We start from the raw sequence: 1,023,051 nt of genomic DNA, 5'->3' as shown, positions 1-1,023,051 counted from the left end.
AGGATGCCGAATTAACGTACTTGGCAACGCTGTTAAATAAGACGAGTGTTCCTGCCGCTTTCGGTCGGTGATCCGAGAAATTTCCTTCGACCTTGACGCCATCTTTCGGAGTACCGTCAAGGAATCGCGATCGACAGACGCCTTCGTGGTTACTTCCGGAATTGTTTGTTTTCCTCCCGATGAAACAACGTCACCGTTCGTACGAATCGTCCTTGGTGGTACACTCGAGCGAAATTGCCATTCCGAAGGGTCCTCGTCAGGGTCGAAGCATCGATCGATCTCTGTGTACGGTTTATTTACACCTTGACTGGCTCCGCGATCCATCGAAATGAGCTTTTTGGAAAATTCTTCTCGTTAAAACGGAATTTCGTCCAGGATGGGGGACGTTCCCTTCGGATCTTCGATGCAGATATCGCACGGTGAAATATCGGTGTGGGTTAAGGGAGAATCTGAACGTGGACAGTGGGGAGGAATTTTTGTTCGCTGCGCGAACACCGACCGAAACGTCTGACCTGGTACGATACGTAACTCCTGCCGGGTCTGATCTCTTTCCTCGTCTGTATCGCTCCACAAGGGGAACGTGCTCGAACGTGGACAGCACGTCGAGTAATTCCTGGCTAATCTTTCTTTCTTCCTTTTTTTTCTTTCTGCAATGGGCGAGCGTCGCTGACGAAACACGGTAAACGATCACGGGGAATAAATCCTTGGCAGGAGCACAGACAGCTTTCTAAGGAATAAGAGACACTTTGGTGGGTCTAATCCGAGAGAATGCCGAATTAACGTAATCGGTGTTGGTCACGAGCTGGATTCGTAACGCACAGCTTGGATCGAGACACAAGAGTCGTTACTAAGAGTCGAGCTAGTGGTTGTCGATCTAGGACGATTTTGAATCGTATTTTACGATCGCTATAACAGCGATTTTATTGGGTTGTTCGAAAAATCATTTCCTTTTTTTTTTTTAGTGAAAATGAAACACGATTTTTTTAGAGTGTATAAACATTTCATTACATTCGATGTTCTCCATTTTGGAAAACGAAATGACTTTCCGAACAATCTAATAGAAACCTAATATAAAGTCCAATCTTCGGAGTTTGTCAAAGTTCATCCAAACGAATCAAAATTTGCTAAAAATGTAAAACTGTATACTCGATGAAAGAATTGAAAGTAACTTTTTATAAGAGGGTATCACCCTGCCCCCCTTTGTTGGTTGTGCCACAGTGCAGCTTAAATTTAAACAATGCTCCTAATTGTAGTAGCATTACCGAGGTAAAATGTTGTCAAAGGTCGGTGAGTCGGTGCCCCGGGTCGTCCAAGGGAAGTGAGGAATATCTAAAGGCTGAATAGGTTAACATACCGCGCGAGCGTATCTCGAGGAGCTGATAGGTATCCCTTTCGTCGATTATGCTCGAGGGCGGAAGGGACGATTGGAACGTAACGCGATATGGAATTAGAGCCAATGATTGCACGTCGCGCAGGAGCGTCCGAGAACAGTTGCCCACGAAGGATGTACCTCGCACGATAAAAGATGAGAATGTACTGTGAAGAACTGGAAAGATGTCAGATGGATTAAAAGGGGTGTATCGTGTATTACGTAAGAGCAATACGAACAGCGAGCAATTTATACTTGTAATCAATCGCAGGCCTTCGAATGCAATTTCTTCCAGAGGTCATTTTCTCAACTGCGAACAGTACTGTCGAGTGCTGGAAAAACGTCACTCAAATCAAAGGTGAACATGTGCTACGCGTAAGAGGATCGTGGACAGCATCGAGCAATTTATACTTGTAATCAATCAGAGGCCTTTGAATGCAATTTTTTCCAGAGGTCATTTTCTCAACTACGAACAGTACTGTCAAGAGCTGGAAAAACGTCATTCGAATCAAGGGTGAACACGTGCCACGCGTAAGAGGATCCTGGACAGCATCGAGTAATTTATACTTGTAATCAATCGCAGGTCATTGAATGCAATTTCTTCCAGAGGTCATTTTCTCAACTGCAAACAATACTATTGAGTGCTGGAAAAACGTCATTCGAATCAAGGGTGAACACGTGCCACGCGTAAGAGAATCGTGGACAGCGAGCAATTTATACTTGTAATCAATCACAGGTTTTTGAATGCAATTTCTTCCAGAGGTAATTTTCTCAACTGCGAACAGTACTATCGAGTGCTGGGAAGACGTCACTCAAATCAAAGGTGAACGTGCTACGCGTAAGAGGATCGTGGACAGCATCGAGCAATTTTTACCTAGTTGAAAACCTTCGAAGCGATTCCTTCCATCTTCTCGACTGCGCACAGTACTCTCGGCAGTATCGTAAAGACGTCACCTGGATCGAGAAGAACGCGCTACGTGTAAGAGGATCGCGGAGATCAGCATCGAGCAATTGTCGCTTACCTGCAGCCCCTCGAAGCGATCTCCACCGGAGGTAATCTTCTCGACTGCGCGCACTACGATCGGGAGCTGAAAAGACGTCACCCGGATCAAGGGGAACGTGCTGCGCGTAAAAGGATCGCGGACATCGTCGAGCAATTCTTGCTCGCTTCCGGAGGTCATTTTCTCAACTGCGCGCAGTACACACGGGTGCTGGAAAGACGTCGCCCGGATCAAGGAAAATTGTGGACAACGTCGAGAAGTATTTCGACCGTTTTTCAAAAGAAAGAAATATTACCTTTCGTAGGTAATTTCTTCGATCGCGCGCGCTACTACGGAGAGCTGAGAAAAATCTCATTCGACTTCGCCCGATTCTTCGACAGTGTGTTTATTCGTACACACGATATCGCAATTCCTGCCAAAAGACGTCTTCCCAGCTTCTCGCAGTATACCTACCTACTAGGTACCAGTACTTCCCCTAGGTTCGAGGAAAACGGAAGGAACAACACCGGTGGAACAATCCGGTTGAGAACGAAGCGAGATTTGAACGTTTTCCCGACCGCGCTCCCGGCGAGGTCGTGTTATTTCGCAACCGGGATCGACTCGACGCGTTCGACTTCTCCGCGATACGTTCCCTCGCGGCTAACGAAAATACTCGAAACACCGAGAGGGGGGTGGTGGCGGTGAGAGGGTAGTGGTAGTGGTCTACGTGCGTTCGATCGGGGAATATTTGATCCAGGTCCCGTCTATTCCGGGCCGCGAACGAACCGTGTCCCCGGAATCGGTTTCGTAGCCGATATCTTCTCACGGGACCCGATATAACCCGCGTAACCGGGTCCGTGGCTTCCATCCATCGATCGCCGATTGAATCATTAAAAAAGGTTCATCGAGGATCGTTCCGCTCGGTGTCCCGCTCGGTGCGCGACGAATCGAAGGCCCTCGCGACGCGATGTCGTCCCGCGGATCGATTCGAGGATGACTGAAAAGTTACGAACGGAGTGGAAGAGGGGGGTCTGAAATTTCCTCAAGGCCGCGAGAAGCCAATTACCTCGTCAACGTCCAACAGGACAACCCCGCGTGCACCTACCCGACGAGGAACCGGAGGGGGGTTGGCTTCGACTTTTAAGAGGATGCACCGCGTAACATATCCGCCCTGAACGACGTCCACCGTAAATAAATCCCGCTAGTTTGGAATCGAAGGATTTGTCGTGGATTCCGTGCGAGCGACCCACAGGGCGAACGCCGTTACGCGAGTCTCTCCGCTCGAAGAACGAAAACGGTGAAGAGACGCAGACGTGAGAGAGAGGGAGAGAGAGGGAAGAATTGTTCCATTCCTTTCGTCCCGGTCTAGCAGCCAGGTCGGGTGTTCGCGTTGACCGGGATCCCCCGACCGCCTCGGTCCCCCCACAGGGGGGGAGTTAGCCGAAACGATTGTTTCGAATTTTATACCGTCCCTCGCGGGGCTGGTGGTCGGTCTCTCGCTATATCAGCATCCCCGAGGACTATACCTGCCGATGATGCGACATTAAAGACACAGGGCGCATGTACCGTGTTAGGTATCCAGAGCGAGCACGTTTCCTCGCGCACGGATCTACGCATACGCGCGAAGGCGTATCCTACACCAAGGACGTTTCTCGTTGCGTTCTCTCTTTCGCTCTCTGTCCCTGTCTGCCTCGCTCACCGGTGATCTCACGGGTCGAGTAGTGTTGCCGCGCGCGCGCGCCCGCGCGCATGTCCATGGACGAAGGGAAATTTTCGCGAATCGATAATTCGCGAGCAGCTGCAGCAGCGGCGACGAGTTAGTCACGCGGACGGCTAGCCTATTTGATTGTTACTCGGTCAAACCGCGTTGGTAACCCCCCTAAGGTGACCCTCGCTCGCTTTTACCGCTCCTTTTGCTTCTTCTTCTTCTACGCGAGCCCAACCGTGCCCGGGACCTCACGCGTAACGCGTTTCATCGCCCGTACACCGACCACCGTACGATTCTCGCGTACGAAATGGCCGATTGTGCCGAGTTCACGCGATTCGTGCGAAACGAGATCTGCCATCGGGACGGGGGGCGTCGTTCAACGCTCGATCCACGAGACGACCGTGCGGGAACGACGCGTTCGTATTTACGTTACGCGGGACCTCTCGCGGCGAAATGGCAAATCGTGCTCGAGATTCGAGCAGGTGTCCGACTTTAAAACGGGGAACAGGGTAACGCCGATACGAGGACGGGAGACCGCCGCTTCGGTTCGAAATATGATGTTCATCGGGGGGCCACGTGACTGACACATAGCAACGATCGATGAAATTATAGATTTCTCCAACGAACTCCTAACCTCTACGATAACCCGCTTTCAACGCCATTTTACCCTTTTCGGAGATGTCTAATTTCATCTTTCACAACCCTCGTTGTACCTGTAGAGTATATATATACAATTTTACTTAAAAAAAAATATATATATAATTTTACTTAAAAATATATATATACAATTTTACTTAAAAAAAATATATATATATACATATACAATTTTACTTAAAAAAAAAAAAAATATATATATATACAATTTTATTTAAAAAAATATATATATATACTTCAATTGTTTACTTTACACGTTGCTCTTTCGGAGAGTATACAATTTTACTTGAAAAAACTTATATTAAATTTATATACAATTTTACTAAAATAAAAAATATTGAATTGTACGGAAAGTCATTTCGTTTTCCAAAATGGAGAATATATAATTTAATAAAATATTTATACACTTTAAAAAAATCCTGTTTCATTTTCACCAAAAAAAAAACGTAATAACTTTCCGAATAACCTAATATATATCTGTGTTTTTTTTCAGTAAAATTGTAGACTCTCCGAAAGAGGAACGTGCAAAGCAAACAATTGAAAAAATTGTTTTCAAATTCGCTCAGTGTTAAAAGGTATCTCCTTCCGCCGTACTAATTTTGTTTATTCCGTTGGACAATATCTCCGAAGTTTACCGAGTTGATTCCGTCGGAATGGAATCTCCAGGTGTACGAAGGAAAAAGCGTGTCCTTATTGACGAACGTATAACTCTGGTAATTTATAGCTCGGTGTCTCGGTCCTGGATCACGATGGCCATTCTCCCGAGACGATCTTTCTCGCCGTCCTACTTCGACTCTTCGTTTCAGGGACTCTCGGCCGCACCGTGTAACCTGGAATCCAGCGTGAAGTGTTTACTTTTGCGGTTCGCTGTAAAACATTTTAATCGCAGTGGTCTCCGTTGTCTCCGCCGCAGTCGTTATTGGTCCCTCGCAGCGTTCGACTCCGCTTTCGTAGCTCGCGCGTTAATTTCAGCGAACTGTGACGCTTGCCACCTCGAACCGTGCCGCTCCAGGTAGTCGAGATTCGGTAACCCGTTTTATCGGCCAGGATTCGCGTCCTCGTTTACCAATCGCGACGACACTATTTTCCAGAACTTTCGCAACCTTCGATCCTGCGGAGGTATGCAATCGTGGACGTACTTGTTCCACGAGGAGGCTCGAAACAGCTCCTAAGAACGACACTGTCGGCATGTTGCCAGTGTCGCAATCTACGTACGCCTTTACACCTTCGGCGAGAAGGTTCCGAACTCCGGCGAAATCCTGACCGTAGGACATGAAAAATTTAAACGATCGAACCGCGCTCGAACGGTTTATTTTCGTCGCGGAGAACCGTGAAAATCTTTTAACCTTTGCGTCAACGGGCTCCGGGTCCGTTTTGACCCATGCAATATTCACGCAACGAAACAACAGCCGTTTGACCTGCTTTCGTGCTCCTCGTAGCCATTGAAATTAACAAACGAAGAATTTACAAATCCGACGACGCGAGACTTCGATCGTAATCCACGTGTGTTCGAACGCGAATGATATTCAGTTTTGGGTCGAAACGGACCCGGAGCCGTAACGACGGTCGAAACGACGATGGCGATAAATCGTACGATTGATTCGGTACGGTGACTCATTTATTTCAACGTTTCCTGTATTTTTACATTTCAGGGGTTGTGTGATAATTTTCCATCTCGAGCCACGAAATTTTTCGGTATTAGAAGAATTACGGTAAATTAGACCGCACGACCGAGTGTCGCTTCTCGAGTGAAAAGGGTTAAGAGCGAAACGCGTACATTTCCCGTAGCGTGTTGAGATGCACGAGGCGTGTACTCGATTGAATTCGTAGTACGCATACGCTCGGTACTGCTCGCACGGTCGCAGCGACGTAGATAACACGAACGGGGAAAATCGCTAAGGACATAACTCGCGTGAAACCAAGTGTAACGTAAAAATAAACGGTTCCGTTTGCGCGCGTGACTCGCGCGATATCTCAAAATTAGGTCACGCGCGTACCAGTTTGTTTTTCTACGTACGCAATTCGTTACTTCGAACGCCGTATACACCGTAACGCTGTCGAACGCGACCGAAAATTTCGTTCGCACAAATCGACGAGTCGATCGTGACAAAATGCATGGAATTCCTTTCAACGTAATGTCTATGGACAGTTACTGTGTTGTCCAATCGCGTCGCTACGTTTACAGCACTCTTCGGTAAGATCTTACATAACGAACATTAATTGTTACGCGTTCATTGAAAATACTTGTTTTTAACGCATCGAGTGTTACGCAACGGTTATTTTCCTTTTTGATTATACGGAAGCGGTTACAACAACAAAACGGTAGCAAACTGCATCGCGTCGAAGACGCATCTCGCGAGAACGCGAACTTGATTAAAATTCAACCGCGAGCTATAATGTGACTTCGTAGTTTGTTTCGTCTGCACGTGCTTGAATATCAACGTATATGTACATATATGTTTTAGATGAAGCACGAGTATGCATTATTTAGTCACAGCTTTGTTTCTACTGCGCACAACGTTCTAGATACAATATTGCTTATCGGTATCGAGTCATATCGCTTCTCTAACAATGAGCTACGGTCCGTTGTTTGCGAAAAGACAGTACGCCATTCTTTTGCTTCGTTTAGATTGCGATTAACTTGCTTACGAAGAGATTATCGTTCGCGGAATGATTTATGGAAAAGTTGACAAGAAGCAGACATACCGAGTCGCATTATTCTCCATTGATTACACGACGCGCGCAAAATTCTCTAGCACCCTCTTCGTTTTCTCATCGATAAGTATGTAACGCAGGGAATGACCGCGTCGTAATTATTCGAATATCACAAAACAAGGGCATACGTATATACACTGCTTCGAGCCAATCCGTATTTACGACACTTTTTAAAATATAACCTATGCTCCGTATACGAGACTCTTGATCGGCACTAACGACATAACACCAACGAGAAATCAACCGATACGCACTCGATCAATCCCCGCTAATCGTATCTGTAACCTCTTATCGTTAAAACTTTCCTCTCTTTCAATCGTCTTCATTTTTCTCATCCCTTTAATGTCATTGAACGTAAAGTTCACATTTTACGATCGAAGGTCAAATGCCTTTATGTATGTAAACGCCGAGTGAAAAGTCTTTCTTTCGTGATTCTGCACGTGGTTGCGTTAATATTTAATCGCAACGTTAACGGCACATACTAGTGCTTAATTGCGTACGCGTGTCGAGCATCGCATGTATCTGCGAGTGAAAAAAAACTATTCGCTCGATGACAAAGACTCAAAACATAACCTATCGTAACTGCTGAGCCCAAAACCTAACCTATCGTAATTGCAAGCGCTGTCTTGGCTGGCGATTTTCCGCACGCGCCGAATACAATACGTATGTGTATGTATATGTATATATATACATATATATATGTATGTATGTATGTATGATGTGTATGTACGTATTTGCAATTAGTTGCATACGTGTCGCAACTCGAAGCCAACTCGGCGAGCATCGATGTGCCTGATTCGGTGGCCCGCTTCTAAATAAGCCGCGACTAGATGGCGTGAAGGAACGTTGAATAAGAATGTGTGAGTAAGAGAAGAGATCTAGAGGATGAGTAAGAAAGATCCTCCAACAGAGGTGGAGGAAAAAATCGGGGTTGCTGCGATAGCGAAGGTGGAGAGGACGAGGCTGCTCTGAAGGTTGGAGAGGCCAAACTCTACGAGGAGCGAGGCACGATCTTTCCTCGACATCGCGGCCGTCTCTGAGCGATTTTTTCACACAACAAGGAGACGAATTCAAACGGCATTGTGCCGTCACGTGCGGCCACTCTCGCTCTCTCTCAACGGAACGCCGTTAGAACCTCTTTCCTCTATGCAACCGCAGAACTTTCTTACTTTGCCCCCTTTTCCAACCCTCTACCTCCCGCTACCCCTTCCACAGCTCTTACTCTCTTCAGGCCAAGCTAATCGCTAGAGAATCCCGCTTTTTTTTTTGCCACCTCACCGATACGGATAATTCGTGCCAAGAATTCATTTCACGGTCGTTCGATTATGTACACCTTTCCCATCAGCAAATTCGATTATTCCAAAAGAACACTACTGAAGGTAGATTTGTAAACCACGAAGAAACGCGTTCTTTTTTAATCACCGATGGAAAACATCGTTGATTCGATTCGATAGAAAATTCTTTGTGATGATTGTTGAAAAATCAATATATTTATCTTCGAACCATGGTCGAGTAACACTCCTTTCTTTACAAAGCAAAGTTCGGAAGTTCGCTTCTCGACGGTATACTATTCTTTTGTCGTTCTGTTAACGAATAAAGTAATGATTAAAAAATACAGTTTTTCGTATAAAAAATAGAAACTTGGAAATGTAATTAAAGCGATGCGAGATATACGAAATAATTCACGATTAAAGTATCGCTTCCTGTTGTCAATGCAAACTGTTTCCATTTTACTTAAATAGCTAAATATGGGAATAATAATTTATGTCACCGAATCAATGTCAACAATTTGAAAACGTGGCTTTGTACGTGTGAAATTGTTCTCTTTATCTAACTTTTCTCGCCTCAGTACATATGATTCTAAAGTTCTTTCGAGTTTAATCGTTTTTCCATTAATTTTACTCCGAAATTGGGATACAAACCTATCATAACCGCACCGCCAAGGATATCAGAAGCATGTAAAATACAAAATATAAATATTTTTTATTTTTATTTAGACAATACACCTAACGTTAAACAATAAGATAATAGCAAGTCTAATCTTTTGATCCAAACATCATAGCAATCAAGTAAAAATTAAATCCTCGATACTGTACAATATACATAACAAAGTCTCTCATACCGACTATTTACATAGTTTTCGATCAAGCAATAGCACAGTGAAACGCCATTCCCTAATTCGCATAAACTCAATTCGTCACTACTGTCTTTATTGCACACACGTAATACGTTCCGCATTCGAAAGCATATAGTCTACAGTTCCAGATATATGTTCGCAATTAGGAAATGATTGTAAACACTAATTTGAACTATATATATAAATGTACAGAATTTGTACAGAAAAAAAGCAATGTTTCGTTATATGAAACACGATAATGTTATTTCTTATTACTTAGTTAGATCAAGATTTGATAACGACGGCAATTTGAGAAAGTATTTCTGGAGCTTCATTATATTTCTTTGTAAAATTGTTTATTAGCATTACACTTCGCGACACTTAAGTCTAAAAATTCAACTTGATTAATGTATCATCTGACATTGAAAATATTAATTATTACAAGTTCTTAGCTTTTTTGCTAAATCTTATACATCCTGTACTAAAACAAATTCTAGTTTTTGGTCTTTAAAGTTATATATATATATATATATATTACTATATATATATACATATATATATAGTAACAAATAATATTTATAAATTCATATCACGGACTATATCGCCAAGGTATATTTTACGTCATTTGCTATATATCACCAGTGATCGTCATTTAGCCTTAATGGAATAGCTGAAAAATATTCAATTATTCGAAAATATCTACTCCTACAATTAAAGAAAAAAAAATATTTAACTAAATAAAGGAGGTAAATGTATACAAATCGATAGTTATGCACAAACATAAAATAGGTAGGCCATAGAACTATAAATACAAAATTGAGTAATATAATATTTCTAAAATATTCTTGTAATTTCAAAAGCATTTTACCATGGAATCTTTCGCTGTTTACCATTTGAAACATTAGATTACTCAGATATACGCCTAAAAAATAATTTGCAGTCTTAACTACCGAGTAATTATTTTCATATGTCTAAAGCAACTTTTAATCAAAAGAAAGCTGATAGGGTAACAATAATTCTTAGAATTAGGAAAATGGCAAACCATTCTCAATTATATAATTTCATTTGATTTTATACAAAACACGAGATATGAAAAAAAGAGCGACAAATGTTAGATGAAGAGTTAGATTTATATCAACTTTTTAACATTTGTGACAAAACGTATGCTCGACACTTCACTTGTCCAAATAAAAAAATTAAATCTTTAAAATCTTAAAAATGCTCTTCTGTTTCGCGATTGTAGATTTCTAACATTCCTCTGTCAATCTCGAAATACCATGTAAGAGTGTCTCAATCTTATCTGAGATAAACAATGAACATCCTATTAAGGATAATAAACTTTGAACCTACGAGAATCATGCGCAGAATTATCGTGTCTTTCGGAATCCACTGTATGCGTTACTTCGTAGTTTCACTTTCGGTAGATCCACCTGAATTCGATGCTTGTAAATTCGATACGATCTGTGTATTACAACCTGTAGTAATGTAAATGACAGGCGCTGTAAATTCTTAAGATCCTGTATGTAAATTCTCCGTAGGCGGTTTAGTGCTGCTTGCAGTATGTTCCACCTCCGGTAATTCGCCTAATATTAAACCGTTATAATTACTTACTATTTCTTTAATTTTTTTCTTTTATGAGCTCTTAATCCCTTCTTTGACAATCACGATAATTACTCAACAAATTGTTCAGAAATCAATAAACTAATATATAGTTCACATAGTATAAAAATAATTTTATTTCTCAGTGGATAAATCAATACCTTTTATATATACGATTTCATTCAATATTTGCAAATTCTACCGGCTTTCTAAACTCCTGATCTCACTTCAATCAGCTATAACTCGACACCAGAAATGCTAAAACTGCGTTACTTATACATAATAAACTTTTATTGTGATAAAAAAATCAGTTTTGGTCCAACTATATAGCAGTGAAAGGGTTAAAAACCATAATAAAAGTTTCATACCATTGATGCTATGAGTATCCGACACTACAAAAGCTGATCCACCAGATGGTTCTCCAGCACTCATACTATCCTCGTAAAAACAAATTAAAAGAGATTCTTCGGAATCGGAACTACTACCAGAAAATTCATCCAGATTATTCACCCCTCGTAATCTTATAGCACGCCTAATAGGGTTTTCCCACTGTTCCGTAAACGTCCCACCCTGAGTACCTAACAAAATACTTATTTTTGTTTTCAGAGGACACAATTTAGTCTGTAAAAATACTCATTTTTCATACCTTCGTGACTGTCACGAATTAGAGGTGTTTCATCGGCATCTGAATCACTATCGTCGGTAATAACTTGTTCGTCTGCTGCAAAAACTTTTCGTTTACAAACAGGGCAAACCCTACGATTTTTTGTCAGCCAAGGGTCAATACATTTTGTGTGATAAGCTGAAACAAATTAATGTATTATAATTCACAGAATCAGTACACAATGTATATGCTTTATAATCATGGCACAAATTTTTTATTTCTTTTTGTATTATCACGAGTATATACTAACCATGCGCACACGGTAGAACTCTTAATTTTTCACCTTCAATATAATCGTCTAAACAAATAGCACACGTTTCATATGGATCACCTTTTGTATATTTGTGCGTAGGAATAGTTTTCAAACTTGAGTTGGGTAACATATGCCTTCGTTGCCTTCTTCGATCCTTAATACATCTAACAATCTACAATTCAGAAATTAAGTGTCACAAATACAGATGCTTGCTAAAAATACAATAATTTCAATATTGTTTTAATATTTTATTATTTTCCCTCACCATGAAGGTAACCATGACTAGAAAGCATAACCCAACAACAATAGCAAATGGCAAAAGTAAATTTGCAATATTGTACGGTGTATCATCATTAATGAGTACAAAGCACCGCTTGTTATATAAATAATTTTCTTTAAGAATTTGTCCTGTATTTTCACTGACAAATACAGATGGTATTAATATCCCTAAAGGATGTTCTGCTGTCATTGGTTCTATAACAAAATACATACACATGCATATATAAATATACATTTCTTTTTATCCATTATTTTGTGCTTAGTAAAATGACTCAAACAATTAAAACATAACGAAAAGAACTATCCTAGATATATTTAACACTATTGAGAATTTAATTTGTTATTGTTGCACTATCATAATAAAGATATTTACCTAATTCATTATCATTCACATTATGTATAATTGCAGCATCGTATCCAGCTTTTTGTGCCATTCGAACTTTTAACTCAAAGGTACAATTACAGCGAGCTATTAAAACTATCCAATTACCAATGTAATTGGTAATATTTGGAGGAGCCTGTATATCACGGCATGCTGTAGGTGGGTCTGCATATACCACCATACCCTAATAAAATAAGATTATCATATTTTATTAGGTATATTCTCATTCAAATATAAATTATCTTAAATATTTACTCATATATTTTAAGAAAAAATGGAAACTGGTGTCATTATATTACAATATTTAGAAAATTAAATAATATATAAATTAGTTTATTATGTGACATATGTACTTTATAATATAAATTCACCCCTGACCCTTTTATCATGAATTTTACTTTTTTCTAACAATATAAAGTAAAGCACTACACTATACAATAAAGTAAACACTACATATAGTCAATTGTACAATATAACATAATTAAACATTAAATACCTTAATCCCTTCAGATTGTATCATACCACCAAATCTGGCAGGCATATCTCTAAATTCTTCTTCAATCTGGTGTCTGGCTGTTGCAGAAAATACCAAAATATCTGCCCTGTTGCAGACAACACAGACAACAAGGAACATAAGCCATAATTGAAGCTGATGATTTATGCAACACTGTCTCATTTTTTAAAATATCAGAACTATACACCGTCCAGTCAACTTTAATATTCCATTAAAATTTTCCTTGAATAACTCATTATATGTTACATTCAGTTTAAAAATACTGATGTATCCATTACTAGAAATAGGATAATGCTGTCCTGTAAAAGAAAATATGATGCATGTACTTATAACCCAATTTAATTTTTTGTAGAAAAGTCATAGTCAATGTTGTAATTGTTATTAGTTGCGACAATATTTACTAAAGAACATTACCGTCAACATCAATTTAAAAAGTTTTACAACTAAAGTATGGCTTTCTAAATTGTACAATAATTTTCACAACTATTATTATTCGTTATTACATACTTGTCGACACAAGTAGAAAAATTTGCCAAAACTAAGGATATCACCATATTCAAAGAAATCGAAATTTATTCGTTCAATTTCAATGTTTCCAACATAATAGGTCTGATAGTTTCACCGAGTGAAAGAAGTATAACCTGTGTGGCAATTTTCGATTCATTCTAAGTATGTAAATAAATCTAATCAAGGCATGTAGTACATAAAATATGACAGCGTAAAAATGTTATCCTTAATGTCTACCAGAAACTATAAAAACACTACATTAATTAGTTGCTCGATAAATGATCTATAAGTAGAAGAAACAGATATCGTACCTAAGTCAGTAATTAAAAAAAAAACTGTAACACAATGTACGAAGTTTGACACATTGACCGACGAATAAACAATAATGGGCTTCTTGATGTACATCAACGTGAGAAAAAGTGACGTGCACACACATGTAAACGTACATGCAATACGCACACATCAGGTACGATGAACAAGAGAAATCCGTGTAAATTTAACCCTAAATATGTTCTTATCAGCTGTATTATCCGACCCAAGGCCATACAGAACTTCTGTACATACTGGTATTTGTTTTTTTTTTCATCCAGAAAAATACATTGTGTATGACACGCAATGAACATTCAGCGTCGTAATACATATATGCATGTATGCACACATCACATACACACATACGTACTTGAGGTATATCAGTGGTGTCCAAAGAGCTGCACACCATTTATCCGTAGCATATCATTTGTACTCCGTTCCTCTGCTTCTTCAAATTTGAGGTTATGAGAATGCCTCGGAACAACGTGGAGACTAATCTCGCTAATAAAGGCGAAAAATTCGTTCAACGACGCAAGATCGACCGCGACGTTGATTACACTGACGAGTGAAGTTCACGAGGAAATGTCAAAGAGTCACAACCGTACAAGTGGTCCATTCATAAATACAGACACAAAAGCGATCCAACACTCGTATGTAATACGAGAACGATTAACACTTCCCTGATTGAAAAGAAATTTTTTGTAATTTATCATTGAAGTCACGTGGATGTCATACATACATACTTTTTCCTTTATATTCTCGCGGAACTACCTGACAGAGCTATGCCGGATGTGCTTAGTCTTGCGGTATCAGCGCTAAATTTAAATTTAATTAAATGTCAACTTATAGAGCATCGATTTTCATGTTATAGAAACTTTTGGCGCTACTGTATCTACATAGATTCTTAAACATGGAAAATATGACAACTTTATGTTAATAATATGATTAGATTTAATCGTTTTTGCAAATCTAGATCAAGATGTTCAATACTTTTAGGTGGAGTAAAAAATTTTATTTGGTTTATTAAACAAATTGAGTATACATAATAGTTTTTATAAAAAGTATATTTAAAGTACACATGATGCAACCATAACTGTTTACATAGGACTAAAAATTTAATATACCCAAACATTTTTTGGATTATCACAGATAAAATTGGTTCTATAATATAAGAACAGAAAAGGAGAAGCGTATTTCATTTTCAAAGTTCGTAGAATGTATCTTTTATGGTTTCATTTTCTTACGCGAGCTTTGATTACTTATTAGGAGTAGAATTTTTTATGATACAATAGGTGAATATTACATGTGTGTATTCATCACAGGCATAAAGAAGATTATTTACGAAGTATACACTTCAATAGTGTAATATACATGCACAATACAGAATTAAGTCGATATGATTCTCAGTAAAGTCAATAAGGAATAGAAGTTACAACTAATGCAATTGTTCATACATATTTTGAGAGTAATTAATCGAATTTACACAATAATATATTGTACATGCAGAGATTGGTGTATGTCACTATACATAATTATAGTTTTTCATAATATTAACATTATTACCACCTATAATTATTAACATTTGATGAAACTATTAAGCATTGACCAAGTAAGAAAAGATAATTAAAAAAAAAAAGAAAATTCAATCCCACTGTAAATGGAAATTGAATTACATCATTTGTAGTTGAAGGCACTCATTAGCAATATCGCTTATAGTGAGCCAAATTACAAATGTACACTGAGCAAAACTTCTCTCTGTAAAATCTTATTAATTTACTATAATCTTACTATTTAGATCTTTCTGCAAGAAAACCTTTCATTAAAGTACTGTACTTTGCTTATAATAGTATTCTTCTGAATTCGATCAAATCAATTAATGTGTAAGTTAATATTTTTGACGAATGGTCTTCTAACTCTTAACCCAGTTAATTTTGCATTTCTTTCTTCTTTCTGAAAAATATATATTCTATCCGTTATTGTACTGTCGAAATATGTAAACCATTAAACTCCATGAATAGACAAGTACCTTCTTGTTTTTTCAAGTTTACTCTGATGTACTTCTAAGAGCGGTTTTTCGCGCTTTCTATTTTTTCCACCTTCAATTTCGCGAGTTTCTTTGGACAACTCTGTAATCGATGTTTTAAAATTATAAAATGCTTCCTCTTCCTAAAATGCCAAAGCATTTATAACTTTATTTGTCATTTTTAACAATCACAGGTAAAACGAAGAAAATTTATATCGCGCTTACCCGTTGCCTCTATTTTTCAGTTTTCTTTGCAAGAACAACTGTCCAGCATGACCTATTAAATATATCTGAGCCTGACCTAACGATACATTCATATAAACTCTCGTATGGAAATTGTATTTCAAGTGTTTCCCAAAATGATCGAACGATCTCAATTTATACGGTTCAGTTTGTAGCTTCAATCGCGAGAGAGGAGCTTGCATTTCTTGCAAGATTTGTTGGTATTTGTTATTTTGATATCTATCATACCTATTTCTACTATCAGATCGTTTTTAAGACTTATGTTTACAATGCTTGCCCCTATCCTTGTTTTGCATTTCGAAGATAAAATAGAATTTTTTTAATCTGTATTGACATCCGTTACGCTTTTGTAGAATTTGTTCTCTTCGCGTCTCGAGCTACTGAACTCGTGAATATATTTTGAATATTTTTCAGCATATTTTAGATCTGTATTATCTATGTCTTGCACTTTAGAAAATCCATGATTTCTTCTACTGCGTCATGCTTAGTTTTTTTTCCTATCTCTACATTGTCATAGTTAAATTTATATTCTGACTTTGATTTGGATCGTTACCCGAGTTATACTTCTGAGTGGACATTATTTTTGCAGGTGGCTTCAAAACAAAATAGTCCCGAGTGTCCTGACTCTCGGAATCCGAATTTATTGTTGTCATGATTTAGTAACTTGCTGAAAATATTACAAATTTAATTTTTGATAGAGATAAATTGTAATATATACATAGCAATACTTTGTTAGATATAACGTATTTAGCGTTTAATTTTAAGTGCTAATTCTTCTAGTATGAGAATACTTATATAGAATCTTAAAAATGTTGCACTGTGTTTAATTAAAGTATTTTAAGATGCTAAGGCATTAAACAATACCTATGAAAAATTGTTAGTCGCAAGTTGACTAAATAACTTTATTTAAGACACAGCTGTAAGAAACTGTTTATATAACAGAATTAAAATATGACTAAAAAGGATGCAATAACTACTCTATGCACTTGTTTGTTTCCTTTGGCTGTGCTTCATTCTTTACACTTTCTACTATTCTTTCGATTTGGCTGTAATCTAGCTCTGATTTCGAAAACGAATTTGTCTGTGGACTTGTTTGCAACATTTTCATTATTTTTGATCCACTATATTTAACAGATTTTACAAGTCCAGCAGTAACAATTCCCTTCAGACTTTGCGTGATATTAGATCTCCATACAATTTGTTTCAAACATTCTTCCCGTATCACACCACCTTCTGGATCATATTCATATGCATGCTGACACTCCTCAGTATCCTTTAATCTTGCACCCTGTGACCATGCTCCGATAAGTTTAATCTGTGGTGTTGTAGGAAACTGATTGAAACAATGCATTTTTGACACCAGACTTGTATCTTGATGACACATGACATTTATTTGATCTAACTTTGAAATATCACAAAAATTTTCAAAATTTTGCATAATCATACTGTATAATTGTTTAAATTGTGTCAGTTGAGTCAAAAATATATTATTCACTTTATCTTTATTTTCACTGAAAATCATTTGAAAATCGCCATTACAGGATAAACCAGTTATAGTTTTATAAAACTCGGTTTCTGTAAAGTGCTGTGGAAACAATAAGAATGCTGCATGTACGGTTGAATGTAAATTTTGTATTAAAGCTGTAGGTAGTTGGGACTGTTCACTTGGTTCCATCAATACTTTCATAGGCTTATGCAACCTTCCTGTTAAATACAAGTCATTCCAGTCTGAGTCTTCTATCCGCGAAAATTCCGGAATTACTCCATTGAAAATATATTCTTCTGCTACTTTAATCAACGTATTATAGTACATTTTAAAGCCCCAATTTTCTTGCATATTAATAACTGTTCTATGTCCATGAAACTTCAATGGCTGAGCATAATGCTTAGGATTAAGATCTGAATTTTCTGAACACCATTGATTTGCATTACAAACAACAAAAATAGGATCTAACATATTATTGGATTGGTTGTTTAACTGTTTAAATACAGCAGATCCATTTATGAAGCAAAACATCATATTCCTTGGAAAACTTTTCAGTACCCCTTTTAGTTGATGGATTTCTAAGACAGTTTTAGTCTAACTGTATATTGCAGCAAAAGTGTTAGAAACAACAACAAAAATTTCTTACCATTGATGGTATGAGTATCCGACACCACAAAAGCAGTTCCATTTGGTGGTTCTTCAGCACCCATATTGTCTTCATCAAAACAAATTAAAAGGGATTCTTCAGAACCAGAACTACTACCCGAATTATCCACAAACTGTGTACTTCCTAATCTTATAACATGCCTAATAGAATTCTCTCTCTGTTCCATAAGCGTTCCATCTTGAGTGCCTAACAGAATATTTATTTCTGCTTTCATAGGACACACTTTCGTGTGTGAAAATACGCGTTTTTCATACCTTCATGACCATCACGAATTAGAGGTGTTTCAACGGTATCCGAATCACTTTCGTCAGTAACAATTTGTTCTTCTGCTGCAAAAACTTTTCGTTTACAAACAGGACAAACCCTACGATTTTTTGTCAGCCAAGGATCAATACATTTTGTGTGATAAGCTGAAACAAATTAATGTATTACAATCCACAAAATCAATGCCACAAAGAATATGCTTTATAATTATGACATAAATTTTTAATTTCTTTTTATATTGTTGCTAGTATATACTAACCATGTGCACATGGTAAAATCCTTAATTTTTCACTTTCAATATAATCATCTAAACAAATAGCACACGTTTCATACGGATCACCTTTTATATATTTATGCGTAGGAATAGTTTTCAAACTTGAGTTGGGTAACATATGCCTTCGTTGCCTTCTTCTGTCCTTGATACATCTAACAATCTACAATTCAGGAATTAAGTGTCTCAAATACAGATGCTTGCTAAAAACATAATAATTTCAATGTTATTTCAATATTTTATTATTTGACCTCACCATGAAAATAACCATGACTAGAAAGCATAACCCAACAACAATAGCAAATGGCAAAAGTAAATGTTTAATATTGTATGGTGTATCATCATTAATGAGTACAAAATACAACTTGTCGTATAAATACTTTTCTTTAATAATTTGTCCGGTGATTTCACTGACAAATACACACGGTATTAATATCCCTACAGGATGTTCTGCTATAATTGGTTCTATAACAAAATACATATACATTAGGGTGGTCCTTAGGTATAGATGGTCAAAAATTTTTTTTGAACTTTTTATTCATCAATCTCCCTGAATGTTTTTAATATAGGAAAAAATATTAGCTTGATCAGATACAGGGAAATGTATGAAATATTATGAAGTTTAGCATGTGCAACTACATAAGAACAAGTCTGTTCAATGCTTCAAATGACATAAAAGATTTTAGTTTTTGAATCTAATGGTATGGAAACAACCTTTCAAAACCCACTTAAACAAGGGTTGAAATTTTTATTCTAAATTTCAGTTATTTAATATTCTAGCATACTTATAATATATACAAAAATAGTCCTGTAAAATATTAGTTTGATCAGACAACAGAAAAACATACTATTCAAAACTGAAATTTATTATTTACAATTTCTGACGTGGTGCAAATCTGCACACTTAATTCTACTTGTAAAACTTCAAACGTCTGCAGAATATTTTCCTACTATTCAGTCAAGCTCATGTTTTACAACAATTATTTCTGTATATATTGGAAGCATTCTAAAAGGTCAAATGAAAGATATTCAGAAAGAAAATTTTAATTATCTATAATTTAGGAACACTTTAATACGATTTGGTCAAATGGCTGCAAAAACTATTGTAATTAAATGTGCACTTTGTCTGAATGGGTATTGAAAGGTCATCTTCATACCAATAGATTTAAAAAATAAAATTGATGCTATATAAGTGGACAAATTTTTTACACCATTTGAGACAAAGGATGGACTTTTTAACTTTTTATATAAATTTATGTGTTAAACTTCTTAGTATTTCTAGTACTGATTCCCATTATATGACTGAGCTAATATTTTACAAGACGCATTTTACCATATATATTGAAATCATTTTGGGACGGTTGACGAAAAAAAATTTGAGGGTCAATGATAAGGAACACCCTAATACATATATAAATATACATATATAAATTTATATTTATGCATTATTCTGTTCTTTGTAAGGTAACTCAAAAAATTAAAACATAATTAAAGTAACTATTGTAGATGTTTTTAATAATGGTGAGAATTAAATTTGTTATTGTTGCATACTTTTATAATAAAAATATTTACCTAATTTATTACTGTTCACATTATGTATAATCGCAGCATCGTATCCAGCTTTTTGTGCCATTCGAACCTTTATCTCAAAGGTACAGTTACAGCGAGCAATTAAAGCTACCCAATTACCATTGTAATTGGTGATATTTGGAGGACCCTGCATTTCATGGCACGCTGTAGGTGGATCTGCATATACCACCATACCCTAATAAAATAAGCTTAATGTATATTTTTATTCAAATACATAATGTTTATAAAATACATCTGTATTTTTTTTTAAGAAAAAATTGAAACTGATATCATTATATTGCACTATTTACTTAGAAAATAAATGAGATCACATAAATTAGTGTATTAAGTAACATATATATTTCATGATATAAATTTTCGCTGACCCTTCTAAGAGGAATTCTATTTTTTCTAACATCTATATGCTAAGTAAAGCCATACTTATAAAAATTATAAAAGCAAATGAGCTTATTAAATACTACATATAATAAATTATACCATGCAATATAATTAAACAATAAATACCTTAATCCCTTCAGATTGTATCATGCCACCAAATCTGGCAGGCATATCTCTAAATACTTCTTCAATTTGATGTCTTGCTGTTGCAGAAAATACAAAAATATCTGCTCTATTACAAACAACACAAACAAGAAGGATCATAAGCCGAAGCTGGAGATGATGACACTGTCTCATTTTTTAAGATATTAGAATGATACACTGTCTTGTCAACTTTAATATTCCATTAAAAATTTTCTTAAATGACTTCTTATACTATATTCAATGAAAAGATACTAATGTATTCATTGATAAGAATAAGTTAATGCTATCCTGTAAAAGAAAATATTATGCATTCTAGTGTCATTGTGCATTCAATGTGTAAATAAATTTAGGTAAGGAATGTGATGTATAAATCGTTACAGCATACAAATTTTATTATGCTATAAAACAATATAAAAACACTACATTACTTAACTGCTTTATAAACAGAAGGTACTGATATTGTTTTTAAGTAATTGGAAAAAGATTGTAACTAAATATACGAATTTGACACATTATTTAACGAATAAACAATAATGGATTTCTTGATGTTATTAATTACATAAAAAAAATAACGTGCACACACACATATTAGCGGCATATATATACGCGTACATCAAGTATGGCAAACAAGAGAAATTCGTGCAAATTTAACTCTGAATATCTTCTTATTAGTTCTATTTTGTACTATATTACCCGATGCAATTGCATACATAATTTCTATACGTACTGGTACTTTTCTTTTTTTATCATCCAGAAAAAGATGTGCACGACTCGTAGAGGACGTTCAGCGTCGTAATGCAAACCTACATGACTCACATGCATGTAATTTTTTAAGTAAATCAACAGTGTTCGACACCATTTATTCGTCGTATGTTATTTGCACTTCCTTTCCTCTGCTTTTTCAGATTTGAGGTTATGAAAATGCTTGGAACAACGTGGTTACTAATCTCACAAACAAAAACATAGAACTCATTCAATGATGCAAAATTGACTAAGACGTTGATAAAACTGGCGAATATTGTTTACGAGGAAATGGTAGAGATTCACCAACGTACAAGGGTGTTCAATTCATAAATGCAGACACGAAAACGACCCAACACTCGTATGTAACACGACTTCTCTGATTGAAAAGGAATTTTTTACAACTTATCACCGAAGTCACGCGGATATCATACACACATACATTTTTCTTTATATTCTCGCGGAATTATCTGACAGAGCTATGCCGGAGGTGCTTATTTCTGCGGTATTAGCGCTAAATTTAAATTCAATTAAATGTCAGCTTATAAAACATCGATTTTCATGCGTAGAACTTTATAGTACCTACACAAGTATTGACTCCGTCGATTTAAACTTTTGGCGCCACTGTATCTAAATTCTCAAAGATGCCAAATACGACAAAATACTTTATGCTGACATAATTAGGTTTAATCTTTTTTTGCGAATGTATATCAAGATGTTCAATATTTTTAGGTGGAGTAAAAAACTTTATTTGGTTCATTAAACAAATTGAATGTACATAATAGTTTTCATAAAAAGTATATTTAAAGTACACGTGGTGCAATCATAACTGTTTACACTGGACTAAAAATTTAATACATCCAAACATTTTTTTTATTATCACAGATAAGTTGATTCTGTGATACAAGAACAGAAAAGGAGAAGCGTATTTCGTTTTCAAAGTTCGTAGAATGTATGTCTTTTATGGTTTCATTTTCCTACTTATGTGAGGTTTGATTACTTACTGGATTACAGTGTTTTATGATACAATAGGTGAATATTACACGTATATATACATCACAGGCATGAAGAACGATCATTTACGAAGTATACAGTTCAATAGTGTAATGTACATACACAATACAGATTTAAATCGATATGGTTTCTCAGTAAAGACAATAAAAAAAAAAGTTATGTAAAACGCAGCTGTTCATACATATTTTGAGAGTAATTAATCGAATTTACACCATAATGCACTCTATATACATATACATATACATATACATATACATATACATATACATATACATATACATATATATATTGTGGAAATTGGTGTTTTCGAAAGGATGGTGTTTCATAATATTAATGTTAATACCACCTATAATTATGAACAATCAATAAAACCATTAAGCATTGAACAAGTGGAAAAAATTAATTTAAAAAAAAAAGAGAATTCGATTTCGTTGTAAATGAAAATCGAATTACCTCATTTGTAGTTGAAGGCACTCATTAGCAATATCGCTTACAGTGAGCCAAATTACAAATGTACACTGCGCAAAACTTATTATTTTCGTAAAATCTTACTAATTTACTATAATCGTACTAAATCTTTCCATGAGAAAACCTTTCGTCAAGATATTGTGCTTTGCTTATAATAGCATTCTTCTGAGTTTGATCAAACCGATTAATCTGTAAATCAATATCCCTGTCGAATGGTCTTCTAACTGTTTGCCCAGCTAATTTTGCTTCTTTCTCTTCTTTCTGAAATGTATATTCTATTCATTATTAATCTGTTAAATTATCTAAACCATGACTTCGTCAATACACAAATACCTTCTTTCTCTTTTCAAGTTTGCTCTGATGTACTTCTAAGAGTGATTTCTCGCGCTTTCTACTTTTCCCACCTTCAATTTCGTGAGTTTCTTTAGACGGCTCTCTAGTCGATGTTTTAAAATTATAAAACGCTTCCTCTTCCTAAAATGCCAAAGCATTTATAACTTTATTTGTAATTTTTAACAATCACAGGCAAAACAAAGAAAATTTATATCACGCTTACCCGTTGCCTCTGTTTTTCAGCTTTCTTTGCTGGAGTATCTGTCCAGCATGATCTATCGGACATATCTGGGCCTGTTCTAACGCGAAACTTTCGTGTTGTTAGTCCTAGATTACTGACCTGTGCTGGAGGTAATTCTGTCATCCATTCTTCTCGCTGATTTAAAGTACTATCGTCCTAAAATCATTTAGCATTATATTTTGTTTTTCAAATTGTTGGAAGTTGAAAAGAGAAATTGCCTAACACCCCAATCAGGTGTACAAATTAAAATTCATTTTACCTCGTCCTTTTGTTCATTTTTAATTTGTTGTGCTCTTTGCTCCAATTGTTTATACACATTGCTAGTTCTTAATGCTGGATGATCGGCAGGTAACGGGCCGATTGCGTCTTCGTTTTCAGACTCTGCTCGTTCTATTTCGTCATTATCAAAGGATTTTATGACATTTGAAAGAATGGGGCCTATGATTTTTGTTTTTGTTTCGTTACTGCATGTTTGTTCTAATAAATGGGGTGGTAACGCTGGACCAAAAATCATATCTGAATCTGCGTCGGAATCTTCTTGACTTAAATCATTTTGATCATTGTGACTTGTCCCATCAATGTCAAATCTTTCAGTTACATTTTGCGTATTATTCTCTGGCAAACAAGGTCCTATGAAATTTGTAGTTTTTACTGATTTTATGTTACTGGAAGAATCAGCTATTAATGGCGATGGTAAAATCAGTCCATACGTAGAGTATTCTTCAACAGCAGAAATTTCAGTTGCTTTTGGAGAATCGCAATTACTAAGACGCAAGGAAGGTTTTTCAATAGAACTAAAATTTTCTTCCTTACTATTTAAATCAACCGTCTTTTCTCTTGATTCGGGTTTGCATCTTTCGTCAACAATATTTATACCATCTTCCGTTATTTCCGTCAATATAGGTGATGCGATACCTAATGCGGAATCTGAAATGGCACCAGGATTATTATTACTGGAACCAGACGATATATCATTCTTCCTTGCATTTACCTTAGGCGAGCCTTCCGAGTGTTCGCTTTCTATCGCTTGCTTTTTCGTTGAATTTTCATACTCGTCGTTCGAATTTCTTTTTTTCGTCTTTGTCTTATGGTGCCTCGAAAATGAACACCTATTTCCTATATCTGAACCATCCGACAAATTTTCATCTGTCTCTGATAAAACATCAAATTCAGATAAGTCTAATTCTTTGTACTCTTGACTCTCTGTTGACAAATCTCTTTTTGTTAGTAATTCACTGTCAGTACGACCTTGTTCTGCATTTTTAGGTGAGGAAGGTTCTTGTAAGTGTTGATCTACATCTTCTTTTATTAACGCTCTTTTATGCGAATTGTGTCTTTCAAGTTCTCCTCGAAGTCTGCCATGATCCGATGATCTTGGTTTATGCGACTGGTAGCTTCTATCACGACTTCTATCGCGAGAGTGACGCTTGTATTTCTCGTGAGATTTGTTCCTATATTTGTCATTTTGGGATCTATCTTCCTCGTTTCTACTATGAGATCGTTCTTGAGACCTGTGTTTACGATGCTCGCCCCGATCCTGATCTCTGTATCGTTTTGTATCCCTTGTTTTACGTTTCGAGGATAAAGCAGAATTTTTTGAATCTATACTGACATCTCTTGCACTTCTGTAGTCTTTACTCTCTTCGCGTCTCGAACCTCTCGACTCATGAGTATGTTTTGAATATTTTGCAGCATGTTTGAGATCCCTATTATCTACGTCTTGCTCTTTAGAAGATCTATGTTCTCTTCTACTGCCGTCGTGCTTAGATTTTTCTTTTCTATCTTTATACTCTACGTCGTCATAACTAGATTTACATTCTGACTTTGACCTCAATTGTTTCCCTAGTTTTGCTTCTGGGTGAACGTTATCTTTGCGGGTAGCTTCAAAACGAAATCGTCGCCCGTCGTCGCTGTCCTGACTCTCGGAATCAGAATCCATTGTTGTCATGATTTAGTTACTCGCTGAAAGTATCACAAATTTAATTTTTGATAGAGATAAATTGTAGCATACACATAACAATATTTTGTAAGACATAACGTATATAGCGATGTTTAATTTTAAGTGCTAATCTTTCTAGTCTGCCAAATAAGTAATAGTTATAAACAATCTTAAGAATATTGCATTGTGTTTTGTTAAAGTATTTTAAAACATCAAGGCATTAAATAATACCTAAGAAAAACAGTCACAATTTGACTAAATAACTTTATTTAGAACACAGCACTATGAAACATTGTACATATGACAGAATTAAGGTATGATTAAAAGGGATGTAATAACTACTCTATGCGCTTGTTTGTTTCCTTTGACTGTGCTTCGTTTTTTACACTTTCTATTGTTCTTTTCATTTGACCGTGCTCTAGCTCTAATTTCGGAAATGAATTTGTCTGTGGACTTGTTTGTAACATCTTCATTATTTTTGATCCGCTATATTTAACAGATTTCATAAGTCCAGCAGTAAAAATTCCCTTCAGACTTTGCGTAATACTAGATCTCCATACAATTTGTTTCAAGCATTCTTCCAGTATCTCGCCACATTCAGGATCATATGCAATTGCACGCAGACAATCCTCTGTATCCTTTGATCTTGGACCCTGTGACCATGCTCTGACAAGTTTAATCTGTGGTGTTCTAGGTAGTTGATTCAAATGATGTATTTTTGTCTCCGGATTTGTATCTTGATGGCAAGTGACACTTGTTTCATCTGACTTTGGAACATCCACATAATTTTCAAAATGTTGCAAAATCGGAGTGTACAATTGTTTAAATTGTGCCAGTTGAGCCAAAACAATATTGCTAATTTTATCTTTATTTTCGCCAAAAGTCATCCGAAAATCACCATTATAGGATAAACTAGTTATAGTTTTGTAAAATTCAATTTCTGTAAAATGTTGTGGAAGTAATAATAATGCTGCATGTACGGCTGAATGTAAATTTTGTACCAAAGCTGTAGGCAGTTGAGATTGTTCACTTGGTTCCACTAATACTTTCACTGGCTTGTGCAACCTTCCTGCTAAATATAAATCGTTCCAATCTAATAAGTCTTCTATTAACGAAACTTCTGAAATCACTCCATATTTGATGGTATATCCTCCTGCCATTTTAACCAATGTATTATAATATATTTTAGAGCCCCAATTGTCTTGCACATTAGCAATTACTCTGTGTCCAAGAATCCTCAATGGCTGAGCATAATGCTTAGGATTAAGTTCTAAATTTTCTGCGTGCCATTGATTTGCATTACGAACAACAAAAATAAGATCCATCATATTGTTGGACTGGTTGTTTAATTGCTTGAATGCACCAGATCCATATGCAAAGCAAAACTTCATACTCTTCGGAAAACTTTTCAATATTCCTTTTAGCTGGTAGATTTCTATAAACTTCTCCATCATGGTGAAATATTAATAGTACAAGCAAAATCTTCCCCCAAGGAAAACTTGATACCTTTAATTCTGCATAATACTTCTTTACCGTCAAAAACTTCAAATAATTGTTTAGGTAATATCTTGTAATAAATCTTGTCTGATCATCAAAGGATTGTCTTTTTGTTCTTACGTAGATCTAATTAGGGTACAGTTGATTTTATATTTTGTCCGATTAAATATTATGGATAGATTGAAAAATCAGAAAAGTATAGTATTTGAAAAATATAATAAAGAAGCGGCACCTGACACGAGACAAATATTTTCCGCCTGATATCTTCCAACAGCTTTGGCAAGGATGGTCACAAATTTCTGGATATTTATAATCAACTGCACCCTTTATTAACCGAGATCCATTCCATCTAACCTAGAAATGCTTTTCGTGAATTGTGTAATCGTTACACATACTTACTTAAAATCGATGCAGTATTCTATACCGAAGATTTAATTAATTACACAGCGACACGAATGATAATCTTTAATTTACAATGAACAAGAATGAACCAACGTCAAATTGTACAATATCGTATCATGTATCGAACTCAGGAACGCATGATCACTTGAAGTAATCCGCTTCATATGGAACAATAACAAGGACCGCGAATTTTCTGTTTCGTAGTTTCGTAGAATTTGATCTGTCAATGGAGCACAGTAAATTAAATTTTTTCAACCGAACATTTAATTGTGTTTTTAAAATTATTTTTATAATTGTTTCATATAAATACCATGAATAAATATATAATTTCAAATCGCTTCTTTTCAAGAATATCTCGTTAAATCACTGTATCCAACAGTGATTTTACAACTTTATGATTAGATCCTAGTGTATTTTTCAGTACACCAGTCTGGTGCAGTGTGATACTAACTCTTATATGTATAGTTTACACCGTACTGATTTTTGATACGTGGACTAAAATGGTGCACACTAAGCATTTAATTCGACTGCGTTTACAACGAACAACGGTACGTTTACATTAAACGATCAAGTTATTATAAACTATGATACAAATAAAGTATATAAATGTATAACGTCTTATGTGCTTGACATAATCCTCTACAAATTTGCCTTTCTTTGCAAGATATCATTTTATGATTTATATTTTATTCAATTCGTATCAGCTATGTAATTGTTATGAAACACGAACGAATGCACCTAACCTTAATTTAACTGTCTTTAAAATACACGAATGTTGCAGTACTGCAAAGACGAGTAATACGCATATTTTGATTCAATATACTTTTTCAGACATATCTAGACGTATCGAACTAACTGGTACTAAAGTACTAATTTTGTACGCCATTATTTACACCAAGCGTTTGATAAGGATCAAGTAGTTGGTATGCGTATTAAACGCTCGGTGTAAACTGTCTCTACAAATTTATAGTATAGTTTACCTCACAAAGTCTATTTTGAAAGTGTATCGTGTAGATCTGCTTACAGATGAATGTGTGTATTTATATACGTATAAGTTTGACAGGCTGAATAATATACATACGATTGAACATAATCGCGGAGAAATGCATATCATGACTTTAAACTAAAATTTTTTTTTCGAACATCTGTGTTACTTAAGGAGGTACACTGATAGTATCATAACAAAAAGATTCAGTTTCGTGTTGATTAGATATTGTATAAAGATTCCGAGTGATATTCTTCACGAGGTATCGCGTGGACTTCAATTAACGGTTTTATATACGTTTCGTAAATTACAAACGAACAGAACAATTAAATATTATGGAGGTTGACGAAAACAATGCAGCGGCTCCAACGGAGACACCAATGGAAGTCGATGATGATAATTCTGAAAAAAATCCTACCACATCAACGAATCCTCCCAGTACTGTCAAAGTGATGGCATCCTCGGGCACTGTTGGATCTGTTTCTATCAGTCTCCATCCACTTGTTATAATGAACGTCAGTGAACACTGGACTAGGCTTCGTGCTCAAGAAGGAACAGACCAATTAGGTATATTTTTAAATTGTTTTCAATTTTTTTTCCACAGTGCGTATATTTTATTAATTTATTTAAACTGTTAAAATACATTCCAGTATATGGAGCACTAATTGGTAAACAAAAGGGACGTAATATTGAAATTATGAATTCCTTTGAACTAATGTTTACATGTATCGGAGATGATGTTATAATTGACAGAGATTATTACAACACTAAAGAAGAACAGTTTAAACAAGTTTTTAGTGAAATGGACTTTTTGGGATGGTATACGACAGGCAACATGCCCAATGAAAGGGATATTAGAGTACACAAACAACTTTGCGAAATCAATGAAAGTCCTGTGTTATTGAAACTTGATCCAAGACCAAAAACTACTGATGTATGTACTTATGCTTAATGTTTTCTAATACTTACATTTTAATGAAACTTCATTATTCTTTATAGCAATTACCCGTTTCTATGTATGAATCAGTGATTGATTTGGTTAATGGAGAAGCTACAATGTTATTTGTTCTATTAACTTATACATTGGCAACAGAGGAAGCTGAAAGAATTGGCGTTGATCATGTAGCAAGAATGTGCAGTAATGATCAAGGGGAGAGTTCATTGGGTAATATTATGCATGTTTATTTGTTTTCCAATGCCTAAAGTAATAAAAAGATAAACTAATTTTAATCTAACAATGTACAGTTGCTGAGCACTTAACTGCACAGCACAGTGCTATAAAAATGTTGCATTCAAGAGTAAAATTGGTTCTCAAATATGTACAAGCAGTACAAAGTGGGGAATTAAAAGGAAACCATGAAGTTTTAAGAGCAGCTTGTTCTTTAGGTCACAGATTACCAGTTTTAAATAATCCCCAATTCAAAGCTGATTTTTATAACGTGAGTATGCACAGTGCACTTTTTAAAGTAATAATTTACTTACACGTTTAATGTATTAAATTATTAACTTTTTCAGCAATGCAATGACTTTAGTTTGATGACCTACCTTGGTATCATAACAAAAGGTTGCAATAATATGAATCAGTTTGTTAACAAATTTAATATTTTGTACGATAAACAAGGTGTGGGTCGCCGTTTGCGAAGTCTTTTTTTGTAATGAATGAATAGAACCCATTGCTTTTTTTAGAACCCGTCTTTTTTTCTCCTTAAATTATGGTAAATACTCTCGGAATTTGAAGAATTCAGAGCACTAAAGTTAATTGGTGAGTAAATTTAACGCTCTAACAGATATTGTACTTCTGACAAAATAAAAGTAAAAAATCGATTACATTATTGTACTAGTTGACATCTAATTGAAAAAGATCTTAAAATCTGTTACTTGAACAGATAAGGATATCAAATTCTATTTCCATGATATAAATTTATTGATACGTGCTTTGTATTTATACTTTTCCCAGTACACAACATACATATAAAGAATTTTGAAACACGTTATACATAATATTGCTCAAAACAAAACGTACACTGAGAGTATACAAGTTGTAGATACAGATACACTTACACGTTTTCGTAGTGGAAGACGTCTTATAGTCGATACGTTTTTTCTTGTAAACTCTTATACTTTCAGAGGCCACGTTACTTTCTCCTTATACATTTCATTTTTATTATTTACATAATTTGTTTTGTATAAATTATACTTGATATAAAAAAGCGGCCTATAAAATACGACTAAAAATCTTTTTCTAAAAATCTATTCAGTTATTACATATGCTTTGACCCGACATATATAACGACTTATAAGTATTATACTGTACAAAATATAGTGTAATATATTGTGCCTCATTACTTATTGCAGGTAACTGTATCAAGTTACGTATCTTATATAAACGTAAATCAGAATTGACTCTTTGTGTGGCTAATCTATTAAACCTGTATAAATTCCATTGTGACGAAAGTGACAACGTTTCACCAGGAAATCATAATACAGTTATTCGCGATATTTCGCTACAACTGTATCAACGTCTTCTTTGTTTGACTTCACTCGTATAACATATTTGCTAAAAAGTATTGAAATTTCAACTTCTATTTTAATGTATTCTTTTGTACACTGAATTGTGCGGCTTTGTTTGATATTGCATTGATATGAAACATTCAAACCACAGAGATCGATGTTTCTAGATTGACTCGTACAAATCTTCAAAAACTAAAGGTTTCTGTAACTGTTACCCTTCTCTCATTGAGACATTTATTATAGTCAACCTTTATAGTAGATTTTGCTCTCACCAATTGTAAAAGAGGCGCAACCATTTGTTTTGCTTCTTTGGTAATCATTTTATGTATTCAATAAGCTGTCTTCAATCATGGTAGCGAGTACATCTACCAAAACAGACAGCATTGAGTCGGGCTAAGGACTTGGTTTATCCATACCAATTATTTCCTCGAATAAAGTATTTCTTCCTTCTATTCTTTCTTCAATTGTTTGTAAGGCAAATCGTAATGTTGCCGCGGCTAAATCGCCGACCGACCAATGCCTATCCATGAGAACTCTACTCACAGTATCTAACTGAAAAATCATTTCAAAGTAAATAAAATATATTTCTCTATTTTATATATTGTGGATGTTACAAACTTGAAGTTTCCCATATCTAAATAATTAGTATGGTGTTAGATATTACACTACCTTAGATAAGCTTGGATTTCCTGCAGTGTAATACATTAATTTTGGTACACCTGCTAAAGAAGCGGCAAGCCACTGAATAACAAGCTTCAATTGGGGATCTCCTTTTAGTCGGGATCCACATCCCCAATTACCAGTAGCAACAGGTAATAATCCACCTGCCTGAGGACTACTGTCTCTTGGTATCTAAAAAGTTGTGTTAGTAAATTTGAAGTAACCTAATTATAATGATTTTGTCTCGTACGATGCAAAATAGTTACGATTGAAAATACATTTTAGTAACTATATAAAATTGGCTAATTTGGAGCAACGTTATTGTGGAAAGTATGGAAAGTTATATTAACACAAGTTAAAAATCGATTATAAAGTGTACAAGTAGAAGACATCAGATAGAATGAGAGACAAATCATTAGTCATTAGAGGTACGACTAAAATACCTTAAATTAGAAGCATATATGTTTGTTATCCATCATGCAATGAGTCGTTAATATGTAAAAAATCATCAATCTTTAATGCTTTTACCAGAAAGCTGGAACAGTTAAGCTTTAAGAGTACTTAACAAGCAACGGCTCTGGCGAGTAATTTGTGGTATCGGTTCATGCATTACATTTACGGAACAGAGTTTACATATGTGTAAGACAAGTTTGCTCACGTTAAATGTAACATGCGATTCGAATTCTTGCGCAAGGTTTTCCATTACAGTTCCAGATGCGCTTAAAGAAACAGGATTAGATAGATACACGGTAGTTTCGTCATCGACCAATGTTTGAAAAACTTCGGATGTAAATGTTACCGTCCTAAGTTTTCTACGTTGGATATCCTTTACCTCTTTCGATATCGTATGATTATTTAAAGCGTCTTCGTAATATTCTACGCCTTCAGACTCAGAGACCTGCGTATCGTAATGATCTGATGAGACTTGGCTATGTATAAAAGATTATCTGGGGGAGCATTAGTTTTTAGTTTGTCTCTCATTCTTCGTTGATACAATAATTGTGAAAAATAAAAAATTGATAATCAATCTATGTGCTTTCGATCTATTATAATATTATTCTTTTTCTTTTCTTGCAACGCTATTATTCCAATCAGATAATTTCAATTAATAAAAAAGAAAAAAAAAAGCAACTTGTTTCTTACTGATTGCTGTCTCCTATTTTTCTGACGGGCTAGCTCTAAACTCAAACTTCTCACGGCCAAAGCTAACTTATGCCTTTGATTTGCGTCGACAGAATCAATAAGCGGTTGAGGTTCGCCCTCTTGAACTGGAACACCAGCAAATGATTCACTGAGGGCTCTCTTTAACAATGAGCCCGCGAATCGAACTACTGCCCTGTCTCTTGCATCTAATTCACGAGATTCGTCCGCCGCTATGGGATCTTCCAACCATTTCGCTAGTTGCTCGTAAACTTCTTCGAGCTCCGAACAAAAATCTGCATGTACGAAGATAAGTCCAATTCATTTATATATAGAAACTAACGAAACATGTTATCTATAATGATGTTCCGTAACACTTGCCAGAATTGTATTCGGTACTGAAACTGTATTTACTACTAGCGCTTGTATCCCTTCTTTGAAGCGTAGATTGATTCTGCCGAAATCTACCTAGCCATTTTTGTTCAGCCTCCAACGATTCTTTCAAAAACTCTTCGTCCACGGTTTCGTCTCGTAGAACGAAACCTCTCGAACCTCCTCTCTTTACCCTACAAATAATCCACGCGGAGACACTCGTAATCGCAGAAACTTGTAAACGTTAAATTTCACAATATTTACGTGAGCTTTCTTACTTAATGTCTTGATCGTAAACATGACTTCCGGACACGCTAATGCCTACCGCGTAGCTACTCTCACCGGACGATGTATTTGACGAAGTAGCTCCGGTAGCTGTACTCTCCCGTTTCAAAGCATCCCTTAGACGTTGAGCAAAATTCCCTCTTCTCTCCGGGGTATCCAATTGACCGCTGTAGCGTTTACTGAATTTCTGTTCTTCTTCTTCTACAAATTACAACGTGTAACAGCATCACGGTTTCAGAACAGTTTGTAAAACTGTCGAGAGTGTCGCCTACCGGGATCTTCGTCAATGATATCTTTCGCGCTATGAAAGCTATCCGTGCTCTGACTGTTACAGCTACTGTAAACCGACATCTGACCGAGCGATTTTCGCGTAACCGGTAAAACTTCGCCGCTCGATCCGAGAACGATAAACCGGCTCCTTCTATTGGTACAACTTGCGTCCTTGCACATCTTATGAGGACTCGGTGGTCTCACAGATTTACCGTTTGGCCTGGTACGAACTTCGGTTAAAATATCGTACTTACTCTGTTCGTTCAACTTTGATTTCCCTGAAACGAAAAACAGAATCGATAACAATTTCTCACGACGTTTAATTACGTTCGGTCGAATTTTTGCTGCACCTTCTTTGCTCATGGACAAAGCTTTGTCTTCGCCTTCCGTCTCCGGAGGAGTGCTGCTGAAGCTCTCCCCGATTGGTGATAATCTACGCGAACTTACTGCTCCGTCTGGATCTAATTCCGATTTGACAGGATCGGTGGGACTGTTCGGGACGCGTCTTTGCCGAAATCCCAGCAGCGATTTGTTCATCTCCCGAAGTATATTGTCCTCCTCGAATTGCGACAGGGGCAACCTCGAGTAATCCTCGGGGTCGATGCAGCACACTGTCACCTGCGACGTGTCGAAGAGAGTATTGTATCCGAATCGAGAACACGTTAAACAGAGACCAAACAGAGTCGAGATGAACGATGAACTCCATTTACTCACAACGTTCGGCCTCGGTAGACCCTCGAACGTCGCTCTGTTGCGTGGATCGTTTATTCTAGATACGTGTCGAACTCCTTCGACGATTAATACCTCGTTGTCCTCCAGAGACTCGACCGATAGTATCGCCGCGAGCATTTCGGGATGCGTTGCTATCTGAAGACAACAAACAAATTACTATAATTTTTCGTTGCCCGTTCGGTCGCGTCACGGTGCACCCTTCGATGTTCGGATTAGCATTTCTTTTCATCTCGTGTCCACTACGGACTGTACTCGGATCGAAGTTACGTTTCGCACGCGGTTTCAACTATTTACATGTACAGTTTCTTGCGTAACATCACCGTCAAGCACGCCGCCGCCAAACTTCGCGCTCGCGAAGCAAACGCGCAATACTTTTGTTTCAGGCTCGATTCGCTCTAGACGGCCCTCGTGGCGTATCATCAACGGACAGAGGGGAACGTTGCTTTCCAACCAGTCCTCGATGGTCAGCCATTGTTTCGATGTCATCACCTGAAAATCATGGAGGAACGTTAGAAACGGGAGGATCTTCAACGCGTGTGGAGTAACTTTGCGCAACACACCTGTCTGGAGATCACCAGCTTCCCGTCCAGCGCGTTCTCCGTTTCGAGATAATCGTAGTAGTGAAATATACTCTTCAGTTTCGCTTTCTGTCCGTTGCTAGAAACAACCAAGTGTTCGTAACGTAATTTCTCTGTTCGTTTGTTTCGTTAAGCATCTTCAACGTTTGAAGATTACCGCTACTCGTTAACCGTTCGGTCTGATTCTCCTTACTTGTGAAGATGCTTGAAGAAATTCGTGAAATTGAAGTCACGCAAGGTCGGATGAGTTTTCGCGGTTCTCTTTGGATACGTGGAGAAGAACGCGTTCGCGATCAAAGACGAAGCGAAGGCGTAGCTGTATTCGACGCAGTCACCTACGGCATAGGGTACAATATCGTCTTCCTCGGTGTCGTATTAAGTGGTTACGCCAGGGTGACCGGCTGAAAAATAAAAGTAGCCTTTGGAAATTCTCTTTGAAGACGGGTATGTAATTTTATCAAATGTTCATCTATTAGCTAAACCTACGTATACCGGCTACAAATCTACTTCGTTTTATCGAACAACTTTTATTTGCGACCAAGTTGTGGTCGTGCGGAGCCCCTTGGGAAGCTAGATGGGAAAGGTGGTTTGTTCATCGATCGCATCATTGTTCGTCTATTTTTTCGTGAAATGACAATTTAGTCGGTATTATTTTCTAAAGACACTCCAAAATTCAAGGAACGGTGAAGAATTGAACGAAGACCGATTTAATTGTTTATCGCATCAAACTTGCTCTTTAATAATTTTTTTTACGGTCGAAGAAATAACAAATAATTCTGTGCTAATTCCTGTTGTGAAACTAACGTTTTTCTATTTTAAACGATTGGATATATTTTCCGCCAGTCGATCGGGTCTTTCTCAAGGCGCTCTACGCGATTGGCTGTAACTTTTGCAGAGATAAAAATTTTTAAATAAAATCCAATAGATTTGTAACTTAGCATATGTAGTTTTAAGTGATGGACAAACATTCGACAAACTCACATACCCGTCTTCAAAGAAAATTCCCAAAAGCTGCTTTACTTTTCAGCCCGCCACCCTGGCGTAATCCCACGAGGCAAAGCAACAGAGGCTCGTAATCGCGGTCAGTTCTGTCCATTCTGTACAAGCGGAGAATCAGTTCAAATCACCTTGCTGCTGAAGGCTGAAGTGCAAGCCTTGCGGTGGTTTGCAAGACCTCAGAGCTTTTGCTCTTTCCACCATCCGCGGTATCGTCTTAGCGAGGACCTGCTCACGTTCCGCTGAGTCGAGATCATTGTCGAGAAACGTCGCCAATCCGGAGAACAACTCAGGATCTTGCACGTCCTCTTCGGGATCGAGGCTTATGCTGAAAGAAATCGACACGTCTTGAGCGTACACCGTCAAAACCAAGAACACGTACAAAACACGTAAATTACACGGGAGACATATGATATACAGTGCTGGACGAAAGTATTGGCACAGCATCATTGTTCTGATACAAGTGCTTATAACTATGAAACAAATTGATAAAAAGGAGAAATTTTTTAATACATTTATTTATTTATTATTCTAGATTATTATTTAACAGAAACAGTAATATAAATAAAGTGATATGCGAAATAATAACAAAAACATATTTATTGAGCGTTTTAAGCGTGGACAAAAGTATTGGCACAAATGATTGAAAGTACTTAGAAATTAAAAATTAATATTTGGTTGGCCCTCCATTCCTCATGATAACTTCCTTCAATCGTTTTGGCATTGAAGTTACCAATTTTTTTGTAAAATCCGGCTCTATATTGTTCCATTCTTGTAAAATAATAGCTTTTAATTGGTTTTTGTTTGTTATATTATATTTTCTAATTCTTTTTTCTAATTCATTCCAAACATGTTCGATGGGATTCATGTCTGGACTCTGGGGTGGGGTATTTAACGTGTGTGCGGTATTGTAAACGATCCATTGTCGTACAATATAGGCAGTATGTTTTGGATCATGGTCTTGTTGAAAATAAAAATCACGCGGGAGATTTAATTTATTAGCACTTTTAAATAAGTTTTCCTTTAATATATTTAAATATACATATTTGTCCATAATCTCATCTATGAATACTAATTCGCCAACCCCAGACGCTGCAATGGAACCCCATACCATGACTCCACCTCCTCCATGTTTCACAGTGGCTTGTAAATGTTGTGGATCCATTTCCGTATTTGGCTTTCTCCAAACTAATACTCTGCCATCTGATTTAAATATATTAAATTTACTTTCATCTGAAAATAATACGTTATTCCAGAATGTGGGATCCTTTTTTATAAATTCTTTTGCAAATTCTTTTCTCATCTTCCGATTCTTCTTGGATATGTATGGTTTCCTTCTTGCGACACACGCAGAATATCCCGCATCTTTTAACACTCTCAGTATAGTTTTCGAACTTACTTCTTTTTGATTTTCTTCATTTAACTTTGCTCTAAGTTGCGATGAGTTTAATTTACAATTTATTTTCACTTCCTTTACAATTTTCCGTTTTTCTCTAACTGTTAACTTTGAGGGACGTCCACTTCGATTCCTACTTTTGAAATCTGATTGATTCTCAAATCGTTTTACGACACTTCTAATAGTGAATCGACTTCTATTAACACTTTTTGCTATTTCACTATAAGATTTTCGCATTTTGTGCAAATTTAATATTATTTTTCTCTCTTCACTTGTAGTTTCTTTCCCTCTTCTTGACATTGTTGCTTGTTATATTTCCTATGTTGCTAATCGACTGAACTTAAGGATGACTGTTAGAAAAAATGACTATCAGGGAATCCCCTACCTATACCATCAAGTAACAATCGGATTTTTTTCCGAGAGATACAACTACACTAAATTTTGTATAATGTGCCAATACTTTTGTCCACGCTTAAAACGCTCAATAAATATGTTTTTGTTATTATTTCGCATATCACTTTATTTATATTACTGTTTCTGTTAAATAATAATCTAGAATAATAAATAAATAAATGTATTAAAAAATTTCTCCTTTTTATCAATTTGTTTCATAGTTATAAGCACTTGTATCAGAACAATGATGCTGTGCCAATACTTTCGTCCAGCACTGTATATACATATATATATAAAATGTGGGTGATTGTTGTAAACAGGTGTGACGCATTGGGGTACATCGTTTACGGATACTTAGAAATACTTTTGATCGGATACCTTTTCAATATGCACTGTTCCTCGTATCTTTTTAACAGCATGTAGCAGAAAAATTGAGTTCGTTAATATCTCCGCGAGGGAAAAGTATTAGTCTGGTTTTAAATTGAAATACGCATTAGTATGTGGAACGATGATCAGTCGGAGCTTGAATATCGTGGGTAGAAGACATATGTTGTAATATATTCTGTGAACTCTCCGAGGTACACGGTACATGGTGTTCGAGAGACGGTTTGAAACATTGCGGATCTATAGTACCGACTAAACCGAACAAAAAATGCTCGGTCAATATAGATCCGGCGATCAATGCTTTCGCGGTAAACAATTTTCTATTTTAATGGTGCTAGTTATCTTATTTGCGTTTGTTCGTTGCTCACGGTAGGAATACCGAGATTTATCGAATTAATATTCTCACCGATAGTATGTTTATGGACATTGATCAACGAGTTGAGCGAGTAAATCCTGTAAATATTTATACACGAAAGCCGTACGATAAGATAATCTAGGTTCCCTGTTTTCCTACGATGAGTAATGAGTAGATGCGGATAGATAACTCGCAATACATTATTGTCGTAGATAAAAGCTGTTTACTCTGAAAGGATTGATCCGCGGGCCTGTGTTGTTTAAGAAGCATTTTTCGTTCGGTGTAACGAGTACTACGAGCACGCAAAGTTTTGAACCGCTTTTCGAAGTCATTCTGCATAAAGCGATAACCTCGTAAAGCGTACAGCATCGAATGCGTTTCTCGGCACTCGTTGCAAAACCGCGCAGGCGCAAAATGTCTGCCCACCCCCACTCTTTGTTGTGCCCAGGCCTCAATGCGTAGCGTCTAACGAGTGCATAGAAAACGGCCACGGGCCTTGGGACTTTTCGCGCCTCGTTGGTTGCACGAGTTCGCTATATCTCTTCTATCCGCAACAGGCACGTCGTTAAGTAAATTATTGTTCGGTCGCACTTACTTGCACATGTCGTGCAGTCGTTGCATCGCTTCCAAGAGCTCCTCAGAATTTCTAGAGGTGGCTGCCCGATCCAGTTGTTTCACCACGGCTGGCCACCATGGCAGATCACAGGGTAGCATCACCAGAGCCATTCTGATCGCCGATCTAAGGATCGAAGAAACCCGGGTACGATCCAATCGTTCGTTCGCGTGTTCGGGAGAATGTAAATGAATAATTAATAAAAATCAGACGAGGCGAACCGATTGTCCTTCGAGCGTGTACCGTGTTTCTATTTTCGTACGTCCTTTGTTCGTATCGAATTATATAGATTTACGCGCGAACGAAACACAAGTTATTCGAGATGTTTAGCATCAATGGCATAAATACCGGTGCGCCTCGCGTTACACGCAAGAAAATAGATCGTCAGTCGGCGAACCGAATTTCAGATGGGAAATCTTCCTTGGCCCACGATCAGTTTCACCGAAGCGATCTATATACACACTGTGCGTAAACCACCGTAGGTGGGACAAGCGTGTACGCCAGCCAACAGCTGGACACTTGTTGTACGAATCGTGTACCAACCACGATCACGATTATACATAGTTCAGCCCAAACGTGCTGCGGTGCGTGAAATGAAATTGTTCGTCATACTTTTTCGATATATTCGAAATATATAGTTTTATTTAATCGATTGTTTGCTTTGGCGTTCCTTTTGTTTTCCATAGTTTGTGTTACAAAATTCGATAATTTAAACAAATAATCAACTATTTGGTAAATTATTCCCCTTTAGACGAATGTTCTATTTTTAATCATTGTAATTTTAATTATCTCGCCTGTGCCTTAATCCATAGGTGTACGTTATCTGCGAGCATATGCTTCCGAACCGAGCGCAAGTAGTGCAAGTTTAAAACAGGCGCGGGAGGTCTAATGATTCGTCGACAAGGGCGTACCTTTACGCGCGAATTGTCGTGTAAAAATAGCTATTCCATAGTTATGATCGTGAAACTGGGTCTCACGGGCTGTGTAGCTCGGCACCCTTTGTCCCTTGTATAAAAATGTTGTATTGTTCGAGAAGTCTCGAAGATTTTCTCAATTCGTAGCCCAAAGAACCTCTCACAAGCGATTATTTTCTTTTGCAGTTGCTTTAGACGATCCGAGAGAAAAATTTCCCACCGATAATCTTTTCCAGTATTATTCTTTCATCGGTGTTTGAACTAATAAAAAAAACTAACGAAACTATTTTGTTATTTGAAAATATCGTTATTCGAAGAAAGAATTGAAAAATTCCATTCAACTCGTTGTGAAACGATCGCATGTAATAGACCCACAATATGTTCTTTTCGATTTCTATTTTAAATAACGTCCGTCTAGGTCTGGACAAATGTCCGATGAAGGGGTGAACGAATGAATCTGTGGTGCCCACGCGGGTCTCGAAACTGCTCTTGCGCCTGGCAGAAGGGGTTGTCTGGTCTGGTTAGTAACCTCTCGACACGAGGAGAGTATAATTAGTTTCTCTCTAACGAGCCGGCTAGAAAACTATATAGCCTGCGAAAGTTATTGTAGGTAGATAAAGGGAAGCGTCGCACGCGAGGCACGGCCACGGCCCCTCTAAACTAGAATTTACATAATCACCTATTTCGCTCGATACACGTTGTCGATCAGCTGACGTGATCGAAGCGTGAACGAAGAAGTCACATCTTAAAGTGTGCCATTGCGTCAACGAACACGCCGCACATCGTTCGCGGATCACTTGTATAATTTTAGCTTAGTCTTCGAAACGTAGAAAACACCGGCATAGAGACGAATTCGATGGCGATCTCTTTCTCTAATCTTACGACGATTATCGACAGTAATGTTTGCGATCGTTTGGTACGATATGGTTAGAACGTTTGATCACGGTAAGCTTGACGCGCGCGAAGTTGTCGAATTGATCGGCACACGATGTTGAGAGGAAGAACCGAATATACATTCGCGAGTAGGTGGCACAAAGCGGCGAAATGTACCACCGTTAACTACTATCGTCGTCGCGCGCACCCGATCGCTGGCTTTCCCTTTACTTTGTCTACGAGCCGCAACCCGCGGTTGGCGTTGTACGCGCTATTTATAGAGCGGCGCCGGCGCCCTGCCAAACCCTATATAGAATTTTTGACAGCGAGCTTGTCTGTAACTCTCTGTTGAATATGACGACTCTTCGTGGTAACCGTTAACGCTTTTACAGAAAAGACCGATACACGGTTCATGTTCGCTTATACGTTGTTATCGAGACGACGATAGTACATCCCCGATATCCGTGAAACAGCTTTCTACTTTCAATCGATCATAGATATAAAAGTATTCTGTTTTATCGACCGTTAGAAAAGAAAATCAATTGTGACGCTCAAACAAGATGAAAGATAAATGTTGCAAGATACAATTTTAGCGGACTTTTGTCTTATTTTATTTGACGGTATAATTGCTTGGCAGAAATAACCGTGGAGATAGAAGGAACTTTAATCGCATTCATCTTTATCTTGCATCGGGTCTTCATTTGCAGTATTTTTTTAAATTAATAGATTCTATAGAATTTTAAATGATATATGGGAACGAGTTTCCTGCGCTTACTACTTTCGTTTACCGACTTTGGTAGTTTGATTCAATATAATTCTTAGAATCATTGTTGTTAAACGAAGAGGTCGCTCCAAACTGCTGATATTTGACAAAGTCGGTATTTCAGATCGTGAATACTTTCGCTGGTATAAGAAAGAATTCAAAAGTATGCTGTTCGACATAAGCTTTTAGTGCAAACTGCGAAATAAATTTAAAATCGTTTCACTAGTTGTAAATACATTGTTTTTAGTATTGTTACCTGCTGAAACTAGGACCCAAGGTACATATTTATACGCGTTTGTGAAACTCTGATAAAGTCTTATTGACTTCGAAGGATGTCCAGTGGTATTGGGAAATGTTCTAGCTAATGGAAATTCGTTTAAAGATACAAATTCATTTATACAATACATCGTAATCTAATAATAAATTATAAATACATGCTTGCATATTACAACTATAGATACAAAGGATGACATGCGGTAAGGAAGTATCGTTTGTCGCGCGCGCTTCACGTAAAGCCGCGTTCCCGCGTCTGCGACGTGAGACCACACGCGACATCTGTCGAGTGCAGCTTGAACGTGGTTCTGCGCATTGCGCACTGCGCACACAGGAACGTGGCTTAATACTCCGGCCCGTTTCTCCATTTATCACTTTCCCATACGGCACTGGCACAGAACGTTCACGTGCGAATTTGCGTTTCTCTTGGTTATGGTTGATCCGCGAACTGTCGACAAAATCGTTGTACGTTGAATCAACGGCTGCTTTAATAATATTAATAACGACATCCGGTAGAGGATTAAAGATAAATAATCACTGTCGATTCAACGTACAAGAACAGCAGACGTGCGCGCAGACATTTCGTCGATATTTAAATTTCAATCGACCGGTTGGGCGTTCAATCGAGGATCGAACGCATCATAGATCGTTGGTAGGATGGTCGATAGCGACGTAAACGGTTGTCCTTGATAAGTGGCGCGGCACGAACGAGCGACGACTCAGCGCCTCTTTTGGGCGCCGAGCACGGATCTCGTCTATGAAATAACCAAGTGAAGTAAATCGAGGTGAAGGGTCCCGCAACGCGGCTAACGGTACATTATACTCATCGGAATTCATGGTACGGTCCATTCGTACCGCGACTGCACGTCCATCCTGTTTGTCGGTACAATTCCGACAGCGAGCTTCCAGAGTCCGGTTCCGAGAAGCATAAACGGGCCAGTGGCGTGTCCCGCGTGGTGACTCGAACAAGAGAACGAGAACGATCTTTCCTCTGTTGTTCCATATTCCCACCTCGACGAGAATCATGATTCACAGCATTTACCGTTGTGGGATTATCTTTTACGTAATTATAAATATTAAATAATCGTCGCCTTGTGAAGTATTCTCGGAGAAGGATAACGCGCGCACCATGTGGGTACGTTCCGCAAAGAATTAAGAAAACATGACGCGCATCGATTGGTGCGTTCCGTAAAGAATTATTCGAGAAACCTATGGACGCGCACCATGCGGAGCATTCCGCAAAAAATCACTAAGAAAAAAATAATACGCGCAACATATGATGCGTTCAGATACGACGCGCATTGTGACGCGTTCCGCAATAGCTCAAGATGTTACAGTTGCGCCATACGGTGTGTTCCGCAGTTACGGGACGAACGATGAGACCGGAGTACCTGATTCGAACCTGTACACACTAACGATGGGACTATTCTTTTTCTCGATGCTTAATACTCGAGAATGAGCGTGCTGTAAATGTGAACGGTCAATAACGAAAGCCATCAAAGGGAGGACGAATAGAATAACGAAGACTGGAACGATTGTGCAAGCGACAGAGGAATCGTAGAACGTATTAACGTTTCCAGCTGGGCTTGCAGTCCGGTCGATGCGAATGATATAACTTTACGACGCCTCTGAAAAGAATAACTCGCCCGATGCTTCCCGTGGCACGCTGTTACGAGGCGGCCTCTACCACCTGCTCGAAACCGGCTCGCGAGGCAGGTCTAGCGAACTCGATCGAATTCCGAGACCGGATTCCACGAAACGACCGACGTTTCTCCGATACAGTACGTTTTTTTTACGCTGCAATAACATCTTCCCGGTTCTTTTCGGCACTACCGGCTCGAACAAACGAGAGAACGACGATGGACGTACGCGTCGCAGTCCGGACCGTAATGCGCGCCAAATCGGTCAATTTCTTTTTCTCTCTCTCTCTCTCTCTCTCTCTTTCACACACACTCGAAACGGTAGCTTTCGCGCTGCAAAATTGAACAGCACATGGATCAACGAATTTCGATCCAACGAACATGCAACATCGCGCGGGGTTACAGATCGTGGCTAACCAGTTCCCTGGATGGTAGGCGTCATTGTCGAGACGTTGAATACAGCGATGCCCGGATAACCGAAATCAAATCAGGTCCTCCGCGTTTCAATTATTCGATGAAGAACAATTTCCTACTCGCAACTAAAAAGCGACGAGGCACGTGTCCACAGGAACGACTCGTTGTCGATATGAGAGAAAATTCGAATTTTTTTTTCGTTGTACCCTCGCGGGAGTATCGTCAACGATTCGGCGAGATTCTCCCGATGAGAACGAGCCCAAACACGACCCAATTCGGACCGCATCGTATTGCACGATTTTCGAAAATTTTTTGAAAAATTTTCAATCGCGTGTAATCAAAAGTGGTCGGAAGTGGGTCGTGTTTGGACTCGTTTTCATCGGGTGGATCTCGCCGATTCGTCGAGAATGTCCACGCGGCGATAGGACGATAAATAAAAACACTTCTGAACGAAATTCAATGGGAACAGTTTCGGGTGCACGACGATTGCTGCAGTCTCGTTGCATCGACACCCGTTCCTCGGGAGATGTTTTTTTTTTCAGGCAAAGACCGTGCCGGGACAAGCTTGGGAAGTCGAGATCGGTCCAAGGTAAAAGCGGCTCCACCTTCCGTTCGCGGTAAGGAAAGCAAACGATCTCGCGAGAAGAAAAAATCGTCCATTTTCTCGATCTCTCCCGAGAAATCATTTCGTAGCGACTTGAACACTGGTCTCTCTCGACGGTCGTCGGGCTGGCTCCGTCAAAGAGGTTACTAGGTCCCGCGGCGAGGTTGTCCCGTGCTCTCGGGGGTTCACCTTCCAACGATTCGTCGCGTGGACGCGGCTATCGAGCGATCCTGTTTGCCTTTACGCTCGATATGCTCGCCGGCACGAGTTCGATGAACGTTTAAAAGCTCGGCACGGCCGGTGGGTCCGACGAGGCGCTTGCCGAATTCCTTGGCTTGCAAACGCAACCGCTCTCGACCAGAACGTAATCTTGACCGGTCAAGGTCACCGGGCCGAGCGGAATCACCAGAAACAGATACGGCACGTACGTCTGTGTGCACTCTCCGTGGACCACGTCGCACTCTTTCGATCTGAAACAACGTGGAAACAACGAAACAATGTCTTTGTATACGTCGAGTCTTCCTCTTGAATATCGATACGATCGAAAAGAAATGGAAATTTTTCATTTTCGAGCAATAGCAACGAATCGCTGACGTTGAGAAATAATTGTATCTTTGTCAAACAATGTCTTTGTATCTATCGAGTCTTCCCCTTATGTATTAATACAATCGAAAAGAAATGGAAATTTTTCATTTTCGAGTAATGGCAACGGATCGGTGACGTTGAGAAATAATTGTATCTTTGTCAAACAATATCTTTGTATCCATCGAGTCTTTCCCTTATGTATCAATACGATCGAAAAGAAATGGAAATTTTTTATTTTCGAGCAATAGCAACGGATCGATGACATTGAGAAATAATTGCATCTTTCTTTTCGTGTCCACGAAATTGCGTACGAATAATCGAGGGAAAATTTTACGATTTTCGCGTTACCCCCACCAATGAACCTTACTTGGTGAATTTATTTAGAGATATTTCTTTTTCGTAGATACTTCGCCAAAATTCGTGGTACGAATAAAGTCGGGAAGATTCTACGGCTCCAGATGCGACGATGATACGAAATAAGAGAATTGCACGGGAAACTTCGATCTTGAGAAAAATGCATTTGAAAATCGTTTCACCGCGCACGCGCTTAAGCGATGACTAGCGATACTAATTCCGCTGCAGGTGTGTAAAGCGTCTTCCACACACCTCGAGAACGCATTAGTAGGTAATTATTGATGTCTGCGGTGAAATCCGTAACGCCAGTCACCGTTTAGGCGCAGGCGCACTAGATCGATTTTCAAATGCATTTTTCTTGGTAACGAGGCCTCCGATACAATTTTCTTATTCTTTATTTTTGTCTTATTTCAAGTCATAGAATCTTCTCGACATCATTCATATCACAAAATTTTGGTCCACGATGGATATATACAGTTATGTGCACGTATACCAGATTTATTTTCAAATGTACTCTTCACGTAAACGAAGCCTCTATACAATTTTGTTATTATTTATTTTTGTCTTATTTCAAGTTATAAAATCTCTTCTATATTATTTATACCACGAAATTTTGGTCCAGGATGTATATACATATAGTTAGGCTTAGTATATACATATAGATACACTTATTATATAAGATTTATTTTCAAATGTATTTTTCACGCAAACAAAGCCTCTAATGCAATTTTCTTATTTTTTATTTTCGTTTTATTTCGAGCCATAGAATCTTTCTCATTTTATCTTCGGCACGAATTTTGGTCCACGGTGTATATTTGACCTACGTGTTATACGTTTCGTCTTAACAATACGACAATAATGTCGTTTCGATCGCGGAATAATCGCGACGCGCATCGTGCCTCGATAATCGCGCGCTCAAAACTGTGGCCCGAAAAACCGCTCAAATGTAGGCTCGTCCCCACGGTCACGAACGCGTTTGTAGACCCGTTCGTCCCACTGTGCCAGATTCGAATCGACGCGACCACCCGCTGGATAGGCCTCGATGAATTTCGAATTTGTATCGCGTCGCTCGTGTTCACGGATCACGACTCAACGTGCTAAGAAAGTAACAGTGGATAGGGATCGAAACTTGCGTGTCTCGATGCGCGAGCGAGTTTCGAAACGGCGATGTTAACCTATTTATGCCTTACGTTACACATACTACAGTCCCCACTTTAAAACATATTCGCATCTATTAATAGAAAATTTTCTTTCGTAGAAAGTACCGCGCTTATATGTACAGGGTGTCTTAAGTGATTAAGTAATCATTTATATTTTCTAAATTATAGTTTCGTTCCACGTTATTATTGAACTTTAATCAAATTTATTATTTTAGCTATTACTTAAACGACAGTTGGTGAAGATTCTAAGAAATTATGTATTCGTAAGTTTAATTAAATCTGGATTAGGTCAATTGTTTATATTTTGAAGGTGATAATTTTTTTCCGTATTATTATCGAACTTTAACCAAATTTATTATTTTAGCTATGACTTAAACGACAGTTGGTGGAGATTCTAAGAAATTATGTATTCGTAAGTTTCATTGGATCTGGGTTAGGTCAATTGTTTATATTTTGAAGATGATAGTTTCCTTCCATATTATTATCGAACTTTAACCAAATTTATTATTTTAGCTATTACTTAAACAACAGTTGGTGAAGATTCTAAGAAATTATATATTCGTAACTTTAATTACTTACTCGCAGACCTCGAACACGACCTGTTGCAACAGATCGGGAAATTTTTGCACAATCGTCACCGGTTGGCCACTGGTTAAACTGACCCCGTACATAGGCGCGGTGGTGTTGTACCTCGTTTTGCATAATCTGGCCGGCGAACCACAGGTTTCTCCCGGGGTAAATGCTCGTCCTGCGAACAAAAGTATCGTTCCCTGTATGTAGGCAATTTTCCGGCATATGTATCGGGAGGAGACGCTGTTACACAGGGTGGTCGCGTTTGAAACGATTCACATCGAAAGTCTTCGATAAATCGAACCAATAACGAATATTTTCAATATTTATTACAATTTATTAGAATTTATTTTCGTGGAGGTCGTTTGAAGGTCAACGTACGGTATCGTAGAATTCTTGTATATTTCGTTACTAATGAAAAAGTAATTTATTTTATTAATAAAAAAGAATCTTGAAAAATTATCGACTCGTTTTTTCGTAACGTCAAAATTGACTGAAATATTCAGGATCCTCGCGATAATTGGAGCACCGTGTATATATCTTTCCAGACAAGCCACACTTCCGTCTAGGCTAATATGCTAATTTTTCCTTCACTCTCCATTGTAATTATTTTCTACTTGCACCGAAGGATGTCCGTTGGTCGAAACGAATGAATAATAAATAAATCCTAACAGTACCGATGACCTGAAAGCTGACACGCGCCGAGTTTTCATCCAGATAAAATGCTCGGAATAGCGAATAAATCGGCTCTCGTTCCGTTATTTCTACGATAGAAAATTACGATCCGAATTCTACAGTCAAATTATTTCTCGAGTTGATCGAGAGCTGAACCGAGTAACTGTTCGATCGAACGAACACCAGTGAGCGAATCCCTGTACGGCAGGCGTGTCGAACACGAGGCTTCACGGGACGTACACTTGACCTTTTTATAATGAGTATTATTATTTACTCGGAGGCGCTGATCTATCAATCGACCGCGAGGAAAATTGAATCGTCGCGGTTCAGCGTACAAGTACGGTAAAAGCTTACTTAAAGTACAATTCTCGACACAGAAAGTATTCTTCGAGATATTTTTCATTCGATGTATTTACGTTCTGTGCTTGTTTCAGTGGAAATTTTTTACTTTTCAACCCTACGACCAAAACGGTATCTCTACTGCCCTCTATATGGTAGCAAGATGTGAAAATAAAATTCACACGTCTGCTGTGTATAATTATCATTCGTTATTCCACTGAAAAATCGGTGTCTAAAATATTTTTAACTGGTGAAACATCAACTGCCCTCTATATGGTAGCAAGATCTGAAAATAAAATTCACACGTATGCTGTGTATAATTTTCATTCATTATTCCACTAAAAAATCGGTCTCTAAAATATTTTTGACTGGTGAAACATCAACTGCCCGCTACACGGTAGCAAGATCTCAAAATGAGATTATTGGCATACATCCTACGTATCCCATTCGTGTTCTTCGTTTCGAATAAAATTCAGTCGATTCTTGGCCCCCGGAAGAGCGCTCGCAAAAAATGACGCAACGTTTCAGGGACGCTCGGATAAAGATCGTTCGTGTGTTCCAAGACCAACATCTTGGAAAGAATAATTCCGAGCACGAACGAGGAGAATCGGGTGACTCGTTCGCGAGATCGGCGCCCTTTCTTCGGAATTCCGTCGGCTCGTGTGTTCGAAACGACGAGTGGGTCGCCGGCGGGTCCCGTTATGAGCAGAACGGAGCGATAACTGTATTGGCCGGATAACACGGTGCCTTATTACCATTCCCCTGCATCAACGGAGCCATTATACAAAGGACGGGGCGAATCGATGCCGGTGTGATCGGGAAATTGATTTTTCCGCGGATAACGAACACACTGGGTAGTCGCGAAACATCGTAGACAGCGTCCCTAATCGGACAAGGAACACGCGCGGCGGGTGTTGTGGTCGTTTCGAACCAGGTTTTCGTGTCATAAGGACAGCCGGCGTGATTCAAGGCTGCGAGGTGCCGGTACATCGCGTAACCGGTTGTTCCGATTTTTGTAGATTTTCGAGCGCGTCGTGCGTGAACGCGCTCGCGAACGAATAACTCGTGCGAATCGGCCGGGCACCGTTCTGTTCGCGAATCGGCATTGAAATCCTCGAGGAGGAACCCCTCGCGATGTTTTACGGAACGAGTGGATCTCACGGGTAGCGATGGGTACGATACCGAATCGATACTAATATGTAAAGTATCAATTAGTATTGAATAGTGTTAAACACGTATCGAGTGGAAACTGTACCCTTCGATGCTTCTGTAAATGTAGCGAGACATATTTTATACTTTGCAGGTAGCGATGGTTACGATACCAGTTTGTAAATTATAAATTAGTATCGAATAGTGTTAAACGTGTATCGAACGGAAATTGTAGTATTCGATGCTTCTGTAAAAGTAGCGAGACATATTTTATACTTTGACGGTAGCGATGGTTACGATACCAGTTTGTAAATTATCAATTAGTATCGAATAGTGTTAAACACGTATCGAGTGGAAACTGTAGCATTCGATACTTCTGTAAAGACAGCGAGACATATTTGTTACTTTGACGATAGCGATGGTTACGATACCAGTTTGTAAATTATCAATTAGTATCGAATAGTGTTAAACGCGTATCTAGTGGAAACTGAAGCATTCGATGCTTTTGTAAAAGTAGCGAGACACATTTGATACTTTGCAGGTAGCGATGGTTACGATACCAGTTTGTAAAGTATCAATTAGTATCGAATAGTGTTAAACACGTATCGAGTGGAAACTGAAGCATTCGATGCTTCTGTAAAAGTAGCGAAACACATTTTATACTTTGACGGTAGCGATGGTTACGATACCAGTCTATAAATTATTACCTAGTATCTAATAGGGTTTAACGCGTATCAAACGGAATCTGTGCCCCTTTGATATTTTTGCGAAAGTATCGGAACGCAGTCGATACTCTTTAGGTAGCGATAGGAACGATACAAGTAACGGCCCAATGACGAGGATCGTGTCAAATCTTCGTGCGATTATCGTAAGAATCGAGAAACGACGCTATTATCTGGATATTCAACGAGAAGAGATCACATTGTGTTACTATCTTCTCTACCTTTTCCATTTACACAAAAAATCTCCATAAATAAATAAAAGAACGTGTCAATCCTTTCGAATAAGTATCGACACTGCTCGTGCGGAAGATATTTTCACCCGTTGAGCTTCCACGTTCGTCGAACGCCTATAGGCGTTCACCGCACGCGACTCACTGCTCGATTTCCAACGATCCGATTAAACGTTCCTCTGCGTTAACCGTGTACGTAAACGCGGAAGAAACGAACGCGATACGTAATTTTTAAATCGAGGGAAGCATAACGGAAGAAAGTGTACGATGGGGGAGATCACGAGGTCGGTTACTTAACACGAGTATAACGTGCACGTTATCTTCGTCGTTAAATACATCGTACACCATCTAGCGCTCCACGCCGGCACGAAGCGTGATAATTTTCGTTTTTCCATTCGAGTCGGTGAAGCTTCATTGAGATCGGCGCGTAACACTTCGCGCGGTTCCCTCGTTAACGTTGAAGCAACGGTATCGCCGTGAAACATTCGCACGGGCTGCGAATCCGCGGGAAACTACTTTTTTATGCGTGCACGGATTCTCGGGGAAGGTTCGCGCGGGAAACGGCGCGGCGCGCGCAGCGGCGGCTGCTGAATGTGTTTGCATATTACCGGGCACGGTACAATAACCTCGTAAAGCGCCCGTGAACGCTCATCGTTCCGATAATACCGCGCCGGGAGCGACCGTGATAATTATGAATTAATGGACGCCTCGTCGCGGGCGTCCGCGTGTTGAAGATTCTGCTCGGGCCGTGGCAGCGGTACGCGGGACAAATAAATTACGGTGGTTCGACGAGGATGTAGGTTATGGCCGGTTGGTAATTATTCGCGATTCCGGCAACCGGCTCGACCACTGTTGCGTCGCTATACAACAGGGACAAGTTCGTCTTCCGCGTGTTTCCAGGCGAGCCGCGATCGCGATCGACTATTCCCTGGCCAAAATAGGAGAACGTCGCGACGGTTTAGAAACCGCGAGGATTCCACAAAAAGAACCGTTATCGTTGTTTATTCGTATCCACGGTGTTCGAGTATTTCACGTACGCGTGCAACGGATGGTCACGTTGCTACCGTGAGGAGAATAAATAGGTCAACGATGTTATCACAGCACCGAGTATGTACATTTATCCGTATGTTCGTCGTTGTACTTTCGCGAGTGTTCTCAACGAATCGGGGAGGTTCTCCCGATGAAAATGAGTACAAACACGACTCGGTTCGGATTATTTTTGATCGCGCGCAAAAAAAAATAATTCGAAAATCGTTCGAATTTGTCGTTATTGAAAATTGTCCGAACGGGGCCGTGTTTGGGCTCGTTTTCATCGGGAGAGTCTCGCGGATACAACGACGATACATTCGCGAAGATACGAAGGAGGGTGTAGAAGATGAAAATCGATACCCCGCTTTGACGGTCCCAATTTTGTCGCTCGAAAGCGGGATTATTGTACATAGAAATCCAAGATCGTTTTCTTATTAGTGTTTACGAAACTAAAGCCGTGGATTAAGCCAAGGTTGAGTTAAATTCTCTTATTAGATCCTGCGAGCAGTACATTGTATCCAAATACTTCGTCACGCGCGTGACAAAGTATTTAGGTAGAAAAAGGGACTTTGTTGCTCGTTAGAAATGTTTTCACGAGAAACTTACCGGTTCGAGAGTTCTCCGCGATCGAGTAGCCCCCGTGAACGGCCTTGTAATTGTACAGAAGCGCGTGGCTCGTCAGTTGGGGATCGATTGTTCGTGGCTGATGAGACCTCGCTGTTCGGCTGCCCGCCCACAGGTTCTTGTAACTCCTCGATATCGCGGCTCTACGACAGTCGATTCGTTTATCGTAACTATATCCTGAACGAATCAGAGAGAGAGAGAGAAAGAGAGATAGATAGATAGATAGATAGATAGATAGATAGATAGATAGATAGATAGATAGATAGATAGATAGATAGATAGATAGATAGATAGATAGATAGATAGATAGATAGATAGATAGATAGATAGATAGATAGATAGATAGATATATAGATAGATAGATAGATAGAGAGAGAGAGAGAAACGACCCTCTCAAATTTCAGCGTACACCCTTGCAAAGAGTACACTTACGACGGATATTGCATGTTATTTGGACCTATGCAGTCCGCTGGGTCGGTGAGTGCATCGCCCCACACGTACTTCAAGCCCAGACCGCTTCCCTCGCATTTTTTGGCTCCGTACACGTGGCCGCACGTCGTGATAACGAGAATCAGGCCGAGGTACCTGGACATCTGAAATTACAACGGAAACACCCGAATGAAGTAAAAAAATTCGGACGTCGGTTCGCTCCATTTTTCGATTTTCTAACCCGTTTGAAAGTACCCCAAGTGAACCGTTACTTTTTTTCTATCAATTATGAATACGTTGTAGAAGATAACTGTAGCGGTATTTAGGATACATAAATACCAAAGAACGTAATTCACAAAGACTTCTTTTAATCGGTTAAGATCGAACTATGTACAGTACACACATGGAAAGATTACATCTGGAGTTACGACTGGTTATATTTCTTCAAGAATCTATTTTTCGTTACTTTTTTCTATCAATTATGAATATGTTGTAGAAGATAACTGTAACGATATTTAAGATACATAAATACCAAAGAACGTAATTCATAATAGATCGGACTATGTACAGTATGCGCGCGGAAAGATTGCATCCGGAGTTACGACCGGTCCAATTTCTTCAGTAATTATTTCAAGCACAAAAAGAATGATCGTATACACATCCAGTACAATTCCTAGGTGGCTCCTGCAACGAATAGGATTCGTCATCGTTCCAGACGCAATTTTCTCACGCGCGTACTGTAGAACTGCATTATGCAAGAGAGCTATCCACGGGAAGCTGCTGTACGCGGAAATGTACGTGTACGTAAATATTAAATATCGAGGCGGGGATTACAATGTAGAGGCTGTTCTAAAATAACGAAAGCCGAGAGATCGACGTAGTTTCTTTCGAATATTGCGTGAACGTGGACCGAATACACCGCGACTGGGACAACCTGTACACCGTGAAAGGATCGTTTGCACGTATCGGGGGAGCCCCTTCGAAGATGCGTATTAATGAGAAACTAATTACGCCTGGGAGCACGAGCGCCGTGGTCTCATGAATAAAACAATCGCATCTGGTTACGGACTGGGATCACGGTTACGAGGGAACACGTTGTCGCAGTGACGGTGGAAGGTGCCAGTGAGCGCGCGTGGTCTTGGAACTCGAGAGTTCGCACGAGGTCAAGAGCAAAAGTAAATGACACCTGGGCTGTGTGACTCGCCGCGTAAAAATTCACCGATCTATTTTTACTACCTCGTGCGCGCCGGCCTCAGAAAAACTAGCCCGTGACCACCGTGAGCGCGTAGGCGAGCTTCGACTTCCGATTGGCGGGACACGGTCGAGCGCGCAAGTACTCTATGAATATTAAACGTACGAGAACAAAGAAAAATCTCACTCTACGTTCTCGATTGATTTTTTCGCGTAAATTTACATACTTTCCACTCGTGCGCTTCCATCGATTCGGTGACACACTTTACACTGAAAAATCGTATTTTACGTAACACCGAATTCGAGGATTGCGGAAAAATTTGGTCGTAGAGAAGTATTCCGGTAAATAAATTTTAATGAAAGTGTGAGAAATTTTACAAATTTTATTTCAATTTGTAGAATTTTCCAAATCTTAGTTGGAGGATTGCGAAAAAATTTGGTCGTCGAGAAGTAACTGAGTAAATTAATTTTACGAAACGTAGTAGAACTTTGCAAATTTAATTTTAATTTGTAACATTTTACAAATTTAAATTCGACGGTTGCGCAACAGTTTGAACGTCGAGAAGTACCCGAATAAATAAATTCTACAAAATGTAGTAAAATTTTGCAAATTTAATTTTAATTAAAAAATTTGGTCGTCGAGAAGTAACCGAATAAATAAATTTGACAAAACGTAGTAAAATTTTGCAAATTTAATTTCAATTAAAAAATTTGGTCGTCGAGAAGTAACCGAATAAATAAATTTTACAAAACGTAGTAAAATTTTGCAAATTTAATTTTAATTAAAAAATTTGGTCGTCTAGAAGTACCCGAATAAATAAATTTTTCAAATCTTACTTCAGGAATTACCCAAAAATTTGGTCATCGAGAAGTACCTGAGTAAATAAATTTTATAAAATTTTCCAAATATTAATTCTAAGGTTATGTAAAAATTTTCTCGTCGAGAAGTACCTGAGTAAATAAATTTTATACAATTTTCCAAATCTTAATTCTAGGGTTACGTAAAAATTCGGTGGTCGAGAAGTGCCCGAGTAAATAAATTGTACATAAATTGTAACAAAGCGGGGTAAAATGTTTCAAATTCGAGGGTCACGCGAAAAATTCGTTCGCGGACAATCCCCCGAGTAAATAAATTGTACAAAGCGCGGTTGTACAAAAGATCGTTCGAAAGCACTCGTTTCTCGGCTCGTGTCCCGTTTCTCCGGCGCGGTTCTAGAATTGCACGCTTCCAGTGTTTCCATCGGAATTTTCAAGGTTACTTATTTTCGGTAACGATACTCGGAACACCGAGCCGTGGAACCGTGTGCGAAACACCGAGAGTTCTACTCGAACGATCGACCACGAGTCCACCGTTATCGTTTCCTTCGGCCCGCGAGTTCACGTAGGTTCCGTTTCACGGAACGCTGACACGCAGGCATCTCCCCGACACGTCGCGGAGAACCGAGCGAGTAAGCATCCTTTTTTTTTCCCTTTCGTGCCACCCGAGGTATGAAGAGGCGCCGTGGCGAGGCGCGAGAGTGACGGTGCCCCGAACGCGATCGAAGACGTTAATTAGCCGCGGCGTAATCGATATCGATACCCATTTATAGAGTTCGGGGTTTCTAGGTTGCCGGAGCCCGCTGGAACTTCCGTTACGCGCGTTCGTCGTTCGATCGGACACGAGTGAAAGCAACGCGACCAACCGCTCCGATGTCTTCCAATACGTGAATTTTTACCAGGGAATATCGTTTCTGGCCTCGGCTGGAAACAGGTGGAAGGGAATCGACGTCGATGGAAAATCGCGACCTACGACGAAGACGATGAATCGCGCGTGGGAAAAGGAAAGGAAGGAAATCGTTAATGGACGGCACTCAAGACTGGTCATTGGCCGTGGCCGGTGTCGCGTATCCGTTTCTTCAGGAAGTCTTCACCGCTGTTCTCGGCGTTGATTCTCGTTACCGATCCGTCGGAAACGATTTATTTCGTTTCGTTCGTTCGCGGACGAGAATCATCGCGAGGAAGAAATTTAGATCGCAGCAACGAATATATATCAGGTTGTTCGGAAAGTCGTTTTGCTTTTTTGGTGTGAATGAAACACGATTTTTTTAGAGGGTACAAACATTTTATTCAATTATATATTCTCCATTTTGGAAAACGAAACGACTCTCCGAACAACCGGATGCAATGAATAGATGTTCGAACGATGGCGGGAGAGGCCACGCGTGGGTCCGTACTGACCCGTGATTGGACCTCGCGCGAACATTAATAAGAATTCTATTACTTTATCGTGCCTTTTTTAATTCCTAAGGAATGCTGTATAAACGTTATACGTGTAAAAGTAAAAATTATATATATGTGTGAATGTTAAAGTCTCTCTGGGTCCGAAAAGACCCGAGTGTGGTAAAACGAAGGTTAACCTTCAAATGCACCTGATTGCGGAGTTACGTGTATTTTTCATTTATATACTAGTTTGGCGAGAATAATTTTACCGCTTGGTTGAAAATAAAAAAGTAGAATGCGATACCCTCGGTCGGTTATTCGCGATGTTGCTCTTTTCTTTCAAATACGACTAACCTTCAATCTGATAAACCTTACTGACTACTGAATCTGTTGCTTACCTACTGTTTCGTTTCTATATATTTTTCTCTATCTTGATTCACTTCCCCAATCGATATCCAACTCGTTGGATATAATAGGTAAAACAATTTTCAATTTTATTTGACTTAACTTTTCAACAAAACCTTGCATTCATGAGTTATACATAGATGACGATGTGGGTCAGTAACTTGTATAATTTTGCATTATATTTCACCTTTGAACGTATATACTTAAAATTTTGACTACCAAAGTGTTATTACCAGTTACTAAACAAATAATAAGAATAATAATATATAAAAATCGAACGTAGTGACGAACAAGAATTCGCTTAATATTTATCACCGAGCGACGAATCCTCACCGCTGTAATTACATACTTTGATAATGGAATTGCGCGTAAAATTCGCGAAAATTGAACTGTAATTTCATACATTGTAAAATGAAACACAAACCACCGTAAAAAGAAAGAGGCTACGAATTGTTAGGAACATTGTATCGGAGTACACCTTGACCTCAACGTTGGACCGTTCTCCGTCGCGCGATTCGCCTTTTCCAGTCTCCTTTCGCCGTGATTTTCGCACGCGAGTCACGCCGCGTCGGCGCGAACGCGTTTAGAGCGAGACGGACACGACACGGCGTGTAATTGCCGGTAGATATCGATCGCACAATAAAGACGTACGGATAAATATCTACGGGGCATCCTGCGTCTCCCGAGCGATTGCATAACGGCGATCTGGAGGCGAACAGCGGACGAGTAGACGAGATCCAGCGTGCGTGTGAGAATCGCTTGAACTTGACGAGATCGAGGTGAGCCTGTACACAGGGGCCTCGTGAGTAATTACAGGATCGGTATGAACGATTGTTTCGCGACTTCTCACGTCGCTGGAGAGTGCTCCGTTTCCCAAGCAGCCGTGCCAACGAGTACTGTTAATATGCTAACGAACACGACACGCTGAAACAATTAACAGGATACCTTTGACGCGGGGGCAATGCTTTCCTAACTGGAGCTGCGAAAAAGCTTCTTCAAGGACGAAACTGGTGGAACGCGTGGAACTTGGGTTTTCGGTGAGAGAGAGAGAGAGAGAGACGGAGCAACGGCAAGTGAGTGTCGCATTATGTGCACGCGTATAGTAGACGAGCTATTGATGGAAGTTTCTAGGGAGCGAATAGATGTTAGCCTTTTGATGTTACGTATGTGTATGGATGTCTAATGGTTGGTACGTATGTGTGCTATGGATGCATAAACGTGTTTGTACAAAGTAATGTTAAATAGAGTTAAGTAAAATTATGTAAAGTTATGTAAAGTTAAGTAAAGTTAAGAAAAGTAAACTAAACTAAAGTAAAGTGAAGTAAAGTTAAGTAAAGTTAAGTAAAGTTAAGTAAAGTTAAGTAAAGTTAAGTAAAGTTAAGTAAAATTAAGTAAAATTAAGTAAAGTTAAGTAAAGTTAAGTAAAGTTAAGTAAAGTTAAGTAAAGTTAAGTAAAGTTAAGTAAAGTTAAGTAAAGTTAAGTAAAGTTAAGTAAAGTTAAGTAAAATTAAGAAAAATTAAGTGAAGTAAAGTAATGTAAAATAAAGAAAAGTAGAGTAATGTAAAATAAAGTAAAGTAAAGTAATGCAAAATAAAGTGAAGTAAAGTAATGTAAAATAAAGAAAAGTAGAGTAATGTAAAATAAAGTGAAGTAAAGTAATGTAAAATAAAGAAAAGTAAAGTAATGTAAAATAAAGCAAAGTAAAGTAATGTAAAATAAAGTAAAGTAAAGTAATATAAACTAAAGTAAAGTAATGTAAAATAAAGTTAACTAAAATAATGTAAAATAATGCAAAGTAAAGTAAATTATTCACAAAGATGTGACACAAACAGTACAGTGTCCCACGCATACACAACACATTCGTTGAAAGCGTGAATCAGATCAGGGAGATGCTATGACTCGAAATGAAACAAAAATAAAAAACATAAAAATTGCATCGTAGGCTAGATTTTCCAGAAAAAAAATATATAAAGATCGATCTACTACGCGCGTGCCTAATCGATGACTGGCGTTACTGATTTAATTACGGACGGTCATTGAGATTGTTTTTTGTACAGGATACATGTAGGATACACGTCAGGCGCTGTTCACTATCGATACTTATCTATTAACGGTGGATGGAAGATACTTGTACGTCTACAATGGAATTCGTAACGTACTAGGTCGATTTTCGGGTATATTTTCCCCGAAGACGAAGTCTCCGATACAATTTTCTTATTTTTATCTTATTTCAAGCCACATATCCTCCTTGATTTTATTCGTGCCCTTGACCCATGGTGTACACGTACCTAATCGTCATATTTTTAATTATTCACCGTACGAATCGCTCACGACGGAACTTTCGAGATACGATTAAAAGTAGAACGAGGTGCTGTTCGGGCATAATTTCATTGGATAAACCGTCGCCAATCCAGTGGCTGGAATGACGATTCCGTTGCATCTGAGCGGTAAAAAATCGCGCGCGCATGCGGGAGAATACTGTAATCCTCTATAGAGAATTATCCCCGCGTGGTAGACATTTACGAAATTCATTTCTGCCTCCGAGGTAGGCTCAACGAACCGTAAGAAACTGGTAGAAAGAACTCGAGAAAAAAGTGTATTTCCGGAAGTCGAGGAGCGGATTCCACTGTGGACCATGAACGAGTCGCGGCGGCCGATTCTAACGGTAAAGATGAATCGTCCAAAACGTTCTTTCCTCTCGCGGCGGTCGCTCTTTATCGGTCGTACGTTTATTCATCCTTGTCCCCGATAACGGTACAGCCATTTCGGTGCTTCGTTTCATGAATAAATTATTCTAACTGTCAGCGCCTTCTACGGAATTCCTTTCGCTCGGACATTACCTCCGGAGTGATTTCCTCGTCGAAGACACGTCAACGACTTTTCCACCCACGATCCAGTGCCGGTCAAGGGCGAACGTTGCCGAATATTAACCCTTTCGAAGTCTAGTACCCGTCCCGTGCGGGATTTCGGGAGTCCGATTCACCGAGCACACTCGGCGAACGCGCGCGGGGCGTTCACCGCACGCGGTGGACCGAACGAGCGACAATATAAACGTAAAACGCAAAAACCGTTGAATTGTACGTTTATAATCGCAATACCGAACCAACGAAGTTGAGAAGACTTTTCTCAGAAGCTGTTGCGAGCAATATAATTTTAACGATCACAAAACCTAAGAACGAACGATATCGTTCGGTGAACGAGGGGAACAAACGGAAACGATCGGAACGTAATTTCGCGTCGGGTATACCCGTAAAGCCAGTCCAAGCGGGATACCTGAACGTTTTGCCCTGGATAATAACCCTTCGAAGAATCTCACCGACTATGCCCCTCGAACTTGGTTACGATCATTTTTTAAATGCTTCGCTTCACCCTCGGTACACGTTCGAAAGCTTACCAATCAACGATCACGATTTTATCGACTTCGAAGTTTTGGTACGTGCAACTTATCGCGTCGACGCACGTGGGCGCTCGTTCGTCGACGGTTGCAAATTTCACGATAATTACTTTCTGCGTCGGACGAGCGCGACTGGAATTTTTAATTGCTGAGCCAACCGCTTGGGACGCGGGGGAGTTTATTTTCGTTTAAATCTCCCGATTCCGGCGCATACATAATTTATTCCACAATAGAAAGAGACCAAGTTAGAGAATATAATTTCGTAAACGATCGAACGTTACTTCCCCCACCCTTTGAGCTTTACGGCGTTGCCGTAAGTTGTTACAGAGACGCGCTTTTGTAAGACTCACCGTCACTCACCGTGAGGAAGATCGACTCTAACACTGGCGCGTCTGAAACCTTTTCTCGGCCGGTTCGACGATGCTGCGATCGACTACGCGTTGCATTAATCGATCGAAAGGTTCGGTGAGTTGAGAGGAACAGGATCAAAATCGAGGGCACACGAGTCTCTTAAACACTGTTCATGTCACTACACCGGATGTCGTGGGGTCGAACACCTCCTCCGTCCTCACAGGTGGATGTCCAGAGGTTGACTGTAGAATCGTAAGTAACCGCTCTCTGTGCTCCGTAGGAGGCGGGGAGGAGGAGGGGATGGGACGAGGAATATCGGCCCCTATTCCGCCACGAAATCGTTTTTTCTCTTGTTGGAGAAAAAGTCAAACGAAAGAGGGTAACCACGGAACGTCCCTCCCTCCTCTTTTTTCCCCTCCGAAGTTTCGACGCCTTTGCTCGAATCCAGACCGTTGGACACCTTTTTCACTGAAAATGTTACAATTTCAAAAATAGAATATGGTACGCAGATTGCTATTAATAAAGTAGGATTTAACGACACGGAGAGGAAGAGGGATGGTTGAAAGAATAAGACCACCGTTAGGATTATATTATCTTTATACTTGTTCTTCAGTGATATCGTACAAAGTGAAGATATCGTATGTATTATTTTAAAATTAACGACGAAGGAATATAACAGATTTTTCACTTCGTGTTAACGAAATTACTCGCATCGGAGGCTATTATTTACTTATTACTTTTTTTTTTTTTAAATACAGAGTTATGTGCGACCAACTCTAAAAACAGATTGTTTCGTGTGTCGAATGCGGCGCGTACACATTCTTTCACGCAGTCACTTGTAATTCGAATTTAAATGTCGATTCGATAAATTCAACGGTTTTCGAATATGGAACTAATCAAAAGTCGCTGAATTTCTGGAACCGTAGTAACAATTACAAATAGTCAAGACGTTTCTTTCATACCGAGACCAAGCACCGAATATCGAGAATATATTTGTAGAAAAGCTTTCCACAACGGACCCAACGACTGAAAATAATAATTAATTTAGCGATATACTTTTTGCGAGCTTCAATGATTACAGGTTTGAAAGATATCCGTTAAACTTCCTATTCATTTTAGGAACGTATTGATTTTACGAAGTATGTCACATATTGCAATAAACAACGTTCATTTAGTTTATAATACAAGTAGCCATTCGATATTGAAGTAGCTTTCGCAAGTTATACTTCTCGTATTAAAATAAGTGATAGTGTGCTAGACTTTTGACGTAGACATGAAAAACGCAGTCTTACAGACACTAAATGTTAAAGCAATCGTGATCGTCACTTAATGGAAAACTGTCGGACTACATATGCAACGAGTAACCAATAAGAACGAAGATCGATTTTGACGTATGCAATTTCACGTTAATTGAATGGAAAGTACATCAACGTGATGTCCTGAAACATCGTAACAGATTGCTTATCCCACCAAGGAAAGCTTGTGGGATCATGATCATTTCTATATTTTACTTAACTAAAATATCGGCTAATATTAAAACATTTACATATACATTTTACACTCGCTTACTTAGTCGTCAAACTTAATGGAATTGACGCTAGTATCTATTTGACCGCCGCGGTAGCTACCACGTTTTTTCTTCGTCTTTTCGTGACGAAACGACTTTCCTCTCGTATGTTTCAGGTCTTGATTCGCTTTCTCTCCCCAAGAGCCACGTGCGCCTCTCTGTTGAAAAAAATTATACCTTAACTTACCACACTAACGATTCTTTAGATATCTCGACTACTCTAAGCCAATTTTACCCCCTCACCTTTATACATATTCTTATCATCAATCGTCAAACGTAATTTTTTTGTTTTGTGGGGGCGCGCTATCAAAAGATTTATTTCTCTCAAAACCGCCTCTGCCGCCTCTGAATCCTCCCCGACCACCACCCCTTTCTCCATCTTTGTTACCCCATGACTTTCTAAATCCGTCCGATTTACCTCCCTCGTTATCGTTTCCAGCCCATGATCTTCTATTGTCAAACCCTCCTCTACCACGACCACCTCTATCTCCACCGCGACCACCTCTATCACCGAAACCACGACCACCCCTGAACCCACCACGACCACCTCTATCGCCAAAACCACGACCACCTCTATCACCGAAACCGCGACCGCCCCTAAAACCTCCACGACCACCTCTATCGCCACCAAATCCACCCCTTCCTCCATGTCTCTTAAAACCACCCTCTTCTTGATCGTCCTCCTAGAACAAAAGAGAAACTCAGGTCAACCGCCGTTTTCTACAAAATGTATTGTACACGAATAACTTTTCGGATCGTGTCTCCTAAAGAAACGTTCACGAGAAAAGGGTCGGTGAATGCACGGAAACACGGTCTCAAGCTTTTTATGAAACGGCGAGTGACCTGTGCTTCTTGGATGTTTCCAAGCATTTACCTTTGCTTCAAAAGAATTGTTAGCCAATTTGGGATCCAATTCTACTTGCTCGTCTCTTACACGACGGAACGGAGTATTGTTTTGCTGTTGAACACAGTAAAATTTAATAAATGGAAATATTTTTTCTTTTCTGAGCAGATGAATTGTATCGAACAAGATATACCTTTTCACCATTGAAGCTGTTGCTCGCCTTCACAAAGTTCCCGTAATTGTTTTTATGGATTTTCACGGGCTTCTCTTCGTTTTCCTCCTCCTCACCTTGTTGTTCTATTTCTTTGTGTTTCCTTTTTTCAGCTTTGCCTGGCGTTTTTTGTTGGGATGGTTTCTTCTCTTCCTCGGAGTCGCTTTCCTCCGAATCAGAATCTTTTTTAGCTGCTACCGACTTAGCGGGAGTTTTAACAATTGGTGTTGCTTTTGGCTTTTCATCCTCTGACGAGTCCGATTCAGAATCTTCACTGGATGATTTTTTCTTGGTGTTTGCCTTTGTGAGTGCTTTCCCAGGTGTAAGTGCAGCTGCTTTGGTTGGCTTTTCATCTTCAGAATCATCAGAGTCTTCGGAACTAGAGGATGTTTCTTTTTTTGCTACTGGTTTTGCAACTGTTGATTTTGCTACAGGTTTTGCAGCTGGTTTCTCATCTTCGTCAGAATCATCGGAATCGTCACTGGAAGATGCTGCCTTTTTAACTTCGACAGGTTTAGCTGGTGTGACTAATTTAGCAGAAGTAGATTTTGTAGCCGGAGTTTCATCTTCGCTACTATCGTCGCTCGAAGACTCTTCCTTCTTAGCAGGAGCTTTTTTTGTAACTGCTGGTGTCAAAGGAGCAGACTTTTTAGCCGGGGGTGCACCTTCTTCGCTACTATCGTCGCTGGAAGAAGATTCTTCCTTCTTCGTAGGAATTTTTTTTGCTACTGCTGGTGTTGGAGGAGCAGATTTTTTCTTTGGAATTTCCTCGCTACTTTCCTCGCTGGACGATGATTCCTCCTTTGCAACGGTTTGCTTTGCTACTGTAGCTTTACCTTGTTTTCCAGGTTTTACAGTTTCCTTCTTTTGTTTAACAGATTTTTCTAATTTTTTCTTATCCGGAACAGCTTTTGGAGTTTGTTTCGCGGTAAGTATCTTTTTCGAAGTATCGTCGCTAGAAGATTCTTCCGAAGAGTCATTGGAATCTTCGCTTGTTTCCTTTTTCATTGCTGGTGCTTTCACAGCAGATGCAGCAAGTATTGGTTTTTTCAGTATCGGTTTCACTGGACTTTCATCCGCGCTACTGTCGTCGCTCGAAGATTGTTTTTTACTAGGCGTAACTTTTGCTTGAGGCTTTGCAACTGCTTTTGCATTTACTTTATTAGTTACACTTGCTTTAGGTGGATCTTCATTATCTGAATCGGAATCATCATCGTCCGAAGATTCCTGTTTTTTAGATGCTTGAGTTACTTTAGGCATAGATGTTGCTTTTGGTTGTACTTTTGGTGCCTCTTCCTCTTCTTCCGAAGAACTATCATCATCCGAGCTTTCTTTTTTCTTTACAGGCGGTGCTTTAGACGGTGTTCTAACATTAGGCTTGACCTTTGCTGCTACTTTTGGTGTTGGTTTTTCATCCTCGCTCGAAGTATCTTCGGAAGATTCCTGTTGCTTAGCATTCATCACAGCATTGACCGGAGTTTTTCCATTTACTTGCGGAACTTTATTCGGTGTTTCATCTTCGCTCTCTGAACTTGATTCTGAACTACTGTCCTTAACTTGCGCTTTTATATTCAATTTCTTGGGAGAAGTTTTTTGAAAATATTGAAGCACTTCTTGTATCGTTGGCGCTCCTTTCGGTAGCGCGGGCTGAAAAAAAATAAACGAACGTGAACGAAGCTCCTACTACTTTTACCAATAATTTGATATTTATCGATTCAAGGAATCTACCGGCAAATTAATATTAATCTACAGTCGCAAAAGAAATGAAAAATCGTGGCAGACAAGTTTTATTTCAAGAGAAATACGAGATATAAGATAATGAAAATATTTCGCCCACGTGGTATAACGGAATGGCGGCACTTCTTGCGCCGCATGGGCATCGGCAACACGAAAATCGATCATCAAGTGTATGTGTGTAAAATCTGTCCATAATCTTACCGCCTTTGTTTTCTTCTGAAAAACCTTTGCCAAGGACGCGTCTTTTTTTAATAAATATTCGTACACAAGAGCAGAAACACTCAGTTCTTCAACGGATGCCATGATGGACGCGTGTACAACGATATTGGAAATTGGCCACAATTGGATGAACGACACCTCTAAACTGCTCGCCCTCATGCGACAGCGCTGCGATCGGGCACAAGTCGCATAGAACTTAGATGGCTCACTCATCTACAGTTACATATTTGTTACTTGTGGAACACTCAGTTGCAAAACAATTTTAAGCGAGTCCCATATTTAAATGCATTTTATTTGCACAAGCATATATTTAAAAATTTGTGTCGATCCGTTGATAGATACTTAGTATAACGTTCACATTTACGACACAAAATTTTCAGCACGATTTTATTTACACTCTATGAATTCTTGTCAAGCGTTCATTTGTTCTATGCACTTTCGAAAAGTCGATGAAAACTGTCAAAGTACTTTGTGATTGGTGAAATATCGGTCAGTGGGCAGTGCATTGGACGTTTTAAAAATGATAAACTGGCGTCTGTTATAATCCATGAAGTGTAACATTTTTCTATGAAAATTTAGTTTGTTTAATCGTGTTTCGGAGTAATCGTTTGTAAATAATGACGGAGACGCAACAGAAAGCGAAATGTATCACACTGAAAGGTTCGGCAGCGTTAGTCAAGGAATATCTTCGTAAGTTCATTGATCATTTAGTATTTTATTCTAACGTATTTACAACGGTTGGTTGGTACCTTAGTGGGAATCATTTTTCCACGGATTGTTTTTCTGTTTCAGTTTATGGCGTGAACAGTATTTTATATCAAAGAGGTATTTATCCACCAGAAACGTTCGAACCTGTCGAACATTTTGGCTTGTTCGTTTTAATGTCGACCGATGCAAAGATTAAGGGATTCTTGGATACGGTGCTCGGTCAAATTCAAGAATGGCTCGTTCAGCGAAAAGTACAAAAAATAACGCTTGTTATAACAAATGTGAATACAAAAGAAGTTTTAGAAAAGTGGGATTTCAAGGTCGATTACGAAGGTCAAACCTCTAATGGATTGAACGACAGTACAAATAAGGCTTTACCAGATGTAGGATCAAAAGACACAAAGATTATACAAAAGGAGATTCGAGAAGTAATACGTCAGATAACAGGTGAGCTTCTATGCTCCAAATTTAGTATTCTTTTTGTTATATCTTTCTAGCCTGTAGAAAATTATTAAAATTATAAAAATTTTGTTTCGCTTTTTTGTGTTTTAGGTACAGTGAGTTTTCTTCCATTATTAGATTGTTTATGTTCGTTCGATATTTTGACTTATACTGCACCTGACTGTGGTATACCAAAGGAATGGGATGAAACGCAACCCGTTTTCATTGCCAATAGTCAAGAAGTACAGTTAAGATCATTTTCAACTTCTATTCATAAGATGGAGACCATAGTTAGCTATAAAAACATTTAGAATTGCGACAATTTGCGAATTTACGGTTGCTGAATTGTACATATGAAGCATATGTTAATTCCAACATTCTTAGCAATATTTAACGTTAAGGCTGTTATTTAAGTTTTACTGTGAAAATCGTCACGCCATATCGGTGAACATACTATTTTTAAGAATTTGCATGTATCGATATTATTATTGTCTGAGAAGAATTTTATAAGAATATATTTTTTGATATTACATCGATAGTTATTGTATAGGGAAGCCTGTGATTCCAATAGTTCTCTTCTAATAGCTCTCTTCCAATAGCTCTCTTCCAATAGTTCTGTTCCAAGAGTATTCTCCTATTAGTTCTGACAAATCCAACAATTCCGGTGCAGTATTTTTCATTTTCTTTGCGTACATTGCTTCCCAATCCTGTTATTCCACCTACTTAAGTGTCGTTAGGAAAGTGAAGAACAAACCAGAATCTTGGCAGATTTTATTAAAACATAATTGACTATTACACTTAACACAGGAATTATATTATTTTACTTGGCAAAGCATGAGAGATACGACTAGAATAAAATATTCTTCGTGTTCGACGCAACGTCATATACCAAAATCGCAAGTAACGTCGTTAGCATTACATAAACGTTCTCATGTGTGTGTACGTGTGCGTGTATATGTATGTATGTATCTATGTATGTAAGTATGTATGTATGCGTGTACGGTCGCTCCAAATTTCACGAATAACTCGCACGTATCTCTTCCACGATGTCGGTGCACACGGTAATGACGCGAATCACGAAACAAACATGAATCCCGATATTGAAACGTAGAATCGAAATGAAAGAATTCTCGCGAAGGAGCACGTACACGTCGACTATAGGCAATCTCTTTAATGTATATAAGTAGTAACTCGCGACGGATTCGAGGTATCCATTCGGTGCGCGGTCTGAAACGAAAACTCGATACAAATCTCGGCGCCCTTACGTAACCTATTTTCGTCGTTTTTTCTTTCATTCAATTTCTTTTCTTTTCTTTTTTTTCTCTTTTTTTCGTTTTATGCTCGCGCTCTCGAATAAATTGGTACTGGTCGTGATTTCTCATCCCCGGCACCTATTGTACCCCGTTATCGTTCTCGAACGGTTAATCGAAGACCATTTGTGTTAGGAAACATCAAAAAGCGGCTTATGCTTTCGTTACGTTACAACTGCCAGCGTTCGTTCAACCCCGTACGACAATTTTCGCTATTAAGTTCCAGTTAACGTACTTCGTGCTGCTAGAGTTTAGCCATTACGATCCACAAGTGCACCTCGTTTCGCTATTAAGACTATTTCGTCGAACCTGCAATCGTTCACGCGTCGTACGAAAACGAATCGTTCGGTCGGCCCTCTCTTTTTCTCTCTGTCTCTTTCTCGCAGTGTCTCGAACTAACATTTACTCGACTTTCGTGAACAAGGCAAACTTGCTTCCGCGGTGTCGTCGCACCGACATTGTCCGAGGCCGGACGCCATACGTTCGTAATAATCTTTAACGCTGTACGCAAGCTGTACGCTCTTAAATCTCGCCTAGACTATTAGATTTGCGTCGGTTTTTTTTTCATTTTTTTTTTTTCCGTTTGGTTAGTTTACACACTGCAAAAGCTGCTGGAAATACGTTGAAGTTTATAAACACTACTAATCCCGGCTGGTCCGCCATGGGCTGTCCTCGTGAGACGTTTTCTCATCTTGGAGGTGCGGGAGGGTAGGGAGAAGGGACAATTATCAAATATATCAAACGATCGTATACACCATCGTTCGAGAGTCACGGACTCAGGTATGCGGAACATCGTATCCTCGATACGTAGTAACGAGCGATATCTCGGATATTCCGAACGGTGGCGTATTCGTTGTCGGGGGACAGGGTTGGTACAATGGTCGTTGAAAATGGAAAGTTTCTCCGGATGGTTGGTACGCGTGGATTTTCGTCGAGAAAGAAACATCATCCTCTTCGTCGCGACGAGTGGACCCAGAACACCGCGGACCAGTACGAGCGTCGTGTCGCTATTAACATTACGCGATAGTTCTCTCGAGTATCGTAAAAACGCGTCTCCTAGTAAAAACATTGAAAAATAAATAACGCGAAATAATATACAATATTTTACAGTAGCGCTTCGTAGTCGTTTCGTCCGCGTGTGCGGTGAATTCGCGCGGTTCGGTCGATGCACGACGAAACGAAAGACAATTGGTCGCGTTTTACATCCGCTTCGATCCTGGCCGTAATGGAGTCGACGTTTACGGCGACGATCAACGAATCGTCCGTTTAATTAACTATTGTTCTTTTATTACTAGTCATTCCGCGGGCCTGTTCGCGAGCTCGAAAAATATCGACGCGATCTCTCCGCAAGCCCTCGCTGGGACTGCTCGACACGCTATGCACCTCAAGTTCCTCGTTTATACACCTCTACTTAAGTTTTACCTTCAACTAATCTCTATACTTCGATAATCGATTTATGATCGTTTATGCGTAAAATACCATAAAATACATTCCTCTTTTGTTCGTTATGACCAGACTCCTTCGTCCCGTTCGAACATCGAGGACGAGCTACGACTTCTTCGTCTCTTTGTTTTTTCTATCTCCGTTTATCGAGCGTTGTCTTTTGTTCGTTTGCGCGTACACGACGGAATCTCGACAAGTGCAACCTGGACGAGCGCCACCTCGATGGATCAATTGGAACCTCGTCGAACGCACCGCGTCGATAATACACGGGAGGAGATCGGTCGGTAATCGGTGCGGTCGGTAACAAGGTAGCAGTGGACAGTGGAGGTGTTACCGTGCGAGTTCCTCGTTCGTCGTACCGCGTCGATAATTGGAGAGGAGATTGCCGTAGCAACCGGTGAAGTCGAAAGTGGTAACGGGGTAACAGTGTGGACAGCGGAGCTGCGAGTTTTCTTGTGCGTTCGGTGACGTCTATGGTTGCACTCGAGTCTCGATACTCGCGTTTACAAGTTTTCCTGTGATCGTCGATCGAGTTCCTGCGTAGTTTCGCGCGAGTTACGAAGTAACGAAGGGGTTTTCCTCGTTGAAAGACCAAAACGTGTTACGAGCTGCGCGACATCGGTTTCGGGACGTCGGGCAATATCCTCGTCGCGCGAACGGGACGTCGAGTCATCGATGACTCACGATGACTTTCATACAAATCGTTCGATAGGTACGAACGACGCGAAATAAATTCGTAACGGAAAAGCACGGCGGCACTAGTAAGCTTGCACGGACATCATACGCTACCACGATTTCCTTCTCGTTTTGGAAAAGTCTCTTTTTTTTTTTCTTTTTTCTGGCGCGTCGCTAGAGTGGCGCTTCCTCTTCTCGCGCGGGAGAAACGCTGGGAACACTCTTTTCGCTCGTTCGTTCGGCAACTATCTGTACGTGATCGTTTGTAACACTACGAAATGTAAAAAGTTGGCGCGCGTGCGCGCGCGCGCGCCGATCACTCGAAACGCGAGGCCCGTACGCTACATACGGGGTGTGACGGAACGAAAGTTCAATCTTTTCGTTGAAAACAATTTCGCCAGTTGTTCTCCCCACTCTTTTTTTTTTTAAAGAAACATCTTCTTCAAATTGGTGCAAAGTGTCCCGAAACGAACCAAATGTTTTACGTTCGGAGAAATGTAAAGTAAAATGTGTAAACATTTTTCTTTTTTTTTAAGAAACACCTTCTTCGACCCTTATGGATGCAAAGTCTCCCGAAATAAACCAAATATTGTACGTTTTAAGAAATGTAAGGTAAAAAGTAAAAAACAGTTTTGTCTTTTTTAAGAAACACTTTCTTCAACCCCTATAGATGCAAAGTGTTCCGAAACGAACCAAATATTTCACATTCTGAAAAATATAAAATAAAATGTCTAAAAATTTTATTTTTATGAAACACCTTCGACCCGTATAGATGCAAATTGTCCCGAAACGAACGAAATATTTCACATCTTAAGAAATGTAAGTTAAAATGTATAAACACAGGCTTTTGAGTGTACAACTACGAAAGAAACAATATTTACCCGAATTGGTATAAAAGACAATAAGAATTCTACCAACCGAGATTTTACATCAATTACATCGAAGACTTCTCGTACACCTTGTACATTCCATCCGAACGAAATTCTCTTGAAATATTCCCCCAAAAAAATTTACGAAATTTCTCGAAATATTTTCCGTTCCTCTATCTCTCGACGAATCGAGTTTTGAAAAACAGTGGTATTTCGTTCACACCCGGCACGTAGTCCGCCATCGAGTATCGTCGCAAAGATTGCTACTTCCGTCGAAGAAGTCGGTCCGTGACTTCCGGGGGTGTAAAAGTTAGCAGCTCTCTTAACGAGAGTAACTCGTTGATCGCCGCCCTCGCCTTGATTATCGACGCGCGTTGTTTTCCACCCTCGGTGTTTCCTTCTTCTCGACCACCTTTCTCTCTTTCTTTCTCTTCATTGCTTTTCTTTTCTTTTTTTTTTGCTCCCGTCGTCGATCGTTTCCACCGAGCCAATCGAGGTCGACATTACGATTCGGGCGGTTGGTTGCGCGCGAAAGTGTAATTACACGAGATTCTTACGGCGCTGTTCGCCGCGAGGCTTCGTTAATTAAAGTACCGGCCGATTTCACCAGACTCGGGCGTAATAACGCGATCCGGGAGTCGCGAAACGACTTCGTCGAACAATTTCCACCCGGGTCCCTTACGAGCTTGCCCATCGGGAAGACGTACGACACGGTTTCGTCGCTTCGACGTTTCAATCGATCGGGCGCACGACACGCTCGCCACACGATTGGGGACACAGGGTATAAATTTGTACAAGAGCGTCCTGGACGCGTATGAACGCGTGTTACGAGGAATCCTCGCTAGGATAGGACCGAGCAACGTCTTCTTCCCGTTACGGTACCACCTGGTTGGTCCTCGAGGCGTCGGTCGTGTCGGTTCGAAGTAGCGCTGGGATCGAGTATCAATATGCGAGGAGATATCGGTTCGGTTCGTTTTTTATAATCTTTCGTTACGATGGGTGTTTATAGTCAATCTCCGCGAGACGATATCGGTAAATGATTAGATATCAGGGATGCCAGCTTTTCTGCTATCGTGCAACGATTGACTGGAGTTGTTCTTGTTTCAGTCAGTTGCACGAAAGTGAGTCAGAGCTGTAGCGGGAAACCTTAAGCAGTTGTTATATATAGTCATTCTTCAGGAGACATCACTTACGTGCGACTATGGTCACTCGTTACGAAATAGTACTTACATGCGATTATAGTCACTCGTTATATAATACCATTTACGTGTGATTATGGTCACTCGTCCTGAGACACGAGTTAGATACAACGGGCGATTATAGTCACTAGTCACGAGACATCAGTTAAATACAACGAGTGACTATAGTCACTCGTCATAAAATATCATTTACATATGATTGTAGTTACTCGTTACGAGACATCAGTTAGAAGTCAATGAGCGACTATAACCACTAGTCATGAGACATCAGTTAGATGTCAACGGGTGACTATAACCACTAGTCACGAGACATCAATTAGATGTCAACGGGCGATTATAACCACTAGTCACGAGACACCAGTTAGATACAACGGGCGACTATAGTCACTCGTCACGAGACACCAGTTAAATACAACGAACGACTATAGGCACGAGACATCGCTTACAACGGGCGATTATAGTCGTTCGTCACGTGACACCGCTTACATACGACAGGAACCTATAGTTGTATTCCATGAGACACTGCTTATACACGACAAACGACTATAGTCACTCGTCACGAAGCACCAGTTACATACAACGGGCGATTGTAGTCGCTCGTCACGAAACATCACTTTCAACGGGCAATTATAGTCGCTTGTCATGACACATAACTTACAACGGGCGATTATAGTTGCTCGTCACGAAACATCACTTACAATGGGCGATTATGATCGCTCATCACGAAACATCACTTACAATGGGCGATTATAGTCGCTCATCACGAAACGTCACTTACAACGAGTGCTTATAGTCGCTCGTCACGAGATATCACTTATAATGGACGATTATAGGCGCTCATCACGAGACATCACTTATAATGAACGATTATAGTCGTTCATCACGAGACATCACTTACAACGAGCGATTATAGTCACTCATCACGAGACATCACTTATAACGGGCGATTACAGTCGCTCGTCACGAGACATCGCTCCCAACGGTCGATTATAGTCGCTTATCACGAGACGCCACTTACAGACAACTGTTGTTCCCCATGAAACACCGTTTACACACAACGAACGACTATAGTAGCTTGCCACGGTCCACCGTAGATTTCTTTCGAACTTACAATTTTTCGACGTTCAACCAAAGTAGACGTACTAACCCTCGCCGTACCACTGGGTCTTTTCGGACCCAAAGAGACTTTCGCTCTTATTATACTGTTTTATTATACCGTCAGCACAACTTTTCTTAGAAATTAAGAAACCTCAAAATAACAGAATTTTTATACGAAATATTTGTGCGAGCAAGGTCAAATTATTCGGTCTCCTTCGTGATCTCCTAAATCGCTGGTATTGCGAGGGTTAAAAAATTATAAATATCTTGCTTCGGTGAAAAGTTCTTCTTTTTCAAAAATCATCGCGAAAGAACCTTTTTTTTAAACGTAGGATGCAAATCTAAACATTGAGGGCTGTCCGTGCGTAGTGTGTACGCTTTTAGAGTGACGCCGGGAGCGTTCTAACGAAGAGAACCTAGCGAAAGGGTTAACCCATGTAGTCTAAACTACGAGTTGTATCCAAAAGTATTTCTGCGAGTCAATGTTGTAGTTGTGGATCTTTGATAATTTTAGATTTGCATTTATACGTATCGAGCGAATACCTGAAGGTTCAATGGGTTAAGAATCAGGATTGTCAAGTGGCCTGTTCAATCTGTTTTTACGAACTGTATAATGTATTTTATCTGGTCACAGTGGTGTGTATTTTGGACAACTTGTAGTACTGGGTGAACATTCTTATGAACGTTGTTCGGTATAAAAGAGGGTAGACTAGTTATAGATTAATTATAGATAAATTGTAGACAAGTTATAGACAAATTGTAGACAAATCATAGACATATTGTGGACAAATTATAGACAAATTGTAGACAAGTTATAGAAAAATTATAGACAAATTGTAGACAAATTGTAGGCAAATTATAGACAAATTATACATACCGTACAATGTTCTTTACCAGTACAAAACAATGTTTTCAAAATACACACTTTCGTCAAATCACACTTCGTGAGATATTCCACCGTATCGAGACAAACCAGACAGTACACACTCGTGTCGATCGAATGGAACATTAGGTAACTTCAACTTCAATTGTACTTTCTCTCGAGTCTCGATTTCCTCGAAAAAGTTATTCCTTTCAAGGTAACTTGAAACTTTCGTACGAAAGGTTCCAGATACATTCTGTAAAATTCAAGATCGAAAATTGTCTCAAGGTTTCACCTACTTGGTTTTTCCCTATCGAATATAAAATCTTCGTACGAAAGGTTCCAGATACATTTTGTAAAATTCAAGGTCGAAAATTGTCTCAAGGTTTCCCCTACTCCGGTTTTCCTTTACCACGGATTACAGAATCTTCGTACGAAAGGTTTCAAAAACATTCTGTAAAATTCAAGGTCGAAACTTGTCTCAAGGTTTCCCCTACTTGGTTTCCCTCTACCATTGATTACAAAACCGACAAGTATCTCGAGGTACGCTCGATCCCATCGCTACTGAGTCGCAAGACTCGCAAAACCTCTACTAGGCCACGAAACGAAGACGCTGAATAGGAATGGTGTGCTTTCGACAGCGAATTTGTAGCCCCGACGAACAGTGGTGGTTGGGGAGGGGCGTGGGTCGGGTGGGCGGGGTGGGTGGGTCGGGTGGGTGGGCGTTCGATGAAAGGCTCTCGAAACTGTCCGATTCCAGGGCAGTCCGTCGCAATTACGCCCCCGCCTCGAAGACATCCGTCGCCACGTAGGGACACTCCGTTGATCCCGGAAATCCTATTACAAGACCCTGGGATCGCTCGTCGCGTGTCCTTCTTTCCGCGATCCCGTAAAACGGGATCGTCGCGTCCATGTGGCTGTTGTAACGATCCGCACGTGCTCGTCGAGTATGGTTTACGACGCCACCGGCCCTCCCCCCACTCCTATAGTCTCCGCCCCTCTCTCGTGTCACGTCGCTTCGGGAGAACGATCGTACGAATTCGCGAGCAATTTCTCGAGGTGGATCGACGCGAAGGGAAAAGAAAAAATTCAAGACAAAAAGATCCACCGAACGGGCTTATCAAAGATTCTCGAAAGAGTCACGTGTCTTTTAATTAGGGGGGGGGGGAGAGGTGGGTGGTATCTTTTTTCTTCGTTCGCGATACACTCAATCCCGGTGAAATACGATTTTGATTCCCCCGATACGCGCGAACGAACCACCACCCCACTCCTGTCCCCTGGGCGGAGAATTAAACCCGCGGTGGGTGGGGAGGGGAGGGCCGGGAGAGAAACAACACACCCTCCGTGAAATGCAGTTTACACACGCGGGACTTAAATTCGATTTGGCCGCGATATTTTTCCTCGCGCCGGTAGCTAGCGCGCGGTAACGTTTATCGTGTGTCCCGACATTTTCCGACCGGGACGCCTGACGGAGAGTTGGGGGGGGGTGAGGAGGGAGGGGATGGGACGGGCGGTTGTGCAGCGAGAGAAAACGAAGAGAAGGCGGCTCGAGGGGAGGAGTGGGCGTTGGGGTGGGGGGTTGGGCCGAAAAAGGGGAGGTTTTTTTTGCTTTCTCTCTTTTTTTCCTTTCTCTCTCTCTCTCTCTCTCTCTCACTCTCACTCTTTCTTTCTCTCTGTCGCTTCTCGTTGTTTTCGAACGTCGAATTCAACCGCTGCGAGCCCTTTCTCGTTCGTGTAGCGCGCTGTTTTCATTCGATGGCGTCGCCTCGTTCTCGCCGTTTCTCCCCTCCCCCTCCTCTGCTGGTCCCCGGTCGTCCGTGTGCTCGATGTACTCCAGGACGACGTCGAAACCGCTCGACGGTGTTCTGAAACGAGAGAAAAAGAGGATGGTTCGCGATCGATTAAAACGAACAGTTCCCTTCGACCGTGTTACGCTCGTCGTGCGGGAGACTCCGCTGCGATTTAACTTTTCGGAGGATACCGGGTCAAGAAATGGTTCTCATCTTTGTGATACCTCGATATCCACGGATATTTTTCAACTACGACATTGTAAACGTAAAACTACGACAAAGTAAACGTGACGCGAAAAGAGGTAGAAATTAAAGCATGTCACAAAGTTTTGACGAGGATTTTATTTGGACGGAAATAATCGGTCGGTGGTGTCAGAGTCGTTTTTTTTTAAACTAATTTGGATTTTGGAACGAAGTTAGAGACTGTACTTGGTCCTACGAGACGAGTAAGGAAGAGCAAAACGTTGAGTAGAATACTTGGGATAGATTATAATGGAGTAAGAGGTCTTGTTCTTGCTCGTGCATGGATCACATGTATTTGGTTACGTTTGCTGACTCGTCTCGTTGAGTTGGATCGAGTACAGATGGTGACCAAGAATGGGTTCTTCGAGCTGGCTCTGGGAAAGATTTCTTATCCTCTTATTAAGATTTGGTCTTTCGAATCTGATCTAACCAAGATTTGGATCTTCAAAGTGGCTCTGACCAAGATTTGGACTTTTAAGCTGACTCTGATCAAGATTTGGTTCTGATGAAGATTTGGATCTTCAAAGTGGCTCTGACCAAGATTTGGACTTTTAAAGTGACTCTGATCACCTTAGAGGCTTGAAGAATCATATTTTGGTTAGAGCCACCTTGAAGATTCACCTAAGATTTGGATCTTCAAGGTAGCTCTGACCAAGATTTGGACCTTCAAGGTGGCTCTGACCAAGATATGGACCTTCAAGATGGTCCTGACCAAGATTCGGACCTTCAAAATGGCTTTGATCAAGATTTGAATCTTCAAGTTTGCTCTGACTAAGATTTAATTCTTCGAGCTAGCTCTAACCAAAATCTGATTCTTCAAACCTACTTTATCCAAGATTTGAACCTTCGAACCTGATCTGACCAAGATCTGATTCTTCAAACCTGCTCCAACCAAGATTTGATTCTTCAAGCCTGGTCCAACCAAGACTTGATACTTCAAACCTTCTCTAATCAAAATCTGATTCTTCAAATCTACTTTATCCAAGATTTGAACCTTCAAACCTGATCTGACTAAGATCTGATTCTTCAAACCTGCTCCAACCAAGATTTGATTCTTCAAACCTGCTCCAACCAAGATTTGATTCTTCGAACCTGCTCTAATCAAAATCTGATTCTTCGAGCCCGCTCTAATCAAGATTTCATCCTTTGACCCTAATCTGACCAAAATTCGGCCCTTCGACTCGGATTTGACGCGAAACAACCAAAGGGCGCCCCTATTGCGAGGAATAGCCACGAGTAGACGAGGTAAAGATGGATCTGGAAGAGAGAAGAGGTCTGAGACGAACAAATGAACGTGGAAGATACCAAGGGGACCAAGATCCCCTCGAACTCCATGGAACAAAGGAGACGCGAAAGCAACGACCGTCCCGAAACAACACCACAGAAGAGAGTAGAAAGTTTCGAGGGACGTCACAGAAGAAGCTTCGAGCATTACCGATCCCGTCTTCCGGTTTTGAAAGGGGATACCACCGGAGTACTCGTTGCGGTAAATGAATCAACGCCACGAACCGTGGTACTTGTTTTAACTGTTGAATATTTGATTGACCCGTAGACTCGCGCGAGATCACCAGCGACATCGCTAATTCGTCTCTCAGGTTGAATTTTCTTTGTCAACGATGGTAGAGCACTTTCGCAACATCTTTCGACGGTATTGTACCAACCGTTGGGCAATGTTTCTCTTGTACGTTTTCAAAGGAAACGAAACAGGGTGCAACGATTAATTAACCTTTCAACGACGAGTGGGTCGTTATGCCAACTGTGGTGTCGACTAGGATCCAAAGAAGCGACTCGTGTAGCAGTGATCGTGCAGTAGGGTTTTAAGTTTCGGTATACAAATTAATACGAGCACACATATAATTAAAATGTAAACATTTATATACTCTAGAGTCTATAAGAGTCTAGAGACTATAGAGTGTAAATATTTATATACTCTGAAAAAATCGTGTTTCAATTTCACCAAAAGAAACGAAATGAATTTTTGGGACAACCCAATATATCAGAGGCAAATTAACTCTTTGACGATGATTGGAGATTACAGACGTTTGGATGAAGGTCATTTTTGCAGGAACTTTTCTCAAAGGAATTTTTAAATTTCTTCTATGTTTGGCAAGTATCCAAAAATATTGTAAGATAAATTTAATTCTTTCAAATTTTATTTAAAGCCTCACTTAGCTGTTAGGTGAACTGGTGTCGTAGCTGTAGGTGTCTGTACAGTGCCTTTTGACTCGAGAGCAGACTCTCAGTCGCCATTTAATTAACTGTACTTTTTCTACTTCGGGTAAATTTCGTGGTTTGGGAATCAAATTGGGATCTGAACCTTTGGAAAAGATAAACGAATGCACCTACGTGAAATATTAAAATAGAAATGTTGCGTTCTAGAGCATACGATTCGAAGGATTTAAACAAATAAGCTTCGATTGCAAAGAGTTCAACGTTTCCAAATGCATTTGTACCAGGGTTTGCGTACGACTTGTTGATTAAACGAGCGAACGAAGTCGGTTAATGGAACCTCCGCGACCAATGATAATTTCCACCCATTTTTACGTCGACGAGGTTATCTAGTGGAAATTCACGGTTTCGACCAATTACGTCACGTGAGTAATGTTTTTGCGCGGCAATCGGTGTCAGTCCTTTCTTGCGTGTCCCACTACTCGCATCCTACAAATTCTGCAATCTCGACCACCATTTTCCAGCACCTGCCAACGCTGTGATTCTTTTTTTCCAAAATTTTCGAAAAAAACGTGTCAACGGATACGTTGGTTGAGTTCTCTGGTAATTTACAATTGAAACGTGGTGGTTGTAAAAAGAAGAACGAAACAGGAGTCTCGTACGATTCAATATTCAACGATAATAATAATAATAACAACGAGGATAATAATGTGGGAGAAGTAACAAATTACTGGAAACAATCGTGCACGAAATATCTGGATATACCGTATTGTTCGCTTATTTATCGTCAAATATACAGAAGAACGTATTGTATTATTATTTGTGTCGATTGCACAGATTATTTACATCGAGTTCTAATTTTTAAAATCGCTGATAAAGCGACTGGTGTATCGAGTATCGTGTGTACAGTTTAACAATATTAAGTTGAAAACGTGGAAATCGACGAGGTGATTTACAAGAGGAGAATCTGGAGAAGTCAACAACCAATTATCCAGTTTCTTGATAAGTTTACCTTTCGTCCACGAAAAGAAGGCAGACGAGTGTTTATAACTCCTCTACGCTGGCTCTCGTAACATTGTAATGCTTCCTCGCTACTGGCTGCTGTCGAGTTTCGTCATCGTCACGAAGATCGTCAGCCAATAGCGAGGCACGACCGTGACACTAGGAGGAGCTAGTGAACTGTAACTGGAGTGGGGATGAGAACACTCGTCTACCTTCTCCAGGACGGATGGTACTAGGTTGTTCGGAAAGTCATTTCGTTTTTTTTTGTGAAAACGATTTTTTTAGAGTGTATAAACATTTTATCAAATTATACATTCTCCATTTTGGAAAATAATTTTCACGAAATTTTTTTGGTGAAAATGAAACACGATACTTTAGAGTGTATAAACATTTTATTAAATTATATATTCTCCATTCTGGAAAACGATTTTCACGAAATTTTTTTGGTGAAAATGAAACACGATACTTTAGAGTGTATAAACATTTTATTAAATTATATATTCTCCATTTTGGAAAACGATTTTCACGAAGTTTCTCTAGTGAAAATGAAACACGATTTTTTTAGAGCATATAAACATTTTATTAAATTATATATTTTCCATTTTGGAAAACGAAATGACTTTCCGAACAATCCGATAGATCCCCTGGTAAACATTTGGGTGGTAACACGAGCCGCTAAACCGAATCAAAGTATAAAAACGTGGTTACCTGGTCAGAACGATCCTCAAGACGGACATTGGCGGCGTCGACGAGACGGGATCCTCTGTGTTCTCGAGGGCGTATCTCAACCGGAAATGCGCTCTCCGTGGCGAGCGTTCAAGGGAACTAGTTGACGTTGTCGGGCTGTCGACGGTCCAGGACGCAGGACGCGCGTGGATGAAGTTGGTCGGCGAATCGCTTCATCTCCCGGGGCTCTCCTGTGGGCAGGAAGTGGCCGTCGAAATTATTCGTGGGCCGCGAAAGGTACTTATAGGGCGATGCCTTTGCTCCCCCGGACTTTCCGGTCTAATTAGCCCGGATCCATTAAGTTTATCCGAGGGGCATCGGGGTCGCCAAGTTCCCCAGGGAACCGACGCCCGTAGGAGGAAAGTTCGGTCAACGGGCAGGAGAGATAACTCCTGGACTAAGTAGCGAATGATTAAGCCGGAACACCCGTAGATCGTATGCTTCCACCGCAGCCATTCCGATCCACGCCCCTGAGTAACAATTAGCTCGTTCCGGCGGGTACACCGTGTTCGAGAGTCCTCGATTCAAGGCCGAAGACCGAGAAATCTCCTCGACAATAACGATAATTACTAACGACGGTTCTTGCATCGGAATGGTAAAAGTTCCCTCGGTGTACAGGATCGATCCGAACGTTTCAACACGTCGAATGCCAATGGTGGTCACCGGTGATACCACGAACTTACAAAGTACTTTTAAAGTGTTTACAAGGAGTATTGTTCACATTTTCGAGCGTGTTTGATTCCTGTTCAAATTTGTAGCAAAGGTACGCTTAATTTTGTAAATGTACACGAGGAACTTTTTACGCGATAAGATTCCCGTATTTGCGGTTTTTTTAATATTTTTCACGGATACGAAGATTCTAGACTTGTGCAATCTGACTGTTCGGTATCCATATGAAGGAATCCTTGTTGGAGATTGGTCGGAGCAAGAGTTCAGTCTCCTCGTTCCTCTGTCGTTCAGTTTGCAGGGACTTAGCAACTCACGATAGTAGCTACACTACGCCAATGGTTGCAGGTTGCAACTCGCGAAAGTCGCCTTACGTTGTCGGCCGTGCAGGTACCGGTGTTCCTTTTTGAGAGATGTTTGCATCAACATGTATTTCCCCTTATTGTTACGTTTCAAATTCAACATGAATTTAACGTTTTATTGTCGCTTTTGGCTGCATAACAAATAACAAAATTCGATTCGCGATGCAGGATTGTGGTTCTCAGATATTTGACAACTCACGATCGTTCCACAGTCCTTCTTGTCATATCGATTGTTACATAAATACGTACTTCTCTCGTTAACACCATCAAATTTTCAACTGCATCCGTATTATAGTTTATACTTTCGAATTAACCGGGCGAAGATTCGATCACACAAGTACCGTTAAATCTACCACGAATTTAGGAAAACATAACGTTACATCCAGCGGAGAAGAAACGTCAGGTATTTAATTAAAAGTGTTTCGTGCGCGATTGGAACGTGAACACGTTGGCACGGAATGATGTAGCACATCAGCGGGATTCGATTCACTGTTACGTCCACAGATCCGGGTTGTAGCTGGACTGCAAACAAGCGGAATCGGTAATAGATGCGTCCCGACAAATTTGTTTTTGCCCGTACGGGGAAGGGCCGATAATGGTCTTTGCTTCTAATTAGCACGGGCCATTAGGTTTATCTATGACCGTTAAAGTCACCGAGTTTCGTTCTTGCTCCAGCTGGCGACGAAACGACTTCGGGGCTTACCGACGTGTTCTCGCGCAATTATCGAGCCCGCAATGACTCCCCCCAACCCCTCATCAACCTACCCCCTCCCCTCCCCCATCGTATTAATGCACGATCGTCGCTGCAATGGACGACGATTAAAAAATAATTCCCAAGGGGGAGAGGGTGCGCGCGGATAAAATGGGAAATTAAATTTTTTATTCGTCGTCCAGCTTTTTCGAGGGACCGTTCGTTACGATTTGTCCCGGTGTAATTGATTTCCATCGTCAAAGGCACGTGACGCGTTGTAGAACGAGTCTTTGCCCACCATTAGCGTAGAAACTTTCTTTCACCAGTTGCGGTCCCCCAGACTCGCTTCGAGACGATTTTAATTGTCGTTGATCCCACGATCATTTTTCACACCGGGATTCACCAGGTGCTCACTGCGACCTAACGAGTTTCTCCTAACACTTTGGTAACCCTAATACACGATAGTCAGCACTTGCGCCCGTCTTCGGATTTGTAAGTTGCCGGTGTCCTGTAGCCGGGGTGAGTATCGGCTTTTGAGACCGTACTAAGTTAGCCGGGTTACCGCGGCTTGAATAGTTCGCAAGTCCATTATAGCGGCGTTAAGGGCGCGTATCTTGCACACGTTGTACCAAGAGCTTTTGTGAGTGTAAATCTTCGCACACTTGCATGGGCGTAGTCGATGGGGGAGGTGATGGGGGCGGTGGAAAATGCGGACGAACGATTGACCCTTTTCGACGCGAATTAATTATTTCAGTTGGAACAAATGTCGGTGGTTGTTGTTCATGCAAATTGTATCGAGGACTGATTGGTGGAACGGTAGTGGGAAATCGTGTGGAAAATATACGAAATTCAGGATTGCAACAAAGTGTGTAGACACATTTTTCAACATTTATCCAAACGAAACACGGTTAGTAAAATCTAAGTTTTCGTTTGGGCGTCACTGGAAAGTTTCATAGATACTCGACAAAGTTGTGCGAATAAAAAACATGTTGAGACATTATAAGATTAAGTAAAGAACTTCTCAAGTGTTTCACGTGGGTAAATGTTTCCAGGTTTGGAGTTCAACGAAGAGACTCTGTCCAAATTAATTTGACCGAAAGAAAATTTGAACTTTTGCAAACGTTACTGCTTTAGTTCGTACCAATTGTACGAACATTCGATGGAAAAAAAAACAATACTAGTAAATATTGAAAAAGAAACCGAAGAAACTCGAAATTCTAGAAAATGTTACCGATACACCTGTTCGCGTTTATGGAAGTAAAACGCGCTTGGTGAAATCCAAGTCGGCGATATCCCGTTTTTACTTGGGCTTCGGGGTAGCGTAAAGTTCGATAGTTGGTGTACAAAGTCGTGGAAATAAAGAAAAAGAAACACCGAGCTCGCGATATCGATGCAACGTGAACTGGTTCCCCGCTCGCAACTCGAGGGTGCGGAGTAGCGACGCCTATGCGTTACGAGATTAACTCGAGAACTTTTGAATTTCACTGGGTGGGTCAGAGTTTCCAGGTCCGGGGTTCGTTAGGATTTTCCACCGATTAAATTAGTCGCGGTGCCCGCGCGCAAACATTCGAAATCCGCGTACCGGAAACGGGGAATCGCGAGCTGCGATTTCTCCCGACGATCGTTGCCGGTACTTCCCGTACGCGTAGGTTAACACACTGGCTCCCCGCGTTTCGGCGGAGGTTCGCTTCCCTCTCAGGTAGCGGGACTTTTTTTCTTCTTACTTTCCTTTTTTTTTTTTCTCGTCGGTGCAGAGGTTGCAGCGAGTTAGCAAAGAGCTCCGGTGCGGATATCGCGGAGCTCATATCCCAGGGCACTCTTTTCCCGACGTTTCCCCGCCCTTTTCCACCTTTTTTCACCGGGCGTTCCTTCTCGCGAAACGACCATTTCTCCGCGTTCCCCTGCGATACGCCGCTATCTAAGGACTCCAGGGAGACCCGGCCAAGTATTACACCGGGTTTCGGCGTTTATTAATCTAGAAATTACTTCTACGAAGTCGCGGGAACGTGACGGAGCGATTCGTTGGAAAAAAATAAGAAAAATGAAGAAGAAGAAGAAGGAAAGAAAGAAAGAAAGAAGGGAAGAGAAAAGGAGAGAACAGTTACGCTTTTCGAACATCGAAAACGAAACTCTCCTTTCAGTGTGCCTACGCCACTGCGCTCCGCCTCCTTACTCACGCGGAGCTGAACGATCGCGCTTTCTGCATTCCGAGAAATATGGCGGAGATTCCGGGTGGAAATACGAGCTTCATCAACGTTGTAATTAGTTCCCTGGAAAACAGCAGTTCGGGAATTTTTCCACGGCGTCGAGAGGAATCGACCGAGTCTGGAAACTGTAATCCTTTCCCTGATGTAATTATCACTCGTGCTCCGCGTTGCCCGCACCGCGCGATTTCCTCTGTTCCTCGATATACGCCGCTCGGAATTAAAGTTAGAACTTCTCGAACAATGGTCGAATATTCGAGTGTTCGGGTGCTGTGAATTAACTTCGAATATTTGAGTACTCGAGTACTCGAGAGAATATTTAAGTATTTGAGTGATCCGATACGCTGGTGATCTACCTCTGATCGAATACGTATTCGAATATTTAAGTAGTCGAATACCTCTGATCGAATACGTATTCGAATATTTAAGTATTCGAATACCTCTGATCGAATATGTATTTGAATATTTAAATATTCGAGTGTTGCAAATGATCCTTGAATATTTAAATATTCGAGTATTGCAAATGATCCTTGAATATTTAAATATTCGAGTATTGCAAATGATCCTTGAATATTTAAATATTCGAGTATTGCAAATGATCCTTGAATATTTAAGTATTCGAGTACCTCTGATCGAATATGTATTTGAATACTTAAATATTAGAGTACTAGAATATTTAAGTATTTGAATACCTCTGATCAAATATATATTTGAATATTTAAATATTCGAGTATTGTAAATGATCCTTGAATATTTAAGTATTCGAGTACCTCGGATCGAATATATATTTGAATATATAAATATTCGAGTATTGCGAATGATTTTCGAATATTTAAGTATTCGAGTACCGTTGATCAAATATGTATTTGATATTTAAGTACTCGAGTACTGTTGGCCGAACATGTATTCGAATGTTTGCCTGTTTGAGTACCGTAAATCGAGTATGTATTCAGTATTCGAATAATGGAGTACGATCAGATTTAATTACCAATAAAGTAGTTCGTTCATTTAACAGCACAACACATGGACTAATATTATTGTCTTTCTTTCGATTACGTCTTTGAAAAGGAAAATTTCTTCTAATGGTTCTCAATGAATCTCGAATCGTACCGGTACGATTGTCTTGTTGATTTGAACTTTCTAACGAAGCTTGAAAATACTCTATAGCAATCCTAGTTAAAGCTACTAATTAAGACTACATTGCTCGATTACAATCGGTTAAATTAGTTAGACAAATTACGTCAGACCTAATTATTTTATATTACTGTATCGAGCAAGACTTGTATAATTTACATTTATCATATCAGTTGGCGTCTATATTTATCGATAACAAAAAAATCATCGAGATACGATTTTCCAGTACCGATCGACGACTAGTCTTTGTTCGTTTTCACGGAATGTCATTTGGTATGTCGATGTCGATGTCGTATTGTAGGCAAACAATGTCAACGCGTGGATCGTTTCTGGCCCCGTTGTTGTGCTGTTAAGCGAGCGACAAGCTCAAGACTGTGACACTTACCTTTGAGAATCGACGGTGTGGCCAGGTGCTCGTCGTTGGCTCGGAACGAGGCAACGGCGACGAAACAGAAGACAAAGGGGGAGTAGAAACAGGCGCGGGAAACGCTGGACGAAAATGGAAAACGGAGAAGGTGAGCCACGGGCCTCTTCGCTGCGAAAGTTTGGATTGGTCGGGAAACGCTGCGTAGAGAAGTGGAGAGCCCAAGGAGAACGGAGAAGACGAGGACGCGTATGTAGGAACCTGAACGGGTATTGGGAAGGGACGTGGGTGAGACTACAACAAAACAAAACACGATGAATGTCCCGATGTGCAAGCTGCAAGCACAACAATGATCGAGAACATCGATGGTTAGTCTTTGCTGCCTTGTGACGCGAATCACCTGGACAGGGGGCCTGGACAACGCTTTGGTAGATCCTAGAATTGAGTTTGACAATTCTGATCCATGACGACTGTCATTTGGACGCAATACTAAATTGAAAATATAATGTGTATGTACTGTCTGTTGGTGAGAAGATGTCCAATGAGTGTTTGCAATCTTTTTAGTTTCCAACAGGGGGCATTATTGTAGGCATTCTTGCTACTGGCTTGTTCATCTTCGTTAGCTGTCTGATAGTAGCTCATTTTTTGAAAATGTCGATCTTTGTCATCGTCTTTGGCCAATTGTTAGCAGAAGGTTCACTCTAGTTTGTAGTCTGCCAATTACTTTTATTATTATAAGCATTGTTGGTAGTCAGAAGACTAGTGTTTATATCTACACTTTAGTTCAAAGTCTACTTTGTTCACAAGTCCACTTTATCTTCGTCAGCTGTCGATGGTAGTTCTTTTTTTGAAAATGTCGATCTTCGTCATCGTCTTTGGCCAATTGTCAGTAGAAGGTTCACTCTAGTTTGTAGTTTGCCAATTACCTTTATTATTATAAGCATTGTTGGTAGTCAGAAGACTAGTGTTTATACCTTCACTTTAGTTCAAAGTCAACTAGCTTCCCCACCATCGTGCACATTGATGAGGGAACTAGTTTAATGACGAAATTTGATAGTGGCCAATAAAAACTTGCGATGGTAGAGGGAGCTAGTAGACTGTGAATTGTAATGAGCATGTAAACACTCGTTAGACTTTTTCTCGCGAACGAGCAGTACACAATCGGAGCAACTAACGTTACTACCTTTCCCACAACAACTCAAATAAATCCAAAGTCCGATCCAAGCATCTCAGGGTCATTCGTAAATGTAAAATGAAAAATTCTCTCACCGTGTTAATATTTACCGCGTTACGACGGCGCTCTATCCAGGTATTTAATCACGTGTTAGTAGACGACATTAAACAATCTTAATTAAAATCGAATGATAGTCCTTCGTGTGTGTCGTCAATGGTAAACTTACCTTGACAGTGCCGCTAGATGCGCTAGAAGCGGGCGAGCGTCACGTCCTCGGCGAACGAAGAGAACTTATCCATATCTTGGGTGAGCGTGAAGAAGGGAAAAGAAATTTCCATTAGTCCTCGAAACGTTCTCGATATCGAGGCTTGGGTCTCGGTGATGCGTCGATTCGTTTAACCAGTTCTCTAGGAGAGACCACGCCTGGGTCCGAATAGACTCGTAACCACGCACAAATATTTCAAACTCTATTGTTCTCAATTTTTTTATCCTTATCTTCATTATCTTCTCTATTTATCCTACATTTCTCGATCTACGAGTAGGCAGTCTGCACTGACACTGTACGCGAGCGTTGAGAACGTCTCTCCGGGTCCGAGAAGACCCACGCGCGTCACCACGGAGGATCCAACGGATCGATGGTAGGTATCACCGAGACCCGAGCGACTCCACGCGCTGAGAATTCGGCCGTGAAAGCGTTTAGAAGACGATGACTCGGCCTCGTACTACACCAGCGGTCGTCTCACGTGCTCTTCGGGGCTCTTGGTCGACCCTCGAGAGGATACGGCACGAGAGCCAGCGCACGGGGTCGAGAAACGGTCATAGTTCTATTTCCGTGGCTCGTGAATCATTCCCGCTTCACCTATCTCTCCTAACGCCGGGTATAACGCCCGTTATACGGGCCCGCTGAAAGATGGCGCGTCCCTGATAAAGTTCCTCCGAGGACGATTTCATACGGAGCCAGACCTAACCCACGACGACGAAACTTTCGCGACGAGAAAGAAGAACGTTCCAGTGGGGCTTCCAGGGCTTCCCCAACGACTCCAACTGCACCGTGTGTTCTTATTCCGGGAGGCTTGGGACCACCTAGACCGTTCACCATGGAAACTTTTCCAAGTCCTCCTTGGTCCACCGGAAACGTAACGATCTGTATTTTCGAGGTCGAAATTCGAGCGTGTTCCGGTCACCGACAAACGACACTCGATGGAAACTCAACTTGGACAATCGTCGCTAAACGGCCCTGTTCACGGGACCACTAACTCGATAAATTCCTACGCGGTGGAGTTGCAACGACTCTTGGGAGACCCTTTAACGATACGCTTCGTTCTCAGGAAGCAGCCGTTCAAATTTAGAGATTCCTCGCGGTGGTTGCGCGACAAAAGCGACGAGACCGGTTCCGCTAGGTATTTTATCGTCGAAGTATGGTAACCGGGTCGTAAGGTGAGCTCGTTCCGTTCATTTATCCAGCTCGATTTTTCTTCAAGCTTTGATTGTGCGTTAAATATTCATTCCTACGAGGGTAAAATAATTAAAAAGTATCAATTGCGAGTTTTCCAGCCGTGGTTAATACCTTGTGTAAATTATGAGAGGATCCTGGGTATTTGAACGTTTAAGGGGGTGTCAGGTCGGGAAGTAAGGTCATCTTTGTAATTTATTTATGGGCTCGATACTCGGTTTCGTATTCTAATTCGGTGATGTTATAAATATTCATTCATGGAGGAGTGAAATAATGAAATAGTATTAATTGCGAGGTCACCAAGCCTGGGATGATACGACTTATTGGCTCTTGTAAGTTATGGAAGGGTCTCGACGAATTCCGATCGGGAATTTTATCGCTCGAGGGGGTAGAGGTGTCTGATCGGAATGCGAGGTCATCTCTATGGAAGAAATACTTTGAGTAGTATCAGTCGTGAGCTCACTTTCGAAATGAGCTTCTGTAGTACGATTTAGAAATTTTGGAAAATTATGGGAGGGGCTCACCGATTTCCATTTAGAATGTTGTTGCTCAAGGGGTTAGAGATGTCAGGTCATTTCTGCAGAAGAAATACTTTAAGTAGTATCAGCTGAGAGCTCACTTTTGAAATGAGCTTCTGTAGTAAGATTTAAAAATTTTGGAAAATTATTGGAGGGACTCAACGAGTTCCATTCGAAATTTTATCGTTCAAGGGAAGTAAGGTCATCTTTGTGAGAAAGAAAGTACTTTAAATAGTATCACTCGTAAGTTCCAAAGTGAATTCTTATAATGTAAACCATCGATTTTTGAAAATTACGAGAGTGGTCCACCAAGTTCTAATTTGAAATTTTATTACCCAAGAAGATGTTAATCCGGAAAGTAAAGTCATTTTTGCGAGAAAAATACTTTAAAAAGTTGACTTACAAAGTGAACGTTTATAACATGATCTATCGATTTGTAATTTATAATTTCACCGACTTCGAATTTGGAACTTTATTATTCACAGTGATAGCAAGTAAGGTCACCTTTGCGGAAGAAACTACTTTAAAAAGCTCACTTCCCAAACTAGCTTCTCGAGCTCGCTTCTATAATACTGTGACGGTTCCTACCAAAGTGGTACGTATATTCGCCACCAGAGGGAAACCGACGGCTGACTGTTTCCCACAAGTTCTCATACCACCTCCGATCTGTATATATACGACTTTCATCGATCTCCTAATATAAGGCAGGGCCTGCTGGAATTTCTCACTAAAGAAGTAACCTTATCCTATTTTTCACCCACTCACACTTCCTCCAATACCCTGTAGAAGCAGTTACAATATAATAAATAAAAAAAAATCTCACAAAGTTCCAATTCAAAGTTTGATCCTCCAAGGGAGTCCCAGCTCACAAAATAAGCTCATCTTGGTCTCACACCAACTTGGAGCACACTAATTTAGAACTTTCATTCTTCAAAGTGGTACCAAGTAAGGTCACCTAAGTGAAAGAAACTACTTCAAAAAGAGCTCACTTCCCAAGTTTGTTTCTATAATATTGTGGCAGCACCTCCCATACTCACCACCAGAGGGAAACCCAACCATTGACACTTTCCCACAAGTTCTCATACCACCTCCGATTGGTATATATACAACCTTTACCGATCTCCCAATGTTCTGAGGTATAAGACAGGGTCTGCTAGAAAAAATTCCTCACTGAAGAAGGGATAACCTTATCCAATTTTCACCCACTCACACTTTCTCCAACACCCTCTAGAATCCCAGTCACAATATACCCAAATCGACTGTCATAAATTACGAGAGGTCCACAAAGTTTCCATTTCAAAATTCGATCCTCAGAACGAGATATCCCAGCTCGCAAAATAAAGCTCATCTGGGTGAAAATACTTGGACCACTACCAATCCAACAATTCTCACTTCCCAAGGGCGCTTTTTCCGTGATGCAACTTATATATTACCAACCCTTGAAAATTATGCGCGTTTCCCTCTCAGTGAACCCGTAGGTCCCAGGGAGAGTAAGTTTTGAGAAACACTGGTTCCACCGATCGCGTCGTAACCCACAGAGGCGCGCGCGTTCCCGATCGTTAGAAAGTAAGCACGATCCCCGTAATCCCGACGCGACAATCTATTAACCTCGTTGGCGCCGGCCCGTTGATAGTTAAGCGCGATTCGCGCATGGTACAGGATTAAGCTCGGCCCGGTTCGCGGATTAAGCGATTTCAATTAACCAAAAATTACGCAGCGGTGCGGCGAGTGTAGGGGTGGGGTGGGGGTATGGTACACTACACCGCGGATATCCCACGTGTACACGTGGGGTCAACCTGAACGAGCGAGGATCCACACCAAGATCCAAGATCTCGCGGGAAATGGATCCCGTGGAGAGGTGGTTCTCGATCGGGGGCCGTAACACGCGGCGGTATTCGAGTGTATAACGAGACGATAGCACCGGGCCACGGTAATACGTATCAGACTACATTTCACGGTTGATCGAGGCTCGACTCGCCGCCATAGACAATTTCCCAAAGGGTTCCAGAGCGATATAATGGGGGGTGGTGGCCAAGGTATATACCGCGGCTACGTAACTCTATCGCATTATCGCTGACCCTGCCTGGCGGTAGACTAGTGTAGACGCCGGTTGGGGCTCTCTCTGTTCTCTCGGGGCGGTGAATTCGTCAATGGCTCTGTCGATGCCTCGAAATCCACGGGTGGTGGTGGTGGTGGTGGTAATCGGGGTTCTCTCCTGGCTACTTGGCGTTCGAAGGGTCAATTTTCAGATTGTACTTCGCGGCACGTACGCCGATCGTGCCACTTCGCCGATCCCTCCGGTTCACCCTTCTTTGGCCCAGCCGGAGATATATCCACCGTTGTGGGCCACCGTGTATCTCAACGGGGCTTGAAAGGGCCCTCTCCAAATGGACACCATTGAAAGGTACGGCCACGAATCTCGTTTAGATCGTTTCGTTGGTCTTCCAGGCTCGTGCTCCTTTAGATGTTCCGCAGTTGCTACGAAAGTTTCACCGTACGAGATGAAAGCGTTACTTTCACGGTTTCTATCGGTGGAATTTATTTGTCGGAACAGTTTGTTCGGATTATCCTCGAGGTTAATCTTACTTCGGTTGCGGTGTCGGCGATGGGTGGCCCGTGGATCCGCTCGAATTGCGATTTACGCGATGGTGTATCTAATTTGGCGATGTTACCGACTGGGACCTAGAACCGATCAGAGATTGGGGGTGGTGGTAAATGGTTCAACACGTGTTTCGACGTTTCGACTAAGGTTAGAGGGGTCGATCGAGTGGAAGGAACCTTGGTAATTGGGGTATAAAAAAACGTGGTTGAACGTTCTCGACAAGTTTATCGGGGTTATAAAATTATATAACATGGCAGTATTGTTAAGATCGACGTCGCGGGTCTAACTTGGGCAGAATTTATGTTAGTTCGTAGGGAGCGATTCAAATGGAAGAAAACGTAAGCCAGTTGTGTCTCGACAACCGATGTAAATAGCAATGTTCGAATTGGCTAGGTTTATCAGCGTGGAAAATCTTTGTTTACGATCTGTCTTAATTGTACTTTCAGCTTTGGAGGAGTCACGAAGGAAACCTAACCCTGACCTATAATTACACTTGGACGATCGATCTAAATAGAAATGTCCCAATTAACCATATTTGTCAACGTGAAAAATCTTTGTTCACTATCTCCTAATGCACTCTCTGCTTAGGAAAACACTAATCTGTCATGAAGAACACCTAACCCAGACCTACAGTTACATTTGAACGATCTGAATAAAAATGTTGATTTAAATAGAAATGTCCCAATTAACCATATTTGTCAACGTGAAAAATCTTTGTTCACTATCTCCTAATACACTCTCTGCTTAGGAAAACACTAATCTGTCATGAAGAACACCTAACCCAGATCTATAATTACACTTGGGCGAACGATCTAAATAGAAATGTTCCAATTAACCAAATTTGTCAACGCGAAGAATTCTTCGTCCACAACCTTCTAGTGTACTGTCTACTTCAGAGAACACTGATTTGTCATAAAGAACACCTAACCCAGACCTACAGTTACATTTGAACGATCTGAATGAAAATGTTCCAATTAACCACGTTTGTCAACCTGAAAAATTCTTCGTCCACAACCTCCAAGTGTACTGTCTACTTTGGAGAACACTGTTCAGAACACTGTCTCGCTGACATTATCAAGGATGTCGCGACAACAAAGACGTTTCAGCACCGATCAGGACCTGAAAGTGTCCGGAGCGTCTCGGTCGTTATAGTTTTGATGAGGCGTCGTAATGCGGATTCATCGTTGATGAAAGCGTCGAGACGAACGTCACTGGATGTCCTCGAGCCGCGATCACCCACCCCAAAACCCCTGGCCTCCTTATATCTGCGCGGCGGTCCCTCTTAGGACATATGTCCTTATACCGGCTACGCGAGCTTTAATGAAAGCCATAAAGCGCTCCGAGAGATCGTGCTTGCGGCGGTATGGCCAAGCTATACTGGTTTCCGCGATGGGATATGCGGTTCGTAGTTGGAGGCTTCAAGGTCGAGTACACCCTCCGTGGAAAGGCCCATTAACAATTGAACCGACGACCCGGATAACGGACCCGGACTCGACGAGAGTATCGCCCTCGATGTCCATGAATCGCGCACTCGTTGACCGACGAGTTAGGTTTAGATTACGTTTGCGTCGGGTTCACGCTTGCCCCGCTGGAAAATTGGTGCCACGATAGCTTTGGCTGAGATACGCACATCGATAACGCGTCTGTATCTTTTATCATTCTATACAGTGTGTCCCGTATCACGAAGACGATACGAAATACCAGCATACAACCCTGTTCAAATATTACAGGACTGTTGAAATTATTTTAACAAAGTTTGATTCTAGGACTAGTGAAATTATTTTGACAAATTTTGATTTCAGAACTAGTGAAATTATTTTAAGAAATTTTGATTCTGGGACTACTGCAATTATTTTAAGAAATTTTCATTCTAGGACTATTGCAATTATTTTAAGAAATTTTGATTCTAGGACTATTGCAATTAAATTAAGAAATTTTCATTCTAGGACTATTGAAATTATTTTAATAGTTTGATTATAAGACTATTGAAATTATATTACCAAATTTTGATTTCAAAACTAGTGAAATTATTTTAACAAATTTTGATTCTAGGACTATTGTAATTAAATTAAGAAATTTGGATTCTAGGACTATTCTAATTATTTTAATAGTTTGATTATAGGACTATTGACATTATTTTAACAAATTTTCATTCTAGGACTATTGAAATTATTTTAACAAATTTTGATTCCAGAACTACTGAAATTATTTTAATAAATTTTCATTATATAAATATCGAAGATATTTTGTTCTGCCCTTGTGTGTACGTCGGCACATATCATTAATACGAGCTGAGTGCAAAAGAAATATTTAGTCCTTCAAATGTTTCAAATAATGAGAAACGTATTTGAATCTTTGAAAAGAAGAATGTCCAGTAATGAACAAAATTGTGGAACATTTAAGAAGTCGAATGGAACAGTATTGATCCAGAAGAAACTAATCTCTACGTTGGTAAAATTAGCGAAGACGACAATGGAAATACACGGAGGATATACAGACAAAAAAGAAGAATCAAGATCCAATTATTCTATGGAAATTATTGCACATATTCTTCCAAGACTTATTTTTGAAAACAATGAAGACGTCGATAGATAATCGACCATTTCGTGGGATATTCACGAATTTAAACGCTCGCCAGGACACCGAGTTGAACACTGCGCAGTTGCGGAACTCCGATTTGTTCTTTTTCTTCGTCGACGCGCGTTGCGGACGACAGCTTTTCGAGTGTCAAAAGCACGCAATTCGATCGAACGGGGGACCCCCAACAGAATGGGGAAATATCACGCGGGCAAGGTTTTTGGGGGACGTGTTTACTCCGCGTTCGTAGAAATAATGCATCTCGAGATTGATTTTGTCGCGACGCTTCGGTGGCGAAATCCGAGGGGCTGGATCGACGAGGGACATCGGGAAGAAAAGAACCCACCAGTGGGTAGGTACACCATAGGTCAGGAAGATTTTGTAGTTAGAAATAACTTGAAAATATGGAATAATAAAATTGCATCGAATGCTCCGTTTTCGAGAAAAATGCATCTGAGGATAATTGGATATGAATGCACCGTGGATAAAAATTGGTGGTGCAAGTGGGATCAAGAAGATTTTATGGTTCGAAATAAGTCGAAAATATAAAACAATAAAATTTCATCGAATTTTAAAAAAAATGCATCTGAGGATCAATTTAGCATAGGTGCATTTAATTGAATATGTATGCACCGTAGATCAAAATTGGTAGTGCGAATAGAGTCAAGGAGATTTTATGATTCGAAATAAGTCGAAAATATAAAACAATAAAATTTCATCGAATTTTAAAAAAAATGCATCTGAGGATCAATTTAGCATAGGTGCATTTAACTGGATATATATGCACTGTGGATAAAAATTGGTGGTGCAAGTGGGATCAAGAAGATTTTATGGTTCGAAATAAGTTGAAAATATAGAACAACAAAATTGTATCGAATGCTCTATTTTCGAGAAAAATGCATCTGAAGATCAATTTAACATAGGTGCATCTAATTGGATATATATGCACTGTGGATCAAAATTGGTGGTGCAAGTGGGATCAAGAAGATTTTATGGTTCGAAATAAGTTGAAAATATAGAACAACAAAATTGTATCGAATGCTCTATTTTCGAGAAAAATGCATCTGAAGATCAATTTAACATAGGTGCATTTAACTGGATATATATGCACTGTGGATCAAAATTGGTTGTACGAATGGAGTGAAGGAGATTTTATGGTTCGAATTAAGTCGAAAATACAGAACAATAAAATTTCATCGAATTTCGAAAAAAATGCATCTGAAAATTAATATAGTATAGGTGCATCTAACTGGGTATGTATGCACCCTGGATCAAAATTGGTGGTGCAAATGAGATCAAGAAGATTTTATGGTTCGAAATAAGTCGAAAATGTAGAACAATAAAATTTCATCGAATTTCGAAAAAAATGCATCTGAAAATCAATTTAACATAGGTGCATCTAACTGTATATGTATGCACCGTGGATCAAAATTGGCGGTGCGAATTGTACGAAACACCAGTTATCGATTAGACGCACACATAGTTCGGCCTTCAAGTGCATCACCGCGTGCACTACTGAAGTGCAATACATCGAAAATGGTGTCTTCGGTGTAATTTCGTTATTTTCGTCCTATTTCGAGCCATAGAATCTCACTGACCCCATTTGTACCACGAACGTTGTCTCACGGTGCACTGTATGCAGTCGGTTGCATCCATACTAGATAAATTCTCAAATATATTTTCTCGAAAGTCTTATTTCGAGCCATAAAATCTCACCGACCCCATTCGCATCATGAATTTTTATCCACGTTGTACAGTATACAGTCAGTCACATCCATAACGGATAAATATTCAAATGCATATTTCTCAAAAGTCTTATTTCGAGTCATAGAATCCCACTGACCCCATTCGTACCACGAATGCTGGCTCACGGTGCACTGTATGCACTCGGTTACATCCATACTAGATAAATTTTCAAATGTATTTTCCTGAAAGTCTTATTTCGAGCCATAGAACCTCACCGTTCCCATTTCTACCATCAATTTTTATCCACGGTGTCCCGTATACAGTCGGTTACATCCATACTAGATAAATTTTCAAATCCATTTTTCACAAACGTCTTATTACGAGTCATAGAATCCCTCTGACCACATTCGTACCACGAATGTTGGCTCACGGTGCACTGTTGTATGCAGTCGGTTACATCCGTGCTAGATAAATTTTCAAATGCATTTCTCTCGAAAGTCTTATTTAGTCATTGAACCACACCCGTCCCATTTCTACCATCAATTTTTATCCACGGTGTACCGTACACAGTCGGTTACATTTATACTAGATAAATTTTCAAACGCATTTCCTCGAAAGTCTTATTTAGAGTGATCGAACATCACCGATCCCGTTCGTATGACGAATTTTGATCCACGGTGTATCTCGCGTTGAATTATTCGCGAAAATACCGTTCAACGTAATCGAACCGCGTACCCTCGAACGTATTAATTTCGATTTAATTGTCCCGTAGCATCGCGATCGGTTGATACGCGATCCCGTCCCGCGTCCGCAATCACCGAGTTATCGTTTGTTTCATCGTGTTCCCCCCACACGCTGTCAATGGGGGTGTGCAGGGGGAACACCCCTCTTCATACATTTTAATTTAGTGACCCACCATCGCGTCGCGTTTTAATTCGTTCCTTTTGTTCCGCGACCGGATCCATCATCGCTCCCTGTTCTCTATACCTGAACCGACGCGCACATTGTTGTAACCGCCCTTTGACCGTTTCGTTAAGCGAAGTGCACCGGGCGACAATTTATTCGAATTCCCGGGGCCCCCGCTCCCCCTACAATGGATAACACTTCTGCACGAACGTTTCTCTATTTAACCTGTTCGGAACTTTACGCGGACAGTTCTTCCTCTTTGTCTCTATCTCTCTTACCGGTCTGTGAAAGTTATTTATTCCGTGTTAATTTTTTACAGAGGTACGTTTTAAGTAGTAGAATATTTTTTGTGATTGTTAGTAAGCGGTAGAATATTTTTGCGATTGTTAGTTAGTAATAGAATATTTTTTGTAATTGTTAGTAAGCAGTAGAATATTTGTCTAATTATCAGTAAACAGTAGTATATTTTTGTGATTATTAATAAGCAGAAAAATACTTTTGTAATTGTTAGTAAACAGTAGAATACTTTTGTGATTATTAGTGAGCAGTAGAATATTTTTTGTAATTATTAGTAAGTAGTAGAATATTTTTGTGATTATTAGTAAGCAATAGAATATTTTTTGTAATTATTAGTAAGCAGTAGAATATTTTTGTAATTGTTAGTAAGCAGTAGAATATTGTTTTAATTACTAGTAAGCAATAGAATAGTTTTTTAATGATTAGTAAACAGTAGAATATTTTTCTAATTATCAGTAAACAGTAGTATATTTTTGTGATTATTAATAAGCAGAAAAATACTTTTGTAATTGTTAGTAAGCAGTAGAATACTTTTGTGATTATTAGTGAGCAGTAGAATATTTTTTGTAATTATTAGCAAGCAGTAGAATATTTTTTCTAATTATTAGTAAGCAGTAGAATATTTTTCTAATCATCAGTAAGTAGTAGAATACTTTTGTAATTATTAGTAAGCATTAGAATATTTTTCTAATTATCAGTAAGTAGCAGAATACTTTTCTAATTATTAGTAAGCAGTAGAATATTTTTCTAATTATCAGTAAGTAGCAGAATACTTTTGTAATTATTAGTAAGCAGTATAATATTTTTCTAATTATCAGTAAGTAGTAGAATATTTTTCGAATCATCAGTAAGCAGTAGAATATTTTTCTAATTATCAATAAGCAGTAGAATATTTTTCTAATTATCAATAAGCAGTAGAATATTTTTCTAATTATCAATAAGCAGTAGAATATTTTTCTAATTATCAGTAAACAGTAGAATATTTTTCTAATTATCAATAAGCAGTAGAATATTTTTCTAATTATCAGTAAACAGTAGAATATTTTTCTAATTATTAATAAGCAATATAATATTCATGCGAATAAAAAAATACTTAAACAAAAGTCAACGATATCCATTTTATAGAAGTCTTTGCAGATCTCTGTTAATAATTTATAATAATCCTAAAAAACAGACTTGAATGTCACTCGAGTCGAAAAATGATTGCCTCGAAAAAGTACGTTACCCCGATAGGAAAATTACTGTTTCGAAATAGTACGTTACCGAATTATGATCCCCTACTATGGCGTAAACGTACGTGGATATCTCGAACGGGTTAACGCCAGTCGTGTGAATTTTTACTGGTGGCACATGGGCACGTACCGGTCCGTTACGGTTCGATCCTTTGATCGAATTCAACGCCACGAACGACAGAACCGTAAGGACGTACGCTCGTTTAGTTTTGGAGAGAGATCGTAGACTGTGTTGTATATCGAACGAGTACCGAGCATTCCTCCTGTTCGCTTTGCAACCTTTATTCACGCGTGGGTGTTCACGGCCATCTGTTCTACCGGGGATGACAAGAAAAATTACTAGAACGTTGGTGACCCGGCGACTTGGTAACTTCTTGTTGCACATGGATCCTGAATCCGTTGTACCGTTACTCCACGGATAAATTATTATTCACCTACACGTTTGTGCTCCGAACGTTGCAATTTGCGATTGCAACAAAACAATCTACGCGCGTTGCAACCGTTGGTCCCCTCTAGCTGTGTATCAGCGATACGGAAGATCCCGGTGCGGGGAAACGAGAAACAACTATGCCCTCGGTTGCGGGCATAGACATTTCGTATCGATGACACAAACGTTCGGAAAATCGAGGCCAAGACAGTCCACGTTCGGTCGCGATCGTGTTAGCGGGGACGGGACCGATCGTATTCTCTAGGAACGATCCTATGTATAAAACGGGAATCGATGTTACTGCACGGCGATAAATATAAAATACGTTCTTTAGCGATCCGCCCCAGGGCTTAAAGCCGCTCCGTTAGAGCTCGTCGAGAGGCCTGTAGAAAAATTTATCGAAACAATTCGACGCCGTGACACTCGGGGGCCACGTTTGTTGCCGCTCTGGAAGTGTCTATTCGACGCGCGAACGTTTGAAAAATCGAATTGTTCGGATCGAGGAGCTCTCGCGCACGAAGATATCGCGGCGAGCCCGAGGATGGAGGGAACCTTCCATTTCACCGAAGCGTATACGTATTCCCAGGGAAACGACACCGCGTAAAACACGAATCGATGGCCCAGCGGTAAATATAAAATCCCGCGTCGATCTTACATATTCCAGGGAATTATTACCGGTACACCACGAATGAACCGCGAGGACGCGGCGATCGTGGGGAAACGTGCCTCGAGAGTGCGCGCCAAATGTATTGGCCGGTCGGGGTCACTCGCCTACCGATCGTCTCACGGTCGACGGAGTCGATTCTACTCCTTTCGCTCGACTTTGATCTTCGATTCCTGGACAAATCACGGATTTCGAATCGATTACGTCCGTTCTGAACTTTTAGGGAACTTTTCCAAGTTACACCTTTTATACTTACGAGTTGAAGGTGTACAATTAACGTTGGTGATAATGCAGAATTTTAGAATGTTTTTAATTAAACGATTCGCAGGGAAACGACACGGCGTAAAACACGAATCGATGGCTCAGCGGTAAATATAAAATTCCGCATCGATCTTACATATTCCAGGGAATTATTACCGGTACACGACGAACGAACCGCGAGGACGCGGCTCTCGTTTCGCGGCGATCGTGGGGAAACGTGCCTCGAAAGTGCGCGCCAAATGTATTGGCCGGTCGGGGGCACTCCCCTACCGATCGTCTCACGGTCGACGGAGTCGATTCTACTCCTTTCGCTCGACTTTGATCTTCGATTCCTAGACAAATCACGGTTTTTGAGTCGATTACGTCCGTTCTGAACTTTTAGAGAACTTTTCCAAGTACCACCTTTCGTACTTACGAGTTGAAGGTTTACGGTACGATTAACGTCGGTGGTAATTGCAGAATTATAGAATTTTTTTATTTAAACGACTTGGGCAGAGTTGTACCAGCATAGTTAGTAAGTTCATCGAGGATTTTTTTTTCAAAAAAATTTGAAAAATCGTGAAACCAGGGCACACTCACGACGTTCCCCTAGGAAGACCTTTCTCAGCGTTACCTTCTATCCTAACTCGTTTATGTTACCTAACATTATATTAAAAAATAGCGACGATCCACTTTGTTACTTTGTCAAGGTTCACTCTCGAAAAATTTCAAAAAAATATGATCGCAAAATTGAGGGGGTACTCGCGACGTTCCGAGAGTGGGGTAGATCCAAACCCCCCCTGAGGAGGGGGCACAGTCCGAGAATGGAAATGTATCGTCGGGATTCCGTCGAGACGTCGACGGTATCGTCGCAGCCGGGTGAACGACCGGCCCTCATAACGCTTCGGTTCGTCGTCGAACGGTCGCATAACCGGCTATAGCTACGGCCGGATTTTCACGCGGGGACGTCGCTCGTAAAAGCCGGCGCCGCGGCCGTAGCGAGCGTCGCCTCTCTCGCATAATCCTGCGGCCGTGCCGCTCCCGCCCACGCTTTACGACCGCTTCACCTCCGCACCGGAATGACATAATGCAAAACGAACCAAGATTTACATCCCATTTGCCTTGCTTTCCGCGATTGTGAGCGGGTGCGCGCGCAAGCGCAAGCGCACTCGTTTGTACTCTTCCTATTCGTATCTCGGATTTTCTGCCACCTATCCCCCTTTGATCGATGTCCTTCAAATTATTTCGTTTCGGGGTTCGTTCCCCCCACCCCTCTGCGCCCTCCTCGTTGTGAGCGCGCGCGCGCAATTATTGCCACCCACCTTCTGGCGAGCGTCGCGTTTTTCCGCAATGACGGCGCGTTTTTTTCTCTCTCTCTCCCTGTCCCTCCACCCTTTGGATACTTGTTGCTTCTTTTTTCGTCGTTTTGCGCGCCTAATTGCTCTTTAACAATCTCTCTCTCTCTCTCTCTCACTCTTTTGTGCGTTCGCTGTGTCTCTGCCTCTGTCTGTATATGTCTATGTCTATGTCTCTGTCTCTGTCTGTGTCTCTATCTTTGTTCTGTTTCTGTTTTTATTTCTGTCTGTCTCTATCACTCTTTTTCTATCTCTGTCTCTGTCTCTGTCACTGTCCTGTCACTGTGTCTCTTTCTGTCTCTGTCTCTGTCACTGTTTCTATTTCTGTTTCTGCCTCTATCTCTGTCTCTGTCTCCCTCTGTCTCTGTTTCTGTTTCTGTCTCTATCTCTGTCTCTGTCTCCTTCTGTCTCTGTTTCTGTCTTTATCTCTGTCTTTGTCTCTGTCACTGTCACTGTTTTTATTTCTGTTTCTGTTTTTGTCTCTATGTCTGTGTCTGTTTCTGTCTCTGTCTCTGTCTCTGTCACTGTTTCTCTTTCTATTTCTCTTTCTGTTTCTGTTTTTGTTTCTGTCTCTGTCTCTGTCCCTGCCTCCGTCTCTCCGACTTTTAACATATTCGCGGCAAAGTTCGTTGCCCCCTCTCCTCGTTTTCAGGCACGGTCTTATCGATGCGCGCGGGCCCAGAACAAAGGGCGTCCCGGTGTGCCCTTCACGTCCCGTCATCGAAGCGCCGATCGCGATGTAACGGTCTCCTGCACCGGCGCCGATCCGCGCCGCGCCGGATGACGACGAAATGCAAAACGCGGCGAAGATTTGCATCCCAACCGGGCCTCGCTTTCCGCGGCGGTGGCCACTACAGCCGCGAAACGACTGTCCTCCGTTCGATTATGCGAACGTCCGCGTCGTCACGGGCGGCGTGCACAACGCGCGGCATAATTTCACGGCTCCGCACGCGATGCACGCCCGTACTCGCGCGGGAACAAGCCACCGACAAATTCCGCCCGGCCAGGCGAGAACGGTTTTCAAGTTTTTTTCCTTCTCTTTTTTTTTCGTCATACGTTAATCGTTTAAAATTTGATAGTCGTCTCGGCTAAATTTCAGTGACCTCGCCATTTCCCCCACTCCTATTCGGTGTCTCGAGCCGAGCGTAATCCGATACTGTGAACAAAGACGCTGAATAAATATATCAAGATCGAGCGAGAAGTAAAACAACGCGTCAAGCAGCGACGATACAGTTCGAGCATTTCAAAGAAACGCCGCACGCGTTAATTTAAAAATTTTAATTTCTACATTTTTCACTTTATATTTGTAGCAATGATATAGACACATCGGCGTGGTTCTCCCGGTTGGAATGAGTCCAAACACGGCACAAATCGGTGAAATTTTGCCACTGTTTTCTTATTTTTGGTATTTGAAATATTCAAATTCATTGTAAGTACAGTTTATCCAAGATACGTCGTGTTTGGACTCGTTTCAATCGGGAGAACCTCGCGGATCCATCGACACCGTTATTGTAAAGATAAAGTGGAAAAATGAAAAATGGTAATTTTTGTAACGATTCATCGTAGCGCGGCGTTTCTTTGAAACGCACGAGCTCGACCGTCCCCACTCCTCGCACTATTTCTTTCTCGCTTACCTTCGCTACGATTATTCTCTTTCTTCGTCGAGGGTCTCGAGGCTCGAGCTCGTGACAGTTCCTGGAATAAAATCGCTACCTGCTCCGTAATAATTTCAACGCCAACCCCTGATTTACTTAAATTTTGTCACGTTGTTCGTATAAACAGTTCGAGACAGCAGACAGGAAACTATGACAAATAACAATGGAAAATACGTAGTTTGAGTACGCGAGCACGAGTTGTTTTCAAACAATGAATCTGCAGAAGACGTACGCTAGGAAACTTACGTAATAATATCCCCCCTCGTGAAAGAGAATCATTCTCGTTAATTTCTTTCAAATAATTCCAGAAATTCTTTCGCTCGATTAAAGTTGACAATTCCCGGAGCAAAAAAGCATTTATTAAATTTTTTCAGGGGACATACCGCCTCGGTTAAAATCCCTCGAATTGAAATTTTTTCGACTCGATCGCGGTTAAACTCTCGTTTAAAATGTTCAGGTCGAACGATTTTAACGGGGCAATATGTCCACCGAAAAAATTCAATAAACGATTCTAAAGAGGAATTTTAAAACGGAAAAAGAATTTCTTCGGTACGTACTCTCTGTAAAAACAATTATTCGAATTGCGCGGGAAATATTTTTCTTTTTTCTTTTTCTTTTCCACCCCCGACGAAAGTGGATAATCGAACGGTATATTTTGGTATTCCCGGCAAGTATATTTCGTGTCGTTTTCGTTATAAGTGCTCTCGCGGTACGTGGGTACGTATATGCTCTCGTCACCAGAATTCGCAAATATGGATTGGGTTTTCGCTAAATCCTATTGTTTGCCCGATTCGCATCGATCTCTAGATATAGGCCGCGGCTATTTGCATATCGTTTTTTCATTCGATTCGCGGGCCCGCTCCAATCAATCACTGTAATCGTTTAACGTTGATTCGAACGGCAAACAGTTCCCCGCTTCGTGTTTGAAAAATCTCCGCCGCGCGTAATCGTCGCGTACAATTTTCAGCTCGGCGACAAAATCAGCGGACTGTTCCTCTTTCGTTGCCCAATCTGCTCGCTATTAATAGGGTCTCCCCTCGATAGCACGCGCGACAGACTGGAATCAAGAAAACGTTCGTGGACCCTTCAAGGTCTCTCTATCTTTAAAAGAATCGGTTCCTCTTCGTCCTTCCGCGTCTTGTTCTCGCCGTGATCTCGTCTCTGAGCAACGCGCACCTGTTCCCCGGGACGAAAAATTAGTCGTTTATTTGTCCCGATTATTTTTAACGGAAGGTCGTGAGTCTCGACGATAAAATACCGCTCTACGAATCCGCGTCAACACTCACCACGATACTGTAGCACGGTGGATCGGTGTCGAATTCCAACGTTGAAATTTTTAACGTTAGAACTATCACTTACCGCTAACTTGAAGTCTCGTGGGAGGGCACAGGGACAAAGGGGGGGTTGAACCGTTCCTCCCCACCCTAGTCGCACGTATGTTAGCCACGCACTGTGCCATAGTAGTAGGAATAGTTTTTAATTGCGTGCCTATCTTTAGGTAAATATAAAACTGGAAGAGTATAAATTACTGTGGTTTCGTTTATGCTTATATTTAATGTACAAAATATCTATTTTACCTCATAAGAGTTATTTAATATAAGAAAAAATATTATGTAATATTAACAGCTTTTTCTGACATTTCTAAGCTTTCTAATATTATGTAATACTAACAGTTTTTCTGCCATTTTTAATAGTTTTCTAATATTATGTAATACTAACAGTTTTTCTGTAGGTGGAGTAATAAAGATAATTTTGAAGTGCAATTAATTTTCTTTAATGGATGCAAATATTTTGTATGACACGATTTAATTTAATTCTAGTCAGTTTCCACAAAAGAGTATTAAGCCATGTTTCTCAGAAGAACAATGTTCCAAAGGTATTAAAATTCAACATTTGGATGTAAGAAATACGGGACGAACAGAATGACAACTATACAAAAATTAAGTTTTTTGTGCGTGTGAGAATAGATGTAACCCTTCCACTTTGCTCGCATTCCTGTCACGGGTCTTCAAGTCAGCGATAAAGAATACCAAAGGGTTCAATTCAACTTGTTTCGTTCTTTTTAAAATTACTCAATTACTAAGATGTCTTTGCTTACAATATTCGTGTAAAATTATCAAAATAGACAACAAACGGTACTCGTAATTTAATTTACCTTTTCCTCGTCTAACTTCGAAGATACGTCTACGATCCGATACAAATAGCAACACGTTTACTGTCTAGTGTTGAAAAACGTCAAAATATTTTAAAACAATCACATTTTGTAACGAGATTCCGGAAATACGGGGAGTAAGAAATCTAGGAAGCGTAATCAATCTTGCCTAGCTTAAATGTTCGCCGGGGATTGTTAATTAAAAGCACCCCTGAGGAAAGTCCGTTATATTTTGTACAACTTATCATCGGATCGAGGCGGATCGTAAATATTCCTGGACGTTGATAAAAAGGAAAGAGAGATCGTGTTTTAGATTGAAAATGACGGCCGCCAAGACGTTCCTGTTAGTTTTCAGCGGGAGAGATTCCGAGTGGAAAACAATCGCTTCGATCAGAGAAGAAGAAATCCGATTGCAACGTTTATCGCTCCGGGAAAATATCGTTTCGTGGTCCGTAGTGTTCGCTTAGCCGGGCAAAAATATTTACCTAGCCCGACCCCCGGGGATTTTTGAAGCTCGAATTAAAATTGGCCGCATCCACCGGTATGTTTTCACAAACGTGTTATTATCAATCGTATTTTTCTAAGCCGGTACGATTCACGGATATCGATGCCCCACCCACACCTTCTTCGCCCCACCTCTCTCCCCCACCCCTCTCCCCCACCCGAATGAATTATTAGTTGCGCGGCAGGTCGCGTCAATTCCATTCGCTGCGCGCGCGGGCCCCATCGAGTGCGAAATTTCTATCGACTGACGAATTTTTCAAACCGTGAATCGTTCCGCGCGATCCTCCTCCCCCCCATCCCTCCTTCCACCCTAGTCGTGACCGGCTGTTCGAACAAATAGTCGGAAATTTTTACGATTTTCCCGACCGCGTGACTCTCGGTGACGACCGAGAAGAATTCGAAACGACGGTATCGACTCGAACGAGAAAACCAGACATTTTTCGAGCGTATTCCCTTTAACGATCTCCCTACCCCCGCATTTCATATATATTTTTTTTTTTCCATTTTTAATCCACGCGCCGAATCGAACGTATACACAGGCGAGAATTTCGATTACGCCGGAATTACTCTCGGTGAGCCATCGACTGGCTTTAATTTACCCGAATATTTTAACGAGTATATTTTTTTTTATTTATTCCCGACGCGAAAGACACCGGATAACCGAATCGAATGTTCGCGCGAATTTTGTCCACGGACCGATGCGACTGGAGTTTTCGATAAGGTTGATAATTACCGCGATGTCCATCGTTCGCTCGTGACGGTAATAGAACCGATTCGTTTTGTCCAAGGATCGATAAAATTTCTATTTTCTCCTTTTTTGAAATTTTCTATCCATGTTTATTCATCTATCGATGAAATTTTCGAACGAGGCGCTACCGCGATCGGAAGAGTTTGAGAAACACTGGATTATGGGACACGGTGTGTTTCCAGCGCACCGTGGGATCGCGTGTCCCTTTCAACGAGCTTTCCACCGAACGAATTACTCGCTCGATGCATGGTAATCGTACAACGTGTATCTGTACCGCGACTCATCGAGTTCTCGCAGTTCCAGGAATTTTTCCCCCGGTTTTTACCAGGAAAGCATCGTTACTCGGTGGCCAATCCTGCACGGTTGTATGGTTCTCACGTGCTTCGTACGACGACGGTGTTAACGCAAATATGGCCGATGCTACGAATGGCAAGGTGCAACGTTACCAGTTAGCGAACAAACTTCGCGCGAGCTCGTACTCTGAAACGACGCGTACGAAGTTCACTTTCGATGCGGAATTAACTTTTAGTAATCGCCGTTGCGGATTATACCGGCACGTGTAATCCACTTTCGGTCTGTTAGGCTTCGAGAGCCTCGATCGGGTAAAGTTTTTAGTGGGTTCGTTTACGTTCGAACTTGTCCACCTTTATTGCCGAGAACGCAACAATTAGGTTTTACAATGAGGAAAAAAAATATGCACAAAAAAGTAACAAACCTCGTCGAACAGTTTAGTCATCGTGTTTGGGAAACAACGAATTGTTTCTAAGTACCTAACCTAAATCTAACTTTATAAACTATAAATACTTTTAACCGAGAATTGATCTTTCTCAAATCCGAAGGAAACGTATGCGATAAACGATTGCTTGATCCATAAATTAGTAACAGATTTTAAATTTTAAAGATAGCAGTGCGGAGTTAATTCATGATTCCTCGTCGCGCGCAAGTTGGTTATTCTCGTCTGCGTTGGACGTTCGGGAGACTCGAACTGCTCCGTCGCGAGGTCAGCGGTGTAATGACACTGCGCACCTCTGTCGCGCAGCTCGTCGTAGCGTACGCGTCCGTGACGCAGTCGCAAAGGGGAGGGCTGTCGAGCTGGGCCATATTCCCTTAACTTTACACGAATATTTCTAACCTTGCGTATTACAATAGTGCACGGTTAAATTTAACCAAACTTTGTTCGATAAACTTTACACGAACCATCCCGATTGTTCTCTACAGTTCGGTATCTCGAGTTTTGACATCTCATCAAATAAGAACAGAGAGTACATAGCTAATTTACTACCTACACCGAGTCACTAATAAAATTAGTCCGATCTGTGCCGCGCTTGGGCTCATTTTAATCGAAAGAATCGCAACAATCCACCGGTACTGTCTTCATAAAAGAAACTGTACTTTTCTTTGTTACGCAACATTTTTTTCGGTAATACTCTCGATTAATTTTCACTAAGTCACTCTCTGTCCACGAGAAGAAGGTAAACAAATCTTTCCATCCACGCTCTAGTTTAGTATCTCCCCTACCGTTACACGTATTGTCGCTATTGGTCGCTATCGATCTACGCCGTCAGCCTCAGCCAATAGCGACGACGCGTGCGCTAGGTGGGGGGACTAGCGAATCAGAGAGTGCATCTAGACACTCGTTAACCTTTTTCTCGCCAGCGAACAGTACATTTCTCGCGAAAGTCGAAAAGATGTTTCTTTCTCTGCGCTGTGCGTTCTCACCGTGCACGGGAGCTGTCCTCGAACTCACAAATCTCAACTTCGGGTAAACATAGGTTTTCAAAATGGCGTCTGGATCAAAGTCGCGGGCTTTTACGCCGAATGAAAAATCGAATGGAAAAGTATCCATACGCGATACGACGCGGTTGACGTGATATCTTCTTTCTCTCCACTGTACGTTCTCATCGTGTACAGGGCTGCCCTTGAACTCACCAATCTCAACTTTGCGTAAACACAGGCTTCCAAAATGGCGTCTGGATCAAAGTCGCGGACTTTTACGTCGAATGAAAAATCGAAGGGGAAAGTATCTGTACGCGATACGACGCGGTTGACGTGATATCTTCTTTCTCTCCACTGTACGTCCTCACCGTGCACGAGGGCTGTCCTTGAACTCACAAATCTCAACTTTGCGTAAACATAGGCTTCCAAAATGGCGTCTGGATCAAAGTGGCGGACTTTTACGTCGAATGAAAAATCGAAGGGGAAAGTATCTGTACGCGATACGACGCGGTTGACGATATCATCGGCGACGAAGAGACGTCGCGCGAGTCGAGGAACGCTCGGACCTAATTTGACGGGCAGACGAGATCGCACAATGGAAAGCGGCACGAGCCGACAGGCAATCGGAGTCTCGGTCGCGGTTAATACGACAAGACTAATGAGAGGGACACGTCGTCGTCGGGATGCGCATTCGAGTTCCGTTTCGGATACGATCGCTCGAATCCGCCTCTAATTAAGGCGTTAATGAAGAGCCTCGGGGGGTGAGGCCGATCGTTCTCCTCTTTCAGCCTCTCCCTTCGTGACTTTTCTGCCTGGCGAGCCAAGCCCAGCCCTCGGTGGGAATCCCGGGTTTCGAGAAGGGTGGCCGATTGTCGAGCCGAGAATTAATCCTACGCGCGCGATGAACGATGGCTGGAAAGCACGCCTATGCACGCGCGTCCGCTATTGTGCGCCGCCCGCCGGCTTGCCCGTTAATTAAATCATACCTAAATAGGGACCTTTGTTTTCCCTACGCGAAATTTCCACGGATAAACCGGCCGCGACACAGTTTGACGCTTCGTGCACGAAACAGACCAGGCGTGGGCGTTTCCACAGGAGTTTCGGGGAGCGTACCGGGCGCGGAAAATTTCACGCTATCGGGAGGGATGAAACGAAAAAAAAAAAAAAAAAAAAAATGAAAAAAAAAGAACGCGGAATATATCTGTGGCCCTTTAACGCTTCGGTGTAATCACTGGCCAACGATTCGCGCGGACGTTTCGCGCTCCGAGCCCGTTGAAATATCGAAGAAAATAACTTTTTCGCCCGAAATTATCGGTTTACGAAATGAAACGGCTTTTTGCGTTCGCGAGGAAATAATAAATTGTATTGTCCGCGAGAAGATTTTCTGGAAATTTTCCATTCGGTTCTAGTTCTCTCCGATTAATTTTTTGGACGTTTCTAAAATTTATACCAATCTTGTGATATTCTCTAGGACAATTTCTTTTTGAAATTTACTCGACAATCTCATCTATTTTGTATTTAGTCATATTTTGAACGCATACTTTGTTCAGAAGTAATGGAACACCTATGGAAAGTGAATATCAAAAATTTGATATTCTATGTTATGGAAGATGTGTTATGTTACAGTTCTAACGAAAATAAAATTTCGATTCTCTTGAAATTTCTTCGAATTGTTAACAACAAATAAAAAATATCACATTGAAAAATCCCATTATGGTCGAAAAAGATAGCTTCAGTGAAAACTGTATTTTCCTCGAAACAGTTTCCCTTGTTTCTTTTCAAAAAGCACAGGGTGTCCTAATACAGAATTATTAAAAACAGTATAAAAAATACCACAGTATGAAAAATCCCATTATGGTCGAAAATACACCTACAGTAAGAAAATACACCTACGTAGTTTCCTCGAAACCTTTTCCCCTTTTTCTTTTGCGAAAAACACAGAGTGTCCTAATACAGAATTATTAAAAACAATATAAAAAATACCACAATGAAAAATTCCATTATAGTCGAAAATACACCTACAGTAAGAAAATACACCTACGTAGTTTCCTCGAAACCTTTTCCCCTTTTTCTTTTGCAAAAAACACCGAGTATTCTAATACTTGCAGAATTGTTAAAAACAATATAAAAAATACCACAATGAAAAATTCCATTATAGTCGAAAATACACCTACAGTAAGAAAATACCCTTACGCAGTTTCCTCGAAACCTTTTCCCTTTTTTCTTTTGCGAAAAACACAGAGTGTCCTAATACTTGCAGAATTGTTAAAAACAATATAAAAAATACCACAATGAAAAATACCATTATGGTCGGAAATACACCTACATAGTTTCCTCGAAATCGTTTCCCCTCTTTCTTTTAAAAAAGAAACACAGTGTCCCGATACTTACGGACACGTTGTTTACCGTGCCTAATATTTATCTTCGTGTAAGATAAATAATATCCGAAGATCTCCACGTGGAGAGTAATGGTCGTTTGGTTCCCCTTGGGTTCTACCACGTGGTGTTCGATTCCTCGAAGGGTAGGAAAAAATGGTTTCGCTCGCGCGACCCTCTCGAGCTGGGGACTCTCCGCGCGTGGACGCGCTCGCTCGCTCACTCGCTCGCTCGCTCGCTCGTCGGTGCGCGTGGTGCACACGCGGGCGTTTTTCGACGCTCTTAATCGTCGATTCGTCGACCGACGGGACACCGTTAAATTTCGATTATCGAGCAAGGGCCTCGGGGGAGGCGGAAGGGCGACAGAGCCAACGAGGAGAGCAATCAATTCCCTTTTACCGATTTACCGCGACAATGCAGCCACCCCTTTGCAGTCCACCCTCATCCCCTTTATCTTTCACCCTTTTCTGTGTTCGTTCGCGGGAACGAAAAGGGGTGGGGGTGGGTGGGTGTGGAGGATGGACGCGAGTCGCGCATTGAAAATTCTCTGTGATTCGACGCAATTCATTAGTCCATCGGGTTGGTCGCGTATTTATGCAGGCCACCAAGTCGTTACCGGTTGTGATTTCAGTTTGCGCACCCGTCGGGCTAATGCGCGCGCGAATCCTCTCGCGTTAGAAGCACCCGCGTGTTCACGTCCGCGGAATAACCGCGATAAACGCTCGAAAACTTGCTCTTCGTATATATTTCGATGCCTCGAAATGTATTTTCCAAGTTTCCATTGGAAATTCACCGGGGAAAATTTGCGTTCAGAAACGTTCTCGAGAGGCGTTGCGCAAGAAATACGCTTCTGAGCTTCGTTTAACGGGAGCTCGAGAATTGGGAATAAATTCGACTCGGTTTGGGCGAAATGAAAAAAAAAAAAAGAAAATGCTCGGTGTTACGGTGCAGTGATGGAAAAATTCGTTGAAATAGCGAAACGATCAAGGAAGAACAGCGCTATTCAGTTTAATAGCTAAGATAGTTCTGTTCGGTGAAATTCTAAGAAGTTTTAAAGAAGTTGTGAACTCCAACACGCGCCACCAGAGGGATACTGACCACTGATCGTTTCCCGCAAGTTCTCGTACCGGTGTCGATTGGTATATATACGATCCTTTAACGATTACCCAATGTCCTAGCGTATGACGCAAGGCCTGCTAGAATGTGTTATTAATGAGTCCATTAGCAGGCCCGGGATGAAGGGCTCTCTTTACATTTCCCTATTTTCATTCGCTTACTCTTTCTCTCATCATCACATCTTCTAGAAGCAGCCACAATATCTTAACAAAACAGCTGAAGTCTTTTAGTATATTTGACTCGATCATCATCTCACGAGTCAGAGACTTGTGATGTTCGCGTTTGGTTCATATTCGATTCCATAAGAAACATTCGTGATGTTTACATTTGATTCTTGCAGTCACATTCGTGATGTTCACATTCGATTCCTGGAGTCGCGTTCGTGATGTTCACATTCGATTCCTGCAGTCACATTCGTGATGTTCACATTCGATTCTTGGAGTCACATTCGTGATGTTCATATTGGATACCTGGAGTCACATTCGTGATGTTCATATTCGATTCCAGGAGTCATATTCGTGATGTTCGTATTTGGTTCACATTCAATTCCAGGAGTCACATTCGTGATGTTCGTGTTTAGTCTCTATTCGATGCCATCAGCTTCGTGATGTTCACGTTTGGTTCACATTCGATTCTAGGAGTCACATTCGTGATGTCTGCGTTTGGTCCATATTCCATTCCAGGAGTCATATTTGTGATGTTCGTATTTGGTTCACATTCAATTCCAGGAGTCACATTCGTGATGTTCATATTCGATTCCAGGAGTCATACTATATTCGTGATGTCTGCGTTTGGTTCACATTCGATTCCAGGAGTCACATTCGTGATATTCGTGTTTAGTCTAGTCTCTATTTGATGCCATCAGCTTCGTGATGTTCGTGTTTAGTTCACACTCGATTCCAGGAGTCACATTCGTGATGTCTGCGTTTGATCCACATTCAATTCCAAGAGTTACATTCACGATGTTCGTTTGCATTCGATGCCATCAGCTTCGCGACGTTCTTGTTTCGTTCACACTCTATTCCAGGAGTCACAATCGTGACGTTCGCGTTTGGTTCACATTCAATTCCAGGAGTCAGGTTCGTGATGTCCGCATTGTGATGTCCACCGTTTGGTTCACGTTCGATTCCACTCGTCAAAGTGTACGACAAAAGGTTAATATTACGTAAGAACGACGCGACTCGAATCGCGCGATCCCCCGGTGTTCGTCCCCGTGATTGGAAATAATGACGCGATTTCTTTCGGATTCTCCTCTCTGTGCTCGTGTTATCCATGAAGCGGGGGAAGGGCGAGAAAGGACGAGACAAAAATATCTCCGGAATATTTGGAATCCAATTTAAAGAGGAGCTGTCGGTTCCGTTCGGTATTGCGAGAAGAAATCCCCCGCTGTTTCTCCAATAAAGCCGAACTTCGTTTCCCCGAGCGGCGAGCAGCTTTTCGCAATCTTTCTGTCGTTGCTCGCAGGGCCGCTCGTATTGTACGATCGTCGGTTCTATCGAGGACAGTTTCTCCTTCTCAAGACTGGACACAATGCCGGGTTAGTCCCCGGACCGCGTTGTCTCTGCCCTCACGGATTTTAAGCCGTGATTTCCGCGCGCGACAAATCGCTACCGGTTATCCCCGAGAATTTCCAGACGAGGAGATTGCGTATTGGAAAAATTTTTATTCCCGGAATTTCACCAGATTGTTTGGGAAACTCCTTATCGCGACTGGAGTAAATTCACCGCGCGGGAAACTGGATTTTCTCCTCTCTTCTTGTACCGGGTCTCGACCGGTACGGATTGGCTAACATCCACGGTGGCCATTCCACGCGACGCATGATCGATCGGGACATTTGCTCTCGTGGACGAGGGTACGTTCCTGGACACGGAATTTGTGTTTTTGGTAGCCGAGCACCAACTTCGCTGTAATTACGTCACGGTCGGACTTTGATCACCCTCTTTGCAAGCGATTCGTACCGTTACGATGCACTGCTACGAATTCCTTCGCTTCTGATAACATCTCGAGTCGTAACATGGGCTGTACTTTCGTGTCACGATTCGTAGTATTTTTGTACGGAATGCGTTTCGATCCAAGGAGGCTATACAAATGTTTCTTTTCTTTTTAATGACATGAAAAATGGTAACTGTTTGAAAGTAACATTCGCACAATTTATTACCATCTATCGTATACATAAGTTTCTTGCAAGTATTGCCCTTTTCTCTCACAGTCTGTCAGTTCTTTGTCACTCGAATAATTTTCGAAACGTTGCTTTATTCTTTTACACAATTGCAAGTAACTAAATACAAATACTATCCTCATATTTGATTATAATTTTCTCTACGATTCAAAATTGCTATACAAATCTTCTCGAGACTTTAAAAAACAAACTCTCTGACTTCTGCACAGTACTATCTATGCAGAGAAGATTCTTGCAAATAAAGTTCTCTTCTTTTATTATCTATTAATCCTTCGTCATTCAAATTTTCGAGACGTTATTCTTTCACACACTTGCAAGTAATTATTTACAAATACTATCCTCATAATTGATTATAATTTTCTCTACGATTCCTTCTTATCGTACATCCCCCAAAATTGCGATACAACTCTTCTCGAGACATTAAAAAACAATCTCTCTGACTTCTGAATAGTACTATCTACAAAGAGAAGTTTCTTGCAAATAAAGCTCTCTTCGTTCATTATCTGTCAATCTTTCGTCATTCAAATTTTCGAGATTCTTTCACACACTTGCAAGTAATTATTTACAAATACTACCCTCATGATTGATGACCCTCGATCAATTTTCTCTACGATAAAAAATTGTGAAACAACCATTCTCGAGACCTTAAAGAACAAACTCTCTGACTTCCAGTACTGTCTATCCTACAGACAAGTTTCTCGCGAACATAGTTCTACCTTTCTCGCTGTCTGTCCGTCCTTCGTCACTCGAATTTTCTTGTTTTCCGGTAAAGTTCTTCCCAACATCGACCCGGATCCGCTAGCCGTCATCTTCGACGTTTACCACCTCGTTTGGGGCTCTCCGAAGATCCCCCAAATTAGAAGCGTCGGAGGGGCTGGAGCACGTCCGCGCGTCAAAACGTGATCGCGTACGTCGGACACGGTGGCTCGAAATCACGTACCATCGGGAGCTTTGTAGCTGGCTGCGAGCGAACGTCAGCGCGGACGTCCCACGGGACGGATGTTCGGGACGTTGACGCATGAATTTTGGCCTTCCCGCGACCCTTGCCTAGCCTCGCCTCGCCGACAAATAAAGTTAGCCCGTCTACCACCCCCTCGAGTTCGACGTTCGTTTCGTTCCGTGATTTTAGGCGTAGGGACGAGGACAGTCCCAGAAGTAACTGACCCAAGAAGGAAAAGACGAAATATTTGGGAAAAAATGTTTTTGTTTCTCAATATAGTTTCCTTTTAGATTGATACACTTTTCCCAACGATGAACGTCTTGGTGAAACGTCTGGCGTGCAAGTAACTGCGAGAGTGGTCCCAAAAGTAACTGGCCCAAGAAAGAAAAGACGAAAAATTTGGGAAAAAATATCTTTGTTTCTCAAAATATTCTTCTGTTAGATTGATACATTTTTCCCAATGATGTACCTCTTGGCGAAACGTGTGGCGTGCAAGTAACTGCGAGAGTGGTCCCAAAAGTAACTGGCCCAAGAAAGAAAAGACGAAAAATTTGGGAAAAAATATCTTTGTTTGTCAAAATATTCTTCTGTTAGATTGATACACTTTTCCCAACGATGAACGTCTTGGTGAAACGTCTGGCGTGCAAGTAACTGCGAGAGTGGTCCCAAAAGTAACTGGCCCAAGAAAGAAAAGACGAAAAATTTGGAAAAAAATATCTTTGTTTCTCTACGTTCAATAGCTTCGATACCTCGTTTATAGTGAAAACAAGCTCTGCGAAATCCCCATCATCCACAGACTCCATCTCTTCATTGTTAACAAATCTTTTACCATCGAGTTATTTTTTCAAATTTGGAAATAGAAAACAATCCAAGGGGTCTAAATCTAACTTATAGAGTGCACGAGGAAGTAATTCGAACTTTCACTCATTGATTTTGACCATCGTGACAACGAATGCGTGAACTGCTGCATCCTTTTGATGAAACAAAGCCCTTTTTCGCCAAATGCTGTCGTTTCTTCTCGATTTCATCGCTCAAAAGCTGCAACAAGTTCGCACGATACTCGTCGTTGAATATTTTTCCTTTCTGAAGATAATCAAAGAAAATTATCCCACTCGAATCCCAGAAAACTGACGCCATGATCTTGCCTGCCGATGGATCTGCCTTCGCCTTCTTCGAATCCACTTCTCCCCTTTCTGTCCATTGTTTCGACCGTTTATTCGTCTCAGGTGTGAATCAACGGATCAAAATTACATCCACGGTTACAAATCGACGCAGAAACTCAACTTTTTCGCTTCAAAACCTCGCCAAACACTCGTTCGAAACATCCTCACGACGCTGTTTTTGTTCCATTGTGAGTCATCGCAGCACCCATCTTGCCCTCAGCTCTCTCGTGTCAAAATTTTCAGTCAATACGCGATGTACAGCACTTTTAGATACGCCTACCGTGTCCGCAGCTCGTGAACTTTCGGTCGACGTTTATCCAATACCATTTTGTGGACTTTTGTCACCATTTCGGGCGTCTTGACAGCTCGTACGACCTCGTTTGAACCCTGCCATCCAATATTTTACTGTTGCAAACGAAGGAGCAGACTCCCACAGAGTAGAAGCTTTTGATACTACTAGCTTTTGATATTATTTGGAGCAATGTCTTTCGAACGAAAGTACCGTGTCGTGTAACGATAAACAATTTTCTCCATGTTTACATCCACGTTTACCAATTCACTGAGAACTTTCACCATTGACTACCAAACAAATACCAAACAACGTAACGTCATCAATCTTCAAACTTAAGCTTTGTGAGGTTGGTACTTTCTCCCTTAGTAATTTCGAACGAAAGTACCGTGTCGTGTAACGATAAACAATTTTCTCCATGTTTACATCCATGTTTACCAATTCACTGAGAACTTTCACCATTGACGACTCTCAAACAAATATCAAACAACGTAACGTCATCAATCTTCAAACTTAAGCTTTGTGAGGTCGGTACTTTCTCCCTTAGTAATTTCGAAAGAAAGTACCGTGTCGCGTAACAATAAACAATTTTCTCCATGTTTACATCCATGTTTACCAATTCACTGAGAACTTTCACCATTGACGACTGTCAAACAAATATCAAACAACGTAAAGTCGTCAGTCTTCAAACTTAAGTTTTGTAAGGCCTCTACTTTCTTCCTTAGTAATTCTTTTCAAATAACTATGGTCGTTTATAACTTAGGTCGGTTACTTCTGGGACTATCTTTATAATTCAGGGGAAAAATTGAACTGGTTCCGGGGGGTGGGGGGCAACGTTGGCTCCAGAGGAACGATACCTAGCCCCCTATTCCGTGGACGATAATTAACGAGCATTCTTCGCGTTCCTCCATTTTCCGCGATGCAGGTCGTAGCTTCCATATCGGGCTCGTCGGTTCGTTATTTTGACGGATCTTTTCTCGATAATTAGCGCCGCGATTAATCACGGAGAAACGGACCATTCGTAAAAAATTTCATTTCGGTCCAGTGTCGGGGGAGATTCTTCCGGAATTATTTATTCCGAGATGGTAAAGTTAAGATCGAACGAATCGCGAATAATTATCTTAAAGAAATGACCAGCTCTTGCAAATCGAGGCTCAGAAGTTACTAGATGGGAAATATTTAGTAACTTTTGCATTGGGGAGACTTATCGAGTTCCCCTGGTATTCTTCCAGGGGGGTTCAATATTGTTTGGGTCATTGGGAATATTTATATTAATATTTGGGAATTATTTATTCCGAGATGGTGAAGTCAAGATCGAACGAATCGCGAATAATTATCTTAATGAAATGACCAGCTCTTGCAAATCGAGGCTCAGGAGTTACTAGATGGGAAATATTTAGTAACTTCTGCATTGGGGAGACTTATCGAGTTCCCCTGGTATTCTTCCAAGGGGGTTCAATATTGTTTGGGTCATTGGGAATATTTATATTAATATTTGGGAATTATTTATTCCGAGATGGTGAAGTCAAGATCGAACGAATCGCGAATAATTATCTTAATGAAATGACCAGCTCTTGCAAATCGAGGCTCAGAAGTTACTAGATGGGAAATATTTAGTAACTTTTGCATTGGGGGGACTTATCGAGTTCCCCTGGTATTCTTCCAGGGGGGTTCAATATTGTTTGGGTCATTGGGAATATTTTATTTGTAGGAAAGAAGAGGTTCTAGGGTATTTTTTAGAGGGAAATATTTTTGAAAGCTAGGGGAATTTAGAAATTATGTAGGAAGATCGTGCTTCATTAGGGAAGTGGTTATTTCTTTGTATAGAAGATTATGATAATTTATGATAAAGTTACATTTTCGATTCTTTTCTCAAATTTTCGTGTTGCTTATTTCTTCGTGTAAAAATTCACTGTGATGTATAAAAATACGGTAATGTAAGTGTACGGTGATCATCTTTTGGACCATTTTTTCTATAAAAAATTACGCACGTCAGTAACAGTTATTAAACAATGGGACCGTAAATTACGATAATCGTCCTTCGGATCTTTGTTTCAAATTTTGTTTGCCCCCTATCTATTTCTTCGCCTAGAAAAATCACTATAACCTATAAAAATACAATAATCTATGTTAGAAAATCATTTACTGTACCATTATTTTTGTAAAAAATTACAGTGATCCATAAAACCAATGTATTCTAAATTACGATAATCTTCTCCCACATCTTTGTCAAAATTTTAAATCCATTACTCGTTTCATCGTAAAAAAAAAATCACCATAACCTATAAAAATACAATAATCTGAGTTACGATAATCATCTACCGGACCATTATTCCCGCAAAAAATTACAATAATCCATAAAACCAAAGTACCCTAAATTACAATAATCTTCTCCCACATCTTTGTCAAAATTTTAAACTCGTTTTATCGTAAAGAAAAATCACTCTAACCTATAAAACTACAATAATCTAACTTACGATAATCATCCACCTTACCATTATTTCTTCAAAAAATTACAATAATCCATAAACCCGGTGTGCTCTAAATTACGATAATCTCCTCCCAAATTTTCCGGAATTTACCCCCACTCGGGGTTTCCTCGCGCAGAAGAAAAAAAAAAAAGAAAAAAATGACGCTAATCTACAGCAGGGAATTTGGAAATACCAGAAAGAAACGCGATTATTTATGGGCGGTTGTGATATACCGTTAGGAAGCCGAATGAATTTCCACTGTAGGGCAGCGGTCGCGTAAGGAGCAATTTCTCTTTCGGGTACATGCATAGGACAGGTTTAATACAGCGCGGCTGCACCGGCGTCGGTGTTCGTACGTTTTATTTCGCAGCGTTTTTCACGAAAATCGGCACCGCGAGCACCACCGAACCCCCGTCAGCGTCGCCGAGGTAACGCGCGAAAAATAAGGCGCGTCAGGAATAAAGCGGACGATAAAAATCGCATGCCGGCGAAAATAAAAGGCAACCGCGGAGCCAATCTACCGCGGGACCGATTTTTCGCGAGGAAAATTTCTAGCCGCGTGTACACGGCCGTGCGCGCGCACGCCTCACCCCACTTCGAGCGGGTAGCGTGCAATTTTTGACTCGCGTTTCTATCGCGTTGTCGAGAAATTAATGTCGTTTCTCAAACACGCTCGCTTGTATTGTAACTGCGGCTTCGTTTGGGAAATATTTTCCACGGTTACGCGTTGTGCGCGCGATTGCGGCGGAAAGACAATCGAGGCGTGTTATTCTTTGGGAAAATTCGAAAAGTGTGGTATCGTTATTGTTACTGAGTGGTGGGGATGGGAAATAAATTAAAAATGTAAAGTGGGGGGAAGAATTTAGGGGAATTCGATGTATCGATGAAACGGAATTAAAAGAAATTGTTTGGAGAGGTAGAATGAAAAGAAATTGTTTGAAGAGGTACGAATGAATAGAAATTATTCTTAAGTTTGAGGTTTACGATTCACAAGAGGCGGTGTAATTGATTTAGAATTCGATTTTGTTGTTGTATTTTTTGTATTTTACTATAGTGGAGGGTATGAGAGAAGTGTTATTTATTTTTTAAGGTTACTTTTTTAAGATGGTCGTCGATTTAAGAATTGTTGAAAATTATCACTTTGTTGTGTGTACAAGGTGACGAGCTGGTTTTTTTAGAAATTAAGAAACATATTGAGGTTATCTTTTTTTTTTAATTAAATGATTCAAGTGGTGTGTGCAATGCAATCAATTCAATGATTCGTTTGGTGTGCAAGAAATTTTAGGAGACGAGCGATAGAGACAGAAGAAGGAATTATTCGCTATGATTGTTTAACTATGTATAATAAAAGAAAACAATGGTCAACGTGAATGTTACCCAATTTGGTAAAAGCTCTCCAAATAATAAAAAATGTTTACCACCTTCCGTTTGAAAAATTCTAGGACCCTCTTTTTCTCCTTTATTAGTTGCTATCCTCAAAATTTGTTATTCATAAATAAAATCAGTTCCCCTGTATAATTAAAAAAAAAAGATAAAATCGATGTCGATTTGAACGTTTGTTAAACGTAGCTTGTAACGTTTTGTACGAGTCATCTAGTATAATTCACAACTATAGAATGGTAAAATTGGTACAACGAAGTCAAGCCAGTTAAGTAAAAAAATACACGTGTGTCCCAAAAATATTCAAAACCATTTTTTTTTCCAAAATCTCACACGAATATATTCCATTTAAAATTTACCAATTATGCTTGTAACATTTTATACTAAATTCGGTATAATTCACAACCATAGAATGGTAAAATTGGTAAAACGAATTCAAGCCAGTCAATTAAAGAAATACAAGTGTGCCATAAAAATATTCAAAACCATTTTCTTTTTCCAAAATTTTGCACGAATATATTCCATTTAAAATTTATCAATTATGCTTGTAATATTTTATACGAATTATTCGGTATAATTCACAACCATAGAATGGTAAGATTGGTACAACGAATTCAAGCCAGTCAATTAAATAAATACACGTGTGCCCCAAAAATATTCAAAACCATTTTCTTTTTTCAAAATTTTGCACGAATATATTCCATTTCAAATTTACGAATTATGTTTGTGACATTTTATGTTAAATTCGGTATAATTCACAACCATAGAATGATAAGATTGGTACAACGAATTCAAGCCAGTCAAGTAAATAAATACACGTGTGCTCCAAAAATATTCAAAACCATTTTTTCCCTCAAAATCTTACACGAATATATTCCATTTAAAATGTTCAAATGACCTTTATACGAATTATTCGGTATAATTCACAACCAATGGTAAAATTGGTAAAACAAATTAAAGCCAGTCAATTAAATAAATACACGTGTGCCCCGAAAATATTTTTCTCTCCCTCCAAAATCTCGCACGAATATATTCCATTTAAAATGATCTTTCCTCGCAAAGCGACCACACCGATTACATCACCGACACCTTGTGCATCGATTGCACAAACGTCGATTATCGAAGAAACTGGACCGTCTCCCATCGAAGAAAACCCAATGATCTCCGATTCCATTTACCGAGTCAATTTACAGCAATTGATAACCGATTATTCGATTAATTTTTTCCCCATCGGCTTTCGTATCGACACTTTTCACCCGACAAGTGATATTGTTATCCCAGATGAATTAATACCCAGCTATCCGTTTACCCGCGTCTTTGTGATCACGTACGGTTCGAATCGGTGAACAGTAACGACGTTTCTGTAACGACGATCTGTTCGGTTTCCACCGACGTGGAAATGACGTGTTCGACGCGACGCGATTACTCGCACGATGGTTCTTCTAACCGAGTTTGCATTAAATATAAACCGGGCCGCGTCTGCCGCGGGTACTCGATTATATTTCACGAGGGGTAACCCAGTAACTCGTTTCTATTTTCGAGCGGCTGCCAGCCCGGCGTTGTACATTAATTTATCGTTCGTTGGCCCGGCCAACTTATCCACGAATTATCGCACTTTTAAATGTATTTTCACGGAGTAACAGGTTGGCCCGAGCCGGCTCGGCGTCGACCACGCGGAAACTTTCCGTTGGCTCGGTTCAAACCTGGAAAACGCCAACTTCCATCTCTGGTACCACCTCGCCCCTCGCCGTACTCCTCTCAAACATCGCTGTCCTCGGAAACGCGACAATCGTTCGCGATTCTCCGTACACAATGAGTTCTCAAACGATGGTCATGGATCCTCGTGTTGCTTTCGAGGCGAGAAATTAGATATAGGGGATTTTCCCGGATCGAGAAATTTGAAACTTCGGGGATGGTTAGGGATTTTTTGGTTTGGAAAAATAGTTCGCGATTCTCCGTACACAATGAGTTCTCAAACGATGGTCATGGATCCTCGTGTTGCTTTCGAGGCGAGAAATTAAATCGAGGGGATTCCCCCGGATCGAGAAATTTGAAACTTTGGGGATGATTAGGGATTTTTTTGGTTTGGAAAAATAGTACGCGTTAATTTGAAATTATCTGTACTTGTTTGTGTGCTTGTGAAGATCGTTCTTCGAGTCGAGAAATGGGCGATAGTTGAGGAATTTTTTTATAGGAAAGTGGACGATCTATCTGAAATTATCTGTAATTATTTGTGTGCTCGCGAAGATGGTTCTTCGAGTCGAGAAATTGGTAATAATTAGGAATTTTATTTTAGAGCAGTGCAAGATGGATCTTCGACTCCAGAAATAAGCAGTAATTAGCAATTTTTTCATAAAAAAGTAGATGATTTATTAATCTAAAATTATCTGTCCTTATTAGTGTACTCGCGAAGATAGTTCTTCGACTCCAGAAATAGACAATAATTAGAAATTTTTTTCATAGAAAAGTAGATGATGTATTGATCTAAAATTATCTGTCCTTATTAGTGTATTGTTAAAGATAGTTCTTCGAGTGGAAAAATGGGCAATAATTACGAATTTTTTTATAGAAAAGTGGATGATGTATTAATCTAAAATTATCTGTCCTTATTAGTGTACTCGCGAAGATAGTTCTTCGACTCCAGAAATAGACAATAATTAGAAATTTTTTTCATAGAAAAGTAGATGATGTATTGATCTAAAATTATCTGTCCTTATTAGTGTATTGTTAAAGATAGTTCTTCGAGTGGAAAAATGGGCAATAATTACGAATTTTTTTATAGAAAAGTGGATGATGTATTAATCTAAAATTATCTGTTCTTATTAGTGTACTGACAAAGATAGTTCTTCGAGTGGAGAAATGGGCAATAATTAAAGATTTTTTTCATAAAAAAGTAGATGATGTATTAATCTAAAATTATCTGTCCTTATTAGTGTACTGTCAAAGATAGTTCTTCAAGTCGATAAATGAGCAATAATTAGGAATTTTATTTTAGAACTCTGTACTGTGTATTAATCTAAAATTATCTGTCCTTATTAGTGTACTGACAAAGATAGTTCTTCGAGTGGAGAAATGGGCAATAATTAAAGATTTTTTTCATAAAAAAGTAGATGATGTATTAATCTAAAATTATCTGTCCTTATTAGTGTACTGTCAAAGATAGTTCTTCAAGTCGATAAATGAGCAATAATTAGGAATTTTATTTTAGAACTCTGTACTGTGTATTAATCTAAAATTATCTGTCCTTATTAGTGTACTGACAAAGATAGTTCTTCGAGTGGAGAAATGGGCAATAATTAAAGATTTTTTTCATAAAAAAGTAGATGATGTATTAATCTAAAATTATCTGTCCTTATTAGTGTACTGTCAAAGATAGTTCTTCAAGTCGATAAATGAGCAATAATTAGGAATTTTATTTTAGAACTCTGTACTGTGTATTAATCTAAAATTATCTGTCCTTATTAGTGTACTGACAAAGATAGTGCTTCGAGTGGAGAAATGGGCAATAATTAGGAATTTGTTCACAGAAAAGTAGACGATATATTAATCTGAAATTATCTGTCCTTATTAGTATACTAACGAAGATAATTCTTCAAGTGGATAAATGAGCAATAAGTAGAAATTTTTTCACAGAAAAGTAGACGATATATTAATCTGAAATTATGTGTCCTTATTAGTATACTGACAAAGGTATTCCCCCAGGCTGAGAAATGGGCAATCGTTAGAATTTTTGTTTTGGAAAACATCCCGATATATTAATCTACAATTATTTGCGCTCGTTAGGATGCTCTCAAAGGCATAAATTTCTTTCTCGTAATTTCGTCCATAACCATAACCGGAATTAACCCTTTGCACTCGAAGCTTTTCTGCTACCAGAAACTAGCACCTCGTTGAAATCCTTCGAATCGTGTAATTAATTTCAAACGGAGCATTTTCATTTCAACACTTCATACACATATATTTCCATCTTACAAGAAACGAGTAATTGAATTTTAATATCAATTCCAAACCACGATGGTTTTCCCAATTGGAGAAACTACACCGAATTAAATGGCGATCGAGGATCGCCTCTCAATTGAAAAGGGCTAACAATATCCCCATAAAAACACCCATCAGAACCATAGACGAAATACACAAGTAAATTATCATTCAATCCCAAATACAATTTCCCTCAAAATCGAACAAATTTCCAAATTCCAAAATCGACAAACTTACCAAAAAAAAAAGTATCAATATTTACGATTCTTAATTCCCTGAATTTTCACTCCACATTACAAATCTGTACTTTGGGGTCCCTTAACATCAAAAGACACCAAGTGTCTTTCGAAACGTCCAACAACGCTTTGTTAACTTAAAAAAAAAAGGCATCGATGTTTACTGTTGGAATACAACGACATTGAACCATGCAGTACTTGAGAAGTCAAGGAATGGTGGATGAGCTCGATACCGGCTTTCCAATTTTTCCATTGACGTGACGACGTGATCGTTACAATCAATTCAGTTGTTCATAACCATACTCCGCTGCACGACTGTAATATATTTATCTAAAAATAAACGTCCTATTTACATTTTCTCTTGTGCTAAACGATTCCATAATCCCACATTTACCATTCTTAATTCCCCGAATTTTCACTCCACATCGCAAATCTGTACTTTCGAGTCCCTTAAGATCAAAAGACACCAAGTGTCTTTCGATACGTCCAACGACGCTTCGTTAACTCCAAAAAAAAACATCGATCTTCCAAAGAAAGACACGAGTGAGCTCCGAGGAATCGATCGTGCGATCGATGCCTCGAGTTTCGTGTAATCTCGCGCGTTTCACGAGCGGAACTCGTTCCTCGAAACGGATACAGACATTTTCCAGCGAATTATTTCGCTACCTTCGACTCGGTTTCCCTCCACCGATCGTAGTCCTCGGTGTTCTTTGACGATTACGGAACGAAGCGGCGTCGTTCTCGTTCGCGTTGTTCTCCGGTCCCCCGTCTCCTCCCACGTCCCCCTCGCTGGAAACGCGAGGAGGAAGCTATTTCCACGAGTAGACGAGTGACTCGTCTCGAAACGACTCGCTGGAACGCAATAAGGGACCGAACGTTCCGCGGTGCCCCTTGTCTGGCTATGAAAATTTCTTATTGGCTTTCTTCGAGGATTCTTTCGTCGCCAAAGTCTATGAACTTTCCGCGAGGAGGGTCCCCGCCTCGCCGCGAGATTCAGTGTCGCTCGGTCGGGAAAGTTTCGGTCCCGCGGTTCGATCGAACGTAAATGGAAATAACGAAAAAGAGAAAAAAAAAATAAGAAATTAATACACCTACCTGCTCGCGAGAAATATCGAGCGAAATATACATCCGTCCCGGGTGTATCTCGTCCGGTGTCCAAGTGAACGTGAACTCGAGTCGAAAGAGTGTATTGAGTTGATCTGCTACGAGAACTCCGATTGGAGATTTTGATTTTCGGTGAATGAACGATGGTAAATGGAAATTTTACGAGCAATTGGCTAAATGACAAAATTTGTAACAATTTGTTGCGTTGTGTCCGGTGAAGGAAAAATTTCGTGGATTTTTGTGAAATAAATGATCGGTGTACTTTTAACGAAGATTGTATCAACGATTGTAGGTTTGAAGGGAATTTTGAATCGTTACGCGTGTCGAATTGCAAACTTTCGAGTTAGAAATTCGAGTATCTCAAGCTGGAAGATTTTTTTGAAAATTTTACTCTATAGTTTAGACTAATTTTTAGATCGGTAAATATGCACGAGTCTCGTTATTGTTCTCTCAAGTAGACCGAAGTTCACGGTGAAACGATCGTGACGAGAACGCAGAAAATAAAAAAAAAAAGAAAAAAAGAAAAAAAAAAGAGAAAAATCGAATAAGAAAAATAAGTAAGAGTATTAAAGGGGTGAACATAAGGTTAAAAACAAAGGCGTTTGCCGAGATGGAGATGTCGTTTAATCGTAAATCAATAAAATTAATGAATTAAATAAATAAATTAAAAATGTTTATACACATATTTATATATATAATATATATATATATAATATAATATAAAACATAAATAGGGTCCCGAGACTGCTGGAGTATCAGCGCGTATCCCACACGCCCCATCCCTTTTCGATCGTTTGCGATCGCAGCTACCTTAAGTCTCCGCTCTAGCTAACCTAACGCGTTATACATTATCATATTTTACATAACATCGTTTTTTGCCTAGTGGGTCTCTCGCTCTCTCTCTCTCTTTCTCTCTCTTTCTCTCTCTCTCTCTATCGACTGTTCGCCGCTCGAGTGGCCAATGTTTTTCTTTTCCTTTTCTTTTTTTTTCTCCCCTCGTTTCCCTCGGTGTTATTTTTACACCGTGTGTTCGTCCGTACGGGCCTCTTATCAATCGTTCTTGGAAAATTTCGGGTCGGGGGACAGCCAGCCGACGTACTCCGCGAAAAAGAGGGTCGTGGAACGCGAGCCGAGACGGCACGACGACGAACGATAATTTCGCCGCGGCGACGAGCGAGTTACGATACACTTATTTCGGCACCGCGCGACTCACGATCGATTCGCTCTCTCGGCCGCGCGGCGAACGTACACGGCGTTCTCGAATTGTCTCCGGGCGTAAAAATACGAAGAAGCGTCGTAACATCGCTCGGGTCTCGTCGTACGGCGTCGTCGTTAGGCCCCGGCTCGCCGCGACAGACGTCCCCTCTTTTCCACGAGCCTACTACCCCCTCCACCGCTCCAACCTAGCCACCGCTGCCGCGCTCCGACGGTGTGGCCCACATTTCCCAACAACGACCGACAAAAGACCCGATACCCCTCCCCTTGGCGCGCAACAACGCGACTACGACGACGAAACGTCATTCCCTTTCCATTCACGACGAAAGGGAACTTTTCACCGAGACACGAATAGCGATGGGTATCCTCCGCGAAATTATCTCGAATCCACCTCCAACGTTGCGCGTGGACTCTTGAAGGAATTTTAGATTCCTCGGTGTAGCCCTCGTGGGGCCACGAGTACGCCGCGTTTCGAGATGGTTCGAAACCCTTGTGGAAAGGTTCTCGAAGCACTTCGACCTCTGGAGGTGGTCTCATATCCCCATCGCTGGAAACGTTTGTACACGAAAAATGCCTTTTTCGCGGCTTTCAGACCGTCCCTGTCGTGTGTTTTTGGGTGTGCTTGTGTTTTTAGGGTGTATGTGTCTGTGTATGTGTGTGTACGTGTGTTTTGTGTAGGCGTATCGACCTAAACGATCTCCCGAGTGTTTCGACTACTCTCACGACGTCCTTCATCGAGACCCTGGGCTCTTTGGTATTGTTCTCTCGTGGAGACTCCGAAAAGTGCGACCTCCGAACGCCCTTCTGCCTGCTGCTTCTTCGTCTTTCGTTTCGTTTGTTTGTTTTTTCTTTTTTTCAGGTTTTTCTTTTTTCGGTTTTTTTTTTTCGTTTATCGTTTATCATCGGCGGCTCGCGATCTCTCGAGGTCAGGCACCACTTCTTGAATCACGAGCGTCGCTCGAATGGCTTCTACTGGCCTCCCCGATATGAAACTGAAGGGGATCGGGCTTGAGGCTAGAATCTGCCGTAACTATTTTTCTTGCACACATACACGCACGCACGCACGCACGCACGCACACGCGTACACGCTATTGTTCATTCTCGCTGTTTTCCTTTCGCGCGTCAAGATACAAGCGTACGCACTCACGTATCGTTCGGTCGCGAAAAGAAGGCACAATTTGTTTACAGCGACGCTCCGCCCACAGTCCGTTGCCACTCCTACGATCGCGAGCGAGAAGCGCCATTGGCCGAAGGCGGCGACCGCAGCGACACCAAGTGAGAGAGAGCACTGCGTCATTGGCGTAGCCTTCCGATCGAATGCTAGCTATTGAGAAACATAACGATTTCGTTCCTGTTTAAATACTATCGCTGATTCGATAAGTTTCTCGTAATGAAAAAATAAATACAATTTAATACTCGTGATAATCATTATTATTTTGAGAATTGTTTACAGCCAAAAGAACTAATTTGTATTCATTGAAAATAATATAACTTTGTTTATACTCATTTCTATATAATTACAATTTACACAAAAACAAATCATATTAAAATTAAAACAATCGTAACCTTTACATTTTCTTACATCACAAATTCCTCGAGGAGCTACTGTCGTCCGAATCGGTTGAATTATAGGAAACCGATGCAGCTGACTTTACAATTTCAGTATCGCTTCTTTCATTCAGTTTTAAATTTATTATAAAACAAGCTCCAATAATTGGGATACACGATGCAGAAAATGCGACTGTTTGGTTTGGAACGACTCGAAGTTGCGTCCCTGAGAAACAGTTCCTCGGAAAATTTGTTATGTAAAAAAACAAAAATTGTACTTGTTTTAATACTAACATGATTTGCTTTTGTGTAAATTGTAATCATATAGAGTTTATCACGCTAGAAATGAGTATAAGCGAATTTATATTATTTTCAATAAATACAAATTTGTATTTCGTTATAAATAATTTTCAAACTATTATTGATTATTACGCACATTGAATTGTATTCATTTTTTCAATACGACTTATCGAATCAGCATAAGCAAATTCTTCTGTTCACGAATACTTTACGCTTTGTTGGAAGTCTACGCCAATGCACCTTGCTAGTCTTCGACCAATGGCGCTTCTCGCTCGCACTCGTAGGAGTGGCAACGGACTATGGGGCGGAGCGTCGATGTAAACACGCTGCGCCTTCTTTTCGTAAACGAGCGTTGCACACACGCGCGCGGCCACGCATTCGTTTCTCGCGAATAAAATTTCTATAGAGACGCGAGGCACGTGTCGTAACGCGACATTTTCTAAAAGAGGAAGTAACCGGTAGCAGTCATAGAAGAGGTGGAGAATTAGACGTCGAAGAAGAACAAATAGAGGGGACGTGTCGAGGTGGAAGAGATAGTACGAAGAGAAATAAAGAAGGTACGAATGCCCGGTACCAAAACTGAGTTGGAACCTGGTCCTACAATACGGAGGACTCGTTCTAATGCCCGACAACAACGGTTACCCCGACGATCCTGCGCGAGAAGATTCTCTTCCGTTTTTTTTTCCCCCTCCCCATTATAATCTCTTTTTTTCCCCTACTCTTCATCCCCGTTCGAAGTATCCGTGTCGTTATTCACTGCGTTCCGTTTCGCAGGTCTCACACGTTCGATCCATAGATCGATGTACGTATCGCCTCCTCGTTCTTTTTCTTGGTCGCGCGTTGGCCCTCTCACGACTTCTCTTCTCGTGGGCTTCGAGAGGCTGTTTCGACCGACTGTACCGCGCGCACCCCTTCGTTTCGAACGTTAGAAAGGGATGCACCCGGAATGGAAGGGCCCCGCGCGATTATCGCTAGCAGTAGTACGAGGTCGAGAGTCCCAGCTTGCAGGAAAATGGCGCCCTACGCCGGTTGTACACACTTCCAGTGCTGATTACGTCCTTCGTCTCGCACCGTTGACCCGTGAAGCCCTCCGCGCATCTGCAACGAGAAAACAGTATTTATTTAGAAATCATTCGTAATTTCTTTCTCTTTGAGAACATTTTTAATTTTTACCCCGTTTCTTTATCATTGCGTATTTGTTTATTTTTTGTTTCTTCGATACGTATTGAAGCTTCTACTTCGACTGTTTACATTATACAGGGTGGGTTATTTGATACTAGAATTGCTGACAGTGAACGTATTACTATTTGTAAGTATATTAAACCATATATGTATTTTCGAAGTTGGATGAGGAAAGGGCAAATACACTGTTAATAATTGAGTAATTTTAAAAAGAAGTTCGAAACGAGTCAATTTGACGCGTTTGGTAGTTCTACCGTTAAATCTGTATTTCCATCGGAGCATTGTTTTCCGTGCGAGGTTAGGTTAACTCTTGTACGTATATTTACCTCTGTCTATTTTTTACCAGCGTGAAAAAAGCGACGCAAGTGGCCCCTATTTGGATCGGTCGTCTCTCGAGCGAGAAGCCGAGCGAGTCGCGCTAAAGTTTCCGCGATTCTCCGCTGAATTTCGTTGGCGCGAGCGAGACGAGCAGGGAAAGAGGGAGGGGAGGGGGGAGGAGGAGATCCCGAGGAGCTGAGACAGGCACGATGCGTCCAAGACGTTTCTTTGGAAAAATAATGTTATGCCGACGTCGTCGTATTTATAGCACGGTTAACTAACCGCGACGAGACGTACGAATGCTGCTGGGTAGACGTGTCGTTCGCGGCACTCGTGCGTTCGCGTAGCTCATTGGGAGAGGGGAGGGGCGGAGAGCGGCGGGGAGTGGCGGTGAGCGGAGGGGGCGGGGAGAGCGGCTCGGTGGACCGTCGGCGCAGAATCAGAAGCGTCTGTCGCGTCGCTAAACGATTTTCCGCGCGTTCTTCCCGCAATTGCGTTTCTTCCCGCCTAATGAACACGTCGGTGGGACCGTAAGCGCGACGTTCGCTGCTACTTTCGGTCACTTGACACGACGTATTATCGCGGGGCGTTCCGAACACGATGGAAATAAAAATACACCGCGCCGTAATATATTAGCGACTAACGCCTTTTATTCTTTAAAAATACACGCGCTCGGGTACGCGCGCACAAACACCCGCGTATCCACGTTTCGCGACGACCGCGTCCGACACGGTCAATATTTAGGTTCGAGGTTTCGGTCTCGTAACGATATTTTTAACCGTTTTTATTCTCACGCGTATACGAATTTTGTAAATCGCCCGCGATAGTTACGGAATCTACTCCACCGGGTTACGAAATAATTCCACGCATAGCGTGCAATAATTACGGAATCTATTCTACCGGTTTATGGGATAATTCTATACTGAGCGTGTAATAATTGCGGAATCTAAACCACCGTTTTACGGAATAATTCTATACATCGCGCGCAATTGCGTAATCTGTTCAACCGTTTTGCCGGAATAATTCTACACATCGCGCGCAACAATTACAGAATCTACTTCGACGCGTTTAAGTTATCAATTTGAAAAAAAAAAAGAAAAAGAAGTTTCTCTTTCCCCTTGTGTATTCTCTTTCCGGTATCAATCCTAGACACACGCGACGATCGTCGCCGTTTCCGTTCTCGTGCCCCGAGGACAACAAATTACACCGATCGTGGATCCCGAAACGCCTACGCTCTTGTGGGTAGACACGCGAGCACCTTCGTTGGTCCGCGATAAAGCATATTTTCGTCGCCGACGAATACGGCGCGTCTGACCCAGGAAGGGGAGGGGGTGGGGGCGTCGCGTTTTTATTTTCGCGAAATCGCGCGCATAGGTAACGTCTACCCTACCAGAAAACCTACCAGAAGCGTCTACTGCGTTCTCGAGTGGGGAATGGTGGGGGAACGGGGAACCCCGAGCGTCCCGACTGTGAACGGGAAGCTCTCTTCGAGAGTTCGTCCGTGCGCGTTTAAAGCGTATTAAAAGAACTTTCGTTGGACACGTGTGAGTGGTGGAGAGGTGGTGGGGGGTCGTTAACGGCGAGTAAACACCAGCGGGAGAGCCCGAGCCGCGTTATTTATCCCCCTGCGGGCCGGAGAAGCCCGCGGGATGCGCGTTTCGCGAGCAAATATCGTCGACGGTCCCCGCAAATTTTTACGACGCGGAGCGTCGTCTTCGACCACCCCCTTTGGAACTCTCTCTTTCTCTATATATATATAATATATATATGTATATATATATATTTCTTTCTCTCTTTCTCTCTCTCTCTCTCTCTCTCTATATATATATATATATATAATATATATATTTCTTTCTCTCTCTCTCTCTATTTTTCTTTCTCTCTCTCTTCTTCCCTCCCTCTATATATATTTCTCTGTCTCTCTCTCTCTTTCTCCCTCCCTCTATATTTCTCTCTCTCTCTCTCTCTCTCTCTCTGTTCCTCCTTCCCTCTCTAGATATATTTCTCTCTCTTCCTCTCTCTTCCTCTCTCTCTCTCTCTCTCTCTCTCTCTCTCGCTCGCTCTCTTTCTCCCTCCCTCTATATATATATTTCTCTCTCTTCCTCTCTCCCTCTATATTTCTCTCTCTCTCTCTCTCTCTCTCTCTCTCTCTCTCGCTCTCTCTCTCTCTCTTAATTTCTCTCTTTCCCTCTCTCTTAATTTCTCTCTCTCCCTCTCTATTTCTCTCTCTCCCTCTCTATTTTTCTCTCTCTCCCCCTCTATTTTTCTCTCTCTCCCCCTCTATTTCTCTCTCTCTCTCTCTCTCTCTCTCTCTCTTTGTCTGTCTCTTTCTCTCTGTCTCTCTCTCGGTCTATTTCTTTCTTTCCGTACCTCCCGACTGGCGTCTCGGTCGCTCGACGACCGTTTTCACTCTTCCCCACCGAAACGGCGTTTCGAAGCGGCACCCTCGCGGATTTACGAGGACCACGCACTAAATATACCGCGGCCGTACGATTTACCGTTGGACAAACCTGAAACAGCGCCCGGAGATAGTACAATTTACTGTACCATTCACTTGAACCCATTAACGCTCGCCCCGGTAACTTCGCCCGGCCACCGCGTAATTGGCTTTCCATTGAGATTTATCGTAATCATGCGTGTTTACCGGGGGGCACGAGAACACTTTAAACGGGGAACCGACGGATAAATTTCCGTAGAATTTTTCCCGCTTGGAAATTCTACGGTATCGATGTATTACTACTCTGCCGGCTTCGCTAATTTTTCAACGACGTATCGGGAAATTTCAACGCGGGAAATTAATCGGGAAATTTCGTCCGTTCCCGCGTCGCGTTTACGTTGGATTTTAAAATGGCCGGTTGGTAGCGAAATCCACGGAATAATTCGGGGATACGAGCCAACGCGGTGTTAATTAATATTTTCGACCAGCGGACGTATCGGGTGTTGGTGTAAACAAAAATGTTTTCCACGAGACACGGTCACCTGACAGTCGTTAAAATCTGATTTTCCCCGGGCTGACAGGTTTTACGGGAACACGGCCGGGCGTTAAAGCTCGCGATAGCGAACGTTCTGCAACGCTTCGTTGCGCGGTGCGTAGTACCGGGAATACGCGTTGGAATATGTACACAACGATTTCTGGACCCGTAAAAGGAACAGTGAATTAAAGTCGGTCGTTAATCCGTGCGTCGTAAACGTCCAGGAACGCGGACCTCGCGGGAGCCGATTGTTCGCGAGCAAATCGCGTGCTCGTCGCTGATATCGGCTGGTTGCGTCCATGGTCGACCAGGAGTACGCAATTAGTATAGGTAGAATTAATACGTTGGTATAATGATATGAAAATATTTTTCTATTTTTATTTCGAGCAAGATTACTGGAAAGTATACCAAACGGCATCAGTACAACGATCAATATTTGAATTTCCATATAAATTTTTTATTCCAGCACTTATTTAATTCCTGAAATTTCTAAATCGAAAATTTTGTCGTGCAAATATTTTTGTATTTTTATTCCAATCAAGATTACTGGAAAATACACCAAACGGAATCAATGCAACGGTCAATATTTGAATTTTCGTATAAATTTTTTATTCCAGCAATTAATTAATTTCTGAATCGTTTAAATGATCGCAAATTTTGTCATGCAAATATTTTTGTATTTTTATTTCGATCAAGATTACTGGAAAGTATACCAAACGGTATCAGTACAACGATTAATATTTGAATTTCCATATAAACTTTTTATTCCAGCACTTATTTAATTCCTGAAATTTCTAAATCGAAAATTTTGCCGCGCAAATATTTTTGTACTTTTATTCCAATCAAGATTACTGGAAAATACACCAAACGGAATCAGTACAACAATCAATATTTGAATTCCCGTACAAACTTTTTATTCCAGCAATTGCTTAATTCGTGAAATTTGTAAACGATCGAAAATTTCACTGCAATGTATAAATACACCCACATTCAAATTGTATTATCCCGCAGACTTCGTTTTGTACAATAACAAATTGACGTTGTCGGGATCGTTGGAGTTTTGTAAGCGATGAATAATAAATTAGACTTTTAGCTGTGTAATTGGTCACACTTGGTTGTCGAAGTGGACTCTCTCTCTTGGTGGTGTACAAACTGAATCGCAGAACGAATGCAGAACGGGAAGAATATGTGTGGAACGCTGAATGAATGTTGACTGAATAATGAACACTGAATAATGACAAAATGATGCAGACTGAATGAATAACGAACACAGAACGATGGTCACGGAAAACTGAACACACAATACTATTCTCGCTTGCAATACTATTTGTTCGCTTTTATTCTCGACTTTAAACACATCACGTTTTCTCCAAAATGTTATTTTCAACTCTAGAATCGATGTTACGACTCATCGATGCAACTGCCCAATTATCATGTCCTCTTTCGTCGAATCGAAAGACGAGGTACGTCCAACGGGTGTACCTCTCATTTATTTTTAACTTCCAACGACTCCGAATCGTTAATTTTCACGAAATGTTGTTTCAACTACGGGATTGATGCAAATTCTGTCGATACAACGGCTCGAGTTCCGGTGCTGGGGCAAGTCTAATATGCATTTCCCTTCTTTTATTCCCAATCGCGAGTGGAAGACCGAATGTAAAACGTCGATGGACTTCTCTGATGATTCGAAACGGTACGATCGTTAGAAAAATAAAATGACTAACATAATAGCTCCATTTCTTATGAAATAATAAAACTTACTAAGCAACTTATTATATATGTGGTATAATTTACTCAATTATGAATAAATTATTTTTCGATAGCTTACTTTCGATAGTCATTACTTTGACGATAGCTAGATATTAGCAAATAACAGTATAATTTACTAGGTTGTTCGATAAGTTTTGTCGTTTTTTTCACTGTAAAAGAATACTATGACACTTCAACTTTGAACAATTGTAATACACGAACGAATCGACAGATATACGTGAAACTTTATACATGTTCATTGAACAGTAGTACCATCTTTAGAAAAATAAAACGACTAAAATAATAGCTCCATTTCTTATCGAACAATAAAACTTACTAAGCAATTTATTATATATGTGGTATAATTTACTCAATTATGAATAATTAATACTTTGACAATAGCTAGATAATAGTAAATATGGTGACTATGATACAATTGTTTACAAAGTTTCGTGAGTCTTGGCTCAACACTTCTCAGTTCAACACTGTCTGGTTCAAGATTCTCTGGTTCAACATTCTCTGGTTCAACATTCTCTGGTTCATTATTTACTTGTTCAACATTATCTGGTTCAACATTCTCTGGTTCATTATTCACTTGTTCAACATTATCTGGTTCAACATTCTGTGGTTCAACATTCTCTGGTTCAACATTTCTCGATTCAACATTCTCTGGTTCAACATTTTTTGGTTCAATATTTTCTGGTTTAACATTCTCTGGTTCAACACTGGCTTTTCTCTCGAAAAAATGAAAGCACGTTGCTCGTCAAATTTCATTGGGTCTGCTCCGACCCAGTCGACCCCTACTTTCTCTTAAAGCTACGTTTTCTTGAACCTATGCTATACTAAAACTACAATACTACATATCTTTCTTAAAAACTACCACCGTGAGCAAATTCACCGAGTTTGCAACTAGAAACCATTATCTTCACACCACATGTCACGACACCTAGAATTGCTAAACGTGTGAAATATTATAAAACAACTAAACCTAAGAAATATTTTCATCAAATATTACAAGATGGAATATTAACAAGTCTCATTGTGCAACCTACACGGAATTCTTTCAATCTTTCATTTTTCCTAATCTATTGGATAGTTCGGAAAGTAATTTCGTTTTCCAAAATGGAGAATAAATAATTCAACAAAATATTTATACACTCTAAAAAAAATCGTCTTTCATTTCCACCAAAAAAAAAAAACTAAATGACTTTTCGAACAACCTAATACCACACTCTGTAAGAGTCAATGCGTTCTGAACGGTGCGTATGGGACGAACCTGTGACAACTCGCAGGACAAGGTGGCGAACGTTGAATCTCCAAAGAAACGAAGAAAAATGAATTTCGAAACGATGAAAAAGTGAAAAGAAACGAAAGCATCGATCGTATCGTATCGTATCGTGAATGTAAACGTTGTAATTGTTAACGTAAAGTTAAAAAACAATTTCCTTGCGTTCTATGATTCCTTTTCGATCACCTCTCCAAATAGTTGAATGACCAAACTCGCGTAACGATCTCGATACTTACGTTTCTTACCCCACGCAAAGTAAATTTCCCTGGCGACGAAATCATGGTGGAAGGGGGATCGTTAGCTCGTTACTTCCAAGCAGAAGTTAAGGAGGGGGTGTGGTCGAAGAAAGGGTTCAACGGATCGATTTTGGGGCCACTTTCGTCCCTTCCGCGATCGATCGATTTCGTCCACGGGTCCGTCCATTGTTTTCGCGTCTTTGACAACGTCCCTCGCGTTCGTTTTTCCCCCACCCTCCCTCCCCCCCTGCCCGTCTTCTACTTTTGACGGTCGACATCGAAACCCTTTTCCGCGACGGAACCACGGGGTTCGCGAAACTGTCAAACTTTCGACGAATAAAAAGTTCGCAGCGGCGAGCATCAAAGCGGACCTCTTCTCCGCGGGACTCAATCGCTTTAAGGGCGTCCTTTATTACGGGGAAAATTGCTCGCGAAGTTTCGCGAAAGTCGTTCAACTTTTGTTTCTTTCCATCGACAGGAGGGGGTGGAGGGTAGCGGTTGGTGCAACGAGGCATAAAGTCGCGGAACTTTTCCCCCTGGGGGTAATTAGCGACGAGGAAGACGTTACAGGTATCGAAGAAATCGCGGGGATGTCTCGACCTCTGTTAATCGGTCTCGAGATTTCATTATCGACGGTAATTGGTCGAGGAGAGGGGCGTGGTTTCGTTGCGATATCGACTCCTTTTCAACCGTTCTTGCGGGGCGAATTAACAGTTCCGTTAATTACCAACGAGAGATCCTTGGGACGTTTTGTCGCTAACCGTTGGTACTAGGTTGTTCAATAAGTTTTTTTTTTTTTATTGCAAAGAAATATTGTGACGTTTCAACTTTGAACGACTGTAAATGTACGAATGAGTATATTTACATGTTGTATATGTAGACGTTTATGTGTTGATAAATCTACATGGAACTTTACACATGTTCATCGAACAGTGGTACCATCTTTAGAAGAACGAAACGACCAACCTAGTAGGTTTGTTTTTTATGGAGAAAACTTACTGAGCAATCTATTATAGCGAAGTGAGACGAGCGATGACTTTTATCGAGGTGGGTCTTTGAAAGATCTTGTAGCTTTCGTATTGTGTTGGTCGTTATTGTAGAATTTTTCTTTTAATATGAATCACATTAGCGACAAACCTGTTAAAATCATCGTGGTTACTTATTTTATCGTGACGTACATATTTGCCATTTACAGTTCAGAACAATTCACTCTTGTCGTTGTATACTCTGTTTATAACTGTCCCAGGCAGATCACGGTATCAAAGATTCACTCTCGCTCATTAGGACGCAGAAGTAAATGAAAGGAAAGACGAGTGTACGATAAACGAAGATTGTATGGATTTTACCGAAGGTTTTCAATCACTTGTTCTACGATTTAAGTTTCGATAATACGTGTCGTAATTAATTGTCGGTCACGACTCTCACATCCCTACTGAAAGCTAAATTTTCTTTTCGAAGAGGTTATGAAAAGGATTTCTTTCTATTATTTCGAAGAAAATATATTTGAACGAATGTGGGCAAGATTCATCCATGGTTCTTATTTTTGGCTCGATTTTCGTATTCGTTTTATATGGTATTGTAGCCGAAGGGGGTAATTATATAGCAAAAATCATTTTACTCGATTTCTTTCCTTTTTGTCTCAATCGATCGAGATTAGTAACACAACAATTGTTCTTACACGATTTAGTAACAAAACAATACATAAAAATTGCAACCTGGACGCTTTCCAACAATTATAAAATAATATCGAAAAAATATGTACTGTATTCCCGAGGTTCTTATGATTGCCTCCATTTTCTTATTCCACTCACACGATATTATATTATAATTATATAGCAAAAATTATTTTACTCAATTTCTTTCCATTTTGTCTCAACCGATCGAGATTAATAACAAAACAATACATAAAAATTGCAACCTGGACGCTTTCCAACATTTATAAAATGATATAAAAAAAACATATATATATATTGAATTCCTCGAGATTCTTATGTTTGCCTCCATTTTCTTATTCGACTCACACAATACTATATTATAATTATATAGCAAAAATCATTTTCCAACATTTATAAAATAATATATTTTATATATATATATATATTGGATTCCCCGAGGGACCTCGCCCTGTTGCGATAAGGGTTAACGGCGCGAAACCGGGGCGTGGGTGAGAAAGCACAAAAAAAAAGACAAGACGTCGCTTTTGAGAAACTCTCGGCCGTCCGTGCAACGGCGGAGAAGGAAAAAGGAACGAGCCGTCGGGTAACAGTCGGAAGTTTGCATTTTCGGGTAGCGAGGCGTCGGTCGGCCGCCGCTTGGAAAAGTCTTAGCCACGGTTCGCAGGGGGTTGGGGGTCGTCGCAGCCGTGGCGGGCCGGCAGCTTCGTGTATTACGATCGCGCAAAATTAAAAGTACCTTTTTATGCACGCCGGTAGTGTACAGCAGGCCCTGGTCGGAAGGTCGATGCTGTACCCAACAGTGTACCTCTCTGTGTGCGTGTGTGTGTTTGTGTATTTGTGTTGTGTGTGCGCGCGCGTGGCGAGAAACAGGAAGGGATGAAAGAGACGCGCAGGTCGGTGGTTTTCCTCGGGTATTAATTCCCGTATATGCCGCGAGTGAGCCTCGGTCTGTAACTACACCAGGAGCGTACGTACCCACCTCCTCCACCCCACCCCACCCCCTCACCACCGCCAACTCTGCTACCCGTCGTGCAACCGGGACGCGCGGTTCGAAAGAAACTTTTTTTGCGGTTTACTTAATTTAATAACGCTCCCACGGAACGCAATTTCAAAGATAACACTTTAAAGGGGCGGAGGCGCATCGGGCGTGCCCCCTCTTCGGCCCTTTACGTTCCGCTTCGCGATCCTCGTATCCGCCCCCCTCCCCCTCCTCTTCTTCCTGTGGCACTCTGTCCCTCCCCCCTACTTCCATCTTTTTTCTCTTCTTTTTCTCTCTTTTTTTTCTTTTTTTGTTTTCATCACTTTCCGTCTCGCTTCGTACCCTCGCCATCACCCCCCGCGTTTCTGTTTCTCTTTTGAAATATCCGTCGAGCGCGTGCGCATGCGCGTAGATCCCCCCACTCCGGCTCTCGTGTACCGAACGCGCGTAGAACGAGCCTCGGCTGTAACGTAGCCGTACTTTATTTCGAAACACTCTGTCGGCAGGGCGCGGGGGGCTATCTCTGCCCCCCGCGACTCCCTCACGACCCCTCCGCGTCCTCGATAGCTTCTCGCGAGCGAAACTGGGTTACTTAACTTGGTCGTATGGCGGCTGCGTCCATCGAAGCGTGGATGTTGTCCCTCACCCTTCTGCGTACCAACCGGGGGCTCGAGACAGAAGCGCCCTCTACAATCTTCGTCTTCTTCTCCCCCTCTTTAGACGAGCTGTTCACCCCCCAACGCTATTCTACAGTATCCAGTTGCAAATCGGCGTGTGTAAATATTGGGTTATTCAGAAAGTTATTTCGTTTTTTTTTTTTTTTTGGTGAAAATGAAACACGATTTTTTCAGAGTGTGCAAACATTTTGTTAAATTATATATTCTCCATTTTTGCTAATGAAATGACTTTCAGAACAACCTAATAGAAAGGTAGAAACCATCTTTCTATAAAGTCCAATCTTTGGAGTTTGTCAAAGTTCATCCAAACGAATGAAAATTTGCTAAAAATGTAAAACTGTATTCGATGAAAGAATTGAAAGAAACTTTTTATAAGAGGGTACCACCTTGCCCCCTTTCGTTGGTTGTGCCACAGTGCGGCTTAAATTTAAATAATACTCCTAAAAATTGAACAAGTGTTTCTTTGAAAATGTCGCTTTTAAATGTAAACATTTAATTTCTTAATGTACTATCGGGTTGTTCGGAAAGTCATTTCGTTTGTTTTTTCAGTGAACATGAAACACGATTTATTAACATTTTATTAAATTACATATTCTCCATTTTGGAAAACGAAATTACTTTCCAAACAACCCAATATAACGTCCGTGCTCGCGATACGGTTGTCGCGTTGCAAAACAACCACTGCCTCTCGATAACGATCCATGAAGGGTAGTTCCTCTATAAACACCCCCCTCCCCTCCTCGATTGGGAATTTTAATGGTTATTTTCAAAGCTGTTACTACGACGATTCGACGTCTCCCTATCCACTGATGGAACATTTTTCAGGTTCGTGGATAGAAATAAGAGACATTCGTTTTCATCCCCCAATAGAGAGAACTCAAGTTCACCCCTTTCGTGCTTAACGAGACAGGTGTGCAGATCGAGTACGATGTTAGAAATTTTCCACCGGCTCGTATTACCGCGCGTTGTTTCAACTCCCCCCTCCTGTTCCGGTAATTCGGTCTTCTTGTGAAAATATTTACTAATTTTTTCAAACGAGTGCTCCATTGCTCGGGACGGAAAATAACACGGTGGATCAGGTCGAAGAGGTAGAGCACGAAGGCTCTTATAAATAAGCTACCAGAGGTGAAAGATCCACCGTTTTATATTTAGCCCATCTGACTTCGCAAACAGGGGTGAAACGCGAGGGCGGTTCAAATATGAACGAGAATTTTCGCGGTACGACGGCAAATATCGGCGCGTGTTTGCCATTTCGTCGACACGAACGTGTACGAAAGTTTGCGGACACCGTGTAGGAAAATAACCCGGTTTCGTCGGTTCGCAGAGATATTCGTCCGATAAATTAGAAAAAACAGTGTCCCTCGTTTGTGTTTTGGTACGCGGTGGATCGACCGGTTCCCGTTAACGACGAATCCGATCTACACGGTGTTCCAAAGCGTGTGGTACGATCCGGGGTAAGTGGATCGTCCAACGATTTAATATAAATCTAATTGCAGGAGCGTTCATTGGGAGAATAACGCGCGAGAGAGCGCGGGATGCATTGTGTTTCTCTTGCAGTTGTCCCGCAAAACATATCGAGAAAATAAACGTTGCAGGACCCGCACGTGGCGTTTCGCGAACAAATTAATTCGGGACGGTGGAATATATCGGACCGGTTGATTGCCTTGCTCTGCACCGATTCTTGAAGGTTTACTCGAGAGTGGTCGTAGAACCGTCTCACGAAATTCGTCCGTTTCGCTTAATTAAACGCCCCGCTAATTAATTAGAGAAAGATCGGGCCTGTTCGACGGGTACCCACCACCGTGAGGACACCGACGCGGATCGTAAGTCGGCGCTCGTAAAATGTTCACCCTCGGCTTTATGCGCCCACTGGCCTTATTTCTCGCCAAGCCCGCTTTTATTCGCGAACACGTCCGGAATTTTTCCGTCCGAGTCGTCTTACTGGATGTACACTCGGTTACAGAAATTTCTGTCATATCGGGAGAAGAACGACCAGCTCGACACGCTATCCCCTCTCCGCAGTGGTCTGGGTCTCGCGAGGCGCACGGTGAGGCCCTTGGCTGCGCGACGTGGCTGCGCGGAGTCATTGCGTCGCCGACCGCGGGACAGAGCGGATCGAACGGCGTGGCGCACCTAACACGAACGCTACTGACTACGAATCGCAGAAAACACTCCGAGTAACAATGTTTCACCGATAGATTGTGCGAAATATTCACTTTAATAACCTGATTGGTGTAAAATAATATTCATTACGTATGTTTTCGATACGTGTAATCTACAAGCAAGTATAACTTGTACGTGTGATTGCATTTAAATGAGATACACGAAATATTGGCTACGTATACTTTCATTTACGAATCGCAACGAAATATACGCAACGAGTAGATTAAACTCTACGTTTATAATTTATTTTACGTTTGACACTCGATGCAAGTAGATTATTTCGGTTTACATTGGTTGTTTCGGGAGACACGAACCGCTCCGTCGCGCGGTCAGCGGTGTAATGCTAGCGCGCATCTGTGTCGCGCAGCCGAGGCACGTGACCGAGGCGCGAGAAAGAGAGGGGGTAGCGACTGGATCGAGTAGCGCCAAATTGGCCATATTCCCCTAACGTGGCACGAATGTCTGTTACCGTGCGTCCATGCCCGATTTACTCGAACTAAGCTTCCCCATCGGTTCTACGCCCCGATGGAGAGTCCGTTCTGCCGAAACGTTGTCCTCCCTCGGTAGTCAGTTATCATTCGGAGCGTAAATCTCGCTTAACGGTCACCCTCCATGTTTAATTAATCGATTTTCCAATTAATTAAAGAACGCTCGACAAACTCGTGGAGGGAAGATCGGGCTCGTTAGACGGGACAAGTGGCCGATTCGTACGATCCTCGATCGTAAAATCATCCGAATTCCGAGTCCCTACCCTTGTTCCACTATTGGCAAAAACGGTCCCTCGAGCGTTTTCCATTATCTCTCGGGGACTGATCCTCGGGATAGAAACCAAATGCACCCTTGCTCGTTGTCCAAGCCTCATTTATTCGAGAACGACGTCAGTCTCGAGACGAGAAGACTCGCCAAGAACATCCGCGAGGTACTCCCCACCAATTTAATCGAAACTTGGCAAGCCTGTGTTGCGTCGAGGTATAAGGGTTAGGTATCTTTTTTAACGGCGGTGGTTCAAGTCGAAGGGTCGAAACAACCCTCGAAAGTTGAACGTTCCCCTCCCCCGATGCTGTCTCTTTCGGTTGAGTTCCAGCAAATACCAACAAATTCGAGCTTTCGCCTGGATTGGACCCGGCCGTTGAGGCGGGAGAGGGTTGGGCTACCCAAACTTCCGGGTGCCGAGGTTGCACGGTAGAGATACTCTGTCTGCATCCGGTCGTTTTCCCACTGCCCAGTGATAGCAGGCAACGACACGACGATGGAAAATGATCGAGGGTGAACAGCGCTATCCGACGTCCCAATTTCCCAGACGGTAACCTGTCCCGCCAGCTGGCACCCTTTGGGACATCAGGGTTTTCCCTCGTGACCCGGCACTTCACCCTCTCTCTCTCTCTCTTTCTCTATCTATCTATCTCTCTATCTCTCTTTCTCTCTCCTCTCTCCTCGTTTCCACACCTTCGTCCGACCTCACCATCCTGACCCTCTGTACACCACGTCCGAGGGTTATGGTTCGGCATAAATCTACTTATAACGGCTGGCAACTATTCGTCGACGCTCGACTATTTCACGAGCTCCTTCGTGACATAAACGCGTGGCGTAAATCGTTGGCTCTTCGGCGAACAGGGATTGGATACTTACCCCTGGTGTTCCTCTATACGGGTAACGTATCTCTGGTCCCGGTCGTTTCATCGTGGTCCTCGTTTTCAAGCCGCTTCTCACGAAAGCGGGGTCACGTGGCGGTTTTCGATTAGGGGCTCTTCGTCGGGCACAATACAGACATCGGATCCAAGGAACGTGGTTAATGTAATGATAATTGAGGACCACGGTGTCACGGTATTACTCTCGAGACATCGGTATTCCGAATTTTGGGGACGGTGGGGTCGGTGGGGGGAGGGGGTAGTAGCCTTAGGGCAGCTGTCGACCGGGGGAAACTTCGCGCTAATTACTTGGACTCCGATTAACCCCGCGATCGCAATATATCATTGGGGAGAAGGGTGGTCCGGTGAAAGACACCGGATTAAGGGTAACGAATCGATCCTGCCCGTTCCTGTCGTTTATCAAATCGAGAACCGACTCGCCTCTGCCAGCTTCGTTTGTTTTTCGAGGTCTGGCGAACGATTAGATACTGTCCGGGGCTTCCGGATGTAAGCCTCGGTGTCCTTTCGGGACGATCGTTACGAAACGTTCTGCCATAATTGCAGACAGGCTTGTCGGTGGTCCGAAGATGCATTGACGTTGGTACGGACCACTCTCCGATAATGAGCGTTTGAACGCGTTACGAGATGCTTTATCAGTCAGCACCTTGCTCGACTTCTCCCGGCTGCCCTGTTACGTTTTCTTCTTGTTTTACGCGCGTATTCTCGTTTCCACGAAACAAGTTGGAGGTTAGGTTTCAAAGCTACGATTTGGATCTAGGTTTCACGTCTGGGTTAGGTCTTTTACCGTTTTCTTTCGTTTCGTATTCGTATTTTCGTTTCCATGGAGCAACTTAGAGGTTAGGTTTCTACCCTTTAATTTGAATCTAGAATTGATGTTGGGTCTAGGTTACATCTTACACTGGTTTCTTTTATTTTGTGTACGTATTTTCGTTTCCATGGAGCAACTTAGAGGTTAGGTTTCTATCCTTTAATTTGGATCCAGATTTGATGTTGGGTCTAGGTTACATGTTACACTGGTTTCTTTTATTTTGGTACGTATTTTCGTTTCCATGAAGCAACTTAGAGATTAGGTTTCTTTTCTTTAATTTGGATTTGATGTTGTGTGTAGGTTACATCTTACACTGTTTTATTTTTTGGTTTGTGTACGTATTTTCGTTTCCATGAAACAATTTAAATGTTAGGTTTCTACCCTTTGATTTGGATTCAGATTTGATGTTGGATCTAGGTTAGACCTTATACTATTTTTTTTCTCTTTTGTGTACGTATTTTCGTTTCCATGAAGCAACTTAGAGGTTAGGTTTCTACCCTTCGATTTGGATCCAGATTTGATATTGGGTCTAGGTTAGATCTCACACTGCTTTCTTTTGTTTTGTATTCGTATTTTCGTTTCCATTCACCATCTTAAAGGTTAGGTTTCACGGTCTTCTTTCGCTCCGAATACACAATTTCGTTTCCACGAAACAATTTGTAACTTTCAAACCTTCAACTCGGATTCAGATTTGATGCTAGTTCTAGGTTAGATCCAATACTGTTTTCTTTTGCTTTATATTTCGTATTTTCGTCTTCACGAAACAATTTGGAGGTTAGCTCGCGATCTTTCGACTTGTATTCAAATACGATGTCTAAATCGTATCTTACACTTTTCTACTCTACTTTAAGTTACTTTGAGGTTAGGTATAAAACCTCTTCCGTCAATTTACGTATCGAGGTCATGTTTGCGCAATCACAAGCACACCATCGCACACCATCCCACACCATCGCACACGAAACAAACGAGACATTATTAAACGAGCGTTCCGTTAATTATTTTGATCAATTCGGAACTTTCGGATAAAGAATCGTTACAACAATAATAATGCTTATCCATCGAAAGAGGTCGCACTACGTGCCGAACGACCTAATGAATCGTCATCGATTCGTGGTCGGTCGCTCGGTGCACGCGAACGCCCGTAATTATTACCGATACTTTAATCGGGGCATCGATGACGCGAATTATCGAGGGCAACCGTGCGTCGCGAGGCTCGCGCGCACCAGGATTCGTCCAGCCGTAAAAACGAGGGGCCGGAGGCTGCGTTTGTTTACAATTTCGTAATATTTATATTTGACGAGGTGAGTGACGAAACGGTAGGCCGTGCCAGGAAATCGATGACGATGAAATTAATTACTCCGAATAGGTTGGCGGTGACTGATCGAAACCCGGCTGGAAAATCTGCATTGAAAAATCGGCGCCGCGCGCTACATAGAAAAGCACTTCGATCCGATTGGTCGGCGAGACGACTCGTTTGATTAAGTTTCCGTTTATTACCCGCGGACTAGTCTCATTATTATTGACCTAACCCAGACCTAATCCATATTTAATCCAAACCTAATCCAGACCTAACCTACGAACGAGTCTCGTTATTATTCGGTTCACCCCGGATCGATGATCGTGTGACGAGACTTTCGTCGCTTGAAGAAAATTTTCAGAAATCGTGCCTCGACCTCACTCGAAATTATTGTTTGTTTCTGAAACTTTCTTCTGCAAGGAAATAACGAGCATTAACGCTAACCGTAGTACAGATTTCGAACCGAGGAAAATAAGTGCGACAGATTTCAACCTGGAAACAGAACTGAACTAGTTTATTTGAAATCAGTTTTGGATTTGACTACATCTTTGAGGTTATTCTTTTTGGAGTCACGTCAAAGGTAAGATTTATACCGACGATTCAGAGACAATTCCAGACCAGAAGAATAATATCCAACGCGTCGTTGATGAAGTTGATCCGAGTTCGTTCGAAAACCTCGTGAGAAATTTTGGCAAAAGATCGAAGGCCGGTAAGAAAAAACCGAGCCGGCCATTCGGAAGATATTTTATCCCGTTATTGACTCCCGAGTGTGCACTTTCGAATGAAAAAAAAATAATCAAAATCACCCGAACCGTTTGAGTTTCATTCGAAAAGTAAATCGACCGGTGAGAATTGGGACGCTCTCCACTTCTCCGTAGTTCGAACAAGACAAAGTTCGCTTCGCGGAGACCTCGTTTCGAGGTCTCCGTAACGCGATATTAAAATCGCAGTTGAAGGCGAGTCCTCGCCCGCATTTCGCGCGTAAACTGTCCACGTGATGTTTCGTTTCGTTCGAATGGACGAGAAACGAACGACCGAGTCCCCTCTGTCCCCGCGATTATTGGGCTTGCGGGCGAGTGCCGGGGCGCGAACTCTGTGACCATTTCGCTGCAAGGTTTTAACAGGGGGCGATTAACCCTCCGAACCGTGGACTTTTTTCCCGCCTTTTTCGCTTTAACTCACCCGTACGTGCCCGAACTGTTCCCATTGTCTTCGAATTTATGGCGCCCGGATACGTACGGGGTGGCGCGGAATTACCGCTTCGAACTCTCCTCGAGAGTTGTTTTTTTCTTTTTTTTTTATTTTTATTTTTCAAGATCGTTACGTACAACGACACACTGCGTGCGATACGCGATACTTGTTGCGCGCTTTGGACGCAGGATTGAAGTCCACGCGAGAAGACAGCGCGATGTTTACGAAAACGGAACGGATGAAAACGTACGAGCGCTTTGGGTCGCTTGTTCGACAAGTTGGTACCGTTGTGTAGTAAAATTATACAGAATACGAATTAGAAATTAATGAAGATTGTTAATTATATCGTAATTTTAGGGTGGGTTTAGGTTTAGGAAATTGTAGCTTAATCACGTGGTATCGTAATTTTAGGGTGGCTTTAGGTTTAGGAAACGGTGGCTTCGAGATTGGGTTTAACGAGCAACGAGAGAGGGTAGTGAGAAAGTAGGGGTCTCAGCAGACCCAATGAAATCGAAGTGGATGAGGGCCTTAATTTTGGGTAGAAGCAGTGAAGTGTCGTAGAAAGTTGTGTCAAAGTCACTTTATTTACTGTTATTCAGCTATTGTCAAAGTATTAATTAGTAAAAAGTAACTTAATAAATTAGATCATGATTATTAGGGCATATGTGCAAGGCTATTGGGACTATGTGAACTATCGCGATTAATAATTTCACTTTTGACTGAATATTGTACGATTTACGATATTTGTAACAGCGATAAAAAGATAATTAGTAAGAAAAGGATTTGAAGATGCTTTGGACAACAAATAGATAAATTTAATTTTTAACGTTATGTGTTCGTTTACAATTATGGTGAACGTTTTACACGGTTCAAATGGATAGTTCAGCATATATTTTTGGGACATTGTAATCATTTTTTTATATAATGATCGCTCTCAAGAAATAAATATAATTTTCACATTGAAACAACAAAAGTACACAACTGTGGGTCATCTATAAATTTAATGTTCTCTAATTTTCGTCCCGGAGGTTAGAAACTTCCACGAGAAATTAATTTGAATTCGGTCAAAAAAATACCAGTCCCCAAAGTGCGCCAAAAAAACAAAATTTTATTTTCGAAACTATCGATCCGAATTACACTTTTTAAAAATTTTTATCAACGACCATCGACCTTTTGGGATCAATTGTCTCTCAACAGTCATTTTTATAACGCGAAAATTCTAATTTTGCTAATTTTGCGCCTAAATTGGCGTTAAAATTGGAGAAAACTGTTAAAACAAAATAAAATAGTTTCCTCCGTGAAACGTGTAATTCCTGGCGCGGTTATTTCACAATTAATATCTTGACGAGCTGTTAAATCGCATTCTGTTTCAGGTAACCGAGCAATGTGACGTGTTATATCGTTTCGATGATGTCCAAGCGAAATTGGCAGGTGTCACAGTCGTTCGAACGTTGCCATTTGTAATTCTGAAACAATTACAACGACCACGAAATATCAATTTAAACAAGGTGGCTGGCTGGAATGGTCGTTTTCGTGTTCGAAAACGCCCCCACGCGAATAAATTTTCTCTTCGCTTCGAGTGTCCTTTCGTTCACCTATTCTTCGGGTTAAGGACGTTACCTGAACTAAACGTTTGCTCGAAATGGAAATATCGACTCTTGCTCGCGTTCTTATCGAGCATGACAATTTAAAGACACTTCACTCTTCGTGAAACTTTCCTAAGATGCGTTACTGTCTCCTCTAAGTCCGTGAGTGTATTTTCCAAGATGGCGCGTTACTTGTGCAGCGATCACTGTAACTGGAAGGTGTCACCATCGGTGTACGAAAGTTCTTCGTGAAGTGTTATTGGAATTTTTTACGAAACGTGGTTGTGTTATAGTTGTCGTGTGAAATTAGAAAGAAGAACACAAAATGGAGATTTATTCGAAACGGAATCTCGACACAGTCACCGATTGGGAAATAGTAAACATGAAAAACAACTCGATGTCTATCCAGTAGAGTTGGTGAGTTATTATTATATAGTCTCTGTGTTTATTTCATTTTATCATCCGAGGATAAAATTCTTATTTTATCGTCCAGAGTCTCTACGAACGCGTACAAGTTTAAGATCGATGAAACGATTAAAAAAGTGGAACAGTTTATATCGAAAAGAAAAGATCGGACGTTGTAGAGTGTAGTTCAAGTATTACAAATGAAAGTAATTACGCAATGAAAAGATAAGAAAACTCCTTGGTACAGTTACAGCAAGGAGTTGAATCTGGCACCATTCGAAAGAAAACGCATAATGCACGATATCGTATTTCCATGCAATGGTCCGCACGGTATCATTATCTGCTTTGAAATATTGTTCTTATTTTTCATACCAGTTTCTTATCAACGTCTTCTGGTGTATACCTCTCCGATAATAAATAATTTCTACGTACGCAATACGACGTACACGCCTCCGCAAATCGCGTAACGAAGAACGTTAATATTCATTGCGGGACACTTGATATTGATTCGTGCGTTATTTACCTCTGAATTTTGTACATTTTGTACACCGAAGTGTCTCACGTTTACCGTGGTAAAACAAACAAATAAACAAACCAATAAATTCCGCACACAATCGGCCGGTAACGAAAAAATTCCCATCTCTACCGATTTTTCCAAAATCGTATTTCAATCGAAAATTCAGCGATAAAATAACCACGGGAGCATTGTGTTACTTTTTATTTACAAAAAGGAAGCTTCGAAGAATCGAGTCTTATCAAAGGTAACTATTTTTTAATTATCCCTCTGGATAATTAAATTATGGAAAATTGAATTATTTTAACTAAAAAAAAAGGAAGTTTTAATCCATTCGAGGTGCAACGATCCGTAAGATGCATTTCGACTGCATCTGGCGAACATTATACGTGAAAGTGTTGGTAATAAGCAAAATCCGTACGCGTGGTAAATCCGTCGACGGTTTCCGCCACCGATGGAGGATGCGCGATTTTTTTTTATTTTTTTTTTTCTCGCGCCGATTACCATTTATCGGCACATCTCGAGAGCCGGTTCGCTGGCGCGGAGGCGTGCTTGCGACGGACAGCTCTATTTCCTTAAGCGACGGTTCGAGGTAGTTACGGGGTGGAAATGTCACGCAGCCCCTGGCGGGGGTGGTTCTAGCCGATCCCCGGCTCAACTTCCGCCTGTACGTGTGTTGGCCACATATGTCACCGAAACTAACTTTTCCAACCCTTCTCCGCTCGGCTATACAGCTTTGCTTACCCATTTTGGCTCGCGCTAGAACCCGTCACCGATCCCTCTTCGGGTCAACATTTCCACCAAAGTTATCCACTCCGTTTCGTATTATTGATAAAAGGGAGAGAAAGAGAGAGAGAGAGAGAGAGAGAGAGAGAGAGAGAGAGAGAAAGAGAGAGACGGTTGTCACCGCGAAACCCTAATTGTCGACGTGTAGTTGAAAATGTTCGTTTCCAGTGACAAGAATTTTTAAGTACACTCGGTAGTTTAGGTAAAGTATTGGGTTGTTCGGGAAGTCATTTCGTTTTCCAATTAATGGAGAATGTATAATTTAATGAAAGGTTTATACACTAAAAAAATTGTGTTTCATATTCAACGGAAGAAAACGAAATTATTTTTCGAAATACCCGGTATAACGAACATGCACGCGACTTGTGAAGCATCGAACGACTCGTTCGAAGATTATCTATCACTGGATGACACCAGCTGAAGTTTGCCCTTGTCATATATCAAAAGTAACTTATAGTCAAGGAATGACAGTACCTGGATGACATCGGTTGAACTTTGCCTTAATACTCGTTATCATCTACCGTAACCCAAGGCAATCGAATAAGATAAGACTGTATGTAGACCCACGTGCGTATAAATTGAGAGTCTAAGTCTAACCTATAAATTGAATAGTTTTGTTTTTTTACTAAGGTTCGACGAAGTGTTAAAGTCGAGTAGATTCATGTGACAATAGAATCTTTTCTTAATTGAAAATATTCGCCTCTTTAGTGATACTTGGTTGGAATTATTTGCAAATAAATCGAAGAATCTAACCTATAAACTGAATAGTTGTGCCTCTTGTTGAATTTTCTTTTTACTATGGTTCGACGAAGTGTTAAAGTCGAGTAGATTCACGTGACAACAGAATCATTTCTTAGTTGATAATATTCATCTCTTTAACGATTCTTAGTTGAAATTATTTGCGAATAAATCGAAGAATCTAACCTATAAACTGAATAGTTCTTACTATCACCTATCGTAACCCAAAGCTATCCAATAGGATAAGACTATATGTAGACCCACGTGCGAATAAACTGGAGAGTCTAAGTCTAACCTATAAATCGAATAGTTTTGTCTCTTGTTGAATTTTTTTTTACTATGGTTCGACGAAGTGTTAAAGTCGAGTAGATTCATGTGACAACAGAATCTTTTCTTAGTTGATAATATTCATCTCTTTAGTCATTCTTAGTTGGAATTATTTGGGAATAAATCGAAGAATCTAACCTATAAACTGAATAGTTGTGCCTGTTTTTAAATTTTCTTTCACTACGGTTCGACGAAATGTTAAAGTCGATTCACGTGACAACAGAACACGTGACATCTTTATTTAGTTGAAAAGATTCATCTCTTTAATGATTCTCAGTTGGAATTATTTGCGAATAAATCGAAGAATCTAACCTATAAACTGAATAGTTGTGCCTGTTGTTGAATTTCTTTTTACTACGGTTCGACAAAGTGTTAAAGTCGAGTAGATTCACGCGACAACGGAATCTTTTCTTAGTTGAAAAGATTCGTCTCTTTAATGATTCTTAGTTGGAATTATTTTCGTTTCAAATATTTATTTTACCAAGTGACGCGTAAAAGTCCCGTCACATTGGCGTCGACTGCGTCGAAAGTATCGACTAACTATCCGGGGCTGGGGCGAATCGACGAAAGTTTCGTTGTAGGGCGCTGGAGAGCTAGCCGATATCCACTGGGTAACTCCGAAAACTGGAACGAGATCCACCCCTCGAGGAATGGACACCGGGGAGAAATCGAATCTCTGCGATTGGGGACTATTTTTTTACAAGAACGAATACTCGACGTCTGCGTGCAAAAACGCGAAGTTACGTTCACTGAAAACGTAATTTGTATTGTACTTTGTATGATACTGTGTACTTTTTGTAAAGATTCCCAGCCGGGTTTTAACCCTTTATGGTCGAAAGGCGTTTCTCGGTCGCCGTGGAATTCGGGCAGTAATTCGTGTCCCGTGTACAGCACTGTGGAAAACAATGTTGTGGCAAACTTTGCGTGTTACAAAATGTAAAAATATACACACGGAATATCGAAGTAAAACATTACGTTAAAAGTTACGTGTAATTTTTGCTCGGAGAAATTTCAACGAGAGCAAAGTGTATCTATATACGCGGTGTGACTAGAGGAAGCGATTCAGAAAAGGGAATTTCTTCCGAAACAAGTGCAGTATGCACCTGCACCGAAGGAAAGAAAAACACAAATTATCGATATTTCCGCTGTATCAATTTTTTTTTCAGATTACATCATGTCATGGTTTCTAGGGTCACCCTGTATATCGGGTGAACGATTATATTGACCAGGCGACGATGGTCGCGCGAAGAGTTCCATCGAGCTGGTACTTGGTGGTACGCGCGCGAGGAACCAATCACGTGATTCTTTGTTCGCTTGGATTACCATTTAATAACTAATCTGATTGTTGTTTTCTTCCGGGCGTACGATATCGATTGGCGGGAATCTCTTTCCAATCTGTTTTAGATTTGCAACGGATGCATAATTCATAACTGGGTGGATGGTTGGGGGAGGGGGTGGTTGGGTAGGCGAGGTGGGAGACTTGTTATTCAAAGCCAATCGGGGACACGCGGCTGTCGAGGGAGGGGGAGCCACGACCAGGGGAGGGGATGAGCACAGTCGAGCACATCGGTACGGTTTAATACTTCGGCAGCTTGTCCGTGATAATTCAATCGCGCGTGTTGGCCCGTAGTCTTAATGTTTACGCCACTGCGTAACATCTGCGGAACGTATTAATCAGCGGGACCATTAGTTAGCGCGCCGAGCGCGAGACGCGCGAACAATCCGTAGTGATTCACCTTAATTAATTAAGTTGCCGCTCGACGAGGCGAAACGACTCGAGGCGTTTTGCCTTTCCCGCTTGGAATCCGCTTCGCAGCCATCGTGACCGCCTCCGTTTTCCATCGGCCGTTTTTGCGGGGAATTTCTTCCCGCGCCCCGCGGGAGTTTCGAAAGCAATCGTCGCTGCTGACGACGAATAAATCGTCCAGGATTAGGGGAGGGTCTGAGACTTACTTAAACGACGTCATGGAAAAAATGATTACCTGAAAGTTGGTCCGAGTGACCATTTGCATCGGTAGCTGAACAAATAGAATAAGAGTACTAGGTAATAGGACGATGGTTAAGTTTCTTTGAACGATATCGAATGATAATAAAGGTAGATCCTGGACTTCAGGTTGTCAAAGACCTCGTGAAAACCTGCAAGTTGGCCCGAGTGAACATTTACATCGGTGACTGAATAAATAGAATAAGAGTACTAGGTAATAGTTCGATGGTTAAGTTTCTTTAAACGATATCGAATGACGATAAAGGTAGACCCTGGACCTCAGGTTGTCCAAGACCTCGTGAGACCTGAAAGTTGGCCCGAGTGAACATTTGCATCGGTGGCTCAACAAATAAAATAAGAGTACTACGTTAAGTTTCTTTGAACGATATCGAATGGCAATAAAGGTAGACCCTGGACCTCAAGTTGTCCAAGACCTCGTGAGATTTTTAGGTTTCTCCAACTCCCAATTAAGCGACACCATTGAAAAATTTACAATTGGTCTGGGTGAATATGTCTACATCGATAGCTCAACAAGTAGGATAAGAGCCTTGTATCGCAGTTCGACGATAAATAATCCTTTTATAAGGTATCAAATGACACTAGCTATATCTAGACCAATGTTGCACAAGTCAGGTCTCACGAGCGTTTTAGGATTCTCTCCTCTTACCGTGAAACTACGTGCAAGTACGAATACAGAGTTTCGAAAGCAGTCATCTAGGTTTAGATGGGTGTGAAACGCCATTGAAAAAATAATCCCTCGATAATTGTCTGTATATGTAATGTTCCGTTTGTAGCGCGGGTTTAGAAGCTTCTGTGCGTTATCGCATTGATCAAGAGATCACGAACAGAGTTTTTGATTCCCCAGTAGCCGTCTCTAGTCTCCAGCAATTGAAAGGAAGTTTATTCTTGGACAGCTTTTGCTAGTGGAGTTTCACACAGTTCCGTCAGGGATAAGATACGGTACAATTGTCAGTAGGTAGATCTGTGCTCAACGTGTCGAACAAGAGCCCTGTACAACGGTTCGATGTCTCAATCCTTGTAAACGTATCAAATGACACCAGCTGGCTGTAGATCCAGACCAGTGTTGTTCAAGTCAGATCTCACGAGCCTTTTAGGGTTCTCCCACTTCCCGCGTGAACTCGACACTACACATACGACGTAAGCAGCGTCTGGGAGTTTCTTTGACAACGTAGGTATGCCGTCTAGAGAAGGAGAACGGTTGGATGAGAAGCAGATGGGCGAGGGGCCCCTAGCTCGGTCTAGACGATAGGCTACTCACCCGGTCTCATCCCCACCAATCGTTCCTTCGTGCTCAGGCTACTACCTCAGGAATCTCATTAAACTTGTTGAGCTGTACTTCGTCCACCAACACGACCACGACGCGATGTTTAGACAACTGATCGCCTGACGACTGGTCATGCCAGTTGCCCCAGGACGGTCGCTTATTAGTCACTTGGGAGCCGTGGCATGTTTTGAGCGGTGTGGGACCAACATCAGTGACAACGCAATAAGCAAAGGCGAATTGCGATCCATCTATTCACGGTGAAATTCGCAAACATTGTTTGTTGCTATAAATAAAGTATGAAATATTATCCCGTGCACTGATTATGCCCACGGACAGTTTTCTCGGATGGTGACGTACAGGTCGGAGAACGACCTAATTGCTCGATGATCGTGGCCAAAATTTACGATGGAACTTGTTTTTAATTTTTTGACGTCGCGCGGCTTCGTGTCCCGCGCGTTAATAAATCCTCATCCGAACGGACGGCCGAAATATAAATACCGTGCGTCCTGTTCGATCGAACTTCCAAATCTATTCGTACCGCGTCGAGGAGGAACCGAGGCGGACAGGCGAAACGCGGTTACGTGAATCTCTTTCGCGAGATTTATGACCCAGGGTTTGAAATTTAGTTATTCATACATATATCCGTATGTACGGGACACGATCTGTAATAGAGGAAACTCGGATAATTTTACCGTAGCGGGAGATGTTTGTTCTTGTTTTTGAAATGTTAGAATAGTCACGTGTATCTCTTTCAACGTTTCAACGAGACAAGGTTCGCTCGACCCTATCGTTACATTCTTATCCTTCATTTCCTTTTTATTGCTCGAATTAGTCAGTTAGGTTATGTATAATTATAATAGGTTGCGATAATAGGTTCAAATACGGTGGTACAGATGTATATGCAAGTTCTAGCGCATGTAATGCGAGGCTCGCTCGCTGTTGCTCTGTCTCTCTCTCTCTCTCTCTCTTGGTGGATCCCTTTCACTTTCCCCAACACGTGACACACTCGAGGCTTAGCTTGTGATAAAAATCTGTACCTATTCCGTTTCTAAACGAATCAGTGATCCGAATATTGTAAAATAGTTACGTATCTCTTTTAATGTTTGAACAAGACAAAGTTCGCTCGAATCTATCGTTAGATTGTTATCCTTCATTTCCTTTTTATTGCCCAAATCAGTCAATTAGGTTACATTTAATTATACTAGATTGTGATAATAGGTTCAATTACGTGGCACAGACGTATATGCAAGTTGTAGCGCATGTAATGCGAGGCTCGCTCACTGTTCCTCTGTCTCTCTCTCTCTCTCTTTCAGCGGATCCCTTTCACTTTCCCCAACACGCGACACGCTCGAGGCTCAGCTCGTGATAAAACTCCGTACCTAATCCGTTTCTGAGCGAATCGGTGATTCCAATATCGTTTCTTGAAAGCGAGGGTCACCGTAGTCAAAACATACGAGAATGTTTTCATCGAGAAACGAAGCTCAGGGCGAATCAATATCGACGAACAGAGAGATCGAGCGTAGAATTCTCCTTTCGGTCGAGCGCGTGTTGGATTGGAAAACATCAGAAGGGGCGGAGGGGGCACGAGGGAATCGTAAACACGAGGTTGGAGGATACGAGGAGGAGCGAGTCAATTTTTTGGCGCGACAGAGAGTAACGCAAATCGGAAAAGGGGGGATGTCGACGGTCGAACTAGAAATAGAGACCTTCCGACCTCTTTGCACCCGGGGGCAGTCCGAGACGCGTATATATTTGCGCGAAACTCGCGATGCGCAATTTATGGTCGAATTACCACCGACTATCGGGGACAGTTGCGCGTTGGTCGGGGCAAAAAGGATCGAGAGCCAGACGAAACAAATCTGGCGGACCTAATAAAAGGCGGAACGGCCGGATATTCTATCGCGTCGCCCCACCCCCTCTACCCCCACTCCTCGGCCAATTCCCCTTGAGCGAATGAAAGCGATTTCGAGCTCATGGATATGGCGTTTTCCTTTCGCGTTGCCTTTTCGAAACGCCGAAATGAAATCTGATAAAGGAAAAGTCGAGCCGGTCTCCCGTCGGCCATCGCGCTAAAAGCATACGAATATTATTTTTCGATTCAATTTGCTTAATAATATCTCGTGCACGCGACACCGCGGGAACAAAGTTGTAATCGCAATACACGCGTACTCGGTTCGTTTCCTCGTAGACGAGAAATAAATCTCGTCGTTCTCAGTTTTCGTTTATATGGTAAAATGTTGATACGATGACGTACACTCGATATGGGAATATTTCCGTATAGATCGATGCAAAGGATAGATAAAAATGACGTACATTGGTAGAAATATATATCTTTGCGAGTTTTCGAGCATTTAAAAAATTAGGTGTTCGCGTTTCTATTGCAGATCTCTTATTAAATCGTTAAGCAAACATAATCCGAGCGATTATTATTTAACGCGAAGTATTTGGGAGTTTTATTTATTTTAGAAAACTTTTTCTAACGAAAGTTCCGGAATAATATTGAGTTATTCGGAAAGTCATTTCGTTTTTTTTTGGTGAAAATCAAACACGATTTTTTTAAAGTATATAAACATTTTATCAAATTAGATATTTTCCATTTTGGAAAACGAAATAACTTTCCGAACAACCCAATAATTTCCACGGAACGTTTATTATGAAAATTCTAAGATATCCGTTCGACCAGGGCAGGTTTTAAGAAACTTCTTCAACTAAAAGTTCCTCCCCTCCCCCCATAAAAGTACCCGCTACGGAAACCTTCTCTCGAACGAGAATTGCAACTTCGACTAGAATAATTAAAAAGAAAAAAAAAAAAATGAATCTTTCTTCCCGTTCTACATTGACCGCGACTGATTCTTCTGTTCGAAAGAATCGCTTCGAATGTACGTACACCGAATACAAATAACGGGGAGTTCGCGTGGACGCTTTAACGAGGTGTTAAGTTCTTTTGACAGATAAGCGAGTGTACACGTGAAAGCATCATCAAGCTGAAAACGGTGGAACGGAGAGCTCGCGTAATTCGACACGGATACGATCTACCCCGGGAGACACTGTTCACGTTGTAGGGTGGGGTGGGGGTGGGGGTGGGTTGGGGTGCTTTTAAACTTCATCAGGTGTAAATCTACCTTTGGTGTCCGGCACGCCAGCGTAAATCAAGCGCGAAGAAAGCGATCGCTCGACGATAATCCGACGGATTGGTAACGTTCGGTCATTGGCCATATTTTTCAGCCGGAACAAAGACCAGCGAATAACGGAAGCGGGGTTGTTCGGGGCTGGTTGAAAGCTTTCGACGAGAACGTTTCATTTTTTTCAAACTTTTCGAGACGTTTCGCGCGCAAGCCCCGATTAATCGGGAAATCGTCGTTCGAACTCGGACGAGAAAACGGAAAGTTTTAATACGAGATTGAAATTTATAATTGCGTATCGTCAACAAAGTGGAGATAGAAAAGGGAGGGGGTGGGGGTTTTGGTGGACAATCGGAGTACATCTGTCTGAGAAATTCACGATAATGGAATATCGCGCCGTGTCGCGAGAAAGAGAAAAAAAAAAAAATGCGCACAAAGGGCCACGAGGCGCGTTAACGCGTCGCTCCGATTCCCGAGCTTTGGATTTATTAAAATTCGCACGGAACACCGAGCCGTGATGTCGCGTTGATGATATCCACGATATTAATAAAAGTTCGCGAAGCGTGGGGAAACGGTGACGGGACCAGGGGAACGGATTCGATGAAAATAGGCTAGTAAATATTAACGACGAATAATGGTCTTCGTTGACAGCTTGTCGACTCTTTAAAGAGAAAATGGTCGATTTAGGGTCGATGTTCGTATTTCGATCGGTGTGTGTATTGGAACGAAGATACTCGAATATTTACAACGTTTGGGGACGATTATGATAAGATTGGGCCACGCGAAGGGACAAGTGTATTTTGTCACTGGATTGGGTAATTTTGTGTGACGATTTTTTCGAGGGTAACGACATCCAATCGAGGACAAATTATTTTCAATTAAGCTTTTAATTCGAATAAGAGGGTTTCGAATAACCTAGAGGAGTTTGATTTCATACTCGAGGTATATTAATATTTGAAAACTTGTCGAGACAGATGTGCAACGTTCAGTTCCTATTTCTGTACCTGTTGGTTTCCATGATGGACATATTAACATAAAAAGGTTGTTCAAATTGGGCAGTCTTTAAGTTTATTCCTGGGGTATCGATATTCAAAACTTTTCGACGTGAAACGTTATAAGTTTCTATTTCCGTGGTTGTTACTTTCGCGATTCTTTGTAATAAAAAATTTTTCAAAATTAGATTTTGATCTGGCTTATGGGTGATCTTTGAGTTCATTTAAGTTTGAAGATTTATCGACAAATGGAAATGTAATGAGTTTCCATATCCGTGGTTGTGATGTTAGTGACTCTTTATTGCAAAAAATTTTTCAAAATGAAATTTTGATCTCCCTCAAAGGTGATCTTTGAATTTATTTATGAGGTATTCGAAATGTTTTTCAAAGTAGAAATGAAATAAGTTTCTAATTCTGTGGTTGTTGCTTTAGTGACTCTCTATTGCAAACAATTTTTCAAAATGATATTTTGATCTCTCTCAAAGTGATCTTTAAATTTATTTATGAGGTATTCGAAATGTTTTGCAAAATAGAAATATAATAAGCTTCTATTTCCATGCTTGTTACTCGTTAATATGTACACTTTATCACGAAAAAATTTTTCAAAATGAAATTTTGATCTCCCTCAAAGGTGATCTTCGAGTTTATTTCTAAACAATTCGAAATATTTTTCAAAATAGAAATATAATAAGTTTCTATTTCCGTGGTTGTGACTTTTGTGATTCTCTATCGCAAAAAATTTTTCAAAATGAAATTTTGATCTCCCTCAAAGGTGATCGAGTTTATTTATGAGGTATTCGAAAGGTTTTGCAAAATAGAAATGAAATAAGTTTCTAATTCTGTGGTTGTTGCTTTGGTGACTTTCTATCGCAAAAAATTTTTCAAAATAAAATTTTGATCTCCCTCAAAGGTGATTTTCAAGTTTATTTCTGAGCTATTCGAAATATTTCTCAAAATAGAAATATAATAAGTTTCTATTTCCGTGGATGTGACTTTCGTGACTGTCTATCGCAAAAAATTGTTCAAACTGAAATTTTGATCTCCCTCAAAGGTGATCTTTAAATTTATTTATGAGGTATTCGAAATGTTTTGCAAAATAGAAATATAATAAGTTTCTATTTCCATGCTTGTTACTCATCAATGTGTACGCTTTATCTCAAAAAATTGTTCAAAATGAAATTTTGATCTCCCTAAAAGGTGATCCTAAAGTTTATTTCCGGGCAACTCGAAACGTTTCTCAAAATAGAAACGTAATAAGTTTCTATTTTCGTGCCTATTGGTTCCATTAATGAACCCTTTATCGCGATTCATCGGAATAAGATTTCGATCGATCCCGAAGGTGACCTTTGAGTTTATTCCGGGGTCGGTTTTTTTAAAAAAAATCACCCCGAGGAATGGAAATGCAACAAGTTCGGTTTCTATTTTCGTTTCTGTGTCTATTGTTCACGATACTGGACGGCTCGGTCGTATCAATGGAGAGCCCAGAATAGGTGAAAGAGCGAGGTCGTGAGTCGGCAACGGGACCGAGAAAAATAGAATCGGTTCTCCTTCGTCTCCCGTGGCCCGAGGACTCCGCCATGGGGCCAGGTGTATCTTTTTGCCGGTGCGATGAGATTTTTGGCTCACGATCAAAACTCGAATGTTTTGGCTAGCCGTGGCCACGGTACCGTCTTGTCTGCCGCGCTTCTGCGCCGCGAGAAAAAAAGCTTGATCCGAGCTTCCGCGCGAGCGACGAACAGAGAGGCCAAGTTTTATTTTGTCTTCGCCAAGACACCCAGGGACGTAACACCGGCGAACGACGCCACGCGTCGAGCCTCTGCTCCAGTTTCGTCGTTTCGCGAAGTCCACTACGCGACGTTCAGTTTTCTGTAAATTACTCTGGACGTCATCTTGAATCTTTCACACGAGATTTACCAGTCAAAAGGATTGATTTCAATTGTTTTACAAAGAAATTTAATTTATATTTCGTAGCATATTTTAGAATAACTTTGTGATATTTTCTATTGAACGGAAAATTTTGGGGAAAGAGGTACTTGTGAAATTGATTGTACACGTAATTTCTTATTTTATGTATAGTTAATCTCAAGTTTCTTGTTATATATATAATTAATCTCAAGTCTTTTATTATACACATAATCAATCTCAAGTCTCTTGTTATATGTACATAATTAATCTCAAGTCTCTTATTATACATATATTTAATTTCAAGTCTGTTATTGTACATGTAATCAATCTCAAGTCTCTTATTATACATATAACTAATTTCACAAGTTCCTATTTTTTTTCTAATCATTAATTTTCTTGAGACACATACAAGGAACACCGTAATATACACTTAATATACTGACATTTATCGATAATTTTAGTGTTAATTTCTCCGTGTCATTGTGCAATTTATTCTCCCCCCATTTCTGCAAAAAATTAGAATTTTTCGTACATTGAATAGAATGTCTCGACATTCAAATTCAATCGACGAGAATTTTCGAATATTGTCCATCGTACGAACGCAAATATCTATGGCGTTCGAGAGTCGAACCGAGGTGTTTCGATAGAATCCTCAATGTCTTAAATACTTGAAGAATTGTGACCTTTGTCTCTCGATAAGAACTATTGTAGTGATAGAACAGAGGTCGAATATTTTTTCTCTGTGCGTCTACCAAGTCTCGTTCAAATTGGCGCGAAATAGGTCACGTGGTACCTTTGTCGAAAGCATTCTTTCTAACTGCGTACAGTACTTTGATCGCAACCTATTCTCTACGTCGTGTGACGATTATGGTCCCTCTATATTCATATATTTTGTGCACAATGTATATTTGTGGAATTGTTTAACACTAGAATTACCAAAGGCGTAAATTTGATTCGTTTCAAAATTCTTTTTAAAATTACCCAATTATTAACAGTGTCTTTACCTATAATATTCATGGACAATTATCAAAATAAATAAGTAATGGTACTCGTAAATTAATTTGCCCTTTCTAACTTCGAAGATACGTATATAGTCTGACAGAAGGAATAGATTCACCATCGGTAATTTAGTATTAAATCTTTAGTTTTCAGCAAATATTTTCCTGGCAAATACTTTTGGAGAAGGTTGTTCTCAAATTAGCAACAAACTTTCTCCCTTTCTCTCTATTTTCCAGATCTTCTCTAGACTCAAACCCTCCAAGATCATCGAATCGCGTTTCAGATTATACTCGCTTTGAAGATCATCACACCGCTCGATTCGGAACGTTTGTTCTAGTGTTAAATCTGTATTCGTTAGCAAATATTTCTGAGGATTCTCAAATTAACAACAAACTTTCTCCTTTCTCTCTCATGTTTTCCAAATCTTCTTCAGATACAAACCCTTCTTGTTCCAGATTATACCCGCTTTGAAGATCATCCCACTGCTCGATTCGAAACCTTTGTTCCAGTGTTAAATCTGTATTCTACAGCAAATATTTTGGATTCTCAAATTAGCAACAAACTTTCTTCCTTTCTCTCTCATGTTTCCTAAATATTCCTTAGATACAAACCCTCCTTGTTCCAGATTATACCCGCTTTGAAGATCTTCCCACCGTTTGATTCAAAACCTTCGTTCTAGTGTTAAATCTATATTCTACAGCAAATATTTTGGATATTTTTATATTTGGATTCTCAAATTAGCAACAAACTTTCTCCCTTTTTCTCATGTTTCCTAAATCTTCCTTAGATACAAACCCTCCTTGTTCTAGATTATACCCGCTTTGAAGATATTCCCCTTGCTCGATTCGAAACCTTCATCCTAGTGTTAAATCTGTATTTTTCCGCAAATATTTGTATATAGAGGACGTAATTCTCAAATTAGCAACAAACTTTCTCCCTTTCTCTCAAGTTTCCTAAATCTTCCTTAGCAATAAACCCTCCTTATTCCAGATTATACCCGCTTTGAAGATATTCCTATTGCTCGATTCGAAACCTTCGCTCGATTCGAACTTCATTCTAGTGTTAAATCTATATTCTACAGCAAATATTTTGGATATTTTTATATTTCGGATTCTCAAATTAGCAACAAACTTTCTCCCTTCCTCTCATATTTCCTAAATCTTCCTTAGATACAAACCCTCTTTGTTCCAGATTATACCCGCTTTGAAGATATTCCCACAGTCCTATTCAGAATCTTCATTCTAGTGTTCTACACCAAATATTTTGGATTCTGAAATTAGCAACAAATTTTCTTCCTTTCTCTCATATTTCCTAAATCTTCCTTAGATACAAACCCTCCTTATTCCAGATTATACTCGCTTTGAAGATATTCCCTGCACTCGATTCGGAACCTTTATCGCGACTAAATTGAGACAGAATCGTTCGAGTACACCTTCGATCGAAATAAAACTCATCCGGGGATACGTGGAGGGGGTCAGCGAGAGAACGATACAGAAAGACACACACAGAAAACGAGAGAGAGAGAGAAAGAGACAAGCACGAAAAGCTAAAACGCACGTCGTCGTCGTCTTCCTCGTAGGAGGCGTCTCGTCGAGACAGACGAGACACTTTATTCGTGTATTTTCTCGAGAGGAGCAAATCCTTCGGCGTAGTTTTGACACCGTGAACGGCACTGTCTCGTCTAGCGTGCTCGCGCGTCCGGAAAAAGCAGCTCCGCGAGGAAAGATTTCGCACGAAAGCAGAAACGTCGAGGCGAGGCGACGCGACGCTGAAACGGTGGAGAAGGAGGGGAGAGGGCCCGGGTACGAGGGGAGAGGGAGGGGCCTCTATTTTGTCTTCGCGCGGAGACACGTTCAGACAGGGGCGTAACTCCCCTTCGTTGTCGTCGTCGTCGTCGTCTTCGTCGTCGTCTTCGTCGTCCTCCTCTTTCCTCTCCACGCCGCGCGATCGTCGTCTCGACGTATATTTTTGTCGCCAGTTTCGGCTGCGCGAAACGCGCGAGCACACCGATTTACCGGAGTTTTACGCGTCAAAACGCGTTATCGTATTGGTCGCACGTTCCCGTCGTGGCGACGCCGGGCGTCACGACGCTCCGCAAGCGATTTCAACGCGAGCCCGCGAGTTTCCACAAAGCCGATTCCTCGAAAGGTGAAAGGGTTGCGTGTCCTCGACACGCGTCGGAATTTTCAACCGATGTCGTTGGAAATTTCCTCCCTCTTTCCCTCTTTTATGTCACGAGCTTTCCCCCACCCCCTACACTCCCCTCTCCCGCCCATTGCACGCTCTCCTCGTCCTCGACGAGAATTCGACTAAGTGGCTACGGTACGAGGGAACGTTGCACGTTCTCGGCGACGTTTTCGATTTCTTTTCCCATCCGTTCCGTTTCCATTCGATTCGATTCCAGGAACGACGACGAACAACGCTTAGTTGGATCGTTCCCTGCCTGTTATGAAAAGCTCGTTACGGGAGAAACGCTTAATCCTTCGCTGGCTGGACGGGGAGGCTTCCGGCGTTTCGAAGACCGAGCGAGACTCGGCTTCGGGGATTTTTGCGCGGAGCGCGTTTCGTCCACGATAAATATAAATTAATTTCTTTTCGAGAGATCGTAAAATGTAGCAACGTACGTATCAAGAAATATCGACGACGTGGTGAGACGTCGAGAATCGATCCGACGATTGTCTGTTGCGTCGGGTTGCTCGGTTTCTCGTTCGAGAGAAGCTCTTGCAGCGGGTACTTTTATTGGGGTAGGGGTGGAACTTTTAGCTGAAGAAGTTTCTTAAAACCTGCCCCGGTCGAACGGATATCTTAGAATTTTTGTAATAAATGTTCCGTGGAAATTATTGGGTTGTTCGGAAAGTTATTTCGTTTCTCAAAATGGAAAATATCTAATTTGATAAAATGTTTGTACACTCTTAAAAAATCGTGTTTCATTTTCATCAAAAAAAAATACGAAATTACTTTCCGAACAACTCAATGGTTTGGTTTAGTTTGTCGCGTTAAGGCGTGTATACAGGGTGGGGACGTTCGAAAAATGAAAAATAGTATCGTGGGTAAACAATTGGAGGGGAATGTGTAACGATAGCGTTATTGAATTTCTTAGAATTTGTTTGTTTTTTTTTATTCTATACAAGTATTTTTTTTGGTAAAAATATGATCTTGGAAGAATAACAATGTCACGGTTACACGTGTTCCTTCAAACGATGCAACTTTTTTTAGTCGAATTGAAGAATTTTTTTTACACAATTAAATGTAACGGAGAGATTTAAGTGTTCTTATTCGAATGGTATATTCTGTGTGCAGTCTCGTTGCCAATTGTAGTAGATGTACAGTACGCACGCGAGAAGATTGCATCTGAAACTCATGGCGGGTACTCAAGAGCCATCTACTCGGATCTCTACACATTTTTATCATGCACGAGATGGTCCCTGAACGAACAGGACACTTCTTACCACCAGATGCAATCTTCTCGCGCGCGTACTGTACATAGACTCGAGAATATTCGAAACACTCTCCTCTCGAAGGATCGTTGATATTAATCGAGGAAAAAACGAAGATCGACATTGACCAATAGGATAATGGTGAACCAAAGATATTTATTTAAACGCTTGATTAACCTTCTTTTCGCGAACGAACAGTACATTTGTCAAATTTATCAAAATTCGTTTAAATCGTGAATCGTTCGGTATCCAAACAACTACGATTCGTAGAAACGGTTTCGCCCTGTATAATTTCATAATTTCGTTCCCGTATAACGCAGATGGCTTGAAACCGAAAAGGTTGCGAAATAAGAATAAAAACTTGGCCGTAACGACCTATGCAATCACTGCATTATTCGGTGGCGAAGTTGCTGGCTGGGGTGAACTAAACGCTACACGCAAGCTCGTTTGCCCGGTGTTTCTGGATGTTCTCCGATCCCCGACTCCGTACTTTAATCAAGTCCGAGAAAGAGTTAAAAATCACCGGCAGACACGAGACATCCGTAACGCAACAACAAACGGGCGGATTTTTCTCTCGGCGGTGCTAACGGCCGCTGGAACGTTAATATCGACATGAAGGGGAGCAGAGAGAGAGAGAGAGAGAGGGAGAGAAATTGAGAAAGAGAAATAGAAAGAGAGAGAAGTGGAAAGCAGAGAAATGAAGAGAGATAGAGAGAGTAATGGGAAGACGGAGAAATGAAGAGAAAGAAATGGAAGAAGAGAGTTATGGAGAGAGAGAAATGGAGAAAGAGAAAGAGAGAGAAGTAGAAAGCAGAGAAATGAAGAGAGATAGAGAGAGTAATGTAAAGACAGAGAGATGAAGAGAGAGAAATGGAAAAAGAAAGTTATGGAGAGAGAGAAATGGAAAAAGAGAGATATGGTGAGAGAAAGAGAAATGGAAAGACAGAGAAATGAAGAGAGAGAAATGGAAAAAGAGAGTTATGGAGAGAGAGAAATGGAAAAAGAGAGTTATGGAGAGAGAGAAATGAAAAAGGAGAGTTATGCAGAGAGAGAAATGGAAAGACAAAGAAATGAAGAGAGAGAAATGGAAAGTCAGAGAAATGAAGAGAGAGAAATGGAGAAAGAGAAAGAGAAAGAGGGAGAAGTAGAAAGCAGAGAAATGAAGAGAGATAGAGAGAGTAATGGAAAGGCAGAGAAATGAAAAGAGAGAAATGGAAAAAGAGAGTTATGGAGATAGAGAAATGGAAAAAGAGAGATATGGAGAGAGAGAGAGAGAGAGAAATGGAAAAAGAGAGATATGGTGAAAGAGAGAGAAATGGAAAAAGAGAGATATGATGAGAGAGAGAGAAATGGAAAAAGAAAGTTATGGAGAGAGATAGAGAAATGGAAAAGGAGAGTTATGCAGAGAGAGAAATGGGAAGACGAAGAAATGAAGAGAGAGAAATGGAAAGACAGAGAAATGGAGAGAAAGAAAGAAAAATAGAAAGACAGAGACTGGAGAGAGAGAGAGAGAAATAGAAAAGCAGAGGAATGGAAAAAGAGAGATATGAAGAGAAAGAAAGAGAGAGAAATGGAAAGAGAGTGAAACAGAGAGAGAAAGAGAGAGAGAGAGAAATGTAGAGGAAGGGAGGTTGGCGTGATTCGCAGGAATTTTTTAAAAGTCAACGACGTCGCGACGGCCCGCCAGAGCGAGCGAGACGAGGGGTTGGGACGGCGGGAGGAGAGGAGGGGAGCGGGGGTCGTAAAAATTTCTGCGTTTTAATGTGCGAGCACCGGGCCGGTTAATGAAGACTGTAACCTGAATGCAAATAGCTGACCGACAACTGTTTAGCAATGTATATGGATGAGTATGGAAGTTTGCTTTGCCCGGCATGAATATGGAGATGATAGTTTAATTATATGTCACGAGTTCGCGTGTTGTTCGGCTATTCGGGACCGTAAAGGGAGGGACTCGCAATTCGGACGCTCGCGGCGCGTCGCGTCGAGTCGCGTCGCGTTCTACTTTTATTAATTTCGTCCCGTTGAACGGCTCGACGATTAACGGAAAATATCGGCCGGTGACGATGGAACGCGGAACGAATTCGCGACGACAAAGGGTACGTGGTCCGGAATCCCAAAAAGCTCCTCGCCAGAAGTTGTTTTTCCGAATCGTCGCAGAAGCTGCATTCTCGAATACCTCGAATCGCGTTCGTTCGCCGAAGCTTCGCACTCGGGTGCTGGGAATGTACGAGGGAACGTTACGGGAAGAGAGATCGCCTGTTTAAAATTTTTATTCACCGATTAAAGAACCAATTTCGAGAGAATTCTTCTTTTCGCGATACTTGTATCTTTATCTTTGTCTACCGTATCAACCCATTTTACTGTCTACAGATTAAAGAGCGAGGAGAAAATTTTCCTTTTTCGTGGGTTCTTAATCATATTTTATTTTAGTCTATTACGTTAACCCTTTGCGCTATTTACTGGTTAAAGAATCTATTTGAAGAGAATTTTTCTTTTCGCGCGTATACCTAGTTATATTTTCTCTTCTTTAAATTAAATTAACCCTTTTTACTATCTAACCGTTAAAGAGTGTGTAGAAAAATTCTCTTTTCGTGTGTTCTTAATTATATTTTATTTTAGTGTATTATGTTAACCCTTTGCACTATTTACCATTTAAAGAGAATTTTTCTTTTCGCGCGCACACCTAGTTATATTTTCTCTTCTTTAAATTAAATTAACCCTTTCTACTATTTAACGGTTAAAGAGTGTGTAGAAAAAGTTTCTTCCCGTGCGTTCTTAATCATATTTTATTTTACCTTATTACGTTAACCCTTTGCGCTATTTTCCAGTTAAAGAATCTGTTCAAAAAGAATTCTTCTTTTCGCGCGCGTACCGAGTCATACTTTCTCTTCTTTAAATTAAATTAACCCTTTCCACAATCCAACGGTAAAAGAACGGCAAGGAAAATATTTTTTCCGCGCATTTTTAATCATACCTTACCTTAGTCTATCACGTTAACTTTTTCCACTATTTACCGTTTAAAGAGTCTATTAAAAAAAAAGCGTTTCTTTTCGCTCCTACTTATATTTTATCTTCGTCGGTTAACTCGGAAGTCAACCGTGGACAAATTAGCGAGGTTCTCTCGTGGAAAATAAGTCCATCGCGGTCGACCTTGCCACGATTTTTAATTGCACACCGCGTAACAGTTCCCCCCCCCCCCCAGAAACGATTCGAATTACGTATAATTAAAAACCGCTCCGGGTCCCGGTGTTTCCCCGTGTAACGCGCGCAATGGAACGCTCCGTCGGTCCTCGCGAAGCTTTTAGCGAGGTTAAGGTGTCGGTGGTGGGGGGCCTCGTTAAGAATCGTCGAGATAATCCCGGTGTCCCTTTGAAAGGGATACCAGCGCTGCTAATGTTCTCCTCCGTATTTGCGCATGCCGGCCCCTGGGCTAAATAAATCATTATCAGAGAGCGGAGCGGCGCTGGTTGAATAATACAGTGTGCGCCGCGACCGGGCGGACGGGTGGATTTTAGGTGGCTTAGCGGCGTAACGGAGCGCGCGAGCGCCAGGGAGGACGGTGGCGGTGGTTTTCGTGGATTAATTGTCCATTCATAAGCCACCCTTTGGACCCAGGAACCCCGCCTTTACGTGGAGCTCGCGGCGTAAAGATCGTGAAGACTCGGCCCCGGCTAGCGAGGGCCTCGAAACGCTTCCGGTACCACCGAGCGTCGAAGTATCGAGGTCGACTCGAAAACAACAAAGAAACGATCAGCTAATCACATCGAAGAATTCGAACCGGACGCACGAATCTCGAATCGAATCTCGAGCAATTTCAACCGGCCGTTACGATCCATTGAATAAATAACGATACGATGGATTATTTATTCCCTGGTAACGAGAATGACCCGAGTTATGGATGATAAATATTGCAACGATGTTTCGAAGTAATACTTGAGTCCGGCCGGAGGAAACCGGATGGAAACGCCGGGAAGAGCGATGTTCGGGTTGGGTATCTCTCCCAGTGGGAGAGATACTTTAACCAGGATTATCGCTGTTAATAAAAACCTGACGGGTGAAAGCTTTCGTATATACTGTCCCGTGACTGTTCCGGTTACGTATTCTCGATCGTTTATTTCGAAGACGAGTGTTTTAATGCTCAATTACGAGTCGCGGTAATTGGAAAGTTGACCGGACCGAGTTCCCCGAGAGCTGTCTCGAATCTCTGTTTTCCAAACCTCGGAAGTTTCCTCCGTTCGTCGCGACCGTCTACCAAGATTTTCGGCGAGCGAACTTTTGCACGGGTAAATTACTCGTGAACAAGGTGGACCGAATGCCCGTCGCTACCCTCGACCCGGACGTACCGTGGACCAGCCCTCAGGATGAATTATTAGGTTGCGCGGAGTACCCTGCAGTCCCGGCCACCGGCCGTTTAAGCTTTCACGAGGGACTCGATTCACGTTTAACGAGGTTCGTCCTCAAACGGGGCACAAAGAAACGCGTCTCCGCCCGGTCAGCCGTTCCGATTCCGCTCAAAAGCGATCGAGTTTTTCGCGTGGATGTTGCCTCACCGGCACGGTGTAATTCCCCGCTTTCGTGCGACAATTCTTTTTACACGGGATTCAACCGTATATGCTTATTCAGCGCGAGCTGGAGACCCGCGCTCGAGCGATTCCGGGCGAGTGCGACGAGGTAATTGAGGTTAGAACAGCATTTTTTAACGGCACCTCGACTGTTACACGTGCACGTAATTATGTTTTCCTTTTACGCTCGTGTCTGTCCACGCGCGCGGAACAAAAACATTTAATAATATTTAATACGCCGCCGGGAGGAAATTTCATCTTTCAGCGACGATTTAAATCCCTACGTAGCACTTAAAATTTTCGTAAGAACGTTATCAACGGTTCGGCGATGATCTTACGATGAGAATGAGCCCAAACACGACCCTGTTTCGACGATTTTTTAATTGTGCGTGTTGCAAAAAATTTTGAAAAAATTCTCGACCACGTGCAATTAAAGTTACTTCGGAAACGGTTCCGCGCACGATTCCAAATATTTTCCGAATACACTCAACCACACGCAATTAAAGACAGTTCGAATGAAGCGCTCCACGCGGCTCGGAACATTTTCGAAAAACTTTCAAACATTTGTAATTAAAGTCGGTTCGAACGAGGTTACGTACGGACTGGTTATCTCTGGGAATATTTCATCGGTCTATTTATAAAACACTCGCGAAGATACAACGGAAATAAATTTTATTACGCACGAACAGGTCGACGTATCGCGTGCTTGTAATGCGAGACTCGCTCGCTGTTACTCTTTCTCTCTTGCTCTCGGTGCACGAGACTCGCAGTACTTGCAAAACGCGCGTCGCGTACGGTGAAACGGAATATTTGTTCTCGTGAATCACTCGTCGAGTCGATCGGGTTCCGAAGATTATATTCCGAAGGAGGGGGGTGCGTTTAATGCTCAAAGTATCCGTAGGTACTCGGTCGGGGGCAGGGGAGGGGGAAACCGTTTCGAAAGCTAAATCAGAATTTCCGCAGCTTTACGAATCCGTCGTCTTTGTTCCACTGCGACGATAAACTCGCCTTCCCCGCGGCGGTAATATTTTTTATATCTGGGACGTAAGAGAAATTTATGCCAGCTCGGGAAGCACGAAAGCTCGATTCCCCGACGAACCTCGGTGCGTTTCGTCGAGTTGGTGGTGGTGGTGGGGGTTGGGGGTGGGGGTTGGTTCTCGTGGCCGCGGGACTTCGCGGACCGTGTCACGAGAATAATATTTATACGTTCGATGCGTGGCGGCGATAGCAATGAAAACCATTCGTAGGGATGTTCGAGCGCGTTCCTACCGGCGCATGAATATAAAATTTTCATAATTATCGCGTCGGGTAGCTTTACAAGCCCCCGGTGCTTACTCAGCGTCTCTATTATTGTTATTATCGCCATTATTATTTTTCATACGGTCTCCCCGACCAGAAGGGACGGATGGAGGACATTAACGTTTCCAATAACGAGAGGGAAAATTATTTTAACGACGAAGGCTCGGATAATTGGTCCACGTCGCCGACGAGGGATACCATCGGTACTTTGTACTCGGGAGGCGATTATCGCTCGCCGTTCAATTCAACGAAATTTTTTCTAACTTGGGAAACATTTCGTGGCTTCGCGTGGAAGATACTACGTTTCGTGAAAGGATATTTCCACTGTCTCGAGGCAACGATGACACTGGATAAGTCGAAAGGGTACGGGAGATGATATCGTGGGGATAGTTCCACGGTGACCTTGAGAAGCCAATTTATTCCGTCCCTGACACACTCTCACCGATTCGTCGATGAACGCATCGCGCGTGGAAGTTTGTCCCAGACTTTGTAAGCCCCGAATAACCTCCATGAAACTTTGCACTTGGGAGTCGATTTCCACCCTTCCACGAATACAACGTATTTTCTAATTCGGAACTTATTTCATGCTTCGAGGTACAAATATTACGTTTTGTTTTCTCGAGGCAACGATGACGCCAGATAAGTCAAATGGGTATGAGAGATGGTATCGTGGAAGTAGTACCTCGGTGACCTTGAAAAGCCAATTTATTCCGTCTCTTTCACACTCTCACCGATTCCTCGATAAATGCATCGCGCGTGGAAACTTGTTTACGATTGTTTAATCCCTAGAGACAATTACTACGTTGAAAATACTAGTTTTAGTCTAATTCGACGCAATTTTTTCTAATTTAAGAAATATTCCATCACTAGAGATATAAAATGTTATATTTTACTCTCTCAAGGCTACGATAAAATTAAATAAATAAAAAATATATGATCAGATGGTATAGTGGGGATAGCTTCTGGGTGACCTTGAGAGGTTAATTTATTCTCCCTTAACATATTCTCAGCAATTCGTCGATGAATAGATGGCGCATGAAAACTTGTCCGTTTAATCTCCAGAGACAATTACCACTTAGAAAATACTAGCTTTAGTCTAATTCAATGCAATTTTGTCTGAGTAAGAAATATTCCATCACCAGAGATACAAAATGTTAAATTTTATTTTTTCAAGAATACGATAAAACTAGATAAGTCAAAAATGTACGTTCAGATAGTATAGTGGGGATAGCTTCTCGGTGACCTTGAGAGGCCAATTTATTCTCCCTTAACATACTCCTAGCGATTCATCGATGAATACATCGCGTGTGGAAACTTGTTTGTGATCGTTTAATTCCAAGAGTCAATTACAACTTTAAAAATACTAGCTTTAGTCTAATTCGACGCAATTTTTTCTAATTTAAGAAATATTCTATTACTAGAAATACAAAATGTTAAATTTTACTCTCTCAAGAATATGATAAAACTAGATAAGTAAAAAATATACGATCAGATGGTACAGTGGGGGATAGCTTCTCGATGACCTTGAAAGGCCAATTTATTCTCCCCTAACATCAACCAACAACCAATCACCACTTTGCAAATACTCGTTTTTAGTCTAACTCAATGCAATTTTGTCTAAGTAAGAAATATTCCCTCACCAGAGACACAAACTATTAAATATTACTGTCTCAAGGATACGATAAAACGATCAGATGGTACAGTAGGTTATAGCTTCTGTGTGACCTTGAACGACCAATTTATTCACCCCTAACACCCTCTCACCGATTTGTCGATGAATACATCGCGGGTGGAAACTAGTTTGCGATCGTTTAATTCCAAGAGCAAATTACCACTTTGCAAATACTCGTTTTTTAGTCTAATTCAATGCAATTTTGTTTAAGTAAGAAATATTCCCTCATCAGAGATACAAACTATTAAATTTTACTGTTTCAAGGATACGATAAAACGATCAGATGATACAGTAGGTTATAGCTTCTGTGTGACCTTGAACGACCAATTTATTCCTCCCTAACCTCCTCTCACCGATTCGTCGATGAACACATCGCGGGTGGAAGCTTGCCCGCGACCATGTAACCTCCTAACAACCCTGAAACTTCTTCTTCCCGAAAACGGTTCGCCTCCTGTTTCACGCGGCGGGTTATTCGGTAGGGAAATACCTGGTCTGCCACGATCACCTAAAGCAGGGAAAATACGAGGTGCGCGGCAGCAATTTTCGCCAGGAGTACCGCGGAAACCGCTAGCTTATTGTCTATTCGGGTGCACTCAGTGCCGACTAAATTCAACGTGTCGCCCGCAGACGGTTTACAGCCCGAGGGAACGATCGGGCGTCCGCATTCCGCGTCGGAGACGCCTCGCCCCGCGACACCGCGAGACCGCGTCGCTTCCCGGGGAACCGCGGAACGCGTCGCTAAGGCCGACAGGGGAACACGCTTAACGCGCGAACGCCGAGCCGGCTCGTAGCCGAGGTCCCTCCGCGTTCGTAATCGAGTGCTCGCGAGAAACGCCTCGGAAACGCCTGGTTTCGGGAGCCATACCGACGCCGCCAACCCTTTCAAGCCCCCCACTCCTATTTACAATGCAACGCCTCCCCGTAATTTAGCCGAGGAGAACGGTACACCGGGCCGATAAACGCGCCACCGAATTGCCTTGCTACCGGCTGACAAATACAACGCTTCAGCGTAACGTAGACGCGACCGGTTTACGAACCGACCGGGACCGTTACACCATGCGCGGTACAATCGCGAAGCGGTTACGGGGCTCGTATCGAGGGCGCGGAACACGGCCCGCGCGACGATTGCGCGTGCACGATTAACCCTTTCGTAATTTAACCAAGTGCGACGCACGAAGAGATGTGTCCTATCGCTTGGATCGCGTGTTTTGGGGTACCCGCGATTGGGATGAGATTTGGAGGACAAGTTGAGAATTGAGATAAAGGTTCAAGGAGGAATTTAGAACTGATCTGTGGGTGAGGTGAAATTTTAAGGAAATGTCGCGAATGGATGTAAAGTTTGAAGGAGGAATTCAGGTCTAACCTGTGAGTATGATGAAATCTTAAGAAAAGTCTCGAATGGATATAAAGTTTAAAGGAAGAATCTGGATGTAATCTGGACCTAACTCGGGAGTAAGATGAAATTTTAAGGAAAGTCTTGAATGGAAATAAAGTTTGAAGGAGGAACCTGGATCTAATTCAGACCTAACCTGCGATTAAAATGAAATTTTAATGAAAAGTCTCGAATGGAAATAAAGTTTTAAGGAGGGATTTAGACCTAGCCTGGACCTAACCCGCGAGTAGAATGGCATCTTAAAGAAAAGTCTCGAATGGAAATAAAGTTTGAAGGAGGAACTCAGACCTAACCTGCGATTAAGATGAAACTTTAATTGAAAGTCTCGAATGAAAGTAAAGTTTGAAGGAAGAATAATGAAGTTCATTCGATTCGACGATGCTCGAGTATTCAAGTAGTATTCGGAAAGTCGAGTATTCGAATATTCGAGTACTCGAGTAGTGTTTGGAAAATTGAGCATTCGAATATTCGAGTACTCGAGTAGTGTTTGGAAAACTGAGCATTCGAATATTCGAGTGCTCGAGTAGTGTTTGGAAAATTGAGCATTCGAATATTCGAGTGCTCGAGTAGTGTTTGGAAAATCGAGTATTCGAATATTCGACTACTCGAGTATTATTTGGAAAATCGAGTATTCGAATACTTGATCGTTTGAGAGGAATTTGGAAAGTCGAATATTCGAATACTTGATCGTTTGAGGGGAATTTGGAAAGTCGAGTATTCGAATACTTGATTGTATGAGGGGCATTTGAAAAGTCGAGTATTCGAATATTCGAGTATTCAAGTACTATTTGGAAAACGAGTATTCGAATACTCGAGTATTTGAGGGGTATCGGAAAAGTGAAATATGCGAGTACTCGAGTATTCGAGTGGTATTGGAAATTAGTATTTGATTAGTACTTGAGAAGTACAGTATTCGAATAGCCAACTATTTGAATGGTATTCGAATTATATACAAGAAGAAACTGTACCAGCGAACAAGCAAAAATTAGACAACGTTCGTATTCTCCTTCCTCGTGGTACCGTTATAAATATTTCTTCCAACACGAGGATTGATCTCTCTTATCCTCTATGGTGCCTTCAACGCACTTTGCGAATACTCGTGCAAATTTAATAAGGCGTACGAGGCAGGTGGATAGGTAGATAGATCATTTATTACATGCCCCGGTACAATGCTTCTAAGATCACTAAGCTGCTATACAGAAGTAGCGTTGTTAAAACAGACTTCGAGTCCCGAGCTCTCAGAGCCGCAACGATTCGAGCCGTAAACGTTGGAACCCTTCAGACTCGAACCTCGAGCTGTAAAAGCTAGCGGTCTTAACGCTGCTGCTTTTAAGCTCGGCGGCTCGAGTCGTCCGAACTGATTTATTTATTCTTATTCCTTTATTCTTCCTCCAACGTATCGCGGTACGAATACGAGAAAGATTTCAATCGAAACCGAAACGCGAATTTATTAAATAGCCTTGAAAAAAAATTCCAAACAACCCTCGAATTTCAGTCTCGAAACCGAGAGAAACGATTCAAGCTTTGTACGATGAAAGCTTTGAAGTCTTCACGTTCGAGCCTCGAAGCTACGAAGACTCGAGCTTTATGCACCCCTAATGCAGTGCACGCGGTTGAGCAGAATACAGACTCTATTAAACGTGTTAAATTCCGTGGTGGTCACCGGTGACCGACACCAAGAATTCATTTCAAGTATTCACAAGGAACGAACCTTAATACTTGTCAATTTTCAAGTAACCTCTACTAGCTTTAAAACATCAAATTAATTAACAAACCGTCGAATATTTCCATTTTTGCTACAATTTGTTATCGCGTTTACAGTGTTACGGTTGGGACGATTCTCGAGGACATCTTTAAGCGCGAAAAGAACAATCGTGGCAGCGTCGTGTGAAAATACGAGACTTCTCTGACGCAGAGAATGGGAAAGAAGTACACTTGTGGAATTAAACGCAAAAAGTTCGCGAACGCAACACGTGTACAAGAGAGGAAATGTTTGGATCGTGACTGGCGCGGTTCCCGGTGTAGGAAATGACCTTGACAGGTAATCGTTCGGAAGGTATTCGGAGAAATATGGGCAGGTACGAGGGTAACGAATGGCGATCGCATTCCGGAAGTTCGAACTATGCCGAACTACTCCGGGACCGATCGACGATCAGCTACGAGCGTTTCTGGGCGCGGTTTGAATGTTAAATGTCCCGGTGCCTAGTCGAGCAACGTTACATCTTGCGGTCGTCAAGGAATTCAATTGCACGTGACCGATATCCGTTGGTACAGGATGGTTTGAAAATTGGTTCGAAGCCCGCCACACTACTTTTAAATCCCTTTCTAACATTCGAAGTCGCATAGAAAAGCTCTCGAGCGATCACAATGGAGGAAAAATAATTTTTAGTACGTAAATCGCGTTCTCGGGGTAATAATAACTTTTTCGTGTTTCGTAAATTATTGGCTTGTTTGGAGAGTCGTTTCGTTTTCCAAAATGGAGAATATGTAATTTAACAAAATGTTTATACATGTTAAAAAAATCGTGTTTCATTTTTACCAGAAAAATGAAATCACTTTCCGAACAATTCAATATTTCACTTTTGAACGTATATACTTAAGATTTTGACTACTTTGGCGGCGCTAATATAATGTTTAAGATAGGAGGTAAGAACGGAATATATATAAGGAAGTGGGGATAAGCGTTTCATCCCGGGCCTGCTAGTGGACTCGTCAGTAAGGCATCCTAGCAGGCCCTGCCTTATACGCCGGGACATTGGAAGATCGGTAAGAGGTCGTATATATAGCGATCGGAGCAGGTACGGGAACTTGCGGGAAACGGTTGGTGGTGAGTTTCCCTCTGGTGGCAAGCGTGGGTAGTGCCGCCACATAACCCCCTTGCCAGTGGTAAACGATACTTTGAAGTTCCGTCCTGATGTCCCAGTGGCGTAGGTATTTGTTCCGTAGTTCGGTTTGGCACAACAGGCACAGGAGGAGGTTGTCCAGAGCGGTGGAAGAGAAGAATGCTTCTTTTTCGTAGTAAGGCCCAGCTGCTGTCGATTGCGGAATACGCGTGGCGAGCATCGTTTGCTCAAGCCGCGTTTTCGCTTGTTGTCCGACGTTGATGCGTGCGCGTACCAGTATTTATGAAACGCATCGGTGTGGTCGGTGAATAATGTCGACAAGCTGCCTGCTGTCCTCCTGGGGTTGATCCTGATGGTTAGCCGGGAGTATAGCGTTCGTGTCGTCGCTGGCAGGTCGAGGAGTCAACCCTCGGAGAGGGGGATTTACGAAAAATCGGCCTTTACACGTTGCGTTCCTTCCATCGTCTTGTGCTGCACCTGTACTGCTGCTGTGCTGTTGTCCAGAAGGTTGCGTGTTGCTAGACGGGGTCACCACTTTGGCGGCGCTAAATTAAAGTATGTGAGGAAGGAGTAAACGGAAATATAAGGAAGTGGGGATAAGCGTTTCATCCCGGGCCTGCTAGTGGACTCGTCAGTAAGGCATCCTAGCAGGCCCTGCCTTATACGCCGGGACATTGGAAGATCGGTAAGAGGTCGTATATATAGCGATCGGAGCAGGTACGGGAACTTGCGGGAAACGGTTGGTGGTGAGTTTCCCTCTGGTGGCAAGCGTGGGTAGTGCCGCCACACTACCAAAGAGTTATTAAGAATTAATGAACAAATAACAATAATATATAATTATAATGACTTTTCGAACAAGCTAATAAAATAATATCGTTAATACACAGTAGCGGACGAATGTATTTGGATGCATGTTTTTGATATTTGAAATTTGTATTACTAGTAGATTCTAATCGAAAGATAATTTTTGCAATAATATACAGAAACGCGCGATAAAAATATTCCTCGAAAAGATTAGCCAATTTAATAAGTTTGAAGGAAGAATAATGAAGTTAATTCGATTCGACAATGCTTGAGTATTCGAGTAGTATTTGGAAAGTCGAGTATTCGAATATTCGAGTACTCGAGTAGTGTTTGGAAAATTGAGTAATCGAATATTCGAGTACTCGAGTACTATTTGGAAAATCGAGTATTCGAATAGTTGATTGTTTGAGGGAAATTTGGAAAGTCGAGTATTCGAATATTCAAATACGCGAGTAATGTATGAAAAGTCGAGTATTCGAACACTCGAGTATTTGAGGGGTATCGAAAAAGTGAAATATCCGAGTACTCGAGTATTCGAGTAGTATTGGAAAATAGTATCATTTTCATTTTACAAATGCATACATCTTACGCGTAGTTCGTTTCTATTATCACGTACGTTACAAATGCACGAAATACGCGAACTGGTTTTATTTGTTTACAAGATACAAAATCCTGATCAATGATAAAATCGAACGAACCTTTCTCAAAAATTTTCATGAAATATACCCGGTGGCGTTCTTCTGGTATCTCCAGTGTACGTTATACGCGCGTTGATTGCCGCGTGTGCGCGCGCATCGTGCAATATACGAAGACTGGTCGAAACTACAGTTCGGTTAATTTGATTCAATTCGATGGGTTTACACGGACAGGTGAATTTTTGATCGATGTTGATACGCTACCTCGGTCGAACTATCGTTATTGTTCGCGTGGGCCCGTTTCGACGATTTCTATGGCGTTTCGCAGCGCTTGAAAAATTAAAGACGGAATCGATAAAAGAATTCGAGGTTAGGTTCGGAGCGGAGCCAGTACCGCTCGAACAAATGAATACTTTACGGAATAATGATATTCGAGGATTACGTGGAGGAATTGAATTTGAATAATGCGAATGTTGCAAAAAATAATAAAAAATTCAATTCCTTGGGAATACGAAACTAACGATCCCGTACCATCGCGTACTCGAATAATGGTAATCACCGTTTCGTTGCTTGTTTCCATCGCGTTCGTGCGATCGTCTCGGGTGATTATTTTTCATTTAGAGGGAGACCCCGTAATTTTCAACGTTCTTACCGGCTCTTTGCTCGCCACGCGTGCAGAATCCGTGGCAAAGGAAACGTGGAGCTTCCCGGTGGCGGATGCCAAAGCTTTTCCATCGGTTTTAATTTAACGCCTACGCGAAGTTCAAACGAGAACTTCAATTCGAACGTATAGGTAGGAGTATTTTGCCCCTGACGATAAGCGGAATTTCAAGTTCCATTAAGGTGTCCGCGATGGAGCTCTCTTCTCTCTCTCTCTATCTATCTATCTATCTCTCTCTTTCCCTTATCGTTCTTGAAATACTTTTTAATAACGTTCCACTCGACAACTCAGCCCCGAAGGCTCGCGCATTTTGAGGAATTTCCACGATGCCGGGACGAACACCGAAAGACACTTTATGAACCGTCGGATTAACGTAATGCGAAACAACAGCGAGCCGTTAGACGCGTTGACGCTCTCGTCACTGTTGCGTCCCGTGGAAAAATCCAGTATAATTAACGAAAACGCGCGTTACCAGGACGTGTTCATCGAGTGTCCGGACAGATTTGCGTCGTTCAGGGGTTCCTCTTTCCCACCTTTGAGCGTTCAAGTGCATTCCGCCCGTTTCGGTGGTCGACCCCAACATTGCCACAACCTGCATATTCCGCATCGCTAGAAACTAGGAGAAAGGTTCCTAGAGCCGAGTTTGCGCTAGAATCAACGAAACATTGATTCACTAACTTAATTATGTTGAAGTTAGTTACGTTCTTGACTAATAAGAGGGACTAGAATGGAAATGACTCGACCTGTCCCTCTTTGATTTGAATATGCTTTTGTAGGGTGGTAGAGTATAAGACATTGTTAAGGTGTGTGGAGTATTGGACCTCAATATTGCCACAACGTAAACTTTCAACCTAACGTAATTCTAGGGTTAAATTCATGGTAGAATTAACGAAATATTGAATCACAAACTTAATTAGTCTTTGACTAATAAGAGGGACTAACAAGGAAATGAGTCGACCTGTCCCTCTTTGATTTGAATATGCTTTTGCAGGATGGTAGAGTATAAGACATTGTTAGGGTATGTGGAGTATTGGGTGTAGATACTCGATAATTTTTGAGATAAGAGTAATGGAAGTTGCTTGACCCCAACATTGTCATAATGTGCATATTCCACATCACCAGAAACTAGGAGAAAGGCTTCTAGGGCTGAGTTTGTACTACAATTAACGAAACATTGATTCACAAATTTAATTGTTCGTTCCTGACTATTAAGAGGGACTAACAAGGAAATAACTCGACCTGTCCTTCTTTGATTTGACCATGCTTTTGTAGGATGGTAGAGTATAAGACATTGTTAGGGTATGTGGAGTATTGGGTGTAGATACTCGATAATTTTTGAGATAAGAGTAATGGAAGTTGGTTGACCCCAACATTGTCACAACGTAAACTCTCAACCTAACCTAAATCTAGGAGAAAGGTCTCTAGGGTTAAATTCGTGGTACAATTAACGAAACATCGAATTACAGATTTAGTCATTTATCCTTGACTAATAAGAGGGACTAGAATGGAAATAACTCGAACTGTCCTTCTTTGATTTGACCACGCTTTTGCAAAATGGTAGAATATAAGACATTCTTAGGGTGTGTGGAATATTAGGCGTAGATACTTGATAGTTATTGAGATATGAGTAATCGAAGTTGGACGACCCCAATATTGCCCCAATGTGTACTTTCAACCTAACCTAAATCTAGGAGAAAGGCTTCTAGGGTTAAATTCGTGGTACAATGAACGAAACATTGAATCACAGATTTAGTAATTTATCCTTGACTAATAAGAGAAATTTACAAGGAAATGAATCTACCTGTCCCTCTTCGATTTGAACACGCTTTTGCAAAATGGTAGAGTAAGACATTGTTAGGGTATGTGGAGTATTAGGCGTAGATACTCGATCATTTTTGAGATACGAGTAATCATTGGGTTACACGACACGCGTACGGACTTATCGTTGGGATCATTGGGCGTAAAAATAAGGTCGAGTAATTATTCCGCGAACTGTATCGTTCCAAGTTGGAAAATCCGCTGAAACTCGTGTTGAAAGTAACGAAAAACATACACTCTCGTTCGTATGATATTAAATAATGACATCTGGCAGGCTACATCCGAAAGGTGTTCTTCCGTTCGCGGAAGATAAATGGTACATTTGCGGGTGAAAGAGAAAAATGATACAGCCGGCAGCTTCTGTACAAGTTACATCGTTATTTCGATTTCATTGTTCGTATATTTACAAATACCGAATGTTTACAATCGATGCTCTTTAGATCGCAACAGTGATTTGTTTTTTACCATTCTGTAAATGAACGTTAAAATCGAGAAGGGAACAGGTTGGATCCTCACTGTTGCGCGAATACAATTTAACGTAAATCAATGTTTTTTCCAGTTACCTCGAAGCGTAACATAAATTAGTAACATTACATTTTTCACTTTATCTTTACAATAATTGTTTCAACACATTGGCGAGGTTCTCCCGATAAAAACGAGTCTAAACACGCCACAAATTGGAGAGATTTGCCTACCAATTGATTATTATCACTCCCCGTGTAATTAATTCACTACGAATAAAGTTTATCCGATTTGCCTCGTGTTTGGACTCGTTTCAATCGGGAGAAGCCCACGAATCGATTGGTGACCTTACTGTAAGAATAAAATGCAAAAATGAAAATTCGAATTCTCAAAATCGAACGATTCGTCCTAGCAGGCGCGACGTTCCCTCAAATCAGTCATCCCACGCTCCAAGTGCTATTATTTCATTCTCGTTCAAATTTAAACGATCGATAACTCGACTAACCGAAACATTTGAAAGCTTCTTTGTTTAAGAAACGCTAAAAATTCGCGAGAATGCTGTTTCGTGCGTCGAGCTTACTCGTTAGACCGGTGACCCGAAAACAGGGTGACTCGGTAGGCTGAATCTCGATTCGACGTAGCTGGTGTGTTCCGTTCGTCGATCAGGGAATTCGTTCGCGAAAGAAATCTCGTCGATCGTCTCGATTGTCCCCGAGAGTGGTCGGTGTGCGTGCATGTATCATCGTCTACTATGCACGAGTAATCCGTGTCGCGGATATTCGCGTCGTTGGAGCGTGTCAAAGATTCGCGTGGGTGTATACCGCGCGGCGTGTCGCGGGTCGGGCAACATTTTCATATAAAAGCCTCGCGCTTCCCGTTAAAATAATGAGCGTCCAAAAAGGACCGAGTTCGCATCCGTCGGCTGGAGAGAGCTTGGTTGGCGAGTTCTCGCCCGACAGAGGCGGCTACCGTGTGTGCGAGCTTTTGTGCGTGCGCGACGAGTTCGCGTATATGGGCCAGGGTTATGCGGAAGCATCTCCGCGAAGAGAGAGAGAGAGAGAGAGAGAGAGAGAGAGAGAGAGAGAGAGAGAGAGAGAGAGAGAGAGAGAGAGAGAGAGAGAGAGAGGGGAGAAAAAAGCGGCTCGAGAGGTCGCCCGGCGCGAGAAGCACCGGGGATATTAGAGGGTGAACTTTATTCTTCCTTTTTCCCCAGCCTCTTTTCGCTCCTTCGCGTCCTTCCTTCCTTCCTTCCGGGCCGGGAACTCCTGGCAGAAGGGGAACGCTGCTCGTTCCGCTTTAATATTCCGCTTTTTATCTGCGTTATCTGGCGCGAGCGGCGTTATCGTCGCGCGTCAGCTTTTCGCCCCGTCGAATTGCCGCGTTCTTCGTCCACGGAATCGTGTCCCGAGTTCTCAGAACGCGGACGAAAATTTTAATCGCTTTCGAGTACAGGAGGATTGTTTCATTGTTTGTAGAATCTTTGAAAACGGAGCAACTTTTGTTTAAAATAGTTTTTGATATGTTTTTTAGTTTAAGAGTTGTGGCAATGCTTCGGTTATTGATAGAACGTATCTTCGCCCCGGAATCGTGTCCCGAGTTCTCAGAACGCGGACGAAAATTTTAATCGCTTTCGAGTACAGGAGGATTGTTTCATTGTTTGTAGAATCTTTGAAAACGGGGCAACTTTTGTCTCTAATAGTTTTCAATATCTTTTGTAGTGTAAGAGTTACAGCAATACCTCGGTTATTGATAAAACGTATTTTTGCCCCGGTATCATGTTCCTCGTGCCCAGAACGCAGATGAAAATTTTAATCGCTTTCGAATACATGATAATATTTTCCTTGTTTGTAGAATCTTTGGAAACGGAGCAACTTTTGTTTCGAACAATTTTCAATATTTTTTGTAGTTTAAGAGTTATAGTGATGCCTCCGTTATTGATAGAACGTATCTTCACCCCGGAATCATGTTACTCGTTCCCAGTGCGCGGATGGAAATTTTGAACGCTTTCGAATTTGGGAGAACATTTTCCTTGTTTGTAAAATCTTTGAAAACGGAGCAACTTTTGTTTAAAATAGTTTTCAATATCTTTTTTAGTTTAAGAGTTATAGCAATGCCTCGGTTAGTGATAAAACGTATTTTTGCCCAGAAATTACGTTCCCCGTTTCAAGCGCGCGGATGGAAATTCGAATCGCTTTCGAATTTGGCAGAATTTTCTTCGAATTGATTTCGAATTTGGGAGAAATCTTTCCAGTTTATAGAATCTTTGAAAACGGGGCAACTTTTGTCTCTAATAGTTTTCAATATCTTTTGTAGTTTAAGAGTTACAGCAATACCTCGGTTATTGATAAAAAGTATTCTTGCTCAGAAATTACGTTCCTCGTTTCAAATTGCGCGGATGGAAATTTTAATAGTTTTCAAATTTGGGAGAAATCTTTCTAGTTTATAGAATCTTTCAAAACGGAGCAACTTTTATTCCAAACTATTTTCAATATCTTTTGTAGCTAAAGAGTAATACTAATACCTCGGTTAACGATAGAACGTATCTTCACCCCGGAATCATGTTCCCCGTTCCCATCGCTCGACTGGAAATTCAAATCACTGTCAAATTCAAGAAAAATAGTCCTACTTCAAAAACACAGCAACATTCGCTGCAAACAGTTTCCAATATTTTGTGCAGTTTAAGATCCACAGCAAGATCACGATCATCGTTGCGACATCCGCGAGACAAGATTCTCTCCCCATTCCTCGCATACCTTTAATCGACCATGTTCGATCATTAAGCGAGGCACTGCCGTAGCTCTCCCCTCCAAAGTCAACAAGTCCCCTGAACATTGTTCTCGGATCGAAACGTTGAACATTTCCCATAGATTACGCCAAAAAACTTTCATCAAGAGCCACGCTGCGCCTCGATATTCCTCAAAAATCGCATCGTCGATTGATTTCGTTTCCAAGATTCATACCGAGCTTTTTCGTCGGGTCAAACTGTCGCTTCCGGTCTCCCGTCTATCGCTTCTCGTCTTACGGCCTACGGGAGAAAGAGTGATCGCGCGTCCTCGAGCGGATCGAAGGTCCCCGACACGGAAAGAAGTCTTACCCTTTCCTATACCACCTACCCCCTCCACCATCCCGATGGCACCCCGGATAACCGAATATCCGACCCTAGCGTGGCAAATGGCTCGCCCGGAATCACAGGTTGCACAGGTGGAGTCGGGAATTGAACGGATGGAAGGACGCGGGATGAAGTGTCTCGAGCGGCGAGATTTACGAGCGTTCCGCCCGCGCGAGCGTGTGCGCGCACGCGCACCAGCACGAGCGCACGAGCGCACCAACTCGCCGAGTTCTCTGGTAGCCGAGAGCTTTGCATTCACCGTGTATTTTGGTGAAGTGCCGCGAGGTTGCAAGAGGGATCGCCCGGTGATTGGAAGGGGGTGGTTTAGGGGTGGGTAGAGGGGTTTGGGGTAGAGTTGGGACCCAGCTGCGATAAACTGGATGCTCGATTCGCGTCGCGACACCGATTCGTGTACGGATCCACCCGCTCGGTGGAGGTTTCGTCGCGCGACCCTGTCAACTGGGTCATCCGAGCCACGTATTTCGTAGCCTTTTTCCAAGGTGGGTTGGGATCGTGTCTCGATCGCTACGAGATCCCAGCGATCTCGGTCGGTTTTCGGATACTCGCGTTCGTCTCGCTGCTTATCCCCCCTCCGCCCCTCCCACCTCGCCCCGCTTCTTAGTTCGCCCGGGCAACGTCTTTTCTACGCGATTCCGCGCCAGGTTATAGCGAGTTTATCGGGATCACGGCTCGCGGGGAAAGGATATTTATTCCACGAAAAGACGAGTCACTGGAAATCCATAAATCGCGGATTTCCGGAAGATACGGGAGGTGATTTATTATGAACAACGGGGAAGAAATAGTTCCAAACGCGCTCCCCCCACCTCTCACCAGGGGAAAGTAGGATTCGTTTCCGCGGCCATTTATTAGCGCCGCGAACCGAGTAACGATGAACCTCGGCGTATCGGGTCCGAGCAATTCGGTGCTGGCTTATCTATCGGCGGCGATACGTGTCGGACGACGTTGGGAATTCTTATCGTCGGATATTGTTTAACCTCGTGTGGTCGCAAGTTTCTGGGATATGTCCCGTCCCGTTTGACGATACTGCTTGCGCGGGATGACCGCCGGACGGTTGGTGAAATTTAAGCGTCGGTTCGAGTGGCAGCGGACCGACGAAACTGGGAATTTGAATGTTTGAGTATTCGAATACCAATGTTGAAATATTTTGAGTACTCGAATACCAATGTTGAAATACTTTGAGTACTCGAATACCAATGCTGAGACACTTTGAGTAATTGAATACCAATGTTGAAACACTTTGAGTAATTGAATACCAATGTTGAAATATAATACTTTGAGTACTTGAATACTAATGTTGAAACACTGAGTAATCGAATACCAATGTTGAAATACCTTGACTACTCGAATACCAATGTTGAAACACTTTGAGTGCTCGAATACCAATGTTGAAACACTTTGAGTAATCGAATATCATTGTTGAAATACTTTGAGTAATTGAGTATCAATGTTGAAACACTTTGAGTAATCGAATACCAATGTTGGAACACTTTGGGTACTCGAATACCAATGCTGAAATACTTTGAGTAATCGAATACCAATGTTGAAATACTTTGAGTAATCGAATACCAATGTTGAAATAGTTTGAGTACTCGAATACCAATGTTGAAATACTTTGAGTACTCGAATAACATTGTTCGAATATTTGAGTTGGTACTAGAATACCGTTATTCGAATACTACTCGAATTCTTGAGCATTCGAATACTATTCTTCGAATATTTTAGTATTCGATTAACATTCTTTGAATAAGGAAGTATTCGAATTTTATTCTCCGAATATTTTAGTATTCGAATGCTATTCTTTGAATATTTTAGTATTCGAATACTATTCTTCAAATATTTTAGTATTCGATTAGCGTTCTTTGAATAAGTAAGTATGCGAATAGCATTCCTCGAATCAAGAAGTATTTTAACAGCATTCTTCGAATAAAGAAGTATTTGAATAGCATTCTTTAAATAAGGAAGTATTCGAATAACATTCTTCGAGTATTTTAGTATTCGAATAGCATTCTTCGAGTATTTTAGTATTCGAATAGCATTCTTCGAGTATTTTCGTATTCGAGTAGCATTCTTCGAATATTTTAGTATTCGAATAGCATTTTCCAAACAAAGAAGTGTTCCAAACTGCTCGAGTACCCGAATACTATTCGAACAGTCAAGAATTTCAGCAACTGTGGTTGACTATTCAAATACAGAGAACCTCGCCAACTGGTCCCGGATGAACGTTCCAAGAAAACGTGTTCCAACGATACTCGTCTTGTCTACCTCTCTTTGTTTTACGAGTTGGAGCACACGGATTAAACTTCGGAGCTTGCACGAAGCGCAGCTATTTAAACTTTCATCGATATTAGAAGAACACACCCTCTTCCGTGTTAATAGTCTTCCCTCAGCAACGCGATCGAGAGAGTCGATCCAGAACCCGGATTGTTCCCAATTGGTCGCGATTCGGTTCCAAAGGATTGAACGGGGCCAGAATATTGCTTTTATCTCTTTGGTAAACACTTGCGCACTCGTTACACGACGTATCCAAATTAACATTGTCGGCGATTGTCGTTTCCTTATCGAAAGCAATTCACTCCTCGAGGTTGGAAATGCCCGTACAATACCATTCGCGCGATACCCTTCGGGGTCGCTCGGAACCATAACTCGGGCAGGACACGCGACTCGACAATGCCCTCGCGAACGCTCATTTGTCCATTGTCCATTCTTCTGCTTCCCCTTGTTCCTTTTTTCCTCTCAACCCTTGTTCCTCCGGGGACGACCTGATTCCTCGATAAAGCCAATAAACCCTCGTCAACCGGTGGCAGTGCGGTGTTCGTCGGGGTCCGCCCGTAGACCGCAACGTTTCCCTTTGCTCTTCGACCTCTTTCCATCCCAGCCACCCTTTTCCAAGCCCTCCCGAGGGTCACCTTTATCCGTGGATCGGCTCGTCCCCCGAATTTATTTAACGAGTGGCTAATCAACGTCAAAGTGCACCGACAAAAAGACCACCGTTGTCGAGACTTTTTTTTCTTTTTTTTTTCTATCTTCCACGGTATCGTCTCGGTCAGCTCGTTTTCAGCTCTAGCCGGCGTTCGACGGATAAAAATTGTAACATTGTTTTAAACGCGAGTTTTCGCACCGCGGGAGACGCCACGCTCGGTTCACCGCGCGTAATCTTCGACGATAATGACCGTACATCCGCTGTGTTTATTTTTCCGCGAAAATTTTCTACTGTGTTTTTTCCTCGGTATGCACGATACTACAATAACAATAATTCAGAATTTTTCCTTCCAACCGGTGTAATAGTCCCGGGACTATTGGCTCGGAATTTATCTGGCTTTTGATCTTTGTTACTGTTATTATTAATCCGGCGACGGTGTGCTGAGGAAAACGTAACATGGTAAGTGTGGTGGAGCGTTGCACACACTTGCTAGTGTTTTTAAGTCGCGTGTCCACGGTTTTCGAGAAATTAAAAAAAAAAAAATGTTTCCAGAGTGGGGTATTTAATGAAAAAAATATTTAAGGATAATTGTTTAATTTGTACGTGGTAGGTATTGAGGATTAGGAGCACGGATAGTGCTCGATAAGAAAACTTTTAACTTGAATACTTAATTGATACTTTTAAAATTGATGAGGTGTAACGTACAGCGTGGCTTTGAGCAAAGATACAAAATGTGAGAAAAAGTATCGAGCGAAGTAAACGTAAGAGAGATACTAGGGGACTTTTTTTTAAATATCGGTTTTCCAAAATGGAGAGTGTGTAATTTAATGAAATGTTTGTACACTCTAAAAAAATCGTGTTTTATATTCACCGAAAAAAAAAAAACGAGAAATGACTTTTCGAAGGATTCGATAATATCGTAATACGAAAAATGAAAGACAGTGCGAGTAAGTTTCAATTAGTTGAACACGATGATAGAACTTGACAGGAATGGGTACGTGTTCCGTGAGGGTGAACGTGGTACGATCGTCGCTTGAACTCCGTGTTTCTCGAGCGCTAATGGGAATCAGGCATTTCTGTTTCACGAGGAGGATGAAACGAAAACCGGACGTGGAAACGAAGGAACGTACGTCGCGTCGTTGAAATAATACCGACGACGCGTGCACGTTAGAATTAACGACTCGAGCTTTGACGGAAACATTGTGCCGATGAGTTTGCTTTGATATCGGTGAACTTTTCTCCCAACGGTTCTCTGTGATTTTTAAGCATGGTTGACGAATGGAGCAACGCGACGCGAGCTCACGTTTCATCGAACGAATGGGGCTGGGACTGCTTCGCGAATTCTTCTGTGTTTGGGGATTGGAATGGTTCGACGATTCAAATATTACACGAATGTAATTCGAATATCGTTAGAGTACTATTAGAGTACTCGACTATTCGAATGTAGTTCGAGTACTACTCGAGTACTTGACTATTCGATTACTCGAGTATTCGAATATTTTGGGAAGTCAACGAGTAGCTGTGTATTTATAGTACTCGAATATTTTGGGAATTCAACGAGTATCTGTGTACTCATAGTATTCGAATATTTTGGGAATTTAACGAATATCTGTGTACTCATAGTTTTCGAATATTTTGGGAATTCAACAAGTATCGGTGTACTCATAGTATTCGAATATTTTGGGAATTCAACGAGTACTGTGCACTCATAGTATTCGAATATTTTGGGAATTCAAGAAGTATCTGTGTATTCATAGTGTTCGAATATTTTGTGCACTCGACAAGTATCTGAATACTCATAGTGTTCGAATATTTTGTGCACACAAGTATCTGAATACTCATAGTGTTCGAATATTTTGTGCGCTCAACAAGTATCTGTGTATTCATAGTGTTCGAATATTTTGTGCACTCAACAAGTATCTGTGTACTCACAGTGTTCGAATACTTTGTGTATTCGACAAGTATCCGTGTACTCATAGTATTCGAATATTTTTCTGCACTCAACAAGTATCTTAATATTCGTGGTATTCGAATACTAAGATCCGAGTGATAAATCAAGTTCAAGTTCCACGTTATACTTTAAAGATTTTCTTGTCGTAAGCAGCTTATTTGTGAAACCACTGTGCTTTCAGCTGTAAAAGGGACTCTTTCAGCGGAAGAAGAGAGTGCAGGAATATTTAAACAGTATTTCGTTAGTTCTTCCACCGGAAAATTTATCGTCGTTGGAAAACTCGCGTCGCGTTACACGGTCGGAATAGAAATATTCGAAGTTTATTCACGGCGTTCGAATACCAATAAAATATTCCAATATTAAATTCGAATAGTTCCAGATCTCGGGGACTAATTTCACGAGATGAGCGACCGATCGTGGCTAGTGGAACTTTTTCAATTAAACTCGGAAGCGTTCGATTCGCAATGGGACACGATGGTCGAGAAATTTAATTTTCGTAAGAAGTCGTAAAATCGAAATAACAGGGGACGGTGGTGAATTTTTGGACGAAGCTGCGACGAATCCTGGACCGGGAGGAGTGTAAAACGCGCTAGCTGGACGTAAAAACTGCACTCTGACCGGCGTTGAAAGGAATTTTTTATGAAATCCGTTGAGAAACGAAGGAAGCGATTCGACCGTGTTTGCCCGTTGGTTTTTTTCGCTCTGCACCCCGAGGGAATCGGTAGCGCAGCCAGAAATCTAGCAAGGTGGGTGCAACGAAAAAGCTTAAGAAACATTGGATGTTTGAATGGAACTGCAAGGCGAAAATACACAAAATTACAAGTCGTATATTTTTTCGAGTGTTTTTGGTTCATAATGATAAGTAATATTTGGATGTACTACTTGAAGCAATGGTTGGAATTTCAATCGATTGATAGTAATTCTACGATCGAAATCTCGTTCGATCGAAATCTAATCTTACCACCGAAATCTCGTTCGATCGAATTCTATGACCGAAATCTCGATCGATCGAATCTACGACTGAAATCTCGTTCGATCGAATTCTATGACCGAAATTTCGTTCGATCGAATCCTAGGACCGAAATCTCGTTCGATCGAATCCTACGATTGAAATCTCGTTCTATAGAATTCTATGACCGAAATCTCGTTCAATCGAATTCTACGACCGAAATCTCGTTCGATCGAATCCTACGATTGAAATCTCGTTCTATAGAATTCTATGACCGAAATCTAATCCTACGACTGAAATCTCGTTCGATCGAATTCTACGACCGAAATCTCGATCGATCGAATCCTATAATCGAAATCTCGTTCGACCGAATCCTACGATCGAAATCTTGATCGATCGAATCCTATAATCGAAATCTCGTTCGACCGAATCCTACGATCGAAATTTCGTTCGATCGAATCCTATGTTCGAAATCTCGTTCGATCGAATCCTATGACCGAAATCTCGTTCGATCGAATTCTACGACTGAAATCTCGTTCGATCGAATTGTATGACCGAAATTTCGTTCAAACGAAATCTAAGACCGAAATTTTGTTCGATCGAAATTTAATCCTACGATCGAAATTTCGTTCGATCGAAATCTAATCCTATGACCGAAATCTCGATCGATCGAATCCTATGATCGAAATCTCGTTCGATCGAATTCTATAACCGAAATTTTGTTCGATGGAAATCTAATCCTACAACTGAAATCTCGTTCGATCGATGATACTTCCGAAAAAGAAGCACCCCGAAAGATATACCCGAAATTCGAACACGATGCGAGGAACGCGTAGATCAAGAACACGCGATGTAAACGATAAATAACTGAAACTGCAAACGTCGGTGGTGCGCGATCTAATTCCTGCCACGGACAAACTGTTTGATTAGCGGAAGTCCGGCGTCCCGGAGGTGAACGCCTTGCGTATCCTCTCTTTCTCTTCCACACGGGAACACCTGAACAAAAAGCTAGAACGAGCAAACGAGCAAGAGAGAGAGAGAGATTTCGACAAATAAAAAAGATAAAACGATATGCACGAGGAGCAGCCAGAGAGGGAATAAAATGTAAGAGAAACGATCGGGTAAGGTGTTCCGTTTAATGGATGGCGGAAAAAGGACAACGGAAAGGGGTCGAAAGGGACAGAGGGAGAACCGAGAAAGACGAAGGATAAGTGGTCGAGAGGTCAGCGAGAGTCGGCGTCTACGGCGATCTCTACGAAATCGGCAACAAACATCCCGCGAAACCTCCTCTAACCTCTTCCAATCTCGTCTGCAGACTCGACCTCCGGTGTAGGTGTTAGTCGAAAAGAGGGCAACAAGAAGTAAACTCAATTTCGGCTGGCTGGTGTATCTCTGTCCCGTGGATCGTGAGAGGGGTTGGCGGGAAGACGCGCCGCGAAGCGATTCGCAGTCGTTTGTTTCAATATATTCGACCGCTATCGTGGCGCCCGATCGCAGCCAACTGGTATCGACGTAGCTGAAATTGTGAGCGTCGGAACGTGACCGATCTTCCACGCGATTATCCGTCACGCGTGTACCGAGACTTTCTTTTTTTCCAACCGTTGGATCCTTCTTCGGTGGCTTTGTTTTTTCTTGGAGGGTTTAACTCCTTGGTGTAGTTTCACCGAGTGGGGTCATTTGTAATCTGTTGCGTCATGGGATAATACCGTGATGAGGTATTTACCTCGTATTATACCTAGAGATAATACCTCTAATCGAAACCACTGGATGTTTACTCGTGGACCTGACTCGGACCTAATCCTTTAGAGTCTTATCTGTGGGGTACTTTGAAATCTATCGTACGTATGAGTAAACAATGTGCAGGATTCACGAGAAAGGGTACGGTATGAATTCAGTGACTACTCAAGGAATACCTAATCGAATCTAGATGTTTACTCGTGGACCTGACTCGGACCTAACCCTTTAGAGTCTTATTTGTGGGGCACTTTGAAATCTATCGTATACATAACATGAGTGAACAATCTGAAGGATTCATGAGAAAGGGTGCCATATGAATTCAGTGACTACTCAAGGAATACCTAATTGAATACACTAGATGTTTACTCGTGAACCTAACTCACTCGACTCTTATCTGTGGGGCACTTTGAAATCTATCGTACACACGAGTGAACAATGTGCAGGATTCATGAGAAAGGATATGATATGAATTCAGTGACTACTCAAGGAATACCTAATCGAATCCACTACATATTTACTCGTAGAGTCATTTGAAATCGTATCAGAGGACAATTTTGTGATGAGAGATAACCTCTAATCGAAAATCTAATCGAACTCATTAGATTCTTATTTGTGGGGCGCTTTGAAATCTATCATACACACAACACGAGTGAACAGTATGCAGGATTCACGAGAAAGGGTACAACATGGATTCAGTGACTACTCAAGGAATACCTAACATTTTAAAACGAGTATGAAGCTCAGTATTAAGACACGAGACACCTCTGCCATTTTCTTCAACTATTCGCAATTCGGAAACTAAGGTACCCAAGATGCACATTCACAGGACGTTTTCTATCTAGTTTGAAATCTCTCGTATCCCAATTTACCCCCCATGACGAGGGATTATATTTGATCGAACATATACTCTAACCCATTAGATTTTTACTTGTGGGGCACTTCTATCGTACACACACCACGAGTGAGTTCTATCTAGTTTGAAATCTCTCGTATCACGGGACAATCCCACAACGAGGAATTATTTTTGATCGAACATATACTCTAACCCACTAGATTCTTACTCGTGGGGCACTTCGAAATCTATCGTACACACACCACGAGTGAACAATGTACAGATTTCTTGACAAAGGGTGCAACATGGATTGGGTGACTACCCAAGGAATACCCAATATTTTAAAACGAGTACGAAGCTCAGTGTTAAGACACGAGGCACCTCGAACATTTTCTTCAACTATTCGCAACCCGGAAACTAAGGTCCCCAAGATCTCGGGGACTCGACATTTAGTGGACTCGATTAAGTATTCCTTGAGTAGTCACTGAATTCATATGGTACCCTTTCTCGTGAATCCTGCACATTGTTCGTGGATCTAACTCAGATCTAACCTTCTAGACTCTTATCTGTAGGACACTTTGAAATCTATCGTACGCACGAGTGAACAATGTGCAGGATTACTTAATCGACATTTCTTAAGGACATGTTCACAAGATGTTTTTTATCCACTTTAACCCGTAGATTCACTATTATACCCCTCCGAAGTACTGACACCACCCTGTACAGTGTTCAGCGATAGATAAACCCTCTATTCCGTTTTTCGTAATATCCAAGCTCGTGGTCTCGGCGAACGTCACAGGAAATATGTATGCTCACCTGCATGCTGGTTCACCGACGGTCTCGAAGAACAGGCAGGTACCACCGTTCATGCAGAAGTCTCCCGCTATCGGGCATGGCTGCTCCTGCCTCGGCCACGCCGCCGTCGCTGCAACAAACCAGAGGAAAAACATTCGTCAGCGTGTTCGTTGGGAACGTTATGCGCATAATTACACCGTACGACCCTTCTTCGTTTTTTTCTCTCCCTCCCCACCCTCCGGCACGGGTTCCCTCGACTTTCGAACACAGCCCTCTGTATCCTCCCACCGGCACGGTGTCGGATAGCTTTGTTCACCGTGCATAGGAAATGATATTCGCGAACCGTGCATTTTCATTTCAATCGGGTTTCTCTGGGCGCGGATTAGTCTTTGATATGCAAATAGGGAACTGCTGCTAAGGAGGGAACCGTCCCCCATCCTCCTATCCACGGTTCAACCGCTCTCTCCCGGAACTGGTCGGATTTACGAAAAGCTGAAAACCCTGTTCCCTCTTGGAAGCTTTCGTTGCTTCGTTCTCGTTTTTCCGGCTCGTATTCCCCGATTTACGATTCTTTTCAGGGTTCTTGCGATTTTAACGAGGACATCGGGGGATCGAACGACGACGTAGGGAAATAAACGGGCTGGTCGCGAATAATTTCAACATCGAGATCGACCCGCACGCCCCGGTGAACTCGCGAGGCATCGTGTAAATTTTACCGCGCGTACGCGTTACTCCGTACGCTGTAATTCCTCACTGTCGCCCGCCACTGTTCGAGCAGTAACGCATTATGAACCGTGGGCCACTATCTCGCGCCAGGCTGCGTCGTAAACATCGATTAATCATTTCGCGATGCGCATCTGCTTGGAGAAGCGTTCTAATGTTCCGCACGGAATTTTGTACGCACCAGCCGCGGAGTAGGCGCTCGGTATCGCGGTCAGGTGTTCGCGAGCCGGATGAGAAACTTTCAGGTGTACCGGGGCTAGCCCTGCGTCTTGACGAAACGTCTGGCGCGCAAGTAGCACTTCTCGAGGGCTCCAGGAGTACCTGACCTAACTAAGAAAGCACGAAAAATTTGGGGAAAAATATCTTTGTTTCTTTACGTAGCCTTCTGTTAGATTGATACACTTTTCACAATGATGTATGCCTTGGTAAAATACCTGGCATGTAAGTAGCACTTCTGGGTGGATCCAGAAGTACCTGACCTAACTAAGAAAGCACGAAAAATTTGGGGAAAAATATCTTTGTTTCTTTACGTAGCCTTCTGTTAGATTGATACACTTTTCACAATGATGTACGCCTTGGTGAAATACCTGGCATGTAAGCAATACTTCTGGGTGGTCCCAGAAGTACCTGACCTAACTAAGAAAGCACGAAAAATTTGGGAAAAAGTGTCTTTGTTTCTTTACGTAGCCTTCTGTTAGATTGATACACTTTTCACAATGATGTATGCCTTGGTGAAACACCTGGCATGAAAGTAGCACTTCTGGGTGGTTACAGAAGTACCTGACTTAACAAAAAAAGCATACAAAATTTGGGACAAAATATCTTTGTTTCTTGACATAGGCTTCTTTTTAAATTGATACACTTTTCACAATGATGTACGCCTTGGTGAAATACCTGGTATGTAAGTAGCACTTCTGGGTGGTTCCAGAAGTACCTGACCTAACTAAGAAAGCACGAAAAATTTGGGGAAAAATATCTTTGTTTCTTTACGTAGTATTCTTTTAGATCGATATACTTTTCACAATTATGTACGCCTTGGTGAAATACCTGACATGTAAGCAGCACTTCTGGGTGGTTCCAGAAGTACCTGACCTAACAAAGAAAGTACGAAACATTTGGGGAAAAATATCATTGTTTCTTAATGTAGTCTTCTTTTAGATTGATACACTTTTCACAATGATGTATGCCTTGGTGAAACACCTGGCATGTAAGTAGCACTTCTGGGTGCTTCTAGAAGTACCTGACCTAACAAAGAAAGCACGAAAAATTTGGGAAAAAATATCTTTGTTTCTTTACATAGTCTTCTTTTTAAATCGATACACTTTTCACAATGATGTATGCCTTGATGAAATACCTGGCATGTAAGCAATACTTCTGGGTGGATCCAGAAGTACCTGACCTAACAAAAAAGGCATGCAAAATTTGGGACAAAATATCTTTGTATTTCAACATAGCCTCCTTTTAGATTGATACACTTTTTACAACGATGTACGCCTTGGTGAAACACCTGGCATGTAAGTAGTACTTCTGGGTGGTTCCAGAAGTACCTGACCTAACAAAGAAAGCACAAAAAATTTGGGGAAAAATATCTTTGTTTCTTAATATAGTCTTCTTTTAGATCGATACACTTTTCACAATGATGTTCAATAGCTTCGATACCTTGTTTTTATTATAGTGAACACGTGTTCTTTGCAACGATGATAAATTTTCTTACCAACGACTCGGTACCACGTGCAAGAGTGAGTTTATGAGAATACGATGAGGAATATTGGTTTAGGTGGTAACTTCGTGCTGAGATTGATCTTTCGTAAATATAATGATTTTTGCTTTGGGCGTAAGAGGATTAGAATTTATGTAACGTAAATATAATGATGTTTACTTTGAGCGTAAGAGGATTAGAATTTATATAACGTAACCGTTGTTTATTTTCGGTAGACCGTGCATCGATGGCACGGTTGGGAGGAACCTTCGAGATAGTCCCTATAGACGAATTAATTACTCAATAGTTGTATACGGAGTGATTTATAAATGTTCATTCTTCCATAATATAGCGCTATGTATACCTGGCGTTCCATTTAAAAAACATTGAAACCTTTGAGATCTACTGTTCAATGGAGTACTGTTCAATAAGTTTTATCGAACGACGGTACTGTTCAATACGTTTTTAGTACTGTTCAATGTAGTACTGTTCAATAAGTTATTAGTACTGTTCAATATAGTATTGTTCAATAAATTTTATCGAACAACAGTACTGTTCAATATAGTACTGTTCAATGTAATACTGTTCAATAAGTTTTATCGAACGATAGTACTGTTCAATAAGTTATTAGTACTGTTCAATCTAGTACTGTTCAATAAGTTTTATTGAACGACAGTACTGTTCAATCTAGTACTGTTCAATAAGTTTTATTGAACGACAGTACTGTTCAATAAGTTTTATTAAACGACAGTACTGTTCAATAAGTTTTATTGAACGACAGTACTGTTCAATCTAGTACTGTTCAATAAGTTTTATTGAACGACAGTACTGTTCAATCTAGTACTGTTCAATGTAATACTGTTCAATAAGTTTTATCGAACGGCAGTACTGTTCAATGTAGTACTATTCAATAAGTTTTATTGAACGACAGTACTGTTCAATAAGTTTTATCGAACGACAGTACTGTTCAGTGTATTAATATTCAATGTAGTACTGTTCAATAAGTTTTATCGAACGACAGTACTGTTCAATATATTACTATTCAATGTAGTACTGTTCAATGTATTACTATTCAATGTAGTACTGTTCAATGTATTACTATTCAATGTAGTATTGTTCAATGTATTACTATTCAATGTAGTACTGTTCAATGTATTACCATTCAATGTAGTACTGTTCAATGTATTACCATTCAATGTAGTACTGTTCAATGTATTACTATTCAATGTAGTACTGTTCAATGTATTACTATTCAATGTAGTACTGTTCGATAAGTTTTATCGAACGACAGTACCGTTCAATGTAGTACTGCTCAATAACTTTCAACGACAAAACTCATCGAACAACCTATTCCATTTCAACGTACGAACAAGATCCACCAGTGGTTCTCACGCTCGGCCCGAATACCTCGAGTACCACAATATTGTAGCGAAAAGAGTAAAGTAGAATTCCGTCCCCGTGTTCCCAGGAATGCGAGCAGCCCCTCAGCTCGGTGCATCTTTGCTAGGTACGAGGGTCCGCCATTTTTATCCAAAGCGAACGCGAGACAACGACGAATCCCTGGGAGAGGATTCGCGGACAGACTGACAGAACTCGCAGAGCCGCGGAAACGATGCACTCGGCGGGCGCGTGGAATGTATTAAAAATCGTATAACGAGTTTGAAAGCGACTCGGACGAGCCGACCGCTCGGAGTAATAGAGGAGCGGAGCGGAACGCCGCCGTAGAGTGCGTTCGCGCTCGCGCGATGAGCTCGCGAGCGCGTACACCATTATTACAGTCGGATTAGTACTCGACCATTCGGTCGGGGTTGGTATTACTGTGCGCGGCTCCAACTTCGAAAAGCTCTCGAGCAGCTTGTACGCTCGGCTTTATCCCTCGCTTTTTCAACCCCCTCCCCCTCCCCACGACCCTCGTCTCTCTCTCCTTTCGCCGGTTCGCCTCCTCCGTCCGGAGCGTTTCTTCTCGTTAAGTCTCTAACGAGTTGAAGACATTTCGCGGCGAGTAGCGAAATCTTCTCTTTCGTTCCCGTCTTCGCGTTCCATCGAGAACGAAATGGAAACTGGACGGTGGGTGAAATCAGAGGTGGATGAGTATCGGAGAATTTTAATTTCTCAGCGAACGTGTCCAGATTTTCGGAACGTTCCGCGAAGATGGTCCGGGGAATCGCGTCGAGAAGAGTTTCGTTACGATCGCTGGGATCCGGAGGGATAATTGCCGGAGGCTCTGCTCCGAGTACGCTCGTACGGTAATTGGTGGATAACTGGTGGGAAAATCGGGATCGGAGTGGTTAGAAAAGTAAGGTGAATTCCGGGGGTAAGGGGTGGGGAAGAGAGGTGGAGTGGTATTGGTACGACAGGTATGAAGTTTATTTGACTGTTGGTGTACCAAGTATAAAGGATATTTAACTATTGGTGTTAGAGATATAAGGTATACCTAATTGATATTGGTATAACAGGTCTGAGGTACACTTAATTATTGGTATATCAAGTTTAAGGTACACTTAATTATTGGTATATCAAGTTTAAGGTACACTTAATTATTGGTATATCAAGTTTAAGGTACACTTAATTATTGGTATATCAAGTTTAAGGTACACTTAATTATTGGTATATCAAGTTTAAGGTACACTTAATTATTGGTATATCAAAGGATACTTAACCATTGGTATATCAGGTACAAAGGATACTTAACTATTGGTATATCAGGTACAAAGGATATTTAACCATTGGTATATCAGGTACAAAGGATACTTAACTATTGGTATATCAGGTACAAAGGATACTTAACTGTTGGTGTTACAGAGATAAGGTACACCTAATTATTGATGTACTAGGTATAAGGGATACTTCACTATTGGTATAACAGGTGCAAGATATACCTAATTATTGGTGTACTAGATCTAAGGTATACTTAGGTATTGGTATACCAAGTCTAAAGTACACTTAATTATTGGTATATCAGGTACAAAGGATACTTAACTAGTGGTATGTCAGGTACAAAGGATATTTAACCATTGGTATATCAGGTACAAAGGATACTTAACTATTGGTATATCAGGTACAAAAGATACTTAACTGTTGGTGTTAGAGATATAAGGTACACCTAATTATTGATATACTAGGTATAAAGGATACTTTACTATTGGTATAACAGGTGTAAGATATACCTAATTATTGGTATACTAGATGTAAGGTATACTTAACTATTGGTATACCAAGTCTAAGGTACACTTAATTATTGGTATATCAGGTACAAAGGATACTTAACTAGTGTCACATCAAGTACAAAGGATACGTAACTATTGGCATATCAGGTATAAAGGGTACTTAACTAGTGTCACATCAAGTACAAAGGATACTTAACTATTGGCATATCAGGTACAAAGGATACTTAACTATTGGCATATCAGGTACAAAGGATACTTAACTATTGGTATATCAGGTACAAAGGATACTTAACTGTTGGTGTTAGAGATATAAGGTACACCTAATTATTGATATACTAGGTATAAAGGATACTTTACTATTGGTATAACAGGTGTAAGATATACCTAATTATTGATATACTAGATCTAAGGTATACTTAACTATTGGTATACCTAGTTTAAGGTACACTTAATTATTGGTATACCATGCCTAAGGTACACTCAACTATTGTTATACCAGGTATAAAGAATACTTAAACACGTTATAATTCGAACCACACCTACCTATTCGACAAGTAACAGTAACCTTCTCCTATTGTTTATCAAACGAGCAAACATACTCCAAATTCTATCTCATTTAGTCTCGTTTCAACCGGAAAGACTTTACAGGTACCCTGATAAAAGTTTCCTTAAAAAAAAAAAAAGCAGAAATAAGAAAAGTTCCATCGTTAGCGTTTTCTCGTCGATATTCGAGTTCGGATCGGGTCACATCGTTCGGTCGTTGATCCTCGCGATGCATCAAGGGGAGTCCCCCATGGTGGTGGGGGACGGACAACAGGTAGATCGTTTCTTGCAGTTATCTAACTTCTGCTGCATTTGTATTCGAAAAGTAGACCAACCGATCCGTCGTACCGATAAAAATAATGCAACGTCTGTGAGCAAGTTTTAATCGAAGAAAATCTTATTTCGTCGGATCGATAATACACTCTATATAAAAAGAAAATAGTCAAAGTCGTCGACAATGCTGACGATATAATTGCATCTTCGACGAAGTTCGTCGGTGTCGAGCTGGACGTCGATCTTGTTTCGTACTTCTAATTATAACATCGTGCTTCAAATGTATCGAATAACGTACCATTTTTGTACACTTTGTGTTCTTTTTACTAGTGAGAAATTCAACGAGAAAGATTTCATCGTGCGATCAACGTTAGACGTATGTATCACACTTGTGATAGATTTTTCGCTCTAATTAATTATTCTTTGAACAATCATTTTCAATTCCACATTCTCCAAGGGAGGAACCGTTTATTCAACAATCATCTTCGCCAGAAATATGTACCACACTTGTGATATATTTTTCGCTCTAATTTAATTATTCTTTCAACAATCTCTTTCAATTCGACGTTCTCCAAGGTCGTCGTTCACATCAAGACATATTACTGTATACACATTTCTTCGAACTTTATATTCTTATATATACAATAACTATACTACTAGATACGCGAGATCCCTGCATATTATAATAAACTAGATATTATAATCTGAACTTTACAACATACCACATTTGTAATAAATTTTTCCCTTTCATTAATTATTCTTTCAACAATCACTTCCAATTCCACGTTCTCCAAGGGAGGAACCGTTTATTCAACAATCATCTTTGTCAGACATATATACCACACTTGTGATACATTTTTCGCTCTCGTTAATTATTCTTTGAACAATCATTTTCAATTTCACGTTCTCCAAGGGAGGAACCGTTTATTCAACAATCATCTTCGTCAGACATATATACCACACTTGTGATACATTTTTCGCTCTAATTAATTATTTTTTCAACAATCACTTTCAATTCCACGTTCTCCAAGGAAGAAACCGTTCGTTCAACAATCATCTTCGCACGATTAACGCTAGATGTATATACCACACTTGTGATACATTTTTCGCTCTAATTAATTATTTTTTCAACAATCACTTTCAATTCCACGTTCTCCAAGGAAGAAACCGTTCACTCGACGATCATCTTCGATCTCTGCGCGAAAATACACCCCTTCCCTTTGTCTCTCGTTACGAAATCATCCACGTTCTTTTCCACATCTTGGATCGGGCGGAATCGACGCCCCTCGAATCTCTCCGTAATCGAGGACTCACGTTGTTGCTCCCTTTGTTTCTCGAAACGCGTCTGGGAATCGCGAAACTTTGATCTCGTTCCCGCGAGGACTTCTTTCGCCGCGCTTGGTAACACGGCGCGGTAATATCGCGGAACGCGAAACTTCCACCGCGCGAAACATGGTTAACAACAGACGGAAAGAAGACGGTGGGCGCCGAGGGGTGGTCGATTGGGTGATGTTGAAAGTTTAGATGAGGGCGAGAATCGAGTTTGAATCGCGGCTCGTACCGATTCGGCCCCCGAGAACGCTCGCGGCCGCGTTCGAATTCGTTTCTCCAGCTTAGAGTTTTCCCGCGTACGGGATTCAATGAGAAACTGGCGCCGTTGGAAGAACTCGCAGCTGTGTTCCGGAAGTCGGTAGACGCTTATCGGGCCACGTGTCGCGAGTTAGTTTCTTTTTTTTTCCGAAATATCCGCCCCGGTTTGGACGTCCTTCGATTTCAATATCGCTCGCTCGTTCGACGCGCGAAATCTGCTCGCGACGACCTGTTTCGAGATCGTATCTCACCGGTGTGGATTCCATGTGCGCGAACGAATCGAAAACGTGGAACGAAAGTTTCGCGTACGAGGCACCGTTTTCGAGTGAACTCGATTCGTGCACGCGACTACTTCGGGGACGCGAGTGTCTGACCATTGCTCGACGATTCCACTTGCGTCGGTGTTCAAGGGAAACGACCAGAGCAGAAGGATGTTTACTGTGTTTTGTTTTTGAAAGAAACTTAAGAAAGAAATATTAAGAAAGGGAGAATAACTAATAATTAATAATAAGAGAAGAATAATTAATAATTAATATCTGTGTTATAATCTTGTACGTAGAAACTTTTTGTATTTGTGGAAGAAATTTAAGGGAAGATTGAAAGAATATTTGTAATTTTTTCAAGGGTGTGTGTAATTAATAATTGATAATAAGAGAAGAATAATTAATAATAAGAGCAGAATAATTAATAATAAGTGTTTGTGTTATAATTTTGTACGTAGAAACTTTTTGTATTTGTGAAAGAAATTTAAGTGAATATTGAAAGAATGTTTGTAATTTTTTCAAGGGTTTGTGGACACGTCTACTGTTAGGTTAGGTCTGGGTTAGGTCTCGGTTAGGTCTGGGTTTCTTTTGAAAGAAACTTAAGAAAGGAATACTAAGAAAGAGAGAGTAAGTAATAATTAATTATAAGAGTAGGATAATTGATAATAAGTATTTGTGTTATAATCTTGTACGTAGAAACTTTTTGTATTTGTGAAAGAAATTTAAAGGAACATTGAAAAAATATTTGTAATTTTTTCAAGGGTTTGTGTAACTAATAATTAATAATAAGAAAAGAATAATTAATAATAAGTATTTGTGTTATAATCTTGTACGTGAAAACTTTTCGTATTTATGAAAGAAATTTAAAGGAACATTGAAAGAATATTTGTAATTTTTTCAAGGGTGTGTATACACGTCTACTGTTAGGTTACGTGTAAATTTATATTTCTTGAGAGAAATTTAAGGGAACCTTAAAGAAAAGAATAATTAATATTTGTCATTTTTTCAAGGGTATGTCACACGTCCACTTTTAGGTCATGTATAAACTTCTTGCAATTTTGAAAGAAATTCAAAGGAATGTCGAAGAAGAGAATAATAAATATTGCTAATTTTTTAAACGATATATTATCACATACAACTAATCGAGTTACGCTTAACATTTTCACCACAACGAGTTTTCGAACGCGAAAATATCGAAATATTGCTACGGTAATTGTACAGATAAGTTACGTTCGACCATGGTTGTGAACAGATCCTAAGTTTTAACCGATGACAATAGTCCCCGATAAGATATGGCGAGCGTGCAATAACGGGAGACTGTAGTCACTAACAGGATACAGCGAACGTACCATGATGGATGACTATTGTCACCGGTTGGATACAACGCTCGATGATGGGTGACTAGAGTCACGGTTACTATCAAAAGGGTCGATAAACTCTACGAAAAGACCTCACAGTTGATAGAGTTCCGTATCGAAATAAATAATACCTCCCAAATTGTTTCCCAACCCAGATGCAAGTAGAAGTAACCGGTAAAAGGCAGACACGAGTCGGACTCGATCGCGCGGGAAATTTAAAAATTTACTTCCTCGAAAACGAACGCTCGGCGGAGAAAAATTTTACCAAGCGTATTTTATTCATTTTTTCATCAGGAATGGTTCTATGGGTGGTTCACCGTTTCCTACCCCCATCCCCCAATCTGTACAAATTCACCGTGGGTACAAATTCACCCTGTGCCCAGAAGAGCGAAATTAAATGCTTCTCGGGGACTAAATACGAACATACGGTTGTGTTCTGGTCTTTCGGTTGCGTTCCATCGGCGCGAATGGTATTGTTTGGTTAGCGACGAGCCATCGCCTGTAAAGCGTTCTCGACGACAAACAGTTTTAACGTCGGTTGCTTTTGACGCGCAGTAACGTTGTTTGGACACCATTATCTCTGTCGATGTAACATCAATCGGTGTCGCGGGTGCGTTTAGATAGTGCCGGCCAGTTGTTTCGCGATTCTCCGGCGCTGATACGTCGCGCTTTTTCGACGTGTTTACGGTTTTACGCCTGGCTGTTCTCTTTTTTTTCTGTTTTTTTTTCTTTTTTTTTTTTGACATCGATGTCGGCTTTTTGAAAGCCCGCTGCGTATTTCACCCGGACCTTTTTTTTCGCTCTGCCGTGCCCGACTATTTTTTATGAATTCGAAACGATGATCTCGATCGTTTCGGTTACGAGGAATCCGATCGATCGGAGGTATCGACGTTGAAAAGTACGCGTTAGTTACGTGTACGTGTTAGCAATGCTCAACGACGACTTATTTCGACTGTTGGGTACCTCGATACGATACTCGAGATAAGTATGGTTGTCAGTGAATACTGCGAGTAGCTGGAAAGATGTCAGTTGGATCGAGGGAAGGTATTGGATTGTTATTGTTATTTCGTTTTCTAAAATGGAGAGTATATTATTTAATAAAATGTTTATACACTCTAAGAAAATCGTGTTTCATTTTCACCAAGAAGAAACGAAATGACTTTCCAAACAATCTAATAGTATCATGTGTGAGGGGAATATGGACAAAATCGAGCAATTTTTGTTTAATTCTTAGTCTTTAAAGGTTTACTGAAAATGTCTGACCTAACACGATTAGCATCTCCTTTAAAGGTCGACTGAAATGTCTGATCTAACACGATTTACATCTCCTTAAAAGTTGACTAAAATGTCTGACCTAATACGATTCACATCTCCTTTAAAGATTGACTGAAATGTCTGACCCAATACGATTCGCATCTCCTGCCAGCTGACATCTTCCCAGCTCCTCATAGTACATCTTGGTAATACGAGAATTTGTTTCAACAGCTGTTCGATAGCTCGAGAGAACGTTTGGAATACGTATCGGTACGAACGAGTATGTCATTGGATCGCTGTACACAGATGTGCCGCGCTAACTGACCACTCATGCGCGCGCTAATTAAGTCGAACGCTCATGGACTTTTTTCCCGCTGTGCTCGTATTTCAGCCACGAGAGGCAAGTTTCTCGTTCTTCGAGCGTGCTCCGAAAATTGTAACGAACACTCGAGCCGCCTCGCGCAGAAGCCGTCCAAGCGACGAAACTTTTAATCCGCTTCGGTCGCGGTACAGCCGGAACCGCGAGACGTCGCTGGGGAAAAATTTTGGAGGTTAAATTATGGGATCCCGTTCGCTAAACGTGGGCCAGATTATATTTCGTCGGATGCGTCGATGTTGCTCGACGAGGGAAGAAAAATAAAGTAGTATTGTTGAAGTTGTTCGAGCATTTAGATACTCGAGTAGTTCAATACTTAAGTAATCGAGTACTTGAGTAGTTCACTACTCGAATACTCGAATATATGAGTATTTGTATATTCGAGTATTCGAATATTTGGATAGTCGAAATAGTCAGGACTCGAATATTCGAGTAATCGAGTGCTTGAGTTGTAAAGTACTCGAATACTCGAATATATGAGTATTTAGATACTCGAGTATTCGAATATATGAGTATTTCGATACTCGAGTATTCGAATACTTGAATAGTCGAAGTATTGAGAACTCGAATATTCGAGTAATCGAGTACTTGAGTAGTAAAGTACTGGAATACTCGAATATATGAGTATTTTGATACTTGAGTATTCGAATATTTGGATAGTCGAAATACTGAGAACTCGAATATTCGAGTAATCGAGTACTTGAGTGGTAAAGTACTCGAACACTCGAATATATGAGTAATTCGATACTCGAGTATTCAAATATTTGGATAGTCCAAATACTGAGAACTCGAATATTCGAGTAATCGAATACTTGAGTAGTAAAGTACTCGATTATGTGAGTATTTTGATACGCGAGTATTCGAATACTTGGATAGTCGAAATATTGAGAACTCGAATATTCGAGTAATCCAGTACTTGAGTAGTACAGTACTCGACTATTCGATCAATCGAGTACTTGAGTAATAGAGTACTCTCCAATTCGAATATTACCATTCAAACACGAAAGTCATCCTCCATCCGCGGTGTTTGAATAATTCCTATACTCTTAATACGTTTAAATGTTGCATCTCCTCGCGAACCAGGTAGTCGGAAAATTATTTGGCCCCGTGAAGTATTAACCGTTAGCGCTATTTTTTCATAACTTCCTCTGGCCGCGACGAAACCGCCGGTCCATCGCAGATTGAAATCTTCGACCTCAAAGGGAAATTATTTCTCTCGTTTCGTCGAGTAACATCGACGTCGGTCCGACACGGAGCTGAATCGCAGCACTCTAGGCTCGGGCGATTCATTAAAAGATAACGACGAAGCGGAGAAGAAACTTTCCTAACACCCGGCCCTGTTGTTTTTACGGAAAACACACAGGCACTCGAAAGCTATCCGCCTCGATCCACCGTAATATTAATATTCCAGGTTGCACGAAGATTCGTTCCCGTCCACTTCATCTGGTATTGCGGGCCCGGTTGGTTAATTTCAGGTGCCCCGGGCCGCGGTTGCGATTCGACGATATTAAAACTTCAACGCGAATCCTCAATTAAGGGGAGTTATATTTTTACTTTCGGTGAAACGCGAGGCGTGCCCACGCGATTCCGGGGAGCGTCCCGGCGAGCGCGGCGAATGAAACGCCGGAAGACGAGAGGCGCGGGCTTTCAGCCGACGCTAATTCGCATCGACAGCGTTCGAAAATAGGCGCGGACCCGGACCCGCGTGCGCAATTAACTCGGATATAATTGCCCTAATATATCTGTTCGCGAGCTTCCGCGGCACGGTCGCCCCGTACCGGCGTCTCGCCTCGTTCGGCTCGGTTGGTACGTTTGCCTTTCCAAATGCCGCGTTTCAATCGCTCGCTGACTTCGCTGGGAGTTTATATAAGGCGTACCACTGGTGCCTGATACGCGTGTTACCAGCGATGGGACCGAACCAATAAAGTGGTTCACGACCACCGATATTTATCAGTTCTCCGTGTGTCGTGCGGAGTTGCGAGTAGACCCGAAACTGGTTGAATAATCATTCGAATATTTTATGAGAATACTGTGAACTTCCAATATCCAAGTATTTGAGTAGCGTTATTCGAATACTTGAGTAGTCGAGTAGCATTGTCCGAATACTTGAGTAGTCGAGTAGCATTGCTCGAATACTTGAGCATTTGAGTAGCATTGTTCGAATACTTGAGTATTCGAGTAATGTTATTCGAATACTAGAGTTTTCGAGTAGAATTATTGAAATACTTGAGCATTCGAGTAGCATTGTTCGAATACTTGAGCATTCGAGTAGCACTGTTCGAATACTTGAGCATTCGAGTAGCATTATTCGAATACTTGAACAGCGTTATTCAAATACTTTATCATTCGAGTGGAATTATTCGAATACTAGAGTTTTCGAGTAGCATTATTGGAATACTTGAGCATTCGAGTAGCATTGTTCGAATACATAAACATTTGAGTATCATTATTCGAATACTTGACTTTTCAAGTAGCGATATTCGAATACTTGAGCATTCGAGTAAAATTATTGGAATACTAGAGAAGTCGAGTAGTATTATTCTAATACTTGAGCATTCGACTATCATTATTCGAATACTTGAGTATTCGAGTAGCGTTATTCAAATACTTGATCATTCGAGTATCATTATTCGAATACCTGATTATTCGAGTAGCGTTATTCGAACACTTGAGCATTCAAGTATTATTATTCAAGTATTCAAGTACTCAAATATCATAGTTGAATATTAGAATGCTCGAATACAGTATTCGAATAGTATTATTCATACAAGTATCGAATATTTGAACTATTCGAATAATTCAAGCACCGATACTACATTCAAATATTGTACTCAGTTGTAAGTAGATCACCGGGCGAATACTCTAGCCACTTTTTCTTCCACTGAAAGTATCGTTCGATCGAAAAATATCATATTCACCAAAATGGAAACTTAAATAATGTACGAATACCGCTACTCCACGACTCGTGGTGTCCACGATGAATTCCCGGCTGCCATAAGAACCGGGATCGCGAAAGTCTCGTACACCTTACTTGATTAGCTCGTGTCTCGGTGTCAGGGATGTTTCGTCGTCCGAGAAGAACTCGGTTCGCGATTCCTCGCGCACTCGACTCCTTTGTTCGTTCTCGATGATCTTTTCGCCCTTTGTATTTCGACGGCGTTCGACTAATACGAGTCACGGTGCTCGCGTAAGTGGATTTAAAACCGGGCGTTTCGCGCGTTACACGGTCCGAGGAGGGATAAAATGATTCCGGGGTTACGTGACCGCGCCGGTGTCCTTTGAGGAGCTCGCGAAAAAACGTCGTCGCAGCCATCCGGAGGGACGAAGAGAGGAAGAAGGTTAGAGAGAGAGAGAGAGAGAGAGAGAGAGAGAGAGAGAGAGAGAGAGAGAGAGAGAGAGAAGTAAGATAAAAATCCGGACACGAGGGCCGCGCGGAATCTTCGCGCTCGACCACGTCTGGAAGAATGAAATTGTAAAGTTTCAAAGGACCCTCGGAGCTTTAAGCACCGTAGACGGTTCTCCACGTGTGCTTTACCGAGCGAAATTCCCTACCACGTTGGCCTGCAGTTTTTCTCCCACGGACTCGGCCACTTCTACCACTCCCGCAACGACCACCCCTCACCACCGTTCACAACTACCCCCGCGGATAGCCCAGTACGTTCTTTTCCTTTGTTGGAGCAGATTCCTTCCCGCCGCCTAGAAAAAGTAAATTGAATAGATCTCGCGAACCTTGCGAAAGGAAGTCTCGCGAAGAAGGGTAACCGATGGGGAGGATAGGAGGGGGGCAGGGGTGTGGAAACAGAGAAAAACAGACAAGTCGAGAGCACGTCGTTCTTGTTGTCGACGTGTCGACTTCGAGAGTCGAGTTTTATGAGACGTCTTCGAGACGTGCTGAACCGAGAACGAAATTAACTTTACATCAACGTGTCTGTTGGCGATCGAGAAACTGGCGGTGTGCAACTAGCGATTCGAACGAGTGATTTTTTAACTCGAGAACGAGACGTGTTCGTTTTCTATCGTGCGTTGGTCGCAAAAGGGAACCGTGGTTAGCGATAGGTTGAGGTTTGGTTCAGAAACGACACCTCGGTTGCACAACATTTCTTCGCAAACTTTAGCTTTCACCCAGTATCTTGCGGTTCGTGGTAAATGAATATTTATTTCTGCATGTATAATGCCGCAGCTTTTGTGCAGCAAAGACGTTGAACAACGTAAATAAATAAAAGTAAATACTGGGGGAAATTTCCGTCGAGAGAACAACACTTTGGTAAACTTCTAACTGGAAATTTCGAGCTAAAGTTGCTGTACTGGATGTTTTTTATTGTGTATGTTTTGATGATATTGTAGCTACAATTTTTGAGAAATAGATTCTTTAAATCGTTTCTAGCGAGATTTCGTGAGTTGAATTTATTTACAACGGATGGTTGTTCAATTTTAAATTTTAATTTCACTTTCGTAACGATTCGATTCGGTGATAATAAGTTTTTACTAATTATTCAAATGGTGCAAATATTTCGATTCTTTGCTATATGAATAATGATGGTCGAATATTTAAATATTCGAATATTCGAACATGGAATTCCAGTATTCAAATATTCGAATATTCGAACATGGAATTCCAGTGCTCAAATATTCGAATACTAGAGTTTTCGAGTAGCATCATTGGAATACTTGAGCATTCGATTAGTATTATTCGAATACTTGTGCATTATATTATCATTATTCGAATACTTGAGTATTCGAGTAGAATTATTCGAATACATGAGCATTCGAGTATCATTATTCGAGTATTCAAGTATTCAAATATCATAGTTGAATATTAGAATGCTCGAATATAATATTCGAACATGGAATTCGAGTACTCAAATATTGAACATTTGAATATAGAATTCGAGTACTCAAATATTCGAATATGAAGTATAGAATTCGAGTACATAAATATTCGAATATGGAATATAGAATTCGAGTACTCAAATATTCGAATATGGAATATAGAATTTGAGCACTCAAATATTCGAATATGGAATTCGAGTATTCAAATATTCGAATATGGAATTCGAGTATTCAAATATTCGAATATGGAATTCGAGTATTCAAATATTCGAATATGGAATATAGAATTCGAGTACTCAAATATTCGAATATGGAATATAGAATTCGAGTACTCAAATATTCGAATATGGAATATAGAATTCGAGTACTCAAATATTCGAATATGGAATATAGAATTCGAGTACTCAAATATTCGAATATGGAATATAGAATTCGAGTACTCAAATATTCGAATATGGAATATAGAATTCGAGTACTCAAATATTCGAATATGGAATTCAAGTACTGAACTATTCGAATATGGTATTCAAGTACTGAACTATTCGAATATGGAATTCAAGTACTCAACTATTTGAATATAGAATTATTCTCTACTAATTATAATATTACCGAGTAGGACTCAAAGAGAACACGCTCATAAATGTATCGAAACACACGCTACTACAAGATTACATCGTCCTTTAATTTCGTTAAACTTTTACGGGAGACGTATCGCGCGTCCCGCGAAGCGAACTTGCGGGTAAGACCATCGTTCGTCCAGGACGTCGCGCGCGAGTCTTTTCAAGGCCCGTGCACTCTCTCTCTCTCTCTCTCTCTCTCTCTCTCTCTCTCTCTCTCTCTATCTCTCTCTCTCTCTCTCTCTCTCTCTCTGGGGGTGGAACGGGCACCCTCGCAAAGAGGATTTTCACTGGAAAGAGTAACGACCAAGAGTTTCGACAGGAGAACTTTCCATCAAGGAGAACAACCGGGCCGAGCGCCAGCCTGGCCCCTCGATGCACCCCGTCCGCTTTTCTCCGCGTTTCATAATTCCACGACTCGGAATTTTTATCTGCTATTTAACTTCTCGCGTTTTTCATTCAACTGGCCGCCCACTCGTGCTCCGGGTGTCCCAGTTTAAAATCAAGTCTGCGACAAAAGGATCGCTTGGTTTTAAAACACCGTCGAGTTCTTCGACTTTGTATTCTTAGCTAATTTCAAGGACATAATTGAGCTACTAGATTTTCACTCCTTATGGAGCAAAAGTAATATTACCAATGAACTCTGAACGATAACTTCGTTAGAAGTAACTGATCGAGATACCAACACGAAGTATCGATTTTATTCATTTTCTAATTTTCTACAGATATCGTTCCCACAGATTGAACACTGAGAAGTCTTTGGAGAAAACAATATTAGCTTCAAAAATTAAATTTTTTAGCAGGAAGTAAAAATATATTCAACTTTCGATTATTTACAAGATTCGACATATTTTACTAAAATTACAATAACCTAAATAAGAAAAAAAATACTCTCAATTATAACATTTACCTTGTTTTCATCAAAGACACTCCCCTTCTATTTTTCAATCGAACAATTATTCGATATTATTTCAATCCTAATTTTCAAAATTCAACAAATACAGTATTCCAGTAAGTTCTTTAAAACTGTCTATCCTTCGTCCTCGATTATTGCAAATCACCTCTAAACTTTCGATAATGTTGATACCAAATGGTGCTTTTGGTATATAGAATTCGAGTATTCAAATATTTGAATATGAAATATAGAAATCGAGTATTCAAATATTTGAATATGAAATATAGAAATCGAGTATTCAAATATTTGAATATGAAATATAGAAATCGAGTATTCAAATATTTGAATATGGAATTCGAGTATTCAAATATTCGAATATGAAATATAGAAATCGAGTATTCAAATATTTGAATATGAAATATAGAAATCGAGTATTCAAATATTTGAATATGAAATATAGAAATCGAGTATTCAAATATTTGAATATGAAATATAGAAATCGAGTATTCAAATATTTGAATATGAAATATAGAAATCGAGTATTCAAATATTTGAATATGAAATATAGAAATCGAGTATTCAAATATTTGAATATGGAATTCGAGTATTCAAATATTCGAATATGAAATACAGAAATCGAGTATTCAAATATTTGAATATGAAATATAGAAATCGAGTATTCAAATATTTGAATATGGAATTCGAGTATTCAAATATTCGAATATGAAATATAGAAATCGAGTATTCAAATATTTGAATATGGAATTCGAGTATTCAAATATTCGAATATGAAATATAGAAATCGAGTATTCAAATATTTGAATATGGAATTCGAGTATTCAAATATTCGAATATGAAATATAGTATTCGAGAATATGAAGTATAGTATTCCTAATTACCAAATTGGTACCATCAGGTATTTTCTTTACACCCGTATTCAAGTTTTACCACAAATACAAGTTAGCTGTTAACCCGTTCGCCCCGTGTGACCCTCCGTGCACGAATATCGCCCGGAGTGGAATTTTCGAGGACACTTTGGTTTATAAGAGACCCGGTAAAGACGCGCGCGGCGCCCCATAAAATGGGTCGCGTCTGCCCGATATGAAATTCGCGAACGATCGGCGCAATACTCGCGCGAATGTCCCGTGAGCTTCCTGGGTGGGGATGGACCGACCGTCCCAACGAACGATTCGGTTTAGATTATTTTCCAGACGTCCTCCGCGCGCGCATTCAATCGTATCGTGCAGGGGAGCACGATTCAATAAGGCCGCGATATTGCTGACCCCGGTTAACATTCTCGTCGATTCTCCGTACGGAATTTCGAATTCACCGTGCGTCGCGTTATCACCGTCCCGTTTCCACCATTCCCTGTACCATTCGCGAGATTTCAACCCTTTGACTGTTCACGGTTTCGATGCACCCGAAACGTACACCGTGTGCGGGAAATCTTTTCGCCCATTGAGCGTACGTACATTTCGAACGCCCATGGGCGTTTACCGCACAGGATCTATAGACTGAGAGTCTGTAGATTAAAAGGGTCAAAGGTTGGATAATAATGAATGTTTGACAGTGTCGTCGCATCGAGAAATGTTTGATACATTTTTCTCTTTTCCTTTGTACAATTGTTTCTTCTTATTTCAAAAGGGTAGATTTTAATAAATATGGAGCAGCGACGTGTTTCTTTTCTTCCTCATCGAAGATCTTCGGATAATACGTGCATAGAACGAATAAATATTTCTTCGATAAAATGAATATATTCGTTTTCTTGATATACGTGTAGATAAATATGCAAAGTTCGATAAAGCTATTATCGATAGGGCTCGGTGAAAAAAATTCGTAAAGAAACGTCTTTTCGTAGGGTTTCGGGGTGGAACAGCATCGTTGAGTCTCGGTTTTTGCACGGAACGGAGCTCGCGATTTACACCTTCGTAGGAGGGAGATTAAAGGGTGTAGGTCGGCGAGACCGAACCCTCTAAGAGGGGCATAAAATTGTTCCAGGATACGTCCGCCCCCTTTTCTTTCAACCGAAACGCGTTTCCCCGGTCCGGATATCGTATTTCTTCCACTTTCGACGCGTCGATCCACCATGAATTTTTATTCACCCGTTCCCCGTATCGTCGTCCCCTCGTCTCACCACCGTTACCGAGCATATCGACAGTTCGCGAGATTCAAACCGAGTCCGCACCTTCCTCTTTGTTAGCTTCGATGGAGCTCGCGGGCGTTGGTTACACCGACGAATAAAGTCTCCGTAAACAATACAATATTTATTCCAACTGGGGACGAAACGAATGTAAAACGCAAATAGAAAGGGTAATAGAAAAGGTACAGTTTGGATAATTCTGTTGTTGATGCGAGAAATTTTAATTATTCTTTCTCAAATTCTTCACGTGCGTTTAGTTTCTTATAATTTTTTCTTGTAATTGGATTCGTCCTCGAAGAATGATCGAGGACTATAATTTCTGATGGAAGGATGATTGGATTAAGGTCTAATCTAGGGTGCAAGACCCCAAGACTCTACAAGTGTACTTAGTGATGAAAAAGACACTTTCATGGCTATAAGGTAACCTCTAGAATTTTCAATCCCTCCCACAATGTCAATCTTTGGGACACCTACTCGTGGTGACCTGGTAAACAATACAATATTTATTTGAACAGGGACAAAACGAATAAAACAAATGTAAAACACAAATAGAAAGGGTACAATTTGTACAATTCTCTTAACGTGAGAATGTTTTGCGTAGAAGTTTAATTGCTAATGTGTAGAAGGTCCTAGACCCTAGACCAGTTCACCAAAAGAACATTTTCTTGCCAATATAAATCTTCCACCCTCTCCTTAAAAACACTGACTATCGCAACCTCGACCGTAAAATACCCTAATTATTCTCCTAAATACCCTACTCTCCGCTCTCCTCTTCCAAATTCATCCATCAGTTCAAGTATACCCGCAGGAAAGATTCCTGTTGCGTTACCATTGCGGTTATCCAGTGATCATTAATGCACCGGGCCGAGACGTGTAATTCGATGCAAGCGGGTCTCACGCGGAGTCCCTTCTGCATCAACCGTTCTCCTTTGTTTCGCGGGACACCTGGCCCAGCATTCGAATTTCCGCGGAAATCCGCGCGGACGTCGGAGCTGGCGTTGATATGCGGGCAGCACCGTGATAACGGGACATCGTCTGGTTGGCGGTCAGGTCCTGACTATGGGCGGACGTTGGCCGCCCAACCGGCCGAACGGGAATATTCCTCTGGCTGGCAGCCCGCACGATCCCGCCGCTTCCGTTTTTCTCATTCTTCGCGCGCAAACAAAGCGCGCCTCCGCACCGTCGGCCTGCTCGGGACGGTTGTTTGTCTTTCATTAGCTTCACCCCCTCCACCCCAACCCCCACCCAACCTCTAGCCCTCCTCTGGATAAAGATAATGCGTCCGAGTTAATTCACTCCGACAGTGTGTTGTCGGCGGCTGGGAAGCGGCAGGCATGTCCTCTCGGCACGAATCGATTCGCAATTTTCGTTATCGTGTTCACGGTATCTGTCGTGCGGGAACGTTGCGATTTGGATGACAAGTTCGAATGAGGGCGAGTCTCTATCGTCGATCAGAACTGTGCACGCACGGATCGGTGATTTTCGTCCATGTGGGGTGGCCGGGTCGCCGACAGCTTTCGTTCATTTCCGAGGAACGAGTAATAGGGTTTGAAGTGCGACGATTAATTTTATTCGAACACCGGGGAGTGGAGGTTGTCGAGCGTGGAGCGTGTGCGAGAATGTTTCGTTGGTAAGACAGAGTGTCTGTTTTATCGACGAACGTCACTGTTTTATCGACGAACGTCGCTATTTTATCGACGATGGGCTCTGTTGTATCGATAAAGTGCTCTGTTTTATCGTTCGTACGTTCTGTTTTATCGATGGGATACTCTGTTTTACCAACGTGTCCCCTTGTCTGAATTCCAGAATTCGGATTGCTTGTAGGTTGTACTTTCGAGTACTGTGTTCGTATTCTGAGTGGCGAAGTGACGAAAGTAGTGGACTTAAGGTACTTTGAAGGTTTGTCGTTACTATATATTAGAGGGAATAAGGTTCTTTATTAATACTATTATGGATATCCAATCTCTGTGTTATTTATCAATCCAGGTATCGAGGTATTCGTCTCAGTGACTCCATATCTTCTTCGATCGATAGTTTTAATTTTCCAGGAGGTAGGAATTTTTGTACTCTTTTTTTACATTTTCCCAAAACTAGTTTCAAATATTCCACCAAGAAATCACACCTAAAACTCACGACGGTTCATCGATTCTCGACAGAGGCATCGAGTACGCGTTAGCTTATAATCTCCGTGATTCGACGATCCTTATCTATAAATGATATCACTCCCTAGCGTACCGTTACCGAAGGGCCACGTAACAGTGCACATCCCGAGCACGCGAGACCCTTAAATTCCATCCTCCGGCGATTGTAAGTGTGTTTTCTCTCGGCTCGTTTTTGCTGCCGGAGTCTAATACAATTTCACCGTGGAACCCGAACCCGGATGTCCTCGACGGTGGAGAGGATCCTCGATTCACCCCCGTTTCGAGATAACCGAGCCGAAAGAACGGAAAGAAACAAAGGATCCGACGGGCAAACGTATCTGGCTAATCTCGTGAAAGCCGACTGGGCGCCGAAAGAAGGCGAAATCGAGCCGACGTAGGAACACTAGGGGGGGTGGAGGGGTTGGACGGCGGGCCCGGTGCTCCCTTCCGGGACGCCACGATGTCTACGAAGAGACAACGCAGAAGCAGACGCGTTCCAGATTACGTTTCTCCCTGCAGAGTAGGAAAGGTCTTTTGATGCAGCCCGTCCCTCCACCCCACCCCGCGCCCGTTCCTTTTTTTTTTTTTGGTTCTCGACACACATCCCAGGCGTCGTTAACAATGTATTCGTCGACTGCCAGGACCGACGCGAACAACTTACACGCCGCAATCAGCGTGAGTCTAACTTCAACGAAGGGTCCCGGTGCTGAAAGGAAGCACGCGGCTGAGTTCTGTGCGCACCTCGCTACACCGAAAATCGTGTGGAAAGGAGACCGGGTGGGGGAACGAGAGGACACGGGTAGGAGGGGCGTGGGGGGTCCCCATCTCCCGGAAAAACTGCGAGGCGAAACAAGGACGGGGCCGGGCTGTCCTTAAGCGCACAATCGCGTGCCTCCCTCCGCTGCCCTTCTACGCGGGCACGGGCGCTTGCTTGCTTGCTTGCTTGCTTGCTTGCTCGCTCGCTCGCTCGCTCGCTCGTGCATTCATCGGGCGAAATGTCGTTTCTCATCGCGTCGTTACATCGTTGAATGAATTCCGCGAAAGAATCTGTGCGGCACGGCAGCCGGGCCCCATTGTTTCCGGGGCTCTTTGAAACCAGCTGCGCGGCACGATTTTCGTCCCGTTTCTTATTCTCTCGGCTCCCTTTTCTCGCCCCGCCCTGCACAACCCTCCTCCTGTCCCTCACACCCCCGCTTCTCGTCTCTTTATCTTTGACCGTGTTTCCTACGGCGCGTAGGTCCGACGAGACTACCACCCGCGTTCGGTTGTCGACTCGAGCGGAATTCACTGAACAGCAATTCGTCTCGATTACCCCTTTTATACGTTTCGTAGAGTGGGGTAGATTTTTTGGGGTCATGCAGCAGTAGGATCGCTGTTCATTAGGTGCGAGGTGGGAGTTGCACGGTGAGTGGGGTCTTGGGACAGGGAATTGACACTCTTCAAGTGGAACAGTCTCGTGAAGAGGTCGAGCTGTATTTTCTTCGGTTGCACGGTGAGGAAGAGTGGTAACGGAGATCACGTGTTGTTCACGAATCGGATCCGAAGCTCGGATTACGCGCATTTTTGTTATTGGCCGATGTGGTCGCGTGTACGAGTCTAGCGGGTGACGAATGTCACGGAGGAATATCGAGCGATGAGTGGAACGCATTGGCGTAGACGCGGAATATTATCAGCGGAATATAATGTAGATAGATTTTGTGTAATAGTAAGTCTTGTCAAGACTAAGTATCGCAATCAAGTATTACAGATTTTAGAGTGATGAGTAGAACGCATTGGCGTAGACTGGGAATATTATTAGCGGAATATAATCTAGATAGATTTTGTGTAATAATAATTTCTGTCAAGACTAAGTAATGCAATTGAGTATTATAGTTTTCGGAGCGATAAGCGGAATGCATTGGCGTAGACTCGGAATATTATCAGCGGAATATAATCGCGATAGATTTTGCGTAATAATAATTTCTGTCAAGACTAAGTATTGCATTCAAGTATTATAGTTTTCGGAGCGATGAGTGGAATGCATTGGCGTAGACTCGGAATATTATCGGCGGAATATAATCGTGATAGATTTTGCGTAATAATAATTTCTGTCAAGACTAAGTATTGCAATTAAGTATTCCAGTTCTCGCAGCGATGAGTGGAACGCATTGGCGTAGACTCGGAATATTATCAGTGAAATATAATTGCCATAGATTTTGCGTAATAATAATTTCTGTCAAGACTAAGTAATGCAATTAAGTATTCCAGTTTTCGGAGCGATAAGTGGAACGCATTGGCGTGGACTTAGAATATTATCAGTGGAATATAATTGCAATAGATTTTGCGTAATAATAATTTCTGTCAAGACTAAGTAATGCAATTAAGTATTCCAGTTTTCGGAGCGATAAGTGGAATGCATTGGCGTAGACTCGGAATATTATCGGCGGAATATAATCGTGATAGATTTTGCGTAATAATAATTTCTGTCAAGACTAAGTATTGCAATTAAGTATTCCAGTTCTCGCAGCGATGAGTGGAACGCATTGGCGTAGACTCGGAATATTATCAGTGGAATATCATCTAGATAGATTTTGTGTAATAATAATTCTTGTCAAGACTAAGTACTGCAAATAAGTATTCAAGTTTCCATGCACTGATAGTTTTATCTGCTGTTTTAATAACTTTCCCGCTATACTGTATCGTGGATGTACAATTCCTTGGAAACTGTGGAAAGGTGCTCTATCAATGCTATAAGTGTTATACATTTCTTCAGATCTGTACCAAACCTACCCTTAACTTTATGAATATACACAAGAAATTTTGTCACGCGATAAGCTCTTCGTATCCACGGTTTGGTATATTATATACCGATACGGAGATTCTACGCCTATGCGTTGCGACCGCCCAGTACCTAAATAGAGGATCCCTGGTGGAAAGTGGGCGGAGCAAAGACCTAGTTCTCTCGCCTCTCTGTTCTTCGGATCTTAAGGACATGGTAACTCAGGATCTCTGCATAGTAAACGCACTACGCCAATGGCTACCCCCGTAAGTTACGAAAGTGGCATTACGTTGTCGGTCGCGTTAAGTGTTGGCGTTCCTCTCCGAAAGATGTTCGTAATGTGTCGTGACCGCGTATTTCCCCGTATTTTTACGTTTCAAATTCAACGCGAATCTAACGTTAAATTCTCGCTGCCACGATTCCGCACGATGCTCTCGGCAGCAAGGAAAAGAACGGAATTCGATTTGCGCTACCGTCGAACAACATTTCCCGTCTCGTGCCCCCCTCCCCCCTCACTCTCACCCTTTAGCAGCGTCCTCTTTCGCGCTCCTGTCGACTGCCTAGCCCTCTCTCCCGTTTTTCGTTCCATTTCGGTGTCTATTTTCGCGGACCGCGCCTCGCAACTTATTAATCCGAGAAATCTCGCTCGCTAGTCTGCTCTTTCGTTTGTGAATTTTTCCCCAACCCGGGGGAGAAAATGGATTAACCCTCGGGTGGTGAGCCAGGGGTCGTTTACGACCCGGGATTTGGAACATAATTGGATTCAGAATTTAATTTAACACGCGCCCGAAAATACGCGACTCTCCTACAGGTCAGAAATTACCCGAACTCATCGAAGCTGGTTTAGGACGAGAGTACCACGAACCAGAGCTTCTTATATCAGTTGTGCTTCCTGTTATTTCGCGAGTAATATCCCTGTAGACTTCGTGGACGAATTTAATTTAAAGAATGAACCGTACACTACCACTGGCCCAAGATATCAAATCAACCGATTGAAAAAACAGAGGAAACTTCTTCGTAGATTAATAATTATACAAAACACCACTTTTAATTCTTGAAATTTCCTCTACGTGGTGATTCTATATCAATAATCTCGAATTATATCGCGTCGACTACCTAAAAATCGTGTGTACCATCGTGTTAGATTCTGTTTCTCGTGCATCGAATTAAGAGAAACGACGAAGTATTCTTTACGAGGAAATTGCAAGTGTTCACCGATTTTCAGTTCGCTTCGATCGAGAGGGAAAAATAGCCGATGGTCCCTCGATTAACGTATCCGAAATACGAAAACGTATCACGCGAACGTAACGAAGACGGTTCGGAACGTTGGGCTTTATTTTCCCGCGTATCGTTTCGCGCGAGCTCGCGTTTCTCGATTAATCACCCGTGCATCCGACGTTTCGGAAGTCTGATCGGGCTGATCGAGTGGATCCAATCGCGTTCCCGGCGACAGCGGACCGCGAGCATTGAATCAACAGCTCGTTTGCTTTATTGAATTCCGACAATATTGCGGGGCACACGGTGATAGATCGCCGGAACGGCACGCGGCCACGGAAAGTGGAACTAATGGCTACTCTCGAATTAATAGGGAACGCATTAGATTGTGTAACCCGCCGCGGTATAGACGTCCAACGGAAGTGATTAAAATTGATCCTGCAATCAATCCATGAACAGCACCTACGGGCGCGAGACGGCTCTTCAATCGTGTTCCGCGCGTCCCGAACGGGTGGGTCATCGTTTCAACCGTGCAGAAAACGTTTCATCGTCATCGACGCGCGTCCACCTGGCTAATGACTTTCGCTTCCGCGGTTAATAATGGGACCAACGTCACGCTCTTTTGCCCGCGTTTACATTCCCCGCCACGATTCGCTGGATTTCTTGAATAGCGCCCTCGAAAGCTTCGACCGCGGCCAACTTTCACATTATTCTACCACGAAACGAAGTCTTCTTTGGGAATTAATTCCGGGGGAACGAACGGAACTACGGACTTTTCCTTTCGCGTGACGTTCTATCGTACCTTCAAGTGAAAGAATAATTTCTCTCTGGTTTTACATGTATATGTATGTATACGTGTATGTATATGTGTGTTACGATTGGAGCTGTACGAGATCGATCGAAACTTCATTTCGAGGAAGTCGGTTTTGCAGCGATTCGAGCTGTCGAGATAACGATATCGAAATTTTCTGGTGGATAATTTTTTTAGGAATTTGTGAAAAAAGAATTAGGATACTATTGTTCAAATAGCGAGTATAAAACGGTTGAGTGTCTTTTTCATGATTGTTTACTTTTTTCTCGGATTGTAAATGTTTCGAAAGAGGATATTTTTGAAGGAACGGTGTAGAAAAAGAAATGTATTTTTTCCCAATACCACGTCTAGATTCGCATTGTATGTAACGTGTCGATTTTAGTCGTGAAATTCTAGCTGCGTAACTCCAGGTGCAATCTTTTCGCTTACGTATTATACATATATCGATGCATGAATATGTTTTGTCTCCTCTTCGACTCTGTGACACAATCAAAGCGGTATTCGACTGTTAAAGAAGAAGTTCGATCGTTGGAAGGTCCACAAAGGTACTCACTATGACCTTAAATCCGCGTCAATCGTCGTTTCGATTTTGTCGAAACCGATAGTATTGAGAAATTCGGTTATTTCTCACTGTTCCATTAATTGTGATCAAATTCTCGCCTTAGAACTCCAGATGCAATCTTCTCGCGTACGTATTATACATACATCGATACATGAATATATTTCGTCTCCTCCTCGACTCTATGATACTATCAAAGGGGTATTCTACTGTCAAAAAAGAAGTTCGATCACTGGAAAGTTTACGAAGGTACCCACGGTTGTTTCACGCTGTTTCATTCACCGTGATCAAATTCTCACCAGATGCAATTTTCTCGCATACGTATTATACATACATCGCTCCATGAATATCTGTCGTCGCCTCCTCGACTCTGCGATACAATCAAAGCAGTATTCCACTGTCAAAAAAGAAGTTAGATCGTTGGAAGGTCCACGAAGGTACCCACTATGACCTTAAATCCGCGTCAATCGTCGTTTCGATTTCGTCGAGAACCGATAGTATTGAGAAATTCGGTTGTTTCTCACTGTTCCATTCATCGTGATCAAATTCCCGCTTTGGAACTCCAGATGCAATCTTCTCGCATACGTATTATACGTACATCGCTCCATGAATATCTGTCGTCTCCTCCTCGACTCTGCGATACAATCAAAACGGTATTCGACTGTCGAAAAAGAAGTTCGATCCTGAGAAGGTCCGCGCAGATACCCACAGTGACGCCTTAAATCCGTGTCAATCGTCGTTTCGATTTCGTCGAGAACCGATAGCGTCGAGAAAATCGTTTGGCTGATAGCGTGTATCGTGTTTCGCGCGACGAATGTCGTAGCCCCGAGGGCAATTCCAGCATGCGACGAGCTCGCATGACGTAACGATCGGGGCCGGAAAGTGTGTGCAGTTGCGCAAGATCCCCGCCGCGCGGGTTTCTATCTTTCGCGTGGATTGCCTCGACGGTAGACGCCTGGTGCGCGAGGCAAAAGGAAGATTGCACCCCCAGGTGCCGTCCGGGGTTACTGCAGGGAAATGCACTTCTCTGCATCTAACCGGGCACTCAGCCGTGCGTACCATCTTCCGTGTACCTTTCTACGTACGACCGTTCGCGATCAAAGTTCCCGCGAATGTCTTTTCCCTCGTAGAGCCGCTTTAGAATTCCGCCACGCTTTGTGAAACGGGGTGTATTCGGGACGACGTTGCCGGAGGTAGATTTCTTGTTTAGATAACCTGGCCTGTTTACGGACCAATACGGGGGACGACGGTTGCGAAAAACACCGGCCTCTTTGCGGTTCACGTACTCTAGTACCCGTCGATCAATCGTCTTGCAAGTCGAGCCCGGGGTACTCTGGCTAGAAAATTCTAACCCGCTTGGTCTAGCGCTGTTTCATATCGCGATATCGATGAGTCATTTTCAATCTGTGTATTTACTTTTTGGTAGGGATTATACAGGCTGGTGGGATACTAGCAATGGGAACTGCATGTTGCAAGTTGAGTCTAGAGTACTATCGTTGGAAAATTGTAACGCACTTGGTCCAGGGGTACTTGATATCACCTTGTTCACTAGTGACTTTTATTCGATCTCTTTATCTTTCGATACGGATGACAGTTATCGATAAGACACTAGCAATGACATCTGCGTGTTGCAAGTTGAGTGTAGAGTACTTTGGCTAGAGAATTGTAAAGCACTTGGTCTAGCACTATTTGATATCACCCTATTGACTAGTAACATTTAATCCAATCTCTTTATCTTTCGATACGGATGACAGTCGCTGATAAGACACTAGCAATGACACCTGCGTGTTGCAAGTTGAGTCTAGAGTACTTTAGCTAGAAAATAGTAACGCACTTGGTCTAGTGGTACATGATATCACCCTGTCGATGAATCTTTTTTAATCTATGCTTTTACTTTTTGATAGGGATGACACAGGCTAGTAGGACACTATTAATGACACCTACATGTTGTTTAGAGTACTTTGGCCAGAAAACAGTAACGCACTTGGTCTAGTGGTACATGATATCACTCTATCAATGACTCATTTTTAATCGATCACTTTACTTTTTGATATGCCTAACTAAAGCTGATAGGACATTAGCAATGACACCTACATGTTGCAAGTTGAGTCTAGAATACTTTAGCTAGAAAATAGTAACGAACTTGGTCTAGTGATACATGATATTACCCTATTGATAAATCATTTGTAATCTTTGTTCTTACTTTTTGATAGGGATGACACAGGCTAGTAGGACACTAGCAATGACACCTACATATTGTATAGAGTACTTTGGCTAGAAAATAGTAACGCACTTGGTCTAGTGGCACTTGATATCACCCTATTGACTAGTAACTTTTATTCAACCTCTTTACTTTTCGATACGGATGACACTCCTTGATTGGACACTAGCAATGACTCCTACATATTGCAAGTTGAGTCTAGAGTACTCTGGCTAGAAAATTGTATCGCACTTGGTCTTGATATCACCCTATCGACCAGTAACTTCTTTTCGATCTCTTTATCTTTCTACACGAATAACACAAGCTGATAGGACACTAGCAATGACACTTGCATATTGCAAGTTGAGTCTAGAGTAGTCTGGCTAGAAACTTGTAAAGCACTTGGTCTAGCACTATTTGATATCACCCTACTGACTAGTAGTTTTTAATCGATCTTTTTTAGCTTTTTAATCAATTTACTTTTTGATACGGATGCCACAGGACTAATAGGACACTAGCAATGTCACTTACATATCGCAAGTTCAATCCAAAATACTCTGGCTAGAAAATCGTAATACACTCGATCCATCGATACTCGACATCACCCTATCGATGGGTTATTTTTACTCGATTTCTTCACCTCTCGAGCAGCGTCACCCTTTCCGCGAGCCAGCATCGGGCAAACTTTCGACGGTACCGCATCGAAGTGGACAGTCGAACGCGTTTCTGAAGTATTGATCGTGCCGCCTGCTTTAAATAACGCCGAGCGTTGTTCGTCGTAACGCGTCGAACGTCCGCGCGTAATTCAGTAATGCGTTTTTTGTCGGTCACGTGTACGGCGATAATAAACCGAGTGTCGTGTCGTTCGTCGGTCATTATTCTTCGACGGCGAAGACTTGCCGGCTCTGGAGGCGGGCCGTTTCCTCGCCGATCGAAAAATCGAGATAAACCTGACAGTTTAATCAAACATTATGTTTTCATTCCGCACTCCCGCGGCGTAACCCCGTGTACGCGTGAGCGCTCCCGCTCCCGCGCACGCGCACGCGCACACGCCTCTGATTGCATGACCGTAATTTATCTTAAATGCTCGCTCGTGACGAGTAACACCGCGCGAACCGTGCCCGCCATTTGTTACCATTATCCCGTTTACCGGGGCGAAAGGGAAAAGAACATCGCATTTTTCTTCCTTCCTCGTGTATTTATTTGCCCTTTTCTCTCCACCAAACAAATTTCGAACGACGTCCACTGTTCTCGACCTTTTGTATTTCCCGCGTACCGTATCGTTTTCGTATAGGGTGTCATCGTATTGTTTCTACGAAATAATTAGAACCCGATGACCAATGGACAGTTGTAAATTAATGGACGGTGGGTTCGAGAAGTGATTGTTGTATATAGGGATAACCAATGGACAGATTGTAAATTAATGGACGGTGGGTTTGAGAAGTGATTATTTTATATAGAGATAACCAATGGACAGATTGTAAATTAAGGGACGGTAGGTTTGAGAAGTGATTATTTTTAATAGGAGACATTTTTTGTTCAATATTCAATGTTGCATAAATCTTTTGTTACTTTTTCAGGTGTCATCGTATTGTTTGTGCGAAATAATTAGAACCTGATAACTAATGGACAGTTGTAAATTAATGCACGGTAGGTTTGAGAAGTGATTATTTTTAATAGAAGACATTTTTTGTTCAATATTCAATGTTGCATAATTCTTTTGTTACTTTTTCAGGTGTCATCGTATTGTTTGTACGAAATAATTAGAACTCGATAACCAATGGACAGATTGTAAATTAATGGACGGTAGGTTTGAGAAGTGATTATTTTTAATAGGAGACATTTTTTGTTCAATATTCAATGTTGCATAATTCTTTTGTTACTTTCTAAGGTGTCTTCTTCGAATCATACTTGCACGTATTCTAATTTGTATTGGATTCAATTCGGTTATACGTGTGCAGTTATATGTACTGTACGCACGCGAGAAGATTGCATTTGGAGGTACAGCGGGTTCTCTACGTTCAGGCGCCATCTATTTGATCGCAGAAAATATATCTCTCCGGACGTGTTCTTGAAACAGCCCTTGAATCACTTGGACCGTAACTACAGATGCAATTTCCTCTCGACTAATTTTTCGAAGAATTCTACTTCTCTCTGCAATTTCTTCTCGTTATTATTATTCGTCCATATCGTTATTAAACTATCTAGAACGACAGATGACTCTTCCACGTAGAAGAAATCATTTGACTCAAACTTCAATCCCGTATAATTTTATCCAATCTCCAAATGACACTTTCGTAACACAATTGCATCACACACCGAATGCAATAACTGCATTCCAGCTTGTACCGCGCGTAAATCGTCGTCTACGATTTTAGGAATTATACTTTTCAAACAATTTCAAAAGCGACAAAATAATAACCGTCCACAGGTCTACCAATCTACCTCCCGCACTTTTATTCCTCCCCCACCCAAAAGACTACACTCTGCGACATTGAAAAAAAAGTTAAAGAAACACCGGGTAATAGAATCGAAGAATAAAGTCGAAGAATTCACCGATCGATTTCACCGTGGTTCTCGTCCGCGTGACGAAAGTACCGCGACGATCGAATCGCGGTGTGTAACAAATGAACCGTCCGAAATCACGTCCCGGGTTATTCCTCGGGAATATCGGATGTTGATCAATGATACGCGCGCTCGCAATTATTTTAGAGGCGATACGGTCGAAAATTGAATCGCGGGGGCCGAAAATAAAATTTTCACAGGCAATACCGTGTACACGGGGGCGCAACGCCCGGAAACGAAAGGAATCGCCGTTAATAAACGCTCATCGATATTCACCGGGCGCATTTTTCCGCAATTATTGCAGCCTCCGATGTATCCCGACGCTCGATTCAACGCCGTTGAATATTAAATATTCTGACCGTGCGCCACGGGCGCCACCGTCGAGTGGGGACGGGTTGGGGTGGGGGGATTGTTGGGTGGGTGGGAGTTTCGCATAAACACCGGTAATTAGTTTTCCACGGAAAACGATTTCATCGCGTTTCGGCCGACGCCCGTCGCCCGAATTTCCCACGAGCGTGAATTAACGGCCGGCCTACGGAAACGCTTCCAACAGCTTTCCGCGGCGGTGGCTTTTCACCGTGAAACGCGATTCGCTGGCCGGGAATGTTTGTCGGGCGGAATGCCTTCCTTGAAAGGACCCTTCTTCCTCGGGTTTTAGCTCGTTCCGGATGGAAAATTAGCGTCGACGGTGATGGTTTTTCATTAACGAAGCCATCGCGGACCCGTACCATTGCTCTCCACCGCGGTCCTACTCTGCCAACGGGACGGGGGGAGCGCGAGAAAACGTTGAATTTCATCGAGAGAAATCGACTTTGTGTACACCGCGGCACGGTGAACTCGTCCACTTTGATTACTTTTCAACGGGTGAGTTCGGTACGCGAATTCTCGGGGCTAGAGGATCGCCGCGGTTTCGGTGCTTCGACGTCTTGGTGAAGTTCCGGTCACCGGGGAAAATTCGGGAAAGTTTCCTGGTTTTGTAACTTCGTTGAAACCAGGCGACGTTGATAATCTTCTTTTTTGTTTTTTTTTTTTTAATGAAAATTTCTACTTCAACGTATCGCGGGGTAGCCAAATGATTTGGGAAACTTGGAAGGTTGGTTTTTCCGAGATGTCGTTTGGATGTACTCGATGATAGGAGAATGTATAATTTTTTCGAAGAAAAAGAAGATTTGGACTACCGAGACCTCTTTTGGGAAGTTTCTACGAAGCTTTGAATATTTTGTTGGTATTAGAAGAACGATTATTTTAATGGCATATGTTTTTTTTGGTTAATTTTAAATTGATATTGTTTACTGTGGATGTACTCGATGATAGGAGAACGCATAATTTTTTCAAAAACAAAAAACCACCGAGACCACTATCGGGAAGTTTCTACGAAGCTTTGAATATTTTGTCGGTATTAAAAGAAGGATTATTTTAATGCCACATTTTTTTTTTGTTAATTTTAAATTGACATTGTTTACTGTGGATGTACTCGATAATAGAAGAATGCATAATTTTTTCAAAGAGAAAAAAATGTTTCCACCACCAAGACCACTTTCGAAAAGTTTCTACGAAGCTTTGAATATATTTTCGGTATTAGAAGAACGGTTATTTTAATGGCACAACTTTTTTTTTGGTTAATTTTAAATTGATATCGTTTACTGTGGATGTACTCGATGATAGGAGAACGCATAAGTTTTTCAAAAACAAAAAACCACCGAGACCATTTTCGAAAAGTTTCTTAGGAGCTTTGAATATATTTTCGGTATTAGAAGAACGATTATTTTAATGGCACAATTTTTTTCTTAGTTAATTCTAAATTGATATTATTTACTGTGGATGTACTCAATAATAGAACGCATAATTTTTTCAAAGAGAAAAAACCACCGAGACCGCTTTCGAAAAGTTTCTACGAAGCTTTGAATATTTTGTCAATATTAGAAGAACGATTATTTTAATAGCACAATTTTTTTTTGTTAATTTTAAATTGATATTCTTTACTGTGGATGTACTCGATAATAGGAGAACGCATAATTTTTCCAAAGAGAAAAAACCACCGAGACCTCTTTCGAAAAGTTTTTACGAAGCTTTGAATATATTGTTGGTATTAGAAGAACGATTATTTTAATGTCACATTTTTTTTTTGGTTAATTTTAAATAATGTTGAGTCTCGGTGTGGTTACAAGTTACATGGAGGTAATTTTTGCCTCGTTTCTGGTAACTCGTCATCATAGTGACGAATATTATTTCATTATTTTTAAACGAATAGAGCCTCGTTGCAGCTCAGAGTTAAGAAACAATCGTCGATATCGAGGATAGTGATTTGCAGCCAGTGGAACGAGTCAGTCGCTGGTGCGGCAGATTAACGACCACGATAGTTTCCGGGTGGCGCAAGATCGATGGCCCACTCCCGTCCATCAAATCAGGAGGAAAAAAGGGGCGGAAAAAAAATGTCCGGAAAATGAAAAAGATCGAGTCCGGGGGAAAGGCCATAATGTTCAGCTACGCGCGACACGCGTCTACCGTTGTCCGGTTTTTTTTCTCCTCGGGCTTGCGCTACTCGATGTTTTCGCCCGTTTTGCGCACCGTGTCGCAAAAAATGGCTGCACGAAAGCGTCGCGTCGATTCGATCGCTGATAAGATTTCCGGTGGACGTCGAAAACCGGTGTGGCGTGACGCGAGCGAGGACGTCGCGTGCAAACCGGTCGCCACGATCGGCTTGAAATTAAAAGAACATCGGATTACCAACCGCAACTGTGTCCACGGTCTATTCTTTTTCAATTCTCGGACGAAGAACGAGCACGGAGCTTACCAATGTATGGAGCTTCAATTTCGTATCACGGTTCGCGAGTGGCGCTGCGGTTCATCTGCGTTTTTATTAAATGCGTACAGTACACTTTTGCGTTCGATGTCAGAGATTTCGTTTCTGATTGAAATTTGTTGCACTTTGTGTGAAAATGTAGGTGATTTGAGTTATCATTTTGTTGCTTTTGAAATTGTTTAAAAAGTGTGATTCTTAAATTTGACAATTTAAAAAATTTTAACAAGTAACGAGCATAGAGCTTACCAATATATGGAGCTTCAATTTCGTACCACGGTTCGCGAGTGGCGCTGCGGTTCATCTGCGTTTTTATTAAATGCGTACAGTACACTTTTGCGTTCGATGTCAGGGATTTCGTTTATGATTGAAATTTGTTGCACTTTGTGTGAAAATGTAGGTGATTTGAGTCATCATTTTGTTGCTTTCGAAATTGTTTCGAAACTGTTTGTTTCTGTATAAATTCAACTGTAATACAGTTGTTTGTTGCTGTATAAATTCTTAAATTTGACAATTTAAAAATTTGTAACAAGTAACGAGCATAGAGCTTACTAATACATGGAGCTTCAATTTCGTACCACGGTTCGCGAGTGGCGCTGCGGTTCATCTGCGTTTTTATTAAATGCGTACAGTACACTTTTGCGTTCGATGTCAGGGATTTCGTTTCTGATTGAAATTTGTTGCACTTTGTGTGAAAATGTAGGTGATTTGAGTTATCATTTTGTTGCTTTTGAAATTGATTAAAAAGTATGATTCTTAAATTTGGCAGTTTAACAAATTTTAACAAGTAACGAGCATAGAGCTTACTAATACATGGAGCTTCAATTTCGTACCACGGTACGCGAGTGGCGCTGCGGTTCATCTGCGTTTTTATTAAATGCGTACAGTACACTTTTGCATTCGATGTCAGGGATTTCGTTCGGTTTGAAATATGTTACACTTCGTGTGAAAGTACGGGTGATTTGATTCATTCAAAGTTGAAAGTTATTGCAACTTCGACGAGCAACCAGCATGTAGATTGCCAACGTTCAGAATTTTTATTTCAATTCGCGGTTCTTGAGCGACACTGCGGTTCACCTGCATTTTTTTAAAATTGACACAATATATTTTCGTACCCGATGTCAGAGATCTCGTTCAAATTGAAATACGTCCGCTGTCCATGTGAAACTACGAGGAGCTTAAGTCATTATTTCGTCTATTTCGAAACAGTTGAAAAAAAAACACAATACCTCTATTCGATCGCCATCGATGTTTCCTAAAACTGTCTCCACGGAAGAATGTTTTATCCCCGCGACTATCGAACGTTCGAATTTAAATTTAGTTCTATTTTAATTACAAAGGTCAACGACACTTATTTCTCATTTAAAGTCACATTCGTGTGGTAAAAATATTTTTCAATATCAAAAATATGAAAAATATTTTTACTCGACGAACTTGTCTCTCGGTTCGGGTTTGAAACAATTTTTCGAACAAATTATTTTCAATATTTCGTGCCCTTCCCCCTTCGATCGAGTTTTTTTTCATCCGCGAGAGCTAAAAAATTGTGGTCCTGGCAGATCGTCAAGTGGCGCAGTGTTCGGCAATTGAAGTACTCGGTCGGTAGATTCGAAAGATCTATTCAGGGACACGTCGAGGAGTCTTCGATGCATTGTGGTCGTGTGCTCGTAGAAGGAGAGCTCGAAGAAGCGAAGAGTGAAGAAAAACTTGTGCATTGTGTCGCGTATATCGGGACCGAGGATATTTCCATCCCGTATAATTTGCACTCGAGAAGATTTACAACCGAAGTTTCCGAAGAGTCTCGCTTTTCGGTGGGACTAATAAAGACCGTGGTCCCCGAAACGATGTTTTTTGCACTAGCGTGAAACCATCGGTCCGGAACACGGCCACGTTGTGAAAAATTCGCGTTTCGGTGTTACCCGTGTCCGCGCGGACGATAAATAAGCGAACCGGGGCGACGCTTGTTCTTCTTCGGTGCTCGTTAAAAACGAGAGCACCCTTGATAATTAAACTGTTGCTTCGCGCGCGAAGCTAATTAGCAACGCGGTACAAATGAAGCCAAACAAAAAGGGGAGCCGCCTTCGAGAATGACCGATACCAGTCGTCCTCACGGTCAGGCGTCCCGGACTCGCGTCACTCTCTTTGTTTATTCATTAAGCAAACAATAATTTTCCGCTGCTGAAGAGAAGTATGTCTTTTCGTTTCCTGTCGACCCGAATGGTTGCGAAACGAGGCTATTCTTTTGATACGAAATGCGACACTTTGACCGAAATACCTCTGCGAGTTAAATAATTATAGCGTTAGATTTTAGCGCGTAAACAAAGGAAGCGTAGACGTGGTGTCTATTTCCGAGTGTCGAGAGATATCTCGTGTATAGCGAAATGAATTTTGAGGCCTCTATTCAGGAGATATTTCGTATATAGCAAACTTGGGTTGTGAGATATCTTGTATATAGCAAGTTCGGGTCACGAGATATCTTGTATATAGCAAACCTGAACTATAAGATATCTTGTATATAGCAAACCTGAACTATAAGATATCTTGTATATAGCAAATCTGAATTATAAGATATCTTGTATATAGCAAACCTGAACTATAACATATCTTGTATATAGCAAACCTGAACTATAACATATCTTGTATATAGCAAACCTGAACTATAAGATATCTTGTATATAGCAAACCTGAACTATAAGATATCTTGTATATAGCAAATCTGAACTATAAGATATCTTGTATATAGCACACCTGAACTATAAGATATCTTGTATATAGCAAACCTGAACTATAAGATATCTTGTATATAGCAAATCTGAACTATAAGATATCTTGTATACAGTAAACTCGTGTCACGAGATATCTCGTATATAGCAAACATGAGCTATAGGACATCTCGTATATAACAAACCTGAGCTATAGGATATCTCGTATATAGCAAACCTGAGCTATAAGATATCTTGTACATAACAAACCTGAGCTATAAGATATCTCGTATATAGCAAACCTGAGCTATAAAATACCTCGTATATAGCAAACCTGAGCTATGAGATACCTCGTATATAGCAAATTTAAGCTATGGGATGTCTCGTATATAGCAAACTCGAGTCACGAGACATTTCGTACATAATAAACTACACGTTGAAGTCTGGTCACGAGATATGTCGCCTGCATGCATTATTGCATGCGCGTATCGACGGCTCTCTAAATTAAGAATGATTCGATTTGTTTAACAATTTGCCAGTGTAACAGACAGCCAGCTCCGTGATAACCAATGAAAAATAAATCGCGAAAAAATACCCATCGAAACGCCGAAACAGAAAAGAATCTGGTCTTGTGTATAAATCATCGTTCATTAATTTTATCATTTCATAAAGAATGGAAGATCAGCGTTATAATTTCCGAAGAAATAATTTTTATATTCAGAAAATTCCAATTCTAAAAAAGTAGAAAAATCAGAAATTTCCAAATATCCGAAATATTAATCTGCTCGTAGGATCGGAGTTTATTTTTTATTCGATTTTATACGAATTTCGAAGGAGTGACTCTTCATCGAACAACGATTCCGGGCCATTGTGTGGCTTCATTACCGGAGAGGTGGTGGAAAATGCGAATTGCTCGCATAGAACGAGCGGAGGATACTTTTCAGACAACACTTTCGTTGCATATGCATTCGACCAATTTGCATTCGACGGGCATCGTGGCCGCGAGGACAAGTGTTTCAAGCGGCGCGAAAGGAGCGGAAAACTGACTTTAAACGGCAGCTTTTGAGAGGTTATGATCCCTGTTATTGCTGTTCCCGCTCGATATAAACCGACATCGGTCACTGTTGCGCGTGCGAGCAATGAATAAATCAAGCATCGTGTCGAGAGAATCAAACTTACTTAACGTACACCCGAGCACCATCGAAGAGTTGAATTATTCTACTCACCTACAATCTCTAGACACGTTGCTTTCTCTGATGATCGACTATTTTACCATTCGAATCTTTTTATGGAGAAAAGTGTCCCATGTACAAGTACGTCCACGAGAAGATTGCATTTAATGTTAGGGGGGGTTCTCTTCGTACAGGGGCCACTTTGGATTTTTTACAAACGAGGAATAATTGTTTTTTAAATTTTTCATAGGAAGAAGTCTAAGAGTGTTAAATCCTGATCGAGGTAGTCACGATACAGGACCACCTTGTCCACTTTTCAATTTATTTGAAAATTTTTTTCTAAAATCCTATGTATACTTAATCTATTATATAATAAAAACATAATAGTTGGAATAAGTATTCTACATTTCGACGAAAGCTACCTCAATAATAAAAAATCCGTTAAATCCTGATAGAGGTAGCCACGATATAGGACCACCTTGTCCACTTTTCAATTTATTTGAAAATTTTTTTCTAAAATCCTACGTGTACTTAACTCATAATAAAAATAGTGGAAATAAATATTCTACATTTTTATTTGTCCACGTTTCAATTTATTTGAAAATTTTTTTCTAAAATCCTACGTGTACTTAACCCATAATAAAAATAGTGGGAATAAATATTCTACATTTTGACAAGAGCTACCTCAATAATTAAAAATTCGTTAAATCCTAATCGAGGTAGCCACGATACAGGACCACCTTGTCCACTTTTCAATTTATTTGAAAATTTTTTTCTAAAATCCTACGTGTACTTAACCCATAATAAAAATAGTGGAAATAAATATTCTACATTCAAAAAATCCATTAAATCCTGATCGAGGTAGCCACGATACAGGACCACCTTGTCCACTTTTCAATTCATTTGAAAATTTTTTTTCAAAATCCTACTTGTACTTAACCTATAATAAAAACATAATATTTGCAATAAATATTCCAAATTTTGACTAGAGCTACTTCAATCATAAAAACTTAATACTACCTCTGGCGTAAAAAATATTGCTCCTTTCCTCCAAGAGTCACCATAAAAAAAACAATTCTTTATCAGTATTTATGTTCAATTTTGAGAAACCAGTTTCCAATATTTCATTCGACACACATTGCACACGTGCTAGTATTTTCTTCGCGCGAAGATCAACCTAGGTGGTCCCCTGGACGAATAAGACTCGTCTGTAACTCCGCGTGCAATTTTCTCACGCGCGTACTATAGAGACACGCGCACGCAGACGGATTTATACGGTGTAGGCGTCGCGCATGTAAGCAGTTCACGGCAATTATTACTTGCAGTACTCGCGGCTGTTAGCTCCAAGTTTGACGAAGTTTGTATCATGTGGATCCAAAACCTGGATACTGGCAGTCGGGCGTAGGGTCGCGTAGGGCTCGTTGAGACGGAGGGTCGCAACGGGAGTTGTGTTTCGCCCCCGCGATGGAGTTTCTAGGCATTGCGCAACATTCTCGTAACCTTACTCTAGCCCGTGTATAGCGACAGAGTTGGCGCGGTAGTCGTGCATAATATTATTTCTGCGTTTCGAGGAGCAGCTTCGAGGCAACGGGGCCACGAAATCGACGGTATGTTTAATTTATACGGGCACGCGAACTTGGAACGCGTAAATTCGATCCGTGTACTATGATTGAAAAATTTCTCAAACTTCATTTAATTGCACAGACTGATTGGAAAAGGAACAGTTTGATTTGGTGCAATGTAACGATACAACCACTTTGTAGAAAAATTCAATCGCTGAATGTAGGTAGAAAAATTGTCGATATTTGAACTGCTGTGACTTTGTGAAAAAAAATGTGTATATTAATGTGTCTAAGCTCGTTCGAAAGGGAAAAGTTTCTATTTTTTCGTGTATGCATTGAATTGTCTCGATGACGTTTTTGCACTGGGTTACGGGGCGAGAAAGTGAAGATTATTTTCGAAGAAAGGTTTCCCAATTTGAACAATTTTACAGGCATGGACAAGTGTTTTTCGTAATTTGTTTCGCAATACGTTCGAAGAGGCGAGTCTCCTCTTTGCAACGAGCTATTAAAAGTTGGTGTGCGATGTTTCTTCACCGATTTATCGCACTTTGAATGGAAAGTGTGCCGCTGGCATTGGCGTAACTCAAGGTACACCACGAGGAGGATGCACGGTCGAACTTGTACTTTGTGCGCGCTTGTTTTGCGCGAGTTTAATGTAAGTTTAGTGCGCGGAGAAAGGAATGAGAATAATAGCGAGAGAGTTATAGAGATTAGAGGGAAATACTTGTGAGAAACTAGAGAGCGTAGGGTGTAAAATATAGTTTTGTTATATACATATAGAAATTGTTTAACGAGTTTCTCGCTCGTACGTGTCTGTACATATATCCTCTCTACATTGTCACTGATATTTAAAGATTAGAGTCGCTCGATCAAAATTCGTGTTTATCGAAAATATTGGGTTCGGAAAGTCATTTCATTTTTTTTTTTTTTAAATTAAACACAATTTTTCTAGAGCTTATAAACATTATTTCATTAAATTATATATTCTCCATTTTGGAAAACAAAATCACTTCCCGAACAACCCAATATTTTCGATAAACACGAATTTTGATCAAGCGACTCTGATCTTTAAATATCAGTAACAATATAGAGAGGCTATATGGGTTAAAATCTCTAAATATTGGGTGGTTCGGAAAGTCATTTCGTTTTTTTTTTTTTAAGTGAAACGCGATTTTCCTAGTGCTTATAAACATTATTTTGTTAAATTATATATTCTCCATCTTGGAAAACGAAATCACTTCCCGAACGACCCAATATTTAATTGTCGCGCTCGCTCACCGGGGGACAAGGTGTCGAGATACTAATTCACATCCAAACATCGGTTGGGTCGTGTTTCTTTTTCACGCACGCCACTAAATGTTACGCTGCACCCCGAAAAGTTCGCTCCGGCGAGCGTGTATAATGCGTCGCCCGGTCTGGCGAGTAGTATAAGCAAGTAGTACGAGTGACGTATACTCAGCCAGAGTGCGCCGCTCCGCTCCACCGAGGCTGGTTGTTTATCCAGCTTGCTGTCGTGACGACGGGCCTCGCAAAATCGCGAGACAGTCGCGGAGTTTCCACGGGGGTGCGTTCCCTTCCTCGAAACAATGTCGCGAACGCTGCGGGTGCAACCACCCCCCCGAGAGTTTATTCGCAACGGATGCGCGACGAATATTTTGTTCTGCGTCGCCACTCGTTTTCTTAATATACACACAAGTGTGTGTGCGCGCGCACCTACCGTGCGCAATCTGAATTTTAAAGGTAACATTAATAGGCGCTAGACGAGGGTTCGTCAACGAGGGTTGTAAATACGTGGCTGGGTTGCGACGATGGGGTGTTTATTTTTTTTCAAGATTTCTAAGATCGTGCATGAGAGAGTAAAAAATTATTCGTTGTTTCGTTAAACTGAAATAATGGTTTAACGACGCTTGTGTGTTGATAACACTGAACAGTGTTGTTTAATATCGAAGCGATTGAAACTGTAGCTGGAACTGTTCAATGTTTGTCTAGTTAAATATTGGAACACTTTGGTGATTCAAACATTTCGACGAATATAAATCGAATACCATTCCAATACATCCAAATACTGTTCGAATACTATTAGAATTCTCGAGTATTCGAGTACTATTCGAGTACTATTAGAATTCTCAAATATTCGAGTACTATTCGAATACTATTCGAATTCTCGAGTATTTGAGTACTATTCGAATACTATTAGAACTCTCGAGTATGCAAGTACTATTCGAATACTATTAAAATTCTCGAGTATTCGAGTACTATTCAAATTCTCGGGTATTTAAAGATCATTCGAATACTCTACTATTCAAGTACTCGGGTATTCGAACATTATTCGACTACTCATCAATTCGAGTATTCGAGTACTATTCGAATACTATTCGAATTCTCGAATATTTGAGTACTATTCCAATACTATTAGAACTCTCGAGTATGCAAGTACTATTCGAATACTATTAAAATTCTCCAGTATTCGAGTACTATTCAAATTCTCGGGTATTTAAAGACCATTGGAATACTCTACTATTCAAGTACTCGGGTATTCGAACATTATTCGACTACTCGCCAATTCGAGTATTCCTGTATTCAAGTACTATTCAAATTCTCGGGTATTCAAAGATCATTCGTATACTCCACTATTCAAGTACTCGGGTATTCGAACATCATTCGACTACTCGCCAATTCGAGTATTCGAGAACTATTCGAATACTATTCAAATTCTAGAGTATTCAAAGACCATTCGTATACTCCACTATTCAAGTACTCGGTTATTCGAACATTATTCGACTACTCACCAATTCGAGTATTCGAGTATTCGAGTTCTATTCGAATACTATTCGAATTCTCAAGTATTCAAAGACCATTCGTATACTCCACTATTCAAGTACTCGGATATTCGAACATTATTCGACTACTGTCCCACTCGAGTATTCCAATATTCGAATATTATTCCCGACTAAAGATACTATACTCCGATACCCGAAATTTCGAATACTCCGATACAAATACTGCAAGCCGAATCGCTCGAGGGTTGCGTGTAGCGCGCTCCCCGTCTCCGGGGATAGTCCTTGAATTATTACGGAAAAAGTTTCGCGATGTCGTGTCTCTGACGGAGGCCTCCCGGTACAGGTGGAAGTTGATCAAATCCTGTTGAAACCCTAGCCTAGCCGGAGGTAGCTTCGAAGAGTTATAAAACGTTTCTCGTTGGAACAGGGTTCCTCCGTCCATCAGCATCCCTACTTTAAGGACCTTACCTTGTCCTCCGCCCCGTGAACAACGAACTCGGGTGCGTTTCTCGTCGTAAACCGGGTCATAGCGAAATCCTAACGGATTCAGAAACTGCTTCTCTTGAAACCGTCAAAAAGACTCGCGGAGACGCGGAAAAAAAGGCTCCTAAAAGGATCGTAAGTCAGGAACGGGGGAGGACGTCAGGCAGCGAAACGCTTTCCGGTTGGCTGTAATCCGAGACGAACGTACCAGTCGGCCGGTCCGCCTTTAATTAATTCCGTCAGAACTGCGAGCTCTCTGTGCCCATGATACGGGCCGGGCGCATTTCGAAGAAACAATGCCTGGAAAGGCAACATCGTCCCCCTCCCCTCCCCTCCTCTTTCGTGGCAGCCGCGAGGCTCAACGATGCAACGAAGAACGGCTTACCTTCCGCTCGTAATTGCCGCTATTTCGTCATTCCGTCGCCCTTCGCTCGGCTCCTCCTAATTGTCTCTGTTTCTCGTCTCTTCGCCTTCGAGAGCATTAAACAGGACTTTGGGCGGCTCCTTCCGCGTCCTCTTCATCTCCGATTCTCGGTGTGTTATCGTTATCCGGTTGATCAATGCTCCGGGATGCTTTGAGAACAAGTGGCTCGGTTTACGCTACGCTCGGTGTACACAATGCTGTTTTAGAGGACGTCGCCCGTACCGTGTTGTTGTTTTCTATACGTTTCTTAAGGGCTCCGGGGTGGAAAGTATCAGCTAACTTTATCCGGGATAGAGTGCAGCCGTGCCTCAATGGCAATTGATGCGTCGTAAAGCCACGCGCAGCGGGAAGGGGATGATAAATTAGGTACGAGTTTCATCAAGACGAGCAACTGGTACATTTCCCGCTTCCATATACGTATCTAGATCCACCGGGAATTGTCTACCGTGTTTTTATACGCTCCGGGACAATTGTTTTTATGTACGTTCGCGCACGTGCGGGTTGCCGATACTTTTTCGAGAACAGTACTCAAAATTGTCGCCGGGGTTCGTATTGTTTCAGCAGAGCGAATGTGCAAATAGTTTCTCGCTCGAATAATAATATTCCAAGTTCGTGCGTGGTATTCGAGTACTCGAGCGTTCGAAGTTTATTCGCAGTATTTGAATACTCGATCATTCGAAGTTTGTTCACAGTATTTGAGTATTCAAGTATTCAAAGTTTATTCACAGTATTCGAGTACTCAAGCATTCAAAGCTTATTCGCAATATTCGAATACTCAAGAATTCGAACTTTATTCATAGCATTCGCATATCCAATCATTCAAAGTTTATTCGTAGTATTCGAGCACTCGATGATTCGAAGTTCATTCGCAATGTTCGAGTACCCAAGAATTTGAATTTTATTCCTAGCATTCTCATATTCAGTCGTTCAAAGTTTATTCGCAGTATTCTAGTATTCGATCTTCAAAGTTTATTCACAGTATTCGAATACTTAAGAATTCGAATTTTATTCGTAGCATTCGCATATTCAGTCGTTCAAAGTTTATTCATAGTATTCGAGCAATCGATCATTCAAATTTTATTCGCAGTGTTTGAGTACTCGAGCATTCAAAGTTTATTCACAATATTCGACTACTCAAGAATTCGAACTTTATTTGTAGCTCGTATATTCGTTCAAGATTCAGTCGTTCAAAGTTTATTCACAGTATTCTAATATTCGATCTTCAAAGTTTATTCACAGTGTTCGAATACTCAAGAATTCGAATTTTATTCCTAGCATTCGCATATTCAGTTGTTCAAAGTTTATTCATAGTATTCGAGCACTCGATTATTCAAATCTTATTCGCAGTATTCGAGTACTCAAGCATTCAAAGTTTATTCACAATATTCGAATACTCAAGAATTCGAATTCTATTCCTAGCATTCGCATATCCAATCATTCAAAGTTTATTCATAGTATTCGAGCACTCGATCGTTCAAATCTTATTCGCAGTATCTGAGTACTCGATCATTCAAAATTCATTCGCAATATCCAAGTACTCAACAATTCAAACTTCATTCGTAGCATTCATATATTCAAAATCCTTCGAAGTTGTACTCCCAGCATTCGAATCGGTGCACATTACTTGAATATTAAATTATTCGAACAGTCCCACTTGAAACCGAGCATCCCTCGTCGCGTGGTTGAATCTCGGCCACGGGCGCGGAACGATGTTTGTTTTCGAGCGGAATCGACTTGAAAGGGCTGAAACGCGCGGTAGAAAGGGGCCGAGGATTCGTCGGATCGAGAAACCGTCCTTTGTCCGCGGTGCTCGAAAGAGCGGGCTTTTCGTCACCGATTCGATGGTCGTCGACGCGGTGAGCCGCACGCACTGTCGAATGAATTGCCGGCCCAGTGTCTCAGTTTTTACAATTTCGTGCTTTCCGTTCCGCGTACTCTGAAAAGGAACTCCTTTCCACAAGCTCTCGACGACACCGTCCCCCCTACCCGTCCCCGCTCTGCCAGGTGTTTGACCGCTCGAGAATTTCCTCCGTGTAACTTGAGCACGAAATCTCAACGTTGGCGCCGACTCGCGAGAAACAGTGTTCCCGCTTCTGTGAATCTTCCCGTTTATAGAAGGGTGTTTTACCCCGCCCCTCGCGGCTCGAGGATCTCGCCAAGTGTCGAAAAACGTGTCTGTTCGCGTGTTGGGTACCAGCTTGAAAATTTATGAATTCACACCGTCGATCTTGACAAATCTCTCCGATAATTTCAATCGAGAACGATCGTCTATTTCTCGCGATCGAATTCAATCGAAAAATTCCACGTTCAAAGTCACCGTTATATTTTGGTGCGAGCTGGATGGTCGAAATCGTCGATCGATACGCGATGAGGAACGTAAGTGTGTAAAATGGTCGATCCCGGGTGAAAATATGGATCGAAAATGGGGAATGAAATCGTTTCGCGCGGTGCTTCGTTTCCCGGGAGAAACGATTTCGAAGGTGCATCGGATACGCGATCGCGTATAAGCGGTTCGTTACTACGTTGTTTCCATCCGGGATAGAGTTTCGAAATTATTATCATCGAGTGTTTGTGTTACGCGCGTGCCGAACCGTGTTGTAACCAGAGATACGTAAGAGGCGATAAAAATATTACGAAACCTGGCCACGATTATAAAATGATACACGAAGGTACCGTGTTCTTCTCTGTTGTTCGTCGATCTTATCCTTTATAAATATACATATATTCCGCGGGATGTGTATTGTTCACCGGTCGGTCGAAAGCTGGATCGATGTTAAATTTATTCTTTAGAAAAATCTCGACGCGTATTCTTGCAACACGTGTTAGTTTCTGACCACGAATATTCACGTTTACTAGCTCCAATAACGCTCGCGTATCGTTTGCACACAAGATACTGAATCCTTTTGTAGCCTCTACCGAGATTCTCACACTTTTCCAGCTGAAAGCTCTCAGAGACTCGAGACACTCTCTTCCGCGCCGGGAAATGCACTGTACTCTGTGTATTAAAATGAATTTCACGAACCACATCGCCGTTGATGCAAATAACCACCACGACTCGTTAGATGTTCCCTTTCTTGCAATGTTTTCTTCAAGAAAATTCTGCAACGTTTAAGTTCGTATCGCCACCTCGTGAAAAATATTTGTACACCAATGGATCGTTCATGCCAGTTAACGCGTTGAATACCATGATGGACACTGGTAATCGATACTCGAATATTACGACTTGTCTTTATAGGGTTTACAAGGAACGAACCTTAATATTTGTGAAATTTTAAGTAACGATACTGTTGTTAGCAATGCTATGAAACTTAGTACGAGGAGAAACTATCGAATAGCTTTGTGTTATAGTTGTAACAATTGTCGAGAATATTCTTAAATATGGAAATCTGGTTAATAAACTATTACAATTCCTGTCTTCGAAATAATCAAGTTCACGTGATGAAAATACTATCATCGATCGTTCAAAAACACCAATCGTGAGTGGAATTTTATATTTTTCGAAACAAAGTTTCGTGATGGGGGAATATTACCTTTTCGAGAACATTTTTATATATGGGAAATTGGTAGCTAATATCTTTCAAATAATTAATTTCACGCGACGAGAATACTATCATCGATCGTCCAAAAGCACCAATCGTGAGTAGTGAACCAAGGAACAGAATTGGAGGAATATTATTGCACCCTCTCGATGCATAATTTCGTTCCAGAACCACCCCAATTACACTAATTAACAAAAATACTATTATAGATCGTTCGAAAACACCAATCGTGAATAGTAAGCCAAGAAATAGAATTTTGCATTCTCTAAAACAAAGTCTCAGGATGGAAGAATATTATCACACCCTTTCGATGCATATTTTCGTTCCAGAGTCACCTCAATTACAAAGAACATTCTCCTTACACTTAAATAAAGAAAAGTAGCAGTTAAAATCTTCCAAATAATCAATTTCACGTGACAAAAATACTATCATCGATCGTTCAAAGACACCAATCGTGAGTAGAAAATCGAGGAATGGAATTTTACATTCTTCGAAGCAAAGTTTCAAGATGGAGAAATATTATCTTTTCGAGAACATTTTTAGATATGGAAAACTGGTAGCTAATATCTTTCAAATAATTAATTTCACGCGACGAGAATACTATCATAGATCGTTCGAAAATACCAATTTGAGTTTGACTCGAGAATTCAAAGTTTATTCACAATATTCAAATACTCAAGAATTCGAACTTTATTCACATCATTCGTCAATTCAAAATTCCATTCAATCGTGAATAGTGAACCAAGAAATAGAATATTGCATTTACCAAAAGAAAGTCTCGATTCGAAGGCATATTGTTCCAATCCTTTCGATGTGAATTCAAAAATTTCGCTGCTACGTAAAATAAAACAAAAAAATAAAAAAAAAAAGGAAAGAGCATCGTTCGAGGGACAACGAGAATTGATATTCACCCTGAATATTAATAACAGGGGACAGAACGACGCTCGCGTTGTCGCGTCGTCGCGACGAACGTGTACCTCGCGTCGTTACCGATGTTCATTACGCGGGTGAGTTTCCCGGGGCCCGTGGTATCCATAATTTCATTGATCCCTACGCGCCGCGCTGGCAGAAACACGGCTACGGCGTAAGTCAGCTCCTTCGCGGGGCAAACGACGCGGAAACGCGGGTTATTGTATCAAGTTACGCCTCCGTGGCCGTAAAGCGCGCCGTTGCGACTGCAACTGCAATTGTTAGAACGTAGCGCGGCGGCGAGGAGCACACTCAGCCGGGCGGGAGGGACCACGAACATTCGGGACCGTAGTAAAAGTTTGTGGTAAATGTTATTGCAGTCTGGCCGTGCGGTACGCCCTTTCGAGTAACACTAGGCTTATAAACATTACCACAATCTGTTACCGCAATCGAGCGCTAACCATGGGGGAACAGAAGTCACGGTCGTCGAGGTCGAGAAACGCTCGAGGTACCGTACGTACGTGGAAATAAAATGGAGACGGTGCGCCGCGCGACTGTTCGCGATGGGCTCGTTTCCATCCTGGAAATTTCCCCCCTAGCTTTCGAAAATAGGGAAATCGGTCCCACGAATCGATCCCCGTAGGGGGAGAGAACGTTAACCTCCATTTTACTCACGGTGGAATTTTGTACGCGGACTTTCGGTGTCTACGATAACGATAACAATAAGATGGTACGCGCGACGAAAATTTTCGCTAGAACGAGAGGAGGACGAGAGAAGGGAAGAGAGAAAATTAGGTAGGTAGGTGAAGGGAGAGTGTATTATTTTACGCAGCAGCGAAATTTTTGAATTCACATCGAAAGTGTCGGAACAATACTCCTACGTTTCGAGACTTTGTTTCGGAGAAGGCAAAATTCTATTTCTTGGTTCACTATTCGCGATTGGTGTTTTCGAACGATCTATGATAGTTTATTTTTGTTAAGTAGGGTAATTGGGGTGGTTCTGGAACGAAAGTATGCATCGAAAGGGTGTGGTAATATCCCACCATGCTGAGGTTTACAACGTAAAGTTGTGCGACAATTTTGGAAATGATATTAGTAACCTTCTCGTTTAAAAAATACAAATTTAGACATATGAAATGTTACATTGGGGCAATGTTTTAGGTAAAATGTTATATCGGTAGATAGTATCGGGTAAGTATTCTTCGTAATGTCTACTCCGAGTATATGATACTCGAATACGATACTCGAATACGATACTCGAATACGATACTCGAATACGATACTCGAATACGATACTCGAGTACGATACTCGAATACTATACTCAAATACGATACTCGAATACGATACTCGAATACGGTACTCGAATACGATACTCGAATACGATACTCGAATACTATACTCGAATACGATACTCGAATACGATACTCGAATACGATACTCGAATACTATACTCGAATACGATACTCGAATACGATACTCGAGTACCATACTCGAATACGATACTCGAATACGATTGTCGAGTTTCCGCAAGTATCGTTTTCGAATTATTACTTTACTCTCTTCTGTTTCCAGAGAATGCGGTGTACGCGTTTCGGGAACAGACCCAAGGACTGTATGGCAACGTGTCATCCGTGAGTAGAAAATTACTATCGCGAGCGTTGGCGCGCAAATACCATTTTCACCTATCGTATCTCACGGTTTGCATCCACGTTTCTTTCGTGGAACGATCGACGCATCGGGGCGACAACGAACGCGAACGCGGAGTATTTCCGCGTAAAGCGGGACATCGGTCCATCGTTTCGGGATTTACGAGCCGGCCGAATGGACACGCGTGTGTACCGAAACGAGCAGCCAACCCGCCATCAGCAGTTCGGAGCTATATGAAACCCTGACGTGGCTGCCAGGGTTGTAATTGTCGCCCTTTGTCCGTCATACGAGCTCGCTGCCCCCACGGTGGCGGCGTACCGCAAGCTTTCCGGTCCTCGTTGGAATCGGCGGATTGCACCGGAATTATCGTACCGGGGTGTGTAATCCTTGGTTTATTATCCGCCGATTACTTAGGTCCTTGATTATTTTGCTCGTCGATCGCGCGATCCGCGATATTCGCGGTATTCGGGTACCGAGTTTCGAAGTCGCAAATCTGGTGACGGTGTGTCGATTGACTGGGAATTTAGCGTACGTTTGAAGGGGAGGATGGATTCGATGGGGCATGATAGGATAGTAGAATTCGTACGTTGAAACGGTATTAAAAACGGGATTCGAATGGTGCATATCTTGGGAGTGTATCGACTATTACACGAACGTTAAGCTTTGTATCTTTGGGAGGAAGGGTGGTTTCGATGTAGATAGGTGGGGAGAGACATTGTGGATCGCATGTTTGATAAAAGATGATAGTCGGAGAGCATTCGAATATTCAAATATTCGAGGAACATTCTCAGAATTTGAATACTCAAACACATTCTCAGAATTTGAGTATTCAAATGATTCGAAGATCATTCTCAGCATTCAAATATTCAAATATCCGAAGATCATTCTCAGATTTTGAGTATTCAAAGATCATTCTCAACATTCAAATGTTCAAATATTCGAAGATCATCCTCACCATTCAAATATTCGAAGATCATTCTCAGTATTCGAATATTTAAATATTCGAAGACCATTTGGAAGATTCGAATATTCATAAAGTATTCAAAGACCATTTGGAAGATTCGAATATTCATAAAGTATTCGAAGACTATTCTCAGCATTTGAATATTCATAAAGTATTTGAAGACCATTTGGAACATACAAATATTTATAAAGTATTCAAAGACCATTCGAGTACTGAAGTATTCAAAGACAATTCGAGTACTGAAGTATTCAAAGACAATTCGAGTACTGAAGTATTCAAAGACCATTTGAGTACTGAAGTATTCAAAGACTATTCGAGTACTGAAGTATTCAAAGACCATTCGAGTACTAAATTATTCGAATCCCAGTCTCTACTCCAAAGTACTCTGTAAGGTACTCTGTAGGGTACTCCGAGCACGAATATTCGAATATAATTCATTCCACTAGAGTACTCAAGTATTAGAAGATCATTCGTAGCTTTCAAATACCTACAACACGTTCGAATAATCCCAGCCCTAATATCAACAAATCCTTAAGAACACATCGCAAGTCGTAAAAAGCACAACGTGTTCGAGGACCTATTAAACTGACATCGAATCAAACTGAAATTAACCGCTTGAAACCAATAGGCGTATCTCGAGTCGTTATCACCGATTACATCGTCCCATCTCCTACGTTCCAACCTCGCGAAAAGCTTCTCCGCACTGTCACGAGCGCACTGTGATCACCACCGATCATCTCGCGCGTCGAATCGCGTTCCAGCGCTCGTCGAAGCATCCTCCACGCATTGGTCGCGACGCGGACAAGTTTCTTCGAAAGTCAGCGTACACCTGTCTCGAAGTTGTCGCGGTAACCGTCGGACGATCTCTCTCCACGCCCCTTTGTTCCCCCTCCCTAGAGCGCTCGAGCTACCGTTCTCGAGTATTCCATCGTTTAAGCGGTTCTTTGTGGCCTGGGTGGGGAGTGAAGGGACTCGTCGAGTTCGTCGAGCCGCTGAGGAGCGGTTTCCCGCTGCGCTCGGTATTTTCCCGGGAATCGAGAGGAATTCCCTCGCCCCGTCCAGCGTGGCAATTCCTTCGAACAGGTCTCGTATCGCGGTCGAAATTGCACCGGTGGGTGAGTTACGTGTGTTCGTAACGGGTTACGAGGAACGAGTTTTCGCCGCGGGAGCGCAGTCAGCGAACCGTGGACGGGGCTGGCGAGAAACGTGCGCCCCGCGTTTTTCCCCGTTTAACTGTTTCTCGTCGTAGCAGCCCCTCTCTACCCCGTGGCGTAAACACGGAGCGAAAACCGTCTACCGAATGTTGCGGGGTATTATGAAAACCCGTAAACCAGTCCAAGTCTAGCATAGAACCGATCGATAAGCGACCGAACGTGAACCGTTTCGAACGTTTATACAAGCTCGTGACCGCATCCTAGCGCGAGACACTCGCTCGTAAAAGGCGGTGAACCGATCAACGCTGCCTCCCTCTCTATGGAACGAGGATCTCATCCTGGATGTCCTGTGGTAAAATTTTCGTGGGGAAAGCGTACGCCACGGGGATCTCGGACACTAGCCTCGACCAGGAGGAGCTTCTATTTGCATAAACTCCGGAAGGTCAGGAGTATTAACCCTCCGCGTGATTCGACGCGTAACTTGTTACCGTTAGGGTAGAGTCCGTTAGGGTAGGGAAGACATTCGAACGATTTGTTTGTTTAACGATTTTGTTACTGTGAGATTCTGCCACGAGGTTCCGGGGAACATGGTTCGGGATGAAGAAGCAGACTCGAGCGGAATAGAAATATCGAGGTGAAGCTTAAAGACCCGGTCCAAATACCTGGGCTATAAATTATATCGAGGCGGCCATCATGGCTGAAACTGCTTGATACGAAGTTGGGGAATAACGAGAGATCTCCACCGAAATTATACTGCCCTTAGCATCTGGTACCCGGGTGGGAATGTGGTTTGCTCGTTAGGGTGGATTCGATAATTTTAGATCCAAATGGCGGGCAGGGAGAGGGGTGGTGATTCTTTGTCGTGATTTTGAGTCCGGATTTGTTCAGTTGGCGTCAGAAGGGTTAGGTCGGGTAGAGTTTTTTTTTGAAGTTCTCAAAGTATCTCTGGGTTTCCTGGAGTGGTTGAAATTGTTGGGAGTGTTCACTGAAGTGTCTCGATGAAGACGATTGATCGCCAGATGCATTCTTTTGGCGCACGAACTGTACATTGTTAACTGTCAAATGCATTCTTTCCGCGAGTGAATAGTGAATTATCAAACGTCAGATGTATACATTCGTAACATGAACATTATTAACATTCAGTTGCATTCTTTCCACGTGCAGACTGTACATTCTTAACTTCCAAATCCATTTATTCGACGCACGAATTGTACATTTTTAACCTTCGGATGCATTCTTTGGACATGTCAACTATATGTTACAAACCCCCCAGGTGCATTCTTTTGGCGCACGAACTGTACATTGTTAACTCCCAAATGCATTTTTTCCACGCGTGAACAGTGAATTATTAATCGTCACATGTATTCCTTTGGCACAAGAACATTATTAACATCCAGCTGCATTCTTTCGACGTGCAAACTGTACATTCTTAATCTCCAAATCCATTTATTCGATGCACAAACTGTACTTTTACTATTTTTAACCTTCAGATGCATTCTTTCGATATGCAACCTATTCTTTACGATCCCCCCAGATGCGTTCTTTCGGCAAGCGAACTATACCCAGTCCCACTATCATTACAATCGTATCACAGACCACTATTACGCTCAAAAATAGCCAATTGTCGACCGTCGAATCGTCAATTCTTTGTTATTCACTATGCATTCCCGTAACTTATTTTCCATTGCGCAATAGAACATTCCCTCACGAACAGTACATTGTTAACATCCAGCTGCAATCTTTCCACGTGAAAACTGTACATGTTTAACCTTTGTCTGCATTCTTTCGACGCACAACCTATACGTTACGATCCCCCCAGATGCATTCTTTCGGTATGCCAACCATACCCGCTCCCACTTAACATCTAACTGCATTCTTTCCACATGAAAACTGTACATGTTTAACCTTCGGATGCATTCTTTCGACGTACAACCTATACGTTACGATCCCCCCAGATGCATTCTTTCGGTATGCCAACCATACCCGCTCCCACTTAACATCTAACTGCATTCTTTCCACATGAAAACTGTACATGTTTAACCTTCGGATGCATTCTTTCGACGTACAACCTATACGTTACGATCCCTCCAGATGCATTCTTTCGGTATGCCAACTATACCCACTCCCACTTAACATCCAACTGCATTCTTTCTACGTGAAAACTGTACATGTTTAACCTTCGGATGCATTCTTTCGACGCGCAACCTATACGTTACGATCCCCCCAGATGCGTTCTTTCGATGCACAACCTATACGTTACGATCCCCCCAGATGCGTTCTTTCGACGCACAACCTATACGTTACGATCCCCCCAGATGCATTCTTTCGACATGCCAACTATACCCACTCCCATTTAACATCCAACTGCATTCTTTCCACGTGAAAACTGTACATTTTTAACCTTCGGATGCATTCTTTACCTTACGATCCCCCCAGATGCGTTCTTTCGACGTTCCCACTATACCCGCTCCCGCTACCCGTCGCGATCGCGTCACAGGCCACCGTTACCCTCAAAAAATGGCCCATTGTCGGCCATTATACCGTCGGTTCTTTGTCACACGGAACGAATTCCCGTAGCTTATTCTCCATCGCGCAATAAAACTTTCCCTCGCGCCTAAAAAATGCCCCGTGCATTCACCGCGCGCTTTCGAACGCCCGTATCGAAAAAAACTGATTTTCCCGCGGACAATGGGGTCTCGTCGAGATGTCGCAGGTGGCGAGTTCGGGTCCCGTGACGCGTGCAACGCGCTCCCGCTGTTTTTTTCACGGCTGGCGGGCGACGATTCCGCGGTGACCGCGCGCACCATCGGAGTTATGACAACACACGGCGACCGCGGGGTGGGGAGAGGACACGATCGGAGAGGAGCCTCCCGATGTGTATCGGCAGGTGTTCGTCGACCGATCGATCGCCGGAAATCCAGCAGGCGCGGCCGTGGCAGTATCGCTATTTTTCGTTTCGAAAATCTCTCTCTTTCTCTCTCTCTCTTTCTGTTTCTTTCTCTTTCTCTCTTATTCTCTCATTCTCTCTTTCAGTTTCTTTCTCTTTCTCTCTTATTCTCTCATTCTCTCTTTCTGTTTCTTTCTCTTTCTCTCTTATTCTCTCATTCTCTCTCTCTGTTTCTTTCTCTTTCTCTCTTATTCTCTCATTCTCATTCGGTTTCTCTGTATCGTCGATCGACACACCGGCTAACGAAACGCGTTTGCGACGGTCCTCGAGCCGTATACCGAATTCCCTTTGAAAATCGAAACGCCCGAGCGTTCTGCTTGCACCTCGATACTCTCACGCGAAATCATTCTCCCTGAATATACACGAGTCCGGTGCGCGAGCATGCTCGCGCTCGCGCGCAAACGAGCGGGCCGAGATCGACGGAAAAATAAATTATGACGCTGCGTGGGAAATATCGAACGGGGGTGGCATGAATATTTACGGTGGTTCGGGTTTTCCACGATGGAAGACGAGTTCGAGCGATCGATCGGATCCATTGATACACACCGATCGATCGAATGTACAAATTATTTGCAAATCGTGCTGGCCGACGTCGAGGGCTACGGGTACCATCGGTGTCGATGCCGCGACGTTGGAAATATTTTATGGAATTTTTACGCCGGGACCGCTATCGATTCGTAGCGCAACGGGTTGTCCAATGGGACGAATCTATACCTGGCAGTTCGTTTTTAATAATTTTAAGAAGACAAGGTCTCGAGAAGTCCCGCGATCTTTATTAATTTCGTAACTCGTTGCTTTGAGATTGTTTTTTTTATTGTACATTTATTCCATGGAAAGAACGATCAAGTATTTTTCCACGGTATCTTGGAATTTTATTCTTGGATACTTTTTTATTAACGATATTACCGAAGTTGTGGCATAAAGTGAATTTTTATTATCGTCGAAGAAGATTTCTGTTTGTTTTGTATTTTTTAGTTTGACATTTTTATTGGAACGTGGGGAAAGAAGATTATGTACATTATTATTATTATTCGAACCGTCGATTGTTGTTATCGTTCTCTTGATATTTGATCCGGGCACCTTTCACACGAATAATAAATGCATTCCTCGCAAAGGGTTTCGTTTCCGCGTAAAATGGCTTCGAATATTCAACGAGCCCGCTCGTGTTTATCTCGGTTTGACGTACTTGGCTTGGAACAGGTAAACTCCTGTTCGTGTTGGTATTTATAAACACGTTCGCGTTTCATCCGTCCTGTTCCTGTGTCACCAAGAATTCGTGTATCGTTAATTAGAAGAGCACGGATGCGTTATTCAACATCGGGGTCAATATTACCCTAATTGGAAGAATAAAGGACTTGGACAGCCGAGAATTCGTTTAATTTTCTCGACCAAGTTCGTTTCATAAACACCCGGGCACGGGTGAAAATCTACCGATCTCTATCCAGGTATCATTAATTAATGCAAACGGAACAACGGCGATTATTTTGTAATATGTTACGTTTATGTACAACGCAGAGTTACAGAAAAATGTTAGTAGAACGAAATCAATTACTCGAGTTGATTATCCATCGTATATAAATTATTGAAATGCTTGTTTTTTTTTATCGTGCACTTAATTTTCGAAGAAGAATCGCATATGGTACAATTCGTTTGAAAGATTTCGTTTCGTCTCCGCGCGAGTATTCTCGTACTCGGAGTTCAACGCGGGCTCTTGGAAACTTTCGACCAATCAACGTCGATGTGTTTCGCGTAGTAGCGCGGGAACTTGTAACAAACTGGAGCAATATAAGCGAGAAAGGACTTACTCGTTTCCGGAATTCTCGTATCGTGAGCGACTAGAAGCTGGGCCGCGAGCGTGGCCCGGTGTCCGGAAGTACTCTCAGCTACGCACTCGTATCTCCCACTGTCCTCAGGCTTCGCGGAGGATATCACCACTTTCGATCTCCGCCTGAAAAACAGATAACGTCTACGTTGAATCGTCTACAATCTTCCGTCACCGAAGAACGAAACGCAACAGTATTATCCTGATCCTTTCGCTTAGGAATGTGTCGCGTGATAATTAAAAATTTGATACAAAAAATGTCGATCTCCAACTAATTTGTTGAACTCGTTTGCGAACTCTGTTATTTTCTTTTGTATTACATTTTAATTGTGGTATCGTCGGTTATAGATTCGTGGGGATTTAATCACGGATTAAGACTGATCTGTCTCTTATGTGTCGATACAATTTTTATATCTGTTCTTGTCCTGAGTGTCCTGCGTTATGTAAAGAGTGCTTTATTATGGGAACGGAAAGAGTCTCATGAGTTGTTATGGGAACGTATGCAAAAGGAATTTCGGTTATCAGCGGTCTGTCGTATGGAGTATCATGCGTTGTTATGGGAACGTGTGCAAAAGGAACGTTATCGGTTTTTTTGGTAGGGTTACGAATGATTTCTACAGGTATTTAAATTTCCACGTGACTGGAAGTTTCGAAGCGTGTCTCAAAGTTCCAGCGAGCGCCAGAATCGAGAGGCCACGCATTCCACGCGCAAAATTGAATCGAAAACGTGCAATAACGTTTCACCGTACGTACGGGGCATTATTGGCGAGAAAATCGATCTCGAAAATGGATGGCGCGCGCGCACGTTCCACGAGTTTCGACTCGTTCTCATTGGCCCTCCACTTGCGTTCCCGTACACTTAATTACGATAAAATAATATTTATCGTCGCAAATTATACCGTGAGATCCGCTGAAACGAATTTCGGGAAAAACGAGCGCGCGCTCTCGGAAATAAATGTTCTCGATAACCAAGTATTTTACAGATAAAATTATATTCTTTGGTTTTCTTCTTTTTTATTTATTTCTGCGGGTAGAATCATCACCGTATTGGTCATAGTAGTTACAAGACACCTTGTACAGCGATGGAGTTACCGATTTAATAATCCGATTTTTGGATGCAATTATTTGGTATTCAGTGACGTACAATAATGTTACAGATTCACTCTCGAAAAATTCAATTTTTGCGTTAATAGTAACCTCTAGAAATATCAGAAAAGATAATTCGCATCGAATTCGAGTTTTCGTTACATTTGCACAGTTCGTTTTCTTTAGAATTATTCGCGACGGTGTAGAAAATTTCTCAAGTGCCCCCCTTTCGTCGAATATGGATATTTCGTGCCCCGAGGGGTCGAGGAGGGCTCGTTCCTGGCGCCAAATAATTACACTCGTAGGGTAATCTCGATCGATGCCAAAGATTGGATTACTTCGTTTATTATCTTTTCGATAGGTACACGGTTCTCGAGGCGGTCTCGATTCGTGTACCCTCGTCTGGTCCCGGGAGAAGATTCCGTAAAGTTCGGGGCAAACAGGAAGTTTTGCCCGCGCTTCCGGAGAACCGAGTACCCCTTCCCGAGCCGTGAGCCTTCCGCGCTGGTTTAGAACGACCTGAAATTTCTGGACTTCTATCCGCGGATAGAGTGTGCACCGGGGGCTTCGTAGGGGGGCAGGGTGGGGCGGGTACGACGGGGTAGAAACTCGTTTTTCCGTATGAAGAAGCCAGGAACTTCTGTAGGAGCTCTCCGAAGTTGCTCTCGAGACGGCGGGAAATTTAATAACTTTACGAACGCCCGTGGATTACCGACGTTGAAATTCCGGCGTAACGCAAATATCGATGGCGATCGATGCGACCATTTCGCGCGCTCGACCTTTATTTTATCTCGAGCGTCTACGCGAGACGTACACGAGACGTTTTGCAAACTTCGGGATTGGAGGACCGTTTCGCTGGAAGTTCACGTCGAATGGGGAAAGGGTGAGGGAAAGGGTCATAGTACCGGACGAAGGGGGTCACTGACTCAGCTCGAAGGGGTACGCCGGTAAGTTTGGATAGAAATATTAATTTTCTTTGAATTTTGTCGAAGCAGTGATAGGTGAAGGTGTTTGGTGAATTTTATTGGAAAATTTTGGAAAGGGAGAATATTCAAGGGGGTCCAACTCATCGGTGCCCTTCTTGAGAGGGTACTATAATTTAGATACAGAATTTAGTTCGTATTCTGTTGAAGTATTGTCTTGAGAACATGTTTGGTGAATTTTATTGGAAAATTTGAGAAAGGGGGAATATTCAAGGGGGTCCAACCCACCGGTGCCCCTCTTAAGGGGGTAGTATAGTACAATATACAAAATTTGGTTCGAATTTCGTCGAAGAACTGCTTCGAGAACATGTTTGGTGAATTTTATTAGAAAATTTAAGAAAGGGAAAATATTCAAGGGGGTCGAACCCACCGGTGCCCTCTTAAGGGGGTACTATAGTTTAGATACTGAATTTGGTTTGAATTTTGCCAAAGCAGTGATAAGTGAAAGTGTATGATGAATTTTATTAGAAAATTTGAGAAAGGGCAAATATTCAAGGCGGTTGAATTCCCTTAAGATTGGATTGTGCTCCCCTTAAGAGGGTATTATAATTTAGATACAGAATTTAGTTCGCATTCTGTTGAAGTATTGTCTTGAGAACATGTTTGGTGAATTTTATTGGAAAATTTGAAAAAGGGAGAATATTCAAGGGGGTCGAACCCACCGGTGCCCCCCTTAAGGGGGCACTATAGTACAAAATACAGAATTTGGTTCGAATTTCGTCGAAGCATTACCTTTAGAACATGTTGGATGAATTTTATTGGAAAATTTGAGAAAGGGAGAATATTTAAGGGGGTACAACCCACCGATGCCCCTCTTAAGGGGGTATTATAGTACAATATACAGAATTTGGTTCGAATTTTGTCGAAACACTGCATAGAGAACGTGTCCAGTGAATTTTATTAGAAAATTTGAGAAAGGGAGAATATTCAAGGGGGTCGAACCCACCGGTGCCCCTCTTAAGGAGGTACTATAATTTAGATACTGAATTTGGTTTGAATTTTGTTAAAGCAGTGATAAGTGAAAGTATCTGGTGAATTTTACTGGAATATTTGGGAAAGGGAGAATATTCAAGGGAGTCGAACCAACCGGTGCCCCCCTTAAAAGGGTACTATAATTTAGATACAAAATTTAGTTCGCAATCTGTCGAAGCATTACCTTGAGAACATGTTTGGTGAATTTTATTGGAAAACTTGGGAAAGGGAAAATATTCAAGGGGGTCGAACCCACCGGTGCCCCCCTTAAGGGGGTACTGTAGTACAATATACAGAATTTGGTTCGAATTTCGTCGAAGCATTACCTTGAGAACATGTTGGATGAATTTGATTGGAAAATTTGAGGAAGGGAGAATATTTAAGGGGGCCCAACCCACCGGTGCCCCTCTTAAGGGGGTATTATAGTCTAAATACAGAATTTGGTTCGAATTTTGTCGAAACACTGCATCGAGAACGTGTGCAGTGAATTTTATTGGAAAATTTGAGAAAGGGAGAATATTCAAGGGGGTCGAACCCACCGGTGCCCCTCTTAAGGAGGTACTATAATTTAGATACTGAATTTGGTTTGAATTTTGTTAAAGCAGTGATAAGTGAAAGTATCTGGTGAATTTTACTGGAATATTTGGGAAAGGGAGAATATTCAAGGGAGTCGAACCAACCGGTGCCCCCCTTAAAAGGGTACTATAATTTAGATACAAAATTTAGTTCGCAATCTGTCGAAGCATTACCTTGAGAACATGTTTGGTGAATTTTATTGGAAAACTTGGGAAAGGGAAAATATTCAAGGGGGTCGAACCCACCGGTGCCCCCCTTAAGGGGGTACTGTAGTACAATATACAGAATTTGTTTCGCATTCCGTCGAAGCATTACCTCGAGAAAGTGCCCGGTGAATTTTATTGCAAACTTTGAGAAAGTCGACATATTTAATTGGGTCGCGTGTACCAGCCCCCCCTACCTCGCCCCCTGAGGGGTTACTTTAACCTAGACAGAGAATTTTATAACGCGGATGGAATTCGAGATATTATACTTCGAAAGTTTGCACCGTCGCGTCGTTTGCACGCATCTCGGCGAGCTTGTAGAATTTGTTCCACCTCCCCCTCCATCCTCTTCCGCAAAAAGTAGAAAAATGTTGTCAATACCCAGCGGCTACGAGGAGAATGCAAAAATCAAGCCGGATTGTGTTTTCCTCTCGTGTATTCGAACGAAGAAAAGCAGCAACGAAATTCATTCCGATCCAATTATTCTCCCGCGTAGAAAAGAAGAAAAGTGAAAGAAAAAAATGAAAATACAAAAAAAAAAGAAAAAGGAAAACGAGGAAACGACCAACCCTCAATATTCGTCCGAAAATACCAGACTGCCCCCCTCGAGCGATCTCGCATGCACGCGCTCGCGAGATTCGGAGATACCGGCACCAAGAGCGAGAGATAGAGATAGAGAGAGTGTGAGAGAAAGAGATAGAGATAGAGAGAGAGAAAGAAAGAGAGAAGTAGAGAGAGAGAGAAGCTGAAACGGACACAGGGAGGGGGTTGGACGAGTAAAAAAGGGAGCTGGTCGCTGTCTGCAGCGGAGAGAGGGGGAGAACAGACGAGAAGCTACAGTGAGCGACCGAGAGAGACTGCAACGGTGAACGAACAGGAGCGAGTGAGAGAACCGTACGATGGATCCTGCAGGGAAGAGTTTCTAATTTGGTGCCGCGGCAAAAATCGACACTCCGTCTAGACTACCGGCGCTCTCCGCTTAGCGCGCGTATATATGCCACCGCGAGAGAGAAGAAGCTTCGTGGATCGGGACAGAGGGGAGTATACGGCCCGCGGATGAACCGAGAGAGAGAGAGAGAGAGAGAAAGATAGAGAGAGAGGGTGGCACGACAGAGAGGGCCAAACCGAGATTTCTATTTATGTATTCCGCCTCGTTCATGCCTCAGCCCTGTCTTTCGCGTTCTCCTTTCATCTCGTTACGTTTTTGCGGCCAGCTACCCCGAGATCCCTCCTCTCCTGGGCCGCACCGTGCCCTCCCCTCCCACCACTCGCAGTAACCCTTTGACGCGTGGCCAAAGAGGATCGATCCCCGTGGATTTTCTAACGACCGGACCGTCCGGGGATCGTGCGCCATTTTCCCGCGGGAAAACCCTTCCGGAAAGTTTTTCGCGTGCAGAATACGCCCTACGGTTCGTTTCCAGTTTCCACGTTTCCGGTGAAACCATCCACGTGGCACCGCTCGCGCGCGCTTACGCGTCGGAACGCCTTTTTAGAGGATGCGGTTTCGCTCGCATTCGAGAGACCCTCTGGTACGCGCGGGACGCTTTCAAACCTCGAGGAGGATTCCGGGCTTTTTCGGTAATAGGTTCGAGCAACAGCGATGAGTCCATCCCGCCCAGCACCGTGCTCGTTGAGTTTCGAGTTTCTTTGAGCGCGAGAATTATATCCGAGCGGTTCGGTGTTTGTACACGCGATGCTCGCGATTAAGGGCTCAGCGCTAAAGGCTCAGCTCTCTTTGCCGGATTTTCTTTGAAGACGAGTGGCTAATTTTATTAACTGCCGATCCATCGATTCGTTGGAGATATAGCGAACCGGGCTGTTGAATTTTGGGAAGCTTGGGGCATTTAGGAGGGATTACTGATCGGGAGGTGGTGGACGAAGGTTGGGGATAAAATATCGGGGAAGTTTTGGTGTATCGGTTGTGGTTTAATCGGGACGATTGTAACGAGACAAACTGCGTCAATTCGAAACGGTTACCGCGATTGTTCAATTTATGACGTTTTTGTGAGGTAGGTTGAACATTGTCCTGTAATTGATATTACGACGAGATATGGGAATAATTTTCAAAGCAGGTACTCCACCTGTTTTATTTAACATTCTCGCCTCTGTACTATATGCGCGAGCATTCCGGTGTAGTTTTCATAAAATGAGAACAAAATATCACTGCGAAAGGATTCAAGCGTCGAATTTATAGCGGTATTTAGAGCCGCGTTTAAAAATTGTTTTATAATTGATATTACCCCGAGGTGTGTGGGAATCATTTTTATAATAGATACTCCGCTTGTTTTATTCGAAATGATATTTCCTCTCGGTACGATTCGCGTGGACAGGAGTGGTAGTGTATTTTTTTTTTTACGAAACGGGAACAAAATAGGAGTATCGTAGAGTAGTGTATTTTTTTCGAAATGAAAATAAAGTACGGATATTGTACAAGAGTGTATTTTTCAAAATGAGGAAGTACGAATATTGCACAGTAGTGTATTTTTTTTTAAAATGAGAAAATACGAATATTGGATAATAGTGTATTTTTTTGGAAAAATGAGAACAAAATACGAATACTGCACAGTAGTGTATTTTTTCAAAATGAGAACAAAATACGGTACAGTACAAAATATTGCACAAAAGTGTATTTTTTCAATAGGAGATAGTACGAATATTGCACAGTAGTGTATTTTTTTTTTAAATGAAGACAAAATACGAATATTGCACAGTAGTGTATTTCTTTGGAAAAATGAGAACAAAATACGAATACTGCACAGTAATGTATTTTTTCAAAATGTGAACAAAATACGGTACAGTACAAAATATTGTACAAAAGTGTATTTTTTCAATAGGAGAAAATACGAATGTTGGGCAGTAGTGTATTTTTTTTTAAATGAAGACAAAATACGAATATTGCACAGTAGTGTATTTCTTTGGAAAAATGAGAACAAAATACGAATACTGCACAGTAGTGTATTTTTTCAAAATGAGAACAAAATACGGTACAGTACAAAATATTGTACAAGAGTGTATTTTTTCAAAATGAGAAAATACGAATGTTGGGCAGTAGTGTATTTTTTTCAAAATGAGAACAAAATACGAATATTGCACAGTAGTGTATTTTTTTCAAAATGTGAACAAAATACGGCACAGCACAAAATATTGTACAAGGGTGTATTTTTTCAAAATGAGAAAATACGAATATTGGACAGTAGTGTATTTTTTTTCAAAATGATAACAAAATACAAATATCGCACAGTAGTGTATTTCCTTTTTTAAACAAGAACAAGATACGTATCTTTTTTTTAAATAAGGACAAAATACCGATACTGTACAAGAGTGTATTTTCTTCAATGAGAAAATACGAATATCGCACAGTAGTGTATTTTTTTCAAAATGAGAACAAAATACGAACACTGTACAGTAGTGTATTTTCTTCAATGAGAAAATACGAAATCGCACAGTAGTGTATTTTTTTCAAAATGAGAACAAAATACGAACACTGTACAGTAGTGTATTTTCCCTCAAATCTAGAAAATACGAATATCGCGCAGTAATATATATTTTCTCGAATCGAAGAAATACGAATATCGCGCAGCGGTGTACTTTTTCGAAATGAGACCGAAGTACGTGTATCTTCCAGTGGTGAATTCTTTTTTCCACTTGTTAAAATGAAAACAAAATGAGAATGTCACGGTGAAAGGGTTGAAGCGCAACTTCGTAACTCCGTCGACAAGCGCAAACCCCCGATGATCTAAAAAGTAATTTCTCGCGAAACTTCGGAGCGGAGACTTTCAAGTAACACGCGAATATTTCTCGTCGGTGTCGTCGAAAACGTTAACATCGTCGAAGCCCGGAAATTAAAGGGGGTGGACGGTGGTTCCGGGGGCGAGGTCCCCGAGGCCGGTTCGAACGGGAAGCCCCGGCTTCCACGACTAGAGGAACTCTGAAAAGCGTCGGAGGCTTTCGATTATGGGTACTCCGATATTCCGCGAAGTGGTGCCACCGGCGGTAAGATTAGGCGGTAACTCTGTAAGCTTAGTCGGCCTTAGCCTTAAGAATGGATTTTACGATGATCCTAAGTGAATGCATCCCTGTCGACTTTCCACGCGAGATAAGTGCGACCTTAGGAGGAACTCTCGTAAGTTCCTGTTAACATTTCAATAAAGCGACAGACCTTGCAGTGATTTACAATCACCCATCGCTTCTCCTTGAGCCGGAACTCTGGTATTTTACACCCTGGCCATTATTCGTTTCCTTGGTTCGAGATACTAAGGTTAAATAATACTCCAAGTGTGACGAAAATGTGACTCGGTGGGAGCAAGTACTCTGGACACTTGGAGAGAATACTTCTCTTTGGTGGTATTTGACTCGACTAAGAAATTTCGATCTTGTAGTGATTTACAATCTCTCACCACTTTTCCTTGAGCTGGAACTCTGGTATTTTACACCCTGGCCATTATTCGTTTCCTTGGTTCGAGATACTAAGGTTAAATAATACTCCAAGTGTGACGAAAATGTGACTCGTTGGGAGCAAGTACTCTGGACAGTTGGAGAGAATACTTCTCTTCGGTGGTATTTGACTCGACTAAGAAATTTCGACCTTGAAGTGATTTACAATCTCCCACCACTTCTCCTTGAATTGGAACTCTGGTATTTTACACCCTAGTTATTCGTTTCCTTTGTTCTTAATAGTAAGGTCCAATAATACTCCGAGTGTGTCGAAAATGTGACTCGTTGGAAGCAAGTACTCTGGACACCTGGAGAGAATACTTCTTTTCGTTAGTATTTGGCTCGATATACATTCTCGACTAAGAAATTTCCATTTTTCAATTTTTTATCTTCTTCACTCGAGAAAAATACACTATTTCCACGAAAATGCGAGTTTTCTATTGATATCTCCCTTTAACAAATTATCTATTACCTACTTTCGATATATAAATTACATCTGCAAAGTAGAAAATTTCGAGACGAGAGAATCGGTGCTGTTAACTCATTTGGAAAACAAAGATAAATATTTCTTTACGAATAACGTCCCGTGATGACCAATGGAAACGAGGTTACGTTGAAAAATAATACAAGATCACCGCGTAGAAAATTGTTCGGTTGAGAAATGTTGTTGCTGCTTTCCGTTCGTCAAGAAAATATCCTTCTCGAGCCCGATGAACGATTTTCAATTCCGTGCCACGCGTTGGTTCGCGAATACCGGGTTCCTCGAGTTAACCGGATCGCCCCGGCGCTTTTCTCTCGTCATATTTCCCCGTTCATCGCGTAACGAGCGAGACCCAATTCACGTCGGCCGCTCCATAAATCTCGCGAGCGCAATAACGTTCTCGCGCCGCGGCGTTCGCGAAATCACCGTTCAACCCACGTATCATCTGCACCCTGCTTTCAGCCGGTAGGGAGGGGGTGGGTTCGCCGATGGAGAGAAACGAGCAAACTGCGTCTATTCGTAGCGATGTTAATTCGAGAAGAAATCACAAGCCGATTGTGTATTCCCGGCTAGGAGTCTCGAAAAAGAAACAAAAAACAACCGTCCCTCGAACCGACCTGAAAGAGGGATGATTGATTATGCACGGTAATGGAAATGACATCGAGCGTTTTGTCCCGATTCCCAGTTTTCAATTATCTAATTGAATACGGATCCAACGGTTTCATAATATGCGCGCGTACGTGCTGCGTTACCTTAATTCACGACCGATGCGAGAATTTTCGTAAATTTTGCGGGAAATTATTGCAGTCGTACCCGCTTTCAAGCGACACGAGTCGCGCTTGAAAGCGGGGTAACCTTTGTCTTGTAACTGAGAGACTAATAACGATGGCTCGCGCGCACTGGATAAACGTAATTGGTAATGAGAAGGTCGACGATCTTGAATCCGGGGTGATTATCGAAAATTCCTGCGGCGGACTTCGAAAGTATTCAATACAAACGAGAATGGTGTACATTTTATTTTATCGGTGAACTTTGCAAGTAATTTGCACCTCCTTCTGTGTGGTATGGAAAATAGTTTTTTTTGTTGGAAGTCATACTTCTGGAAGAATAATAGCTTTTGATCGGTTTGAAGAAACTACTAGGGAGAAAGTTTCCTTTGCCTCGGACGAATACACCGATAGAGGAGAAGCTAATCTCGACAATGATTATTATATAATATATATATCACACGTTACTTATCTCGGTAATTAATTGTTTATGCTTTTGAAAGTATGAGTGTCGTATTCGGAGTGCTCACAAGTCTAGTCTTCTTCTAGAGATCACGAACAAAATAATTTATCAGAGGATTCGAATAGGACTTGGAATAACCAGTCCTATTCAATTTATCGGGGATGGATGCGAAACAACCTAAGGAACTCTACTCTTCAGAAATTACGAGCACCCTCGCTCTTTGTTCACTTTTACTAGAGTCAATTCCATCGCGAATAAGATCCAATGGTTTGAATTTTGACCATAATTTCTGGGTAACTCCCACAGTGTGTTCTCGGGGGTACTTAGGATCACTTTAATGAATCGAACATGTATTTAATAGGAAGGATGTTTATCAGAAAGTTTGACTCAGAATAACCAGTCCTCTCCTACTCGAATAATCGAGTATAGATTCGAAGAATCTACTTTTCAGAAGTACTCTACTTTGCTCAAGAACTCTACAAGATTACTTAGAATCACGTTAATGGATCGATGTGTTCAATAGGAAGTACATTTATCAGAAAGTTTGACTCAGAATAACCAGTCCTCTCCTACTCGAATCATTCGAATAATCTACTCTTCAGAAGTACTCTACTCTACTCAAGAACTCTACTCTTTAGAAGTACTCTACTCTACTCAAGAACTCTACTCTTCAGAAGTACTCTACTCTACTCAAGAACTCTACTCTTCAGAAGTACTCTACTCTACTCAAGAACTCTACTCTTCAGAAGTACTCTACTCTACTCAAGAACTCTACTCTTCACAAGTACTCTACTCTACTCAAGAACTCTACTCTTCACCAATCGCAAGAACCTTTGTCCATTTCTACTCGAGACAATTCTATCACGTCGTAAAACCCGATCGTCCGAATTTTGACCACAGTCTCTCTACTCTACTCAAGAACTCTACTCTTCCGCAATTACAAGAACCTTTGTCCATTCCTACCGGAGACAATTCTATCACGTCGTAAGACCCCATCTTCCGAATTTTGACCACAATCTCCCGAGAAGTCCCACTGTCTGTCCTTCACGGTGCTTAGGTGATCCGATCGAACGCATGTTTAATGGGGTAGCGTCGGTACGCGAACAGCGAACGTGGACTATCGGTCTAGTAATGGAAACGGCATGTCCTCGGTGGGGGCGAAAAAGAGATACACGTCGGATGGTGGTGTAACGATGGTGGGGGAAACGGCTTTCTTCGCCTCTACCCCTCCCCGCCCGTTCTGTTTTTCTTCCAGCCTGTAGAAGCAGTTAATGGTTTTCTGTTGGCCGGCTGCCTCGCCGCGTTAATGCTTCTGCCGCTTGAATGGAGCCCCCCTCCTTCGTTCTCCCCTCTCCCGGTTTTCGTTCCGCGCCTACGACCCCTCACCGCTCCTGGACCGACGAAATTCTTCCGGGAGCGATTCTATCGACGAAAGCCCGGCGCGTTTTGTATCGCGGACATCGACACGAATAACTTCTCGAGGACGCTCGACGTCGTTCCTCCATTGTCCCCTCGTCAAGCTTTCGCCCTCCCTTTCGACCTCCCTTTCGACCTCCCTTTCGACTCCGTTCGACCCGAAACGGTCATCGAGCAACGAGGAACCGACGAGAACTTCAACCCTGCGCGGTCGTCTTTGTTAACACCGGCTCGTTTCGAAGGTGTTTCGTTTATTTCATTTTTTTTCTCGAATTTCCCGCGAAACGTGTTCAAGGATCTTCGATCTGTCACGTTCTTTACTCCTCCCCCCTTTTACTTGTCCGGTTCCATCGTCTCTTTTGTTAACGTTTCGACTCCTCGAATTTCCACTCCGCGAACGATAAATAAATCGACGACTTTGGGATAAAATAATGAATACGTTCCACGGGAAATTAGAAACTGGAGAAACGAAGTGCGAGCGGGACGACGAGAGATTTGAATAAAGAGGGAAAGAATTGTAAGGAAACTGTACAAGTGTTGCAATGAAAAAGGAATAGTTACAAACATAAATCATTCCGTAATTTGACGAAAAATTCTCTCCAAATTATTTTTGCCGAATACTTCATCGAATGCATAATACGATGCATACATAAACAGTATAACATAATATTAATAACGTAAAGTGTACAAAATATACTTCTACAGTAATTATTGTGTTATTCGAAAAATCAAACGCGACAATTAAATATTGGGTCGTTCGGGAAGTGATTTCGTTTTCCAAAATGGACAATATATAATTTAGTAAAATGTTTATACACTCTAAAAAGATCGTGTTTCATTTTTACAAAAAAAAAAAGAAAAAAAAACGAGAAGACTTCCCGAACAACCCAATATAACGATAAATTAACTCTTTGCGTTTGTAACATCGAATTCGTAGAATCTGTAGACGTGGTCGATAATTTTGTCTCGCGAAGGGGTGTACCGTTTGAATAAAAGGTTGAAGAAGCGAGGGTCTGGTCGAACGGCGGAAGAATGTCGCGAGACGAGCGAAAAATGTGTCGAGTCCGCTAATCTGAAAGAGTCGCGGGCTCATCGAGGAGTCGTCTGACTTACGAGCGACGCGACTCGTCCCCTCTCCACCCCAACCCACCCCCACCCCGTCGGCGGTTGATTCGTCGCGCTCGAACGAAGCGAGTTCGGTCGCGTTTCGTCGGACGAGGCGGTATCGAATTACGCCGGTGTCGTCTGGAAGTCACCGGGCGGCTCGTGGCTGATTTAACGAATCAGTTACGTCGCCGAGATACGAATAACGATGGCCAGACAACGCGACGCTTCTCGGTAACCCCCGACGGAGGACCACGGGAGGAAGAGAGACCGAGTCTGCTAATTTTAACCGGGACAGCTCAGTGCCGTAGCGCTCCGTTCAGCCGAGCGAGTTTTCGCGCTTCGGTCATCTCGCATTTTCTTCCTGATGCCGCTGCGTCTGGCCGACGAATATCTGCCTTTCCCGCGGGTTTCGATCGAGTTCCTTTACCCGTTACTCATCCGTGTCTTTTATCGCGACGCAATCTCGAGAATCGAGACTTCGAGGACTCTGGTCACGTGGATTCACGTCGCTCGGATTAAGTGGGATTCTTCGACAACGGGACGTTTTGTACTGAGCGGAGAAGAATTAAGTATTATAAATTGTCGAGGAAATTGTAAATTAGAGGAAAATGTTAAGTAATGGGAGAATAGAGGAGCAATAGAAGTTTTATATAGATAATTATTTCTTTTTGATGGAAGGTCGATTAGGATATTAATTATTTCTTTTTAAATAAGGTAGAAATGTCGTTTGATACGTGTCTGAGATGGTAATATAAATACAATTTTTAATGAGTGGAATGGAAAGTTTATACAATTTTTCTTTTGTGTAATATGTACGAGAAAGAGAATTCTGAGAAGGTACGATTTTTGTTCGTGGATGTAAATAACGCGCGGTTAACGAAAGACGAGACGAGGAGAATTGTTATTTCGGAGTAAGTTTTGAAATCTCGTGCAGCTTATAAGTTGGTTCTTGGGCGGTTCGTGTTCCACTGAAATGTTACGGCGAGACATCAAAACCGGGTAGTTTCGAAGCAGCGCAAAGATCAGGTGGCTCGCGAAGGTCAAAACTTGTTGAAATGACGGTCCACGGGGGACGTGGAATTCATCGCGCGGGCCAGGAAAATCCGTGTGGCTTAACGAGCAACCGCAAGAGTTGAATCCCTTCGGGACGGGGATCTAGACTATTTCTCAGACACAGTCTGCCGGGACGCTCCGCGTCGGAGTTCGCCTTCCGTTTGGGGAATCAAGGTGGCCTTCTGGACCTTCTGGATGTTCGTTGATCAGCGAAACTCACCAGAATTACGCCGGAGTTAACGCGCCGCAGCTCGTTTCGCGTTATCGTTCCCCTCTGTATTAAGATTACATCCAACGATAGCAGTTAAATACGAGATTGACCCGAATTAGCTGCGAGTTTCCACGCGTGTAATGCGCGTCTTAATGCGCAACGAGCCTTGAATAACCGATCGAATTTTACCCCTTGAATAACTTAGCTCGAGCTGTGATTACTGTTGCTGCGTACTTTTTGCGCGTGAAGTAGCAGATCTGGATGGAAAGAGATGGAATTTCGGGAGAAGAAAGTATCTTCCCCGGATAACTGATCGAATTATACCTCTCGGATAACTGAACGGTAGACGTCGCTGTATCGTCTTATGAAGTGTCAGGTTCGAATAAGAAAAGAACTCTACTTTGAGGGAGAAAAGGTTGCCTTACCCGGATAACTGATAGGTAATAGATTCAGTATACGATTATTTCGAAAGGACTTCACCATAATTGATATCGAGCCTTGAATAACCGATCGAATTTTACTCCTTGAATAAATTAGCTCGAACTGTGATTACTGTTGCTGCGTATTTTTTTGCCTGTAAAGCATGTAGATAGAGAAAGATCGAATTCTTGGAGAAGAAAGTATCTCCCCCGGATAACTGATCGAATTGTACCTCTCGGATAACTGAACGGGAGTCGTCGCTACTGTTGTCGTTGTATCGTCTTACGAAGTGTCAGGTTCGAATAAGAAAAGAACTCTACTTTGAGGGAGAAAAGGTTGCCCTACCCGGATAACTGATAGGTAATAGATTCAATATACGATTATTTCGAAAGAACTTCACCATAATTGATATCGAAGCGAAGCAAAAATCTTAGTCCTTGATATTAGTAGCGAAAATTGTCATCCAGAAACATTTTCTTCGGTCACGTTGGAAATTCCATCCGTGTTATGGGAATCTAGCAGGTTGGAAACGCGTAAGAATTTTCGCTAGTAGAAGTGGAGAAACTCAGCCGCCGCCCAGGGGATTTTTGGTCTTTTGAGGATTCCTGTGACGATCGTGGCAAGATGAACGCCCTCTTTTGGTCAAAGAAGAGCTGCACGATGAAAAACAGCTCGGATTTATGGCGTCCGTCGTTTTTCCGACCGGCTACTCGACTCAAAGCTCGTGCTTCCCGCGTCCACGGACGGCCCCGTCGAAATATCAGAAGAAAGAGCTTCCGTCGAAGCGCAGGTAGTCAAAAGCTCCGCCAGTCGCACGCTCGCTAGGTTATAAATACCGTGACCCATCAATGGCACCGCTACAACCATTCAGAGTCGCGACAGGAACGAAGAAGGTCGGATGGAGTACCATCGAGAGCGCTTTAATGCGCGGACTATGTAAAAAGGGTGGGTAGCACTCCACGAGAGGTCCTGACCCTCTTTCTTTTGTTACTCTTTTATACGGGTCTCTCTCATCCTCGAGACTTTCGCGCGTGGAACGTTTCTGCGATAAATTGTATCGGTGTGTTAAGCCTCGGGACCAATTTTCCAAGATTTTCACGCTTCGATGGAATCGATATTCAACAGCAGTTTCTTCTCCAGTTGGTGTTTTCGCAGCGACAGCCTAGAGTGTTGAAAATGCCAATTTACGCGGCGCGGCAACGGGGGGATTAACCTAATCTTAAAATACGATCCTAAAGTACAGTCGCGTTTGGCGACAATGTTCTGTTCTGGAAGAACTTGGTTCAGTTCACGATACTACGAATATACGCACACTTGAATACGCAAGAGTTCGAACAGTCAAACATTTCGTTACTCGTGGGTGAGAATTGTTGATTATTCCATTACTCAAGGCGTCGGATGGTCGAGTATTCCACTACTCAAGGTTTTAGATAGTTAATTATTTGAATTCGATGCTCAATTATTTCAATATTCGAGTGATCGAATAGTCGAGTATCTCATTACTCAAGTATTCGAATAGTCAAGTACTTTAATACTCAAGGATTCGAATGGTCATGTATTCCAATACTCAAGAATTCGAATAGTCGAGTATTCCAATACTCAAGAATTCGAATAGTCGAGTATTCCAATACTCAAGAATTCGAATAGTCGAGTATTCCAATACTCAAGAATTCGAATAGTCGAGTATTCCAATACTCAAGAATTCGATGCTCAATCATTCCAATATTCAATTGATTAAACAGTCAAGTATCCCAATACTCAAGTATTCGAATAGTCGAGTACTCCAATACTCAAGTATTCGAACAGTCGACTACTCCAATACTCAAGAATTCGATGCTCAATTACTCAAACACTCGAGAATTCGAACAGTATTCGTCATACTCGATAGTTCGAACAATCGAGTATACGAGTAATTCAACGAGTATCCCGTTCCTAATTGGAACGTATCCGCGCGACGGTGTGTTTTCATCGTACAGAAGAGTCGCGCGTGGCTTCTCGATACGTCGTTGCGCGAAGATCGGAATAAAAGTTCTGGAAATAATACTCGGCTCGCGGGTTCTTTAATAAGATATACCTCGTTCTTACGGTCGGCGATAAATTGTAAGCGGGAGGCGAACCGAGCGTGTCGTTTATGTAAAACAGTCTAGTCCGGTGTGTCGCGTTCGTTGATTTATCCGGCGCAATAAACAGACGCGGAAATAAAGGCGTCGCGCGGCGCCTACGTTTTATTTCAATCTTACGCGCGCGGCGCTCGTTGTTCCGCTCGCCACTCAATGTCCAATTCCGTTTCTCACAACGTCGGACGGCCACGGCAATCGTGCGTCTTCGCCAGCAATAATCTCGCGGCCTTTGAACGCGTACCATTTCGCGGAAACAACGCAACGCGCGGGTCAACTATTTTATCCGCTTCCTGCGAGTGCATTTCTGTCCTCTCTCCCGCTCGTATATATTTTTCAACCGCCCTTTGAGTACCACCGGTCGACGTCGTTGCGACTCGAGCAACCTCGGTCAAAGGGCCGTGATATTGCGTCGTTTCTGTTTGCCCTGTGCGTACCACTTTGACCGGAGAATAAACTGTCGTATTATTCCACGCTGTCTCGATATTAATCGCGCGCCGTTTCCGCACTTAACCTCTCCCGACTCTTTGACGAAACGAGGGGAATCTCAATCTTGCTTTGTTCGTGACCGGATTCAATATCAGGGGCTCTTGCCTCGATCCGTAAACCGACGGTTAAACTCTCGATTTACTATTACAATTACGAATGAATTTCCTCCGTGTCTTTGTCTATTCAATTTTTTCTCGATTCCGGGGAGAAGCAGCGAACTTGTATCGAGAGATAACGTTCTCCGTTACGGGGTCAACCGGTCCCCCATGGGCCTACTCAGACGTTGAAGTTTCGAGCAGGAAACATTTATCGGTAATTTTCTCTTTAATTTATAAGCAGGTCATTCCCGAGTATCTTGAAACGAAGTCCTCGAGGGCCATATTACGGGAACGCCCCGGGTATTGGTAAAACGTGTTGCTCGGATACATGATCAGGGCTCCCACCACTGCGTCTCCTCGACCCTCGAACTTCGTTCCATCGTGCACCATGAGTCACTTATTTCGAGATAAAGTATTCTCCACCAGTATCGCATACATGGAAGCCAGCTCGATTTTCGAACATTAAGCGAGGCACTGGTCTCGACGTATTCGAACGCAAATACGATGGAAAACGGTTCGTTCGAGGAATGGGCGATCGTATCTCGTTAAATCGCAGTTGTGCGCAAGTATTCTCTATCGAATTCCAATACTCAAGAATTTGATGCTGATTTATTCCAATATTCAAGTGATCGAATAGTCCAGTATCCCGATACTCAAGGATTTGAATAGTCGAGTATACTAATACTCAAAGATTCGAATAGTCGAGTATGCCAATACTCATGAATTCGATGCTGAATTATTCCAATATTCAAGTGATCGAATAGTCAAGTATTCCGATACTTAAGAATTCGTATAGTCGAGTACTCCAATACTCAAGGATTCGAATAGTCGAGTATTCCAATACTCAAGAATTCGATGCTCAATTATTCCAGTATTCAAGTGATCGAATAGTCAAGTATCCCAATACTCAAGGATTCGAATAGTCGAGTATTCCATTACTGAAGAATTCAATGCTGAGTTATTCCAATACTCAAGTATTCGAATAGTCCAGTACTGCAATACTCAATTCAAATAGTCGAGTATTCCAATATTCAAGAATTCGGTGATCAATTATTCCGATATTCAAGTGATGGAGCAATCAATTATCCCAATACTCAAGGATTCGAATAGTCGAGTATTCTAATACTCAAAGATTTGAATAGTCGAGTACTCCAATACTCAAGAATTCGAATAGTCGAGTATTCCAATACTCAAGAATTCGATGCTCAATCATTCCAATATTCAAGTGATCGAATAGTCAAGTATCCCAATACTCAAGGATTCGAATAGTCGAGTACTCCAATACTCAAATATTTGAATAGTCACCGCGTCTCCTCGACTCTCGAACTTCGTTCCATCGTACACCATAAGTCACCTATCTCGAGATAAAGTATTCTCCACCAGTATCGCATACATGGAAGCCAGCTCAGTTTTCGAACATTAAGCGAGGCACCGGTCCCGACATATCCAAACGCAAATACGATGGAAAACGGTTCGTTCGAGAACTGAGCGATCCTATCTCGTTAAATCGCAGTTGTCCGCGAGTATCCTCTATCGGATTGGCGATCGGTGGACGATGCGGATCAGATTGCGGGTGTGAGGTCGCGAGGGGGTTAAGAGGGGGGGGGGGGGGTGTACGAGGAAGACAGTTGCTTCATCGTCTTGGAAAAAGGTCAAACGAGGCGGGTCGACGTCGGACTTATCGGAACAAAGGTCTCGGCTCGAAAGCCCGAGGGGTGTCGTTTGGGGTGGTAGCGAAGAAAAGAAGCCGAAAAGAATCTGGTATAGTTCTCGGGGCGAGGATGAAGTGGCCAACGGTGAAGTCCGTTGGAGAGCTTTCAAACCGCTCCCTCCGTGCACCTAATCTCACCTAACCATCGAGCCGGTTCCAGAGGTTCTCCCTGGAAGTCTCCACGCTGCTGCGGTCTCCTCTATATATCGCGGTTACGCCCTGATTCGTCAAGAGCCCACCCTACGTCATCCACGCGCTCGCGTCTTCAACCGAGCTCCCTCTTCCACCTCTTTTCTTCGTTCGCGCACTCGGCGCGTTCGCTTCGACTTTTCCGCTTGGTCCAGCTACCGAGACCTTTATCGTCAACGCTTCCTTTTTTTTTTTTCTTTATTCATCTCTCGCGAAGAGACCAAGCTTACACGCGCAAAGCAAGAGAATACGATCGATCCCTCCTCCCGGGATGAAGTGCAACTTGTCCGCCCTTATCTATAATATTTCTTTCGCTTCGGAAGATCACTGAACGTTCACGGGTCGGATTGAACACATATTGATGAAACGTACGTGTTCTTCCAAAACCGATAAAATTCTTTTGTTCGTCACAAGTCACAAATCTCTGATTATTTTCGAAATTTTAGAATACTCTACCCTTGAGTTGTTTGTTCGGTACTGTTGGATGCACTATCGGTTGGGATATTCAATCGAACATTAAGTTGTTCGGAAAGTCATTTTCTTTTTTTTTTTGTGAAAATGAAAGAAGATTCTTTCAGAGCGTACAAACATTTTATTAAATCGTATATTCTCCATTTTGGAAAACGAAACGACTTTCCGAACAACCCGATGTAATTACAAATGAAAATTCTGAAAATTCTACGAGATGAATTCAATTAACGGAAACATCTCTCGGTTCAGTCGATTATCTGTGATTAAATTTATGTGAAAACTCTCGAAAATGTTGAATTCATTATTCGTTTAGGGTGAGAAGGCTCGAGGTACAATAGATTTCAGACGGAATGGATTCGAGTGTGTAGCCACCCTCTTTCGTCGTTAGATTTACTTTCGCGATCTTCGACTGATTTCCTTTCCATCGACGATCGGGGGGTCTTTGTTCTTGGCCTCGTTTCGAAAGTTTCGGGGCTCGTGCCGGGAGGGCGGCACCCCCTAACCACGGAAGAAACCGAGGCGTAAGCGATGCGTATCATCCCTCCGCGGCATTAATTTTATTGAAACTTTCTCGCCCGCCCCACGCGGCCGGGGTATTGCGTTACAAAGCAATTTTCGGAGCGCTTCTTACAACTTCAAACTTATCGTACCGTCCCCTCGAATTCCATCGAAACAAAGGGTACCTTCACTTCACCCTTCGACCATCTTTCGTCCAACGAGAGGCTTCGTGTAGGTCTCCTCTTCGAAAGCGTAGCTCTCTCGACCTTCTTACGCGACTCTCGTCGAGGCGTCGATGATTTTAAAATTTACCCGGAGGGAGAAACAATTAACAAACTTCTCCTTACAGCACGTTATAGATATTCTTAAGATCGTCCATCTTTCGAAGAGGGTTGGAAATCTTCTTGGAAATTATTGGAGTTACCGTTGAGAAATGATCAGTGATTCAATCTACGTGCTCGACGATTACTTTCGTGGTCATTGGTGATTAACAATTTTACATTGCAATAGCAATAGTTTGATTCTAGTAAGAGATACTCAGATGTAACTGTAAGTTGGAAAACGCCTCGTGGAGTTCGATTTTCTGCGAGACATCCAGCGACAATCAACTCAAAGAAATGGTCAAGGGGGGGGGGGGGCAATCCTCGAGTTCATCCTCGATTCGTCAGGATATTTCTGGAGGGCACAGAGTACAGAGGATACTCTTCGAACGGACCGATTTAAATCTAAGCAGTGTTGGCAAGCGCGCCGGTATCACGTGCCCCCCTCCTTCTCTCTTTCGTTCTCCCCCACCTTTTCCCTCGTCCGTGGACGAGAATTTCTGCCTCCTCTTCGTCGTCTCGGTTTTCTTCTGTCCTTGTCCGTCGCGAGCCCGTGACTCATCAACCGGGGACGGAAACCGTGGACCTTGTCGCGAATCTAAATAAATACGAACACGCGCGCGAAAACCGCGGCACGGAGTGGGGGGAGGTGCTTGGGGGTTGTAGGGGGTGCGGCAGGCCACCGAGACATCGGTTAGAAATGCGTGAGTAAGAACCTTAGGCCGTGGTAAATTTATATCGTCGTCGCTGTTGTTGTCCCGTGTCACTGCTCGACTCTTCGGTCTCGTTCTACCTAATTCATCTTTAATACCTTCTTTATGTATCGGTTCTCGTTTTACGTTGTTTTCTTTCATGAATTTTCTAAGATTGCTTTGAAGGTCGGAACGATCGTTCGTAAAGATCGTTCATGAGTAATAGAACGTAGATGATTACCATGCTTTAGTTACAATGTACACGTACGAAAGTTAAAGTAAGTGTAGAAATTTATTTCGTAAATACACGAAACACTAGTGTTAGTATTTATTTTACGTCTTCGTTGCACAAGTTGCGAATATAGAAAATGAAAATACGAAGAGAAGAGACACAAAAGTGAGTGTCTAGGAAAAATAGAACAAAGTTTTCTATAAAAGTTATCTATTATTTTTTTAAATTTCTTCTGTATTGTATATCGGGATAATAGAGGGATAGAAATGAGTATATTGCGATTGCAGAAGTATGTTTCCTTTTCTTTGTAACTAATAATTAGACCAAGTGTCTGAATTACATTGCACGTATATTATCATTTTTCGGGTATAGTTTAATTCGTGTGGTTCATAGCTTTTCTATTTTTGTCATTATTCTATTTCTAAATTTCGTTTAAAATCTTTTCTGTACTGGAATATTCGAAGGCTTGTGTGTTTAAGTATTCAGCAAATATAATTTGAATATTGCTTGAGAATTTGATTATTTGAATACTATTCGAACACTCGACTATTCGAATACTATTTGAACACTCGACTATTCCGATACTATTCGAATAGTATTCAAACATTCGACTATTCAAATACTATTCAAACACTCGATTATTCGAATACTATTCGAACATTCGACTATTCGAACACTTGACTATTCAAATACTATTCAAGCACTCGATTATTCGAATAGTATTCAAACATTCGACTATTCAAACACTTGACTATTCAAATACTATTCAAACACTCGATTATTCGAATAATATTCGAACATTCCAATACTATTCGACTATTCGAACACTTGACTATTCGAATACCATTCGAACATTCGACTATTCGAACACTTGACTATTCAAATACTATTCAAACACTTAATTATTCGAATAATATTCGACCATCCGAATACTACTCGAACACTTGACTATTCGAATACTACTCGAACACTTGACTATTCGAATATTACTCGAACAATTGACTATTCGAATACTACTCAAACACTTGCCGATTCGAATACCTCGGTAACGATATTCGAGTACTCGAACCCCGGAACAACGACGCAACAACACTGATCCTATCGAGCCTATCACGGTGTCCCTTTGAAATCCGCGGTGATTTATTTCCTTCAACTAGGACATCGGCCGCGCGCGAACTAACTTTTCCGGTAATAAATTCATTAAAAGTTCTCGGTTGCCGAAAATTGTCGAACCCCGCTGGAACACGGTTGTCGGCGGGCTGCCCGTGGCGAGGGTGAGAGGAGAAGGGGGGAGTCGACGCACCGTGAAAACGTCGCGGCGTATTCGCGATATAACGAACTACGTCGTAATCGCGCTCGCATCGGGACCGTTTCCAACGGCGCTCCACGTGAAAATTGTTAAATTACAAACTGACGCGTTACACTCGCCCGACGTTGCCTCTAATTTCATTCACGGCGTCTCGCGTCTAGCTCGCGTGTTTTCTCGAGCGTGGGAAGCCCCCGCCCTCTCGCTCGCTCGTTCGCTCGCGGAACGACTAATTTTCATCAACATTTTACCGGGCGTCGATGGCCGATTAAATGTCGGAAACATTCGATATCCCGAAAGCAATATCGTGGGCAATATTTTCGATCGTTTATACATCACTTCGCGAGTTGTACAAACAAGCGCCGGGTATTCCCTGTTCCGATGTTATTACAACGATCCCACGCTCCATTTGCCGCGATAAAAATATATATATAGATAGATATAGATATATACATATAATAACGAGCGCGCGATAAAGAATGTTATCGATTCTCATGGGTCGTCGGGGAAGGGGGGAGGGTTGATGGGTGGTGGGGGCGCCCTCGCGAACCCAATTAACCGCGCGAGCTCGAGGTGCGAAGAGACAGGGGACTCGCGAGCAAATAGGGAAAAATCGTGGCGCACTTGTTTCCGTCGTATTTGTTCCGGGCCTGTAATTAATTATTCATTTGCGAGGCGCGAACGGGACGACCTCGTCCCTCGGTGCCTGGATCCGTTTCTGGTGTATCGAGGCAAACGATCGCGAAGAAACTGCCAAGCTACTTTTCGACCTCTCATTTTTTAAATAATACGTGCCAGTTAATCCGAGACCATTTTATGGTGAATGGAACATTATTTCGAGTAACCTTATGTTATTTATTGAAATTTGTACGTAGTATTTGGTAACTTTAAATATTGGTGGATTATTCGAAATTTGACCTTAGATTATTCTACAGCAAATAGGATACTTTTTGGAGTAATATTTCGCAGTTTATTACAGTTTGTATGTAGTCTTTGGTAATATTTGAATATCGATGGATTATTCAAAATTTGATCTCAGATTATTGTATAGGAAATAGGACACTTTTTGGAGTAATCTTTCGCAGTTTATTAAAATTTGTATGTAGTCTTTGGTAATATTTAAATATTGGTGGATTATTCGAAATTTGATCTAAGATCATAGCACACTTTTTGGAGTAATATTTTGCAGTTTATTAAAATTTGTATGTAGTCTTCGATAATATTTAATCTGAGTGGATTATACGAAATTTGATCTAAGATTATTCTACAGCAAACAGGACACTTTTTAGAGTAATATTTCGCAGTTTATTAAAATTTTTATGTAGTCTTTGGTAATATTTAAATCTCTGTGGATTATTCGAAATTTGATCTAAGATCATTCTACAGCCAATAGGACACTTTTTGGAGTAATATTTTGCAGTTTATTAAAATTTGTATGTAGTCTTCGATAATATAATATTTTATCTGAGTGGATTATACGAAATTTGATCTAAGATTATTCTACAGTAAACAGGACACTTTTTGGAGTAATCTTTCACAGTTTATTAAAATTTGTATGTAGTCTTCGATAATATTTAATCAGGAGTGGATTATACGAAATTTCATTTAAGATTATTCTACAGCAAACAGGAAACTTTTTGGAGTAATCTTTCGCAGTTTATTAAAGTGTATATGTAGTCTTTGGTAATATTTAAATATCGGTGGATTATTCGAAATTTGATCTCAAATCATTCTACAGTAAACAGGAAACTTTTTGGAGTAATCCACAGTTTATTAAAGTTTATATGTAGTCTTCGATAATATATAAATCTCGGTGGATTTTTCAAAATTAGTTAAAATTATCCTCCTTACAGCTAGAAAAATACACCTGACTTTAATTTCTTTCTCACCAATATTGAAGAATATAAAAATCGTTAAAATATTCACGACAGTATAAAAAACTCGGATTTTACGCGATTGTTTTTATCCACAGAAAACAAGGAACGGTACTCGTATTTCCTACAAATTTTCGAAATTTCTAGAATTCGAAATTTCAATGATTACAATATTCATTGTGTAAAACGAGCTCGGAGCAGGATACTGGGTCTCGAGACGTTGAGAGCCCCTGCTTCGGCCACAGTTACCCATCAGTTTTAATTAATTATTAATTTGCAGGGCATAAAGGCTCCGACCTGCTATTCGACCCTGTGACTCTCCAGACGTGGGGCCGAAACTGCCCCCCCTTTCCTTCGTCTTGGCTGCTCACTACCCTCTCTCCGCGAATATGGTTCCATCGCAAGTACCGACTACTCTGCACACTGGGCGCCGTTAGTAATTCCGTGGATGTTCCATTACCAGCGCGCCACCATCTTGGAGAAAAGCTGCGCGAGGCACGGTACGAATATTCTTAATTAATCGTTACTAATTGCCGCAAGCGGATTATATCTTCCACCCCGCGGTCGGCGAAGGAAGTGGTTTCATCCCTTTATTTTCCAAGCCCCCCTTGCTTTTGTTTTCCCGAGCGGTTTGCGACTAGTCGGCTTTAAACCCATTAAGCATCAGTGTTCTAATAGGGGTCATTAGGAGAAACAGTTTTTTTCACCGCTACTGAAATTTATCCGGACGTTACGTTCCTTTTGCAAACCTTCTCGTAATATAGATTTAAAAAAAAAATATATATATATATAACCGGTAGTGATGTATTTGGTTTGTCTAGTCTGGAATATTTTCAGATTTTTTTTTTTCAATAAAACAAATTCTACGTTACGTTGATTTTTTAACGGTAAAATTTGTTTGCAGAAATTCACAATATTTTTGTTTGTTTTATACCACAGTGGATCCAAAGAGTATTTGTATACTGTGTTATGAGGAAATTCCGGTTACCCACAAGTCTGATTTTAACGAAAGTTTGTTCGTGTATAAAGCATACTAGGTGGCAGATGACGTAATTGTTTCGTTGACGAAAAATATCCCTGAGAGGATAAAATTAAGACCCGGAAATTCAACATGTTTTCGTTGTTTCAATAGTTATAATTTTTAGTTTTATAGTTTTAATACTGTATACTTTAATACTAATATTCTTTTGGGGGACTTTTTTACGGTTGATCGATAGAGCACTGAAAGCTGAACATTTTTTGTAAGAAAATTTTTGTTGTATCTCGCACGATTACAAAGTTATAAAAAAAAATGGGTCAGCCTTTAAAGTAGCACTTTCTCTTCAATTTTTCAAACACAACTTCCCAATAGTATGAAATAGAGCCAAACTTTTCATATGAAAAATGTTCAGCACTTATTGCTCTATCATTCTATTGCAAAAAAGTCCCAAGAAAATTTGCATGACGAAAATTAAAAAAATCAATAAAACCTTCGAGACTTGATTTCATCTTCTGAAAGAAGTTTCCTGTAAACAAAAAAAATTCTTTATAGATGCACTATTATGCTCTACATGCACCCAAACTTTCATTAAAATCAGTCTCACAGATAAGAAGAATTTCTTTATAGTACAACGTGCAAATATTTTTTTGGAGCCACTGTATATGTTGTAGGTGTTGCTCGATACAATTGAATACTTCTCAGTGTAATTGTATTTATTGATTAACTTTGAAGAGACACGTGGGAAATGAACACCAATTACAATGAAACAATAATTAGGTACTTAAGGGGTTAAGACGAATAATCCAAATAAAATGTCTGCAGTTCCTTGGGAGGCGGAGTCTCGATTACCAGCTGAGGATGCTGGGAGCTTGGGGGACCCTGTTTTAAACACAGAGAAGTAGACGAAGTTTCCCGACGACCTATCATAAATATTCCAAGGGCGCGTGCTGTTAATCGCATTGCCGTCAGTTTTGTTCCGAGCCATTATTCTGGATACTTCGGCCTGTTCCGCGCGGTGAACCAATCGTAACGTAACAAACTACGGTCTTTGAGAAATGAAGCTGAAAATTTAAATACAAAGCACTCGATTCTTGTCGTTTTTCGTTTATTGTCGATTCTTGTCACAATTCCTCCTTCTCGAGTCTTCTGATTTATTAAGAAAGTGACCTTGACACGATCTCGAAAAATAAAATAAATTTAAAGAGTAACTATTGAAAAGTTACTATACGAGTAACTTTGAAGAGTTAATTTTTTCTTTTCTAGAAAAAAATAATTATTTCTCAATTATTTCTATTCTGATCAATACTCCAATAGAACAGTTACTAGTTAGGAAAAAAATTTACACAAGTAAATTTACTTTTTTTCTTTTCTGGAAACAATAAATTATTTTTCAATTATTTCTATTCTGATCAATACTCCAATAGAACAGTTACTAGTTAGGAAAAAAATTTACACAAGTAAATTTACTTTTTTTCTTTTCTGGAAAAAGGAAATTATTTTTTAATTATTTCTACTCCGATTGATACTCCGAGAAAAAAGTTTATACTAGTAACTTTACTTTTCTTCTTTTCTGGAAAAAAGAAATTATTTTATAATTATTTCTACTCCGATTGATAGTCCGAGAAAAGGTTTATACTAGTAAATTTACTTTTCTTCTTTTCTGGAAAAAAAGAAATTATTTTTTAATTATTACTACTCCGATCGATACTCCCATCGAACAAATACTAGTCACGAGAAAAAAAATTTACACGAGTAAATTTACTGTTTTTCTTTTCTAGAAAAAAATAATTATTTTTCTATTATTTCTATTCTGATCAATACTTCGACAAAACGGTTACTAGTTACGAGAAAATATGTGCAAGACACTGTAAAATTTCCCTAGCTAACTGAACAATTATACTTTCCAACCTCTCAACCTTTTTGCTACGGCGGGAAAGTGGGAAGATTTTAATATATACCTTCGAATTCAATTGCACGAAATAATTCTGTCATCATTATCTTTCCTTCACTATTTTGATTTTTAATGTTTCTAATTACTTTCTGAACTGCATCAAATTTTTAAAAATACATTGCAATTGGAGAACAATATAAAAGTTAGAAAAATAACCACTTACACCTTTGTGTTGCTGTACGTTTGATAAACTATTTGTACAAATTTAATATAATTACACCACAATTCACCATGCTTATACAAATTTACTGCAATTTTATCACGTCGATCTCACGATTGAGTATGATTATAAATTTGACAATACCAATGCCAAAATAATCTCAAAAAAAAAAAAAAAAAAACAAACAAACACCTCAACACTTGCAATTGTTTCCCTAACTTTAAACTCCATTTTTGTAGCCCGTGACTACAATCAGCTATCCTATGCGGGTATCGTGTCAACCTACTGATTATACTCACCCGTACCAGTAAACTATTTAAACGAATCACCGCCAATAAACAATATTCTCCAATTCCTAACATCCCCTTCTTCACCCACAATCCCCTTCTTCTCAATCCCTACTAAACATCCACTTAGAATATCAATCCACTGTGAACTTTCCATTTCCATTCAATGAACGAGAATTATTAATATGAACGAGAATATTTAAATGAATCACCGCCAATAAACAATATTCTCCAATTCCTAACATCCCCTTCTTCACCCACAATACTTTCTTCTCAATCCCTACTAAACATCCACTTGGAATATCAATCCACCGTGAACTTCCATTTCCATTCAATGAACGAGAACGGTGAACGTTCGCTCGACAAACGAACGCATTATGCGATGCACGTAGGCCAGGGGTTAATATATAAATAATCGAATCCATCGAAGGTTACCGCAGTACGTAAGCCGTGGCAGAGCCCTGCGGATCAACCGTGGAAAATCGCCAGTTGATTTCAGGCTCGGCTGTTACCCTCGTCGCGTTCGCAGTCCAACCTCGTTTTCCACGTGGAGGGGTTTTCAGGCAGGGTAAACTGGCCGATATGCCACTGTCATTGGACGACATCCAAGCGTCGTTGCAATTGTAACAACGAGCGGGGCGGAACGGGGCCAGCAGCGGCGTAGCGGGTCGAAGAACCGGTAGAGGTTACCGGTGGAACACCTTGCGGATCTCCCAGGTATCGGCCTCTTTCCAGCGTCTCGAACCCTCCTTTTTTCCCCCCTCTCTCGCCGCCAGGAAGGAAGGGAGCAGCGACTTAATCGTGTTTGGCGCGCGTCCAGGACACGAGCGAAGTTACCAGAAGCTTCCCGACCGGTCACAGTTATCCCGAAACTACGTTTGTTTCATCCACCAACGGAGATGCAGTTGCTACGTACGCGCTCGTTTGCTCGTTAAATTCTGTTCTTTCGACTACCCCCTTCGTATCCAACCGCTGGGTAGTACTCTTTGTCGTTGTAGACAGACACAGTTCGGCCGCGCGATACTTTTCTTTTTCTTGTAACCGGGACCGATTCAACCACCTCCCGCGGCACGACCGTTCGCGATTGTACCGCGTTTTTTCAACCGCAGTAATCCCCTGGCAGTGACCGCCCCGGACCATCGCCAAAACGTACCGTACTTATAAAATGCCTACTAGACCACGAGGAGAGGGAACACGGGGGAGTTTTCTTCTTTTTCTTGCTTTTTTTTGCGACGAGTTCCGTGTTCGAAGTCTTGGTCCGGTTGGGTATTCGTCGTTTGGAATGAAATTCGATCGGTAGTCGCTGTGCGAAACAATCGATGGCTCTTTGCTTTCGAAGGTTGTAGTGTATATTTTGTAGTCACGGTTGTATTTTTCGTAGTCACGGTTGTATTTTTTGTAGTCACGGTTGTATTTTTCGTAGTCACGGTTGTATTTTTTGTAGTCACGGTTGTATTTTTTGTAGTCACGGTTGTATTTTGTGTAGTCACGATTGTATTTTTCATAGTCACAGTTGTATTTTTTGTAATCACACTTGTATTTTTTGTAATCACGGTTGTATTTTTCGTAGTCACGGTTGTATTTTTTAGTCACGGTTGTATTTTGTGTAGTCACGATTGTATTTTTCGTAGTCACAGTTGTATTTTTTGTAATCACACTTGTATTTTTTGTAATCACGGTTGTATTTTTCGTAGTCACGGTTGTATTTTTTAGTCACGGTTGTATTTTTTAGTCACGGTTGTATTTTGTGTAGTCACGGTTGTATTTTTCGTAGTCACAGTTGTATTTTTTGTAATCACACTTGTATTTTTTGTAATCACGGTTGTATTTTTCGTAGCCACGGTGGTATTTTTTGTAGTCACGGTTGTATTTTTTAGTCACGGTTGTACTTTGTGTAGTCACGGTTGTATTTTTTGTAGTCACGGTTGTATTTTTCGTAGTCACGGTTGTATTTTATATAGTCACGATCACTAAATTGTCCCGTACTTATAAAATGCCTACTAAACCACGAGGAGAGGAAACACGGGGTGTTTTCTTCTTTTTTTTGCAACGAATTCCGTGTTCGAAGTCTTGGTTCCCTTGGATATTCGTCGTTCATAATGAAATTCGATCGATAGTCGCTATAGTGCTTTTTCACGGGGTTTGAGAAATGAAGATTTGCGAATAATAGATGTCTCTTTGCTTTCGAAGGTTGTATCGTATTTTTTGTAGTCACAGTTGTGTGGATATGCACATGGTGGAACGTAGAATTAGGGTGTGTAACTTTTACGTTGATTTCTACGTGGATTGAAATTTTCTAGGATCGATAATGACAGATGTGGTAGATTTGTGAAAAAATTGGTCTCGAGTCTCCAAGTTTTACGTAGATGTCTATATACATTGAAATTTTCGTGGATCGATAATTTGAGATGTGATAGATTCGTGAAAAAATTGGGTACAAGTTTGCAACCTTTACATAGATTTCTATACAAATTAAAATTTGTAATAAACCGATAACTTCAGAAAGTCAATGTATATTTTTTATTGTCATGTTCATATAGATTGGGTTCCCCGAATTTATGATGAAAAGAAATTTAGAATATAGATTTAAAGTCTCTATCTTCTATATGGACTCCTAGATAGACTACAATTTTCCTAGATTTTCCTAGATAATTGTAACGGTCATTGTTGTTCAATTTTCGTAACACACTACAAGAAATAATTAATAATTTTAAAAATACATGAAATAATTGCACGAAAATTTTAGAATTCTTTCTCGAAAGACTATCCTATACGTGTGCCAAATTTCAAGTTTCTAAATCTCGTGGTTCTTTTTACATTAAATCTTAAACATCGTTTGTCATTTTAAACGAAAAGACCCCCTTAAATCGATGTTCCTTCGACGTTACTCGACGACCGAGAGTTTTATTCGACTTCAAAGAGGGCAAACTCTGTTTGGACCAATGTTAACCAACGCTGTCCGGATATTGTCCACGGCGGAAGTGGGTCGAGGAGGAGGGGGGAGTGGAATCTCGTAATTGATCGATCGATGTCCTGGCTCCCGATGAGCGTTGTTTCGTTTTTCTTCGACTATATTTTTTTATCAGCCGAAATACCCGCCGTTGCACGAGACAGGAATATCGTTTAAATACGGAAAGTATTTTAACGTTTTTTTCGCGCACGACTCTGTTTTTCCCCTCTAACGTTCGCAGACAAAAACAAACAGGGCTTTCCGGCATCGTGAAGTACGGTTACAATCGATTCTATCGAGAATTTATATAAAACGAAAAGGTTTCTAAATTTAATTTTTAGCCACTTTTGTTCCGCGCGCTCTCGCTGTAAAAACAATGGGAAGCGAGATAACGTGTATAGGTATGTTCTGGTCCCCGCGACCGCTTCTCGTGGCCGGAATTTCGCGATGTCATTTAGCTTGCGACCGGGTAGCATATTATTCTGCATGATCGTGCGAAGTATTTGGTTCCGCGAACCGAGAGATTCCCTTTGGGAATCGCGGTGTTAAGTCACGAGCATTTTAAAAGTAGAGCTGGCAGTATTCGCGTAATTTAATATTCGAATTGTTTTACAGTTAACGGAATGCCACGAATAAACTTCGAGTACTTGAGTATTTCAATATTATCGTTCGAATGATATTCGAATTGTGAACTAGTATTTAGGTATTTGAATAGCGAACTACTCAGGTACTCGAGTGATATTCAAATACTGGAGTACCATTCAAGTATCTGAATAGTATTCAAATATTGAAGCACTGATCAAGTATTCCAATTGTACTCGAATAGTACTCAATTACTGCAACACTAATCGAGTATTTGAATTGTATTTGAATAGTATTCAAATACTGTAGTACTAACTATGTATTCGAATTGTAGTCGAACAGTATTCAAATACTGAAGCACTAATCAATCAAGTATTCGAATTGTATTTAAATAGTAATCAAATTCTGAAGCAGTAATCAAGTATTAGAATTGTATCCGGATAGTATTGAAATACTGAAGCACTATTCAAATTTTCGAATTGTACTCGAATAGTATTGAAATACTAAAGCACTAATCGAATATTTGAATGATATTCGAATAGTATTCAAATACTGAAGCACTAATCAAGTATACGAATTGTATTCGAACAGTATTCAAATACAGAAGGACTAATCAAGTATACGAATTGTATTCGAACAGTATTCAAATACTAAAGTACTAATCAAGTATTCGAATTGTACTCGAATAGTATTGAAATATTGAATCACTAATCAAATATTCGAATAGTATTCAAATACTGAAGCACTAATCAAATATTTGAATAGTATGCAAATACTGAAGCACTAATCAAGTATTCGAATTGTACTCGAATAGTATTGAAATACTGAAGCACTAATCAAGTATTCGAACAGTGTTCAAATACTGAAGCACTAATCAAATATTCGAATTGTACTCAAATACTGAAGCTCTAATCAAGTATTCGAATATTATTCAAATACCGAAGCACTACTAAAGTATTCGAATGGTATTCGAATGATATTCGTCGAACGTCTAACCGAATACAGAGCAATTCGAAAAGGATTACGTAGCCTCGCTCGAAAGCTCGAAAGTTCCATCGAATCGGTGGGAACTTTTACCGATCGACGAGTGAACTGCCCGTTAACAATGTAACGAGCTCCTGGAAAGCAGCCGCGTGGGAAAAGTCAGGGTGGCTTCGAATGCATTCCCGCGTGTAGTCCGAAGTAGCGGGCCCGCCCATCACGTTAACGCTTAACGTTCGAGATACACAATCCCTACGGGCCGCAAGCTTTCCCGGGCTCATTATGAATTACTCCTTCGCATCCTCCCGCTGCGTTTGAAGTGTTAAATTAGCAACTACACTGGCGTTCTGATAGGATTTCGCCAGACACTGCTGCCGTCGCTTCGCGAGATAATGCTTTGCTTTTCTTCGCGAGGGCGGGGGGAGGGGGGCGGGAAAGAGGCCTCGGTGTTTCCTCCGGCTCGTTAACCCTCATTGTTACCCCGTGACGTGGTTGTTTGACGTTGAACAACGCTCGGAGAGTTGAATACGAGACGGTTAATTATTTTCTGCCAACATACTCGCGGATCGATCTCGATTCGATTGGTCCGCACGGAGAAGGGTGAAAGTTACTCATTCTTTGAGAATATTATGTGGAATTATTTATCAACCGTAAATAATTGGTTCTTGGACAATAGTTAGATAACGGTAAATAAAGTGACTACGATACGACTCCTCGGCTCAACACTGTCTTTCCTCTCGAAAAAGGAATGTCCCTTACTCGCCACACACTCTTTTGCATCTTTACTCGTCGTCAACTGCCTTTTCATAGGGCCTGACTCTCACTCTTATCAACTTCTACTTTCTCCTTTATCGTCCTCTTTCAGGCACGATCCTTAAATCTATGCAAAGCTAGCTTCCCTTAAACCTACGCTATACTAAAATTACGATACTTCATTTATAATATTGGTCAATATTTTGCGTAAAAAAATCAGCATTCGAGCTAACTATCTTTCACATAGATTTGAATACTTTCAATGTCTGAAGAGAACCTGAAAAGACGATCTAGTTTAGGTCTTGAAACATATACATACATACATACATACATACATACATACATACATACATACATACATACATACATACATACATACATACATATACATACATACATACATGTATAGTTCACAGTTCGACATTTTTCACAAAAGTATCTACAACTTTCGACCGTTATTTTCAATGTTCAGAGAGGCCCAAGAAAAATTCACAGCTTGATCTTCTCAACCATGTTTGTACCAAACTCTTCTCTCTCTTGAATCAGAGTTGTGCATCGAGAAACTCGTAGGAATTAATTTGTCAATGAAAAATCCCGGTCATCGGAAGCTTTGACGTTTAAAGTTCACTGTGCCTCCCCCCCCCCCCCAAATTTCCCACGAAGTCCCGTCTCGTCGACGCGTTAATCGTCACATTCGACAAACTCGTTTCAACTAGGAGCAAAAAGGTGTTCTTCGCCGAGGGGCTCGGACGCGACGTCGCTTAATGGGAAGAGAGTTTCGCGCGCGCACGCTAACACAAACGGCTCGAGCACACAGGAAACCCGAGATTGGAGGAATAATAGGCGGTGTGGGCCCGCCGTTTGCACGCTCAAGCCCCCCTCCCCTCGCCCCCCTCGAGCGCTACCTTCCGCGCCAAGTATTTTTACAGCACTCGTGTTCCAAGGTTCGTTTAAAAGTTACCTGTCGCTCGACCGTGGAGAAAGCTCGCGCCTGAAAACCAGAAAGAGTGACAGAGAGAGAGTGACAGAGAGAGAGGGAGTGACAGAGAGAGAGGCAGGTAGGACAAGAGAAGCTTTACATCGCACATCCACGCGAAATTGGCACAATACGCACTTTATTCTCTTTGTGCGTCGTCGGCTGAGGCGACGAGCTCCGCGAGAACTCTTCCCGCAATACCGCCGGATATACACTCGCGAGGCAGTTGACGACGACGCCAGCTTTAGCGGATAAAATGCCGCCTCGTTGCTGAATTAGAGCCACTTCGAGCGACGAGACGCGTTTCACGCCGAACGGTCTTTCAGCGCCGGAGAGCGGTGCGTTGAAATTCGTTCTGGTACTCGTTACGCGGCGGTAGAAGTCGCTACGAATCGTCGATCGTTCGGAAACTGGAATCAATCAATCGGGGCGAGCGTAGCGATTCCCGCTTTCGAGTAACAAATTTTCGCCCCGGATTCGAGTCACGTGTCAACGCGTACGATTGTACGATACCCGCTCGTAGGCCTCGGTCGAGGATAAGAATCGTTAAACCCCGCTTTCGAGTAACTGTTTTCATTCGGGATTACGACGATAACTTTCACCCCGGATTCGAGTAACAGAGTTATTCTGTACTGACTGTACGTATGTTTGCACAGAGCTGGTTGGAATTAATCGGCCTCGGTCGAAGATAGGAATCGTTAAACATCGCTTTCGAGTGAGTTTTTATCCCGGATTAGAGCGATAAGTTTTACCCCGGATTCGAGGTAAAAAATTGTCCATGTCATCGTGTATATTTGTACAATGAGAACTAATTGGTCTCGGCTGAAGATAAGAATCGTCAAATTCTGATTTCGAGTAACTGTTTTTATCTGGGATTGTAACGATCATTTTTACCCCGGATTGGAGTTAAAAGATCGTCCATGTCATCGTGTATATTTGTACAGTGAGAACTCATTGGTCTCGGTTGAAGAGAAGAATCGTTGAACCCCGCTTTCGAGTAACTGTTTTTACTCGGGATTATGACGATAACTTTTACCCCGGATTCGAGTAACAGAGTCATCCCTGACTGTACGTATGTTTGTACAGAAACAGTTGGCCTCCGTCGAAGATAGGAATCGTTAAACCTTGCTTTCGAGTAAATTTTTACCCCGGATTACAGCGATAATTTTTACCCCGGATTCAAGTTCAAAAATCGTCCCTGTCATCGTGTTTATTAATACAGTGAGAACTCATTGACCTCGGTTGAAGATAAGAATCGTCAAACTCTGCTTTCGAGTAACAGTCTTTATCTGAGATTATAACGATAATTTTTACCCCGCATTCAAGTTCAAAAATCGTCCCTGTCATCGTGTTTATTAATACAGTGAGAACTCATTGACCTCGGTTGAAGATAAGAATCGTCAGACTCTGCTTTCGAGTAACAGTTTTTATCTGAGATTATAACGATAATTTTTATCCCGGATTCGAGTTAAAAAGTGATCCCTGCAGGCGTGTATATTCGTGCAGTGCGAGCTTGTTAACGCGGTTAGAGATAAAAATCGCCACCTACCCCGTTTTCGAATGCAATGACGGTCTCAATTTGGTCACTCGAAAGCGGAAATTATCGCAGTTTGCACAACGAGCGGAATATGTTACTAATGAGAATTGATGCTACCATTATTACTATTGCGATTTTGGTCGCTCGAAACCACCGACCGAGTATATTAATTTAGACGTTATATTATTACCTCCGCTACAATTTGTTCAATGCGACGAATATTATTTTTAAGGGCTGGATGTATCGTTTTGTAAAAAAAAAAAAAAATGCCAGGTTCCTTTTTCGCTTCTCTCGTCGACAAAGGAAACACAGCCCCTAAAACGAAGACTTGGCGCATCGATTGCATCGGGCCGATATATGCAACGCGGGAGGCGTGCTCGCAGCAGCGTGCACACCGACGTGCACTCACACTCGTCGCGGCGCGTTTAATGGGTAAGAATCGCGAGTAGAACGAGGACGATAATACCGCCGGTGGTGTTTCCGTTAGCGGTGTCGCTGCCGCTGATATTAATAACCGTGAACCATGAATATTAATAACGCGAGGTGGCGATAATAATTGCGCGGAGAAGCGACAAAGGGCGAGACGAAAGCCCGGGTTTCAGTCGGAACATTGACGCGGATTTGCTTTGACGAACCAACGCCTAGCCGATCGCGATTGTCGAGCGAGCTCCTCGTGACGAATCTAAAGCGATTCCTACTGCCGATTACGTTACATCCCGTAGCCCTCGCCGATCTAGAGAAACCCTCCCTTTTCGTGAATTTCCTTTGGAGATCCGAGCATTCGTTATTTGTACCCTCGATGTCCTCTTATAATTACTATTTCTTGGTAAAAAAAAAAAAAAAAACAGTACATTCTAAATGGAAATTTTAGTCTTCTTTTTCTCAGAGTTCATTCGACCCCTAGGATTAAAATGGTTTTTTACACCAGGGTGTCTTGTTACAATATTCGGGAATTTACGAGACGCTATGAAATTAGATTTGTTCATAATTTCTCAGATATTTACCGATTGAGAAAAAATACAAATAAAATTTGGTCACACTCTAAATATCTAGAAGAGAATTTTAACAAATTCTAAATATCTAGAAGAGAATTTTAACAAATTCTAAATATCTAAAAAAGAATTTTATAAAATTCTAAATATCTAAAACAGAACTTTATAAAATTCTAAATATCTAAAACAGAACTTTATCAAATTCTAAATATTTGAAAAAGAATTTTATAAAATTCTAAATATCTGAAACAGAATTTTATAAAATTCTAAATATCTGAAAAAGAATTTTATAAAATTCTAAATATCTAAAACAGAATTTTATCAAATTCTAAATATCTGAAACAGAATTTTATCAAATTCTAAATATCTGAAAAAGAATTTTATAAAATTCTAAATATCTAAAACAGAATTTTATCAAATTCTAAATATCCAAAAACAGAATTTTATCAAATTCTAAATACCAAAAACAGAATTTTAGAAATTGATCAAAGTCTCTTTCCACGAATGAAAACTATGTCATCTATTTTTACAATTCTAGTAACACTGAAACGGAAATTTCGTTAATTTCGCTAACCACGAGCCCGTAAATCGCGATGTCGAGTTAAAAAATCGTGGTTCCTCTCTGCAACCAATCGTTTCCTTCGAACACTCGTAACGTTACGAACGTTTTGTATATCGAGCAGAAATTCTACAAAGACGTTTTCGAGATCGTAAACGAGACGAAAACACGAAGGAAAGAAAATTAATTTTTTAATCGCGCGTAATGTGAAAGGTGGCGTTAATACGGTTACGGGGGTGAATTTTCTACGGTTCGAAAGACGCGGTTTTGAAAGTAATCGGCACACCATGCGGTTCAACGAGTCGCGTTGTCCATTCGGACGCCTCGATTCTTCCAACCCTTGGTGCACGCACGACCTGCATTCCACTCTCGATTAAAATCGGTTACATGGCAGTAGAGAGGGGGGTGTGGCGGGAAATATTTGTTTCGCGGGAACGGTGTCGAAGTAAGAACATTGAAAACCACGCTACGTTGTGTGTAAACTGTAAACTCCATGCACCTGAAGCGTGGCTGTTCTCGACGCGTTGAATGGAACTCGGTTTACGACACGGATGGGACTTGTTTCCCTACTTTTTGTTAAATCAGCGTGAATCGAGGGCGTACCACCGCGGTCTGATTTGTGGCGTTCGTATTTAACTTCTGAACGTCGACAATTCGAAGGACTTCCGTGCACGACGGTTGGTTCCGCTGATGCGTTACGGAACGCGATGGATACCAAATGTAAACACGTTTAATTGTTCGTTGGGTATACGAACACCGGTACAAGTTCGATTATTGTTCTCGAGCGGTTAACCACGCATTTTTCCACGGAAAGTGAATATTTACGATAGAAATATACGCGAGTTGCGAAACTCGGGTAAATTTTAACGTTCGAATCTTATTCTTTAACGAATAAGAATTAATGTTTACAGTGGCAGGGGACGCGATAAAGTGTAAGTTGGTTATTGGTATTGTTAGAACGTATCGATTCGGTGTGTGGTGGCGATGCAATGTGCAAGGGGTGAGCGAGGGAGTGGGTGGTGATTCTTTGTGCGAAAATACATCGATAATGTGGAATAGAATTTTTCGTATAAAAGCTTCCTTCTCGAGGAAATCGATTTTCAGAATTCGACTTGTTGAGCGTGGCTGACCATTGCTCGCTGTTTCTACTTATAGTCGATGTGTGTACGAATTGATGGCAGTGTTATCCGTTTTCAATGGTTGGTGGCTGGTCCCTGGATAGTAAGGTCGATGGAGGGTGGATAATATTGAATCACAAAGGAAACAGCTGCAAGTAGATGCAGACAGCCAGTGGTCAGACAGTCAATGGTCAGACACGTCAGTGATGTTCTCTATCGTACGATTACGTAAAGAATATTCGAAATGAATTCTCTCGAAAACAAAGTTCTTGTCAAAATATTATGTTCTACATCTTTTATGTATTATATCATAAAAAATTACCCTTTGTTGTATTCTACCCAGCTTCATCTAACCTGTATGAAACTTAATACTGTTTGAAAACTATTTGTTACTTTCTTCGACTTCTGCGTTTCAAAATGACACTATTTTATAAATTTGCAATATTCTTTACACATTACAGAATCACGAACGGCTAGATTCGTATATAAACATTTTTATTTGTATTTTTCCATTACTTAACAATGTTTACAATCGTATAAGGGAAACAAATTCCAATTCATTTTCGTACAATTTGTTTCTCAAAAATCGTTAATTGAATTAATATGAAAAAATTTCAAGACACTCTTCAAAAGTCTCTAAACACGTGCACTAAATTTAAGAACAATCGACGCAATACTTTTTCCCTCCTAAATTCCCAAAGTCACATCTCACTACAGGACCCATTTCTCACCGCACGAAACGTTATTTAATTCAATAAAAAAATACTCGACGATTATTAAAAAGAGAAAAACTCCACAATTTTTCCTTCGTGAATTCCCAAAGACACCCCTCGTCTTGAACATTCCCTTACCGAACCGACGAAAGTTTCCACCCTGTCGCGAGTTGAAAAAGTTTCGAGGAGCGTCGATTCATTGGGTCGCGGGCTGGGAACAAACGCGAAACGATAATCGTCGCGCTGTGGACAACACCGGTCGAACGAAATGACCGGGAAACGGAGAACACTGGGGAGCGGGTTTCGTTCTTGGCCGCGAGGAACGAGCAGAAATGGAGGGCTCTCGATTATGCGAGAGCCCGTTGAAAAAATGCTCGCGCGTGTCCGTCACCCGTGAAAACGGTCAACGTTTCGAAAAGCTGTTTCACGGCGTCGCAGTATTTCAAACGAAAATCCCGTGCCCGTGTCCGTGAGCAGCCGTAGAATAAGCGCCGACCTCGCACGCCCGAATAACTCTGTCCATCCCTCGCGAGCCTGTCCGTCCAGCCTCGGGTAAATTATATACGACGCCACCCTCTCTCCCTTCTCCCCTCCCCTCCTCTCTTCATCCAGCCGTACCCACCTCGTCCAAGCACGGTGCACTCCTGCGCTTTCGTTTCTGGAATCGTGCACCCGTGAACGTCGAGATACTCGTTGAAAGGCCGGCTCGAAGGCCGGACCTTTTGTGCCCGCCTGAAACTGGCATGCTCTGAGCGCGATTCTTTTCGCGTCTGTTCGAAATAAAAGTGAATGGAGACGCGAGACTGACCCCCACTCCTGCCCCACTATCTATCCAACATCGCTCCACAATGTCCGTTTGCGAGAAAACCCGGTGAGGTCGCGCGATACGAAATTGGAACTCGACGAACACATCGCGCTACCGAGAAGGAATTACTACGCAACATTGAGAGAGTTTGGGGAGCTTTGTCAGAGGGTGTGGTTTGTTGCAGTTGGAAATTGGACAGGGGTGTTAGTTGGAGAGGTGACAGAATGGGAAAATAGCGGGCGGGGAATTTTTGGGGGGGGATTGGGACGTGTTTGGAAAATTTTGGGATTTTTGAGTGAATTGAGGTTCTTGGGAATAGTGGGGGTTTTGATAGTTTTGGGATTCTTGAGTAAGTTGAGATTGTAGAAGGAATCGAGATTTTTGGGAGCGGTGGGGTTCCTAAGAATTTTGGGATTCTTGTATAAGTCGAGATTCTGAAATGAATCGAGATTTTCGGAAGTAGTGGAATTTCTAAAAATTTCGGGATTTTCGAATCAGTCGAGATTCTGAAATGAATCGAGATTTTCGAATGAATCGAGATTCTCGGGAGCAGTGAGATTCCTAAGAATTTTGTGATTCTCGTATAAGTCGAGATTCTGAAATGAATAGAGATTTTCGAATAAATCGAGATTCTCGGGAGTAGTGGAATTTCTAAAAATTTCGGGATTTTCCAATCAGTCGAGATTCTCGAATTAATCGAGATTCTTGGGAGCGGTGGAGTTTCTAAAAATTAAAGGATTCTCGAATAAGTCGAAATTCTCGAATCAATCGAGATTCTCGAGAGCGACGGAATTCCCGAAAATTTCGAGATTATCAGGAGTGGTGGTGTTTTTGAAAATTTCCGGATTCTCGAATGAATTGAGATTCTCGGGAGCGGTGGAGTTTCTGAAAATTTCAGGATTCTCGAATAAGTCGAAATTCTCGAATCAATCGAGATTCTCGAAAGCGCCGGTGTTCCCGAAAATTTCGGAATTTTCGAATGAATCGAAATTCTCGGGAACGGTGTGATTTCTAAAAATTTCGAGATTCTGAGGAGTGGCGGTTTCCTTGGATACTTAGGGATTCTCGAATAAATCGAGATTCTCGGGAGTGACGGGGTTTCTAAAAATTTCGGGATTCTCGAATGAGTCGAGATTCTCAGGAGTGATAGAGTTTCTAGAAATTTTGAGATTATCGAATGAGTCGAGATTTTCGAATGAATCGAGATTCTCGGGAGCGACGGCGTCCTTGCAAATTCATAGATTCTCGCATGATTCGAGATTCTCGGTAGCGGCGGTGTCCTTGAAAATTCAGAGATTCTCGCATGATTCGAGATTCTCGGTAGTGGAGGTGTTCTTGAAAATTCATAGATTCTCCCATGATTCGAGATTCTCGGTAGTCGGGGTGTCCTTGAAAATACAAAAATCCTCGCATGATTCGAGATTCTCGATAGTAACAATCTTCCGAATATTTTAAAATTTCCGAACGAGTCGAGATTCTCGGCAGTGTCGATATTACCAACGTATTCCCACGGTACATCTTCTTCCCCGTGACCTTGGACGACCTTCAGCTAGTAGGTCATTCCAAATCTTTCCACGAGCTCGTGTCAGAAGGTGAACGAAAGGGAAAAATATTAACGACCTTGTAACGTCCTTGACACTTCCACCGTTGGACTGTAGAAGCACGATATAAACATCCCGTTCCCTCCGTGAAATTAAACTTCCGCCGGAGGCGTTGTTCTCTATTTTGAAAAATGAACGAGTTATACGGGCGACTTGGTTGAACCCTGCGCCTTGAACCTAGACCTGCCTCAAGTGCGCTCAAACCTTCCCATTACTTTCGGAATGGAGAAGCACGATCGCGTCCTCGAAACCGTCTGGTTTCCCCGTTTGGAAACGGCAGTCGACGACGAGGGAGAATCCCGTTTTGCGTAAATCTGCATTCGAACCGGCAGCCTGCTGATCCGGGCTAAACTCCGCGGCCGGAAAGTATATTTATCGGCAAAAATGGCGAGATAGTTTGCGAGCGTATGCAAATGCGCGCGAGCCTCTGCTCTTTTTATCGTCGCTCCTTCCGGCTGGTGGGCTTTTTCGGAGTGAAAGAGGGTGGAGTACGTGGCGGATGGAACGAGGGACCGTGGATCGCGGCTCGAAAAGCGAAGCTACTTGATGCCAGCCGGCGGGATAAACTTTATGATTATACCGCGCTTTCGAGGATCCTCCGGTGAAAAGTGTTCGCAACGAAGCGCGACGCGCATAAAGATTCCCCGCGACCCCGGGATAATGGTCCCCGAGCGAACTCTAAATTGCCCGTTAAAAATCCTGTTGACTTTGCTGCCTTGTTTACCGGGAGCAATCCGGGTACACCGGTCTCCGTTGGAAATTTTGGTCGCGCGAGATCAGCGAGCGACTCTTTTCGCTCGTTTCGGCGTGAAAATTTATCGTTCGGGCGCCACCCTTGGGAGAACGTGGAGGGGAGGGGGGCGGAAAATAAACAACGTTCGAATCAGTGTTACGGTAAGACCTTCGTGAAATCGGAGGAAGGACAGTCGTTCTTTTGGCAAAAGTATTATTAACGGCGGACTTTTATTCGAAATCCCGCGGCGCGCGGTACAGACCGTGGTGGATTTAAACCGTGGGACGGATTCGAGTCGGTCGTGTGTTTGAAGAATGTATACCTTCGTTCGGGGAGGATCGAGCGATACTTTCGCAAACGTTGCTTTGAGATAAGGGTCGGATTGTTCGTGTAATTTATGGACGTTTGATGATACGTAAATATTCAGTGTTGATGTATTGGATCGAGGTACGGAGTGTTCGAATGGTATTCGAATAGTCAAATGTTCGAATATTAGTCGAATAATCGAGTGTTTGAATAGTATTCGAATAGTCAAGTGTTCGAATAGTCGAATGTTCGAATGGTATTCGAATAATCGAATGTTCGAATAGTATTCGAGTAATCAAGTGTTTGAATAGTATTTGAGTAGTCGGATGTTCGAATATTGGTTGAATAGTATTCGAATAGTCAAGTATTCGAATAGTATTCGAATAGTCAAGTGCTCGAATAGTCGAATATTCAAATGGTGTTTGAATAGTCGAATGTTCGAATAGTATTCGAATAATCGAGTGTTTGAGTAGTATTTGATTAGTCGGATGTTTGAATATTGTTCGAATAGTATTCGAATAGTCAAGTGTTCGAATAGTCGAATATTCAAATGGTATTTGAATAGTCGAATGTTCGAATAGTATTCGAATAATCGAGTGTTTGAATAGTATTTGAATAGTCGGATGTTCAAATAGTATTCAAATAGTATTCGAATAGACAAGTGTTCGAATAGTATTCAAATAGTCAAGTGCTCGAATAGTATACAAGTAGTATTCGAATAGTTTTCGAAATATATTCACCAATTATTTGAATCACTGAAGTATCCGAATAGTATTCAAAATATATTCACCGATTATTTGCATCACTAAAATACTCGAATAGTGTTCGAATTGTATTCACTGACGCACTTCAACAGAAAAAATTCGATAAATGGTCCCATTCCAGTTCGAAGAACCAGCGAGTAGAAAAGGTTCGTGTCTGACCCGACGTGCTCCGAATCTCCTGCCATTGTCAGACTCCTGTTACTTTCTTTTCGTCCTAGTGCTTCGTCTTGAATTCGAAAGATTCGGTACGATTATTCGTCCGATTCGAATTTTAAGAAGCTCGTAATTACGTGCCGCGAGTTACGAATACTATATAATCAAATAAGAACCCGACTCGATGGAATCGATAGGTATCGGTACGATATTCGCGTGTCTCGATAAGTCTCGAATCGTGTTTGTAGACATTCCACGGAACGGTTTAATGCAGGAGTATCAATTTCAAACGTAAACGTATCGATAGTATCGAAACGCGTCTCAGTCTGATCACTGCTCTCACGATTCCTCCACTTGCTATAAACAGACCGTGAGAGCATCGAGTTTCCCGGTATGGCAAATAGACGCCGCGTATCGTTTTAAATATTGCCTTCGCAATTCGTCGCCGTATGGTTTACGACGTATTATACGACGCAATCGAAGCCAGAACGATTGATCCACGGGCCCGCGAGTCAATTTCCATTTTCTTGTTTATCGGATCGCGAGCGTTTGCGCACCGATGTCTCCATCTGTTTGCGCATAAATATTGATGCCGGGAGCCTCGCTGGAGGAAAGTCGAACGCGCTTGTTTCGATCCGTGAACACCAACCGTAGAAAGAAAACGAAGCTGGCAAAGTGAAACGAAAGTGTGTTTTGTCAACCACGTTGCCTTTCGAGGACGAACGTCGAGGATATGAATTCTTTTGAGTCGCTCGAAGGCTCTCGAGCTCGTTCGCCAACAGAACGATTATTCCACTTGTACTTAGGCACAGTCTCTGTTAACGTTCCCTCCGAAACTTCCCTTTTAACTTATTCACTGCCCTCTTATCTATCTCCCCGTGTGATCGTTGACCTCCGCTCCCATCAAGGACCGAGCAACCCTTACCAGCGTCTACATTCACGTAAAAACACACATATTCACGAGCCACGTCGTTCAGCCACTCAAACGCATTCCTCGAATCCCATAATAATTTCAACCGCGCCGAGTGCACGAGAAGTTCTCACTTGTGCAATAATAACACTTGACGAGGGTCGAGGACAAGACCACCTCCACGAAGGATCCCTTTCTTTTTTCTCTTTCTTTTTTCTCTCTCTCATTCGCGGAGTCGACACCGGAGAAAACTGAATCGACCACTTTCGCTTACACGATCCAATTACTCTGACCCAATATCAACTACACTCGCAAATTCCTGCTTACTATTCGGTGTGAACCATATACACAGCTCTATGAATAGTAATGACTTGACAAATTTGTTCCCAAATTATGCTGAATTGCTTAACGTTGCCCGTGGTAGGAAATACTGTTCAATCGAAACTATCGATTTAATGCCGCACGATGTAACAATGATTTTCGTTTTAATTTCCGTGGAACGAATAAAGAGTCTATTCGGTCCCTATTCGGTCGTTATCAGTCTCGAAGAGTATCGAAGAGGGGAAAAATTTGGTCGGTATCTCGGTTACTCGCGATACTATCGAAAATTCGTACGTAATGAATAAGTTAGTGTAATAAATAAGATTCCAAATTTAATTCTCGACAACTTTTGTTATGACCATTTCCATTGTAAACTCGACAGTAGACGAGATACTGTGTATTCTTTGTAATTATTCCTCTCGATCGTTTTTACACGTAGCTTAGACTTTTAGAACTTGAACTATTCACATCGCTAACTACTCAGATACTACGAATACCCGGACACTTGACCAGTGCATACAGTATTCGAATATTAAAGTATTCAAACATTCAAGTATTAGAATAGTCAGATATTCAAATAGTCGAGTATTTGAATAGTCGAGTATTCGAGTAGTCGAGTATTCGAGTAGTCGAGTATTCGAACAGTCGAGTATTCGAACAGTCGAGTATTCGAACAGTCGAGTATTCGAACAGTCGAGTATTCGAATAGTCGAGTATTTAACTAGTCGAATTACACTCGCTAAGTAATTGAATCATGGAAGTGTTCTCGTATTCCAATACAATGTATTCTAAAGACAGAAAAGCGCAACTTTTCTCACGGAACACAATCATTCCGCGAATTTATCTCGCAGTTATCGATACGTTTTCGATCGAAGCGGCAGGAAAGAGCGCGAGTGCTCTTACAGGTACCGACCAACAAAAGAATAATCGATAGACCGCAAAATTAATTAGTACTAGGCCGTGCAGCGCTGTGTGTCGTCGTTGGCCCATTATTCATTCGCATGTAAATGAATCCGCGCGAATTGGAACATAAAACAATCCTCCTCCGCAGTACTCGCGCGTTGCAAAGCTTTGTGGCCCGTGTCCGACAGGCGTGTGGATCAGCGGTGCTGTTTGAACAGTTTGTTACCGGATAAATATGAGCGGAAAACGCTCCGCTCGAAAAACTCGAGTGTCGCCGGCACGCGGTGTCAACCGTCCTGTAATCGGTGCTTTGATCTCTGTTGTGTCCGCTAACGAGCCTCTTTGCGGCAAAACACGACATTAGGAGTCAGGATTTGCTCGTCCCGTGGACACGAGATCGTTGGTGAACGCTAATTACTCGAAACTGTTCTCCTTCGTGTCACGTAGCAGGGTAGCTTTGTGTTCAACTGCTAATGGCGGCACCAATTCAATAACATTAATATCTATACGTGCCAACTCCTAAGCATTGCGTCGGGGGATGTGAACAGGTATCCAATTAAACTGTCACCGGTATTAGTAAGATGCACTTGATATTTCTGCCAGCCATGAGACGATTTGAACATCTGGTATCTTTGACACCTTGACGGGACAACGATGTTATTAGTTAATAGGAGCTAAGATTGTTCGAATGATTTGAATGTTCTATAAGTTTCGTGTGTCGAATCTTTATATTTTAATGTGTGACTGGTCGAATATTGATATTTAAATATTTGACTATTCAAATATCGGTGTTCGAATACTCGGTTGCTCGAACATCTGTATTCGAATACTCGGTTACTCGAACGTATGTATTCGAATAATCGGTTACTCGAAAATCGTTATTCGAATACTCGATTACTCGAACATCTGTATTCGAATAATCATTTACTTGAACATCGGTATTCGAATACTCAGGTACTGGAACATCTATATTCGAATACTCGATTACTGGAACATCGGTATTCGAATACTCGGTTACTCGAAAATCGTTATTCGAATACTCGGTTACTCGAACATCTGTATTCGAATAATCGGTTACTCAAACATCTGTATTCGAATACTTAGTTACTCGAACATCTGTATTCGAATACTCCGTTACTCGAACATCTGTATTCGAATAATCATTTACTCGAACATCGGTATTCGAATACTCAGTTACTCGAACATTTATATTCGAATACTCGGTCACTCGAAAATCGATATTCGAATACTCGTTCACTCGAAAATCGGTATTCGAATACTCGGTTACTCGAACATCGGCATTCGAATATTAATATTCGAGTAAAAAAGAAGGCGTGTTCGCGTTATTTACATAATACGGATACGAAATTCTCTGGAATTTCTTCGAGTCGGTTGCCTCTAATTTCGGATTCAATCGGCGCGTGGAAAAAGCCTTTCGTGCTCAGGGGCCAGAGCGTTTGCCGGGGCGCGGCTTCCGTTGATTTATTAATTTTCATTAAGCCGCGAGTTTACAACGCAATGGTGAGTCAGCATCGTGGCGAAAGAGAGAAGGAGAGAAAGGGAGAAAAAGGGAGAAACAGAGAGAGAGAGAGAGAGAATACGCCCTAGCAATAACGCGCTCTGTTTGCAGAGTCCCCGACGAGGATCCGGTTCCCGCTCGTTAACCTATTAACATTTTATTCCCGGCAATCTTTCCTCGGATAGGGTAGCACGTACGGGGCCACGGGCTACGAACGGGTTCCCTGTAACGAGCAACGAACGCCGGTCGACGTCGGGTTAAGATCTTCCGGGGTGGTTCCGTTTCGGAGGTAAGAGGCACGTTGAATGGTCGTCCGGGAGATTTGTAGATGGAAAACGGGAGAAACGCGAGCATGCACTTGCACGGCCCCCTCGAACGAAACGCGCCGGTGTTACGCGACGATTTACTCCCGAGAACAATCTCTGGGCGGTCTCTGTTTTTAGGGGTTGAATTGGATCGCGTCCCTCCTCCAAGTGTACCGAGATTCAAATTTTTCTCGACGAGTCGTTATACACGGTGTTATTGGAAGCTTCGTGTATAAAATTAGAAAATAATTTGTACGTTTTCAAATTACGACTAGAATTTTGAACGGATTACTCGATCGGTTAAGCAAGGTAAAGACTATTCGAACAATTTAACGTTCGAGTGTTGGTACAGGTATTACTATTCGAATATAATTATTCGAATATTCGATTATAATTATTCGAATATTCGATTATAATTATTCGATTATAATTATTCGAATATTCAATTATAATTATTCGAATATTCGATTACAATTATTCGAATATTCGACTATAATTATTCGAATATTCGATTATAATTATTCGATTATAATGATTCGAATATTCGATTATAATTATTCGAATATTCGATTATAATTATTAGAATATTCGATTATAATTATTCGAATATTCGATTATAATTATTCGATTATAATTATTAGAATATTCGATTATAATTATTCGAATATTCGATTATAATTATTCGATTATAATTATTCGAATATTAGATTACACTTATTCGAATATTCGATTACAATTATTCGAATATTCAACTATAATTATTCGAATATTCGATTATAATTATTCGATTATAATGATTCGAATATTCGATTACAATTATTCGATTATAATTATTCGAATATTCAATTACAATTATTCGAATATTCGATTACAATGATTCGAATATTCGACTATAATTATTCGAATATTCGAATACCCACTACTGTACAAGTATTTCAGTATTTGAATACTCATAACGTGTATTCGGGTATTCGAATATCGTGTCTCGAGTGTACCTTATTTTCCACAGATAGTTTCCATTGGTTTCTCTATCGCGTGCATTATGCAATTGGGCGTTAATGTATACGAGCGGGTCGTATTCGTCGAAAATTGAGAAACAAACGAGCAGACACTTTCGACGAGAGCGGATGTTCGGGCAACTCGTTCCAGAGGTTCGTAAACTACGTCGAACCCCGGTGAAATGATAAATAATAGAATCGAATCGACACCTATAAATGCATTTATACGACTTGGGGAACAGTTTCGGGCTCGGACAGTTCGATAATTCGAGACGAGTCGTAAAACGGCGAGAACATCGTCGCGGTCTAATCTCGTTTGAGAACGAACTTTACGACAGACTTATCAGAATCGTGTAGCAACCGTATCGTCGTACGAGTGTTCATAATAGTGTGATCGAATTCTCCATCATCGGTGTCGGTTGCAGTCGGATCGGTCGTTTAATTCGTCCAGTCGTGTTGGTTCTCGTCACGTATACTATCTTTCGAAAGTATTCAAACGTGCACACGATACAATAAAAATTTACTTCTCTTTACCAAAATCACTTAATCATTTCGCGAGAATAAAATTGCATATATTAATAATCGCTTGTAAATAACAATTCTAACCTTTACTCTTGCACCAGACCTACAACGAACGATCGAATACTTTCGTGCGGTAGTGTACACGCGACAACTATGATATTCTATTTTACCATCGTATATACAAACTCGGATAAGAACTATAAACTGTTTAGAACGTTCGGTTGGGCCCATTCGGTACGCTTTATTCGTACGTGGATAAATTTAAAGACTCTAGGAAACAAGATCGCTGTGAAACCAGTACAGCGGATGATTTTTCAAACGAACGATGGTATCAAACGCGGCAAGTTCCTCGCTTTAAAGATAGCTCGGAAAGCTGGTACGTTTCTCGAGTTCTCCACTCGCGTTCAATTCGTTTTGTCCGCTGTTACGTGCGCCGGCGGTGAAGGAATTGTAAGGGAGACCGTTCCATTAATTTCTCGTGGCTACGAGACGCGATGGCGGACGTCGATCGACGTATTTCAAAGGAACCGGTCCTTCGTAGCTAGACGTCCGGAAAACTGGAACCACAAACACGTTTTGCAAACCTGCAATCATGTAATAGCTTGCGCGCAACGTTCGGATTGCGCCAGCGGCCCGCAAAATCGATGGAAATTCAACGGCAATACACTTGCCACCGATTAGAAAATTGAGGGTTTGCCTTTGGAAACGCGATAATCTAAGGTTCTCGATCATGGCTGTCCCGTATACGATACAAAATATGCCCGTTAATCCTCCCAATCGGCCAATACCTTCCATCGACGATTTCGTTCCTCCGAGAGCACCGAATTTTCCAACATTTCGTTCTATACGATTTTCTCAACGAGTGGTAATATTATTCTTGTAGATTTCTATCGAAAACGGTAACGAATTTGTTCGAAAGCATCCCCGTGTATCACGGTAGGTTCAGAGATACCACAAAGGGTGAAACTTTGGAGGGTAACTTCCCTCTTTGAATTTCTTATTTGAAAGATTTCGTTCAGGTACGAGTTTTCAGTTGGAAAAATGGCTTTCAACGTAGAGGATTAATATCAACAAATGATCTGTCACGGTAGTTTTGGAGATAGGATAAGGAGAGGGTGAAACTTTGGAGGGTTACTTCTGTCTTTGAATTTCTGATTTGAAAGATTTCGTCGAGGTACGAGTTTCCAGTTGGGAAAATGGAAAATACTTTTGGAGATGGTATAAAGAAGGGATGAAATTTTGCAGGGTAACTTCTGCCCTTTAAGTTTCTATTAAGGTTTGGATAAGATACGAGTTTCTAGTGAGAAAAATGATTTTCAATGTAGAGGATTAATATCAACAAACGATGTATCTGTAGATTTGGAGATAGCATAAAGAGAGGGTGAAACTTTGGAAGATAACTTCTGTCCTCGAATTTTCTATTAAGATTTGGTTAAGATACAAGTTTCCAGTGAGAAAAATGACTTGCAACGTAGAGGATTAATATCAACAAATGATCTGTCACAATAGTTTTGAAGATAGCATAAAGGGAGGGTGAAACTTTGGAGGGTAACTTTTGTCCTTGAATTTCTGATTCGAAAGATTTCGTCGAGGTACGAGTTTTCAGTGAGAAAAATGACTTTCAACGTAGAGGATTAATATCAACAAATGATCTGTCACGGTAGTTTTGAAGATAGCATAAAGAAGGGATGAAACTTTACAAGGTGACTTCTGCCCTTTAACTTTCTATTAAGGTTTGGTTGAGATTCGAGTTTCCAGTGAGAAAAATGATTTTCAACGCGGATGATTAATATTAATAAACGATGTATGACTATACTTTTGGAGATAGCATAAAGAAGGGATGAAACTTTACTAGATAACTTCTGTCCTTGAACTTTATATTAAGGTTTGGTTAAGATACCAGTTTCCAGTGATAAAAATGATTTTCAACGCAGATGATTAATATTAACAAACGATGTATCACTGTAGATTTGGAGATAACAAACAGAAGGGATGAAATTTTGCAGGGTAACTTCTGCCCTTGAACTCTCTATTAAGGTTTGGTTAAGATACGAGTTTCCAGTGAGAAAAATGACTTTCGGGGGTGTTAATATTAACAATTAATTGAACAATCCTCAAGACGGAGGTGTCTCGGTTAAAGAGGAATCGTAGACCCTGGATGAAGTTTGATCAATGTCGGCGGTCGCGGCTGGCAATTATTTCGAAATTATCACCGTTCGTGCGTTACCGTTACGTAAAACCGTGTTCTAGGGCGTTTATTATCCGGCGGCAGTAGTTATCTCGCTAATTTGTCATCCGTAAGTACCGGGACGGAAGAAGGGTGGGAGAAAGGGGGGATGGGCGCGCGCCGGCTGACAAAAGTGCACCGTCGCGCAAGGGCCCTTATCGAGAGTGCTTCCGCGACGTTCTTCGCGCTCCCTCGCCCGTAAATTAACGGGTAAATGTTATAATTGCGAGGAGAGCTGCACGTTCAAGGCGGCTGAATCGTGGCCCAGAAAGACTCCTCCGTCCAATGAATTTTAATTTCTGTGACCCCTAACATTGCTTCCTTCTGTCCCCGGTGAAGTTTCACGAATCTTCGAATGTATCTTTCGGGCATGTTGGTATAAAAGGGAGTAGCAGTTGTCAGTCGTTGACTTCGAAGCGTAAACGTATCGTGTTGAGGATACGAATAATCATACTCGAGTACTCGAGGACTGAGGACGAGTGTTCGAGGACTCAGGACGAGTGTTCGAGGAGTATTCGAGTGTTTGAGAAGTATTCGAGTATTTGAGAAGTATTCGAATGTTCGAACATTCGAATATTCGAGTATTGAAATACTCAAACATTCGAATATTCGGGTATTGAAATACTCAAGCATTCAAATATTCGAGTATCGAAATTCTCAAACATTCGAATATTCGAGCATCGAAATACTCAAGCATTCAAATATTCGAGTACCGAAATACACAAACATTAAAATATTCGAGTACCGAAATATTCAAACATTCAAATATTCGAGTATGAAAATACTCAAGCATTCAAATATTCGAGTATCGGAATACTCAAACATTCAAGTACTCGAGACCATTCAAGTATCGGAATAGTCGGGTATTCGAGTACTGGAGAATTCGAATATTGAAATATTGGAGTAGTCCGGTATCCGAATATCAAAAAATTCGATTGGTCAGATATTTGAACATTCGGATTTTATTCCCAGGATTCGAGGAGCTACAAAATCCACGAGTAGTCTCGGTCCTTCTCGAAGTATCTTTGCCAGTCCTTCGGGTAATTCAATCTTCGTTCCGAGCTCATTAATTACTTATTTCAAGCGACGCGCAATTTCAAGCCGTGACCGAATTCCAAGTCGATTGAACGTCCGTTGGAAAATTAATGTCGCCCAGCAGCATGTCGGGACTTCTTTTAGGTGCGTCGCGGGTCCCTTCGTTCCACACTGTTCTCCACTCTTCTTTTACCCGTTGCGCAACAGTTTCCTATCAGCGTCTTCGGCAAGAAATTCCTCACGGAACCAAGCGGGACGGACAGGGACTCCGAGAAGGAGATTCCATTACGCTAGACATCAAAGCTGCGTCCCAAGCGGCAAAAGAGGACTTCTGAATGCGTTCGGCTCCGTTCCTCGCGACATCCTCGAGGATCTCGATTCGCGTTCACGTTGTAACGTCGTCGCGCGTGATCGTGATACCTTCGAGTCCTTCGAATTCTTTCTGTCGTGGAATGCACCGTGATAGAAGAGTCTCGGTGTGCCGAGATGCTCAACGAAGTCCACGATCGACCAGTGATTCAAGCACCGACGCGAGACCCGTGTTCAAACGAATTGTTACTGCGTTTTCGCTTTAGAATTTCATCCATAAAACACGATTCTTATCCAGAACAAAACTCTCGGATGGACACACCATTGGAAGGAGCATTTCTTTCGCACGGTTGATAGGTGATCACCTAGGCGAGTAGGGACGGGAACTCGTCGAAATTATTTGTATTCGAATAGTCGTATACTAACTATTCGAGTGTTCAGCGAATGTAATTCGAATGTTGAATAGTTTCTTATTCAAACACCATTCGATTACTATTCAAATACGTGGTAATTCGAATAGTATTCAAATACTTGATCATTCGAATAGTATTCAAACACTTGAACAGTCGAATATTATTAAAATTCTCGACTATTCGAATACAATTCGAATACTATTCAAGTGCTGAATTATTCGAATACAATTCGAATACTATTCAAATGCTGAATTGTTCGAGTACAATTCTAGTACTATTGAAATGCTGAATTGTTCGAATACAATTCGAATCCTATTCAAATGCTGAATTATTCGAATACAATTGGAACACTACTCAAATGCTAAATTGTTCGAGTACAATTCGAAACCCTATTCAAATGCTGAATTATTCGAATACAATTGGAACACTACTCAAATGCTAAATTGTTCGAGTACAATCCGAAACCCTATTCAAATGCTAAATTGTTCGAGTACAATTCGAACACTATTCAAATGCTAAATTATTCGAATACAATTCGAACATTATTCAAATGCTAAATTGTTCGAATACAATTCGAATACTATTCAAATGCTGAATCATTCGAATACTATTCAAATACTGAATCATTCGAATACTATTCAAATGCTAAATTGATCGAATACTATTCAAACGCTTGCCTATTTGACAACTATTCGAATAATTGAGCATACATGTCGATATGCGAACGATTGTCAATCACCGAACCTCTTAAACGGACGCGCAGCGTTTTTCGCCAAGCGATTGCGTAAGAAATACAAAATACAGTGTTACGCGAGCGTGGTTATCGCTGAAAGCGCGAAACCTCGCGAACACGTACGACTTTACGAGGCAGACTCATATCTCGAATCGAACGACCGTGTTTCGGTTGTCTGCTCCGCGGACGGTAATTGAAAATTACGACGAGTCGCGAACGCGGCGTCGCGTCACCTCGTCAGACGTCGCGAGACTTCACCCCTGTGATTCCACGATCGTCAGAGGGTTCCTGTGGAAACACGTCGTCGATGGAAAAGTTCCCGATCAAACGATGCAATTAATTTCCATCTCGTTCGACGTTCGCGCAGCCGTTCCTTTTTCAAGAGTTCGACGAAGGAAGTTTCGAGACGAGTCGATTAATTCAACGAGAAGTGCAAGCGTCGAGACGCCGACCAGCGTTATCGCGTCGTTCCGCTTCTACTCGCGTTCTCGTTTACCCCCCCCCCCCCCCCCCTACCCCTCGAAACTTTTATCGCCGCGCAAAATTTCGAAGAATTCGACACCACGTCCACAACGATGATGCATTCGGTAGCGTTCGCGGGGAATCCTTTCAGGATTGCGATATTTCCGGGAACTACTCCTTCCGCAACTCCGCGTAGTTATTGCTATTTATAGGGCTTGAACTAATTAGAAACGATCATTCAAACTTCCGTGCGGATTGAATCGCTAATTGTAATGTACACTTCCTTCCGAATCGTTTTGTAATTAGCGGTGCAAAATCATTGTATAGGGTGAAATTTTCGAACGTATCGCCACGTAGATCGTGAGCTGGAGAAATAGGAAATTGAGAAACTTTACCTTCATTAGTTTTAATGTATTGAATAGTTGTTCTTGTCTATGGATACTTCTATATTTTAGGGAAAATAATGTTTGTCGTACTGTTGTTTTCTTTTTTGGATCACTGGCAAGTGCGCTGAGTTATCGATCCCCGTACGAGCCTGTGCTCGAAAAAGGCCTAAGCGGACACGGAAAGTTCGATACCACAATTATTCGAATACAATTCGAATACTATTCAAATGCTGAATTGTTCGAATACAATTCGAACACTATTTATATGCTAAATTGTTTGAATACAATTCGAATACTGAATTTTTCGAGTACAATTCGAATACTATTCAAATTCTGAATTGTTCGAGTACAATTCGAACACTATTCAAATGTTACATTGTTCGAGTACAATTAGAATACTATTCAAATGCTGAATTGTTCGAGTACAATTCGAATACTATTCAAATGCTAAATTGTTTGAATACAATTCGAATACTATTCAAATACTGAATTGATCGAATACAATTCCAATACTACTCAAATACTGAATTATTCGAATACAATTCGAACACTATTCAAATGCTGAAATGTTTGAATACAATTTGAATACTATTCAAATACTGAATTGTTCGAATACAATTTGGTACATAGTACCTTTGTACCAAAGAGGATCTCTGGGAGGCAATGTTTACGTGGAATTGAACAGTGACGATCGAAGGTGTCTATTCGATGGCTTCGATAGTTATTTCGTTCTCCTACTATCGTATTCGCGTGTCGCACGAATACATCATCTTTAAGGAGTAACATCAGCGAAACCGTGACTCTTGCCAACGGTTGAGTCATCGGCGAAGAGAGCCGGCTCTTTCGCTATAATCGTTCCTCCGTGGATAGTAAATCCGGCCGAAAGGCCGTCTGAAATTATTACAGCTCTCAGGGCCGTGCCGTGTCAACCGCTGAACCACGCCATTCCACGAGGGATTTACAAAGTGCCAATCGCCTTAACGCGCCCGACACGTGCTCGACGCGCGAAACTCGCGCTATCAACCTACCATCCCTTCTCTCAATCTCTCGTCACGTTATCGCGAGCCGTGTGGTCCCGAAAGTGGAGCAGATTCGCGTGGAACGACACCGTGGTAGCTGTTTCGGATTTTTCTTTGCATTTATCCTTCCCCGAAGCCGTTTTTAACGTCAAATATATACACTCGAGGCAGTTAACCGTTACTTTTACGTGTCGTGAGAAGGATTGCGGTACTTCGAACAATTTAATGGATATTCGAGTGTTTTATACGCTTGTTACGAATAAACTTTGCTTGCGTATCTGTTTGAGTATTCGCGAAATTGAAGTTTGAGAAAAACGATGAACTCGAAGAACTTGTTTCGTACACGACTCTGTTCAAGGGATAGGTGTTCGAATACTTTAGCAGGGCAGAAAATATTTAAATACGCGAATATTCGAATAGTATCCTTGGTCAATTTAATCGTTTCAAATGTTGAAAGTTTCTGTGTATAGAAGATGACTCGGAAAGAGTCGAAAATTTATTTAAATGGTTGAAGTGGTACACAGAGAAAGTTTCATAACAATTCTAGTGTCAATTATCATTGTATTCGAATAGTATTTGAATAGTAGTCGAATGCTTAAATATTTGAACAGTATTCGAATGCTTAAATATTTGAACAGTATTCGAATGCTTAAGTATGTGAATAAATTTCGAATTCTCTAGTATTCGAATAATATTCGAATGCTCAAATATTTGAACAATATTCGAATGCTTCAATATTTGAATAAATTTCGAATTCTCAAGTATTCGAACAATATTTGAATGCTCAAGTATTCAAATAATACTCGAATGCTCAAGTATTTGAACAGTATTCGAATGCTCAAATATTTGAATAAATTTCGAATTCTTAAGTATTCGAATAATATTCGAATGCTCAAATATTTGAACAATATTCGAATGCTCAAGTATTTGAATAAATTTCGAATTCTCAAGTATTCGAATAATATTCGAATACTCAAGTATCTGAACAGTATTCGAATGCTCAAATATTTCAATAAATTTCGAATTCTCAAGTATTCGAACAGTACTCGAATGCTCAAGTATTTGAATAATATTCGAATGGTACTCGAATAGTACTCTGCAAAGTATTTGAATGGCGGGAATATTTTTGATTCGAATGCATACGAGAAGATGGAAATTCGAGTCCCTGGCCGTGTTCGCGACGAGTGCCAATAAGCGAATCGCGCGCCCGATCGCGATAACGGTGATTGGTGTTACGATCGATCGGTCGGTGGCACGCGACAACCGCGCCAGAAATCGATGTCACGCGAGTATTATTCTTGGCAACGATATTGGAAGTCCCCGTCCCATCGAATCGGTGGTAGTGGACGATCTACGTGGAAGAAAGGAAGCGTCGAAAGTTCGCGACTCGTTCGACGAAATCGTTGCCAAACACGAAGCACCTTCGTTAAGTGGGAATTAATGTACACCGGGGGCAGGCGAATCCGCTCGCAGCTTGGCAACGTCTTATTTATGATCGCTTTGGAAACGCGCCACCAACGAATCGGTCAACTTCTTTGTTGCTATTTCCTCGCTGCGATGAAACTTGCAATTTCCGCGTCCCACCGGGCCAAAAATTGGAGGTTTCGTCCGCTAGGTGTTCCGAGCGGTCGTTAATCCACATTGCGGCTCCTAAGTACGTGTTCGCATTAAATGAATAGTTCCGTGAGCCTTTCGCTCTTCACCCGTACTAAGGTTCTCTACAACGTGTTCCTTATCAATATCCTTCGCCACTAGATTTTTACCAACGATAAAAATGCGTTTAAGATAACCACAGACTCGAAATGACTTTATTTATTTCATTCGTCATCGACAAGTTGTATCCGTGCGATTAATTAAAAATTCATACAAAATTCCTTCTGTATAATATCGAACGATACAATATTTTACATTTTTAAAATTATATAAGTAATCGAAATGTCATAAAAAATGTTACATTTTATAATTGGAAAGCTTCTTGGAAAAGAGGTCTATAGGCCTGTAGGCCTTCTTCTTCAATATCCTTCGCTACTAGATTTTTACTAACGATAAAAATGCGTTTAAGATAACCACAGACTGGAAATGACTTTATTTATTTCAGTCGTCATCGACAAGTTGTATTCATGCGATTAATTCAAAATTCATACAAAACTCCTTCTGTATAACATTGAACGATACAATATTTTACATTTTCAAAATAATATAAGTAATCTAAATGTCATAAAAAATGTCTACTTGCCATTTTTCTGGAAAACTTTCAAATTTTAAATATACTTTACCCCACGTAATGGAATTTTCAAGTACAAGTGAAAGACATTTTTAAGAAACATTATCAGCGTCGTATTCTTTTTTTTTATTCGATTGAATTTTTATAAATTATCGTCCCTTAGAATCATTACAATATCGTAATTATTTCCCGGTTGTAATTCTTTTCGCGATTGATACCTCACGCTCGTAAATGGTAATCGTTGACGATGTGTCGTGACAAAATACTAGGCTCTCGTGTTCAAGTGTCTCGGATGTGTTCGTTCGATTCTTCGTCGAACAAACACGCGTTTCCTGGACGTAACGAGGCGAAAAGGGGTACACGGTTGGCGACGATCGCGAGTCGTGGATATCGTGTCACTCACCGTTTGTGCTGGATCCTGAGGCCTCTGCGGGGGTGCAGGGGTACGCCGTCTTTCAGCCAGTGCACCCTCGGGGGCGGGGAGCCCCTCGTTCGGCATACTAGCTTCACTCTTTCTCGTAACCTCGCTATCGAGTCCCTGAGCTCGGACAACGTAACGTCCTTCACTGAAATCAGACGTGACGTTGATTAAAATCCTCGTTCGAGCGATTCCTGTTCGGGAAAAATTACATTGAAATCGAATCGGACACTTGGGGTGACACTTACTTCTCTAACAAACATAAACAACTTCTCTTTTCGTCAAAGATAAGGTTGTTCGGAAAGTGACTTCGTTTTTTTGTGGTGAAAATGAAACACGAACTTTTTAGAGTGTACAAATATTTTATAAAATTCTATATTCTCCATTTTGGAAAACGAAATCATTTTCCCAACAACTCAATAAAATGTTAAAAATGTAAAACCATTATTACGCGAAGAGATGCATCGAAATTCCCATTGTAAAACTACCAGACGTGTTTCACGGGTTAAAATTGACAGAAAAAGTGTGACAAATGTGTGCAAATAACTCCTAAAGTTATTCGTTCTCGAAATACAGCCCCTTGGAGTTTCACCCCGATAACACGTGTATACACGTGTATACGTGAGATTTTGAAGTAAATAATTTCGTCAGAACTCTTCCCTCCGAATTGTTCGCGTTTATGTAACGTTAGAGACCCATCGAATCGATCCCCGGTGGCCCTCGGTTAAAGATAAAAATCACCACCCACCCCGCCTTCGAGCGAATCGGCGGTTTCCATTTTATCACTTGAAAGCGCTAACTATCGCAATTCCCTACTGCGGTCACCGTTTGCTTTCATCTTATTGTGGCATTCAATTTTGTCGTCCGCTATCTTTTGTCCATTTGTACCTCAAAATGGCGGTACAAGTCGTTTCAATTACTCGACACGATCTCTGCATTATAGATTCCGGTGATGTTGATTGCGTTCAATGGGAGAATGGGACCGGTTCAGGACAACGCGTTAATGGTACAGCGAATGAAAGGGCGTATCGGGTATCTGGGAAGCGATTACGGGAAAAGTTGCCGACGATGTAGTAGCAGCCACCATTCGCTGGCGATTCTGACACGCGATGAATTTTCACTGCGGTCGAAAGGGAATTCTTAAAGCGGCCAGTTTTGAACTTCCCGTCCAAGTAAGTACGTGACTCCGGAATCCTGAGGAAACTTCCGACGGAATCCTAGTGGAGTTTTAATAAATTTTTCGAGAGCCGCGTTTCTTCACCGTCAAAGGCAACGACTCTATGAAGTAGTACGTGTCCTTAAGTGCCGCCAACTCGGCGAATTATTTTTTTCGGATTTTACATCGTACCGAAATCGTCGACCAGAAACCAACCATGCAGGATTGAAACTACTCGTCGAGTAGTGTACTCGAATATTCGATGAATGTAATTCGAATAGTATACGTGTATTTGAATATTCGATGAATATAATTCAAATAGTATCCGTGTATTTGAATATTCAATAAATGTAATTCGAATACTATTCGTGTATTTGAATATTCGATGAATGTAATTCGAATAGTATTCCTGCATTTCAATATTCGATGAATGTAATTTGAATAGTATTCGTGTATTTGAATATTCGATGAATGTAATTCGAATAGTATTCGTGTATTTGAATATTCGATGATTGTAATTCGAATAGTATTCGTGTATTTGAATATTCGATGAATGCAATTCGATTAGTATTCGTGTATTTGAATATTCGATGAATATAATTCAAATAGTATCCGTGTATTTGAATATTCAATAAATGTAATTCGAATACTATTCGTGTATTTAAATATTCGAATATTTGAGTACGTTTCGAATACACGGGCATCATTTAAATATTATTCGAATACACGAGTATTATTTGAACATTTTCGCCCATCAAGTATTTGGATATTCGTGGTATTTTAATACCGTAATGTGGTGTATAAATAATCTCACAAGAAAGCACTTGAAACCTGCCACCTATCCACTTTACCCGTTTTTGTTAATCCTTCGTAGAAACACTAGGTTCCCTTAGGAACAATCGATTTTTCGTTATTGGACTTCCCGGAACTTTCAAAGCCCCAGAAACTCGTAAATTTTAAATCTCAAGCCTCTATGTAGACGACGTCGAGTTTGTAGAGCCTTAGAGAATTTGTAAAAAGTTCGACACACTTTCGTAATGCTGGATCAACTTAAAAATCGAGCGATATTAAACGACTTAGCGCACTTAGGCATCGAGGGTGTTCAAATATCGTTTGTCGTAGAGGAAGAATAATATTCGAATATCTGAATATTCGAATACTCGGATACCCAAGTACTTCAACCTAAAAATATTCGAGTATTCGAATACTCGGATACTCGAGTACTTCAACCTCAAAATATTCGAGTATTCGAATACTCGGATACTCGAGTACTTCAACCTCAAAATATTCGAGTATTCGAATACTCGGATACTCGAGTACTTCAACTCCAAAATATCCGAGTATTCGAATACTCGGATACTCGAGTACTTCAACTCCAAAATATCCGAGTATTCGAATACTCGAGAATTAGAATTCGAATTCTAGTATTCTAATACCCATAAAGCCCTCGAATATTAAATCGAGTAATCGAATAGTTTCAGTTCAAGCTCAAAGGCTCTCGTTGCAGAAGAATGCACTCTTCTCGTCCTCGAACCTTCGAGATGCAATGAGAAATACCCAAACTACGGTATTTCGGTTCGTGGAATCGTATTCGACGTTTCCCTTTCGGCAATAGGACACCCTTAACCGATCGATTCCGTCAATGGATCGTGTTTCTATCGAGGGTAGGGAAACGAAGTCCTCGATTATCAAGTGACACAGGCTTTAGCGATCCGAGTAACGTCCTCGATACGTATTCGACGAACGTTCTGCCGCACTCTAGGTCGAAGGTATGAGCAAAACAATTCTCGTGGTGTATTTATTCGTTTCTCGCGAAAAGAGCCAACGGTTCATTCGTGTTGTGAAGTTCAGATTATAATATCTAGTTTATTATAATATTCAGGGATCTCGCGTATCTAGTAGTACAGTAATTGTATATATAAGAATACACAGTTCGAACAAATGCGTGTACAGTGATGTGTCTTGATGTGAACGACGACAGTGTCGTGTGGTCTTTTTGACTCTAGACTTGGAACTCGACTAAAAAAGAAAAGCCAAACTGCACCCTTAAGATCGTTGTTGCATTCGTTCCAACAATTCGTTTAAAATTCGACCCTGAGAAAGCATCGTTTTTCGCGTGGACGTGATAACCGAGAAAACCGAAAACGCGTCCTGAGAAGCGCGAAGAAGGCAGCTCGCTGATAAGGTGTCTGGTAAACGCTTATCGGTGCGCGTGATGCACGCGTGCACCTACTGACGGCGGCCAGACAATTTCCAGAGGAAGTTTCCGCCGTGAGCGGAAAAAGAGAAACGCGAGCGAGAACCGGGATAAAAGTAAAGTGGAAAACCGTACGAAACAACGAGGTGTGATTAGAATCCGTGAAATGAACCCGTTCACGACCGAGAACGCGCTACGTGAATTATTAGAAATAATTAGGATCTTTGACGTTCTGAAAGTAAGTATGCTCGAGCAGTGTACGCGCTCGGTATCGTTCGTGTACAATATTTATACGTTCGTTCGAAATATATATTTTTTATATGTATGTATATAGAAAGCAGAGAGAAACGCGGGATTTAGACCGAAATTTGTTTCGTCATCAGAGGGTTTTAAAAATGCATTTTTTATTTCGCGTGGTTTGCATAATGTGCGTGTTTTGCATATTTCGGTTAAACGACACGTGCACACGAGTACGTTGCGCGTAGTTTCGTGCGTATGTGGCATTTTTATTTCATAAGAACCGTGAAACGTCGCACAGGGTTGCTGGTTTCAAACCGGTAACTTTAATCGCGAACCGATCGACTCTCTGTATCCGGATCGAGTTCGTGTTTCGATAATTGTTCTCCTTACCCGATCGACTCTTTCGATATTTGTAAAAATAATTATTATCGAGTCGGTAACCCGTTCGTTTCTTCGATTATAAAGTACGAATTTATCTCATCGTTACCGTATCACGGTGAAACGACCGAAATACTATGAAGAGTTTCGCAAAATGTTGCAAACGGTATGTAAAAATATTCTACACGGTTACACCGTGCGCATCGCTCGCGTATTTTGCATACATTTTCCGGCACACACCTGTGTGCATACTTTTGCCGCATATATGCATACTCCACATGCATAAACATCGAAACCTGTTCAACCTGTCACGTATTACATTCGTAAATATATATTTTTCCATTTTAATGAGCACTTTGGTCGATAATTGCTTATACCTATCACGCGTTAGATTCGTAAATACACATTTCTCCGTTTTAATACGGACTTTGATGGACAATTATTTATATACTTAATTTCTACTTATCACGCGCTACGTTTGCAAATATACATTTCTCCGTTTTAATACGCGCATACTTTTATTCGAATACGAACTTTCGTCGACAATTGTTCGTGTAATTAATTTCTACACATCGCGGGATACATTCGTAAATATGTACGTATACTTTCATTTTGATACAAACTTTGATGGACAACTATTTACGTATTTCATTTCTACACATCACGCGTTACATTCGTAAATATATATATTTTTTTTCATTTCAATACGAACTTTCATTAACAACTGTTTACGTATTTAACTTCGTAATATATACTTTCATTTCAGTACAAACTTGTTGGTCAATTATTTATGTATCTAATTTTTACGTGTCACGCGTTACCATTCTTAAATACATATACCTCCACTTTAATATAAACTTTGGTCCACAATTTCTTACCTACATTACTCCATTTTAATATACACATACTTTTATAATAATACGAATTTTAGTCGACAATTGTTCACGTAATTAATTTCCACAAATCACGCGTTACCATACGCAAATATATACTTTCGTTTCACTGCAAACTTTGCTGGTCAATTACTTAACTATTTAATTCTTACGTGTCACGAGTTACCATTCTTAAATACATACACCTCCACTTTAATACAAACTTTGGTCCACAGCTTCTTACCTACATTACTCCATTTTAATATACACATACTTTTATAATAATACGAATTTTAGTCGACAATTGTTCACGTAATTAATTTCCACAAATCACGCGTTACCATACGCAAATATATACTTTCGTTTCACTGCAAACTTTGCTGGTCAATTACTTAACTATTTAATTCTTACGTGTCACGAGTTACCATTCTTAAATACATACACCTCCACTTTAATACAAACTTTGGTCCACAGCTTCTTACCTACATTACTCCATTTTAATATACACATACTTTTATAATAATACGAATTTTAGTCGACAATTGTTCACGTAATTAATTTCCACAAATCACGCGTTACCATACGCAAATATATACTTTCGTTTCACTGCAAACTTTGCTGGTCAATTACTTAACTATTTAATTCTTACGTGTCACGAGTTACCATTCTTAAATACATACACCCCCACTTTGTTACAAACTTTGTCGACGATTGCTCACGTAATTAATTTCCACAAATCACGCGTTACCATTCGTAAATACCTAACATCCATTTGAATAGGAACTTTGGTCGACAATTGCTTACGTATATAATTCGTTGGAATTTACCGTGGTGTTCAAGATGGCGTGCATTGCTAACAAGCGGGCGACAAATAAGCCCCGGTGAATCAATTCGAAACGGGAGTCTGGGCGCCGTGAGACCAACGTTCGCATTCAACGTGTTCGATCTAACGAATCTCGTTTGGACGTTACAATACGTTCCCATTACGGTTCCAGCTATTCGCGTACCAGACGATCGAATAATATAAACGTCTAGGTGCCACGGGATTGGCCGAAGGAATCCTTTTGCGCGGGCCTTGTATTATTTCCAACGGAAAATATCGGACATCTCGGTCGGTGGGAACGGGGACATACAGGGAACGGTGTCCCATTATGTTCGCGGCGGACGTCAGATAATAATAATAACGAGGTGACATAGCTGGCGAGTTCTTCAGTAGGTCGGCCGACTTTACAGGGACACTCTCGATTCTACGCGGGGGAGTTCGACAATGGACACCTCGTGTCGCTAGGATACTACGATGACCGCGTATGGAGCAAAAGACCGCGTTCTACTGTCCAACGAAGCCGGATCTGAAAGCCTTCGGGTGACCGCTTTAGCCAGACGTAATGGTCAGCCGCTACAATTGCAAATTGGCTGGAGATCAGAAACTGGGTCGCGACTGATTCCAATTTTATACATCGAGCTTTTTCATACGGGCTGGCTAATTTACTTCGATAGTGGAGAGCACAATTATCGCGTATCTGTCACGGTGGAGATTTTGTTGATCTTCGAGGAGCGGGTTTCTGTGGAACTGTTCGAATGAGTCGTTTTAGTTTAGGGAGAATTTTGAATGAGAATCGAATTTGTGTTTGTGTAGGTGGAAAAAATGTGAATAGTGAAAGTGTAGTGGGAGAAATGTGAATAGTGAATAGTGTAGTGGATGTAGAGTACGAAGGTTAGGATTGTATGGAGAAGTGTTGTCATTTGTAGGTGGAACAAATGGTGAAATAGAGTAAGTGTTGTGGGAGAAATGTGAATAGTGAATAGTGTAGTGGATGTAGAGTACGAAGGTTAGGATTGTATGGAGAAGTGTTGTCATTTGTAGGTGGAAAAAATGGTGAAATAGAGAAAGTGTAGTGGGGGAAATGTTAATAGTGGATGTGTAGTGGATGTAGAGAATGAAGGTTAGGAATGTATGGCGGAGAAGATGAAAATTGGGAGAAGTGTTGTCATTTGTAGGTGGAAAAAATGGTGACATAGAGAAAGTGTAGTGGGAGAAATGTGAATAGTGAAAGTGTAGTGGGAGAAATGTGAATAGTGGAAGTGTAGTGGGAGAAATGTGAATAGTGAATAGTGTAGTGGATGTAGAGTACGAAGGTTAGGGTTGTATGGCGGAGAAGATGAAAATTGGGAGAAGTGTTGTCATTTCTGGGTGGAAAAAATGGTGAAATAGAGTAAGTGTTGTGGGAGAAATGTGAATAGTGAATAGTGTAGTGGATGTAGAGTACGAAGGTTAGGAATGTATGGCGGAGAAGGTGAAAATTGGGAGAAGTGTTGTCATTTCTGGGTGGAAAAAATGGTGAAATAGAGTAAGTGTTGTGGGAGAAATGTGAATAGTGAATAGTGTAGTGGATGTAGAGTACGAAGGTTAGGATTGTATGGAGAAGTGTTGTCATTTGTAGGTGGAAAAAATGGTGAAATAGAGAAAGTGTTGTGGGAGAAATGTTAATAGTGGATGTGTAGTGGATGTAGAGAATGAAGGTTAGGAATGTATGGCGGAGAAGGTGAAAATTGGGAGAAGTGTTGTCATTTGTAGGTGGAAAAAATGGTGAAATAGAGAACGTGTAGTGGGATAAATGTGAATAGTGAATAGTGTAGTGGATGTTGAGTACGAAGGTTAGGATTGTATGGAGAAGTGTTGTCATTTGTAGGTGGGAAAAATGGTGAAATAGAGAAAGTTTTGTGGGAGAAATGTGAATAGTGAATAGTGTAGTGGATGTAGAGTACGAAGGTTAGGATTGTGTGGAGAAGTGTTGTCATTTGTAGGTGGAAAAAATGGTGAAATAGAGAAAGTTTTGTGAGAGAAATGTGAATAGTGAATAGTGTAGTGGATGTAGAGTACGAAGGTTAGGATTGTATTGAGAAGTGTTGTCATTTGTAGGTGGAAAAAATGGGGAAATAGAAAAAGTTTTGTGGGAGAAATGTGAATAGTGAATAGTGTAGTGGATGTAGAGTACGAAAGGTTAGAATTGTATGTTGGAGAAGATGAGAATTGGGAGAAGTGTCATTTGGTGTAATTGTAAAGATATTACGCAATGGGCGATTGGAAACGATTGATTTCTCAAGTGTTGTAACTTGATGTAACTTTTGGAACGATTCGTCGATCAATTATTTTATAAAGCTTAAAATTCGTGAATATTTTTAATACTTTGTTAGGGAACTCTGTCCAAGATTTGTGAAAGGAAACTTGTACCAAAAAGTTCAAGTTTCGAGACAAAATTAATTCCGGGTAGCGGAGAAATTTTCATACATTAATATTCACGGGGTAGAAATAAGGAAAATTTTTTTTAACGTTTCGTTGCTTCCTCGCGAGGGACACGAACCGTTTGGGCCGTGTCTGAAACGTTCCAATTAGAGACCAACGTCCGGAGAGTATCCTCGAAATGAAAATCTTCGTTAAATAAGGTTTGTCCTTTCGACGCGGGACACTTGTCCCGACTTTACGTCTGTCTTGTTCACGCCCGTGGTTATTAGCTGGCTGGAAACCCTGCGGTTATACCGAACTGAATAAAATACACTCCACGCTGTTACAATACAGCCGCCACTTACGCTACACTGAGTTACTCGCCGCTGACGCGTCCTCTCTCAAAGCACTCGCGGCACTCTGGCTTTCAACCTACGTATAAACGCGCACAATTGCAGCGGGCTCTTGATACAGATCCCGAAAGTCACGTACGCTTTTCGAAACGCTGGACACGCGTGAACGTTCGAGTCCACTCGTACGAAGCGACGACACTCCGACCGCACGCGGTCCACGTGTACTGGTGTCCCATTCACGATCGAGGTGTTTGCCATTCTATGGGACGAGTTGTCGTCAAATATTTTCTTATTCCACTTACCGAAAGAATTAGTCGTTCTTTGTCGACACCTGAGCGCAGAAATTAGCAAAATCTTATAGAACTGTATCGTGTTTATCCCTGGTGGAGATATTCACTATTTTATGTGCTGTTATTAAATATTTTTTATTATACTTATTAAAAAAATTATTTCTTTTTTGTCGACACTTGAGTGTGGAAATTACCGAAATCTTGTAGAACTGTATCGTGTTCATCCTTGGTGAAAGTATTCGCCATTTTATGGGCTTTTATCAAATATTTTTTTATTATATTTATTAAAAAAATTATTCCTTTTTTGTCGACACTTGAGTGTGGAAATTACCTAAATCTAGTAGAATTGTATCGTGTTCATTCCTGGTGGAGGTATTCACTATTTTATGTGCTGTTATTAAATATTTTTTATTATACTTATTAAAAAAATTATTTCTTTTTTGTCGACACTTGAGTGTGGAAATTACCGAAATCTTGTAGAACTGTATCGTGTTCATCCTTGGTGAAAGTATTCGCCATTTTATGGGCTTTTATCAAATATTTTTTTATTATATTTATTAAAAAATTATTCCTTTTTTGTCGACACTTGAGTGTGGAAATTATCTAAATCTAGTAGAATTGTATCGTGTCCATCGCTAGTGAAAGTATTCGCCATTTTATGGGCTTTTATCAAATATTTTTTTATTACACTTACTAAAAAAATGATTCCTTCTTTGAGGACACCTGAGCGCAGAAATTACGAGAATCTTGCAGAGGTGTATTGTGTTCATCCACTTTTCTATTCAAATGTTACCTATACAGTGATTCCAAAAATCGAGTTTTCTCAAGAAGGATAATAATCAGGAAAATATATTCATAACTAAACCATCCGATTGTCCACAATAGTGTTATCCACCTATTAAAATTTGTATTCGTAAAATTCACAAGTTGAGCTTCCTTCTCATTTTTCCGCACCCTGAACACCGAGAGTGGTTATCTGGAACGCGAATGATCGGCGAATGGAAAAAGATGAGTGTTTAATATTTTCCTCGTGGTGTATCTATCATTGTCAGTTGGGGGCATTCTTCGTAGCTCCTTGAAACCACCTAACCGTGTGTTTCGACGCCCCTTGGTAGCCACCCCCTCCCTGGAGAAACAACCGTCTCTGTCTCGTCCGTAGCAGTTTCCCTCTTGTAATTTTTCACGGAGCGTGTTCCTCCCCTGCTCAGTTTCGACTAGCGTGCCGACCGTAATTACAGCGTTTCTCCGCGGCTCGGAAGAGCCGAAACGCGACGCTCGAATTATCTTAGAACGTTCCACGTCGCGGGCGAGAACGCCTCGGGGCATTTAATTCGCTTCCATCAATGTCGTCGTCGTCGTCGTCGTCGTCGTTGTCGTCGTCATTGCTTGAGCTTGCGTTACTCGAAACCTTACGCGCCCCCTCTCGTCTCATATTTGCCTTACCAAAGTAGGGGTACACCGAGGGGGACCTGTCTCTAGTATTTCATGATACGGGGGGCTCCCTTCCCACTTTGAATTCTCGGGGAGGGGATGAGCAAGCTTGCGTTACTCGAAAGCTTACGCGCTCCGTCTCGTCTCATATTTGCCTTACCAAAATAGGGGTACACCAAGGAGGACCTGTCTCTAGTATTTCATGGTAAGGGGGACCCCCTCCCACTTTGAATCTCGAGGAGGAGGAACGATTATCCCAAACGAGTAGAGGTACATCGGGAGGATTCGTCTCGTCTCTGTCTAGTATCTTATGGTACATAAGGGGGCCCCCCACTTTGAATTCTCGGGGAGGGGATGAGCAAGCTTGCGTTACTCGAAACCTTTCACGCCCCCTTGCGTCTCATGTTTGCCCTGATGAGGTTTGGGATACACGCAAGATCTGTCTTGTCTTCGTTTGGCTAGTATCTCGGGGGGCCCCCTCGAATGTTGAGGAGGGATTAAGATTATCTTAAAAGGGTCAATTTATATCGAGGAGGATCTATCTCATCTTCGTTGAGCTAGAAGTGTATAGTACGGGGGCCCCCTTCTACCTTGGATTTTTGGAAGGGGGTAAAGTTATCTTAAAAAAGTCAAGTTACATCGAGGAGAATCTATCTCGTCTCTGTTGAGATAGAAGTTATAGTACGGGGGGCCCCCTCTTGCCTTGGATCTTAGAGAGGGGGTATAGTTATCTTAAAAGAGTAGAGTTATACCAAGGAGGATCAATCTCGTTTCCATTGAGCTAGAAGTTCGTAATACGGGGGGCCCCCTCTTGCTTTGGATCTTGGAGAAGGGGGTAAAGTTATCTTAAAAGAGTCAAGTTACACCAAAGAGGATCTATCTCATCTTCGTTGAGCTAGAAGTATATAGTACGGGGGCCCCCTTCCACCTTGGATTTTTGGGAGGGGGTAAAGTTATTTTAAAAAAGTCAAGTTATACAGAAGAAGATCTATCTTGTCTCCTTTGAGCTAGAAGTTCGTAATACGGGGGGCCCCCTCTTGCCTCAGATCTTGGAAAGGGGGTAAAGTTATCTTAAAAGAGTCAAGTTACACCGAGGAGTCCTCATCTTATTTCTGTTGATCTAGTATTTTATAGTAGGGGGCCCCCTCTCACCTTGAATCTCAAAAGGGTTTACAAGCGAGCTTGCGTTATTTTCGAGCCCTCTCGCGTTTCGTACATGCCTCAACAAAGTTGAGGATACACAAGAGATCCATCTAATCTTCGTACTAGTATCTCGCGACACAGGGGGCCCCCCTCCCACTCTGGATCTCGAGGAAGGAATAAGGTTACACGAACTATGGGCACGCGACTCGTTTTCGTGAACGATAACTCCACCTGTCTGACCCCCTTCCTCACGAGGATCGACTCAGGTTCGACTTTAAAAAGCAAATTGCTCGCGTTTACGGCCTCTGGCGCGTTGAGACGGGTGAGAGCGAAAGGGAACCGTGAAAACAGTTCTCGCGGACGCTTGTTCGTGTCGCTGAATAAATTGAGCGAGTTATTATCGCGTCGCTTTCTACTTGTACATTTAATTCCACCGGGACGGAGAGAAATGCCCGCGCCGCGTGTATTGCGTGCTGGGTATTACGATTCACCGTTCCACGGAGAGGAGACGGGTGGAGAGCTGGGTTATTTTTTCTTTTTTTTTTATATATGACACCGCGTGACGCGAAAGATTTTTCCTCCGCCCCCGCGGTCGACAGCGGAGAATGTTTTATGCGATCGCGGGGTGACTACGTTTGATAATCATGGGGCACAAGGAGCGCGCCCGGTTTCATTCCGCGAGGAAAATGATTAATCCTTTCGGACTTGACGCCAGAGAGGGGCATAATTTTCCTGGAATAATGGATGACCGGATAGAAACGACGTGTAACGATTTATTTCGCGACGCGGCTTCGATGGAAACGGTTGTTCGAATGGTGGCGACCTTTTTTCTTCTTTGATCAATTTCGAGCGTAATTTTACTCGATAATACGAATCGTGTTCTTTCTTCAGCGAGATGTAAGTTGTTGGTCTTTCAGATAAGAAGAGATAAGAATTTTTTCGTTTCGATATTTCAATATCAACAGTTTTGTGCATCTCCACGATCGATGTCAATTTGGGAATATTTGTGCAATAAAATTCGAGGCTGCAAAATACTGAGTAGATATATGTGTTACAATCTGGAAACAAGGTGTTGCGATGTATCGTTTGGTATGTGGAAAGTAGTGATGGTAGGTGCATTGGGTCGGCCGCAGTAGAAAAGGTCAATGCATCGTCGAACACGAGTAGGTCGAACGCTGACTTTTGATTAGGGGATACTTGAATTGTTTAATGTGCGAATGCTTTATGGGTATTCAAATGTTACGAACGAATTTTGAATATCATTATTCCAATATTCTTGATTACTCAGGAATTCGAATATGTAGTATTTAAGTAATCACGAGTTCGAGTAGATAGTATTCAAATATTCGAGAATTCCAGTAGATACTATTCGAATGCTTAAGAATTCCAATAGATACTATTCGAATACTCGAGATTTTCAATAGATGCTCTTCAAATACTCAAGAATTCCAATAGCTACTATTAGAATACTCAAGAATTCTAATAGATACTATTCGAATACTTGAGATTTTCAATAGATACTCTCCGAATACTCAAGAATTCTAATAGATACTATTCGAATACTTGAGATTTTCAATAGATACTCTCCGAATACTCAAGAATTCTAATAGATACTCTTCGAATACTCACGAATTTCAATAGCTACTATTCGAATACTCAAGAATTCCAATAGCTACTATTCGAACACTCAAGAATTCCAATAGATACTATTCGAATACTGAAGAATTCCAATAGATACTACTCAAATACTCGAGATTTTCGATAGATACTATTCGAATACTGAAGAATTCTAATAGATACTACTCAATTACTCGAGATTTTCGATAGACACTATTCGAACAACGTTCGAATTCGATCCGAAGTATTTGGGAACGCGTTCGCGTCGCTTTGAAGGTTCGAACAAGATAATGCCACGAGAAAACAATCGATTTTTCGAATCGTCTGAAGCAGAGGTCTAACGAATCGTTTCGGCTTATAAGGGAGCAGGGGTGGGGCGCGGAGCCCGAACGGGGGGAGGACGTTAAAAAAGCAGAACTGTCGCGCGGTCGCCGGATTAAGTCGCGGACGATATTAATTCGACCATCTCCCCTTCTTCCCTCCCCCTCCCTAGCTAAAGTGCTTTTACGCGTCCCGGTGAAAGCGGCCGAAAGCCGACCGGCGGCACGATGCCTGAAATTCACTTCGAGGGAAGAGGATTTCGCGTCTGATTCCCGAGCGTCGCTGGCTGGTCTATTCGTTATTAACTGGCCGCGTATGTGCGCGCGAGGGTACGAGCGGACGGTGGTCGGAGAAAAACCGGAGAGAAGGGTGAGAGAGTGTAGTAGACAGAGGCAGAGATATATACGGAGAAGGACAGAGACCCAAAGAGAGGTTTGGGGTGGAACAGAGACCTAGAGAGAGCTATGGAGAGAGACAGATGTAGAGAGAAGTACAGAGAGAAAGAGAGAGGGATACAGAGACCTGGAGAGAGGTATGGAGAGAGACAGAGATCCAGAGAAAAGTACTGAGGGAAAGAGAGAGGGATACAGAGACCTAGAGAGAGGTATGGAGAGAGATAGAGATCTAGAGAGAAGTATAGAGAAAAAGGGAGAGAGATACAGGGACCTAACCCAGACCTAACCTAGACCCAGAGAGAAGTATGGTGAGAGACAGAGACCTAGAGAGAGGTATGGTGAAAAACAGAGAGCTAGAGAGAGGTATGATGAAAGGCAGAGACCTAAAGAGAGGTACAGAGATCTAGGGAGAGATATGGCAAGAGACAGAGACCTAGACAGAGGAATAGAGACAGACAGAGATCTAGAGAGAAGTATAAGGAGAAACAGGGATCTAGAGAGAGGTATGGTGAAAGACAGACCTAGGGAGAGCTATGGTGAGAAACAAAGACCTTAGAGAGAGGTATGGTGAGAAACAAAGACCCTAGAGAGAGGTATGGTGAGAAACAAAGACCTTAGAGAGAGGTATGGTGAGAAACAAGGACCCCAGAGAGAGGTATAGAGAGAGACAGAGGTCCAGAGAGAGGTCCAGAGAGAGTCAGAGGTCCAGAGAGAGGTCCAGAGAGAGGTCCAGAGAGAGACAGAGATCGAGAGAGAGTTACACAGAGTGAAAAAGAGCAGTGACCAGAGAAAGGAGGCGAGAGAAAAGAGACAAAACGACCAGGTAAAGGGTTGGAGGAAGAGAGAGTGAAAGAGAGAGAGAGGAGGAAGGCGGATATTCACGGTATTCCCATGTTGCCGGAGGCAGTGCGCGGTCCTCGCTGCGAAACGTCATTTAACGATTAGCCGCGGCGAACTGACGCCGAAATTCAAATTTAAATGGCACTCGCGGGAGACTCGATCGCCACAGAGTTCTACGGGCACGAATTTATGCTGGGAATTGCGAGATGCGACTGTCCGCGGAAAACTGACGAAGAGAGGCGTCGGACCGCGAGCCACCAATGAGGAGTCGAGTCGCGAAAGGGAAGGTAGAGGTTGGAAGAAAAATTGCCCGCTGATTCGGTCGAGAGCCAGAGCACAGCTTGAACGAAAAGGTTCTCGGTTTTCAAGCGTTTCGGTATCACGGGATACGTTTCAATCCGCGTATACGATAGATCGACAGTCGGAAAATAACAAGTATATTTAGATTGTAAAATAACAATTCGTCGAACCTCCGTCACATTTGAAATTTGAAAAAACATTTCACATCGCGATGAATAAAATCGTCGTGTAAACACAAACAACGCCAGTTAAATCACCGAGATTTCTATCCCGTTCGAAAGGAATTAAGCGAAGTTTCGAAGGAGAGAAATTGTTCCTTCGAACTTGACTCTTTCCTAGATCGATGCTCCTCCAAATCCTCAGAACGTTCATATTTTACGAAAATGTCTCACTGGAAAATAAAACAAAAAAAAAAAATAGAGCAACGTCTCCTCGAATACATCAGCGAATTCTTCGTCGAGAATTTCTTACGCGTTCCTCGATCCCGCCATAAATCTCTACTTCTAGCCAGTAGTCGGGAACCGGGGCTCTAGGCTCTAGACTAAACATTCGGTCGATCTTGTCCGCTCCGATTCCAAACACCTGTCATTCACGCCGAAGCCGCGACGCGAGGCGCAAATACCACGACTCGATACGCCACTCGAAGTTGAAGGTTAGAATTCGATTCCCAGAAAGAAGTATTTGGTACATTCGATGACGATTTCTTGGTAATCCATCGAGTGTCCGACCCAGATGTCTGGGACGTCTAGGTACGCGAGGAGGAGAGTTCGTGGCACCGCCCGATGGCATTGTTACGAAACCGCGATTCAGAACTACGCCATCTCTTGCCACAAATTAGCGCGATAAAGTCGCGTCGGGGTGGATGACTCCCGTCACGAGCAACGCCGAGTTCCTTGACTACCGGAGTTTATCGAATCGAGACCGTTGTACAAGTTGGAACGCGACTGTTGTTAACGCGGTGGCTGAAACGTAACTATCGAAGACTGGGTTGGGCGCGTCGTAGTTCTTCGAATTATGGATTACCCGGCTCGTCGTCCGGGGGATGGTGGTTTACATTGGGAGTGTTACAACTCCCGTTTTGTCGAGGTCTGTCAGGAGAATTAAATCCAAGCGGTGAGACGCTCTCCCGGGAGCAATCTTCTTTCAGTTTCGAAAGGATCGCCTCGATGTTCGTTAACTCTTCACGGTGCACTATTTATTAGGTGGTTCGAGCGTATAGATAATTAAATGTGGTTTAATCCTGTGTGACTGTAGGGATAGTCCCAGAAGTATCTGATCTAACAAAGAAAACACAACAAATTTGGGAAGAGGTATGTTTATTTCTCGACACAGTCACCTTTTAGATCGATACACTTTTCCTCGGATAATTGTTGAAATGGTCAACTAACGGCACTCGTAAGCTAATTTGTCCTTTCCATATTTAACTTCGAAGATACACACGTGATCTGATACAAATAGGAATACGTTCATCGTAGGTAGTTCTGGTGTTAAATTTTATTGCGAGTTGTAGGTTATTAAAAGAAATAATTACAGCGTACTGTATTTTACTTTATATTTTATTTCTCGGGAAGGTTTATCGTTCTTGTCGAAACCTTGCACAGCGTTAGACAGAACCCAAGTGAAGAAGAGGGTATTAGATGCAGTTCTCCCGAGTCCCTTAATTCTTATCTACAGCGTGAGGTACACGCTTCAAGTGTTTCCTGAACCTCTTCGATGCATAGATCGATCTCGTGTATATTTCTCCTAAGAGATGAATTTTTGTATAAATACATTTATATGTATTTTATTTACAACAAATTTAGATAAAAAAAACGCTCCAATCGATTCTCCTTCCCTGGATAACTCACAACGAATTCTTTCTAATTAAAAAGGGAAATAATTTCCAACCTCGTAAAATATGTACCCACAATATTGACGCTACAATACACACCCACAATATTGACGCTACAATATATACTCACAATATTGACGCTATAATATATTCTCATAATATTGACGCTACAATATATACTCACAATATTGGCGTTACAATATATTCTCACAATATTGACGCTACCTACATACCCACAATATTGTCGCTACCTATATATACCTACAATATTGACGCTACAATATATATCCACAATATTGACGCTACTTATATCCACAATATTGACGCTACAATATATTCTCACAATATTGACGCTACCTACATACCCACAATATTGACGCTACCTACATACCCACAATATTATCGCTACCTATATACCCACAATATTGTCGGTACCTACATACCCACAATATTATCGCTACCTATGTACCCACAATATTGACGCTACCTATATCCACAATATTGACGCTACAATATATTCTCACAATATTGAGGCTACAATATATTCTCACAATATTGGCGCTACAATATATTCTCACAATATTGACGCTACCTACATACCCACAATATTGACGCTACAATATATATCCACTATATTGACGCTACAATGTATACTCACAATATTGACGCTACCTATAATATATCCACAATATTGACGCTACAATATATACCCATAATTTTAACGCTACCTACATACCCACAATATTGACGCTACAATATATACCCACAATATTGACGCTACAATATATACCTACAATATTGACGCTACAATATACACCCACAATATTGACACTACCTACATACCACAATATTGACGCTACCTCCTTTCTCACAATATTGTCGCTACAATATATACCTACAATATTGACGCTACAATATTAATGCTACAATATATATCCACAATATTGACACTACAATATTAATGCTACAATATATATCCACAATATTGACACTACAATATATACCTACAATATTGACGGTACAATATGTACTCACAATATTGACGCTACCTACATACCCACAATATTGACGCTACCTCTTTTCTCACAATATTGTCGCAACAATATATACCTACAATATTGACGCTACAATATATACCCACAATATTGCCGCTACCTACATACCCACAATATTGACCGTGCCCGGAGAGGTTAAAGATCGTCGAAGAGCGCGTGAAAGCGCGGGAAACACTTTCGCCGCGGATTCGTTCACCCGTTTCTTCGATCGATCGGTTGTCAACGGGTAGGGGTCGCTGTAGGTGCGCGTTGGCGGCACGGAGACGGGATAGGCACGTAAAAGGGAAGAAAAAGTAGGCGACTCGGAGTCTGTCGGGCGGCGTGTCACCGTGCCGCTACGAGGGATGGAACATGCTGAGCGACCGGTAAAGAGAGCGACGAGGTTGATTAATGAACGCGTCGCCGAAAGAGCAAAATAACAAATAGCGCGTTGCCACGTTGCCCTCTGGCTTGACGCGAATGCCGGGCGTTCGGCCCGGGGTGGTGAACGGGGGTGGGTGTTCCAGGAGGGGGGCGGGGGAGGGTTGCGGCAAACGGCCACGCTGGTTGCTTGATTCATAGTTCCCGCGGCGCGCCAGCGGCTTGTGACGAGGCGCAACGTCGTGTTAAGCATACGACCCGACCCTTTGCAACCCCGTCTCCCTCGATAATTGATTGTCCCGCGCCCTCCGACTCGTCGAGTTTCGTTTTATTCTCGAACGGACCGGGGGACGCCAGATCGACGAACAGGAACGATTAGTACCGTCTTTGGAGCCAGTTGCCATTTTCCACCGCCGGTCACGGAGGGCGCTGCACCGCCTCGATTAAAGGCCTGTGAGGAGCCTCGATATTACGTTAACTTCGACCGGGATTATCGTTCTTCTTACTTCACCATGCACCTGTTTCATCTTAACGAGACCTTAGAAGGACTTTAACAGGACTTTTCGTGGATTTTTAAATCATTGGTGATTCTTTGTCGATGGAAAGTAAAATTATAGGGGCAATGAGAGAAACACTGGGTAAAGTATGTATAGAATTGCGTACGGTTCGTTGAAGACGAATAGTGGGTGCTTGGGTGCTTTTAATTATTTGTATTATTAGAAAATATAGACCCGAGTTGTAGAAATTGTATCGGTTAAGAAAAATAAAGTTTGTGGCACGTGTAGTAGATTAAATCGTGTCAATGCAATAGATTGCGTTTTTTGGGGTGCAAATTAGGGATTCGATACTATTATACAGAGCACGGACGATTATTGTTCCTATAGGTGTTAAAGTGGAAATGTTGAGTTTCAAGTTGATGCAATTTTTATGGCCATTACTGTTCAAATTTATTAATGTAAAATTGATTTGCGTTGACATTATAGAGTCAATGGTAAGACCAATGAGAGTTTACTTAATTGTTATTTAGAGAGTAATTTTCAAAGATTGTGGAACCGTTTTAAAGCTCTGCTTTTAAGCAAACTCTGGATCCACGTTCATGCATGAAACTTTCAATGACTGTAGTCAAGGATTAAGCAATCCGATAGATTTATATTTGGAATGTTCGTGTATAATAATGATCGCTTGATTGCAAGCGAGACTCTCAAAACGACACAACTTTTCCATTTGCTGTATCAAAAACTTGAAATAGTTTCCACAGTCAGCGATTTATTTTGGACCGAACCGCGATTCGATCCAACATTCAGTAACGGATTGTTTTTATAATAATGAAAGGACTCTTTTATAGAGAGAGTATGTTAAAATGCAAATGCAACTGTATGTTAAATGAAGCGTCTTCAGACAGTTCGTTGCGGATTGAAATAAAATGTCTGAGAACCGAAAAGATCTGATCTATTTAACGAGCTATTTTTGTTAACGTTCTAAGCCATTTTCAGAATCAACGGAATTATGCAATTTACCAAATTTGAAATTGGAGTAAACGTTACAGAGAAATTGAAAAATACATATAACAGCAAAGCTAAACATTTTTTGTAAGAAAATTTTTGTTGCATCTCGCACGATAACGAAGTTATAAAAAAAAATCAAAGTCAGCCTTTAAAGTGTCACTTCCTCCTCGATTTTTCAAATACAACTTCTCAATAGTGTAAAATATAACAAAACTTAAAAACTATAAAATGTAAAAAATATTCAGCTTACGGTGCTCTATCGTTCTTGCAAAAAACTCCCAAGAGAATTTGCATTAAAAAAACAAAACAAAAAACACAACATTAAAACCTTAGAACATTCCACCTTCTTCAAATTTCCTATGAAGAAACAAATTTCTCTACATACGCACTATTATGTTCTACATGCACACAAACTTTCACTAAAATCAATCTCACAGGTAAGTAAGAATTTCCTTATATTACAGAGTGCAGATACTTTTTGGAGCAACTGTAATTGGATCGAGCTGTTTCATTAGGGACAGTGTACAATCACGGGGCAGTAGATTACATGTAATTTCCATGAAAATCTTTCACCGATTGGCGCGTTGGAAACGCGTCATACCGGTTGCTGGATGTGGGCCTAAAAGGGTAGCGTTTCCATTGGTATCGCTACCATCGTCAACAGACCTTTTCTCTCCCTGTTTCATGTATCGTGACGATACACGCGACATCGAACCAGGACTGTTCTCTCTCTCTCTCTCTCTCTCTCTCTCTCTCTCTCTCTCTCTCTCTCTTTCTCTCTTTCTCTCTATTCTCCAAACTCTCTCTTTGGTACGTAACGTCACGTCGACGGAGAGATTCGCACGTTTGTTCGCGATGGCGCGCGTCGGTCTGCATCCTGTTATTACGCGTAACGTGCTCGCGCTTCATCGACGCTTTTACGCTCGACGACTCGTGGAATAATCGCTAGTGGATGCACGGTACATCGTCCAGGTTGTGTTTTATTTATTTGCCAACTGGTTTCGAGAAATTGAAAAGTGCACGAGAACGGTGACACCGAAGTCTCGCGTTTCGAGTTCTCTATCGATGAAAACAGTTATTTCGTTTCAAAATTGATCGGAGATATTGAAATCATTTTTTCGACCACGATGATCGGATTGTAGGGCCAAGATCTGGGTCAGAACGTTCCAGGGACGCTAGACAAAGACACCAATTATTCAATTATAAAGCTCGAAGAGGGCCAGACTTGTTTACATAATTTTTCATTAACAAGAATTTTACCACAGAAATATTCCAGGGAATAAAACCGGGGATAATTAGAAAGACAATTATATTCTCTTTTCTCCTCGATCTTTAATCCACAATCCCCACACAATCTTTCTCTCGCCATAAAAGTACAAAATGCAAAAAAGAAAATTCAATTTACACTTTACAATTTTGAAAACCACGAAACTTTACAATTTTGAAAACCACGAAACTTTACAATGTTGAAAACCACGAAACTTTACAATGTTGAAAACCACGAAACTTTACAATTTTGAAAACCACGAAACTTTACAATTTTGAAAACCACGAAACTTTTTAATTTTTAAACCCGTGACCACTCATTGAACCTTTTCTTTTCCCACAAATCAACCCCGTATAATTCTCTCAATTGATCTCCGTGTATTCGCAAAGCGTGTCCACGATTTGAAAATTTCGACAAAAAAAGAAAAAAAGAAAGAAAGCTGCATCACGTTTTATTTTCGTTTCTCCAAAATATTCAGGTATCCTCTTGTTATCCACGGACAATAGCTACACGGGAGGCGTCGTTGCGTTCTATCGCGGATGATTTAACAATTAACCTCCTCCCCCCGCCTTCTCCACCGACCCCCTACCTCGTCCTCCTGCCACGTTTCGTAATTCTCCGATCGCCGGAAGATTCGATTACGAATTGTTTCGGGAGCGTGGCCGCGCGCTCGTTCGTTCGCGGCCCTTTCGCGAAACGATTAATGCGGGCTCGTGCATCGTCGACGAGGATGACTCTGTGCGTTTGCACCTTTGTCAGGCGCGGCTAATCGTTTTCGGTTCACGGGCCGGCTCGCCCGTGTCGGCCGGTGAACGCTTCCGGTCATCCGGCTTATAATCGAGTCCACCGTACGCCGATGAACGGCGATCAGCCGCGCGCAGCTGATTACCCATCGATCTCCGCAAATATTTAATCGCGGCTAATCGCGCGGAAGCCCGCCCCGTCGTTTTTCATTCCGCTCTGTCCGCTCTTACCGAATTAATTCGATCGCGGTTTCCGAAGTCCATTTTTTCACCCAACGCCCGTGGAGAACCAACGCGAATCGACCACGGGATTCCATCGTGGGGAATATTAACGCTTTCGTTGCGACGATTGGAACTCCCGGGGTCGAACGAACCACCGTGGTGGAAGTGTACTGTTGGGAGCTGGGAAGATGTCACGCGGTAGGAATTGCGATTTCTAGCGGACGTTTGATTTTTGAAGGAGTAAGGGAAAATTGTTGCGTGAAAATCGATGTTGTCGTGAGGAGATTTTCAAAAGTGTCGTTTGGTGAAATGTATATGCGAAAATAATTCCAAAGCGATAGAGTCACCGCGGTGAAAGTGTACTGTTGGGAGCTGGGAAGACGTCACGCGGCAGGAATTGCGATTTCTAGCGGACGTTTGATTTTTGAAGGAGTGAGGGAAGATTTTCAAAAGTGTCGTTTGGTGAAATGTATATGCCACACGAAAATAATTCCAAAATGATAGACCCACCGCGGTGGAGATGTACTGTTGGGAGCTGAGAAGACGTCACGCGGCAGGAATTGCGATTTCTAGCGGACGTTTGATTTTTGAAGGAGTGAGGGAAGATTTTCAAAAGTGTCGTTTGGTGAAATGTATATGCCACACGAAAATAATTCCAAAACGATAGAGCCACCGCGGTGGAAATGTACTGTTGGCAGCTGAGAAGATGTCACGCGGTAGGAATTGCGATTTCTAGCGGACGTTTGATTTTTGAAGGAGTGAGGGAAAATTGTTGCGCGAAAATCAATGTTTTCGTTACGGGACTTATAAATGTTATTTGGTGAAATGTATATGCGAAACGAAAATAATTCCAGCGCGATAGAGCCACTGCGATGGAAATGTACTGTTGGGAGCTGGGAAGATGTCACGCGGTAGGAATTGAGATTTCTATCCGTTGTTTGGTTTTTGAAAGAGTAAGGGAAAATTGTTGCGTGAAAATCGATGTTGTCATGAGGGGATTTTCAAAAGTGTCGTTTGGTGAAATGTATATGTGAAAATAATTCTAAAGCGATAGAACCACCGCGGTGGAGATGTACTGTTGGGAGCTGGGAAGATGTCACACGGCAGGAATTGCAATTTCGGCCTTCGAAGGACTAAGAGAAAATTGTTGTGTGTAAATCGACATTTTTGTGAAGGGACTTTTAAATGTTATTTGGTGAAATATATATACGAAACGAAAATAATTCCAGCGCGATAGAGCCACTGCGATGGAAATGTACTGTTGGGAGCTGAGAAGATGTCACGCGGCAGGAATTGCAATTTCGGTCTTCGAAGGACTAAGAGAAAATTGTTGAGCGAAAATCGATGTTGTTAAACGGGACTTTTAAAAGTATTATTTGGTGAAATTTATATGCAAAAAGAAAATACTTGCAACTAAGTATTATTTAAGGTGAGTATTATTATTAATATAAGGATTATTTAAAGGGAGAATCCTTTCAACTGAGAAATGATTGTCGCGCGAATCTACTCGACTTTAATATTTCGTTAGACCGTGGTAAAGGAAGAGACTTAAACTTAGGTTTTATTAGTATGAGGTACTGAATATGTATTGTTGGATTGTTTTGTGGTATAATGGGCAAAAGCGGGGACTAGAGCAAACTAGAGCAACTTGGACAATTTTAATTCGCGGAATAAATGACGTCACGGTTCCAGGATTCTGTGGAAGAGTTGCATCTCCTCGGTCGTTGTGTTCCCCTGATACTGAAGTTCTAAAATTCGACAAAATGGTTCGTCAAAGTTTCGTACAATTTTAATTCGCGAGACTTCGTGAAAATGACGTCACAGTTCCAGGAATCTGCGATATTTTCAAGGACAGAAAACAAAAGATTCGTTATGTTTAATTTTAATTAGGTTTCTCTTTATTGAAATATTTTGTCTTACAAATACAACATATGAGTCTCCAAGTAGTATGTACATACAATACTAGTGCTAATAGGTAGTAGTAATAAAAATAAAGATGCTGGTAATTTCTCCATATAATAATAATGCTAATAATTTCTTGTAATAATGACAGTGCTAGTAATGTGGTACATACATACAGTAGTAGTGTTAATGAGTTGTAATATAAAAATAATGGTACATTTTTCTAATAATAAAAATCCCAATAATTTCTTGTAATAATGACAGTGCTAGTAATGTGGTACATACATACAGTACTAGTGATATAAGTATTAATAATATAAAAATAATGGTACATTTTTCTAATAATAAAAGTGCTAATAATTTCTTGTAATAATGACAGTGCTAGTAATATGGTACATACATACAGTACTAGTATGTTAATAAGTAGTAATAATATAAAAATAATGGTACACTTTTCTAATAATAAAAATGCTAATAATTTCTTGCAATAATAATAGTGCTAGTAATATGGTACACACGTACAATACTAGTGTTAATAAGTAGTAATAATAAAAATAATGGTGCTGATAATTCCTCGTATTAATAATATTGCTAATAATTTCATGTAATAGTGAGAATAATGCTCGTAATATTTTGTAACAGTGAGAACAGTGCTAGTAATTTCTTATAATAATAGTAGTGCCGATAGTTTCATGTAATAGTGTTAATAATTTCTCGTGGTATTGGTGCTAATAATTCCTGCCAACAATAATAGTAATTATTAATGCAATAATAATATTAATACAATAATAATACCAATACCATTAATTTCACTACGTAGAGTAACAACATCTAGCAGTAGTAGCTACAGCAGAATTGATAGCAACGATACAAACGAAAGACAAGTATCCGTCGACCGACGATCGTTCGATCCGAGTACGCGAGCGGTCGCGTGCGATCGTTAGCGGGAAAATTAAACGGCCCACGGGGAAAAGTTGTCTGATTTGTTCCCGGTAATTCGCGAACTTGCCTACTAACCGTAAAGTCCCGGCGAACTTTGCCCAGAACAGCCGAACTGCTCTCTCGTTTGTTACTTTCGGTCGCTCGTACGTACAGGTCGGCCCGATACCGATGGTATTATAAACGAAAGAGAAAGATCGCTCCTGCGAGCAGTTCCGGTTTCGCAACGGCTCGAATGTTTCCGTTTCGCGATGATAAGACCACCGAGATACACAACTCCCGTCGAAAAGGTCGCGTTGTCGTTACCGGGACCACGAGAGACAATTCGCAGATCGGCGGAACGATGCGTTCGAAACGGTACTCAAATTACAAATACCTCTCTAATTCGTCCTCCATTAGCATTCTAACGCTTCAATTTCCAATTGCAGCCGAACGCGCTTCCATCCGCAACGATCCTCGTCCCTTTCTGTTCCAATCGTGTCCAGTTTCGTTCTTCGAGGTCGCTGTACGTGTCTCGTGAAAATCTTCACCTGTGCTCTGTATTTATTTACAATTCATTTCTCCACTGTTCATCAAACACGAGGATCGAATGTAAAAATCGTAGAAATCGTTTCGAAATACACGGTAGAAGTTTCGTTCCGCTTTTCAGTTTCGTTCTGACTGGAATCGATTAGGGTACCCGGCGCCAGACAGGGGGGTGGTGTTCGGGGAGGTCACCACGGTTATGAGCATAGTTCGGGTAGCGAGCTGCCATTCGTCTCGGCCGTTTCCGCGGGACGTCTCCTCCTTTTTAATGGTCCATTCGGGCTGTTTCAACGCGGAACGTCGATACGCGTCGGGACGCTCCGGGTATCTCGACGCCGAGACGCGTCGAATCGCGCGTTAATTAAAACGCTGCCGGTCTCCCCCGGCTTTATCGCGTTAATCAAACGCCCCTGTGCCCCGAACGCCCTCCACTTCGGGGCAAGTTTAGGGGACAATTCGGTGGGGACCTGGACGTCGAAAGAGTCCCTGGATCGCGGACGTTTGTTTTACTACGCCCGATAAAGCGACGTCGGGATAGACGGGGGGAGTGGTGGGGTCACGAGGGACCGGAGGGGGGGCTCTAAGTTCAGAAGACACGGAACAAAGGGAATTAGGAGTACCGGAGGGGGACCACGGGCGTTGCGGTTTCCCGGTGGCGCCTCGCAAATATTGCGGTTTCCTTTGTCGGTGGGCAGGGGTGAGTTAGGCAGGAGGGGGGGATACAGGCAGTGACTCGACCCGTCCCGTGTCTGCTCCCCTCGTGTCGCTTAAACGGACAGTCTAACCGCCGGTTGATGGATGAAAGAAAACACCACCTACCATCGGCACGCCACCTTTCTACGGAGGAATTACCGGGAGCCCCCGAATTATAGCGAGTTCCCGGAGTATGGCGAATTTTACCAATTTGGGTCGGTGTAATTGAAATTTGTGTCACACGAGGATCTACGGGGTGCGTGTACAGACGGTAGGGTCACATTTGTTGTCGATAGGTGAAAGGAAGTAAGATCGTAGATGTATGTACTGTTCGCGAGTCGAAAGAATGCATCTGGTGATATCTGTGAGTGGTGTTATAGGGATTTTGTGAAAGGTACGAGTTTAAGAACGGAAGAGAAGAGGGTTAGAGAGCGTATCACGGTTAGTAGGAACGAGTAAAGGCCAAATGCGTTCTTTCGACCCGCGAACTGTAGATTGTGTATGTACTGTCCGCGAGTCGAAAGAATGCATTTGGTGATATCCGTGAGTGACGTCACATGGATTTTGTGAAAGGTACGAGTTTAAGAACGGAAGAAAAGAGGGTTAGAGAGCGTATCACGCTTAGTAGGAACGAGTAAAGGCCAGATGCGTTCTTTCGACCCGCGAACTGTAGAGTGTGTATGTACTGTCCGCGAGTCGAAAGAATGCATTTGGAAATATCCGTGAGTGACGTCACATGGATTTTGTAAAAGGTACGAGTTTAAGAATGGAAGAGAAGACGGTTAGAGAGCGTGTCACGGTTAATAGGAACGAGGAAAGGTCAGATGCGTTCTTTCGACCCGCGAACTGTAGTGTGAATGTACTGTCCGCGAGTCGAAAGAATGCATCTGGTGATATCCGTGAGTTGCGTCACAAGGATTTTGTGAAAGGTACGAGTTTAAGAACGGAAGAGATGAGGGTTAGAGAGCGTATCACGGTTAGTAGGAACGAGTAAAGGCCAGATGCGTTCTTTCGACCCGCGAACTGTAGAGTGTGCTATCTGTACGGCTATGAAAGAGTTCCGAGTTCTGTGTTCTCCAGACCGATGCGATTTCATCCGTGAGGGGAATCCGTGCGATTAACCATCAAACGAAAAGCACTTGGAGACTCATCCTGCGAAACTGAACGGTCTCCATTAAAGAACCGTAAACATAAAGGGTCAATCGTCTCGAGCGGCCCTTTCCCCCCTTTCTCGACCCCCCATCGGGAGATCCCGCGGATTTGTCGCGTCGCGGCAACGATATTGGACCGAATCGTAACGGTGCTGTGCGTTTCGAGCGATAAACTTCTTCAACGACCGACGACCTCTGGCGAAGTTTTTCCGCGCCGCGATACGTGCAATATCGGCTTTTATTTCGCCGCGGTCCATAAACCCGGAATGGTTAATTTGCCGCAGCCCGGCCGGGATTGAGTTATCGTTATCGGGGCTGAGAATCCACCGGCGAGCCGTCTTTCAAGCTTTCGGTGATTCTGCTACGATCGCTGCCCGCACGGACGCAGGAACGACGTCGGGCGATCTCTGTTGCGAGATCTTCGTCCGTCTTTTCTAAGAGAGTCGTTCGTTTTCGATCGAGATAAACGGTTCGGATCGCGAACGCTCCACGGGGGAGGAAAATCGCCGCTCCGCGACCGAGATTGATATTACGTGGGTTCAATTTGTTTCGAGAGGTTCGAATTGTACAGAGTCCGATGGAAAAGTAACGGGAGTGGTCCCGTAACTCGAGTGCCACTCAAACACTCAACTAGTATTGCATGAGAAGTATTCAAATTATGCTATTCTAAGTATTCGAAGTATTCGAAGTATTCGAAGTATTCGAATGATGCTATTCGAAGTACTCGAATGATGCTATTCGAAGTATTCGAATGATGCTATTCGAAGTATTCGAAGTATTCGAATAATGCTATTCGAAGTATTCGAACAACTGGTATTCGAAGTTCATCTCTAGTAATCGAACAATAGTATTCGAAGTTTATTTCCAGTATTCTAAAAATAGTATTCGAAGTTTATCTTTAGTATTCAAAGTTTATCGCTAGTGTTTCGAACAATGGCATTCGAAGTTTATCTCTAGTATTCGAAAAGTATTATTCAAAGTTTATCTCTAGTGTTCGAACAATAGTATTCGAAATTTATCTCTAGTATTCGAAAAATAGTAATCAAAGTTTATCTTTAGTGTTTCGAACAATGGTACTCGAAGTTTATCTCTAGTATTCGAACAATGGTATTCGAAGTTTATCTCTAGTATTCGAACAATGATATTCGAAGTTCATCTCTAGTATTTGAACAATGGTATTCAAAGTTTATCTCTAGTATTCTAAAAATGGTATTCAAAGTTTATCTCTAGTGTTCAAGCAATGGTATTTGAAGTTTATTTCTAGTATTTTAAAAATGGTATTCGAAGTTTAACTCTAGTGTTCGTACAATGCTATTCAAAGTTTATCGCTAGTGTTGGAACAATGGTATTCGAAGTTTATTCGAAGTTTATTCTCAATATTCGAATTCCTGTAAAAGGAAACCGTCGCTTCGTCGTTGCGCGTTCGGAAGACGCGAGCCGTGATTGGCGTTGATCGGAACGAATTCCCTTCGCGACAAGAAAATTCAATCGGATTGGGAGAGGGTCGTTCGTTCCAGTTCGAATAATCGACAAGCCGCAGACTCGATAGACAGGCGATCGCGACAAACGCGGCGACTTGAAATTCGCCGAATGAATCACGTGTCCGTCAAAAACTCACGGCCGCCGTTTTTATATCGGAATAAAAGATTCATTATTACCAAGACGATTCCGTATCGACTAAACGTCACTCTATTCACGATACACACACTCGTGCGGGCACGTGTAGACGAGACTCGTATAATTTCATGCAACGTTTAATTCCACGATAATTTAAATAAACACGACGCATCGAATAAAATTATTCCTTGGTAACGAACAATAACCAATCGTTGCTCTTCGATGTCTTTTCGACGACAATTATTCGCATTCCCAGAAAAAAAAAATTTGAATTCCATTATTCGATTTCGAACGAAACAAAAAAGAAAAACACACCAAAAATCATCTAATCGCGAAATTACTCGATCAACACATCCCTTACTCATTCAGGTATTCTTTTTCCATTTCGTCGGTCCGTTCGTCGATAGCCGTTAACAACACGACAAATCTATAATACTTAAAAGCTTAATCCGACGCGTCGTTGGAACGCTGATACCAGCCGGTCCCGTAATTTTATAATAATTCGCCCGCAATTTTTCATCCGGCAATTTATGAGCGCCGGTGGCGCTCTCGCGTTTGCGGGGGGGTTGGAAAAAAAAGGAAAGAGGAAAAAAGGAAGAAAAAAAGAGGTGGGGAGGGGGAAACGAAGTGGGAAGAAGCGACAGCGGGGCACGAGGTGGGGGGAGAAGCAGAGGGGAAAATAAAAGCGAGGAGAATAGGGAGCGAGCGTCAACCGACGACGAGGAAACGCCGGGCAAAAAGAAAGTGGGGAGTGGAGGGGTGGGGATGGCGAGAAACGTACAGATGGAGGGGAGGACGCGTGGTGGGGGGTCGCGCGCATAACTGTAGCGCGACGTTCGATAAATTGCTCCGGGGTTCTTTTTAGTCCGGCCGCGATATTTTATTTACCAGGAAAATGTGTCTCTGTTGCGCGCGTGCCGCGAGAAACGCTACCGGGAATCGGTTTAAAGCGGGCTTTTTCGGGAATCCGCGCCGCCGAGTTCGGATTTTTCCCGAGCACCTTGTCCACCGCAATCCTCGCCCCACCACCGCCTCGTCCCCGATCCCCCTCCACCGCACACCCCCTCTCCCGTTGCCAAACCCCCTTCCGCCCCGCGAAATCCTATCTCCGCCGCTTGGAGCCGCATTAGCCCGTGGAAGCCAATTAAAAATTCAACGAATCGCCGTTTGAAAATGAACGGCTTTAAGTGGCCGTTAGAAAACCGCGACTGAACCCCACCGGGTTGGTAGAGAGGGGGAGAAAGGGGGGGTGATCTTCTTTATCGAGGTATTTATCGAATAAACATCGAACCCGTGAAGATTATTTATGCGGGCTTTCGGGGGACTCGATATTGCAAACGGAGCTGGTAATTCCGTTCGCGATAAAATTACGATTTTATGGAAAATTTATTTAAAATTGTATTTTGCACACTAGTCTCTCCCTCGACGTTGATTTTTCTTTTTCGTTCAAAGGAAAGATTGTAATGGTATTCATGGTACGTTTTCATCGCACCGAGATCGTTAAAGGCGACGAAGCTTTCACAAATTGTTCAATATTAATAACGCGGCCGGTTTTTTTCAACAAGTGCAATTTTAATTTTTTTCATTCGGAGTTATTGATATTTTTCTCACAACTCCACCGCCTTCTCGTTTCCGAATTAATCGACGACAGGAACGAACGCTCGATTAATTTTGCCATTTATCTTCCAACGATCATATTTATCGTGGACGTATCTAAACACGAAGTAAAGCAGCGCGAGATCTAATCTATACGAGGAATAGATTTTTGTCGCGCGCTGAAAACGAGGGAGATGTGGATTTTTGTCGCACGCTATAACCGAGGGAGCTATCAACATTTTTTTATACTTGTTTGACCATTATTCAATTTTTTTTTTATTTGTCCCAGCATATCTATATTTATTCTCCAATTTTAATTTGTACTTGATTTTTCATGTATATTTCTCTATCATTTCTTCATTTATTTTCTTTGTTACTGCACGACTGTACTTAATCATTAATCCACACCTACTGTGTTAATTTTTTGATCCTGTCTTAACTTGCTCAATATTTCTTACAAATTTCATTTAGCTACCTTAGGTAGGTCTCGCGATCTTACAGAATTGTCTCCAATGATCAAAATTTTGTCTATTTGGTAACTCGTTCGATTAAAATAGCACCGTTGCAAACGTTGGAGTGTACTCGAGTGCAGCACAGTTAACGAGTTGCTAAAAAATGTACAAGTTCACGTTTCATTTTTTCTTTTTTTTTTCATTTCTACGTATAGAACCTACCGGCACTGTTTCACCGCCGAATCCCGTGGATCGTTATTACAACTCGTGATAAAATTATTTCTCGCGTTTGAATAAATTTGTATTCAGAGGTGACTCACCCTCGCGCGAAGGGTGGCCGGTGCATCGCGATGGAAATATTTCCCCCACCTTAAAACGTCGAAGAGTCATCTCCAAACACGTATCTAGTCGATCTCTCACTCTCTCACTCTCTCTCTCTCTCTCTCTCGTTACTTCCCACCTAATTTCGCCTAACTCTCCGTAATCGCGAGGCTCGATCTCTCGGCTTGGCAGCGATCGAACCTCGGCCCCTGAGCGGAAGACGAATCGAGGCTGAACTCGGGGCTGGTCTGGTCGGTGAACTTTCGCTTCCGGGCTGCGTCCATGGAATTGTCGACGATTTTTCGAGCCTCGAGACGACGGGCGTAAAACTTATCGTTCTATAAGGGTGATCTAGGGGTGATGGGAGGGCGAAGAGGAACGATGGTGAACGATGATGGCGTAATAAACGCTCGGTGAAAGAATTCTTCGAGGCATTTAACGAGCCGCACGACCGACAGACACGTCACCGGGTGCAACAGACCGAATTCCAGCTTTGCCACGCTCGCGAAACGAAGCCCCCTTCCCCTCACCCCTCCCCTCTCCTGGTAGCTACGGTTCGCGAAATCGCGAATTCTTTCTAGCCCAGCATGAACGAACTTGCCTCGTTTGCACGCGACGAGCTCTCCCTTCCCCCTCCCTCCTCTCCGTCACGGTTAATTTATCGAAAGTACTTTTCGACGTGCATAATGTCCGACCGTCTCTCTGCTACCGGTTCGCGCGACTATTTTCGGTTTGGTCTTTCGATGATTCAACGAGCTTTCGTCACGCGTTGCATTGGACGATAGGGGGTGGCGCGTTTGGAAAGCATCCAGGAGCATCCGGCGATAGCAGAGGCGTGATGGGGGGAGGTGGGGGGGAGGGGCGTGGGTGCTCGCGATCTTGGAAGATTTCTTTTTGATTGGGACGCGTTGCAGGTAGGGGTATCGAGATGGTGCTTATCGAGAATGAAACTTTAGTGGTGAATTGGGGAGTTAAAATGATGGAAAAGGTCGTGGAAACGAGGGTTCTTAAGTTATGGCATACACTTGCTTCCGTGGTTGTGGTGCACGAATAGCTCTACAGTGTTTAGTGGAATAATTTAGTATTCGAATATCCCTGTGTGAGTAGTATTCGAATAGTCAAGTATTCGAATATACCTATGTGAATAGTATTCGAATATGCCTATTTGAATTGTATTTGAATAGTCAAGTATTCGAATATACCTATGTGAATAGTGTTTGAATAGTCAAGTATTCGAATATACCTATGTGAATAATATTCGAATAGTCAAGTATTCGAATATACCTATGTGAATAGTATTCTAATATCCCTAGTTGAATTATATTTGAATAGTCAAGTATTCGAATATACCTATGTGAATAGTGTTTGAATAGTCAAGTATTCGAATATACCTATGTGAATAATATTCGAATAGTCAAGTATTCGAATATACCTATGTGAATAGTATTCGAATATCCCTATTTGAATTGTATTTGAATAGTCAAGTGTTTGAATGTCCCTATGTGAATAGTGTTCGAATAGTCAAGTATTCGAATATCCCTGTGAATAGTATTCGAATAGTCAAATATTCGAGTATCCTTATGGTAATAGTATTCTAACTATTCGACTATTCAGTCAAGTGTTTGAACATCCTTATGCGAATAGTATTCGAGTAGTCTAAGTATTCGAATATTCCTATGTGAATAACATTCGAATCATCCAACCTTTGGCTCCTCTTATCTATTCATTATTCTACAATGTATTAATGATCGAAAATACCGACGTACGTAACTGTAATGATATTTTGTAAGTACCCTTTGCAACGTGTTAACAAGAGGGAAATAATACAGACTCGAATCCAACGATCTCGAGGATCTCGAGAGTTCTAAGGGAACTCGTTTTGAAGTCACTCGAGTACGAACCAGACCAAGAAACGCAAATGCTCGCCTCTGTAATTACATAAACTGCACTCGCTGTATTATGAATTACAGTCGACGACTTTACTCTACCAAATTAAACTAGCGAGTCGCCTACACTTGGAATAAGCAGAGCTGTCGGCCCGTGGACTCCGAGAGTAAATCTCCCGTCGCGGGGTCACTGGATGCGAGACCACGGTAGCTTCTATCGGCCGTGGAAGCGTAATCGTTCGCGTAATTCCTTCCCGCCTTATCGTTGAAGAGGTGTCGCGCGCCACGGAACCCCGACGAAAGTACACGAAACGCTCCCCCGTCCCGTAAATGGATGCAAAGGTTCCAGGAAGAGACTCCGGCGCGCGGAAACTGTCAATGAATGGGCAATTCCGTGTGCCCGAATGCAGCCCGATTTAATGCACATGGGGGTAGAAAGGGCGAAGTGTAATTTAGTAACAGATAAACCGTACGTCGCGGAGCTCGATAAACATCGCGGTGGTCCGACGAAGGAGTGGAAGGGTGGACGTCGCACGAAGGATTCCACAAAGTGGATGATAACGGCGTCGTCGAGCTGCGCGCCGCGATAAGATCCTCCCTCGAGAAACGACGCGAAAAACGGGTTATCTCTCGCGATGACGTTATCGTTTCGTCGCAGTGAGATTACCAGCCGGGTTCGAGCCAAGGGACGCGAAGCTTGAATCTGTTTCGAAAGGGTGAAACGCACGGTGCACAATGCAAAGAAACCGCGAGCGGTTCTACAACTCGGGAACTTAGGATAGAAGAGGTGCAAAAAAAAAAAAAAAATGAACGAAACACGTTCAATCTCCGGTTATGCTCTCGAAGTGTGATGAGTTTCTTTCGGTTGGTGCAGTTGAAGGAGGTTTTTAGTACGGATACTTCGGTGATAATTCGAATACTCGAGTAGTCGAGTAGTATTCGAACAATTTATTAGTCGAGTAGTATTCGAATACTTGAGTAGTAGAGTAGTATTTGAATACTTGAGTAGTAGAGCAGTATTCGAATACTTGAGGAGTAGAGTAGTTTTCGAATACTTGGATATTTCCACTACTAGAATATTCAACTGTTCGAGTACTTCAATGATAATTCGAATATTCGAGTAGTCGAACAGTATTCGAACACTTTATTAGTCGACTAGTATTCGAACACTTTAGTAGTAGAGTACTATTCGAATACTTGAGTAGAAGAGTAGTATTCGAATACTTGAATATTTACACCACTAGAATATTCAATTGTTCGAGTACTATTGCTATCGAGTACTCGAATACTTGAACACTTTTCGGATTCTCGATTCGAGAAAACGATTTTCTGAATTCCGCGAACGGAAAAAGTTAGGCTCGTTCCTGTTAGTGTGGTGCCGGACTTGGCATTTCAGGAACGATCCAAAAACCCTCAGAACTTAGATCCTCGGTTATCCGTCGTTGCTCGGTTCACTTTCCTTCCTTCTTCTCATCCTCTTCCGCTGCATTGCTCCGATAATTTTTTAAGGAACGCTTCAACAACAACAAGTTCCAATTTCATCCCGGGAGCTTTTAATACCGCTCGAACTACTTCAGTGAACGGGCTTCGGGAGAGCAGATGCGCCGCTCATCCCCCGGATGTAAAAGTTTCACGAAAGAACCCGACGGTCATTTCGCTGGAAGTTCGACTTTGCTGGAGTAACGATTACGATAAAAATACGGCACGTCCCGCGCTGTACGGGCCGTTGTACGTTCCATGGATGGTGGAAAGGTGCGTATCGGGTGCGGGGCGATGTAACGCGGTATTTAAATACTGTGTACGTTGTAGAACAATCGTGGACTGCGGTACGCGATGCAGAGCTCCGTTTTACATCGTTTGAAAAATCCCTGCGCCGTGGCGCTATGCGCGGGATGCGCGGTTGGCCTCGTCGGCTATTGGAACTCCCCACTCGACGATCGAATTTTATCGACGCAGCGTACGCGGCCTCGGCAACATTGTAAGCGCGCGGCCTATAAACACTTGTCGACGATGTAAACAACTTTCCGGTTCGCGTGTTTGCCAAGAGCGGAGGCGACGAGCGGGCGCGCGTGGACATGGGATCGTAATTTATTGTTACAAGAATCGCGAAGCCGCCGAGAACGCGATGAGAAGCTGCCCGCGTTAAGCCTCTCGAATCCTCGTCGGAATAAATCGCTAGGTGGCGATCCTCGACCGCGAACAGCGCCGCGGAAAACCACCGTGCTTTTCCGACACTTCGGCGATTCGAATGTTCAGCGAACACAATTCGAATATTACTCGAATACCTGGCCATTCGAATATTTCACTACTCGAATACCTGGCTAATCGAATATTTCACTACTCGAATACCTGGCTAATCGAATATTTGACTATTTGAATATTTGATTATTGCTATATGTCACTATTCGAATATTTGAACATTTGAACATTTGAACATTTGAATGTTGAACATTTGAATGTTTGAATATTTGAATTTTTGAAAATTAAAATTTTTAAATATTCGAATTTTTTAATTTTTGAAAATTTGTATTTTTGAATATTTGAATATTTGAAAATTTGAATTTTTGAAAATTTGAATATTTGAATATTTGAAAATTGAAAAATGTGAAAATTTGAATTTTGGAATTTTTAAATATTTGAATTTTTGAATATTTGAATATTTGAATATTTGAATTTTTGAAAATTGGAAAATTGGAAAATTTGAATTTTTGAATTTTTAAATAATTGAATTTTGGACTTTTTGAAAATTTAAAATTTTAAATATTTGAATTTTTGAATATTTGAATATTTCAATATTTGAATATTTGAAAAGTTGAATGTTTGAATTTTTTAAAATTTAAATTTTTGAATTTTTGAATATTTGAATATTTTTAAATTTGAAAATTTGAATTTTTAAATATTTGAATATTTGAATTTTTAAATATTTGAATATTTGAATTTTTAAATATTTGAATATTTGAATATTTGAATATTTGAATATTTAAATATTTGAATTTATGAATTTTTAAATATTTGAATATTTGAATATTTGAATATTTGAATATTTGATTACTTGAATATTTAAATATTTGAGTACTTGAATATCAAAACACTATTCTAATATTTGATCGTTCGAATAGAATTTGAATATTTGGTTACTTGAACACTATCAGTTCGGTATTCAAATATTTGTCCACTCACGCACTACTAAAATACTCATCTATTCGAATGCTATTAGAATACTATTCCATTCGAATCCCGGAACGTTGCAAGTATATTCTCCATAAGTAGCTACGAAACGATCGAAAATTAAATCGTTCGTACAGGCTCCACTTTAAACGCGAAACGACGATCCCGGAATTTCTGGCAACAGTCGCGTTTCGAGATCCGCACGGGCCATTGTGCAGCGTTTGAAGGGGTAGTGACCCTCGTTTTTCGAGCCCCGGGGGTTAGCTTCTCCCGAATGCAAAGTCGCGTCTTCAGACGAGCGATGTTCCGGAGCTGGCAGACGTCTCAGTCGACGTTCCTCCAATTAGCGGGCGGAATTTTCGTGGACGAAGTTCTAACTCGTGAAACCAGCGGAAGATTCGAAGACGAAGTTCCTCGCGACTATAGCGAGACAATTTTTTTAATTATCCTCAGTGTTCGGCAAGACCCGTGATTTCAACGATGTATAAATTTAAGGTATCCAATTTGTACCCGATCTGCTTCAAATTATCGTTAAGTATATCCAATGGAATTTGAATCGTTGTCGCAACCATTTGTCACATCACGTAACTCTTCAAGTTACAGAATCCCACAATAGGATTTACACAACGAAACGTAGCTACGAAATTTAGGTTCAATTTGGACAAAAAGGTCCGGTTGCCTCTCTGGACACATTTCTATTAATTACCCTCAATTGTCTCGAGTTTCCTGCAGTATTCTCGGCATTTCGTAAAGAACTGGCTCGGTTATGGTCCGTCTGTCTTCCAAGGGTACCGATTCCCCGTTAATGTGTACGAAACAATTAATGCGACCATAAATCGTCGTCACTCGACGAAATACGTTCGGGTAGTGGTACACATGCCTACCGAGACTGTGCTTTCCGATCGATGGAAAGTGGAAGTCGAACGTGGCGCGTTTCACAGAACGGTGGTCTCGCCGTAATTTTATCCCGATTCACGCGGTCGCCTGCTACTCTCGCTCTCTTCTCCTTTTCGGCCTTTCTATTTCGGTTTCCCGTAGATTACAACCGGTAGCGCGGACCCCAACTATTATTAGGCCGCTCCCTCCTTCTAGATCGTATTATTTGTTTGACCTCGCTTTCTCGCGCTTCTCGTCGCGTAGCCCCGTTCCCGCTTCACCGCTCCTAAACAGATCGCGAGGCGAGCGAACGAACGAACCCTCCCTCTCGGAGAAAAAATAAATCATAGACCAGTGCTTCACGAACCGTTCGAAAATCCTACGTGCCTCGAATCGGTACCAACCGACGGAAATTTTCGACGAAAGTTTCCAATGGGACCCATATCGCCACGTACCCTGACAATTACTCTCGACGTTACGAAAATTCAACGTTCATCGTTCAAAGGCCATCAGCCTCGTGTCGTTCGGTGAGTTTTATACTCGGATGTTCCGAAACGATTCGAACGATTTCTTTCTTTTTTTTTCAATTCATCCCAACTCGAGGGAACTACGCTCGAATAATTCCAATTGCCTCTGTAAGTTCGTTCTCGAAGTTTTTAGCTCCTTTTTTTACACCCGCCCTTCTAATCTTGGTTATTTACTTCAATTAATCGCGTTTCTTCTTCCTTTTGGCCAAGAAGAACGTTTATTTTCCAACGAGCGCAGCGGTAATGCCACTCTGTGTGTATTACACCAATTACGCTTCGAATTTTCAAACAAATTCTCGGACATATATATAATTTAATAAAATGTTTATACATTCTAAAAGAATCGTGTTTCATTTTCACCAAAAAAAAAACAACAAAATTACTTTCCGAACAACCCAATATATACTTTCATGATTTAGTTTAAAATAATTTCTTCTTCAACAGTCTTATAAACTCTCGGTTTACACACATTTTCTATTATATTACATTTTCTCTATCGACTGTTACCCTCCAATTTCTGTTTCATGTAAATTCTCGTGCTCAGTCGACTCTGTTCGTTTACACGTATTCTTACGATATAGGTTAAGATAACCGTCGATTGTCCTGCCATCTCGAGTTCGGGGTCGAGACGTCCGCAAAGAAACAAACTGTGACTAAGTATTTGATTATTTGCTTGTCGAATGCGACGAGCGATCCGTACTGTTTCGTCAAAGAGAGGCTGAAGGAACAGGCATAATTCGTAGGGAGCGAGACTGGAACGACAGGGACTCGTTCCTCTTCCCTCTCTTTTTGCCACCACCCCGTGCTGTGCTCTCTCCCCTTGAACTCTCACTACCCGGTGTATAAACAGCCCGTGGAATGCCACGGAGGGAAGCATTAGCAAGTGTTAAGCTAAATAAACACTCGGGCCGGCGTGTGGCGCGGGGCTGCGTTTACAATGGTAACGAGGAGGGTGGATGGTGGCTCGAGTGTCTCGCGACTAAACTCCTTAACCGATGCTTTTCGGCTCGAGGATAATTCGACGAGCCACGATCGAGCGCCTGCGCGTGCTCGGTGACCGATGCGATTACTCCCGATCCTCGAGGTAAACCCGACCACTCTTCAAACGTTTCGAACAGCGCGCCAATTTATGCCACGAGCTGAAATCATCGCTGGGAAACAATTTCAGAGAGCTCTGTGTATCAACTTTTCAGGATTGAGACTTTGAAAATCTGATCGTGGAAGATGTTGTAAGTTTGTAAGATAGAGATTACTTGAGAATGAAATTGTAATTTTGGAACCTTCAATAGGGGTGACTTGGAAACTGTAAAAAGTAACTGTAGCAGTAAACTGCTACCTCAAGGTCTTTCGAGTGATTTTTAATTTGTGTGACGTTTCGAACAGCGCGCCAATTTATGCCACGAGCTGGAATAATCTCTGGAAATAATTTCAGAGACCTCTGTGTATTAATGTTGCAGGATTGAGACTTTGAAAATCTGATCGAGGAAGATGTTGTAAATTTGTAAGACAGAGTTTACTCGAGAATGAAATTGTAATTTTGGAACCCTCAATAGGGGTGACTTGGAACCTGCATAAAGAGGTTACTTCAAGGTCTTTCGAGTGATTTTTAATTTGTGTGACGTTTCGAACAGCGCGCAAATTTATGCCACGAGCTGAAATAATCTGTGGGAACAATTTCAGAGAGCTCTGTGTATCAACGTTTCAGGATTGAGACTTTGAAAATCTGATCGAGGAAGATGTTGCAAATTTGTAAGACAGAGATTACTAGAGAATGAAATGGTAATTTTGGAACTCTTATAGGGGTGACTTGGAACCTGCAAAAAGGGCAACTTCAAGGTCTTTCGAGCGACACTTAATTTGTTTACTTTGGAGCACGTGCTTAGGGTGATATATGATCTAAAAAAAATGCCCTATTAAATCTTCTAAGCCCACTTATATCGACAGATTACTAACAAAGTTACATTGGTAACCTTCCAACCAGAAGTAGGGGGACCTGGGACTCTTAAGAGAGGGCAATCTCAATCACTTTCCAATGACTGCCTAATTTGGGGCAAGTGATCAAGACTACGTACATCTCTGAAAAAATATTCCGCCCTGTTAAATACTCCAGACCAATTCGCACTGAGAAAATAAAAAAAAATTTACATTGGTAAGCTTCAACTATTGGTACTAACTTGTCTATTTTGGGACACGTGCTCAGAGGGATAAACACTCAAAAAATTCTCTTTCTTATCTTTACATCTCCTTCCTTCAGGAGCCCTCTTCCCATAATAATGGGGCAACTTCACTGTCTACACCTAACTTGTCTATTTTGGGACACGTACTCACAGTGATAAACACTCTCAAAAATTCTCCTTCTTATCTACACATCCCCATCCTTCAGGATTCCCTTTCTCACAAAAAAACTTACATTGGTAATCTTGAAACTGAAAGAGGGGAACAGAGTGCCTTGAGAAAGGGGCAACTTCACTCTCTACACCTAACTTGTCTATTTTGTGACACGTGCTCAGAGGGATGAACACTCTCAAACATTCTCCTTTTCTTTCATACATCTCCTTTCTTCAGAAGCCCCCTTCTCACAAAAACAATTACATTGATAATCTTGAAACTGAAAGAGAAGAACACAGAGCCTCGAGAAAGGGGCAACTTCACTGTCTACACCTAACCTATCAATTTTGGGACACGTGCTCAGAACGATAAACACTCTCAAAAATTCTTCTTCTTATCCATACATCACGTTCCTTCAGGATCCCCCTAATTACAAAAAAACTTACATTGGTAATCTTGAAACTGAAAGAGGGGAATACAGAGCCTCGAGAAAGGGGTAACTTCACTCTCTACACCTAACTTGTCAATTTTGGGATACGTGCTCAGAGGGATAAACACTCTCAAAAATTCTCCTTCTTATCTACACATCCCCTTCCTTCAGAAGCCCCCTTCTCACAAAAACAATTACATTGATAATCTTGAAACTGAAAGAGAAGAACACAGAGCCTCGAGAAAGGGGCAACTTCACTGTCTACACCTAACCTATCAATTTTGGGACACGTGCTCAGAACAATAAACACTCTCAAAAATTCTCTTTCTTATCTACACATCTCCTTCCTTCAGGATACCCCTCCCCATAACAATGGGGCAACTTCACTGTTTACACTTAACTTGTCAATTTTGGGACACGTGCTCAGGGCGATAAACACTCTCACAAATTCTCCTTCTTATCTATACATTCCCTTCTTTCAGAAGCCCCTTCTAAAAAAAAAAAAATTACAGTGATAATCTTGAAACTGAAAGTAAGTATCCCCCGTCTCTCTCGATTGAAATTTTCAATTTTTCGAAACGTACTAGTCGCCGAAACGCTGAACTCGCGCACGATCCGCGAAATGAACGTGTAAATTTGAGACGTCGGGCTCTCAAAGCGAAATTAGAATAATCTTATAGACCGGAACGGGGGGAGGGGGGAATGGGGCCCTGCGGGGTCGTCGTCGTCGTCGTCGTCGTTATTTAATGAAGCGATAATTGGCTCCCTTTTGTTCGGTGTGTCGCGAGTTTCCCGCGTCTCGCTGCATTAGACGCTTTTCTCGGCCGGGAACTTATTACATTATACGGCTGCCGGGCTTCTTTTCCCGCGGCTTCTTTGTCTTTCTTGATAACCTCGTTTCTTATGAATTAATCCCGACATCTCCCCGAGAAACGCGGCCCCGCGTCGGCTAGACGTACCGAGCTTCCGGCCGGGGAAACGGACGTGGAAGTTTAATGAGGATACGCTGGAGAACCAACCGGGAAAGAATCCCTCGACACTGGAATTTCCACCGCGTCTGATACGAATTCGTATGGGAATCGCTGGAAAGAACACGCTCGGACCACGGACCGAATATTTTTCGCGCAATAATTTGCAACACCGTCGATGGTTACTGCTCGTTTTCCGAGAGAGACGGGACGTCCCATTTGCGTGGTGTCGAGTGAGACGTTCCTTGCGTTCCAGAGCGCGGGGACTGTGAAACTTCTTGCCAAAACTCTCAAAACAGTCCACTCTGAATTCGAACGATATTCGAATGGTTTAGTATTGGAATATCATTCGAGTATGCGAGTATTCGAATACCATTCGAATAATCGGGTATTCGAATATCGAATATCGAGTAGTCGGGTATTCGAATATCGAATGTCGAGTGGTTGAGTATTTGAGTATTGAACGCCGAGTATTTGAGTATAGAATATCGAGTAGTTGTGTACTCGAATATAATTCGAGTAATTGAGTAGTTGAGTATACAATATCGAGTAGTTGTGTACTCGAATATAATTCGAGTAGTTGATTATTTGAGTGTAGAATATCGAGTAGTTGTGTACTCGAATATAATTCAAGTAGTTGAGTATTTGAGTATAGAATATTGAGTAGTTGTGTACTCGAATATAATTCGAGTAGTTGATTATTTGAGTGTAGAATATCGAGTAGTTGTGTACTCGAATATAATTCAAGTAGTTGAGTATTTGAGTATAGAATATCGAGTAGTTGTGTATAGAATATAATTCGAGTAGATGAGTATTTGAGTATAGAATATCGAGTAGTGATGTACTCGAATATAATTCAAGTAGTTGAGTATAGAATATCGAGTAGTTGTGAACTCGAATATAATTCGAGTAATTGAGTAGTTGAGTACAGAATATCGAGTAGTTGTGATAATCTCGAAGGATTATCGTAAAGCTGAGAGGTCGTTGCATAACTTATCGTACGATCGTGTCGGTGGGCAGGACGATGTAGCCGTATACATAGAGCAGGCTTATCGACGAATCTTACAATTTTTCCGTATGATTGATGAAACTCTTTATTCATGACGCAGAATATTAATAAGTGACGAGAGAGAATGAAAACACCACGGAATTTGAAACAACGTGACTCTGTTGCAAATTGTTGTTCCTAAATAATTCTTTTTTTCCCCGGACAATTTTCGAGATTATGAATCCTCCGAGTTTCCAAGGTCGCTAATTACTTCTTACGCGAAACTATATTTTTCCCGAGACCTTCCCAGATCGCTAATCATTCTTTACGCGAGAGCATATTTTTCTCCCGCACTTTCCAAGGTCGCTAATTATTATTTACGCGAGAGCATATGTTTCTTTATATTTTCCAAGGTTGGCGATGTTTCTCACGTGAGAGTAGGGAATAAATGTTTCCCAAAGTTCACCGATATTTTTCTACTCGAGGGTATGTCTCTTTCTCTCGTGATAGACATTGGCTCGACTACTCTCAAGTACGCACGGAATCGTGATTCTGAGCTGAAGATCGTGTTCGATCTTCCCGATGTGCTCTCTGTTTTCTACGAACGAACCATTCGTCTTGATCCTTGAACGTCAGAATCGTTGGTAACTCGATTCAGGGCTACAAGAATCAAGATTTCTGTAGTATCATGGACACCACATTCTGGAGGTGGAACAGAGCTCGATGGGGGCTAAACCGGATTTGTCGTCTGGACGTCGTAACAGATTCTCCGCAACATCACGACGTCGAAAAGGGTTCTCGACCACCCTCTCGGTCTCTGGCTCTGCCTCTGCCTTCTTGTCTACGGTACCGGCGACGTGCGCTCGCGCGCAGCACTAAGTACGCGCTTAATGGCGCCGGAGCGCACACGGCGTTGCGTATTAACACCGTTGTTCGCTAATCTCGAGCAGCGTTGGTCGAACCGTGTCGAAACCTCGTCTCTTGTAGCTTATAACGATACCTTGGATACGTCGTTGCAAATTTCCTATCGGTGGCCTTGGCTAAAAGCTGGTAATTGTTCGGTACGGGGCATCTACGATGTTTGGGGAAAGAATAGAACCGAATGCAATGTATTGGAACTCGGTTAGGACTCGATGAGTATCTTATATGTCGCGAGTGTACAGACGAGATTATTGGGATACTTGAGTAGTCGAATGCTACGAATGAATTATTGAGTACTCGAATTCTACGAATGAATTTTGAGTAGTCGAATGCTAAGAATGAATTTTGAGTAGTCGAATGCTAAGAATGAATTTTGAGTAGTCGAATGCTACGAATGAATTTTGAGTGCTCGAATGCTACGAATGTACTTTGAGTACTCGTATGGTACGAATGAATGTTGAGTAGTCGAATACTATGAATGAATTTTGAGTGCTCGAATGCTACGAATGTACTTTGAGTACTTGAGTGCTACGAATGAATTTTGAGTATTCGAACACTACGAATGAATGTTGAGTGCTCGAATACTACGAATGAATGTTGAGTACTCGAATGCTACGAATGAATTTTGAGTACTCGAGTGCTACGAATGAATTTTGAGTATTCGAACACTACGAATGAATGTTGAGTGCTCGAATACTACGAATGAATGTTGAGTGCTCAAGTGCTACGAATGAATTTTGAGTACTTGGGTACTCGAATGCTGCGAATAAATTTCGAATATTTAAATACTCGAATGTTGCGGATTAACTTAGGGATAGAATGTTACAGATATTTGAGCATTCGTGTTTACGCGATAGAGGATCGTGGTACTGTATAGAATCGATTTTAGATGAACCGCGTGCGAATGCTTCGAGAAATGCATATGCAACGTGGGAGTATGAAGATGGCATAATTATAGGATGAGCGTGTAATGGGTGAACTAGCACGCTGTAGTTTAACTAGTCGTCTTCAGTCGTCCATGGCATCAAATTATTAAAGTTCTTGTGTCACCAAAGTGGTGAACTATTAAAGTACAAGTTCACGCGGGAATTTATTTCGAAGGATTTGAATCTTTGGAGAAAAAGTACGAACAGATTTGTCGACACAGAAATACGTTCCGTCCACATTTTATCCCTCTCTATTTTTCAATAACCCCGTAAGGCGTTCTCCGAGTAGACGAGGGCTCGTAGATCAGAGACGGGACCGGACATAAGAGTTTCTTAGCACGTTTCCGGGCGTCGCGCTTCGAAGCCGACCGCACGAAGCGTGTACTGGAGAAATTAGTTCGTGCACGTGATTACCCGCGGAGGCACGCACCCTCCTGCCGGAAACTGCCCTCGGGAAGAGACACGATCGCCGGCCCCCGAGTCCCGGGAAACGCGGCCGGTTAAACGATAACGGTGGCTCCGCTCGAGTACACGTTGCATTGTTAAAACGCGATCGTGCTGGACAGACGCGGCCGTCCGGATGCTGGCGAACGACGAACTAGAAATATTCCCAGAGAGAAATACCTTGAAAAGTACCGCACTCAATTTACAACCGGTTCAAAGTAAGGCTAGTGTTCGACAATTTTAGCGGTTCGAATATTCGACAAATATAATTCGAACATTCGAGAACTCGAGTACCGTACGAATACTCGGCAATATTCGAATGGTATTCGAATGCTCAACTGCTCGAATTATATTCGAGTACACAACTACTCGATATTCTATACTCAAATACTCAATTACTCGAATTATGTTCGAGTACACAACTACTTGAATTATATTCGAGTACACAACTACTCCAATTGTATTCGAGTACACAACTACTCAATATTTTATACTCAAATACTCAACTACTCGAATTACATTCAAGCACAAAACTACTCGATATTCTATACTCGATTACTCAACTACTCGAATTATATTCGAATACACAACTACTCGATATTCTATACTCAACTACTCAACTACTCGAATTATATTCGAGTACACAACTACTCGAATTATATTCGAATACACAACTACTCGATATTCCATACTCAACTACTCAACTACTCGAATTATATTCGAGTACACAACTACTCGATATTCTATACTCAGATACTCAACTACTCGAATTATATTCAAGTATACAACTACCCGATATTCTATACTCAAATACTCGATGTTCAATACTCAAATACTCAACCACTCGACATTCGATATTCGAATACCCGACTACTCGATATTCGATATTCGAATACCCAATCATTCGAATGGTATTCGAATACTCGCATACTCAAATGGTATTCCAATACTAAACCATTCGAATATCGTTCGAATTTAGAGTAGACTGTTATGAGAGTTTTGGCAAGAAGTTTCACAGTCCCCGCGCTCTGGAACGCAAGGAACGTCTCACTCGACACCGCGCAAGTGGGACGTCCCGTCTCTCTCGGAAAACGAACCGGCGTTAAATGAATCGGGAGAATCGCGAGCTACGGGACAACCGCTGCGAATCGATGCGTGAACCGTCGACGATCAAAGGCCGTGCTATCGTTTCACCGTGGTTTCCTTTGTGCGATGGTCGAGTCGCCAACAACGACGCAAAGTGCTCTTGCCTAAAGTGGACGCGGATGGCCGATCGAGACGAAATTAACGAGCCAGGATTCGTGGATGGTCCTGAGACGGCAGGGGCCACAAGTAATGGCGCGACTGATCCCAAAGAGAACCTCTCCTCGTTCGCTCGATCACGAAATTTATGCGACCACCGCGATAGAGCTTTCCATGGTCCTCCCTAAAATCTGTTCAGTGTTACTCTGACGGAGTGTTCGAGGATGTTCGTCTCTAAATTAAAAAAAACAGTAGGGCGCAATCTTAGTAAAAAATTGAATATTTACCCTTTGGATGTAACATCGGTGTTCGACTGCCTAATTATCTTTGCGAAATACAATTTCTCCGAATAAAAATTTTACGTATCGGGTGTACCAGAATACTCGAGGATCTTCAATCGAGTAAATCCAATTTCAGGTGCCATTGTTGCACACAGAGGAACGACATCGTTCAACGCTCTTAAATATCAGGAAAAACAAAATTTGCATATTTAGGAATGTTCAATATACCTTAATTTTTGTACCCCGCGAAAGAAATGAAAGACCGCATCACAGAGGGCAATAATTCGTCGGGAATCCTGCCAATTAAAAATTCTTATCCGTTCCCGTGATAATATCGTGCACGTCGTGTGCAATCGTTTTATCAGGGACCCGATCGAAAAATGCGGTCGAAAGGTCGTACAGTTCATTGTGATTCGGAATTTAATTTGCCTTTGAAATTTAATAAACGTTAACTTCTGAACTAATTCTATTAATGTCCGTATGGAAACCCGTTCACCTGCAAAACGCAGTCGCGAAAGTGTTCAGTTCGAAACAAACGACGACGAAATTTAATAAAACAAGAATTCGCCGTAAAATTTGCCGCGTGCCGGGAAAATTTCATCGCTCGGGCGAAATTCGCACGCGTGCCATTCGTTCGCCGTTGCTGATCCAGGCTCACCCCCCCCCCTCCCCTCTGACCCTTTCACCCCACCCATGGTCCGTTTCAAAAAATGGTTTCGCGCTCGCAGAATCCCGACGAGAAATTCTTTCGCCTTCTCGTCCCGTTATTTTCCACCGGCGAATAGTTCGGCTTTAAAAAGCGACGCGTGTGAAAATTAGGGCGACGATCATCCAGCGGGAAGTAGGTCAAAGGATGCCGATAATTAAAAAAAAAAATTCTGTCCCGCGGGGGAGATCGTGCGCGCTCCGACTTCCTTCTTTTTCTTTTTTTCTTCTTCTTTTTTTTCTTCTTTTTTCTTTCTTTTTTTTTCCACTCCCCCTCGATCGACGCGCGTCCTCTTCACGAGCGGTGGCGGCGCGGAATTAACTCGCTAAAGCGGGATTCCCAACAGCGCCCGAGGGGCGTTCCGTGGAAAAATATTGTAACGTTGTTCGTTTCGATTGTTGCTCGGTGTCGAGTAATTATTCGACGGGAACCGCGGTCCAAGTATTCCGATCAGTTTATGTGTTTTCGGGGATGAAACAGTCTGAGATTGGAACGAGAGAATTGTGAGAGAAACTGTACGTCGAGGAACAAGTGTAACAAGTGAAACGTGTTAGAATAATTGAATGAAATATCGAAAAAAGTTACCGAGCTTGCTATTATAGTATATGGAAAAGTAGATTGAGAATTGGAATGAAAATGAAATATTTTGGACAATGCATCTGAATAGGAAAATTTGCTTCATTATATTAACGAAAAATTTTACCTTGAATTTTTTACTCATTTTTATATATGTGTGTCATAAGGTAATACACGTAATTTTATTTCTAAGGACAAACATCTACAGAATTTTTTCTAAGTATTTCTTTCCTGTATCTACTATTTAATATTCTTTTACACGCTGCTATTATAATTTATTTGACTTGTAATTATTGTCACTTGTACCATACACTTGCTCACTTTAATTTGTACAATCTTAATATTTAACTGAGACTAATGTATTAATTGTGTATACACAACTATTCCAATTTCTTTGCTGTGTACTTTCTCACTGTATTGCAGACTATCCTAATATCTAAATATTATAATCTAGTATTTTTCTACACACAGCTATTCGAATCTGTTACTCATTCTCGTATACTTTCATACTGTATTGTAGACTATTCTAATACTCAACTACTCTAATACTTTTCTACCCACAACATTCTGCTCCATTCGACCTCTTACTCATTCTCGTATACTTTCTCACTCTATCGTACATTATCCTAATACTCAACTACTCCAATACTTTTCTCTACACAACATTCTACTCTACTCGATCTGTTACTCATTCTCGTATACTTTCTCACTCTATTGTATATTATCCTAATACTCAACTACTCCAATACTTTCCTACCCACAACATTCTACTCTATTCGACCTCTTACTCATCTTTGTATACTTTCTAGTCTACTCGACCTCTTACTCATCCTTGTATACTTTCTACTCTACTCGACCTCTTACTCATCCTTGTATACTTTCTACTCTACTCTACTCTTACTCATCCTTATATACTTTCTTCTCTACTCGACCTCTTACTCATCCATGTATACTTTCTCACTCTATCATATATTATCCTAATACTCAACTACTCCAATACTTTCCTACTCACAACATTCCGCTCTATTCGAGCTCTTACTCATTCTCGTATACTTTCTCACTCTATTGTATCCTAATACTCAACTACTCCAATACTTTCTTACCCACAACATTCCGTTCTATTCGACCTGTTACTCATTCTGGTATACTTTCTCACTCTATTGTATCCTAATACTTAACTACTCTAATACTTTCTTACCTACAACATTCTACTCTATTCGACCTCTTACTCATCCTTGTATACTTTCTACTCTACTCGACCTCTTACTCATCCTTGTATACTTTCTACTCTATCCGACCTCTTACTCATCCTTGTATACTTTCTACTCTACTCGACCTCTTACTCATCCTTGTATACTTTCTACTCTATTCGACCTCTTACTCATCCTTGTATACTTTCTACTTTACTCGACCTCTTACTCATCCTTGTATACTTTCTACTCTACTCGACCTCTTACTCATCCTTGTATACTTTCTACTCTACTCGACCTCTTACTCATCCTCGTATACTTTCTCACTCTATCGTATATTATCCCAATACTCAACTACTCAAATACTATTCTCCACACAACATTCTACTCCATTCGACCTCTTACTCTTTCTCGTATACTTTCTCACTCTATCGTACATTATCCCAATACTCCACTACTCTAATTAATTTTTCCACGTTTAAAATTCCACCCCATTCGACCTGTTACTCACACGTACAGTATATATATATATATATATATATATATATATATATATATATATATATATATATATATACTCTCGCTCTATTTCGCGACTATCCATTTAAACGTTCGAGAATATAGAACGACAGGCTCGACGCTATTGTCACAGCCGCGAGAATTCACATCAGAGAGTACGCTCCGCTCCCGTTCAGCCGCGACTTGAATTCGGCGCGAGCGTCCCTTGAGCGCTGCTGGGAATCACGCGTAATACGTCCCGCGTCGCGAAACGGCCGATCGATCCGTGCGTTCGCGTTTCACAGCGAAACAAAGAGAGGGCCAGGGTAAACGTGCGAGCGAGATATCCACAGAACGTCCCTCGGAATCTCTCTCGACTCGCGATTAATTAGAGACGGCCGGTCTACATTTTTCCCTTTCAGCGAACGCTTTTAATCAGCTCGACGATTTCGAGCTCTCTCGCCGGGGCTGTGTTCCAGCGGCTCTTAACCTCCTTGCTGGCCGATCGTCGACGATATTTAATGGAATTTCATCCGGGAACGACACTCTTGTGTCTGGCGCCGAGGGCACCACGGGAAACGATATTACCCGGCCGATTTTCGAGTTCGAATAAATTCGAAGAGTCAAGGACGGTGGTCGTCGCGCAAATGAAATCTGAAAATCGCCAGCGAGACTGTCGATGAATTTCGATGTTTCGATACGAGCCACACAGTGACCGGGATTCCATCCTGTCACAATATTTCCAAAGAGCACTCTACGGTCGGACGTTAATCGAAAAGATATAATACACGTGGGTTTTAAAACCGATTGTTCTTTTTTTTCTTTCTTTTTTCTTTTTCAAGAGTTACTTCCAACGAATAAGGTTTACGATTAATTTTTTGTTTCAGTAATTGCACCACGAAGCTTCGAAACAGACGAAGAAATCCATCGACGAGTTCAACCGTGATTAAGAATGTTTCGTATCGAGGGTGTGCCCAGGACAGGTAACCTTAACGGTAATTAAACAATTTTTATATCTTCACGCGCCCGTAACTTTACTTGTAATTAAGAAATTTTTTTTTTTTACCCGACCTGTGATTTAATAAGGATATTTTTCCGATACAAAGAGCGACGTCGACGTCGTTCCGTTCTGGAACTGCTGCTCTTTGTGACCAGAAATACTATTTCGATTAAGTCGCAAACTTTATTCAATTCTCTGCGACGTGACGCTGCAAAATGTTCACGAATCGTGAGAAAGTATGTTTTGTTTCTTTATTTATTTTTTTTTAATTATAAAAAATAATTATTTCTTGGATACTTGCTCGTCCACGGGGTCAATTAACACGAGTAATGGATAAACGAACCAACGAAGTTACATGTCCCTCTTGGAAAATGTGCACAAATTTGAGAAAAATCTCTCCGACGACTTTGAAGAAAAATTGTTTTCTCAAGGTTCCCTAGTATTTTTTACTATGCTGTGAAAATTGTTAATCTGTTGGAATACTGTAGAAAATATTGAAACGTAACGTTTAATTCGCCCTGTACATCAATCTCGTTTGCTCTCGGTGCTGGAATCCCGATCGGAGAGAAAATCTTGTGATTCTCGAGTGTCGAGCGAAACTGAATCGTCTTTTCGGGTAATTAAGGCTATTTTCCAGTCACCACGACCATCGTGGACTCCTTGTCCGTAAATGGTAGAGAAGGTGAAGGCTGCGGAAGGTTGCGAGTGGATCCAAAATAACAAGCTGCATTTCTGCGCAAACACGGGGAGGAAGACGAATCTCCAGCTGTGGGCTTCCGTTCTCAGCTGGCAATCTCGACGGCTCCCATCATCGTCAGATAAGCGGGAATCGCCTAGGGCCACTGTTTTTCTTCTGGCTGACTCGACAAGGGTCGGGCTGTTTGCGTATTGGCGCCTGAAATTCCAACTCGACCGCTGCCGAATCGCTGCGTCCTGGCGTAGGATATCTCGTGTCTCGGCCAAGTAGAGACGACCGTGCTAAGGTCAGACAACGTGGACATATGGATTCAGGCTCGAGTTGAAGTCGAAATAACATCGAAAATTAGAATGATAATTTTTTTACAGGTTCGAACGACAGTGAAACCCTTTTCATTTCTTAATTTAGGAATTTTGAAGTTTTGAGTAGAATGGGACGTGCTATGGACAGACTCGTGACTATAGTGGTTTGTATGTAGAAGGATGTTGAAGTAACATAGTGAATTCGACTGATTTTTCATAGGGTCGAATGACAGTGAAACCCTTTCCATTTTTTAATTTAGAAATTTTTAATTATTAAGTAGAATGGGACGTGCTATGGACAAACTCGTGACTATACTGGTTCCTATGTAGAAGGACATTGAAGTAACATAGTGAATTTGTGTGATTTTTTATAGGTTCGAATGAGAGTGAAACTCTTCCCATTTTTTAATTTAGGAATTTTGAATTCTTGAGTAGAATGGGATGTGCTATGAACAGACTCGTGACCATAGTTCTCATTTAGAGGGACATTGAAGTAACATAGTGAATTTGTCTGATTTTTCATAGGTTCGAATAATGGTGAAACTTTTCTCATTTTTTAATTTTGAATTTTTAACTTATAAGTAGAATGGAACGTGCTGTGGACAGACTCGTGACTATACTGGTTCCTATGTAGAGCGACATTGAAGTAACATAGTGAATTTGACTGATTTTTTATAGGTTCGAACAATGGTGAAACTTTTCCCATTTTCTAATTTTGAATTTTTAACTTATAAGTAGAATGAGACGTGCTATGGACAGACTCGTGACCATACTAGTTTTCGTTTAGAGGGACATTGAAGTAACATAGTTAATTCTATGATTTTTGATAGGTTCCAACGAGAGTGAATCTCTTTCCATTTTTTAATTTAGGAATTTTTAATTATTAAGTAGAATGGGACGTGCTATGGACAGACTCGTGACTATACTGGTTCCTATATAGAGGGAGATTGAAGTAACATAGTGAATTCGTTTAATTTTTGATAGGTTCAAACGACAGTGAAACTTGTTCCATTTTTTAATTTTGAATTTTTAACTCATAAGTAGAATTGACCATTCTGTTATCAGACGCGTGAATATACTCATTTCGACTTAGGTCAACCTCAAAATAACATTGAAAATTGGAATAATAATTTTGTACAGGTTCGAACGATAGTGAAACCTTCCCCATTTTTTAATTTTGAATTTTTAACTCTTAAGTAGAATGGGACGTGCTATGGACAGACTCGTGACCGAACTTGTTCCAATATAAAGGGACATCGAAATAGCACAGCGAATTTGATTGATTTTTTTACAGGTTCGAACGAGGGTGAAACCCTTTCCATTTTTCAATTTTCAATTTTAAACTTTTAAGAAGAATTGGATGTGCTATGGACGGACTCGTGACTACACTGGTTCCCATGTAGAGGGACATGGAAATAACACAACGAATTCGATCGATTTTTTACAGATTCCAATGACAGTGAAATCTTTTCCATTTTTTAATTTAGGAATTTTTAACTCTTAAGTAGAATTGGATGTGCTATGGACAGACTCGTGACTATACTGATTCCCATATAGAGAGACATTGAAGTAACATAGTGAATTCGACTGATTTTTCATAGTTTCGAACGACAGTGAAACCCTTTCCATTTTTTAATTTTAAACTTTTAATTCACAAAGGGGAATCGCTCACTCTGTTATCAGACACCTTGATACACTCATTTTTACCCAGGTCATCTTCGAAATAACGTTCATAAAACCGAACAGTAATTTTTACAGTCTTAAGTGACAACGAAACTCTTCCGGTTCTTAACCGTTTTATTTTTAATTCTTAAGTAAAATCAGACCTGCTATGAACAGACTCGTGACTTTATTTGTTCCCACTTAGATGGAATTCGAAATAACATCCTGAATTCGAGTGGTGATTTTTGACAAATTTGAGTGACTGTGAAACTTTTCCCACTTTTCAACATTTTAATCTTTAATTATTAATTATAATATGTTGTGCTATAGACAAACCAGCAGACACGTTTTGGTTCAGTTCAACGAGATAGAAACGATCGACACTATACATGATTCCACTGGTAAGTTTCACTTGTGGGAGCGACTTTCAGTTATTTTTTATTAAAAAAAATGTTCCTCTCTTAAGTAGAATCGACCTTGCAACGTCCAGACGCGTGCACGTGGAAATTTGATCGGTACACAGTAATTTCCAGCTTATATTAAAATCGAGAGTCGATTCGTTCCTGCTTTTATTTTCTTTCTCGAACTCTCAAGTGGAATTGGCTGTGCTACGGTCAGACTCTCGGACGTGTTTGCCCCGACAGTGGTTGATGTTATAATAATCGATAGCCACGGTCCCAGCGCGGTAGCTCAGTAGCTTTGATTTCTCCTGTACTCTTTTTACTTTCTCGTTCGGCGCTCGCGAGTGGAGTCGTCCGTGCCGTGGTCAGACACGCGGTTATTGCACGGAGTGAAAAAACTCGGTCGCGAGCTACAGAGAACGTGTACCATGAATAAATATAAAATCACCGATAGACGCCGCCGAGTAATTCCTGTCACTCGTAAATCTTACAAAGACCGACTAAAATGTCTGACCCTGCACGATACACGGTTCCTTCCAGAATCGATCTTCCCTCTCCCTGGAGTATCGCTTCCAATTTCGGCCAACGCTAAAACAATCCTACTGTGTTTCCACTATCGATTCTTATCACTTTTTCAGCGTAGACAATTCACACACACACACATTTCCGACATTCCAATTTTTTTACTCCGAAGTAGAATCGACCTAGACGTAATCAGACACTGGAACGTCGCAACAATTCGTACCGTGTTTCGTGGCGTGTATCACGGTTCTCCGGTGACCCTGGTACGTTAAAATCGTTTCTTACGCGTTCTACGGGGTGAACGTCTCATTTCTCAGTATTCTACGATTACCGTGATATCGCGTATCACGGGTGAAAACAGTTACCGTGCCTCGAGAGCGAAAGAAGATCCGTTTCGTTGATTCACCGAAACTGGTTGCTCGACGATGTCACAAAGGAACAGGGGAGAATAAAGAGAGGAAAAAAATGCAATTTCGAGCAGCGAGCTCTCTCCGCGTACCTCCGCGAGAGGAAATAATCCGCTCCGGTGCGACGCTCGACGCGTTACGCGAAATGGCGTATTCCACTCGCGGCAACCGGGGCACCTGAATCGCGACAACGCTGTGAAAAAAAAGGGGGGAAAAAAAAGAAAGAAAAAAATAAACGACACTTCGTAAGTTACTCGCGCGTCGATGCGCGCGAGTAGCGTCGAAAAAAGCTCCCACGTTCATCGGAGCGCGGGGCAATCTATCTTCCCTCGCGTATCGCGAAACGGTGCTCGACGCTCGCGTTTATCTGCTCTCTCTTTCTCTCTCTTTCTATCTCTCGTGCGCACGGGCGTGAGCTTTCTCGAGAACGTACCGATGAAAAGACGAGCCGTCAAACCTGAGCACGGATCTGAGATTCACCTAACTCCCGAAAAAAGCTCGCGTCGAATCCCCGCCACGGATCAACGACGACGCGGATATTTCTCAGCCGGGCGAACGAGCACCGAGCGTGAAATACAGGGTGTCCCGTACACATCTGGTGTATGTTACTTCCGCGATGGATCGGGGTCACGTAAACAATGAACAAATTTCATATAAATATTTGCCGCGTTTCACCTCGTTCTCAAGTTACAGCCGTCTTCGTGCCTCGCCGATTTTCAATGGATTTCGTCCGTCGGATCGAACTTTCATTTTTTGTTACACGAACGTGTTGAAATATCGCGCGTTCTTTTAAGGCTCGAGTTTACGGGTTTGGCGAGTGTATAGAAACCAACAGTGTATAGAAACTTTTCGGATAATACTTTGTGTAACGGCTCAGATTTATCGAAGAAGTAAAGCAAGTAATCGCTGCTTATATTTCTCTGAATAGATATAAATAAAATTTTGTATTCGAGACGAAACAACTTTGGAAGTAGCTCTTGGGAGAGAAAATTATGTACGTTTCCGTTTATCGAGATACAAAACTAGCTTTCGTGTCAATTGTACTTGGTAGAATTTACTTAAATCCGACCAGTATTTAAATTCCATTCTCTCTTTTCCACTTGATCATATTTTATAAAAATATTCTTCTCTGCTTTATTTTATCGCAGAATAAAGGTTACCTTCCCTTTAATGTACGTTCAGAAGAGCTCGATCGAAACGAGGTCGAGGCATACCCAACGTACGTGTGCTTAAACTTAATTGCAATTACAGACACGATTAGTATTCGACAGGTGGTAATTTCGAAAACTCGGTGTACAAATAAGCACCGCGTTACCAAAAAATGACTACAATTTGGACTCGAATTTGGTACGCGTTTGTGTGAAGCTTCTCGATCGTTTTTACGTCCTCGATCTAACGGCTGCAGCCACACGCTCCGATACACCCTGTATATTCAGGCTCGGGACTCAGCGTCTGGGATCGGGTTTCAGCGTCGAGTTTCCAGCGCGATTTTCTTGCAACAGAGTTTTCTGCGGCGTCGGAGAAGCATCTCGGCCGGCAGCAAGCTGCCGCTAAGGTATTTCTAATTTAAACGTGGCCGGGCAAAGAATAGGAAAAGACGCGTCCCGCGCGTTTCCAGCGTTAAGGCCGCGTTCACACCGGCAGTCAGCGCGCGATGGGCGGAGAGGAACTTCGTCTCTCTCTCTCTGTGTCGTCTGGACGCCGTGAGAAAGGAGTAACTCGGCTGCCGTGCGATCGAGCGAAACAAGAAACCCTCGAGCTGCTTCTTCGTTCCGCCCCTTTATTTCTTTCGCGCGCTTTTCCCCCGCTTCCCGCTCCTGTCTCGACACCGCGCGCACTTTCAGCGCCGCCTGGCACTCCTCGAGCGGTGTTTTACTCTTTTGGTGACCGTGGTTCGACTCGATGCGACCTTTCGGATTCATTAACCCCTTTGGGTTTCTCGGTGGCGCGTGTAGGTACAGTACGCGCGCGGGAAGATTGCGCGTATGTACAGTACGCGTACGAGAAGATTGCGCGTATGTGATCAGGTGGGAGAAGAAAATTAGCTGTGTGTAATTGTGTGCGAGAGAAGATTGCGTGTATGTACAGTTCACGTACGAGAAGATTGCGTGTATGTACAGTACGCGTACGAGAAGATTGCGTGTGTGTAATCACGTGCGAGAAGAAAATTAGCTGTGTGTAATTGCGTTCAAGAGAAGATTGCGTGTATGTAGAGTACACGTACGAGAAGATTGCATGTATGTACAGTACAAAAAGTTGCGTGTATCTACTGTATGCACTTGAGAAGATTGCGTGTATGTACAGTACGCACCCGAGAAGATTGCATGTATGTGATCACGTGCGAGAAGAAAATTGCCTGTGTATAATTGCGTGCAAGAGAAGATTGCGTGGGTGTACAGTACGCGTACGAGAAGATTGCATGTATGTACAGTACAAAGTTGCGTGTATGTACTGTACGAAGGAGATTGTATGTATATACACTACAAAAAGTTGCGTGTATGTACTGTACGCATGGAAGAAGATTGTGTGTATAGTACACGCGCGAGAAGATTGCGTGTGTGTACAGTATGCACTCGAGAAGATTGCGTGAATGTACAGTACGCCCACGAGAAGATTGCGCGTATGTAATCACGCTCGAGAAAAAATTACGCATGTATATTTGCGTGTAAGAGAAGATTGCACGTATGTGTAGTTCGCGTACGAGAAGATTGCGTGTATGTACAGTACGCGTACGAGAAGATTGCATATATGTACAGTACAAAAAGTTGTGTGTATGTACAGTACACGTACGAGAAGATTGCATATATGTACAGTACAAAAAGTTGTGTGTATGTACAGTACACGTACGAGAAGATTGCATATATGTACAGTACAAAAAGTTGTGTGTATGTACAGTACGCGTACCAGAAGATTGCATATACGTACAGTACAAAAAGTTGTGTATATGTACTGTACACATGGAAGAAGATTGTGTGTATAGTACGCGCACGAGAAGAGTGCGTGTATGTACAGTACGCACACGAGAAAATTACATGTACGTACAGTACGCGCACGAGAAGAGCGCGTATATGTACAGTACGCACACGAGAAGATTGCATGTACGTACAATACTTGCACAAGTAGGTGTCGTGTATATACTGTACGCGCGTGAGAAGATTGTATGTATAGTACACGCGTGAGAATATTACACGTATGTATAGAACACGCGCGAGAAGATTACATATATCCATAGAACACGCGGGAGAAAATTACACGTATTTATAGTACGCGCACGAAAAGGTTACCTCTATGTACAATACGCCCGCGAGAAGATTACATGTACAGTTTTGGGGAATTGTCTTCACTTAGAGGCCACTCAAGGCACGAAAAAAACATACGTGTGTTTCGTACACGCTCGGTGAATAATCCTTTAACGAATAAAACCCTAAATGCAATCTTCTCAATTGCGTACTCTATCGATACACATCACAAGTCTACAAATCAAACAAACTCCGTTAAAAACGTATCGTCTTAATCCTTTTCCATCCGAGTTAAATCGCGAGTTATTTCAGCGTAGTAGTACCGTATATCGATACCTAGACGTACCATAAATTAGACTAATTTATTTCCAAGACAAGCGATTAATTATCCAAAGGTATGATTCATTACCTTCGAAACGTCGCGTAATGGATTTCGTAACTATCCAGCGAAAACAATTAAGAAACGATAAACGATATCGTGACCATCTGACACTCCACTGATGAATGGTGCTAACTGTTCCGACCGTCTCCGAGACGGCTGCCCGTGACCAATGGGTTCGATGGTAGATATTTAATTTCATTCGGCTTAATTTAATTCTCCACGACGACCGAATGTAATTAATTACTTAATCGCCTCCACCGTTTCCGTGACGGACGAATGCTTGATAAAATATCGCCTATTCACCGGCGGTTATTTCGTGGAATTAGTTACAATTCTCACCCTCTAGATCGCGTCGTTTTCTATTCCTCCATGGGGAACGAGGGAACGTTGGGTGGGACGATGTCGCGAAAAAGAGAATGGAATCGATTCTACGAGATTCCGGGAGGGAGCGAATTATTCTCGACGATCGTGGAGCCGGAAGGCACGGAACGGCCATTACAATTTCAAAAATGCACCCTTATCGAGTGAGGAGGACTTATCCGCGCGAATAAATTCCTCGGCCCCGGGGGCGACCGGCTGGGAATCCATTCTTTTCGATTTCTGAGTCGACGGTGCTCGAATATCTCCGCGACGCTCCGGAGATTTCGCGAGGCGACGCAAGACGACGCGAGACGACGCGACGCGACGCGAATCGCTCCGGGCTGAGGCGGCTTCTTTGAGACGCCGCGAAACACGCGGAACGTCACTCCTCTAATGCGACGTAGCCGTCTTATCGCGGCGGACGCGTTTAATACGCTCCCGAGATCGGGATTAAAATTGAATATTTCCATCGTCGGGGCTCGAAACCGCGAATTCCGCGAACGCGAACCCTTACCGATGCTTTCCCTCGTGTAACAAGCGTATTCGTCGAGTACGAAACGCGATGTTTCCACTACGTTTCACTCGAGTAATAATAATAATAATAATAATGATACGTCTTTATCGTAGCGTATCCGTGTACGTTGAAAGGACGAAAATGTAGTATCGAAGAACGTGAAACGCGTTCGGTACAAAGGCGAGTTACCTAATCTCGCGAACGATGTGATAAAAGATCGATAAATGTCGAATGAATGGGAATAAATTAACCTTTCTCGTGCTGATCGTTCAGTGTGCCCCAACGTGCGTAAGAATATTATTCCAGTGGCTACGTTTATGGTAAATACGAGTGACTTTTTTTCTCGCGGACGATTTCACGAGATTTCGATTTTTACGCGTAGCGTATGAAATGAAATTTAAAAAGAAATGTCAAATACGTATATCGAGTTATTTGGAGAATATATAATTTAATAAAATGTTTATACACTCTAAAAAAATCGTGTTTCATTTTCACCCAAAGAAAAACGAAATGACCTCCCGAACAACCCAATAGTTTGCGATACAATAAAATTTCCAATATATTAAAATATTGCAAATCAATTATCGCGAGGAATACATCGTAAAGTTAAATTTTGTATATTTATCGAACGGTTGACGTTATTTTCAAAGGCCTTTTCTTTTCCATCTTCAAAGTTACACTCGATGGACTCGCGTTCGCATACAAGTTTGACACCAGTGTTACAATGATCGATTCAGCGGTGAAAAGACCGATTGTGCCCACCGCGATGGTAACAGCAATAACGTCGGGAGCAACAATGACGACGATATAGTAAATATGCCCGATTATCGACGTATTTTTTTTATCGATCGTCATTTCGAAAGGATAATAGACATTTCTGCGGTACGCGGAATGACCGAGAGGACGTACTATATTGTTCGGTGTTTGACTTGCTACCAGTGAATTTCGAACTGGAATGCAAGTGGAGCCCTGCAAACATAAAATGGACCGAGCCAGCCGGTTTAAAGCTGCCAGAAATCACTGGTAGATTCGTAGGGAAATTTCGTCTCTGCAAGTAGGTAGGTACGTGGAACAGAGCGAAAAGGAGTTCTTGTTTGCCTTCTTCCGAACGGTGGTCCAATATCGATACAGTATCCCGGATAACGGGTCATGGTGCATCGATATTGCTTCTGTACGGTATATCGGCAAACACTACCCTTAATAATATAATCTAGCTTTTTGTCCGCTGCTGGAAATGCATGGAAATTGTTACCGGGGAAACAGCGACCCCCCTAATCGTTGATCTTTATCTTTACGAGGGACTACGGTTCGTTTCGAGGGAAGGAGATTTTCTCCCAAGGAAAAAGATGGAGCTTGGACCGTTGTTCGTGTTCAGATTTCAACGTTCGTTAAAATTTCCCCGTGTATCGGATTCGTTTTGGACGCGGCTCCAGGAAACGTGAACCGCGTACCGCCTCGGGCGATCGTCGAAAATTACTCGCCGTACTACTCGCTGTTTATTTATCGTGTTTTGCTCTTTAATCGTTCTCCATTTATCGGTGGAAACCTAGCCGATACCGTGGCCGGCAATTAAAGCCGTTCTTTCACTCGAGGAAGTTGACTCGAAAGGAAGTATTGTCCCTCGAGAGAAGTCGGATGTTCATGTCGTACTGAAGGAGTTGATTAAATATGTTATAGGTTGAAAGTGGAATATTTAAGCCCTTCTCCCACCTGAATAACGAGATATAAAAAATAGTCTGTGCACCAAAAGTTTAAGCTCTTCTCCTACCTAAGTGACGAGATATAAAAAATAGTCACTCGATGATAGTCTGCACGTCAAATGCTTAAGCCGTACTTCCACTTAAAGGGGGCGATTAAATGAGTTATTGGTTGAAAATGGAATATTTAAGCCCTTCTCTCATCTGAGTGACGAGATGTGAAAAATAGTCACTCGATGATAGTCTGCGCCTAAAATGCTTAAGCCATACTTCCACCTAAAGAGGGCGATTAAATAAGTTATCGATCGAGAGTCGAATACTTAAGCCCTTCTTCCACCTGAATAACGAGATAGTCGGCGTGTCAAATGCTTAAGCCGTACTTCCACCTAAAGGGAGCGATTAAATAAGTTATTGGTTGAAAATGGAATGTTTAAGCTCTTCTCCTACCTGAGTGACATGATGTAAAAAATAGTCACTCGATGATAATCTGCGCGTCAAATACTTAAACCGCACTTCCACCTAAAGGGGGCGATTAATAAGTTATCGGTTGAAAGTGGAATATTTAAGCTCTTCTCCCATCTGAGTGACGAGATATAAAAAATAGTCTGCGCACTAAAAAGCTTAAGACGTACTTCCACCTAAAGAGGGCGATTAAATAAGTTATCGGTTGCAAGTGGAATATTTAAGCCCTTCTCCCACCTGAATAACGAGATAGTTTGCGCGTCAAATGCTTAAGCCGTACTTCCACCTAAAGAGGACGATTAAATAAGTTATCGGTTGAAAGTGGAATATTTAAGCCGTTCTCCCACCTGAATAACGAGATATAAAAGATAGTCACTCGATGATAGTCTGCGTACCGAAAACTTAAGACGTACTTCCACCTAAAGAGGGCGATTAAATAAGTTATCGGTTAAAAGTGGAATATTTAAGCCCTTCTCTCACCTGAATAACGAGATATAAAAAATAGTCACTCGATGATAGTCTGCGCGTCAAATACTTAAACCATACTTCCATCTAAAGAGGACGATTAAATAAGTTGTCGATCGAGATTCGAATACTTAAGCCCTTCTCCCACTTAAGTAACAAGATATAAAAAATTTCCACTCTAAGAGATTACAATCAACACCATTGTCGTTTTATATTCATCCGCAGGTCGTATGTTTAAGCCACTCTCCCACCTGAAGAAAATTATTTAGCAACGTGTCTTGTAAGTAAGAAAACGACTTAAAGATTGAACGAACAAGTCGATCGCGATGCATTCACACCGTTTAAGTGGAAGAACGACTTAAAAACTCGACAGTTCATAATAATATCAATCAGATCGCAGTGACAATATTCAAGTGGAAGAGTGGCTTAAATATTCGGTATATAGGCAGTTATCACCCGTAAATATTTTCACTGTGGTTAGGCCATTCACGTAGAAGAATAACTTAATGTATCGACATACGAACAACTATCGCGCGATACTTTCTTTTCCCCATCGCATTCAGTAGGAAAAGGGCTTAAATTTTGTCCACATGAGCGACCCTCAAGATAATTCGTTCACATGAAAGAAAAGCTTGAACATATCACATGCACACCCTTACCATCTCGTAATTTCAACAATCCCTTTCTCCATCGTTTAAGTGCGAAAGTGGCTTAAAGTCTCGGGCATATGATCGATCATCCCCTAGTAATCTTTCGTCGATACTTTTCGGAGCGTTCCTCTCTCGATTCGATTCCCAGCTCCGTTGCACGCGTTCCTCTCGGTTACAACGTTCCCCGAACGCTAATTCGATCGATGTTGAACGAAATACTTCGTAAATCGTAACGATCGGAACGTCAAAATCGCGTGATTCGGACTCTCTCGCTCACTCAGTCTGTCTGTCGTTCTCCGAATGGTCCGGAATCGTCGCGAACCTCCGACACTGAGAATTGCGAAGTTGGCCCGACGGGACCCGGGTCCTGGATACCGAGATCCCACCGGAAATTCCGTCGTCACGGTACGCCGAAAACGTTCCGAATCCATCCCCCGGGATGTTACGTTACTCGAATCCTGGAACGGAGCTGGTAAAATCGGGGTCGCTTCGAAATCGCGGCTCGAAATTCGAACGGTGATCGGCGGTTTGCGGTTGGCCGGCCACGGTCGTTCCCCTGGAAAAGGAACGTTTCGAACAACGGGGCTTGAACCGTTGGGAGTCAATTTTCAGACGTCGACGCGAGTCGAGTCGAGTCTCGTTCGTCACTGTCGTTGGAACGGTGCACCGGCGTTATTATGCGACGCGAGACGCCGCGGCGGTTAAGTGGCGTTCGCAATGTGCGAGCTCGTTCGCGCGGAAGTAACGTTTTAACGGTGGCGCCTTGGGGATGACTCCGACAGGAAACAATACGGCTGGCTGAGGAAGCAACGCTGCGGAGCGATCAACGAGAGGGTGCAAGAATACCAAGACGCGGGGAGAGGTTTGGATCCGTGCGAGGTGGGTTGGTTCACGTTTCTCCGGTTTCGACGCGAGTGGATGAATTCGAAGAGCAGCGAAAAGAGAAGACGGTGGATCGTGTGTCTTGGGTACGATGGGTGTCTACGAAGGTCTAGAGACTGTGTCGTCGTTCGCAACGAGCTAAGTGGACACCATGACTGTTCGAGTTGGTAGCCGTTGACAATATCTTGGTTGTTCGTGAGGTGTTGTTGAGGCTGGAGTTCAAGCGTCGAACTGGTGTAATCAAAGGGTTAAGAAAAATTCCTGCGTGCGGAATACTGAACAAGACTCGAATCCAATTGGGATAACTGTGCGATTGGATGGATGGAAGGACTTGTATGTTTTGATTCGACGGGTTTTGGACGTTACAAGACATAAGGGACAATCGATATGTATTTGAGGGGAATTGGTTAGAAATCTTCGGAGCTGAGTGTGACGTGGTATGTGTCACGGTTAAGGAGGGCGATTTTTTATTGTTTTTTTTTTTATTTTGTGAGTGCTGTGTGGATCAGATTGTGATCTTTAGGAAACTCTTCGAGGGAAAAAATTAGATGGTGATTAGTTGTAGAACATCTTTCCATGTTGATGACTAATTCTTGTCTTCGCACGCGTGGGTCTTTCTGGACCCTACGAGACGTCGCCCGTTTATATCGTTGGTGAAACTTTCTTTAGAAATTATGAGAAGTGAAGTAATAGAATTTTTATTCGAAGTATTTGTGAGAGTTGACGAGTTACTTAGATCCCCCTTCTGCTGTGATAATTATTCACATAGCCCCCCCCCCCCCATGATATTCATTTAATAAACTTCAAGTCAAAATTACATCGATTTTATTTTCATCCAAAAACAAAATTTGGAAATAACTTCGAGGCAAATAAGTTTCCCTAACGAACTTCTTGGCCTTCTCCCCCCTTTTCCGCGGTAATTATTCACACAAACCCCCATGTTTTTAATTAAGTAAACTCCGTATAAAAATTACATCGATTTTACTCGAATGAAAACAAAATTTGGGAATAATTTCGGGGCAAGTCAGTTTTCCTGTTGAACCTCTTTGCCTCCACCCCTTTTTCCACGATAATTATTCACACAGCCCCCCATATTTTTAATTAAGAAAACTCCGTATAAAAATTACATCAATTACACTTCCATCCGAAACCAAAATTTAGGAGCAACTTCGGGGCAAATAAGTTTCCCTGACAAATTTCTTTGCCCCCCCCCCCTTTTCCGCAATAATTATTCTCACAGCCCCCCATATTTTTAATTAAGAAAACTCCGTATAAAAATTGCATCAATTACACTTCCATCCAAAACCAAAATTTAGGAGCAACTTCGGGGCAAATAAGTTTCCCTGGCGAATTTCATTGCCCCCTTTTTTCCGCAATAATTATTCCGACAACCCCCCATGTTATTAATTGATTAAACTCCGTACAAAAATTACATCAATTACACTTCCATCCAAAAGCAAAATTTAGGAGTAACTTCGAGGCAAATAAGTTTCCCTGACAAATTTCTTTGCCCCCCTTTTCCCGCGCAAATTATTCACACAACCCCCCATATTTTTAATTAACTAAACTCCGTGCAAAAATTACATCGATTCCACCACCATCCGAGAATACCACGTGGGTATTCTCCCGTCCCGCAAAGTCTCCGTGGCAATCCTCTTCGACCCCCGTTTCGGCAGAGTGATAATTCACGGCGGTTCCCCACGCGGCGGAAACGTGGCCTCTAGGACTCCGAGGGCAACGATCGGCTCGCCGCAGCCACGCTCGTGGAATTAGGCGACGCGCGGGACGAGACGAATGGAAGAAGTCTGCGGGTGGTCCAGGGTCTCCCTGACGCGAAGTGGCACCCTCCAAACTCGAAAACGCAAAAGAGGCCGGGAGAGAGGGAACACGCTGGATAGGCAGGTCGCGCATCGGTGAAGAGGCGCGCGCTATAGGAGTGGGAAGGAAGGTGGTGTAGGAGGGAGAAGGGGGGGCGACAGGGCGAATGAGAAGATGCGGTGGCAAGAAGCAGACGCGGCGGAACACACGAGGGAAAGAGGCTGCTGGAGGGGGGGGGGGGGGGGAGAAGGTGGAGGACCGAGTGTTTGCCTAGCCGGGGCACGAACCCCGTAAATAGAATCCCATTAAAGCCTTGACGCGTTGCCGCTCGTCCTCCTCTCCTACTGGATCCACGAGAACCGTACGTGTACGAGTGCGCCACCAGAGAAGAAGAGTCGGTGTGGATCTTGGGCACCTGCACATCGTCCTAAGGTGGTGCATCGGGCCACACTTCCCCTCCGGGTCCCCACGGGGTTGTGCGAGGGCTGGCCTTGAGGAGAGAAACGTCGCGACCGAATAATGCCAGCCACCTTCGGGACGAAGAGCCCGATGGAATCGAGAGTGTCACGGAAAGCATCCCTGAAGTCGCGCGCGATTCTCTTGCTCTTCCAGGATTCCACTTCTCGGTTCCTTTCAAGGCCCCATCTCCTCTCAGGGGGTCCCACACCTTATACCGACGAGCTGTTTCGCGTTTCCCGGCCAAATTCGACTTCTTGGTCGGTTTGCATCGCTGAGGTGAGATTAATCGACGCGGTGGAATTTGCTTTGACAGGACAGTTGGTCCAGTAGGTTATAAGGGATGTATGGGAGGGGAATTTTTTCTTGAAATACAACGGACGAATCAAGGAACTGTGGTTGCTCGGAATTCGATGTATATCGAGGTTTGGAAGAGCTAGTCGCGAGTAGAGCGATACCTCGTTTAATGTTCGAAAATCTGTAGAATTATCAATATGCGAGGCACTACTTGCTGCTTGGTTATTATAGAGGGTAAGTGTTTCTTTGTGTTTCAAGGTTATATCAATGTTAATTCTGTTATTTATTTGCGTTACTTCTATTCCTTGCGTAATTTTTGAAACTTTGGACGGTTGATTATCAATACGCGAAGCACGTGTGGAGAATTTTTTCTTGGTAGTAGTAGAGGACGATGAACGGGATACAATGAGACGAAGGTCGATCAGCTGAGCTTCGTTTCCATAGGTATAGTCTTCTTGGTGTCGAAGAAACACAAATAGTGGTGGGGATGATCACTTCTGATCATGAATCCGAGCAAATATTATATATTTTATCGACACCCGAGACATTACCTCGGTAACAAGATTTATTTCGGCACGCGTATCAAACATACGTCGACGTTCCGACAAAATAATGTTCCTCGTCGGAAATGATTCAAAGTCGGTTGTAAGTCGCGTAAGGATTGTACAGTGCTCTCGCTCGCTACTCGTTCCCCGATGGCGACGTTTAAGCGGGGTAACGATTTCAGCCGAGCGGAGCTATCCAAAACCACATTCCCGCTTATTTGTCGTTGTGTCCACATTTTACTATAGCAATTCCCTTGTTAAACGTTTCGTTCGATCCAATAAAGTAACGTTACAGAAGTATTGGTCCACGATCTCGTTTCCAGCATCCCGTGGAACGATCCAAATCGTCTTGCAGTGAATTTTTGAAAATTCCATTTCCTGTAATTTTCTTCACTTCCCCACCCGGACACCTGTTCCTTTCAGCGTTCGCCAATCGTATTCCATTCAGTTCTTCAGCCCCTATTCCCCCCACTCCTTTTCCGCATCAATTTCTTCGTCCTTTCAATCTGTCTCTCCCCGTCGCTATTTGTTTAGCGATCTATTCCCCGTATTTTCTCCATTCTCGTTCTCGAACCTCTTACCCCCGGAGTCCCCGCACCCCCTCCGCGCCCCTTCCACTCTTCTCGACGCTTCTTTCGAGAGCTTCTTCGCCACGGCGTCACGATCCCCCGAGGATACGCGTCCGCGAACGCTGCGTCCAACGTCGTGCATCCGTGTCGCTTGGAAATTGATCGATCGGCTTCGAAACGTTTTCCCACGGGTCCCCAGTCGTAGTTCGTGTCCCTTTGGAACGAAACTCGCGAGCCGCGAAAACAATATAACCGCCGGACTTTCTTCCAGTTTTTGATTAATTCGACGTCCACGCGTCGCTCGAGAAAGCGTTCTGGTCCGTATCCCATAACGTGGGCCCCGTAACACTTCGAAGCGACAATCGCTGACACTACTAAAAAAAACTTGAACATTTCTCTCTGTACCTTCGCGAGAGCGTTCTCGATGTATCGGCGAGACACTCCCGATGAAAACGAGTCCAAACACGACCATACTCGGACTACTTTCTCAATCGTACGAATCATTTTTGAAAAATTTTTTAATCGCTCACAATGAAAAATAGCCCAAAGTCGTGGATATTTTATCTATCGGGTACACTCTGGCGAAGATAACAATGTTTAATTTGCATTACCAGAACGTGAAAAGTGCTCAGAACGAGTCGGTGCGTTTTACAGAGGACCAAACGCGATCTCTTAACGAGGAATTCCATTTCTACGACGAAATTGAGCGATATCGTGCCGAAAAGTGTTCGTTCGAGACAATTTACCACTCGACGTTCACTTTTCAGGGACGAGGGGTGCGTTTTACAGAGGACCATACGCGATCTTTTAACGAGGAAGTCCATTTCTACGACGAAATTGAACGACATCGTACCGAAAAGTGTTCGTTCGAGACAATTTACCACTCGACGTTCACTTTTCAGGTACGAGGGGTGCGTTTTACAGAGGACCAAACGCGATCTTTTAACGAGGAAGTCCATTTCTACGACGAAATCGAGCGATATCGTGCCGAAAAGTGTTCGTTCGAGACAATTTACGATTCAACGTTCACTTTTCAGGTACGAGGGGTGCGTTCGGCGAAAGTATCGCGACAAATGACTATTTTCGCGGCGGGAAAACCCGATCGATGTTCTTTCGCGTAGGGTACTATACCATTCCACGGGCAAACGGAGACGACGTAGCTCCGAGCGAACTTTAAAGTTTCAGGAAATGGCCCAGACGTTGGAGTCACGTTTGTCCCCGAACGGGCGGGCGGCTCCCGTTAAAGTGACGTAGTTGCGCTTTAAGCGGGGCGGGTGGCGATCAAAATTTTAACCGTCACGGCGACTTGTTCATGCGCCGGCCGTTCTTTCCCAATTAGAGACTTTGTCCGGGCACTTGTACGGAAACGGGGTGTGCGATAAAAAAAAAAGAAATAGAAAAAAAAAAGAAAAAATTAAATAAGTGATTCGACCCTCGACAAAACGTTCGATAAATTCTTCCGGCAGTTTTCGTGCTCGGAATTTGAGAAGGTTTTCTCGATAATTCGCACCGTTCTCTTCGTGACCGGAGGCTGCTGTAGGGGGGCGTTTCAAGGGGTTGCAACGTCTCACGGAAGAGCGAAGAAAACACGGAAAATCCTTCGTCGGTTGAGTCGGTTCTCGCGGTCGGTTTCGTTAAATAATGCACGCCTCTTACCGCGCTAATATTTCAAGGTTGGAAACTGGCGTTCCTCGTTACGTATTTAACGCGACGCTTCTCCCGCGAAACGAATGCTGGACCTCGTGATAATTTTATTGGACAGCAGGTTTGATTTATTAGCCGCCGTTGGCGCGGTATTATTCATCGTTCTACCATCCCCCCCTTCGATTTTTAAAGGGTTACGCCATATTCCAAGCGGAATGAAATTGGTACCTTTTTATTCGTAAACCGATACTTCTAACCCTCAACATTTTCAATATTTCGTCTAAGCAGGTCCATATGCGAATTACCTACCTACACTTATACCTTATGGGCTATATACATTCCTATATTCCGAAAATAAAAACTCAAACATACTTCTAATACAAATCGAAGCAATAACGTACCAAAATATATTTGACAATTATTTGTATTATAATTTATAATCAGACACATAGAGTATTCTTTAAAACATTTACATATACACAACCTGGGTATATTTATCACACAATCCATCGCTACGATGTCATTTACATCTTTCTCTTTTCTGTTTTTTAATATTTCTACGCTTTTTAGACAAAGCTTGTATTATTTCTAATTTTTGTTTACTCGATGAAATTTCCAATCGTCCTATTAACAACTGTTTCATCTCTAACAACTGTTTCTCCTGCGTCTATCTCTTCATTCAATCTCACAACTATTTCGTCTTTTCATTCAATCTCACAACTATTTCATCTCTCCATTCAGTCTCACAACTATTTCGTCTTTTCATTCAATCTCACAACTAGTTCATCTCTCCATTCAATCTCACAACTATTCCATCTCTTCATTCAATCTCCCAACTATTTCATCTCCTCCATAGCTATCATTTTTCTTTATTCTCCAAAGATGGCGACTAAACTCGGTCCAAATAGTCCCAAATCTCGAGTAGCTAAACTGTTTGGAATCTCAGGGTGTTTGAAACGTCCCCTCTATATTCTTCGATATTTCTCAACACCGTTACCCAGACCTCGAGAGGTTTTGAAGGACTCGAGGAATCGAACGTGGCGATTAGAAGTCTCGTAAGCTCGCAAGCGATCGTCCGTAAAGGTAACCGGAAACGAGCGTTCGCCGTCTGGGTTTCGATGGTCCAGTTCCGTGGAATCGGGGAGCGAAATCTTCGCGGCCATCGCCGCGTCATCTCGACGCCCCTCGACCGAAACTGCACCGGCTCTCTCGACTTAAAATTCCGAAAATGGTCGCGTTCCGTGGAACGAGACGAGGTTCACCGTATAATTCCGCAGTGAACGGGGTTACGTAACCATTCCCTCGGTTATCGCGAGCTTTTATCCGTTATTCGTCCAAGGCGACCACCGATACGAGTATCAAAGAATTCTCTACTCGATTTTCCAAGAACTGACGAACTGACACGAGATTTCGTGATCACTCGTGAACTAACTCGCCCCTCGTGACGCGACATTCCTCGAACATCTTGAGAATATCTTTCTTCGCACCGTTCGACCATTTTTTTCACCGAATTTAACCGCACTGAATCTGCCCCTAGCTTTGTCTACGTTTCGGAACGGGATGAAATCCCTGTTCCCCTGATTTTCCCATTTGTAGCTTTTCCATCTGGCCCGTTCCTCCCATTGGAACAACGAGGAAAGAGATTTGAAACAATCGGGAAGATTCTGGGAAAGATGAGGACTGTGCTGAACACAGTACGAAAGGGAATTTCAAAAGGCGTTGCATCAACTCCCTAGAGGACTACTTTGAGGTTCGCTTTGAGGCTACGAAGGTTCCCCGGTCGTAAATTACTTCTAAGAAGTTCGCGATGGTTATGATTCGGTCGTATAATTTTATTCCTTCTTGGACGATTTTAAGTAAAGTGTTTCTAACGAAACGGTTTTTTTTTGCAATTGTGGTCACGGAAGGTAGAAGAGACGTAACGACAAACGATGATTGCGTATTGGTAGATTTTTGCGCGTGTAATTGTAATTTCCGATTTCACTGTTTCAAATTTGTAACTGTCATTCTTTTCACATTGGTTGTAGTTGAGTAGAGTAGAATTTTTCTCTTCGTAACGTTTATACTTGAGTAATTTATTTTTAAAGGTTATTCCTCTTCTATTGCCTATAATTGAATGGAGTACAATTTTTTTGTCTGTAAATTTGTGTTTATACTTGAGAAATTTATTTTTAAAAATTATTCCTCTTCTATTGTTTACAATTGAATGGTGTACAATTTTTTTGTTTCTAAATTTGTATTTATACTTGAGAAATTTATTTCTAAAAATTATTCCTCTTCTATTGCCTACAATTGAATGATGTACAATTTTTTTGTTTCTAAATTTGTATTTATACTTGAGAAATTTATTTCTAAAAATTATTCCTCTTCTATTGCCTACAATTGAATGGTGTACAATTTTTCTGTTTATAAATTTGTGCTCATACTTGAGATATTTATTTTTAAATATTACACCACTTACATCGACTAAAATTAAATGGAGTAAACTTTGTCTCCTCGTAAATTCACCTTTATACTTGAGAAATTAATTTTTAAATATTATTCCACTCGCATCGATTACAATTAAATAAAGTAAACTTTGTCTACTTGTAAATTCTAGTTTATAAGTAATTTATTTTTAAAGATTACTCCACTTGGATCGACTGCAATTAAATGGAGTAAAGTTTGTCTACTTGTAAATTCCCATTTATAAGAAATTTATTTTTAAAGATTACATCACTTACATCGACTAAAATTAAATGGAGTAAACTTTGTCTCCTCGTAAATTCACCTTTATACTTGAGAAATTAATTTTTAAATATTACTTCACTTGCATCGACTAAAATTAAATGAAGTAAACTTTGTCTCCTTGTAAATTCACCTTTATACTTGAGAAATTAATTTTTAAATACTACTCCAATTGTATCGACTAAAATTAAATGAAGTAAACTTTGTCTCCTTGTAAATTCACCTTTATACTTGAGAAATTAATTTTTAAATACTACTCCAATTGCATCGACTAAAATTAACTATAGTAAAATTTGTCTCTTTGTAAATTCGCATTTATAAGAAATTTATTTCTCACAAGATTGCAACTGTCGCCACAGAAGCGCACCAAAATAGGGTCACTAGAAAATAACACTAGAAGGACACGAGTCCAAATGTTCGATATCTACGAGCCAACATTTCCCCGTATCGTTTCGCAAAGGATATTTGTTTATCGTCGGTTTCGCGTTGCGACAAATGTGTGGAACGGAGCTTGTACAACGAGAAAGCGAGACACGATTTCGTTATTCCTACAAAAGATCTTTCCACGATCGGTTCGCGAAGTTTCGTACCGTAAGGTACGTAGCTCGTATCGGCGAGGAGTCGCAAAATTGGCGATCGAGGAGGCCGCGTACGGGCCAAAGGGTCGGGAACGAAGCAGCCGGCACCGATGATCGTTTCTGGCAAGAAATCCAACGCACGCTCGCGTGCCAAATCGAATTCCATCGGGACGAACACGCCGCGACCGAGCCGCGTGGAGGGCCTCGTCCTCGGGGAATTTTCCGAAAAAGCACGAGGGGGACGGACGGGACGGAAGACGGACGGAACATCGTCGAAGACAAAGGAGCGAAGTTCGAAGTTTCGGAAGTAACGACAACGATGTGCAGGGAACCGTGGAGCCCCAGAGCCCCGGAGCTGGAAATTTCGCCAACGATTTTCCCGCGCTTGGCCGATTCGAGGCGAGCGGGGTGCCGTGTTCGCGAAGAATTCCTTTATTGCCGCGATCGAAACCGAATTTTCGACTGACGCGTTACAGACCGATGTAAGAAACTAGAAGTCGACCAAGTATTTAGGAGAGCGGTACTCGCGAGTGTACAGGGTGTCTGGAAGCAATCGATGTATTTACAGAGCACTTATAAGTTTCGAGTGTGTATCGTGCATCGTGTCCGGAAGAAGTCGAAGTGTTTGAGAGCAACTATAATTTTCGATTGTGTGTATATTGTGTTTGGAAGACGTTGAAGTATTTGAGAGCGTGTGAAATTTGGTTGTGTGTACGGAGTGGCCAAGGATTTGTTTAAAATGAAACTTTAATACTGAAACTTTGAAAAGGAGACGAAAGTAAGGAGAATCTTTTTTGGTTTATTGGCTGATGGAGGATTCTAATTGGTGTAGAGAAATGGAGAGAATATTCTTCTTGAGTTTTTAATATCTGAATCAAGGTTTCTTTTTTATCGTTTCTATCTTATTATCAGTGGTTTTAGGATTTCGATATTTATTGCGAGCACCATTGTCGTAGCTCGTTCGAACGAAGAACAATTATACCTATCAATCATTCCGCTGTTGGAACACTCTTTTGGAACGTGATTCGTTTCGTTGAACATTGTTCAGTCGTAATTCTGTAAATTTGTACATATACAAGAGCGCGCTGAGATAGAACGGAAGTCTCTTCCCAGATACGCGAGACAAATGCTTCTTCCGGTTTTCGATACACGTTTCCAAGAAGAATTATTTTCCATCGATATCGTATTTCATAGGGCACTCTGTATATCGTCTTGTCAGTTGGGAACAGTTTGAAGTATTATTTATGCATTTCCTTTGCTTCGAAATACTCGAATAATGATATCTCAATACTGAACTATTCAAAGTTATACGTACACTCGAGTATTTAAAATTTATCCGAATGCCCAAAATTCGAGGTTCGTTTCTACCATTCGAACATTCAAATACACAAATATTTATATTATTCAGCTACTTATGTATTCGTGTCTTTTAAATACTCAAATATTTGTATTACTCAAGTACTTAAGTATTCGTATTACTCAGGTATTCGATATTTACTAAAATAATCAAGCATTTGGAATTTATACGAATACTCAAGTATTCGAACTGTATCCGTAGTATTCGAATACTCAAGTATTCGAACTTTATCCGCAGTGTTCGAATATTCAAGTATTCAAACTTTATCCGCAGTGTTCGAATACTCAAGTATTGAAACTTTATCCGCAGTGTTCGAATACTCAAGTATTGAAACTTTATCTGCAGTGTTCGAATACTCAAGTATTCAAACTTTATCCACAGTATACAAATATTCAAGTATTCAAACTTTATTCGCAGTATTTGAATACTCAAGTATTCGAACTATATCCACAGTATTCGACTACTCAAGATTTGGAAATTTATTCGAATACTCAAGTATTCAAACTATTAGGTTGTTCGGAAAGTCATTTCGTTTTTTTTTTGATAAAAATAAAACACGATATTTTCACAGTGTCTAAACATTTGATTAAAATATATATTCTCAATTTTGGAAAGGAAATGACTTTCCAAACAACCCAATATATCCACAGTATTCGACTACTCAAGCATTCGAAATTTATTCAAATACTCAAGTATTCAAACTATTAGGTTGTTCAGAAAGTCATTTCATTTTTTTTTTTTTTGATGAAAATAAAACACGATTTTTTCACAGTGTCTAAACATTCTATTAAATTATATATTCTCCATTTTGGAAAACGAAATGACTTTCCAAACAACCCAATATATCCACAGTATTCGAATACTCAAGTATTCGAACTGTATCCGTAGTATTCAAATACTCAAGTATTCGAACTATATCCGTAATATTCGAATACCTTCGAAATATTCGAGTAGCCACTATTTACTCCCGGGAGAAGCGCAGCTACTTTCTCGTTACGATTTTCAATCGTCCAGTCTGATTGCGATTCGCGAACGCTTTCCGATTAGGGAACAATTAGAGAAGCGCCTGGGGAATGCCGATTGGTGTCGCGGACGCGCATCATTTCGCGAATCGTCGGTATTTGTCCGCGTGTAAACCTTCCGTCAGGATCATTAACCGTCATTAGCTCAACGGATTCATATTCCGTGGACAACGTTCGCGACACGACAAGCGAACGCGATCGGCGATCGCCTCGCGGAGGACTGCCTCGTTAATGGATCAGCGTGCAAAATTTATCGTAAACTCCCTAACGATCGTTGGTCTCGCGTATACGGTTTCACGCGAGGACGTTGTCGCGCGAATCGCGAAACCGACGCGTCCACGATGACTGCTATCCGATTAATCGGGCGCGCGGTCATTTCCGGATTAACCGGCGCGACGTCGCTGAGAAATACACCATAGATTTTCCACGAATAAAAAACTTGATAAACCGTTCTAAAAACTCGATTATCCAAATCTCGAACAATCCTCTTTGAACTACAAGACAGAGACAAGATCAAACTACAAGACAGAGACAAGATCGAACGACAAGGTAGATCTTTAAAAAAGGAAAAGCAAATTGACGAATATAATTAATAAAATTACTTCCTTATATACGTAATCGTTACAGAATGTTTCGAAGAAGCAAAAGAATTTTACAATTTTAATAAGAAGTTCCAACCAAGTCACACAATAACAAACTAACAGAAGAAAGAAACAAAAGAATATCCTTCTTCGAATTTCACTAGTTTTGGTATTTTTCTTGTTAACGAACGCATCGAGATACCCATGGAAGAGACTCCATAAGAGAATTTATCTACTCGCAGAGATGTACTTTCTCACCTAAGATTTTACAACATTGGTGTGGGAACAATTTAAATTCTACGACGAAGTTCGCCAGGAGACGTCCTTTGGAAATGCATTGTCCCCTCTCCGCCATTTTTCTCTCCCACGATTCATTTATTTATTCATTCATTCATTCATTTATTTATTTATTTATTTTTCCGTAACGAAACGCTATTGCACAGAGGACACACTGGGGAATCGCGAGCCGGTTGGCGTAACGCCAGCTTTGCAGCTCGTCGATAGGACACTTCGCGCGCGATAAGTGCATTCCCGTCGCGCAGCTGCGTCGATGAAAATTCGCGGCGCTCGCCGTTATCAGCGAAATCGCGGCTACGCGGGAGCGCATTCGACAGATAACGGGTATACGTTTCCGCATATTTATGCGCCCGCTACGCCCGCCGCGGAACGTTTCTCCGTATCGGGGACGAGCGTGCGCGAATATACTCGCACACGGACGCGAATACACGCGCGAGATCCACTTTGTTTTCCTCCAGCCGAGCCGAAACAAACGCAGCTTGTTCGCTTCTTGCGGAGTGGTGGAGGAGGAGCAGATCGATACTCGCGACGAGGGACATCGCCTAATCCGATTTCGGTGAAACCGAACCAACGGACGATTATTAATCCCGTATTTTTTATCCTTGCGCAAAAATGAACGGAATACCGGGAATAAACTTTTTTCTCCTACCGGGCTACGTTTCCGAGGAAATTGATATTGAAATTTGTCGGGGCGCGCGCCCGATTGACGATACCCAATTTTTCGGAAACTCGACGTACGGATGTTGTATCGAAAAGTAACAGAATTCCTTTTATACCAGTGTACGTGGGAACCACTTCTCGAGTGTACGAACGAAACCTGTGTTATTATGTAACGATACCTGGGTTATTATCTGGAGAAGTAACGGTGAATGGAACATAATATTGTAATGTGTGAAAAGTTCTCGTTTAGGTGATAATTGATTTTTAATATTAGGTGAATTCTTTTTATCGAGTTGTTATGGGAAAGTTATTTAGTTTGTTTGTTTTTGGTGAAAATGAAACACGATTTTTTTAGAGTGTATTAATATTTGACTGAATTATACATTCTCCATTTTGGAAAAACGAAATTACTTTTGGAATAACCTAATAATTACTGACGTATATTTTGTACACTTTACGTTATCAATATTATACCGTTTATGGACGATCCAACAGTTTGCAATCGCTCGCGAATTTTATTCCCGTTTGACAATTCCGTATCCGTTTTCGAAACATTCCGGTAAATAATTATTCCGTTCGGAACTTTAAGGGTTGTTCTCGCCCTTTGTACGCGAATATCCGGCCACGGAGGAACGCGAATCCGTTACTTTTTTTTCTATCCGTGTGTCGAGTTTCATCAAATTCGGAGTCCACCAGCGGGACGGTGTTCCGCGTCAATCACGCGCCCCGAAAAAATTTCGAAATCAATTTTCTCGAAAACCAAGCGGCGTAGAAAGAAATTCTATCCCGTGTTTTTCGTTCATTTTTACACGACGAATCACCCCCAGCCCCTGGTCCTATCGTCCATCGCACACTGTTCGAATAATTTCGAAAAAAAATAACTTTGGAACTAACTTTCCTGTGAGGAAACAAATCCTGTTCTTCGAAACGTGGTCCCTCGTTCCACGCCATTAACACTTCTCCTTATCGTAAACAATAGAAAAATGAAGCATAATCCTTCGGTGAAAATTTCACGAAATGGTGACGTTAACATCGAATCCCCCGCTCGGTGGAACGCCAGATCCAAAGTGACTTTAAATCACTGGTAAATCCGCTCGTCGGTAAATGAAGTCGCGCGGTGATCAACGTTCACACGAATCTTCGAAACGATCTTACGCGGGGTCCGGCCAGTAGCGTGCATAATTCACGGCCACGCGCGGAAATATTCAGCCCGCTTCCGGCTACTTTATATTCCATGCATCGGTAACAATGCGCGACGACGCTTTATTACACGGCCGGACCGTTGAGTCGCTACGAAATCCCATACTACCCGCTCGCGAAGAATCCGATCTCCCCTTCGATCGCGCTCGATCCCCGTCGCAGCGGCGTGGATCTTGAAAACGAGACCCTCGCGAGGATCGAAGTTACCCCCGGAGGTGGTGCGTTGTGAATTCGCGCGCTTCTGAAATATTCATCGCCCGTTCCGTCGAAACACGCTGCGTGAAGGGGAGGGGAGCGGGGGAGGAGCGTCTCGAAGCCATTTCCAGCGAGAAACAAACGCGTCGGGTTACGTCGGTTCGAAGAAAATTCGGGATCGGAGGTGTACAAATTCCCGATGAAGGTCCAACGACGATACCGGAGGGGGGTCGAAACGGTGCGGAAATAAAGTTACAAGTGAAGGGTGGAAGGAGAGGGGGTGAAGGAGAAAAGAGTCTTGGGTTCCTTGAAACACTATGCCTCAAGATCCGGTTCCTTTCGCAGCGGCAATGGCGCGCGTTTAATTCGGTCGTTTGTTCGAATCGTTCATGATGTCTGCGACAACAGTTGAGAGAGAGGTTAGGTGCGAAGGGGAGAGAATTTTGTACAGTGCGCCATCACCAGAGGGCGAGTGTTTCGAATTACTATCCCGCTTTGGAGCAACAAACAGACCATCTTGCCACGCGCCTTGAAAGCGGGGTAGGTAGAGATTGGACTTTCTTAATAGAGATTAACGGAGATCGACGCTCGTAAATCGCTCACACTGTGTAAATTTGGATCGAGTGTTCCATCGTCGATCTCCTAACCGATATTTACATCATTTTATTTACTCTTCTTGTCACTATACTCGAGTATTTCCAATACCCTGTTGCTCGTTTCTTAAACATCGCGTTACTTTCTTCTCTCCTCTATTCAGTCTTCTTACGAAGGAGATTCAACAATTTGAAAATTCTCGAGACGTTGAATCGCGTCAGGGCTCGCGAAACGTCTCGAAACTTCTCGAGTTTCGCACCTTGACTCGAGATTCCTCGAGACAATTTGAATCCCCCTCGTACGACCAGGAGTAGTCGCGAATAGTTTGGCGAGTTCAACAGACTTCGAGCGAGTTGTGTATACGTGTACACAATCCGTGCCGTACCTGTTGTGAAAATTGATTCGGCTTGTTACAATCACGTGTATGGACGACAAACAACCTCGTTGTCGTTCATCGATCCTTCGACCGGCACTGTTTCGTCGATACAGGTTCGGTACGTGTTAATTCATCGGAGAGGTGAAGAAGTTCGTTGATCGATCGATCGTTCGATTCTCATTGCGAAACATCGATCGATTCTTTCGCGTCGAGTGACTGACATCCTCCTCTTTCATGGATTGTCTCTCGTTGACTGCAACCGACCCTCGATGTATCTGGCCGAACTGTTAAACGGTCTCTGTGCGTTTCCACCTGTGCGAGCGTCCGTTGGCTAATGGTGGGGGGTGTTTAGGGTAGTAGAGGGGGTATGGTAGTCTTTCAACGATGAAACGGACAAAAGATTCCTGGTTTCAATCAAGCCCGAGCAACGATAAATCAAAGAGATTAACGACAGCCGATTCACGACTTCAGGAAGCGCGCTGCTCTATTTACGGGGCACGGTCGATTTAGGTCGATAATGCGGAAGGACGAGAGCCGTCGCCCGCGTATATCGATATACACATCGGTGCCGGGAGTATAATAGAATGCATTCGAGGCCGCCAGCACGGGCATGCCCTATCCTTCCGCGGATATTAATGGCGCAAGATATTGCTTTCGCACCGGCTCTACCCACTACCAGCCGTTCTATGCACTGCTATGTATTATTAATGTCGTCGCGGGACAAAAAGGGGTGGGGAGGGAGGGAGGGTTGGCCGCGATCGAGTTGGGACGCGTCGTGTTTTAAGCCCATCGGTGGAATCCTCTCACGTTTCTAGAAACTAGGCACCGCATTCGATCTTCGGGGACTTTTCTCGAGAAACGAGTTCCAGCGACCATCCCCTCTACCACCCGTTCACGGGTACACTGTGGAGGGACAGTACGACGGAAGGATATTTTAAACGGTGATATGAATTATTTTTTTTTTTTTTAGCCTTCCTTGCCCCATTTATAGGCACAGTGTGGAAGCATAGTACGATGGAAGGATATTTTAAACGGTGATATGAATTATTTTATTTTTTTTAGCCTCCATTTCCCTATTTATAGGCACACTGTGGAAGGATAGTACGACAAAAGGATATTTTAAACGGTAATATGAATTATTTTATTATTTTTTTTTTTATTTTTTTACCCCCATTTATAGGCACACTGTGGAAGGATAGTACGACGAAAGGATATTTTAAACAGTAATATAAATTATTTTATTTTATTTTTTTACCCCCTATTCGTAGGCACACTGTGAAAGGATAGTAAGACGAAAGAATATTTTATACAGTAATATGAATTATTTTATTTTTTTTTTAGCCTCCCTTCCCCCATTTATAGGCACACTGTGGAAGGATAGTACGACGGAAGAATATTTTAAACGGTAATATAAATTATTTCATTTTCTTTTTTTACCTGTTATCCCCGATAGAATTATTTCAGATTATTCAGTTCGTTAGGAACCTTTGATTTGGGACCCCTATTTTTCGCGTAATTGTTCATCAAACAGGTTTCCACGTGTAAGAAGTAACATGTCACGTTCGATCATTTGAATTTTTTTCAAAAATTCTCGCTTCCACTCTTCGTGGATACTCTATATAGAAATAGACCGAGAGACAGGTCAAGTGTCACGACTCTCTTGAACACTCATATTTATAGGGAACAACGCTATACTTTTCTCTTTCTTGAAATCTACGACGTCCTTCTCTCGACCTTTACGCGAAATAATTCACCCTCAAAGGTGTTCTCTTGTGAGGAAGAGAGCTTCGTTTCGAAGCTACTGAAGAATTCTTGGGTTAGTTATGATGTCATTATTGCTTCGAATCTTTTCTGGAAGTTTGATAACGTTTGCTTGGGATTGACCGAGGATTCTTCAAAGTATCTTAAGTTATAGCAGATTGAAACCACTTCGTTTTCAAGCTACTGAAAGATTTTTTACTTAGTTATGATGTCATTGTTGCTTTGAATCTTTTCGGGAAGTTTGATAACGTTTGCTTGGGATTGACCGAAGATTCCTCAAAGTATCATAAGTTATAACAGTTTCAAGCTACTTCGTTTTCAAGCTACCGAAGGATTTTTTACTTAGTTATGACGTTGTCGGTGTTTTGAATCGTTTCAGGAAGTTTGGTAACGTTTGCTCGGGATCGACCGAGGATTCCTCAAAGTATCAAAGTATGTTAGGTTATAGACGATTTCCGTTTCGAAGCTACTAAGGGATTCCTAGGTTAGTTATGATGTCATTGGTGCTTTGAATCTTTTCGGGAAGTTTGACAACGTTTGCTCAGAATTGACCGAGGATTCCTCAAAGTATCTTAAGTTACAGCACTTTGAAACCACTTCGTTCTCAAGCTACTCAAGGATTTCTTACTTAGTTATGACATCATTGGTGCTTTGAATCTTTTCGGGAAGTTTGACAACGTTTGTTCGGGACTGACCGAAGATTCCTCAAAGTATGTTAGGTTACAGATGATTTTCATTTCGAAGCTATTGAAGGATTCTTGGGTTCTCTCGTAGCATCGATTTGAAAACCTTTGGCTGCTTCGTTAGTCCTCTGATTCTGATCATCCCCGAAGAACGATCCTTTGCGAAAGAATCGAGGGGGGGGGGGGGGGCGAAGAGTTCTTGTTTTTGCGAAGAGGATCGTCTTTTCGTCGTCACGACCTCGGACACTGACGGGTGCGAAACGACGAATCCGAAAGGGGGCAACGTCGTTCGTTTTCCGTCCAATTTGTAGGCCGGGATAATCTCCAGGAAGAGACAGAAGAAACAGTTCGAGGAGATTCCTCCCGCGGATTAGAATCAAGCATCAGGGCGGAAAAGTCGGGTCGCCCGGATTAATTTACGACGGCTCGTTGAAACAGATCCGGAAAGATTCATCGAGGAACGATGACTCCCTTCCTCCGCAAGCACGCGATCGAAGATGCTTCAAGTTCGTCTTCTTCTGTCCAGCCACCCCTCCCTCCCCTCTCTACTTCTTCTGTCCCTCGTAATCTCGAGGCTCGCTAACGAGAAGCCGAGTTTGTCAACGTCTTTACGACTCTTCGAGGGACGGCCTCTCTGGTTCCAGAGGGACGACTTAACGGGCGGTGACGGTGCCCCCGCCCCTTCTCCCCTCCCCCAAGTGGACGTCGAGACGTCCCGCGTCCAAGGAGACCGGATCACCGGAGCTTCCAGACGATCGGGATAACCCTTGCCGCACCCTGTGACCCTTGGACGTAGCAAACGAGGAGTTTCTTTCGAAGAAGTTTTAATTATCGAGAAGTTCGAGACGATCCCTGTCCCCGTTGGTCTATCGATTCTCGAGACCTCTCATGGGGCGCGCAAACACAAGTCCCGAGGAACTATGGGGCGACAATCGCCGACGATGGGTTAACAAGAAAGATAAGAGGTTATTTTTGTTCAAATACCGAATATAATTTATACGTGTCTCGCCCGTTATCCCGCTCCGCGGAGAATACTATAGATCCACGGGTCGAGCGTAAGGAATAACAAATGGAGGAAGAAAGCGAGCTAATTTTAAAACATCGTACCGGCTCGACTCGGACGTTGATCAACGTTCGCCTGGCTGGTAATTTAAAAATTTCTATCCCCGCGCTGATAGTTTCGATATTGCAATTCCCCGCTTTGGTGATATATTCACGAGTTCTCAGCTTCTTAACGTTCCTTTCGTTAATCTTGTATGAAGCAAAAAATATATATGTATATCTCCGTTGGTGAGATACGGTGCTTCAGCGGATAAATTGTCCGAATTAGAGGGATCCTCGCGGAGCGGCCAGCGCGGTGGAAAGTGAAAGGGTGGGGGGCGCGTGGGTGGGGCCACGATGGGCGGAGGGAGAGGCACAGCGGGGTGGGGTTAATCGTGATTCGGTACGATTCGAATGGATCCGTCGGGTAATTTGAATAATTGTGAAATGCCGCGTGCCGCGACGAGACGGTCGGTACCATGTACTTTCTTGGGGTTCGAGTCTTCGTTCGGTTGTCCTGTTCGACGAGGCCCCGCGTCCTTCGGGCTCGTGTTTCCCGTGGCATTTCGAAATCAATTTGTCTGCCGCGTTCCGCGCCGCTCTCCATTCCCTTCAATTTGGCTTGTAAATGTCGTCTGAATATATTCCGCTTGGGCTGGGGAAGCCCCGGCTTTCCCGGGGGCCAGGCCAATCTCTGTCCCGAATCCGGGCGAAACGTCGAACGCGTATCCATCCGCGTATCGACGAGTGCCACGAGGACAGAGGAGGAGGAGGGAAACGGGAGACGAGGAATTCTTCGCGAACGTGGTGAGCGTGCCAGAGTTTCCATCCCGTGGGATTTCAATCTCGGGGCCGTGGTATCGCTGCCCCCGGCCCTGGTAAGCCCCGAACGGCTCGAGAAACTTGCAGGATTCTCAAGGAAATCGGCCGGGGCTCGGTCAGCGCGGAAATAGCCACTTCCGCCGCGAACTCTCACTCGTAACGCTTCTGTAACGATCGTTGAAAATATTAGGTGCCGAGATCAACTGCCCACTCGTTTCGTAAATGTAACGTATTCGCATTATTCGAATGGTACGTTGATTACTTTCTTATTTGAGTTTCACTTTTTATTCGAATACTAGTATCTGAGTAACGATACTTGAGTAATGTTATTTGAGTAATGATATTTGAGAAATCATATTTGAGTAATGATATTTGAGTGATGATATTTGAGTAATGATATTTGAGTAATGATATTTGAGTAATGATATTTGAGTAATGATATTTGAGTAATGATATTTGAGTAATGATATTCGGAGAACGATTCTCGAATACTCGAATAATAAGTTTCCAGTACTCGAATATTCGAATGGTCGAATACTCGAAGACTAATTTTCCAGTATTCGAATATTCAGGAGAATAACATTCGAATACTCGAACAATGATATTCGAATACTTCAACAATGATATTCGAATACTCGAACAATGATATTCGAATATTCGAAGTTGCTGTCGTTGTTCCTTTTATCTCGAATTTTGCTCGTTCCCAGTTAATACCCCTTTTACTTGTCTTGACACGTTGTCCCGATACGTTGCATTAACGAACTCGGTTCTCGCGTAACCATCGTGGTTGGATTTATCGAGGTATTACTAACGCTCGGAGTACGGAACTCTCGCTACTGTTGTCGGAACAAAAGCGTGACAGGGTATCGGTGACGTATTAAAATTTCGTACCGACCGATAAACCGTGTCTTCGACGTACCGATAATTAGCAAGTGAAATGTCCGCCTTTGATACCGAAACGCTTTACGAAAATAAAATCGACATTCGGAGGTAAATCTCCGCGCGATACGTGAACGTCTTTTATGTATTTTCTTGCACGCGATACTTTCCAATCTTCGATGTTTACCCATGAGGCTCCTTTGGCGCACGTGTTTTCCGTGATATTCCGCCTTATATGTTCGCCCGAAACGTCTGAGCCGTGCACAGCTTTGATCGACGTTAATCAGGCGCTGTCGTTGTTTAGATGTTCCGTGTAGCCATGACCTCGCGCTCGGGCCTGTATTTTCGTCGGTGCTTGCTTTATCCCCCCGGGGAAACCATGGTGCGTCGAAGCAGCATAGTCTTCGTTCAACGTACGCGTTCTATTGTTCTTTGAAGAGTGGTGGGGAGGGGGTAGGGGGCGGTTCACGGAGTCTTTGGTACGCCCGAGGAACGAAATGCTTTAATTGCACAAAGTGCCGCGAGCGGAAAGCTCGCCGAAAGGACGAAGCGAATTCGAGCACACAGAATGCAGGTAAATATAATTTTTTCGTTGTTGTAGACGCGCGTTCTTGCACCGGAGTGCAAAACGCATCTCAAACGGGACGCTGTGAGATTCGAAGTAACGGTAACTGGAATTGCGTGTCGAATTCACTGTATTCGTGAAACGAATTGTAATTCCAATACTCGACTGCTACTCGAACACTATTCGAACGCAGAAATACTATTCGAACACTCGAGTACTTGAGTACTATTCGAACACTCGAGTATGTGAGTATAATTCGAATACTCGAGCACTTGTGTACTATTCGAAAACTTGAACACTCGAGTACAATTCGAACACTCGAGTGTTTGAGTACAATTCGAATGCACGAACACTCGAATACAATTCGAACACTCGAGTACTATTCGAACACTCGAGTACGTGAGTATAATTCAAATACTCGAGCACTTGAGTATTATTCGAAAACTTGAACACTCGAGTACAATTCGAACACTCGAGTACTATTCAAACACTCGAGTACGTGAGTATAATTCTAATACTCGAGCACTTGAGTATTATTCGAAAACTTGAACACTCGAGTACAATTCGAACACTCGAGTACTATTCAAACACTCGAGTACGTGAGTATAATTCTAATACTCGAGCACTTGAGTATTATTCGAAAACTTGAACACTCGAGTACAATTCGAACACTCGAGTACTATTCGTACACTCAAGTGCTGGAGTATAATTCGAATACTCCAGCACTTGAGTACTATTCGAACACTCGAATACTCGAGCACTTGAATACTATTCGAGTACTCGAGTACAATTCGAACACTCGAGTACCAAAAGAAAAATGGAATCTATCTCTATCCGTGTTTCTCACACTCCAACGTGGCGATAAATTCTCCCGCGTCCAGATTCGTCCGCATTTCCATAACCGGACCTTCGGTTCGTCGAATGAACGTCCGTATCGTTGGATTTAAAAGCCGACTTAATTACCGTAAGATCGTATTCTGCCTCCTCCAGTTATTAATTTTAACTACCGGCCCGCGTTCGTCGAAGCAGCTCTTCATTGTTATTCGGATCTACCGCGAAACGATAAATTGCGCTTTCGTCGCGACGTCGTCCCCCACCCCACCCCCCACCCCCCTTCATTTTCATTCACGGTCGTTCGGTTCTTGTTCCTTTCCACGAATAAAAACGGTCCTCGGTTTCTCCGAAGTTAAATCGGTGCTTTTCCAAAGCGGAACGCGCGACTTCTACAACACCGGAAGCAGAACGTTCTAACTTACAACCCGAAAAACTTCAACATTCTTCGAAATCGAAGAAAACAGCATTCGCGAGCACGATTCGATTTATTAACACAAACGGTCTTCGATTTCACCTTCTTCGTCGAAAAATTACCAAACAGACCGGTCCACGAGCAAAAACAATCCATAAAACAATTCTTACGAGCTTGAATTACTATCCACGTAAAAACGTAGAAAAGTTAATAATTTTTCACCTCTCTCCTTATTCGTATCTCTATCCGTTACCAGCTATCCGTTAACTTGGTTTGGACAGAATAGCGCCTTGCATTTCATACTCGCACCTTTGTCGCGTCGTTGGTTAAATGCTGTTAGGGCATCTCATTCCGGTGTATGTAATAAACAATCTTTCCCTTTCTCCTCACCAGCGACCCCTTCCACGCCCCTTTCGCTCTTCATGACGCGACGCCGAAGATAACCTCGTTATTACGGAAAACCGTCGGAAACTCAGTGACGCGCTTTCATGTCGGCTAAAATAGGTGGCATCGCAGTAACTAGAGCATCACATCCTCTCGCATTAAATTAGTCGCTCCTGTGTGTTCTCTTCCTTCCCTCTCCAACGTTTTCGCGCGTATCGTGCGCTCGCGCGCGACACTCGCTTCTCTCTCTCTCTCTCTCTATATCTATCTATCTATCTATCTATCTATCTATCTATGTATCTCTCTATCTATCTATCTATCTATCTATCTATCTATCTATCTATCTATCTATCTATCTATCTATCTATCTATCTATCTATCTATCTATCTATCTATCTATCTATCTATCTATCTCTATCTATCTATCTATCTATCTATCTTCTCTCTCTCTCTCTCTCTCTCTCTCTCTCTCTCTCTCTCTCTCTATCTATCTATCTATCTATCTATCTATCTATTTATCTATCTATCTATCTATCTATTTATCTATCTATCTCTATCTAGCTATCTCTATCTATCTATCTATCTATCTATCTATCTATCTCTCTATCTCTTTCTCTATCTATCTATCTATCTATCTATCTATCTATCTCTCTATCTATCTATCTATCTATCTATCTATCTATCTCTCTATCTCTTTCTCTATCTATCTATCTATCTATCTATCTATCTATCTATCTATCTACCTATCTATCTATCTATCTATCTATCTATCTATCTATCTATCTATCAATCTATCTATCTATCTATCTATCTATCTATCTATCTATCTATCTCTCTCTCTATCTCTTTCTCTATCTATCTATCTTTCTATCTATCTATCTTTCTATCTATCTATTTCTCTCTCTATATATATATCTCTCTCTCTCTCTATCTATCTATCTACCTATCTATCTATCTATCTATCTATCTCTCTCTCTCTATCTATCTTCATCTCGATGCACGTCCCAAGTTCTCGCGGGTTTGCTTCGAGAGTCGTCGAATTTACCGATGTTTCTCGTATTCGAAGTCCCGTGTCAGACTTTGTCGTAGAACTCGAATCGTTCGAGAACGTTGAAACGCGATTACCTCATAGTTGCTCGTCTAAACGCTACTTCGCACGTTTACGATCGGTTCGTGGTAGGTGAACGCGTGACAGAATATCCGGATCCACCGTGCAACCTTACCGAAATCGATCGAGATATAGACGACACCGCGACATTCGAAGATTAAAATACCGGTCATATTTTATTCAAAACGTGCCGTAATAACACAGACCACGTGAGAAGCTCCTAATTATTATTTTCCTTTTTACGCGAAATAATTGAGATCGGATCGAAAATTCATAAATACGTTAATTTCTCCTTCGTACGTGGAAATTGAGATCGGATCGAGAATTCGTAAATATACATTTCAAGTAACGTGTTATAATTTATCATATATTCTTTCCCAGAATTGGAGCGCACAGAGAGTTCGCTTTAAAGTCCAATAATTCCGTCAGAGTTCTCAAATCTCGCTAAAATTATTTAGAAGACAATTCTTCGGGGTCTTTCGGAAAATTTCACACTAGAATTTCTAAGTGAATTCACCAACCGGTCAAAACTACTGGTTTCGACTACTTTTCCAAACGAATTCACTTTAAATTCCATCTCATATTTTCAAAAGACGTTACGACATTTTTCATTCCAAACATATAATCAATTTCACGAGTTTCTCTTTCTCCCCAACCATTAAGTTTCTCGAGACACGTCTGAGGGAACGTCTTAACACACCGGAATTTAACTAGTGTTAAGAAAAGTGGACATTTCGACTACGAGAATTCAGAGTTCCCTACCATTGTCAATTTTTGAAATTTCGCTCGAATCCTTCCGTGAATAATTCTACGGAGAGCTTTTAAGGAGATTGATTTTTCTCGTGCGAGATGATCAGAGCAGTGTGCCTTCCCTGAATTTTCGATCCCAAAGGGGTTAAACGTTTCCAGCGTCGTTGACAGAGCATGCACACTTCATCGATCATGCGATGTAGAGAGGGGAAAGGGGGTCCCTCTCGTTGCAAAACGTCCAGTTTCGCGATCCAGGCCCGTAACGAACGGACGTAATCGATCGTTCACTTCCATCGGCCGTAATCGTTACTCTCGAACGAAATTCCGAAATGTCCGACATTAATTGCGGAACCCGAAGGATTCGGTTGGAACGATATGTCTTCGTGGCCGGGTGGATGCATCAGCGACCGCAACGCCAGTCGATTTAAACCAGCGCAGGGCTTGTTTCGCGGAGGTTTCCAGCGAGAGGTGGATAACGAAACGGAGATACATGGAGATGGCCCGTTTATCATTTTTCGGTCAAAAACTCACGTGGATGTCGTACACGTCGATCACAGGCACGTGAAACGCTTTCAGATGGGGCTGGAAAAATTTGTCTCGTCGTTTCTTCGCGACGATTATTTATTTTCAATTCGCGAGAAACCTCTCGAGTCGAGATTCGATCGAATTTTAACGCACGAACGACAGAAGTAGAGGGTGTTGTCCACCGAAGAGACTGTGAGGACTATATTCAAGGTGTACGTAAGGTAAGAGTGGAATTTGCTGTGGAATTTAGGAAAATAATTAAGAAAAATTGTCTTCCATTTCTTTTTGCTTACGTCTTCGCGACGATTATTTATTTTCAACTCGTGAAAAACCTCTCGAGTCGAGATTCGATCGAATTTTAACGTACCAACGAGAGAAGTAGAGGGTGTTGACCACCGAAGAGACTGTGAGGACCATATCCAAGGTGTACGTAAGGTAAGAGTGGAATTTATGAAAATAATTAAGAAACACAGAATGTAGGTAAATATAATTTTTTCGTTGTTTTAGACGCGCGTTCTTGCACCGGAGTGCAAAGCGCATCTCAAACTGGACGCTGTAAGGTTCGAAGACACGGTAGCTGGAATTATGCGTCGAATTCACTGTATTCGTGAAACGAATCTAATTCGAATACTCGAATGCTACTCGAACACTATTCGAACACAGAAATAGTATTCGAACACTCGAGTACTTGAGTACGATTCGAATATTCGAGTAATTGAGTACAATTCGAATAGTCGAGTACTCGAGTACAATTCGAATACTCGAATGCTCGAATACGTGAGTATAATTCGAATACTGGAGCACTTGAGTACTATTCGAACACTCGAATGCTCGAATACGTGAGTATAATTCGAATACTCCAGCACTTGAGTACTATTCGAACACTCGAATACCCGAGTTCAATTCGAACACTCGAGTATTTGAGTACAATTCAAACACTCGAGTACTTCAGTACAATTCGAATACTCGAATACTCGAATACAATTCGTACACTCGAGTACTATTCGAACACTCTAGTAGGTGTACGTAAGGTAAGAGTGGAATTTGCTGTGGAATTTAGGTAAATAATTAAGATAAATTGTTTTCCATTTCTTTTTGCTCGTGTGGATACCAAAGGTAACGTATCGTGTGCTTTTTGTTTGCATCGAGCAGGGTAACGGAAGTTAATTGAAATCTTTATTACAACGTATCGATGGTAGGGTAATAGGATACTCTTCGGGTATAATATTTCTTAGGTAAGCATTGTTCGGGCGAATGTAAGCGAAAGTACGAGAATAAAAGAAATTGGAAAAATTGGAAAAACACGTCCGAACCGGTGCAACGCGAAACATTCGCGAGGGTAATTTAAGAGGGTACCGCAATTCCAGTAAGCACGATAAAAAGAAATCTATAACGGAATATATTCTGGGAAAATAATATTTGGTCCCATTGAAAAGATAATACTGTAAATATGTGCCCGAATATGCACATTGTACGGTTTCACGTTCGAAAAAAAAAAAAAAAAAAAATATGGAAAAGTGTTATCTCAGCGCCTCCGCAGATAACCGCGGTGCACCCCACGGGGTTGAAATCGCCCACTTTGGGAGTCACTGATCCAGACAATATCGGGTTCATATCGTTAGCAGTTAACCCGGTCGAACGATCCCGGATATATTGCTGGAAAAGTTCTCTCTGTTGGTAAACACGGAAGTGGAATTGAATTTTTAACTTTTTAAACATTGAGGCCGGATTTTTTAATCTTACAAATTGGATTTTACTCGAGGAATTTTCGTTTCCACCCCTTTACTAAGTTTTTATGTATCACGGTCTCGATTAAACGCAACATTTGTAATTATCGATAATTGTACACAGGTTGGATAAAGAAACAATAAATATTGGATAAAAGTCCTCCTTGTCCGATCTGAACGAAACTTTGCAGATTCATGGAACGGTGAACAATTTTTGACACGTATTTTTTTCTTTTTTTTACCGACCATAGTTCACGTAAAAAAGTTGGGAGTACAAAACACACACGGTCCAATATTCCGGACAAAAGCGAAAAATTACAAAAGAAAAAAAAAACAAAAAAAAAACGCGCTTTCAAAGTGCGAACAATTTATGTAAACAATTTTGTAATTTTTTCCGAGGTATTGGAAGAAAAATATTTTCCAACCGCAACTTTCCGAGTTGTTTTCTCAACCCTTTCACGCAAACCTCGAACGATAGAAAAAGAAACACACTTGAAATACTTTCGATCGTTCTATGCATCTGCTTTCATAAAAATCAGGATTAATTCGGGAATGGTCGCTTCTAAGTCCCTATAAAAAATTTCAAAGACAATCGAGTACCAACGACTCTAAATACTTCCTCAATCTCTACAAAGTCTTTCTTCTCACAGCTTTGATATTTCAATCCTCAACGTACAAACGAAATACATTTCCAAGTGTACTTGAAAGCGGGGTATCGCTGTCCGCTCGGATTCAACGCTTCCCGCTCGATACGTTGTACGCATGAAAAATCATCGGAGCGATCAATCCAAGCATTTCGTCGACGTTCGAACGCGGCCGATTAATGGAGCCTAATCAGAGCATTGTCGCCTATTTATTCGCGCGCGCTCGGGCATCCGTCCGCGGTGATGTTTGTCCCTATTAGCGGGTCCGGGGTTAATTCTAGATCGCGATATTGGAAACTTCTGCTAATCAGGACAAGCGGGATACCCGCTGGGTCAATAAACCGCTCGCGCGCCGACTCGAGCGCGTCCGCGCCGAGCGTGTTGCCAGCCAATGTTCGCTCGCCAAGGCAAATCCGTGCACCCGGAATCGGAATAATCGCGCCCAATGAGCTGGAACACGGCCATTCGAGTAAATCGTAACGCGACTCGACCCAGCCCGAGCCTCCAATTCAATCCGTAGCTTTCGTTTCTTTTCCCCGCCCCGTCGAACAATATGCTGATCCACGAGCGCGAGACTCGGAACAATGTGAACGGTCCAGGGGGTTTCCTGATTTCCCTTTCGCTCTATTTACGGTACTCGGCTGATTGCCCAGCCCTGAAACTCTTAGGTACTCCAATTTGAACACGGAACGTTCGACCTCTCTCCGTCCTTTCGCGGGCTTGTTCGCGGAAAATTGACCGTGGTAACTTCTCCGCTGTCAAATTAGTCGGTGAACGGGAAAAGTCACTGGAGGTAATTTTTAGAAATTTATTTTTCACAACACAGTTATAAATGTATGGAAAGATCAAATTTAGTTGAAAATAGAATACTTTCTTGTTTTCCGTTGCTTATAGTTCGCGTGAAATTGACCTGTTAATTTTTCCGCTGTCAAATTAGTCGGTGAACAGGGAAAGTCACTGGAGGTAATTTTGAAGCTTATTCTTTTTAACAGAGACGTAAGTACATGGAATGATTTCCTTCTTTTCGTCTTTTAAAGTTTGTGTAAAATTGACCGGTTAACTTTTCCGCTGTCAAATTAGTCGGTGAACAGGAAAAGTCACTGGAAGTAATTTTTAGAAATTTATTCTTTTTCTCGACTTTAGAGTCGTAAATATATGGAAAAATCGAATTTATTTGAAAATAGAATACTTTCTTGTTTTCTGTTGCTTATAATTCGCCTGAAATTGTCCTTTTAAATTTTCCGCTGTCAAATTAGTCGGTGAACATGAAAAGTCTATGGAGGCAATTTTGAAGTTTATTCTTTTCAACAGAGACGTAAGTACATGGAATGATTTCCTTCTTTTCGTCTTTTAAAGTTTGTGTAAAATTGACCGGTTAACTTTTCCGCTGTCAAATTAGTCGGTGAACAGGGAAAGTCACTGGAGGTAATTTTGAAGCTTATTCTTTTCAACAGAGACGTAAGTGTATGGAATGATTTCCCTTTTTTCTTTTTTTAAAGTTTGTGTAACATTGACCGGTTAAATTTTCCGCTGTCAAATTAGTCGGTGAACAGGAAAAGTCACTGGAAGTAATTTTTAGAAATTTATTCTTTTTCTCGACTTTAGAGTCGTAAATATATGGAAAAATCGAATTTATTTGAAAATAGAATACTTTCTTGTTTTCTGTTGCTTATAATTCGCCTGAAATTGTCCTTTTAAATTTTCCGCTGTCAAATTAGTCGGTGAACATGAAAAGTCTATGGAGGCAATTTTGAAGTTTATTCTTTTCAACAGAGACGAAAGTACATGGAATGATTTCCTTCTTTTCGTCTTTTAAAGTTTGTGTAAAATTGACCGTGGTTACTTTTCCGCTGTCAAATTAGTCGGTGAACAGGAAAAGTCACTGGAGCTAATTTTTAGAAATTTATATTTCTCAACACAGTCGTAAATATACGAAAAGATGAAATTTATTTGAAAATAGAATACTTTCTTGTTTTCCGTTCCTCATAATTCGCGTAAAATTGACCGGTTAACATTTCCGCTGTCAAATTAGTCGGTGAACAGGAAAAATCTCTGGTGGTAATTTTGTACGTATATCGTATGTAAGTATATCGAATGATTTCCTTCTTTTCGACTTTCAAAGTTTGCGTAAAACTGACCGGTTAACTTTTCCGCTGTCAAATTAGTCGATAAACAGGAAAAGTCTCTGTAGGTAATTTTCAGAAATGAATTTTTTTCAGCAGACTCGTAAATATACGGAAAAACTGGTTCGTGAAAGATGAGAAATTCATATATTTACCTACTGATATTTTTAACTTTTGAAAAAATGTTTCGAATTTTTCACGAGTTCCTCAAAGTCCGACAAATTGAATTTTATCCGCAGGAAGTCCTCGGTTCCGAGTTTTTTGAGGTTTCTAGTAATCGAGACTCACCTCCTAATAAAAAATAAAATATTTTCAATTATCAATACGCGAAGCACTGATGGAGAAGTTGTTGTCGCAATTGATCAAAGTTGGAAACTCGAACATTGACGGGGATGATTTCCGATCGCGAATCCGAGTTGCAAACTTTTATCAATAACCGAGGGAGTACTGTCATAAATTCGACAATTTCGCTCGGGAATGCCCGGCCAACTATGCGAAACTATGCAACGATCCTCCCCGTAATACATACATTCCTAGATTCTTAATTTTTCCAAGGAAACGAATCCCGACCGTAAACGTTTAAATTCCATGTTAAAAATGATTAAAAGAGAAAAGAGGGGGGATGCTTGAAGTCACTCGAGAAAGCGTCGGGGGCGAGATTCGTTCGAGCGACTAATTTCCGCGCGAGGCCGCCGTGGAGCGAGGTTAAACGAACCGGGAGCACTGAATAACCGGTTAACTACGTTTCTGATAGTTCGCTGGAACTATGGCGATATCCAGGGAACGCTTAACCGCCCCCATTTGTTCGCCGACAAATTCGCGGGGACGCGTAAATACACGTAAATCTAGGTGGTGCAACTCTCCCTCCCTCACCTCCACCTCCTCCTCCTCCTCCTCTTCCTCCTCCTCCTCCTCTTCTCCGATAATGTAAACGACTCGCGTATGATATCACCGACGCGCACCACCACCGTTCCACGCTTGATTGACGCGCGCGCGCAAAGAGGGGGATGGTTCGTCGGCGAGGAAGGGGGGGAGTAGACGGTGCTGGTTTTGCTTTCGCCGGTATTTCCGCGACGTAACGCCCGTAGCGCGTAAATTGTTCTTCGTGACTGTCGAGTCTAAAGCCGAACTACTCATTGGACGTTCTAACGAGTTTACAGAACTGTTTCGCAAGTGGAGTGCGTGTGCCCCCCTCTCTTCGATCGAGATTCTTCCACTTCGTGAAGAGTATCGTATCTTTGATGGTTTGTCACGTACCGGTGCAATATTTGTGGTACCGATTAAGATTTTTGGGGCCTTAGGACCTTTGATGATCTACTTGGTTTGAAGGAGTGGGGACATGTGAAAGAGAAATGGAAGGTAGTACTAAGTACAGTATTGATTAAAATTCTTCAATTACGTGAGAGACATTGAAAAATTTAGAATTTGGGCCTCATTCGAAATATGGGGCCCGGGGACATATGGATAAAAACGATGAAAGAAAGTGTTAAGTACACTTTTGATTGACATTCTTCAAGTACGTGAGAGACATCGAAAGGTTTAAATCTTGGGCCTTATTCGAAATATGGGACCCGGCGACATATGGAAAAAAACGATGAAAGAAAGTATTAAGTACACTTTTAATTGAAATTCTTCAATTACGTGAGAGACATCGAAAGGTATAGAACTTGGGGCCCCCGAAAAGTGGGGCCCGAGGCTGTGAGAAAGGAGCATATAAGAAAAATACAATACAAGAAATTATTAAGTACACTTTTAATTGAAATTCTTCAATTACTTAAGAGACATTGAAAGGGTTAGAAATTGGGGTCCCCGAAAAGTGGGGCCCGAGGCTGTGAGAAAGGAGCATATAAGAAAAATACAATACAAGAAATTATTAAGTACACTTTTGATTAAAATTCTTCAATTACTTCAGAGACATCGAAAGGTATAGAACTTAGGGCCTCCGAAAAGTGGGGTCCGTGGCTGTGAAAAAGGGGCATATAAGTAAAAACAATAGAAGAAATTCTTAAGTACACTTTGAATTAAAGTTCTTCAATTACTTGAGAGACATCGAAAGGTATAGAATTTAGGACCCTCAAAAAGTAGGGCCCGGAGCTGTGAGAAAGGGGCATATAAGTAAAAACAATAGAAGAAATTCTTAAGTACACTTTGAATTGAAATTCTTCAATTACTTAAGAGACATCGAAGGATTTAGAACTTGGGGCCCCCGAAAAATAGGGCCCAATGTTGTAGCCCCCCTCCCTATCCGAGAACTACCCTGTATACGTGCCTTGCACCATACGTAACTTCTAAAGATTTGATAAAAACAGAAATCGTGTCTTTCCGAACGTCCCGAACGGGGGAATCCTCATCCCCACTTTCGCTCTATTTCCCACTCTTATAGGATCGAGCGTAAAGCGGAACGTAATACTGGATGAGATGAATTCAATCAACCCGCGATGAATCGTACCGCGGGAACATCGAGCGAGTAAATCTCGGTGTGTTCCTGGAATTGACGGATAATGAGATTTGGAATAGAATTTAATGGAAATCCATTACGAGGGCGTGTACGTAATTAATGCTCGAGGGGAATAAAAGCAACGCAACCGGTAAGTTGGGAATTACCACCGGGGGAATATCTGGCGACTCGTTTCGCGGAATTCAGCCACGCGCGGTGAGCGCGGAGGACTGTTAAGGATTACCTTTGCGTTTTGTGACAGGCTTTACGGAAGCTTTTTTCGGAGGGGATAGAGCGCTATATATATGTTTTTTTTTTTTTTTTGAGATCGTCGATCCAGTTTTTCGTAATGCTCAAGAATGCGGGGTACGAAAAATGTAAGTAGATATTCTACGATTCGGTGGGACCGATCGAATTTTGAAGCTTCTGATATTTGGAACGTTCTAAACTGCAGTAAACGTATAGATATAAATGCATAATGTATATCTAACTGTACAATGTAAATGTAATTGTGATAATAATGCTTGTAAGTGTGCAGGTAAGTAAAGCTGTGAAGGTTTGTAATGTTTGGTAAGAAAAAATATTTTCTTACCAAACGGTTCAAGTTCAGAGAGGATAGTAAATGTAAAAGTAAGTTTCGAGTTAATAGTAAGTACTATGTAAATACTACGTAAGTTTCGAGTTAGTAGTAAGTACTACGTAAATACTACGTAAGTTTCGAGTTAGTAGTAAGTAAGTACTACGTAAATACTACGTAAGTTTCGAGTTAGTAGTAAGTAAGTACTACGTAAATACTACGTGAGTTTCGAGTTAGTAGTAAGTAAGTACTACGTAAATACTACGTAAGTTTCGAGTTAGTAGTAAGTAAGTACTACGTAAATACTACGCAAGTTTCGAGTTAGTAGTAAGTAAGTACTATGTAAGTACTACGTAAGTTTCGAGTTAGTAGTAAGCAAATACTAGTCGAGTAAAAGTAAGTTGGGGTTTTCAAGCAACCCCAATGTATATATTTGTTGACTTATTGTTCTTCCTAAATACAATAAAGATTACAGGCTACCCTCAGGTAAGATGTTCAAAATTACGTCTGTATACCGAAGAAAAATGTGCAAACGAAATGCTAGTGATTCGTTTATAAAAATTACTCAACCAGCCTCGATGTGCCCTATTCAGTGACTCATCGTCGTGAAAAGAGAAAAAAAACTATTTCGATATATTCTGCTATCAAGTCAGGGGCCCTAAAAAGCAGTGCAATTTTTACTCGACCCCTTTCTCGAACATCCTTTGTAACCTAAGACATTCGTTACGGGGGTAGTGAATTTACTTCCCTGCGTCCGGCAGCCCCCGTCTTCGAGGGTAGCTTTATCTCACTTACTAAGCAATTACCCTTTTGTTGACTTTATGATGGGAATCTATTTACTTCCCGAGACCTATTCTTTTCCAGACTCCAACACTGTTAAATTCAAATTAAAAGAATATTGCCTCGTTTCGGTGGAGGAACACGTTTTCTATCTCAAAACGTCTTCAAAGTTTTACAATAACCACAAACAAAATCTAGGGGGTTCGATGTAAGGGAATTCCACTCTTTGGGTGAAAAATAACAGAAAACTGCAGATAATATTCTTCCACTAAGTCATACTACGTAATACAACTAGTTCGAGTGTTTGAAATAAACTTTTCGAAATTATCCGCCATTGTCCTCAAATGAGGGTTTTCCATATTTCTCAGGGTTGGATAAAAGGGAATTCCACCTTTTGGGTAAAAAATATCAGAAATCTGCATATAATATTCCTCCACTAAGTCATACTATCTAATACAACTCGTTTAAGTGTTCCATCACGATGGAAATAAACTTTTCAAAATTAACCGCCACTATCGATCCTCAAAATGGAGGTCTTTTATACTTCTCAAGGTTCAATACAAGGGAATTCCACCCTCTGGATGAAAAATATCAGAAAACTGCATATAATATTCCTCCACTAAGTCATACTATCTAATACAACTCGTTTAAGTATTCCACAACCGAAATAAACTTTCCAAAATTCTCCGCCATTATCGATCCTCAAAACGCGAGTATTCCATATTTCTCGTTCGAGGAAACCCCACCACTTGTCGACTTTCTTTCGATTGGAGTCATCCCGACGATTAACTTTTTCTCGAGCTGTAACGAGTCTTCTACACCCCCGTGGAATTTTTCCCTCGAGGGGGATGTTATTGCGCGGCGGTCGGCCGAGGGTCGTGGGCGAAAAAACGGCCGGATTACCGGACTTAAGACGACGAAATTCGCGGGCCAGCCTAAGGCGAGCGGTAATATCGTGTTTTCTTCCGGGGATAACAGCCAGAGGGAGTGAAATCCGTGCTTGAACCCCGCGGAATCGGACCGACTTATCGCGTTCGAAGACCGCGAGATTACCAACTGGAAATAAAAAGACGTCGAACGAAAGGGGAACGGGGGGGATCTCTAACCGTGGAAAATATTTCTTTTCGTCTCCGTTGAGGATTATCGACGAGGTTGTAACCATACAAAAAACCGATAACGTTCCTTTTCGCACCCGTTCCCATAACAACGCACGAGACTCTCTGCTCTCAACACAGCGCATGACACTCCATACGACTGATAACCGAAATTCCTTTTGCATACGTTCCGGTAACAACTCACGAGACTCTTTCCGTTCCCATAATGACGCACTCTTTACGTAACGCAGGACACTCGGGACAAGAACAGATATAAAAACCGTATCGACACATAGAGAGATCAGTCTTGACTCGTGATTAGATCCTCACGAATCTATGACCGATGGTACCCCAATTAAAGTGTAATACAGAAGAAAATAACTAAGAGTTCGATCTCCCTTTGGAGATCGACATTTTTTGTATGAAATCTTTAATTATCACGTGACAAGGTCGCGGGGAGGGGAATCGTCCTTGGAATAAATATGGTGAGTGGTGTCTGTATTTGTTTCGCAAAGTGACCCACGTGTGTCTGCGACAATGTCACTTTTCACAATTTTACGAACGTTCAGTTGTACGAGCTCACGAATACAACGAGAAAATCTTTCATCAGTGTTAGATAAGGTAACGAATTCTTCCCAAGTATTTCTATTGGACGTTGTACAGGAATGTTGGACACCAGGGGGCAAATCTTATTTGGAAGAAAAATCGGAGAGACTGGAAGCAACGTTTCGGTGTTTCGTTCTCGAGAAACGTGGATTGGGAAGTAACCGAAATATCGATTTATTTTCAAGTAATATGTATCTCGTACCGACTGTGGAATCACAGTTACGGTTCGATGTACAAATATTTATCCCAAGGTTCGACAATTTACTCGTAGTACGCAGATGAGCGAATTGTTAACTGTAAATTGGAGACACTTGGTATCCGTAAAGGGTACGAAATTAACAGAACACGTTCTATCTTTTCTTGGACAGGTATGCAATTTTTATTTCAATATTTAGAAAATATTCTGTTGGAATGAATAGACTCTGGAGTTCCAAGTCCAGAGTCAGAAAGACTGTATACGCATTTGTTCGAACTTTATATTCTTATATATACAATAACTATACTACAAGACACCCGAGATCCCTACAAATTATAATAAACTTTACAACATATTCAAACGAGTAAACACTCACCGTACGTTTCACCTTTTTCCCTCTACACAATCGTTTAATTTCCTCTTCAACGAAACGCTCGAGAAAAAAATACGTTGCAACAAATATTCGACGAATATTCCAGTTATTACTTCAACGGGCGTAAACAGGCAATTACGTTTCGATTGTTTAATTCGTCGATGAATTTATTAATGCACGACGCGGAGGGACGGTTGAGGGGAGGGATGGTTAATAATTGCGTGGATTTACGCCGCGATTCCGTCTTTATCCGGGGCGCAGACCGATCCATTCTCCGAGACGCCATTGAAAAACGCTCAGGTCCGATTTATCGGGGCCGATAACGCCGGCAAAAGAGAAACAATGAAATTCAACTAAGCCCGCGGGGCGATCGGGGGTGGTTGCGCGGTGTGGCGGTTGCGAGAGGGGGTGGTTGGGTTCCGCGAGAGGCTCGCGGGGGCTTCGAGGGTCCGGCGGAAAAATGATAAATGTGGAGCCGCGGCCGTAACAAGCCCTCTCGAGGCGAGCCCCAGTTTTTAATTGCCTCGTGCCCACCCTGCAACCCTTTCCGCCAGACCCTCTTCGCTATCTCCTCGAGCGGCGCAACAGCAACGCGAACGGAAAGGAAGCAAAGATTTATCGCGTCGTTGTTCCCCTGGAACGCGATTCCACGGATCGAGAACACCACTGGAAGCTGAACGGTGAAGAATTTCTTTTTTTTTTTTTCTTCTTTTTCTACTTCTTCTTCTCTCCCCGTTGATCCATCGATCCTCGACGACGGTTACGCGACTTTCGTTGCGTCCACCGCGGATACATCCACCGGTAATTTAATTTTAAATTCAATATACAGGGGTGTTCTTTTTGGACATTTTTGCTCGAAGACTCGTCTTGGCATTGGAAATTTCGAGCGAGTGTTTTACAGAAGTTTCCGATGCTTCTTGCCCGTTCGCGAAGGGTAATGATTTGTCGCTACCGAGGAGAAAAATTATGGTACAATATTCTCTCCAGTGGGCCATCGATTCTTGTCGGTTTCGCGACAGGTGGGCAAAAAGTGAATCGATGTAATTGGTGATTTTGTGTAATTACTTGGGATACTTTGTGGAGGTATATTTATCGCGAGTTGTGTCGGGAGTGGGATAAGTTTTTAGTTGAGAACACAAAGATTGTTGTATAGTGTAAGCGTACATGTAAATCAAGACTATCGATTGAAAATCTTTTTAAACTTGTGAATTGATAAAATTGGTATTTAAGTATTTTGGAGTTACAAACTTTCTGTAGTTATCTTTCTCGCGAGTTATTTCGGAAATGTGATAATTTGTTAGTCGAGAACACAAAGATTATAGTATAGTGTAAGTGTATCTGAAAATCAGGATCGACGATTGAAAATTTTTTAAACTTGTGAATCGATAAAATTGGTAATTTCAAGTATTTTGGAATTATCAACTTTCTGGAGTTATCTTTCTCGCGAGTTGTCTCGAAAATGTGATAATTTGTTAGTCAAGAACACATAGATTACACAGAATAGTGTAAGCATATCTGAAAAGTAGGATCGACAATTGAAAATGTTTTTAAACTTGTGAATCGATCAAATTGGTAATTTCAAATATTTTGGTGTTATCAACTTTCTGGAGTTATCTTTTTCGCAAATTATCTTGGAAATGTGATAATTTGTTAGTCAAGAACACATAGATTACACAGAATGGTGTAAGCATATCTGAAAATCAGGATCGTCAATTGAGAATCTTTTTAAACTAGTGTATCGATAAAATTGGTAATTTCAAGTATTTTGCGTAACTTTCTGGAGTTATCTTTTTCGCAAATTATCTCAGAAATGTGATAACTTGTTAGTCGAAAAAAACAAACATTACAGTACAGAGTAAATATCTGAATCAGGCCCGATAATTAAAGAATCTTTCTATCAAAATTCGATTGAACGTATTAAATTATATTTCGTTAATCACAGATAACAGTAAAAAGAATTCAAACACAGCCAACTCCTAACGTCAATTTACAAAAAAAAAATAACACACCTCCTTCGAAATTGAACGTCGAGACCTTAAACAAGTGTCCGTAAACTATTATTGTCTCTTTCTGAAATTGTTCATTTTTCCATTACTTGATCACGTCTTCGAGTAAACAGTAACAAATTCTTCGTACCACTCCGATCTGCACGCGACACGCCACAATGGAACACTTGTATCATCGAAAGGCGCAAACTTGACAAATTTATTCCGTTGGAAGATAAACACTCGGGTTAAAAATCGCTCTATACCGACAATTGCTCTCCCACTCTTCCGAAAGCCGTGGCTATTGGTTTTTCATTCTCTTGTTTTATTTTTTCTCTCCTTTTTTCCCCTACCAGTAATCCTCTTACAGTACGGATACGCGGCGCGTTAAATCACACCTATAACGATATTTCTTCGCGCGTTCAATGGTCGCGTTAACGTTAGCCGGTGGTATTTCGCGCGTGAAAACTTCGTTCTGGGACTAGCTGTATTTCGAGGATTTTTGAGGGGGTGAGAACAACCCCCGACGCGACTCACCTCGGGAGCGCACCGGTAAAATCGACGGGATAAAAGGAGTCGCCCCTTTCAGGCCCCTGAACAAAGGACAGTCTCTAATGTTTTCTCGAGTGGTTTCCCCGTTGACTTTCCGCCGGATCCATCGGGACGATCCACTTCCCGGGATCTCATCGTGTTCCCCGACGTTCACGGGCTCGAAACGAGAAGCGAGGTCGAACGCTTTGAGGTAGAAAATTGTTACGAGAAACGGTAGTCTTCGATTCTCAACTTACGGGGAAGATCCACCACGGTAAGAAGAAAGAGAGAACGGAAAAAAAGAAAAAAAAAAAAAAAATAAGGAAGAAGAAAACTCGTTCGAGGATAAAGTACAAAGAAATTGATTAAACTAAGCTCCGTTCCCCTCAGAGCGTCGATCTTGACGCCTGGAGAAAAACTCTCTTCGGAACTATCGCTGATGGAATCCCTATTGCGCTGAGAACAACGACGTGCTTAACAACGCGAGAGACTTGATACGTTTGACTTCTGCTATGGCTTCGCTCGGGTTTGTAATTTACATTAGTTACGATGAACGAGTGAATGCGAACGAGAGCTGTGAGGTAAAAAGGATTGAGTAATTTTTTAATAGACGTACGGGGAATTATGAAAAAGTCTGTGTACAGAAGTAAGTGGTTAATCGCTCGAAGAGGATCGAGTTGAAGGTCGTTCGACCGAAGGGTGATTCGAGTTCCGAGTTGTTCGATTCGAGGAGTTAGTCGAGTTCTGGATTACTCGAGTTCAAGATTACTTATGTTCAAGATTGTCGAGTTCAGGACTACTCGAGTTCAAGATTATTCGAGTTCAAGACTACTTATGTTCAAGATTGTCGAGTTCAGGACTACTGGAGTTCATGATTATTCGAGTACAAGATTACTTATGTTCAAGATTGTCGAGTTCAGGACTACTGGAGTTCATGATTATTCGAGTACAAGATTACTTATGTTCAAGATTGTCGAGTTCAGGACTACTCGAGTTCAAGATTATTCGAGTTCAAGATTACTTAAATTTAAGATTACTCGAGTTCAAGATTACTCGGGTACAAGATTACTCGAGTTCAAGATTACTCTACTGGAGTGCAAGAATACTCAAGTTCAAGATTACTCGAGTTCAAGATTACTTATGTTCAAAATTGTCGAGTTCAGGACTACTGGAGTTCATGATTACACAAGTACAAGATTGTCGAGTTCAGGACTATTCGAGTTCACGATTACTCGAGTACAAGATTACTCAGGTACGATATTACTCAAGTACAAGATTACTCAGGTACAATATTACTCAAATACAAGATTACTCAAGTGCAAGATTACTCAGGTACAATATTACTCAAGTACAAGATTACTCGAGTTCAAGACTACTTATGTTCAAAATTGTCGAGTTCAGGACCATTCGAGTTCAAGATTACTCGAGTACAAGATCACTCAAGTACAAGACTACTCAAATACAAAATTACTCAAGTTCAAGATTCTCTAGTCCAGCATAACTCAAGTTTTAAATTAGTCGAATTAAAGATGACCCAACCGCAGATCAATTAAAGTTCACAGTAATTCCATCCAAACATTCCACGAGTTCGGAATAACTCGAACAAATTACCCGCGTCCAGAGTTCCATGCCCACTCTATCGATGTTGAAGAGTACTCGAGTTCGTCGACGTTACAGTTGAAACACCCACTCCACGCGAGAATTCACGTGAGTCCTGTATCGGTCCGCGTTAAGATCAACACTACCGTATCCCGCCACAGGATTTCTCTCCGGCCGGAGATTAAACACGGGTTGAAAGCTGCTGCCTAAAAGCTGCCCCAGAAGTTGCCAACTCGCCGGTAAGGAAGATCTTTTCGGTCCGGTTCGAAATCTCGCGGGAACGGTTGGTAATCGACTTCGTCCTTCCAAGATCAAAGCTTTAATTACGACACACGTTCCCGTTCCTCGGAGTGCTAATTAACGGCGGCGCTCTTACAGGGAGAAGTAATGGCCCTAGAGCGGACAAAGGTTCGGTCTCGTTGACTCCGGTCGTAGCCCCGGCCCGCCGGGACGAGGGTGCGATCACGGGAAAAATAGGGGAGACGTCGCGGGTACGGGGGATTAAAACGCGTACGGTTCGTTTGACTCGCGTCGCGTCGTCCCGGCGCCGGACTCGATCGATCTCGTCTGCGAGATATCTCGTAAACAGCGTCCAAGGAACGGAAACGGGAGAGGAACGGAGAGGGTACGGGGAAGGATGAGGAACTTTCCCCGGCGTCTTTCAACCCCGACACGTGCCTCGAACCCCCGACTTTTTGCCTCTTGTTATTTGCTTCCCGTCGAGACACCGATTTTTTTTTTCTCTCCTTTTATCGGTAAAACGTTTTCTTCGTCGCAAGTATGCGTCACGGCCCTTGAATAGGGTCCATCCCGATCCGCGATTTAACGGAAAAATTCACACGGACGAATTGCACGTCATACTTCCGGACGCGTCGCTTTCAAGCAACAGCCTCGCTTATTGATCAATCTCGCTGCTCGGATTCACGATCAGTGTTTCGCAACTCATTAACACCTACACAGTGATTTTTCCAGCAATTAGGTTTAAGGACAGATGCAGGTACCTGAACCTATATGACACGTGCTTTGAATCTCCAACTTTTTGCCTCTTGTTATTTGCTTCCCGTCGAGACACCGATTTTTTTTTCTCTCCTTTTATCGGTAAAACGTTTTCTTCGTCGAAAGTATGCGTCACGGCCCTTGAATAGGGTCCATCCCGATCCGCGATTTAACGGAAAAATTCACACGGACGAATTGCACGTCATACTTCCGGACGCGTCGCTTTCGTGCAACAGCCTCGCTTATTGATCAATCTCGCTGCTCGGATTCACGATCAGTGTTTCGCAACTCATTAACACCTACACAGTGATTTTTCCAGCGATTAGGTTCAAGGATAGATGCAGGTACCTGAACCTCCGACTTTTTGCTACTTGTTATTTACTTCCCGTCGAGACACCGATTTTTTTTTTCTCTCCTTTTATCGGTAAAACGTTTTCTTCGTCGAAAGTATGCGTCACGGCCCTTGAATAGGGTCCATCCCGATCCGCGATTTAACGGAAAAATTCACACGGACGAATTGCATGTCATACTTCCGGACGCGTCGCTTTCGCGCAACAGCCTCGCTTATTGATCAATCTCGGTGCTCGGATTCACGATCAGTGTTTCGCAACTCATTAACACCTACACAGTGATTTTTCTAGCGATTAGGTTTAAGGATAGTTGCAGGTACCTGAACCCACGACTTTTTGCTACTTGTTATTTACTTCCCGTCGAGACACCGATTTTTTTTCTCTCCTTTTATCGGTAAAACGTTTTCTTCGTCGAAAGTATGCGTCACGGGCCTTGAATAGGGTCCATCCTGATCCGCGATTTAACGGAAAAATTCACACGGACGAATTGCACGTCATACTTCCGGACGCGTCGCTTTCGCGCAACAGCCTCGCTTATTGATCAATCTCGCTGCTCGGATTCACGATCAGTGTTTCGTATCCTATTGAACCCTACACGGTGGTTTGTCCAGCGATTAGGTTGAAAAACATTTTCCGATCGAATGTTTATTTTACTCCATCTGTAGGATTTTAACTTCTAAGTATACTTACCGCTATTGTTTAATGGTCAACGCAAAGCTTCCTCGTTCTGATGAGCTACGTCATTAGGCGCGAGATCTACGTCTATGTTTCAATTTATCCACCCTCGAGTCCCCGCTCGCAGTCCATTTACGGGTCTAAACATTAGTTATCGGTTTCCATTACAATTCACGCGCAAAATACTCCATAAACGTGACAAATACATTTCGAACATTTGTCACATTGCCCTAGTTGTTCATTATCGCAATTAAAAAGTAAAATAGAGAGGATAACACAAGTTGACGTTCCACAAAAAAATTCCCCACCCTCGCTTATTGATAATCGACGGTCCCGATTCTTACGAACACTATTCCACTCTCTCGTTGGAAAATACCTAAAACGAATGTCTCTCGAGTGTGGCTGAAATTCAACCACAGTCGTCGACAAGAATCCGGGGTAGGTCCCGAGCCAAGAACTCGAATTCGCGTCGTTCGTTTCGAATTCGAACGATTCGTTCGGTACGATCGCGAGGTAACCGTTCCCGCCTCCCCTATCCGGAACGAATCGTCAGATTTCCCCTTGTCCACCCCCACCCCCTCTTTTCGCAGCTTAATATTCCAAATGGTTGCCAACCACACCTGCCGCGCGAGTGGCTACGCGGATTCGAACGTCGCAAGGCGTTCGCGTGTGAAAACGCCGCGGAAACTTTAATCGCGTTACGGTCGACCCGTGGGAGAGTAAAGAGAGGGGTGGGGGGACGGTTTGGAGGGTGGGGGGAGAGCACAGCGGCTCCGTCGCCTGGTAAACTTTTGATTACGTGCTACAGACCCCGCCCCGCGGTACGCAAACTATTGCGAGTCTTAATGAAATCCGTAAGCGGGCGCGACGATATGCAGATGTTACAATCAAGGGGCCGGTAGAACGGGCAATACGTCGAACGCGTCGTAATCAGGGGAGCTTAGTTAATCAGACGTAATGTGGTCGCCAAATAGAGATAAGTCAAAGCAAACGGCGAGCATCCATCCGCGAGGCAATATTAAGAGGGTACACGGACCGAGCGTGCACCAGCGCGCGCGCGCGCGCATATACTCGAGGGCCAGTGGTGGGGCTTGCTGGATAAATGAAACATAGACGTAGATCTTGCTTAATGACGTAGCTCGTCAGAACGAGGACGCCGTTGCAGATTGGATGCGCCCGACGCCTCGCTGCTAACGAAAGGGATGCGTTTACCGTCTACCCTCTCTCTCTCTCTACCCTATCTACCTACCGGAACACCGAACTGTATATTATTATCAACGACGGCACTTCGGGATATCCTGTACGCGGCGTCGTATTATATTTTGGCCCCATACTCGCCTAAACGTGCTCCCGAAAAATATGGACCGCCAACTCGCCAACCCTGCTACCATGTACGACCAGGCATCGAAAATCCCTTTTATCGCGGAGGACACGGCTCGGGGATCCGTTACGCGCGATTCACTCCGATTTTCTGCAAATTTTCGAGGTCAACTTTTAGCTACTTTTTTCCCCCTTTGTCTTTCTTTTTTCTTTTTTTTTTAGGTATGTCCCACGTGGTTCTTTTTCTTTTTAGGTATGCCCCACGTGGTTCTTTCTTTTTTTTTTTAGGTATGTCCCACGTGGTTCTTTGTTTTTTCTTTAGATATGTTCCACGTGGTTCTTTTTCTTTTTAGGTATGTCCCACGTGGTTCTTTCTTTTTTTTTTAGGTATGTCCCACGTGGTTCTTTTTCTTTTTAGGTATGTCCCACGTGGTTCTTTCTTTTCTTTTTTTTTAGGTATGTCCCACGTGGTTCTTTTTTTTTTCTTTTTGGTATGTTTCACGTGGTTCTTTTTTGTTTTTGTTTTTTTTTTTGGTTCGTTGTATAGCGAACATTGGGGGCAAATCAATCGGTTGTGAGAACGCGTGACCTTCGAACGACCTTGGGCACGAAAATTTATGGAATATTCTATATTATAAAAAATTTCAGAGTCGATGGTTTATTCCCCGACTGAGATATTCATTCGATAGCATGTTTCCATATGTAGTTTGGTTACGTAGAATTGAACCAAGTAGATATTGTTTTTTTTTTTCTCGCTTTCGAGATACCTTTTAGAATGTAGTGAATTCTTGTAATCGTAACGTCTCTTTCAAGAAATTTCGCGAATTACAATTTTAGGTATTTTATTGAAATATTTGAGCAAAATTTTGAAATTTCGGTATCAGGAGAACGCGATAACGAAGAGGACGACACTGTGTCGTGGATTGTCGAAACTGCATCGACGTTTTTAGGGAAATTCGAGGAATGAAAATTTTCGAGATTTTTGCAAGACATTTCACCGGACTTTGAAACTTCGTTGAAGTAGAATTTCGGTGTCTGGACGGGCTGTAAACGGTGTATTTGCGACACCAAGTCTCGTAAAGTAAAATGTCTCCTCTATTCTCGTCTGTGCTTAAATTAAACCAAAATATCGCAGCAGATGGAATGCAGAAGCAGACATCAGAATTCAGCTGTTTTCCATTGCAACGAATTATTAAAGAGCTCCGCAGAAATGTAGAACAATATCGTTTATTTCGTTGAAAATAACGACGTTCTTTCTTTTTTGGAAAGAATTACACAATCTTTCTCCCGAAACTCGTATGTGTAGCGAGCAACGAGCTCACCGTTGCTGTATATTTATCGAGTTATATATGAATAAAATTAAACGGAATTTTAAACTTTAATTTTGTATACCGACAAAGCACTGTGACGCTTCGAGTAAACTTTTAGATTCGTAAGAAGCTCCGCATAAAATATCTTAAGAACCACTCCATTATATATTACTGAAGACGAAAATAAATTGCTTGGAACAAAATCCACTTTACTATTTCATTGTTCTAAAAAATTCATTTACTCTAGAAAAGAACAAAAGAAACTAAATAAAATTATCTTCTTTGAGACCTTTCCACGATACCTAGCATTTCTAGTACTCTACTATTTAATAATTAAAAATATTAAATTTATTCCAAAAATTGACCAAAAAAAAAAGAAACCAAAATAAAATTATCTCCGTCAAGACTTTCCCACGGTACCTAAAATTTCCAACACTCCATTACTCAATAATTACAAAAATTAAATTCACCCCAAAGATAAGAAACCAAAATAAAATGATCTCCAAGATTATTCATTATTATTATAATATCATCGTCAAGATTTTCCCACGTTACCACATTTCTAACACTATTATTTAATAATTACAAAAATAAAATTTACTCCAAAAATTGACCAAAAAAAGAAACCAAAATAAAATTATCTCCGTCAAGACTTTCCCACGGTACCTAAAATTTCCAACACTCCATCATTCAATAATTACAAAAATTAAATTCACCCCAAAGATAAGAAACCAAAATAAAATGATCTCCAAGATTATTTATTATTATTATCATCGTCAAGATTTTCCCACGTTACCACATTCCGATCCTCGATTATCCAGAGCGATTCGTTTCCGATTACCATACTCGCGCAAGGTAACGTCCCAGGTTGTCGACGCGCGAAGAACGTCGCCGCATCGCGTACCTTCCGCATCCCCATTGAGGTGCGAGGTGTCACGATTCCACGTGAATTCATAGCGCCGAAACGGCCCGGATAGATTTATCCGTGAGATAATTAGAAATGCCAGGTAGGCTGGAATCGCGCACAATTGCTGTTACGGATAATCCGACCATCCGTTGTCGGGGCATCCGGAAGCCGAGACAAACTCGATACATTACCGAAGCCGATGTATACGCAATCGAGCGGGAGACAAGACAAAGCCGACCGAATATACTCAAGAGGGTGGAGGGGGCGGTGGGTGAACAAGGAGACGGAAGCCGCGCGACGGCATTAGTTCGAGTACAATTTCCTCCGGGTTGTGGATAATTGCGTTGTTTTCGCGGCGACGAACCGGCCGGAGGATCGCTCTTGACCCTCGATTATGGGATCCGGTTGCAGACAACTATGCCAGGAGAACGTGGCCAGGAGTACGCGCGCACGAGCGAGCGAGCGAGCTAGCGAGTGAGCACCCGCGTTCTGCCCGTGGCAGGGAATTAAATTAAATTCGAAATACGCGACGAGAATCGTGGAAACTCGATTGTCCGGCCAATTAACGAGCGGTTCCCGCGGAAATCGAATGCACCCGAACCCGATACCCCCTATACGGGGATAAAATTGAAAACATTCGTTTATCGACGCGTCGCTCTCACGTTATCGCGAAACGAGACACTATAAGAGGTGGGGGCACGTTTAACCTGCCCCCTTCTCTTCACTTCTGATTTTAATCTACTTTTTCGAAAACGGGGTTGTTTTTCTATACGGAACACTTAATATTTTACATCGAGCAACAGGGATACGTAACGTGCCGTACCGTACGAGTGGATTGAAATTAGAGGGGGGCAGGTATGAGGGGAACTCGTGGAAATCGAGCTAAAATCGATTCAATCTGGGTGGGGGTAAAATTGATAAAATTCATCCTGTTATTGGAAACGGGAGTCGGGACACTAAAGCGGGAGTGCTCAATCTGTCCCCCAACACCCCCATATTTTAATTTAGTCTTCCAGGATGGAATTTTGCACGGTGTGATTATGAATGTTTTGTATATAGCAATAGAGTTCTGTGATTTACCATTCTTTGATAGTGGATTAAAACAGTAGGGGGACAGGTTGAGTGTCCCCCTTGTGAAATGGAAACACTATGAAATATATGTACCACTCCCAAGGGGTCACTTATCTTTGGTGAATCAAATTCTCCATCTGACACTATAGAAAATTCCAAGACTACGTTGGAGTATTCATTTGTCAGTGTATTAAAATGAGAGAACAGGGTTGAGTGCACCCTTTGTGAGTTGGAAACACTATAAAACATACATCCTCAGGGATGAACCAAATTCTCCATCTGACACTGTAGAAAATTCCAAGACCACGCTGGAGTATTAATTTGTCAGTGTATTAAAATGAGAGGACAGGGTTGAGTGCCCCTTTTGTGAGTTGGAAACACTATGAAACATACGTTCCACTCCCAAGGGATCGTAGATATCTTTGACGAATCGAATCCTCCACCTAACACTTCAAATTCTAACCCAGTCGAAACCTAATCTAGACCTAACCCAGACCTAATCCAAACTTAATCCAAACTTAATCCAAACTTAACCCAGACCTAATCCAGACCTAATGCAAACTTAACGCAGACCAAACCCAAATTTAACCCAAACTTAATCTAGATCTAATCCAAACCTAACCCAGACCTAATCCAAATCTAACCCAGACCTAACCCAGACCTAATCCAAATCTAACCCAGACCTAACCCAGACCTAATCCAAACTTAACCCAGACCTAACCCAGACCTAATACAAACTTAACGCAAACCAAACCCAAATTTAACCCAAACTTAATCTACATGTAATCCAAACCTAACCCAGACCTAACATTTCAAATTCCCAAGACCAAATTTTACCCAAACTTAATCCAGATCTAATCCAAACCTAACCCAGACCTAATCCAAACTTAACCCAGACCTAACCCAGACCTAATCCAAACTTAACCCAGACCTAACATTTCAAATTCCCAAGACCACATGGGGATCACTAATTTGTCTGTGTATGAAAATTGGTAAAGGATCGAGTGTCCTCTTCTTCCTCCTAAACCTACTATGAAACATACATCCCACTTCCAAAGGATCATGGATGTCTCCGAGGAGCCGAGTCTTCTTTTCCGTGACTCTGTGGAACCGAGCATCCTGTAAAATGGCCTGGCCAAGCAGAGGGTATTCTAACTGAACGATGTATCCGACGATTCGATCCGTTGGTAATGGCAAGGGGTTTGCTACGGATCGCGAAACGGCACGGCGTGCCACAAGAGCGAGCTGCCACCAATTCGAACGGTGGATCGACGGAAACACGTGACGTCATCCCCGTTACAATTCTCTCTGTAGGGGTAGTCCCGAGGATCCCGCGGAGACAAACGCGGAGTGCCCTTTCCGGACGTGGGGGGTTGTTCCGTGGTACCGCCCACGACAAGGCGCGTTATCGAGCGCCACGGTGGGAGCCGTTTCGCATCGTGAAACGGAGCGCACGTCGGGCTAACAAGCTCCTCCATTAACGGTACGTTAGACGTGACACGTTACGCGAATTTCGAAACACCGATCCGGAACTGTTCCCGCCGCTAGGTTTGCGCTGCGTCTTACCGAACTACCCGACGCCGGCCACCCTTTGAACGTCCTCCTTGATGGACGCGGACATGTACACCCTTAGCTGAACAGCCACGCGGTGGAATTGCCCTTTGTGCGAAGATTTTGAGCTCCAGCCAGGTTCATATATATGTATATATATATATTGTTGGTCACGGAGACCGGGCATGTCGCCTCGACACGAATCACGCAATTCTAACATCGATCGTTCGTTCTTTAAGAAACGGACGTGCAAGTTGGGAATCCTCCTGGTAAGATTTTAATTCGAGTTGGGGATGTCGAGCCTCGCGAGATGCGGACGGATATCGAAGATCAATGGTCCGGGGCACTGCTTAGTTGGAGATTATTTAACTCGAGGATAATCCAAATTGAAGGTTACTCGGGTGGAGATACTCTTAACTGGAGAAAGATTGTTGAGATTTAGACTTACTTGGGTCGAAGATGAGTAGAAGTGATGGTTAGTCGATTCGACAGCTACTCAAGCTGAGAATTAGTTGAGTGGAAGTTACTCGAGTTAAGAATTATTCGATTATGATTCATCATTTGATAGAAGCCATTATATGACTCGTAAAGTATTTGTCGAACTGAATCAAGTAATTCTTAACTCGAGAAAACCTGTGCTTGATTTCTTTTGGGGTCAAGTGATGGCCAACTCGTTTCACCTTCCACTCGTATGAGTTTCTACTCTCGATAAGTCTTCGCAGATGATTCAAAAATTGAATTGCGCAACACTCAAAAACTATTCAAGTCAAGTACTCGAAGATTGAATTATTCTGCTGTATAGCTACTCGAGTCGAGTACTCGAAGACTAAATTATTCTACTCTAGAATTACTTGAGTCGAGTACTCGAAAACTAAAATATTGTACTCTAGAACTACTCGAGTTGAGTAGTCGAAGACTAAACCATTCTGCTCTATAATTACTCGAGTTGAGTAGTCGAAGACTAAACCATTCTGCTCTATAATTACTCGAGTTGAATACTTTGAAATTAAACCGTTCGTCGCCGTTAAGTCGAGTATGTAAAAAGTAAACCGTTCTACTCAAAAACTACTCGAGTCGAGTATCCAAATAGTAAACCGTTCTACTCAAAAACTCGTCAAGTCGAGTATCCAAAGAGTAAACCCTCCTACTCAGAAACTACTCGAGTCGAATACTCAGATACTAACTCCTATTCAAAAGTTACTGAATTTCAGCACTACTCAAGTCGACTCGAAAATTACTCGATCGTAGAACGACTTATCTACTCACTCTACTCCCGAAGAGTATTACTGGATATCGGTCTACTTAAAAACTATTCAAGTCGAATACTCGGCTACTAACTCCCATTCAAAACTTACTAAAATCCAGCACTACTCAACTCGACGACCACTCGATTCAAAAATTACTCGACCATAGAACGACTTATCTACTCACTCTACTCCCGAAGAGTATCACTGGATATCGGTCTACTTAAAAACTATTCAAGTCGAATACTCGACTACTAACTCCCATTCAAAAGTTACTAAAATTCAGCACTACTCGAACCAACAACCACTCGATTCAAAAATCACTCGACCGTGGAACGACTTATCTACTCACTCTACACCCAAAGAGTATCCCTGGATATCGTCCGAAAACGGTCGACGTTTCGAGCGCATAGTTCCGACTCGGTGCACACACCGGGCGCAAACTCGTCGCGTCCAAGAACCGAGTAGCGCAACGCGGCCAGGTGTCCGCGTGCACGTTAACGAAGAAGACCGACCGGTATGTTTATCGACGAATACGCCGCGGAGCGCCGTGGAAGCGGAGTTTCGGTGTCGGTCTCGGCATGCGAGCGAGCCGTTTCCCAGAGACGTCGCCAGAAGGACGACGACGACAACCGTGGGGTCGGACGCCGCTCGTTACTAACGACCGAGCCACCGGGATATACCTGTCGGCCGGTGCGTCGCGCGTCTAATTGGTGGAAAATATGGCGGAGACGTTCGCCACTGCGAAACGGATGTCCACTCGACGGGCGTCGATGTCGACCAGCCAGGAATAGGCGAGTCATGGACACGGTGTGGCTGGGGGTATCCCCTCACCCCTCTTCCACCACCCACACCCCCTTTCTCTCGGTTCGGTATGCGTGTCGGTGAAATAACGACGCGCCCCCGTGGTACTTCCACGAACAGTCGATAAATATTACGAGTTCCCCATTAAACCACCGTTAATTATTACTTTCAGCCCCCTGGTGTTTCTAGTTCGATGGTTCTTCGCGTCACGGTCGGCCATCGCGGTCTATGCGAAATAAAATACTTGGAAAAGTTCGTTAATTGCCGGATTGAACGCGAAATTAGACAGGAATGCCTGCGGTGAAAGTTTGGCGGGTTCCGCGGGGGTTGTTTCGCGTACACGCGCGTACGTTGTTCGAACGAATAATCATTTAAGCGTTAAACCGTTCGGTATTTCTCGAGGGGTGGCGTAACGGAACGTTACGAGTACACGTAACGACGGTAGAGTATCGCGTACGCGATACTCGAACCTCTTGGCTGTCAACCGCGGGAAACGTACACTCGGGAACTTTGAATTTTATCGCGATAACGTATACACGTACAGGGGGAAGGTGGAACGTATACCGTGGTAGGTGGAACGCGACGGTTCGGGGGCTACATACGGCTCGTGGAATCGAAAACGAGACGTATGCACCGTATAATAATTCAAACCGCATAAACCATACCGTCGCCCCGGCACGGGGAGCTCTGGTGAATTTTAACGTTACGGGACCGGGTTCTCGGCGTCCGACGTCGGCGCATCGTGACATTAAGGAGGCAGACGCGGGTATCTCGGGCACGGTATCGAGGCTTCGTAATCAATTATTCCAACCCGGAGGAATAATAATTCTACAGGAAAAATTCCAAACGAATTCGAGAAAAATTCGATCGGGAATTATTCAATTTCCCTTTTATTTCTTCTCGGTTGGTTATCGAACGAAAGTATCGTATATATTTTGGTACTGGGGAGGGGCAGGTGATTCCATTTTCGGATAAATGTTTTTTGCACGGTGCGCGTTCAAATTTTAAACGGATCCGACGAGTGCCTTTCGGTATATCGAGCGAGGGGAAATTTTTAAATCGCAACCCACACCGAGCGTGCAGAGTGTTCGGTTCGGGGATAATGATTCAAAGGCTCGTATCTTTACGGAAATGCGAGGGAAAAGAAAAAAGGAAAAAAGGATCGATATTTTTATCTGAAATTACCAGCCTTACTCCCTTAACGATACAGTCTCCTGCGGATATACGAAAAGAGGATTCACCGGAGGAAAAGCGGCTTATCGTCTGAGTCTACCCACGGCTTCCATTAACGCGTCGGCACGTTTTCCAAAGCGTCGAAGCCAGACCACGAATCGAACCCGATGAATAAACTTTTCCCGAACATTGCCGCGCACTTTGACGCGTGCTATAAATTCCGACTGCGCCGTTTCGTTTTCGATCGAACAAGTTAAACGCTCGTCCCTCGTTTCGGCCGGTTCGATCGACGAGACGGTGCTCGCACGCGACCGTTCTAATTGGTCTTTTACACGGCCGTTTAATTACTCGTTAGAAATTGCACGCGGAATCGAGCCACGTTGGACCGGTCCTGGTTCGGGAGAAACCGATCTATCGATCGATCGATCGATCGATCGACGGATCAATCGCGTCGCTGTTGGCCCTAAAGCGTCAATGGCGTTCCATTAACCGACCGGCTTTCGAATCTCGGCTTTGAAAAGACCGCGGGAATTTCGAAACTGTGAAGTTTCGGAGCTCTTTGAGCATTACTCGACGCTGGGGATATTTAAATAACTCGGTAGCGGAGTACTTTACGAGTGATCGAATGTGTCACGGATTCGAATATTAGTAGCTTGAATATCATTCTTTGAATATTCAAGTATTCGAATACTGTTACTCGAATATTGAAGTGTTCGAATACTGTTACTCGAATATCGAAGTGTTCGAATACTGTTACTCGAATATTGAAGTGTTCGAATACTGTTACTCGAATATTGAAGTATTCGAATACTGTTACTCGAATATCGAAGTGCTCGAATACTGTTACTCGAATATTACAGTGTTCGAATACTGTTACTCGAATATTGAAGTGTTCGAATACTGTTACTCGAATATCGAAGTGTTCGAATACTGTTACTCGAATATTGAAGTGTTCGAATACTGTTATTCAAATACTCGAGTCCTCGAATATCGTTACTCGAATATTCCTGGGAATAAGAATTCCGCGATACTGCTATGCATCGCTATTAATGCGAAACAGTAGTTTCTCTTCGTCGAAATAAAATATCTCGAATGAAAAAAATTTCAGAAAAGAACGAGGAAGTCACACGATCCCTCGTCGATCCTACGAAGATCCAGATACTTCCGATAGCGGTATTCGAGTACCAATTCTCGAGTAAGGGTATTCAAGTAATTCAAGTATTCAAGTAATTAACTCTCGAGTAACGATATATGAACAGTAACGCACGAGTACCGATACTCGAACAGTAACGCACGAGTACCGATATTCAAACAGTAAGGCACGAGTATCGATATTCGAACAGTACAGCACGAGTACCGATATTCAAACACTAACCCACTAGTACCGATACTCGAACAGTAACGCACAAGTACCGATACTCGAACAGTAACGCACGAGTACCGATATTCGAACAGTAACGCACGAGTACCGGTACTCGATCACTCGAGTACTTTGCATTCGTTCGGGTGATTCGAATACTCGAACAACGTACTCGAGTAGTCCCGAACTGTGGTCCCGAATCTCATCGGTCGTGTCCCGCGGCGCATCCGAATTGCACGGGACAGGCGCACGGAGCAGGTAACATAGAAAAGGGGAGCGCGTTCGGTAAGTCGGAGTTACTTTTTTCTATTTCTCGCGGCAATAGGTCTTATCCAAAGATTCCCCATAAAGGCGACGTCTGGAAAGCAACAGACGCCGCTTGCAGCTACGGTCCTCGCGGTGGATGTGCACCATTCAGAGCTTTCGTGGCTTTGATGGGTCTCAGACCGCCCTTTTCCTGTAGTCACCCTCTCGACCCCAATGGAAGAAGCTTCTCCTCTAAAAAGCCACACCATCCGCGTTTTTATCCCCCGTCTCGCCCACCTCTTTTACCCCCACCACCACCCCTTTCATTCCTCGCGGGACCGTCGTCTCCGTTTCACAAGCTCCACGAGCCTCAGAAGGTGTCTGACGTTTCGCGGCTGCTCGGCTAACCCGACCCTCTCGCTGAATTTCAACTCCCCCCTCCACCACTCGCTGCGTCCTCGAGGCGTGTTCGGTTCTGGCCGATATCGGTTATCGATCGTCCGGGCCGTTTTCTTGGCTCGCGTGCTCGCGGGCTTCCCGCAATCCTTCCCCGTGGCTCTCCGATACTTTCGAAACAATTCTTATCGAAACTTTCCGCCCGTGATCCCGCGACGGGACTACCGGAGAAAAACGGCTTGAAACGCTTTTCTCTCGAATATTCGAGTTTGAAAGACAAAAGGGTTTAAGGGTGAGTCGAGGTGGGGGGTACTTAGGGGGAGAAACGACGCGAAGCGATCGTACCGAATACCCCCGCACCCTCCGGTGCACCCCCGATGTCGAATAGAATTTTTATCGAGCAAAGGACCGGTGTCGACCGCACGGGAAAATTAGAGCGCGGCTCGGCCAGCTCGAACGCCGAGGAACACAATGGCGGTCGTGCGCGGCACATCGGCATCGGAAATTGGCTCGATGTTTGTTCTTTTCAGCGAAGTAACATCGGGTTACGTTTGTACGCGACCCGCGCTCAGGGCCCGCGGGCTCGTGGGTCGATGATCGCGAGGGCCAACCGCCGCCAATCAACGCAAGGCCGAGGAACCGCTCTATACGGAGGGGTGGGGATGGGTGTGTGGTGGGGGGTACGGTTTCCGTTGCACACGATGAATTCTTCAGCCGAAACGCGTGCAAACGCGGCGCGCCGCGAGATTGTGTTTAGGAATTCATGAGCTCCTACTTCCCGACCGACGCGCGAATCCGTTACTCGAGGATCTCTCGAGCGAAGGGGAAGGATCGAACTCGTGGACCACTTGACCTACCGGGGCTACACCGACTCGGGAATTACTTAATCCTTCGCGTCGATCCTTCGATACGATTTTTCAATTTTACCCGTATGAATTCAATTTTTCCACGAAGAATTCCAGAAAGTGTTTTTACACTATGGCATCGGGTAGGGGAGTGTAGAAGTTTCGGCGAGAGAATATGTACAATTTTGATACTTGCTCGATACTTTCTTTTTGAGTGTGTAGAATTTAGGTACGCGCCGAAGGGATAATATCTGGGAGCATTGATGATCAATATGCGAGGCTTAGAAGTAGTATCGGTGAACCACTCGTAAGTGGTATTAAGTATTGAGTACTCAAGTATCTGAATACCTTTCGGTACTTTTTTCACAAGTATCGGCGAGAGAATCGGTACAATTTTGATACTTATTCGATATTTTCCAATGTTTTCTTGGATATGTCGAGTTTAGGAATACCTTTCGGTACTTTTTGTACTTTTTGTACAAGTATCGACGAGAAAATCGGTAGAATTTTTATACTTATTCGATACTTTCGAACGTCTTCTTGACTTTATCGAGTTTAGGTACGCGCCGAAGAGATAATACTCGGGACCATCGATGATCAATACGTGAGGTATAAAAGTATCGATAAACCACTAGTAAGTGGTATTAAGTATCGAGTACTCGAGTACCTGATACTTAAACACCATTCGGTACTTTTTGTACAAGTTCGGCGATAGGATCGGTACAATTTTGATACTTATTCGATACTTCCGGACGTCTTCTTGAATTTATTGAGTTTAAGAATACTTTTCGGTACTTTTTGTACTTTTTGCACAAGTATCGGCGATAGAATCGGCACAATTTTGATACTTATTCGATACTTTCGGACGTCTTCTTGAATTTATCGAGTTTGGATACGCGCCAAAGAGATAATACTCGGGACCGTCGATGATCAATATGCGAGGCATAGAAGTAGTATCGGTAAACCACTCGTAAGTGGTACTAAGTATCGAGTACTCAAGTAACTGATACTTGAATACCTTTCGGTACTTTCTGCATTTTACTCTAGTACCGAAATGAGTATCATAGGTATCTAATTGTACTCACCCCGCTACTCACAGTACTCTGTCACTAGTACTACTTTGGGACTGAATTAAGTAACATTAACACCTAATTGTACTCATCTCGCCTCTCCTAATCCCCTATTACCAGTATCACACCTAGATACAACTACCAAAACGTCATCTCTCAATACTTTCCATCAACTACTTTGATACCAAATCAACCAAACCTCGACACCCAATTGTACAAATCTCTCCTCTCCTAATCCCCTATCCAAATATCACCCCCAGATGCAACTACCAAAAGATCATCTCTCAATACTTTCCATCAACTACTCCCCTACCAAATCGACCAAACATCGACACCAATTGTATTCATTTCACCGTATCGCCACTTCCCCAGCATCTGTCCGTCACACCTACACCTCCACCTTGTACCTCGATGCCTCCTATCGACTGTCGCTACCGAATTGATCATCATCGCTACACAATCGTATCGTTCCCCCCGATCGACATTGCGTCGCATCCAGGCAACACTACCGGAGTCCTCCCTCGGTAGGGATTCCTGAGCCGAGTCCCGAATCGGGACGTTCGACCTTACACCGAGCGTTGGACCTTACACCGGTCAGGTATACGAATTCCCCGCGCGTAATCGCGGTATCGGAACGGCCGCCACCTACGTCGCGGCGATCGTATCGGGCGCGAAGAATTTCCGAGGACGGAGCCGAGAGAGCGGCGGGAAACGAGGATGTCGCGTGGTGAACAACCGGTCCCTCGCGCGGCCGGTTTCCACGCGCATGCGCGCAGACCGCGGCGATTCCCTACCTTCGTTTCGTGCCCGATAATTAAATTCCCGATTAATCCGTAATTATCCTCTTAGTCGGATTCGTCTTCCCCCACGGTGTCCGCCGACGCGGGCCCTATCTGCCCGCGAATAAATCTGCTCGGCCGATCGAACCGACCGATATCGATCCCTCGAAGGCGGCTTAAGACGCTTAGAGAGGGATGCTTAGCGAATCCGTTTGCGGTGGCGGCGGCACGGCCGTGTTCCGAACGCCTCTGCGCAACCGGCCCAATTGGCATTCATTGGCGCCAATTTATCTTGGCAGACGCGGGGCGTGGCCCCGAACTTAAGCGCGCTCGCTTAATTGTACGCCGGTACTAATTAAGCGACGACGAGTCCCGCGGAGAGTCCGAAGGAGATCGCTCTGAGAACAGAAACGAGAGAGAGAGAGAGAGAGAGAGAGAGAGTACGAGTGCTGGTATGCACTCTTCGAATCCTTGGAATCGTTTTTACCGATTCTCCAAGCGAGTAGAGTGGGGGAGAGTATCGTAAAGTGTATCCGCAAAAGGGACGACGATGATTCTAATTCGAATCGAAACGCGATCGAGACGAAAGGGCTTCGAAAGTATGGTGACTTTGGGTTGTGAAAAGATTGTGACATTTGTGCAGTTTGTAAGGGTGTCGAATGCGAAGAAACATTGGGGGAAGCGAATGCTTTTTTTATTTTTTATTTTTTTATCGGAGGAGTATTTTTGTAATTATTTGAAATTTAAAGAACTGGTTTCATATTCGTGAATTTTTGTTCGGACAGTGTTCGGTGAATTTGGTAAATTTTTGTTGGGACGTGGTTCGGTGAATTTGGTAAATGTTTCTTCTCGCGGTGTGTCTAGAAAGTTTAATCGACGATTTGCGTGAAGTGTATCGCGATAATGGTCGATACAGTGTCGCCGGTGATTAAAATAACATTGAGGCGCGGGGGTTGGAAAACGACGATTTTCCAGAAGCGTATCGGCGAAACGCTTGAAACTTTCCCGAAGCATCGATTGCGTTCGCGTGGCCGGAGCTGCTTACCAATGATTGAGCCGCGTCTCCGCGTTATGGAATTCCGATAACTTTTACCGAGTCGCGTTAACCACTTGCAAGCGTCAAACTTCTCTCCCTACCTGGCCCGTTTCCGTTCAACGTTTGCTGACAACTTTCCTGCTCGTCGGTGGAAAATTTAAACCACGATTCGAACGTTATTATGATCGTCGGACGTCGCTATAAATCTGTTGCAAACGGAGTTGGTATTACCCGTTGGAAACGTTTGTATTTGAACATTCGAACTCTACGGTGATTCGAATACTTGGTGCAAATAATTCGAGTAGTATTTGAATACTTGAATGTTAGGATACTTGAGTACTATACGAATACTTGAATATTAGGATACTTGAGTACTATACGAATACTTGAATATTAGGATACTTGAGTACTATACGAATACTTGAATATTAGGATACTTGAGTACTATAATACCTTGAATATTACGATACTTGAGTACCATAACACCTTGAATATTAGGATTACTTGAGTAATATATGTAATACCTTGAATATTAGGATACTTGAGTACTATAATGCCTTGAATATTAGGATACTTGAGTACTATAATACCTTGAATGATAGGATACTTGAGTAATATAATACCATGAACATTAGGATACTTAGGTAATATAATAACATGAACATTAGGATACTTGAGTAATATAATACCATGAACATTAGGATACTTGAGTAATATAATACCTTGAATATTAGGATACTTGAGTACTATAATGCCTTGAATATTAGGATACTTGAGTACTATAATACTTTGAATATTAGGATACTTGAGAAATATTAGAATACTCGAATATTAGAATACTTTAAATATTAGAATACTCGAATATTAGAATACTTTAAATATTAGAATACTCGAATATCAGAATACTTTAAATATTAGAATACTCGAATATTAGAATACTTTAAATATTAGAATACTCGAATATTCGAATACTCGAAGGTTCGAATACTTTTTTATTCAAACACCCAAACATTCGTATAACGTACTCGAGTACTCGAATGATCTATTCTCGTCGTTCCGATACCTAAATTTTGATCTCAAATCACTCTAATAGTACGTATTATACACGATAGCCCTCGATACATCGTAGATGTTACATTGCACGGATTTAGCCGCTTTAGAATCGGATTGCATTGAAAGCCACGACAAGATGGTCTAAAGCAGTTGTTTAGAGATCTTTGATGTTCCGTTACCAAACGGACCGCTGTCGGTGCCGTTGAATCGCGCATTGAAGATCATCGAGATATCCAAAGAGAGGAAGCCACAAGAGCAACTAAATTTCCCTTGAAGGGGTACTTACCATCGCTTTCCCCGATCAATTACTTAAAGCAGATTACGTTGACGTCCCACAATATCGATCCATTCTTCCGTTGCCTCTATTCGGTTTCGCGGGACAGCTTTCAATCCAATGGCGTTGCTACTCAATTAAGAATCTTATCCTACCAAAGTAAGCTACCCTTTGTAACAGTAACGTCTCTGATGTGTTCACGTAACGTTACATCGTCTCGAGATCAAACAATTTCACAAACCAAAGTACAACACCACCTAATTCCTCGTGTAACCTCCACCAAACCAATGATCGTTGAATTTGTAACAAGAATGACAATTACTGCTTCTACAAATAGAGGGTGATTCAATAATACATATTCATACTTCAGAGGGTGAAACTAGGCATCAAAACGAGTAAAAAATATCCTATAAAATGATATTCAAAATGTCGTAGAAAAAGAAATTGATTTTTTAAAGATTCTGGATTACCAGAATAGAACTTTAAGGGGAATACTGTACCATGTTATGGGGGAATGTGAACAGCCTCGAGTAATTTGTACTTTGATTTAATACGATTCTTAATTTCTATTCGAGTAATTTGTATTCGACCCAATACGATTCTTAATTTCTTCCACAGGTCATCTTCTTAGTTTCACACAGTACAGTTGTACCCTTGAACATTTCTTTCGATCATCCATAACTCGAAAACTACGGTACACAGGGCATACGTTCATAGGACATTTTTTTCTAATCTCAGCGTGTGAATTCACCTTCTGGACACATATATCCGAATCACCTTGTATAACTCATCGGTTTATCCGGTAAGTATCGGCCGTGGAGAATGTTTTCTCGAGAACGAGAGACGATCGTGTTACCAAACGATGCGTTTCATATTCGACAGTTTTCTTGCGCCAGTCGACGGGCCACGACCATAAATTAGGCTTCGATCGACCACCCTCGAGCTCGCCTACTTTCTTTCAAATACCCTCCATCCCTTCTCGTGGCTCCTCGCTCGCATTCTTTCTTCCTTGACCTGCCTCACGCATGCCTCCACTTTTCCCACATTTACCACCCTACTTTGAATAATCAATCCTCGTCTAACAACGTTCTAATTCTTTCCTCGTATTAACTCGACCATGTTCAAACTCTACCACGAGAAACTGGTAAGTAGACGAATCCAAGGAACTGTGTTAGATTCGTTTCTATTGGGAAGAATAATTACAATTTTCTGAAACTATAATTGTTATGGTTTCTCGAATCACTTTGTAACCGTACTTTTATCGGAAACTTAAGCACTAAAACTCTTCTGGCCTCTGTGAAGTTAACTCACCAATTTTCTACATGCCTGTTAACCAAGGTGCACCGAAGATTATTTATTTTCAAATAATTGCATCCAAGTCTAAATAATTTCAATATTCAAAAACTATAATTGCTGTGATTTCTCACGCCATTCTGTCAGAAACTATTGCCTCTGTAACGTCAACTGACCAACTCTCTACAAGCTTGTAACCAAGGTGCACCGAAGTTTATTTATTTTCAAATAATTGCATCGAAGTCTAAATAATTTCAATATTCAAAAAGTATAATTACTGTGATTTCTCACACCATTTTGTCGGATACTCAAGCACTAAAGCTGTCCTTGTCTTTGTGAAATCAATTCACCAGTTCTCTATAGTACACACCTGTAGCCAAGGCTCACCGAAGATTATTTATTTTCAAATAATTGTATCCAAGTCTAAATAATTCCAATTTTCAAAAACTATAATTACTGTGATTTCTCGCACCATTTTCTCAGAAACTTAAGCATCAAAACCCTCTTTACCACTGTGACGTCACCTCACCAATTCTCTACACACCTGTAACCAAGGTGCACCTTAGTTTATTTATTTTCAAATAACCACATCCAACTCGAAATAATTCCAATATTCAAAAACCATAATTACTGTGATGTCTCGCACCATTTTCTCAGAAACTTAAGCACCAAAACCCTCTTTACCTCTGTGACGTCACCTCACCAATTCTCTACACACCTGTAACCAAAGTGCACCTTAGTTTATTTATTTTCAAATAACCACATCCAACTCGAAATAATCCCAATATTGAAAAACCATAATTACTGTGATTTCTCGCACCATTCTATCAGAGACTCAACCCCTAAAACCTTCTTTACCTCTGTGACGTCACCTCACCAATTCTCTACACACCTGTAACCAAAGTGCACCTTAGTTTATTTATTTTCAAATAATCACATCCAAGTCTAAATCATTCCAATTTTCAAAAACCATAATTACTGTGATTTCTCGCACCATTCCGTCAGAAACTCAAGCACCAAAACCCTCCTCGTCTCTGCGAAGTCACCACACCGTCTCACTGTAGCAAACCCCTGTAGCCAATGTTCACCGAAGATAATTAATTTCGAACAAACAGACCAAAACCGGTGCATTACTCTCGGAATGATTGTTCCGGGTTCACCAGGTCGCGTAAAATGAATCCGTAATCGTATTCGAGGCGAAACAACGCCACGAATCCTCTTTTTCGAGAACGTCCCAAGGAGCTCTACTCGCGGGCACCAGCAACGGTGGCTGCAGCCGCGAGAATTTCATTAGCAGGGGCACGATAGACGGTGGGCCAGGCGAGCGGCGTGTATTCGGTTGGATATCGATTGCAGCCGGTTTCCTGGCAATAACAAAGCAGGAGACACGGTCCGAGAGAGCGTTCGTCGGTGCTCGACGCCGCGCCGGCCACGAGCGGGTACCAGTAACAGAGGGCCTCTCTTCGTGATCGGAAGCTAAGTATAGCAAACCGGGCCGATCGCGTCCGCGTCACCGTTAATTAAATCCAGCCCGGTGATTCAGGAGGGACGACCTTTCGCCAAGAGAGAAAGAGAGAGGCGGATGGGAAGAGAGAGAGAGAGAGAGAGAGAGAGAGAGTGAGAGAGTAAGAGGGGAGGGGGAGAGGCGGCGCGAGAGAGAACAAGCCGTTTGTGAGCGGCGGTTCCTCGTTCATTGCTTTCAGGTGCCGTTGGCAGAGAGTCGATGAGGTTTGCCAGCGACCGGGCCACGCGTGGAATAATTGCTTTATGCACGCTCAACGATCGATACCGACCGCGGGACAACCGAATTTCTCATTACACGCCGCTGGCTGAAACGTCGATACATCCGGGACGACGGATTTACGGGACGACGGATTCGGGGTCCCGAATCCTACGTGGACCGGTTGTTCTTGCTACTGGAACACCCTGGGAGACTGTTGAGCACTCTTGGGAACTGTTTCGGTTCCACACGTGCGGGACTGTTGGTGTATTCTAGGGGAAAAAGGGAAACAGACCTGGTGTCTGTTGTCTAGAGAGTTCAGGAGAATAGGAAAGTAGTCGCGTTGTTACTGATGTCTGACGATTAGTTGGGTGTAGTTAGGTATTTGGGTATTGTGTTTCGTTTAAGGGGAGATTGATTTTTCTCTCGTCCTGGAATGTATAGTTTCGATTGGTTTAGAAGACACTGACTTGGAATGTAACAGAGGATCTGTTTGTCTATTTTGTGGAGTACGATTCAATTTGTAGAAGTAGCTGCGATGTAAATTGAAGGTATCTCAAGGAGGGAGGAAGATCGGTTCCGGGGTAAAGGAAATATGAGAATATTAATAAGGAGAACGCGGTTAGAGTCGAATAATATTTGCTTTTCTCTTTGTCGAAGCCTTTGTCAAGGTTGACTGAAACGTTTCAACTGAATGTAAATATTTCCAAGAGTAATTTTTCTCCATAGAATAATCTACATTCTAGTACCGTGATCTCGGGGAACGTTGTCCCAGAGTATGCAGTGAGTAATCTGTCTGTCTACCTCGCGTGTTTATCTATAATTTCTACGTTCAATTACGGAGTAAAGTGATGGTAAGGCAGGAAGAAGAAAAGATCAGTCCTGGAAGGAAATGGTAGTCGTACTGGGTCAGACCTTTCAGTCAGCCTTCCTAAGGTCTGACTAGTCTGGCTAGTGAGCGATATTAATCGAAACTGTCCATATTCTACTTCCTCGCTGGACCACGTTCCCTTTAATTCAGGAGCGATGCTTCTATCTATACTACCGCGCGATGATACAAGTTTATTGCAAAGGGAAATATGGATCAGTCACATGTCCATGATTACACTATTCAAATTATACGAATTCGATACTGGAATATCCTCGTGCTGTTGAAAGAAACTATGAGTATCAACAACTTATTCGAGTACGACGAACATTCAGATGCTGCTCGAATATTACTACTACTCGAGTACTATTCGAATAATACGAACATTCGGGTACTTTTCGAATACTATGACTACTCGAGTATTATTAAAATGATACGAACATTTGGGTACTTTTCGAATACTATGACGACTCGAGTACTATTAAAATGATACGAACATTTGGGTACTTTTCGAATACTACGACTACTCGAGTACTATTAAAATAATACGAATATTCTGGTATTTTTCGAATACTACGACTACTCGAGTGCTATTAAAATAATACGAACATCCGGGTACTTTTCGAATACTCGAGTACTATTAAAATGATACGAACATTCGGGTACTTTTCGAATACTGCGAATACTCGAATGCTCGAATATGCGAACACTAAAATACTATGAATGCTCGAATACTCGAATACTCGAATACTCGAATACTCGAATACTCGAATACTCGAATACTCGAACACTCGAATATTCGAATACTCAAATACCAGGAATACTCGAATACTACGAATACTCAAATACCAGGAATACTCGAATACTACGAATACTCAAATACCAGGAATACTCGAATACTACGAATACTCAAATACCAGGAATACTCGAATACTACGAATACTCAAATACTTGAATACCACGAATACTCAAATATTACGAATACTCGAATACTCAATTACTCGAATACTACGAATACTCGAATACAACGAATACTCGAATACTCGAACACTACGAATACTCAAATACTAAGAATACCCAAACACTACTCGAACATCACTGACATTCAAATATAATCCAAATACCATTCGAACGCACGAATAGAAAACAACCGCACACTTCCCCGAAGTGTTGTCCAATTTCGCGAGAAGAGTGAACGGCGAACAGTTCGCGAGGCAACGTACCCTGCGAGACTCGCGACTCTACTTCACCGTGGTGAGGCCAGGGTGTAGACGAATCGTCGGTACAGGAATCCGCGCGGTATCGGTCGGAACGAAGAAGAACGGGCGCAGCCACCACGATTTCCATAAGCACCCGAACGATGCAAGGCCGGTCGGTTCGGGCACCTGCTTCTCCGCTCGAGCGAGACGCGAGATTTTAATCGACCGATGGCGTTCGACCGTCGGACCCCCTCTTCCTCCCCGGAGAACGATCCCGGCCGTGAAGACGCTCCATGCCGCTCCGCTCCACGCCGCTCCACGCAGCGCGCACACAACCCTTCTCGACGGTTGCGTGTGCGGCGCGGTTTACTGGATTACCCGGCGTTTGCCATATGCGTACGTCGTCCGTCCGTGTGTTGAACGCAGGCAATCACCTTAATGATAATTTACGATCAGGGGCATAAACGTGTCCCGGGCCCCGGAATTGATTTGTTTACACCGGCTGGATTCTCACGCGACTCCGCGAGCGGCCTGGATCCGCTCCGGCCCTCTTACGGGTGGCCCTCTTCTCCGTGTTCTTGTTGCTTCTGCCGGTTTCTTTTGCCGAGCCGTGATTTTCGGCCTTTAAGGTCTTCATTTCCAGGTACCCGGGCCAAGGGTACGCGCGCCCGCGCCGCTCTTACGAGCTATTTTAAATCGCGACACAGGATTTATCGACCTGGGACTCGTCCCGGGATATTTATCGGGCCCGATCGATTATTTTCCATTGGCCCCGTTTACCTGGACGCATTTTTCATCACCGTTTCGAGCCGCGTCCGACTTGGCGGGCCTACGATGGAATTGTACGAGGGTTACGACGATCTCGAGAGTTTGGCTCGGCTAGCGATTAGAGTGGTATTAAGTCTGTGTGGAGAACCGTTGGGAGAGAGTATCGGGAAGTGTCGAAGTCTTGAGTAGTTGGTAGTAATTGTTCGGTTCATTTTTGCAAAGAATACTCGTAAGTACAGATATTATATTGATTAAAAGCGTCACGGGTCTGTACGAGAGCGCAAATGCTTGATCGTTCTTTGATCTTCGAGGAAAAAGTCACTGGACTGCAACACGGCTGAGAATTATCCACGGTGCCCCATGGGAGTGTTAGGACCGAGAGGACATTGTGGGAATTTTTCTGTATTCGAATATTTGAACTCTGGCGATTCGAATACTGTTCGAATACTTGATTATTCGAGTAATATTCAAATACTTGATTGTTCGAGTACTATTTGAACAGTTGGCTATTCGAGTACTACTCAAATACTTGTCTGCTTGAGTACTATTTGAATATTTGACTATTCGAGCATTATTTGAATATTTTACTCTTCGAGTATTATTCAAATATTTGACTGTTCGAGTACTATTTGAACATTTGGCTATTTGAGTACTACTCAAATACTTGCCTGTTTGATTACTATTTGAATATTTGACTATTGGAGTATTATTTGAATATTTGACTCTTCGAGTATCATTTGAATATTTGACTATTCGAGTATTATTTGAATATTTTACTCTTCGAATATTATTCAAATACTTGACTGTTGGAGTACTATTTCAATATTTGGCTATTCGAGTACTACTTAAATTCTTGTCTGCTTGAGTACTATTTCAATATTTGACTATTCGAGTATTATTTGAATATTTGACTACTCGAGAATTATTTGAATATTTTACTCTTCGAGTATTATTCAAATACTTGACCGTTCGAGTACTATTTGAATATTTGGCTATTCGAGTACTACTCAAATACTTGCCTGCTCGAGTACTAGTTGAATATTTGACTATTCTAATATTATTTGAATATTTGACTCTTCGAGTATTACTCAAATACTTGACTATTCAAATTGTTTGCATGGCGTTCAAGTAGCTTGAAATTCAAAGTATTTGAGTAGTGTGCTTCCACAAGCAGCCCCATCCTTGGTGCAATCTTATGAATACTTTGTCATTTGAATAACGATATTTGAATATTCAATTACTCGAAGAGTCCCAACCCTCAACCCTGAATTGGTAGCCGTACATTATCGACGAAACTGTTATTTTCTAGATAGTATCCGCGACACATTTATCTTATATCGTTGAAACATCGTGGAAAGTCTCGCTTAATTCGTTCGAAATTATACACTTTCATCCGGTGCTATTCAAATGAACACCGCTGCACATCCGAGCGGCTTGCAACGTTCGTAATACCGATCAATTCCCTCCATCCAGCGACCTACTTTGCTCGAAATAAGGTGTCAGTGAATTATATCGCAAATTCTTCGCGCTCACCTTCGTCGTCGGCCGTGAATCACATATCGAGATGCGATGACGATATAATTGAGTCGTAATCCGGCCGGTATGCGCGCAATTCTCGGAATCGCTCGGGCATTTTAATAATTCCGGTATCCATCGAACGCGTCAAATTAAATCGAGCGAGAATTAAAAAATTGAATCCATCTGTAACACTCTCCGTGAAGAAAACTTCGACCAGGATGAAAGTACCGGTCATTGACCCTTCCAAAAAGAAGATAAACCCTGGCAATCTTATATTTAAAAGAAACCCTTAAATATACTTATATAATAACCACAAATAGTGTTCACAGTCTCACAGATCTGGGCTAGATCTTCTTCTACGTTACAATTTCAAAAACAATGAAAATACCTGTACACTAACACCAAATAATATTCTCAGTATTTAAATTTCACCAAGTCCCTATTATCAGATTCAAATTTCGAAGAGTACTCAATTTCCATCGAGTAGTCGCTTCCTCGATCGGTATTTAGAACAACCCAGTAAGTTCTCTCGAGTTGTCGACTATCGATTGGCTTATCTCGCTACAAGATATAGAAAAACACTGTCGATCGACTTTTCGCGACGTTGGCCAGTCTCAGCTTATCCAGAACGCGTTCCCTGTTTCCATAAACTCCATGGATCCTACCAAAGTCGAGTTAAACCTATGGACGCTCCGGATCAAGATCCTCTTTTCCTCCGAGCCTGTGCCTGTGTATCAGTCGAGATGTTCAGCGACGCTGCGACTGTGTGGCTGTTGCGTCGAGGGTCCGTGTGGACTTCGTTGTACGAGCAGCTCTAATCCGTGTACAGGTGCGAGACAAATCACCTTGGACTTCGATACAGGCAACCTTGCGAACTGTTAACTTCCGACGAGGCCTGGTCGACGAATAATTCCGGGAACTCATCGTTCTCGAAGATTCAAGCAACTCACTCTGGCACCCTAACGCGACCTTTCGACCTTGCTCGTAGACCTTATCTGGCCACGTCACTGGGACACCTATTTCCAATTTTGTCACGTTCATTCGAGCTACAAAATGTGCACGAATTTAAACTTCTGCTCCAAAAGAAACAAAATGCTAATAAAATGAATATCGATGTTACTCTATAATATTAACTGAACACTATAATGGTGAATAATGTGATGGTGACTGTCACTCTAAACTTCTCTTCAAAGCGTTTACAATAAACGAATTTTAATAATTTTCAAATAATAAGTATTCTTAGGGATACTATAGAGTGACAAATAAACCGAACTATAGAATATTTCTATAGTTTGGAGAAATATGAAGAATAGACTTAAATATCGAATACTGACGGGTCAGTGAACGTGTTAAATTTATTGCACCGAATATAAATTGAATATTGTATTAAACTCGGAATACGGAGTTTTATCGAGTCAGACGCAAATTTCATTTTACCTTCGGAACTGTACCGGCCATTATGCAGGATAATACGTTTCATTCGAGTTACCGGGGTAGGTACATATTTTGGTTTCACCGGCGTGCGAGCGTAACTCACGGCGGTTTTCGATACGCGGTGCAGAATCGACCGCGGGCCGAGGGACATCTCATTTCCTCGCGGTTTGAAAAATGGCTCGCGACTTCCGCGCACCTCCGCCTCCGCCTCGAAGGGGGACGCGATTTTTACGGTAAAAACGGGACCGACGTGGAAACGTCCGCCCCGCCGTTTTGTCGTCCCATTCTTTACGCGTTGGATCACGTCTCTGTCGTCGTGACTTGGAAGATTCTTGGTGGAGAGTCAACCGAGTTCACTCGTGGATACTTGGTTGTTCCGAAACACGGGAAATGTCCTCTAGTTTTCACTCGACCGAGGATAAGACCAGATTTTCCTAATGCAGTGACTCAAAAACCGAACCGATCTTTCGGGAACTCGGCGGTTGTCCGTTTCAACCGGTGTTTTCTTTTTTTTTTTTTTTTTTTTTTTCGTTGTTGTTACGTTCATCGTGCTACCTAGGAACGCTTTTGAAACGTTTAAACCGTAAAACCGCAACCGTGCCGCGGCTAAAAGCACGAAACTTCCAAATGAAAATGTTCCATCTGATCCTATTTCGTCCGAGTTGGGGAGGCACTCGTGATTTCCCAGAAACGATCGTGCACTTTCCCTTTGCCGTTCAAACGTCGACAGCGTTTTACGAGGCGCCGGGAGATTCCGCCGAGGACTTTCAGCTTTCGTCGTCCCGTGGATAATTTTCACGAGAGGGAAGATGTTCTCTTGACGCGGCGATTCTTCCGCGAATTACGACCTTCAGAGACGCGCTTCACTCGGGGATCACTTGTCAAATTTTTCTGTATTCGGGTGGTATTGCAGTATTCGATTACTCAGATACTGCTCGAACAATTGACTACTCGAATGTTACTCGAATATTCGATTGCTCGAATACTACTCGAATACTTGATTATTCAAGTACTACTCGAATAATTGATTATTCAAGTACTACTCGAATACTACCCGAATACTTGATTATTCAAGTACTACTCGAACACTACTCGAATACTTGATTATTCAAGTACTACTCGAACACTACTCGAATACTTGATTATTCAAGTACTACTCGAACACTACTCGAATACTTGATTATTCAAGTACTGCTCGAATACTACCTGAATACTTGATTATTCAAGTACTACTCGAATACTACTCGAATACTTGCATAGTAGAATAGTATTCGAATATGTTACTACTCAAACATTCGAGCAACGGTACTTGAATACTTGTGGCATTCGAGTAGCTCTAAAATACTCGATTATTAAATTACTCGAACAATACCAAACCGAATTTCACCGCGATCGACTCGTCCCGACAAAGTCGAGGACATGAATTGCAGGAAGGACACATCGGAAACCTAATGAACCCTCGTTCGAAACGCAAACGGAGCCGCTCGCAAACTTTAATGTCCCGCGCTCCATAACCAGCGCTCTCTAGTTTTGCAAGCCCTAATTTCAACGCTAATAAATCGATTACGTCCGCGCTTTAATAGCTCTACGGGACGGAACCGTCCATTTGTAGCGCGTAACTTCTCCATTGGCCGTATATCGGTATTGTAACCGACTGTATCGAAACGGAAACAGATCGAGGGAGGACTCGACGCGACGAACGAGCGGCAGATTTTCCGCGGGCGGTCCGGATTTTTATTTTCGTGCGGCTCGGCCCCTGGAACGGACACTGTCAGATCTGCCAATACCAAACGTTCGATGTAATTCGAACAGGTTTTATTACAGAACGAACGACGACCCCGCGGGCAACCGAAGCGACGTCGCGAATCGCTCGCGGCGGACACCTGTCCGAAATGTCTGTTATCGTTTGAAAGCGACGAAAGTGTCCCGAATCGAGGCCAAGGAATCTCGACTACTTGTGATCGATCAGGACCGTGGATCCCTGTACACTCGTTAAAGGTGCGTGTCACACGCGACATTAAGTCGGACTTTTATTGCCGTGAGAGTGAGTTTCACGAGTGGCTCGCCCTCGTGAGAACCGAAGGTTGTGTCGTCGCGACGATCGGTGTCACGAAACCGACCTGTGTTTCATTTCTAGCGACAGTTACAAGGTCGTGTCACGAATCCGGGAACACGATTGACCACTGTCGTCAGGTTCTTTCAACGATATTGTGCTACTTGTACGCGAGGATGCGTGCACCAGTGTCTCGGGCAATGATGGAAAATTGAAATCGTTGATTATCAATAAGCGAGGTACGGATAGATTGTCGTCAGGTTCTTTCGGCGATATCGTGTTACCTGTACGCGGGGATACGTGCTCCAGTGTCTCGAATAATGATAGAAAATCGAAATCGTTGATTATCAATAAGCGAGGTAAGGATAGATTGTCGTCAGGTTCTTTCGGTGATACCGTGTTACCTGTACGCGAGGATGCGTGCACGAGTGTCTCGGGTAATGATGGAAAATCGAAATCGTTGATTATCAATAAGCGAGGTACGGATAGATTATTGCCATAAGAGTAAATTTCACGAGTAGCTCGCCCTCGTGAGAACCGAAGGTTGTGTCGTCGCGAGGATCGGTGTCTCAGGCAATGATGGAAAATCGAAATCGTTGATTGATTATCAATAAGCGAGGTACGGATAGATCGTCGTCAGGTTCTTTCAGTGATATCGTGTTACCTGTATGCGAGGATGCGTGCACCAGTGTCTCGGGTAATGATGGAAAATCGAGACCGTTGATTATCAATAAGCGAGGTACGGATAGATTATCTTTCAACGTTTGTGTCGTTACTTTCATGCGGAACCGTGATCAACGAAGTCTCACGGGTCGTTCGAAAATCGGGACAATTAATTATAAATAAGCGAAGCACAAGTGGACGTTCGTTCAATGTTATCGCGTTACTCGTACGCAAGGATGCGTACGGTAGCACCTCGGATAATGATGGAAACTCGAGACCGACGATTATCAATAAGCGAAGCAAAGGTATAGAATTTCTCGTATCGACTGTTAAAACAGGAGAACGAACAGTTTCCAACTAGGCGAAGTGCGCGAAGAATCACAGAATCGACTGGTAAGAATCTTGATCTTGAATCCGGGCAAAAAATTGTATCGACTTACGATGGTCCACTCTCGGTTACAACGCGCGGTAAAAATACCTTTTCGATCTTCCTCGACTAATCGTCAGCGTCTGGGAATTGTCTACGAGCTGATGTCAATGGAAGAAGAAAAAAAAACAAAACCGTGAAATCATACTTCGATCTCGCTTCGCGAGTCCTCCGCGCCCGTCATCGATAATTCAACATCGACGTTCCATCAAAACGCATCCCGCTAGACGCGCGCTGCGCCGATGGGAACACGGCGAGAGCTGCAAGAGGATCGTATGAAAGTGTTATCAATCTTGAGCGGTTGTTTACGACAAGCGTTCGAGGCTTCTCGATTTGGCGGGGCTCCAGCGCGCGCGCGTATGAATACGTGAACAGCGGTGAAGTCGACGAGGATTCGATTGGAATCGATGGAAACGCGCGAACAAGCCTCGCGACGCTCCGGATCCGCTTCGAGGACTGGGCCACGTTTTCTAGAAACCAACCTGGAAGCCCTGTGGAAAGTATTCGCTACGCCGTAGAATGAAAGGGAGGTGGGATAGCTTGCGCGAGGGGGGATGGTGAAAAGTGCCCCTCGCGCGCAAATCGCATTCCCCTAACCTTCCACGAGTCCGTATTACCCGTATACCGCGGTTAACTGCAATTATAGCGGTCGATTATTAAAAAAAAGAAAAAAGGAAAGAGGGGTAAATAGAAAAAAAATAGTAAAAAAATACTCTCTCGCTCGCGCGCGAGCAAATAAAATGCAGCAGCAGTTACCCACGAACCGTTTATTAATGGTTTTTTGCCGGCAATTCATATTCGTTATCGCTCTAAAACATTCTCCGGCTCGCTTGCGAGGAGAGGGTGCACGGTGACCGAAGTTTAAATTTTCACCATTGGGCTGAGTGGTGGGGGTGGTTGGGGGTGGGTCTTTTCATTTTTATTCTTTTTTTTTACGGTTCACATAAATGTTCCGTTTCGACGTCGAAACGCGATGCTCCACGGAGAAATGATTTCGAGGAGGGTTGGGGGTAGGGGGCACGTCGCGAGATCATCGACGCGCGAACGATCGTCGTGAGAGCTCGCGTAGCCCCAAGCACGAGATTTTTCGCCGACTCGTGGAGAATCGGTGAGGCTTTCTCGCCTCCCGGCGGGACATTTCGCGGAACGACGACGACGCTCGGCGTCGTCGCGCTCGCGAGTACCCCCGGGGCCCCGCGGATGTTTCGTTTAATGGCGCCGGGTGTCGAAGAGGAGGTGAACTTTGACGGAGAGTGTCGTGCGGGGAATTTCCGGGACCCTTTGCGCCGCGATATTTCTAAATTTCCAGGCCACGGTAAGACGAGACGTCAAAGCGGTCCTCGTGGAATTTCCGAGCAGCTACCACGGTCGTCGTATCTCTCGAGGCATTAAACATACATGGGGTAGCGTGAATTTGTCATTACGGTACGCCGGAATTGGACACACGAAGTGCACGTAAGTCGGGAGAAAAATGGGATGTAATTTTTTTTTATTCAACGACCCTGCCGGAATTATAGTAACGAGACCCGACAGCAAAACAAGACACCGACGAGCGGTACACAATTTCTCGAACTATTCGGTGTAAAAATTATTCAAAAGCTACCAGAAGGATATTTATTCGCTATTCAGTGCGTAACGGGTAACGAATAATCAATTCGTCCGGTTCTCGACAAATACAATTCGAATACTTGCGAATTACCGTGTCGTTCGAATACTCGAGTATCCCGATTATTATTCGAATACTTAAGTACAGCGAGCACTATTCGAATACTTAAGTATCTAACGTTATTTAGATACTTGAGTATTCGAAGATTATTCGAATGCTTGAGTATCCCAATTACTATTCGAATACTTAAATATCTTAATTATTATTCGAATACTTAAGTATTCCAACATTATTCAGATACTTGAGTATCCTAATTACTATTTGAATGCTTGAGTATCCCAAAATTATTCGAATACTCTAGCATTCAAAAACTATTCGAATGTACGAGCATCCCGATTACATTCTAATATTGTTTCGAATACTATTCAAATACTATTCAAACACTATTCGAATACTATTCAAAGGCTGTTCTAATACTATTCAAATACTATTCAAAGGCTGTTCTAATACTATTCAAATACTATTCGAATACTATTCAAAGGCTGTTCGAATACAATTCAAAAACTATTCGAATACTATTCAAAGGCTGTTCGAATACTATTCAAATACTATTCAAAGGCTGTTCGAATACTATTCAAATACTATTCAAAGGCTGTTTGAATACTATTCAAATACTATTCGAATAAAATTGAAATCATATTCGAATGCTATTCGAATGCTATTCAAATACTATTCAAAAACTATTCAAATTCTGTTCAAATACTTTTCGAATACTGTTCAAATACTGTTCAAAGGCTATTCAAATACTATTCAAAAACTATTCAAATACTGTTCAAATACTTTTCGAATACTGTTCAAAAACTATTCAAAAACTATTCAAATACTATTCAAAAGCTATTCAAATACTGTTCAAACACAATTCAAACCCTATTCAAAGATTATTCGTATACCCAAGTATCCCAATAAAATTCGACCGCTCTCCACAAATTCGAACGATTCAAACTCCGGGAAATTCGGTTACGGAGACTGCGACAACCGTACAGTCCCGTGCAAGCCACTTCCAACCATCGGCCGTGGAACGTTCCCGCGACGAAGCGTCGCTCGATAATTCTTTCCTCGTGTTCGATCCGACGCGTTCCAGGTGGAACTCGGTTCGTCCCGATCCGAAAGAAGCGGCTCGATTTCCGCAAGGCGTTCCCCATAACTTCGGCTGGAAGGACTGCAGGCCGAGCTCCCGTGAGCGCGGCGAACTTTTTGCCAGAGGAGTTGCTCGTGCAGAGCACGAACCCTGTTATCTTCGAACGTGTCGAGTTACCTCGTTAACCAACAATGGCCCAGCCACGAACGAACGAACGAACGAACGAACGCGTCTCGGGCAACGCGTGACAACTTTTCACTTTACGACGCCGGTCTACGTGCGACCGCCAACCACGACGCTACCCAGAACACGCGAAAAATTCGCTCGGCGTCCTCTTACGCGAAAATCGGAAAGAAGAACCCGGTTCCCGAGCCGCTCGTTACCCGGAAAGGCAAATAGCGCGACGAGAACGACGGAGACGCCTCGAACGACGCTCTATCCGTTGCTGAGCGTTCGACAAAGTTTGCATTCGCGTCGAAGGGGACCACCGCGTCACCAGAGGGTTCCAGATCCTTTCAGGATTCACCTTCTCTCTCTCTCACTCTCTCCCTCTCTTTCTACGGCCAACGTTGCACGACCTTTCTTGTCTCGCTTACTCGCGCCATTGAACTTTGAAATTCTCCGCGGTCTCGGATACTACTCGCTCGCTACATTCGATTACACGGAACGAGTGGACCTTAAGTGCACTTCGTACCACCGTCTTTATCCTCAACCTCCCCCCTTCCTTCCCCAAGATCGACAGGACGTGCCAGAAGCTTTAACGTTTCCGCGGGACCGATCGTTAAAAACGTTGAACTCGAAGATCGAGCAACGAACAGGTCCCTCGTTCTCGATCCGAGATTACGTTTCGATAATCGACCTAACCTTGCGTTTTTTAAACAGCTTCCACTCGAGGAGTTCCAATTCTTTCACCGAAACACCGTTCGTGGAAAGTTTTCTAAATTCAGGGGAATTTTTGTATCTGTTTCAAGGGGATGTGTATATGTTTTTCCAGAAAGGAACGTTTATTTATCGAAGAAGCAGTGTCGAGCGGTTGGGTGGCAAACAACGTGCCCTCGTAAATAGTTCGTCATTTTTTGGAGCACATTCGGGTTGAAATTTATTCGTGAAAAAATTAATTCTTTTCAATTTATGCGATACGAAATGGTTCGGTGGCAAACAACGTGTCCTCGTAAATAGTTGTTCATTTTTTGGAACACACTCGGGCTGAAATTTATTCGGGAAAAAATTAATTTTTCTTTTCAATTTATGCGATACGAAACGGTTGCGTGGAAAACAAAAGACTCTCGTGGAGAGTTTTCGAGGTTTTGGTACACATTGTTGAAATTTATTCGAGAAAGAATCTTTTTACCCATCGTAATTTTTACTGATTACGCAATGACTAATCTCAGAAAAAATTTCGAGAGTGGTTCGAATCGTGGTGATTTTCCTTTTAGAGATCAATGTTTCGAGAAACGAAATTACCCGGGAAATTTAAAGAAATTTTAATTCGCGATAAAAGTATCGTGCGAAAGGGGACGAGTGTATTGTTTATTTGATGACAGTGTTGAGCAATTTACGCGTTGACGAGCGATCTGATCCTACTGGCGAGCGATCGTGAAATTTCTTTCCCGGTAGCGACGGGGGACAAGTGGAATTCGTAATGTTTTCTTATCTGGGCCGCGGAATTTTTAATGACTCATTTACATCGGGGACACGGTGTTCATCGGCGGTCGTTAATCACGGCGACGAAATATTGTCACGCGGGCGTAGATTGGCTGCATTATTCCAGGCCGTGCTCGTCGACGTCCCCGAAGCCATCGATCGCCACGGAATTAATAAATATGCACGCGACGGATCGCGCGTTACGTTTGCATTACGCGGTCGTATCAACCGCTGCAGCCGTTAATCTGACGTCGCGTGACAACGTTATGGGAAACGTGGCCCGCGCACGGAGTTAAGGATACAACCCCACCCCTTCCAGCGGTGCTCCACCCCCTTCACCCCGCCCACCTCGATTCAATTTCGTGGCTCGAGTTCAAGGTGAAGATAGCGCGTCAAACTTTGCCCCGGCTGTGGACAAGATAGATTTTCAATTGAAATGAAAATTTTTTATTGTCTATTACGTGCTTTGGGAGAAGCTTAAAAAATGTGTAATTAGAAAAATTATTTTAGAAGAATATGTATGGAGATAATACAAAAAATAAATATCACAAGTTTAAGGTGAAGTTAGAGTGTCAGACTTTGCCCTGACTGTGGACAAGATAGATTTTAAATTGAAAGAAAATTTGTAATTGTTTATTACGTGCTTTGGAACAAGCTTAAACAATATGTAACTAGAAAAATTATTTTAGAAGAATATGTATGGAGATAATACAACAAAAAAATAAATATCTCAAGTTCAAGGTGAAGTTAGAGAGTCAGACTATGGATAAAATAGATTTTGAATTAAAGAAAAAAGACAAAGAGAAAGAAAATTTTTAATTGTTTATTACATGCTCCAGGACAAGCTTAAAAAATATGTAATTAGAAAAATTGTCTTAAAAGAATGTATGAAAAAATTAGTTCAACAGAATGTATGAAAAAAATAATTTGAAAAGAATGTATGAAAAAAATAATTTGAAAAGAATGTATGAAAAAAATAATTTGAAAAGAATGTATGAAAAAAATAATTTGAAAAGAATGTATGAAAAAAATAATTTGAAAAGCATCTATGAAAAAAATAATTTGAAAAGAGTGTAAAAAAATAATTTTAAAAACAAGCCCTGCCTGTGTGAGACGTAACATACAATTTAGCAAACAAAGGAAGGGGAAAATATTAAGGAATGCGCGTGTGTGAAATTTTTTATGCACTCTTAGATTGCTCTGCCTCCACCATCTTTCGCGTTAATCCGAGGATCTGCGCAAAAGTTACGAAAAGGGGGGTTTCTTAGGGTCCGTGAGAACGGAGCAAGCGGTACCGGCAATAATTGCTTAATTATTGCCCCCGACTTCGCGAAGGAGAGCACCAAGTCGCTGAAAAATGTACAGCCCATCCCCACTCCCGCGTAAATTACGATGAGTTATTCATAGATAAACTTCCCGGGGAAAATTGCTGGCCAACTCGCGAAACGATGGTAACTTCCTTGCGACCGCGTAGCCGACGTCCACGAAACTTTCTGAGAAATAGCGTCCCTTAGCGTGATGGGCTTCCGGTGCAGTATACCGAAGCCGCACTCGATGTCCGTATAAATCTCGAGCGAGTGGCCCAATCGTGAGTTTCCAAGAGCAACTCCCGGGACATGCACGTGTTAGCGGCGTCGCGTTAGCGACCACGAGAAAATTCCACACGCGTTGCTCGACAGGAAAGATGATCACGTGGAAGAAAAAAGATCGCGGTCAAGAAGACGCTGCAAATGGGACTACTCGACGAATTTGTCTGTATTCGAATATATCGAGTGTCTTGTGATTCAAATATTCGGTGAATATAATTCGAATACTTGATGAATGTAATTCGAATAATTGAGTACTCGACGAATGTAATTCAAATACTTGACGAATATAATTCGAATACTTGACGAATATAATTCGAATACTTGACGAATATAATTCGAATACTTGACGAATATAATTCGAATACTTGACGAATATAATTCGAATACTTGACGAATATAATTCGAATACTCGACGAATATAATTCGAATACTTGAATCTCGTCGAATATAATTCGATTACTTCAACACTCGACGAATATAGTTCAAATATTGGAATACTTGACGAATATAATTCGAATACTTGAATCTCGACGAATATAATTCGAATACTTGAATACTCGACGTATATAGTTCAAATATTTGAACACTCGACGAATATAATTCGAATACTTGAATACTCGACGAATATAACTCGAATACTTCAATACCCAAAGAATATGATTCGAATATTTCAGCATTCGGTGAATGCGATTCTAACATTTAACTATTCGACAAATACGATTCTTACATTTGAATACTCGACAAATACGATTCGAATACTTGAATACTCGTCAAACATAATTCAAATGTTTGAGTACTTGGCGGTCGTAATTCGAATATTTGAGTACCTCCAGCAGTAACTTACAAATCACAAAATCACAGAAGACAACTTAGCTAGCAATACACACCCATTAAAGCAAAAAATAATCGATCGAGAACCGTTTCAATTACGTGTTCACTGACCACCCCCTCCAATGCTACTTTTTTCCCCCGATCACTTTTTATCCTTTCCAGTAAACAGCGTTCACCAACAACAAAAATTTCGTAAATTGCATCGCAAACACGTAGCGTCCGAATCGTGACGCCCCCCGCCCCCGATGTAAAATAAAACATGACTCGATGACGTCTCGAGGTTACTCGAGCGTAAAACGTTCAGCGGACCGGCGTCGCGACGCGTCCTCTCCTCGTGGGCGACGCTCGACGTATTTCGCCGTGGTTTTCGAGAATCCAACGGAGACTCGAATTTCAGCGTGGCACGATGACGTGAACCATCCACCCCCTTCCCCCCACCCCTCAATCTTCAACTACTCGTGCAATAATTCATGCGCGACGGATAAGAATTTCCCAGCCGGAGATCTCTCCACTTTTTCGCAATACGAAAGTTCACGACGTAGTTCGATCGCGAAACCTTGGCTGTTCCCCGAGTCCCGTGTTTTCAATCGTAATCTCACCCGTAATCGAGTACCGGATAATTACAATTTCAAGTCGTTGTTGCACGTTTCGCGTCGTTTCTATGACCTGGAATCGCGAGCGTGTAACTTAACCCTCGGTTTACCGACTTTAATTACTCTACGCGATTGTCTACGCGCGGGCTTCTGTGTTTCCGCGCGTTGCACGTTTTACTTTTTAATTTGAATAAATTAAGCTCACGTTGACCTCGTTATCTTTTCCCCCTGCGCTGTTTTCGTTTACCGGAAGGGAAGAAAAGTGATCGGGGGGAAAAAGTAGCATCGGACGGTGGTCAGTGGACACGTAATTGAAACGGTTCTCGATCGATTGTTTTTTGCTTCAATGGATGTGTGTTGCTAGCTAATTTGTCGTCTGTGATTTTACGATTCGTAAGTCAGTAGAGGTACTCAAATATTCGAATTACGACCGCCGAGTACTCGAACATTTGAATTATATTTGTCGAGTATTCAAGTATTCGAATCATATTTGTCGAGTATTCAAATGTAAGAATCGTATTCGTCGAATACTTAAATGTTAGAATCGTATTCACCGAATGCTGAAATATTCGAATCGTATTCGTTGGGTATCGAAGTATTCGAATTATATTCGTCGCGTATTCAAGTATTCGAATCATATTTGTCGAGTATTCAAATGTAAGAATCGTATTCGTCGAATACTCAAATGTAAGAATCGTATTCACCGAATGCTGAAATATTCGAATCGTATTCGTTGGGTATCGAAGTATTCGAATTATATTCGTCGCGTATTCAAGTATTCGAATCATATTTGTCGAGTATTCAAATGTAAGAATCGAATTCGTCGAATACTCAAATGTTAGAATCGTATTCACCGAATGCTGAAATATTCGAATCGAATTCGTTGGGTATTGAAGTATTCGAATTATATTCGTCGCGTATTCAAATGTAAGAATCGTATTCGTCGAATACTTAAATGTTAGAATCGTATTCACCGAATGCTGAAATATTCGAATCGTATTCGTTGGGTATCGAAGTATTCGAATTATATTCGTCGCGTATTCGAGTATTCGAATTATATTCGTCGAGTGTTCAAATATTTCAACTATATACGTCGAGTATTCAAGTATTTGAATTATATTCGTCGAGATTCGAAAACCGTTCTCTCGTCGATACATTCATCCGCGTTGTTGTTACATCAACGTTGTCGTTTCTTCGTTCGCTATTGCTTATTGTCCCCCCGTGTCGTCGTCATGGTGCCGTTGTCTTCGTCGTTACCGTACCGCGCAGTGGCTCGAAGCGAATACCTTTCGTCACGCAACGACACGCAACAATTCCGCGTCCCGTTCGGTCGTTGCGAGCGAATCGCAACCGTGACCGATCCAAGGGAACGAATAGTCGTGGAAAGAAACTCGCCAGATATCAACGAAACAACCCCAATCGGACGTGTCGTCCGCGTAATACCACGGAGACGGAATTCCGTGGGACAACGAAAAGTTTCGAAGTTAGTTCCGGCACGAAAGCGTAATTTGCACGCGGAAGGTTGCCGCGCGCCGGCTGTCGTCGCTCGTATTATCGTTGACGTCCGTACGGCCGCGTGTTCGCTCGCGCTTTTCGCGACAGCCGCCGCGACAATCTTATCACCGGCACGCTCACCTACACCGATGTCGCATAATGAGTACGTCTTATCGTTTACGGATGCTCGTTAAGACGGTGTGTCCCACGGGTATCGATGAAACTTCGGAAACTTCCTCGTCTCGCGACAACTCTCCACCCTTTTGTTCGGATTTATTAGCCTCTTCGATCCGTCCTGAGAAAACATCGGTGATTTTCTACGATGGTTTTTCTTTGAGATGTCTCGTCCAAGGTCGTAATATCGAGCTGAATTTGCGAGGAAGGTGTCTTGTTGTGAAGGTGTGGACAGTTTGTAAATGTTTGCATCAACGGTGTTTAAAACTTTGAAGCTATCTGGACCTGACTTCACCTTGCCCAACTTAATTTAATTTAGGTTAATCTATCCTCGAATTACAGGAATGTGGAATGATTGGGTTAGATTGAGTGATTTTCTTCTACGGTTTTTCTTTGAAATATTTTGTCAAGGTCATAATATCGAAACTGAACTTGTAAGAAAGGTATCTCTTCGTGAAGGTGTGGACAGTTTGTAAATGTTTGCATCAACGGTGTTTAAAACTTGGAAGCTATCTGGACCTGACTTCACCTCGCCCAACTTAATTTAATTCGGGTTAATCTATCCTCAAATTATAGGAACGTAGAATGATTGGGTTAGATTGAGTTATTATCCTCTTCGATTCGTCGTGAGAAAACATCGGTGATTTTCTTCGATGGTTTTTCTTTGAGATGTCTCGTCAAGGTCATAATATCGAAGACAAACTTACGAGAAAAATACTTTTTTGCAAATGTGTGGACACTTTGCAAAAGTTTACATCAACGGTGTTTAAAACTTCGAACCTATCCAGACCTGACTTCACCTCGCCCAACTTAATCCAATCCGGGTTAATCTATCCTCGAATTACAGGAACGTAGAATGATTAGGTTAGATTGGGTTAGATTTTATTGGGGCGAGGTTGCAGGCAGAGGAGCTTCGCCTCGGATTAAGTCAAATTAGATTAAAAGGCACAGAGGAATTCCGATTGTTCGGTATACTCGAAACTCGAGATCATTGCAATAAGCAGAGTACAATATACACTAGCGAACATATTTTCGCGCGTAACTTTGAAAATAGAACCGAAATTGCAACGCGTGTAGGAAAAAGTTATTCAGAACTATGACCTTGGTAAGATTTGTCAATATCTTCGGAACAAAGCTTCCAGAAAATATCGTGCAATACCTAAACGAATGAAAAAGATCAATGGTGGTTTTGTCACGAATGGGTCTATTTTTACCCAGAAAGACTTCTGTTTATTTATACCATTAATACAGTTTTTCTTGTAATGAAAAAGGGTAAGATAAAATAGCGGAATCTTTACACGAAAAATTTCTACGAAGTTACCTTACGGGTCCGTTTGGACCCAGGCGTGGTCTCTTTCGCGATCGTCGAATAAAACGTTTGTTTGGACGAGTCGTTTTCATTGTTTTCACAACAAAGTATCTATCCCTGAATTATTACGAGACGTACAATTGACAGTTCCGATTTTCGATCATTAAACGAAGCGCGTCACCGATCGAGCGCAATCACCGAAAAAAAAAGAAAAAAAAACAAAAAACCATGCTCGCGAACGAAGACGCGTAGAAGAAGATTCCACGGTCGTTGGAAAAATTAATTAGTTCCCCCATGGGTAAGGAGACCGCGTCACGCAGGGCTGGAAGGGGCCCTGGAAAGCACGGCTTAATTATGAATAATCGCGCGATTTTTATCAACCGGAACGTCCGCGAAAAAGTTTCGAATCGCCGCGAATATTTCGCATTTAGCGACGGGGCAGAAGCAGTTCATCCCGTTGGTTAATTACTCGGAGCATTAATAAAGCACGCAGATAATCTCAGCCAGTCCGCGTTAATGAGTATGTAAGAGACCCCCGCGCCCTCCACGGTACCCACAGGATTACCTTAACAAGGACGAGGGATTTCGCGCGTAGCATAGGTGGAGAAGACAATTTACGCGGCCTTTCGTGGCCTGGGAAATGCGAGGCTATAGAAAAATATACCTCGCTGCTTTCGTTTCGTTTCGTTACGCCTCTGGCTACTTCTTCGTGGCCGGTGTCGGGGTGGAGGAGGTGGAGGAGGGGCTTTACGCTTTAATCCTTATAAATTCGTACTTTCTCGTCGACCCCTTAACCCTCGGTTCTGCCCGGAATCCCCCCAGCACGCGCGCAAAACCGCGTAACATTTTTAACACTTCGCGGCTCGAAACAGTCCACGACGCGTTCTCGCCGCAGCCGGAAAACTGGCGGACGTAGAACGAAACGAAATTAACGCTAATAGGGACGGGAACTGGACTACTTCGATGCTCCGAACGCGTATTTTTAACGTCAAAGTAACAAGAATGCGACGCAAGAAGAATAACTTATGTTTTACCTTCTTTCGATGTAAGCGGTTTCTTTTCTAAAGACGCTGTTTTCAAACGTGGTAAAGGCTTCTTTTGGTGGAAGAATAACGAAATTGGACTATTCAAATGTTCGATCAGTGATATTCCCATGAACTCGATAGCCTGGTACGAGAATAATTGAATAATCGAGTAATGATGTTCTAGTGTTTTAATATTCGGATACTCAATTGCTCGAGTGTTTAATGATTTGAGCAATCGACTATTCAAGTACTCGAATATTCGAATATTTGAGTATTCGAGTACTCGCTTCTTTGAATGTTCAAGTATTCGATCACTCCACTATCCAAATACTCAAATATTCGAACATTTGAGTATTCGAGTACTCGATTCTTTGAATGTTCAAATATTCGATCATTCGACTATTCAAGTACTCAAATACTCGGTCACTCGACTATCCAAGGACTCAAATATTCGAACATTGAGTATTCAAGTACTCGCTTCTTTGAATGTTCAAACATTCGATCACTCGACTATCCAAGTACTCAAATATTCCATCACTCGACTATCCAAGTACTCAAATACGCGATTACTCGACTATCCAAGCACTTAAATATTCGAACATTGAGTATTCAAGTACTGGCTTCTTTGAATGTTCAAATGTTCGATTACTCGACTATCCAAATACTCAAATATTCGATCACTCGACTACCCAAGTATTCAAATATTCGATCACTCGACTGTCCAAGTACTCAAATATTCCATCACTCGACTATCCAAGTACTCAAATACGCGATTACTCGACTATCCAAGCACTCAAATATTCGAACATTGAGTATTCAAGTACTGGCTTCTTTGAATGTTCAAATATTCGATTACTCGACTATCCAAGTATTCAAATACTCAATCACTCGACTATCCAGATATTCAAATATTCCATCACTCGACTACCCAAGTACTCAAATATTCCATCCCTCGACTATCCAAGTACCCAACCTTCGAACACTCATCTATTCGAATACTCGAGTATCCAAAGCGCTCGAGTACCCGCGCGATACTCGCTTACGAAATTATTCCACTAATTTCACTGCTTCCAGACACCAAGAATTCCCCAGTCGCATCTCCGGTTCCATTGAACGACGACTTCGAACGCTTCTTCTTCTTCTTCGGTTAAACGTGGCGCGAGAATTCCAAGTACGAGGTATTCCACGCGCGAAATCTTGGCTCGGTCGAGCATTCCACCTCCCGCGCGACTGATCGCCCCGCTGTTTGAGCGCTCGCATTAACGTAATCGTATCATCCCGTAAGGGGAATCGTCTCCGGGAGATTCGAGGATCCGGCGCAAGGCCAAGCGTCGCGATACGAGGACGCGGGTGATGGTCTCTCGGTACTCCGGCTAGCAATTCACGCGGAATTTGCATAAGTCGTGGAAGCGTAATGTTCCGTGGTGGATGTGCATCAGCTGCGCGGCCGCGGAGGGAGTTACGTGCCAGTAACCAGCTCGTCGTCCTCGGGGTGTCTTCGGTGCCTCCTTGTCCGTGAACTGCAGATGTCGGAGCAGCTCCTTCAGCGTTGATCCCGGTGAAACGAGCTCACTTTAATTCATACTTGGGGGGCTAACGGTCTGGTAAAACGGTTACGCGGCTTCGTAATTTATGCCCCGTGATGAGGGGCAGGTGTCCGGGTGGTGGGGGTGTAACGGTTCCCAGAAGCGCGTTGAACGTGGTCGGTACTTTTATCGAGGGCGAGCGAGCTTGCAACGTTTCGTAAAGAGAAAAGAATCGAACGAGGCACAAGCGACAGGACAAAATGAAAATAAACAACGAAAAAAATATTCAACCTGAAAGAAACACCCATTCGAGCGTAAATATATTTTGAACGACCCTGTATTACTCGGTGTCGTGATAAAAAAAAAGCGATTCCAAAAAGAAAAAATTTCTTCACCAAGATCAACGAGGAGAACAAAATTTAATGTTCGGTCGAGATAAAAATTGCCCGCGATGGATCGAGAGTTAGAAAATGAAGAATTACCGAGGTGGGTGTTCATCAACGTCCAAGTTGGTGCAATATACCGCGGTATTTTTAAATTAACGGTGTATAACCGTGGAACGGGTCGATATCCGTTGAATTTTTTTGTTTATTTCGGAGCGAACTATTCGTTTCACCGGCGTTTATATCTCGCGTATCTTGTAACGATGTACGGTGGAAGAATGGAAATTTCAAATAGAATTACATTCCAAACTCGAGGCGCTCGGGGGTGGGGGCTAGGGGTTCGATGAATTCGATGCACCGGAAGCCGACGTTATTTCGGAGGAGTTACCCGCTCGCGAAACCATGGGGCGATTTTCACAGCACGCCGCGACTTCGCTACGTGTAACGCGCGCGAATCTTGGCATTCAATTCCCCGGGGAAATTAAGGGTGAATAAAATCGAGCGGTAGTTAATAGTTGGCTCCTTTTTTGCGAGGGGTCGCGGTGCATTTTCGAGAACGACCGTACCCGCCAGTAAAATTCCTCGAGGTGAAGCTTCACGGGTTGGGGTGAGAGGGGAACAATCGCGGAATAATCGTGCTACGTGGAAAGAGGAATGGGGCGGGGGGTGTGGGGTGGGGGGATGTAACACAATTTTCCGCGATACTCGTTTTAGTCGAAATATCGGGGGCTTTTATAAAATTGGACGACCCGGTGCGTTCTCTCTGCTTTCTGAAAGTGTCTCTTTACCTTTTCGGTGTCTCGTTCCATCGCGCATCAACCGATGCTCGTTTTTTTAATAATTCAACAGCGACGGTTTACATGAAACATCAAACGGCGCGCGAGATACGCGTGCGATTTATTTTCAAACGGAGTCTAACGAAACGAAGACTCTGGAACGGAATCGTCGAAAAATTTGGCTGCGACTACTTGTTGAATTTTTCTGTACTCGAATACTTTAGTGGTTCGAGTCTCGATGTAATTCGAATACTATTCGAATACTTGAGTGGTTCGAGTCTCGATGTAATTCGAATACTATTCGAATAATTGAGTGGTTCGAGTCTCGATGTAATTCGAATACTATTCGAATACTTCAGTGGTTAGAGTCTCGATGTAGTTCGAATACTATTTGAATACTTCAGTGGTTAGAGTCTCGATGTAATTCGAATACTATTCGGATACTTGAGTGTTCCGATACTTCGCGGAATGATCGAGTATCTATCGCGGATATTCGTAGTACTTGAATAGTACGATGTAATTTAGAAATCATGTTCTTCGAGTTCGTTATTCCTTTTCAAACTTTATTTCCATTTAAGATATCCTAATGTTCGGATACTCAGATATTCGAAGTGTGTTCGTTGTATTCTAATACTCAAACATTCGAAGTGTATTCGTTGCACTCGAATACTCAAATATTCGAAGTGTACTCCGTGAATTCGAATACTCAAATATTCGAAGTGTATTCGTTGCATTCGAATACTCAAACATTCGAAGTGTACTCGTTGCATTCTAATACTCAAATATTCGAAGTGTATTCGTTGCATTCGAATACTCAAATATGCGAAGTGTATTCGTTGCATTCGAATACTCAAATATTCGAATTGTCCTTGTTGCACTCGAATACCCAAATATTCGAATTGTACTCTTTGTACTCGAATACCCAAATATTCGAATTGTACTCGTTGCACTCGAATATCCAAATATTCGAATTGTACTCGTTGCACTCGAATACCCAAATATTCGAAATGTACTCATTGCACTCGAATACCCAAATATTCGAATTGTATTCATAGCATTCGAATACCTATATTCGAATATTTCCTATCGGACATTAATCTTCCAAAAACCAACTTCAACTTCTGTGTATCTACTCTTGGACTATACTTCGAATTCCTGCTACTTTTAACGGCTCGATCCTACAGGATAAAATGTACCTGCTTTGGGTTATTCCTTTCGTATTTTCTATCGGGTTGTAATTCATACCGACGTTTTTCATATCTGGAAAAGATATCGTTATCCCGGATAAAAAAAATCATATCTCTCCGTCTTCGTTCATCTCTCTCTCTCTCTCTCTCTCTCTCTCTCTCTCTCTCTCTCTCTCTCTCTCTCTCTCTCTCTCTCTCTCTCTCTCTCTCTCTCTCTCTCTCTCTCTCTCTCGCTCTCGCTCTCTCTGGGTTATCGCCTAGTATGCTAACTCGTTCCTTTTCCCATGGAACGCGGTATAGATCCGTCGCAGGAGCCGCGAAGTTCCTCGAGTTTCTCCAACTGCCGGCTCTCACTTCCGGGTTGGAAATCGCGAGGGACAAGCGGAATGGATCGCCTCATCCCGACTGGGAAACCGTCCGCCTGGCTGTCTGCGTTCTGGAGACGAACGCGCGCGGATTACGGATTACGCATTGAAGCCGCGGCGGAAAGTAAAAGGATCGCGATAGTTGGAGACTCGTCGGCTCCGAGTTGGAAAGAGAAACAGATTTTCTCCCGTCGTAACGGTTCACCGTTTCTTCGTTGGTTTATGCTCGGTGGATCGGCGACAGTCTAGGGTCCTGTTATTTCAAATATTCACTCGTGTACAGCCGCTCAACGTAAAATGGAACGTTCGTGGTGAACTCGAAATTAAATATTCGAAGATGAAGTGTCTCGTGAAAGCATAGCTAAACGTGGCCTTCCGCACCTAACCTCGCGCGACGACAAACGGTACATTTTAACCATCCCTTCACTTACATTCCGTACTATTATTAAACGCGTAACTAATCTTACGAAAAAAAAAAGAAACACACCAAAAATTATCTTCAATCTTCTTCAGAGAGAAGATCTCTCCGCGAGATACTAAAAAAATTAATAAACAATGACAAAAATTCCCAACGTTGTACCCTCGATAACCAAGCAAAGTTTCCTCTTCGTCTCAGGTAAACATAAACTCATAACGAAAGAAATTCCCAAAGCGTGTCCTGATTTTTCACTTTTCAACATAGAGACCTCTGCACTTGTTTCGCGAATTATTGCGCGCCCTCGATTTGCGTTCCCTGCAATATATAAAACCTTGTACAATCATTAAAGAGTGATGAAAAAATGAAAAAGAAATTCCCGAAGAGAATCGACCGTTTCTCTCCTCGTACGAAGTTCACGTTCACAGTATAGGGGGGTGGGGGCAGGGACAGTGGCTAAACAGAAATTAGACATTTTTGCGTCTCCGAGTACTTCGTTCCGTGATTAAATCGCAAAACGGACGAGCGGTGCACGCCGCTCAAAAGTTGTCCCGACTTTCGCGTAAGCACGCGAGCCTCCGCCCCCTACCCCCCACCCCACCCACCCACCGTCCCACCCACTCTCCGCCCCACCCACCCACCGCCCCGGGTCGCGAACTTTCCCTCTCCCGGTGAAATATTTTTCAACGAAAAAGACACATCGCCGGGGCGCGGTTCGGCGTTGCGCTACTGGGTAATATTTTCGTTGGCCGCGAACCGCTCCTCGTTGGCCGCAATAAAAACGCAGCGGCCGCGTGTTTTACATGAAACAGAGATTGGAATTCTAATAAATTACGTGGCGTTTTTCTCTTCCTCGTCCCCTCCCCTCTGCCACCGGTACGTTGGTTTCATTTCACGCGCCACCCGGTCGAAAAGTCACCGTGGAGGGGATGAGCGGTGAAAGGAGTGGGGGTAAAAAGTAGGCCGAGCTTGGAACGATTCCGCTCTCGATCTATAGGACCGCCCCTCCGAGTCCGATCGTTCCTCGAAGTGCACCAGGAAGTCGATACAATGGTCATTTGTCGAGGTTATGTTCGATACTTGGGTTTCGGGGATGCCACTCGAAGTGTACATAGTGTACAGTTCCTGTAGTCAATTTTCTCGAAATTATCCGGGCACGTTCAGCTTAACGCGCGTACAGTTCGTGTAGTCAATTGTCTCGAAATTATCTTGACACGCTCGTTTAAGCACGCACTTAACCACTTCCCGAATTCCTCGCGAGAACGCACTGTTCGCCAATTTCGTCGAGATTGCGAAGACACGCTCGCTCAAATACGCGTTAACCTCTTCGAGGATACATGGCGCGCGTTCGGTACCACAGGAAGCTTGGAAGTTGGAGAGTGTGAGGAATTGAATTTGTTTTTATTGGGGTGAATTATAAGTAATTACAATTTTAAGAAATTATCGTTTCTGTGTGTGTGTTTTTTTTTTTTTTTTTAGAGCATTCTGGTACTGGTGTTTGTGTTTGCATTGGAAACTGGAGCAGTTGAACTTTTCTCGACCCTGTGACGTCTCGCACGTCAAGTTACCAGCTGGATGTAACAAGTGTAGTATTGTTTGTAAGTATTTGGCCACTTGGTCAAGTCGGATCAAAATGTTTATATTCTAATGTAAATATTTCCAAGTATTGGGTTGTCCGGAGAGTCATTTCGTTTTCCAAAATGGAGAATATATAATTTAATAAAATGTTTGTACACTCTAAAAATATCGTGCTTCATTTCCACCAAAAAAAAAAAAATAAAATGACTTTCCGAACAACCTAATAGAACTGTCAATTTATTAGTATCGGTGAAAATGTTACCGATTAACAATTCAAAATTGTTGAGTACTGTGTATTCGACACGCTGGGTATTAATGCAACGTCAATAATTCGACATGTATCTTTGAAATTAATCTGTAATTAAATTTCGTTAATAATACAACAAAGATTCGATGGACATCCCAATCTGTTGAATTTCTATTTGAATTTTTACACACGAACAGAAGACTTCCCGAAGAAGATAATATTTATTAGTATCGGTGAAAATCTTACCGATTGATAAATCAAAATTGTTGACTACTATATTCTACGATGCATCACCAAGTGAACGAATATTGTATTCGACAATGTTAAAACTCCACTCCTGTTAATTCACAAGCCTCTAGTGAAGCTAATTTCGAAAAATTGTCTTCGATTGACCAGAATTTTTACGTCACTGAGACGAATCCACGCGATAGAAAATTACGAATATAGTAACACGCGTAAAAGCAACGTTTACAAAGAGTTTCCCAAAGTGCAACGTTTCGATCGCGAAAATAGAATATTGTTCGTTCATCGCGTTGGAAAAGTCACGGGTGCACGGTACGATAAATTGGTAATGGCGAGATTAACATTTTCGCCAGCTTTTCGGGATTTCCGACCACTGGGAGCCGCTTCAAAGTTAAAGCAATAAACCTCGCTGAGATGCAGATACCCGCGCTTGCGAGTAACGCCGCGAAACGTGTATTTTTGGCATCGATGCTGCGGCCCCGAGATGTACACCGTGCTCGATCTCGTATTCATTGCGTTTGGAATCACGTTGAAGTGGCGCGTACCGATGCACCTGCGTCCAGCGAAATGCACTGCCTCGATGATAATAATGATAATGCCGGGACAGAGGCTCCGCGGGCTAACGCACGTAGCGTCATATAGACCCGAGGGTCGGCGAACTGTTTCCGAGGAGCTCCGAATAGCGAATAATTCAAGCTCTCGCGGCCCGAGAGGTAAAATCGAGTATATCGTGTACTTATACACGGTGCCACATTTATCGCGACGACACCCAATATTGAATCAAAATAACCGTACCGGACACGAACACGATTTAACCTGCGTGTTCGTTGAACGTTTTCGACCCTCCTTTTGGGTCTTCTACGATAATACGTGTATACTTATTGAAATAATGGTTACGTGTTTCGATCATTCGGGGACCGAAATGGTATTGGAGGAACCAACGCGAATGCACAAATATGTTTCGCTGCGATACAATGTATTTAATAGTTCGAGGATTCGAAATGGAATTTAACGTGTAATAAGAAGAATTAGTGTGGATGTAGAAGTATGTTTCCATAGGGGGAATATTGAGATGGGAAAATTTTTTTAAACGATTCTGGTGAATAGAAGAGTAGTTTACTAGGAGAAGAACCGATGTGAATACAGGAATATTTAAATATGCTTTGATGGGATATTTTTCCATTATGTGGAACAATTTTTTTTCGAGGTCATCTTTTCTAAGATTTCAAGATCGTAAGTACGATACGCAAGTGGAACGATATCATTTTGTTGGAATCGTATCGTTGATGATGGAAAAAATATTTTATTGTGTGTGGAACGTTAATCTCTGGCAAGAAAATTTGACTTCCAATTTATTTCGACGATTCTGTTTTTGGTGTCATCGAAGATGGAGGAAACATTTCGAGTTCTCACTTGTACACGAAATGAAAAAGATGTCATCGAAGATGAAGGAAAGATTTCGAGTTCTCGTACACTTGCACGTGAAAGGAAAATGATATTCGACACTGTTCGTTTGTACGAGGAAAACGCGTAATAAACGCACGCACAAACGAGCTTTTCGGGAAATAACCGAGAAACATGAAATTCTTATCGCCAAACATAATTACGATCAGTTGAGGTTCAAAGTTAGCGTTCCCAACGATATGCAAACGAACGGGCACGGCTGTGTGGCATTAACGTTGTTCCATGAATACTGAAACAGCAATTTCGAGATTCTGTCCCCAAGTTCGTTGAAAAACAGTTCTTAGCTCACCAGCCAGAGACCGGTTTGGTCTGACGCGTACGGTTCAATTATTATTTAGTATTACTATTAAACATGACTTTATCATGTGGAAATATATGCAGGGATATACGAGGTGTATAATATGAAACTTTCTTCAGCAATGGATCGACCTGTATACTACTTAACCTTGCTCCTAAGTTGGAGCCATTTTTGTATATATACAAACTATTTTTATACAATGTTCGATTTGTCTTTGGTGTATCTTGACCTTGAGGCCCCACCATCTTGTCGACTACTTTGTTCTAAATATCTGAATGGTAATCAAATTTCGAGTACCTTCTACAAAGGTAAGCTGTCTAGTACCCTGAGTACAAAAATAACTATAACTTGAAAACAAGCTCTAATAGGACACACGTATCTATAATAAATACACTATCTACGTACATTATTGTTTTTCGTATCCCTAATCAACCCCTATGGATCTCACATGTTCCTCTATTGTCTCTATATACAAATAAATTGTGCTTGAACACTTCTAACATAGACCATTCACCATTCATCGAATACACTAAACTATTAATCGCGTAAAAAAAAAATGTCGAATGAAAACCACCTGACATTACAAAGATTGTCGAATGACCGTCTTTTCGGTTACCTTGTTTCTCCATCGGGTTGCAAATCATCTATCGTTTATCAAATGGCCCCTATTCGCGAAGTCGAGAATACCCTTTTAAGAAGAGAGACCACAGTACCATTGTTGAGGCGCAAAAATAATTTAGAAGCACTTGGAGAGCTGTTCATTAACGGTACAGTCATAAGCCAACCGACTCTGCTGCACATTTGGCTGGCATGTTTGGTGCAACTCGGGGTAATTTCCAAGTAACCATTAGGCATTACTCGGCCTCCAGGTGCATACCATGTACGCAGAAAAAGTTACTCGACCCTTCTCTTTTTCAAACTAAACAAACACCGTACGTTCTCTAATCATCAACGCAACGCCATTTTTACCATTTCCAGGTTCATGCTAATCAAAATCAGAGAAAAGACGAATTACTTAACTGCATTTTTACCATTTCCAGGCTCATGCTAATCAAAATCAGAGAAAAGACGAATTACTTAACTGCATTTTTACCATTTCCAGGCTCATGCTAATCAAAATCAAAGAAAACACGAATTACTTAACTGCATTTTTACCATTTCCAGGCTCATGCTAATGAAAATCAGAAAAAAGACGAATTACTTAACTCTCGTCTTGCCACGTCTGGGTCTTTTCAGACCCAGGGAGATCTTCGCATTGAAAAATCATGTCATTGGTACAACTTTTTTCAAGGATTGAAATATATACGACAGTTACAGAATCTTTTATTGGAAATATTCGTTCAAGGTCAAATTACGGGTCTGTTTGGACCCAGATATCTCTTCCGGGGTATAAGTACGTATCGGTCTACTTTTTTTCAATCAGCCACAAAAGTTCGATTAGACACGTGAGGAACCATACTACGTCGCTAAATCTTCCAAGATAGCAACAACCATGATCGTCGAGCTCGAGAATCGACGCGAAAGTTCCCATCGGTCGAGGTGAGCCCGACAACGAGCTAAACGAGGGAATCAATAAAAAGTGTCGCTTTACTCATCTCCTAATTGCGACAATTTCTCGATCGGCGCCAATTACCGTAGCTGCAAAACCGTGTAATTATCGGCGAGCGGGCTGGACATTTAAACAGGATTTCCAGTGGGGAATATCGAGAATAATCTCGATAACAGATTGCCGATTTGTTATCAGGCCGATTTATGATATTACCAGGGCGCGTCTACATTGGACGCACTCGCGTGCGCGCGCCGCTTACCCCCTCCATCTCGCCACCGATACAGCTAGAGAGAGAGATAGATAGATAGATAGATAGGTAGATAGATGGATAGATAGAGAGAGAGTGAGAGAGGAGTGGGGGTTAAAAAGCGGCGAATTTATATTATTTGCCATCGCGGCGCGTTTTAATGCACTCTTTTAATCGTGATTTATTCACCTCACGAAGGATGAACCGTTTCTCTTTGTGATCGCGATTACATTATCGGGAAATAAACGAGGGAAAAATAGCCCGAGAGCGTTTCGGGTTTCACGAAAATTAGAGGCCCATCGTATCGCGACGGGGCGGAACGAAGGAACGTCCGCTAATAGAAAATACAAATTAACGCTCGCTCGGCGCGGGTTGCCCATTTAACATTCAAATAACTTGTCGCGTCCGGGCGTTCGTTTCATTCGAACTTTTGATGAACGGTGCAAATTATTCATGGACAGATCGGACGAGACGCGCTCCCATCCCCGCCCCTACCCCCTACCCGTTCAGGCAGTTCCGGTGATACCGTCGAGCTGCCGCGAATTATCGCGCTCGCGAGCGTCGGCCAATTAAATGTTCGAACGATTCGACGCGCACGGCGCTTAACCGACCGATCGAGGAAAATTCGGAGCGAAAGCGTCAACCGTACTTATTTCTACGCGGTGCAGGGGAGGGGGGCGTTAAGATTTAAGAATGCCTCAGAAGGACCGAAAAGAATTGAAAACGTATTGTATAATGGAACGAAAAATACGAGTCTTCGCGAATATCAATTTACAAGATACTGGAGTAGAAACTGTTCGATGAAGAATTCGAAGTATGAGGCCACGCCTCTATGGGCATAAGACGACGCCTCTATGGGCATAAGACCACGCCTCTATGGGCATAAGACCACGCCTCTAGGGGCATAAGATCACGCCATTATGGGCATAAGACCACGCCTCTATGGGCATAAGACCACTCCTCCGTGAGACGTGATCCTGTGGTGGAGTATCCTGAGGAAGTAAAGTACATCTATGTGTGTATATTGGACGAATAGTTCGAAACGTACACATATAGATGTATTCTATTTTCTCGAAGTACGCTATCACGGGATTATGTTCCGCGGATGCGTGGTTTCCTGCTCACCGAATTTCGTCTCCCCGATCGCACAAAAAGTTCCCTACACTCTCCCTTCAGCACTCTCTTTTCTACTCCGTCCCGAACACTTGTCATTCACGCCCACTATTTACAGTCAAGAAGAAAACAAAATAAGGAATACTGATCCGATTGGTCTCAGCTTACTTTCACCTCTACCGACACGATCTCGACCGCAGCGTACTCCTGACCAAAGCGGTACACATCTATTGGTACCTCTTAGTCGTGTCGCCAAAGTAGGCGGAGCTAGACTCTGCCTCTTTTCTTGTATACCGTCCCATTCATCCTCTTCCCTCAATCTTCGAACAATACTCTCGTCTTACGTTCCGTAACATACTCGCCCCCTCCGTTGTCGAATATACTTGGCAACCGACATTCCTGGCCAAAGCGGTACACATCTATTGGTACCACTTAGTCGCGTCGTGGAGCTAGACTCCGCCTCCTTACTTTCGTACCATCCCATTCATCCTTTTCCCTCAATCATAGAACAATACTCTCGTCTTACGTTCCGCAACACACTCGCCCCCTCCATTATCGAATACACTTGGCAACCGACATTCCTGGCCAAAGATGTACACATCTATTGATACCACTTAGTCGCGTCGTCTAAGTAGGCGGAGCTAGACTCCGCCTCCTTGTCTTTGCACCATCCCATTCATCCTTTTCCCTCAATCTTCGAACAATACTCTCGTCTTACGTTCCGCAACACACTCGCCCCCTCGATTATCGAAAATACTTGGCAATTCCGGTTCGAAATTCCTAAAAGACAAAGAAACAATCGCTAACCCCACCCCCTCCTACCTTCAGGAAGAAATTGATCGGCCGCGGCTAATAGGGGGTAATCGTCGGGGCCGCTTGACGTACGATCGAAATACTCGAATCCGCTGCAGTTAACTATCCGGGCAGGTAGAAACGGTACGAGTTAACTCACCGGTACGCCGCGCGCGATCCGGTAACGTATGCACCCATCGAGCCGCTTCCTGGTAATGCGTTACCGCTTCTTGCCGGTCTGTGCGAGCGTATATCAATGCCCCCTTTCGGCCACGACAATGCTCTCCCTCTCCCGCGCGATGGCCCGTAGCTCCTCCCGTCGCGCTGCTCCGATGGGGATTCGTAAACCGAGGAGAGGGGGAGGAGGGGGCTGGGAGAGACCTGGAATTGCGACCAGCCACGCCATCGACGGACCGCGACGGATATTGCGGTTCTCTACTTTCGTTCCGGGCTGCATTTTTGTCCAACTGCTCCCGACGGGTCCCGGCCGATCGAACACACCACCGGTCTGGGGTGTCCCCGCCGCCCTCCTCCCACTATGAACTGGACAGGGAGGGGGTCCATTGGCGCTGGCCACCTTCGCCTTCAGGAAAATTGCCGGCCGGCGCACTGTCCCAGCGTGCTCCACCATTTGCTTTTGCTTTGCTCTTTTTCCGCGGTCGAATTTACGCCCGGCCGAGAAAAATGCCGGTCGCATCGGCGATAATTTTTGCCCTACGGTTCGATCCTTCTTTGCTCCCGAAGGTCGTCGCGAAGCGATTCCTGGTTCCCTCCTCTAAGCCCGAGAGGTTGTCTCGGTTGTGTCTTCTATGGAGAAACTTACAGAGAGGTGTATCGAAAGATATTTTTCCAACGAGTATTGACGAGTGCATCGTGGAAATCTTTCTTCGATGTTTTCTCGGTACCGCTTGATTTTTATTCGAATTATTCTCACTCAAACGGTATTTCTTAAATTATTTCACCAATTTGGGGCGGAAGGTAATTACATTCGGCTGAGTGTGAAAATATTGAAACAATTTTTAACTGTACGCGATACGAAATAATTGGATCCTCGATAAGAGTAATTATTCGAAACTGAGAACTCCGGGCGAACGAATCGGTGACGATCCTACTTGTAATTCGTACGACGAAATTGGGGAGAGGGTGAACGAAGATGATAGAGGTTAAGGGGAGTTCGCGGCCCCGGTGTTCTTTCGGCGTTTCCTTTCCTCCTCGGTTGCCTGGCTCCCGGTTCGATATGCACTCTTCTTTCGACCCTTCTCCGTTGGATCCGGTTTCCATTCTTTGTTTCTCCAACCCCTCGTGGTACGCGCGCGACGTCGCTGTTCACCGAACTCGTGCATTCGCATTTTCACGGGTCACCGGCCATTCGACGGCAGCTACCGGCCGGCTGAACTTGTCGTCTCCCCAGAGGCCCTTCCGCCCTTCGCGCGTGCCTTTGCGCGCGATCTCTCCGGTTGGTGCTCTCCCGCGAGAATTGGAAATCAATTTAGGGAAACGGTAATAAACGGGCGCAGCCCGTACGCTTTGTGCTCTTTCGGGCGATGCTCGAGTTTCGCGATGAATTGCGTATCCGTGGCTCGTTTTCGCATTTGCGTTTCTTTTCCCGGGTTATTTCTTTTTTTTTTGTTTTTTTTTTTTGTTTTTTACGTGCCCCTTCGGGGGCTTCACGGTTCCCCGTGACGGTGCTCGAATTTCGAAGTATCGATATTTCGAATTTTCGCGACTCGAGGCTCGCGAACGTCTGCAACGTTCAGTCAATGAGAGAGGATATAAGAGACGCTCGATATCGTTGGAGGGCTTCCGTGCCAAAGCAGGGCCGAGACTACTCGTCGAATTGTGATTCGCGAAAGCTGAGAATATTTTGATACTCGATCGGTGCACAAAGTGCTCGTGTATTCGAATAGTCGAGTTGTCGAGTGGTGTTCGAATACTCCAATACGTGAACGGTTGAGTAGTCAAATGGTATTCGAATACCTCAGTATTAGAATAGTCGAGTAATCAAATTGTACTGGAATACCTCAGTATTGGAATAGTCGAATAATCAAATTGTACTCGAATACTCCAATACGTGAACGGTTGAGTAGTCAAATGATATTCGAATGCCTCGATACTCGATTAGTCACGTATTCGAAAAGCATTCAAATACTTGCGAATTCGAATAATATTTGAATACTTTTGAATTCGAATAGTCGAGTAGTACTGGAATCTTCCAATACTCGAATAGTCACGTATTTGAAAAGCATTCGAATACTTGCGAATTCGAATAATATTTGAATACTTCTGAATTCGAATAGTCGAGTAGTACTGGAATCTTCCAATACTCGAATAGTCACGTATTCGAAAAGCATTGGAATACTTGCGAATTTGAATACTTGTGAATTCGAATATTCGAGTAGTACTGGAATCTTCCAATACTCGAATAGTCACATATTCGAAAAGCATTCGAATACTTGCGAATTCGAATAGTATTTGAATATATATGAATTCAAATATTCCAACCCAGAAAAATATCAGTAATTCCCTACCTCTATTTAGAATTTGACAATAGATTTCTTTTTCCTGTAAATTCACTCGGAGTCTTAATTAGACACATTCTCCGGCCAATACGAACGAAGTGTCACCACACGATCGCCCGTAACTTCCGTAATAATAAAAATTTTTCCACAAAATTTCACACACGTGCAATCCAATACACATACTATCGGGTGACCCCCGCACAATTTCTCACCCGACGTACCCACAAACGCAAAAGACAACGCCCGATCTCGTGTATTCGGTCCTCTTTCCCGCGATACCGTAGAATCCGGTGAAAACTTTCGAACAACGCGAAAACGATTCCCTCGACCCGCACCCTGTTTCCCCATTCGTTCCTGTGCGTCCCGTTCCAATCGTTCCCTCCGCGAGTCCCAACGCAATTACGATCCCGTTGGTAAGAAAGCATCCCTCGCGCGGTTGCGTCACGCTCGACGGCCGGTTGCTCGCGGATACAATCCGTGATTTACACGCGCCGCGTGAACACGCTCAAGACTTTCGTGCCCGGAGCTTCCTTCCAGGAAATTTATGCCGGTACCGCGCGACCACGCTTAATCCAAGATTGCGGGTCGCGAGCTGAGAAAGTGACGTAGGGGAGGGACGGTGTGGGGAGTGAGGGGGGCGTTCTGGCGCACGGATTTCCCGCAAGGTAAGTCGAGCCCGAGGGATAGACACCGAGGGAGAGAATCCCAAGAATCTCGGGGACTCGCGTGGAAGTCACCCACGTCCCCTCGTTCCGCAAGTCACTCCTATGATACGTACGGCCGACGACGAGCTTCTTTGGCACAGATATCCGATAAGATTTCTCCGGGGACGCGACCCGCGGCCTGCCGTACCCCCTCCCCACCTCCACGCTTCACACGCCCACTCTTCCCCAGGTGGAGCTTTTCGAGTTTTCCCGCGGCTGATCGTCGAATCGAGACACGTTCGATGCGACCGTACCGTTCGAAATTATCGAACGGGATACGACCGGGGGAACCGGCGCGGTTTCTACGGACAGATTTCGTGTTTTCGCTGACCGCTGGACTGGAAGTACCTTTCCCTGATGCGCGATCCGGGGAACACCGGGACGTTTCGAGAGGTCGTGTGGAATAGTTCGTGGGAAGTGGCTTGTGCGAGGAATACGCGAGTGTCGTATGGTGTTGGTGGTATTGAAACGGAGAACGATTGAAGTTGACCTTGAAATTATGTCTCTAGGGATATAGAGCATAGTGTTGTGTAGCATTGATGGTATTGGAAAAGGAAACAAATGGAGGTGACCTTGAAGTGACCTCTCTAGAGATATAGAGCAAAGTGTCGTGTAGCATTGATGGCATTGAAAAAGAAAACAAATGAAGTTAACTTTGAAATGATGTCTCTAGAGGTATAGATCATAGTGTTGTGTAGCATTGATGCCATTGAAGAAGAAAACAAATGAAGTTAACTTTGAAATTATATCTCTAGAGATATAGATTATAGTGTGATGTAGCATTGATGACATTGAAAAAGAAAACAAATGGAGGTGACTTTGAAGTGACCTCACTAGAGATGGAGATCATAGTGTTGTATAGCATTGATAGCATTGAAAAAGAAAACAAATGGAGGTGACCTTGAAGTGACTTCTCTAGAGATAGAGATCATAGTGTCGTGATGGCATTGAAAAAAAAAACAAACAAAGTTAACTTTGAAGTGACCTCTCTAGAGATAGAAATGGCATTGAGAAAGGAAAAAATGAAGTTGATTTTGAAGTGACCTCTAGAGATACATAAATCACACTGTTCTGTTATAACGCTAATAACGTTCAGGGAGAAACAAGTTGACCTTAAAATCACCTTTGACATAAATCACACTGTTCGTACAGTGCTAATAACGTTCAGAGAAAAACAAGTTGACCTTAAAATAACCTTTGCCATAAATAACACTGTTCGTACAGTGCTAATAACATTCAGAGAAAAACAAATTGACCTTGAACTAACCTTTGCAGAGACACAGATCACAGTGTCCTATAGCATTGATACCATTGAAAAAGAATAATCAAGTTGACCTTGGCGTAATCTTTGTATAATAAATACGAATCAATACGGACACAAATCGCACCGTTGTGTGGCGTCCATATCGTTCGAAGAAAATAAAGTTGACCTTGCATCAACCTCCGACATGAATCACGGTGTCCGTACCGCGCAGACAACCTTTCGAGAAAAACGAGTCGACCTTGGAGTAACCTCTGTTGATACAGATCGCCACGATGCGGCAGGGGAGTTGAAGCCGCGTAAAAAAGATCGAGCAAACCCGAAAATAAAAACGTGGCCCTCCACGGGAAAAATCTGATCCCATTTTTCCGCTCGTCCTGTTCTCCGAGCGCGGCGGTTAAACAGCCGCTAACGTGCAGCGTCCATTTCTTTCATCTCGAATTGCAAATTCTCCCTCGAGGAAGGTGTCCGTCCAATAAATCCCCGAGCGTTCTCGTATCTGATCCCCCTCCCTCCCCCGCCCCACTTCGTCCCTCCCTCCCTCTCTCAGCTCGCGCCACGGCAATCCGTATCTATCCACCTGTTCGTCAGTCTGTCGGACCCCCGTCGCCTCGCGCTGACTGTCGAGGCTCATCCTCCCTCGAAGAACTCAGCCACGGAGGAGGACTGGTAGCCCTCCGGTACGACCTTCTCCGGTAGTTTACAGTCTCGAGGGCAAGTTTAACGACGCGCTCGTCGATCTCCCTCGACTCTGGGCCGCGCCTCACCTCCCCCCACCACCCACCACCCGACCAGCCACGTTGCGAGCTGCCCCGCCCCCCACCAACGCTGTCCCGTGCAACCCTCCCGGGTCATTAGTCCACCTGCCGCGAGATTTCGATCGCAAAAACCTCGGACACGAGCATCCGCGTGTAGCGTTTCGCTCGCGACACGCGCGCCGGGACTATCGACCGGCGTCGCGCGTGACTGTCCGGCTCGGAGCTTTTTGCGTCTCCGTTTTTGTCAACAATGCAGGAGAGAGAGAGAGAGAGAGAGAGAGAGAGAGAGAGAGAGAGAGAGAGAGAGAGAGAGAGAGAGAGAGCAGTCGGGACCACCGAGAAGCTGACCCGAAATTTCTACCGGGACGAATCGTACTGGTTTCCTCCTTTCATCGACCATACTGAATCCCAATTTTCAATTTCGCTCGGAGTCTCGCTGAAAGTTACTTTTCGGCGCAATCTACCACCTGCAAATGTATTTGTATGCTTTTTTTTTAGTAATTAACGCTCTTGTAACGGTATGGCTAAACATTGACGTTTTGCGAAGAAAAATCGTATCCAAAGAATGGGAACCAGGACCGGGTTAGCGATTATCCATTTGTACGTTTTTCTTGTAATTAACCGTGTTTTTGTATAAACATTGTTGAACCTGTGTCCCATTTCTTGGACAATTTTACGATCGATGTTTTTGCAACGGGAAATTTGTGCTCCGTACAATCGAGGTACCTGGGTATTCAAGACGAAACGTAATTAGTGGAAATACAAATGGAAATTTTCAATTGGGATTTCATTTAGATCGCAATATTATAAATTTGTTCTCTCGTTGGTGGACAAATTATGGGTGTTCTAGAGTCGGGTATTCTCCGTAGAAAAGAAAAACTGAATTTCATCTGCGCAGAGCGTTTCGCAATTTTTCCGAGTTACGACTCTTTAGAGATTTCCGAGAAGCTTGGGTAAGGGAAAATGGAAGACGTGTCTGTTAATATCGCGTAGAATTTCGGAGCTACCAATCCGTAACGCTTTAATTTTACCGTCTTCCTTCCTCCCTTTCACCGAGGTATCTGCATAAATTGCCGTCCTTTAAAATCGGATACCTCGTCGACGCGATAAATTCGTCGGGGGAATCTCGGAACCGTTGTTTGCCACGCGCCGCACGTTCCCTTGGTAATTAAGAGGCGTGGAAGATCAAAGGGAAAACCGAACAACCACGTAGAGAAGGGGGAGGAGCTAATCCTGGTAGGAGAAGGATATAAAGAAACAGCTTTTTCGGAAAATATTAATTTTGGGTAATTTGGATGGTGAGTCTCGTTCGTATTTCCTTGGCGAACGAATTTAATGGTGACAAACTCCGGGAAGTGTATCGCGAGAAGAGTGCAAGAAAGAGAAATGGGCGGGGCCTGCGTTATACGCGGAGTGGGGAGAGTACACTCCCAGAATAACACGAATATGGGTCAAAGGCGTCCACGATCCACGAATCTCGTAGATAACATAATTTACAATTATGATAAACACTTCGTGAATCAACAACGAGTAGCAATCTCGAAACCATTGCTCTCCACGAGCCGCGCGTTCCCTTGGTAATTAAGAGGCGTGGAAGATCAAAGGGAAAACCGAACAACCACGTAGAGAAGAGGGAGGGGCTATACTGGTAGGAGAAGGATATCAAAAACAAATATTTTTGAGAAAATATTAATTTTCCTCCAAAAGTGTTATTGAGATATTAATCTCGTGAGTATAGTTGCCTGGAGAGGGGGTAAAGGGTGGTGGTGAGTCTCGTTCAACAAAAATCTTTTTGAGAAAATATTAATTTTCTCAAAAAGTGTTATTGAGATATTAATCTCGTACTTGTAGTTGCCTGGAGAGGGGGTAAAGAGTGATGGTGAGTCTGAACGTGTATAATGGAGGCAAAGTACGAGAAGTGTATCGCGAGGAGAGTGCAAGAAAGAGAAATGGGCGGGGCCTGCGTTATACGCGGAGTGGGGAGAGTACACTCCCCGAATAACACGAATATGGGTCAAAGGAGCTCACGATCCACGAATCTCGTAAATAACATAATTCGCAACGTTGATAAACACGTCGTGAATCAACAACGAGTAACAATCCGTGGCTCCGCAAATATTCGGTTAACCGATCGACGTCTTAATTTGTTGCCCCAAGTGGTGTGATTTTACCCCCGAAATCCGAATTTTTGCAGCTTGGGAAACGGACCCGGTTCCCGTGGCTAATTTCGTGAAAATGTTACAGGTGGAGGGGGGAGATCCAGGGTGATTTCCTCTCGGAAACAAACAGTAATTTGTAATTCGACGTGCGATCGCTCGGTTGGTGGGTTCATCGATCGACGTCGATGAAAAAATGTATAAATTACAGGACTGGTAATTCGCCATTCAAGGGGGCGGGACTTCCGATCCGATCCATTGAAAATAGGCGTGTCTATGTGAACTTTTTTCGGTGAACACACTACACATACCTTTATCGAAGCTGCAACTCTGTTGCTTTCAATCTTTCTACTTTCGACTCGACCATAAATATCGAAAAGTAATACAACATCCATGAGGATAAAAAACACAATAAATTAGGAATATAACAAGTAACTTTCTTATGTAATTATCATCGATATTGTGAAAATTTCTACGCGGTAGTTACCATCGAACTATCGTGCACATTCTAGCTTCAAAAATTACCACGAATGTCGTAATTAAATTCACAAGCTTCACCGTTTGGAACCTCTGGCCTTTTCGAGTTCTCTTAAACGCCATGTTTTTTAACCGACAACAAAGGAACTATATCGGTGGATTCGCGTATTTATTTACACAATTTTGTCGGCGACAGCGCGAGCCAATCCCGGATATCCCACGGAGAGTGTAATTCCAGCCAGAGGGGCGCTTAAAGCGAGCGACCACGTTGATGGGTTAAATACCCATGAAGAAAGTGACGCGTCTCGGGAACAAGGGCGGCAATAGACGTCGGAAAATTAAATGACCGTCATCCTCTTGCCAGCACGCCTGACGAGAAAGAAACAGCGAGGAAATACGAAGTGACGTTACCGTGAAAGAGAGAGAGAGAGAGAGAGAGAGAGAGAGAGAGAGAGAGAGAGAGAGAGAGAGAGAGAGAGAGAGCTGGCCAAAGTCGAGCCATCCTTAATCTCTCATTTGAATAATGAGAATGACGCGGGTCAGGAATACAGGTCGGTCCGAGTTGCTCCCAACGAAATTATCCGAGCCACTTCTGTAAATGACACAACCGGAACCGACTGCGCGCGCCGCTGTTCCGGGTCCTTGTTAACAAACGTTCGGCCATTTTGCACGGTCCTTCGTCTTCCGGAGAAATATCCACAGGAGTTTGTTCCATTCTTTTTACGTTGGACGAAGAAAATTTCCCGATCAATGGGAAAAAGAATGCCGTAGAAGTAACAAAGAGACCATTCTGAAATTTTAATTATTTATTCGCGCGTTAATTTTACTCTGGAGAATTTTTCTTAGATATTTAGATCTCAATTATTAGAAACGGTTTGTATGAATGGAACAATATTAGAGAATTAATAAACGATCGTTCTAACCACAAATTTTCAATGTCTATTTATTCATACAATATTTATGTTATTTATTCGCACGTTAATTTTACTTTCGAGAGACTGTTTTAGATGAGTAAGTATCAATTATTACATTCCGTTTTTAAGAATAGAACAATATTAGAGAATTAATAAATGATCGTTCTAACCACCAATTTTCAATGTCTACTTATTCATACAATATTTACATTATTTATTCGCACGTTAATTTTACTCTCGAGAGGTTGTTTTAGATCAGTAAGTATCAATTATTACATTCGGTTTCTAAGAATGGAACAATATTAGAGAATCAACGAATGGACGTCTCAGCCACCAATTTTCACCATTCACTTATACAACATTTACGTTATTTATTCATACGTTAATTTTAATCTCGAGAGTCTCTTTTAGATAAGTATCAATTATTACATTAGATTTCTAAGAATGAAACAATATTAGAGAATCAACGAATGGACGTCTGGACCACCAATTTTCACCATTCGCTTATTTATACAACATTCGCGTTATTTATTCGCACGTTAATTTTACTCTCTAGAGTCTCGTTTAGGTAAGTTTCAATTATTACATTCGGTTTCTAAGAACGGAACAATATTGGAGAATAAATGAACGAACGATCTGGCCACCAATTTTCAGGATCTACTTATTTATACAACATTTCCGTTATTCATTCGTACGTTAATTTTACTCTCGAGAAGATTTTGTTTCTTTAGGTTTCATTTATTAGATTCAGTCTGGTAGAACTAACCAGTAAATTCTGCGTCGAGAGGAAGGGTTCAATCCTTTCGAACCTCCCTCGAAACACCTGGCGACATGCAAGCTTTCTCCACTGAAAGGGTTCTTAATTTCGATGGCGACTGTCGGGAATAAAGCTCTCGAGGCGCGACACAAGCCTATCCGGGAACCGTCGAAAAATTTAAAGGTTCGTTCATTCGAGAGTCACCCTTTCTTCGGGATCCCCCAGCGAATCGGTGCAATTTTCTCCGTAAAACTTTGCACTCCGCTCGAAGGGGGATAAAGCGTTATTAAACGGAAGGTAAATCGTTCTGCTTACGGTTTCGACCGTGAGGAACAAGGCTAAGGGAATGAGAGAAAGAGAGAGAGAAAGAAAGAGAGAGAGAAGCTCGTAGAAACTTTTCCCCGCTGCCCAGAAGAAGTGGCCCATTGATCTCTCCCTCGTCGAAAACTTCCGCGACCAGAGTCGGGGAAACGGGATTCGCGAGTGCCTGGCGTCGCGACCGGGGCAACTTCCGGGCGACAATATTTCCGGCACAATGTCCGGCCCGCGCCGATATGAATCCGTGTAACGAACTCGCCGTGGACCGGGCAATCCAGTTAAAACTTTAATAACGAATTAACAACCGCTGTCGAGAAGGAAGAGGGGAAGGGGGCGAGGGTTGGGGCGGGGGAGGGGGAGGGAGGTGAAACAATCGAGCGAAACCGGTGGCGCCCGCGTCCGTCGGAGCGACGTGGAACCGTGGGAGGGGTAGGGGCGAGGGGTTACGCGTGTGTGCGAATGACGGTTAAAAATAGCATTAATTAATGCACCGCCCGCGTTTCGCGCCTCCGAGTGTGCACCTATCGTTCCTCCCGACGTGTATTTTAATTAATCGAAACCCGCAAAATGGTTCCTACGATCGTCCTTCGCGATCGGTGACCGGTGAAATTCCCGCCAGAACGCCCGGGGAAAATTGCCGTGCGAAACTTCGTTCTGTTTCGGCTGCTAATCGTTGATTAATTCGTACACGTTGCGACCGGGACCGGGATTGTACGAGGCGTTCGATTCTTGAATATTTCACGGCTAGCCTAACGCTACGGATCATCGAGTATTCGAATATCGTTGTTCGAATACTGCGAACAGTACAAGGTCGTTCGAATGTTACGAATATTACGAGTTAATTCGAATACTACGAGTACTACGAGTTAATTCGAATACTACGAGTACTACGAGTTAATTCGAATACTACGAGTACTACGAATAGTACAAAGTCGTTCGAATGTTACGAATACTACAAGTTAATTCGAATACTACGAGTTAATTCGAATACTACGAGTACTACGAACAGTACAAAGTCGTTCGAATGTTACGAATACTACAAGTTAATTCGAATACTACGAGTTAATTCGAATACTACGAGTACTACGAATAGTACAAAGTCGTTCGAATGTTACGCATATTACGAGTTAATTCGAATAGTACGAGTACTACGAATATTGCGAGTTTATTCGAATAGTACGAGTACTACGAATATTGCGAGTTTATTCGAATAGTACGAGTACTACGAATATTGCGAGTTTATTCGAATGCTGCAAATACTACGAATATTTTCGAGTTCGAATACTACGAATATTACGAGTTAATTCGAATAGTACGAGCACTACGAATATTGCAAGTTCATTTGAATACCGCGAATACTACAAATACTTTCGAGTTCCCAATACTATGAATACTTTCGAGTTCGAATACCACGAATATTACGAGTTAATTCGAATACTAAGAGCACTACGAATATTGCGAGTTCATTCGAATACTACGAATACTACGAATACTTTCGAGTTCCAATACTACGAATATTGCGAGTTCATTCGAATACTGCCAACTCTACGAATACTTTCGAGTTCGAATACTGCGAATACTACGAATACTTTCGAGTTCGAATACTACGAATATTTCGAGTCCGAATACCACGAATATCCATATGTGTTCGCTACTAGAAATATTCGAGTTACATTCGCCGAGGCGTTCGAATATTCGTATTTTCAAAGCTTCCGGTCCGGTATGCTTTTTGTTCTCGTCAGATTCAGGTCCAGCGAACTGGAACATCCCTTCTCTGGAATTTGATACATTCTCGATCGCCGGTATCGGGGACCCGACGTTCCCGCTGAAAACTGTAAGGTTATCGCGACATTTCATTCACCTTTCAGTCATCGACTGGCGAGCTTCCCAATGATACATTTTTAGCGGAATCGCGTTCCATCGGATCTGATTCATTAGATGTCGGCGTCGAATAAAGAGAACGGATCCGCTAATGGGGAATATCGACTAACCGTGTCCCGATTCGTTTCCGTGACGGGATAACGAGAAGCGTGTCACCGTTGACCCTAATTCCGGCGACGAAATTAATTCGGGACCACTCGATGACACTCTCAAGGAGCAATTAGCGGATAGCTGGGGATCGTGGACCGCGTTTCCTTTGACGCGACGCGAGCAACTCGGTACGCCAGCGCCCCTGGGAACTCGATTCCTCGACCTCTCGAATTTTGAAACGATATTGGAGAAACAGAATATAAGATCTTAATGGTCAAATAAATTGTCCAGTTACACTCGAGATAATTAAACCTAATCCCTCTTCCAGGTCCCTTTCGTATTATTTCCTTCCCTCTGTATGCAATATTAAATTTCTTAGAACCAATTCTTGTAACACAGATCTTACACCAAGAATTGATATCACCAATTAACGTACAAATTGATTTCAAATCGTACAAACACGTTACTTACACTTTTTCGTTAAGACGCGAGTATTCTGCGAGTAAATACTTCGAATATTGCGAATATTACGAGTTAATTCGAATACTATGAGTACTACGAATATTGAGAGTTCATTCGAATACTGCGAATACTACGAATACTTTCGAGTTCGAATACTACGAATATTGCGAGTTCATTCGAATACTGCGAATATTATGAATACTTTCGAGTTCGAATACTGCGAATATTACGAATACTTTCGAGTTCGAATACTATGAATAGTTCGAGTTCGAATACTACAAATATTACGAGTCCGAATACTACGAATATTTCGAGTCCGAATACTACAAATATTACCAGTTAATTAGAATACTACGCGTTAATTAAATAATTCGACATCAGAATTTGATTATATTCGAAATAGAGAATATTCAAATTCAAGCGAAATTAATGCGAGACCATTTTTTAACCATAAATTTCGAACGTGGACGATCTCGTAGTTTCTCGGAGAACGTCCTGAAAAGAAATTTGGAAACCACTGCGTGAAAAGTTTCGTCCAGACGAGGCACAGGTAGTGACGACAGCGATTACCAAAGCTGACGATCGTTCAGACCGGTTCGCCGAATACTAAAACGCGTCACGGGCGGAAAGGGACCGCCGACCGACTATTTAGCGAGCCGTGGTTCATTAAAACGCGGTTACCCAGCGAATCGTCGGTAATTGAATCGACGGGTGTCCGTACGACGACGTTCGTTCGACTGGGAGGTAACTTCTGCCTCAAGTTCGACCGCCGAACGGCGTGTCGGTCCGGAAGTCTGTCGCACGGAAACTCGGCGATGCGCTCGACCGTGCCCCGTTTCCGCCGATCCTCCAGATTGGAATTCGAAACTTGAAGCGCCCGTCGACGGGCCCTTGCGTCCACCGAATGTTCACCCGGGCTACTACGTCGGTTGTCGACACGATTTCTAATTTTCTCATGGTTACAAAACGATCGAGATTATCTCGTCTTTCGCTTTATGGGGGTTAGGCACAGGAGTAGGCAAAACAAGTAAATATTCGACTATTCTCTAGACAATCGACGATATTCGAATACTCAAGTGTTCGAATAGTATTCGAATGGCTTCGAGCATCGAAGTATTTGAATAGTGTTCGAATGTCTTCGAATACCGAAGTATTTAAATAGTTTTTGAATAGCTTTGAATACCCAAGTATTTAAATAGTATTCGAATAGCTTTGAATACCCAAGTATTTAAATAGGATTTGAATGTCTTCAAATACCGAAGTATTTAAATAGCATTCGAATAGTTTTGAATACCCAAGTATTTAAATAGTATTCGAATAGCTTTGAATACCCAAGTATTTAAATAGTATTCGAATGTCTTCAAGTACCGAAATATTTAAATAGTATTCGAATAGGTTTGAATACCCAAGTATTTAAATAGTCTAGTTAATAGTATTTCAAGTACCGAAATATTTAAATAGTATTCGAATAGGTTTGAATACCAAAGTATTTAAATAATATTCGAATGTCTTCAAATATCGAAGTATTTAAATAGTATTCGAATATCTTCGAATATCGAAATATTTAAATAGTATTCGAATATCTTCAAATACCGAAGCATTTAAATAGTATTCCAATAGCTTTGAATATCCAAGTATTCAATAGTAGGTACTCGAATATCGTCGAATATCCAAGTATTTCAGTAGCATTTAAATACTTTTAATTGCTCAAGTATTTGAATAACATACGATCAGTTTCCGAATTATATTCACCGAATACTCGAACCACTGCAGTGTACGAATATCGAAATGCAGAAAAGTTGAACGAATAATTTCTGCCCCAGATGGAATTAGCTTGCGGATCGGGCGACGGGTGAAAAATATTGCAGATTCAGGAGGCCTCGATCGTGACAGGGAGCAAGTTAATGATACAATTTATAACATCGCTGGCAACCTATTTACATCGACAAACGGTCTTCGTGCTCTCGAAGTGGGCCATATCGCGATGCACGCAACACTTCGCGCGCAATAGTAGCTCTCGCGTCGCAATTCGTTGAAAGTAGAACGGCGTTGCTGTATCGTTCGCCGTAAACAGGTGCTCAGCGCACTGATAAAACTGAGAAGAGTTTAATGACAAGGGCGCGCCTTTCCCCGCCAACGAGTGGATGAACTTCTCAAATGGAAAGTTTGATATTCAGTTTAGAAAGCGGCGGCACTCCTCCGCGCGGCGGAATTTCACGTTTACGAGCGTTTCCAACGAACGATGAAGATTGGCAACGATACGAACTAATCTTTCGAGCACCCATCATGGCGGATGCAGTGGCTGTTAAGGGTTAAATCGCCTTCGTGAGTGCCGGAGGAATGTCGTTTCAAGATCGAGTATATGGTTACGTACGAGCGACGAGCACCCTCTTAGGCGCCGCTAAAGCGAGCGAATATTCATGAACCCACTTGAAGGCATGAGAATCCGTGCAACTGTTTCCAAGTCAATATTTAATATCCTACGACGAAGACGTTTCACCGGTGGAAAATTGACCTCTCGATACCTTTCTTTTTCCTTTCATTAAAATTTTTATTTATTCCGTTTACCTTCTATCACCTCGCGCTTTTAATGCTTTTTTGCTTTCGTTTGTCCCCGTAGCTTACTGTCCTTTCGCTGATTATTTACTGTTTCACGATTTCACGTGTATCTGTGAACTTAAAGTATCTTAAAGGGGAAGGTTCACTAATGTTCCAGAGTGAAACAGATCTGGGTTGGATCCGGGTTAAGGACAATAACGATGAAATGACATTTCTCGTGATCTGACATCCTCGTGTGCTCATTCATCGTGTCCCAATCTACCATGTCCCGATCTACCATATATCCAGATCTTCCATGTTCCAATCTCTCGTGTCCAAATCCTCCATGTTTCGATTCTTTATATATCCAGATCCTCCATGTCCCGATTCTCCGTGTTTAGATCACCCGTGTCCCAATCTCTCGTATCCAAATCCTTCGTGTCTAGATCCCCTATGTCCCGATCCTCCATGTCCCAGTCTCTCGTGTCCAGATTCTCCATGTTCAAATCCTCCGTGTCCCAATCTCTCGTATCCAAATCCTCCGTGTCCCAATCTCTAGTGTCCAGATCCTTCATGACTGGATCCCTTATGTCCCTATTACCCATATCCCGATCCTCCATGTCCCAATCTCTCGTGTCCAGATTTTCCATGTCCAAATCTTCCGTGTCTCAATTCGCGATGTCCAAATTCTTCATGTCTAGATTCTCCATATCCAAATTCTCCATGTCCAGATTCTCCATGTCCAGATTCTCCATGTCCAGATTCTCTATGTACAGATTCTCCATGTCCAGATTCTCCATGTTCAAATCCTCCGTGTCCCAATCTCTCGTATCCAAATCCTCCGTGCCCCAATCTCTAGTGTCCAGATCCTTCATGACTAGATCTCTTATGTCCCTATTACCCATATCCCGATCCTCCATGTCCCAATCTCTCGTGTCCAGGTTCTCCATATCCAAATCTTCCGTGTCTCAATCCGCGATGTCCAAGTTCTTCATATCCAGATTCTCCATGTCCAGATTCTCCATGTCCAGATTCTCCATGTCTAGATTCTCCATGTCCAGATTCTCCATGTCCAGATTCTCCATGTCCAGATTCTCCACGTCCAGATTCTCCATGTCCAGATTCTCCATGTTCAGATTCTCCATGTTCAGATTCTCCACGTCCAGATCCTCCATGTCCAGACTCTCTATGTCCAGATTCTCCATGTCCAGCTTCTCCATGTCCAGATCCTCCACGTCCAGATTATCCACGTTCAAATTCTCCATGTCCAGATTCTCCCCGTCCAGATCCTCCATGTCCAGATCCTCCACGTCCAGATCCCCCATGTCCAGATTCTCCACGTCAAGATCCTCCACGTCCAGATCCTCCACGTCCAAATCCCCTATTCCCAGATTCTCCATATCCCGATCCCACATGCATCCATCCTCCGTGTCTCGATCCCCAATGTTCCAATCTCCAATGTCCTGTTTCTTCCCATGTCCCATTACGTCTCGGTGTCTCTGTGCTTCGGTGAACCACAGTTCCTGCAGTCCTGCAGTTACATCTTTCCGTTCTCCCGACCTTTCCATCCCTGTCCCCTAACCTTCCCCTCGTCCCGTTTCTCGCGTCGAGAGAACATCTGAGAACCGACGGCCGATGAGCAGATTGCTTCCGTGCATGGGTCCCGTCGCGCTCGTGAAAGTTTCTTCGCGAAGGAGACGCATCAACTCTCAACGATGAATCAATAATGAACCCCACGGAATGTCCGCGTTTCCTCCGTGCATCTTTCTCGTAACCTCGCAATTCCGAATTCACTTCGCGGCGATCGAACGTAAAGCCGTCTCGGTTCCTGCGCCTCGAGTTCGAAGGTGCATTATAATTGAAACTCGCGCGAACAAGGAAGTGTCTCCCCCGCGAACTTATCTCGCCCGCTTGAATATTCATGGACGGCTCGTCAAGTCATTACGAGCCCTGGGGAACGTTTCCACGATAGTTACTGTGGATTTAATTTGGTGAAAAAAACAGAGTAGAGAGAGAAAGAGAAAGAGCAAAAAAAAAAAAAAAAAATCAGCGCAATCCCCGAAACACGCGTTTCTCGCGAGATCCAAAGGGAAAGCGTTTCTCGCGTTCGCTGTAACTCGTTGCTTTTTTTTTTTTTTTTTTTTTTTAATCGCAGCTCGTCGATGAACAGATCGAATCCGCTTACTGGAAACGCTTTAACAACTCTCTTTCTCTCTCTCTCTCCTAGCGATGTATCATCTCGTGCGCCAGTTCCCGCCCCCTCCTCCCTCGCCTCTCCCTCCGTAGATTCACGCTCTCCCGAATTACAAACCAGTCTCCCCCCACGTCCAACCGTTCCCGAAACTTGTTCAAACTTTCACAAGCTGTTCGATTGGGGTCTCGATTCGCCCGTTGTTTCCCTCGAACGCGGGCGGGTTGCGCTCCTCTTTGATTCCGGAGCCGGAAGCACGGAAACGCCAAAACGTTTCCATCGACACGGCGAGGCGGACAGAGAGGAGGAAACGAGTGAGAAAAAAAAAATACAGCTCCGTTCCGTTTCTGCTCGCTGACTCCTCGACGATATGCGCCATCATATTTATTCGAGCCAATCCGGTTTCCGCGCTTTTGCTTCACCAACCGAACCCCCTCGCCGCTCCTCGCCCCCCGTAAACAGAAACTCTCGTATGTTTCTCGCGGGACAACAAGAAACTTCCACGAATTCGTTCGCGATCGTCGAAAAGCAAAATCCCGGACAAACGAAACCGCTCGATGGAAATACATACGTGCACCGAGGGTGGACCAGTGAAGGTGGGGGGATGGAGGGGGGCAGTGGGGTGCTGCTCTTGTATACAGTTCACCGTTCGCTTCCGAGCGAACGAGCAACGAACATTCGTGGCACGTCGACGACTCGTGCCGCGCGCGGTCCACCTCATATAATTCCGAATAATTTATGCGACCGACTAATTAATTGATCGATCGCCCAGGAACGTCCATCCGTCGTAGCTATCGAACGAAATTTCGTACGCGAGAATTATGAATTCCTCGCTCGAAACAACGAGCCGTGCCCCGCTTCAAACCGACCCGTACAACGCGAGTTATCGAGCTCGTTCTTCCTCTACGTTAAAAGCTCCTAGAGAGAGTTTCGACGCTCGAAATCGCGTGGAGGTTTCGAAATCGATCGTAACGGTTCTTCTGTGCAACGAGAGACGACTTTTTCGCGCCTAATTTCTCTCTATACTCCCCACTTCCAACTCATACAGGTACTCGGTGTTCTTTCGTCCCGACGATAAACGATTAAGAAGACACCGACCGAGCGGCGGTTCTCGCCTCATCCAGGGGTGGTTTATTTGGGAAATGATTTCAGCGGGCCGATTTAAGCATTGATTTACACGCCGTTGATGGACGAAACACACCGGGAATGGTCTGTTGGTGTCTCGCGGGCCGTTACCCTCGCGTGGTTCGTTCATCCGCGTTCGCGAGCGTCTTCCTTCTATTTTTTCACCAGCGTTGTTTACACGCTCGAATAAAGCGTCTCCCGGTGAATAAGCAAAGCATAACAAACGTGGATAACGTAATACCTCGATCACGGTACACGAGGGAGGTAAGCGACCAACCAGGGATCCGAGGATTCCACGTTACCGGGATCATGGAGATGAGTCTTCAACCGTGAGGATTCTAGAGCTACATTCGTGTAACAATGATAGATATGGAGGGGGGGGGGGGGGGGAGTATTTAAGACGTTTCTATTTCGTTTGACACGTCCTTTCGAGATTCCACTCGAGCGAAGACGTACAGCTATTAATCGCTGGTCCTACTGGGTCATTTCGGACCCCTGGCGTCTACGCCTGCCCAGGCACTTCCAACTAAGATTTTGTCATTGGATCGATCATTTTTCTTAGCTCTAAGCTTTGTTCTGTCAGTGACATAATTGAACTATAGATTAACTATAAAAAATAACATTACTTTCATCTTTTCTTTACAATAGATACATAGGTAAACCTGGGTAGTTGCTTAGAGGTACTGCACCAAACAGGTGTCTCCAGAAGTTGCAATAGTGTTTTCAACTAATTACCCTCCGCAGGTCTAGAAGATGTATCTCTCTCTATCCAATCCTATTCTTAATGAAAGGAAATTTATTCAAGTATACAAACTTTTGTATAATAATATTTTTCTTAAAAAAAATGAACTTCAGGTTCCAATCAGACTAGACGCACAACTGGTCCGGTATATCGTTGTGACACGTGAAATGTTAAACAGTGGGGAGGGTTTCTCCGCGTACGGGTCGAAAAAGACCCGGACACCGTAAGGACCAAGGCTAATTCCCTCGTCATACGGTTATCCAGCGTATCCGTTATACGAGCCGGGTGGCGAGCAAACGGACAATTAGACGGAAACCGGCGTCGTCCGGAATCCCTAGTTATATTCAAATTCGTTCGTCCGCCGGGGCCGTCCTGGTAAGTGACCCACTAACGTCCGCCAATTATTCGTAACAGCCCGCGAATTAACCCCGTCTAATTGCCGCTAATTCCGCTAATTGCGCCTACGGCTATCGGGTACAACTTTTCGCGCGCGGATTGTCCTGCACGTTCCGATCTCCGCGACGCCCGCGATTTTAAACGATGGAAATGGAGGAGTGGGGGGAACGTGAGCTCCAGGATGACTCAACCTATGGTAATCGTATGTATGAATCTGTACAGCGTCCCGAAACGACGCGACAAATCGAAAGAAACGAATTCCTTCGCGCCAGGGAGAATCGAAAAGTACGTAGAGAGCGTTTTCCTATCGGAGACGATATTTGGATATATAGAGGTTAGGTCATTTAGGGGTTAGGTCATATAAGGGGTAGATTACACGGAGATTGGGTTGCATAGAGGTTAGACCACACAGAGGTTATGTTACATAGGGTTTAAGTCACATAGGGATTAGGTCGTGTATGGGTTAGGTCGTATAGGGGTTAGGAGTGTAAAAAGGTTAGATTGCGTATAGGTTATGTCACGAAAGGGTTAAGTCACGCATGATTATTCGTTGAGCAAAAATTAATGAACGGTATAGAATGTAGTTTGTTTTGATATTCGTTTTGAAGAAAATTGTTTACCATGTTTCAAGGTTTTATTCGTTCTGACCACCCTGGGAAATACTAAATTATATTTTTATATTTACATGTTTACAGGGGTAAATAATTACGTGTTTCGTCTACCTAATCGGTTCGATAGAGCAGTGATAGGCAAGTCGGGAGGATAGTATCTGGAATAATTTTTCACGTTGTCAGGGTAAGGAACATTTGTTTCGTCTTAGCCTGCTGTTTCGGAACGCTCACCCTCGAAATGTAGAGTTCCTGATAGAATTGGCAGATCGACTCGAAAACTAATGTTACGATGCTTAGTCGTGTGGAAACCTTCGGATGTTCGGGGCATTCGACTTCAATGAAATGAAATTTCACACTCGATGGAGTATCGGGTCCATGTTGCGCCGATTGCGTTTGTCTCGCTTCGCGAGTGCACGGAATAACTTTAACCAATTGTATACGCTTTACCTTCCACGGAGTCGTGAGCGTCGATCTGTAATGTCCGATACAGGACTCGGTCCCGGACTATTCTCGCGGTTGACCGGGAACATCTGCCGAAGCATGCCCCTCTTCCAAAGTTTCAAGAAACTTTACAAGATTGCAATAACACGGAATGGGTATTTTCTTCGTGACTGCAGTAATGCTCAAACATTCGAGTAGCATTGGCATGGACAAGTAGTCAAATATTCGAGTAGCATTGGTATGGACAAGTACTCAAATATTCGAGTACTATTGGCATGGACAAGTACTCAAATATTCGAGTAGCATTGGCATGGACAAGTACTTAAATATTCGAGTAGCATTGGCATGGACAAGTACTCAAATATTCGAGTAGTATTCCTATAGGCAAGTAGTCAAATATTCGACTAGTATTCATATAGGCAAGTAGTCAAATATTCGAGTAGTATTCCAATAGAAAAGTATTCAAATATTCGACTAGTATTGGCACGGACAAGTACTCAAATATTCAAGTAGTATTCCAATAGACAAGTGGTCAAATATTCGAGTAGTATTGGCACGGACAAGTACTCAAATATTCGAGTAGTATTCCAACAGACAAGTAGTCAAATATTCGAGTAGTACCGATATGGACAAGTACTTAAATACTATTTGAACTGTATTCAAATGCTCGACTACTCAAATAATATTCTAATGTTCGACCACTCAAGTAGTACTCGAATAATTTTTGAATATTCGACTACTTGAATAGTACTCGAATAATCTTTGAACATTCGACTACTTGAATAGTACTCGAATAATCAAGTACTCGTATATTTGAATTATTGAATCCTAAACAGACACAAATATTCAACAAATCGACTATTCAAATACTACTTGAATAGTATTCAAATGTTCGACTACTAGAACAGTACTCGAACAGTTGAGTACTAGTATATTTGAATTATCCAAACGGGAAAGGACACAGAAAAATTCAACAAATCAACCACTCGAATACTACTTGAATAGTATTCAAATGCTCGACTACCCTAGCAGTATTCGAATACTATTCGAATTATCGGCTATTTGAATAGTACTCGAACAATTGAGTACTAGTATATTTGAATTACCGAAACGTGAAAAGACACAGAAAAATTCAACAAATCGACTATTCGAATACTACTTGAACAGTATTCAAATGCTCGACTACTCGAACAATACTCGGGCAGTATTCGAATGTTCTACTATTAGAACAGTACTCGAACAGTTGAGTACTAGTATATTTGAATTACCGAGCCGTGAAATAACCCAGAAGAATTCAACAAACAGTTGTAACTCGAAATACAGTTCGCACCGATAGTTTCGAGGATCGTCTTGGCGCGGGCGCCTGGAAAACGCGGTCGGAGCATATTTCTCCGTCAGTTCGGTGGCAAAAACACGACAACGTTCGAGATTAACTTTCCCGACGAGCAAACGGTTCCCACCTGAATTATGCGGAAAGTTGTACCGCGCGGTACCGTTACGCCTGCCGTGTCCGGCGGCGCGTTTTATTGTTTTAATAAAAGAATGAGGACGTCTGCCGCGATATATTGTTGTCCGAATTGTTCGTCCCGCGGGGGAGGAGGGGGGGATTCCGTCGCGGGCGCATAAAACGGGAAATGAAAGGGTTTACGGACTCCGCCCTCTCCCGCCTCGCGCCCCTTCCCGTGGTACCCCTTAAATTTAATTATGGCCCGACGATAACGCGGAGACACGGTATCAGAAGAAGTACGACGAAAGCAGTAAAGACGCGGAACGCGGACAGTTACCGCCGAGTTACGAGGGTAATACTGGATTTAGTGGAAGTCACTAGACCGTCCGTGAACGATCCTTCGCGCATTCGTTAATTTCTGACTCGACGACGTACACACGGTACTCGCTAACGTGCCGTGACAAGTGTCCCGTAAGCTCCTTACTCTCTCTTTAATTAAATACCAAGCTCGGAAAATATCGACGACCATCCATTAGAGATCAATTTTTCGCGAAACGATCGAAGAGTAAAATTCAACTCGAGGATTCGTTTTTCCGCGAGACTTCGGAAAAAATATCGAACCGAGCGTGTACGATTCCACGCGAAACAACGATTCGAAAATGTACCCTGATATTTTCTCGCTCAGAGAGGCTCCGATTTCCGGAGAAATTAATTTCGAACATTTTTCAGGGTGTACTTGATTACTAGGCAACTGTCGCTCGTTATTTCCATTCGTGACAACATCGACCGGTGACTTTATTCCTTCTACTTAAATTTTATTTCATCTATAGAACAAAATCATAATAAATATCGTTATTCTTCTAATTTTTTATCAATATCGAAAACAGTTGACGCAAACTCAAGTTCAGATTTTACAACACACTTAACATTTTCCCTTTCTTCGTACTTATACACGTACTTCTATCCGCATGTAACCAACCATAGTAATGATAATTATAATAACAGTGGTATTACCATACCAGGCCGTGCCTCCCGCGCTCGAAACGCGTCGAAACGTACACGCGATTAACCTTTGTCCGGCGAAGCAATCCGCGGAATTTAATGATTCAAGCCGCGCACGTGTACGAGCATCTTCGCGGAATTTGCACCGTGTACACAACGGCGCCACGCGAGCTTGTTTCGCATGCGGGAAACGACGCCGGGAACACCTGTCCGCCCACACAGGGGGTTATATCACTTAGAAGGTAAAACTCGCTGCATATTGCGCGCCGAGAGACGCCTACGGCTCCCGACCAGAACGCGTGAACGTCCTCGGCCGCGGATGAACCCGTCAGCTAACTTTACGACGCGCCCCTTATTTCATTCGCCGCGCGGGACGGTGGGCGGGGGGCGTGGGGAGTGGGAGGTGTTTCGCGCCCCCGTGAACGCGAAATTTAAGAAATTCCCAGAGACGGCGTAACTTTCGACGCGACGGTACGCCTCCGTAAACGCACCTAAACCAGCACCGCGGTGCAAATATACATTAAGGTGTTATTCCCATTTGAAACGGGAATTCTTCTAGAATTCGTCGTTAGAATTCAACGCGACGAAAATTCCACCGTCACTTAACGCGCTGTCCGCATTTTAAGACGGAGTTTTCACGCGATCTTTGGAATTTAATACAGAGGAAATTGTAAAGTGTACTGTCTGCTGGTTCGAAGAGAATGTTTTCTAGGAGAAAAGTCTTTTGAAGTTTTCGTTAGGCGCATCGCGAGACACTGTTCTATTCGAACGTCTAACGACCTCGTTAATTTTACGAACTAGGGGAAAGGGAGGGAGGGATATTTTCGAGGGCGTGTACTTCGAGTGAACGTTGGAAGAGAGAGGGTAGGAATTTTTGAAGTCGGATCAACGTGGAATGTACCTTTGAGAGAATCAATTTTTGAAGTCGGATTAACATGGATATTTTCGAGGGTATGCATTTTGAGAGAATCAATTTTTGAAGTCGAATTAATATGGATATTTTCGAGGGCAGACACTTTGAGAGAATCAATTTTTGAAGTTGGATTAACATGGATATTTTCGAGTGAGGATATTTTGGAGAAGTATGTGAAAAGAAAATATCGAGTTTTTTATCTCGAATCATTACGGATATTTTCGAGGACATATACTTTAAGAATATTAATATTTTATAACCAGATTGGTACGAGAATTTTCCAGGGCATATACCTTAAGAAAATATACAAAAAAAGAAATTAAATTTTTGAAGATCTAGTAGCACGAATATTTTCGAGTACACATACTTTGAGAACACTAATTTTTCGGAACAGAATCCATACGAGTATTTTCGTGAGCATACACTTCAATAAAATATACAAAAAAAAAAAACTCGATTTCTTAAAGTTGGACTAGTCCGAGTATTTTCAAATGCACCCACTTTAAGAAACTGTACAAAGAAAGACACAGACTTTTGAAAACCGTGACAGCGCGAATATATTCGCGGCGCGTTCACCGAGAAAGTAAACGCATCAAGATTATCAATTCTTTGTCACGAAAGTCCCAGACCACCCCCGTCGATTCGTAACTCTCTCTCGAAAGTATCCCGGAACGGTGCAACCGTCTCGGGCGCATCGTAGTTGTCCGAGCGCGTGGTGACGCGCGAGTCGGGGCCTCCCCGTTCGGAAAGCAGGGAAACACGTATGCACGCGCGCATGCGCGAGCCACTAGCCACGTAGCGAACGAACGGAACGCATTACGGAACGTGGACACGTACCGGAGAGAACGGAACCGTGGAAAAGTATGTTTCCATGGCCGGTTTCCCGTTTGCGCGAGTAAATAAATAAATAAAGTACGAGCGTGGCCGGTAGGCACGTAGCAACGGCCTTCGCTGACCAGAATGTATCCGACGTAAGAAGGAAGAAAAATGTAAGGGACTCCCACGGACCGAACGGTATCGCGCGTATTTCTGCGAATAACGCGTCCCTCGTAAACTCCACCGGGCGGAGAGCTGGAGGGGAGGGGAGTGGAGTGGGTGGGTGGTGGGGGGTGTGTCTTCGGGGTACCTTTCTCCGAGTCGGTATCTAGCGAACCGTCCCCCCTCCCAGCGATCTCCGGGGAATACGGTCGCGAAACAATGGGGCAGAAGCGCGAGCAACATCGGTGAGTAACGGCTCGCTTTTATTCCGCTCGATAAATTAGAAGTGATGGATCAAGATCTGCCGTGGTGAACGCCACCCGCCCGTTCCGAGCCGATCTAATTTACCGATTAATCAAAATTAATCACCGCGAAACGGCTGGTTCCCCGTGACGGCCTACGCGTCGACTCTGTAACCGTTTAATGATTCCGGCCGGTCTCTAGCGTCGAGATGCCACGAGAAACAGGGACGATCGCTAATTGGTAACAATTTCCCGGTGGCTCCGCGTTCGCGGTAACGGCTGACGTTACACCCCGGGCTTCTATTCTTGATAACGAAATTTCTAAACTCTACAACGCACGGTTACTTCGCGTACGATTCAATTACGTTTCGATGCTCGTGGAATTATTCCGTACACCGTAACGAGATTTCGAGGATTTAACGGGGGAATTGTTAAAAGTGGAGTACAGTTCTATGGATGTGTATTGAATGAAATAGTTGAAATAAAATAGTAACAAAATGTGCTAACTATACGATGACTTTGATAAAATTCTGACAACTGTACTCGAATATGGTTCTCTCGCATTTTATATTCTTATATGTATTTGTTCTCTTTCATTTTAATCCTTAATCTTTCAATTTTTTTTTTCAACTCGTCTTTTGTACCTCAGTTAGGACACATAGATGCACAGTGGTTCGAAACGACGAAAATTTGGAATAAGTTACAGAACATTAATATAGAAGCACTGATTTACACCAAAATTGATATCTAAATGTTTAATCTGAAATTAAATAGCTGGACACAAAGTGATAGAGTTTGTTAAATGCATATTTTAAATAATTGTCGCATTTTCATATTTTAGTGTCATACTCACCTTAGTATTCAGGAGATATCGAAATCATTTATCACGAATTAGTAGTCTGAATTCTTAAAGATAATAAATATTCAATGAAAACACAATGACGGAACCAAAACTAAATAAAAATTTGAATTAACCAATAGAGAGTTTGAAGAAGTTTATGGTAGACTAACGAAACACTAAAACTAATTATTTCCGAGAAAAAAATATTCATTTGTCTAAACATTTTCTTACGTACTATTGAAGAGTAGATTCTGACACTTTTCAGAAAAATTAATAGCATTAACGAACCCGCAAGTTTACGCATTTGGAACTTGTTTAGTTATGTTCTCTAAAGTTTATTGAACAATCAGTACCAAGTCATGCAACACCACTCACTGACGTTGAAAAGTTAAATTTAATTAAAGTCAACTAAAAATTCAAATTTGTGAAATTTGTGTTCCACCGAAAACAATAAAAATAATAAAATTGTTGATTCAATGTACGTTACATATGTCTTTTTAATATATATAATTAAATTATTAACACTTTTTTTCATTAAATGTCGTCAGTTACTTGTAACCATAACATTATGTCTGCCTCTAAGAGCACCTATTCTATACTCCAACTTTGACACTATATTTCTGACAAACTATAAGACATTTCAAAAAATTTTCTTGCTTTTTGTATGTTAACCATCCTATTAGGAAAGTGCATTAAAAAAATTTCTTTCTTAACACTGAAAAAATTGAACTTTCTTCCACCTTCGAACCACCGTGCACCGTTCAGTTCAAACTATCCCAAATGCTTCAAATTTTCTCCAAACCACAAACATTTCCTTTCGTTCCCACGCATTACCACACTTGGCCCGCACTATGTCAGCGTTACGAAAAACTCGCCTGACCCATCGTCTAAACTTATTGTCGCGCCTCGGGCCATTACGACCCCTGCAAAGGGTCGTTCGTGCCTTCGTTCTCTCTCTCTCTCTCACTCATCATTCGCTAGCATCCTGGAATGTAAATACCACTGAAACGAAAATTACAGCTAGGTAATAGTCTACTTTCCATTTTATCGTTTCATTTCACGCCGCGCGCTAGTGTGCACAGAGATCGATAACACTGACGAGAAAGCGATCTTCGATGACACAGGCAAGTGGAAGCAGCCCTTCGTGGACAGACGCGCGCGTAACTTTCGAAATCGATTCTCTCCAGAAGGGAGCCTCGTGCGAAGAAATTGCATTCTACATATTTCACTCGTTTTCTCACTTAGAACAAGCTCCCGGTCGCGATCGTACCGAGACTTCGCCCCGGTTTCAAGTAAATTCGAAATTCCAAAAATTAGCGAGATTCCAGCGTTTGAAAGGGTTTGAAAATCCTTGTTCCTTTCCAGAACATTTTACCAAACGTCCACGAGAGTCGAGTTCCGTGTTTCTCGAGATTCTTGATCGTGATTGGACGAGTCCCCAGTTTCGAATATTCGCGAACTCGAAGCCGAGCACGTAACTCCGATTTCGAGTCAGTTCGGGAATAAAATAAAAGAAAAAATAAATAAATACTCGCGTGGACGCCTCTCCCCCTTATCACCGTGTCGAAAGAAAGTTAAAGGCCCGTTGTACCAGGAATCGCCATCGTACGATTTTATTGCACGGTGCTTCGTACGCTCGTACGCGAGAGCTCGCGTAGATAGCAGCTGCTCCGTCACTTTGGAAGTTTCCGCATGCCCGGGAAACCCCCGGCACCGGGGGTTCTCCTATGAAGTATTTCATTACGTAATAAATCGCCGATTCGCGTTCGCCGAGGTGAAACAAGCGACGGTCGTGAGTCGCCGCTACCCCGCAACGTACCACGCGCAAGAATTACTCCCAGCTCGTAAACCGCCCCGAGTCCGCGAACGGGGGAAAAATTTACACGCGGGCACGCACCCCTTTAACGGTCTTCTTTCGACACGAACCGCTCGCCGGGGTCTCTCACGACCCGTGGACAAACCGATCGGAGTACGGGGAAAAAAATTTGCATACGCAACGCTTGACCGGGTTATTTTTACACGTAGGGTCATTTTTGACCCAGGTGAGGGGTTTTCTTTTCATTTGCGTTATTTCTTAATTAATAATGTTTTTATAATACCGGTGCCTTTACGGAGGAATCGCACAGTACTGTTTTTTATTCTTCGCGCGTGAATTTTACGTGTAGGGTCTTTTCTGACCCAGGTGTCAAGATTCTTTTCCATTTTTGTTGTTTCTTAATTATTGATATTTTTACAGTACCGATGCCTTTACAAAGGCTTCGCACAGTACTGATACTTTTAATTCTTCCTGTGTGAATTTTACGGTAGGGTCTTTTCTGACCCAGGTGTCAAGATTCTTTTCCATTTTTGATGTTTCTTAATTATTGATATTTCTACAGTACTGATACTTTACGAAGGAATCGCACAGTACTGATGTTTTTAATTCTTCCCCTGTGAATTTTACGGTAGGGTCTTGTATGACCCAGATGTCAGGTTTTTTTTCCATTTTTATTGTTTCGTGATTATTGATATTTTTACAGTGACGAGACTTTACAAAGGGATCGTATAACACTGATTTTTTTTTATTCTTCGCACGTGAATTTTACGGTAGGGTCTTTTCCGACCCACGCGTCAGTTTATTCCATAATTTCTATCGTTTTCCAATGTCAGCACCGATATCTCTTTACGAAGATATTGTACAGCGTTGGTGTTATTTTATTTCTATCACTTAAATATATATAGTTTACCCTTTAAATTATTCCTCATTGTTTATTGTTCATCCAAACGGGATGGTTTTCGATAAGAACAAAATCACGGATATCTCCAAGTCCAGAAATTAGTACACAAAGTGGGCAATATAGTAACCAAACCTTCTACGACATGTCACTCTGTACTTTGTACATTTTGTAAAAAGATTCTTTCATTTCTTCGAGGTTCATTAATTTCGAGAAAATTAACGATCGATTTGGACCGTGCAAAGTGCGATTCAAAAATGTTGATAATTGTAAATAAAAATAGTAAGAAATGAATGGAGATTCCTTCGCACCGAAGCATCTTCGAGATGCATTTCGATTTACGTAAGACTGGAAATTTTTCTAAATTCGATCATTTCAAGATACATTCGTAACGCATAAATCTTGTACCGTCTCAATCGTCCAGAGTCGAAGGTCCCTGGTGGTCAAGCTCCGATCTGCTTTATTTATGGACGCACACCGAAACAGGGTTGTTCACGAGGACTCAAAGTCCCGCAATAGGAAGGGGGAGTGTCTCTCTCTAGTCACACGGTGTCTTTCCCAGGAATGGTGGAATTAAGCTCGGCAAGGAGGACTGCTCCTCGTCCTTGGAAGAGGAAATCTTACCGCGGCGAAACCGGCTGAAATTGCGGATTATGCGGAGTCTCGAGGCTGCGGCGTGTCTTTTTCGCCGCCACCCACGGTCGTCGCGATGCCGTGCGTTTAGCATTTAAAATTCATGGAATAATAATGCGCCGGTCGATCGTAAATACCAGGCCCCGTATCCCTCTTATTCGAGCTCGCCGAGCGACACCGAGACCCTTCGTTTCCTCGCGATCGGAGAAAAAGGGGGACGCCACGAATAATCTTAATCGTTCGTAATATCCCGTAATCGTTTCTCGTACCTGAACGATACTTCTCGAGAGGGAACAAATTTTTCGAATCTCCGTGCACTGGTTCTCTGGAAAAGGTGGCTCGTTGAAATTAATCCACGTGTGTGATTAAAATTCTCTCGAATAGAATCCTTAATTTTTCACTCGCTGCGAAGAATAAATTGGAGAACAGTCCGGTAATCTTGAGTATTCTTGTCCTCGTAATTGATCAAAGTTATTGTAAATTTTTTAAATTTAAATTAGAAAAATTAGTATACACCGTGCCAGTGTAAGTAATTTTTTAATTTTCAGATCTTTCGTCTAATAATTCAACGTGGAAGGTGAATCGTTCTTAGAATATCGATGTAATGAAAAATTACGTTCAATGTCGACACAGTTACAGTTTCAGCAGTCAGTTGCACGTGTCAAGTCCATCCCTCACCGACCCCGATGACAGGTGAACACCCCTCGTGCCTGTACCACACCCCGAAGCCAAGGGGTTAACGCGCCTCGTCCTGGATTCTCAAAATTACGCGAGAAAGAAAGAAAGAGAGAGAGAGAGAAAGAGAGACACAGAGAACGAAACGGAATATCTTGGTGGATAAATTTGATTCGAGGGAATCGGAAGAGTCGCGACGCCAGTCTTGCATTAAGGGACGACGGATGACGCGAAGGGTACGTAATGACGATTTGAATTTAAATCTCGAATTAAGAGGACGACGAGGCGCCGTCGCGCGGACCATTCGCTGAAATTCTAATGCGAAATTTGTGACGGTGGCTCGCCGGCACCCGGGCTGGCAAGAAAAATATTTAAATTGCGAGCGAACCGAGGCTGGAGGAGTTTGTTCCGCGCGTTAAAGTAACTTCGGAATATCAAGTCCGACGAACCGGAGAAACGCGCGCCCCGACGTTCGCGTTACCGGGAAAGTAGATGAAGAACCGCGGGGAGAATTAATTCGGGCGCCATTTTTCGAAGTAACGTTCTTTGAAAAAAAAAAGAAGAAAAAAAAAACCTTCAAGAGCTACCGCGAGCGAAAAAAAAGAAAGGAAAGAAAAAACGAAGGTGGAGAACGGTGACAAAAGAACCGACACGAGGAGAGCGCAATTAACGCGGTCGGAGACTTCAATGACCGCTCGTAGTCGAATGCGCTCCAAAAGTGAAAGTGAAAGTAACCGCCGAATAATTTGGTCGTTCAAGGCCGCTCGATCTGCGGCCTCGTCCCTCGTCGCGCTCTACCATTCGATTATTCCCGCCGGGGATGAACGAGATGATCCGTGGTATTCGAGAGCTGGAGAGCAAAGAAAGAACAAGGGTGGAAAACGGTGACGAAAGAACCCACACGGGGAGAGCGTAATTAACGCGGTCGGAGGCTTCAATGAACGCTCGTAGTCGAATGCGCTCCGAAAGTGAAAGTGAAAGTAACCGCCGAATAATTTGGTCGCTCGAGGTCGCTCGACCTACGGCCTCCTTTCTCATCGCGCTCTCCCCTTAGATTATTCCCACCGGGGATAAACGAGATGATCCGTGGAATTCGAGGCTGGAAAGCGAAAAAGAAAGGGTAGAAGACGATGATGCAAAGAGCTACGCGGAGAGAGCGTAATTAACGCGGTCGAAGATTTCGATGAACACGGGCAGTCAAATGCGCTCTGGAAGTGAAAGTGAAAGTAGCCGCCGAATAATTTGACCGCTCAAGGTCACCCAACCTGCCTCCCCTCTCGTCGTGCGTTTCTCTTGGATTACTTCCACCGGATAAACGAGATGATCCGTGGAATTTGAGGCGTTTCGAGTCTCAGGAATTGCGAACGTACGCGCGGAACGTTTCCGCGTCACGGCTTCGGTGCGATGGGAACGAAGGAATGGCGGAAGTTTCACAGTGAGATATACATCCGCGTCCGATGGATACAGAGGGTCGAGGGATTCGGCACACAGCCCGCGATCGGCAGGACGCGTTCGTGTCGTGAATGGGAAACCAGTTGTCGCGGGGTGGGGAGGGGGAAGAAGGGGTGGGGCGTAGCGTACGCGGAAGGGAAGACGAACAAGGCGTATTGGATTGAGTATTCCATATTTTCCGCGCTCGGTCGACCGGAAGATGGAGCCCGTCCGACCGGAAGATCCGACAAAGGCTGCTTATTGGCCGACGTTACTTCGCCTTCAGATGTTTCGCCGCGATACGAGCTGTACCCATTCTCCGCCGTTCCCCCCGACCCGCGTAAAGGATTATTACGATTTACCTTTGAATACTTCGTTCTACGACTGCTCTTTGGGATAGTTTTCCAGGGTGGACCGATGAGAACGACAAATACGCGACACGATCGAGGAATTTCGGCAATTGTCTTACCTACTCGACGAATAGAATTTTTTGCACGATCGGTTTAAAAGGATTCTAAATTCAAATTATGAAATTCGAAACCTGCTTCTGTTAGATTTCGGAATAACAATTGAAACTCGGGTGGTTTTGTACATATTTGTGTATAAAAAGTGAACTATTATAAATACATTAGATTCTTAGATTTATGATAAATGATATTACATCTGCTACTTATACAGTGTTTTTTTCCAACTTGTCACAGTACTATACGGAACTGAGAAGTTGACTTTAGAGATTTGAAAAAATCTGCAATTATGTATAAATAGCCAAAGACTGTTCTAATTTCCCTTACACAGGATACTACATTTCTTTCGACCCAGGTGACATCTTTCCAACTCGCCATACTACTGTACAGATCTGAGAAATTGACTTCTGACGTTTCAGAAGACCTTCGACTAAGTAAAAATGGCTCCACGTTGTTCACATTCTTCGTGCATATGATAATACATTCGCTCAATCTAGGTGACATCTTTCCAACTCGCCATAGTACTGTACGGATCTGAGAAATTGACTTCTGACATTTCAGAAGACCTTCGACTAAGTAAAAATGGCTCCACGTTGTCCACATTCTTCGTGCATATGATAATACATTCTCTCAATCTAGGTGACATCTTTCCAACTCGCCATAGTACTGTACGGATCTGAGAAATTGACTTCTGACGTTTCAGAAGACCTTCGACTAATTGTAAGTAAAAATGGCTCCACGCTGTCCACATTCCCCTTACAGATGGTAATACATTTTCCCAACCTAGATGACATCTTTCCAACTCGCCATAGTACTGTACAGATCTGAGAAATTGACTTCTGACGTTTCAGAAGATCTTCGACTAAGCAAAAATGCCTCGATATTGTCCATATTCCCCTTACACATAGTAATACATTTTCTCAACTCTTCCAACTCTCCATAGTACTGTACGGATCTGAAAAATTGACCTCCAGCAAAAGTTGCGAATCGTATTGGATCAGACATTTCACTCTGTCTTCAAAGGTCTGCAAAAATTGCACGATGCCATCTAAACTTCCCCTAAACGTATTACCACATCTTTCTCAACCCAGGTGACATTTTTCCATCTTCCTACAGTACATTTCCTCCTACTGTAGTAAAACACTTCCTAAAGACGTAACGATGAATGTGTAACGCGTTCACGAAAAGATTTCAAAGCGATTCCAGGTTTGCGTGAAGGGGACGAAAGGGAGGGGGGGGGGGATCTGGCACGTGTAATCCGAGTGTACACGAAATCAACGATCGTTCCCACTTCCGTCCCACGGGACAAACCCGTGGCACCGGAGGGCAAAACCCAGCCGCGATTTGTCGATGCCGGATTTCATTAGCAAGTTTGATTTAATTACCGCCCCTGGTGACCACTAGGGTCACACGATCGAACCTTTAATCGCACCCTCCATTCATATCCCAATACTTCTATGACGATTGTTCAAGATACGCGATCGAAAATCTCGCGGTCTCTCCCCGGCTGCAAATTTCGCTTCCGGCATATTTCACCTCGGTCGCGTGCCTGTGTAAATTTACTTTCATCCCCTGTGCACTACCTACACGTCAGCGAGCACCATTACTTTCTTTAAAAAAAAAAAATATATGTATAATTGCTTCCACGATTGTTCAAGGTAGTAGAATTTTTTCTCTCGATTAATTTCCCTGCTTTAAAATGTATTCATTTTTCATACAACTTTCTAGATTTAAAATTACACGATTTTTTTTCTTAAACGAAGTACTATATCTTCCACGATATTGAATATTCTCCCGTTCGATTTGCTTCGATATTTTAATTATATTGTAAATGTTCTAGTGTACAAACCAAAAGAAGAAGAAAATTGTTCCTTTGGTACGTAATTTTTATTAAATCGTTCGATTTCGAAAAGAACAGCACTGACGAGATCGTTCGCAATTTGGTCCGTTCTTTTTTAATAAACCGTGGCTCTGTCGCGCTTAATAATTTCGCATCTTTTTTCTCCACTCTTGGTTGACCACCAGGATAACGAACGCGTTTACTTTTTCCATCGGGGCGTTCGTTCGGCTCCGCTCGTTTCACCCTGGCCGCTCTTAACCACGCGGTTTTCATCGCAGACGATATACGAGTGGATAACAAAGGATCAAAAACGGAAGTGGTTCAAGAGCTCGCTTGATTGGTTCGCAGGACGGTGACTCGATTAACTCTTTGCCAGGACACTGGTCTGCGCTTTCAACGGGTCGCTTTTCTCTTTCGCGCAACTCGCACGCAAAACCGTCGAGCTTCTTCCGTTCACACTCTCTCCGGTCCTCTTTGCGATTATCCAATATTTCGCTGCAACGACAAGCTTTCGTGGGTTCGGAGTCCTCTGTTCGTGTCCCAAATTTTGCGGAGAACAGTTAAAAGAGAGAGCCACGACGCGGGACAAAAATAATTGGAAAGCTCTTTTCGCACAGTTTTGATAAGAACGATTGAAAAACGTATTCCGGAGATTTCGTTTTAAAATTCGAGAAAGTAACGAAGTTGTAGGATGTTTTCGAGAGCGTGTGGTTAGCTTTGAATCAGTGCAGAAGTGGTCGAATTTTTGTGTAATTGAATGCTATTGGAATACTTCAGTACCATTTAAATAAAAATTGAATATTCGAATAGTGTTTGAATACAGCTAGTATATTTGAGTATCATTTGAATACAATTGGAACATTCGAGTATCATTTGAATGCAATTGAAATATTCGAATACCATTTGAATACAATTGGAATATTCGAGTATCATTCGAATGCAATTGAAATATTCGAATACCTTTTGAATACAATTGGAATATTCGAGTATCATTTGAATGCAATTGAAATATTCGAAGACCATTTGAATACAATTGGAGTATTCGAGTATCATTTGAATGCAATTGAAATATTCGAATACCATTTGAATACAATTGGAATATTCGAGTATCATTCGAATGCAATTGAAATATTCGAATACCATTTGAATACAATTGGAATATTCGAGTATCATTTGCATGCAATTGAAATATTCGAATACCATTTGAATACAATTGGAATATTCGAGTATCATTTGAATGCATTTGAAATATTCGAATACCATTTGAATAGAATTCAACTATTCGAATACTTGAGAACTCAAATATTTTTTGAACTGATCGAGTGTTTGGATGTTCATAATGTTTGAACAGCGTGACGTGGACTATAAATCATGTAATTTTCGATGCAAGTAGACGAATACTTTCTTACTTGAATAATAATATCCTTGAATGTTAAATTATTCTACTAGATCCAGCTCTACTACACATTGTGTTGCTACGTTCTACAGAATCGTGCTGTAACAAACTTTGTGAGAATTTTATATGAATTTCTGAAAATGTCATTTACGTTGTCCTGAGCAAAGCTGCACTTCTTGAGTTTATTACAGAGGATGTAGACTGTCTTTCGAAACATAATTCCGGATCGGCGAGACGGGTCTAGGATGACAAAGGTTCGGATGATGCGGAAGTTGGTTGACGCAGAGTTTGGATGACGCAGACAGGGGTTGATTAGTTACGAAAATATTTAGTCAGAAGGGTTGCTATACCGTAGAATATACCTTGACTTAATTTAACAACATTCGCATCGGTAGACGCGTACCGTAGTTGTTCAGTCGATGCTCTTGATTATAAACGACAGGTTTTGAAATTTATTCAACTCGAATACAAATGTTAGGGTCGGCAATTATTCACGGGTACTTTTACAGACTCCCTTAGGACCATATTTTCAAGACTCCGAGCCAGCAGAAAATGCAAACACGAAAAATATCAATTTCTCCAGGGTACTAGACTCGACTACCCCTCAAAAGTTTACTCCTCTCTGAACAATTTCGATACACTTCCTTAAAGTCGTTTCGAAACTTTTACACAGTCCCCTGTCTTTCTAAGACCGTATAATCACAAATTTTAAAAAATCCCACGAGTGAGTCTTCCTTCTCCCTGAAGCACTACGGAATATTTCTTCGATAAATTAATATTTTTCTTCGAAAGAGAAAAGAGTACACATTTTCACAAACAAGTGCACACGGTGAAACCCTAAGTACCAAGAAGAAGGCCCCATTAGTTTCGCAGCACGAACACAACACCATACAACCCAACGTCTCGTTCGTCATCCCTTAAAGACTCAAATTACAAAGCACTGTTGGAATAATTTTCTCGCGACGCTCGAGCAACCATGATAAGAAAGTGTACCGCGAATAGAGTCACGGGGGAGTGGCCAGGCGTAACCCAGCTTTATGGTCTCTATAGTCATCCGAGGAACCGGCCGATCCAGGAGGGAGGATCGGCATCGGAGCAATATATTTCAATCCCAGGGCTTTAAGTACTCGGTTCTGGCCCATCCCTAACCCCAGCAGCCATACGAGAGAGTCGTTGAAATTGTGGAGGCTCACGTCATGTCTGAGCGAATCTTTCTGGTACACCCCGCCCCCCGATTCCGGGCCAGAAGCCCCCCGTTCGTCATCGATTTCCATCGAATCCGTGTCGACAGAGACATTCGAGCCTATCCGTGTCTCTTTTCAGCCGTGCAATTGGCTCGACGCCTGGCCGATAGATTAAAATTGCCTTCGCGAATTCTTCCTTCGCCCCCATCGTCCCCAGAGGCGGCGAAGATCAGAGCCACGCGGCCAGATTGCACCTTGTAAACAACTCTCTTAAATTATCGGACACTTTTCACGAAGAGTGATCGTGGAAATGGCACGGTTAATTATCTTTCTTTTGTTAGAGAATTGTACCTCAAAGAATAGTACCTTAAAGAATAGTATCTCAAGAATAGTACCTCAAAGAATAGTACCTTAAAGAATAGTATCTCAAGAATAGTACCTCAAAGAATAGTACCTCAAAGAATAGTACATCAAGAATAGTACCTCAAAGAATAGTACCTCAAAGAATAGTACCTTAAAGAATAGTACCTCAAAGAATAGTACCTCAAAGAATAGTACCTCAAAGAATAGTACCTCAAAGAATAGTACCTCAAGAATAGTGTGTCAAAGAATCATCCCTTTGGGAGTGTAAGGGCAATTGAAAAACAGTTGTGGGTTAAGAATGTATTGGAAATAAAGTCTATCGAAATTGAGCTTCTTTTACATCTCTCTTAAATTATTGGAAACTTTTCACGAAGAGTGATCGTGGAAATGGCACTGTTAATTATCTTTCTTTTGTCAGAGAATAGTACCTCAAGAATATTGTGTTAAAGAATCATCCCTCTGGGAGTGTAAGGGCAATTGAAAAACAGTTGTGGGTTAAGAATGTATTGGAAATCAAGTCTATCTAAATTGAGCTTCTTTCACATCTCTCTTAAATTATTGGATACTTTTCACGAAGCGTGATGGCGGAAATGGTATTGTTAATTATCTTTCTTTTGTCAGAGAATAGTACCTCAAAGAATAGTACCTCAAGAATAGTGTGTCAAAGAATCATCCCTTTCGAAGTGTACGGGCAATTGAAAAACAGCTGTGCGTTACGAATGTATTGAAAATAAAGTTTATCCAAACTGAGCTTCTTTCACATCGAGAAGATCAAAAGTTTGTAATTTAAAATGATTACGTCATGATTTTTTCTTTAGGGAAAAATTAATTCTTCCAAACGGGGAAAAGTTTCAAAATTCGTTTAATTTTACTTTCATTAATTTGTGTTAATTATAATAAAAACTATCGGCAGGATAGAGAATCATTTTTCCTCGTGTATGGTTAAACTGGTGCTTGATAAAATCTGTTTTCTTTCGTTTCACTCCCACCGAGAGTGTCTTCTGACGCGCTTCTTTAGAAATTGTTTTCCACAAAAATACTAACTGTACAATTGCAAGAAAATTTGTAGATACTGCTCAATACTTACTCAATATACACCATAAATTTCAACCCAATCGGTCGAGTAGTTTCTTCGCTAAAAATTCCCAAAGGTAGCCTTCGTTTCGAGGAATCACCCCTAAAGAACAAACTTGCCAAGATCGATTCAATATTTAATTCAAACTATCTACCGAGAGCGCAGCACGAATTGAGAATGTTCGCGGATAATTTCGGTAATTTTTCGAGCCTGATGTGACACGAGTGTGCGCCACGTGTACGAGGTGGTTAGGAACCGAAGAGTGGGCATTTTCGTGGAAAATACCGAGGGTTCAACGGACCGTGTCGCGTATCGTCTGTTCCGTAGGAATGATCGACGCTCGTCGCGAACCGAATTAAGGTTTCAGAGAGCGAGGGGCACAGAAACAGAAGCGAAGACGGGAGGCCTCTGCCAAGTATCACTTGACCGCGCCATAAATCTCTCGATACCGGCCCTCAAAGACGAAGAAATTAAAGGCGGTTAAAGGTGGATGACGACGCTGGTAGTTTTCGCCGTGCCTTCGCCGCTCCGAATAACAAATAAACAGTGGCGCCTTCGTTTCCAAGCCTGTTATCCGATTCGTGGAATCCACCGAGGATGATTTAAACGACCATCCCCTTGTGGCTCGCAATCTACGATCCCCTTTATCGTTCGATCGAATCACGAACCTCGGTTTCTACTTACGGAACGAGCTTTAACGAGGTCGCGAAATTTTATTTCAGAATCCAACGCGTAACTTTCCTCCTTCGACAATATTTTTCTTTCGTAATTTTTTTTTTTCATTAATTATAACAATTCCAATCGTTTCTACATAAGTCTTTCGATGTAAGTAACTGCACGTTCTAGAAAACTTTTCAAATAATTAGCGCGGTTAGATAGGGTGAAGTAGGAATAACAAATTCATCCCGGTGAAAAGTGTCAACGATAATACTGACGTTGGAAAAAATATCGAAAGAAACGACACATTTTTCTTCCGCGAGATTCTTCCCTTCGCGTCGTTAAAAGAAAGAGTTCGAAACAATTTAGTTCGAAGGATTTAATCGCGTCTCGAATATTCCGCCGAGCGAAATTCGCCGTTGGAGCCGAGAAGATTATAATATTTAGACACTGATCCACGGTTATTGAAAAGCAAACTAAGAAATAAACCCATTAAGGGTGTCTTAAATGGCTCCGGGGGTTGGGTGCACGCGACGGTTCAACGTACCCTGGAGGAACAGTCACGCGCGAAACAACGTGATTCGATCATTCGACTCGCGAGCAGCGAGGGAGGGGTGGGGGCGAGTTTACAGGGGGAGGGGGAAAGCTGGTTGCAACCTGCCATTTTTCCGATGGCGTACAGCCGAGCGATTTGTATGTTCTTCTCGTAATTCCATTAGCCTTATTAAGCCTGCAAGACCGCGACCAGAGGGACAGGAGAGTTCGAGGATACGGGAATGGCGAGGGGTGGGGGGTGTAGGGGGTTGTAGGGGGGCGTGGAGCTTCGAAACTCGAATTAGGATCATGCGAGCGTGCAATCTCGCCGGATAGCAACACGCGATGGTTCGTCAGTTTCGGATTGAATCTAATTAATCGGGCTTTCCCGAGCCATGCGACCGACGCGGGCTTCGTTACGCGCCGCCTGTAATCGTGATGTCAGACGTCGTTCGCGCGTAATTCCCGCGGATTCGGCCGTTACCGCGTGCGCCAATTTTTCGTTTATTTATTTACGACACGGTCGCTCGTGCATCGAATCGAGCGTCGAGTATTCGATAGAGAAGGAATTGTTCGAGTAGTAGGGTATTCGAGTGTATAGAAGGTATTCGAATACTGCGAATGAATGTCGAATAGTTGAGTATTCGAGTGTTATTGTACTAGTACTCGAGTATCGGAGTATTTTGGTATTCGGATATTCGAACGTTTAAGTATTCGAGTATTTAAGTATCTGGGGTGTTCGAGTACTTGGGTATTCGACTACTTGGGTATTCGAGTACTTGGATATTCGACTACTTGGGTATTCGACTACTTGGGTATTCGAGTACTTGGATATTCGACTACTTGGGTATTCGAATACTTGGGTATTCGAGTACTTGGGTATTCGAGTGTCTGAATATTTAAGTATTCGAGTATTCGAATTTTGAATATTTGAATATTGAAACACCGACTGCACCAATTCCTTTCGTCAAGGTACCAAACGATTGGACCATCGCCCAAGCTCACGGCTAGCAGGTGTTACTCGATACTGTTTACAAGAAAGAAGACTGCAGAAGTATGACCGGGACGGTCGTTGAACCCGGTCCAAGCACCTTATTCAACTTCGCGTTCGTCGTTACAACGACGAGCTTTCTAACTTCGTACCGTTTCCAATCACAATTTCGCCCCTCTTCGGTAAATAACATAACAATCGACAACATAATTGTTTACATGTTAAACGAGAAATACAAAATCAACATCGTCGCGCACGTTCCCTGTTCAAATATTGCGGATTAATTATAATTAAACCTACATATTTGCCGATGAGGACCGAATTTGCGGTCGGAAATGTTATAAAGCTGAAATGATTGCGAAAACGTCTGTTTCAACAACGAACACGAATTGTTGTTGAACAAGCAACTCCACCGTGCGCGTATCGTACTTTGTGAATTGTGTTCCGTAATAAATGATCAATTTGCGTGTCTCCTGGAGGGAAAAGTCGATCTCTGAAACAAAAACGGTATTCCCGTCTGGACGGATGACAGCTAACGAGACCGATTCTTTTCTTATTTGAGGGTGGTGCGCTGTACATCGTCGAGTCCATCCTTGTTTCGTTCGATCACTCACTCGCTACGTCCGAATTAGGGTCCCGCTAACGAGCTTGCGCACATTGAACGCGCTTTCGGACGGACAACGCCGGTTCGGCCGCGATAATTCAGCCCGTGAGACAGACCACGAAAGAGCAATTCTAATTACCGGCCTGCTGATTGTTCGAACCAACTGGAGCGAACGGGACAGCGTGAGCAACGGTGCAGCAAGACGAGCTTGCAGACGTAACAAGAGCTTTTCTACCTCCTCCCCCGTTCGAAGAATTTCAGATCGTTTAATAACTGTACCGCGACGCCGGTTACCTTTCAATTATACCGTTCGATATTTTAAAGATTTGCCCCGGAGGGAGTGGTCTGTTCGCAAAGGGGACGAGACATAGCGAGTCACGTGATTCTGAAGTGCCGTATGAAACTGTCTGATCTTTAAAAAACATGCACAATATTGTAGAATTTGATCTGTAACGACACAAAGGTATCGACAGTGGGAAAAGTGAAAGGGAAACCGAGTTCACGGGGACGTATGGTGGGGGAAGAGGCGTGGCTAGCGTTCCCCCACCGCGGGGATATTTTCCAAGTTCTCGAACAGTACATCGTCCGTCGCGATCCGTGGTGATGAATCGTAATACGATTTTGAAACACGTAACGGTGCGAATAATTAGCTGAAACGGAAGATCGAGTCGTTGGACGAAGCTTTTTGCGGGCGATTTCGCCACCAATTCTCGCTGAAAGTAATTGCCGCGCGGACGAGCGAAAAATGACGCTGGTCTCGCAACGAAATCACGAGGCCACCGATCGATCGAATCCTCGTTTGCTACAGAGCAAGAAGGAAAAAGTGAGAACGGTCGAGAGAGAGAGAAAGAGAGAAAGAGAAAGAGAGAGAGAGAGTGCGAAACCGCGGTGCGGTCCGAAAATTCGCCGCGAACTGCGGCCGTAAATTGAAACGTAACGACGCCCGATCGCCGATCATTTAAATATGTATAAATCGGGCCAAGTTATCGTCGGGGTGGCCGCGCGTGTCCCAAACGGGTCGAAAAATTTTCAGGAGCGAGCCGAACCGCGCCACCAATCATTTTACGCGATGAATTCGCTCATGCTTTTTTTATTCTTCATGGAGAGGGGGGAAATCGGTTAATCACCGGGGAAAACAAAAATTTTGAAATAACGGGAGAGGTTGCTGCGACCACTTGACGATCAATTTTTTCACTCGTCGTCGGTGTACTCGGAACTACGTCAATATTAATATTAATGTTTCTGTGGACTTATAAAACAGTGAAGATATTTTTTCAAATACTTTTACAGCGCGGTAGTTACGCATAGTTTTTTCTAATCGTGTTACTATGGATGAGCTGAAGTTTTATTCGTTAATTATTGATCCAAGTGTGCTTGTAATTGTTTCTACTGACAACAGTGGACAAAATCTCACGAGTATTTACTTTTCGTTGGTGCACTTGGATACTAATACTTTTGTGTACTTAGGAAAGAGCGAGAAGGTTTATCAACTCTTTTTATAGAGGAGTAGCTACCTCCATTCCTTTTTGGTCATATTACTGACTCAGCTGAAGTTTTATTCGTTAATTATCGATCCAAGTATGTTCGTAATTGCTTGTACTCACAATGCTGGGAAGAATCTCCCAAGTAAATACTCGTTGGTATAAACGTAAATACTTTTCGTTGGTGTACTCGAATACCAATATTTTTGTGTACTCGAATACCAGTACTTTTGTGTACTCGAATACCAATAATTTTGTGTAGTCGAATACCAATACTTTTGTGTACTCGAATACCAATACTTTTGTGTACTCGAATGCCAATACTTTGGCGTACTCGAATGCCAATACTTTTGTGTACTCGAATACCAATACTTTTGTGTACTCATAAAAGAGTGAGAACCTTTATCAAATCCTTTTACAGAATATCTACCCTCACTCCTTTCTGATCGTGTTACTGACTCAGAGCTAAAATTTTATCCATTAATTATCGATCTACAAGTGCTCGTAATTGTTTCTATTCATAACAGTGGAAAAAATCTCCCGAGTATTTACTTTTCATTGGTATACTCGAATACCAATACTTTTGTGTACTAATAAAAGAGCGAGAACCTTTATCGAATCCTTTCACACAGTATCTACCCTCACTGCTCTCTGATTGTGTCACCGACTCAGAACTAAAGTTTCATCCATTAATTATCGATCCACGAGTGCTCGTAATTGTTTCTACTCACAATACTGGGAAAAATCTCCCGAGTATTTACTTTACATTCGTATACTCGGATACCAATACTTTTGTGTACTCGAATACCAATACTTTTGTGTACTCGAATACCAATCCTTGTGTGTACTCGAATACCAATACTTTTGTGTACTCGAATACCAATACTTGTGTGTACTCGAATACCAGTACTTTTGTGTACTCGAATACCAATACTTTTGTGTACTCATGAAATAGCGAGAACCTTTATCGAATCCTTTCACACAGTATCTACCCTCAATCCTCTCTGATCGTATTACTGACTCAGAGCTAAAGTTTCATCCATTAATTATCGATCCAGGAGCACTCGTAATTGTTTCAACTCACATCGGTGGTGAAAAAGCAAGGCAGTCGGTGTTACGGGACTTAATGAAATCTGCAAACGGTCGAAAAATCGCACGGCGTTATCCCCAAAGTTGGCCGTAATTAATTCGAAGGATGCCCACGACCGCGACGCCGAGCTACGTGAAACGATGTCCAAAGAATGGTGGCGAGAATCGGGTGGAACGGGCGTCGGGGAGTTGTAACGACTTTCGGTGGCTCGAATACGTTCTCCCGGCTCTCCGAAACCCATTAAAACCGCGGCGAACTTTTCCAACTTTTCGAATAATGGTGACTGCGTGCCGGCACGCGTGCTCCCTGTAATTTCCCGCGCTTATATTTCGGCTTTATTACCATCGCGGCAATTATTGAAAAGTTTCGGAACGCCGTCGACTGTCCTCCCCTAACCACCCCCACCCCTCCTCCACGTGGTTCCATGTCGTCTATAAAAGAGAAGTACACACTGTGTACTTTCCCGAAAACGCGACCTCGTTAAGGCGCGCGGTATCGTGAAAATTGAAAATTTATTCTCAACCACCGGTGACTTTTATACCGTATAAAAAATTTTCTCTTTCTACAATTTCTCCTCCACGTCAATTTCAACCAATAACTCTACATAAAATGAATATTTTTATCGTAACTTTTCCTTATCGTTTCACTGTCCCACGAATGAATTTTGAACGTGATCGATCGGAGCAGAAAGAGAACAATAGAAATTACAATTAAGTGTTTGAAAATATTATTACGAAGTGAAGGTAATGGGTGACTGTGAATTGAAAAGGAAAACTACCACGTGTCTCTGGACAAATTTTCAAGAACGACGGTAGAAATTATTTCTCGACATTTTTTATTGCTTTCCTACCTCGTACGTGTCGTTTCCTCTCGGAGAAAAAAATCACGAAGAATTTATTTCGAAAAAGCGACTTTCTCACCGTGTCCGACAATTTTCAAGACACCGCCAGGGGACGAAACTTCGCGGGGTAGTTTCACCCTTCGTTCCTCGGTTACCGAAGAAAAGGTATCCCTTACGTTTCTTGCAGAGTTTCATCAAAACGGGGGCGATGATTACGTCATGAATTTTCCTTTAGGGAAAAATTAATTCTTCCAAACGGAGGAAAGCGTAACGAAAAAGTTTCAAAATTCGTTGAATTTTACTTTTCGTTTGTTTGTATTGATTATAATAAAGAATATCGTCAGGATAGAGAATCATTTTTCCCCGTGTATGGTTAAACTGGTGCTTGATAAAATCTGTTTTCTTTCGTTTCACTTCCACCGAGAGTGTCTTTTGACGCGCTTCTTTAGAAATTCTTTTCCACAAAAATACTAACTGTACAATTGCAAGAAAATTTGTAGATACTACACAATACTTACTCAATATACACCATAAATTTCAACCCAATCGGTCGAGTAGTTTCTTCGCTAAAAATTCCCAAAGGTAGCCTTCGTTTCGAGGGATCACCCCTAAAGAACAAACTTGCCAAGATCGATTCAATATTTAATTCAAACTATCCACTGAGAGCGCAGCACGAAATGAGAATGTTCGCGGATAATTTCGGTAATTTTTCGAGCCTGAGATGACACGAGTGTGCGCCACGTGTACGAGGTGGTTAGGAACCAAAGAGTGGGCATTTTCGTGGAAAATACAGCGGGTTCCTGGACCGTTTCACCCTTCGTTCCTCGGTTACCAAAGAAAAAGTATCCCTTACGTTTCTTGCAAAGTTTTATCAAAACCAGAACGATGTCTTGTACGTACAAGCGTGTCCCAAATATTCGTATTCGTTCGAGAAACGTTTCCGAAACGGTGCAACTGTTCCCAGATTTCGTTGAGGAGCGCGATTCAAGCATTCTTTGACGCGCGGCCACTTATCAAGGTCGAGGTGAGAAGGTTCCACGGTTGGTCGGTCGTTAATCTCCCGTGAGCAGGGGATAACGAGACGCCGGATGGCGAACGCGTGCTTTTTGCACGCGGAAGGGTTGAAATTCAATCACGAAGTACTAAACGGTTCGTGCGTTACCCCGCCTCGAAACAATCGAGTTTCGTCGGGACGAGCCACGCGTATTTAATACGAACGATACGCCGCCCTCGAGCCACCCTAACCACCACACCGCCGTGGAAAAGTTTCCATTTTGAGCGGTGTTTTCAGAGAAAACCGAAGCGATATGGCTGGAACTACCCCAACCCCATGAATCAGTTGTTCTGTATTCTTTTCATTTCGTTACACCAACATCGAGCCAGCATTTAAACGCCCTTTCGAAAGAACGAAGGATGAACGCTAATTGGTCGTCGCGTCGTTTCTCGAGGTGTGTTGTTCCCCCCACCCCTAACCCACGACGAAGCGCGCCGATGGTATCCGAAGCATGAAGCAGAAATAACGAGGAACAATGTATCAATGGCGGCGGACGCCTTTCATTCTTCCATCGTGTAACGAAATTCTCGTTGTTTTTACAAACAAATCAACCGTGTGTCGTCGTCATGAAAATTGCAAGCGCGTTCTGCAACAACAAAACCGTAACAAGCGCGAGTCTTCTCACCGTATTGTTTTTTTCGATCATTGTCTTCGAAATACAACCACATTCGATTAAACGAATAAAGTTCACCCGATATTTATCCAGCCCGTTTAATTGCAACACCATGGAACAGAAAACACAAAAGAAAATTGAAACTGAACAATGAACGCAAAATGAATAACGAACCGGTACCGCGGTGACCTTCGACGAAAGTTTCTGTACGATCTGATCTTTAAGCGAGGGTACGAAATCGACCAAGTGGAATTAACTCGATGGAATCCACTTAGTGTCTCGGGTATCGAACAACGTTACGGTGTTTCTTCAACTCGCAGAATCATCGTTTCTAGGAATGTATACTCTTGAAAAGAAAATCTCCTAATTTCGTCTCAGTGACTCCTATTCATTTCTTTCTTCAAGTTTCTTCACTCGTGGAAAACAATTCTCTATCTGTGTCTCGCCTGTTGATAATTGATGATCCACATCTCCAAATATTATGCAAAGGTGAGGAGCAATAATAATGAATAACAGAAACATTGACACAATGTTGAAGCAAAATATATATCGGTTACAAGAGCAAGCTGCGAATAGACTAGTGCCTCGCTTATTGATAATCTAGATTTTCCAACGCATCACGAGACACTGTAGCATTATCGAGAATGTGGTTCGAGTTTTTGTCGAGACACGAATCGCCGGATCAAAACACGATAAAATTGTTCCTGATTGGTCGTTTTTCGCCCCCGTTTGTTGTAACGATGACTCGACAACGTTCGATGTACTTTCGACTCTTCGTCGCTGGGAACGAGACAGCTCGAAAACTCTCGCAGATTCTCGCGCGATCCGCGTGTTCGTTACCGAATATAATGGGATAAAATAACGCTCATCGTGTGTACGCTCGCGCGCGCGCGCGCACGCGCGAACGTTTAAAAATATATACGAGAAGCACGGAACGCGAGCGGACCGAGTCGAAAGCGTCGCAGCGCGTTCGAAACGGTGAAAGAGGATTAATGAAAAGAACAGAAATCCACGAATTCTGTTTCGTCTCGTCTCACGGCCCCATTATCCTACCGCGGACATAATTACCGCGAAAGTAATTGCGACGTTTAAATACGACCGGTGGTAAATATACGTATATGTGTATGTATATGTATATGTATATGTATACATACACGGCGTCAATATCGAAAAACGAGATTTCCTTTGTTTAATTCATCGCGTTTAAGAAGGTTTTCGGTACCGTTGCCGGTACTTTAATAGTTTCCTTTTTTTTTTTTCTTCCCTCGTCGATGGCCATTAACGACTATACAAATATTCGTAACGGTTTAACGCAGTCTTGTGCATCGTTGAAAATTTAATTATATTCTCACGATGCGTTGCGGGTGAATTGTTGAAAATATCGATAACGTTCGATGATTGTACAATAATGCGAGAGTTTCTGATTTCATTATGGAAAAAATACATAATATTTAACAAGTTGATTTAACTAAACGCTTTCGATCGTTTCTACGACTGTTAATTTTCAATTTTAAATTGTTTCTTAAGGGGAGGTGGGAATAAATTGGAGATTTTTAATTATATTGGCACGTTAAAGATTGTTTAAGAATTCTTTAACTGTACGTTTCATCGATTGAAATTGTTGTTAAAAATATACGAGCGAATCGCATTTGATCACTGTTATTATAATTGATCAGTTATCAATGAAATTCGTACGAGACATTAAATCGTAAAAATTAGTCACCGATTACCGGATGTGAACTTGCCTCGTACGCTTTCTCTGTTCAATTGCATTCATGTTTGCACGTTAGTTCAACGTGTTTATTAACGCCTGAAATTGTGTTGCATATAGAATGGCAATTTGGATCCGCGGTGGACGCAAGCTTTGCTGCGAGATCGGCCATACGGTTCCACCATGGATATTCGCACGAGATGGGATTTAAACGAGGATGACTGCTTCACCTTTGACATTTTTGTAACATTTTTGTCTCTACCGGATATTCGGTAATTGGCGACGTTGGAGTTTTGAAATGGACGCGTTCGAACGATCCCGCAATCGAAATGCATATAAAATACCGAATGTGAGGGAACAAGCGAAGAATAACCGGATATTTTTTATTCCATGGCGACCGAGTACAAAAGTGTTCCATGGTAATCGAATACGAGAGTACTTCATGGTAATCGAATACCGACGAAAGTATTTCATGGTAATCGAATACCAAGGAAAGTATTTCATGGTAATCGAATACCGACGAAAGTATTTCACAGTAATCGAATACCGACGAAAGTATTTTATGGTAATCGAATATCGACGAAAGTATTTCATGGTAATTGAATACCGAGGAAAGTATTTCATGGTAATTGAATACCGAGGAAAGTATTTCATGGTAATCGAATACCGAGGATAGTATTTCATGGTAATCGAATACCGACGAAAGTATTTCACAGTAATCGAATACCGACGAAAGTATTTTATGGTAATCGAATATCGACGAAAGTATTTCATGGTAATTGAATACCGAGGAAAGTATTTCATGGTAATCGAATACCGAGGAAAGTATTTCATGGTAATCGAATACCAAGGAAAGTATTTCATGGTAATCGAATACCGACGAAAGTATTTCACAGTAATCGAATACCGACGAAAGTATTTTATGGTAATCGAATATCGACGAAAGTATTTCATGGTAATTGAATACCGAGGAAAGTATTTCATGGTAATCGAATACCGACAAAAGTATTTCACAGTAATCGAACACCGACGAAAGTATTTTATGGTAATCGAATACCAACGAAAGTATTTTACGATAATCGAATACCGTCGAAAGTATTTCATGGTAATCGAATACCGACGAAAGTATTCCACGATATTCAAACGGCTACCGAGTACAATCGTGCGAATACTATTCGAACACTCCGAACGAAATTCAAACTTAACGTGGTATTCGTAGTTCGAGTACCGTCTCGAGTACATACTGTCCATTCCTCGTGAGAATTTAATAGAAACAACGACGAGACTCGACCGACTCGAAATAGGATTCTCGCGGGACCGTGCTTAATCCGCGGCCATTTAAGGCGAAGCGAGTCGCCGCTGCGCGGCGCGGCACTCCGCGCTGAAAACAATGTACGAGCGGGCTGATTTTCGCGACAGCCACGGCACGGCTGGATTATGGAGGCATTCTGCCGTGCCGACGATGAAGCGAGATTTATTGTGATTGTTACACGCCGCTGTCAAAAGCTATTTTCGCTCGGGCTGCTCGCCGCGCGCCATAAGTCACGCCGCGCTTCCCTCCGCTCTCGCGCGCCGCTCCGCGCTCCCTCCCCCTCCCCTAGGCCCCCCTCGCCATGGAAATATCGAGCCGGAGAAATATCCCGCGCGAACTCTAAATCTTCTCGCGTAAACGTTCGGTTCCCCCGGACAAATTTCGACCGCGACCGGTTCGATTTATTCGCGGGGAAGGAAAGAGGACGATCGAGGACGATCGGAGCGGAGAAACTACGACGAGTCACTCGCGAATAGCGTTGATCCACTCTATAATTCGTACAGTACTCTCCGCGTTTTGACTACGTTCTACGCTTTAGAGTTTGGGATTGAGTAGATCACGTTTTACTGTTAGGAGAAACTCCGAGTATTTGAGTATTCGAATGTCCGAGTGTTTTAATGTCCGAGTATTTGAATATCTGAGTATTTGAATATCCGTGTATTTGAATATCCATGTATGTGAATATCCGAGTATTTGAATATCCGAGTATTTGAATATTCGAGTATCTGAATATACGTGTGCTTGAATATACGAGTATTTGAATATCCGTGTATCTGAATAGCCGAGTATTTGAATATCCGAGTATTTGAATATCCGTGTATTTGAATATCCGAGTATTTAAATATTCGTGTACTCAATTGTTCGAATATTGGAATATTTGAATATTCGAATACCTGATTATTTGAATATTCGAACACCCGAGTGTTTAAATATTCGTATACCTGAGTATTTGAATATCCGAATACCCGAGTATTTAAATATTCAAATACCTGAGTATTTGAATATATGTATTCGGATAATTTAATAATCGAATATATAAGTATTTGAATAATTTAGTAGTCGAATACTACACACTATTCGTACATCGAAGACAATGATTTCGTAGGTTGCTCAGAATCTTCAATATCGATTAGATATACATTGTATCAGTGACGTCAATGGTGTCGTCGGAAATCGGCGTCAAAATTAGAATAATTGACACAGATCTCTGGAGAGGCAACTAGATAAGCACAGAACGAAATACCATTGGTGGTATATTCAGTGATCGTCGTTCTCCTCGGTCTTAAAATTTAATAAAATATATTTCTAAACGCAGAGCAATACGGTACGTACGTTTTCGCGGCGTGCACCGGGGTCCGCAACGGTACGCACTTGCTGCACGAGTTATGGTCGCGGAGGGCGAGTCACGATCGTTAGGCGGTGGTTAAACGATCGCTCGCGATTCCCCCGCGTAACTCGCGCAATCTCTATCAAAATGCGTTCCAACGCGGTAACGGGATCCGTAGTAGGCAACAACGTTAACCCGTTTGCCGCGTACGTTCGAAGCTTTTCGAGCAGGAGGCAGACAAGCAGAGAAAGAGCGGCTGGCGGAAAAACTCGTAGGAGGCAATCGTGGTACGTGGACCGTTAAGCGGGAGAAAAACCGCACTAGCAATCTCGACGGTGGTGGTACAGAGAGATTTTCCTTGGCTTAAAGATTGGCCAATTTCCAACTTATCCTGCCGGTCCAGGAAATTTCTGCCGGTCTTCGCGTCGATCGAGCACAGTGGAAGATCGACTGGCTCCTTTTCAGATAAACGCGCGACGAGAAACGGCGGGATCCGAAAAACTTCACGCGTGCTCGGACGATCGATGATCGAGGACTTGGATACACTGGATCTTCGTGGTACTCGAATAACGCAATTCGACGAGTTAAGGTCTCTGTTGCAATAGTATCAATTTTGGTATAGAAATAGTACTATTTGACGAATGATATTCCAATACTGAAATGGTACTCGAATACTCGAGTAGTAGTATTCGGGTACTCGAATATTCGAATACTGGTATTTGGATACTCGAATATCCCAAATGATATTCCAATACTGAGTTGGGACTCGAATACGGAGTAGTTGTATTCGGGTACTTAGATAGTAGTGTTTGGATTATTCGGGTACTCAGGTAGTCGTATTCGCATATTTGAATACTCGAATAATGGTATTCGGATACTTGAATATTTGGATACTCGAATATTCGAATATTCGAATATTCGAATACTTCAACACAGGTATTCGGATACCCGAATATTTGAATACTTGAACACAGGTATTCGGATACTCCAATATTTGAATACTTGAACACAGGTATTAGGATACTCGAATATTTGAATACTTGAACACAAGTATTCGGATACTCGAATATTCGAATACTTGAACACAGGTATTCGGATACTCGAATACTCGAATACTCGAATACTCGAATATTCAAATATTCAAATATTCAAATATTCAAATATTCAAATATTCAAATATTCAAATATTCAAATATTCAATTATTCAAATATTCAAATATTCAAATATTCAAATATTCAAATATTCAAATATTCAAATATTCAAATATTCAAATATTCAAATATTCAAATATTCAAATATTCAAATATTCAAATATTCAAATATTCAAATATTCAAATATTCAAATATTCAAATATTCAAATATTCAAATATTCAAATATTCAAATATTCAAATATTCAAATATTCAAATATTCAAATATTCAAATATTCAAATATTCAAATATTCAAATATTCAAATATTCAAATATTCAAATATTCAAATATTCAAATATTCAAATACTCAAATACTCCAATACTCGAATAGAGGTATTCGGATACTTGAATACTCGAATACTAGTATTCAAATACTCGAATACTCGAATAATCGATTCAAATGCTTGAATACTTACACACATAAATTATCATGTAGGTCCTAAAGCAACTATACGTCCAATAAACAACCCGTTTGTAACAATCATCGGCTCCAACGTCCCACACTGAAATAAATACAACTGAAACTTTGCATTCGAGAAATTTACCTTCTAATTTACATCTGTTTGTCAATGTTCATCGATCTTATTTTGCACACTCTAGACACAGCCACGACGTTCATCGTCCAGTGAGATTCGCTAAATATTCGAGACGTTCGATCTCGATCTCTCGATCCTCGTCCGCGAATCTCGAGACGGTTCGGGAATCCCAGCGTCGATGCCGCCGCGCTCGAGAAAGCTCGCCGCGAAATTCGGTGCTTGGTGTATCGTTCGCGCCCGTGTCTTGGACCCGTCTAAAAATACGCTCCGTAGTTTAATCGAAACGGGAAAAAAATTCGAACGTCCGGCGCAGCTCCGTGTCAAAGGTACCGGGGGATTCGCGACGCTTTGAAAACTCCGGGAACGATAAATCGAACCACGGGAACGATATTTGCCGTTTCGGAGTTCTCTAATCTATATAAATAAAGCCCAGTGCTCTCTCTCTCTCTCTCTCTCTCTCTCTCTCTCTCTCTCTCTCTCTCTTTCTCTCTTTCTCTCTTTCTCTCTCGGTTCGCAACCGCGTCACGGAAAAACAAGCCGGAACGATTCCATGGAAACTCGTGGTATCGCGCGCGATGGGATACCGCCGACTTAAAATCGGAACTACGCGCAATCGTAAAATTCTTGCCGTAGAAGAGGAAGTCGCGCGTAGTACCAACCGTAAAATGTATCATACCGCACTTCTAACCTCTCCTACGTCAAGAACACACGTAACAAGAATCGTCGTAAATAAAATTTCCAAACTTTCCCAACCAGTATGAATTTTCAAATACTCAACGACGATCGAGATTGTCTCTCGTTTCAGTACTTCAGAAAGCTGGAGAACCCCGAGGACTCTTTTGTAAAAGAAAAATTAACCCTTCGAACTCGAGAGGACACCCTAGGTCACCACACAATTCAGTGTACTTCTTCCAATTGGGGAAAATTTCGTTACTTGAAATTGAAATTGGAAATTGGGTGTTACACTCTTTATGATGTAAACATATGTACGTCAAGTATCGAAACAAAAATGTTCCATTGCGTATGAATTTTCCCGATTTGAAAGATTTCATCGAGGCGCCAGTTTCAGGTAGCAGAAACGCTTACGGTGCAAAGGGTTAAGATTGAAAATTATTCTGGAATTGGAAGGCGATATTTTCCTATCCAACGAGCGGGACGGATAATTCTGTTAATTCGAGACAAAAGGCGCGACGTGGTTCAAGGGTGGTGTGTGTGGTGTGGGGTGAGAACGGAGAACGAGAAACAGCCGCGGGTGCCTCTGAAAACGACGTCTGCTTTAGAGGAATTAATGACCCCGGCGATTTTTACGAGGTTTCGCGGTGACGCATCGCCGGTTGCACACGGCTGCACGCTACACGACGCGCACCAGCCGTGCTCCGCAATCTGACCCAAATCTGGAAGCGCGATGAGAAGAGAAGAGACCGCCTCTCGTCTTGTCCCAGATGCTGGTCTCATCTACCAAATGAAGCAAAACGGCGGGTGCCAGTCAGAGGAACTATTGGGACGGTTCTCCTCGCCGCGATGGGTTACAAATGATCTCGTTGAAGGCGAGCGAGCGAGCGAGCGAGCGAGCGAGCGAACGAACGAACGAACGAACGAACGAACGAACGAACGCGTGCACGCGAGAACGAGCACACAGCTCGCACGGAAGATCGATAACGAGTCCCAGAATGCACGCGGGCCATTCCATCCGCGTCTTACGCTGATAGGACATTATTCAAATACAATTTCAACCAGTCCTTTTATAACGTCCCCTCTCCCTCGCTCTTTCGCGTAACGCGGAACTCTCGAACTTTGCCCGCGAATCTAACGCACCTTCTTCCATCGTGAATTTTAATTAACGTTCTGTTGGAAGTTACTTCGATATCGTTTGCGAGGAAATTTCGCTTATCGGTTCTTTGCTTACGGCGACAGCGATCAATTTTGACGAAATCTGCGTACGTGTTGTTCGTGTAAGAGTTATTTGAAAAATGGAGATAGGGTATTGCTGGTACCTTCGAAAGTCGAACGATGTCAAGTGCTTTGAGAAGGTATACGAAACGACACGGTTGTTTTTCGGTGTTTTTACGCGAGATGCTAAGTTTGAAAGAAAGTGTACATCTGTCGTTGAATTGATGTTGAATTATAAGCGAGCATTCGTTGAATTTGAATTCGGAAAGTAGGTGTGGATCGGTGTCTGATAATGAACGTTTGAATCTACTGAAGGTTCGTGACAGGTTGCGAGATATGTTTTGTCGTTTGATCAGAAATTGTACTATTACTTTCGTCGTTTTATTTTTCTAAAGATGGTACTATTGTTTGATGAATATATGTGTAGTTTCATGTAGATTCATTGACTCCTTTGTATATTTACAATTGTTCAACGTTGAAGTGTCATAGTAGTTTTTTATAATGGAAAAACGACAAAACTTATTGGCGAAGTTGGTATGTATTCGTGGGAACTTGAAAAATCGGTCCTGGAGAGGATTGAGGATCTTATCGGGTCGATAATTAATTGATCCTTATTCTTGGTATCGTATAAGTCTCGAAACAAGACAGTACACTAATTCGAAGAATTATTCTCAGATATATTCCTAGATTCTAAGGAACTGAATCTTTCCGAGATCTCTCTTCCTCCTCGCAGTAACTCAGACTCAACGTCTGACAACGAAAGCTCGTATCTACTGTTGTTTGGTCACACTGATGGAATTTACACCGCGACTGAGCAGATTTACTTTACCCTTCCTATTCTTGGTAACACGTGCCCTTTTTGAACCGAGATTAATCTTTCACTATACCGAAGATACGTAAAGTTGTACAATTACTTTCAGATATATTTCTCGATTCTAAAATCACAAGGAAAATTTACTTTTGTCTCTTTATTCGCGGTAACAAGTTTCCTTTAAACAAGGATAATCTTTCAGAATACCACCAGTACAAAAAAATGTGGGATAATGGAATTGTTGAGCACAAGAGATAAAGTAAATTGAACGTTTATTTTTGAGATAAATATAATACGATCACGTCGGTATACCAACCGAAAAAATAGGAAGGTCGGTATCGACCTCATCCCCCATGCCTTGACTTCTCAAGCGCTGCATGGGTCCATGTATGGGTCGTTGTGTTCCAACAAAAAATTTCCACAATCACTCTCAGATGTATTCGTGGATTCCTAAAAGATGAACTTTAAGAGATCTCTCCTTCTTCACACAGTACCTACATCTCAATGTCCAACAACGAACTAATCAATATTTATTATTAATTTCTCATTATTTCTCCCTTTATTCACGGTATCACGATTCTCTTACACCAAGAGCAATCTTTCACAATACCACCAGTACAATCAATTCACACAATCACTCTCAGATGTATTCGTAGATTCTCAAAACAGAAACTTTGCTAGATCACTTTTTTCCACACAATACCAACATCTGAATGTCCAACAACGAATTAATTAAGAATTATTTTTCTCCCTTTATTCACGGTATCACGATTCTCTTACACCAAGAGCAATCTTTCACAATACCACCAGTAGAATCAATTCGCACAATCACTCTCAGATATATTCGAGGAATTTTTAAAACAGAAACTTTGCTAGATCACTCTTTCTTCACACAATACCTACATCTTAATGTCCAACAACGAACTAATCAATATTTATTAGCGCAATATTTATTATTAATTTATTATTATTTTTCCTTTTATTTGCGGTACCATGTTTCCCTTAAACCAAAAGTAATCTTTCACAATACCACCAATACAATCAATTCACACAATCACTTTCAAATATACTCGTGGATTTTTAAAACAGAAACTTTGCTAGATCACTCTTCCTCCACACAATACCTACATCTCAATGTTCAACAACGAATTAATTAAGAACTATTTTTCTCCCTTTATTCACGGTACCACGTTCCCCTTACACCAAGAGCAATCTTTCACAATACCATCAGTACAATCAATTCACACAATCACCCTCAGATGTATTCATGGATTCTCAAAACAGAAACTTTGCTAGATCACTCTTTCTCCACACAATATCTACATCTCCATGTCCAACAACGAACTAATCAAAATTTATTTTTCTTCTTTTATTCACAGTACCACGTTCCCCTTACACCAAGAGCAATCTTTCACAATACCACCAGTACAATCAATTCACACAATCACTCTCAGATGTATTCGTGGATTCTCAAAACAGAAACTTTGCTAGATCACTTTTTTCCACACAATACCTACATCTGAATGTCCAACAACGAATTAATTAAGAATTATTTCTCTCCCTTTATTCACGGTATCACGATTCTCTTACACCAAGAGCAATCTTTCACAATACCACCAGTACAATCTATTCACACAATCACCCTCAGATGTATTCATGGATTCTCAAAACAGAAACATTGCTAGATCTCTCTTTCTCCACGCAATACCTACACCTCGTTGCCGGACAACGACCGACCGTATCTACTGTCGGCCGGTAGGCATCACGAGCAACGCTCCTCGTATCGACTATCCCGATACCGAGGATTACAGAGAAACCACTACCCACTCGAAGCTGTTTATTAACAATCCAACGCGATCGAGTGACTCGCCACCGAATCAATATAAATAACGCGTCAGTTTCTCACCCCGCCTGGCAAAAGCGTCCGGCTAATATACGATCCGATTACGATGACGCATTACCGGACGTCCCGCATTAATTACTAGATCGTTCTTTACGTATGCTGTTTGCAATTAATTATATTTTCGGCTCTCCGCCGGTTTAAACCGAATAAATCAACCCCAACCCCCCGCGATCCTGATAAGCAGCCCCCGTCGGTCTCTCCCCACTGGCCACCGTGTCACGAACGGTGGTGGGTGGCGAAGGGGGCGGGAAGAGGGGAGAGGGGGGTTAAAAAGTTCCAGTCAGTCATAAATCAATCCAGGGCGCGATTTACTTTCTTGGAACGGCGCCAGGCAAACGATGGAACCGGAATCCCGGTGCCGGAGCGATTTCTTCTTCGTTCTTCTTCTAACGCGCGGAACAGCCGCGCGGAGAGGCGGCCGCGCTAATCCCTTATCCGTCATTTCGTCGCGGCGCGTACAGACCGGATGGTGGATCCTGACAGAACGTGTTATCGGAATAATCGAGTAACGTCGGATTAATCTCGAAATCCGGAGACGTACGGAGCGGAGGGGTGGAGGGGGGTGGTTGGGGGAAGGGGGTGGGGTGGATACGCCAACAGCCACGGAAGAGACGAAGTACGTCGTCGCGCTACTTACGCGGAACTTCGCGTCGCCGAGCAGAGATGTAAATCGCGTCTGCGCTAATATGAATTTCAGATCGACGTTAATAAGAAAGACGGGCTGCTCCTCCGTTCGCCCGGCACGCGGCCGACGGATATTTCTATGAAGCATTAAGCCGTGACAGAGGAGGGGACAGCCACCCAACGTCTTACGGGGCTTTGGAAAATTATTGCGCCAACTTTTGCTAACCGTTCCGAAATAAAGTTGCCACCTCGTACTCGGTGTTACGGACGGAGGCGTCACGAGGACGTTTGGATATCGTAACCAGCGGAGGCATCGCGAATCGGACTGGGGTGACTCGGTTTTGTTCCTTTGAGTATAGTATATTCGATGGAATTGGAACGTTTGAGTTGAGTTTTGAGTAGAGCGGATGCTTTGCGTTTCGATTGAGTGGACTCGAGTCTCGAATTTTAGTTCGAGTCTACTCTCTTCGATGAAAGAGCGAGGGTGAGTCAAAAGATGAATAGAAATACAATATTTGAGTATATAGTTCTTTTTATTGAGTGTATTGGAGGGAAGGGCGAATTGGAATGTTTGAGTCGAGTTTTGAGTACAGCGGATGCTTTGCGAATTAATTGAGTGGACTCGAGTCTTGAATTTGAATTCGAGTCTATTCTTTTGGATAAAAGAGCGAGGGTGACTCGAAACATGAATAGAAGTATAAAATTTGAGTATATATATTTTTTTTATTGAATGTATTCGACGGAAGAGCGAATTGGAATGTTTGAGTTGAGTTTTGAGTACAACGGATGATTTGCGTTTTAATCGAGTAGACTCGAGTCTCGAATTTTCTTTCGAGTCTACTCTCTTCGATGAAAGAGCGAGGGTGAGTCAAAAGATGAATAGAAGTATAAAATTTGAGTCTATAGTTCTTTTTATTGCATGTATTGGAGGGAAGGGCGAATTGGAATGTTTGAGTCGAGTTTTGAGTACAACGAAAGCTTTGCGTTTTAATCGAGTAGACTCGAGTCTCGAATTTTAGTTCGAGTCTATTCTTTTGGATAAAAGAGCGAGAGTGATTTGAAGGATGAATAGAAGTATAAAATTTGAGTCTATATTGTTTTTTATTGAGTGTATTCGATGGAAGAGCGAATTGAAATATTTGAGTCGAGTTTTGAGTACAACGGATGCTTTGCGTTTTAATCGAGTAGACTCGAGTCTCGAATTTTAGTTCGAGTCTATTCTTTTGGATAAGAAAGCGAGGGTGACTCAAATGCTGAGTAGAAGTATAATATTTGAGTCTATAGTTCTTTTTACTGAGTATATTCAGCGGAAGGACAATGTGAAATGTTTGGGCCGAGTTTTCGAATTTGAGTATAGCAGAGACCTTGCGTTTCAATGGAGTAGACTCGAGTCTCGAATTATCGTTCGAGTCTACTCTCTCCGATGGAAGAGCGAGGGTGACTCGAAAGATGAATCGAAGTATAAAATTTGAGAACGAAATGAAATATAAAAATTGAACCTATTTTTTCTTGTGGAAGAGCGAGAATGAATCGAACAATGAATTAAAAAATAAAACTTCAGCTTACTGTTTTCTATAGAAGGGTGCCTTAAACGACTATCTAAAATATAAAGCTTCCTTTTCCTATTTAAGACAAGTTCTCATCTCATTTTTTCGACGGAGAAGCACCAGGCAAGGATAAATAATTAAAATAGAAGACGCTCGTATAACATTCGAGTTAAATTTTTGTTTCGAGATACGGTACTATCAATCTTCCACTTTGACGTAGCGAGGAGTATCGAGCACCGTTTGGCTAGCGATATGTTTTTTGTGATCGTCGACGAGCAAGTTCGTCGGATAGTTTGGAAAATATAGTTAGACTCAGCTCGAAGAAAAATATGTTTCCTCGTCGAGACGAATGGAAGAATGCAAGAACCCGGGTAGATATTTGTTCGACGAGCAATCTCTTTAGTTTCACGTGTAAATAGGCATCGTTGGGAGAGGGAAGAAGAGAAGTCGCAACGGCTTGTTTGCCGAAGCGAGTAATCTGACGGAGAGACTATTGTCAGCGGGGATTCCGCGCGCTCGGATCGAGAAGAGAGGTTGACGCGAGGCACTCGCAGAGACGTCGAACGAGACTCGAATTAACTGACTGTGTTCGTTATGAGGAAGATTTTCATCAAGCAGCCGATCCGTGTGTTTCTTCCCTATGTTATAGAAAAAATTAGACCGAAGAGAAGATAGATCTATAGCAATCTCTTTCGTCAGATCTTCCCTCTTCGATCGCTGTCCCAGAATCTTCTACCCCCTGTACTCTTTGCATTTATAATTTTATGTTTGTAACGCGTTACCGCTACTATTATTACTATTATGTATTTAGATTACTACTATTATGTTGGAAGATTTTTCGTTTCGTTTTTTATGGAAGAAAAAATAAACTTTAATTCTTCAAAATACCTCCATCTACCAAAAGAGTACATCTACTGTATAATGTGTCTTCTAGAAGTGATTCAATTTTTCTACGTAACAATTTTCATGCAACAGGTAAACATTGTCATGGATAAGAGGTAAACGATCGATCTGATAAATGTTTACACTAATTTTCGGTATAGAAGTGTAATAATTCAAATATTTTACAAGTAAACCACCGATCTGATATACGTTTACTCCGATTTTCAACATAAAAGTATAATAATCAAATTGTTCGACAAGTAAACCATCGATCTGGTATACTTCACTCCCATTTTCAGCATAAAAGTATAATAATCAAATCGTTCGACAATTAAAGCCTTGACTTGGTATACTTTACTTCCATTTTCGGCATAAAAGTATAATAATCAAATCGTTCGACAATTAAACCATCGATCTGGTATACTTCACTTTCATTTTCAGCATAAAAATATAATAATCAAATTGTTCGACAATTAAACCATAGACTTGGTATACTTTACTCCAATTTTCAACATAAAAGTATAATAATCAAATCGCTTGACAAGTAAACCATCAGTCTAGTATATTTTACTCCCATTTTCGGCATAAAACTATAATAATCAAATCGTTCGACAATTAAACCATAGACTTGGTATACTTTACTCCAATTTTCAACATAAAAGTATAATAATCAAATCGCTTGACAAGTAAACCATCGATCTGGTATATTTTACTCCGATTTTCAACATAAAAGTATAATAATCAAATCGCTTGACAAGTAAACCATCGATCTGGTATATTTTACTCCCATTTTCGGCATAAAAGTATAATAATCAAATCGTTCGACAATTAAACCATAAATTTGTAATATTTTACTCTCATCTTCGGCATAAAAGTATAATAATCAAATCGTTCGACAATTAAACCACCGAATGGATGAATGTTCACTCCGATTTTCGACATAAAAATATAATAATCAAATTGTTCGACAATTGAACCATAAACTTAACATATTTTACTTCTATTTTCGGCATAAAGTATAACAATGAAATCGTTCTCCAATTAAACCACCGAATGGATGAATGTTCACTCCGATTTTCGACATAAAAATATAATAATCAAATTGTTCGACAATTGAACCATAAACTTAACATATTTTACTTCTATTTTCGGCATAAAGTATAACAATGAAATCGTTCTCCAATTAAACCACCGAATGGATGAATGTTCACTCCGATTTTCGACATAAAAATATAATAATCAAATTGTTCGACAATTGAACCATAAACTTAACATATTTTACTTCTATTTTCGGCATAAATTATAACAATGAAATCGTTCTCCAATTAAACCACCGAATGGATGAATGTTCACTCCCATTTTCAGCACAAAAGTATAATAATCAAATCGTTCTCCAATGAAACCACCGATTGGACGAATATTCACCCCGATTTTCGGCATAAAAATACACCAATCGAATCATTGGACAGGTAAACCGTGAACACCGAAAGTATAAAGCAGAGCAACCTCCTCTGTGTACACCCCTCCTCGATCTTGCCAAGTTGCCGGCCGGAGAGTCGAACGGTTGGTTGCGCTTCGCCGCGACGAAACATCGTTCTCTACCGTGACGACCAATAAACGCAGTCCAGCGACGAGAGGACGCGCCGGTGAAATCGACGGAGCCCTCTAAGAGTGGCCAGGATCAGGACGAAAACGCGAGAGATGGCCAGCCCTTTGATCGTCGTCGCAGCGAGACCAAAGGAGGGGGGCAAAAAGCGACGAAAACAGGGTGGCCGTAATTTCAGCAAGTACCCGTGCAATCCGGACACACCGACAACAGGATTGCCTTTGCCCCGTGGTGCAGGGCCCCGAGGTTAATTTCGAAGCGGCCGCGCGATCCTTCGAGAGGAGAAATTGCTCTCTATCCTGGAGAGAGAATGCTTTCGCGTTTTCTCGCCGAATAATTACGTGAAACGGGACATCGGGGGTCTCGATGACCACGTGTGACGTTCTCGTGTGCACGTGTGTGAACGCTTGTGTCTGAAAATTTTCGGTTCGAGAACTAAAAACCTTCTTCGCGAACTATAAATAGGATTCGAGTTCACCGGACAAAGAAGAGGATGGTCGATGATCCAACTATCCAGAAATCGACGTCTGACCAGGACCTCGTGACGGTTCTCGAAGAGAGAGAAAAGAGATTTAATAAAAAAAAAAAAAAATACTTACGCGTGCACCACGCACGCCCGCGCCACGATAATAGGAATGACGGCCGACCCACTTACTCCGATCGTCCTATTCCAGGCTCGCGCTTAATATCGCACGATAAATAAGCATTACGTCGCCCGTACTTCGCGCATATTTACGAGAGACCGTAATCCCGCCGTCCTTCGTTCTCTTCTTTGTCACGTGTCAGCGGCAGCGCGACCTTCGCGCGCGTGTACGCGTCGCGAAATTAAAAAAATTCTAACGCGGGCCTCGATACAACGACCCGCTCGGGTACCACGGTGACGTTGTATCGAGGGTGGGTGACGATTCGGTGAATGGAACTCTTTTATCTTCATTCGGGGGCCAAGCGTGGTCATTGGTTAACAATAATTAAAATTTCCACGAGAGGGCACGATAAAAGTATTCATACTTGTCGTCGTATCTTCCAGAGAGCACGATCAACGAATCGGCGAGATTCTCCCGATGAAAACGAGCCCAAACACGACCCCATTCGGACGATTTCCGAATCCCACGTGATTAAAAAAAAATTTTCGAAAAAATTACCGAACCGCGTGAAAGTCATTTTATCGAGGGTGGGTGACTATTCCGTGAATGGAACTCTTTTATCTTCATTCGGGGGCCAAGCGTGGTCATTGGTTAACAATAATTAAAATTTCCACGAGAGGGCACGATAAAAGTATTCATACTTGTCGTCGTATCTTCCAGAGAGCACGATCAACGAATCGGCGAGATTCTCCCGATGAAAACGAGCCCAAACACGACCCCATTCGGACGATTTCCGAATCCCACGTGATTAAAAAAAAATTTTCGAAAAAATTACCGAACCGCGTGAAAGTCATTTTATCGAGGGTGGGTGACTATTCCGTGAATGGAACTCTTTTATCTTCATTCGGGGGCCAAGCGTGGTCATTGGTTAACAATAATTAAAATTTCCACGAGAGGGCACGATAAAAGTATTCATACTTGTCGTCGTATCTTCCAGAGAGCACGATCAACGAATCGGCGAGATTCTCCCGATGAAAACGAGCCCAAACACGACACCATTCGGACGATTTCCGAATCCCACGTGACTAAAAACAAATTTTCGAAAAATTTCCGAACCGCGTGAAAGTCATTGTATCGAGAGTGGGTGACTATTCCGTGAATGGAACTCTTTTATCTTCATTCGGGGGGCAAGCGTGGTCATTGATTGAAAATAATTAAAATTTCCACGAAAGGGGGCGCGATGAAAATATTCATATTTGTCGTCGTATCTTCCAGTGAATAGGATCAACGAATCGGCGAGATTCTCCCGATGAAAACGAGCCCAAACACGACACCATTCGGACGATTTCCGCATCCCACGTGACTAAAAAAAAATTTTCGAAAAATTTCCGAACCGCGTGAAAGTCGTTCGAATGTGGTCGTGTTTGGGCTCGTTTTCATCGGGAAAATCTCGCCGATCCATTGGCGGCAATCTCGCGAAGGTATCTAACCCTGGTTACGGTCAATTAAATACAAAACTCGATAGAAAATATTCACATCCGTGACAAGCAACCTATCCCTCGAGTCCGCTAAAACGTGTTCGCTATTTTTCAGACACAAACCGGTGTTGAAATTCGTTCGCGAAAAATGTCCCCATTCGTCGTCCACTTTGTTAGGGACACTATAATTTAAGTAAACGTCGAAAGTGGTCCAATTACGTGCAACCTTCCCCTATATCCTATGCTAGGAGTTTCGCGTGACTTTCCCGACAGGTGTGCGCGCGGCTATTTGAACCGCACCTTAATTAAAGCGTGTCGAAAACTATCCTCACGTTGGTTACGGGCGTCGCGCGATCGCCGATCGATCGGCGTAGAATTCAACAGTCGGTTCTCGCGGGGACAATCGAGCTCGGAAATCCAAACGGCGTGACAACCGCGACGAAAAACTCGAGGGTTTACGAGCCCAGAAGTAGATAGGGAGCTACCGCGTGACAATTTTAGACTCGAACGTGGAAAAATCGGGGCACAGAAACAAACACGCTCGGCAAATCGAGCGTGCACGGAACAGTTTAGGCGGCACGCCGTGCGATAAGCAATTAACCGCGCGACCGAAACTGTCCGGTCACGGCGTTAATTACATCGAAAGGCGTACGCCACTCGCGGATAAATGATATGCAACCGAGCGTTTCCATACTTTACGCGCCGACTCGCGTGTCCGTCGCGCGTAGTAGGCCAGAATCCATCGTAGCGCGAGAAAAATAATTCGATCGAAGGCATATTTGAAGAAAATTCCAACGGTTACGCGAACGGAACCGCTGGAACATCGACGCGCACCATGTGGAACGTTACGTTGTAAATTGTGAACAAGTATCTTTTAATAATTTTCGATGTTTTTTTTCTTCTTTTTTTTTTCTTAGATTCGATATTTTTTAAAGGGGGAGAACCGCGAGTGAAATATTATCATTGCGACGGTGCGCGAGAAACGAAGATGACAAGAATCGAGTACCCTGTGTAAATATTCATTTTATCGTCGCGGGAGACAAGACGAATACGTGGGATATGGGAATGTCGATTGGAAAGAATATTTTCTATTTGTTTTTTTTTTTTTTTCAAGAGAATATTTAAGAAAAGTAATAACTGTAATCGAAATTCTTGTATTTTTCATTATTGGAATTGTTTGAGAGGTATGAATGCGATAAAAATGGGGTACCCTGTGTAAATATTCATTTTATCGTCGCGGGAGACAAGACGGATACGTGGGATATGGGAATGTCGATTGGAAAGATATTTTCTATTTGTTTTTTTTTTTTTTCAAGAGAATATTTAAGAAAAGTAATAACTGTAATCGAAATTCTTGTATTTTTCATTATTGGAATTGTTTGAGAGGTATGACTGCGATAAAAATGGGGTATCCTGTGTAAATATTAGTTTTTTACCCTAATATTTTTAACCCTATATTTTTTACCCTATCCCACGGTAGACAAGACAAATACGTAGGATATAGGAATGTTGATTGGAATGAATATTTTCTATTTGTTTTTTTTTCAAGAGAATATTTAAAAAAAGTAATAACTGTAATCGAAATTCTTGTATTTTTCATTATTGGAATTGTTTGAGGGGTATGAATGCGATAAAAATGGGGTATCCTGTGTAAATATTAGTTTCTTACCATCACAGAAGACAAGGCGAATACGTAGGATATAGGAATGTCGATTGGAACGAATATTTTTTATTTCTTTTCTTTCAGGAGTATATTTAAGAAAAGTATTGGATTGTTCGAAAAGTCACATCGTTTTCCAAAATGGAGAATATATAATTTAATAAAATGTTTATACACTGTAAAAAATTCCAATAATAAAAATAGAAGTATTTTGATTACAGTTATTACTTTTCTTAAATATTCTCTTGAAAAAAAAAAAAATAGAAAATATTCTGTTTCATTTTTACCAAAAAAGACAAAATGACTTTCCGAACAACCCAATAATAACTGTAACCGAAATATTTTATTTTTATTATTGTAATTGTTTGAGAGGTATGAATGCGATAAAAATAGAGTACCCTGTGTAAATATTCATTTTACCATCACAGAAGACAAGACAAGGTGTACTATATAAAAATGTCGTTTCGAATGAATATTTTAAATTTCTTTTTTTTTTCCAAAGAATACTTAAAAAAAAGTAATAACTATAACCGAAATATTCTATTTTTATTATTGCAATAGTTTCAGAAGAATCAATGCGATAAAAATGGAGTGTCTTGTAAATATATTAATTTTCGATCATCTCGAAGGACAAGATAGAAACGCAGAATGTAAAAGAAAGGAACAAGAGTGATCGTTGGTCGTAAATCGGAAGAATACTTTGGATGAGTAGCCATTTTCGAGTGGCACGAAGTCGAACGAAACGCCACGCGCCTGTAAAAGGCAACCCAGTTATCGAGCGTGCATCGTTGCATTTATCCTCCGATCGATGCCTCGTTCGGGACATAATTTTTCTCTAAATTAATGAGTACGGTACTTTAGTCACGGAAATTGTGCTACGAGTGTACGATAAATCGCTCGTTAACAGCGATTGTATAATTATTCTTAACGAGGATTTAACCCTTCCTGCTGAGATAAAAAATTACACGGAAACTGATGTTATCGTCTCAAGGTATGGAAACGACATTTAATACAGCACTACGTCTGTTTTCCACGAACAAGTCCTCTGTATCGATACAAACATTCGACAATCGCACAGAATTTTCCATAACTTGAAAAATTCAAATATCTTATCAAAGAGTTAAAAGATGTTTACAAGTGAGAACAGATGGCTCTTGAAGCACCTTTCGATCAATTCTAGAGAAACGTGTTCAATATTCTGCTAAGCTTCCATTCCCCATATCTTCGTCAATTATACATTTAAAAAATCCTCAACTATAATCAACTCAATTAGAAAGCCTTACCAACGTTTACAACTTTAAATCGACACACTAGAAACTTCCATTAATGCTTCATCGAACCTTCGAACGCAGGACCAATGTACAATTGAGTCGATTCGATCGGTTTTGTGAGAAATTCGGATCGAACACACGATCGTTATGTTCGACGAACATATACAGTACACTTACAGTACAAGGATAGTAAGGATAATCTCAGGTCGGTGTGGAGAGGCCATCGCGTGAAATAACGATGAACGATCGTTCGTCTGGAGTCGCAGCAACAGAAGCCGTACGCAACCGCGGTGACCGAGCGATATAAAAGTAAGTTGCGCAGAACGATCGACGACACTTGCCGGATGTAACGCTGCAGGCACGCCGAACGGCCCTGAGACCATCGCGGCTGAGCAACGAGCTTGGAATCGACGAACGCACCCACACGGGTGCCACCCACAATCGCCGCGGATGCGTTCCCCGACTCCCGGGAGCGATCCACTGTGTCTCGCAACGCGGAGAACCTCCACACCCACTCGCGAACCTTTGTTTTTCTTTTTTTTTTTCTTCTTCTTCTATCGATCTATTCTACGAGCGCTCGATTCGTTTCGAAAGGAAAAAACGAAACCACGAACGGTGAGGTAAACGTACCGGTTATCGGTGCAATTTTTTCTCGATTCGAACGACTGGAAATTTTGAACAGTATTTTTGGGGTTATGTTTTCGTGGATGCGAGGGATACTTTGTGATGTGTTTGGTGCAGTACTGTAGGAGTTAATTTGGTCTCAAATTTGAGAATGTAGAGTAATGGTCAGGGTGTTGTCAATATTTGTTATTTTTGGGATTGTATTTTCGTAGAATAGGATATGAAGGATATTTTGTAATGTATATAGTGTAATAATGTGAGTCTAATATTTGTTCAGTATAAGTGTATATTACTGTCTCAAATTTGACAATGTAAAATAACGGTCACAGTGTTGTCAATACCAGTTATTTTTGGGATTGTATTTTCATAGAAGAAAATATAAAAAATATTTTGTAAAGTATATAATGTAATACTGTGAATCTAATATTTGTACAATATAAGTGTATATATTACTGTCTCAAATTTGACAATGTAAAATAACGGTCACAGTGTTGTCAATATCAGTTATTTTTGGGATTGTATTTTCATAGAAGAGGATATAAAGAATATTTTGTAATGTATATAGTGTAATACTGTGAGTCTAATATTTGTACAGTACAAGTTACAGTCACATTTACAGTCATTTGTACAGTACAAGTTACAGTCACATTTACAGTCATTTGTACAGTACAAGTTACAGTCACATTTATAGTCATTTGTACAGTACAAGTTACAGTCACATTTACAGTCATTTGTACAGTACAAGTTACAGTCACATTTACAGTCATTTGTACAGTACAAGTTACATACATTCTACAGTCTCAAATTTGACAATGTAAAATAACGGTCACAGTGTCGTCAATACCGGTTATTTTTGGTATTGTATTTTCATCGAAGAAAATATAAAAGATATTTTGTAATGTATACACTGTAATACTGTAAAAGTCTAATATTCGTACAAGTGTGCATTTTGCAATCTCAAGTTTGACAGACTCGATTTAATTAACAATTCTTCGTACGTAAAATAATGGTCACATTGTTGCCAGTACCAGCGAGTCGATAACTGACCGAAATCTAAGAGACGTAATGCTTCTACCGAGATGTTAATAATCACGTTAACGGGATGAACTGAGGTGACGATGACTGGATTGTTGTCAAAATTAGATGCACTTACCTTACGCTCGAATGAAACTGTCGCTGCTTCCAGCTTAGCGCGGTGACACGATAATCGGGCGAAAAAGAGAAGAGTCGGGAGTGGATCCTCGTTGACAGGCAGTCGGCGTTACACAGATTTAACATCAGTTATCGGAAGCACATTATATAACCACTTTCCGATAGTATTCAGGGCACGCGTCTTGTTGGGAATCTTCTAGCGCCCGTGAAATCTGCGAGGACTTTATGAGTTTATTGGTTGCCGTAAACTTGCGAACTCGTGAAAGATATTGGTCGATGCGACCGTGTGACTGGACCAATCCTCGGAATTTAAGGACACGGTGAATGGATTCTTTGAATCGGAAGGAAAAAGGATCGTGCGAACGTGTGCCACGTTCGACTTTATCCTCCAGTTACAGACACTTTTATGGCCCGATTCTTAATCTCGAACTGAGATGACCAATTTTATCCAAAGTGTCGTATGTACAATGCTCGGTAAGTCCTTGATACTCCTCGATCTTGTTCACTACTCTATTTCACTTCGGAAGATCTAATTCTGAGCACTTTCTATAGCTAAATCTATGTGCCTCGTATTTTAATTTTCTACATTCGTACATTTTGTACAGAATAGTATTCGAACAGTATTCGAATGCTCAATCATTCGGACGCTACTCAAAGTACTGAACTCTTGTCATATTCGAACACTATTCGAATCGTCCGAGTCCCGTCATATTCAAATACTACTCGAACCATTCGAATACTGTTGTATTCGAATACTACTCGAATCACTCGAATCCTGTTGTATTCGAATACTACTCGAATCACTCGAATGTTGTCATATGAGAATACTATTCAAATCACTCAAATATTGTCATATTCGAATTCTCCTCGAATCACTCGAGTCTCTCTTATTCGAATTCTACTCGAATCACTCAAATATTGCCATATTCGAATTCTCCTCGAATCACTCGAGTCTCTCTTATTCGAATTCTACTCGAATAACTCGAGTCTCTCTTATTCGAATTCTCCTCGAATCACTCGAGTCTCTCTTATTCGAATTCTACTCGAATAACTCGAGTCTCTCTTATTCGAATTCTCCTCGAATCACTCGAGTCTCTCTTATTCGAATTCTACTCGAATCACTCAAATATTGTCATATTCGAATTCTACTCGAATAACTCAAGTCTCCCTTATTCGAATTCTCCTCGAATCACTCGAGTCATTCTTATTCGAATTCTCCTCGAATAACTCGAGTCTCTCTTATTTGAATTCCACTCAAATCACTCGAATATTATCATATTCGAATTCTCCTCGAATAATTCAAGTCACTCTTACTCGAATACCGTTTGAATCTAGTCATATTCGCTACTCGGATCACCAAAGTTCCCCAATAATCGAATACCTAGGGAAAACCACGAAAAGTAGTCCCGGTGCTACTCCAATCGATGTATCTGCTTTCTATCCATGGGCATTCTCTCCGTCTCGCAGGTATGGCTCGAGTAACCCGTTCGTTAGAGTTTTCGAGCGCTCTCGTGACCCGCTGTGTACGGAAGCTCGTCGAGCGTCGGTCTCGCGAAATCCCGGGGACCATCGAACCGCTCGAGCGGAACACACCGGGAGGAATTTCGCCGTCGTGCAGGGGCCCCCCGATGCACCGCGGCGCGTCTTATGCAGCGACGGTAGCCCGCGCGCGCCGTTGCACCGGACGTAATTTAGTAAATACCCGGTCTCTCCTCTACGAGCCTGTGTTACGCACGTACACGGGGCCGGGGTCTGGGCTCCATAAAGCGCGATGGACCCCACCCGATGCGAGAGGCTCGATCGAGCGTGTCCTGGCATTATTGCGATCGTCGTGCCACGTCGGACACGATGCCCTCGCTCTCTCCGCTTCTCTCTCTCTCACTCACTCTCTCTGTCTCTATCTCTCTCTGTCTGTCCGCTCTCTTTCCCTCCCTGTCCCTTTCGCCGGCGCGATTCCGCTCGCGTCACCCGCGAACTTCTACCCGCTCGATTTCTTCGACGCGGACGTTTCCGAGAAAGGGAAACTGCGACTTCAAACGAGCAGCGTGCGATCGATCGCTTCGTTCGGACTGTCTGGATCGTCACAGGCCACCGAGGCGAACGCAATTCCGTGGAACGAAATCGAAATTCTTTCCTCGAACACCGGATCGGTGAAGAATCCTATCACGAATCATTTTCTCGAGAGATACTCGTGCGGGGCAACGAATATTCGGATGCTCGAGTAATTTAACCGTACTCTGATATACGAGTATTTGAATAGTACTTGAACTCTGGAGTATTTGAATAGCTTTAAATTACCAAGCGTCTGAATTGCATTGAAATATCAACCATTCGAATTGCATTGAAATACCGAGCATTTGAACAGCATTAAAATACCAAGCATTTGAGTGGCGTTAAAATATCGACCATTCTAATAATATTAGAATACCAAATATTTGAGTGGCGTTAAAATATCGACCATTTGAATAATATTAGAATACCAAATATTTGAGTGGCGTTAAAATATCGACCATTCGAATAATGTTAGAATACCAAATATTTGAGTAGCATTAAAATATCAACCGTTCGAATAGCATTAAAATATCAACCATTCGAATAGCATTAAAATACCAATTATTTCAATAGCATTAAAATACCAAGTATTCCAACATTACTCGAATAATCCAGTATTCGAACAGTACTCTAATAATCCAGTATTCGAAAATTACTCGAATAATCCAGTATTCGAACAGTACTCGAATAATCCAGTATTCGAACATTACTCGAATAATCCAGTATTCGAACATTACTCGAATAATTCAATATTCGAACATTACTCGCGTACGCGAGTATTTCAATAGCACTCGAGTAGTAATTAAATTCTCAAATGCTATTCGAATCGCTGAATCTTCACCAGTGGTCGTAGTCCCGATCCGTAGCCACGCGTCGGGGCGCAAGGCGTCGAGAGTTGCCGTTTAACACGAGTCGTCTCCAGTAGTCGCGAACGAGGAACGCGGAATCTCCGAAGGTGCGCGTACCATTTTCCAACGCGCTAACGAGTTCGAATGGAGGAGATCGATCGCATTCGCGGGTCGCGGCATTGTCGTTGCCAGCGTGTCTAATTAAAACTGCTGATTATCGCGCGTCCGCGCGCTACGAGCCCACTCTTGGGGGATCGGCGGACGCGGACCGATGGATGCGCGCATTAAAAAAAAAAAAGAACGTTCGTCCTATTGCGACCGCGTAATTAAATTACGCAGTTGGCGCTGGGTCATCAGGAGAGCATTCACTGTTCGGCCCGGAGCGAATAAATGGCAACGCGCGCGCGGTCTCCGCGCGTTTTATCGCGCGGCCGCGAATATATTACCGGACTGAGCGTTTGTTGATTGAAACGCGGGACGATTTCGAGCTGCTCCTATTGAATCTCGCGAGCGTACATTTTTCGCTAGCTCTCCAACCCCTCCACACCTCCAGCCCCCCCCCCTCTTTTCCACGCTCCTCTCGCCGTCAAATTGACAATCACGCCCGGCCCGTCTCCGAAATCCGAAATCACGACTCTGCGGTCGCGGAGCGCAACATTTTTTCAGTTTGACGACCGTATCTCACGAATGCGTCGTATTGGTGAAAAATACTGTTTTTCGTTCGAATATGCAGATGCCATCGTAGCTTGTACCGTGTTTCGTATTCTCGTTTCGTTCGGCACGTTTCGGCTGTTCAAATATTCGCCGAGCAGTATTCGAATACTCCACTATTCAAGTACTATTCCAGTACTACTCGAGGATTACTCGAGTGTTGTTCGAACACTCGACTATTCGAGTACGATTCGAATACTTGACTATTCGAGTACAATTCAAATACCTGACTATTCGAGTAGCATTCGAGTATGATTCGAATACTTGACTATTCTAGTACTATCGGAGTACTATTCGAACACTTGACTACTCGAGTATTGTTAGAGTACTGTTCGAACACTCGATTATTCGAATACGATTCGAACATTTGGATATTCGAGTAGCATTCGAGTACCATCGGAGTATCATTCGAACACTTGACTACTCGAGTAGTGTTAGAGTACTTTTTGAACATTCGGCTATTTGAATACGATTCGAACACTTGGTTATTCGAGTAGCATTCTAGTACTATTAGAGTATCATTCGAACACTTGACTGCTCGAGTAGTGTTAGAGTACTTTTTGAACACTCGGCTATTCGAGTACGATTCGAACACTTGGCTATTCGAGTACGATTCGAACACTTGACTATTCAAGTAGCATTCGGGTACTATCGAAGTACCATTCGAACACTTGGCTATTCAAGTACCATTCGAGTGCTATCGGAGTACCATTCGAACACTTGGCTATTCAAGTACCATTCGAGTGCTATCGGAGTACCATTCGAACACTTGACTACTCGAGTAGTGTTAGAGTACTGTTCGATCATTCGACTATTCGAATAGGATTCGAACACTTGGTTATTCGAGTAGCATTCGAGTACTATCGGAGCCATTCAAACGCTTAACTACTCGAGTATTGTTATATTACCGTTCAAATACTCTCGCATTGTATTAGCACTCGATGTCACGATCCAAGTACCAGGACTTCGTCCAAGCTTGTTTTCCTCCGTACCAACCGTGTCCTCTCGGTTAACGTGGAAAGTTCATTTCTGAATTGAACAAACGGGCAAAAAGTGCGCGCCGAACGGCGAACGCGGGAACGGAACGAGCAACCCGTAGAACCCGGGCGCGCTTTTTACTCGACGCGACCGCAGTAGACGGCGCGGCCGACTCGGCAAACAACACCAGCAACAGCAACACGGACCTGGAGCGAGTGAGCCCGACTACGAACCAAAGAGATTTATCCTTTCGCGCGGACGACCGAGGCGAGAGAGGCAACGAGAGAAAATCACGGTGTCGTTTGTTCTCTTCGGGGATTCTCGTTAGGCGGAGGGAAAGGAGGATGGGGGGTGGTGGTGGTGGAGTAGGGGGTGTTCATTGGGAGTTCAGAACACGTTGCTGGGAAGAAAAGGTCTTTCTGACCGCTTTCGAGCCGGGAACCGTCGTCTGGAAAGCTCTCGTGTACTTAGGCTGGTCGTCTCCGAATATCGTCCGGAGCAAGCGTACTCGGACCGAAAGCACGCCGCTGTAACGATGGAAGCCATTATTTATCCATTCTCCGGTCACGGGGATTCCTCCGGGATACCCGATATTGTATGTACCTTAATCGCGCCGGTGGCGTACTGTCTACGTTCTATACATACATATATACCTATGTGTGTATTTTATATATATTATTACATACATTTTATATTGTATACACACATATCAATCTTGATGTCCCCGAGCAGAAGAATCGACCTCGGGGTGGAACAAAGCTGGAAGGCGGCTGCACAAACGCTGCGAAAGAGGACAACAAAGGGACCAGATACCGGAACGTGCTTTCGTATAAACGGACTCGAAACGGACCATAGAGTGTCGCGTGGAGTGGGGGTAGGGGGGTTGGAGGGTAAATAGAAACGCCACTACGAGATTGTTTCCTTTCACGGGGCGCATGAGACCACGCGCGTCGCGATTCGCCGGTTCGATCGATTCACCATTCGCGTACCCTTACCGTTGCAAAGGAATCGCTCTCTTTGCCCCGTTTAGGTGATTCGTGACTCTCGCTTTCAAGGAGGAAAAATCGAAGCTCAACGGAGGTGTACGCGGCCGTTTGTATTCCGAGTCGAGGATAAAAATCGCTCTCGGTACGTAAACAATTGGAAGACACGGTCCTTGAATCCCGGGGTGAAGATCGAGTCTTGAAAGCGGGGATTACTTCGAGAAGCTTCGAAAACTTTTTTACTTGGAGACTATTAGGGATTGAGACAAAAATATTGAATTCTGATGGTATTGATCCACTGAGTTGAGTCTTCTTTGTTGCTTCGTAATTTGGCTAGGTACATTTCCAGAAGCAAGAGAGGAAGATTTTGTAACAGAGGAATACATTCGAGAGTGACACGGTGCTACTGGTGGGACGATACTCGGACGATCGTTTACATTTCGTTCACGTCCTTTGCATTTCGTTCATTCGTGGAAGCTTCGAAGACGATTTTGTCCTGGTCTAGAAATTGTCCCGCCGTGGATCGCTTCGGTATCGTGTTATCTATCCACGAGTGACAGCGAATCGGGCTTGAGAAATAAGCGAAACTGAACTTTTGGCGACAGAGGCCGAAATATGCACTCGATCCGCGAGTAAACTTGAGTTACATAGCAACGAAAATAATGAGAAATAAACTAAAAGAAGAAACGCAAAATCCGTGGCAGAAATGTTAAAATCTCTGTATCTTTAGAACCGAGACACTTTTAAATATTTATAAAGTTCGAAAAGAAAATGATCGAATCTTTTAGATTCATTACCGAAACGAACTCGACTGCTTCAATTTCCATAAATTGTATCGGTAGGAAGATGGATAAAATGAACACAGAGATGCGATGGTATTCCGTACCGTATCGAGTTCATCGGTCTTGTATTAACCCTTCAGTTGCAATTGGAGTCTATGGTGTCTTCGTTGAATTACAATTACCGACTTTCGAGCTTGCGCAAGTTCTCGGACGTAGCAAGAACGGAGTACACGGTGAACTAATCAGCGTCGAAAACGCGTTCGAATTGCTTTCGCGAAGCCAACTTCGACCGGCTGTCCTTAGTTCCGCGATCTATCGTCTGGCGTCTTCAGCTGTTGCGCGATCTCCCCTGTTATTCCGAGAGCAAGGGGCTAGCGGAACTGCCAGGTATACAGATCCGTATCGCGTCGTGCCGCGCCAGGTAACTAGATTACGCGATCCCACTTTCGCGCCGCGCAAATTGCCGCCGCACACCATTCCCGATCCGTGGCTCGCGAAGAACGCGCCCCGGAATAGGAGACTAATCTAGCCCCACCCGGACAACACCGATACGTTTCGTCTAATCGCGATCGATCATTGGAAACTAGGGCTGGGACTGTGTACTCGAATTGTTTAAGTATCAACCACGAGCGTTCGAGTGTTCGAGTGTTGCGAGTTATTTAATGGTCGAGTAATCGGGTATGCGAGTGACGGAGTACTTGAATATTTTAGTATTGGAATGATTTGGTATGCGAACGTTGGTGTACTTGAATATTTTAGTAGTCGAATAGTTTGGTATGTGAATATCGGTGTACTTGAATATTTTAGTGGTCGAATAATTGAGTATTCGAATGGTCGAATAATTGAGTATTCGAATGGTCGAATAATTGAGTATTCGAATGGTCGAATAATTGAGTATTCGAATGGTCGAATAATTGAGTATTCGAATGGTCGAATAATTGAGTATTCGAATGGTCGAATAATTGAGTATTCGAATGCTCGAATAATTTAGTACACGAATAATGGAATATTTTAGTATTCGAATAATTTGGTATGCGAATGTCGGTGTACTTGAAAATTTTAGTATTCGAATAATTTGGTATGTGAATGTCGGAGTACTTGAATATTTTAGAATTCGAATAATTTGGTATGCGAATGTCGGAGTACTTGAATATTTTAGTATTCGAATAATTTGGTATGCGAATGTCGAAGTACTCGAATATTTGAGTAGTCGAATAATTGAGTATTCGAATGCTCGAATACTTTGGTACTCGAAAGCTCGAATAATTTAGTATACGAATAATCGAATAATTTAGTATTCGAATAATCGAATAATTGAGTATTAGATTTAATTGAATCATTGAGTATTAAAATAATCGAACAATGAAGCATTAGAGTAACGCTATTGGACCAATTCTGTACTCGAATATTCGATCCAGTTGAAATTCGACAGCGAAATACCTATTCACATTTCTTCCCGGTTTCCCTCCGTCGTCGATCGATCGAACGAGCTCTCAACGTTCCCGTCAATAATTACCTGTAGCGATAATAACAACACCCGGGATAATAAACAAACAGACGGTGGATAATGAACGCGTACACGTTCGAATCGCGGCAATTGCCTCTGGCATTTTAGCGCGACGTTTTGCGACTCGGCGTCGTTTCACGGTTAGTTGCTTCCGAACGGATAAACGAATAAAAATGTATGACAATTAATAGCTCCAATACGGAAGATAAGCAATCTTTCCTGGACGAATGACTGAGCGGGCTGTTTTGCAGAGAATTGCGGATAACGAGGTGACCGCAATTTTTCTGCGTCGATCGACACACATTAATAACGTACCTGTGACTTGTCAAATTTATCCGTACTCGGATTTTTATAGTGGTATTAGAATACTATTTATTCGAATAGTAGTAGAATACTATTTATTCGGATGTATTCGAACTGTCATTCGAATATTATTCGAATAAATAGTATAGTGGTATTAGAATACTATTTATTCGAATATATTAGAATACTATTTATTCGGATGTATTCGAACTGTCATTCGAATATTATTCGAATACATAGTATTCTAATACTACTCGAATAAATAGTATTCTACTACTATTCGATTAAATAATATCCTAATACTACTCGGATAAATAGAATTCTAATACTACTCGAATAAATAATATTCTAATACCACTCGGATAAATAGAATTCTAATACTACTCGAATAAATAATATTCTAATACTACTCGAACAAATAGTATTCGAATGCTACTCGAATCAATAGTATTTTAATACTACTCGAATAAATAGTATTCTAATACTACTCGAACAAATAGTATTCTAATGCTATTCGAATCAATAATATTCCAATACTACTCGAATAAACAATAGTATTCTAATACTACTCGAATAAATAGTATTCTAATACTACTCGAACAAATAGTACTCTAATGCTACTCGAATAAATAGTATTCCAATACTACTCGAATAAACAGTACTCCAACACTACTCGAATAATAATATTAAATCGAATACTATTCGAATACACGAATATCCAAAGTATTCGTGGCACTCGAATACCTGTCAAACATCCGCAAAATGGAACTACCCGCAGAATTCCATTACAAAAGACGAAGAACGAGGACGATACGTTACCGTACGATAAGTTTCTCGAAACCCTCGAACAATTCGTATCGTCGAGTGATCGATCGATTCGAGTCCACTCTGTACATAAATTCACGCGGTCCATTAATCTCGAAAGCGTTGCACGGTTAGCGTTTCATCGAAGAGTCCGTGGCAAACGGAAGGCGTCGTATCAATTACGAAATTTCTCGCTGTTTATCTCCGTTTTTACGTCACGTTGGCCGTGACACCGCGCCGAGAGCGTGGGCGCCCGCTCGCGCTCGCGCACGCGGCAAAGTGCAAATCGTCCGATAAGATCGCCGACAAACCATGAACTCCACCTTCCGGTTACCTGTCCCGCGGTCGACGATAAGATATCGGTCTTAGATAATTCTCTCATCGTACAATCGCCGGTTCGGCATACCAAAGCGGTTCTCGATTTCTCGGTATAGCGGTTCTCCTTCTCAGGGCCGTGTTAGCCGCGTGGGCGGACCGGGCATCTCGCGTGAACGAGGCGCCACCGCGGCTCTCGCTTTTCTTCCATTTCTAATACCGAATTCGTCCAGCTAGAAATTCCGTCCAGCGTCGAGAATAGTATCAAGGACTATGCGTCACCGTTTCACTCCGCTTTTCTTCCATTCGCCGACTCACGAGCACCGACCGATGGAATTTCGTGAATCGACGACCACCGTGCGAATATACAACACGATCTGTTGATAATTGTTCCCACAGCGCGCTTCTCGTAACGCGCATCCCGTTTTCTCGTTCACGAGCATCGACTTCGTCGACTCGTTGCCAACTTGGCGCACACGCGTGTCGTATATCATTCGAAAGGGGCCGTTTCGATCGAACATTTCGATCGGAGAACGTTTCACGCGATCGATGGGATTCGTTTGCGTAATTTTAAGCATGGAAAAGATCGTAACACACGTGAAATAGGATCAGATTGTTTAAGCGACGTGTTTAGATGTACAGAGAAGAATTTTAGAATTCTGCGATCGCCACGAATGTTTTATCGAAATGACCTTTGGAACGAGGTGTAATACACGTGCGCGCAGAATTGATAACGGTTCGAGAAGGTAACAATATCTGTGAATTTATGTTCTAACGATGAAATCAAATTTCACGAATAATTGAGTTCTAGGTTTATTCGATATCGTTCTTTCTTTTTAGAGCGAATTCCACGACAGTTTTGATCGAGCCGAGAAATAGAGGCTAGCGAGGGTGATCTTTTCAAACGTTGCTCCACCGATTCGGAAGTTCGTATATTTACAGTGGGTGAGGATTAGAAGATTCTAATTAAAGATTACCGTGCTGAAGACACTTTTTATAAATATGTCAAATTCGAAGTAAAGTTGTGAATCATTTAAAGTGTCGGTACTGGCTGAAATAGACCCGAACAGTGGTCTTGTGTTATCAGAAGATTGAAAGGGAAAGTAGAAATTGTTTAGATTGTTGTCAATTGCCCCAAAAATGGTACAGTTTACAAGTGTCGATAGAAACTAAAATAAACCCGATCAGGTAATCTTCACATTGTCCGAGAGTTAAAAAAGAAAGTAGAGACTCTTTCAATTATTATCGAGTCCCTCCCAAAATGGTGTAAATAGTCTAAAAAGTACAGGGTGAATTAAACCCGACCAGTGACTTTCTGTCGTCAGAGGGTTAAAGAAAGAGGTAGAGATATTTTTAGATCAAGTATAATTACTTAAATATAATTACTTACTAACCTTCAGATAAGAAGTAACATAGACCCAATCGGTAACCTTCATGTTATCAGAGAGTTAAAAAAGAAAGTAGAGACTCTTTCAATTATTATCGAGTCCCTCTCAAAATGGTGTAAGTAGTCTAAAAATGTCGGTACAGGGTGAATGAAATCCAACCAGTGACTTTCTGTCCTCAGAAGGTTAAAAAAAGAGGTAGAGATATTTTTAGATCAAGTATAATTACTTACTAACTTTCAGATAAGAAGTGAAATAGACCTGATCGGTAATCTTCGCGTTAAAGAAGAAAGTAGTGACTCTTTCAATTATTAACGAGTCCCTTCCAAAATGGTGTAAATGGTCTAAAAATGTCGGTACGGGGTGAAAGAGACTCGACCAGTGACTTTCTGTCCTCAGAGGGTTAAAGAAGAAGGTAAAGGTATTTTTAGATCAAGTATAATTACTTACTAACCTTCGGATAAGAAGTGAAATAGACTCGATCGTTAACCTTCACGTTATCGAAGAGTTAAAAAAGAAAGCAGAGACTCGTTCAATTATTAACGAGTCCCTCCCAAAATGTTGTAAATAGTCTAAAACTATGAGTGATTTTCCACTACTGGTGACTTTCTGTCAACAGAGGGTTAAAGAAGGATGTAGAGATATTTTTAGATTATTGTCAAATCCCCCTCCCGAAAATGATGGAAATAGTCTAAAAGTATCCGTACGGGTTGAAATCGAGCCGGTCAGTGGCTTCTCGTTGTTCGATGGTTAGAGAAGGATCGACATAATTGTTTATCGCGACGTTGCACCCGTTTGTCTCAGGGTTCGACAAACAAACGGATAATCGCGAGTAGACGCTGAATCCTTTCCTTCCCATCACCCACGTCGAGCTACCTCCCCTTTATTTCTTCCAACGTTCCGGCGTGTTGTGGCTCCGATACGTTCCTCATCCGGTGTTAGATTACAGAGTCGTTATCAATTTCCATTGTTTATATAACAATCTCCATTGTCTATTAGGAGGATCGCCGGCGGGGCTGATTCATCGACGACATGTGCACACATACTCGCGCAGCGGGCTGCCGATAAGGATTAAAGGCTTTTTCCCAAGCGCTATGGCGCCAGGTAATCCACGCATTCTTTTTCCGTCTCGTCACTTCGAGTACTCGAAACTTCCGTTTCGCTTTCCGCGACGCCTGATGGCGTTCCCTTTCCTATCGATACACGATAAGTCCATCCAATTCGATTGAAATAATCGAGGTTAGGTTTCATCGAGCTTTTACAAGCGCACTACGTTGGTTCCTCTTCGACATTTTTGCTTTCATCGTATTTAGAACAATTTTACGCGATGGAGACGTAACATAAATGTTCATGGTCATCGACACTTGCTATGTAAAATCTCGACGAACCATTTCGGTAAAAAAGCCGGATCTCTTGCTCCGTATGTAGAATAATTTAATTGGTAGGTAATATGTAAAAATGAATGACATCTTTAAAGTAATGATAATCGGAAAAAAATTGTTTAATTTTCTATGCACGTTCCTATCGATACACGATAAGTCCATCCAATTCGATTGAAATAATCGAGGTTAGGTTTCATCGAGCTTTTATTTAATGGTCGACGAACCATTTTGGTAAAAGCGCCATGTTTCTTGCTCGGTATGTAGAATAATTTAATTACCTGGTAATACGTAAAAATGAATGACATCTTTAAAGTAATGATAATCGGGAAAAAATTGTTCAATTTTCTATGCACGTCCCTATCGATACACGATAAGTCCATCCAATTCGATTGAAATAATCGAGGTTAGGTTTCATCGAGCTTTTACAAGCGCACTTCGTTGGTTCCTCTTCGACATTTTTGCTTTCATCGTATCCCATCGTTCCTCTATCGTATTTACAACAATTTTGGGCGATGGAGACGTAACATAAATGTTCATGGTCATCGACACTTGCTATGTAAAATCTCGACGAACCATTTCGGTAAAAGTGCTGTGTTTATTGCTTCGTATGTACTATAATTTAATTGGTAGGTAATACGTAAAAACGAATGACGTCATTAAAGTAATGATAATCGGGAAAAAATTGTTTAATTTTCTATGCACGTTTCTATCGATACAAGGTAAATGCATCCAATTCGATTGAATTAATCGAGGTTAGGTCTGGGTTAGGTCTGGGTTAAAGTAATGATAATCGGGAAAAAATTGTTTAATTTTCTATGCACGTTCCTATGAATACAAGGTAAATGCATCCAATTCGATTGAAATAATTGAGGTTAGGTTTCATCGAGGTTGTATTAGCGCACTTCTTTCATCGTAACTCGTCGTTTTCGTATTTTATTTAAAATTATTTCACGCGTCAGAAACTTAATATAAATTTTGACACTCGCACCATCGTGAGCGTTTTCAATGTATTCATCAACGATTTAGTTAAAAGTTTGCATTTCTTGTTTCAAATGTGAAATGATTGGGAAAATGATGTCAAGTCGGTCCGAAATACAGGAAAACGAACGACGTCCTTCTGTGATACAATAATCGCATTCTCGAACCGTATACCAATTAATTATGCTTCTCAATATACGATAGACATTTCTGGCAACTTAACGGATTTAAACGGTCCGTGTAATTTTACATCGACTGGAAGCATTATTTCTATATTTTCGCTTGGGCCGCGTTTCAATTTTTAGGTTAAGTACTCCCCATTGAGGTTAGGTTCAGCCACGACGCTAGCCGCGTGGACTTTTATACTGACTTGGAAAGGGGTTATTATTATTATTATCATGCCCGCAGGAATTCGTGGCGGACCTATTCCGAGTTTTCTAGCAGCTGAAACTCACCGGAGTTAAACACGCGCCTAATATACAACGTGTCTGGGAAATATCCTAACCCTTCGCTGCGTGATAGATTATGTTTACCCTTGAAAAATACAGTGGTCGCGAAATAAACTACGGCCGGGAAAAATACCAAGAAATACCACTTGGAGCTTTCGAGATTATTTTTGAAAAAGCATCGTCGTTCTAAGTATACAATGTACGTAAATATCCAACGCGGCCCCTATGGATTGCAGGACCTGCTACTCCTATTCCGATGTAATTAAAAAAGTTTTAACTGTTGCCCGCTATAGCGTACAATGCACTTTAAAAACTTATATTTTTCCAAGTAACTATATTTTACACCGCGCCTCAATTTCGTGGATCTAATTTCTAACCTCAATTTATTACAAAAATAATAATATAACAATTCTAAAAGTACATCAAAGTACATTTACTGCCTAGATTGATACAATTACATTCGGTTATCTTGTATAAAATATAGGACCACCCCTATCCTAATATAATTAAAAAATTATCCAGCATTGTCCCCTATAATGCACAATGTACCTAAAAATTGTTAAAATCCTTCAGGAAAATTTCCCGGCACGTTCCAACTCCAAACTCAAATCTACTTACAAGAACAATATATCTGTAAGAGAAAATTAATTTTTCCCCCAAAAAATTCGACTCAGCTAATACACGTTACTTCACTTCTTACAAAGCGTCTAAGTAATGAACAGTAAGTGCTGAGCTCGGCCAAGGTCGGTACTGTGAACACCAACGAACGAAATTAGTTCCCGGTGTTGTGTACCGGTCGTTTAAGAATTTAATTTATGTGTTTCGATAACACCGTGCCACCGAGGGAACACTTCCCCGGTGTTCCGAGGGTGAAATTGTAGCGCGGTCCGGTTTCGCGCTTCAACAGGTCGAAAGGAGTCTGCGAAGTGTTCAAGTTCGCGGGAGGCCCGAAGGAGCAACAACGCGGTGTCCGAAGAAATCCGTACGGTCGATCGTAGACAACCTTTCGTCTGTTCCAATCGGAGAGACAACAGCGGTTCTCCAGGGATGTGGAAAAAACGAGGAGAGAAACGCGATCGACTCGCGGCGTACCAGCCAGCGTTGTCTTCGTCGAAGAAACACGCTCCGCGAAGGAACACGAGCGATCGACCGACAGTGTGGCCAGGGAGGGCGAAGGGCGACGAAAGGGAGGGAAAAGAGTAGAGATCCACGGTAGACCTCGACGGAACACTGACCCGGCTCAAGTAGAATGACAATTATTTCTGGCCACTGGGTAGATGGCGCTTGGCGGCTCTCCTTTGCCCCGTACTCATATGCATGCCCGTCATGCTTAAGTAAACCGAGTTTATTCTAAGACCCGGGTACAGTGCCCTAGAATACTCCTTTCGGTGGTCAGGTTAGCCGGCGAGCAGCGCCGCTGCTGGAATCTCAATCCACGACGAAGCGAGTCGCGGATTCGATTATGAAAACCGTGGACTGGTGCCATCGGTACGGTGAAACGCGAACGCGTCGTTGGATTGTCGATGACCGAACCGTCGTCCTTCGAATTGTCGCGATCTCCGTCCTCCGAATTGTGTCGTTGTATTCGTCGCTTGAATCTCATTGTTCTCGCTCTCGGCTTCGAAGTGGGTAGCGAGGATATCGGAGGCGGTTCGTGTAGACTCGAGGTATTCGAATCGCTGTGAGTAGACTGCGAACTGTGAATAATCGGTAATCGAGTATTCGAATATCGTTATTCGAGTACTTGAGTGTTCGAATATTATTATTATTCGAGTGCCCGAGTATTTGAATATCTTTATTCGAGTACTTGAGTGTTCGAATATTATTATTATTCGAGTGCCCCAGTATTTGAATATCTTTATTCGAGTGCCCGAGTATTGGAATATTATTATTCGAGTGCCTGAGTATTCGAATATCGTTATTCGAGTACCCGAGTATTCGAATATTATTATTATTCGAATGCCCGAGTATTTGAATATCTTTATTCGAGTACCCGAGTATTCGAATATTATTATTGGAGTACCTGAGTGTTTGAATATCGCTTTTCGAATGCCTGAGTACTCAAATATCATTATTCGAGTATTTAGGTATTCGAATATAAATACTCATATAGCATTATACGAATATTTGGGTATTTAAATGTATGAATGCGTTAGTTACTCTCCATCAAGATTGAAATGCTTCACAGAATGTCGTAAATAAAATATCTCAAAGAACAATCGAATGTGAAAAAGTCAAATTTACTTGGAACACTATATTCGAACAGTATACGATTATATTCGAACAGTATTCGAACAACATTTGAATCATATTCGAGCAGTATTCGAACACCATTCGAATCATATTCGAGCAGTATTCGAATAGTATTTGAATAGTATTCGAACAACATTCGAATCATATTCGAATAGTATTTGAGTAGTATTCGAACAACATTCGACTCATATTCGAACAGTATTTGAGTAGTATTCGAACAACATTCGAATCATATTCGAACAGAATTTGAACATCTTTCCCCGAATAATCGAATCACCGAATCGAGTGATTCGAGTACGGTGAAATACGTCGAGTAGCCCCAGCACTGGTCAGAGACAGGCACGGTATTCGGATCAAATATATAAATCGGTTTCCCTTCGGGGTTCAATCTCGTGCGCACTGCTCCACGTTCCAACCGCTTTGTTCCATTTGTGCACAATTATTTTATTTACCGTTAGACCGTCACAACGCGAAGCGACGATCCGATCAACGGAATAGTTGTTCTCTGTTCTTTATCCGCGGACGTCCTTAACCATGGTAGCGTCCCGCGAACCGCAAATTTCTCGATCCTCCTCGCGACTCCCACGCCGATCAAACTTACCGCGGTGCGATTTATCGACGCGCGAACCGCGACTGCGTGTTTTTTCTACGGGATCGGGACCGCCGAGCGAGGCAAAGCGCGTGCACGTATCCGAGTCCGAATGCATATCGAGTGTGGCGGCCTAGAATACTCCTTTCAACGGTCAGGTTACCCAGTAAACGCGCCGCTAGCCGATCGAAAGCGACAAGTGCAGTAGCACGTTGTCGCTGGAATCCCGCGTAGATTGCAGGGAGGAAGGGAGGCCGATAGATATAGTAGGAGGGCAGGGAGAGAGGGGGGTAGGGGACACGAATCGGAACGATTTCGCGTCCTCGACTTTATCATGCGCTCGTTACGTCAGAGCGGAGCCGGGATCGGGAGCGAGAGACACCACGGCTCGCGCGATTTTCATTGGAAACGACTCCGAGCTCCGGGACCGGTGAGCGACAAACGAGAACGAGAAACGTTCGAAAAATCGCGCGAACGAAAGGCGAGCACACCGATTGGTCGTCTATCGTCGCGAAGAACTCTCGATAAAGGTTCTAAGCGATTCACGAACATCAAAAAAAAAAAAAAACAATTCCCACCGTTGAGAGTAACCGTCACTTGAAACCGCGACAGCGATTTTACCACGCACCTCCCGCATTTCTCGTTACATCCTTCGCGGAGTATCGTCGTCGAATCGGCGAGATTCTCACGATGAAAACGAGCCCAAACACGACCCCGTTCCTACCATTTTTGATCTCTCCTGTTTGACCGGTTTTCGAAAAAAAAAACTTTCGACCGCGCGAAACGAAAAATGATCCGAACCAGGTCGTGTTTGTACTCATTTTCATCGGGAGAATCTCGCGGATACGTTGGTACCGTTCTCGCAAAGATACCCCCGACCAGGTTCCATTTCCATTACCGGACGTAATTCGGACCCACGCCGCGTATCTCGTCTCTGTTCCACGCCCGTTCTCGTTCGTCGCTCGTCAATACCGTGCATCGAGTTCTCGCTGGAAACCACCTACGTGCAAATTTCCTTTTACGTTCTCCAAAGACGTCAACCGTCCCCGATACATTTCGGTTATTCGATCGAATGAAATTCATCGATTCAACGAGCACCGGGACGTTCCGAACACGATCCACCCCATCGATTTGCTATTGGGTTCGGCCCAGGGGCCGGCTAATTTTGCAGGCAATAATTAATATCGCGGCGCGCGGTCTCTCTCGCGAAACTGCATTCCTGGCATAACCTTTTATCAGCCGTGGGGACTCGACGGGTCTGGGCCGCGCGGCGCGCTCTCTTTGCGCTCTCTCGCGCGTTGCCCCGCACCTTTTACTTCGGATATCTCGCATTCTACGTGTATATTATCTTACTCGCTTTCGTGCAACCCAATAAGGCGCCTATCCCGCGGAGCCTAGCGCCGGCTAATAATACTGAATGCCGCGGTTTGCACGAAAGTCTCGTCTCTCTTCCTTTTTCCACTCGGCGACGCTGCTCCTCGTCGCTCGTTCGTCCCCCTCTCTCTCTCTCTCACACTCTCTCTCTTTCTCTCTCTGTCTGCCTGTAACCCTCTCGCTCGTCTCGCGAGTGCACGTGTAACGGGGCGTTCGTTATTTATCGTTTAATGAAATTCCCTTTCGTAAATCGTACTGTCCCGATCCCCCCTCCACTCCTCTACCAGCCACTCGCACTCTTTTCACGGTGCTCCTGATATTGGCTCGCGAACCCAACTTCCACGAGCGTGGGAAATTTTCGTGCCGCGGCCGCCGATACCGACGCCCATGGTTCCCGCGCGCGCACGCGCATGCGCGCAACGATTGCCCCGCGACGATGTTTTCGTTCGCCCGGAACTCCGCGACGCACAGTTTCCCCAATCCCGCCCACGGAATCAACCGTTTCGGGTATTTGACTTCGACTTCGCGTTCACTATCCGACCCGGACCGGAGGGAATTTTTCTCTCTCTTATTTTCTCGCTCTCTCTCTCTCTTTCTCTCTCTCTCACTCTATATATACCCCCTCCCCGGCTGTCTACCGCCCGCGATATTAAAACCGTGTCAATCCGTGAAGAGCGCCCGGTTACGCTCGCGATGAAACCTTTTGTTCCGCTTTTCGGCGAGGTGAAACGCGAATAAAGGGGAATCGAGCACGCGCGCCGATATTTCTGTTATACGGGGGGTGATTCTCGAAACTGGGACAGACTGTAGCACTACTCCAGAGGGTGTACGGGAAATTAATACCGGGAGAGGTTTCCCACAAACGTTCCCGCAATCTTTATTCTCATGTGTACACCAATTGTACGTTTCTTCGAGTAATTACGCGAGTGTTGGTGAAGGTACGCCGAGATCGCTCCACGTTATCGTTCTTTCGATTTTTCTTTTTTTTTAGATCGATGCTTCGGAACGGAATATTTTTAAGGAGAATCTTAAGTAACTTTAGTTAGACGCTTGCCGGTGTATTATGAAACAGAATTTATTTTGAAGAATCGAGTATTGAAATTTCACGATGCACAGATAAACGAACGAATATAGAAACGAGATCAACGATTGACTTCAACGACATACTGTATCGCGATTTCGAGTAATTTTTCGCTCAGATTGTTCGAAACAGCATCCGGTACGAGGAGAGAAAATTAAGCATCGTAATCAACGTTGAATATTTCGATCGAGCTGGCAAGAGAAACCAGATGGTTACTTGCACCGAGGTTTTTATTTTTTGTCTTTCAAACGCGATTATTCGTTTTTCGAAATTCGATCGTCGCGTCGTGGTAAAATGATCCAAAACGAGATTTTATATTTCACGTATCGCTTGAAGTCCACCGATCACGAATTACGCTCTTCCGATCGCGAAAGGCAGAGATAATTGGATATCCTGTTTCCGATGCGACCACCCTGTATATCCCGCGGTAAGAGCGGAATAATTTGAATAAAATGGAGCATCGGAACCGGCGTAGCGGTCCGAGCAACTGTATTCGCAATTAACAAACTAATAATGATTATCGCTGTTCAACGTAAACGAATGATACATCCGCGTCGTTCGCGGGAACAATTGCAACCACGATATCGTCCATAACGAACGGAAACTCAAATTTCCTGGTAAACAGACGCCCCCTCCATCGTGCGCGGTAGTGTGTACCTATCGGGGAATTAAATAAACCCGAATAATTCCGAACGGGGTAACGAGCCGAGATCCGAAACGTCATAGAGCGCGCGCGTGAACCGTCAGAATGCATCGATGTTGTTCAATGGAGGAACGTCATTGCGAGATCATGGATCGAGGGAGACAGAGGGTGTCCCGTAAGAACAATCGCTCGAAATGCAACGTGTGTACGAGTATTCGAACGGAGAAAATAATGTGGGAATGGAAGAAGTATAGGACGAAATGTATGAAATAATTTTGGGGTGTTGGAGTGAATGCAAGAATGATCTTAAGGGTGCCAGATGTCTTCGTATTGGCGCGGAAGGGTCGTCCGCCACGCGGTCAATGGTTTGGCAGTTTGCCTTTTTTGGTTTTGCTTGTCAGTCGAGTTCCAAGCCCAGAGTCAGAAAGACATATCACTGTATACGCATTTGTTCGAACTTTATATTATACGTTAACTATACTACTAGATACGCGAGATCCCTGCATATTATTATAATCTGAACTTTACAACATGGAGTATAGAGATTGGGAGAGGAAGGAGAGATTGGTAAATGGTCTGGATGGATGGAGAGTGTTGTAAAATAGTAGGGGTTTGTAGTATATGAACGTGTGGATGAAGACAATAATCCAGGAAAGTAAGTATAAAATAATTTTGAATATAGAGACAAGGAGAGGAAAGCTTGATGGGTAAATGCTCTAGATTGAGAGTCTTGTAAAATAGTAGAAGTATGTAGTATACGAATGTGTAAATGTGGAAAATAATCTTGGAGAGTAAGTATACAATGAAAAGTATAAAATAATTGTGAATATAGAGACAAGTAGAGGAAGCTCTATTAGTAAATGCTCTAGATCGTGAGTCTTCTAAAATAGTAGGAGTTTGTAATATATGAATGTGTAAATGTGGAATATAATCTTGGAAAATAAGTATACAATGAAAAGTATAAAATAATTCTGAATATAGAGACAAGTAGAGGAAATTCGATTTGTAAATGTTCTAGATTGAGAATCTTCTAAAATATTAGGAGTGTGCAGTATACAAATGTGCAGATGAAAAAAATAATCTAGGAAAGTAAGTATACAACGAAAAGTATAAAATAATTCTGAAATATAGAAACAAACTCGATTAGTAAATGCTCTAGATCGAGAGTCTTCTAAAACAGTAGGAGTACGAAATATACGTACATGCAAATGAAAAAAATAATGTAGGAAAGTAAGTATACAACGAAAAGTATAAAATAATTCTGAAATGTAAAGATAAACTCGATTAGTAAATACTCTAGATCGAGAGTCTTCTAAAATATTAGGAGTGTGCAGTATACGAACGTGCAAATAAAAAAAATAATCTAGGAAAGTAAGTATACAACGAAAAGTATAAAATAATTCTGAATATAGAGACAAAGATAGGAAACTTGATTAGTAAATGGTCTAGATCGAGAGTCTTCTAAAGTAGTATGAGTTTGTAGTATACGAATGTGCAGATGAAAAAAATAATCTTGGAAAATAAATATACAATGAAAAGTATAAAATAATTCTGAATATAGAGACAAATTCGATTAGTAAATGTTCTAGATCGAGAGTCTTCTGCAATATTAGGAGTGTGCAGTATACAATTGTGCAGATGAAAAAAGTCTAGAAAAGTAAGTATACAAGGAAAAGTATAAAATAATTCTGAAATATAGAGACAAGTAGAGGAAACTCGATTAGTAAATGCTCTAGATCGAGAGTCTTCTAAAACACTAGGAGTACAAGTTACACGAACGTGCAAATGCAAAAAAAAAACCCATCCAAGAGGATAACAGAAATGCAGAGTAAAAGAGTCGGCGAAAAATATGAAACAAATACGAAATAGAGAGAAAGTTCGTGTATTACATTTCCTGCGCGGGAACCCCCGTAAGAGCGGTAACCCGTAGTACAAAGAGCACTTAAATTCGCGCGAGCAAATGGGGCAAAATAACGCGACAGAAATTAACGAAATTATTCGCGGAGCAAGCGCGATAAAAATTCAAGATAAAGTACTCGTTCCGTTCATCACGCCCTGTATCGTAGTCTCTCGAGATCGTTGGTACGAAATAAAAGTAACACGTGGTATACCACGAGTGTATACGCGCGGAAGAAATTGACCGAAGAGACCGAGCGAAAAAGTTCGATAAATACGAAATGTGACGCCGAAGTATAGAAACAAAAATACACGTCAAAAAAAAAAGAAAAAGAAAAGAAAGAAATAAAAGAGGAGACCAGAAGGAGAGGGTGGAGCGAAAGACGAAAAGATGCAAGCGATCCGGGGAATGTCGGCGGGATCTTTCATTCCGGGCACACGCCGCCGAAATTTGAATAGCCGCGTAAAGCGAATTCACCGCGCGGGCCCGCGGAGTCTCTTTCTCGGTGACTAAGCCACACGCGAAAAGAATACCGAGGGAGAGAAGAGAGAGAGAGAGAGAGAGAAGAAGAAGGAGAGGGAGAGCGGTCTGAACGCGAACGAGGGGCTGGAGGGAGCGAGAAAGAGGGAGCGTGGCTCGTCGCCGCGGGGGAGGGGGTGGTAGGGACGGAGGGGCAGCAGCGAAACCGGGGGAGACGAATCGTGTCCCGAGGCGGCGGCGGCGGCGGCGGCGGTGGCGTCCTCTCCTCCTCGCTCGCTCTCTTTACTCTTTCGGTTCACGAAACTCGCATTAATATTCATCAGGATTACAAAAAACAATGCCGCCCACCGGCACCCGTGACCTGTTGAGCCGTGGCCGTCAAACGCGGATTACGTCGGATTACAACTTTATAATTGACTCTCCATGCGAAACGGTCCTCTCCTCCAGTCCACCCACGTCCCGACGCGGCCTCGACGCCGACCGAATTCGTGGAACCGACGGCGAAACACGGGCACGACCGCCTTTAATGACGACCCGGTGAATCGGCGCCGCGCGGACGAGGTGATTCACTCCGCTCCGCGACTCGCGCGGGCAACCGTGACGTCGCGCTGATGGTTCTGGCGAACGATCGATCCTGCGAGCTTGGAAAAAGATTCCTTCGCGGAGACGGGAATATTCGGCGGGGCGAGATCATCGCTTCGATCGCGTCGGTGTCCGGTCCCGTTTCCGTGTGTACTCGCCGGCGTGGGTATCTGACACTGAGACCGTTCGTATATTTTACGGGTGTTAGAATACTGTGAATAATCTTCGAACGGTCGAAGAGTCCAAGAGTTCGGGTATTAGAGAATTCGAATATCGTTACTCGAATATTTTAGTATTCGAGTATCGTTATTTGAGTATCTGAGTATTCGGATATAGCAATTGGAATATTTCAATATCGTTATTCGAATACCGTTAATTAAGTACCGTTATTTGAGTATTTGAGTATTCGGATATAGCAATTGGAATATTTCAATATCGTTATTCGAATACCGTTAATTAAGTACCGTTATTTGAGTATTTGAGTATTCGGATATAGCAATTGGAATATTTCAATATCGTTATTCGAATACCGTTAATTAAGTACCGTTATTTGAGTATTTGAGTATTCGGATGTCACAATTCAAATATTTCAATATTAATATTCTAGTATTTCACTATTCGGATATCGCAATTCGAATATTTGAGTATTCGAATACCGTTTCGAATTCGAGTATCTGAGTATTCGAGTATTGTTATTTGAGTATTTGAGTATTCGATAATAGCAATTCGAATATTTGAATATCGTTATTCGAGTATTTCACTATTCGGATATCGCAATTCGGATATTTGAGTATTCGAATACCGTTACTCGAGTATCTAAGTATTCGAGTATTGTTACTTGAGTATTTGAGTATTCGATAATAGCAATTCGAATATTTGAATATCGTTATTCGAGTATTTCACTATTCGGATATCGCAATTCGAATATTTCAGTATTCGAATATCATTACTCGACTATCTGAATATTCGAACATCGTAATTCGAATATTCGAGTATACGAATATCATTCCCCAAACAGCATTATTCGAATATTCGAGTATACAAGTATCATTCCCCAAACAGCATTATTCAAATATTCGAGTATACAAGTATCATTCCCCAAACAGCATTATTCAAATATTCGAGTATACAAGTATCATTCCCCAAACAGCATTATTCGAATATTCAGGTATACAAGTATCATTCCCCAAACAGCATTATTCGAATATTCGAGTATACGAGTATCATTCCCCAAACAGAATTATTCGAATATTCGAGTATACGAGTATCACTCGCCAAACAGAATTATTCGAATATTCCGGTATTTGAATATCATTCTCACAAACAGCTTTATTCGAATATTCAAGTATACGAGTATCAACCCCAAACAGAATTATTCGAATATTCGACTATACGAGTATCATTCCCCAAAACAGAATTATTCGAATATTCGAGTATTTGAATATCGTTAAAATAGTTCTGATTCCTTGAACGGACAGAATTATAGAACAGATGGAAAAGAAATCGTCCAAACTGTTCCGGACATCACGGTCACGTACGTGTACAGATGGGATAACCGAAGATCGAACCTGAAAGGAATTGATTCGTATAAAGCGAACTCGGGGCAGTTCTCGTACGGCCGACAACCGAGAAAACATTAATCGACACGATCCACATCCCCCACCGCTTGTGTATACCACGTTCTCCTTAATTCGGGATTAATCTTTCTATCTCCCCGCAGTACCTTCAATTTGCTTCGCAACTAGCTAGACAAAATTAATTGGGTGTGTAAGGTAGATAGGTAATTTGTTGCATGCTCAGGGACGATGTCCCCTAGGAGCATTAAGCTGCAATATAGAGTATGTATTGTGGGTAGAAGGAAAGATCGATCCTACCTGGAAATACCAGTGCTGTTGGTTGGGCTCGAGACAGTCTTGATATAGTTTAGCGAGCGATAAAAAAAATTAATCGACGTTATCTACATTCCCCTGACTCACGGTGCGCGTTCTTCCGATCCGTGACTGATCCTTCTTTCGCCCTACGGTGTATGTTTAATTTTCCGCGCAACCACTTAAACAAATTTAATTGCCGGTTCGAGGTAGATGGATCGTCCGCGCGAGATCAGTGTCACCTAAGAGCATCGAGCCGCGATACCGAGCCACGTATCGAACGAAGAAAGAAACACTGCCTTTCTTCTTCCCGAAGAAAATTACTCGTCACTGTCTACCTAACCTTTAACCACGCGGTACCACATCCTCTCTTACCGGTGAATAATCTTTCCGTCTCCCGAGAGTATATTCGGTTCGGTCTCGCAACTACTCGCACAAATTTCATTAGGCACGTAAGGTGGATGGATGAATCATTTATTACGCACTCCGGGACAATGTCCCCTGAGCTACAATGCGGAGTGTGTACTGCAGGGAGAAGGAAAGATCGATCCTGGAAGGAACCACGACCCCTGATAACGGGTCAGATATTTCGGTCATCCTTTGTACGGTCGGTGACTGTGCAAAAATTACACGCTCACCACCCTTAACAATTACCGCGAAATAATCTTTCCTTCGCCCGAAAGTGGCTACGAATCGTTCCTGAACCGTCTCTCACGAATTTAATTAGACGCGTGAGGTGGATGGATGAATCATTTATTACACACTCGGGGACAAAGCTCTCTGAGCTCTGTACATACGATACAGCGTATGTACTGTTGGGAGAAGGAAAGATCAATCTTGCAAGGAATTGAGAATCGTATAGGGTCAGACGTTTCGGTCGGTGCTCGCGAGGTCGGTGACCAAGCTAAGTTACTCACTGTTGCGAGGTATGTACGGTGTGTTCGTCGAGGAAATATCTTGGAAAAAAGAAAGAAATAAAAAATGATCGGTGCGCAACAAGCGTCCGGATTCTAGGTACGAGGTCGACGATCGATATTTATGGATCACCGGGTATGCTACACCGAACCACACCTGCGTTCCGTTGCTCTATTATGTCGTCGATTACGAATCAAGACAAATTGCCAGCTATTTTCCCCCGTTTAACGGGAGTGCGATCGTTTCAGCGGAACGTTGAACGACGGCGTACTTTTTGCGTGGTTGGTTCGCCGGGTGGATACAGAAGGAAAGTCTTTCGCGGATAAAATTCCAGCCCCGTTCGACGGTGGACGGAGTTTCCACAAATCGGGGCTTCGTCGATGAAACGGAAATAGGGAATAACGAGCAACCGATGTTACAGCAGCGATGGTTTCGGCAGCGCTGCGAATGTTTTCAAAATAGAGCTCCCACGAAAACATCCGCTACACAAAGGTGATAACAACAACTTCGCGACCTGTTTAACAATGTTTCTCAACGACGTGTGTTGACCATAAAGTCAACACTGGTGTTATCTACCTTGGATAACCAGTGTGCGATATTTGTACAATATTGGATAACGAGTAACTGGAACGTTGTCGCGAGGACAATAAATCACTTGTATTTTTATCCAAGGCTCTAGATCGTCCAATTGATGTACTTGTTTTTCTTTTTTTTTTGGTATCTATCTTGGATAACCAGTGTGCGACATTTGTACAATATTGGTTAAAAGTAACTGGAACGTTGTCACGAGGACAATAAATCACTTGTATTTTTATCCAAGGCTCTAGATTATCCAATTGATGTGCTGTAATAGTATTTGAAAAATTATTACTCGACTCACCAGTTTGATTTCTGAATTATTACACTTGTGATTGTTTTACTTTGTGCCAGTTGTTTCTTTCTTGTACTGTTTTTCTTTTTTTTTTTAGTATCTACCTTGGATAACGAGTAACTCGAACGTTGTCATGAGGACAATAGATCACTTGTATTTTTATCCAAGGCTCTAGATCATCCAATTGATATACTGTAATAGGATTTGAAAAATTATTACTCGACTTAACAGTTTGGTTTCTAAATTATTACACTTGTAATTGTTCTACTTTGTGCCAGTTGTTTCTTTTTTGTACTGTTTTTCTGTTTTTTTTTTCTTTTTGGTATCTACCTTGGAAAACGAATGTGCGATATTTGTACAATATTGGATAAAAGTAACTGGAATGTTGCCGCGAGGACAATAGATCACTTGTATTTTTATTCAAGGCTCTAGATCATCCAATGTTTGATGATCATTCAATGATTATAATTGATGTACTGTAATAGGATTTGAAAAATTATTACTCGACCCAACAGTTTGGTTTCTAAATTATTACACTTGTAATTGTTCTACTTTGTGCCAGTTGTTTCTTTTTCTATTGTTTTTCTTTTTTATATATAATTATATATATATATATAATTTTCTTTGATATTGTCTCCATTGTTCTCTTTCCAGTGTACAAATTGAATACACTGTTTGCAATAAATGAACAATTATTGTTCTATTCTTAACTGTACGAGTGTGCAGACTTTGGAAACGAGGAGAAAGGATTCCAATTTTTATTCGAGGGCAATCGACAGCCAAGTTCTCCAACTAATCGATTTTAACGCGTCTCCTGTAGACCTTTCGGGAATCCATCGGTCTTCCTAGTCGTCGAGTGCAACTTGAAACACATTGATCCATTTGCGAGAATACGTACTTTCGCAAACAGCATCTCAATTTAGATAGATCTTTTTTCGGGGCCGCATCGCGAATCGTAGGAATGCAGCCCCGAGAGCTGTAAATACGTATCGAGCCGAATGATCCTCTCCTCCCTTTGTTGCTACACTCTGATCTATCCTCTCGTTGTAACCCCTATTAACTTTTATGTATGTATGTCCTTCGTTTTTGTATTCTTTGCTCGCTGTTCATTTCTCCGTTCCGTCCACTCGTGTACTTCGACTCCGTGATCGTTACGGTGGAACATTTACGGAAAAATTCTTTGCAATAATAATAATAGTTTATTTGGATAAGAATAATAATTTATACGCACGTACATTGGACTTGGGTCTGTGAAAAATTAATTATCAGGGTGAAGAACTTTTTTGAAAAATAACCTCTCTTTAATGAGCTGCAGAATGGAATTAAAGGGGATGAAACCTCGAAGGGGTGTTTCGTTACTAAATAATAATAATACTTTATTTCTACAATACTTTCTATACTTGTGCATTGTATTTAAGTTTGTAAAAGATAAATTATCATCGTGAAGAATTTTCTAAAAGAATCTCTCTCTATCGAGCTTCAAAATAGAATTAAAGGGGATGAAACCTCAAAGGGTAGTTCCTTTCCTAAATAATAATACTTTATTTGTACAATACCTTCTATACTCGTACCTTAAATTTAAGTACATAAAAAATTAATTACTATCGTAACAAAATTTCCCATAAAATCTCTCTCTGTCGAGCTTCAAAATAGAATTAAAGGGGGATAAAACTTCAAAGGGTAGTTCCTTTCCTAAATAATAATACTTTATTTGTACAATACCTTCTATACTCATACCTTGAATTTAAGTACACAAAAAAGTAATTACCATCGTAAAAAAATTTCCCAAAAAATCTCTCTCTATCGAGCTTCAAAGTAAAATTAAACAGGGATGAAACCTCGAAGGTTTGTTTCGTTACTAAATAATAATAATACTTTATTCAATACCTTCTACACTCACACCTTGATTTTAAGTCCGTAAAAAATTAATTACCATCGTAAAAAAAATTGTCAAAATATCTCTCTCTATCGAGCTTCAAAATAGAATTAAACGGGGATGAAACTTCAAAGGGTAGTTCCTTTCCTAAATAATAATAATATTTTATTTGTACAATACCTTCTACACTCGTACCATAAATTTAAATACACAAAAAATTAATTGTCATCGTAAAAAAATTTCCCAAAAAAATCTCTCTCTATCGAGCTTCAAAATATTTGATTTCTGTTGAAAATGAAACACGATTTTTCCAAAGCGTACAAACATCCTATTAAATTACACATTCTCCATTTCGAAAAACAAAATGACTTCCCGAACAACCTAACAAAATCAAAAGGTATAAAACCGGAAAGGGTAGTTTCTTTCCTAAAATTACACCTGTCGTAAAACCGATGACGAGTGTCCCTTATTTTCGGTCGCATTGGAAACCTTTAAAATGTTCATCGAAATCGAGTAGCGCGTTCGACGTAGGGGGCACATCGCGGATGTTCCTTACGAGTGTCCGCGTAATTAGCGGCGACGGGGGGAAAACTAATTCCAAGCCGAGGACGTTATATTTAGCGGAATGAGCCTGAAACGATTCATCGAGCGGAGGGGCTCGAACCGTGAAAGCGCGCACTTCATCAAAGCACCAAGTATTTGCGGAGCCGGGCGTCTTATGGCCGTTCAAGGTAAGTAACCGGAGCCCGCGTCGAGTATCGCGAGTACCGCCAGGGGCGGTGAGTTAATCGAGTTTTCGACGGGAACCAGCCGCGTTGGTTACCCGACGAATGACGCGGTGCGTTTTCCCTGGTCGTTTCACGATCGATTCCACGATCCGCGAAACCATCGCTTGAACAACGCCCGCGGTCCAAATTAACACGTCCGTACGTAAATACAGGGTGGTCCCGTGGAAACTGGACACCTTAAGGAAGGTCCGGCACCGTCTTGGGGTCCACCTCTGTAATATTACGCTCGTACCCGCTTTGCGCGATATCGCGTAACTGGCTTCGATACGTTTCGTTTCTTATCGTCGAATAGAACATTCCTGGCCAGGAATAGTTATTATAAATATAGTTATAGTTAGTCTAAATATTCCTGGGAATATTTTCTAAATATTCTTGGGAATATTTTATAAATATTCTTGGGAATATTTTCCAAATATTCTTGGGAATATTTTCTAAATATTCTTGGGAATATTTTCTAAATATTCCTGCAAATATTTTCTAAATATTCTTGGGAATATTTTCTAAATTTTCTTGCGAATATTTTCTAAATATTCGATACGTTTCGTTTCTTATCGTCGAATAGAACTTTCTTTACCAGGAATAGTTATTATAAATATAGTTATAGTTAGTCTAAATATTCCTGGGAATATTTCCTAAATATTCCTGCAAATATTTTCTAAATATTCCTGCGAATATTTTCTAAATATTCGATACGTTTCGTTTCTTATCGTCGAATAGAACTTTCTTGACTAGGAATAGTTATTATAAATATAGTTATAGTTAGTCTAAATATTTCTGGGAATATTTTCTAAATATTCCTGGGAATATTTTCCAAATATTTCTACAAATATTTTCTAAATATTTTTGCGAATATTTTCCAAATATTCCTGCAAATATTTTCTAAATATTCCTGCAAATATTTTCCAAATATTCCTGCAAGAAACTAGTAAAATAAAAGATAGAAAATTATTGACGAGTTTTTTCTTTTATTTAGAGATACATCTTGGGAGTATTTAGAATAGTAGGAAGAAACGTTGATAAGAAACGTGAGGTCTTCTTTGAAGGGGGTATCGTTGAAATTTGAAAGTCAATTTTCTTTTTTTGAAATGAAATTGGATAATTTAATTCTGAAAAAAAATCTTTTCGTAAAATAAATAGTACGAGAGGCTCGGTTAGCTGTATGTTGGAATCTTTGAACCGTTTGGTCGTGTTTGAATACGAACGTCTCGAATGTTAAGAGCAATAAACAAAGTTCTAACGCTGCCCGTACAAGTATTGAATCATTCGAACGAGACGCTTAACAAACACACTCGAAGACACACGGATACCGAGTCGAGTATTTTCACGGGTATGTAACCGATGACTACGTTGTAAATCAGAAATTATTGTTTCTCTGTCGTCGAATTAATACAACGATGTACAAAGAATCGAATGAATTTTAACAATAACCGATAAAATTATAACCGTTGTAATTATCCCGTTTAAACTTGCCTCTTCGGAATATGTTTCTTCGGTACATTAATTTGTCGCAAAAATTTGAAATAATCGCCAGCTCGTCAATGATGGATCAACGATTAATTATCGTAAGCCTTGCTAGAGCTTTGTTAAAGCTCTTGTAATTTTCGTCGTATTTTACTATAAATTATCGCGCGATGTACCAGAGTGGTCCGAAATTCCGTTCGGGAAGCATTTTAACAAAGCTATAATAATGGCTGCGGAGAGACTAATATAACGATGACTGTTAACGGTTACGTGTTATCAATTTATTCGCACGAGCCAACCTCGCGTCATCAATTTGACTAATGACGCGCGTGTTATTCACGAGCCCGTGAAATTCGCAAAGAATTACAGTATACAGATCGGCGACATAACACACGCGCCGGGAATAGTCTTAGCGATAATGATGGCATCGTCGCCGCTAATGACAGAACCTTCGACGTACGTTGACTATTCCTGGGCCGTGACGATCACGGCTGGAAAACAGGCCGACAGCCTCAGGGCCTAATTGTCAATTGTCGTCGACTCAGGGACGCGGAAGCTACCCGCGAAACGATCGTTCGCGCAAGGTTACCAACGACAGCTTTATGGCTCCAAGTACGGAGTACGAACGTCGAACGATCAAGAAAATGGCCGAAAAATTCTTCAAACTCGCAACTTTCACCATGAAAAATTTACCATTCGAAAAATTTACCAGGAAAGTTCACCAAGCCTAGCATAAATACAATAGAAACGATTCCGATACGTTTTCCCGCCAAAAAAGTAATCCTAGATTAACACCGTCCTTGGAACAAATTTTGTACCATTTTGTACATTTTGGGTATTATTCTAGTGGTGAATATCCGATAGAAATGTAAGAAATATCGAAGAGTAATTTAATTTAAAATTGCACGATTTTTGTTATTTTAAAGTATGACGGAGAAAATATTTGAAAGATTCGAAACCTTTTCGAAAGAAGTGTCAACGTAAATGGTTCTTTCGTTAATTTCTAAAGTTTTATTAAATTTGTGTTTAAAAATTCGATTGTTGGCTCTTGGTGTTACAATTGCAAGCTTTTGTTCTCCGTTCGAGGTTAAATACCATGATCAGATATCCCGGATCGAGCGAATGATCTCTGTCACTTTGCGCCATACACGTTTTCCATCGTTTTTTGAACCCAGTATGCACCATCAGTCACCGGTGACCATCGTGTCCAGTCAATGTGTTAATCAGCTTCCCAGCGTAACGAACGTAACAACGACGCTCCGTCGCGTTTCGTCGGTTCTCCTCCGTCGAACTGGGCCAAAACAGATCTGCGTATGTACCGTGTCCGCCAATCCCCGTGGACGCACGCCTACGTATCCCGTCGCTCTCGGGACGAGCACGCCTCATTACTGGCGGAATCAATAGTTCTCTGCTGACAAATCTGCACAACGTACGCGATTCGACGAGATATCCATCCCCGGGACGCGTATACGAGAACGCGCGAGTTTTCTCTCTGATCGAATTGTGGTGACTTACAGTGTCGAAAATAACCGAAGATCAAACGTTCTTGGAATTGTCGAAGATTGGAATAAGAGTCCTCCGTTATCGATTATTAGAATACGACGAGACGAATCATTTTTCCGAGTCCAGTTTCTAAAGTTGGGGGGTACTGTTCGTTTGTGAGAAAAATGCTGACGAGTGTCTCTATTCCTATTTTAGATACTAGCTCCCCTACTATCGTGTGCAATGTTGCTATTGGGTGAAATCGGGGACGAAGATTAGCTGAAGGTACTGTTCGTTTGTGAGAAAAATGCTGACGAGTGTCTACATTCCTACTTTAGATATTAGCTCCCCCACTATTGTGTGTAATGTCGCTATTGGGTGAAATCGGGGACGAAGATTAGCCGAAGGTACTGTTCGTTTGTGAGAAAAATGCTGACGAGTGTCTCTACTCTACTTTAGTTACTAGTTCTCCTATCATTGCGTACAATATCATTATTGGAGATGATATCGACTGAAGGTACTGTTCGTCTATGAGAAGAAGGCTGACGAGTGTTTACATCCATTTAGTTCATAGTCCACTAACTTTTCTACTGTCATAGGCACTATATGAATGACAACTGTCGTTCTTTGTGACCATTCTCGACTAATGGTGATAGTGCATACAATGCTAGGGAAGCTGGTAAACTAAAATGGGAATGCAAACACTTGTCAACCTTTTTCTCACGAGCGAACAGTACATCCAGTCGCTCTTTGCCATCGATTTCATCCAATAGCGATTCTATGCACCATTGTGGGAGAGCTAGTAACTAGAGTCGGGATGGAGACACTCGTCGGCCTTCTTCTCAAGAACGAACAGTACCTTCCCAACAGTCGACTTTCGTCACCATCCTCAGTCAATAGTAACAATATGTACGATAGTATAGTAACTAATAGTCTGTAGACCAGAGTGGGGATATAAACACTCGTCAGCCTTCTTCTGGAGAATGAACAGTACTTCCCCAATAGTCCATTTTGGTCACCGTTCTCAACCAATAGCGACAATACATCTAATACTAAAACAACTACCAACTAAAATGGAGATGTAAACACTCGTTGGCAATCTTCTCGCGGACGAACAGTATCTCCCCAATAGTCGACTTTCGTCACCGTTCTCAGCCAATAGCGACGATACATCTAATACTAAAACAACTAGCAACTAAAATGGAGATGTAAACACTCGTTGGCCATCTTCTCGCGGACGAACAGTACCTCCCCAATAGTCGACTTTGGCCACCCCTCTCAGTCAATAGCGACAATACATTTAATACTAGAAAAAGTAACAACCAAAATGGAGATGTAAACACTCGTTGGCAATCTTCTCGCGGACGAACAGTACATTCCCAACAGTCGATTTTAGTCACAGTTCTCAGCCAATAGCGACAATACATCTAATACTAAAACAACTAGCAACTAAAATGGAGATGTATTATACATACTCGTTGGTCATCTTCTCGCGGACGAACAGTACACAATTCTATTCACGGATCATTTCTATGATAAACGAAATCTTCTAGACCCATAAGAGCAATGTTCGGAACTTGCGCGAAACACCGTTTCCGCGAACGCGATCTCTGTTCGCGATCGAGGATCACGGTGTCTCAAGAGAGTCACACGACAGCGTCGCGACGCCCGACGAGAATAAAATTGGATCGAAATTGGGTGTTTCGAGGTTCCTTTGTGGCGTTCATTCGCCCGTTTCCCGAGTATAAGCGGGACACCCTCTCTTTAACGTAATGCGCGACTCCCTGGTGGAAAGTTTTCGATTGGGCGAGCGCGACAATAGCCGGAAGCGATTGCATATTTAGGGGGTACAATGCGGTGTCGCGTGCGAAGGGAGAGGTTCATTTCACAGGGAGATTACGAGACGATGGTGACAATTCTCGCGCATTTCGGGACCGATGGGGACGATCGCAAAAGTATATACGGAGCGTGAAATTAGAACAAGTGTGTACGAATATTATCAGTCTTACATTATCAGAACATTAGAACATTAGTAGAAGATTATCTTTCAGTAGAACATTATCAGAACATTATCCTTTATTAGAATAACGACACCAAACAGTGTTTCCATAACAACGGTGAACTTTTTAACCGAAACTGAAACGAAAAGTGCCCAAGATGCATTCCAAATCTTCGGTTACAAAGTACGTTAAATACCATTATTCCTGAAACACAATATATCGCGTAACGCTTCATATTCTTTTTACTTCTAGATCGATCCAGACGCGAACTTTATTCGTACAACCGGCACTCCCCGAATCGTATTTTATTTTTTCACGTATCGCCAAGTATTTTTATAAAGCAGCGCAATTGCACTTTGCAGTTGCATCGTTGCACTTATGGAAAAAGCGAGGTCACCGACCTGGCGCCGTTCCGCGCTCTCCTGTGCCATATTTTTCTATCATAAACGAAACTTTTTGAAATTTCGACCAATTCGGGCAACTTCAAATTCATTTATTTCGCACTTTGTGCGCCAGAGGCCGCCTCGCGTTTGACGTGCTTGCGCGTATGTGTATATGTATATATATGAACATATATACATCGTAGTCTCGTTTATATTAACCCATTAACAGGTAAATATGCGGATAATTTTTTCCACCGGCCGAGCAGCTTATTCACATTCCGATTGATACGTGTGAACACCGATACGCGAGCGCGCGGTTTAAATATCCGTAATCGCGTCGCGTTGACGGCGGTGCGTACCAGCAAAGACACGCTCTGCCAGGGGACGTTTAAATATTCATGCGCTCGATTATTGCTCGCCGCGACCGTTAGACTAAGACCGATATTTCCAGCGCAAAGATTTCTTTCCATTTCTAAAGTGTGACTCACGTAATCGCACTTCATCCGTACGCGCGGGCGCAAGCTATATACGGTACTCTTCGCGCGTACGCGGTTCCACTTTACGTATTACTCTTTCCGCGTCCGCGCGTCTCGACAGAAGCCTCGCGACTCGCAGCTTCGCTGGAACAACAGCGCCGGAGTTCTCGATCCTCGTCGTACACCGAAACGGGGCTGAAAGTACTCGAATAATTTAATATCCGAGTAACTCACGAGCGTTCGAGGGCCGCGAGTGATCTTGGAATAACTGGTAGGTATTCGAGTACCACGAGTATGCTTCGATTGTGTTGTGAGTATTCCAGTCCTCGAGTATGTTACGGATACTCGAATACTGGAAGTGAATTGCGAGTATGTTAGGGATACTCGAATATTGGAAGTGAATTATGAGTATCTTACGGATAGTCGAATACTAGAAGTACATTATGAGTATTTTACGGATAGTCGAATACTAGAAGTACATTACGAGTATCTTACGGATATTCGAATACTAGAAGTACATTACGAGTATTTTACAGAATATTAGAAGTACATTACGAGTATCTTACGGATAGTCGAATACTGGAAGTACATTACGAGTATCTTACGAATATTCGAATACTAGAAGTGCATTACGAGTATCTTACGGATAGTCGAATACTAGAAGTGAATTACAAGTATCTTACGGATTCTCGAATATTGGAAGTAAATTACGAGTATCTTCCGGATATTCGAATACTAGAAGTACATTACGAGTATCTTACGGATATTCAAATACTAGAAGTACATTACGAGTATCTTACATGTATTCGAATATTTTGTATTTGAGTATCGGAATAATCGAGTAGTCGAAAATAATCTTCAAATATTTTCTACGTGGGCATTTGAGTACCGCGAATGAACTACGACTATTTTATAGGTATTCGAACAATCTTCGAGTACCCTGTAAGTATTTCAGTGAACCATGAACAAACTACGAATACCTTGTAGGTACTCAAGTATGCGCCATGAATATACTTTGAACACTTTTTAGGTATTTTAATACGTACTACCATTAAGCTTTGACTACTTCGGTAATTCAATACTACGAATAAATTTCGGGTATTCGAGTACTACGAATCAATCTCAAATACTCAATTATTGGAATAGGATTCAAGTGTTCGAATATTCGAATAGTATTCGACCATTCGAATATTTGTATAATATTCGACCGTTCGAATATTCGTGTAGTATTCGACCGTTTAAATATTCGAATAGTATTCATCCCTTCAAATATTCAAATAGTGTTCATCCGTTCATATATTCGAATAGTATTCACCCGTTCAAATCTTCGAATAGTATTCGACCATTCGAATATTCATACAGTACTCGATCGTTTAAATATTCGTATAGTATTCGACCGTTTGAATATTCGAATAGTATTCATCCGTTCGAATATTCGAATAGTATTCATCCGTTCATATATTCGAATAGTGTTAACCGTTGGAATATTCGAGCAACATTCGAGTTGTACTCGCAGAATACTCGAGTCCTCTCAAACTTTCAAATACCGAAAAACCCAAAACTTGGAAAGTCTCGATCCAGGCTCGAAACGAACGCGTAAATAAATAAATATTCGAGGAGCGGTGCGAAAGGGCCGCGCGTCGGTCATTGATCACCGGCGCTAATTTTGGCAGAAGGGCTCGAGACTCCGTGAATAATGTTGAACCATGGGAGCCCGTTGGTTGGCCTGTTTACACGCAGCCTGTTGTCTATACGTGTTTCCGCTTACGTCGGTCCCGGATCTAAATAGATATTCAAAACGATTCAAGTCGGTTTGCAAACCGTGTTCAGTCGGCTATCAAATTCGCTTTGAAGCTTTTTGCGCGACGCGCTCGCGTCCGTTTAACGGCGACGACCCGCGATCCGCGCGGGCCATTCAATATTCCAACCGAGAAATTTATTCGCGCGGACGTTACACGCGGAAACGTGTATCCCTACCATCGGCTCGTAACGTCCCTTTTTCCGCTCGGCGTTTTATTCGGTTCGCGCCAGTCGATAAAAGGCGAACGGCCGATTGCGAATTAAGGGGTCCGCTCGGCACCAAGCCCCCGAAATTGCCCTCCATTTGAAATTCCTTTTTTCTCTCTCTCTCTCTCTATCTATCTATCTATCTATCTCTCTCTCTCTCGTATCGATAACGAAACTTTTTGCGCGTGTATTTACCAACGATTCGAGCTGCACGAAATCGGAGTGTATTCGAATAAATTTTCACACCGAACGGAAGAACTGTTTTCCATAATGTCCTCTAAATAGGACATCGGTAGGTGCTTAACGAGCCGAAGACAGAAAAAGTCGATTCGTGGAATGCTCGAGAAATTGGCGCCGGGGACCAATTCGGAGAAATACCTGGACTTTTCTCGGTGATCTCTATTTATCGATGGATTTACCGGAAAGAGTAGGACGATGCTCGTGCAAGGTTCGAGGGAGGAGGATCGAGCGTGTCTCTCCCGCGAGGTGGCTCCTTTCGCAGTGTCCTTTAATCGGAACGACGTCTTAAGAGGGGCTGTGCGGAGTGGGGTGGGCGGCTGGTGGAGCTCGAAAAAGGCTAGACTCGGCCCCGGAGAGCCACGTTAGCGGGAAAAGCTACGGGAAGCGACTGATAATTAAAAGTTTTAATTATGCAACGACGACGCAGCTCGTTGCACGGTGGATCCGCGGAGGCCACGGTACGAGAGCAAAGGACCCACCCTGGTACCTGGGGAAACGGCGTCGGGGCTTCTTGTTTCACGTTTAATCACGCCGGAATGGCGAGGAGAAGAAAAACGAGCGGCTCGACTAAATTTTTATCATTGCGCCGGGCATAATTCGCGGGGCGCGCCTCCTCTTTCGCCCGTGACACCTCTTTGCGTTACGTGTCGCCTTTCACGCCGCGAGGGATGGAAAGTTCTCCGCTTTCAAACGACCTGATACGGGACGCGTCGATGCTCGATCGCGTCCCGTGTGACTTTGTGCCAGTCACCGTTCGATACGCTTATTCAAAAGTTCGCTAATTAACCCTGAGTCCCCCACCCCATTCATCGGGAGCAACAGCAGACGCGCGAACGAAACGCGAACGTGTCTACTTTCGGTTTCGATACGGAGTCGCGTGAACCAACGTCAGAAAGTTGGATTCGCTTACAATTTGTCGAATTGAGTGGCGATGAGACAATGATCGATTTAAAGGAGTTTAAAGGATTTTCTAATGGTGATAGTAGGGATAATTGTGGTGGTAATAGGAAGAGCGATGGTTGTAGAAATAGAAATAATATTGGTAGCGATAATAATAGTAGTGTTATTGGTAATGTTATTAGTATAAAAGTATTGGAGGAAGAACGATGGTAGTAGAAATAGAAATAATATTAGTAGCGATAATAATAGTAGTGTTATTGGTAATGTTATTAGTGTAAATGTATTGGAAGACTTCTTTGATGAGCAATAGGGTAATGTAAAGGATACGATACATTGGGCGAGAATATGGTATTTAGATGTACGAGGTATCGGTCTAAGTAATACCGTGGAGAAACTAGAAGATCGATAAGAAACACATCTCGTAAAAAATTATAATGAAAGCTTGGAGTCGGTAACGTATAAATGTATATACTTCTTTGTGCTGGTATTGAGCATTGTCGGTATCCTATTGAGAAGCTTCGTACAAAGAGAAATCTTTACGTTCGGGAGTCTCGAGGCAAGAGCCGTGTGGTTGGTCACAGTTCTCTTACTATAGAAGTCGCTCTTGCCTTTTCCATTCCGTGACTAGATCCTTTAGGAACAAAGTTCCTTTCCTTCAGGGACACGACATCGGGTCGCTCGCTTCCATAGTCTTACCATTTTTAAACAGTTTGTCATCCGACACCCGATAGCTACGCGACTCCGAGTCGCTGGCCAATCGTCTGGCGCCCACACACGAGGATGCATGGTCTATGTCAAGGCTCTGCCCGGAGGTTGACCCAGCCATAAACCGAAGGCGGGCTATCCGCTTTCAAAACATCCTTAAAAGTTACCGTCCACCGGGAACGAAATTGTCATTGTCAATTATACCGCGCGGAAAATACAGATTTCTGCTCGCCTAAGGCCGTTCTTCCACCCACACGGTTCGCCCGCGACGCGATCCGAAGAAGTGTCGTTCGATAATCCGGTGCAGGTCGAATCCTTAAGCCACACTTCCACTTGACAGACGGGACTTCCAAGAAATTTAAAAAATTATTCATCGGGGATCGTTTGCACGCCTTTATAGGATTAATCTTTAAGTCCTTTTTTTGTTCTAATTCGCTTGATAATTATCCAGAAGTGGAATCCTTAAGCCACGCTTCCACTTGATAGACGAGATTACGACGAGATTGAAAAAAATATCCATTGAGAATCGTTTGCACGCTTTTATGAGATTAATCTTTAAGTCCTTTTTGCACTCTAATTCGCTTGACAATTATTCAGAAGTGGAATCCTTAAGCCACACTTCCACTTGATAGACGATACTGCGAGGAGATTGAAAAAATTATCCATTGAGAAACGTTTGCACGCTTTTATAAGATTAATCTTTAAGTTCCTCTGTTTCTCGAGCTCGCTTGACAATTATCCAGAAGTGGAATCCTTAAGCCACGTTTCCACTTGATAGACGAGATTACGACGAGATTGAGAAAAATATCCATTGAGAATCGTTTGCATATCTTTATAGGATTAATCTGTAAATCCTTCTTTTGCTCGATGTTTCTTGACAATTATTTAAATGTGAAAGCTTTAAGCCACGCTCCCACTTGATAAACGAGATTGCGAGGAGATTGAAAAAATTATCCACTGAGAATCGTGTGCACATCTTTATAGGATTAATCATTAAGTCCCTCTTTCGCTCGATGTTGCTTGGCAATTATCTAAATGTGAAAGCTTTAAGCCACGCTTCCACTTGATAGACGAGATTGTGAGGAGTTTGAAATAATTATCCATCGAGAATCGTTTGCACGTCTTTATAGGATTAATCTTTAAGTCCCTTTTTCGCTCTAATTCGCTGGACAATTATCTAAATGTGAAAGCTTTAAGCCACACTCCCACTTGACTGAAAAAAATTAACATTTGGCACGTGGAACCTTAAAGTCTTTTTTCACCTTGTATGCGATATAATTGTAACGAGATCGAAAAAATTATTACTCGTCGATCGACTGTACGTTCTTTAAGCCTCTCTCCCACTTAGTACCGTTCGACAATTGTCTCTACGTCTAATCTTTAAGCCACGTTCTCACCTAAATGAGGTATCAGCGCAATTATAACATAATAAAGAACGATTACACATGTAACCTTTAAGCCCTTCTCTCGCCTACGCAATGCATCTGTGACAAGAGCGAGAAAACTATTACTCCTCGATCGACTGCTCGTTCTTTAAGCCTCTCTCCCACTTAGTACAGCTCGACAATTGTCTCTACTTCTAATCTTTAAGCCACGTTCTCACCTAAATGAGATATCAGCGCAATTATAACATAATAAAGAACGATTACACATCTGACCTTTAAGCCCTTCTCTCGCCTACGCAACGCATCTGTGACAAGATCGAGAAAACTATTACTCGTCGATCGACTGCTCGTTCTTTAAGCCTCTCTCCCACTTAGTACCGCTTGATAATTTTCCCGACCTATAATCTTTAAGCTACGTTCCCACCTGGACTAAGTATCCATAACGCAATTATAATAGTACATATATTAACAAAGAACGATTACACATCCGACCTTCAAGCCCTCCTCTCACCTAAGCAACTCGACTAAAACTCAATAAGAAAAAAAATGATCACTCATCGATCGACTGTTCTTTAAGCCATTCTCCCACTTTGTACCGCTCGACAATTCTCCCGACAACAAATCTTTAAGCCACGTTCCCACCTGGACCAAGTATCCATAACGCAATTATAATAGTACATATATTAACAAAGAACGATTACACATCCAACCTTAAGCCCTTCTCTCACCTACACAACTCGACTATAACTCAATAAGAAAAAAATTCACACTCGTCGATCGACTGTACATTCTTCAAGCCTTTCTCCCACCTACGCGACGCATCGACAAAATTCACCCTGGACGACCTCTCACCTACTTCGTCCCCGTCGACGCAACAACGATGCAACGTACGGTACACGATCCGGTGCTCCATATACAATCCCTATTCCCTACTTTCTCCGTTCGGGTCGTTCGAGTAAAAGAAACGTCTCGAGACTCCCGAACGGTTTCATAGAAACCGCGACACAGAGCTCGTACGGAGCCGTAGGCCATCGAGGACGAGTATTCCAGAGGCGGCGAGTTCGCGAGTCCGATCGGAAAACCGCGAGGAGTTCCCCGGGCCTCGGTGTCCGCATTAGCCAGCCCGCGAACCCCCGTACGTACCGGTCCCTAACGAGAGGAAAACGTACGTTTCCATTCCAGAGAGCGACGGCCCCTTGGGGCTGATCCGTCGGACGAAAAACGCACGGACAAAGGCAAAGGGGTCGCGTGTCTACCGCGAGGCAGAATCCTGGGCGGATTCAGAGTCTCGTCCTCGTTGGCTTTCCCAGAGTCTTTTTATACCGCGGACGGGACCAGCGCACGGCCGCGCGCTCCTCATTGTGGCTTCAATCTTTCACGAGCTCGTCTGAAAGAGTTTCGCGATCGAGAGTTACAGAGAAGGCTGGGCGGAGGGGGAGGTGAGTAGGGAGAGGGGGGTTAGGAGAAAACGAGGAAAACGGGAAGAAAAGACGACCGGAGGATACGTCAAACGGCGCGTCCACGTTGGCTTTCGCGGACCTTTTCACCTTCCAGTAGAGCTTTTAAAGCGATGCTCGTTGGGGAAAAGCCAGCCAGGGAAACGCGGACAATGGCGGCTTGGTTCCAGCGACGCGCAACGCCGATGACATTTTCCGCGCACCGTGTTTCGTTCCCCCTCGTCTCACCCCTAACCTCGTGTCGCTCATTGATTCTCCACGCCTTTGACACGACTCCTCGGCCCCGACCGTTTTCATTAAGGCTTTATCAACGGCCGAACGCACGATTGGCAAAAGCCACCGACCTACCTACCTACCTACCTACCTACCTACCTATCACCCCTCTACGATGCGTTTCCGCTCCTGGCCCCCCTCGTACCGCACCAGAAACGTTTGCGAAACAACGCGTACACGCGCGACATTCCTCCGGGCGCGTTTTCTTCGTCCACCGGCGAATTGCTCGCGAACGAATCACCGGCGCCGCACCGACACGATTGCGTGTCCCGGGTAATGAGTTTCCCAGGGAAATCGAATGCAAATATTTCGTTATTACGGCCGGCGCGCAACACACGGGTTCGATATCCCGGGTAATTCTCAGGCTATCCAAGGCGCGAGAAAGGTATTCGGCGAGCCGATGAAATACTTTTTCATTGGTTACCACCGTGTACAAATTACCGTACATTATCGTGCACTGGATGAGGGGGGAGAGTGGACGGGGGTTTCGAGAGGTGGAGAATCTCGGTGCAAACGGGAGAGTATGGTATTAATTCTGAATGAAGCGTTGGGTTGTTTGGGAAACAAAGTCATTTCGTTTTGCAAAATGGAGAATGTGTAATTTAATAAAATGTACACTCTGAAAGAATTGTGTTTTATTTTTAATAAAAATGGAAAGAAATGGCTTTCGGAACAATTCAATATTAAGGAGAGTAAAATTTCTGTTTATAAGAAACTTTACTCGTGACAAATAATCATTGGGAAAAACTTTAGGGGAATGTGGAGGGGGTATTGAACGACAAAGAATTCTGGTTTTAAATGGGGAGTGAAATATTAATTATTAGTAAAGTATTAGACAGAGTAAAATTTCTGTTTATAAGAAACTTTACTCGTGACAAATAATAATTGGGAAAAACTTTAGGGGAATGTGGAGGGGGTGTTGAACGACAAAGAATTCTGATTTAAAATGGGGAGTGAAATATTAATTATTAGTAAAGTATTAAGAGAGTAAAATTTCTGTTTATAAGAACATTCAGTTTGGTCGTGATTAATAATTATTGGAACAAACGTTAGGGGAGAGTGGAGGGGGTGTTGAATGATCGAGAATCTTGATGCAAACGGGACAGTAAAGTATTAATTATAAATAAAATATTAAGGAGAGTAAAGTCTCTGTTTATAAGAACGTCGAACTTTGTCGTGATAAATAATAATTGGAACAAACTTGAGAGAAAAGTAGAGGGGATATTGAACGACAAAGAATTCTGGTTTAAAATGGGGAGTGAAATATTAATTATTAGTAAAGTATTAAGGAGAGTAAAGTTTCTGTTTATAAGGATGTCGAACTTTGTCGTGATAAATAATAAGTGGAACAAACGTTAGGGGAGAGTGAAAGAGGTGTTGAATGATGGAGAATCTCGATGCAAACGGGAGAGTAAAGTATTAATTGTAAATAAAGTATTAAGCAGAGTAAAGTTTCTATTTATAAGGATGTCGAGTTCTGTCGTGATAAATTGGAACAAACTTTCGGGGAAAGTGGAGGGGGTATTGAACAATAGAGAATCCTGGTTTAAAACGGGGAGTGAAATATTAATTATTAGTAAAGTATTAAAGAGAGTAAAATTTCTGTTCGTAAGAACATCGAATTCGGTCGTGACGAATAATAATTAAAACAAGCGTCAGGGGGGATGGTGTGTCGAGCGATAGAGGATCCCGAGAGAGAAAGTGAAATATTAATTATCGGTAAATAAAGTAAGGAGAGTAAAATTTCCGTTTAGAGCGATCGATCTTCGTTGTTTTAATAAAGAAGTTTCAAATGAAATAAGAACCAGTGTTACGAATATCGAGCAGCCTCGAGGGGAACGTAATTGAGGTTAGGTTGCCTACTTTTACTCGTTCTGCTCTTTTTACACATTTTTCTTTTCTTTTTGTACGTATTATTATCGATAAGAGCGTACCCGCGATGATATTAATAACGCGATGATAATAACAATAGCTGATTTATTCGATCAAAGAGAGTAAAATTTATATATTTACGGCGACGTTGTTGGTCTAACGTGATTAATATTTCTAAGGGAGCGTTTACGCGTGTCGAGTCGTTCCAGATTCCTTAATACTTTGTGATAATAATAATAAACGACAAAACGGTAGAATTGTATTGTTTGTAGCGCCTCGTTATCGGGTATTGTTAGAAGCTGGAAACAACTATATCGAGGAGTATCTAAAGGGGGGATGGGGGGGATGCTTCTCAACTCCATCCGAGGTCTGCGTTTTCTTATCCTTGGAGTCTGGTAGTTGTATGTTAAGTACTTAATGGCCGCGCCCCGGGTTAACTCCAACAACAAAGTTGCCCGGATAAACAAGGGGAAACTTGCGAATATCGGAAAAAGTAAACAATGAAAATTCAAAGGACGGATGAATTAATTGGTGATGGCTTCGCCCCGTGTTAGAAACGTCCAGCTGGAATGAAATTTTATTACCGATACAACACTCCGTATTTATTTTGTTATCGATCCACCGTGCATATTTTATTAAAATAAAGCTTCTGTACACACGCCGCTCTGTTGACGAATTTTATTAATGAAATTCGCGCGTTACTTTCCGTACGCGTGAAAAAGTTCTTGCCTGCGTACCGAACTGCTCCAAACGGTTACAACATTACAAAAAAAAAAACATCAGTACCAAAACGTGAGAAAATTACAGTACATTGAACAGACCATCTGCAACCTCGAACAATTTTAACATTACAACTTCCTACATTTACACCACGGGACAAAATTAAAATTCAGGAACAAAAACCCTTCAATACTACGTTTAAACCTTTAAAGTACAAAATATTTATTATCTCGTTCAATAAAATCTCCGAGATACTTTTAACGTATATGTTATACACCAATGCAAATCTTCTCGAGAAATATTCCAAACTCTACCCAATTTAATCTATTCATCCCCCATAGACGATCCACAAACTGTCCCTACAATCCTCACTCTCCCTCGTCACTTAGTTCCATAGTAACGACTACGTTATTATTAGAATATAAATAGAATTACACATTGGTAATTTCACGCAGTGGAGTTCGTCTATCGCTTGAAACAACCCGTATTCCGTTATCGATGTTTATCAACGTTCTGCTCCTGTTTAAAAGGCGAGGACACAATTCGGGTTACACGGGGTTAAGAACTGGTCGGTTGGTAATAAAATTGTCACCGAGCACGGAAGTCGGGTACCGGGCTCGCGTGTCGTTCCGCGGAGCGGCGTGGTCCAGTGGGAATGGGCTGCAGCACGCCGCGACAATATAGATCCCGTGTAACCGTGGTCGCGGTTCCCATCGATTCGCTCCGCAATATCGGAGAATATCGGGCCGGGCGTATCGCGGCCCGATCGCGACACGGGGAAAGATACTACTCCCACGAGAGCCGATCGTTCGGAGCGGTTTCACCTCGCCGCTGTACCACGGACCAGCTCGAAACTGACTTTTCCTCACCGAGCGCGCACGATACCCTCCCCCGCCCGCGTGCACCTTTTCCCTCGTCTACTTTCCAGCCACGGGTTCACGGACTTTTCCAGCTGATCTCGTTCGATCTCGCTACGATTGAGTCGCGATCGTTGGCATTGCTGGTGTCCAAGGTCTCGGAAAATATTGAAATTTTTGGAACGAATGTGACAATGATTCTGAGAGTGTCAGATGTCGATGTTATTCGATGTCTCATCGATGTCAAGACTGTCAAAGAGTTGTCTGATATGTGGTTAACGGTTTGGTTATTTTTCTTTTGGGTTTTCTTTTCTTTTTTGGGGTGGTTTCAAGTCGAGAATCACGAAGACCTCACGACACTGTCAGAGTTCAGATGTAGGTATATTACTGTATACTTGTTTCTTCGGACTTTGTATTCTTATATGTAGAAAAACTATACTACTGGATACGCGAGATTCATATATATTATAATCCGAACTTTACAACAGATATCTCTATGTGCGAGACGAGACGAGGATATACGATACACGAGACGAGACGAGGATGTCGGAGTATCTCGGGAGTATCGAGAATTTCGGAATTATTCGAATTATTACTCATATTTGAATACATGTATTTGGATTCTCGATCTACTCGTATTTGAATACATGTATTTGGATTCTCGATCTACTCGTATTTGAATACATGTATTTGGATTCTCGATCTACTCGTATTTGAATACATGTATTTGGATTCTCTATCTACTCGTATTTGAATACATGTATTTGGATTCTCGATCTACTCGTATTTGAATACATGCATTTGGATTCTCGATCTACTCGTATTTGAATACATGTATTTGGATTCTCGATCTACTCGTATTTGAATACATGTATTTGGATTCTCGATCTACTCGTATTTGAATACATGTATTTGGATTCTCGATATACTCGTATTTGAATACATGTATTTGGATTCTCGATCTACTCGTATTTGAATACATGTATTTGGATTCTCGATCTACTCGTATTTGAATACATGTATTTGTATTTTTGAATACTTTCTCGGGCCCACTCTGAACGATGTCACAAATTACTGTGTATCAAATCTGGTACTGTGTAATGTTTCTTGCAGGTTATATGTAGAGAGTGTATCAATTATTATCGGTTGATTTACTTTTTCTCCTGAATCGTTAACGTTACAGATTGCAATTCTTCGTAATGCACCTGAATAATTTGCGCGTGTTTTTTCAGTGTGTAATATTTCATGATTAATTTTCCATCTGTCTAATTGATATGTGACATGTTTCAGGTTAATCGGTTCGAAGTTTTAAAAATAGCGCGAAATTCAAATCGACCGGTGATGATTGGGACAACCTGTACAGTGGATCCTAAAAGTATTTGTACACTATATTATGAGGGAATTCCCCTAACCTACAAGTCTGATTTTAATGAAAGTTTGAGTGCATATAAAACATACTGGAACGCATATGACATAATTTTTTTGAGGAGAAAAAATATTCTCTAGAGGATAATATCAATACCCGAGAATTCAACATTTCTTCACTATTTTAACACAATTCTTTGAGGGACTTTTTCACTGGATAGAGCACTAAAAACTGAACATTTTTTGTAAGAGAATTTCACAGTGTCACTTTCTCTACGATTTTCCAAATACAACTCCGTAATAGTGTGAAATATAACAAAACTTTTCGTATAGAAGATATCAACTCTTACTTCTTCTTAGTAAGAAGAATTCCCTTATAATACAGCGTTAAAATACCTTTTGGAGCCACTAACAATTCTCAAAAAATTCAAAAGGACTCACTAGCCCTTCAGTCCAGTCACAACAATAATACATTCTCAATTATCGACATACGTTCGAGTTCTCGATGGCGAAAATAATTTACAGAACAAGAAACGCATCGAATGACCGAAGTAACAAGCAGTCTTCGACAATTCGGTAAATTCGTTCCACGTGTAGAAAAATTATTAGCAACATTCTTCCGTTACTCGGATCGTTGTTAAATATTTCATCACACCCCGTCAAGTCCAATATTTCCGCGGTGATACTTTAAATTATTCTCTCGTTGAATTTATCAATACGATACAAAACTATACTATTCTCTGGTTAAATCGATTAAATTTCAATTAAAATTTCATTAAAATTTCTCTCTAGTGAACCAAGCTGTACAAACTTGCAATCGTAGAAACTCGAACTCCGTCCGAGGTGGTCACTCGTAAAAATTCGTAAATAAATAATTATCGTTAAGAATCTCTCCCTCTAACCCTCTCCCTCTCTCTCTCTCTTTTCCGAGAGACACAAACGCGGTTGGACGCGCGTCGCGGGAACTTTTCCGCGCGCGTTCTCATAACCCCGTGGCGTTTAAATTTACGCGGGCCGGGAACGGTAATTTACATCGAAACGGGCGGCACGGTTTACCGAACAATGGCGGATATCGTTGTCAACGAGATCGCAACGTTTCAGCGGTCGAAAGAGCATCGTGGAAATCGGTGTAAAGTTTCCAGCCATCGAGCAATAAAAGAGCCCAACCGCGCCGGTGAACGATCCACGCACGCAGGCACGCACGCACGATCGATCGATCGATCGATCGTTCGTTCGAATCGAATTATTTTCGACTAATGGGAGAACGGCGCGCGCTTCTCGCGAGCGGATCGGATCATTGTCGGTGAAGGAGGGGGATGGTTCAACGACACACGGGCGTCGATGTCGATGGTTCGAATGATCGGTGTCGAGCCGCTCGCGTCAAAAATTACGAACGCAGAGACACGCACCGCCCCCGATAAATCGTCCGTGATTTACGATTACATAGGCGGCGCACGGGAATGCGTTGTAATTCGCAAATGCACACTTTATCGACGCCGAGTAAAAAATGATTGGCCAATAAATATTGTACAATTACCGAACGCCACGCTGGAACAATGCACGGAGAAATAAATATTTCCCGGTCGGTACTCCCGTTCGCTTTGTTTATTTTCTTTTTTTTCTACTTTTCGGTTAATCGAGTAGAAACGAAATTTCAACGAGAGATTTAGAATAGGTATCGAAAGAGAGAAAGAGAGTCGAGGTTAAGTTGCAACGTCGTACAGTTGCCGACGGACGCCAGAGCGGGTCGAAAGAGCGCGCATTTAACGATTAATCGCATAATTGGCGCAACATGTACGTCCTTGAGCCTGTTAGAAAACCCGGTACGCTCGCGGGGCCCCGACGAGGACGCGCTCGTAAACACTCGCGAGCTCTAAATCCACGGCGTTGCGCGTCGTTTCACCTCTGCACCTGATCCGATCGCGCTGGATACGCGACGACTGCGTTCCAGCGGCGTCGACTGTCTGACCAATGACTCGTCCAAGGACCAATTCCACTGGTGCATAAACTACGCGGCACGCGACCCCGTGATCGCGATCGACACCGCGCGATCTACTGCGACGATTTCTCGACGTTGCGCGAGCGCGCGGGGACCTTCGGTACCGCATCGTGCGGGAGTGTTGATCTTGGAACGGTACAGCCATGGCAAGATCGAGATTGAGTGTCGACGGAGGAGGGGAGAGAGGGGGGTGGTAATCTCGAAATTACTATTGCGATACTGTGTAAAAGTGTCGATTGTGGAACGCGTAGTACGGTTCCGGAGTATCGAACTTGGAACTCTCCAGTGTGGGTGTATTGGGTGCGGAACTGTTGATTGTAGGATTCACAGAGTAGCGGTGTTGTGCGGGGGATTGTTGATCTTGGAATTTTTAGCACAATAGTATCGAGGACTGTTGATCTTAATCGACTTATAAGTTTGAGAGTACTGTGTATATTGTTGATCTTGGAATTTTTGGTATGGTAGTATTGTGAGAGATTGATCTCATCGAGACACCTAAATTTGAGAGTACTGTGTATATTGTTAATTTTAGAATTTCTGATATGGTAGTATTGTGAGGGATTGATCTCATCGAGACACCTAAATGTGAGAGTACTGTGTATATTGTCAATCTTAGAATTTTTGGTATGGTAGTATTGTGAGAGATCGATCTTACTGACTCCTAAGTTTGAGAGTACTGTGTGTATTGTTGATCTTAGAATTTCTGGTATAGTAGTATTGTGAGAGATCGATCTTACTGACTCCTAAGTTTGAGAGACTTTTAATATAATAGTATTGTGTAGAAGACTGTTGATCTTAGGTCTTTTAATAGAATTGTATTGTGTAGAGAATTGTTGATCTTAGAATTTCTAGTATAGTATTCTATGTGTAGATTCGAAAAACCAATACATCTCTATGTGTAGAGAACTATTGATCTTACCAATTTCTGAGTATAAGAGAACAGTGTACACTTGTTGATCTTAGGACTCCTAATATACTAATGTGTATAGAACGTTGTTCTAGGGGCTATTGTTAAAATATTGTACGAGTCTCTTGATCGTAGACCATCTAGCACAGTAATGTACCAGGCTGTTGATTTCAAGTGTTCTATAATAGTATGATCTAGGCTGCGTTGATCTTCGGACGACCAATACGATATTACACAAGGTTGTCGATCGTAGAATTCCTCTTGCAAGTTATTATTACTACTCTTCTATTACTGCGCAAGACCGATGATCGTTTAATAAACTACCGCATACGACTCTTAGGAGAACTGGTACAGCATTGTAGAGGACTGTTGATCTCAAGAGCACCGACACACTACCGTACAAGACTGTTCATCATAGGACACCTAGTACGGTAATATATATCTCTGCTTATCAGATGACATCTAATACAGTACCGCGGAGAACTGTTGATCTTAAGATCACCGGTACAAGACAGTTATCCATAGGACATCTAGTACAGGACTGTTGATCATACAACACACCTACCACCGTGCCGCACTGAACTGTTAATCTCGACCACGATACAGATCCCACGAACAATACAGGCTTGTCAATTCCAGAACCCCTAACACCTAACTGCGGTACAGTAGTCGGGTAAAACTCGATCGCTGTCATCTCCCGTTGCTTCTATTCGCGCACGCTCTGGACACGGAGTAAGAAACACGGAAATGAGATGATCGAGCTCTTGAAAGCGGGGTAACCTAACTCGAGGGAAGAACACGTATGTTGTTCGACACTTTTTCGAATCTTACACCCTTGAAATAGTCACTTCGAGCTCCCTGAACTTAATCCAGGTCTAAATCGGATACGAAGCAAGAAACATGGAAATGATATACTTGAGCTCTTGAAAGCGGGGTAAGTTTACCTGAGGGAAGAACAAGTGTGATCTTTGACACTTTTCGAATCTTATAACCCGAGTTCTCCAAGCCTAACCCAGATCTAAAGTGGATACGAAGTAAGAAACATAGAAATGACATACTTGAGCTCTTGAAAGCGGGGTAAATTAACCCGAGGGAAGAATAAACGTGATCTTCGACACTTTTTCGAATCTTACACCCCGAGCTCTCCAAGCTTAACCTAGACCTAAACAGAACAATAAGATACACGAAAATGAGATACTTGAGCTCTTGAAAGCGGGGTAAGTTAACCCAACGGAAGAACAAGTGTGATCTTCGACACTTTTTCGAATCTTATAACCCGAGCTCTCCAAGCCTAACCCAGACCTAAACCGGATACGAAGTAAGAAACATAGAAATGACATACTTGAGCTCTTGAAAGCGGGGTAAATTAACCCCAGGAAAGAATAAACGTGATCTTCGACACATTTTCGAATCTTACACCCTCGAAATAGTCACTTCGACCTCCACAAGCCTAATCTAGACCCAAGTCGCACACGGGTTATAAAACACGAAAATAAGATTCCTGAGTTCTTGAAAGCGGGGTAAGTTAACCCGAGGGAAGCACAGGCTTGATCTTCGCCGCTTTTTCGAATCTTACACCCTCGAAATAGTAACCCTGAGTCTTCCCAAGCTATAAACGATCCCGAAGGGAGGGGGCACGATATTCCTTCGAGCGCTGGCGTGTCGAAATCGCGGCGAGAGGTGGGGGCAGAGAGGGCGATAAAGAGAAAAACGGTGAAATCGTCAACGATCGAATCGGATCGAAGGAGCGTGTCGTTGGCTCGCGTCTGAACGAGGCGGTAGATCGTTCCCGCGGAGTGCAAGCCGGCAAATAGGCGTTGCACTCTAGATCGCTATCAGTGTGGGTAAACGTTTGAGCGTTCACCGTCGGTGCCCCGGAACATAGAAAACTGGGAGTTCGGCTCGTATATCATGACGGGCAGATAAAAAGTTTTCGCTCGTAAGCGCGAGGTTATCTCGCGGATTCCTGGTAAATGTTCCCCGAACACAGCCCGCGCAGACAGACAGACGGACAAACAGAGACCGGGCGTCGCTTAATCTGGCGCGGCTATTACGTTAAGCCGGCGATGGTAGTCACGCACGGGCGCCGCGTACAACAATATTCAAGAATGTTACGACCTCTCTATGCGGTACGCCACGCAGAGCGCTTGTCGTTTTGCCCGCGGGATTCGATTACTATATTTCGAACGTCACCCGAAGAATTTTCACCGATTCGAGACTCGAGGGGACTATCGTGTGAACCTACATACCAGTCGTGTCAATTTATATATCAAATTTTTTTTTTCCTTTTTCTTCTTTCTTTACTGTATTTGTTATCAATGAATAACTATCACCGGTTAGTTAATACGTGATAAATCTTTTTTTTAATTTAATCACGCGACTGAAACACGTCAAATGTTTGTTCTTTGTTACAGAATCTGACGTTTCGGGACAACTGGAACAATTTACTTCCAATGATTAGAGGTTCACTGTGATCGATTATTTTGAACGTCACTCGAAGAATTTTTAGTTATTCGAGACTCGTGGGGACTATCGTGTGAACCTATATACCAGTCGTGTCAATTTATATATAAAATTTCTTTTTCCTTTTTCTTCTTTCTTTACTGTATTTGTTATCAATGGATAACTATCACCGGTTAGTTAATACGTGATAAATCTTTTTTTTAATTTAATCACGCGACTGAAACACGTCAAATGTTTGTTCTTTGTTACAGAATCTGACGTTTCGGGACAACTGGAACAATTTACTTCCAATGATTAAAGGTTCACTGTGATTGGTGACTATCGTGCAAATATCTATTAATCGTGTCACATTTGATATCAATTTTTATACCGTTTCTTATTTCTTTATTGTATTTCTCACCAAAGAGTAATTATTACCCGTTGATTAAAAAAGAAAAGAATTTTTCCAATTAACTATTCGATTGCAATCCGCCGTAATATCCTTTGTCACAAAATTCGATATTTTAAGATAACTGAAAGAATCCAACGAAATTTATTTCCCTTACCTCAAACGATTTGAAATTCACGGTGAGCAACGAGTATTCTACAGATACCTATCGGAGGAATTTGACGTCGATTCGATTATGCGATCGAAACACACCGAATGACTGCCCTTTGTCGCGAAATTCAATGTTTTAAGACACCCGGAAGTATTCGCTGTCAACAATTCTAAACTCACGTGGCTATTCTATGAATAACCTATCGAACGAGTTTGATACCAATTTAACACTAGATTTACCAGTCAGTCGAAACGACTGGTTTCAACTGCTTTCACAATCAAATTTACTTTAAATTCCATGGAATATTTTCTGAAGACGTTATAATTTTTCTACGCATGTGAACAATTATATAAATTCTTCTTTTTCCTCATCGATTGATTTTCATAATAAAATTTACTTTAAATTCCATAGTATATTTTCTAAAGACGTTACGATTTTTCTATTTTTCTACGCATGTGATCAATTATATAAATTCTTCTTTTCCCTCATCGATTGATTTTCATAATAAAATTTACTTTAAATTCCATAGTATATTTTCTGAAAATATGATTTTTCTATTTTTCTACGCATGTGATCAATTATATAAACTCTTCTTTTTCCTCATCGATTGATTTTCATAATAAAATTTACTTTAAATTCCATAGTATATTTTCTGAAGACTATAGTTTTTCTATTTTTCTACACATCAATTATATAAACTCTTCTTTCTCCTCATCGATTCATTTTCTTTTAGATATATATAAAGTATACCTTAATATCACGAAATCTGTCGATAGTTTTTCCTCATCGATTGATTTTCACAATAAAATTTACTTTAAATTCCATAGTATATTTTCTGAAGACTATAATTTTTCTATTTTTCTACACATCAATTATATAAACTCTACTTTCTCCTCATCGATTGATTTTCTTTTGGATATATATAAAATATACCTTAATATCACGAAATCTGTCGATAGTTCTAGTGTTAATTACACAACGGTGCGTAAATTAAGCAACGTCTACGTATCAAATGTTCAAACGTTTGTCCTCTATTATTGTTGTTCCATTATTTCGGCCAACTGGAAGAATTCACTCCGAACGATTCGAAACTCGCGAAGAGCAGAGACTATCGGTCGAGTTCGCTACCGATTTAATTACGGTCTCGAAGCGAACGAAGCGGTGACGTTAATGCTCGAGAATCGATACCGCGTTTAACTTACAGAGAAACTTGGGGTAAATAAAACCACGGGATTACGGGATAATCTCATTGTTCCTCCGATCAAGAGTGTATAATAGGTCCGACGAGCATCCAGCGAGTAGCTATCGATCGCGTACGAGTTCGATATCGATTCGACTATGCAACGATAACGCTTCGATGTTTCAACGCGAGAAGAATTCACTTCGTACGAGACTCGCGGAGACCGGAAACCACTCGACGAATATTTTATCGGTTGAATTCGATGCCAATTTAATTACGTCAGTGTCTCGGAAGCGAACGAAGCGATTTTTTCGAGAGGAGGAATTTACTCGGAACGAATCGAGACTCAAGACACGGAAGTATCGCGCGGATCGCTCGAATTTGATACCAATTTAATTACGTTCGCGGCTCGAGAGCAAACGAAGCGACGGCAACGCTCGCGAATCGATACCGTGTTTGAGGAGAGACTCGAAATAAATAAAACCAAACGACGGAGAACCTCGTTGGCCCTACTTTCCCTCGAGCGTGCGTAATACGTCCGTATAATGAGTCGAGACGGTTAAAAATCGATGACCTTTTCGAAACTCCAACTCGCGTAACTTAGGAAAAGAATCTCTGTAATTTATAACCGGTAGCTGGAATATTCAACGTTCCGCGGTTGAAAATTTAAAAGAAACTATGACGTTGATTCCACTTGCAAAAGTACAGATTATAATATCTGGTTTGTTACAATATACAGCGATTCAATTTTGCGCGAGACGACGAACAGTGTCTCTTTCTCGAATCTCTGCTCGTGACCCAAGAAAACTGAAAATGAAAGCAACGATCACACCGTGGATTCTTTCCTTAAATCTCTGCTCATAACCGAAGAAAACTTAAAAAGAAAGCAACGATCACACCGTGGATTCTTTCCTTGAATCTCTACTCATAACCGAAGAAACCCGAAGAAGAGAGCAATGATAAAACTATGGACCACCCTTTTCACCAATAAAAACACACTCCCCAAAACCCGAGTAAATATTACATCAACCCAACAATTCCCCCCAGAACGCTCCGAAATATTTGACCAACGCCTCGCCGGTAATTATCCACGATAAAATGTCCACGTTGTTTCACCCGACAACCTACGTCCCCCTGTCCATCGATAACAGTCGCGTGGTAGCAATTCGTACGGTGGCGCGAGAAAAAATAATTAATAACTATTCCATCGATTATACGTGAACGAGATACGCGATCGTCGATACGCAGCTCCGATAACGAACAGCAACGTTGCCTCGTCGAGATCTGAACGATACTCGACGTTTGAATCGTACCGCTGCGAGAAACGTCATCGTGGTCTAATCCCGGTGACAACTTACCTCGATATCTGTTCGTCACACGGTACTCAACAACGCACGGGACACGTATCGATACGCGTTAACGAGTGTCGGTCGGTTGTTCCGCGTGGTTAATTTCAAGGTTGCTTGAGAACGTCCAAAAATCTCGTACTCGAAACTCGTCGATCCCACGTCGTGTTAACCCGCCACGATTCCATCGTTCGCTTCTCGTTATTCGTTCGGAGTGGACGTCGGGCCGGCGAACTGCCGAGCAAAAGGACGATGGTTATCTGGTTTTTGTATCTCGGTTATTACGATAACGTTGGCCGAGCGCAAATACGCGCGGCTAACTCAGACCGGACCCACGGATAGTTCGAAGCTTTAGTTCCAGCCGGTAATTCAGCTCACGGGTGGAATTCAATTCCGGGGCAGAAATTTAATTTCAAGATATCGCGATACCGATTCCGCGGTGCCTGTTCGTTTGCTCGCGCGAGCGGCTGCTTTAACGCGTCGCGTAGATACCATCGACTAATATACGCTCGCCGCTAGATCGTTCGAAATCAACGTTACGAAACCGATTAACGAAATTACCCGAGAGGGAGGCGTGCGGATAAAGACAACAGGGTTGCCAGCGAGACATATAAACACACACGTAGACAGACGAGCGTGTACAGCACCGGAGAAAGGGAGCCGAGTGTGAGCCGCGCGAGGTTCAACGCGCCAGTCTACGAAAATGATATTTCACGATCGTGGACGAGAAACCGTGACGTCGGGGAGCTCCGGGGATACACCGGTGATTGTATATCACTCGACGATACAAATTTACTACTCGTTAGCGGCAAATACAGCAAAACGGGCAACCGGTGATCTATGAACGGCTCTGGACGGCTCTGGTGGGCTCTGCACCCTCCTCGTACCTTACGGTATCGAGGTCTCTTAGAGCGTGATTTATTCCCGGGGACCACGCGAAAGAAACCTCCACAAATTGTCCGTTGGCTCTCACGCGTTTGTCCTCCGCGTGAAACGTTGCGAGCTAGGATCGTTGAGGGAAGTATAATTATTGAGAAGATGTCCCGTGGTACTCGATACCAACGTGACGTGGAGAAACGGTGTTTGCGACCAACTTTGTCCGGAGTGAGTAGTTTTGAGTGGTGATACTGACGCGATGTGAGTACGGTTGGGATTGGGGTGTTGGAACAGTTTATAGGTATTCGAACGTCACGAGTAATGTTTGAATAGTCGAGTAGGTGAATATTATTGGGGTATTCGAGTGGTCGAACATTGTCATTGGAATATTTGAATAGTTGAGTAACATTGTTCGGGTACTTGAGTAGGCATTCGAATATTTGAATACTCTAATAACGTTACTCAACTATTATTGGAGTATACTTGCTGGAATTATTATAGGAATTTGTGTAGATATTCGAATATCATTACTGGAACGTTTGAGTAGGTATTCGTCTATTCGAGTAGATATTCGAATAAGGGTATTCGACTATTCAAGTACATATTCGAATAAGGGTATTCGACTATTCGAGTAGATATTCGAATAAGGGTATTCGACTATTCGAGTAGATATTCGAATAAGGGTATTCGACTATTCGAGTAGATATTCGAATAAGGGTATTCGACTATTCGAGTAGATATTCGAATAGGGGTATTATTGGAATATAATTGCTGGAATTATTGTAGGAATTTCTGTAGATATTCGAATATCATTACTGGAACATTTGAGTAGGTATTCGACTATTCGAGTAGATATTCGAATAATGGTATTCGACTATTCGAGTAGATATTCGAAGAAGGATATTATTGGAGTATAATTGCTGGAATTATTGTAAAAATTTCTGTAGATATTCGAATATCATTACTGGAACATTTGAGTAGGTATTCGACTATTCGAGTAGATATTCGAATATCAAGAAGAATATCGACTAAGGGTATTCGAATATCAAGAAGAATATCGAATAAGAGTATTCGAATATCCAAGCGCTTGATCAACGATTATTCTACTACTCGAGTACTCGAGTATTTGAATATCGTTTCTCGAATGTTCGAACATTCGAGTACAATTATTCGAATACTATTACTCAAATAATAACGTATTATACTGTGAAAATACTTTCGGAATTCCGTTTAAATAGATCTCGTTACAAAGTAATCGTAATATTTACCTCCTCTCGTAACTGTGGCCCGTGAAAAACGGTCGTTGATTATTAAATGACTCCTCGGCGTGCGGTCCCGTGAAAATTGCATACGCGCGCGGGCGCCCGCGCCCGCGCGCGCGTATCGCCTTATCCGGGCCGGAAAAGGCGGCGTGAACGGTTTAAAAAGTTAATATTTAGTAAACCACCGGCGGCGGCGGCGGTAGTGGTGATGGTGGTGGTGGTGGTGGTGGTGGTGGCGGGTGTTTTATTAACACGTGCCAGCCGAGTCCGCAACGCGTGCCAATGTTCCTCGGTCAAGGGGTCAGTCGACCCACCGACACACACGCGCGCACGTACACATACACACACACACACACACCGCAATTGCAGAACAAAAAGGGAGCTTAATTGTACCGGCCACCGGTACCACCACCGGCGCTCTTTTTATATCTACAACAATAACTTGTCTCGGTGGCGAGGCCAAATTTAGAGTTGCCATATTAGGGGAGTAACCTCTCGTTCCCTTACTCTCTCCGTCTCTCCTTCCCCCTTCTCTCTCTCTCTCTGTCTCTGTGTCTCTTTCTCTCTCTATCTCGCCTTCTCCCTCTTTCTCTCTCTCTCTCTCTCGCTTTCTCCCTTTTCCCGCGGGAGACTTCGAATATTTTGTGGCAACCGCGACGGAGAGAAAACCGGGACGGGAACAGAGGCTTTAAGCTTGTTTCCGCTCCATTCGGCGGCGAGTAGCACCGGTGACCCGGTAATTATATTATATTACCAGCAATTAAGGGAACTCGCTGAACTTTTGCCACGCATCGCGATGCTTCCTGCCGCGGTGAAACGACCGCTCGTAGATAAGGAAAATTTAACGCGCGTTCAGTTTTTTTTTCGCAATTTTTATTTCTTTTTCCTTTTTTTCATTTTCGTTTCTTTCTTTTCTTTTTTACTTTTTTCGTTTCTTTCTCGTTGTTTTCCGTCTATGAACGAGGTATTAAATTAAGAGAACTCGTTTGGGGCTAAAATCCCGAAAGTCCCCGCGCCAGTGGCGCGTAGCGCTTAATTGCGCGCGCACGTGGATGCAGCGTACTCTGACGGGAAATTTAAATGAGTATACGAGTTTGGCTGGTTAGAAAGAAAAGCTTTCGGTACTTGGACGACACGTACACCGCTCGTATGGTACTAAAAGAAATTGTAAAGAACGTTGGTATTATTTCTGCGTAATAACTGTGCTATTGGGCATTAGCTTATTCGAGGAGACATTCTTAACAGTAGAGAAATAAACTTTTTGAAAATATTCTGTTCGTTGATTCTGAATTCCATCCAGAAGTATTCTATTCGGTGAGAGGAATAGAAGTCAAGAGCTTCTGTTAAGGTGAAGAGAGGAAGAGAAAGAAACGAGCAACAATTGAAAAATAGTAACATATACTTTTTCGAAAATTCTATTCCATAAATCTATTCATAATTTCTATCCATAAATTGACGAGACGAGTAAAGGACGAGAACTTTTATTGAAACAAAAGGAGACAGAGAAAAGTAGGTACAATTAAGGAAGAGTTAGTCAAGAGCTTCTATCGAAAGGAAGAGAAGAGAAAAAGCAACAGTAATTATCAAGAAATGAGAAAGCAAATTTTTTCAAAAATTCTGATCTAAATACGAATTTCATGTATAGAGATGAGTAGAAACTAAAATAGAATACAGTATGGAGTAGAAACGTGTACAAACACGTACGAAGAATATTCATTTTGAATAAAGAAATTTTTCTAACGGTTTTTTTCTTTCGAAAAAATTTTAGAGCCTCTCGAGTAATTAACTATCAACGCGATGACAAGAGTAAAGAAACTTTTCCTGTGCTTCTGTTTTTTTAAACAATTTTAGAGCTTTGCAAGTAGTTAGTAAGCGACTCTATGACGAGAATAAAGAAATTTTTCTAGTGAAAAATTTTAGAGCCTCGCGAATAAATAGCGATTTACTCGACGACGACAATAAAGAAACTTTTCCAGCACTTTTTTTCTTTCGAAAAAATTTTAGAGCCTCTCGAGTAATTAACTATCGACTCGACGACAAGAGTAAAGAAACTTTTCCAGCGCTTCTTTTCTTTCGAAACAATTTTAGAGCTTCACGAGTATTTAGCAAGTGACTCTATGACGAGAATAAAGAAATTTTTCTAGCAAAAAAATTTTAGAGATGCACGAATAACTAGCGATCTATGCGATGACGACAATAAAGAAACTTGTCCAGGGTTCTTTTTCTTTCGAAAAATTTTTAGAGCCTCACGAGTAATTAACTCTCGACTCGATGACGACAATAGAAAAAAAATTTTAGAGCCTCGCGAATAACTAACAATCTACTCGATGACGACAATAAAGAAACTTTTCCAGCGTTTTTTTTCTTTCGAAAAAGTTTTAGAGTCTCACGAGTTATTAACTCTCAACTCGATGATGAGAATAGAGAACAAATTTTAGAGCCTCGCGAATAACTAACAATCTACTCGATGACGACAATAAAGAAACTTTTCAACGCTTCTTTTCTTTCGAAAAAATTGTAGAGCCTTGCGAGTAATTAACTCTCCACTCGATGACGACTATAGAGTCAAAATTTTAGAGCCTTGGGAATAACTAACAATCTACTCGATGACGACAATAAAGAAACTTTTCAACGCTTCTTTTCTTTCGAAAAAACTGTAGAGCCTTGCGAGTAATTAACTCTCCACTCGATGACGACTATAGAGTCAAAATTTTAGAGCCTTGGGAATAACTAGCGATCGACTCGATGATTACAATAAAGAAACTTTTCCAGCGGTCCTTTCCTTTCGAAAAATCTTTATAATCCTCTCGAGTAATTAGCGATCGACTCGATAATGATAATAAAGAAACTTTTCTAGCGCTTATTTTCTTTCGAAAAATTTTTAGAGCCTCTCGAGTAATTAACTCTCGACTCGATGACGATAATAGAGTCAAAATTTTAGAGCCTCGCGAATGACTAACAATCTACTCGATGACGACAATAAAGAAATTTTTCCAGCGTTTCTTTCCTTTGGAAAAAATTTTAGAGCCTCGGGAATAATTAACTCTCGATTCAATGACGACAATAGAAAAGAAATGTTAGAGCCCCTCGAATAATTAGCGATCGACTCGATGAGGACAATAAAGAAATTTTTGCAGCGCTTGTTTTGTTTCGAAAAAATTTTAGAGCCTCGGGAATAATGAACTCTCGACTCGATGACGACAATAGAAAAGAAATTTTAGAGCCCCTCGAATAATTAGCGATCGACTCGATGAGGATAATAAAGAAAGTTTTTAGCGCTTTTCTTCTCTCGAAAAATTTTTAGAGCCTCTCGAGTAATTAACTCTCGACTCGATGACGATAATAGAGAACAATTTTAGAGCCTCGCGAATAACTATCAATCTACTCGATGACGATAATAAAGAAACTTTTCCAGCGTTTCTTTCCTTTCGAAAAAATTTTAGAGCCTCTAGAATAACTAGCAATCGACTCGATAACGACAATAAAGAAATTTTCCAGCACTTTTTTTCTTTCGAAACATTTTTAGAGCCACACGAGTAATTAGCGATCGACTCGATGACGATAATAAAGAAACTTTTCCAGCGTTTTTTTTTCTTTCGAAAAAGTTTTAGAGTCTCACGAGTTATTAACTCTCAACTCGATGATGAGAATAGAGAAAAAATTTTAGAGCCTCGCGAATAACTAACAATCTACTCGATGACGACAATAAAGAAATTTTTCCAGCGTTTCTTTCCTTTCGAAAAAATTTTAGAGCCTCGGGAATAATTAACTCTCGATTCAATGACGACAATAGAAAAGAAATGTTAGAGCCCCTCGAATAATTAGCGATCGACTCGATGAGGACAATAAAGAAAGTTTTTAGCGCTTTTCTTCTCTCGAAAAATTTTTAGAGCCTCTCGAGTAATTAACTCTCGACTCGATGACGACAATAGAGACAAAATTTCAGAGCCTCACAAGTAACTAACAATCTACTCGATGACGATAATAAAGAAACTTTTCCAGCGTTTCTTTCCTTCCGAAAAAATTTTAGAGCCTCTAGAATAACTAGCAATCGACTCGATAACGACAATAAAGAAATTTTCCAGCACTTTTTTTCTTTCGAAACATTTTTAGAGCCTCTCGAGTAATTAACTCTCGACTCGATGACGACAATAAAGAAACTTTTCCAGCGTTTCTGTCCTTCCGAAAAAATTTTAGAGCCTCTAGAATAACTAGCGATCGACTCGACAACGGTCAATAAAGAAACTTCTCCAGCGCTTCATTCTTTCCGCAAAATCTTTATAATCCTCTCTAGTAATTAGCGATGGACTCGATGACGATTAACATCCCGAGGGACGGCGTTGTGAAAGATGGTAGAAAGGTCTCCCCGTTGGAGCAACGAGGGAGAAACACTTAGGAGCGCGTGAAGTTGCGTGCTCGCGGCGAAGAAGCGTGCGCGTGACGCGTTGTGTGCTGCGTGTAGGAGCGCCGCTCGGCCGACGCACCGAAATAGAATTTCGAAATAGACCCAATATTTTCGTCGTCTCGCATTTGCGCCACCTCTCCTTGCCTGCCAGCGTCCTCTCGGTCGTCGTCGTGGTCGTCTTCGTCGTCTTGGTCTTGCTCCTCGTCGTCGTGTTCGTCGTCGCCGAGAACAGGGGGACAGGGACAGCTCGAGAAAGCACGAGGGAGAACCGAAAACCTCTCCGCCTCGATACGCGAACTCCTACGACTCGTAAGAAGCTTTGCATCGCCATTCATACCGTTACGAAGATATTTCGAAAATTCACTCGCTGAAATTTCTCGGCTGAAACAACCGACGTTCACACGCTCCAAAAATTACACACTCCCTTTACCTCGTTCTCAATTAATTCCGTAATTTTAATTAATTCCGTAGCCATTTAACCACTTGGAGCGTGCCGGTCCACAACCGAGCAGCAACAAACGGTAACGCACACTTTATTACTCTTATTTCGATTTTGTTCGGTAGCTGGGACTCGGTCTCGTTTTACTTCCTTTCTCGTTAACCGCAATTATTATTCCTCCTTCTCCTTTCTCCTTGTTTTCTATTATTTCACCGTGTTCTTATTACGCGGTTTCCGGGGCCCGGGTTAATAACGACGGTACCTCGGTTTTCGTTACGTAACGTGTATTTATTCTTATTTTCGCCCGGTTTTTTCATTTTTCTAGACTCGTTCTCGTCGTTCGTTACCGTTATCATTGTTTCGGCTAGGCACAGTTTCCCCCTCGTTTATCCGGTTAAACTCCTACCCTGCACGCGTGCGTGTTTCGAGAGCTCGTACCTCTTTCCCGGGAGAGAGCCCTTTTCCCGCGTTAACGACGAACTCCTACCACCGTGCGAGGAGTTTTCGCTGTGTAAGAGTCGAGCAGGTGCACAATTTTTGGCGTTTAAGCATTTATCCCTGCTAAGAGGATACCCGGGTCGGGACAGGACGATGGTACCGCGATCCTACCGCCCTCTTCTCTTGTTGGTTCTTTTACGACTCCACGGTGTCCCGTTAGCGCCGCGAAATGTATCAGGAAACGTCGTTACGACGATAACGAAATTCGGGCGCGTAAATCGTGAAAGAGAGTCGCGTGCACGGCACCGAGCGTTATAGAAACGTATCCGAAGGACGAGGGTAGCTCGAGCATGGGGTTTCCCAGATTATTCAAGGGTACACGGAAAAAGTGGCGCTATCTTGCCGCGAACGGCTCGCGACGGTTTCGCCGACGGCACGGAAACCGTTAACGTTGCCCATGAACGCGTATCGACACGTTTCATCTCGAGGAAATTTCCCGAAAACGCGCCGTTACAACGAATCTTCCCGATCCCTGCAACGAGCAAACAGAACCTCGACTAAACGCGATCTCTCGATCTAAAGGCGCGCGGATCTAAGTGGAGCTCGTCGGAGAAAATTCGCGAGAGTTCATCGCTGGATCGGTGAAAATTCTCGGGGATTCGTGTGGTGGGACAGAAGTGAAAACAAGCCTGGAAGTTTGGGAAAATTGGTTTGGAAAGTTGCGGGAAATTCGGGAAGGAACTCCGGGGATGATCATTTCCGAAAATTCAGTTCTCGGCTTGGAGTACACTCGGATCTCGTTGAAGACGATTCTTGGAAGTTGTTTAAGATTGCTGAAAATTGCTGGAAAAGTTTCCAACGAATACGTTGATGAAGATTGCTGAAAACCCACGGTTCCAAATCGGAGTCTATCCGGACCTCGTGTCGAAGGGAATGTTTGAGAAGTTTTCAAAATTGCTGAAAATTCATTAAAGGTTCTGAGCTGGATCTTGGAGAAGAGATGGTTCTCGAATGCTCGGGATGTTGCTGGGATTTCGAGGATGGTGGATTTTGGAAATTCTCGAGAATTGCTGAACATTTTTGGAAACTACTGGAAATTGAGAACCTGAAGCACGTACGATTCGGAACCAAAGGAAGCCAATGCCTGAAAATTAGTGGAAATCGTTGGAAATTGCTGGGAATTGCTGCAAAATGCTGGAAAATGAGTTACTAACCCAAAGTTAGTGGGGGACAATGCCTGAAAACTGCTGAAAATTCCTGAGAAACTATATGTTAACCTAGAATCTGAGGGAGACTCTTAAAAATTGCTGAGAATGGCTGAAAATTGCTGGAAAATGAGCTGACCCAAATTTTAAGAAGGACAATATATGAAAATTGCTGAAAATTCCTGAGAAATGAGATATTAACCTCAAGTCTGTGGGGAACGCTTAGAAATCGCTGGAAATTGCTGGAAAATTAGTTGCTGGCCCAAATTTTAAGAAATTAAATACTTGAAAATTGTTGAAAATTCCTGATAAGTGAGATGTTAACCTAGAGTCTGAGAGGGGCGTTCAAAAATCGCTGGAAAATGAGTTACTGGACCAAATTAAAAAAAAAACAATATTTGAAAATTGCTGAAAATTGCTGAGAATTCCTGAGAAATGAGAAATTAACCTAAAGTGTATGGGGGACGCTTAGAAATCGCTAGAAATTGCTAGAGAATGAGTTGCTAGCCCAAATTTTAAGAAAAATAATAGCTGAAAATTGCTGAAAATTCCTGATAAGTGAGATGTTAATCTAGAGTCTGACAGGCGCTTAAAAATCGCTGGAAAATGAGTTATTGGGCCAAATTTTAAGAAATTCAGTACTTCAAAATTGCTAAAAATTCCTGATAAGTGAGATATTAACCTAGAATTTGAAAGGGACGCTTAAAAATCGCTGGAAAATGAATTACTGGGCCAAATTTTAAGAAATTCAATACTTGAAAATTACTGAAATTTCCTGACAAGCAAGATGTTAACCTAGAGTTTGAGAGGGGCGCTTTAAAAAGTTGTTAATCGCTGGAAAATGAGTTGCTGTACCAAATTTTAAGAAAAGCAATACCTGAAAATACCTGAAAATTCCTGATAAGCAAGATGTTAATCTAGAATTTGAGAGAAGCACTTTAAAAAAGTTGTAAATCGCTGGAAAATGAGTTGCTGGACCAAATTTTAAGAAAAGCAATATAAATTCCTGAAAATTCCTGAAAATTCCTGAAAATTCCTGATAAGTGATATGTTAACCTGTAGTCCGAGGGGAGCGCCTAAAGATTGCTGAAAGATTGCTGGAAATTGCTGAAAACTCAACGACGATTGCGCACGGCGAAAAGGGTCAGCGATAGTTGGACAGAGAAAAAGAGAGAGAGAGAGAGAGAGAGAGAAAGACGCAAAAGAGATCGGGTGATGCGCACGGGGAATGGTGGGAGGACAAACGAGTTTGTTTTCTACGATTTTCCCACAACGAACATGGCGATACGCGATAGGACTGCGACCGTCCACGTATAGAAAGATAGGTACGTACACGGAATAGCAGAGGACACCATATAAACACCGCGAGTACAGTTCCGCGAGCCAGCGATGCGACTAAAGGCAGAATCCCGGTCGTCGTCGCTCGGGGATCCGGCTGCGGCCGCTTGGCCTTATACGATGATCCGTCCGCTCCGCGAGCGCGTTGGCCGCTTGACCACTGCATTTGATGCAAAGAAAGTAAAGACGGAGATCTGCCGATTTAAGAGCAAATGCCACCGTCCGTCTGTCTCCGCCCGACGACTTGATGTCTCTTCTGCGGTTCGATCACGACGCGTAACAAGAACCGACTCCGCGCAGCCCGCGACGCGCAGCTACGCGGCTTTCGCGCTTTCTCGCTTTTCGTTCAGCCAACTGCCATTTATCGAGAATCGAGCATTGTACACCGCGGCCGAATAAACTCGAAGATTATTTTACAACGATTCGAGCAACCTTCTGACGTCGAGTATTTTTTTCATAAACGATTCAAATTTACTCGCGACGAAGAACTTTTTTAGTTGAAAATTTATTGATGCGATTGACAGAAGATTCGAAGAAAGACGATGGAGTGTGTATTCAAATTTTTGAATTATTTTTCAAGAGTGTCGATTATCGAACAATTTTTGTTTTTAACTTCTTTGTATTTTTTATGCCAGTGGTATTCATCTCGTTGTAAAAATACGGGGGAAATTACTTTTGAATAATCTAATGATTAGTTTTAGTGATTCTGAGGACGGGAGTAGTGCTGTGGCATTACTTGTGGTAATATTATATGTACCAATATTGTACGAGTTTATTTCGTTTCTTTCCAGTTGTTACGGACAGAGGATACTTTATGGTTACCGATAGAACCGTTCGAAAGGGCTTCGAGAACGTAATTCGAGAAATAAACAGCCGACCGGATACATCGGAGAACATTCCTGAGCATCATAGTACAAGAGAACACATTTTAGTTGCACGAGGACCAAAGTCGAAATTCACAACGAACGGGAATGTGGCGCCGTTTCACTGTAATCGAATACCGCAGCGAAAGGGTTTAACTATGTACTGGAACGTTTCGTAAAGTTCTTTTACAAGGTTATTACAATAATTCTTATCCCGAGAATGATTACGGGAATTTTTTCATGTTTTTGTTTTCTATTTTCTCTAGACCTTTCCGTAGTCAGAGCAGAAATATATATATCTTGTAATTTTTTCTCAAAACTGGATGATCATCTACTGTTACAATTACAGTTACTCTTATCGTATACCTGGTTGTATCGCTCTGCAAAATTTTGTCGGTGAGAGTCACTTCTAACCTTCCTCTTGTAAAACAAACTACAACATTTTTTCTAAATTTTATGTTTATTTTTCTAAAAATTCGTTAGTCATCTACAGCCAAAAATACAGTTACTCTTATCGTACACCTGGTTGTATCGCTCTGCAAAATTTTGTCGCGATTGGTAAGAGTCACTTCTAACCCTCCTTTTGTGAAATGAACTACAAGATTTTCCCAAATTTTTATACTTACTTGTCTCAAAATTTACTAATCATCTACGACTAAAAATTACAGTTACTTTTATCGTACACCTGGTGCCATCTCTCAACCAAATTTCATCGCAATCGATGAGGGTCAGTTCTAACCCTCCTCTTGTAAAATGAACAAGATTTTCCTAAATTTTTATACTTACTTTTCTCAAAATTTACTAATCATCTACGACTAAAAATTACAGTTACTTTTATCGTACACTTGATTGTATCGCTCTGCAAAATTTCATCGCGATCGGTGGGGGTCACTTCCGACCCTCCCTTTGTGAAACAAGCTACAAAATTTTTCTAAATTTTATATTTCCTTTTCTCAAAATTCGCTAGTTATCTTCAGTCAAAATTACAGTTACTCTTATCGTACACCTGGTTGTATCGCTCTGCCAAATTTCATCGCGATCATTGACCCTCCCTTGTAAAACAAGCTACAAAATTCCTATAAATTTTATATTTCCTTTTCTAAAAATTCGTTAGTCATCCACAACTAAAAGTTAAAATTACTCTTATCGCACACGTGGGTATACCACCCTACCAAATTTCATCGCGATCGATGAGGGTCACTTCTGACCCTCCCTTTCTAAAACGGACTATAAGATTTTCCTAAATTTTTATACTTACTTTCCTCAAAATTTACTAATCATCTACGACTAAAAGTTACAGTTACTCTTATCGCACACATGGATATATATCACCCTACCAAATTTCATCGCGATCGGTGAGGGTCACTTCTGACCCTCCCCTTGTAAAACAAGCTACAAAATTCCTATAAATTTTATATTTCCTTTTCTAAAAATTCGTTAGTCATCCACAACTAAAAGTTAAAATTACTCTTATCGCACACGTGGGTATACCACCCTACCAAATTTCATCGCGATCGGTAAGGGTCACTCCTGACCCTCCCTTGCAAAACCAATCCTCACTCGTTCGACGACGCCTCGATACTCAGCCCCCGTGGTTCGTAGGTATAATTTCGTTTATTCATAGAGCCCTCGAACGACCCAATAACTCATCGGGTATCGAGGAACGAGGCGACGCGGGCGTAGTACGTAGCTTCGCGTTCCCGATCGTTCTCGCGCCGAATGGCCCGTGAAGCGATTCTATCGGGCTGGAAAAAGCACGCCGGTAGCCGACCCGCCACGGATCGCTCATCGTTCCGTTGAAAACGCATTCTTCGCGAGCGTTGCAGCGCGCCAGCTGCGTTACATTTACGAGATCATTAAGCCCGACGAGCAACGAATGATTATTCCGATTATCGTCCGGTTAACCGAACTCCGCGGTGGAACAATCGAACAATTATTTGGTCGGCGGGCGGCGCGTGTGCCCACGGAACGGGAACGTTATCGAGTTTTCGAACCGGCCGAAACAATCGCGTGTCCGAGCTGCTCCTGGTGACTGAACAACGACGCGACTGGACTCGATAACGGACGAAACGTCCATTATTTCCACGACGATGTTATTACAGATGCGAGCACGGACCACGGCTGCGCGAAAGATTCTCGTTAACTCGCGCACGCTCAAGCTCTGGCTCGAACTTGGCCGATCGCTGCCGGGACGGAAACGAGCTTCTAATGATCATTTTTTTCAAACCGGCCGGAATTCAACGTCCACGCGTTTTCGCGTGGTCCCGCGTCACGCGTTGCTCGTTAATAACGAGCGCAGGCTCTTTTTTTTTTCGACCACGCGTCGCGTGTCCGTCGCTTTCTAATATTTCCAGCTTTTCCCTTTCGCGGCGCGTGATTTAAACGAAAAATTCAACCGCGTTCGCCCCCTTGCCTCTCTTCACCGCCCCCTGCATCCTAAACGTAGACGCCACGAATCACGAACGGACGCGATCGTTAATATTTTTAATCGAATAATTGAATTTATTGATAAAGATACCTCCCCGATCAAATTTAAAGAGACAGGGGCCGATATATTTGAAATACAAAGTGAAAATTATATTAAACCCATCGAAGGAAATGTATTTAATAATTCTTTGTTAATTAATAACCACCGACTATTAGACTTCTCATGAATTAAATTTACTATGTAAAACATACCCGATGATTTTTTTTCACCGTGGAAAAAGAAATTTGATTCGGTACTTGCGATCTTCCGGGTCGTTTCTGACCCGACTCGATTCGCGTACTTTTTACTTTTAACGTCGCGAAGATCGGTGGGAATATTTTTGTAAACTGTGCGAGAAGTATTGCGCGATGTTTGCACGGATGTATAATTAATATTGTTTACCTTAAACGAAAAGAATCTTATTTGTTCGTATCGTTTCCAAATGTATTATTCTAATTTCGTCAGGTGCGTAACGATACGTAGTATCTACGAAATAAAATTTGATAAGTTTTCTATTATCTCTAGACCTTTCTGTAGTCAGGACAGAAATATATATATCTTGTAACTTTTTCTCAAAACTGGATGATCATCTACTGTTAAAGTTACAGTTACTTTTATCGTATACCTGGTTCTATCGCTCTGCAAAATTTTGTCGCGATCGGTGAGAGTCACCTCTGACCCTAACAACAAGATTTTCCTAAATTTTTGTACTTACTTTTCTCAAAATTCACTAATCATTTACGACTAAAAATTACAGTTACTTTTATCGTACACCTGGTTCTATCGCTCTGCAAAACTTCATCGCGATCGGTGAGGGTCACTTCCGACCCTCCCCTTGTAAAACAAGCTACAAAATTTTTCTAAATTTTTATAATTACTTTTCTCAAAATTCACTAATTATCTACGTCCAAAATTACAGTTACTCTTATCGTACACCTGGTTATATCTCTCAACCAAATTTGATCGCGATCGGTGAGGGTCATTTCCGACCCTCCCCTTGTAAAATGAACTACAAAATTTTTCTAAATTTTTATAATTACTTTTCTCAAAATTCACTAATCATCTATGGTTAAAAATTACAGTTACTTTTATCGTACACCTGTTTGTATCTCTCAACAAAATTTGATCGCGATCGGTGAGGGTCATTTCCGACCCTCCCCTTGTAAAATGAACTACAAAATTTTTCTAAATTTTTATAATTACTTTTCTCAAAATTCACTAATTATCTACGTTCAAAATTACAGTTACTCTTATCGTACACCTGATTGTATCGCTCTGTAAAATTTCATCGCGATCGATGACCCAGTCATTGTACACGTGGTCCGTACTCGGAGAGTTGACTGTACGAATTTTTCTACATTTTGCTTCAAACGGGTCGCAAGTCTCAAAAAGAGAACATAAAATCGGAAAAATTCAAGAGACGTTTCACTTTCCGCGAATCGATTTCACTTCGCGGAGAGGGGAGCAAAATACGATTTTCCACGCTCGTCAACGTACACTCTCAATGCGTTTCAGTTAGGTTTACGATATTTCGCGATCGAAGTTTTCGAGAAACGAGTACAAAGAAGACTTCCCTCGATTTCAACGAGACTTCGTCGACGATACGGCGACGATTACGAGGATTGAGGAGAAAGAAACGCAACGATCGACGAGAACAGATAGTTTCTGGAAAATGTGAAAGAGAATAATACCGAACACGTTGTATCGAGAAACAAAAACCGTATCGATTCGTTTCGGAAACATAGATCGTCGGTTAGCAGTGACCCGGCTACTTGAAAAATGAAACTTGGCGCAACGGTCGTGCAGCTGATAACGCTCGTTTATTTATTCGCTTATTTAACAACTGGTTACGCGCACTGCCGGCGGATATTAAATAACACAAAAGGCATATCGGTGCAAATATTCGGCCGCGACGCAACAAGCACAGTTCGCGGATAATCGACGATCCATTTTATTATGAGAAAATTCGTAATTGCCGATACTTGGCTGTGTTAAATTGTTCAATAATTAATTTCGATACAGGCGTCGAATCAAATTTAATTGCCCCGTTTTACGCGATCAATTCGAACGCGGGGGGCTATAATTTTAATAATCCTAAGTAATATCGGTGTTTCGGCGGCATTTCAGATCGTATCGCAAACGAGAACCAGTTCCTGGCCTAACGAAGCTCGATTCGACGCCGAAGTATGTTAAAATTAGACCGACGTGGAATTTCATTTTTCCGCTTTGATCGTTTCAGAAATAAATGAAATAAATAACGGGCGCTCGTAAAGCTTGGGGAAAAGGTGATACCGGCTCGTAGAGAAGTCTATAAACGTGACACGGATTAGGTGAAATAGAAGGGGAGCGATAGGACACCGCGCGGGGAAAATATATTTCATTCTCCGTTTGTTAACGTTTCCGAGCGCCAAGGACGAGATATTGAAAGTCGAGGCTTTTCAGCCGCTGCGACGCCCGCTGGACGTCTTCGTACCAATCGAGTTACGCGCGTGGATATTTATAACTACGTTAAAATTAATTATCGAATAAGCGAAGGTCGTCGCGACGATACGTCGTGTATTGACGAGATGAATGAAACCGAACGTTCGGAACTATTAAGACCGAGTGGTAGTATTATTGTCTTCGCGAGCTCGCTCGTGTACGATCGCTCGCGAGCACGATGCGCTCCGGAATTCCCTTTGACGAATAATTTAAGGTCGCCGTGCATAAAGCGACGGCCCGGCACAAGAGGCATCGCCGACAAGGTCGTTTATGAGAACAATAAATAGTAATGGATCCAAATGCGAGCCCGCGGGAAACGATAGACGGAAACTGTTACGAGCATTAAGCGAGGAAGTCGAAAAGCGATCAGAGGTCCACGACAGAATGGGAAATGGAACGTTTGGAGAATTCAACGATGGATTCATGGATGGAGTGTTTCGACGCGGTGGAACGGACACGCGAGCGTATAAAGAGACGATTTTTTAGTCGCGATATTACGTCCAATTGAGCTCGGAGCCGGCGCTCGGTCGCACCCACGTCGAACGACGAACGACAGCTTCGAGACGATGAACGCTCGGGACGATCTAACGTAGGCTGAAGCGGCTAGGTTTGCGGCTAAGCGGGGGGAGATTGGTTACTTGTAAACGGGGAAAGAATGGTCGTATAGAAGCAAAGAAATTGGTTACTTCTAAACGGGGAAAGAAAGGTCGTATAGAAGCAAAGAAATTGGTTGCATTTAAACGGGGGAAAATTGGTTGCATTTAAACGGGGGAAAATTGGTTACTTGTAAACGGGAAAAGAAAGGTTGTATAGAAGCAAAGAAATTGGTTGCATTTAAACGGGGGCAAATTGATTACTTGTAAACGGGGAAAGAAAGGTCGTATAGAGGCAAAGAAGTTGGTTGCATCTAAGCGGGGAAAAATTGGTTCCTTCTAAACGAGGAAAGGTAAATTCATATAGAAGCAAAGAAGTTGGTTGCATCTAAGCGGGGGCAAATTGGTTACTTGTAAACGGGGAAAGGTAAATTCATATAGAAACAAAGAATTTGATTGCATCTAACCGGGGAAGAATTGTTTACCTACAAGTAGAGAAAAATCGTTTACATTTAAGCGGGGGAAAATGAATCGTACGAAATGAGAGAAATATCGGTAACATCTAAACGAGGAAACACCGATCGCGTCTAAGGGGTGAAAATCACTCCTACGAATAGAAAAACAATAGCGACCAAACTGTGAAAAATCCGTTGCAAGTAAACGGGGAATACCGTGGCACTCGTAAAAAAGCAAACAATCCATCGTCCCGATCGTCGAGACGAAAACACCTCCGGTGTGTCGAGACGGATAGTTCTCGAGTCTAAATCTAACGCAGTTACGGTCGCGAGTCTTCCACGGGGTTCTCGACATCTACGGGAAAACGGGGGGCTAGGCCCCCTATGGTTCGCCACCTTCGCCTATGCGTCCTGCTTTCTCTCTGGAGAAGGTAGCTTCGAGCACCCTCTCCCCGTCAACGATCCTCTCTTTCTAGTTTCAACGACGTTCTCTCTCGTTCCCCCACCTCCTACGGCATCAATCCCCTCCCCTCTCCCCCAACCGTGAGCTGCCAACGCTGCCAACACCGGCTGCCGCCTCCTCCTCCTACTATCTCGTTCGCGTCCTCGGCGCGCGTTTCGTTTTCGTCTTTCCAGCTTCTTCCATTCTCCTCCAACGCCCCCCTCCCACCACCACCACCTCCCGCTAGCTCCGGTCCCTCTTTTCCGAATCTTCTCGCCGCGAGGGTAAGCTCTCTTGGTCTAGAATCGCGCGATCCGCGACGCAGCCGTCGTCGCTTTTTCGGCCGCGAATTGGACGAATTAAGTCGAAGCGGGCACACGAGCCGCGGAGGAGCAGGAGGAGGAGGAGACGCACGAGGAGGTGGCGGAGGAACAGGAGGGAGGAAGAGGAGGTCTCGGTAGAGCACTCGGGGGCAATAACTCGCGGCGTGTTGTGACTACGCGATGACGGCCAGACCGCTGGTCGCTGCTCTCTTTCTTTTCTTCCCTCCTCCTCCCCCTCCGTCGCCCGCTGCGCACTCATTCTCTCTCTCTCTCTCTCTCTGGCTCCCTCCCCGGCCCCTCGTTCGTCCCCTCTCGCTCCTTTACGCGCCATACCGGCTCCTCTCGCGTCTCGCTCACCGTTTCACCTTGCGCGCTCGCGGGCGCCGCTTTTGTCTCCTCGCCACGGTTTTCCGATCGGCGACCCGATCGTATCGCGAGGAAAGCGTTTCGCGAGATATTTAGATCTTTGGCTACGGGCTCGCTTCGTGGCGCCCCTTCCATCCGGTGAATCGGAAGAGATCGTCGAACGTCAGGGAAAAACTCTCTCGCGTTACTTTCGCGCCGCTTCGATTGTTGCTCGCCGGCGCGCATCGTGGCACGTAAATCCTGTGTAAATTGTCGCGGTGAGACGATGTTATGTACGGCGGGGAAGAATCAGGTGTGCAACAGCACGGTTCTAAGCAATTCGGGACGAGTCGCGGGGAAAAAATGTCGCGTCACCGAACTTACCGAAGAGGAACGATATTACACGTGTAGAGAAGAGTGTTTCGACGCGGTGAAGTTTGTAGGTTAGAATATTCCGAGTTGTGGGGAAAAAATTCTCCAGTCGTATTGGTCCGCGAACCGAAGTCACCGGAGATCACCGAAGTGGAATACTATTACTCGAGAAAAGTGTTTCGACCCGGTGAAGTTTGTAGGTTAGAATATTTCGAGTTGCGGGGAAAGATTCTCTGGTTTCATCGGTCCGCGAACCGAAGTCACCGGAAGACACCGAAGCGGAATACTGTTCCACGAGAGAAGTGTTTCGACGTGATTAAGTTTGTAGGTTAGAATTTGCCGAGTTGCGGGGAAAAAAATTCTCCGGTCGTGTCGGTCCGCAAACTGAAGTCACCGGAGATCACCGAAGCGGAATACTATTCCACGAGAAAAGTGTTTTGATGCGGTGAAGTTTGTAGGTTAGAATTTTCTGAGTTGCGGGAAAAATTCTCCGGTCGTGTCGGTCCGGAAACCGAAGTCACCGGAAATCACTGGAAGTCATCGAAGAATATTATTCCACGCGTCGAGAAAAGTGTTTCGACGCGGTGAAGTTTCTAGGTTAGAATTTTCCGAGTTGTGGGGAAAAAATTCTTTGGTCTCGTCGGTCCGCGAACCGAAGTCACCGAAGTGAAATATTATTCTACTCGTTGAGAAGAATGTTTCGAAAAAAAATTCTCCGGTCGTGTTGGTCCGCAAACCGAAATCACCCGAAGTCACCGAAACGGAATACTATTCCACGCGTCGAGAAAAGTGTTTTGACGCGGTGAAGTTTCTAGGTTAGAATTTTCTGCATTGCGGAGAAAAATTCTCCGGTCGTGTCGGTCCGCAAACCGAAGTCACCGGAAGTCACCGAAACGGAATACTATTCCACACATCGAGAAAAGTGTTTTGACGCGGTGAAGTTTCTAGGTTAGAATTTTCTGCATTGCGGAGAAAAATTCTTCGGTCGTGTCGGTCCGCAAACCGAAGTCACCGGAAGTCACCGAAGTGGAGTACTATTCCACGCGTCGAGAAGAAGAATGTTTCGCCGCGGTGAAGTTTGTATGCTAAAATTGTTCGAGTTGCGGGGAAAAATTCTCCGGTCGTATCGGTCCGCAAATCGAAGTCACCGGAAGTCACCGAAGCGGAATACTATTTTACGCGTCGAGAAGAGCGTATCGCCGCGGTGAAGTTTGTAGATTATTCTAAAACTTACCAAGTTACCGCGATAAAATACTCCGATCGTGTCGTACCGTGAAAAGGAAGTCGCTGAAGTCTATGTAGCAATATTGTATGCCGTCAATAGACGTCAAGAAGAACAGGTCGACGTAACGAAATCAACGAGTTATCTCGAAATTCACCGAGTTACCGCGATAAAATACTCCGGTCGTGTCGGTCCGCGACCAGAAATCACCGAGATCACCGAAACGGTGTTCTAGTCTATTACTAGACATCGCGAGGACTCGATTAACGTCGTTAAAATAGTATTCTGGAATTATTGCACCGCGATTGGGAGGCGAGTAAAACCGTCAAAATCGATGACGCGGTCCGCTTTTACTGTAATTGACGTCAAGAAGACGTGGTCGACACAGAGAAAACAGTGAACTATCCCACGATTCCTCGAACTACCGCAAAAAATCCTCCCCGGTTGCGTCGTTTCGCGGAAACCGAAGTCACCGAAAATCCCAGCAGAGCAGCCTGATATTTCGTCCATCATCATCGAGAAAAATACATAAACTCTGTAAAATTAACAGATCATCTTAGAATTTGTCGAGTTGTAGCAAAAAGTGTCTCGGTCGCGTCGATCCGGGAACGGAAACGACCGATACCGTCCGAGTACACCGAGTTGCACGATGACGTTGCAACTGACGTCGAGAAGGACACATCTAGGCGAAGAAACCAGCAAACTGTCCTACAGTTCGTCGAACCATCGGGAAAAAAGGGGTCCATTCGTATCATCTGGGCGCACTAGAATCACGGAAATCCGTTATTTCAGACGCGGTCCGGTTACCCTCCCGAAAGAAATGCCTCCCGGAAATAGCGCGATATTTCGTTCGGTGACGTCGATAAGGTGGAAAAAGTCGCGGCGTCGTTTCCGCGCGTGAGAGGATCGGAGAAAACATCGGGTCGCCGATCGATGATGCGCGGTCGGAAGCTAGGAAAGCGGCACTTAAAACGGCACGTGACGTTTCTTTCCAAAAATTATGCGCTCGACGGGGTTAGGCAACTCGAGCAGCCGTCTCCTGACACACTTGACGTCACCCGCGTATCGTAATAATGCTCCCACGAATTCTTCGCTCGTGTTCCAAGGAAAACCGTATTCTCGCGACCCATTCCCCGTGCATTAACCGTGGCGAAGTGTTCTCGGGCCCGCCGAGATTTCAGTCCCGATACCAGCCCCTGCGCCACCCTCTCCTTCGCCACCAACGCCGCCATCCGAGACACGAAACGCTTTTCCATCTGTCGGGGCTCGATGCGAACTCCGAGTTCACGATCCCGGGACGATTCGCGCGATCAGATCACGCCAACGTTTTCATAATCTTCCTTTAATCGAGATTATCTCTACCATTTCACCGAACCACTTTCATCGGAATAGAGGAAAAAGCGCGCGCGCGCGCGTGCTCGCTGGTGAACGAATCGATCACTACAGGGCGATTCAAATGTACGTGTTCGTACCTCAAGGGAGTGTAGCCACTAAAATGGGTTAGAGGGTCCTGTGAACGTATTTTGTATGTACCTTAACTTTTTATTATAGACGATGAGTAGAAGATGCCTATGTTCTATATACCTTGGTTTTTGAGTTCTGGTAAAAGATGTCCTGTGAACGTATTTTTTATGTACCTTAATTTTAGATTATAAATGACAAGTAAAAAAATACGAATCTATAATATATGTATCTTGGTTTTTGAGTTGTGGAAAAAAATGTCCTATGAACGTATTTCTTATGTACCTTAATTTTTGATCATAGACGATGAGTAAGAGATACGAACCTACGTTTTATGTACCTTGGTTTCGGAGTTACGGTAAGAAATGTCCCACATATCTTAGTTCTCTAATTATAGACGATCGAAGTAAAATATCCAAAGTTCCACGAATAGTTTGAAATCCATTTTGTATCCTTTCTCGCAGGTTGTGTACAGTTGGGAACTGGATCGAGGGGAATGTAGCACTATGTTACAGAAGAATGTGGATAATTAGTAGTATTTATTCATCGTTAGCTGGAGACCTTCGAAGTATTTTATCACTTGTTACGTACACGTATTATAAACCAGCGGAGGTTTTTTATTTTCAAGGTGCGAATAATACGGGTGATTTTCCGTTAATCTCCACGTTGGTGAATTATCGTAATGAAAATATGCACGGTAAGTTCAAAGACCACATATTTTTCTTTTTCCGGGAGAAGAAAATAAATATCCGTGCGTACGTGGACGTACGTTGAAATAGTTTCTGACGCGTGTTGCGTATGTATGTGGATATTTTCGAAGCTCCTTTTATTTTTTCGCTACCGTGCTCTCCATTGTGATTCTAAAGTCACGGTATGTTCGTCAAAACAAACCGTTCGTAACAACTACGATCCCTGTTCTATTACAACGTTCTTTTTCCAGGAGCTAAAAATGATCGCGAGTATGGTGGGTTAATTAATCACCGTGGTCTAGCCGCAAGGTTGATGAAACGGCCGGTAACATGCGCTCGAGACGCATCCAGCAACTCGCCGACTCGCTGCATAAATCGTCGAGAGAATGTTAACGCTCGCCGCGATAAGTGAAACTTTTCTGGATGGCCGTTATTCGCCATTAAGCGTTATCTGTGCGACACGATGCGTATTTATTAATTTGTCGTTCACGAGTCACCGCGCGTGCGCGCGTTTCGCATTCATAAACTCGGTATCGCCGGCGTGCAGCTCCTTTTGCTTCCTATTGCGAGTACGAAATTTCTATACGAGACAAATTTCACCCATCGTTGGAAATAAACAAATCGCAATCGTCACGAGTACTGGCGACGAATCTGTAACGAACTTTCGCGCAGAATCGACCGTCATACAAGCCCTCTCTATGGAAAACGAACAAAAGACCGCACAAATCGAGTGGAGTGGTAATATAATTCTTTTTTAGAAAACAAAAATAGTATTCGAAACGAAAATAGATACGCGCATTACCAAAGAAATTTTCTGTATTTTTCTTCATTCCAAAACGTGAGAAGAAAAATAGATAGGTGGTGTGCACGAAGGAAATTTCAAAATGGAAACTTTACAGTGTTCTTTTTTTTCTTTCGAGTCGATTAAAAGTACAGATTCGACATTTTGAATAGATTCTTCAAATCTCGAAGTACCTTAACATTGAATTCTTTGAACGAGTGTTGCAATACAATATTATCCTTACGAAATAAATTTAGTATCGGAGGGAAAACAGACATATTACGAAAGAATATCTCGGTATTTTTCTCAACTCCAAAACGTGAAAAGAAAAGAAGATCCGTGGTGTGCACCAAGGAAATTTCAAAATAGAAATGTTAGTGTTCTTTTTTTTCTCTCAACTCGGTTAAAAATACAAATGCACGATACTCTTTGAAGCTCGAAGTGTTGCAACACTTTCGACTTCTTTAAACTTTCAATCCTTGAAAATAATTCTCAAGACCGCAGTTTTTACCCAAGACACTTGATACAAAATTACGAAAATTGTCTTCGCACGAAACTACAAGATTAACCTCTTAACGAGTGAACTCGAATTTGGGGCGAGCTCGCGAGAACCTTGAACGAACCACCCTTCCTCGGGGGTGTTGGTCGGAGGAACGACAAAGCACTCCCAGTTTCGCAAATACGGGCTTTCGTCAAAGGTATCCGATCCGGGAATTATTTAACAAACCGGAGCCTCTCTCCTGGTCGTTAATTATCAAATTGTCCAGCGTAGTGGCGGGTCTGTGGCAACTTTGCTCGTCGCGACTCTTTCTTCGTGGAACGAGACAGTCCCTTAATCCGTACAATAAATAATCAAGGAACGATACTAACTGGAATCACCGATTACGTGAAAGGGGAATGTAGTGTGATTAAAAAATCTGTACCCTCGTAGACGTGGGTGTGGAGAATTTACAACTTTATTTCTTCAATTACCGATAAATATAATTTCCTTTGCCACGGTTACGTGAATAATGTATTTTATTTTCATGTAGTGTGATTAAAAAATCTGTACTCTCGTAGACGAGGGTGTGGAGAATTTAGAATTCTTTTTTTCAATTACCGATAAATATAATTTCCTTTGCCACGGTTACGTGAATAATGTATTTTATTTTCATGTAGTGTGATTAAAAAATTTGTACTTACATAGATGAGGGTGTGGAGAATTTACAACTTATTTTTTCAATTGTCGATAAATATAGTTTTCTTTACCCCTGTTCCCTGACTAATGTATATATATATATACTTTGGTTTTATATTCTATCGTTGGAATCTTATTGGATTTCAGCGGCAAGAATGACCCGAGAGAAAACATCCTTGCAACCGCTGGAGACTGCAGTTTAAGGGTCTTCCGTACCCTTTAGTCCGTGATTCGGATAACGATGAGACGGCTAATTATTCGGAGTCTAATACCCCCTTGGTAGCAGTGCGCCAAAGAGGGGGTGGTTTCATTACAGTTCGTGATCTTCGAGTCGAAGAGGTTATAGACGCAAGCCTCTCGAGTTCTACGGCACGGAGCTGGCACTCCATATTGAACTATTTTCCAATTACACTGAACAGAAATTAAATGCACTGTTCACGGAACAGAGATGGAAAAAGAGAGAGACCGTAGGTGGGAGTTTAGTTTCTCTCGTGGAACGCCGGAGCTCGCACTCAATATTTATGATAATTGATTCTCGTTTGTCGTAACTATTTTTCTAATTACACCGAAGGAAAAATTAAATACACTGTTTAGGGAACGGAGACGAGGAGAAGAAAAAAAAAGAAGCTTGCGAGCGTAGATATTGAATTACTTTCTAATTACAGTAAGTAAAAATTAAGTACACCGTGTACAGAGTAGAGATAAAGAAAAGAGGCGCTCTCGAGCCGGAGCTCGTTCGGTATTATTTTTTTTTATTACGATAAACAAGAATTAAATACACTATTCCGAGTAGAGATAAAATGGAGGAGGTTCAAAGCTTCCTCTTAAGTGTCGCGATACCGAGCTCGCACTCAATATCGAACTATTTTCTAATCACACTTCGTACAAATGAAATACATTATTCACCGAACCGAGATAAAGAAGAATGTATTTATCGGTGATTGAAAAGGCGATTTTTTAATCACACTACATAAAAATGAAATATATAATTCACGGAACAGAAGCAAAGAGAACTATATTTATCGGTAATTGAAAAAATTAAATTTTAAATTCTCTAGACCATCGTCTATGAGAGTACAGATTTTTTAATCACACTACATGAAAATGAAATACATTATTCAGGGAACAGAGGCAAAGAAAATTATATTTATCGATAATTGAAAAAATAAAATTGTAAATTCTCCACACCCTCCTCTACGAGAGTACAGATTTTTTAATAAGACTACATGAAAATGAAATACATTATTCATGGAACAGAGGCAAAGAAAACTATATTTATCGATAATTGAAAAAATAAAGTTGTAAATTCTCCACACCCTCGTCTACGAGAGTACAGATTTTTTAATAAGACTACATGAAAATGAAATACATTATTCATGGAACAGAGGCAAAGAAAATTATATTTATCGATAATTGAAAAAATAAAATTGTAAATTCTCCACACCCTCGTCTACGAGAGTACAGATTTTTTAATCACACCACATGAAAATAAAATACATTATTCACGGATCAGAGGCAAAGGAAATTATATTTATTGGTAATTGAAAAGGTGAAGTTTCAAATTCGCCAGAGCCTCGTCCACGAGAGTATAGATAGGAGCACGCTCACTCGAGGGTTAGAAGAGATTCGAATAATACGTTGCGGAGAGGAACGAAGTGGTCGGAAGATTCTAGTACCCGGTGTGAAAATGTTCTCGATCGTGGAACATGGTCGATCGTTATTACGAGACGAAGAACGACCGAACGAAGTTTTCTTCACGCGGCACGCGTTCACAGGAAGAACAGATTTCCCACTTCCTTCTTTTTCCACGCATTACGTGACCTCTTTCACAGATCCGAATGTGTGTTCTAGACCGTCCGGAAATAATACACCGTGAGTAGGTTATTTATAACCGCGACAACGGGCCGGGACGTCTGATCTACCAGCTTCTAGCCGCGTTGCGTCAGACGCGTTTCCAACGTATATTTTTTTATCGGCGGAAACTGTTCGTACGACCTTCGCGATGCACCAATCGCCGCTGCGGGATGCTCCAGAATCGCGTACGAAAAAAGAAAATCCCCCGGATGGTGAGGCCGGTGCAACGGCAACGGAGCAACAAACAAAGACGCGAAACTCGAAGGTGAAAACTGTTGCGAAGATCGTTGATACCGGTGGAATGAAATCGAGACGTAGAATTGGTAGATCATTCGTCTGTCGCGGTGTTTCACGAACATTTTCCAATTCTTCCTTCGCCCACTCCGGTACCCCCACCCTCTCGCCGACAGATCGTATTTTACGATCTAAAGCGAGCACAAATGTTACCCTCGAGTGGAAAATCGTAGAAACGAGCTTTGAGGTTAATAGCTGCCTTGAATAGCCTCCGGGAAAAAATTAAGTCGAGTGGAAATTGCACTCGCGTGTTACTGGGTTTCCAGTCGTGTCGGTCCGCGGACGACATTTCCCTTTAGTCGAGAATGCAACATTGTAGCGCTCGAAGAAGATGTACGTTTAAGGCTGGAACTCGGTAACGTCGCTTTTAACGGTGAATACATTACACGTGCGTGATAAATGCGTAAAATGGAATCAAATATCCGTCGAAATGAATTTAATACCACGTCGAATCGAAACACACTGTTTTAAATCCGCCATCGGCCAATACTTGACCCGCAGGAGAATATTATTTTATTTTCGATACTCGAGTCGCAGGCAAATATTATTTTGCTCTCGAAACTTGACCTGTGTGAAAATATTATTTCATTTTCGACACTCGACTCGCAGGGAAATATTATTTTATTCTCGATACTTGGCACACAAGAAGATATTGTTTTATTTTCGATATTTGGCTCACCGGAAAAGGATTGTTTTATTTCCGATATTCGACCCACGAGAAAATACTATTTTATTCTCGATATTTGGTCCGCAAGAAAAGTATTGTTTTATTTCCGATATTCGACCCACAAGAAAATACTATTTTATTTTCGATACTTGGTCCGCAAGAAAAGAATTGCATTATTTTCAATACCTGAATCGCGAGAGAATATTATTTTATTCTCGATACTTGACCCACAAGAAAATATTATTTTATTTTCGACACTCGACACACGGGAAACATTACTTTATTCTCGATACTGGACTGACAAGATAATATTATTTTATAATCGATACTTGCCTCACCGGAAAAGTATGATTTTATCTTCAATATTCGACCCACAAGAAAGTACTACTTTATATTCGATACTTGGCTCACCGGAAAAATAGTATTTTATTTTCGATATTCGACCCACAAGTAAATACTACTTTATTTTTAATACTTGGCTCACCGGAAAAATAGTATTTTATTTTCGTTATTCGACCCACAAGAAAATACTACTTTATTTTCGATACTTGGTCTGCAAGAAAAGTATTACTTTATTTCTGATATTCGACCCACAAGAAAATACTATTTTATTTTCGATTTTTAGACCCACAAGAAAATATTATTTTATTTTCGATTTTTGGACCCACAAGAAAATACTATTTTATTTTTGATTCTTGGGCCCACAAGAAAATACTATTTTATTTTTGATTCTTGGACCCACAAGAAAATACTGTTTTATTTGGATTCTTGGACCCACAAGAAAATACTACTTTATTTTCGATACTTGGTCCGCAAGAAAAGTATTACTTTATTTCCAATATTTTACCCACAAGAAAATACTATTTTATTTGGATTCTTGAACCCACAAGAAAATACTATTTTATTTTCAATTCTTTCACCCACAAGAAAATACTATTTTTTTCGATACTTGTTCCACAAAAAAACTACTAAATTACTTTCAATCCTTGCCCCACAAGAAAATATTATTTTCTTCTCCCTACAATGACCCACAAAAGAAGTATTACTTAATTCCCGTCACACTCCTCTCGAAACATTATTTCCCTCTTAATACTCGTCCCACAGAGACACATTACACCTTCTCGTTCACCCGTAGTAAGTTACGCACGCTGTCACAAATCATCGTGCAAATATCCCACAAAATCGTCCCGAGATCGTCCAGTCGTGTCGGTCCGGCGCTAACCGAGCGATCCGCGCTCGTCCTTTACTCATTTCGAACACCGGTACTCGTTCTCGCTGAGAAAGAATCAACGCCCGGAATCGTACGAACGGTGGAAATCTAGATGGAAAGCAGAGAAGTTCAAGAAAGAGGGGGGGTGGGGGGCATAAGGCGACAAAGGTGGGGGCTGGTGGAACGAGTACAAAGCAGCCGGGCAAGGGTGAAATAGTCAACCGGCGCTCGGCATACAAATCGTCGCATCCGCGAGCGTCGCGTAGGAGGGCCGCGAGTCCCCGCAGCCGTGATATTCAATCTACGAGTCCTTAAGCCGGCTCATCCCTTATTCCGACTAGAAAAGAAGCGTGTGCGGGAAGGGCGGCTGATAGAGAGAAGCCAGACCAGCGCGCGGCTTAACCGGTACGGGAAAACACATGTTATCGACAGGCTGTCCTTTTTTTGCCGGCTCGTTCGCGGCGGAGGTTCGAATCGGGGTTAAAAAGAAAACGAGCCCTGGGGGTGGGGGGAGAGGGAGGGGAAAAAAGGGAAAACGATGGTCGACGGTGATGGTATGGGGTGTAGCGGGGGACGAGTTCCCGACTGGGAACTTTTTGCCGAGTTTTTAACGAGATACCGAAGCGTTTTCGACGGGATGGAAAAACGGTGGCCTGGGAACGAAGAGAGACACGAGGATCGAAACTGGAGAGGGGGAGAGCCGAGAATCGTGTTTCTCGGAACGCAGTATCGTTCGCGGTAGTTTCTTTTTCTTTTTTTTTTTCTTTTTTCTTTTTTCTTATTCACTTTCGTTCGGGATCGCCACCGATAACAATAACGGGCCGTCTTTCGGTCCGACGAATACCTCGGATGTCGTACCGACGCTCTCGCGACGCCACAGTGGAGGATAACCAGTAATTGATCGATCTGTCGCGGCGCCCGCCGGGTTTTCAAGTTTAGAACCTTGAATCTAGCGGTAGAGGTACACGACGCTTCGGATCGTTGCCAAGCTCCAGTCGTCGAAGATCGACGGGGCGCTCGATCCGAGGAAAAATCGAAAATCCACCAGAGAGGGAACGAGCTGAAAATCGATCGGTTCACTCGAAACGAATTGGGCACGAATCGGTGACTTGCACAGGGGATCGAACGAAACTGTCTATTCTTATTCTTTTTTTCTTTTTTTTTTTTTAAGAATTCTGTTCGAAGTTCTCTCTGAAAACTTCCACGGAAGGAGAACTTTCATCGCGCGAAAACTACCCGCAAACCCGTATTTTGAATCCCAGGTAATAACACAGGTACCGTGGAAACGATTGTTTCGAAAATTCGTATTAGAAAAAGTTACACAAACGGAACACGAAAATGATAGCTCGCGCACAGTGAACGATACTTTCCAACGGCGGTGTAATATCGCGTTACACCGGTGAACTTTTATTTTCATATCCACCACGAAGGAATTCGAACCGAACTGAAACTCTTATTTATCCGTTCTCATCGAATCTTATAACGCGGGAACTTTTAACGTGGAAGTTCCGTCGCTACGTGGCAACCTATCGAAAAAGTTCCGTAACCGTTTCGCGCGCCGTGTCGCCATACACTTGAAAATCCCAGCTGAAATTTCCAACAATAAATTCTCCTGAAATACAAACTACGTTTCGTCGACGCGTACGAATTAAACGAACTTCGAGTACCGAGCGCGTGTACGCTCTCTGAGAAACTTCGATGCAAAGTATCTTCTCTCTATACGTTCACCCTCTACTACCCTTAAACCACGCACCGGTTGATCTCGATACTTATAGCTTAGTAACGGTGCAAAAACGCGTTAAAAAATCATAGTTAAACTCGGTGATCGAATTTCGGTGCAATATCGATAACACAGGTACCGTAGAAACGATTGTTTCGAAATTTAGTATTAGAAAAAGTTACACAAACGGAACACGAAAATGATCACGCGCTCACTGAAGGATACTTTCCTCAGGCGGTGTAATGTCAGTGTAAATCGGTGGATTTTAGGTGTGAATTCGCGATCAGGTCGCTAGTTTCTCCGCGATCGACCATGGAAATTATCATTACGTTTAATTGAATCCGTGCACGATCGTGAACGTGACACGGGGCACGGTTAGACGGTAATCGGTGAAAAGTGAAACGTTAAGGGTGGACTCGTCTCGCGAGGACGTTGCCAGGATTGTCGAGGAGAAATGGCATTCCGGAGCCCGTTGGACGAGCCGGTGCGACCGATCCTCGTTAATCACGGGAACGTTTGTCCCTGGCAGAAGTAGTCGGGCGTCAGAAGCGCGTCGGCACGGTGATAATATGGCCGTAATTCAATCGGAGATGGCGACAAGCGATAGCAAATTATCGCATTGTATCCGGGAACGGTGATTGTCCTACGGCAACAGTCCGGCCAGCTGTGCCAATTTCGCGAATCTCCGTTCAGGGCGAACCGAGTACGTGGCTAGGGAAGGGCGATAGGGGTAAGGGGTAAAGGGAGGACGGACCGTTCCCGCGAACGTCGTCGAATCGGCGAACATGGACCAATTCCACCGTAGGAAAGAGCCAGGACCATAAATTCTACCCGGCTAGGTTGGACGATATTAAAAATTTCTCTTCCTTCGGCTCGAATGATACATGTCGGTCCTTATCGTCGTCGCGGGCTAGGGCCCCGAGGCTTCGCGAAACCTTCGTGAGATCTTTCGCGTTTCGCGCCGAATCGATTTTTCTTTGCTTTTTAACGCTACCGTGCCTGACTGGAGGATGGATATTTTTGTGGTGGTGTACTCGGCTGGAAGACGAATCTTTCGGTTGGTGGTGTACTGGGGTTTTTCAGTGAGTTTTGGCAATGGTTTTTTCCATTGTAAGAAAATATTATGACGCTTTGACTTTGAATAATTAAGGGTGATCTTGAGTACGCGAGTATTCGATTACAATTCGAATAGTATTGTATTATTCGACTGTCCTGATATTAGTCGAATAATATTGGATCATTCCATTAGTCGAGTACTATTCGAATAGTATCGGATTACATTCGAGCATTCGAATAGTGGTGTACTGGGTTGTTCAATGAGTTTTGACAATGGTTCTTTTCATTGTGAGAAAATACTATGACGTTTGGACTTTGAACAATTAAGGGTGATCTTGAGTACACGAGTATTCGATTACAATTCGAATAGTATTGGATTATTCGACTATTCTGATATTATTTAAATAATATTCGATCATTCCACCAGTCGAGTACTATTCGAATAGTATCGGATTACATTTGAGCATTCGAATAGTGGTGTACTGGGTTGTTCAATGAGTTTTGGCAATGGTGCTTTCCATTGTAAGAAAATACTATGATACTTCGATTACTCACAAGTATTCGATTACAATTCGAATAGTATTGAATTATTCGACTATTCTGATATTAGTCGAATAATATTGGATCATTCCATTAGTCGAGTACTATTCGAATAGTATTGGATTACATTCGAGTATTTGAATAGGTTGGTGGTGTACTAGGTTGTTCGATGAGTTTTGACAATGGTTTCTTCCATTGTAAGAAAATACTATGATACTTCGATTACTCACAAGTATTCGATTACAATTCGAATAGTATTGAATTATTCGACTATTCTGATATTAGTCGAATAATATTGGATCATTCCACCAGTTGAGTACTATTCGAATAGTATCGGATTACATTCGAGCATTCGAATAGATTGGTGGTGTACTAGGTTGTTCAATGAGTTTTGACAATGGTTTCTTCCATTGTAAGAAAATACTATGATACTTCGATTACTCACAAGTATTCGATTACAATTCGAATAGTATTGAATTATTCGACTATTCTGATATTAGTCGAATAATATTGGATCATTCCACCAGTTGAGTACTATTCGAATAGTATCGGATTACATTCGAGCATTCGAATAGATTGGTGGTGTACTAGGTTGTTCAATGAGTTTTGGCAATGGTTTTTTCCATTGTAAGAAAATACTATGATACTTCGACTTTGAATAATTAAGTGTGATCTCGAGTATGCGAGGTTTCGATTACAATTCGAATAGTATTGGATTATTCGACTATTCTGATATTAGTCGAATAATATTGGATCATTCCACCAGTCGAGTACTATTCGAATAGTATCGGATTACATTCGAGCATTCGAATAGAAATGAAATAGTACCGCAGTACTCGAGAATTCGAGTGGTATTCGAATTATATTCGTCAAATGTTCGAATTGCTGTTCGGGTATGGACTTGACCAAAATATAGATCTTCTTCTATCACTGATATATCTGACCATGAGATCGACTTTTGTTTTCTTTTACCGTTAATATACCTGACCGAAAGATCGATTTTTGTCTTTTTCTACCACTAGTATACCTGATCGGAAGATCGATTTTTTAGTGATAATATATCTGACCAAAAGACAAAATTTTTTATTCGGTAGTACATATAATTAAGCGGAGAATGAATTATTTACTGGTAGTATACTTGACCAAAATATAGATTTCCTTTCATTCCTAATATATCTGACCGGGAGATCGATTTCTTTTTCCTAAAAGCATTCTTGACCGAAAAATCGATTTCTTTTTCCTAAGAGCATACTTGAAAATCGATTTTTTTAAAATAGTAGTGTACCTTTCCAAAAGATCAATATTTTTATATATGTAGTACACCTTACCAAAAGATTGATTTCTTTTTGCTATACTCGATCGGAAGATCCCTTTTTCTTACCAATAGTAAAAATTGTACACCTAACCCAAACCTGACCAGAAAATCGATATTTTTATACATGTAATACACCTGACCAAAAGATTGATTTCTTTTTGCTATACTCGATCGAAAGATCGCTTTTTCTTACAAATAGTAAAAATTGTACACCTAACCCAGACACTGACCAGAAAATCGATTTCTTTTCTTCCTTTACCTATGGTGTACACTCTCGAGAACGGACTCGATGTAATTTTAGGTCAAGATTCGAAGAGCCGACACAGTCTCGAGATCTCGAGGAAGAATATCTCGTTTTAGCATCGGCGCGGTTCGGTATCGCCGATCGGTGAAAAAATCCGTGGAATAATTCGAGCGTGTAGCCAGCGTCGCAGCGTATTCACCGTTCACCGATCGTTAAAAATAATCACGCTCGAGCGACCGAACACGTTAGATCGGCAGTCGCCCAGCAGTCTACGCGATTATCGAAGGGGGGCCGGCCACGCGAACGACACGCCGCGATTTATTCCGCGGACACGCCGTTCGACGGGGAACCCGTGCCCCGACTATCGCGATCGAATTATCGCGTTAAACTCTGGCTGCAAGTACTGGCTCCGAAACCTCGGTCAACGCTAACCAAACATCTCCACAGGGACGATTTCTTCCTTCGAATACTACGATTGGTAAACAATTTTTATCTTTTCTTTCAACTCTCTTTGCTGAGCAATTTGGATCATCTTATGGGACGATTTGGGAAACTTAACAGGACCAAATATGTATACAGGGATTATTTTTTCTTTCGAATATTAGGAGTGGTAAACAATTTTTCTTTTCGTTCAACTCTCTTTGCTGAGCAATTTGGATCATCTTATGGGACGATTTGGGAAACTCGACAGGACCAAATATTTGTACAGAGATAATTTTTTCTTTTGAATATTAAAAATGGTAAAAAGTTCTTCTGGTTTCTTTTGGTGAACAATTTGGATCTTGTGAGTCGATTTTGGAAACTCGATAGCACCAAATATGTATACAGAGATTATTTTTTATTTCGAATATTAGGAATGGTAAAATATACTCTTGGTTACTTTTGCTGAGCAATTTGGATTATCTCACGAGAGGATTTGGGAAACTCGACAGGACCAAATATGTATACAGGGATCATTTTTTCTTTCGAATATTAGAAATGGTAAAATATACTCTTGGTTACTTTTGGTGAGCAATTTGGATCATTTTATGATAGGATTTTGAAAACTCAAGAGCACCAAATATCTGTACAGGGATCATTTTTTCTTTTAAATATTAGGAATGGTAAAAATATTCCTGGTTACTTTTGGTGAGCAATTTGGATCATCTTATAGAAGGACTCTGGAAACTCGAGAAAACCAAACATCAGGGATGATTCTTTTCTTTAAATTTTAGGAATGATAAGAAATCTTCCTCGTCACTTTTGGTGAGTAATTTGAATTACCTTAAAAGACGATTATGGAAGTGATAATCCATTCGAATTACTTTACGAGAAGATTCTGGAAAGACTACGAATCCAAATATACGTACAGGGACGATTCTTTTCCTCGAATTTAAAATACTATAAAAAAATTTTCCTCTTCACCTCTGGTGAATACGAATTACCTTACGAGACGATTCTGGAAACTCTCACAACAGCAAATATCTATACAGGAACGATTTCTTTCCTCAAATTTGGAGAACGATAAAAAAATCTTCCTCTTCATCTCTGATGAGCAATACGAATTACCTTACGAGACGGTTCTGAAAACTCTGACAATACCAAACGTTCATACAAGGACGATTCCTTTTCTCAAAGCTGGGAAACTACAAAGAAAATCTTCCTCAACACCTCTGGTGAGCAATTCGAATTACCTTGCAAGACGATTCTGGAAAAACTACGAATCCAAATATGCGTACAGGGACGATTCTTTTCCTCAAATCTGAAAAAGTATAAAAAATATCTTCCTCAACACCTCTAGTGAGCAATTCGAATTACCTTACGATACAGTTCTGAAATCTCTCCCAACACCAAACATCCACACAGGGTTGGATCCCTTCCTTCGAATCCTGCGACCAGATAAAAAGAAATCTTCCTCGTAATTTTCGCTGAGCAATTCGAATTACCTTACGATACAGTTCTAAAAACTCTCCCAACACCGAACATCCACACAGGGTTGGATCTCCTCCTTCGAATCCTTTGAACGATAAAAAGAAATCTTCCATGTCATTTTCGCTAAGAGTTCCGAAAACTCTCCCAACACCGACCATCCACACAGGGTTGGATCCCTTCCTTCGAATCCTTTGAACGATAAAAAGAAATCTTCCAGGTAATTTTCGGCGAGTAATACCAATTACCTTACGAGACGCTCGTAAACTGGTCAAAACCGGGTCGAGTCCGCGAGAAAGAAAAGTATCCACGGTAGAGAGACGCGTGCGCAGCGAGCACGGTGCGCGGGTACAGAGCTCCAAGGACGAAATTCGCGTTCGGTGTTTCTCCTTGACTTTCGGACGTTACCTACCTACCTATCGCGGTGGATTCCAACGAAAGCGTGGAATTTTCCCGACAAACGAAGCCCCGTATCATCGTAGTAGACGGGGGCGGGCCTAGGTAGCTTTGATCGCGGTGCCCTCTCGTGTCCCGGGTGAGCATCCGTCGATTCGAGCTCGCCCTTAAATTAATTTTCTAAAGGAACGTCAAACGGCCGGTCTGGAACGCGGTCCGAATGTCGCGACGAGGGTGCATCGTTACAATCGCATTCCGAGTAAACTAATTTCGATGGGAGCCAGGTGGATCGGTGGCGGTGGCGGTGGCGGTGGCGGTGGCGGTGGCGGCGGCGGCATCGAGAGCACCGGTTCTCCGGATCACCTCGGAGACCTCGTGCTCGAGGCTGGGATCGCCTGGCCGCCCAGCAGTCTACCTGCTCCTGCCCGCCACGGTGTATACACACACCACACGTGTGGTCCCCCACCCTGGCGCTGGTCGCGTCTACCCCACCCCCTCGCGGACGGTGCACGTGCGTGTACTGTCTGCCTGTGCGTGAGCCACCGCGGTATATAGAGCGTACCCGCGGGTTCCTCTGAGTATGGGCACAGGGCCGTACGTGCTCTGGATACGTGCGCGCCGATTTCCCCCTCCCTCCCGCGCCGCTGGCCCGGCCGACGGGGCCCGCTTCCCTCCCCCTACTCCCGCGGCCGGTCAGTCCCTCTTTCTCCCGTCCACTCGCTGTCTTTTCTCCTTTCCATCCGTTCCGTCGCTCTCTCGCCCCCGTCCCGACCTCCCCCACCCCTTCGCTCCGTCTCCGTTGCGCTTCTAGCCGCGTCTATCCGCTCCTCCCGATGCCCTTGTGCCTTACTCCCCTTCCTCGGACGACGATCAATCTCGCGGCCGATGTACGAGCTCCGGTTCGCGCCAACTTGCCGATTATGCTTCATCGATCCCCGGCCATCGCGGCTCCCACGGAAACCGAACGATGAAATTGTCGCGTGCTCGTGCGCGTCGTCCTGCTCGTCGATCGACCTGCCAGCTTGCCAACGGAGGGAGCTTTAGGGACCGTTTCGTTAATCGCGAACGGTGTGTTTGCACAGGCCTCGGATTCGAATCGTCGTCGAACGTTTCTCGAGGTCTTGGTTACGGAAATTCGATGAGAGGAGACGCGCGGAATCTATCGCGGATCCAAGTTTGGTTACCAGCCGATCCGATTTTGGAAATGTACGGAACTGTGTATATTTTGTGGGTTTTCGAATGGTATCGCGTGGATACGCTTCGGTGACTGTTGAGCGTGGATATGTGTTCCTTTTACGAGGAAAGAAACGAGGGGGGAGGGTATTTGTATGGAGGACGCGCCACGGGGAAAATATAATTTGAGATTAAACACCGGGGTATTTTAACCAGACCTAGTTTCTATAAAGGTATCCTCCCGTCGAGATACCTCGTTACCGAATTTAGTTGTAGGAATGCGTATTGTTCGGGACTCGAGCGGTTTCTGTGAACAGTTTTGGCTCGGGGATTTGGCTAGGGAAGAAGTTGCTCGTGAAGTTTTCTCTGCATTCGAATATTGGAACACTCGCCCGGTTCGGATACTCGAATACTGCTCGAGTAGTTTACTATTCGAGCACTCGAGTACTAATCGAACGTTGCACTATTCGAATGGTCGAATGCTATTCGAATATTTGACTGATCGAATATTCGAGTTTTGAACACTATTCGAATAGTTGATTGATCGAATATTCGAGTATTTGAACACTATTCGAATAGTTGACTGATCGAATATTCGAGAATTTGAATACTATTCGAATACTTGGTTGATCGAAAACTCGACTATTTGAACACCATTCGAATTCTCGAGTATTTGAACGCTATTTGAATACTTGACTGATCGAATTCTCGGGTATTTGAACACTATTCGAATACTCGAGTATTTGAACGCTATTCGAATACTTGACTGATCGAAAACTCGAGTATTTGAACACTATTCTAATACTCGACTATTTGAACGCTATTTGAATACTTGAACGATCTAATAGTCGAATATTTGAACACTGTTCAAATACTTGACTGATCGAATACTCGAGTAGTTGAACACTATTCGAATACTTTACTGATCGAATACTCAAGTATTTGAACACTATTCGAATACTCGACTGATCGAGTACTCAAGTATTTGGGCACTATTCGAATACTCAAATATTTGGGCACTATTCGAATACTCAAATATTTGGGTACTATTCGAATACTCAAGTATTTGGACACTATTCGAATAGCTCATTGATCGAATACTCAAGTATTTGAACACTATTCGAATACTTCACGGAACGACAAAGTATCGGAATATTCCTACTACTCGAACACTTCGATTTACCTAAAAAAAAAAAAAAAAAACCGATCTTGTTCTTCCCCGCGGTAGAAGCTCCCACACAGTGTAACGCGAAAGAGACGCACAGTGGCATTTCACGAACGATTCTCGCTAGATCCGGCGCGATGTTCGAAATACCCTCGAACGGCGACCGAACGACAACCCGCGTTCCTCTTCTATTGATTTCGCGTGCATTCTCGTCGTAATAGCGACCGGCTACCAATTCGACAACGCGATGGAATGTTGTGCCCGGCGTTGGCCCGTACAAAACCAATAGCCACCCTTCGCGAACAGTTACCGATAACGTTAGCCCGCCGCGATCGGCCAACTCCTCGAAAACGCGCGCCGTCACGATCGAAACGATTTACGAGCGAAGGTTTTCGGTGCGGCCGAAAGTGTCACGGCAAGACGTTCGTCATTATCCGAACCGCCCAGTCCTTTAACTATCCGCTCAAAGCACCGTTGCACCGCCAGATGACGACGCGTCCTACATACACCCGTCGAACGCAGCGATAATTGACGTCAATTAATTTCTATAGTAATTCGCTGCTTCGCAGGCGGCGACGACGACGCAGCCTCGAGGAAAGAGGCGTCCATCGACGTACGTCGTCCCGTTAAAATCAGCGTCTCCGGCCAACCGTCTTTCTCATTTTTCTTCCATCGAAAATTTTTATCCGGTCGTTGAAAAAATAATTTCGTACCCCAAAACGGAGAATATATAATTCGGTAAAATATTTGTACGCTTTAAAAAAATCATATTTCATTTTTACCAAAAAAAAAAAAAACGAAATGACTATTCGAACCCAATATTTTCATCGACCATGCACACAGGGGATCGAATCATCCGGTTCGTGATGAAACTTCGTTAATAATAACGCGAACAATAACGAGGTATCGGACTTAAATCTAAACGAACGTAATAAGGGGAGCGGATGGGGGGATGCAGCGATCGGAAGAGCGAACCGAAGTGTTAACGAGCAGTCGTGTCTCCACCGTGAAAGTTCAAGTATCGGGACGATTAACGAGCACTCGCATCTGCTCGCGAACGCCAAAATAACTCGCAGCCCCTGAAACGCTTCACGCGTCCCTTTTAGGGCCTGTCATCGCAGCCGCGGCGGATTCTAGCCGCCCGCGGAGATAACGCGATATCGTTGCACGCGCTAGCTCGCTCGCTCGTTCGCTCGTTCGCGCGCGCTCCGGACAGACCCCGAACGAGGAGGCCAGATGCCGCGACCAGCGAACCCGTAGTTACACCATAACGCGCAATCGCGGCCCCGTGCACCGTGCACACGGTGTCTAAGAATAGATCAGCCGGTAGAAATTTCCGCGAGCGCGAGAGCGTTCTTAATCACTGGGCGAGAGAACCGCTCACGAAAAACGATCATCGTCGCACGGTTATCTCGGGAACCGCGACGATTGCTTCCACGTTATCGGCGCGTTCGAGCGCGATCGTCCCACCGATGCCCCGCCGGCGAACGACGTCGCGAACATAACCTATGATGCATCGAGATACCGATACACGGCCCCCAGAGTCAGCTCCGTGACGCTTCGTTGTTTCGTATACGTAACTGCCTCGTATGACTAAATGCCTCTCCGTGTAAACGGTGATAATCGTGTCCGTGTGACGCGCCAAGTTCACGAGTCACTGTTGCGCGAACAACGAACGATACCTGTTACCGTTCGAGTGCGATAGAATTAAAGATAAACGATCACACTCGCGCGAGTAATCACCGGAGGCGATTAGTACCATTCATCGGAGAGAATTCGTGGATCAATGTTTTAAAGGTACTCGAGTATTCGAACAGTACTCGAGAATTCGAATACTTGTATTCGAATACTTAATTCGGATACTAAAGGCACACACTCGCGCGAGTAATCGAGAAAACGATAAGTACCATTCATCGGAGAGAATTCTCGGATCGTGGTTTTAAAGATACTAGAGTATTCGAACAGTACTCGAGAATTCGAATACTTATATTCGGATACTTAATTCGAATACTAAAGGAACACACTCGCGTGAGTAACCGAGAAAACGATAAGTACCATTCATCGGAGAGAATTCTTGGATCGTGGTTTTAAAGGTACTGGAGTACTCGAGAATTCGAATACTTGTATTCGGATACTTAATTCGGATACTAAACGACCACACTCGCGCGAGTAATCACCGAAAACGTTAAGTACCATTCATCGGAGAGAATCACTGGATCGTGGTTTTAAAAGTACTCTAGTACTCGAACAGTACTCGAGAATTGGAATACTTGTATTCGAATCGTATTCGCCCGGATACTCGAGTCACCGACCGATTGGGTAATGGTGGAATTCGATTCTAGATAAGTAATCGAAATAGTTGGTATAGTAGTGTTTTCAGAAATTCAATTCTGAATACTTAAATGTTTGCAACGAAATTGAACAGAGAATCGGAAAATACAGAGGCCCGTGCATATCGTTTCTTTCCGATGTAATTTTGATGTCTCCTAGGGAAACGACGTCCGCGGTTAAGCAGAGAAACACGAACAGTGGAGATAGACGAGGTAAGATCTTGACTTATGGTCTACAGGCACGCAATTCAAGAACTACGAATATACAGATACGTAATGAACGTACAAAATATTCGAATAATCTTATAATACCCAAGTATTCGATTACTATTCGAATAGTATTGAATTACTCAACCATTCTGAGATTATTCGAATAGTATTGCATTACTCAACCATTCTGCTATTATTCGAATAGTATTGAATTATTCGACCATTCTGATATTATTCGAATAGTATTGCATTACTCCACCATTCTGATATTATTCGAATAGTATCGAATTACTCGACCATACTGATATTATTCGAATAGTATTGCATTACTCGACCATTCTGATATTATTCGAATAGCATTACATTACTCAACCATTCTGATATTAGTCGAATAGTATTGCATTACTTGACCATTCCAATATAATTCGAACAATATTGGATCGTCCCACCATTCGAGTACTATTCGAATAATACCGAATTACATTCGAGCATTCGAATAGAAATGGAACAGTACAGCAGTACTCGAGAATTCGATTGGTATTCGAATTATATTCGTCGAGTGTACGAATTGCTGTTCGGATATGGAAAAATTCGAGCGGAGAGATTCTCGGGAAGGTAGAATCCATTTCCCATGGAAGAATTTTAGCCGAAACGCGGGAACGCCGCGAGAAGAGGAGACAATAGTCGCGTCGAGGCGCGCGACGAGGAGTATACTATATAGTCGCGTGTCGCGACATACCCGCTCTCGATATTCCGTTTCTATTCGCCGTTGTCTCGCTCGGGTGGCACACGGCCGAGCGTAAGCCAACAGAAGTAAGGACGGGTTTCCGATTAAGGCCTTATAATTGACGTCCCGGGTCCCCCCGTCTGGCTTAGTCACCGGCAACTGGAAGAAGGGCCGGCACGGACCCGCTTTTGCGGATCGTGGATCAACGAACCGTCGCCGGACACCAGACGTCGCGTTTGCGCCGCTTTCGCGTCTCTTTTCACGCCTAACCCGTGCACCCCTCTCTCACGGGGACAGAAGAGATCCCTGGCTGCGATTCGACGGCGACTCCGTTTGAAGAAAGATTACTTCGAATCGTATCGTCCGACGGGGAGTCGAAAATAATTTAAAGATCAATGATTCAGGATGATATCACCGAACACGATGGAATCAGATAAGACGTGGAACAATGAGCTAACCCCGATGTAAGAAAACAACTCGAAACGACGTTCGACGATAATGACGATAAGAAGGTATTCAAGGTAATGGAATTCGTGACGAGTGCCTCGCGACGCTGGATGTTGGGAAACTTTTAATGGTTTCGGACGATTGGATTACTTCGATTGGGGAGTACACTCGGTCGAATTTATTTGCACTCGAGTATTCGAGGACTTCGACTCGAATTTAGCGAATTTAATTCGAATATCGTTCGAATACTCAAGTATCCGAGTGTACCGGAGTATTGTAGTACCATTCGAATACGCAGATATCCGAATACCTGTCTACTCGAGTTCCATTCGAATACTCAAATATACAAATACTTGTCTACTCGAGTATCATTCGAATACTCAGATATCGGAATACCTGTCTACTCAACTACCATTCGAATATTCAAATATCCAAATACCTGTCTACTCAACTACCATTCGAATACTTAAATATCCGAATACCTGTCTACTCAACTACCATTCTAATACTCAAATATCCGAGTACCCGCCTACTCCACTACCATTCGAATATTCAAATATCCGAATACCTGTCTACTCAACTACCATTCTAATACTCAAATATCCGAATACCTGCCTACTCAATTACCATTCGAATACTCTACCATACTCTACCATTCGAATACTCTACTCGAGTACCATTCTAATACTCAAATATCCGAATACCGGACCATTTCAGTATCACTCGAGTAGTCGAATTTCCACCGTATTCGAATCGTCGTTTCGGTGATTCGTATATTCGATGAGTGGAAATACTCGAATATTTGAAATCTGTTCGAGTAGTCTCGCAGTAGAGGAATGTCTCGAGCGTTCGGGATCGGTCTCCGTTTCTCGCGAGAGACGAGATACTTCTGGGTCTCGATAATGGGATAAGTCGCGAAAACTCTTGATACGCGTCAAGGCGGATGTGTAATACGCACGGGACGCGGGGAACGAGCGGCGAACGAACGGGCGCAACAGTTCCGAACTCCGTAAACGAGACGAGGAAAGTGGACGACGAAAACGACGCTAACGAAGCCCCGAGCCGACGCTGCTCCAAAGAACTATCAAAGAACTTTGCTCGCTTTTGCGCAACCCCTGCTCGTTCTCGGCTCACGCCGCCCGCTATTCGGAAAATGCTCGAGATATTTGCGAAGCTCTCGGGCTTATGCATAAAACAAAATCCATGTGAACGTGCTACGGGTGTCCCGGCGTCGCTACTTCGGCGACGACGTCAATGGGATGTCACGGAATGTACGCGTACAGACGTTCGCAAATACACAGAACTCTTTGTAGTCGTTCGTTTCTATTTTTTTTTTTTTTATATATATATATATATATTTCACGTGAAATTTCCTTCTCGACGGTACGACCGAATTAAGTCCCCGAATTGTACACGAGCTTTTGTAGAGATTCATTTCCACGTGAAGAATTTCCTTTCCGATCGTACGAACGAATTACGTGACCCGGTCTCGTTTATAACCGTTTCAACGCTTTCGCGGAATTATTATAGCAGGTATAATACCCATTAATTTGGAATAAACTCGTTCATAATGGCTGGTACGGAAGTAGTCGCCGGGGACAATGTTAATAAAAAAAAAAAAAGAAGCAGAAGTTGAGATTAATCGCACCGCGTCTAATACAGGGCTCCTCTGAACGGGAATTACTGACGAGTCTGACTAGCAGATCCTCGATAAAACGCATTAATATTGCTCTCTGTAACGGAATATTACTTATTATTATTATATCATGGAATACGGAAGTAACAAAGAGAAGAGCTTACAAAAGGGAAGCGTATAAATTTTAAACGGTCTAGAGGTCTGAAAGAAGGGAGGAACGAAAGAAAAGATTAGCTATTACTTTAAAATATTACTTTCGAACTCGTGCTTTCTATTTAGAAGAATATTCTTGCGCCACTTTGATGAGGAAACATTCTTACCGATAGAAATTTCCCTGAAAACTGTTCTCGTGGAACGGATATTTCAGAATTTCTATGATAAAAGCTCCATGGTAACAAATGTTTTGGAATCTGTTGTTGCAAATCGACCAACAATGATCATCACGACGCGGAATGTACACCGCGATGTAACGGGTAATATAGTGAAAACAAATTCTTTCTTAAAAAAAAAAGTCTCGTTGAAACTGTTTACTTGAACCTGTTAAAAAAGTTCCATAACTGCACCGAGCCCTGATCGAGCGAACTCGAGCAAAGTTCACGGCCTCGCATAAACTATTAAAGCTGCACGGTGGACATTCCGAATCGATGTTCACAATATTGATTCTCGAAAGACGAATTCTGCTACCAGAGACGCGTAGCGTACAGATCCGCGGGATGTATCGAAATTAATTGATCTCGCGATAGAAGGAAGGCTGATCGAACTATTAATAATTCTACAAAGATGTCAACGATCAATCTGCGTAAATTGGAACGATTTAAATGGGGCCACGATCACGATTTCTCCTGTCCATTGCGTGGCCCAATTCGAAGAAATTACCAATCGCTTCGATTCCCCGCCACGTACGAATTGAATAAACAGAATAGTAGATAAACAATGGAGAAACAGGTCGCGCGTTCCACGTAGGGCTGGGAATGCTTTAATGTTCGATCGTATTACAGGTATTCGAATGCTACGAAGAGATTTCGAATGATCGAGTATTCAAATATTATTAATCGAATACTCGAGTATTCAAATATTATTAATCGAATACTCGAGTATTCGTACATCATTACTCGTGGAGAATTTTTCCTGCAGTGATTACGAAAGAAAGTTGCTTTCGAACGAAATCAAACTTATATTCGTAGAATTTTTCTACATTCGAATGTTTGTACATTTCAATGATTTAAGTATTGGGGTAATAGTTCGAACATTATACGAATACTATTCGAATACCATTCAGACACTAATCGGATATTATTCGAATACTATTTGGACACTAATCGGATATTATTCGAATTCTATTCGGATACTATTCGAACACTAATCGGATATTATTCGAATACTATTTGGACACTAATCGAATTTTATTCGAAATCTATTCGGATACTATTCGAACACTAATCGGATATTATTCGAATACTATTCGGATACTATTCGAATACTATTCGGATACTATTCGGACACTAATTGGATATTATTCGAATTCTATTCAGATACTATTCAGTAACAATCGGATATTATTCGAACACTATTCAGATACCACTCGAACACCTATCCATTCGAATACCACTCGACCATTCAACTATTCGAAAACAGTTCAATCCCAATTCCTACTCAAAGTCTACTCGAATCACTACTGGCTACTCGAACATTCGTCTATTCAAACATCACTCAAGTACGCCTCAAAAACTACTCAAACCCCGTTCGAGTATACAAAACAGTCCTCGAATTCTACTAATCGAATATTCGAATCACCGAAACGACGATTCGAATACTCGAATTCTACTCACCGAATATTCGAATCAGCGAAACGACGAATCGAATACTCAAATTCCACTAATCAAATATTCGAATCACCGAAACGACGATTCGAATACTCGAATTCTACTCACCGAATATTCGAATCACCGAAACGACGATTCGAATACTCGAATTCTACTCACCGAATATTCGAATCACCGAAAAGACGATTCGTATACTCGAATTCCACTAATCGAATATTCGAATTACCGAAACGACGATTCGAATACTCGAATTCCACTAATCGAATATTCGAGTCACCGAAACGAGGATTCGAATACTCGTATTCCACTAATCGATTCGAATCACCGAAACGACGATTCGAATACTCGAATTCTACTCACCGAATATTCAAATCACCGAAACGACGATTCGAATACTCGAATTCTACTCACCGAATATTCGAATCACCGAAACGACGATTCGAATATTCGAATTCTACTCACCGAATATTCGAATCACCGAAACGACGATTCGAATACTCGAATTCCACTAATCGAATATTCGAATCACCGAAACGACGATTCGAATACTCGTATTCCACTAATCGAATATTCGAATCACCGAAAAGACGATTCGAATACTCGAATTCCACTAATCGAATATTCGAATCACCGAAACGAGGATTCGAATACGGTGAAAATTCGACGATTCCCCAGCCCCGTCTCTTCGAGACGGTCGTGTTACCGGTCGGCTCGATAGTTTCGCCTTTTCACGAGGAAAGCCACATGTGCGCGCGGTGAGTCCCGCCACAGGCAGGCAGGCAGGCAGGCAAGCAGGCAGGCAGGCAGGCAGGCAAGCAGGCAGGCAGGCAGGCAGCGTCAGCTCGTCAACAGTTTCACAGATGTTCCGTGACGAGCTACTTTCGATATCTCGGGAGCCAGAGCGGCCGCGCGCGACGCTGCTGCGATAAATCAAGTAAGGAAGGTCGTCGTCGCGGGGCGACGAGCAGTCATCGCCGCCACCGTCGCCGCCGTCGCGGAGAAGTCTTTGGCCGCGGGAATCGTCGCGCATGGGGAACCAGGAACGGGCAGAATTGGTCGCGAAGCGCGTTGAACCGACCGACAAATTGGACCACCTTCGAAACTTCACGTTGCTCGCGACTCGAGTTCCGGTGGCAACGATTCGAGGCGATCGCGTATCGAACCAAGAAACAAACGCGTGTTCGTACATTCTCGTTCTCGTTCTCGTTCTCGTTCGCGGTGTTGCGCTCGTTGCGCTAACCGGCGTACCCGATCCAACTTACGTAGCGCGGTTTAAATATACGCGTGTTCGCGGCTCGATTACGCGCCTCGAGGAAAGCACCTCTTCCCTTCCCTGTACGTGGGCGTGCTGGCAGCCAGAAACGAGTCCCGGGATACAATAAGTAATAGCGTCAAAGCGCTGTCGCGATTTATCGTTCCGGCTGGAACGGTCTCACCGAACCTGAAAGACGTCCCTACCGAGCTTACCACCGCGGATTAGGTTTCTAACACGCTCCGAGCAACGCCGTTTGATCCGTATAATAATCCGCCCGCGTATCGGAGAAACGTCACGGACCGCGAACCGATATCCAAGCATCCGCGCGTACAATGTTAACGGGGGGAGAAAGAGGGAATAAAAACACGAACGAAAAAAGAGAAGAAAAAGAAATAAATAAATAAAAAAAAAAAAAAGAAAGAAAAAAAAAAGAAATATACACAAAAATCGACGAGATAGCCGTACGGAACACTTTTAACGGAATTTCGGACGGGGATGTAACGAGCTTTCGATACCATCGTTACCCATGGATAAAATCCTGAGAGAAATATCGAAAAATATCGCGAAACAACGACACCCCGATCATCCACGGTGATCCGACGTTTCCTTTTCTCCCCGGGATCGTTTCTCGCGGTTACGTTATTTATTATCGTTCGACCCGTGATCAACCGGTCGGAAATTATGGAGGATGTTAACCTTTTGCGCTCGAGCGGCGACTCCCTGACGGCAATTAATTTCGCGTAGCCAATTCGGGAAAATTTCATCGGCGCGGGATTGAAAATATTGAAAACACCCCCCGGTGAAAAATACGGGGAATACTCGTATTAAAGAGTTACAATTCCCCCCTCTCCTCTACCGCCGTGCTAATTGTATGATTTTAATAACAGCGATGGGATTAATCGGGCACGAATATTTATTTAAACGTTCCGGTGCTCCTCGATCGAGAGGGGAACGATGACAAAAACGAGAAATTTCGGCAAGTGAACGATTTCGATGCATCGTGGAGGACAGCGAGCTTTAAGGTCGGAACGTTCAAATACGCGATTTTCAACCGTTATTGGAATCACTGAAAGCTCTTCGACGTCGAATTATTAATTGCGCGATTTATTTGCCCGTTTGGTTCAAAGCAGGTGTCGGTTTCCAATCGAGGATCGTAGAAATATTTCGCACGAGACGTGCACGTGTAACAAATTGCGCGAAGTATCGTTCGATGAGGAATACAGTATTTTGTGAAAAGTGATTACGAAAGTGTTCGTTGAATTAAAAATAAATGCAATCGAAACGATTCACGCACTTATCAACGAACCAGCCATACGATTTATCGGATCGCGAGACGCGTGCGTACTTTGTAAGCCAGACAGCGAAAAATCGGATTTCTCCCACAAAGACCGGCGCGTGAAAGTTAATAAGACTTAATAAAGGTGAACATCTGATCTAGCCATTAACAAGCTTAAAAAGAAAGGTTCGATGCAACCGCTTTTCTAACGTCGTACGGCGTTGTCGTATCGAGAATATTCAATAACGTGTGTGTGCTCTTCGTTCGACAATAAATAGGACGTATTGTTGTGCTTACATTAGGATTCGAATTGAAAAAATTCGCACACTACTCTCTCTAATATTTAGTGTACACATAGAACCAGATAACAAAGCTTCAAACGAGATCTCGACTAACTTTTCACGTAGCACCGTAAAGGTATAAACATTCTCGGCCCTTTCGAATCCAAGAGAAATATAATTGTTCAGAGTGGATCGTTTTACATCCACAAATCTGAGAATCTTCGATAAATCTCAAAATTTCTTTGAAACGTTTCTGTAAAAAATCTGATAATCACGTTACCAGTACGTACATTCTCGAATTGTTGAAAGTCGATAATTTTTATACAGTATGCTTACAAAACTTACAATCCTTCTTAATAAATTCACAAATACTCCAAAATTTCCTTCGAGAAAAGATCAGCTAGCACTCTAACGATACAAAAATTCTCAGTCCTTTCAAATCCCGATAGAAACGTACCCAATTGTTTAAAGTCGACAATTTTATACAAAATACTTACAATTTCTCCAAAATGATCTCAAAAAAAAAAATAAAAAAAAAATATTCCACGCTCAAACAAGTTTGAAACACCTATCGAGTGAAATTCGAGTGAAATCGAGTCGATGGATCGAGTAGTTGCTCCTGCAGGCAAATATCACTCTTGGAGATGATACGCGAGGGTAGTATCGATGTCACGGACGAAAAAACTCCGTAGTGTCCTTCCCGAGAAGCTTCGCGTACCGTCTCGAGCAGCCTCGTGACTAATTCGTCTCGAAGCTATCGAACGAAGGTCGTGGTATCGCGCACGATTTATAGCGAGCGGAGAAACCCCGAGGAAAGCAACCTGCTGCTGTCGAAACAATCGAAAGAGGCCCCCCTAACCCCCCTTCGTCACCGTGGGACACCGCGGCACCCCTTATCGCACCCAAAGCGACAGACGATTGCTAAGTTAAGCTCAGGAGACTCTGTCTCATCCAGCACGTCGAGCTCCTCACCCGGATTACCATCTTTCGCGAGATCTCGCGAACAATGCAAAACGTTTAACAAGTTGGCAGCTCGGGGAACGCATTAACTGGCTCTTTGGTTCCACGTACGGGTTAGAGAAACACGTACCGTGTGCCCAGGACACGTGGGCCGCGGTTCTTAACCGTTTCAAGCCCGCGGCGCGGTTCAACGCGACAACCAGCGGGGAACAACGCCGTGTGTCGATCTCCACGGAATAACGCCTCGGGTCAGTTTTGACCCGTGCGAGGACGCACCAAACAACAGCCGTTGACCCGCTTTTGTGTTCGTCGTAGCCGTTGAAACGAACGACAGATGAGTTCAGAGACAGTCCAGGTCGGAAAGTGGTCGAATTTGAATTCGAAAGTGGGAAAATTGAGATTGAGAAATTGTTAGAATTCAGATTTGAGAAATTTCGAGATTTAGGTTTCGTTGAGCCTGGTAGGTCCTTCGTGTCTTTCTCGACCCACCGTGTCCCTCGTATTGTATTATTTTTGTGTAATTGAACTATTGTAATAGACGCAATTGTGTGCTTTGATAACCATCCTGTCGTCTCACCGTGTCGCAAAGTTAGAAGACCCAGTTTCGTTCGGGACACGTTCGCCCCAGAGATTTCGAATGGAGACTCAAAGGTTAACTTTCGTCTTCGTTTCAAAGTAGACCGTGGCTGTATCTAATAACGCGCGCCTCTAAAACCGGGGCACTGATTGGCAAATTTTCGCGGCGATTATTCACTAACATTGTTAGAGCGCATAAATCAATGTGGATGATCGTTAGATGCGGAGCACGTTTATGCACGATAGTCGGTGGAGCAAATTGGCACGTCGTGGAACGCGAGTTGCCTAATCTCCCGCGGATCGACTACCGGACGTTTTGGACGACGAGGCGTCCAGGGGTGGACAAACTAACGATCACGAGGTAAGAATTTTAAAGAAATTTCGTAAGGAAATCGTCAGCCATGCCCATTCGTTCGCATTGTGTCACGATTGCTCTATACGATTCGATGTTTCAAAAGAGAACCTCGTTACGGATTCACCGGTGCTGTGCAATCCCCTGCTGCTACAGGGTACTCCTGACTCCGAAGTTTTCGATAAAACTTGCGTCTCGGAAGACCCTAAACTCTGTTACGTTCGACCTTTCGAGGCTTAAAATCGTTTACTCCTCATTCTCGAGAAAAGTTCGTCGACCCCTGGATCTACATCCAGATCACCCAGGTCCGATCCGGCTAGGAAGAACTTGTAAAATCGGACACGACGAAATTCGGTCAAACGATTCCTATTACTAGGGTAGTGTTATTACTCTCCTATCAGTCTGACTCTGATCCTTCGATGACAATTATATCTCTTAGAAAAGATTCTAACCTCTGTTGCAATCAATCCAGGTCTAGGGTCGTTTCTTCCTTGAGAAACGTGTCTACATTCGGATAACTTGGGTCCAATTGACCTGAGAAGACTCGATAGGAATTCAAAATACCCCTGACGAGACCAAATTCTCTGACGAAAATTGTATCTCTTAAAAAGGATTCTAATCTCCGTTGCAATTAATGTAGGTCTAAAATCGTTCCTTCCCTCGTTTCGAGAAACGTGTTTATATCTAGGTAACTTTAGTTCAATTGACCTAATAAGTATCGGTACTATCTCAGGATACCTCTAACTCTAAACTCCCGATAAAAATTACGTTTCTGAAAGAGACTCTAACTTATAATTAATCCGTGTTTACAATCGTTAGTTCCTCCATCTCGAGGAAAGTGTTTACACCTAGATAAACTAGGTCCAATTGACCTAATAAGTATCGGTACTCGAGATACCCTTAACTTTGAACTCCTGATAAGAATTACGTCACATAAAAGAGACTCTAATCCCCCATTAGAGGGTTATAATAATTAATCCATGTTTACAATTGTTAGTTCCTCCATCTAGAGGAAAGTGTTTATATCTAGATAACCTAGGTCCAATTAACCTAAAAAAATAGGTACTATCTTGGGATACCTCTAACTCTGAACTCCCGATAAAAATTACGTCTCTGAAAGAGACTTTAACCCCCATTACAATTAATCCGTGTTTACAATCGTTAGTTCCTCCATCTCGAGGAAAGTGTTTACACTTAAATAACCTAGGTCTAATTGATTTAATAAGTATCGGTACTCGGGATACCCCTAACTTTGAACTATCGATAAAAATTACATCTCCTAAAAGAGACTCCAACCCCTCTTAGAGAGTTACAATAATTAATCAATGCTTACAATCGTTCATTTCTCCATCTCGAGAAAAGTGTTTACACCTAGATAACCTAGGTCCAATTGACCTAATAAGTATCGGTACTCGAGATACCCTTAACTTTGAACTCCTGATAAGAATTACGTCACATAAAAGAGACTCTAATCCCCCATTAGAGGGTTATAATAATTAATCCATGTTTACAATTGTTAGTTCCTCCATCTAGAGGAAAGTGTTTATATCTAGATAACCTAGGTCCAAGTAACCTAAAAAAATAGGTACTATCTCGAAATACCCCTAACTGTGAACTCCCAATAAAAATTACGTCTTCTAAAAGAGACACTAACCCCCCTGAGAAGGTTACAATAATTACTCCATGTTTACAATCGTTCGTTTCTCCATTTCGAGAAAAGTGTTTACACTTAAATAACCTAGGTCCAATTGACCTAATAAATATCAGTACTCGTGATACCCCTAACTGTGAACTCCCAATAAAAATTACGTCTCCTAAAAGAGACTCTAACCCCCCTGAGAGGGTTACAATAATTACTCCATGTTTACAACCGCCGTTCCTCCATCTCGAGGAACATACACCTACATTTACACCTAGATAACCAGGTTCGACGGGTGTGTATAAAATGTTTAAAATCGTACTCACCGTAATCCGGTCGACCGACAGCCTGCACCGCCTGTTCGTTCTTCTTGCTTCGAATCACCGGTTCACCGAGGATCGTGAAGTTTCTGGGTCCCACGCGATTCACAAACACTAGATACACTTTGCCCCTCTTAATATTGGCTCTCACCACACCACTCTGATTATCGCGCTGCTGCTGCTGTTGCTGCTGCTGTTGCTGCTGCTGCTGCTGCTGCTGCTGCTGCTGCTGCTGCTGCTGCTGCTGCTGTTGCTGTTGCTGCTGCTTGGCGTCGGTGTCGTAGCCGCAGACGGTCGACTTGCCGGGCGCCGATTTGTCGCGAAAATGCAGCCTGACGCTGTCGTTCTTCTGCAGCGGTTGAAAACCCGGCTGACTCTTGTATACTTGCTTCACCTCGAAGGTCACCGCGTAGTTGGAGCCTGGTTTCCTCATCGAGGACATGCTCCTGGCCTTGCCCTCGAACACGGTAGGCGCCAGGTACGCTCTGTTCCCGATGTCCACGTCCGGGCACCAGTTCTGACCGCGGCAACCCTTGTTGCGGCACCGTCGCCGTTGCTCCCTGGGCGAGTCCGTTTTCGTGCGGTTCTTTGGTCGTTGCTTGGTCGAGCGGATCGCTCGTGGTCTCTCCATCGAGGACTCGTCGGCGCTCGACGACGACGGATAGAAGAACGGTACCTGGGTGGACGTGTGGCCCGGTGATCTGGTCACGGACGAGAGATCGGTCCTGGGTTTGATCGTTTCGTCGTCCAGTGGTCGGTTAGAGCGTCTCGGTACGTACGAGTCGCGTCTCGACGACGAGACGAACGCGTCCCGCACCGAGTCGTCGAACAACTCCTCGGTTTCCCTCTCGGATGCATCCTCGTTCAATGTACGATGGGCAACAACGTACGGTCCGCGATCCTCCGCGATCGTTGTCACCGGTTGGCGCGCGTGACGCGTCGAGGGTGATTCCGCGTGTCCGTGACGGGGTTCCCCGTTCACGGGGTTAGTTGGTAACGGGCTCGGCGGTCTCCGGCGTAGGTTCAGATTACGCGCGACGAAGTTCCAGGTCGTCGGACGATAATCGAGGGGGTTCTCAACGGCGGCGATGCTCATCGATGGCGGATGATCGCTGGTGGTCCTCGTCGACGTCTCCTCGAGGGAGTCACGATTGGCGGGGGGTGCCGCAGCGAGCGCCAGTGGGCCCCACCAGCCGCTTAAGATCCCGGCCAAAAGCAGAGACGCCCACATCATCCGACCTGCTTGCTGGTTTTATCGGGGGTGAGAGGTCGACACCTCGGTCACCCCGAACAGGCACACTCTTTCGTTCTCTCTTGCTAGCTCTCTCGCTCTCTCTTTCTCTCTTTCTCTTTCTTGGTCTCTGCCGCGAGTTCGTCCGGTACCAAGACACGAGAGGACGCGTCTAGTTTCGCGGATGTCTCGTGTCCCTCTCCTCTCCTGTCTCGATGAATCCTCAGGGTAGAGTCATCCGTTCGGTGAGCGATCTCGGTGTTTCGCGCGGATGGATCTCCGTGTGTCCTCGTTGGGGCGGGGGTTGGGTGGTGGGACGGGAACAGAACACTCTTCACGAGGCGTTGTACCACCGGCAGTAAGCGATCGGGACTTCCATCGGGCAGATTGGCGGGTGTCGGCTCTTCGTCGAACGCGATACCGTCCTCTTCATCCTCGATGCGACGACGGGATGCAACAGCGACACCGCCGCGTCACGAGGACGTGCACCGGTCGCTCCTTGTTCACCGATTATCGCGAACGTACACGACCGGCGGCTGCCGCGATCGCGGTCGCTGCAAACGGCGTCAACGCGTACCGTTCAGAGGACACGTTCATCCTGTCGATCGATGACGATCAACATCCTGCCGGGAGGACGATCCCCGGTAACCCTCGGCGATCCACCGGGGCACCTCGTGCGCGTTTTCCCGTTCAGTTCGTCGACGTGTTTACCTCCTCGCGGTGTTTCCCGTTTCTTCTCCGGTCCCTGGTCCGAGACCGCGACGACTCCGTTACACGCGCAGCGGGCGCGCGACGACCCGTCCTCTTCCTTCGAGATCGCGATACCTTTTTCCCGCCGATCGAGACCGATCTCACCGATCACCGGTTCCCACCGGTTGCGATCCCCTCGCCGATTCCGAACCGTTCGGTGCCGATACTGCCGTTAACAACCACGGTAGGCGCACTCTCGAAATAAATCGTCGATGGTCGATAAAGAATCTCGCGCCACCCCCGTAGTGCGCGTCGTGTCGTGGCGCGGTCCCGACTCCGGTATCACGTTGCACTCCGAACGAGGAAAAGCCGAGGATGATGACACACGACGTGGAGGAAGAAGCGGCAGAATAAGAAGAAGAGGAAGAAGAAGAAGAAGAAGAGGACGACGACGACGACGAAGACGACGAAGACGACGACGAAGACGACGACGAAGAGGACCAAGAAACTGTCGGCTTCCTCTCTGACCAGCCGAGGCACACTATTTAAATATACTCACGGGGCTCTCGCGGTTGGTCGGTAGCGACGACCGTCAAAGTCCAGCCCTCGTCGCGACGCGCACTTCACCGTTCGTGTGTACGAACCGCACGATTCTTGTAGGTTCCGGCAGCTCCGAGCCGCGGGAGCGTCCGATGTCGTCGACGGTACTCGCGGCACTAACGACGACGACGACGACGACGACGACGACGCCGACGACGAGGAGGACGACAACGACGAGGACGACGGTCCCGTATCGGTGTGCGGTCGGCGCGCGAAACGGTGGTAACCGGCGTGCGCGAGGCCGTTCTCGCGAAACGAGAAAATTCCCGCGGCGAATCGGCGAACGGAACAACCGTAGCTACGAGAGCGGTCGTCGTGTCCGGTACGCGCCGATGTGGCGGCCGATCGTGGCCAAAGACGACCGTCCACCCGATTACCACGGTTGCAACTCGACGCCTGCACTCGGTGCTGCTGGATAGCGCGGGGGCACGCGTGCGGATAATATCGTGCGGGGGATCGGCGCGTGTGTTGCACGCGGCATGCACGAGGAGCCTCGTGTCACGTCGAGGCGGAGAAGGGATTGTCGGTGGCCCCGCGTCGGGCGCGCGCGACGGTTCAAATTAGACTGAACGGCCCGCTCGCGCAGCCCGAGGCCGGCCACAGCGCCAGCGACTCCTGGTGGACGCCGGTCGAGGCTCTGCGCGCGCACCGTCCGTAAGCGGCGACACCGGGAACCCCCGCGCTCACGGGCGTACGCGACCAACCGACAGACACAACCAGACGGCCCGTACGGGAGGAGACCACGCACGGGACCTTTAAGAACCTGTGTAACGACGACCTAACAACCGAGGAACCGCACGCGTGATCCTCTCCTTCTTTCTCCTGCCCGCGCGCGTCGCCCGTTGCCCCGCTCTCTCTCTCTCTCTCTCTAACTCCCCTCCCCTGCGCTCTGTGTGCGTGTCTCCCTCTCTCCCTCTCTTTCTCTCGCTCTCTTTCTCGTTCGCTCGCGCGTAGGTCTATCCGAGTTGCGCCCGACTTCTGATCGCGGAGCACCGAAACGCGTAAATATTCTGTTCGTTACCCGAACCGCGCCGTCTTTTTTTCGTTACGTTGCACAGACCGTCCCGAAATACGTGGCACCCGGGGAGAGAGAGAGAGAGAGAGTGACAGAGTAAGAGGGAGAGGGAGGGGGAGAGGGTAAGAGAGAGTGGTTCGAACAACCGATTCCGTACCGTACCGTGGACTGCGCGGAAGACGTTAGAGACGCGTTCCGAACGCGCGATTGGTGGAACGAGATCGCCGATCGGAAGTAGGAATGCGGATAGCGTGACGCCGGGGCAGCGATTCTTCGGCTTTTTTTGCCGCTTCGCGAGTCCTTTTCGCAGGACGAAATTATCGATGACAGTTCGGTAAAATTGTACGGACGAACGTGAAACGTCTTTTCTTTCTCGTTTTTTTGTTTTTGTTTTTTTGTTTTTTCCATTGGGGAAACTACGCACAGAGGAAACACGATTTCGAAAAGACGCGGGAAACACGCGCGTTGAAGCGCGTCCCGGACAGAAGCGGGACTACTTGTTGAATTTTTCGAGATTCGAACGTCGGGACCCGTGAATGTTCGAATTGTAGTCGTTGAATATTCGAACGATATTCGGTTTGCTCAATTTTCGAATAGTATTCGGGTAATTGAATATTCGATTGTATTCCGGTAGTTGAATATTCGAATAGTATTCGGGTAGTTGAATATTCGAATAGTATTCGAGCAGTTGAATACTCGAATAGTATTCGAGCAGTTGAATATTCGAATAGCATTCGAGCAGTTGAATATTCGAATAGTATTCGGTTTCTTAAATAGTCGAATAGTATTCGGGTAGTTGAATAGTCGACTTGTATTCGGTTTTTTAAATATTCAAATAGTAGTCGAGTAGTTAAATATTCGAATAGTATTCGAGTAATTGAATATTCGAATAGTATTCGAGTAGTATTCGGTTTCTTAAATATTCGAATAGTATTTGGGTAATTGAATATTAGAATTGTATTCGGTTTCTTAAATATTCGAATTGTATTCGGGTAGTTGAATATTCGAATAGTATTCGGGTAGTTGAATGTTCGAATAGTATTTGAGTAGTTGAATATTCGAATGGAATTCGGATAATTGAAGAATCGAATAGTATTCGGTTTCTTAAATATTCGAATAGTATTCGGTTTCTTAAATATTCGAATAGTAATCGAGTAATTGAATATTCGAATAGTATTCGAGTAGTTGAATATTCGAATGCTATTTGATCTTTTAAATACTCGAATAGTATTCGATTCCACACATATTCGAGTAGTACTCGCTTACTCAAACATTCCTTCAAATATCCGTATACTTTTCGATTGCTCAAATATCAGAACGCTATTCGATTACTCACAATGTTCGAGTACCATTCAACTGCTCCAATATTCGAGTGTCGAATTACACGAATAAGTCGACTTCTGGACCGAACCCAACTGCGCGAAAATAGTGTTTTTTAATACCAATCTTTCCCTCGGAGTTCTTACTTTCCACAATACTTTCGAGACAATCTTTTATTTGTAATTAAACGTTACACCAGCAAATTTCTCCCAATTTGGGCAACGAAAATAAGAACCTCGTAACACTATCGTAATCCCAACCGTGTAACTCTCGGTACCTCGATCCACCATCGCCAAAAGTTCGCCCATCGAAGATCGCGATTACAATTATAGACAATGCATCCTTAAAACGTCTGCGAACGTTTCTATCCGCTCGTTTCGCTGCATATTCGCGCGGAGAACTCTCTTCCACTCGTTTTACGCTGTATTTTCACGCGGCCTTTACGTACGCCGAGGTCCTACTGACCCTCGTCACGTTTATTTTTTGTTTTGACTTTTTGCGGAGGTTTCACTTTGCTCGGTGCGCTAAGGCGACACGGTTCAGCGCGCAATAAACGTCTTTCCCTGTCTCTGTCGGGCGCGCGCGCCGCCGCTATTAGATTGTCCTTCGTTTCAGACGTTCATAAGTACAATCTAGTGGACAACGCCGGCACTTTTTATCCTTCTTCTGGTCTCCTTTTCCATCCTTATTTACGTTCCGAGGAAATCTCGTTCCCAGCCATGAAACGTACATCGGGCTCGCTCGTTAGTAACTCAATTTTTACTTTCCGACTCGCGACCGAAGAAAGTATACTCCGCGATCGTGGAACATTTCGTACGAGGTACCCTTCGATCGCTTTTTTAATCATAAAAAAAAAAATTACTTTTCCCAATCTACGCACCTGCATATTCATCGACACTTACGTCCACACCATCGAACAAATTTTGCTAAATTACAAGAAGCAACGATCCAGTAGTATTTTATTTCTCCCGATACACATTGGTGACTGAAAAATTATAGAGAAATCGTTCAAAGTGGAAAGATTCTCCACCATGTATAAAATTCTCCACTTACATAACTCTTGCATAGGTAAACAATGATTACCGACAAAAACGCTTGAAAATCGATAACACGTCCCTTCGATGTGAAATTTCTGTACACAGAAATTTCAAAAAAAAAAAAAAAATGTCTCCCTCGTTCCGGGCGATACATACGAATAAAAATATTGTCTCGTTCGAGTAATTATTTTCCAGAGTGGAAACGGTGTATAACCGAGGCGTTGAGGTAAGTACCGCGACGCAATTCCTCGTTGTTCAATTTACATTTACCATTTATTCCCCACCTTGGTTCCACGCGGCTTTGTTTTTCGCTCGGACGGAACGTAACCTCGAACGCAGCTTCTCTCCGCTTCTCTCCGCTTCTCTCCGCTTCTCTCCGCTTCTCTCCGCTTCTCTCCGCTTCTCTCCGCTTCTCTCCGCTTCTCTCCGCTTCTCTCCGCTTCTCTCCGCTTCTCTCCGCTTCTCTCCGCTTCTCTCCGCTTCTCTCCGCTTCTCTCCGCTTCTCTCCGCTTCTCTCCGCTTCTCTCCGCTTCTCTCCGCTTCGTATCGATACCCGAGACTTTTAACGGGCCCGGAACACCGGCGGGACATTGTCGCGGTTGTTATTGCTTAATTATCGCCGGCGCGGCGGCGGTTTCCGCGGTTTTCAACGTGTATTCGATACCGTGACCATGACGTGGGCCGCAGGCTGGTCGCGGCGCGCCGGGCGCGGACACCGGAGCGTTTTCGGAACGAATACGCTCGGTACTCGCGATCGAACGCGAGCGGCGGTGTTTCGGGATCGTGGGCGTCGTTTACCTTAGATCGCCGTGAACCGAAGCCAGATAGGCTAACGAGATTCGTCCGCGATCGTTCGCTCGGAATAGCATCAGATTAGGGCGGAAATTAATATCGGTGCCATGGTGTTTACCCATTCTCGCGAGATAAAGGGAAGCGCTTGGGTAGCGCGATATTAGCCTCGCGTGGCGGTGTCTTCCGATAGAGGGGTGTCTGGAAATACCGAAAACCCCGCGAGAAAGATTTTCAAACGGAGAACGATACGGAAAACGTGAGCAATTATTCTTTTTTCGATTCATTCGGAGCAGATACTCTTGTACTCCGATTGAAAGAATATTGAGGTAATGGTTTCTTTCGGTGATTTTTCGAAAATAAAATATGGGCAATTTACGCGGTGGAGAAACAAGTCTTACCTACTGGGGGCTAGTCGTTTGTATGTTTATAATAATAAATATTTTTATTTAGATTTCTTATGTAATGATAATAATATTCTTTATGTAATAATAATAAAGATAGATGGTTGAAGTAGCTACTCTAGTTTCATTATTAATTATTTCATGGACGTATAAATATTCTTCTGATAATTTTTCAAAGTAAAATCTTACAATGTGCACGGTAGAGAATCAACCTTTATCTACTAGGGTTAGTCGTTTCTATGTTTATAATAGTAGAGAGATAGTTGAAGTAGCTACTCTAGTTTGATTATTAATTATTTCATGGGCGTGTAAATATTCACGTGCATATATTCTTTTGATAATTTTTCAAAATAAAATATATAATGTGCACGGTAGAGAATCAACCTTCATCTACTGGGGTTAGTCGTTTCTATGTTTATAATAGTAGAGAGATAGTTGAAGTAGCTACTCTAGTTTGATTATTAATTATTTCATGGGCGTGTAAATATTCACGTGCATATATTCTTTTGATAATTTTTCAAAATAAAATATATAATGTGCACGGTAGAGAATCAACCTTCATCTACTGGGGTTAGTCGTTTCTATGTTTATAATAGTAGAGAGATGGTTGAAGTAGTTTTTTCAGCTTGATTATTAATTATTTCATGGACGTGTATATATTCTTCTGATAATTTTTCAAAATAAAATCTACAATGTGCACGGTAGAGAATCAACCCCTATCTACTGGGGTTAGTCGTTTCTATGTTTATAATAGTAGAGAGATGGTTGAAGTAGTTCTTTCAGTTTGATTATTAATTATTTCATGAGCGTGGAAATATTCACGTGTATATATTCTTCAGATAATTTTTCAAAAATAAAATATACAATTTACGCGAAAGAGTGTCGACCCTTATCCACTCGAGTTACCCTTTCCCATGTTACCGATCCCTTCGAAACAGTAGTATTGATTAATTCGCGTACAAATATTCCGGTAGTTTCTCGCGATGAATTTCTGAAAAATGAAACATACAATTCGCGCGTCAGAGGGTCTACCCCTCATTCAGTTTTATTTACCTTTCCCCGTGTTTCGTTTTAGAAAGTTCCGGGAAAGCGCGCGAACGAAATCGTCTATACCTTTCTCGGTTACAGCACGTGAATGAAATCGTGTATACCTTCCTCAGTTACAGCACATGAACGAAATCATCTATACCTTCCTCGGTTACAGTGTGTAAACGAAATCATCAATACTTTCCTCGGGTATAACGTGTGAACGAAATTGTCAATACTTTCTTCGGTTATAGCGAGTAAACGAAGTCATCGTTACCTTCCTCGGGTATAACGCGTGAACGAAATCATCGGTACCTTTCTCGGGTATAACGCGTGAACTAAATCATCGATACTTTCTTCGGTTACAGCAACGCAAACGAAATGGTCGATACTTTCTTCGGTTACAGCACGTGAACGAAATCATCTACACCTTCCTCGGTTACAGTGTGTAAACGAAATCGTCAATACTTTCTTCGGTTATAGCGCGTGAACGAAGTCATCGGTATCTTCCTCGGGTATAACGCGTGAACGAAATCATCGATACTTTCTTCGGTTACAGCACGTGAACAAAATCATCGATACTTTCTTCGGTTATAGCACGTGAACGAAATCATCTATACCTTCCTCGGTTACAGTGTGTGAACGAAATCGTCAATACTTTCTTCGGTTATAGTAAGTAAACGAAGTCATCGGCACCTTCCTCGGGTATAACACGCAAACAAAATCATCGATACTTTCTTCGGTTACAGCACGTGAACGAAATCATCTACACCTTCCTCGGTTACAGTGTGTGAACAAAATAGTCAATACCTTCCTCGGTTACAGCGACACGAACGAAATCATGAATACCTCCCTCGAGTATAACCCATGTACAAAATCGTCGATACCTTCTTCGGTTGTAGCGCGCGAACGAAATCGTCGATACCTCCCTCGGTTACAGCGCGCGAACGTTTGGAACGTTGACGCGAGGGTTAAAACGTCGCGCGGAGCGAACGTTCGATAAAAGTCGACTCCTATAAAACGTTAAACTATTACGAATCACCCAGTCACCGCTCTCGGGGGGCCATTACTCGAGTCTCGAGGACATTTCGCTTTCTTCGAGTCGCTGCTCCCTCCTTCATCGCCACCAGCCGCCCCCCACCCCCAACCGACCTCTTTTGCACCGCGTTCGACGGGTCGTTCCTCCTCTTCCGCGCGTTGCGCCGATCAGCGTCATCGGGCCACCGAAAATAAAGTCTTCCTTCGTTTCCCTGGCCGCCTGGCTGACAAGCCTTCCCTCGCGGCTCCCTCCTCCCCTCCTCTTCGCGCCCGCTTCCGACTCGAATACACCGAACGCGCTCCAGTGTAGTCCCGGAGAGGTTTTTAAAAGAGAGACATAGGGGGAGGGGCGAGGGGGGCGGGAGAACGCGCCGACGACGGCCAAGAGGAACACTCCTCGAGAGCTGCCAATCAAACGACCCGCCGCGAGACTACGGCCTCTTAAACGGGTAGTTTTTCACGCTTGTCCCGTGACAGATTAATTCCAAGCTAAACAGCGACACTTAAGTACGCCAGGTCGCATAATTAATGTATCGACTCGGTTACTCGCGCCGCGTAAACACGATTTCGCCAACTACCCTCTGCTCCAACCCACCCCCACACCTCACCGCCCCACTCCTTCGTCCGCGAGTGGTATTTGAAATCGAAGGAATTGTTTCTACCCCCGTGAAACCCTTTGATCCGTGGATTTGGTTTCTCCGTGGTGCAAATTGAAGCGAAAGATTGATTTCTTCAATGCGGGGTACTTGGTATTTTCTAGATACTTAGGCTGTAGCTATGTATTTACGTGGAACGAAGATCAGAAATGTTTTTTTACACGGGACGATTAGAAGTTACAACTGTGTGAAGGTAAATTGTGCATCAACAGAGACGAAACAACTTTCTTCGGAAAGATTGCTAAAAAACGAAAGATTGCTTTCGTTCAATACTCAATATTTGAAATTTTCTCGCTAGGTGGACGATAACTCGCGAAATGAGTGTTTTTTTATTGTTCAGAAACGGAAGGATAAAATTACTTTCGTTCTGGTCACGTGACCCTCGCGATCGGACTCGATCCGTGTATATATAAGTTTTCGCGCCGAATGTGAAAAGAAGTCGTTGGGACATGGACGAAAATGATCGAGCATACGCTCGAAAAAATTCCCGCAGCTCGGGAACGTGAACACGAATACATCCGCGAAGTTTGAAATCGATGCGTCGAACGGTTATTGCGCAAAAAAAATAAAAAGAGAAAAAGAAACCATGAATTTTCGGGGCATCGAACCACAGCGCAAGCCCCACCCCCTCTTCCCACCAAGGGCAACGTTGCTTTCCTTTTTTTTCCCCGGAAAGTCGATACAAATTTTACCTTTGTCGTCAAAGAGTTTCGCTCGCGTTGGGATTTCGAGCGGTTTATAAATAATAAACAGAATCCCGTCGAATCTATTCCGCATATCCGAGCGTTAAATAACCGCGCGTTCGAATGCCCTTGATTAATCGGCGTGTTTCGTTCTGTAGTGGAATATTTACGGCGCGTTCGTCAGGATAATGTATCGGTGATACTATAGCCCTCTATTATACACACCGTCGACAAAATCGAACGTTCCGCGAGCGTTTTATTACGCTCGAAATGTTCCGCGCCGAAATAAACCACGCTGATGCATCGTCTTCGGACGAATTTTCTCGCCACGACGTTTCCTCGTTCCCGGTTTGTTGTATCGCGGGCATGGAGTACGATTCGCGTTGCAAGAGTGAATTTTTTTAACAAATCCCCCCTCCAGGTAGGGATTGGAGCGACCACTTCCCGATGACACTCCTTTCGGGCGAAATGTTACTTGTAGGGATCACGAATCGATTCTTCCAGGTTTTTCGACGCGTCGCACGGTTATCCGGTGATTACAAGGGTGAAAGGGGGTCTAAAATGTGTTTGATGTCGACGCGCAGTCACGTGCTACACGAGGAGAGGGCGAGGGTTAGATCGCTGGAACGCGCGGCATTCATTTAACGATCGGCGAACGCGATCGATCCGCGCGCAAGAAGTACGAGGAAAACGTGGAACGGGACCCTCGAACCGATATAGCTTTACGCGTGATTCAATTCGAACTCGATTCGAGCTATTCGAGTTGTTTATGAGTGTTCGAATTATAAACTCCGAGTAGTCGAGTGGTCGAATAGTTTACGAGTATTCGAATTATAAGTTTCGAGCAGTCGAGTAGTTGAATAGTTTACGAGTATTCGAATTATAAGCTCCGAGTAATGGAGTAGTTGAATAGTTTATGAGTGTTCAAATTATAAACTCCGAGTACTCGAGTAGTTGAATAGTTTATGTGTATTCGAATTGTAAGCTTCGAGTATTCAAGTAGTCGAATAGTTTACGAGTATTCGAATTATAAGTTTCGAGTAGTCGAGTAGTCGAATAGTTTACGAGTGTTCGAATTGTAAGCTTCGACTAGTTGAGTAGTCGAATAGTTTATGAGTATTCGAATTATAAACTTCGACTATTCGAGTAGTCGAATATTACGGATAAACTTCTAGTAATCGACTACTCAAATGCTGCGAATAATCAACTACTCAAATACTAGAAATCAGCTTCGAATATTTGAGTAGGTATTCGAATACTACGGATAAACTCCGAGTATTAAGGGTCTGGAATACTACGAACAAGCTACGAATATTCGAGTACTCGAATAATACTAGTAAGCTTCGAATAATCGAGTACCCGAATACCGTGAATAAGCTTCGTATATTTAACTACTCGAACACTTCGAATAAGCTTGGAATATTTAAGTACTAAAATCTTACGAATACTCAAATATTCAACGTACAGTTACCTGCACTCTAGACAGGTAAAACTTTTCGATACAAACTCTAATAAAAGAACAACAACTTCAAAACTAACCAAGATTCCTATATAATTCTTTTTTCCACCTATCTATAAAAGCACAAAAAACACACCTGCAAGCTTTCAAACCGATTCATTTCTCACCATCGTCGAAAGAAAACCCTAAAAAGAAAAGCTGTTTCTACACGAGCCAAAAATCGTCACCTTAAACAAAAGAGCGACTTTAATCCTCGGAGAGTAGTTCCTCGACAGTGGCGCTAACCTCAAAATTATCAATCACATTTCGCTCTCCGGATCACCACGAAAACTTCTACTTCGAACATGCGTTCGATGAATCAAAATTTATTTGTTCATCCATGCGCGAATCTTCGACGGATTCATTTTCCAAAGGAGAAAGACACTCCTCCCACAAATATAGAAGAGGAGGAGGAGGTAGGGGTGACGATAGTCGAACCGATACGTGGGAGTCGACGTACCTTGAAAATGTTCGTGAAAAAGCGAGGGAAGTGGGGTATAGCGAGGGAAGGGGTGTACGTTTCTCGGTGACTTGCTCTAATAGTAACGTAGCGAATGCGAGCGCGTACCCGCGATGCACACAGTACTCGATTTTATACCCGAGTATACCCGAGTGCTCTCCGCGAGTACGCGAGAGCCTTCTATTCATAGGTGAAACGAAAATAACACGGTGTCGCGCATATGCATTCATAATATCTTTATCGAGACGGAATGACGAGACTGGTCGGGCGAAACTGAAGGCCGCGCAAACATATTTATCGGTAAACGAGAGGAGGAATATTTTTTCATCGGTCCCGATCGGTCGACTGGTTAAATATTCCATCGAGGTAACCGTGAAACGTGTTGTGCACAGAAGCTGCAATTCTTCAACGAAAATTCCAGCAAATTGGACCGGTGGCATCGCGCTACGACTCGCTACGGCGATCATCGCGCCGGAGTATCGTCGCTTCTCTGTCGAGAGTACAGTCGCGTCTGGATCATCGAGAACAACTACGTTCGAGCCGCGGCAACGTATGAATATTCAACCGATTCGCTCGAATCGGAGTACGGAATACCGTATAACATACGCGTCGTGTATCGAGGAGTCAATTAAAACAATCGCGACATTTTCTTCGAATTTTTCCCCTCGTGCGATCCGGACGAGTGAAATTTACGACGAACGTACGTACACGTAATACGATCGTGAAAATGTTTGCTCGTTGGTGTATCGTTTCCTGAATGGGTTTTAACGAAAGTTTGCGCAAGAGCTTCCGGCCAAAGGGTTTCGACTCGTTTAATAACAATCGTAACGATAATAGTACATACACCGTTTCAAAAAGGTATCACCCCGAGGCTGGTACGATAAATTTATACCCGGGACGGAGGACTCGAGTAAATAGTGTCGCGTTATGAGAGTCCCTTCTAAATATCGCAACAATTTCGCTGAATGTAAACTACAACCGGTTTCTGCTGACGAGGGGTGGGGTGGGGTGTGGTGGAGAGGGTAGGAGGAGAAGAGCGATTCAACGCGCGAGATAAACCCTCGCCGTCGAGCGAGAATCAATTGGTCACCGTGAGAAATCAAGATCGTGAACTCTCGATCGTTCGTCCGGTGATCGAGAACGCGGCGCGCGGCTCCCTCGACAAACTGGTGTCGAGGTCGACAAATAACCATCCTGAAACCATCGATACCAGCGATAAGCGAAAGAGGAACGGGGACCGTTTCGAGTGTAACGCCGGGGATAAGCGAGTACTTGCCCTCTCTTTTCCTAGACACTCGAGATTTAGTCGAATAAACAGCAACTCGAGCGCCGCGTGAAAATATAAGGATTTCAAGGGGCTCGAGTAACATCGAGAGTGTACAGTGGATCGAAATTGTTGGCGATGTTTGGGAATTTTTTTTCAGAGGGATACCCGCGTGAGAAAATATCGGAATTTCAAGGGGGTAGAATTCTATTGAGTGGGTATAGGAGAGAAGAAGTGGATGATATTTGGGAATTTTCTTTCGGATGGAGAAATTTCAAGGGTGGCGAATATTATTGAGATAGTATGGAGATAAAAAGTGAATAATAATTGGGAATTTTTTTGGTTGTGAGAGGAATTTCACGTTTATCGTATAATAATTAGAATTTTTGGGAGGAGAAAAGTGCATGGAAAAATAGTGGACTTTCGAGGGGGTCGAATTCTATTAAGAGGGTACAGGAGAGAAGAAGTGGATGATATTTGGGAATTTTCTTTCGGGTGGAGGGATTTCAAGGGTGGAGAATATTATTGAGAAGGAGAGAGGTAAAAATGAATAATAATTGGGAATATTTTTGGTTCTGAGAGAAAGTTCACGTGTACTGTATAATAATTGAGAATTTTTGGGAGGAAAAATGTGCATGGAAAAATAGTAGACTTTCGAGGGGGTCGAATTGTATTAAAGGGGATCGAAAAAGTGGATGATATTTTTTAAATATTATTTTGGCAGAGGAATTTAAGGGTGGTGACTATTATCGAGAGAGTATAAGATAACCAGTCAATAATAATTTCCTACCCCCTAGAAATGTACCCTCTAAGAGGGTACAGGATAGAAGAAGTGGACGATATTTGTGAATTTTTGAGAGGGGAAAATTGCACGAGAAAATACTGGATTTTCGAGAGAGTCGAATTGTATTAAAAGGGTACAGAATCGAGAAGTGAACGATATTTGTGAATTCTTTCTTTGGTGGAGGAATTTCAAGAGTGTCGAGTATTATTGAGAGAGAAAGAGGTAAAAAATGAATAATAATTGGGAATTTTTTTGGTTCTGAAAGGAATTTTACGTGTACCGTATAATATTGAGAACGCGTAGAATCGATAAAGTAAGCGATATTTGTGAATTTTTTAGGGAAAGAAGAATTGCGCAAAAATATTCCAGAATTCCAAGGGTGTCGAATTAAGAGAATGTAAAAAATTCGTGACATTCGTTATTTTTCTAAAAAGGAAAATACACGATCTATCGAACCGAAACTCTCCCTGTTAATTAACACACTCACGAAGACAGGAGGTGAATTTTTTTTTGCGTGCGATCTGTCCGGATAATAAACGAGTTATTAATAATACACGGGCGCCGTGTCAAAAACGTCATCGCGTTCGGTGAACGATTCGTCGGAAAATTAATAACGAAAAACAGAAATGAACGTGGGGAAATAAATAAATGCATTAACAACCCTCGCCCTTCTCGCGATCGAATTACTAGGATGTCGGTAGTAAAAAAAAAAAGAACCTAAACATTTGTTATTGTCAGTACTGGTGATATGTACGTAGGTAAGGGTGAATCTGACGAGTGAGAATCCTTTATTTATTATAATAGGTTGCTCGATAAATGTTGTTCGATAAGAAATGGAGCTATTAGTTTCGTCGTTTTATATTTCCAAAGATGAATTATATTTCCACTGTCTGATAAACATATGTGAAGTTTCATGTAAATCTGTCGACTCGTTCGTATATTTATAGTTGTTCAAACGTTGAAATGTCATAGTATTTTTTTACAATAGAAGAAACGACAAAACTTGTCATTAAATACTATTATTCAGCTTATACACTTTTCTCCTTCGAAAAAATTCCCAATTATCATCCACTTTTTATCTCATCGATCCTATACCTTTATCAATAATATACCTCTTCAATATTATACAATACACGTGAAATTCCTCTCACAACCAATGATAACAAACTAGTAGAAATGGCGGAATATTCCCTAATTGGAAAAATTGTACCGAATTAAGTGACGAGTGAGTCTCACGAGTACAAAAAAGTGAAATTCATTTACCTTCTTTTTTCTCTGCAGAATTTTCAATTGTCAAACGTATGCTCTCCAAATATTTAGTATATCGACGAAATTTTTCCGAATAGATTTTTGCAAGTCAATAAAATAGGTTGTTTATATAACTTTTGTCGTTCGATAAGAAATGAAGACTTAGTACAATTTTTAGAAAAAAAAACGACGAACCTAAGTCTTCATTTCTTATGAAGAATGGTAGTACAATTTTTAGAAAAAAAAACGACGAACCTAAGTCTTCATTTCTTATGAAGAATGGTAGTACAATTTTTAGAAAAAAAAAACGACGAACCTAAGTCTTCATTTCTTATGAAGAATGGTAGTACAATTTTTAGAAAAAAAAACGACGAACCTAAGTCTTCATTTCTTATGAAGAATGGTAGTACAATTTTTAGAAAAAAAAAACGACGAACCTAAGTCTTCATTTCTTATGAAGAATGGTAGTACAATTTTTAGAAAAAAAAAAAACGACGAACCTACCATTTGATCAACATGTGTAAAGTTTCGTGTAGATTTGTTTTATTTTTCTAAAAATGATACTACTGTCTGATGAACATGTGTAAAATTTCACATAGATCTGTCGACTCATTTGTATATTTACAATTGTTTAAAATTAGAGTGTCGTAATATTTGTTTACAATGGAAAAAACGACAAAACTTATCGAACAACCTAGTGTTAGTACCAACCTCATAACCTAGTGTCAACAACCTATAGTAGTGTCATATAGTCCATGGTGTGAGTATCATAAAAGAGTCTTGTCTGATCAAGTAGTCAAGTATAAAATAGCGAGAGAACGAGTAGAGATCAACAACTAAAGAGAGAAATCAGAAAATAGAAAAAGAGAATCTTCTGTGCAATACGTATCTGCGTGAACAATTTTTAAATTCGTTCCGTGTTCGTACATATTTCCATGATCGTCGAACAAATTGAATCGGTCCCGTTCCACCCAGATTGATTTGTATCGAAATTTCGAAACGACACACCCGACCATCTTTTCGGAACTTGGAACGACGTACATGTGGCAAAAACTCGGGGTGCCTCGGGTACGGTAATTTAATATTGAAATTCGCTCGTCCTTGGTTTCTCTCACCGACGATCTCGATTTTCGTTTCTTTTTCCCCCTCCGTCCCATCCAACCCCTCCCACCGATCCAACGGTCACAATTTTTCGCTTTCCGCGAGTCACCGGAACCCACGTATAGTGCTAATTGCAAGGTACGGGAGAGGATCGCGTACGTCTCCAAAATCACGGTGATTCCCCGTGTATCTCGGTACCTTTATTACCAACTACTCGCGGCGCCTATTACAGAAATTACAGCCGCGCGGACGTACGATTATCGGGCGTATATGTAACAAAAAAGTCGTCGTAGGACCCGTAGGAACATGCGCGACGACGAGTCGCCCTGTCGAAGGCGCCCGACGAACGAGAACGAGCACCGATCGAATGGACCGTGATCGTGGAGGGGGTACACTTCGCGCGGAGTGGGGAGCGCTACGCGAAAAAACCAATAAGAATACGAATAAGAAGAAGAAGAGGGAGAGAAGGAAGAAGACGTGGTGGTGGTGGAAGAAAGAAGAAGAAGAAGAAGAAAACCAAGTTTCTAGTAACTAGCAAGAACAACTCGGGCAACAGATTACCGACGAACACTTTCGATACCGGCGAATTGCTCTTGGCTGCTCTCTATCTCTCTCTCTACCCCTACCCAGTTACCCCCACCAATCGCGTTCCCTCTCGCTCGGGCGTATCTCTGCTCCTCGAATCGTTGGATGTATATATACATATAGGTGGGTACGGGTGAGCTGGCAGTCGAGCATCGTGTCGTTCGCCCACAGGAGAAGTTAAATCGAATCCGCTAACTGCAGCCTAAGAACAAACCGGAAGGGGTTGATCGAAGGGGATTGAGGGGGGAGGTGGCCCGTGGGCCCCGATACGCGGCTAACTTTCACGGAAGTTCGATGCTTCGTAAATCAATGGCCATTCGTCGGAGCCACGTTAAATTACTCTCGGCTTGGCGCACTCTGCCCCCACCCCCACCCCTCGATCCTGCTACGTCCCCGCTCCGAGATAGAGAGCTCGATAGATTTTAACGCGGCGCGCTCCGACGATCGCGAGACTATTCTCGATCCGATTTTTTCCCCTACCCTCGTCCATCGACTCGAGATTGGATTCTCTGAGGAAACAACCGGACGAGAAAACTTCCAATCCGGTGTAACGATTAACGCGCTAATTAACGCGACACGCTGGGCGTGTTGTCGACACGAACGATTGTTATCGTCGATGTACGTCGTCGTTACGCGCGCGGATGCACACAGCTCGGTCAATAACGATTCCGTAGCTACTTGTCGAGTGCAAAAATACCGATGTTTGTAATTCGTACGCGATACGGACAAACGGTGAACTAATCGATACGAATCGTTCCCGCGCGCGATTTATTCGCTGAAGTGGCGAGCTCGAGTTCAATTTTTTTTGAGGGGTGAATTCAAGAAATAATTATTAAATTTTAAAGGAATTCAAGGAAGAGGAGTAATTGTTGATATTTTCACGGGATTACTCGAAACGATCGTACGCTTTGCGTTTGTCGTCGCGACGTTTAACCGCGTTTAACCGCGTTCTCCACTCGGTTTACTTTTTTCTTTTAATTTTTTTTCGAGGGGTGAATTCTAGGAAGGAATAATTATTGAATTTTAACGGAATTTAAGGAAGAGGAGTAATTGTTGATATTTTCAAGGGATTACTCGAAACGACTCTGCGCCTTGCGTTTGTCGTCGCGACGCTGGCGCTTCACCGCTCGATTTTCTTTTTTCCCTTTTTTCTTTTAATTTTCTTCTGTTCTTTTTCTCTTCTTTTTTCTTTTCTTGTTTTCTTTTAATAAAATTCAACGAGCTCGCAGTCGATTCACCACGGCGTGGAGCGGATAAAGTTACGCCCCGTATAAATGTAACTTTGTAAACGAGCCACGCGCGGAACAATGGAAAACGGTGGCGTGTCTCTTCTGGAGAAACTCACGGGCGTCGTCGGGGAAAAAATGTCCCGGAACGAGATACCAAGACGCCATGGCCGACGACCTGGCCCAGTCTCTTGTTAACGCGGGCGTTCCAATATTTTAGGCTGAGAATTGGGTGTCCTTTGTAATTTTCTACACTCGGCCGCGATAATTGGATCGGGGTTAGCGGACACATCGTGCAACGTGGTTCAAACAAGTATACGTACTGTTGTCTCGAGATACTTTGGTTCCTTAATTCGAAACTAGAACAAAAATCTGGCTTTGCGATGTGATCTTACAAAGAAAATAAAGAAGAGCTACTGTTGACAGTAAAAAAATTTTTTTAATTCAGAAAATAACGTTACATCGATTGGAAATAGTTTTTAGATCGTCTTTCTTTTTTTGGGTTACTTAAAAAGTGAGAATATCGAATATTTTGGGATGGAGGTCTTGGTACTTGAACAGTGCAAATATTGAATATTTTGGAATTGTGGTTTTGGTACTTAAACAGTGACAATATCGAATATTTTATAACAATGATGGTATGGGTACTTAAACAGTGAAAATATCAATCATTTTGGACCAATGATGGTCCTGGTACTTGAACAGTAAAAATGTCCAACATTTTGGACCAATAGTGCTCTTGCTACTTGAACAGTGAAAATATCCAACATTTTGGATAATGGTGGTCTTAGTACTTGAACAGTAAAAATATCCAACATTTTGGATAATGATGGTCTTAGTACTTGAACAGTGAAAATATCCAACATTTTGGATAATGATGGTCTTAGTACTTGAACAGTAAAAATATCCAACACTTTGGACCAATGGTGCTCTTGGTACTTGAACAGTGAAAATATTTAACATTTTGGATAATGATGGTCTTAGTACTTGAACAGTGAAAATATCCAACATTTTGGATAATGATGGTCTTAGTACTTGAACAGTAAAAATATCCAACATTTTGGACCAATGGTGCTCTTGGTACTTGAACAGTGAAAATATCAAATATTTTGGAACAATGATGGTATCGGTACTTAAACACTGAAAATACCAAACATTTTGGATCAATGGTGTTCTTGGTACTTGAACAGTGAAAATATCCAACATTTTAGACCAATAGTGCTCTTGGTACTTGAACAGTGAAAATATCCAACATTTTAGACCAATAGTGCTCTTGGTACTTGAACAGTGAAAATATCCAACATTTTAGACCAATAGTGCTCTTGGTACTTGAACAGTGAAAATATCCAACATTTTAGACCAATAGTGCTCTTGGTACTTGAACAGTGAAAATATCCAACATTTTGGATAATGATTGTCTTAGTACTTGAACAGTGAAAATATCCAACATTTTGGACCAATGGTGCTCTTGGTACTTGAACAGTAAAAATATCGAATATTTTAGAACAATGATGGCATGGATACTTAAACAGTGAAAATATCAAACATTTTGAACCAATGATGGTCCTGGTACTCGAACAGTGAAAATATCCAACATTTTGTACCAATGGTGCTCTTGGTACTCGAACAGTGAAAATACCCAACATTTTGTACCAATGGTTTATCTCTCTCCGGATAAATATTTTATGGAAGTAATTTTTGGGAATTTTCTTGCGATCATTCCAAGGCTCGAATCTTCGTGAAAGGATAACAAAGAATTGATATTTTTATCTGAAATTAGACTACCCCTTCGAGGGAAAGACACGAGAACGAGACGAAGGGGGTGAGTTCGTCGTAAGAGCATCGTAAACGGTATCGTTGACGAAACGACGAAAAAATGTGGGAGAGGAATATTTCCGGACGAAAGAGGCGCAGTTATTGGACGAGAAGATAGGGAATGGCGGAAGTAACCCGTGTCGTTAATAATTCCCAGAGGCAGGATGCTTCGATGCTTCGAGAACGTCGCATAGTACTTCGCGGGGCACGTCGATCGAACCGAACGAAAGGAACGATTTGTTTCGTCTCTATAGCGTCGAACGAGTTTACTTCGTCAAAAGGAAATAATGGAGAGTAATTCGAACTGTGGATCCCGAAAGATATTTTATTTATTCACCACGAACGGTTGAACCTTCTCCACAGGGTGGAGGGTGTGATACTGGTTAGCATGGAACGTGATGTATTATATTTAGACGTAAGGGCGAATAATGTTTGTATGGAAGGATGAGTGTGGCAAGCGTGTATGGAATTCTTGTGTGAACGACTTTAGCTTTAAGTTTGTGTTATGATAATGAGTGCAGTGTGGTACGGTCTAGGTGTTTTGTATACGGTATGGGTGAAGAGAGTCAGAATGAGAGAAATGTGAGTGGTCTTAATTGCAAGCTTTATTAAACGACAAAACTTATTAAACAACCTATTATATTCGACTCTTTGATCATTTGAATACTTTTATATCCGAATCTTCGACTAATCGAATTCTTTGTCTATTTGAATACTTGATTATTCGAATTCTTTGTCTATTTGAATACTTGATTATTCGAATTCTTTGTGTATTTGAATACTTGATTATTCGAATTCTTTGTCTATTTGAATACTTGATCATTCGAATTCTTTGTCTATTTGAATACTTGATTATTAGAATTCTTTGTCTATTTGAATACTTAATTATTCGAATTCTTTATCTATTTGAATACTTGATTATTCGAATGCTTGATCAATCGAATCCTTGATTATTCGAATCCTTGGTTATTCGAATCCTTGGTTATTCGAATCCTTGATTACTCGAATCGTTGATTATTCGAATCCTCGATTATTGGAATCCTCGATTATTCGAATCCTCGATTATTCGAATCCTCGATTATACGAATCCTCGATTATTCGAATCCTTGATCATTCGAATCCTTGATTACTCGAATCCTTGATTATTCGAATCCTTGATTACTCGAATCCTTGATTATTCGAATCCTTGATTATTCGAATCCTCGATTATTCGAATCCTTGATTATTCGAATCCTCGATTATTCGAATCTTTGTCTATTCGAGTATTAGACTACTCGAATACATTACTACTTAATATACATTGAACAACACCTATTATGTAAACTATTACGTATTATAGAGTGAGAAAAGAGTGTCCGCAGTAGAAGCGTGCGCGAAAGAAGTAAACTATTGTGTTATCGTACAACCTAATTTTTTTGTTCACGAATTGTATTTTTCATTTTATTTATCAGCATGGTTCATACATTATCCACCCTCACAAGGGGTTGTAAACCGCACGCTATTTTACACGTTCGTTTGCTTCTCGTATCTTTGCACCTAAAATTGGAATCTTTGCAAAAAGTATCCTCAAAAGATCGATTCGTAAAAGTATCTACTGGAGTGTTCAACATTCGTATCGCGATATTAAACTTTTCTAAGCGAGGGCACGATTACTTTTCCATTTTCCAAAAACCACCCAAACACGTACACTCGTTTCTCAATTCGTTCAGCAGACACTTTCTTCGAGTTAAGAACGATTAGATTATTATTCCCTCCTTCGTCACGAGACCGACTTCGTGGTCCCAAAACTGTAACTTCCTAAGCAACGATAAAGTTACCAACGTCTCGATTTTCTAAAGATAACCGAACACTCGCGAGACGAAGCGTGGAACGAAATAGTCACGTTTCCGTTCGTCGTTAAATTAAATCGTCGCGATTCCCTCTTCGTCGATTCAATTAAATTGTCACGTTTCGATTCGTCGTTAAATTGAATCCTCGTGTTTCAATTCGCAGTTTAAAAATATTTTTTAATACCTTTTCGATTCTTGGATGGCAAGGTTTGCGAAAAGACGACGCGAGTTGAAAGTTTCGATCATCGTTGACCATCGCGAGAATCGACGTTAAACATTCAGTCACGGTGAATTTTTCCACGAAGAGTTTGCTGACCTGGTCACAGTCCGCCTTGTCGGAAACGTCGGTTGAATGGAGGGCGATTTCAAGGTGCGCGGATCACCTGAAAGCCCCGTAAATATAATTTTTCACGTCGTTTTCGGACGCGCGTGAGATTCGCCGAAAGAAAGAGAGAACCGAGGCGAGAGGAACGACGAGTAGATCGAGAGGTGGATAGAGACGCGATAGGTGGTTCATTCAGCCGGCCAACCCCCGGCGGTCGAGGGTAAAAGCGACAGTTTAAGCCCATTAGGATATTTATGGATTGGCCTTCCAACGAGCTGGAGACGAGGGAGCGAAACCCAGCAGGGAGGAGGGGGAGAAGGAGGAGGACGAGGAGGAGGAGGAGGAGGCGCATGCAAGAGGGGTTGCAGCCTTTTGAAAAGGTCCGACGGCACGCGACTCTTCAACGATTCCTTCCCCGCTGACGTCTTTCTCGTCGACCGACATCGACACGAACACCTTTCGGGGCTGGTGCGTCTCTGCTTCAGCCGGCCCGGAGTCTGAAAAACCGACTGGTGATTTATGGTCACGTGGCTGAATGAATCCCTACGTCTTAATTTCAACCGGACGAATGGTACCGAATTCCCTGCGATGTTGTCGCGCGGTGGTACCTCGTTTTCGGTTAATTTTGCGTTCAATCGTACATTTACAAAGAAAGTTGATTCTTTTTTGGAAAATGATAGACAATGGCTATGATTGATTTATGGATATAAAGATTGACGAATCTTTCGGTTATAATTTCTCCAATCGGAGGGTGCAGAATTCCCTGAGAAGTTGTCGCGTGGAGATACCTCGTTTTCGGTTAATTCTGCGTTGAATTGCACATTTGAAAATATTTCATTTCTTTTGGAAAATTATAGAAAATGTCTATGATTGATGGGGGTGCAGAATTCCTTGAGAAACTGTCGCGTGGAGATATCTTATTTTCAGTTAATTCTGTATTAAAGGGTACATTTAAAAAAAAATTGATTTTTGTGGAAAATAGTAGAAAATGTCTATTATTTATTTGTGGACATAAGGATTGACTAATCTTTCGGTTATAATTTCTCCAATCGAAGGGTGCAGAATTCCCTGAGAAGTTGTCGCGTGGAGATACCTCGTTTTCGGTTAATTTTGCGTTCAATCGTACATTTACAAAGAAAGTTGATTCTTTTTTGGAAAATGGTAGAAAATGTCTATGATTGATTTGTGGGCGTAAGGATTGACGAATCTCTCGGTTATAATTTCTCCATCGGAGAATACAGAATTCCCTGAGAAGTTGTCGCGTGGAGGTCTCTGATTTTCAATTAATTCTGCGTCGAATCGCACATTTGAAAATATTTCATTTCTTTTTGAAAATGGTATGATTGATTTATGGATATAAAGACTGACGAATCTCTCGGTCATAATTTCTCCAATCGAAAGGTACAGAATTCCCTGAGAAGTTGTCGCCTGGAGGTCTCTGATTTTCAATTAATTCTGCGTCCAATTGCACATTTGAAAATATTTCATTTCTTTTGGAAAATGGTAGAATATATCTATGATTGATTTATGAATATAAGGATTGACTAATTTCTCGGTTATACATTTCCCCCATCCAGAGGGTACAAAATTCCCTGAGAAGCTGTCGCGTGGAGATCTTTCGTTTCCAGTTAATTCCATGTCGAATCGTAGATTTAAAAATATTCCGTTTCCTTTGGAAAATGGTGCAAGATTCCAGTGATTAATTTATGGACATAAGGGTGGACGAATCTCTCAGTCAATTTTCCACATCTGGGGAGTGCAGAATTCCCTGAGAAACTGTCGCGTGAAGGTCTCTCGTTTTCAGTTAATTCTGCGTTGAATCGTACATGTAAAAAAATCTGATTCTTTCGAAAAATGGTAGAAAATGTTTATGATTAATTCATGGGCACAAAAGTGAACGAATCTCTGTTATAATTTCTCCATGTGGAAAGTACAGAATTCCCTGAGAAGTTGTCCCGTGAAGATTTCTCGTCTTCAGTTAATTCTGCGTTGAATCGTACACTAAAAAAATTGATTTCTTTTATAAAATGATGAAGGATTTCTATGGATAATTTACAAACACAAAGTTCATTATAATAAACTTTGTAATAAAACAGTTAATTATAATTCCATGGAAGTCTCGTCTAAAATTAATTCTTCCGACTCGAATTATACATTCAAAACGCTTGAATCTTTTGGAAAATCATAAAGAATATAATCACACGTGAGAGACTCTTAGAAACCACCACCTCTAAAGTAAAATCTACCGAAAAGTATCGAAAAGTCTCCAAACAGATCTATCCTAAAACACACTAATTTTTCCTCTTCGAAGAAACGCTCGGGATAGAAATGAATAGTCTCGCGATAAAAACAAGAGGAAAGATTTGAATTTTGTTCGTGGAGAAACTAGATTCCTTAAAGACGGTACGTATCAGAATTTCGCTCTCCGCATTCCGTGACTCGGTCGTTTACCAATTTCGACGAATCGCGGTCGTTCGTTGATATTTAAATGGTACGTTATTTGCCAATTCCCGTGGGCTCTCCTTTCAATTTCAAAGGCTGTACGCCTTCATCCGGCTAATGCTCGCGAAACTGTAACCCGAAAGCGTCGCGACTACGGCCGGCCCGCACGCCACCGCGTTAAACCGGTAGAAGTAATATCCCGCGAATCTAATAACGCTCCTGAACGGGGCCCGGGCGAATGTTCTTCAGCGAATAGCGAATTTCCCGCGACCGCAATATGTTCGCCCGTCGTTGGTTTCATTTCGTCTCGAGCGAACCGTGCAACATCCATCGCTCTCGTGCTCTCCGCTCGGCGTCAAGGGTGCGTGAAAAATCTGCCTAATTCGTAGAAACTCGAGCACTTTAACGCGTCATTCCCCCGAGAAGGATTCCTCGAAAATGTGCTCAAGGGTCGCGGGAAACGCGAGACGAAAACAAACATTTCGAACTCGCGTTGCCCTGAACTTAACTTCCTGTGTAACGTACCTCGACACCTAGAACCGTTTGAAAGTCCAAAGGCGGTAAAAAGAACGGAAAGAGAAAAAAAGAGAAACACAAGTCCTGCACGGATGAACAAATTCGAAAGGAAGCTAGTTCGAAAAATACGTAGAGGAAATTTCTTTTCTCGAGTAATATTTTCCATTGGAAGAGTCACCGCAAATACCGTTCGAAACGTGCACTTTCGATTCACTTACGAGGCATCTCTATCGGATGTTTCCGTGTCGTTGAACGCAAAAAAAAAGAAAGAAAAAGGAAGAGACAAAAGAAACGATAAATATTGACCTTTTCCACGGACTCTGTAGCCGGTGTGTTCCCCGGTGCTCGGTTCTTAATTAATATTCGACGTCGGTGAGCGTAGTCGCCGCAGGCCGGTTCGAACGGCACGTACGTAAGCGCGGTGCATCGGTCGTTAGATCGCATTAACGTGCGCGAGCATTTTCCAGTTGGCCACGAACGAGATCCCGCATTCTGTAGACGCGCGCTCCTTTCTTCCTCTTTAATAAGAGCCGCCTGTGTACACTGCTTGTATTTCGACTTCCGGCTGCCCGGAGTCCTGCTCCCCGGGCCCCCTCCACCGACCCCCTCCCCACCCGAACGGCACCCTGGTGCCTAACAGAGATGCATTGTGTGCACCGAAGCACCTGGCACGCGCCAGCTCCTGTCTTTATGTAGCCGCCCACTCTTTTTGCTCCCTCTCTTTCCCGCTTTTGCCTTTTCCCTTGTCTACCCCTCCCTACCAACCCTCTGTCGTCGTTTCCCTCTGTCCTTCTCGGCGGTAAGCTTCTCTCTCCTCTCTTCCTCTCGCTCGACACGAAATTTCTCTCTTCGATAACTCGCCTCTCTCTTTCCCTCTTTTTTCAATAATTTTCCATCTTTTTTCACTATCCCTCCAAATCTCTCTTCACTGTTTCTCTTTCCGTCGCTCGTGATACAGCTTCTCTGTCAGTACCTCTCTCTCTCTCTCTTTCTCTCTTGGGACATAAAGCATCTCTCTTCACTACCTCTCTCTCTCTCTCTCTTTCTCTCTTGAGATACAAAGCTTCTCTCTCTCTCTCCCTTCTTTTTCTTGGGACACAAAGGATCTCTCTCTCTCTCTTTTTCTCTCTTGGGACACAAAGTTTCTCTCTCTCTCTCTTTTTTTCTCTTGGGACACAAAGCTTCTCTCTCTCTCTCTCTCTCTCTTCCTCTCTTGGGACACAAAGCTTCTCTCTTCACTACCTCTCTCTCTCTTTCTCTCTTCAGTACCTCTCTCTCTCTCTCTCTTTCTCTCTTCAGTACCTCTCTCTCTCTTTCTCTCTTCAGTACCTCTCTCTCTCCTTCACTTTTCAGTAACTCCCTCTCTCCTTCTCTCTTCACTATCTTTCTCTCTCTTTCCCTCTATCTTCAATAACTGTCTCTCTGTCTCCCTCTGTCTCTCTGTCTCTCTGTCTCTCTGTCTCTCTGTCTCTCTGTCTCTCTGTCTCTCTGTCTCTCTGTCTCTCTGTCTCTCTGCCTCTCTGTCTCTCTGTCTCTCTGTCTCTCTGTCTCTCTGTCTCTCTGTCTCTCTGTCTCTCTGTCTCTCTGTCTCTCTGTCTCCCCTCTCCTCCCTCTTTGTTTCGTCGGACAATTTCGCTCGTACTCGTGTACCACCCACACGTGCCAACCCGAGAACTCACGTGCGTGTATGTACGTGCACGCGTGCGCGCGCGCGCGACTCGTTATCCTGTGGATATCCTCCGGACGTCTGTGCCTTCCTCCGTTCGAGTTCCCTAACAAGATTTTCATCTCAGATATCGCGGACTCGGTTAACCGCGTCGCGGACTATTAGCGATAAAACTTGTTCGGTGAGTTCCGTGAATTCAGTTCTCTGCTCGAGGGGGCTGGCTAGGTGGGCTCTCGAATGTATCTTAATAAACACGGGGCCTGAACGAATTTCGTTTCCCTATGGCCGAATAGTTATACGTTTCCCCGTTCCTCGAGAGACGGATCCTCTTATCGCGGCCCGTTATCTTTATTTCGACCGCGCGATGAAATCGTCACCGTCGATCGAGACTACGGCTCGTGTGGTCCAACAAACGTGCCAGGATCGAGTATACGCGTTTTCCAGGAGAATTGTTGTCCGCGAAGGATAGCACAATTATGGGGGTGGGTTAAAATTTTCCTTCGCGACCTCTTTCGTCGATCCGACTTCGTGCGAAGATTTAGGGAATATTGAATGTCCGCTCAAGGTCGTTCTGACATGATTTGATGTAGGATTCGGATTTGTTCAAATACTCTTCTACGTAGTTTGAAAAGGAGGACGAACCATTTGATGTGACGTAACTATTATGGGAGGTAATACACGGTATTGTATGCTATTACGGTAGAATAGAGACCTTTAGTGAGTAAGTAAATAAATCAGTGCAGAGAATAGTAGAAGCAACGATCCAAATATTCAATAATCCGACTGTTCACTTACTTGTATACTCAATGATTCAAATATTCAACGATACGAATACTCAAGGATTAGAATGATCAAAGATTCGAAAAGTTAAGAATTCGAATACTCGAGGATTGAAATAGATAAAGATTCGAATACTCAAGAATTCGAATACTCGAGGATTAGAGTAGTCAACGATTCGAAAACTCAAGAATTCGAATACTCGAGGATTAGAATAGTCAAATATTCGAATACTCGAGGATTATAATAGTCAAAGATTTGAATACTCGAGGATTAGAATAGTCAAAGATTCGAATACTCAAGAATTCGAATACTCGAGGATTAGAATAGATTCGAAAACTTAAGAATTGGAATACTCGAGGATTGAAATAGACGAAGATTCGAATACTCGAGGATTGAAATATACAAAGATTCGAATGCTCAAGAATTCGAATACTCGAGGATTAGAGTAGTCGAAGTTTCAAATACTCATGAATTCGAATACTCGAGGATTAGAATAGTCAAAGATTCGAAAAACTCAAGAATCCGAACACTCGATGATTAGAATAGTCAAAGATTCGAAAACTCAAGAATTCGAACACTCGAGGATTGGAATACTCAAAGATTCAAATACTCAAACATTACAATACTCAAAGATTCGAATACTCAAGAATTCGAACACTCAATAATTAGAATAGATTCGAAGACTCAAGTATACGAATACTCAAGAATTCGAATACTCAAGGTACCGAATACTCAATAACTCCAAAAGTATCCGTAACCTAACGCCCAAAACCCCGACGTGTCCACGACTGTGAATAAACTGCCTATCGTAAACTACAAAGGGTTAACGCGAAAGGCGTTCGGCGACAGTCTCGTTTAAAAATGGTTCCGCTTCCGGCAAGTGGACGCCCCGGCTAATTGCACGTCCCGTTGCGGGTGCAGCGATCCTTCGGTAAATAAACCGATCGTCGTAAAGCAGTCGCGAGAGCTACCCTCGTAATTCGAAGGGTCGGGCAGCCTGGGGGCCGACGCGCGATCGCAGTCCCCGGCACGCGTCTCCGCGTTGCCTGTCAAAATATGAGTCGAGTCTCTCGGCCCCTTGCACCCACGGCTACTCGTCACCGAGCCGACCCTTACGAGGGCAGAAGGCACGTTCGTGCGTGCCTACACCCTACCGACGGAATCCCTCGACGCGTCTGTCGTCGTATCCCTTTCGAAGGGCCATCGATCTCTGCCGGCATCGCACGGCCACGAGCTTCGAGCTTTGATTTTTCGACGAAAAACTCGGACCCAGCTGTAGCTTCTCGTGTTTTCCGTCACCCCTGGCCCGATGGAAAGGGTCAGAGACTCTCCTGTCTATTAATCTCGACGTTTTCACCGGATCTCGATCGTCGTCCGATATTTTCCGTTATTGAAACCAGCTCCTCCGCTCGTTATTGGTAATCGTTATCTAGCGAGCGATTTTTGTAGACGGTCGGTCGCGCGTTCGCGATAATCGGATTACGAATTTCTTGTTAGCTCGTTGTACATTATAGCCGCTAATCGGGAACGCTTATCGGCTTTCGAGAGTCGCAGAAATTTCATTCTTCCGACGAGAGTCACGCAATGTTACGCGAGCTCTCGCGGATCCTGGAATTGTACAACGTTTCGATTCCGGGAAAGATTCTAGGCTGACGATGGACGCAAGGCCTCTTCGAAGCGTTTAATTTTCCAGGAAACGCGACGAACGTTTCTAGACGAATCGAATCCAACCGAGAGAACGACTCTTTGTATTTTGGGATTGGAGAGAAAATCTTGTTTCGCGCACGAAATTTTTATTTCGACTCGGAAATCTTGAATACGTGATTCTCCCGCAAAGAGCGCGGGAACGAAATTCGGAAAATTGCCAATGTTAGAGAATATTCCACCGTGGCCCCTGTACACTTTACAGCTGTGTGACAAACTTCAAAGCCGCTACTCTCAAAATATCATTTTCCAAGCTTATTGACGTTATATTTCGAGAACAAATGGACCGATTGACGTGAAATTTTACACAAGCGTAAAGTAAATACCGTGTAAATGCCGAAAATCAACTTAGTATCCGGCAGAGTATTTTTAATACCCCCGGGAAAACGTCGAAAAAAATTATTTACACAAAAACGAGGTTTTCTTTATCGGTGTGCTGCTGGGGGTTTTTTTTTTCACTTTCGGATTTGTTTTTATTGATTTGGGTATCAACGATAACCACGCCTACGCGGATTAAGGACGCCTTTGATTTGTTCGTTTCCGATGACAAAAAAAAAAACATGTGTTATCGGTTCAACCATGTAGACAAATTTGTTTTACTTGTCGCGCGTAACGGCGTACAACTTCAACGAAATAAATTACTATTGGAAATCTGTTAACACATTGGTTTTCCTTTATCGAAATTTAAATGTTGTGTAATATCTAAAATGAAAATAAAGCTTTAGAAAAATACATTCTATTTGGAGAATTCAATTTACAAACCGTGTCACGTTATGCGAGTAACCAGATACTCGATCTCTGCGCAATATATTCTAATACTCGAGTGGTCAAATAATATCTGTACAAGTACTCAATTATTCGAATAGCATGTGTCGAATACTCAAGAATTGAGCCATTGTGTGTCCCACTACTCAAGAATTCAAACAGTATGTATTCGAATACTCAACTATTCGAATAGCATATACTCGAATACTCAACTATTTGAATAGTGTGTAATCGAATACTCAACTATTCGAATAGTGTGCACTCAAATACTCAACTATTCGAATAGTGTGCACTCGAATTCTCAACTATTCGAATAGTGTGCACTCGAATACTCAACTATTCGAATAGTGTGCATTCAAATACAGTATTCAAATACATACTCGAACACTCAACTTCTACTCACATTCGCCTCGAATCGTTCGAATAGTTCACTTACGCAAATAATTCGACGAATTCCCACCGTCCCGTGATTCGAATTCTGTCCGCGCGGAAATATCGGCGTCGTTGAACAACGAATCGGCGGCGTTCTCAGAAGCAGGTATGCCCGAACGTCACAATGCCCGACGCGCGATAAGATAAGGTCGCGAAATCGAATCTTATCTAGGCGCCTGGTCTATTTTTCCCTTCTTCGCGCGGGCAGGCCGCCGGCGTTGTTGGTTTCTTTTTTTTTCTTTTCCTTTTTTTTTTAAAGACCCGGGGAACGACAACCGAGAAACGTCGCCCGTTTCTTATCGCTCGTCATCGTAATTAACGCGTGCCGTCACGCGGGGCCGATAAAAATCGGTTCCAGCGGACTCGTGACTCACGACCGTCGCTCGCTTCCTTCTGGCCGACGTCGTGTCACCGGAAGCCCTTAACTTTCGCGGAAATTAATAATGTTTTAATCGATTCCTCAAACGTCACCGCGTTAATGAAAGTGGAAACACCGCGCGTCTAAAGAGAGAGAGAGAGATAGATAGAGAGAGAAAAAGACAGAGAGGGAAGAAGAAAGAAAAAACAAGAGGGATCGCGACACGCTAGAAGTTCGCGGAGCGGGTAACTGCGGCTATTTATTATCGCGGCTCGGTTAATTACTTCCCGCGCATTATTAAAAATTGAACGCTCGTTTCAACGGTCGATAAATCGCCTCCGAAAGGTGTATTGTTCCTGTAGTCCGTTCCGTCGACGACAGAACCGCCTCCTTCTCCTCCTCCTCCACCCCCACCTCCTTTTACTCCACCTCCGTAGTAGATGGAACGTGGAATCGACTAGTTCCTTTTCGATTTTATATTTTCTCTTCATTCTTTTTCCCTAATTTTTTCCCCCCGTTGTAGTTCCACGTAAAAGCTCGCGTCCAAGGAGGAGAGATAATATTCGTCTTCGATTTCGGTTTCCTCCGTCATAAATCTCGGCCAGGGAGCAGATAATCGATATTGCGGGCGGCGATAAGCGGCCGCGGCGTTCTTATCGCGGCCACCACGGAAACCTGTGCAGATAGGTCAGTGACTAGTCGAAGGAATTTACCGAGAAAAGACTTATTGGGAACACGGGCTACGCAGGATAAGGTCCAACGACCGGGGCTGACGATTTCTCTTTTCTACGAATAAAATCGGGGCCGTCGTAACTTCGTGGAATGACAGGAGTGGGGGAGGAGTGGTGGGCCGCGGTAGGAGGGGCCAGGCAAAAAGTGTCGTATATACTGATAAACGTATGCCATTTAGAGGGATTTATCGCGCCCTCTCGGCGTTGTTCTACGCCCCGTAGAAGGTCTTCTTTATCTGGCCGCGAGGAAATATGTGCCAGGGCGAGGCCAAACTCGAAACGAAAACGTTACGTATCGGGACCAAGTAGCCACGAAACGAAACAACGTCGATTATAGGTGTAACATGCTCGTACCATGTGTCGATCGTCGAAATATTCAAGACCGTACGATAACCGAGGCACACGGTCGATCAATAAACGAGGTACCTTCGGTTTCGGATACTGCGAAACGAATGTGAACTTCATGGTTTCTCGTAAGTTTCTCGTAAGTTTCTCGGTGTCTTTTGACGATTGTTTTTCAGAATTTTAGTGAACGTTACACGCAATTGTAGTATGTTCGAACGTCGAAGCGAATTGGAAGGGCTGCCAGGTAATTTTCAGCAATTAATTTGCGTCGAATTTGTTCGTAATATTGTAACCGCACCATGAGCGTTACTTGGGTCACATTTGCAGCAATTTGTAACCATTTAATGAAAAAAAGTTTTGAACGTAAATGTATCGAGTGTAATGGTTCTCCAAAATGGAGAATATATAATTTAATAAAATGTTTACACACTCTAAGAAAATCGTGTTTCATTTTCACCGAAAATAGTTTTTACAACGAAATCGAGGTCACCTTATTGTTTCTCAAATAGGACGAGATATTTTTTCTTAATTATCGTATTTTTATTTACACAGTATTCCATTTACAGTAGCTTTTTGTTATATTTAACTTTCAGATAGTGTAAACGTATTCAAATTTAGTTTATATAAAACCGAGATTTCAAAATGTTGAGATGAATGTAAGACAAATAATAATAAAATGTAAAAAAATTATTGCTGCCTGCAGAGATTTGAATCCAGCCAATCTAATCGTAGCAACGCTCTCAAATTTCTGCAAAAGAGTAGAATATTGCATTGTGGAAGGAAGCACTTTAAATGTGTGTTGAAATAAAGGGTGTGCTTTGATGTTCAATTTTCATTATAAAATCCTGCCAATAACTGTCCATCTCCAATTATCAACGTGCTCGGTGGAACATTAATAAAACACGATAAATAAATAAATAAATAAATATAATTATTATTATAACCAATAAATATAATAAATTACTACACGTATAAAATACGTAAGTATCGTTTTCACCGAATAAACAATTTTAACCGAGAAATGTGTACGATTTTCTTGTTTCAACGGGAACAATTTTTGGACGAAATACGAAGTTGGGCTCGGTTATTGAAATATGGATTAACGTTGTTAATGTCTTTGAAATTGGCAGAAAGGAAACGGGGCCTCACCAGCCGAAAGAGAGGGAGACAAATATGAAGTGCATTTGCATTAATGGCCGAGTTAATATTAATACACGCGCTAATTCCATACCGATACTGCGAGATATCAATATTGATAATAGCGCGCGAATCTTTGGCATTGCTCGGCCATCCGTGCTCCGAATATATATCTGCAACGAGCCCGTGACCGCGCCATCGAATTTATAGCGCGGCGAACGCGAGTCTATCATTACCGGCCAATCAGCCGGCGAATTCGCGCTCTTTCACCCTCTAATGGCCGACAATCATACACATCCGTGTTAATAGGAACATCAACGGTCTCTAGCAGCCGGACAAACGGTAATCTTGCTCGCTTTGCTAGCCCTGGTAATCCGAATCGTCGATAGCGACCACCTCCTCTTCGATGAAACGGTTCGGGTACGTTTCTTATTTTTTTTTACAAAGACAGGTGTGAAAGAAAGTCGAAGAACTGTGTAACAAAAATGCATGATATATGTATATAACAGATACACATAATGTGAGAAATTTCGTTCGCAAGCCTCACTTTTATTGCAACAACAATGTCGTCGATTCAAAAATCGTGAACAGCACGGAAATAAGTGACTTTAGTTTCGAAAATGTTTACATTCTCCACTGTACATTTACCGAAACATAATCAACGGATCGGCGAGACTCTCCCGATGAAAAAGAGCCCAAACACGCGTGTGTTCAAAGGTGAATGTATTTTCAAAATTCGAAAAGGTCCGTTTTTTTTGTTTTTTTTTTTACGATTAAAAATAATCCGAACACGGCGGTGTTTGGGCTCGTTTCCATCGGGGAAATCCCGCCGATTCGTTGCCAACACTTTTACGAAGATGCGATGAATGCACGCTTTATTCATTTGTTTATCTTCTTTAACGAATATTCGTTACCCCCCGGGGATGGGCTGGAAATTCGTTACTAGTTCGAAACATAATCCTATCGGTTGTTTGTAACAAATTGCGAGTGAATATTCGTTTCACGGTACCGGACAGAGGGAGGGGGGAGGGTAATACCGTTGGTAAGTGAAATTGGAAAATATGTCCAGTTTCGGGTATTTATTTTTTTTTTCTATTTCGTTCTCCTTCCCTCGATCTCTCGGAATCGTCGAACGATCGACGCGTTATCGTACGTTACTGTTACGCGACGAGAAAGGAGGGGTGGGGTCTCTCGACGAGACTGCTCGCGAAATCGATTTCCGACTGTAATCGCGTTCAGTCTCTCGAATAAACACCGTTTTCGAACAGACACACTGGCGTGCCGCGGACTGATGTCGCGACGGGTCATTAACGATAACGAGCGCCGCGCTTTTCCATCGTTTCGTACCACGGTGCCCGACGTTGACCAGTTGTCAAAGAAGTTCGATCCGCGCCGATAACGTCGCGCGCGTATCGAGTCGAATCTTTCGCGTGAGCGGACAACGAACGTCGCGGCCCGCTCACGCCCACGCGCCTCGGTGTATGATAATGGCGCGCGACGCGCCAAAAGAAAGCCGACGTTACACGAGAGCGTAATTACTTACACGAACGACGGACAGGCTCGCTTCCGAACACGGTTGAAAAATCCATTAACCGCGCGTCGAAAGTCGGGGAAATAATCGCGCCACGCCGCGATAATTACGATCAAAAGAGAGCAATTTCGTGGATCGATTGGCCTTTAACGAGAATTCCCGACCACTTCGCGGAGGAAGGAGAAGAAAAAAAAAAAAAAAAAAACAAAAATTGAAAAACGAACCGGAGGGAAAACGCGCGACTCGGGGGTCGATGGAAATACCCCGAAAAAAGCTGGCCGAAAATGCTAATCTCGGTTTTCCCCGTATCCGTGGAAAACTGGAAAAAAAAAGAAAAAAAGAAGGATCGAGAGTCAAATTGCACGATACATGTGTAAAAGTTTCTTTTCGTGATTTTATTTCGAGTTGCTGTGTTCGAAGGATTGGCAAGGTTGTGGAAGAATCGATGACCTTGAAACACCTTTGAAAAATAAATTACACAATTTGATTTTTGTTCGAATATATTCTATGCTCAAATATTTAGGTTTACTTACTTAACGTCTACGCTTCTGCGTGAAAGTGTACAAAACAGTGGTAACAATGATATTACGACTCTCGACTGTATTATTTATAAATTATTTACAATTTTCCAGATGAGAAAAAAATACAAATTTTACTTAATTCGATAACAAAGTTTCCGAGTACAAAGGGTCGAGGTAGGGTATTGTAAGGTTATGTAAACAACGGTGACTTTGAAATACTTTGTGATTTTGATACCTTCAAGGTTATCTGCCTACCGAAAAATAAATTACACCGATAATTGAGCCTTATCTAGTAACACATTTTATAACATTGTCAATATTTCGATATTGAGTTATTTTACGATTCATTAATTTTCAACAGCGAAAGATTCCAATCAATTGAATTGTTAGTTAATCGTGAAAACAAAGTTTCCAAGTGCAAAGGGATAAAGTAGGATATTATAAGGTTATGTAAAAAATGACCTTGATACCTTAAAGGTTACCTGCGCACCGAAAAATAAATTACACCGATAATTGAGCCTTTTAAAATACAACCTTATCTAGTAATCCATTTTTTAACATTGCCCATATTTCAATAATAAGTCACGCTTTGCACTATTCACCCTCTGTACGCGTAATTTATTTTACGATTCATTAATTCTCAACAGTGAAAGATTCCAATCTATCGAATAGCTAGTTAATCACAATAACAAAGTTTCCAAGTATTATACAAAGGGATAAAGTAGGCTATTGTAAGGTTATGTAAACAACGATGACCTTGAAATACCTTGCAACCTTGACACCACTTACCAAAAAGTAAATTACACCAATAGGTAAACCTTCTAAAATACAACCTTATCCACAAACACATTTTTTACTATTGCAAATATTTCGATAATAATTCAAGTATTAGACGACTCACCCTCTGGAATTTATTTCACGATACATTAATTCTCAACATCGAAATGTTTCCAATCGATCGATTTGTTAGTTAATCGCGATAACAAAGTTTCCAAATGCAAAAGGATAGAGTAGAGTATTATAAAATTATATAAACAACGATGACCTTGAAATACCTTGCAAACCTTGACACCACCTACCAAAAAGTAAATAACACCAACAGGTAAACCTTCTAAAATACAACCTTATCCCCAAACAAATTTTTTACCATCGCCAATATTTCGATAATAATTCAAGCATTGCACGACTCATCCTCTATAATTTATTTCACGATACATTAATTCTCAACAGCCAAATGTTTCCAATCGGTCAAATTGTTACTAACCGGCGATAAAAAAAGATTTCGAGTGCGAAGAGTTAAAATAGGGTATTCTAACATTATGTAAACAACGGTCACCTTAAAATACCTTGCAAACCTTGACACCACCTACCAAAAAGTAAATTACACCAACAGGTAAACCTTCTAAAATACAACCTTATCCCCAAACAAATTTTTTACCATCGCCAATATTTCGATAATAATTCAAGCATTGCACGACTCATCCTCTATAATTTATTTCACGATACATTAATTCTCAACAGCAAAATGTTTCTTTTTAAATTATTAGTCACCACCAATGAGAAAAGCTTTCGAGTGCAAAGAGTTGAAGACTATTCTTCAGTTACCGAAATCAAATACAGGTGTGCTCGCATATATCGCGGGGACTGTTCGAAAAATTAAGATAAATGTAATTGTTAACGTCAAGTTTAAAAATGTTAGTTTCGAAGGTAGCCTACGGCGAGCGGAGGACGCGTCCTGACGCGACGCAACGCGGCGCGGCGCGGCGCGTCTTTGCTCCGGTTCTTGCCTCGAGCTCGTTCGGTTTCGGTGGCGAAACGGTTCCCCGGTTCTTTCGCGACGCGGCGGTGATTTGTCACGTGGTGGGTGGCGAACGATTACGTTGCATTTGCAATTTCACGCGACACTCCTCCCCAGGACGGTGTTTCTTCCGAGCTTCTTCTTCTTCTTCTTCTTCTTCTTCATCTTCTTCTTCTTCTTCGTCGCCATCGCGGCATCGTCATCGCTACCACCATCGTCGTCGTAGTCCCCATCCCCCTTCTACCAGTTCACGTTTCCGAAAATGCGCCACGACCCGCGGGAATCCGAGAAGTTTCGGCGACGAAGACGCCGGGCGAAATTACTCGTGCCGCGGATGATTGTTTCCGCTTCGTTCCGACGGCACGACGCCGCCGCCCTGAACGCGCCGGTTAAATGAGACCGCGACAAAAACACCTGGAGAAACCGTTCGTTCTATTAAACTCCCGACCTAAGTTCGCCCGCCGCGGCACCGTGCAACGAATGCCGCTATAGTCCGAACAAAATCAATCGGCCGCCCAAGGCCGTCGGGGAGGAGCCACCTTCGTTGTACAGAGCGAACACTTTTACGATCTCGTGATTTTTTACCCATTGGTCACGATGTATTTGGAGAATTCAATTTACAATCCGTGTCACGTTATGCGAGTAACCAGATACTCGATCTCTGCGCAATATATTCGAATACTCGAGTGGTCGAATAATATCTGTTCAAGTACTCGACTATTCGAATAGTGTGTACTCGAATACTCAAGGACTCAGCCACTGTGCATCCCACTGCTCAAGAATTCGAATAGTATGTATTCGAATACTTAACTATTCGAATAGTATGTATTCGAATACTTAACTATTCGAATAGCGTGTACTCGAATACTCAATTATTCGAATAGTATATGCTCGAATACTCAAGAATTCAGCCACTGTGTGTCCCCCTGCTCAAGAATTCGAATAATATGTATTCGAGCAACCGTGCAACGAATGCCGCTATAGTCCGAACAAAATCAATCGGCCGCCCAAGGCCGTCGGAGAGGAGCCACCTTCATTGTACAGAGCGAACGCTTTTACGATCTCGTAATTTTTTACCTATTGTTACGATGTCGTCAAGTGATCGCTTCACCTTGCGGGCGATTTGAAGCTACCCTGAAGGAGATACGGAAAATTTGTGTGTGTGTTTTTTTTTATCTGGACGATTGTGGATAATTTAGAAATAATACGGTCGAGAGTCTTGATATTGGTGTTAATATTGTTTTGTACATCTTTATGGAGAAGTGTAGACGTTAAGTAAGTAGATGTAGATATTTGAGCATGGAATATATTTGAATAAGCAAAGAGTTGAATTGGTGAGTATTCAAAGAGGCAAGGATTTGAATAGTATAGTATTTAAATTGAGTAGGATGAGAATAGTAAAGTATTCAAATCGAGTAGGTTGGGAATAGTAAAATATTCAAATTGAGTAGGATGAGAATAGTAAAATGTTCAAATTGAGTAGGATGAGAATAGTTAAGTATTACCTAACCCAGACCTAACCTAGACCAGGATTTGGATGGTAAAGTATTCGAATAGACCAAGATTTGAGTGGTAAACTATTCGGATAGACCAAGACTTGAATGGTAAAGTATTCGAATAGTCTAATACTCGAATGGACAAAAATTCGAACAATCAAGTATTCGAGTAATCAAATATTCGAATAGACAAAGAATTCGATTAGTCGAAGATTCGGATACAAGAGTATCCCAACGATCGAACAGTCGAATATACACACTCGTATGTATTTTATTCGAGAATCGATCGAAAATTCTCTCCGGAATATTATTTCCACTCGATCCTCGTAAAACTGCTCAACAGCAATAAACACATATCGAAACAATGCAAGTATTTTCGCCCTCGGAATCGCGTTCTCAAGTGCAATGCATTTCTTTCGAGCAGTCCCCGAACCCGTGAAACATTAGACACAGATCACGTACCGAACTTAATTCCATCCTCATCCCATGGATGACACTGTTTATGGTTGTCGCGATCATCGACACGACAAAGGCGGTTTCGAACGTTCCGATTGGACGTGACACGTCCACCTACCGGACGGGAAGATCTCTCTTCCTCCTCGTAATACACGTCGGTCGAACAAAGCGTTTTCCGCCTCAAGGATCGCGCGTGCGCGCGCGCGCTGAGAACGCGACTGTCTGCCGCGATGTCGCGGACAACGTATTAGTAAACTGGTCCATTCGATCGAGGAACACCGCCGATAAAAACACGCTTGACGCGCGCTCCTAGTGGAAACGGCGCGGCCCGAGCGAAATCGTCGCGAGAAAACCAGGAATCGCTTAGTACTGGAGCCACTCTGTCCCCGGCGTCTATAAAACGTCCTGTTCCGCGCTATCTTTACGCTCGTTCGCGTTATCAAAATGTATATGCCGCGAAGCAACAAGCTCACCGGCGAGACGGTCCGCGGCCGCGTCACGCGCATCCGTGGAACATTCAAGGGCGTAAAATAATCGTTACGCCCGGAATTTATCGGTCTCGCGGGCCGTAGAGGCGTTTTCGCGCGGAGTGACGACGATACAGACGCGCTTGTCGACAAGCGCGCGCGATTCTCGCGATCCAACAAACGTAGTCGCGAAAATTTCGCGCTGATTCGCGAATCGGGAATCTTTGTTTTTTTTTTTTGAGAAAGTACTGGTGAGATTTGACATTGAGAAAATTTCGATTCGAAAATTGTTTTTTTTTAAACATAACAATATTTTTTAAATATTGTTTTTAAAATGTTAGAATACTGAAAGTGAATCTGAAATTGTTGTTAACTTATCGAAGAACTCGAAAAAGTATTCTCTGATTTGATTTTTGATTTATAAAAGGTGTGAAAAAGAAAATAGGAGTAATTATTGCACTGTTGGAATGGAATATTAAGGGATTACGTTGTTTTTGAGATGGGGGTAAAAATGGAAATTTTTTTATTTAAGACGATAGTTTGAACTCTTGAAAATAATGTAAAAAAATTGTCACGAAGAGAAAAATGTAACGCATTCAATGGAAACCCTTTTCTGTATGGAAAAAAAAACAGAAATTATTTATGAGCGAGATTGTACTTTGAAATTTTTGAACATGAATTGCGTGTTTGTATTTAAGAGGGGAGAAAAAATTCCTCCAGATACGAAGAGATAAATTAATGCTCGTCCGTCAGTTATTTATTCAGTGATGGTAAATTAAAAAATAGCAAATCTTGCGGGCAGTCGAATAATATTCGGTTGCGATCGTTTAACCGTGAGTAAATAATTCCAGGTACTTTCAATAATTTGTACCAGAAGTTTTCATTGCTTTTAAGCAGTCCAAGAATTCCCCCTGAAAGCGTTTAAATAAAAGATCGTAGAAGTGGAAAATTGATCACCGTCCATTAGTCATTTATTGAAGTGGAAGCAAATTGAAAAATAATGATTGCTGCAGGCGGTGATTTCGAAAGTACTCCTGTAATAAGGGATAAATAATTCCACGTATTTTCCAATAACTCATCCTGCAGGTTTTCGTTGCTTATTCAAGCCGTGGATTTTAATACCGAATGGACGAAACGGATTGTTAATTAAAATTAAGGAACATTAAAGACCACAGACCGGAAACATAGACAAGAACTAATTCTCACCTCCAATTAGAAACGTGTAAAAAAAAACAAGAGAGTCAGCGAAAAATAAATCTTAAACAATACAATCTTACATTGACGTATAAATATCTTTTTTCAATACTTCCTAGTACTCTAACCACCGTAATATTTAAAAACCTTTATTATTAAATTTTCAAGATCAAATTTTCCCGCTTCTTTTCATTCCACAAGTTTTATTCCATCAACTCTAACCCAAGTTACAAAAAAAACGTTCAAAATGATCGAAAACTGAGAAACTTTCCTCTAAACTAAATTATTTAATTTGAATACTTTACACCGGAGAGAGTTTTTATATTCTATTTCATTTCTACCAAAAAATATACATATACACAACAACGATACCCTAACTATCTTTCTAAAATTGGTCACACTTTGTTATTTTCCAAGATCTGTCAAATTCAAACACACTTTGAAAACTCTCTCGAAAAAGAACACTCTCGTTCACCGCGAAGCGGGATCTCGAATCGAGATAGGAAAAAAACTTCCAGAAAATCGACTCGGAATCATCCCCGAGACGAGTCGCGCGTGTTGCCAGTATCGCGCGGAGGGAGAAGCGAGCGTGCTCCTCCGGTCCGCTCGCGAGAAAATATGTTAACAGGAAGCGTAGCGCGACCATCCCGGAAGCCATTGGCCGCCAGCGCGCGTTATCTGTTTCAGGTGCATTGAACGCATCTCGCCAGTGATACGAGCGGGAGACAGGGACGCGAAAGAGAGAGAGACCGAGAGAAAGAGAACGAGAGAGATATTTGTCCATAGAGAGAAAGAGAGAGAACGATCGAGTAATGGTTATCAGTTCTCGGTGGTTTCGCGTGGAGCTCGTTCGATAGAAAGTTTTCTGTCGCGTTTCGTTCGAGGATCGAGCGAAGGATTCCAGGACATCGAGGCGTTACAAATTCTTCCTTTTCTCGTTGAACGACACCGGACATTCCACCGGCCGGATAAATGGTCCCGTAACGCGCAAATCTCGCTAAGGTTCGCTCGCAAAGGCAACCGTAAAAACGGATAAAGTAACAATCTTAATCTCGCGCGTCGTCGGGATCCAGCTTTCGAACGCTAGACGCGAGATGAACGTAGCGGCGCGAGACAGACACGAACCGAACGAAAACGATCCGCATTCCTGACGGTGGATCGGTCCACCACCGCGTCGATTATCCGCGCGCGAGACGAGTCGTTTCTGCGGACGACGGAACCTCGATTATCGACCCCGCCGCGCTAGCGGTGTATAGCTCAACAAGTTTAATAAGATCCCAGAGATAGTGGCTCAAGCGCGGTGAAGCGATTGCCTAGGACGGGACCCGCCGATTAGACCGCCGTCTAGGCCAATACCTGGATAGTGTCATTTGATACTGTTCTCCGTGGCTGGGATGTCCTCAAGATTCGTCGAAATTGTAGTCTCCAGGTTAGAAATACTTGATAGTTGCGCGGTGGAGCGATTTACTGGATTAGTTAGTGATTGGACTAGCTAGTGACTGGACTAGCGATGATTAGATCTTGTAGATCAATTACTGACGAGTGCCATTCGATACTGTTCTCTGGGTTTGAGAATATACTTGAGATTTAGCTAAGTTATAGTGTCGAGGTTAGAAATATTTAATAGTTGTGCGGTGGAGAGATTGACTGCTGGATTAGATCCTGACTGAACCTGCGATTTACTGGACCAGCAATTGACTTGACCAGCGATTTACTGGACCAGTAATTGACTGAACCAGAGATTGACTGGACTAGCGATGATTAGATCTTGTAGATCAATTACTGACGAGTGTCATTCGATACTGTTTTCTAAAACAGTCTAAGAGTGTCCTCAACATTTATCTAAGTTATATTGACTGAACCAGCGATTGACTGGACCAGCAATTGACTAGACCAGCGATTGACTGAACCAGTAATTGACTGGACCAGCGATAGACTGGACTAGCAATTGACTGGAATAGTGATGATTAGATCTTGTAGATCAATTACTGACGAGTGTCATTTGATACTCTTCTCTAAAACAGTCTAAAAATGTCCTCAAGATTTATCTAAGTTGTATTGACTGGACCAGGAATTGACTAGACCAGAGATTGAATGGACCAGTAATTGACTGGACTAGCAATTGACTGGACTAGCGATGATTAGATCTTGTAGATCAATTACTGACGAGTGTCATTCGATACTGTTCTCTAGGTTTGAGAATATACTCGAGATTTAGCTAAGTCATGGCGTCTAGGTTAGAAATATTTAATAGTTGTTTGGTGGAGTGATTGACTGCTGGACTAGCTCCTGACTGAACCAGCGATTGACTGGACCAGCAATTGACTAGACCAGCGATTTACTGGACCAGTAATTAACTGGACCAACAATTGACTGGACCAGCGATGATTAGATCTTGTAGATGAATTGCTGACAAGTGTCATTCGATACTGTCCTCTAAAACAATCTAAAAATATCTTCAAGATTTATCTAAGTTGTAGTATCAAAGTTAAAAATATTTAATAGTTTTTCAGTGGAACGATTGACTACTGGACTAGCTATTGACTGAACCAACGATTGACTGGACCAGCGATTGACTGGACTAGCGATTTACAGGTCTAGCGATGATTAGATCTTCTAGGTCAATAGTTGACGAGTGTCATTTGATAATGTTCTCCGTTGAGAATGTCTTCAAGATTTGTCTAAATCATAGTTCCAAGGTTAGAAATATTTAATAGTTGTCTAATGGAGCGATTCACTGGACTACATATTGACTGAACCAACGATTGACTGAACTAACGATGATTAGATCTTTTAGGTCAATAAATGACGTATGTCATGTGATACTGTGTCTGGAATTTTCCTCAAGATTTGTCTAAATGGTAGTCCCGAGGTTAGTAATATTTAATAGTTGTTTAGTGGAGCGATTGACTGAACTAGCTATTAACTGGACCAACGATTGAATGCACTAACGACGATTAGATCTTCTAGGTCAATAGCTGACGCGTGTCATTTGATACTGTTCTCCGTGTCTGGGAATATCCTCAAGATTTATCTACGTCGTAGTGCCAAAATTAGGAATAGTTCGTGGATGTTCGATGTAGCATTTGACCGGAATAGGACACGGCGATTAGACCATCATCTAGGCCAACAGTTGAGGAATGTCATCCAATTCTGTTCTTCGTGTCTGGAAATGTCCTCTATACTTGTCCAAATCGTATTGCTCCGAACAAAAATATCCAATAATTGTTTATATAGCTAGATAACATGCTACACGAAACTGTGTTAAAGCCTAGTAGCTAAAATAGTCATAGAGTAAACTTCTTTTCGATTGAATCAGTGTCCTCGTCATCCAATCTCGATGTTTCAAATGCAAATAGAAGACTAATCCTACTTATTCCTAGTCAGACCATCCTTCAGAGAGTGGTTGTTGAAAGGTAGATAATTCTGTTCCTGATATCTAGATCAATGCAGTGATAAGCAGAAGCTTCGAGACCTATGAACCCTGTTCAACCGAACGCGACACACGATTGTTCGATTTACTCGCAGTATAGTATTTCTAATGACGTTGTATAGAAGTTTACAAGTACTGCGGTTTACCCGAACGTTGTACGTTTCTATTCCTGGTGACCAGTGACCACCGTGTCAACGTGTCAAAAGAAACGTGACCACGGAAGGATGGCAAGGATCGATGTCGACCCGAGAACAGGGATCTTATTTGACTTGTTGAGCTACACGTACGTGCGCGGTTGCGCTGAACGGGAGGCTGACCAACCGGCTTATCCCCGAGGGATGATGTCGGGACCATTTAGTCAACGGCTATAATTGCTGACACCTGCACAAGGGAACGCATGGATCATTAGCGAGCACGAGCGTAATAGGCACGAGCTACAGATTTCGGGACAACCTTGATTAGTCAGTCCCCGTTGCGGAGTGGGGCCAGTGTCTGGGCCAGGGGTCTCAAATTTACACGAAAAGTAAACGGTGCTGTGTTCGACTGACCCAAAGACTGAAAAAGATATAATACATAATAGGTTGCTCGATAAGTTTTATCGTTCGATGAAACGATACTATACTGTATAGTACTATACTATAAAAATTATAAAACGCTCTAGCGAACGTTGAACACTACTATGCTATATAGTACTATACTATAAAATTTATAAAACGCTCTATCGTACGTTGAACAGTACTATGGTATATAGTACTATGTTATAAAACTTATCGAACGCTCTATTGAACGTTGAACAGTACTATGCTATATAGTATCATACTATAAAACTTATAAAACGTTCTATTGAAAGTTGAACAGTACTATGCTATATAGTACTATACTATAAAACTTATAAAAGGTTCTATCGAACGTTGAACAGTACTATGCTATATAGTACTATACTATAAAATTTATGAAATGCTCTATCGAACGTTGAACAGTACTATGCTATATAGTAACATACTATAAAACTTATGGAACGCTCTATCGAACGTTGGACAGTACTATGCTATATAGTAATATACTATAAAAATTGTAAAACGCTCTATCGCATATTGAACAGTACTATGCTATAGAGTACTATACTATAAAACTTATAAAACGTTCTATTGAAAGTTGAACAGTACTATGCTATAGAGTACTATACTATAAAACTAATAAAACGCTCTAGTGAACGTTGAACAGTATTATGCTATATAGTACTATACTATAAAACTTATCAAACGCTCTATGGAACGTTGAACAGTACTATGCTATATAGTACTATACTATAAAACTTATCAAACGCTTTATGAAACGTTGAACAGTACTATGCTATAGAGTACTATACTATAAAACTTATAAAACGTTCTATTGAACGTTGAACAGTACTATGCTATATAATACTATACTATAAAATTTATAAAAGGTTCTATCGAACGTTGAACAGTACTATGATATATAGTACTATACTATAATACTTATAAAAGGTTCTATCGAACGTTGAACAGTACTGTGCTATATAATACTATACTATAAAAATTATAAAACGGTCTAGCGAACATTGAACAATACTATACTATATAGTACCGTTCAGTAAGTTTTATCGAACGACAAAACTCATTGAACAACCTAGTATGTACCTTCTCTATTGAGCAACCTAGTAAATACTGTTCAATAAATTTTATCAAACGACAAAACTTATTGAACAACCTATTATACACCGTGGGTAAAAATTCATGATACCTGACTTCGTTTTCGAAAAAAATACATTTACAGGTCGATTTATTTTACACGTGCAACTAATTGTACCTGTATAAACCATGGACCAAAATTTGTAACATAAATGAAGTGAAAAATATTTCATGGCTCGAAATAAGACGAAAGTAAACAATAACAAAATTGTATTAAAAAAAAACAATTGAAAATCAGTCTAGTGCACCTGACCGATGACTAGCATTACGGATATCACTGCAGGTGGCTACTGTGATTCTTTTCTTATAGAATATATCGTCAGGTGCTATTTACAATCAATGTTTACCTGTTCGGGCGTTCTCAAGGTGCCCGAAAGACTCTTTAAACATCTGTAACGGAATCATCCGTAACACCGGTCACAGCTTAAGTCGCAATTTTATTACTCAATAGAATCTCCCCGTGGTACCACGACTTTCGTACCACTGTGCACAGCAAGAAAAATAGTATCGGTGGAAATCTGACGATGTTAGAAAGTATTATGCATCGCGGTGTTGTGTATTCGAAGGGAACTTTATTTCCTATCAAGTGCAAATTTCTCTTTGTGTTCATACACGCCACGAGTGAGGGTAATAACACACCGCGCACGTATATTATAAGTAGATTATGCTACTCGAGGAATAAAACAAGTGAAAATCGCTCGGAGGTGCAGCACTCAACCGTACTTGCTTCGTCCACTCGAACGAAATTCAGCGACGAAAGAGAGGGCCGGTGTGGAGAGGGGGGGGGGGGGGGGGGGAGAGTAAGCTCCGAAGAGATTGAGATTTCGCCGTGGCGAGGCACGCGTTCCGAGTCCATTTTCGTGCAGGCCCGACGAGCGATATCGTTATCACGAACAGACACATTTTCACCGTGCCCTCGGTTGGAAGGTTATGGGTTATTTAAAGATTTCCGGACAATCGTCACGCGACGCCGGCCGAGTGAAAATAATCGTACGGTGAGAGCCGGTCGACGAGCGAGCCCGGTTCACACATCTGTCCGAGCGTGTCGCTGTGTTTACATAGCAGGTAAAGTCACTAGAAGTATAAAGTACCCTCGAGTAACCGCCATTTTATCGCGAAACGAGCGCCAGTAATTCAAACACTACAATTTTACGAGGAGAAGAAAAGATTTTATCCGGAGGGGGAATAATTTTCGTGAATAAATACAAATTAATAGAAAACTCCGGGCAACTTAAATTGGTCGAAATAATCAAGGGATTGTAAAAGTCGTGGAAATTTACAACCTTCACGATTTCTACGTCGAGACCTTTTTCTATTGGGTAGATTATTCCTGGGAGTAATTGATATTAGAATAAATGGGACGGTTATTCTTTTACTTTGTTTTCTTTCATGCTACAGGTGCATCGAACAAAGATCTGCGTACAGAGCTGGTAGATGCGTAACGTTAACTTTATAGGTGCGACAGTTACGAACAAATGTATCGACACTTTGAAAATCACCTTTCGAGCGTGAGTTCCGCGCTGCAGCGTACTGAGGATTTCATCTATAATCCCATCGATTGGAGATTACGACGTATAGATATATCTAGCTACTAGTATTCGCCACTATTAGGGGTTTAACTCGGACCAATCCTCTCACCGTATTCGAATTATCAAAGATATTCATTCTATAGATGTATTATATATTCGAAATGTTTAGATGAAAGTGTCGTGTGATAATCGTGTGTCAAATTTATCCTACAACGAGACAACTGAGATATGTATGAGATACACTATAATCCAATGATATCTGTTAACAATACCTTGCATAATCTAGTTATAATGTGATACCTTTAATTACAGGAAACAGATTTATTGTGAGAATGAATTGAAAATGACCCAAGGCAATAAAGTTAGCACAATCTCGTACGACCCAACGCGATAAGTGCACTTAACGTGTAGCGATCACAGCGCGCTCTGTCGAACGTCGTTGCAAGTACTGCGCACGACTGACAAAAAATCTCATGGAAGGAACACGGGTCTAATCGGTGAGAGTGCAAAGGACACACATTGTTGTATATATTTTTTTGACCGTAGTGTACTATTACTTTTTACCAGTCACGCATAATTAGTTGGAAATGACAAAAAAAATAGAGACGTATCGAGATCGAATGAGATAGATCGAAGCCCTCTACTGTCTCGTGGGATTTCTTGGACTTGTGCACAGTATTAATTTTCATACTTGCAAAATATGGAAAATGTATACGATCATCGACAATAATCTATACTTACTATAAGGAGCTGAGTAGATGTCAATAATTATTCATTGTTTTGAAGAATCGCTCGAAGCTGTCAATATTCTTCTCGATCCAAATGACATCTTTCCAGTGTGCACAGTACTCACAATCGCAAAATATCAAAAATGCATATGATCATCGAGAGTACTCTATACTTATTATAAGAAGCTGAGTAGATGTTAGGAAATGCTAATCATTTTGTATTAATCGACCAATTAATAATCGCTCGAAACTGTTGATATTCTTCTCGATCCAGATGACATTTCTCCAGTGTGCACGGTACTAGTTCTCACAATTGCAAAATATCGAAAATGCACACGATCATCAAGAGTACTCTATACTTACTATAAGGAGCTGAGTAGATGTCAATAATTGTTAATTGTTTTGAAGGATCGCTCGAAGCTATCCAGATGACATCTTTCCAGCGTGCACAGTACTAGTTTTCACAATTGCAAAATATTGAAAATGCACACAATCATCAACAATACTCTATACTTACTACGAAGAGCTGAGTAGGTGTCAATAATTGTTAATTGTTTTGAAGAATCGCTCGAAGCAGTCGATATTCTTCTCGCTTCAGATGACATCTCTCCATCGTCTCTCAGTACTAGTTCTCACAAATACAAAATATCGAAAATGCACATGATCATCAACAATACTCTATATTTACTAATAGAAGCTGAGTAGATGCCAATAATTGTTAATTGTTTTGAAAAATCGCTCGAAACTGTCCATATGCTTCTCGATCCAAATGACATCTCTCCATCGTCTCTCAGTACCAGTTCTCACAAATACAAAATATCGAAAATGCACACAATCATCAACAATACTTTACACTTACTATAAGGAGCTGAGTAGATGTCAATAATTGCTAATTGTTTTGAAGAATCACTCGAAGCAGTCGATATTCTTCTCGATCCAGATGACATCTCTCCATCGTCTCTCAGTACATGTTGCGTCCCCGGTAGTTGGTCACAGCCCGCGATGTTGCATGCGCGCACGCGTGTGTGCACGCGACTGCAATTGCCGCGACCCTCGCTCCCGGCGGGGACGTTCTGTAGCATTTTGGTTAGGGTGATAATTGCCGTTAACGTTCCCTGTGACGCACGCATATGCTCGACGCCCGTCGCTACGGTATGCGACACGCGCGGACTACGTGCGCGCGTTAAGCCCCGATTCTCGCACGCTCGTAGTCCCGTCCGTCTCGTAGCCGCTCGGGACACGCCCGCCAAGATCGATTCGAACGAGATCTCGCCCCGCGCCATTAGGCGTTTGATCTTCGGCGAGATGGACGTTGCAATCGACCGCTTTGCGGCGCGACGACGCCGATCCTGATCCCGTGTGTTTGATCATGTGCACCGTGGATATTGAATCATGTCGTGTACCTATTCAAGGCGTTCTGCGAGCAAATATTGGGCCATCCGGCTCGATATCGATCCGGACGCCTGCTCAGAATTAAACGCAAATCCATTCTTCGGACGAGTGCCATTTTGTACAGGGAAACGCGGAGAAACTATCTTTAACGTTTAACGATTGGCGAGAGGGTGAGAAGAGATCGATTGGAACGAGTTTCTTCTTGGAAGGTGAGGGCCAAATGTTTTGGCCGCTCGAGGTCGCTCCCCCCACTATTCTGAATCGAAAAACACACCTCCTATTTAGGGTTGTATACAAGAGTAATACAACGCACAAAAGGAACTTCGTGAATATTAAATCATGTTGTGCATTTATTCAAAACGTTTTGCCTGCAAATATTGGGCCATCCGGCTCGATATAGATCCGGACGTCTGCTCAGAATTAAACGCAAATCCATTCTTCGGACGAGTGCCATTTTGTACATAGAAACGCGAAGAAACTATCTTTAACGTTTAACGATTGGCGAGAGGGTGAGAAGAGATCGATTGGAGCGAGTTTCTTCTTGGAAGGTGAGGGCTAAATGTTTTGGCCGCTCGAGGTCGTCCCCCCACCACTTTGAATAGAAAGACACGCCTCCTGTTTCGGATTGTATCCACGAGTAACACAACACAAAGGAACTTCGTAAATATTGAATCACGTCACGAAAATTATATCAATGTTTCACGCGTAAATAAGAATTATCTCGCCCAGAGAAACATAGAGACTTTTCTAACATTGAACAATCAACGAGAGAGAAAAGAGAAGGAGTGGAGCTCGTTCGGAGCGAATTTCTTCTGGTAAAGCGAAGGTCAAATATTTCGGCCGCTCGAGGTCGCGTTCCCCCACCACCGTCACTTTCCGCGAGTGACACGCCTCTGGTCTCGCGCAGTTCGCGAACGGAACGATGCACGAAGGGGAAGTAGAGTTACCGTTGCAGCTCGACTCATCGTACGATAAATCGTCGCGTCTCTCGCGGTTCGTAAAACCTCGACATAGGTATTCCGGTACGAAGGTATCCCGGGAGCACGTCCGGTTGCTTCGATCGGTGGCGCTCGGGCCCATGAAATCGCCGTACAACCGAGCGAACATTTATTTCGCGTGCTTGAAAGGGCAACGAAGGGAGGCGACGCGCAGCTCAAGAGAGAAGGGTCGAAAGAAAGGAGGAGAAAGATGATAGCGCAACAATACGGCATATGGCGCGTGCTCGTCCCGAGTTGCAGCGGGCCAGGAACACGCGATGCAGTTCAGCTGCCGACCGCATCATCGGTCGGTTCTCGCACGAAGCCTCCACCTCCTGGTCCCTCCGCGTCTTTCTTGTTATCATTTACATGCGACGAACGGAATTTAAAACCGTTTTTGTATTATTATTATTATTCCGCACGGATTCCGACATTTTTCGCAACGAAATACATTTTCCGATACGATACCTTCCTTTCCGTTCCTTCCGTACAATTCCCCGGCTAAGTCGATCCTCTTCGAAGTTCACAATACACCGTATAAAAATCGATGTGTGCAGTTTCGTATACAAATTGAAGAAAGGGGTGGGGGAGCGCCGATGTGTGTATATTCAAATTGGTACACGAATGCTCGAGCATCGAATATTTCCCGCACCGATCGGCCACGTACAAGTATCCGTGTACAGGTAGGTTGTATTTTATTATAAATCAAATTCCACGTGGCTCGTCGTTCGTTTGCAACCCGTATTTTCATTTCGGATATTTTATTAATCCCAGGGGCCCCCGAGGCGAGAAATTCGAGGGATCCCGGGCACGTTGCGTGCGCCCGGCTCACCGAACGGCACATCGGGATATTAAGAGCTACCTACGTCTTCGTTACGTACCCGAACCCAGACCTCGCCACGGCCCACCCATGCTCGATGGTGAGACGAAAAGCATTACCCCCCGAGGGCAGCCGTCGCGAGACCCCTCTCCCCCACCCCACCGACAACCAGCCTCGTTCCGTTTCTCCTTCCGTGTCCCACACGTCGCGTTCTGCCTCTGTCGACCTTCCAATCGCGACAGACTTTCCTTACCCCCACCGATTCGACGTCGATCGCGATTCATACAGTAGTGGGGGGTTAGCCCGTGTGGACCACGAGGAAATATACGGCGTTGGTCGTGCAGCTCGATCGGCTCCGTATCTCTCTTACACGAGGGAACAAAGCGATCGAGGAAGATCTTGCACTCTTTCCATAATTAGAGATTTTAAGGAAAACTACCAATCGAACGTACACGCTAGAACCCTCTCGATTCGAACCTTTGAACAGCGAGAACTGGAGTCTCGAAGATTCCAATCGTTTAAATTGTTAAGTGTTATTTAATCGAGTAGTTGATATCGTTACGTCTCTGGGATAAGTGTATCGAAATCTTTCGAGAAAAAATATTTCTGAAATGTTGTTTCTCTTTTAGTCTCTTGTTCTCGATCTCAGAAAGCAATGCATTCTTGAAAATTACTGAAAACACTGTTTTCGAATTTGAGTCAGTAAATACTGTTTTTGAATACAAATCGAACAATTTTAGATATTTTATCGCGATACCAGTGTCAGTGACGTACAATCGTTTTGAAAAGTCGAGAATTATTCTAAAAAAGGATTACCAAGCCTCGGTGTGTTCGAATTCGCGGCTACACCTTTCAGAAAATAAATAACACACACCGTAGAATCGTTGTTAATTTCTTTTCCAAGCTGGTCGAGAGCTTCGAGAGCCGAGCGCTGAAGCTCGAGTCTCAAAGCCTCGAGAGCTTCGTACAACGTTACCCTTAAGAACTTGGCCTTTAAGGTCGAGCTTCGAAGGCTTTGAAGATTCGAGCTTTATACATCGTTACGTCCGGCTCGCTCTCTTGAATTACTTTCTCCGTGTAAATGTTTCTGAATGCAGGTCTACTCGAATACGAGCAAAGAGAGAAAGAGAAAGAGAGAGAGAGAGAGAGCTCTGGGTCGGAGGTTAGGTCTCGACGAGGATGATGTTGGAAACCGTCGGCAAATAATTAGACACAGAGCCCTTAATTGTGAACGGTGCGATCGCTGGCGCCGATCCGGGACAAAGAAACTCTTCTAAATGGGCAATAAACCACGCGCCAATAAAAACAACCGAGGACACAATGACCGTCGAAGTACCACGGCTCGGCGAAGACGCCACGACGACGCCAGGCGTCAATAAGCCACGGGTCGTCCACGGGAAACCGTGGAGGAACACCACGGAACATCCACGTTTTTCAATCACACCCTTTCCTCTCCAAAGGGACGACAAAGGGTCACAAACGCGACGATTTATCTTCTCATGGACACTAGTCTTCTTCGTTCCTTTTATCGAATTCTTCTACGATAAAAAGACCATTACAAAATAATTACAAATCGTTGATCAAGTTTCACGAATTGTTCGCTAAAAAAATATCTAAGTACACCGATCTCAATATTCGTTCACGGTTGAGATCCTCCCACAAGTTATCTCCAATTTTCCTAACGGAAGCTGCACTTCTCGAACGAGAAATAATCAACAATCCGTTTCTTCGTTCGGACGTGATTTTGCAAAGTGTTTCCACGAACCGTTGCACCGAGCCGAACAAGCAAACCCATGGTACCTCGTCTGTAAAAGGTACAGACCCCGAGTCTTGAGAATTCCTAATCCCTCCCCACCTTACCATCTCCCGTATACGTATGTCGGAGTTTGTAGCAGCGGTGTACCACCCTTGCGACAAGTTGCACGAGCCACCGTACACATTTTACAATTATCGTACGAGCGTGCAAATTGTTGCAAGAAAAATTGCAATCCTGGTCCGTGGCAGCTAGAGAGATCTGGCTAGCTCGTGGGAGCGGTTCGGTCTTTGAGCCGGGCGGGATTCTCGGAAGAATCCCGGCTACCTTGCGCCGCGAGTCGCGTTACAAACGCGCAATTAGCATTTGGAATAATTTCGCGATACGCGGGGTCGGCGCGCGCGGGGAGAGAGAGAGGGGGAAGTTAAAATCGCGGTGGCGCGGCCCGGGAGGAACGACGAGAGAGGGAGGACGAGAGAGTAAAAAGGTGGACGGGAGAGAAAGAGGGCCGGCGGTGTAATGGTGTTGGCCTCTGCATCGAGCACGGTGGCTGGTCGCACCTGTCGCGATCACGGTGGTCTCGTCCAACCGAGAAAGAGACGCCCCCACGGCCCAAACGGGTCCCGAACGAGTTCGGTTCTGTTCGAAACTCCTTCCAATTTCTCGGGCCCCGCGCCGCATTGCGCTCGATTCGCTCCGAACCCGCTCTCGGCCACGACCGACCCTCCTATAACACGGACACCGTGCAACGTGGATACCGAACTCGCGACAACTCTCGTTGAACGCGGTACTTCGAGAGAGTGGTACCCCTCCGGGCGGAGGAATGATGGCGGAAAATTGCACGGTTGCTTTGGGAAAGTTTTAATAGCGATTTGGGGACTTCTAGGGTTAGGTCTGAGAAGGAAGTGCTTTTAATTTAGAACAGATGTGAAATGTAAGGTTTTACACTGTGAATTGGGCCCGTAGGGTAAACTATGAGAAGGAAGTGTTTTTAATTTAGAATAGGTGCCAAATGTATGAAACTTTTAACTGTGATTTGGGCCCTTGTAGGGTAAAGTATGAAAAGAATGGTTTAGCTAGAATGGATGTGAAATGTATGAAAGTTTTAACTGTGATTTGGGCCCGTAGGGTAAACTCGGAGAAGGAAGTGTTTTTAATTTAGAATAGGTGCCAAATATATGAAACTTTTAACTTGTGATTTGGGCCCTTGTAGGGTAAAGTATGAAAAGAAAGTTTTAGTTAGGATAGATGTGAAATGTATGAAAGTTTTAACTGTGATTTGGGCCCGCAGGGTAAACTGTAAGAAGGAAGTTTTTTTTAAATTAGAATAGATACCAAATGTATGAAACTTTTAACAGTGATTTGGGCCCTTATAGGATAAACTATGAAAAGAAAGTTTTACCTAGAATGGATGTGAAATATATGAAACTTTTAACTGTGATTTGGGCCCGTAGGGTAAACTGTGAGAAGGAAGTGTTTTTAATGTAGAATAGATGCCAAATATATGAAACTTTTAACTGTGATTTGGGCCCATAGAGTAAACTGAAAAGAAAGTTTTTTTAATTTAGAACAGATACCAAATATATGAAACTTTTAACAGTGATTTGGGCCCTTATAGGGTAAACTAGAGAAAGAAAGTTTTACCTAGAACAGATACTAAATATATGAAACTTTTATCAGTAATTTGAGTCCTTGTAAAGTAAACTCTGAAAAGGAAGTTTTTTTAACTTAGAACAGATGCCAAATATATGAAACTTTTAACAGTGATTGGGCCTTTGTACCATAAACTCTGAAAAGAAAATTAATTTAACCTAGAACACACACTAAATATATTTTTTGCATAATACGAATTTAAAGGTAACGAATTTTGGGCCTTGTAATTTGAATCCCCCTTCAATAAGATAGAATCGACAAGGAAAGTTATTTTAACCTAAAATTGAAAAATATTTGTAAATAAAAATGTATTCTTTATTCGTTACCAATTTAAAGCTGGTGTATTTTCATATTTAAGTGAACAGAGTGGGTGAATTTAAAACTTGGGTAAATAAAAATAACCGCAAGATCGTGTTACTCGAGAAACGATCGGGTACGGTGTTGCAAAAATGAAAAATTCAATTTAATTGCACGAATCACGAAGAGATAGTGCACGAGTCATCAGCCGCGAAACCGTTAACGCTGAGCTTGACCGAAACTTCCCTCATCGGGGTAAAGGAACGTCCTCTCATAATTCGCGCGTGACGAAGCAGCTCGAAGATACCGAACGCGGGAAGTTTAATGAAGTTTGCCGCCGCGTACCACCGAGCTCCAAAGTTTTTCAACGAAACGAGGCTCGTAACACTGGCGCGGGGATCGACGAACGCTCGAGCTGTTGGATTTTCGGCACTCGATTCGGTTTAACAGTTTTTAAGATCGTTACAAGCCATTTAGACGCACGCCGCTCGTCCTTTTTACCCCTGGCTAACGAAGACATTATAAGCGACTCTCTTCCTCTTCTCCACGCCTCTCTCGGTCCCGTGGCTTTCCGAAACGATCCGAGAAACGACCCGTTCCATCGCGAAGGAACGCGCAGCGAGCCGAAGGGGCGAAATCAATCCGCGATAGCGAATCATCGACACGGATTCGTTTACGCGATAGGGCCGTTCTCGAATAATTCTATATTCGAATGATTCATAGGTTTCCGATACTTTGGTACTCGAATATCATTGTTCGAACGAGTTTTATAGTATTCGAATGATCAAATATTCCAATAGTATTCGATTAGTCAAGTAATTTAATTCTACTCAACTATTCAAGTATTTATTTGAATAGTATACGATCACTCGAGTACGTATTCGAATAGTATATGGTTATTCCAGTGCATATTCGAACAGTACTAGAACACCCGAGTACATATTCGAATAGTATCTAACTATTCGAGTGGATAAGTACATATTCGATAGTATTCCATTACTCGAGTACACATTCGAAAAGTACTTCACTACTCAAGTACACATTACAACAATAGTCGAACACTCGAACATTCAATTACCAGTCGACTACTTGAGTACCTATTCGAATACTATACACTTCTATTCAACCAACACTACTCGAACACTACTCGAACACTCGAACGTTTGATTACCATTCGACTACTCGAGTACCTATTCAAATACTACACGCATTTATTCAACCAATTGTTCGAATACTACTCGAACGTTCGATTACCAGTCGACTATTCGAGCACCTATTCGAATACTACACGGTTGTATTCAACCAACTATTCGAACAATAGTCGAACACTCGAACGTTCGATTACCATTCGACTACTCGAGCACCTATTCGAATATTACACGCTTCTATTCAACCAACTGTTCGAATAATACTCGAACACTCGAATGTTCGATTATCAATCGACTACTCGAGCACCTATTCGAATACCACACACATCTATTCAACCAACTGTTGGAACAATAGTTGAACACTCGAACGTTCGATTACCATTCGACTACTCGAGCACCTATTCGAATACTATACGCATCTATTCAACCAACCGTTCGAACAGCTCTCGAACCCTGGAGTACGTACTCGGGGAACATTAACGTTCCTCAAATATTCGAATCGCCTGCCTGAATATTCGTACGCGAAAAAACTCGACAAGCAGTCTCCCCTCCCTTTGATCTCGTGACGGACCGGTCGCCAAACATCGCTCGTCGGTCGCTGCAAAGTTGGTCCGCGGTGCGAACGATGCGATCGAGAGATCCCATGCCTCCCCACCTCCCCCGAGTAGCGTCACGGCTCCCGAAACCGGCGCGCGGTCATGTCTTCCTGACGCGCAATTAAAAAGTTGCACGCGCGTCAGACGTCCGCTTATCGACCGACGTGGCCGGTTCGCTTCACCACGGGGCTTATCGGCGATGGGGGGGGGGGGGGATCTTCCCCCGAGTCCCGTGGAGCAAGGTTGCATAATACGCTGTGGCAACAAAAACGACGGTACGACTTCATGGAACCCGGTTGAACGAGCGACGGGACGAGAGGGGAGTAGGGACGTGGAGGATCGGGAGGCGATGCGTCATGGTCGACGAATAGCCGCGTAACGTCTCTCCGTCTCGGCTCGGCCTGCTCGTATTCTCTTCCCCTCCCCCACCACCACCACCGGCACCGTTTCCTCTCCTCCATCTCCTCGGTCCCTCCTTCCACCGCGAGACGCGCGAGATCGATCGTGCAGATCGAGCGACGACAATGGTCCCACCGAATCGGCGCTCACGATTGCATAACGGTACACGTCAGACGGTGCCTCCAACATGCTCGACGTGGAGCACTCGGGTTGCTCTTCGATCAAGCAACGTGGAGCGCGCGACGCGTTGCATCGTCCGGGCTGCAACCGAGCAGCACAAAAGGAAGCGATCGCACGTCATACTTAACGAGGGCCCCGTCTCCGTCTCTTTTCGTCCCACCCCCCCACCGTACCGCGGTCCCCCACCCCACCACCTACCGGACCCCATCGCTCCCCACCACACCACCGGCCGGGCCGCTTCGTTCCTTCCCCCGTCAGCTCGTAGGGCTCGAATCTCTGTTTATCTTTATCTCTTTTGGTTTGGTTTGTCGGCTCGCGGCTCGGCACCGTGATTACAGGGTACCCGGCACTCACCTCGGTAACTCTGGTGGTCCTCTCTCCTCGTGCTAGCGGAGGATGCGCACCGTCCACGGTTGGGAGCAACCGGGACCCTACCCCCTCTCTCTCCCCCCACCCCGCGGTGACTTTTGCGTCTCTTTTTCGCTGCTCTCCACTCGCGGCATGCGCACCGTCCTCGATACACGTCCTCTCCGTTCCACGCGCACGGTCTACCTTCAATCTGGCTCCGTCTTGCCTCTCTCACGGGCTCTTTATCCTCTTTGGGCCCACTCCGCTTCTCTCGTGGGATCTCTCGCTCCGTGCGCGCGCGCCCGCGCGTCTGCGTTTCGTTTTATTTACCTCGTTTGATATTACTTTTCCATCTGCATTGTGCTCGACTTCGTTATCTTCGTTGTCCGAATTTTAACCCCGTCTCCCCTTCTTCTTCTTCTCCACCTCCTCCTTCTCTCTTTGTATCTTCACGCGCCCTTCTGCTTCGGCCTTCTCGCGTCGATCTCTCCCTTCTCCACCACCGGTTACCGCGGCCCTTCGCGCGCCTCTGTCTCTCTCGTCTCCTCTCCGGCACTAACTACCTGTGTCTTATTAGCGATACAGTCGGGGCGAAAAGGTAGTCGCGGCCGCGCCGCTGATGTGTTAATCAGGTGATTCCCGAGCGCCGCCGACGCGTCACGAGCCGCGCGACACTTTTCCCGCGGTTTTTCGAAAATGAGCGCGCGCGCCGAGGTTTCCCGTGGCCCGGGATTACTGCCGAACGGGACCAAGTTCCGGCTATGGAATCTTTGCAATTGTCGTGAAGCGTATTTAACGTCGGTTTTAAATAACGTTATTAAATATTCCGTTATGTGTTTTCGTTTTCTTCTAATTTAAAGGAAACGCAAGAGCCTGACATAATATCGTCTTCTGTGACTTGTCGTTTCTTTTATTTTATCAAGGATACTAAATATTGTTAAATATTATTTGATATATTCAATTATGTGTTTTTGGATTTTCTTCTAATTTAAAGGAAACGCAAAATTCTGACACAATATCGACCTCTGTGACTTATCATTTCTTTTACTTTATCAAGGATACTAGATATTGTTAAATATTAATCGGTATATTCAATTATGTATTTTTAGATTTTCTTCTAATTTATAAGAAACACAAGAATCTGACATAATATCGTCCTCTGTGACTTATCATTTCTTTTATTTTATCAAGGATACTAGATATTGTTAAATATTATTCGGTATATTCAATTATATAGTTTTAGATTTTTTTCTAATGAACGCAAAATTCTGTGGCGTATCATTATTCGCGACCAAACACTTCTTATACTTTGTTACGGATATTATTCTTGGATATTGTTCAATATTATTCGGTATACTCAATTATGTATTTTTATATTCCTCGATGCTAATTTAAAGGAAACACAGTATTCTGGTGTATCGTTATTCGTGACTAAACACTTCCTATACTTTGTTATGAATATTATTATTAAATATTGTTCAATACTATTTTGTATACTCAATTCTCCATTTTTATATTCTTTGATACGAATTTAAAGGAAACACAATATTCTGGTGTATCGTTATTCATGACTAATGTCTTCTTATACTTTACCGTAGACATCAAGAAAGTGATCAAAGAAAATAGCATTCACAAATTTATATTCTCTTCGCTACGACAAATTTTATCTTTAATACAAAATATTAAGAAAAATCCTCCTACGGAATTTTTATTTACATCCTCTACAACTATTTCATCGGCATGGTTACTATTGTTGGAAATGGTCAGGTCAGGATATTAAAAGGAATTAAAATTAAAAAACACTGAAAACGTCACTTTGGAGTAAACCAGAACTGGCTCTACCGTTCTTTACAAACCGGTAAATTGCACAACTTATAAATAGAATCAGTGAATAAATAATGTCCTGTCACGAATCAAATAATTTACCTTGGAATCGTGCACGTTAAACATCACTTTCTATTCATTTTCACCGGTATTATTATCCATGTCCCAAAGTTCTGTTCGCGCTGTACAACGTAGAATCGATCGAGAATTGAATTTTGTTCGCATTATCGTAACTATCCAACGGTAACCGATCAATTTGTGCAACGATAAGAGAGATTGTTCTATACGCGGCGGGATTTCGATGAAATTATTAAGACCGTTTCGTTTCGCATTTCCGTTTCGCTGAACAGGGCTAATTAATTAATTAAGCCGAAGTTATCGCGCGAAAAGTCATTAGTATCGGCTTGTTTCGTAACACGTAATTACGCGAAGCAACGAAACACCGGTGTATCAACGTCTTCGGATAACACGGCATCAAATTTCATTCGTCCTGTTTTGGGTTGTCACGTCAGGCACCGCTAATAATTATTTCAACGATGTACCGGTTTAGACGGATCCAGACGTGACTCTCGACGTGAAACGTACACCGTCGATGAATTTCCCAGAGCAACAATATCGAACTAGTCGAATACCTCGCGATAGAGAATTGAATTTGCGGCGATCGGAATAGCTCCGAGACATTATTTATGAGAGACGCGGGGTACACTTCGAAGCGGCGAGCAATGGGTCGAAATTTTTCCACGGTTCTCCAAGGTAATAATAACACCCTCGTTACTCCATATAAACGTCCATAATACGCGGCGCAATCTAAAAGCAAAACTCGCCCGACAGTTCTGCCGCTGTGAAACGTAATCTTCGTACGATGGAACGGCTACGGATAAAAGATAGCTTATGAAGTTCTGCTACTGTCTCTCTTGTCATTTTTATCGCGGCTCTTTATATCACCAAACCCCCCGTCATCTTTTATTTAAACCGGACGAAGTCCCATTAGTGTACGGACGTGCGAAGCGTGTATTAAACATCGAAATGAAAAAAAGAACAAAAGTGAAAGTGAAAGCAAAGGCACTACACAGGGTTTGTACACGATATTCGAGTTTGTGATCTCGATGGAAATGAATTTTCGGTTTAATTTTAATTTCGATAGTTAAGGTGATTTCAAGGTCGTGACGTTACAGGTATCCGAAAGTTTACCTATAGTTTACCTAAGTTTAGTAAGTTTATTACCTAAAGTTTAGTAAAATATTAATATTGATTACACGATGAAATAAAGAAAAATATACATTTGTGCAAAAACGAAAACATCGTTGAGTTTCAAAACTCTGGAAAAAATTATCTTCAAAAAAATTAATTTTTACAGCGTATTAGTATTTTGTATTTTTGTAAAGATGTTTCTAATAATTGTAGAGACGTCTAGGTGATTATCTTTAGGTAATACACTGTATTGTCTTGCCAATTCAATTTTTAAACGATGAAACGAAAAGAAATTGACACGCAAAATTGGAAAACAAATTCTGTTCGTCGCGTAAAGATTAGTATGCTCCAGAAGTTGCAGTTGAACAGCGAACTATGCCATCGATTAGCTCAGAAAGTAAAAGTGCATCGTTAAGAACTTTTTCCTGGTTCGATTTTACTTTAAACGAACCAACAAACGACCAGACTTCCACACAGCTAACCTCACTGTCCAAGATCTGTACTCTTGATCGAACTCATAGTAAATTTCCAAACAAAATTTCCTCTCTTCTTTTTAAAAGAGAAAACTTGCACTTCGGGGGTGCAAAACAGCGCAAAGGTCCTTTCGAGGACAGTTTCGTCGACAATCCCAGTACACACATTTCGAGGAACACGTTTCACCGCGAAAATATTGACAAAAACACGAAAACGTGTTGGCGGTAACGCAAGGGTTGAAGAGGGCGCAGGAGACGTCTCGAGGGCCGCAGGAACGAGACAAAGGGTGAACGGGACCAGAACGAGCACGAGGAAACGTAGGAGGAACTGGAAGAGAGGTTTCGTCGACGACTGCCGAAACAAAACGAAAATCGGCGGCCAGGGTAACGAGGAGAGAGTAGTAGCCCCACCTGTGGCCAAAAGAGACCATCCCGACTTTTCCAACCCCCTCCCCTCGGCGGAGGCCACGAATCCTATTAGGTGTGCACGCGGCGATGCACTCGCGGGGCTCTAACGACCCGTGAGAGAAAACTGCTGCAGCCGCCCGATGGCCGCCGGCCTCCCGCCCCCGCCGCCTCTAATCTAAAGTGAATTTCGACGCGACTCGACGCGAGCGATTTATTTTCACGATTTTATGACGACCGAGTCGTACCGCCCCCATCGTCGCCGCGAGGGTGCTTTCGATTAACTCGCGAAACGTTCCGAGCAATCGTGGCTATCCTGACCTTTCTGGGGTTATTTTAATTATGGTTGGGGTGCAATTATCGACTTCGACCGGAAGGTACAACGGGCGAGCTCGAAGCCGCGCAGGACATCTGATGCCACTTCAATTTTTGACCGATAGCGTTTCTTTGATATTGTAGTGTAATGTCTCGCATAATGTCCCACGTTAATGTCCCTCGCATAATGTACTTTTCTTTGATATTGTAGTGTAGTGTCTCGCATAATGTCCCACGTTAATGTTCCTCGCATAATGTACTTTTCTTTGATATTGTAAAGTAGTGCCTCGCATAATGTCTCACGTTAATGTCCCTCGCATAATGTACTTTTCTTTGATATTGTAGTGTAATGTCTCGCATAATGTCCCACGTTAATGTCCCTCGCATAATGTACTTTTCTTTGATATTGTAGTGTAATGTCTCGCATAATGTCCCACGTTAATGTCCCTCGCATAATGTACTTTTCTTTGATATTGTAAAGTAGTGCCTCGCATAGCGGCCCACGTTTCAATTTTTGACAGATTACTTTTTTCTTATATTGTAAAAAGTAGTGCCTCGCATAATGTCCCTCGCATAATGTACTTTTCTTTGATATTGTAGTGTAACGTCTCGCATAATGTCCCACGTTAATGTCCCTCGTATAATGTCCCACGTTAATGTCCCTCGCATAATGCACTACTCTTGTATTGTAGACTAGTGTTTCTTATAATGTCCTACGTTTCAATTTTTTATGGATTATTTTTTTTTCTTACATTACAAAGTAGTGCCTCGCATAATGTCCCACGTTTCAATTTTTGACGGATTACTTTTTCCTTATATTGTAAAGTAGTGCCTCGCATAATGTCCCACGTTTCAATTTATGACAGATTACTTTTTTCTTATATCGTAAAGTAGCGTCTTGCATAATGTCCCACGTTGCAATTTTTGACAGATTACTTTTTCCTTATATCGTAAAGTAGTGCCTCGCATAATGTCCCACGTTTGAATTTTTACCGATTGCTTTTCTTAGATATTGTGCAGCACTGCCTCGCATAATATCCAACGATCAAGACCGTTACCTATCGATACACGAAGCAAAAGCTAAGAAATGTTCCCTTTCAACAATTCAAACTCGAACCAACCTAAATCTTATTCAACATCGACAACCTCGTGAATTTTCCTCCTCCTACAATTCTCCTCGACTACTTCAACGTAACTTCAAACCAAAATGCACAAAACACAAGTAAACAAGTAAACAATTTTTCCTTACACCCAACTCGAACAACCCATCTAGAAACGTACACCGAGTGTAATGCAACAAAACTTAGACTAGCGAATCCTTACCACAAATGTGCCCAATCCGCAACGTACCCCGTAAAATGCTCCCTATTCCCCGTCCAATCGTCAAACAGTATTTACCACGCGTAAAACAATATTCGTCGAACGGTATCCATCAAACCGTGCCCATCAAACGTTTCATCGTCCCTCAACGGTTATCATCGTTCCCATCCCAGAACAATTTCAACATCCGAACGTCCTCCTGCGCAGCTTCGCGAACCTAACTCACACCTTGTCGTTCCCCGTTTCTCGTCCGACCAAGGGCAATCGTTGAACGCAGAACCGCAAAACGGCAACACGCGAACGTTTCCGCGAAGATTCCCGCTAGAGACGTCGGAGTGGGGATAGCCGTGTCCCGATAGGTGGATTTCGGTTGGCCGAGCGGGTGCTAGCTCAGCGGGTGTGCCCTCGCGGTGTTTCCACCGGCGATAAGCCGACACTAGGAGAGTGTACGACTACCGTTGACCGTTTGAGACTCGGTGGACGGCTACCGTGACTCTACGGCCTCTTCCGTCTGATAAACTCCGCAGGCGCGACGATTCGCAGGTCGACACGTTAGAGAGGGGTCCGGTTTTATCGTCGGGACACGCGATATCCTCTTCGCCGCGTCGCTGCTGCTCTCTCTCCCCTCCCCGCTCCCCGTCGACGACGGTCCGGCGTTGGTGGCGCTCTCCCGCGCATGCGCGGTTCCCTCGCACCGCCGATTATCCGTTTCAATTCGCGCGGGGAAAATCATGCGCGCATCGACCCCTCTAACGCCGGTCGTTCGTTGTCGCGTTAACGGCCCGCGGGACAATTTACCGTGGCTCGTAATGCGATCGTAAAATCGTCGACCGGCGGGGCATCTTCTCGCCGGATCGCGCCCCGCCTCGGATGGAGACGTCCCCCGACGCTGCGAGCGATCGTTACTTTGAATAAAGAGACGCGCCCGGGCCCGGACGGCGAATTGTCAGGGATCCAAATCTTGCTCGGGACGCTGCGATGCGGATGGAGAACAGAGATAGAGGGAACGGTTGAGAGTAACTGAGAGAGAGAAAGAGAGAGAGAGAGAGATTGTTTCCTGACCGAAGGCTATCTGATTTCACGCGAACGAACACTTTGTGCCGCGCGTCAATTTGGCAAGATTCGGTACGCGGTGTAATTTATCTTCGCCAACCGCGAGCAAATAAATGTTTCGAGCGCAGTGGCGATGTCTCCTCGCGACGAAAGCTGACTGGTACGGCGTTCCCTTTTGCCCGATTTTCATCCGTGTAGGTAACGCATCAACATTTGCTAAACACTCGGTGCAATTAGAGCGTTCGAGGACAAGACCTGGCTCGGTGTTTCCCGCGCAAAAATCGAGATCGAAGCAATAGGGTGGGTAGCGAGCAGCTGGAAGTTGTTTGGAGGATATTTTCTTTTTTTTTTTTATGATTCGTGTTCTTATAAAGACGATAACGCGACTTTGAACGCGTGCTTCACGGTTTGGGAAAAAATACGCGGTCGAGCATGTCGAGGGATAATTGTAGTTACGTGTGTATGGATAGTTTATAGTTTTCGCGAAAGGGACGATACAGGTAACGCGTAGATTTTACGCGTTTATGGCTTGTGAAAAAGTACGCGGCCAAGAGGGTTGGGAATAGGGTGATATTTATGGCGATGTGGATAATTAAGTTTTTTTTTTTTATTCACGGCTCGCACGTGCTGTGAAGAAATATTTTAAAAGCTGCGCGGATCAGTGTCACTTATTGAGAAACGATACGTTAATATTTTTTATACCGGTTTAGGATATGTGCATTTATCGTGTACGCTAACAAGAGAAACACGCGCTGAATTTACACAGACTGTATTTATCTGCGTGTCCGGTAACGCGAGTCGTCGAAATTTAATGTTCCGTCGTACGTTGAATGTGACAGAAAACAATGTTCGTAGGTTATGCGTAGTCGCGAATGTTGAAATTTAATTTGCGTCATATTTTTATTCTCTTTCTTGCGAAAATTGCAGAAAATTAGATTGAAAACACACGACTAATTAGAAACATCGTTTAATTGAAAATACTACTCTCGATGTTGTTCCAATTTATTGTACACACATCTATATATATATATTTTTTTTATTTCCACGTTTCGATACTCCTACACAAAATTAATATTCTCTTTTTATTCTGGTACAACAGTGTTACCATTAAAAATATTTCTGTAAAATTTGCTTCCAATTTATTATATCTATACACACATCTATACAAAATTATTATACTCGTTTCGCTCGAGTACAAAAGTGCTTCCATTCAAACACTACTTTTTCAAATTTGCTTCCAATTTACCATATGTATATTCAACATGCGCGTACATTTTCTTTTATTACTGCGTTTCCAGGATGAACTGTACAAAATCATTGTCCTTGTTTTATTCGAGTACAAAAATGCTCCCATTAAAAATACTTTTCTCAAATTTACTCTACGTGTACACAACACATGTGTACATTTCTTTTATTCCTACATTTCAAAGATCGATTGCACAAAATCATTGTCCTCGTTTTACTCAAGTACAAAAATACTCCCATTAAAATTCCCTTAAAATACTCCCTTTTTCCAAATTTGCTTCCACTTTACAATACGTATACTCAACACGCGCGTACATTTCCTTTCATTCCTACCTCTCAAGGATCAACTGTACAAAATCATTGTCCTCGTTCTACTCGACCGCAAAACTGCTCCGATTAAAAATCCTTCTCTAAAATTGACTACACGTGTACTGAACACGCGCGTACATATTCTTTTATCCCCGCGTTTCGAGGATCGACTGTACAAAATTGTTATCTTCGTTTTACTCGAGTATAAAATTAAAGTAAAAAGTGTCTCGGCGTCGTCGTGCAGGAGGTGGCGTGCGCGGAGCGAGTGCATTACGCGCGGCCGAGGCGACAAATGGCATTCATACGTCGTCGTCGCTGGATAAAAAGCTGCAGGAGTTAACGATGTACCGGAGGACTTCATTACCGCAGGATTCTCGGCTTCTCTCCCTTGCGGCCGCCACCCAGGCACCTTCGTCATTTTGATGGACCGTAATTTATTGCACGCTTCGTAAGTAACCGTTAATCGATACCACGCTTACTGCCGCGAGATGTCTTAACGATTCTCCGAAACCGAGGGGTGGTTGTACCTACACGCTTACGAAAGTTTCCCGAACTCGAATTAAAACGACAATTTTTCATTAAGATATCTCGGCTACACGATACGATACCACCGAATATAAACGACAGAAGCGATTACACCACCGAGAGAAAGAGAGAGAGAGAGAGAGAGAGAGAGAGAGAGAGAGAGAGAGAGAGAGAGAGAGAGAGAGAGAATATTTAACCTCAAATTGGCTACCGTCTAATTGGATCTCCGGGGGTCGTTCCTGAACCTTGAAATTCGATCGAAATCGAATCAATCTTTCGCGTACTCCTCAGTCGATTTCTCAGCCAACTTCTCGTAACGCACATACATACCTGTACAATATATAATTTTAACTATTACTGCGGATGAATGCGTGAGAAAGTATAGGTTAGTGGGTTTCGTACAATGTGTACGAATTCTGAGGGTAGTTTTGAAGTATCTGAGTGGTTATATGTTTTGGGTCAGCCACACGAAAATTATCCTCGATTAGGTAGAGACAAAATTGGTCTGTCTGTGGGAGAAGAGGTAATATTTGTGAAAAATAAAATACCAAATCAGCCATGTCTTAGAAGAGCATCAGATACAACGAGATTAGACACTTACACGCACGCACCCGGTGGTAATATATAAAAGTTCACCGTATCTATTATAATAAAAATTGTACTCCAAGTAGCAACGATTGTAAAATTTCAAGCATACAAATATACTTTACCGATGTGTCTTTATTTCCATCTCGGTTTAAATCAAATTCACAGTTTAAGAATATTGATGAAAAATTTTCGATGTACTTTTACACTATAAATATAGATATAAAGATATATGTAGCATTACCCACTCAACCGGTGGGTCAATTGTGGCAAAGGTGATGAGTTTCGATCTTAGCGAAAAATTCTCGCGAAAGGTTCGAAAACGATCGAGATCGTTGGATGACCGAGAACTGGTCGGGGAAGGCTTGCTAATCGCGTTCGATGACGATCCTTTATTCTCTGAAAGGACTATAGCGCCCCCTCGCCTCGTTCGGGAGCGAATTCCTTCGTTTCCACGTCTAGACGGCTTCTCGTGCGCGCGCGTAAATAAGAATGCAGGAAATTCGTGTGGAGAGAGAGAGAAAGAGAGAGAGAGAGAGTGTTCGGCCCAAAACGGGCCGTTTCGGGCCCCTTGGAGCCGTCGAAATTCTTCGATGCGTGCCCTGGGGCCCGGGAGTGACAATTCCCGATAACAAATACGCGGGCTTTACGAATTATGGCGCGCGGCTCAGCGCCGAAAGGGGCGCCGGGAGGACGACACCGGAGGCCCGAGTTCGCGCATAAATTCGCCGCGGCGACCGGAATATATACTTTTTATACCGGCGCGCGCACACGTACACAGCGGTCCATTAATTCTTGCCGCTTGAGGGGAGTACGATCGCGTCCCCTTCTCTCTCTCTCGATCGAGCTTCCGGTTGCGCGACGATAGATGGCGCGTATTCGGTGCGCTCCGAGAGCAAATTCTTACGCACTTAACCGATACGTGCTTCGTTTTAATCGCATGTGAGCGAATATATCGTGAGGTTACGAAGTTCGATCTTTCGCAGTGGAAAGACCGATATTTTGTACATTTAAATCGCGTAGAAGTAAATAATAGATTGTTCAATAAGTTTGTCTATACTAACCTAGTATATTATAAAGTTATGAAATTTAATCTTCAATACTGGAAAGACCGATATTTTCTACGATTAAATTGCGTATAAGTAAATATATTATAAAGTTATGAAATTCAAACTTCGGCACTGGAAAGATTGATATTTTGTTCATTTAAATCGCGTATAAGTAAGTAATAGATTGTTCAGTAAGTTTTGTCGTTCGATAAAACTTATTAAACAGTACTGGTCAATGTAGTGCTGTTCAATTTTATCGAACGACGAAACTTATTGAGCAATCTAGTACTATATTGTTCAATAAGTTTTATCTATACTAACCTAGTATATTATAAAGTTATGAAATTCAACCTTCAATACTGGAAAGACCGATATTTTATACATTTAAATCTTGTACAAGTAAGTATATTATAAAGTTATGAAGTTTAACCTTCTACACTGGAGAGACCGATATTGTGTACATTTAAATCACATATAAGTAAATATATTATAACGCTATAAAGTTCCTTTACATTGGAAATACTTCACACTGGCTAGATAAAAGTCGTTTATTAATTTAATACAAGTTACTTAATTTCCTTCAATTTCGTAGATTCCTATATTGTTATCCTGCACCATGTAGGAGTATATTCCGCAAAAATTAATTATAATTTTTCCTTTTGATTAAAAAAACTCCACCGAGGTGTCGGATTATTCGTAGAGGACACCTATTCGAAAAATTTCACCGATGTGCCAAGTACTTCGAGAGCATACGTTTGACAATTGGAAACTCTGCAGAGAAGAGAGAAGGTAAATGAAGTTCACCATTTTGTCCACGTGAGACAATTTTTTCAATTTTCAAAATTAAAAATAAAAAAACAATAAAGCTAAATCTTCATTTCTCATCGAACGACAAAACTTATATAAGCAACCAATTATATCGACTCGCAGAAATCAATTCGAAAAACTTTCGTCGATGTACCAACTACTTCGAGAGTATACGTTTGACAATTGGAAACTCTGCAGAGAACAGAGAAGATAAATAAAGTTCACCTTTTTGTCCACGTGAGACTCTCACTCGTCGCCTAATTCGGTACAATTCTCTCAATTTTCAGAATTAAAAAAAAAAAAAAAAAAAAAAAACGACGAAGCTAAATCTTCATTTCTTATCGAACGACAAAACTGATATAAGTAACCAATTGTATCGACTCGCAGAAATCCTTCTCCAATACTTGGAGAGCGAAAGGTTGACAGTTGGAAGCTTTGCGTAGATAGAGGAGAGGGGGATAGGCAGTTTGGCGCTCCGTATTTCCCTCAAACGGTAAGAATTAATAGACCCCTGTGCGCAGGACAGGGGGCCTCGATCGAGAACGAACGACGACGCCGTACGAAACCGAACCGAATCGAACGGAGCACGAGGAACGAAAGGGAACGCGAGTCGCCGGAAGGCGCGGAACGTGTAAATTCCTGTGTGGTCGTTTCCTACCACCTCGTGCCTCCTCTGACCGCCGACGCCGAACCGCGCGGTCCACCGTGTCCCTTTTCTCCCGTGTCTCCTCTTCTGTCTCGCTTTCTCCCGGCCGGGCCCCTGTCCGCCGCCGCGCAGGCCGATTTAAATATCAAAGGCGGCTTAAATCTGACCTATACCACGCTGAATCATGTTACCTCTATAGGCTTATAAGGGATTTACCAACGCGCTATTTCGAGGGAACTCCTCTTTAGCAGCGTGTTGACCGAGGCGCTAACATCCTCCGGGACAAAGGCGGGCACCGCGATCCTAACGATCGCCAGGGGGGTGGCGAAGACGAGAGAATAGAAAATATGCATCCGTCCTTGGGTTCCTCCTGTGAGAAAGTTCCTGATCCTGTCGAATTCTGAATACTCTCTCGCGAACGCGACTCTCTTACTTCACCTGTGCGATACCAAGCTCTCGACAATTATCCGGTCAGGGAGCTGTAGGCATTGGGTCGAGAGCGAGAGAGGTTTTACGGGAAACTCCTTGCGGGGAAAGGTCGCTGTACTTGTACTGTTGGAGGATTTCTCTGTGTTCGAATATTCGGTGGATCGATGATTCTAGTAGTCGGGGAACGTAACTCGAATATCGTTAAGAGTGCTTGGTGACTGATAGAATAGTGTAGGAATACTCGACTGCTCGAGTAGAATCCGGATACTGGAAGGATACTCGAGTAGAATTCGGATACTGGAAGGATACTCGAGTAGAATTTGGATACTGTAAGGATACTCGAGTAGAATTCGGATACTGGAAGGATACTCGAGTAGAATTTGGATACTGGAAGGATACTCGACTACTCGAGTAGAATTCGATTACTGGAAGGATACTCGACTACTCGAGTAGAATTCGGATACTGAAAGGATACTCGACTGCTCGAGTAGAATTCGGATACTGGAAGGATACTCGACTGCTCGAGTAGATTTCGATTACTGGAAGGATACTCGACTACTCGAGTAGAATTCGGATACTGGAAGGATACTCGACTACTCGAGTAGAATTCGGTTTACTGGAAGGATACTCGACTACTGGAAAGCAATTCGGATACTGTAAGAATAATCGACTTACAATTATATTACAATTATAGTGACACTATCGAGCTCAATTTGGATAGTGTAAGAATACTCGAGTTCAATTCGGGTACTGTACAATTACTCTAGAATTTGAATATTATTCAAATACTTATTCAAGTATTCGCAGAATATACACAGAATTCAAACGGCACTCGAGTAATTTTTTGTAAAATATCAATACTTATCCAAGTGTTTCAACACCACTCGAATACTATACGAAAACTGTACGAATACTCGACGACTCGAACACTACGAATATTTGCTTACTCAAATACTATTCGAATTCTGTGTGATTACTCGACTGTTCGAATATTATTCAAATACTTATTCAAGTATTCGCAGAATATACACAGAATTCAAACGGCACTCGAGTAAGTAATTTTTCGTAAAATATCAATACTTATCCAAGTGTTTCAATACCACTCGAATACTATACGAAAACTGTACGAATACCCTACAACTCGAACACTTTATAAATATTTATCTACTCGAACACTATTCGAATTCCGTGCGCATACTCGACTGTTCGAATATTATTCAAATACTTATTCAAGTATTCGCAGAATATACACAGAATTCAAACGGCACTCGAGTAAGTAATTTTTCGTAAAATATCAATACGTATCCAAGTGTTTCAACACCACTCGAATACTATAGGAAAACTGTACAAATACCCTAGAACTCGAACACTTTACGAATACCCTACAACTCGAATACTTTACGAATATTTATCTACTCGAACACTATTCGAATACCGTGCGAGTACTCGACAGTTCGAACACTCCACTAACATTCACCTACTCAAAATCCCAAATTATTCCCATACCCGAGCGAACACCCGCGTGTCCATCGTATTTGAATACCCCGGACCGTAAATCGAGTTCCCCGAGTATCGGGAAGTTCACGGGGCCCTGCAACATCGCGCCGGACGCGATCGTTGTAACAAAGTCGGCGTTACGAAGGCCCAAAACGTTTCTCACTTAGAATCTCATTAAGCGAGAACCAGTCTCGTTACCGCATCGGAATGTTTAATACGTAAGACGTCGGGGCACGCAGACGGAAAAGGTATTCGCGGAATGCGGGACGCGTGGAAATTTAATTATACGAGTTCGGGCCAGCGGAGGCCGAGCACCGTGTTTACGCGCGTTCAACGAAGGACGACGATTTTCACCTCGTTCGATTTCTGTTTCCCGATCCGTTTTCTTCACAGCGTTCTCGCACCCTCGTCCACACCCCACACCCCTCCCGGTCCACCAATTCGGTGAAAATTGTCGCTCTTTCTTTGCCTCCGGTTCTACGGGTGACCTCGGCCTCTCCTCGAGCGTTTCGTGCAATCGTCCCGACCTTTCTTCCGTGGAGGGTGTCCTACGAATCGGTCCCGAAGAAATGGCGTTTCCTCGCCGCGCAAACAAATTTACTCTCCCACCGGGACCGAGAATCGTGGATAGGGCCGGGGTGGGGAGCGGCCAGTGGGGGACACACGAACGAGATTCAATTACGAGCCGACGACGGGCTTTCACGGGCGATTAAATGGTCAACGGAGAGATTCAGTGCTCGCGCGTCGAGGGACGGAGCTTTAACGGCTTCGGTGATCGAAAGCTCGAGGCGAGAAGGTCGCGTCGGAATGGTGTACGTACACCGACCAAACAGAACCGTGCTAGAACCGTGCACGGATGATTTCTATTGGGAAGAATTAAGCGGAACTTGGAGAAATCATTCTTCTGACATTTCTTTGAATTTCTTTCGCGTGTGTAACCCTCGCCGAACACTCCTGGGTTTATTAAAATGGATTTACAAATATTCCATTCATATTATATAATAATCTCCAAAATAAAAGAATCAATTAATTACAATCTTTCATATTTCGTAACAATTATAAATATTGAACCATTCTTACATATTTGGAAATTTTTTCAAGACTCTCTTCAGTATAACAAAAAGTTTATGTAATTAAATATTTCATTCGAAATTAAGACTTAAGAAATGTTCAATTCAGACCACTTCTTGCCCAATTCTTGCAATGTTTCCACACATCGAACCCTATTACATGTTTCGAAAATTTTCGAAAGATACTATTCTAATTTCAAACTCTTTCGACGAATCCTTCTTTTGTACTTTCTGACCGGTTCAAAGGCCACCTGTCGTCGAGTAGACGAAATAGAAAATTTGTCGAGATTCACGGACGCGGATCTCGTGACGCGTTTCGTCCGCGAGAGGACACCGCGGGAAGAGAAATCGCTGAGATCTGGCACGGTTGTCAGTTCGGTGTTGGGGCCCGGTCGGGCCCGGGCATATTTTCTCCCCGTACTGTACCTTATTTGCCGATAATCACGAACCGAGATCGGTCCCGGGTAGACAGGGTGATGGCTATTTTAGTGGGTGGAAAATTATACGGCGGCTTCCACAGGCTCTAAAATGGGCAGCTCTTCGGTTACGAACTATAATAATCATTTCGTCGGATGAGGAAGGAGCCGCGGCAGCCTAGGGGCGGTGAGGGGAGCGGGGACGAGCGAAGGGGAGATCGGATACAGGCCTGCCGTGTATACGAAGACGCTTCCAACCGTGCCGATGTGGTAGTCAACATATTTACCGGCTCGTTAACGTCTCGTAGAGAGAGGACGACGTCTTCCCCCTTCGGGGTATCCCGACGTCTCCATTCTTCCTTCTACCGTCCCTAATACGCACCCCCAATTTCGTACTAACGTGACTCGAAACAAGTCGTTTAGTCGAACGGCTGCCGGTAGACGACCGTCGCCGTTCCGATAATTAATTTCGTTGTTGTTCGCGAGACGCGCGGTTCGCCGTTGTCCTCGCGTGGTAAACCACGGATTCCGTTGAAAGGTGTTCGCTGGGTAAATTGAACATTCAGGAGACGCGACAACCTCCGCTCGGCACGTTAGAAAAATCCCTGATAGGGTGGAAGAAATTAATTTTCTCTTGCGTCCCGTTCGGGTTCACTTCTCTCTTCGTTCTTCTATTCCAGTTTCAAGCTTAGTTAAGAGTGGGTATCGAAAAATGATAAAGCTTGATTCTTTAGGTTCTATTTAGGATCATTAGGTGATTCTAAAGGTGGGCAGATATTTGCGTAAAATATTCTATTAGGTTTTTTGGAAAGTCATTTCGTTTATTTTGAGGAAGAAAATGAAACGATTTTTTTAAAGTGTGTAAATATTTTATTGAATTGTGTATTCTTTATTTTGGAAAACTAAATGACTTTCCAGAGACCCAATGTATTATTCGATCGAGTTTATTTCTTTGTTTCTTTATTCGTGTCTTGATGTCTTTAAGCGCGATGGTTGAAAGTTGAGAATTAATTTTGCAGGTAGATTGTACGGTATATATTCTATAGGTAAATGAATTTTATTTTATTCTACTCGGTTACGTTTCTTTTCATTTTTAGATACCACATTTCTATTGTCTTTGAAGTCTCATGGACGGTATTTGATTTTAAGAATTAGGGGTTGACTCTACAGGTAGGTACACGTAAATGCTAGATTGTTCGATAAATTTTGACGTTCGATAAAACTTATTGAACAACCTAGTATAGATATTCTACATATGACTAGATTTCATTTCTTTAGTGCTCGATTTTATTTCTTCATATTTTTTTCTTGCACTTTTACTGTCTCTCAGATCTCATAGACAATCCTCAACACCCTGATCATCGAAGGTTAAGAATCAACTCTAAAGATAGGTATACCTACAAAACAAACCTATGTTCTAAATACGCAAACTCTAGCGCGAAATATTTCTTCCTATCATGGTCAATTTTCCTTCTCCTTATTTTTCAATCCCCTTCCAAACTCTTTAGAGTCTCCGACACGATATTTTATTTTTCTATCCCCATCCAAAACTCTTTACAGCCACACGTACGATATACAAAAATTCTTCGGGGCCTTACGCACTGTATACCAAAACTCTTTAGGGCCTTACGCACTGTATACCAAAACTTTTTAGGGCCTTACGCACGGTATACCAAAACTCTTCAGGACCTTACGCACGGTATACCAAAACTCTTCAGGGCCTTATGCACGATATACCAAAACTCTTTAGGGCCTTACGCACGGTATACCAAAACTCTTTAGGGCCTTACGCACTGTATACCGAAACTTTTGAGGGCCTTACGCCCTGTATACCAAAACCTTTTAGGGCCTTACACATTGTATACCGAAACTCTTCAGTACCTTACGCACGGTATACCAAAACTCTTCAGTACCTTACGCACGGTATACCAAAACTCTTCAGTACCTTACACACGGTGTACCAAAACTCTTCAGGGCCTTACGCACGGTATACCAAAACTCTTTAGGGCCTTACGCACTGTATACCGAAACTTTTGAGGGCCTTACGCCCTGTATACCAAAACCTTTTAGGGCCTTACACATTGTATACCAAAACTTTTTAGGGCCTTACTCATGGTATACCAAAATTCTTCAGGGCCCTACGCACGGTATACCAAAACTCTTTAGGGCCTTACTCACGGTATACCAAAACTCTTTAAGACCTTACGCATGGTATACCAAAACTTTTTAGGGCCTTACGCACGGTTTACCAAAACTCTTCAGTAGCTTACGCACGGTATACCAAAACTCTTCAGTACCTTACGCACGGTTTACCAAAACTCTTCAGGGCCTTACGCACGGTATTTAGCTCCCATGGTCGAAGGTCGAGGATCTTCTTCCTTCCGATATCTTCCATCCGACCGATTCCCGGGAGAAAGTGTTCAGCCTCCCGCGAAAGTGTTCACCATTGACGATGACCAGTTCGTTCGAAAAAAATTCCGTCTCCGATTGAGACGTCGCGTCGCGGCCGAGAGTCGGGGCTGATTGCGGCATTCCGGAGGCCGTCCTCGCGCGTGAACAGCGCTGATTGCGAGAGAGAAACGGTGAATCGAACGCGTTGGAGAAGGAGAGCACGAGTCGAGGCGGTGGGAACCGATGGTGGGGGAACGCGAAACGGATTCCGCGCTCGGCTCGAGCTTATAAGCGTGCATAAATAATAACGAGACGCACGGAACAGGTGGATAACAAGACCGCCGACGCGGAATCGAAAAATTTACGAGCACACGATACTCGCCGGGCTGAGAGGATTCGACGTAACGTCAACGCCCCGGCCTCCCAACCGCTGGAAGAACCGTGAGAACTTCGCACCGACTCTTTATCGCGACTGGTATCGTTTCGTTCCGCGAGCGGAACGAATTCTCCCGCGGCTTTTCTCCAACACTTTTCTGACCGATCTTCGATCGAAAGAATCGGTGGAACTTTTAGAAAAAAAAGAACATTGCACCGGACACGCTCGACGCCAAGTATCGATGAACCTTGCTCCATGTTTATCGGTTTTCGGGAAATTATTCCTCTCCGGGATCCACGTTTTCACGTGTTTCTTCAAAACGAACCGGTTGGTTCCGCGGGCCCAACCACCCAGAAACTAACCTCCACGGAACCAGCTGAACACGTTTGCTACCATGTGTCACGTGTGTGCTCGGCGGGGACCAACGACGTTTACGCGCGGATGAGATTTTCTATTTTACGTTCGTGAGATACAAATTGTTCGGGAATTTTTGATCGGTTTATGATTCAAGACTGTCGGTATCGAGATAGGGAGTACTGGAGTAGTGCGATGTTCGAATTTTGTTGGTATTCGAATGCTTTGGATGGATCTCGGATACTTGAGTAATTGGTGCTTGAATTTCGGTATTCGAATATTTGTGTAATCGAATATTTGGACACTCGAATGCTTGAGTAGCTGAGTATTTGGACACTCGAATACTTGAGTAGCTGAATATGTGGGCACTCGAATGCTTGAGTAGTCGAACATTTGGATACTTGAATATTTGAGTAGTCGTACATTTGGACACTTTAATATTTGAGTAGTTGAACATTTGGACACTCGAATACTTTAGTAGAACATTTGGTCACTCGAATGCTTGAGTAGTTGAATATGAGGACACTAGAATACTTGAGTAGTCGAACATTTGAACACTCGAATACTTAAATAGTTTAACATTTGGACACTCGAATACTTGAGTAGTCGAATATTTGAGTAGTTGAACATTTGGACACTCGAATGTTTGAATAGACGAATATTTGAACACTCGAATACTTGAGTAGATGAATAAGGGGACACTCGAATATTTGAGTAGTCGAAGATTTGGACACTTGAATACTTGATTACTCGATCATTTGGACACTCGAATACCTAAGTAGTTGAATATTCGAACATTCGAGCACTCGGATATTCAAACTTTTGAATAGTCGTGAATTTGAATATTCGTGCACACGAGTATTCGAACATTCGACAATTCGAGTATCTTTATTCGAATATAAAATGACTCGCACCTTCCCGCAATGAAACAATGAACGCTCTCGAACCGTGAAACATTCCCCGCGACACTTTCCACGTCGCGTTAAAAAATACCGAATAATTTACGGCAAAAAGTAATCGATGCTCGATCGTGCGCGCGTAATCCGGAGAAAATGGCGGTTTTCTTCGATTCTCGGTCCCCCGAACCAGCCAACACTTTTCCAACCTGCTACGGTTAACCCAGGAGACCCTCCGCGGGTCCCGGCCCCACGGTGATTTTTTACCTTTTGCTCGTTTTTGATTGGCAGCGGGGTGCGGGAAGGGAGGACCTATAAAGGGCCGCCGAAAAATAAGACCGAGCAACCCCTTCCCAAAAACCTCTTCCTCTCCTCTTATCCTCTATCGTCCCCTCTGTCTCTTCAGCGGTCCGTCGCTTCTCCCGTTTTCTCCCTTGGTCTTTTATTTTTCTCCCGCACCCCACCACCACCACCACCACCACCACCACCACCCCATCCCCCTTCACCGAGGTCTCCTCTGCCTCCTGCACCGCTTTGATTTCGGTAGGTAGAGAGACCCGCGGATGGAACGAGAGCGAGCTCGAAAAGAACGTCGGCGCGACCGAGAGAGAGAGAGAGAGAGAGAGACCGACTCGACGAGAGAACCAAGACGGAGAGGGAAGACCACAGCGAGTCAGAGTGAGCGAAAAAGAGAGAGGGAGAACGAGGGCCCCCGAAACCGGGCAGTGTGTAATTTTGCGCCGGCTTAGGAAAACACGGCGGCCACCCGCGCGTTTCGCGAGCGGCGGAGATTTAAAAATAAAAGGCCGCGCTGCTCCGTGAAGGAGTACGAGGAGTCAGAGGGAGGGGGTGGCGGCGGCACAGAGGAGAGGGAAAGGGGGCCAGCGCCGATCGCAGCGGCCACCTTGTTCTCCGTTCGGGCGTCTCTTTGTCTCTCCGAGGCGAGAAGAGAGCCACTTTGCATTCCCGGCGCGCGCGTGCTCCTCGCAGAAAACCTTGGCGAAACGAGCGCCGTTCCAGCGGGACGCGCGAACGCGAGCGAGTGAACGCGAGCGAGCGAGCGAGCGCGAGCGCGCGCTTCCGAGTATTTTTATCCGCCCGGAATCGCGCGAGCGCCGCGTGCACGCTCCCCGGGCGTTGTTTGCAGAAATTTTTCCAACGTTCGCGAGAGATCGGTCCTCTTCGAGCGTAACATCGAACGAATATCAATTTTCGTGCGACGGGACGCGCCCTCCGCAACGAGAACCGTTTCTCGGGAGCGACGAGCGCCGAGTGTTGCAATTAAGCGGGGCAAGGGGTATCTTGTACAACACTCGAGGTCGCGAGATCGTGTCGAGTACTCGACAACCCCCTTGAGTGATTCTTAAATTCGATCGGGAGATTCGATCGAAGGTGGCGAGAGTTTTTTGTCGTTTGTTGCACGTTTTCTTTTGCTAAAATTACTGCCGGACCTAGATATCTCGGGGCCCGGGGTGATTAGAAATTGTTGGATTTGTTACTTGTATTGTGATCTCGGGGCCCGGGGTGATTAGAAATGTTTGGATTTGTTATTTATACTGTGAGGTAATTGGAATGTTTTCGAGTAGTGGAGACTGGTGGATATTGTGTGTTTTGAAAATTTAGTTTTTGGAGAAATTTTTTCGTTTCAGTTTCGACGATATAGTTCCTGATTTTGGTTTAAGAGCAATGGAGGTATAAATGTAGGTTGAAAGAAGTGGGTGTTTTGGAGAGTGGAGTTATATTTGTTTCTTTTTTATACAATGTGGAAGTAAGTAACAATAAGTGGGCTCTTTAAGCGCGGGGCCCGGGGCAAGCGCCCCCTTTGCCTGGTGCTAGAGGTGAACTGGCTAAAAAAATACTGATGGAGCAAAATCTCTGTTGAAGTATCTATTATAATTTGTATAAATATTAATACGACTTGCTCGAAATTATGATTTTTTTATTCGAGGCTTTTGAACAATATTTGTCAATGTTATACTGTGTGTATGTGTGTTACATCTAGCTTTAGAAGGTTTTTGTACTCATAAGAAAACTTTTACTGGAATAACACGTGCTCTGACATGTGTATGTGTAGGTTATTACCCTTATTATAAATTAAAAAAATTGTTCAAAGGAACATCCACTGGACTTTTTGTTAAAATTTAACAAAAACCATTTTACTCGTGCACACCATAATGATCTAAATCCATCGTACAATTTTAACTTCAGTAACCCCTAGCTCGAGTTCCATGATTCTTCTATAAAACAGTCCTAATCGTATACAACAAAACCTAGACCTAACTTTTTAATTAAAATTTAACAAAAACAATTTCACTCGTACACACTATAATACTCCATATCCACCGTACAATTTTAACCTCTAGCTCGAGTTCCATGACTCTTCTACAACTCTAGAACACGTTAAGAACAGTCCCAAACACCATAACCCAGACTTAACATTTCAATTAAAATGTAACAAAACCCATTTCACTCGTACACACCATAATACTCCAAATCCACCGTACAATTTCAACTTCAGTACCCCTAACTCGAGTTCCATGACTCTTCTACAACTCTAGAACACGTTAAGAACAGTCCCAAACACCATAACCCAGACCTAACATTTCAATTAAAATGTAACAAAACCCATTTCGATTAAAATGTAACAAAACACCAAAATGTGTGTACGATAATGCTCCAGACCCACCGTACAATTTCAACTTCAGCAACCAAACCTAACTCGAGTACCACGACTCTAGTACAACCCTAAAATACATAAAAAAAGATTTCACTCGTACAATCAATAATCACCTCTCCTCGATTCTCCTAAATTTCAAAAATCTCATTCAACGACCCGGTTCCACGGTTTCGACTCTCCCTTGTAACCAGCTTTCACCCGTGAAGGTGGACCGTAACCACCCCCGGGGGCCGCACTTCGACGCGCCCCGTTGCACGCGGTACTCGAGCAACCGGCGGTGAAAAACCCCGACGAACCGACCGTTTCTCACGTTCTCCCTCTCGCGTTTTAATCCGACGCGAGCAGTATTTTGACACTCGCCGCGAGTCGTACACGTGTACGTGCTCCGATAATGGTCTCCGGGGCAGAAGTCGACGAGGCGATCCCTACCAGTCGTCGACTCTCGAACTCCTCGAGAGCGTTCTCGCCTCTTTCTTTTCTCCCCCGCGTGGAGAACGGCCGGGGAGAGGGACAGGGGAGGAGGAGAAAAGCCGCCACCGAAAAGGGGCGGGTTGCAGGATTCTTTCGCGGTTGTTCGCGCCCTTATCCTTCTTATCCTTTCGGTGTCGAGTCGGCGTAGAGAAAAACTCGGTATCGCGAGGCGAGATCTCCGAGACGGGGCTACCGTCCAAAGTACAAACGCCTCCTTTCTCTCGACCGCCAAATAAATTCTCTATTATTCTTCGTTCGCCACCGGTCCACCCCCTCCGCCTCTTCACCGCGTCTCCGTGGCCGCCGCGTCCCCGTGGGCACCGCTTGTCGTGCACAAAATTCCACCCGCGTCTCGATAACGATCCTCCAGTCCACGAAAACACGAACGCCCGCACGTTTTCGTCCCCGTCATTCTGACTGGCAACTCTCCGGCTCCTGCGAGAGAAGCCGAGCCGCCCAGCGGCTAAAATAACCTGTAACCTGATTTTCGATGGACTTTTCGAGCACCGAAATTCTCTGCCCGGAGCGCACAACCTGTCAAGATTCTCGCCGCCACCGCTCGCATCGGTTTCGATCCCCGTCCAGCGCGGGCTCTACTTTAAATAAATTCTAACCCGATTTCCAACGGACCCTGTCAGCCGTGAAATTCTCTGCACAGAGTGCAACCTGTCGATACTTCTGCCGCCCACTGGCGTCGATCGCGATCTCGTCGCGCGAACTCTATTTCGGTCGGTGAATCGAGTAGACGGTCTGTGTTCCAGAGAGAGAGAGAGAGAGAGAGAAAGAGAGAGAGAGAGAGAGAGTTCTCGGGTCCCCTCTGTCTCGCTCAGTCCCCATATAGATTCGAGCACCTCGTTTTTCGGTCCGATATGGAAGTCGGGCCCCATCCAGCCGCGGTTATACCGACCTTCTATTCTTCGTACCTTTCGCACAGAATCGAGACTCGTATGACGTATTTTCGGTGTTTCTGGAGCAGTTCTGGAACGATCTGGTCGGTGTGTAATTCCGTATCGATTAGTATTAGGGTTTGAGCGTTTGTTCAACGTGTAAGTCTGCTCTGGATATAGTTCGTGGGGACGTTTTTGTTTGCGAGTTTCTTGGTTTATGATTCTTGGTTTACGATTTCTTGGTTATTTTTTTGTTTCGTTCTTTATGTATATGTTTGTTAAGATATAACAGAGCTTACTCGTTTTAACAAATTTGCATCGTACGACGTAAATTACTGGAATTATTTTCGATGGAGAAAGAAGTGTAATACGATGTATTGCATGGAGAAAGAAGTGTAATACGTGTAATACGATTTTATGAAGAAGAAGAATCTAATACGATGTATTGCATGGAGAAAGAAAGGTTACACGATGGAGGAAAAAATATTGTATGGAGGAAAAAATTTAATACGATGTATTGCATGGAGAAAGAAATGTTGTACAATGTATTGTATGGAGGAAAAAATCTAATACGATGTATTGCACGAAGAAAGAAATATTATACAATGTATTGTATGGAGAAGAAGAATCTAATACGATGTTTTGCACGGAGAAAGAAGTGTAATATGATGTATTGTATGGAGGAAAAAAATCTAATACGATGTATTGCACGAAGAAAAAAATATTATACGATGTATTGTATGGAGAAGAAGAATCTAATACGATGTATTGCATGGAGAAAGAAAGATCGCTCTCAGGGTTAAAGGTAGTGTGTAATCAGTAAAGAGAATGTCGACAAAGGAATTTTTGCACGGTAGATCTATCGTTTGACCTAATGTAACTAGAAATTTTTACCGAGAGTAATCTTTCATTTTACGTACAGTACATCTAGAGTACTATCTTCGTTACAAAATTCGAACGAAGTTAAGAAAATCCGTGTGTACGTACAGCGAATAGATGCAAAATATATACAAACACACATATTTTTCTTATTTTACTTTTCTATCCACGTACTTTGTATATTGTTTACATAAGACATATGGGCCTTGGTCCCAAATCATATAATAAACAAACTTTCTCTCTCTACTTATCCTTAACGATTTATTTCGTACATTTTCCTTATTGTACTTTTTTATCCATACACACTTTGTATTTTTTGCAAAATGGGGTTCATGGGCCTTATTCCCAAAGCATATAATAAACAAACTTCTTCTCTCTCTCTCTCTCTCCATTCTTAACGTTCTATTTCGTATACTTTCCTATCCACGTACATTTTGTATTTTTGACTAAATGGGACTTAAGGGCCTCGGTCCCAAAGTATATAATAAACAAGCTTCCTCTCTCTCTCTCTCTATCTCTCTCTCTCTCTCTCTCTCTCTCTCTCTCTCTATTCTTGACGTTCTATTTCGTACATTTTCCTATTCATGTACATTTTGTATTTTTCGCTAAATGGGACTTAAGGGCCTCGGTCCCAGAGCATATAATAAATGAACTTCCTTTCTCTCTCTCTCTATCTATCCTTGACGTTCTATTTCGTACATTTTCCTATCCACGTACATTTTGTATTTTTGACTAAATGGTACCTAAATGCCTCGGTCCCAAAGCATATAATAAACAAAAATCTTCTCTTTCTCTACCCATTCTTAATGTTCTATTTCGTATACTTTCCTATCCACGTACATTTTGTATTTTTGACCAAATGGGACTTAAAGGCCTCAATCCCAAAGCATATAATAAACGAACTTTCTCTCTCTCTCTCTCTCTCTCATCACCGATCGGCCTGGTCGAGTTCCGGACGGTATTTAACGGCTTAATTTCGAGAATGAGGCCCCGGCGTGCGGATCCGGGGCGGCGCGACGGTAGACAAAATTTCGTCGCGCGGATCTTGGGCCTCCGTGGGTGTGTTTACTCTGCGCCGTCACTTCGTGGTCGTCCCTTTTTCTCGCGTTCTCTCGGCCAGGTAACCAGATACATCGGCTGCGGCGGCGGCGGCGGCACGCCGTTGCTGCCCAAAAGGGACCCCCACGGCGCCGATGGCGCGGTGGGTCCGCATGCGTGCTCTCCTCCGCACGATAGAGACCTCGTCTCCTTTCGCTCGCCTTGTTTTCCTCCTTGACCGTCGATCGATATTCTCTCGCCTGTCCTCCCGAGATCGCCGAACTTAGGCTTCCACGCGCGTCCGACTGCCGTACCTGTAAATACACTCGGGCCTCGTATGTAACTCGCTCTCCATACAAGCCTACTCTCCTACGATTCCGATCCTCGTCAATTTCAACCTTGTAGTCGGTTATCCTTTCGATTATAGTAGAAACGGGAAAAAATGTTTCTTATATTTTTCATTAGTTTTCGACAACTTTACTCGAACACGTATCGTCTCCCAAGGATCCTTCAACTTCGTACTCGGTTATACAGCGGTAGTAAAGTATACAAAATTGTGAAGTAAAATTTTTGAAAATTTTTCAAGAACTTTACTCGGACGTGCATCGTGTCCCAAGGATCCATCGGTCCTCGAGAAGATTTAAATCTGGTCCTCAACGATCTCCTCGTGATCTCAACTTAGTACTCGACTATCTAACGTTCTTTGGAGAATGGTGGGAGCAAAAACAAAAATTTATACTAAGTTTTGAAAATATTTGACAACTCTACTCGAACAAATATCATGTCCCAAGGATTCTTCAGCCCTCGAAAAGACTCAATTCTGGTCATCAATATTCTCGATCCTCGTGAATCTTAATCTTTTACTCACTGTCCAGCTTCCTGGAGATCACAGTGTAAAAGAAGAAAGTGTACGCTATTTTTTGATAACTTTTGGAGAACTTTACTCCAACAAGTATCATATCTCAAAGATTCATGTTCCAAGGATTCATCAGCCCTCGAAGAAAACTCAACTCTGGTCTCCAATACACTCTATCCTCATGAATCTTAATCTTTTACTCGCTGTTCAGCTTCCTGTAGACCACGATGTACGAGAAAAAAATGTACGCTAATTTTTGTTCATTTCTGGAGAACTCTACTCGACAAATATCATGTTCCAAGGATTCATCAGCCCTCTCGAAAACTCAACTCTGATCTCCAATACTCTCTATCCTCGTGAATCTAAATCTTCCACTCGCTGTTCAGCTTCCTGTAGACCACAGTGTATCAGAAAAAAATGTACGCTAATTTTTGATAATTTTTGGAGAACTTTTCCCGAACGACCATAGCACCCTAAGGATCCATCGGCGCGAGAATATCCTCTTCCGAGCGATTCTAGACCGGTCGTTTCGAGATTCTCGAGCAACGGGAGGATTTCGCTACGGCGACGTAACGAAAGAGAATTTCGAACTCGAGCCGGGAAATATTAAGCTTTCCCAGGAACGACCGGTTTGGCAAACTTCGTAATTCCGTAGTCGAGGCGTCGGAGTCGTTAACGCGGGCTTAAATGTTGCCCCTCTTTCGCGAATATTAACAATAATAATACGCCGCGGAACGGATAGTGCGAACGAGTGGAGAGCCGAGCGTTGCCGTATGAATTTCCACTTTTCTTGTGAATGGGACGCAATCAGTCAGGTTACGTAACTTCTTCACGAGACCCGTTAATGTTTCGCCCCTGGGTACCGTTCGCGTCTTGCACCGTTTCTATTTAATATCGTCGTAAACGATACTTTGGAAGCTTTCTCGCGTAGCGCATTCTTCCTCCGCTTCGTCGACGACCTCCAGTCTTTTTCTACGATTGAAATATCAGACGATTCGCTTACAAGGGGACTGAAACACCAGTGCGCGAGGCTTTGTATTCTTAACGGGGGAAAGAGATCGCTCTTAACGAGTGTTTAGTTAACCGGTTCACAACCACGGTCCCTGGACGTAATCATTTAAGAGTAAATAATCTAGGTAAACTCATTGCACGAAAGAGGAACAAAAATTATTATACAACGAGAAATTGAATACTTATTCACGGAGAATAAAAATTAAATTCTCCGATTCTTGGAACTGATGACAAGTTTTAGAACTTAATCTATCCACGAAGGTTTTAAAATCTGAACACAAGTTTCTTTCCACAAATTGTACTTTTGACTATTGTATCCTTACAATTTGTATCTTAGATTGTTTTATATTGTATTTTTTCTAGTGTCTGGTGGGATGATTGAACTTTGCTGTATCAAATGCGTTGAAATGTAACGGAACTTTTTTAGAAACGCTTTAAAGCGGGTAGTTGGGATTAGTTTGGATTAAATAAACGAAATACGGTACTCGAATGTCGATAAGTCGAGTCCCAAAACAGGGTATCATCCAGCCGGAATGCAACCGGTTAATTCTCTCGCAATTGAAACAATCGGGCGAGGAGGTGGTATTCGGTTGGATAAGACGCGAAACTGGTTGCATTACAAGGAGCTTTCCGGTAACGGAGCATCGCATCGCGGCCAGGATAATCTAGATTTCTAAACAGAGACCGGCCGCAGTGGTGCACGGCTGCATCGCGATAACACAATACGCACGCTATCCACGGTTCGGATCTGCGAGCATCGCCTTACTCTAACGAAGGCACTCGTGGTCGATAAAGCTGCCAGCGCACCTATTCGACGGTTAAACTTCCGATTATTTCGATCATTGGTGAACGAACGCTGGATTTCGTGTTCCACAGGTTGAAATGCATACCGTAAGGTTTCGTCGACTATTTTTCAACTCGACAGAAGAGATCAAGGAGCACTCGACTCTTTCTCGACTCGAGAGAATAGTCAAATCTCTTTGACTCGATAGAACACTCTAAATAGTACCTACTCGACTATTTTTTAACTTGGCAGAAGAGTTCAAGAAGCACTCTACGGAATAGTCAAAGAGTTACAGAACTGTTTTTGGAGTTGACTATTTCTCGATTTGAAAGAATAGTTAAATCTCTTTGACTCGATGGAACACTTTAAATAGTATTTACTTGACTATTTCTCATCTCGACAGAAGAGATCAAGGAGCACTCGACTCTTTCTCGACTCGAGAGAATAGTCAAAGAGTGACAGAACTGTTTTTGGACTCGACTATTTCTCGACTCGAAAGAATAGTCAAATCTCTTTGACTCGATAGAACATTTTAAATAGTACCTACTCCACTATTTCTCAACTCGACTATTTCTCATCTAAACAGAAGAGTTCAAGAAGCACTCGACTTTTTCTCGACTCGAGAGAATAGTCAAAGAGTTACAGAATTACTTTTGGACTCGACTATTCCTCGACTCGAAAGAATAGTTAAATCTCATTGATTCGATAGAACACTATAAATAGTACTTACTCGACTATTTTTTAATTTGATAGAAGAGTTCAAGAAGCACTCGACAGAATAGTCAAAGAGTTACAGAACTGCTTTCGGACTCGACTCTTTCTCGACTCGACAGAATAGTCAAAGAGTTACAGAATTGCTTTTGGACTTGACTATTTCTCGACTTGAAAGAATAGTTAAATCTCTTTGACTCGATGGAACGCTTTAAATAGTACCTACTTGACTATTTTTCAACTCGACAGAAGAGTTCAAGAAGCACTCGACTCTTTCTCGACTCGAGAGAATAGTCAAAGAGTTACAGAATTACTTTTGGACTCGATTATTTCTAGACTCGAAAGAATAGTCAAATCTGACTCGATAGAATACTCTAAATAGTACCTACTCCACTATTTCTCAACTCGACTATTTCTCATCTAAACAGAAGAGTTCAAGAAGCACTCGACTTTTTCTCGACTCGAGAGAATAGTCAAAGAGTTACAGAATTACTTTTGGACTCGACTATTCCTCGACTCGAAAGAATAGTTAAATCTCGTTGATTCGATAGAACACTATAAATAGTACTTACTCGACTATTTTTTAATTTGATAGAAGAGTTCAAGAAGCACTCGACAGAATAGTCAAGGAGTTACAGAACTGCTTTCGGACTCGACTATTTCTCGACTCGAAAGAATAGTCAAATCTCTTTGACTTTATAGAACATTCTAAATAGTACTTACTCGACTATTTCTCAACTCGACAGAAGAGTTCAAGAAGCACTCGACTTTTTCTCGATTCGACAGAATAGTCAAAGAGTTACAGAACTGTTTTTGGAGTTGACTATTTCTCGACTCGAAAGAATAGTCAAATCTCTTTGACTCGATAGAACACTCTAAATAGTACCTACTCAATTATTCCTCAACTTGAAAGAAGAGTTCAAGAAGCACTTGACAGAATAGTCAAAGAGTTACAGAATTGCTTTTGGACTCGACTATTCGTTGACTCGAAAGAATAGTCAAATCTGACTCGATAGAACACTCTAAATAGTACCTACTCAACTATTTTTCATTTCGATAGAACAGTTCAAGTATCACTTGACTCTTCCTCGATTTAACAGAATAGTTAAAATAACACAAGATTGCTTCTCGACTAGACAGAATAGTCAAGGTGGCACTTGATTGGTCTTTGACTCGATAGAACACTAAATGGTACCTACTCGACTACTTAACTTAACAGAAGAGTTCAAGAAACATTCGACTCTTCTTCGACTTAATAGAATAGTCAAAATGCCACGAGATTGTTTTTCGACTAGACAGAATAGTCGAAGTGGCACTCGATCACTCTTTGACTCGACAAAACACTGTAAATAGTATATACTCGACAACTTTGCAACTCGACAGAAGAATTTAAGAAGAACTCAATTCTTCGACTCGACACAATAGTCAAATTAGCACTCAATTACCCCTCGATTCATCAGAATAGTTAAACTACCCTTTGATTACTCCTCGTCTCGGCAGAATAGTCAAAATAACACTCGATTTCTTCTTCTGCTCAACGGAACAATCCAAGAAGCACTCACCTCCTTCTCGACTAATCATTATAGTCAACGTGACACACGACTACTTCTCGACGAAACCGCATAACAGCGAAATGTTCACAAAGCATACGTTTGTCACACTTAACGAATCAAGCTTCTCAGATTAATTTTCCGGTCTGATAAAATTCTCCACCATCCCTGTTGAATCGATCCACGATTTAGTTGCTCGAAAGCGAGAACCACTTTTGCTCGCGACTATCGTTCCCCTCTCGAGAAGAATGCCCGACTACAAATTGGGAAAATCTACTCGTGGACGAGGAGTGTTCCATCGCGCTCGAGCGCTCCATAAAAGATGCCAGCCAGCGGAACGAGGGAACTCGTAATTCACGATTTTCTCGATGATTTCCGCCGGTCATAAGCGAATGCAGCTACGCCCATGAATATTTCATTGTATACCGTGCGCCAACAGTTTGTCGGTAAACCCTCGTTTGTATCGCGCGTAATTCCATTGCGACCCTTAGCCCTCGCCCTCCTTCGGCTTCGCGTTGCTTAGTTTCTTTGCGCGGGTATTTGCATGAATCTACATAAGTATGATCGACTACGATTTCAAATGACCGTCCCTTTCATCCTGCCGCGACCTTTTCCTGTCGTTGCCTCGTTGTATCGCTCTTAAACCATCGACGAATTCGTAGGAGCTCGTGGGCCCCTCCTCGAACACCGTCCGGGTAGGGACAGATTGATAATAGGGCGGTCCCAGTCTCCGCGGAGTTTCAACTTCACGAATTCCTCGTCACGCTACGCGGATATTTATTCTACTGAATTCTGGGTTTCCTTTATTAGGCTGCGCTACTCGGCTCGTGTTCACTCGCGAACATTCTTCGTGCTCCACGGATACGTAAAATGGGGTAAGAAATGTTTTTTTATTTTAGAATAGTTTTGTGTTTTCGTTTATGTTGGACACCGTTTAACGAAGGAAAGTAGATTGCGAGTGTAGATGGTGTTAATTATGTTTGAAAGTGTAGTTAGTAGAGTGAATTTTTTATACGGATACTATCGATGGAAAATTGTTTATACTTTGTTTATTTGTTTGTGCGTTTTATTTTATTTTTATGTTTCCATTTATATAGAAAATCTTTTAATAAAGAGAAATAGTTTGCTAGTATGGAAGGTGTTAATCATGTTGAAAAGTGTAATTAGTAGAGTGAATTTTTTATGTGGACACTATCGATGGAAAATTGTTCACACTTTGCTTATTTGTTCGCACTTTTTATTTTATTTTTAGTTTTCAATTTATATAGAAAATTTTGTAATAAAGAGAAGTAGTTTGCGATTATGAAAGGTGTTAATTACTTTTGAAAGTGTAATTAGAATAGTGAATGTTTTTATACAGACACTATCGATGCAAAATTGTTCACACTTTGCTTCTTTGTTCGCACTTTTTATTTTATTTCTATTTTTGATTTATAGAGAAAATATTTTAATAAAGAGAAATAGTTTGCTAGTATGGAAGGTGTTAATTATGTTGAAAAGTGTAATTAGTAGAGTGAATTTTTTATGTGGACACTATCGATGGAAAATTGTTTACACTTTGCTTCTTTGTTCGCACTTTTTATTTTATTTTTATTTTTCGATTTATAGAGAAAATCTTTTAATAAAGAGAAGTAGTTTGCGAGTGTGAAAGGTGTTAATTATGTTCGAAAGTGTAGTTAGTAGAGTGAATTTTTTATACGGATACTATCGATGGAAAATTGTTTATACTTTGTTTCTTTGTTCGCACTTTTTATTTTATTTCTATTTTTCGATTTATAGAGAAAATCTTTTCATAAAGAGAAGTAGTTTGCGACTATAGAAGGTGTTAATTACTGTTGAATGTGTATTTAGAATAGTGAATATTTTTATACAGACACTATCGATGGAAAATTGTTCACACTTTGCTTCTTTGTTCGCACTTTTTATTTTATTTCTATTTTTTGATTTATAGAGAAAATCTTTTCATAAAGAGAAATAATTTGCGAGTGTGAAAGGTGTTAATTATGTTCAAAAGTGTAATTAGTAGAGTGAATTTTTTATATAGATACTATCGATGGAAAATTGTTTACACTTTGCTTATTTATTTGTACTTTCTTTCTTTAGTTTTATTTGCGTGGCACGATTGTTAACTACCGTGAAATATGTGGTGTAAACATTCTAAACTGTTCGTAATATATAAATGGTCTAGTGGGCAGATGATAGAGCAGCACTCGAGAGCTTGACCGAAGAACACTTCGGATTACAGGATAGGTACACCCGTTACTCTTATTCCGGTATTTATTTTTCACAGCCAGCTTCGAAATTTAACAGCGAGCACCTGCCCTCCACTTTAAAATTTAATAGCCAGTACCTGCTCCGACTTCAAAATTTAATATCGGACTCGTAGTTATTTCAATCATATTCGATCGCGTGGCATAAATTACGTAATACAAATGTTCTTACACAATTACCAACCTTCCAATACGGAAATAGATATTCTAGCATTAATAAAAAAACCATCTCTTTCACGGTATCGTATTTATAATCCAAGTTCAATATTACACTTATTTTCGTATAAATCGTTTCGATTGACATAAACGTAAAGTAAATCGATACCTATAAATGAACAAACATTGTTACACAATTACAGAGTGCATAGAATTATATATTCAAGCATTAATAATTAACATCGATTCCTTGGTGTTGGAATATATAAGTATTACACTATGTAAATGTGTAATATTATACTATGCAAATATGTAAATATTACATGTATTATTAACACCGAAATAATACCTATAAATGAATAAACATTGTTACACAATTATCGAGCTCTACAGAACTGAATACTCGAACGTTAATAATCAACATCAATTTTTTGATGTTGTAATATATAAGTATCACTCTATGTAAATACGTAATATTATACTATGCAAATATGTAAATATTACACTATGCAAATACCGAATAAACATTGTTACACAATTATCAAGCTCTACAGAACTGAATATTCGAACGTTAATAATCAACATCAATTTTTTGATGTTAAAATATATAAGTATCACTCTATAAAAATATGTAATATTATACTATGCAAATATGTAAATATAACACTATGCAAATACATAATATTAAATTCACAATCGTCCATAAAATCAGTTCAAACGATATAATCAGAAACCTCGATTGTCCTCCTCGTGGCACGAATAATGTATCATAACATTATATTGACATTGTAATATTGTAATATCGTTTCTCTCCGTGGAAACGTTATTACACCGAGTTTTCGACGCGAGAACCAGACATCCAGAATCAATCTACCGGATCTATTCCGGGCGCAGAATTTAATAAGACAATCGGCCAATCTAAGATGCGTTTCCAGGTGACTCGATCGCTTGTCGAATTATCGAGGCTCGAAATCGTGCGCCAATTCCGTGGCTGCAGGGAGGTGAAGTATTTGCCTCCGTTTGGTCGACAGGGAAAGGGACCAACCTTTCTCTCTCTCTCTCTCACTCACCCTCTCCCCTCTGTTCCTGGCGCTGGACATGGAAGAGACGTCGGACAAGCGGCAGGGGAACCCGTGGCGGCCATAAACCAGTTTGTACTATATAAGAGGCAAATTCGTAAAAGCGTAATCTTACAGTGGCCCGGGGGCCGTCTCGAGCCGGGGTCACGTTATGATAACATCTTTATCCTTTCTCGTATAAATTTTACGGGGCACGGCGCTTTAACCGAAACACAGCCGTAACCCGGGCCCGCACGAATTATAAGGATCGTCTCGCGGATTAAAGGGACCTCGACCGCGGCGATAAAATTGTGTTTGTTTGTTTCTTTCTTTCCTGGTCCTTTGCGTTCTACGGGGGAGGGGGTAGAGCGTCGGGCCTGGGGGTAGGGGAAGGGTAGAGCGTTGGGCCTGGGGGTAGAGAAGGGGTAGAGCGTTGGGCCGGGGTGTAAGGGAGGGGGTAGAGCGTTGGGCCAGGGGGTAGAGAAGGGGTAGCGCGTTGGGCCAGGGGGTAAGGGAGGGGGTAGAGCGTTGGGCCAGGGGGTAGGGGAGGTGGTAGAGAACACGGAGGAGGGCCCAAGAGAGATATCAAAGGCAACGGGAACGAGAAACCCGGCGCGCCTCGTTTACTTCCTAATAAGACAGAAACAAATGACTTTTTAACTGACGTCTGCATCGGGAGGAGGCTTTAAGCGTCGCTCTTAATCGTCCGCGTGGATGTCGCTTAGAACGGACACCGATCCCCCACCCTTCTCCGCTACCTCGTCCTTCACTTTGTCGCTCGGTCAAGTATCGGTCGGATACGAGTCACTTTTCCACGAAGCGCGAGACACGTCCACGGGGTTCCTTAAACGCTGTGTTTCGGTCGCAAACGTGAACGAATCTCGCGTACGTACGCGACGCGATTGTTGGTATTCCGAGCGCCAGAATATGCGCTCGATACGATTGGGAATTCGATAATAAATTGCCGTAGTATACATCCGATAAAGGAAACGAAATTAGATCGACGCGCGGCCGGCGGTTTAAATTTAAACGCGTTTTCGAGCGTTTGGAAAATGTGGCGAACAACAAATACCGATGTAAAGAAAAAAAAAAAAAAAGAAAGAGAGAAAGAGAGGGAGAGAAGAAGAAACAAGGGGCGTGAAAGTACATCGAAACGTTTGAAATGTGTGAAATGTATTTACATTTACCCACGGTGTCTCCAGTTTCGCGTGTAATCCTCGTTCCTTTGTCGGAGATATAATTGGACACGATAAAATAATCGTCCATGTGGTGTTTCTACGTTTAGGGAGATTTTTCAATTATCAGGGAAAAGTTTGACCGTAGCATTTTTCACGTATCCGGAGATGTGAAACTTCAAACCGATCCAGGTGATTGAGTTATGTATTTAATTTACCAGTGTATCGTTATTACCATTCTGCTCGGTATCGTTGTTAAATGAAATTTTTTCGGTTTCGTTGTTACCCGCTTGCCCGTTAATAACTTTTACCGAAACCTGACCCGTGGCGCATCTAACGTGCCTCGTCTTCCCATTTACGCCCTTCATTATACCCAACGTTCGTTAAAGGTATCGTTAAAGTCTTCATCAATAATAAATTTCGTTATTTCGAACGGTTTAAACTTCGACGGACCGCGTTGCTCATTTTCTGCGGACGTAATCTATACAAACGCTGCGCTTGATTATATAATAATAATAACAATGCATCTTTATTGTATCGAGATTGTATACATTGTAAAACGGAGTATTGAATGGGGTAAGAAAGAGAAGACGAAAACGATAATAAGAAATTAATGTGTCGAGATAAGGATAAGTATACGTTCAATACAAAGGTGAGCCATAGCTGTACGCCGCTATTAACCTAATCTTGAAAGCAGTTTAATGAGAACGTAATAAAATAATATAGAACGAGAACAAGAGAAGAGGAAAAGAAAGAAGAACGGTAGAGAATAAGAGTATCTACGTATACCATGGTATATGATTAGGTAATATAGTTGAACGAAAGTTTTGTGCAATATAAATTTAAATCTCTCGTGGTACACGTAAGAGTACGATCGACACGGGTGAAAGAATAGCCTGGTATTATTAACTCTTGGCAATTGTCGATAAGACAGCCAGATCTCGAGTACATTAAATTCATACACTGACAAGAGATCTATCATGTCGGTTAGGTGGCGTTTGAACGAGCGAACATTGAGATGTGCAGTAGAGATGGTTCTATTTTCGGTAAGCTTGTATAGATGTAATCTCGTATTAAAAACTACCTAAAGTCTTTCTCTCTCTCGTTAAAATTCCCCATGCTAAACCGGTACCGGTGGAACCGTTCCTGGATAACTGAGGGTGAAAACGAGATGTAATTAATAAAAAAAAAAAAAAAAATTATCTAAAATCTCTCTCGCTAAAATTCTTCATATTGGACCAGTACTGATGGAACTAATGGATGTAATTAGTATGCAAGAAAAATCTAAAATTTCTCTCTCTTGAAAATTTCCTACATCGAACCAGTACCGGTGGAACCATTTCCGGACGACCGAAAGCAAAAGTGAGATATAATAAATGAAAAAAAAAATATATATATATCCAAATCTCTTTTTCTCTCTCCCTCTAAAATTTCCCACGTCGAACCGAGTACCGGTGAAACCATTCCCGGAAAACTGAGAGTGAAGTAGAGACATAATTGATGGAAAAAAAATGTATAAAATTTCTCTCTGTCTTTCTTCAAAATTTTCCATATCGAACCAGTACCGACAATCCCCGCATACAAGATACTTCGTGCCTCGTTCCAGTAGCTGGATAATACAGACACTGTACGCACCGATCGAATGTAAAAACGAGACGTAATCTCGAATTAATAAAAAAAAAATATATTCGAAGTATCTTTGTCTCTCTCTCTCTCTCTTCTACTCGTTAAAATTTCTCATGTTGAACCGAGTACCGGTGAAACCATTCCCGGATACAAGATACTTCGTGCCTCGTCCCGGCGCACGGTTATTAAATCTGCGATGTTTCAAAACTATCGAAGCTGGCCCGGTGTTTCCCTTTAACGTCCAACATATTCCAGACACGCGCGGAATTTCAAGTTTGAGTCCACCCAGTTGCTCGCGTAGTTCTCCCCGACGAAAAGGGTTGGACGAAGGAAGATATGCCAATAACGCATGCACCGCGGTTTAAAGGACGCGGCGCGTGCCTCGACTATTCGTCTTGTCTCGCTAAGCAAAGACGTTCTTGGGAAACGGAGAAATCCCTTTGCTCGTGTAACAGAACAGAAACAATGTCAACCGGGACTCGATTACCATTCGCGGTTCCATTGTCGGTCTCTGGTTCACGCTGGACGAAAGTTTTCGCGTTGACCTTCGACTTCTAACCCATTGCTCGATTTCGCGCACCAAGAAAGGTCCTCCTTTTTAGCAGGACCCAAAGCACGTTGATTTATCTCTGGTTGGAAATTTGAAAGTACGAACGAAAGATAGTTGGCCGAGGTAAAACTTAATCTTCTTGCTTTCGATGTATCGCAAGCAGGATTTTACGCATTTATGGTGTCTAGGAAGGGGTAAAGGGAATATACCGGACGTATCCAGAATGTACCACTTTGCACGAAATATTAATATTGATATTATTTTTGTAATTTCTGAAATGTATTTAATACATATTTCATGTAAATTTTTTATATCGTGTCACGAATGCATGGAATCCCCGGTCCAGTTACAAGAATATTTTATTTAAATTTAACGTGACTACGTGTGTAATATCCTTGTTCTCGTTCAATTTGTTCGTTGTTGCTTTCTTGTATTTTATTACGACGGATAATTCAGCATCTACTCGATGTTACGATATCAAAAGAGCAACAGGTACTATGAAATAGTATTAATAAGGCAACGGGTAATATTAGAATAATTTCCACGGTATTCTACGTTCGCTTGGAGCAGTTGCAAAATTTCCGTATCTACATTGTAAATGACTACATTTACTGCACGCCTGTCCGGTCAGTAATATTTACTTTGCGTCAAGTTTGCGATTGCACGAGTTGCTGAAATATGTATTAGCATTTTTATTCATGGAACGAACACTCGTCGGTATCTGCTGGGAAAAGCCTTGTCGTCGGGTCGGTGGACCCCGTGACACCAGTCGTCTCTCTACGGGGTCCACCGACCTCACGACAGAATTCTAAGGAGAACGATCCAATCTATAGCGACGATATTATCATTTTTAATCATGGAACGAAGGTTCATTGGTATTTGTTAGGGAAACGCCTTGGCGTCCAGTCGGTGAACCCCGTAGGGAAGTGATCGGTATTACGAGGTCTGCTGCCCTGACTACAAAATTTTAACGAGAGCGATCGAGAAAATTAGTATTTTTAATCGTGTAACGTGCCTTCATCGGTGTTTCCTACGTTAAAGCCTTGCCATCAGATGAGTGGACACCGATTCAACTACAAAGTTTCAAGGAGAACAATTCATTTATCGAGAAAATTAGTACTTTTAATCACATAATCTACCTTCATCGGTGTTTTCTACGTTAAAGCCTTGCCATTGGCTGGGTGGACCCCGTGCACCGGTCACTCCGCTCCGGGGTCCAATGACCCGGTTACAAGATTTCAAAAAAAACGATTCATCTATCTAGAAATTTAGTATTTTTAATCATGTAACGTACCTTTCATCGGTGTTTCTTACATTAAAGCCTTGCCATCGGGTGCGTGGATCCCGTGCAACTGTTACTCCGCTACGGGGTCCACCAATCTAACTCCAAAGTTTCAAGGAGAACAATCCATCTATTGAGAAAACTAGTATTTTGAATCATATAATGTACTTTTCATCGGTGTTTCCTACATTAAAACCTTGCCATCGGGTGGGTGGACTCCGTGCAACTGTTACTCCGCTCTGGGGTCCACCGATCCAACTACAAAGTTTCAAGGATAATAATCCATCTATGGAAAAATTAGTATTTTGAATCATATAATGTACCTTTCATCGGTGTTTCCTATATTAAAACCTTGTCATTGGATGGGTGGACCCCGTATACCGGTCACTCCGCTCCGGGGTCCACCGACCCGACTGCAGGGTTTCAAGGAGAACGATCCAGTCTATCGAGACAATGAGTACTTTTATTCATATAACGTACCTTTATCGGCGTTTACTACGTTAAAGTTTTGCCATCGGGTGGGTGGACCCCATGCACCGGTTACTTCGCTCCGGGGTCCACCGACCCGAGTACAAAGTTTCAAGGAGAACGATCCAGACTATCGAAACGATCGTCGAGACGACTCGGCGAAAATGCAATGCACTGTGGCCACGCACGTAGGGTCCCCGCGCCAGGAAAATAATAACACGTTTCCAGGGTTAGGTTCGCCGTTGAACCGCGTCTACGTGGGCGAGCCGACCTCGTGCATTCTTTCCTACATTGTTGCGCGTTCTTCGGACATTGGCCGCGACAACGGCCGCGGTATCGGCCGAAAACAATTCCGCGAGTCGGATTGCAGCAACGAAGACAAAGGCGCGGCCACGACTGGAACTAAATACCCACGAACAAACGAGCCACCGCAGCCTTTCGTTCCGCCCGAGTTCTCGCTTGTTTACGCGTACCGTACTCTCGGCCCTTTCTGGTATTATTTAAAGCACGGGGCACTGCAGGGACTTTGAGGCAGGTCTTGCCCGATAAGTCGAAACCACTCGACGATTCTCCTCTCGTTCGGTTCTTATTCGCGAATCGATATCGCGCGTACCTTACTCGCGCGAGGATTCTCCCGCGCGAACTTACCGAAATCGTGCTCCAATGTCCTCGATATCGATCCTCGCTCGGCCGAGACTGACCCATGCGTTCTGGCTCCGGTACATCTTCCTTAGGCTTAAAGATTCACGCGAAACCATACCTTGTAATTTCGCATTAAACTCGTGTGTGTGTATGTGTGTAGGTATGCGTTTGTTTGACGTCTCTTTGAAGACCCACGAGGCTCGAGCAGGGAAAAATTGTGCGAAAAACTTTGGAAAAATCGCTTCTAGAACCAATTCGAGAAAAGTGCAATCGGAAAGGGAGATTGTTGCGTTAATCCGAGAGGGGTCGGGGAGAAACGATTCGACGTATAAAAATTAAATTGAAAAATGGTCTCCGCGCCGGTGGCGTTCGTTTCGTTCCTCGTCGCTGTAAATCATTCGTTTCCGACTGTTCCCCGTGGCAAACTGAATTCATCGCGAACCAAGGAAAAATTACGTCAGAGACCTATCCAGGGGATTCAGATTCTTCGGATCGAGCAGGTATTATCGAACATGATTCGACATTGAGTCCGTTCGACACGCTCGAGGGATCGTGTTCGTGCTTTTCAGCGAGAACGTATCTCGTTTGTCTATTAACAGCGAATTGTTCATTGTCCTCTTTCCCTCGTGGACTTGGAAGTTTGATTCATTCGACAACGATCGCAATTAGACACTACTGACTATAGTCAGGGTCTCCAAAATTCTTCGTGGACTACTTAGACGAAGAAGATTACTCAGTGATATGTTTCAGGTCTCTGGTGACCTCCTTGGATGATATCTTTATTTGCAAAGGAAACTCGTAGGCAAGTTGATTTCCTTCTGCAACCAATGTATGGAATTGGGTATCACTGATCTCTCCCACTCTCTTAAACTTCTCCACGGACGAAGAAAATAACTGGAGGATGCGTTAGAGCTCTCTGATAACCTCCCTAGGTGATGTATTATCGCACAAAGTAAAATCACAGGCAAGTTGGTTCTTTTCTACAACCAATGAACGCAATTAGGTATCACTGATCACTCCCAATGTCTCTTAAACTTCTCCACTTTTCCACAAACAAAGAAGATCACTCGAGGATGCATTAGAGGTCTCTGATAACCTCCCTAGGTGATGTATTATCGCCTAAAGTAAAATCACAGGCAAGTTGGTTCTTTTCTGCAACCAATGAACGCAATTAGGTATCACTGATCCCTCCCACTGTCCCTTAAACTTCTCCACTTCTCCACAAACGAAGAAGATAACTCCAGGATACGTTAGAGCTCTCTGATAACCTCCCTAGGTGATGCATTATCGCACAAAGTAAAATCACAAGCAAGTTGGTTCTTTTCTGCAACCAATGAACGCAATTAGGTATCACTGATCCTTCCCACTGTACCTTACACTTCTCCACTTCTCCACAAACGAAGAAGATCACTCCAGGATACGTTAGAGCTCTCTGATAACCTCCCTAGGTGATCTTTTACCTCCAAAGTAAAATCCTACTCTCAACTTACGTACCTGATATTTATCGTCGCATTCGAGGGACTCGAATATCTGAGCAATTTTTGCGTAAACACTACCATCCTTGTGCGTTAGGAATCTCTGACGACCTTTCTCGATGGTTGGTACCCTCTGTACACCCTTGGACACCCTCCTCCGACCAGAGACCAAGGGACGTACCAACAAAAGACGTAACTCACGGATTTTGGAAATACTCCCATCGATATTGGAAACGGCAAGCTCGTGTATATCGGGTTGTTCAATAATTCATGTCATTCGGCTGAAAAGCTTAGCACGGTTCGACGATATTCAGCGCTGACATCGATGTACCCTACTTTTCCGAAAGGATAAGTGGAAATCCCACGGGACGAACGGTACCGTACCGTAAGATGTATCCATGAGGTACGTACGCGCGCGCGATATTTAAAAGTCGATAAAGTCCGCGAATTTATATTCGTCCCCGCAGCGTGTTATTATGGAACATTATCCAATTTAATTAGGGCCGCGAGGAAGCCTTTCTTACCGGTGCTCGTTAATTAACCTACAACACACGAACGGTGCAACGTGTCCGTACGAAAGAAATCCCATTTGCAAAATTGAACGGTTCGTGTTACGGTTATTTTCGAAGCATTAAGCACACGGAGTGTCAGTCCGAGTACTGTCCAACGTCGTCGGGAATCCTCCGGTAATTAATTGCATCGAAGTTGCCGCGTTGCGTCTCGACGGAAGCGACGCGCGGATTTAATTTGAAAAAATACAGAAACCAGTGAGACGCGTATCAGGGACCGTATCGGTTCGCGAAATCTGGTCTCGCGATTGTTAAACGAGGGATGTATTCGTCCCGATAACGATCCAACGTTTCTGGGGACAACGTCGCGGACGATTTCGTTTTCCAATTCGACTCGCGACACGAATTTACAGGGAATAGGTTCCCTCCACGGTGGGTGAGGAAAATTTCAGCGATAATGGGGAGAGATTACGGGGATTATCGCCGTGGCTGTTATGTTAAGTTCGGGCGTACGTTCAGGCAGCCGTACAAGGAGGAGGGCGGTGATGTCCCGTTCCGGCGAGAGACGGTGCAAGTTACTTTGGAAGTCTTGTTTTCGTTACGCCGCTTGAATACACGACGATGGAGAATTAACCTCCTCGTCAGGTGCGCGATAGCTGCGCGGCAGCTTGTCAGGGGAAGTTAGGAAAGCCGAAGAAAACGTGTAATTAATAGTCCACGGGAACCGGGGCTGCCGGCAATTAACGCCGCGAGAAGAAGTCGCCGCGAGAAGTACTTTTGACCTCGATATTATACACCGATCCGACGTGGCCCGAAATTTGTCTTATTCCATGGAATCGGTTCTTGTGGGGACTGGAAATCACTGAAAGGACGATTTTTTTTTTTTTTTTTGAAATTTTGAAAAATTTATGGGGAGTGGGGCTGTCGGTTATTAACACAGTGAGAAGAAAAAGTCGTCGCGAAAATTACTTTTGACCTCGATATTAACCACCAATTCGAACTCACTGAAAGGACGATTTTTTTTTTTTTTAAATTTTAAAAAATTTATGGGAAGTAGGGTTGCCGCCAATTAACGCCTTGAGAAGTACTTTTGACCTCGATATTATACACCGATCCGACGTGACCCGAAATTTGTCTTATTCCATGGAATCGGTTCTTGTGGGGATTGAAAATCACTGAAAGGACGATTTTTTTTTTTTTTTTGAAATTTTGAAAAATTTATGGGGAGTGGGGCTGTCGGTTATTAACGCAGTGAGAAGAAAAAGTCGTCGCGAAAATTACTTTTGACTTCGATATTAACCACCGACTCGAAGTCACTGAAAGGACGATTTTTTTTTTTGAAATTTTGAAAAATTCATGGGAAGTGGGGCTGCTAGTAATTAACGCCGTGAGAAGAGGAAGTCGCCGTGAAAATTACTTTTGACCTTGGTATTAACCACCGACTCAAAGTCACTGAAAAAATGATTCTTTTTTTTTTGAAATTTTGAAAAATTTATAGAAAGTGGGACTGTCGGTTATTAACGCAGTGAGAAGAAAAAGTCGTCGCGAAAATTACTTTTCACCTCGATATTAACCACCGACTCGAAGTCACTGAAAGAATGATTTTTTTTTTTTTTAAATTTTGAAAAATTCATGGAAAGTGGGACTGTCGGTAATTAACACCTTGAGAAGAAGTCGCAGCGAGAAGTACTTTTGACCTCGATATTATCCACCGATCCGACGTGACCCGAAATTTGTCTTATTCCATGGAATCGGTTCTTGTGGGGACTGAAAATCACTGAAAGGACGATTTTTTTTTTTTTTTTGAAATTTTGAAAAATTTATGGGGAGTGGGGCTGTCGGTTATTAACGCAGTGAGAAGAAAAAGTCGTCGCGAAAATTACTTTTGACTTCGATATTAACCACCGACTCGAAGTCACTGAAAGGACGATTTTTTTTTTTGAAATTTTGAAAAATTCATGGGAAGTGGGGCTGCTAGTAATTAACGCCGTGAGAAGAGGAAGTCGCCGTGAAAATTACTTTTGACCTTGGTATTAACCACCGACTCAAAGTCACTGAAAGAATGATTCTTTTTTTTTTGAAATTTTGAAAAATTCATGGGAAGTGGGGCTGCTAGTAATTAACGCCGTGAGAAGAGGAAGTCGCCGTGAAAATTACTTTTGACCTTGGTATTAACCACCGACTCGAAGTCACTGAAAGAATGATTTTTTTTTTTTTTAAATTTTGAAAAATTCATGGAAAGTGGGATTGTCGGTAATTAACACCTTGAGAAGAAGTCGCAGCGAGAAGTACTTTTGACCTCGATATTATCCACCGATCCGACGTGACCCGAAATTTGTCTTATTCCATGGAATCGGTTCTTGTGGGGACTGAAAATCACTGAAAGGACGATTTTTTTTTTTTTTTTGAAATTTTGAAAAATTTATGGGGAGTGGGGCTGTCGGTTATTAACGCAGTGAGAAGAAAAAGTCGTCGCGAAAATTACTTTTGACTTCGATATTAACCACCGACTCGAAGTCACTGAAAGGACGATTTTTTTTTTTGAAATTTTGAAAAATTCATGGGAAGTGGGGCTGCTAGTAATTAACGCCGTGAGAAGAGGAAGTCGCCGTGAAAATTACTTTTGACCTTGGTATTAACCACCGACTCAAAGTCACTGAAAGAATGATTCTTTTTTTTTTGAAATTTTGAAAAATTTATAGAAAGTGGGACTGTCGGTTATTAACGCAGTGAGAAGAAAAAGTCGTCGCGAAAATTACTTTTCACCTCGATATTAACCACCGACTCGAAGTCACTGAAAGAATGATTTTTTTTTTTTTTGGAAATTTTGAAAAATTTATGGGAAGTGGAACTGTCGGTAATTAACACCTTGAGAAGAAGTCGCAGCGAGAAGTACTTTTGACCTCGATATTATCCACCGATCCGACGTGCCCTGAAATTTTTCTTATTTCATGGAATTGGTCCTCGTGGGGATTCGAAGTCATCGAAAGGAAGATTTCTTTTTTTTGAAATTTTGAAAGCTGTGAAAACAGGACATTTTTTTGCACATTTGATTGATTGGTAAGAAAAAAATCGAGAATGTCAAAAGTGTATCATTGTTAATTATAAGTGATATTAAGATTTAGGTAACCGTAGAAAGTTACTTATTTAAAAATAAAATTCTTCCATGTGAAATATTCTATCGATGGGTCGAAGAATAATACAAGCTCAAAATTAACCATTCGAATAATCTCGGAACTATAGTTTGGAGGGTGAAGAACAGTGCAGAAGTTTCTCGAGTTCAACGACCGTGAAAAGCTGTTCTTTCGAATATCTCGAAACGTGGTTTTCGTACTTGTACCGTTCTCCAATTCATGGATTCTGTTGAAGAATCTAGGAATAAAAAATTGAAAAATCCAAAGCTGAAGTTTCGTTGGTATCACGATGGATTCATCCCTTTACCATGATTCGGTCCCTTGTTATGCAAGTCTGTCGAGATCTGGTGTAACGAACAAGGAATAACAACCGGTAAAAATATTTTTCCGTTGGAAATATTACGATTTAAGAAACTATCAAAGTGATTCGATTTAAGCAACTTCGAGAGAGTTTTCTCTTACGGAGAAGACATTTTTTCCGATCGTTTCAGCGGCCGACTGCGAACGAATCGGTGATTTCGAAGCGAACGCAGACATGCGACGCGACTGTCCCCTTCTAAAGTATTTACCGAAACGTCACTCAATTAACGCACGGTCAATACGAGCACGCGTTCTCTGCGCGTCGTCGATACAACGGCCCATTAATTCGCGCCCCGTTTCGGTGTTTAGTCGACGACGGGGTAAATATCATTTCCGGACGAAAAGTACGCTTCCCGCGTAATTTCAGCCCGCATAGTTGCCGCTCGTCGCGTCCGCGCGTACCTCGATCGGGTATCGATGCGAAATCATGGTCGGGGGTTTGTTCATCGACGTCACCAGGTCCCGCAGGTATGTCAATGAATGACCGAACGACACATAGGGGGAGCCACTGATCGATGGAATACCGTGGTCCCCGCTTTCGAGATCGAATTTTCTACCTCCGATTCAAGATCGAATTTCGTATCCCGGATTCAAGATACAGAATCGTTTCTCGGTAAAGTTACAACAATCTTATATTTCTCGTGAGATTCTCACCAGGTCCCGCAGGTATGTGAATGAGGGACAGAAAGACACATAAGGGGAGCCATTGATCGGTGGAATACCGTGGTCCCCGCTTTCGAGATCGAATTTCCTACCCCCGAATCAAAATCGAATTTCGTACTCCGGATTTAAGACACAGAATCGTTTCTCGGCAAAATTACAACAATCTTATATTTCTCGTGAGATTCTCACCAGGTCCCGCAGGTATGTGAATGAGGGACAGAAAGACACATAAGGGGAGCCACTGATTGGTGGAATACCGTGGTCCCCGCTTTCAAGATCGAATTTCCTACCCTCGATTCAAGATCGAATCGACGATCTGGTTCAAGACACTGAATCGTTTCTCGGTAAAATTACAATAATCTTATATTTCTCGTGAGATTCTCAGCACAGTAGTCCAGCGAGAGAATTAATGAGAGGGAAGCGGATGAAATATTTGGTTAATATTTAATTTCACTTAATTCTCATTTTACTTAAACATAACGCGAATATTTCCTTTCCCGTCCAAGACTCCGCGAGACTTAACCTTCCACCGTATGAATTTAATTCCAGCGAGCGACGCAGGGAGAACTACTGTCCCTAGAAATACAGTAGTGAAAAGAAGTAGGTTAAATATTTAGTTAGAATTTCCTGTTCTTTTAATTTTAATTTTATTTAAATACGACGTGCAACTTCCTTGTCCAGAACTCGAGCCAACGGATTATTATTTCGTCTTTCGGACGAGGATTTATTTCGTGGTCTTTCGTGCATCTGTTGCACGGACTGAGTATTATTCGTACGTGTATTGCGCAAACTGAGTAATAAATAACAGCACGGGTAACTAACCGTCCCCGTAAAAAAAATATCGCGCCCGAATCTCGTGAAACTTTCGCGTCTTCGCAGAGAGCGTATTACCGCGGAGAGTTAACACTGTGGGCGGGGCGGAGACGTGGTGGGGGGGGGGGGGGGGGGGGGCTGGCGCGGTGTCCTTGAACGGCCAGTCGATTCCGTTTGCGATGCACGCACGTGGAGCAGACGTTTACGTGCACTCGTGAGCGTCGCGGGCACGTTCGGCCGCGCGTAAAGACTCTTAACGGGTATGTGACGTACGAAGTGTCCGGGAAGACACAAGAGGTCGCGTTTTAACCGCGGTTCGGTCGGTGTCGGGGGCGATGGCGGCAGTTCATTTTCAAAGTCGTAAGCGGAGTTGTTCGGCGACCGGAACTTGTGTTTTACGAGGAGGCTCCGCGTGTTTCGCGCGCGCTCGTTGCACCGCGGCGACGCTGATCCCGATAAAAGTCCCCGCTTAAATTCTCGTAAACCGTAACACCTGTTCGCGACCGCTTGCTCGTTCAACCTTGACGTTCGTCTCTACCGACCGGGACCGCGATTTCGAGGGAATTTAGAAGACGCGGAAGACGACATTAAGGGCCACGAAGAAGAGAGAGAGAAAGAGAGAGGGAAATAAAAAAAAAAGAAACAAACCAAGGAAGAAGAGAGGACCGTAGGGACCTCGAAAACGCGGAGGACTCCGCTCGAAGACGGATGTGTCTCGCGAGCGTAATTACGGGAGCAGCGTCGCGTTTTCTCGGTCGGCGGCAAGAATTATGCGGCCGTGAATAAATTCCTCGGTTTCTCCGGGCCGTCGAATCCGAGGGAGCCGTGTTACGTGGAGATCTTCGTGTCTTTTCGACGTCCTCGTGAAATCGCGATAAGCTTGGCGGCCGGGATCGCGCCTCGCCGACCGATCCGAGGACCCGTGAGAATTAACGAGGTCCGAAATACTTGCCGCGGCGGCCGAACGGTATTCGCGATACCGGCGAATTCCGTTGCGAGATCCGCCAATTAGATTCGTATCGATGCAGGTCAAGTAATACCCCAAAACACACCGGCCACGGAGAAGATATTTCGAGGAACCCTGGAACAGGTAGCGGTGGAAACGATCGGTATTCGCGCGGAGACGAAAGCGCGGGAACGGAAGAAAACGGTCGGGTGTACGGGAAAAGTTCGTACCGCGAAAATTTTAAATCACGGGTGACGCCAGTGGCGTCGAATATTTACAGGAAAAGGGATTCTACGTGAATAATAGAAATTTCTTGTTATTTAATATTTTTGTCGCGTATATTGTTGTTTCTCTTTTTATATATATTATATGCCTCTGAGGATTCTGAAACTCTGAAAATTCAAATATTTGAAACAAAAAAATTGTTGATCGAAGATTCACAGAAAAGGGAATTCTACATAAATAATAGAAATTTCATCTTATTCAGTATTTTTGTCACGTATATCGTTGTTTCTCTTTTTATATATATATATATAGGCCTCTGAGAATTCTGAAAATTCAAAAATTTAGAACAAAAAAGTTGTTGATCGAAGATTTACAGAAAAGGGAATTCTACATAAATAATAGAAATTTCTTCTTATTCAGTATTTTTATCACGTGTATTGTTGTTTATCTTTTTATATATGTCTCTAAGAATTCTGAGTATTCAGAAATTTAGAAAAAAAAAAAATTGTATCGTTCCTGGAACGATGCTGGACTCCTTTCGTCGATCGAGTTACTTTTTTACACTCCACTGTGATTGAAGATTTACGTAGAAGGGGTTCTGCATAGGTACGAAAACAATTTTAACTTTCCTCGATCGAATTACTCTTCTACATACGCCACTGTGATAAAATATTTACAAAAAATTGGGTTCTACATAAACAATAAAAATTTCTCCTTATTCAATATTTTTGTCACGTATATAGTTGTTTCTCTTTTTATATATATGCCTCTAAGAATTTTGAAAATTCAAAAACTTACAAAAAAAGAATTAACATTCCTCCAAGGATAACTAGAACTCCTCTGTTCAATTTACTTATTAACACACTTTTTCCCTATAATACATCCCTTGTTACCCAATAACTACAACCATATCCCACAAGAAACATTTCTTAACTGTTCCAAAAATGTCAAATCGAACGTTCGTAACACAACAGCGATAATAAAACCACATCTACAACCTACACAGACCTTCCTATTCAATTTATCGTTACACCTCGAGTAACCACAGTTTCGATGGTCCTCTAACGTAATTAAATGATCTCAATCGCTACTCAAGGTGGGGAAAATATGACCACCAAATATCACCACGTCTATACATCGATCGTAGGTTTGTTTGCATTCCCGATGGGGTCGCGTAATTAATCGACTCGGTTCCGTTCGAGTATCGGGAAAAAGGGTGACCGTTTCGATGGCGGACTATTCGGTTAGATCTCCATCGGTACCAACCTGGAGGACCACACGCGAGCTTGGCTTGGTCTTCCCCCACCGCTGGCAAGTCCCAAGTGCTTCGCCTCGTGTTCCCCCGATACCCGGGGCATTTCGCAACCAATAATCGAACTCGGGTGGCAGATAAGTCACCCGACGTTCTACGACCGGAGCTGCGCGTAATCTTATCGTGAACGAAAGTGGCGACAATAAAGGCGGAACACGTCCACCGATTCCGAGTTCCTGGCTAGCCACCGAACGGGCCCCGAGCGTATTTGCATTAATTCGCGCGGCTTTGGACATCTTTCGTCGCCTCCGTGCGGCGCTCTTTCTTTTTTTTTTCTTCTCTCTCTCTTCCACGGTGGTGTTCTTAATTGGCATTGAAACGTGCCAGAAATTTCTCGTCGCGGAAATTCCCCCGTGCAATTATGCCATATCCGATGACGAGGGACGATACGAGGGACGCTCGAAAGTCGCTCGAAACGTCGCGAAAATTGAAAGCCGAGAACTGTCACCTCGAACGTGGAATTCGAATATTTCACGAAATATGTTCTCCGGGCGAAGGAATCCCCGATTCGTTGTGGAGAAACGTGTGCGATTCGAGCTGGTAGAAATTACTTTCGAAGAGAAACTTACAATAATTATCGTACGTGTATACTACTGTACACGTTCGTTTTCGATGTCGTATGTCGCTTTGTAGTGTTATACAGGATTCCTGATTCGTTGTGGAGAAATGTGTGCGATTCGAGCTGGAAGAAATTACTTTCGAAGAGAAACTTACAATAATTATCGTACGTGTATACTACTGTACACGTTCGTTTTCGATGTCGTGTGTCGCTTTGTAGTGTTTTACACAGTTCAAAGCGGTATTTTGGCTATTTCTGATATCTTTTTTGCATTGTAACTATTCTTTTGCAAAGTAAAAGTTAGTCCTCGTTGCTCTTTAGCCATTGAAAAGTATAAAATAAGACAAAATGGTAAGATTGTTGAGGTTGTGTACAGAGAATCGTGTAAAAATATTTGACAGCTATGAAATAAGGGTACACGGCAATGGAAAAGTGTCAGTTATTCGAACGACCGTGGAAACAAAGTCTGTATAAAAAAATAAGGTAAGATTGTAGAATACAATTTTCTCCTCCGAGGCTTAGTTTTCGAGAAAATTGAGTTTGAAAATCCGCTGTGTGTGTACTGTCCATCCGTCAGAAAAAGGTCAACGAGTGTAGCTCGCTCCAGTGTATACTCTACTAGCCCCTCGCTCCCGTCACGCGCGTCGCCTATTGGCCAAGATCAGTAACGTGGAGGGGGAGCAGTAGCCGGTGAACCAGAGTGTGAATATGAACACTCGTTAGTCTTCTTCTGACTAGCGCTCAGTATACACGCAACAAATCTTCAAATTCCATTTTCTCGAGAACCAAGCTTCGGATTGAAAAACGTTATTCCACATTTTCGCCTTACTTTTTCATACAGAATCATCCCCGTGGCACTAATTTTAATCCAACCCCCGTCCTAAATATACATAACTATACATACCGTAAATTATACATAACTACACATTACACCAGTTTCGGTATTGTTTTATCGACGTTGTACACGATCGTCTGAACAGGTGAATGAAATTCAGAATCCTAAGAAAGAAAAAAAGAAGTGATAGAAGAAGAAAAAGAATTCGTATTGAACTCGTGTCATTGGTACTCGAGCTTTCCCCACGATTTCGCGAAGTTAATTCAATAATTGGTAAATTTATTAAAAATTTCTCTCTGCGTCGAGGGGTTGAATAATATTTGGTCCACGGGACCGAGGATCTTCGTGGCGAACGTTCGGGGCCCAAAGTTCCAGCTGCTAGAAAAATTCAGAATCCTAAGAAAGAAAAAAAGAAGTGAAAGCAGAAGAAAAAAAATTCGTATCGAACCGGTGTCATTCGTACTCGACCTTTCCCCGCGATTTCGCAAACTTAATTAAATAACGTGTAAATTTATTAAAAATTCCTCTCTGCGTGGAGGGGTTGAATAATATTCGGTCCACGGGACGGAGGATCTTCGCGGCGAACGTTCTCGATCGCGGCCCCGTTATCGATGGGCCCCGACCGTACGTTCGGGTCGGGGCCTGAAGTTCCAGCTACTAAAAACCGTATAGAGACATCAAGGGACGAGATATCGGGCGCGTGGCTAATGCGGCCGTTACCACCCGCATGTTCCGAGACGGCCACCCTTGGCTCGGCCCGCCGCCTCCGTCCCCGGTCCCCCCGCTCCTCGCATAGCCGGGGGCTCCTCTTAATCAGCGATCGCAGTCTGAGAAAAATAAATCGTCGCATTATTCAAGGGGCCCCGGTAATATGGATCGCGGGATGATGAAAAATAAAGAAGGAACGAAGAAGCGGAGAAGGACGAAGAAGGTGGAACGACCAGGAGCTTCGGTGGGGGGCATAGGGTGGGGGGGGGGCGGGGGTGGTGCCGGCGCTAAGCGTTCGCTCGTAGCCGGCGAGATAACTTTCTGTAATTCGACCGTACGGCGACGAATACTAATTCCCGCCATTAATCACCCTGGGTCGCCCCTTGCGAACCTTCTCGATCCTTCCAACCCCCCTCCACCCCGCCCCCTGGTGGATGCTCGCCGGGGGGACCGTTTCGAGAGCGCCCCTTGAACACCGCAGACTCCGTGACCGTGATTTCACGCGATCGAGGGTAATTTCGAGGGGACAATCTATCGGTGTGCAATGACGATGTAATAATACTGGAACTCGTGTAATATGCAGATACGTGTGTTTCGTTAATACGGGGGATTGAAATTAGCGGTACGGGGATGATAATTCTGAGGGGATTGGGGCCGTAGGTATTGGATGACTTGTGAGAGACTGAATGGTGTAAAATAAATTGTAATTTTTAGAAGCACTTGTTGCTTTAATTTTTATTTTATTTTATTTGGAAATATAATGTATTCTTTTAGCAGAATGTGTGGAGAACAATGTCCCTTGAATGATCATCTAACGAGAAAGAATAGAAAAGTTACGATTTTTTCAAAGCCTTTAGTGTTTGGGTGGCTACCCTGTATCACTGACGGTGAGCTGTGTATTATGAATTAATTAACTTTGTGTTACAGTAAGTATATTTTTATAACGGATAACGGGTTGTAAATTCGTAAATTTCCGACTTGGTGGAGAAAGAAATCGTGGTGGGTCGATTGTCGGTCGCGTAACTGGGACATTTCAGAGTACCTAACCTCTCGAGCATCCTGCAGCGAATTATCGGAATATATCGTTGTCTCTAAACATCCCTAAACTTGCGACGTCGCAAAGCTAACAATGTACCCGTACACGCAGTTGGAAAAGTTCGGTTCACTGTAGCACCAAGATAAACATCTTCGATGTAAACATCGTGGAACCACTGTGGGCAGTTTTGGAGAACACAAAAGCACATTCCCTCTTACACGATATTCTAAGATCGAGATCGTTTCGTATAAACTGAGTGTCTACGTATTTGTAATTTTTCATCTCTGATGTAAACATTGTGGAACCACTGTGGGCAGTTTTGGAGAACACAAAAGCACATTCCCTTTTACACGATATTCTAAGATCGAGATCGTATCCTATAAACTGAGTGTCTACGTATTTGTAATTTTTCATCTCTGATGTAAACATTGTGGAACCACTGTGGGCAGTTTTGGAGAACACAAAAGCACATCCCCTTCTGCACAATATTCTCAGATCGAGATCGTTTCGTATACAATGACTGGCTACGTATTTGTAATTTTTCATCTTCGATGTAAACATCGTGGAACCACTGTGGACAGTTTTGGAGAACACAAGAGCACATTTCCTTCTCCAACATCGAGATCAAAATCGTTTCTCATAAACGAAGAGTCTATGTATTGCTAATTTCTCGATGCAAATCGATGATTTGTTCCATGTAAACATCGTGGTACCACTGTGGGCAGTTTTGGAGAACACAAAAGCATGTTCTCTCTTACGCGATATTTTCAGATCGAGATCGTTTCGTATAAACAAAGAGTGTATGTATTGCTAATTTCTCGATGCAAATCGATGATTTCTTCCATGCAAACATCGTGGTACCACTGTGGGCAATTCTGGAGAACACAAAAGCACATTCCCTTCTACACAATATTCTCAGTTCGAGATCCTTTCGTACAAACGGAGCGTCTACATATTTATAATTTTTCATCCCTGATGTAAACATCGTGGAACCACTGTGGGCAGTTTTGGAGAACACAAAAGCACATTCCCTCCTTCGACGTCGATTTAACTGTAAGAACGACGAAAGGAACAAATACCGCGGCAATTTTTACCGAATGTCTTATAAGCGATCTTCCTCGAACGAGATCGTTTCGTATAAACGACGAAATCTCGGGAGTGTCTACGTATTGCTCGTTTGTCATTATCGAAAAACGATTAATCCACGTGGTGGCAATTAGATGTCTTCAAACGCAAGGTCGTTTCCTCGGCCACGAAACGGATGAAACGAATTTCGCCCTCATCGTCGTCGCGCGCGACCGGAAGCTTTTTGCCAGTCGGCTGTCCGCCAGCATTTTTCCTCGGGGGGTGGCGAGGACCGCCGCCAGACCCCCGGGATTATCGACGAGCGGATACGACATGTTTTATAACGGAATCAACGAGCGACGAGGCACGAATGAAATTCACTCACACCTATCCCTCCACCGATACACGTACACAAACGTTTCTCGTTTCATCGAGTTCATCCGGCCGCTTGTTAATAACGACACGCGCGTCGCGTCACTGCGGCCTGACATAACGCTGGAATTAAACTGAAATGTCTGCTAGGAGAAGTTAGCAATTTAAGGTCGATTAAAAACCTGTCAAACCCACCGTTGCTAGACGGGCCGCGATCGCGATCTACGCCGGCGAGCCTTTCGAGAACGTCCCTTTGACGGAAAAAATGTCACAGAGTGGGCAATTTTTACGTGAAAATTTTTAAATATGATACCTCGCCGTGTGGATCCTCGACGTCATCTTCCAAGGAATCACTGTTTTGACATTTTGACGAGCTTTGACGCAAACGCGAAAATGACGGGGAAATGTTACGGTGAAATGTATTGGGACATGATTCGTAATATTTGAAACAAATATTGTAAAGTGTAAAATTTGAACGTGGATGATTTATTTAATGCGAATGTACAGTTCCTTAATTTGAAATATTTTACGGTGTATAAAATATATTCAATTATTCGTGTTTCTGGGAAAGAATAATTATTTTCTTCAAATAAATGAGAATTTTTCAATTTTACGAATATTGAAAGATCACTGTACGCAAGGATTTGAAAAATTGAGGCTAATATTTTCGAATTCTGAAGAAATTCTAAGTATCGAAAAATTACTGGAATTTCATCAGTCCCAGAAGTTTTCGTTAGGAAATATTTTAAATTTATTTTCGATTTGTAATTCGAAATGAACTCGAGACACCCGTTTGAATTGTGAATTTAAAATTTTGAAAATCATGCGAAAGATTTCTAGGGATGTTATCGTAAGGGTGTGTAAACGTAAACACGTGTATTCCATACACCCTACGGAAACTCGATTCGGATAAACGGGAAATAAGTTGAGTGGTCTGTGGCACAGCGGTCGAAACAGTGAAATCACGTATACGTGACAGCGGCCGTCAAAATGTTTAGCGTCGCGTCTCCGTGCAACATCAACGAAGTCAATCAATATTTGCCGGCATTCTCATTATTCGGTTTATATCCGGTGCTCGATGGACCCCCAGCGACCGTCGGTGATAAATCGTCGTTGCCGAAATATGAGAACGAACGGCGAAATCCACGTCGCAGAATTGGCACGATTCCACCGGTGGCACCTGTCCTTCGTACGCGCGCATAAATTTTTTTTTTTTTTCCGCCCGGCTACCTGCCCTACCTGGCGTTCGCGATTAATACGGCCGGATTAAGCGAGGATTTCGTCCTCGGGGGCACCGCGATTTTCCCGCTCGGTTCTGACCTTACAAAACTTCATCGAAATCCGCCTAAAACCTCCTCGATGACAGCTATACGTATATATCTTTCACTGCTCGAGATTTCGTGAAGGATATTCTTGCAAGTAGGACGAGACGAGCGTCGACGTTGGTAAATTACGTGGAAGTGTGAATCAAGTGTAGTTCTAGGTGAGCGCCAAATGTTTTGGCTGCTCAAGGTCGTCCAAGTATAATTTTTTTGCTGTAATATCAGTTGAGTAGACCTTCGTCTGTAGAGAATACTATCGATCAGCTTTGACACTAGACAACAGTCTATCAAAATGTGCCTAAAATCTCCTCGATGACAGCTATACGTATATATGTTTCATTGCTCGAGATTTCGTGAAGGATATTCTTGCAAGTGGAACGAGACAAGCGTCGACGTTGGTAAATTAGATCCAAGTGTAAGTCAAGATAGTTTTAAGTGAGTGCCAAATATTTTGGCTGCTCAAGGTCGACCAAGTATAAATTTTGCTATACTATCAATTGGATAGTAGTTCATTCCTACATGCTATTCTTGCAAGAAGAACGAGACGAGAGTCGACGTTGGTAAATTAGGTCCAAGTGTAAGTCAAGGTAGTATTAAGTGAGCGCCAAATATTTTGGCTGTTCAAGGTCGTCCAAGTATAAATTTCACTGTACTATCAGTTGAGTAATAGTTCACTGCTTCGTCGATCGGCTTTGTCACTAGACAAAATTCTATCTAAATATGCCTAGATCCTCTTCGATGACAGGTAGATCTCGTAGCCTAAGATTTCACGAGGGATATTTTTGCAAATAGAATGAGATCAGAGTCGACTTTGGTAAACTAGGTCTGGTCCGAGTGTAGATGGAGGCAATCCTAAAGTGAGCGCCAAATATTTTCATCGTTTAAAATCATCCTCAATTCTCCTAATAGCATCTTCCCTCCCTACAGATGCTCCATCGGACACTGGTCTTTCTAAATTTTTCAATGGCGTGCAACAAGTTTTCCCTGGCTCCAGAAATATCCCCACTGATTACTAAGACTGAAACCGGGTGAAACATTCACCGTTTGATTACTGTTGATACTCCGATTGAAACTTTAGCAAAGGTTAGATACCAGTCCACCTTTAAACCTTGCCTTCTATATATACAGTCCGTGCATAGAATATACTCTTCCTATAAATAAGAAACATTTCTCTACACATCCGCACACTCTCTGTGGACAATACTATCTATATATGCGGTCAGCTGGTGATAGTCCCTTTCCACGTTGTCCTAGAATGTTCAAAATTGTCGATAAAAATTTGTCTCATACGCGTGGGAAGGTTAAATCGAACCCCATCGTGATCACTTAGTTCCCTAAAGGGAAACGCGAAAATATTTCGTTCGCGAGCACAATGCGTCCTGTCACGTCAGAATCAAGTGGACCGTGTCCGAGTTCATCGTCCTGGAGTCGACGTCCATTTGTTCGAACAAAAGGTGAAAAAGGGAAACAGTTTTCCAGGACCGTCGACGAACGACGGAAAGAATTACAACGGGCGACGATAAAAACGAGGCTCGCGCGGTCCTCGCACTTCGGCAGTTTCGTATTAAATCATCATAAATTTGCATCCCGAATTGGCGTAACGACTAGCGAGAGGTCCGACCGTTCCGACTGCGAGCTCATCATAGTGCGCGCTCGCACCTGCAGCTTGTCACCTTTCCATACGACTCTGCTCCCCCCACCACCACCACCTCTCTCCTCCCCTCCACTGAACGCTCGACCAGTGCTTTTTCGTTTCAATTTCGCACGCAGCTTGCCGAATTGCACGCGAACGCACCCGGGTACTTTATATTGTTTGTCGCGGAATAGATAAAGGCACGATTGCGTTAACCTCGCAATTACGTGCAAGTACTTTCGTTTGGGAAGGTTATGTTTTCGAGTGGGAAGGTTATGTAACCTTCGATTTCTGAAGATTATGTTTCGAAGGAGTGTTCAACGTTCTGTCGTTGCCGAGAAAGTAGAATAAATTGTACAAGTACGATGTATTTTATGAAGGAAAAGAGATCAGAATCGAGAGGAACGCGAACGGTGTTGACGGACCTTTATCGAGGTACCTTACGAAGATTGGCTAGAAATTTCTTCCAGGAGCGATCTTTCGTTCTTCGTACAGTATATTTGGTGCACGATCTTGAAACGAGTTGGAAAAATTGGTTAAAATTGAGCAGATGTTCTCCTTTGCGGAAAAAAAGAATTGAGAAAGTTTGTACACGGAATATAAATACAGTATAAGACACGTGTGTCTTGTAAGCGGGGAATGAGGACAAACCAGAGACCCTGGTATTTAATTTCCCTGGAGATTCTATTACGTGGAATTTTTCGTGTCGAAGACCTAATATTATAATATTATTCCGCTTTGAATGAACCGATATCTCTGGGAAGAATAACCGCGATGAACATTTTGGGTATTGTATAATATCTATTAGAATGTGACGCGTGTAAATCAGTTGAATAAATGGTGCGCTTTTCCGCGGTAAACGATGCACCGCCTGCAACAATATCGAACTCGTTCCTTTCACAATTAATTCAAATGCACATCGATAAATTCAAACACACCCGACTGACCAAATATTTACACCGCACGTCGAGCATTTAATTCAAAATTACAAAAACGATAAATACAATGGCGGGTGAAAATTTAACCGCTCGACGATCTGGTGGGGTGGTTGGGGGATGGGGAGGGGGTTGGTTCGATTACTTTCGTTCGAAAAGACAACACGGAATTTTTAACAACGATGATTCAAACACGGTGGAAAATTTCCATCGAACGTCTAATGCACTACGCAAGTCTAATGCTCTCCAACTCTGCCCCTCCCCCACCCCCCTTTCTCCACTCTATTATTCAAGCATCCTCCAGTTCTTATGCAGCCCGATTTCTTTGTCTACCCGTGTCCTCGATTCCCCGGACCTCTTCGACGAGGCTGCGGAGCATCTTCGAAGAAGCACCCGGGTTGATTTTAACATGAACCTTTGGCGCGAACGAATTCTAGACCGCGTCAGCGTACGTATTAGGAAATGAATTTGGCGGTGAAGTCTTTTTCTGCGGCCGCGAACCGTCCTCCGTGTTCCCCCCGTCTCCCCCTTCACGCTCGCTGCCGCCCGATTCCTGTTAAAGACGAAAACGAAAGCGGTCCAGCCGCCCGAAACGAACGACCCGTGAATTTCTTCGGTGACGATCGGTATTGCCGATGTCGCGAAAATTCGACAAATTCGTTAGACGGTTAGAAAAACTGACGCCAAATGGGATTTCGGGGAACATAATTCGAATAGTCGATTAATCGAATAGTCGATTACTCGATTAGTCAATTACTCGAATAGTCGATTACTCGAATAGTCGATTACTCGATTAGCACACGAATAGTTCAGTACTCGAGTATTATTCGAACATTCGAATACTAGACTATTCGAATATTGTTCGACTACTCGGCTAGTATTCGAATATTTGACTAGTCGAATACCTCTCAAATAGTCAAATTATTCGAATAGTACTTGGACAGTTGAATTATTCGAATAGTCTAATTATTCCAATAGTACTTGAATTGTCTAATTATTCGAATACCATTCGAATAGTACTTGAATTGTCTAATTATTCGAATACCATTCGAATAGTACTTGAAATGTCTAATTATTCGAATACCATTCGAATAGTCAAATTATTCCAATAGTACTTGAACAGTTGAATTATTTGAATAGTCAAATTATTCGAATACTACTGGAATGGTCTAATTATTCGAAGATCATTCGAATAGTCAAATTATTCGAATAGTACTTGAACAGTTGAATTATTTGAATAGTCGAATTATTCGAATACTACTGGAATAGTCTAATTGTTCGAATACCACTCGAACAGTCAAATCATTAGAATAGTTCTTGAACAGTTGAATTATTTGCAGAGTGAAATTATTCAAATACTACTTGAACAGTCGAGTTATTCGAATACTACTCGAATAGTCTAATTATTCGAATATTAGTACACCGAAAAAAGTATCGATATACACGTAGCATTTCAACAGAGCAGTGTAGACCACCCGTAAACTTCTTTATTCCAAAATTTTCTTTCCCCAGGGGATGTCGAAATCCCGTAATAAGTTCTATTTAGAATTTCATAGGAAAAATGTAAGCCTCACACCGACATGCAACCACAAGTAGGATAACAATCTCGGCACGACGGTACCCTACTTTTACACACCCTAACATCTTCTTCCGCCCCACGCCACAGAAGAAGCCGACATCCCTCTCAGCCCGGGTGCCGGATCAAACGGAATTTAATCACGCGAAAGCCCGGCAATCAATTCAACGGCTTATGAAGCGCGCGCGCCCCCCTCCTCTCCATCTCACCCTGCCCCTCACCGCGCTTAAACAGGCCGTTGTAAATTTTCATATCTCGCGGAGACCGGCCCACCCAGTTTACCCCCGCTCGAAACACGCCCTGTTCCCCGAAACGCGATGGAAAGCCGGACAATTATTAAAGTGATAACTAGTTTTAATAAAGGGGTAACGGGAGATTACGGCGTTTCCCCGTGGCGCGACGCGAGCCGGTATATTAAAATGCGCCACGGTTACACGACGATCCGCGAGAGAATCCCCTTTTACGAGGGCACCACGTGGACCGATTTTCTCGAGGATGAGAGACACACAGAGAAAGAGAGAGAGAGAGAGAGAGAGAGAGAGAGAGAGAGAGAGAGAGAGAGAGAGAGAGAGAGAGAGAGAGAGAGAGAGAGAGAGAGAGAGAGAGAGAGAGAGAGAGAGAGAGAGAGAGAGAGAGAGAGAGAGAGAGAGAGAGAGAGAGAGAGAGAGAGAGAGAGAGAGAGAGAGAGAGAGAGAGTGAAAGACGCCTAAAGAGAGAGAGAGAGGGTGAAAGACACCTAAAGAGAAAGAAAAACGAAGAACCGCGCGAGCGCGAGAAACTACTACGGCTAGGCGAACGAGCAAACTTTCCAACCGCGAACGAAGCAACGGCGCCCGACTAATTAACATAATTAGAATCACTCTTAACCACGGAGCGGCGGGACGGTGGAAAGGAGGAGAAATGTCCCCGGTGGAAAGCGGCGGAAAAGTGGACCGCGTCGGAAAGACACCGGCCCGCGAAGCTAACTCTTTTAAGCTGTTCCAGGCTAATTTTCCAGACGGACGACGCAACGGAACCGGGCCGAGCCAGGTTCGAGAACCGCGCGTGGACGCATGGGCGATAAGTGAGTTTTCGCCAAGTTCCGCCGTTCCGGGTCGATCCGAGCTCTTGAGGGACATTCCATGGCTCGGAACGTGGCCAGGAAACCCGCGCGTTTACCGCTCTTTAAGCAAAATGGGGAGCACCGGGGCCACCGAAGATTAACGGTTCTCCGGTCGATTAAGGGGGGACACTTCGGTCCGCGAGTGAGTAAAAATTGATTTCCTTTCGCGGATGACAAACTTGCAAAGGTGGTATTGAGATTCTTGGGTACCGTGAAGCTTCGATGTTGCGAGATGGGATGACGGTTGACCGATTGAGTGGGGAAGTTTGCGCGCGTAAGTCGATGTATAGCTTGGCTGAGGGAGAGTGAGGTTTGGTGGGGGGTATTGGCACGGAGAGATGAATTATTGAAAATGGATTTGAGTAAAAGGTGCAATTGAGCTTTTTATGTATTGTTAAACTTTTATTTCACAAGAGGAGGTGGTGGTTGACGGATTGGATGGAAAACTTTGTACGTGCAAGTTGTACATACTTTGTGTGTACACCCTGGCCGAGTGAAAGTGAAGTCTGGTGGGGGTATTGGCACGGAGAGATGAATTATTGAAAATGGATTTGAGTAAAATGTGCAATCGAGTTTCTTACGTACTGTTAAAGTTTGATTTCGCAAGAAGAGATGATGGTTGCCCGAATCAATGGAAAACTTTGTACGTGTAAGTTGATGTACAGCCTGGCCGAGTGAAAGTGAGGTCTGGTGGGGATATTGGCACAGGAAAAGAATTATTTAAAATAGATTTGAATAAAATGTGCAATTGTGCTTCTTACGTACTGTTAAACTTGTATGTCGCAAGAAGAGATAATAGTTGACCGATTCAATGGAAAACTTTGTACGTGAAAGTGAAGTCTGGTGGGGGTACTGGTACGGAGAGAAGAATTATTTAAAATAGATTCGAAAAAGAGATGCAATTGAACTGCTCAGGTACCGTTAAACTTTGATTTCGCGAGAGGAGGTGATGGTTGACCGATTCAATGGAAAACTTTGTACACGTAAATTGATGTACAGCCTGGCCGAGTGAAAGTGAGGTCTGGTGGGGGTACTGGTACAGAGAGAAGAATTATTTTAAATAGATTTGAAGAAAAAAATGCAATCGAGCTTCTTATGTACTGTTAAACTTTAACGTCGCAGGACGAAATGATAGCTGACCGATTCAATGGAAAACTTTGTACACGTAAATTGATGTATAGCCTGGCTGAGCGAAAGTGGGATCTGGTGGAGGTACGCGTGAACTGAAACCGCTCGTGTCGAGCGGCTATGAACTAATTGATGTCACAATAGGGATCAAACAGTGGGAAGTAACCACAGAAAATTGTACCAGTATTTAAGACATAAAACGTGACGTGGTGGGAGACAAGACACCGGCCGATTGACGCGTGCGCGCGCTTCGTTTGGCCAAGCAGTACACGCCTCACGATCAACCGCACCAGGAATATATTTATTTCACAACAAAGGCGCGAATTCATCCAAAAGATCGAACTTTCTTTCTTAGTAAGATCGCAATGTTGCGATAAAAACAATTTTTCCAAGAAATTATTCAAACGAAACACTACAATCCCGTGATTAATATAGTAAAATACAAAAAGTAAAGTTCACCTTGAAGAAAATCCAACATTATCGAAACTAACGAGAAATCGTAGAATAACGAGAATAAAATCTCTCACCCCACTTTCGCGCTTCTGTTTCGTAATGTTCTATCCCATCGGTGCAGCGACGGTCCGTAAACGCGGGAATCGATAGATTCGCGGGATTAACGAGATGATGAAGATGATTAAAACTATCGTCATTGGTATCGCGGCGATAATTATACCGGGTAACGCGCGAACGGCGAGCGCCAAACGTTCAAGTGGTGGGGGTAGGGAAATGTAACCGTGCTGGAGCACTAATTTACTTCTAATCGCTGGAAAATACCGACGGATAGAATAATATTATTATCCGGTATTAATGTTATTATCGCGATTTGGTATGACAGGGGTGGGGAGGGGTGTGTGTGTGTGTGGGGACGTGGGAGTGGGTCACAGGCGCGACGGGGCGCTGGAATCGTATTCCGGGCGAAGTTCGCCCAAAATCATTATTATTATGGCAGATCGTTTGCAAACAATGCGCCCAGGATTTCAAATATTGATCCTGTGACGTAATCGTCGCTGAAATTGCCCCGGCGGTCCGCTGTAACGTGTTACGGTCTCGTTATGGCGTGGTTTATGGTGCAGTGCTTAGCAAACATACCATTCTAATCGCTGATAAGGGCACGCGCGCGCTCCATTTCTTCTTTTTCTTTTTCTCTCGAGTATCCCCCGCCGCGAGATTCAAACTCTCCGAACGATTCGCGAGAAGATTCCCTCTGCCCCCCACCCTCCACCCAACTCCACCCCTCAAGCTTCTTGACGTCCGATACGTGAGCAAAAACTGGTCTCGATAGGATCGTTCGCACGTTCGCGATCTTCGTTTGACGTTGCATGTTACGGGTATAAGTTACAAGCGAGGAAATTTTCGGACGAGATGGATACGAATGTGCCGTGATCGTGGTCTGGAGGAAACGGTACCGGCGCGAGCCACGCTGGAAATTTGTGGGCGATTCGTCGGGCCCCGAACCGGGCCGAAAGTTGCTATCGGGAACGGTCACGTGGTTTCGGTTCAACCGTGTATCTCGAAGCACGGGACGACGTATAGGCTTATACAGCGTGGCTATCGGGTGTCATCTGATACCGTTTAAAAAACGCAAGACTACGTAAAGGAGTAGGGGGGGGAGGGGCCGAGACCAGTTGTTCCCGGAGCCCAGGGATCTCATTTAACTTGTTGAGCTATACGTATTCGCGAACGTGTTTCGCTTCGAGCCGGTATCCCGACCGAGAGACGAAATATTCGCGAAAAAGGGTAGGGCCGGGCCGGGCCGGGTCGGCGGCGGTTTCACTTAGTTTTCTTTTTCGTCCTGTTCGACGTAAACGAACGAACGTGCAATTTACGGCCGCGCGCGAAAGGTTCGCGTTCGTAACAGCGGATTAAAAAACAATCGCACTCGACGTGGAATAGAAGCGAGTGGAGATTACCTCGTAAAATACGTTCCCGGACGAGCTTCGCCTCTCGATTTTCCCGCCGCGTTAATGGTCCCGCGGCAAGTAGGTCGACGACGTCAAAAGATCGGACTTACGCGACCGCGAAAATGGATTCGCCGCTCGCTACGCCGGAAATTATCCAGTCGATTATCGTTTCGAACGTCGATGGACGTAGAGTCGGAACCTCGAAAGATTTACTCCCCGAGGGGAGGGAGGAGGGGGAGACAAGAAGCGAAAGGAACGCTTCGCGGATTCATCGCAGAGAGTGGTTTCATGGAAACGTCATTGTATTGCTCGGATCTCGAAAGATTTGCTTCGAGAGAAAGTAAGAAGTGGGGGGATCTCTTCGTGAGTATTTTCGTAGAAGGTGATTTTATTGAAATACCATTGTATTGCTCGGGTAACGAAAGATCTGCTCTATGGGTAGCAAGAAATCGGGAGAATCTTTCGTGATTTCTTTCGTGGAAGGTGATTTCATGGAAATACTATTGCATTGCTTGGGTATCGAAAGATTTGCTTCGAGAGATAGTAAGAAGTGAGGGGATGTCTTCGTGACTGTTTTCAAAGAAGGTGATTTCATGGAAACACTATTGTATTGCTTGTGTATCGAAAGATCTGTTTCAAGAAATAGTAAAATGTAGAGGGATCCCTTCGTGACTTTTTTCGTAGAAGGTGATTTCATTAAAACACTATTGTATTGCTTGGATCTCGAAAGATTTGCTTCGAGAGAAAGTAAGAAGTGGGGGGATCTAATCGTGACTCTTTTCGTAGAAGGTGATTTCATGGAAATACTATTGTATTATTTGGATCTTGAAAGATATACTCTAAGGGTAGTAAAAATAGGGAGAATTTTTCGTGACTCTTTTCGTAGAAGGTTATTTCATGGAAATATTATTGTATTATTTGGATCTTGAAAGATTTGCTCTAAGGGTAGTAAAAAATGGGGAGAATTTTTCGTGATATTTTTCGTAGAAGGTGATTTCATGGAAACACTATTGTATTATTTGGATCTTGAAAGATCTGCTCTAAGGGTAGTTACAGATGGGTAGAATTTTTCGCAATTTTTTTCCTAGAAGGTGATTTCATGGAAATATTATTATATTGCTTGGATCTCGAAAGATCTGCTTCAAGAAATAGTAAAAAATGAAGAGATCCCTCCATGACTTTCTTCGTAGAAGAAAATTTAATGAAAACACTATTGTATTGCTTGGATCTCGAAAGATCTGCTTCAAGAGGTAGTAAGAAGTATGGGGGAACCCTTCGTGACTTTCTTCATAGAAGATGATTTCATGAAAGCACTATTGTATTGCTTGGACCTCGAAAGATCTCCTTCGATGGATAGTAGCAGGTGAGGGAAACCCTTCGTGACCTTTTTCATAGAACGTAATTTCGTAGAATGTGATTTCATAGAATGTGGTTAGAGTGGAAGTACCATCGAAGGTGGTATACAGAGAATTTCAAGAATATTTAAACCGATCTGAGATATCGATTACTATAATATTTCCCTGGAGAACTCTTCCATCTTCCCCCGTTCCTCAGAATATTTTCTAAAACCTCTACAACGTTCGTGATTCTTTCGTTGACACAAATTTTGTTTCCTGTTTTCATCTTCTAGAAATGAGCAAGTGTAACAAGTAACAAGTAACAAGTAGTTCTTCCGACACGCCATTAAAAAAGAATCTCTTCCGTACAATAAAATAACAAAAATTATACTACCACATAACTCGACGAATATCAATAACAATTTAATAAATACATTAAATTACAGAACAGTCTACTACTGGTAGAACTTATACTATCACATAACTCAACGAATATCAATAACAATTTAATAAATACATTAAATCATAGAACAGTCAATAAAATTTAATTTTGAAACACGCTAATATTCACTCATCACCACTCAGCACACGACACGTGCGCGTACACGTCAGAGATCGTTCCAAATCTCGACCAATGGGAGTCTCTCACCTTGAACGACGCATCTTTCCAACTCCCACCAGTACACCCAATCATGATTCCATTCGTCGCGCCAAAATTCCATTCTGGGACCTCCTAAATCTATCCAATCACGATACACACCACCCAGAACAAACGAAAACATCGATTGTAGAAAAGAGGGGGAGGGTGTTGAAAAAATTTCCCTCGTAAACTTTGGTACACGCTCGCCCGATGCGAGACACCGACGCGTTCCAAGTCAGAGAGACCCAGGAGAAAGGAGTGATATTAGAGATGGTGAAGGGGTAGGGGTGGGGGGCCAAGAGCGGCGACGACTTTCGGCGAATTTTGACACGGCGCCAAAGGACTCCCGTATAATTTAAATGTAACTCAAACAGTCGGTATCCGTCGAGTATCCGCTTTAATGCCGCGAAAGCGGCAGAGTCGGGCGTACGGGGATCACGATGTGCACATACATTTCTGTCAGTCCCGACGATGGAAGAAGAACGATGGTTGGCGTCGGGCAAGCTGGCACACGAAGAGAAACAGGGAAGGACAGAGGGGTTGGCTGCTGGCTTTCGCCGCCCGCCGCTGGGCGAAAGAAAGAGAAACATCACGGTGGGGGAGGGTTGCCTTCGGAAGAGGGACGGGCAGAGAGGGAGACCACGGCCCGTAGAAGCCGGGGATTTCAAAGCAAATTGCCAACCTCACCCTCGAATCCCTCGCTACCATCCACCCCACCACCCCTCCCCACCCAACCGTTTCCTACCATCCTTGCCCCGTCGTTGTGTGTGTTTCTTCGTCCGTCTTGATTTCTGTTTCCGTTCCTCTCGCCCCCAGCTTCCCGTTTCGGATGCCGCGTCGCGTTTGGCTTTCTCTTTTACGTTCCACCACTCACCCCCGTACCAAAGGAACCCGAATTCGACGCTCGTCGTCGCTGTCGCTTGGCACGCCTCGGTAAATGTTTTTACGTTCTTTCCGCTTTGGGTAATCGCGCCACGGAATTTCGAGTTTATTAAATACCAGCCGTTTTTACCCACGGATGGCCATCTCGCGAGCACACGCCCACTCTGGTGTGCCGAGGAGTGGGGGTAGGGCCGTTGATCGTGATTAACTGGTCGTCGCGCGGGTGTTACCGAGCACACCAATTGGCGAAGTTTTGGAGTACAGTAAGGGGGAGGGGAACGAGGGAAGATTTGAACGTTTCGTGGACGAGAGTAATTGTTCGATAGGAGATTGTTTACGCGATAATTTGAGAGAAATACAGCGATCACGATTGACGAGAGATCGTTGGTGTGGTAAATTGAGATTTGATTTGGAGGTGTGATTCGGGGGTGTGACTCGGGAAATGTTACCGAAGAGGGGGTAAAAGAGGCGTTGATTTAAGTTAAAATAACGGAAAGTGGACACTGAGGAGGATGCGTTTGTTGAATGGTAGGTTTTTTTAAGGTGGATGTGGAAATTGTTATTAAGGGGGTGTTTTACACTGGAGGTGTTACAAAATCGAATTTTGTTATTTTGTTTTCGGATAGTATGTTTTCTGGAATAGATTTTTACTAACGAATATTTTCGTATTTGAGAAAGTAACAAAGTCGCGAGCGTTCGAGTAGAATGTTGAGGGAATGTGGAAGAAATCTCGAAAACGATTAAAAATTTCGAGGGGATCGCGTGCAACGGAATTCGTGTAATTGTTTCGCTGCTCGAGTTCCGTCGAGGATATTAACATTCGTGAATTACGATGGAAAAATACCGCGACGCGGTAATTACAATTACGATGCTCGGGAAATAAAGTGAAATGGAAAACGAACGAACGCGAGGTTAGAATTCTTTGCCCTGTTGCGATATTCGTGAAATTCGAAACTTCGATGAAAAGAAGAATCTTCGACGACACAATCGAACAAAAATTGTCATTGTTTTATCGTTAGAACGTCAACAACCGGTATTGTTCCTTTTACGATATTCGTGAAACTTAAAACTTCACAAAACTTCTCGAAACGTCAACAACGAGTATCGTTCTTTATTACGATATTCGTGAAACTTAAAACTTCACAACTTCACAAAACTTCTCAAAACGTCAACAACGAGTATCGTTCTTTATCACGACAACATGAAACTTAAAACTTCCGTAGAAAAGAAAAATCTTCAACGACGTAACGAGATGAAAGAACTGTCATCAATTTGCCCTTGCACGATGTCAACAACGAGTACCATTTTCCACCGTATGGCGATATCCACGAAATGTAAAACTTCCCCAAAAAAAAAAAAAAAAGAACAGAATCTTCAACGACGCAATCGAGACAAAAATTGTCGTTACAATTCACCGTTAAAACGACGTCGAAAGGTACGTTTCATCGCCAAGATTCACAAATCGAATATCGATTTTAATTAAACACATAACGCGTTGTAACGTTTCATCGTTACAACGCGAATCGGGCAATAATTTCTTGACAACGAACCCCGCGATGTCGTTCTCGGTCTGAAAGAAAAAGCAAAAAAAAAAAAAAAGAAAAGAAAAGAAGAAAAAAAAGAAAAACAAAGGAAAATTATTACTTCTCATCGATGTTGATAAGCGGTCCGCGAAAATGTAGTCCCTCGCCGCGTAAAACGTCAATCACCGAGCCCGGAGTATACTTTACAAGCCCCGAATGATCTTTAATAATCCCCGACGTTCGACACTTTGAACGCCCGCCGGGCGGCCAGACGCGGTTCAAACGGGAAATTAATGAATTTGGTATCGACGTTAGCCTTCGTCCGCCTCGATACCTAATTATTGCGTAATTTGTCCCGGGCGATATTAATATCCGCGCATATTGCGACACGAAAGACAGCCTCCGACGTCCGTGGACCGTCCGAGAGCAAGAGATCGCACGACGAGATTGCGATTGTAGATGAGTCGGGCTTCAAAGGGGAACCCCCCAGGGCGAGGATAAGCAGAAGGAGAGAGTTCCCGATGTGGGAGGACTACCTCGTAATCGAGATGCAGCGAGAGGTAATCTCCGGCCTGTCCCCTGGCCGGTTACCTTTTTGCAGCCTCCGTCCTGGCGCTCGTTCCTCCCACTCTACCCGTTCTGTTGCGACTGTTTAAGATAAACACGGCTTTCAGGTTAATGCATCAAACCGTATTGCGACGATTCGTGTAATTATTACGCCGTGCCAGACGTTTTGGAACGTTCTTTCGTGGAACGTTCGCTTCGTTAACGACCTCGCGATTATCAACACTTTTTCACGCGGAATAGTACGGCAATTGTATTTATGTCGAAGGAAATTTTTTGTGGAGACCTCCGAGATGTTCACGAATAGTAATAGACTTAAGCTTGAGAAATTTAGGTGAAGAATATTTCGAAAGAAGTGTTGGATAGATAGACTTCTTTAGTGTACGGTAGTAAGCTTAATCTAGGTCATCTTTCGTGAAGTAACTTTTGAAAGAAATGTTAATTTGTGGCTAGACTTGTATAGGGTTTACGATCTAATTTGGAACTAGGATGGAGCAAGTTTTGTAGGGTAAGTTTCGAAAATTTGTGTTTATCGAGGGAAGTTTCTAATGCATCGTGTAATAGAGAATTAATCTAGGTGATCTTTTCTAGAGAAAGTTAAGGAAAATTATTCTTTTGTGAATAGATATCTTCCAAACTCCATAGTCTGAGCCAGACTTAATCTAGATCAACTTTTGTAAAGAAAGTTTCGAATGAAATGTTACTTTAGAGATAGACCTCTCCTGGAGTTCACAATTTAACCCAGAACTAACTTAGTTTAATTTACGTAAATTTTCCAAAGAAAATTTATTTAACTTACATCTCTTCTAGAATCCACAACCTAACCCAGACCTAACCCAGACCTAACCCAGACCTAACCCAGACTTAGCCCAGACCTAACTTAGTTCAGTTTACATAAATATTCTAAAGAAAACTTATTTCACAGATAGACATTTTTTACTATCCACAATTTAATCCAGAACTAACTCAGTTTAATTTACATAAACTTTCCAAAGAAAATTTATTTTATATATATCTCTCCTAGATTTCACAATCTATCCCAAACCTGACTCGGTTCAGTTTACATAAATTTTCCAAAGAAAACTTATTTAACAGATAGACCTTTTCTACTATCCACAATCTAACCCAGAACTAACTTAGTTCAATTTACCTAAACTTTCCAAAGAAAACTTAATTACCAGATAGCCCTCTCTTAGAATCCACGAACCAACCCAGACCTAACTTACTTCAATTTACGTAAACTTTCCAAAGAAGACTTAATTACCAGATAGCCCTCTCCTAAAATCCACAATCCAACCCAGACCTAACTCACTTAAATTTACGTAAACTTTCCAAAGAAGACTTAATTACCAGATAGCCCTCTCCTAGAATCCACAATCTAACCCAGATCTAACTCACTTCAATTTACCTAAACTTTCCAAAGAAAAGTTATTCAACCGTTAGACCTCTCCTACTACCCACAATCAAACCGGAATCTAACTCGGACCAAGTTCCTTGAAAAAACTTCCGAAAGAAATATTTCTGCAGCGAGAGCTCCGAGTCGCGCGAGATGACAGTACGTGTCCCGAACCTATACACCAAATTGGATAGCCACGGTGAACGCGTCAGCCACGGAAGTTTATTTCCCCGAGCAGCCTGACTCCGTGGCCGGTCCCGTCAAACGCAGTCCAACCGATATCGAAGAAGTTCGGCTCCTCGCGCGAATCGTTGGTGTTACCGTGGCTTGGATCGCGGCTCGTTCACCGAGGCTGTCGATCGTCGTGTTATCTCGCCACGATTACGAGATAATTCGAGGAGCGATCGACGTTGTTGTACGTCAGCCGGGCGTAGCTCGGCCCACGGGCCGAGGGATTCCAGTAGTGGCGGCATAGGACTTAGGTCTGTTCATAAAGCGACCGGGTAGAAAGCATTTATCCTTTCGGGGTAGAAGGCCTGGACAGCGGTAGAATAAACGGAGTCCGGGGCAGTCTTATTTTGGCGAGGACTACGGCACGGCCGGGACGTGCTCCTCCGACTTGGACGGGCACCATTATTTCTTCAGTGTCGACAACTCCTTGCCGCTGCCCTTCTGTCCTCCCTGCAGGCCCCTTATAGCTTCAACAAACCAACGCCAAATACAGAGAGAGCTCGACCGAGAGAAACCCAAGGAACTGTCCCCGTCGGCGGGAGGAGGACAGCGGGAAGAGGCTGCGGCCACTCACAAGGACTACGCCGTTAAGCCGGGGGAACGGTGGCCTAAGACCATCCCGCGGGCTCTGCCTCTTTTGTTGACAGGACTATGAGAACTCGCGCACGGTGATTTATCGAGGCTCGCTTATTCTTAGTCCTTTGCGGCGACTTCGCGTTATACACGAGCCGCGTTAGCTAACTGGCTGGATTATTAAGCGCGATACGCGCCGCAACCGAGACTCTCATCGAATAACCCTGCTAACCGTCTTTTTACACATTGTCTTTCCTTCATTTCCACCGGCCCGTTTCCCGCGTTTTCCTACCGATCGTTTGATCCGGTACCTTCGCCGGATGGTTCGAACGGAATTTTTGTAACAGTTACGGAAGAATTTTTTTTTCTTTTTAGACTACGTCATCACGTAATCACCGGAATTTTCAATTACCACTATTTTTTCCGTATCTATTTTTATTTTTATTTCACGTTTCAACCAAGTCGTATTAAAATCGAAACTTGAAAAATTTCGTGGAACGCTAAATTCCGGGATACGACGATTATACGTCGACATCCACAGGGTAGATGTTTCTGGATTTATGAATAAAATTGTTCTTCTCGAGTGAGAGGATTGAAATTGTTTTTTTATCGGTGTAGATGGAAGTGGGATAACGCGAGGTTAGAATCTTGTCCGCGAGACACCGCGTGTAGTATACTTTCGTGTAGAAGTATCGAGATACTTACCGAAGTTGACTGTAAAATTTTAATTTTTCGGAACGATCGAAGAAATATTCTTCCGTTTGAAATTTTACGTTGGAAAAGAAGTAGGTGACTGTTGAGCGCGGAACCGTTGAAGCGACGTGCGTTATAGAGGTTAGCTTTGCGATGGGGAAAGGATCGAGATTTTTTATATATGAAACAATAGTTTATATTCTTGAGAATAATATTAAAAATGTTACATTGGAAAAGTCGTATTAACGACGTAAATATGACCTGTGCAATGAAAACCGTATTTTCACAACTTTTTTAAAAAAAATACCAAGTGTTCTGATACTTATAAACGAGGTTGCATAGAAACCTTGAACGGCCAAAACATTCATCACACACGTAAATTCTTTAAGCTGGACTTGTACCTTTGAATTTTATCTCGAAACAACTAGCGTTCTTTTTTTTTAAGGAAAAATTCCAAATCACGTACTTATAAACGGGGATATACGGAAAACCCGACACTCGACACGGTGGAGGACGATTAGTTGGATGACCTTGAACGGTCAAAACTTTCTTCCCTCACGTAAATTCTTTAAAACGGTGCTTTTAAATTTGATCTCGAAACACCCATTATTTCTCTTCAACGAAACATACCGAGTCACGTACTTATAAACGGGGACATTCGAAAAATACGATACTCGCCACGGTTGGGGACGATTAGCTCGATGACCTTGAACGACCAAAACTTTCTTTCCCCACGTAAGTCGGACTTGGACTTTTGATACGAAACTTTCTTTCCCTGCGTAAATCCTTTAAATTGAACTTGTACTTTTGTACTTTATCTCGAATTGTCTACTGCTCTTTTTTCTACGAAGAATACCGAGTGTTGTACTTATAAACGGAGACATACGGAAAACACAACACTCGACACGGTGGAGGACGATTAGCTCGATGACCTTGAACAGCCAAAACTTTCTTCCCTCACGTAAATTCTTTAAAATAGTACTTTTAAATTTTGATCTTGAAGTACCCATCATTTCTTTTTAACGAAAAATACCGAGTGTCGTATTTATAAACGGGGACATACGGAAAACACAACACTCGACACGATCGGAATGATCAGCTCGATGACCTTGAACAATCAAAACATTCTTCCCCCGCGTAAATAATTCAAGTCACATTTGTATTTTTAAATTTTGTCTCAAAACGTCTATCATTCCTTTTCCACGAAAAATAGAAACCGAGTGTCGTACACATAAACAATGACATACGGAAAACACGACACTCGACACGATAGGAGTGATCAGCTCGATGACCTTGAACGATCAAAACATTCTTCCCCCGCGTAAATTATTTAAATCAGATTAGTATTTTTAAATTTTGTCTCAAAACGTCCATCATTCCTTTTCCACGAAAAATAGACACCGACTGTCGTACATATAAACCCTGACATACGGAAAACACGACACTCGACACGATAGGAGTGATCAGCCCAATGACCTTGAACGGCCAACACATTCCTCCGTCGAACTACATCCGTCAACTCCGACTTTTACTATCGAATTTCATCGCTCGAATTCTCCCCCCGTCGAACGTAACTCGAACCGCGTGCACTGTTCTTAACAAAGCATCGAATTCGTTGATCCGCGAACGGTTTCACTGACCCGCCCTTTTCTGCTGGTTGTAACCCAGACCTTCCCCTCCCGAACGGTCGATAATCCCCCATCGTCGTAATCGAGTGTCACGCGGCGAATTCTCCCCCGTCGATTCCGGATTGAGAGTTCAATTCCCCGTGCGATCGTATTTCGGCCGATATTTAATGTAGCTGAACTCGGTGGTAACCCACTCTCGGCTCTAATTATAGGACGGTGAAAACATAATCGGCGTGACGCGCGACTGGATTTAACGTACGCGTAGCCGCGACTATACGAAACTCCCGCCCCGATTCGCAGGCGCGACTTTTCGTCCGAATAATTCCCAATGAATCGTTAAACGCGTGTACGCGCGCGCGCTGAATTTTTTTTCGAAATCGCTCGCGCGCTCGGATCAGCGGGAATTCGACGACGCGTTTCACGCTGCAAAACGTTCCGCGAAAACGTTTGTACTCGTTGTTCCAGTTAGGAAAATTCAATCTGTCGATCGTTTACCGAATCTGCAAACACCACGGAACGCGCGCGCGCGCGAGGTTCGGTTCGGTTTCGAGGAACGCGTTTTTTTTTTCTTTTTTTCCATCGTCAGCCGATTGCGTTTCTCAAAAATGTTTCGAAATATCAAAGAGAAGGTAACTCTTCTCCGGTGTCTGGGGATAGGAATGTTTGAAGGTGAATGTACTAGTTTGTTCGATAAGTTTCGTCGTTTTTTTCCATTGTAGAGAAATAGTGTGACACTTTGACTTTGAACAAGTGTAAATGTATAAGAATGAATCGACAGATTTATATGAAGCTTTACACAAAGAGTAGTACCCTCTTTGGGAAAATAGAACGACGAATCTGATAGATCCATTTCTTATCGAACGACTTATTGAGCAACTTATCGAGCAACCTGTTGTAAAAAACAAATATTACTTAAGGAGTGAAAACGATCGTGTAAGCTGACGATAACACATGATCGAAATCGATGGAAGAACGATTCGGTCGATCGGTAAATATCGTCGAGGGAATAGTAGAGGACTCTATCGGTCGCTGTGAGAACGAGCCGACGAGTATCACGGAGAAACGATCCCCCGTGTATAATAAAATATGATAAAACGCGACCAATCGGGACCATCCACCGGAACTCGATTTACTCTCGAAAGTAGGTCCTGCTGGCCGTGACGGCGGTCATAGTCCTTCGCCGAGCGCGATTCGTTCTTGATTCGTTCTTGCGTATTTTCACGTGGAACACGAACCTATGTACCTTTGCTATATACCGGATGTCTTTGAAATGTAGCGCGCGTTAATAGCGAGGATCACGATTGGTTCAAATTCTCTTCTCGTTGAGGTGTGTTAGATTTCCACCTTATTTTTAACGCACGAGTAAATATTTCGTTGAAAGTAACGGAGTGTCTCCTGTGTCTCGAGCTCTACTTTAAGAGCTCTTCGGGAAGATTGTCGAAATTAGAGTAATTTTAAGATAATTGTAATTCTGCACAAGTCACGGACGAAGTATGTACCTCTGCTATATACCGGATGTCTTTGAAATGTAGCGCGCGTTAATAGCGAGGATCACGATTGGTTCAAATTCTCTTCTCGTTGAGGTGTGTTAGATTTCCACCTTATTTTTAACGCACGAGTAAATATTTCGTTGAAAGTAACGGAGTGTCTCCTGTGTCTCGAGCTCTACTTTAAGAGCTCTTCGGGAAGATTGTCGAAATTAGAGTAATTTTAAGATAATTGTAATTCTGCACAAGTCACGGACGAAGTATGTACCTCTGCTATATACCGGATGTCTTTGAAATGTACCGCGCGTTAGTAGCGAGGATCACGATTGGTTCAAATTCTCTTCTCGTTGAGGTGTGTTAGATTTCCACCTTATTTTTAACGCACGAGTAAATATTTCGTTGAAAGTAACGGAGTGTCTCCTGTGTCTCGAGCTCTACTTTAAGAGCTCTTCGGGAAGATTGTCGAAATTAGAGTAATTTTAAGATAATTGTAATTCTGCACAAGTCACGGACGAAGTATGTACCTCTGCTATATACCGGATGTCTTTGAAATGTAGCGCGCGTTAGTAGCGAGGATCACGATTGGTTAAAATTCTCTTCTCGTTGAGGTGTGTTAGATTTCCACCTTATTTTTAACGCACGAGTAAATATTTCGTTGAAAGTAACCGAGCGTCTCCTGTGTCTCGAGCTCTACTTTAAGAGCTCTTCGGGAAGATTGTCGAAATTAAAGTACTTTTAAGATAATTGTAATTCTGCACAAGTCACGGACGAAGTATGTACCTCTGCTAAATACCGGATGTCTTTGAAATGTAGCGCGCGTTAGTAGCGAGGATCACGATTGGTTCAAATTCTCTTCTCGTTGAGGTGTGTTAGATTTCCACCTTATTTTTAACGCACGAGTAAATATTTCGTTGAAAGTAACCAAGTGTCTCCTGTGTCTCGAGCTCTACTTTAAGAGCTCTTCGGGAAGATTGTCGAAATTAGAGTAATTTTAAGATAATTGTGCACAAGTCACGAACGAAGTAAACTCGAAAGAAAGGTTCAATCCCTCGTTGCGGATGTCTTGAGTAATAAAAGAGTGGGAGAGTTCGATCTTTACTTGGAGCGCTCTTAAGGAATTCGATTAAAATGAAACTTATGTAAAAATAATTCCAGTTATATACAATTTATGGACGAAGTGAACTTGCAAAAGAATTTACTTCCCAATTACATACATCTTGAGTGTATGTAACACTCAACATACAAGTGCAGAAGAGTTCGATATTAGTTTGGGTGCTCTTAAAGAATTCTGTTCAAATCTAGCTGCTTTAGAAATCTTACATAAACTAACAAATGAAATAAACTTAAAGAAAAATCTACATCCCCAATGCACATGTCTCGAATACTCACAAAAGTATTCGATACAAAGTACTCGACCTTCGTGTTCCAAATCCTTATTCTCCATTTCCTTCGATAATGCATCGATACTTCCAAGGACGAGTCTAAACTACTAGGTTAAAAAACGAGAAGAAACTTCCCTGCAAAAGTGCACGTTAGATCCTTACCTTTCTAAATACACCGACTCGAAGAAACAGCCATCGACGTGCAATGAATACACATGATCGAACAATACCGCGATCGCATAATTCGTCCGGGTGTAACTCGACAAATAAAAGCAAAACAAATAAAAGTTCGTTCTCGTAACGTTCTTGTTGGAATGAATGCAACAACGATCTTAAGTGTGCCAGATGTCGATGTCAGTTTTAAGAACTGTCTCCATATTGGCACTGAAGGGTCGTCCACCACGCGGTCAAGGGTTTGGCCATTTTTCTTTTGGCTTTTCTTTTTAGTCGAGTTCCAAGTCCAGAGTCAGAAAGACCACACGACCCTGTCGTCGTTCGCATCAAGACATATCACTGTATACGCATTTCTTCGAACTTTATATTCTTATATATACAATAACTATACTACTAGATACGCGAGATCCCTGCATATTATAATAAACTGGATATTACAATCTGAACTTTCCAACAATTCTTTTCCCAGTTTCCCCTGTAAATGTATCCCGGTTGGCGATTAAAGCGTCGTCTTCCGCTTGTATCGTGCCCGCGAGACCGAAATAAATACATATCCGTGGCATAATTTCGGCGCGGGTACGATACGCGTGTAGAACGTTGTCGCGCGGGCTGGCGGCTAAATGTCAGCCGGGCGAGTAATTTCACCGGAAAGAAATACGAGCGACGGCATAAATTTCACGAACGACTCGCGAGGACGCGGAGGCGGAGTGTCTGCTCGAAAAATTTCCCCAAAGAAAGCTGGTCGCTCGCATCTGCTCGAACATACCGCGGGTGATATCCGCGCGTAGACGCGTTCGAGTAACCGGCCGGATATCTTCGGGTCGTAATTCAAAAGCGGAAGCTGCAAGAGTCTCGAGCCGGCTCCTAGCTAGCGAGGAGCTCGGTGTACCCGAGGGACCACGGGCCGAGGAAAATGGAAAACCTTATCGCGGGTTACGCTCCAGCTTCGAAGGGTAACCACCCCCGCTCCCCCCGCCCCGCCCTCTGGGGGGTCGCCTCAACGATCCAACAATTTGCTGGACGAATGACCGACGATTTTTTGTCCGCTTTCCCCCCCCCCCCCCCCCCCCCCCCTCCCGTCGCTCCGCTACATCCCTCCTGAAAGCTTCGCGGTGAGACTCGAATCGATTCGGGAACGAATACGCTTCCTCCGACGCGCAGAAATTCTCGGTTCGGAAGCTCCTTTCACGTGTTTCGCGCGCTCGCTGCACGCCATCTCTTCGAATATTCGAGGATTTTATCGATCGCAGCGCCGCGGGTGAAAATAGAAATTTGTGTATCTACGTGGAGAAACGACGGATCTATTGGGATCGGAGTTGATTGGAGGAGTTTAAGTTAGTTAATTCCAAAGATTGGATTTGTTCGTTGAGAGCTCGGTGTAGCGTAGAGGATAAGAGATCAGTGTATTCTATTCTATATGAGCTCGGTAGAGTCTACGAGATAGGAGTTTTGTATAGCCTACACGATAAGAGGTCGTTGTATACTATAGTATGAAAGCTCGGTGTAGCTTACGTGATATGAGTTCAGTGTATTTAATTCTCTAAGAGGTGGATATAGCCTATACAATAAGAGGTCGTTGTATCCTATACTATGAGAGCTCGGTATAGCTTACGCGATAAAAGCTCAATGCATTTTATACTCTAAGAGCTCGGTATAGCCTATACAATAAGATCTCGTTGTATCCTATGCTATGAGAGTTCGGTATAGCTTACACGATAAGAGCTCAGTGTATATTATGCTCTAAGAGCTCAGTATAGCATATACAGCAAGAGCTCATTGTATCCTACACTATGGGAGCTCGGTATAATTTGCGCGATAAGATCTCAGTGTATCTTATACTCTAAGAGCTCGGTATAGCCTATACGATAACAGCTCGGTGTACCCTCTACTATGAGAGCTCGATATAGCCCACACGATAAAAGCTCGGTGTAGCCTATACAATAAGATCTTGTTGTATCCTATACTATGAGAGCTCGATACATTTTACGCGATAAGATCTCAGTGTATCTTATGCTCTAAGATCTCGGTATAGCCTATACAATAAAAGCTCGTTATATCCTATACTATGAAAGTTCAGTCTATCTTATACTCTAAAAGCTCGATATAGCCTATAGAATAACGATGTATCCTCTTTTATGAGAGCTGGATACAGCTCGCACGATAAAAGCTCGGTGTAGCCTACACGATAAGAGATAGGTGCAACCTATACGACAAGAGCTCGCCGCGTTTTCTTCCACCGCTTACAATTCACTCTTGCTCTGTGAAGAACAAAAGAAAACGAGAATACTGTTTCCCCCGGTCGAGGTGCGAGCTCTTAACGAATAACGTTGAACGAAATCCGCACGGTCGAGTACGTCGATCCGGTATTGTAGTCCCGATGCAGCTGGAAAATATCGCGGCCGCGATATTTCGATCGACACCTCGCGTTAACTGTCGGCGCGAAGTAATAGAAAATAGCGGAAACAGAATGAACTTTTTTAATCCTTTCAACGCGGCCGGCTAGGCACGACGCGGGCATGTTAATATACGGGCGGCGTATATTTTCGAAATTTCGACGCCGGCCGTTGGTATCGGGAAACGATGAATCGCGACTGGGCGAGGGGTGGGGTAGATTTTTGAAAGCCCTCGAACGTTCACCGTGATGTATTTACCCCTCGATATGATACAGAACGGGCGCGTGTTCGTCTACTAAAGCGATAACAACGAATTCGAAGAATACCACCGAACAAATTTCGCTTCCCATCGACGAAACGGGCTTTGAATTTTTCGTGATCGAGTCTATCCAATTAATAACGAAATATATACCAATCCGATCGGTGTTATGCACCGGTTTGCTCGGTTTCCGTTAACTTCCGTTACCCTCGTTAATCAATTAGCTTGCTACACGCAAGGATTTCGCGAGTATCGACGCGTTGGTTTCAGACTGTCCAAGAACTCGCTCCCAAGACGGATCGTTGAAATTGTTTGTCGGCACTGGGCGGATGACGAACGTTCTGTCCTCGCAACTTTGCCATCTCGCGTTTCATCGTTGGATCGCGGTGTGCTACGGAAGCCATTGTTAAAATTGATCGTTATGTCGAGCATCCGAACGCGTCCGTAGTGGCCGTTTGATACCGGTTATTCGACCAGATGACTATTTCCGATCTTCGTACCGGTCGCGATTTAAGAGGGCATTCTGGTAATAGGGCTTCGAAAATTGATTCCTTTTTTATACACTACCCGAAAGTATACGGCTTCGAAAATATCCGCGCGGAACGATTTCTGCCAGTTCGTAAAATTAACGAAGTTATAGCCGTTTAAAGAGACCATTGCCTCGCGAGTGACGAAAACTTTAAACGAGTTCTTCCCGTATCCGCGTTCTTCATACTGGCATATCTCGAGTTCCAGACGACCGATTTATTTCAAATTTGAAGGGAATATTCAGCAGAGAGCCCTTTACCGATTGAACTAGCAATTTTAAAATTTGATACATTTTTCCGTTTTTTCTATCGCACCAAAGGGGAAAAACCCGAAAAAATCGTTATTGGAACTTCGAAAAGTGGGCATTTTTAAATTTTCGAGATTTTTTTTCTCTGGTTCGTGTCATAGGCACTTTTATACTAATCTAGATGTTGTTCGATTCTACCGTTTCGCATAAACAAAATGACAGGAATCGCGTCAGTCAGTTAGACCAGTTTTTCAAAATACGCTTCGTTCAAAATTGAATAACTTTTACAATTTGTATTATTTCCATTCATAAAAAATCGTGAATCTACTGTAAATATGGACAAATACGTGTGTGGAAACTCCATCCTGAAAAGTCTTATAGTTTCTTTGAAAATAAATGAGGAAGAAGTCGATGTTTTCCGACTAGATTACCAGAATACCACCTTAACCACGCGTGGGTCTCTTCGGACCCGGAAAGCCGTATCTATCGCTCTATTATATTCATTACATTGCAAATTCATAAAAGTACGATAAAATAATAGAATCTTCCTTGGAAACATTTGCACAAGATCAAGCTGGGCCCAAGCATAATTTCTTCCATAATCACCTAATTCTGCTAGGGTTAATTCCAGCTTCGAAGCCACAATTATTCATGTAAGAGATCACATATGGGTCTTTTTAGACCCAGAGAGATTCTTGAACAATTCGATTATATCGTCGTTACAAGTTTCCTTCGAAATAAAAAAATTTTAGCGCCAAAAATCGCCTAAATTGCTAATACTGCTAGGGTTGACTCCAGCTTCAGGGTTACAATTATCCAAGTAAAAGACTACATCTGGATCTTTTCAGACCCAGAGAGTTTCGGTTATATCATCGTTACGAATTTTCTTCAAAATTAAAGAATTTTGGCGCCAAAAATTGCCAAAACCGCTGATACTACTAGAGTACAATTATCCATGTGAGAGACTAGGTCTGGGTCTTTTCAGACCCAGAGAGATTCTTGCACAGCTCGATTATATCATCGTTACGAGTTTTCTTCGAAAACGAAAAATTTTGGCGCCAAAAAACACTCAAACCGCTGATACTGTTACGGTTGACTTCATCTCCAGGGCTACAATTATCCATGTAAAAGACTACACCTGAGTCTTTTCAGACCCAGAGAGATTCTTGCACAGTTCGATTACATCGTCGTAACGAGTTTCCTTCGAAATAGAAGAATTTTGGCGCCAAAGCTCGCGAATCGAAACACGTCGCGTTTCGATACGTCGTTCACTTGGAAAACGACCGCGACGTTTTTACCCGAGATCACAATTCGCGCTTAGGCGCGCGTTAAACTCGAGCCTGCTCCGCACGTCTGTGAACGTGCCGGGTCCTCCTTCGGCCGCCTATCACGAACGAACAGTCCCGTGCGTGGCGCGACGTGTTAAGAGGTACCGTGAAAATTTATAGCCAGACAGCGAGATGAACGAGGGTGAGTCGGGGTGGTGGGTGAAAACCGAGCGGTTCCAGAACGTTATATTCCGGGCCGAGGTACCCTCGATTCGCCAGTGACACCTAGTTCTTACTCGTCCCGACCAGTCGACGCTTCCTTTCGTGACTTCGTACTACCGAACTCGGTCTTCACGGACAATGGCTTTTCTCTTGGTACGCTCGGTAGTTCCAACGAGTGGTCGGGGATGTTCTAAATCAGTGGTGCGCAACCTTTTTCGCTATTGGCCACCGAACCAAATAAAAGAGAAGTTTTCACCCCGGGGGTGGAATAATATATTCGAATTTAAAACGTCAAATTCACTTCGAATTGAAGTATATGTAGATTTCTCGCGATTGGGGGATAATTTTATCGCGCATGTCGTTACCCGCTACGGTGACGGGAAGATCGTTTTTCTTTTTTTTTTTCAGATTTCGTCGAGTTTGAATTCTTCGATCAAGTATTTGATCCAATGAAAAAGAGAAGAAAATTTCTCTTAAAGGGTAAATAACAGAATAATTCGAAGAAAAATCGTTCCGTTGTTCGAATAAAATAACGATTGGTTATTTCCAATACCGTGTAGTCGAATAAAATAATAATTTATTATTATTTTTCAAACAATCTATTTAGGTAATGACCAGGTCTGTTTCTAACACCACTGGGGATTATTCAAATAATCAATTTTGAATTGAGTACTCGAATATCGTTATTCGATACACGATGCACAAAGTATTCGAATACTCGGGAATACTCAATAATACTCGAGTACATTCTCAGAACAGTCACAGATCATTCGTTACTTCACTATCACCGATCCAAAGGATAGATCCTTTCGGTTCTGATCCATCCTCTTCTCTGACGATCGACATTCATTTCAATTCTTCTCGTTGGTAGAATTCTCGAATTCTTGAGTACTCGAACATCGTTATTCGATACTCGACCAATGCACAAAGTATTCGAATACCCGAGATCATTCAATAATACTCGAGTACATTCTCAGAACAGTCACGGATCATTCGTTAGTTCACTATCACCGATCCAAAGGATAGATCCTTTCATTTCTGATCCATCCTCTTCTCTGACGAACGTTCCTGACCGACGTTCATTTCAATTCTTCTCGTTGGTAGAATTCTCGAATTCTTGAGTATTCAAACATCGTTATTCGATACTTGACCAATGCACAAAGTATTCGAATACTCGGGATCATTCAATAATACTCGAGTACATTCTCAGAACAGTCACAGATTATTCGTTGGTTCACTATCACCGATCCAAAGGATAGATCCTTTCATTTCTGATCCATCCTCTTCTCTGACGAACGTTACGATCGACATTCGTTTCAATTCCTCTCATTGGTAGAATTCTCGAATTCTTGAGTACTCGAACATCGTTATTCGATACTCGACCAATGCACAAAGTATTCGAATACCCGAGATCATTCAATAATACTCGAGTACATTCTCAGAATAGTCACGGATCATTCGTTACTTCACTATCACCGATCCAAAGGATAGATCCTTTCATTTCTGATCCATCCTCTTCTCTGACGAACGTTCCTGACCGACGTTCATTTCAATTCTTCTCGTTGGTGGATCCGATGAAAAATCTGTTGTTCGAAAGTATTCTTGATTGTAATTCGATGGGTCAACAGTCCGATTTTTGTACCTTTTCCTCTGCAGCAGTGGACGGTTGGACAAAGAGCGATTGTGTACGATTGCCAGGTTCGATGTTTTTTTTTTCTTTTTTTTTTTTTTTTTGCCCGCTGTGTTGCGCGCAAGCGACGTAACGATTTTAACGAGAAATCAAATGACGTCGAAACGTTGTTACCCGTCGCTCTTGTTTACACGAACCGGACAGAGTGGATATTTAATCGGTTATTCGTCAAGCGCGATGTCGAAGTTCGGCCGGCACTTTCGCCGCTCAAAAGCGTGGCCGATCGGACAGCGTGCTATTCGACCTCTGTTTCGAGGATCTTTCGTTGATTGTACGTAAATTCTCCTGCCAGAATTCATTTATTTATTCAATTGAACGATTACACCCATTACGCGGAAAAAGCGACCGATTCGCGAACGACAGAACTGCAAATTCACAAGCTTGCGTATGATTATCTGGAAACAGCATCCGAAAACCCAAAAGGTAATATTAAATTCATAATCGATTCAAAATTAATCGAACCAAAAACGATCGCGTTGAACGTTCCACTCGTTGTACATCCTTTCGTATAATCAATTGTTTCGTATAATATATATACAATTGATACATTGAGTACCGACTCAGGATGTCGACCGGAAAAAAAGAAAGGAAAAAGGAAAAACGAAAATAAAATCGTCACTGTCACCGATAATTCTTCCACGTCGAATTAAACCGATAATCTACTCGCCACGGCGACTAATTCTTATCGAATTTCCGGTGTGGCTTGCGCGGCTGGTATTTTAAACGAGCCTTCGACGAGCCCCGTCCCGACACTTCGATATCGCATCCGTCGTTTCGCGGACGTGTTTTAATTCGACGCCACTGCGTGGCGCTGCGCGGCGCGCAGTGGCGTCGCACCGATAGCCCGTGAAATTTGTTTCCCCGGAGCACGGGGATATCCCCGGCCGGGCCGTGGCGATAAAATTGCTTCGAGGGGTGTCGACTTTTACGAGTAACGTTGCTGGAGAGGGTACCGTGGAGAACCCCGTAGATCCCGGAGGATCCCGGCGCCGATTCTTATTATGCAAATACATTGTTGATGAATTGAAAGTGGGATACTAACCATTTTATTGACTTACCGCGACCGGTTGGGGGATTCGTCGATGGAACGGGGGTGAGGGGTGGGGGTGGGTGGGTACTCCCCGACGAGAACATCTTATTTGTATTCAGAGGGCAGAAACCACCCTCCGAGTCGTTACGGCCGATATACCGGGCGGCCTTTCGCGATGGAAATTTGCGAGAGAGATAAAACTTGCGCCATGTTTTCGTAATCGCCGAAACTTCGCGGTCGGCGAATCTGTTTCGGGAATAAACTGAAATTCGACCGAGTGCCGGAGCACGTTTGGTTTCCGGGTTGGAGGAACGCTTCCGTGAAATAAAATCCACGCGAACGAACCGTGTGGATAAATACCCGGTAACGAATCCGTGAGTATTCGAATAGGGCACGGAGTGCCAAGGCGGCGAATTCGAATCGTTTTAGATTTTTTTTCTTTCCTTGGGTGGGAATTGGTGTTCTTTGGGAGAGAGTTACCAGTTTCGGTAGCGTGATTCGAACGAAAGTCTGGATAAGTCCACTCGAGGACTTCCGTAGTGTGTTGCGGAAATATTTCATATTTCTAGAATTATATTTTATTTATATTTTTAGAACTATATTATATTTATATTTTTAGAACTATATTGTATTCATATTTTTAGAATTATATTGTATTCATATTTTTAGAACTATGTTATATTCATATTTTTAGAACTATATTATATTCATATTTTTGGAACTATATTATATTCATATTTTTAGAACTATATTATATTCATATTTTTATATTATACTATATTATATTCATATTTTTATATTATACTATATTATATTCATATTTTTATATTATACTATATTATATTCATATTTTTATATTATACTATATTATATTGGGTTGTCCAGAAAGTCATATTGTTTCTTTTTTTTTTATTGAAAATGAAACACGATTTTTTCAGAGTGTGTAAACATCTGACTCTCCGAACAACCTAATATTTTCGGTATTCAATTATTGAATCGTTTCATGTATGCCAGTTTGTCACATTTGAAAATACTTTAATGCACACTTTCTCTACCTATACCTAACCTCACGACGCAACAAGTGCACGTACATAGAAATCATAGATCGAGACTATGCAATCGGTTAACCTACCTAAAACGATGAAATTTTGTCGAAAAGTCGGGACTACTAGTCGAATTGTTTAAAAAATCTCGCTACTACAAAATTAACATTTCATCGCGTACATTTCGCGCCGAAATATCACACCGTTGCACGAATGACCTCGCCGCGAGTAATCGAGGATTTGAAAACAAACCAAAAAAAAAATACCTAACCCAGAAACTCACCAAACGCACTAATTTCGTATCTCGTTCGTTCACACAGTTGCGCTGAAGCGTTTAAAAATTTTCATCCGTGTTTCGAATTTTGACGATCTTTAGATTGGATCGCTTCCACTAGCAAATCGACAATCGTTCGCGGAGATCGCGAGACGCGTCGATCTGGGTACGCTTCGTCCTTCGGGGCGGAAAAGGAACACTTGAGCGGTGAGGTAGAGGGAGGAGGGGTACCGGTGAAGGATTCCCAGGGAGCGAAATAACGGAGTGCTCGTCCGGAAACACGTCTCCGGAAGATCGATGGCCGATCCCGATGAAGACGGAGGAGACGAAAAGAGAAAAATCCGTAGCGCTAAAGAGGGCTCCGCGTACACGCGCGTGCGCGCTCGCGCACCGGCGAGGCCCGCGCTAAAACAAACAAGAGCCGAGAGGTCCTATCCCAAGACGCCGAGGGCGACGCATGCCTCCTCGCCAGGGCCCCGCGCCCCGCGCCACCGCGGTTTTCCTTTTTTCGTCTCCCCCTACCGCCCCTACCGCTCCCCCCACCGCTCGCTGTTCGGGCCCTACGCCCCCCTCCAACCCTCGCGGTGGAGCCCAGGGGCCCGGCATTATGCGAGAATTTTAAACGCCGAATATTATGAAATTCTTTCGCGTAATCTCCCACCCGGTCTTCGGGCCCGCCGTTTCGACGACCCCCTCCCCCTCCCGCGCCCCGTCTCGTCCCCTCTCCGCGCACCACGGCGGTCCTACGGGTCCGCGAGATGCCGCCGCGATCCGCCCTCGAAATCTCGACGATTAATGCGCCCCTACGAGGCCCAAGCGAGCTCCTAATTAAAATGTCACTCCTCCCACCGTGTCTCTCGTCCTTCGAGGGAATGCGCGGCTTCGTTCGGGGAACTTTTCAACGGATCCTAGACTCTCGTTTACGTTACGTTTGTAAATTTTTGGTTGGAGAACATATAGATTACCCGTGTTCAATGATATGGTGATTTAATTAATGTTGGAATACAACGACATTGAACCATGTAGCATTTGAGAAGTCTGGGCATGGTGGATAAGCTCGATACCGGCTTTTCATATTTTTTCCGTTGGTGTACCGACGTGATCGTTACACTCTGTTCAGTTGTTCATGACCATACCCCGCTGCATGACTGTATTATATTTATCTGAGAATAAACGTCCTATTTACATTTTCTCTTGTGCTAAACAATTCCATAATCCCACAATTAAAGATAGAGAATAATGGAGACGATTATTGAGCGGATGCGGTCTGTTAGATTCTGGAGCGAGAGTTTAGAAATTTAGAGTCAAAAGAGGAGAAAGTTAATTCATTGCAGGTCTTGAGTGTTTATATTTGAGTTTATTCTTGTCAGGTTTCAAACGTTGGATATGTAACACGAGAATGTATATCGTTGACCTTTGATAAGTTTGTTTTCTGAAGGGGTTTTTTGGTTTGGAGATTGCAGAAAAATGAAATTGTTCTTCGGTGGATTTCCTTGTGGACGTTTTGGTCGATGAGTGGAATATGGTTAAGAACGATAGAATAGTAATGTTGTATATGTTAGTGATAGTTTATTGCACTTTATGTTCCACCAAGTCCTAGTTACTGAGTAGAATGTGTTAATAATGAGAGAATAGTAATGGTATGGACGTTAATGATGGTTTGTTATGCATATAAACGAAGATGGTTAACTGTTGTCTGCTAGGCAACTCATTGTGCTCGAGAGTTGCTCTAGAGACGTCAAAGAGTGATTTTATTCCTTGTTCGATAATTTCTATGGTTAAGATCGTCCTGTGATCAGAGTAACGCGCATCGTGATCGTAAAAATTGGGAAGTAAGTGAAAATATGAGAAAAATTCCACTAGGTGACATTCTTCGGTATTCGTACTCGCATTTGACCATGATCCTGTTTAAACTAATCGCTAAGTTTCGATAGCGAGAGTAATTATAATAGATGGTTCGTCAATTGATAAGATTTGAATAATCTGGGACACTAGAAGCGAATGTCTTTCCAAAAAAAATATACTATTAGTAGTTATGGGTTATTAGAAGAAATAACTATAGCGTATTATATTTTACTTTATATTTTACTTCTCTGAAATGTGTATCGTTCCTCCTAGAACCTTACGCAGAGCGAGACAGATCTCAAATCTAGAAGAGGGTATTACATGCAGTTTTCCCAAGTCCCCTAATTCTTATTTACAGTGTGAAGTAAACACTTTATGAAATTTATATATAAATACGTTTAGACGTATTTTATTTTCGTCAAAGTAAACAGAAAAATTCCCCCAAAAGATTCTTTTTTTCCAAAGTTGAAGAGAGAGTACCCCTCTAGACGTTAACCACGCGAAACTCGCTATCTAGAGCATGAACTACACTATTGTCTACAATGTGGATAATATTTGAATAATCAAGTCACTACAAACAAATGTCTTTCTAAAAATATACATTTTCCGTAAAACTATGCAAAATTAACGGAAAAATTCCCCGAAAAGATTCTTTTCTTCCAACGTTGAAGAGAGAGTATCCCCTCTAGATGTTAACCACGCGAAACTCGCTATCGAGAGCATGAACACTATTGTCTACAATCTGGATAATATTTGAATAATCAAGTCACTACAAACAAATGTCTTTCTAAAAATATACATTTTCCGTAAAAATATGCAAAGTTAACGGAAAAATTCCCCGAAAAGATTCTTTTCTTCCAAAGTTGAAGAGAGAGTATCCCCTCTAGACGTTAACCACGCGAAACTCGCTATCGAGAGCGTGAACTACACTATTGTCTACAATGTGGATAATATTTAAATAACCAGAAGCAAATATCTTTTTAAAAATATACATTTGCCGTAAAACTATGCAAAGTTAACGGAAAAATTCCCCGAAAAGATTCTTTTCTTCCAAAGTTGAAGAGAGAGTATCCCCTCTAGACGTTAACCACGCGAAACTCGCTATCGAGAGCGTGAACTACACTATTGTCTACAATGTGGATAATATTTAAATAACCAGAAGCAAATATCTTTTTAAAAATATACATTTGCCGTAAAACTATGCAAAATTAACGGAAAAATTCCCCGAAAAGATTCTTTTCTTCCAAAGTTGAAGAGAGAGTGTCCCCTCTAGACGTTAACCACGCGAAACTCGCTATCAAAAGCATAAACGACACTATTGTCTACAATGTGGATAATATTTAAATAATCGACTCACTAGAAGCAAACGTCTTTCTAAAAATAAACATTTTCCGTAAAACTATGCAAAATTAACGGAAAAATTCCACGAAAAGATTCTTTTCTTCCAAAGTTGAAGAGAGAGTGTCCCCTCTAGACGTTAACCACGCGAAACTCGCTATCGATAGCGTGAACGACGCTATTGTCGATGGTGTCGTCGAGGCGTTCGAACGTTTCCCTGTGCATTGCATCGATACTTCTCGGAACACGCCTGATCCCGTCCCCGCGCATCGCTAACGACAGGTATCCGCCGGTTTACCCCGAACGTTACCCCCAACCGGCGAAAAAGAGGCCCCGGGGGCAGCCTCGTTGGGGACCACCGTCGCCGTGCGAGAAGACAAACCGGAGCCGCGAAAGAGACAGGGAGAACACGGCAGCGGAAGAGCCTCGAGAAAGAGAGACAGCGCGCGGGTGGGGAGCGGGGCGAGGGGGTGGGAGAAATGGACGATGGGAGGGGATTCAGAACGCGGTGATTTCCGAGCGGGTAAAGAAATGCGGCCGAATTAAAGCTCCGTTTGCTCCGGGGGGGCCCGGAGACTGGGCTGCGAACGTTTTCGGTGGCGAGCACAGAGAGAGAGAGAGAGAGAGAGAGAGAGAGAGAGAGAGAGAGAGAAAGAGAGAGAGTGGGAGGGGGGACGAGGCGGCGGAGGGCCCCGCCGTAATTGGTTCTGCATATTTATGAAGGCGCTCCCGCCGGAGCGGAATGGAGCGGAGCCGCGCCTCGCGCGCCGCCGACTTCGGCCGCAATTCAGCGTCGCTCTGGAATTGTTGTGGCATTCTGCGCGCGTGTTACGGGCCCCGCGCGTTGGGCTAGCCGCGCAACTATGCTACGAGTAGCTGTGTAGGTACTTTCCGTCGCGATGGAAGGTGCGAACAACACAGCTAGGAAAATAAGACGAGGTTTATGTATAGGAAATTGGGGGAGGTGGCATGGCTCGTGTGGGAGAAGCAACGAGTGTACTTTTGGTATCGGTGTACCGGGTATAAAGTGTAACGGTATAAGAAAATATGATAGCCGACTCGTATTCAGTGTAATCGGAGAAATGAGCTTAATTCTATTTGTATGTAAGGAGTGGGGGGAGCATGGTTAGAGTGGGAGAAGTAACGAGTGTACTAGGTTTTATCGAACGACAAAACTTATTGAACAGTACTATTCGATTTAATAATTTTATATATTTAATAATTTCAGTTTAATAATTTTACATATGTAATAATTTCAATTTAATGATTTTACATATTTAATCGTTTCTATTTAATAATTTTACATATTTAATAATTTCAATTTAATAATTTTATACATCTAATAATTTCAATTTAATAATTTTATCGAACGATAAAACTTATTGAACAATCTATTACATATTGTATTAGTATACCGGGTATAAGATGTAACGCTATACCTAAGTATAATAGTCGAATCACATTCAACATAGTCAGAGAAATGAGCTAAATCCCATGGGTAGTGTGACGGTACTTCTCACATTTGTCACTAGAGGGAAACTGACCATCGACCTTTTCTCACTAGTTCCTGTATCTGCTCCGATCGGTATATATACGATCCCTTATTAATCTTCCAATATCCCAGCGTATAAGGTAGGGCCTGCTAGGATGCCTTACTGATGAGTTCACCAATAGGCTCGGGATTGAAACCCTTCCTTTTCTCACTTTCGACACTTCTAGGACCGCCACAGTAGTATGGGCGAAGTAGGAGAAGTAACTAGTGTACCTATTGCATTGGTAAACCAGGTGTATAGTGTAACAGTATAGCTAACAACTAAACTATATAATAGTCGACTCACATTCAGCGTAATCAGAGAAATCAGTTTAAAGAGTTGTATCAAGAGTGGGGGAAGGTAGCATAGACGGCGTGGGAGAAGTAATGAGAGTATTATTATATCAGTTATAAGGTAAGAAGATATATACTAACTATTGTACAAGTACTTTGTTAGGTTCACTAGTTACTTCTCCCCTCACTTCACTACCTTCATCCACTCTTTACACATAGGATTCGGCTTACTTTTCTGACTACACTAGGCATAACTGGAGACGAGAGAACTGTTGTATCACGGAAAGTCGTCGCGAGGACATCTACGAGAGTGCGCAGACTCGTCTTCCAAGTGGACTAAACTGTCCAGTCAGAGAAACGTTAACTTACGTACGTGTTTCTCCGAGATCAGTGGCCCCCATCTTGTTTCGACAATCGGGTCCATCCACGTATCCCCGTCTAGCCGGATCCCTCTATAATAAAGCTGCTTTGGCGGGAGATTCTTGGACGCTGCGTCTATTTCGGCCAAGCGTCCGGCCGACTTTGGCGTAATTAAGGAAACGATCGTTTTTCTTTACGGTCGCGCGACGGCTGGCAGATATTTTAATTAGGCAATTAGTCGGCGGCGGGGAACGGAATTCCGGCAACCTCCTCCGCTCGGTGTCTCGTTAAACTTCCGAAATATGAGCGATCGCGAATTCGTTTTTGCGGAACGACTTTTGTTCCCCAGAAACGAGCTACTGACCTTCCCCCACTCTTACTCACCTATCCCCACTCTTACTTACCTATCCCCACTCTTACTCACCTACCCCCACTCTTAGTCACCTCGCACCACTCTGCACGAATCCGACTCTTCGTCGTCTAAAGTAAGTTGTTATAAACTGATCTCACCATCGGACATTTAGCATCGAATGTGTCGAGAACCGGGATAAATGGACTGCTCAAGGTCAAGTGTCCGCGTTCGTGCACAGGTTACCTTGTAAAGTGAGGTAAACGTATAGGTCCGCTCGAATAAAAATTGTCCTACTTGTATTTAAATTTATTCGACTCCAGGCAGACTAGAAACATTATTCTAAGATAGCAGTCAATTTTTACTGTTGGTATTAACGTTTATTTAAATTGAGGCAGTGAAAATATATGGCGGTAACGTGACCTTGAGCAATCGATTAATTTAGTTCCAACCAGAAACACTACTGTGCACCCATAGTAGCTAATTTGGAATTATACAGTATTTATAATAAACGTCACGATTGATCCTCTAATCATTACTGCCTTATTAGAACAATATTGGAAATAAAAACTTTGCTATCTGTATTAAAATTTGTACGAATCGAAGCGGCCAAAACATATAGAGGTAACGTGACCTTGAGCAATCGATTGATATAGTTCTAACTACAACACTATTGTGCACCTATAGTAGCTAATTTAGAATTATACAGTATTTATAATAAACGCCACAATTGACTCTCTAATCATCACTGCCTTATTTGGACAATATTAGGAACAAAAAATTCGTCAGCTGTATTAAAATTTGTACGAATCAAAGCGGCCAAATCATACAGTGATAACGTGACCTTGAGCAATCCGTTAATCTAGTTCCAATCAGAAACACTATTGTGCACCCATAGTAGCTAATTTGGAATTATACAGTATTTATAATAAACGTCACGATTGATCCTCTAATCATTACTGCCTTATTAGAACAATATTGGAAATAAAAACTTTGCTATCTGTATTAAATTTTGTACGAATTGAAGCGGCCAAAACATACGGCGGTTACGCGACCTTGAGCAGTTGATCGATCTCGGGGCGACCTCGATTGCTCTACGCTGTCGCTCGAACCTCGGCCGTAAACGGTCGAAAATATCGAGCGAATAGACGGGCCAGGAGTAGACGTACGGTCATCAAACAGCTCTCCGTGAAATCCGCAGCGGCAGCCGTCCGTACAGTGGCGTGTGCACGCGATGTACGGGGCCGCGTGTAGGCGCCCCGGGGTAAGAGGCTTATTTTTGTTTTCCCTCTATCGGTACCGGCGAACCTCCCCATTTGTATCGTTGAGTGGTAACATTTTTCAGTTCGGCCCCCGGACCCGTCGCGCTTCCTCTCCGGCCCGAGGAAGATGGGATTTCACGAGACGTGTGCGCGCGCCGCTTCGCAAATCGTTTTCGACCTGAAACCCCGCTCGATCCACCGAAGACGCGTTTCTATCGTTAACCGGTGATCCATGGGCCACCGAGTTTCGACCGGCCGGCTATTTATCGCCCCCTAAATCTCGCGTGCGACTCCAATTTTTTTTGCGCCCGTTTCGCCTCGCGCGAACCGTGGACCTCCGAGAACCGGACAAATCGTTCGTGATCGGAGAAATTTTTCCAAATCGATCGACCCCGCGCGTGGAACGCCGCTCCCCACGTACCAGGAATCTTCCACCGTCCCCGATTAAAACAGCGAAATGAAAATCCTCTCCAACGGGGGAAACAGAGGGCGTTTGAACGCCCGCGAGACACGCTTCGCACCGACTGGCACCACCCGCGGGGATCCCCGTTACCGTGAAACGTCGAACCACCGCCGACACTGTGCGTCAACGATGCGGTTCCTTTATCCGGATGCAAAATGTCGCCGCATGCCTCTCGTCGAGTCGAAGAGAGAATCGAGACGCATCGTTTATTTGATTTTCTTAGCACAATGAAACGCTGCTATTTTATCATTGCGCGGGAAAACGAACCACGAGTGTTGTAGTCTACTGTTTGAAATTTTTTCGTCTCCACGCTTGCGCGCGAGTTTCGGAACACGTGATCGAGACCACTTTGTACTTTGTACTTGTGATTCGTGCCGATTGTAAAGTGTACGATGCTACCTTTCTCCTTTCGTGATGATACCGTAGCTGTCTCGCGATCGAGGCGCCAGATGGCGGTGACGGGGTCACGTGGCTGCGCAGAACTACTGCGCAGCCAGGTGGTAGAACTTCCCCAAACGCGAGCTAATTAGTGTTTAGCGAACACGTATCGTTGTATTTTGAGAATAAATTACGACGCGTTGTCGAGAGGTATGTATTTTATGTTTTCGGGGAATCGCAGCAGAATTCATTGGTCCTTGAGCTCGCAAACGAGCTGTTTACATTCGATCCCAGATTTTCAAGCTGGGTGAGTTCCTTGATTGAATTTTCTTTCTATTTCCAGTGATCCTAAAAATCGAGAACGAAACAAATCGTACAGATTTTCGAATTAGCCTCGGAGAGTTCATTTCGCAGTACGTTCGCGCGACTGTTCGCTCCCATTCACCGGATTCGGAATTCAAAACGCATCCCCAATTTTGTCACTCGGTGATCAATCCATCGAACCGCCGCCCAGAACGAAATTTCGGTTTCGCGCGTTGTTTGCGACGTCCGTCGAACAATCACTGCGCTAGGCGAGACAAATATGCGCCGACGGTTTTTCTTTTTTTTTTTTTTTTTTTTCTTTTATCAATACGGAACCCGTTTGATTCGCGTACCCGTGTTTCATAATTACCGATGAGGGCTCCTGATTAAACCACCACCGCGGCCCCGTGATAACGCGAAATTAACGACAGTCGCTGCGCGAAACGCTCGTTAACCTTTTCTGGCTGGATTCCGTGGGGCGCGCGCGCGTGCACACACACATGACACGCGCGGAATCAAAGTAACAGCGGCATTCGAAATCGTTGCCTTTGTCAATTATGACGCGTCAGGGTTGCCGTGCCGCGCGTTTCAAAAGAATAATGCAGAAGCAATAACACAGAGCCGACTGGAAAATTCCATCGTCGACCTTTGACGTTTCGAAGAGCTCGCTTTCGAGCACTCGCAAAGATTATTATGTTTTTCCCGCGAGCGAGTACCGGCTCTGCTCGCCAACGCGCTGACAGGGCAACCGATTCGTCGGTGATTTACACGCGTAGCTGGGCAAACTTTGATATTTCTTTGAACGCTGGCCCGGGATTGCAATCCGTTCGAAAAACGTTGGCGCAAAAATCGATCGGGGAATTTTAATCTTCCTTTGCGCCAGTTCCCGACGAAACGGTGCAACAACACCGCGGACGATCAATCGCGATCAAACGCGCGCGCGTTTCAAAACATCCATCGATCCGGTTTCGTCTGCGAAATATTCACGATCATTTCGGTGGTTTTCTTTCTTTCACGAGAGCGGGACGATCGATACGAGAACCTGAGCGAGGTCTTCGGTGACAGTTTATCGTCCTTGATTGCCACGCCTGGGTCTTTTCTGACCCGGACAGACCTTTGCTCAATTATACAGCTATATATAGATTAGTACACCTTTCCTTAGAAACTATTGGGTTGTTCGGAAAGTCATTTCGTTTTTTTTTTTTTGTGAGAATGAACCAAGATTTTTTTAGAGTGTATAAACATTTTATTAAATTATATACTCTCCATTTTGGAAAACGAAACGAGTTTCCGAAGAATCTAATGATAAAGGTACGATGAAATAATCGAATCTTCGAAATATTCTTGCTAGCAAGGACTAGTTAGGGGTCCATTTGGACCCACAGTCGCCCAAACTGCTGGTCTTTTCCGACCCAGAGATTCTGCGATCGAATTATTATTTTATCCAACTCATCCTCAACCTGTATGCACACGTGGACCCAGATCTGTGTTCTCTTAAATCTCTGGTAGACATTAGTATCTTTCACTTTTGATTTCATGGTTTCGACGCAAGTGGACGTTCAATTCGATCGTAAAGATTACCGCGCGCAAAATTCGAAACTTAGTTCCGATTTTGGCAGTAGACTTGGTTTCACAACAATCAACATCGCACTTTCGTAAACTCTTCGACCTATGTCCCTCTCGGGACAACGAGCTTGATATTACACTATTTAGAACATCACGTGCCAAGAGAAAAAAACAAATACACAGTGTACATAACGGATGTCGCGATCAGTACGATATTAGCGTGCATTCCAACGGTAAGAAATAATTTCTCGAACCCCTAAGGGGAAAAATTTCTCCAACTTCCGTGGAATATCCCGCCGTGGACATTAATCATTTCAACGGTCCACTATTCGAGGACAATCAAGATCTTTTTCCAGACGGTGAGTTTGATTCTTCGCAAATAGGAGGCTATTCGAACGATTAATCGCGTCCGAAACAGAGTCTAACGTAAAACCTGACCGAGTCTACTAGCAGATCGGTAACAAAGGGTTCGAATTTTTGCCCATTCGAGAGAAGAAATTCTTATTTGCGCAGACCCCGATTCGGTTCCACGATAACGTACCGGGCTGTTCCAGCTTCAGTTATTACACGAATTAATGCGTGTTAACGAACCGGTAGGTCGATTCGTTTCATGCGTCGACTGGCTGTGTATAGACTTAGGGAGAACGGAGTCTGCCAAACGTTTTGACTCGATTAACCTGTCTCAGACTCCACCGGGCCGGTTAATCGAGCTTCCACGGTACACAATTAGCATACCAATTCGATCGATAGAAAACACAAACAACCGCGTCTCGGTTTCGGAATGCCCTTTCCCGCGCGAGATAGAGTCATAATCCGTTCATCCGTTGCGGTTATCGGCCGGAGAGGGTTCTCGCAGAGGAGTCTCGTGTTCGCGACCCAGTTCCGTGAAAGTCCTCGATCCTTTTCCAGCAAACAGGATTTCTCGATACAAATCCCCCGACGGTCGGTACCCCGTTACGCTATCGACTCCTCTAATCGGTGAGATTTCGAGGCGAGCTTCGAGCCACGTAGAGATCGCTCCGGGCACCCGACCGCGGAACTGTTTTCACGGCGAGCAGAAGTTCAAACAAACAGAGGACCGCCGCGCGCCGCCGATGTACAAACGATCCGAGAAGAGACACGCGCCAGCAGCGAGCGGCCCGTCATCCTCACCACGACCTTATTTATTTTTATGGCTATCACGGATTCAACCGTAACGGAGCCCCCGCGATAAGGAGCAACTCGATTGCGCCGAGCCCTCGAAACCAACGATACCACCTCGAGAGTATCGCGTGCGAGTTTTCGAGCGAGATTAGTCGGGAGCCTTCGGTCGATTTGAATCGGACTTCAGGCTACCGCAGCTTTCGAACGCTTGAGAGTACTCGATGGTTTCGTCGATTCGAAAGTTTCGAGCGAACGACCCCCATAAGTAGGCGTGACGTCTAGTTGCGATTGAGAGTGGGGGAAGCGACCTTGGCGGCCAACTTATTCAGCGCCGACTTCAGCAGTACCCCAAGAACATTCCATACCACGGAACTTCTCGTTCCTATGAGTAAACTATTCTTTCGATAAATTTTCTTCCATAACTATCTATATCCCGTTGAAATCATCGAGCGAACGTTCGGTCGAACGACTCGAGCGAACGTTTGGATCACGTATGGGTCACAAGTGTAGGTAACTTTGAAAATTATCGAATCTTGAGTAACTTGACTCGAATACCTCGATCGACTTGAATAGGTGTGGTAGGGATAGAGTAGGTCGCTGATTTAGTTGAATTATTCGAGTCGCTCGAATAACGATCTACTCGAGTCGAGTAGATATTCGAGTCACTCGAACAACGATCGACTCGAGTCGAGTAGATATTCGAGTCGCTCGAACAACGATCGACTCGAGTCGAGTAGATATTCGAGTAGATACTCGAATTACTCGAAATGACTCGAGTGATTCGAGTGATTCGAACTACTTAAAAATTTTGAATATTTTACATGTAAGTATCGACAAGAGTTCATGGTATCTATCGTTCAGACAATTGAAGCTCGTTCGAGCTTCTTGAGCCAAAAGGTCCTGAGTCTCATCGAACCCTTTCTTGATAATTGATAATTTCTATTGCAATTAAGTATCTAGTTAGACAATATCATTTATGTTTACTAACAACAGTCCTGATTCCCATAAACTGGCGAGGAACCAGCGAGATTCACCTGTGATCTCGAATCTTATTTACACCTACTTCTCTTAGTATTGCCAATCCAGAATCGGAAGAACTCTCGCGATCGCGAAATTATCCGAGCTTCCCCTGGTCCTTCATTAACACAAGCGACAAACTGAACATGCACGGATGGTAACGGTAAGTGAGATAAAAATTCAAGAGTTTTCATCGCGGAAGCAATCCGGGAAGAACGTGATCCATTCCGATAAATCAAGCGTCCAACCATCGTCTTCCGACGAAAATCGCTGTCTCTGCTTCGGAGGGACGCTTTATGCTTTCACTTATTTCCCCGACAATAGCTTTCCACGAACATTTTGTCGGTGCTCGCGCGCGAACAGCCCCGACGAGAGGTTACAGCACTGAATACGCGCGTTCACAAGTCTGTCTCACTCCCCCCCCCCCCCCCCCCCCGTCACCGTCGCCGTGCGTCCTGTCGACAGGACCGTTTTTCGTGACACGACAACCCACCGCGTTACAGGTTTATCGTTCGTTGCCCTTTCGAGCAGCGTGTGTTTACTTTTTCAACCGAGCAACCTTCCCGGATGCACGCGTCCAACGATCGTTTCTGGGGATCATCTCCACGAAAGATCTAGGAACATTGATTCGATGATTTCAACGGGATAAGGATAATTTTGGAAGAAAATTTATCGAAAGAATAGTTCACCAATAGGAACGAGAAGTTTTGTGGTATGGAATGTTCTTGTAGTACTGCTGAAGTCGGAACTGAATAAGTTGGCCGCCAAGGTCGCTCCCCCCACTCCCAATCACACCAGACGTCACGCCTACTTGTGAAGATTATACCCCAGAAAGATCTATGAACATTAATTCGATGATTTCGACGTGATAAGGATAATTTTGGAAGAAAATTTATCGAAAGAATAGTTTACCAATAGGAACGAGAAGTTCCGTGATATGGAATGTTCTTGTGGTACGGCTGAAGTTGGAACTGAATAAGTTGGCCGCCAAGGTCGCTCCCCCCACTCTCAATTGCACCAGCCGTCACGCCTACTTATATACCACGCCTACTTTGCTATCGAGGGAGCCAGTAACTTTTCGAGAAACAATAAAGGGAGTATCGAGGGATAAATTCGATTTTACATTTATGTCCCTCTATTGTATATTCATTCACGAGTATATTCATTTTTTGAAGATTCAACCACGATGATTTCCTCGTGAAAATATTTAATATTCCTCCTTGTTTCTAACTTACAGACCTGAAAATAACCACGAAATGATTTCTTCGTTGATAGATGAAACAAAATTCATTCAACCAAACAACCCATCAATCATCTCACCGTACACACTAGACTTCCCATTCTTTCTACGAACTATTCATATCTATTCTTTCTATCTATTTCTACTCTTACTACCCTTTCTCTCGTCGAACGTGCTCCGATAAATCTAATCTTCCACTCGCCTAATCTCGCTTCCACTCTCCCGTACGTCCTACACACATCCCCACGAATTTCGATGGCACGAAGATTCCTCGATCCGACTCGATCGTTGGCTGGTCGCCGTTAGTTTCGCGTGGAAATTCGACTGCGTGGATGCCAAGCTGACGAATATCCCTGTCAACGACAGCCCGTCGTCGCACCTGAGACCCGTCCAGGGACACCCCCGGTCGTCGGGTATTCAGATTTCGTGGGACGAATTTTTTCCTTTGCTCCGGTTGCTCTCTGGGGAGACGGGCTGGCGACGAGGGTTGACAAAAGACGAGGACGTTTCGCGAAGTTATGCCAGTTTCTATCTACGATCGACCGCTGCACGGCCGCCGATAGGGTGGATCCGAAGTTTATACCGACGTTAGCGATTCGATCGATGGTATGGGGTGTTCGGGATTCGATCGGTGGGGGGATTTCGGGCTCAGGAGTACTTCATCCGGACGTCCACCGTCGTCGAAGCTGGCCAGGGGCCCTAATAGTGCCATCGAGGCGGACGAATTTATCGTCGGGGCGATCGCGAATATTCGAGGAAGGAACGGTAACCGGCGCCGGTAGGCACGAGACTAATTTACCACTCGCGGTAACTACCAGCAACTCGTTTCACCGGGAATCATCGCGTACGGAGCGATGCCGCTTGTTGCTTGTATTACGAATTACCGGGAAGCATGTAAAGTACGGATCGCGTTGTACGATGATACGTATAATTCGGGACCGTTAAACGGTTCCGAAATGGACCGGGAACGTCTCACTCGTCCGCTGGGATCGTTCTGCCGTGAGGAACGCGAGGGAGCGACCTACAAGAGCCACCGTGGACGATTGCAACATATAGTGAATCCTCGACATTGTGGATGATAGGAGTTTTACCACTGATGATATTGCGTGAAACTTCGGGGAGCAGGAATGAACTGAGGCTAAACTTGCAATTGTTGGAGATTGGTAGAGGACCACTTGGTAGAGGATTCTTTGGGTAAGTATCTTTTTTCGTGATCTTTTGATCTTTGTGATAGGTGAAAGCTTCTAGACCTACGAGTGTTATGCGTGGAACGTGACACACTAACTGTCGATGAAAAAATTTGTGTCTAACTTTGATGGTATTGTGTTGAATTCCAGGGAGCAAGAATGGATAAAAAGTAAACTTGCAATTGTTGGAGACAATTGTTGAAGGGTCTTCTGTCTTCTGCATCCAACCTCGATTATTGGAATGCGATGGGAGGACTAGTTATTCTGAGTTAAACCACCTGGTAGAGGCTTCTGTGGGTAGATACCTTTTTTCGTGATCTTTTGATCTTTGTGATAAGGGAAAGCTTCTAGACCTATGAGCGTTATGCATGGAACGTGAGACACTAATTGTCGATGAGAAAATTTGTGTCTAATTCTGATGGTATTGTGTTGAACTCCAGGGAGCAAGAATGGACCAAGAGTAAACTTGCAATTGCTGGAGACTGGAAAGATCTCATGTCAAACCACCTGGTAGAGGATTCTGTGGGTAGATGCTTTTTTTCGTGATCTTTTGATCAATGTGATAAAAAAAAGGCTTCTGGACCTATGAGCATTATGCATGGAACGTGATATATTAACTGTCAATGAGAAAATTTGGATCTAACTCCAATAGAATTGTGTTGAACTCCAGGGTGCAAAATTGGACCAAGAGTAAACTTCCTTGCAATAGTTGGAGAGTTGAGTTAAGGGACTTTCTTAACCATCTTCGATGATCAGAATGTTATGAGAGGACTAGTTACTCTGACAGTGAGTCAATCTCCCTGGTAGAGCACTCTGGGATGATGAAAGAAAGATTTCAGGTCCATGAACTCCAGACGCGGAACATGACACACAGGTGTCGATGTCAAGAAAGGGTGTTGGACTCTAACAGCAAACATGACTCCAGAAAAAATATCCTCAGGACTGCTGGAGACCGAAGTCTAAGTCCTTTTGTAGTTCGAATAACGATGACAGTAGTGATTGATCCTAGTCAAATACACCATTAGTGTATTCACACTAATGGCTTACACTAGAGGAGAGATTACACTTTAAAGAGATTACAGACCCCTTGAACATTATGGTGCGGAACTTCGTACTCAGTATCAATGACAAGAGCTTTGAAGATTTGAATATTCAGTGATAAGGAGAGCATAGTACCACGTGTGAACGGTATATGGACAGTGTTAAAACGCCTGAGAGAATTCGCAATTTCATAGATCAACTTCTCAGCTTAGGACACCACGGTGTTACACTTAGCACCGACTTCTTGGTAATCGAAGAAAGGCCAGGACAAGCGTTTGACTACGTTCTGAAGATGACAATACAGCAGTATTGTACATCCCTGGAAAATCAATGTAGTCGATCAGTAGAGGATCAGTCACCAAGACCTGGTCCAGATCTGCGTGTTATATCGACGCGTAGCGATAAAATAGCGAGCGACTCGCGGTCGTTTCGTTCCTCTTAATCCGGCAATTCCATGGCGATTCGATCCCATCTGCCACGACTTACTCCCATCTACCTACTGCTAGAAGTAGAGATTCAGAGCAAATCGTTGTTCCGAGCGTAGAAACCACAGATCGGGGGTTTCCCTTGCGACCTGAGAAACTCACCTCACGAACGGATTCTCCTCCCCCATAAACTAAGAATCTCTATTACGTTAAAGAAACACCTTATCACACAATAAAGCGTACCAGTTCTTTTTTTTCTAAAATTTCCCAAAGATACATATCCTTAGAAAAGACAAGGCACAAATCCTTGCTCACGAGTTTCAAGGATAAAGAAAATTTCTTCGCGTCCCTGGCGTCGATTTATTTATTTACTTCTCTCGCCGCGAAAGCACAGTTTCGTTCGAGAACACGACCCCCTTGGAATTACCCCATTTTTGTACTCATCTTTTTTTCACTCTCTCTCTCTCTCTCTCTCTCTCTCTCTCTCTCTCTCTCTCACTCTCCTCGAGAGGTCCCTCCTCTCAGGATGATCAACGGGGAAATCAACGAGCCCGTGGAGTGTATTATGCATGCGCCATTGCGTTTTCCTTTTAAAATTACCATTAGACGTTCTCTCCGCGGGGATATCGGAAATTGAAAAGACGAGGAATGGAAACGGGCTGGGTTTTACTTCCGGCGGGGACCCGATTACGACACCCGGCCATTCTTACTGACAGAAAGCCACCGCTCCTCCTATATTCACCCTTCCAACCCTCCCCCCAACCCCGTACCCCTTCCTCGTATTTACTCCTTCGAGGTTACTTAAAATTTTCCTCGAACCCCGACCCGAGGAGGCTTTCGCGCCTCGTAGAATTCAAGCACGAGACGCGTTTGCAGATTACATTACGTTCGTATCGCTGCGTTCCCTTTTGAAACGATCGTTACCTCGCTCCCGATAAAACGCAGAATATTGGAAAACCGACGACTGAAATTGAATCTAATTCGCTCGAGATCCTTCTCTCGTTCCCCAACGGTCCCCGACCCGCCTCACCACCGATCTGGATTTGTTTATTTGTTTTTCTACCGGAGAAATTCGGTTGTCGGGTGACCAGCCACTCCGTTATTGGCCCGGTTAGGGGATGTCGCCTCGAAACGATCGTGATTCTTCGCCAAGTGTTCGAGGCGTTTAACGCGTCGCGGTTTTCCGGTTCAACGACCGGATACGCGGCGAAGTGTACGCTTCCGTCTCATCTGGTGACCGCGGGACACTGTTCGTCGAACTTTCGTGTTTATTACGGAGCGACATTACGGGCAAACGGTTGCAGGTCAGTGCAATATCTCATTGTGTGTTTTTGTATAGGTTAGGTGTATCGATAACTGTCAGTGACTCTATGATCGTCGTTTAAATTATTATTTTGTTCAACGTCTCATGGTGTGTTTTTTTTTATAGGTTAGGTATATCGATAACTGTCAGGGTCTCTACGATTTTCCTTTAAACTATTTTGTTTAACAACGTCTCATGATGTGTTTTTGTATAGGTTAGGTACATCGATAACTGTCAGTGTCTCTATGATTGTTACTTAAATTATTTCGTTCAACAATGTTTCATGGTGTGTTTTTTTATAGGTTAGATACATCGATAACTGTCAGTGTCTTTATGATTGTTATTTAAATTATTTCGTTCAACAACGTCTCATGGTGTGTTTTTTTATAGGTTAGATACATCGAAAACTGCAAGTGTCTCTATGATTGTCGTTTAAATTATTATTTTGTTTAATAACGAAATAATGTAGAATGAATAGCGAATTTAAACCATTTTAACTTCGATTTAAATTTAGACTTTGTTTTTACGTAATTATGAATAGACATTCGTCCATACTTGATAATGAAAAATAAATTAGGGGGTGAATGTTCGAGAATAAAAAACGTAACTAAATAGAAAGTATAAGAACTGTCGTGATGTAGTAGAAGCAATATTTTGATTACTTACCTTGTATTTAAAAATTATTTGTATGTAAAAAATTCTTCCATTCGAGTGACAATTTCTCGAGCAGCGGTAGTAGGGACAATGGGCTTGTTTTGTAAATTTTCGATTAATTAGTAAAGAATGTTTACAAATAAAGGAGACGCTGAGTAACGTTGGGTTCCAATCTGGAAGGATTTTTAGGTTAAATAAATTTTGAAATTATTATACGAAGTTACGCTTACAGCGTACTTTAGAGTGACGGTAATTGGGACATCTACCCTAGCAGAATATGAAATTCTGAAGAGACTTTGTCTCTGGAGAGAACTAACAGAGTGGTGATCAAATTACGCCTAATTTAAGATCGAGGACATGGGTGCATCGATTATGTAGAAGGGAGACTTATCAAATCTCAGTCAATCGAGTTTGGATTCCGTTTTGATCCACTTTCGCGAAAGCCTCGTCGATCCTCTTAACAATATCGCTATGACGATTATAATCGATTGGTCGATCGCGTGTGAAAAACGCCTATAGACGTTCAACATGTGATTTAATTACGAACCTGACGAACAAAAGCATAGAAAAAATACAGTCGGGTTTATATTGACCCAAGATAGCCGACAATTATTAGCAACCTCCGTTGAATTTTAAATAAAATAAATTGAATCAACGAAACTAGAAGAAAGATAGAGTGGGGTCTTTACTGACCCAAGGTTGCCAACGGCCGCTAGAAACTCTCCGTTGAGGTTTAAATAAAACAAATTGCATCCACGAAAATAGAAGAAAGATAGAGTGGGGTCTTTACTGACCCAAGTTAGCCAACGACCGCTAAAAATCTCCGTTGAAGTTTAGATAAAAGAACTGAAATCAAGGTGAGTGCAAAACACTCGTACTCCCGAAGAAACTAAGAAAAATCGATTTATCCATAAAAACAAAATAAAAAAGTAACGATATTCTCGCGTCACAAATTTCGCAGCTGGTTCACTCGCGTCCTGAATACCCGAATTTCTACACTTCTTCCACGGTGGCGAGTACTCGAACGAAACTCCCTTTTGTCGTTCGTTTCCAGGTGTATTTAAGGGTTAGGTATATATACTAGTGCGAGAGACATCGTGCGCGCGAATCGTCACGGAAAAACTCGTTTTCCCCGTAACCGCTATGGAACACCATGGAAAAATTCGCGACGATAACACGCCAAGGTGATTTTCAAGTTGACCGAAAACGGTGGTTACTGTTCACCGCGCCGAGATGGAAAAAATCCGAGCAATCGTCGGCCACGGGGTGGTAAGACGCGGTGGGAAACTCGGAGAGGGGGAGGGGAGGAAATTCGATGAGAAAGAAACGCGTGGTAGAGACCAATTACCAACCGAGTGGAAGCGAACGAGACACGAGGCACGAACGAGACCGAGACGAAGAGAGACGGCGAGAGCGGGAGTGGGGAGGGAACTGGGGAGGCCTTAACGCGGGGCCCTTAATATGGCGAGGGCGGCCTTAATAAGGGAGAGGGAGTTTCGGCGTATGCTGTAGCGGGGACACAAAAGCCGCGGACGCTGGACCGGCCCCGATACAGGAGGTCAAAAATGCGCTCAAAAAATTGCCGCCAATTTGAATTGCTAATAAGGACGATGCGCGAGTCCCCGGGTTCGGCCTAACCGGTGCAAAACAATGGTCCCGCGTATAGCGGTATACCCGCGCCGGCAAAACGAACGCCGGTGACGAAGTCCATATAAGTGTTCCGTTTGGCTCCGCAGAAATGCAGTCCGAGGGGAAAAATAAACGAGCCCGAGCAAACGAGGATGCCTCACCGATCCCCCCACCCCACCCCACCCCACACCAGCCCGCTCCTCTCGCCCCACGGTGTGTGGGTAGGAGAGGGAGGGGGCCCCAGGGCTGGAGGGGAGCGACGACGCGCTACTACCGGCCACGAGGGAGAGATCGCCGATGCAACCCTAAATAATTAGTCACTGCCACGTCCGAGAGGTTCTCCGCTCCGCCGCCAGGAGGAAACCGTGGAAAGGGGACGCCGGTTAGTGGAATACTGCTGCGCGCGCGTGGGAAACGATACGGCCGGCGCGGACCCGGGGAATTCGCCGCGACTGGGACTACGGGGACCGTGGAGCGCTCCTGTGGAGGGAGTACGGTCGGAGGTGGGCCGGGGGCAGGGAAGGGGGGACCACCGACCGGTAAGAAAACGTCAACCCCGATTTACCGGCGACCCACCCGATCGGAGAATCCCGCGCGATCAAAGTGATCGCGCCAAACGGCTCTGGTTTTGGCGATCGCGACTGGATACACCTCGATCACGAGGAAGTTCTCGACGTTTCCCAGAAACGTCGCTCGCGAACCGTCGCCGATCCCTATCGCGGGACACTGTCTACGTATCGTCACCGGTGGTGCGAGTAAATTCGATAAACGTAACGAGACAATTTATTTAATATTCTCTACCGTGCGTCTCGTTTCACGAATTCACGGTCGAGCGGTAATGTAGATTCGGAAGATTAAAGTGTACACATTCGCGCACTGTTTGCAAGTTTTCTTCGCGTGTCTAGGTGTCGATCGATTTTTACCTTCCAGAGATCGCTGTATCGATAAATTCGGGTGAGTCATCTGGCCCGGAATGCTTCGTTTCTCGCCGCGAGTGGATTACCGTCGGCGTGCCGGGTCTGCGCGGAATGGATCGGCCGCGCGAGGCCACCGAGGGTCTACCCCCACCGTGTCGGTCGCCTACCCCCTCCCTGCGCCGTCTGGAGTCTCCACGCCCACTTCTGGCGGGTGCGCGCGCTCCCTCGGCGATCGGTGGCCGGAAAAGCGGCGAATCGAGCCCGATCCCACGTTACGCGCGATCGTTCGTGACGTTTCGAGAAACACGGCGAGAAGGAAGTCCCTGCGCGAAAGGTATTTCGCATTTTTCTTAATCACGAGTCGCCGCTGTCGACGTTCCACGCGTTTAACGAGTTTAACAGCCGCTCCGGCCCGGCACCGGCCGAGTCGTATTAATTGCTTCATTAACGTAACGATGCGTCGGTTATCGGGAGATTTTTCGGTATTAAAAAGAAGCTTATCCGACCGATCGCGCAAACGAGGGGCCCCGATGTATACGGGATATTAATGCCTGAAACGCGGCCACCGCTACTTATTGCCTCCCGAGATAATCGGTAGTTCCACTATCGGAATGCTTAATTCCTGCAATTTATCCATACCGGGTCGTGCGTCCTTCTCACGGGCGCACGGGCTCGCGTTCGCGCGCGCGCGCCAACAATCGAGAAAAAGCAACCTGAGGACGGATCAGTGGCGTGGAGCGTGTCCGAGCATTCGTCCTTGATAAGATAGCCGCGAACCTACCGCGGCGATGTCCGCGCAGATAGCCGTGTAACCGGGAACCGGTAACCGCGGTCCGCATTCCCGCCAACCGAATGCTAAACCAGCCTCCGTCTCGTGCTCGACGCGACGCCTCTGCCTGGACGCCCGTAACGTATCTAGCTTCCGGTTAACGTCACCTCGACCTCGCCTCCCTCTCCCCCCCTCGTCGTGGGATTCGCGCGCGCGAGCGCGCTCGCACGCCACTGTCCCGCGACTGAGAAATACCCCGGACCGATGCGACTGGGTCAGATTTTCGATCTCTCTCGAAGGAATACACGAAAATGTACCACAGGAACCACCACGCTTCTGTCTGGCACAAATGCTATATTTTCTGGAGCAATAACTTCCCAGAGAACTGTCCTGCGATCGAATTGCGAGTTATTGTTTTCACTTTCTATTCCAAAGTGTCTGTGAGTAGTAAGACTAGGTGTTTCTAGATATCTAACAAAGGGTAAGATTCTTTGGGTGTACTACGTGAATAGAATCTACAATTTTAACTTTCTTCACATTCCCTCTCGCAGGAATACCCGAAAATCTACCACGGGAACTACCACGCTTCTGCCTGTCGCAATTGCTATATGCACCAATTGGTCTGGACTAATGACTTCCCAGAGAACTGTCCTGCAATCGAATTGCGAGTTATCGTCCTCACTTTCTATTCCAAAGTGCCTGTGAGTAGTAAGACTAGGTGTTTCTAGATATCTAACAAAGGGTAAGGTTCTTTGGGTATACTATATGAACAGAATCTACACTTTCAACTGTCTTCACATTCCCTTTCGAAGAAATACCCAAAAACATACCCAATGATCGAGCTTCTATCATAAATCACTGTATTTGCCGGTCCGGTGACTTCCTTGAATGGACTAGCTCGCAGTAGCCTACCTTAATCACCTATCAAATGCTAAAGATCGTACTATTGAACAATCATTGGCACTTTGTCTGTTGGTAGTCCTTAGAACTAACATCAGCCCATTAACTAACGACTTCTGACACACCTGACATCATCGTTGCGTTCGTTCCAATGCTTTCTCGTAACTCGACGTTTGCAAACAATTGTTAGCGAAATGTTTGCTAACTTCTCACTTCGTCTTGAGTCCAAATTCCAAGTTCTTTCTTCCCACGCGTTCCCAGAACGCGTTCTTTCGTCGTTCGCGTGTAGTGTCCGCGACACGGGCATCGAAAATCAGGCGTTCGAATATTTCTTTTCTCTCCACGCTCGAGTATCGAGCGTTAATTAATCGCGTTGAGTGCCAGGTTACGTTCCGGCATTCTTGGTCGCGAACGGAGGAATTTAAACGCGGTTTCCGCAGGCGCCGACCGAGTGGACTTAATCACGCATTCACGGAATACAATCGGGCGTTCGCGTTATGCATGCCGAGAACGTCCGAGCGGAAGGAGACGCGGTCTCAAAGGGAGATAACTGGTCATCGAAGCGATATTCCGACGTATCGATCGACGTAGGACCTCCCTCGATGTCGCGATAACCTCAAAGCGCCATAATTGTCCGTGCGATCTGTTAAACGGGTGGGGGTAGACCGAGGTCGCTTTAACGGATGACGCAAACCGGAAGCTGGATAAGGAGCCGCGGCGTAGGAAAATTCTACGGGCAACCGTGTACCGCGGTTCCGGAATTTACGTCGATGGACGCCGAGGACGCATGATTCTTGCTCGAAAGCCGACCATAATTGGTAAACGAAGCCTCTCGATAGAGACGATCTTCGATCCGACTCGTTGCCAAGAGTACCACGCGACGATCGTGCGAACGAGTGTTGTTTCGGTTATTTTTCTCGATTATTTATCGGTTCTTAAATACACTAGCCGAAGAAAGTATTCGAACTGTGAAAACACGAAGTCGAAAGTTATCCAGGTTCTACGGGGTCAAGTCTCGGTATAGGTAGGTATACTGTGTATGAATGTTACAGAGGGAATAAGGAGAAAAGGAAAGTAGAGAATTGGTCATTTATATATTTCAATGAGAAAATAAGACGTAATGAAAACCAGGTATGATTGGAAGAAATTACAGAACGTTTCATACGGACCCCCTTGGTAGATTGTTAATTATCTTGGTATTATACATATCCATTAGTTAGCTAGACATAATCTCTTTATAATCGCAACCTCTTGCACCATATTCTATCAATGCCCATCCCACTCGTTACCAATCGTATATATCTATCCCACAGTCCACCGTACGTGTTTCGTGCCTTTTGCTACACGTCCGCATTCTACTACAATTCCCTTCCACCTGATGTACGAAATACTCTAACCTACGCTTCGTTTCAACGTGCTGCCAAAGACCCTTTCTAAGACGTTTCTTAATGTCCTCGTTCGTGGAAATCATCCAGTCTTACTTACTTTGTCTCGATTACTTGTCTCACTTTCTTAGATCTCTTACTATTCTTTCAATCTTTGGTCACCTGGTCCTTCTCGTCGGAAGAACATAGCTTTCAGTCTAAGAATGTACTCGAGGTTAGGTTTTTATTCCGAGAACGTACCTAAGTTTACTTCACACTTGTCCATCTCAATAATTTTTATTCCAAAAATATACCTGAAATCAGATTTCCCACACACTTGTCTACCTTAATAGTTTTTATTTCGAGAATGTATCAGAGGTTAGGTTCGCTACGCACTTGTCCATCTTGGTAGCATTAATTCTGAAAACGTACTTAGAGTTAAATTTCTAACTCGCGTATCTTAATTACACCATGTATTTGAGGTTAGGTTTGCTACGCATTTGTGTATCTCAATAGTTTTTATTCCGAGAACGTACCTAAGTTTACTTCACACTTGTCCATCTCAATCATTTTTATTCCAAAAATATACCTGGAATCAAATTCCCCACACACTTGTCAATCTTAATAATTTTTATTTCGAGAATGTATCAGAGGTTAGGTTCGCTACATACTTGTCAATCTTGGTAGCATTCATTTTGAAAACGTTCTCAGAATTAAATTTCCTCCTCGCGTATCTTAATTCCACCGAAATTCGTCTACCTGCGTAAAAATAATTCGACACATTTTCCAAAAGCATCCGTTACCACCGGAGTGGCAATTCGAAAGCGAAAGAAAAAGAAAAAGAAACCACGTGCGCCGCATTTTTTCGTGCGCGATCCCTAAAATTATTGAGAAAAATTATTCACCGAGGTAAACCAAAGCCTACCGAGGGAATACGAGCAGATATACCGTTTCGAAGCGATCGTACGAACAATAAAACACGAAACAATAAAACCGCGAGACCGTGTTAAACATGGCATATCCGAAAGCGATTCGAACAAATCCAGCGAGAATCCTACGACAAGGGCCGACGATCCACGGGATCGACGAAACGCGATCGCCTCTCCGTCCCGTGGAGGATCGATTATTGCCCGGGGATAATTTTTCCGTGCGAGGTTAATCGATCTCCATTCACCGGCGGATCCGTCATTGTTCCGAGAAGCGGGGCCGTGAGATCGGTATGGTTATCGATATCACCGTAGATAGACGTATCAGCCGTAGCAGGTACGGTTAAATCGTCGTGTGCGCGCGTTTGCGAGCGGCAGCTGCGGCGCAAGTAACGTTACGGATGCAGCGGTGCGTTCGCGAGCGAGCGAGCCGACCTGGGTGAAAGAGAGCCGAAGCGACCACGAACGAGGAGGGCATCGAGACGTCGTCCCGCGAGGAACGAAGCGAGACAGACTGGCTGGCTGGTTGTCTGTACAAGGGCTTACCTCCTTGGCGTGATCTCCTTTCGTTGTCGCCGTCGCGTTTCGTGCAGGGACGCATTCACGAATTTCGTAATTAATTTCGACTGCTGTTCTCGCTGCCCCGGACCGCGATACTTTTATCGAGCTTGCCCCGATTGTCTCGACTGATTCAAAAATAGGGTTCGCTAGGTTAGGATTTAACATTTATTTTGCTGATCGTACGTAACTTAGGTGACTAGATTGTTTATGAAAATTAATTTTTACCGATCGTAAAAATGTCGTATACAACCGTCTTGATGATATTGACGAATTCAAAAATTGGGTTCGCTAGGTTAGGATTTAACATTTTTTTTGCTGATTGTACGTAACTTAGGTGAGTAGATTGTTTGGGAAAATTAATTTTTACTAACGGTGATAATGTCGTATACAACCGTCCTGATATTGACGGATTGAAAAATAGGGTTTGCTAGGTTAGGGTTTCTTAAAATTTTTTTTGCTGATCGTACGTAACTTAGGCGACTACATTGTTTAGGAAAATTAATTTTTATTAATGATGAAAATGTCGTGTACAACCGTCTTGATGATATTGACGGATTGAAAAATAGGGTTTGCTACGTTAGGATTTCTTAAATTTTTTTTGGTGATTGTACGTAACTTGGGTGACTAGATTGTTTATGAAAATTAATTTTTACCGATCGTAAAAATGTCGTATACAACTGTCCTGATAATATTGACGGATTGAAAAATAGATTTGCTAGGTTAGGATTTCTTAAATTTTTTCCCGACGATCGTACGTAACTTAGGGGACTGAATAGTTTGTGAAAATTAATTTTTACCGATCGTAAATATGTCGTATACAACCGTCTTGATGATATTGATGGATTAAAAAATAGGGCTTGCTAGGTTAGGATTTCTTAAATTTTTGTCCGGTAATTGGATATATGACTTTAGGGAACTAGGTAGTCATATTGCGAAATGAAATCCTTTGTAAAAATTAAACATTACCAACTGTACCCTGATGATGTCAGCAGATTGAAATATAAAGTTATCTAGGTTATAAATTTTTTCCAGAAATTGGATATATGATTTTAGGGATCTATTGCGAAATGAAATCCTTCGTAAAAATTAATTACCAACTGTATCCTGATGATATCGACGGATTGAAATATAGAGTTATTTAGGTTAGGATTTCTTAAATTTTTTCCGGTAATTCTACGTAACTTTAGAAGACTAGATAGTTTCTAAAAATTAATTTTTATCAACTGTGTCCTAAGGATATTAACGGATTAAAAAATAGGGCTAGGTCAGGGTTTCTTAAATGTGTTCCGGTCATTGGAGTTAATGACTTTAGGGAACTAGAGAATTAATTTTTACCAACCGTGTCCTAATAATGTTGACGAATCAAAAAATAGAGTTGGCTAGGTTAGGATTTCTTAAATTTTTCCGGTGATTGTACGTAACTTAAGGGACTAGATATTTTGTGAAAATTAAATATTGCCAACCGCATCCTAATAATGTCGATAGATTGAAATATAGAGTTACCTAGGTTAGGTTTTCTTATTTTTCCCCGGTGATTGTAGCGCGTGACTTTACAAGACTAAATATTATTGCGAAATGATATATTTTGCGAAGGTTAATTTCGAAGAAACCTAAGCAAGATTATTTTTCCCAACTGTGCCCCGATGCTGTCAACGACTTGAAAAATAGACTTATCAAGACCAGTGTTTCTCAAACTTCCCCCATAATCTCTCTAGAAGCACTTAAGGAGACTAGGTAGTCGCATTGTGATACAATAAATATTTAACCCGCACGTTTGAGTTATCGTTTCCTAACGGGAAAGAAATTGACTCTCCCGCGCAAAGTTCGTAACCTCTCTCCCCTAAATCTTCGTAGAAATTTCAAAAATTTCGCAGACGATGTATCGGATGAGATCACAATTTCGAGATGTTCAACGTAAAGAAAAACAAACCAATTTCACTCGTACCTTTTAACGAGGCGTGATAACTTCCATTGCATATTTAACAAAAAAAAAATCCGCTCCAAAGTTTAATATCACGAACTTCTCCAGCCATCCCGAACCATCGATGCGTGGGAGTACTCGAACGAAAATTACATTTTTTGCACGAAAGATTAAAAAATCATAGCTGAGTAGATTACAACCGGCCAGGGGTGGGGTGGGGGGTGTCCTGGGAAAATTCCACTCGATCGATCGTTTCTCGGTCGGGGCACCATCCGAGCGGTGAATAATCGAAGCGTTCCTGTTCCTCGCGGGCGTAAAGTCTCCACAACGAAAGGAGACGACGAGCTGCCGATAAACGCGGCGAGTGGCGACCGCCGCTGACGGCGCCGAGAGAAACGCCTGCAACTCGCGCTAACTTGCGTACTTAATTCCGGGGGCTGTTTTGCCCGACCGACGCGTCAAGAATATTAACGATCACGGGGGAATAAGTTTGTCCCAGCGTTTAACGATTGTCTACGAGCATCGTGCTCGTGGTAGAAGGTACCACTGACAACCACGAGGCGGGGGGAAATTAAAACGATAGTCATCCACGCTCTGTCGAATTCGTACAAGTTCCACTTCGGTAACAAATTTCACGGATTTGGCGAGGGTTGAGGGTACCCGATCCTTGGGCGGAATCAACCCCCGCAATATTATGGGAAGGACCTGGGTCCAAATAGACCCGTTACTTTACGCAAATATCTCGAAGGTAGATTCTATTGCTGTAACGAAAATTTTGTATCTTTTTAAGTTGTGTCACAGGGTGATTTATAAATTCGTGTTCATAGTTCAGGGAATGAATCTATGTAACAATACGAGTAAAAAATATCATGCGAAGGTATGTTCTGTGTAGTATGGTTTTCGAGTTGCGAGTCATGGAGGAAAATGTTTAAAATGTCATCTAGGTGGTTTATTTTTATTTCGGGGCAGTTTGAAATCTATAGTGGGTTCGATGGAAATCTACAATGTACTGTGCGCAGCTGAGAAATTGACCTCTGGAGGAAATTGAATTGCAATTTGTTATTTGCAGCGAACAACGCGTAAAAATTACTCGACCCTCTACATGTTTCCCTGTAGTACTATATAGTGTTACATTCCCCTTAAAGGGATATTCTGGCTTCCAGAGATCTATTTGTCTTTCTTTCTAACTTTAAAGCTTTAAATACTTTCTTCGAAAGTATAGTAAGAAACTAAGATATGTAGAACATAGGTACACGCAATATTTTTTACTCATCTAAGATAGGTAGATTTATCTTCTGCAGCGTGGAAATGCATTCACGAACCACCAGTACTCAGCAAAATTTTGAAAAATTACTAATTACTCGAATACCGAGATTACCAATACTCCACTACACCTTGAGTAAATACCATCAGTACTCGATTCACTATTACCCTTAAAAATTGAACATATGCCAACAGCAAAATTTTGAAAAATTATTAATTACTCGAATACTAAGATTACTAATACTTTATTATATCCCGAGTAAATACCATCAGTACTTAACCCACGAATACCGTTCCAAATCGAATACACGCCAATACAAAATTTTGAAAAATTATTAATTATTCGAATACCAAGATTACTAATACTCCACTACACCTTGAGTAAATACCACCAGTACTCAATCCACCAATATTCTTCAAAATCGAACATACGCCAAGAACAAAATTTTGAATAATTACTAATTACTCGAATACCAAGATTACCAATACTCCACTACACCTTGAGTAAATACCATCAGTATTCAATCCACCAATACCCTTCAGAATCGAACATACGCCGACAGCAAAATTTTGAAAAATTACTAATTACTCGAATACCAAGATTACTAAAACTTAGCTGCACTCCAAGTAAATACCGCCAGTACTTGATCCACTAATAGGATTTTCCGTTAATGTTCCACCAGATTTTGACCCTTCAAAATCGAACATACGCCAACAGAAAAATTTTGAAAAATTACTAATTACTCGAATACCAAGATTACTAATACTCTGCTTCACCTCGAGTAAATACCAGTACTCGACCCACCGATACCCTTCAAAATCGAACATACGCCGATAATCGAACAGTAATACTCCAGTACACCTTGAGTAAATACCATCAGTACTCGATCCACCAATACCTTCCAAAATCGAACACACGCCGATAATCGACCAGTAAGAGTTTCTTCGGGTCGGGGAAGACCCGAGCGCGTTACGGCGGGGGTTAAAGAAGTCACCCCTCTCTCACTCTCTCTCTCCGTCCTCGTACCCCCACAACGCACCCGTTGAAGTTCCCCCACCGTCGACCCATCGTTTATTTTTCTCTTTGACCGCTTAACAAGAATCAGACCTCGACGACGGAGATTTACGGGGAACAGAATAAAATGTAGCCGCCGCGCGGCGCGTCAGGCCCGAAACGGGCGAACACGAGGCCGCGCCGCGTCTTCGAGACTTTTCTGAATTTCCACCTGGGTGCCGTGGAGGGGGAGGGGGCAGAAGGGGGAGCTCGAGACGCCTACGGGTGTGTCGCGAGATATCGATCGAAACAGTATCGATGCCCCGAAGTTACAAGCGCGGAGAACCGGGTGGAACACCAACGGAAAAAGAAACGAAAGTGGGGAATTCGCCATTACCTCGCGAAGGAGCACAGCTCGACAGAGAGGGGGAAACGTTGCTCGCGAGGAGGCAGAAATTTCGCTAGTGTATCGCGGATACTCCCGACTAAATTATTCCGATCGAATTAACGCGAACGTTGATCCTCGAGGATGATCCCCTCCATTTTGCTAGCGCGCGGGAAAAAAGATACTCGAAGGTCGCTCGAATTTCGAAAATTCGTTCAGGCGGAGTCTTAGAATCGATTTCTTCCATTATTTGCAGTCCGGTTAGTGTATTTGTCTGGATAAATGTTCCGGATATTGTGTTCGTACGGGAATCGATGGAAGTGTAGCTTCAAATTTATAATAACGATTGTTGGAGATTAGTAAGTAGGAATGGTGGAATAATAAACGGAAATTAATAAATTTATTAATTAATGTAACGGTTACGTGGATATTGAATGGGGGTTGTTCACATTTTGGTTAGAAATGTTCTTACATTTGTTTGGGAAGTTTTTAATTTGCGTTAGAGAAGTTTTCAATTCCCACGAGAAAGGTTTTTACTTTTATTGGGAAAGTTTGCAATTTGCATTAGAAAAGTTTTCAATTTCCATGAGATGTCTTTTTCACTTTTAATAGAGAAGTTTTTACGTTTATGCGTTCTGTACAACACACTACGTATTATGTATTGTTACTCTTGTAACAGTAATAATATAGTAATAATAATACTACTGTGTAGTATGATAAAAGAAAGTGGCTTCTCTCGTAAGGAATGATTTCACTAATGGGTCGCACTCGACCCTGTGTACGCGCGAGTATCACGACATTCGTTGTTGGAGAGTTAATAAGGAGAATCTACAGAGCGTGGACAATGGCCACAGGCTCGCGTAGAACACGACGTAAAATATGACACGAACGTCAGCGAGATCTCAGAGACGTGTCGCGGAGAGATGAAAAATATCTGGACGCCTCCAGTTGTTCTGGAAACGAGCGTCACCAACGCGAGGAAGCTCGGTGACTGGATCGAAATTTGTGAGCTCTTTGAAAAACATAGCAGATTGTTCTTTTTCTTCTCTTTTATTAATATGTAAGCTTGCGTTGCTAAGTAACGCGAATATTAATCTGCAACGCACAATTCGCTGTGTAAGCATTCGGTATATCGATCGATTCGAACGTTTAAAGTTATCGCTGCTCTTATTACCCGAACGAGTTATTTTTCTCTGAGAATCACTTTGTGTTTTAGTTATTTTTGGTATGTGTTCTTTGTTTTCGAGCTTCGTTGAAATTCCCATAGTAGTATGTTTTTTATTAAATATAGAGAGTTTCCATGTTTGCATCAAGGAAGTGAGAAGAAGTAACGAGTGTGTTAAATGTGGCCCTCGATCACACTCGCGAATAATATTTCGTGGATAGTTGGGTGGATCGATCGAACTTTTATTATCGTTCATAGATCTTTCCAGAAGTTGCGTAATCCCTTCGTGGAAAACTTTAGAAGTTGCAGTTTGTTTCAAGCATGTTACACCATTATCAAAGTCGTAAATTTTATATGACTTTTTTCGATCGTCTCGTTAATGCTGAGCCAAGGGAGGCAAACTTCCTTCGTGCATCGTAATCTTCTCACTTGGATACCAAGACTCCTGTATGCATCGAAGAAGAATTAATAGTATTTAAGTAATACGATTATAAATACATTTCCGAATTGAAGGATCGCTTATCTTGGATACCAAGATTACTAATAGTTCGCTATACCTCGAGTAGACACCATCAGTATTCAATCTATTGTTATCAATACCATTCCAAATCGAATATACACCAATAGGGAGACTTTGGAAAATTGCTAATCACTTGAATACTGAGATTACTAATACTTCGTTACATTCCGAGTAAATACCACAAGTACTCAATCTACCATTACCTTCAAATCGAATATAGACCAATAGGGAGACTTTAAAAAATTGCTAATCACTTGAATACCAAGATTACTAATACTTTGTTACAGTCTAAGTAAATACCACCGGTACTTGACCCATCAGTACGAATACCCTTCCAAATCCATATATACTAATAACGAAACCTTGAAAAATTGCTAATGATTGGATACTAAGATTACTAAAACATATCAAGCAACCATTACGGATACTCTTTCAAATAGAAGAAATCTCTTGTAGCAAGACCTTGAAAATTCGCTAATCACGTGAATACTTGAATACCAAGATTACTAATACTGCGTTATATACCGAATAAATACCACCAGTACCCAATTTACTATTACCTCTTTTAAATCGAATATACGCCAACAGCAAAATTTTGAAAAATTACTAATTACTCGAGTACCAAAATTACTAATACTTCGTTACACCTCGAGTAAATACCACCAGTACTCGATTCACCAATACCCATCCAAATCGAATATACGCCGACAGTAAAATTTTGAAAAATTACTAATTACTCGAATACCAAGATGACCAATACTCCACTACACCTTGAGTAAATACCACCAGTATTCGATCCATCAGTATCCTTCGAATACCAAAATTACTAATACTTCGCTACGTCTTGAATAAGTAGCACCAGTACTCGATCCACCAGTATCCTTCGAATACCAAAATTACTAATACTTCAAACACCAATACCCTTCAAAATCGAACATTTTGAAGCCAACAACAAAATTTTGTAAAATAACTAATTACTCGAATACCAAGATTACTAATACACCGCTACACCTTGAGTAAATACCACCAGTACTCGATCCACCAATACCCCTCAAAATAAAACATACGCCAAGAACAAAATTTTGAAAAATTACTAATTACTCGAATACTAGAATAATTATAGAATACCACTACTTCGATTACCAATACTTCGCTACACCCCGAGTAAATACCACCAGTACTCGATCCACCAATACCCTTCAAAGTACTCCAAGAACAAAATTTTGAAAAATTACTAATTACTCGAATACTAGAGTAATTATAGAATACCACTACGTCGATTACCAATACTTTGCTACACCCCGAGTATATACCATTAGTACTCGATCCACCAATACCCTCCAAAATCAAACACACGCCAAGAACAAAATTTGGAAAAATTACTAATTACTCGAATACTAGAATAATTATAGAATACCACTACTTCGATTACCAATACTTCGCTACACGCCGAATAAATACCATCAGTACTCGATCCACCAATACTCTCCAAAATAAAACATACGCCAAGAACAAAATTTTGAAAACTTACTAATAACTCGAATACTAGAGTAATTATAGAATACCACTACTTCGATTACCAATACTTCGCTACACCCCGAGTAAATACCACCGGTACTCGATCCACCAATACTCTCCAAAATAAAACATACGCCAAGAACAAAATTTTGAAAACTTACTAATTACTCGAATACTAGAATAATTATAGAATACCACTACTTCGATTACCAATACTTCGCTACACCCCGGTGTAAATACCACCGGTACTCGATCCACCGTTACCAATACCCTCCAAGTGCGAGTAACTCGCGACTAGCGAGACACGCCCCGCACGGGACCTCGAAAAATCGTTTCGCCAGCGCGCGTACCGATTCGAACACGGTGTTCCCGCGTGCCAAGAACAAAGGAAACGAGCAAACACCGCGGCTCGATCGATCGGCGACTCGCTCGCGAGGTATTCCATCGGAAACTCGGATAAAGAGATTATAGAGGGCGGTTTGGTGGGAGTCGTAGGACGCAGTGTGGGAGAGAAGAGCGTCGCTGGTGTGCGAGGGGCTTGTGGGGAGGTGGGAGGGGGGAGGGAGGGAGGTAGAAAGATCAAGATCGCGGAGTCCTGTCGCGATCCGCAGCGGCGGTCGCATTAAGGATTTTAATGAAACGCCCGTGGCCAGGAGAACGACGTCTGGCTACTAGGAAAGTTCTGGCATAAGATCCCCAACTGGACTCTCCCGGCACGCGGTCCCTGGATGGCGATGCGGACCGTAAAAGGACATTTGTCGCTTTATATGGTCGAATCGGCTACCAAATACATCGCGAGCCGGCCTGTAGAAAAACAAAAGGAGCCCGACCGAGAGCGGGCTCGCGGCTCTCTCACGAGTAGCCGCGCTGACACACCGGCTCAAAATAATGTCGTACGTCGTACGACATCGTTCCAACCGGACGAAAACGCACTCGTACCGCCGTGCCGGCTGTTGTTATTCTCCGCTTCCAACGCACCGTAGCTAGATACCCCTACCGGACCCACCGGCGAGTAGCTTTCCACGTCGGACGATTTGCGTGCGAGTTATCCGCCACGGTCTTCAATTCCAGAAACCGGTACTCGGTTTTCGGTCGCGGACCAATTTTTACTTTGTCCCCGTGTGTTCGCGGAAATTGGCCGAGGCGATGGGAATATTGTATGTAGGCGAGAGAGTTTCTTTTCCGTGATCTTTCGTGTACCGTTTTGTGGGGAATCTTTGACTTTGAATTAATTATGTGTGGCGTTATAAGCGGGGTGTCCCAATTATCACCGGTCGATTTGAATTTTGCGCTATTTTTGAAATGTCGAATAGATTAAGCTGAAATTTGATATATGTTGTCTAGATAGATGGGAAATTAATCGTGAGAAAGTACACGATGAAAATATTGTACGATACTCGAAAAAATTGTTTTCCTATTGTTTTATGAGGAATGTTTGATTTTGAATCAATCCTGTGTGGCGTTATAAGCGGGGTGTCCCAATTATCACCGGTCGATTTGAATTTTGTCCTACTTTTGAAACGTTGAATAGATTGAGCTGAAAATTGACATATGTTATCTAGGTAGATGGGAAATTAATCGTGGGGAAGTAGATGATGAAAATATTGTATCAGACTCGGAAAAGTTCTTTTCCTGATCTTTCGTGTACCGTTTTATGGGGAATCTTTGACTTTGAATCAATCCTGCGTGACGTTATAAGCGGGGTGTCCCAATTATCACCGGTCGATTTGAATTTCGCGCTATTTTTAAAATGTCAAGCAAATTAAGCTGAAATTTGACACATGTTGTCTAGATAGATGGGAGATTAATCTTGGAAAAGTATACAGTGAAAGAATGTGTATGAATTATTCAGGTGTATTACGAAAAATTGTGATCTTTAATGCTAACGATTCGGGAAATTTGTAATCACTGTTTCGATAAAAGGCGACGAGGCGCATTTTCACCTCGATGGTTATGTGAATAAACAAAATTGTCGCATTATTATCTCCCAAGTTTGTACTTTCAAATAAAAAAAAAATATCACGATTAGTCTAACCGTTTGAGTTCTATTCAAAAAGTAAATCGACCGATCATGATTGAGACACTCTGTATGTATGCACTGACATTCTTCGAAATTAATTTTACCTTCGATTCGTGTACTTCTACGCACTGTTATGACTTTTAAAGAAAAGCTTGGACACTCATGAATTTGTTCATGTTTTTTAGATGTTCCCAATTTGTACCTCATTATGAATATTCTTTTCACGAAATCCGTGCAGTACCGAATGTACACGTTCATAATTGATAATCGTGTTTACGTATATTTACAGATAACCTCCTACTAACAACAGTATATAATCATATGTATGACTGTGATAAATAATTTTGGAAACCATTCGGTGAAATATTTGCGTGCTAATTAAATCTAAATTTCTCAGTCGAAGGTCACTTGAAGCTTTCAGTATCGATCCTATTTCCATCAACTGCAATAAACTGTAATAAAAAACACAAGAATGGCCCTTTGTACAAATCGAGCTACACATGGTCCACATACTCGACACTCCAGAAAAACGTCACTGTAATAAAAAAATAATTATACGATACACAGAATTTCATTTTTACATCCTCGTATTTTTATCAAGAATGGCGAGCGAACCATTGACGTTTCGCAATGCTACGACTGCGATAAATAATTTCGAGAAGCGTTGAAATATTTCGTGATCGTCCAAGGTCACTTCGAGTTTACAGTATCGATCACTATTCCCATCGACTCGATAAAAAACCTCAATAAAAAACAATACAAAAATCCACAGCACTTTACAAAAGATACCACCGCGATAAAAAAATAAAATAACCATTCAACGTACGGAATTTTTATTTTTACATCCTCGCAAATTTTTAATGAACGATCGGTGCCTATCGAGCGTACCATCGATTTTCGATCTCGGATCGAGCGTCGCGAAAACGATCGTACGCCTAACACAGAACGCGACCATCGACCGATACACAACCACGGATGGAGGAAGACAAAAAGGAAAGGAGGCGAATCGCTCTCGAGGCGAAATGAAATCTCCTCGATACGCGTCAGTTTACTCGATGCAATTGCTGGTCGGGAGACCTCAGACACCTCGACAGAATGGGATCGGCCTCGCACGTTCCTGATCTCTTGAGCGGTCGCGCTCCCACGGAATGTCGATGAAATCCACGGATTCCCCCCGGCACGGCGCAACGTGCGTTTATCTATTCGCCCCGCGTCTGTTTTCAATCCCTTAAAACTTAGTCGGGCTGCCCATACGGCACGAAATACGAAAACCGGCGATTCCCTTTCTCCTGGTCGTTCGATCGACTGCCAGCCGCCGGATTTTCATGCCTCCCCCCACCCAACCCCCACCTTCAATCTCTCTCCCCACCCACCGCCTCTATCCGAGTTTTTTCCCTTTCGTTTCGTTCGAGTGGCCCGGATTTCCCCTAAATCCGTCGGACCAGCTATGTAAATTCAATTTCTCGCCCGTCGTTACATCGCTCGAGTTTTCTTTGCCTCTCGACTTCGGCTCCATCCGCTCCTATTCATAGGCAGTTGGGGTATTTCGGGTCTTCTTACGAACTCTAAAGTCCCTGAAGATTGTAGAAGCTACGAACACGGATTGGACAGTACGAAATGGGTGCAAAGTGTCGATTGTGTACACATCGATTGTGTAGAATTGGGGTGTACGAAGTGTCGAGCGTTGTTTTTCAATGAGGAGTTTTAGGGTAGGGTGATAGTAGAGTTAGCTAGGGTATAGTTATACCATACACTAAGGTTAGTGTAATAGGACCATGTTGAGTCGGAGCTTAAGGTGTTGGTAGATTGTACCCCAAATGGTGGGATTCTGAAGCTATCCCTTACCAGTACGATACTACTATTCATAGGTAGTTGGGTATTTCGAGTTTCTTATGAACTCTAAAGTTCTAAAGTTCCTGACGATGGTAGAGATTACAAATACTGATTGGACAGTACAAAATGGGTGCAAAGTGTCGATTGTGTAGAATTGGGGTGTACGAAGTGTCGAGCGTTGTTTTTCAATGAGGAGTTTTAGGGTAGGGTGATAGTAGAGTTAGCTAGGGTACAGTTATACCATACACTAAGTTTAGTGCAATAGGACCATGTTGAGTCGGAGCTTAACGTGTTGGCAGATTGTACCCCAAATGATGGGATTCTAAAGCTATACCTTATCAGTGAGATACTACTATTCATAGGTAGTTGGGTATTTCGAGTTTCTTATGAACTCTAAAGTTCTAAAGTTTCTGACGATGGTAGAGATTACAAATACTGATTGGACAGTACGAAATGGGTGCAAAGTGTCGATTATGTAGAATTGGGGTGTACAAAATGTCGAACGTTGTTTTTGAACGAGGAGTTCTAGGGTAGGGTGAGAGTAGAGTATGTGCACTAGCTATGGTATAGTTATATAATACTATACACTAAGGTTAGTGCAATAGGATCATGTTAAGTCGCAGCTTAACGTGTTGGCAGATTGTACCCCAAATGATGGGATTCTAAAGCTATACCTTATCAGTGAGATACTACTATTTATAGGTAGTTGGGTATTTTAAGTTTCTTACGAACTCTAAAGTTCCTGATGATGGTAGAGATTACAAATACTGATTGGGCCATATGAATTGGGTGCAAAGTGTCGATTATGCACAATTGGGCTGTAGAAAGTGTCTAGTGTTGTTTTTAGATAAGAAATTTTAGGGTAGGGTAGTAGTCTGTGGAGCATATACACTCTGGTACAAATTAGTGTAATAAAACCATGTCAAGTCGAAGCTTAAGGTATTGGCAGATTGTACCCCAAATAGTGGGATTCTAAAGCTATCCCTTACCAGTGAGATACTGCTATTCATAGATAGTGTATTTCTGGTCTTCTTATCAACTCTAAAATCCCTGAAGACAAATGGGTGCAAAGTGTCGATTATGTACGATTAGGCTGTACATAATATTGAGCGCTGTTTCTGAACCAGGAGTTTTAAGGTAGAGTAGTAGTCTGTGGAGCATATACACTATCTCTGGTACAAATTAGTGTAATAGGACCATATCAAGTCAGAGCTTAACGTGTTGGCAGATTGTACCCCAAATAGTGGGATTCTAAAGCTATCCCTTACCAGTGAGATACGGGTATTCATAGATAGTGCATTTGGGATCTTCTTACAAATTCTAAAGTCCCTGAAGAAACTACAAACACTGATTGAGCCGTACAAAATGGGTGCAAAGTGTCGATTATTTACGATTGGGCTGTACAAAGTGTCGAGCGTTGTTTCTGGATGAGGAGTCTTAGGGTAGGGTAACAGTAAAGTGTGTTCACTATCTCTGGTACAAATTAGTCTAATAGGAGCACGTTAACTCGGGGCTTAACGTGTTGGCAGATTGTAGCCCAAGTGGTGGGATTCTATAGCTATCGCTTAACGGTGAGATACTGCTATCGTTTCTTATTGCGTTGCTTTTTCCTCGAACAGTTTACTCTTAGGGTAGTTCAACCGTAAATGGAGCAGTTCGTGACAGTTATCGTCTAGTGTTCCATAACATATTGTAAGCGTTGTTACAGGTATTGTTTATAATTTTCGATTCCACTTCCACCAACTATAAAACATCTTCCAAATGGAATTTTACTTCGGTGTCCTTCGGTATCGAACACACAATGTATCACGTGCGTAGCGTGGCATAAGGTAGATCATGGTAGCGAGATGTCTCGTCGCGCGAGCGATACTGTCGCATAATAGAAATTATGACGCGAGATCTGTTGTCCTTCGCGTAGCGTGAGTGACATTGTGAAACGAGATCTCTCGTCGACACTGTCCCAAGAGCGTCATTGTGACGCGAGCTATCTCGTTCATAGTGTCCCGTAAGCGTCATTGTGACGCGTGATACCTCCTCTCTAGGCTCGCGTAATAGAAATTATAACGCGCGATCTCTCGTCCGTGGTGTCGCACAGCGACGTTGTGACGCGATACATTTTGTCCAAAGGGTCACCCAAGCAACATTGTGACGCGATATATCCGATCCATAGCTTCGCGCAAGCGATACTGCAACAACGAAGCATTTCGTTCGAAACGTACCCTCTGTGCGTGAAACTTTCCTACGTATCAAATTACACAGGAATCGAACGCCTATAGGCGTTCAACGCACGCGATTGACCGCTCGATTCACCAAAGAGTACCAATCGCAGTGAAAGGGTCAACAACATCATGTCTCTTCATCGGAGACTGTTCTTGTTCGTTATTTACATCCACGAGGCGGTTCCTCGAGGTTTTTCCGTTCGCGAGGTACACTCGTACGAAAACTCGCGCAGAGGACCGTGGAAAATCGCGGCGGTGCTCGCGCGAACGAACGAACGAACGAGCGAACGACTGTCCCATCCCCCTCCCGAACCCCGCGGGCTTGTGTCGCTCGGCTACGCAGAAGTTTGCAAATTCAATTTCTCGGTTCCGCGAAGAGCCGCATATTTCGCCGCTCCTCGAACTCCGCGGAGCGTGTAAAGCTGCTAAAGCGCTAAGGAGTTCCCCGTCTAGCACCGGTCCTTTCAGCGTCCTCGACGTACATCGAATTTCAACCTGAAAAATGCTCGATGAACACCGGGGCTCACAGAAACACGACGGAACACGGGAGAACCTCGTCTCGCTTTCTTCGACACCACCATCACCACCACCGCCACCACCACCGCCACCACCACCACCACCACCCGACCCTTACACCCCTACACCCCGTTTTCTCTCTCCGCAGCTTGCGAAAAGTTCGTAAGGTGATTAGGACGAGTCGACGAAGCGGACGCGAGGCTGTCCCCGATGGGTAATTTTATAGAAACCGATCCGTCAGACTGCTCGGAAATTCTGCCCGCTTCTTTCGTCCTCGAGGACAACCCGGTAGAGTCGATGGATTTCTCGACCGAAAGTTCTGCGGGGAAATTTTCCCTTGGAAACTTACGAGCAGGGTACGATAAACCGTGAGTACTGGAACTGTTTGAGATAAGGTGGGTTTAAATTGTGGAAGGAAAATATATGGCTGAGTGTTGCTTTTATTGGTGTTAATAAATTGATTATGAGAATATAGTAGTCGATTTTATCTAGATGAAACTGGAGGATAAACAGTGGGTCCTGGAGATGAGGTATGGTTAAATTGTGAAAGGAAAGAATATAGCTGAGTGTTGCTTTTAACAGTGTTAATAAATAGATTATGAGAATATAGTAGTCGATTTTATCTAGATGAAACTGGAGGATAAACAGTGGGTCCTGGAGATAAGGTGTGTTTAAATTGTGAAAGGAAGAAATATAGCTGAGTGTTGCTTTTAACAGTGTTAATAAATAGATTATGAGAATATAGTAGTCGATTTTATCTAGATGAAACTGGAGGATAAACAGTGGGTCCTGGAGATAAGGTGTGTTTAAATTGTGAAAGGAAGAAGTATAGCTGAGTATTGCTTTTAACAGTATTAATCAATAGAATATGAGAGTAGAATAGTTGATTTTCTTCGGACGAAATTGAATGATAAACAGTGGTTCCTGGAACTATTTGGAATACACTCGATTTAAACGGTGAACGAGAGATACATATCTGAATATTGCTTTTAATAATATTACTAAATACAATATGACGATTTAATGATCGATAATCAATGCGATAGACCAAATTAACGGTCGAAATAATGGAATTTGTTAAAACATAACAAGCGGAGATGAGATATCACGTAGATAGAATTTGGAAATTTTTATGCAAAAAGACTATTAACTCTACCTATACACCTACGTTTAATTTCTTTCGTTTGGAGTACACATTTCTCAAACAAGGCGGACATGAAAAATTAATCGGAACCATCGATCATCGCGAGGCAAAAGCGTCAAATTAAATCAAATTTCATAATCATTGTTTATCCGAACTTTTGTAATCGAGTTACAAAACTCATCGACACATTTCGCGGAAATACTTTCGTTCGATTCAACGAATCACGGTCAGTGTAACGAGGCTAATATATTTTCAAACTCCGCGTCGAAGTGTCCCGTGATTTTTTGTTTAGAAATTATGAACGAACTCGATCGCGTTGAAAATCCCCTAAATTTCCCGTGAAAACCTCCAGAGAGAGAGATATTTCGTCCCGGCGCGAGGCGCGGCGCAACTTTCGCCCCGACCATCGAATAAATAAATTCCGGGGGCAAATAAACAAACAAACATCACCACGGAGGACGCGCGAGCTCACGATTCCGGGTTTTATTTATAATTACATTAATCACCGGCGACGCGGCCGGTAACGGAGTTTGAAGTTACAAGCGCACGCCTCCCGGCAGCCGCGCGTACAGAATATTATAAAATAATCGATACCGTTGTCGCGAAACGGATGCCGCGCGGGCAGATGTAATTTATACAAGTGACATTTAATAGTAGAAAATGTCGAATAGAGTAGGGCCACGTGTCCGCTCGCCGGCCCGTTTTCGAACATTGTCCGCCCGTTAGTTAAATATGTGATCATTACGCGATGTTTGGATGCTCGTCTCGCGTTACGCTCGATCGAAATGACGCGTTTCGACGCGACGGTTAACAATCTGCCCCGCGAACGTGTCAACGGACAAGTGTCGTTTTTGCCGCCCAATTATGCAACAACGCGATCGAAGTCTCGCGTTGTATTCTCGTTTTTATAGTGTACGCGGGCGAGAAGATTGCAGATGGTGTTTCACGGACATATCAATGACCGAGTGTCATTTTTTTTCACTCAATTATGTCCCACCGCGATCAAACTCTCGCGTTGTATTCTCAATTTGTAGCATACGCGGGCGAAAAGATTGCAGATGAAGTTCCACAAACGTGAAAACGACTATCATTTTTCTCCACAAAATTATGTCCCACCGCGATCAAACTCTCGCGTTGTATTCTCGTTTTTATAGTGTACGTGGATGAAAAGATTGCAGATGAAGTTCCACAAACGTGAAAACGGCTGTCATTTTTCTCCACCCAATTATGTTCCACCACGATCAAACTCTCGCGTTATATTCTCGATTTATATTATACGCGGGCGAGAAGATTACAGATGGTGTTCCACAAATGTATCAATGACCGAGTGTTATTCTTTTCCAAGCAATTATATCCAACCGTGATCAGTTTCACGTTGAATTCTCGTTTTTATAGTGTACGCAAGTGAAAAGATTGCAGATGGTGTTCCACGGACATACCAATGACCGAGTGTCGTTTTTGTCGGCCAATTATGTCCTACAGCGATCGAAGTTTCGCGTTATATTCTCATGTTTATAGTGTACGTAAGCGAGAAGATTGCAGTTAGTGTTCCATGGACATATCAATAATCGAGGAATGACCATCATTTTTTTCCAACTATTTATGTCCCCCTGTGATCGAAGTCTCCCATTATATTTTCGGTTTATAGCATACGCAGATGAGAAGATTGCAGATGAAGTTCCACAAATGTATGAATGATCGAGTGTCATTTTTTTTACACCCAATTATGTCTCATTACGATCGGAGTCTCGCGTTATATTCTCGATTTATAGCATACGCAGGTAAGAAGATTGCAGATGGAGTTCTACGAACGTGTTAATGATCGAATGTTGTTTTTTCCACTCAATTCTATCCCACCGCGTTCAGTCTCGCGTTATATTTTCATTTTTATAGTGTACGCGCACGAGAAGATTGCAGATGGAATTATAGCGGGTTCTACTCGTTCTAGAGTCACCTACTGCTCAGGTATAAAATTCCTGCGTAATTCTCATGGAGTCCAAGGCTTTCATTTATAACACTATTGATTGTAGATTATTCTTATGTGAAAAGTTTCGAATGGATCATCTTCTCAAGGATTAAACTATTACTTAGTAATTACGTATCGTTGCATTTTGAAAGAAAAATTTGACAAACGAATTCCGATACATATATCGTTTTATATATTTTACACATTCTACCCGAGTAAGACACGCGCAAATATATCGCGCATAGTTACTATTACACCAGAATACGTAGAATAAAACCTACAAAACCGATTAAATTATGCATAATACATAGCGTACATTACAATGCATTGAAATGTGTGGAATATTCAGTACATGAACAATTCAAATGTTCTGTAAACGGTGACGGGAAAAGTTATGAATTATAAATTCTTGTTTCTGCATTAACATTCGTAATGCGGAGAAAGCATCGGAAAATAGTCGTGGAAATACGGACTGGCAACGAAGCGCACGATATAAATAATTCGGATAGTATTTGTTCGCGCGCGTTTCATTCCCTGTATGTTAACAACGAACGTGCTCGAAGAACATTGGCTGTACAATGGTTGTTGAAGATCAACATTGATATTTATTGTCTTCCGACATTATCTACACAATTTCTAGTTACTTTCCCGACAAATAATTACACGCGCAAAGTTTGAAATTTATACGTTCAACGGTTCCCTAGCAACAACGAAAAAAAAGAATCTCCAGGGTCCCGAACTGGGCAAACTTAAGCGCTGGTAGGTCCGCTGATAAACTCGGTCCACGGGTAAAAAATAAAATTAGTCACCGAGTAGCGATCAACTCGGGATCCGGGGTGGGTGAGGACTGATGGAAAGCCTTCTGGCGGCGAAGCGTTGGGTGTTGCCGCCACAACTCTTCGAACAAAACACCGAGCCTGAGCACGAACTTTGGACATTGCAGCCACCGCGATAATAATTCCCTCCGAGTATCTCGTTTCAGCGTAACCCCAGCGTATGTACTGTGCGTGCATCGTTTAATGGCACGCGGGACAACACTGGGGCAAGAGAGGTCCCTCGATTCGTCTATCCCCATCAGATTACTAAATAACACTAATAGACGCGACCTCTTTAACCTCTACTCACCAAAAGTATCTCCCATTTCGTAAATATACACGAAGAATATTTTTCTGCAACAAGTACACCATATTTGTAATTTTGCATATTTTTTAGGGTTTAAATATGGAGATTATTGGTGGACATTGGGCCTGTACAGTTCTCTCTCGTGCAGTTTGTAGCGGTAACTTTCGATATTCGAATAGTACGCTTGAGTTCTTCGATAAATAGGAATTTCTACAAACGGTAGTTCACAATTAGACTTCTGTCTGCCATCAATCGATTCGGGCACAGTACATCGGTTTCGACAGTTGCTCGTTTTCAGCGCATGTTCTCTCTTGCTACTTGACTTCTTTAACAATAGTACACTACCTACCAAAAAGACCCACCAACAGTAAGTTAATTCAGAATTGGACTTCCGTGTGCCATCAATCGATTCACGCACAGTACATCTGTTTCAAAAGTCGCTCGCTTTCAGCGCGTGTCCTCCCTCGCTGCTTGAGTTTTTTTAACAAATAGTACGCTATCTACTAAAAATTTCTACAAACGGTAGTTCACAATTAGACTTTCGTCTGCCATCAATCGATTCGGACACAGTACATCGGTTTCGACAATTGCTCGTTTTCAACGCGTGTTCTCCCTTGCCACTTGATTTTGACAAATAGTACGCTACCTACTAAAAATACCCATCAACGATAAGTTAATTCAAGATTAGACTTCCGTCTGCCATCAATCGATTCGCGCACAGTAGACCAGTTTCGCCACTTGACTTCCTCAACAAATAATATGCTACCTACTAAAAATTTCCACAAACGTTAATTCACAATCAGACATCCCCCTGCCATCATCCGATTCGCGCACAGTACATCGATTTCAAAAATCGCTCATTTTCAGCGCATGCTTTCCCTGGCCACATAACTTCTGTAACAAATAAGTACCCTACCTACTAAAAATACCCACCAACGGTAAGTTAATTCACAATCAGACATCCGTCTGCCATCATCCGATTCGCGCACAGTACATCGGTTTCAAAAATCACTCGCATTCGGGCGCGTGGTCTCTCCTTCCCCCCCCCCCCCCACGTTCTCAGTATCGTTCCCGCCACTCGACGATCGTCGCGGGCATAAAATTCCGTCGCAAGAAATCCCTCGAACGTCCGCTCGTTACCCGACCATTCTACTCACAGGATAAGTTACACCGTCCGAGATTCGCCGATCGAACTTCTCGAGTAGTTACCCCCACTTCTCGCTAAAAAGCTCGTGCAGGCCTCCACACCGAACACCCGATTCCGATATCGAGCCAACTTCCAAATAATTTCCTCCTCCCCCACCCCCACCTCCCTCTCTGACCACTGTTCGAGGCGGCGCGCGACGCGACGCGGCAAATAGCGAAACAAACTTCCGCCCGGCTATCCCAAAGAAACTTCCCGAATCGCCCGATAAGAAACCCGTTGTCGAGTACAAACCCCCGCGCCCACCCCCGCCCCTCCTCCTCCTACGACCACCGAACAAACGGTTATCTTTTACCCAGGATGAGTAGGGGTGGGCGAACGAGAAAAAAAGAAGACCGGAAAAAAGAAACTACGAATCAGCCTCACCAGCCAGTTTCTTATCGACCCCCCCACCCTTCCCCGTTGTTGTTGTTGTTACCCTTTGACGCCGTTGCTCCGTTTCTCGCCCCGTTTCGCTCCCGTTTTCGCCTCAAAGCTCCGTGGCTTGCCAACCGCAGTTGCTCCGGGAAACGAGAATTTCTGTTTGAAATCGTTTCATTCCACCCCGGCGTTAGATTATTCCTCCTCTTCCCCCACCCCGCCCACCCTACGTTAGCCAGACCTCACCGCGGCCCGCGAGAGCGTAGAATTTAAACTTTTCGGGATTTTGGAACAGTTTTCGCGTTAAGACGAGCGTCGGGTGAGTCGGATACGCGATCTAATTTCAACCCCAACCCAACGATCCCTTCCCCCGGCGAATTGTTAGACGAAAATTTTCATCCCCCTCGCGGAGTCTTGGGTTCCATTTAACGGGCCGGTTTGTATTTTATTAGAGCTCTTTCGAACGCGGCGATATCGATTCCCGACCAAGTTTTCCCGCCTCCGGGGAGCTCTCCGGGAAGCATATTCGGATCGTGGAACACCACCGCGGATAAAGTACGAAGTTATATTCCGGCGTACCGTACGGGAAGTACGGGGCTTCTGGCGGTAAAAAGAAACCCGGCGGCCCAAAAACGGCCTTTCTCGAACCGAATGGCCCCATTCTCGAACCGTTCTCGCTGCTACGCCCGGCGATCGTATCAATTTTCCTCGTTACGATCGCGCGGAATCGCTCGTTCGCTAGGGATAGCGGCGAGGCAGCGGGGGTGGAACGAGGCGCGAATTAATTTCTGAGAAACGATCGGGAATCGTGGGTCTGGTTGACGAGTGTATTAACAGTGAACGGGCCCGCGAGAGACGGTTTACGGGTGAAAATCGAGTAATTCCATGGTTGGATCGAGCGTTGCTCGTACAGTGGTAACTATAACGCGAGTGAATGAAAAATGGAAATTAGTTGAAGAAAGATTTAGAGTAGTATACGTTTTGATGTTTGTGTAATTGGTCATTTTAATTTTATACGGTGAATCGATTTTGTAATTGTAAAAATGGGCTCATAAAAATGACTCGAGTAACATCAAGTGGACAAAACTCGAATATTCCAAGCTTGGATGGAGCGTAGCTCATATAGTGGTAACTATAACGCGAATGAATGAAAAATGGAAATTAGTTAAAGAAAGATTTAACATAGTATACATTTTGATATTTGTGTAATTAGTAATTTTAATTTTATCCGGTGAATCCATTTTGTATTTGTAAAAATGGCCCCATAGAAACGACTTGAATAACATCAAGAAGACAAAACTCGAATAGTTCCAAGCTTGGGTGGAGCGTAGATCGTACAGTAGTAACTATAACGCGAGTGAATGAAAAATGGAAATTAGTTAAAGAAAGATTTATCATAGTATACATTTTGATATTTGGGTAATTGATAACTTGAATTTTATCCAGTAAATCGATTTTGTATTTGTAAAAATGGGCCCGTAGAAACGATTCGAGTAGTCCCAAATCTGGACAGTGTGTAGTTCGTTCGATGGCAGCGGTAACGCGAGTGAAAAATAAAAATAAATATTGCTTTTCATCGAGATATTACTACATATCAAAACTCGGTCAGTTTCCATCTGGAATAACTCGTACGAATTTCAACCGGAGGAATTTTAGAAGAAGCTCCACGCTGTGTTTCATATTTGCATTCTTTCGTTAGTTCTAAAAAAAATTTAATCGTTTTCACCAGTTACCCAGTGGTCCGATAAAAATAGAATCGGTTGCTTTATTTGTAACAACCGCTTGTTTCCAATGTATGGTTTCTTCCAATGAGTGCACTTGTTGCGTCGCGAATTTAAACACAGCTAGAAAAACAAAAACGATCGGTGAAAATATTTTGTAATGTTTAGTCAAACACGTCGCACGAGCACTAGATATCGTACGTTAAAAAAGAATTGAACGTCTCGGTTGAAGACATTACATTCATTTTTCTTTTTTAAGATATGTAAAAAACACTTTACTTTTGTATTTTTGTTTTTTTAATTTCTCATATAGCTTGAATTCCACTCGAAAGATATTTACGCTTAAACTTAGGAAAACATTGTGACCGAATATCGAAGTTTCCATGATACAGCAGTAGTTTCGTAACGAATGGTCCCGGTCAGAGAATTTCCGTGTAACAGTACGCAGAATTTATTTGACGTACGTCCGTGTATCACAGGGGACAAAGTTGTTCACGGGAAGTACATTCGCAACAGTCACAGGCACTGCAACGAAAAACATTTCGCAGCGATGATTGGCGCGAACGCAGTAGTAGGAAATGATGCGGTAAGAGGGAACAGGAGGGGATAGGTCGGCGCGAAATGTTTTGGCCGCTCAAGGCCACCGAAGTAACTCCCCACTATCTCACAAATCACGTCAGTTTCTCTTATCTCTCTCCTCGTGTTGACTTTACCACATTGTTTGCTACAAAATCGACGACAAGTATGTAAATGCTACATAATCGTGCGAAGTGACGCGGTAAGAGCGAACAGGAGGGGATAAGTCTGCGCCAAATGTTTTGATCGTTCAAGGCCATCGAAGTAACTCCCCACTATTTGACAAACCACGTCACTTTCTCTTATCTCCCTCCGTGTGTTGACTCTATCGTATTGTTTGCTACAAAATCGACGATAAATAGAAACGCCAACCTATATAAATCTAACTTTACTCTAAAAAATTCTCTTCTCGTAACAGATGCAATTGCATCGTCTGTTTACTCGTTATTTTTCGCGTAATTGTCGGACAATATCGGATTTGTTCAATTTTCAACGAGAGGTAGCCTGCAATTCTGCGATGGACAATGCATTCTCGGACGCAAGTTTTACGGGGCAGCAAGTTTTCTAGTTGCTTTCCGGGCCCTTAGAAAGCAGCCTTTCAGCGCTAACACGCATTAAGGAACACCCTGTATTTTTCATTAGGGGCCATCGGTGCTCCTCACGCGAGCCAGACTTTCCCACGAAACTGCCGCGAGGAAAATGCAATCGCGGGGGCGTAACGTCTACAAGCGAAGTACAAAGTTCTTCGCCCCCTCCTTCCTGCCTGATAATGTAACGAGAGTTTACTTTGAGGGCGGCACACGCGTCCGGGAAGTAGCCCCTGAAACGCGAACTTGCACACCGGCTGCTTTCGCAAAACCGACGCGCCTTATCGCGGCTAAAGGATGACGGTTCAAACTCGGAGCAAGTCGCGTGCTCGTAAAATTGTGGTTTCGAGCACCCTCCGCGCCGATGGTTTCGTTCTTTTTTATTCTCTTTTTCAACGTGGCCACGCGTAGCTGAGCACGTGTTCGGGAACCACCCACGGTCAAGTACAGGTTGGTACCGATCGTAAACAAGGGTAATTTCTCGAAAAAAGAATGAGTCGAAAGAAGGGAATAAAGTTTGCGCAAACTAGGGTTCGTTTCCTACGGAAACGATTTTGATAATCTTAGGTTCGTGGCATCGATAACTGCCCACGGTCAAATACAGGGTCGTACCGATCATAAAAAGGGGTAATTTTTGGAACAAAAATGAGTTGGAAGGATGGAATGATGTTTGCGCAAACTAGCGTTCGTTTTCTACGGAAACGATTTTGAAAATCTTAGCTTCGTGGCATCGATAACTGCTGACAGTCAAATACAGGTCGTACCGATCATAAAAAGGGGTAATTTTTTGAACAAAAATGAGTTGGAAGGGTGGAATGATGTTTGCGCAAACTAGCGTTCGTTTTCTACGGAAACGATTTTGAAAATCTTAGCTTCGTGGAATCGATAACTGCCCACGGTCAAATACAGGGTAGTACCAATCGTAAACAGGAGTAATTTTTCGAAAAAAGAATGAGTCGAAAGAAGGGAATAAAGTTTGCGCAAACTAGGGTTCGTTTCCTACGGAATGATTTTGAAAATCTTAAATTCGTAGCATCAAGAACCGTTCATGGTCAAATACAGGTTGTTACTGATCGTAAAGAGGGGTAATTTTTTAAATAAAAATGAATCGAAAGGTTGGAATAATGTTTGCGCAAACTAGCATTCGTTTTCTATGGAAACGACTTTGGAAATACGCGAAGGTTACAGGAAAATGACAAGTCGATTGTTTCGATCGTCGAATTTGTTGTTTCGTAAATTTTTCTTCACCAAGTGCGATCGTCTTAGAAACGCGGCAGGTTTGAAAGTAGCTTTCGAGGAATTAAAGACGCAAACACGCTACGAAGCGTACTCGGTAATTTACGACAGTTCACGGAACACTGCTCTGTGCACAGCCACATGGGCAGCATTTTCAACAATTTCTACATTAATAAATCTCCATGAACTGTAAATGCTTAGCTCCGTATACACCCTCACACCGTGCATCGTATATAGCGGTCTGATACCGATGCTCTTTGTAAGCACGAACAAACGAGATACGGTGTGTAATGGAATTTGCTACAATAATTCTCGTGGTTGGAGTGCACGTGTACTCTACGGGTCTTCGAAATCGTTTTTCTCCAAAATATTCGCTGGAACACTTTATACCGCGCTTTCGACTCATTTTTCGACGAACCCCCCATAGTTGTGTTCTTTAATCGATGAAATTTACCATATACTCTTAACCGCATTACTTATCAAATCGACAAAAATTTCAAACGTATAAAATGGGTATTTTCATACTGGAAACACAAAGATACTTTTTCATTCTGCAAAACATTTTTAAAATTTTCTCCTGTAAATACTAAAGAATATTAAATTTTAATATTTATCTCTTAAATCTTCTAGATCCCTTAGGTCCCCCTTTAAACCCCCTGTGCCTACACCATTGACATTCGCCCAAGAACTCCATACACCCTCCACGAAAAAATACGTCCCAAACTAATAATATTCTTCGACTTTGGATTTTCGAAATCCCATACTCCCAAAATCACCAACACCAGGGGGTTGTACCGTACACGAAATCAACACCACTCTTCTCTAAAACCTACCCCTTTTCTCGTAAAGCTTATCGTACCTTCTACTCCCCGTGGAAAAAAAAATTAAAAAAAAAAAAAACATTCACAAAGACACCGTTTCGTCGAAGTCGCGGAGGCGTTTAACGGCGACTTCGAACCGAGATTTCTCATATTTTCCCGAGCCGATTCTCTCCTCTCGTCGCGTCGACCCCCCCCCCCCCTCTCTTTTTTTTCCTTTTCTTTCTTTCTTTTCTCTCTCTTTTCCCCTTTTTACCGCGCAACGGAATAATATAAACCCATGCGCGTCGCTTGTTGATACGCGACTACGCTCGCTCGATATTCCCGTTACGCGAAGAATGGAAAATTCGCGAGGAACATTTTGTCGGATTAATTGCGAGCCGGGTTAGGATTCAACGTCCGTCAGAACGGACGCGCCAGGCAGCCCGTATATTTCACGGGTAATTTTTATCGTAGGTGCCGACGCTTAAATTATTTGGACCTTTTTTTTTTTTTTTTTCACCGCGCGTGCGAAAATATTCACCTCCCGGCTCGCGCAGCGTGATACGCGCGCATTCATCATTTTGATACTCGCCGCGTTATGAGCCGGAGCGTAAATTTCGAAACTACGGTGAAAATTCGCGTACCAACGCGGCCCTCTACGTAACTTTTACCAAGAGGGCCCTCCAGAGCTCTCTGTTTACTTTGCATCCCGCCTGATTATCCACCGTCTAACCGGGACTGGTATAGCCGCTCCCCGTTCGTATTCATTGATAATAATCCGACGAGCTAACAATATTTTCTGATCCTCGATAGTTTGACCCAGTTCGGTACCGTTTGCGACGCCAACTCAAGCGATGCCTATCGATCGAGACGCTCGATGCAACGATCGAGAATTAGCGAGGTGAACTACCGTCTAACGACCGCTTTTGTATTCTTTCTGCATTGTATTGTTTATGGGAGTACTTTAAAGAAGCGATTTGTGTGCGTGGACGATGTTTTCGCGATGGAATTATTGACAGACTCTTGTGTACTTAGTGATGTTTTAGGCTTATGTATGTATTGTAGAAAGTGTGTACGGATGATTATATATAATTATAAATAAAATATATATATATATATATATATATATATATATATATATAATTATTATAATAAAAAGGAATTTGTCGAATCGAGTGTGTGTATAGAAGAAATTATGTCTTCGAAAAGTGTGGTATGGAATTCGAAGTAAATTTCAATAGAAATTTAAAATAGTTATTTTGATGGTAAATTTGGTATTCATGAGACGAGGAGAATTTGTTTTCGGAAGTTCAATAATGTAGGTTCAATAATTCGTAAAAGTGTTGTAATAAGAAACGAAAAGTTTGTTATTTGGTTAGGAGATTTTCAGGTATTAAGAGCTTGATAATGTTTGGAAATATTGATAGAAGACAAATTTATACGTTAACATAGAGTAGTATTATTTGAAATTTATTTTCACATCGCGAATAATTAATACTTTCCTGATTCGTGCAATGTACATGTGCCCAATTTTCGTAAACAAATGACATGATAAAGTCTATCCTTTGGTTAAATGAATTTTGAATTTTTTTTACCATAGTTACTACAACGAATTTTATTATTGTCGAAAATTATATTTATTCTGTTCCTGAGGAAAGAAATAAAAGTAATTCGCGTCAGATTTTGTTTTCAAATGCCTACGAATATTTAAACAATTACACAGAGTCCTAGGGATCTCACCCTACAATATATATCAACAAAATAACCACGATATCAGTTAAGAGTTCAATCACGATGGATTATATCGTCAGTAAAATATCAGAGAGCATCACAGACGAATCTTAATATTTCAAATCGTAAACGTCGTAAAATGTCAATGAAATTACTGACTCTGCCCCATAGTTGGACCCCATAGAGACCATACCCGAGAACCGTGATCATTTTCGAGGGTCAAGAAACACCGACGATAAAATTACTACAAATACGATTCGGTCTGTATACTCTTTCTAATTAATCCCCGTGTGTTCGCTATTCTCTTTGCTCGGTGAAACATTTACAGTTTCGGACAGCTCTCCCTGAAACGCTCGAAATCAGGAACAGGGTACCGTGCAACCTTTTTGCATATTAAATCTAAAACTACGTAGTTTGCTTTATCTCGAACCGTCATCGCGGATTGCACAAGAAATTTAATTATATTAATCGCGTGGACATACTTACTTGCGATTACAACAAGGCCATGAATCTTCCCTGAAAGTCAATTGCTGCGTACTTTACATTGGGAACTAGTATCATTTATTTCGATCGTTATCTTCGCTTCGTATTTTTCTTACTTCTTCGTTTACATCTCGCGTTATGTACCAAACGTTCGTACCAAAATGTTCCCCCCTGATAACGACAACAATATTTTATCAGTTACGCGTCTTCTTCGTTTACAAAGTACACATTCCCGATGCTCGTTTCGTGACAATTAAAATGTAAAAGTCGATGTCACCAAAGCACATTGTTTTATTTCTTGTTTCGTTGGTGGACGAAACCCTGGGGGAGAATCTAGGGTAAAGAATCGTTCGATAATATTGTATAAAAATTATACATGAAAGAAACGTCGAATAAAATATTTGTACTCGGTGGAACGTTGTCATCCATGACTAATATCTAGTATTTCCCTATAAACATACGTTTTAATACATTTCTCTTTACGTTGCGTCACTTTGCCCTTTTCAGATTCATTTTTCACATAGCTTCGGAACACCGGAATAAAATGGTTGAAAGGTTCATAATGCTTTGCCTTTGAGCGATTCAAACATTGCATCACAGATTGCAAAGAAAAAATAAAAGAGCGTTCGATGTGGAAAATTTTTTAAGGTACGTTGGAAAGACAATGCAAAATAATTGAAAAACGGTACCGAAAGTCACCAAATTTTCCTTTTCATATTTACGAATATTCGTGAAAATTAATATTCTCCTACAAATTAATATCTCAGGATACTTTATAGAATAATTCGTACACACATCATACTTAACGACATTAATGAAATTACTATTCCCCTATATTTCACTGTTACCATAAGCTTGAAATTATTTTTAATCCCAGAATATTTTATTTCTCTCATTTTATATTACCACAGTCTCTTGGAGAGTTCGTATCCACATCACATTTAACGACATTAATGAAATTACTATTCCCTTGTATTTTTACTTTTTCCATAACCTTAAAATTACTTTTAATCCCCAGGATATTTTATTCCCACCATTTTCTATTACTGCGTCCCGAACGGATAGTTCGTACACGTATCACATTTAACAACGTTAATAATTTCAATGGTAATTTCACCGTTCCCCCAACACTTCATTTTTTCCCATAAACTTAAAATTATTTTCAACCGCAGAATACTTTATTTCCCCAATTTCCTATTGCTACGTCCCGAACGTGATAGTTCGTACACGTATCACATTTAACAACGTTAATAATTCCACCACTGACATCACTATTCCTCAAAATTTCCCTTCAATCCGTAACCTTAAAATTATTTCCAATCCGAGGATAAATTATTTCAATCGTTCTCTCTTATCGTGGATTGAACGGTGAGTTCATCGATGAACAGGACGACGCGCGACGCGTAAAATAAAATAATTCTACCCGACTGAAGGGGTAGTTTCGATCTCGAGATCCATGCTCCAACCCCTGGAACCGTGGTTAAGCGGTGAACGATGGTCAGCCCGAGGAAACGGATCGACCCGGCTCTCGGTCGTATGCTTTTATTCGTCACGATCGGAATTACAGGACCGCGACGTTGATAAAGTACACATTTATTTGATTATCCCAGGGGGCCGCATTCCGCTTTCGGAGCCCGGGACGTGTCTCGAATATCATCGTTCGGACGCGGTGCTATTTCCTCCGCGGACCGTATTTCTCTAATACGATTCTATTTGCGTAGGAGAAATCGGTGAAACGACGCGGGCCAGAGCTCACCGCGGGCTGCCACCGCGGGAACGTCGCGCCGGACTCTGAATTAACACCGCGCCGGTAGTCCCATCGGAACGAGAAAATGATGTTCCAAGTTCCTCGTCAGCGGCCAGACAAAAGTAATTAAACCCGGAGGACTACTCGATAATTTAGCATACCTTCCGCGGTAGATTCCGGGACTAACGAAACCCTTGTCACCGCGGCCTAGACGCCGTTAGCGAGCCGCAGAGTATCCTGGTGGGAAAGTTTATGGAATTTCAAGTTGGCCGGGGGATCGATGAAACCGTGGACCAAGACGATACAGCGTGACGGTGGTTTCTGGATCGAACGTTATCGCGAAACACGGGGAGGAGGATCAGTGTACGGGAAAGCGGTGGGCGGTTGAGGATCTTTACTCGAAATGGCGCCGATTTGTTTCGTATTCGCCGTTTTCGGGGCGGAGTGTTCTGGGTGGGATGAATAACGTATAGCTCGGCTATGGGAACACTAGTGCGCAGGGTAGAATGTCGAGGGACTTTTCTCGAAAGAATTCTAATTTGTTTTATAGTTACAATCTTTGGAATATAGAATCCTTGGGGATCTGAATAGCAAGTTTATAGCTCGGCCATGTGAGCACTAGAGGTACGCATGCGCAAGGTAGAATGTCGGGGACCTTTTCTCGAAAGAACTTCGATTTGTTTTGCACTTACAACCATTGAAATATAGAAATTTTCGCGAGCTGAATGACGCATGTATAGCTCGGCCATGTGAACACTAAAAGTGCGCATGCGCAAGGTAGAATGTCGAAATTCTCGAAAGAATTTCGATTTGTTTCACACTTACAATCTTTATAATATAGAATCCCTTCTTTTCTTGAAAGAACTTCGACTTATTTTATATTTACAATCTTTATAATATAGAAATCTTGGAAAACTGAATAGTACGTGTATAGCTCGGCTATATAAATACTAAAGGTGCACATGCGCAAGGTTGTCGAGGAAAATGGCGAGTCAGTTATCAAGAATATTTACTCCAAAGAATTCCAAAATGTTTCACACGTACAACCTTCGGAATATAGAAATTTTCGCGAGCTGAACGGCGCATGTATAGCTCGGCCAAATGAAAACGAACGATGCGCATGCGCAAGGTAGAATATCGAGAATCTTTTCTCGAAAGAACTCCGATTTGTTTCACACTTACAATCTTCAAACTACAGAATCCTTGAGGAATTGAGTAGCGCGTGTATAGCTCGGCCAAGTGATAGCAAATGTTGCGCATGCGCGAACCTGCAAGTGCAAGCAGCGCGTAGTCTTATCCCCTTCCACTTTCTGTTTAATACTTTAGACACTGGTATGTACAATACTACGAGATTGTAAGTTGTCGAGTCCCTACAAAAATTATCTCTCACTCACTCCGTCCACTCAGAAAACGCGTTTAAACAATATCAATACTTGAATTTATCAAATAACAGCTCTCGTAGGATTTTTATCGATACCTTTCGCTAACGAGCCTCTCAATTCCATGCAATACGATTACCCGTGCAGTTGCATCCAGAATTCGATGTTTCGTTGCTCTTATCGCGTGTACGCGGGCTCGACGCTTGGATTTAATTTAACGAGCATTGTTTTTCGTAAATTCCGTCGTTTAATCCGGATTCGATCGACCAATCCTATAAAATTTCGTCTTTAATCAGTTACATCGCGCAAAGACAACGTTCACTGTACGTACGTAGCGAAACGTGTCACATTCGTTACAATTATCGCGTACACGCTAAGAGTCGTACAAATCCCTACAAAACACCGATCCTTTTGTTTTCGAATGTTCGAACCTTCCGAGGCGAGACTGTCGCTCTCCCCCACCGCCCCGCCCCACCCCCCACTCCTCGTAAATCCCAGCGCTCTTGACGAAGTACCGCCCACTTGGTACATTTCAATATCCATCCGTAACGAAACGAATTAAACGCGATCGAATCGATCGAATCGCCCGTGCCGTGAGTTCCGTGGTTTTCTTGCGCCCGGGAAGCGGACAGACGCGGAGGAGACGAAGGAAGTATATTGTCCACGACGAAAATGCAAATTGGATGCACCGACGTGGATGCCTCTTTGAATGCATTAAGGCTGCCGGGCGGACCAGTCGGCGAGGGAGGGGTGAACGAGTGGGTCGTTAATTTTTTACACGGCTTCCTCCCCGAATGATAGAAGCTCCGTAGCATCCCTAGCACGACGAGCGTGTGTACTCCCGCTCGTCGTTATTGCCGGATTATAATTATTATTGCCGTGGCGGCTGTGAAAGACGGCCGCGATTGCGACGTGGAACGCGGTGTCGCGACGCAGTCTGTCGATTTCATTAAAACAAGCACAATGGGGATGGTAATCGCACATGTTTCTCCGTTCGACGTGCAAACAGTCGTCCCGTCTACAGTCTCTCCCACGAGAAGCGTTATCTTCGTAAATACGAATTTATTCGTGAGAATCTTCAACACGGATCGAACGCTCGAAACACTGATACGCTACTCGATTGGCTACTCTTTTCTAGATGCTTAAAGTATGTCAAATTTTTCTCATTTTCGTTCTTCCGAAAGAATGCATCCTCGTAAATATCTCTACCAACTTGTGTCGCCGGATTCGAAAAACTAACGATGTTACGAGCGTTCAAAGAGAATCTCCGCGCGACGGTACTTTTAACGAGGTTGCGTTCGAGCGACTGTAACTCCTGTAGTTTCGAGTGTTTCTGTACGAAAAAAATTGTGCGTGTACTTAAAATACTGTCGAAAAATACGCACGCAAAATCGGTGCAATAATGTACCACCGTTTTGTTATAAAAAATCTCAAAGCACACCGAACAATTACAATCTAGAGATACCTCCTTAACGAGTCCACATTTGTCGAACATGGTCCGGTACAGTTTTCAGAGCAGTGATCACAGAGAATTGTACACGTTCGGATTACAACAATCTTCCTTTGTTAGGCAGAAACTTTTGAAAAGTACCGCCGACGCGCTCTTATCGAATAGATTACGTTTTCCCCCACTCGAGACGTTTCTGTCCGCGAACGTTGCCATCGATCATTCTTTAAAACGAAGAACAAACCCTCCGCGAGGCAAGACAATATCGCTTCGATTTTCAGCGACGATATTCCACGGAGCCGAGGACACAAATTTAAATTTGTATCCCCTCTGACAACCATCTGGGACGGTGGGGGATTGGAAACCCGGTTCCATTCGGCTCGTTCGTTTCACCGCGGCCTTTTCTGGCCGGGCTATTGTGCCCGTCATTATTATCGCCGAACCATAATTATTTTCAACGGAGCTCGACGTCGTACTACGTTGCCGTCGCCGCGACGCAGTTGTTAACCTCCGTCGCCTGGGATTCTACCCGGCTGGCACGAGTCTCTCTATAGGGCGCGTTTTCGACGACGCTATCGAATGTCACCTTCTATCCTCGACCCCCTCCCCCCATCAACTGACTCTTGAACTCTCGAGATATCCTTTACGAGGTCGACGACGTCCTCGGAATATCGATGACGGAACACCAACGAATCGTCTTCTATTTTTACCGGTACCCTGTCCTCGCGTATCGTCACTCCCTCCCCCCACCCATTTTTTTTCTCTCACCCCCCTCGAAGTCGCGATCCACGTCTTTCGCCACCTACCGACGGATTCACGAGCCTTTCTTTCGATTAATTTTGGCCCGTCGACCGGAGATCTTCGAAATTGAATTTCCTTTCGTTGCCTCGCTATCAATTATTCGCGAGCATCGCACAGCTCCTCGTCAACGAGCTACGACGAAGTCGTAGTGTCCTGGATGGGGACGCTTCTCGATCTCCTCTTACGATGAATTAATCTCGCAAGAACTAGTTTGAGCGGGCTGTGTTGACGTAGCGACGAGAGGTTCCTTCAAGGGGGTTCGCGTGCTTGCAAATAACGGGTACCGGTGTTCAGACACGACCAAGTACTCGAGCTACGCGCTCGATGACTGATCGTCGGATCGTGCGATCGTGTCTTCGACGGTTTGAGACAGTGTTTCCATTCTCGTCGGGTTCTCGACGATTATCTTCGGGTATTTTTCTTTCGATCGTTCCAGCAAGGATGTACGGGGTGTCCCAATCGTCGCCGGTCGATTTGAATTTCCCGCTATTTTTGAAACGTCGAAACGATTCACTTGAAACTCGGCCTGCGTTGTATAGATAGATGGGAAATTAATCGAGGAAAGTACACGGTGGAAATATTGTATCAGACTTGGAAAAGTTCTTTTTCTGATGTTTCGTCTACTATTTTATGAGGAATGTTTGACTTTGAATGAAACCTGCGTCACGTTATAAGCGGTGTGTCCCAATTATCACCGGTGGATTTGAATTTCGCGCTATTTTTGAAACGTCGAGCAGATTAAGCTGAAATTTGACACATGTTGTCTAGACAGATGGGAGATTAATTGTAGAAAAGTACACGATGAAAATATTGTATCAGACTTGGAAAAGTTTTTTTCTGATGTTTCGTGTACTATTTTATGAGGAATGTTTGACTTTGAATCAAAACTGCGTCACGTCATAAACAGGATGTCCCAATTATCACCGGTGGATTTGAATTTCGCGCTATTTGTAAAACGTCGAGCAGATTAAGCTGAAATTTGACACATGTTGTTTAGACAAAAGGGAGATTAATCGTGGAAAAGTACACGGTGAAAGAACGAGTGTGAATTATTCAGGCGTATTACGAAAAATTGTGATCTTTAACGATAACGATTCGGGAACTTTGTAATCATTCTTTCGATAATATTATCCTCAGCGACGAGACGCATTTTCACCTCGATGGCTGTGTGAATAAACAAAATTGTCGTATACGGGACTTGGGAAATCTAGGACAGATTGAATAATTGGCAATGCATCCAAAGCGAGTCACTTTTGTAAACAAAATATCCGCAACGTGTAATTTCTTGAAGAGGTGGTGTAAATTGACCACCAAGACCGTGCGATTTGACTTTGGACTTTTTTCTTTGGGGTCAAGTCAAAGATAAGGTTTATGCTGACAATCCAGAGACAATTCCAGACTTGAAAAACAACATCGAATGTGTTATTGGTGGAACTGATCCGAGTTTGTGCCAAAACGTCGTGAGAAATTTTAGGAAAAGATCGGTGGTCTGTAAAAAGAGCCGAGGCAGTTATTTGGAAGATATCCCATTCCATCATTAACTCCCAAGTTTGTACTTTTAAGTAGAAGAAAAATATCAAAATTACTTAAACCGTTTGAATTTTACTCAAAAAGTAAATCGACCGGTGATGATCGGGACGCCCTCTATTCACAATTTATTGCACAGCGTCGGCTCTAATTATGGTGAACCGTTGGATTGTCGTTATCGGTTTCGATCACAAATTGAAGTTGATTATCGCTATATTCGTGGTCAGAATTTATTTCGATTGTTCGATTCTCGTGTAATTCCATTAGAATAATATGGCAGCGTTGCCCCAAAATCCTATTTCGTTAATTGGAGCATAGTTAATATTGGAGTAGTCGAAACTCTCGGCCATTGGACCGAGTAAAAAATATGATAACGTCGATCTATGATATGCATTATAACATGCCTTGGATATCGATGAAATTTGTTGCTCGGATTCATGATCAAATTTCATCCTCGCCAGGGTTTGTGTTTGTCATATTGAATCTCATTCATTGTTCTCCTCGATAAAAAATTCTTCAACCATGCCTCGCGTATTGATAATCGATCTCGATTTCCGTACATTAAGCGAGACATTGTACGTGAAAAAAATACCAATCTACACCACTTTTATTTCGTACGTTTCTGATCTGGTACGTACAACATTACAACAACGTAACAACGTTCGATACAACATTCCCTACCTATGTCTCGTGAAAAAAAAAACACCAATCTACCCCACTTTTATTTCGTACGTTTCTAATCTGGTACCAGTTTCGATACAACATTCCCTACCCATGCCTCGCTTATTGATAATTGGTCCCAACTTCTGTACATTAAGCGAGACATTGCTCGTGAAAAAAATACCAACCTACTCCACTTTTATTTCATACGTTTCTGATCTGGTATCAGATTCGATACAACATTAACAACCCATGCCTCGCTTATTGATAATCGGTCCCAACTTCTGTACGTTAAGCGAGACATTGCTCGTGAAAAAAATACCAAGCTACACCACTTTTATTTCATACGTTTCTAATCTGGTACCAGTTTGGATACATCATTCCCTAGCCATGCCTCGCGTATTGATAATCGATCTCGACTTCTGTACATTAAGCGAGACATTGCTCGTGAAAAAAAAACACCAATCTACCCCACTTTTATTTCACACGTTTTTAATCTGGTACCAGTTTGGATGCATTCCCTACCCATGCCTCACATATTGATAATCGATCTCGACTTCTGTACATTAAGCGAGACATTGCTTGTGAAAAAAGACACTAATCTACCCCACTTTTATTTTGTACATTTCTGATCTGGTACCAGTTTCGATACAACATTCCCTACCTATGCCTCACATATTGATAATCGGTCACAACTTAGGTACATTAAGCGAGACATTGCTCGTGAAAAAAAGAACACCAATCTACCCCACTTTTATTTCATACGTTTCTAATCTGGTACCAGTTCGGATACAACATTCCCTACCCATGCCTCGCTTATTGATAATCGGTCTCGACTTCCGTACATTAAACGAGACACGAAAGAAACACCACCGTACGCCATTTGTCTCCTAAGATTCCGATCTTGTACGGTGATCGTGCGACTCGAACGACTCGGTTCGCCCCGCGATGAAGATTCTCGCGCCCTTTTGTTTTCTTCGCGACTAAATTCCGACTCGGCGAAATTTCCGGCATCGTCGGCAAGCTTCGATCCACGCGGGACGCAGCGGCGATTTCGTGCGGCGGAAACTTGCCGACAGACTCGTAAAGCTTGGGTCGGTCTCGAGGGTCAAAGTACAACGGTATTACGCAGACCTCGTGACCACGCGCGCGACTGCCCCTCACCTCACCCCACCCACCCCCACTGCTCCCCTCTCCGTCCGTGCGCACGGAAATCCCGCTGTATTTGCGCCAGCAACCTCTGCATAATGCACGAAGTAAACAGTCGGGGCCGGACTTTACGGTCCCCGGGGATCCCCGTCGCGGTAGATCGGGCTGAACCACTTCGCTAAACTAATCAAACCTATGCGCGGGACCGGGCGACCCCCACCTAGCAAAAATCTCTGGCACGCGGCGAAGAAAGTCGCCGATTTGAGCCGCGATTCAACGGAGAAAAAAGGAAAGAAACGCCGGCCAACCTTGGTAGAAATCGCCATCGGCGAGTTCCAGAGGGTCCCAGGCCCGATCAGAAACGTGCGGTTCCTCTTTTGGGGAAAGCTGGACAACCTGGAGGTGGAGTTCGACCGTTGGAACGAGTTCCATTACCGAAATCTCCGCGAACGCAGCGCAGAGGTCTTACCGTTGAAACTGGGCGAAAGTCGAGGTAAAGCGAATTACGTCTTTGAGGGACGGGACATTGTTTCTGTAATCTCCGGGAGATATATCCTTGTCTGTCCGGACGCGGCACAATTTTCAGGCGCAACATTTTTCAGCCAGCCTGTTTCACGTGCCGTCAGCTGCTATTATTTCACCGTGATCCGATGTCTCGTATTACGTTTGGTTTTATTCGCGTTAAAACATTGTCCTTCGACGTGTGTTCAGATTGACGTTTCGTCGCGGAGCGATCGTTCGGTTGCGCGCGGGAATCTTGACGTACGGGGCCTCGATACTTGCGCGCTGAACCTCGTTAGTCGCATCGAGGAGTGCAGGTGATCGTTACTTGGCAACGAGCGAAGGTGGAAACGACTGGTGAAACAAGTACGGATATATTACATCGGTGCTCGGTTCTCGCGGTGGTTACCCCGATAATTGCACGATTACATTCGCCGGAAGTTTCTTAAAACCGACGGGAGTTCCACCGTATCAATTTATATTAAAAGTTGCTCGTCAGGTCGACGCTGCGGGAACTCCTCTTTGGAAGTACTCATCCGCACCGAAATGTCTCCTCGGGTTAGAAACTTTGACAACCTCGATACTCGCGCGCGGACCTCGTCAGTTGCAGTGCACTGACAAGTGGAACGGATTATAACTTAGCAACGAGCGAAGATGGAAACGACCGGTGGAATAAGTAGGTATACGTTGCGTCAGTGGTGCTCATTCTTCCAATGAACTACCTCTACAATAGCACGAATTGTAACATTCGTAAAAATTGTTTTGCAATTGGTTTTGTATCGATTCAAATTAAAACTCAACCGACAGTCGATTCTGCGGAAACATCTCTTTACAAGTACTCATTCACGTTCAAACGTCCCTCGCGTTCCAAACTTCGACAACCTCGATACTTGTCCACGGATCGCACCGATGAGCAAAAGGGATTATAAGTTTGTAAGGAACGAAGTATCGGGATAAATAGCGGAGCTGTATCGGCCGATTGGGGTTCCATAGCGGGCCGATTGCCCCGATAATTGCACGGATCGCGACTCTCGGGAATGTTCGGCTCCCTTCGTCGCGCGGTACCGGCGTATCAATTTACATTAAAAGTTCGCAACGCGCGCGACGGCGGTCGTCTTATTTACATCGGAGCGGATAGATTAAACGACGGCAGGAGAGAGTTGGCGCCGTGCCGCCGTGTCGACTTCTCTTTCGAGCTAATCAGCGTCGGTTCGCCGGCCGCCGGGACCACCTCGCTCGAGCCCCGGCAGAGATTTCTACCTAAAATCCGTGGCATGCGGCAAAGAAAGTTGTCCGCCGGCCTGGCAATAGCGTAACGACGAAAAAAAGCCCGGGGGGACTTCGGTGGCCAATTTAGCGGACCGCTGGCTCTCGCGAAACGATCGGACAGGATGCCCGACGAGGAATCCCCCGAAAATTCGGTCCAGGCTGAACCGATTGCGTCGCGGAGCGGAGCACCGGACGCCCGCTCGGCCCCGCGCGTTTTGCCAAACGATTAATGCGCGACAAACGAGAGCCGATTCGACGCGGCGTAATGGAAATCATTAACAGCGGCGTTTACCGCTGAAATACGCTTGTTAATTAGCGAACGGAAGTGTTTGTTGTAACTTCGAACCTTCCTCCCTTCCCCTCCCTCCCACGTATCCCCTCCATCGGTCGTGGCATATAATCGTTCATTACGCGCAATCATTTCGCCGTTCCCGTAAACGCGACGCTTGTAAATAACGCGCGACAAAAGCCGAACGAACGAAACTCGCAGCGTTGCTCCCACCCGTTGTTCTATCGACTTTTTCCACGCGATCATCTGCGGCACAATTCCCGTGTCGACCATCTCGCGATACCGGCGCGTGTAAACGATCGCGGAAGCAGACCGCTTATGGGTCAAAACAGACCCGGTGACCCACAATACTTCAATTGAAAATTACATTGTTTTGTATCCGTACTTCTTCGTTTCTGTGGAATTTAGTAGTGGAGGTATAACCGAAGGAAAGTCTCTCTGGGTCAGGAAAGACCCACGCGTGGTACGAAAACAGTTGCCGAACACGATTATGATACTGAACACGTGAATACGATTGTGATATTCAGTAATTCTTCATTTTTGTGGAATGTTATAGTAACGGTATCATCCAGAGAAAGATTCTCTGGGTCAGAAAAGACCCACCCGTGATACAAAGAAGGTCAACGAACACTATCGTGATACTTCGTATTTCATTTCCGTGGAATGTTACAGTAACGGTGTCATCGAGAGAAACTTTCTCCGGGTCAGAAAAGACCCACGCGTACGAAAATGGTCAACGAACACGATCGTGATATTTCTTCCGAATTATCTCGTAGCAACACCGTGATGACTCGAAGCGCCTGGAATCTCGGTTTAGATGGGAGAAATTGTATCGTAATATAGTATACCCGAGCGAATCGAACACCGAAATGACGATGGAAATGCAACGCTCGGAGGACGCTCGGACTGACTGCAAGGCGCTGGAACAGATAGGAAATTAGAAGGACGATGGGCGAGTGGGTCGACAAACATATCAATTCCGAAATGCTTCTGGGTCCTCGTAGAACGACCCCTACCACGAATGATCGACATTTTCGACATCGTTCGCGACGCGTTCCGAGCGATCTTGAATCGACTGACGACGCCTCGAGTAATAAGCGAGCCATAACGTCGCTCGTGGCATTCCGAGACCCCGCTCGGACGCGTGCGGCTCTCCTTCGAGTCAGACGCCTGGTCTCTGGGAACTTTAAACACGACACCTACTCGAGGGATGCTGGTGAGGCGAACGGAGCTTCGTGAAAACAACCGAAATTGTTCCATCTTGTGGTATGCGTTCGATGCTCGAATACTTGTAATTGCAGATTCGGATATTGGTTGAGTCGATATTACTTTGGCGTGACTTGGATTTAGAGGCAGAAGACACGTTTGAAACGTAAGAATTAATTCTTTTTTTTTATGGACAAAATAAAGTTCGAATAACGAGACCGAAACTATTGCAATAGAGTATTTGTTCTATAAGAGCTCGGTGTAGTCTATGTCTTAAATGCTCGGAGCTCTTCCTACCATGTCCCATTCACCTCTGCTCTACGAAGACACGATCTACTCGAGACTCGATGAAAAGAAAACGGTTTCCTTCACTTTAAGAGCTCGTGCCGAGTCCCGCGCAACGAGCTCTTAACGAACAAATACTGCACCGATACATAAAGCTACATTTACACAACTCGGACTAACTTTAACCCTCTCATCGTACTCGAATCATCAAATTTCTGTACAGAGGACCTCTTCTAGTCTTCAACAATTGCAAAGAAGTCTACTCCTGGATCATTCTTGCCTCTACAGTTCAACCCTAGCAATATCAATCGCTTTGGACGACCCCAGGTGTGTACTTTCTCTGTACAGAACAGTCCGTACTACAAGCGAGTCGACTCTAGAACCAACTACTGGTTACACGAACCATAATCAACACTAGTACCCTCATACCTTCATCCAGATACCAACTACAGTCAACACTAGGATTCACAAGTTCCTGAACGAACTACAACACCAAAAAAGCTGATCTCTAAGAAAACACCGACCTCACGATCCAACGCTCCAATGGTCTCTACGGGTCCGAAATGACCCACGCGCTGTACGAAGAGGATCAACACCACTCCCCCAGGTACTAGGAAGTCGTTTGGCCACGAGATGGGACTCGTTCCAAATAAAGGCACACGAGCGAGCATTATACCTCCCGCGAAGGTTAACGACGCTTGCCACCCCCGTACGCCAAGGGGTGGTTGGGCCGGCTCGGACGATAAACTAGAACGCGGCAGGAAGACAAGCCCGGCTTTCGCGGGCCTGACGTACGACCTTCCTGGTGACTACTTACGGCCACGAAACCCTCGCCTCGACCTTACCCCCACCGGATAAGTTAAGCAGTCGAGCGTCTCCGCCAACCCTTCGCCAGCCCTGTTTAACCAACCACCGCTGCACACGGGAAACTGGCTGCCGCCTCTAAGTAGTTGCGCATTCGTTGGCCCCGTTATTAAGCAGCCATTCGAAGGGATGCGACGCTGCTTTCACCGCCGAACCAGCCTCACCCCGAAAACCACCCGGTTTCTTCGTCCTGTTTACCCGAGCTTCGATCCTGCTCGAGCCAGCGCGGATGTTCCGCCGCCGCGTGCAACCAACTACGGGAAACTTGTGATTAAAGCGGTGTCGAGTCGTCCGACGCGAGGTGCTCGTCGGCCCACCGTTGCGAGAGGGAAGAATGGCTGTCGACAGGTGGAGGGACAAGGGTGTTTTTGCACGCTCGAAACTGTTCCGTGTGGAACGCGGGACGAAGAAGGTGGAGGCGGGGGGAGGGGGGAGGGAGGACTGTTTACTGTAACCGCTATGGCAAAAAGGGTCGCTTCTCGCGAAACGATCGACGTTTCAACCGTACCGTACCGTTCGTTTCCACGGTCGTTATCGTTGCAACGAAAAATTATTCTCCATTTCTCCATCGGCGCGCTTTGACAGGATGCACGATTTTTCGGCCATTTGCGACCATTCGACGGGAAAAGGAACGCGAGAATCGAGAGCAGGTTCAACGATGGCGACACGAATTTTGGGAATTGTTTCCGTTGAGGATTCTGGGTCACTTTTGTCGTGGTATGTCGTAGTATGTTTTAGTATGTCGTAGTATGTCGTAGTATGTCATAGTGTGTCGTACTATGTCGTAGTATGTCGTAGTGTGTCGTAGTATGTCGTAGTATCTCACAGTATGTCACAGTGTGTCACAGCATGTCCCAGTATCTTACAGTATGTCACAGTGTGTCACAGCATATCCCAGGATCTCACAGTATGTCACAGTATGTCACAGTATGTCACAGTATCTCACAGTATCTCACAGTATTTCACAGTATCTCACAGTATTTCACAGTATGTCACAGTATGTCACAGTGTGTCACATTATGTCACAGTATGTCACATTATGTCACAGTATGTCACAGTATGTCACAGTATGTCACAGTATGTCACAGTATGTCACAGTATGTCACAGTATGTCACAGTATGTCACAGTATGTCGTATTATGTCACAATATGTCACAGTATGTCACAGTATGTCACAGAATGTCGTATTATGTCACAGTATGTCACAGTATGTCGTATTATGGCACAGTATGTCACAGTATGCAATAGTATGTATGGGTAAAAAGACGTAATAAGACAGGACAGTTGAAAAGACGCACTAAGACGAGAGACTTGTAAAAGACGTAAGCGACGAAGACGATAAAGTCATCTTTAGTGAAAAGAGAAACTAATTGCCAATACCACATAAAATACTAATAACACTATAACATATAATATACATAAATATACACCAACACACCACACGAGTACAACAAATTTTTGGAGGCTCGTACGGGGATCAACACTTTGGGCCTTTTTGGGTAGGGCTGGATACCATTGTTTAAACTATTTATTTTTGCCTCTACGAATAATCCTTGATCGTTGTTATAGTTATGTTATCTATATCTTTGTTTTATCGACAGGTACAAATGTTTTTCTTTTCATTTATTCCATCTCGATGCAAAAGGGCTTGTATTCATAAACAAAATATTAAACCTACTAAACCGGAAAGTGAAGCAACCAGTCCTTCAACAAGGCTCTTCAACTTGTATATTCCTTCTCAGTACACATATTTCCATCCGTAAGATTATTACTATTATTACTCTTCGGTACGAGTAGTTTATACCATTCGAATCGCAATAATAAGAAAAGAATGTTAACGAACGACCTTCTATAATATCTAGAATTATGTTACAATGTTATTAGAACGTACGAGAGGATACTTGGAAAACTCGACAGATTCGCTGCCTAATACGACTTTGCATTCGGAAGGAGGTAATGGTTTAAGTAGAGTAAATCGTTATGCACGAGAATATTGAATTTAAATGATTCAAGAACGATTGGAAAATTCCTTAAAATTGTTCAAAATTACACAAAGAGTATCCTAGAAAACTAAAGTATTTCACAACAAAATTTTGGGACATTACGATACCTACAAACCACCTACAACCTCTACAAACACTCCTCCAAATTCATGAAAATCAAAGTATGAAGATTAAATTTAAATAACTCAAGAACGATTGCAAAATTCCTTAAAATTGTTAAAAATTACACAAAGAATATCCAAGGAAACTATCCTTCGAGAATGTCACGACCAACTTTAAGAACATCGTCTCTACAAACTACCTACAACCTCTACAAACACTCCTCAAAATTCGTGAAAATCAAAACGTGAATATTAAATTGAAACGATTCAAGAACGATCGTAAAATTCCTTAAAATTGTTCAAAATTGCACAAAGAGTATCCAAGAAAACTATAGTACGTAACGATAAAGTTTGGACACGTTACGATCGCTAGAAACTGGCTCCGCAGCCACTCCTTCGAATTCGTGGTACGTGGAAATTTATGCCGAGCGGGCCACCCGCTCCTACGGCGCAACGTAGCGATACGGGTGGTTTCAAATGGTAGAACAATATTCCGAACGCGGTGTATTATTACACACGCGCTGCTTACTAGTCGCGGAAGATCGGTGAGACGTAACCCTGTATTTGTAATCGTCCCGGTAGCGAGACCGTGCAGACAGAGCGTCTCGTTTCCATCCACCGTCCTCTATCCACCGTTGCACCGGCATTACAATTCCAGCGAACAGCGGCGCAATTAAATTCGTAATCGTTTATTCAAGCAGCCGTGCTCTTGTCCATTAGAAATGTAACAAGTTCAGGAGACTCTTAAAGAAAAGGGGAACGATCTGTTCGCGCGGAACGTGAGCCTTCGTGGAAGGTGGACGGGGATAGAGGAAGAGGGAGGGGTGAGAAGGGGGGGGGGGGGATGAAGTTAAAAATTCCAAGGAGGAATGAAGAAATAAAGTCCGACGCGAAGGAGAGGCGGAACGCGCGCCCGGCGAGGGAATTAAAACGCGAAGGAAGCAAAGAGAAAAGCCCTCGAACGTGGCGAGAGTCCGGAACGACGACGCCCAGGGTAGCGTGCACCCGACATTCTCGAAATTTTCAAAGAGTCCGTCGGCGTGCGCGTTCGAGCGTCTCTCGAGCCATTACTTCTCTCGCAGTTTCGCGCGGTATTTCGTTTAAAGTGCCGAAAGCTCGAAGCCGGGACGCTACGCCGATACGCTTTCCAAACCGGCTCACTGCCCCGCGAATCCATCGATCGCCGTTCGGGAGACCGAGAAACGGCTGCGAATCGGGGGAGTTCGTAATAGCGTGGCAGCGGACGGGGGTGGCGGAGGAGGGGTGCTTCGAAACCCGATGGACGATCGCCTTTTAGCGGCGGGAAGAATGCAACGCGATCGAACGATCGAGACGCATCGACTTCTCGTTCGTTTCGAACCTCGATTCTCGGTTTCGCGGAGGCAAAGGCACGACGGAGGTACTTGGAACGGGGTACAGTCGCTTCTCGACTTATAACGAGGTTCGACTTTGCCCGATCGATCGCCCGGAGTGTGCAATGTAATAGGTTTTTCACTAAGTTTCGCCGTTCGATGAAACTTATCCAACAATCTAGTGTGTATGTATACGATGTGTATTTGATAGAAAACTATGAAAAGTTAATAGATTTCTTTCTTATGAAATTTTATCGTCGTAAGTGCGAACGGTCGTAAATCGAGGTGGTCGTAACTCGAGAAGTGACTGTACCATCGAACGATTTTAGGTCGGGGTATATTGAAAGGTTAGTGGAACGTTCGATGCAATGCGGTTTGTAATTCCAGGCAGAGGTAAATTTCTCAGGTACGCACAGTATTGTACTATGGTGAGGTGAGAAAATGTCATCTGGATTGAGGGGTGCGTAGAGAGGATATGGACGGTGTTGAGAAATTTTTATTTACGATTAATCGCGGCCCTTCGAACGTATTTCTACCGGAAGTAAATTTCTCAGGTCAGCGCAGTACTATGGGGAGGTGAGAAGATGTCATCTGGATCGAGGGGAGTGGAGTACCATCTATAAGAAGAATGTAAACAGTATTAATGAATCTTTGTTGGGTCAATTATCAACTTTTCACTTCCCCATAGTATTATAAACAAAAAAGAAATCTTTCTTTCCAAAATGGAAAAAAAAAATTTTGCTTCCCCCTAAATAAAATATCCAATCGTGTCATCGGCTTACACATTCGCTAACTACCTTTGAACGTCCATCCCAATGAAAATCAAAAAACGTATCTCCTCTACCTTAAGAGATCGCACCCAGTCCCACACCGCGAGCTCTTAACGAACAGACTCTGCAAACGCACACTCAAACTTCCTTTTTTCTTTTATTATTCAGATTCGTATTTAATTCTCGATTAAATTTCCAAAGCCAGCAAGGTCGTTCGTAAAATCGTCGCGCGGATTCTCATCGTTTGAAGCGACAGTGTCTTCCACGGTACCCTAACGCGTTGTAACTCGCATCGATCGAAGCGTCTGGCGGCGATAAACCGCATATTCGCGGTCGATGTCCAAGCAAATGGAAACCCGTCTGGCTGTCGCGCGGGAGGGGGGGTACTTTTCCACCTTTTAACGGGGCCACTTTGTTTAATCGAGTAACGTCGGAAGAGGGTACGACGCGCTAATGGCGGAACCGGCAATAAAATAACAGTAATTACGTGGCAAGGTAGCGGCGGTAAACTTCGAGGCGGCGCGAAGATCCAGTTCCCGTGGAAATTGTAACCGCAGATAGCGGGGACAGTCGTAATACTAATATCGTTTCGCAAACATACGCTCCCGGAATGGGACACGTAGAGAGCCGCCTAATGCGGCACGGTGATTCCGGGTCACGGATTACATTGTAGCGCGGCGCGACGTTAATTTCATTTTGCAAACGTTCCAAATGGACTTGGAGGACCGATACGGTGGACCGTCCTAATAATTCCGCTCCGCAAACGCGCCGCTGCGACGATACACGTGTCCGTCTGCCGCGATAAAACCCCAGAGCCATCCGTGCTCGCCACCGATTTCGCTTCCTCTTTGTCTACAATGGCGAGCACTCGTCCACGGGGCCCTGACAACTGGACACGCTACAGGGAACACTCGCGGACACCGTCGAGTCACCGTCACCCCGTGGAGAACGAGTTCTCGCGAGTACACATCGCACGTGATACGTTTTTCAATCGAAACGTAGACGATGGACCCCTCGTTACCCGTTGCGCGCTCAAGTCGCTTGCCTAGCGTTCGCGCCTTATGTTTCGACCGTTCAAGGTCACCGGACTTTTATCTTCAAAATTATCCGCAACATCTTTATCGTTCGTAATATAATACATTCTTTCGTATCATTGCAGGAGTTTTATCTAAAAAATTGTGTACAACATTTTTATCGTCCGAAGCACATTCTTTCGTATCATTACCGGATTTTTATCTAAAAAATTGTGTACAGTATCTTTATCGTCTGTAATACATTCTTTGGTATCATTACCGGAGTTTTATCTAAAAAATTGTATACAACATCTTTATCGTAATGAATTCTCTTGTATTATTTCAAACGTGTATCCACCAATCTCGTAGTCGCTTTTCAAATAATTTAAAGACTACCGTTTTAATAGACACATTCGGCCCAGTACACTCGATCGTTACCGTAACTAAAAAGAAAACTGAACTCTCATTTTTTTACTGCTCCGCTAACCCGTGAAGTTTCATCAAAATTGTAAAAGGGGAGGGGACAAGTTTGCGGATGTTCCCTGTCAGTGTCGATCGAAGCCCCGGTATAAGTTAATTCGAGTTCGGCTCCCGTTCCATAATATTGTACCAGCTACGTTGCACCTCTACGTTGAAAGTTTAATCAACTCCGTTACTCATAGTTCGGTTACTTTCTTCCGTTCGGTTATACTTGGACGAGAATCATGCACGAACTGTCTTCGAATTTGTATTTTCATCCGATAACCGACGTTCTACCCGATATCGATTCCCGAAGAACGGTCAGAGCTAATTTCGCGCAACGGGAGCGAGATCCGGCCGCGGTTCCAGCAGGTGAAACGCTCTAAACTCCGACGAGACGGCAAGGTGATCCCCCGAGCAATGGATTACAATGTAATGCGCCGTAATCCCGAATCCTTTTATCTTTTGGCCGCGAACACGCCACGTTACGCCGCGCGGTGCAGTTAATTTGCATTACCAGCGGAATCGGGAAATCAACGCCGGCTATTTCAGCTTGTATCCGAGACTTTGATCTTAATACGCGTCGCCTACCCTCTTAATCGGCGGCGCAGTGTGTCACACGCCTAACGAGGACCAAGCACGACGTACTTCCACTCTTGGAGGAACTGTTAACAGGCGTTTGGAAAACGATCCTCGAACGATTCGAAGGCGATTCGAGAACGCGCCCTGACAGAAACTATGTCCCCCGACTGTCGTAACCGATGAGTAGGAAAATACGTTGCCTTTCTGTCGGTCACGAGAAATGATTATTAGTCAAATTATCGCTGATCGTGCGAGCTGCACGTCAGCTGTACGACGAATCAGCTGGCAACGAAACTTGTGATAGGTGACTCTTTGGAGGAAGTATGTCAAAATTACGCTAGGCTGTACTTAATAATTAAGATTGAGCACTTTGTGAGATATATGTGTGATAATATCTCTTTTTATATACTTTGTGACCTGGTGTATTTATATTCATATTGTGAATTAAACTTGGAAGATATTTTAGTCGTTTACTTTGTGCCTTTTTGGAGCAAGTATGTTAAAAGGATGCTAGGCTGTACTCAACAATTAAGATTGAGCACTTTGTGAGATACGTGTGTGATAATATCTTTTCTTTATATACTTTGTGACCTGGTGTATTTATGTTCATATTGTGAATTAAACTTGTAAGATATTTTAGTCGTTTAATGTGTGCCTTTTTGGAGGAAGTATGTTAAAATTATGCTAGGCTGTACTCAACTATGGTGGAGATTGAGCACTTTGTGAAATATATGTGTGATAATCTTTTTTATACACTTTCTAGCCTGATGTATTTATGTTCATATTGTAAGATATTTTAGTCGTTTAATTTATACTTCTTTGAAGGAAGTATGTCAAAACAACGCTAGGCTGTACTCAACAATGAAAATTGAGCACTTTGTGAGATATATGTGTAATAATCTTTTCTATACACTTTCTGGCCTGGTGTATTTATATTCATATTGTGAATTAAACTTCTAAGATATTTTAGTCGTTTACTTTGTACCTCCTTGGAGGAAGTACGTCAAAACGACCTTAGGCTGCACCCAACAATAGTGGGGATTGAGCACTTTGTGAGATACGTGTGCGATAATATTTTTTTATTTCGACCTGGTGTATTTATACACTCATATTTTGAATTAATATTCATTTAATATTCCGAGATATTTGAATATAATTTCAATTAATATTCCAAGATATTTCAGTCGTTTAACGTTCCCCCTTCGAAGTAAGTATGTCGAAGCGGTGCCAAGCTGTAATCGACATTGACGAAGATCGAGCGCGTTATTAGATATACGCGTAACGATGTTCCTTCTTTTACACATTTTCCGACCCGGTGTACTTATTTATACATATTTTGAATCAATCCTCCAAGAGGAATTCGACTGTTGCGACAACCTGTATGTTCTTCTTTCAACGGGAACGTCGACTAACACGTTCCAATAATCGTCACGCAACCAGAGCCCCGACTAATGAGAAGGTTAAACCGACGCGGTATCGCGGGCACGAAGGACGACTTCGTTCACGCGAGACTCCGCGGGGGTTATTAAGGAAATCGTTGCATCGGATCGAAACACAAGTGCGAGATATCGTAATAAAACGCTTGTTCCAACGAAGGTCGAAATCAGTTGACCGATAAACCCCGTTACAATTTGCTCCTGGTTAAATTAATATCATTGAACCCGAGGACAATTGGATTGCGCCGCTGCACGAAGAAATGAGGTGTGGAACGACGGTGTTCAACGATTAAGGATATAAATTGCAGGGTGTCCTTCCAGTACTCGTGTCCGCGGACAAATTGTACGACTGTTTCTTCCTGGATATCCGCAAACATCCATTACTATTATTCTAGAATAACTGAAATATCTCCGGATTAATCACAGCCCATTTTGCTTCCATTAATAACCCTTACTTAATTCAAATTACTTACTTCGAGAATTTTTTCTCGTCCACGGGGCAAACATAGATTGCTCGTAAAAAAATATAAGATCGAAACGATTTAAATACAGTACTTACTCGTTAAGAGTTCCGTTCGACCTACACGTTAAGAGCACGGCGCACCGTAGCAATTACATGCCGACGATATACCCACAATACAATTAAGCGATTATTAAACGGAGCAAAATAAGCTACAAATCGTCCAGAAACCCTCGATCGAGATCCCAGAAGTCCCTATGAGCTTTACTTTCTCTCCCTTTTGAGCCATCTTTCATTTCTCCACCATAATAACATACATACTGACGAGACACTAGCAAACGAATTCCACAATTATTAAACAAAGCAAAAGAAGCTACGAATCGTCCAGAAACCCTCGATCGAGATCCCAGAAGTCCCTCTGGGCTTTACTTTCTCTCCCTTTTGAGCCATCTTTCATTTCTCCACCATAATAACATACATACCGACAAGACACTAGCAAACGAATTCCACAATTATTAAACAAAGCAAAATAAGCTACGAATCGTCCAGAAAGCCTCGATCGAGATCCCAGAATGCCCCTTACCAAGGTTAAGCTACGTGTCTACCAGTTTCCCCGGAATAACTGTAATAGGGGGTACGCTCGTAACCGATGGGGGGAGGTGAACAATCGCGCGAGCTGCCGAACGTCCGGGAACGATCGTATCATCGCGCGCAGACTGTCGGGGAAACAAAGATTTCCAGACGGAAATTTAGACCCCGTGTCTCGTGGAAGAAACGTTAACGAGGGTGGATTTATGGGCGATTAAAGCGAACGCGCTCGCGTACCGAGCGACCGGCCACCCCCACCATCGCAACAGAATTACTCCGTTTAAACGGCGGATCGTTTCGATTCGGAACGGGGCACGTCTCATTTCCATAAACACGCGGTTCTTTCACAGTAAGACTCCAACTCGCGGATTACGCGACGGTGATTCGACGAGGGTTGCCCGAATTACCGTCCTCGATCCCGGCTCGTCCAACGTAACAGGAACAATTCGAGCGCGTAAACGACGGCCATTGTCGCGCGTTTCTTTTATCGCGCCTGGCCGTCGACCGACGTCGCTGGTTAATTTGCGTTATTTTCGCAGGAACAAAGAGTCGCCACCGAGAATTAGCCGCCGCGGGGAAACCCCTCCGTCGTTTGTCCGAACCACGAGCACGCGTTTATACGGTACGCGCGCGGGCTGCAACCCCAACACCGCCGGGATTTAACTGGGCTGCAATTGCACGACTTTCCGACGGTGATGGAAAAAATACGGGGAACGTAAGTACAATGCGTAGACCGGGACCACCGTTCTTGCGGTCCAGTCTTTCGTTTCGAGAACACCGTTTCGAGAAGGGGAATCGTTGAGGAGAGAGACACGCGGTGGGTGCGAGTCTGGGAACTCGGGACACTGTCACGGTCCCGATGGGACAGGACCAAGGACGCTCACGATCGATTCTTCGGAGTTTACGAGTTTATTGCGAAATATGGATTTAGTAGAGGGATTCTTGAGGGGTTGTCTACTAGATAGTAAAATCTGGATTTAACAGAAGAATTCTTGAGAGCTAATGGCTGTAAAGTGGAGTAGAATTTAACAGAGGAATTCTTGATAGCTATCTACTATATTATGAAATCTGGATTTTACAGAAGAATTCTTGAGAGCTACTGGCTGTAAAGTGGAGTAGGATTTAATAGAGAGATTCTTGAGAGTTGTCTGCTATATTATGAAATCTGGATCGAACAGAAGAATTCTTGGGAACTATTTACTCTATAGTGAAGTCTGGATTTAACAGAGGAATTCCTGAGAACTACTCGCTCTATAGTGAAATCTGGATTTAACAGAAGGATTCTTAAGAGCTACTGGCTGTAAACTGGAGTAGGATTTAACAGAGGGATTCTTGAGAGCTGTCTGCTATATTATGAAATCTGGATTTTACAGAAGAATTCTTGAGAGCTACTGGCTGTAAAGTGGAGTAAGATTTAACAGAGGGATTCTTGAGAGCTGTCTACTATATTATGAGATATGGATCGAACAGAAGAATTCTTGGGAACTATTTACTCTATAGTGAAGTCTGGATTTAACAGAGGAATTCCTGAGAACTACTCGCTCTATAGTGAAATCTGGATTTAACAGAAGAATTCTTGAGAGTTACTGGCTGTAAAGTGGAGTAGAATTTAATAGAGAGATTCTTGAGAGTTGTCTGCTATATTATGAAATCTGGATCGAACAGAAGAATTCTTGGGAACTATTTACTCTATAGTGAAGTCTGGATTTAACAGAGGAATTCCTAAGAACTATCCGCTCTATAGTGAAATCTGGATTTAACAGAAGGATTCTTAAGAGCTATTGGCTGTAAAGTGGAGTAGGATTTAACAGAGGAATTCTTGAGAGCTATCTACTATATTATGAAATCTGGATTTTACAGAAGAATTCTTGAGAGCTACTGGCTGTAAAGTGGAGTAGGATTTAACAGAGGGACTCTTGAGAGTTGTCTACTATATTATGAAATCTGGATTTAACAGAAGGATTCTTAAGAGCTACTGGCTGTAAAGTGGAGTAGGATTTAACAGAGGGATTCTTGAGAGCTGTCTACTATATTATAAAATCTGGATTGAACAGAAGAATTCTTGGGAACTATTTACTCTATAGTGAAGTCTGGATTTAACAGAGGAATTCCTAAGAACTACCCGCTCTATAGTGAAATCTGGATTTAACAGAAGGATTCTTAAGAGCTATTGGCTGTAAAGTGGAGTAGGATTTAACAGAGGGATTCTTGAGAGCTGTCTACTATATTATGAGATATGGATCGAACAGAAGAATTCTTGGGAACTATTTACTCTATAGTGAAGTCTGGATTTAACAGAGGAATTCCTAAGAACTACCCGCTCTATAGTGAAATCTGGATTTAACAGAAGGATTCTTAAGAGCTACTGGCTGTAAAGTGGAGTAGGATTTAACAGAGGGATTCTTGAGAGCTGTCTACTATATTATGAGATATGGATCGAACAGAAGAATTCTTGGGAACTATTTACTCTATAGTGAAGTCTGGATTTAACAGAGGAATTCCTGAGAACTACCCGCTCTATAGTGAAATCTGGATTTAACAGAAGAATTCTTCAGTGCTACTGGCTATAAAATGTAGTCTGGTTTTAACAGAGGGATTCTTGAGAGCTACTGGCTGTAAAGTAGAGTCTGGATTTAGCAGAGGAATTCTTGTGAGTATCTATTCTATAGTGAAATCTGGGTTTAACAGAGGAATTCTTGCAAGCTATTTACTATATTGTGAAACTTGAATGTAACGTAGAAAGATCCGAAAGAGATGAAATTCCAAGATCGTGTGTCAATATGGTCCCTACGCGAAAAGAAGACATAGTTTATGTCCTCACTCCAGCTACTGTCCACTACTCCCCCCACCATCGCACGTATGGCACGCTATTGGCAGAAGACGATGCCGTAGATCGACAGCGACCAATAGCGAGCAATGAGTACAACGGTGAGAAGCTAATAGATAGTAACTGGAGACGAAATACACTCGTCTGGCAAGTTGGAAGAAACTTAAATAATATCTCGAGGACTATGTTATTCCGAGTGGTGTCGGTGTCTCTGAAACTAAATGATTCCGCTTCTAGATAAAATAAATATGTAATTTTCTTCTGTTTTTAACCATCCGTGAACCAAACTTGAATCTATTTTGACCCGTTTGCGACGAGTAAGCTAGAAATTACTTATTTTAAAACTGGTAAGACGATCGATAGAGCGACAGAATAGGAAAGAAGGTAGATTCGGGTCTATACTGACCCAGGTGCTGCTAGAAGCAATACGTTTGACGAAATGTTAAGAAACAACCAAATCTACGGGTCATTTACTTACACGTATTTCTTCTTCTTGCGTGATTTTATATCGATTTCACATCATCCTGTTTCCTATACCATTCTGAGCTGTTAAGCTCGTGTCTGAATTCAAAGTAGTATTTTCATTCAAACGATTAAATCTCTCTACACCCTTACCGAAGATGTTAATATTTAATGGTGACAGGCTGCAAGACAGAGTGGTTCTGATTCCTTAATTACGTACTCGCGTAATTAATTTTCCTCTCGCTATCCGATAGATAAAAACGGATCGCAAGATCCCCAGGAGTCCTTTGAATTCCGTTTCCACATTGGCTTAGGTCCCTTACGGTTTCCCTTTTCCCAACGCGCGTTTCAAGCCAGCTTTCGCTTTTCTAACGAGCTGGACCAGCGAATCGGAATCGTTATGAGCACAGTTAGCGACGAATGTGTTGAAAAGACGATTTGGACGGGCTTTAACGTGATCGCTTCGAGGACGTATCAGAGACGCCTAACGAAGTACATCGAAGCAGTTCGCAGTTCCTTGATGAGCGGACCAAGTTTCACGGAGTCGATCGCGCCGGTTACATGCCGCGGCGTTGATTATAGCATAGGGGCGTTCAAATTTGACCCGCATCTCGAAGGACGAAGTTCGCTCGAAGTTTCGAACCCTCCTCCGCGTTCTGCTATACAAAACGGGGCGGTGGCAATAATTGCAGCCAACTACCGTAATTACGCGAACGCCCCAACTGTAATTGTACCGTTCGCCGTGGCGGTAGAAAGAGAGCACCGTGGAAATTGAAGAGGAAGAATTTTCGAGAGCCACGAATTTAACTCTTAATTTACAAGTTTTATTGTGTACGTTTGAATCCTCGAACGGGAAGCGCACCGCGGCGGATCGCTGTGTTCAGTTTGCAAAAATACCGGGATTTCCGGTGTACACACAACGAGACGTACGTATATACCGACGAACACTCGAAAACTCGCTCAAAGGGTGGACTCGGGGCTTTCGAAGGTAACTCTCGCATCGAAAACAAAAGGCTGCAGCCTCGACCCGCTTAAGAGGGCTTTCACCTTTCGAGCCCCGAATAATCAGAGTTATTTTAAGATTTCCTCGGGAAAACTATAAAGTCGCACGGCTCGAGACACTTGCACCGATACGAAACGTGTGACCGTGTTGGGGAGGTATATAATACGATTTTAAAAATTCAAATACAGCAACGGTCGGATACAATACGTGCCCCGTTTTGAGATTCTTCGACTCGCGAACTTTGTACCGTTGTATTTTACTCGTGGTTCGAATTCGAGACTAGTTGCGATTAAATATTCTGTCTCTATGAGAAGAGATTAGATTCAATGATAATTGACGCTTTTGATTTTAAAACATTGCGCGAGATTGTACTGTAGAGGTTTACTTGCTACAGATTGCACGACTTTAGAATTTTATAAAATATTCAAATTTAACGAAATGATATCGGATTAAACACAAATATAAAATTGGACTTTTCAGTAGCAAGTTGTCAATTTAAAAATTTCAAAGGTTCCCGTGATTCTTGCACCGGATACAAGAATACCTAAGACACGTTCCACGTTTCGAGTCGAATCGATCCACTTGTTCTTTCATGAGAAGATAAATTACAAAGTACCCTCGATTCTCGGCCCAAAATCCCAAACAACCTCTTTGATTCTATAAAAAATTTGTAACCTAACGCTGTTCTCTCCATTAGATGGGTCAGCTGAAATTAATTTCAAAATTTCGCAGAATCGCACGAGTCGTACCCCGGATACAAGTTCCTTGATTCTTTACAAAATTTGAAACTTAACACTGTCTCTTCTTTAAATCCACTACCTATAATTATTGTCAAAATTTCGGAGAATCGCGCGAGTCGTACCCTGGATACAAGTTCCTTGATTCTTTAAAAAATTTGGGACTTAACACTATCTTTTCTTTAAATCCACTACCTATAATTATTGTCAAAATTTCGGAGAATCGCGCGAGTCGTACCCCGGATACAAGTTTCTTGATTCTTTACAAAATTTGAAACCTAACGTTGTCCTTTCTATTACATCCGTCTGCTGCAATTATTTTCAAAATTTCACAGAATCGCGCGAGTCGTGCCCCGGATACAAGTACACCGCTGGTACATTCCCCGTTTCAAGTTGCTCCGATCCAATTATTCCCTCGCACAAAAGAAACTATAAAGAACCCTCGATTCTCGATGCAAAATCCCAAACAACCCTCTTGTTTCTTTACAAAATTTGTAACCTGACGCTGTTCTCTCCATTAGATCCGTCAGCTGCAATTAATTTGAAAATTTCACGGAATCGCGGTAGTCGTGCCCCGGATACAAGTACACCGCTGGTACATTCCCCGTTTCAAGTTGCCCCGATCCAATTATTCCCTCGCACAAAAGAAACTATAAAGTACCCTCGATCCTCGGCCTCGAATCACAGACAAGCCCCCGTCGATCCGCGGAGTCTCGTTCCCGCGGAGTTCGACTCTTGCGGCTCGCCGCTGTATTTAGTTAGAAAAAAATCCCGGGATTTCCGAGGTCCGGGTAACGATAGTGGCCCTCTCCTCCTACCTTCCGCGAAACACTCGAAAACTCGCTCAAAGGGGTGGACCTCTCGAGGCTTTCGAAGGTAACTCTTGAATCGAAAACAAAAGGCTCGGAGCGTCGGGCCGCTTAAGCGGCGAACGAGCCCCGGCGTTCCGACGCTGCGGCGCAGAAAAGGGGGAAAGGTTTTCTGTGTTCGCGCGGAAACTACGCGGGAACTACGGGAATTTCGCATGGTCGCCGGACGATGCATTACCCGGGGAAATATTCGGGCGTCCGGTGTACCGGGACGGTCGAATGTTTACCCGTCGATTGTTTGCCCGAACCGCGTGGAATATGCAGCGCGAGCGATAAATAAATAGCAAACACGAATCTCGCGTGCGGTCAGAGAGGGATAATTGCGAGTCAGGTCGATCGGGTGGTGTGGTGAACCGAGGCGGAACGATCGTCCGCGCTCACGGATTTGCCGATCCAATCGCGTCCCGCGATCCTACCCCTACGATCGCGACCCTTCGATATTGCCACCCCTACGACCTTCGTAACTTTGCAAACCCCCGCTGCGCGATTCAAGTTAAACGCGCGCGCGCGTACCCCTCCCCCCTTCCTCCCGTATCCATCCTGTGTACGCGAGCGAGCGCGATGCCTCCCGTTTCGAAAATGTCGAAAAAAAAACCCCTCTTTGGGAAACTGGATCTCGCTTCCGGGCTCACCGTATCCATCGACAATAACAGTTTCCGCCCTCGGAATGGACTCTCGTCACGCGGGATTTTAATCGCATTTACAACGGCACGCACGCACGCGCGAGCGCGCGCCTGTTGTAAACCGGCCCTGCGTCGTTCGATGATGCACGAGGGAGAGTAGGAGGGATGCATCGGGTCGCAACCGGGAAGAAATTTATTTTATTTATTTATTTAACGGTCGTTCTGCTTTATGTAATTACGAAAGGGCGCGCGAAATACGGTACAAGGTTTGGATAGTTTTTTTTTTGTTTTTCTTTTTTGGACACTACTGTGCAACTTGAAATGTTTATCCATTATCTGAAAACGTGTATGTACGCATAAATCTACCGGATTTCATGGAAAAAGATGGATTAGCGAGTGGTGGTAGAGTAGGTAGAGCCACCTTGTCTGAGATCTCAGGAGAAGGTATCCAGAGCGTTGCCTCGCTTAATGTTCAAAACTTGGGACCGTCGATTGTCACTATGCGAGGGACGGTAGAGAATGTTCTTCGCAACGATCTCTCCAATCGGAGAAATACAGTGGTGGGAGGGATTACCGATCACGAATCTGAGGAATTTTATCAATACACAAAACTATACTAAAATCAAGATGAGAAGTATAGTGAGTGCATTACTTGATGGCGCGTGAAAGGAATGGTGTACTGGTGTACTCGTATATTAACTTACCATTTGTAACTATTTGTAATCGTTAACGTACTATTTATCGAAGATGTCACACATACTAACTGGAGTGAATGACGAAGACAATAAACAAATCTATGGGGGGAATAGGAAGGGGTGGATCCGTGTCCTCGGTCCCACGTGCCATAAAGCAATGCACGCACAGTAGTTTTATCAGCATCGATTCTTTCCAATACTTCAGACAATGGTATCCAACCGGAAAATACCCGCCCACCAAGAACAGATTTTTCGATTTTCAGTCAATATAAATTACAATTCGGTTTGACATATTTTAACGCCTACCATGTTTTACCAAAGATCTCTGGTCCCTCAATGAGAAATGCTCATCCACTCAGGACAGATCTTTCGATCTCTAGTCAAGCCCCGCCCACCGGGGACAAATCTTCGATCTCCAGTCAATACAGTACGTTTCGTATCGACGCGTTCTAATCCAAATCGTACTTCATCAGAACATCCAACTCCCTTATTTCTCAGTTGGAAAGCTCCGCCCACCGAGGGCAAATCTTTCGATCTTCAGTCAATATAAATTACAATTCGGTTTGACATATTTTAACGCCTACCGTGTTTCACCAGAGGCCTCTATTCCTCAGCGAGAAAGGCTCGACCATTCAGGACATATCTTTCGATCGTTAGTCAAGCCCCGCCCACCGGGGACAAATCTTCGATCTCCAGTCAATACACAGTACGTTTCGAAACGATGCGTTCCGATCCAAATAGAGTTCCAATCCAAATAGAGTCTATGGAATCAGAGCATTGTCAGAGCATCCTTCTCCCCTATTCCTCAGTTGGAAAGCTCCGCCCACCGAGGACAAATCTTTCGATCTCCAATCAATACACGGTACAATTCCCTTCGAAGCGTTCGAACGACGTTCGTGACTCACCCACGGCCCCTATTTTCCCGCTAATGATAAATTAAAAGATTACTCAGCCGATCCACCGTTACAAACACATCGGGCCACGAATCGATATTTATCGACGATAAACCGCGACGCGGTTTTACGACCGCGCCGCCTATCGTTCGTAGGATTTTACGGGGAAGATGCTCTCTCGGTAAAGTCGATCGGACGTCCTTCCTTTAACGAGATCGGGTTATTTATACGTAATGCGTGCATCCTCGTTCCGGAGTTGCTCCCAGGTCGTAGTATCGTATAATAGGAGACCATTATTTTAAAAAAATTACTGCTCGGAGTGCGATTTTCCCGAAGAATCCACCGGCCGAACTTTGTTCTTCCACGAACAAAGAAACACGTAGGAAAGTTCGCAACATTAAAGAATTCGTTCCTACAGTGGGACACAACGGTCGATCGTTGGGTGGGAGGTAGCTGGGGATGGGATACAGTTCTCAACGCGTTCGAGGTATTCTTTTTAGGAGAGTTACTTCTTTTGCCCCCGCCATTTGCTAATGGGACACTCCGCGCGGGCGTTCATGAGAAGACTGGACGTATTAAGGTAAACCGTGGCCCTTCGGTTCCACGATCACTTGGAATTACAATTTCGGTAAAAGGCTCGGCGGCTGGGATCGTTCTCGCGACAGTTGCAGCTTTCGCGCTTTATGCGCGTGCAAAAGTTGTCCACACTAACCCCCGTTTAATTTTCAACGAAATGTATACTTGGACATCGGGCACCCGGGGCCTCGCGGTGATCGAAAGAGGCCACGGACCCCGGTTCACCTTCTACGCGCGGTTTGTATTAAACGAGAGCTTCGTTTCGCGTGATAAGTAGTCGAACTCGCCGGCGAGGCTCAGCCAGCAGACCCTGACTCGGACGACAAGCTGTTAATCGTTTGTTGAACTGTCTCCAATTACTCGATAGTTTATTAGTGGATAATTAGTTTGAACAGATTAGTTGAACAATTAATAGCGTCGCGTCTGATGCAGGATCTGCTGGATAAGCCCCCCTGATAAGTCCAACTAAGCAGATTCGGGCCGAAACGTGCCAACACTGTACCATGTACTGGTGTCGGGTTACAAATCGATTGTGAGTGCATAAAAATTTTCGGTAAATTAGTGGAGCTCCAAAAAGCTGTAAAATAGCATTTAAAGAAGAAACTATCGGACAAACAAAGAAGTTTGATTCCGTAAACTCTTAAAGCGTAATAGTCTTCTCGTAAAAATTTGGGACTTATACGAATGTGATACAGCTTGGCAAGTATTACTAGAAGAATACTGGAGGTTTAATTCCATGGTTTATTAAATGAAAATCCTTTCGCGTAAATTTACTCTATTCCCTATATAAGGCCCATTCTGCGACAGGGCCCAACAAACCCTAATATAACATAACAGTAGCAGAAGTTAGATTCTATTGTTTACTAAATCAGAAGAGTAGCAGAAGTTAAATTCTATTGTTTGTCAAATCTAACAATCCATTTCACGTCAATATGGGAGGCCCTGTAACTGTGAGGCCCATTCCGCGACAGAGCCCTCGAAACACCACTAGTTACATAACAGAACAACAGAAGCTGGATTTCATTATTCACTAAATCAAACATTTCTTCTCACGTGTATTCTAGACACCCCTCTGTAAATATGAGGCCCACTCCACAATAGGACCCCACCAACGCTACTGGAAGGGTAATGAACACTACCCACAATCGCTTTCTTTTTTTCGATAGCATCGAGGATTCTTCTTAAACAATTCTTCTCGCGTAAATTCTAGATACCCCTCTATAAACACGAGGCCCATGCCACAATAGGTCCCCTCCAATGTTACTAGAAGAGTGCTAGAACATTAACCACAATCTCTTCCTCCTCTTTTCCGATAACATTGAGCATTCTTCTCAAACAATTCTTCTCGCGTAAATTCGAGACAACTTTCTGTAAACATGAGGCCCACATTGCAATAAGGCCCCTCCAACGCTACTAAAAGAGTGATGGGACATTACCCACAATCGCTTTCTCTTTCCCGATAGAGTCGAGCATTCTTCTCAAACAATTCTTCTCGCACAAATTCGAGACACCCCTCTGTAAATATGAGGCCCACTCCACAATAGGGCCCCTCCAACGCTACCGAAAGATTGACGGAACATTACCCATAATCGCTTTCTCCTCTTTCCCGATAGCGTCGGGCATAGTTCCGATAAATCGTTTCGTCGCGCCGTCCCGTTTCCGGGAACGAGATGGGGTGGGGGTTGGGGGATTGGAAGGGGGCATAAGCATTGTCGCGGGCTGTCGCTGCCCCGAAAATGCTGCCGACAGTCGCTCCTCCGTCCGCGGCCGGATATCCTTTTGCGCGTCGCGTTGACACGCGTCGAATGCCGCGTCGAAATTGCCTCCTTTGGAAGACTTTCGGAAACAATGAAGCCGCGGCTTGAATGAGCCCGGGGACGGAGGGCACACGGGGACCGCTTCGAGGAGCGATTTCGATTAACCGTAAAAGCACTCGGCGCGCATACACACGCACGGAAGCGACACGCACACATCGGCGCCGAAATACGCTCTCACAAAGACGTACGCGAAGCCCTGGCTCCGGGTGATCTCTTCTATCCCCTCCCTGTTCGTTCACCCCTCTACCCCCACCCCATCCCCTTGCGATGAACTATATTATTTCCGGTGGAAAGCGGCTCTCGAGGCTCTCGAGTGCCGCTGCGGAGGCGGCTTCAAACGCGACCCTCGGTAATTGGTTCACTTAAACGCGGATCGATACACAATTACAGAGTAATTAGAGTGCCAATTAAGGAGGTTCGGATTCGTTCGCGGGCTTTTTCACGGCCACCTTGTGTTTACGCGCGATGCGCAACGGAAATTGCGCACCCTGCCCGATCGGTTGGCGTTTCGTTCGTTCCTTCGTACACGAGAATGTGCTAGTCGATTTGTAAGAGTCATCCGTGTCTCGGTTTCGGAGGCAGAGGAGGCGTATCAAGTGCTTCGACCTTTAAGGGTCCCGTACGGTCTCTCAGAGGGTGGAATCGGAAGCTAGGCACGGTTGTCGCGTCACTAAGTTGCAAATTTTTTACGACATCGTGCCATGATGTCACGTATAGAGCGACTATAGTTGTCCACTGTGTTATGACGTCTCGTCTAGAGCGATTATAGTCGCCCGTCGTGTCGTGACTTCTGCTATATAGCGACTATACTCACCCATCGTGTCATGACGTCATGAATAGAGCGAGTATAATTGCCCACTGCGTCACGACGTCTCGTCTAGAGCGATTATAGTCGCCTGTCGCGTCATGATGTCACGTATAGAACGACTGTAGTTGTCTATTGTGATCTGACATCTTGTTTAGAGCGATTATAATCGCCCGTCGTGTCGTGACTTCTGCTATATAGTGACTACAGTTGCCGATCGAACCATGACGTCACGAATAGAGCGACTATAATTGCCCACTGTGTTATGACCTCTCGTGTAGAGAGATTATAGCAGCCGTCGTGTCGTGACTTCTGCTATATAGTGACTACAGTCACCCATCGTGCGATAACGTCACGAATAGAGCAACTATAGTTGCCCACAGTGTTATGACCTCTCGTGTAGAGCGATTGTAGTCGCTGGTCCTGTCGTGACTTCTGCTATATAGCGACTACAGTCACCCATGGTGCCATGACGTCACGAATAGAGCGACTACAGTTGTCCACTGTGCTATGACCCCTCGTTTAGAGCGATTATAGTCGCCTGTCGTATCGTGACTTTTGTTATACAGCGACTACAGTCATCCGTCGTGCCATGACGTCACGAATAGAGCGACTATAGTTGCCCACTGCGTCACGACGTCTTGTCTAAAGCGATTATAGCCGCTCGTCGTGTTATGAAGCCTCGTATAGAGCAACTGCAGTCGTCCGTCGTGTGACGACGTCCCGCATAGAGCAACGATAGTGATCCCATAGACCGAAAAGTTTGGTCACCGTGTCCGGAACGGGTTAACGTCCTCCGCACGGTCCCGTTTCTCGATTCAGGATGACGGTCACGGTGTATCGAAGCTCCTAGAGAGCCCCCGTCCCAGTATCTACCCTGGCCATCCGCAAAAGTGTAATCATATTTCTCGCAAACGGAACATTTCCGTTCGAGGGTAGGTACCGGCACGTTGGCGAGTCCCGTCGGTTCGTGTACCAGGCACAGGTAAATTCGATTCGCACTGACGCAATCGGCAGTCGTAGAACAAGCTCTAATTAAGTTAACCGGCCGCGCGCATACAGTATCGAGAAACTATCCCTGATTGCCTTGTTAACGGGATAGGTTACCAGGTAGCGACGATATCGATCTGCCGACATAGAGGAGAAAGCCTGATAAGGGCTGCCAGCCCTCCCGCGCTCCCCGACCCACACCCCCACCTCCACGTCCCGTACCCTCGGGGCAGATTTATACTCAGTTCGCGGAACAACCATCGCACCGATTCGACGCGAAAGTAAATTAATAAGGGACCCATCCTACCGTAGACGGGAGTGTCTTATCGTCGATTCGGCTCTTTGTAGCTCGCGATCGTTATTGGAATGATAACGAGAACTTTTTCCCCCGATTCACCCCGGGCCGAGTCGCGCCAACCACCCTCCTCCCCTCCCCATACCACTCCACCCTACCGACTCGGAGCGGACGATTAATTAAATTATTCGCCCAGTTTCCCCCCACTCCGTCCATCCCCACCCACCACCCCTCACCGTCCCTCGACTTCGCTTAACCTCTCCTTTAACGAGCCGCCTTTCGTTCCTTTAATGAAAAACGCTCGTTCGACTATGAAAATGTCTCTCGGCGTCGGGACGTACCGAATTGACGGGAAGCACGAATTTCATAGCGGCGGACGACCCTTTTATTTTCTCCCCTTTTCCATTTTCTCTCTCTCTTCTTTCTCTCTCTCGTGCGCCATTAACACTCGATAAAAGCATCGATCGAAAGCGATATCATTTTTTTGCCCCGCGAGGAGCAATTTTCAACCTCGAACGCGTTTGGAAAAACGTCTTCTGTCCTGACGAGAGGAGAAGGGAAGGGACCGCGAAGACGAAGGAGAGAAAATGGACGCGATTGGGAGATTCTCTTATCGTAGACGGAAGAGAAAACTCGCGAGATCGACGAACGGGATGGCGGAGCTCCCCGTGTATGAAAATTTGGAAAAGTCGCGGGAAACTTCGACGGTGAGGAAACACCGATGATTGATAGTTTTCGGTATACGGGGGAAAAAATAAATGATCCCTCGAGTAGGGAGCGCGATGGATGGCGGGTGGGTGGGGGCAGCAGCGTTCCTTTCAGCGGGGGCCAATCTCCTAGGATGCGTGATGTATCGTCGTACAGCTGAAATCATTCACGGCTCGATAACAGTCATGCACCGTGACACGGTACGTCGCATGACGGATAACTATCGCGACTCGGGAAACAGCCGGGAGTTTTCGATTTCCATTTATAAAGCGTACGATTAATATTAAATTGAACGTTCCCGGGCCGTGTACCCGGCCGTATGCAACAACCGAGTACACGAAACATTCGTGACGCTGTGTTTGTAATTAATTGCCCGTTTCCTTGCTCCTCGATTCGAGTCGAACGATTCGAGAACCGTCTTTTCACGGGACGAATGGCTTTTTTCGAGGCTCGCGAGAACGGGACGTAATTCAGTGTAATTGTTCGCGAGAATCGTGTACAGTGGATTATATTCCAGCGATTGGTACACTTCGTTGCGAGTTTGAAATCTTTCCTCGATTCTTTTTTCTACAATTTTTGCAATCTTCTATTTCACCTTGTGGAAATAAAGTGTTTTCAGTTGCTTCTCAGTTCGAACTTTTTCGAGAGAGAACCGAACGCGATTCGATGCAATTGTTCGCGTTGCAGGTTTACGTTGCATTTAATTGTTCACGTTCACGTTGTTCAGAATCAGATGCGATGGATAATCAAGATTGCAAGATATCTTGTTCAATTGTTCGAATAATTTTAGAAGTTTGTTCGAATCGATCGCAAGGGAATTATAGTTTAGTATTTTTATACTCGTGGCTAGGATAGTGCAATAATGTTTATTCGCGTAACAACGATTAAAGGAAAACTGAGAGCCCCTGTCCGCGTTCGCGAATAAATTCTTTCGCTTTCGTAATAACGTTTGGATCATTTGTCTTCGGGATCGAGGACAGTATTGATATTGTGTATCGTGTTGTTAAAATAAGCCCCGAGCGTCGAGCTCTCGCAGCTCAAGCCGCGGTTCAAGTCGTAAACACTAGAACCCTTCAGGCTCAAGCTGCAAGAGCTGTAGATCTTAACGTTGCGCTTTTAAGCTCGACGGTTCGAATCGTCTAAACTGATTTATCGATTTCTCGTTGTATTTTATACTTTTTCCATTGTGTATCAACGACCAACAATTCCAATCCCATCGTCGATGCTTCGAACGAATTTCAAATTCTGAAACTTCGAGAACCCACACGTTTCGTTCCCGCGTATTTCGGAAACGTTTGTACGATTTAAATCGATGCGTGGCAATAAATAACGACGGTGCTCTCGTTAATAATACCTCAACGCGGACGCTTGTTCGTTCATTTTTCTTTTAATATACATCACTTTTATTCGCCACGGGGAAGGAGCTCGTAACAATATTTTCAAAACCGCGAACGAAACGAATGCGGCCCCGCGTCACTTTGTTCCTATCGTTCGTTAATAACTTCGAACGCATTTTTCCTCCATAATAGAGAAGCGCGGTAATATTTCCACGGGAACCTGCAACGAAACGCAAAAACAATCCTGTCCCCGCGTCATTTTCTTCCTATCGGCTATTAATAATTTTAATTTCCTTTTCCCACGCTGCAACAGAGGAGCGCAATAACAATACCTTTTCTTTTTTTTCTCTCTCTCTCTCTCTTTTAGCGACACGCGCGAAACAAATACAAATCTACCTCAACGTCACATTTTTCTTACCAGCTATTAATAACTTTAATACATTCTTTTTCTACGAAAGGGGAACGTAATAATATTTTCTAGAAACACCCGCGAAACAAATACAGCACCGCCGCCGCGACACATTTTTCCAACTCGCTATTAATAATTTTAATACATTTTTGTCCTACAATAGGGCAGCGGGGGGAGTACGGTGGGAGGGACGACAACGTAATAACATTTTTCACGGACGTAAAAACGAGACGAAGCCAACCTCCACCGCGGGAACATTTTTCTATACATCGAATGTACACCGCGCCGCTGGTATTTTCGTCCACGCTTTTTTCACGATCGAGTGTATCGCTCGATGCTGCGTAATTTACTAATGAAACGGTAGGTGGTATGCACGGAAAACGCCGCAAGGAAAATTACGCGGCATGCATCAACGACGCGTAACGACCGTACCGAAACTCGAAGCGTCTCGAAAGCCAGAATTTCACCGCGTAATACAAACACGTGGGCGCAATTATGGGGACATATCGATCGACCAGGCTGCCGGGAATACCTAATTCGAACTGCACACACATACACACACACAGATATACGTATACGTACACACAGAGAACGACGACGCTGTTACGTAACGAGGAGGAGTTGAAATTCATTGGCTGACAGTGACTCGAAACTCTTTCCCTCCTGTCGGTGGAATACTTAGAGCTCTTAGGTACTACTGTAGCCGCGGAATATGAGATCAGTTTCGCGGCTAATTTGCATAAGCAGCCGCTCAACTTTCGCGCGAGCGTCACCGAGCCGGAAGATTCCGGACACCGCGTCCCGCTCGTATAAGAAACGTTCCATCTTTTGTTCACCCGATTCGGAATTTCGTTCCGCTTTCTTTCACCGCCGCGAAATCGAAATTTCATCGAAAGTTTCCCAGAGATGGAGAATCGATTTCTTTCTTTTTGGAATCTTCCTAAGGGGGTAGTATTAATATGTGTGCTCGACCAGTTTCGTCGTTCGATAAGAAACGGAGCTATTAGGTTTAGTTTTCTAAAGATGGTACTATCGATGAACTTGTGTGGAGTTTCGTGTAGATTCGTCGACTCGTTTGTATATTTACAATTGTTCAAAGGTAAAGTGTCATAGTATTTTGTTTATAATAGAAAAGGAGACAAAACTTATTGAACAACCTAGAGTGGATAATTCTTTTTTATACTCGCGATTGTACTGAATTAATCTTGATTGTAATCTTGATTTTTTATATCAATATTATATCCATACGATTGCTATAAAATTGATTGCTCGATAAGTATTGTCGTTTGATAAGAAACGGAGCTATTAGGTGTAGTTTTCTGAAAATGATACTACCGATGAACTTATGTGGAGTTTTGTGTAGATTCGTCGACTTGTTTGTATATTTACAATTGTTCAATGTTAAAATTTCATAGTATTTTGTTTATAATAGAAAAGAAGACAAAACTTGTTGAACAACTTAGAGTACCTGCCTGTGGATAATTCTTTTTTATACTCGCGGTTGTACTGAATTAATCTTGATTGTAATCTTGATTTTTTATATCAATATTATATCCATACGATTGCTATAAAATAGATGGCTCGATAAGTATTGTCGTTTGATAAGAAACGGAGCTATTAGGTTTAGTTTTCTAAAGATGGTACTACTGATGAACTTGTGTGGAGTTTTGTGTAGATTCGTCGACTCGTTTATATATTTACAATTGTTCAAAGTTAAAGTGTCACAGTATTTTATTTACAATAGAAAAAAATACAAAACTTGAACAACCTAGAGTACCTGCCTGTGGATAATTCTTTTTTATACTCGCGATTGTACTGAATTAATCTTGATTGTAATCTTGATTTTTTATATCAATATTATATCCATACGACTGCTATAAAATTGATTGCTCGATAAGTATTGTCGTTTGATAAGAAACGGAGCTATTAGGTCGGTTTATTTTTCTAAAGATGGTACTACTGTTTATCGTCTCAATTATAATGAAGTGTGTGAAATTTCGTGTTGATTTGTCGACTCGTTTGTATATTTACAATTGTTCAAAGTTAAAGTGTCATAGTATTTTATTTACAATAGAAAAAAATACAAAACTTGTTGAACAACCTACAATACCTTCCTTTGGATAATTCTTTTTATACTCACTTCACTTCTTTTTATACTATATTATACTGAATTAATCATAGTTGTAAAGATAACTCTGTAGATTGAAAATGGATCGGGTGATAACGCCTCATCGATTAATTTTCTTTAATATCAATATTGTATCCATACTATAACATTGCTATAGAATAGATTGCTCGATAAGTATTGTCCTTCGATAAGAAACGGAACTATCAGGTCGGTTTATTTTTCCAAAGATGGTGCTATGGATGAACTTGTATTAAAAAAAGAAAAAAACAATAACAAAACGCTTTACAAAAATTACGAGTTACCGTACCTTCGAATACGTTCGCTGAAAAGAGACAAAAAAAAAAGAATCGTTACCTACTTTCCATCCACGTTCGGAAACGAACGACACCCTTAACGCGACATTCAGGCGCGTTTTCATTTCGTATAATTGCCTACGAACGACGGAACGAACGAAGAACAAAATATTGCCATTCCGTGTGCGTGAAACGCGTCCGCGTACACCAGATGGGAATAACACGGCCTGGAAATCATCGCGCGACAAGCAGAGAGCGATTCGATGTACATATTCGTCGGGAAATGATATCGAAATAATGTACATGTATCCGGGGTCGACAAATATGAGGATAACAACTCGCGTAGGGAAATTGGTCGAGCAACGTGACCTGCCATCTCTGTATTTTTTATTTCTTTTTTTTTTTTTCTTCTTTCGCGTTTCCTTTTTCACGAATCTCGTGCCTAGACCCATCACGGGGCACGGAGTGGGGCGCGAGGTGGAGCTGTAAGAGGGGGCGGAGGAGGAGTGTGGCACGTTTTGAAACACGATTCGTAAACGAAATATCGCGCGCGCGGTTGACCCGGGCGAAGTTATTCGGGCTCGTTACGTGATCCAAATATTATGCAAAGTGCCCCCGTCGTGCTGGTGGGCAGTTAGCCCGGCATTCGTCATTTGCAGTAATTTCGCATCGATTTATACGCCGCTGAAAAAATAACGCCCTGGTGAGCCTTTTCGTTGGGCCGCGGACTACTTACGGCCCGCAACGATAAACTAACGCGACGCGGCCGTGTTATGCATACTAATAAACCGTGGATCCCGAATCTCGCCTTCACCGTGCCCGGCGTACATCGATACGATTGTAAGGATTAATAATAGTTCTTATTTCCCTGCCCCCCTGATATATTACGGTGTAGCAGAAAATATTGCGCGGTTTCCAGCCATTTTGCTCCGCGTTCTCCTCGAGAGGTTCGTAGGGATGAAGTGTATTGATACAGTGTTGAAAAACAATCGTGGGTGATTAGGGCAATATCGTTCGCCTTTTCCTTTTCTTTTTTTCTTTTGGTAATCTCCGTCTATCGAAAGAAAATCGATCGGTGCAATGTTGGGTAAATTTTTGTAAGATAACTCTTTTCGATACGATTACAGAGTGATTCGGGAATTTTTATACTTCGTGGGACGAATCTGTACGAAATGAGTGAAAAAGTGTGAATTTATGTTTTGTATATTTTAGTTTCGGAGCTATGGACGATCGAAGAAATTATTCAAAGTATTCCATTCGTTCTTCGACATTTTTCTGCTATTTTTATTCAAGACTTAACGTGCATTCAATGGAAACTAATAATGTACTGTGCGGAGTTGAAAAGTTTACTTCTGGAAGAAATTCGAAGGCGTGTGTATAACATTCGGTAAAAATTGCTCGTTACTATTCATATTTCTTTATAAAATAACACTTTTATATATTGCCCATAATACTACACGATAATTCCCTTTGAGGGGGGACTCTGGTAATCCAGATACGAAAAATCAATTCTTTTTTAACACTGAATATTTTCCACGATTATTCGTAACTCGAAAATTAAGATACACAGGAGACAGGCTTTCAAGATCTTTTATACTCTGTTTTAATGTATAAATTCGCCCCCTGAAATATGAACAAGCATTTCTGAATCACCCTGTATTTTTGTTCGATTCTCAGATCGAGTTACGGAGGAAATAGAATCGTTTGCCTCTGAATTAGCCTAACCGAACCCCCCGAAGGACTCGTGGAATCATGGACGAAAAATCGTCTTCCATTCAGATCTCCAACTCCCCGACCCCTTCGATCGCCTAATTTTCCCGACCAATTTACCAGTTTTCCTCCTATTGGTCCATCCAATCGTCTCTGGATGCTAAATAATCAATGCGAATCAATTTCTTAACGGAGTGGTTCAAATTGACGAATATTCAATTCTAAATACTAATATCTTTTATTACTGTGTTCGTTCATACGAAATGCAATGTGCACTTGCAACGAAATATGCACTCAAAGTGTGAACGATCGATTCCAATCGATCGAAGGTAAACAATTAATACCAATGAGTCCAATCTGAACACAAGAATTGAACCTAAGGATTAAAAAGTCTCTAAACTTCCCTACTCGGACAGACAGATCCGTCAGATCCAATTATGGTCCCTGTTTGATGATTTTACGCAACGAACTGCCCCCATCGTTCTCATCTCGAGTTGTTCGATAACTTAACCGGAAATAATCGTCGAACTCCACGCGATGGCCTGACTCGAGGTCGTTGGATGGACACCACAAAGCACATCGAAGAACACACACGGGGCCATTTTTGGCTGAATTATTCATAGAAGGAGTTTAGACACCCTCGAGTTTCGTTTTCTCCATTGTTTCAACTTCCTGGATGAAAATTGGAAATTCGAGAAACCCTGAACGCGAAGGGGGCAGGAGGTATCACGGTGAGGCGACGACTGGGTAAGATATATTCTACCACCACCACCACCCCCACCCCCCGCCCTACACCCTCGAAAATGAAATATGGCCCGATGCGTGAAAGCCAAGAACGTAGTTACCTCGCGTGGAACAATATCGATTGACTCGGGCGGTAATATGTACGAAAAATGTACAGGGTGGATAGCATTAATCGCGCATCGACAATTCAATTTTCTGTATTTTACAAAATTTTCCATTCGTGAAATACTCTTAGTTACGGATCGATAATACAGAACTCCACGAAACTACACAAGTAAGAGGAAACAGAAACTACAATATAAAATTGTTAGAATTGTTGTAACAACGTAGAAATTTCAAGCCTCGTACATCAAATTACGAAGATTTACAGAAATATGTGGTCAATTCTGATCTGACTCAAACCACGGGCATTCCGCAACATTGTTTTCAACTCGACATAACTCCGCAAATAGCAGTTACACCGCTATCGTATTTACGTAACATTTTCTTTCTCTATTTTACGCTGCAGTTTCTACACTCGATATTACATTTTCGTTAATTCCGCCGTTCAACGAATACTCACTACACGTTTAAAAATCATCTCACATTTCTCCCAATTTGTCACCAAATATAAAAGGGGCCGTGTCCGAAAAAGGGGACGGGTCCGAAAGGGGAGGGGGCGTGTTCTAAAGGTGAGGGGTCGTGGCCTAAGGGGAGGAGCGTGGTCTGCGGGGGGCGTGTCCTAAAGAGGCGTGTCCCAAGAAGGCGTGTCCCAAGAAGGCGTGTCCCAAGTAGGCGTGACCTAAAGACAAAGAGGCGATGTTTAAGGTGGTCGTGGCCTAAGGGGAGGAACGTGGCCTACGGGGGCATGTCCTAAAGAGGCGTGGCCCAAGTCGGCGTGATCTAAGGAGAAGGAGCGATGCCTAAGAGGGTGTCCTAAAGAGAGGGATGTGTCTGTGCAGGGGGTATGGTCTAAGGAGATGGGCGTGTCCTAAAGGAAGAGGGGCGTGTCCTAAAGGGAGAGGGGCGTGGTCTAAGGAGGAGGGGCATGGTCTACAGGGAGCCTAAAGGGTAGGGGGCGTTTCCGATAAGGGGAACGGGGCGTGTCCGTAAACGGGGTCGTGTTTGAACGAGTAGGTGTGTCTACAGAAATGGGTGTGTCTGAAGAAGTTGACGTGTCTGAAGAAGTGGGGGTATTGGGAATGAGATTAGACGATGAAATGTTCTTCTTGAGACTATCCTTATACAAATGGTTCCAAACGGTTTTCCGGCTAATCTTTAGTTCTTGGGCAATGAAATAAGTGCTAAAATGCCGGTCTGACTCGACGATTTCCACGATTTTATCAACATTTTCGACGATTGGCCTCACAGAGCGTGTCTCATCTTGGACGTCCGTGTTACCAGAACGGAAGCGTTGGAACCACCGTTTTGCTGTTGCATTCGATACTATATCTGGTCCATAAACATAGTCCATAAACATTTGGCCCACCCACAAATTATTTTGGCCACCTGCTCCGCTTGTTCCCCTCGGTCGTAGCGATACTATAGAACGTATCGAATTTTCTCCTTTTTTACCTCCATTTTGATACGCTCTAACACACAACTGGATTCACCAAACGCAAAACTGTCGGAGAACTTTCTCCAAAGCGTTGTGTCGCCTTTAAGTCGCGGCACAGAACGAGAAGATGCAACGTACACAGCGCGAGATACGGCTCGTTAAAGCCGTCTAACGAGAAACACTCAAAACTTTTTACTCCGCCCATTAAATGCCGCTGCGTGGCACGAGCGTGACGAAATAATCGCGTTTTCCCTTCCCCGTGCGGTGCTGGAATGGTGGGAGAGGTTTGATAGAAAAATCTTCAAGCTTTCAGAGCGGAACACCCTCCCTATGAACCCCTACCCCGTTGGACTCCTCGAGCGATAAAGACGCTCTCGCAGCGGTTCCTCGGATACGGTTTGCAATCTGCCGAGGCGAGGCGCACGCTGGAAGTAGCTCGAGTTTATCGCGAGATTCGAGCGTCTGAAAGGAGTTTCATTACCAGCGTGTAATTGAAGCGAGCCGAATGCCCCACGCCTCGCGGACATTATTTTGAAAATTTACGTCAGTTATCGGTCGGGGATGGACGAACGTCGAACCTGCAGATTTTAATACGACGATTAATCAACGGGGATGTACAACGGGTGATGAAATGTATTACGAACAATTTAATATTATTACTCGTCGAGAGTTTACACGCGATTGGAATTCGAAAATTTTATTCGTGGTCATATCTTGCATCTGTTTCACGGCGAAAGGAATGTGTACGATATTTTCATCGCGAAAGCTTCGAAATGGTCGCAAGGTGTTACGAGTGTTAGGTTGTTGTACAATGTTTCATCGTTCGATTAGAAACGGAGCTATTGGATTCGTCGTTTTATTTTTCCGTAGATGGTACCCACTGTTTGACGAATATGTTGGAAGTTTCGTGTAGATCGTGTTGAAGTGTCATAATATGTTTTTTACAATGGAAAAAACGACAAAACTTATTGAACAACCTAGGATACCTACCTGGGAATAATTCTGTTTTATAGTTGCGGTCGTACTAAATTAATCTTGATTGTAAAGACGACTCTTTAGATTGAAAATGGTATTTTTTCGTTCGAGATCAAGAGTGTCGGGGGATAACGCCTCATCGATTAATTTTTTTTCGATATCAATATTATACCCATACTATAAGATTATGGATCAAAGTTAATTGTCACAGTATTCTTTCACAATGGAAAAAACGACAAAATTTATCGAACGACCTAATACAACGATGCATTATTTAAAAGACCAAAGTGTCGTTTTAAGGTTATTGTCTTAATCTCTGATCTCTTAATTACGTCTTACAAATTATGCATTACGAAGTTATAAATATACAAATTCCATGTATCAGAGACATATTTCGTTCTCACCTTTTCGCGAATTGAAATTTTCCCCCTCAAATTTTCCCTGCAATTTCGTCATTCTTTATTCTCCTCTTAGCGACGCTACTGGAGAACCGCTAACGACACCCTCGTCCCGATAGACGTCCGTACAATAGACGTGACGTTACTCGTGGTACTTTGATAGCCCATTGACGACTTCTTTTGCGCGTTAAGAATCTAAGCATGTTAAAACTAATTAGCGTACGGGCGTACGTTCGCTCGTTGTATTTTCTTCGTGTTGCTAACTCCCTTGAGCCACGGAGAGAGACTTTCCTCATAAATCTGATACAACCTGTACGCGTCCCTCGTAGTCGCGGAGGTTAAAGCCACCGTCGAGAATCGTGAGGGACGCTTAATCCGTAGAACGAGACTCATTCTCGACAGACGTCGAGCAAAAGAGTGCACGACTAAAGTAAAAAGAGTTGTTTAATTTCACGTTGAACTTCTCAAAGGGGTGGGGTGGGGAGGGGGGCGGAGGGGGGATGTATGAGTGAAAAGGAACGCCACCGAGCGAAGGGCTGGCAAACAGCGATCAAAACCCCTTTTGATCGTCAGTGCGCGGTTTCGCCGCGAGTTTCGACGTCGCTGTACGCGTAATCCTGTACCTCGCTTGTCCTCTGTCCCTCTTTCCCACTTCCCCACTCCACCCCTCCCCGCCCGGCTCTTTCTCTTTACTTCTATCGTCAAACGTCGTCTGACGGAGAAGAGGATTTCGAGCATCTAACAAGTTTGCGGGGCAAAGCCTCAGCCGAGCAATTTAACAAATTTTCTGTATAAACAAATTTCACCCTCGATAGCTCGCCGCGAGCGAGAATTCGCGTAAATCGGGTTTCGTCGTTTCGCGCGTTAACGGTAAACTCGTTGCACGCGCGCTCAGACGATCGCGTTTCAATCGTCGCGGTACCCCCCACCACGCACCCCCGCTCCCTCCTCCGTTCGTTCGTCGCACGAGAGAATAGCGCTCGGATCGTCGCGGTACCCCCACCACTCGCCTACCCCCACTCCGAGTCGTCCGTTCGACGAACAGCGTCCGAATGGTCGCGAAGCGCCCCCCACTCTTCGACTCGCTCGCGATTCGGGACTCTCGATTACTCTTCTTTCTATAGAGGAATCTTTTCTTCTCTCGTCGTTTGTTCAACATTTTCAAGACTCGCCTTTCCCCTACGATTAGAATGCACGATACTTTATTCGGGGAATATTTCTACCTACCCCCACTTCGATTCGTTCGTTCGACGAACAACATTCGAATCGTCGCGAAGCACCCCCTTTGGGCCTTTTTTGTCTCGTCATTGTTCAAATTTATTAAGACTTTCCTTTTACTACCAATTAAAATGTACGATATTTTATCTGGAAAACATTTCCTCCTACCCTCACTTCGATTTGTTTTCGATAAACAGCGACGAAGAACCCCCACTCTTCAATTCACTTGTGATTTGGGCCTTTCTTCTCTCGTCGTTTGTTCAATCTTTCCAAGAATCTTCTTTTCCTTTCAATAAAAATGCACGATACTTTATTCAGGGAACACTTCCCCCTACCATTACTATGACTCGTTCGTTCGACGAACAATGAAGAGGAACCCCCTACTCTTGGATCCACTCGTGATTTGGGCCTTTTTTGTCTCGTCATTGTTCAAACTCATTAAGACTCTCCTTTTGCCACCAATTAAAATGTACAATATTTTATCTGGAAAACATTTCCCCCTACCCCCACTTCGATTCGTTCGTTCGACAAACAACAAAGAAGAACCCCCCACTCTTCGATCCACTCGTGATTTGGGACCATTTTTCTCTCGTGATTTGGAACTTTTTTGTCTCTTCATTGTTCAAACTTTTCAAGACTTTCCTTTTGCCACCAATTAAAATGCACAATATTTTATCTGGAGAACATTTCCCCCCACCTCCACTTCGATTCGAACAACGAAGAGGAACCCCCCACTCTTCGATCCACTCGTGATTTGGGACTTTTTTCTCTCGTTGTTTGTTCAACCTTTCCAAGACTCTTCTTTTCCTCCAATTAGAATGCACGATACTTTGTTCAAGAAAAATTTCCCCCTACCCCCACTTCGATTCGTACGTTCGACGAACAACGAAGAGGAACCCCCGACTGTTCGATCTACTCGCGATTCGAGAGTCCCGAATCACACTCGCGATTCCATCCAAAGAGGAATCTTCTTTTCTCTCGTCGTTTGTTTTTCGAGACCCTTTTCGTGACTCTCCTCCTTTTTCCCCCAATTAGAATGCGCGATACTTTGTCCAGGGAATATTTCAACCCGGGCCTTCCGGGGGACAAGATTTACGAGATGCGCGAATATTCTTCGCGAATATTCTTGCATCATAATCGCTTTTGTCGAAAGGTAGGAACGGATTTCGCGTAGCGAGCCTCCGAGCGTTTCGCGAACAGGAATTACGCTGTAATCCTGTTTTAAGGCAGTTCCGCCGACGCGCCGCGAATCAAAGCGGGGAATTTAAGCATCGTGAATTCCGCCGAGTTTGCGAGTCTAACGAGCCGCGTGGACTCGCTCGTCGCGCTCCATTTTTCCGTCCCGGGAAACCCCCGTCGGGAGGGGGGCGAGGGAAAAGACGTTCGGAAAAGTTCGAAGAACGTCTCGAGTCGAAAACTGTGCGAAACGGACGCGAGACGACTTATAAATTAACTTTAACAGTGTCTCTTAACTTCGGCCCGCTCCTCGCCTCTTTCTCGACCTATCGCGTTCGGAGCGTTTATTTGTGTATTCATTCACCGTTGTTCGAAATTTCGAAAGTTAGAAATTCACAATGGTACACAACGCGAATAAACTAGTTAAAACAGCTTGGTAATGGACACCTTGAACGAGGTAATGGTCTCCGTACTAAACTTCGATACTGCACGAGGAGGGTTCGCGTTTTTTACATTATGCACAGAGGGTTTTCGAACTGCTGGTGCAAGCTGAAAGGGAGCGAATCTGTGTAAAAAGAATATGTCGATAATATATAGAGAGGATATTTTTTGTATTAAGTTTCATTTTTGTATAATTATACGTAGGAAAGATTCATCGAGAGCACTCGATTATTGTATTGGATTACACTTTAAGTTCGTTTTTACGTATATTGGTAATGTTCGAAATTATTATCGTTCAAATTATGGATCGTGATTAATTCTACGTAGAATATTTTTAACGATATTCTTATTACGATTCGTACCACTGTTATCTCGGAACTTTCCACTCCGCTGGTAATTTTATTTTATTTTGTATTATTTATCTTTCTTATCACCGTAATTACCATCTTACGTACTTATTTTTATTTTTCGTTCTTCGTTCTATCTCTCCTCTCTATTTTTATTCCTCATCTTACTTCTGTGCATTAACCTTTAATTTTCGTTATACCCTTTTCTTTTTCCCTTAGCTGAATAATGTATCATTATCTTTTCAACGCGTACAAAAATGGTACGGTGGAAACGTATTATTATTCTAAATATAATATTCAAAACGATCGCTAAAAGAATTACTGGCAAATGAAACCAAGAATTGAGAATTCTATTATTATTCTAAATATAATTTTCGAAACGATCGCTAAAAGAATTACCGGCAAATGAAACCAAGAATTGAGAATTCTATTATTATTCTAAATATAATTTTCAAAACGATTGCTAAAATAATTACCAGCAAATGAAACCAAGAATTGAAAATTCTACTATTATTATTCTAACTATAATTTTCACAACGATCGCTAAAACAATTACCCACAAACGAAGCCAAGAATTGAAAATTCTTTGCAATAATTGTTTTCTTTCGAATTTTTCCACGTAGGACATTTCGATATCGCGAAAGACGATTCCAATGAAAATATCTTTCCAAGGAATACAAAAATATCCCTCAACGAAGACTCGTGTCTTCGTGAAAGAAGAAGAGATTAATTACCAATTTGTTTAAAACTTTTTTCAAAACTGGCGAGTTACCTGACGCAATGAAACGAAGGTTGAACCGCCCGTCCGCCAGGAAAATTCCTCGCAAATCTGTCTCGCGTAATCTCCGAAACGGACGGGGGTTTAGAGAACCGCGGGTAGGTTTAATGAGAGGGAGCGAAATCAAAGATGCCACTTTGTAATTTCTCTGTCAGCGAACTCGACTCGTAACCCATTGTCCCGACATACGAACGGAATTGAAGAAGTCTCGGTGTCAGCGGAAAAAAGAATCGCGAGACTCCAGCATCGAGAGTTAAAAGCGACCCGAATACTCGAACAAACCGTCCTGTACACACACAGTGCGGTACAACCGAAGTGGAGATCACTCTGTGTGTAGAACCGAGCCGGTAAGGAAATTATAGCAATTTTTTTCGTACCAGGACTTGTTTACGGGAAAATCGTGTCGGAAAATTCTATCGAGCTCGCGCGTGCACTCGACTATACGTATCTTCGGTTCGTTGGTCGCACCTAAGCCTGGGAATAGTTAAGTGCACGTGTGCTCGATAGAATTTTCCAACTCGATTTTCTCGAAAACGAGGCCTCAAACGAAAAAATATTACCCGATGACATAAATTAACTAACAGTTAGTCACCCCAAGTGTTAACTCAGTTAAGTGCGCGCGTGCTCTATAGAATTTTCCAACTTGATTTTCCTGGAAACAGGGTCTCGAGCGAAAACGTGTTCTCATTTCTTTTAATTCGATTTAGTTTTACACGTAGAACAATTCCCCACCGGATATACCATCCGTTCACACTTTGTATCACTGTCCACGCCGATTAAAAGCATCAACGAAATTAACGATGTCAATCAGACCCGACGGAGAGTTTTTATTTCCATTGAACCCGATATTTCTTTCGCGACTCGGGCCGCGCGAAACAATTTAAGAGCCATTACGTTCCCGAAATGAAAATCAATTCGGAGTATCGGGGCGATAAATATTATAAGAGCGTATTTTCGCTCGTGGAACGAAGCTCGCGACAAATATACAAATCGATCTATAATCGTGTACGAATTCATTGGCGAAGGGGTTCTATTTTCGTTTTTATTTTTGGATTATCGAAACTCGGTTACACTTCCCGAATCGATAAACTTATTCGTTTCTATCCACCGTTATAGTTTCTCCGTGCAATAGAGTGATTTTCGATAACGAATCGAGCAAAATACATTGTACGAAATAAAATATCGACACGAATAAATAAACGATCGTATAGTAACTATTATGGTGTCTTTGCGAAGGGGAAGCTTCGATCTTTGAATACAGGTTAATCTCAGATGGGTGAAAAAATAGTTTGTACACTTGGGACCGATTTGAAATTTTTCAATTCTTTCCTAGGAACCATCTTCAATTTCTTCGATCCCTTCCCGAGGTACGAGGATTTTCAAGGAAATTCAACATAGAGATATAAAAGTAGAAAGTTCGATCCTTAAAACGACCCCATGAAAATGATCGTACATCCACTTTTCACAAAGTTACAGAAATTCAAACATTTATAGCATTTCGTTCAAACGTCGAGATACTCACTCATAGATTCTTTCATTTTCATCGATTGATAATTTTATACCAAACAAAGAATAACACCTGAAACGTTTCACGGGCCACTCTATAAACCGTCCTCGTTAACATATATCGAAATGAAGACGATCGGAGCTACCTTGCCAAAAGAAAACATTTTCCAAAAATATCGAGTTCCTCGTTTGGCGACAGATCCGTGCAGCTTGCCTGCCTAGAGAAACTCAAGAATACGTACCGTCCGGAAAATTGCAAACGTCGGTACAGGCAAATCGCACGCGAGATCGTCCAATGAAGTATTAAGACGTTCTCAGTTTTGTTTTTCTGGGAAAGGCAGGCAATTTCCAACGACTAGAAAGAGAGGAAGATGCGCGCGCCCGGCGCTAAAGGAGTTCGTGACACGGGTTAAGGTTCGAGGAAATAGCGGGACAACCCGACGGGACGGTTCAAGGATCGCGCGCGACCATTCGTCAGAATGGAGCTGCATAATGCACGCGGTGCAGTTACTTCGCCGAACTGAAAAATGGAATAGCCCCGGTTCCGAGACGGTGCAGCACGTCGAAACGCAGACCCCTCCAATGTCTGGCATTGCTTATTTAACGTCAGTCGTCTACCGGCGGCATCTAAACGCCTCGCAAACCTTCTATTTGCCGCTTCTCGTCCCCCCCCCCTTCCCCCCACTTGGAGCGTTTTCATCGTTCGATTCGAGCCCCTCCCCGCGGACACTGAAAATCGATTTTTCACGCAGACTTGAACGCACCGCGACGATGAGCTGTCATCCGCCGCATGACGTCTGCGTTGTTGTTATTTACTTTCAATCTCGATTCAATTCGACGATTATTGGCACATAATGAACCCCACGAGACGTAAATAATCCTACCGTGACTGTGACGTATTATCGTATATTTTAGAATTTAACTTAGACTTAACGTGAGTCAGACATAAGCGTATATAGTAGAATCTAACCAAGACTTAACACTAGGCTGTTGTATCTGCGTTGTTTATTTTAAATTTCGAATTTAATTGCGCGATTATTCGTACGGGATGAATTTTTCGATATGTAAACGATCCTATGTGACTCTGATGCAGAATTGTATACATAAGTAGAACCTAACCTAGAACTAACGTGAGTCAGACGTAATCGTATATAGTAGAACCTAACCCAGTCTTAACACTAGCCTGTTGTATCTGCGTTGTTTATTTTAAATTTCAAATTTAATTGCACAATTATTCGTACAGGATGAATTTTTCGATATATAAACGACCCTATGTGACTCTGATGTAGAATTATATATTGTAGAACCTAACCCAAACTTAACTCTGAAGTATAATCATATATGGTAGAACCTAACCTAGAACTAACATAAGTCAAACATAATCGTATACAGTAGAACCTAACCCAGACTTAACACCAGGCAGTTACATCTGCGTTGTTTATTTTAAATTTTAATTTAATTTCGCGATTGATTCTTCGGTATGTAAACCACCCTACGTGACTCTGATGTAGAATTATACATTGTAGAACCTAACCCAGACCTAACTCTGAAGTATAATCACATATGGTGGAACCTAACCTAGAACTAACATAAGTCAGACATAATCGTATACAGTAGAACCTAACCCAGACTTAACACCAGTCAGTTGCATCTGCGTTGTTTATTTTAAATTTTAATTTAATTTCACGATTATTCGTACGCGATGAATCCTCTGATATGTAAATGACCCTACGTGACTCCGTTGCAGAATTATATACTGTAGAACCTAACCCAGACCTAACGTGACCCTGAGGCGTAATCATATGCGATAGAATGCAATCCAACGTCAGGCGGTTGCGTCTACGTTGTTATTTATTTTTAATTTAATTCCGTGATTATTTGTACGTAATGAACCCTTCGATAAGTAAATGACCCTACGTGACTCTGACACATAACCATACACTACAAAACCTCGGTTGTGTGAACTATTTGCGGGACAAAAATGTTCAAAGAAGGACAGATTGTGAATGTAATAAAACGTTCACGTAACGGATGTTCGTACAATGAAGACTCTGCTGTAATTATATTCTCGCCGTTGTATCGCTTTACACAATTGTAAATTATCTCATTAACCCTTAACAATCTAATTACGAACGTTTGTCAATGTTTCGTTGCACAACTTTTTACAAAAGCCGAACAGAATTCGTTCATTACAATTTGCATAACATTTTTTCCTATTCGAAGCGATTTGTATTGTATTATTTATCAAGTACAACGGAAACGATAATTCGAGACGGAGAATTTTTAATCAACATCGGGAAGCCACCGAGCGGACATAGATGCACGTTGAAAGCGTCATAAATGATTCGTAAAGTGGCTCAATGAAACATTAAACTTACGTAATTGACAGATATTCGATATGCGATTTGTGTGTTTAAAAATGAATCGGGATACCGACACCGGTTCCATGTTACGCGAACTCGAGCATATCGTGTAAGAGGATTGCACGGAGTTACATATAATAATTTATGCGCTTCTCAGACTTGCTCGTTTTCGCAGCATTTTACACCGATCCGACGAACGCGTTTGCCCGGAGAAACGAGAACGCGAACACGATTCCGAATTCTATTATAATTTCGTTAACTCGTAACACTGTGTATAGAATTCCCCATCGAAATAACCGTATCGTGTATTACCTGTTACGTTCGTCTGGAGCGCGCAAAATTAGCGCGAGAGGATCGATGATTTTTTTACACGTCCCGTGGTCCATGAGAAACTTTATCGAGGTCGTACCGGCATCGTGGATCGCAACGGCAATAAAGTATCCCGAAAAGAATCCGAACCGCACGCTCAATGATTCGTGAACTCCTGATCGAGCGGTATATACCCAACGGAGAAACTTTCCAAATCGAACGTGTCATACTTATCTCCTTATGAACGGTCCAATTGCCCCAAACAACCGGAGTTCCACGAGAACCATTCAGGAAAGTAGCCTCTGATTGCGATCTGCGTTTCCAGAACTCTTCGCCCCCGGGAACCTCGTCCGCGAAAGAAAAGAAGCGAACCTCGTCGAATCTCGCGAGTATCGTTCCGCCATATTGATTTTTCCACGGATGAGAAAAAACGAACAAACAATTCCCCACGTTACAAAGATTCGAAGCATCGTGCGTTTCTTGAATCAAACGCAAAATATTTCCACAATTTTTCACCATCGAGATTTACGAACGTGAACATTTTCAATGCGACAGGTTGCGTGACCTCAAATTATTCTTACGTTCGGTAAAAAAAAATGTGTACAACGTACGAAACTCGTGTTTGTAACTTTGTAAAACAGAAAGAATTCAGAAAACAGAAAAACATTTTGCTGCATCTATTGCGGTGATTTGAGTCACAGAGAAATGTATTAAAGCGATGGGTCGGAGAAGACCCGAGGGGTGGGTTCAAATTTAGAAAAAAAATTCCAAAATTCTGCTATTAATTTTTCGACCTCGTTAGACGAGGAGATCTCCTCGACGACGGTCCAATGGACGATAGCTCGGGTGTTCGAAAAATCGCGACTAGTTCGCCGACGATATTAGACGAGCGGAGGGGGAGGGCCGCGGAGCGGATTTCGCGCGAACGAATTTGAGAATTTTTTGCCGCAACGTGCGGTGACGGACGATGCTGCGTTTTTCTCGCCAGGCCAATCAGTGACGGATGCGATTTACGATGAGCCGAGGTGTGTCGCCACACTCTGATTGCCGCGATAACGATTTCTTCGACCGCCTCGATAATTGACGCATCCCGATCCTCGGGTCCCATTCGTTTGCTCGGGCGTCGATTCCACCGACTGTCTGGCCTGGTCGAGAAGGTAGCGCGAAATTTTTTCCACCGACCGGGACGATTTATCGATCGACCCGAAGAAACGGCCGACTTTGGTGGTCCGTCGGAGAGTATTCAAAGCTGGGAAAATTTGAATTCGAAGATTATCTCGGCTGGCGTTATACGACCAATAAAACCGTTTAAATCGACTGCTTTTAAATTCTAATCGTTTCCGTGACGATCTGGTCCCTTTTTCTTTCATTTTTTTTTTTTTAATAATTTACCCCGTTCGAGCGTTCCGCTTTCACGAAACTCGTCTCAACTTATTTTACGTTGGCACTTCCACTCTATCGTATACCGTTAATGTACACTTTTCGTAACAAAGAGTGCTTTTAAATTCTAATCGGTTTACGATGCTCTTGATTCCTTTAATAATCTACCTCGTTTAAACGTCTGCTCTTATCCGCGAAACTCGTGTAAGCTTACTTTATATTAATACTTCTATCGTGCCGTTTTCAACGTAACATTTTTTTCCAGGGTAACGTGCTTATTAAATCCCGATCGTTTCCACGACGCTCGTGATTTTTTAAACGATTTACCGCGTCTTGATTCATTTCACGTTAGCGCTTCTCTTCCATCGTATCGTACCGTTAACGTAGACTATTCGTAAGAAGAGGTTCTTCTTTTTAATAATACACTATTATTATTCTTTTCTTTTTCAAGGGTTGATTGATGCGATCGAACCAAGTGGTAGTTCTCCATGATTTTAACGATGAAAGGAAATGTTAGGGGACCGAATTGGAAGCGTTCAATAATGTGTCGAACATCTCCCGTCACCGCGAGTGCAACGTAAATTAATTCTTCATGTTACTCCGCGGATAAAAAGTATAGCGGTAAGACGTTCGAAAAGTGAATAGCTTACGAGGTACTCTACATTTTTCAATTATGTATGTATCCTCTATTCGAAAAGACACGGAATCTGTCTACCAACGTCACACGTTCGTAAACAATTGACGATCACCGTATGATATGCACTTTGCAGATGCATGGTCGCGGAGAAAATATCACTGTGAGTTGGCCTCTAGGAAACGATTCACCTGGCAAACAGACCCGTGAAGAGTTTATAGTGTCTTGATAATAAAAAGAAAATTTATCTCGTACTTCTCAAGATCGAGCTGTAGGGGATCTAAAGCATTTTAATAATTTAAAAAAAAAAGAAAAATTCATCCTATAATCTTCTGTTGTCAAAATGGATGTGTGAAGAGTCTACACTGTCTTTATAATTAAAAAACATTCATTCTGCACTCTTCTATCGTCAACCCCAAGACGAAAACCTATCGAACTTGACTCTCCTCTGAACACAGATACTTCTATTGTCAACTATAAGACAGAAACTTATCGAACTTATCGCTACTCTAAGTACAGACAATCTCTATTGTAGATTATAAGACAGAACCCTATCGAATTCAACTCTACTCTAAACACAGACACCCTCTAGTGTCGATTGTAAGGCAGAAATCTATAAAACTCAACTCTACTCCAAATAGAGATACTTTTATTATCGACTATAAGACAGAAACCTATAGAACTCAACTCTCCTCTAAATATAGACCCCCTCTAGTGTCAACTATAAAACAGAAACCTATCGAACTCAATTCTACTCTAAACACAAACCCCCTCTAGTGTCGACTATAAGACAGAAACCTATCGAACTCAACTTTACTCTATACACAGACTCCCTCTAGTGTTGATTACAAAGCAGAAACCTATCGAACTCAACTTCACTCTAAACACAGACCCCCTCTAATGTTGATTACAAGGCAGAAACTTATCGAATTCAACTCTACTTTAAACACAGATCCCCTCTATTGTAGATTATAAGACAGAACCTTAACGAACTCGACTCTACTCTTAACACACACACCCTCTAGTGTCGATTGTAAGGCAGAAATCTATAAAACTCAACTCTACTCCAAATAGAGATACTTTTATTATCGACTATAAGACAGAAACCTATAGAACTCAACTCTCCTCTAAATATAGACCCCCTCTAGTGTCAACTATAAAACAGAAACCTATCGAACTCAATTCTACTCTAAACACAAACCCCCTCTAGTGTCGACTATAAGACAGAAACCTATCGAACTCAACTTTACTCTATACACAGACTCCCTCTAGTGTTGATTACAAAGCAGAAACCTATCGAACTCAACTTCACTCTAAACACAGACCCCCTCTAATGTTGATTACAAGGCAGAAACTTATCGAATTCAACTCTACTTTAAACACAGATCCCCTCTATTGTAGATTATAAGACAGAACCTTAACGAACTCGACTCTACTCTTAACACACACACCCTCTAGTGTCGATTGTAAGGCAGAAATCTATAAAACTCAACTCTACTCCAAATAGAGATACTTTTATTATCGACTATAAGACAGAAACCTATAGAACTCAACTCTCCTCTAAATATAGACCCCCTCTAGTGTCAACTATAAAACAGAAACCTATCGAACTCAATTCTACTCTAAACACAAACCCCCTCTAGTGTCGACTATAAGACAGAAACCTATCGAACTCAACTTTACTCTATACACAAACTCCCTCTAGTATTGATTACAAGGCAGAAACCTATCGAACTCAACTTTACTCTAAACACAGATCCCCTCTATTGTAAATTATAAGACAGAACTCTAACGAACTCGACCCTACTCTTAACACACACCCCCTCTAGTGTCGATTGTAAGGCAGAGACCTATAAAACTTAACTCTACTCTAAATAGAGATAATTCTATTAGCGACTATAAGACAGAAACTTATAGAACTCAACTCTCCTCTAAATATAGCCCCCCTCTAGTGTCAACTATAACACAGAAACTTATCGAACTCAATTCTACTCTAAATACAGACTCCCTCTAGTGTCGACTATAAAACAGAAACCTATCGAATTCAACTCTCCTCTAAATATAGACCCCCTCTAGTGTTAACTATAACACAGAAACTTATCGAATTCAACTCAACTCTAAACCCAGACCCCCTCTAGTGTCAACTATAAAACAGAAACCCATCGTACTCAACTCTGCTCTAAACACATATCTCTCGTCGACTATAAAGCAGAAACCTATAAAATTCATCTCTAACCCGAACTCATGCCCCCGTTCCGCGTACACTCGACTCAAAAACGAAGAACGAGGACCGAGCTCGAAGTGCGCAGACCCGTCACCTTCGCAAACATCCCCAAAAGAGGAATCGACCACGTGGAACGGGAACTTCCCACAGACCGGTAATCGTCGCATCCCGTGGGGAGTGAAGTCTCGGGGTTGGTCGGTCGGTTTTTATAGCGCCAATTCGGACATTTTCTCCGATACGATCTCTCATCGACGCAACATCCCCGTCCGCGCGCACACCCCCGACCGACCTAACCCCGGTCCACAGGAGGATAAGATAGATTTTTTTTCCAAGGACAGCGGGGACAAAACGGTCGTTGGTTCCGGGAAGCGACGGCGCCAGCCGGCAAACAGCTTCTATTACGTCTGCGGGGTTTTTGCGACGGAACTAGATAAGGATAACGTCAACAAGAGCTTTATACGTTCGCGTTCACGATACTTTTATACGCGTCGCCGTCCTGACGAGTAACCACGGAACGAACCGTCGTCCTCGTAACTGTCGTCGGTCTCACCATTATCGGGATCGACAATTCTTGGTTAAGGTCACCGACGCCGAATCGTATGTGGACGCTCGCGCGCGCGCGCGCAGAGATGAAGAGGGGACGGGGATGAAACGGCGTCCAGAATCTCGTAAAGAAGCCTGGCGCCACCGCGGAATCACTCCGAGGGGGATGAGTTATTTACCCTCGCGGGACACGGAACTCGGTAGGGGCGAGCCAGCGGGGAAAGGGTAAGAGGAAACCGCGCTGTTTTTCTTCGCGAACGCGTAACGAGCCACGTCGAATGGGATTCCGATAAGTTATTCCCCCTCGACGCTCGCCAGTAGTTAAGATTGATGGTTTTTGGGTAGACGATCATCGGTGTTACGCGTTCGAGGCTCCGCGATGGCTGCGATCGGGAACGTTTCTTCGCTCTGGCGAATGTGTATATATATGTGTACACATGTATGTATATACATCTATGTATGTATGTGTGTGTATATATGTGTATGTTTGTATGTTTGTATGTATGTATGTATGAATGTATGTATATGTCCCTTTAGCTCTCTATCCTATAGCGCAGGCGATAATTCTACAACATTTTTCCAACGGCGATATTTTACGCTTGCTTTACGGTTGCGCCCGCGCTATTGGCTATCTGGGGAAATTTTACTCCGGTTTTCTTGTTTTTCTCTCTCTTTTTTTTTTTTGTTTCTCGTTGGAGAATACTGTTACCGTTATTAAAATTTGTAGGGAGCGAAGCTCGTAGCGTGGAACTCGATTCGCTGACACTCTCGATATATGTGCGAGTGGAGAGAAATAGTTGGCGCGGAATGTGCGAAAATGACAATTATTGGTCTCGGGGTTCTATGGGGAGGAGAGAAACGGGGGGATAATACTCGTTTGATCGATAGGTGATGAACGGTGCGGATCAACGAGGAAATAATTGTTTAGATGATGTACGGCGCGAAGAGTAGATGATAATACTTATTTAGGTGACTCGCGATAAAAAGGGAAAGAAAAGTGGAAAATAGTTATTTAGGTGATGCGCGATAAAATGGAAAGAAACGTGAAAAGGCACTTATTTAGGTGATACGCGACAAAAAGGAAAGAAACGTGAAAGGATACTTATTTAGGTGATACGCGATAAAAAGGAAAGAGAGGAGAGAAGATACTTATTTAGGTGATACACGATAAAAAGGGATGAAGAGAGAAGAAAAAATACTCGGTTAGGTGATACACGGTGGAAATGAAAGAACAGTGGAAAAATATTTATTTACGTGACGAGCAATAAAAAGTGAAGACATATAACAAAAAAAAAAATACTTATTTACGTGTTACACGATAAACTGGAAAGAAAAATGAAATAATACTATACTTAAGTGATACACGATGAAAAAGAAAGAACGGAGAAAAATTATTTACTTACACGATGTGTAAAAAGTGAAGATAAATAAGAATATTCACACTTTGCGCGACAAAGAGAAAAGAAAATTCTTGAAAAGAAAAGTGAATTAACACTTATTCAAGCGATAGAGGTTGAAAGCGAAATAACTTTTCGCGCGCGTTAAGAAATCATCCATCGATAAAAAATCATGGAGCGAAAAAAAGAAAATATCGTCTCACCCTACCGTTTAGTAGGTTTAAGTATCGAAATTAAAATCGAACGATCCACTTGGTCGTAGATCCCCTCAAGAAAGATGACTATCAACCTCTACACTCGGAAGCACCGTAAATACAATTACCGATTATCCAAGAAATTCTACCCCGATGTTCCTTCAGCTTTCAGTACACCCTCGTCCCGGATCGTCAATTACATTATAGACGAGCTAAAAAAGATACTTGCCCGAGTAGTATAAAGAGACCTCGCCTGGATGTATCGAAACGTCGTTCATGTAACGTCTACGGAGACGTTACAACGCGAACGACATCCGGAGCGACGTCTCGGAGACGCTTTCGTTGTAAAGTCGCGACGAATACGTCGAACGTTGTCCGGTGACCGATAAAAACTACCGGGGAAATCCCGGGATAAACGCAGCGAGAGTTTTACGCGAACGAATTACAACCGAACGACGAGTAAAAGGTCTCGAAGGGACGTGGTAATACGCGGCCGTAATAAAGCGGGGCGGCAACCGTGTCTTTATATTTCTCGAGCGCGTCACGTAGTCGCTGCTCGCGCGTAAACGAGGAAAACGGCGATAATAATCGCCCGGTGAAACGAGAACAACTCGCGGGCGGCCGCGCCCCAGGGACGCTAATGGAACCGAGATCGTTCAAAATTCAAAGCGCGGCGCGCGCGAACCGCGGATTAATTCCTGGCCGGGGACAGTCTCAAAGGCAGGTTCGTTGGAATTAGCAATCTCTTTCACGGGACGTACAAAAAAAGAAAAAGGAAAAAAAAACGACGAACAGTTCGGGGCGAATGAGCGCGTCCCCGAGAACACGATGTAAAATGTACAGCTCCGAATCCATTCCATGGACTCGTCCTAGTCACTCTGAAAGTAACGGCGAAAGAACTTCTAGCCCAAGGAATTGAATAAGTAAGATAGATTTGGTATTTCGTATTTTAGTCACTGGGTTTTTTTTTTTGTATGCGTGTTTCGTTCGAGAGAAACACGGATCCTCGGTGAGACTCCGGTCTCGAAGTTGAAGTAGTAGATGGCGCCACTGCGGCTGCGCGACTCAGCTGCGCAGAAGTAGAGCTCTGCGCGTCGTGTGTTCTTGAGGAATTATGAAATTCTGATTTGGGAATGAGTGTCGAAGTTGAGATTTATTTTCGGTACGTGCACCTAATGGGGTGAATTAGAACTTCAATAATTACAGGCTCTGCGTATTGTGTGTTCTTGAGGAATTATGAAATTCTGATTTGGAAATGAGTGGAGAAGTTGAGATTAATTTTTGACACGTATGGCTAATGGAGTTGAATCAGAACACCTCCGAATTTAACTGAATACTTCTATATTTCTTAACCTGGAATCTATTTTAGAGGAATTATGTATTCTGATTTAGAAATAAGCATTGAAGTTAGGACTAATTTTTGATACGTATAGATAATCGAATTAAGTTAGAACGCTTCCGAACTTAATTGAATACTTCCATACTTCCTAACCTGGAATCTATTTTAGAGGAATTATATAATTCTGATTTAGAAATAAGCATCGAAGTTAGGACTAATTTTTGAGATATGTAGCGAATGGAGTTGAGTTAGAACGCTTCCGAACTTAATTGAATACTTCCATACTTCCTAACCTAGAATTTATTTTAGTGTTATACGTGTAAGTAGAATATTGAATATAGATTTCTAGAGTTATTTAAGGATCGCGTATACTTTATTTGTGACTTTGGTCGTTCTATATGTAAAGAAACTTATGTAAAAATAAAATATAACCAGAGTTATGAAAACCTAACCTCAATGATGCTTCGATAGTTCAAAGAAGTAAATTTCTCAATTGCGCTCCACTTGGAGCGGTGAAACGACAAACTTAAACAGCTCGAACTTAAGTAATTACTTTACGTTTCCTATTTATATTCCAGACCATGTTCTTATTCCTTTGGTGTATACTTATCGCGTAAGTACCTACTTGCAAAGTACACGATTACCTACTCCAATTTCTCGTATATATCAACCGAAGATTCTAGTTATTCGATTCCGATATACATTCTTGCATACTTCACAGATTCGACCCTACAGATATATATGGTGTCAACTAAACTAGTAACCCAAATACCTTATCTTTCACTTTACGAAAAAACTTCTCAGAACAAAGTTCCACCGTATCGAACACCTCGTGTAACCACCGAAACGATCTTCTCTCAAGGTCATTATTTAACAACATCTCAAGCTTATCGATATTCTCTCAAACTCTCAAATTCCCTCCTCCATACACAGCCTAAGAAAACAAAGTCAACCTAATAACCACCGTTCCAAACATCCCACGAACACCGCAACCCCCTGTAGGATTAAAAAAAACTCTCCTTCAACGATCAAACGATCATCTACGTGTCTCGAGTAAGAATTTGTCTCCCTCGAAGCGATCCACTCCCTTCGAAACGATAGAAATTAATGTCCCCTGTTGTCGAAGATCCTCAATGGTGTCCCCAACGTTCGTAAAAGCGCGAATCGCGAGCAATCGCGCGGGAAGTCCTTTTAACGAGTTTTCGCGAGGATCCAACTATCGAGGGCCTCGTACGATCCGAGAACGAGCGAATCTCGGTACGTACGAGACTCCCCGATAGAATTTCCCGGGGCGGATGCCCCAACGACGAATGCCGGGCACGATCCACGAGGACTACATCATTCACCGGTGGATCGGTCGGTAAGACACTTCACCGTGGCCGAGTGGTAGGGGATGAGACGGTCGGTGGGATCGAGGGGGGGATGGGCAAGCAAGGAGAGGAAAGAGGGCAGAACAGGACGGAAGATCGAACGGGGCTGATGATTAATGACACGGACCGCCCCTGGATTTTCGCTCGTGAACGCTTGCACCTCCGACGTTCTATCAATATTTTCGTTTCTGTGCCGGGGTTCCCTGTAATGACTCCCTCGGAGTCTCCTCCGGGGGCCGGCGTGTCTTCCTTCCTTGTTTTCTTACGATGATGGAACTGCGCGATGAAGTGGATACGCTCCGCGGTGAAAAAGAGTCCGGGTGCACCGCTTCCAGCGCTGGAATGAATGCCGCGCCGGCCCCGGTGGGCTCTAGGTGTAAACGAAGTTTGATTTAAAGTTGGCCAAGCAGCGGCCGAGACCCGCGTGGGAATATTTCCCTTCCGGTGAAGCACCGGGCTGTAAAACCCTCGCGTTTACGACTCGTGAAAATTCCACCCCCCTCGATCCTACCACCGAACCGTGCCCCGGCACTGTTTAACGCTCGATCCTGGGGCTACGCGGAATTAATAGCCGGGGAACTTTCGACAGTTGACGGGGACCGATCGATCGAAGGACTCGCGAGATTAAAAATCCCGCTCCGTCGTGAGAATTCATTCAATCGTGGAACCGTGTCCCTCGGGAAGGGGATTCGCAATCGGCTGGATCACGCGACTCGTTCATTGCACTCGTTTTCGGAAAATTATGCTCCGCGATTAATTTACTCGCGGAATCGTGTCTCTGGAGGGGGGATTTACAATTGAGAGAACCAAGGGGAAAAAGTAACCCGTTTGTTGCATTAAATTTTTTAAAAATTTTTGAATTATCGTTTGTTACGGTGTATGAATTCGTACGGTGTAGAGAATCCGCAGGCAAGACTCGGTTGATACTAAAGGTGTGTACGGAATGAATATTGTAAAAGAAAGTGAACGAAGCGATAGAAATAATGGATAATCGTTTTATAGGGATACTTGTGGCGTTCGATGGGAACGTAGAAGTTGGAACAAGGGAACACCAGGAGTCCCGAGGGCAAAGCTATGATTCACCGTCGGCTATGGATTATTGAATTTTATCGAGACGCGAAGATCGAACCGTATTGTCCACGGAATGGCCGTAGGGTCATTCAAAATCATTGGTAAAGAAACACGATGTAGAAGGTAGGTAGCTACGAGACAAGAGAGCTTTTCTCCGAAGTAAACAAACAACGATCTCGTCACACAATACGGGTTCGTACTGTTGTTCGCAAAGGACATTGCTATCAGTAGTCTACCAAAGTAGACCGAGAACTGGACAAGTCGGAACTTTTGTATAGTAGAACTACCGGATGACGTCTACGGATGCATGACGTCTCTTTGGCAATCTATAGAGAAGTAGTTTTCGAATCATCCGTATGTGTGTGATATTGTTCTTGGTCCAAAAACGTTGAAAATACGACAAGAGAAGATATCTGAAACTTTCAAAGTCAAAAGGACGATTATCAATATGCGAAGCATGGGGAGAGATATAAACATATTTTTAGAAATACGATTTCTCGAGTTAAAGAAATACAAGTAGTGGTGCAAATTATTGAGAGCTACCTAACCTAAAAATAATTAGTCACTTGGTCTCTCTGGTAATTTATAGTAGTTTTCAAATTATCCGAATGTGTATCCCGACCCTTTTCGTTTCTAAGACTGACACAATATTCCAAGATCGAAATCGAGGATTATCAATATGCGAAGCATATAGAAAATTTTTCGTAGCATACTTCTAATAAATACCAAAGTTAAAGATACTTAAAGGATGTTGAAAATGACTTCTGATCGATACCTATCTAACCTAAAAATAATTAAAGTGATTGAGTCAAAGTTACCTATCTAACCTAAAAATAATTAAAGTCAAAGTTACCTATCTAACCTAAAAATAATTAAAGTCAAAGTTACCTATCTAACCTAAAAATAATTAAAGTCAAAGTTACCTATCTAACCTAAAAATAATTAAAGTCACAGGGTCAAAGTAAGGTTTCTCTTTTTTCTTTTAATTACCATCACTCTTCCAGCGTGAGGGATAGAGAATCGAATAGACGAGCGGTTGAAACATTCTTCGCGCAGAGCCGCGACTTCTTCCCCCGGGACGCCATCTTGAACCGACGGAAATGGTTAATTGCATTCTCCCGGAAGCACGTCTGGCAGAATGCAATTCCGATACGTTCGTTCTGACGAGCACAGGCGCCCGTGTCTCGATAGTCCCGAGAAGTAGGAAACCGCGAGGAAATATAAAACAGGAAGCGTATTAGCATTATCGTCGTTAAGGACGGCCCGTTTACCGTCGTTATCGCCCCGCTTTGACGTGCAAATGCGTCCTTGGAACACTCGACGCGTCCAAGCTGCGAAACCTTGCCGAACAGGCGCGTAATTCCGCCCCGTATCGCGTTTCTTTTCCTTTGTAACCCTTTCGTTTACCATCGCCAGCCATTAATCTCCTATCTTTCGATCGGGCCCCGCGAGACTACTTTGCTCTTCTCGACTTTATTTACGAACCTGAAGTTAACCGCTTTGGGGAAAGTATTCGCGACAGTTAATGAACTATCTCCGCGTATACTGATCCTCCTTGGCCGTTGACCTACTCAGCGTTGAGCTCGTGTGTACAGTACGTCGATCGTAAGTCGGTACTCGGGACGTCACGCGCTCGCTTACTCCGTCACACGATGTCACAGGTCTGATAGATGTCACTCCTTCGACCAATAGCAAACATTCCAGCACATTGTGGGTGGGCTTATTTCGCTACTAGTCTCGCGTTCCATCTAAGTGTCAACTTACGAGTTGCGTACAGTAGGTTTTAACGACTTCGAAAGATTATCGATGAGTAGTCGATTGTATGAATATCGATTCTTGTTAGGAGGACCGATTTATCGAATCGATATAAATCGACAGTTTGAAAATTAATTTCTTGAAAAATTAATTACGAAGGTTAATCTACCCGAGGGAAGAATTTATTTTTTTGAAAAATGGATGTCGGGATCAGTGTATCTAGTACATCTTATTTATAGATACAATTGTTTAAAAATTCATCTACCTGGGGAAAAAATTTATTTTTTGAAAAATCGATATCAAGATCAGTGTGTCTAGTCTATCTTATTTATAGACACAATTGTTTAAAAATTGATTGAAAACAAATTAATCTCCCTAGGGAAAAAATTTATTTGTTTGGAAAATCGATATCGGGATCAGTGTATCTAGTACATCTTATTTATAGATACAATTGTATAAAAATTCATCTACCTGGGGAAAAAATTTATTTTTTGAAAAATCGATATCAAGATCAGTGTATCTACCATTTTATTTATACACACGATCAAATTTTCATGGAGAAAATTGTGTTTTTTTTAAATCGATTCAATTTTGCGTCGAAAAAACCGATTCGCGAGAAAATTGGTCAACGGAAATTGCAAAGGAAGGTTTCATCCGTGTAAAAAAATCAATCTTTTGAAAAATCGATTCAAGATCGGTATTCCTAGCCAGTGAACGACGAGTGACAAGCCTTCCACTTGTAAAACGCGATATGAAACTCGCATCTAACGTTCGTTTAAAGTTTCGCGTCTAGCAAACGCAACCACCTCCGTTTACCCCCGTTTACCCCCCGTTGCTAAGGGTTAATCCTTCCCGTAGTTCGACGGAAAAACTTTCTACGGGTGCTCGCAACCTCCTCGTATCAGGGTTGCATATACGACCGCAGCGGAATCTCCCAACGCAAACTCGTCGTAAGTTTGACGAGCCGAGAATCTTGTAACGCGGACGTTGCTTGTATCAGGAATATATTGAGAGGTAAAAATTGCGCGTTAACCGTGCGAAAACGTGCGAATATCTTCGCGACACTGCGAATGGAATTAACTAGACAAAAGCACGCAAAATGTATTCGAAAGTTCAAGGTTTTATATCTGAAAGTGTATCGGTATTCGAGAACATTTAAAAGAGGTTAAACGTGGGAAATATGCTCCATAGAATTATACCAGAGAGTCTCAAATTATTTGTGCTTGTAGTATCTTTGCAGATTCTGTGGTTAGAAAACGTCAAAGTGTGGAAACTGTACAAAATTATACCTCGAGGTGAAAAAATATTAAATTACAGAAAATGTATTTTACAAAATTGTACCAGAGACTTGAATTATCAACGCTTGTACAATTTTCGTGAATAGATTCTATAGCTATTCTTAACGTTAAAAAGATATCAAAATATACAAAATAGACTCTGCAAAACTGTACCAAAGTCTCAAATTATCGACGGTTATATTCTCCCTTCAAAGAGCAAATTTTATTTTTAAGAATCCCCTCTCAAAGAGTACCAAAGTCTCAAATAATCGACAGTTGTATCCTTCCTTCAAAAAATTCCCAAAGAACAAATGTTATTTTTAAGAATCCCCCTCAAAGTATACCAAAGTCTCAAATTATCGACGATTGTATCCTCCCTTCAAGAAATTCCCAAAGAACAAATTTTTTTTTAAGAATCTCTCCCTCAATAAGTACTAGTCTTAAATAATCGACGTTTGTATCCTCCCTTCAAAAAATTCCCAAAGAACAAATTTTTTTTTAAGAATCCCCCCTCAAAGATTACCAAAGTCTCAAATAATCAACTGTTGTATCCTCCCTTCATGAAATTCCCAAAGAACAAATATTTTTTTTTAAGAATCCCCCCTCGAAGAAACTGAAAAGCCAGTGAACGTCTAGCGTGGTCGCGTAGCACCGATGAAATTCCATCGAACGAGAAGCTAGCCTCGAATTCTCGAATCCCCGGGCATCGGAGGGATCTCTGGTACGGGGGACCGAGATCTAGCTGTCCCCCTCCCCCCCATCGCGCAAAAAAAGTCACCGTAGTCGGACGAAGAAGATGTAAATGCTTCTTGCTCCGCGCCGAGAAATCGTTCGATGATTCTTGCGTCGCGCGGTGTGTGGGCAGCGCGGCGGACCTCCATCGTGGGCCCCTCGGCTCTAAAAGAAAGGCGGAAAGGGCGGTCTCGTGGGCCCGAGGGGGGGTGGGGGGCTGGCCGGGGGCCTCACACGGGGCCCGGCGTGAGTCCCGACGCGAGGAGGTCTCAATCTCACGGGATACGCCGCGAGCTCCGTCCGCGCACGCACACACAGGGTGGTTAAATAATTCCGTTGTTCCCCCGACCTCCGACGGACGCTTCTTATCTTCGGGTAAACTTCGGCCGAGTTCGCGCGACATCCGGTGACAAATTCGTCGCGTTCCACGCGAGACGAGCGACCCTGGGGACCGTTTTCATATTCGAAACGGTGACTCGGTGGTTTAAACGAGTTTCGAAAATTCGCGCTCAATTTTTCCATGGTTTCCGAACTTTCCCACAGATACGTTCGTTACGTTCTCGAGAACGTTGCAAGGATACGATCGTTCGGGATTTTTTCACGCGTCGATGAATCTCGGTCGAGAGATCGTGAATTAATTTTTCTCGATTCACCGTTCCGTTAAATATTTCTTTCAGTGTCGTGGATTCATCATAGATTTATCGTGGATTTGTCGCTGATTCATCGTACATTTATCATAGTTTTATCATAGATTTATCGTAGATTCATCGTTTATTTATCGTAGCTTTATCATACATGCATTGTACATTTATCGTAGATTCATCATAGGTTTATGATAGATTTATCGTAGATTTATCGTACATGCATCATAGATTTATCATAGATTCATCATAGATTTATGATAGATTCATCGTACATTCATCGTAGATTTATCATAGATTTATCGTTCATGCATCGTAGATTTATCGTAGATTCGTCATAGGTTTATGATAGATTTATCGTAAATTCATCGTAGATTTATTATAGATTTATCATAAATTTATCGTACATGCATCGTAGATTTATTATAGACTTATCATATATTTATCATAGATTTATCATAGATTTATCGTACGTGCATCGTAGACCTAACGTAGATTCATCGTAGATTTATCATAGATGTATCGTCCATGCATCGTATATTTATCGTAGACTTAACATAGATTCATCGTAGATTTATCATAGATGTATCGTCCATGCATCGTACATTTATCGTAGACTTAACATAGATTCATCGTAGATTTATCATAGATTTATCATCCATGCATCGTAGATTTATCGTCCATGCAACGCAGATTTATCGTAGATTTATCGTCCTTGCATCGTAGAATTTATCGTAGATTTATCGTACGTGCATCGCAGATTTATCGTAGATTTATCGTACGTGCATCGTAGATTTATCGTAGATTCATCGTAGATTTATCGTAGATACATCGCGGTTCTACCGTTGCCCGGTTTTCTCAGCCGATTTTCTCGCGTGCAGGTTTCTAACTCGATGTTCAGTGAGAATCTCGAGTATCGACGCGTATAGTCGATTCGCTAACTCGGTTGTGGTAGCGACGAATTTCATCCGGGGGCTTTCTACCGGAGCACTCCCGATTAAACGTTGCGGCCACCCTGTATGCGTGTACGTGTACCGCACAGATACATGTACACTTGCGGCAGGAGACAGAGAGACAGAGGAAGAGAAAGTGGGAGGGAATCGGAGCGGTACCGGCCGAGTTTACCATGATTAATCGGCACCGCCTACTTATCGTGTTAGATTTAGACGAGTGGGCCCGCAGGGGCCAGGAGCCCTTGTATTTCGACCACCACAAAGAGCCGAGCGCGAATGATTCATTGGCTCCGCGAAGAATGCACGACACATCGACTCGAAAGCTTTTTCGAGCTAGAAAGCACGCCCGTTGGCAGAGGGAGCCGAGACACCGAAAAGACTTCGGGGGCCAGACAGCGTCGTTAATTATTGGGTCATCCTACAAGCGCGCCGATGATTCGATGCTATACGTTAAAGTAAATACCGAATCACATGCGCGGTTGTTGGCGATCGGGCGAACTTGTACCCTGGTGCGACGATAACGTGTTCGGTCCCGACCGCTTCGAATTTCATTACCATTTTTATCTCTCTTTTATTAACGTCCTTTTTATACCGGTATACGCACGCAATCGTCGTACAATTAATTTCGAGCGGTACAATACCTTGCTCGATCGCGACCCCTGGATAAGTGTTCTCTCGTTACTTTCGATTCGAGAATATTCGAGAGGAGTCAATTTGCTTTCCATCGAAATGAAATATTATTCATTTTAGGAAAAGAATCCATTCCAAGGATGTCGCGATCGAACCGCTGACAGGACGTTCAGATCTCTGCAAGACATTGTGGTGACGGTACATCGAAACCTGTGACTCCGGTACAGGGGATTAATAAACTAAATTTTACGACAAGCAAATATTTTTCATTTTTTCGTACGATGGAAACTGGTTAGTTAATCCCTGCTACGTTCGCAAATTCTATCAGGCATTGATCGAATTTCTATTGTCTGACTGTACACCTAGCTTTCTAGAGATCAAGAGTTCTGTCGCAACCTGTGACCCCAGTATAGAAGCTTAAGAAATAAAATGTTATAATAAGCAAATATTTTTCATAGTTTTGTACGATGCAAACCATTTACCTTCTATTAGGCATCGATCGAACTTCTATCGTCTCACTATACCTCTAGCTTTCTTGAAACGAAGAGTTCCATCGTAACCTGTGACTCCGGTATAGAGACTTAAGAAGCAGAATGTTATGATAAACAAATATTTTTCATTTTTTCGTATGTTGCAAACTAGTTAATCTTCACTATTTTCGCACATCTTCTATCGAGCATTGATCGAACTCCTACCTCTTCACTGTATACTTAGCCTTCTCGAGACGAAGAGTTCCATCGAAACCTGTGACTCCAGTATAGCGTATAAAAAGCTTAATAAAAAAAGTTATACGATAAGTAAAATTTGTCATTTTTTCGTACGATGCAAACTAGTTAATCTTCACTATTTTCGGACATCTTCTATCGAGCACCGATCGAACTTCTACCACCTCACCTTACACCTAGCTTTCTCGAGACGAAGAGTTCCATTGAAACCTGTGACTCCGGTATAGTGACTTAACAAAAAAAAACAGTGTATCGACAAGCAAACATTCTTCATTTCTTCGTACGATGCAAACTATTTACCTTCTTTCGAGGATCGATCGTACTTCTATCGCCTCAAAATACACCCAGTTTTCTCGAAACGTAGAATTCCATCGAAACCTGTGACTCCAGTATAGCGACTTAACAAAAAAAATGTTTCGACAAGCAAATATTCTTCATTTCTTCGTACGATGAAAACCAATTAACTCTCGCTATTTTTTCGCATCTTTAATCGAGCACCGATCGATCTTCTATCACCTCAAAGTACACTTAGCCTTCTCGAAACGTAGAATTCCATCGAAACCTGTGACTCCAGTATAGCGACTTAACAAAAAAAAACAGTATATCGACAAGCAAACATTCTTCATTTCTTCGTACGATGCAATCTATTTACCTTCTAACGAGGATCGATCGTACTTCTATCGCCTCAAAATACACCCAGCTTTCTCGAAACGTAGAATTCCATCGAAACCTGTGACTCCAGTATAGCGACTTAACAAAAAAAAGCAGTATATCGACAAGCAAACATTCTTCATTTCTTCGTACAATACTAAATGAATCCCCGCCATTTCCGCGCATCTTCAATCGAGCACCGATCTAACCTGAATCCCGCGCGAACCCTTCGAAGTATCCTCTCGAGGAGTTGTTCGGGGAACCTCGATCGTGTTCCCAACGCCCGAAAATTCCCGATAACGAGCGTCGACGTCTCCGGCAGCCCGTACCGGAGCGCAGAAACTTCTCTCGCGGTTCTGAAAACCCGCGAAAAGGAAGCTCGCGGCAGACACGGCGCGGCGCGGCGCGGCCTCTGAACCGAAACCCGATCGAACCCGGTTTGCCTGGTTCGTTGTGTCGCGACGACGCAGCCGGAAGCCGTCGCTGCAAATTGGAGGCTGGGAGGCAATCGAAGCGTGCCTCGGAGCGGTTGGCTTTCGCCATTTCGCGGCGTGGCTGGGTCGTCTCTCTCCCCTATCGGTTCGACGCGCTCGCGAATAAATTAATCGGCCGTTCAAAGAGCGCGAGAGAGCACCGCGCGCCAGCGGAGGATCCCTCGTATCGAACCACGCCGCCGCTGCTCGTCTTCGGCTCTCGCCGTGTTCTCCCCGGGTATATAATTATGACATTAGCGGGCAATTTCGCTTCCCTTATAGAGTCCCCCCTCCCTCTCCCTCTCTCGACCAAACGTCCCACCCCTCGTCGCACCGCCACGGGACTCCTTTCTCTCTCCTCGCGGTCTCCGTCTGGCCCCGATCGCTCCCGGCGCCGCGTCGGGGCGGATTCTACCGCGTCCCGACTCGGGCTCGAATTCGAAGATTCCCTTTGAAGCACCCACACGCCGGACACTCCCAGATGATTGACTATGAATATTTATGCCCGATATCTGCGCGGTTCGTGCGCCCCTTCGAGCCATTCCCGCGCGTTTAAACGCTTCCGCCGACGCGGGGACGCGCGATTTCCCCACGGTTTCCGCCGAGACGGTTCTGTTTTCATTCGGGCTTTCCCACTCTCGACGAGAGTAAGTATTGTATCTTTCAACACCATGGTTGCGTCTCTTCTCGAGATTTCCCGCCAACGATCGTAGCCGAGCATTTTTTACGAGTTCTGCGACGAATCGTAACGGTTCGAATGTTGCTCGAGTGTTTCTTTAGCTTAAAATTTCGCGACGATGGGAATAAGTATTTTTTTACGAATTTTAACACGGATTTTCTCGAGATTTCGCGCCAATGGGAGCGAATGAGTCATTTTTACGAATTTTCCCACGGATTTCCTCAAGACTTTCCACCGACAGGAATAAGTATTTTTTTTTATGAATTTTGACATTTATCTCGAGATTTCGCAACCGTGGGAGTAAGTAATTTTGACGCACTTTGCCACGGATTTTCTCAAGTATTTTCACGAATTTTCCACCGGGAAGAATAAGCTGTATTCTTTCTTGAGATTTCGTGCCAGTGGAAAGAAGTATTTTTTATCAATTTTGCAAAGAATTCTGACGACTCGAAGGTTGTGTCGTTTCTTGAGATTTTGTACCAACGATAATGAGAATTTTCTATATCAACGGTACACGATTCAATAATCTTAATCCTACATCGCACACTGTATATCAGGGTTGGAAAATCACACGCCGACTCGGAATACACGTTTCCTCGAATATGCGCTCGCAGAACGAACCGACGATAATTAAGTGAACCTAACAATATATGCAGAACCGTAAGAAAAAATTCTCCCCCGTTTCGGTAAACATTGTCCTTCGGTTGCCAAAACGGCGCCACCAAGGGGTTAAGATTTCGCGCATATGCGCGCATACACGCTCGATCTACGTGTCGGTGTGCACCCCAAAAATTTCAACGTGCGTTCTCAGCATCTCTGCTGCCTCGCGACCGATACTCGAAACGTCAAACATCCACTCGAACCTCTTCCACCGCCCCGAACGCTCGTCACGCGTACGGTTCTCTCCACGCCACGCTTCGTGAAAGTTCGTTCACCTCGAAAAATCGCGGTATCGTGGTTACATTTATGCTCTAACAGTACAAGAGCAGCGATTCGCTAATAACGCATTAATAAAACTAACGCGGCGATATTGCGACACGCGCGCCGCGTTGTTTCGAATTCATGGAAAGGAGTCACGCAACGTGCGTGGCGCGTTGTTTCCAACTCGGGTGTACACAGACCACCACAGTACACGACACTTCCCTCCAACGAAGGGTGGTTGAAACTTTCTCAGAGGGGTGGTCAGAGGTGACCGAGAAACGAGTTTCGCGTCGTTTCGAAGCTGTAACGATTCCTCGCGCTTTGCCGCCGAACCTCTGCCAGCGATGTTCGTTGTGGTTTTCGGGGACTCCTGAGGGACCTCTCCGTCCATAGATGGAAGAGATCGACCAAGTTTCGGATCCAATCTCGACGGAATTTGAATAACTATCGATCCGTCTCCACGAATTCCGATTGCCTCTAATAGAAACGCAAATCATTTTGCATACAATGATGCGTGTAACGTAAATCTTATAAGGGTTCGAGTATTAGCAATGCATGTGAGAGGAACTGTTGCACAACGTGTCGGTCAGTTGCAACTCGAAGTGCGACTCGTGCTACGAATTTGAGAATTTTAATCGCTCTCGATCTCTCTTCGTGAGTCTTGATCGTCTATAATAGAAAGGTAAATAATTTTGCATGCAATAATGCGTATAACGTAAATCTTATAAAGGTTCGAGTATTAGCAATGCATGTGAGAGGAGCTGTTGCGCAACGTGTCGGTCAGCTGCAACACGGCGTGCAACTCGTGCTACGAATTTGAGAGTTTAAATCGTCTATAATAGAAAGGTAAATAATTTTGCATGCAATAATGTGTGTAACGCAAATCTTACGACTGTTCGAACAATAACAGAGCATGTGACAGGGCAGATAGCGCAACCTGCAAGTCAGCTGCAACCCCAAGAATCCCAATCGTCTCTAATAGAAACGTAAACGATTTAACATGCGATAATTTGTATAACACAAACCTTGTAAGTATTCGAACGATAATAGAGCATACGAGGGAACCTATTGCGCAATCTATCGCGCAGCAGCAACTCGAAGTACAACCATTGCTACCATAATTACTATGATCCCTAGAATAGCGCAAAGTCTACGGTTCTGCTTTTCTAAATCGCGGAACCAAATTTCAGGAACGTTCGTAATCGCGAAGCATGATCGACTATCGGAGGTCCAGGTAGATACCTAAAAAAAGGAAAAGTGGGGCACAAATAGGGGGGTCAGCTGGGTAGAACGAGCGAGAGACAAGCCGCCAGTATCGGTGAACGCGAGGCGAGAATTAATTACTGCAACAAATGTCGCCGCGACGATCCTGTGTCCCCAAACGTTTCGGAACTTTCGAAATTCCCCATCGAACTATGGGGGGGAAGCGTCGTTTAACGGTGTATTGACAACATTAAGCCCGTCTCTCACGTACCCGTAGTTATTGGAGGCTCTAGTCACGGTAAACTGGTCTAGGCTGGTCCTGCCAGAGGCTGGAGAGCCTGACCGAGAAAGAGGGAGAGAGGGAAAGAGACAGAGAGAGAGATAGAGAGAGAGAGAGGCGTGAGAGCTGGACGGGTCCCATAATGCCACGGGATTCGATGTGGGAACCCATAACCCAGCCCGAACGCCGATTAGTCCTGGGCCACCGCGTTGTTTACTCTGGACAGCTCCTCCCTGCCACCTAGTTTACGTTATTATATATGTTCGTCCACGCAGCCATCGACCGCCGGCGTGGATGCAGCCCACCACCGTCGGCTTTTTGAACCGCGTTCCCCGTGTCCCCTCCGCGAGAAGATCGTTGAACCTCGTCGCTGCGCGCAGATTCGTCCGTGGAATTTTGAATATCGTCGCAACGTCCACGGCGCCGGAGCGAGTTTCGCGCTAGACGCTACCCGGAACACCGGTTTCCGGGAAAAAGGATTTTCGGTGTACCCATCGTGGAGATAAATTTGGTTTCGAGTTGCTTTTGATACGGGAATTCCTAGTTTCAAAGGGACACGCACCTCGGTCACTGTGAGAAGAGGAACTCTTTTCCAAAATTTAATCGGGAGAAACTCGATTTTTTCAATTCAAAGGGGATACATTTGGCAATAGGTTATTCGAAAGAAGGATTTCGAGTGTGCTCTTCGCGGAGATTAATTTGATTTTGTGTTGCCCTTGGTGTGGGAATTTCTAACTTCATGGGAGTGCGTACTTTGGTCACTGTGAGAAGAGGGACTTTTTCAAAAATTTAATTGAGAGAAACTAGACTTTTTTATTCATTGGGTAATGGATTATTTAAAAAAAGGATTTGGAGTGTATTCTTCGTGGAGATTAATTTGTTTTAGAGTTGCTCTTGGTATGGGAATTTCTGACTTCAAGAGAGTACCTTGATCACTAAAAAGAGGAACTTTTTCAAGCATTTAATCGACAGAAACTAGATTTTTTTTTTATTCAAAAGGGATACATTGGATAATAGAGTATTTAAAAGAAGGATTTCGAGTGTGCTCTTCGTAGAGATTAATTTAATTTAGTTACCTTTGATACGGGAATTCCTAGTTTCAAAAGGGTACGTACCTTGATCACTGTGAGAAGAGAAACTTTTTTCTCGAATTTTTTTTAACAAAAACTACTCGGCTGAATTGATTTGATTCTTTTTTTTTTTGTTCGCAAGAGGATATATTCTAGGCCACTTAAAAAAACTGTCGAAGTCACATATGGACAAATATGACAAACAAATTAAATTCCGCGCATGCGTGCAGTGTAAATATAGTTGCGTCGCCTGCACGATTCAGATTCCCATAGTGAACCGATGTAAAAGAATTGATGAAATTTTATCAAATTTCATTGTATTGACCGACCTGTCCGGTTCGACTTTTTTCTAGTAAAGCTTTTATAAAACATCCTTCGTGTGGTGTGCAATTAAACGAGCAAATAAACAAAAAAAAATCATTTTTTCGAAATCACGAAGGGGTACGAGTCCCCTTAAGGGTGTATTTACACTTCGATTTTTTCACTGGAAGATTCGAAGATTAATTTCGTTTTTTCAAATAGGGCACTCGGTATTTTTATCCCAGAATTCAATAGCGTACCGTCGTGATTAAGAGTATTGTGTTACGTTGATCCCGCAGGTAATAATTTTCAAGATATACTACCGCGGCATTGGAATTGTAATGCTTTCATAATGCTATGTCGCGTGTTCGTCTCGTCGACTTGCGTGTAAACACAATTGCACTCCGCCTGTGAACTACATTTCCTTAAGGTTGACTTAGCAGTTATGTGTTGGAAAGAGGTCTAAATTCAAAGCTTGGCAAATAGGCGACAGTCGTTGCAGGTCTTGTTTCATAGTGTCCATTACGAGGTAGAGGTACACATTCTGACTAATAAGACAGAAATTTCTCCCAAGATCATACTGTTCACCTATCATCGGTACACGCGACACAGCAGTTCAAAGATTACAATTTCAACACCTTGATAAGTAAATATCTCCGCAACTATTAATTTTAAAACAGTCGTACCTTCGTACTTTTACTCGTAAAATTACTTTATAAGTACTTGAAAACTCTTCCAAAATCATATTTCCACTTAGCATGCTTCCCTACAAATTTTACAAACAACACTTTTTCTTATTAAAATAATAAGAAATGTGAAATTACTTTATAGAATTCTATCAAGAAAAATTCCACATTAAACGCACTTAAACGTACTCAAAAATTCTTCCAAAATCATATTTCCACTTAGCATACTTCCCTACAAATTTTACAAACAACACTTTTTCTTATTAAAATAATAAGAAATGTGAAATTACTTTATAAAATTCTATCAAGAAAAATTCCACACTAAACGCACTTAAACGTACTTGAAAACGCTTCCAAAATTATATTTCCACTTTCATGCTTCCCTAAAAACTGTACAATTTTTACAAACAACACTTTTCCTTATTAAAATAATAAGAAATGTGAAATTACTTTATAGAACTCTATCAAGAAAAATTCCACATTAAACGCACTTAAACGAACTTAAAACTCTTCCAAAATCATATTTCCACTTAGCATGCTTCCCTAAAAACTATACAATTTTTACAAACAACGCTTTCTCTTATTAAAATATACAATCGCTGTTCGTTCTACGATATTTATATCCCGGAAACTTGCATTCGAAGATCGCTAACGATTCGAAAAAAGATCGTAATCGCGATGAATTATAAATTAACGTATTTACCAATAAGAGAGAGAGAGAGAGGAAAACAGCAAAGGAAAAAAGTGTTACGGAGTAAAGTAATCTACCAATGTTGCATCCGCGTTGCGGAAATTGTGGCCGGAGAAGTTCGTCGATGGAAAATTATAAATGGAAAAACCAAGGCGAAACGAACCGAGCTGTTTTTATTATTCATGGTACCGAAGATGTTGGAGCGGTTTCTTCTCAACGAGACGCGTACATCCGGAAGCGGGATCGGTGGAAAGTAAGACACGTCCGGCTGGAAGTTTAAATAGGCGAACTGTAAAATTCCATCGGACGTACTTCAAGTTGCATTTCTAATCTGTCTTGTAAACTCTCTTCTTATAAACTTGCGCGAGTGTGCCCGTTCGTCTGGACCCGACCCGTATCGGGGAAACCCACACCAACCCTCACCTATCGATCAATTTCCCGATTAAACCGAGACACCGAGCGGACGTGATTGCGAGACACGATCGATCAATCGTCGAATTAAGCTGATCAGAAGTTCCCGCGGAAATGCATTTCCTTGGAACGGGAATTGCTTGGCTCCGTTTTCTACACGGAACCGTGGACGACCTAAACGTGTGCCCCGAAACGAGTATGACCGAACGTAATTACGCAAACGAGACGTTATTTCGTCCGTGAAACGGCCGCCGGTTATCGACTCGATGGAACTTATTCTTTCGAATGGCTCGCGAGCGTCTCATTAGGGAACTCGTAAGAACTCAGTCTCCAGTGCACTTCGGCCCGATTCTACTTTGAATAATAGATCGACGAATCGAGGACCAGCGGGACAAACAACGCTCGTACCGACGATTGTTCTTACGGTCTTGGATGTTCTTTTATTTTTTTTTTTTTTTTTATTGAATTTATTTACCTACTTGGGGGGACGACTTGGTGAAAAATATTGTGGAAAAGAAATTTTACGCGAGTTAACCATATGGATACTGTGTTTTTTACAACGTTGCTCGGATACGAGTTTATGCAACGCGAGTGATGTTCTTTCGTTTGTACAGGGCGTCCCATTTATCACCGGTCGATTTGAATTCCACGCTATTTTTAAAATATTGCACCGATTAACCTGAAATTTGACATATGTTATCTAGATAGATGGAAAATTAATCATGGAAAAGTACACGGTGAAAGAACGAGTGAAAATTATTCAGGAGTATTACGAAAAATCGGGATTTTCGGCGCTGATAATTCATGTCAATCATGTGCCGGCAAGAAGTACTGTGCAAAGTTTGATCGATGGATTCGTTGTAACTGGTTCAGTTGGAGATCTGAAAAAGTCATCGTGTTTCTGTACCGCTCGTTTGAGTGAAAATGTTGCTGCTGTTGCTGAAAATGTGAAAGAAACCCCGGACACATCGACTCGACATCGTTCTCAGGATGTGAACATTTCGAGGACCAATTTGCAAAGAATTTTGACAAAAGATCTTCATTTGCACGCTCATAAGGTTCAATTATGTCAAGAACTTAAACCATTGAACCATTTCCAATGTCGTACGTTCGTGGATTGGTCACTGCAAAAGAAAGAAGACGATGATTCTTTTGAGAAAATTATCCTCAGCATTTTCATCTCGGTGGCTACGTGAATAAACAAAATTGTCACGTACGGAGCTTGGAAAATCCACGACAGGTTGAACAATTATGATATAATACACATGTTCGTGTAGGTTGAACATATATGAAAATATGTAGACAGGATAGTGAGAGAAAGAATCCAAGACTTCAAGAGCTTATAGTACTCGTCAAGAGAAACAAAAAATGTCTGATCAACCTAATGACATAGGTCCTACGATTAATTATTTTGGTGTAAAATTAATTTTCATTATTTAACAGTAAACAAACCCCTTTGTGATACATTGAATATAAACAGGAATTTATCCACTGAAAGTACATTGCTCCAAGGTTTCCCATACGAGATACTTTCTTGTGATAATAGATGTGTACTTTCAAGTATGTACTTATAAATCAACCTGTATATGTCTAATATAAACATAATAATACACAAAATATCACATTCTGTTAAAGATTACAGAATGTTACGATGTTAAACAGTTTCCTCATTTATCGCCATAATGTATTAGATTGTTCAGAAAGTCATTTCGTTTTTTCCGGTAAAAATTGAAACACAATTTTCTTAGAGTGTATAAACATTTTATTAGATCATGTATTCTCCATTTTGGAAAACGAAATCGACGAAAAACATCAACGAGCTAATTGCAATTTAGAACTACACCCAATTCTAAACATGTTAACCGAACAATATTTATTCGAAAAATTACACACCGAGAGGAGGAAACCATTGTGTAATTTCTACTTAAAAAATTATATAAAAAAAAACAAACTTACGCGCGCACAAACTGCTTCGAAATCTACCAACGCACGGTTTTCGAGTTAAACAATTTACGTCGGGTCGCGTGGCACGGTTCGTCGAAATAATCGAACACGTACGAAATAATCGAAACTCCATCCCGAGTGAAATTCCAGCATCCGGGGGAGGAAACTCGCTACCGAACTGGTATTTCGGTTCGCGCGATTATTAGCCATCGGCGTGCGGGGAACACCGAGGGCAAGACGAACGCCAAGGCTCGTCGTTGGAGAGAAAATCTCGAGCACATTTCAGGATTAACGAACACGAAAATGTAGCAAATTCTCGAGCCAGTTCGTAGCTCCCCATTTGGCGCCCGAGGATTCAGTTCGCGAAACAACGGGACGACCTTACGCCGGATACATCGGTTTCCTCGTTTCGGGCTGGAATTCAACTGAGAAATGGAAGTCGGGGCACACGTACCACGTCCGTCGTCCATTTTTTTTTTTCTTCCCTTTTTCTCTTTATTTCTTTTTCTTTTTTTTTTTTTTTTACTTCCCTCTTTGCACTTTTCCCATTACCGCGCGGCACTGTATTACTTTCGGCCCTCGTCCCCTCCCTACGCCCATCCGGCTCGTTTTGTATGCATTATTCTTTGTAAATATCTATCTCCAACCGGCTGACCCGCGAAAAATCGCGTGTCGTTTCTCCGCGCTCATTAACGAAACTGAGAATTATGTTTCATTTGTCTCGTTTCTTTTTTTTTTCTTCCCCTTTTCCACCTGCCAGCTACGTGTTCAATTTATCGGATAACTTTCCGTTGGATTAATGCCTGTCCCGGTTGCTTCTTTCGTTTCCCTCGATGGTACATCGATAAATGAATAAATTACTTTCAACCGGAGTTCTTTAGCGTGATACTTTGCACACGGATGGATGTCGCGGATTTCACGGGATTCTAACCGTGAAATCTTTCTATCTAATGTGCACTGGTTGTTGACTCTAAAGCAGTACGATTAAAAATTATAATGTACTTGACGGAACTCTATTTGTGTTTATTGAAGGAGCAAAAAGTAATTTTATTCTTTACGTTCTTTACTTTACGTGTTGGAATTGCTCCGATTATTGTACAAGCCCCATGAATGCATTATACACGTATTTACTAGGCTTTTTACACCTTGTTTTATGATAGAATGTTGAATGCACCACCATAGGTTAACTTTAGAATTGTCTATTGTGGACCGAGAGATCCTGGTCGACAAACATTGGTCTGTAACCAATAAAAATGAGGCGCTTAATGTACCTAGCTTTCGTTTACCTTTCAACTGACTCATTATGCAGGTATAAACGACCACCATGGTGTGATTCTACGCCTATGGATCGGTGGAAGCATATCCAAAACTCTGCTCGCGAAATTGTCCTCGAGAGACTTCTTCAAGGTCAAATTTTCTTACATTCGTTGTAAGAAAATGAAATTTTCAAATTTCAGAAGTTTCAAATTTTCGTTGCATTCTACCAATTACAAGGAACAAAAGTCTCGAAGGAACCATACGCAGCAATTCGATCGCCCTTTCGAAAAATTATATCAAAATTTTATCGATTCATAAATTTACTTTTCACATTTCAATCGTCTAAAGAATATACGATGCTTACTTGTAACCGTAATCGTGTAAAAATATTGCACAAAATTTTTACAAATGTATAAATTTTAGCAATTGCATTCACCTCGATTAAAGTACACCTCTGTTGGGATCTAACGAATCTCATTCTCTCTTCGATACACCACCTTCTGTACCAGTGACAATGCACTGTTACCTGTATAATGAGTCACGTGACATAATTTTGCGTACCATAATAATTTGTAACCACAATCGTGTAAAAATATCTCACGACAAAATTGTATAGACATTTTTACAAATGTCTAAATTTTAACCATTACATTTACCTCGATTAAAGTAAACCTCTATTGGGATCTAACGAATCTCATTCTCTCTTCGATACACCACTTTCTGTAGTGACAATACACTAATACTTGCATGATGAGTCACGTGACATAATTTTGTATACTACAATAATTTGTAATCATAATCGTGTAAAAATATCTCACGACAAAATTGTGTACACATTTTTACAAATGTATAAATTTTAACCATTACATTTACCTCGATTAAAGTAAACCTCTGTTGGGATCTAACGAATCTCATTCTCTCTTCGATACACCACTTTCTGTAGTGACAATACACTAATACCTGCATGATGAGTCACATGACATAATTTTGTATACTACAATAATTTGTAACCACAATCGTGTAAAAATATCTCACGACAAAATTGTGTACACATTTTTACAAATGTATAAATTTTAGCAATTGCACTTACCTCGATTAAAGTAAACCCCTGTTGAAACCTAACGAATCTCATCCTGGACCAGTGACAATGCACCGATACCTGCGTAACGAGTCACGTGACATAATTTTGTGACACACTGTACACTCCGGGGTCAAACACGATCGACGTTAATTGCCGCGAGCATCACGGAAACACGTAAACGTGGACGTTAAGAAAAATGGTAAAAGGGACATCCAAACAGACACCGCACTAATTCGGGAATTATTTGGGCAAACAATGTTCCGTTTCACGATTGTCGGCTCGTTCCTGGGACGTGGGAAATCCAAGCCGCGGTACGTCGTTCACGAGGCTTCCGAATTCTCAGGGAAATCGTGGGTGCCAGGAACCTTCGATCCCCCTTGAATTCCCCGTTCCAACGGTGTACCCGCGGCCGGGCCCCCCCCCCCTCACCCCCTCTCCTCGTCTCACCGCAGGCCTGTTTGCGTTTCCCATTAGGACCGCGGCTTTCCGCGGGATTTCCTTTAATCCTGTCTACCGACCAAATTTTTTCTATCGGTTGTCTCTGCCGCGAATCCAACGGAATCCACTTTCGCGACGAGCGAATAATTCCTTCGCTGGGAAATCGACGAAACCGACGACTCGACGATGTACAGGGTCGGTGACTCCATTACACGCCGTCTCCGGAGAATCTTTATTCTGAATAGCTGCATACGCGACGAGGATCAGTTTTTTTTTTATTCTTTGAGAATCTTCGAGAGAGAGAGAGAGAGATGTTTTCGCGTCGGGACTCCCCTGTGGTTATCCTTACCGTTTTACGCAGTAAACGTGTTCCTCGAACTTTGATTCGAGTCCCTTTTAATTGGAGTAATGATTACTTGAAGAGTGAGTTATTTTTTGAAATTTTGTTCAAGTAAGAAGCGATCGGTTGACAATTGAGTAGTAATTGATCTATGAGTTGTGAAGCGAGTAGTGGCATTGAGTTTTAATTGAGTGTAGCGAGTAGTGGATTGAGTAACGATTCAGAAATAATTGAGTAGTAATTGAATAGCGAGTCGAGTAGGGATATTGAGTTGTAATTGAGCAGCGAATAGTGGATTGAGTAACGATTCAAAAATAATTGAGTAGTAATTGAGCAGCGAATAATGGATTGAGTAACGATTCAAAAATAATTGAGTAGTAATTGAGCAGCGAATAGTGGATTGAGTAACGATTCAAAAATAATTGAGTAGTAATTGAGTAGCGAGTCGAGTAGGGATATTGAGTTGTAATTAAGTGTAGCGAGTAGTGGATTGAGTAACGATTCAGAAATAATTGAGTGGTAATTGAGTAGCGAGTGGATTAGTGATATTGAGTTGTAATTGAGTAGCGAATAGCAAGTCATGTAGTGATATTGAGTTGTAATTGAGCAGCGAGTAGTGGATTGAGTAACGATTCAGTAATAATTGAATAGCGAGTCGAGTAGTGGTATTGAGTTGTAATTAAATAACGAGTAGCAAGTAGAGTAGTGACACTGAGTTGTCATTGAGTAGCGAGTGGTGAATTGAATAGTGATTTGGTAACAATTGAGTACTAATTGAGTAGCAAGTAGCGAATCGAGTAGCTGTATTTCCCATTCATTATTCTGATCTATGTACCATAATCAATTATCATCGAATCCTCTTCAAACCTCGTGAAACAAAAGACTCTTCATTCATCGAACCAGATTTTTAATTCGCCCCGAGCGATGTAAAAATTTTTTCTCGAACAATCGACGAGAGTACATAACCACGAGAAGTTTACCAAAAAGTCTCTTGTCAAAACGAAATCGAACTCTTCGAATATGCAACCGCGTCCCGAACAATCCCGTAAACATTACCATCATTGTCCAATACCTCGACATCGCGACGAATGCAACGAAATATCGTAACAATATCTCCGCGACGAAGGTATCGACGAAAAATAATTGCGTTTCCGTTCACGTCCGTGTAAAGAGTTCCGGAACGAGGGTACCGAAAACAGGAAGCCTAAGTTTTCCCCGGCCACCGACACAATGTATAACAATTTGTAGTTCCTACCGCGAACAATTTCTCGGAAAATGGTGCACGAAATGAGGGTACTCGGGCCACCCACTCGGCCCCCAGCCCGATCGGCGAGAGGCGAGCGCCCAACCCACGAGCAAGCCGGATCCGTGTAGTCCTCGGCGGTGGCGTAGGAAGTTTCGTCGACGAGGAAACGTTTCGACGAAGCTGATCGAAGGGAAATTCGAAACACCGTGGAAAGGAATCGCCGTGCCGGTGATTCTTCTTCCTCTCGTCGTTCTCTCCAAATAGAGAATAATGGAGAGTGAAATATTAACCGGGCCCGGTGTATTTTCATACGTATCTCTCTCCACGGCGCGATGGCTGATTTCCATTTTCATAGAAGAACCTACGACAACGGGGGCTGATCCATAATATCGTCCCGGGGTACCTCGTAAAAAAGGAGAACGATATCGTGGAAATAAGAGGAAGCTCCGTTTTATTACCGGTTGGAGGGTGGATAGTATCAGAAGCGGAGTGGGGTGGTAGAGAGGGGTGTACAAAAAAGGGAAGGGAAACAGGGAGACGAATTTATTCGAGATCCATTCGACGTACAGTATGTACTTTTAAGAACCGAGTCGATTCGATCGCAGACGACGGCTATCTCCTGTCTTCGAGGACATCAATCTTTCCGCGCGCGGCGTCTTTGCATTACGTTTCCCGTTTCTCGTCCGCGGGCGAAACCAGCGTCGAAAAAGCAACCGAGACCGCAGCTACGCTGGTTTTGCCACTCCGGGTGCTTCCAACGGTACACGGAAAAATCGAAACGGTTCCAGGGGCAAATACCACGAGACCCACCAGTCATTTGTATCGGCACTTCGAACTTACGCGGGTTCGAGGTTCGCGTTAGTCGGGTCACTGGAAGATGGGTGCTCGTCATTCTGGAACTAGCTTCGGGGAGAACGAACCCTTTGTGCGTGCCACGGGAACTTCGATGACAGAGAGTATCGATGGAAAGTTCGTCGAGGAAGATTTACGGTGCACCAAGTCTTTTACCGTGTAACTAAGTGGTCGACTTATCGTTTAGTTTACGCGTCGAGTGATTCGATAAAAAAAATTCCCTTTTGTATTTGACAAGTCGGAGAGCACCAGCTAGAGTCGTTTGTAAGAGACGAGAAGGTTCGTAGTTCCTGTAAAGGTTCAGATCTATTTCTCAAAATTGGCACAAACGTTGCTCGATGTATGTACTTTTATCGTGTATACGAGACACTTTTATCAGACATCCCGTATCGTTGACAAAAATTTTCATTTATATTCTTCGAGAAGTCAGAGCACCAGGTAGAATCAGCAACTCTAGACTAGAACGCTCATATTTTTTATAAAGATACACACTTTTTCTTCAAAACTGGCACAAATATTGCTCGATATATATACTTTTATCGTGTATGCAAAACACTATTATCAGACATTCCGTATCGTTGACAAAAATTTTCATTTATATTATTCGAAAATTCAGAGTACCAGGTAGAATCAACAGCTCTAAACTAGGGCACTCATACTTTCTATAGAGGTACACACTTTTTCCTCAAAATTGGCACAAATATTGCTCGATATATGTACTTTTATCACGTATACGAAAAACTTTTATCAGACCTTCGGTATCGGTGAAAAAAATTCCCTTAAATCGAGACTCTGAACCTGCTCGTTGATTTCCAAGGTAGAGTACGCTCTCAGAGAAAACGCTTGTCCTTCGACTTCCTCGACACAATCCTCGCCAAATGACAAACAATTTTCTACGAACAGGAGCGACCGGGGAACGTCCCTAGGTAAAGAAGATTCACTTCCGGGCGAAACCGAATCTCCCTTGGTCGCCGCGTTTCGTCGAACGACGAGTTCGGTACCGTAAAGTCTCGAAAGCTTTTTCCTGAGGAATTTCGAAGGAAAGCAGAGCTCAGGGGAGCCCAGACAAAGGCTCGCGACCTGACGCCTTCTAAGGTGTACCGCGTGCGCGCCAGAAACGGAGGTACCGGGCACCTGGGACTTCTTCGACTCCTTCTTCCTTCTCTTCTTGCCCGCGTCCCTTTTAAGGATTTAGGCGCGCCCGCCGAATCCTCCTGCGCGCGTCACCTTTTTTTTTCCTCTCGAACGATGTCGATTTCGAACGTCCTGTAGCGTAACACCGGCGCTGGTGTCTTTCACGGTTTAAGTTAGAATTAAAAGAAACGCCGCCTTTGGAACCGAGGAAAAGCTGATATTTGAGAATTGTTCCGAATAAATTAAAATTTAAGGGGAACACTATCTTTTAAGTCGAAAGAAGCTGATATTTGAGAATTTTTTCCGAGTAAATTAAAATTTAAAGGGAACAGTACCTTTCGAGCTGAAAATAATTGATATTTGAGAATTTTTTCTGAATAAATTAAAATCGAAAGAGAACACTATCTTTTCAGCCGCAAATAGTTGATATTTGAGAATTCTTTCTGAATAAATTAAAATCGAAGGGGAACACTACCTTTCAAGTCAAAAATATCTGATATTTGAGAATTTTTTCTGAGTAAATTAAAATTTAAAGGGAACAGTACCTTTCGAGCTGAAAATAGTTTATATTTGAGAATTTTTTCGAAATAAATTAAAATTTAAGGAGAATGGTACCTTTCAAAACGAAAATAATTGATATTTGAGAATTTTTTCTAAATAAATAAAAATCGAAGGGGAACATTACCTTTTAAGTCAAAAATATTTGATATTTGACAATTTTTTTCGACTATATAGAACTTCTGATATAAATGTTTCGTAAGTACATTAAAAGTATATACTCTGAACAATACTTCCGTCAATTTTCAGCAAAAAATATTAACCTACGTAAAAGTTATAATCGTCCTCGTGGTCCAACCATGGTAGATCGAAATCCCACGGTCCCTTCGTGGGTAAGAATTTTAAAAATTTTCCCTCGGCGAAAAAATGTAAATGTTACCGAAAATATCAATGATTCTCGAAATTTTCCAAAAACTACCAAAACCAATTACTCCGATTTCGAAGAACTCTATCTTGGAACGTCGACTGCAGACTCAAAAGATTCTTAACTCTCAACTTGAAAAGTTTGCCTGGTCAATACAGCAAAAATAATAAAAAAAAAAAACAAAGAAAATAGATCGTTGAAAAGGCAAACATTATCGGAACGAGTGCTAGGTAAAAATAAACCCAAACCTTGGATGAATCCTCGAGGAATCTTTCATTCTTCGTTCGAAACCCCGTAGCCAATCGGATTCCGTCGTCCAAACGGCTACCATCTGCGTTAACGTTCACCGATCCCTAAATAAGATTGTCTCCTCGCGATGTGGACACGGAACAGGGTGGAGGGGACGGGTAGTAGGATTTCGATAACGAAGCTAACGTGGAAAGAAGACCGTAGTCGATCGAATCGCTGCTAGCAAATCGACGATAGAGATCCCGACAAACTCCGAGGTTCCGGAAGAACTCTCCGGTCCGGAGGTTCCCTTTTTCGCGACAGATTAAAAGTTCTCGTCCGCTCGGTCCCGGTTCCGTGATATGGTAGCGGGTTGGGCGAACCGCGTCGGACAATAGGGTGAACGCAACGAATCGATTTACCCGATAGAGAGGGAGATCGAGATCGGTAAAAAAATTCAATCTCCCGAGTCTGATCCCGGCCGAATCAGCAGCCCCGGATCCGATAACGATATCGAATCGGCGAGGGACGCGAAGGTTCGGCGAGAAGGAGAGGATCCGCGCGGGCCGCGTAACATCCGCGAACGGATGAGAAAGAGGGACGCAGAGGCGGTTTTTCAAGCGATCGGCCATAAACGGTCGTAAGACAAGGCTGGCTGTAAATGGCCCGCGAACGGGAGCCACGGAACGGCGGCGGCGGCGACGACGACGACGACGACGACCGCGCCGCGTGTACGCTCGTGCTCATAAGTCCTGACGCAGAGAGCGCGCGGGCTCGCTATCTTTTCGACGAATCGTTCTTTTTACGTTTACGCCGGTGGCAGCGGCCACGCATTTGCAACCGCGGGCGCAGATGGCACGTGGAAAAGGATAGAAAGGGCCGGGATGGTATACGCGAGCGGACCACCGGTACACGGGACGCGCGCCACGAGAACCGCCCCGGAAAATACCGCTATCGACCATGACGATCGAGACACGGTGACGACGCTCGCTATTGGCGCAAGGTTCTCGAATACGGTAAGGAATTTACGGTAAGGAGCCAGAGAAAGTGTTTTCGAGTTACTTCGGTTTCGAGGTACTTTGTTGTCCTCGGAAGGTTCTCTTCTCGGGAGTTACCGGTTTAGAGGATCTCTGTATTCGGAAACCTATGTATTCGAGAGCTACTGGGTTCGGATGATTCTGAATTCGGAAGGCTTTGTATTCGTGAGTCTTAGTATTCAGGAGACTCTATATTCGGGAATCTTTGTACTCGGAAGACTCGAAATTCGAGAGTTTCTATATTCAGGAGCCTCAGTACTCAAGAGTCTTTATTTCGGGAATTTTTGTACTCGGGAGGCTCTAAATTCGAGAGTCTCTATATTCAGGAGCCTCTGTATTCAGGAGCCTCTATATTTGGGAAACTCTATATTCGGGAGACTCTAGATTTGGGAATCTTTGTACTCGGGGGGCTCTAAATTCGAGAGTCTCTGTATTCAGATGCCTCTATATATAAAAGCCTCTGTATTCGAGAGCTTCTGCATTCGGATAATTCTGAATTCAGAAGTCTTTGTATTCGTGAGTCTTAGTATTCAGGAGGCTCTACATTCGGGAGCCTCTGTATTCGAGAGTCTTTATATTCAGAAACTTTTGTACTCGGGAGACTCTAAACTCGAGAGTCTCTATATTCAGGAGCCTCTATATTCGGGAAACTCTATATTCAGGAATTTTTGTACTCGGGTGGCTCTAAATTCGAGAGTCTCTGTATTCAGATGCCTCTGTATATAGAAGCCTCTGTATTCGAGAGCTTCTGTATTCGAAAGCCTCTGTACTCGTGAGTCTTTACATTCGAGAGACTCTGTATTCAAGAGCCTCAGTATTTTGGAGGCTCTGTATTCGGGAGTCTCTATATTCGGAGTCTTTATATTCCGAAATTTTTGTACTCGGGATGCTCTAAATTCTAGAGTCTCTGTATTCAGATGCCTCTATATACAGAAACCTCTGTATTCGGAAATCTTTGTGATCGAGAGCCTCTGTATTCGAGGATCTTTATATTTTTGAGTCTTCGGAACTCAGAACTCTGTATTCAAGAACCTCTGTATACAAAAACCTTTGTTCAAAGGAGTGCTTTGTTAATGTTTCGTTCCTACTACTACCTCGTTCGATACACGTACATCCTAGTACTTTATTCACCCTTATTTTATAACCACCACCATCACTGGATAATTCCTACAGTAATCACAGATTAAACTCGATACCTTCGCGAGCAATATTACTATCGCAATTTGTACAAACGTTACCAATATTGTTGTACCTCGACGCAAACAGACAGACCCCACCGAGAAGCGTCTGAAATACCTAACTCGAAAAATCACATCTTCGAACGTGGCACGCGGGCCTCGTTGTCGCCCAACTGGCGAGGGGGTCCACGATAACCGGAAGTCGCGCCGTGGGGGTTGCAAGGCGCGTTCCAAGTCTGGTCGAATTTACCCAGCGATTCCGTGGAAGACGTTAGCGCGACAGGGGCTGGCTGATTTAGTTACAAAGGCGCTTTTCACGGATTTGGTCGGCACGTACGACAGCCTTCCCGGACGTGCCGGACTTGATTACGTCCCTTTCAAAGCGAAGCGATACGTCCCGACAAAGCGTCTTTGTGCACCCGCGGGGGATATCCCCCGCGACATTTGTAATCCTCCAGGAGCAGGTGAGAGCATTACGGGGCTCTGTGCCCTCGCGTTTACGTTAGACGACCGGCGTGTAATACTCGCGTACGTACACAGGCCCCGGTTGCCGATAACGCCATTAATAATGCGTCTGTGTCGTGGTTGGCTCGTACGTTTCTCGAGGCCCCTCCCCCCCTCCCTTTAATGTATCGCGCTTTCGGAGATCTCGAGGTGAGTGCTGCCCGAGTAATTGTGAGCGTGGCCTCGATACCCCAGAACCGATCGTCCCCCTTCATGGTTGGAGATACACGGGGCACGAGACGTTCCTACCGGATGAGAACGTTTCAGGGTTAATGGAAGAGACTGTTCTTAGCATCCGCGACACCGGATCTCGGGGAACATGGCAGATGTCACCGTGGATAGGTCTCCAGGTTTACCGCGCGCTGCTAACGAAACTGCGAACTGTTGAATCGGACAGTGTATCGTGGCTTAACAGGGTGAGATCGATTTTGAGGTTATGTTTGTAGGAAGTGTGCGATTTTTGGGAATGTTTACGTCGATGGTTCGTTTCGTTGAAGCAAGTTGAGAGCTTGAGAATAGGTTTAATAATAAGTCATAATATCATTAATTTTGAGCGCGACACTTTTGTTTCATTATTTTATGTACTGTTGGTTCGCGAGAAGAAGGCCAATGAACGGTTATATCTTAGTAGGGGTTACCAGCTTTCCTGCTGTTGTGAGCATTGTTGCTACTGGTCGAGAACGATGAAGAATAGGGACAATAGCAACGATGGATGCGATGGTGGGAGGAGCTGGACTGTAGATTGAAGTGGGGGGATGTAAACACTCGTTTGCCTTCTTCTCGCGAGCGGACAGTACATATTTTTAGATTGTACACATGTGCAATGCACGAATCAGGAATACATTAATTATTTGATTCGCGAAGTTTGTCGAAATAAAATTTAAGTAAAATTATTTAGTCTTTGCTGTAGAAATTAGAAAATATACATGAAATTAGGTGGCGATCGATGGTCTCCTCTCGAGTTGAAAGAAATTATAGAAATTATTTTTAATTTGAAAAGCGAAGTTACGGCGAGCTCTCCTTTCGTGACAAGATTCTAGGTGTCGCGTGGCGCAAGGGACAATTATATTTCGCGCATAACTCGACGCATTGTTCCCATTTCATGGACACTCGTACCCAGGTTAGGGGTATATCAGAATTCGTTCCAAGACCTCAAAGCTACGCCAATTGTTATTTCCTCGGATAATACTCGGGGATCACAGAGGCCCTATCCACTCATTGTTCGGGTTTAGTAACATCTACGGCTGCATTTGTCCTGCACTTGATCGTCTTTCTCTCCATTGGTGCAAACTCGAGACAAGCTTTACGACAGAGTAGACGAAAGTGGGGAAAACCAATCTCTAGCCGAGACCAGGGCTACTTCGAGGCAGAATTGTACCAAGGTATTTCGGTGCCATGGGTAACGATACGATGTGTTTTGTCCATTTGTCTTTTGGTAGATATAAATCTGAGGATATGTTCCTTAAGAAAATCGTGAACTGTTAAGGTAAGGACACAGATTCTAGAATACTGAAGCTCTCAGAAAGAGATTAACAAAGCAGACGATTAATAACTATGCTGACTATGCTGACTATACTGACTACGCTGACTATGCTGACTACACTATCATTCCCTTTCATTCTAATCCTTAATCCCTCTCACTCCATGCATCTGATCACATTCGCCCAAAATTTCCCAGTCTGGCACCATCTCAATTGCTCTTTTTTCAAACTTCACTCGCTCCTCTACTCTAAACACCAGATTCTCTCCGAACCACACGCAATCCCTTTCATACTCACGCATTACCACATTACCTTAAAGTATTCCAACGCTGACTAATCTTGAGGTTAGATAATCGACGCGATCGTAGACAATATTACAGTTCTTTGTTTCAATTTTTTAAAATTGAAGGGCAAACGTTACAAGTTTACATCCGAAGATTGTTAGCTTCTAGGAATGCGTCTATTATAATTGGAGGGCAATTATATGCTGCGGTGGCGCCACCTAGCGTGTCAGCGCTATAACTGGTAACTTGAGAGGGGAATCCTCGAAAACGAGTGCTCGATGTAAAAGTCACGAAATGTACGTAAACGTCACGAGTGTGTAACTAGTATTCGATTAACTTTGCACTGTTATTGAACGAATAATATATCCCTTGTGCCTAAAAAAATGTAGGTAAAAAAAAATAGAGATACTCGATTCCCGAATGGGACCCTGTATTCGCAAGATGACGTAACATTTGCTCGGGAAGTTGGCTGGAGAAAATCGAGAACACACCGAAGGGAAACAGAGAGACTGAGGACATTAAGTTCGAGTGGGTGAAGATTCGAAGGGTTCAGATTCTTAATTATATTGCGAGTGGAAACGCGATGCATGCCAAATGAGCCCCGAGAGCGAGCCAGGGTTAACAGGGATCGTGTGGATTCCAAAACGCTCGAAACTTCGAAACAAACTATGATGACTGGAGGGGGAAAGGGGTAGTAGAGGTTGTGAAGCACTTGGCATTTAGACCAACCTTGTATATAGATTGAGAAACGACGTTCTCTCAAACTTCGATGACATACGAGCGAGCTAAAATTCAATTACGAATTTCCACGACGAAGAACCATCCCTTTGGAGGGGGAGGGGGCACATTTCTGAATTTCCCTTGAAAAAATTAACGTCGAATATCGTTTCCACTACGAAATATAGATCCAAAATGCAGAAAAAGAGCGAGAGTTTGCTTCCATTAGGGAAATTGTATACAAAATGCAAACAGGGAGTGAAAAAATAGGGTACCCCCCTAAACTTTTGGGGCCCATCGTGATTCTGACAATTAGCTCCAAATTTCGTTCCCGTTGGAAAAAAATAATAAAATTTAATGTTTCAATTTCAATATAAATTTCAATATAAATTCAAAAAGAGGCAAAGAAGGTATAATGGGACCTAGGGGGGCTCATGATTTTTGCACGATGGTTCTGACCGCTCTTGAAAAAATGATCACAACTCCAAGATTCACTTCCACTAGGAAAATTAGATCCGGAAAGGAAACACAGAACGAGGAGAAAGAAATAGAGAGAGGGGGGGGGGGCAATTTTTGCACCCTCGATGGTTCCGAGCCCTCCTGAAAGAATTATTACATCCCCGAGTTTCGCTTCCACTACGGAAAATTGGTTCCAAAACGCGGAAAGAGCAACCCACGTGGATAAAGTGAGACAGTGCGAGTGAGTGAGAAAAATCGTGTGGCTCGGAAGTCCGAGAACAAATAACGTAAATAGAGCGAAAGAAGTCCTTCTGTGTGTCCCGTGGGACGCACAATCAGTAACACCGTACAAGACGAACGTACGGGAAGGAAATCGCTCGAACAACGCGATTTCTTGGAACGTGCGAGGGGTCAAGTCCAACCCCTGTTCAGCCTGGGGGGCCACGGCCCCCTCGCCCCAGAAACCTCTCGTTGCGATATTTCGCGCGGTTATTGAATGGCCCGGTGATTCGTGTTGATAGGCAATTTGCCAATTTCCACTTCTTTCGTTCAAGTTGCGTGCCTCGATGGATTCCTTTTCCACCCTTGAACAGAACGAGGGTGAATTTTTCCCGCGTAACCTGCGGGCGGGGGTAACATTCGCGCGACGAAAACCACGCGCATGCGAAAATGGTGCAAGTTGGAGATCACTGTTCGAAAGAGAATCGATTCTTCAACAGTCACGATCGCCACGAAAACGAATCCGAATCGACTTACTAGTATCTCTGTTTCTTTTCCTGTTCTGAAAGCGAAGAACAACAAGCGCCAATGTTATTTTTCGTCAAAAAATTTCATTTGCCAAAAATTCTGAACGAACGTGTCCAACTTCACCGGTACGGTACCCTTTGACCCGGTGTGGAATTAATTAAAGTCATCTCACCTGTAACGCTCCACGCTTCGAGTCGATAACACGCATACGTAAACACCTGTGTGTGTGTATATATATAGAAGCACACACGGTCGCGATGTTCGAAACGAAAATCAAAATTGACATATTCCATTTTGTCCCGGGTATTTTTATCGCAATCAGAGCGCGTAGATCTAAATGCAGAATATTGGACAGATTGCTTGAAACGCGGATCCGATATTCATTATGCTTTTAACATCAATCCCGGCTGTCGTGAATACATTTGTGTAATTTGCGGATTGCAGTCATACACCCTATCAACGTCGAATCGGTTCGGTTGATTAAATCGTTTAATTTTCCATTTACAGCGAAGCGGCACCGCACAAACCGGTATGAAATTATCGGGGCAGTAAGCACTCCTTTGAACTGTTTTTGCGCGATCACGGTTTCGCGTGGATCGGCTGGTATTGTTTCGTTCGTTGCGTGCTCGCTTTTCATCGCATTCTCGGCGCTTCGATTCCCACTCGGATGAATATTAAAATATAACCGGAATTGCACGGCGATTAAAAACTCGTCGAAGATCCCTGTACTCTCGGAAGACGTGGAAAAGTACAGAGTGGCGTCATCTAGAACTTTGGACCTGAAACACCCTTCACGGCGAGAACAGGGAACGAAACGACAGAACCTACGATCGGTGAAACAGGTCTCGTCCATTTTTATGGGACAGCTTCTGTTTTACCGACACACGGTAGATATTCGACTGTCATTCCGTGTTTCTTTTCATGGTAATTAGTGTCGCGTACATTGAAATGTAGATGGTGCGAATAATTGGTAACTTTGCAGGTCACTCTGCGTTTCCAAGCCGGAGAAATTAGGAACTGTATCCTACACAAGTATCGTGATCGGTAAATGTAAAGTACTCGTTGATATACACCGTGTTTGCGATTTTCAGTTTTTATATATTTTAATAGAAAGCTACGGGAATGGATGGAAATTGTTTTCTATCTGTGCTCTGCGTCTAATTGGATCGGTAAGATTTCGAAAGTGATTTATACAGAATTCTCAACATTTGTAAATAATAGAATTTCTTATATACTTGTGCAAATAACAATCTCTTATACATATCACAATTTGTAAATACGATTTATAAATAATAGGACTTCTAATAATGTATATATAAACTATACATGCACCGACCAATAAACAAATTAACTACTACATAAGTTACAGGCGAGTACAGTGACAAAGTAGTAATTCACACCTTTTCTTTTGATTTGTAATTTAGAATCAAATAGAGGGGTTGAAAGCAAGGAAGAAAACGAAAGGAAGATACTCGTATTATACACAACGAATTTATTGAAATGCATCAGAGTTACATTCATATTGTGACGTTTCAAAAATGCATTCGAGACTTTAATGCGCGTTACAAAAATTTGTTACGTTACAGTATTCAACTTATTCTTACATATTGATTTACTAATCTAAATTCGCAGCCAATTAGCTCGATATTACTCGTAGCGAGTAATACCGATTACCAGGTCTCACCACGTGGAGGTTGCTGCGAGCGGAGACCCGGAGAGAGATAAATGGAATCAAAGTTCCATCGATCTCCCTCGACGCGCGATACAAACGAAGATACTAAACCAAAGAGATGGAAGGAATCAATGTTCCTTCGATCTCCTCGTTTAGTTCTGCCAAGCAATTACATTAAGGAAAAAACGAGGCAAAATTGGGAAAGACGCGACGCGTACCGTGCAGTTAGTCCTACTAGGTCAATCCCGTTCCCCCTCGTTGGGCCCGATTGTCGAGGGAAATGCGCGACGCCTCCACTCCTCCTCAGGGGAAGAGTGCCCCGTTTCTCTCAACTCCGTGTCAGCACACGCAGACCGTGGACCCGACTGTTGAAGCTTTACGAAGAGAGGGTCTTATGCTGGAGGCTTCTACAGGGACCGGCATGGATACCTGCCCCTGTGTTCACTTCATGCTCTCCCGAGAAGCGGACACACCGGAGGAGACGACGACTGACCGTTCGGACCAGCTACACGGCCGGTCACTTGCTTATGCAACAAGCAGTGGTGACCGGGCTGAGGAACGAGGAAGCGAGCAAAAATAAGCTAATGATAATTGCTTGGCAGATGACAGATATTTGTACATGGTGACCTTAAAACTAACTTATTCTAAACTTAACTAAAGATCCCACGGCGGGTGCGACGAAGGAGTCCTCTTCGATCTTCGTTCTTCGTTTTTCGTTCTTCGTTTTCCGATGCACCTACCTAAGGTAGCTAAATTAAATTTGTAAGAAATATTAAGCAAGTCAAGGCACGATCAAAAAATGAACACAGTACGTGTGGATTAATAATTAAGTACAGTCGTGCAATAACAAAGAAAATAAATGAAGAAGTAAGAAAAAAGTAAACACAAAGGAACAAGTACAAATTAAAATTGGAGAATAAATATAGATATGTTGAAAGAAATAAAATAAACAAAGCTGAAAAAAAATTAAAAAGAAAAAAAAATTAGAGAATGGTCACCAGTACTGACCACTGCCTATCAGCAGTCAGTACCGGTCACCAAGAAGTCAATCGGTATCCATGGGAGTCTGTGGAGGGTCCAGGTACCTAAAATGAAGAGATCCGTCCACCTCGGAGGCTCCCTGGAGAAAGAAATTTTCGGCAACCGTCGACTCCTTATATACCCACAACAAGGTCACTTACCCCTACTTCGATTGTCATTGATCGATCTAATCGAATATTTCAACAAATTGATGGCTTTTTAGCCATTATTTATACTAGGACATTATTAATAATTACTTAATCTACGGTCCTACGACGGTTGTTAATAAATACGATAAATAAACATCAAGATAATGCGAAATCTTCGAAGGCGAACGGTTTCGGTGAATGTTTGTCCATTTCCACGATTGTTACTAACATTTATGCATATTCCCAATATTGATCGAACAATGTGCATCTTATTTATGTATTGCAATTAATTAAGAAACTTATAGAAATTGATTTTGATCGAGACTCGATGTTAAAACGTGTTTCGTAAAGTTTTAAAGCATGGAAAGTAACAATTGTTCATTAGATACATTAATTTAACATTTGTTCAATTCTTATAATTTACACAATACTCGTAGACGTGGTATTTCTTACATAAAAGTGCCAAAATTCAATTAATCGCTGTTCTGGATAGAAAAATCATCGCAATGAATATTTGTGAATCGATAAACATTAGGTGTAGCCTTGAAAATGTCAGTTAGATCTCATCGATGAATTCCTTCCCGAACAAAGAATATTTCAATGAAATGATATTTTAAGCTATTACTTATGCTAGGACATTGTTAATAATTGTTCAATCTACGGTTCTACGATGATTGTTAATAAATATGATAAATAAACATCAAGATATTGCGAAACCTGCGAAGGTGAACGGTTTCGGTGAATGGTTGTTCATTTCCGCGATTATTATTAACATTTACGCATGTTCCCAATATTAATCGAACAATGTGCATCTTACTTATGCATTACAAATGATTATGTGACTTATAGAAATTGATTTTGAACGAAAATGAAAGCAAAATATTGGCATTGATATGTTTCTCGATTTGCGATGAAAATTAATTTCTATAGGCAAATCAATCATTTAAAATGCATAAATAATATACATTTTGTAAGATTAATATTCACAACTTTTGCAGTGTAAATCATTAATTAATTTACAAAGGTTAATTTTGATCAAAAATCGAGAAATATATGAATACCAAACATTTACTTTAATTTTTCGATAAAATTAATATTTATAGGCAAACCAATCATTTACAATACATGAATAAAATACATGCTGTAACATAAATGTTCGAAACGTGCGAAAATGTTAATAACAACCGCGGAAATGAACAAACATTCACTAAAACCGTTCGCCTTCGCAGATTTCCTAATACCTTGATGCTTATTTATCCTAATTATTAACAACTGTCGTAGGACCATACTTTAGATAATTATTAACAATGTCCTAGTATAAATAATGGCTTAAAATATCATTTCGTTGAAGTATTCTTTGTTCGCGATGAAATTGTTGTCATTCAGGTCCAACCGACATTGTCAAGGCTACACATATTCATTATCGATTCACAAGTATTCATCACAACGATTTTTCCATCTAGAAAAGCAACTAATTGAATTTCACTTTATTTAAGTGAAAAATGCAACTTCTACGCGTTTTGGGTAAATGATAAGAATTGAATATGTTAAATTATTGCACTACATAGACAATTATTACTTTCCATGCTTTAAAATTTTACGAAACAAGTTTTTACTCTGAATCTCGATCAAAATCAATTTCTATAAGTTATTTAATCATTTGTAATGCATAAATAAGATGCACATTGTTCGATTAATATTTGGAACATGCATAAATGTTAGTAATAATCGCGCATAGGAATAAACATTCACTACAACCGTTCGCCTTCATAGATTTCGCAATATCTTGATGTTTATTTATCAGAATTATTAACAATCATCATAGGACCATAGTTCAAACAATTAATAACAATGTCCTAGTATAAATAATGGCTTAAAAGCCATGAATTGCTTGAAATATTCGTTAGATCGAACAAAGACAGTCGAAGTAACCGTGCGATAAAATAAATGCATATTTCTCTACATATCGAAATTAAGTTTGTATTCTTACCATGGAATTTCAAACATCTGCAGCGTGGTAATTACATGGGTTGCCATCTATTGGAGAAAGGGTTAAACTACACTTAAGGTGTGAAAACACCTGGTGGAGAAACGCTCAAGTTTGTCGAAGAATTGTTCGGACTTTCATCTATAGATGGCGCCAAGAAAATAATTTACCGACATTATGGATAAGTAATTCCATTTGTATGATATTCCCTACCGTGCGATAAAATAAATAAATATTCCGTACAAACTATTGTATGTATCATCTTTCGAATAAATATAAAATTAAACGAAATCAGCATAATTTAACTTCTCTTCATTCTAGCCTTCCTTTATACATTTAAAAAAATCTTTAATACTTCGAAATCATAGCTACACGTATCGATTATCGACACACAAGTGTTTATCACGACGATTTTTCCATCTAGAAAAGCGATTAATTGAATTACAGTTCATTTAAGTAAAAAATGTAACATCTACGCGTTGTGTGTAAATGGTAGGAAATAAATATGTTAAATTATTGCACTACATAGACAATTATTACTTTCCATGCTTTAAAATTTTACGAAACAAGTTTTTACTCTGAATCTCAATCAAAATCAATTTCTATAAGTCACTTAATCATTTGTAATGCATAAATAAGATGCACATTGTTCGATTAATATTGGGAACATGCATGAATGTTAATAATAATCGCGTAAATGAACAAATATTCACCGAAACCATATCTTGATGTTTATTTATAATAATTATTTTACACTTAGATGCACTGAATTTCAATTAATCGTATTTTTTAGATAGAAAAATCGTCGTGATAAACACTTGTGTGTCGATAATCGATACGTGTAGCCTTGATTTCGAGGTATAGAAGATTTTTTTTAATGTATAAAGGAAGGCTTGAATGAAGAGAAGTCAAATGATGCTGATTTCGTTTAATTTTAAATTTATTCGAAAGATGATACATACAATAGTTTGTACGGAACATTTATTTATTTAATCGCACGGTAGGAAATATCATACAAATGGAATTACTTATCCATAATGTCGGTAAATTATGTTTGTGGCGCTATCTATAGATGAAAGTCCGAACAATTCTTCGACAAACTTGAGCGTTTCTCCACCAGGTGTTTTCACACCTTAAGCGTGGTTTAACCCTTCCTCCAATAGATGGCAACCCATGTAATTACCAGCCGCAAATGTTTGAAATTGCGTGGTAAGAATACAAACTTAATTTCGATATGTAGAGAAATATTCATTTATTTTATCGCATGGTTACTTCGATTGTCTTTGTTCGATCTAACGAATATTTCAAGCAATTGATGGCTTTCAATCTATTATTTATACTAGAACATTGTTAATAATTGTTTGAACTATGGTCTTATGACGTTAATAATTATGATAAATAAACATCAAGATATTGCGAAATCTGCGAAGGCGAACGGTTATAGTAACTGTTTATTCCAATGCGCGATTATTACTAACATTTACGAATGTGCCAAATATTAATCGAACAATGTGCATTTTAATTATGCCTTACAAATGATTAAATAACATAGAAATTGATTTTGAACGAGATTCAAAGTAAAAACTTGTTCCGTAAAATTTTAAAGTATGGAAAGTAATAATGGTCTATGTAGTGTAATAATTTAACATATATTTAATTCTGATCATTTACACAATACGCGTAGAAGTTGCATTTTTCACTTAAATGCATTGAAATTCAATTAATCGTTTTTCTAGATAGAAAAATCGTCGTGATAAACACTTGTGTGTCGATAATCGATACGTGTAACTTTGATTTCGAGGTATTAATGATTTTTTTCAATGTATAAAGGAAGGCTAGAATGAAGAGAAGTTAAATTATGCTGATTTCGTTTAATTTTATATTTATTCGAAAGATGATACATACAATAGTTTGTACGGAATATTTATTTATTTTATCGCACGGTAGGGAATATCATACAAATGGAATTACTTATCCATAATGTCGGTAAATTATTTTCTTGGCGCCATCTATAGATGAAAGTCCGAACAATTCTTCGACAAACTTGAGCGTTTCTCCACCAGGTGTTTTCACACCTTAAGTGTAGTTTAACCCTTTCTCCAATAGATGGCAACCCATGTACTTACCACGCCGAAACGTATGGAATTGCGTGGTAAGAATATAGTATATTTGCATACATACAAACTTAATTTCGGTATGTAGAAAAATATTCATTTATTTTATCGCACGGTTACTTCGATTGTCTTTGTTCGATCTAACGAATATTTCAAGCAATTGATGGCTTTTAAGCCATTATTTATACTAGAACAGTGTTAATAAATGTTTAATCTACGATCGTAAGACGGTTGTTAATAAATACGATAAATAAACATCAAGATATTGCGAAATCTTCGAAGGCGAACGGTTTCGGTGAATGTTTATTCATTTCCGCGAGTTTTACTAACATTCATGCATGTTCCCAATATTAATCGAACAATGTACATCTTATTTATGCATCACAAATGATTAAGAAACTTATAGAAATTAATTTTGATCGAGCTTCGACGTAAAGAGATGATTCTTAAAGTTTTAAAATATGAAAAGTAATAATTGTCTATAAGATATATCAATGTAACATTTGATTAATACTTGAAAAATCGAAATGCATACCTCCTTGGCGAAAGTGTTCTCCTCGTACCAAAGGTTGAAATTCAGACATAAATTTTAGAAAAGGTTCGATTTTGGGACTCTTCGTGTCAGGAGTATACGATATGCGAGGAAGTGCCATGATTTCGCGGATTTTTAGAAATGACGTCAAATTCTAAGAATTTCCGCGAATTGAGATTTTGTGGGATTTTCGAACGAATTTCTGAACTTTTGCTAGATCTTTCGTTGATTTTTGGCTTTTGTAACGGGAGGACATGATACTCGAGAAGGTATTACTATTCCGGGGATTTTTGGAAATGTCGTCAAATTCCAAAAGTTTCTGCGAATTAAGATTTTGCGTGATTTTCGAATGAATTTCTGAACATTGGCCAAATTTTTCGACGATTTTGGAACTTTAGTAATTTAGCAATGTGGTAGAATCCGGTTAAGGAATTGGAGGCAAGTAATGGCTAAAAAGAAGCTTTTGTTGTTACTAAAAATGACTTTATTGAAAGATATCGATACATCGGTGATACAATTTCATTCTTTCATTTAATTAACATACTGAAGCATTCATACGCACTATAAAAATGTTACTTTTCAAGATATTCAACTTTTCCTTATCTTAAATAACTATTCTAAATTCGCAGCCAATTAGCTCGATATTACTCGCAGCGAGTAATACCGATTACCAGGTCTCACCACGTGGAGGTTGCTGCGAGCGGAGACCCGGAGAGAGATAGATGGAATCAAAGTTCCATCGATCTCCCTCGACGCGCGATACAAACGAAGATACTAAACCAAAGAGATGGAAGGAATCAATGTTCCTTCGATCTCCTCGTTTAGTTCTGCCAAGCAATTACATTATGGAAAAATTAGGCAAAATTGGGAAAGACGCGACACGAACCGTGCAGTTGGTCCTACTAGGTCTATCCCGTTTCCCCTCCGTGGTTCCGATTCCAGAGAAAACGAACGACGCCTACCACTCCCCTAGAGAAGTGCCCCGTTTCTCCATCTTTACGACGAGAGGGTCTTATTTTGGAGGCTTTCGCAGGGACCGGCAAAAATGCCTGCTCCTGTGCTCGCAACATGCCCCCTCTGGAAGCGGACACACCGGAAGAGACGGCGATAGACCGTTCGGACTACTTACACGGCCGGCCACTTGCTTGCACAAGAAGCAGTGGTGACCGGACCGAGGAACGAGGAAGCGAGCAAAATTAAGCTAAAGATTGGATAATTGCTTGGCAGATCACAGTCTTAAAACTAACTTATTCTTACTGCAGAGATAGAAGGAATCAATGATCCTTCGATCTCCTCTTTTAATTCTGCCGAGCAATTACATTATGGAAAAATTAGGCAAAATTGGGAAATACGCGACGCGAACCGTGGAGTTGCTCCTACTAGGTCGGTCCCGTTTCCCCTCAGTGGGCCCGATTCTCAAGGATATGCGCGACGCCGTCCACTCCTCTAGAGGAGTGCCCCGTTTCTCCCAACTCCGCAGCCAGGAGCCACGCAGAGCGTGGACCTGACTCACGGAGGATGACGAAGAGAGGGTCTTATGATGGATCAAGGGCTTCCGCAGGGACCGGTGCGAACACCTGCCCCTGTGTTCGCAGCATATACTCTCTCAAAGCGGACGCACCAGAAGAGACGGCGATCGAGCGTTCGGTCCACCTCCACGGCCGGTCACTTGCTTATGCAACAAGCAGAGGTGGCCGGACTGAGTGACGAGCAAGCGAGCAAAAAGAAGCTAAAGATTGGATAATTGCTCGGCAGATCACAGATATTCGTACATGGTGACCTTAAAACTAACTTAATCTATACTTAGAATCAACAGTCCCGCGGCGTATGCAGTACATCAGTCCTCTTCGTTCTTAGTTCTTCGTTTTCCGATACATCTACGAGAACGTATCTAAGAGAAACCTAAGAGATACCTAAAGTCCAGGCATAATAGGAAATAGAAACGAAGTTGGTTAGTGGAAAAAAATAAACATGCAATAACTAGTAAAAATTAAAATCAGAGAACAAATGAAATGAATTAGACAAAGAAACAATTAAAAAAAAAAAAAGAAAGGGTTGAGAGAGTGGTCGCCAGTACTGACCACCGCCTACCGGCGGCCAGTACCGGTTACCAAGGTGGGGGGTCCCCCTTCCGTGAACCTAAAACGAAGAGATCCGTCCACCTCGGAGGCTCCAGGAACAATGAAATTTTAAACAACCGGCGGCTCCTTATATATCCACCGCAAGGTCACTTACCAGTGACTTACCGTTACTTCCATTGTCTTTGTTCGATCTAATCGAATATTTCAACAAATTGATGGCTTTTCAGCCATTATTTATACTAGAACATTGTTAATAATTGTTTAATCTACGGTCCTACGACGGTTGTTAATAAATACGATAAATAAACATCAAGATATTGCGAAATCTTCGAAGGCGAACGGTTTCGGTGAATGTTTGTTCATTTCCGCGATTGTTACTAACATTTATGAATGTTCCCAATATTGATCGAACAATGTGCATCTTATTTATGTATTGCAATTAATTAAGAAACTTATAGAAATTGATTTTGATCGAGACTCGATGTTAAAACGTCTTTCGTAAAGTTTTAAAGCATGGAAAGTAACAATTGTTCATTAGATACATTAATATAACATTTGTTTAATTCTTACAATTTACACAATACGCCTAGAAGTGGTATCTTTTACATTAAAGTGCCAAAATTCAATTAATCGCTGTTCTGGATAGAAAAATTATCGCGATGAATATTTGTGAATCGATAAACATTAGGTGTAGCCTTGAGAATATCAGTTAGATCTCATCGATGAATTCCTTTCCGAACAAAGAATATTTCAATGAAATTATATTTTAAGCCATTATTTATACTAGGACATTATTAATAATTACTTAATCTACGATCGTAAGACGGTTGTTAATAAATATGATAAATAAACATCAAGATATTGCGAAATCTGCGAAGGCGAACGGTTGCGGTGAATGTTTGTTCCTCCACGCGATTGTTATTAACATTTACGCATGTGCTGAATATTAATGATACAATACGCATCTCGTTTATGCATTATAAATGATTAGTTAGCCTTCAGAAATTAATTTTGATAGAAATTCGAAGTAAAAACATGTTTCTTAAAGTTTTAAAGTATGGAAAGTATTATTTGTCCATTGATACATTAATTTAACTTTTGTTTAATTATTATAATTTACACAATACATGTAGAAGTTGTTCTTTTTACTTAAACAAATCGAAATTCAGTTAATCACTTTTCTAGATAGAAAAATCATCGTGATGAACATTTGTGAATCGATAATCGATACGTGTAGCCTTGACAGTGTTCATTGGAGCTCAACGAAAACTTCCATCCCGAACAAAGAATATTTCAATACATTTATATTTTAAACTATTATTTATACTTGGATATTATTAATAATTTTTCAAAGTACGGTCCTACGACGATTGTTGTTAATTACGATAAATAAACATCAAGATATTGCGAAATCTGGGGAGAGGAACGGTTTCTGTGATTGTTTGTTCTTCCACGCGATTGTTATTAACATTTACGCATGTGGCGAATATTAATCTTACAATATACATGTTGTTTATGCATTATAAATGATTAATTAGCCTACAGAAATTAATTTTGATCGAGATTCGAAGTAAAAACATGTTTTTTAAAGTTTTAAAGTATGGAAAGTATTATTTGTCTATTAAATACATTAATTTAACATTTGTTTAATTATTATAATTTACACAACAAGCGTAGAAGTTGTCCTTTTTACTTAAAAGAGTCGAAATTCAATTGATCACTTTTCTAGATAGAAAAATCATCGTGATGAACATTTGTGAATCGATAATCGATACGTGTAGCCTTGAGATTGTCAGTTGGATCTCAACGAAAAATTCCTTCGTGAACAAAGATTATTTGAACGAAATGATATTTTAAGCCATTATTTATACCAGGACAGTGTTAATAATTGTTTAAACTATGGTCCTACAACGGTTGTTAATGATTATCATAAATAAACATCAAGATATTGCAAAATCTATGAAGGGGAACGGTTTTGGTAAATGTTTCTTCATTTCCGTGATTGTTATTAACATTTACGCACGTTCCGAATATTAACATTACAATGTTCGTCATATTTGTGCATTATAAGTCATTAACTAATTTACAAATATTAATTTCGATCGAAAATCGAGAAACATATGAATAAAAGGTTTTACTTCAATTCTCGATCAAATTTAATTTCTATAATCAAATCAATCATTTACAATGCATAACTAAGATGCATTCTCTGACATAAATGTTCGAAACATGCATAAATGTTAATAACAATTGCGTTAATGAACAACAATTCACTGAAACCGTTCCCCTTCGCAGATTTCGCAATATCTTGATGTTCATTTATCAGAATTATTAACAACCGTCGTAGCACCATGGTGTACAAAATTATTAACAATGTCCTGGTACAAATAATGGATTAAAACATTATTTCGTTGAAGTATTTTTCGTTCGCGATGTAATTGTTATTATTGAGGTCCAACCGACATTGTCAAGGCTACACATATCGATTATCGATTTTCAAGCGTTCATTGCGATGATTTTTATATTTAGAAAAGTAATTAATTGAATTTCGGCACTTTTAAGTAAACAATACACCTTGTACGTGTATTGTGTAAATTATAAGAATTAAACAAATGTTAAATTAGTGTAGCAAATAGACAATTATTACTTTCCATGCTTTAAAAACTTTACGATGCTCGTATTTACTTCGAATCTCGATCAAAATCAACTTCTGTAAGTTTCTTAAATAATTGCAATACATAAATAAGATGCACATTGTTCGATCAATATTGGGAACGTGCAAAAATGTTTGTAACAATCGCCTAGAGACATTAACATTCGCTGAAGCCATTCGCCTTCGCAGATTTCGCAATATCTTGATGTTTGTTTATCATAATTATTAACAACTGTCGTAGGACCATACTTTAGACAATTATTAACAATGTCCTAGTATAAATAATGGCTAAAAATATCATTTCGTTGAAATATACTTTGTTCGCGAAGGAATTTTTCGCTGAGATCCAACTGACATTCTCAAGGCTACACGTATCGATTATCGATTCACAAGTATTCATCGCGATGATTTTTCTATCCAGAACAGGGATTAATTGAATTTTTGCACTTTTATGTAAAAGATACCACTTCTAGGCGTATTGTGTAAATCATAAGAATTAAACAAATGTTATATTAATGTATCTAATGAACAATTGTTTCTTTCCATGCTTTAAAACTTTACGAAAGACGTTTTAACATCGAGTCTCGATCAAAATCAATTTCTATAAGTTTCTTAATTAATTGCAATACATAAATAAGATGCACATTGTTCGATCAATATTGGGAACATTCATGAATGTTAGTAACAATCGCGGAAATGAACAAACATTCACCGAAACCGTTCGCCTTCGAAGATTTCGCAATATCTTGATGTTTATTTATCGTATTTATTAACAACCGTCGTAGGACCGTAGATTAAGTAATTATTAATAATGTCCTAGTACAAATAATGGCTTAAAATATAATTTCATTGAAATATTCTTTGTTCGGGAAGGAATTCATCGATGAGATCTAACTGACATTCTCAAGGCTACACCTAATGTTTATCGATTCACAAATATTCATCGCGATATTTTTTCTATCCAGAACAGCGATTAATTGAATTTTTGCACTTTTATGTAAAAAATACCACTTCTAGGCGTATTGTGTAAATTGTAAGAATTAAACAAATGTTATATTAATGTATCTAATGAACAATTGTTACTTTCCATGCTTTAAAACTTTACGAAAGACGTTTTAACATCGAGTCTCGATCAAAATCAATTTCTATAAGTTTCTTAATTAATTGCAATACATAAATAAGATGCACATTGTTGAATTAACATTGGGAACATGTATAAATGTTAGTAACAATCGCGGAAATGAACAAACATTCACCGAAACCGTTCGCCTTCACAGATTTCGCAATATCTTATTGTTTATTTATCGTATTTATTAACAACCGTCTTACGATCGTAGATTAAACAATTATTAACAATGTCCTAGTATAAATAATGGCTAAAAATATCTTTTCATTGAAATATACTTTGTTCGCGAAGGAATTTTTCGGTGAGATCCAACTGACATTCTCAAGGCTACATGTATCGATTATCGATTCACAAGTATTCATCGCGATAATTTTTCTATCCAGAACAGCGATTAATTGAATTTTGGCACTTTAATGTAAAAGATACCACTTCTAGGCGTATTGTGTAAATTGTAAGAATTAAACAAATGTTATATTAATGTATCTAATGAACAATTGTTACTTTCCATGCTTTAAAACTTTACGAAAGACGTTTTAACATCGAGTCTCGATCAAAATCAATTTCTATAAGTTTCTTAATTAATTGCAATACATAAATAAGATGCACATTGTTCGATCAATATTGGGAACATTCATAAATGTTAGTAACAATCGCGGAAATGAACAAACATTCACCGAAACCGTTCGCCTTCGAAGATTTCGCAATATCTTGATGTTTATTTATCGTATTTATTAACAACCGTCGTAGGACCGTAGATTAAACAATTATTAACAATGTTCTAGTATAAATAATGGCTGAAAAGCCATCAATTTGTTGAAATATTCGATTAGATCGAACAAAGACAATGGAAGTAACGGTAAGTCACTGGTAAGTGACCTTGCGGTGGATATATAAGGAGCCGCCGGTTGTTTAAAATTTCATTGTTCCTGGAGCCTCCGAGGTGGACGGATCTCTTCGTTTTAGGTTCACGGAAGGGGGACCCCCCACCTTGGTAACCGGTACTGGCCGCCGGTAGGCGGTGGTCAGTACTGGCGACCACTCTCTCAACCCTTTCTTTTTTTTTTTTAATTGTTTCTTTGTCTAATTCATTTCATTTGTTCTCTGATTTTAATTTTTACTTGTTATTGCATGTTTATTTTTTTCCACTAACCAACTTCGTTTCTATTTCCTATTATGCCTTGACTTTAGGTATCTCTTAGGTTTCTCTTAGATACATTCTCCTAGATGCATCGGAAAACGAAGAACTAAGAACGAAGAGGACTGATGTACTGCATCCTCCGCGGGACTGTTAATTCTAAGTATAGACTAAGTTAGTTTTAAGGCCACCATGTACGAATATCTGTGATCTGCCGAGCAATTATCCAATCTTTAGCTTCTTTTTGCTCGCTTGCTCGTCACTCAGTCCGGCCACCTCTGCTTGTTGCATAAGCAAGTGACCGGCCGTGGAGGTGGACCGAACGCTCGATCGCCGTCTCTTCTGGTGCGTCCGCTTTGAGAGAGTATATGCTGCGAACACAGGGGCAGGTGTTCGCACCGGTCCCTGCGGAAGCCCTTGATCCATCATAAGACCCTCTCTTCGTCATCCTCCGTGAGTCAGGTCCACGCTCTGCGTGGCTCCTGGCTGCGGAGTTGGGAGAAACGGGGCACTCCTCTAGAGGAGTGGACGGCGTCGCGCATATCCTTGAGAATCGGGCACACTGAGGGGAAACGGGACCGACCTAGTAGGAGCAACTCCACGGTTCGCGTCGCGTATTTCCCAATTTTGCCTAATTTTTCCATAATGTAATTGCTCGGCAGAATTAAAAGAGGAGATCGAAGGATCATTGATTCCTTCTATCTCTGCAGTAAGAATAAGTTAGTTTTAAGACTGTGATCTGCCAAGCAATTATCCAATCTTTAGCTTAATTTTGCTCGCTTCCTCGTTCCTCGGTCCGGTCACCACTGCTTCTTGTACAAGCAAGTGGCCGGCCGTGTAAGTAGTCCGAACGGTCTATCGCCGTCTCTTCCGGTGTGTCCGCTTCCAGAGGGGGCATGTTGCGAGCACAGGAGCAGGCATTTTTGCCGGTCCCTGCGAAAGCCTCCAAAATAAGACCCTCTCGTCGTAAAGATGGAGAAACGGGGCACTCCTCTAGAGGAGTGGTAGGCGTCGTTCGTTTTCTCTGGAATCGGAACCACGGAGGGGAAACGGGATAGACCTAGTAGGACCAACTGCACGGTTCGTGTCGCGTCTTTCCCAATTTTACCTAATTTTTCCATAATGTAATTGCTTGGCAGAACTAAACGAGGAGATCGAAGGAACATTGATTCTTTCCATCTCCTTGGTTTAGTATCTTCGTTTGTATCGCGCGTCGAGGGAGATCGATGGAACTTTGATTCCATCTATCTCTCTCCGGGTCTCCGCTCGCAGCAACCTCCACGTGGTGAGACCTGGTAATCGGTATTACTCGCGACGAACGATAATTCGTCGTCGCAGGTAGTACCGAGCTAATTGGCTGCGAATTTAGATTAGTAAATCAATGTATAAGAATAAATTGAATACTGTATAGTAACAAGTTTTTGTGACGAATATTTTCTCAACCTGCTCGAAATTTAAGTCATTCCGACGCTTCTAACGGGCATCTTTTTATTCAGAAATGTCTACAGAGTTCGATCTTGAGTAGAGTTTTCGTCCTAAGTAAAGAACTTTTCGCAAAAATACAAAAATATTGCAAATAAACTGCACACGTCGGTCCTTTTTTAAACTTTGACATTAATTCATAACTACTTAACACTAAAACCAATTAATAAATTATATACCGCTATACTCGAGAAACTCTTCTGCATTTTTGAAAACCAATTGGAACTTTCTAACATTTTTACTTCTATTATATTCCTCGTTCTCGTCGAAATTCCTGGTTTTCTACAAAAACTCGTGTTTCTCGATATTGGGGAGATACAGCAATTCGGTTTCTTTATTCTTGTTTGGGTAGTATCGTTCTACAAGAACCACCCACCGGTTCTTGGAAGGCAGAGAAAAAGTTTCAATATATCAGACAGTATTCTTCTCACCATTGATACTTTAATTTACATGACAAAAATTATCATAAAATAACTCGTCAACGATGGAATAGAAACACTAAACAACGGTCGAGTATTTATCGCGTATCGTTAAAACAGAAAGCGACCGATCAATGAGTACATACACTTCTCAGAATTACCATTACTAAACCATAAAGTGGCTCCAAAGTGGTCACAGTATCGCACAGTAGGTATTTCAGATCTCGTGACACCAACTCCTACAAACCATAAATCTCGTCTTTCGTCTCTCGTACCTCGTCTAGTGATATTATCGCTCGTAGGTAAGAAAACTTCCCTTAAACGTTGTTCCCTGCATTACCAACGATAGCACAGCAGCAGTTTTCCCGATAACTGCGCGAACGGAATGCAATCAAATTTCCATACCGCCCTCTTCCTCGCGTTCCGTTTCGCCCAACGAAGCAATCGTAATCGCTCGTGTTTGCACGATTCTGAGAGTCCCTTAATGTTTACCAACCGGAACCGCGCGAATCAGACTCGCCGATTGGGCAATCAAGCAATCACTCGTACGTAGATGTACCACCCTCGGGAAGCAGAGTTTCCAGATCCGAGGGGTTGGCTCTGGCCACGTGACAGACGACTTCGGGAAGACGCGTTATTCAGATTTCTCTATTCGATTATGCAAATTAATGTGAGACACATAAAACTGTCTGCGAGGTGGTCCGGTGCGGCGGGGTACCGACGTTCACTCGGTAGAAACGATTTTTATGCTTCCTCGGGAAACGAAAGTCTGCCGGCGCCGATCTTTCTTCCCACTTGGTCTTCCAACTCCACGGGTTTGTTGTTCCATTTCGTCCACGTGGCTCGTTCGCTACGCGAACGTCGTAACTTCTGGCGTGGTGCCTCTGTCACGGCAGGGGGGGAGATGAAAAAGGGGTTCACCGTGGTCTACGGTGATTCCCCTCGCCACGTCGTGCATATGTCTTCTCGAGATGGAAAATATTGCGCGCGAGAGCTCCCGCGACGCAACTTTACGTTTAGAGTGCTCTCGGTGTGCGTTCTCTTAGCGTAATGTTCGCGTAACATCTTCGCTTCGTTGGTCTCTTCGAGAACCGTTCGGCGAAGTAACATCGAGCTTTGAATATTTTGCTCGTATTGTTAACGCAAAACGGGGAATGTGTGTCGCGATGGGTGATATTTTTGAAGCGACAAGCTTCGCGGTAAGGATGGAAGACACATCGCGTTGTGTACTTCTGCCTTCCTTTTTCCATTGTATTCCATTTTATCGTACGATGACATTGGAACGATAAACTCTGATATGGAAAACAGTGCCCTACTCTCGCGACTCTGCACGATGAATGTAAGAGGAAAAGCACAACGTCCGAGAGCAATAAGAATGTAGAAGAAACGAGCATACTGGCTCGCGGGCCACTAGTACCCCGTCGCTATACTTTAAAAGGAACCCAGTACCGCCACTAAAGATTCCAGAACCCCTTGTTTCTATTCTAACAGTATTAAAAATTATTCAAATATTGACCGCCGTGGTTTACAAGGTACTTCAAACGTATATATTCTTCAGTACCTCCTTTAGAGATTCCAGGACCCCTTGTTTCTATTCTAACAGTTCTAAAAATTATTCAAATATTGACCGCTGTGGTTTACAAGGTACTTCAAACGTATATATTCTTCAGAGAATTACATTTTACGACACATCTAAATTTGGTCGATATAGTTTCTACCTTAAATTTATTACGAGAATAATTCTGAAAGACCATAAAAAAACTTTAGGTACCTCGACTAGTACGGTTGCATTAATTTATTTCTTCGTGAATTATGAAAGTAACCAACGGTAAGTGTAGTATCTTTAAGTGAGGAGGGTTGTAGTTTAACAAATTGGATGCCTCGGTTAATATAATTATATATTTTTATTTTTTATCAAATATAAAAGTAACAATAACTGTGAGTCCCTTAAATGAAGAATTCAAAAAGTTGAATGCCTCGACTAGTACAATTATATGCATTTATTTTTCAACAAATGTAAAAATAACAATTTTAAGTCCCTTAAATGGGGACGTCAAAAAATGAGTTGTTCAATAAGTTTTGTGTTCGATAAAATTTATTTCCGTGGTTTCCATTTTGAAACCACGGAACTCAAAGAATACGAAAGAAGCTCTTATCGTGTAGGACGATTCACGTATTTTCGGGATTGGAAGTCTCTAGCAGTGAGTCTCTTTTGCATAGGAGGGAAGGTGGGAATATTACTTTTTTTATTTCGAAGGAAATGTGTATCAAAATTTGTAAAGTTTTATCAAACGACAAAACTTATTGAACAACCTAGTAATTGTATACATTTATTTATCATAAAATACAAAAGAGTGTCTTAACAATAAGTGTGGATTCCCTTAAATGGACACTTCAAAAAATTGTATGCCACGACTAGTACAATTGTATGCATTTACTTCTCGTAAAACGTAAAAGCAACCGACAATAATTGCGGGATATCCTGAATGCGGGGTTTACCCGGCGCTAACGATGCTACCAGGGGCACCGTTTGTATCGCCGCTCGGAAACCCGCGAAACGTTGTTTCACCGCTAACGAATAACGATCGGCCCGATATCGAGGCCCGGAACACCATGGAACGAGCTATTCGCACCGAAAAAAAGGGGGTGCAAAGGTAACACCGAGATTGCTATCGCGAGTAACCCCGATGGCGATTATACAGCCGCGCGGGCGCACAACGAAAAATGAAAACACGGCGACATCAATTTCAACATTCGACGAAATATCCCGCGACAGGGCACGCCCGCCGGTGTAATGGAACACCGTGTATTTAGATTGCGACCGGTAAATCGAGTTGGCAAGCAGGGGGCCGCCGGCAGATACCGCGAAAGGGAGAAAACGGCGGGACGGAGGGGTTGTTTTAACGAAATCGCGGTGATGCCATGCAAATGGCTCGGTAACAGCTTCCGCGGCTTCCTGCGCCCGCCGCCGGACCGCGTCGCGGCTTAACTCGATTCCATACATATTTTAACACGGCCGAAACCGTAAGAAAATTGCACGATATGCATAAACGACTTCGCAAACTAGGTTACACCGAGGGTGAAATCCACCCGCGCGAAATCGTTTTCGACCCGCGATCCTTTCTTCGGGGAACCACGGAACTCGAAGAATACGAAAGAAGCTCTTATCGTGTAGGACCGTTCGCGTATTTTCGGGATTGGAAGTCTCTGGCAGCGAGTCTCTTTCGCTTAGGGGGGAAGGTGGGAATATTACTTTTTTTATTACGAGGAAAATGTGTACCAAAATTTGTAAAAATTATATCGACGAAAGTCGAAAATGATGGTTCCTTTATCCGGGATAACGTATTGGTAGGTTCTTAACGTGGAAATTTGACCATTTCGGAACCATGGAACTCGAAGAATACGAAATAAGCTCTTATCGTGTAGGACGATTCGCGTATTTTCGGGATCGGAAGTCTCTAGCAGCGAGTCTCTTTCACTTAGTAGGAAAGGTGGGAATATTCTTTTTCTTACTTCGAGAGAAACGTGTACCAAAATTTGTAAAAATTGCATCGACGAAAGTAAAAAATTATAGTTCCGTGATAACGTATCGGTGACTTCGGGATAATGTATCAATAGCTTCCTAGCGTGGAAATTCGACCATTTCGGAACCACGGATCTCGAAGAATACAAAAGAAGCTCTTATCGTGTAGGACGATTCTCGTATTTTCAGGATTATAAGTAAGCAGCGATTTTCTTTCGCTTAGGGAAGAAGGTTATTACTTTCCTTATTTCGAGGAAAATGTGTACCAAAATTTGTAAAAATCGCATCGACGAAAATCAAAAATGATGGTTCCTTGATCCGGGATAATGTATCTTCCTAGCGAGGAAATTCGACCATTTCGAGAATATACTATTTCTACAAAACTTCACAAACATGGTTTTAGAGTGATAACATAGACCCGGTGACAAGTTGTATTTATTCATATTTATATTAATTGCGTTTCAATTTTTCGAATTGTTTTAACGAAGATATCAGAAAATTTGAAAACGTCGACAAAAAATAAGTAGCAATCAAAAGTGAACAATCTTGTGAACTTTTTTATGAAATTATAATTGTTCGATGAAATTTAACGTAAATTTGATATTTGGTAAGAGTGCCTCAGCAATCTTTACGACGAAGATAAATAAAAATACAAAGACGCAACGCTGCACCCTGTGTGCAACGCTAGGACCAAAATGGCTTCGGTTTATTCGTTCGCGCGGATGTGTATTTACAACGGTTAATAAATTCGCGACAACGTTACAATTGACGATCGTGATCGCGGTAAATTACGAACACCGTGTTTCCAGGTTGTCCTTCTGCGTGTATTTTATTACGCGTCCCTGTGTACCGTTGAAAGGGTACTCACCGAACTGGCCGCGTAATTTTCTCCAGCGGTGCTGGAATCAACGGAACGACCCCAACGTACAACGATGGTTTATTGGATCGATGGTCACCCGGACTTACAATGTAAAAAAGAGGGAGTCGAAACGGTGACGCGAAGAGAGACAGGTCCATTCTCTGCCCGCGGAAAATATTTGACTGCTCTTGGCGCGGGGCGAACGAGGAGGACCAACGCGGATAATCCTGACAAATTCACCGGAGCTTCGGTGAAATACCACGCTCCTTCCGTTACAAATCACTCGGGTAGAGTTGGACTCTCAACGAATAGGTCGATCGACCCCCCCGCCACCCCCCAACCCCGTTCTACAATTCCTCGAGAAAAAACCATCGAACACGGTGAACCGAAAAATTTATTCGACGAAACATCGACAACCTGGATCGGGTAGGTTCGAAGTCGGAGCGGTGGTGGGGGTTAGACGAAAAAGTAATTTCGTGCACGGTGCCACGATACGAAACGCCCGAGACAATTAAAGGAACGTCGTGGTTGGATAACAGCTACGTGGCGGTTCGCCGGCGAATCGGCCGCCACGTTGGCCGACGTGCGGCGTGCACATTAAATTATCTATCGCGCAATTATTCATTTATGCTTATTCGCCTTGATACACCCGCGGATCTTGAATTATTACCGGCTTAACCGGACTTTTAATTCTAACGTATTACCATACTTATCGTAGCGTACGAGCGATTCGCCTCCGCCGCTCCGCTTCGCTCCGCGCCTCTGTCACGCGCTTTTTACACGAGCGGAGCGTCTAGCGTGACCACGGTTTTAAAAAAACCCGAACCTGGGTTACCATGGTACGTTGGACTGGTTCTTGTACGTTTTAACCGAGTTTTTCTACTTGTCGAACGAATGGAATCTCTTTGGAGCTGTTCGGTATAGTTACTTCCAAGAACGACGGTATGGGGACCATAGTTAGCACTAAAGCGGGGTGAGTAGCGATTTTTATCTCGAGGTAAATGCTGAGCTCGAAGAGATGACTCTCTTTAAGAGTAATGAAACGAGCACTCTAGGTTGCTTGAAAGCGGGGTAGGTCGAGTTGTAGAGGTCTGGACACTATGTGACGCTTCGTGAGAGTATAGTCGAAGTTTGTAGCGTTAGTTGAAAAGTATTTGAAGTTGCAAAGGTTTCTTCTTATCGAAGTTTGAATGTATACAGGCTTTTTACACAAACGGAGCGTGACCACGGTTTTAAAAACCCCGAACCTGGGTTACCATGGTACGTTGGACTGGTTCTTGTACGTTTTAACCGAGTTGTTCTACTTGTCGAAGCAATGAAATTTCTTTGGAGCTGTTCGGTATAGTTACTTCCAAGAACGACGGTATGGGGACCATAGGTATCTCTAAAGCGGGGTGAGTAGCGATTTTTATCTCTAGTTGAACGCTCAGCTCGAAAAGCAAACACTCTAGGTTGCTTGAAAGCGGGGTAGATCGAGTTGTAGAGGTCTGGACACTATGTGACGCTTCGTGAGTGTATAGTCGAAGTTTGCAGCGTTAGTTGAAAACTATGTCAAGTTACAAAGGTTTCTTCTTATCGAAGTCTGAGCATAAATGCAGTCGAAATTCGTATCGAAAGGAAGAATGTTTTGAGTTACAGAGGTTTCTTCTTATCGAAGTTCGAGCATAAATAGAATCAAACCTCGGTATATCGAAGTTTCCAACAAAACGAGAACTAGTTCAAATTGCAGAGGTTACTTGTTATCGAAGTCTGAGCGTATATCGAAGTTATTCCTAGCGAAACGAAGAATATTTCGAATAGCGGAGGTTTCCTCTTATCGAAATCCGAGGGTGAACACAATCGAAGTTTTCCAACGAAAGGAAGAATATTTCGAGTTGTGGAGGATTCTTCTTATCGAGGTCCAGGAAGGAAGTCGACGCGGACTGATAGCCATTGTACGGGGGATAAAACAAAAGGGGATGCACTTAAGAATGCAACGCCACGAGCTCGGCAACGAGAAGCTGTGCTCCTCTTCCAGAGAGCTTCCACGGTGCTTGGTTCGCGAGTAAGGCATATTTGGTACATAAATCAAAGCGCGAGTGGCCCTCACTGGGGGCTACGAGTTTATATGCTAATATAAGGTGGAGCACACTGCGCGCCGAGACGCCATCTTGACCGTACCGAAACGTCTTGCGGGTTCGCCCCGGGAATATCTACTCGCTCTTAGATTACAATACGACCGTGACCTGGTTTTTTTAACTAAAAAATAGCACATCTTCTCCACGGGTGTGTAAACAATATTTTCGAACATCATTGGAAACGTACTTCGAAGAAATAAAAAAATATTTTGAATCTAAAAAAAAAAAGATAGGGCATGAAATATTGCGAACTTAATACTAGAACTATCGATAAAGAACGTGTTACTATTTGTATCAGACATTGTATGTGTCTTTGAAATTAGATTGGGAAGAGGCAAATTAATTTACGAGTACCATTAGTTGTTTACTGTAATAATTGTCTATGAATATTGTAGGCAAAGACACCGTTAATAATTGAGTAATTTTAAAAAGAAATTTAAAAAGTTAAATCGACCCCTTTGTTAGTCCTATTGTTAAAAGAGTATAAGGTAGAAATAAATGGTAGATCGACACCTGAAGTATTTAATAGTATTACACGTGTAAAGATCATTTGGTAATTGTAAGTAGAGAATATATAGTGAGCAGAAATTTGGGATAGAAATAAATGCAGTAAATATAATCCGTATTATTAGTGACGCCGAGAGGAATGTAAAACACAATGGGTATTGTTAGTCAACCTGCATGCACGGTCTACACAATTGCCTTCCAATGTGTGGCATTAAATAAAAGAGGGGAAGCCCCCCTTTGGGTCTCCACCAAAATTCAAGGACATTCGACGTGGCCATTAAAAACTTTGAAAGATAATACGATCGAAGTGACGCGGAATAAAAATTGCCTAATATCGGAGAAGCTACGATTGCAGCCAATAAAATTGTCTCTATAGAGATTCTTCCAAGCATTCGTGGTATTAGAAAAGGGGATTGGATGGTTCGAGGCATAAAAGGGATGCAATTCCACGCAGGTACACTCCCGTCCACAAATATCAGGACACTTGTCTCGAAAGTGAATCGCATCAAAGTAAACCACGGTAAATAAAATCTATGTTTCTTCAATTTCACTCGATAATAAAAGTATCCATGTATCGTTAACGTTTCGATACCTCTGTAAGTCTGAATTCACAAATTTGCAATTAAAATACACAACCTCGTGAAAGTTGCTTGTTACAATCTTTAAACGAAACGTGCAAACGTCGACCTTCCCTCCCCATTAGCTCAAGTAAGAGAAAGTTGCACCGTATCCATACCTTCCCTCGATTGGTGCTCGAACTCGACGATTCGCTAAGAATGGTCCCTGATCGAAAACACGAAGTCGAAACCGTCGACTTTCAACGGGGTCTGAGAAACCTCGCCCCCCACCCCGGTTCCAAGACCATTGCATCGCGGAGAGAACCCTGTCTAAGATCCAGAACGCGGAGAATTTATATGCAAATGGAAATCGGAGTGCGCCGTATAGAATCCGCCATCTTGACCGCGATAGAGTCGTCCGGGGATCGACGTGGAATGGTAGGGGGTAGCAGAGGGTGGTTGGGGGGTGGTTACGCCGGCAGAAATATTCTTCGCTACCCCGAGATCACCAATATGCACCCGACACGACGGAGTCCATTCTTTTTCGGTGAACGGAAGCGGAATGAAGTTCCCGGACCGATCGGACCGAAACTTCCCGGTTTCGTGTGTACGGTAACGTAACTTCCACGCCTCCCTGCCCCCCACCCCTCTCTCCTTAAACTCGAAAACTTTCGGGAGTGGGGAGGGGGGCGCTCTCGGCGCTCGCCGGATACATAAGGACGAGATGCAAAGTCGCTCCCGATTGCACGTTTCACGGATACGGTGTCCGAACGGAATCGATTACGTGTTGCGTTTCGAGAGGAACGAGTTACGATTTATCGACGGTGTCAACGAAGATTCTCGCGGCGTTGCTCGGCAACACGCTAGCCGGGGATCCTTTTATTGTTTAACGACTTGGCAGCCGAACGATTCGCGAGAACAAACACCGTGACAACTTTTAATATTGGGTTGTTCGTAAAGTCATTTCGGTTTTTGTTTTTTTCTTTTTTTGTGAAAATAAAACATGATTTTTTCAGAGTGTATAAACGTTTTATTAAATTATATATTCTCGGGTTTGGAAAACGAGATTACTTTTCGAACAACCTAATAAAATTATACTTAATGAAAACTATCAAGGGAAGACTCATCGGGAATTTGTAAATTCGAGAGACAACAATTATTCGTACGCGTGTATATATTTTTTGTGTGCGAAATTGAACAAATAACGGAGATTGAATAAAGAATTTTACGTGCTCCTCGGTACCAAACATTATCGATAAAAAAAAGTCCAGTTACGAATTATTTTCTCAAATATATACTCGTATTACAAAATTGAAGACGATTTATAATACGAATATATGGTGGCAATTTATTCTCAGAATAGCAAATTATTTTTACTCGACTATCGTTCTTTCGATTCCTTCCCTTAACTCTGGAAAATCCAACAGATTCTAACCTTAAAAAGTTATCGATTCGTTTATATCGCTATTATTTATGTCACAATCATAAATATATATAAATATATGTATATAAATATATACTATTATATATTTAATTGTAAAATATAATTATGTAAGTAGGATTATACAATTATATAATTTACATAAACCTTTCTTATCAATTAGATATTTTTCTTTAAAAAAAATATCTAATTGATAACCTAAGTATTTATTGTGGCAAAAATAAATACATATTCTCCCAATTACATTAATTAGATATTTTTTTTCCTGATGGAAAACAAAATATCCAATTAATTATGTCTACATGTAACTAAATAAATTATTAGTCTTAAAATAATTAAATAATTTACTCTGGCTGCTGATGATTGAAATTCCATGATGCTGAATCAAATCTCAATCTTAAGCCATAATATATATCATAATGTTTGTCATATTTGTTTCTGTTCATATTATTATTGTTTCTTTTTCTAAAATTCGTTGTTAAACATCGAACTCGATTCTTCAGTTGAGAATCAGATGGGTACGATTTTATTTAAACACCGAATTCGATTCTTCGAAGATTCGAAGGGGTACGAGCCCCCGTCCCTCGAAAAGTAACCAGCAGGTCGCTTTATCGAGGGATCGCTGGTAAAACTGGAAGATCGGTGGATTGGATGGGGAGGGGAGGGGAGCGTGCTTTCTTCGGGAACGTTTAGTGGCGCCGTTACGGCAAACATTTAATTAAACTTGTAAAGTTGCCGCGTTCAGGGGCAAGCGCCTGCTTCAGAAGGGGCCGCGGTGTTGTTATGCGCGGAGCGTCATCCAACCCCGTTCAGCCGTATCGCGGCGTCGTAAAGGCGACTGCCGGTTCGTGTTTCGTAATGCGGGCATCTTCGTGGTCGTGTTACGAGCGTCGTTCCCTTATCTCGGCCAGGGCGAACGTGTCATCTGCTACGGAGGCTCTGTTCCTCGCTCACCTATGCCTCGAGCCGACTGCTGTCTTCCGGTGGCAACGATACCTCGAGGGGCGCCCGTTCCCAGAAGGGTCGAAACGACTCACCCCGTACCACGAATTGTATGTTCTTTTCCTCCGGACTGGAAGAAAGAAATTCATTTTCGAAATAATGGAAAATAATTTTCCAAATCTACTCTGAACTCGAACAATCGACCCAAGAATGGAAATCGGAATTCCTCTAGAGCGATGTCATTGGAGATTACAGGACCCGGCTAGTTCTATTCTAAGACGGTTGATAAATTTTCAGGGAGTTTTGTATACAATGTACTTTATATTTTGCAAGAAACTATAGTCTACGGTTCTCAATTCCGGCGATGTAGTTTCTAATTTTAATTTATATTACAAAAGTAATATAACTTTAAAGGTATACACGAAATTGGATACTTTGACTGGTGCAATTACATTCGTTTATTTTTTATAATACGTAGAAGTGACTATAAATGCAAGTGTTCCTTTTACCCGGTACTAAAGGCGTTACTGTCCCCACGTAGATACAGATTTTTTTCTTGCGAGTGTAAGTTTCGTACGTAGTGCATATGGGTACCCAGGTTTTCGCTTAGAACTTTACTGATCAGAGATCATGAATTATAGAAGCATCTAACCAACAGTATCCACCATTATCAATAGGTCTATGAGTCAAAAGCCTTTAGTTTATAATCTCACTGGTCAGAGATCACAAACTATAAAAGTACCTGACCCATAGTATCCATTACTAACAGAGGATCCGTGGGTACCAAGAGTTTTGTCTATAAATTCACTCATCTCATAGTATACTACTACATCTAATAGTATCTACTATTAACAAAGGACTCATGGTTACTAAGACTCGCCTATAAATCCACCGATCAAAGATCGCGAAGTATAGAAGTACCTATCCCTAGCATCCACCAGTATAGAAGTATCTAACCCTAGAATCCACCACTATAAAAGTATCTACCCCCGAAATCGACCACTATAGAAGTATCTACTCCTAGAATCCATCACTATGGAAGTATCTACTCCTACAATCCATTGTTATGGAAATACCTGCCCCCTAGAATCGACCATTATAGAAGTATCTATTCCCAGAATCTACCACTAATATATCTACCTAAAACCCACCACTGCAGAAGTATCTACCTAGAATCCACCACTAGAGAAGTATGTACTTAGAATCCACCACTATGGAAGTATCTACCTAGAATCCACCACTACAGAAGTATCTACCTAAAATCCACCACTACAAAAGTATCTACCTAGTATCCACCACTATGGAAGTATTTACCTAGAATCCACCACTATGGAAGTATTTACCTAGAATCCACCACTATGGAAGTATCTACCTCGAATCCACCACTATGGAAGTATCTACCTAAAATCCACCACTATGGAAGTATCTACCTAAAATCCACCACTATGGAAATATCTATCTAGAATCCACTACTACCACAGATTTTTACTCGGAATAACTAATCCTCTCGTGTTCGAATCATCGAAAACGAAGAACACACGACTCCAGTCTCCAGTAGCCACAACAATGACACTTCGATCATCGCGTTACGGTCCAGGTGGTGGTCTACGACTCTCAGGCGCAGTTCGGGCACAAATTGGTTAAACGTCGCACGTATTAAACAGAACTGGACGGAGAAACTGGATTCGTGGTCCAGGAGACAGAGTCCTCCGTATTAAATATAAACGAGCTCGACGGGTAAAACCGAAGGATAGCTATTTCCATTTTTCATCAGGCTGGCCGTAATACAGGACGAAACGGGTAGCCGTAGGGGGAGGAAGGTCTGAAAAAGGCGGAACGGGTGTTGTATAAAACCGCTCGCGACATTACCTCCAATATTCGCAAAACGGATTCTCCGCCAGCAGCCTCGTCCCCCTCGGCGACCCCTACCCACGCAACCCCTCAGCCAGCGGCTGGTAATGAGGTGGTTTCAATTCTGGCCTCAGGGAACAACCCGGCCCGGTGTGTAGGTACATCAGCTATTGCCATGTAAATGTCCGAGCGAGAGGGAACGAGAGCACCGGATTGATAGGAGGGACGGAGGCGTAGCTACCGATCTCTGCGTGCTTTGGATTTTTTCTTCTCCCACCCTGGCCCGAAATTTCGAACGAATCGCGTCGATCAGGGGGAGTCGCGAATGTTCCCAAATTCTCGTACACGTGTATTTCGAAGAAGAATCGGCAGCGTCGCTTAACCCTTTCTCGTTTCAATTTTTTATTCCAACCTTTGGAATGGAAATTAGTTTTCCAATTGCTTATTATAATTTGATATCACTTCTGGTGATATTGTGAAAATTATAGTTTTCTAATTACTTATTACAATTTGATATCACTTCTGGTGTTATTGTAAAAATTATAGTTTTCTAATTACTTATTATAATTTGATATCACTTCTGGTGATATTGTAAAAATTAGTTTTCTAATTACTTATAATAATTTGATATCACTTCTGGTGATATTGAAAAAATTATGGTTTTCTAATTACTTATTATAATTTGGTATCACTTCTGGTGATATTGTAAAAATTAGTTTTCTAATTATTTATTATAATTTGATATCACTTCTGGTGGTATTGCAATCACTTCTTGTTTCGTCGATACAGCGTAGGGAAATAATGTAGGAAGTATAATTGTATGGTTTTCAGGCTTTTATTATTAATATTGAACTTGGTGTAATTTTTTTATTCGCATTGACAAGATTTAGAGCAGTGTAGATAGATTAGTATAGAGCCATTTAAGAGTCTTCGTTTTGTATATAGAGTGTCTAGGTTCTCTAGGAATGTCAACACTCTTGGAGGATTATTTTGTACTTCGATTAGGTCTCATCTCGAGTACTACTCTACCATCTAGTCGCCATAACACTGGTATCTTATTAACAATTTAGTAAGTAATAGAACAGATCTCTTTTAATCTGTTATAGGTCATCATGTGTCAATTACTGATTATATATTTTTACTTAATGACACTAGAACATAGACTCCTGATGCTGAATTAAATTTTGTATAAAAAAAAGTATTAAACGATACTGTAAATAGCCCCGAAAGTTTTTAATTGATGTATTTCCTGATCCTCCATAGGACAACCATTTCCTTAAGCAAAAATCTCACCGAACCCTTTATAGTCATTTTAATATTACTGATAAAATCATCGATAAAAAAGAAGTCATTTGAAAAGTCATTCCGTTTTCCAAAATGGAGAATATAACCCAATAAATAAATAAACATAGAAAATAAGAAACATATACCCAAAATTGAAAACATTCGATGAAATTTTCATCAATATTCAACTATAATTCCACTAAACCTACGCTCCCATGCTCTGACCAATACTCGACCCACGTGATCGACGATCACGAATGAACATTTTCGCCCCAAAATACATAAATCGATGAGGCAACGTGCGAAACACGATTCGACTACACGGTGTACTCCTCGAACGGTCGATCTTCGAAAACGCGGCGGTAAACATTTAACTTCGTGGCACGAAGTTAATGAAGCGACCGTAGAAAACATACGAGTCCGCGTCGTTCCAGAAAAACTTCTTCGTGGTACCGTGGCTACGAACCGTGACCGAAACTTCGACCGGGGAACCGTGACGGAAAAGTGAAAAACGTCGAGAAGCAAACACGAGCGCCCGAGTTCCCCGTTAAGCCATCCACGAAGATCTTCGCTACCGCTTTAAATCTTCACCGAAAAATTTCGTACCTCGAAATCCGTCTCCCCCTCCTACCCGCCGAGCTCTTCCGGCAATAACGATATAAAGCAGCGTCCGACAAATGTTTTATATCGTCGTTGTCCAATGAGCGGGCAATATCTCAGAGTCTGCGAGAGCTCGCGAACTTTTCACCCCGTTAACGTCGAGAGGAAAGAAACTTGCTCGAACGACGCGCGAGAGCGAGGAGAAGAGACGGGGTTGGGGAGGAGGAGTGTCAGAGGAGAAGAGAGATCGAGGAGGGGGAAACGAGGCTCGTGAAATAAAGCAGTCTAGGTGTCAGTTGCCGTAGTTTTACAGATACACGCGAGGGGGTGGGTGGGGGGCTACAGGGGGTGCTACGACGGGGGCGTGGGTGCCCCCTCAAAAATAAATCGCAAAGGCGCCGTAGCTCGTAATTTAAACTAGCGCAGTTTCGGTAACTAGTTCCGCCGCCACTTCTCCTTCCACTTGGACTTTAGACGACAAAGAAAACGACAGGACGATCGGAGGGTGAAATACACGAATGTGGAGAAAGAGGGTGAGAGTGTGAGGGAAGGGGTGGAATGGGTGACATCGTAACCGAGACGGCTGTAAAGCGATTCGCAGTAAACCGCGGAATGAGTTTATTGCGCTTATTGACCGTGCCCGTGTAACAGAAGTGTGCGCGTTAAAATCGCTCCTAGACGGTTTGCGACGGTTTGTCGAGGTTCGCGACAGTTTGCAGCCAATATGGAGACAGTCCCCCTTTCGAGGTTGGAGAACGATCGCTTGGATTCCACTGCTAATTTCGGTCCACGTTTGGAACTTTCGGTTCGGAGTGAAACTTCAAACGGGGGAAGGTAGAGATTTTGGTTGACACGTTGACCGACGTGTCCTGTACAGAGTGGTATGCGATTTTTAAGATTGAGGAGATTCTTTGACTCGAGAGAAGAGGAAAATTTGGTATGATGAAGTTACGGCGAAGGAAACTTCTGATTTTGGAATTTTTCTTCCGGAGAGAATTCTTGAGAGGGAAGGTATAGATTTTGGTTGACAGGTTGACCGACGTGTTATGTAAAGAGTGATCTACAATTTCTGAGATCAGGGAGATTTTATACTACAAGAAAAGAGGAAAATCGGATATAAAGAAATTATGGCGGAGAAAATTCCTAATTTTTTAATATTTCTTTCGGAGATAATCTTCGCGGGGGAAGGTATAGATTTTGGTTGACAGGTTGACTGAAATATTATATTATATAAAGAGTGGTCTACAATTCCTGAGATCAAGGAGATTCTACAACTCGAAAGAAGAGGAAACACATCGAAATTGTGGTGTAGAAGACTGTTAATTTCAGTGTATTTTCGGAACTTTCCTTCTTCGAGAGGGAAGGTATAGATATCAAAGGAAAGTATAGATTACCAAGACGTCATTCTTTGAATCATTCGAGTACAAATGCATCTTGCAATCGTAATTTTTTACTTTCTTCTCTCTCTAGACTCCCTCGTGCACACTACCTCGTATAATTTATTTCGAAGAAATCTAACATCTCCTAAAAAAGTATTCTTCTCTTTTCACCGAAGCTAACGAGAAACTTACAAAATGGTGCTCCACATTAACCAATATAACCGCGTTAAAATATTTTTTCACCGACTCCGGAAGTTTCCGTTTGCAACACACTGTCGTCACAGCCTCGAATCGCGTCCCGTACGACCATCCATTCCTTGTTGTTTGTTCTTGTCTCCATTTCCTCGACGAAGCGTGTCTCCCCGATGCGTCGTCGGGGCGGAGGGAGGGGGGCGTGCAAATGGAACCGTGCGTCAGAGGGGCAGTATTTTTGTCTTCCGCGGACGTTATCCACCGCGCTCCTCTTCCACGGCCTTTTAATTCGAGGCCTCTAACGAGTAGTAAATTTCCTGCGAGGCAATACCGTGTAAACGGGTGCCCGGGACCACCCAACAGGACAGATCCACTTAGTTTTTTTCCCCCATTCCTCCGCGCGGACCCCTCGCGCGGCCCCCGCGCCGTGTATTAAATACTAATTCCATTAAAACCGTGGAAGGGTTGCGAGCCCATATCTCTGACCCATATTTCATGCGGAAAGCTTTTCAATCTGAGAAAATACTTATGGATCCGGCGGACCCTCCGTGCGAACAAGCGGAGGGGGAAGGGGGACCAGGAGGGGGGACGGTACGAAAATATGGAAGCGGGACCATGCGCGAAATCGATCGCGGGAATTATGGTTGAAAGCTTTTGTTTGTCCATCGAGTCGTTGTCGGCTCGTAAAGAAAAAAGAAACCGCCTCGAGTTCCCTTCGTGAAAACACTTGAACCTCGAGGGAATGTAAACGAGACGTTTCGGGAGGATTGTACTGCTCGTCGACGACATTTTTACCATTCTGCTATAGGTGGGAGAAAGAAAGATCATTGTCAGTGACAACAATACCAAGTATCTCTATGACGATGAACATGCACTGTTCGTCTGCGAGAAGAAAGCTAACGAGTATTATATCACTGTACAATCTACTAGTCCCTCCCACAATCGCGCACTATTGGCCGATGTCGACCTCCTGCATCGTCCTCGGCCAATAGAGGCAATGTGTGTAACAGTAGGGGAGGTACTAGGCTGTTAACTACTCCCCTGCAACTAGAATGAGGATGTAAACACTCTTTGAACTTCTCGCGAACAGATTAGTACCCTTCATCGGTTGATAGCTAGTAGACTATAAAGTCGGGATTATATAATCGTTGACCTTCTTCTCGCGAATGGACAGTACAACCCTTGTGTCTTGATCAGTTGATCTTCGTCTTTTCGACCAATAGTTACAATATTTGCAGTAGTAGGAGAGCTAGTAGACTATAGAATGGGGGGACTATATAATTGTTAACCTTCTTCTCGTGAATGGACAATAATACCCTTTCATCAGTCGATCTTCGTCACCGTCCTCAACCAATAGTTATAATACCTGTAATAGGAGGAGAGCTAGTAGACTATAGAGTGGGAATTATATAATTGTTAGCACCTTCGCTTCTCGTAGATGGACAGTACCTTTTTCATCAGTTGATCTTCGTCACTGTCCTCGACCACTAGTTACAATGCCTACAATAGTGGGAGAACTAGTAGACTATAAAAGTGAGAACTACATAACTGTTAAACCTTCTTTTCTCGCAGACAAACAGTATATCTCGTAGCAACTTCTAGAAAGTGTGACGAAGGAAGAAAGAATGAGTGAAGAGATATGAAGAGGAAAACATTCCAAAATCCCGAGCTTGCTAGTTGACTCATCAACAAGACATCATATCAATTCCTGCCTTATACCCTAGAATCGATAAAGATCGTATATATACCGATCGAAGCCAGCACGATGACTCGCGAGAAACAATCAGCGATCGAGTTTCCCTCTAGCGGCGAGTACGGGAAGTTCCGCCGCAATCTCGTCCGTACTGAACAGGTCAATTAGTCGCGCGAGGACGCGCAACACTTTGTCATCGTCTCGAGGATGCGCAACACCTTGTCATCGTCTCGAATACCGCGCGTCGATCACTGTATCGACATATTCCGCGAACCCAAGAGCCAATCCGAGGTTCCACGAGTGAAACGTTCGACGATCGAAGCCGATATTCGTGACCTCCGATTTCATTAAGTTCTCCGCGAAAGTTTGGGGCGTTTCGAGGTGGAACGAAAACGCGCCTAAAAAGGCAGCGCGAGATTTCGACGAGCGATCTCATCGACGGAACCGCGGAACGAGATCGCGCGAACTTCTTGCCAGGCAGATAAACGCGAGCGATTTCGTAGCTACTGCTGCCGCGATGCAATCACGTAGAAGGCTGCGATAACGGAGTTTCAATTACGGTTACCGTTCCTCCCTACCCTCTACTCTTCGGTTCACGAGCTTAAACCGTGGCTTCTCGCGGCGACGATCCGCGCGCGATCGGCTTTTAATCTTCGATCGGGGGTGTGTCGGCCGATAATGTAAGAGGCAACTCCCGTCGGACACTTTCCAACTTCTCCTGCTTCTTTTTACTCGTCGATCCTCCCAACTGCTCTCTCTCTCTCTCTATCTATATCTCTCTCTTTGGTGCAACTCGTTCGCGTCCTTTTCAGAAATGGAAGCGGCCGGGGAAGAGAGAAACGATATCCCCGGCAACCGGTGGCGAGAAAGTTTCGCTTCAATTACTTCGCCCAGTGGCGTCGAGTTATCGCGCGATAACTCAATCGACGTGGTCCAGGATACATGGCTGCAATCGCTAAAAGGCCCGACGGGATGACGATCCTGCTCCGCGGAGCTGATCGCGAGAACAACCGCCGCGCGAGAACGGCCCGCCACTTACGAGCCTCTTTACGACGACGTAATCGTTTCGTTCGGGCGGAACGGCTCGTAAATCGAGCCGGGGAATACCCCGCGGGAGATCCAACGGGCCGTCCGCGGAGACCCACCGATCTCCTCGATGATCGATTTCGCTCGGCTGTCTTTCGTTTCGCGGATCTCGCGAATCCTTCAACGCGATCACTTCGCGATCTTGATGACCGTTGACGCGGTGTACGAGCTCTTATGGTGTAGGAGCGCATCACTTTCCGGGAGATGATGAAGAAAGTAGTCGAACGTTAAACAGGTCATTTTTTACTGTATATTTATACACAATGGACTCGAACATTGATCGTAAGACACGAAGACGAACTTAGAAATCTTTCTTCTGCGAATGGGGAAGAAGAATTTGAAACGAATTGGATTTCAGAGGTCTCCGTGAAAAGTTAAAATCTTCGTAACAGAATTTTCTGGATCTATTTAAGAAAATCGAAAATAAAATTCTTAGATAGAAAATAGAAAATAGAAAATTGTCCAGTCTTGTCTCTTTTTCTCTATTCTTGTAGCGTTCGTACTCTTCCAGCAGAGGGAAGAGTAACGGTGCTCGTAAACAACTCGAAATTTCGACGAGACACGATTAGAGGTTAACGGCTGCCTCTCGACGACAGTTCCGCGAATCGTGGAACCACGTGATCGTTGTATTCACAAAGGAAACGCGAGAGGGAGGGGGAAGGCGCTCGACGATTGGTCACGGATCGAACCGGCCGACGAGCGAGGAGAATGATCGAACCGGACGCTCTCGAACGTCTATGGAATCCGTGCAGATCGTTAACGACAATCGCGAGAAACGTCCGAGCGCGACCATTGTACGCTCTCGGCCTCCCCCCGAGACAACGGGGTTCGCACCCTATTGCCTCCGACACGGACGTCTCAATTAAATGTATACGAGGCAAGTGGGGTTGATAAAGCGTTCGGTCATAAATATGAATTATCCGTGGTAAACGCTCCCTCGTGGACGAGCATCGGGGACGGATCGAAGAAGAGCGAAAGTCGCCTAACCGTATCCTGTTCGTGGATCCTGCGATCGTCTCGTGATCGACGATGTTCTCGCGATTACGACGTTGCGTGTATACTATAGTTTGCAAGGACTAGATCTTGATAGGGCTCGTCTACGTTTAACCCTCTTGTAACACGGTTTTGATGCAACACGGTGCACAAAGACATGACTCCTACAACACGCCTCCCGTGCAGCTTCATATATAGTACTTTGATAACATTCGTGTAGTATGGATATTTCTAGGTTAGTTTCACACATTATTCGAAATAATAAATGTACAGATACTTTGAAACGGACGTTGTTGTAAATTTATTAACGTAAAATATTATATATCTACTTTGTTACTTTGATATCATTCGTGTAGTATGGATATTTTTAGGTTAGTTTCACACAATACCTGAAATAATATATGTACAAATACTTTGGAACGGACGTTGTCCGTTGTAAGTGTAAATAAATTAAATTTAAATAAATAATGTAAATTATATTTACAATTTTTCCGTTGTAAATGTAAATAAATTTAAATGTAAATTTATTTACATAAAATATTACACATCTACTTTGTTACTTTGATAACATTCGTGTAGCACGAATATTTCTAGGTTAGTTTCACACATTACCCGAAATAAATGCACAAATACTTTGGAACGGATGTTGTTGTAAATTTATTAACCTAAAATATTACACATCTCGTAAAAAGTTATCGAAACATTTGTACTTTTTACGTCACTCGACCCAATCATTGGTCAATAATATACTACTGTCAAAAATGCGCGCGAAACGTCCCTTTCGTTCCGACCAATCAGACCCGCGTTCCTTCCACAGGACATCTTATCAATAGTGCACAGTACATCCCCCCCCCCCCCAGGCAGCCCACTCGACGATTTCGAAGAATCGTTCGCAGTTTTCTCGAACGTCCCTCCATCAGGTGGTGAGCTTTTTCAAGGACAACCTTTTGAAAAATAAGATTCGAGAAAGCGAGCGTCTCTCTTTCCAGTATCGATTGCTCCTGTCCGTTCAATCGGTCTAATAGAAAAGTAATGTCGACCCCAGTCGCGCGGGCATCTCGAGGCTAATACGTCTTACGGAGCAGTAGGGGTGTTTATGAAGTATGGCGATGCGTTTTAGCAGATTGGTGACGATACCAGGGCGAGATCGTAATAACGCAAACTCGAGCAAATGAGTCGTGGAAAAGTTGCGCGAGATTTTCGTTTCGGGGCCGATGGATTGCTTTTATGTAATTGAAGCTCGAATCTCGACCGGTCAATTGTTTCGTCCTGGGAGTGCCAACGTTTAGAACTTAAACTGTCATCGTTCGATTGGAAAACCGTACGAAACTTGTGTGTATATTTCGATTTCATCGAATCGTAGATTCATGGTTTCGACTGTGTACCAATAAACTTCGATAAACGCACAGTGTTAAAATTTCATGGAATACACGATTTAGACTGGGTATAAAATTCACACGTACGTTGACACTGGTGTACACCGTGTGTGTATAGTTTATATCGTGGTTCCTTGATCGAGCTTTTAACGACGACAAAAAAGCGACCATTTCGAACACATAACGTAGAGATCCATAAATGTACAGTACCCTGTTCCAAGGACCTAAAAGAGAGAGAGGATACGCAATAACGATAATAATACCGTATTTCTATCTTTCTCACGAACGTGATCTTCATCCCGAAAATCGTGGTAACGAATCTATTAATGGCATCGTAACATCCCAGAGAAGGTCGAGTACGTATAAAATTCACACTTATATTACTACTGGTGTACATCGTGTGTGTATAGTTTATATCGTGGTTCCTTGATCGAGCTTTAAACGATGACAAAAAAGCGACCATTTCGAACACATAACGTAGAGATCCATAAATGTACAGTACCCTGTTCCAAGAACCTAAAAGAGAGAGAGGATACTCAATAACGATAATAATACCGTATTTCGATCTTTTTCACAAACGTGATCTTCATCCCAAAAATAGTGGTAACGAACCTGTTAATGGCATCCTAGAGAAGGTCGAGTACGGAAAGAGGGGCACCGAATCGTGATATCTCGTTCGTGGTTTCACGTGAAAGAACGAAACCACGCGTAATGGAGGCGATCCCAGTAGCCCGGCTAGCACCTGGAACGGAATCTAAATCACGGAACACGTTAACCACCCACCCATTCCTGAAATCTGCGTTCGGGAAGTTCGGGTACCGAAGTACCTGTCTCCGACTGGCAAGGTCGGGAAAGGGACCGAGTTCCCGAGGGTGGCGGCTGTATACGAGCGCGACGCTGGTTGGAAACTCGTACGGTTTAGTATTCGTGTATCCAGCAACCTATATCGGTGGTTTCCTTCCTGTGGGACCCTCGTCGGTGCCCCGAAGGGAATAGAAACCAGCTCGACGATTCAGAGGAGTGTGACTCGTCGAGTCCCAGGAAGCGTGTGCTTTGCTAACGATGACAAACTGCCCCGCTCTAAGACGCCATATTTATGCTAATCTGGCCCGGGTAGACTCTGCCTCGGACCTCCCTTCCATTTCCATCCCCTCTGCCCGACCAACCCTTGCCACTCCACGATTTCCTTTCGAACCGACCGATCGAATCCGCTCACCCTGATCTTGGACTTTCTTCGGGTTCTTTTTACGGGCGAGTCGTGTTACATTTTACCGGTAGGAAGGTGGCCAGGTTGTGGTACGAAGGTATTAAAATTCAGGGTTGGAACGGTCTGTGATGATTCGTGTCGACGATTGAATAACGTTTCTAATTTGGGTTATTCTCGTTAAATATTTGGACAATTCTACAAGGCGGTAAATGGTGTGAATTCATCTTGGATGATGAAATCGAAATACACACACCAGTTTCGTACGGTTCTCCAATCGAACGATGACAGTTTAAGTTCTAAACGTTGGCACTCCCAGGACGAAGTAAATTAAGTATCTCTTCTAGAGCGTATATTATTGTTGTTAAATGGTTCTTCGGCTGCAATTTTTACTATTCTACGAGGCGTAACCCGAACTTTGCAAGTCCGTCGCGAAAATTTATCTTGGCAATAATTTAATCATTTTCTACACATACGTTACTGTTATCGAATGGTTCTTTTTCTGAACTCGATACAATTCTAGGTTATCGCTACTCTCCTAGAATTTCTACAATTTTACATTATTCCAATTCTTCTAAAATTTCTACAATTCTACGTTATTACTACCCCCTAAAATTTCTACAATTATCCATCATGAAGACTCATCTTGTCAATAATTGAATAATTTTTTCCACACACGTTACTGTTATTAAACGGTTCTTTTTCTACAATTATTATAATGCTAAATTACCATTACTGCCCTAAAATTTCTACAATTCTACTTTACTGCTACACCCTACAATTTCAACAATTCTACCAGGTGCATCTCGAGTTCGACGCATCCCCCTCTCGTTAACGATAATTGAACAACAGTTCCTACCGTCCACAGTTATCACTCTTTGAAGTTTCTATGCTCCCACGAAGCGACCTTGGCGCGTCCCCCGACTGATGGAGATCGTCGCGATGGCTAGTACCGTGAGCCACGCGTCGCGGTTCGAACTCGACAGAAACCGTGCGCGTATCTCGCGACTTCTTGCCTTGCCAAGAGGATGTTTTGCCTCCGATATTCGCTCGTCCCGGGATCCCAGGGAGCTCACCACCACCACCACCACCCCTCGCCTCTCCATCCCGTTCCGCGTTTCCCGGAGAATATGGATCGGCCCTGACAATATTGCCGCTGGAACCACCCCGTGTCTACCATCGTGATATACGCGGCCGCATTTCATATATTCCATTGTTTCCAAGTTTTCGGATCCATTTGTAAGATTAAATTTGTAATGCGGGTCCATCCACTGCCGCCGCCCCGCCGCCGCGATCCTCGCCAACCCCGCAACCCCCTTCACCCGCCTTTCTGCGCGCACACCAGAGCCGACGCATATGGCCGCACGACCAATTTCCATCCTGTCCTCTGAAACGAACGATACTCGATCGCGAGACATTTTCGATACTCGCCGGTCGAACGATTTCTGAAAGACGTCGACCTATCGTATATACCATGACCATTCGTATACACTACGGTGGGGGATTCTCGGTTTGCTATCGGGGTATATTAGTCGATGACGAGGAGATCCTTTTTGGATTGTTCACGAGTGGAGCAATTTTTAAGGACGTCGCGAACCGTCTGCTATTTTCGCGATGTAGGATTCTCGAAGTACTATTGGCGTGTTTGACGATGTTTGAGGAGATTGTTTTTAGGTTCTTCGCGAGTAGAATTGTTTTGTAGAATGACCACGTATCGTTACGCTATTAAGGTGTCACTATGAAGTCGCTGATGAATCACTGTTAGAGTGTTAGTCAAAGCTGAGGAGTAACACCTTACTAACATAACTGTACGTTTCAATTCTTTGGGAGTCAAGCAATTTTTGAGGATATCGCGTCTATGCGGAGTCGCAGGCCATTTACTATTTTCACGTTGAAGGATTTTTGAAGTATTATTGGTATGTTTGACGATGTTTGCGGAGATCCTTTTTAGAGTCTTCGCGAGTAGAATACTTTTGTAAGATAACGACATACCGTTATCGTATTAAGGTTTTAGACAATATGTAATCAACGTATCTCTGTACCATCAGGGTGTTGTCAGTACGGAGTCAGGGACCATCTGCTAATTTCGCGTCAAAAATTTCTCTACCTTCACCATGAACATACTAAACAAATCTAAGGGATATCCTTTCCGATCCTCCTCGAATCCATCAATATCGAATGATATCAACCTACTTCTATACCATCAAACTCGAGTCGGACAATTACCAAACAATATCAAACTATCCCCCTACCGTTAAAATTTGCACGATCAGCAACCGAGGGCATTCCCATTGATCCTTCTCACTTAAGACTTTCCTTCTTCTCCCCTCTTCGCTCCTAACTCGTGAAGCATACCACCGCAATCCTCGATTAACGAAAACACCCCAAATAAGGAGCATCTCTCTCAAACCTAACCTCCGGTTAGACCTTACCACGTGTTTTCCATTCCAGTGAAAGTGTCCGGTACCGGAAGTGTCCACGAAAAATGAAACATCACGCCACCATTCATCTCCCGACGATCACAAACGTCACCGACCTGCGAACACCTGTCTACTCTTGGTTCGTTCTTCGATTTTTCGCGGACGCGTCCAGCCGTCGAAGACAGAAAGAGAAACACGGCGTACATCGTGATAGAGGGTTTGCACGGCATTCATTTCCATCGGCGGTTTCCGTTGCTTCTGGACGGAATCACGAACGCGGACACGAGCACGCGCGTCCGGTAACGTATGGCGCGTAAGCTGTTCACGTTAACCGGCCACTTTCAGATTGGATGGCGCGCTCCTCGGCATATGGATTCGTCGCGGATTGACCCGCGGTTTTCATCGCGAAATGGGAATTTCATTTCCATCGGACCCCGACTGCGGGGCGGTTGCCAGCGGGATTGGAAGAGCGACGAAACTTTTCGATGGATTTTTTTCCTTTTTTTTTCACGGATGAACTATGCACGTCCTCCCGCGCTTCCGGGTGCATCACTTTCGCAAGATGACGAATAGAGGTATCGATTGGGGGTAGGTGACGATGGAAGAGGGTCGCGCCAAGTGGAATTCACTTGGAAACATTTCTTTTTTTTTTCTTCTTTTAGAGATTATTTCTACGTATTTGCAAGTGACCATTTGGGTCATTTAGCAAATGAGATGTACGTTTGTTGGTCGTGCGAGATGGTACTGTCCATTGGTGAGACTTCAGAGTACTTGGAGACATTAGAGGAATATTTTATATCGTCTAGATATACGGTGGATCACTATTGTTTCGGATTTTACACATTGGGGGCCGCTATCGCGGATACGAGAAGTTTGTTGGCCAGCAGTTACCGGCCATTATCACGTATACGTGATCGTGTCCTTTTTCTTGCTGTGTGATCGTATACGGTTGGAAGATATTTGTTTAAGTTTGAGTTCTGTATGTTGTGTGTTCGTAGTGTGTTCATGGTAGTATCTATATTTCATAGTGGTATCTAGTACTTCTAGTATCCTTTTGGGAATTATTATTGTTTCTATATATGACAGTCAGCTGACAAAATTGTCTCAAACGTAGATTTCAATTCATCGATGCAAATTCAGATTAACTTACGATGTTCGATGACAGTTAACCGCAATTTGTAAGTCGGATAAGTTCGATAAAATTGATAATTGTTTAATGTAATTGAATGATAAATGTGTGCATGTAATGGTAATAATTTTACATCTGTGGAAGTTGGAGTTTACAAATGTTTGATGTAGTAAAAACAAGTTTGGAGAGTTTTATTACATCGACTACACTTTTATGTAGAGCTCTTCCTCTACCCAATTCCGAAATAAATTGCAAAACGATACACTGTAACGGCTCTTAAAAACACACCGGACGTTTCCGTTTTCGTTGACAGTTCAGTGGCAACTAATACGAAATTTAAAACACATAAACGTCTCAAATGGACTATCATTTCGTCCCGTCGATTTTACCTCCTTTTTACATTTCCTCCCGTGACTTTCGCGAATCGCTTTCCACGAAAGCGATCTTCGCTGTATTTACAGAAAATGGCACTTGGCATATACAACGTGCACAAAATATACACATTCTTGCGCATACATTCAACTGCAAACAAAAACCTTAAGTGTCCTATCTATTCGTCCCACGCTGTAGTAAAATACCAAACGTTTTCCTTCCAGGAGAAACTACCCAAAAATTTTTAAATAAATCTCCAGAAGGAAACTCAAATTCCCCAAGATTATTCTTACTCGTTTATCGCAAAAGAAAAAAAAAACGAAACAATCTTTACCTCGTAACATCCAAATACCCCAGAAAACATCCAAATTCACCAATCCCCCTTAAACTTCGATTCCAATGGAAAGTGTAAAATAGACTTCAGAAAAATTAGAGGTTAGAAAAGAGGGGGGGGGGCTCGAAAACTCAAAGAATCTTCCGTTTCCGGAACGGAGCGCTCGATTCGCGAAGAGGTGGAAGCATCATGTTCGAGGGTGTTCGGCCACCTTCGCGATGCCACGCACAGTGAAAGGAAGGGGAGGCGGGCGGGGGAGGGTGGAGGACGCTGTCCCCCCCAATTATACCGCGAGCTCTCTCCGAAACTTTCATAAATTTCGTCACAGAGCGAGCAAATGGCTTCCGGTCCAGCGGTCGGACATTGTCGATAACAGGCACGTCGCCAGGGGCGAATTCAATATCGCGTTCGCACCGTTCTCGTCCAACTCCACCGGTTCGCGACTCTCCCCCTCCCCCTCTCTCTCTCTACCTCCTCTCGCGCCACCCTCGTCCCCCACCCACACTTCTCCGCTCGCGGTATCCCCTCCCACGAGTCGCAGCGCCCCTCCCCCACCCGCTGCTCCGTCGTCTGTGCACCGAGTTCCCCCTCCCCGCCTCCACTCGCACCGCGCACTCCCCACTCGTCCCCTCTCGCATTGTCCCTCGCATTGTTCCGAAAGTTTTCGACGGAGCCGCGCAGTGGCTGCGCGGCGCGCGATTACCATATGAATTAAAGTAATGTGATATACGGTCGCGGGGACCATCCTGACTGGAGCACGGGGTGGGGGGCAGGGTACGGCGACGCGGGTTTTGAAGAAGACGCGGGACCAAGACAAGGAGGAAACGCGGGACCGGAAACAATCCCGCCGGGGCGGGAGGACCGATCGGGCTTCTCTCGCTCGAAACAGAAGTTTTTACGCCGAAAGTTCGTACCGTGCAGACGATGCACGATGTACGGGAACGCGCGGATGAATTCCAGAGAATTTTTGGGCATAAAATTTTACGATCTCCGCCCGTTAACGCCTCCGGGGAGAGAGAGACGGTCCGCGTACGTTCTGGGGGAAATCTTTATCGAGGTTGCGAAGAAACGTAACCGAACGCGCGTAACTTGTAAATAGGTTACGTCGCATTGGACGATGTAAACTGTAGATCGTGCGAATGTATTGGATTGTTCGGAAAATTATTTCGTTCTCCATAATGGAGAATATATAATTTAATAAAATGCTTGTACGCTTTAAAAGAATCGTGTTTCATTTTCACCAAAAAAAAAAGAAATGATTTTTCGAACAACTTAATGTATACTTGTGTGAGCGATTTTTGGTATTGTGGAGCGGAATGTTGCTGGCGTGTATTGTACGTTTTAATTTAGTTCATAGGAATATCTTGTAAACACGTGGCTTGTGAATATTGTAGGAATGGAAGCTGGAAAATTGAAATGCCGAGGGATTAAAAACCTAGGTCGTTAAAGAAGCTTAACGACCAGGGTGGTGGGAATTCAAGGGGTTGATGGTTTAGAATTGCTTCTTAATTGTGAGAATGCATCTCGTTCTTCGGAGAGTCGTTGGAAGACAAATCTCGTTTAGTCAAGATTGAACCCTTTTTTTTAATAGAAGCGCAAATACTCACCTGACTTGATCTTCTTTCAGACGAGTCTTTCACTTTGCATCTACCTGAGAACTTTTACGCTCTTATATATTTTTGAAATTGGAAGTTTTTTAATATTAGAAGAATATTAAAAAATAGGAGCTGGTATTGTCTTTTCTGGATCGAGAATTCACGGATATTCGATTTTAATTTTTCAATTTCGACACAACTCTTACTTTGCATTTACTCTTTGGTTTATATCTAAACTCGAAAAGCTAGGCTAGAAAATTTTTTTAATATTATAACAATATTAGAAAATAGAGCCTGGAGAGTACTATAGATCTACAGAGGATACTATCTTTCCTAAATAAAAAATTCACGAACAATTCGATTTTAATTTTTCGATTTTTAAACTCACCTAGTATTTACTCTCCGGTATATTTCTGAAACCGAAAAGCTACGCTCAAAAATGTTTTGAATATTACAATAATATTAGAAAATAGAGTCTGGAAAGTAAATACTATGGATCTACAGAGGATACTATCTTTCCTAAATAAAAACTTCACGGACAATTCGATATTAATTTTTCAATTTTTACACATACTCTCACCCTGCATTTACTCTCCGGTGTATTTCTGAAACCGAAAAGCTACGCTCCAAAATTTTTTTAATATTACGAACAGTATAAGAAACTAGGGTCTGTAGAGTACTACGAATGGAGTAGTTCGTTGTAAGATAGGGGATATTGAAATATTCTGTATCTGCTCCGGATCGAGAACTCACGTTGATACTCGAGTGGCAATTCGCTCGGGCGTAGAAGTCGCACGCGTCACGTGGTCCGGGACGCGTTTCAGATAAGAACCACGTCCCCGGGAAAATGGCTGGCTGCTTTAAAACAGTAACGGGGTCCCCTTGGTCGCGGTCTCGTACTCTCCTCGAGCGATTTGAGAGCGGTCCCGAGCTCACAATGGCTATCGGTTTTGACGGGGCGCGTAGCACGCGTCTCTGCTTTCTGGCCGGCGCGATATCTCGATCGCAATAAATTCACATTAACCTATCTGCTGGTGTGGCCCTGGCCGCAGCTTTAATACATCCCATCGGCCTGCCCGCCCCCTCTATCAGCCGCGGATCCGCTTCGTTGTCGGCGCCGATTTTAATTTTCCAATTTTACGAGCCGCCCTTTCCTTCCTCTTCCCCCACTCCAACCCAAGTATTCTCTTTTTTCTCTCTTATTCGACGAGTTATTCTTTCCTCGAACTTCTTCGAGTTTTTGCATAGTGGAAGAGTATAGAATTCGAATTAGAAAATATTAAAGAATCTTTGATAATTTTCCAATTTTACGAGGACCTCTTCCCCCTCTCCACTCCAAGTTTTCTCTTTTTTCTCTCTTATTCGACGAGTGATTTTTTCCTCGAACTTCTTCGAGTTTTTGAATAGTGGAAGAGTGTAGAATTCGAATTAGAAAATATTAAAGAATCTTTGATAATTTTCCAATTTTACGAGGACCTCTTCCCCCTCTCCACTCCAAGTTTTCTCTTTTTTCTCTCTTATTCGACGAGTGATTTTTTCCTCGAACTTCTTCGAGTTTTTGAATAGTGGAAGAGTGTAGAATTCGAATTAGAAAATATTAAAGAATCTTTGATAATTTTCCAATTTTACGAGCCCCTCTTCCCCCATTCCAACCCAAGTTTTCTCTCTTTTATCTTTCCTCGAACTTCTTTGAGTTTTTAAATAGTAGAAAAGTGTAGAATTCAAATTAGAAAAAGGAAAGAATCTTGAACAATTTTCCAATTTTACGATCGACGATTTATTCTATCCTCGAACTTTTTTGAGTTTCTGTATAGTAGAAAAATGTAGAATTTGAATTTTTAAAAATGAAAGAATCTTTATCCCTTCGAGTCGCGATTGATTTTAATTTTTTTTTTTTAACCCTTTCTCCCTCTACTCTAAGTTTTCTTTTTTCTCTCCTCCTCTCCTAAGTTTTCTTTTTTTCTCTCCTCAAACTTTCTCGAGCTTCTTTGAGTGTCTGGATAATAGAAAAATTTAAATTAGAAAAAATGGAAGTATAATTTTAATTTTTCTATTTTACACCTTTCCCCCCTCTACTCTAAATTTTCTTTTTGTCTCTCCTCCTCCCCTAAATTTTCTTTTTTTCTCTCCTCGATCGTCCAACGATTTATTCCTCTTTCGAACGTCTTCGAACGTTCCAAATTTTGCAATTTCAAAAAAATTGCAATTTCAAGCAGTCTAAATCATTCCCATCCACAACTGTTTTTCAGCTCCTAGTAATATTCTTGAATCCCCAAGTAACTCAAGACAAATCCAATGTCTCTAAAAATTACAATCTTATACAATACAACAACGTAGACACGACTGTTTTTTTTTAAATAATTTCCCTTGTATATTATCCAATTTCCTCTTCTCTCTCGATTCTACAAATTTTGTAATTTTAAACAATTATTAAAGTCTCCCAATATCATTGCTATTCTCACAATAGTCTCACTAAAATCTTCCAATACGATTGTTAATCTTCCGAGGGGAACTTTCATCTGGATTAAAACGATCCTGATAAAATATTCACACTCTAACAATGTTCTTGGTAACTCGAAAGCAGAAAAGTGATGCATAAGCGTTGGCCACGCGGGTCGTAGAGATCGAGGATGATGTAGGTGTTGCGATTAACACCGTGAAAGCAGGTGAATACGAGGTCGCTTAAACGACGTGGCTCGCAATGACCGGTGTAAGGCTCGGGCATTAATTTCTAGTAATTATCAGAGGTGTAATTCACCCGGGTAGGGTCGCGGGTCGCGTCCGGGGTCGGCCAGTGCGTGTTAACGCCGTTGTTATGCCCCATTATATTGTCCTACCTACACGGTAGGCAGAAAGGGGAAAAGGAAACATCGCCCCAACGAACCGCGCAGCAAACAGATCTGTTTTGAAAAATCCTCAACCCTCCTTTTCTCTCCGCACGTTTCCAGAACGGAGATCTCGTTTCTTAGAAATACCAATCGTAAAACGTTACGATAGAATCTTTTACTTCTATCAGGTTGTTCGGAAAGTCATTTCGCTTTTTCTTTGAAAAAGAAAATTCTCATTCCTTATTTCTCATTCTCGTCATTCTCATTTTCCCAAAAAACGAAACACGATTTTTGTAGAGCGTATAAACGTTACATTAAATTATATATTCTCCATTTTGGGAAACGAAATGACTTTTTGGACAACCCAATATACGCAAATCTTTTCTCTTTTCTTACCTTGGTATAGAAGGGCTCGTATCGGTAAATAAATAAACAAGTGAATAGATTCTTTTCGTTTAAAATAAGTAGTCTTCTCTTCGTTTTATCGCACCTTGATATAAAAGGGCTTGTGTCGGTAGATAAATAATCAAGTGAATGCATTTGAGGTTGAATAATATTTGTATCTCGTCTGAGAAACCTTACTCAGTAAATGAATCGACAATAGAAATTTAACATAAAAAAGTTCAATCGAAGCGATCGAAATTTCAAAAACGAGATTCATCGTGTTTGCACTTTTTTACAGTCGAATAAGAATCTTTTTAATTTTGTTAAAGTCTGTTATTCAATCTGTTAGAGTAGCATTTATAATTGTGGTTTAATTTATCTAAGAGAGCTCTTGACTGAACCTTTCTCTATAAATAAATCAACAATAAAAATTTAAGATAAAAAAGTTCAATCGAAGTGATCGAAATTTTAAGAACGAGATTCATCGTGTTTGCACTTCTTTACAGTAGATGAGAATCTTTTTAATTTTCTTAAAGTCTGTTATTTAATCTGTAATAATAGTATTTATATTGTGGTTTAATTTATTCAAGAGAGCTCTCGACTAAACGGTTGAAAAGAAAGAACAAAGGAGCACCGATGAAACATATTTGTTTACTCACGACGAAGTTCGGGTAACTTTTGTTGTACCTTTCGTCGTGGCAGCCAGAACATTTTCACCGTCGTATCGTCTCGCGAGCATCGCGAAAGGTGATTCATCGAGGCGTAAAGTTAAAAAACTCGTGCAATTGTGCCCGCGGAACAATGGCGGGCAGCGTCACCGCGTAACGAATCGTCGCGAAAATTGATAAAATATTATTTAATCCAGCACCTCCCCTCTGTCCGCCGACGGGGAGATAGCATTACTAATTTATTTAAATGGTCTTATCTTTTCGAAGCCCCGATAGGAATGTAAATTGAACCCCAACCGAATCAAGGGAGTAATGGCACGAGTAAGATAAAGATATTTTATTGCTTTGCGGTCGGACATATTTAAGCAGGGTGAAAAATCTTTTTTCCCGCCCGTCGGACAGCTACGCGGGTTCTATTGGCGACACTGGTCCTCCGTGTGACCCAATATCGGCCCGACACTCGCTTTTTCGTCTATTCAAAAATCCGGGGCAGTAAAATCTTCCCCCTCGTCAAGATACAATCCTCGATTCGTGTTACTCGACGTTCTTCCCACTGGAGCGGAAGAGTGGATCGAATGAGCGAATTGAACGAATGGCGAGATAAATATAAATCGTGTAAAAAGTCCGGAAGCAGGAATAAAGGTGATTTGTAGAAAAAAAAGAAAAAATTGAAGCAATAAACCTATTCGAACGTGACGATAACATGTGCGTACAGTAGCGCCTCGGTTATCGATAATACGTGTCGCTCGGATTCGCGAACAGGAGTCTCGTAACATCGCTTCATTTCACGCGTCTTCAGTTCCGAGAAAAGATTCTCTACCTATGCTTCGCGTATTGATAATCAACGATCCCGATTTTGGTTCAGTATGCGAGGTACTACTGAGTACAAATAATCTAGCTGGTATTATCGTGAATGGTACAGCTTATACCCCGTTAATAAGTATATTTATGATGTAGTAATTGTAGGAAAGGAAATAGTAACTAATTCTTTCATATTTACCCTCGTGAAAAGATCGTCTACTCGTTCGTTTATAAGTTTACCATATCCGTTGCAATAAAAATCACTTCTCTATTCAGAGAAAACAATATTTCGTTTGAAGATTCTAAAAACATTGTAAAAGTTTCAAATTTCGCTCGATTAGACTTCGAAGCGATACGACTTCGAAATGAATCGACTTCGAAACGATTCGATTTCAAAGTGATTCGACTTCAAAGTGACTCGACTTCGAAAGAATTCGATTTCAAATTGATACGACTTCAAAGTGACTCGACTTCAAAGCGATACAACTTCGAAACGATTCGAATCTCCTTCACTTCTACTTCATGCAAAAACTCGCATCAGTTTGAGCTTTAGAAAATATCATACAAGTTTCAAACTAGACTCGATTCAACTTCGAAGCGACACGACTTCGAAAAGATTCGACTTCAAAATGACTCGACTTCAAAGTGATTCGACTTCAAAAGAATTCGATTTCGAATTGATACGACTTCAAAGTGATTCGACTTCGAAAGAATTCGATTTCAAATTGGTCCGACTTCAAAGTGACTCGACTTCGAAGCGATACAACTTCGAAACGATTCGAATCTCCTTTACTTCTACTTCATGCGAATACTCGCAGCAGTTTGAGCTTTAGAAAATATCATACAAGTTTCAAATTAGACTCGATTCAACTTCGAAGCGACACGACTTCAAAGCGACACGACTTCGAAACGATTCGACTTCAAAGTGACTCGACTTCGAAGCGATGCAACTTCGAAACGATTCGAACCCCGTTTACTTCTACTCCGTGCTCAGACTCCCAAAGTTCCGAACACACAAAAATATTACAGAAATTCAAAATTCGTTTCGACTCGACTTGAAAGCGACACGAATCCCCTCTACTCCCACTCCACGCGAAAACTCGCTACGCGACATACCCCCCCGAGCAGTTTTTCCATCGGTAGGAGCACACCTGGCAGCCATGGGGACGATCGAACGTGCAACCTTGAACGTCGACGCAAAAAACCATCGTCGGTCAAAATCCACGAGACTCGCGATGACGAGAAACGGAAGTGGCCCCGGATGCGATCTGTGCGGCTGAACTATCCTCTCACCCACCCCCCACCCCCTATAGGGATGGAACTGTCCTCCTGGAGGGGGGTATCAGGGAAGAGTGGAGGGGCGAGGGGAAGGCGGTAGGTCCTCTTCTGCGCCTTGATTTACTGTCGGCGATATTTTCTCGTCGGCGCTAGTTGGCGCCTACCGCACCACCGCACCCGACAATGGTTGGCCCGCTTGACATTTTGTTTCGAAATTATTGCCCGCCTGGCTGGTCCTTTCTATTTCGGGCAGCCCGCTCGCTTCTACGCCCGCGGACGACGACAACGCTTTTGTCGCGTGTGCTCTTTTTTTTTTCGTTGGTTTGTTTTTTTTTTTGCTCTTTTTTTTGTTTTTTTTTAATCCCCCCAGACAGGTCTTTGTTGCGCCGCGCGCGGTATCCGCTTCGAATTCGGCGGCTGTCCGCGCCGCCGCGGATTTACCGTGCTCGCGACAGGACAGAAGGACTCGGCAATGTCGGCGATATGCTGGCCACGGCTTCGGATGACTCTCGATCCCGCGTTCGTTCACGGGGCGTTCGGAGCTCTTCTCAGGGGGGAGAGGGGACAACTCTGACGGGTGTTCCTCGACCTGGTGAACCGGGGGAGGAAATCCTAGATGCGGGGTGAATTTTCTCCCGAGCGATGCTTTTTGATTCGAGTATCGAGAGTACTCGAGAACTGCTGAAAAAATTAACCTTGAGAGTACCTGTAGGGAAACTCGAAGGAAATATTTAAGGTTCTTGAGAGATTAGAATTTGTGAAAAGACACTCGATGGATGAAATATCGAGTACTCGAAGACACTTTTTTTTTCGTTTAAAATAAGTAGTATTTGTCGTATACTACATCTATTAAACAATTGTGCATTTTGGACGAATCGTGTGGTCAAAGGGTTACAGAATACTGTTGCATCGAAGATTTGCTTTTCTAGTTATAGTCTTATGCTTCCAAGATGAACGTAAAAAGTGTTGGCAATGGATCACTAAGTAAATCGAGTATAGAATGACTTATAGTAGTAGATCATAGACCAAATGTAGTAGGTAATATTGCACCGTATAACAGGAATATTAGCTCTTTCTCAAAAGAAGTCACTTGTATAATATATCAAGGTATATGAGTATCTTTCGTTCATTTTCGACTAGTTCTGATCACTGCATAATATAAAATGACTCATAATAGTAGATCAGAGACAAAAAGTACTAAGTAATATTGCACCGTGTAACAATAATATTAGCTCTTTCTCAAATATTGCACCGTGTAACGAGAATATTCCCTCTTTCCCAAAAGAAGTCACTTTTGTGATACATCGACGTATGTGAGTACCTCTCGTGATTTTGGCATTCTGATCACAGCGATTGGTAATTGCTCGCAAAACGGCGCGTGTGAAAAAGTGAACGGGCGAATCGAAGCATATGCCCTGGAAAAGTGCCGTCGCGAACGGTGAAAATCGTTTAGCGACGCCTGGTCGAGATCGAAACACTGCACCGGGGATCATCGTGAGACCGATGTAAGCTGCGTGTTCGCAGTCAAGTTACATAATCGCAACGAAGTACCGTGGCTAATCGAGAATCGGGGAGACCCAGGGAGATCGAAGCCCTTCTAGCCGATCGAGAGATCGGTGTCGCTTTCAATGCGCGCGAAACTTTTGTTTCAACCGTGACGAGTATCTACGGTTGCAACTCGCGACACAGACAGATGAACTAGCAAGTCACTTGCAAACTTCACCCTATCGCCTTATTTTCTCCCGCGGTGAATAAAGTTAAACATAGATTAATGAAATTAACCGTTCGATGTCCGTTAAATAAGTTAAAATTAATATAATTACCCATTTTTCCGATAAGGTAGGATATTTCACTGCAAAATATTCTAACAAATAGCATTTTTCTATGTTTAATCAAACTCAACGCTTACGGCGTACCCTTGAATTCTAATTTGTACGTTCGAAGTCGACTTGGTCAATTCTAATTCAAATTCCATATACAAACGAAGTTAAAGAAATTCTACAATATGTAAATTTAGTTTACGTTATTACAAATGTATTAGTGTGTTTTTCTTTTGTGACGATATATAAGAATTACTTGCGACTTCTAATTAAATCATTCAGATTACTAGGTTAAGAAATTACTCGAGAATACTCTAAACAATCATAAAATAAAGTTCTCTACGTTATTTGGAAAATAAAAACACTTTATTAAATGTTCCAAGTAATCCAATTGTTTCGAACGATCATTCGCGATCGTATTTCGAATCATATGTCCAACCCTGTTCCAAACATTCGAGAATAAATCCCAGTAATCCCAGTGGAATCGAACTCAAAAATTGGAATAAACGTCACGACGAAAGTTCGAAGCTGGTTTTCTCGACGAACGAACATCGAGATAAGAAATTCCAAGGGTGAGTCATACCTTGTTCGATCCGTTCGCAGCGAGAAATCGATACGAGCGGAAAAAGGGACCGGGTATCCGGTGATCGACGTCTCGCGAGTGCTTCCACGTCGAAGACGTGACTCGTCTGGCCAGAATCGGCAAACCGAGAACTTAATGTCTCGGAACGGACGCCATATTAGCATATCCGCGTCCAATCGTCGCCCACGTGGCAAGGGCGCCGTGGCGAATCGGCCCGGAGCTATGACATTGTCATTATTTCACTGACAGAACAAGCATGCGCGCTGATTCTCCACGGCGAAGTATCGCTAACAAGGGTGGGAAGGACCTCGACTGTCCGATCGAGGCCAAGGGGGATAAATCGGCGATGCTCCTTTTAAATCGAACCACCGAACATAATGGCCTGGATCTCTTTGAAATACACTTTCACCCCCCGTGGAATGGACGGCATTCTTATCGAATCGTCGTCGTTGTTTCGTGTAACCAACGTACTCGATTTCTGAAATATCTAACGTGGAAACTATCGAGCTGTTGAAAAATGGCAAATGGTGAGAATAATGTAAAATTTGCTCCTCTTGTTCAGATAGTTGGGGTTTCGGGCGAAGTGACCCTCTTGGAGATTCGATTGTAGAAGAACTTTTCGAAAATTTCCGATAGGAATACAAATAAACGGTGACGTCGAGACAATTGTGATAATAACGCGGAAGGTTCCGATTCTTGGAAATAAATAAGAAAATGTTGTTAATGGAGAAAAATTAAAGTGCAACTGTAGTTGTAAAATCGTCTCCTGTGTGATCGAAACGGAATGAGAAGCCATTTGGCATTTTTTGGAGCAGAGGACCGACTCAGGGCTAATTTGAATCAACTTGAGGTGAATTTCAGGTCGACTTGAGGTCAATTCAAGGTCAACTTGAGATCAACTTGGGGTCAATTTAAAGTCAACTTGAAATCAACTTAAGGTCAATTCAAAGTCAACTTGAGATCAACTCAAGGACACTGTGTCCTTTTAATCAATCTTTAAAATATTTGTTCACTTTGGAGTGTGATTAGGTCTAAGATCCGATTAAAAAGAATGAATAATACCGTAAATACTTTTATTTAACCCCTACAAACTCAGAATATTCTTTTACATACTGTTATGAGGATGGACAATAATGAACCACGCTGATAAATAAGATGAAAAATATAATTCGTGAACAGAAAAATTAGGTTGTACCATAACACAATACTTTACTTCTTTTACGCACGCTTTTACTGCGGATACTCTCGTCTCACTCTATAATACATAATAGTTTGTTCAATAAGTTCTATCGAACTTATACTGTTCAATGTAGTACTGTTCAATAAGTTTTATCAACACTTATTGAACAACCTAGTATATGCTCTCTCTCTCTTAACACTTTAGAGTAAGTAACGCCACGTACATTTCTCTCACTCTGACTCTCTTCACCCATACCGTATACAAAACACCTAAACCATACCACACTACACTCATTATCATAACACAAACTTAAACCTAAAGTCGTTCACACAATAATTTCACACATACTCACCGCATTTGTCCTTCCATACAAACATTATTCACTTTCACATCTAAACATATCACGTTCTATGCTAACAAGCATCACAACTGCATCGCGTAATCTTTAATAGAACAAAATACAAACTAAAATCAAAAGAACCTCGATAAGTCAACCCACTACCATAATAAAAATTTATCAATAAAATTAAACGCACTTATAATAGTCGATCCCTGCACAAAAGGGTGAACCATCCACGAAAAACCAAAACTTGCCCCTCCTGGACCAACTCCTCGAAACCAAGATCTCGAGCTTCGTTTCTCGAGCGAAAACACTTGTCAGCGACGAACATTTCCCCGGTATACAATATCCCCGATCCTCGAAAGGCTAAATTTCCACCCCCCACGAGTCCACCCTCTCGGAACGAAGACGCTCCTCCGCTCCGATTTCGAGCTTCGACCCGCGAGCGGTGACAGCCGTCAACGACGAACATTTTCCTGGAATTCAATATCTCCGGTTTCCGAGTGGAGGGTGACGATAATAAGACAAAACACCGCGTAGGAAACGGAAGCGTCGAGAGACGGATTCGGTCGTTAAAAGGACGAGAGAAGGAGGATCTCCGAAGAGACAGGGTACGATGGGGGATTTCTGAGAAGGGAGGGAGGGAGGGAGGGGGGCGGGGACGCTGGATGGTTTCCTTGCTAGTTTTATAAGGGATACACAACTACTCTCCCGTGGCTGCTTCGTGTTATTTATCTTTATGGACCTCGGGCAGAGGGTAAGTACACTTACCGTGGGGTCGAGGGAGGCTGGAGGGGGTTAAGGGGCAAAGTTAAGCCGGAACGAGGGCGGTAAGAGATTGTTTGTCGTATTGGCCCGCGGTTTCGACGAGCTTAACGTTACCCGTTTAGGGGATTTCTCTGTGGATTTTTCTCCACGGTGGCCCGATACCTCTCCAGAGATACTCCTCTTCTTCGGGGTGGCTTCCTGCTGGATGTTCGATTCAACAAGTCGATGTTTCGCCCGCCACGATGGTGTTCGCGAGTATACCACCACCAGCAGCCCGCACGACTTTTTACACGTTGCGTTTAACACGCGCAATAGCGGTTTCAGCGGCCACGGGAGAGACCGCGCGTGGGTCGAAACTGACCCGTACTTTCATTCTGCTCGTACAAACGTTACGAATAAAAATTACATTGCTTCGCCGTAACTTTTTCGAAATCGTTATTTCGAAAAGTATTTGGTTAGGTGTAGTTAGGTATAGTTAGGTTAGGAATAGTCGAAAACTATTTGGTTAGGTACTTATTGTTTTGGTAGTGGTACTTATTGGTTAGGTACTCGTACTTATTGGTTAGGTAAATTTGGTTTTGGTACTTATTGATTACGGACGACGCGTTTTTGTGTGAAATTGAAAATCGGAAGAATTTCGTAAAATTATCGAGTTGTTCGGAAAGTCATTTCGTTTTCGAAAATGGAGAATATATAATTTAATAAAATGTTTACACACTCTGAAAAAATCGTGTTTTATTTTCACCAAACAAAAACGAAATGACTTTCCGAACAACCTAATATGTACGGTGAATTAAAAATGTAAGTAACAGGGGCGAGATAATTACTGTTGATTTTTATAAAATAAAGAAATGATATAATATTGATTTTTTGATTCTTCTGTTCGAGTACATAGGGGTACGATTATTTATGTCTTACTGGAATATTTTCAAGATAAAGGCAAAAGTGCTGATTTCTAAGGAAAATTGTATGTCCACGGGTCGGGAAAGACCCAGACGTGGTACGACGAGGGTCTTAACGACGATCGATTACTCCAGAGATAAACTGGAATCTCGTTTCCTAGAGGCTCGTAACTGTTTCGAAAACTAATCGCGTGAATTGTTTCACGATCGTTTTATCGAGAAAAACGACGATCGATTCTCGACTCTCTCTCGCGAGAACCACGGGAGAGAAACGTTCGAGTGGCCAGAAATTAATCTATCGCCGTGTAATCGGCTTTTGACGATACAGAGACAATCGAACAAGAGAGAGTGGGGGGAACGAAAGAGGGAAATGCGCAAAAATAGGGGCCTTAATACCACTTCCGAGCGAAAAAATTATTACCAGGACGAATTAACCCCGTGGAACGAGCATTGTTTGAGGAATTATTTTCCACGTGGCGAAAGAAGAAAAAAAAAAGAATAAAACGGAAAGAGAAAATTTTCAAAAATAACGAAAAAGATGAAATGAAAAGAACATGGAAAAGGGGATGGTTGGTACGATTGGTTTCACCGACTCCTTCTTACGGATACTCTTTTTATTCGTTAACAACGATTCCGGGTACATACAGTGCGCTTATGTACAGAGTGATATTTACATCGAGCGGATACAACCGTGATAAATAATTCTTACAAAAAAACGAAACACGGACGTCGATTATCCTTACATTCTAGACGACGAGAAAATTTACAGTATGGTTTACAATCGTTTACGCGTAGAACTGGAACAACATCGTGCGATATCCTAAGCGTCGATACGGGTTATCCGATAAACGCTGAAACCCCGCGCACGGAGCGAACTATTCTCGACAGCCATTCGACAACGCTAATGATCACCTCGAAACGACGAGGAATATATACACACTACTGGTAATTATTGCTGTACAGAATACTGTAGTCTTTAATTCTATTCCTTATCGATGCTTATTCGTCGCTGGTACGTTGTTAAATACACTACTCGAACCTCGAGAAACCCTTGACGTGCGATCAGTTTCTATTGCATGAATTTTTATAAAGAGAAATTATAGCCATTTCTATGTCCGAGTGCTTTAAACCTACGGAGCTGATAGATATCCTCGTAAGAAAATGTCACAGATAAATCTTTCCAAATTTTCTCGAGTAATTTTGCAATGATTTTTTTAATTAAATTTCCAATCACATTGTGCAACAGAGGGTTAGAAGTTGAGAAATTTACGAGGAGATAAATGATGGTTATAATATTCGTTTTTTCGGTATCTGGATGCTGCTCGCGATACGGTCGATCCCATCGCTACCCGTAGCAGGTGACCAACGTGTCACTGCAACGTGGCGTAATAAGCAAACATTACTATACAACTCGCGAACTCTCGACGAACGATAGCGTTAATCCTTCGTTGTACAAATTGGGATAAAAATAAATTATATCCAAACCATTTCTACGTCCAAGTAGAAAATTTATAACATTAATATTCGAGAGAATTACACATTAATATTCCATAAAATTATACATTAATATTCGATCTAAATAATAAGTGTGTAAAACCTATGAGGTCGCTAGGTGAATAAAATAAAAAATAAAATACTTTCTTCGATTTTATATACGACTTTCGGGAAAAAACTATTGCATTCAAGAACGAAAAGGTATACATTTATTCGGCATCTCGATGTTATTCGCGATACGATCGACCCTATCGCTACCTATAGCAGGTGACCAACGTGTCACTGCAACGTGGCGTAATAAGCAAGCATTACCATACAACTCGTGTTAACCCTCCGTTGTACAAGTTGAAATAAAAAGAATTTATATCCAAACTATTTCTACGTCCAAGTATTAATATTCGAACTAAATAATAAGTGTCCAAAATCAACCAGGTTGCTAGATATTATTCATATTTTTAATCTGTCAAATTTTCATCAATTTTAAATTTATTTCCCGATCAGTGTACACTTATTAGAAATAAAATAATTTCTTTAATTTTATACACGACTTTGGGAAAAAAACTATTGCATTCAAGAACAAAAAGGTACACGTTTGTTCGATATCTCGATGCTGTTCGCGATACGGTCGATCCCGTTGCTACTAATCGCAGGTGACCAAAGTATCATTGCAACGGGGTGGCGAAATAAGCAAGCATTAAGCTCGGGGAACGGAGGTGGCGATAAGTCAAGCAATTCCGGACAATATTAAGCCACTCTGGCCGAGCAGGTTAACCCTATGTTAAGCCGTACGTCGACGGGAATCGCTGTGGTTGCGGGTGGGGGGTAGCGGGGGTGGAGCCAACAGAGGAAGGTGGGTGGAGGGGGTGGTTGGAGGTCGCGTGTATTTAAAACGCGAATGCGCGCCAGCCGATTCACTGTTTGAAGTTAAATGGAGTGTAAATGGCAGATAACAAACCGGCACTGTTTCCGATTACGGCATTCATTGTTTCCTACCATTATGCGCGCTCCGACGGTTCGTGTGTTAGCCCGGGGTACGGTTTACGATCTATTTATTGCCGCGCCAACCCCGACGCACGAACGAGCGCAGCTTACACCGCGTCCTGCCCCCGTCTGCTGAAACGATTCCTGCCCCACCTGCGTTCTCCACCCCTTCGACTCACCTGCCGCCGCGCGAAACACGGACAGAACGCGGCTGAACACACTCCGCCTATCTCGTAAAAAGTAAATAGGGGTGTCTTTACGCGAAATCGTGCTACGCGCGAATGGAAATTAGTTAATTTAAAATAGAAAAAGGATTCTTTGAAAAATTGTCATCGATATAAGTAGACTATTCTCGTAAAATGTAAATAGGGTATGTTTTCGCGAAATTGAGCTACGCGCGAATGGAAATTAGTTAATTTAAAATAGAAAAAAAATTGTTTGAAATATTGTCATCGATATAGATAGATTATTATCGTAATTTGCAGTTAGTGTCACAGAATGGTGAATTATTAATGCAAAACGAGTCCTACCTGTGCGTTCTTCGCGAAATGGAGCAACACACGAATGGTAAATTAATTCACGTGTACAAAATTGAAAAAAGTATTTTTCAACAAATTCTCGCGTGTTATTATTATAATTTACCATGACTGTTGTAGAATAAGTAGTTTAATTCGTTAAATATATGAAAATTTGGTACTCGAGGGTTTATCGAGATGAATACAAAACAAATTTTGTACGGTGTTTTCCGAAGAACGTTACAGTTCCCCGTACGGGCCACCAAATGAACGTTCCAGCGACCTACGGTAACCTTAATGCTACGATAAATTCCGATAAATCGCCGCATCGAGTTATTTACAAATTTCACCTACCTAATATTGACTAGAGAGGGAATGTCATCTTATCCGCGGATCGTAAGTTAAAATCTGCTACGATAGTCGGTTAGAGTACCTATACGAATACCTCTTTATCGTACACGTATACCACGTAAAGTGTCATATTAATCGTTCTCGTTGTCGACTCCTTTGAAAAGGGGACTCGCGAGAAACTCGTGGACACATCCAGTAACAAGAATCTAACGATAGTACAATATATCCTGGGCTTCGAACTACGTTTCGACTACCGGTACTCGAGATCGTCACATCTAACTTAAAAAAAAAAGAAACCGTAACAACTCGAAGTCTTTCCCCGAAATATTCAAATTCGTGGTCCTTCCCGCGACGAATAATGAAAAACAAACTCCGTGATACTCACTGCCGTCACTTTACGATCCCGAGGACTCGGCCAGGATCTCCCCGTTCGTTACCCTAACTCCCGCGAAGTGCCTCGAAATCGAAAACCAGCGAAAGAGAAATCTCTCGATGAAAATCGAAGACGTCCGATAATTGTTAATTGTCGAAGGAGTAGCCACTGGTCAGGATCGCTGGATCCTTGGCTGGCGATTTCCGTCGTCACTTGCTGTGCACGGTCGTGGCGCGTCTCTTCACCTCGACCTGATCGACGATCGCGTCGCTCTCCTTGTCCTGATGCGCGGTCATGTGCCTGGTGAGGTGATGCCTCTCACGGAAGCTCTCGTCGCATACCGGACACCTGAGCTTCTCCTCCCTCCGTCGTCTGGACGACTCGCCGATGTTCTCGTTCTTGTGATGCGATCTCATGTGGTAGACCAGGTCGGAGGTCATTCTGAACGAGAGATTGCACTTGGCGCATACGTTCTGCGCGGGCAGTGTCAGCGCAGCGAACGACGGTGGCAGAAGACCAGCCACCCCGGCTGCCGTCGCCAGAAAACGTGGTCTGGCCAGGGCGTCAGCCATTGGCGGAAACACGGAGATGGGGTTGTACGAGAGGTTCGGATAAACTGGGGGCATGTCCGGTCGGAAGCTGGGCATCTTGGGACTGGGTACTTTGGGCGGTTGAGCGATCTGGGGAATCTTCAAGTTCTCCAAAAGACCTGGTTGACCGGTTTCGTGGCCCACCAGGAATGGATAGGTCATCTTGGCGGGGAATGGCGCGTACTTGTAGCCGGCGGCAGCCGTGAAAGGTACCACGGGTGGACTGACGCTGCTCTGGTAACTGGCACGGTCGTCGGGTGATATGGAGGACCTGGGGGACGTCTGACCGTCGTCGTTGAAACCGTTCCTCTGACCGCTGAGGTTCACCTTGGTGAACGCGCTCCTGGACTCGCCGTGACGATCGCTGGGACATGGGATACCCGTGTCGTACACCTTGTTGCAACCGAGACTCGACTCCACCGGGTCCGGACAGGTCAGTATGGACTGATGGTGACCACCGTAAGTGGGCGGACTCGGTGTTTTCTGTAGACGGGAGCCGGTCGCGTATCGACGTGCGTCGTTGTCCGGGGAGAGACTCGGCAGAGTGGGCGTCAGTGTTCTGGGCGAGACGTACGGAGGACTGAGGGAGTTTTCGGTGCAGTGGATCATCCTTCGTCGATCGTTGCCACCGGTGTCGCTCTCGTAGCTCTTGATCGTCAAGTTTTGGGGCAGTCTGTCGGCGTCCACGACCTCGACGATCCTCTCCGATGCGATCTCCTCGCGATGACGATCCTTCCGCGCCGACACCAGCCTCATCTTCTCGCTCTGACGACGCGCCATGTTCTCGTCCGGGGCAACCAGGAACGCCACGTCGAAGGAACGTTTGCTGGCACGCTGGATCGGGTACGAGGCGTCGGTGGTGACGTCACCGATGGACGACGGGCTGGACGACGTCAACGTCGTCGTCGCCGTCGTGGACGTCGCGGGGGCGGCACGGTCGATGCCACCCGTGCGATCTTCCATTGTCATTGTGCTCGTTCCGGATGATCGACCTGCGACAATGACGGCCGACGGTCAATTTACCCGGACGCGGATATAATGGATGAGGATCGCGCCTACACACCCGGACCAGGTGTCACCGTTGCTCGGTTATGTTCGCGGTGGGGTAATTGGGTCAATGAGAATCGTCCACCGAGTGATTCTCGTTCCGTGCAAGTGGCGACGCGCGTGATCGAACGTTTAGGCTGGTTTATGGACGGGAAGAGACACGGACGCGCGTCGAGACTCGTCGAGATACTCATTGCTAACGGATTTCTGATTCAAGGAAAGAATATTGACCGTTTCGAGATTGATAGTCTTTAAGATAGTCACGAGTACGAGATTCGTAATTTAAAAGAAAGAACTTTGACCATTTCGATACTGATAGTCTTTAGGATAGTCACGAGTAAGAGATTCGTCATTTAAAGGAAAGAACTTTGACCATTTTTATACTGATAGTCTTTAGGATAGTCACGAGTACGAGATTCGTAATTTAAAGGAAAGAACTTTGACCCTTTCGATACTAAACGATGATAGAGAGGCGCCAAGATAGTTACAAATGGAAGATTCGTAATTTAAGAAAGAGAACTTTGACTATTTCGATACTGATCGGTGATAGTCTTTAAGATAGTCACGAGTACGAGATTGTAATTTAAAACGATGATAGAGAGTCTCCAAGACAGTCACAAATATAAGATTTGTAATTTAAAGAAAGGAACTTTGACCATTTCCATACTAATCGATGATATAGTCTTCAAGATAGTCACGAGTACAAAATTTATAATTTAAAGAAAAGAACTTTGATCCTTTCGATACTAAACGGTAATAAAGTCTCTAGGATAGTCACAAATAGAAGATTTGTAGTTTAGGGAAAAGAACTTTGACTATTTCGATATTGAACAGTAATAAAGAGTAATTTAAGGAGAGACACTTTGGTCATTTTGATAGTAACCTGTATTAGAGAGTCACTGGATAGTCACGAGTACGAGAAACATAATTTGATCTTTTGACTGGGACCAGTGCCTACAGGCGATCGATTCCGTGCGGTAAATACCTACAGGCGTTCGACGTGTGTGTATTCTTGATACGAGAGTGTGCAGTTTGCATCCAAGTCCACAACAAAAGAGTCAAGAAAAGGAACTCTATCTTTTTCGATACTAGTCAGTGACTATAGTCGCTCATCGTCGCTCACTGTATCCGATGACTATAGTTAAGATTCGAAACTTTGGTCCAATACAGCACATTTTCTCCGTGATTATCGATTTTGTTTGGAAGTTGTTGAATTGAATCTAAAGTTGTTATTATCCAAAGACTCAAAGGACCTGTTGGAACGAAATATTAAGGCGCCACATTTGCGTTGGGCAAAGAATCGAAATTTTGTTTATGCAAATCGATAGCTTGAATCTTTGAAAATAATGTAGAAAGATCATATTGAAGAAATGTGACGTTTACAATGAGAACGATTGTTTCTCGAAACGATTTTTGCCCTTTTTTTACAAAAACTACAGAGTATCTTAATACTTATGGAGAGAACGTATTCGCGTCTAAAGGGTCCCATACGGTAGCACTATCGTATCGAAAGGGTTAAGAAGTACACCTTGACTATTGCGAAACTACAATTTAAACTCTGACTGTAATTGGTACCGCAATTTGGCATCGAAATTTCTACTCGAAACTGGGATTTAAACGCGACGTTGTTAAATTACCCTCTAACTTGAAACTGGTACCACAATTTGGCATCGAAACTTACTACACACCCTAATTAATAAACACACTCCTAAGACCAATCGAGAGCCAAAGAGCCAAAGCGAACTATCTTCACAAGAACTTTCATCCAAGATCTCAACGTTCGTTTCGACAATGTCACGCAACAAATACTACCCACAAAGATATTACCATCAAAATCGACTTCCTTCCGTCAAATCGTACACGAGACATTAAGTTAGTTCGCTTTCGCTTTGGTAACCAAAACTTTCCAATTACTTACTACCCACAAAAATACTACCATCAAAATCGACTTCGTTCAAATGGTACACGAAAAATTAAGTTAGTTCGCTTTCGCTTTCGTAACCGAAACTTTCCAATTACTTACTACCCACGAAAATACTACCATCAAAATCGACTTCGTTCAAACCGTACACGAAACATTAAGTTAGTTCGCTTTCGCTTTCGTAACCGAAACTTTCCAATTACTTACTACCCACGAAAATACTACCATCAAAATCGACTTCGTTCAAACCGTACACGAAACATTAATTTAGTTCGCTTTCGCTTTCGTAACCGAAACATCGACCGAAACTTTCCAATTGCTTACACTACATCCTACGAGACAATCGTAACGAGAACAACGAACATGCGAGGATAATCTAGAACCACCTGAAAGCATCAGCGTCCCGTGTCCACGTGTACACCCAACGTCTCGACGCGATCGGTGAGTTCGTCCGTTTCCGAAATCGATAATCCGAGAGATCGTTTCCAACGACCACGTGCACCGAATACCTCGTCTCCCGATGTCCCCCGCGAATACCAGTTTCCCCGTCCGGTCACTATTTAACTCAAGTTCCACTTACCGGACCACGCGTCCAAACGAGAATCCACCGGGTGCGTCGTTCACCTCTTCGTAATCTCGTGACGTCCCCACGTTTTCCACCCACGTTCGATCTAAGAGGTTGGCTCGCACTCCTCCATCCCGTCGTGAAACGACGAACCCCCGTACCGAAACACGAGAGCGTGGGCGGCGTTGTTCCACCGAATCCGTTCGCAGTAAACACCGTGGTGTCTGACACCGAGATCGAACCGAGGCAGAGCGTGCATCGGCGGACCACGTTAAAATGAGGCGACCGAACGCGCATCCCCCGTATTTAGGGGTAGAATCCCGTTAGAGAGGGTAGCTCTAACGCGACGGGTGGAGGCGCAACGAGGGTGGCGCCGGCCAATGGAAACCGTCCCGTGGTTAGACGGGGGTGGAGCGTACCAACGGGGTGAACATATTCGGTCGTCGGGACGCGTCTGCTAGTCCCGTACAGACCACGCCTACATATTTCAGGTTCGACACATGTGCCCGGGATCGTCGTCGTCGTCGTCGTCGTGGTCGTGGCCGTAGCCACTGGAACTCTTTCCTCTTCTGGCATCACCGCGTTGCGCAACGCGTTCCGCAGGAATCCCGTTACCCCCGGTCACCCTCGGGGATCACTTGAGGAGGGAGGCGCCCACCGGGGCGGGAGGGAGCGGGGGGCGGGAGACGCGAGGAGACCGGTGGTGGGAGAGGGATCCGTGAGCGCGGCCCGGCAGGCCGGGGGCTGTAATTCAGCCTGACAAACGATCTTGAATATTTTTAACGCCCGCGCCGCCGGCCTCCGCTACTTTTTTACGATCGACCTCCTGGATATTGGACGTTCGGCAGACTCGTCGAATCCGCTGATGGACCTACACCGTTCCCCCCGATTATACCGCGGACCGATCACCCTCACCCAACCCTGTCTTCCGTGGGAACGTTTCCTGTTCCTGGTCCGGTGGAACGAGCGAGGTAGCGTTGAAGACTGCTTCCTTGACTAGGGGGATCTCTGTTTGTTGGGGATGGTTCTTGATAGTTATTGGGTAGGTACAGTGGCTTTTTGTTTTTTTTGGGGGAGAGAAGGTGATAGAGGGAGGAAATTTGCAAGGATGAGTCCTTGACGAGAGGGATCAATTTTGACTGGAGGTTGTCCTTGGTAGTCCTTGGATAGGTTCAGTAGTTTTTTATTTTGTTAGTAGAAAAAGTGATAAAGAGAAAATTTGCAAAGGCGAGTCCTTGACAAGAAAGATCACTTTTAGTTGGAGATAGTCCTTGATAATTCTTGGTTAAATTCAGTGATTTTTTATTTGTTGGAAGAAAAGGTGATGGAGAGAGGAAATTAGCAAAGACATGTCCTTGACGAGAGGGATCACTTTTAGTTGGAAGTAGTCCTTGATAGTCCTTGATAATCCTCGATAGACCTTGATAGTCTTTGGTAGTTCTTGGATAGGTTCAGTGGTTTTTTATTTCTTGAAAGAAAAAATGATAAAGAGAGAAAATTTGCAAAGATGAGTCCTCAACATGATTGATCACTTTTGGTTAAAGGTGACTACCTAACCAAGGACTCTTGATAGTTCTTGGTTAAATTCAGTACCTTTCTATTTGTTAAAATAAAAGTCGATAGAAAGAGGAAATTTGTAAAGCCACGTCCTTAACAAGAGTGATCACTTTTGTTTAGCAATAGTCCTTGTTAGTTCTTGGTCAATTTCAATGACTTTTTGTTTGTTCAAAAAGAAGATGATAAAGATAGAAAATTTGCAAAGATCACGTTCAGTTGGAGGTAGTTCTTCGTTAACTTCTGTATATTCTTCTAAGAAAAAATTTACGAAGACGCGTCCCTGAAGAGAACAATTCTTCGTTCGGTTAAAAGTAGTCGACGATTAGGTTCAGTGTTTTTATTTTTCTTTTAGAAGGAAAAGGCGATTCGATTTTTCGAATCCACTCGATGATCGTCTTACGAGCACACCGTTCGAGGAAGAGCAACGAGTCACGTTAAATCGACCGCGTTGGACAGAAGGTGCTACCGGACACACGGTGGTGGGGTGTCATCGTTTCGAGGATTATCTTTCCTGACGAATCCTCTCGCCCGTTCCACGGCGGTTCGATAAATACCTCGATCCCTCCGGGTGACATACGGCTCACCGAGAGGCGTTCCGCGACGATAACGAGGACCTTTTTATCACCGTCTTTACAACCGCCGGGTCTTATCCCCGATGGAATTGCGTTAAACTCCCGCGGCAATAATGAACCGGGAGTAAACTTCCATGCAACTGACGAAGTGCAGCGACAACAAAGTAGACTTCGACCGCCGAAGGGCTGCACCGGTAACGAATTAGACATCATGGCAATCGTTGGAGGACCGCACCAATAATGACTCGAAAGTTCGGTTAAGTAGCTTTTTATTTCTTGAAAGAATAGGTGTAGTAATATTTACAGTACCGAAAAACTGCATCCGTAGAGTGCATAATTGCACAGTTCGAGATCTCTGATCGAGATTCAAGAGATCCAGGTACCCATGGACACAGTGACGCAAAGCTCACAACTCGAATCTTTTTTCTTTTGTTTTTCTTAAACTTAAAATTTCTATGGGCGTAAACTTTTTATCGTTTATTATCCGCATTTTGTTTTTAAATCGTTTCTCGAAGTTCAATCGTGACTTCCGAATTCGGACAACTTATCGTTAGTTTATTTGGACACTTCAAACTCCTCGTACGAGAGTCACAGTTTAATTAATTAAAAGATTTGCATCGAACAACGTGGAGCTGATTAGGTTCACGTACGTACACATTTTGTTTCTTAAAATAAAGAGATTCACAAAGTGGTAGTCACGAATTATTTATTATTCTAAACTAGGCGAATAAGTCGCTGTATGCAATTATAACTAGTTACAAAGATTACGTAACATTTTTTGGATAGTTGTACAAAACTGTTTTATATTACATACGCATTGAGAGAAATTAACAGTTTGATAAATATACCTACAACTTGCCAATAGTATTGGGTTTTTCCGAAAAAGTAATTTCGTTTTCTTCGGTGAAAATGAAACACGATTCTTTTAGAGTATGTAAACATTTCATTAAATTGTATATTCTCCATTTTGGAAAACGAAATAATAACCCAGTATATCTATCAGGGTGTTATCCTTGATAAAATTCCAAACTCCAACAACAGAAAAGACCCAAGAGCAAAGAGTACTTGCAACCACCTCAAAACAGAGCCAAAAAGGAACAATTCTTACCCATGATCTTCGAATGAAACACAACGCGCGAAAGCTTATGTGCACACCTATCGTATCGATCCTCGCACCCGCATTTCTCGAAAACAAAGCCTCCAATTTTCATCCTCCGTTTCGCGCCACAGAATCTTCCCGGGTAGAATTTTAGCCAATGACGTGTAAACACAAGTGTACGATAAAATGAAATTTTCCGCGGGAAAAAAAAAATCTATATACAATCACCATTTTTGACCCATCGAATAATATTTCATTAAATTAATTCAGAATAATTCTACCTTTTATATTTTTACCTACAAAATTTCGAGTATTACTTTCTCGTTATAAACATTACGACTTACATTTATAAATTTCATATACTCGAAATTTAAAGCTTGAACTAATCCGATGTGCTCGTTGTAAAATATCGTATCTCCGGAAAACTCACCCCGCGCTCGGGAGAAACACTGAACTCGGCCGTAACGCCGCGGTATCGGACAGTAAAAATAAGGCGTGGAGAATCGTAGCGGAGTTCGGTGCCGGGCGCGCAATAATTCCCTGATATCGCGAAGAAACGAAGGGAAAAAGGCTGGCCGGGCCGCGGAGCCAATAGGCGATCAATCATAAGCTGGCGATCTATTTTGCCCGGCATGTGAGAGCCGTCCAAGTTCTTGCGCGGTCCTCGAGGTTCCGTGAACTCTGCGGGGAACGCCTCGAGGTTAAAGGACATTAACTTCTTGATTGAGTCGGCAAAAAGTTGTAATGACTTTTCGATTGGTGCTCACCCGAGAACCCCCTGACCGAGGATCCGCGGCACGAGGAGCCACGCGGCAAGACGAACAAGCGTCGAGGTTTCTCGTCCGGGGGATTATTTACCGAGGGATCGAGACGTTATCGTAAACGTTTACGGAGGTTCCACGTAACGATTAGACGGACGAAAAGAAGCTTATCGATGACCGGAGCGCGAAAATGAAATCTCATCGAGCTCGCGGAGAGCGATATCGAGCGGGCATGGTCGAATCTAATCCTAATTCGTGGCCGTAAAGTTCACCGAGCGGTTTCCAACGACGTTAACGTCGTGACACGCGTCACGCGGCCGTAACCCGCGATGAAAACGTTTCTGTATCGTGCACCGACCATCCCTGGCTTAGGAACCATATTTATTGCCGATCGTGCCATCCTGTCCCTGCGAAGTCGGATACACCGATCCCTAATTCCACTTTATGCCTCCGGATGGCTAACTACGGATGGTTGCCACTCTGACCGCGTACTTGTGTTTCGGTGACTTTGTTCTTTGACAATTATTCGGAAGTGTGAATCGTTTTGTATGTTTTGGATAGTGGAAGTTTATATCGGTGACTTTGTTCTTTGACAATTATTCGGAATTGTGAATCATTTTGTATGTGTTTGGATAGTGGAAGTTTACATCGATCGGTTGGGTATCAGAGATGTTGGGGTTTAGTAGAGTGTCTAGAGTAATGTAGGTTATATTTTAGGGTGTTCTTGTAGAGATCTAAGTTTTGTGGATAGTCATGAAAGAAGAGATTCTCGAGAAGGTGGATTTTCGATTCTGAGGGTAACTGAGAGATTGTAGGATTTAGTAGAGTGTCTGGGATAATGTAATTCGTATTTTAGTGTTCTTGTATTTAAGTTTTGTGAGTAGTCACGAGAAAAAGATTCTCGAGAAGGCTCAGAGTAACCGAGAGATAGTAGGATTTAGTAGAGTGTCTAGAGTAGTGTAGGTTATATTTTGGTGTTCTTGTATCTAAGTTTTGTGAGTAGTCACGAAAGAAACGATTCTCGAGAAGACTCAAGGTGATCTAGAGTACCAGAGAGATCATTTTTTGTTGACTTATTTCTTCTCCAACTTATCGTGGATATCAGGGTTGTTAGAGTGTCTAGAGTAAAATAGTTCATATTTTAGTGTTCTTGTAGTGATCTAAGTTTTGTAAGTGATCACGAAAAAAGAGATTCTCAAGATGACTCAAGATAATCTAGAGCATCAGAGAAATGATCTTTTCTCAACTTATTTCTTCTCCAACTTATCATAGATATCAAATTTATCAGAATGTCCAGAGTAAAATAGTTCATGTTTTGGAGTATTCTTCTAGCGATCTAAGTTTCGTGAGTAGTCACGAAAGAAAAGATTCTCGAGAAGACTCAAGGTAATCTAGAGTCCTCTATTCACAAGTAAAAATCACGTCGTAAGTGTTAGCTAATATAAATTTTACAAAGCCTCTATCGATATCTTTAAGTCAAGTATTTATTAAAACATCCCAAGCAAAGCAATTCGCATCATTCGATGTCTCCTCCAATAACTTATCTTACTATCTATCTGTCAGATCAAATAGAACAATTTTGTAACTAATATTGAAAAAAGAAATTTTGGAAAAGACTCAAAGTAAGGAAGACTCATTATTCACAACTACAATCTATAAACTACAATTTATTGCTCATCCGTCGATCATCACACATACACTATTTTACACGTGGAATATTTCCCAAACTACCCAAAGCTAAATAATTCATATCCTTCGAGATCCTCTTCAGGCACCCATAGATGTATCTATTTCAAGTTGAACCTTTCTCATAGAGATTCAAATTTTGCGTGTAGTTTCGAAAGAAGTATTTCTCCAAAAGAGAATCGCGCGAACAGTTCGAGAGTAGCAGCTCGTGAGAATCTAGGTTCAATTTCTCCCGGCATCTGTCCTTGTTATTCTGCAAATCGTGCAGAAAGGGCATCCTCGCGACGCCCAATTCGTCCAAGTTAAACGCGCGGAGGGTTGCAGCCCGTACGGCACGTGGCCGACACGCGTGAACTGTTAACACTGACACTGGATCCAACCGAGGGCTGTTAACGACGACGACCGAGCGTCCCGCGCCAATGGGACACCTTGCAGAAAGGTTTCGGCTCGACTGGCTCGACGACCCCCGTCGCTACATTGAATTATGCGAAAATTTCTGCAGGATTGGTCGAATTAATTCGTGGCTCCATCGTCTGTAACGTAACCGATGTGTTTCGTCCCCACGATACGATTGTACGCGCCAGAGATCGAACGCGAGGTATCGTTGTCGCGTAACCGTATTCCGAAGTAAATTTATTTATCTACGTATTCGTAGATAATTTACCTTCGTGCAAAAAATGTACAGAATTTAATCACCAATGAACGAATCGATTGACACGTTGACTTGGAGTTATATATTTTTGCATTCGATTATAGAACGTGATCGGGAAGATTTTGTAGCTCGAAGTAAAAGGAAAATAAAAAATGAAGAAATCGCATCGTAGGTTTCGTTTTTGAGTACAAGTGCATTCGAAGATTTTATCGCGGATAGTTATTTGGATTATTTTTGTACAGGATACAATTGTCGAGCATTCGTTACCATTGATGATTTACTATTAATGTATTCTTAAGGTATGAAAAATATATTAATCGTTTACAGTGGAATCTGTAGTAACAGTATTTATCGGATGCACCCGTAGCTGGATCTTCAAGTGCATTTTTCTCGAAAAGGAAACCACCGATGCGAATCGTTTCATCGTTTTCTGTTTTCGTCTGGTTTCGAGCCGTAGAATCCCCTTGACGCCGCTCCAAAATTTCGATCCACGTTGTACGAACCATATTCGCGAAAATATTAACGCAGACCGTGGTCCGCGAAACATTTTTCAAGCACCGTTATTCTCCATTAAGCGTCACCTACGCGACACGATACGTATCGATTAAATTGCGGTTCGTGAGTCACCGCGCATACGTAAGCTTTTATCGACTGATAAATTTTCCTCGGCAACCCGGTTTGTAATTATTCTCTACTTACGCTCGAGTGCCAACTGGTCGATGAAAATAAAACACGCGCGTGTATTATAAATAAACGATCGGCGCGTCCGGCGTGCGATAATCGACGTTTAATTTATTCTCGAAACCAGTGTAGAGGGAAAGGGGATAGTTCGGTGTACTTTCGAGCGATATCGCGACGATAATACTTTCCGCTCGGCTGGTGTCAAGGCTGGACGGGGAGGGAGCCGCGAGACCGCTTCTGCTGAGTCTGTCCGGTGATAAATATGCAGCCGATGCAGTTGATGAGAGGCGGTCGTTTATCAATCACCCGTTAACACAGCCCCACCGTTTCCGTGCAGCTTTGCCGGCTCCGTCGAAAACCTGCTCGCTCCTGCCTCCATATTTCACGGAATCATCGTGATTCTCTTCCGCCGTGCTTCCCCGTGCACTCGATTTTCCATTAAAATCCGACGTCCACATTGGTCGCATACAAACACCCCCGTGTCGCTTCGAAGGAAATATTCCGCCCGGCATTCGATAGAGATACGCTCGATGATGGAGCTGCAGCACCGGTACCACCTTTCCACCAACCGTGGCCTATAATCTACGGAATTGCGTTTCGATAATGCGACAGAGGGAACGAATCGTCCCATGGACCCGATCGATGATTCTTGATCACTTTCGATAGGACCGAGACGAAACTCTGAAGTTGTCGCTCTCGAAAGATCGCTTTTGAGCTACTGTGGTTTCCATCTTGGAACTTTCGACGAAGAATGGAAGAGAGGGTAGGTAGAGAAACTCTATACTCGAAAGATCACTTTCGAGCTACCGTGGTTTCGATCTTGAAATTTTCAACGAAGAATGGAAGTGAGGGTAGGTAGAGAAACTCTATACTAACGAAGTTCTCGAAAGATCGCTTTCGAGCTACCGTGGTTTCGATCTTGGAATTTTCAACGAAGAATAGAAGTGAGGGTAGGTAGAGAAACTCTATACTCACGAAGTTCTCGAAAGATCGCTTTCAAGCTACTGTGGTTTCCATCTTGGAACTTTCAACGAAGAATGGAAGTGAGGGTAGGTAGAGAAATTCTATACTAACGAAGTTCTCGGAAGATCGCTTTCAAGTTATCGTAGTTTCGACCTTGGAACTTTCGATGAAGAACAGAAGAGAGGGTAGGTAGAGAAACTCTATACTCACGAAGTTCTCGGAAGATCGTTTTCAAGCTACCGTAGTTTCGATCTTGGAACTTTTGACGAACAAAACAGAGGGTAGGTAGAGAAACTCTATACGCACAAAGTTGTCGCCCTCGAAAGATCGTTTTCAAGCTACCGTGGTTTCGATCTTGGAACTTTCGACGAAGAACAAAAGAGAGGGTAGGTAGAGAAGGACTTTTCTCGAGTTTTGCTCAAATGGTTTCCGTCAAACTCTCAGAAATTACGATTCCACGGTCTCTCGAGATGAAACGGGACGCTCGAACGTTTCGGGCAACGAGACGGACGTAATATTCAATTTTTTACGTCCTCCGCCATGGGACCGGACGAGGGGAACCGTGTCGCTGAGAGGTGAACGGGGAGGGTTCCACGAAGGAACAGGGTGTCCTCCAGAGTCGCTGATAAATTGAATGCGTGATGAGTTCCGAGGATTCCTCGAAATAACCGGGCGCGATGTAACGTTTTCCGCGCGCCCGCGAGATGGAGCGGGGAGAGAAGAGGTGACGCGAGCACCGGAGCGACGAGTGCCAGAGATTTAGATTTTACGGGCGCTTGGGCAATTTCTTGACTTATAACCGGGACCATGCATACCAAGTGAGCCATCAAATGTTTCCGAGTGTCTTAATTCCCCGAGTCACCCTCCCGAAAACTGTCGCGAGGGCCACGGGGGACGCGCGACTCACGCGGTTACTCGCGAAATTGACGTCAGGATACGCGGCGACCGATTTATTGGAGTCACTTTCGTGAAGTTCAATATCGAAAGTGCGTGTCACAGCATTAAACGGGGTTTCCGAGAATATGGCACGATTTTGTGAACGGAGATCGAAACACTTGAAAGCGAGTACAACTTCTGGAACTTCTGCAAGTATCTAATCCTAGATCGTGTGATACTATAATACTTTCGAAAGTATTCTTCTGCTTTATCTGGCCCGTGTAAATCTTCGTTTTTAACCGCTCTGAAAATAGTAATGGTTCTAATCACCGATCAATACTCACCCCGTTTAGAAGCACTCGATGACTAACAAACTCACCATTCTGTGACTTTCGTGGGCTTCGATTTTGAAAATTTAAATCGAAACAATGATTTTAAAAGAACTGTTCATCCCCAGGAATGCAGCTGGCTCTTAAAAGCGACTGTAACTTCAGAACGCAATAATTAGACCTTCTGTCCCTAAAGACCGATTTTGATTCGTCTAAGGAATTCCTACGGTCCACCTACATATGACACTATTGCTCGAAACCCTCAGGACTCGTGTCACGAGCCCAATAATCATCGATCATCCCCCCGAGAGGCGTCCAACGATCAACAAAGGGGGGCGACCGTTCCGTGACTTTCGATCGATCCGAATCCGGCCGCGGGTTCAGGATCCGCAACCGCGACGGGGAACAAGCACCGACGGAAATTTGAATTCACTTTCCGCATTTACACCGCGGTCGGGAGAAGTTTGTTTCCACCCACTCACCCCCACCACCCTCGCTCCCCCTCTCTACCCCTCCGCTCCGCCCTTGTTGGTATCATCCGTAGACGATATCGGGTCGCTACCGCGGTTGCTCCGGGGAATTTAATTCTATTCGAAGTGCCACCTAAGATGCCACCTTCGGCTCTTATCTCTGTGCACACGGTGGGCTGCGCGTGGCGGTTGCTTATGTGTTACGTGAATACCTTACCTAAACGCCCCCGGGGAGGGTGGCGTTTCTGCGTGCCGCTACCCCCTCCCACAGCAACCCCTCGCCCACTCTCTCCTTCACCGTTCACGTACCCGGGGGGTGCTGGAAGCACAGGGAGGGAGTCGAGCGAGGAAAATTAATGCGACTTCTAACCGGGCGCTTATCGGACGCCGCTATCTCGCGCCTCCGCTCGCGGAAAACGTGAGCCGCCTAGGCGAGAAGTTTCCGAAATTTAAGCAGCGAACCGTCTCGCGAACGTACGCGACTACCCCCACCGTACTCGATTCTCAGGAATTGGACCGATGGTGGGGGAGGGGGAGGTGACGTTAGTAACGCGATTCGAATTTCAAGAACGTCGACATCGTTCGCGAATCGTCGTTCGACGAGCGAAAGTGGAGGGGGAGGAGAGAGGTCAGCCGATCGTTAGAAATTAATGGGACGCGTAAACATGCATGCGTCGTCGATCATCGCGGCGTGACTGGCATTCGCGCGCGCTCTTGTGAGCGACCGCTTAACGCCGATTCGATCGCGTCGAATGACGCCGAAAGCGGGACAAGAATCGCCGTGTAATCCAATGTTTCGTACATCGGAATGCTCCGACTTCCGAACCTTCTGCGAGAAACTTGCCCCGCGTTTATGATACTGCTTTGACTCGTCTCGATACGACCGCTACTGAAACAAGTAAAACTTGATTTTCCTATTTAAAAATATTTGTTATTCTTCATTGGGTTTAGATTCTTTGGAAATTTCAACGCACTGGATTTTCCAACTTCTAATGTTCTCGTGAGAAATTCGCCCCGCATTCATGATATCTCGAGCGATCTTGATGCGACCGCTCTCGAAACGCGTAGATTTTCTATTGAAAAATATCTATCTCTCTTGGTTTCATCCACATAGCGTCTAGACTCTTTAAAAATTCCAACGCACTGAATTTTCCAACTTCTAATCTTTCCGGGAGCAATTCACCCCGCATTCATGATAACATCTCAGCCCGTCTCGATACGATCGCTCCCGAAACTCGTCAAAGATCCGATTTTTCTATTTAAAAACATCTATTGCTCTTGGTTTCGTACACATAGTACCTAAATATCTCTAACATCAAAATCAAATTATTTCTTCCTACAAAATTATATCTTTCTTCGGTTCACCCTCGTCTCGAGTACCTCTGTTCGCCACACCATCGACATCTTATTAACAATACAGAACATTTACAATATAAACCTCTACGTACCAAAGGGTTTCCACCCTCTTCGAATAAGTAAATAAACATTTCTTTAAAAAAAAAAAAAAGAAGAAATACATTTCCTTCAAAACACGTACATCCGGATACACAAACTTCGACGAACTCTCCATCCATACTATCCGTGTGAAAAAAATTCCGAACGTCTCGTTTCGATACAACCCCCTTAAAGATGAAAGGAGCAGAGTCTGCGACATCTTTCGATCGCACCGTCGTCGCGAACATCCCCGTATCCTCTCTCTCGGCTCGGTGGAGAATCGACGCGCGAGCGAGCCAGCGAGGAGGATCGTGGCTGGAGACATCGGGGGTCACAGTTCATGCAGTCGCGACGGCCTTGTCGACGGCTTTACGATTATATTTGCCGAAATCTTGGAAGAGGGGGTGACCGTTTCGCGTGCGAGCACGGGGGTTCTCCAGCTTCCCCCTCCCCTCCCTCCTGCCCCGAGTCGTCGAGCGCAGGACGAACAGAGCCAGAGAACCGCGATGAGAACGGCGGGGAGGGACAGCGGAGGAGGTAGGTTGGATGGGAGGGAGTTATTAGAATGGTCCGGAAAAGATGGCGCGGAGTCGCTCCGTATTTTTATACTGTATGGCCGCTGCTTTGCATAATCCCGCACTTAGCTCGCTCGTCCCGAGATGCCGGCTCGCTATGCAGATCTCCTCCGCTCTGAAAACCCGAACCTACCGAGCGTTTCGTCGTTTCAACGAATGATGGACGACACCCAGACCCCGCGCCTGCGAACCCTGCCCGCGCGCCTCGGACCCTCGGGGATTTCCCTCTTCGAGGATTCGCTTCCTGACGCGCCAAGTGGGAACCGTATCGGCGCGATACTCCGCGTACAGAAACCGAATATCCCGGACCAGGACCTACAGTATGCTGGATCGTTGATTACGGTATTTTTGGTAATTAGACGGTCGTTTAAAATTATATGTGTAACTTAAAATTATATGTATAGTTTAAAATTATATGTATAGCTTAAAATTATATGTTTAGTTTAAAATTATATGTATAGTTTAAAATTATATGTGTAGCTTAAAATTATATGTGTAGTTTAAAATTATATGTATAGTTTAAAATTATATCTATAGTTTAAAATTATATGTGTAGCTTAAAATTATATGTATAATTTAAAATGATATGTATAGTTTAAAATTATATGTATAGTTTAAAATTATATGTGTAGTTTAAAATTATATTTATAGTTTAAAATTATATGTATAATTTAAAATGATATGTATAGTTTAAAATTGTATGTGTAGTTTAAAATTATATGTATAGCTTAAAATTATATGTATAGTTTAAAATTATATGTATAGCTTAAAATTACATGTATAACTGTAGAAGTTATCGGATTGTGGAATGTTCAGGTCAGGAAGACACCTCGACGATTTCGAGGATTTTTCAATTCGTCGCGGAGAGTCATTTGAATAAGATTTGTTTTGTATATGTGTAATGCTCGTGAAGTTCGAAATACCTTGTTCAATGCGTATTTAGAGCACACTTCTTTCGTGGGAATGCATAGCGACGTACTCGGCTTTGATAATTTGTAATTAATTTCACGATTCGATGTTATTAAATTGAATACAGGTGACGATAGAAAAAGGAATTTTGCTAAGCTGTCGTTACTGTATGCATAGGCATACTTTCGACCAATTTTTTTGGCACATGTGACGGATCAAAGACCTCCATATTTTTCGAACACGTCGAACAAGGGCTTTCCGCGTTGAAATACGTTTTCCTCGGAGATTATACTTTGCAACGGACAACACATTTTCGATTGGGAATTGGCCAGTCCAGTTCTGTGATACCGTTTCTTGCGTTTCGCTCGATGCAAACTGGGTTTTAATGTTTGGGGTAGTTCTTCTCTAGTATCGTTAAATTAATGCTTCACGGATGTTAAAGGATCTTTTTCAAGACCCCTGCATCAAGATTTACCTTAGTATCTTTAAGTACCAAGTATCACAGTTCAATTATCAAGGTTCGCATTAGTATCGTCAGGTATTAGATTTCACAATTCAGATATCAAGAGTCACATTAGCATCTTTGGATATCAGAGTTCGTATTAGTATCGTTAGGTACCAAAATTCATAATAGTATTGTTAGGTATTAAGATTCACATTAGTATTATTAGGTATCATATTAGTATTGTCGGGCATCAAGATTCGCACTAGTATTATTAGGTATCATATTAGTATTGTTAGCCATCAAGATTCGTATTAGTATTGCTAGGCATCAAGATTCGTATTAGTATTGTTAGGTATGGATTATGTCTGGGTTAGGTTAAGATTCACATTAGTATCGTTAGGTATCATATTAGTATTGTTAGGCATCAAGATTCACACTAGTATTATCAGGTATCATATTAGTATTGTCAGACATCAAGATTCGCATTAGTATTGTTAGGTATGGATTAGGTCTGGGTTAGGTAAAAATTCCCATTAATATCGTTAGGTATCAAGATTCACATTAGTATCATTAGACACAAAGTGTCTTAGTTTAGACATCAAGATTCACATCAGTATTGTTAGGTACCAAGATTCACATTAGTATCGTTAGCTATCAAGATTCACATTAGTACAAGTAAGATTCATATAAGTACAGTTACATATCAAGTTTCACATCGGTATTGTTAAATATTGTACATCAAGAATTCTGATTCGAAGCCATCCAGAATCTTCCAAATACATCTATCTCGTCGATCGACGAGTTCTCGCTCTCCTTTCCGTCAAGTTTCTCTCGCAGCGCAACCGGAAAAGATTCGAATATTTAATTACCACCTAACCGGTAACAGTGACAAAGATTCTACCCGGACCAATGTCACGGAACATTTGTCAGCGGGCTCGGTCGAGGCTGAGGCGAGCTTCCCGGGCGGAGACGTCTCATTTGCACGGGAGAAATCGCATCTTCCTTTCTCCCGTTGTCAGCCGGCGGCTATGGCCGGAAGAGAGAATACTGGAAACGGTGGGAAAGCGCGGGTGGCGTCATCAATCTTGCCGCGAAAAGACCCAGGACGACCGTGGCGTCGTTCTGGACGTCACAGATGCGACTTTGATTCTCTTTCGGCGTTCCCTGGAGAAACGGGGCTAGATTAAGTCTGTCCCGCGTGTAATTTGTCCGAGTCCCGATTTCCTGGAGCCGCTCTGGAGACGTTCCCTAACCCCGCGGATATCAACGGGACACCTGGGCTCACGGAACCATCGGTGCGAAGTTCTTTATCGAGGTACAAAATGCACGTATAAAACGAATCGCGTTGGAAAATCGGTTACTCGCGCTTTGTGACAATTAGAGAAGCAATAGGACTATGTACATGTACCTTGATGACAATTAGAGAAGCAATAGGACGATGTACACGTACTTGATGACAACTAGAGAAGCAATAGGACGATGTACATGTACCTTGATGACAACTAGAGGAGCAATAGGACGATGTACATGTACCTTGATGACAACTAGAGAAGCAATAGGACGATGTACATGTACCTTAATGACAACTAGAGGAGCAATAGGACGATGTATACGTACTTGATGACAACTAGAGGAGCAATAGGACGATGTACATGTGCTACGAGTCACGTTCGTGCTCTAACTTTACGTCACGTGACACCCTCCAGGGCGCGAGGACTTCGAATAGATCTCAACAGGAAGAAATTAGCGACAACTTCGAGGACATTCCTCTGTACACTGATTGTCGATCTTTCGATGACATTGTTTTTTAGTAAAATGTTAGCAAATTACAGTTAGCAGAACATTTTTAAAAGTATTCAATTCTTGTGTCACAAATAAGTAATTTCTCAACTGCGAGCAAACAAAAGAAACAATTATCCGGGTTTGTAATCGATGTTGAATAAGATTCCAATAAATAGCTTATGTGTCTTTATATTGTAGCGAGTAATAGTAACTCTAGTGAAAAATAAAGTACATATTTTAAGTATAAAATGTATTGTAAATATAAAATATGTATTTCAAGTATAAAATATACTGTAAATATAAAATATATTTTACCTAACCCAGACCTAACCCTAGTGAAATATAAAATATATATTTTAAGTATAAAATATACTGTAAATATAAAATATATTTATCAAATATAAAATATATTTTATATTTTACCTAACCCAGACCTAACCCTTGTGAAAAACAAAATATACATTTTAAGTATAAAATATACTGTAAAAATAAACTATAACAAAGAACGAAGAATTCATAAATCCAATAACGTGAACTTTTAATTAGTATTGTTAACTTTTGTTGACGCAAGCTAAATAAACTAAGAAGATAAAAAATTACAAGCAAGTAATTAAAATTACAATGGCAACTAATGAAATTCGAGTTTTGAGTCAGAATGGAGTCTACAGTGGAGAGGGTTGTAAAATTTGAACAAGAACACGAAGGTGTTCGTTGAAAAAGCGTGCAGAACCACGACGTACACTATTGGATGCCAAAGAACATATTTCGCACTCATAGTTATGGGCCAGCATATGTGCTGGGTATCCAGTTTCGCTATCTTTCGATCCGCCAATCGGCCGTTCATCGCCCCTAACTGCGCTGTCAGTAGCAATCACGCCAGACCGCTCGAGATCCAACCCCTCCTGTCCAATGTTATCTCTACCTGATCGGTCCAGTGCATCCCCAAAGAGTCTATGCAAACATTCGAGCAGATATTCTCAAACCCGGGCCGAATTCCTGTGTTCGCGACGCGTTAATGCATTCTCTTGGCATGAAGACACGGCTTTCGCGTATCACGGTGGCTGGAGATGCTTGGACACCGTGTTTTGGCATTGTTTAAAGCAACAGGTTCGACGAAAGAGAACACCTACACGAAGACGTTTACATATGCACCGTTCTACCAGCAGTAGGGTAAATATCGGTCCTGATTTACCAAAGTTTGCCAGGTTCGTTGTGCAGCCAAAAATAAGGGATTTTCCTTCTTTTGGCCCCGATTCGACTCGAGTTCAAGGGGTGAAACCACCCTTCGTAGTTTCGATGTTCCGTCTTGAAAAATACTGAACCTACGAGGAAATATTTTAGATAGTTTCTGTATGGATTTGAGGAAGATGGAATAATACTCTCTTATTTCTGCTTGCTCTACGAGTGTGCAAAGTTTAATAAATATCGCGAGGGAGGGTGTTGTACGATCAAAATTGTGATTACACAGACAATTGACGAGTTATTCGATCCCCTTTACTTCGAATTAACATAGCAAAGATCGCCTTTCGTTCTCGCGATGAGAACGAGGTGATACGTTCCGGATTCAGGACACCCTAGTTCCAATATCACCTGTTGTATTTTATGGTAAGTTTAGAAACGACTATAAGTTACGATGTAATTCCTTTCGATGTTCGTGTTATTTGTGTAAATATTATTTATTTAAACTCGACGAATTCACTCCTATTCTTCATCATCTATTTAGTAATAGTATTTATGAGGAAAAATTGAACAAGTTTGGATCTACCAGTAGGGGTCACTCTTGACCCAGCCACTTCGCTCAGACCTGTTCAAAGTCTACTGTGCTCTACTTAAACTTAGTTAAACATCTCAAAAGAAAGGAAAAACTCCAACTGTCCCTTCTTTGCTGTCTCGAGTTTCCAAGACAATCCTTATTGCAATAAACCAGTCACCCCGGTCTTCAGAAATCTCTCGAGTGTCCTTATTCTTCGAACGATACTCGAATTGTTACAAAGGACCAATGGTAAACCTATAGCACTAATCGTAAATTATCGATCGTCCTTGGCTGTGATTAGTTGTTAGGTCTGAGTTAGGTCTATGTTAAGTTTGTGTTAGGTCTGGGTTAGGTTCTTATTCTTCAAACGATACTCGAGCAGTTACAAAGGAGCAATGGTAAACCTATAGAACTAATCGTAGATTATCGATCATCCTTGGCTGTGACTAGTCGTTAGGTCTGGCTTAGGTCTGAGTTAGATCTGGGTTAGGTCTGGGTTAGGTCTGAGTTAGATCTGGGTTAGGTCTGGGTTAGGTCCTTATTCTTCAAACGATACTCAAACTGTCACAAAGGAGCAATGGTAAACCTATAGAACTAATCACAAATTATCGATCATCCTTGGCTGTGACTAGCCGTTCGTTTAACCTGTTTTCATGGAATTCCTCTAGGATTCGTGCACCGAGGGAGGAATCTTGGTCGACCTTCTTCGGTAGCTTCGTTACAGGTAGAAAGTTGGGTCGAGGAAAAACGTGCAAAATACAACCCGGGTGCTCGGTATCTGGTCAGGTTCCGAAAGTTTACGCGCAGCGTATTCCGTGAGGGCAGCAACTGCGACGGACCCCGGTCACGGTGTATGCACCACCTCCGAGAGAGAAGCCGGGGTATAAAACCTCTGGGTCGTTGCAACGTCGACCGCGTTACGAAAAGCACGATTATACCGGCGCGGAGCAGGGGATGAAACCGGGAGCATACCTTAGTTGTCCGCTCGTAAAGCAACCCCGTATGCCCGCGAGTGCGTGCCGTAGTTTTCTCTCTTTCTCCGTTGCTCTCACCTATTCCTGTATTTCCGTCGTGAACCCCTCTCCCTTCCTCCAGCCCGTGTCTCCGCAAGGAGTGTTTGTTAAACCGTAGGAATATGCATGAGAGAGAGCCAGCCGGCACGGAGTTATGCTACGGTGATCTTAACGGTGGTCGCGACCTTAAACATGTATACGAACCACCGTGCAAAACGGGTAAACCGGAAGAAGGATCTCGATCCAAGGTGAACGTTGTTTTCGGTGTACGAGGAACGAAACGCGCTAAGAAAGAATAGGAGTATGCGAGTTCGACGTCGAGTGACTGTTAGGTGATAGCACGTATATTTTAATAGGAGTGGGTGAAGGTCGAAGGACAATTCTTGTTGTGTACTCTCTGTATTTCTTAGGTCTTGTTACTTGTACTCTTGCCGACTCGGAGAGAGCTCAAGATTGCTAGAATTCGTGACACTTATCGTAGAGGAACAAAAATTCTTAACCTGCACTCGATATAGTTCGTTAAAGTGTTTGTACTGTTTTATTAGAAGATGAGTAGAGTTTACGACTCTTATCGTAGAGGAAAAAAATTGTTGCTGTACACTTACTATAGCCTTTCTAAATATCTGTACTCTTTTACTAGCTCGAAGAGAGCTCGGAGATTTCTAGAATTCATGACTTTTATCGTAGAGAAACAGAAATTCTTGCCTTCCACTCGCTGTAGCTTTTCCAAATCTCTCTACTCTTTCGCTATCTCGAAGAGTGCTCGAAAATTGTTGAAATTCGCGACTCTTATCGTAAAAGAACAGAAATTCTTGCCCTACACTTGATGTAGTTTCTTAAAGTGTCTGTAATCTTTTATTAGAAGATGAGTAGAGATTACGACTCTTATCGTAGAGGGAAAAAATTGTTGCTCTACACTTACTATAACCTTTCTAAATATCTGTACTCTTTTACTACCTCAAAGAAAGCTCTGAAATTTCTAGAATTCGCGACTCTTATCGTAGAGGAATAGGAATTCTTGCCCTCCACTCGCTATAACTTCTCCAAATCTATCTACCCTTTCTCTACCTCGAAGAGAGCTCGAAGATGGTTAGAATCGGCGAGAACAACGATGTATATTTCAAAAGAAGCGAAAAAAAAATAAAAAAAACATTCTGCTCCCCGCGCAGGACAATTTCTCAGCTCCAAGTCACTCTTTCGTTGGCTCTTCCACGGCTTTAAAAATTCGCGACACTCGTCGACGCGATTCGCGCCTGTATCCTCGTGCGCAACGTGGTCCCTCGCAGCGATCGAATAGAAAAAAAAAAAAGCGCGCGACATATTCTCGCGAGCATGCATCACGCGTTTACACGCGCATGCATATACACGTACGACATATGGTGGTTGGCACGGTGCTTGGCCCCCATGCGAGGACTTACAGAGACTTCTAGGGGCAGGGTTCAGCAGCCCTTGGCTCACCTCCCCCGGACCCACCCCCACCCTAAGAGTCCTCATGAGTTTTCAATGAGATTAGCGGCCCATCTGTGCGGAGACCGACCCCATCGTCATCATGGAGCACGGACAAAGCTAGTCAACCTGCTCACTGCCTGTACACTTCTCCACGGGGGTCTCTTCCGTTTCATGGTGTACGCTCCGTACGTGCACTTGCCGCACAAACTCGTTCGTGGACGCCACCCAACCCCCCTAGGTTCTACGGTCGCGCAATGGTTATAGAAAATACCGAGTTTTTTTGGCCGCCCTCATCATATGGTCGCATTTAAAGTCGCCAACGAGCACGATGCTTGCGGGAATAAATGAAACCCGATAGACCACTCGAACTGTCCTCCGAGATTATAGACGTTTGGTAATTCGCGCACTGTACCTTCGAAACTTCCAAATTGTTCGTTTCTCAAATTCCCATACTTGTCCATCGCGTATATCTACAGCGTACATCTACACTCAGACCGGTGTTTATAACTTGAAATATTTTTAAACGCGGTTGGGAAGTTCTATAAATTATTTTCCATCGCTCGTGCCTACGATCGGTTTATAATTCGCGGTCCGAAATATTTATAAACGCGACAGGTCCTACAATGGAGAAATAATTCGATACAAGAACAATTTTCATCGCAGTCACCCACCAGCATCGATGATTCGTTTTCTATTACTGGAGGATCGACCCTAATGTGTTCCTCGGGTCTTTTCCGACCCATCGCACCCTCACGATACATCCTTTTTCTATAATAAAACCTAACAGGTGAAACTATATGCTCCCGTATTTCCTCGCTCCTTTCGTTCCACTATTACAAACCTAAAAACTCCAGTTTCGTGCACTCGGATCGTCTTCAATCCGACAACTTCGTACCGCAAAAACGCAAGAACGCTCAGAGGTTAACATCGCCCGGTGGCTTCCATCGAGAAGCAGATCTAATTCCCGATTAAATATCAAAATCCCCGGGAAACATTTTGCGGCTTTCCGCAAAAGCTGACCGATTAAAGAGCGAAACGGTATCGATCCCTTCTCGGGTATGGGGCACGGCACTTTGGCTCCGGGGGCTTCGTATTTGGGTCCATGGTGGCCCATATGGAGTCTGCCGTGCGCATATGTTGCGACAACGCCGCTAACGACCAGCCTTCGGGCTCCGTAATGCTAAACTGCGGTTCGATTCTCACCCCATGAAACTAAATAACCATTCGATTGTCATTGGTAAATAGGTAATCAGGACCGTATCATCTCGGATCTACCGGCTGCGGGTACCTGTTCCGTGTTCTGCCTTCCAAATCGGGGCAACGTAAATACGCCCAATAGGGATCAAGATTTCCCGACAATAATTATTCCATCGTTCTCGTTCGTCGTGGTTGCGTAAACTGATCACAGATCGTCCGTGAAACATCAATGAATCTACGAAGATCGTTACATGGTACTCGAGTACCATTTCTTGGGAATGAAAAATATGAAACGAATCTTAACCATCAAGGATCCCTCGTTTCTTCCAAGAGCTGTCACGGGGATCCCTTAAACGTTTTGGCCGAGCAAAATCCCGCGGCAGCCCTCTTTGCTTCTTTTTTTTTTGTCAACCTGCGAGGCTAAACGAGTTACGTATTATAGCGGAGGGTGGGGGGAGTTGCCGTGGGGTGAACTAGCACTCAATACCAGGTTGTATGTTCTGGCCGTGCCATCTGGCGCGCTATTATACGAGTATTTTAATTTAATTAACTCGCCGCGGGTCGATCGATATTATCGGCGCTTTCCCGGGATTAAGCTTGTACGCGGACCACCGGCGAATTCGAATCTGCCGTTTAATTAGGATTTCGCCGGGCAAACGCGAGCAACAGATTTTATGGAAACGAACCACCGTTGCCGAACTATGCCCCGGATCGATCGCGTCACCTGTTTTTTTCTTTCTTTTTCGGTTTTTTGGTTTTTTTACCGTTCGTCCGCTTCGCTACCCGATATATGTCACTCGATCGTGTCTCGACGCGCCGCGGAGGACTTTTAACGAGGTTCTAGGAATAGACTCGAGTGTACGCGATATATTGGATCGTTCGGGAAGTGATTTCGTTTTCCAAAATGGAGAGTGTATAATTTAATGAAATGTTTATACACTCTAGAAAAATCGTGTTTCATTTTCACTAAAAAAAACGAAATGATTTTCTGGACAACCTAATACAATGGGGAAGCTTTAAAAATTATCTAATTTTTTATGTTTTGAAGAGAACAGTATGAGTCTTTGCGAAGATTCTTTTGTAAGCAATTATTTCTTTATAAATGTACACTGACGTACAACACTCGTATCGTGCGTTATATTTCATGTTCTGTACACACATAACATCTTGGTTGTTGTATATTTATACCGAAGTCACGTTCGTTCTTCGTTGCTTACCACCCGTACCTTTAATTGCATTTGCAGTATAGATTAGATGTCACAGAAAATTGAGGTCAAACTTCAGAAGCATGTGAAAAGTCTGAATAAACATGGATATACGACTGTAACATCGAGCCTATGACCAAAATATCGACTTCATTTTTACTATAATTATTTCAGGAGATTTTATCTACCAGCGTGCAAAAAATTCTCCTGAGGTGACGACAGAGAACAAAGTAAGACCTCTAAGATATTTTCAAACATATTAACTTTCTATCATAGAGGTAGCTCTCATCAAATTGAATAATATAGGCTTGTTCGGAAAGTCATTTCATTTTTTTTTTTGGTAAAAATGAAACACGATTTTTTCATAGCGTATAAACATTATACTAAATTATACATTCTCCATTTTGAAAAACGAAGTGACGTTCCGAACAACCCAATACTTACTCGAACCATTTTTTATTTGTTGATACAGAACAATCTTTTCACCCATAACAAATTTTGTTACCACGACTATAGGAAGGAAAAGGGAGTCCTCGAGATTTTTTCAAACCGTAACGTCATTTTTCGTCACGAAGATAGCTCTCGTTAAATTTTCTTCTTCGTTGGATCACCTAGTTCGTATCACACTCTCGGCCAAGAAGTGCTTTTCGAACGTTTTCCAATGGTAGCGATATCGAGGTGGTCCAGACCTCGACCAGGAGGATCCACTCGGGCCACAAGGCCCCGAAGACGCACACTCGGATGTATTCCTGTATTTACAACATATTTGCGGGAGCGCGAACACGGCTCTTTGTCACGGCCGAGTGATTTTCGGGTCGGCAATGAGCCCCGCTGAAGAGAGTCGGTGCGCCATTGTGTTCTCGGGGGGTCATTGTGATCGACTGTACCCTCATCCATACTGCACAGTGCACTTCCCCTGCTCGTGCATCTGTCCTCAATCAACGGCCGACGAAAATGGGATATACGCGTCGGTTTCAACCGCGGAACTATTGACCACGCGGACGTCTGGAAGATCGAGCGCGGTTCGCGCTCGAGTTCCTCCGACGCGAGCGTTAAATGCTCGTTGGAAAAACGAAACCGGGCTATCGGTTATGCACGGTGTTTTGCCCGCCGTGAGCTATGAAAAATTGCACCGACGCGTGAAGAGAACGGTGAAGATACACAGAAAGGGAACGGTGAAGATACGCAAAAAGTGAACTTCCATAAGAGGGACGACAGTGGTCGTCGGTGGTTTGGCGAGGTAGACGTATCGTTAACTCGGCCGAGAGTATTTCGTTCGCGGTGCCAGAGGGCGTATGAAGTCGAAGGGATTGAAAAGTGACGAGAATCACCGACGACGGGGTTACTCTTCCCCGATTCGTGGGACAAAAACAACCCCGTTGCTCGACAGTGAGCTGCGACGGGGCGAAAGGGACGCTCGCGAAAGAATGGGGACGCACTTAACTCGGGGCTGCTTAAACAGTTGTTTGATCGGTATTATGCATTAGCATGTGGCTGGTGCCACTGCTTATTAGTGGGTACGGTGTCGGTGGAAGGAGAGGCATACGGTGGAACCCGTTCACGGGATGCCTTTCAACGCAGGTAGACCGAGAACCGTCGAAGACCTGTTCTCGAGGATCCTGTTCTTCTTATGGCAATTGTACGAGGCGTCGTAACAGTCCACTTGGGGCACCACGAGCTTTCTATCTACCCTGTGCAAGCAGCAATCTTTGCGAGTATTAAACCTCGAGAGAGGGAGAGAACACAAGGGATAAGGAGCACTCTGTTCACGGGGTACGTTTTCCAACGCAGGTAGCTTAGAAGCGTCGAAGACCTGTTCTCGAGGATTCTGTCCTAACCCAGGACCCAACCTGGACCATTCACAGGGTAATTGTACAGAGTGACGTAACCATCTGCTCAAGATGTTAAAGAGATTTCTAGACTCTGTAGATGCAGCAATCCTTGAAACTATTAAATCTTCTTTTTTCTGAGAAGACGAGATTACGGTACAACTTGTTCACGGGGTGTTTTTAAACGCAGGTAATCTAGAAACGTCGAAGACCTGTTCTCAAGGATCCTGTCCTGACCCAAGACCTAAACTAGACCTAACCTAAACTTTAGATCTACCCGAGACACTACTCTACGAGCTTTCTAGACTCTGTAGAAGTAGGAATCCCTGCAACTATTAAACCTTCTTCTTCCTCGGAGAAAGCAAGAATACAGTACACCTTGTTCACTAGGGTTTCTGGACGCAGATAGCCTAGAATCTTCGAAAACCTGTTCTCAAAGATCCTGTACTAACCCAAGACCTAAACTAGACCTAACCCAAACTTTAGATCTACCCAAGACACTACTCTACGAGCTTTCTAGACTCTGTGGAAGTAGGAATCCCTGCAACTATGGCATACTCTTCGTCCCAAGAGAAAACAAGGCATACGGTGCACCTCGTTCACGGATACTCTGCACACAGATATCCATAGAAAGTTCCCTAGGACCTGTTTCCAAGAATCTTGTCCCCTTCTTATCGCGATTATACAGGGCAACGTAACCATCCGCCCAAGACGTTTCTCTACCGGCTTTCGATCCCATCTTTTTTCCACAGCCCGCAGAAGCAAGCAATCCCCGCAACTATTAAACCTTCTTCTACCACGAGAAAGAAAACATACCAACCAAGAAGCGCAAAAGGAGAAGCTGGTGGCTGGCTTCCGGCCATCGGCGTTACTTTCGTCGAGCCAACGGCAATCTTCCCAGATTTCTGTCGCAACACGAGCAAAAGGAAGAAACACCCATCCACCCTCTAGTCTCGAGGATAACGAGGACTCCGTTCGAGGACGATCGCTTTTGTCGTGGTTAGCAGGCATCCGCGGTTCGTCCTGGGCCCACATAGAGAGAGAGAGAGAAAGAGTGAGTGAGAGAGTGAGATAGAGAGAGAGAGAGAAAGAGAGAGAGTACGAGAGAGAACCCACCGAGAGGGAAAGAGAGGGCCCCAAACCTAGGTATAATATTCCGGATATTAAATCGCTTTTAAATCGGCTTAGCGTTAACTAGTGGCACTTTAAGCTGCCCGGTGAAATGATTATCAGGGCTTCCCACTCCGTCGACCCGGCTAGCTGTTATCGCCCGTTGATTAATTGTTATGCAATATGACGTCACACACGCCCGCCTACCCGGATTAGAATCCCGCGGTGGAGCGTCACGGCGACTGCCACGAATCTCTCTCCCTCTCGCCCTGCTCGTTCTCGCTCTGTCCCGCTCGCTCGTTCCCTTTTGCCCCCGGGACCGTCTTCGTCCTACGTGCACGGGCAGCGGGCTGCATAGAGAGCGGAGGGAAGCGGGCGCGAAGTTTCCGGGCTAATCCTCACGAATTTGAGCCAACCGAACATAGGACGCTGATGAATATTGATACACTCGGCGGACCGCCTCGTACCAAACAACCCCCGAACCAAGCCAGTCTAGCTGCTTTTCTACCATCCTCCTTCGAGCTTGAGAAACGCAAGGTGTCCGGGGGGTGGGAGGAGTGCATCCGTCAGCGCGGGGAGGAAAGACGTTGCAGATGCACCCTTCGCCCTACGGGATCACCGTGTTCGTCGAAGCGACGGATGCTTAGGGTGCGTTGTATCTACGCGCGACAGCAGTGGCTTACAAGGAGAGGGCACACGGTGTCTAACGCTTACTTTTTAACGGCCAACTATGAGACAGAGGAATGGATTGGAAAGTGTTGATCGAAGCGTGTGGGATACTCTTTGAGCACGTCCAAAGGTGTTTGAAGCATGTGTGAATGCGTTCGAAGGTCGTCCCAAAGTGTTTGAAACGTGTGGGAATATTTGTGGACCACCACCACCTTGTGGAAGATGTTCGGGGCACGTCGGAATGCTTTCGGAGCATGTTCGAAGATGTTTGAGGTACGTCGAAATGGATTTGAAGAATGTTTGAACGTGTTCGAAGCGTGTGGGAATGCTTTTGAAGCACGTCCTAAAGTGTTTGAAGCATGTAATGCTTTTGAAGAACATCCAAAGGTGTTTGAAGCATGTGGGAATGCGTTTGAAGATCGTTCGAAAGTGTTTGAAGCATGTGAGAATGCTTTTGAAGATCGTCTGAAAATGTTTGAAGCACGTGGGATACTTTTAAAGGGTGTCCGAAGATGTTTGAAGGATGTCAGAATGCTTTCGGAGTAAGTTCGAAGATGTTTGAGGTACGTCTGAATAGATTTGAAGCGAATTCAAAGCTTGGAAACTTACTTCCACTTCGAATCGGATTTTCCCCCGAGTCTAAAACACCATGGACGAGCAGTCGTTTCGTCAACGTTACCAAGAACAAGACTTCGAGGATTCGAAGCTCGGTGCACCCCGGTAACCTTGCACCATTATTCCCCTAAATAAAAGAAACCATAAATCGTGAGTGTACGGGGCCGTGGAGGAGCCTCGGTGCGGCTCCATTATATCTTTCGCGATGAACGGTGCCCTTCTTCGTCGGCCATTATGCCACGGAGAGATAGTAAGGAAGGAGCCACCCCTTTATCTCGGCAGACTCCGCGGTGAGAGTAATGCCCGGAAATCAAGGGTTAATTCCTCGGCGTCGTAAAGCATTTTATCTGCCCCCCCTTCCCCCTCCCTTGGTCCTAGCTGCCGTGGGAAATATTAAAATATGGCGATACACCGGCGAAGATGGACCTGGCGCGTAGTACTCGGTTTCGGAAAGTTTTTACACGAAAAGTGCACGTCCTCCTCCATCTAGGGGGATGTTGAAAATAGGAAAGTCCAATTTAGAATTCAGAATTCGAGGTGACGTTTGGCCTATAAAAATTCTTTATAAAAATTTTTTCAAATCTACTTGTATGACCGCCGGCTATGGTTAGACAAGTAGAATTACCCCGTCTATGATCAGACAAGTAGTATGGCCCCCGCCTATGGTCAGACTTAGCCCAGACAAGCAGAATTGCACCGGCTGTGGTCGGACAAGTAGTATGACCCCTGCCTATGGTCAGACCCTAACCCAGACAAGTAATATGCCCCCTGTCTATAGTCAGGCCTAACCTAGACAAGTAGAATTATTCCGTCTATGGTCAGACAAGTAGTATTACCCCATCCACCGTTCGATTTCAAAATAAACGAACCTTCTATCGACTTGCTTATTGATCACGCCTGCGCATCCCACTCTTCCATTCGCTCAGTGGAGCCAATCCATGCTAGAAAATTACCTTGTACTGTAATAATTTAAACTTAAAATTACTTTCAATTGTACTAACTTAAATTTAAAATTCAATCGTACCAACTTAAACTTACAATTACCTTCAATGTTGTACGATGTGTACGATATCTTTAACAAACAATTACATTATTCACGTAGCAAATTTAAGTTAAAAACTATTATATCCACAAATCTCAGACGTGCTACAAAATTTTCCCCCAAAAAGATATAAATTTTAACCTACACTGTACATCGTAGAAACACCCGACAGCTTTTTAATTACATTAAAATAAAAATACTGGGCAATCTCTATTTGCCCCAGGCCCCGTGATCTCTAGGGTCGTCATTGGTTCGAAGAACCGCTGGCCCCGATCGTGAATCTGGTCGATCCTGTGCAACTTAAAACGATGCATTTTTCATATTCGCGAAGGGACAGTCTATAAGAACGAAATCACGAGGCCACCATAATGATTTCAACGACCGTACATACGAATGGCGAACACACCACCGTGGAGGGAGCCCGGGACCTTCGACACCTGATCCCCACTAAAGATCGTATCTGGAAAATTGGATTCGGTGTCAGGGTGACCGCTGAAACGTATAAGCAGCTCGTAAAATACTTTTTAGCGCACGACCGCCTTCGCAACGGAGGATTAAGCTTTTGCGGGCAGATAAGAATCCCGAATCTGGATCGGGAGCGAGCGGTCGTCGTGCATTTATTCACCCCTGGAGAATCATAACGATTAACGATGATCCCCGACTCCCTGCAAATATTCAATCAACGATCTTTCTCGTTCGCGGAAGTCGACGCGATCATCCGTGCCAGAGATACGTTAGAGTCCTCGAAACTCCATCTTTCCCTTTTCTTTTTAATCGTAAAGATTACAAGATACCTGAACAAAACCTCGAATGTATGGAACTCGTTTTTTTTTTTTTTTTACTTTGTAACGCCATGAGAGTACTAAAGAGAAATACAGGTGCATCCAATTGCATTTGTTATGGAAGATAGATTTAATTACAGAAGAACATATGTTACGAGAACGCGATGGGTCAAAAAAGACCCCTAGGAGGGCGCCAGAGTTCGCGTAGAAACGAGCGATCCTTCTCGTTCGTGTGATCTAACAAACAACGATCTGGACTAAAGATTCACCAGTGATCCCTAGAGTCTATTCTTTCCGCTTTTTTAATGTAAAAATGAACGATCTTTTTCGTTCGTAGAATCAAGCAAACAATGATCTATACTAAAGATTCGTCAAAGACACCTAGAGAATATCTTCCTCTTTTTTATAACCTAATAATATACTATTCAATAAATTTTATCGAACGACAAAACTTATTAAACAACCTAGTAAAAATAGACGATCTCTCTCGTTCGTAGAACCGAACAAACAATAATCTACGCTAAAGATTCATCAAAGAAACCTAAGTCTTTTTTTCCTTTCCTTTAAAAACGAAATATAAACGATCTTTCTTTCTCGTGAGATGAAACGAACGATAACCTGTATCGGAGTATTGTCGGAGACCTCGAGAGGTCTACGTTTCCCTCTTTTTTTTCTTTTAATGTAAAAATGGAGGATCTTTCGACGACACCCTCTCCAACGAGCGGAATATCGCCGAGAAAGTCATTCTCGCCGCGGCAATGGGAGTCAATTCGGGTCAGCGAATTGCCTTATTGAGGAGCGGCCGTGAGGGACCTTCAACGTCTCAGATGGAACGCAAAATCGAGTTACGGCGACGCCATCGTCGTTGCAATAAGCGACCGTAAGAAAGGTGCCGAGGCGATATGTACGTGGAACGGTGGCTATTATCGTCCCCAAGCAGACCGGTGTTCTTTGTCGAGCGTGGTGTCTCGCGTTTCCATTCGCTATCGATCCTCGCGTTAACCACGTGGATCAATCTGTAGGTAATTTATCTTTTTGCTCCCGAATATGAATCATTGCTGCACACTTGCTATTAATTTCGATACGACCGGAGGAAATATGTAAAATGAAAAGGAACGAGTAAGGGAGGGAAATATATACGACAGGGTAGTACAGTACATGGATAGATGGAAAATATTGTAAAAAATAGGATGCGGTACGACGATGTGAGATAAAAGTTGAGAAATAAATCTACCGGGGGAGATCTAAGGATACACTGACGCTCAAAAGTTTGAGACACTTTTAAATCTTTAAAATAAATGAACTTTTTTCTGTATATATCGAAAACTATTCTTTCAAATATTATTCTGTTATTATATGTGTTTAAAGAGGAATATTATCATTGTAACTTAGTTACTTTGTCACTGCAAAGTAATGATCTATCTTTGTGAACTTTTTGAAAGAAAAGTGATGTTACTATTGCTCGATAACGAATAGTTGTAATCGCTTGCCCATGAAACTGTCATCTGGAAACTTTTCCCATTTTTACAAAGAAAATTTCCAATATTTAAATTTCATCTTATATTCTACCCGATTAGTGTCTTTTTGATAGAAGACGATACTATTTTCAATGAAACGATTTTCAAAAACTATTTCTAAAAATATACAAGCGTTCCAATCTTCTGAGATGCAATCTAAGTAAAACTTAACACAGAAAGAGTTGACGATCAGCGTTGTTGAAGCTGTCGGTTGTTAACCGACGAGCAAGATTTTGATAAAAAATTATCGTCGAAGTTGCTAACCGAAGATTTCGCGCGTTCACTGCAGAATTCGGAGGTATACAAGGGAAGTGAAATGAAATTGAGAACCCGGACAAGCACGTTGGCCGATAAAATGCTGTCGGGACAGCAGGGTCTCCCGATGACGTAAAAAAAAGTGCCCCGGGGATGGCCCGGGAAAAGGGGGTGGCTCGGAATAAGGCGCGGCGACGTTTATTCGCTCGGACAGGAGCCGAGTGACCGAGTCAAGTTGAACGTACAGCTTGGTCACACTCGGTTTGATCTAATAAAAAGGCAAGACTTCTCTATCCTTCTGCAATTTCCCCGAACCGAAAGTGTGCTCCACTTCCAGCCGCCTCGATAACCTACGGTCCAGAGGCCAGTTTCGTTTCGCAAAATATATCGAACAGAAACTCTTAGATACTTTTCTTAATCAGGTGTCTTTCATTTTGGGATGTTTCTATTCTTTAGCAGAATTTTATTGGATATTCTCTACGTAGGATACTTGAAAAAAAATTTTCCTCCGTACAATAATTTTGTACTTTATTTTAATCAGGTGTTTTTCATTTTGGAATGTTTCAATTCTTTAGCAGAATTTTATTGGATATTCTCTACGCAGGATACTTGAAAAAAAATTCTCCTCAGCACATTTATTTCGTACCTTTTTTAAATAGATGTTTTTAATTTTGGAGTGCTTTAATTGTTTAGCAGAATTTTATTAGATATTTTCTGCACAGGGTAAATGAAAAAATTCTCCTTGGCACAGTTGTTTTGTACTTTTTTTGTCAGGTGCTTTTAATTTTGGAGTGCTTTAATTTTTTAACAGAATTTTATTAGATATTTGGTGAACAGGGTAATTGAAAAAAATTCTCCTCGACACAATTGTTTTGTACCTTTTTTAAGTAGACGTTCTTAATTTTGGAGTGTTTTAATTATTTAGCAGAATTTTATTAGATATTCTCTGCACAGGGTAATTGAAAAAAAATTCTTCTCGGCACAGTTGTTTTATACTTTTTTAATCAGGTATTTTTAATTTTGGAGCACTTTAATTTTTCATCAGTTTTATTAAATATTCTCTATACAGAGTACTTGAAAAAAATTCTCCTTCGCACACTTGTTTCGTATTTTTTTTAAATAGGTATATTTAATTTTGGGCTGCTTTAATTTTTCAGTAAAATTTTATTACATATTCTCTACGCAGGATACTCGAAATAAAATTCTCCTCAGCACAGTAATTTCGTACCTTTTTAATGAGGTGTTTTTATTTTTGGAGTGTTTCAATTCTTCAGCAGAATATTATTTTTAGATATTACTATGCAAGGTACTTGAAAAAAAATTCTCCTCAAGGCAGTTGTTCCTACTTTTTTTAATCAGATGTTTTTCATTTTGATGTGTCACAATTCTTTAGCAGAACGTTGTTAGATATTCACTAGATAGGATATTAAAAAATAAATTTTTACGTACAGATCGTTACTATTTATTTTCCATACGTTTACAATACCATCGATGCCCACTCCCTTTCATAGGGTATTTTTTTCGATCAAGAATTCATTGTAAAAGTACTGCCATAAAGAATTGATACCTAGAACCTAAGATTTCGATCACTCTTGTTACTTCCCATCGAATACTTAGCGAAGATCTAGGTCAATGATCAATACCAGTTACTTTTATCTCTCAAAGAAGGAAATGCACTCTTCGCCTCTGTATGCTTTCGTCACTTGTTAACAATACAACTTACAAATTCATAAGAACCAAAATTCACCCCTCTAATACAAGTAAAATCACACATTTCAATTTTTACAATTCCGTTACAACGTAAACTTACACATTCTCTTCTACATTAATACAAACCAGACACTTCCTAAGAAAAATCCCAACAAGAATACATCTCGTTCAAATTTTACAATTCCACTACAACGTAAATTTACACATTCTCTCCTATATTAATATAATCCAGACATTTCCTAAAAAAAAAAATACATCTCGTTCAAATTTTACAATTCCATTACAACGTAAACTTACACATTCTTTCCTATATTAATATAATCCAGACACTTCCTAAAAAAAATACATCTCCCAACAAAAATACACCTCGCTCAAATTTTCCAAATTCATCCACAGTCGAGATTAGCCCTATTTACCCTACACTTGGTATCCCTAACGTTCTCGAGTACAATCTCGGTCCTATCGTCGATACACCTTCGCAATTTGAAACGTTTCTGAAACTTTCATCACCGAAGCTTTCGCCTTGTCCCCGCGATAAAACGCAGCTCCATCCACGGTACGCAATCTCGACAATCCTTCCGCCCCCGTCCAGAGAATCGTCGGGAGGCCGCAACGCGGTGCGTCGTCGCCGCGATTTTTTCTCCTGCTGTTCGTCAGGGTGCTGTCCGATATAATCCGTGGTTGATCAGATTAAACGGCGCGCAGAGGGCGAGCCGGAGGCAGCCGCGAGGGTGTGGCGGCTTGCTAGGAACCACCACCACCGCCACCGCCACCGCCGCCAACCATTACCGTCAGAATCGCAACGCGCGAGCACCGTGTCGCCAGGATGAAAGAGGCTCAAACTCACCGTGCCGTAAAATAACATTGTCCCTCCCGGCCGCGGAGCAACCGAGGACACTCGCCCCACGGGGACGGGGGTGGAGAGCGGGTGGACGAGGCGAAAACTCGAGAGGTTTTCTTTATTTTCTCCGGCGAACTCCACGTACTTACGTTAAGTACCACGGAAGCAACGGAGTTCCGCGAAGGAACACCGAAACACCGAAAAGAACGCCATTGGCGGCGGCCCACCGGGGGCGGAGTACCCCTCTCCTCGGTATTACCGGGAAAATTATCGAAAATTGTCCGAGCTACACGTTCCTCCACGAAACAAAATATACCGGACGGAAGGAACATTTTTTACGAACGATCCGGAGACGATAATTAATATATTTTGTCGATAGACCGATTTTTGGTTAGTTATTTTTTCGGACCTTGTTTCTCGAAGAAAGAAAATATACTGGATGGAAGGAACATTTTTTACGAACGATCCGGAGACGATAATTAATATATTTCGTCGATGGACCGATTTTTAGTTAGTTATTTCTTGGACCTTGTTTCTCGGAGAAAGAAAATATACTGGATGGAAAGAATATTTTTTACGAACGCTCCGGAGACGATAATTAATATATTTCATCGATGGACCGATTTTTGGTTAGTTATTTTTTCGAACTTCGTTTCTCGAAGAAAGAAAATGTACTGGATGGAAAGAACATTTTTTACGAACGATCCAGAGTGAATAATTAATATATTGGGTTGCTCGGAAAGTTATTTCGTTTTCCAAAATGGAGAGTATATGATTTAATATAATGTTTATACGCTCTAAAAACATCGTGTTTCGTTTTCACCAAAACAAACGAAATAACTCGACGAACAACCTAATAGTACGAGTAGGAAGAGTTTCGAAAATTGGCTTGTTTGTTAAGAAGTTTTAACACAGAGACGATAATTAATATATTTCGTCGATGGACCGATTTTTGGTTAGTTTTCTCTTGAACCATGTTAATATCTCCATTGATAATTCCTGACTGGGATTTGGAATATTTGTAACAGTGTGAAAATCGTAAAATTCGAGAAAAAAGTATTATTGGAAATCGTTCGAGGAGAACGTTCGATTTTGATCACTTTTCAATTTTTAATCAAAGGTTTTGGGAAATTTTTCTTTGCGACTAGAGAAAATTATGTGTAGGAAAATGATAAAGATTTGTTGAAAAAGTCTCTAAATAAACTTATTCGTCGTGTCTGATTATGAGAGAAAATTGTATAATTTTTTAAGTGTGGAAAAAGAACGGGGGAATACTCGATACCGTATATCCTCCATTTTATTTTACTTTATAAATGCACTGTGTATACTGAACCGAGTATGTCTATAATCGAGAAATCGTAATCGAGAGTCGTAAACGACCCACGCTACGATAAATACTCTCTGTATATGTTACTCAGACGTCGATACACAACTATAGAACAAATTTCTTTTAATTTTCCATTTTACAGTGGAAATTCCAGCTCGAGAAGCTCAGTGTACAACATATGCGTTCCTCGTGACACCAAACGCGTTCCTTGGTCCGAGAAATTCTGAGAAGAACGGCGTCGACTCGTCAACGAACACACGTATAACACTAGAACTAGCAAAGGGTTCAATTTAACCTGTTTCAAACTTTTTTTTTAAATTACTTAATAATTAACGGTGTCTTTGCTTACAATATCTATGGACAATTATCCAAATAAACAACTAATGATACTCGTAAATTAATTTGCCCTTTCCCTATCTAACTTCTTCGACACCTGCGTGATCTGATCCAAATAAGAATACATTCACCATTGGTAGTTCTAGTGTTCAAATCACTGCTTTACTATTAATAACTCCAGAACGTAATTAATGCTTCATAACATAAAAATATGCCTCCATTTGTCGATAATTTAAATTTCGTAATGGTATTAATTTCCTCGTGGGCCTAGTGATAAAATCATTCCTCTACTATCAATAACTCCAGAGCGTAATTAATGCTTCCCAATATAAAAATGATCCAATGTCCCCCCACTTATCAATAATTTAAATTTCCTAATAGTATTAACTTCCTCGGGGGCCTAGTGTTATTAGCTTGTTCGGAAATTGATTTCGTTTTCCAAAATGGAGAACATACAATTGAATAAAATATTTGTACACTTTAAAAAAAATCGTGTTTCATTTTCACCAAAAAAAGAAACCCAAATGACTTTCCAGACAACCCAATAAAATCACTGCTCTGCTACTAATAACTCCAGCTCGCAATTAAAGCTTCTCAACATAAAAATGATCCAATATCCCCCCACTTATCGATAATTTAAATTTCCTAATAGTATTAATTTCCTCCGGGGGCCGTCGCGTTACCAAGAAAATTTCACTCTACGCTACTGTCGACGGGGTGGCAGGCGTAGTGGAGCGAAACTCGCTGTGCGGCGGTTAGGGGAAACAGGGTGTCGGGGGTGTGGAGATTACGGCGGGACAAGCAATATTAAGCGGCCAGGAACAAAAAGACGATCCAGCACGCCGGATTACCCGCGATGCACCGCGTTGTCCCGTGAAATTGATACGCGAGTTGCTTTTTAACGGGAACCACCGGCGAGCGGAGCATCCTCCAGGCGTGCCACCGTGGAAATATTCGACGCGATTTAGATAACACCGCCCCGCCGTTACAAAAGGAACGATTTGCCCCTGCCCGTGACGAAACTGGGGAGAGGGTTGTCCCCGAGGAACTAACGAGGAAAGACTGAAAATAATTAGATCGTCGATCACCCGAGACGACGATGTTCTTTCGTTTCGGGAGTTCTTTCGTCTCTTTTATTTCACGCACTGTCTCGCGATACCGGGTAGCCGCGAACACCCTTTCCGCTTCGATCTCCCCTGTTCCATCGTTCCGCGATAACGAGACGATTATTCGAGGATCTCGATTTTTTGGCCAGCTTTCACATCGAACGGGATTCGATGACTTCGATGAAATTTAAGGAACGAGGTTTCCGATTTAATAATGTCCCGAATGGCACGATTGTAACTTTACGATGCAACGAGAAGAGCGGGGAAGTACAGAGACATATATCTAACAATTTTTCGATTTGAAAATTTCCCAGATGGTATTGAAAGCTTTTAATTTTATAATATGATGAAAAGTGTGAGAAAATATAGAAGTATATTCGTAATAATTGTTCGGTTTAAAAATTTCCGAGATGGTATTGAAGCTTTTAATTTTATAATATAACGAAAAGTGTAAGAAAATATAGAGACATATCTGTAATAATTGTTTGATTTAAAAATATTGTAAATGGTACTCGCGCTTTTAATTTTATAGTACAACGAGAAGATTAAGGAAATATAGAAACATGTACCTAACAATTGTTCGATTTAAAAATCTCCCAAATGGTACTCACGCTTTTAATTTTATAATACAACGAGAAGAGTAAGGAAATATAGAAATCTCGGTAAGGAAATATAGAAATTATAGAAACATATGTCTAATAATTGTTCGATTTAAAAGTATCCTAAATGGTACCCACGCTTTTAATTTTACAATACAACTAACAAACTGAAACAGTACAGAAGCATCTAGTTGCATACAAAAAGTCCCTAACAATTCAGATTCGAGTTGATGAAATTTGATTGTTTGTGTCTTTTTCTTCCACGTAAGTTTTCAAAGTTGCTCTTAATTTTTTTATACCTCTCGACTCACAGATATCGAGACAAATTCAACTAGTTGAACAAGAATTCTTTTCACGTACAAATATCGTGATGTTGTGCGTGAAAAAGTTGAGGGTAACCTTGAAGACTTAAATAAAAACAAAATATAGGAATAATCAAACGTAACCACCACAAAGGTCTTTGACCTTATCGTTCATGATAAAAACAATTATGTTTCGTTCACTATTTGCAAAATGTATCGAGTCACGTGGTACATCCTGTATAGTAACTATATCGGAGCAATAGCGGACGTTCTGTAAGTGTGGATAATAATAAACCACGGTGACAAATAAGATGAAAAATATAATTCGTAAACAGAAAAATTAAGTTGTACCGTAATACAATACTCTACTTCTCTCATGCATACTTGTACTGCGTATACTCTCTTCTCACTTTATAATACATAATAGTTTGTTCAATAAATTTTATCAAACTTATACTGTTCAATGCAGTACTGTTCAATAAGTTTTATCGAACTTATACTGTTCAATACAGTACTGTTCAATAAGTTTTATCTAACGACAAAACTTATCGAGCAATCTAGTACTATACTGTTCAGTAATTTTTATCGAACAACACTTATCGAACAACCTAGTATATACACTCTCTTTCAACACTCTATGGCAAGTGATTCCACACACGTTTCTCTCACTCTGACTCTCTTCACCCATACTCTATAAAAATCACCTAAACCATACCACACTCATTATCATACCATTCCTTATTATACATTCATAACATAAACCTAAAGCTATTGTTCGGAAAGTCATTTCATTTTTTCTGCTGAAAATAAAACATAATTTTTTTAGAATGTACAAACATTTTATTAAATTATATATTCTCCATTTTGGAAAACGAAATGACTTTCCGAATCTAATAAAATCCCTCGCACGATAATTCCATACACACTCGCCACACTCGTTCTTCCATACAATATTCACTTCTGCATCCAAATATATCGCGTTCCACGTTAACCTAGTATGACACGTTCGCCTAACCCGTGGCACGCGACCCACGAAGCGTTAACCGACGAATAACGAATATATACCGCGTTCGATCGTACGCGTCAATATCGCGATTTTTTCTTCACGGCACCGACACGCGCTCGTTTCGCGAGGACTGATTAAACGCGACCCGACCCGATGGGAAAGAAATCGGCAATAAAACGCGCAATGTTCCCCGTGTATCTCCCGCGTCGCTGCTCCGTAATCCGCGCACGTACCGCGGTTTATCTAAATATTGCTATAGAAGAAAAAAGGAGCGAGTAGCCGACGAGAGTGGTCGCGTATCGGTCGCGTGGGAAACATTACTCTCAAGTACGATACCTATCCTCGCGTACCGATTGGTCGGGCGAAATTTTTTTAATCCCTTGTACGAAATATCAACCGCGACTGTGCCGTCTCGCGTTCAACGAATTCGGAGAACCGAGTTTCGCGTGTACCGGCTGCGCGGTGCACTCGAAACGGGTTGTACGTATCTCGAATTCGATAAGAGGTAGACAAAAAAACGTGGAGGAAAAAGTTGTCCAATTTTTCTACCACTTCGCTTTTCTCGCAAGTCGAACGATGCACCTGGAGAATGCAAATGCA

At 42.4% G+C, this 1,023,051-nt stretch overlaps 12 protein-coding genes and 1 long non-coding RNA gene across 31 annotated transcripts; 4 read left to right on the top strand and 9 right to left on the bottom strand.

The window, feature by feature from the left end:
• Window positions 1–9,382: 9,382 nt before the first annotated feature.
• Window positions 9,383–14,789, bottom strand: LOC143150795 (E3 ubiquitin-protein ligase RNF167-like). Of its 2 annotated transcripts, none has more exons than XM_076319329.1 (8): window positions 14,420–14,786; window positions 13,216–13,532; window positions 12,711–12,903; window positions 12,324–12,532; window positions 12,056–12,230; window positions 11,788–11,943; window positions 11,510–11,719; window positions 9,383–11,125 (listed from the first exon to the last, which is right to left on the bottom strand). In XM_076319329.1, the coding sequence occupies exons 2-8, from the start codon at window positions 13,393–13,395 to the stop codon at window positions 11,052–11,054; spliced, it is 1,197 nt and encodes a 398-aa protein (XP_076175444.1). In that variant the 5' UTR covers window positions 13,396–13,532; window positions 14,420–14,786; the 3' UTR covers window positions 9,383–11,051. The 2 variants fall into 2 exon arrangements, with proteins under 2 accessions (XP_076175444.1, XP_076175453.1); XM_076319338.1 differs by lacking the exon at window positions 9,383–11,125 and adding an exon at window positions 11,214–11,405 and having other exon boundaries at window positions 14,420–14,789.
• Window positions 14,790–16,075: 1,286 nt separating this feature from the next.
• LOC143150762 (uncharacterized) lies at window positions 16,076–22,469 on the bottom strand. Of its 4 annotated transcripts, XM_076319250.1 has the most exons (11): window positions 22,171–22,469; window positions 21,843–22,057; window positions 21,098–21,403; window positions 20,576–20,768; window positions 19,260–19,468; window positions 18,992–19,166; window positions 18,723–18,878; window positions 18,448–18,672; window positions 17,293–18,379; window positions 16,298–16,982; window positions 16,076–16,215 (listed from the first exon to the last, which is right to left on the bottom strand). In XM_076319250.1, exons 3-10 carry the CDS (start codon window positions 21,266–21,268, stop codon window positions 16,874–16,876), a joined length of 2,325 nt encoding a protein of 774 aa, XP_076175365.1. In that variant the 5' UTR covers window positions 21,269–21,403; window positions 21,843–22,057; window positions 22,171–22,469; the 3' UTR covers window positions 16,076–16,215; window positions 16,298–16,873. The 4 variants fall into 4 exon arrangements, with proteins under 4 accessions (XP_076175365.1, XP_076175392.1, XP_076175374.1 ...); XM_076319277.1 differs by having other exon boundaries at window positions 17,180–18,379; window positions 21,843–22,469; XM_076319259.1 differs by having other exon boundaries at window positions 16,076–16,175; window positions 21,843–22,469.
• A 189-nt stretch (window positions 22,470–22,658) lies between these two features.
• On the bottom strand, window positions 22,659–27,877 carry LOC143150779 (uncharacterized). Of its 4 annotated transcripts, none has more exons than XM_076319291.1 (5): window positions 27,748–27,877; window positions 24,172–25,874; window positions 23,895–24,068; window positions 23,672–23,812; window positions 22,659–23,599 (listed from the first exon to the last, which is right to left on the bottom strand). In XM_076319291.1, exons 2-5 carry the CDS (start codon window positions 25,858–25,860, stop codon window positions 23,441–23,443), a joined length of 2,163 nt encoding a protein of 720 aa, XP_076175406.1. In that variant the 5' UTR covers window positions 25,861–25,874; window positions 27,748–27,877; the 3' UTR covers window positions 22,659–23,440. The 4 variants fall into 4 exon arrangements, with proteins under 4 accessions (XP_076175406.1, XP_076175416.1, XP_076175431.1 ...); XM_076319301.1 differs by lacking the exon at window positions 27,748–27,877 and adding an exon at window positions 27,581–27,709; XM_076319316.1 differs by lacking the exon at window positions 27,748–27,877 and adding an exon at window positions 26,194–26,323.
• Window positions 26,102–27,902, bottom strand: LOC143150799 (phosphatidate cytidylyltransferase, mitochondrial). The gene is made up of 2 exons (XM_076319354.1): window positions 27,773–27,902; window positions 26,102–27,702 (listed from the first exon to the last, which is right to left on the bottom strand). Exon 2 carries the CDS (start codon window positions 27,303–27,305, stop codon window positions 26,190–26,192), a length of 1,116 nt encoding a protein of 371 aa, XP_076175469.1. The 5' UTR covers window positions 27,306–27,702; window positions 27,773–27,902; the 3' UTR covers window positions 26,102–26,189.
• A 300-nt stretch (window positions 27,903–28,202) lies between these two features.
• On the top strand, window positions 28,203–38,335 carry Csn6 (COP9 signalosome subunit 6). Of its 4 annotated transcripts, XR_012993193.1 has the most exons (8): window positions 28,521–29,302; window positions 29,386–29,669; window positions 29,735–29,900; window positions 29,981–30,174; window positions 30,251–30,497; window positions 33,142–35,322; window positions 35,418–35,727; window positions 36,311–38,335. XR_012993193.1 is itself a non-coding variant. In XM_076319358.1 (6 exons), exons 2-6 carry the CDS (start codon window positions 29,071–29,073, stop codon window positions 30,389–30,391), a joined length of 1,017 nt encoding a protein of 338 aa, XP_076175473.1. In that variant the 5' UTR covers window positions 28,203–28,298; window positions 29,057–29,070; the 3' UTR covers window positions 30,392–31,698. The 4 variants fall into 4 exon arrangements, 2 of the variants coding, with proteins under 2 accessions (XP_076175473.1, XP_076175472.1); XM_076319358.1 differs by lacking the exons at window positions 33,142–35,322; window positions 35,418–35,727; window positions 36,311–38,335 and adding an exon at window positions 28,203–28,298 and having other exon boundaries at window positions 29,057–29,302; window positions 30,251–31,698; XR_012993192.1 differs by lacking the exons at window positions 33,142–35,322; window positions 35,418–35,727; window positions 36,311–38,335 and adding an exon at window positions 31,091–31,698.
• LOC143150746 (uncharacterized) lies at window positions 30,627–41,419 on the bottom strand. 5 transcript variants are annotated; one of them, XM_076319218.1, is made up of 15 exons: window positions 41,014–41,419; window positions 39,403–40,926; window positions 36,411–36,607; window positions 35,477–35,618; window positions 35,266–35,362; window positions 35,000–35,194; window positions 34,688–34,840; window positions 34,324–34,591; window positions 33,976–34,251; window positions 33,697–33,904; window positions 33,428–33,612; window positions 33,050–33,342; window positions 32,565–32,804; window positions 31,916–32,098; window positions 30,627–31,798 (listed from the first exon to the last, which is right to left on the bottom strand). In XM_076319218.1, exons 2-15 carry the CDS (start codon window positions 39,531–39,533, stop codon window positions 31,640–31,642), a joined length of 2,727 nt encoding a protein of 908 aa, XP_076175333.1. In that variant the 5' UTR covers window positions 39,534–40,926; window positions 41,014–41,419; the 3' UTR covers window positions 30,627–31,639. The 5 variants fall into 5 exon arrangements, 4 of the variants coding, with proteins under 4 accessions (XP_076175333.1, XP_076175342.1, XP_076175326.1 ...); XM_076319211.1 differs by having other exon boundaries at window positions 30,628–31,798; window positions 39,403–39,546; XM_076319227.1 differs by lacking the exons at window positions 39,403–40,926; window positions 41,014–41,419 and adding an exon at window positions 38,447–38,569.
• A 3,669-nt stretch (window positions 41,420–45,088) lies between these two features.
• LOC143150195 (uncharacterized) lies at window positions 45,089–60,522 on the bottom strand. Of its 2 annotated transcripts, none has more exons than XM_076318283.1 (5): window positions 60,308–60,522; window positions 52,771–52,931; window positions 52,321–52,481; window positions 47,580–47,748; window positions 45,089–45,371 (listed from the first exon to the last, which is right to left on the bottom strand). In XM_076318283.1, the coding sequence occupies exons 2-5, from the start codon at window positions 52,929–52,931 to the stop codon at window positions 45,182–45,184; spliced, it is 681 nt and encodes a 226-aa protein (XP_076174398.1). In that variant the 5' UTR covers window positions 60,308–60,522; the 3' UTR covers window positions 45,089–45,181. The 2 variants fall into 2 exon arrangements, with proteins under 2 accessions (XP_076174398.1, XP_076174406.1); XM_076318291.1 differs by having other exon boundaries at window positions 60,318–60,522.
• On the top strand, window positions 53,892–57,664 carry LOC143150203 (uncharacterized). Of its 2 annotated transcripts, none has more exons than XM_076318304.1 (2): window positions 53,892–54,120; window positions 55,564–57,664. In XM_076318304.1, the coding sequence occupies exons 1-2, from the start codon at window positions 54,108–54,110 to the stop codon at window positions 55,884–55,886; spliced, it is 336 nt and encodes a 111-aa protein (XP_076174419.1). In that variant the 5' UTR covers window positions 53,892–54,107; the 3' UTR covers window positions 55,887–57,664. The 2 variants fall into 2 exon arrangements, 1 of the variants encoding a protein (XP_076174419.1); XR_012992993.1 differs by lacking the exon at window positions 53,892–54,120 and adding an exon at window positions 55,298–55,406.
• A 365-nt stretch (window positions 60,523–60,887) lies between the features above and the next one.
• Window positions 60,888–65,051, bottom strand: Nopp140 (nucleolar and coiled-body phosphoprotein 1). 3 transcript variants are annotated; one of them, XM_076309078.1, is made up of 5 exons: window positions 64,869–65,051; window positions 62,913–64,577; window positions 62,750–62,833; window positions 62,119–62,558; window positions 61,896–62,033 (listed from the first exon to the last, which is right to left on the bottom strand). In XM_076309078.1, the coding sequence occupies exons 1-4, from the start codon at window positions 65,043–65,045 to the stop codon at window positions 62,139–62,141; spliced, it is 2,346 nt and encodes a 781-aa protein (XP_076165193.1). In that variant the 5' UTR covers window positions 65,046–65,051; the 3' UTR covers window positions 61,896–62,033; window positions 62,119–62,138. The 3 variants fall into 3 exon arrangements, with proteins under 3 accessions (XP_076165209.1, XP_076165193.1, XP_076165202.1); XM_076309094.1 differs by lacking the exon at window positions 62,119–62,558 and having other exon boundaries at window positions 60,888–62,033; XM_076309087.1 differs by lacking the exon at window positions 62,750–62,833.
• Window positions 65,052–65,180: 129 nt separating this feature from the next.
• Window positions 65,181–66,559, top strand: Mad2 (mitotic arrest deficient 2). Its single transcript, XM_076309107.1, has 3 exons — window positions 65,181–65,576; window positions 65,679–66,041; window positions 66,147–66,559. The coding sequence occupies exons 1-3, from the start codon at window positions 65,504–65,506 to the stop codon at window positions 66,344–66,346; spliced, it is 636 nt and encodes a 211-aa protein (XP_076165222.1). The 5' UTR covers window positions 65,181–65,503; the 3' UTR covers window positions 66,347–66,559.
• A 61,380-nt stretch (window positions 66,560–127,939) lies between these two features.
• On the bottom strand, window positions 127,940–638,483 carry Vn (membrane-bound neuregulin protein vein). Its single transcript, XM_076310176.1, has 5 exons — window positions 635,538–638,483; window positions 306,410–306,572; window positions 248,635–248,777; window positions 191,793–191,901; window positions 127,940–128,141 (listed from the first exon to the last, which is right to left on the bottom strand). The coding sequence occupies exons 1-5, from the start codon at window positions 636,763–636,765 to the stop codon at window positions 128,015–128,017; spliced, it is 1,770 nt and encodes a 589-aa protein (XP_076166291.1). The 5' UTR covers window positions 636,766–638,483; the 3' UTR covers window positions 127,940–128,014.
• On the top strand, window positions 276,808–307,590 carry LOC143146169 (uncharacterized). The gene is made up of 2 exons (XR_012991843.1): window positions 276,808–276,914; window positions 307,368–307,590. It is a non-coding gene; the product is annotated as an uncharacterized LOC143146169 (long non-coding RNA).
• A 343,600-nt stretch (window positions 638,484–982,083) lies between the features above and the next one.
• On the bottom strand, window positions 982,084–986,151 carry LOC143151033 (uncharacterized). Its single transcript, XM_076319766.1, has 2 exons — window positions 986,013–986,151; window positions 982,084–983,456 (listed from the first exon to the last, which is right to left on the bottom strand). The coding sequence occupies exon 2, from the start codon at window positions 983,431–983,433 to the stop codon at window positions 982,084–982,086; it is 1,350 nt and encodes a 449-aa protein (XP_076175881.1). The 5' UTR covers window positions 983,434–983,456; window positions 986,013–986,151.
• Between the last annotated feature and the right edge of the window lie 36,900 nt (window positions 986,152–1,023,051).

This window comes from Ptiloglossa arizonensis, chromosome 1 (assembly GCF_051014685.1).
Source record: "Ptiloglossa arizonensis isolate GNS036 chromosome 1, iyPtiAriz1_principal, whole genome shotgun sequence".
NCBI lineage: Eukaryota > Metazoa > Arthropoda > Insecta > Hymenoptera > Colletidae > Ptiloglossa > Ptiloglossa arizonensis.
The sequence above is the reverse complement of the archived record's forward strand: the minus strand, read 5'-3'. Positions and strand labels throughout refer to the sequence as shown.

Excerpts from the sequence above, each read along its gene's own strand:
- Nopp140 (XM_076309078.1), bottom strand. The coding sequence starts at position 65,045 with ATGAGGGCGAGCAGTTTAGAGGTGTCGTTCATCCAATTGTGGCCAATT. Across the intron at positions 62,834-62,912 it reads ACAGCTTCAATGGTGAAAAG|CAAAACAATACTCCGTTCCG; the intron begins GTATATCTTGTT and ends TGTGTTCAACAG. Across the intron at positions 62,559-62,749 it reads ACAATTCTTTTGAAGCAAAG|GAGGACGATCAAGAAGAGGG; the intron begins GTAAATGCTTGG and ends CTTTTGTTCTAG.
- LOC143150779 (XM_076319291.1), bottom strand. The coding sequence starts at position 25,860 with ATGACAACAATGGATTCTGATTCCGAGAGTCAGGACAGCGACGACGGG. Across the intron at positions 24,069-24,171 it reads AAAATGAACAAAAGGACGAG|GACGATAGTACTTTAAATCA; the intron begins GTAAAATGAATT and ends AAATGATTTTAG. Across the intron at positions 23,813-23,894 it reads CTGAAAAACAGAGGCAACGG|GAAGAGGAAGCGTTTTATAA; the intron begins GTAAGCGTGATA and ends TTGGCATTTTAG.
- LOC143150795 (XM_076319329.1), bottom strand. The coding sequence starts at position 13,395 with ATGAGACAGTGTTGCATAAATCATCAGCTTCAATTATGGCTTATGTTC. Across the intron at positions 12,533-12,710 it reads TGTGAATGATAATGAATTAG|AACCAATGACAGCAGAACAT; the intron begins GTAAATATCTTT and ends ATTTTGTTATAG. Across the intron at positions 11,720-11,787 it reads AATTCGTGACAGTCACGAAG|GTACTCAGGGTGGGACGTTT; the intron begins GTATGAAAAATG and ends GTATTTTGTTAG.
- LOC143150195 (XM_076318283.1), bottom strand. The coding sequence starts at position 52,931 with ATGTCCAGGTACCTCGGCCTGATTCTCGTTATCACGACGTGCGGCCAC. Across the intron at positions 52,482-52,770 it reads AATAACATGCAATATCCGTC|AGCCGCGATATCGAGGAGTT; the intron begins GTAAGTGTACTC and ends CGACTGTCGTAG. Across the intron at positions 47,749-52,320 it reads CGCGGAGAACTCTCGAACCG|GACGAGCATTTACCCCGGGA; the intron begins GTAAGTTTCTCG and ends TTTTGTTCGCAG.
- LOC143150799 (XM_076319354.1), bottom strand. The coding sequence starts at position 27,305 with ATGATGGAGAAGTTTATAGAAATCTACCAGCTAAAAGGAATATTGAAA.
- LOC143150762 (XM_076319259.1), bottom strand. The coding sequence starts at position 21,268 with ATGAGACAGTGTCATCATCTCCAGCTTCGGCTTATGATCCTTCTTGTT. Across the intron at positions 20,769-21,097 it reads TACAATCTGAAGGGATTAAG|GGTATGGTGGTATATGCAGA; the intron begins GTATTTATTGTT and ends TTATTTTATTAG. Across the intron at positions 18,879-18,991 it reads GATTTTACCATGTGCACATG|CTTATCACACAAAATGTATT; the intron begins GTTAGTATATAC and ends AATTTGTTTCAG.
- Mad2 (XM_076309107.1), top strand. The coding sequence starts at position 65,504 with ATGACGGAGACGCAACAGAAAGCGAAATGTATCACACTGAAAGGTTCG. Across the intron at positions 65,577-65,678 it reads GTTAGTCAAGGAATATCTTC|TTTATGGCGTGAACAGTATT; the intron begins GTAAGTTCATTG and ends TTTCTGTTTCAG. Across the intron at positions 66,042-66,146 it reads AGTAATACGTCAGATAACAG|GTACAGTGAGTTTTCTTCCA; the intron begins GTGAGCTTCTAT and ends TTTGTGTTTTAG.
- Vn (XM_076310176.1), bottom strand. The coding sequence starts at position 636,765 with ATGATGTGGGCGTCTCTGCTTTTGGCCGGGATCTTAAGCGGCTGGTGG. Across the intron at positions 306,573-635,537 it reads TGTCGGTCGACCGGATTACG|TGAAGGACGTTACGTTGTCC; the intron begins GTGAGTACGATT and ends GTCTGATTTCAG. Across the intron at positions 248,778-306,409 it reads CTCAGGATCCAGCACAAACG|GCGGAGATCGAAAGTGGTGA; the intron begins GTGAGTGACACG and ends TCTGTTTTTCAG.
- LOC143150746 (XM_076319218.1), bottom strand. The coding sequence starts at position 39,533 with ATGGCTCTGGTGATGCTACCCTGTGATCTGCCATGGTGGCCAGCCGTG. Across the intron at positions 34,592-34,687 it reads GTCTACCGAGGCCGAACGTT|GTGACAGTGTGCTGCATCGA; the intron begins GTGAGTAAATGG and ends GACACGTCGCAG. Across the intron at positions 33,343-33,427 it reads CAGTACCGAATACAATTCTG|ATTTTTGTTCGGAGCTCGAA; the intron begins GCAAGTGTTACG and ends TCGTACATGCAG.
- LOC143151033 (XM_076319766.1), bottom strand. The coding sequence starts at position 983,433 with ATGACAATGGAAGATCGCACGGGTGGCATCGACCGTGCCGCCCCCGCG.
- Csn6 (XM_076319358.1), top strand. The coding sequence starts at position 29,071 with ATGGAGGTTGACGAAAACAATGCAGCGGCTCCAACGGAGACACCAATG. Across the intron at positions 29,670-29,734 it reads CAAGACCAAAAACTACTGAT|CAATTACCCGTTTCTATGTA; the intron begins GTATGTACTTAT and ends TATTCTTTATAG. Across the intron at positions 30,175-30,250 it reads TCAAAGCTGATTTTTATAAC|CAATGCAATGACTTTAGTTT; the intron begins GTGAGTATGCAC and ends TAACTTTTTCAG.